At 39.9% G+C, this 1001131-nt stretch overlaps 6 protein-coding genes, 3 long non-coding RNA genes and 2 pseudogenes across 25 annotated transcripts; 4 read left to right on the plus strand and 7 right to left on the minus strand.

Annotated features, from left to right (window-relative positions):
* Positions 1-50604: 50604 nt before the first annotated feature.
* On the minus strand, positions 50605-73414 carry LOC110212226 (uncharacterized). Of its 2 annotated transcripts, XR_002325605.2 has the most exons (3): positions 72965-73399; positions 72192-72359; positions 50605-52808 (listed from the first exon to the last, which is right to left on the minus strand). It is a non-coding gene; the product is annotated as an uncharacterized LOC110212226 (long non-coding RNA). The 2 variants fall into 2 exon arrangements; XR_013484176.1 differs by lacking the exon at positions 72192-72359 and having other exon boundaries at positions 72965-73414.
* Positions 73415-74087: 673 nt separating this feature from the next.
* On the plus strand, positions 74088-104285 carry TNIP2 (TNFAIP3 interacting protein 2). The gene is made up of 6 exons (XM_020992194.2): positions 74088-74590; positions 86124-86426; positions 92898-92987; positions 96615-96881; positions 99265-99384; positions 103057-104285. Exons 1-6 carry the CDS (start codon positions 74183-74185, stop codon positions 103336-103338), a joined length of 1470 nt encoding a protein of 489 aa, XP_020847853.1. The 5' UTR covers positions 74088-74182; the 3' UTR covers positions 103339-104285.
* A 28770-nt stretch (positions 104286-133055) lies between these two features.
* FAM193A (family with sequence similarity 193 member A) lies at positions 133056-351956 on the minus strand. 7 transcript variants are annotated; one of them, XM_078148602.1, is made up of 22 exons: positions 351311-351955; positions 257851-257916; positions 243955-244200; positions 220597-220763; positions 219449-219616; positions 213642-213876; positions 199428-199549; positions 194909-195056; positions 192100-192177; positions 189617-189729; positions 189233-189475; positions 180078-180231; positions 179306-179485; positions 176631-176882; positions 164919-165117; positions 163062-163334; positions 162195-162477; positions 161498-161684; positions 160944-161174; positions 157829-158654; positions 141925-142006; positions 133056-133987 (listed from the first exon to the last, which is right to left on the minus strand). In XM_078148602.1, the coding sequence occupies exons 1-22, from the start codon at positions 351596-351598 to the stop codon at positions 133894-133896; spliced, it is 4635 nt and encodes a 1544-aa protein (XP_078004728.1). In that variant the 5' UTR covers positions 351599-351955; the 3' UTR covers positions 133056-133893. The 7 variants fall into 7 exon arrangements, with proteins under 7 accessions (XP_078004728.1, XP_020847854.1, XP_020847858.1 ...); XM_020992195.2 differs by having other exon boundaries at positions 199428-199552; XM_020992196.2 differs by lacking the exon at positions 133056-133987 and adding an exon at positions 143463-143487 and having other exon boundaries at positions 141923-142006; positions 199428-199552; positions 351311-351956.
* Positions 285821-286670, minus strand: LOC144455330 (large ribosomal subunit protein uL30 pseudogene; annotated as a pseudogene).
* Positions 329751-330996, minus strand: LOC110212230 (magnesium-dependent phosphatase 1 pseudogene; annotated as a pseudogene).
* Positions 351957-351981: 25 nt separating the features above from the next.
* LOC144455369 (uncharacterized) lies at positions 351982-381227 on the plus strand. The gene is made up of 2 exons (XR_013484088.1): positions 351982-361890; positions 379888-381227. It is a non-coding gene; the product is annotated as an uncharacterized LOC144455369 (long non-coding RNA).
* A 3550-nt stretch (positions 381228-384777) lies between these two features.
* Positions 384778-460722, minus strand: RNF4 (ring finger protein 4). Its single transcript, XM_020992208.2, has 8 exons — positions 460593-460722; positions 422249-422423; positions 413464-413584; positions 412357-412436; positions 395115-395124; positions 394194-394353; positions 388476-388524; positions 384778-387637 (listed from the first exon to the last, which is right to left on the minus strand). The coding sequence occupies exons 2-8, from the start codon at positions 422255-422257 to the stop codon at positions 387488-387490; spliced, it is 579 nt and encodes a 192-aa protein (XP_020847867.1). The 5' UTR covers positions 422258-422423; positions 460593-460722; the 3' UTR covers positions 384778-387487.
* CFAP99 (cilia and flagella associated protein 99) lies at positions 460616-647954 on the minus strand. The gene is made up of 19 exons (XM_020992207.2): positions 647779-647954; positions 633037-633164; positions 614549-614693; positions 609902-609996; positions 562814-562926; positions 549568-549745; positions 548504-548584; positions 529015-529092; positions 525176-525247; positions 515100-515188; positions 505199-505403; positions 502503-502644; positions 501000-501151; positions 491416-491621; positions 481163-481343; positions 478974-479125; positions 471988-472294; positions 461468-461541; positions 460616-460853 (listed from the first exon to the last, which is right to left on the minus strand). Exons 2-19 carry the CDS (start codon positions 633145-633147, stop codon positions 460616-460618), a joined length of 2619 nt encoding a protein of 872 aa, XP_020847866.2. The 5' UTR covers positions 633148-633164; positions 647779-647954.
* Positions 647955-648034: 80 nt separating this feature from the next.
* Positions 648035-862101, plus strand: ZFYVE28 (zinc finger FYVE-type containing 28). Of its 2 annotated transcripts, XM_020992212.2 has the most exons (13): positions 648044-648920; positions 708463-708603; positions 724658-724795; positions 727163-727365; positions 734315-734404; positions 736243-736332; positions 745782-745883; positions 773695-775032; positions 832296-832450; positions 835523-835639; positions 836715-836819; positions 859154-859257; positions 860227-862101. In XM_020992212.2, exons 1-13 carry the CDS (start codon positions 648882-648884, stop codon positions 860356-860358), a joined length of 2754 nt encoding a protein of 917 aa, XP_020847871.1. In that variant the 5' UTR covers positions 648044-648881; the 3' UTR covers positions 860359-862101. The 2 variants fall into 2 exon arrangements, with proteins under 2 accessions (XP_020847874.1, XP_020847871.1); XM_020992215.2 differs by lacking the exons at positions 745782-745883; positions 832296-832450; positions 835523-835639; ... (1 more) ...; positions 859154-859257; positions 860227-862101 and having other exon boundaries at positions 648035-648920; positions 773695-773784.
* Positions 862102-889531: 27430 nt separating this feature from the next.
* Positions 889532-935397, minus strand: LOC110212235 (uncharacterized). Of its 7 annotated transcripts, none has more exons than XR_002325613.2 (8): positions 934901-935397; positions 933722-933809; positions 926586-926694; positions 913842-913908; positions 911731-911811; positions 908892-909021; positions 899802-899929; positions 889532-890048 (listed from the first exon to the last, which is right to left on the minus strand). It is a non-coding gene; the product is annotated as an uncharacterized LOC110212235 (long non-coding RNA). The 7 variants fall into 7 exon arrangements; XR_013484158.1 differs by lacking the exon at positions 908892-909021 and adding an exon at positions 891711-891784 and having other exon boundaries at positions 934901-935391; XR_013484159.1 differs by lacking the exon at positions 908892-909021 and having other exon boundaries at positions 933722-933804; positions 934901-935387.
* Positions 935398-935679: 282 nt separating this feature from the next.
* Positions 935680-988384, plus strand: MXD4 (MAX dimerization protein 4). Of its 3 annotated transcripts, none has more exons than XM_020992216.2 (6): positions 935680-935773; positions 936717-936816; positions 951151-951180; positions 972688-972802; positions 981368-981527; positions 983192-988384. In XM_020992216.2, exons 1-6 carry the CDS (start codon positions 935710-935712, stop codon positions 983338-983340), a joined length of 618 nt encoding a protein of 205 aa, XP_020847875.1. In that variant the 5' UTR covers positions 935680-935709; the 3' UTR covers positions 983341-988384. The 3 variants fall into 3 exon arrangements, with proteins under 3 accessions (XP_020847875.1, XP_078004680.1, XP_020847876.1); XM_078148554.1 differs by having other exon boundaries at positions 936720-936816; XM_020992217.2 differs by lacking the exon at positions 935680-935773 and adding an exon at positions 936291-936430.
* Positions 988385-1001131: the final 12747 nt, after the last annotated feature.

Below are 1001131 nucleotides of genomic sequence, written 5' to 3' on the forward strand. Positions count from 1 at the left end.
GAGGAAATTGAGGCAAACTGGGTTAAGTGACTTGCCCAGGGTCACACAGCTAGTAAGTACCTGAGTCCAGATTTGAACTCACGAAGATGAGTCCTCCTGACTCCAGGCCTGGCCTTCTAGCCACCTAGCTGCCCCATAATACAACACAGATAATGTTCATTTGTAGTTTTCTAAGTCAATATACAACTCTGTTTCTATTTGAGGTTGATATTGCTGTTCTAACGTATGATTTCTCCAGTGTACGGTTGAAGTAGACTGGAGACAGAGGTCAGGGGAGTTGAGGAGGTTGAGAAACTGGGAGATAAGAGTGTTTGAAAAGGGGCAGGGATTGAAGTGGAAAAGACTATGATCCAGATCTGGGGAGCAGAGAGAGCACCCCAGAGGTCTGTGACAGCCAAAAGGATCTGGATAGGATGCAATGAACTTTAAAGGTGAGGTAGCCACTGAGTGATAGGGGCAGAGGGAGGGTCTGAAAGTGGTATTGGGGAAGAAGGAGTAGGCCAGCTTCTGATCGTTTGTGGTAGGAAGCAGGAGTAAAGGAGCAGCCAGCCATGGAGGAGACTCCAAGAGAGGTGATGTCTTCAAGGTAGAGCTAGGTTTTGGTGAGCACCAAAAGATGGAAGGAACATGAGAGGAAGTGATCCAGAATGAAGGGGAGGGAGTTTGTTAAAAACAGAAAAGGATTCTTGAGGGCACAGTAGAGAAGGAAAGCAGAAGAGGATATGGAGTAGGGAGGGCTAGGACTAAATATACTATGGGAGGGTGGAGAGTGGTGGCTAGCATGAGTCACCTTCTATGTCGATGATCCTGAGTATGTCATATGATATTGGCCCCTGTGCTCACTATCTCTCTGTCTCTCTCTATCTCTGTCTGTCTCCCATTTAATCCTTACAACAACCCTGTGGGCTATGCGTCATTACTAACCCCAGAGTCCGAGTTCTTTCTCAAGGGTGAGGGTCAGAGATTTGCAATCTGGTGAGGTGGAAAAGCTTCTGAATTCGAAATTCAAAGAACCAGGTTTGCATTTTAATCCTGACTCCACTTACCTAAATCACCTGGAGATTGTCCCTTCTGCCTTTTCTGTGCCTAAATTTCCTCCTCTAGAAAATAGAGGCTAGGGGAGATGATCTTTCAGCCCCTTTCCAACTCTGGAACTATGATCTGTAAGGGGCAGGATTATATAGCAGAAAGTATTGGAGCTGGAGTCAGATATACAGGATTAGAGCCCTACCTCAAACACTTACTGTCTGTGTGACCATTAGCAAGTCATTTAAACCTCTTAGGGCCTCAGTTTCCTCATCTGTAAAAAGGGGATAATAATACTTATACTACTAACGGCTGGATGAGGTCCCTTTTTGTCTGGAAGAGAGATAGAAAGAATGATGAATATCTGTGAGTGTAGCTCTTAACTTCAAAGGAAGTCTGACCTGTTCATGAATGGTGTACTCAGAGGTGACTATGGTTTTCTTACCCTAGATTGAAGACTCCAACTCGCTTTGTCTAACCTCTGCCTCAGTTTCTTCATCTGTAAAATGAGAGAGTTGAACTTGATGGTTTCTAAGGACCTTTTAAGCTTTAAATTTGTGGTCCTATGAATTCTTTTTTTTTTAATTTATTTTTTATACAGCATTTTTCCCCCCAGTTACAATTTCTAACATTCATTTTTAAAACTTTGAGTTCCAAATTCTCTCTCTTTCTCTTCCCTCCCCTCCCACCATTGAGAAGGTAAGCAATTCTATATAGGTTATACATGTGTAATCATGCAAAACATTTCCATAATTGTCATGTTGTGAAAGAAAACATAGACCCCCAAAAATACCCTTAAGAAAAATAAAGTAAAAAAAAAAAGTGTGCTTCAATCTGTATTCAGACCCCATTGGTTCTCTCTCTAGGGACGGATAGCATTTTTCGTCATAAGTCTGTCAGAGTTGTCGTGGATCATTGTACTGCTGAGAATAGCTAAGTCATTCAGAGCGGATCATCTTACAATACTGCTGTTAGTCTGTACGCAGTACATTTCACTTTGCATCAGCTCATGGAAAGTCTTTTCAGGTTTTTCTGAGAGCATCCTGCTCATCATCTCTTACAGTATGATAGTATTCCATCATAATCACATACCACAACTTGTTTAGCCATTCTCCCATTGATAGGTATCCCCTTGATTTCCAATTCGTTGCCCCTAGAAAAGATCTGCAATAATTTTTGTACATACAGGTCCTATGAATTCTGTACAAGCCTGCAGACCTCCTAAGATTTGCAGGCTACCTAGGGTTCTGACAGGAAGTCTCTCCCAACCCCTCTTCATGCTAGAGCCTTCCCTCTCTTATTTCCTATTTATCCTGTATATAGCTTGTTTACACCTATGTGTTTGCTGTCTCCCATATTGGATTGTGAGTATGTTCCCCAGGTATTGTCTTTTGCCTTTCTTTATATCCCCAGAACTTGGCATAGTACCTGGCACATAATAGATATTTAATACACACTTATTGACTGACTACCATGGTCTCCATGGATAGTAACTGCACCTTCCTAGGAGAAGTTATGTGTGTGTCCTCATCTCTCCAATTCAGATAAAAGACAGAGACCCACCAAGTGACAAGGAGGTGGACTAAGGAACGTGCAAGTCTTCTTGTATACTTTTTTTTTGGGGGGGTTAGGCAATAGGGTTAAGTGACTTGCCCAGGGTCACGCAGCTAGTAAGTGTTATGTGTCTCAGGCCACATTTGAACTCAGGTCCTCCTGAATCCAGGGCTGGCGCTCTATCCACTGCACCACCTAGCTGCCCCTCCTTGTATACTTCATGTACAACTGAGCGTGTCCATGTATTTCACATACTATTCAATAAACTTTGTAACTACAGTTTATGTTGAGTGTGATTATATCTCAGTTCTTTGAAATTTTGAACCTAATTAATACAGCTACCTGTTTCCCAAGGATTGTTGAGAGGAAAATGCCTTGGAAACCTTAAGGAGGTATGTAAATATAAGTTATTATTATCTCTCTCATCATACTCTGCTTTGTATTATGGTTATTTTGTGTCCCTGACTCTTCCCTTCTACCATGCCTTGAGCTATCTGATGACAGGGTCAGGGACTTATTCATCTTTGTAACCTCTAAGAACTTAGCATCAGGACCTTCATATAGCAAAATGTTGAATTAATTGAATGGAGTTATCAGAAGTTTCAGCCAAACCCTATTCCTATAGACAATCTATGAGTGTCTACAGGGACCTGGAGAAGGCAACTGGATTAGGAGATGGTGGAAGGATATGCCAAGGAATCTGTGGTCCAGTGGAAAGAGCCCATGGCAGGTCAGGAAAACTAGGTTATTTCTACTTTTCATCTTGTAATGCAGAACATTATTTTACCATTTAGGTAGTAGAACCCTTTAGGCCATGGAAACTCCAAATTCCTTAGCAAGACCCTTATCTGGCTGCTCAGGCTCCAGCCCTCAGATCATATCTCTGGAAACCTCCAAATTCCTTAGCAAGACCCTTATCTGGCTGCTCAGGCCACAGCCCTCAGATCATATCTCTGGAAGCCTCCATTGTGAGAAAGTTTGCAGAGCATTATCATATCTAGATAGAGGGAGAGGGGTGTCCTTGACCACCCAAAAAAAAATAAAAAACTCTTCCTCTTGCCAGACTCCAAAGATCCATCTCCCTCCCTGTCCTGTATACTCCCTATATAAACCCTGGCTCGACCCCTGATGAGTGCTACTTGATTTGGATGTGAATATCCCTGGCAGCCGCGTGCTAATATAATAAAGTCCACAATTTAAATTAGTCTGGGTCAACTCGCTAATTTTTTGGTATAACAATCTCTGCCTTTAAACTCTCTATTGATAAGTCATTTCTTCTCTCTGGGATTCAGTTTCCTCCTATAGGAGACGTAGCTTGACACAACCTTGGCGTCAGAAAGAGCTTGGTTCAAGACCTGTCTCCAACATAGTCTGATCATATGACCATAGTCAAGTCACTTAACTTTTTAGTGCATGAGGCAACTCTCTAAGGCTACAAGAAGATGATTTGCATCAGTAGTGGGAGTTTTAACACCGGAGTTCCCCATGTCCCTAAAATTACAGGTCTGCACCACAGCGAGGTGGCACAGTAGATAGAGCATTGGACCTGGAGTCAAGAGGACCTGAGTTCAAATCCAGCCTCAGACACTTACTAATTGTGTGAACCTGGGCAAGTCACTTAAACCTGTTTGCCTCAGTTTCCTCATCTTTAAAATGAACTGCAGAAAGAAATGGCAAACTACTTCAGTATCTTTGCCAAGAAAATTCTAATTCCATATTTGGGGATTAAGACTCAGATTAAGTCTATTGGGGATTAAGAGTCAGACACAACTGAAAAAATAACTGAACAATCACTATCATTGCCCCTCAAAAAAAAATTAGTGGGTTGGATTAGATCAGGTGTTTTTAACCTTTTTTTGTATTAGAGATACATTTTGGAGTCTAGTGAAGCATATGGACCTCTTCGCAGATAAATATTCTTAAATGCATAAAATAAATAGAATTCCAATTATATTAAAATACAATGATCAATTAAAAAAGAAAAAACAAGGTCCCAGACCCCAGATCAGATAACCCCCTAAAGCCTCACTTAACTCTAATATTTCATGTTTAATTCAATTCATTCAATAAAAACGTATTAGGCACTGGGAACACAAAACACAAATGAGATAGTCCTTGCCCTCAAGGAGCTTACATTCTGACCTCTGAGATTCTTCCGTTCAGTGCTGAATCTGTCAATGTCTCCAGATTTCTCAAGGTGAGTGGTAACTAATATTTATCGGCAAGGGACTGGACACAAGTCCTGGCCCTGAGGGAAGGGGCTGGAAATGCAGGTCTAGGAGCCTGAGGGAATCATGAAATTGCCCTGGAATTGTCCCTGTGACACTCAGAGGAAGAAATGAGCGCAGAAAAGGAGAAGGAAAACCCGCGCCACCAGCCCTCCATGGAAGATTGGAAATGCAGCAAGCGCGCCATCTACTGGAAAGATGTAAAAGCAGCTTGAGGAAGGTGCACCTGGACACCCAACACCACAGGCTGCTGCAGAGAAGGAAGAGACCAGATAACCCTCTGACAGCGCAGGTGTGGAAACCCCTAACCTGTGGGTGTATAGACTCTCTGGGCTGGAAGTTCCTCACTGGGTATACGTTGCGGTCTGTTCACGGCCATTATGCCTCGCTCTATTTGCCTCTGCCTGATACTTACTTTTCGTTCCTTGGAGGGTATAGATGAGATGAAATGTGAGTGTTAGAGGTTCTCTATCCACTTGATCTTTCTTAAGTTCTTTGGAGTCAGCAGAATTGCATCTCACTTCATACAGCAACACTGGTAGGGTGTTATTATTGAAAAGATGGGTCTTTGCTTTGATGGAATGCTTGGCACCAGTAAAAGAGCTTCGCAATTTCCCCAAACCAACCAACCCCATGCAGCTAGGTGGTAGGTATGGTGGGTGGAGCACTGGAACTGGAGTCAAGAAGACCTGCGCTCAAGTCTGACCTCAGGATACAAACAGAGGTAAAAGACAGCCCCTGCCCTCAAGGAGCTTACAATCTAATGATGGAAACAATACGCAAACAAACATATATAAAGTGAGCTATATACAGAATAAATAGGAAATAATTAAAAGAAGGAAGGCACTGGAAGTAAGAGGGACTGGAAAGAAGGTAGAAGGTGGGAGTTTAGTTAGGACATGAAAAGGAAGCCAAGGAATATTTGGAGCAGTGGTCTTTGTCATGGTGGTTTTCTAAGGAGCTAGCATTTGTACTTAAATATGGAGGAAATCATGATTCTTGTTTCCTGCATCTTCCCTCAGAGGTGGTCTTGAGGTCTCTCCCTGAGGTCTTCAACCCATTCCCAAATTAAAGTTGTTTTGAAAAGCTGATTCACGGGTACCTTTGATACTGATTGCTTTAGACACCAAAATTGCTGATTTTAACTCATTTGATCATGGCGCTGTCTTGTGGAAACCTGCAGGACTGTTCATGTGCATTGACCATTTACTATCCTAGCAACTTAAACTCAATTCAATTTCATTTAAATGCATATTTATTAAGTACCTACTATGTGCAGAGCTCTGGGAAGGGAGTTGAGGGAGATAAGTGAGATCCTGTCCTCAGTCTACTGTGGGAGGCAGTATAGTCTAACAAATTCAGAGTCAGAGGACCTAGATCTGCTATTCATTTCCTAGGTGACCTTGGACAAGTCTCTTAATCTCTTTGGGCCTAAATTTCTTAACCTATAAAATGAAGGGGTTGGACTAAGTTGACCTCTGAAGTCAGTTCCAGCTCTAAGTATATGATCCAAATGCAGGGGAAAGACACGAACATAGAGATAATAAATAAAATCTAGTTTGCAGTCTTATGTGGAAGGCCAATCCTGACTGAAGTGATCTGGGAAGACTTCATGGAGGATGTGGCATTTGAAATGTACATAATTCGGTGGGTAGGACTTCAGCAGGTGAAGAAGAGGCACTGAGGTCCTTCTATGGCTGGATAGGTGATCCAGCTTCACTTTACCAAGCTCTACATTTGCGAATCTGTAGGCTTAGGTCTCTATCACTAACAAGGCCCTGATCCCATTGGTGACTAAATATCTTTGGGGATGTGATGGCTGAGCAGTGATCTTTGAAAGATTAGAGGAAAACCTCCCGACAGAGAGGTGATAGACTCAGAGTACAGAATTTTTAGACATAGATAATGTAAGAATTTGTTTTGTTTAACCCTTCATACGTCTTAAAAGAGTTTTGTTTTTCTTTTTCTTATTAAATGGAAGGAGAGAGGTGGGAGGAAAAGACAATTAATGCTTGTCAGTTGACCAAAAGTTAAATAAACGTTGCCTTTTTTTTTTTAATAAGAAAGGGGAAACTTGCCTCAGGCTTGGAGAAACAGGCCAGTATTGTATTGATTTTCCCAAAAGGGACTAGAGTGGTCTGGAAACCATAGGCCAGGGAGGTAGGTGTTAATTCCCAGCAACATGCTGGAAGTATTTCTAAGTGATGATTTGTGAGCATTTAAGGAAGGGAAGTGACTATTACTGAGAGCTAGGATGCTTTCATCAAGAACGGATCACGCCACACTAATCTCATTTCCTTTTTTTTTTTTTACAGGGTTACTAAAGGGCAGATCAGGGGACTGCCATAGACATAATATGCCTAGATTATAGCAAAGCGTTTGACGAAGTCTCACTCTTTCGGGCAAGATAGAGAGATCTTGGCTAGATGACAATACCTAACTAGTTGAATCATCAGACCAAAAGATTAATCAGGGATGACTCAGTGTCACCTTGGAAGGAGTTTTCCAGTGGATCTGAACTTAACCCTGGGCATTTAAGATTTTTATCAATGACTTGGGTGAGGGCAGAGAGGATACTCATCAAACTTGCCAATGGTGCAAAGTTGGGTGAGATTGCTAACAGATGAGATGATAGAATCAGGATCCCCAAAGATCAGAAAAGATTAGAATGATGGGTTTAATCTGATGAAGTGAAATTTAACAGACATAAATGTAAATCCTACACTTGAATTTTTTTTTTTAGGCAATTGAGGGTAAGTGACTTGCCCAGGGTCACACAGCTAGTAAATGTCAAGTGTTTGGTCTGATGCAGATTTGAACTCAGGTCCTCCTGACTTCAGGGCTGATGCTCTATCCACTGCACCACCTAGCTGTCCCTTTACACTTGAATTTGAAAAACAACAACAACCCACAATTTTTAAAAATGTGTTGGCCTCTGCCTCTTTTCTTTTTCTCTTTCTTTTTTAATTTTATTTTATTGGTGAGGCAATTGGGGTTAAGTGACTTGCCCAGAGTCTAGTGATTGTTATGTGTCTGGGTCAGCATTTGAACTTAGGTCCTCTTGACTCTAAGGCTGGAGCTCTATCCACTAACACCACCTAGCTGTCCCATACAACCTACAATTTTACAGGTACAAGATAGGGAGAGGTGTGTTTAGATACAAGTTCAAGGGTCCACAAAGTCATGTCATACAACTATTGATGAAAGGAACTGGGTAGCTCAGAGAAGAGAGGACTTAGAGGGGACGTGTCAGCTGTCTTTGAATATTTGGAAGTCTTTCACATGGATAGGGGATTAGACTTATTCTGCTTGGCTCCAGAGGATAGAACCAGGGGCAAAGGAGGGAAGTTTCAGAAAGGGAAGATTTCAGTCCAGTCCAAGGAAAAAAAAACCTGTTAACAGAGCCATTCCCAAGAAGAATGAACTGCCTTGGGAGATACTGTGCACCCTCACTAAAGTTCTTCAGGCAAAGACCGCAGGACCAATTAATTGTCAGATATCTGTTTATATTTTTTGGAGGTAATCAAGGTTGTGACTTGCCCAGGGTCATATAGCTAATAAGTGTTTGTGGCCAGATTTTAACTCAGGCCCTCCTGACTCCAGGGTCGGTGCTCTATCCATTGTGCCACTCAGCTGCTTGTTGGCAGATATCTTGAGAGGCAGTCTTATTTAAATAGGCATTGGATGAGGCATCTAAGGGCCTGTCTAACTCTGAGATTCTGTGATTTTTAGGGGACTACAAGTTTGTTATGATTCAAAAATGTATCACCAAAAAAAGCGAAAGGTTCTTAGGTGGCATTAAAAGAAATCAACAGTCCAGAATGAGAGAAATTACAGTCTCCCTGTACTTCACCCTGGCAAGACCACATTTTGAGTATAGAGTCCCATTCTGAGTAGCACACTTTAGGAAGTTCATTGACAAACTAGAGTGTGTCCAGAGCAGGGCCAGGATGGGATAGTTAAATGAGGATCATTTGAAGAAACTAGGGACACATACCACCATTTTACACAGACTTAGGAATAGGTGACAATGCCAAGGGCCATATTTGGGCTCTCCATAAGGGAAAATCTCCTAAAAATCATAGTGGTCCAAAATCCAAATGGGCTGCTACAAGGAGAGGAGGTTACATGAACACCTGGTATTAGGAGGAATTCTTGATTGAATACAGGTTGGCCTAGATGACCTGCAAGGTCTTTTCCAATGCCACGAATTTTATGGAATTCTGGAGAGCACAACCTCCAGATTCTTCAAAATCCAACTCTGATCCCATCTTCTCTAGGCTGTCTTCCTTGATCACTCCCCACATTGATTTCTCCCTCTTCTGGACAGGATGCAGTCACTGGGTGTCTCGTTGGGGCTTCTTTTCAAGTTCATCTACAATCAGTTCCTCCACAAGTTCCTTCAGTGCCTCACCATGGTGTGAAAGGGACCCTGGGCTCTTGAAGGCTGTGCCAGAAGAGGCTGGCAGGTCTGAAAAAGCTAGAAGCCCCAGGGCTGTACTACAGCCAGCCGGCAATAGCTCAGGATTGCTGATAGTTCAATTTTCAGCGTGAGCATTTACATCTTGGAAATAGGTAAACACTCCAAATCAGGGCTTGATTTATGGTTGTGATGGTGGTCTAGACTTGAACGATGGAGAAAATGTTAATGCTTAAATTTAAAAGTGAGTCTAGTACATTTTCCCCTCTGAAAGCTAGTTGTTAAATGTTTGCCAGCACACCCTTGACAAGGCCCATGATAGACTACATGTCTATGTAGTCTATTCAAGGATCATTCTAGCTAAGTTTGCAGAGGTTCGTGATTAGGTTTGTGTAAAGATGGCCCATTTTCCCATCATAATCAATTTCAAAGACTATTAAATTGAAAGGATTATAAAATTTGTGTTAGTGGAGGGATTGCCCCCACCAATGAAACCATTTATCATTGAAATACTGAAGTACCTAGTAAGTTACCAAGTTCTGCCCACTCTCCTTTCATATCCTTGGAATCCATTAATCCACAAGCATTTATTAAGCACCTACTGGGTGCTTGGCACTATGCTAGGCGGGCACTGGTGATATAAAGACAAAAATCAAACAGTCCCTGCTCCCAAGGAGCTAACATCCTAGCCATCTTCTCCTCCTTATACCTATGGCCCCCTCTCTAGAATCAGCCCCTCATTACTGTGCTGAACTTCATGTTGGTGATTCTGGGTCTTCCCATTCCTGTCCTGGGCTATGAATGGACTGCTTTGTTAGGTAGTGAGCTCCCTGACATTGGAATTTTGTGAGAAATAGATGATCAGGTTGAGGAGGGAGTAGGAAGGTGGGATATCCTAGATGCCTGATAAAGTGCCTTCTGTCTCTGAAATTCTATGATTATATATTTTCAGTCTCTGAAATATTTCCCAGACATATCTCCTCCTCTTACTGTAATTTCCACCACCCTAGCACAGGACTATGGGAACATAGGCTCTCCCCATTCAAATCCAGCCCTCACCCTACTGCCTAACTCTTTCCCTATGCAGAGATCTGCCCATGAAAGTCCTTTGCTCCATATCCTTCAATAGCTCTCTCTTGACCAATTCAGGTTCAAATTCTTTTGCAAGGCAGACACGTGAATTCCTCCTTGTCCTCAAGAACTCAACTCAAATGCCACCACCCCCATGGAGCCTTCTCTGATTTTCCTGGTCTTTAAAAAAAAAACCCAAAACATTCCCCCTACCTTGGACCTCATTATCACTTATTTGCACATCCTTTATCACATGCAATATTGTGTATTATAACTATGGGTTATAATAGAGTGTCTTATCATCCTTCTAGATTTTAAACTTCCTGAGGTCAGGGACTGTTATATTTAAATGCTTTCTTTCCCAATGCTTAGCACAGTGGCTTCACAAAGATATGTTTTTTTTAAAAAATTGAATTGAAATCAAGGATTTTAGGTTGTTCCATGAATATGTGGTTCTTGGAGGATGGCTAGGATTTGGATAGGCAAAGAGGAAAGGGAATGGGGAATCATCAAGGTATCAATCAAGGAATGAAATAAGCATTTATAAGCACCTACTATGTGGCAGGCACTGTGATAAGAGCTTTGCAAATGTCTCATTTGATCCTTGTAACAATCTTGGGAGATGGGTACCATTATTATCAACCTCATTCTGCAGTTGAGGAAACTGAGGCAGACAGAGATTAAATGACTTCACCAGGGTCATGTAGCTAGTGAGTGTTGAAGGCTGGATTCAAACTTAGGTCTTCTTGGTTTCAGGGCCAGTGTGTTTATTCACCAAACCACCTAGCTGCCTCAAGCTGCAAGCATTTAATTTAACACTTACCTACTTGCTAGGTAGGGAGATTCTATGGTTCTCAGATGTCTATGATTTTATTGTTGTTATTAATAATAATTTAATCAATTATTAATTAGTTTTCCTATTATTATATGTTTTATTAATTATATTATATTAATTAATTTATTGTTGCTGGATTTGCATAATTCAGCCAAGGTAGAGATGCCCAGGACTCTTACCATTAGAGCTGCCCACAGGATAGGGTTATGAGCCACCTCTATCCATGTAAATCATGGTCAGAATATTTTTTTTTCAAGGTCCAAGGGCTTTGTAAATGGAGAAGTCTTGCTTGCTCATCTAAAGGAGAAAAAGGAAGGAAGTGGCTGTGGGACTTTTCGGAGGCACTGGGCCAGTCTCATCCCTGCAAGGAGTATGTGTGTGGCGTCTGTCTATATAAGGAAAAGAATAGCCAATGGATTGTACCAGGAGTGGAGTCCCAGAGAGTGTCAGCTATGCAAACCCACCTACCTCCTTACAGACATTACTCATTAGAGGGGTCTCCCCAGCTAAGACCCTGGGAAGGAAAGGCCCACTCTGCATATGATTCAAACAGCAATACTTCATGGAAGAGGTGGCATTTGAGTTGAGCTTGGAAGGAAAGGTTGAAATTCAGTAGGAAAAAGGAGGAGGGGTAACATCCCAGGAATAAGCAACAGTCAAGGCAAAGACGAGGAGTTTAGACTGTTAGGAGGAAGACGTTCCCTACTTCTCCTCCAGAGGCAGAACCTAGGAGATAATTGTTAGAGGAGAGACAGCAGGAAGGGTGGATGTGGATATCTTCACAGGATATGTCCTGGGGATAAGGAATAGTCTAGGGGTTTTTAACCTGGGTGTTCATGGACAGAGCAAAGCTTTCAAACCCAAAGGATTTGAACCCAGTGCCTCTGAGATTCCAAGTTCAGGTCTCCTTGATGCCTAGTGGAATTCTACAGTATTTGAACTTTGGTTATTAGCATCATGCAGGTTGGTGTAGTGCAATCAGAAGATGCGAGTCTGATTCCCAGTTACAGTGTGTATTTGTGTGTTCTGTGTGTAGGCTGGAGGCACCCAGTGTCCAACAGGGGGAGCTGTTGTCCCTTCACGATATCTCAAACATTCCTGTTGTGCAATCTTCCCAGGATGGAAGTTGAGCTCAGGTGTGAAGGCTCACAGACAAAATCGGCAGCACATATCATCACTGCTTAGGACTCCTCTTAAATATGTACTTAAATAAAGCCTCACAGGGCCATCTAACACTCTCAGGGGAATGCAGACGGGCCCATGGATTCTGGACTGCTTTCTGTAGAAATACAGTAGTCAGGGACATACACAACAACCCTGAGGAAGATGGGAGGGGGGATTTCTACCAGCCTCCCTCCCCCAAAGCAGTCCCATTGCGAGCTCCTGAGAGCTCATTTCCCTATTCCACCCATTCCACCATGATTCTCACAAAGAATGAGCCAGTCTGTCCAGAGTACCCCAGCGCTGAAAGGAATACAGAGCCAGCTTAGCTCCCACTATTCTCCTAGACTAGGCGTATACTTATCTTTATACTTTATATGTTTCTCCTATCTGTGGCCCCAGGTGGGGTCCTTCACCCCATGACATTATCATTAGATTGTAAGTTCCTCGAAGGTAGGGACGGCTTTTACCTTTCTTTGTATTCTCTGGCAGCACATACTAGGCACTTAATAAATGTGGAATGACTTGACTTGATGCCACCATCACTTAAGTATCCTCTGTTTCCTGTGTGGAGGCAGCTAGGTGGCTCAGTGGAGAAAGTGTTGGGCTTGGAGTCAGGAAGACCTGAGTTCAAAAGCTGCTGTGAGGATCAAATGAAATAATATTTGTAAAGCACTTTGTGAACCCTAAAGTGCTATATATATCTAGTTATTAAATATTATTATCCCATTTTACAGATGGGAAACTCAGACTCAGAAAAGTAAAGTTAATTACCGAAGGTATCACAGTGTCAGACCCAAGATTTGAATGACCCCAGGTCTCCTGACTTGAAATCAAATAATCTCTTTGTAGACAATTAGGTAGCACAGTGGATAGAGTTCCTTGCCAGGCGTCTAGAAAACTCATCTTCCTGAGTTCAAATCTGGCCTCAGACTCTTACCAGCTGTGGGACCCTAGGCAAGTCACTTAACCTCTTTTTGCTTTAATACACTGGAGAAGGAAAGAGAAATCACTCCAGCATTTTTGCCAAGAAAACCCAGTGTCTGTGGTTCACAGGGTCCCAAGGAGGCAGACACCACTGAAGGAATGAACAACAGCAGTGACATTTCCTGCAGAGACCACTCCCCAGAGGCAAGGCTCCGGACTGCTCTTCTGTCCCTTGCCCTGGACATGAGTTCCCTAAGGGAAGGGCATGGGCACGGGTGCGTTCTTCTCTTCCTTTCCAGACTATGGGCTGCCTGAGGAAAAGACCTGAGCCTCTCCTCTTTCTATCACAGCAGAGCTGAGGAGAGGGTGGGACACAAAACAGGCCTGGATAAAGCCCAAGGACAATGTCTGCTCTCAGAAGGTGAATCACACTATTCCTTCCTGGCTAAGGTCAGGACCTTCCTTGGGCGGGGGACGGTGGGGTTCGCAGAGAATTTGTCATTGTTGTTTAGTTGTGTCCAACTCTTCATGACCCCATTAGGGGTTTTCTTGGCAAAGATACTGGATTGCTTCTCCAGCCCATTTTACAAAGGAGGAAACTGAGGCAAACTGGGCTAAGTGACTTGTCCAGGGTCACATAGCTAGTAAGTGTCTAAAGTCAGATTTGAACTCAGGAAGAAGAGTTTCCCAAACTCTGGCCCAACACTATCCATTGTACTACTGAGTTGTCCACAAAGAGATTATTTGACTTCAATTCAGGAGACCTGGGGTCATTTAAATGTTGAGTCTGACAGTAACTGCAATACCTTGGTTACCTAATTGTACTTTTCTGAGTCTGAGTTTCCCATCTGTAAAATGGGTCAATACTACTTAACAACTAGATGTATATAGCACTGTGGGGTTTCCAAAGTGCTTTACAAAGATTTCATTGTCTCCTCACAGCCACCGTGTGATAGGTCCTATTATTATCCCATTTTGCAGATGAGGAAATTGAGCCATAGGGCTGTTAAGCGACTTGCCTAGGTTCACACAACTACTAAATGTGGAGACTGGATTTGAACTCAAGTCTTCCTGACCCCAAGGCCAACAATATTCTACTCTCTGGGCCACCTAGTTGCCAATAATTACACTCTCTTCCTCGTGGAATTGCTATTAGGTTAAGTCTTTTCTAAGTTATTATTAGTGTTTTCCCATGGTCCCAGTCTTACCAAGGGATATTACTCAGTGGAGTCCAGGGTGCTGATTAATTCTTTCCCATTTGAAGAAAAGGCGGTGAAAGAGTCATAGCCAAGATGTCCCTGTAGCCAAGAAGTTCAGCATTCTTTCTCCCTGCAGCGGGAAACCAGAGGCTGGAGAAGTCACTTGTCCAAGGCCACTCAGTTAGTGACAAACAGGACAGCTTTGAAAGTTATACATTGGGTTTCTTATTTACTTTAAAAGAAACACAAGCCTTCCATAATGGAGACTCATAGTTTCCCGCACAATCCCTTCTGCTCCACAATGTATGTGAAACTGTATGTTGGAGTTTAAGTTGAGAATTGAGAACAAAACAAAATGAAACAAAAGAACGCAGGTCCTGCTGGATGAATGGTTCCAGACTTTCAATCGGGGCTTGGGAGGACAGCCTTAGAACCAGGACCAGTCCTCCAGGGTGGCTGGCAATGTGATCAGGGTCCCTCTGACATTACAAGAAGGGCAAAGTTGGGGGTGGGGAGGGGCTGGTATAAAGGGTGCCACTGGATGGGAACGTGATGTCTCTCAGGGACAGGTTTGGTTCTCAGCCTCCTAACTTTTCTATGACTGTAATGCCTAGCTCCGGGCTAGATAACTAAACAAAATACTTGTACGTTGATGCTGCAAATATCTATGATCTCATCCTTTCTATAATCTGTTGGGAGAAGGAGCCCCCTGCATGGGTGAAATAACGGATGTTTAAATTATTTTTATTAGCAGTACCTGGGATGTATGATGTACCAAAGAGATCATTGGATTCGCAGCTGAGTTCAGATTTTCCTTTTACAGCTTGTCACCTGAAGTCGGAAGATCTGTAATTTCGTGCATGTGAGCACACCACCCATTGACACAGGTTGTCGCCTCTCCATACTTTAGGAGACCATGCTATGAGTTACTGAAGCCAAAAAAAAAACCATCCCTTGGCACTCCCTCTCTTGATGAGCCATGGAAGGACTTTTACTCCTTTGGTGTGGGCCGTCAAGAACCCTGGATCATCTTCATGTCACAATGGGGCATTTGAAGAGGGTTTTAGTGGCAGGGGAGGAGAACAGACATTGAGATCTAGAAGGGGCCTGAGAAATCAACTAGCCTGGGCCTTTCATGGTACAAAGAAGGAGTATTATCCTAGAATCACAGACCTGGAGCTGGAGGGGAACATAAAGACCTCATCCAAACCCTCATTATACAGAGGAGGAAACAGGTCCAGAGAAGTAAAAATGACTTGTCCAAAGTCACACAGAGAATTAGAGGCAAAGCGGGATCTCCTGACTCTCAGGCCAGGGCTCCTTCCAGATTTCTCCTGGGCCAGGTTGGCCCTGGCTACCTTCTCTCATGCCTCGGTAAACAGACATCGAAGGCTTTACAGAGGCTTCTAAACTCAGGAAACTTCAAATCCTCACCCTCCCAAAGAATGATAAAAACTCTCATTTCTATAGCTAATAGCTAACATTTATGTAGCACATACTGTATGCCAGGCACTGTTCTAAGTGTTTTACAATCATTATCTCATCTGGTCCTCACCACAAACCAGGGAAATAGGTGCTATTATTATCCCCATTTTGCAGATGGAGAAACTGAGGTTTAGTGACTTATCCAGAGTTACACAGATAGTAATTGTCTGAGGCTAGACTTGAACTTGGGTCTTCCTGACTCCAGGCCCAGCTCCCTATCCACTATGCTGCCCAGTTGCCCCCACTTTCTCCACAATAACCCCATGAAGCAGGAAGTGTAAAAAGCAGTATTATCCTCATGCAGATTGAGGCCCAGAGAAGGGGCATGAACTGGTCACACAACTGGCTAATGTGAAGGTAGGATTCGAACACAGGACTCCTAACTACTAACTCAATGCTCCTTTCATTGCCTCATATGTCTGGATTTCATAGGCATGACTCTTCTTTCCTGTGACCTTTATCTATGGGATGTAGGCCCTTGATGGGGTTTACCGTGGGACTTTCACAAACCATTCATCCTTGGGAATTTTCCCACAGTAGTGAGGCAATCAGTTAATTCCTACTTACTCAGTGCTTGCTCTGGGCCTATCACCAGGTCATCCTTCCTAGCTTTGTGTTCTCAGTTGTACTATGGACAATGTGTAATAGAATCAGGTTGTCTAGATGGGTTAGAGTTCAAGAAGGTGAAATTTAACTTTGGAAGAAAGTTCACACCCATCTGAGGATTAAGGATCAGATTCCAATTCCATGTAGCCAAAAGGCCAGGCTAGTTTCATGTCAGGATTTTTGGGGAAGAATCCAGATGCAAGGGAACACAGGACTGAAAGGACTTAGAACCATAAGGGACCTTGATCAAGTAAGGCTCCTACTATGTGCCAGGCAGTTCTACGTCGTTGTTGATGTTCAGTGGTTTCAGTCATGTCTGACTCCTCATGACCCCGTTTGGGGTTTTCCTGGCAGAGATAGTGGAATGGTCTGCCATTTCCTTCTCCAGCTCATTTTACAGATGAGGAAACTGAGGCAAACAGGGCTAAATGACTTGCCCAGGGTCACACAGCTAGTAAGCGTCTGAGGCCAGATTTGAACTCAGGAAGATGAGTCTTCCTGACTCCAGGCCCAGCGCTCTATTTGCTACACCTCCTAGCTGCTCAGTTATGCACTGGAGATATAAATGTAAAAGTGAGATATTTCTACTGCGACTGCTCACAGGTAAGTAAATACAGAATAAAGACCCCCAAAACAGTGATGGAGAGTGGAGGTGAAAGGAGCTTCACAAAGTGATTGGTTTCTCCTAGTCTCTTCTAGGACTGAAGTGCTTAGCTTCAGGCTAGGTAAACAGAGAGGAAGGCCTTTTTAAGGAGCCCAACTTTGAAGGGAATGAGGAAAGCATTCTAGGGGTGTGGGATAGCTGGTTCAAAGGCAAGAAAGGAAGAGACAGAATGTTCTGTACAGGGACCAGCAAGCAACACAGCTGGGCTGGAATGTAGTATTCCCAAGGAAGTGGATTGTGTAATCATCCTAGAAAAACGAGCTAGAGTCAGATCGCGAAGGGCTTTAAATGCTAAACGGATAGATCAATTTTAACCTGGAGGCAGTGGGAGTCATTGAGGCCTCTTAAGCTGAGGGGCATTGAGTAAGAATGAAATTTCAAAGGCCACGTCCAGTTTGTGAACCTAGATGACAGAAAGAATGATGGTGCCCTCTACAGAATTAGGGAAATTAGGAGGAATGTGAAATTACGGTATGGAATGTTAGAAACTTTGATGACTGGATCCATTGCATATTTATGCTATCTAATATCAACTGGGCTTTCACTGGAACAAGGCAAACATCTTCCTGATTTTTAATTAATTCATGATTCTACTGTCCACAGCAGCTGTTCTAAACCTTCTCATCTCTTCTTGAGCCTTTCGTGGTTACTGCTCACCTGACCCTCTCAGTTGAGCACTTAAAATTAGTCTGTTTGCTGAGAGTTCTCCCTTCCTTCCTCCTTATCTCATGGCACTCAGATATTTTCCTCCACTATCTTTTCCTTCAGTTTCAGATGACGAGATGATGCTTCTCCTTGCCAAGGCAAACCATGCACCCTTGATCCCATCCCCTCCCAACTTCTCCCTCAAATTAAATGTCCCAACCTATTCTTCTCTGTCTCTCTCTCTCCTCTCTCTCTGTCTGTCTCACACACACACACACACACACACACACACACACACACACACCCTCAATCTCTTCTTATCTACTAGGTCCTTCCCTGCTGCCTACAAACATGCCTATGTGGTCCCGTCCTTAAAAAAACCCTCATTTGATCTGACCATCCCATTGGCTATTTATTTATATCTATGTCTTGCTTCATTGAGAAAACCATCTTCCATCAGTGTCTCCACTTCTCCTTTCATTTCTTCTAAACCTTCTGTACTATGTCTTCTGATTTCATCATGCAAGTGGAACTGCACACTCCAAAGTTACTTTTGCTGCTGTTCAGTCATGTCTGACTCTTCATGAGCCCATTTGGGGTTGTCTTGGCAAAAATACTGGAGTGTTTTGACATTTTCTTCTCCATCTCATTTGACAGATGAGGAATCTGAGGCAAACAAGGTTAAGTGACTTGCCCAGGGTCACACAGCTAGTGTCTGAAGCCAGATTTGAACTCAGGAAGCAGAGTTTTCCTGATTTTGAGTCCAGTGCTCTATGCATGCCTGACCTCTTAATTACCAGATTGGATGTTCTTTTCTTCTCATTCTTTTCAACTTCCCTGCATTCTTTGACATTGCTGATCGCCTTCTCATCTTGGATATTCTTTCCTTGCTAGATTTTCACAGTACTGCTTTCTCCTGGTTGTCCTCCCTGTCTGACTACTTTTTTGTCTCTTTTGCCGGTTCTTCTTTCCTGACGAGCTCACTAACAATGGGTGTCTCCCAACACTCTGCTCTGGGCTTCCTTCTCCTTTATCTCTCTACCTGTTGCTCTCATCAGCAATCATGGGTTTTATGACCATCTCTATGAAGACGATTCCAAAATCAACACATCTAGCCTTAGTCTCTTCATTGAGTTTCAGACAGTCATCTCCAACTGCCTCTTGAACATCACAAACTAAATGCCTTAAAGGCATCAGAAACTCAACGTCTCCAAAAAAAGAACATTCCCCCCAAATACTCCCCTCTTCAGAACTTCCCTGTCACTGTCAAGGACGCCATCCTCCTCCTAGACACTCAGGCTTGAAACCTTAGTGTGATCCTTGACTCCTCATTCTTACCTGCCAAATCTAATCCAATCCATCTCCAAATCTTAACATTGCTTCCTTCGCAACTTCTCTAGAATATATCGCCTTTTCTCTACTCACACAGCACCCCTCATCACCTCTCTTGGACTACTACAAAAGCCTTCTTCTTTTTTTTTTTTTTGGCTAGGCAATGGGGTTAAGTGACTTGCCCAGGGTCACACAGCTAGTAAGTGTCATGTGTCTGAGAACTCGGGTCCCCCCCCGAATCCGGGGCCAGTGCTCTATCCACTGCGCCACTTAGCTGCCCCCACAACAGCCTTCTAACTGATCTCCTTGACTCAAGTCTCTCCCCATTCCAATCAGGGAAGCCTGGCAAGTCCTTACTTCCAGAAACAACCATCAAAGTCTTCTATCTGTTATTTAAAGCTCTTTACAAAGTCGTCCCTTCCTACCCTTTCCAGTCTTCTTACACCTCACTCGCCTCCCACACCCTATAATGAAGCCGTGTGAGTCACAACCACCACACTCCGTCTTCTTGCCTGTTCCCCATTGACTGTCCCCCACACCTGGAATACATTGCCTCAAGTCCACTGCTTGGTTTCCTGGCTCCTTTCGAGGCATAGCTCGAACTCCGCCTTTGCCAGGCTCCTCCACTGCTAGTGCCTTCCTTTACACATTGTCTTCGTCTGCTCCTTCCGTGTCTTCTAGTTGTCTCCTCCCATTAGAATGTACATTCCTTGAGGGACGAGACTGGCTTTTTGCCTTTCTTTGCGCCCTTAGATCCTAGCGCAGTGCCTGGCACCGAGGAGGCACTTAAGTCGTTGTCGAGCTAATTGACTAGATTAAAATCCAGGCCAACCATAGAATGTCAGAGTTGGAGGAAAACTTCGGTTTTCCTTCAGGTCTGATGATTGTTGTAATTCCTAGTATGTCAGGCAGATGAATGTGGACTCTTGCACTTTGGCTTAAGTGAAAACTGCCCAAGCTGAGGTTGAAGTAGATCCAAGTAGACAGCAATTCATGCAAAAAAAAAAAATCTGAGTCCTTAGTTGACTATGAGCTCAAGCTCAACTCAGCTCAGTATGAGCCAAGAGTGTGATGTGTAAATTTAAAAAAACACACCACCAAAACTAAGATGATCTTGGGCTTTATCAATAGAAACATAATGCCCAAAACGAGAGCTGGGAGAGCACTGCTAAATTTTCTTCCCAAGTTAGGCCCTATCCAGAGAGGTTTTTTTTTTACATTTTGTAAATAGCATTTTTTCCCAATTACGTGTAAAGACAATTTTCTTTCTTTTTGTCAAATTTTTTTTAAATTTAAATTTTTTTATTTTTTCCATATGCTTTTGAGTTGAAAGTTTTTCTCCCTTTTCCTCCCTCCCACCCTTCCCATGACGGCGCACAATCTGATATAGGCTTTACATTTACATACCCATTAAACATATTTTCACATTAGTAAAGTTGTAAGTAAAATTTAAAACCAATAGGTAAAGACAATTTTCAACACTCATATTTTTATGATTTTGAATTCCAAATTTTTCTCCTTCCGTCTCCCAAATGGCAAGCAATCCAATATAGGTTATACATGTACAATTATGTTAAACATATTTCCACATTAGTCATGTTGTGAAAGAAGAAACAAAACAAAAGGAAAAAAAACCACAAAAAAACAAAGAAAGTGAAAATAGTACGCTTCGGTCTGCATTCAAGACTCTATCAGTTCTTTTTCTGGATGTGGATAGCATTTTCCATCATGAGTCTTCTGGAATTGTTTCGGGTTTTTGTATTGCTGAGAAGAGCTAAGTCTATCATAGTTGATCATCACACAATGTTGCTGTTACTGTGTATAATGTTCTCCTGGTTTTGCTCACTTCACTTAGCATCAGTTCATGTAAGTCTTTCTAGGTTTTTCCTGAAATCTACCTGCTCAGCATTTCTTATAGCACAATAGTATTCCATTACATTCATATACCACACCTTGCTCAGCCATCCCCCAACTGATGGACAGATATCCCTTCAGTTTCCAATCCTTTGCCACCACAAAAATAGCTGCTATAAATATTTTTGTACCTTTGGGTCCTTTTCCCTTTTTTATAATCTCCTTGGGATACATACCTAGAAGTGGTATTGCTGGGTCAAAGTGTATGCACAGTTTGATAGAAAGTTATTCTTAATACAAGGACCACATTTCAGGAGGCACAAGTTAGAGTATGTCCAAAGGACAGCAAACAAGGGAACTTGTAGCTGAAGAAACTGGTGATGTTTACCCTGGAGAAGACTGAGGTCCTTGAAACCGCAGCATAAGCCCGCTGGAGTGGGAGATCAAAAACTTGAATCTGAGTCTCTGTTCTGGTTCTAGGTCACACACTAGTTGTGTGACCGAGAACAAGTCACTTCACCTCTGATCTGTCATGGGAACAATGCTTTACTTATCTATCACAGAGCTGTTATAAAATTAAATAAAGGATATGAAACTGCCTCATAACTCTGAGTCATTCTACACATATACAAGATGATTCTTATTATTGGGAAGTCCAGCCCTCCCCAATCCCTTCTTCTTGGCCCCGTCTCAGTTTGGGAGGGCTAGGATAGCAAAGTGGTAAGTTTGGACGGAAGCCCAGTAATCAAATTCTAGGTGACTCTCACTTTAAAGCCAATCCAGTGGCTGGTAGTCCAGACACATTTAGATTGGGTAAAGATTAGTAAGAGTCAGGAAAGAGTGAAATGCTTTGTACTTTGCAAAAGGATTTACCTCCTCAGATTCCTTCAAATAGCAACCTTTGCTCATGCATTTAAAATAGAATCTAGTGTGGAAAAATTCTATTTGCTCTCATCATTTCAGAAACAAACCCACTGTGTAAAGTTTACTTATAACCCCAGTTATAATTTTATTACCAGACATAGGGATAATACTAGTAATAACTTAGATTTATATAGTGCTCTAAGCAGAGCTGTAGCTAGAGTGGGGTAAATGGGACTCTTTCAGGGCACCCAAATTTAGAAGGTGTTGACAAATTTCAATAGCATAAAAATGGTTCTAGAGTTTTGTAATGTTAGTAAGAATGATTGCTTAAAATTCTTCCCCTCAGAGGATGCACACCAGATGAACTTCTCCCCAGTTGAGCCTCACTCCACTCCCTTTCCTCCCTAGGCTCCCCCCAGAATCAGTCTTGCTGTGTCCCAAAGTTTCCAATGATGGATGCTAGTGTTTCAGGGTTTCTCCCTCATCCTACCACTGAACTGATCTTAAGGCATTGATTTGAAGGTATGTTTCATAGGCTTACTCTGGGTGTGTATCTTGAAAAGCTCATTCCAGGTGCTCAAATTGCTAGTTATAGCTCTGGCTTTAAGGTTCATCTCAATGTTTTACATGATTGCTCATGTATAACCTATATCCAATTGCTTACTGTCTCGTGGTGGGGTGGGGTGGAGAGGGAGCAAGGGAGGGATAGAATGTGGAACTCAAAACTTTTTTTAAAATGTTAAAAAAATTGTTTTAACATGTAATTGGGAAAAATATTATTAAAACTAAGTTTCATCTCATTTAAACCTCACAACAACCCATGTGGAATAAGTACTACAGGCACTATTATCCCCATTTTATGGATGAAGAAACTGAGCTGCAAGAAGACATCAGTCCCATGTAGGGGATCAAAAATTCTCGTAGGGCCTTGTGACCTCTAATCATCATAGTAGCCTCAAGCAACTTAAGGAATAATTTTAGGTGAAGGCAGACATGATCTGTTTATGGCCAGAGCATATGATTACTAGTACTCTGGGCTTCAGAGGTACTTATAGACCTCTTGTATCAAAACCATTTCTCTCACTGGTCTGTGCCTTAAACTGTACCTTAAAAATATGTTCTTACAGATTTTCTCTTTTAGAATTAATGCATTCAATGACTCTATGAATGTCAACTCTGGGAGCACCCTTAGAACTGGAGATCAGTCCCAGAATAAATTAGGGTTACTCACTGCATCCATTGGAATGAAAGTTCTAGTTCAAGTTTTAAAATGACAAAAGAGACTCAATCAGTTTCTTCTACCCATTTCAATTCCTTCATTTGGAGGCAAATGCTTCTCCAAATGAGTGATTACTTGGTTACTCAGTATCCATATTAGGAAAGAGAAAGAGGACAAAACCCACACACAAGACTGATATGTAGAAAAAAGATTAAAAGCTATTTTATATAGACTACTGGAGATGGGAGTGAGATGCTGAGACCATCCAAATTGGCATCCAGGTTGGGATAATGCTGCATCAGCTCACCAGATTGGGATATTGGTGCGGCAGCTCAAAAGATGGCTTTTTGTAGAGGAAAAGTCCCATTTCTGACAAGAGTTAGAGATAGTCTCCCCTTTTCAGGAGTCCCAGGATGTCCAGTATGGAGGAACAAGGTGTTATCTGTTGCCTCCATTTCCAAGTCTGTACTTTGAGGTCTTAGAAAGTAGTAATCGGTGGAGCAGAATGAGAGTGCAAGTATGGGACTGGAATGTTTCCTGATTTGCTCAAGATTGACTAACAGGAGAAATATGGAGGGTCTTAACTATGATGCTAACTAAAGTACAGCTGTCTGGGCCCAGATGGACACATCTATCATGTTATAATTGAAGAAAGAAGGAGAGTTCATCCTGTCTGGTTTTAGGGAAAAAGCAAAAAATGGTAAGAAACAATTTTCACTTGTAGGATACAAGCCAATTGATAAAGATGAGATTATCTCCAAGAATTCTGTCTATTAGCTAATGTTGAGAGAAGGGTTTTGGGTTGTTTTATTAAAGTGAAGATCAAGGGAGGTACATTTGTTTTTCTACCTTAGGATTCTCCATAGGAATACTAGTTGAGATTCTATAGGGTCAAGTCAAATCAAGCCAAGCCAAGTCAAGCCAAGCCAACAAGCATTTAGTAAGCACTTAATTTGTGTTAGACACCAAACTAAGAGTTTGGTTTACAAAAAAAAGGCAAAAATAGCCCTTCTCCTTAAGAAAGTTATACCCTGATGGGGGACACAACACGCAAACAGTTACATACGTGCCAATATCAGACAAAAAGATAACATATCTCAGCTAGAAGGCACCTTAGAGACACTCTAGGTAAGTGGCCTCATTTTACAGGTAACAACTAAAGTGTAGAGATTTGCCTAGTTTGCTTAAAATTACAGAGCCAGTAAATGACAGGACATGGATTTTCTGTTTCCCAGGCTTGTGCTGCTTCTCTTAACATACCTGCCTTTCTTCTATCTCCCTAGTCTTTGGATAAATTATATGCTCTAAGGGGTAATCAGAGTTGTCAATATTTAAAGACATAGTATAAATACTATATTTATCTAGGTAATAACAGTACTGTCTGCTCCTCTTTAGCTAGTACTTTACACATTTCAAAGGGCTTTCATTCACATCTATCATCTCATTTTCATATGACCATAAAATTCTTTTAAAAATAGGAGGTTGGCTTGAATTTTAAAAGCCTTCCTGTTTCTACTCGATTACAAACTCAGTGAGTCAACAGTGCGAAGCAGGGACAAGGCTGCTAACTTCATTTTAGGCTGCATGATCTTACTCTCCAGAGCCTGGAAGGCAATGGCCCCACTGTCTTCTGCCCTGATCAGATCAAATCTGGGGGACATGTTCCATTCTGAGAGTCAGATTTTAGGAGAGACACTGGCGGATTAAAGCATATACAGAGGAGGGTGCACAAGCTGGTGAAAGGACCAGAAATCAAAGAGGATCAAAGACCAAAGGACAGGACCCATATGCACAAAGCGTATTTATAGCAGCACTGTCTGTTCTAGCCAAGAACTGGAAACAAGGACTGTACCTATTAACTAGGGGCTGGTTGAACAAATTGTGGTATATGAAAGTAATGGATTGTTATTATGCTATAAGAAATAACATATATGAAGTATTGAAAGAAACTTGGGAATTTGTATGAACTGGTGCAGAGTGAAATGCGTAGAGCCAAGAGCATAATTTTCATGATGACTATAATCATTTAAAGGAAAACAGGATATCTTCCCCAACCCCTCTTAATTTCAGTACCTGGTTTTTTTTAGGCATTTGGGGTTAAGTGATTTGCCCAGGGTCACACAGCTAGTGTCAAATGTTTGGTCTGAGGCTGGATTTGAACTCAGGTCCTCCTGACTTCAGGGCCAGAGCTCTATCCACTGCGCCACCTAGCTGCCCCTCAGTACCTTCTTTCTGTTAATTATTTCCTATTTATTCTGTACAAACTTGTTCTGTATATATTAATTTACATGTTGTATCCCACATTCGATTGCAAGCTCCTTGAGGGCAGGGACTATTTTTTTTTGCCTCTTTTTGTATTCCCAGTATTTGGCACAGGGCCTGACACATAGTAGGTGCTTAATAAATGTTTATCAATTGATTGATTGAAAGACTTCAGAAGTCCAGTAGATGCAGTGATCAATCAAAAGAGCTAATCTTTACATCATACTTTAAGGTTTGCAAAGCTATTTGAATGGATTTTCTCACTGCATCATGACTTTAGAAGCCCAATGATAAAACATGCTTCTTGCCTCTTGGCAGAGAGAGGAGTAGACTAGAGGTGCAAAATGAGACATACATTTTCCAGCATGGTCATTGTCTTGATTTGTTTTGCTTGATTATGTTTCTCTGTTATAGGGGAGAGAATTCTAATTGAAGAAGGGAGTTAGTGGTTTATGATAAAGATACAAAACAAAGAACGTCAATAAAATCTTAAAAATACACAGAAAAAAGCAAAAAAGTTCACCTGGAGTAACAAAGAGGGAAATTTTGTTATCACCTTGTTAAATTTAGTATCTCCTTAAAACTATTATGGTTATGAGATCTCATATAATCTTTTTGTTCTCTGTATATTGCAGTGCTTGTGTTTATTGTTGATTAAGTTCATAATAAAAGGAGATTTAAAAAAAAAGAGTAGAAATAATTTCAGAGAAGGGTCACTTAAAGAACTTGGGATGTTTAATCTGGAGAAGGCTCAGTGGACACACAATTGATGTCTTCAAATATCTGAAGGGCTATCACAGGGAAAAGAGAGATTAGATTTGTTCTGCTTGGCCTCAGAAAGCAAAACCAAGAACAGCGGAGCAATATTGCAGAGAGGCAGGTCTTAATTTTGATACAAGGAAAAATTCTGGGACAATCGGAGCTATCCAACAAAAGAATGGATTCCCTTCGAGTTAGACACTCACTGTGTCTAGAAGAGTGGAAGCAGGGGTTGGCAGACCAATTGTTGGGGACATGGTAGAGGGGGATTCCTACAATGGGTAAGGTTGGCTAGATCCCTTCTGAGGTTGCTTCCAATGGTAAGATTCAATTCAATTCAACACTTATAAGTGCCTACTATGCATAAGGGATGCAAAGATAGACAAAACCCATAATTCCTACTTTCAGGGAGTTTACAATCTGATGGGGGAGGGGACTGACTACAAATAAGTGAGGAAAAAATATTTTCAGATGAGAAGTCCAAACAAATAATTAAGAAAAATTTGAGGAGGAAGAGATTATTTTCATCTGGGGGCAGGGGTGGTCTGGGAAGACTTCATGGAGGAGATGACACTTGAGTTGGGCCCTAAAAGAGGGAAGTCATACCAATAGATGAAGGAGAGAGAGAATCCATTCTAGCCATGGGGGATTGAGTAAGCAGAGGCATTGAGATTGGATGGGGTATGATCAAAATGGAGAACAAAGAATGAGCTAGAATGTAGTATATGCAAAATAAAAAGCTAAATGTATATGTTGGAACTAGATATGAATGGCCTTGAATACCAGGGTTGGGAGTTTATTCCTTTTTTGGTAGGCAATGGCGAGCAGCTGAAGGTTTTGAGCAGAAGAAAGATCTGATTTGAGTATGCATTAGGAAGATTATATAGATGGATTGAGAGGATTAGAGAGGGAAGGGCTTCGAAGTAGGAAACCAATTAGGCTATCATGATGGTCTCGAAGAGACGAGATTAGGGCCTGAACTAGGGTGATGGTCATAGGATTGGAGAAGAAGAGATGGATGTGAAAGCTTTTGCTGAAGTAGAGTTGACAAGACTGGCAACTGGTTGGATGTGTGGGAGTAAAGGAGAAGGAAGAGACAAAGATGACTGAGGTTTCAAGCTGGGGTGGGTGGGAAGACTGTTGTCATCAACAGAAACAGAAAAATTGAGGAGAAGCAGATTTGGGGGAAAGATGATGAGTTCAATTTTTGACAGGTTGAGTTGGAGGTGGCACATTCAGGTAGGTAACTGGAGGTTTAAGATGGGAGCTCAGGGGCAGCTAGGTGGTGCAGAGGATAGATCACCGACCCTGGAGTCAGGAGGATCTGAGTTCAAATCCGGCCTCAGACACATAACATTTACTAGCTGTGGGACTCTGGGCAGGTCACTTAACTCGAATTGCCTTGCCAAAACAAACATAAAAAAAAAGATGGGAGCTCAAGAGAAGAGATTAGGACTGAATATAGACTGGGGAATCACCTACATAGAGGTGATAATTGAAGTCAATGGACAACTCACCAAGGGAAAGAGTGTAGAGAAAGAGAAGATATTTATGGGTCTAGAATTCGAAAGGAATGTCAGGGTCACCCAGAAAGAATGACTGAATGAAACACTTATTAAGCACCTACTAACTGCAAAGCACCAAGCTAAGTGCTGGGAGTGCAAGTTGGAATGTAAGACAGCTCCTGCTCTCAAGGAGCTCACATTTTATTTTTTTTAAATTAATACTTTATTCCCACCCCATTACATGTAAAAACAATTTTAACATTCTTTTTTCAAATTTTGAGTTCCTAATTCTCTCTCCTTTCTTTCCCTCCTCCCCTCATTGAGAATACAAGTAATTTGACATAGTTTATGTGTAGTCATGCAAAACACATTTCCATGTAAGTCATGCTGTGAGAGAAAACACAGACAAAAGAAACCCAAGAAAAATAAAGAAAGTGAAGAAAAAGTATCCTCAATCTTCATTCAGGCTTCTCCAGTTCTTTCTTGGGAAATAGATGGTACCTTTCATCATAAGTCCTTCAGTATTGTCTTAGATCACTGTATTGCTGAGAATAGCTGATCTATTCAAAGCAGCTCATTACACAGTATTGCTGATGCCCATTTCACTTTGCATCAGTTCATGCAAGTCTTTCCAGGTTTTTCTGGGAGCATCTTGAGGAGCTCACATTTTAAAGGGGAAGCCACAAATACAGTAAGTTTCAGCTGCAACTCAGATAGAAAGGTCCCATGGATCTTAAGGTACAGCAGCAAAGCAGATGGTAATGCCCCTTCTTTAATGCTATTTCTGCTGATGAAATCATATTGATTTCTGATATTGAACCATTTGGCAGTGCCAAAGACTTTAGTAACCAGAATTTTCTTTTCTGAATTTCAAAAATATGAATGTAGCATCTGTAGTAGCAGTTGCCAGGCTCATCACAGTTTTGATATACCATGGACTGGCATAAGAAATTAAATGGGAATTTTTTGGGGAAGTTTCTTGCAAGCCACAGACAACACATAAAGGCCAACAGATGACATAGAATAACTTCAGAACCTCAGAAATGCATAAAATATATGTATAGTATAATATCAACATATTTTATCTTTTTTTGTCAAGGCAATTAGGGTTAGATGATTTGCCTAGGGTTACACAGCTAGTAAGTGTCAAGTGTCTGGTCTGAGACTGGATTTGAACTCAGGTCTTCCTGACTCCAGAGCCGGTGCTCTATCCACTGTGCCACCTAGCTGCCCCATATTTTATCTTTTAATACCATAATAATTTGGACTTCTCTGGTACAAAGGGAGGGACAAAAATTTTTATACAGATTTTCCAGATCACGGAGGTGCAGTGCCCCTAACTCCCTCAATGTGGAGAGGTTAACTGTACATTATTTTCCATTACTGATCTTCATTACCTTCGAATATTCAAGTTTATCCAAATCCTCCCTGCCCTTCATAATCCAACACAAAATACGCTCTCAATTTCAATTCTGTTCTACTCAGCAGTTAGTAAGGGCCTCCTATGTGCAGAGTACTGAGAAAAGTAGATAGATAGATAAAGACAGAGACAGAGACAGAGAGAGACAAAGAGAGACTTAGAGAGAGACACACACACACAGAGATATCATTTATTAAGTGCTTACTTTGTGGTAGGCACTGTGATTACAAAAACAAGCAAACCATGTATAACATATCAAATTGCTTACCCTCTCAGGGAGAGAGGAGGAGAGGGAAGGATAGAATTTGGAACTTAAAACTTAAAAAACCCAAATGTTAAAAATTGTTTTAACTTGTAATTGGGGAAAAACAAATTATTATTTAAAAAACAAAAACAAGCAAGACTATACCTGCCCTCAAGGAGCTTATATTTAAATGCAGAATGAAAGTGCATAGATAAGCTAGATGGTGGTATGATAGGACACACCAGGCCTTAGGGATACAATCATACAGATACCTTCTCCAACAATTCAACTTACAATCTGCATGCATCTTCTCATCATGCACAGTTCTTATGCCTTTGTCCCTTTCCCTAATACTCAGCCTCCAACACTGCAGAAATGGAAAGGGACAGCCACCACAGGGCTGGGGGTCATTTCGAGTTTTTTATTTTTTCAAGGAGTCTTTTGCCTTTTTTTTTCAATCCCCAATGCTTGACACAGTGCCTGGCACCTAGTAGGCACTTAATGAATATTTATTGAGTTGAACTGAACTGAATCTTGTCTCCCTGACCAGAGTGCGGTGGGGGCAATATGGTAGACCTAAAAGAGGTCTTATAAATAATAAAACCCAACTCCTTCATTATGAGGAGGAGGGACCTAAGCCCCACAGAGATTTGACATAGAGATGAAATGATTTGCCTAAGATCATACAGCCAGAAGGTGGCTGAGATGGAATTCCATCTAACCCAAGTCTTCTCAGTCCTAGTCTAGTGTTCTTCCACTATCATACACTATTGCCTCAAGGGCTGTGTCTTCTCCTGACTTCTCCCCACTCTAGTAGAGCCGAGTATAGAGCTGGCCATGTAGTAGACAACCAATGAACATCTATTGAATTAAATGGAATTATCCAAATTAACATCTATTTTACAGGTAGCTGGTGGAACCAGGAGCCCCAGTCTGGCTCTGCCACCGATGTGCTATAAAACAAGACTGTTGAATGAGATGATTGGTCCCTGGAGACTCAATAGGATCATAAGAGATCATAGCAGTCATCTAATCCATTACTTTCACTTGGGCCCATTGAAGGGAGGGGATATGCCCAGGGTCACCCAGCCCATTAGTGACAGAGTCTTCAAAGGCTCTGGTCTCCTGACTTCCCATCCTGTGTTCTTTCTACTACCCCTAGAGTGGTCCCTAGAGGATGAGAGATTTAGAATCGGAAGGTACCTTACAGGCCCAACCTCCTCATTTGTTACAGAAGAAAAATGAGAAAACCAAGAGAGGTTGAACTAGTTGCCCAAGATCACTCACCTAGTAGGTAGAACAGTTGCGATTCTGACTCCAAACCAAGTACTCTTTTCCAAGGCACCATGTTGCCTCTAAGGTATTTTGATGTTGTCCTCACTGGTTGATTATCTAGAAATGATCACAGAACTCTAGACCTGGAAGGGCCTTGAGAAGATAAAGTATGGAAGGCCAGAGCTGGAAGGGACCTTTAAGTTCACCTAGCTTGGGGATTCCTAAGTTGGGGTCCAGGGACCCCCAAAAGGGCCTTGGATAGATTTTAGGGGGAATGTGAGTGAGAAAAATATTACATCTTTATTGTCACTCAATTCTAATTGAAATTCAGCATTCTCTTCAATTGTGAATGAAGCGAAAAGGATCATTCTGAAAAGGGTCCATAGGTCTTGTCAGACTGCCACAAAGGGGTTCATTACTCAAAAAAGGTTAAGAATCCCTCACCTAGCCCGATCCCTTCATCCTTAAAAATGAGGAAACTGAGCCCCCAAAGGGGAAGGGCTTCACTCAAGGTCTGCAAATTTAGAGGTAACCCTGACTGCCCTCCCCACCAGTGACTCAAGGTCAGGATGGATGTGAGGAGATGTGGGCAAGCCCCTTGATAAGTCCATTAAAAGGTGAAGCTATGTATAGGCTCTTCCTCCTTCTCACTCCTCTGAGCACTCCCACCTCCATGGGGGAGTTGGAGAGGGTTGTTCTATGAGGTGACATCTCTCAGGGCCGGAGTTTCTCGGAAGGCATCTCTGGGTCTCTACGATTGCATGATGGCCCCTGAGAAGCCTACGGGACTCTTGTCTAAGGCAGTCAAATCAGGATAAGTCGATTGAAAACGAAAGGAGAGCTAGAGAGGCAGAAACCAAAAGCTGAGTAACAGTGAGACACAGTCAAGAGCCTGGGTCAGGCCAGGTACCAAGTGGGAGTTCAGATAAAGGAGCTTGTTTTTCCATTTCGCCACCCCAACCCCCGCCCAAGATGGTTTAAGGGCTAGTTTTGCTGAAATGATGAGGGGTAGCGCCTGCAAGGTAGTGCAGGATAGATTTAGAGTATGGAGATCTGGATTTGAGCCCTGACTCTGACACTTAACCAGCTGTATGACCTTGGGCAAGTCACTTTCTTTGGGTGGGCTCCAGTTTCCTCCTTAGTAAAATGAGGGAGATAGGGCTACATGGTCACCTGGTCCCTTCCATTTCTGACATTCAATGATTCTATCACATATATCATATATCCTTCCTATAGATATGAATGACAGCTCAAAGGTTCTAAAGTACTTTTATACATGCTCTCTCATTTGAGCCTTCCAACGACCTTGTGAGAGAGGCAGGGCAGAGTGTCCATCCCCATTTTACAGAAGAGAAGCCTGAGATCCTGAGAATTGAAGTCGGCTTATCCACAATTCCAAAGTGAACTAGTGTCAGAGCCATATGTCCTGCTTCCCTGGCCAGGTTAGCACTCTCTTTACTGCTCCTCAATGGCCCTTTCCACACCTGACCCAGGTTCTCCTCCTACCAATCACTTGGCAGCCTTCTTCCTAGAGACAGCACGTACATCCTGAATGGACACAAATGCCACAGTGGTAACAGATCACATTGCTATCCTGCCTTAAGGTTTGGAAACTCTCAAGTGCTTTGGAAGCAGCATGGTGTGGTGTCCAAGGGGCTGGTCTTGGTGTTTGAATCTTATCTGTGACATTAACTGCACCATCATGGATAAGTCACTTCCGATAAATTCTAGAGTCTAGAAGCTTCCTTTTTGCCATCTGTAAAATGAGAATAATAATATTTACCCCCACAGGGTTGTTTGCTTTGAGACTCAAATGAGATACGTGCAAAATGCTTAGCAACATTTAAAAATACTATATCAATACCAGCTGATCAAGTCACGTTGATGAATATTTACTAAGCACTTACTATGTGCCAGGCACAGGAAAACAAATATAACCAAAAAAGAAAGACAGTCCTGCCCTCAAGGAGCTAATATTCTAATAGGGGAGGACAATATACAAAAGGGAGCTAAAAAAACAAGTAGGAGGGAGGAAGACCAACAGCGCATGACAGCTAAGTCCAGAGAGCCAGAAACAGAGGTGGGAAAGGAATGAAGGATGGCTGGTCTGGACTCTCCTTCTAAATGGAGTTCTGGGAGGAATTCACTAATGAACTGCTAGTATTATTATGCCTCATAACAACCCTGTAAGGTAAGTCATACACCCATTTTATAGATAAAGAAATTGAGGCTCAGAGAGGTTGAGAAACTTATCCAAGGCCACAACTAGTGAATAGCAGACCCTAGACACTCAAGTCTTCTGACTCTCAACCCAGTCCAAGCAACATATCATGGGTCAGTGGAAAAAGTGCTGGATTTTGAGTCCAAGGGCCTGGGTTCAAATGCTGACTCTGATATTTACTAGTCCAGTGACCTTAAGCAAGTCTCTTAACTTTTCTGGGGCTCCATTTCTCATCTGAAAAGTGAGGGAATTGGACGAGATTGTTTCTAAATCTCTGATCCTAAGGGCTATCACATGGAAAGGAAATTATAAGTGTTCTTCCTGGCCCCGAAAGGCAGAAAGAGGAGCAAGAACCAGGTAGAAATTATGGAGGCAGATTCCAGCTTGATATAAAGGAAGAGAAGTACTCAGCTCTAAATGTCTGGTACTATGATCCACTCACACAGAGACACAAGGAGTTAGGAGGTAGCATGATGCAGTGGAAGGAGCACCGACTTTGGAGTCAGAGGGTCTGAGTTCAAATTCTAGCTCAGCTACTTACTATTTGTGTGATTTGGGCCAAGCCACTTCATGCATCTTGGCCTCAATTTCCTCATCTTTAATATGAGGGTAATGGGGGCAGCTAGGTGGCTCAGTGGATAGAGCATTGGCCCTGGAATCAGGAGGACCTGAGCTCAAATACGGCCACAGACACCTAACATTTACTAGTTGTGTGACCCTGGGCAAGTCACTTAACCTCAATTGCATCACACACAAAAAATTAAAATTAAAAAATTAAAATGAAAGTAATTGACTTGCTGATTTCTAAGGTGCCCTGAGTGAGAGCTAAAAGGACATCATGGAACACTGGGTTTGAGATCCACTTTGCAAATGAGGAGACAAACCTGTGACTTGGGAAAGGTCATATGGGTGCCAAATGTGACTCCAAATCTGGGGTTCTTCCCATGGGGCCGCTCTACCTTCCTGTAGAGTCAGCTACACAAACCCACACGTGTTTCTCCAGGAAAGGCTTGCTGCTACACTCGCAGCCTGGGGCCAGGCTTGGAGGAAGGGCTTCCTGGATGACCCAAAGAAGGGGTGTTGGGGGAGCCCAAAGAGCAGGGGCAATGGAGGGGGAGGCAGTCCTCGGTGAGTGGGAGGTGGAAACCTCCCTGGGAGGAGCATGTGCCAGTTCTTGGAAGTACTGCTCAGGGCACGGGGGCTGAGGGGTTTTTACCCCATACGTTGCCCTTATGCCCAGACTGTGCTGTTCCCCTGCAAGCTGGCTCCTCCCTCCCTGGCAGCGGCCCCATCGTTTGGGGGAAAGGTGGAGCTGGGCCCCATGAATTGCGTGGGCCTGGCACTTAATAAACAATGTAAACAGGTCTCCCTCTCAATCCTCCCAGGCCTTCCATTCCAGGTGGGGACTCCTCCAAATCCACGTGCTGCAGGGCCACCTTAGGACAACCCCTCAAGCCAGGCAGCAGGTCTGGGGGCGCCCAGAGGTGGGGGTGGGGGGAGGGGGGCTGGTTCTTGTAGAGGAAGAGATGATTTCAACCCTTACTGTAACAATGACTCCCCGGGACTCTTCTCATGAACTCGGGCTGTGTTGGGGCAGGAAGGGGGCAGCTGCTGTGCTAAACATTTCCAGGATTATGTCATCACCCCTGAACCTCATCGCCCTTGAACATCTTCCAGAGTGCACTGTGTGGAGCCCATAGGAGGGAGGGGGGAGGGAAGAAAATACATCTGTTGGGTTTGTTAGAAATCTAGCAGGCCAGGCAGGGGCTGCGGCTGAGCAGGAAAACACCTTCCAATCAGTAGAAAGTGCTGCATTCAGAGGCAGGGGCCCAAGACCGTCTAGGCCCTGCCAGGCAATCAACAAACATTTATTAAGGGCCTACTATGTGCCAGGCCCTCTGCTAGGGGCTTGGGATACAAAGATAAAAGTCAAACAGCCCCTGTCCTCAAGAAGCTTGTATTCTATCAGGGGAGACAACGCGTGTGTGTGTGTGTGTGTGTGTGTGTGTGTGTGTGTGTGTGTGTACCTCTCTCTCTCTCTCTCTCTCTCTCTCTCTCTCTCTCTCTCTCTCTCTCTCTCTCTCTAACACAATATACAATATATAAGTAAATACAAGCTGAATGCAAAGCAGATACAAGGTAACCTTGAATAGGAAGGTGGAGAACACTGACTGAGGCAGTCAGTCAGGTGGGACAAGGGATGGAATATGGAGCCTGGAGTCAGGAAGACCCGAGTTCAAAACTGGCTTTAAACATTTCCTAGCCACATGACCCTGGGCAAGTCAACTTCTCTCAACCTTAGTTTCCTCATCCATAAAATGGGGATAATAATAATACCTTTTGAATGAGATGCACCAAAATAGTAGGTTCTTAATAAAATGCTTGTTCCCCTTCCTCTCTGTTCTCCTGTACACGCCTTAGGCAAGTCATGTTCCCACTCTGAGCCTCAATTTCACCCCCTGTAAAATGAGGGGATTGGATTCAGTAATCTCTAAGGTCCCTGCAGATGGGCAGCTAGGGGCACGGTGGAGAGACTCATCTTCCTGAGTTCAAATCTGGCCTCAGACACTTAGTAGCTGTGTGACCCTGGATGAGTCACTGTTTGCCTCAGTTTCTTCATCTGTAAAATGAGCTGGAGAAAGAAATGGCAAAGCACTCCAGCATCTTTGCCAAGAAAACCCCAAATAGAGTTGCAGAGAGTTGGACAGGGCTGAAAAATGACTGAACAACTGCCATACCTGGCAACTCCTGTTATACTCTCAGACTTCAGACACAAAAATAAAGGGGAAAAAAGCCTTAGCTAGCAAGTAGCTTATAATCTGTTCCTGGGGGAGGATTTGTCATATGTACAAATAAAGACATAAGGAGGCGTGAACTAAGTACATTTCTTCTCCTTATCGCTCCGCTCCATGAATTCCATGCCCAGCCAAGCCGAACAACTTTCTGTTTCTAATACACCATACATGTTCCAGCCTTTGTCCTGTAGAACCCTGGTTTTTGTAGGGGTGTGCCAAGACACTGGGTCCCAGATCTTTCAGCAGGGGCTGGGTGATTCCTTATTGAGAATGTTTTATTGTTGTTCATCACTTATTGTGGACCAATGACATCATGAGGGTGTCTTGACTTCTGTGTAAATTGGATATGTGAGGCTGAGTTGTACCAAGTCATCAACTTCCCTCCCAGCTCCAGAGTCACTGAAGTCCAATGGTAGGACAAAGGTCAAGATGACTGGAGATGGCCCATGGGTGACCTTGCCTTTGCAATGGGTGACCCTGGCCTTTCTGAATTATGGTCTTTCCCAGGTCTCAGTTTGTTTGAGGCAACACCCATTCAATGACTAAGGGCTAGATTAGAATTGGGACAAAAGATGGCCTATTTTATCATTATAGAGATATCAGTCTGGGAGGGGAAGATCCTCCCAGTTTTTGGCCAGAACAATTGCTATTTATACTCATTCTACACCATCCAAACCTACACAATGAGCCACAAAGGCTTGGGTTGGAGCTATTGTTGGGCCATTCAATGAAAGCCAGAGTGATTTGAGTTTAAAGGTATAGTCAAGTCCATTTAAAATACAATGGACTTTTTAAAAGCCTGTCTTTCCAAAGCAATATTTCAAGAATCAAAAATGAAAACTGCACAGGACAAAAAGTAAATTGCCTCAGCTTTTTGAAAAAAAAATACTAAAATCAAATAAATAAGAAGGAAAAGGAAAAGAAGGAGGAGCAGGAGGAGCAAAAGGAAAAGGAGGTGGAGAAGAAGGAGAAGAAGAAAGAAAGAAGAAAGAAAGAAAGAAAGAAAGAAAGAAAGAAAGAAAGAAAGAAGAAAGAAAGAAAGAAAGAAAGAAAGAAGAAATAGCAGCATTTTCCAACTTCTGATGCTTTAGTGGAAGTGATGGGGCACAAATGACGGACCCTTAAGAGGCCCTGGACTTTCCCATGTGGCCCAGGTCGCTGGTTTTACTCATCTCAGTATAATCCTTTCAACTGTCCTTGCATTGTGGTTTGGACTCTGCCCCAATCTGCAATTCTTTGTTACCTGTAACCTAGTCCAGCCCGTCATTGTCTGTTACCTTTGGATCAACCTCCCCCCCCACTTCCCACCCTTAATTCCATCTAGATCCCTTCCATGTGAACCAGGTCCCTGGCATTCACCTGGGGTACTCGGCCCTTCCAGGTCCTTCTCTGTTATCTCCTAGTCACCCCAGACTACTTGGCCACTCCTTGATCACATCTATATCTTCCTGCAGTCTTTCTGTATACAAGGTCCATCTTGCCCCCCATTAAAGGGATCAGATTCCTTAAGAGTCTGGCCTGGTTGTATTCTCATTACGAAGGCTCAGATTCTTAAAATCTGGCCCACCTCAATTGGTATTTTAATAAACCTTGTCTCCAACTGAAAGAAGGCTTGAGTTGAATTCATTCCAGGAAGGACTCACATCTTTTGCCCTTGAATTTTGGGGTTCCCAGCACCCCTAGACTGCAACATAAGGAGAAGGAAAAGAAGGAAAAGGAGGAGGAGAAAAAGGAGGATGAGGTGGAGGAGGAAAAAGGAGGAGGAGGAGAAGAAGAAGAAATAGCAGCGTTTTTCAATTTCTAATATATTAGTGAAAGGAAAAGGAAAAGAAGTAGGATGAGGAAGAAGAGGAGGAGGAGAAGGAAAAGGAGGAGGAAGAGAAGAAAAAAGAAGAAGAAGAAGAAGACAAGAAAGAAGAAGATGACGAGGAAGAAGAACAAGAAGAAGAAGAAGAAGGAGGAGGAGGAGGAGGAGGAGAAGGAGAAGGAGGAGGAGAAGAAGAAGGAGGAGTAGCAGCATTTTCCAACTTCTGATGTTTTAGTGGCATCCATGAGACTAAATTCAATTCCCATTGTTATAATCATCAGGTAATGGCACTAGTCACACTTCTCTTTATCAGTTCATGTAAATTTTTCCATGTTTCTCCAATCCCTCCTACTTATTATTTCTTTTGGTACAACTGCAATATTCATTATGTCCATATCTCCATATCCTGCACTTTACTCAGCCATTCTCTAATGGATGCACACCCACTCTTTTTTCAGCAATTTGCTCTGGCAAAAAAAAAGTGTTATGCAAAACACTTTCTTCATAGATAAAGAGTAAGAGTATTAGTGAGAGATTAAGATTTGCTCAAGGTCACACAGCTAAGTAATGGCAGCAGAGATTAAATTAGAAATTGGGAGACCTGGGTTGGAGTCCTAGCTCTGCTACTAACTAGCTGTTTGACCACCAGCAAATAAGTCATCCCCCTTTCTAGGCTTTAGTATCCCCTGCTATAAAAGAAGAGTATTGGATGAGTGCCTTCATTTTATGGCTAAAGAAAATGAAACTCAAAGAGAGAAAAGGGCTTAATTCAGGTCACATAACTAGCCAATGGCAGAGATGGGACTGATGCTCAGGTCTGCTGGCTGCCGATCTAGGGCTATTTTGTCTGTATATACAATCCAAACAATGAGACTTGGCATTCAGCCCCTTCCTGAGGCTCTGCACAATTCTTAAGCTTGCTGAATCATCAAAGAAGACTTATAGTCACTAGCCTCTACTTCCCAATTCAGAAAAACGATAAAACATGTTCTAAAAAGAATTCAAACAAAATCTCTTAGATAAAAAGTGTTTCCACGTACACCTCGTCACTCTATACAACATATCTTCTCTCAGAACTCCCAAACCATCCTGGTTACTTTACTTCTATGAAAATAAAAAAGCTTTTGCACAAATAAAAGCAAAGTACACAGAATAAGAAGGAAAGAATTATTCCAAGAAAAAAAAATCTTTGCAATAAACATCTCTGATAAAAGTCTGACATCAAAAATCTATAAAGAATTAACACAAAACCAAGAGCCAGTTTCTTTCTCTCAATCACTGGGTAAAGTGATTAAAAGAGTATGACTAAGCAGTTCTTGAGAGAAGGACAAATTGCCAATAATTACATCAATTATTACAATAGTGATCAATAATTAATCAATAAGTTTGAAAGTGTTCAAATGGTAATAATCAAAGAAATGCAACAGGCAATTCTAAGCTCCATCCTCATACTCATCCACTAGGCAAAGATATTAAAAAGTGACAAAATTCAGAGGTGGTGAGACTACCGGAATACAGGCATGTTTTTACACTACTGATGAAGTAATGAAATGGTTTAGCATTTTGAGAAAGCAAAATAGAATTATGCCATAAGAGCTACAAAAACTTATTCCTATACTTTGACCTTTGTAGTTTCATTATGGGGACTGTACAAGGAAGCTACTGACAGTAGGAAATGATCTCTACATACACAGACCCATTCTTGGCAGAAAAGTTGGACATAAACACTGTATCCAAAAATTGAGGAATACCTGAATAACCTATGGTTTTTCAACATAGCTGAAAAATATCACATACTTCTTAAGAAATGACTAGTACAAAAAACAAGTATGGGAAGACTTACATGAAGTAATATAAAATGAAGAAAATAGAACTATAAGAATCATGTACACTCTGACCTGGTCGTTTACAACTATGTAAACTGAGATAACAGTAAAAGCAACACAAATCTGAGACATATGCAGAAAGGAAATTCAGAAAGGGTCACTGAAATGAACAAAATGATTTCATTATTTTGTCAAAATTAATACGCACATTTGGAAGTGGGGCTGGGGGTTTATTGTAGGTGGGGTTTTTTCCTAAGCAATCTGCTAAAGTCATAGTTCTATGTGCAATCATTTACAAGTACTTTCTGTTACTATAATTTTTGTTTTCTGTTGTTTTGTTCTTAATGGCATATTTGAATTACGCTTGTAGATGGAAGTTATAACAAAATTTAATGTTGTAGCTGGTATGCCTGAGCATGCCCCTCTTCCCTTTCCTGTCTCCCAAACAAGGTATGAAACTGCATACATAAGGTTAATTTTTGAACAAGCCATGAAACAGATTCATCTGGTACTGCTTATCTAGGGAGGCCATCTCTTTTTTTTTTTTTTGGCATTTGGTGTGAATTTGCCTTGTTAGGAGTTTTCTTTGCACCTTTGACACCACATTGATGAAGTTCATGAGTGGTACCTGGGCTTGGTCCTTAAAAGGGATCTATCTATATACAGATTCTAGAGACTGGAAAGATGTCCAGAGAGGAAAGTGACCACGAATGGATTTAATCCAGATGGGCTCTATGTTTCCTAGAGAGAGACCTCGTAATCTGCAAATCTCTTCCAGGGAGCCGTGCAAACCTTTGTGGGACTGAGGAAGCAAAGAATAGAAGCAACAACAATTTATCTAGTGCTTTAAGGTTGCAGAGCACTTCACCAATACTGTCTCATTCAGTCCTCACAACTCCCCTGGGAGTAAACACTAGTATTCTTCCCACTTTACAGAGGAAGAAAATGAGGCAGGCAGAGGTTACATGATTTGCCTAGGGTCACACAGCTTGTACCTGAGGTCAAATTTGAACTCAGGTCTTCCTGCCTCCAGGTCCAGTGCTCCATCCACTGTACCACCTAGCTGCAAGGGAGACAGAGATTCTGGACTGAGGAGGAATTCCTGGATCAAGCAGAGGAGTTTCTGGACAAAGTCAAGGGTTTGAATCAAGCTGGAAGTGGAGAGAAGCAAAATGAAGGTAGCAGCCTCCATGACAAGGAGGAACAAACTCAGACCTGGCCTGGTATTGTGGGTCATGGCAAACTGTGCAGGTACAGAGGGGAAAAGCTAACCCTTGGCTGACCCTGACTTCTTTCCCTAGTCAGTAAGTTTGGAGTCACTGCTGGAAGCCAAGTTCTTTTCTCAGCAAATGTGGTGTTTCTGTGTCTAGCAACTCCAAGTTCTTTTGATTTTGTGGGGATGGGAAAGACGGGAGTCACTTAGAGAACGTTGTAAGTCTGAAAGATCATTTATTTCCTTAGGAAGCCAGAGGTCCATTAGAGAGGTAAGAAGATTTGTTTGGATGGTTTATAAGCTCTGGTGAAAATATTTTCCATTTTCTGTAGAGTTAAATCAAATTGGTTCTGTATTTAATATACTGTTTGCTTATGTATTTGCTTGGGAGCTGAGGGACCATAGAAATATAGCTTTATATGTAGAAGGGACATTAGAGACCAGCTAGGACAACCATTCAATTTATAGATGATGAAACTAAGGATCAGAGAGGATATTTTTCTTTTTTTTTCTCTCTCTCTCTCTTTTTTTAGACACCTACTCATGAGTCAAATTCTGAGATTCCAAGAAAGAGGAAACCCAGAGTAGGAATAAGAGCCTAAATGAAGGATTATTGTGAGAAATCCTCATGATTAAACCCAGTATGTGTAAGCTCAGAGTCAGTTCTAAGTCATGGGTTACAGACTACATATAGGTTACAACATATACACGCATGTATGTATGTGTGTATGTGTGTGGGTGTATTGTATATCCCACATATATTTACGCTTACATATTCATAATTTTAATATATACATGTATGTATGTATGTGTATGCATACATGTTACCTTTATTTTTATTTTGCCTTATTTAATTTTATATTTATGGCAGCTCTGTGTCATAGATAAGGAAATCATTGTTCCCACTGTAGATGAGAGGTGAAGTGACTTGTTCTAGTGTGTGACTTAGAACCAGAACAGAGGCTCAGATTCAAGTCTTTGGTCTCCCACTCCAGCGGGCTGATGATGTGGTTTCAGGGACCTCAGTCCTCTCCAGGGTAAACATCACCAGTTTCTTCAGCTACAAGTTCCCTTGTTTGCTGTCCTCTGGACGTACTCTAACTCATGCCTCCTAAAATGTGGCCTTAGTATTAACAATAACTCTCCATTAAACTGGAATACCCTTTGACCCAGCAATATCACTACTAAATCTGTATCCCAAATAGAAAATAGCAAAGGATGAGGCTTGCAGTACCTGCGTTACAGTTATGTTATAAGTGACCTGAATGACTAATACCTAGCCTTGGGAGGCCAGTGATGGGAAGAAGGCAGAATCATGTGAGAGTGGGTGAAGATGAGGTATAGCTATGTTGGAGAAAAGCCTGTATTGACTATCTTTGGGAAGTGTAGGATAAGACTCATCTTTCCATTCCCTGGTAGATTTAACTCCCCCCTTGGGATTTTAATACACAAGCCTCTGGGGATACACAGCCACAACTTTATAGACTAGAAGGAAGGAGGAAAAGGTAGGTGACAGAAAACTGAACCCTGGCATAGATGACATGAGAAAAGGTTAGTAGAGGATAGGGCTCTAGGGTCAGAGAAAGGACAGAGTCAAGGTCTAAAAATACACCCACTTTTCATAAGAAACCTTTTTACGACATCCCCCCACCAACATGTACCCCCTACACCAATGATACGGTTTCCTTGGATGCCTGCAGGAAGTGAATGACCTCAAATGTCATCAGTGTCAAACCAGTTGTGAACCTGGAAATTGTAAGTGGTTGTGAAAGTCTGTTGAAAGAGGAAAGGGGTTTTTGTAAAGACACTTTCAAACAGGAGGGGGAAGGAAGCCAGAGACTGAAGGAAGTAGTATAAGAGAAAAATGTGGGAGGTGGTGCCTGGGGGTACCTGGGCTCAGGGAAATAGGAATGCTGAATTTAAGGCCCTGCTTTGTCATTATCTTACTGTGAGACTTTAAGTCACTTTTCACTCCAACCCAGTGCCCTTGGTTTCAAGTGTCTTTCTGTGCAAAATTAGGCTGTGTGAACCAAAGTCTGGAATTTGGGTCTTATTTTTCTTTTTTCTCATGGGGGGTGGGGAGGAGCCTAAAAAGAAAGAAAAAAAGAAAAGAAGGGAGGAAAGAAGAAAAGCAAGTCATCAAAATGATTTTGAAAGGTACCAAAGAGAACAGAAGGCATGCCAGAATGAATAACAGAAAAGCAAGGCAGCTTTGAAAGCAACACGTTGAATTTATCATGTGCTTAAAAAGAAAAGGAAACTGTATATAACAGATTCGTGGTTTCATGTTCAACCTTCTCTTTCTATTCTACTATGTATACGGAAGTGGTCATTTGAATTGGTGTTTAAATTCAGAACAAATAAAAATAGGCACAGAAAAGAAGCCTAGCCTCCATCTCAGCTCATTCCGAGGGAAGCAATAGCCCTGCTGTCTGTAGTAGGACGCTTTATTTTGGCTGCCATATTTTACAAAGGATATTGATGAGCTAGAATGAAACCAGAGGAGAGTAACCAGGCTGATGAAGAGACTGGAGAGTATGCTATACTACAGTTGTGAAGAGTCAATTCAATCTAATGCAAGCAACTTTTATTAAGCACCTACTAGATTTAAGTCACTGTCCAAGGTACTGAGAATTAAAAAAAAAACCAACCCAAACCACCACCACTACTAATAACAGCACAACAACGACAACAACACCAACAACAACCAATCCTCCTATTTTCAGAAGTTTACATTGGTTAGCCTGGAGAAGAAAAGATTTAAGAAATAATCTATTTGGAGGTAGCTCAATACACCAACTGCTCTAGTGGTTCCATAATATTACTGATGTGAAATTATCTATCTATTTATCTATCTATCTATCTGTCTATCAACATTCCTTCCCATATGCTGTGTGCAGGCTTCCATCAATTTCTCTTAATATGGAAAGCACACCAATGGAGCACGAATCCTGCCTGCCAGCTTTTCCTCACTCTCATTACAGGCAACCTTCCCATCTCCTTTTTTGTTCCAGCGTATCTTTAATGATATCCTGCTTGTCCTGTGGATGTTCTTGTTTTTATTATGTTCTAGCCTATTCACCACTACCTTGCATCTCTCTTTTGCCTTTGGAATAATCTTCAACTTCAATTTTTTGGAGATCATAGTTTTTATCACTTATAGACCTATAACATCATCAGAAGAATCTTATTGGTTTAAAAAAAAAGATGTTCTAGAGATAAACTTGGGATCATTAAAGGAATCTTGCAATTTCCAAAGGCTATTGATTCTACTTTCTTTTTCCTGTTCAATTCTTATCCATTTGCAGTCTCTGTTCCAGCAAGTGAAGAGAGAGCTGGTCTCTAAGTCAATAGGACTCAGTTGCATCCCATCTCTGACTGATAAAATCTGTGTGAGTCTGGGCAAATCACCTAACTTCTAAATTCTCTAGGCAACTCTCTAAGAGAAAACATTTTTGAGAAGATGCCAAATAGAGACTGAAAAATGATTGAGGATGCTAAAGAGCTTTTGTTTATGTGGGTTATAGCTACCAGTATTTACCATATTAGAAACTGAAATGGATAACATTTGGGGGGGGCAATTAGGGTTAAGTGACTTGGCCAGGGTCACACAGCTAGTAAGTGTCAAGTATCTGAGGTCACATTGGAACTCAGATCCTCCTGTCTCCAGGGTTGGAACTCTATCCACTGTGTCATCTATCTGCTCCTTGATAAAATTTAAAAATACATATTTATTAATTCATTAAAACAACAATAAACAACATATTCATGAAAAATAGCTATATTTCCAAAACAAAAAAAATTTGAAGAGTTTTACATATTTTTGAAAATCTCTGTAATTTAATCTGGATAGGAGATAGGTAGATTTTCATATGTGTTTCTGTATTCATTCTGTTGCAATATACTGTTTTTGTTGAAATATATGAAAAAAATCTGGCCTCACACAGATATATGTGTATATAGAGCACTGGATGTGGAGTCAGGAAGACCTGGGTTCAGATTTAACCTCATGCACTTACTGGCTGTGTGACCCTGAGAAAATCATTTAATGTCTCTTAGCCTTAGTTTTATTATGAAATAGAGCCAATAATAGTTACTGCCTCTCAGTGTTGTGGTAAGGATAAAATGACATGTTTGTAAAGCACTTTGCAAACCTCAGAGCACTATATAAATACTAGCTATTATTATGAAAGGAGTATTTTAATAGGCAATTAAAATAAATTTAATATTTATTATGAAAATAGTTTTGACCTCTCAGACTCCCCAAAAGTGTCTCAGGGTTCACAGACAATATTTCAAAAACCGTTAATCTAGACAAGAAGTTTTCATTCTGTGTGGACAATTAGATCAAACTCTTTAGAGTGCATACCAATTTCATTGAGGAGCCTTTGCAAACTGCTGGGGCTTGATGCAACTAATACATCATCTTCAAACAGGTAGATTGTTCTGACCTCACCATCTACTAGGAATCCCTCCTTAACTTAGATTCCTGTGCCATTAAAATGGTGAACTCATTTGGTGATCTCCACTGTTATCTCTTTCAAGCAATCTTGTATACTTTTGACGTATGCATGGGAGACGTTTTATGGGAGGAAAACGTTTAACATTCCTTTTTGCTCTACCAAATCAAGTATTTTTTTCATAGTTAACGAAAAATAAAAACAGTGGATTCTTCCCTTCTCTGAGTCTCTCAGCCAATTGTATAATAGCAAACGTGGAATTGATTGGGGGTGATTCTCTTTGAATACCCTCATAAAGGATGCTCTAGATGTATTTGTTATTCATAACTTGGTGATTCTCTTTGAATACCCTCATAAAGGATGCTCTAGATGTATTTGTTATTCATAACTTCTCTTTTCATAAAATCAGGATGATTCAGTACAGTAACGAATTCACCAACTTATGGAATATCTGAACTGGAAAGAATTTAGAGATCATCTTATTTAGCTTCTTAAATTCTATAGTCTTCTTCAGATTTGGCTGTGATACCTGACTATTTCTGAAAATTAAATACCCCCTCAGAAGATAAAGGATGAAGAGGGGAGGGGAAGGGAGATCTAAAGAGCCTGATGCTCTGAAGGTCATTCCAAAAGAAGAATCCCCAGGAAAGTTCTGAGAAATGGGGGCATTGTTGGGAATAAGGATTCAGTCTTCAAAGGTATTGGAAGAACATTAGACTTGGAATTGGAAGAGTGGGTCTTGAGGGCTAGGGATGTTGCTAACTTGATATGTGACTTTAAGCTTTTTTCTAGTAAACCACCATGGCATGGCACTCCATGCACATCCTTCCACATTCAGGGTACTCCTAACCAGGAGACAATTCTGTCTTCAAAGAACCAGTTCCCAATCAGTTGTAAAATAAGCGGGATTGGATTCAACTATCCCTGAGGTCCCTTCTAGCTCCCTTCTAATTCTGACATTTTATGTTGTCAAGTCCTTTCCACATTCTCTGTCCTCTGGTTCCTTCCAGCTTTGACTTTCCATGTTCTCAAGTCCTTTCCATATTCTAACATCCTATGACTCTTTAATTCTATAATTCAACTCTGAATAACAATAATAGCTCATATTTGTAGGTGTTTAGCATTTATAAAGCACTTTGTTTTGAAAGAGGTAAAGTTTGTCCAAATGATTAAGTTCTACTTGTGAAATAATCTCATCATCTAATAGTCATGGGATCATAGGATTAAAAACTAGGAGGAACCTTGTCTACTCCAACTCTCCCTTCTCAATTAAGAAACAGACCCAGAGAGGAGAAATGATTTGTCCAAGGCCACAGAGTATGTTGGTGATAGTGCAGGAACTAGAACTCATGGTTACAGATTCCTCTTCCTGAGATGTGTGGAAGAGGAAGAACAATGGTGGTAGGATAAGCTTTTGACTTTCCCTACAGATACGTCAAACCAATTAAGAACTGGTTCTTGGAAGTCAGAGTTCTTTTCTGGATAAAGGTGTCCTAAATTGTGAGTGATGTGGGGCAGCTAGGTGGTGTAATGAATACAGCACCAGCCCTGGGGTCAGGAAGATCTGAGTTCAAATATGACCTCAGACACTTACTAGCTGTGTGATCCTGAGCAAGTCACCTAACCCTGATTGCCTCCAAAAACAAAACCAACTAAATTGTAAGGAATGTGTTTGAAGTGCCACTCCCTTTGTATTACAGTAGAAAGAACATGAGATTGGGAATCAGAGGACTCTGGTTCATATTCCACCTCTCTCATTTACTACTTCTATGATCTGGAACAAGTCACTTCATTTTGGGAGGCCTTGGTTTCCTCATCTGAAAATTATGGGGTGGCCTTTAAGATCCCTTCTAGCTTTAAATATATGATTCTATGATCTTTTGCAGGGTCTGAACAGAGGCTGGAGGCTTCAAAGCTAATCAGCTCAGGGCAGAAATGATGGGAAATTATGTCAACAATAAATCAATTTTTGTAAATGTTCTTACTGCTTACCCCTTCCACGTACAATTTCTCCTCCTGATGTAAAGTCTGGCCTTCCCCTATATGTTTCATGCCTGATTTAGCATTCCTTTGATTCTGTCAGGGAAATGGGGAACTTTTTAGATTCTCACCATCTGCTTCTCCCAGCTCCAGAGAAAACAGCACAGACCCTTTCTCCATCCCTTCCAGCTATGATAATTGATGCCCCACATTCTCACATAGTAGCAGTATGGGCTTGATGACTGGGTTGATGTTTGAGGGCAGAGGGATTCACCAGCAGGTTGGCTGAAGTGTGATGAATTTTTCAGTTGTAGCAACCCTCTGAGGCCATGTGCTAAGTGACAGGGAGAAAATGAGGGACAATGGAGATGTCATAGAAAGCACTGGTTAGAAGGAACACCACGCCAGAGAAATTACAGATTAGTAAAGAAATGAAATAAAGAACTTCCATCCCTTGGAGTGACTAACTTGTTCAATCAGCTCCTCTGCACCACTTTCCCCAAATACCCCATAATCTATAGTTCCCTTCAGACAAGTTCCTGGTTCCCACAAAGCAATACCTTCTCATACATGCAGAAAATTTGCTGTTCACTTGTTTTTCAGTTATGTCTGACCCCATTTGGGGTTTTCTTGGCAAAGATACTGAAGTGGCCCTTCTCTAGCACATGTGACAGATGAGGAAACTGAGGCAAACAGGGGTGAATGACTTGCCCAGGGTCACACAGCTAGTAAGTATCTGAAGCCAGATTTGAACTCAGAAAGATGAGTCTTCCTGACTCCAGGCCCAGCAATTTATGTACTGTATGGCCTAGCTGCCCAAATGCAAACATACTCACATACTTACTCTGCTTACCCAGACACACTTGTTAACCCAACCCTCCCTAAGTTAATTCCTGCTCTCTGCCTGAGTGTTTCTCCTTTCTCTTACTTCTAAAGTCTCTTTTAGCTTTAAGCCAATGATTCTATAATCTACTGTGAAACACTATCTGCTATACTATTGTTTAAGTTTTGATGGCTTAGAATGAGTGTAAACAGCAATTGTTTTCTGTTCTGGCCAGAAACTTTGAAGACCTTCCCCTTCTAGGCTGATCTTTTTGCGATGGTAAATTAGGCCATATTTTGCCTCAGTTCTTAGTCATTAAGTGGGCATTGCCTCAGACAAACTGAGGCCTGGGAAAGCCCTTAATTTTAGAAAGGCCAAGATCACCCACTCCATCCTAGGCTATGATCAGTCATCTTGACTTTTGTCTAGCCAACGGACATTGATGACTCTGGAGGAGAGACTCTTTGTGTAGCTCTGACTCACTTAATGACATCATTGGTCCTCTTGGGAACAAAGGATGAACAGCAACAGACCTGCCCCTTCTCAGCTCTCTGATGAAAAGAACTCCCTAACCTACAAGGAGTGCAATGCCTGGGACCCCAGGCTTGTGCTCTGGGCCAAGGCCAGCTTGAAACCTAAGTTTCTAATAGATATCCAATATGATGTGGAGAAGCAGTATGGCACATCGCCAGGACCACTAGACCTAGAGCCTGAAGGTCTGGCTTGAAGTCCCAGCTCCTCCTCTAGGATACTCCATTGCCTCCCTTTTTTTTTTTAAGCAATTGAGGTTAAGACTTGCCCAGGGTCACACAACTAGTAAGTGTTAAGTGTTTGGTCTGAGGCTGGATTTGAACTCAGGTCCTCCTGACTCCAGGGCTGGTGCTCTATTCACTGTGCTACCTAGCTGCCCCCATGCCTCCCTTTTAAAAAACATGATAATACTAACTTCACAGAATTGTGGTGGGGAAAACATAAATGTGAGCTTTTATCATTTGAGGGATAAACAGGAAAACCCCACCAGCCTTCCCCAATGGCCTGTCATCAATGCCTAAAAACCCTTAGCACTCCATTGCTCCTCCCCAAATATACCCCACCCTGAGGCTTTTCCTTCCTCCTAAGAGCCTAGGTTGGAGCTGCACCAATCTTACCGTAGTCGGAGGAAGTCATCTGGTGTAAAGGAAGCAGGTATGGGTTTAGAGGTAAGTGACTTGGGTTTCAATTCTGACTTTGCCACTTAAAAGATGTGTGACTTTGGGTAAGTTATTTCACTTCATCCCAGCACACTAGGCCTGGCTCACTTCAGCCACCTAATAGTTTATTTCCCTCCTTACCCTCTCAAAATCTGTCCTGAGTAAGGTTCTGACTTTTAATCCCTTCCTGTTCAATGACCATCAGTCTCAGAGCTCCTTTTCTTGAGAAATTTGCATTCTTGAGCAAGTAATTCCCATTTCTGAACCACAGTTTTCAATGTAAAATGACAAAGCTGAACTAGGTGGTCTTTGAGGTTTCTTATAGCTCTGACATTCTAGGTCCTGTGCTCTCAAATCCCTTTACATGCTGAAAAATCTAATGGTTATGACTTAACATGCTATGTTTTAAGTGTCTTCCATCTCTGACATTCATTCTATATTCTAACATTCTATAAATCAAGGTTCCTTCTTGCTTTGACATTCTAAGTTCTATGTTTCTAAGAGTCCATTCTTTAGGCTTAAATATTGTATAATTCTGAGTCTATGGATGAAAAGTCTCTGTCCTTGGGAAGGGACAGATGGGAAAGAGATTGAAAAGATGAAAAGACCTTCAAAAAGCGACCCTTGAATTTACCCTATAGAAGCTGGCTGTGCCTATAGACTGGTCCTATGGGATGCCTTCACTAGCTATATGCTTTTTGAACATGTGTCAAACATTCAACCTTAATGGCAAAAAGCGTGATAAAATTGAAACCGATAGCAGTGACCCAGAACTAAAACAAAGCCTTCTCTAGTCTGGTCAGCTCCTAAGGACTTTTGAAAAGTACTGATTGAAGGGTAGCTAGGAGACACAGTGGAGAGAGCACTAGACTTGGAGTCAGGAAGACTTGAGTTCAAATCCAGCCTCAGATACTTACTAGCTGTGTGGTCCTGGGCAAGTCACTTAACCCTGTTTCAGTTTCCTAGAGAAGACAATGGCAAACCACTCCAGTATCTTTGCCAAGAAAACCCTAAATGGGGTCACAAAAAGTCAAATATGACTCAATAAATACAAAAGCAAACGGCAAATGCCAGAGGGGCTGTGGGAAAACAGGAACTTTAATGCATTGTTGGTGGAGCTGCGAATTGGTCCAGCCATTCTGGAAAGCAGTTTGGAACTATGTCCCACCCCCACCTCCCAAGCTATTCCATGCAGCACACCCTTTGACCCAGTAATGCCACTGCTAAATCTATACTCCAAAGAAAACAGGGAAAGAGAGAAAAGAACTCATATGAATGAAAATACTTATAATTGTGATGGCAGAGAATTGGAAACTGATGGTGTGCCCATAATTTGGGGGAATGGGTGAACAAATTATAGTATATGACTGTGATAAAATACTATTGTGTCATTAAAAAATGAAGAGGATGGTTTCCGAGAAATCTGGGAAGACTTGTATGAACTGATGAAGTAAGCAGAATCACGAGAACAATTTGTATGATAATAACATTGTAAAGACAAATAACTTGGAAAGATTTCCTCTTCCAAGACCAAGGTTGGTCACTATAATTGTACTATACGGTTTCATTTTCTTAGAACATTATTTAATCTGGAAGGAATCTTAGAGATCATGTAATCCAGTGGGGATTATATGTTAACACAGAGTGTACACACACACCTGCTGGATAGATTTCAGAGGGTTCCGTGGACTTGAATGGGAAAAAAAAATCACATCTTTATTTCAATAGAAATGGTTTCTTCTATAATCCTATGGTTTTTATTTTATGCATTTAAAATATGATTCTGAGAAGAGGTCCACAGGCTTTGCCAGACTGCCCAAGGGGTCCATGGCACAACAAAAGGTGAAGAACCCCTGATCCAGTCAATTTCCCTCATTTTACAGAGGAGAAAACTGATACTCAGAGATGTTAAGTGACTTGTTCTAGGTAACACAACCAGCTAAATGGCAAAATCAGGATTAGAACCAAGTTCTTAGACACTCTGCCCAGTATTCTTTCCTCCAGACCATGTTGGCCCCTTATCAATGACTTTGGAGGTATAGATGTAAAAAATTTGGTTTAAGAAACAGTTGTCAAAAGTCAATCCCAAATTTAGCTTTGCTATTGACCTGAGATAGCAATTCCCACTGCCTGATCCTCAAGTGGTAGGTTAGCCTTTATGTGATGCAGGGACTGGGGACTGGCTGGAATTGTGTGGTCCTGGAAATTCCCTATACTCCTGCTACAGATTCTGGGAAGCTGGGGGAGGCATGGATCCAGCTGGCCATATACTTCTACATCATTCAAAAAATTCCTAGAGGATCATGGCCCTCAACTACAAAGAGAAGGGGTTTTGATGTTGAAAATGTCCTTAACTGAAAACTGTCAGTTCCAGGATGAAGCAGAGATCTGGGAGGGCTGAGGTTTAGAATGGGGGAAGGTAGAAGGGCTCTCCCACTGTCAGAAAGGAAAAATGCCAAGCTCTATACTTTCAATCAATCACTAAGCATTTATTAAGCACTTAATGTAAGCCAGGTATTGTGCTAAGCACTGGGGATATGAAGACAGGACATAAGAATCCTTCCCTTCAGAGAGCTTAAGTTGAGAGATAATATGTAAATAAATAGTTTCATATGTATATGTACATACAAGATACATAGAGGGTAAATAGGAGGTAACCTTTAAAGCATGAGAATTGGGATTTCCAGAATGGGAGTATAAGAGTCATTACCTTCCAGAATCATGGGGCAAGACAGGCCTTTGGGGGATTAGATCCTTGTAGAATTTTCCATTGAAACATAATTTCTCCATTTCACCCACTTTGAGCTAAATGACCTGAGTTCTAGTCCCAGTTCTATCATTTATTTACTGTAACTTGCCTAAGAGAATCCCTTCAACTCTCTAGGTCTCAGTTCCTCGAATTTGTAAAATAAAGGTGTTGAATTTTTTGTTGTTTCCAGGTGTGCTTTGTTATTTCCTTTTCCAGCTCACCTCACAGATGGAGAGACTGAGGCAAACAGGATTAAGTGACTTTTCCAGGGTCACAGCTAGTAAGTGTCTGAGGCTGGATTTGAACTCAGGAAGATCCGACTCCAGGCCCAGTGCTCCATGCTCTATGGCTTAGTCCCCTACTTGCCCTAGGGGATTGAATTAGATGATCACTAAGATCCCTTCCATCTCTGACAGGAATGGTTTTATCTAGAGCACTTTATGCTTCAACACTCTTATGTCCTAAGTTCCTTTACATGTCTAAAATTCTACTCTACTCCATTCTTTAACAGCAAATCTTCTGTAATCACAGCACATTTGGGCCCTGAAGGATATTCTGATCCTGACTTGTTCTCTGGTTGTTTAGTGTGTATAAGATGGGTCTCTGGCTTCAAGCTTCTCTGAATTCAGGGACTATGTGTCCCCTATAGCACTTGGCCTGGCCTAAGTGTTCAACAATGACCCACAAATACCAGATCCCTCCACTCAAAGGATTTTTTTTCTCCCAGCTCTCAAGAAGACAAACTATCCCCACTAAAAGACAAATGCCAATAGTTTAAGCTTGACAAAGCACTGTAAAATTGTCATTGATGCCTTTTGTTTGTATGTCACAATAATTTCTATGTATATTGTCCCCCTTCCCATACTGAACCTCCCACCCTTGTAATAAGGTGTAACTCTTTGACTCCCAGACTCTTGCCCCGAGAGGTGTCAGGTTCTAGAAATGGACTGTTCCAGAGTTCACCAGTACGGCAGTCTTTTTTAACTTGATGTTGGGTCTCAGGGGAAGAGGTAATCAGAACATCTTCCATCTTGCACACCGTGGAGGAAGAAGAGTGGCAGGCAGGGCCGAGTATGTGAGTCTGATTTCTGGCTGCCTGTTCTCCTGCTTCTCTTCTTCTGAGAGTCTGGTGTGCTGCTGTTGCAAGACGGTAATATCGGGGACTCATAGGAACCTTTCTATCAGCTTCCTGCAAAAGGAGAGGAAGAGATAGGAGAGAATATCTAGGTCTGTCCCTTGGCCAGTGTTTACTTCCTAACTGTGCCCCCCCCTACACTTTGTGTATGCCCATGTGTCTGATAAAAAAAAATGATCAAGGAGTGACATATTCTTGTTTGTGTGATTAATGCTGGTGAGGACAGAAATTTTGGGGAGAGGTCTTGACCCCTTTAAGGAGATGACAGACATTATCCCTCTTTCAGTACTAATTGAGACACTGAAAAGGGTTGATACACATGCAGTCTAGATTTTGCACAAGCAAAGACAGACATAAGAAAGTCATAGAAACTCAGGATGGAAAATGCTATCCATATCCAGAGAAAGAATTATAGAGTCTGAATGCAGATTGAAGTATACAATTTATACTTTTTTCTGTTTTTTGTTTTTTCCTTTCTCATGATTTTTTCTTTTGCTCTGATTCCTCTTTCACAACGTGATTAATGTGGAAATATGTTTAACATGATTGTACATGTATAACCTATATTAGCTTGTTTGCTGTCTTGGGGAGGGGACAGGGAGGGAAGGAGGAAGAAAAATTTGGAACTCAAAATCTTACAAAAATGAATGTTGAAAACTATCTTTTTTTTTTATAGTAGGGGATACTAAAGCCTAGAAAGGGGGATGACTTATTTGCTGGTGTTCAAACAGCTAGTTAGTAGCAGAGCTAGGACTCCAACCCAGGTCTCCTAATTTCTAACTTAATCTCTGCTGCCATTACTTAGCTGTGTGACCTTGAGTAAATCTTAACCTCTCACTAATACTCTTACTCTGTATCTGTGTAATTGGAATTTAATAAAATACTATTAACTAAAAAAAAAAGCTATAGAAAAATGTTAACAATGCAGATTAAACTTAAAAGTGTGTCATGTGTATTTTTTTTTCTGGAAAGCCAGCCTTAAACATTTATCAACACATGGTGGCAACTATTTCAAAAGAAAAATCATTAAGTAAATAAAAGATCATTTGACTACACATGGAACATTCTACCTTCCTGGTCCCCCATCATTCTGCCAAGAGGAAGGATGTATATTTCATTATCTTTCCTCCAGGATCATTCATGTTGTCCTAGTCATTCTGAATTTGCTTTCCACTTAATGATCTTTTCTTTCCCATTGTTATAATTGTCAGCTAATGGTACTAGTCACACTTCTCTCTGTATCAGTTTATGTAAATTTTTCTATGTTTCTCCTAATTTCTCCTACTTGTCATTTCTTTCCGTACAACAGCAATATTCCATTGTATTCATATCCTGCACTTTACTCAGCCATTCTCTAATGGATGCATACCCGCTGTTTTCAGCAATTTGCTCTGGCAAAAAAAAAAAGTGCTATGCAAAGCACTTTCTTCATAGATACTGAGTAAGAGTGTTAGTGAGAGGTTAAAATTTGCTCAAGGTCACACAGCTAAGTAATGGCAGCAGAGATTAAATTAGAAATTGGGAGACCTGGGTTGGAGTCCTAGCTCTGCTACTAACTAGCTGTTTGACCACCAGCAAATAAGTCATCCCCCTTTCTAGGCTTTAGTATCCCCTACTATAAAAGAAGAGTATTGGATGAGTGCCTTCATTTTATGGCTAAAGAAAATGAAACTCAAAGAGAGAAAAGGGCTTAATTCAGGTCACATAACTAGCCAATGGCAGAGATGGGACTGATGCTCAGGTCTGCTGGCTGCCGATCTAGGGCTATTTTGTCTGTATATACAATCCAAACAATGAGACTTGGCATTCAGCCCCTTCCTGAGGCTCTGCACAATTCTTAAGCTTGCTGAATCATCAAAGAAGACTTATAGTCACTAGCCTCTACTTCCCAAGTCAGGGAAATGATAAAATACGTTCTAAAAAGATTTCAAATAAAATCTCTTAGATAAAAAATGTTTCCATGTATACCTTGTCACACTCTATACAACATATCTTCTCTCAGAACTCCCAAAGCATCCCGGTTAATTTAATTTAAAAAAATTTAAAAAGCTTTAAAAAAATAAAATAAAAAAGCTTTTGCACAAATAAAAGCAAAGTACACAGAATAAGAAGGAAAGAATCATTCCAAGAAAAAAAAACTTTGCAATAAACATCTTTGATGTCTGACATCACAAATCTATAAAGAAATTTTCATATTTAAGTTCACAATGTTTCTTTTTCTTTTCGTATTGTGTATTTAAGTTTTAGTATTCAAGTCAAACTTCAATCATCAGAGAAATTCAACAACCAGTTCTAAGATACTTCCTCATACTCATCCATTAGGCAAAGATGTTAAAAATGAGAAAATTCAGGGGTGGTAAGACTACAGCAATACAGGCATGTTTTTACACTACTGATGAAGTAATGAAATGGTTTAGCATTTTGAGAAAGCAATATGGAATTATGCCACAAGAGCTACAAAAACTTATTCCTATCCTTCGACCTTTGTAGTCTTACTATGGGGACAGTACAAGGAAGCTATTGACAGTAAGAAATGATCTCTATATACACAGACCCATTCCTGGCAGAAAAGTTGTGATAGCAAAAATCTAAAGATAAACACTGTATCCAAAAATTGAGGAATACCTGAATAAGCTATGGTTTTTCAATATAGCAGAAAATATCACATACTTCCTAAGAACTGACTGGTATAAAAAACAAGTATAGGATGACTTACATGAAGAATAAAAAATGAAGAAAACAGAACTACAAGAACCACACACACTTTGACCTGATTGTTTACAATCATGTAAACTGAGATAATAACAGCAGCACAGCTCTGAGAAATACACAAAAAGGAAATTCAGAAAGGCTCACTGAAATAAACAAAATTATTTCATTATTTTGTCAAAATTAATACGCACATTTGGAAGTGGGGCTGGGGGTTGATTGTAGGTAGGGTTTTTTCCTAAGCAATCTGCTAAAGTCATAGTTCTATGTGCAATCATTTACAAGTACTTTTTGTTACTATAATTTTTATTGTTTTCTGTTGTTTTGTTCTTAATGGCATATTTGAATTACGCTTGTAGATGGAAGTTATAACAAAATTTAATGTTGTAGCTGGTATGCCTGAGCATGCCCCTCTTCCCTTTCCTGTCTCCCAAACAAGGTATGAAACTGCATACATAAGGTTAATTTTTGAACAAGCCATGAAACAGATTCATCTGGTACTGCTTATCTAGGGAGGCCATCTCTTTTTTTTTTTTTTGGCATTTGGTGTGAATTTGCCTTGTTAGGAGTTTTCTTTGCACCTTTGACACCACATTGATGAAGTTCATGAGTGGTACCTGGGCTTGGTCCTTAAAAGGGATCTATCTATATACAGATTCTAGAGACTGGAAAGATGTCCAGAGAGGAAAGTGACCACAAATGGATTTAATCCAGATGGGCTCTATGTTTCCTAGAGAGAGACCTCGTAATCTGCAAATCTCTTCCAGGGAGCCGTGCAAACCTTTGTGGGACTGAGGAAGCAAAGAATAGAAGCAACAACAATTTATCTAGTGCTTTAAGGTTGCAGAGCACTTCACCAATACTGTCTCATTCAGTCCTCACAACTCCCCTGGAAGTAAACACTAGTATTCTTCCTACTTTACAGAAGAAGAAAATGAGGCAGGCAGAGGTTACATGATTTGCCTAGGGTCACACAGCTTGTACCTGAGGTCAAATTTGAACTCAGGTCTTCCTGCCTCCAGGTCCAGTGCTCCATCCACTGTACCACCTAGCTGCAAGGGAGACAGAGATTCTGGACTGAGGAGGAATTCCTGGATCAAGCAGAGGAGTTTCTGGACAAAGTCAAGGGTTTGAATCAAGCTGGAAGTGGAGAGAAGAAAAATGAAGGTGCAGCATCCATGACAAGGAGGAACAAACTCAGACCTGGCCTGGTATTGTGGGTCATGGCAAACTGTGCAGGTACAGAGGGGAAAAGCTAACCCTTGGCTGACCCTGACTTCTTTCCCTAGTCAGTAAGTTTGGAGTCACTGCTGGAAGCCAAGTTCTTTTCTCAGCAAATGTGGTGTTTCTGTGTCTAGCAACTCCAAGTTCTTTTGATTTTGCGGGGATGGGAAAGACGGGAGTCACTTAGAGAACGTTGTAAGTCTGAAAGATCATTTATTTCCTTAGGAAGCCAGAGGTCCATTAGAGAGGTAAGAAGATTTGTTTGGATGGTTTATAAGCTCTGGTGAAAATATTTTCCATTTTCTGTAGAGTTAAATCAAATTGCTTCTATAGTTAATATACTGTTTGCTTATGTATTTGCTTGGGAGCTGAGGGACCATAGAAATGTAGCTTTATAGGTGGAAGGGACATTAGAAACCAGCCAAGACAACCATTCAATTTATAGATGAGGAAATTGAGGACTGGAAAGAATACTTTTGTTTCTTTCTTTTTTTTGTAAATAGCATTTTATTTTTTCCAATTACGTGCAAAGATAGTTTTGAACATTCACTTTTATATGGTTTTGAGTTCTAAATTTTTTTCTCCCTTCCCCCTCCCCCAGACAGCAAACAATCTGAGGTAAGCTATACATGTACAATCATATTCAACATATTTCCACATTAGTCATGTAGTGAAAGACGAATCAGAACCAAAGAGAAAAACCACGAGAAAGAAAAAAACAAACAAAAAAGAAAATAGTTATGTTTTGATCTGCATTCAGACTCCATATTTCTTTCTCTGGATATGGATAATATTTTCCATCATGAATCTTTTGGAATTGTCTTAGATCATTGTATTGCTGAGAAGAGCTAAGTCTATCAAAATTGGTCATCACACAATGTTGCTGTTACTATGTACAATGTTCTCCTGGTTCTGCTCACTTCACTTAGTATTAGTTTATATGTCTTTCCAGGTTTTTCTGAAATCTGCCTGCTTATAGCTTTCTTATAGCTCAATAGTATTCCATTCCATTCACATACCACAACTTGTTCAGCCATTCCCCAATTGATGGACATCCCCTCAAATTCCAATTCTTTGACACCACAAAAAGAGCTGCTATAAGTATTTTTGTACATATGGTCCTTTTCCAATTTTTATGATGTCTTTGGGATACATATGTAGGTAATGGTATTGCTGGATCAAAGGGAATGAAGTTTTATAGCACTTTGGGCATACTTTCAAATTGCTCTTCAGAATAGTTGGATCAGTTCACAACTCCACCAACAATGCATTGGTGTTCCAATTTTCCCACATCTTCTCCAATATTTATCATTTTCCTTTTTTGTCATATTAGCCATCTCATGTGTGTGAGGTAGTACCTCAGAATTATTTTAATTTGTATTTCTCTAACCCATAGTGATTTAGAACATTTTTTCATATGACTATAGATAGCTTTAATTCCTTCATGTGAAAACTGCTTGTTCATATCTTTTGACCATTTATCAATTGGGGAATAACTTGTGTTCTTATAAATTTGACTCACTTCTCTACATATTTTAGAAATGAGGCCTTTATCAGAAACATTTGCTGTAAAAATTGTTTCCTATCTTTCTGCTTTCCTTCTAATCTTGGTTGCATTGGCTTTGTTTGAGCAAAAATATTTTTAATTAAAGTAAAATTATATTTAATGCAAAATTATCAATTTTGCATTTTATAATGTTCTTTATCTCTTGTTTAGTCATAAATTCTTCCCTTCTCCATAGATCTGACAGGTAAACTATTCCTTGCTTTCCTAATTTGCTTATGGTATCACTTTTTATGTCTAAATCATGTACCCATTTTTTACCTTATCTTGGTAAATGGTGTGAGATGTTGATCTATGCCTAGTTTCTGCCATACTATTTTCCAATTTTCCCAGTAGTTTTTGTCAGATAGTGAGTTCTTATCCCAGAACCTGGAATCTTTGGGTTTATCAAATGGTAGATTACTATAATCATTTACTTCTGTCTTGTGTACCTAATCTATTCCACTGATCTACTACTCTATTTCTTATCCAGTACCAGGTTGTTTTGATGATTACTGCTTTATAATACAGTTTTTGATCTGGTATGACTAGCCCACCTTCCTCTGTATTTTTTCATTAATTCCCTTGATATTCTTGATCTTTTGATCTTCCAGATGAATTGTTATTTTTTTTCTAACTCTATAAAATAATTTTGGGTAGTTTGATTGGTATGGCACTGAATAAGTAAAATAACGTGGGTAAAATTGTCATTTTTATTGCATTAACTAGGCCTACTTATGAGCAAATGATATTTTCCCAAATGTTCAGATCTACTTAATTTGTGTGAAAAGTGTTTTGTAATTGTGTTCATTTAGTTCCTGGGTTTGTCTTAGCAGGTAGACACCCAAATATTTTATATTGTCTACAGTTATTTTAAAAGGATTTTCTCTTTCTATCTCTTCTTGCTGAGCTTTGTTGGTAATATATAGAAATGCTGATGATTTATGTGGTTCAATTTCATAGAGGATACTTTTCTTTTTCTTTCTTTCTTTTTTTTTTTTAGACACCTAGACATGAGTCAAATTCTGAGGTTCCAAGAAAGAGGAAACCCAGAGTAGGAACATGAGCCAAAATGAAAGATTATTGTTAAGAAGCCCTCATGATTAAATCCAGTATGTGTAAGCTCAGAGTCAGTTCTGAGTCATGGGTTACAGACTACGTATTGGTTATAACAAATATATGTATATGTATGTGTATATGTGTATTTATGTATATATGTATATGGGTATATATGTGTATATACACACATACCCACATATATTTTATGCATATACACTCATGGTTATAATATATATATTTGTACATATATGTATATATGTGCATGTATTCACATATATTATCTTTATTTTTATTTTGTCCAGTACCATGGTTTCACTTGTACAAAACTCCTTAATGAGGAGACCTTACTAATACAGATCATCACCTCTTCTGAACTCTGCAGTCCCAGAGAGTTGCCTGGGGCACGGAGAGATTAAGTGATTTGCCCTGGGTCACACAATATATTTCAGAGGTGGAACTCACCCCAGGTCTTCTAGATTGACAAATCAGCTCTCTGATCATTGTACTCTGTTGCCTCTCTGTATTACATATGTGTATATATAAATCATTTTACTGAGGAACTCGTCTGAACATATTACTCTTTTTCTTACAAACCTTTCATAGCTTTCCTTTGTCTCTAAGATCAAATACGAATTGCTTAGACAGGCAGTCAGGGTACTCTCAAATCAGGCATTAACCTACTTTTCCAGCATTGTTTCACTTAGCTCTTCTCTCCCCCAGCCCAGCCCAGGTCCTCTACATTCCAGCCAAACAGGACCGTGTGTGCTCTTCCTGGCTCCTCCTGCCCCTCTGCATTCCTACAGGCTTTTTTTTTTTAACCTGACATCTGGAACAGGCTCCTTCCTCATCCCCATCAACTCCTCCTTTCCTTCTTGGTTTAGTATAAAATCCACATCCTCCATGAAACTTTTCCTGACCTGATTCCTGCCTTCCCCCCAACTCTTCTTTCTCATTTTTCTAGGGCACTTTGCCCGACTCTCTTCTGCTTTGAACCATGTTTATTTGTCTGCTTACATTCTGTTCAGAGAATGTTCTTCTATTCTCCCTTCTCCCCTTCTCCTTTAGGGTAGAAACTGTGTTGTTTTTCATTTGTGTATCCCCAGACTTGAGCACATGAACCTGAACTTAGAATAAATGTTTATTGAATTGAATTAGTGAGAGTAACACAACTTAGAACCTGGCCATAGAACACCTGAGCTTCAGTTCTTGCTCCACCAGTTATTTGGGCAGCTAGGTGGTACAGTGGATAGAGTGCCGGCCCTGGAGTCAGGAAGAAGAGTCTTCCTGAGTTCAAATCCAGCCCTAGATACTTACTAACTGTGTGACCCTAGGCAAGTCACATCACCCTCTTTGCCTCAGTTTCCTCATCTGTAAAAAGACCTGGAGAAGGAAATGGCAAACCACTCCAGTATCTTTGACAAGAAAATCCAAAATGAGGTCACAAAGAATCAGATATGACTGAAATGACCAAACAATCATGACCACCACTTATTAGCCCTAAGACTTGGGTCAATTGTTTCCCCTCTGTCAGAATATTTTTTTCTTCTGTAAAATGGGTTATTGTAAAACAACATAGTGTAGTAAAAAAAAAATTAAAGCAGTAAACTCGAAGTTAGCCCTGGGCACAAGTCCTGACTTTGCCGCTATAGGCAACTCACTTAATTTCTCTGACCCTCAATTTCATTGGCTAAAATGGAGTGAATAATAATTGCACACCCCTCTCATTGGGTTGTTTTGAGGAAAGTACTTAAATGTGAGCTATTATTAATAGATATGGAAGGGCTTTGACAGATTCAAAATGTGGCACTGATGTAGAGTCAGTGGTAGAGAGGAAGTTGTTCAGAAAAACAGAACGTTTGAAGAAAAAGGAAGTTTTTACTTTTTAGGGACTTGGGGAAGAGGAAGGAGCAAGAGGAGGGTTGGGGAGGAGAGGTATCCACTGAGTGATTCCTATACTCTGCTCAGACAGATCTGTCTACTTTCTCTGCTCCCTCCTCCCACAGAACCTGCCTACTCTGTCTTCCAAAAAGGCTGTTCATGGTATTCACTCATTATTTTCTACTTCATCCCAGCTGGGAATGTCTCAAACCTGTCGGAGTCATTCAATTAAAATCCCCCTCTAAGCTGCACTTGGGAAGCAGAAAGAATACTGGCCTTGTAGTTAAAAGATTTGGGTTTGAATTTGATTCTGCTACTGACAAGCTGTGTGATCTTAGGCAAAGTCAATAACCCTCTTTGCATCTCAATTTTTTCATCTCTAAAATGGAGGTATTACTATTGCTTCTACCCATCTAATGGAGCTCAGAATTGGAAAGGACCTCTGTGACCATTTAGTCTAACCAAAATACTCAACATGTAGCCATCAGCCTTTGTCCAAAGACTTCCATTGAAGGGGAAGCCACTAGCTCTTGAGGAAGCCCATTCATTCTTCCTCATTCCCTCTCATCTGGGCTGTTTCAAGAGCTTCCTGACTGCTCCCAGTTCCTCAAGTCTCTCCTTTTTCCAATCTACCCTCCCTTCTGCCAATGGGATATTTCTCAAGCACGTGTCTGAGCGTGCCACTTTCGGTCAAGATGCTCCGGTGGGTCCCTTTGCCTTTACGATACAACTAACTCATGTTTGGCTCTCAAAGACCTTGACCATCTGGCTGTAGCCCTCCTTTCCAGGCTTCTCTTCTTCATGCACTCTATTCTCCAGGAAAACTAAAGCGCTTGCTGTACCCCGTACGGGACTTTCTATCTCCTGTCTCACTGTTTTCAAACAGGCAGTGCTCCATGCCTAAAATACACCTCTCCCTCATGCAGTCCCTGACTTCCTTAAAAGTATCACCTTCTATGTTAAAGTTGGGCTCTGCTTCAGGGGTTTTGTGCAGCTGTTTTCAGAGATACTTCTAGGGACCTGTAAGTTTTCAGTTCTTCCAAGGTGGTATGAGCTAAGGAGAGGTGTTTACTCCTCTCCTGGTCTGTGCTCTGCTGTGTGAGTGACCACAAGCACTCTTTTCTGCCCTGGAAATGAGAGGAGGAGACCCCTTCTCCACTGCTGCCAAAAGCTCTGGTGTGCTAGTGCTCCTCCTGGCCCCAGGACTGCCACTCAGCACTGTGACCCAGATCTTTCCTGCCAACCTTCCATGTTGTCTTGGGCTGGAAATTTGTTTCACTCCAGCTTTTTTGTGAGTTCTGCCGCTCTAGAATTTGTTTAAAGTCATTTTTAAAGGTATTTAGAAGGGTTTGGGGGGAGAACTCAGGTGAGTCCTTGCCTTTACCCTACCATCTTGGCTCTACCAAAAAGTATCACCTTCTATGGGAAGCCTATTTTGATCCCCACCCCCCCAGTTGCTAAGTACCTTCTCCCTAGAAAGGACTTCGTTTCTACTTTGAATAAATTTTGTATTTAATTTCTTCCTGTGTATTGTCTTCCTGAAGAGGATATATGTCCTTGCGAACAGGGACTATTTCATTCTTGGTCTTGGCCGCTCCAGAGTCCTCGTCCAGTATCCAGAATATAATTCATGCTTCTTTTTTTTTAAGGCAATTGGCATTAAGTGACTTGCCCAGGGTCACACAGCTAGCAAGTGTCAAGTGTTTGGTCTGAGGCCGGATTTGAACTCAGGTGCTCCTGACTTCGGGGCCGGTGCTCTATCCACTGCATCACCTAGCTGCCCCTACTTCATGCTTATGAAATGCAGGTTGGCCAATGTTGGATGATCTCAGCAACTAAACTATAAGCTACTTGAGGACAGGAGTCACAAGATCTCCTGTGTCCCCCACAGCAGCGAGCACAGGACTGGGAACGGGGGGGTGTGGGTAGAAGGTTAGGGGACTAGAGGGAGGGACTGCTTCTTGAAAGCAGACCACTGATCAGACAGGGCTGATTTCTCCCAGAACCAGTTTAAAAGCATCTAGTTCAAATCCCTTAATAAGAGACTCTGTTGGCACTCAAACATAGAAATCAATTAATCAACCAATTTGTCCAACACTAATTGTGTTCTGGGCACTGGGTTTACAAAGAAAAACCAAGGATAGTTCTGGCCTTTAAGGTGTGTAATGCCTCTTGTATTAAGTAGCAAAGATACAGACTCAAATAACCATAAAACAGCTATCACATGATTAGTACATTAGAGAAAAGTAACAGAAGAGATGTAGCTAAGTGGTGCAGTGGGCACTGAACTTGAAATCAGGAAGACTCATCATCATGAGTTCAAATCCAGTTCCAGACACTTACTAGCTGTGTGACCCTGGGCAAGTCCTGGGTTTAACCCTGTTTGCCTCAGTTTCCAATGAGCTAGAGAATGAAAAGGCAAACCACTCTAGTATCTTTGTCAAGAAAACCCCAAATGGGGTCATGAAGAGTCAGACACAACTGGAACAACTGGATTAGAGAATAATGGGAATTAAAGTGTAGACTCTGGAAAGCATAGAATACATTTCCAGATAGTGATTAGTCTTTTTTTAGCTCCAATCCCTCCTTCATATTGCTGCTAGAACCATCTTTCTTATTATACATGCCATTATTTAGCTTAAAATCTTTGCTGGTGGGGCAGCTAGGTGGCTCAGTGGATAGAGCACTGACCCTGAAGTCAGGAGGACCGGAGTTCAAATGTGACCTCAGACCAAACACTTGACACTTACTAGCTGTATGACCCTGGGCAAATCACTTAACCCCGATTGCCTCACACAAAAAAAAATTCTTTACTGGCCTCATCTTCATTTCCTTTGCAATTCTTATTTTTTTTTTTGGCTAGGTATTGGGTTTAAGTGACTTGCCCAGGGTCACACAGCTAGTAAGCGTTACGTGTCTGAGGCCAGATTTGAATTCAGGTCCTCCTGAATCCAGGGCTGGTGCTCTATCCACTGTGCCACCTAGCTGCCCCTCGATTTCCTACCAAGTAAAGTTTCAGTTTCTTTACTTGGTATTCAAGGCCCTCCATAACTGGCCTTTCCCTTTACAAAAAGCCCTTACCTTTCTAGCTTTATCTCATACTAGTTCCTGCCATGCAGAATCACAGTGGGAAGGGAGCTTGGAAGCTATCGATCTAACCTGGACCTAAATCAGTATCCCCTCTGAAACAATTGACCTCTGCTTAAAGACTTCCAGTCTTTGAGGAGCTCCTGAAGTAAACTATTCTACTTTGGGCCATAGCTATTAGGAAATTTTCCCATTCCTCTAGCTGAAGTCTACATCCCTTTGACTTCAGTCCGTGTGCTCCTAGTTCAATCCTCTGGGGTCAAGGAGAACAGGGCAAAACCCTCCGACACATGACAGTCCTCTCAGAATATTTTGAAGGCAGCTCTTTGCTCTCCACTGAATCTTCCCCTCTCCTGAGTTCCTTCAACTGATGCTCAGATGTTTGTTGTTGTTAATGAATATTTGTTCACTTGAAGTTGAATCACTTCCCGGTGGGAGAACCTGGGAATTTTGGCATGTTTCCATTTGGGGACTTGGAAGGCATTGAAATGGGGAAGGGGGTGGAGTATATTTCATATATGTACTAGAAAAGGCACATGGGATTTAACAAAAGATGAGACACTTCAAAAAGAAATAGAATCTTATTGCTCTTTTCTTGGCTCTGTTGGAGATCCGACCCCCCCCACCCCCGCCTCAACACACACACACATCTGGACTTTCCTGCTCACCCATAAAAACAGAGAATCTTCAAGTTGGGAGAAACCTTGGAGATTGTCCGGTCCAAGCCCTTCATTTTGCAGATGAAGAACTGAGGCCCCAGGACAGGAAATGACTTGCTTGGAGTCACACAGCTAGTTCATAGCAGGATAGAGACCAGACCTCCTACCTCTTATCCCAGAGCACTTCCTTGACTCCCGCTTTTCTCTGGGCCTCCAGAGGTGCTGTATACATAGGGTATGGAGGGGGTGGGAAACCATCTTGGATCTATTCCTGGAGCCTGTTTGGGGGCTAGCCTTGAGACCTCAGGACCTCTGCAGCCCCTCCACTGCCTCAAATTCTCTGAAGAAAAGTATAGCCAGACTTATAAGCAAGGGCAGCTTGAGATAGCTTCTTGAATGCTCACTCCAAGTATACACTCCAAGTGTATATTTGTGTATCTTGCTGTATCTCACACATCTCCTCCCCCTCCCCCGCCTTCCAGTTAAATGTAAACTCCTTGACAGCAGGGACTATTGCATTTGTGTCTTTCTATGTCCACTGTCCAGCCCAGTGCCTGGAATACAGTGGGAGTTTAATAAATGTTTAATTGAATTGAATATTGCTTGGTCTCCAGTCCTCTCACCATGAGTGTCCTCTGGACCAGCTCCAATCCATCAGTCTTTCCTGAAATGTTGTGCTCCAAACTGGAATTATACTCTGTGCTCTAGGAAAACTGATCTACTACTCTGAGCCCCCCAAAGAGGCAGGGCTCTCTAACCTCATTCATAACTTTGATCCCTATTCTCTATGCCTAGAATCAATCAATAAACAAAGGAGTAGTTATCAAGTGCCTGCTGTGTGCCAAGTGCTGTCCTAGGTGCTGGGGATACAAGTACAAAAAATGAAACAAATCCTACTTTGCAAAGTCTGTACATTTTAATGGGGGAGACAAGCACATATAAAACTATGCATACATACATACATATATATGTGTGTGTGTGTGTATATATATATATATATATGTAATTGCAGGTGGGGTAACAGGGGCAAAGAAAGTGCCTGAAGTAGCCCAAGGAATATGAGAGCAATGCTTCAAAGCCAAGAACAGTGAAAGTTTCAGAAGAAAAAATGGTCAAGGACTACCCTTAGAGGATAAAGAGATGGACTTGGGATCCAAACAAGCCAGATTTAGATCCCAGTCTGATTCTGACACTGAACAGATGTATGACTGCAGGCAAATCACTTCTCTGAACTTCAGTTTCCTTACCTGTAAAATGGAGGCGACACCTGTAGTACCTACTTCCTATGGTTGTGGTGACTATTCAAATGAGGGTATGCAAATAAGGAGGTTTCTAAACTTTAAAGTGCTATATAAATATTTGCCCATTATTTTAAAATTGTTGAGGTCTTTTTGTATGTCACTAAGTCATACAATTTTTACTAAACCCTCGCTATGTGCCGCTCTGAGATTACATATGATTCTGAGATTCCCTGTGACACAGTGGATAGAGAGCCTGGAGTCAGGAAGACTCACCTTTCTGAGTTCAAACCTGGCCTCAGACACTGACTAGCTGTGTGACCCTAAGCAAGTCACTTCACCCTGTTTGCCTCAGTTTCCTTATCTGTAAAATAAGCTGGAGAAGGAATTGGCAAACCACTGCAGTACCTTTGCCAAGAAAACCCCCAATGGGGTCATGGAGAGTCAAAAATGACTACAAACAACTGAACAACAAGTGCCAGGCCCTGTGCCAAGTATTGGAGCTATAGAGAAAGAAGATCGTGGTCCCTCTCCTCAAGGAGCCCACAGGGTGATGGACAGACAACGCACAAGACACTGTGCACAGACAAGCTATCTACAGGATAGATTAGAATAATCATCAACACTCCAGCCTTGGAGTCAGGAGGGCCTGAGTTCAAATCTGGCCTCAGATACTTGACACTTACTTAGCTGTGTGACCCTGGGCAAGTCACTTAACCCCAATTGCCTCACTAAAAAAAAAAAGAAAGAAAAGAAAAAAAGAATCATCAACAGAGGGAGGGCACTGGATGGGGGAAGGGGTTAGGAAAGGCTTCTTGTAAAAGATGAGATTTTAGTCGGGATTTAAATGAAGCCAGGGAAGCCAAGAGGCAGAGATGAGGAGAGAGAAAGCTCTAGACACGAGGGACAGCTGGAGCTGAGAGGTGGAGAGTCTTCTTTAAAAATGGTGAGGAGGCCAGTGTCCCTGGATGGAGAGTGTATGGGGGAGTAAAGTGTAAGAAGATTAGAAAGGTGGGAAGGGGCTAGGTTACGAAAGGCTTAAAAGCCAAACAGAGGATTTTATATTTGATCCTCTAGATGACAGGGAGCTACTGGAATAGGAGGGTGATGTGGTCACATCTATACTGTAAGAAGATCAGTTCGACTGTTAAGTAGAGGATAGAGCAGGGAGAGACGTGTGGCAGACAGACCCACAGGCAGTCTATTGTAATAGTCAAGGTGTGGGGTAATGACACCAGTGTGGTGGCAGTATCAGAGGAGAAGAGGGGACATTATGAGACATATTACAAAGGTAAAATTGATAGAACTCATTAACAAATTGGATGTAGGGGTTAAGAGAGGGAGGAGTCTAGGATGACACTCAGGTTGAAAGCCTAGGAGACTGGAAGAAAGACAGTACCCTCAACAGCCATTGAGAAATTTGGACGAAGGAGAGGTTTTTGGGGAAAAGATAATGAGTTCAGTTTTATGCGTGTTAAGTTTAAGATGTCCAGTTCTAAAAGATCCAGCACATGAGACACTTTGTTGACCTTTTGTTTTTGTATCACCTACATTTCCCAATGTATTCCTGCTCCTTCCAGAGAGCAATCCTTTGTAATAAAGAATAAGAGGGGAAAAAATCAGCAAAACTATCCAACACATTGAAATCATCTGCCACTATACACAGTATTCCACACCTGTAGTCCTCCACCTCTGCAAAAGGTTTGAAGGGAGGTGCCTTCTCATATATCTTTGAGGCCAAGCTTGGTCATAATTTCACAGCACTAAATTTTGATTCTTCTGTTGTTTCCATTTACATTATTGTCACTGTATGAATTGTTTTCCTGGTTTTATTTCGCTTTACTTCTATTCAAGTCCTCTCATTCTTACCTATGTTCTTCTTATTCCTAGTTTCTAATAGTGCAGTAATATTACATTACATTCTAATACAAATGTCTATTATCAATCTATTTAGTTGCTCTCTCTCTCCCTCCCTCCTCCTTCTTCTTCTCTCTCTCTTTCTCTCTCTCTGCTTCTCTCCCTTCCCCTCCCCTTCTATCTGCTTACCTGGGTACCTCTATGGCTTCGAATGGTGCCTAGCAAATAGTAAGTGCTTAATAAATGCTTGTTGCCTGACTGAAGATAGCTTAGTTTCATTCACTTCTTCCTTTCCAAAGGAAATGGGATCCTAATATAGTCAGCACCTCCTTCTGAGTGTTTGGGAAGAACACACAGAATCTTCTCTTTCTTTGAAGGAAAGGCTCGGAGGAAATACCCGAGGCACTGAGGAAATGCTAATCCTCCCATCAGCAGTTTTCCACACATCTATGTGAGACAGTTAGGGAAAAAACTCAGCACCTCTTCCTATGATTTAGACTTTTTAAACTCTGTACAATGCACCATTTCCTGTGGTTGAGAAGAGTCCCCTGTCTTGCCACAGCTGTACTCTCTGTGGAAAAAACTTTCTGGGGACTGAACAGGGGGGAAATTAGAGGGGAAAGCTGGCAGAAACAGGATTAGGGGCTACCTCACAGAAGGATGATTCAGTGGACAGGCCCTAGTATCCTGGGGGAAAGCCCTCCAGGGTTCTCTGTAAGCACTCCCATGCATAGGAAATTTTCCAGGAAAAGGTTCCCTGGACTGAAGCATATGAAGGTCCCAGAGCCCTGCAGCTCAACATGTACTAAGGAAAAAAGCCAGTAAGGGAGTGAAAGCCATGAAGGAATTTAAAATAGGAAGTAGGGCAAAGGGGGAACTAAAAAGAGCTCAGATAAACCTTTAAGACAGCCAGTAAGTATGTACTGGGTACTTCCTATCCCCTCTTACCTAGTTATACTTGCATAACTGTTTTTTCTTCTTGTTTTTTATTGAGCTTTGTTTTTGCATCATGGTCAATAGCTAATGTCTTCCTATACTTCTCTGAGTTCTTCATATTTATCATTTCTTAGAGGATTTTAATATTCCATTCATTCACGAGCCACATGTTTAATCATTCCCCAATAGATGGATATTGACTATGTTTCCAGTACTTTTTTGTGCTCTTCCCCTCCCCCATACTGTTGCTATGAATATTTTGGTGTACACCATACCAATTTATTTGAGCATCCTTTCTTTGAATTCCTTGGGGAAATTCAAAGAGTATGAACATCATTGCCACTTTTTCAGCATGGTTCCAAATTGCTTTCCAGGGGCACCAATTCACAGCTCCATAAATGGTGCTATCACTGTACCCATATTTCCATAAGCCTTCTAACTGGCTGTTTCCATTTTAACTCCTATTTCACTAGACTCCCCTGAAGAGATTGTAGAAGTGGTCACTGTATCTTTTAGAACCAAATGGATTATTGGGTAGGTGGGGTGGGAAGTATTTGGGAATGGCCATTTGGTTTTACAATTGCAACTGTCATTCTTTGAGGTCTTTCTATGAAATGTGAGTGTGTGTGTGTGTGTGTTTGATCTATGAGACTCCGTAAGACAAAATATAGAGAAGACAGAAAATCTTTCTTGTGAGAATCAATAAATTAACATTGATTATATCCAGTGCCAGGCACTGGACAAAAGCGAAACTGTTATTTTGTGATCATTAGAAGATAATTCTGTGAAGAGATTGTGAGGAATTGACAATTTATAGTACATTCTGGAGCGATTTACCTATGATGGTTGCTTAGAGGAGAAAGAAAAAGGACTAACTTAGTTCTTGGCTGAATTTAACTCTTACCTTGAGGACAAATATGAAGAGGATTCTTGAGAGACATGCTGATATCATGAGTGAATTGAATAGTGGGACTGTGTTTTCATAAATAAACTTCATGTGTCATTATAGGAAGGGTTTGAGGTGACTCTAGCTGTGATCTTTCAAACAGCTAAAATACTGTGAATAATTGTGACTTTGTTTTATTATTGACTTACTTTGTTAATAAATTACATGCTCAGTACTGTTAATATCTAATCATAGAAGATTAAAGGACTTACAATAAAGATGAGTAATTACTATTGGAAAAGGAGATTTCTCCAGCTTGTTAAATAACATTTAACGAAAATATTGTTATATGGAATGGCTCTTTTGTAGGTAGGAAAAACAAAGGATGTCAATAAACACTTATTTTAAAAAATAGTATTTAATAAACTGGGGTAGGGATGATAGCTAAGACATAATTCTATTACTTAATAAGAAAATATACAAACAATTCTGAATTATTCTAGAGCTCAAGATAAGATTAAGAGAATGAGAATAAGTCAAGCAGCAGACTGAAGGGTGACCTGTAAATGAGGGTGGTCAATTTGCTGCAGAAAAGAATGACAGTTGCAACTGTAAAACCAAAGTGCCAGTCCCATCTGCTCTCTCTCCACCTGCTATTTCATTTGTCTCTTAAAGATACAGTGTCAGCTATCTGTAGCCTCTGAGGGAGATCCCAGTAGAACAGGTGTTACACCACCTTTTGTCATCTTTGCTAGATGTATGGATACACTTCAGAGTTGTGCTGATATGTGTTTTTCTCAGTACTGTTCAGGAGTAATCTTTCATACTGTAGTATTCAATTCTTTGGAGAATTGTTCATTCATATCTTTTAGCCACTTATACATTGGGGAAAGACTCTTGGTCTCATTTGTGTTAATTCACTATCTATCTTAGGTATCAGAGATATCTGATGCAAATATTTGTTCCTAATTAAATTATTCTGGTCTTATCATAATTGAATTGATTTTACGTCAAAGCTTTTTAATTTTATGTAATCAGAATTGTCTATTTTATCTTTTGTGATGACCCCTATCCCTTATTTGGTTAAGAATATTCCCCCTGGTAAAGTACCCGATCTCTTTCTCTTCTAATTTTTTACAGTGTGACCTTTTAATTTCAGATCCCTATCCATTTTGACAACTTATTATTTTCGTAGAAGGATAAACCCAACATACACTTGCAGAACAATTACTAGGTGCTTAGCCCTACACTAATGAAATGATACATTAAGATACAGTTCTGCCTTCTAGGAACTTACCGATATCTACTCAAGGGAGATAAGACATACATCTGCAAAACTGAAACAAAGAGAGGACTAGAGGCAAGGTCACTTTTTAATGATTTTAAGTGGACACTGGCCTGGGAACTAGGACACCAGCACTCTGACCCTGGCTCATTAGTTTTATGATCTTGGATGCTTCCCTTATTTGGGTGCTTCCCTGTAAAATGAAGGGGGGTGAACCTAGATAATCCCTAAGCTCCCATCTAGTCTATGATTCCCTGGCTTTCTCATGGGAATTGCAAGAAGGGGCATTCTCACAAATTAAAAACAAAAAAACCAACAAGACAAAAACTCTCCAAATTGATGCAAGACGATAGAAGGCACTGAGACCTGTGGAGGAAGGAAGTGTGGAAAGTGGGAAAGGAAGTCTCTCCTCTGAGCTCTTGTAGTTTTATCTTGTATTGTTCATTTGCAAACTAGCATACATTAATGCATATTTGTGACTATCATACATTCATTGAATAATGGCACTTAAATCTTGAAGGAACTGCAGAGCATCTTGTCACACAATCCCAGACTCTGAGAACTGGAAGGAATCTCACATCATCTAATCTAACCATTACCTAAATAAGTGTCCCTCCTATGAGAGTTTTATTAATGACCTTCAGTGAAAGGGGGCACTCTTCCTCCTGAGGCAGTCCATCTCACTTTTCCATACAATAATTCCATTACCATAATTGTTAGGAAGTTTGTTCTCCCATCCAGCCTAAATTGGCTTGTACTGTTGGAGTTTTTTGTTTTTGTTTTTGTTTTTTGCAAAGATATTGGAGTGGTTTGCCATTTTCTTCTCCAGCTCATTTTACAGATGAGGAAACGGAGGCAAATAGAGTGAAATGACTTGCCCAGGGTCACATAGCTAGTAAGTGTCTCAAGCCAGATCTGAATTTAGGAAGATGAATTTTCCTGACTCCAGGCCCAGAACTCTGTCTACTGTGTCACATAGCAGCCCTGCCTGTAATTTATGAGATGCTTAATAAATACTTGACTTGAAACTCTGAGTGAAGCACAATCTCTTTTCAAAACAATATGCCTTCAAATACCTGAAGACAATAATCATGCCTTCTCTGAATCTCTTCACCTCTTGGCTAAACATTCCCAGTTTCAGTGGATCGTATTATGTATGGGTTTGAAGCTCTTCACCATCCTGGATGCTTACTTCTGGGGCTCTCTGGATTGTCAACATCCTTCCTCAAATGTGACCCCTAGAACTGAACAGAATATTTTAGATGTGGTCTAATCAGGGCAGAAGTATAGCATGATTGTCACTTCCTAGCCCAACCCTCTCATTTTACAGATGAGGGAACTGAGACCCAGAAATGGAAAGTTTCTTGACTAAGGTCAAAGGTGATTTGTCCCAGTTGGTCCTAGAACTCAAGTCCTCTGATCCCAAGTCCTAAGTCCTGATCCAAATCCGGTACTACTGCTGTTACTTTATAGTCACAGACCTTTTATTTTTTAGTTAAATTTTTTGAAAAAAATTTCAAAGATTCAGCAAGCATGAAAAGCTAAATCCCCTGTTACAAACATGTATAGGCAAGCAAAACAAATTCCCACGTTTGCCTTGTCCAAAAAGATGTCTTCATTTGCACTCTGAGTCCATCACCTCATAGAATCATAGACCTTACTAGAGAGGGGAAGTTACCTGGAACTTGAAACCAGGTATTACTTTTGCTCATTCCACTACTAACAGATCCTGTCTTTTAAACTGAGGGTGTTGGAATATATGACAAGAAATACTTTGATTTGGTCAAAAGAGCACTTGGATATGTATGTGGTCAAATGATCTGGGTTTGAATTTCAGTAATTTACTTACGGGTTGTATGACATTGGGCAGGTCACTTCCCCTACTTCGAGTTTCAGTTTCTTCTCTAAAATGGCCTAGCTGATCTCCAAGGGCCTTCCAGTTCTAAATGCTGGGAGGCAGAGTTGGGGAGACAAAGGGAGACGCCGGACCCCAGACCTCAAGAGTTCCCAGGCTGGTGGGAAGCGTACGTAGACTCAGACCCCCGGGAGAGCGCAGCTAGCGGGGACAGCTGCCCTGGCCGAGCTCGCCTTCCTTCTGTGTCTGCGCAGGAACACACTGAGCTGGCCTAAGCAACCACCCTACCCCTCTGGTCCCTGCCCCGGAAAAACGGCGAAGGGTAGGCCAGGCTCCGGCGCAGGAGGAAAAGTCCCAGGGAATGCTCGGGGAGAGCCCCAGCAGGAAATTCCCGTTGGCGTGTGCTCTCCCCGCCCCGCGCTGCCTGGGCCCTCCCCAGCCTCCTCCCCCTTCGGGCTTGCCTAGTCCCAGCCCCAACTTCCTAGAAGCTGCTTAAAAGCATCTTGAGGTCCAGGCCCCCGCCCCTCTTCTGAGCCCCCCCAGAAGCTCCCACCCCGGCCGTAGCTCCGGGCCAGCGGGGCTCCCATCTGACCCTAAACTCACCTCCTCAGCCCTCTGAAGGTCTTTAGCCCCGGGAGCTCCCTTTGGGGCTGCTGAACCCCGAACCTCCAGCGGACACTGATGCAGCTCCCTGCCGAGCCCCTGAACCCGCAGCTCCTCCTTGGCCTCCTGCAAGGACTCTGAGCCCGGCTCTCTGCAAGGACTCTATCCCAGAGAGCCTCCTTGGCCTTCGCGGCTCCTGAGCCCGGAGCCCCTTCTTCGCCTTCTGCGGAGCCTAAGCGGGGCTCCCTGCAAGATCTTTCACCCCGGAGTCTCCAGGGGAGCCCGAGCCGGGCTTCCTGCAAAGACTTTCATCCCAGAGCCCCTCCCTTGCCTCCTGCAAGGACCCTGAGCCAGGCTTCCTGCAAAGACTCTCATCCCGGAGCCTCTGCAAGGACTCTCATTGCGGAGCCTCTGCAAGGACTCTCATCGCGGAGCCTCCGCTTGGCCTCCTGCCGGGATTCCGGGCCCAGAGCTTCCTCCTGGCCTCCCGCGGGGTCCGAGTCCGGCCCCCTGCAGGGACTGTCAGCCCGCAGCCGCCTCTTGGCCTCCAGTGGACTCCAGGGCCGGGGCCTCTCCTGGGCTCCGAGCTCAGGCCGGCTCCCTGCCGCCATGGCGTCCCTCCGCACGGAAGATTCCGGGGCCAGCGCGAAGGGCTCCCGGCCCGGGTCCGGAGTGGGGGAGGCGCCCCCGGCCGAGAAGCTGGAGGAGGCGGTGGAGCGGCTGCAGCGCGAGAACCGGAGGCTGCGGGAGCAGGCTCCGCGTGCAGCCGCGCTCTGCGGCCTCTACCACGAGGCCGTGCAGCAGCTGAGCTTCCTGCGGGGCCAGCTGGCCTCCCGAGACGCCCTGGTGGCACGCCTACGGGCCAGTCTGGCCGCTTACGAAAGCTCCGGGTCCGAAGTGGGGCCCGGGCCCGCGCCGTCCCTCGTGGACGGGCTGGTGGAGCAGGTGGCCCGCCTCAAGGAGCAGCTCCGAGAGCAGGAGAGCAGCGCTCGCACCCGGGAGGACAGACTGGGGCAGGTAAGAAGGCTCCCACCCTAACTCCCCCTCCCCCACCCCGCCCTGGTCCCCACCCTCCCTGCCCCCAACTCTGTCCAACTTTCCCGGGACGGCTGAGAGCCACAGCTCACTGATGGGGAACCATTAGAGCTGGCCCAGAGTACGGTGCTCGTTCATTGACTGGGTGGGTTGCCTCCTAAGGTAGTAAGTTCTCCATCACTGGAGGTGTTCAAGAAGGGGCTGATATACTTGTTAGGAATGCCACAGAGGAGATTCCTGCTTACATACGGGTTGGACTAGATGCCCTCTGAGATTCTGTGGTTCTATACGGGCAGTTCACACAGTGCCAAGGTGGAAGGAACCACTAAAGTGGGGCAGGTAGAGAGCTCCCCATTGCCAGAGGTGTTCTGCTTTAAGTAGGGGACTTTGTGGAAGGGTTTCCTGTTCAGGTTTTTGTTGGACCATCTTTGGTGCCTTCAAGATCTATATTTGCTGAGACTGTCATAGTTGAACCCTGTAGGTAGATCAAGTAACCCAACACCTTCATTTTATAGGGGAGGAAACTGAGGCCAGATCGATCAACAAGCATTTATTCAACCAAGACTTTGTACTCAGCACTGGACTAAGGCCAGAGAAGTTAACTGATGTCATCTCTTAATAAGTTTAGTGGCAGATTCCCAGACCACTTTGCACACTTTGTTATCAACACAGGCTCTAGTTTTTCCAGTGCTAAAAAAATTTTTTTTAATTAAATAACCACCACCACAACAACAATAAAAATGTTGAACTACTAGCTAGCTGTGTGACCCTGGACAAATCACTTAACTTTTCCGTGTCTTAGTTTCCTCATATATAAAATAAGTAGGTTAACTTGTTGACCTTTGAGATGTCTTCCAGCAACAAATCTATATTCCTATGACTAGTCTTTTCCAGAAAAAAAAATCCTGATTGCATTGAAACAGTAAAGCAACAATAAAAGCAAACATTGGAATTTGAAGTGTGTATCCCTGGTATTATCAGTAGTAGAAAGATCTTGACACCCCTTTTGTGTTTCAGCCCTGTATTGCTGGAATTGCTAGTAAATTCAGTTCCAAGTTAATTGCCTGGGTGCTCCTCTTGGGTTCCCCATCTGTTAAGTGAGGGTGTAGGACCAGGCTAGATAACCTCCAAGGTTTCTCCCTGCTCTACAAAGGACTTTAGGCCATTGAATGTTTTCGTTGGGAGGCACCTTGGAGATTATCTAGTCTGGTTCAACCCCTTCATTTAGCAGATGGGGAAACCCAAGGCACATAGAGCTGACTCAGTTGTGTTCACTAGAGATGTCGATCCAAGGGTGCTATGCTGCCTATTGGACGGTTCTTATCATTCACCTTCACTTTCCCCCCAAATATAAGGAGGCACAATGAGATTTACAGAACCTTGATGCTTATTCCATCACTTATTTGTTTTCTAGGAAACTGTGAAGTCCCCTGCAGGCTGAAGTGGGAGGTTAAGATGTTTAGTATTAAGAATTGAGTTTGGCCACCAAGCTCCTGTTTAGTGCCTCAAATTGCCCTGGGGCAGGTCTTTTCCATCGTTTTGTGCCCCTTCCCCACATTCCCAACCAAAAGAAAATTTGAGTTACTGAGGGAGATTTGACTTAAGACCAGAGTAATGTAAAGAAGAAGGACTCAAGTTTGTCACCAAAAGTTTTAAAAAGACAATCTTTCCAAAACAAAAGTCCTGAACTGGGATGTTAAAGGGCCAAGACTCTTTTTTTTTATTTTTGTAAGCTTTCTTGATGCTTTGAAAATCACTGACTTCCCAATATTCCCTACTCCCATAAAACGTATTTTGTAACACAGTAGTATAGTTGAGCAAAAGAGATTGACACATTGACCATGTCTCAGAGCCTGCGGTTCATTCTGCACCTGCAGTTCACCACCTTGCTACCAATACGAGGGAGATAGGTTTTTAGCATCAGTCCTCTGGAATAAAAATTGGCCATTGTCCAAGATCCAAGATCTTATGAGACCCAGGTCTCTAGTCTGGACTATGCCTCTAACAGCTGTATGACCTTTGGCCAAGTCATGTCCATTCTCTGGTCCTCATTTTCCTGTCTGAGATCCTTTCTAACTCTTGTATCCCTTGATTTTCTTTGATTCCCTAATGAATGGGGTAAATTTTGACACTTCTGAGAGGATTGATCTCCATGATTTCTGGTTTTCATTGAATTGTCTTAAGCAGGCACTCAAGCTTGAAACAATGAAGAAAAATTATGATCCTTCTTCAGTCCTCCAAGGATCTGTAATTTTGTCAATATGAGTGCTCTCCCAGCATTTTCTGGATTCTTTACTCTCCCTCATCCTGTAAAAAATGCAGTGAGTTGCCAAATCTTGCTTTCTTCCATCACAACATCCCTGGCGTGTGACTTTTCAATTCACTCATACAACTACCACTTGAGTTCAAGTCCTCATCACTTACCACTTAGATTATTGCCACAGCCTTTTAATTGATCTCCTTTCTTCAAGTCCATTCTACCCCTGGCTGCCAAGGATTTTCCCTAAGGGCACATCTGGCCATATGCCTCCCTAGCTCAACCCACTCTGGTGGCTTCCAAATGGCTCCAGGACAAAAAGATAACTCCTCTGTTTAGCATTTAAAGTCTTACACAACCTGGTCCCAGCCTATCTTTCTTTGGCCCTCTGCAATCCAGCCAAACTGGTCTTCTCTCTCCTCCAGACACAAGGTGCTGCATGTCTTATCTGGGTATCTCCGTCCTGTCTGCCTCCCATACCTGGAATGTACTGCCTCCTTACGTCTGCCTCATGGAGTCTTTTAGGATGTAGCCTAGGCATTATCTTTTTCCTATCAAGCCTTTCTTGTTTCTCCCAACTGCTAGCACCTTCCTTCCCAAACTATCTTTACTGAACTATTTTGTAATTTCGTATTTATTAGCTTTATTTTTGTTCAGTTATTTTTCAGTCATGACTGACTCTGTGACACCTTTTGGGATTTTCTTGGCAAAGATACTAGAGTGGCTTGCTGTTTCCTTCTCTAGCTTATTTTACAGATGAGGAAATTGAGGCAAACAGGGTGAAATAACTTGTCCAGTAGTGTGTGAAGCCAGATTTGAACTATGGAAGAGGAGTCTTCTTGATTCCAGGCTCAGCACTCTATCCACTGAGCCACCCAGCTGCCTATTAGCTTTATAGATGTGGTATATATATGTACTGGTTACCTCCCCCACTACAATGTACACTTCTTGCCAGGAAAAATTGTTTCATTCCTTGTACTTGTATCCCTAAGTGCCTGACACGTGCTTAATGTGTTACTAGCTGTGTGACCCTGGGCAAATAATTCAATCCTGTTTGCCTCAGTTCCTCATCTATAAAAATGAACTAGAGAAGGAAATGGCAAACCACTCTAGTATCTTTGCCAAGAAAATCCCAAATGGGATCACAAGGAGTTGGACACGTTTGAAACAACTGAATAACATGTACTCATTGATTGAATGATGCTGATCCCTATCCAAATCCTAGAAAGCTGCCTTGGCTGAAAAATTCATCCTTCTCCCCTCCATACTCCCTTCCTAACAGCAGCCAATCTGTCGATGAGTTAGACCAGTCCTTAAACAGAAAGACAAACAGGTAGTCACCAAGCAGGTCTCCCACCTTTGTGGGACCTACCAGTGTCAAGCTCCTTAAAGTTAGCTCCTCAGCTTGATGAGGCTTTGAGTGCAGGAGTGTATAATGAACATAACACTTGGATTTTGTGTAGTGCTTAATGCAGTGTGCTTTTATATCTGTTAGCTTCATTTGATCCTCAAAACAGTCCTATGGGACAGATCTTCCATTTTATTACATGAAGGTACTGAGTCCAGATAAGGTTGAATCATTTTCCCACAATGAAATGGCAAATTAATAGTGTTGCTAGTTCAGAGAAATCTTTGAACTGGAAGGTGACCTTCTACATCAGGGGTTCTTTAGCTCTTTTGTGTCATAGTTCCCTCTGGCTGTCTGGTGAAGCCCATGGACCCCTTCTTAGAATCATGTTTTTAAATGAATAAAATAAAATATGTAGGATTACAAAGGAAAACAATCATATTGAAATAATGTCAATGTGTGTGTGTGTGTGTGTATGTATATATATATATATATATATATATATATATATATATATATATATATATATATATATATATATATGTTAAAACCTCCCATACTCCACATTAAGAAGAACTCCTGCCCTGCACCATATAGGCCAGCCCCTCAACCCATCAACCCACACAGGCGGAATCCCCTCTCTTGCCTCCCTGGTAGGTGTTCTGTCAATCTTTCCTCCTGTGCACTTTCCACAACACCTCACTGTCACCACAAATACTACAGGAAGCAGCCCTCTGGTAAAGAGAGGGAGTTAGACTGAATGGTCTCTGAGATCTAAGATCGAAGCTCTGAGATTCTGTGGGTCTGTGAAATGTGATAACCTGGGAATCCCCAGATCATACTTTGAAAGCCACTATTGCATGGTACCCAGGAAAATGGATAGTCTTTGGTATGCCAGACACTGTGTTATTCATGAAGTTAATGCACACATCCAACTCCCTTAATTTGCTTTAGTTTGGTTCCCCCCCCCCGTTTGTGCAGAGTCATTGTGATGAAACAGAAAGAAATTTATTGATTAACATGCATTGATTAAATGCAATTAATATGCCAAGAACTGCCAGCCTGCATCTTAGATTGAGAAGCTTAGACATCTGGGATAAGATTTTGGCTCCAGTACTTGCTGGCTGTATGCTCTAGCTAGCTCATATCCCAATTATTACCCTACCTCTGTGATCCTGGGCAAATTGCTTTAACTCTGAGTCTCAGTTTCCTAATCTCTTAAATGGAGATAATAACACTTGTATCAGCTACCTCTGAGGTTGCTGTAAGAAAAGTGTTTATATAAATGGGAGCCATTCTTAAATTATATAAAGAGATTTTTGCAATTCAATATGTGTGGCCTCTCCCCAAATCTTGTCCAAGGGGCTGTTCTCTCTATTCCTGCCTTCTGTCCTAAGTAAGGCAGTAGAGAGAAGCTTTGTCACTTTTCTCCAGGTCACTCCATGTCTTTCAGTATCATGGTCCCGAACTGAGCAAAAAATGTTGTTGTCTTTATAATTCAATAAACCTAGAAGATCTGTCTGGCACTTCTGTGTGTGGTGTGTGTGTGTGTGTGTGTGTGTGTGTGTGTGTGTGTGTGTTGGTTTGGCTTGGGTTTTGCCCCAAGTTTCTTAACAAGACTGTATTAAGCTCTTTATACCTGAAATTTGGGTCTAGTATATTGGAACTAGATCTGTTGAATTGAAGGAGTGGCAATTTTGAGACTTTCCTGAGAGACTTGGGGTCTGAGTGCCAACATGTCCCCCATTTGTCATTAAGGGATTCCAGACCAGAGTTTGGCCGTTACTCAGCCATAAGTAAGCACTGAAGGAAAATTTTAATGGAGGAACTGCCCACAGTGGAGTAGTGATGATTGCTCGTATTTTCATAGCAGTTTTTGGCTATAAAGCCAGCATGGTATTGTGGGAAGAGTGCCAACTTTGCAATAATGTTAGTAAAAATGTTGCCTCACCTGGTAACGGCTCTTGTATTCTAAGAACTAACAGTACTAAGGCAAGCTGTGCTGTACAGAAAGGCGGGCTTTGGTCTCGGATACATCATTGTGAAGATAGCTTGACTCATTTTAAAAAGTAGAGGAATGGGGGGGGAAGTCCTCAAAGTTCTCTTCTGATAGGGTTGGATGATCAGGGATGATGGACTCAAAGTGTTCCTTCAGGCTTGTGATTGAAGATTTCTGGCTTGGCTTCTTAGTGGCAAAGTTGAAACTCAAAACTAGGTCTTCTGACTCCACGTTCAGACTCCTTCCCCTCCGAAGGGCTGTACTGTGCATCATGTTCAAGTTCAGGGTCTTCAAAGCTGAAATCTTGAAAATTAATTTCAGAGTGGAAAAAGGCTAGGTAGTCCTTTTTAAAGCATGTCTGTGCCCTGTGCCTGACAAACGCAAGAATGCCTTTCCACTTCTTCCTCTGTTTTCCTGCTTATTTGCCCTAGTAGTTATATTGGTTTTGTCCAGCTAGTCCATGGGTTCTTAACCCTTCTTGTATCATGAAGCCCCCTCTAGTAGTCTGGTAAAGCCTATGGACCTCTTCTCAAAATTGTATTTTTAAAGCAGAATATAAAATATATGGAATTCTAAAGGGAACTGATTATATTGAAATGCAGTTATCAAAATAATTTTTAAAATTACACACAAGTTCACAAACTCCAGATTAAGAACTCCTGAGCTAACAGAATGATATTTGGGGCAATTGTAAACAAAAAAAAAGCATCACTACTTATATCCTGCTCTGAACAAAACCAAGTCTTTCTAGAAAGGGCAACACCCCCTTAGTTAGCAAACTGGCAGGGAAATTGAAAGCTATGATTCCAGTGAGAAAGGTTAAGCTGTAATTTATTATGGCTCAGAAACGGACTTCCAAAAATCACTGCCCACATGCCTTCATCAGAGCAGGCATTTATTCCCTTAGTGCAGGTCACAACGCCACCATGATTTAATCAGCAGTTTTCAAGGGCAGATCTGGTGGGACAATTGTGTCTCTTACGGGCCAGCCTTGTGGTGGTGATGAATGGCTCCCACTGAGGGAGTGCTTTTAAAGGTTGCAAAGACCTTGTCTTCCATATCTATAGGAAGTCTTCCCCAGCCCCTCTTCATTCCAATGCCTCCCTTTTGCTAATTATTTCCTGTTTATTCCATAGATAGCTTGTTTTGTATGTTTGCATGTTGTTTCCCTCATTAGATTGTAAGCTCCTTGAAGGCAGGAGCTGCCTTTTGCCTCTTTTTGTATCCCCTGTGCTTAACACAGTATCTGGCACACAGTAGGCACTTTATATGTGTTTACTGATTGATTATAAACTTCTCCTCATTCATGAAGGGAGATCCTGGGTGACAGACCTTCAGGCCTTCACCGGGCCTGTATGTGAAACCTTTACAACCTAGTAGGGCCTTTCAGATCTTATCCACTGCTGGCATAGCCCTCCAAGAACCCAGGGGCACCTCCATGCTATGATGGGGACTTTAGTGGAGAAGTGCCCACAATGATAGCTCACAATTCCATAGCCATTTATGGCTTCTGGGGTCTTGGGGAAAAACATCAAACCTGTTTTTTTGTTTTGTCAGTCAAGACTTGGGTTCAAATCTCTCCTCTGACCCTTACTAGATGTGTGACCCTGGGCGAGGCATTTAACCTCTCCAAGCCTCAGTTTTCTCTTCTGTAAAGCGGGAGTAATAATCCCTGTAATTCCTACCTCATAAAGTTGTTTTGAGAATCAAATGAGATCATGTTATATAGAAGCCCTTTGAAAACTTTAAAGCTCAATAGAAATGTCAGGTATAATTATTACAGGGCGCTTTTTGCCACAACGCTGTGGGGAGGGTGGTATAAAAGTTACCTGTATTTCACAGATGAGAAGCTAAGCAATAGAACTGGGACTGAGATCTGGATCTGTCAATTGCCAATTCAGCATTCTTTCCTTAAACAAAATTCACCCAACCAGACATTTATTAAGCACTTGCTGGATGCAATGCACTGAACTCTGTGATAGGGCAAGATGTAAAGACAGAGGAGGCCTTCTTTTTTTCCCCCTTTGACCACACTGCTTTTTCACTTAATCTACACTCGCTTCCCTTCTAGGACCGGGGCTCTTAACCTCTTTGCATGTCTTGGACTCTGTTGAAGCCTATGGACTTCTTCTCAGAATAATGTTTTTAAATGCATAAAATAAAACACATAGGATGACAAACAAAAACAACTTCAACAATTATCTTGAAAAATGATTACACAAATATATATTTCCATACATATATTTATATATGAACAAAATCACAGATATCAAGTTAATAAGCCCTGCTCTAGGATCCGAACCAGAGGAGACTTTACAGATGACCTGGTTTGACACAGCCCTGGCCATATACCAATCCCTTAATTTTATAGAGGAAAACCAAATTAATTTCAAAGAGAGGATGTGACTTGTACGTGGTTGGGCAGGTAGCACAGAGCAGAGCCGAGGTTGAGACCCAGGCCCTCTGACTTCTCAGTCCCCCAGCTGTCTTCCCCGAGATGATGACACTTCTCTCTCTGTTTTATCAGCTACCTTCATCTTCCCACATATGGGGCACAGTGATAGTCATTCCAGTGAGACCCTGGCTTGTAAAGTATCATTTGATACTTTTCCACTCCTGGAATAAATATTATACATGCTACATATAATCCTGTCATCTTTCTTCATTTTGGTTTTTTCCTCCCAGTGGGCAAGCCCATGTGTAGTCCTAAACATATCTGAAAAGGGGGGAGCACATAGGCACATGATGCACAGGCACACACAAGCTACCTGGGTGCCAATCATAACCGAACAGATCATATCAAACCTCATCTTGAAGGAGGACTTCCCCTCTTCTCTTCTGAAGAACTGAAAGACCCATCCCAAACCTCACCCTTTCCAGTCATGCTTATTCAAGCCTATTAGTGTTTGAAAGTTGCTAATGAGGAACTTGTGATGCTGACAACCCAATTTTCAAAGTGATTTTTTTTCACCTTTTTAATACCCAAAGTCTTGGGTTACACCATTGGTCATACCAAAGATTCCCTAGCCAGAAAGAAGCAAAGGATGAAGGTGATGGCCCAGATGCAGAAGAACTGAGGTTCCCCTTTGTTCCCCCATGCAGGCAAAAATCCAAGGTGGTTGTTTTAAAAGACAGTGTACCCCCACTTTCTCTAGCATCTTTAAGGCTTAGGAAACACTTTCCTCACAACAGTATAACATGGTACCTAGGGAATGCAAGTACAGATTTAGGACTGACAGGGACCTTAGAGGTTACCTGGCCAAACACCCTCATTTTACAGATGAGAAAACCAAGTGAGGCTCAAGAAGTTTGGTAACTTTAGTTAAATTTAGTAAATGGAATAACTCTCTCTTAACACTCCCCTTCCTTACCCTGACTGTTTCCCTGTTGAGTTTAATGTATTTTTCACACCAGACGCTGTGTACATACACAATGTGCATCTATGTGTCTGTTCAACTGTCCTTTGTCTTATTCACCTAAGAGTGAGGTTCAGAGAGATGGCTTTTAAGAAGGACATTACAAAACTAGGATGTTCTGAGGAAGGCAGCCTGTGCATTCTGCCATGTAAGGAATCACAGCTAGAACTGGGGATTTTTAGACTGGAGAAGAGAACTTGAGAGATGAAGGAAATGTGAGCAAAAACTCATTGAAGGCCAAGGCTGGAATATCACCTTAAATTCACCTAGTGCTGGGGGTGGGGAACCTTCAGCCTTAAGGCCACATGTGGCCCTCTAGGTCCTCAGGTGCGGCCTTTTGACTGAATCCAAACTTCACAGAACAAATCCCCTTCGTAAAAGGATTTGTTTTATAAAATTTAGACTCAGTCAAAAGGCTGAGCATGAGGACCTATAGGGCCACATGTGGCTTCAAGGCTGAAGGTTCCTCACCCGTGATCTAGTTCAACCCTGCCACTGATAAGTGAGGAAATAAAGACCTAAAGAGTGACCTCTGAGGCCCCTTCGAGCCCTAAGCCTATGATCCTGTCACTTACCCAAGGTTACACCAAGGGTGAATGGCAGAGCCAGGATTTAAGGATTGGAGGTCCTTTGACACCATTTCCCCACCCTTACCCCCAATCTTTTATACCATGCTGAAAACTGCCTTCAAATACTGAAGGGCTGTCATATTAGTCAACAAGCATTTATTGAACACCTCCTGTGTGCCAGGCACTAAAGAATGAAAAATAGAGTTGTTCTAGGTCACTTCAGAGGGCAGAAGTAGAACCATGGAGGTGAAGTCAAAGGCAGATTTCAGCTTAACGTAACAAAGAGCTTTCTGAAAATTAGGGCAGCTTCTAGAAGTAATGAATGCCCTGTCCTTGGAAATATTCAAGCAGAGATTATACAATCTGTTGGGAACATTCTAATGAGGATTTCTGCAATGAATGGAATGTTGGGCCAGATGATCTCCAAGGTACCTTTCATCTCTGAGTCCATGGTTCTATAAGAGGGAATTCTGTTTGATTCACAATGCATTTATTGAGTACCTACTATGTACTATAGACTGGGGATATAAAAACAAAATTGAAGATAGTCTCTACCCTCAAGGAGCTTTCATTCTACTGGGGGAGGAGTAAAGTAAATTAAAAATGTATACAAAGTAATTTCAGAGAATGCCAGGGGGAGAGGACTAATAGTTAAGATTGTAGGTCAGTGTCTAGGTGGATAAAGTACTGGCCCTGGAGTCAAAGACAGCCTTAGATACTTACTAGCTGTATGACCCTAGGAAAATCACTTAACACCATTACCTTCCAAAAAGTAAAGGCCTTGTGAAAGAGGCAGTGCCTAAGTCAATTCTTAAAGGAACTATGTACTTCAAGAGGCGTGAGGCCAGAGAGCATTCTGGGAATGGGTCCCATTCTGCAAGCCCAGGCAAAGGCATGGAGGTTGGAAACACAATGTCATCTGGCAAAGAGGCCAATTTGCCTGGAATTCAATTCAAGAAACAATTACCTCCCTGACAAGGTGGCTCTGAGGAAAGTAGTGTGTAACTCTTAAAGGACTGTAGAAAAGAGAGCTTGTTATTATCTAGTCTATTCCCTTTCCTCCTAAGCAGCGCTTATCACAGAATTGAAATTTTAGAGTTGAAGGAACCTTAGAAATAATGTTGTTCAATCCATTCAACACATAGACAGGAAAGTGAGGGTCAGAGGGGGGAAAGCCATTCAACTAAGGTCCCACAGTGAGCTGGTGTAACAAGTGAAATCAGGTATTTGGGTGATACTGTTTAAAAAAACCCACCTCTCTTTCCTTAGTAATACATCCCAACGTTTTGCTTCCACTGTGATCAAGAGGTTCAGATGTTTCTGATTCTGGTGTTTGTCCCTGCTAGAAAGTAATAGGAAGAGGTGGAAATGAAGATGAGGTAGGAAGGTCCATACCACTGGCAAGCACGGAGGAATGGCTGGGTGAGGAAGGTGGGGAACCCCAGCACAGTTTATGGATTGAAAAAGTCTCATCAAATCTTTTTATGCAACTTTGAATTTTACAGGCAGGAAATTGACTATGATGGTCAGGTTTGGGGTATTTTTTTTTCTTTTAAGAAACGATTGAAGGGGAGGGTGGACAGTTTCTTCCCCTACTCCCCCATCCCAAAACATTCACATCCCAACACTTAGTCATTTGTCAAGTAGTTTGACCACTATGCAGAATTCTTTGATGACACAAAATACACTATTATGTTCTAGATCATGAAAACAAAATGTAAGATGGAATTTCAGAATGAAAAAAATTCGTAGGCCAAAAAACTCCCCGGTTAATGATCAGTCGAAAAAACCAGCCTTGGCAGGGAGTGCGTTTGTCCCATAATGATGGTGAATTCCTACAGCTATATTGGTGGCATTCTTGAATTATAGGGGACTTCCAGTAGGCTGTTTCTTTGTCAAATGGACTTTGTTAAATGTCTTCATTAGGAGGTGCAGAAACTGAATCAGCAGCTGGAAGAGAAAGAGAGCGAGCTGCAGCGGCTGCTCATGGAGCCCCGGCACGAGCGGGAGCGCGAGATCCTGCTGCTGCAGAGAAGTTTGGCGGAGAAGGAGAAGGCGCAGGCTACGAGCGAGGTGCTCTGTCGGTCCCTGACCGATGAGACGCATCAGCTGCGGAGGACTCTGGCCGCCACCGCCGAGATGTGTCAGCACCTCGTCAAATGTCTGGACGAGAAGCAAAGATCTGGAGCGCACAGGGAGGAGAAGCCCGCCTTGGAAAGATCTAATAAGGTACATGGTGCACTTCTGAGACTCGCTTTATTTGTAAAATGAAGGGGTTGAATGTATTGCTATATCTGCTGCACTCTGCTCATCTGTAAAATGGGAATGATAATGGCGCACTGACCATTTCACAGGGTCATTCTGAGGAAATACTCTGTAAAACTTGAAACACTAGAGGAATTAGAACATATTTGTTCTTATTTGTAGTATTCGAAGGTCCCCTCCAACTCGGAGCCCTGTGTTGGCTCAGCTGGTTCAGATGCTGACTTTGCTGATTCACTGATTTTTTGAGGGGAAGGAAGGAATCAATTTGGAGCCAAAGTGGAGACCTTCCCATATATCCCAGTAGCTAGGTAATTATAGAAAGGTGTTTCAGGGGAGTGATAACACTACTACTAATTATAGCTGACATTTATATGGTACTTTTAGATTTGCAAAGTGTTTTATCATCTCTTTTGATCCTTGCGCCCACCTTATGATGTAAGTCCCATCTTACCGATGAGGAAACTGAGGCTGAGAGGCTGAGGCACTTGGCCAGGGCGCATCACATGGTTAGTAATAGTTGAGGTCTTCCTCACTCTAACTCCAGCTCTCTATGCCCTTTACCCCAATATGGAGAGGGAGAAATTGACAACTTCTGCCCCATAAAAGCCTCTGGGCCTTCAGAGTAATTAGTAAAGCCACATTTGCATGAGAAGCTTCCCTTGCTATCCTTCCTCATTAATAAAAACCACATAGTTTTAGGGGCAGGGCTCTGAGAGTGAAAGATCCCTTGATCCTTTCTAGAATGACTAAAGATGCAAAATACAATTAGAGGTAAACCCAGACCAGCCTACTCTTCTGTGAACTGGCCAAACACAGAGCCTAGGACACTCGCTTTCTACTTTGTGCAAGAAGCCTCTGTGGGAATGGTACTTTAAAATAATCACTTGTTTTAGGCCACGATTTAGGAAGTAAATAGGAAGAGCTTACAAGATCATAGATTCAGAGATCATCACATATGGGCAAACAGATGAGATTAAGTGACTTGCCCAGGGTCACATAGCTACTAGTAAAGTGTCCAAAGCAGGATTTGAATCCATGTCTTCCTGAGTCCAACTCTCTGTTCATTATATAACACCTGACTCATAGAATCTGGGAGAGGCTATGCCATCTATAAGCAGAGACAGGGACAAAGCACATATTTTAGGCCACTGGATGCAGACTTTTAAGATTTTGTTCTTAAAGTTTCAGTTCTTCAGAGACTATTATGTTCCGAGACCCAAAGCCATAGGGTATCATCAGGGGAATGTCAGTGTTAACAAAATGTTAAGCTATTGTTTCTGGGAGAATACTAAGGTTATTAAAAGAAGTTAACAGTTTCCCAAAAACAGTGCAGCCTATTCTCCTGCTCCTGTTCTATTCTGGTCCCAACTCGTTGTCTAATTGCGGTGTATGTGCTCATGTGTATATATGTATATATACACATACTCTGTGTGTGTATATGCACATACATATACACACATATGTCTGCTTATACATACATACATACATACATACATACATACAGTGGCAGCTAGATGATTCAGTGGGTAAAGAGCTGGGCCTGGAGTCAGAAAGACCTGAGTTCAAATCCAGCCTCAGACACTCCCCAGCAAATCACTTAACCCCTGTTTGCCTTAATCCACTGGGGAAGGAAATGGCAAACCACTCCAGCGTCTTTGCCAGGAAAACCCCATGGGCAGTAATGGTGTGGTATGGTCCGTGGGGTTATGAAGAGTCAGATGTGACTGAATGACTGAACAATAATACATCTATACACACTGCAATTAGACAATAAGTTTTGTGCATGTGTAGATATAAACATATATGCACATTACATACATATATACTCACATATATACATACACATATATACACACCAATATGTAAATATATACTTATATATAAATATGTACACATACAAATATATATATATATGTGTATATATATATATACACACATCTATATGTATATGCCATTGGGAAAGTTCTATCAGTTGTCCATTCAACAGTGTGTCCCAAGATGGATGAGACATTCTTTACCCACTTGGTTTTTCCTGTGTGGATAGTCCATGGTCTTTAGAGGGTGATAAGGCATGTGCATGGATAAATCCATGACAAATTAGAATATGAGAGGTACATAGAGTACAAAAATGTCATGAGTTCAGATGAAGAAGAAATCACTTCCAGCTTAAGGGATCAGGCAAAGCTTCATAGAGGAGGTGACTTTTAAGCCAGGCCTTAAAGCATGGGTAGGAAGTCTATAGGCAAAAATAGGGGGTAAAGGCCATCCTGGACATAAGGAACAGTGTGAAAAGTGATCTGAATGCATGAGACTCATCCAAAGCATGGCAGATTGTCTAGTCTGACTGGAGTATCATGAACATGATGGGAAAAAAATTGTGAAATAAATTTGGAAGCCAGATTGGAGCCTAACTACAGAGGGCTCTGAGTGGTAGGCTAAGAGGCTTCCTTTATTTGGTGATCAATGGGGAGCCATTGAAGTTTTCTGGGGAGTGGAGTGATGGATTATAACTGTACCCAGAATAATGTGGTAGGATTATGTAGGATGGATTAGAAGGGATGAGAGATCGAGAGAAAGATGGGAGGCAAGGAGATCTGCTAGGAAAGGAGTGAAATGACCCAGGTAGATACTCCAGGGAATGAGGACCCATCTGGAAATAGTAAAGAAGGGACAGACAGAACCTGCAGGGTTGGCAATGGGGTGAAGAAAGGCATCAAAGATACCACCAATCATGTGACCAAAGGAATTAGAGTTGGAAGGAGAGAAAGCACGATGCAGTAGGCAAATCACTATATTTAGATTTGGAGGACAGGAAACCCACTTACTAGGTTTACTGCTTACCTGCTCTGTAGCCCTGGGCAGGCCACTTAACTCCGAGAGATCATGAGAGATCATCTAATCTGGCTCCCCCGCTTGACAGAAGAGGAACAGACAAGTTAAATGGTTGCCCAAGGTTAGCTGAGTAATTAAGAAGAAGCCAGGCTTCAAGGCCAAGGTTCTCTGACTCCAGAGAACACTAGTGTTCTTTCTACACTAGGGCACACTGCCCTAGTTCTGCCTGGATGATATTGATTGGTGCTCTTGAATGGAATAGGAAATTTAGGAAGGGTGATAGTATTTACGGGGCTGGAGGCAGAGCATTTTTCACCATTTTCTCCCTTTGGGTAGTAGGAAGAGCAATGGGCTGGGGAGTTAAGCAATATGGAATCTAGTCCCAGTTCTGATATCCACTGGCTAGGTGACCTTGGGCAAATTACTTCCCCTCTTGGGGTTCTCAGTTTTCCTACTTGTAAAATGAGATAGGTAGAAAAGATGATGAGTTCTGAGGTTCCTTCCAGCTTGAATGTTGTAGGATTCTGTGACAAGTGGATTACCTGGGGCTGATGGGTAGGGGAGAGAGGAGTCTTTCTGTGAGAAAATAGCTTGATGTTACAGGAATTTTACAGGTGATCACCAGGGGGATAGTGAGTTATGGAGGAAGTTCTCTGGGAGTTCTCTTACGATCTTTGTCTTGGTCTGGTACCAGACCCTACCCAAGGGGAGTCTCCAGGAGGAACAGCCCATGTCTGAAACTAAGAAAGAAGCTACTACTTTGGTGATGGTGGGGCTTCCCTTCCTCCCACCTCTTAGTACTTTTTGGAATCATTGCAGCATTTCCCCTTTCTTTTTTAAAGTCCCAAACATGTCTTGATTGACCTGAGGTAGAAAGTGAGTTTTCAGTTTGGGATATTCCGGGTGTGTGTCTGGCAGTCTGGGGCAGCAAAACATCACATTACTCTAAGACTGGGTCAAGTTTCTAGTCATGTAATTAGTCAGGTTGCTTCAGGGACTCCCCTCTGGGAGAACTGTTGTCAGATGTGATTCCCAGATTGTTTGAGGGGAATTCTGGTTAAATGCAGCTTGATAGAGAAAATGAGTTACAGAATTTCACAATTGGAAGAGCCCTTGAAGACATCTGAGCCAACCCATCCCTTCATAAGATTACACTATGCAACTTAAGGGTGTTGGAAGGTGCTCTAAGAGATCATCAGGTCCAACTCCCTCATTTAACAGGAAAAAACTGAAGCCCAGAGAGATTAAGTATCGTGCCCAAGATCCTAAGCATAGTAAGTGGTGGAGCCGGGCGTCCCATCTTGGTCTTTTGACCCTAAATCCAGGGCTTTTTCCAGTACACCACACTGTCTCTCCAAGAGGTGGTCAGAGGCTAACTGACCTCCCCTGGAAGACCTCCAGTGACAGAGAACCCTCTTTCATTCCAATTTTGAGCAGTTTGGATTGTTGAGGACTTTTTCTTTATGTCAAGTCCATCTGCAGCTGCCCCTTCTGGCTCTCCATTCTGCCATTTAGGGACAAGTAGAAGATACCTAATCCTATCCTTCCACATGACAGGCCTTCAGATCCTTGAAGCCAGCAATCAGAATGGTCCTTCCCCCAAGTACATCTTCTGAATAGATTTGGGGTATCTTTCTGAGTGACCAGGATAACAGAAGAACACTGAATTTGTGGCAGAAAGTGCCCTTGGAAGCAAGTCCTAAGTGCCTCTTACTAGCTATGTCACCTAAAGCAAGTCTTTACATCTTTGGGACTCAGTTCCCAAATCTCTAAAATGGGAATCATAATATTATGATGTACTTTACAACTATTATCTCATTTGATCTTCACAATAATCCTGGGAGGTAGGTGCTAATATTATCCCCATTTTACAGATAAGGAAACAGAGGCAAATAGTGCTTAAGTGATTTGCCCAGTGTCATACAGCTAGTAAGTCTGAGGATGAATTTGAACTCGGGTCTTCCTGATTTCAGACCCAATATTCTATTAATGCTCTGAGGTACCAGGCTGCCTTTCCAAAATTAAAGTCTTTAGAAAGACCTTTAGAAAGACTGTTTTTAGAATGCTTAAATGCAAATGTTCTAAGAAAACCATTTCAGCTTTTTATAGAAGGAGGACAGATGCCAAGGTCCTGCTGATACCACTGGGAGGCAGCTGTGATTTAGAAGAACATCGGTTTTGGAGTTGGAATATTGTTGTTGTTAAGTCATGTCTGACTTTTTGTGATCCCGTTTGGGGTTTTCTTGGCAAAGATACTGCAGTGGTTTGCCATTTTGTTTTTCCAGTGGATTAAGGCAGGCAGAGGTTAAGTGACTTGCCCAGGGCCACACAGCTGGTGAGTGTCTGAAGCTGGAATTGAACTCAGGTCTTCCCGACTCCAGGCCCGGCACTCTAACCACTGAGCCACCTAGTTGCTAAGGAGTTAGAATACATCAGATCTAATTCTGCTTCTGACACTTACTAGGTGTGTGTTCCCGGGCGAGTCACTTCCCCTCTCTGAGCCTCAGTTTCCTTGTTTGTAAAATGGGAATGATAACATTTGCACCATCTACCTCTCAACCACTGGGACAATGCTATGTACATTTTAAACCCTATGGAAATCTGAATTTATTATTTATTATTCTTTGAACTCTTTTCCCTAAGCTATAAGCAACAAAATGGTACCTGGCTTTTAGAACTAGTTATTCCAACGCCCCGTGCTGCAGAGGGTGGAGTATACAATGGGAATGTCCTCAGGGAATGTCGATGTCGTGAAACTCTGAGGCGTCACCTTGACAGCCGGGCTCCCCTTCACCTCGCAACATCAAAGCTATTTCCTAATTATGTCATCCTCCCCTCCATATGTCTCTTGAAGCAAAAAAGTACCATTAAGCAAAACAAACCTACCCATTCATCCTGGCTGATAGTACATGGTTCATTCGGGGCCTGTGGTCCACCACCTTTCTCCTGAAGAGAGCTGAGGTCTGTCTCATGAGTCAAGGTTGTTCAGCGCATTGATTTGAGTTTCAGTGTTTTAAAATTTTGTTTGCCTAGACTTTATCATATAGATCACCCCCGTTTTATCCTGTCTGTAGCATGTTTGGACACAGGTATTTGCATGCTATTTCCCCTTTAGACTGTGAGCTCCTCGAGAGCAGGGACTGTTTTTTTGCCTTTCTTTGTAACCCCAGCCCTCAGTGCAGGGCCTGGGCACATAGTAGATGCTTAGGAAGGAAGTGCCTGTTCATAGACTTCGCATCATTTTGGGGCTTGTGTTTGCTCTCTTGCTTTTACATTACTCTGCGTAAGTTCAGGCAAGTCTTCCCGGGCGTTTCTAAATTCTTCAGATTGTCATTTCGTGTAGCGGGATGACCCTCCATTCCATTGATAAGCCACAGTCCCCAGTCATTGAGCACCCTCTTTGCTACCACAAAACAGATGAGTTCTTATATTGTTGCTTTAATGTTGATCGATCCAGTTTGATTTTGAAGTGACTATAAGCACAGGAAAAATTCCTCTTCCAGACAAGGTTGGGGAAACGGCTATTACTTAGTACTTGTTCAATCTGTGTCTCACGGGAAGGAGGAGTGTCATGATAAGGTATTTTTTTTTCTTCCTCCACAGCTACAATTTCCCGAAGGCGATGTCTCGGTTCATGCCATTATTTGTAAATTACAGGAGGAAAATAGGCTCCTGAAACAAAAAGTGGTTCATGTGAGTATGTTTCTCCTTATTTCATGTTTGTGGGAGGAGGGTTTGGCGAAAAGAGCATTGTCCTTGGAGTCAAGAAACCTGGGTGGAAATCCTGGGTCTGACACCTCACTGCTCCGGGACTTTGGAGCCTACATATCTCTGGACCTTAGCTTCTTCATTTATAAAACAGAGATAAGAATATTTCCATTACTTTCCAAACAAGATGGTTAAGAAAAGTGCTTCGCAAACCTTAAAGTGGTACAGAAATGGCAGTCATATTTTTCGTTTGTCACTGCCAGCTACCGAGACTAGCTGATACCACTAAGGCTAGTCTGGGTGTCAGCCCCTAGAACTCCAGATTAATAATGACTGTTTCAGTACCATTTAATATTTTACAACAGTCCTGTGAGGTAGCTGGTGCAGATTGTATTCCCATTTAACAGGTGAGGAAACTGAGATAGGACGGCTAGTGGATCCAGCTGACCTCTCCAGTCTGATTTCACATTCCTCCACCTCATTTCCTCAATGTTACAGTCAAAGGGGTCTACTTGTGATGTGTCCATTGTCCATCTCTCAGCCTTTGCCTAGGCTGGCCCCCATGCCCGGAATGTACTCCTTCCTTGCCTCCTCTAATGAAATCCCCAGCTCACGTACCCCTTCATCTAAAAGCTCTCTCTCAATTTTTCCTTCTCATTGGTTAGTGCCCTTCACAGCTCCACCAGAAATTGCTTTGCATATACTTGTATATATTTTGTAATGACAGCTATGTACACATAGTTTCCTTCACCATCATCATCATCATCATCATCATCATCGTAGCTAGCATCTACGAAGCACTTTAAAGTGTACAAAGCACTTTACAAATACTATCTCATTTTATTCTCACAATAACCCTGGGTGGGAGATGTTTTTATCCTTCTTTTACAGATGAGGCAGACACAGGTTAAGTGACTTATCCAGGGTCACAGCTAGTGAGTGTTTGAGCCTGGATTTGAACTAAGGACTCCTCAACCCCACAGGTCCAGCACTACTTCCACCTTGCCAGCTAGCTTTCATTGGAATAGAAGTTACTTCAGGGCACGGAGTGCCCAGCACATAGAAGGCACATGCTTACTGAAAGAAAGTGTCAGAGTTAGGATTTGGACCTATTAGTCCAGGGCTCTTTTTAGTACACCAGGCGGTCTCTTATAACCATGACCAATTCTACAGGAATTATTTTAAAAACCTTGACCTTGTTTGGCTACAAGAAGGGATGGAACACTCATGGCCTTGCTTCATTTTGGGGGAGGAAGTGGGGAGGAGGAAGAAAGGAAAAAATAGGGGAAGTCTAATGGTCACTATAAGGAAGTAATATAGTTTTTGGATGTGTGGGGGGGGTTTGTTTGTTTGTTTCTTTGTTTGTTTGTTTTAAATTAAATTTAAGACACCGGGGAAGAAACCAGCCCATGCTGGAATTTCTCAAAGCCTCCTTTGTGGTTTTTAGAAGGTTGCTGATTGCATTGTGGTAATCCTTCCAATCACCAAGTGGATATTTTAGAGTTAGGAGGCACCAAAATGATGTTCTAGGTCAAATCCCTCCTTTTACAGAGGAGGAACTGAGATCCCATCCCCTTCCAAATAAAGTATAAACTCATGACTTTCTTCATTTATTCAGCTTCATTCTGTCCTCTCCCATCTCTGCATTTTGCTTATGCTCTTCCCTGTTCTAGCAATGGCTGCCCCTCTCCCCCATCTTTATCTGTCCAAGTCTCCTTCCTTCAAGACTCAATTCAGATGGCCCCTTTTCCATGAAAGTTTCCCTGACTCCTTCCCTCTCTTCCCATCCCCCTCCTCCTCTTCACTCCATGGGAAAGTGGCCCTTCTTCCTCACATTCCTGGAGCACTTTACTTAGAGCTTCTCTCATTCTCCTTTGTAGCACAATTATTTCTGTGCTTTTCCTTCCTCTCCATTAAACTATACTTCTCCCACAAGCAGAGCCCATAGTGGATTTATCTTTGTGTCCCCAGGGCCAACCACATTTCCCCCTGCACACAGTAGTAGTTTGATAAGTGCTTATAGAAACGAATTGCCCAGAGAGAAGGGATTTGCCCAAGATCATATTACAAGTTAGTGGCAATTCAGAGCTGGAATTCAGATTGATGGTGTCTGGATTCCCACGCTAGTGGTTTTTTTTTTTTTCTTTTTCTGGGCTTAAGTTACAGGAGGGCATATAATTCTGGGTAGAGTAGTATATGTATGCAACAGACACTTAACACAGTAGATTCCACTCCTTGAAATCACTGGTTAATAAAACCAGCTAACTAGCATTAGATGTAACTGGTTTAAAAAAAAAACCCAACAACCTGTAAATAACTTAAGTATTGAATATTGGGGGGAAATGAGGTTCCATGAGATTGACGGAGCCAGAGGACCAGAGTTCAGAGGTGGCACTAAAACCCTAGGTGGATGGTATGGTTCCCAGTGCAATGTCCTCCTCATTATTCAAGCATGCATGGCCTCGATGTATCAGGAACTATAAAAAACAAGTTAAGTTAATATGGGATTTAGAACCAGAAGGAACTTTAGAGGGAAATGATCAAGCCCAACACTCTCACTTTACAGAAGAGGAAACTGAAGTCAAGAGAAGGGATATGACTTTCCCAAGGTGGTATAGTTGCAGAGTCAAGATCTGAACTCTGGGCCTCTGGCTCCATTATTCTCATTGTACCTCTTTTTGTTTTTAACCTCTTTCCCTATCATTTGATACTTAAATTATATGTACTGTTGCCATGAAAATCTTTGAATAGATTTTGCATTTTTGTTTTTTTGTAGCACTTTAAATATGTATATTCTCAAGTGTAGTGTTCTCAGCACAAAAGGTCTAATTCCTTTTGTAACTTTTCTTGCATACTGCCAGATTGCTCCCCAAAAGGTTCTGCAGGTTTGCAGTTTAGGCATACTTCTTTTTCCATCACTCTGGTCCTATTGAATTTTGTTGCTTTTAATTGCTTTTGCCAATTTGATGGAAGTAGGGTGGGCCCTCGAGGTTGCTGTAGATTGAATTTCTCATTATTAGTATAGTCGAGGGTTTTTTTTCCCCTAATGATAATTAGCAATCTATGTTTCCTCTTTTCAAAATCATCTGTTCATATCCTTTGACTGTTTATCCATTGTGGTTTGGGAATTATTGCTGTGACTTATTAACAGTTCCTTGTATATTTTAGATTTTTTAAAAATCTGTTCTATTTGTCATGTTATCTTTTCTCTCAGTCTGTTACTTTTATCTTAATTATATTGGTTTTTGTTGTACAGAAACTTTTAGTGTAGGTGATTATGTATTTAGACATGAACTATATAATTATAGTTTATACTTCCTTATATGTCTATACTTCCTTCCATTTGCCAAATTAAAAGAAAAGATCTTTCCATAACCAAGACAGTCCATTTGTTGTTTTTTTTTAAAAAGTAGCATTGGGTTGAATATCTAGCACTTATATGTGTCACAGGAGAAAACAGGTGAGCAGAAGGGTGAACCTTGGTGGTAGTTATAGTGGGGCTTATTTATGGTGGGAGTGGTGGTAGTTAATGGGTATCCTCTTGAGGTCTTTCGGGGAAAGAAAATGCTTATCCTGTCTTCACCAAGACCCATTGTGACTCTTCTTCCTCAGGTAGAAGATCTGAATGCCAAGTGGCAGAAGTACGATGCTAGCAGGGATGAGTATGTGAAGGGCCTCCATCTGCAGCTGAAGGAACTGAAAGTCCTTCCTGAGCAGGGTTTGCCCATGAGCCCAGAGCTTATGCAGAAGGAGATTTTCCGGCTAAACAAACTGTTGGAAGAAAAAATGGCTGACTGCTTGAAAGTAAAAAGGGAGCTGGAAGATATCAAGAAGGCAAAAGATGGAGACAGTGAGCGGATACAGATGTTGGAGCAGCAGGTCAGCAAGGGCACAGTCACTTGGCTTCTGAGAAATTTGATGCAGAATGAGAAATCCTTTCTGTGGCTAACCACAGCTTGTTCTGCTAGCCCCTGATCAATGGGTACCCTCCTTGCTTCCACAAAACAGATTGATTTTTATACTGTGATTTTATTATGATCAATCTAGTTTGATTTTGAAGTGATTATGTCACTAAAAAGATTTTTATGGTAATATTAAACTTAATTTAAGTATCAAATGATAGGGAAAGAGGTTTTATTTTGGGGAGGGGAAAGAAAATGACATGAACTTTTAGCTGGAAATCTTTCTGGGGGTGGGGCACTGAATTTTCTTAGGGCCCTAAGATTTAATGCTGGAAGGGACCTTGGAGATCAGTGGACAAACATTTATTAAGCCTGATATGTACCAGGTATCATTCTGTGCCCTGGAGATACAAAGACAGTGATAAATAGTTCTTCTTCTCAAGGAACTTACACTCTACAAGGGGAGACAATATGCACATACATAGGCATATACAGAACAGATAGGAGGTAGAAAATGATAGATTTGACAACTAATTGAATATGGGGAGTGAGTACCAGTGAGTACTGAGGATTGTTACTGGAGTTGTGATCCTGGACTCTCAGAAGGATGGTGGTAACCTCAAAAATAATAGGAAAGTTCAGAAGAAAGATGAAAGAAAAGGAAATGAAGTCTATTTCGGACATGTTAAATTTGAGATGCCTTTAGAACATCTTGTTCTAAATGTCCAATAGCAATTGCTGATGTAGGAGAGATGCTCAGAAGAAAGACTGGAATACACACACACACACACACACACACACACACACACACCCCACACACACATACACTCATATACACACATATATACACACATACATATACATACATATGTATATACATATATACATTCTGCATGGAGATTGAGAGCATGGGGACAGAATAGAAGAGGGTCTAGGACACAGTCTTGGGTATCCCCACAGTGAAGGAGCATGACATGGATGAAAATCCAACAAAAAGCGAACAGGGAAGGAGCTGTCAGTCAAGAGGAGAAGTGAGAGCAGAGTGTCACAAAAACCTAGAGAGGAGAGAATATACAGGAGGAGAGGGTGGTTCAGCAGTGAGAGATGCTGCAGACAGTTCCAGAAAGATGAGGATTGAGAAAAAGCCATTAGGTTTGGCAAGAAAGAGACATTCTCACTCTGAAGAGAAGAGTTTCAGTTGAGTAATGAGGTCAGAAGCCAGACTGCAGAGTGTTTAGAAGAGAGTGAGACAAGGGGAAGTGGAGGGACCCAGTCTAGATAGCTTTCTGGAATTCAGCAAAGAAAGGGAGGAGAGATTTAGCTTCCTCCTCTGGTGGATGAGGAAACCGAGACTCAGAGGGGATGATGTGACACCCTGGAGGTGACTGGGTCACATCAGTTTGTGGATGACAAGCTTGATGTGTAGAGAAGAAGTTGACTGCTGAGTCAGTCTGCATAAGCCAATTTAGTCGCTGCTCCTCCAACTTCATCTCGATTCCAGATTAAGAACCTTTAAAGTTCTGTGCTTTGGATCTTGTCAGGGGAATTGCAGGAGTGGGATGGTGGAAAGGGAGGACGATCATCTGAGCCAGAGAGGTGCAGATGAGGTTGGTCAGTGCAAGCCCATCACTGACATGGGGGAAAAAGCTCAAATTCTCTTGTATCATCTTATATAAAATGATAGGATTTTGAGCTAAGAGGGTCCAATAGAAATCACCAAGTATAGAGGCACTTAACCTGGGGTTCATAAACTTTAAAAAAAAAAGATTTTGATAATTGTATTTCAATATAATTGGGTTCCTTTGCAATCCTTTGCATTTTATTTTATTCATTTATAAACATTATTCTGGCTAGCACAGTGGCACGTGCTTGAGGATCAATTGAGTTTGGGAGTTCTGAGCTACCGTAAGGCTAAAGCCAGTCACGGTCCTCACTAATGTCTGCCCAAGGTGTGTTGAATTGGCCCAGGTCAGAAAAATAGATCAAATCAAAGCTTTCCAGGTGAACTAGGGGGACCCACCTTCCAACAAGTCTGGAGGCTTCACCAGACTGCCAAAAGAGTTCTATGACTGAAAAAAGCTTAAGAACCTGCGATCTAGTGCAATGCCCCCTTTTTGTAAAGGAGGAGATGGAGGGGAAAGAAGGGAAGTATTTTGTACAAAGTCAAACAGTCGGTATGTAGGAGGGAAGACTGGGACTTGAATTCCTACCCTAGGATTCCAAAACCATTGGCTTTTCCCTTAAACAAGTGTTAGGGCAGTGTTGTTTTTTTTTTTTTGCGGGGGGGGGGCTTGACTGTCATTGATAAAGTGTCTTTTAATGCCTGTGATGGGAAGCACTTAAGTCTTCTCTGTTTCCAGGTGCTCGTTTATAAGGATGATTTTACATCAGAAAGAGCTGATCGGGAGCGGGCGCAAAGCAGGATTCAAGAGCTTAAGGAAAAAGTTGCAAGCCTCCAGCACCAGATATCCAGGAGACAGGTACAACACTGAAATAAAATCAGAAAGATCTTTATCGTAGATTTCCTTTTAAAGGTTAATCAACCAACAACATCTTAGTAAGCATGAATGTAGAAAAGGAGAACCTGTATCAGATTGCACACCATCTCCATAAAAAAAAAATCTTATTAAATACCTACTGTGTACAAGGCACTGCCTCTAGCTGCCTGACTCCAGGCCTGGCACTGCTCCAGGAGTCAGGAAGACCTGAATTCAAATCTGACCTCAGATACTTAGCAGGGTGACCCTGAGCAATTCACTTAACCTCTGTCTGCCCTAGTTTCCTCAAATGTAAAATGGAGATAATAGTAGCACCCACCTCCCAGAGGATGAAATGAGATGATATTTACAAAACACTTAAAATAGTGCCTGGCACATAGTAGGTGCTTAATAAATGCTTAAACCCTTCCTTTCCCCTAGGAATAACTAATAACAATAGCCAACATTTATAGAGCACTTTAAGTTTACAGAATTTGGTTTAAATATAGTTATCTTTGCATGAGCTTATAAAGTAAATGAGAAGTAGGCTTCTGTTAATACAATGAGCCAATGATTTATTCTCATTAATAAAACCATTTTGCAGTTTTAAATATAATCGCTTGACTTGACTTTTGTCCTTTAAACAATAAAATACATAATGTAGAAATAGGTTTAATATGATTATATAGCCTATATCAGATTGCATGCTGTCTTGGGGAGGGGGCAGAGGAGGAAGGGGGGAAAATTTGGAACTCAAAATCTTATAAAAGTGGATTTTAAAAACTACAAATAGATAAATTAATTAATTAAAAAAAGAAAATATAAATGCATTATTATATTTTGATATCATGTATACCTTTGTGAGTACTTAGCCAGAATTGTATCTATTGGGAATGCAGGCAATGGTTAGTTTATAGATGCTAAATTCAAGAACAAACCAGCATCAAGAGTAAAAAGAAAACACATGATGATGGGGAAATAAGCAGCTAATGCCGTAGAATAATTTTATAAACAATGAGGAGAAAAGTGGAACAGATTCTTGAAGGTTAGAAATAAAAACTTCTTTAATTGCAGAGCTATGCAGTTGCTTTGAGCATTTTCACTTTGCTAATAAACCAATTCAAACATAGAATAAATACGTGTATATATGTACATTTCATTTGAACCTCATGACAATACTGTAATGTGACTGCTGTGATCACCCCCATTTTATAGATAAGGAAATTGAAGCTGAGAGGTTAAGTGACTTACACAGCTAGTAAAATCTTCCCGAGTCCAGGCTCAGAACTCTCTTCTTTTATGCCACCTCCCTACTTTAAAACGAAGAGAAAGGAAGAAAGAAAAGCACATATAAGATCATTTGGGAGTGAGCTGAGGGGGATCTGGAAAGGCCTCATAAGAAGTGATATTTGAGTTGAGCTTAATTATAGTATTTTTAAGTATAAATTTTTTAAACTATATTTCCCAACATTCCAAACATGTAATGGTTACATTATTTTTACCCAGTAAAAGAAATGCATTTTCCCTCTCTTATGTCGCTTTAATGGAGATGCTGAGGCTTAGAGCCTGAAAGGGACCTTAGAGATCAGCTAATCTAATTCTGGCATTTCAGAGGTGGGGAAACTGAGGCTAAGGAAGGTTAAGTGGCTTACATACAGTCACACAGGCAGTAACACTAGTATGACCACAGATGATTCGCGTTCTCTGGATAAATTCTTGTTGTGCTCAAGCTTTAGAAGCAGAGCAGTGAATTCTCACCCATTCTCCCTATTAGACTGACACTCAGCTGAGATCTGTTTTGCTCTCACTTCCCCTCAAGCTGAGACCATTGGGCCAAGCATAGTATTTTTCTTCATAGTGACATAGTTAAACATTCAGCCCAGTTTTCTCCTGTGTGAGCTAAGGCAAGATTTGACATCAGGATGCTGGGACATGGTGAGGGAGAGTGTGCCTGACCCCTAAGCATGGGAAGGCTGTAGGGGCTAGTATGGTGGCGAGAGGTCTGGAAAGCATTCTGTATCCATGTGGGTAACAAGGGAACCCACAAGCTCTGATCAGGTGAGGCCTTCTAAGCGGGGAAGGCAGTGAGGACAGGCTCTGGTGTGGACTGAGTGTTATCAGAGCATTTCGTGGTGCTGTGGATACATTGTATCCCTCCCACTAGGTTGTAAGGGATCATGTTTTAATTTATGTCTCTCCCCACGACTAGCAAGGTGCTCTGCTCCTTCTAAATAGTGTTGGGATATGGAAGGAGGGAAGGTAGTAAAAAAGAATGAGCACTGGCTCACGTGTCAGAAGACCTGGGTTCAAAATCCCACTTCACTTGCCTGGGCCTCAGTTTCCTCATCTGTCAAAGGGGATGCTTACACTAAGTAGCCTGATAGATTCCTTATAACTAACTCTTGATCTGTGATTGACCTGGGTTCAAATCCTGGCTTTGCCACTTAATGCTTGTGTGGTCTTGAGAAGTCACTTTGCTTTCTCGGGCCTCAGTTTCTTCATCTGTAGAAAGACCGACTTGGACTTGCTGATTTTCGATCCCAGATCCCTTCTGGCTCTAAATCTGTATTCTTTGGAACGTGGGGTCAGAGTAGTCAAGGCAGGCTTCCCAGTGAAGGCAGGACTTGAGCCAGGCCTTGGAGGATGAGGAGAATTTGGACAGTCTTGGCGTCTTTCCCACGACTGATTTCACTTTTGAGGAAAGCAAAAGGGAGTAGATTCAGTCACCAAACATTTATTAAGCACTTAGTATGTGCGAGACCCTGTGCTAAGCACTAGGGAAACAAAGAAAGGCAAAACCCCAATGCCTGCCCTCAGAGAGCTTACATTCTAATGGGGAAAATGGCATGCAAATGACTACGTACATACAAGATAGGTATATGTGTATGTGTATATGTATATGTATACATGTAGATGGGAGGTGGCCTTAGAAGGAAAGGCCTCTTGTGAAGGGTACGATTTGAGCTGAGCCTTGAAGAAAGCCAGGGAAGCTAAAAGGCAGAGGTGAAGGGGCAGATCCTCATCCCAAACATTATTCCTTCATGACACTTGCTGCAGGAATTCTTTCTTGACACTCTCCTATCTAATGAGCCAACCGTGAGCTTTCCATTCTCAAATCTGCATAGAACAGATCATTCTTTTGCCTGATCTGGTAGGTGGCACGGTGGATAGTGATAGACTTGAAGTCAGGAAGGATTGAGTCTAAATCATGCTTCAGATGCTTACTAGGTATGTGACCCTGGGCAAGCCACTTAACCTTATTTGCCTCAGTTTCCTCATCTGTAAAATGGTAGTAATAATAGCACCTGCCTCCCAGGATGGTTGGGAAGATTAAATGAAATAAGTTATTTAAAGGGTTTTGCACACCTTAAAACACAATATAAGTGATATCTATTATTGTTATTTTCACATTCTCCCTTGCACATACCTATTTCTATATGTGTGGTCTCCCTTCTGAGAGCAGGGCTTGTCTTTTTTTCATCTTTGTATCTCTAGCACCAAGCAGAGTGTAATTCATGCCATAAGTGCTTAATAAATATTTACTTGAGGTAAGATGAATTGAACGTAAGAATGTATAGCTGGCTTCCATGAGAAAATGCTTTTAAATGGTAAAATGTAAGAAACTAAATGTCGGCAAATGGCCAAATGACTCCTAACTCTGTCTTTCCCCCACAGGAGTTGAGAGAGACAAAGGGCCCCTGCAGGATTCACACAGGTCACAAAAACCACCCACAACGCCTAGAGACAGACGTGGCAGAGGTCTTACTCAGGGCAGATACATCTAGCACAAGGAGGCCTGTCCTGCAGCCTGAACAGCCTGAAGCAGACAGAGGAATTTCTGGCCCTGACCTGAGAGGTCAAGGTCAAGGGGACCTTCACTGCCCTCACTGCATGAGGTTCTTTCATGATGAGGAGGGCGAGGAATTTCTTAGACACGTGTCTGAATGCTGTCAGTGACTAAGTCACCTGAAGAAGTTGGTCAAAGGCAGGGCCAGGATGAATCGGCTGCAGAGACTCTCCAGTCATTCATCTGGACAATCTGGTCCCCTGAAAAAGTATGACTCAGTAAAGACATGGGAATGAAAATGGGAGAATGGATCTGCCAATGGACCAGTCAGTCTTCTGGGGGTAGAACTCACTTAGATCTCATTTGAGCTGTGTGACCTTCCAACTCAAAGCCTACTGCCTAGCTACACCGGAGTTGAGAAAGGCAATCAGCTATTGGATTTCTCCAGAGAGGACGGAATGGCAGCATACCAGGTGATCAAGTGCCTGGTAACCAAATGGGTAAGGTTCCATCCCTTCAAGGATGAGTTAGGAAGAGTAAACACAAATTTATCTTTCTGTTGAAGAAAGCACCAATTTCTAATAGTCAGAATTCTGACTCAGTCATTTACACCTGGTTTCAGTTGAACTAAGGATGGTCCAGACTGTTATCCAACATGGATATCTGAGGTGAGGAAGATGGCTGGGGTGGGACAGTTTGAGTGAAACTTGCCCATCTTTGGTAGGGACAAGCGTTACTAGGTGTTCTTTCCAGTGGCCTCAGAATGGAGGACATGGGGCCTGGTCTATCAAGATATAGGACAAGATCCACACTGACGCTATGTCAAAGCCTTCACATGCTGCAGTGTGTCAAGTACAGAGTGTAGAAGTGTGGAAGGCATTCAGGTCACACAGATGAGCCAGATTTGGCTCAAGAAGTGGGGACTGAACATCACTGTCTTGTCTTATGTGAAGGATGGGGAATAGGCTTCTGGAAGCAGCAAAGTCCCTTTCTCTTTTTGCACTGATGCATCTTGTATTGGCAAGTTGCAATTTTTTTCTTACATATTGAGTTTATATGAAAAATTAAAATCATATTTTATATTCACTTATTTTTATAATAAAATCGATTGATGTGACTATTGATGTTTTCATGTGTTTCTTTGCCTAAAACTCTGATAAAAAGATTGAATGATATGAGGCTGTTGGGGAATTCTTATGACCAAGAATAATTGGACCTTCATGGACAAGGTATACCTATCACTGGGGTTCTGATGACTGTGGGTCAAAGATAAGAGGCCAAACTGAAAGGAGAGAAATGTAGTAACATGTTAAGGAATACTACTCTTGCTGAATAGCAGCTTCAGCTACCTAGGGCACAAATTTGGTTTTTATAAGCTTTCAGGCCCACTTAGAAATATACAGCTAATTGCAACATTCTACAGCAAATTAGGATAGAAAAGTAAAAGATTTAATAGGAGACAAGTAGAGAAAGAGAGAGATTAGCCAAGGGAGATAGGAAGAATATTTGGAATGTTACTAGCAAGATTTATCATAAGAAAACATTCGCTATTCAAGGGGAAATAAGGGGAAATGACCAAATATTTTTATAATTGTGAAAGAAGTTCTTTTAGATAAGACTGCAGGGTCTCTTATCCAAGGTCAGCAAGTAGCTGTTATAATAGCCGATGAGACCATCCACTTTACTCTGACCTTACATAGTTTGCTATGTTTTATTTCCCCTTCAATAGTAACTAGAGACTTTCTACTATTAGGCCACTAGCTGATAGGGGGATTCATCCATCAAGTTGTTACAAAATAATTGTGGTTCCTATTTTTCCCCTACAAGGCCAAGAACAGATTCCTAGAGCATTTTATCAGAGATCTTCCTCTAGAATGATATAAATCCATCTATCACTGCTCTTTGGCCTCAGATATTCAAACCATGTCCACTCTACCTTATCATCTAGCCTATGTTTCATCCCATATCATAACATCCCATATGTCCCTCCTACTTACTACGTACTAAGGGCTTAATAAACTCTAGTTCATTTGGTTGCTTTTGTCATCTTATCTACAAAGATCTCATGTGACATTCTGTCGAATGCCATGCTATTTTCATAAGTTTGTATCCCCATCTCTTACCATGTTAGGTCACAGATAGCAATACATGGTTGTTGAACTGATGACTAAATCCAGTGATTCTAGCTTTACAGAATTTCTGACCAACCATTCTGCTCCATTTCATCAGTTACTATACCAATCTGATAGCCCTTTCAAAAATGAAATGGAGTTATTCTGGGATGGACTTGCTTTTGGTGAACTCATGCTGGCTCTTAGTGATCACTGTTTTCTGCTCAAAATCCTCACTTAACCATCCCATTCATAGTATGTTCTATAAGTGAAGTCAAGGGGGGCAGCTAGGTGGCGCACTGGATAGAGCACCGGCCTTGAAGTCAGGAGGACCTGAGTTCAAATCCAGTCTCAGACCAAACACTTGACACTTACTAGCTGTGTGACCCTGGGCAAGTCACTTAACCTCCAATTGCCTAAAAAAAAATTTAAAAATTAAAATTAGAAGTGAAGTCAAGCTCACTTGTCTATGGTCTATGTCAAGTCTATGGTTTGTCGACTCTACTGTCTTCCCACCTACCTCTCCTTTTTAAAATAAATTGGGAATGTTTGCCCATCTCAGTTCTGTGGCACTCTTATCTGCCAGGATTTGCCAGGGATCAGTGGAAGCGGCTTAGCAATTCCATCTACCAGTTGTTTCAGTACCCTGGGACGTAGTCCCATCTGGGCCTGGAACACACTGAAGGCAGCTAAATACTCTCATTACTTCCTTGCTTGTCTTGAGTTTTTGAATCTGTTAATCGACATGTGTTCTTTCCTCCCCAGTCTGAAAACTGGCTGGTATAGCAGATAAGAACACTAGGCCTGGAGTCAGGAAGACCTGAGTTCCAATCCAGCCTCAGAAACTTACTCGCTGCATGATCTTTGGCAAGTCACTTAACCTGCTTGCCACAGTCTCCTCATCTGTAAAATGGGGATAATAATAGCACTTACCTCTATGAGGATCAAATGAGACAATAATTATAAAGCACTTAGCGTGATGCCCGCGCATAGTATGTGCTACATAAATGTTAGCTGTTATGATTGTTCCCCTTGATAGGGAAAGCCTAAAATACTTTAGCAGTAACTCACAAGAACAATAGGTCCTATTTATAGAGATACTTTAGGCCTTCAAATTGATATATATGATTTGTTATACATCATTTACATATAATTATATTATGATTCTATTTATATAATTATATCACATGTAATATATAATTTAACAATATATATTATGCACACGCACCTAATCTCCAATGAGAGATTGTATATACTTACTATTTGCAATCCAGTAAGAGCCGTCCATATGCCCTCAAGGTCTGGGCTACTGCAGTATGAATCCCATGAGCAGCAGGAGTTGGTCTGGCCCACCAAAAGCCAACTTTGACCTGACGATCAGCTACATTGAATCCTCTCTTGGCAATGGGCTGGAAAACTTTGAAACCTTTATAATGAGCAGATACATAGTATCAGACAAGCACAGGCCTGACCTCATGTTGCCTGCTTGGTGATGCTCAAAGACCAGTGCTTAACACAGTACCTGGAACACAGTGGGTGCTTAATAAATGCTTGTTGACTTGACTATGACTTCAGTGCTGAAGCATAAATGTCTCCACTCTCCAGAGAGATTTCTTATTAAAAAAAAAAGTAAAGAGAAACCATCTAGAACATAGTGATTGTTACTGACAGCACATGACTTTCCCTGTTCGTAGTTTTGCTGTTTGTTAACAGAAAGGATGTGTGTTTCAATTATCATTTGTCATGGGTGATCTGAATTCTGATGTCGTCTTTTGATTCTGATGTTTCCACTCTGTATCTGTTCATACGGCTTTTTCCCTGTTCCCTGGAGTCTTCATATTTATTGTTCTTTATGACAATAATATTCTATTATAGTTATATAATATTCCATTCCATGATGGTCTGTTAATGCATTATATTATATATAATATATAAGTTAATAATGCATTAATATTATGTGACAAATACTTTAGGGTAATAGGTAATGTTTATATAAATAATAAAATATATAATAATAATGTATTATAATGAATATCACATATTCATTTTCTATATATAGCTTACAATGGGTTCAACTATCCTTCAATCATTGAGCATTATTTTCTAGATCAGAGGTTTGTCCTACTGCCCCCTTTTAAAAAATTACTCATTTGGCCCTCTCCAAGTCTACTTTCTTTAACCCTTTAATGGTTTTTTTGGGAAATTTGCATCATTTAAGAAAACATAAAATATATTTTCTTAAATGACGCATCTTACATTTAATAATTTAGTGTAAATTTGTGGTTTTTTTCCTGCATTGAAATTTTGATGATGCAATAGTGCATCATGTAACTGAATAGTATCATATTACTTCCTTGCTTACACCTACACATTCCTATGGATGCCTGCTGGATTTCCCCACAATGCACAAGACACTCTCTTGCCAACACTTGTTTGTTAAGACCTGTCAGCAGAATTGACTGGACCTGACTGTTGATCAGTTATAACTTGCATTTTGCGTGTTTATTTGGAAAACAATGTAATCATTATGACTTTAACTCTGTTACACAACAGATGAAACATGTGTAAACGGTTTTACAAGGTTTTTTTTAATCTTCTTTTCTTTCCTTATGCTTCCACTCCCCCTAATTTTTATTCAATGCCCCCAATTGCACCCAAGGCTACTACCACCGCCCCCATCATTGCAGTGCCCCCCAGGGGGTGGTATCACTCACTCTGGGAACCTCTGCCAGATGAAGCCTTTCCTGATGGACACCCTGCCCAACAATTGATAATGTATTCCCTCATGTTGCCTCCCCCGACAGAAGGGATTGCTTTCATTTTGTTTCTGTATCCCCATCAGCTAGCCCACTACCTGGCACATGAGTCAATTTATAAATGCTTATTGATTGGCACATAATTTGTTTCTAGGGTTTTTGTTTGTTTGTATGTGTGTTTTACTATTACAAATAATGTTGCCATGAAAGTTATGGTACACATGGGATTTTTTTTTCTTTTTGCCATTGACTTCTTGGGATATAAACCCAGCATTAGGGTGCCTAGATAAAAGGTGTGAACACGTTAGTCACTCTCCATGTATAATTTCAAATTATCTTCCTGAATGCCAAACTCATTTACTTTACAAAAACCAAAACAGGCCTGGAACCAGGGTATGGCTTCCTCAAAGTCATGTAACTCTTGGTGGCAGAGCCTGGTCTAGAAGTCAGGTCTCTCTGGCTCCTCTCTTATTTGAACTGACAGGTAAGTTTATCCCTAAAAGGAAATGGAAGAGAGAATCTCCAAACTTCACGGCAACAGGGTCTAAAGACAGAGAAGTAGAGTTTCATATACACTTTTCATTGGTCATGGAAACTTCAGCACTTACAATTCTTTGCTCAGCATGCAGCTATTAAATGCCTAGTGTGTACTGGACTCTGAGGATACCAAGACAGAGATGAAACTGTCCTTGCTCTGAAGATTATTCTATCAGGGAGACAATATGGACACTAAAATAAAAGATAAATTTTAGCCCTAGGATTCTTGTTGTTCAGTCATTTTCAGTTGTTTCTGAACCTTTGTGACCCCATTCGGGGTTTTCTTGGCAAAGATACTGGAATGGTTTGCCATTTCTTTCTCTAGCTCATTTGACAGATAAGGAAATGGAGGCAAACAAGGTTAAGTGACTTGTCCAGGGTCACACAGCTAGGTGAGGCCAGATTTGAACTCAGGAAGATGAGTCTTCCTGACTCCAGGCCTGGCACTACTATCCAACTGCACCACTTAGCTGCCCCAAGGATCTTGGGGGCTAGGAATTATGGTATGGCATGAAAGGAAACACTCCACTTAACTAGTAGGTTCTTAAAATAAACCCCTGAAAGAGTTTTTGAAAACAGAAGAAAATCTGTTTGAAGACTTTTTTTGTGTAGTTATGTCATTTAACTGGACTATATGTCCAACATCAGGGGAGAGTTAAGTAAATTGTAGAACATTAATGTAATGGAATACTAGGATACAACTGTGACCAGAAAATATGAGAATGCAAAGACATCTGGAAAAATCCTTATGAAATAATGCAAAGCGGAACCAGATGAATGGAGTACACACTAATTACCATCATACGAGTGCAAGTAAATAAGAATGAAGGGACAAAGAAGGGGTAGGGTATTATAAAGAAAAAACCACTGAAGCTGAAGTCAGAAAGACCCCAGTTTGAATCAATAATACATGACTCGGGGCAACTGAGTCACCAATAAACCTTTATTAAGTGTCTGCCCTGGGCCCGGAACTGTTGGGATCTGGGCAAGACGCTTCCCCTTCCTGGCCTCAATTTCTTCTTTCAGCCTTTGCTACAACCTTCTCCTCTCAGGCCCTCCTCCCACTCTGGGAGCCCCCACAGTTCACTAACCTTCCTCCAGTGATGGGCAGGATTCAGACCTTTCCCTTAGTCCTAGGGACAATTATGTGGCTCAGAGGGATAGGGTATAGGGCATGGAGGCAGAAAGATCTGAGTTCTAATCTAGCCTCAGACACTTACTAACTACGTGACCTAGGTAAATCACTACACCTCTATTTGCCTCAGTTTCCTCATCTGTAAAATGGGAATAATAATAGCACCTACCTTACAGGGTGATTGGGAAGACCCAATGAAGTAATAACTATAAACCAATTAGCACAGTGCCTGGCACATAGTAAGGGCTAAATAAATATTAGTTATTATTAATATTATCATTGTTGTTATTAGTAAATGAACTTCAGAAAGGTCAGATTCCCTGGGAACGCTGGTGCCTATCCCTAGATCCAGGGGACCTTTCCACCTTTTGCTGTTTTCTAAACTCTGATGACTGAAGCCCATCCCTGGGCTCTTTGCTGTCCCTGAGCTCTGAAATCAGCTGCTCCTCTATTCCCAACGACCTTCCCCTCTCCTTTCTTCTGCCTTAGGAATGTCCAAATGTCCTGGTCTGGCATCTTTCTCTCTTTCCTCCCCTCCCCTCCCCCACTCTATCTTTGCACTTTCCATGCACTGACGTATTTTTTAGGGATTAATTACAAGGCAAAAGAGAATACACAAATTCAGAAAAGTCTTTATCAAAAGAAAACTCCCCAGTCCTAATCTAGGTGACCCCAAACCTTCTAGGCCCGGAGAAGGAAAGGGACTTGCCCAATCAAGATGGCACAGCGAGTTAGTGGCACACCAGGCCTGCAGCTCAGCTCTCCTGGCAGAGAGCAGTTCCTTCCATTACCCCACATTGCTACCCAAATCATCTCCTAGAGCACATGGTCTGTCTAAGGTTAGAAACACCGCCCTAGGGGCCTTCAGGCATCCCTCACCTCCCACCCAGTTCTCACTGAGTGTGGAATCCCCAAATCTGCCTTCCCCGCAACCCTCAAGGGGCCTCTGGGTGGAAACAAATACAGCTGCGCCTGCCTACTGATTGGGGTGACTCGGTGGGAGCTGAGAGCAGCCAGCTGGGTGAGCTGTTCTCGGAATCACTCTCTGGGGGTGCCCAACCTTGACTGTGCAAGAGGGACAGCCACCTTTCAAGGCCTGAGTGGTCAGCCCCACAGGACAGGAACTGGGCCTGGAGATGGGGAGATGCCCACTCTGGCAGGCCCCCCTTGCCTACTAAATCTTGATGCTTATATATGGCCAAACGACCCTTGACTTTTTGCACCTCAGTCTATTTAACGGCTGCTGCTGCTAGTAGAACATAAACAGAGTTGGGGTGTGTGTGTGTGTGTGTGTGTGTGTGTGTGTATGTGTGTGTGTGTGTGTGTGTGTGCGCGTGCACATGTGCGCATGTGTGTGTGTGTGCGCGCGTGTGTGTGTGTGTGTGTGTGTGTGTGTGCTTAAAGAAGAAAAGAGAAAGGGAACCAGATGTCTCTTCCTGCTCTGTTAACTCAAAGGTAGTTCCTGTAATTCAAAGCAACCGACACTTGCTGTGTTAGCTGTGTCCTCTCATCCCAGCCCCTGCCCTGCATTGGCAGGCTCACTTCCAGGAACATAGAGGAAGGAAGCCCACAGCCTCAGGCCCTGCCTTCAAGCCCCTTCCAGTTCAGGAGGGACAAAGAAAGAGAAGCCCAGGTCCTATCCTCGGGGAGTTTCCAGGCTGGAGAGAAGACAGAGGGGAGAAAGATCTGGGCCTGCTCTAGCTAGGGAGACAGGAAGAGCAGATTTGGGCCCTGCCCTCAGGAAGCTCTCAGTCCGGGGGAGTTGAAGGAGGAGCAGGCCTGGCCCTGCCATTATGAAGCTGGGGAAGAGAGGACTCCCATACACGGAATAGAGAATACAAAATAATCTATAATGAAGGTACTAGAGTCTGGAGAACTGTATTCTAGTCTCTAGCTCCCTGTGAGATCTTGGGTTAATAATATTTTTCTCTTGTCCTCAGTTTCTTCTTCTGCAAAATGAGATGTGGACCTTTCAGGCCTAAGTTTCTATGACTCAGAGTCATAACAGTGTGTGTCAGAGACAGTAAGTGCTGTGAGAGGTCAGGAGAAGATGAGGTCGACATGGATGGAGGTATCGGGGAGGGCTTCTTGAAGGAGGTGGAATTAGCCTTGGGTCTACAAGGATGGCAGGAGTTTCAGCAAGTGGAAAGAGGGATCTTCCAGATACTGGTTATAGTGTAGGCAGGAGAGAATGGGACTAATCTGGGAAAGGTAGAACTATTGGTTTTGTCTGGGTATATGGAAAGGGGAACAGAGGAAGGAAGGTTGGAACCAGACAGTGGCAAGCCTTGAATGCCAGGTTAATTTGGCTTTAGCCCAGTAAAGAACAGGGAATCACTGATCAGAAGGGTACCTTTAGGAGATGATAATAATAACCCCCACTTCTATAATGATTTTTAAAAAATCATTTTCATTAAAATCATTAGAATTAATTTAATTAAAAATAATTTTTCTCACTTATTTCTGAATATTGTATATCTTTCATTTCTCCTCCTCATGGAGTCATTTCTTGTGACAGAGATGAAAAAAAAGAAAGAGAAAAAAATTTCAGGAAAACCAATTAACACATCAGTAGTATCTAAGAGTATATACAATACTCCACACCCATAGTCCCCCACCTCTGTAAAGAGAGGAAGAACTCTTCCCATCCAAGAAGGCTTTATTTTTGAGGAGACCAGGAGTTTTATGAGGTCAGGGACCACGTCTATCTAAACTCTGCCCCAAGCAGGGGTACAGTGCTCAGCACAAAGCAGGCACTTAATTGACAATGCACACATGTGTGGTCGCAGGCTCTTTGGAGATGGAGCCCAGGGGAAGCCACCTAGTCCACAAATATGAAGGTCTGGTCCTTAGTGGAAAGGGAAGTCTGGCCACCTGAACAGGAACCTGCCTGGGGAGGAGCATCAGGGGCTTTCCGGCTCCTCAATTTGGACAGGATGAGCTGGAATGTGGGGAGAATGGAGGGGGGGCGGTCCTGGGGCCGGGATGGTGAGCACATCAACGTCAGGACCCACAAAGCACTGGGGGAAATCTGACACCCCCCCCCAGTCAGCCTGCCTTTACTTTCTCTTTTAAGTGTCTGAGCAGGTTATGATGGAAGTGGGGGTGGTTGGTCGGGGAAGGGGGCAGGCAGGGGACTGACATCTGGCTGTGTCTCTTCGTTTCCTGCCCAGCCTCTCTGAGGCTCCTCAGGAGAGACTGGGGCTCCCCACAGGGCCCTCGCTCCGAATTAGATGCAATTCTGAAGAGGCCCCAAATCTGGCCCACGAAGTAAATGAATTCAAAACACTGTCCTCCGCAGAAGGAGGAAATGCTTCCAGCACACATGGCTGGGGAGTGGGGCACGCTCGGAGATGTGTTGTAGGCGGGGGAGATGGGCTACCCAGAGTTATCCATGCTCTCTCGCTCACTCCCCTTCATGACCAGTGGGCACAGACCAGCAAGGTGACTGCTAGAATGCCGGAGATGGGAGGGACCTTGGAGCAAAAAATGTCAGAATGAGGCTCTCTAGTCCACCCCCTTCAGTTTACAGTTGGGGAAACAGAGGTCTTATTCGAGGTCATAGATCAAGCTAATGGCAGAGGGGACTAGAACTTTGGAGGTCAATCTGTGACCAGGCTTCTTCAGTCCTGACCTCATCCTCAAACCTGCTGAATTCTTCATTTATTTGTTGCCTCTGGGCCCCCCACATCACCAGTGTCTGGGTCTCCAGACACCACCAAGAGATGCTTTGAGCTGTTCAGAGCAGAGCTTCAATGCAATTCATTTCAACATTTACTATTTGAAAGACTTGGGCTAAGCTGAACGCTGGGGATACAAAGCTAGATACAGGAAAGGCCTGGTTATCAAAGAGCTTGCAATCTATTCTGAGGGATATGACCTATAAAAGCATAAGAAGACACAAGTGGAAATGTGGGAGGGCAAATGAGAAATCCAGAGTGCTCAGGAAAATCTGAGGAAGGAGGGTCTCTTTCATCTGGGGGAAGGGATGTGGAAAGGCTGCCTTCCAAGGAATGACCTCTGGGCCGCATCTCTTCAGCTGGAGGGAGCTCAAGGATGGGTGGCCATGGGCACCCTAGGGATTTTGTTGGCTAACCGGTCAACAATCATTTCTTCAGCATTTACTATGTGCCAGGTATGCACAGAAAGGCACAAACAAAACCTGCCTTCAGGGAACTTATATTCTAATGGGGGAGACAGCGTGAAAAGAACTAGGAATCTATAAACTACGGAGGGTGCAGACTGTAATCTCCTATGGGGAAATACCTGCAGCTGAGGAGACTGGGATAGACCTTTGGGAGCCGGTAGGATTTGAGCTCTCTTGAAGGAAGATGGGGATGGTAAGAAACAGAGGTGAGGAGCAGCCGGGTGGACAGAGCACTAGCCCTGGAGTCAGGAGGACCTGAGTTCAAATACAGCCTCAGACACTTGACATTTACTAGTTGTATGACCCTGGGCAAGTCACTTAACCCATTGCCTAGCAAAAAACCAAACAAAGGAAAAAAGGGGGGCAGCTAGGTGGTGCAGTGGGTAGAGCTCTGGCCTTGGAATCAGGAGGGTCTGAGTTCAAATCTGGCCTCAGACACTTGACACTTACTAGCGGTGTGACCCTGGACATGTCACTTAACCCCGATTGCATCACCAAAAAGAAAGAAACAAACAAACAAAAAAAGAAATGGAGGTGAGGAAAGAGAGCACAGGATAGCCAGTCCTCGGCCAATGAAGGCATGGAGATGGAAAGTGCATTATCCCCAATCATTGCTTTGCCTCTCCTAGACCCAAGGAAATGTTGGTTGACTGGCCTAAGGTCACTCAGGGAGTCAGTGGCAAATACTAGATCAGTATTCCTACCACCCAGCCTGATATAGTGGGAAAAGCCCTGGATTTGGAGTCAGGGGACCTGATTCTGAATCCTGGCTCTGGTACTTACTACCTGTGTGACCTTGGATGAGTCATTTCCCTTACCCTAGTCTTCAGTTTCTTCCATCCATAAAATGAGTGGGTTGGCTTCTTGGCTTCTTTCCAGCTCTGAATTATATTTTAAAACATTCATGGGTCTAACAATGGGAAAGAAGACAAGGCTTTGAGAACAAAAGGCTTTTCTTGGCACTGGCCTTGAAGGCCACATCTCCATACCCCTGAGACTGGAGGAAGCAGGATGACCTGGACTGTGGTGGCTTAAAGTCCTGGCATGATGGGCTTCCGTCCAGGATTTGAGTGATTCTAACAAGGACCGAGAAAAATGAATGCATTTTCCTGGAATCCTGGAAATCTAATCAAGAGGGCTTTTAAATTGGAAAGGAACAGGGAAGGAGAAAACTACCTATCTATATCCATCAAGTTAGATATCATAGGCAGGAGCTATGATAACAGGAAGAAGACCAGCGGAAGAACAGAGCACCTAGAAGTCTACAGAAGACGAAATCCAGGAAAAGGAGCCAGAAATCAAACTGAATGCCCTCAGATGATCTACATACACACATGCATAAAGTTTGTGATGTCAGGAAAGTAAATGAGAGATTCCAAAGCAAAGAGGAAAAAAACCCCGATCTCCCAGATAGAAATGAGGCCTGGATCAATGATCCTGGAGGCAGGAGGGAATCGTTGGGTCTTCTGGAAGAGAGGAGATGGTCAGGCCTCAGCTTTAGCGATATCCATCTAGTCAACATATGGAGAATGTATTAAAGAGAGTTAAGGCAGGGACACCAATCCGGAGGTCACTGCAGTCATCTAGCCAGGGGCCTGAACCAGGGTAGTGGCTGTGAGAATGAGAAGGGGTGGAGGGTGAGGATGAGACCCGGCCCAGATCGGATACAAGGCATGAGAGAGGGGGATCGGTAGAGGATGACCAAGGTTTACAGCCGGTGACTAGAAGGATGGCAGCAGGCTCTACGGAAAGAGGGAGCCTAGAAAGAAGGGAGGGTGGGTTGGGAGCTGGGGATGGAGATTAATTCTATCTTGCACCTGCTGAATTTGGGATGTTGATGGGATGACCTGTCTTGCCCAAGGGGGTGAGCTTACCAAGCAGAAGCCCAGGCATTTTGTCCAGTTCCCTTGTTTCCTAGAGTCCTGTTCTTAAAACCTATTTTGAACACTGGTACGTATCCATCCCCAGAAACTGGCCAGTGTTGTGGCACGAAATGGGGCAGCACAACATTTGCATTAAAACAAAGACCAGAGAGACACTCTCTTTCCCCCCACCTCGAGGCCATTCATCTAGACTAATGGCAGGTCATTGTCTGTGAGATCATAGATTGGAGCTAGAAGGGACTTCAGAGTCTTCTAGTCCAATGCTCCCACTTTACAGATGAAAAAACAGAGGCCCATGGGGGTTATGTGGCTCGCCCAAGCCAAGGTCACATGGGTAGTTCTCAGAGATGAGATTCGAACCCAGATGTCTAACTCTAGAGTCAGTGCTAAACAAGTTACTCTTTTTAGGAAACTCAAGACATATTCTTTAACTCATTGATAACCCAAAGTAATTATTTATTCAAAAACTTTTACTAGTAACTTACTATGGCTCCCTATCCCAGGTTGTCTGCTTACTAACTATCACTGTATTTAGGTCCAATTTGGGGATGATCTGTCCTACAACAGGGGAAAGGTTAGTTGAAAATAGCCATGGAGAACATGGAACCCTTCTTCCCCTTAACTCACCCTCAACAGACTGACTGATGTCTGAGTAAAGGAATTTATAGGGGCTTCCCTACAAATCTCTGTAGCAAGTATTGTAAATGACCTCTTAGGCATGAGGTCGGCAGTAAGCAATAATAAACCTTGATGGAGCTGGAGAGAGGCACCACCTTGTACAGTGAAGGGGGAGACACTTCCTACAGCCCCAAGAGTTCTCTTGACTTAGAATATGGAGACTGGACTGCAAAAGAACACTTTAGTAGAACTGAGCCACTCTGGTCTGAAGAGTGTTTTCTTCTTAGCTGTGAGCACACCTACAGTTTTTTCCTGAATAGTCCATTTGTTAGCAAGTTGGTCCACAGGGAAAAGGAATAAGCATCATTATAGGAGCATAGATCGGAGGTGGAAGAGATTTTCAAGGTCATCTGGTCCCCTTCATTTTATGTTTGGGGAAACTGAGGCCCAAAGAGATTAAATGACTTGCCCAAGGTCATACAGATAATAAGCAATAGACCCAGAACTTAAATCCAGGTCCTCTGGCTTTGAAGTCAGCACTCTTTTCATTGAATCATTCTTTTTTTTCCTTTTGTTTCTGTTGTTGTTGTTGTTGTATTTTATGCTGTATCCCCCAGGAGAAGCTGGGGAGAAGTGTAGAGTGACAGGGGTGAGGCAGCAAACCTTGACTGGACCCTGCAGGAGCCCTGCTCAAAACACAGAATCACTGACCCTACGCGGGTCTCAGACGGGAAGGTTGCTCCCTGGTGGATACCATTATTATGGGCTTGAAATAGGAGTCCTATCTGTTTCCATTAAGTTGTAAATAAAACTAGTCATCTTCTGAGCGTTGTGTGTGCTCATGAGAGGAGCCGGTGACCCTTGGGGTTGGGGAGGGCCAGTTCCTGGAGGTTCCAATCATCTTGGTAGAGACAATGACCCAGAAGTGGAATACTCGGAAGCATTCTTGGATACTTTGTGTCTGGAGGTACCCTCCTTCCACAAAGACTTAGACAACAGGCCAGGCCCTACCTAGTCCTGGGCTAATCTACAATGGAAGAGACACTGCTGTGATTTCCTAGCTGATTAACCAGCTATCCTGCGTGTTAGCAGCCTCCGTGAGACCCCTCCAGGGGGCTGGAGAACCTCACTGCAAAGGGCACCTACTGAGATCAGAGAATCTTAGCATTCAGTTCAGACATTTGTTAAGCACCTCCTGTGTGCCAGGTACAGCTAGATGTGGTTGTTCATACTTTGTTTCTGAAGAGGGCCACAGACATCATGCTGTGATGTCTTGGCTAGTATGTAAATTGCATTTAAGTGAGGCACAGCTGCACAAAGGCTCAGCCTCACTCTCTCTTCCTGAGTCACCAAAGTCCAGTGGCAGGACAAAAGTCAGACTACTGGCGATAGCTCGGGGTGTAGTGGGTGGTTTGGCTTCTTTGATGTCTGACCAAACTCTAAGCGCTCCACAATGCCTGCTTCGGCCCCTTCGTGGTCGTTGGACAACTTGTTCTTATCTGCCCATTCCACTTGGGGAAATCTTCATATGCTTGGGGCAGACTCCCCCTAAGTCACTGACTGGTTTGAGGCCTGTCCATTACCCTTGACCTGGTTTAGTCCGTCTGCTGAGATGCTTTTATTGGGGTGTGGCCGCTGCACACGCTACAGCTTTTTGGAGCTAGAGGTTCGAGAGTTGGGTAAATCAGATGGACACCAAACGTGGACAGGTGAGCAGCTCTGAAAAGGGATCAGCAGTCCTCTCACCAGAGACGCTAGTCTTTCTGAACTCCCCACACACCCCACTCTGCTTGGTATTGAGAATTTAGTGACAAAAATGAAAGCCATTGACCTCAAGCTTATCTTTGGCTAAGTGGAAGCAGAAAGTACACAGATGAATGAATGCAAAATATAAACGGGAAAGCCCCTTGAAAGAAGTGGCCCTGGAACTGAGCCTAGGGCTGGATCTAGGGCTTTCCAGAAGAGAGAGCATCCTAGGTTTGGGGGGCAGCCGGCACAACAAATAGGAGTGTTTTAGATGGAGGGCAGCAGGCAGGCTGGCATTATTGAAGTTTACACAGAGAGTACAAGAGAGAATCATGGGAAATCAATCTGGAAATAGAGTTTGGAGTCAGGCTGGTAAAGACTTTATGTGTCCAAAATATGCATTTGCATTTTATCTTAAGGGCGATGGGGAGCCACTGCTGCTTTTTCAGCAGGGGAATGACACGGTTGGATGCTTTAGGAATATCAACGTGGAAGCTGCATGAAGGACTGATTGGAAAGAGAAGACATTGGAGGCAGCTAAGGAGACCAGCTAAGAAGCTATTGAAAAGGCTCTTAGAATCACAGAATCTTAGAACAAAACATTTTAGAACATGGAATTTAAGAAGCATAGAACCCTCAACCAATAGTAGAGTTTTTGAATCATAGAATCTCAAAGGGAGATGGGGCCTGAGATGAAATCTAGTCCAACTCACCCCTAAAGCTCCATCTTTCATCTTTGCTGTCTTTGAAAAGACAGTTCTCTGCTAGCCACCTGCAAACCTAGAGTCATAGACTCAGAATCATAGAATGCCAGAGCTGGAAGAAACCTGGAAATATCTAACACGGAATTTCAGACCTAAAAGAGTCCTCAGTCTAGTTTGATTCCTCACTTTACAAATTAGGAAATTGAGACTCAGTGAAGGGAGGGGAGCCGCCCAAAGTTATACAGCTGATCAATTCACAAACATTTATTAAGCACTGGCTATGTGCCAGGCACTATGGATGTTTTAGTAGCATAGGCCTGACCAGGTTTCTTTATTTCCAAGCCAAGGCCCTTTGCATTTCACTGTTCTTTCTCCCTACAAGGTTCTTCTCTGACCCCGGATAACTTACTGCAGTTGAGAGTAATGAAATAGGCATGACAGGGGAGAGGGAATGGCATGGGGAGGACAGGAGTTTACCTCTCACCTCTCCCTCCACAATCAAAACTTCCCCATTTTATCTTGAAAAGGACCTGTTAACCATTAGAATTACCCCCCAGGTAAGGAGCTAAGGGATTATAAGGCAGTAAGGACTTAAAGCAATTATATCTAGTCTAACACATTGCACCTGTGGGACCCTGAGCAAGTCTTCACACCTCAGTTTGCTCAGCTGTAAAATGGGGAATAACAATGCTTGCATTATCTCCCTCACACAGTTGTTGAGGAATGACCTTTGTAAGTCTTGAAATGAGGCTGTTGTACTATTATTATTCATTCATTTGACAAACACTTATTATATGCCTACTATATGCAAGACACCAAGGTTACAAGGATAGAAAATAACATTGAGAGGTAGTGCAATAATAAACGGAAAGGTCGCTGGGTTTGGAGTCCAAGGACCTGAGTTCGAATCTTGACCCCTCCATTTGTTATTCGTATGATCTCAGGTGAGTTGTTTAACCTCCCTGGACTTCAGTTTCCCCATCTGTAAAAAAGTGGACTAGACGAACCCTGAGGTTCCTCCCAGCTCTAACTGTTTGATTCTATGAAAAATAACCCAGTCCCTGTCCAAAGGAGCTTATAAATTCATTGGGGAATACATATACACAAATTAGGCAGAGTTCAATGAGGACACAGATATCAGGACATAGTGTCCTGGCCATTTTGGGGATGGAGACAACCACATTCAGCCAGGGGGATCAGAAAGCTTTGTGCAGAAAATCATGCCTGATCTAGATCTTGAAGAAAGAGAAGGATTGTGACAGAGGAAAATGAAAACATTCCAGAGATGATGGATGTACAAAATAAAATCTTAGAACAGCAAGTATTCCAAATAATGTGGAATATAGTGTTTGTGAAGGTTAGTAATGTGAAACAAGTCTGGAGGGGGAAGCTGGCGTCAAATTGTGGAGAGCCACTGATGCAAAACTAAGATACATGCATTTTCACAGTGGCCTTCTGGAGACAATGGTCTAATGGTCTAGCCCAAAGAGTGAGTAATCATGGACTTTCAGGAACCCACTAGGCTGGTAGAGAGATATTTTGGGAATCAGGGACCTTCCCAGAGTCCCTCTCAGCATACCACAGAGATGGTGGTCAAGGGCCAGGGTTTGCCTGATTCTTTGGGCCCTGAGACTGAAGTAGCAGACAGAATGTCAGTGTCAAAATAGAAAGCCACAAGCCCTCTCTTTAGTAGTTCAGCCTCCCAGAGAAAGCCCCCCCCTCCACTTCCTGGGGCTACCCCCACCTCCAACCCTGTCCTTGGCCCATTACTGGCTTCAGAAATGGGGAGCTGGGGTCCTGGCTAGAGAGCTCAATGATTCCAGCATTTAAGGTCAGGGACAAGGTGAGGCGGGGGAAAATCCCAGGGCCACTTTCTGGGTTAGTGAAGGGAAACCTCACATCCTACACTGTGGTAAATGTTGTGGGGGGTGAGATGGTGGTGGGGGTGGGGCAAGGAATGCCCTAGAGCGAACTTTTTAATAACCATCTTACTCACCAAACCTTCAGTAAGTACTGACTGTGTGCAATGATGAGGTGGTGGGGAGTAGGGTAGGGAGGTGCAGAGAAAAGATAGAGAATACAGAACCACTGAGGGTCAGAGCTGGAAGAGGTTAATAACACAGAAAGTTCAAGTTGGAAGCGATGTGAGAATAAAGAATACAGAATGTCAGAACTGGAAGGGACCTTAGAACATAGAACACAGGATGTTAGAACTACGAAGACCTTGGAACATACAGGGGTGGGGAACCTGCAGCCTCAAGGCCCCATGTGGCTTTCTACGTCCTTGGGTGTGGCCTTTTGACCGAGTCCAAGGTTTACAGAACAAATCCTTTTATTAAGGGGATTTGTTCTGTGAAGTTTGGATTCAATCAAAGGGCCACACTTGAGGACCTAGAGGGCCACATGGGGCCTTGAGGCTGCAGGTTCCCCACTCTTGACTCTCATAGAATATAGAACATTAGAATGCCTGTCTGCAGGGAAAGGGGACTGGGCTCAGCCACAGAAGTGTTTGCCGGGGTGTTTGACACGAAGAGAACTTCTTTATAACCAACCGAAAGAAAGTCAGAATGTCTCTAACCCCAAACTATCCAGATTGTCTCCTTCCTTTCTCCCCCTCTCTCCCTTCCTTCCTTCCTCTCCCTTCCTTCCTTCCTCCCTCCCTTCCTTCCTCCCTTCCTTCCTTCCTCCCTCCCTCCCTTCCTTCCTCCCTCCCTCCCTCCCTTCCCTCCCTCCCTCCCTCCTCCCTCCCTCCTTCCTCCTTCCTTCCTTTCCTTCCTTCCTTCCTTTCCTTCCTCCTTCCTTCCTTCCTTCCTTCCTTCCTTCCTTCCTTCCTCCTTCCTTCCTTCCTTCCTTCCTTCCTTCCTTCCTTCCTTCCTTCCTTCCTTCCTTCCTTCCTTCCCTCCTTCCTTCCTTCCTTCCTTCCTTCCTTCCCTCCTTCCTTCCCTCCTTCCTTCCCTCCTTCCTTCCCTCCTTCCTCCTCCCTTCCTCCTCCCTTCCTTCCTCCTTCCCTCCTTCCCTCCTTCCCTCCTTTCCTCCTTCGTTCCTTCCTTCCTTCCTTCCTTCCTTCCTTCCTTTCCTTCCCTCCTTCCTCCTCCCTCCCTCCCTCCCTCCCTCCCTCCCTCCTCCCTCCCTTCCTTCCTTCCTTCTCCTTCCTTTCCTTCCTTCCTTCCTTCCTTCCTTCCTGGCTTTTCTGAACTTCACTGTGAAGCCATCCCTATGCTAAGCTTCATTGTGGGAGAGGCAGCTAACAATTCCTTGGGAGTTCCCAGTGCAGTCATAATAATGGATCTCCCGACCCTTTACTGGAAATCCAAGAGACAGCTGGTGCTAGCAAAGGGATGGCCTAGAAAGAGGCCAGAAGCTGGCTCGCTGCACTCCAGTCATTAAACTAAAAGTGATTTACCTCTGGAAAGAATGAATGAATGAGTGAATGAATGAATGAATGAATGAATGAATGAATGAATGAATGAAAAAGCATTTATTGAGTGGTTACCCTGTTAGGTGCTGTGCAGGAGATACAAATACAAGAAGGAGGCACCAATCAATAATTAGAGGAAGGGCCACAGGGGCAGAGTAAAATTCCAGGGTTCGAAGGCTGTGGTGGCATGGTGGAGAAAGTTAGGAGAGTCAGGAGTGGAGCAGAGATGAAAAACAAGGAAAACAGATTGATAAGGCACAAAGAGTTTCTGGCCCAGCAAGTCATTGAACCCTAGAGCCTAAACCAGGTGAAAATGCACAAAGTCAAATTCTGCTGGGAGATGGGAAAGCATGTGCGGTTTAAGAGGGACAAGTAAATAGTGTTAAGGCCATGGGAGCAGAGGAGCCCTGTTGTACACAGAGCAGTCTCAGGTGGCCGTTGTTGTTTTTCAGTCGTCTCCTACTCTTCTTGACCTCATTTGGGGGTTTCCTGGGCAAAGACTCTGGAGTGGTTTGCTACTTCTTTCCCTAGTTCATTTTACAGATGAGGAAACTGAGACAACCAGGGTTAAGTGACTTGCCCAGGGTCACACGGCTACTAAGTGTCTGAGGCTAGATTTGAACTCAGGAAAATGTCTTCCTGACTCCAATCCTGGCACTTTCTGCCCAAGTTTGTACTTTACCTTGCGAAGAATCGGACTCACTGAGCAGGGAAGAGGTGAGATCAGAGTTGAGCATTACAAAGGTTTGACTTAGGTTGAAGCTAGGTCTAAAGCTACTCTTGTTACAGTTCATCCTGGCAGCACCCCTTCTCTCCTCTGGTTCCCGTTTCCCTATGTCCCAAATTGCCACACAAATCTCCTGAATTACATGGTTTTGGCAATTTCCTGGTTGCAACATTTTTTTTTTTTAAATTCTGAGACTTCTGTCCTTTGGAGTCAGGAGAGACCCAGTTCTGCTTACCAATGTGTTACCTTAGGCAAGTCAAATATTTTTGATAGGTCTCAGTTTACCACTCTGATAAATAAGGAACTTGACATTATTTCAGTTCTCATTCCACTCCCAGAGATGGGAAAAGAGATTTCTACAGCTCTGTCCTGCTAACTTCATGAGAATGTGGATAGGATCGAAAGAAGTACAGGATCCTAGAACGCCAGAGCCCTAAGAGACCTTGGAACATAGTATATCAGAACACAGAATGTCAGCACTGAAAGGAACTTGACCGTACAGACCATAAAATGTCAGTGCTGGTCATCGAGTCCAATTCCCTCCTTTTACAGAAAAGTGAAAGAATTAAAGAACAGGACACAGTAGAATCCATTCCCCAGTCCCATAGTGGGCCTTGCTTAGACACTAATTTTCTCTGTGGGCAGAGAAAATTTCCCTTTCTGGGTCTTAGACTCTTTTTCTGTCAAATAGGGCCAATAACCCTACTTTAAAGGCCATAATACTGAACTCTAGAGAAGGTCTAAAGAGATGAAAACCATGGTGGTGGGTCTCAAGGCATTGGCCAGGAGTAGATATTTGGGCTGACATGGAGGTGAGGGGCTCTTCCGACTCTCTTGGACTCATATAACATCCAGATAAAGAGAGTCCCATGGACACAATTGGTCTCTCTGCAGCCTCCCTTTATAGGGGCTGCCCAGAGCTGAGAGCAGAAAATGCTTCCTGAGTCCCTGGGACTCAGGGAAGGAAAACTAAAAGCCAATCAGAAATCAACCCATACCCTCAAAGAAAGCCAAGGTGTCCTTAGATCCAGATTCTACCTGCCATATGCTCAGTAGATACTGCATCCATGCCTCCCCTTAAAAAGATACCACAGCTCAGAGAAGGAAGCAGTTTGCCCAACATTGCCCAGCTAGTTCAGTTGCAGAGTTGGAAGGGATCTCAAAGGCTGCCTAGTCTGTACCTGAAAAAGAATGTCCTCTATAACACATCCTACAATATGGTACCATAATCTAACAGACTTTTCTCAGCCGTCAGCCTCCTTAACTTCTCTGTAGCAGCGGACACTGCCGACCACGTTCCAGACATGCCCACTCTGTCCTTTCTGGGTTTTAGTGTATCTTTCTCTCTCTCTTAGTTCTCCTCCCTCCTTCCCTCTTTTGCTGGATTTTCAAGCATGCGATAAACAATCTGTGGGTGTCCCCCGACGTTCTGTTTTGAGCCCTCTTCTCTTTTCTTTCTGTATACATTTTCACGTGTCAATGACAATCCTGATGCAGTGATTTCCAAGTCTATATACCTAACCCAAGTCTCTCTTCTGAATGCCAGGCCCATACCACCAAATGCTGGACGTTCCGTAGTCATTTCAGACTCAAACCTGTTCTAAACAACTCATTATCTTCCGCCCCAAACCCAACCCTCCTCCCAACTTCCTCTCTTCTTATGACAGGAATGAGAGCCATCATTCTTTTCTTAACCTAGGTTGGCAAATTTGGCTGTCATTTTTGACCTCTTTCCCATTCATTCTACATTTATATAATCAGTTACCAAATGTCACAAATTTCTTTCTCTACCACATCTCTCACATATGTCCAGGGGGTGTGTTGGAGTCAACTCTAAGCTTTTAAGACCCAGCTCTGAAATTTTTCAGTATGAGCATTTATACCTCAGAAATCGCCAAATGCTAAAAATCAAGATGATGTGTTTTGATTGTCTAGACTTAATAAAGTGTTAATAACACTTAACAGATTAAACTTAAAGTGTGTGTGTATTTACACAATCTACCTCCCTTACCTATCCTAGCTACTCCCCCACCCCCACCCCAGCCCATGCCTGCCCTTCCCTCCACTCACATTTCTTACTCTTAAGTTTGGGTCCTCATCACCTTTTACCTAAACTATTGCAATTGGCCTCTAATTGTACTTTTTGTCTTATACCTCTCTATGCCAGTCTATTTCCCACACAGTGGTTAAGTGATTTTTCTAAAGTAAAAGTCTGACTACTCCCCTTCTTCACTTTCCCTCCCCCAACCTCAATAAATTCCAATAGCTTCCTATGCTCCTAGGATCAACTATAAACTCCTCTGTTTAGTTTTTAAATCCCCTCTCATGGTCTGACCCTTAACCTACATTTCCAGTCTTTTAACACATTAATCCCCTTCAAGAGCTCAATAATCCAGACAAATCGGCCTTACTGTTCTTCTTACAACACTCCATCTCCCATCTTGTAACTTTGTACCTACTGTCCTGGATATACTCCCTCTTCCTTATCTCTTCCTATTAGAATATTTGGCTTTCTTTAAGACAACTTAAACACCCCTTTCTTCAAGAGTCCTCTCCTCACACTCCTGGCTGCTAGTACCTTCTCTTCTAAGCCTAGCTACCTTCCATCCATTTGGTCTTTATCTTACATGTATTCTGTCTCCCCCGTTAGAATGTAAACTCCTTGAAAGTGGGGACTATTCTTACTTTTTTTAAAATTGTATCCCATACAATGGGATAGCCTGATACATAGTAAGCACTCAATAAATACTTATTGATTGATATGAACCTGGAACTCAGAAGAGAGGTTGGCATTATAGTTTGGGGTTCCATCTACACAGAGAGGGTTGAAACTTTCAGAGTGACTGAGACTGTCAAGCAAGGGAGGGTGGAGAGAGAAGAGAGGACAAAGAATAACCCATTGGAGTTGTGAAGAGGATAAGGAACTGGAGAAGGCTAGAAGTAGGAGGAGAAACTGTAGTGTGTTATCTCTGCAGCAAAGAGAAGAGAGCTTCAACAGGAGAAGGTGGTCAATGGGGTCAAAAGCTGCAGAGCTGTCAAGGAGAAGGAATGAGGAAAGGCCACTGGATTTGGTGATTAGGAGATCATTAGTGACCCTACAGAAGTTTCAGCAGTCATGGGGCTAGAAGTACAGCTGCAAGGGGTGAAGGAGCAAATGGGTGCAAGGAAGCTTGACAGCATCGCACAAAGAAAACTTCTGTGATCCGGTCAGAAGGAGGGTGGAGTTGCTCTCAGCAGATGCCACGAATCAGGAAGAACAGGGGCTTCAGGGAGCAAGATGTTTTGGACAGTGAACAGCAGGCACTCATTCTACTGGTCTGGGAGGAGATAGAGGAAAGGGCCAGTCACCCCTGGAGAGGCCTCTTGATACAATTAACTTCTGATGGGGGTCAAATTCCCATGAATTTAAGAAGATGGAGTCATTCAAAGGAAAGCTAAAAGACGAAGGAAGTATTTATTAACCAAAGAGTAGCATTTCAAGAAGGTACAATAGAAAGAGAAGGTAGAAGAGGAAAGGTTCTGAGGTGGGGAAGGTTGAGCTAAATGAGGATAAGAGTGTGGCACTGGTAGAGGTAGTAGGGGAGATGTGGGCTCAGGGTGTGATGACTCTGGACCACAGGAAAGAAGAGAGCAGGAGACTCCAATCAGCCACAAGACTGGGGAATTTGTTGGGACCTGCACCTTCCACAGTCTTATGATGCATACTAGTGCAGGTATTCTCTTGAGACACCAAAGAGCTTAGGTGAAGGCCCTGGGGAGTTCAGACCAGACATCTGTGCCAGTAGAAAGCTACCTGGCAATAAATCCAAAGGGCCTAGATGAACTTACCTGCAAGACCAACTCTGCAGCACCATCCCAAGGTGGCAAAATCCCAAGATACTATGGGACACACTAAGATAATAGCTAGCATTTATATAGCACTTTAAAATTTGCAATGCATTTGAAACATATGAATTCATTTTATCATTCCACACATGAGAATTTTGTTGTTCAATCGTGTCTGACTCTGTGTCCTTATTTGGGGTTTTCTTGGCAAAGATACTGGAGTGGTTTGTCATTTCTTTCTCCAGCTCATTCTACAGGTGAAGAAACCCAAGCAAATAGGGTTAAATGACTTGCTCAAGATCACACAGCTAATAAAGTATCTGAGGCCAGATATGAACTCAGGGAGATGGGTTTCCCTGACTCTAGGCCTCACACTTTACCTGCTTTGCCCACCTAGCTGCCCCTACATAGAGAATACATTTGGCTTTTAATTAGGTATGGCATCTGTGGTCCTGTTCAATCAGATAAGAGGCCTTTGTTTGAGGTTTTCAATACTAGATGTGGTGTCTTGTGACTTTTTCAAGAAATCTGTCCAAAAAAGGGAGTAGAAAAACAGGAATAATGGGAAAGGTAGAGGATGATTACAAGATCCAGGATCCTGTGGAGTTTGGGGGAAAGGAAAGGGGAAGAGACAACAGGTCAGCTGAGGGTGAAGTGGGTATGAGTACTTCCACGTGTAGTCACTACCTATGTGACTCTAGGCAAGTTACTTTAACACCCTCATAAGCCTCAGTTTCTTAATTTGTAAAATGATAACAAAAGCATCTACCTACAGGGGAGTTATGAAGGGCAAAGAGATAATGAATATCAGGCATTTTGCAAAACTTAAAGTTCTATATAAGTGTGAGCTATTACCAGCTAAAACAACTTATCCCCTGCCACAGCAGGTTTAATCGCTAGGGAATTCTTCCTAACTTTTATTGGTCAAAGTGGTACTCCTTTCAACCAAGACAGATTATAACCTAAATTCCTTGATCCTCTTTCCTCCTCTGTAAAATTGGGACAAAATCCCTCCTTTCCAAAACTGTATAATAATAGCTAACATTTACATAATGCTTACTACATGCCAAGCACTGTGCTAAGTGCTTTACAATTATGTAATTTGATCCTCACAACAACCCTGGGAGGTGGGTGCTATTATTATCCCCAAACGAGGAAACTGAGGCAGAGCCTGTGACTTGCTCAAGGTTACACAGCTAGCATCTGAGGCTGGATTTGAATTCAGGCCTTCCTGACTCCAGGACCAGCACTTTGTGGCTCCCTTGATGCTTCAATATTATTACAAACATTAATATTTAATATTCTTTAAGGAACAAGTGAAGTGAGTAGTCTAAGATAATTGGTAAAACTGGCTTCATAGATCAGTATGTTCTACTTGACTCCTCCAGAGTTCTTCCTCAGCTTCTGAACTAAGATTCTTTCAGTCCTGAATTCTGGAGATGCCCATGTTAATAAGTGACAGGTAGGTTGAGAGAGCTACAGCCTGGGGAGTCCTGTTCCTTGAGTCTAGTCCTGGTCCTGCAGCTCCTTCATAGACAGTCTTGTACAAGTTACAGTTTCTTCTTTTACCAAATGGGAGCAAAAATCCCCCCAAATCCCGAGATAATCACAATTATGTGTTTGCCTCAGTTTCTTTCTCTGTAAATGATACTCACCTATTTTACAAATTTAAACAGCTGATTTTTCTATATAGCTTTAAGGCTGGTAAAGTATTTATATGACCACTTTTTTGTTTTTGTTTTTGTTTTTTGGCTAGGCAATGGGGTTAAGTGACTTGCCCAGGGTTACACAGCTAGTGTTATGTGTCTGAGGCCACATTTGAATTCAGGTCCTCCTGAATCCAGGGCTGGTGCTCTACCCACTGAGCCACCTAGCTGCCCCTATATGACCACTTTTGATGCTTGCAGCAATCCTGTGGGGTAAATGCTCTTAAAACACTGTAGAAATGAGTAATTATTAGATGGCTCCTATGGTCCTCTTAACTGGAAGTTATCGGCTTAATGGGCTGGACTGGGTCTCTGGAGCCCATGTGGTCTGATGAAGCTAAGAAAATCCACTGGGATCCTGGGTGGGCCCAAGGCAGAGATGGAGGAGATGAGAAACAAAGGGCACAAACAGAGCCAGAGGATAGTAGAGGCCAGAGAGAAAAATAAGAGAAAACAAGAGGGTCAAGCAGTTTAGCGGAAGCAGGCAGATCACTGTCAGGACAGCATCTATACATTATAACCTTGTTTGTTCTCAAGGGCCTATGAAGGGGCCTCCCTGATAAATAAATCACCCCATAACAGATTTCAGGAATTTTACTTCAGGAGTCACGTGGCTATTGTAAGGGCCAGCACCTGAACATAGATAGCTCTAACTACAAAATCAATGTTCCTTCCACTGATTGAGGGATCTTCCTATTTGACAATAACACTGAACTCCACTCTCTCTGTTCCCAGATAGTCTTGCCTTTATATCAAATTTCACTCTACAGTGAAGTATTACAGTGGGATTCCAGTGGAATCTAATGTTTCAAGATCACTAAGCAGGAAGTCAACAATTCATTCACCCCTTATGAAGAGCTGCCTGGCCCTGGCACCAATTCACCCATGTGCAAGTTCCCTTTTTGAGCCTGTTTCTTCATCTGCAAAATCAATTGGAATAAAAGTCATTTTGAGCTTTAACCTTCAACACTCGGGGTCCTGAGACACATATACATGAAAGGGAGATGTCTTTAAAAAGCAAAACACTTTAAATTTGTTCCCTTCATGAAATGTATCAATACAAATCCTTCCTTTTCAATGGTAATGCATTGTGAGAAATAGTATTTCTTTCCATTTCCTACATTTGAGAGTTGGATTGAAGGACAAAATTGACATACTCAATTTCTTGATTAAAAGCTCAAGGTAGAAAGTTTTGAAGGCAGCTTGTATCAATAAAAGAGTACATAAAAGGAAAACAAGCTGGTCCTGAGAAAACCCTTAAGTATGTAACTATTCAAGGTAGGGTGGAACATGATGGGGAATACATTCCAGATCTAGACAGGAAACAAATTGTATATTCTGTAGCTAGGCTTTCTTTGAACTAAGTCACTAGCCACACAGGTTAATTACTATATGAAGACCACTGGGCTAGGAAACAGTAGAGAGGCATCATATGCAAGCAGAAAGGATTTGGAGTCACATCTGAGCTCAGTTCATCACTGAATCTGCTACTTACCTGCGTGACCCTGGACACTCTTGAGCTTGTTTCCTCACCTGTAGAACTGTTTAACAACATATCCTCTGCTTTCAACTGGCTTGGATCACAGAATTAGAGCTGGAAGGGACCTGAGAGGTCACGTAGTCCAATCCTTTCATTTTACATGTGATCATGAAACTGAGACCTAAGGATCTTCAGGGGCTCACTGGGATAGGTTATCTCTCACATAATATGTGTTCAAGAAATCCTTTCCTGTTGTCTGATAAGAGTTGAGAAATTTTGGGTATTGATACAGTGTCAATTTGCCCTACTTACAAAATCAAATCAGTACTCCAATTTCCTCCAAGAGCAGAATCTACAGATGTGCAGCTCACAGCACCATCTACTGCTGTAATTGAGAATGACTTAAATTTTAGTAAAAAAAAAAAACAGGCTTCAGAGCTACAAAGGATATTTAAAAAAAAATCAAGATATACATGTATATATGTATGTGTATATTGTGTATACACACACACACACACGGGAAAATTAAGGTTCAGGGAAGGAAAAATAATTAGCCCCAAGTCAAATAAAATGTAGCGCTCCTTGGATCCTAAATCTTGTGTTCTTTCTACTACGTCATTAAAGTATGGAAAACTTTTGATTTTTTTTTTAACTTATTTTAGAATACTAAGAGGACTGAGTGTCTTAGGGGACTTGGGAGGCACAAGGTCTCACACAGATATCAAATGTGTTACAGGTTAGGAGGAGGAATCACTTCATCTCTTGTTTATAAAACGGAGGTATTGGATTCTGATCTTTCAAGTTGCTTTCCAGACAGATCGGTGCTATTCCAGAAGTCTCATTTTCCTATTAACTAAGTTTATAGTTTTGTGATTCCCAAGGATGCCAAAGGTTTTGACAGTTTTAAAAACCTTAATTATTTACTTTGAAACCTTACTCACAGAACAGCAAATGAGAAGTAGTCTATTTTACACAGAATAAAGCTTAATGAAAGGCAGGTTGACTGAATGCTGGATATAACCCCAGATCCAATATTCTTTTCAGTACACCAGCCTGGGTTTAAATTTGACCTTCCCTTCCCTGGTTTGAAAGGCATAAAATTTTAGTAGTATCTCTTTAGAATTCAAAGCCCAAGTCACTTGCCTTAATATTATCCCAATGTTATTAGGAGAAGGCAAACGTAACCCAAGTTTAATAATGAATGCTGACTCATCCTAGATGACCCAGCAATTGGTACCAGCTATGAGATTTAGAACCTGGCTCACTCCACTTTGGTGAAACAATCTAGACATGGATAGGTGAAAACACTGACTAGATGAAGAGTGCTGTTGAAGAGTGTATATTGAACGCTGTATTTCTTTGAGTTGGAAATGACATGAAGATTAAATCTGTTTACCTCAAATCAGATCACGTTGTCATTTTAAATAGTAAGATTATGCAAAAAAGTAAAAGAACTTCCAAGTCCTGTGGCTTCTATTTTTTCTATTTGAGATAGTTTGAGACTCTTCTTCGCACTGGGAGAGACTAATCTGTTGTGTGTTTTTTGTTTGTTTTGGTAACGTTACTGCACAGTTTTGTAAGGCCTATTCTTACCAATTCTTATAGAAGTAGGTCTTTTGTCAGTAGTCAAATTAGGTAAGGAGATTTTATCCCTTTCCATACGTACGTTTAAAATGTTTAAATTTTTATATTTATAGCACTGGTCTTGGGGCCAGAAGAGGTAGGTTTGAAGCCCAGCTCTTCTACTTTCAAGCCTGGCTGAGTGATCTGAGACAAGATACTATACCTATTTGGGCCTGTTTTCTTATCTGTAAAATGGTTTTGGACTAAATGATCTCCGGGATTCCTTCTAGCTCTAATAGTCTGTAAGTTTTGTAGAAAGTACCTTGGACTTGGAATCAAGAGACCTGGGTTTTTATCTTATTTATACTAAGTCACTTTCCCCTCCCTCTCTGAGCCTCAGTTTGTCCATTTGTAACATGGTGAGAATGTAACCTACCTCACAGGCATGAAGTATTTTGCAATCCTTAGAGCAATAATAATCTTTATTTTTTCACCTTGGCCCCATAACCTATCATTGAAAACTCAAATAAGAAGCTCTTAAGAGGGAGGTGTAAAAGAAAAAGTTGCCCTCCTTGAAGAACTGTTTTAAAATTTGAGAGTTAGTTACTTTCTGCCCCACGAGCAGAATATTTGATGAGACAGTTTATCAAATGGAGTCGAATTTTTCCCTTGGTGAAACATATCTCCTAAGTCTTACAGAAGGCTGTGGGGATTTAGGTGTGCACATTTAGGAACAAATTTATACTACTGATACAGCTACAGGTTGCTGATTTTTCTTTTTTAGCCATCATAATACCCAAAGACAGTTTATCAATTCCTAGGCGGCTGTGAACTGATGCAGCGTGGGGAGCACTGACCCCAACAAAAGAACAGATCTTTTTTAAGTATTAAGGTGCTACCACTAGTGCACTGGGCAGTCAAAAGCAACTTGTAATAGTCTAAGTACACCATCACTCTTATGAGAGAGGGACAGCCAGCTAAAATGGCTGAATCAAGACATTTCTTATAAACAATACATTTCTTGCTTTACTCTATCATGCAGACATTTTCACAGAACCTCAACAATTGAAAGGGACCTTACAGGTAAACTAATCCAACCCTTTTACATTTAACCTAAGTGGGCTGTCTTTGCTTAAAGACCACGAGTGAGGAGGACCCTATTGCCTCCAAGAGGAAAACGATTCCACCTTTGGATACTCGATTGCTACAAAGTCTTTCCTTCCATTAAGCTGAACTTGAGTTCTTCATAATTTTGTACTCAATGTCCCTAGCCCTGCCATTTGGGGCCAAGTAGAACACATCTAAGCTCTCTTCTGCGGCAGCCCTTTTGAAGGTGGAAGGGGCCTTGGAGATTTTCTGAGTCTAACTTTCTCATTAGATGAGGAAACTTAAGGCCCAGAAAGGAGAGATTTACCGAAAGTCACATAGGTAGCAACAGAACTAGGATTCAAATCGAGATCCTCTGAAGCCAATACCATGTGTCCCCTTCTCCATCCCAACAACCCCAGCAGAACAAGACAAGACACAAGTCTTCTGCCATACTAATGTATTCCATCTTTCAAAAAGAAAGACATGATTTTAATATTACTTAACAATATGTTAAAAAAGTAGCCAGTCAGGCTTCAGTGTTAATACAATTATACACTCTATAACAGATTTGATAGTGTGAGTATTGTTCTTTTTTCCTTTTTTTTTTTTTAAACTTTCTCGTTCTGCAAGTATTCTTACACAAGCTGGCTACAAGTCAGGGGGGAAAAAATCAAACACAAATAGCGTAACTTGTACACTCTTAAACAGTAGATTGTGAAAGAGAACTCAAGAAATGCTTGTCCCGTCCGAGCCTCCTTTCCATGAAGTCATGGTGGGAATAATTCTGGAGCAGATGAAAGCAGCGCCGACGATGAGAGGTCCAATCCTTTATCATGGATCAGGATGATGAGAAAACAGAGCTAGATGCGGGCGAGTGTGGCAGGAGCCACTGCAAATGATGCAAACGAGTGTTCTGGCCTCCACCCAAGCCTGGGAAGCAGCTGATAGTCTCTGAGGCCAAGGCTATCAGGAGGAATTGGAAAAAAGCTATTGTTCCAACTCCCACAGCGTACAGCTACAATCAAATAAACCTCACTCACAGACTACAAGCACACAAGCTAACAAATTCAGGTAGAAAGTGGCGATTTCTCAGGCCGCAAGAATTCTCAGGCCAAGTGGTTCAGTGCAGACCCACACGGCACTGGGGACAAGGCAAGGCAGCACTGGCTCAGACCCGAGAAAAGCTCTCAGCACTCGCAGCAGGAGGGCAGGGCAGGGCAGGGCAGGGCAGGGCAAGTTTCCTGGACTCCTGCAGGGCTTCCTCCTGAGGCTGTCTCCATTCAGTGGGCAGCAAAGGTCGTTTTTTTCAAACTAAAATTGGACCAGTTGATGGAAAGTCTCTGCCTTGTCTGTCTTGCAGAATCCAAGCAGAACCTATAAAAATACAAAGCAAAAGAAAAAAAAAGAAGGGAAACAAAAAGAACAACATTCTCAGCCCCAAACAATATCATTTACACAAGTAAGTAGTTTCCCTGAAGGTTTTTATAAGCTGTTACTAACTCGCTGTATAACTTTGGAAAAGTTACTTTGTCCCTTTCTATAGACCTGTTTCCTCATCAGTTAAATGAGTTAGATTAAAAATAGCCTACATTTCAGTAGCACTTTAAAGTTTACAAAGTGTTCTCCTCAAAACAATTCTATGAAGTAGATGGTCTAGAAATTATCACCCCTCCCCCACATTAGAGATGAAGAAAACAAGGCACAGAAATGAAGTGACTTGCCCAAAGTTCAAAGTTAAGTGTCAGAGCAGGGATTAGAATCCAGGTCACCTGACTCCAAGTCCAAAGGCCCTTTCTATTGTACTACTCATGTGTACCTCTACTAGACAGATCTATCACTAAAATCCCTTTCATTTTTAAGGTTCTCTGATACGTCACTTTGCCCATTACTCCTAATTATCGAATCACTGACAACATATTAATTAACAATATGTTAAAAAAGCAGCCAGTCAGGCTTCAGTGTTAATACAATTATACACTCTATAACAGATTTGATAGTGTATTGTTTTTTTCCTTTTTTTTTTTTTTAAACTTTCTCGTTCTGCAAGTATTCTTATACAAGCTGGCTACAAGTCAGGGGGGAAAAATCAAACACAAATAGCGTAACTTGTACACTCTTAAACAGTGTAGGGAGTATTGAAAATGGCAAAATACAATTACCCAATTTAATTCTACTCAAACAGAATGTTAGCCAGAGTTTTAAGGGCAGTTGGCTGAAGTCAACGATTTAGTCCCTGTTATGTACTTATCACTGGTTCTTCATACCAATCAAATACTTAGTGTAATGGACATTTTGGGTTACAATGCACAAAAAACTCATCAAAGACAAAAAAAATCTACATACAAATAGTCTCAAATATATAGAAACATGTTCAAGTACCCCCTCAATATATGGAAAGGCTACATTCCAGCCAACTTGACTGTGAGGTGAAGTTCTCTAGGTGTAATGATGTTTTGCACTCAGAACTGGAAATGCTGCCTTCTCCCCACTGCCTCCTGCAGCCAGACTTTGGTGCTTGTCATGAAGTGAATATGACAGAGATGACCTACGAAATCCTCAATTCTAGATGCTATAGCATTTCCATTTCTCAGGGAAAATCCCATATTACTATGTGCATAATACCTTTTGCGTACTCTACTTTTTTTTCAGGAACAGGTAAGGACATCTGTTAGCTTCCTCTCTTAGAATGTGAATAACCAAAGCAACTTCTTATATTGGGAAAAGGCAAATATTTCACAGAGAGAACTAATTGTGAACAGTGGTTTACCAAGTATGGTGCACAGACCACTGACTGCTCATGAGGTTTTTCTGGGTAGTCTGCAAAAGGTATACTTTGTGTAGAAGTGTCAGTAACTTCCCTACTCTAAGAATTAATTCCTTCATCTGTAAAATGGAAATAAAAATTTACACTGCCTACCTTCAGAGGTAATGGATGTGAAGTAAAAACTAATGTACTGTACAAATGTGAGCTCTGAGTACTTTTCCTCTCTGTAAATCCTACTCTGAGACCTCACCATAGTGCTGAGATGACACTGGGTTCTCAAGGGTGTGTCACCAAGCATCAGTTTTGAAGGAGAAGCCTATTCATGTACACAGAGGCATATCAGTAGCAAACTGGCCACTAGGTGATAAATTCTTTGGAAACAGCAACCCACGAAACCAAGAAAATATAAAACAGCCCTCAGTTTTGTGTGGTTTCTTCCACTTCTACAATGATGGAGGAAGATGGTGAAGGGGCACAGGACAGATGAAGAAAATGTTGTAAAATGTGGTTAAGATTTAAGAAACAAAAGAGGCCAAAAGTTTGTGGACTACATAAAAGCCTCATACTTATACTCAAAGTATTCATATGATGACTACTTTGTTCACAAACAGAATTAGGAGGCGCTGGATAGGCCAAGTACTAAATAAAGGAAAAAACTACAACTTAAATAGATGTGGAAGGTGTCTTCCCTCTGTAATTATCTCAACACTGCCCCTCCCCCTACATCAACTGTCTGCTTAAAACAATTAAGCAAAGACATCTGATACAGATGGATACCGGGGATACTTACAAATGAAAGGGATTTTAGTGATAGATCTGTCCAGTAGAGGTACACATGAGTAGTACAATAGAAAGGGCCTTTGGACTTGGAGTCAGGTGACCTGGATTCTAATCCCTGCTCTGACACTTAACTTTGAACTTTGGGCAAGTCACTTCATTTCTGTGCCTCGTTTTCTTCATCTCTAATGTGGGGGAGGGGTGATAATTTCTAGACCATCTACTTCATAGAATTGTTTTGAGAACACTTTGTAAACTTTAAAGTGCTACTGAAATGTAGCTTCATTTCTGAAGCAGTTATGTATAGTCAGACACACTGATTTGTTAAGAGTCAATATAAAAGACCAATACCTAACTAGATGAATAAAAAAAGAAGATACAGCATGTTGTTAAAAACAACTCTGACCTGACCTGCTTAAATAAGTTAGCAGATGCTGAAAAATGGATGAGAATATCAATGGGCTAACACCAAATCCTAAGGAAGTTGAAGTATCTTTTGAACAATCATTATAATAAGGAAAACAAAACAGCCTAGAAACTACCTCTGCTAGCCAACCATTTCTTTCCCAGATGGAGACATGTGTCAAACAAAGGCAATTATCATCTGAAGAAATAAGGGGGCAGCTAGGTGGTGCGATAGAGCACCAGACCTGAAGTCTGGCCTCAGACCAAACATTTGACACTTACTAGCTGTGTGACCCTGGGAAAGTCACTTAACCCCAATTGCCTTAAAAAAAAATAGAAAAAGAAAAAAAGAAACACATTTATAAAATCTTACAGGAGGATGGTGGATGATTATTAACAGTATTATTTCATAAAACAGAAACATTGGAAGGAAAAACAAGGCTACAGAGAGTTTGCCCAGATCATTCTAAAAGCATGTAAGGAAGAACCTGGAAAAGACCTGTCAATATTTCTTTAACAAACTATATTCTCTAGCAGGGGGGCATTTGGACTCTTAACACTGCATTTCCCAATGTGCTTGGATAAGCAAGTAGAAAGGGCACAAAAGAAAACAAAGGAAAGAATAGTTGGATCAAACCAAGCATATACAGAAGAGTTCATGGTAGAGGTTACAATTTTGAGAGCATTGAGAGATCATTTCTTCTCAAGATATTTGGAACAGGAGAAGAAAATAAAAGCTTGGGGAAAATTTTGCATGTTTTTGTTACTGAAAAAAAAAAGCCAATAAAGAAAATTTCAGAATCACTGACTCATATGCCTATTTCCCCCATCTTCACAAAAATCTTTTCTTTTTTTTGCCTTTTGGTTAAGCCAATCAGGGTTAAGTGACTTGCCCAAGGTCACACAGCTAGTAAGTATCAAGCTCCTGAGGCCAGATTTGAACTTGGGTCCTCCTGACTCCAAGGCCAGAGCTCTATTCACTTCGTCACCTAGTTGCCCCTCATAAAAATCTTTTTAAAAAACCACTGAACTTAATTATTGATAGATTTTAATACATAAAAGACAAAAAAAGGGGACTATATATGAAACTGTAAACCTACTACGTACATAAATTTAATAAGGTAATAAAAATTGTTTTCACAAAATCTTTAAGAGAATTTATATATACCAAGGGCATCTTTATCACATTTCTATAGCATGAAAGGTGCAGAATACAAAATCTCATAAATCTCATGTTATTTGTGGACTACAAAATATCACTTGATTCCATAGAGCAAAATGACGCTTCATTTCAAGGTTTTTCCTCCAAAATGGAGTCTCCTATGCATAAGTCAAAATCAAACAAGATTCCTTAAACAATGCAGCAACAGAAATAAATGGCTTGAACAATGCTCTGATTATTATCAAAACAATGCATTTTCCCAGTCATCTAGGTTCCTAATTTGAGAATCCACTTCCAATCTGGTCTCCCTTACTCTTCTTTATATACGGTAAGTTGCTATATCCTGTCAATTTTATCTCCACAACATGTCTTAACATCACTCTTTATTTTTCCACACACATGGCCATCACTCAGTTGTAAGCCCTTATTTCCTCTTGCCTGAACTATTATATAACCTCTTAATTGGTCTCACAGTGCCTCAAGTCTTTTCTCTCTCTAATTTTTGTTCCACACAGCTGTGAAATTGATATTCCTAATGCATGGATGTGACCATGTTACTCTTCTATTCAAAAAGCCCCAGTGCCTCCACCTTGCCACTAAAATGCATTTAAGCGAATGTTTGGCATTTAAAACCCTTCAAAATACGGCGCTAGCCCATCTTTCCCTTCATGCACACTTATGTTCTGGCCAAAATATCCTCTTTGCTATTACTTCTATGCCTTTGTCAATGCTGTCTCCCCTGACTAGACAGACCTCTTCACCTGCTCATTTTTACAATCCCTAGCTTTCCTCAGGGAATTCAATTTAAGTGCCAATTCTCACATGACCTCTCCTTTCAGACTCCCAGTTGTTAGTGACATCCACTAAATTACTCTGTATATAATTTGTATTTACTTATTGCTGTACATTACTGCCCTCCCCCCAAAAGGATGCAAAAGCAGAGCAATTTCAATTATCTTTGCATCCACAACACCGGGCACAAGGTCTGATACCTAGTAGGTGCTTAATACATTGTGTTGAATGAATGCATTAAACAGGGTGACTGCTCAACAAATAAGTTGTCCACTGTAATGAAAAATGTCCAGACTGGAGCCCAAATATCCACACGTGAATTTGCACGAGTCGTTTCCATTTGTTGGCCTGTTTTCCCATTTATAAAGTGGTGGGCCTACACTACTGTAATAACCTTCTGGTTGGCTTCCCTGACTCAAGCCTCTTCCCAACCTCCACTGAGCTGTCAAAATAATCTTCCTTAAGTGTAGGTCTGACTAAGTTACTCCCACCATTCAATAAATCCCAGTGGCCCCCCATTCACTTCTAAGATCAAATATAAAATCCTCTGTCTGGCTTTTAAAGCTCTGCATAACCTGCCCCTTCCTACCTTTCCAGTCTTCTTACATTTTACTCCTTGTCATGTATTCTGTGATCCGGTGATATAGACCTCCTTGATGTTCTTTGCACAGGAAATTCCATCTCCCAACTCCAAGAATTTTCACTGAGTATCCCTCATGCCTCAAACCCTCTCTCTCCCCATATCTCTGCCTCCTGGTGTCTTGGTATTCCTTTAAGTCTCAGAAAAAGCCCTCCCTTCTACAAGAAACTTTTCCCAATGTTCCTTAGACTGTCTCTATCTTGTTTGCATACAGTTGTTTTCATGTTGTCTCCACCATTACATTAAGGAGTGTCTTTCACCTTTCTTTGTATCCCCAGAACTTAGCACAGAGCCCAGCACATGGTAGTCACTTGAATGCTAGCTGCCCGAGTAGATAATGTTCAGGGTCCCTTCTTCCTCTAAAATCTTACAATTCTATAAACATAAGAACTAATCCAGGAGGTAGTAAGAACTCAAGTATTTATGACCAGGCCCAGCAGAGTGAAGTTGATTCAAAACACAGAATACCTTCTATAGGGCCTTAAAAATGCTAAGACTTAGCTTAGCATGAAAAGACTGAAAGGAAAGAGCTTATATCGGAATATAGAGTTATTCTGAGTGCTACTGAAAGAAAATGCCTTAATCATCTATTTATTTATTTGATTATTTTTGCAGAGGCTGAGGTCAAACTGAAAAATTAACTTCATAAAGTCACTCAGTATCTATAAATAAAGACTATTACTATTCACTACTGACAATTGGACCATTGTCAACTACAGCACAACATCAATATTTCAAGCTTTAGAGGAAAGGATTACTGATTGACTTGACTGAAAGATGTCAATATCTCTCCTTGTGAACCAAGCAGAATAGACAGGTAGTTTCTTTCAAACAATGGATGTTTTCTATAGGCTCAATATTTGATTATGAAATATAAACTTGCTGGTATGAAAAGATGGGTTGGTGGAAAGAGTCCCTGGAGTTAGTGTCAGAAGAGCAGAGTCCAACTTACTAATTATATGGATTTGGGCTAATAATTTCATTTCTTTGATACTGTTTCTTCATTTGAAACCTAGGAATAATAACACTGTCCTAAGCAACCTCAAAGGAATTATGAGGATCAAATAACATAATTTATATAAAATATTTTACAAACTGAAAAATGCCATAGAGATACATATTGCTATTATTTCAAATCACTATTATGGTCAACAAATCTAATTTGATAAAACATCTACCATTAAGAATTTGCTAATGTTACCGAGGTTACAAAATAAAATGGAAAGGGCATTGAATCTGGAATCAAAGGGCCTGAGTTTGAATTCTGTTTCTGCTACTTATTTGTATGACCTTGGTCAAGATACTTCTCCTTTTATGGCTCTATTTACAAAATGAAGGTGTTGGAACAGGTGGTTTCTAAAGTTTCTCTCCTGAAGTTCCAAATAATTCTATTTCTCAAAACACGAAAGTCTAAAGCATTGGGTCATGAATTCCCAGTTAACCCTGGGACATCTATTTACAGAAAAAATTAGTCAGTTGGTATATTAAGTATTTTAAAAGTAAAAAAAAAAAATCAAAGCTGTGATTTAGTACTTGCTTCATTTCCAGAATTCAAAGTGTTCTGCCTAAAAGTAAGAGTTTACTTTCATCTGAGTCTTTAAAAACATGAAACTGACTGCTTCGCTTATCTCTTTACTGGTATAATATGCCACACGGCATGATGAATGCCTATTTCTTAAAAGAGGAGGGGCAACCTCTTATCACCAGAGGGGTAAGTGATTTGCAAAGGTCTGTAAAGTTCAGAAGATCAGTCATTAGCATTTACAACCTCTGAGTATCCACTAGTAGTGAAAAATACTAGTAGCTTTAGAGGCTTCTTCTAAGACACCACTGAAGCTCTACTTTTGTACAATTCCAAAACTATGTACCCAAACAAGGTGGAGGAGCTGCAAAATTCCATAAATCCAAGACTACCACAAACCCAGTGCCCAGAGCTACTCTTATTTCATTTGACACTAAGGTAGTAATTTTTAAGTGGCACACTTTAATGTCTGGGTTCTTGTCACTGACATATATTATTCAGAAACATTTCTGAATGGGAAAAGGCTGTAGCCTACTCTGTGCAATGTACTGATATACACACTGAGAGGAATACAAATTATGTGATTATTATCTCTACACAATAATCTCAACAAAAATTGTTCCATACTAGTTGGAAAGGACAGCTTTTACTTCTGAGATTTATATGGTTTTCCTTATAAGTCTGTAGCCAGACTAGATCACTGGTCCTTTGAAAGAGGCATCAGTAGTTGAGGCCTTGGAAGGCCTGAGCAGATGTATTTGGAAGCATAGTTCATCCTCAATTTAGGACAAGAATAGAAAAGGTGATAAACATGGTTTGTTTCACCAAAGCCAGACTTATCACAGAGTTAACAAAGGATGGTAAAAAAACCATAATCTCTCCCCAAATTCCAACTAATTCAGAATACTTTCACTGGTCCCCCTAAACAGTGGTCACAAAGCTCATACAGCTTATCCCATAAAAGCCTTTACTCAGGAGCTACAGTCCTAACTCCATAACATCATTTTATACATAATTCTAACAAGAAGCCCAGTAGTCCAAGGTCCCTTCAGGTAGGTAGCAAAAGGCTCTACAAACTTCGACAGCTCATGAAAACACCACTTTGTTACTGAATGGCAACATATTGAAAAGCAGGAAACTTCTAAGAATTTCTGCTGGTGGAAAGGGCAGTGGGAATGACAAAGAAAAATGAAAGGAGAATACTGAACAAGTAACCACCACTCTGTCAGACACAAATTATAACATTTACCTTTTAAAATACTCCACTTCCCTCTCGGTCTCATCCATATCCACACTGTCTAGATCAATATCTTTGGGCAAAAATACATCATCTGCAAAATCAATGAGAAGAGGGAAAATTAACATAAACTGGTTATATCACTAAAAAATAAACCAGAACAAATTTTAACTCCAGGAACTGGCTGCAACAATTTTACAGATTCATCTTTCAAAAAACTTATTAAAAAATTATAACATGCAAACATATAAAACATTAAAACATGTAATAATATTATAACCTCACAAATTATTTTTAAATTTTCAAAACTAGGTAAAAAGAAAGTAGATTTATCTTTTTTGAACTATTATAAAATATGTGGGCTCAGGTGTTTTGCCACCTTTATGTCTACTCATATCTTTCCCTATGCCTGGAATGCTTTTTATCCACTTCTACCTGAAGTCATCCCACCCATCCTTTCAAATGCCACCTATTTCACAAAAGCCAGAGGCTCGTAGAAGGCAATATTCTTTTTCCCCTCAGATGCAGATCTCTGCATCTCTTTTTGTTCATATAATGTTTTGGGTGGTTATTTGTGTCTACGTCTTATTTCTTCTACTAGACTCTAACAACCATGAGGGAAGGGCCTGTATCTTATTCATCTTTACATCTTCTTGCCCTCCTTGTTAGTCTTAAGTATTATGTGATGTCATAATGGGTACTTATTACATATTTGTAGATTCTCACTGATTTCATGTACCCTTATTTCCTTGTTCAAACAATATTATGCCAAAGACTTAAACAAAATGTGCTAAGTTTTTACAAACAAAACAAAACTCTACTAAATTAAATTTGTTTATTGAGACTAAGATGTGCTAAAGGAATAATGATTATAAAACGGTGATAGAAGCAAAAAGGACAGTTTTAATAGCGAATAAAATTGTGGCAAGTTCATATATGCTGTACTTTTTGCAGCATGGTCAAAAGGGCTGGTAGAATAACACTACAGTTATAAAAAAGGATGCACTAAAACTAGATGTGGAGTCTATGTACTTAAATTTTAGAAATAACAGTTGCAATAAGATGGCTATTTGAAAAGTTGTGATCTTTTTTTTATAAAAATATTCCTAAGATTGCACTTCAAGGTGGCTAGCATAAAACCTGTCATGTAAAAGCTGAATGTTTGTTTACTGACTGACCTCAAGTAGCATTTGACAGATTATCAACATGAAAATCAGTCATCATTTGATTAAAATGAGTCCTTCATTAAAAATAAACTAGAAGGCTAGTGGAAGGAAGGCCTTCCACAGGTTGGGTAGATTCTCTATGGAGGATTTATAGAAGGGCATGAGCAAGAATCACACAGAATGAGAAGGTATGTATTCTATACTGGTGGAGGTAATGCCCAATACCAAGGAGATACATTATTGAAGCATTTAAATATAAGAAAAACAGAGATTAAAATGCCATGCCTTTTAACAGTGATAACTAAAAAAAATCTAATTCTAACACAACTTATATATCAATAACAATGCTATCAATTCAATACAAGTCAGTATTTGAGTACTTACTATAAGCAGAGCCTCATACAAAGTGCTGTGGGGGAGACAAGAGAAGTGTCTCATATTTTACTGATCATCTGTGAAGTAGGATAATACATACTAAGGCTTTTTTTTCTTAACCTTAAATTGAAAGCTGTCTATGCTAGTAGACTTGCCTAATTTCTGCTGTATAAAAACACAGATAGAGAAGAAATTAATTCTAATTTTTCAGTTATTACTACAGGCTTTAGATTATAGTGAGATTTAGATTAGATGTGAAGAATATAACCATAAGTATAATAAAATTATGTTAGGAGACTAATACTTCAATAAACTGTGCTTTCACTGGAGAGTGCACTGCCTTCTACCTGGGTAGACCACAACTCTCCTACATCTGAGCTGACTTGTCTTCATAAGTTGCTATGGCTGAAGAAAATCATCACCTCTCTGATGACGAGCCTTTTGCATTTTCTAGGTTGGTTTTCTGCAACCAGACATACTGTTCCCAGTTAGGCTAATGTTCAAAGTCTTTCTAAGACTGGTAAGACTTGCTAGAGTTTATACTCTCCTGTATTTTTAGCTTTTGAAAACCTAGGATAACCTCCATAACATAAAGAGCTATTTTTAATGGAGGAGTAAAACACACAACTCTTTTAATTATTTGTGACTAAGTGGTTTGCACATTCACATTCCATATGCAAAAACATATTTACTTATGAATTTTAAAAAAGGATATGACTTCAAAAAAATAAAACCCCAAACGCAACCTACTCACTCTAGAAATGGCAAGTTAAGAAGGAATCATTATGGTCTAGAATAACAGAGGAGAACAGCAACAGAAGATAATTAGGGGTCAACAGTTGTGAATGTACTCCTTTTCTTATTTCCCCATTTCCTTACCCATAACTCTGGTAGTTTCCTCCTAGACTCGGACCCTCTTTGCGTTAGGCAAATGAGTGAAAGGGTTCTGCTGTGTGAAGAATTAATTGAGGGTTGGGACAGCTTAGGGGAAAAGATAGTTCCATATAAACAGAAGCTGCTGAAAGCCACTTTCTGTGAATGCCAGATGTAATATTCCTCTTACCCTCACCGCTGCTTGAAAGACTAAGATCCAAGATTAGAATCAAAACCATAGGCAACATTCACAAGAACTCAGCCAACAATATGTTGACAATAAACAATGAATAACTGCATGAATGAAGCATTTATTAAGCGCTTACTATGTGCACAGCACTGTGCTAACTGCTGGGGACAGAAATAACAGGAAAGCAAGACCATCCTTGCTCTCGAGGAACTCACATTCTAATGAGAGAAAACACACTGGTTAAGTTAAACGGATTTAAGAAAAAGGAGAGGTTTATGATGGCAATTCAGCACCAGATCGTCATTGCCACCAGAAGCCACAGAAGGGCTATCCTTAAAAAAGGCTGATCAATGTAGATTATGCAAGGAAATGACAGAAATTAACAACATGTTATTACAGGCTATAAAAGCTTAACAGCTATTAAATGCCACCAACAGGCCCTGATAATTACAATTATACATTAGAGGGCTGCTATCTTTCATGGACAAACAACAAATACCCGTACTACAAATGTACATGTTAAAGTATCTTGGAGAACCTAACCAGTAGTGTAAGAACAGAATATACAGAATAAGCATTAGCAAAGACCAAAGTGTTGGCCATAATCATCTGGACATAACACTGATCCACAAAAACTTAAGGAAAATGTTTCCCATAGATGGCATGCCAAATATGCAATTTCCAAACTACATGGAATGAAAAGCTTTCAAAATTGAGAAATTTAGCAGAGGAATTCAAAATCATGTGTGAACAGGATGAGATACATATCAATCCTTGTTGTCCTACTATTGACATCGTAACAAAGATGCTTTCAGTAAGCCTACAGAAGGATAAATTTACATCTAATACTTTTATTCAACTACAGAAGGCAATTATTTTATTCACATGTGTAATAGTTCATAGGACACTAACTATAAAATAAGAATAGCAGGATAGTTAACTTGTTCTAAGGCCTTGTCTACCTGAACTCCTCTGCAAAATCTGGGAACAAGATCATAATTAACAATTCATAATGACAACAAAAATGAACTCTAACGGTTTGCAAAGTTCCTTACATGAATTGTCTTATACAGCTTCATAACCATTCTATGATGCAGGTACTACATTTTACAAATAAAGAAATTAGAAAGCATTAGGATGAATGAGTGAGCATAGTGTTGTGGGGGAAACTGGATTTGGAGCCAGAGATTTCAGTTCTATTCTATATGACCTATGCAACCTCAGGCAAGCCACCATATCCCTTGACCTAACTTTCTTCCTCTATTAAAAAACAGGGGAGAAGGGGGAAAGGGATATGATTTTATAATCTCTAAGTCCCCTTGCAGCTATAGGATCCTGGGCTGAATCCTATGAGCATCTAGCACAATATCTTGCTCATATTACGCATTTAATAATCATTTGCTGAATAATATTACAAATTTAAGTCATCTTAGAGAAGCCACCTATAAAAAGCTTGAACTTCAACACACTATGTCTGACTGCACATATATAATATTCTACTCTATGGCTCCCTAACGCTACAATGGCAGGAAGTACATTTTCCTTAGCTTTTTTAAGGGGCAAGGTTAGTCATTATAATTTTAGAGAAAACTTTAATTTCTAAAGAATATTTAGAATAAGTACTTAAATGAGGCTCAAATTCAATTTTTGTTGTTATTGTTGTTTAGTCTTTCAGTCATGCCCAACTCTGTATGACCCTGTGAACTTTGTCCACGGGCGGTTTCTTGGCAAAGATACTGGAGTGGTTTGCCATTTCCTTCCCCAGCTCATTATACAGATAATGAAACTGAGGCAAACAAGGTTAAGTGATTTGCCCAGGGTCACATAGCCAGTAAGTGTCTGAGAGTGGATTTGAACTCAGGTCTTCCTGACTCCAGGATTAGCAATCTATCTACTATGCCACCTAGCTGCCCTTCCAATTCAATTGGAGTACAGTTCACAACAAATATGAATCGGGAATGGGATAAAGGAACACTCTCGCTTTAAAATATAAAGGGACTGGGGTAGATAAATCTTACTGCTCATAATGTGAATGCCCCAATACATATACATGGAAACATAAGCCTAATTTCCAATTTTCCCCTTTGTTCAAGCAGCTAAAAAATAAACAAGACCATAGAATTTTCCTCAAGAAGCTAGGATAAACACATAGTATTATGGTCTTTGGTAAGGTGTTACAGTATTTGAGAATAACTGGAAGCTGAAAAATAGGCAAAGAAAATCATCAATAAATATTTACTAAACACTTATACTTTGGCCAGGTCGTATGCTAATCACTGGGCAAAAGACAGTTGTCCTCAAGGAGCTCACAATCTAAAAAGGGAAGCAATAAACAAATATGTATAAACAAGCTATATACAGGATATATAGGAATTAACATAAGCAAGGCACTATAATTAAGAGGGATTAGGAAAGGCTTCCTGTAGAAGACAGGATTTTAGCTGGGATTTGAAGAAAATCAGGGAAGCTCGTAGGTGAAGACGAGGAGGAAGAGCATTCAGGTATAGGGGGCAGTGTGAGAAAATGGCTGGAGCTGAGAGATGGAATATATTCATGTAATGGTCAGGGGTCCACTGTCACTAGATTGAAGAGTGCCTAGCAAGGAATAAGATGTAAGAAGACTGGAAAGGCAGGGGGGACTAGTTTATGAAGGGCTTTGAATGTCAAACAATGAACTGTGTATTTGATTACAGAGGTGAGAGGGAGCTACTAAAGTTTATGGAGCATTGTGATGATGCGGTTGGACCTGTGGTTTAGGAAAGTTACTTTGGTAGCTGAGGATTGATGGGAATGGAGAGAGACTTAAGGAAGGCCAACCTATGAGCAGTCTATTGCAGTAGTACAGGTGTGAGGTGATGAGGCCTTGCACCAGAGTAGTGATGGCCACAGAGGAGAAAAGGGAGTGTATTCAAGAAGTTTCGAAAAGATGAAGCCAGCAGGTGTTGGCAACAGATGGGATATAGGGGGTAAGAGATAGTAAGGAGTTGAGGAAGGCACCTAGGTTATGAGCCTGGGGAACTGGAAGGATGGTGTTGCTTTCTACAGTAACTGGAAAGTTGGGGGTGAGGGAGGGCTGGCTTAGGAGAAAGATGATGAGTTCAGTTTTGGTCATGATGAATTTAAGATGTTCACTGGACATCCAATTTGAGATGTGTGAAAGGCAGTTGGAAATGTAAGACTGAAGGTCAGTAGAGAGGTTAGGGCTAGATAGGTAGATTTGACAATCATCCTCAGATAGATGATAATTAAATCCATGATAGCTGATGAGATCACTGAGCAAAAGATAGAGCCCTGTGGGATACCCACAGTTAGTATGGATGACCCAGATGAGGATCCAACAAAGAGGCCTGAGAAGAAGCAGTCAGATGATTTGGTAGGAGGAGAACAAGGAGAGTGGTATCCTGAAAAACTAGGGAGAAGACAGCATTAAGGTGAAGAGGGTGATTGACAGTGTTAAAGGCTGCAGAGAGAGCAAGAATGAGGATTGAGAAAAGGCTATTACATTTGATAATTGGGAGATCATGGGTAACTTTGGAGAGAGCAGTTTCTGCTGAATGATGAGGATAGAAACTGGATCGTAATGGGTTAAAAAAGTGAGTGAGATGAGAGGAAGTGGAGGTACTTATGGCAGATGGCCTTTTCAGGGAGTTTTGCTACAAAGGGCAGAAAAGATATAGAACAATAGTGGCGATGGAAGGATCAAGTGTGAGTTTTCTGAGTTTGAAGGAGCATGTTTGAATCAGTAGGGAATGAGACAGTAGACAGAGAGAGAATGAAAATGAGAGGGGGAAATCTGATGGAGGAGACAAGATGGAATAGAATCACTTGAACAAGTAGAGGAGTTGGCCTTGGTAAGGAGTAAGGTCATGTCATCATGTGAGACAAGATGAAGGAGGAAGATAATGGCAGAAGGCACCTGAGGAGATGGGGGATCCATGCAATGTTTCAGAAGATCTGCTGTGGAGAGGGAGGACAGTGAGTTGATATGGAGATGCAGTAGGACTACATAGCAGCAGGGAGGGCCCAGTTGAGGTTGTGTAACATACATCTGAAGTGGACAAAGAGATAGATTGCAGGATTTTCTCTACCTTCATTTGGCAGCAGGTGTAGCAGGTATGTAAAAGTTAGTAAATGGTGGTTGTGATCCAAGGCTGAGGCTTGGCAGGGTGCAATCAGCAAAGGGGACCAGACACTCAAGAAAAGAGGAAGTGTAGAGGTGAACTGGTTCACTATGGCGTCAAGATGGGGGAAGAGAGAAGAGAGTGTGGTAAGTGTAGGGGTGATGGTCTGATAAAAAAAATTGAGGGATCAAGAGACTAGAGGTCATAGTGTGGATGAAAAGTAGGCTCTGATAAGGGAAGCAGAGGGAAGGAGGAATGTCAAGAGATTATGGTCAGATAAGGGGTTTTCAGAGTTACTGAACATGGAACTAGTGCATCTGTGGGCAATGGCAAGATCAAGGGTATGACTATACCCACAAAGGTGTGTGGCTGAGGTAGGGTGGTGCAGTGGGTCATAGCATGTGAATAGGTTGGAGGAACTGAAAGTTTAGGGTATTTGAAGGAATGTCAATATGTATGGTGAAGACTCTTAGTATGAGGGTAGGAACTGGGGAGGAAAGAAATATTGTGAGTCAGCTCCTGAGCTCATTGAGAGAGGAAGAGGAGTGGAAAGGGAGTATCTCGGAAGTTTGCAGATAACAGCTATCCAGATTTTGACAGAACTAGAACAGCCCTTACCTAAATTAGGACCCTCCACACAATTACCAAGAAATGGACATCTAGTTTCGGTCTGAACTTCTCCACTGGCAAGAAGCATACTACATCATGAAACAGTTGAATTCTCTCGACGGACAGCTGATTGATAAGGAATTCTTCCTCTATTCGGAACAAAAGCCTGTGTAACCTTTCTGTAGTATTATCACTTATTAAGATTCAGTTTCACTAAGCTTTTAATGCAAATTACTCTATATATACTAAGAATACTAGTTGACAAATAAACAAAAATGCTTTACATACACTATCTTGAGCTTTCCTATAACTTTGTGATGTGGGTACTATAAATATTACTTCCATTTTAGGGATAAGGAAACTTGGGCTCAGAGTTAAATGACTTGCCATGGTCACAGAGATATTAAATGCCAGAGGGAAGATTTGAAGGTTTCTGACTTCAATTCCAGTACTCTATTCACTATAATATACTACCTCCCCCCTTTCCTTTTAAAAATAAAAAGTCAAAACTTCAAACATTTAAAAAAACAATACCTAAGCCTTGGGGAAATCAACATCAGCAAATGTTGAGGTAGTAAGTAAAGCTGGAGAAAACCACTACAAAAATCTACTAGAAGGTAAAAGGTGTATTTCAGACTAATGCAAGCAATTCTATTAGATGGCCGTTGAGATTCTCTAAATAAGACTCTCTTTTTGATCGAGAGTGACATGATCAGATCTGTGCTTTAGAAAAATCAATTTAGAAACTATTATTGAAAATAGATGTAAGAAGAAAAAGACTGAGAGATCATGTCTAAGCAAAAAGTGATAAATGGAGTCCTTTGGCAGTTGCATAAAGTCTACGGACCCCTTCTAAGAATAATTTTTAAAGGTATAGAATAAAATATGTAGGATTTCAAAGGAAACCAATTATATAGAAATTCCTAACTTAAATATATATATATATATATATATATATATATGCATATACACACATGTGTGTATGTCTATTTTTAAGGACCCCAGCTTAAGAAGAGAACAAGCATTTGCACAGTACCTACTATGTACCAGGTACTGTGCCAACTGCTTTACAAATTTTATCTCATTTAATCCTTGCAACCAACCTATGAGTTAGGTGGTATTATTAACTCCATTTTACAGTTGAGGAAACTGAGTCAGACAGAAGTTAAGTGACTTGCTCAGGGTCATACAACTAGTATGTAAGGCTAGATTTGAATGCAGATCTTCCCAGTGCTCCATCCATTGCGCCATCTCCTTTGCCTAGGAGGGTCAGTAAACCTTGCAATGATTTAGAGTAAGGACCTACTATGTGTCCACTGCACAGGCTGAAAGTGATTTTTCACTCCTCAGATTTGCTTAGAGTATTTTTTCCCTTTATCATATTCTACTTTGTAACATAGTTATCTATGTCCATACATAACCTCTTTGTTCTCAGTTATCTTATGTATACAATAGAATTGCCTTAGACTAGAACTCTAGAACTAGACTCTAAGGTCCTTTCCAGAACTAAATCTATAATCCTAAATCCTAAAAGTTTTTCACGTCCTGCATTATGCTTGCAGCAACTGCAATTAAAGCTAAAGAGAAGCAATAAATTAACAAATATTTATTTAACACTGACTATATAGCAAAACTCAGTGAGGTGCAGGGGATAGATACAAAGACTAAAAGTGAGACAGTAAACGTCCTCAAGGCACTTAGATTCCACTAGGGCAGGCATGGATGGGATTCATGGATACCTCAGAGAGTTGGCAGATAGATTTTATGCAGTTTTTAACTTGGTTGGGAAAAAAAAATCTTTATTTCACTAATCTTTCAATTATGGGTTTCAAAAAAGAAACATTATTATGAGAAGGGGTCCACAGATTTTAGGAGACTGCCAAAGGGATCCAACACACAAGAATCCTTGTACTACGGGGTATTTACAGATAAATACATATAGGATATATGTAAAATAAATACACAGTTTGGGGAAGGGCTTGTGCACTAACAACTGGTGGATCAGGAAAGTCTTTTGAAGGAGGTGGCATTAAAACAGCCTTGAAGGAAGTCAGGAGTTCCACGTGGAAGAGGTAAGGAGGAAAGATATTCTATGTAAGGGTACAGAAACAGGAGGGAAAAGCAAACAGATCAGTTTGGATGAAGAAAGTAATATGTTAACTGGCTTGAAAAGACTGGTTGGAGCCAGATTATGATGTGCTTTAAATGCCAAATAGAGGAATGTGCATTTGGTCCTAGAGGCAATAAGAAATCACTGAGGCCTTTTGAATAGGTCAGTGACATGGTCAGATACGTGCTTTAAAAAAAAAAATAATTTAGCAGCTGTGTGGAGGATGGATTGAAGAAGGGAAAGACTGGATTCAGGGAGATTTAAATAAGGAGGCTATTGAAACAGTTTAAGTAAGAAGTGATAAATGCTTTGCACTAAGATGATTGTGGTATTGGTAGAGAGGAAGGGGCTGATGGGAAATGTTGAGAAGGTGCAATCAAGAAGAAAAAATAGTCACTTCTGGATCATTTTGCAACTCCAACATCCCATCTGTGGATGACATATGTTTTTTGCTTCCTTCTACTTTTGGATACCTCACTATTTATGTGCATCTCTACAAGGCAGAGAAGGGAGACAGAAAATCCAAAGCAAATCAGGTTTGTGGGGATGAGACAGAAACAGACTTGTGACTTTACCAGCACAGGAAAATTGTATCTGTCTATCTAGAGGAAAATCTTCCACCAATGCTGATTGACATTTGCTCCGCATCCTATAGCCTTAGAAGAGTGCCCTGAGCACACTGAGAGGTTAAATGACTTGTCTAAGGTCACACAGTTAAGTATATGTCAGAGGTAGGAGTTGAAACCAGGTCTTCCTGACTCTTAAGTTAGCTCTTTACTATGCATTTTAGTGAGGCTGTTGATTCAAAACCATAAGCTATACTTAAATCTGGGGAATCAATGTGTATCTTATTTATTTATAGTAGCCCAGGAGCCCATTATTAGGAACAATCAAGAATCAATAATAACAACAAAAGTCTTTTATATTTTTTCTTTTCTTCTTCATTTCTATGTTTTCACTTAGGTCAGTATCCTCATCACCTAACTTCCAGACTACAACAACAGCCTTTTAAATGAGTTATTTTTTCTTTGCCCCTAGTTTATTATTCTCTCCTTCTCCACAATCCATTGCTTCATGAGACAACTATTACAAATTAAAATATCAAATATACCTATTTCATTACATAATTCAAAAGCTTTCAGTAACTTCCCTCTGCCTACAAAGTAAAGTCCAAATGCTTAGCTTTGGTGTTAAAAGTCTTCTATAACCTAGCTCCTTTATACCGAACTCCATTGAAGAGATTTAACATTTTTTTTCCTGAAAAATAATCATTTTCCTGAAAAATGGAATGAATATAATTCTATATTCATCAGATACAGATGAACCTGGATGACTCAGTATATGACTATCTTAAGGAAGATATGAATACCTTCCTACGTAAGTTATGGTTCTTAAACATCTTATAGGTATTAGAAGTATCATTTCAGCCTGTGACCAAGATTTAATTTTCAGATTTAATTCTTTATTGCCACGTAAATACTTAGAAAATAGCTCAAAAATAAAAATAATTCTATTTTCTTTAAGTTTTATTTTATACTATAGTCCACTGAATAATATATCTTAAAGACAAATTACTATCTAGCTGATGTTATATAGCAATAAAATAAATCAAGATTCTTGCAGAGAATATGAGAACCCCACCTATTGAAGGGAAAATGAAAAATCATAATGATAATAGGATAAGTGCAAAAGATTAGTTAAATCAAAATGGAGACTGCTCTACCTTGGAGTCTAAAGACCCAAACTCAAATCTTGGTTTTAGTTGTGTGACCCTGGACTATTTCCCCTACTGGAGCATCAGTTTCCTCATTTGTAAAATGAAGATGATCATAACTGCATTATCTATCTCAAAGGGTAGTGGTGAGAAAAGTGTTTTTTAAACCTTAAAAGTAGTAAATTTGAGTTCCTAGTACTTAGTAGTTAGCACTGCCCAAGTTAGACTTTGGTACTGGGTTGAATGTGTAAGAAACACACTGTCAGCTGCAGGCCATTACGGTACAATATTCAGCTTTGGGAATGAAAAATGACATGACTGCTGCCTTCAATCAATCGACAAGAATTTATAAAGCATTTATTGGGTATCAGGTACCGTACCTAGTACTAGGAATATAAAGAGAAAGTAAAAGGAGGCCTAACTTGCAAAGGGCTTGCATTCCAATGGAGGAGCCAACCAGTATGTAAAGATAAGTTATATACAAAGTTCCTTCAAGGAATTTAAACAGAACATTATAATGCAAGGTAAAATGTAGTAGATACAAAAAAAGACATCACTTTGAACTGGGTGGGGAGAAGTATGGAAAGCAGTGGGAGGTGATGCAAGAATCAGAGAAAATTTCAAGAAGAAGGTAGCATCTGAGATAGGACTGAAAAGAAGAAAAAGACATCACTAAAGAGAAAAGAGAGGGAATGTGTTTCAAACATGGAATACATTCTAGGCACAGACTCTGATGGCCTGCATGAAAGCAGAGGGACAGAAAAGGCAAGACAAGATTACAGAAAAACAAGCAGTCCAGTCTGACTGGAAAATAGTGAATGAATCAAAAAGCACTTATAAAGTGCTTATTGCATACACAGAACTATGGATACTAAAGGAGGCAAAGATTCAATTAGGGGAATGATGAAATCAGCCAATTTTCATCACACAGAGAATTTATAGCACTCATGTCATTTTAAACATAAAATTTTAGGTGGGGCAGAGTGCTGTGTGGCATCTGTGGGTGCAGGTACACGTTACAGAAGACAGCTGTAGCTCTTATGGTGATTCAACTCAAATGACCAAAATAGCATGGGCACACCATTTTGATCTCGTTCTTTCCTCAGGATTCTGTTAACAACTGACTAAATGCAGAATAATAACATCTTAGGATGTTACTGTAACATGCTGGTGTGAACTGAGTGCTGGATATGAAACCAGCCAGACCTGAGTGTGAGCAGCTCTGGGTTTAAATTACCTGGTTTGCCATGGGTAAACTTAAAAAATTCAGTCCTGGGATAAATCTAGAGATCATGAGTATTAAGAACGAAATTTCCTCAGGAGAAAAAAAGGAGCAGAAAACAAGAGAAGCATCTAAAAATCTAAAATGCTAGTAAATTTCTGACAAGAACCACACCATCAATATTTAATTCCTAAGAGCTTATGCTATATAAAGCATAAAGCTGTGCTCTACTAAGGATTTTTTATACAATGCACAGAATTGACAGTCTCTGGGCAGATTCTCAAAGCGCTTACAGTTTAAGCTGACAAATTTAAATGTTTCAATTTTCAGAGATAGTGGCAAAATTTTTTTTCCACTAACTTATATTTACACAGTATTTCAAGGTTTACAAAACATTTTCTTCACAACAACCCTGTGAGGTGGGCAATGCAGTATCACCACTTTATAGATTAGGAAATACACACAGAGGAAGAAAATAACTTGCCCAAGGTCACACAGCTGTAGGTTTTGTGGCTGGGCTTTGAATAGTCTAGATATTGCATTCTTTCCATTCAGGAGTAGAGAACCTGTAGCCTCGAGGCCACATGTGTCCTTCCAAGGTCCTCAAGTGCGGCACTCTGAAGTTTGGGTTCAGTTAAAGGGACGCACTTGAGGACCTTGGAGGGACACATGTGGCCTCGAGGCCGCAGGTTCCCCACCCTGCACTAGATCATGCCTCTCCCATCAAAGGCACCTATCCATTCACCTATCACAAAGTGGAACAAAGTTTTCCCTGAATATTCCCATTTCCTCAGCCCTCACATCTCTTAAAAACAACAACAACAAACCCAATAAACAACTCTTCCAAACACGTACATCTTATGAACATATACATATAAGACTTTTCATGTTCTAAGCAAAATGACTTTGCCTCTGTGCTAGAATCAATGTAATTATTGTACATTTTATCTAATTCCTAAGATTCTATACTTAATCTTTCTTGATTTTTCTTAGGTGTTCCAGATATCTGTAATTTTTATACTTTTTGTTGTCAAGCATTAATTAGAAAAACATGTCATATTTCTTAGTCTGTTTGCTTTTCTTCCAAATAGCTGCAGGTGGTTTAACCTCTTTTATTTCTGTTGCCACAGATGAGTAAGTTTACTATTCACCTATTTAATTAGTATCTTTATAGGAGACAGAAAAAACCCGAAAGTGGTAGAATATATATTTCTATTTGTTTGGCTTAGGTCTTAGCTTATTTCATCCTTTAGGCCACAAACTTACCATCCCGTACCCTTCTTTTGTCATGCAATCTCAGAAACCTCCATGCTTCAAAGTATTAGTGAAATGTGAAGAGGATGTCGTAACGTATGGTAAGAGGTCTCAAAAATTAGTTGTTTTTAGTGCTACTTCTCACTGGATTAACTGCCTAGGCAAAGTGACAATTACCAAATCAAGAAGAGTTTTATCTGTTGAGTCAATCAGAGCAAAGTAGTTCAGCAGAGTAAAAAAAGCACCAACTGGTCAGAATCCGTATTATGTCACAGAATAAAAGAACTAGAAGGGTGTCAGAGATAACCTGGTTCAGCTCCCTCATGGTATATGAGAGACCCAGAAACAGGATGTGATTGCCTAAGGTCTTAACAACCAGTTAGAGCACTAGAACTTGACTCCAAAAGCTTGTTTCCAAGTTCAGGGCTCTTGTTCACACAGCCAAACAAAGCTACTCCACCTTTCAGGTTCTTAGCCCCTAACTAGATTGGACCTGTTCTTATGTGTGACCTTAGACTATCTACTCTCAGCCTCAGTTTCCTCTTCTCATAAAACAAGTGGGTTAGACTTAATAAACTCTAAGAGCCTTTGCAACTCTGACAATGTATTATCTATATACTGGTGCACAAAGATGGATGCCATGAAATAAGAGATACCCTATGATGGCAGGACACAGAACATCACAAAGGGTAATGAGAGAGACTTAGAGTTAAACAAGGAAACTTAAAATCCAAGTGAATTCTCATTGTATTATGTGATCACAGAATCTTTAGTGCTTAAGAGTCTTTCCTCATGCCTACAAATACTATTTGCGTGACAAATGGAAACTAAGCAACTTTAAAATAATCTTTCCTTCTGCATCAAAAAATCATTCATTTGATGATTTCAAATCACTCTGAAACTTTGACTTATTAGTTCTTTTCTTCCTGAATCATGCTGCTGATGTCTACTATTTACTTCAAAGATTACTTCGCTCAACAAAGCATTTTAAAATACAGTTTGAATAACGCTAATCAAAAGTTAAGACTGTATAAACTAGAATGGGGAAGTACTGTTCATTTTTAATTCTCTTTAATTGAAACTGATCTTATTCCTTGTCAGCCTCTTATAGACAAATCAACTTGACTAACTTTATTCACATTTGCTAACATCCTCCTGTCATTTTATCTTGAGGAATTTGTCTCAGTTCTTGAACATTTAGCAACAGTGCTATTACACAGGTGGTATGGGGTGCAGAACTTGGGAACTGAGACCTGGGTCTGAATTTTAGGTCTGACCCTTATTATACTATCCCTCTGCATCCAAAGACAAGTCACTTCATCTCTATAGGCCTCAGTTTCCTCATCTATAAAATGGGCATAACAATGCTTGCACTACTTACCTAACACAGGGATGTCACGAGGAAAGCAGGTAGTCAAATTTATTTGTTTTGGTTTTTGGCTAGGCAATGACTTGCCCAGGGTCACACAGCTAGTAAGTGCCAAGTGTCTGAGGCCACATTTGAACTCAGGTCCTCCTGACTCAAAGGCTGGAGCTCTATCCACTGCGCCACCCAGCTGCAACCTGGCTGGTTAATTTTAAAGCACTATAGAAATGCATTATTATATGTGGATTATGATACATTCAATTAAGATGGGACTGGAATCTAAGTGTAAGGGAAAACTAAAGCTTACTATCTAAATGAGATGATTTGAAAAGATACTTTAATCACAGCAGTGGCTCTTCCTGAAACCAGACATACTATCTGTATTATGAATGAGTAAAAATGTTTAGTACCAAGCTTTTCATTGGCCTCATTCTCCTGATCCATTCAGGTGAAAAGTCCCTACAAAATGCAAAGCAAGAGCAAGATACAGTATGTGCAATGGCAAAATCTGCCTTGAGATTTTCATAGGATCATAGATTTTGAGCTGGGAGGGTTCCTAGACAGCATATCTAGTCCTTTTCCCTCACTTACTTTATAGATGACCATGTTGAATTCCACAATGGCTTGCTCAACATCACAGAAAAAAAGGAAATGGTAAAACCAGGACTCAAATCTACATTCTGACTACAAATTCAGGGCTCCTTCCAAGGCTATTATACTGCCTCTCAGATATCAATCAATCAATCAATCAACATTTATTAAGTACCTACTATGTGCCTGGCACTGTGCTAAGTACTGACCAACACACTGTCTTTCTAGCGTAGGTTCCTCACTAAAGACTCTAGATATTACATCATCTTCTGATAACTCACACACTTAACCAAGCTTAACATAACTTTCTCTGAGCTATATTTACCAAGTGAATTGTTGACTTTATCTCCTTTTTTCTTCTTATTTTTCTTGCTCTTGCCCTTCGGCTGTGGAGAATCTGCCAATACCAATTTGTTGTTTGGGGGTTGCTCATTTGGAGAAGGGGATTCAATCAGGATTGGCAGAGACTTGTCTTCTTTGACATGATTCAGTTGCTTTCTGTTGTTGTTGTTACTGTTGACTTTTTTCTCTTCTCTTCTCTGCTCAGCAGAAGAAGAGAGTTCTATTGCCTTTACTTTGGGTTCCGTGTGGTTCCTGGGCCTAGGCTGGCTCTCGGGCACTTTGGGAGATTCGGCCAGCTTACTGACAGGCTTGAGCTTTGATTTACTGTTCCCTTCCTTGTGGTGGTGCATTATGTCAAAGAGGAAAGAAAGCGGTTCATGCTGCTTCACACCCAGCTCTTTTTGGAAAAGGAGTTTGGAGTCTCTTGAGTTGCCTGGATTAGACAGTCCACAGACTGTTTCAGGCCCTGGCCTCTGTTCCAAATGATTAACATGCCTGGAAGGTGAACTCGAGGATGTTTCTGTTTTCTCAGACTGCTCAAGTGTGCCATTCCGTATCTCTTCAGAACTCGGTACTGATTCTTTTGCTGACTGGAAATTCCTAGCAAGCATGTCCAACTTTGAACAGTCTTTATTTGTTCTATCTTTTTTCTTTTTCTTTATAGCTCGTAGCTGTTGGAGCTCTTGAAGCCTCTGGAATTCCTCTTTGAGTCTTTCTTCTTCTTCTTCCTCCCGCCGCCTTTGTTCCTCAAGGAGCTGGTGATGTTCTCTCTCCCTGGCTTCTGCTTCAAGACGAGCTTTCTCTTCTAGCTATAAAAACAGTGATTTAAAAGTTGACAATAAGTACTCTAAATTAAGACAAACAGGAAAAGTTAGGATGATATGTTATGAGCATATGTTTAGGAAAATTATTCATATTAAAGAACATTAACATATTAAAAAGTTATATAGGGCCAAATGTCTAAAATATAGCCACCCAAAATTACTTCATACTATTGAATAAGGAGTAAAATAAGGAACATATGTAGAATTACAAGGCTTCTGAGTTGAACAAGAATCCTTACTGTGTTTTTGCTAATGTTAAGCACACAAAACAAGGTAAAGTTTGCTGTTTACATATGATGTCTGTGAAATTACAGCACATTTTTCACTTGTATTATCTTGCACTGTGCTCTGTATGGGCACAAAAAAAAAACCCCAAGCGTCAACTATCTGTTTCTGTAACTTGAATACTAAAGACTTATTGTGTGGTATTCAAATGGTACTCAATTGTATATGTAATATCATTCAGTAAACACAGTTTTCTGGGGCAGATGAAATTTAGATGCTGATGCATGAATATATTGTTAAGTATGACACAGAAGAAATAAGGATAAAATAATGAATTACGACTCAAAAATACTTCCTTTCATCTCAGGGAAGACATATAGAAAGCCTTTATATAGTAAAATAGTGCTTTTAAAAAGTCAGCATTAATGGAAAAATGATCTCTGAACATTCCTGCTACCTAGCAAGGTAGGGAATTAATTTTTATTTCCTGCTTGAAAAAGGGACACAAATTCCAGAAACTCTAAATAAAAAAAAAAATTCCATCTGTCTAGGAAATAAAAGTCATTAAAAGTTTTATTAATGGAGAAGGTACAGATTTTTAAAAGTCGACTAATTTCTGGGACCAGACTTATCTAAGAGTTCTAAAGATAGAAATTAGGTCTATATAGGTCTTCAAACCAACTGACAACAGAACCATAAGAATTTACCAGAGTGCTAAAATCTTAGCATTAAAAGGGATTATCTAATGAAATCTAGTCACAAATTCCTCCTAGCTCTTTACTGGTAAAGTGACAGTGGTGTACAATAGTTGATAGTATCCACAGCAGAAACCCATAGTTGGAGAATACAACTGGGAAACTCTTACTTGCTCCATTAGAAAGTGTTCTGATGTTTCACTCCTAGTACTTAAAGCTTCTGGTCTGTAGTTCTGAGAAGTCATTGGGCCTGACCCTATTATACCCTCTGGCGAATGTTTCAGATCAAGTCCTTCTCCTATCTGGCTGCTCAGCATTGCTGTCACCCCATAAATAAAAAACAACAGTAATGGTAGTATACCAGACAGAGTAGACAGATGGGGAGAACAGCTGTGACCTATTAAAAAAGTTTACATCTCTCACACTCCTTGAACAATGATTACTTGGACAAAAAAGATTCTGGTTTCCAAACAACTGCCCTTTTCATTCTTTAGTCCTTCTTCCTGTCTACTGCTTCTACATCTTTGTATTTCTTTGCCTCTTCCTGCAGCAAAGGGCTTTCTCCTGCTAACCAAAACATTTCTTTTTATTCATTTAGACCCTTGGAGAAGTAACCAAGCATACTGAAAACTACATTTATAAAGATATGCCCGTACATGAAAGTACAGGTTTATCTTTTCTTGACTAAAAAGAAGTATGATTTCAAGTTCAAATGTATATATATACTTTTGTTTGTTTGTTTTTGGTGAGGAAATTGGGGTTAAGTGACTTGCCCAGGGTCACACAGCTATTAAGTGTTACGTGTCTAAGACTGGATTTGAACTCAGGTCCTCCTGACTCCAGGTCTGGCGCTCTATCCACTGAGCCACCTACCTGCTCCAGGAGGAGAAGAAACGAGCAACCAAGTGGCCAGGAGGAAGAAGAAGCCCCACTATGGGCCTATGAAAAGCCATCTACCTCCTGGTGTCATCCTTTTTCTCTTTAGGGCTCTCTCTCACTCTCTCTCAGGAGAGGGCCAAAGACATTACTACCCGGGGCTCCCCTCAGCAGGCGGGGTATGTTGTTTTTTAAACCCACAAATACTCTCCTCCAACAATGCAAGTGAACCATACTTCAAGTGAGCAGTAGCAAGTGAATATTCAACAGGTTTTCTATAAAACTGAAATGTACAATTGTAATCAACTTGCATTTTAAAATCCTATTGAATAAAGGGTATTTTCTTAAGAAATACCACGTTACTGCTAAATTATCAAGTTTTTTATATGCCACTTTTCCTAGCATGTAAAATGCCTTTAGAGAAAGAAATTTGGGATTGTTGCAAAAAAATGAAGTAGCTTTTTTTGTTGTTTTTTACCTTTCTTTGCTTATGTCTTGCTCGTTTGGCAGCCCGAGTACTGCTTACTGGTTTGGTCTCCGAACTGTTTATAAACTGTAACAAGTCTTCTACCTTTCGATGGTCAACAACACTCTCCCTTTCAGAGATCTGATCAGTTTTTTTTGGCTGTTCTTCTTTCCTCTTGGTTAAGCGTAAACGGAGCTTCTCTCTCATTTCTGCATAATTTCTACTTGTTGGTGCAGCTGGTGGCTAAGAAAATTTAACGAAAACATTAGATAGAACTTCTAAGTTTCAAAGTTACGGATGTGAAATCCAGATAATACCTTTTGAACTGCCTGCAAATAAAGTGTGATATAACAAAATCTGATACTTAAAGTATCAGAGGCTTATTAGCAATAAAACCTACATATTTCATAATTAAAATACAATGTAAAATGTTTTTAAAAATCAGTTTTAGAATACTAAGAAATAATTTTATCCTATGAAGAAATATCAAAATATGCCTATGTGGATTCTTTATGAATAAGATAACAGAAAAATCATTAGGTATGAAATACAAAAAAGGAACTTACACCGCCATGCCCGAAGAACTCACAGTAACAACAGTCACAGTATTTTCCTTCTTTCTGGTTTGTGGATGTAGAGGTACTAGAGCTGTGCTCAGAACAGCTATCTTCGTCCTGGCTTTCTTCTCCATCATACTGCTGATGGTCATACGCACTGCTGTTTTCACAGCGATGCCCTTCACAATCAGGGTCACTGTACAGTTTAAAAAAACACCACCACCTCCCATTAATACACCAGAGACATACAAGCCAGCACCTCAGAGTTAGGTCACATTAAAAGCAAAAGCACCCACATTTCTTATTATAGTGCTTCCACTAGTAATACTGAACATTAAAAAAAATGATGACAGAAAATTTAGAATACTAGGGAATCTTAAAGTGGCTATATAAACTTGGGTAATTCCAACTAATCACATTCAGAGAACTTCTGAACTAGCAGTCCCCTGAGGTCCATTGGTGATTCTGTGAATATAATCTTACACTGGAGGCTCCTGTCATCACAACCATGAAAACAAAGTAGACTATCTATCATGTTGAAGTATTCTACAAGTATTTCTTTATACCCCACTGGTTTTAAGTTGTTCACTGAGGAGGGAATTCAATTCTTCTATATCACAAAAGTTAATTAGTCAAAACTCAACTTCAAAAAAAATAAGTAGCAGTCACAACTGTTGATTTATGAAATTCAAGTGTGAGGACTCACCTGCATATACTTGGCGGAGCACTAATTGAGCTGTCTGTAGTAGATGTCGGTGGTGCTAAAGTGGTGGGACAAAGCCCTGAATGTGGATCTACAAATCCAGGAGCTGTGGCAGCAGTTTTTGGAAAGGATGGGGCTGTGAGATTTGCAAGATGGGGTGTGGAGGCTGGTGAAAGTGCAGCAGGAGAAAGAGAAGGAAGAGAGGCTAAACCAGTAGGGCTATTTCTTGGTGCAACTGGTGCAGAATGTCTATGATCCTCTTTACTGATATTGTGAAACACTTCACCTAAAACGTAAAGAGATCAAAGCAGTTCTTTTTAAGTTACAGTTTCTTTGGCCAGGTACATTTTAACCCTCACATTCAAAATATTTTCTTTAATGTTATATTGACACTTTATCTATTAGTGACTCAAACTACAGATAATGTAATTGTTCACACTCATGCTACTATACTAGCTAAACACCAATCTGAATTAGGCTTCTTTAGTAAAAATTTGATGTTTCTCCTTTATTTCAAAAGAGCTCAAAAGATCTGTGACAGATGCCTAAAGATTACGTCAATAGTAATTATTGTAATACTACATATTTCTGCAAATGTACTCTGTAAGCAATTCATTCTTACTACTACAGAACAGAAGGTTTAATTCCTAAGCAGCACATAAAGATTTAAGACAAAAGATATTAAAGGGACAGGCTTAAAGTTAAACAGGAATCCAACATTGTAGCAGGAACCCTATAACTTAAGGAGGTGACTATAATGTACTGTACCTTATATGATAAGCAAGCTGAGTGACTTCAAATGGGTTTAAAACTTTGGTGTTTCTAAATAAAAAACAACTATTAATGGTTTAGGAGGCTATGTGTGCTTACCTATTGATGAAGGTCTCTTGGAGGATACTTTAAATTGGTTGCTGCTAGACTGTACTGTGGTGGCAGTGCATGAAACAGAGGAAGTAGCTGAAGATGTTGCCATAACAACTTTATTAGCTTCCATAAAAGCATCTTGGAAATTGTAGAGACATTTCTTTTTTGCAGCATTTTTTTTCTCTTTACTATCAGTAACTGTAGTTGTTTCACTGCCAGACGTGGTAGGAAGTGCTTCAGGTCTTATTTCTGAAAGTGTTGGTCCTATTATATCACTACCTTTAAAGAAAAGGTAAAAAACTAAGAGTCATTCTTAGTAAAAGTTTAAAGAACAGACTGCCAACTAAATACCTCACTGTTTGCATGTAGCTGTAACATTAGGTTTTCCTGGCCTGGGGATGACTGATATCAGTAAACTGCAAGTCTTAAATTTATCTCCTCTACAACCTAAACTACTCAACCAATGGCCTTCTCCATTGTGAATGAAAATGAAATATTTGGCTGTTGGAATCTGAAACTGTGCTATTTCTTTGCTCAAAAGTCACTGGAGAAACATATGAGGTTTTCTCATAGTTCAAGGCATCTGAGACGCAGGAAAAAGAAATAAGTGGTAGGGTTAAGTCCTGTCGCTGCACTTACATCAAGTCCCAAAGTTTGGGACCACAAACAGTTGGAAAGGCAATAAGCAGTCAGTTTTCACAGACATATGGAGGTACAAAAAAATGTATCTTGGTAACAGTAAAGAGAATGTCAGTTAAAAGCAGAAGTCAATATATTCAGATCAGTTATTGTTTTACTGTACTATGGATACAATTATATTTAGGTTGAGTAAACCAATTACCCAAGAGTAACAAAACTATTGATGAAGAGCTAAAATTTAAAAAGTTCCTTAATGATGGGCAATAGATTCAAAATTTAAACTTCTTCCAATAAAAGGATTTGCTAAACATACTATTTTGATCTATTTGTTCTTTCTAGCAAATTCATATTAAATACAGCTTAACTGGTTAAAAGTATTAGAAGGAAAAGAATAGGAAGGTGGGCTAATTTTGAAGATTAAGGGAAAGAGAAGGGAATTAGAGACACAATTAATAAAGAAACTAACAAAGACAGAAGACCTGACTAAGGATCCTAACATTAGTTTTTGTGAGGTTAACATATATTCAAAACAAAGGCCCAAAAGGTAAAGAACTTAATGGATTGAAGTCCAAACTGGTAATACATATGGTCTCATCCTAAGGTTGCATGTACATCACCAAAGAAAGATGACGGATATAGTAGCTATTATAAGATATTCATGCTAGCAAGGTTTGTGTCATTCTTTTTTTTTTTTTGGGGGGGGGTCAGGCAATGGGGTTAAGTGACTTGCCCAGGGTCACACAGCTAGTAACTGTTATGTGTCTGAGGCCGCATTTGAACTAAGGTCCTCCTGAATCCAGGGCCAGTGCTCTATCTACTGCACCACCTAGCTGCCTCTTTGTGTCATTCTTACGTATTATAAATCAGGCCTTCAACATAATGAATGGAACTCTTTAGATTTAGACAGGGTCAACCTGCCACACATGAGACAGAGAATTAGTATGACCAACGCACTCAGTGGTCAAAAAAACTGGTTTACACAAGGATTGGCAGCATAATTTGTCCCAAGCCTGACAGACTTTCATTAATAACCAATATTTGAAATCTACCTCTAACATCAAGTAATAATCTCATTTATATTAACAGCATAATAAATACAGTACAGAGCTCAAACCTTGAATATTAAGAGATTTTAGTTGTAAAAGTAAATCCATACATTCTAAATTAATCGACTCATTCACTGAGTTTAAAATTTCAGGAAATTCAACAAGAAACAATCCTTACCAGAAATTGTGTCTGGCAAAAAAGTGGCAGGATTCCAGTTCTTATCATTCATCATTTCTGATCCCCAAAGACTTATGAATTTAGAACTATTCCAGTCTGGAGTACTCCCAAAACAGCTTGGATAAATATGGTCTTGAAGAGATGCATTGAATACCTGATGCTTATTTGTATGATTCTGAACAGGTGCTGGTGGTAAAGCCTACAAAAATTAAAATAATTAATCATTATCTAATTGCATATCCTAATTAATATTCCATTTATCTCTAGGGTCATTCCACACGCAACAGACATAATATTAGGGAAAACTTTCTAGACACTATAAAACAGTGCTCTATAAAACTAAATTCTAAGGTAAATACATTTCACAAGGCTAATTTAATAGGATCATCTTTTTAACAGGATACTTAGAGCATATCTAGTTGATGTGTTTTAATCACTTTTTGCATCACATTCATCCCTTTGGCAGTCTGGTGAAGCTACTGGATAACATCTCAAAATAATATTTTTAAATACATAAAATAAAGCATACAGGACTACAAAGGAAAACAACCGTATTGAAATAAGTTATCAAAATATATATTTTTTGAAGTTCACAGAACCCAGTTTAAAAAGCTCTGATCTAGAGGCAGCTAGGTGGCACAGTGGATAAAGCACCAGCCCTGAAGTCAGGAGGACCTGAGTTCAAATTCAGACTCAGACCAAACACCTGACACCTACTAGCTGTGTGACCCTGGGCAAGTCACTTAACCCCAATTGCCCTCCCCTCCCCCCCAAAGCTCTGATCTAGCCCAACTTCCTCTTTGTACAGATGAGGAAACTGAGACTGAGAAAGCTGAGGTGGTAAGCTGCCCACAGTGAATACAACCAAGTCAGAGCAGAGCCAGGACCCAAACATAGATCCTTACTCCTACTCTACTATTCCCTATTCCTTCTACTAGACCACTCATAATGCTGACCATTATTTATGGTATGTAATTATATGCAGTTATACAAGCATATAGAGAGATTTATCTATTCACACTGATACTGGCATACAAAACATACTGCCTGGGTAGTTCACATAAATTACAAACATTTGCGTACTGTACATTACTATTAAGGAATACAAAGAGTCAAATTTTAAACAGGCTTAGATTTTAAAACTTAAAGGAAAAATTCTAGCGATCTTAAACCCATTAATTTCTAGCATTTGTTCCTTATTACTTTAAAAATGAAATACATTTGTGTAAGACTAGGATTTTGTTTCAAGATTTGTTCCAACAGGCTACTTTTCCCTCTCAGGACAGAATGACTGTGACTACGGGAGTTAACTTTGAGACCACTGATATGTTGAAGGACAATGAAAATAAAGTTGAGATCAATGCTGCTTCCTCACCTGCCCCTTCCAAGGGGTGAAAAAAAAATACTTTAGAGTATTCGATTTGCCAGGGTCATTATGATCAATGGTATTCTTTTGAGCAGACAAATTACTTATTCACTCAGTAACCAAGGGATATGAATTCAAATCAAGATTCACTTCCTCCACGAAGCTGCCCACACTATTTCAGCCTTCACTGATCTCTATGCTAGATATGTGATCTCTGTAGTGCAGACACTTCTTCCAGTGGCACAGAATGCCAGCCACCCACAATCTTATTGACATCCTCATGTAAATCCACCAAAGGGGTCCACCTAATGTGATGGGAACATTCCTTCAAGTCTCATGTCATTAAGTAGGTATCAATGGAACATATGTGCTGCCCACTAGTTAATCTTAGACTTGCTCCACGATAAAGCCATCTCCATTTCTGACCTTACAGTTTTTTGATATTATCTTTAAAGATCTTTCTGCTGCATAATTCATTGTTAACCACTGATAGTTGCACTCAATATGCATCTCCCCACTGGCCTCTGGATGACCTATGATTTTAAATCTTCAGAGACCGCAGTATTCTAAGATTTGCAGCCATACTGCACATCCAAAAGAATATTGGTGTTCAAAAAAGATAGGTCTTTTTTGGAAGGGAAAGAGTGAGGTCATTAAAAGCATTGTACAATTTGCCAAAAGTAACCTACAGAAACATGTATTAGAGCTAAAAGGGATCTTAGTGGTTATGTAGTCCAATTCCCTCCTTTAAAAATTTTTTTTTATTCTGAACTTAAATACCAAATAAAATGAATATTTTTAGAAATATTGGATTTTCCTTTTAAAACATATAATTGCACAAGTAACTTCAGGCTTCTTTCTTTTTTCTTTTGCATTTAAAAAAATGCTTCAATACCACTCCTTTTTGAGGGAAGAGATGCAACAAAGTGATAGTAAACAATAGAACTGAAATGTGAACTAAAATCCTTTGACTGTAAATCCAAAGCTTTTCCCACTAAGTTATACTGACTCTTCTGTCATGTTCTATCTATTTGATTCTGGGCCTAGATCACTATCTAAATGCAGTCCAAGATATACACACAAATGAACCAGCTCGATAGGCTGTTCTTCTAAATGCATATATATTACAGTCTGGAAAACAGGTATTCTTCACACACTTGATTTTTCCAGCGTTAAGAGTAAAGACAAAATTTTGATTATGGATATGATTTTGGAGGCTTATTTGGTAAGTGCTAGGGCTTGCAGCATAATGTCATCTATAAATAAGAATATCTGTATAATATCACTATCTATAAGAAATTCCTCATCTATTTGGTAGCTAGGTGGCATAGTGGACAGAGTGCCAGATCTGAAGTCAGTTAGACTCATCTTCTCGAGTTCAAATGTGACCTCAGACATTTACTAGTTATGTAACCCTGAGCAAATAATTTAACCCTGTTTGCTTCTGTTTCCTAATCTATAAAATGAACTAGAGAAGAAAATGACAAACCACCCAGTATCTCTGCCAAGAAAACCTCAAAAGGAGTCACTGAGAGTCAGACACAAATGAAAATGACTGAACAGCATCTCTTTGGACAACCTTGGAAAACATCTTTGATAAGCATATTTATCTATCTCCTAATTTATGCCTTGGTTTGTCATTAGAGGGTCACCAAACAAAACAATTTTAAAACACGCAAGAGAAACATCATCTTGTTGGAAGGAAGTTTCCAAAGAAACATTTTGTTTTACTTTATCAAATGATAATTTTCAGAGTGAACAAGAACAGTGGAATTGTGTTCTCTGCACCTATGACTGAATTATGTTAACTGTAAATATGTGGATGACAAATGGATGATATATAATGATGTAAATATGCAGAAGTGGTAGAGTATCACTTGGGAAATCTTAGCTGTCCTTTTCTCATCCCTTTATTAAAAACATCCTTAATATGATTATTTTAATTATTTCAGATATTTTGATTATTTTATATTTGGTAGAGATGGAGTTGGTTATCATTGATTCGTTCCTCTCTTTTCAATAGTAATAAACCTGAGACTACCTCCCCTCCTTTGGAATGTTCCGACAGTAGGCATTTAATACGTGTTGTTGACTTGAATTGAATTTCTCATCAGCTTTTCTGTAAACCTTTTTTCCCCTCCAAAACTTCTCATTGTTTTTGGAGATGATAGTGCTCATCATTCTCCACCAACCTTCTCTGTAAATTTCTATGAATGAGTTTATAGCCTACATCCGTCTTGCTACCTTCTTATTGCCCTGGCATAGAAATCAACTGTTTCCTAGTTAGAAGAGTTTCTACGATCTTTAGGTCTCTCACGGTGACAAATGATTTACATCAGTTAACTTCCTGACAGTCTGTTCTATTACCCATTTCCCAGCTTTTAAAAGCATTAACTTCTGTTTTAAATTGATTCGGATAGAGGACGACACACATTTTCATTTTTACTTTTCCAATTTGGTATTGTCTTTTTGTTAATAAGATGAGTTGCAAGTTGATTCAGAAATGAGTCCTGTATTCATACCGAGAGAATTTCCTGTAAGAAAAATATAATCAGTTCTTTAATGTTGTTATTTAGTGTTCACTGTACTGAATCCTTCATGACTCTGAACAAAGTTATTTATCATACATCTGATGAAACTCATTTTCCTCCAAACTTCCTACTTCTGTCAAGGGCACCATCATCCATCAAGTCCACAGATGCTGATAACCTCTGGGTTCTCCTTCACTCTTCATTCTCCCTCATCCTATGTATCCCTCCATAATATCACCTCTCATTTGGACTACTGCAGTATACTTAAAAAAATTTTTAATGTTTCAAGTTCCAGATTCTATCCTTTACTTCCCTCCTCCTGGAGACGGTAAGCAAATAGGCTGTACATGTGCAATTATGTAAAACATTTCCATGTTAGTCATTTTGTACAAGAAGACTTTAATAAAAGAAAAAAATTAAATAAAGAAAGTGAAAAATAGCATGCTTCAGTCTATGTTCAATTAATATTAGTTCTTTCTCTGGAGGTGGATAGTATGCTCCATCATTAGTCTTTTGGGATTTTCTTGGATCTTTGTATTGCTGAGAATAACTAAGTCATTCACAGTTCTTCATCAGACAACATTGCTATTACTGTGTATATTATTCTCTTGGTTCTGTTCACTTCACTATACATTAGTTCGTGTAAAGCTTTCCAGGTTTTTCTGAAATCATCCTGCTTGTCATTTCTTACAGCACTGTAGTATACTCTTAAATGATATTCCTAGCTCAGGTCTTTCCCTTTGCTGATCCATCATCCTACCCATAGCTGCCCAAGTAATCTTCCTAAAGCACACATGTGTGACCATGTCACTTCCCTGGTCAATAAACTCCACTGACTCTGTATAACCTACAGGATAAAACAGATGCTCTTCTGTGTAGCTTTAAATTTCTTTACAATCTGAATTCACTCTATCTTTCCAATCTTATTACACATTAATGCTTTTCCTGTACTCCATGGTCCAGACAAACTGACCTTCTTGCTGTTGCATACACATGATACTGTATCTCCAACCTCTATATGCCTTTGAACCAGCTGTCTCTTATGACCGAAATGAACTCTCCCCTTTCCTGTGCCTTCTGGAATCCTGTGTTTCCTTCAAAACTCTGTTCAAGTGACAACTTTCTCTATAAAACCCTTCTTGATGCCTCACCTCCTAGAAATCTCTCCCCCACCCCAAATTTATCTTTGCATTTGTTTTGTACACCTTTGTTTATACATATGCAGTCTCTAAAACAATGTAAGTTCCCTACATGGAGAGACTGTTCTTTTTTTTCTCTTTATATCACCATTATATAGCAGAATGCTCAGCACACAGTAGATGCTTAATACATGACAGCCTCCTGAGCTACACTGAAATCTCTGTGAGGGAAGGAACTTGTTTTTACTTTTGTTCCCTATCCTTTTCCCATCAGTTTGTTGCAAGAGAGGTTCTCAATAAATATTTATTGACAGGTTGCACAGCACAGTACTAGCTACCAAAGAAACTAGAGGTTAGAGGAAATTTAAAGGAGGATAGATGGGGAGGAAGATAATTATATACTAAAAAAAAAATACAAGTCAGATCAAGTTGAGGTGCTTACCATATTTCTGCGTAAAGAGCCCTGGTCCTGGAGACAAGACTAGCTGGGTGCAAAACCCAGCTCTCTTGTTCACCAGCAGCATGCCAAGTCACATCACTGCTCTAGGCTTTCATTTCCTTACTTGTCAGATGAAAGATTCAACCAGATGATCTCTACGGATCTTTCCATCTCTAAGTCTTATGAACTACCTGAAATTTGACTAGCTAATGCTTATGTGGACTGAGAAGGCTTTCATCTTAAAATGGCCATTCATTTTATACACAGGAAATTTAAAATAATATTTTGAAATATACGAGCTACTAGCTAATACAATTCATCATTTTACAATTATTTCTGAAGTTGGGTACAAAGGCCAACTATTCACCTACATTTAGTTTCTACTTAATAAATCATGGCACCCCAATTGATAAATGGTCAAGGGATATAAACAGGCTGTTCTCAGATGAAATAAATCACTAAATCTAAATCACTACTGATTAGAGAAATGCAAATCAAAATGGCTCTGAGGTACCATATCACATCTATCAGATTGGCCAACATGACAAAACAGGAAAATGATAAATGCTGGAGAAGATGTGGGAAAATTGGAACACTAATGCATTGTTGGAGTTGTGATCTGATCCAACCATTTTGGAGAGCAATTTGGAATTATGCCCAAAGGGCTATAAAAACATGCATACCCGGGGGCAGTTAGGTGGTGCGTGCAGTGGATATAGCACTGGCCCTGGACTCAGGAGGACCTGAGTTCAAATCTGGCCTCAGACACGTAACAGTTACTAGCTGTATGACCCTGGGCTAGACACTTAACCCCATTGCCTAGCTTAAAAAAAAAAGTCATACCCTTTGACCCAGCAATAACACTTCTAGGTCTATATCCCAAAGAGATCATACAAATGGGAAAAGGACCTACATGTATAAAAATATTTATAGCAGCTCATTTTGTGGTAGCAAAGAATTGGAAATTGAGAGGATGCCCATCAATTGGGGAATGTCTGAACAAGCTGTAGTATATGAATGTAATAGAATACTATTGTGCTATAAGAAATGATGAACAGGCTGACTTCAGAAACAGTGATGGAGCTGAAGTCAAGACAGACCTAGGTTCAGATTTCAGCTCCAGAACTTCCTAGTTTCATGACTCTAGGCAAGTCACTTCTCCATTTACATGACTTACTGCAAAGTGGTGTTGTAAGAAAACTAGATAAGCTTTAAGAACTTAAGAGAAGTACAAAAGGTTATACAAAGTTAGAGGCAGAAAAAATAACTTCTGGCTTGTGTGGGAGTTACATGAAAGCCTCCTTGAAGAGATCACATCTGAAACAAGCAAAACAGGTAACAGGCTCAGAAATGTTTAGCAAAAAGCTTGTAGCCAAGCTGGAAAACTAGAACCATGGCCTCTTAAGGTACAGGGGTCTCCATGTTTAGAATGACAACCATGGAATAATATAAGGTTCAGAATCATTAAAGACTGAGTTGTATTTATTAGACTGGAGAGGCAACAAAGTAAGCTCACCTGGTTCTTTTGTTTTAATAGAAAATTTTATTATGTTCTTGGTACATTACAAACATTATTGCTAATAAACATGGCTGCTGAGACATCCTCAATCCATTAGAGCTAAAATAAATTTCATTTATGTTTATCTAGCGAAGAGAGACATCTCTACCCCAAGTTAAATAGGTTCTAGTTGAACATTTAAGGGCCATCATAAAAACGAGTCTGATTGACAGAATTTTTACTGGCTGTAATGAAAACAATAGGTCATCTTCTAAATCTTGGTCTATCTATTACAAAAGAATTTGAACAAAAGAGGGATTTCTGGCTACTTCACAGTAAGAAGGAATTTATATTAATCATAAACATCCACACTATGCTTACCTTCTAAGAGGAATATGCAGATTAAGTAAGATTTTGCTATATTTACTGCTATAAGATAATTACACCAAATTTCCCTTTTCGGCCTTGCCAAAATACCAGTCCCAGAAAACTCTATACAACCACTAAAACAAAGAGATCAGACACTGTTTCGCTATGTCAATGTCAGAATCTATTTGTGACTTATCTTTTAACTTAGGCCTTTAACTCTTAACTTATCTGATGCTCAACTCTTCAAGTTCTGTTTGTCTAAAATACCCTCAATTTTGCTTATGCTCAGAACCACCAGAATACCACATTTATCTTTAATATCAGCACACTGTTTCTTTTCAAAGGAAGAATTTCATGGATCTCTTCACATTCATCATTCAAGACACTCTCTAGCCCCTCTCCCTCTTACCTGCATTTTAAACACACACACACACACACACACACACACACACACACACACACCCACCCACCCCCCATCTCCTTTCCAAACACAGTGCTTTGTACATTATTCCATTTTCCCACATTACTCCTCTATCTTAAGGCCTCTTTTCTCCTCTAGTCTATGTTTTTTAATGAAATGTGAACGATTCTCATTGTTTCTTATTAGAACTTCATCACTCTATTACCGTACTACAACCACAGAAACTTTATTTAAACCTCAGGTGATCTTATATTTCAGAATAGAGACAGAAGGAAACTTTGTGTGATCATGATACAACATATTCCATGATAAAACAACAGCAGCAGTACCAATAACTAGGACATTAGAATATCTTGGTTTTACACTATTTTATTTTCATGAAAAAATTTGATGCAAGGTATAAATATCTCAAGTGTTCTGCACATGCACATAAAATAATGATAAAGTCAGCAGCAGAATCACAAAATCTTATTCAAAGAAATCCTATCTCATATGTATATCTCGGATTGTTTTTAAGAATCACAAGTTAGAACATAACAGTTCCTTAGAAGTTTACATAGGGATATGCTATGGAGATTTTTCGTAGGAGTGGCTGTTCCTTTTTCTCTTATATTCAAAGTACGGTGGGACTCATAAAAGAAACACTTCTCTACCTGTTAAGAGAGATCATCATAAAGATAGACAAAATCTACGGTTGATGCCCTTACAGTGAAAGATTAAGGCAAAACTTTGAATTATATTAAGAAATAAAACTGTCTCTGTGGCAGATTGGGCGAAGAGATATAATGAATTTTTACATTATTAACACCTATAAGTAGGCAGTTTGTCCTATCTGCAGCACCAAATGCAATTTTTCAGTCATTCTATATGATTAGTGATATAATTCAAGGACTTAATCTGGAAGCCTAACGGCAGGAAAAAGAGAAGGGGGGAAAAGTCAACATACATTCATTAAGTACTTACTATCTGCCAGACAAAAAATTTTCTTATTATAAGCAGCTAAATTAAAGCAACTAAATTATAAGCAACTTAAAGGACAAATAAGAGAATTTCAAAAAAAATGAAGATGCAAGAAAGTTTTTTTTTCTTATAAAATTCAGTAACGGCATCTCTCTATGCCAAGTTTTGACTTTATCAAATCTAAACAGGTGGCCAGGATACCTGATTGTGCAAGAAAAGAAAGGCAGACCAAGGTCATTACATAAAAATGTTTAATAATCCAGAATTAAAAATACTAAGTACTGCTAGCAATAAATACTGCCAAAGAATCTGGAAGAAGACATAGACTCAGAAGCAATTAATGATGGCATGGCTTCATTAGAGTTCCAGCAACTTCAGTTAATCCTCAGTACATATAGGTGTGCATATGTTTTAAACTATACCTTTAATCAAGAGAATTTCAGTACATAATTCTGTTGGCAATCTAGTTCTTTATTAATTTCAAGCATTTCTAGGAAATCTTACTCATATTACTTGCTATTATGGAAGGGGTTTTAATTTAGCTCACCTTCCCATCTACAATAATCATCTCCCTGACAATAGTCCTATGTTTGAATACTTGAGAGCTCACTTCTCAAAAACACCTGAAGACTTGTCACCTTTAAAACTAAGGTTATTTACTAGTAAGGTTCAACTATTTTCTCTAAGATCTTACCACTATTAACCATTTATAAGTTGGTAAATACTATATTAGACCACTGTTAACAGGTATTGATTCATTTATAACAATTATTTTTAACAGCTAAAAATTAAATGGATAGCTAGAATTGATTTTGTGATCTTTTTGTCATATTATTTTCCCTTAGTTCTATGTATGTATAGACTCATTTTCATTTCTGGCATTTGCTTTCATCTAGGCATTTAAGTCTCTCAAGTTACAGTGAGGATTCTCTAGTTTTTGAAAGGTATAATGACAACACAAGCATATAGAGAATTACAAAGATGAGGGAAAGTAATCATTTCAATATCAGGTAAAAATGAAATTTTTCATTAACTATACTTTTTTTTCTCCAATATAAACATCAATATTCAGCCAATGTATTGTCCTTAATTTAATTTTCCTGGTATTAACATGAGTATATGACATGGGGTTTAGCTCTGAATCTTTAATCCTATACTTACCAGCATCATCTCTATCATTTTTGAATCATCTGTGGTTTTGCAGCTTTTACAAATTTCTTAGACCAAGGGTTCTTTCTGAAATCCACAAACTTCTTTTAAAAAAAAATACTGGTAAATTAATTTTAATATTAATTGGTATCGTTTGAGGTCCTATGTATTTTCTATTCATTTAAAAAACATAATTCTGAGAAGTCTCTAGGTTTTACCAGACTGCTAAAGGGGTCCATGATACAAAAAAGGTCAAGAATCCCTGTTTTAGATCAATAGGTAGGACTACCACGATGCAAATGTTAAAATGAGTAGTAATAAAACAGTGCCAGAGTCCAAAATGCTTTCTTTCACATGGAATTTTCTTTATTATAAGTCTATGTATCACTTTGGGGGAAGGGGGAGGGGGAATTAAATACCTATGAGCAGGAAAACTATTACCAATTGTCATAATCTATAATATACCCTGTTGGACTTTCCTGATTTTTAGGAGTACAGATCATACTTGTAGGTTTTAGAAAACTTTAAGAAAAAAGTATGGCAGGGCATTCCGCAACATCTAAACATAACTGTATTTTTAATGCAGATTTGAAGTTCAGATTGCCAAGCGATTATTTTCCAACCATATCAACTCATCAATAGGAAAATAAAGGCTCACCGGTAGGTCAAAGTAGTGATAAAGACCATGAACAGAAAAGCTTGAAGTTAGATACACAAAAAATATTATATCACATTAAAAATACAAAAACAAAAAACAAAAAGATCAACGCATAACAAAAACTTCTAAAGTCGTGTCAGAATGGTAGTCAGAAATAATTATAGAATACTATAAAAGTGGAATTATCACCAGGAGTCTGACCTAGTTGGATATGATCTATACTATCTATATTCATTAAAAAACAAACAAAAAAAAACCCAAGCAACTCTGTAGAAGACACTGTTAGGCACCAGGGGAAAAGCAAGATAAGCTTACTTCTCTATGCAGTTTATAGTACAGTAGGAATAGGACACAAATGCAAAAGACGATAGTTCAGACTAATGATTTTTTTCTCTCACTATTCTATAATGTACTGAATGCTACATAATATCTGGGGAGAAAGGTCATTACCAAATGGGGTTGTCAGGAAATATATTCTAATTTAAGATAGTGAAAAGAATTCCATTTTTTGATCTTCTATAGCTATCCCCAATACACCAAAATAGTAATAATCATTAAGAAAAACACTGAATTAAAACCATTGTTAGTGATAAAGGAAGAAAAAACGAAGCAAAACTGAAGCAATACTGTATACTGTGTACTATACAAAGATAAAGATCAAACTACAAAAAAACCATGTCAAAGTACAAGCCACTAAATCCATGGAGTTCCATACAGTTTACTCTACCATAGTGGTCTGCCCACAATAAGCACCTGATAAAGGACTATTTTTTAATACAGCGGACCAGCATGAAATAGTGATATGGAATAAGCACTGGGAGTCAGGAGATCTTGGTTCTAATTCTGCTCTTTCAAATTTGGAGCTCTATGGCCTTAGACCTAAGTCACACTTTCCCTTTCAAAGACTGAGTCTCTTGATCTATAAAATAAGGAAACAACAAAATAATCTATAAAAGTTCCTCCCCGCTTAAAATTTCCACAGTTCTAACTTCTTTCTTTTCAGGTACAATGCAAAGAATATAGAAAGTAATATTTGAGGACCCTCTGGTTCACAGTAGAGCTAACAATGGACATTCTTCTTTCCAAACACCCAGTTTTATATACTTGTTTTCATAATGTTTATTCTTTCAAGACAAAACTGATATAGCAACAGACATGTGGCAATTCTTTGATGTGACTTACCTTACTGTGTGTAAAGGGGGATGCTGTATACAAAGTGGGGTGAATAAGAGGACGAGGCAGATGTGGAATAGTATGTAAAGGTAAATGTCCATGAATATGGGGGTAAAGGTGAAGTGCAGGATGTGCAGGTTTTTCTGGGTTCATAAACTGGTGACCAGCAGGAAGACGGCCAGCTGCCAGTGCTGATGCAGTCAGACCAGAAGCTTCTTGTTTACAGACATGACATTCACAAGTATTTAGACCTGGGTCAGCCTAAAATGAAAAAAATACTACCTGTTTATTAGGCAAACTAAGGAATTATCTTTAAAATCTCAGAAAATGTAATTTGTCTCTGAATAGAAGTTAAACAATAAATGCAAAGATTAAAAAACATATTAACATGCATGAGCAATGCTGGATACAAATCAAGGGAGTCACAATAAACCTAGTTGTACTCCCCCACCTCCATCATCACTATGAAATGAAAAATATGAAAAGCAGCTTTCTGCATATGCTACAGCCTTTTAAGTATCATAGTGCTATCATAGAATTTGCGGAAATGGAAACACATTTATATTTCAAGTGCAGGATACACTTGATATACTCTAGTTACCATCATACTAGCATATACTCTAGTTACCATCAGCAAGAAATGGACCAGATAGGTTGGAAGACTTCATTTTTAATGGAAATATTCAAATCCTAATGAGTAGCATTAAAGAAATTTAAGCAACAAAAAACAAGTCTAGAAGTGCAAAAGGAAAAGCTCTCTGAAAAGCCTTTCATTTTTGCAGTCTTAATGATCAATGGAGATTGTTGCACAATTATTCTGACTGTGGCTATCTCTATCACTTATTAAATTGGCTGAAATTAATGGACTGGCCATGCCTGGCCTGATTTACCTGTAGCATGTCTAGACTGCCTAATAAATTATTCAAACCGCAAAGAAAGCTAACAGAACACTTTAAAACCACCATACATAGTACTAAACTGTGATTTGATTTACAGAAATATGGAATTCTATAAATTTCATCCTTTTAGATGAATACAAAAGGTCTTAGGTTTAGGTTTGTTTAAATGAAAGTATAAAGGCCCTCTGAAGCAATCAGTCAACTATGAGAGAACTGTTAATGAATATAATCAACTAAATAAAAGTGGAGAGACATGTTGACAAAAATGAAATTTCTATTCATTTGTAATTTCCTTCTCAAATGAAGAACAGGTCTATGACACCCTAAAAATGTAAGGGTTGCTTATTCTAACTTGGGTTTTTCCATTTCCCAAAATGAATTAGCATTGTTAGATGCTCTTTCCATCTATCACGGTGGCATAATTATCTCTCCGCCTCCTCCAAAACCCCCAACCACTCCCCATTTTATCTCACATAAAACTTACATGGCTAGAAATTTCTAATCAAGTAGAAGATTACTTGTGTTAACCACAGAACCCAGAGATATTAATTTATCCTGAAGATTATTTTTATCTTCACTGTCATTTATAAGATGTTAAAATGTTTTTAAAAATAAAGTAACCTGTAAAAACACACAGCAAATGTAATGTCCCAAGCTGTAAATATTAAAAATATCACTACTTTGCACTCATACAGTAGTTTCTCATGAGAACCTTTTGATTTGGTTTGCCAAGACTCTTTTATTAAGCTCATAATAATCTTTGAAGTTGTTAGGTGGCAAAAATTAAAACAATCCCCCACCTGCCTCTCATTTGACTAGTGGAAGAATTGGTTAAATTGTCTATAGACAATTCATCATATTATGTCTATATTTGTCTACCATTGTCTACAGACAACACATTAAACTGATATAGTACAGAGTTACTTATTTCAAAACTAGGGACACACACGTCCATACCAGTGTGTTCGTGTGCATGCCTGTGCAAGTGAGAGAGAAGTCTTCTGCCCCAAAGACAAAATTTCACAAAGGGTCCCCCCCCTTCAGTTTTTGTTAATTACAAAGTTAATTTGTTAATTACAAAGCAGATCTCTGACAGAGAAAGAGGAGATATAATAATCCATTACTGTTTATATAATTTTATAACACTCCCTCTATTTTTCTTCTAAAAGACATATGTGAAAGAAAAATGAAAATTAAAGTCCTACTCTGCTATCTTGTGACACAGAGGAAATGTTCAAAAAGAGTGTAAGAGGCAGTAGAACTCTGGTATGCTCCATTAAACTGGAAAGGCTTTAAGTATAGGTCTAATACTGGAATGTATAGTTACCAGGTCGGTTAAGTTCAGAAGGGCTTGTCATCAGACTAGGCATAGGTTAACGAATTTTCCAGACATACTAACTCTCTAAAATTATCTGTCAAGTCCTAGAGGAGTTCTGATCTGCTTTGGAGGCAGTAGTGACCTCCTGAACAAAATCAAAGATCCTTGAAGTATCTAAGACTTTAGAAAGTTAACTTCGGAGAGTTTTGGGAGGGCTAAGACATCCCTTGAGATACATGGGTCATTGTAAAACTAAGCTTAGGTATTATGAATTTAATCAAAGGAAACAGAGTAGAAATGTGGCTATATTTAATAATGCTTTTGATGGGGGAAGAGAAAAAAAAAGAAAAAGAAAACTTCCCTTAATCTGAATCTCAGAAACTGATGGCTTTATGATATTAAAAAAAAAAAGTTCAGAAAGGGTCATATGTCAAGCTAAAAACCTTTAATAACAAACTACCCTATACCTGTTGACTTGGATAAGATGGTGGTGGACTATCCACTTTAGCTTCATCTTTTCTGGGACTTCTTTTTCCTAGAGTTATTTCTTCCTTTTGAGTTCCTGGGGGTTCCCCACTGCTCTCTCCATCTGCTTCTTCATCATCAGCTTCTGAAGAACTACTACTAGTGCTGCTTACCTGAGGAGACTTTAAAAAAATTTTTTAAAAAGAAATTATATTTTTCAAATAAATCTCTTTGGTGTTTATTGGTTTTGTAATAAGAAAGCTGACTAAAAATTTTAAATTACTTATTGACAATTTGGAATTCTGTAAATTTGGCTGTGTAAACTAGCACTGATTCATACTCAGAGTCTAAAAAAAACAGACCTCGACAGAAGTCCAAATTATGGATAATGAAATTTCTAATGAAGACATAAAACATAATTCTATCATGAATTTTTAAGACTAAGATAAATGGGAAGAGATGGTGAAAATTTTATAGGCCAATTGTCATACCTTATATACACTGACCTTTGACAGGATCAATGCACATAGGATCACAGAATACGAGTTGGATGGGATCTCAGGAGACATCTAGTCCAACCCCCCTCATCTTACAAATTATTAAGAGTTAAAATTTCATGAAGACCTCTGGGAGATGTATACTGAAGAAATGGCAACATGAGTTACTTCTGGAAAAAATGTACATGACTACCAACACAAGCAGATTTTAATATCATCAACAAGGCATATTAGGCAGCTAATTCACTCCTTATCTATGACCAAATTCATACTGTACCTCATCTTTCAATGCCATGTTTTCACCTCCACCATTTAGTTCACTATGGATTCCATTCATGTTGGCTACAACCTCTGTGTCATCATAGTTATTCAATGGATAAATATCAGCAAATTTAGCTGATAAAGGTGCAACATCTTCATCATCACTACCACTGAGGAGCAAAAACAAAACAGAACACAAAATTATAAGGCCACTCTGGTAGATTAACTTAAGGACACTTTAAAAATACTATCAGTAATAATGATGATAGCATGACACAGTGCTGGATATGAGGTTAGAAGATGTAAGTTCAAATCTTGCTTTTAGGTACTTAAAAGCTATTCAAACAAGGCCAAGTCTTGCCACTGCTTAGAACTCGTTTGCTCTCCTGAAATATAAGGAAAATAGTTCTATTATACACTCTACTAGATTATTGTTCATTAAGTGCTCTGCAAACTTTAAAGTATTTTATAAATGTGAGTTGCTACTACTGTTTTCAGTATGATACAATTCACAAATGTCTTGCTCTTTAAGATTTACATAATCACTTTCCTCCCAATAGCCCTGAGACGTAGTAATGTATTATCACATACAGTTTATAGATGAGGAAACTAGAGCTCTAAGACAGGGATAAGTCAAATTTCTAATAAAAAGTCACAGTTATTGTTAAATTATATTTTAGTGCTGTTTACTTAGGAAAACAACATGTAACAATAGCAGCAGTATGGAATTCTACAGTGTATTACTATACTATACTGATATAAACTATACTATTAGTATACAGTTCTCACTTTATGTAAGTGGACTACTCTGCAGACCTCTCGATTTTCATGTAATGCGAATTTGCCCCTATTCACCCACTTCACTTAGCTTAGATAACACAAAGGTATACAAAAAAAGGATACCTTTATGCAAGTCATAAGATATACTATAATTGCAGACACATTAAACACTGTGCCATGATAATAAACAACTATAATGAAATGATAAAGTATGTACAGTATAGTACTGTAAAGTTAACACAGGTGTGCAGTATATTGCCTCTTCCCCACCCACTGCACCTAGCCTTTATCACTGGTGGTTGGCTGCTGTGCAACTTTTTAAATGAAGCTATCAAGAGATGTTTGGACAGTGGCTCTCCTTTTTTCCTTGTATATCTGATAACAAACAATATTATCTTCAACTAGTCTTTGAGCTTTTAAAATTCTTGAAGTATGTGGATCCATCTTTTCAATAAAGAAAAAATTTCACTCAAATGCTGAAATGCTTCTGCCACTGTATTGTTGTGAACCTTCTGGGTTTGACCTTGGGTTCCAAAGCCTTCCTTTCTCCTTCTGTAATCTTTGCAGCTAGCAGCTCAATCAGATGCTCCTTTATCAGGTCTTCCCCATGAGACCCAATCAACTCCTCCACATCATTCTCATCTACTTCCAGCTCCAATTCTTGTGCTAATTTTACACTCTGGTTATTCACTTCTCCAAATGTTTCAACTTCATCAAATCCACCAAGAACTGCAGGCACACTTGCCTTCAAACTCTTTTTATACATGTTTATGTTACATCTTCCCATGCCTTAGCAATATTCCAGATTGCATCGTAAATATTACAAGACTTCCAGAAAACTCTCCATGTCGAATCCTCTTTGTTGTTGTTCAGTTGTTTTAGTTGTGTCCAACTCTTTGTGACAACCCCATCTGGGGTTTTCTTGGCAAAGATACTGGAGTGGTTTGCCATTTCCTTCTCCAGCTCATTTTACAGAAGAGAAAACTGAAGTAAACAGGGTTAAGTGACTTGCCCAGGGTCACATAGCTAGGAAGTATCTGAGGCCAGACCTGAACTCAGGACCTTCTGATTCAAGGGCCCATGTTCTATCCACTGTGCCACCTAGCTGCCCAGTCAAGTCCTTATCTGCATCCAAAGCTGCAACTGCCTGGACAAATGTGTAAAGAATATGCCTTGAAATTTGAAATCATTCCCTGAGCCAAAGATTGTAATAAGGTAGTGTTAGGGGGAAGGTAGACCCTTTTTACATTTTCATTAAAATTAGCCAGATGGGGAGGGTGTCCTAGGACATTATCCAAAATAAGCAGAATCTTGAAAGGAATGCCATTATCATTACAAAACTTCTTGGGAAAGCAGCAGTGCATAAACCAGTGTTCAATGATGACGAGGGTTATCCATACCTTAGGATTACTGAAATAATGCACAGGTAGAGTTGCCTTGGTGATTCTTCTCAAAACTCTGGGATGTTCTGAGTGGTGCACAAGAACAGATTTTAATTTACAAGTCCCAAATGCATTCTCTCCAAGCAGAAGAGTTAACTCTATTTTTCAAAGCTTTATGCCCTGGCATAGTTTTTTCCTCCTCTGAGACACAGGTTTGAGATAGCATTCTTTGATAAAACAGGTCAGTTTTATCTATATTAAAGATTTGCTCCAGTAAGTAGGGACCTTAATCTATTATTATTTTGTAGGAACTCTGTGAACTTCTCTGCTGCTCCAATATCTGCACTAGCAGCCTTTCCTAACAACTGCACATTATGAAGTCTTGCATGATTTTTAAATGATTCTTAACATTTTAAAAACTGTGGCTTGAATTTGTCATCAAGCTTAAAAGAACATTCTTCTGAGTTTGGTCTTCTATCCACATAGTTAACAGTTTCTTCATCTCTAGAATAGCATCTTTTTGTTGTTTCAACAGTTAAGTCAACTTCACGCAAGCGCTGCCTTTTGTGTACTCCTTTATTCAGGCAGCATCCTTTACTATGGTATTCACAGTCAGTGCCACAAGACTAAGTTCACATGTTATTGATGACAGTTTTTGTCCTCCTCCATATTTTCTAATTATTTTCATTTTCATTTCCAAGTCTATTGTCTTACGCTTAAGAGATGGTTCCCTTTTCCCCTCAAGAGCATGTTTGCCACCAGCCACGGTAAAAACATAAGGATCATTATTGAATAAAGGGAAGAGCACAATATTATTCACTATCTGCAGACATGCGGGAACTGACTTAGAGATGCTTCTCAGCTGCCCAAAACCATTTAAGCTGCCTGTATCACATAGTGTCTTATCATACAGACTTCGCTTTTCATACGGAATTTTTGTAAAATTTTTTTGGAACATGGATTTCTTTCCGGATTCTTTACATTGAGTCAAATTTGTGTAATATGAATTTATGTAAAGCAAAAATTGTCTGTACTATGTATGATATTGAATAGTATACTCTACTATTATATGTACATTGTATGTATTTATTAGATATTGTACAGAATACTATATAGTACACTACTTGCTTAGGATATAGTATAGCATACTATTGTACACATACAAGATCTATACTACACACACACACATACACACACACAATTACTGAATACTACAGTACTGTATGTATATAATAGTATACTATGCAATATCCTATACAGATAGTATGCTACATTGTATACTGTACTACAGTACAGCATACAAAATAGTATAGTAATACACTATAGAAAGCCACAGAAATCAATGTACTATTATTGTATATTCATAGTATATCATATAAAAGTATGGTATAATAATATAATATAATAATGTAATATAAAAATCTATATGGTGTGTACGATACTATACTATAAAACTAGTACATTAGCATATGATACAAAATAGTATACTAATAGTATACTACATAATAGTACAGAATTGCATACTATACACTATTGTATACTATTTTTTATATACTAATATATTATGATAATACTATACTATATTATGCTACACCACTATACTGTATCGAAGAGCTTTTTCCTTTTAACAACCTTGTGAAGTGGTAGTACAAATATCACCCCCTTTTTTATGCTTAAGGAAACTCTGAGACTTAGTGACATGCTCAAGGTCACACAGAAGGAAGTAGTAAAGCCAGAACTTAAAACCACATCTCTTAAATCCAAATTCTATGCTTTTCCTACCAACCTACATTTCCTCTCCAAAATTCATCAGAAGAATCGGTGAAAATAAAAATAGGTATGCAAATTTATGGCAGCTAGGTGACACAGTAGATAAGAGTGCTGGCTCTGGAGTCCGTAAAACCAGAGTTTAGATCCAGTCTCAAATACTTACTAGTTGTGTGACTCTGTGCAAGTCAGAGCACATATCTCACAAGGTTGTCATGAGAATCAAATAAGACTGTATTTGTAGAGTAGTTAGCATAGTTCATGGTAACACAGTAGACTCTTAGTAAATCCTTGTTCTTTCTACCCTCATGTCCTTCAATATAATCTGGTTATGCTAACAGTGTTAGTGTCAGACTCTGCATACATGCCATAAGAAAGGATAATGTAAGTATTTTGGAGGACAAATGTACTCTCCCCAGATCTTCCCCACCCTATTGCAAAAGAGGAAGTCAACATACACCATAACTAGAAATTCTGAGGCCCTAGAGAAAAAACAAACACATTGCCTTAAATTAACAAAAAAAAAATTAAAAAGACAATGTAAATGTGAAAACATAACAAATGCTAACATCAGTTAGTTAGATGTACTAATATTACGCCATATCAAGAAGCCATAGAGGCAATTTTATTTTAATTTTTTAAAAATAATGACAAAAATAATAAAATACACCATCACCATTTCTCAAATAAATAGGTTTACTGGAAGACATAAATTAGAGAATATCAGTGTGCTGAATGAAGCCCTTGTGTTGTCCAAATCTACTCACTTCTTCCACTGTGCTCTCTGGAATTTCTACTCCATAATTAACAAACTTGCTTTCATGTTAAACTTTATTTCTCCCATCTTCTGGCACTTACTGAGACTTAGCTCTCTGTTGTTGACACTGCACTTTTATATAATTTCCCAACTTACTTGTCATGATGGTGGAGTCAGAATACTCCTTGATTTCTGCTGCTACTTCCAGACACTTGCTCTACCACCATTACTCAGTAACATCTCTACTTTTGCGGGTCACATCATTCAAATGTATCACACAATTAAGCCCCTGGTGGTCATTATCTATCAGCTCCCAGAGCATTCTCCTTCCTTCCATAGTAAGTTCAGTGTTCACCTCAAAGACTTTTTCTTTCCTCCCCAAATCTTTCTCTCATATTTGGAAACTTTAACATATACAATAATAGTCCTCTAAATACTCTAACTTTCCAGTTCTTTCATCTACTCAATACCCACTACCCCTACCCCTTTCAACTAGATATACAGTCACATACCTCACCTTTTCGTCACTCAGAAAAGGTTCTATATTCATGAACTCCAAAAGATCTTTCTCTGAACATAACTTTTTATCAGTCAATCTTTTCCTGCCTTAAAACCCCTACACCTTTGTTCTTGATGCTCAACATGACCTCCAGTTTTTCCCCAAGTCATCACACCTACACTGGCTGTACTCTCCTCCCTTCAACTCCCTGGTAAATGAGTTCAACTCTACACCTGAGTCCCTTGTCCCTTTGTCATATTCCAGTCAGGCATTACCAAACTCCAACCTTGCATTACTCTCACCATCTGCCACTGTTACTCCTACTGAGAGGCTGCAGAGATGAGATGGAGAAAATAACAAAACTATGCTGTTTGGGCCCACTACAACTTGTGTTACACAGTCTGAACTGGGCCTTCCCTGACGCAGGGTGACCCTTTCACATTTTTCTTCTTAGTCTGCCTCGCCCATCCTCACAATGGCTCTTCTGAACTTTGTCCTCTCCTCAAGCCTCCCACAACCCCTGCTTCCCTCACTCAGCTGAGGACCTTACCTTACACTTCAATGAAAAAAAATCCAGAGCCATTTGCCAGTAGCTGCTTCTTATTCCCTCCTCTTCATCTCACATTCCTCAGCTGTCTTTCCCTACTATCTCTTCTTTTACTCATCTCTCATGAAGAAGTAGCCCTTCTCTGTGTCAAGGCAAAATTCGTTTTCATGCCTCTTTGATCTCTTTCCCTTTCATCTTCTTCAGCAGATTTCCCTATCATCCTTACTCTTTTGCCAATCTTCGATCTCTCCTTAACTACTGTCTTTTTTTCCTTGCTGCCTACAAATATGCCCATGTCTCCCCCATCCTTTAAAAAAAACCTATCACTTTATCCCATAAGCTGTCATCCTATATCTCCTCCTTTCATGGCTAAATTCCTCGAGAATATCATTTGTACTTGTCACTTCTTTTTCTCTTTTAAACTCTCTTCAGTCTGCCATCCAGCTTCATCTTTCAACTGCAACCGCTCTCTACAAATCTACAAAGTTACTAATTTCATAATTATCAAAGCTAACTGTCTTTTCTCAGTCTTCTCTGCAGTCTCTGACACTGTTTATCTGGATCTTCTGGATAATCTTGACACTTAAGGTTTTCTCACCCACCTCTTGAGGCAGGCCTTCCTACTTTAGCACAGTTTTTTTTTGGTAAAATAATATTTTATTTTTTTCCCCAATTATCTTGTTAAACAAATTTTTAAACATTTTTAAAAATTTATTTAAATTTCTGAGTTTCAAATTCTATCCCTCCCTGAGATAGTAAGCAACCTGATATGGGTTATACATGTGCAATCATGTAAAACATTTCCATATTAGTCATTTTGTACAAGAAGATTAAGAAAGAAAGAAAGAAAGAAAGAAAGAAAGAAAGAAAGAAAGAAAGAAAGAAAGAAAGAAAGAAAGAAAAAGAAAGAAAGAAAAAAAGAAAGAAAAAGAAAAGAAAGGAAGGAAGGAAGGAAGGGAATATTGTTTCAGTCTATATTTTGCTTCAGTCTATATTCAGACATTATCAGTTCTTTCTCTGGAGGCAGATAGCATGCTTCATCATCAGTCCTTTGAGATTGCCTTGGATCACTATTACTACTAGAATAGCTAAGTCATTCACAATTCATCAAACAATATCGCTGTTAATGTGTATGATTAGTTGGACAGTTCTACTTGTAATCACTAGGATATCATGTGATTTTGAGCTGTACGTGACCTTACAGATCATTTAATCCAACCCCTCATTCTATAGATGAGGATTCTGAGGCCCAGAGAGATTAAGTTACTTGTCCAAGGTTACACAGGTGTTAGAATTAGGATTCAAGCTCAGGTTCTTAGACTCAAAATTCAGCATTTGTTCCAAAGGCACCAACCCATCTCTACCACCATTCATTTTAACAGCCTGCAAATGTTCTGACAATATAACAACCATCCTAACCCTTGCTACCTTTGTTCAACATAAGGAATGAGCATGTAACCAATGGCAAATGAAAATAACTGTAATGTCTACTGAAACCATTTATTAAGCATTAAATGTCTTGTTTATATTGTTTACTTGAGGAAACCTCAGGAAGGCTGAATCAATTTTTCATGTCAAGGTTATATGATTTAAAACTGAAGGGACCTTAAGGATCATCTAGGGGTCAATTCCTCATTTGGTAGATGAGGAAATTGAGAGGTTAATAAGTGCCTTGGCTAACCAAGGTTACAGAGGTACTGAGTAAGAGATCCATGATCCAAATATAGGTCTTTCTGCTACATCAGACATGAAATGCCTGTGACACTACTCTCTTTAAAAACCTTGTCTACCAAGTATAAACTCCTGATGCTGGTGTTTTTGTGATCTGCTATAATTCAGCTCCAATCTATCTTTCCCATTTTATCTCATTCCATTTCCCTTCATGCTGAATGCAAGCTACTTCAAGGACTCTTTTGTTTTATCTTTTTACTCCTGGAGAATAACATAGTGCCTAAAGTACCTAAAAGGCACTTAATGAATATTTGTTAAATTGAATACACTCTAGCCTCCCAAACTGAACTACTCCGTACACCACTCTTATCCAAGCCCTCCTCCTTGAGTCTTTCTTTTTCACACCACCATACCTGAAGAACAAAACAGATTTCATGGACTTTCACACATTTCCATCTGGAGATAATCTTTTTCTGTTCCTTGAAGAGCCAACTCAGATGCCACTTTTTCCATGAGCCTGCCCAAATTCCCCAACTTTACCAAAGTTACTTTTCCCACTTCAATTGTTTTATCACTTTGGTGGACCTTTCCGTTGCCCTCACCTTACTCTGCCTTGTACAGTTACTTGTGTATTTAAATTTTTCTCTCTATCCGCTTTCCCTATTAGAGTATAAACTCATTTAGCACAACTGTGGCAGATCTACTTTTATTCCCAGTGCTTATCAACTATCAACTAAATGAACAGCAGCTTGTATTTGTGGATACATGGCATATTACACAGTTTATATTGACTATTTTAAACCTCAGCACAAGGACTACAACTGCATTATAACTTCTTGTATTTATAAGTAGGAAAAAAGACTTTGAGAAATTAAACATGTCGAAGGTAAGTAAATGGAGAAACTGGGACTTGATTCCAAGTGTTCTGAATCCCAGTACTATGTTGTTTTCACTAGATAACAAAGTATTTATGTTCTGGAACCCTTACTATTACTACTAACAAACTATGACTAAGATATTTCTTTAGACATTTTCCTTTTGTTCTGGTAAAATAATTTGGGCTTTTATATAACACTGGATCTCAAGCTATCCCAGATTAATCCGTGTGTGTGTGCGCGCGCGTGCACGTGAAGTTTACACAGCATTGTGAGGCAGTCTGGTGAATATTACTGCAAAATTCAAAAAAATTTCAGAATTATCAAGAACTTGGGCATAAAGCAAGATAGCAGGAGGAATGTGAATAATTAGGAAGGGTGCCACAACCTCAAGAAATACTGGAATCACTGATCTAGAATGGGAATTAACTGGCAATACAATTGAATTAATTCCAGATTATTATATAATAATGAAGCTTTAATAAAAAGCTCAAAACTGAAAAAAATTCATACTGCTTTCTGCTAAAATGTCATTACTGTTCCAGGGAGAAAATATAATATATAAAAAAAATCATTAAATTTCACACTAAAATAATGATGAAAAACTTGTTTCTACCAAGTTACATAAAATTTTAAAACTCCAACTTTATAGGCAATTCCCAATGTACCACGTTTTTCTTTAACTGACATCAGCTTATTTTTTGTTTCATTTACCAAAATATCAAAGTTCAAGGTATGCATTTTTGTATCTTTTAAAAACTACTTTTCAGAAAAAAAAATTAAGATCTATCTTCTTTAGACAACTTTTTTATCTTGTATCTATAGACATTTTATTCATTAGTTTATTGAAACTTATGAAACTTCACCAAAAAAGAAAAATAATCAAGACTTACAAATTTGGGGCAGAGCCATTGTCTGTGAGGATGAGTCTGGGATGTTGCTGAATTGTAATAGGAGAGCTGGAACCTGACCCTGAGCTTGCTGATGACATACTAGGTGGGCGCATCTCAGAAAGATAGTCAGGAGCAGAATCAACTTGTAGCGGTAGTTGGTTAATATGGATGTCATCGGTGATGGGTGAGTCCATGATGCCACATGTAAGGATGTGTGAAAGGCTGCAGTCATCACAAGTACATCTAATTAAGAATTAAGGATAATTATAAATATATTCAATATGAAACTAAACTTATTTTTTAAAAGAGCCATTCTAGTTTTCTATTTGGTAAAATAAAGATTAAATATTCTCTAATGAGTACCTATTGGTACAAGAGGCTTACCTTCTCCTATAATTACAGTTGGGACAGTCAGGCATGCTCAGACGTGATGACAACATATGCCTCATTGTATCTGTGAAGTTGTTTTCTCCTGCTAGTGCTTTCTTATTATTTAGCTAGAGCAAATAATAAGAGAACAGTTTAATTTTAGAATACATTTCCAAACAAATACAATTCAAAATGTAAAGGATTATAGAAAAGCCATATTTCTCAAACTATCATATAAGCCCTCACACACATAACATGTATATGTGTATACCTTACCTCAAACAGACAGAATCACAGCTGCAGAACTTAGCAGTTACTCAGTGCAGCCCCTCACTTGGTCATAAGGAAATGGAATTTACAGAAAGATGAATTAGCTTCCCCAAGGTCACACAGAGTAAGAACGTGACTGTATGTGGGGTGGGTGGCCAGGATGAGGCCCAGGGGGGAAATGTATGATGTGGACATCTTGTGGAGTGTATCATGTCTCAGAAGCTGGCCCTCTATCTCCATACTGCTTTCTAAGGAGTTTCCTATCTAAATTAAATGACTGGTCTTATACAAACAATCTGTTATAGTCACATACGCCAATTTGCTCAGCCATTGCCCAAATGATAGCTATCTAATTTCTTGCTAGATTTTTTGCTTTGTTTGTTCTTGCTATTACCAATACTGCTACTAGGAACACTGTTGTGCAGATAAGACCCATTTCTCCCATTAATAACTTCTTTAAGATATAGTCTGTCTTGGGGTTCACTGAGGCAAAAGGTTCACAAGTCTCTCTCCACTCCACTATATTCTCTAGTCACCTGCCAAAGTGATCTTCTCAAAGCACGAGTCTCACCATATCACCACCCCCAACCCCCAATTCAATAAATTTCAGTAGCTCCCTATCGCCTTCAGGATCAAAAATACAACCTTCTGACATTCAAATCTTTCTTTTCTTTTGTGGTGTTTTTTTTTTTTTTGCTTTTTTGGTGAGGCGACTGGGGGGTTAAGTGACTTGTCCAGGGTCATACAGTTAGTAAATGTCAAGTGTCTGAGGCCACATTTGAACTTGGGTCCTCCTGACTCCAAGGCCGGAGCACTATTCAAAGTGCCACCTAGCTGCCCCATTCAAAGCCTTTCATAAACCTGTCCCCTTACACTTTTCCAGTCATCGTAAAGTTTTCTCTCCCTTCATATACTCTGAGATCTAAAGACACTGGTGTCCTTGCTATTCCTAAATGAGATAGATATTCTATCTCCTGAATTTGAGTATTTTTAATGACTATCTCTCATGCCTTGAACTCTCTCCCTCCTCATTTCTGCCTTCTGGCTTCCTTCAAATCTTAGATAAAATCCAACTTTCTACAAGAACTCTTCATTAATTTTTATGCCTTCTCTCTCAGACTGCACCTTGTCTCCCAATTTATAATATATATTTCTTATTTGTACATAGTTGTTTGAATGTCATTTTCTTTATTATGTTAGCTCCTTAACAGCAGGGACTATTTTTTACCCTTCTTTATCTCACTGGCATGTAGCCCAGTGCCTGGAACATCGTAGATGCTTAATAAATGCTCAGTGATTTACTGACTAACGGACAAACGGGTTGGAACACAGTTTATACCACAGCCATATGAACATTTAATTTTTTCTATATCTCTATCTATTTGATGGCTGCTAAGTGGAAACTCAAGAGTTGTTTTAATTTATATTTCTTGCATTATTAGTGGTTTTAACTCTTTTTCATATGGCCGTTGAATATTTGTGGGGTTCCCCCCACCAAGAACTGCCTGTTCATCTACATTTGACCTACATCTACAATGACATCTACATTTATCTATCGAAGAATAATTGTTATAATCATGGCAGTCTTTTATAAATTCTAGATGTCAGACTGATCATATATATTAAATATAAATTAATTTTCCCAGTTTGTATCTTTACTTCTTAATCCAGGATAACTATAAGCCATTTATAATCATTTTCTCAATTAAAAAAATCTCTGTCACAATTCTCTGGATGATGCTAAGTATAGGAAAGAGAATTATGTAGTATAAACTCACTAAAAAAAACCCTTCACTACTGAATGACAATCAGTATAAAATAAGTCCATCTTAGATTCAATCACGAGGTTTAGGTACCAAAGTACCACAAGGACCCTCAATCATAAGCCAACCTCAAATCATGATCACTAAAGACAGTATTACGATGAACTTTGAGTACAGTATTTAAAATATACTAAAAAATTCAAATAATGAAGTTATAATATTTTCAAGAACTATTTCACCAGTTAATATTCCTCCTCTCAAACAGGAACAACTGAATAAAACTAAGAGATAATTTTTGTCTTTAAAAGCTCAAAATCTTTATACTATGAAGAAATCTGTCAGAAAAGCAGTAAGCCAGGCTGATTGTCACTGTCCATATCTTGGTAAGAAACAGCAATGTGCTTGACTAATAAGTAAATTACTTTGTCAACCAAAACATCTTCTCCATTAGGTACACAATCTTACCTGTTCTTCAATAAACCGTCTTTGTTTAAAAAATTCCCAGTCTTCTTTCAACATTCGCTGTTTGGTTTTCATTGCCATCTAGGTAACAGAACACATGAAAATTACTATCTATGTTAGTACAGAGCCATTTCCAGGCTGCCTAGATCTTCAAATGACATACATGATCTATGGACACAAAAACTACAATGGTAAAGATATATTACTTGGCATTTCAATTCAACCTCTTTTTGTTTTCTTGAAATCATTAAAAAATCTTCGCAAATGTTTCTTACATGGCAAAATACACATGTATATGTAAAAAAAAGACCACAGAATCCACTTCTACAGCTGAAAGAAACCTGAGAAGCAATCTCATCCAGCCTCCTTACCTACAGGTGAGGAAATAGGTATAAGGAAGTTAAGTGACTTAAGTATAGACAAATAGTTTAAAAAAAGAGAGAGGGAGAGAGAGAGAGATGGGACTTGAACTAAGGGCTTCTGCTTCCAAAGCCAGTGCTCTTGCCACAGTACCACAAGTTTAAAATCTTATTTGGGAATGGCTCAATGTATGGCTGAATTCCTTAGTTTAACTCTTAGGCATAATTAAAAATAAATAAATAAAACAGGCCAAATTACAAAGTTCATTTAAAATACATGAGACTTGAAATTCCTAATGACTGTAATCAACTATTTAATTGGTATATGATCAGGGTAAAACCTGCCTTGTGACTCTAATTCTTCACTTGAAGGTTGGAGTACCCAATCACTAGAGAAATTGAGAGAATCATATTGGGAGTGCAAAGACCTCAGCAATCACTGAATCCAACCCACTCACTTTACAAATGAAGATAAATGAGTTTCAGTGAAGTTAAGTAACTTGGCCTGGGTCACATGGGTAAAAAATAGCAATACGTTTAAATCTGGATTCTGATTCTACTAGAATTCCCTTTCCTCATCACAGCATGAAAGTGAGTTTGGTGCTCTGGCATCAAGCTGGAAAAGCTTCCAGCATCCTTGATGCTAGTCTATGTCTCTTCCATGAGAATCAACCTAGTCAGATATAGAGAGACTGATCACCACAAGGTCTCAGAAGGTTAAAATGTTTAAGCCAAAGTAATTCATGTAAATTGTCTATTCTTTTGTGAGGGGTATATGGTCTATAAAAGTAGTACTTGTATGGAAGAAAGCATATATTAAAAAAGACATACCCCACTGTATTGAGGTGGCCCTCAGGTCCTGTGGATTATCCAGCTATCTACCAGGACACCAGTCCCTACAATGGAATCAGGCAATCTGCCATCACATTCCTTATATTTGTTTTAATAGAACTGGACCTGCAGAGCCCAATGCCTCTAAACTATGTATACCACTCTCCTAATCCTGGTTAAGTCACTCAGTTTGGGGGCTTTACTTAACTCATAAGCTGAACTTTTCTGACAGATGGACAAATAGAAATTCATTTTAGTAGTCAGTCCAGTCACTAAACATTTATGAACCAGCTACTCTGTGTTAGGCAATATTCTAAGAGCTGGGGATACAAAGAAAGGCAAAAGTCAGTCCCTGTCCTCAAGGAGCTGACAGTCTAATGAGTGAGACAACAAGCAAACAGATACGTACAAACAAACTACATAGAGTACAAATTGGAGATTATCCACAAAAGGAGGGAAAGGCATTAAAATTAAGAGAAATTGGTAAAGGCTCCCTATAGAAAGTAGGATTTTAGAGGGAAATGAAGGAAGCCAGAAGTCAGGGAGTAGAGATGAGGAAAGAGAGAATCCCAGAAATGGAAGGCAGTGAAAATGCCCAGAATTGGGAGATAGCACTGTACTGTTTGAGTAACAACAAAAAAACAAAAACAAAAACAAAAAAACCCAAGATGTCACGAGTACATGGAGGGTGAGTAAGATATCATTAAGTTATTGCAGTAATTTGGGTGTGATGATGAAGGCCTGATCCAGGGTGGTAGCAATCTCAGAGAAGAAAAGGGGGGCATATACAGTAGACATTCGGAAAGTTATCTTCAACCCACTGTACCTAGCTAGTCAAAGACTATGCTTCACATTCCATCCAGCTGTCTACTAAGACATCAGGGACCCTGTCACCATTTATGCTTACCCAAATACTTCTTGACCCATTTCCCTTTTATCTCTTGCTCTGTGAATGATAATAAAATTATTACCAACACTATTTATAAATTATAATTTTATATTTGTGTGTATTCATGTACATAGATACATCAATCAATGGATATAGAGCAATCTATCTATATATCAATCTTGCAATCCACATATGTGTGTATATATGGCAAGACAGCACAGTAAAATCTATCCATCCGGATTTGCAAGACTGATATAAATCATATAAGCATGTATGTACACAAGCACACGCATACACATACACACACACACACACACACATACACACGACCTAACAAGAGATGGAAACTGGCTACTACCATATGTTCCCATATCAGTACCATTAAAAGTGGCCAAAGGAACACCAATCAAAGTAGTCAGGCAGGAAAGATTAAGCTTCCACACTAAGAGTGGATTTCCTTTCCTGATGCTTCTACTGCTTCATTCAGCAACAATTTTCCTTAATTCTACACATCAAAAGGAAAAGGGCTACCACCTTGGAATTCCCCCTGAAGTGACTGCTACTCATTTTACACGTCTAAGTATTTGTGAATAGATGAAGACATACATATATAAAGCTTGATCTGTTCACAATTATTTATACATACAGTGCACTAATGTACAATCATACAAATTAAAAAATCTGTGTATACCACAGATGCTATCAAGTAGACAACTGCTTATAAAATTCTCACCTGTTCATCTACATAATCATCTATTCTTTTCTGACATTCAAGCCATTCTTCAGCAACTCGACCCATCTCTTCTTCTAAGTGCTGATACCTTTGTAATAAGGTACTGTACATATCTTCACTACAGGAATCATGTGATGTTGTTCCAAGCCTGAATGACAAAAAATCTTTCAGTAGGAAATCGAAAGAACTACCATAGAAATAAATAGGGGATATAAATAACCAAAACTCCATTTATTTAAATAAAAAAATTCAAATCAAATAGATTTCAAGGATATATACATTTGTGGGTTTTTAAGAGCTGCCATGGCCAATTTTGTGACAAATCTTTTCAAGCTTAGCTCAAAGTCTTTCCAGTTTAGAAAGGTGTAATAGGTTTACATAACACCATCATAATCTTTGAGAACCCAGAGATACCTTCATACTATAATGGTACATCAGAGTACAATTTTAGCATAGAAGGAATAAGGTATTCATACAACTTTCTAAAATCTTGCAGAATACTAAAATAAAGTTCAGTTTTAGCCACTAATTCAAGAGGTAGGAATTTTTTTTTTCTATTAAGATTCACCTGACACAACTTGATAACGGAGGCTGAGGAAACACCCTGAGGCCTTGAATCAATCAATGGCCATAAGCAAAAATCAACTTAATTTAGCATGTATACAGAAAACAATCCTCATCTTCCAAAATTAGAAGGAACACAAATTTGTAATGTCCAGTTAAAAGAAAGAGAAAGAACAGAAAGAAAAAGAGGAAAAAAGAGTAGAAAATGCAACTGGTCTAAAAGTAGTAAGGAAAAAAGAAAAACATAAAACAAGACAAGAAAAGCATTAACAAGTTTAATGGGACATCATACTTTCATCTCTTTCCTATATAAGGAAATGCTACTAAAGGTGAATTGTGTTTTCTAAATTATAGAAATGTACAGGGCCTTTCCTCTTTTATACCTGTGTTGTTCAATGACTGAGGTAAGAAGAGAAGCCCAAGTAGGCTTGCACAACCTGAGGCCCATGAAAAATGTAGAGGGGGTGTGTGTGTGTGTGCACGCGTGTGCGTGCGCCACTGGAAAATTCTTGGGTGAGCTACAGGTTGTGTAGGGCTGAGCTAGAGGGTTTCTGTCCTTTTCTTAGTTTCAGTTTTCTTATATATAAAATGGATAATATATAAACTGACTGTTTAGAAGTTTAAAGGGCTGTTATCAGGAAAGCTTTTGTAAGCCTCAAAAGTGCTACACAAATTTGAGTTCTAATTATTATGACTATGGGTGAGGATTAATGCTATGAAGAATAATTTCAATTAAATTCTATTTATTTTGGGCCTTAGACCTGATCTCTTTTGAAGAGCTGCATATGAAAGGTGGCATGGTAAGTGGAGAGAGTGCTAAACTTAAGAGTCAAAAAGACTTGGATTCAAATCCTGACTCTAATGCTAGCTGGGTCATTATAGGCAAGTCACTTAACTTCTTAGTCTCAGTTTTCTCACCTTTAAAGTGGGGAAAATAATATCTAAAGTATCTCCTTTGCTGGGTTGTTGTACAGCTCAAATGAGATAACATATGTATAATACTTTGCAAACTTTGTACCACTATAGAAATGTCAATTATAATGCTGTTATTATTGAGAGTATAAGCCCTTTCAGTGCAGGAACTGTGTCTTCCCCATGTTTTGCAAAATTCATAGTAGACATAGCATAATGAAGATCTAAATGTGGAAAACCTAAAGGAGGAGAATAATTCAAATCATGATGGAGAACTCTCAAGCAGAACTGACCATCGTAAGTTTTTTATCGTGGTTTAATAGAAGCAAGTTGGTCTGGATGAACTATGCCCAACAATTAGAGGAGACCAAGACTAAGATTATAGACTTAAAAGTCTGAAGGGACCTTATGGCCTCTTTGCTCACCTTCCTTTAGATATGGTGAAATTGCGGATCAGAGAAGTTAAGTGTCTCGCCCAGTGTCATAGAGGTAACCATTTGGCAGAGCAGAAACTAAAACGTAGAAGCTCCTCTGGTTTCAATTTCAGAGCTTTTTTCATACTACATGACCTTGTAAGGATGTGCAAAGCCACCAAAATTAAAAAAACGAAAAACAACAACAACTGCATATAGCTATGGAACCCTTTCCAACTCTTCTGAAACCTAGCTAAATACTTGAGAGAATCATGACAATCTAAAAAGCTTGGAATTTGCAAAAGATTAATTGATTCTCAAGTTTCTGAGTATGGATTTCACCATAGGGAGGCAAGAGGCAGAAGCGAAGAACACCTAATTAAAGGCAGATAAAATGATACAAGGGAAATGAAGAGGCACAGAAAAAAGTGAAGGGGCTCTGGAAAAAGCATAAACTATATTCATTTTAAATTTCAGGGTCATTCACATATGACCAGTTCTAAACTAAGGGGCTTTTATTGGCAAGATGAAAGACCTAAAGACTGAAAAATTACTTTCAGTGTAGAATCCGTATCTTCTTTAAGTTCAACAAACTGCCTAGCACAGTAACATGTACCAAATAATCACTCAAACACTGATAATATTCTTCCGGGAATATTTCTCCAACCACAATCCATAGATTACATAAGGTTTTTTTTGCCAGGACAACGGATAGACATTCTGTCATTGTAATCTTTGCTTTCTCAGTTTCTACACTATTCCTTTTCATGGTCAATCTTGAACCCAATTTCCACAGTTTTAGTTCTAGACTCACTGACAATCTGAAAAACTGAAATACCAAAGGAAACACTAGCTTTACAGCCCATACTCACTGATATCCGCTTCCTACCCCTGCAAGACAGAAGATTTAGTCTCCTTTTCTAAGTTATGAAATACAGAAGGATCAAAGATGTGATCACACTGGGAGCAAAGCAGGGGGATGTTTCCCAGTGCTGTTCTTGTCTCATTCTGGGTTAACCAGCACCCAATAATTAGGTGTAAGATATTTTCCAAGACAAAGTTTCACTGGAATCCAGAGAGGAAAACAAAATGAGTATTCCATCTCAGAAATAACAGCATTAAGTACTGACAAGACTAATGAAAAACAAAGTTTAAGAAAAAACTTTAATACATTAATTTTAATTTTTCTAATATGAGACAGAATCTGGCAAATAAACAGTATATTTCTGTGCAAAAGTCTATATGTAAGGCAGGATTTCTCATAGTAGAATGATTAGAAATGATCATATGTCTCTTTAGATTTGCATATGTATTGTAAATTTACAATGTTGACATTACAATAATTCTTTCAATTTTACTGACATATCTCAAAAAATGGACCAGAAAAGTAAATGAATGAATAGTAGACAATTTTATTAATATGATCAGTATCATAGCAGCTGAAGCAGACACGAACAGTACAAATACTTTAAGGAACTAAGCTTGCATGTAATTTATTGTTAAGTTTTTATGGAAACATTTGCACATTAAAACCTCAACTCTGAAGTTAAATTAGGAAATCAGTTCAACATGAGCCAAAGTAAGATGAAGTTTACTTAGTCCCAATAAAAAAAATTTTATGATACTTTATAAACAGTACACTTTTGCCTATTTGGGGTAATGTGAACAAATAAGATGAATATGAAATACGAAATGAATATCTTTTAGGGACCATGAATCATATTTACTTGTCCTTATTACAGTGTTAATGAAATAGTAGGTATGTGACTTTCTCACCAGACTAATTTGTGTTGTATAATAATGATTTGGTTTTTAATTACTTTTTATTATTAATTTAATAAATGTTTAAGTAAGATGAACAAAAAAAGTTGAGATTCAGAAAAAACTCACAATGTATTTTAGAACTCTCATTACTTTGATTCCTCTTTCAAAAATGTTTCTGGTTCATTTTACTTAATCCCTGTTAATATTATGTGGGACTCCTGACCAGGCACTCAGTTCCAAATCTCAACACTTCGCCTAATATAATAAATATTTTGGGAGAAGAGTAGAAGAAAGAGAGAAGATACAGAAAGCGAAGAGGGGCTAGAATGAAAGAAATGATGCAATGTCAAAAAGGACTAAACAGAAAGTAAATGTTTTCTCATGTTTTTTCTTAGTCTCTTTTTCTTCCACTAACTTTCCTAGACTTCATTTTTAGGAAGGAATTCTGTATAGGAATATGCAAACACAAACTTGTTTCTGTATGTGTAGAAAGAATGGGAGAAGATAAAAGCGATGAGGGAAAGGGAGTAAAGATCTCTAAAAAGGTAACAGAATTTGGCAGTGGGAAGCAAAGACTGAATAGACATCTTAGAACTCAAGAGTTTGAAGGGATTTTAAAGATCTTCTAGTCCAATCACATTTTACTGCTGATAGATTTAAGACTCAAAAAGGTTTCAGGAAAAGAGGTAAAAAAATAAAAAAAGAATAACTGAATTAGGAAAGGGGCAAATAGTTTTCAACAACAATTTACGAAAATAAGATTTATCCCTTCTTCCTAAGAGTTCTTCTGACTGTATTGTACCAAAGGCAAATAAAGCATACTATTGCTACCAAACATTAATTGCTTATACATATTAAACAAATACCTGAGCTGTGAAAGCAGTGTCGGCAAGCTGTTCTGGAGGAGTGGTTCAGAAAAGACCAAATTTTCAAACAGGTGTTTATTGTGCAGTTCCCATGTCACCTGGAATTTTTTCAAATGCTCATTCTCCTAGTTAAAAAAAAAACAAACACATACAAGCACACACAAAATATACTAAATGGATGAAGAAACATCAAAATAACCAGATGCCAAAAATATGGGAATACCTGCTTACCCATACATTAATTTACCTATGATTGTGTGTGTGTGTGTGTGTGTGTATAATTAATTACCAGCTATCTAAAACTTAGCTATGCAATACATCTTTGAAATATCTAACATTCTTAAATACTAAAATTTCTACATGGTGTTTAAAAACATCTCAAAAGTAACAAGTTACTAGCAATGCATTAAAGATTATCTCTTACATACTACATTTTAAAAAAGTCTTATAACTAAAATGTAAACAGTTTAAACTTTTACAATACTAGAATACAAGGAATTTATTTTCTTAAGTTTTGGGGGCTACCTTATAAATTTCTTTTCTTTAGCAACTGTACTAACCTGATAGACTAAGCTATTTTTCTACTAATGAAATTTTCCTTCCTCAAAAGATTGTCTTCTAGTTCTTTAATGAATTACATAAATTAAGCCACTTAAAATGCTCTTTGAGTTAAGACATAACCATCACAAGCAATGATACCAAGATTAACCTATTACTGCCTCTTGTATATGAGGATTACACAACTAATAGTATTGTTTCAGCAGCAGAAATTATTAATACATAACCTACAATACTGATTTTCCTCCTAAAGATATGGATGTTCTTTTTGCAAACAGCTGGTCTTGTGTGGAGCTGTGCTTCTGAATCATTAGTTGCATATATGATCTTGTTCAAATTGTGTCATCCCATTATATATTATTTCTCCTTCAACAATGGAAAGTTTTAGAAACTGACAAGGTTGCCTGTTATTGTCTCTATATAGGCTTCTTCAACCACTGATTACCAATGGCAAATTCTTTAAGTTCTCTGTTATTACATAACCTTTTCACATTTCTACTATCTAACCAAACTGAGTTGAAACAAGTATGGCTGGGATGTTGGTGGACCGACTACACTCTGGGGCTTCCTTGCCATTACCTTGACATTTCAATGAATATGACTAAACATGAATGACAGATTAAGCTGGTCCAGAAGCAAAGTGTGGTATTTTCAGCAAGTCTCACCCTTGCAAAATACACATAGCAGATTGATGGAAAATTCAGTCCAATAACATGCCATAATTTTTCATAACCTCTGGTAATAAAGGATAGGGAAGTTGAGGTGAAAAACAAATCCACAGAAAATCTCAATCTGTCAATCATTTTCAACATGCTCTTCCACCTATAGTTTCATCTTTTTATTTTCACTATCTCACAAAGGTGTTTTTAAAACTTTAAAAATGGACTAAAAGATTGGCAGCAAAAGGGAGAAGAGAGAGACTGGGCATTTCCACAAATAAGATAGTCAGTCCTGAAGATGATGGCATTGAGAAAGTTATATATTGATATAATTATAATAATGTGCAATAATATATTTTTAAAAATCTTACTGATCCATTGTCAGTAGAACATATCCTAAAACTACTTATACACTCCTTTACCAGGTCTTTTCCGGTATGGAAATCTTGACTTTATCAGCACTTTATTTTAACCAACTGTAACCTGCTGAATGTCTTCCATAAGAAGTTCAATCTTGAGTATACTTCAATTCTGAGAAACCTTTTTCAAGAGGAAGCATATAGGAAAACCACAAGATTTACTAAAATTACATTTAAAAATCTGGCAGATTAAATTTGGAGTTCAAGTAAAATTCATTTCATTTCTTCAGGGAGAAAATTTAGAAGTCAGGATATAGGTCTAGCAAAAGCACAATTCCCATCACTGATGAAGTAGCTTGCTAGAAAACTAAGGCGTTTCATTTCCCACTCCCTAGGAAGTTAATGCAATTCTACTATCATGGAAAAGCAGATATATCAAAAGTCTTTGTTGAATGTTTCATAAAAGCCCAAAATCCTGCTGTCTTGTGATGTTAAATCCAGATTTCTTGATTATCATCACCTTTAGGTATGAAGTATATTGCAGATGTGTCACAGTAAAGCTTTAAAAATAGTTTCCTACTGCTTTTGCAAGACTGGGTAAAATAAATAGAATAAACATAACCTCAACCATTTCTGCTTTCTGTAAGATTGGCAATGAAGATTATTACATGAAGCACAAAAACATTTTCTTGAAAAGTTTCAACATTTTAGTAAGTACCTGAAGTTATTCTGGTCCCTTTAAGTAGGTGCTGCCAAAGTCAGGAAGAAGGGAGCCATCAGTAGTAGAGAAGCAGCTTTGGTAAAGTCGCTGAATAATGATTAAGATTCATGTTCCCTATATACAGCATGCTGCAAAATTCACGTCCATTGCAGAATACCAGAGACTGAAGTTATGTGATTGAGAAAACTAACTACTAAGAAGACAGTATAAGAAACAATGCTAGGATGTCTAGTAAATAGTGCTAATTAAAGAAAAATGAGATGCTTCAGTTGTTGCCAAAATCATCTTTTGAACTTTTCTTTTGTAGATAATGATGGAAATCTATGACATCAAAGAGTATTCCTCCTTCCATATTTCACGAGTGGAGGGAAAGTCCATGTAGACTGATCATCAAGCAAGATTAGACTTGTGTATCTTGGTCGGCTGCCATCAAGTACAAGGGCTTTAGATTCTAAGGTGCTAAGTTCAATAGAATGAACAACATCTATACTGATACATCTATGCAAATTATTCAAACTGCAGATAGTACTGTCAGCGCCAAAGGAAAGACGAATCAAGAATGTTGCAGCTTCAATTCTTTTTCTAGCTAAACTAAAGAAGCCAGCTTCTAGAACTATGGTCATTCTGCTACAGTATCTAATAAGCAATAATTACATGAATAACCCAAATTGATTTAGTCACTTAAGGTAAGCCTTTGGCCTATACTAGCAGTTAAATCAAACTGCTCCCTTCAAAGTAACAGGGGTTTTGATTAAGAAATGGTACCAATATAAAACTGAGAACTTCATTTTTTTAAAGCAACTTTTGTTTTCAGGAATGAACTGATGTTAAAGAATGCAAAGATAAGTAACCTTAAACTATATGATCTAAACTGCATTATTTTGACTGCTTTAAAAAAAAAGGCAAAATGAAATGCCAAGAGTATATTTATTATTCAAGCCCTTAATGAGGTAAATGGTCCTTTAGGAAACAAACATATGGCCATAAGATCTCTGCTATTTACTTAGGATATCTAACTAAAGTACTGACCTATTATCAAATTATTTACAGTCTATTAAACTTAGACCACACACTCAAACCTCCCCCCCCACCCCTTAAAGTAAACTGCTACCAATTTGCTATGGAAACGCGGTCTAAAGTAACTTTTTTTTTTAGTTTCTTGAAATGGTCTTTGTCTCTAAATAGCTGAAAAGGTCTAACTTTAGATAGCAACCTCTTGAAACTGTATACCAAAGGAATTAAATTCCTGCACTGCCTAGAGGAAAGACTAGGAATATATTTGGTTTGGGCTAAGTTTTTTAACAGGAGCTTTCTGTACTGACCATAGTCTCTCCATGCTGATCTTGGTTTGGTGTCTCTTCACCTGCACAGGGGCAAAAAGTCTTAATGCTTGTTCTTGAACCTCTCCAAATAGCTGGACTCCTTTGAAAGGAAGGAAAATCAGTCACAACTTCACCAAGAAAAAATGGTTGGAGGTCTAACACTTTCCCCCCTAAAGTTATAAACTATGCCCTTTTGAACAAGAAGCCTTACACTGAAATTTATAAAAGTTACAAGATGACATACTCTTTCAAAAGTCTATCCCTTAGAAGGTAAAGGGGTCCATTCTATTTACTCAACCAATACAAGCTAACCACAAATTCCACGTGACACCACTTTCCTTTGCCTCAGTTGTGGCAAGAAAAACCAAAAAAATTCCAACAATCTCTCCATACACTTCTACCAATTAACTGTTACATCAAATGAAGGGCTTTAAAAACAAAAACTGAGCAGAAAATTGGCCAGCAGAATGTCTCTGGATTTTAACTACTGTTCAACACATCAGTCTAAGACAATAAAATCTAATTTCATACGTGAGAACAAAATCGTGGATTGTCAAGAGTTCTCACAGATCAACACCACAGGTTATTTCATGAGCGTTCCCCTTTTTGAAGGAAAAAGAAAAAAAAAAAGAGGAACACTAAGAGAAAAACTCTGTAACTTAGATTTATCAATAACCTAGAAATACTACTATGATTCCATGGAGGATAAGGTTTCACAGCATTAGGTTACTCCTAGCACTTCTGGTAATAGCCAAAAAATATCATTTACCTATAATTGAGAATGTAACCATTTCCTTTAAGCATATCGAGTTGAAAGGAAGGAGAGGGTCTGGGATAAAACCTGATTGGTAATTTCTCAACAGAAAATAATGACATTGGAAACTACAGAGACGCATACAAAATGTTCAAGAAAATAACTAAACATCAGGTTTTAATTACTTTATTTTACCTTTAGTTAAAAATTACTCTTAACATCATCATACAAAGACCTGGGAAGAAGTAAGCTTTTATTACCACCTACAGTCAATTTGAAAAAATGATGCAATGACAGAGCTGATTCTTTGAACACATAAAATCACAACATTCAGCACTTAGTAAGTACAGTGTTGAAATGAAATGTAAGGAAATCCAAGTCAGGAAAAGATAATATTTTCAATTCAACAGGTACTTGTATATCAGTTCCCTAACCATACACTCAACACTGCATGAGGGGATCAATATGTGGTCTTTTCATTTAAATGTAAGTTCTTTCAATATTTCTGGTTAGACTAGTTTAATTCCAGTAGATTATAAAGAGCTTGAGTTCAGAGACCTCAACTTAGAAGGCAATGATTCCGTGGAAAAAATGCAGGCTTTAAAGTAAGAAGACCTGGCTTCAAATCCTGGCTCTGCTACTTACTAGCTGAGAGATCACTTAAGCTCTAAAAGGGGGCTGAAAAAGATGACCTCTATAGTCCCTTCCAGCTTCTAAATATATCGCCTGCAACACCAAAAAGAATGTCATACAGACTAAAGGATGTCAATATTTCTATGGAATGGTTATGGGTTGGGTTATATATATGACTAATAAGATCACTTGCAACTCAAAATTCTGTGGGGGAAAAAACAGTGAAAAGGATGACTGCCACTCAAGTGGTCAGGCATTTGAGAAGGAAAATTACTATCTATACTTCATTCATTCAAATATTTGTTGAGTACTTACCATGTGCAAAACTCCATGCTAGGTACTATAGGAAAAACAGCGAAGTAAAAGATATAATCCACAACTTTAAGGGATTTGTAATTTAGTAGGGAGAAAGGAGCTAAGCAAGACACACACACATAGCTATAACGCAAGGTAAAATGTATGAAGTGTCAGAGGATTACAGATTATGAAATAAGTTGTGTCTGGCTAAGGGTTATCAGGGAAAGCTTTATGGTAGAGCTACCATCTGAAGGATGGCTAACATTTTAATAGGGAAAAAAGGGGGAAACAGCAATCAAGGTAGTCAGAATTACTATAAGAGGTAGGAAAATGTACAGCATATTTAAGGAACTTCTAGTAGGCGAGTATGGTTACAGGACAGGGTAAATGGATTTTTGTGACATAAAGTTAGAAAGATAGTATGGAGTCAAAATTATGGAAGGCCTTGAATGCCAAGTTAAGGAGACAAAGAATCAATTACAAATCATCTAATTTGTCAGGCACTGTGCTAGGTTCCCAGGGTACAAAAATAAAAATCAAACAATCCCTGCTCTTGAGAAACTTATGTTCTCTCAGTTGACACAAAATGTACATAAATAAGTATACATGGAACAAATGCACAGTAATTTGGGTAAAGACAGCTATAACACCTGGGAAGATCAGGAAAAGCTTCATGTAGAAGGTGGCACATGAACCACTGGGTTTTGATGGAGATAAAGAATGTTAAGAGGAGGAGATTAAAAGAGTGCATTTCTGATACGAGGGATAACCAATAGAAAGGGAGATGCAAGATGGTCTCATGTATAAGAAAAAGAAAGAAGGCAAGTTTAGTTGGAACACAGAGTGTGAGAAAGGGAGTAATATCAACAAGGCTGGAAAGTTAGGTTGGGATCAGGTTATGAATAGCTTTAAATGCCAAAGAAGAATTTATATTTTATCCTAGAGGCAATAATAGGAAGTCACTAGTGGTCTGATAGGGTCAGACCTGCTCTCCAAGAATATTAATTTTAAGACATCTAGATGACATCAAACTCTCTATGTCCAAAACTGAACTAATATTTTTCTCTCTCAAAATTTTTGTAACTTTATTTCTCTTGAAACAGAGTATTAACATCCCAGTCACTAGAATAAACTAAAGAATAACCAGGACAGCGAATAGCCTTAAGACCATTCCATATGAGGAATGGAAAAAATGGAGATGTTTATGGGGGAGAAAAGAAAACCTGAAGGGGACGTGGTAGCTGTCTCCAAATATCTGAAGGGCTGTCAAGTGGAAGACAGATTACGATTTGCTCTACTTGGTTCCCTGAGCAATCAGTAATGGGCAGAAGTTGCAAAGAAGCAATAAAGACTTAATATAAGGGAAGCCTCCTAATAATGTTATCCACTAGCTCAGTGGACGTTCTCAGGATTTGCAGAGTTCCCTTCCACTAGTGAATCAAAAACAGGCAGGAAGAGCACTTGTTTGGTATTCTTTGGCAAGTATAGGTTGGAACATTATGTATGTATGTATGTATGTATGTATGTATGTATGTATGTATGTATACTTTCTTCTATGTAATTTAAGTTTACTTTTTTCTAAGCCATCATAAATTCCAAAATATTGGGGCTGGAATGAATCAAGTATTCTTCTACAAAATAACTTTCCTTAATACTTAAACTCTCACCAGTAACTAACAGCTTTAAAGTTATCTTGGCTACTTATTAAATGCAATAGTAAGTGTGTTAATATTCTGAAGAAAACACATACACACACACACACACACACACACACACAAACACAATCAAATCTTTGTAGAACTGAATATGATATAAATTACGACAAAGGGAGTTGACTGGTGTGGATGTGTTACACATCAGAGCAAGCACCTTGATCCTTCTGAGGTTCAAGTACAGTACTCTTTCCATTACAAGACAACATCTTTTTGATTTGAAACAGAAAATGGAAAGCACACTTCTGGCCCTTGAAGACTGTGCAGTGTAACTAGAGAGTTGTCAGACACGATAATACTTACAAATTAACATCTATATAAGCTCTAATCAATATGATGTAAATTAGGAACACAGAGACAATGGAGTAAAGAAATGATTGACTAAAGAAATTTAGAAAGCAAATTTGTGCCTGATGTAAGGAAAAGCTTCCTATTAGAGCTACCCACAATCAGAAGAGGTTACCACCTCAGGTAAATCTCCTTCACTTGAAACAAAGGCTGAGTGCCTAAACTGCCAGGCCCTGCCTTCTACCCACAAACATGCCCAGGTCTCTCATGTCCTCCAAACAAGAAAACCAAAAACCTTCCCTGATCTTTTCCCCAACTCAAACTACTGCCCTTTCTCTCCTAGGCTTCATTGCTAAACTGCTACAAAGAATAATCTGTACTTGCTGTTTCAATTTTCTTATTACTCTTCAGTTCTCACTACTCTAGTTACTAAACTACCTTCTGTAAAATCATCAATGATATCTAAATTGCCAAATCATCTAGAGGTCTCTTCTCATTTTTTATCTCCCTTGACACTTTTGTAGCATTTCACACTGCTGACCATATTCTCCCTGTCCTGATGCCCTTTCTGCCTTTGGCATCTGTGACCCAGATCAAAGGATCACAAGAGCAGTGGTGAAAAGACTTTTGTAAAGCTCACCTAGTGAGCTACTGGGTAGCATAGTGGGAGTTGGGAGGATGAGTGTTTGAATTCTGCTTCAGGCACTTCCTGGCTGTGTGATCCTAACCACGTCATGTAACTTCTTTCTACCCCGGCTTCCTCCTCTGCCAAATGGAGTTAACAGGCCCCATCTCAAAGGACTGTTAGGAGGATCTGAGGAGATGCGATTTGCATAGTGCATTGTAAATATCAGGGTGCTGTATAAATGCTAGCTGTAGTAGGCAACTAGATAGTGAATTTGGGAGTCAGGAAAAACCGAATTCAAATCCTGAATAAGACATTAACTGTGGGATCCTAGGCAAGTTCATTTAACCACTCTCAACCTCAGTTTCCCCATCTATAAAATGGAGATAATATAGCACCAACCTCACAGAATTGTGAAGGTCAAACGAAACAATGCATAGGAAGTGCTCTGCAAACTTTAAGCTATCTCATTTCATAGATGAGGAATCTGAGGCCCAGAGCTGGAAACTGATTTGCCCAATGTCACACAGTTGACAGTGGCAGAACTGAGATTCAAAGCCAGGTCCTCTGAGTCTAAATGTAGCAACATTTTCTAATGTACCACAGGGCCTGCTTCATATACTACATTTCTAACCACTCCACTCAGTCTTCTTTCCTGGTTTATCTTTCTTCTCATACCTAGATAATGTAGCTATTCCTCCCAAGCCTCTGTAATCGACCCTATTCTCTTTCTTGGGTACCTTTTACAGGGTGGGTAGGTGTTTATATACACCCCTTACACACACAGACACACACACCCCTCCTTTGCATTACTCTCTGGCATTTCTAATTGCCTATTAAACACTTTTACCCAAATTTCCTACCAACCCCTAAATTCAAATGTCCAAAATTGAATTTATCATCTTCTTCCACAAATCAGTTGCTTCTTTCAACTTTTACATTATAAAATTACTGTTATCAACATCTTCCCAGTTATTTAGGCTTGAAACATTTAAGTCATATTTGACTGTCCCCTCTTTTTCAGTCCCCACATGCAGTAAAGTTGAAAATCTTGTTGATTTTACCTTGAAAACATCTTGCATCCATTACCTCCATGCAACTCACAATACCATCACCCTAACTCACAGGTTAATAGATCTAGATCCACAAGGGATTTCAGAGGCCAGTTAGTCTAACCTCTCACTGTAAAGATAATGAAATTAATACCCAGGCATTAAATGACTTGCCCAAGGCCACATAGGTAGTAAGAGAGAGAGAGAGAGCATCTGAACAAAGGTCCTCTGATCTAGGGAGAATGTTGTTTTCAATACTGTATCTGGGCTAATAAAATAGCCTCTGACTGGTACCTTTCTAATCCACCTGACATATATAATGCTTGAAACCAATCGTAACACTTCATGGCTCTAAAATCTTCAGTTGCTCCCTCCTGCCTAAGGATAAAAGATTTTCTCTTTGGCAAGGCCTGGGTTGAGTTCTACCCCTGACAAATACTGGCTATGTAGTCCTGGGCAAGCTACTACCTTCTCAGTACCCCAGGTTAAGCTGTAACAGTAGGATGTAAAGCAGATACAGATCTACATGGTCAGAGGAAAATCTTGGCTCCCATACCCTCTGTCAAAAAAGGTGTGCTTCAAATACTTTTTATATGGGAACGTTTTATCAGAAAATAAGTTTAAAGAAGGAAGGAGAAGTGAAACTAATGTTGTCAGATACAATTGTGGGAGATACGGGCTTGCATAAATTGTGAGTAAAAGGGTAATTAATTGTATTTCACTCTAGGAGACAGGCTTTGAGGTGATTTCTTGAGGATGAAGGTGCTAAAGTGAAATGAGTAGAACCAGGAGAATACTGTATACCATAACAACACTGAAAGACAATCAACTTTGGATGACTTAACTATTCTCAGCAATACAGCGATCCAATGAAACTCTGAAAGACTTATTATGTATGAAAAATGTTATCTATTCCCAGAGACAGAACTGATGGAATCTGGAGATGTTGCAGGACTCAATAGCTGTTTTCAATGCAGGGCTACTGAATAAAAGGGCTACTACATAAAAGAGGAATGCTGTAGACATTACTGTACTGTACGAGTCTGGACCAGACTAGATGGCCCCTGAGGTTCTATCCAAGTCTGTGACTAATCTGAAGTGCAGCATGCAGGCAGTGAGGCCAGCTAATAGGGTTGCTGAGAGGTAAGGTGATAGCAGGCTAGGTTGGCGGCTATAAAAAAGGAGCAAAAAGGAAAAAAAAAGAAAGATGTTTCAGAGGAAGAACTAGTAGATAAATGATATGGTGATAGACTAGATAAGAGGACCAAAAAGAAGACAGAGGAAGAACAGGCAAAAATATTCCTCTTAAATTCTTTCTTTACGACAACCCTATGAAGTATACAGAATAAGTTTTATTATTCTCATTTTACAAATTACTTCCAAAGAGACTAGCAATGATGCTCATGCTGCAATGGGAAATTAGGAAGGTGTACAGGGGTAGATAGAGCACAGGTTCTTAACCTGGCACCTGAGAATGTTTAAAAAAAAATTTTGATAACTGTATGTCAACGTAATTAGTTTCCCTTGTAATCCTATGTATTTTATTTTATTCATTTAAAACAAAATTCTGAGGAATTCATCAGAATACCAAAGGGGTCCATGATACAAACACCCCCAATGAAGACAAAGATTAATTTCTTATGTATTAATTTCTTCATTTTCTAATGTAGAAAAAGCTTAAATTTTCAGGTAGGCTGTTCATAGTATCAGAGATTGAGAGTCAGAAGGACCTCAAAAAGACATCTAGGGAAACTTGCTCAAAACAATCAAGACATCAGAGGATACCGAAGCTAACTTAGACATTTTCAAGTTAACTTTTAACAGACGAAATTAAACCTCAGAAGGAATAAAAAACAACCCATTTATCCATATCATGAGGTTTATTTCTGAACAACTGTACAGCTAGAAATAAATTCCCTGGTGTGAGTACAGGAAGTTAAAAGTCCAACCTCTATTTAGTGAATTAGCAAAAGAAAAGAAGTACTTAGAACTCATTATGGACAAAATGTTAGTGTAGTATTTTCCCCAGCTCCAACCAACACTATCTCTCTCAATGCCTATATGGATGTTGCTGGTTCAGGTAAACAGTTTGACAGTTTAGGCATGTAGGATGTTTTAAGTACAAGAGAGTGAAAGGAAATGAAGAAAACTGCTACTGGGTGGCAAGAAGGAAGATCTGTGAAAGGCTCAATTTCAACTCAGTTCTGTTGCTCTGACTTACCTCTTACAATGTAATACAATAAATTTAACTATTTTCTATTTCCCAAAGGCACCTTAAGAATTCTCAATCCCATTACTTGATTCATGTCATTCTGTTCCAAAAGGAATAGGAAGTGCCTTTGAGTTGGATTTTAAAATAACTCCATAAGTGTTGAGGGTAGGGCTTGTTTGAGCGCTGCCAAACAGTTCAACGTAGGTTGAATATAGAGTACATGGAAGGAGAATAATGGATATAGATATCTGAATAGAAAGGAAGAGTGGTACCAAATTGTGACGGAATGGGATGCCATACAAAAGAGTTTTACCTTCTCTAGGAAATGAATAATGAAGGACTCAACAAAAGATCTTAGAACAGAAAAAGGACACGAAAAACATTATTATATCAGTGTTGTGAGGTACAAACTGGGGAGAGATAAGAGAGGAAAAGAAAATACCTATAAGAAGGTTATAGCAAGAGTTTATGCATCTAGCAATAAGGAGCTAGACTGAGGTGGCAATGGTGGAAATAAATACAAGATCTATGAAATATTTCTGAGGTTGAAATAAAAGTAGTAAGTGATTTGCTTTGAGAGGTGGGTGGAAAGGCAGGAGTCAAATATAACTTTAAGGTTTCAAATGCGTGACTAGGTGAATAGTGGTACCACTAACAAAAAGGTAGGTCAAGAAAATGAGCAGGTTTTGGAGTAAAAATAATAAATTTGGTTTGAGAAATGTTGAGTTGGAGGGTGGGACACACAGGCAGAGGTGTCTGCTTCATCAGATCATATGTTATAATAACACAAATACTATTATGATCTGTTTACTGAGATCAAGAAATATTTTGCTACCTATGACTAGACAAAGAAATATTTAGCCACATATGTATAATTTATAAACTGCTGTCATTTATCCTCTAATTATGTGATATAATCATGATTCTTAGAGGTTTCTAACCATCTCTTCTTAAATTTGATGAGAGAACCAGAGAGGGTAAGTGACTTGTTACAGGGCATAGAATAAGCTAGTATCACTGCCACAGTAATGTAATTTTATCTATATCAGAAGAGTAATGAAAATGTTTTTACTATTAAAGGGTTTATTAATTATATTTCTCTGGGGAGAAAAATGTTTGAATTCAACTAATAAAAACAAAAATGCTTTTTTTCTCTTTCATGCTCTATGTCTCTAAGGCCTCCTCTGATAAATATGGATTTCTCAGACAGGCAGGACATTTTGAGGGGAGGTTAAGTGACATCAAGGTAACTGAAATGACAAAATAAAACCATAACACCAACTCTACCCTTTACAGGTTAACTGCTGGCTGTGATCATAAACATACTTCAGTACTACAGAGTCTGGAAGACTATAAAGATTAAGAATTTTATATAACATTTATTTAATCTCTCAATTGTATGACATCTATGTAGACATACTTAAATACAGATTTACTCATTTTTATGAAATAATTATATTTTAGGCAATTGCACAAGTTTTTTTTTAAACCCTTTGGCAACAAACTACAAAAACTTCTTAGAGTATTTTAAGAAGCTCAAGGAAATTATTAGTTATCTGACATAAAATACTTTAAAATAAGTGTTCGTGAAACTCAGTTGCTCCTGCTTGTGAGGAGAAAGAGCTAATAAATGTTAACTTAGTAGAACTACATAAATTCTATGTTAAAACTGCCAAAATTTTTTGTTCATGTTTCTGAAATAAAATACTTTCAAAATAAGTTGAAATTCACTTACTTAATTGACACTCTTCCCTTGTTAATATCAGGGGTGGTAGTTTGAGATAGGGGCAAGGGAAAAACAAAGGGTGAGGATAAGGCTAAATATAATATAGCCATTCATCTCCAACTCTGGAATCAGTCCAGCTTTCTGCACCATGACAGCTTAACTGCCATCATAGAACAGAGATGGTTAAGTCAAGGTAGGGACTTTGAAGATCTTCTCAGGTCTTATATAAAATTTAAAGTTGGTCAGATTGTGCTCAGAGCACATATTTACATCTGGAAGGACCTTAAAGATCACGTAGTCCAAATCCCTTCATTTTATAGGTGAGGAAACTAATTAAACTAATGCCCAGAGACATTAAGTGACTTGTATAACACAGCATGCAGGTAGTAAGTAACAAAGTCAGGATTTGAGGTTGGTGACCTCTGCCTTGGAACACTTTTCCAACCAGTGTTATGAAACTTTAGAGGCAATCTTCAAAGCATTACCTCTGTGTGTGTGTATGTGTGTGAGGGTCCTAGATGTCCTCAATTTTGTCAATTTTTGATTGGGGAAACCTAGGACAGAAGTAGTTGGTGTCAAAAACCGGAAAAACAAGAAGGAAGGTTGAGTACACAGTAGTTAGAGATGTAAACACTATAGGTACAAGGGGACCACTATGGGGCAGATATCCAGGTCTATTCCCTATTTTGTCCTGGCAAATTCATAGGTATGACTGGACTGCCTTTAAAACTTCACACTGGTTAAAATATGGATTTCAAACAAAGAAATACTTATTTTGACTGAATCTGAGAGAAGAATAAGTGTTCCATTTTCCTATTTTAATAAACTAGATTTTCAATTTATAAGCCTTTAGTCAGAGAAACATCTGTGTCTTCCAATTAAGTGGTAACCAATATATGTTGACCAATCCCAAATAAATTTCGTCCTATTTCATACACTCATCATGCTTTAACTATGTGTCTTAAGACCCATCTGGCAACCAAAAATCCACTTTTATCAAAAATTACTTGAACACTCACCCTTGATCTCTTCTATCAAGCAAATTTCAGAAGTAATACTAAAATTCAAAGGAAAAAACAAAACAGGATTGGGGATGGGGACTCAAAACACTGGCCAAAATGAATATACACTCTTGCCTATTTGAAAGAAACTGGTTTAAGTACTGTGCATGAATGTACACATAGAGATTTTTTCTCCCTATCAAGTTTGAAAGTAGCAAGGAAATGCTGCTGCAAGAAAATATGAAAAACGTCCACAGTTGTTTTTTTAATTACTAATTAATTTTTTCAGTCTTACCAGAGTGACAAGGAAAGAGCTGATTGTGCGTGCTGCCTGACAGAGTGCACTATATTCCTCAAGGAGAAGTGAGATGAATTGATGTGCCTGTGGTGGGCCTTGTATTGTTGATGTTGCTTTAACTTTAGATCCCAGAGACAAATGTCTGAGGAGTCGAACTTTCATTTCCAGCACATATTCTCTTGCTTGTTGTTCCAATCGCTGGTATAGCTGATAGGGATCTCTTTCACAAAGCCTAAAAATACATATATATAAAAACTGTGGTTAACTAATTAATGTGATTAAACTTAGCTAACAACTGAAATAGTATAATCAACCACTTTTCCCAAATGTTTAATTAATGATCATATATACCTTTAAGATTTCTCTATATTTTTTAACAACAATAATGCTATTACAACAATAACTCACATTTATATAGTTCTTACAAAATGTTTTCCTCCCAATAAATACATGAGGAAGGCAGAAGAATAAGATATTCTTGTTCCCTTTATACAAATAAGGAAACTGTTCAGGGGTAATAAATGTCACACTTGAATGCAGGTCCACCACTTCCAATTCAATATACTAAGTTTGCCACATTCTGGAACTTACCAGGGTTATTGACACTTATAAGATGTTTAAAGTAAAGCATATTCTCATGCAGGACACTTATCAACTTTAAAAGCAGACTGTTGTACAGAATTTAAGCATCAAAATAGTTAATAACAAACTGAGATTACATATATACCAACTTTTCACATGAATACTTAGGACACATTTAGACAAAGCAGAACATAACCTGTAAAAGGTCAGCGGGAAAAGAGAGTGAGGAAGGGAAATGAATAAGTATTTACAGAGCACATGTGCTAGACATTACGCTAAGTGCTTTTACAAATATTATCTCATTTGATTGCCATAACAACCCTGAGAAGTAGGCACTATTATTATCCCCATTTCATAGATGTGGAAACTGAGACAAACAGAAGTTAAGTGACTTGCCTAGGATCACAAGGCAAGTCTGAGGCCAGATTTAAACTCAAGTCTTCTGACTATAGACCTAGCACTCTAACTATTAAGAACCTAATTAAATGAGCACTTCAGGCAAACAGGAACCTAATACCTTTTCAGTTAGCCCATTCCCTTTTGAATAAGTTTAAGAGATGAGAAATTTTGCTTTATATTAAGTATGTATTTGCCTCTTTGCAATTGATACAATCACTTATAGTCAAGTAATGATGTAATGGCCCTTTGAAAATGCCTCATTATGAAAGAGAAAGAATAAATGACTGAAAAAGCACAAATTATGTACCCTGCACTATGTACTATGAAAAGAGAAAAACAAAGATAGCCCCTGTCCTCATGGAGCTTACATTCTAATAGTAAAGAAAACACATAGGGGAGCGGAACATATAGATCTAGAAAGTCATAGGGAAAGTGAGTGTAAGATGAAGAAGATGAATCACAGAATCTGAGCTGGAAAATACTTTAGAGGCCATCTAGTCTAAATAATACTCAAATATTCCTGCCACGACATACTCAAGTGGCCCATATCCTGTCTTTTTCTGTTATCCTTTTCTTGGTTAGGAGTGGGGGATGGGGGAATGGAAGAAGACTTGATCTTTCCATAACCTGTCTCTTTCTCCTTCTCCAATCTTTTTTACATTTTACTTCCCTTCAGGCAGCTCCTCAAACATTACATTCATTTGACATTTCCCTGCCTTAGTGTTGGCTGTCTCCCTACCCCTTCATAAACTCCCATGCCTAGATTGCTTTTCTCTCTCATCTCCAGCCCTTAGTTTCTCCAATTTCCTTCAACTCTCCATTCAAAGACCACCTTCTACAAGGGGCCTTCTAGATGCTAACACTTCTCTTTTCATAATACCTGCAATCTCCTTTTGTATGTACCTACATGTTACCTCCCTCATTGGAATGTATTTTCCTTATGGTCACAGACTATTTTTTTAAACTTCCTTTGTATCCCCAATACTTAGCTTAGCACTTGGTACACAATAAATGCTTAATAAATGCTCAATAAATGCTCATTAACTTCTCTGATAACAAAGGAAATACAGTTAAGCAAAATCTACTGACATAACACCTGCATCTGACAGTGTATGTAACATTTCTAACCACAACCCCCTGGATGTCTACACTGAAAGGAGAAAGGTGAAATGCTGACTCTAACAAAGCCCCAAAGCACAGCACATAAAAAATGAAAAGGCTGTGTAGGCGTTGGAGGAAGCAGTTCTCAAGCATGTAGCAAAATAATAACATACATGTCCTTTACTTGATTCTCACTCCAAAGTCTCATATTTGCAAGGTGGTGACTCTAGGGTGTCAAATATAATACTATCTGGGCCTTAAGTTCATGGTAGTTCTTAGAAAGCCACAAAGGCTTCAAGTATAAGCAAAAACCGACCGGCCTAGTTAGTGTGGAAAGGCACAACATGAAACAGTTGGCTGTTAGGTGACAAATGCTTAAGCCACAAAAAACTGTGAAATTCCCAACTAAAACATGAAGACATTGTGATTTCAGTGAAAAGATAGTTTGGATAGAATGGAGAGAATCCAGGAAGTAGATTTTCTGAAAGTATATTCAAATACTTAAGTATGCATCTATGCGTAATGCCAAGTGGTTTCCATTTTCTTGTATTAAACTTTATTAGATATGTCTCTAATCCCTTTATCCCTCACTGTTTTCAAACTGACAGAAATGATGACTTTTGACAGAGTTAAGTGACTTGCCCAGGATCACATGGCTTGTAAATATCTGAGGTAAGATTTGAACTTAGGAAGATGAGTCGTCTAGACTTCAAGTCTGGCGCTCTATCCACTGTGCCACCTAGCTATCTTTTCTTCTCTCTATATTGTCTCTTTTGGTGACTTTTTCAGCTTATATGGCATTATTTCTACACAGATAACTCCCAGATCTTGATGTCCAGACCTGGTCCCATCTCCAAATTTCCACTGGCTAATTCAAAGTGCATCTTTCATAGGAATTTTAAATGAACCATGTTCAAAACAATTCAGTATTTTCTCCCAAAAACCTACTCCCCTCCCCAAATCCCCTACTTCTATTTAGGATACTACAAGCCTTCCAATTTCCTACATTCATAACATGAGTATTGTCCCCAACTGTTCATTCACTCTTATGCCCCATAAGCAATTAGTCATCCAATCTTGTCGTCTACCTCTACAATACCTCTCATTTGTTCCCCTATCACTATTCAAACAGCTACAACCTTAATTTAGGTACTCATCACCTGTTGCCTCATAAATGGTCTCTGTATGTCAAGTTCCTCTCCTCTTTAAATTTAACCCCTACAGAGCTGCCAAAGCGATTTTCCTTAAGCACAGACTAGAACAAGTTATTCCCCTATTCAGTGAACTCTAGTAACCCTCTAATCACCTACAGAATAAAATATAAACTCTTCTGTTTATCTTCATTCTAGAGTCCAAGTTGATAGACTCCTGGTTTCTTCCACAGGAAGCCTTTCCTAGCCTTCAGCTTTCCTTTATTCGACATGTATCATATATTTGCTTAGTTATTTGCATGTCCTCTATTCCTAATAATAATAATGATAATCTGAAATATTATTTATTAAAGGTTCTATTACCTAATATTATTTCTGCCTCTATGTTATTATCTATTTTAATAAAAACTATTCTTCATGCTAGGTTGCATAGTGGATAAAAGTAGCAAACTTGGATTTGTTAAGACTGGAGTTCAAATCCTGCCTCAGACCCTCACTAGGTTTTTGACCCTGACCAAGTCATTTGGCTTATAGGCAAAATGGGGATGATAATAATAATATCTACCTCTCAGAGTTGTGGAGATAAAACAAGATATTTGTAAAATGCTTTGCAGACTTTCAAGCACTATATATTGCTAATTTATTATTATCACCATTATTATCACCAACACAAAAAGAGATTCTGTATTAGAAAAGTATGAAGCTATAGTTGCAATTTCATAAATGTATTTTCTTCAAATAGAAGTTCACAAGATCCTTCTCATATGGAACAAAATGTTCCTATTGTAGGTTACTGCTAATTGTTAGCTTTTCATGTGCTGATCAAAAGCTGATATGTATCAAGTTCTTAGACCAAAGAGGAAGACAACATGCACTAATCAGAAAACCACTTACAGATTTAGTCCAACCATTTAGTACCTAAATGAGAATTCCCTCTATCTACAACATTCTAACAAGTGGTCATCCAGGCTTTTAATCAAAGGATGAAATGAAACTAAACTCACTTCCAAGAAGCCCATTCCACTTTTTAACAGCTGTAATACTTGGCAAGTTTTTCTTACTTCTAGTCTAAATTTCCCTCTTTGCCACTTCTAACAATTGCTCTTAGTTCTGTCCTATCAAGGAAAGCAGAAAATACCAAATCCCTCTTTTACCTAATAGTATTTCAAGACAGCTATTATGCTTCACTTTTATCTCTACAAAACTTTTTTTCCTCTTCTAAATTACAATTTGTGCCACATGAAGACTGAATGAAGGAACTATAATTGTTTATAAGAGAAAAAAATTTTGGAGGCAGAGAGGTAAGCCATGATAGCTATCTTTACCTCTTTTTCTCCTAGTTGCCTAACTCTAGACATAACAAAACAATAAAAATGGTAGTTTTTAAGAAGATAATAAGTGAAAGATGATAACAGCAGCTCACATTTATACAGAACTCGTAGTTTTGCAAATCATTTATCATAACTAACTCAACTGTTAGAGCTCCTTACCTTCCGGCTTGTCTCCCAAGAAAGTGTTTACTCAGAATAAATACAAATTCAAAATAGTCATATCTATTCAAAATTCAATCTACCTATATATGTACTTATATGTGTAAAAGACTACATATGGATATTTTTGGTTTAAACAAAACAAAACTGTGCATATATATATACCTCAGCTGGGTTTGTGTCTAAGACTTTTGGCATAGCACTGAAATTTTTTCAAAATAATAAATGTCCAAGACTGATACAAGTACAGAACACTTATTACGTGTAAGACACTATGTAAAATGGACTATTAATAATAAATGCCCACCAAAAATGGAGTGTACATGTACAAAAATATTTATGGCAGGTCTTTTTGTGGTGGCCAAGAATTGGAAATTGAGAGGATACCCATCAATTGGGGAATGGCTCTGAACAAGTTGTGGTAGACGAATGTAATGGAATACTACTGTGCTTTATGAAATGATGAGCAGGCAGACTTCAGAAAAACCTGAAAAGACTTATATGAACTGATGCTGAGGGAAGTGAGCAGAACAAGGAGAACACTGTACAAAGTAACAGCCACACTGTGAAATGATTAACTTTCATAGACTTGTCTCTTCTCAGCAATGTAAGTCCAAAAGACTCATGATGGAAAATGCTATCCACACCCAGAGAAAGAACTATGGAGTCTGAATACACATTAAAGCATACTATATGCCTTTTTGTTGTTTTGTTTCTTCTTTCTCATGGTTCTTCCCATTGGTTCTAATTCTTCTTTATAACATGACTAATGTACAAATATGTTTAATATAAATGTATATGTAAAGTCTATATCAGATTGCACACTGTCTAGGAGAAGGGGGAAGAAGAGGGGGAGAAAATGTTCAAAAGTTTGTGGAAGTGAATGTTGAGAACTAAAAATAAATTTAAAAAAAATTGGGGAAAAAAAAGAATGGAGTACTAATGGAGATAAGAGGTACTTAGGCTGAATACCACATGAATTAGTTTATTTAGGTATAAGAAAGGATGATAGAAGCCATTAAGACAACAGCTTGTTTTGTGGGACAAAAAAAAAAAGGAGGGTGGGGGGAAGAATACATACCTATCCACGAGCTCTTTCATGCCCTCTTTATCAGGAACTAGAGATTGGTCTTGGTCATCTGCCAAAGGGGTTCCAGCTTGACGATATATACATCGGACCATATATCGTACTTCTGACCAATAATTCTGAAGCTGCTGGGATTCTCGTTCAGTCTCTGCTGAAATTTCTCTGTTAAACATTAGAATCACATGAAACATTTATTATATCATATTGACTAACATACTACCAGAAATTATGATACTGAAGGACAGGAATGGGAAAATATAATTCATTAAAATTTTTTCTGTCTCTTGGACCCAATAAGGCCACATGAGGCCCAACAGAGGAAACTTTAAAAAGTTCTGGGTTATGGAAAAAAGAAAATCAAGAGTCTACATATTAGATTGTTAAGGACAGAGAACACTACATTTGTGCCTTTACACCTACAGTACTTGGGAAAGCATTTAATACATAACAAGTGCTTAATCAAATTGATGTGAATACATGAAAAGTTATTAAAAATAGAAGGCCAGTGATGAACAGTTCTCTCCTGATACGATGGATAAAATTAGGAAATTTAAGTCAGCAAGTAGGATTTTACTTAGACATTAGGAAGAACTTGTTAACGAAGAACAAGGAAATGAAAATAATTATTTTAAGAGGTTATAAAACCGTCTATCCCAAGAAATTTCTAAAAGCATGGTAAAAGATTTTGAATGGGATAAAGCACAATTCTATCAGGGGCCCACTCCTGTTGTAAGACTTCATCATTCTCTGATCACTACTTTTATTATTTTCAGCACCAATTAAGGGCTGAGTTTTTAAACTCTTCATGGGAAAAACTATATTTTATAAAAACTATGTCTTATATTTCTTGAATTAATTACTCAATATTAGGAAGATCGTAAGAGCTAAATAAATACTTGCCAACAGTATTTTAAAAATTGCCGTCAAAATCCACAATTTATTATGTTCACCAATACATGTTTAATATTGGCACCACCAGATATTTTGGTGAGGCAGAAAATGGTTGGTTTCCTATGAACCTAACAACCTGATATTTTATTTTCCAATGATGGATCATGCATGAGCTTATTTTAGCTTTTTTTTGAGCTGAAACCACTCTGTAGGTGATAAACAACCAAAGAAAAATGACAAATGTCTCTCACCTTCGTTCATTACATGCCTCACAATTACACGCTATATCTGACGGTGTGGAATTACTGAGATCTGCAGAGGGTACCGTCTGTGCCCCAACAGTAATTCTCCCTCCTCCTACTGATTCTTGCTGTGATCCACTATTTCCAAGAGGGGTGTGCAAAAGGAAATCTTGGCTCTAAATTTAAAAACACACACAAATACAAGACACTCAGAAATCAAAGTAATCATTTTATAGTTACTAAAGAACACAATAACTAAAAAGAAAATAATATTTTAAGATTTTTTAAAATTTTATTTAAAGAACAATTGAGGGGGCAGCTAGGTGGCAGAGTGGATAGAGCACCAGTCATGGAGTCAGGAGGACCTGAGTTCAAATCCAGCCTCAGACACATAACACTTATAAGCTGTGTGACTCTGGGCAAGTCACTTAACCCCAATTACCTCACTAGAAAAACAAAATAAAATTACAAATGTAGCATATGCTCTGTCATTATCTAAGGATATGCTTAGACACAAAAATTATTTGTTGCTTTTGAATTTCTAGAACAGCACAACCATAAAGACCCTCCACAATTTTTTTCACCTTCATTTACAAAAACGTTACAAACCTCATTCCAGAAACTTATAATAATCTCTTGTTTTCTAAAGTGCAATCTTGAAGATTACAACCATATGGGTACTTTAGATGATGTTAACTGACATCAAATTATATGGGGACAAAAAGCACACTACAAAGTAACCAAAAGTCAAACTATTTTAAAGCATATAATGCCCGCCTGACACCAGCTCAGGCCTTAAGACACCCTTGGATTAGTAAACCTGTGCCCAGACCTCTCACTACAGACAAAATGTCAGGGAAATGGATAGTAAATTCTGTGAATGCTTTGCAGGGATTGAGTTCCAAATTGCCTCCAGCCAATGGAATAGCTAACAAACTTAAAGCTAATTTAATGTCAGAAACTAATGGCAGCATACCTCAGGGCAGTGTTCTGCCCAAACTCATCAACTAGTAGAGAGTGATCTGTGTGAAAATATGCATAAATGATATTTTTAATCATCCTGAAAGCCTGCAAATTGGAAAATATAGCATCCTCGGAGCCCCTGTGTTTGGTGGACAACACTTTTTTAAAGGCAAAACTTTTTTATATGTATGGAAATGAACTTTTCAAGGGCTAATTATCTAACCACTGCATATAATGAAAATGTCCAACCTTGAAGTGCACGTCCTAAATTCACAGATAATTAAAATACACAACAGCTATAAAATAGACAAGATGAGCTTTCATCATTATTTATAACCATGTATTTAGTGATAAAATTCAGGAATAGTATTTGCTATGTCCAACATTTAAATCAAACTCAAGAGAGGTTCTCAAACTTATTTGGCTTAGTGCCCCCTATTAAAATAAAATTACTCAACACCCCTCTGGAAAGCTACTTTCTTTAACCCTTTAACAGTTTTTAAGAATTTATTGCAAATTTGTAGGGTTTTTTCCTGCACTGTAATTTTGATGATGCAATATTGGGTCATGTAACTGGATAGTACTGCATTGTAAACAAGTCATTACATGCACATATTCCTGCTGTTGCATGCTGGACTTCTCGACAACATGTGACATACTTGCCTGCCAACGCTTGCTTGTTAAGACCGGTCGTCAGACTTGACCACTGATTGGTTATAACTTGCACTTTTGTGTGTGTTTATTTGGAAAATAATGTAATCACTACGACTTTAACTCTGTTAACACAACAGATGAAACATGTATGAACAGTTTTTCAAAACTGTCTTCTCTTCTCCTGTTTCCTTATGCTTCCACTGCCCCCTTATTTTTATTTAATGCCCCTCAACTGCACCCAAGATTACTACCCTCCCCCTGGCTTGTTCCAGTGCCTCCCAGGGGGCAGTACTGCCCACTTTGGGAACCTACATTATAGAGAACTATATTCAAGGAAGTAAAAACCACAGTGCTATAGACAGAAAAAAAAAATCCTACCACCAATAACTTCCTCCACTAAAATACTATCCTACAGGAAAAAGATTACAATTATGTAGTGAGGGCCAAATGAAATAAGGTAACATTTGTGTAACGGCCCAAATCAGTACAGTTATATATATTCCTTCATAAACCTAGAACAGCATACATGTAAGACCCAAGGAGGACAATGATGCATAGCTGCAGAAATTCATTTATATTGTGCCAATCTTTTCATTAGAGACCAAACCAAATATATGGCTAAAATGGCCTTTCTCAGCCATGGTACTGTTCACGTGTTAATCCAAATCATACAAGGATCAGTAACATCAAAGGTAAATATGGAGATTTAAGCTCAACAAAGGTATTTCCAAGGGGTATATAAAATGTCTTAAATGAAGACCAAATGAATAAACATTTTTCTACTGACATAGTCTCTACACTATTTTTTTCTCAGAAGAAATCACAGTGTTCTAGAACACTAGAGTCTCTTTAGTGAAATTCAGAGTAATGAGAATTAAATTGGCTTAAACATTCATACAAAAAAAATTTCAATGTCCATAGTACAAGAAACCCTGAGAATTAAGTAAGTCAGAAATGAGGAGGAAATTATGTTGCATTGCATTTGGGGAATTCTACAGTACATTTAATGATCACAAACTATCTACTATGGCAAAAGCTTATAGGCTCAGTATACCTGCAAATCATGGAATGAATATAAAAGACCTAAAATTACCTGAGACATTTAGGAAGCAGAACTTCTGGCAAGACAGAAAAGAGAGTGCTTATGAATAAATAACTAGACTACCTAAATACAGTATCAAATGTGCCAAATGAAAAAGAAAAACCAGATAAAAGGGGTAAATGAGGACTCTCACAAGAAAACATCTGAAACTAAGACAAAAGAAACAGGCAAACACAAAAAGGCCCTATTACTGTAGATAAACAGGATAAAGAAAGTAGGAAAAAAAAGATTGCAATAATGACACTCCGGAAGTGAGAATGATCTTTACGTTTAAGGCAAGAATCTCTAGAATTGTTTAGAATCACATTAGCAAGACAAAGAGATCTGAAACAATATAAGATTAGGAATAACATTACTTAAGGAAGAATTCAGGAGGAATGAAAATCAACAATGTAGAAGATTTCAGAATATCAATGAACTTAGTGGATTTGTATAGGAAAATATGAAGAGAACAAAAACAAAAGTAGTGATAGAAAAAACAAAGTGAAATAAAGAAATGACAAAAAAAGAACAACCTTCAAATCCCTACAAACTTCGCAAAAAGAGCTCAAGTTTACATCTAAAGCAAAAATCTGAAAATTATTGGTTTCCCTAAAAAAAATCAAGTACCAGAAAGTCTGAATACCATGTCTCTGGAAATCATTCAACAAAACCAGGGTTTCTTAAAATTTTTCCACTTGTGACGCCTTCAGAAACCCTGAACAAAAGTATGTAGAAGCACTGGAAATATATGAAAGACTACAGATCAACAGAATTCACAGGCTAATAAAGAAGAACTCTAAGCTTAACTCACCTAGAAATGCAATGAAAAAAGCTTGCAAACAAATAGGAGGAAACAATCTGTTATTCAAAAAATCACAAAATAAAAATAAACAAGAAAGAAAAAGGAAAGAAGGGTGGGAACAAGATACACAGGGGATCCTCATTATTTGAGTATTAATTATCTGAATTTCTTTCCTTAAGAGATTTTGAGACTGTGCTTTGTTTTAGCTTCTACCTCTGATTTTAAGGATGTACAGAACTCCAAATTAAGCAAACTTTTCTTACCACCGATGCACAACAGCAACTCTACTGTAATTTATTATCTCAAGAGAGGCACCTGGGGTGCTGAGAGGTCAAATGATTTTCTGAGGATCAAAGTCAATAAGGAGAGGAACTGGAAAGGTCTTCTTGACTCTTAGCTGGCTCTCTATACAATCCCTTCCTATCAGAAGTTATTTAGTAAAGTGAAAACTGTCATAATGCTAAAACATTTGTGAATGTACTGACCACCTGTAAACATTAGTCATCATACCATTCAATCATCCTTCTACACGTAACACCAGTTTCTACTGTTACCATCAGCAATACATCCCTCAAACCCTGCCAAAATTTTTGTCAGTTTCTGACTGTCAGTTGGGCTTCAAAGCAGAATGATTCAAAAGAGGCTCTTTGGGAAAATGTACATAACCTTCAAATATTTTTACATAAATATCCCTATTTATGATCTTGCAATAAATTCACAGTTGAAGTAAAATGGTATAGAATTACTTATAATCCTACTGGAAAAAATTATATGCCATCCCCAAAAACACTTGATTCCCTTTGCTTTTTATAATAGAGCATAACTGCAATTATAACCTAAATTTTATTACGTAATGTAAAATAAGCTATCTTATGGGAGAGAATGTAAACATCTTGAGAGCAATGCCCTCTTCATTTTATTCTTTGTAACTTCAGAGTGGGGCAGAGATGATATTTAATAAATATTTATACAATAAATATTTACATTATAAACTATGAAATGTAGTTCAACATTTCATGAGGATTCACTTAATTTTATTAATTTTGTTGTTAACTTTGAATGGGATTTTCCTCCTGGATTTTAAAAATTGCTATATGAAAATGCTATTGACTTTTTTAAATTTTATAACCTGTAACTGTAACGAAACTATTGTCTCACTCCTGTTTAACCACGATGACAGCCTTCTAACTCCCTTCTCTTGCACTCATGCAGATATCCTCTACTTAGAATGTCTCATTTAAGAACTTCCCATCCAATTACTGTTCATTTTGATGTCCAAGTTCTAAAGTTGTTTTTTTTTGTTTTGTTTTTAAGGCAATTGGGGTTAAGTGACTTGCCCAGGGTCACACAGCTAGTAAGTGTATCAAGTGTTTGGTCTGAGGCCGGATCTGAACTCAGGTACTCCTGACTTCAGGGCTGGGGCTCTATCCACTGCGCCACCTAGCTACCCCTAAAGTTGTTTCTTCCAAAAATAAAAAAAAATAACAGTAGTGCACAATTGCAGAAGTGCATAAGATTTACAAGTCACCTGTGTGTGAGTAGAGGGAGTGAACTGTTAAGTGATCAGCCTATGTTCCAGAAAGAAATGATTGCTAAAGGGGGAAGGGAAGTTATGAAATCAACCACTATGTCCTCCCATAAAGTCTAGGTCTGATAATATTGGCACAACCTACTTATGACCATAGCATATCTGTCCAATTATTTAGTTCTTCCTTTACTTTATGAGCACTGTATTGTTCTTAACTTTATTTTGTGTGTCGTACAAACTGGATACGAAAGTCACATACATAGTGTGAGAGAGGGGATCTTTAATTTTGATTCCAGCTCTAAATTCTATGATCTCAAGATCTGAGCCACAGGCTTAGCTGTTGCTAGCTACCTGAAAGAAAGTCCTTTTCCCTGGGAGGCAACTTGAAGTACCAGAGCACATGTAGGCATGGAGTCAAGAAATCATGGATACAAATTCAACCATGGGCAAATCATCCAACCTTCCCAAACCTAAGTTTTCTCATCTGTAAAACAAGGACTGTAATGACACTGATACTAATTACCTCACCAGGTCACATGAAGCTTAAATGAAAATATATACATAAAGTGCTGTGTGAACTTTAAAGCATTAATGTTAGTTATTATTAATAGAAGTGAAATAACTGATATTTATTGAACATCTCAAAATTGGGAAGACATTTTACATTATATAGACCATCACAAAAGGGAATTTGCCTACAAAGTACCTATTACATTCATGTAGCACATGATCACTTTCAAAGCCCCTTTACAGACTTAAACTTATCTAACCCTAACAGAGCCATAAGGGAAGGGAGTAAAATACTTTTCTCAAGCATTTTACAAAAGAGAACATAAGAGGGAAATACAACTTATTCAAAGTTTCACAATCACTCAGTGGTAAAATAGAAAAAAGTTCTTATAGACACAAAAATATATATGGTAGCATTTTTCTCAGATAGCAAAGAATGTAAAACAAAGTAGATTGCAATTGATTGGGGAAGGGCTAAACAAATTGTGGAACACAAACATAATGGAACATTATTACTATGCTATAAGAAATAAGGAATATAACGAAAACAGTGAATAGAAAGATCTTCATGAGCTCATGAAGAGTGAAGACACTTAATGACAGTATACATAATGACTACAACATAAACATTAATAACCACAAAAAACTGAATGTTGTAAAATTATAAAGAAGAAGCATGTCTTCAAATAAGAGCTATGAGAAAATACACCCCTACTCTTTTGCAGAAGTGGGAGGTCCTTAAGTGAGATACATTACACATAATTGCAGACTTTTTCACTGTTATGATCAGTCTTGCTGTATCTTTTCATTTTTGTTCCCAAGAAAATATTGTTATATGTGGTAACTCACTGAAAGGGGAAAGGGAAAGACACAGAGGGAAATAATGATGATATAAAAAGCAAATATCAATAAAAACTTATTTTATAAGACATTCTTTTTGTGCAAAAGCTTTTTAATTTCATGTAATTAAAACTTAAATGTCTTTGACAATCTATCTCCTTAATTTTTTGATTGCTTAGGGAAATTTTCAAAATATCTGAAAGATACTTCTATCTTTTTTTTTTAAATGATGTGATCTTTTATATTTTAGGTCATGCATGCACTAGTTGCTGCCTGTGGGTATTTGGTGTAAATTACTGATCTAAACCAAATTTCTGCCAAACAATCACCTACTCTGCAAGGCAATTTATGATAAATGGGGAATTATAATCTGAGGGGCTTGTGTGCAGGGTTTTGCTGAACACTAGATTGCTGTGTCCAACAATTTGCTGCTGTGTCTGGCTTGCCTACTCTGTTCTAATCATCAGAATTAATAAATATTTATTAAGCACCTACTATCTGCCAGGGATTGTACTAAGCAGTGGGGATAAAAAAAAAAAAAAAGAAAAAAGGCAAAAAATAGTCCCTGCCCTAAAGAAGCTCACGATCTAATAACTGCAATAATAATGTCATTTCTTTTATTATTTTTAAAACCAGTAACAATTAGTTTTGAAAAATACTGCTTTATAATATAATCTGTAAACCGATAACGCTATTATTCTTTCACTCTTGATTTTCTAATTCCTATTTTCCTTAAGAGTGAAGATATTCTGTTCCTCCAAATGAATTCTGGTATTTTGCTTAATTCTATATAAATATCTTTGACAATTTTAGTATTTAACCTCATCAGATAATTTAGGTAAAGTATTCATTTTAATATGCTAGAGAATCATAATCATAAATAATGGTTTGCCACTCTATTTTAAGGCTTCATTTGTTTCTGTAACAAGTATTGCACAGCTGTTTATCTGGTTAGCTTCTATGCATTTTTACATTTGTACTTATTTTTACAGAATTTCTTAATCATTTCTTTTTCCCCTCACTTTTTTCATTTCAAGGCACTTACTCTTTTTGGTTTTAATACTCATCCACTTGTAAGTAAACAATTCTGGAGACTTTTATTTGTGAAGCAATGATAATCTTAAGGAATCCCCTCAGTTTTCCCTCTTGCAACCAATCTTAAGTAATTAAATATAATGTATCAATTTCATGGTACATACATTTTACTAGAAAACACCCCCCCCAAATGAGTTCTGTCTTTGCTCAAGTCTATCTGTTCCTATAATTATGCATAAAGACAAAAAAAGCATATGGCTATATAGTAAACTATATCACCACCACTGGGTCTTACTATATATAAAACATACAAAAGTGACAGCATTTTCAGTTATGAACTTCTTTTTCTGATTTTTTAAAATTAAAAATATAAATGTCAATAAACAAAAGACATGAAAATCAATCACTGGAGAAATGGAATGTAGAAAAATACTGTCAAATGTGTCTTTTATTTACTGTAAACTTAAATGTATAACTGATAAGCATTTTCTGTTTCCCTAATAATAAGCACTCAGTTTCAACAGTTTCTTTGAGATTTTGTGAGTTTTTATGAGCCATCTTTGCTCATTTAAAAAAATTAAATTTATTTCTATAAGCGTTTAAGGCTCCCTCCTAAAGTGTCCTCCATTAACCACTAAAACAGAAAACAAAAATCTTCATTAATAAACATGCATAGTCCAACAAAACAATTTTCAACATTTTCTATTTCCAAAAAATGTATATGCAGTAGTGAAAAGTGACTTAAGTATTAGCTCAAATTAGTCATATAATCAATATTTCTCCAATTAGTTGGATCTGTATTTCTTTTCTTTCTTCTTCTTTTTTTTTTTTTAAAGGCAATTGGGGTTAAGCGACTTGCCCAGGGTCACACAGCTAGTGAGTGTCAAGTGTTTGGTCTGAGGTCACATTTGAACTCAGGTCCTCCCAACTTCAGGGCTGGTGCTCTATCTACTGTGCCACCTAGCTGCCGCCGGTCAATATTTCTGCAAAATGTTTAATAGCTGGATTCATAGTTTCTGGGTATGCCTTGGTAGATTCAGTTCCAAATACTTTATTTATATAGCTTCTATAGTTCTCTGAATTGAATTTTTCTTCCTATAACATAGAAATGTTTATGAGTTATGGGGAGTTGTTTTATATTCTAAAACTTAGACAAATTATTGTTTCAATTATTTCTTCAGAAATTCTTTGGGGTTTTCTAAAAATAAATAATCAAATTATCCTTAATAATCAGTAATTTTGTTCCCTCTTTGATTAAGTGTATTTCCTCAAGTTCTTTTTCCTTATTTTTATAGCCAGCATTTCTAGCACTGTGTTAAATAGCAATGATGTTAATGGGCATCCTTGCTTCATTCTAGATCATGTTGGAAAGGCTCTTTTTTCCATTAAATATTTGCTCTGGGTTTTAGTTAGGTATTTCTTATCAAAAGGAAAAGTCCATTTATTCCTGCTTTCTAGTGATTTTAACAGAAATGGGTATAGGATTTTGTCCAAAGCCTTTTAAGCCTTTATTGAAATAATCATGTAATTTTAATTATTTATATTAACATGATTATTCATGTTGAAAGAATCTTGGTATGAATCTCACATGATTATTGTATATTATCTTTCTAATATGTTATTGTAGCCCATCACCTAATATTTTATTGAAAATATCTGCATCTCATTAACGAGACTGATCTATACTTTCCTTCCTCTGCTTTGTCTCTACTTGGTTTAGGTATCAAAGAACATACTGAATATTTACTAGAATTCACTTATAAATCCAACCGTTATTAGAGTCTTTTTCTTAGGCAACTAATATGTGACATTTAACTTCTTTTTGTGATACTGGATTATTAAAATTGTCTATTTCTTCTTTCATTAACTTGGATATTTTACATTTTTGCAAAGTATTATTAATTTTTTCTTCAAATGTTGTGAATTCTCCTTTTTCATTTTTGACATGAACAATTTGGGCTTCCCCTTTTCTTTAAAATCAGATTAACTGTTTACCTATTTTATTAGGTTTTGCTCCCCCCTCCCAAAAAACAAAACAAAACACCAACAAATATGCATGAGCTTTATTAGTTCAATGTTTATCCCCCCCCATAACTGTTAATCTATTCTTTGATGATCAATTTTTGTTAAGATGCCATTCAGAGTTAAGAAGTATATAACTTGGATTCTGCTCCGACTGAGTAACTGCCAAGGATCTATCATGTCTAATTTTTCTAAAGTTCCATTCTTGCTCTTTCTTACTCATCTTATGGCTAGATTTTTTCTAGGTCTGAAAGGCATACTAGTATAATTCTATGCCTTACTTAATTTTTCCTTAAGTATTTAGATGCAATACTATTTAGTGGAATGTATATGATTGTACAAAGTATTAATCATGATTAATTATATATGATGCCTAAAACACAATTTACTTATTTTCTTAAAAGTGGACTGCTAATTACTGCTATCTTATCTATAATAATAATTATTAGTTCTCCTTTTTTAAGTTCAGCTGAAGCATAAAAAGATTCTGCTCTCGACTCTAATTTTCACTCTTCCTAAATCTTTTATTATTGGACTGTTTTTTAATTTATTCTGCTTCCCTCTTCTACTTAATGAGCAAGTTTATCCCATTCACATTGATGGTGATGATTGTTAAATGTGTATTTCCCTCCACTCTGCTGTCTTGTACTTTCTTTCCTCTTTACTTCTTTCCCTCATTTTATCAAGTGGTGGTAAAAGACATGGATTTTGCTTGACAACTGGGATCTATAAAGGAAATGGCTGGAATCCACTCTATCTCAGCTTTTTTCTTCATCTTGCCCAGTCTCTCATACCAGGTTTTCACTTTCTTCTTTTAAAAGCATTTTATGTTTCGGGGGGCAGCTATGTGGCACAGTGGATAAGAGCACAGGCCCTGGATTCAGGAGGACCTGAGTTTAAATCCTGCCTCAGACACATAATACTTACTAGCCGTGTGACCCTGGGCAAGTCGCTTAACCCCACTGCCTAACCAAAAAATAAATAAATAAGCAAATAAATAAATAAAAATGAAATCTTCCATTTTATGTTTCCTTGGTGTTCCTCTCTCTCATATTTAGTTTGTTTTACTCATAACTATTACCTTACTAATCCTGCCTTCCTTCTTAGATTCTCTCCTCCTCCTCCCATGTCCCTCTGCCCTCTCCTACTTCAATTTTTAGTTTAATTTATATTCATTCTGCCATCTTTATACAGAGTTGGAAAAAGGGAAGGGGAGGAGTATGTACAAGTGTGAGTGGCTATAACTGTATTCAAATATTCTTTTTCTGTTTCAGATCAAAGTGAGGTTCCTGGAATGCCTATTCTGCCAATCCACCCCCTCTAATCAAATGCTCTTTATCTTATGTACTCCTATTTCGCAATAGTAATAATTTCCTTTCCCTACTTCCTCCTGTCTTTCCCAACATAGTTGCAGATCACTGCCATTTCTGCTCTGTCTTGAGACCATCAAACAGAACAAAATCTCATAAAAGCCCTGTGCCAGTCATACTTATCTTTCCCTATAATTTTTAAAAATGTTAGCATTTAGAGAGACATTTATTCCTTAATTCATATTAGCATATTGACAATTTGTTCTCATGTAGGACCCTTCTATGTTTCTCTTGGCTCTTGCATTTCCATTTCAAAATGTCTACTGAGTTCTGGCTATTTTTATCAAGAACTGTTAGAAATCTACTATTTCATTAAAAATTTGTTTTTCCCTGTAGAATTATGCTTAAGCTTTGCTAGGTATTTTTTTTTGTTATTAGTCCTTATCTTTTGCCTTTTGGAATATCATATTCCAAGACCTCTTCTTCATAGAAGGGGCAGTTGCTAATTTTTATGTCATCATGTTGCTTCTTGTTACTTCAACACTTTCTTTTTGGCTACTTATATCCAAAGGATAATAAGCTTTGTATTTTGGTTATAATATTTCTGAGAATTTTCATTTTGAGGTTTCATTCAATAGTTGACTATTGGATCCTTTCTTTTCATACTTTGTCCCTTGGTTCCAAAAGTCTTGGGTAATTTTCATTTTCTTGAAATGTGCTATCTAGGCTTTTTTTTTTTAAGGCAATTGGGGTTAAATGACTTACCCAGGGTCACACAGCTAGTAAGTAATAGTATATTTTCTTTGCTTTTTTTTTTAAAGGCAATTGGGGTTAAGTGACTTGCCCAGGGTCACACATCTAGTCTGAGGCCACATTTGAACTCAGGCCCTCCTGACTACAAGGCTGGTGCTCTATACACTGAGGGATCTAGGTACCTCTAGGCCTTTTTTTTTTTTTAATTTTTTTTGGTCATGATTTTCAAACAGTCTGATAAATCTTAGATTATCTCTCCTTGACCCATTTTCTAAATCAGTTGGTTTTTACTTTTTAATCTATTGATTTTGGTTTAGTATTCTTGTTCATTCATTCATTGTTTTCTGTATGGCCCATTTCAGTTTTCAGGGCATTTAGTTCTTCAGTGAGGTTCATCACCTGTTCTAACCTATCAATTCTCCTTGGCATTCTTTCTTCTCTAGCTATTCCATTTTATTATCTCTTGTTTCATATTCTTCCAGTTATTCTTAGATTTGTGGCCAGGACATTTCTTTTTCTCTCTGAGGTTTTACTTGGACTTGCTTTCTGCTTTGGGGTTTATTCCCTGTGTTTTTCAACCTAAGCATTTCAGTATTTATGCCATGATTTGCTTGGTTTGCTCATCTCAACAGCCTCAATAATTAGGTTGGGGAAGGGGGTGAGTGCTTGGGTCAAGATTTGCTCTTGCATTCCTGAACAGCATGGTCAGGCTATGCCTGGTCCTGAGTGTAGTGACCAAGAATACTGCCAAGGGACTCCAGCTGCTCTCCCACATTAGGCTCTTCCCTCTTGCCAAAGGGCTCAGCAACAGCCTACGGCCTTTCTCACCCCACTCCTGTGCTCAGTAGCTTCCTCCACACTGGATTACTACCATGGGGTTTCTGAATCAGCCTGGGATAGCCTTTCCCTAGGATCCTTCTTCCAGTATTTTTGCCATATTGAACTCCATTTGGAGCCCTCCTGCTCCATGCTTTTTACCTTAGAAATGTTTCTTCAGGATTATACAGGACCTTCTGTGTAGCTGTGGGCTAAGTGGATGAATCTACAGGTGATCTTCCTTATTTATTTTTAACTGGTACATTTAAAATTTTTTCCGGACTATTTGTGGGATCAAAATTTCTCTAGCTCTTAGCACATCACCACCTTACCATCTTTTAAAATTGATTTTTGGGAAACTGATTTCTATCCTGCTATTTTAATGAAATCTTAAATCATTTGGATTTCTTTCTCTGATAATTCTTAGGGGTTTTCCAAATAAGCCACAGTAATAATCCTAACAGGCATAACTTGAAATCACTCTGAAAACATTTCTATCTTTAATTTTCTCTGTTGCCTTATTGCTAATAATCAGCATTTCTAGAACATATAAAATAGTAGTCAAGGGAGGGATCATTCTTGTATCTACCAAATATTTACTGGAAAAAAATCAACTGTTCCATTACTCAACATATCCAAACCAAAATTTTTTATTTTTCTGCAAAACCCTCCCCTCTTTTGAACATTCTGCTTTCTCTTGTAAGAAAGCTCTTAAGTTTTAAATATATAATTCTGACCTAGTCACTAAGTGTCCTTCCATTCTTATGTTCCTAGGGGATAAGCTTAAGTGAGTATAAAATTTATAAAAGGTTCTTTTTCAAAAATTCATTTTAGGAAATAGACATATATAAATGTTTTTTGTTGTTCATATGATTATAAATTAATTCCTTTCCTAATGTTTTAACCAGTCTTACATTTTTGATATCAATCCAATTTCATTTATATAAATAAGCAATTTTTTGGATATATGGCTATAGTCCCTATGCTGAGATAATATTTAAAAACTACATCAACATTCATTAGTGTGATTGGTCTACTGCTTATTTCACTGCTTTATTCCTTTTCATTTGAGTGCGAAATGATATATATATTTGTCTCATAAAAGGAGCTTGGTAGAATGCGTTTTCTTAATTACTAAATGGTAAAGATGAAAAGAGTCATTGGAATGGTAGTAGGTAATAAAGGTATTATTAATATGCTGTTGGATTTATGAATTAGTCTAAACATCTGGGAAAACAAGGTAGAATGATGTTAGAAAAGTCACTAAAATATTTACTTGTGATTCAAAAATATCACAACTGGGAATATATAACAAAAAGATTAAAAACAGAAAACTCCTTTATGTAAAAATATGTATAGAACATTTTGTGACTAGAAACAAACTCCAGCAAACTGATAATGAAAGACAGTCTCCCTCTCCTGGGGTAAGTGGAAAGTTTAAAGAGAGAAAAGAAGATGAAAGTAAGGTGTAGACTACTACAAACCTTTAAGAGTGAGGAGGTAGGGAAAGCTCATGTTATGACCCTGGATGGGAATGGAAGGATGATGATGCCTTCAAAATAAAGAAGAGAGGTGCATTGGGCAGAATAATAATGAATTCTATTTTGGATATGTTGAGTTTAAGAAGTACATAGGTCATCTAGTTTGAAATGTTTAATAGGAAACTGGTGAGGCAAGACTAGAGCTCCGTAGAAACAAAAGGAGAGAATTTTATATAGTGTTTTGCATAGTCCTTTAAGGTTCACAAAAGTGCTTTACAGATACCATCTCATTTGATTCTCACATCCCTGGAAGGAAAATGCTATTCTTATCTCCATTTTATACATTAATCAATAACTCAATCAACCAATACATATTAAGTGCCGAATATGTTGCAGGTACTGTGTTAAGAGCTGGGGATACAAAAGTAGGCAAAAGAAAGTCTTGGCCATCAAGGAACTTACAATCTAATGAGTACACAACATGTAAAAAAATATACAAAAACTAAATATAGGATAAATAGGAAATAATTAACAGAGGCAAGGCACTGGAATTAAGAGGGGGTGGAGGGAAGGCTTCCTATAGAAGGTAGGGTTTTCATTGTAACTTAAAGGAAGCCAGGGATGTCAGCAGTCAGAGCAGAGGAGAGAGAGCATTCTAGATAATGCTTGGATTTGAGAGATGGAGTACCTTCTTTACAGAACAGCCAGGAGGCCAGTGTCACTGGATCAACAAAGTCACGTTAAGGAATAAGGTGTAAGAAGTCTAGAAAAGTAGGTGTGGGCTAGGTCATGAAGGGTTCTGAAAGCCAAACAAAACATTCTGGATTTGCTTTTGTAGGCAACAGGAAGCCACTGGAGTTTACTGAGTACGGGATGACATGATCAGACCTGGATTTTAGAAAAAATCATTTTAGTGGCTAAATGGAGGATGGACTGGAATGGGGAGAGACTTGAGGCAGGCAGACCCACCAGCAGGCTATTGTAGCAATCAAAATGGGAGATGGTGAGGTCCTGTACCAGAGTGGTGGCAGTGTTAGGAGTTTGAGAAAAAGCAGGAGAATCTGAGAGAAGCTGCAAAAGTGAAATCAAAAGGCCTTGCCAACAGCGTGGATGTTGCGGGGTAAGGATAGGAGAGAGAGTGACGAGTCCAAGATGACTCCTAAGTTGCAAGCTTGAGGGAGTGGGAAGATGGTGCTGTCTTCTACAATAATAGGGAAGGTAGGTCATAGGGAAGGTTTAGGGGGAATGATAATGAGTTCTGTTTTAGACATCTTGAGTTTCAGATGTCTATTAGACGTTCAGTTCAAGATGTCTCAGAGGTAGCTGGAAATGCAAGATTGGAGGTCAGCAAAGAAACTGGGGCAGGAAAGGTAAATTTGAGAATCATCAGCATAAAGATGGCAAATAAATCTATGGGAACTGGTGATATCACCAAATGAAGTAGTAGAGAAGGAGAAGAAAATCACAATAAAAAGAGATTATGTGACCTGCCCAGCATTACAGAGCTAGCATGTGTCTGAAGCAGGATATGAACTGAGATCTTCTTGACTCCTGGTCCAGCACTCTAGCCAATGTGCCACCTAACTACCTCATCTTGAGTGACCTGAATAGAGACGATAACTGAACCCAAAGGAGCTGATGCAGTGACCTTTCACTAGCTGAGGAAGATCATGCTTCAATGAGACAGAGAAGCTATTGAATTAAGTATATTGCCTAGTAAACTGGAACTGTTCTTAGTGGAATAATAAATAAGTAACACTGAAAAAGTAAGATGCAATTTGGAACTACGCTTCCAATGTTACTAAACAGAACATATCCTTTTACCTAGAATAATACGAATAGACATATCTCAAAGAGATCAAAGAAAGAGGGAAAGAATCCACATGCGTAAAAACATGGTTTAATTATCTATAAATATATTATATTGATTTAATGCTACTTGTGGTAATAATAGCTAGCATTCATATAGTGTTTTACGTTTTTCAAAGCACTTTTTTTTACCCTTTCAGCAAGGCAATTGGGGTTAAGTGATTTGCCCAGGGTCATACAGCTAGTAAGTGTCAAGTGACTGGTCTGAGATCAAATTTGAACTCAAGACCTCCTGACACCAGGGCTGGTGCTCTATCTACTGTACCACCTAGCTGCCCCTCAAAGCACTTTTGCAAGTATTACTTTATAACAACCCTTGAATACAGGTGCTTATTAACATTACCTCCATTTTACAGATAAGAAAATTGACACAGATAGAGATTAAATGTCTTGCTCAGGGTCACATAGTTACTAAATGTCAAGCTGCATTTGAACCCAGCACTCTATCCATCTAGCTGAATGATCTTAGTTAAATGTACCATTGTTGTTCTCTTTTTCTTATTCAGTTTCCTCCCTTTGGAGGAAAAAGACCCTTTTGTTGTACATTTCTGCGAAATAGAAGCTTCCAATTTTTACTTAAATACCAGAAATATTCGGGTAAAAAAAAAAAGGGACCCACATTCTGAACTATCTTGTATGTAATTTAGATAACAGACATCATTTCTTGCTTGTTTTTGAGAAGGCAAATCAAAGGTGAAAATAAAGATAAGACAAATCTTTACGATGAAAATAACAATCACATACATTAAATTGAAAAGATTTTGTACAAAGCCAATGCAACCAAGATTAGAAAGGAAGCAGAAAGGTAGGAAACAATTTTTACAGTCAGTATCTCTGATAAAGGCCTCATTTCTAAAATACATAGAGGACTGAGTTAAATTTATAAGAATATAAGTCATTTCCCAGTTGATAAATGGTCAAAGAGTATGAATAGGAAGTTTTCAGAGGAAGAAATTAAAGCTATCTATAGTCATATGAAAAAATGCTCTAAATCACTATTAATTAGAGAAATACAAATCAAAAGGACTCTGAGGTACCATATCACACCTATCAGATTGGCTAACATGACAAAACAAGAAAATGATAAATGTTGGAGATGATGTGGGAAAATTGGAACATTAATGCATTGTTGGTGGAGTTGTGAACTGATCCAACCACTCTGGAGAGCAATTTGGAACTATGCCCAAAGCGCTATAAAATTGTGTATACTACCCTTTGACCCAGCAACACCACTTCTACATCTGTATCTCAAAGAGATCATAAAAAAGGAAAAAGGACCCATATGTACAAAAATATTTATAGTACTCTTTTTGTGGTGGCAAAGAACTGGAAATTAAGGGGATGCCCATCAATTGGGGAATGGCTGATCAAGCTGTGGTATATGAATGTAACAGAATACTATTGTGCTATAACAAAATGATGATGAGTAAGCAGACTTCAGAAAAACCTGGAGAGATTTATGTGAATTGTTGCTGAGTATCTGCTGAGCAGAACCAGGAGAACACTGTACACAGCAACAGCGACACTGTGATGACTAACTTTCATACACTTGGCTCTTCTCAGCAATGCAAGCATCTAAGACAACTCCAAAAGACTCATGATTGAAAATGCTATCCATACCCAGAGAAAGAACTATGGAGTCTGAATGCAGATCAAAACATACTATTTGATCTCTTTTTCTCTTTTCTTGTTTTGTTTCTTCTTTCTCGTGGCTCTTTCCATTGGTTCTAATACTTCTTTACAACATGACTAATGTGAAAATATGTTTAACATGAATGTATACATAAGAGCCTATATCAGATTGCATGCCATCTTGGGGAGAGGGGAGGGAAATTTAAAACTCAAAAAAACTTATGGAAGTGAATGTTAAAAACTAAAAATACATTAAAAAGAAAAGCAAAAAATGCCAATCATAAAAATTCTACTTAAGTGACTACTGTATCCTCAAAACTTGGTGTAGGTGTCACTCTCCTCAGTAATGCCTTTCCTGATCCTTGCCACACGTATCCATCCCTAGCCTGTGCTCTTTCCATTCTGAAACTTTCCATTTGCCCATCTTGTGTCCAGGTCATCACACAGTGGGATAAAGCTACTTAATATAGGAACTGTGTAATTTGTCTTCTTTGTATCCCCAGAACCTAGCACACTGCAGTTATTTAATGTTTATCTGCTGAACTGAATTAAGAATCAAGTCTTGTTAGAATAATCGTTTCCTAATTGGAATGCTAATACATTGTTGCTGGAGTTGTGAAATGATCCAACCATTTTGGAGAACAATTTGGAACTACGCCCAAAGGGCTACAAAAATGGGCATACCCTTTGATCCAGCAATAGCACTCCTAGGGCTATATCCCAAAGAGAGCAAACAAATGGGAAAAGGACCCACATGTACAAAAATATACATAGCAGCTCTTTTTGTGGTGGCAAAGAATTGGAAATTGAGAGGATGCCCATCAGTTGGGGAATGGCTGAGCAAGTTGTGGTATATGAATGTAATGGAATACTATTGTTCTATAAGAAATGATGAAAAGGCTGACTTCAGAAAAACCTGGAAAGACTTGTATGGACTGATGCTGAGTGAAGTGAGCAGAACCAAGAGGACTTTGTATACAAACTGAACCCTTCTCAGCATTACGAGGATCTAAGACATCTCCAGAGGCCTTGGGATGGAAAATGCTGTCCACATCCAAAGAAAGAACTATGGAAGTCGAATTGCTCTCACTTATTTTTACCTTCAGCTGAGTTTTGTTTCATCTTTCTGACGGTTCCTCCTATTGGTTTTAATTTTTACTTACAACTTCACTAATGTGAAAATATGTTTAATGGGTATGTAAATGTAAAGCCTGTGTCAGATTGTGCACCATCTTGGGGGGGGGGAGAAAAAATTTTCAACTCAAAAGCATATGGAAAAAAAAATTTTAAAAATTAAAATTAAAATAAAAATAAAAAGAATAATTGTTTCCTTTTTTGGGGGTCAGGTTACTAGGCTAGCTGTTAGAAAAGACAAAGCATACCTGGATTTTAGCTACACATATTCATGTTATTATTTTGGACAAGATTGAGGAATGTGCCTGGATGGTAGTTAGGTGAATTCAGAAGTGGTTGAATGATTAGACTCAATAATGAAATGAGAGGAGTTGCTAATGTTATGTCCTAAGGATTTGTCCTTCACTCTGTGTGAGCAACTTTCATCACTAAAATGTAGGCAATAAGGGGCAGAAAGGCTCAAGTATAAGGGAAACATCCTATATGAGTTATCAAAAAGTGGATTGGGCTCCCTCAGGACAGTGTGCTCTCTTTCATTAGATATTTTCAAGCAAACCTTCAATGATCCTATGTTAAGAATGTTATAGTAGTTAACTACTCCATAGAGTACGTGTAGGGATCAAGTTAGTTAAAGTATATAAATAATTTTTATAAATTCTTCTTCTTCTATTGGTCAGATATAGGTGAATCTCTGAGGTACCAACAACTTAGAGCTGTGATATGGATGTACTTAAGGACTTGGGATTTTATCTTAGAGAAGGGGTTCTTAATCTTTTCTGTGTCATGGACCCCTCTGGCAGTCAGGCAGGCAAAAAACATTTTATAGGCACCCACTATGTGTGAGGCACTGTGCTAAAGGCTGGGGTACAAAGAAAGGCAAAAGACAGTCCCTGCCCTCAAGAAGCTCACAATCTAATTTGGGAGATAGCATACACACAAATATGCATAAATAAGCCATATACAGGATAAGCAGGAAAATAATCAACAGAGACAAGGCAGTAGAATTAAGAGGAGTTAGAAATTGCTTCCTGTTGAAAGTGGAATTATAGCTGGGGCTTAAAGCCAGGAGGCAGAGATGAGGAAGAAGAGCATTGTAAGACATGCCAAGTGAAAATGCCTGGAGTTGGGAGGTGGAATATCTTGTTTGAGAAATATAAGCGTCACTGTCAGTGATACTGGATCAAAGAGTACATGGGGGAATGTAAGGCATAAGAAGACTGGAAAAGGCAGGGTGAAGCCTATGGACTCTCTTCTTAGAATAACACATAAAATTAGATACACAAATTACAAAGGAAAAAATTTATAAAGAAATACAATTATAAAAATAATTTTAAAAAAAACAACAACTAAATTCATAGACTCCTTAAAATCCATCTCCAAGACCTACAAGGGGGTCTGTCGACCTCCACTTAAAAATACCTACTTTAGGGGGCAGCAAGGTGGCACAGTGGATAGAGCACCAGCCCTGGAGTCAGGAGGAACTGAGTTCAAATCTGGCCTCAGACACTTGACACTAGCTGTGTGACCCTGAGCAAGTCACTTAACCCTGACTGCCTCACCAAAAGGGAAAAAAAAATGTTGTAAGAGTGTCATAAGTAAGCTGAACTATAGGCAATACCTAAAACACCCGAGCTCCCATAATTGTTCCCTACTGTCTAAACTAAAAGGATGGTAGGAGAGGATTTATGTTCTTCAAAAGGAGCTTTCTTCTTCCTCATCAGAAGGAAGTGTTCTAGGATATAAGCTCCTACGAGTGTGCAGTATTCTGTTACATAATTCCAAAGTATCATTTACATTAAGATTAGAAGTCTTTCCTTCAGTACAAACAACTTTAGGCCAAAGACACTATTAAAAATAAATATAATTAAAACCTCTGATGGCAAAAAGTGAAGAGGAATTAAGAAGCCTCTTGATGAGGATGAAAGATGAGAGTGTAAAAGCTGGTTTAAAGCTTAACAATAAAAACCCCCTACGATCCTGGCAACTGGTCCCATCCCATTATGTCTTGACAAAAAAAGGAAGGATGGAAGAAGTATCAGATTTTATATTCTTGGGCTCAAAGATCACTACAGAGGGCAACTGCAATCATGAAATTAAAAGATACTTGCTCCTTGTAAGAAAAGCTATGGCAAATTTGGTCAGCGTACTAAAAAGCAGAGACATCACCTTGCTGACAAAGGTTTGCATAGTCAAAGCTATGGTTTTTCCAGTAGCAACATACAACTGTGAGAGTTGGACTTACAAGAAAAATTGAGCACTGCAGAGTTGATGCTTTCAAACTATGGGACTGAAGAAGCCTTCTGAGAGTCCCTTGACTTCAACGAGGTCAAACGAGTCAATTCTTAAAGAAATTAATTCAGGCTATTCACTGGAAAGTCAAATACTGACTCAGAAACTTAAACACTTTGCCACATAATGAGAAGACAGGACTCACTAGAAAAGACCCTGACACTGAGAAAGATTGAAGGCAAAAGTAGAAGTGGATGGAAGAGGATAAGATGGACACAGAGTTATCACAGAAACAACAAACATGAACTTGGACACACTTTGAGAGACGGTGGAGGATAGAAGGGCCTGGCATGCTACAGTACATGGGATCATGAAGAGTTGGGCACTAAATGACTGAACAACAACAAACAATTAAAATCTTATTAAGACTAAAAAAGGGAATTTTCAGCTCAAAGTTTCTCTAAACTGACAATGCTTATTCCAAGCCCAAGAAATATGCCAGTAAATGCTCCCCACATTCAACCTTCCCTCTCTCAATAGCAGGCAATATTTTTAGAAATACATCAGCATAGCTGCTAGTATCAAGATAAAGAGCTTCTCTAAAAGTAAAAAACTAAAAATCCTTTTAAATAAAAAAAATAATAAAAGTAACCAACTCAAAAATATCAAAGAATAAGCCTGAAGAAGAAAGTGGAAGGAGGACCAAGCCAATGCTAATAACTATTTTTCTTTTTCCCTGTTGTCTAGAAACAGTAACATATTCACTGGAACATAAGTAAAAAGGTCCTAATTACTGAGTCCAGACAATTTATCCTTATGGGGGGAAGGAAAGAAAGGAGAGGGAAGGTCTAGTTCTCTTTATTTGGAAGAGTCAATGTATTTCCCAGCATGAACTCAGAAGCAGCTTAGGAAAAAATAGCTAGTTCAAGAATCATATCAACAAGTTTCCTCTAATAGAGAAAGGAGTAGTACAGAATAACCTGGTTAATTTCGACCTCCCAGATCCCACTGCTTGCAGACATCAAAATACTATCTGTCAAAAAGTTATTTCACGTTGATGGTCTTCATGAATTGAGTTCAGGTTTCTCTTTCAAAAGACTAGGATTAACACTCATAACATTTATAGGTTTAACCTAAAATAGAAAAATGGAAGTAAAGAGCAAAGACACAAAGACCTAGGAAAATAATAAATGGACAAGGAAAAAATGCAAATGAAAACCATCAATGAATGGAAACTCACAAATGGAGATGATACTAAATCAATCTCTTACTTGACAAAAGCAATGACCAAATACTGAGACATTAAAGAAAGAAAATAATGAAGTTGAAATTCTTAAAGGTAGTAAATTAAGGCTGACTTCTATCCTCCTTTCTTAGACTCACAGCATTATTGAGCCAAAAATAGTTCAGTAGTCACCTAATCAAATCCTGTCATTTTACTGATCAGAATGCTGAGATTTAAAAACATTAAGTAACTTGCTTGAACATCACAAATATAACAAGTGAAAGAAGACCTGGGTTCTTATCCTCAGTTCACTACCAGAGTTCAGGCCTCTTACAATTACATTCAGCTGCCTCTCTAACATAACCATTTATGTCTTTCAAGCACACAGCAATAAAAACCTCGCATTTATTTTCAGTTCTCTGTGGATCTTCCATTTCTTCATATACTATTCCCATTTTTTCTCAATTCTTTTTACCTCGCCCTCCCTTTATTTTTCTGTTCACCCATTCTGTTCATTTCCTAAAGAGTTTAGAAGTGTTCGAAGAATTTAGAGTTCAAAGAGACCTTAAAATCATTTAATACAACCCCTTCATTTTATGGATGCTGAAACTGAGTCCAGTCAAGTGACTTGCCAAAGGTCCTACAAACAGGAAGCTATTCTATTTTCACTCTGCCCTCTATTCACCTCTGGGCCTTTGCACATGCATGGAATGGACTCACCTTTAAAGTTCCATGTTTACAGGATGAAGTTCTTCCTTCCTCAACAGCCCAACTCAGAAGCCTCTCCTTCTCTGACCTTCCCCCAGATGGAAACTACCTTACTCTCTCAAATTTTTTCTAAGCATTTTGCCATTAGTTCTCACAGGTTCACAGATTTAGGGCTGAAAGGGACTTTAGGAGATCATTTAGTTCACAATTTTCATTTTACAAATGAGGAAACTGGGCCCAACAAAGTGAAGTTACTTGCTCAAGGTCATGCATAGTAAAAGCAACACTCAAAACTACAAAGTATGTCCTTCAATTCTAAATCCAAAGTGTTTTTCTGTGCTCAATGCATGTACATCATGCTGACCCCATTCTTCTTTTTATCATGATTATCTTTTCTCACCCCATCCAATTAGCTTGCAAGTTCCAACAATACATGAATTTATGTTATAACTATCTTTGTATGGTTGATATTTACCCGCTAATAAGTGCCTTAAAGGGTTTGATGAATTACAAAATATTTTCGTTCTAATAATTCAATTTATGGCCTTTGGTTTCATGAATTACTTCTTAGTGCTTCTCATACTGCACCCCCAACCCTGCTTACATAACAATTATGATTCTTCAGCTCACTGAGCCAATTGTAGTAGCAATCTACTTTCTTGGATAATTTGTTATGCATAACACACACACACAAAAACAGCAAGAAAACAGCTGGGAATATTTATTTCCAAACATACTCCAGAATATTCTTTATTCACCCAGGAACACTCACCATAAGAGATTGTTCCAAGGTAGCATGCCTCTCTTCTTTCTCAACTGTTCTTCGACAGTCTGGACATACCCAAAGTGGAAGATGCAGCATACTATTTGCTTTAGGAGATGTTGAAAGTGCCATTTTGCTAGAATTTTTAATCCCACTCTCTGAAAGTGAGGAATCTTTCCGCTCACTTCTACAAAGAAGACAATGCTCTCCAGTTGTATATGGTGCTCTCTGACCCAAGCCAAAAGTAAATGGAGTCTGAAACAGATTAAAAACGTTTACGTTTTCAACATATTATAAAAACAAGTTTATCTTTTACCATAAATTGACATTTTTTCACTGTGCCACTAAGATGTTCAGAAGGAAAAAGTCTATGCAAATGATTCATAATTATCTGAGTCGATATGCAGTGTTAATGTCCTAGAACCTCATAATATATCAAGTCAGATAAACCAGTCAGAATAAACACCTTATTCAGGTAGGGGCTTGAAAATTATTCAATTTCTCTAGTCTGTCTAAAAATCTTGTCTGCTACTACTCTTTACCGATAACAGACAAAATAATGAAAGAAAGCATACGGAGAAGCAAACCTGCTGTTTAACAATTCAGGATAGCCTCCCCTTAATATTTCTATTCTCAAATTATTCTCAGTGAACTAAACTATACTCCCTTACCCATCCAAAGGGAAACTGTCACCATTCCTTATTTCTTCTAGCTCCCCCTTGAAGTTTAGTAACAATTACATTCAGCTGCCTCTCTAACATAACCATTTATGTCTTTCAAGCACACAGCAATAAAAACCTCGCATTTATTTTCAGTTCTCTGTGGATCTTCCATTCCTCCCAGGCTTTACAAGGAACTGCAACCCAGACTGATTTAGGAAGACATCAATATCACATTGGCTGAACCAGTTTTAGGTTTTCAGACTAAGCCAAAGTACTTAAACTATAAAAATAGATCTCAAAACTTTCTTCTAGCACTGTTAAAGCTGTTATTTGCAGTAAGATTAAAACAGAGATGGCTATCAACACTAAGGAACTATTTAAGCAGATGAGATAATACAAAGAAGAAAATATGATTTGTGCTTTTAAAAAAAGCAACAACTGATTTAAATCAAAAGATTAACATATACATAATCACCCTTAATTAAAATCACTTCAGGTGATAAACTTTATCACCTTTAGACCTACAATTTAAAGCGAAGAAAAAAAAACTTTAAGACTAAATGAGCTGCAGTACTTAACTTGTACATGAAGTGCTGAGGCTAACAACTTTAAGAAAAAGACAAACTACATATCCAGTATAATATGCCATCCAAACTTATAAACCTCTCACTCAAAGAACATTAAGTACGTATGCTGTACTATAAAGGAGACAAGACATAAAGATAAATGTGTAAGTCTTCAAGGAACTTACAAATTATGACAACAAATATAGGAAAGGAAGAAAAAAGATAAGAAAAGAGGGCTAGATGCTAAAGTTATCAGCGTAAATGACATTTACTAGTTGTATAATCCAGAATAAGTCACATAACCACTTTGTGCCTCTTCTCTTATGGGTAAAATGGGGGCAAGTACTTGTATTATTTATTTCATAGGGTGGTTCTTTGTAAAACCTCAAAGCTCTATATTACCTATCATCTCATCTTTACTGTCAGATTATATAAAACTATAAACTCCTTGATGGTAGAGACTGAGCCTTCTTATTTATCAGTTAATTCTCCCCCAGCTCTTAGTACACAGTATGAACTTAATAATTCATAAGGATTTCTAGAAAATTATCACATCAAAGCAATTCCGAACTATGAGAAGAAAGTAACAAAAACAGCCATAATTTCTGATCTAGAAATTCTACTGACACCTATATCCCAAATGATTAAAAACCAAAAAGGATATACACATACACATTTATAGCAATAGTTTTTTGTAGTTGCAAAGAACTGGAAACAAAATAGGTGCCTATCAATAGAGGAATGACTAAACAAGTTCAGGTACGTGAACATAATGGAATATGTGACATAAGAAACATAAAATATGATGAATACAGAAGGATGAGAAAACTTATTTGAACTGATACAAAGTGAAATAAGCAGAACCAGAAAAAAATACTCAATGAGTATCACTATGTAAATGAATCCATCCTCTACTCCTCTCTAACTTAGCCCTCGCATTCAGTAAGCTGCCAAATCTTGTAATTTCTTTCTCTACAACATCTCTCCCATAGATTCCCTTCTCTCCATTCATACAGCCACCACACTAATTCAAGTCCTAATTATCTCTTGTCTGGATTAGTACAACAGCCTTCAGTTCTCTGCCTCAAGTCCCTCCTCATTCCAATCCATCCTTCACACAGCTGCCAAAGAGATTTTCCTTAAGATTAAGTCCCACCATGTTATGTTCTGGGTCAACAAATTCTGGTGGCTCCCTATCACCTTCAGCATCAAATTCAAAATCCTTTGTTTGACATTCAAAACTTTTTACAACCTGGTGTCATCCTCCCTTTCCCATCTTCTTACACTGCACTCGCCCCCTTCACATATTCATTTGCCATTCTTCCCAAATGACATTATACCTCCTATCTCTCAGCCTCAGCACAGGCTATTAATCCACACCTGGAATGCTTTTCCTCTCAAAGTCTTAGAATCCCGGGCTTCCTTAAATATTTAGCCCCAGACTCCTCTTTTAGTTTGCATTTATCTGCTAGGTTCTGATTTCTATACAGTATCTCCCCCATTAGAATGTAAATTCGTGGAGAGCAGAGACTGTTTCTCCTATTTTTTTTTGTATCCTCAGTAATTATTAATTGATAAAAAACAGTAACACAAAAAATAAAAATAGAATAATGCAAACTTATAATGACAAACTTGACCCCAAGTAAGAGATATGACAAGGCATCTTCCTCTACTTGTTGGCAAAATCTAGCATATGATGGAATATGACATGTTAAGGTTACAATGTTAGTTCTGCTGAAATGTTTTTTCCTCTCTTAAAAAAAAATTCTTTGTTATAATGGAAATGTGAAAGAGGGGAGGATATCCTAGTAAACATAGCTGCAGTGTAGCTCACAGAAGGAGATGCCATGGTCCAGCTAAGTCATTTACTGGTACCACCTTAAGTATGACCTTTCCTTAGACTTTGATAAAGAAAGTCTCGGACTCTGACATCAAGAGCTCTGCAAAGATCAGTGTTTCCCATACTACCAGCCCAGCAGCCACAGCTATCATCTAAGCTTTGCACATAAGCATTTAATAAGAGCTTTCTGGTTCATTCACTCATTAATGAAAATTTATTTTAAAAAGTTACTGTAATACCTTTTAAAAAGGGCTTCTTCTTTTCTCACCTCACTATCAGTGGAGAGGGTATATATATATACCAAGCACTGGGATATAAGGCTACAGAATTTTACAGCTGGAATTGATATGCTTATATCTTTCTCATCCCTGAAATACTGTCAACTGATCTAACCATTCCTATTTGCTAACATCCTGTATCCCTCTTATCCTCTTTTCAGCTAAATTCTTTGAAAAAGTTGTGTACACTATGTGATTCTGCTCCCTTTCTTATTTCATAACCCTTGGCGTTTTGGCTTCTGACTCTCACCATCTAGCAAACTTGTTTCAAGATTGTCAATGACTTTTTTCTCACATTTGTTTATGAGGTTTTTATAACTTAGAACATGTTAATTTTCATAAACTATATAGCAAAGCTGAAAAATGTATATTTTCTTTTCTAGTCTCATTTGATAACTGACAGATGTAGCATATGAAACTTGTTCTTAACGTTGTTATTGCTTATCTTATGGTTAAGTTTGCCTTGGTCTGAAAAACGGTACATAAAGGTCCCCATCTATCACAATTTTGTAGTCTATTCCTTTTCCTAATTCAATCAACTTTTCCTTTAAAAATTAAGATGCTATTTATAATATATATACATAATGATATTATTTCATTACATAATGGTGCCTCTAAGCATAATACACTTCCCTGTCTATCTCTTTTACCTATATTTTTAATGTTGCTTTTTCTAAGATCATGACTGCTATTCCTACTTTTTTGAGCTCACATGAAAAAAATTATTTTAACTGTATATGAATCCTTATGTTTCAAATTTATTTCTTGGGTAAAAAAAACTTTGTAGGATTGTTTTCTAACACATTGTTTTATCCTCCCATTTTAGTGACAATGATTCCTTCTATTTCCCTCAAACTCAAATCTTATCTCCTCTCTGAATCCTCTCTGTATTCTCCCTTTGCAGAGAAGATGGTGAAAGATAAAGAATATGATCAATACTAGAGATACGTAATGGAAGAGATCTGCTTTTACTCTACTTGCTCTCCTTTCTTCCTCTCTCATCAATCAATTATTAGTTCTCTTTTTCTTTTTTTATTTTAAATTCTTTCTTTATAATTCACCTCACAAGGCTGAAATTTTTTTTCCATGTGACTGTTCTCCTGATGTACCTCTTAAGCCCTATTCTCTCCCTATTGTGTGTGAATCCACATCAGTGTTTATAAAATCCTTTTTCCTGGTTCAAATAAAATGAGGTTCATATGATACCTGTTCCCCACACTCTTTCCATTTTTGTATACGTTTGTAATGCAACGCAATTGTGAGAAATAATTCCCCTTTCCTTTTTTCTTCCAATAGTCCTTTGTCTACCACATTTTTCCCCTTTCTTAATACTACTTAATACCAAAAAATACTATGAAAACACCACCCAGTCCATCTGTTTGTCTTATTAATTCCCTCTGTGACTCTTGAAAAATTATTAGGATTTTACTATTGTGCTACAAGAAATGACAAAGCAGGATGATTTCCAAAAAACCTGGGAAGACTTATATGAACCGATGCGAAGTGAAGCAAAAAGAACAAGAAAAACATTGTATACAGTAACAGCAATATTATAAGGATGGTCAATTGTGAAAAATTTAGCTACTTCAATCAAGATAATGATGCAAGACAATTCTTAAGGACACATGATAACAAATGCTATCTACCTCCTGAGAAAGAACTCAAGAACTTTGAGTGTAGATTAAATCAACTTTTTTCACTTTCTTTATGTTTCCTGATTTTTTCTTTGTTCATTCATGGTTTTTTTTTTTGGGGGGGGGACATTGCTAATATGGAAATAAATTTAAAAAAAGAAAAAAATCATTAGGATTCTAAAGGATCCTTGTTTCTCTTCTTTTCCAATTAGAATGTGAACACTTCACATTATTTTGCCCCGGTTCTTATTGTTCAAATGTATTTGGTTTTTCAGATTTCTTGATTCCTGTATTGTCAATTCTAGGTATCTACTCAGTTTTCGTATTGTAATACAGAATGCTTGAAAGTCTACTATTCCATGAAAGGTCTATTCCTCAACTCCCTCACCACCTCCCCTGCCCTAACACAGTTATATTTGGTTATAGAAGCTAATCATAATCATAATCATAATGCTTTACCTTTTGGAATGCCACATTCATAAGTCTTTGCTCCTTTACAGCAAGAGTTGCCAAGTATTATGTATCCTGACTGTGATTTCTAACTACTTAAAATTCTTTCTGGATGCTTGCAGTATTTTTTCCCACTGACTTGGAACCTCTGAATTTTGAGGGACATTACTGAAGATTTCTTTCAGTAAATGATTGGTGGAATACTCCTATTTCCACTTTGGCCCTGTGGTTCTCTATCTGGGCATCTTTTCAATACAGTTTTTTGAAATATGGAATCTGGTGGGGGAGGTAGGGAGTTTGTTCATGGTTTTCTAATAATTAGGGTTTTTTCTTTCTTTCTTTCTGGTGAGGCATTTGGGGTTAAATTACTTGCCAGGGTCACACAGCTAGTAAGTGTCTAAGGCCACATTTGAATTCAGGTCCTTTTGACTCCAAAGCCGGCGCTCTATCCAATGCACCACCTACCTGCCCCCAAAGTATTAATAATTGGGTTTTGTTTTTTCTTGGTAATGGTTTTCTAGAAGACTGACCGTTAAATTATTTCTCCTTGGCCTGTTTTCCAGATCATTTGTTTTGATAGTGGATACTTCGTAGCATTTTTTAATTTTTTTCCCCTGATCTTCAAATTTTGTTCTAATATTGATCAAATGTCTCAAGTAGGTGTGAATTCTGCTTGGTCCATTCTAATTTTCAGAGAGTCCACTATCTGGGTGAGATTTTCTCTCACCCAGAATCTTCTATTCTAGTTCATTCTCCTAATTTTTTTCCTCCAGAGTTCTATTTTTTAATCTTTTGCTTCATTACCTCTTAATAATCATAGCACTTGCTATGAACCCATTTTCCCCACTCAGGTTCTGCTTACAGTTATAATGGAATTTACTTTCTTCTTTTGGGTTATCTTTTTATTATTTCTTTTTGGTATTTATATCTTTACTCATATAGCCTTAGTTCTTGATTTAGGACTCAGCACTAGGGTTAAACTGTAATCCAACAATACCTCTATAAATGAGGTGGTCAGGCTGTTTGGTCCTAATTTAGTTTTACTGGGTTCCTGCCTCTGGCTTCTACTTCCCCTCATGTGTCTGAAGTAGGAGTTTGATAGTCTTCCAGCTCCTTGCTGCCATGGTCTTCTACCCTTTAGAAATCTTTCAAACAGCTATGGGCTTCTGTTCTGTTTACCTGTATTCATGTTGATTTCTGTGACAAGATCCCTCTTCCAGTATCCACAATTTCTGTCTATCCTGGACCGAATGAAGGAGCTCATTGATGTTTTCCTCCTCCGTATTTTCTTGGTCACTGTTCAATCTAGTGTTCTTTCTAGATTACTACTCTGGATCTAGAATAAAAGTGGTAAAGGTAGGCTCCTCCTTCACAACGCCATCTGAACAGGAAGACCTCTTGCTCAACTCTTTGTAATTTATCTCATTCCCTGCAACAAATGCTCTAAAACATATCCTTTCTCCTTAAGCCCCAATTCCTAATACTGCAAAGGACTTAGCATCCTACTTCATTGAGAAGATTTATACTACACAAGTGGAACTCGTTTAATTCTCATTCTTCCATTCCTCCAAACATCTCAGCATGATCATTTATTCTTCCCTCCTTCCTCAGATTGCAGAAGAAACGACTGACTAATAATCCAGTTTGGGATAATCCCACTAGATATGCTCTTTCTTTTTTTTTTTTTTTAAAGGCAATTGGGGTTAAGTGACTTTCCCAGGGTCACACAGCTAGTAAACGGCAAGTGTTTGGTCTGAGGCTGGATTTGAACTCAGGTCCTCCTTACTCCAGAGTCGGTGCCCTACTCACTGCGTCACCTACCTGCCCCTAGACGTGCTCTTGATCCTACTCTGTTTTGCCTCCTCCAAGGTCCTGCCATAGCAATCATCCCTACTCTCTGATGTCTATCTTCAGTCTCACGTTTTCTACTAAGTCTTTCTCACATAGCAAAAAGGTCTCTCTGATATGAAAACAAACAAACAAACAAAACCCAAAAAGGAAAAAAGCTGGGGCAGTTAGGGGGCATATCGATTAGAGCTCCAGGTTTTGGAGTCAGGAGGATCTGAGTTCAAATCCAGCTTCAGACACTTGACACTTAACTAGCTGTATAACCCTAGGCAAATCACTTAACCCCAACTGTCTCACCAAAAAGAAAAAGGAAAATAAAAAAAAGAAAAAGAAAAAAGAAAAAAAAAGTTTTCCTTGTACTTTCTACACCATTCAGGCACTATCCTAGTTTTACTGTCCTTCACTTACAAAGTTCCTTAGAAAGTTATTGAACACTTGGATTCCCTTTGAAGTCTGGCTTTTTCCTACCTGCCATTCTAAGTCAAAGGTCACTAAAAACCTCTTTATCAGCAAATCTTATAGCCTTTCTTCAGGCCTCATTCTCCTTAACCTTCCCATAATACATAATAAATTAACTACTTCCCTCTAGATACTGTATTCACTCTCAGTTTCAGAGGTATCATTTATGGAATTTTCCTATCTTTCTCAGCATTCTTCATTTTGTCATCAGGAGGCAGCATAAGATTTAAATTCTACTTCTACTTACATCTGTACAACTCTGGGCAAGTTACTTTATACCCCTCTGAGTTTTGGTTTATTCACCTGTACAATGAGGATGATACCTCTAATACCACAAAGGACTGTGAAGCTCTAATTAAAAACAATTCCAGACGACATGAAAGGTTGATGTCACAGTACACAGAACTCTGAACTTAGAAGCAGGAAGACCATAGTTCCAATCTGGTCTCAGGCATACTTGCTAGATATGTGGCACTATAGGTCATCTAACCTCTTTCTTCCTCAGTTTCTTCATCTGCAAAGGGGAAAAGATGAGCAGCTATGTGACATAGTGGGCAGGGCACCAGGCCTAAAATAAGGAAGAGTCAGGAAGAGCTGAGTTAAAAGAAATCCTGATATTTACCAGCTCTGTGACAAGTCACAGAGTGGCAAGTCAGTTAACCTTGTTTGCCTTAGTTTCCTCACTAATAAAATGAGCTGGAGAAAGAAGTGATAAACTACTCCAGTATTTTTGCCAAGAAAACCCCAATTGCAGTCACAAAAAGCCAGACAGGATTGAAATGAATGGACAACAAAAAGAGGAAATTACTAGCATTTATAAGGAGTTTTATGAGGATAAAACGAATATTTGTAAAGTGCTTTGTAAAACTTTAAAGTGCTATGTAAATGCCAGAAAAATTAAAAAAGGCAGTTTCTTCCTTGCACCTCTAATTTCTTTAAAATTTCTCTTATGTCCATATCATGTAATCCATTGGAATTGATTTTGCTATATCATGTGAAATATTTATCTCTACCTAATTTCCTCCAGACACCTAAGAAAACACTTTGAAAGGAATGTCCCAAGTCGCTGAACATGAAAGGTTTATTGTTCCTCCTACTGACAATTAAAAGGATATAAAATCCAAAACAAAAAACAATTCCAGAGGCAGAGAGAGGTGTATTCGTGGAGAAAGCACTGGAGATGAAGTCGGAAAGACCTGAGTTCAAAACTTCTCTCAAACACTTATGATATGACTCTGGGCAAGAACCTCTCTATTCCCTTCATCTTTAAAACAAGGGGTTGTTTAAAATCTATTTCATGTTCTGTTAGTTTGTGTGTGACATAGTTTTTATAGATAATCTTCCATTTCTTTTTCAATTCTCAGTTCCACTGCCACACAATTACGTATTATAGGTTCTAACAGTTATTTTAGTTCTTCCATTTTTTGTGATTTTACCTTGTTCACTTTAATAATTTCATTTTCCCTTTTTAATCAAGTTAACTAAAGGTTTATTAATTTTTAAAAGTATATTCTGTTTATCAATCATTTCTTTTTCTATTTTGTCAATGTACAATTGCACAAATATAATTTTTCCCTAAAGGACTGCTTTATCTGCATCCCAGTAATTTGGGTCCATTGTCTCATTGTTATCATTCTCTTTCACACAGGTTTCTATTCCTACAATTTGTTCTTTGAGCTATTCTTTATTTAGAATATCACTGTTAAGTCTAGTTTAGGTCAACATCTTTAGCTTGTATTTCTAATAAAAATTACTATATATGCTGCAATATAATCTAGTAAAAGAAGATTAGTATTTCTGCTTTTTTCTCATTGTTTATAATTTCTCTGTCCCAGGATCTGTTTCTGTAAAGGTACTACCTGGTGCTGAGAAAATGGGTATTTTTGAATGTTTCTATTCAGAAGATGCCTTAAGCTTTTCAGTTCTTAACACTCTGATTTTTCAGTTTTATATTATTCTTTTTATTTATCTTTTTCAGATTTGTCCAATTCAGAGTAATACGAAAGGTTGTTATAATTTCTTACCATTTGTCTTTCTAATTCAAGCAACTGTTCCTTTATGAATTTAATTGTCATACTATTTAGTACACATATGTTAAGTGTTGATACTGGTTCACTGTCAAATGTTCCCTTAAGAACACTGTAGTTTCCCTGTTTATCTTTCTTTATAGTATGAATTTTTATTTCTTTTGCATTTTTGATCTAGTCCCTCTTAAGCCAACACTTGCTAGTCTATTCCCATAGGCGAATACCTTCAAATATCCACTCGTTTCCTTAGTTCTTGAATCCCAAGTTCTCTGAATTTACTTAAACTTAATTTTCTTTTTCTTTCTGCTCATTGATCCATTTCTTCTCCTCTTTTATCCTTCTCATTCCCTCACAGTTACATAAGCAGTTAAAAATCTTCCCCTTCTGCTTCCCTCTAAACTCTGGTTTAAACTTTCTTTTGTATACTTTCTTTTACTGTACACTCCCAAGAAATTTTGTCTTGTCTTCATAGCTCTCTTCTCCTCCAATCTATACAGTCCTAAGACTTCCAGTGCTGTTTTCCTATTCTCCTGCCACTTGCTCTCTCTATCTTGCTGACTACAATTCACTATTCTTTTATTATTCACTAACAGACAAGGTAGGCATGTATTACTCTTCCCTCATTTGCTTTCCCATTCCCCATTCATGTAACTCCCCACTTGGGAGAAACTGTCATATCTACAAGAAAGATACTGATTTAAATCAATCCAGTCATTCTGCAAAGCAGTTTGGAACTATGACCAAAAAGTTAGTTAGCTATGTGTACCCGTTGACTCAGTGATCCAGTGTCTAGCTCTCTACCCCAAGGATATCAAAGAAAGGTGAAAAAGACTACCCATATACACAAAAATATTCATAGCAATTCTCATTGAGGATACAAAAAAAATAGAAACTAAAGTGTCAGTAGGACTATATTAAGGAAGGGCAGAATACATTATGCTATATGGATGCAATGCAGACCTACTGTGGCATAAGAAATGATGAGACAGTTTCAGAGAAACCTGGGGAAACTGCTACGAACTGATGCAGAGCAAACAGAATCAGGAAAAAAAAAATATATATATATATATAGTAACAACAACAGTATAAAAATAAACAACTATGAAATACTTAAGAACTCTGGTCATTCACGATTCATTTGGAATCCACAATCCCAAAGGTCAGATAATGAAACATGCTACTTACCTTCTGATAGAGAGATGGTAAACTCAGGGTGAAGAATGAAACATTTTTTTTTTTAGGCATGGACAATGTGGGAATTTGTTTTGCTTTATTATATATATTTTTTCCAAGGATTTTGTTTTTCTTTTGAGGGAGAAAGCAAAGGTAGACAGAGAAAATAATGCTTGTTAACAGGGAAAAAAAATGGATTAAAAAAAGACACTGAACGGATCAGGGATTTAGTACATAGAATACTAAATCAACTCTTTCTCCTTTCCTTCTGATTAGGAAAATCCCCTTCAATCTTTAGTTCTTTGTGTACTTGTGTCCCTTGATGAACCTTCTGTTTTTCTCTTTTATCCCAGAGATCAGCCTCTCTTTTTAAACAAGAGGCTATAAACATGAGATAATAAATTTCACTGTTTAATTCTTATTTGCTTTCCTTGTTTTTCACTTACTTAGGCTGTTGGCAAATTGATTCATCTTTCTGCACACACATCTATACCCTCCAACAGTTCTTTTGTTAAATCTTTTTTTTTCCTCACTGAAGTTGAGGTTTGAAGGATATGTTACTTTATATTGTAGATTGGGCTCCTTTACTTTTCTGGGAATATGCCATTCCATTCTCTCTTAATTTCTCATGAATATGCAATCAACTATTATTCAAATTACTTTTCTTACTTATTTGTATACCTTCTTCCTGGATATGCAAAGAATTTGCTATTGAAATTGTCCAATTAAACTACCACCAGTATAGGAATTTGGACTATGCTTATGTGTTTGGGTTCACCGCCCCGCCCCCCCTTAGTGAATGAAAATCTGTGAATTCTCTTAATGACTGCTTTATCTATATTAAGAAATTTGGGGAAAATTTATTATGTTATTTCTTGAGGTACTGTATTATTCTGGTAATGTACTACTTATTATGGAGGCAACTAGCAGTACAGCAGATACAGTGCTGGGCCTGAAGCCAGGAAGACTCATCTTTGTGAGTTCTAATCAGACACTTACTAGCTGTGTGATTCTAGGCAAGTCTTTTTTTACCCTGTTTACTTCAGTTTCCCCATCTGTAAAATGAACTGGAGAAGGAAATGGAAAACCACTCCAGAATTTTTGACAAGACATGGAGTCATGAAGAATCAGATATGACTGAAACGACTGAATAACAAAACACTACACTGTCACTGTGTGTGTGTGTGTGTGTGTGTGTGTGTGTGTGTGTGTGTGTGTGTGTCTCTTTCTGTCTGTCTCTGTTATATTAGGGGAAAGGAAGAGGACAAGGATATACATTTATACTACTACCATGTATCAGGGACTGGGCTAAAGGCTTTAAAAAAAATTATCTCATTTGATCCTCATATATCATTAGATATTATTGATATGAGGTGATATTTATATTTTTTCTTTCAGGGTTTTTATAATCTGTTATGTTTTTCTGGGAGATCTCTATTCCTTGTCATTTCTGTGCCTTCTATCTTTAAGGTCAGTAGCTCTGATCTATCATGAGGGACTATTATATTAACATGTTGCCTTCTGCTTCTCTTCTGTCACATTTCCCTCCAATTTAGTATTTCTGTGTTCTCAATAGCTTTTCTGAGCTTATACTTCTTTTGAAATTCTCCAACATGTATTAATTTTTTATGCTCTGTGATTTTTAATTCTGCATTAAAAGTTATGAGCTCTGTCCCAATTTCCCCTCACTCTTAATTCTGGAGATTCCTGTTATTGTCCCATGATTTACGGAGTTGAAAGGATTTTCTCTCTCTCTCTCTCTCTCTCTCACATTCATTCAGTAATACTGGCTCATTTTCCTTCATATTTAAAGAGCCTAAGTTTCTTTTCGAAGTTTTATTAAGCTTGATTATAAATCTTTATGATCACCTCCAGGATAAAATATAAAATCCTCTCCTTGGCATTCCTACCCTATCTTACTCCAATCTTTCCATTCTTCTTATACCTTACTCAACCTCAAGTATTTTGCAAATCAAGGACTCCAGTCTTGCTGCTACTTTTTAGAAAAGATACTTCACCTCCTGACTCTGGTCATTTTCAGTGGCTGTCCCCTGTGCCTTTTCTCTCCCTCCTCATCTCTCTCTCTTGGCTTCCTTTAAGGCTCAGTTAAAATTTCACCTTTTACTCTTAAGAAGCCTTTCCCAATCCCCCTTGATGCTTGCTAGTGCTTTCCCTCAGTTGGTTATCTCTAACCCTTGCTTGTACACAGTTGTTTACATGCTGTCTTCCCCATAAGATTGAGCATCTTGAAAGCAGAGCTTTTTTTTGGCCTTTCTTTGTGTCCCCAGAGCTCAGAACAATTCCTGGAATATAGCAGAAGCTTGGTAAATATTTATTGACGGTCTTACCAAACACTCACTTAAACCTTTTTAATCTTACTTCCACACTCTACAATTTTCCCCTAACCTAAACCAGTAGCATTATTTTCCAAACATACCCCTTTCTCTTTCTTGTAGACAGCCAAACTGGACAACTTACTGCATAAAAGCACCTCTATGTCTTTCTACTATGCCTGGAATACCCTATCCTCTTCATCTCTGTGTGAAGAAATCTTACTCTTTCCGCGTGGAGACCCAATACGACTTCTTCCAGGAAAGCTTTCCTAATAAGCCTATTGGGTTGAAAGCCATTGCTCCTTCCTCTGATGTTGCACATCAGATTTGCATATTTCTTATGCACTTACATTCTATTCTATATAATTATTTATCTTTTACTTTAACAGTTAGTCTGAGGGCAAGGTGTGTGCTATTTCTTTCTTTTCTTCAGTACCTAGACAAGGATAATGTTCTGCACATAATGTTCACATATAATGTTCTGCATACATCTGCTGTTAAATGTTTGTGGAATGAATAACAATAAATACACAAAGGAACAGCCATGTACTCCAAAGATCAACTTTCTGCCCCTTCTATACTGAAATCTCTGAATAAATCTCAAATTAGACAATCCCATAACACACTGTTCATACCTGAGAAACACCTGGGAAATCTGAACCAACAGGGCCGTCAGCAAATTGGGTACCATTTAATGAAACCTAGGAAAAATTAAAATACATGATTAAGAATATAGCAAGAAATAAAAGTGTCTATTCCTTCTATGTTTCACTTGCTAAACGATATCAGGTTTAAACTAATTTTTTTTAAGGCAATTGGGGTTAAGTGACTTGCCCAGGGTCACACAGCTAGTAAGTGTCAAGTGTTTGGTCTGAGGCCGGATTTGAACTCAGGTCCTCTCTGACTTCAGGGCCAGTACTGTATCCAATGAGCCACCTAGCTGCCCCATAAACTATTTTCTTAATGAATACTACTCTGCTTTTCTATTGCATGTACCTCTTTCATTTCCTTCCTCTGTCCACTGCCCCCACATCTCAGAAACTTTCCCCAGAGGCTCTAATTTAAAACATTCAGGTGTGGTTCCTAAAGAACTCACAGAACTACTCCTTCTAACAAGTCCCAAGAGGTAGATGCCAAGAATAAATAAAATATTCCCCTTCTTTTAAGGAACTGATGTTCTGCCTCTAGGTTGCTGCTACACATTAGCGGCCGTTTAATATTAGTACATCATGCTGAGCCATTTTTTCTGGAAATCTGCTCCTTTCCTTTCCCTTACACTCTCCAAAGTAGGATCAGCAGAAGATTCCTGTATCCATGCACCTTCCTAAAGGGTTTTTTTCCCCCAAGAGACAAAAGCAAATGGGGAAAACACTGCAATGAAGCTTTTTTTTTCTTAATGTAAGGCAAGGAATAAAAATGGCTAAAACTGACATCATTCAAAATCCAATTTAAATCTTGCGTGACACTATGATTATGTATTTATTACAAGAGCCAACAACTTAATTATTTGGAAGCAGGAAAAATCATGTTATATAAGTATCAAATTCTTAAGTATATAAGTTGTTTTGCTTCCAAGTATATTATCTGAGCACTGGGCAAGTCTTCAAAAGAAAAATTTCATGGAGGAACATTCACATCTAAAACTGCTGGGAATTAATTCACTTCAATTGTTATTACAGTTTACAAACAAAAAATGACTAAAACCAATTTGCACAAAGAACGGTAGATTCAAATTTCCAAAACAACTATGCTACCAACCAATAATAATTCAGAAGCCATTTCATAGGAACATACATTTATTGCTGAAATATCGAAAGAGCTTAAAAGATCATCTAGTCAAACTCCTATCCTTTACAATTGCAGAAAACGAAGCCCACAAAGCTTAAGTTGACTTGCCCAGGGTCAGAAAGGTATTAACTAACAACCATGACGGAACCCAGTCCTTTTAATGTGTTCTCTTCTCTTTTTATTGGTCTTATTAATGGTGTTAAAACTATTGATGGTCCAGAATATGAGAAATCATCAACAGAAGTAGAACAGTGTAAAACACAGAATATAAAATTGCTTTTTTTTAAAACTCTGATCCATCCAAAACAATCATACAGAAAAATTTTCTAACAGTATCGAAAACCAGATCACTGGTTAAATACCTAACAACTGATATATGTATCAAATGAAAAAATAATAATAATTTTTATTATTCCTACACACTATGCGCCAAACCTGATATTCTCCATCTGAAATTTGTAAAAAGCAATTTCCTATTCCAAATATGAACACCTTTGGTTGTTAAATACAATTAACTTCATACATGTGTAAATGATTAATAAAAAAACCAGTTATCACTACTTGAAATGTTATGTGTGTATACTCATTTGTAACCAGAGGAGGGAGCCTGGGTCCCTCTTTACACTAACAGCAAAACTGCCAGAGAGTGGTCATCCCTTGTATGGTTGTTTAGAAATGAAATCAATGTTGCCAGGGACATCTTGCAATGACCTCATACAAGCAGAAGTATCCTAATTTAATGTTGGAAAATTCAGATTTTTCCTTCTATTGATTATAATTCTTCCTTACAACATGACTAATGTGAAAATATGTTTAATAGGAACATATACATATATAGCCTATATCAGATTGTGCACCGTCTTGGAAAGGTTGGTGGGGACAGAAGCGGAAAAAAATTTAAAACTCAAACGCTTATGGAGGTGATTGTTGATAAATCAAAATAAATTAATATTTGAAGAAAAGAAAAATTCAGATTTTTCAGTATAGTAACATATATACTATACACATTAATTATGTTTGTGGCATTCTCACTTCTGGTTATACACATGTTGAAATATATCAACAACAAATACATTTCTTACAACTATGTTACCTGCTGATAATGTGACAGTATACTGAGAAGGCATCTAGTAGTAGAGAAGATAGAGGACTAGGTCTGAAGTCAGGAAAACCAGAATTCAAATCTAATCCCACACATTTGCTAGCTGTGTGACCCTGGGCAAGTTACTAAACCTCTGTTTTCCCCAGTTACCTCAACTATAAAATGGGGACATAAAAATAGCACCTACCTCGAAGAATTATTATGAAGATCAAATGAAATATTTGTGAATGTGCTCAGCACAGCGTTTGTTATATGGTAAGCACCATATAAATGCTTATTCTGTTCCCTTCCCCCACCAGTAAAAGAATTTTTTTTCTCAAAAAGGCCACCTATGGAATTATTTAATTAATAGCAACTGCCCAGTACTGAGACTAATTAAAGGGTATGAATCATTTAGAGATAAATATAATCCTACCTTCATCTTAACATGATGCAAATAGCACACTAATTTTTTTTTAATTTAATGCTTGAACTCATTTTGTTTAGTGATTGTTTTTTAAACAGCTTACAGAATATTTTATAGAGTTCCACATGTGGAATAAATTTGGTGTTTAGGGCACAAAACACTTAACAATGTACCATATCTTTAAGGTATATAAACAGACAACCAGACTAATACACTCACTCTACTAGTGCTTTCATAGCAATTTTGCCCCATGTAGTACATCACACTGCTTTTAATGAAACAGTGCCTAAATATTTAGGAGGGAAACAGTAATGCAAAGGTCTACTATTATACTACTTGCTGGGAAACAATATTTGTGCTGTTTCTGCCATGAAATGATGAAGGAAAAAATCAACAGTCTTCGCCAATCACTTATACAGACCTAAATTATCTGGGGATTTTACACTTAGTGGAAGAGATAAATAAATACTACACATCCCCTTCCTTGAGAACTGAGTCTTAAGAAACATTGCGTTAATTGAGATAAGAAAATCTATGCTGTTGTCTTAGCCACTGCTAGAATGAAAAATTTTGAATTAAAAGATAACACCATATTTCCTAGATCAACCAAGAGAAAAAGTCTACAATAGATGTTAATATATAACTTCTTGCCCTTAGACATATAAGAACTATTTATCCTATTTCAACTGATACAAATCAGAGCCATCAACCTAGAAAAGGCTTATATTCCTCAAGCTTTCTCCAACAGATCAGTATAGTTTTAATTTTTTTTTAAAGCATTGGATTTGGAATTAGAATACTAGTTTTGAAGTTCCAAGATCTATCACATAAAGGTTATGAGTAGGCAAGCCCAACTTCTGATATAATAATGTGATCATAGGCAAATCACTTGGTGTTTAAGTGCCCTGGGTACCCTTTAAGACAACATAAGTTATTAAACTGTAAAAGTTTTGCACCAACAAAACCAATGCAACCAAAATTAGAAGGAAAGCAGAAAGCTAGGAAACAATTTTTAGAGAAAGTATCTCTGATAAAGGTCTCATTTCTCAAATATAGAGAGAACTGAGTCAAATTTGTAAGAGTACAAGTCACTCTCCAATTGATAAATGGTCAGAGAATAATAACAGGTCATTTTCAGATGAAGAAATCAAAGCTATCTATAGTCATATGAAAAATGCTCTAAATCACTACTAATTAAGAGACATGAAGATTAAAACTCTAAGGTACCACCCTAAACCTATCAGATTAGCTAATATGACAGAAAAGGAAAATTACATATGTTGGAGTGGACATGGGAAAACCGTGACACTAAACCATCTACGCTGAAGTGGTAAATTGATTCAACCATTCCAGGAAGCAATTCACAATTATGCACAAAAGGATATAAGCTATAAAATTGTGCATACTCTTTGACCCAGCAACACCACTAGGTCTGTGTCCCAAAGAAATTAAGGGGGGGAAAAAAAGGAAAAGGCAAAAAGACCTATATGTACAAAAATATTTATAGCAGCTTATTTTATAGAGCCAAAGAATTAGAAATTGAAGAGATAATTGTGGTATATGATTGGAATACTACTGTGCTATAAGAAATGACAAGCAGGATGCCCTCAGAAAAACCTGGACTTGGCATGAGCTGATGTGAAGTGAAATGTACTGGGTACAAAGTAACAGGAGAATTATAAGATGATCAGCTATGAATGACTTGGTTATTCTCAGCAATACAATAATCCAAGACAATTCCAAAGGAATTATGAAAAATGCCATCTAAGGGGTGGAGCCAAGATTGTGGAGTAAAAGCAGTGACTTGCTTGAGCTCTCCCCCAAAGCCTTCTGTAAAAAATGTCTCTAAACAAATTCTAGAGCAGCAGAACCCACAAAAAGACAGAGTGAAACAAACTTCCAGCCCAAGACAACCTGGATGGTTGATTAGAAACGTCTCTTGCGCCAGGCTGGGACAGAAATGCAGTTCAGCCAGTGTGGGCGCATGCAGAAGCAAACACCAGGTCTCAGCAAACCTGGAGCAGGACTCAGGGGACCGAATCACAGGCAGCTGTGGCGGTTTCCAGACCTCTCAACCGACAAAAGCCAAAGACAACTTAGGTCAGTAGCAAAAGTGTGTGACCATGATATAAGAGGCAGAGAGGGGGGAGGGGAAGGGGGAGAAAAAGAGAGAGAGAAAAAGAGAAGCTAGGTCCAGCCCCAGTCCTGGGGCAGCGGATCCTTTTGTTGCTTCCAGCCTACAGACTGAGGGGGAATCACTCTGAGTGGCTGATCAAGAGGGGGATTGCACAGATTTCTGCTGGTGCTGAGATTTCTCTTGCTTTGCCTGTGCTTGGATCTGGGTCACAGTTCTGGGTGGCGATCCTGGGGGAAGGAGGAGCACTGGCGTGGTGGAGCTTCTCGAGGAAATCCACCTCACCATTCCAACGCAGAAAAGAATGCTTGTGGCCACACACAGAACAGAGCACAGGCCAGGAAAGGAGTAAACACCTTGCCCTTGAGCATCATACTACCTTGGAAGAGCTGAAAACTTACAGGTCCCCAGAAGTATCTCTGAAAACAGCTGCACAAACCCCTGAAGCTTGGGACAGTACACCTTCCACACTGGAAACAGCCCTACCTTAACAAAGAGTTTAAAACTCAAGTAATTAGCTGGGATCATGAGCAATCTTCATAAAAAACAGTAAGACCACAGAATCTTTCTTTGGTGACAAAGATCAAAACTTTCAACCAGAAGAAGACAACAAAGTCAAAGCTCCTACATCCAAAGCCTCCAAGAAAAATATGAAATCATTCCCAGGCCATGAAAGAGCTCAAAAAGGATTCTGAGAAGCAAGTAAGAGAAGTAGAGGAAAAACTGGGAAGAAAAATGAGAGTGATACAAGAAAATCATGAAAAACAAATCAACAGCTTGCTAAAGGTGACCCAAAAAAATACTGAAAAAAATGACACCTTAAAAAATGGACTAACCCAAATGGCAAAAAAGGTCCAAAACGCCTATGAGGAGAAGAATGCCTTAAAAAGCAGAATTGGCCAAATGGAAAAGGAAGTCCAAAAACTCACTGAAGAAAATACTTCCTTAAAAATTAGAAAGGAGCAAATGGAAGCTAGTGACTTTATGAGAAACCAAGACACTGTAAAACAAAACCGAAAGAATGAAAAAATAGAAACAATGTTTAATATCTCACTGGAAAAACAACTGACCTGGAAAATAGATCCAGGAGAGATAATTTAAAAATTACTGGACTGAAAGCCATGATCAAAAAAAAAGGACCTAGACATCATCTTTCAAGAAATTATCAAGGAAAACTGCCCTGATATTCTAGAACCACAGGGTAAAATAGAAATTCAAAGAATCCACCAATCACCTCCTGAAAGAGATCCCAAAAGGAAAACTCCTAGAAATACTGTAGCCAAATTCTAGAGTTCCCAGGTCAAGGAGAAAATATTACAAGCAGCCAGAAACAATTCAAGTATCATGGACCCACAGTCAGGATAACAAAAGATTTAGCAGCTTCTACATTAAGGGACCGGAGGGCTTGGAATATAGTATTCTAGAGGTCAAAGGAGATAGGATTACAACCAAAAATCACCTACCCAGCAAAACTGAATATAATCCTTCAGGGGAAAAAATGGACATTCAGTGAAATAGAGGACTTTCAAGCATTCTTGATGAAAAGCCCAGAGCTGAATTGAAAATCTGACTTTCAAATACAAGACTCAAGAGAAGGATGAACAGGTAAACAGGAAAGAGAAATCATAAGGGACTTATTAAGGCTGAACTGTTTACATTTCTGCATGGAAAGATGATATTTGTAACTCATGAGACCTCTGCCAGTATTAGGGTAGTTGGAGTGAAAAAATTATTATGTATGTATGGATAGATAGAGGGCAACAGGTGAGTTGAAGATGAGGGGTGACATCTGGAGAATAAAATTAAGGGGTGAGAGATGATCATACTGGGAGGAGAGAGGTAGAATGGGGCAAATTATCTCACATAAAACAGACAAGAAAAGGCTTTTACAGTGGAGGGGAAATGAGGGAATCTTATTCTCATCAGATTTGCCTTAGGGAGGGAATAACACACACACTCGATTGGGTCTGGAAATCTATTTTACCCTACAAGAAAATGGGGGGGAACGGGGCAAGAAGGCAGGGGGATGATAGAGGGGAGGGCAGACTGGGGGAACAGGTAATAAGAAGCAAATACTTCTAAGGAGGGACAGGGTCAAAAGAGAGAATAGAATAAATGTGGAGTGGGATAGGATGAAGGGAAATATAGGGTTTTTTTTATAACATGACTACTATTGAAGTATTTTGTACAACTACACATGTATAACCTGTATTAAGTTGCTTACCTTCTCAATGAGCATGAATGAGGAAGGAGGAAGGGAGAAAATTTGGAACCCAAAGTTTTTAAAAACAAATGTTAAAAATTGCTATCACATGCAACTGGGAAATAAGATATACAGGCAATGGGGTATAGAAATCTATCCTGCCCTACAGGAAAATAGAAGGGGAAGAGGATAAGAGAAGGGGGTGGGGGAGATAGAAGGGAGGGCAGATCAGAGGAAAAGGTATTCAGAATGCATGCCATCTTGGGGTGGGGTGGGGACGACATGGGGAGAAAATTTGGAACTGAAAATCTTGTGTAAATGAATGTTGAAAATTAAAAATAAATAAATTAATAAGAGAAAAAAAGAAAGTAAAATGCCATCTACCCCTAGAGAAAAAAAAAAAACAAAACACTCCAAAGTCTGAATGTATATTGAAGCAAACTTTTTAAAACTTTATTTTTCTTGATTTTTTGGGGGGGCTGTTTTCTTTCACAACATGACTAATATGAAATACATTTTAACCTGTATCAAATTGCTTACCTTTTCAATGAAGGGGAAAGTGAAGGGAAGAGAATTTGAAGCTCAAAATATTTTTTAAAAAATGAATGTTAAAATTGTTTTTATATATAACTGAGAAAAAAAAATATAAAAAAACTGTAACTAAGAAGCAGGACTTTAATCTAGGTCTCCCTGACTCAAATGACAGTGTAACATGTTGCAATTGAAGTACTAATGGCAGCTTATATTCATAACAGCACTTAAGAATTTAGAAACCTCTTTACCTCTGTAGACCCCTTGTGAACAATTTTTATCACAGAGGCACTGCTACAGAGCTGAAAGGGACCTAAGAGACCATCTAATCCAATCTCATCATTTTACAGACAAGGAAATTAAAACCAGGGAGGTTAAATGTTTTGCCTAAGCTCACACAGTAGAAGTGTCCAATGCAGAATTTGAACCCAAGCTTTCTGACCCCAAATCTAGCACCATTCCCCAATCTATTAAAAACAGAAATTAAGACTCAGATTTTAAGTGACTCACCCAACTTCAGTCAATAACAAAGCCTGAACAAGTGCAGCTCATTCTCTAAGTCCACCAGTCTTTTCACTTCAATACCCCTGCTGAAGAGTATAGAAACCCATTACATCTGTGCTTCCACATTTAAACTCAAATATTTACCCATAAATTCTTCAACAGTCACATTCAGGTTAACACAGAATTATAAAATCCCAGAGTTAGAAAAGATCTTAGGCTTGGGTCAAACTTTGAACTCAATGCATTCTTACTTGAACTTTCACTAACAACTTATTTTTAAGATATTATTAACTAATTTAGTTAACTAACTTTAATATCTCATGAGACCATGAAAGTGTCTTGCTATTTGACACTGCTGATTGCTAGAAATCACTTCCTAATACTAAGCCAAAAATCTATAGCATTTACCCAATGTTCTATTCAGTAGTTACATAGAAGAAGTCTAATCAAACTTCACATCATAACTCTTCAGATATTTGGAGACAGTTACTACATCTTTTGCCCTCTAACCTCTCCCCCATTCCCCCCTGCATTGTATCTCTTCAAGCACTCCACACAAGAAATGATTCTACCATCCTGGATGTATTCCAATTTGTCGATATTTTTCTTAAAAAGTATGTGTGTGTGAAGGTGGGGGGAATAGCAGTGGTGTAGCCAAGATGGTGGAGAAAAGGCAGCAAATTGCTTGGGCTCTCCCCAAAAACCTTTAAATAATGCCATAAAACAATTCCTGGAGCAGCAAAATCCACAAAAGGATGGGATGAAATAAGTTTTCAGACAAAGACAACTTAGAAGATCAGCAGGAAGGGTCTGTTGCACATGGGTGAGAGTGGAACCTCATCAGCACAGACCCAGCCCTGGCAAACCAGGAGCAGGCCTCGGAAGCACTGAATCAGCAGCGGGAGCATCTACTTCTGGAGCTTTCAACCCACAGATGGTAAGGGGTCAAACAGCCGGTCAGAAGATCACAGGGATCTCTTTGCTAGCACTGAGGCAGTACTACTGCTTTACCCATACTTGGATCCAGCGGGAGTGGAATAAGGACCCTCATAACAGTTGCAGGGCAGAAAAAAGTGTTTGTGGTCACTTACAGATCAGAGCTTAAGGCCAGGGCAGTAGTGAAAACACACCTCTCCTCAGATTATTCTACCATGGATGAACTGAAAACTTATAGGTCCCTGGAAGTATCTCTTAAAAAGGCTGCATAAAACCCCTAAAGCTTGGGACAATGTGTCCTCCACTCTGGAGGCAGAGCTCTACTTTAACAAAGAGTTAAAAAGTCAATAGGCTAGAAAATTAACAACAGAAAAAAATTCTGACCACAGAAAGTTACTGTGGTGACAAGGAAGAGCAAAACATACAGTCAGAAAAAGATAACAAAGTCAAAGCTCCTATATCCAAAGCCTCTAAGAAAAATATGAATTGGTTTCAGACCATGGAAGAGCTCAAAAGGGATTCTGAAAATCAAGTAAGAAAGCAGAGGAAAAAATGTGAAGAGAAGTGAGAGTGATGCAAGAAAAAAACACGAAAAATGAGTCAACAGCTTGGTAAAGACACAAAATAATACTAATGAAAATAACCTTAAAAACAAGTTGGCCAAATGGTAAAAAATGAGGAGAAGAATGTCTTGAAAAGCAGAATTGCTCAAATGGAAAAAGAGGCACAAATATTCACTGAAGAAAAAACTTAAAAAATAGAAGTGGCCAAAAGGAAAAGGAGGTACAAATCTCACTGAAGAAATAATTCCTTAAAAATTAAAATTGAGCAAATGGAAGCTAGTGACTTTATGAGAAATCAAGACATTGTAAAACAAAACCAAAAGAATGAAAAAGAAGAAGAAGAAGAAGAAGAAGAAGAAGAAGAAGAAGAAGACGACGATGACGACAATGTGAAATACCTCACTGGAAAATCAACTGATCTGGCAAACAGATCCAGAAGAGATAATTTTAAAATTATTGGGACTACCTGAAAACCAAGATTAAAAAAAAGAGCCTAGACATCAGCTTTCAAGAAATTATCAAGGAAAACTGCCCTGATATTCTAGAATCAGACGGTAAAATAGAAATCGAAAGAATCAACAATCACCTCCTGAAAGAGATCGCAAAATGAAAACTCCCAGGAATATTATAGCCAAATTCCAGAGCTTCCAGGTCAAGGAGAAAATATTTCAAGCAGCTAGAAACAATTCAAGTATCGTGGAGCAACATCAGGATAACACAAGACTTAGCAGCTTCTAATTAAAGGATCACAGGGCTTGGAATATGATGTTCCAGAGGGCAAAGGAGCTAGGATTACAACAAAAAAATCACCTACCCAGCAAAACAGTATAATCCTTCAGGGGAAAAAATGGACAGTCAATGAAATAGAGGACTTTCAAGCATTCCTCATGAAAATACTAGAGCGGAAAAGAAAATCTGACTTTCAAAAATATACAAGACTCAAGAGTAGCATAAAAAGATAAACAGGAAAGGGAAATCACAAGGGACCTAATAAGGTCAATCTGTTTACACTCCTACATGGGAAGATGATACCTATTATTCATAAGAATTTTCTCATTATTAGGGCAGTTAGGAATATATATAGACAGAGGGCAGAGGTGTAAGCTGAATATGAAGGGATGATATTTAAAAAATAAAATTAAGGGATGAGAGAAGAATGTACTGGGAGAAAGTGAAGGGGAGAGGTAGAATGGGGTAAATTATCTCACATAAAAGAGGCAAGAAAAAGCTTTTACAGTGGACGGGAGAAAGGGGAGGTGACAGGGAGTGAGTGAACCTTACTCTCATCAGAACTGGCTGAAAGAGGTAATAACACACACACTCAATTGGGTGTAGAAATTTATCTTACCCTACAGGAAAGTAGGAGGGGGAGTAGAACAGAAAAGAGGGCAGACTGGGGAAAGGGGTAGTCTTTTGAGGAGGGACAGGGTAAAAGAAGAGCTAGAATGGAATAAATGATGGGGATAGGATGGAAAGAAATATAGTCAGCAATAATAACCATGAAAAATTTTTTGAAGAAGTTTCTCTAATAAAGGCCTCATTTCTCAAACATACAGAGAATTGATTCAAATTTTTAAAAATAGTTGCCATTCCCCAACTGATAAATGATCAAAAGATACAGTTTTCAGATGAAGTAATCAAAGCTATCTGTAGCCATGTGAAAAAATGCTCTAACTCACTACTGACTGGAGAAATGAAAATTAAAACAATTCTGAAGTACTACCTCATACTTACCAATTAGAGTGGCTAATATGTCAGAAAAGGAAAATGACAAATATTGGAGGGGATGTGGGGAAAATGAGACATTAATGCACTCTTGGTGGAGTTGTGAAATGGTTTAACCATTCTGTACTGTAGAGAAATTTGAATTATGCCCAGAGAGCTAAAAAATCATGCATAACCCTTTGACTTAGCAATACCTCTATAAGGTCTGTATCCCAAAAGAGATAAAAAACAAAAATGAAAAGGATCTATACATATGAAAATATTTGTAGCAGCACTTTCCTGGGGGCAAAGAACTGGAAATTGAGGGGATGCTCATTAATTGGGGGAATGGTTGAAAAATTGTGGTATGTGATTGTGATGGAATACTATTGTGCTACAAGAATTGATGAGCAGGATGCTCTCAGAAAAACCTGGAAAGACTTACATGAGCTGATGCAAAGTGAAACACACTGTGTACAAAGTAACAGCAACACTGTAAGATGATCAGCTGTGAATGACTTAGCAATTCTCAGTAATACAATGATCCAAGACAACTCTGAAAGACTAATGATGAAAAATACTATCCATCCCCAGAGAAAGAACTAATGGTGTCAGAATACAGATGGAAGCATACTTTAACTTTCTTTATTTTTCTTGAGGATTTTTTTTTGCATCTGTTTTCTTTCACAGCATATTGCAAATGTTTTGCATGGCTACATACGTATAACCTATATTTAATTGCTTGCCTTCTCAATGAGGGGGTTTAGGGAAGGAGGAAGGGAATTTGGAACATAAAGTTTTAAAAAGGAATGTTAAAAATTGTTTTTACATATGAGTAGGGAAAAATAAAATACTAAATAAATTCCAAAAGGATAAAAAAAAAAAAGTAGTACCCAGGACTGAATATGGTATTGTGGATGTGGTCAGATCAGTACAGCTTACTTTCTTTATTGTAGCCAATGCACTGCTCCTTTGCCAGACCTGCAATTTCACTGGTGATAAGGTCTTACATATGTGGAAACTTCCTCTTCCAATATAGATCAGTATGTTGTCTAAATTATACTCCAAGTTGCTTGGAGCACTTAAGGATTAAGTAACTTGCCCAGGGTCACACAGCCAATATGTGTCAATATCAGAACTTGAATCTAGTTCTTCTCTATTACCACAATGCCCCTCACATAAAGTGGTCTAACCTCAAGGTCTAAGACCAGCTTCCATCTTCCTAGTTTAAAAAGTAACAAGTATTCATACCTCAAGGTTAAACTACTGCAGGAATCAAAGTGTACTTGTAGACAACTAGATCATTCTTTGGAGAGAGTTCTCAAGTTCAGATTTCAGTCACTGTTACAATCCCACCAAAGTAGGATTTTGGAAGCTTTGAACTGTCAGCAAAGCTAAAATTAATAAAAACAGGGACAAAACCTAACATTTTATGAATTAACAGATATAACAAACTGCCAGTCTCTTACATAGCTGAGATAACTTTGTCACTTACTTCCACTGCTAAGGAAAAGCTATTTCTGTACTTAGCTTATATAATAAAGCCTGGTACTTATAAGGACCTTATAAATAAATGCCTGTTAATTGATTTTTCCAGAAAAAATGTATGCCTAGAATATCCTATTCAGGGAGATAATAAACAAAATACAGATGGTACTTATTAAAAATAGCCGAAAATTGGTTAAGTTCCTGGGATCATAAAAGTGCCTTTTAAAGTTTAAAATAATTACCTTAGATGGGTAGAAGTATAATATAAAAGTGTTTAAGGCGTGTTTAAGGCTACTAAAAAAGTTAGCCAAGTTGTTAATGTTACAATTTAACTCTTAGATACACCTTGAGATTTACATAAAAACTGACGAGATGATAAAAATATCAAGACTATTTTCTTTTCAAATGTTGTAAACTGATGCAGAACAAAATAAGCAGAACTTAGATTACAAAAATCTGATCAATACAGTGTGCAATTGTAACTTTAGAAGATGGATTTGAAGTACGGAAAAAGCCATTTTCAGAGACAGGCAATTTATTTTGCCTGACTCTACTTATTTGTTACAATGGTAATCTTAAGACACTCAACAACAAGAATGCTTTCCTGTTTTTTAGGTAGATAACCATGGAGGATTTATGGGAAATCATGGGCAAGAACCACATAGGATGTAAAACTATAATTTGGATGTGATTTGTGTATGTGAAAGGCATACACATGTGGAGGAAATTACAGGTCTTTTCCAAGTTTCAAGGAAGAAAATCAAGAAGTTTTAAATTTCTATGATTATTTAAAAGTTCTAGCTGTGGAAGTCACTGATTGTTGTTAAGAATGAGATTCTGCTACTGAAACTTGTTACAGTGTTGTATACCATTGTGCATTATAATATAAACACTGCTAGATTCAGTCAGAGGAGCTAGCCATAGAGTTTAACTGGCTACCTCCAAGGTATAGTGCATAAAGAGGCTTTATTCGTAGTCAAGAAATCTGGCTTCAAATCTGTACTCTCTGCCACTTACCACGTGTGTGACCTGGAACAACTCATTTTAACCTCAAAGGTACCTTAGTTTTTTCTACAAAAATGGCATAGATTAGACTAAATTAATTATAAGGTCCCTTTCACTCTAAAACAGTTGTCTCCTGAGGGAACTCACTCTACTCTTAGATAAAACAGATTATGAAATGGCCACCAAGTCAAAATATAGAAGGTAAATAAGATGCCACCTAGCAGTCTTTGATGAATAGAAGTCACCTAACTCAGGCGAGCTACATACTAGTTTGTAGTAGGAAAGGTGAGAAGGTGTGACTGCTGAGTACTGAATGATGAATTTTCAAAGATCAAGAGAAATTGGAGAAGCATTTTCCAAAAAGAAAAGAGAAGCCTAAAAACTGATATATATATATATATATATGGTCAGTCACCAAGCATTTATTAAGCACCTACTATGTGCCAGGCACTATACTAAGCGCTGGATATGCAAAGAAAGAAAGGTATGACAGGCTCTGCTTTCAAGCAGTTCATAGCTTATTGGTGGACACAAAATGCAAACAACTGCATACAAACAAGAGATATATACAGGATAAATTGGAGATAAGCTCAGAAGGAAGGTAGTAGCATGGGGAGTAGAGGGTAGGGAGGAGGAAAGGCTTCTTACAGAATGTAGGATTTGAGCTAAATCTTGAAGGAATCCAAGGAAACTAGAAGGCAGAGAGATTAGGAGGGAGAGAATTACAGGCATGGTTGAGAAAGCAAGTGAAAATGCCTAGAGTTGGGAAATGAAATGTCTTGTGCAAGTTACAGCAAGCCCCACATCTCAAATTTTGTGGTGCTGAGTAAGGTGTAAGAAAAGTAGAGAAAAACAGGAGGGATTCAAGTTATGAAGGGCACAGAATGTTAAACAGAGGATTTTTTATCCGATCCTGGAGGTGATAAGGAGCCACTGGAGTTTATGAAATGGGAGTTGGGGGCTGATGTGGTCAGATCTGTACTTTAGGAAGATCATTATGAGAGCTGAGTAGAGAATGAAGTGGAATGGAGAGACCTATAGCAGTGAGACCAACCAGCAGATCACTGTAATAATACAGATGTGAGGTGATAAAGGCCAACACCAGGACAGCAGCAGTGTCACAAGAGACAAGGGATCATACATGAGATATGTTGCAAAGGTAGACCTACATAGGACTTAGCAACAGAATGGATATGGGGGGTAGGAGGTGTTTGAATGAGAAAGGAGTCAAGGATGACACCTACTACACTGTGAGCATCCAGAACAAAATAACAAGGATGTTAGAAAGAGGGGAAGGCTTGGAGAAAAGATAATGAGGTAGGTTCTCAATGTGTTGAATTTAAGATTTTTACTAGTTCAAAATGTCTAATAGTTTGAGATTCGAGACTGGAGGTACGGAAAAAAGTTAAGATTACCAAGTGAAATAGTGTACAGGGAGAACAAAAGAGGGTTCAGGACTTAGCACTGAGGAACATCAATCATTAGCAGATATAAACTGAATGAAAATGCAGCAAGGAGACTAAAAAAGAGTGATCAGAGAGGTAGGAGGAAAACCAAGATGCCAAGTTGGAATGCTGTCATTTACTTCAATGCCTGGCAAAATTCTAGAACTTGTTAATAATGGGAAGATTAGTGAGTATCTAGAAAGAAATGGTAAAAAAAATATATAAAATAAAATGGGTTCATCAACAGGTAACATCATAGCACTGGGGCCTGGAGTAAGGAAGACTTCAAATCTGCAGACGCTGTCTGTGTGATTCCCTGGGCAAGTCACTTGACTACTGTTTGCCTCAGTTTTCTCAGCTGTAAAAGCAAGATAATAATAGCACCTCCCTCTCCAAGCATTGTGAGGACTAAATGAAATATTTGTAAGGCATTTAGCATAGTGTCTGGCACACAGTAGGCACTTAATAAATGCTTGTTTCCTTCTTTACTAATCTCATTTCTTTTTTTTTTGAAACAAAGTAAATAAACTAGTTGAACTAGAAAATGTGGTAGATACTGTTTATCTAGATCATATAGAATATGATAGATCTTTCCTTCAAGCTTTAATACTGTTGATTACCTCTTTCCTTCTTAATATTTTCTTCTCCCTAAGTTTTTCAAACGTCTACCTATTAGACCAATCCTACTGTCTGCTTTGCCATCTTAATTACAGGTGTCCCTTGAGGTTCTGTCCTGGGCCCTTTTCTCTTCTCCCGCTATACTACTTCACTTGGTGAGAGCATCAGGTCCCATGGATTTAATTGCCATCTTTATGCTGATGATTTATCTTTTCTGTCCCAATCTCTCTGTTGACCTCCAATCTCGCACTTCCAACCACCTTTCAGATGTCTCGAATTGGATGTCCAGTAAACATATTGAACTCAGTATGTCCAAAACACAATTCATTCTCTCTCTAAACTCTCTCCCAGTCCTATCTCTTTTAATGTAGAGAGCATCATCATTCTCCCATTTCCACAGGCTAACAACCTGAGTCATTTGGAACTCCTCTCACCTCCCATATGCAAGATGTTGCCAAGGCCTGTTGATTTTACCTTTGTAACACCTCTCCAATAAGCCTCCTTCTTCCTTCTAACACTACCACCACTCTCCTACAGGCTCTCATCACTTCCCAGATATCTGGATAATTACAAGAGCTGTTGGTCTGCCTGTGTTAAGTCTCTCCCCACTGCAACTGATCCTCCATTCAGTCGCTAAATAATTTTCCTAAAACACAGGACTGACCACATCACTCCTCAACTCAATAAACTCCAGTGGTTTTCTACTGTCTCCATGTGAGCAAAAATAAAATTCTCTGTTCAGCATTCAAAACCCTTCAACCTAGTCCACTACTTACTACCTTTCTGGGTTTCCTTACACCTTACTCCTGACTGTTCCACAAACAAAAGACTCCAGCTATATGCTCCCAGTATTCTCTCAGTCTCTCATGCCTGGAAACTCTCCTTCTCCTCTGCTCTAACTATTGACCTCCCTGGATTTCTTTAAATCCCAACTAAAGTCCCACTTAAAGGAAGTTCACCTCAACCTCTCTTAATTCCAGTGCCCTCTCTCTGTTAAATTATTTCCTATTTATTCTGTATATAGCTTCCTTCATATATATTTGTTTGCATGTTGTTTCCCCCATTAGACTGTGAGCTCCTTGAGGGCAGGGGCTGTCTTCTGTCCTTTCTTCAATCTCAACACTTGGAACAGTGCCTGGCACACAGTAGGCACTTAATAAATGTTTATTGAGTGATTATGCCATCCATGCAGATAAGATGGAGAAATGCGGGCTATCCAATAATACAATCAAGTCAGTTTTAACCAGATTCATGGCTGTACTAAAAAACTAGTCACTAATTGTTAAATCTCAACTTGGAAGAATGTCTTCAATAAAGTACCCTAGAGGGCATTCGATAACTTTAGTCCTGTGCTATTTAACATTTTTTACCAATACTTTTGGAAAGACCTAGAAATCACTGTTCATCAAATTTTAACATCAATTTCATAAGTATATAATGGAGATGTGGCTAGGTACCAACTCATCAAAAACAAAACCTGAAGTTTTAGTACAGTCTGTGGTAGTGATACAGTAACTAGCAAAGTTAATGCCATCCTATGTTGCATTAACCAAGAATTAATGTTTAAGACTTTGGTCAAAGTACATATGGAATATTACATTCATTTCTGGGCATCGTATTTTAATATTAATACTCTGGACAACATTCAGAAAAAGGATGAGTAAGAGAAGACTGAAAAGAGGGATTATGATAGCTGGCTTTAAGTATATAAAGGCGCTGTCAGAAAAGGGAATTCGATATGTTCTGATTAGCCCCAAATGCCAGAATTATAAGCAATCAGTGGATGATGCAAAGAGTAAGCTTTAGGCTGATATAAGGAAACCTTCACAACAATTACAACTATCCAAAAGTGAAATGACCTGCCTTGATACAGGTAGTTTTTCCTCACTGGAAGTCTACCAATGAAGGCTAATTGAGATCGAATATGTTGTAGAGAAACATTTTTGTTCAAAGTAGACCTCTGAGGTGCCTTTTAATTTTGAGATCCTGTTACTAATATGTGAAAATAGATCAAGTGTCATTGTGCATCCCTATTCCTCATTTATCTTCTTTAGATCTAACAATTAAACTCCTTCAACCTATCCTTACATGGCATAATTTAGAATGCCATAACAATCCTGGTCAGGCTTTTCTAAGCTTGTCAATAATACTCCTAAAAATGTGACCTTTAGAACTAAACATATTTCTTTTCTTTTCATTTCAAGGCTGCTAGGTCGCATAGCAGATATAGTGATGGACTTAAGAGTTAGGAATACCAGAGTTCAAATTCTGCCTCCGACACTAGCTGTGAAGTCCTGGGCAAGTCAATTAACCTCCCTTAGCTTTAATTTTTCTCATCTGTAACCTAAAGATAATAATAGCACCTATCTCATAAGGTTGCTGTGAGGATCAAATTAGATAATATATGTAAAGCACTTCACAAAACTTAAAGTTCTACATAAATGTTGCTATCATTTCATAAACACCTAATGATAGCTTTCAATTGCTAAAAGGGGCATTATTGTCGGTGTTGTGAAATGGGCTGCAGTGCAACGAAAATTTTGCAATGTTTGCAGTTCTGAGTTTTAGGAGGGACGTTTCCTTTAAAGGTAAAAGTATGTCATCAGGTTATTCTCTTGTGATTTGCCTACTACCCATTCAAATAAAGTTCATAGATAAAACTTAGTCATTTCAAAGTTCTGGTTACAATTAATAGCTTAAGTACTCACTACAATGATGTGGATAACAATCTTCTATGACATAATAGTTAGCCTTCAATGGTTTCTGTGGCCAAAATATTGATCAACTTATAGTTGTTAGTTTTAACTGCTCTTTCTCTTCCTTCTCCCAAAAATTATTTTATATTTACTATCTATATTTATCACAGTACAAGTTATGTTCCATAAAGTCTTCTACAACATAAATTCTTTGAGAGAAAGATTTGTCTTACTCTCTCAGGAGAAAGCACAATGCTTTACACAAATCACTTAATAAACACTTCCTGAATAAATGACCATCTCAACTGAGCAGGGTTAGCACCCAAACGACAGGCACACCGTATCACTAGGACTGTATCTAAGGAATTTCTAGCTTCAACGTTATGACAGAACTTGTACTCTATTCCTTTAACCCTGAGTCAATTCCATATCACAATTGAACACTGGATCGGGACTTTGATTCTAAAAGTACTTATTACAGGCCAGAAGGTATAACTGAAAAAGCAAGCCACTAAGGAAGAAGAATGAACAGATGACCAACAAGGCTGACTCTAATGGGAAATATAAGTCAACATGGGTCTATTCTGCTCAGTACTATCTGATATGACTAAGTGACAATGAATCACCATGGACCACATTTTTAAAAAATATTATACATCGCAGTGTATAGAGGACCAGTCCTGGATTCAGGAGGACCTGAGTTCAAATTCAGCTTCAGATACATAACATTTACTAGCTGTGTAACCCTGGGCAAGTCACTGAACCCCATTGCCTAGCCAAAATATGTATACATCTTATAGCATCTGAAGGACTTTGTAACACATTCTCCATTTTCGAATTATTAACTATGACAGATCTCAGTTGATGTTTAAGCTTAGTTATTAAGCAAAAAAAAAAAGATAAAAGTGATACAATGACAAAAAAAACCCCAATTTCATGCAAATTGCCGACAATGAAAAAATTCTTCCAATTACAAATAAGAGAAATGAAGATTAAAACAACTCTAAGATTCTGCCTCATCCCAGATAACTGGCAAAGATGCTAAAAGACAGAAATAGTCAGTGTTGGAGAGACTGCTGGAAACAGTTTTAATTCATTCATGGTATAGCAGTGAATCTGTCCAACTACTCTCAAAAACTATTTGCAACTATGCTAGAAAAGTGTTTATGGCTTACATCCTTTGACCAAGCATTACCATTACTAAGCATTTATCTCAAGAAAATCAAAAACAAAGGAAAAGGACCTCTATATGCCAAAATATGAATTTATAGCAGCATTTTATCTGGTAGCAAAAAAATAGGAAACCAAGTGGTGGTGCCCAGCAACTGAAGACTCAGTTATCAAACTGTTGCAAATGAAGGAAACAGACTATTACTGCCCTTTAATAAGCCAGAATATATAATACATAATAAGCTTTGAGAGAAACTTGTATCACAAAAATCTGAAATTCAGTACTAGAAGGAGCCTTAGAAGTCACTGATTGGGATTTAAAATCAGGTTCTATGACTTCAACATATGAATTGATGCAGAGCAAAGAAAACAAAAGTAAGAGAATATATAGCATGATCTTAAAAATAACATACCAGGAGAATACAAGTCATTCCCCAATTGATAAATGGTCGAAGGACATAAAACAGGCAGTTTTCAGCTGAAGAAATTAAAACTTTCTATAGTTATATGAAAAAATGCTCTAAATCACTATTAATTAGACAAATGCTATCCACATCCAAAGAAAGAACTATAAAGTCCAAATGCAGATCAAAACATACTATTTGATCTCTTTTTTTCCTTTGGCCTTTTTTTTTTGTTTTTTTCTTTCACATGGTTCCTCCTGTTCGTTCTAATACTTCTTTACAACATGACTAATGTGAAAATTCTGTTTTAATTTTCTTTTTAAAAATTAATTTATTTTGAATCATCAACAATCACTTCCATAAGCTTTTGAGTTTTAAATTTTGTCTCCCCCTCCTTTACCATCTCCCTCCCCAAGATGGCGCACAATCTGATATAGGCTATAAATAAACATTCCTATTAAACATATTTTCATATTAGTGATGTTGTAAGAATTAAAACTAATAGGAAGAACCACCAGAAAGAGGAAACAAAACACAACAGAAGAAGAAAAAGATAGCAAATAGTATGCTTTGATCTGCATTCAAACTCCATAATTCTTTCTTTGGATGTAGATAGCATTTTCCATCATGAAGCCTTTGGAGATGTCGTGGATCCTTGTATACTGCTGAGAGGGATTAAGTCTATCAATATTAGTTATTGCACAACATGGCTGTTACTATGTAAAATGTTTTCCTGGTTCTGCTCACTTCACTCAGCATTAGTCCATACAAGTCTTTTCAGGTTTTTCTGAAGTCAGCCTATCCATCATTTCTTACAGCACAATAGTATTCCATTACATTTATATACCACAACTTGTTCAGCCATTCCCCAACTGATGGGCATCCTCTCAATTTCCAATTCTTTGCCACCACAAAAAGAGCTACTATAAATATTTTTGTACATGTGGGTCCTTTTCCCATTTGTTTGATCTCTTTGGGATACAGCCTTAGAAGTGCTATTGCTGGGTCAAAGGGTATGCATATTTTTATAGCCCCTTGGGCATAGTTTCAAATTGCTCTCCAAAATGGTTGGATCATTTCATAACTCCATCAACAATGCATTAGTGTTCCAATTTTCCCACATCTTGAAAATATGTTTAGTATGAATATATATGTAGAACCTATATCACATTGCACGCTGTCTTAGGGAGGGAAAAAGGGAGTAAGGGGGAGAAAATTTAAAACTCAAAAGCTTATGGAAATGAATGATGAAAACTATAAATAAATATTTTTAAAAATGAAAACAACATATCATAAAATAGCACTAAGAGACAACAGAACCATACAATGCACAAATGTGGAATCAAGGGGCTTAAAGAAAATAGACATCTCCTTCTTCTTCATAGAGAGATCATGGGCTACAAGAGCAGAATGTTGCAACTGATGGTTAAATATTAGTTTTGTGCTTAACTGAACTTTTCTGTTGGAGGAGGGAGAGGAAGAGATTATGAATAGCCATATTTTTAAAATCTACAAGAAGGGAAGGGTGGCAAAGAACATTTAAGCCTTCTAAACTGAGAGAAGCCTAAAGAAATTTTAGCACACAAGAGAATTACCTTAGTACAAAAGCAGAATCATCAGTCATGCAGAGCAGGTGGAACAGTAAAGAGCTCTCAACTTGGAATCTAGAAGTCTTGAGTTCCAAACCTGCCTCAGACACTACTCTAGCCAAGTCGGTTAATCTTTCTGCCTCAGTTTCCTCTACATAAAGGGCATAATAAAAGTACTTATATCACAGAATTGTTTTAGGGATCAGATATATACAACAGTGCTCTGCAAACTGTAAAGCATTATATAAATGCCATCATTTAATTTAATCCACATACAATTTTGTTGTTGTTGTTGTTGTTGTTTCAGGCAATGGGGTTAAGTGACTTGCCCAGGGTCACACAGCTAGTAAGTGTTATATGTCTGAGGCTGCATTTGAACTCAGGTCCTCCTGCATCCAAGGCCAGTGCTCTATGCATTGCGCCACCCAGCTGCCCCCACGTACAATTTTTAAAAAGCTAATTTCTAATAGGATGTAATTAAAAGAAATATGACAGTGCCAGGCACACAGTAATCACTTAAGGGCTTGTAGATGATATGAAAAAGCCAGAAAGTAATCTACCCAGCCCCACTTTGTACTGACTTTATTCTAAGAATCCAGAGTTTTAATTTCCCAATATGACAGATGTATAAAAATCTGGAAAAATAAAAAGAGTTGAACAAGAAATGTGATCCAGATTGTAAAAGAGAGAAAATGAAATCAAAAGGGCTAAGTTTAGACAGAAGATTGGAATCAATTTAACGGTAAGCACAGTAATTTGAATTAGAGTACCTCATCTTCAGAATTAGGTAAAAAAAAATATAAATTACAAGTACCATATTTTAAAATATAATAGTATTTATTTCCAATACTATTCTACAAATTCATGTATTAAAGTAACACTTTTCAGACTATGCTAAATGCAGCACAAGCTCTGGGAAGGTTCTATCATGTTGTAAAATCTTTAAGTATAATCTTGGCAACACAGTATGTATCTGCTTTCCAAGGAAGTATAGAAAGGCTCATACCCAGTTGGCTGGCTACTTGGTGATGAATGCTTGGGCCATGGCAACCCATGACACAAATAATATATGAAAAAATTAAAAAGCATTTGTTAAAAGATATGTGTGCTAAGTGCTAGAGATAAAAATATAAAAGGAAAGATAATCCCAAACCTTAAAGAATTTAAATTCTAAGAGAGACAACACACATAAAAGTGGTGGTGGAAAGGGGAAACACTCCTAGAAATCCAGTGGGGTCATTAGAGAGATGTTTTAATGTGGCAAGCACACAACACCACAAAAAATGAAATCTACACTTTAACAGACAAGAAATCGAGCCATTACTGAAATGGGAGTTAATCATGAGTAAGATGTGTGCATACAAATCAATAAATTGTCTCTTTTTCTTTTGCTATTTTTTGGTGAGGCAATAGGGGTTAAGCGACTAGCTTAGGGTCACACAGCTAGTTTAAGTGTCATGTGTCTGAGACTGGATTTGAACTCAGGTCCTCCTGACTCCAGGGTTTGTGCTCTATCCACTGGGCCACCTAGGTGGCCCTAAATTCTCTCTTAAAGATAAAAAATGGAACACATGTAGAATAAAAATAAGAAAAGCTAAGGCATATAATTAAAACTAAAACCTAATATATAAACAAGTTTTGTCACTGAAAAATGGGAACAAGATGGAAGAAAAAGACATCTATCACAATTATTACTATCTATCATTAGGAAGTTTAACCAATCCTAATCAATTGCCATATGGAGTACACCAAAAGGGCTTCAAAATCATGTTAGTCAGCAAATACTTGATTTTCTCATCAAGCAGAAATATACAGCAACCATGGGCAACATCAGTTGTGAATATAGGTGTGTTTGTAAAATATCAGAGGACTGATGAGTATGATGAAAAAAACAGCAAGAAGTGAAAGGAAACACAAGCTTAAAGTCCCAAGGGATAAAAATCTAAGTAGAAAAAAAAAGTTATTTAAGATTTGTAAAGACCATTGTAACAAAACTTTTTTTACCACTAAGAGCAGCACATCCATGACATGTGGATGCTAGTAAAGTCCCAGATGTGCTTCTTACAGAAATGGGAATGGCCCTGAATAAAACAGAGATAGGCAAAGCAGATGCAGTTATACCAACTGCAAAAAAAAGAAGTCTGGGATGGAGACAATACAATATTGGGCCTTGTTAATACTTAGAAGAAATCCTTTGTTTGGCTTTTAAAGCCCTTCACAAACCCCCCACCCCCACCCCAGTCTTCTTACACCTTACTCTCCTCCACGTAATCTACAATCCAGTAACATTGGCCTCCTTGAGGTTTTTCCACACAAGACATTCCATTTCCTGACTCTATGCCTTTTCACTAGCTGTCCTTAGACCAGGCCCAGAACACTCTCCCCTCCATATTCGTGCCTCCTGACTTCTTTAAATCTCAGCTAAAATCACCCTTATTTGTGGGAAGCCTTTGCTAGTCCCCCTCAATCCTAGTACCTTCCCTCTGAGACGATCTCCAATTTATCCTAGATTTATCTTATTTTGTTCATAGTAGTTGCTTATTGTTTCCTTCATTAGACTGAGAGCTCCTTGAACGCAGAGACTGTTTTTTGCCTTTCTTTGCACTCCTAGGAACTGCATAGTGCCTGGCACAGAGGGGGTGTTTAATAAATGCTTGCTAACATGTTGACCTGACATGCTCAAATAGAGGGCATCTTAAAAGAGAAGTGATATTTTACAGTAGGCTACATCTTTTACCATCAAAAACCAACTTAAAATTGTGAAGGATACAAGATCTCATTATGTTTGTTTGATCACTAAAAAAAGAATTTGCTTGGGAGAATGAAGAACTACCTAAAAGGCTTTCTTCCAACAGTATGTCTCCCATGGATATGACAGTGGTACATAAAATAACCAGAAAGTTAAAACAGGAGATATAATTATCAGATTAGGTATAAAATAGGGAGGTATATATCCTCACCTATAGTTTATTCCTCTTCCCCTCTCTGTTCTTCTTTTAACATCATCAAGACATAATAGGACCACACCTAGGCCTTCTGTCTAATTAGATGCCTTTTGCACCATAGACAATGAAATAATATTACATTAAATTGAAAAATTTTTGCACAAACAAAGCCAATGCAACTAAGATTAGAAGGAAGGTAGAAAATTGGGAAAGAATTTTTACAACCAGTCTTTCTGATAAAGGCCTCATTTCTGAAATATATAGAGAATTAAGACAAATTTTTAAGAACACAAGCCATTCCCCAATTGATAAATGGTCAAAAGATATGAATAGACAGTTCTCAGATGAAGAAATTAAAGCCATCTATAGTCATATGAAAAAAATGCTCTAAATCATTACTGATTAGAGAAATGCAAATCAAAACAACTCTGAGGTACCACATCACACCTATCAGATTGGCCAACATGACAAACAGGAAAATGATAAATGTTGGAGAAAATGTGGGGAAAACTGAAACACTAATACATTGCTGGTGGACTTGTGAAATGATGCAACCATTTTGGAGAACAATTTGGAATTATGCCCAAACGGATACAAAAATGTGCATACCCTTTGATCCAGCAATGGCACTTCTAGGGCTATATCCCAAAGAGATCAAACAAATGGGAAAAGGACTCACATGTACAAAAATATACGTAGCAGTTTTTTTTGTGGTGGCAAAGAATTGGAAATTGAGAGAATGCCCATCAAAATTGGGGAATAGCTGAGCAAGTTGTGGTATATGAATGTAATGGAATACTACTGTGCTATAAGAAAATGATGAACTGGCTGACTTCAGAAAAACCTGGAAAGACTTATATGGTTTGATGCTGGGTGAAGTGAGCAGAACCAAGAGGACTTTGTACACAATAGCAGCCACGTTATGCAATGACTAAGAATGTTAAACTGAACCCTTCTCAGCATCACAAGGATCTAAGGCATCCCCAGAGGCCTCGGGGTGGAAAATGCTGTCCACATCCAAAGAAAGAACTATGGAAGTCGAATCACTCTCACTTATTTTTACCTTCTGTTGAGTTTTGTTTCATCTTTCTGATGGTTCCTCCTATTGGTTTTAATTTTTACTTACAACTTCACTAATGTGAAAATATGTTTAATGGGTATGTAAATGTAAAGCCTATGTCAGATTGTGCGCCGTCTTGGGGAGGGTGGGGGGGAGAAAAAGGGAGAAAAATTTTCAACTCAAAAGCATATGGAAAAAAATTTAAAAAATTAAAATTAAAAAAAGCGGAAAAAAAGAAAGAAAAAACTAATTAGATGCCTTTTTTATGACCCCTGATAATAGGATTCAGAGGGCAATGCAGAAATTTGTTTCACTTGACTACATGTTTAAAACAGAGGCTTTTTTCTTCTTTTATTCTCAAAGGGAAAAGGGAGACGGAAAATTATCTCACATGATCTGGGTGGTCAAGTAGAAACCTATATGAAAAAAGATGAAAGGGAAGCTAATTACACTTTTATCTCACTTTCATCTGAAATAATCAAAGGAGGAAAGAACACACACACACACACACATAAGAACATACATATACACAGACACAACTGGGTACAGAAATATGTCATTCAAAAGGAAACAAGAGGGAAAGTCAAGAACAGAGAAAGGGAAATTAGGGGGAGAGATTAGTTCTAAGCAAAAAAAAAACTTGTATATCTAAGGATATACAAGAACATTTATATCTTTTTTTGAGAAAGGGGAGATTTGAGGGAATGCCTATAAACCAAGGAATGGCTGAACAAGTTATAGTGACAGAATACTAGTGTGCTATAAAAAATTATGATGGTTTCAGAGAAACCTAAGATTTGTATGGGGGCAGCTGGGTGGCGCAGTGGATAGAGCAATGGCCCTGGAGTCAGGAGGACCTGTGTTCAAATTCAGCCTCAGACACTTAACACTTACTAGCTGTGTGACCTTGGGCAAGTCACTTAACTCCATTGCCTAGGGCCCCCCCCCAAAAATTTTGTATGAAATGATGCAGAATGAAAGGGGAAAAACCAGAAAAATATATACAATGTCGTAAAGACAAACAACTTTGAAAGACCTGATCTTTCAAGACTTTGAAAGAACTATGATCAGCATAATAATAAACTATGATTCCAAAGAAGTAATGATGAGACATGCTACCTACCTCCTGATAGATTAAAAACTCAGGGAAGAATGAGACATGGGATTTTTTTTTTTGTATATGTGTATATTTTCCTTTGGGAAATTCAGAAATTTGTTTCACTTGACTACATGTTTAAAACAGAGGCTTTTTCCTTCTTTTATTCTCAAAGGGAAAAGGGGAGTAGGGAGAGGAACTTTGCTTACTAAAAAAAAATTAATAAAGAAACTTTAAAAAAAATTTAAGGAGATACATGGCTGATGCTTGGCAACGTATGACTAGTATTTAGATAACAGGCAAGGGACTTGAGATAGTAGAGGTGGACAGATTCACCAAAGTGTCAAGATAGTTAACAGTCAATAGACATTTATTAAGCACCTAATATGTACCAGGCACTGTGCTAAACAACAGGGATACAAATACAAAAAAGACAGTCCCCTTCCTCAAGAAGCTTACAATCTAATGGGGGAGGACAATACACACACACACACACACACACACACACACACACACACACACACACGCGCGCGCATGCTGAAGTGAGAGGTGGGTGGGTACCCAGCAAGGGGAGAAGGCATGGTAAAGAAACCAGAGAAATCTAAAATGAGTGCTGCTCTACAATCACTCAATCAGCAATAATTTATTAAGCACCTACTATGTGTTAGGGATACAAAAAGAGGCAAAATAGTCTTTGCTCTCAAGGTACGTACAATTTAATGAGGGAAATGACATACAAACAAATATATACAAACAAGCTCTCTAAAAGATAAACAGGAAATAATTAAAAGAGGGAAGGTACTAGAATTAAGAAAAGTCGGGAAAGGTTTACTGTAATTGGGACTTAAAAGGACGCCAGTAAAGTCAGTAGGTGAAGCTGAGGTGGGAAAACCTTCCAGGCATGGTGACAACCAAAGAAAATACTTTCTTTCCTCACCAGTCCCCTCCCACCTCCACCCCTACCCCACTGGTCATGAGACTTTAATTCAAGATAAAGCTGACTGGAAAATCTAATATGATTTCTTCCTTGAGGAGAGTACAAAAGGCAGAGACGTTCCTTGAGTACCCAGGTGAAACTTTTCCTTTCATCTCATCAGTTCCTGGAGAAAGTACCAGCAAAAAGAAATCCTTCAAGATACTGGGAATAAACTCAGAAAAGATATAAATCTTCTTAGATTCTAGTAACAGTTCAGATGCCAGGTGAGCTGACAGACACTTCTATCTAAAGTACCCAGATTTGCCCTTTTCCTTAAAAAAGCCAACTCTTCTTAACAGCATGGTGGGCCACTGACAGAGGGAAAGGATCCAGGAACTTTTAGATCTGAGAGATATTTTCCCACGGAGAAAATTTTACGAATGACATCTTCCAGGCAAATAACACTTAATTTCCCTTGATGCTTCACAATCAGGGTATTATCTGTTAGGGAGTGTTATTATTTATCCTGGCTTGTCCTTGTTTCAGAATAAACTCATGGACAGACTTCAAGTAAGGATAGCCCCTTCAGGTTAAGATAGCTACATAAGGCTCTATAATTCACAGGTTCTTTTTTTTTTTTGCTTAGGCCATCAAGGTTAAGTGACTTGCTCAGGGTCACACAGCTAGTAAATATTAAGTGTCTGAGACTGAATTTGAACTCAGGTCCTCCTGACTCCAAGACCAGAGCTCTACTCACTGAACCACCTAGCTACCCCAATTCACAGGTTCTTTAAGAAAGATGCCACTACAAATTTTCTTCAAAGTTTCTCTATTGTCTTTGTCACCTGGACACTCATTCCATTAAGTCTCTACATATAGACTTCAAAGACCAGACAATGTCTATCCCTGAGTATATGGCACCCAGGATTCTAATCTAGACATGTGAGACCTGCTACAATATAGATATTCTAATGGAATTCATGAACAAATGATTCCAGCCATTTGAATTTAGGCTGACTCCCTTTCTTTTGCTGCTTCTTTTCCAAAAGTAATTAGTCTGAGCAGCTCTGAGTGCTTGATAAGCTTTCCTCTTCTTCAAGAGGTTCTCTGGAACCAAAAGAATCTTTTTTTTCTGGGCTCAGGTTCAACCATCTTTCCTATGCCCCCAACTGACCATATACAGCTCCATACTACTCTTTAAAGTCCAAAATGAGTGCAGCCAGATAGGAAATGAGATGTCTCATGAGATGTCAGTCCTGTTCCCCTCCTTAAATTCAGTTTATAGTTCCATTCTCCAATCAGAAATGCAGATGGTACTCACAAGATGTGATTAACAAAGGTGGGTCTTGCAAGATGATCAGAAATCCCAACGATGAGTTTACAGGGGGTATAAGAAGAGAGTGGCCAATGCAAAAGTAATAGTCTGGGAAAGAACTGAGAAAACTGCTGAGTATGGCAACACATGTCTGTAATGCCAAACTGAGGACTGTGGATCACTTGACCTTGGGAATTCTGAGATGCAGTAGGGCTAAAGCCATCCAGGTACAGCACTAAGTCTGGCACCAACATAGGGTGCCCCCAAGGACAGGGGATCACCAGGGTTGAATAAGGACATGTCAGAAATAGTAAAGGTCTAAGCTTTCATGCAAATTAGCAGTGGGATTGGGCCTCTTGAGTGGCTACCAAATATTCATTCATCCCTTGACATTTGTGGGTTTCACATTTGCAGTTTTGATTATTTGTGGGCTGGCCATCGTTAATTAAATGGGAATTTATGCAGGGTACTGAAGGAAATCTCAGACAAATGTATGTAGGTAAAGAAAACTAAAAAAATTTAGTAAGTCATAAATGCATAAATATTGTATATTATTAATCTAATATTTACTAGCAGAAGTACGCATACATAAATTTACTATAAACAAATTTTGTTAAAAGTTTCAGTGTGCTACACATTCTCTTTGGGAACACCTCTTGGTCTCTCTACCATCCAGACTCAGTCACGTGATTGTTCTCCCACAGTGATCACTGTATCTTACACTTTTGCTAGGAGAGAGAAATCCATGAAGCAGCTGCCCTAGCTACACCAGCTGCTGCAAAGAATCTGTATAGTTTGTGAGATATGAATCTCTCTCAAGTAGAAACTGCAACTTTTTTTTAATGGGTGCAGTGTGTTGTTTTACTTGTTTTGTGTTAAATATAAAGATCAGAATTGTTAAAAATAAAGGTTTGGGGTGGGGCTTACAGATACACATAGTTTTTCACATTTGTGGGGGTCATGCACCCCTAGTTCTTTTCCCCCCAACCCCACACCAATGAATGTTGAAGTACCAGTGTACTTCTAGTCCGAATAAGAGAGGGAGATTCAGTCTCAATAAATAAATAAGCTGAGGCTGAAGGTACTGGAAGTCATGGTGATCTCCAATGGGTTTATCATGAACAGGTTAAGAGGCTGAAAAGCAGAGGGAACAGTAGAATAACAACAGATTATGATCAGATAAAGAATTTCATAGTTCCTGATAATGAAAGAGGAACATGAATGGGTAATGGCAAGATCAATCAAGCACATCATTTCTCTGCACACAGCTGAGGTAGAATGGAATTGGTTGTGTGAAATGAGTATGTCAAGAAACTAAGAACTTAAAGAGTATCTGAGGGAATATCAATATGTATGCTGAAGTCCCCTAGTATGAAAGAAGGAGTTAGGAAGGAAATAAAGACTGTAAGTGAGGCATTAAACTCACTGAGGAGGGAAAGAGAGTGTCCTGAAGGTCAGTAAATACAGCCAAAATAAAATCTTAACTGGATGATAAATATGAATTAAATAAGCATTAAAGGAGGAGAGATTACTTTGTGATGGAGAGAAAGGGAAAGTCTGCAAGTGGCAAAGGGAAAAGCAAGAATTATTCCAACTCTCCCACCATGCTAATAAATCAGGGGACATGAAAATGCAACCAGTTACGGAAATAGTGGTCAGGGATGCTTTTGAATTTAGGGGAACCAAGTTTCAGTCAATGCAAGAAGTTGGAAAGAGTAAGAAAGGAAAAGATTTAAGACGAAAATTATTTTGTTACATATGGAACTGATCTTTCAGAGAGAGAGGCACAGTTAAAATGGTATATAAATCTTGGGTGCTAAGTATTTTGGAGGTTAGGTTGAGGATGGGAACAAGGGATTAAAGAGTAGGAGAGGGGGAACAGGATTAGTAAAATGAGAGGGCTGTTTTAGAATTACAAGCACAGGGAGGACATGATGGAGTGGAAAATGGCATCACTGAGGAATGAGTTTGGGCAGGTTATCTTCATCGTCAGGGAGCTAGACAGCCAATATGGAGTGAATCACACCGATGAATTCTTTACTAAGTGAATCCAAGAAATAACCATGCTAAATATGTGGGATACCTTGGTGGGGCACAGTACATGCAAAGAAGAGGGAAGTAAGGAGAGAGAAAAAAGGTGGGGAGAAGGGTAACAAACTTCCAGCTCTGAGAATACATACCATAAACATCATGTTGCCCATTACTGCCATATGGAAGAATCTTTAGAAGATCAATAGGGCTAGAGAAAGAAAGGAAAGGCGCAGAAGGAGGGAGGCAGGCTGCAGGTGGGTGAACAACTCATTTTAACAATACACTTGGGAAATTATATTTCTAAACCAAATTCTATTCCAAAATGTTGATACATATGTCTCCGCTGTGAATATCAATGTTAGAGTAGATTTTTTTTAAAAAGCCATATGAATTTCTCTATCACAAAAACACAACTAAAATGGAAACTAATAAAATATTATTCCATAGCCATATGTCCCTCCCCAAACAAAATTTACTTCACTGTTTTGTTTTTATACACACAAGCATCTGAACTAAATTATGCCTGGAAACATAATGGGAAAATCTTCTGAGTATTCTGAGCATTTCAGAATAGACAAGTTTATAAATTTCTATGGAATTATGAAATATAATAAAACATATTTTTTTGTTTATTTTGTTTATTTCTATAACTAAAAGGTACAAAAAGGTACTAAAAAGTGTAGATTCACTCTTCTTTAAAAGAAAAACAGCTTTTTTTTTTTAAGGCCAAGAGAACTAAGTGATCTTTAACTTAAGGCAGCAATGTCCAGTTTCTGCTCTATAAATGATTCACTGTGACATCTAATGACTAAAAACCACTAAATTGTTTCTATATACTTGACTGAGAATAGAAATAGCTTCAAATAAGGTGATTAGAGGTTTTATACTAAGATAATTCAAGTTTTCAACCTAACCTAAACGTACTTCTAGATTTTGAACAGTATTCAAATATCTAGTTAAAAACTGACACTTCACCTAGCAAAAATAAACACCACTTCAACAAAGTACGGACATGTAAGCACCATAAAGTTACAAATATCAATCTTACAAATATCTTATTGACAAGAACTGCCAGTCAAATTCTTCTTTCCTCCTTGCTGAAAACAGAAGCCAAGATATATTGGGCAGCCAGTACCACTTGGTGTCTAAGCATGAGTCCATCTGGTCCAGCACTCTATTTTTATCCAATCACCTTAACCCCAAGAGTCTGTGAACACATTATGTTACACACTTGTTCTCTGTCCATTACCACTTAAAGCTCAATTAATCCCATAAAAGATAATCTCTTTTCCATTTCTTTTTTGACCCCTTTTCCTTCTTTCTGCCAATATTTTTGCAGTTAATTCAGGAAATTCATTAAGGGTTCCATTTGTAAAGTAAAAGACAGTTTTATTCATAGCTTAAGTATAAGATTAGCCTTAATAATAAAAGTCTAGCAAGAAAACTACCAGTTTTAAAGCAAAATTTGGCAGTGTCTGCCTTTAAATTTTACTGTCATCAGAAAATCCTCAAATCTCTAAGACACTTAAAGTTTCCATATATATGCCCATCCTGCTCTACTTAACCTGATTTTCTTCAAACACATAGACAGTTGTATATTCACCAAGGGATATACCCATTCAACAAAATGCAAAATTATGCTTACGTCTCCCTCCATCCTCAAAAATTCCTCATTTTACCTATCAATCCCCATACAGTATTATTTCATGCCTCTTTTGCAGATGGCACTTATCTCTGTAACATACAATCTTAGAGAATTTCCCGGGGCACAGAGTTTTTAGTGATTTACTCAGGGTCACACAGCCACTGTATGAGAGGTTAAGGATTAAAATCAGATTTTCTTGCCTTCCAGGCTAGCCTCTCTACATATCTATAAGTAATTTTTAAAAAACACCAATAAAAATGAGATGGAAGTAAAATATAATTGCTTTAGTCAGTCAATCAATAGTTTTCATTTTTAAAAATTCATTTATTACATTGAAATTTTATCTTGACTTGGCACTGCTATCAAGAGTTTTGTAAACAACAATCTTTCTTAATAAGTTTTAGCAGCATATTAGTAGCATATTTAGCAGCATATGTAGGCAAATGAATATCTTTAAATACAACTTGTTTTATCTAGCTACAATTTAAAATAGGAAGATTATAGTTTCTCAATTAATTCGTCAGCAAAATCTTTTGACAGGCAGTTCTTCTTCCCACAGTATTAACTGCAAGTAGAACCATTCAAATCTGATTTGTATTATGATTCTCTAAGCATCAGTTCAACCAACCCAATACTTAGCTTATCTGCAATCAACCTATTCAAAGCAAGTAATCCTTGTGATGCCCAAAATATATCAGTTGCAACAATGCCAATGCAACCAAGATTGGAAGGAAATCAGAAAGCTTGGAAATAATTTTTAAAGACAGTGTCTCTGATAAAGGCCTCATTTCTAAAACATATAGAGTTAAATTTGTAAGAATATAAGTCATTCCCCAATTGATAAATGCTCAAAGGATATGAACAGGCAGTTTTCAGAGGCAAAAACTAAAGCTATTTATAGTCATATGAAAAAATGCTCTAAATCACTATTGATTAGAGAAATGCAAATTAAGACAATTCTGAGGTACCATCTCACACCTATCGGATTGGCTAACACGACAAAAAAGGGAAATAATAAATGTTGGAGAAGACGTGAGAAAATTGGAACATTAATGCTTTGTTAGTGGAGTTGTAAACTGATCCAACCATTCTGGAGAGCAATTTAGAACTGTGCCCAAAGGGCTATAAAACTGTGTATACCCTTTGATCCAGAAATACCACTTCTAGGTCTGTATTCCAAAGAGATCATACGAAAGGGAAAAGGACCTACTTGTACAAAAAATATTTACAGCAGCTCTTTTTGTGGTGGCAAAGAATTGGAAACTGAGGGAATGCCCATCAGTGGGGAATGGCTGAACAAGTTGTGGCATATGAATGTAATGAAATATTATTGTGCTATAAGAAATGATAAATAGGTGGATTTTAGGAAAAACCTATAAGGTTTACATGAACTGATGCTGAATGAAGTGAGCAGAAGCAGGAGGACGTTGTATATTGTAACAGCAACACTGTGCAATGATCAACTATGATAGACTTAGCTCTTCTCAGCAATACAATTATATGAGACAATTCCAAAAGACTCATGATGGAAAATTCTTCCACATCCAGAGAAACAGCTGGTGGAGTCTTGAATGCAGAACAAAACATACCATTTTCATTTTCTTGGGGGGGTTTTTTGTGTGTTTTTCCCCCTTTTGTTCTGTTTCTTCTTTCACAACATGATTAATACGGAAATATGATTAATATGATCATACATGTATAGCCTATATCAGATTATTTGCTGTCTTGGAGAGGGAAAGGAGGGAAAAAAAAATTTGGAACTCAAAATATTATAAAAGTGAATGCTGAAAACTATTTTTACATGTAATTGGAAAAAATACTACTAAATGGGAAGATAAGAAAAAGAATAAACTACTTTTTATAAGGAAATGAACAAAAAAGCCTAAAATATGTTAGTTGCATTTTATATAATTTTTGCTGGAAAATTCTCATCTTGAACAACCAATCTTATATGTACACTTTCAAGATGATGTTTCAAATGATTAGGGTTTTCACATGACCCAGAAATGAAGCATTTGTTTTTCCTCCCAAATTTTTATTATTTTTAATATTCCTTTCTTTATAAGTTTTGAATTCCAAATTCTCTCCCCTCCCTCCCACCACACTCTCTCACATTTACTGAGAAGCTAGCAATATGGTATCAATTACACACGTGAAATCCTGCAAAACACATTTCCACATTGGTCACATTAAAAAAAAAAAAGGAAAAATTTTAAAAATGAGAAAATTGTACTTCAATTTGCAGTCGGGGTTTACTAGTTCTCTCTCTGGAAGTAGATAGCATTTTTTCATCATGAGCTCTTTGAAACTGTCTTGGATCATTATATTAATCAGAGTAGCCAAGTCTTTGACAATTGATTGTTACCACAATGCTGTTAATGTGCACAACGTTCTCTTGGTTCTTCTCACTTCACTATGCATCAGTTCATACAAGTCTTCTCATTTTTCTGAAACCAACCCCCTTTGTCATTTCTTATACCACAACAGCATTCTATCATAATCACGTGTCACACCTTATTCAGCCAGACCTAATTCCCTCAATTTCCAGTTCTTTGCCCCCACAAAAAGAGCTGCTATAAACATTTTTATACATACATGTTTTTGTCCCTTTTCTTTGATCTCTTTGGGATACAGAACTAGTAATGGTATTGCTGGGTCAAAGGGTATGCAGTTTTGTAACCTTTTGGGCATAGTTCCAAATTACCCTCTAGAATGGTTGGACCAGTTAACTACTCCACCTGCAGTTCACTAGTGTACCTATTTTCTTTCATCCCCTCCAGCATTTGCCATTTTTGATAGAGGTAAGGCAGTACCTCAGAGTTAATTTGCCTTTCTTTAATCAGCAGTGATTTAGAGCATTTTTTCACTTTTTCTGAAAATTGCCTGTTCATCTTCTTCGACCATTTATCAGTTGGGGAATGGATCTTATTTTTACAAATTTGACTCAATTCTATATTTAGTATATACTTGAGAAATGAAGCCTCTATTAAAGAAACTTACTGTAAAAATTTTCTAATTTTATTTCAAGTCTATGGTATCTTTTAGCATAATATAGTTTCCCCTGATAATCTCCTTTAATTAAATCTATTTTTGCTTTGACTGAGATCATGATTGCTATCTCTGCTTTTTTTTTAACTTCAGGTAAAGCATAATAGATTCTGCTCCAGTCCTTTACTTTAACCGTGTGTCTGTTTCAAGTATGTCTCTTATGAACAACATAATGATGGATTCCAGTTTCTAATCCGTTCTGCTATCTTCTTTTGTTTTATGGGTGAGCTCGTCTCATTCACATTCACAGTTAGAACCACTACCATTTAGCTGAACAGGTTCATCCTCCACTAAAAAGTTCTTCCTTGCACTCATCTTTTATATGAAAATTTCTCCATTCTACCTTTTATCCCCTTCTCCCTTCTTTCTCACCCCTTGGTTTTTTTTTTTTTGGAGATCATTCCAACATAATTGACTTATACCCATGCCCTCTGCCTATGTAAACTCCTTTTAACTGCCCTAATAAGGATAAAGTTTTTATGAATTACACGTATCATCATCCACATAGGAATGTAAACAGTTTAACTTTATTGAGTCCCTTGTGATACTTTTAGGCTTCTCTTGACTCTTGTGTCTGAATGTCAAATTTTCTATTCAACTCTGGTCTTTTCATCAGGAATGCGTGAACATCCTTTATCTTATTAAATATCCATTTTTCCTTTGAAGGATTATACTCAGTTTTGCTGGGCAGATTATTCTTGGTTGTAACCCTAGCTCCTTTGCTCCCCAGAATATCATAATCCAAGCCCTCCATCTCTTAATATGGAAGCCGCTAAGTCTTGTGTTATCCTGACTGTGGTTCCATATTTGAATTGTTTCTTTCTGACTTCTTAAAGTATTTTCTCTTTGATCTAGGAGCTCTGGAATTTAGCCATAACAATCTTGGGAGTTTTCATTTTGGGATTTCTTTCAGGAGGTGATTCTGTCCATTTCTATTATGCCCTCTAAGATACCAGGGAAATTTTCCTTGACAATTTCTTGAAATATGATGTCTAGACTCTTTCTTTGATCATGGCTTTCAGGTGGCCCAACAACTGAATCAAATTACCTCTCCTTGATCTACTTGTCAGGTAAATTGTTTTTCCAATGAGATACTTCACATTTCCCTCTGTTTTTTTTTTCATGCTTTTGATTTTGTTTTGTTTCTTGAAGTCTCAGAGAGTCATTAGTTTTCACTTGCCTAATTCTAATTTTTAAGGAATTACTTTCTTCAGTGAGCTTTTGTACCTCTTTTTCCATTTGGTCAATTCTGTTTTTAAATGTGTTCTTCTCTTCAGTGAAATTTTATTCCTCTTTTGCAATTAGGCCAATTCTGCTTTTTAAAATGTTGTTTTCGTTTTTTGGGGCCTTCTTTGCCAAGCTGATTATTCTTTTTTTTCATACTTTTCTGGCATCACTTAATGGTACTTTTAACTTCCACACAAAAGTTGTTTTAAGTTTAGACATCTCACATTCAAATGCAACAACGAGCAACAAGAAGACACAATTCATCTGTGTCATAATTCTACCCAAAACTGACAGTAACAGTGGCAAATCATGCCCATATCAAGCTTGGACCACTGTTAACTCAAAACCAGCTGCATTTATATATGCTGTACTAAATAATCAGAGCTACAATTACTTGTAGCTGAAGCTTATTCAAGTAAGTCTGGCTTCTGACTTTGGTTTGAACTTGTTACTGAAATAAAAAACATTATTTACATAGGAGTTGTACTAAAAAATAACCTATAATTTTGATCACTGCTTCCTTCCTCAAAAATCTAGTACACCTGCCCCCAAGGGAGACACCTGCCATAAGTTTGAAAAACTTTGAAGAATGTAATTTCTGTTGTCAATGACTGCCTATTTTACTTCTAGAACATCTCCCACATGTTCCCTTATCTCCTCTGACAAGCCACCATCCTGACACAGGACCTAATCACCTCACAACCTGGACTACTGAAATAGCCTGCATTGGTCAGTTGGTCACGAGTCTCTCCCCACCCCAGTCCATCCTACACAGACACACACATATTCAATAAACTTCAGCGACTCCCTATCACCTCTAAGATCAAATACAAAACTGTTTGACTTCTAAAGCCATTTATAACCTGTTCCCCCATCTCCACCAGTACTCTGAGTGACAATGGCCTCCTTGCTGTTCCTACTGCATTACTCCATCCCCTGATTCTAGGCATTTTCACTGGCTCTCCCAAATGCCTGGAGCTCTCTCCCTCCTGGCTACCCTAATTTCCTTCAAGACCAGCCAAAGTATGCTGCCTTCTACTAGAAGCCTTTCCCAATAATCCTTAATTCTAATGTCTTCACTCTTATTGATTACTGCCATTTTATCTTGTATATAGCTTGTCAATACATAGTTGTTTGCATATAATCTTCCCCACTAGATTATGACTTTTTGCCTTTCTCTTTAAGACCTGTACTTAGCCCAGTGCCTGTCTGCTTAATGAATCTTCATTGACTGACTAGAAGGCTTCAAGGATATTACTAGAAAAAGAATGCATAAATTTATTTCCCCCCAAATGTAGCTAGGTATGGAGAGACCACTTAATGATGAATTTTTTTGTCATGGCAATGCATTAAAAACGAAACAAACAAACAAAAAGGATATCAATCCTTTCTGATCCCATGTTACTTCAGCAGTGAGAGAAGCAACAGTGGCAATGACGCAGTCAGAACACACTAAGATAGATGTCAAACCATCTATAAACATTTGCCTCTGGGTTTTTATACATACGTGAGACTCGTCCAAGGTATAAAGTATGCATACTACAATAGGAAATGAATCATATCACTATTGATATTCTTACTATAAAAGACATGCAGAAGACAGAAGGAAGTGTGAAATAAATGAAGGAAGTCTCATATTCTCCTTGGAGAAGGTAAACAAAGGAGCTGGCAGAGTAAGTTTGATTATGTATCCAAAGGAAATTTTAAAAAAAATCACTTCCTACGCTTTGTCATCGTAATTATAACTTACATAGCTACATCTGTTGCAGAGAATAAGAGGCAGAAAAAGTCTACACAGAACCTATAAAAGTTGCTCTAAATTAAATCAGGATATGATCACTGGAGCTGGAATGGACATTAAAGGTCATCTGATACAACTTTATTTTTATATATTAGGAAAGAGACGTCAAGAAAAATTAAGTGATTTGTCCAAAGACACACAGGAAGTTAAGTGGCAGAACCGGGGTTTTAACCCAACACCTCCGGTTCCAAATCCAGCACTCTTTCTTTCTGCTGCATCATTCACTCATGTCGCATTTGATACAGTTTTCCATAACCCCTTTTGGAGAAAAGGTTTGGTTCCAGGGGAGACTGAAACACTATTCTTCTAAGAACCTCCTTCAGTACCCTGGACCAAGGAATCTCAAGAAAGCCCATGTGACAAAACTCTCAATGACTTCCCAAATGCCATATTAATAAGTCCTAAGCATTCCACTCAGCAATGTTCTAAATTACCCAATAGTCTTTAAGGAGGGGGGCCGGGAGTACCACAGCTGGTGGGCCTAGAGATATCATCTTCAACATAAAGGTTCTCAAAGACTTCAAGAGCAATTAACACCTATCTCTAGTTACTGAATATTCATAGTCTATTTTCTACTCCTCTTTGGTCAGCAGTATCTTCTAGGTGACCACCAAAAGCTTCAGGGCAAGAGGATGCAAGGCATCAGGGTATCTATCACCTAGGACCCCTCTTCCTTTGAATGGTCCTTCTCCTACTTCAATCCAGAGGCCATTCTAATCCAATAATGCTAAATGCAAAATGTACCAGGGTAGGCTTTACTCATGCTGGTCTAGTGATTCGAGTTTAAGACTGGAATGGAATAATGCTCTTGTAAACCATCTGAAAGTTAACAAAATGAAGTTTAACAAGCAGTAGTACAGAAAGGATATTCGGCAAGGCTACAATTTTGATTCATTTAGCCATAGTATCCTCATACATGCTGGATTTTGTACTTAGCTGACCAGGAAACTACATCAATGCTTTAAGCCTTAAATCAATTAAGCCTCCAGAACAATTTCAATTGTAAGAAAAATAAAAACAAAACACCAGCCTAATTTACTTGGAGTATACTTGCTCCTACGACAGATGTCAATCTTTATTGGTGGAGGAAATTCCTCAGTGGGAATTCCCTTTAATCAATGAAATCATTGGTGTGGTTAAAAAAAAAATCTTTAAATAGATACTAAATAGACAACTAAATGATAGCATTTACTTAGCACTTTAAGGCTTGCAATGTGCTTTTATGTATGTTATCTCATTTGCTTGTCAGAACAACTCTGGGAGACAGTAGATGCTGTTATTATCATCATTTCACAGATGAGGTAAGAGAAGTTAAATGACTTGCCCAGGGTCACACAGTTGGTAAATGCCTGCCTGATACAGGGTTTAAACTCAGGTCTTACAGATCTGAAGTTCAGAACTTCTATGCACTTACATCACAGTGATTTTTCTTTTAATAATAGCAAGTCCAAGCTTTCCCTAAGATATTTTGAAGACTGACTGCTCACAATATCCTCATACCTGGTGTTGCCTTCAACCTGGATTTCCTTTTGTATAATGTCCAACTGTTTTTTCCCCCTTTTTTTTTTCCAGTGCCATTTTTACTTTCTCTATAAGCACATCTGGGACTGTGAGGTACAAGTAAATCACTGTCCTCAACAGGGAAAAGAGGTTGATAAAAAAATCTTTGCAGATCTTTCCCATCTTTGAATTTGTTCTCCTTCCCGTTTTGTCCTCAAATGGCCTTAGAATGATTTTGTTTTTAGTCTGGTCTTTCTCTCTCTTTTTTTTTTTCCCTTTGGTGAGGCAACTGGGGTTAAGTGATTTACCCAGGGTCACACAGCTAGTAAATGTCAAGTGTCTGAGTCTGTATTTGAACTCAGGTCCTCCTGACTCCAAGGCCAGAGCTCTATCCACTGCACCACTTCGCTGCCCCTTTAGTCTGGTCTCTTAACAAGCCTTCTTTAAACTAGTTTTATCTTCATAGCTTTTTTCACTTTAAAATTGGGAAAAAAAGAAAAAGAAAAGAAAAAGAAAAATTGAACCCCTACAACAGATGCTCCAAACATTGTCTCCTCATGCCTCTTCCTCCACCTCCCTTTTGAAAACAGGATCTCTTCTACTTTAATGAGAAAATTGAGACCTTTTTGCTATGATCTCCTTCTCATATACTCTCCATTTCATAACTCCTCGAAAACATCATTTATTTTTTCTCCCTTTGCTTTAATATCTGATGATGAAGGATACATTCTCCTTGCCAAGGCCAATCATTCTATTTGAATCATTCATCTCATCCTTTCTGGTCTCTTCTGGCAGACTGACCTCAGTCATCCTCTCCCCTATATCTTCAATCTCTATCTCCTAGCTCCTTCACTGATGCCTATAGACATAACAAAGTTCCTCCATTATTAAGAAAAACACTTGAGTCCTTTCCAAACCTAAGAGAAACAACTACTTAAGCATGGCAACTAGTCATGTACAAATCTGGCACAGGACAGAAGGGAAAAAAGATTCCAAGGCTCAAGCTCAAGTTCAGGGGGAAAGTATTACAAAGACAGCAATGGTGCAGGTGACGTTACAGGTCCAGATTAGTTCTTCAATTAGTACAATGAAAAAGAAGTGAAAAAGTTTCTCCACACTGTCAGGCTTTGGTCCTCAATAAGGCCAAAGGAGCCAACTGTTGGGAGTTATCTTGTTTTCTGGCATCACAAAAGACAGCCTCTGAAAAAAGGGAATGGTCCTTCAGCAAAGACTTATAAAGGGGCAAAGAGCACCTCCATGGAGCTCCCAGGGAGGAAGAGGAACTCCTGGCTGGTGGGCTAGGAAACACTGAGTTGATAGTGATATATGGCAATTCTCGAGTATTGGCCTGGGAATGACTGCACGCCAAGAAGGTCAAGGCTTCTTAGCTACCCTGCTACAGATGATTATGACGGAAGTATCTTCATATACCATCCATGTGCAGCCTTGCTGCTGCTTATGCTCTTCATCAGTTATTTATATCATGAGACATATTGTGAACTGACAAGTTTTGGCATCAACAACTACGCGCACCAAAATTTTAAGATCTGGGACTTGATCCTTCTAAAGGGAGAGGGCAAAGCCTGGAATTTCTGTTCTTCATATTTAGTTATTCTTTCAGGGGGTCTTTACATTCTTTGCTGTCTTTTTTTAGTTGTTTAGGGTTTTTTTTCTTGAATCTGCACTAATTCTTTTCTCTACTTTTGCCTATATCAGGTTTCTTACATCCCCCAAATCAGGGCTGTACAGTAATGGTTCTATGATCATTTTGAGAGAAGGGAGGTTTTTCAGACCTTACTAACAAGGGATGAAAGAATATCTAGTCAACAAAAGTTAAGCTAGTTTTACCTTATAAAGCATATAAACCATCTTAAAAAATTAAGTGGACTAGAGGACTAAGGTTCAAAAGAGTAGTTAACTGGTCTTCTAACTACAAAAGTCAGCCCATGAGGAATCAGGGGCATCTCCCTCAGGGTTGACATGAGACTACATACCAATTAATTAACATGGCTAATGTAGAGGCAGGAAAGCTGTACTGAACTGAATCAATTTTGAAGCCTTGCTGATTATCTCTTCCATGATGTTGCTAAGTAAACTTCCTTGTGTTAGCCATTAGATGGTCTACTAAGTATGTGGCACAGTGATAAGAATACAGGACCTGGAGTCAAGAAGACCTGAATTCAAATGTGGCTTCGGACGGACATTTCCTAGACATATGACCTAAGTCGAGTCATTTAACTTTTGCTTGCCTCAGTGTTCTCATCCGTAAAATGGGAAAGATAACAACATCTACCTTCCACAACTATTGTGAGGATAAAATGATTTAACATTTATAAAAGCACTCGGCAAACCTTACAGCACTATATAAATGCTAGGTGTTATTATTATTACTATTGTTATCCAGTGTTATCAAAGAATTGGAAATGCATACCACCAATAGGTAACAGTACATAGCGTTTGGAAAGACTACACAGCACATTACATTACAAAGAAGGAATTACTAAGGAGAATCAGGGGGAAAAGGGTATTAGAAAAATACAACTGAAAAGGATGTTCTAGTCAGGTGGTAAAAGCAAGAGATAAATCAATGGACATCCCTTGTGCTCCACTAACAACTTGTGATACCAAGTAAAATAAGGGAAAAACCTCACCACAGTGGGTAGAATTTCTCTGGTCAACCTTTCGGAGGACAAGAGCAAAAGTCTCACAAGTTAGGCAGACATGGAAGGGTTGTGATCTGTATTGTTGGAGGGATTATCCCCAATAACAAGAAAACTCAGCTGGCCCTGTTAATCAATCACACAATATCAAAATGTCAGAGTTGTAAATTAACTTTGAAGTTATCTATTTCCACTGACAGAGAATTCCTTCTTACAACATATTTGACAAATGGTCATTGTGCCTTTGCTTAAAAACTTCCATTAAGGATTAACTCACTACCTCCTCCCAAAGCAGGCCTTTCCGTTTCTGAAGAGTTATCAGGGAGTTTTCCATACATCAAGCTTAACTCTGCCTCTCTGTAATTCTCAATCTTTTCCCCCATCTACTCTCTGAAGCAAAACAAAATTAAATCTAATCCCTCATCCCCGTAAGAGTCCTTCCTTGAACTTGAACAAAGTCATCCTGCCAACCCTTAAATCCTCTCTTTTCCAGGCAAAATATTTTCAATACTTTCAAATGATCCTAATATAGCATGAGCTTGATATGCTTTACCAGTCTAGCTTCCATCCTGCTCTCAATCTTCTCCATTATCCAGTATAGTATCTGGTATCCAGAACTGAAAACAGTACTCCAGGTGTGATCTGACCCACAGCAGAGTACAAAAGGATCCAAACAAGCTCTAAAAAGTATTTGGATATGGAGAGAGAACTTTACTAAGGGACCAGTAAGGCTTCATGGTATATCAAGCTTTAAAAGAAGAGAAGAACTTCAAAAGAAAAAGACTTCAATGGAGATGAGGCGAAATCTATTCCAGAAAAAAAGGGCAATGAAAGCCAAAACAAATATGAGAGAGCACGATGAGAATGAAAAGTAGAGATCAGTCTAGAATGGCTGCAATGTAAAGTAATATAAAACTAAAAAGACACTTGCAAGACAGCATTTACACTTTACTCAAATTTTATATGAATTCAAATTCTATACTTTATTCAAGCAGTGGGGATACCAGTGAAGGTATCACAGTAGAGAAATGACATCATAGTGGTACATTAGGAAGATTAACTGGGCAGCTATGTGGAGTATGGATTGGGCAAGAAGACCAATAAGGAGATTATTAGAACAGTATATAATCAGGAAGAGATGCTGGCCTGAACTGAACATGATATGTTACACTTAATGCTAGAAAGGGGAAGTTTAGGAATATAATATTATAAATGTAACAATATACAGCTAACTTTCTGGACCTTAAGTAGAATTTGGCTGTAAGGTATTTTCTTGCAACACAATACAAATCAAGAAAATACTGCTAGTTTAAGAATCTGTCTTTTAAATGTCAAAGATCTCTTAAATTATCTTCCTGGTTCTTCTCTTCTAAAAGTTCAATTTTCAGCTGTAATAAAGCATCTAAGTTTTCCACTGTAAATTCATGAATTTTTAAAAAAGGTAAAATAAACCAGAATCAATAAATGCCTTCAAATCTAAATTCTAAGATGCATGTACAAAATAGGATCCACTTTAAAAAAATTCACCATTTTAATTTTGAGATTTTTACATAACTTCAAATAATTCATTAAAAAGCTATCATCCACCTACAAAATCTAAGTTTCTGGGCAACTGATTAATTTAGATATAAGAACGTATAAACAATATCCTATGAAAAATGCTATATTCCTCCAGAAAGAAAACTGATTAACTTTGAGGACAAACTGAAGCTTCCCCTCCCCATTTTATTTTCCTTTTTTTTTTGGGGGGGGAACATGGTTAAGATGGAAATATGTTTTGAAAGACTTCACATGTATGATGGGTATTATACTGCTTGCCTTCTCAATGGGTGAATGAGGCACTGGAGGGAGAGAGTTTGGAACTCAAAAAATATATGTATATATATATTTTTTAAATCATAAAATTATAAGATTTCAGAATCAGAAGGGATCTTAGAGGTTATTCATTCTACCATTCTTCCCTTCACCTAAGTTCCCAACCTCATTGCTTAACTCCTCACTCCACTCACTCCATAAGCAGTTGCTACATCTTGCTATTTCTAAATTCAGTGTCTCTCAGCTAGGTGATACTGTGAACAGAGTACTGGACCTGGAGTTAGGAAGACACGAATTCAAACTCTTGTATCAGATACCAGCCATTAGCCAGATATTAGCCATGTTATTCTGGACAAGTCACTAACCTCTCTAAGCCTCAGTTTCCACATCAGTACAATGAGGATAATATCAGTATCTCTCTCACAAGGTTATGTGTAAAGCACTCGGAAAATCTTAAAGTTCTATAGAGAAGTTTTCTATTATTGTTATTCCTATTGGTGCTGCCATGAAGCCAAGAAATCCTCAAATGGGGTCACAGAGTCAGACACAACTAATCAACATAATAACAACAAAAGTATTATAAAGTACCATTCCCCACTTCATGTACCCTATGGACGAATCTGACTGGACTTCTACTGTTCCTTTCCAGGATCCACCCTGACTACTCTACCATGCCACAGAAGTCTACTCATCCTGGAATTTCATTCATCCCTGGAATTCTCACATTGGAAATATGTTTCACCCTAAATCACTTCCTCTGATTTGCTGGTTCCTTCCAGAACCTCCACTTCAAATAAAGTGTTCAGGTCACTCATATTTTCATTCCTCTTCACGATCTATTCAAGACTCTTTGGACTTTATCATGACGGTACATGAGTACCTTCTCCCCATTCCTCTCTTAAGTTTCCTTTTATGTATTATCTTCCCCCATTAAAATGCAAGTTTCCTGAGGGCAAAACTCTTTATGCTTGTATTTGTATACCCCATGGTGCTGTACCTGACACATAATAAGCACTTAATACTTGTTTACTTCTGCATACATAGTACCCCATGTGTAATTTCTATGCCTTTGTACTGACCATTCCCTTAGTACAGTGCCTGAGTTGTAGGAGCTTAATGTTTATTGTATTGTATTGCATGTCTCTTAGAATCTCCTTCCAGATTCAACTCAAGTACCACTTTCTAAATGAGGCATTTCTTCACCACCACCCTTTTTTATCCATTTTGTATATGCCTAAATGTGTCACTGTTTTCCCTAATATAAAGTAAGCTCCTTGAGGGCAATTAATTAACCAAGGATGGTTTCATTTTTGTTTTTGCATCCATAGAGCCAGGCCCTCTTCTCCCATTGATGAGTTTTTTGAATGCCTTCTATTCTGAGGATAGGCTCAGGCTGGCCATGAGTCATTCCCCTCCTAGCTGTGGTTGACTCTCCAGACTTCACCACCATAAATCGGCTGCCCTCTCTCTCCCTGGGATATCCCTAACCACATAGGATCCCTTATTCCCTTGGTAAGTTACTTGTGATGGGCCTGTAATAAAGAAAACTGTGGTGTAGAGAGTTTAAATGAGTTATCTAAGGTCACATAGCTAACCAAAAGCTAGCAGCTAGGGTGGGGAGAGTAGAATCCAAAGCATCTAATTACATTCAATATTCTTTCTGCTACATAAAAAAAAAAATTACTACATATAGGCATTCATTTAATCTATATTTATATTCACAACCTGATGAAGTAATGCTAACACTGTCCCCATTTTACAGATGATAAAACTCAAACTCAGAGAGAATAGTCATTGGCCCAAGGCCCCACAGCCAATAAATTTTTTGATCCTGATGATCATCCTCTTCTCCTTCATACTTTCTTCTCTCTAGGTTTTCATGATATAGCTCCTCTCCTGGTTCTCCAATCTATCTGACCTCATCCTAAGCCTCTTTTCCTGGATATTCATCCAACTAATAGAGAGTGTCCTCCAAGGCCCTGTCCTGAGCCTTCTTTTCTTCCAGATTTCACTAAATCTCATGAATTAAACAGTCATTTCCATGCAGATAAATTTCTGATGTACTTGTCCAGCCTTAACCTCTCTCCTGGCCTCTGGTACAGGCTAGTTATTTGCATGTTGTCCTTCCACCATCACTAGATTGTGAGCTCTTGAGAGCAGGGACTTGTGTTTTCCCTTTCTTTGTATCCTTAGCACTTATCACAGTACCTGGCACAGACTAGGCGCTTCTAATGTATATGTCTCTGGACCTTAAGCAGCCCACCTTGGCTCGCAAACACATCTTCTCACTCCAAACTTAATCCACAAAATCAGGTTACTTGCCATTTATTTTTCTCCATTTACCTTCTCATACCTGGTTTTCTAGAGATGAACTCATAATATCTTCAGCCAGTTCTTAATTAGCTGTGATAATGAGGAAGGGAGGGTTAGTTGGATTCAAAAAGATAAAAGATAGCATAAAGGATTAAAAAAGAGATAAAGAAGATAGAAGACATTATTATTTTAAATAAGATATGTAAACTATGTAGAAAAACTTAAAACAGATACTACTGTTATTAAGATAGAAAAGAATGAGAGAAGTAAAATATCTAAAAATCCCCCAAAATGACATCAGTAAATGGTTTAGGGGTGGGATTGGAAAGAACCGGTAAGTTATTTGTCCTTCTTTCTCCTTTGCACTTTTTGAGTAGAAATAATTAACAATCAATATAGTAAAATAGTCAAAACACAAGGTGTCCCAAAAGTGTTAAAGCAGTCTTAAGCTATTAAAGCTCAACTGTCCTAAGACTTGTGGGACACTCTGATAAGAAACAGCAGAGAACAAAATATGCCAGTTATAATCCACAAATGGCATGAACTCACTGAATTTGAGAAGTTGTGATCTGAAACCAAAAGTCCTGAATCTAGATGTGTGATTTAATTTTTTTTCAAAAGGAAAATCCAGACATTTTCATTTTTAGAAATTAGCTTGCGGGGGGTGGGGGGGGAATCTATTTCACAAAAACTACTGTGGTCAGAGCACATCACAACATCTTGGTAACTGGATCCTCTATAAATATCTGTATTACTTTGGTTTTCAGTATAGAAAAACACTATGGCTCTTCAACTCTATTTTCTGGCTCATGAAGTTATTTTCTATTTCAGGTACAAACAGAACATTCATTTAGAAAAAGACAAAAAATAGTTGTAACTTTGCACTGCAATGTCTAATATAACATTTCTTTGGAAAATTAGCCAGTTTAAAACTTTTTTCCCTTTTATCCTTTTCTTTCCAATGTGTAAAAATGAGTTGTCCTTCATGCCAATCTACAAGAGCAACTTATGATATTCTAAAAACAGATTAGTAAGTTTTTTTTTAAAAAAGATCATTTCCCAATTTTCCAGATATCTAAAGTGTTTTCAAGGGAGTTTTACCTAAGGAACAGAAACAAAAGAAATAAACAGCTCCAAAAAGAAAAAAAGAAAGAAAAAAAACCACTGTAAGAGGAAAGATTTTTTAAAAGGTGAGGAAAACACTCGAATGAACATAGGATAAAAGATTATTAAAAAATGTTTCTTGATTAAAGCTGCAAGAAAGAAAAGAAAAAAAGGAGAATAAAAAGAAAGAAAAATTAAGAAAATAAAATGTAGTACAGTGAACTTAATACTACTGGGAAGATTGAGAAAGACTCGCAAGAAAGAAAAATTGAGAATTCAATAAAACTAGCTGTTCAAAAGAACTCAAGAAAGATTCAAAAAGATTTAGAAATTGCAAAAGCAAAGAGAGAATTTAAGAAATGAGGGACAACTTTACATAAAAGTGGGTAGGAAGTAGATTATAATTAATAGCGAATAGCAAGAATAGTTTGAATGTTAACTTACAATGTCTTATGGAAAATAATCTAAATTAGAGATCAAATAAACTGAAGCTAAAAGGAACGTATTTTAAATTCCAAACAAAAGACTTTTTGCATTTTATCCCAAAGGCAACTGGGAAATACTGAACTTTCTTAAACAGGGCAGTCACATGGCCAGACCTGGGCTTAAGAACATAAACTTCGGAGATGTATGGTGAATGGAGGAGAGGGAGATAAATGAGTTATAATTGATTAGGACAGATTCTAGGACAGTAGCTACAAGAGATGAGAGGGATAATGTGGAAGTAAAATTAAAGAGACTGGAAACTTAATTGATATAGAGGATGAGGCAAGAGTAAGAGTCAGGGATGACTCCAAGGATATGGACTGAAAACACAAGAATAGGAAATTTGTGGGCCAAAGTGATGAGATAATGAGTCCTGTTTGAATCATGTTAAGATTGAGATACCTATGGTACATCTACCAGGTGAAAAAGTTAAGTAGGCAAGAGGTAAAGCAGAACTGGAGCTCAGGAGAGACATAAGTGAAGGATATGTAAATTAAGGAGCCATATCAGTTAGTCAGTAAGTATTTATTAAGTGTCTATTATATGCCATACCACATATGCCTACAACACTAAGGATATAAAGGAAGATAAAATATAGTCTCTGTCCTTAAGGAACTCACATCTAAAGGGGGAGACAATAAGGAAACAACTATGTACAAAGAAATGATTTACAGAATAAATGGGAAATGATCAATAAGAATAATCAACAAATAGAAGTAATCCAACAAACACAAAAACATTCAAGACCCAGGGACAGTCAGAGAAAACGTCTGGAGCCGAGACAGAACATGTTGTTTGAGGAACAGCATGGATGGAAGAGTGGAGGGGATTATAGAGGTAGATATGAAGGCATAAGACAACAAGAGGACTAGGCTTTGAATGCCAAACAGAGAATTTTATAATTGATCTGGGAGATGATAGGGAGCCACAGGAATTTACTGAGAAAGGGAGTGACATGGTCAGACCTCCACTTTAGGAAAATCATTTTGGCATCTGAATGGAGGATGGGGAGAGATTTGTTGCAAGCAGAGCAACCAGCAGGCTGTTTTTCCAGGTTTTTCTGAGAGTGTCCTGCTCCTCATGTCTTACAGTACAATAATTCCATCATAATCACATGACTTGTTCAACCATTCTCCAAATGATGGGCATCCCCTCAGTTTCTACTTCTTTGCCCCCAGAAAAGAGCTGCTATAAATATTTTTGTACATACAAGGCCTTTTCATTTTTGTTTTTTCTCTCTTTTGGTATTGCTAGGTCAAAGGGTATATGCATGGCTTTATAGCCCTTTGGGCATAGTTCCTAATTGCTCTACAGAATGGTTGAATCAGTTCACAACCCCACCAAGAGTGCATTAATGTCTCATTTTTCCTACATCCCCTCCAATATTTGTCATTACCCTTCCTGTCTTATTTGCCAATCTAATTAGCACCTCAGAATTGTTTTAATTTGCATTTCTCCAATAAACAGTGAGTTAGAGTATTTTTTCATTTTGATCATTTGAGGAATGGAACCAGCAGGCTATTGCAAGAGTCCAGGCATGAAGTGATCAGGTCCTGCACAAGGAGTATGGTAATTTCAAAAGAGAAAAGGGGACATATGCAAGATGTTTCAAAGGTAAAGTGGAAGGTCCTTGGCAACAGAGTGGATATGGGATTGAGAGGTAGTGATGGCTTGAGGATGACAACTAGGTTGTGTGAACCTGAGGAACCACCAAAGATGGTGGTGCCCTACATGATAACAGGGAAGTTAAAAAAGGGACAGGGATTAGGGAGAAAGATAATGAGTTCAGTTTTAAACATATTGAGTTTTATATGTCTCCTGGACATCCATTTCAAGATGTCTAATAAACAGCTAAAGATCACAGACTAGAAGTCAGCAGAGAGTTTAGGGCTGGATAAGAGGATTTGAGACTCATCAGCAGGGCGATGATAATTAAATCCATGGGAGCTTATGAGATCACCAAGAGAATTACTTATAGAAGAAGAAAACTGGGTCCAGAAGAAAGCTTTGGGGTGGACACTCGCTGTTAGTGGATAGGATCTAGATAAAGATCCATCAAAGAAAAATTGGAAGCATCCAGGAAGGTAAGAGGATAACCAGGAGAGACTGGTGTCCAAAAAACCTAGAGAAGGGAATATCAAGGAGAAGAAGGTAATCAACAGTTCTGCAGGCTGAAAAGGGGTAAAAAAGAATGAGGATTGAGAAAAGGTCACTGGATTTGACAATCAGAATATCAATGGTTTATTTTGGAGAGAGCAATTCCAATGGCATGATAAGGCTGTAGGGAGTTAAGAAAACAGTGAGAAGAGAGAAAGGTGTAAGACTGAATCCATGGGAGTTGATGACATCACAGGGTAAGAATATAAAAAGCAGAGGTTCTTAAGCTTTTAAGAGATCTGGTTTATTTTCACTAACATCTAATTGCTAGAGGAGAAGGTGAGGCCGGTGACTTTGCACAGACCTCCTTCACTGTAATCCAATTCACTTGCACGACATGGCATCACCTTCCTGATGTCATTGGTCTTCTTCAAGAATGAAGGACAAACAACAACAAACTTAAATAGAAATGGGGCCACCGACTTAGAAAACATTTCCTTCAACTACAAATTTTAAAAAAAATGTATTCTGAAGGGGTTATAGTTTTAAATGGACTACCAAAGGGGTCCATGGCATAAAAAGGATGAAGAACCATTGGTGGAGGGCATCAAGATGGCAGAAATACATTTTTGCCTAACTCACCTCCTCCACAAGATGCTAGAAAATCCACCAGACCAAATTCTGATCATAAAAGCCACGAAAAAATTACAATGGCTTACTTTTCTAGTTTAAGAAGACAACAGAAAGTGCTGCAGGACCCTGAGGTGGGGAGCACAATGACTGCATGGCAAGTAGCAATCCAGCACCCAGGGACAGAACAGGGGCTGAGACAAAGAACCAGGGCAGAAAGCACCATGAGAGAAAGAGATCCCAAGAAATCCCCGAACTAGTGCTAAGAGAAGGAACAGGTGCTACCTGGTAGTCTGTCACCCATTACTGCACTCCAGGTCACAGTTTCTAGGCAGAAGAGTGGTTGAGAGTGAACAGGGGTCCTAACTGTGTAAGGAAGAAGCAAGAAAAAAGTTCCAGAAACTTGGCTATGTAAATCTGAGTCCAAGAGCAAAGTTCTAATCTTTAGCCTAGGACATAAGGCTGTAGTGGAATAATCAGGGCAGGAAAACATGCAAGGAGAGCCAGAACTTCTCATTCTGAACCCATAGAATATCACAGGGGGCTAACAGTGACTGAATCCGGCAGCAATCTATTGAAACTTAACCATAGTCAAAGGACAGACACAAACCTGAGTCAGGAGCTTGCAGAATTCAGACAACAAAGGCAGTGCAAAGTCAAGGGAGGACTAGTCAAGTCAATAAAGCATTTTTAAGTACTTACTATTTGTCAGGCACAGTGGTAAGTAGTGAGGATACAAAGAAAGGCAAGATATGATTTTTATTCACAAGAAGCTCATATTCTAAGTGGAAGATAACATGCAAACAACTATGTTTAGACAAGATACATACAGAACAAACTGGAGATAATGTAAGAGGGAAGGCAATAACATTAAGGAAGGCTAGAAAAGATTTCTTGCAGAAGATGGAGCTTTAGCTGAGACTTGAAGGAATCCCAGGACAGATTTAAGAAAAAAAAAAAAGGCAGCGAGCAGACTTTCCCCAGGAAACATCCCACTTTGGAAACACCAAAAACTTGAAGGACTCCAGAATGAACTTTGAAAGTAACAGGACATAAAAAGATAAACACTCAGGCCAGACAGAAATTCTTCCCACCTCCAGAATGAGCAGGTCCCAAGACCAACAAAGTCAAGAAGCAGGCTGGAAGAATGAGAAATTGGGGGGGGGAAAAAAAAGAACCTTCATCATAAAGTGCTACTATGGTTACAAGGAAGCTGATGACAAACACAGAAGACAATGATTTGAAAACATCTACAAGCAAAGCCTAAAAAACTTTCAAACTGAACACAAGCCCAACAAGAAATCCTAGAATATTTTGGTACCTTATCCTTGGGTTAGCTAGGTGGCTCAGTAAATAAGAGACCTAGCCTGGGAATCAGGAGAACCTGAGTTCAAATCCAGCCTCAGACATTTGACACTTACTAGCTGTGTGACCCTGGGCAAGTCACTTAACCCCAATTGCCTCACCAAAAAAAAAAAAAAAAGACAACACAGAATGTGAATGGGAAGACTCACACACAAAATGGAAGATGACAGAAGAATGGATTAGAAATCAGAATCCAATAATATGTTCTTTTCAAGAAAAATTTGAAACAGAAAGATACACATAAGAGTTAAAATAAGGAACTAGAGTAGAATCTGTTATGCCTCAGATGAAGTAAAAAACACAGGGGGAGTAGCAATCATGATCACAAAGCAAAAGTAAAATTAGAAATAATTAAAAGATTAACACAGAAACCACATTTTGCTAAAACATATCACAGACAATGAATTAACATCGATATTATACATATATGCACCAAAGAATATAGCATCAAAATTCTTAAAGACAAATGAGCTACAGGAGGAAATAATAAAATCAAAATAGTGGGAATTTGGTTAGATGAATCTAACCATAAAATAACTAAGAAAGAAGTTAAGAAGAATTTTAGAAAAGCTAGTTATCATAGCTCTCTGGAGAATACTGACCATGAATTAGGTCACAAAAACCTTACAAATGAAGGAAAGCAGAAATAATAAATGCATCTTTTCCTGATCACAATGTAATTAAAATTATATCCAATAAAGGGCTTTTGAAGCACAAATTTTTTTTAAAAAAGTAAATTAATCCTACTAAATAACTTAATCCTAAAGAATGAGAAGGTCTAAGAACAAATCAGAGAAACAGTGAATAATTTCATTAAAGATAAAGGCAATAAGATGACATACCAAAATTTGTGGGATGCAGCCAAAGTAATACTTAGGGGAGATTTTTTATATCTAAACACTTACATCAATAAAAGAGAGAAAGAGCAGATCAATTAGTTGGACATCCAACTAAAATAACCTTTAAAATGGCCAGTTAAAATATTCTCAGTTAAATGACAAGATAGAAATCCTGAAAATCAAAGGAGAGATTAACAACCTTGAAAGTATAAAAGCCATTGAACAAATAATCCTAAGGGCTGGTTTTTTTTTGAAACAACAAAGAAGATAAGTCATTATCTAATTTAACTTTTTAAAAAAGAAAACCAAATTAACAGTATCAAAAATGAAAAAGGTGACCACACAACCAATGCAGATGAAAAAAGCAACTGTTACAAGCTATTTCACTCAACTACACGCCAATAAAACTGACAATATAAATGAAATGGATTAATATTTACAAAAATATAAATTGCCAAGATTAAAATAGAAAATAGGATACTTAAATAATCCTATCTTAGAAAAAGAAATTAAACAAGCCATAAACGAACACCCTAAGGAAAAAAAAATCTAGGAGCAGATGGATTTATAAGTGACTTCTACCAAATAAAGGACAATTAATTCCAATACAATTCAAACTGCAAAAAAAAAAGCAAACAAAACAGATAAACCAGAGAGTCCTACTAAATTCCTTTTATGATGCAAATATGGTCTTGATATCTAAAGCAGAGTCAAAACAGAAAGAAAACAATATACCAACTTACCCAATTAATGCTGAAGAAAAATTATGAAGTAAAATACTAACAAGGAGACTGCCGCAAAAATCAAATGATCAGACTGGATTTATACCAGGAATTCAGGGCTGGTTCAATATATGGGAAACTACGACCACAACTAACTATGTTAATAACAAAAACACAAAAATTATATGCTTATTTCAAAAGACAGTGAAAAAGCGTTTGACAAAATACACTTATTCCTGTCAAAAATGCTAGAAAGCACAGAAACAAAGTTTTTCCTAAAATGATAAGTATGTTATTTAAAACCAGGACCAAACACTAGCTGTAATATGCATAAGCTAGAAACCTATTCAGTAGAATCAAGAGTAAAACATTATCACCATTACTACTGAATACTGTACTAGAAATGTTAGCTATAGTAATAAAACAAGAACAAGAAATTGAAGGAATAAGCATAGACAACGAGGAAACAAAACTATTACTTTTTGCAGATAATATGATTTCTTACTTAGCGAACCCTTAGAGATTCAATTAAAAAAACTAAATGAAACTATTAGCAAAACTTTAGCAAAGTTGCAGGATATAAAATAAACCCATATAAACCATCAGCATTTCTACATATTACCAACAAAACCCAGCAGGAATAACTGGAAAGAGAAATCCCCATTTAAAATGACTGCAGGTAGTATAAAATACTTGGGACTCTACCTATGAAGACACATGCAGGGACTTGATACAGATCTGTATCTCACACAGTATACCGAGATAAGCTCCAAATGGGTACATGATTTAGACATAAAGGGGTGATATCATATGCAAATTAGTGAAGCATGGAAGAAATTACCCACCAGATCCCTGGAGAGGGAAATAATTCATGACCAAAGAGACAGAGAGATTCACAGGAGGGGCAGCTAGGTGGTGCAGCAGATAGAGCCCTGGCCCTGGAGTCAGGAGAATCTGAGTTCAAATCCAGCCTCAGATACATAACATTTACTAGCTGTGTGACCCTGGGCAAGTCACTTAACCTAATTGCCTAGCCAAAAATAAAAATAAGACAAAACGATTTTATATGCCTCTTCTCCAATGTAGACTTGATTTATTATTAGAGGGCTTTCCATATCATTCTGATTTTGTGTTACAAAAACTGATTTTCCAGTCAATTTCTGATTTTGTACTACAAAAATGCTAATTAAAGCAAGATGAAGGACTTCAAAATACCATATTTCACTGCATAACTGTCACACTATTTTTTTTAAGCCCAAAAATTGTTTTTTAACTTTCATCTCTCATTGCATAGTATAATTCTGTTCATCACACTGCTTAAAAGGTAAACAGAGTAGCAATGTATTCACCAGTGGCATATGGATATTCATTCATCTCCTGCATTTACTATCTATCATCTCTCATTGAGAGTCACAAGCCTAGAATTCTCAGCGCACACACGCTGTCATTGTATTTCCAAAAGCTAACTTTCATGGTTTGTTTAGAGCACTGTAGGACTAACAATGTATTGTCACTCAATGCAGTGAAGATCCTTAGGCACAAGGGGAGCAGACAGGCAGGTGAAGCTGCCATGAGTAAGTCATATGATATGGTAAGACTTGCATCTTCCCACATTAGCTAAACCGTACAGTTCATCTGCCACTGGTACAATTTAGTAATAAATGATTTTTAAGTAATATTGGTACAATTTTCAAAGCTTCACATAATGGTTGCACCCCACTTTTTTGCAAAAAATTGTCATAAAGTCTGTGATGATTATGCAATGAAATACAGTAATCACTTTCCATCCTTTGTCTCTTAATAATACTACCACCAAAACGTATATTAGGAATTTGTAGTACTACGCAGATGTCAAAAATAATTTAACAAACTTTAAAAAACCTCAGTCCCTTTCTATATTGATTAGAAAAATTCATTTACACTTTCTCAGTGAAAGGAAATGTTTATACCACCTTTAAAAAGAAAAATATTAAGTCATTCAGTCCTACGACTGATGATTCTCATTTACAACAACACACAAGTAGAGAAAACTCACAGTGAAGCGGCAATGATTTTTTCTAAATTATAAACAAAACACTATTTAAAATAAAGTTAGGAAATAAAAGGTGATTGTTAGAAACCTAAAAAAGCTGCAAGCTGAAAGGGTAATGAAAAGGGGGAAAAAGAAATAAAAGAACTAGAATATAAGAGGCTGTCTCAGATTGCCTCATATTTAATTGGGGATGGCTGAATAAACTGTGGTGCGTGAATGAAATAGAATGTTACTATACTAAAGAAATGACAAAAGAAATAATTTCAGAGAATCCTGAGTAACATGAACTGACAAAAAGTTAAGTGAGCAGTAGCAGAGAACAATTTATACAACAGTAGAAACATCATAAAGAAAAACAACTTTAAAAGTATCAAGAACTCTGCTACATGACTAACCATTTTTTCAGAGGACTTATGATGAAGAATGTTACCCATCTGACAAAGAGGTAAGTAAGTGCAACAAGAAATATATTTTTGGGTATAGTCACTGTGTAAATTAAATTACTTCTGCTTGCCTATGCTTATTTGTTAAAAAGAAGGGCTTTTCCCATCCCTCTCAACTTTTAACGGGGGTATGAGGGTTGGGGAGGTCAGGGAGCAGCTAGGTAGTATAGTGATAAAGTGCTGGTCCTGAAGTCAGGAAGACTCATCTTCCTGAAGTCAAATCTGGCCTCAGACACTTACTTGCTGGGTGACCCTGAGTAAGTCACTTAACCCTAATTGCCTCAGTTTCCTCATCTGTAAAGTGAGCTAGAGTATGAAATGCCAAATCCCTCCAGTATCTTTGCCAAAAAACCCCTCATATGGGGTCACGAAGAGTTGGGCACTACTGAACGGACTGAACAAAAACAAAAAGGGGAAAGCTAGTAATAATAATTTTTAAAAAGCTACTGAAATCTTTAAAACTGCACAGAAATGAACAGAAGGACATTCAGAAGGAAACAAAGACAAACAGGACAGTTCTGAAAGCAACATATAGAATTTATACTTTTTTAAAAATTAAGAAAGTGGTGTGAAATGAAGATTCACAGTTTAATACTGACCCCCTCTTCTGTGTTCTGTATTATGGAAATGCTCTTTTTGGTATTTTAAGTTTAGGATAAAAAAATTTAAATTAAAAAAAGGTGGAATGGTTTGTTTTTGCTGAATTTGTTTTTCTTTCATAATACTTTTTACACAGGAAGTCTTGCTGAGGGAAAAGTATGGAAGGCACATCAGAACATGAATGTGATATAAAGCCAAAAAGCCTTTATATAATTTAAAAGGTAGACAGATTAGAGTCAAGATCTGAGTTTTTATTTTAACCTAGAGGAAATACAGTGCCACTGAAGTTTCTTGAACAAGGTAGTAACAAGGTCAGACCCAGTTCTGCACATGCTGAGTTTATGAACTGGGACACCTAGTTCAAGATGTCCAGTAGGAAACTGGAGATGTGAAACTAGAGGTCAGGAAAAAGTTTAGGGCTAGATAAATAGATCTGAGAATCATCTGCATAGAGATGGTTACTGAATCCAAAGAAACTAATGGAATCACCAAGAATCAGAGTTAGAAAGGGTCTTAGAGGTAACATAATTCAACTCATCACAGAATAAGAACCCTCTCTAAAACATTCTCAGAAAGTAGTCACCTAGTCTTTGTGCAAAGAGCTCTAGAGAGAGGGAAGCCCCTGACCGCCATAGGTAGCTCATTCAACTGTTGGAGAGCTGTAATAGTATAAAATTTCCTAACACAGAACAAAAACAAGAGGGTCACTGAAATATTTTTTAAATACACAAAAGGGAACAAAAGGAAGTTCAGATAGAGGCACAGACAAGCAGAACAGTTATAAAAGCACTGAGTATAATTTACACTATAAAAAAGAAGGCAGTGGGCAGCTAGGTGGTGCAGTGGATAGAATACTGGCCCTGGAGGTAAGAGGACCCGAGTTCAAATCTGACCTCAGATATATGATATTCACTAGCTGTGTGACCATGGGCAAATCACTTAACCCCAACTGCCTTGCCCCAAAAAGAAAAAATTTTTTAAAAAGTAAGCAGTATAAAATGGAAAGGCTCCAATGTTCTACTATGCAGATGGAAATTCTCGGGGTTTTTTTCAAAGTTTAAATTCAGATTATATCTATAAAGATTAGGTGATCCCTTGATGTACGAGGTTCCAAACATTTAGAAGTCATAAAGGACCTGAAAATGTTGAAGTATTAGAGAATCACTGCCCTATGACAATCCTACCTTGAGAAGCTACCCACAAACATAAAACACTCAAATCATACATAATCAAAAATGAGAACACTTAACCGATATAAATACATATCATAGGTTATTGAAAATAATCTCTGTAGAATGCCTTAATATATGCACTACTTAATACATGCAATCTTCTTGCAGCTACTATTCTCTTAACTTTCATCTCCATTATGGCTTTGGCTTTCTTGAGGCATAAAGACTGAAAGCATATACAGAGTCCTAAGAACTGTTCCTATTTGTCTCTAGCAACTTCATGATGATATTCAGCATTACATAAAGTACAACAGGACTCTCCCCTCCCTCCTCCTTGATTTTATGTCCCTATTAATGCAGACTAAGATGACAGGTATGTTTTTGCTCTGTTGCATGACTTATACTTAGTTCTGCAGTCTAACAAAAAACTCAGGTCTTTTTTTTTTACGTTAACTGCCATCAATTCAACAAATACTTATTAAGCACTTGTGTGCAAAGCCCAGCAACCAGTGCTACAAAAGACATAGCTAGGTAAGACAAGATCTCTATATTCATAGAGCTTACAGATTAGTAAGGCTCTATGATACATACATAACTATAACACAAAATTATACAAAAGTACACAAAATCTCAAAATGTTACTTGAGCCATGTCAAGTAGTTTACCAGTAAGATATTTCCATGGGTTCGATAAATCACTTCCCAGAGGGAACAGGGTGTCATCTTTAAATTTATTAGTTTTACTCTGCATTCCCCTCCTAATCACTTTTAGAAATAAACAACAAAATCTGGATTGATAGACTCAAACACCTATACTACTTCCATGGAACCATTTGTTGTATACATACCTTTTGAAGCCAGTATCTCAATCAGTTCTCTATCTGTAGCAAAACAGTTCCTCCAAAACCACAATTTACTCAATTTCCAAAAATAACCTTTCCAAGGCAGCTAAGTGGTGCAGTGGATAGAGAACCAGCCCTGGATTCAGGAGGACCTGAGTTCAAATCCGGCCTGAGACACACAACACTTATTAGCTGTGTGACCCTTGGCAAGTCACTTAACCCTATTGCCTAACCGGTGGGGGGGGGGGAGCGGAGCCTTTCTTAGCAACTTGGTCAAAGGCTTTTTAAAAATCTATATAAAGTGTGTGTACACACACACACACACCCCTACTAGTTACCCCTACATCTATATGCTTATGAAGGAATTATTAAATTAAGCAACCATCTGGATAAAAGTATATTATACTAGTCTCATAGTTTCTGTCTTCTTCCTGGTGCATTTTTTACTCTCTCCCCAGACTTCCTCTATAATGCCCCAGATACCTCTTCATTCCAGAAGCTTACTGAACCCCTAGACTTCAATGGCTAGAAGTACCTTCTGCCCCTGTGGCCTCTCCCTTGGATCCAGTAGTTCCTCTCAGAATTTGTATTTTAAGGAGGTCTTCATCCCTTTTCAGGCTGTAATCCTGACTTCTCTCTCCCAGATTTTCTCTACAATGTCCCAGCTCCAGGTACCTTTGTGACCTCCTAGGGCAGAACCACTCCACTTCTGTGTAACTGTTAGAAAGGATTTTCTATATCAATCCTAAACCTGTCTCTTTGTAACTTCACTCATATTTCTTCCCTTTGGGGGCATAATTAAATGAATTTTTTTAAAAAATTAAATGAATTTTTAGTACACTGAGTTTTCTAATACACACACACACACACACACACACACACACACACACACACACTTAAAATGAAAGGGCGAGGGAAGGGAGTGATTTGTACCATTAACTTCAGTTTGTTCACCCCTAGATGCTTATTTACAGACTGCCTTTAGGTTGTTAAGCAGTATGTCAGGTTATCCAAAGTAACTTCTAAAATTATACACTGCCCCTGACTCAAAACTGTTTATAATCTAATAGGCCTAGTATAAATATAAACAAATACGTACAAATAGTTATACCCTACTTTGTAAAAATTCAATAAACTTTCTAAGTTGTCATGCAAATTAGAAGGCAGTACCATCACCAAAGTATTCTTCCTTTTAAAAAGAATTCACATATATAAAATTGGTCTACTTGTTCATTTAAGTGCTTGGATTTAAATACCCATTTCCCACCCTCTCCATTAAAATAATCTATAAACCAAGCAGCAGACACCTTGAACTGAAAACCTTCAAGAGTTTGTAAAAGCAACTGTTATTCAATGAAACCCAATAAAATGACTTTAAATGAAAAGTATAATATGATTTACAAAAATCTGGTTTATACACAACTTTTAAGGATTATGTTAACTTGAAAGATTTTTACAAATTGGTCCTGAAAGTGACAGAAAGATTGAGGATTGTATTGGAGAAACAGGCTAACTGGACAAAGTTTTCTAATTTACTATAGTTAAACAAGTGCTGGGCTTAAGAGAATGGGCTCAAATTCCCTCTGACAATCATCAGCTGCATGAGCTTGGATAAGTGAGCCTCACTTTCTTCAGTTTCCTCATCTATAAGATGGGAATAATTGCATTATTTAGCCCAAAGAGTTGTGCACAAAGGGACAAAAGGAAACATATTTTGTAAAGTTTAAAGCCTATATAAATGAGTTATCTCATCTTTTTAAATTATTCTTAGAGATAGCTGGACCTTGAACTATAAATTAAGGAAGAAAGCAAGACTGGGAAGAGATCTTTAGGACAGCTTAAGGAGAAGTAAAGAGTGATGATGGTTTTGCTCTTTACTACTTTGATTAAGTCACTCCCCTCTCTGAACGTCTTTCCTTAGCAGTAAATAAAGATGTTAGAGGAGATTATCTCTAAAATGTCATTAAGCTCTAAATTCTTTGTTCAGCAAAAGGAAAACTAACTCTGACTAGTGTAATTAAACAGGAACATTATACTGAAATGGAGCTTCCACTTTTTGGTGGAGAGGTGAGGGACCACTGTGCTGATGAGATTAAATGTGATGGCTTTAACATTTTTGTAGGTTTGTTACAAGGGACTAAAAAGGCAATCAATAAAACCTTTTTTTTTTATAAACAAACCCCATGTTGCTATGAAGATAAGTATGGCTGAAAAACTTAAGTGGGCTATAAGAAAAGATGGATAGATAAGGACAGGAGTACAGAGCAATGACAAAAAGCAAAACAATCAGACACTGCCTAATGCAATAATACATAAAAATTTTAAAAAAACTGTTTAAAAATAGGTTTATTTCCCACCACCCATCTTTAAATATCCTCCAAAATATTTAACAAAAATGAAAAGGCATTTTATATTTTCAAAATGATAAACAGAACTATAAATACAGCTATACAAGGGGTGGGGGGTAGGGAATACCCAAACTGATCAATCTTCCCTCTTTTTCTACTGGTGAAAAAACATTAATAACTACTATACAGATCTTGCCACTCTGAGATAGCTAGATGGCATAATGAATAGGACACTGAGCCTGAAGTCAAGAAGATCTAAATTTAAATGTGTACTCACATAATTGCTGGCTATGTGACCCTGGACATGTCACTTAACCAGTTTGCCTCACTTTCCTCAACTATAAAAACAGAAAATAGCACCTACCTCCCACTGAGGTATAACGATCAAAAGATATTTGTAAAGCATTTATTACAATGCTCGGTACAGTCTATGCTTAATAATTGTTTACTTCCTTAATTTTAACTTTGTGCTATAAAGATTTCAATTTTCCAAATAATACAAAATAATAAAAAGGTCATCAAGAAAAATTCCAGTGACCAAATTTGTAAGCAATGAAATCAGACTTTATAAAGGACAAAATTAAGCTACTTAAAAAGTCAAGATTTGGGTGATTTCTTGTTATGTGTTTCTCTAGTAAACATTGAAGAATACAACAAACTTTCATGAAAGACCACCCTAAAATATTCCTGCTCTTAAAAGACACAATGAAGAAACCAGCAGCCAAAATAAAAATCAACAATGTAAATAAATACCATGAATCTACATCAGCTGAGTATCTACTGGCCTTGGGCTCACAGAACCTAATTTGAGTGAGTTTACATAAATTGTACATTGATCTTCTTCTACTTGTTAGATCTTAAACCTTTTTAAGGAAAGGATTCTCAAATTTAGAGATCATGTAATTCAAATCTCTCTTTTTACAAATAAGTTAACTCAGACTGAGAGATTAAACTATTTCCCCAAATTTAATAAAGTCAGTCAGTCACAGCTGGGCCTGGCACTGGGTTGGATGTTCTAACTCTTAGTTTAGGGCTCTGTCCAGTGAACCATCCTGTCCTCTCCTTCATCCTCATAAACAGATGAAATTTTCAACAGCCCCTCTTTTTCAATTATGTAAAACATTTCTACATTAGTCATTGTGTACAAGGAGACTCAAATAAAGGAAAAAAAAGAAAGTGAAAATAGCATGTTTCAGTCTGTATTCAGTCAATATCAGTTCTTTCTCTGGAGGCGGGTAGTATGCTTCATCATTACTCCTTTGGGATTGTCTTGGATCAACTGCTGAGGTCAATGCAAGGTCATTCACAGCTGATCATCATACAGTATTGCTGTTACTGTGTACAACATTCTCCTGGTTCTGTTCACTTCACTCTGCATTAGTTCATGTAAGTCTTTCCAGGTTTTTCTGAAATCATCATATTTGTCATTTCTTATAGCACAGTAACATTCCATTATAATTATATGCCACAGCCTGTTCAGCTATTCCCCAACTGATAAGCATTCTTTGCTTTCCAATTCTTAGCCACCACAAAAAGAGCTGCTACAAAATATTTTTTTACAAATAGGTCTTTCTTCCATTTTTTGGGATGTCTTTGGAATATAGACCTAGCAGTGGTATTGCTGGATCAAAGGGTAAGCACAGTTTTATAGCCTTTGGGGCACAGTTCCAGACTGCTCTCTAGAATGGCTGGATCAGTTCACAACTCTACCAATAGTGCATTAGTGTCCCAGTTTTCCCACATCCCCTCCACTTTTTTCATTTTCTTTTTTTGGTCATATTAGCCAATCTAATGAGGTGGTACCTCAGAGTTGCTTTAATTTGTATTTCTCTAATCAACAGTGATTTAGAACATTTTTTCTAATTACTATAGATAGCTTTGATTTCTTTGTCTGAAAACTGTTCATATCCTTTGACCATTTATCAATTGGGGAGTGACTTGTATTTTTATAAATCTGACTCAGTTTTCTAGATATTTGAAAAACGAAGCCTTTATCAGAAATACTTGTTGCAAAACTTTTCTCCCAGTTCTGTTTTCCTTATAATTCTGGTTGTACTGACTCTGCTTGTGCAAAAAAAAAAATTTAATTTTATATAATCAAAATTATCTATTTTACATTTTATAATGTTCTTCATGTCTTCTTTGGTCCTAAATTCTTTCCTTATTCATAAATCTGAGAGATAAACTATTCCATGCTCTCTTAATTTGCTTATGCTATCACCCTTTATGTGTAAATCATGTACCACTTTTTGACCTATCTTGGTATATGGTGTGAGATGTTGGCCTATACCTAGTTTCTGCCATACAGTTGTCCAAGCAGTTTTTGTCAAATAGTGAGTTTTTGTTCCAAATGCTTGGATCATTGGGTTTATCATATACTAGATTACTATGGTCACTTACTATAATGTAATTTGCACCTAATCTATTGCACTGATCCACTACTCTATTTCTTAGCCAGTACCAGATTATTTTGATGATTCCCACTTTATAATACAGTTTTAGATATGGTATGGCTAGGCTATCTTCCTCCTCATTTTTTTCACTGATTAACTTGCTATCCTTGAGCTTTTGTTCTTCCAAGTGGATTTTGTTATTTTTTTCTAGCTCTATAAAATTTTGTTTAATAGTTCGACTGGTATGGCACTTAATAGATTAATTTAGGTAGAATTGTCATTTTTACTGTATTAGCTTGGCCTACCCCCTGAGCAATTAATATTTTTCCAATTGTTTAGATATGACTTTTTTTGTGTGAAAAGAGTTTTATAGTTGCATTCATATAGTTCTTGGGTTTTGTATTGTTTACGGTTATTTTAAATGGAATTTCTCTTTCTATATTTTGCTGCTGGACTTTGTTGGTAATATATACAAAAGTTGATGACTTAGTGGGTTTATTTTATATCCTGCAACTTTGCTAAATTTGTTAATAATTTCAAAGAGTTTTTTAGTTGATTCCCTAGGATTTTCTAAGTATAACATCATATCATTAGCAAAGACAGAGTCTTGTTTCCTCATTGCCTATTCCATTTCCTTCAACTTCTTTTTCTTCTCTTATTACTAAAGCTAACGTTTCCTAGTGCGATATTAAATAATAGAGGTGATAATAGGCATCCTTGCTTCACCCCTGATCGTGCTGGGAAGCCTTTAACTTATCCCCCATTACAGATAATACTTGCTGATGGTTTTAGATAAATGTTATTTATCATTTTAAGATAAGTTCCATTAATTCCTATGCTCTCTAGTGTTTTTAATAGGAATGGGTGCTGTATTTTGTCAAAGGCCTTTTCTGTATCTATTGAGATAATCAATATTTTTGCTGGTTTTGTTATTGACACGGTCAATTATGCTGATAGTTTTCCTAATATTGAACCAGCCCTACACATTCCTGGTATAAATCCCACATGGTCATGGTATATGATCCTTGCAATATATTGCTGTAATCTCTCTGCTAGTATTGTATTTAAAATTTTTGCGTCAATATTCATTAGGAAAATTGCTCTGTAACTTCCTTTCTGTTTTGGCTCTTCCTAGTTTGGGTATCAGTACCATGTATGTGTTGTAAAAAGAATTTGGTAGGAGTCCACCTATTTTTCCAAATAGTTTATACTGCATTGGGATTAACTGTTTTTTAAATGTTTGGTAGAATTTGTTTGTGAATCTGTCTGGTCCTGGGGATTTTTTCTTAGGAAGTTTGCTGATGGCTTGTTCAATTTCTTTTTCTAAGATTGGATTATTTAAGTATTCTATTTCTTCTTCTGTTAATCTGGGTAATTTATATTTTTGTAGATATTCATCCGTTTCATTTAAATTGTCAAATTTATTGGCATATAATTGGACAAAATAGCTCCTAACAATTGTCTTAGTTTCCTCTTCACTGGTGGTGAATTCATCCCTTCCATTTTTGATACTAGTAATATGGTTTTCTTCTTTCCTTTTTTTTAAAAACCAAATTTACCAATGTTTTCTCTCTAGTATTATTTTTTCCCCCATAAACCCAGCTTCTAGTTTTATTTATTAGTTCAATGGTTTTCTTTCAGTTTTATTAATCTCTTCTTAGATTTTCAGGATTTCCAATCTGGTGTTTATTGGGGATTTTTAATTTGTTCTTTTTTTATTTTTTTTTTTTGTTGTATGCCCAATTAATTGATCTGCTTTTTATCTATTTTATTGATGCAAGCAATCAGAGATATAAAATTTCCCCTAAGTACTACTTTGGCTGCATCCCATAAATTCTGGCATGTTGTTTCATTGCTGTCATTTTCCTTAACGAAATTATCGATTGTTTCTATAATTTGTTCTTTGGCCCACTCGTTTTTCAGGAGTAGATTATTTAATTTCCAATTAATTTTTAATCTCTCTTTCCATTGTCCATTATTGAATATAATTTTTATTGCATTATGGTCTGAAAAGGATGCATTTACTATTTCTACTTTTCTGCATTTGGTCATGAGGTTTTTATGTCCTAATATATGGTCTATTTTTGTGTAGGTGCCAGGTACTGCTGAGAAAAAGGTATATTCCTTTCTATTCCCATTCAGTTTTCTCCAGAGATCTATCATATCTAACTTTCCCAGAATTTTACTCACCTCCTTAACTTCTTTCTTGTTTATTTTTTGGTTAGATTTATCTAATTCTAAGAAGGGAAAGTTGAAGTCCTTCACCAGTATGGTTTTATTATCTATTTCCTCCTGTAACTCATTCAATTTCTCTTTCAAAAATATAGATGTTATGCCATTTGGTGCACATATGTTTAGTATTGATATTATTATATTGTCTATGGTACCTTTCAGCAAGACAGAGCTTTCTTCTTTATCACTTCTTTAGATCTTTTTTTGCTTTTGCTTTGACTAAGATCATAACTGCTTTCTTTGCTTCAGCTGAAGTTTAATAGATCCTGCTCTAGCCCCTTATCTTTACCCTATGTGTATCCCTCTGCCTCAAACATGTTTCTTGTAAACAACATATTGTCCCATTCTGCTGTTTCCATTTTATGGGTGAGTTCATCCCATTCACATTTATAGTTAGGATACCTGTGTATCTCCTTCCATGTTATTTTTTTATCTCCTCCCTCCCACCTTTACTCTCCAATCTTTCCCACCTCACAAATGTTTTACTTCTGGTCAATGCCTTCCCCAATATACTCTCCCTTTCATCAGTCTCCCTCCCCTCTTCTATTACCCCCATCCCTTTTTACTTATAAAGTAAGACAGATTTTTATATCCAACTGAGTGTGCATGTTATTCCCTCTTTGAGCCAATTTTGTTAAGAGAAAAGTTTAAGCTTTGCCCATCACCCCTACCTCCATTTCCCCCTCCTTATAATAGCTTTTTCATACCTTTTTTATGTTGGATAATTTGCCCCATTCAATCTTCCCCCTCTTCTTCCAGTCAATTTTCTTTCTCCTTTATTCTGTTTTTTGGGGTATCACCCCTTCAAAATCACCTTATAGCCACATCCTCTGTCTACATACACTCCTTCTAATTGCCATTATAGTAACAAAGTTTTTAAAAGTTACAAATATTATCTTACTATATAGAAATATAAACAGTTTAAACCTTATTGAATTTCTTATGTTTTCGCTTTCTTGCTTCTTTTCTACCTTTTTATGTTTCCCTTGAGTCTTGTATTTGGAGGTCAAATCTTTTATTCGGCTCTGGTCTTTTAATTAGAAATGCTTGCAAGTCCTCTATTTCATTTAAATGTCTATTTTTTCCCCTGAAAGATTATATTCAATCTTGCTTAGCAGATGATTCTTGGTTGTAATCCTAACTCCTCTGCCTTCTAGCATAAAATATTCCAAGCCCTCCAGTTCATTAACATGGAAGCTGCCAAATACCGTGTAATCCTGACTAACACCATGACATTTGAATTGTTTCTTTTTGGCTGCTTGCAACACTTTCTCCTTGATCTGTGAATTCAGGAATTTGGCTATGACGTTCCTGGGAGTTTTCATTTTGGGATCTCTTTCAGGCAGTGATCAATGCAGTCCCTTCAATTTGTATTTTGCCCTCTAGTTCTAATGTATCAGGGCAGTTTTCTTTGATAATTTCTTGAAAGATGCTGGCCAGGATTTTTTTTTTTTATCAAATCATGGCTTTCAGGTAGTTCAGTAATTGTTTTATTATCTCTCCTGGATCTATTTTCTATGTCAGTTGTTTTTCCAACGAGAAAGGTCACATTTTCTTCTATTTTTCTGTACATTTTTTATTTCCATTTTATTGTATCTTGACATCTCATAGAATCATTAGTTTCTATTTGTTCAATTATAATTTTTAAGGAATTATTTTCTTCAATGAGTTTTTGTACTTCCTTTTCCGTTTGGCCAATTCTATTTTTTAGGGAGCTATTTTCCTCAGTAAGTTTTTGTATATCTTTTTCCCATGCTATTGATGCTTTTTTCATGATTCTCTTGCATTACTCTTATTTTCCCAATTCTTCTTCTATTTCTCTAATTTGTTTTTTAAAATCCTTTTTAAGCTCTTCCAGGCATTCTTTTTGGGACCGAGACCAAATTACATTTTTCTTTGAGGTTTCACATGTAGTCATTTTGACACTACTGTCCTCTTCTATGTTTATACCTTGGTCCTCCCTATCACCACAGTAACTTTTTATAGTAAAACTTTTTTTTTGTTTGCATTGTGCTTATTTTTTTTTCTGCCTTTTTTTATGACTTGATGTTTTTATGAGAGAGCTGGGCTTGAGTCCTTCACTGTCTCAAGCTTTTTTGCTGAGGCTCTAGGTCTTACTGCTGCATTTCACTGGGCCTCAGGGCTTAGCTGCTTGCTTTCTCAGGTGGGTAGGCTTCCCTTCTGGCTTGTAATGGGGGGTGGTACCTCCCTGTTGGTCTCCCCCAGATGTGGGGTTTAGCTGCTGGCCTGCTCCAAGAGTGCGGCCTTGCTGTTGGGTTGCTATGGCCCTAAAGGAGGGATCTTGTTGCTGGTCTGCCCCAAAGGTCTTCACTACTGCTCAGCAATGTAGGTCCAGGCCTCCCTGGTGGCTTGCGCTGGGAGTGAGGTCGCTGGGGTGGGGCCTTGCTGAGCTGCACAGACAGCTTACTTACCTAAAAGTCTGCTGGTTTACAGAAGGATGGGGTCTTGCTGGTGGATTGCCCCAGGTTGGAGTCTTGTTGCATGCCCCCTGCTGTGAGGCTGGCTCCTGCAGCTCTTAAACCTCACTCCCCTCCTTCCATCCCAGTGAGAAAGACCTTTATTGCTGGGCCAGTAAGCTGCTTCCCTGCGCCTAGATCAATTCTGAGGTGGTTTTCTAGTTCTTTGGAAGGGAATTTGAGAGGGCTTCCAAAGGTTCCTTCCTCACTCCAACATTTTAACAGTGCCATTTAAAAAATACAATATATTAAAAAAATTAAGCTGCCAAATAAATGATAGCACTTTTTCTATAATACACTCAGGCAATGAAAAGAAGTCTGGATTTTGAGTTGGATCACCTATGTTTAAATTCTACCCATGTTTAAAACCTGTAACTTTGGGCAAGTCCCTTAAACTCTCTTGGTCTCAGTTTCCTGATCTGAAGAATGAAGGGGCTGGAAAAGATTATGTCAGCTCTCAATTTATGATCCTATGATCCATATCTACAACTATTAGGAACAGGAAGTTACCTTTTCTGTTCTACAAGTAACACTCCTGAGAACAGATTTGTTCTTTCATTTTACAGAAAAGACTAGGCTCTCCTTGAACATACGTATATTGTTACAAGGATTTTTTTTTTAAACAGAGAGGAGAGGTTAAAAAAAGATTTTTTCTCACTTAAAAATAAATTTTTAAAAGGCAGGTTATCTTCCACTCCTACCCATGAATGCTAATTCTTCCAGGTTCCTGACAAGGAGAAGGAGTACTAAAACCAGGAAACCATCCCCTTCAACACCAAAAACCAATTTGAAGCTTAATTTCTTGGCTCTGTCTGAAAAAAAAAAATGGTAATGTCAGGGAAGTAAGCTGTTTGACTGTGATCTAGCACTAGGTTCCTTTCAGCTCAAAATCTAAAATCCTATGATGCTACTATACATCACTGGAAGAAAAAAGACAAAACTAATCAAGGAACCGTCCACCAGGTAAAACACACAAAAAATTCAACCATCCTTATCTGCAAGAGATAACCCCAGTCATATCAGCACAATGCTGGAAAATTTTGCCCCATATCTTTTTGAAAGGCTTGCATAGTAAAATAGCAGAAGAGTTTTAGGAGTCCAGATAATTGATATTCCAAAAGGCTGAATTATTAAATTTTGCACTCAAAAATGTAATTCATTGCTCTACTAATATATCTCAGCAAGGAAGAATGTTTTTTTAATGAACAAGAAAAAAAAAGCATTTGAATTCACTTAAATTGGTTGTTTGCCCATTTACTGACAAATAGAAATAACTAATTTTCACCTCAAGTATGCTTACAGAATTAATTATTGGGTCAAATTACCTCAGTGAAAAAAAAAAAGGATTTTCACAGAATTTCTGAGCTAGAATATAACTTTACCTAGCCCAATGACCTGGAAGACGCACAAATCCTAGCTATATATCACCACCAAACGAATCAATAAATGAAAAGCACTTATTAAGGACTTAACATGTGGCAAGTACTGCGCTAAACTCTGGCAATATAAATACAATACAATCTGTGCATGCTACCTTCTAAAAGAGGGAAACCACTCATATATGGAAGTGGAAGCAAAGTGGCAAATAGAAGACTCCAGGACAAAGTCCTGTGGCAAGTCACTAGAGACTTTACTGTAGGCTACACTCAAGCCATTTACTAAATAGCACCTTTTTCTTCTAGTCACTCAACAAGCTACATTCCATGACTCTGCAATCAGAGTCTCCATTAACTCAAGGTTATTTTATACGAAAGCTTACTATGACCAAAAAGGCAAAATATCTGGAACAGAGAACCATGAGATCATATATTTAGAACTGGAAGGGACCTCAGAAGCAACCAAGTCCAACATATGCTGAAGTATGAAACATCAAGGTACAACAGAAAAGTGCACTGAACTTGGAATCATAAGATCCAACTATTCAAATCCCAGAATAAACAAGAAACATTTTTATCTCTATGAAAATTTCTGCAACTTTGTACTTACATAGTGTTCTATACTTTACAAAGCACTTTCCTCTTAACAGTCCTGGTTTACCTGGACCACCTGGATTAAACCTATATTACAGATGAAGAAAAAAGCTCAAAGAGCTCATGAGGTCACATAACAAAGAAGTATCCAAGTCTCTAGTTACCTTAACACTTAAATTCTTTCAACTACCACAATAAATTTTTTGATTCAATCTAGAATGGTTACAAAAGCATCCTAAAAGAATTTTACAGGGGCAGCTTCGCGGCACAGTGGATAGAGCAGCGGCCTTGCAGTCAGGAAGACCTGAATTCAAATTCAGCCTCAGACACTTGACACTCACTAGCTGTGTGACTCTGGGCAAGTCATTTAACCCCAACTGCCTCACCAAAAAAAAAAAAAAAGAATTTTACAAATGCAATTAAAGCTGTGTGAATATTAATGCACAAGATGTTGGCTTAAGCCTAATTTCTGCCAGACTATTTTCCAGTTTCTCCAATAGCTCTTACCTGAGTAAATTATGTTTTCCAGTATAGTGAACACTGGATTACTGATTTCTATTATTTCTGATTCTCTTTTGTCTAGCATGTGTCACTGACCTACCTTTCCTTCTTTCTTTTTTTTTTAACTCTACCAAATTATTTTAGTGACTGCTACTCTATAATATAGTTTGAGATCTGAAAGTGCCATTCCCCACTAATCCTTACCTTAAAAAAAAAATTTCCCTTATTATTTTAGATCTTGTTTTCTTCACATGAATTGTAACTTTTATCAAGTTTTGTAAAGTATCTCTTTGATAGTTTGAATGGTATAGCTTTAAAAGTGTAAATTAGCTTTGGCAGTACTGTCTTTGTGCCCAACATGCACACTGAAGAATCTTCTAGCTAAAGCATGTGTCCAAAAAAAAATACAACTAAAACAATTTTAGCATTTTAAAAGAATTTTTAATAAGGGTTAAGTGACTTACCCAGGGTTAACACCCTAGTGTCTGATGCCAGATTTGAACACATTTTTTATTGTATTAGCTTGGCCTACCCTTGAGCAATTAATATTTTTCCAACTGTTTAGACCTGACTTTATTTGTGTGAAAAGAGTTTTATAGTTCCATTCATATAGTTCTTGGGTTTATCTTGGCAGGTAGACTTCTAAGTATTTTATATTGTTTACAGTTATTTTAAATGGAATTTCTCTTTCTACATTTTGCTGCTGGACTTTGTTGGTAATATATAGAAATGTTGATGACTTATGTGGGTTTATTTTATATCTTGCAACTTTGCTAAATTTGCTAATAATTTCAAAGAGTTTTTTAGTTGATTCCCTAGCATTTTCTTTTTTTTTTATGTCATAAGAAGTTTTATTTGCTGTGAGGAAAGGATGTTGTGATAACACACCAAGGAACGGACAGCACTGGGAAGCAAAACCTGGAATCAGTACTGGGCAGTGTTGTTGACCCATATATGTGAGGACAAAGAAGACGTATACTAAGGGAAGGGTCTTGTATGCTCACACACAAATGTTTTATACAATTCACAGATGAGCCTCATTCTTGTTCTCTTCCTGTCCATGGTCAGGGCTCCCATCTGCAGGGCTGAATCTGAGAGTTTGCCTCAAGACTTTGCAAATGTTTCTAGGCCTTTAGTCAGAGTGTACAGATTCATTTCACTCTGGACGTGAATACAGGTGACACCCAGTGTGCTGACATCTATAATGTCCACTTCTCGTCATCAAAGAAGATCATTTCAGAGTAGGGAATACCACTCTTCTGCTGCAATCTCTCAAAATGTGTGACCTTGCAGCCTGGATAGATTTCCTTGTGTGCAAAATATTTAGTAAGGTCAAAAAGCTCCAAGAGCTGATTGGCTTCTCGAATCTCACCTGTCCAGGAGGCAGCAGCGATGGTCACCCCCAGGCCATGCAGACGTTCATCGGGCACCTCTGGATATAGCCTCACGATATTCTCATTGCTGTCCCACACACTCCCATCCCTGTTCCTGCAGAATGGGGGCTCCACATGAGTGTCAACCCAGAAGGGCCAGAGAGTGTAATCCAGGTCAAAGACTACCAGCTGCGGAAGGTGGGCCATGGCAGGCAGGTGCTGGGCTCCTGCAGGGGTAGTACACGACAGCCACTTTCAGCAAGCCACCATGTTTGACTATCAGGATTTTCTAAGTATAACATCATATCATCCGCAAAGATAGAGTCTTGTTTCCTCACTGCCTATTCTAATTCCTTCAATTTCTTTTTCTTCTCTTATTGCTAAAGCTAACATTTCCTAGTACAATATTAAATAATAAAGGTGACAATGGGCATCCTCTGAATTCAACAAATTAAGTACCCAGATATAAGATAATGTGCAAAATCCTCTCCACCCACTAAAAGTACAACTTCCAACCATTCCTATTATAAGAATAAATATTTTTTGATTCTTATTAATTTATTTATTTTTAGTTTTCAACATTCACTTCCACAAGATTTTGAGTTTCAAACTTTCTCCCCATCTCGTCTCTCCCCCATCCCAAGATGGCACGCAAAAAATAAATATTTTATACAATAAAATAAAAACCCACAGATCGAGGGACTTATTTTTTTCTATATACAATCAAAACATATATACACACGAAATCCTTTTAAGAAATGGAAAAGTTGATCAGTGGAACAGATGAGGTTCAAAACACAGAGTAGCAAACAAATACAGTAGTACAGCTAAACCACTAAACAAGGGCTTACTCTTTTACAAAAACTGCTGGGAAACTAGGAAATAAGTTTAGACCAACATCTTATACCATAAACTACAATAAACTTTAGATGGATATATGTAATTCAGATTTAAAAGGTCACATAATAAGCAATGAGGTTAAAATTAGAATGGAAACTTAAATGGGAAAAAGTCTTTGAAGCAAATTTTTCTGATAAAGATTTAATATCAAACCGATTCAAACGTGTAAGATCAAGAGTCATTTGTCAATAGCTAAGTGATCAAAAGATGTGAATAAACAGTTTTCCAAAGAAGAAAGTTATTAACAATTTTAAAATGTCCTAAATCACTAACAAGAGAAAAGAAAATCACAGCTCTTAGGCTCTACTATACACTCATCCGTTTGGCAAGATGACAAAAGAAGAAATTACAATTGTTGGAAGCCCAGGGGAAGACAGTCACACTGATATTGTTGGATTAGCACTGAAATGGTTCGACTATTCTGAAAAGCAATTTGGAGCTATATCCCCAAAAAATCACTAAACTGGGCAAACTCCCTATCCCAGAAATACTGTTACTAGGCATTACCCCAAAGAGATCAAAGATAAGGAAAAGGACTCATTTGGTTCGAAAATATTCATAATGACCTGCTTTGTTGTAACAAAGAAGTAGAAACAAAGAGGATGTCCATCAATTGAGGAATGGCTGAACAAATAGTGCTGTATGAATATAATGGAATAGCACTGTGTTGCACAGTACCAAAAATGACAGGTTTAGAGAAACCTGGTAAGACTTATATGAACTAATGCTAAATGAAGTGAGAAAAACCAGAACAACAATTTGCACAATAACAACAAAATTATATACAACTTTGAAAGACTTAGGAACTGACCAATACAACAAACCACCACTTCTCCAAAAAACTGATGAAGAATGTGCCCAAATTTTTGACAGAGTGTAATAGACTCATTGTGTTGCATAAGACAAACATTTTTGGGACATGTGGAGATTTGTTTTGCTTAACTATGTTTACTTGCAAAAATGGAAGAAGGGTGTTTGGGGAAAAAGAACTGGGAAGACTGGAGCAAAACAGGGAGCTAGTGATAATGATGTCAAAAAAAGGAAAAGAAAGAAAAGAGCATCCATGATTCGTTTAAAAGAATGCACAGAAGTGAGTAGAAAGAGGCTCAGAGGGAGACAGAGACAAGCAAGAAAGAACTGAAATTAACAGCTGACAACTAATTATACTCTCTTTTAGAAAGAAATGAACTAGACACAGTGAGATTTGTGGTTTCAATATGCAATCTTTCCAATTTTTTTTTAATATAAGGAAATGTTCATGTCGATACTTGTTAAGTTCAAAACAAAAACAATTTTTAAAAACACATAAGCCCTACTCTCTTAGCAATTCTATTCTACATGTTAGACCTCATAACCTGGAAAATGTTTCAATAGGTAAATGATGTGATAGAACTGGACAAGGACTAGACTTGTGATTTCAACTATCTATCCACTACACCAAGCTGCCTCTCCTCAGAGAACTGATAACTTGAAAAACAAAATAAACCATTCTAAAAACGTTTTAAATATTACACTAGATTATCACTCTCCTTTAATCAACTATTTGTGTACCTGTCCTCTTCCCCCATTAAGATTATATCCCTAGTTCCTATAGATGTCCTATGTATCGTTTCATAACCAGGCCCTAAACAGTTAATAAATGTTTGTTACTCTGAAGAGAGAATCCTTTTTTTTAATTAATTTATTTTGATTTATCAATAATCACTTCCATATTCTTTTGAGTTCAAAATTTTTCTCCCCCTTCCTCCCCACCACCCTCCCCAAGACGGCGCACAATCTGATACAGGCTATACATTTACATTACCATTAAACGTATTTTCACATTAGTGGTATTGTAAGTAAAAACTAAAACCAATAGGAGGAACCATCAGAAAGAGGAAACAAAACTCAACAGAAGAGAAAAAAAATAGCAATTCAATTTTCATAGTTCTTTCTTTGCATGTGGATAGCATTTTCCATCACGAGGCCTCTGGAGATGTCTTAGATCCTTGTATTGCTGGGAAGGGTTAAGTTTATCAATATTAGTCGTTGCACAATGTGGTTGTTATTATGTACAACGTTCTCTTGGTTCTGCTCATTTCACTCAGCGTCAGACCATACAAGTCTTTCCAGGTTTTTCTGAAGTCAGCCTGTTCATCATTTAGTATAGCACAATAGTATTCCATTACATTCATTTACCACAACTTACTCAGCCATTCCCCAACTGATGGGCATCCTCTCAATTTCCAATTCTTTGCCACCACAAAAAGAGCTGATATGAACATTTCCATACATGTGGGTCCTTTTCCCATTTGTATGATCTCCTTGGGATATAGCCCCAGAAGTGCTATTGCTGGGTCAAAGGGTATGTACATTTTTATAGCCCTTTGGGCATAGTTCCAAATTGTTCTCCAAAATGGTTGAATCATTTCACCACTCCACCAACACCCCATTAGTGTTCCAATTTTCCCACATTTTCTCCAACATTTATCATTTTCCTGTTTTGTCATGTTGGCCAATCTGTTAGGTATGATGTGGTATCTCAGAGTTGTTTTGATTTGCATTTCTCTAATCAATAATGATTTAGAGCATTTTTTTCACATGACAATAGATGGCTTTAATTTCTTTGATAAGAGTATCCTTAACCATTGTAAAAAATTAAAAAAACCAGGACCATTTCTATCTCTATATTATTGCTTCTAGAAACTAGATCTGAAATATCAATCAATCTTGTTATACATTAAAGAAATCATTCAGGTCAAGTATCTTTGTTAAGGTTTGAATTCTTGACCCAAGATACAACTAATTTGAAATTAACTCCCTTTCTCCCTATTCACATGGAGGCAGCTTTAGTAGTGGATAGAAAGCTGGCAGTGGAGGCAAAAAGACCTGGGTTTAAGTTCCACCTGTGACATATAATGACTGGCTGTGTGACTTTGGGAAACTAATTTAACCTCTCAGTGTTCCAGGCAACTCCAAGTTTCTAAGTTACAGAAAAGGTGCAAGCCTACACTGATAACAGGTACTTTTTCAACAGGGAACTCCCTATGCCAAAGAAATCATAAGTCTATTCCTTATCCCTATTTCCCCACCTACAAATAAGCAATTTTCTCCTTTAATCTTTGATATTCACATTCTTTGCCACTATTAATGACATCACATTATGGGAATAACTAGAGTAGAGTATACTTTATCTCATGTTTAGGAATTCAAAGCAAACTTCATATTATTAATACATCAATTAATGGCAATAGCAGGAAAAATTCAGCAAACAGTCCTACTTTTCATAGTAAATTTTTAAAATACAATCGCTTCAAAAAACATTTTAATAAAAGTAAAAGCTATTCTTTTATTCTTTATCTCTCTCTAGTCTAGCTACACAGTTACTGTGCAAAGAGCACTGTATTAATTGCTGTGCAGGCTAAAAAGGCAAATTAAGACAGTCCCCCACCAGAAATGATCTTGCAGTACAGAAGACGAAAAAACATTTATACAAACAAACTATGCAACAAGCTGTAAGTGCTGAAAACCAGGTATAAAATGCTATAACACTATGGAGCTCAAATGGATCAGGACCAGTTGGGAGAATCAGGTAAATTTTTCATGGATCTAGTATAGCTTTAGGTAAATAATTTAAACTTACCTGGTCCTCAGTTTTCTCATTTGAAAAATGAGGGGGCTGAATTAAACCTCTGGACTTTTCTAGCTCTATATTCTAGCAAACTGGGCAGCTATGTGGTACAGTGGATAGGGAACCAAGCCTGGAGTCAGGAAGACCCATGTTCAAATGTGGCATCAGACACTACCATGTTACCCTGGGCAAGTCACTTAATCCTGTTTGCCCCAGTTTACTGATCTGTAAAAATTATCTAGAGAAGGAAATGGCAAACCGCTCCAGTATCTTGCCAAGAAAACCCCAAACGGGGTTGCGAAGAGCCAGATACAACTGAAACGACTGAACAACATAGCCTACCAAAAGTCATTTGAGCTGGATCTTAAAGGATGGGCAGCATTTAAATAGACAGAGAAGGAGAGATCATTCCAAGCAGATGGAATAACTACAGCAAACAATAATGAACTGGGGAAACATAGGGTATGTTTGAGAGATGGTCAAGAGTCTTGTTTGGCAGAAGTGTATGTGAAAGAGTGGACCAGAAGTTCCCAAAGTGGGCAATATCGCCCCCTGGGGGGCACTGGAATGATCCAGGTTGGTGGTAGTAGCCACTGGTCCAAGTAGGGACACTGAATAAATAAGGGGATGGTGGAAGCATAACGAAAGAAAACAAGAAAAGAAAATTTTGAAAAACCATTTGTACATGTTTCATCTGTTGTGTAACAGAGTTAAAGTCGAAGTGATTACATTATTTTCCAAATAAACAAACAAAATGCAAGTTATAACCAATCAGTGGTCAAGTCCGCCAATAGCTCTTAACAAGCAAGTGTTGGCAGGATGTTGTTGTTGGCAAGTCCAACATGCATCTGCAGGAATATGTGCCTGTAGTGACTTGTTTACAATACGATACTCTATGGTTACATGATGAAATACTGCATCATCAAAATTTCAATGGAGGAAAAACCTTACAAATTTAACAATAAATTATTAAATTGAATATGCATTTTTAAAATGTTTTATGTATTTTTTGAAATGACACAAATTTCAAAAAACCATTAATGGGTTAAAGAAAACAGATTTCCAGGGGGGTGTTGAGGAATTTTTCTTTTTAAAGGAGACAGTAGGCCAAATAAGTCTGGGAATTTCTGGAAACTATATGGTAATCAAGCTAAAGAGTTTGTACTTTTTACTCAGTAGGCAAAGAGGCAGTTGAATGGTTTGGAACAAAGGATGAAAATATTAAAGTCATACTTTTGAATAGTGGTTCCCAAAATTTTTTCTTTTTTATTCACTCCATAGAAATCTTTGCTGTTAAGAATTATGGCACACTGAATATTTAAGTTGGCAATACTATAGGGCAGTTGAGAGACTTATAGTCTTCTTTTTCAGTTAGAAGATTCATTGTTTTTTTCTTAGTTCTAAATTGTTAAGATTAGTGCATACAATAGGCAAGTTTTGTTTATTCTGCAAATACTATACTTATATTACTAAGTAAGTGAAGTTTATATGAAATAAAATTATTTATAATTTTTTGCTCAACATAACCTCCAAAATTTTACAGAACATTTAACAAACTTACCTTTTGAAAACAACTACTTTGAGTAGATTAATTAACCTGTCAGTAATGTTGGTAAAATGAACTGGAGAAGGAGAGGAATTCAGCTCTTACAATCAAGAATTCAGGCAAGAACTGATAAGGAGCTCAACTATGGTGGTCACAACGGGAATGGAAAGATAGAGACAGGGAAAAAAAAACAACAGGATTTTGAATGAAGAAGATACTGCAGTAAGCAGAAGTTAAATATGACATGTTTCAAGCCTGGGTAATCCGGACAAAGGTAGTAACATTAATAAAAATAGGGGAATTAAAAGATGAAAAATTGTGTAAAAATAATGAAGTTCAATTTTGGACTTTTTTGTGTACTTCATCTCCTTGTTTCCATTGCTGGTTTTTTTCCCTTCTACCTATAAACATGACCAAGTTTATGCTATTCTTTATTTTTAAAAAAGGGGAGGGAGGAGCAGCTAGGTGGTGCAGTGGATAGAGCACCAGTCCTGAATTCAGGAGGATCTGAGTTCAAATCCGGCCTCAGATACATAACACTTATTAGCTGTGTGACCCAGGGCAGGTCACTTAACCCCATTGCCTAACGACAACAACAAAAAAGCAAAAAAAAAAAAGGGGGGGGAGGGGAGGCAGCTAAGTGGCACAGTGGATAGATCACTGGCCCTAGAGTCAGGAGGACCTGAGTTCAAATCCAGCCTCAGACACATAACACATAGTAGTTGTGTGACTCTGGGCAAGTCACATAACCCCAACTGTCTCACCCTCCCCGCCAAAAAAGAGCAAACAAAAAACAAAAACTCCCTCAATCCACCACCCCTTGAAGGCAGTTACTATCTAAGCTATCCCCTTTCCTTTACTGACCTTTTTGAAAGAAGTCTGTATTAAGCATCTTTGTTTCCCTACCATCTATATTCACTTCCCCCACTCTTCTAAACCGCTCTTTCAAAGGTCACTAATGACCTAATTGGTTAATCCACTGGGCCTCCTCAAATCCTTACTCTCTCATTGGTAAACAACTCTCCACCATTACCTTCTCTGGCACAGAATCTCAGCATGAGAAGGAACCACAAAGGTCATCTAATCCAACTCCTTACACGAACAATAATCTACATCTAGCACTGAACCCTCCTGATTGTCCTTCTACTTCCCTGACCACTTCCTTCAGTCTCTATTAATTCTTTTTTCCTCTTCCCACCCTTTAGTCCCAAAGCTTTATCTTTAATTGTGTTTTTCTGTATTCTCCAGATGCACTTTTCATCTACTTGCAGGAATTCTACTATCACATCTTTGTGGCCGATTCAAATCTGCCCCTCCTATTTCCACCCCCAGTCACCTCATTTCCAAATGCTTCCCCCTCTTTCCTCCCTACCATCCACACATTTCCACTCTGATGTCCTGCTGGAACTCCTCTGTCATCACCTTTGTCCTGAATTTCATACTGCTGTTAATAGTAACAAAATTTTCCCAGTCACCCACACTCAAAACCTCCAGTTATTTCCTTCTCCTTTAACTGCCATAGCCAGTTCATTAAATCTTGTTAATTCTATCTCAGAATCTTTCATATCCATTCCATCCTTTTCAATTCAATGGCTACTTCCTGCCTTTACTACAACATCCTAACCAAACTACCAGCTCTCCCTCTACCAAACTACTAGTCTCTCCTCTCTCCAGTCCACTCTCTACTCCACTGCCAGATTAAGCTTCCTAATACACAGTTCTAATTATCTCGTTTCTTGGCTCAAAAATCTTTAATGTTTCCCCAATGCCTAACAAAAATTAAGTCTAAATGCCTTACCCATGGGTATTCGAAGCTCCTCATAATCTAGCACCAAACTACCTTTACAGCTTTATTTCACCAAACTACTCCCCACTTCAGCAAAAATTCAATACTAGACAAACTGAACCACTCCATTTCCCAAACACAGGAGCTTCCTTACCTTTATAACTTTGCTTACATTCTGCTTATTAATTAAAGCACTACCTCTTCCCTACTCATGTCTAGTCCTCCACACAAATCTCTGACTCTTGTGAGGCAGCATGACAAAGTAGAAAAAGCATTGCTCTAGACTTCAGTCTTGCCTTTGACAGTTCTTTGCTGTGTGATAGAGCACTGGGCTTGGAATCTGGAAGATTCATCTTCTTGAGTTCAAATCTAGATTCAGACACTAGCTGTGTGACCCTGGATAAGGCACTTGACCCTGTTTGCTTCAGTACTGTTCTAATAATTTTGTACATTATAAAACACAAAAATAGAAAATTTTAAAGTTTAAAATAGTATTTGATCTTGTTTATCTTTCATTCTGAAAGAGGACCAATAACCTCAGGAAACTAATGTCATGAAATTGGTTTTAAGTGAGGCAGGGCTATGCGAAGTCACCAGTCTCACTCTCTCCTCCAGAGCCATCTGGGTCCAATGGCAAGACACAGATCAGTACAACTGAAGATGATACTGGATGCAGTGGAAGGCATTGGCATTTCTGAGCTAAGGTCTTTCCGAGGTCTCAGTTTGTCTGAGGCAACACCCATTCAAGTAATTAAGGTAAGGTAAGAAATGAAGCAAAACAAGGACCCTTTTACCTACCCAAAAAAGAAAAAATTCAATCTGGGAAGGGAAGATCTTTATTAAAAGCAATACAGAGCCACTCTAGTTAACAGAAGAGGGGAGTGACACAGACCTGTGTTTAAGGAAAATCATTTTGACAGTTGTGCGGAAAATGGATTAGAGAGGGAAGATGTTTAAGGAAGAGAGATCATTTAGGAGGCTATTGTAAAAGTCCACAAAAGAAGTGATACAAACTGGAACTAGGGTGACAGCTATGTGAACAGAGAGATAGAAATAGATGGGAGAGATATTATGAAGGTAGATAATGTAACTGACTGTGTTACAGCTTCATAAAACTATTGCTACCACCACGACTACTAAAAGACTATATAAGCTACAAAATTATTCATATCTTTTGACCCACTATTTGTCATGACAGAAAAGTGACTGAAAAAAGACAGCCGTGTCCAAGCTAGGCCATCTAGGTAGGGTGAGTGAAAGTGATGAGTCAATGATGACACTGAGGTTGTGAACTTTAATGACTGGAAGGACTGTGGTGCCCTCAACAACAATAATGAAGATTAGAAGATGGGGGTGAGATTATAAGAAAGCCTGAGATAACAAGTCTATTCATAAACACTCTTCACGTGACCCTTCCACAACAAAAACAGCAAGAAGCTCTTACTCTTCAGTCACTGCCCTCTGAAGGAACTTGCCATAGGTATGAAGTAATCTGGGACCAGGAGGTGGGTATTTCTGAGGATGTTTAGCGATTTTTCCAGTAGCACCTGTACAGCTGCTATTGCTAGTGTCCAGGTAGCAGGTAAATTATAATTGCTATAAGGAGCTGGTTCTGAATAATACAGGTTAAGACTTTATAAAGAGAAGAGACAGAGAGAGAAGTGAAGGGGTGTAGAAGGATAAAAGCAAGTGTGGCTGTAATAGAGACAAACCCCTCCCTCCCAGGGAGGATGAGACATAACCCTCATAATGGTTGCTGAGAAGCCCCTTTTGAGTCAAACCATAGTTCCTAGAGAGCCTACTTTGGAGACCACTGAAGTAAGGCACAAGTCTGAAGAACATTATTTCTATGTTCAAAACTCTTCAGTGGATTCCTACTCTCCAGGATAAAATACAAGCACTTTAGTCATATATTTAAGACCCTCTTAACATTGTACACAGCAACAGCAACATTGTTAGACGATCAACTATGATAGACTTGGCTCTTTTCAGCAATACAATGATCCAAGACAATTTCAAAAGAATCGTGATGGAAAATGCCATCCACATCCAGAGAAAGAACTATGGAGTCTGAATGCAGATCAAAGCATACTATTTTCACCTTTTTTTTGTTTATTTTTTCTTTCCCCTGGTTTTCCCTTTTGCTCTGATTCTTCTTTCACAACATGACTAATGTGGAAATACATTTAACCCAACTGTATATGTATAACCTATATCAGATTGCTTGCTGTCTTGGGGGGCGGGTACAGAGAAAAATTTGGAACTTAAAATCTTATAAAAATGAATATTGAAAACTATTTTTACATGTAAATGGGGAAAAAATACTACTAAGTGTAGGGGGTAGAAGATCCTTTTAAATAAAAAGAAAAAAGACCCTTTTAATCTGGTTCTGACCAACCATAGTGTATATTACTGTACACACACACAACAGTCTAGCCAAACTAGACTACAACCAGTTTCCAAGACTCAATATTCCATTTTCTACCTCTGTATATTAGCACAAGCCACTCTTCATGCCTAATATGCATTTCCTTCATCTTTTTCTCTCAGAATCTTGCATCTTTCCCTCAACTTTCAGAACAAGTGCCATCTTTTTCTCTGGGAAACTTTCTCTGACCACTCCATTTGTTATTGCTTATTTACTCATCTCTGTACATACTGTATCACCCCAAAAATACGTATCTTCAAACCTAGCACAATGCCTTAACAAACAGCAGGTACTTCATAACTGCTGAATAGCAATAGTTAGAAAGGCATCTGACTGTACCTTAGGTTTTATATTATTATTTTTTGGGTGGTTTTTTTTTTGGTGAGGCAATTAGGGTTAAGTGATTTGCCTAGGGTCACACAGCTAGTGTCAAGCATCTGAGGCCACATTTGAACTCAGGTCCTCTTGACTCAAGGGCCAGTGCTCTTAGGTTTTATATTAAAGTTTTCCTAATACACTTACCTGAAGACAGGGCTACATAATGCAAAAACTGTAAAATGAAGGAAGGAAATGAACGTTGATACTACTTCTTGTCCCTTAAAAACAATAGCAATGGTACTATAAATTTAGAATAAAGTAGTTACGATAGCCTTTCCTCATTCCAAGAAATGGGCAAAGCTTTCTGGAAGGGCTAATTATAGCAGCCCTCTTCTCAGTATAAGTTTGGTTATTAATTAAGAAAAATTTGAAAAAAAAGATGAGACAAGCACTTCATATTTATAGACATACTCATGCCTATAAAAGGTGTAAAAATAACAAAAGCTAGGACATAGGGGAGAAAGCACAGGAAATTCACTCCTAGATTTGTAAATTGGCCCAAGCATTTTGTAAAACCATTTGTACTTCTAGAAGACTACTACTCATTAGGGCAAGGGACTCTGTATTAAAAGTTACAGAATTATCCACATTCTTTGATCCAAAGAGCCCACTATTAGGCATGACAGGCAGGTTGCCAAGAAAAGACAGCTATCTCTAAGACACGTCAGCTTCCTCCTCCCATGAAAACCTGTACCCTGGGACTTTGGTACATAGTAAACACTTAAATACATGCTCTTTAATTCATTCATTCCCCTCATTTATTGCAGCACCATTATAATAACTAGAAGTTGGAAACAAACCAGGGGCCTAATGATAAAAGAAATGGCTGAACAAAATGTGGTACAGGAATGCAATTAAATAGTCCTAATCCATAAGAAAAGATATCAATGAAGAACAATATGGGAAGATCAGCATTTTAGGTAATGCAAAGTGAATCACAAAATATATAAGCGAACCAATATAACATACAATTACTATAACTATGTAGAGACAACTTTAAGTGTCTGCTGAACAGCAACAAATGTCAGATTTTTAAACTGTCAGACAACAATGATACTAAGCAATAAAGTACATGCTCTTTTAACAAACAAAACTATTAAAGTATAATGCTACACTACTATAAGTTTATTTTTTATATGTCATTTTGCTTAACTGTTTTTGGAGACTGCACACTGCAGAGAATTCAGTTGTGAGCAGAATGGGGTTTTGCATATGTTGAAACAAAAAAATCCTAAAAGTGAAAAAAATTATAAAGATTCCTGCTTATAGAATTCAGTTCAATTTAGAAAACACTTAAGTATATACTAAGTAAAGGCACTACACCAGATGTTAGAAATAGGAAAGGAAAAAATTGTCCCTTCCCTCAAGGAGCTTACATTCTGTCAGAGAGACAACACATATACAAGCAGAGACAAAGTATATAAAACTAATTTCAAGATAAAGAAAGTGAGAAGAATGGAAGGGACAAGCCTACATGTACGAAGTGACATGTGAGCCATGCTTTGACAGAAGCTGGGAATTCTACAAGACAGAGGTGAGGAAGAGGTAAATTCCAGACACAAGGGATCACTTGTGCAAAGGCATGGAGAAAGGAGATGTAATGTGCACAGAGAACAGCCAGAAGGCCAATTTTACTAAAATGGAAAGTACGTGCAGGGGAGGTACATGAAATAATACTAGAAAGGTAGTTAGAAGTCTGACTGTGTAGGGCTGTAAATGTCAGGTAAAGAATTTTGGTTTTGATCCTAGAAGAGGCAAGAGGCCATTGAAAATTTCTGAGTACGTATATGACATGTTCAAATCTGAACATTTCTCAGTTCATGAAAGATGGACTGAAGAGGAGAGAAGCTGGAGGAAGGAGGCCCAATTAGGAGGAGGCTATTGTAATAGTACAGGTGAACGGGAACGAGCAGCTTAAACTAGGGTAGCAGCCAAGCCAGAAATACTGTGGAAGGAAGCACAACCAGACTCAGCAACTAACTGGACATTAGGTTGAAAAAGAAAGAAGTCAAAGACCCTGAGACTGAAAACCTGGGTTATTTAGGATAGTGTTATCATCCAGAGAAATAGGAGATCTTGGACAAGTGTTGGTCTTGGGGTGGGAAATATGAGTTTTGTCTTGGATGAATCTGAGATGTCAACAGGACTTCCATGTGAGGATATCTGGAAGGAAATTGGTAAGTAATATAGGACTACAGTTTAGATGACAGTTTAGGGTTGCATTTAGAATTTGGGAATTAACTGCATAGAGATAATTTAGTCCAAAAGAGTGAGTACAGAGTGAGCCTTTGGGTATATTCACATGCAGTAGTGAAAGAAGGTAGACTGTAAAGGTAAGGTCAGTTAGTCTGGAAGAGAACCTAGAAGGCCAAGGAAGGAGTAAAGTGGCCAATGGCTGTAGAGAATACGTGCAAATTATTTAAGATTTTCACTGAATTTAACCTTAACATGAAACCTTTAATTAAAGTATTTTAAATTTATATTACAACATTACTAAAAGAACATTATGGTTAGAAAAAAAGATGGAGATTTGTTTCAAGGAAAAGTTTGAGGTCACTAAAAGCACTGTATCACTTCCCAAAAGCATTCTAGACTCTCCTGTTCAGTTCTGGATTCAATTCATTGCCCATCCACAGTAAATGTCCCAAGATATGTGTACTGACAGACTAGATCTAAGAGCTACTCATTTGTATATAACAATCTGAGCAATATTTTTTTTTTATCCACTTGGCTTTTCCTGTGTAGATGGGCCAAACTCTTCTGAGACCATGGTATTCTATCACGTATAGCTCACAAGTAATCCACAATCTCTGAAGAATTAAAGTTGTTGATTATCCAAAGAATGCATAAGAGGCACCTGCATGAAAAAGCTGCAATATCTTACCAACTGACTGCACAGGAAAATATGTTCTTTATTCAATCCAATCAATAAGCATTCATTAAGGACCCACTGAATACCATGTGCTGGAGATAAAAAAGAAAAAGACATTAAAAGCCCCTGCTTACATCTGGTAAGCAATTTGGTACTATGCCCCAAAAGTCATTAAACTGTGTACATACTTTGAACCAGCGATACCACCACCAGGCCTAAAACCAAAAGGGATCAAAGAAAGAGGAATATATAATCCATCTATACAACACTTACAGCAGCTATTTTTGTTACAACAAAGCACGGAAACAAAGATACCTATCAACTGGGCAATGACTGAACACGCTGCAGTATATGAATGTGAAACATTCTTGTACCATAAGAAATATCAAATAGATGGTTTCGGAAAAATCTGGGAAGACTTGTATGAACTGATATAGAGTCATGTGAGTAGAACCCAGATAACAACAGTTCACATAAGATCAGTGCTGTAACAAAAAACAACCTTAAAAGAGTAAATAACTCTTATCAACGGTCATCAATCAATGACCACCCATGATCCCAGAGGACTTGATGAAGCACTATACTCACCTTCTGACAAGAGAGGTGATGGCCTCACACAGCAGGATGAGACAAACATTTTTGGACTTGGTCAATATGGAAATTTGTTTTGCTTGACTATGCATATTTGTTACTAGGGCTATGTTTTGTTTTGTTTTGTTTTGTTTTTTTAATGGCAGGGAGGAAGGTCAGAGGGTGAGGGAATGGACCTAGCTATAGGTTCTTTCACCTAACAAAAATAATGTACAGAAAGAAAAGAGGGTCATTGAAACATTTTTAAATGCTCAGAAGAGAAGGAAAACCAGAAAAAAGAAAAAAAAACAAACAGAACAGCTTTGAAAGTTATATGTTGAAGTTATTACACATTTAAAAGGAAAAGCATATCGTACTTGAAAGATTCGAAGATCCATGTACAATCTTTTCTCTGATATACTTTGTATATGGAAATATTCACTTTATTTGGTGCTAATAAAGTTCAGAATTTTTAAAATAACACTTTTTTAAAAAGGAGGAGAGGAAATGGAGACAGAGAAGACACAGAATGTAGATAGATGGCTTTTTTCAAGTAGTTTGGCTGTGAAATAGGTCTAAAACAGTAACTTGATGGGATGTCAAGACCAAATGAAAAGCTCTTTTTTTTTTTAAAGATAGGGAATATCAGGACATTTCTGTAAACAGCAGGGAAGAAATCAAAGGATAAGGTCAGATTAAAAATTAAGGAGAGATCAGAAACAATCAAAGGGGTAAGCTCATGAAGGAGATAGGTGGGAAATGGATCAAATACACAAATCTTAAAGGGGCTGCAGTTTGCAAAGAAATGAGTGATTTCTTCCTCTGAGACTAGAATGAGGAAAAAAGGAGAGAAAGCAGATGATGTGAAATTTACACCTGGGCAAAAGAAGGAATTCGAGGATGTCAGAGAGATATATGAGCAGAAAAGATGTGAAACGAAGGAAAACCAATAACAGCCCATGCACTCTGCTGGAATCCACACAACTTGAAGCGATATGGAAGAAGGTTCCCAGCATGCTTACAATTTATGGGAAAACATGAACTTGAGTCACACAGGACAAGAAGGCATGAATGGGTTTTATTTCATGTGCATCCATGAGAAGAAAGATCCATCAAAGCAAATTAATTCCCTTCATATCACTCCCATGAACAAAGCAAAAATTATTATTACTTAATTAGAAGTAAAAAAGTAGTATGGCATAGAGTGAGCCTCCTCAGTTTGAACAACCTCGGTTCAATTTCCTAGTCTGACATTTTTTGTTGCCCAGCCCTAGACATGTTACACAAACTGTCAGTGCCCCTAAGCAAGACTATGCATTTCACAGCAGATGCCAATCCGCATTGGTAGAGGGATTTTCCTCACTAGGAATTCTGTATAATAATTAAATCACAGGTCGGGTTCCTCACCTCCCCCACAAAAAAAAAAGGCAAATGTTGCATATACATAACAAGACTTCCAAATAAAGGTCCATACACTTCAAGTTTTAATTGTTATCACAAAAAAAAAAATCAAGGCATGACAAGACGCAAGAAGAAATAACACAAATTTACCTATCACATCAAAGAATTTCACAGTCAAAAGGAAAACTTCAGCAGCCTGCTCTAAGTCACATCTAAAAACAATTCCCTCTACATAACTACATAACCATAAGCAGTTATCCAGACCCTGCTTGAAGAACACGAATGAGTGATATACACTACTACCTGACAAGACACGACATTCCACTTTCTGTTAGCTGTTAGGAACTTTTTCCTGACATCAAAACTAACTATTCTGCAACTTCAACCTTACTTCTACTTCTATTTTATGGGGCCAGAATAAGTTCTATCCTTTTCCCACATGACACGTCTTCAAATACTTGAACCCAACTATCCAGTATCCCGCCCCGTGCCCCAAGTTCTCTCTTCTCAGGCTCTAGTTCCTTCAAATGACCCTCACATGACACGAACTTAAGGTCCTTCACCATCCTAGTTGCCATTCTTTGGACATTCTCGAGCTTGTCAAAGTCCTTCCTAAAATGTGGCACCCAGGATTTAAGAGAAAAAAGTCTTCATACAATCTGAATCATAATAAACTAGCTAGAAAATTTTAAGTTACGATATTAAAAACAATGAAAATCAATGATATGCTGTAAGGGTTACAATATCATAATCGTTAAATTTCAGTTTTCACTGGTCAAAGATTTCAAAAAGAAAGAATATTCATTTTTTTTTACAGTATTTTAATTCAACATATCATTTTGCAAAAATCTGCCTGTCTAAAAAGCAGGCAATTAAATAAATGATACAACAAATATTGTAAAAAACAAAGGGATGCCTTAAACTAATAAAAAAATTAGTATTTAAGCCAAAATCCGCAAACAAAAGTGAACACACTTCATGTACACACTAGTATCTTAATTAGAAATGAAAACACTAGACATCAATCCACTAAAAATGCACTGTCAATGGTGTTATGGACTCAGATGCAGTAAGGATGAACACTAAAAATACTGAGTCACTCAAGAGTTCTCTGCAGCCACACCATATCTGGACCCACAGGATAACAATTTCAGTCTATTTTTCCTTATTAAATTATTCATCTTAGTTAAAACACACAAGTTCACTCAGCTCTATAATAAGGCCACCTAGAAGAAGTCAATGACGAGATCTTTTTTCCCCCACTACTTTTAACTTTTTTACTACTGTTTACTTCTTTTAACTGATACCATCCAGAACCATCTCCAAAGTCCTAAAAGCATACCCAAATGTATCCTATAGATTCATAATAAAATCCTAACTGTTAATCACATCATATCATCAGAGGATACACATTAGACTGACTTTTAAAAATTAGTATTTTCACTCCTCTGCCTTTCAAACAATATGAATGCAACTCTAAATTACAAAAGATTCCCTAAGTCTTGCTTTTTCTCTCCTTTCATTCAAACTTTTATCATGATCTATTTACAAATGACTCTCACTTCAAATTACTTCACTTTTCTCATCTTTTAGCATAATTATTAAAAATAACCCTAAGTCCATACCAAAATGCTCATATGTGATTTGGTATCCTGATACCTACTGAAACCAGCTAGTTTCCATAATAAGGAACCTATTATTTGAGTAAATAGTGCATTTGATTTGATTTTACCTCCTTACTTAGAAAACAAAATTCTGATATTTTAAATATTCTTCTATTCAACACATTAGGAGATAGAGGCTTAATTATGTAAAGAAGGAGAAGCTCCTTCTTATACTTTTCCCCTCCAGGCAACAAAAGATTTAAGCACTTAGATGACAAATACACTTTAAATTAGAACTGCAATTTAAATTAAAAGTCTAAGATATATTTACCTAAGTAAAATAGTTTCTGTTAATGAAGCATTTCTTACTCAAGAATTTTTCAAGTTCTGAGAAATTCCTTCATAATTCTGGTTTTGGCTAAAAGGATGAGCCACCTCACCAGTTTCATTAGCTCAGGTTTTCGATACATACACTTCCATTCAGAGAACATGACCTTGAGTGTTTTAACTATCTTCTTTTCTATCATTAGCCCCTATTTACAAAGAGGTAATAATATAGATCAAATATTAATCTTAAAGTAAATAATAAAATACAGCACAATAAAACAATGTTTTGGCACAGCCAACTTTTCTTATACCAAAAATTCTTTCACAGAATCACACTCTTCAATTATGAAAATCAAAATTTCTTTTTCTTCTCTTCCCTGCATGTTTCCTACTTAACCACCTGTTACATTTATAAATTCCCCAAGCTGACATTTACTACACCTTAACATTAAAGATATTCCTTCTAGTCTTTATTTATACTTCTCTTCCAGACATTATCTTCTAAGATACCCCAAGTGGAAAACAAAAAGTTAACAGCAATTAGAGGCCCACTTTGAGAAACACATGCTGCTGTTGAATGGCGTCTGACATTTCATGACCCCATCTGGAGTTTCCTTGGCAAAGATACTGCAGTAGTTTGTCATTTCCTTCTCCAGCTCATTTTACAGATGAGGAAACTGAGGCAAACAGGGTTACGTGAACTGCCCAGGGTTACACAGCTAGTGTCTGAGGCAAGATTTAAACTCAGGTCTTCTGATTCCAGGTCTGACTATCCACTGGGCTACCTCACTGTCCCAGAGAAATACATACCTAAAGATTTATAAAGTAGTTAAAAGATTCTTGAAATTTAATGTCATTCTGTACATTGACAGTATAAAAAAAGCTACTGAAAACATTAGGATTTTGGTTTTTCTAGATATTTGCCTAGAATTAGTAAATAACTGAAAAAAGATTATTGCTCTGTAATACCAAATATCCCAATGATATTTGATAACTTATTATGTACTTGCAATGAATGCTACGCAAGTTCAAACATTTGCATGCTATTTGCATACTACTTTTTATGTAAGTATACTACTTTTTAATAATCAAATACTTGGGCAGATTTTTTTACAGTTAAATATGGCCAATTATTTAGTAGATCATACTAAATAAATAAGACTTCCTCAATGCACTTTAGAAATACTCTAAAAACTGCCCTTAAAAACCTCAATGAAACAAGTGCACAAGTATTGCCTTGTGTCATGTATCCAAAGAACCAAAGGACATTTCTCTGTTTAGGACGCCGGGCAACGAGGCTCATTAGCAGCTAACATGCCAAACCAATTTATCATCAGACTCCAAAATAAATTCAGTTACTACAATGTATTTTTAAAACTTCCAAAATATTAAAGAGAATAAGCACACTTAAATTTAAGATTCTGTTATAGTATCAGATATCATGCTTGGCTTTAATGAATATGCTACACAGTACACTTGCAATAATTTCCATCTACATCCATTCCAGACCGATTCCTACCAACATTTGCTAGCTCACATAAAACAATTTCTTGTCTGTCGGATCTTACAACCTCTCCAGCTAAAAGTTTGTGTTTAAGTAAATTTTTTCACTTTTCCTTAAAGAGGAAAATATCAATGTTAGAAGAATGATTCTAATGTTAAAGAAATTCTCCTGTCTTTCAGAGAACGAGCAAATGACCTACCATGACTATGCCAATTCTACAGCTGACCACATTAGTTTTATGAATACTGGTAAACTGATAAACAGAATAAAAGTGGCAGCAATCAATGATTATCAGACTCATCGTATACTAACCTTTCATTAAAAAATAATTTCTTTTCAAATGAACAAATTATTTTCCCTTCAAATACCTGACTTAAAAAACCGAACATATGCCCGAATAACTGCGATCAATCAAACCAAAAACAATTTAAAAAGCAATCCTTCAATCAGAGGATGAATAGCCCAAGCTGTTACCTCTGGATGAAGTACTTTGATAGGCAGTCTGCTCAACAATGACCAACTCAGTGAGGGGTTGGGAGAGGGGAGGGAACAGGAGATGCACTCTTCCAAACTACATATGACAGGTGCATGGAAAAAAAAGAAAATGTGGAATATCTTAAGGAACTTTGCATTTCAAAATAAAGCAACTATTCACAGCTGAGCCATGCCACATGAATACTCCAAAACTTCTTTCAAGAATAATATATACTCAAGTGTAACTAGAGTGGAGAATGCTGCATGTAAGAGGCTTTCTATATCAAGTACCAGAAATAAGTCAAGAATTATTTATGATCAGCATGTGTAGATACAGGAAAAGGTCTTAAAACCGGGAGAGCTAGAAAAGCTTTATTATTTGATAAAACTTAAAAGTAAAAAACAAGTAAAGGAACTAAAAGATCATCATGTCAGAAAGTTCTTTAACTACTGTCTACTGTTTTGACATTCTTTTTCAGACAAAGGTATCAAATGATATATTAATATCCAACTTTCAATTGCAGGCCCACCTGTCACTCTCTTCCTCTTCAGAAAATACAACTTCAGATGCAATTCACAACCTCAGAAAATTTCTCAATGCCATTTGGTTGTCTTTCTTGACAACTATCAGGGGTTTTTTAGTGGCCTCCTATTTTTGACATGATTTAAGTGGCTCTGGACCAGGAAAATCTAGCAAAGGGTTTTAACCCTAGCCAATATCCTCTCACACCCCTCATCGATATCACCTTCTCCCCATTAATCAGTGTTCTCTCTCCAAGTGTACCTGTCCCTACTTCGTAGGGATCCAGCCTTTAAAAGGCAAAGGCTGCTCGGTAACGCACGAAGACCTGCTGCCCTCAGAGGATGATGCCTTCAGCCAGGTTCCAGTTATATCCCTCAGAGGGGCGGGGAGGCCTAACCCCTGGGCTTCCAGGAAAGGGGGGTGGGGGAGAGGGAGAGGTAGGAGAAAGGAGTGGGGCGGGGAAAGGGGAATTAGGCCTCCAGAGGCTGATGCTTCTCAACCAGGCATGAGGGACAGGGGCAGGGACGCCCCCTCCCCTTCCTCACCACCCCCAAGTCTCCGCAATGCCTGCCACTCCAGTCTGGGGGGAGGAAGCATAATTAACACACCCCTCTGGGGCTGGGGGCCGGAGGGGCGTCTAGAGTAGCCCCCTCCTTTCACTCCACTGCGGGAGGTGGGGGCCCCCTCCAGGCTCTCGGGCTGGGGGGCGTCCCGGGCGACGGCTAACACACCCCTTTCCCGTCTAGCGCTGGGGCTGGGCAGCCGCGATTTGCCTCTCGGTCCAGCCCCTCCCCATCCCGGGGGAGCCCGCACCGCGGGGGGCGGGGGGTCCCCTCTCACCGCCCCACACACCCCCTTCCTCTTCCTCCTCCGACTCGCAGCCGCTTACCTCGCCTCCTACGGGACCGCCCCCAGCGCCCAAGGGCCCGTTGGGCGCCGTGGCCGTGGCTGGGGCCGGGGCCGAGGCTGGGGCCACGAGCAGGCCCGCCACAGCGCTCTGTGGGGGTGCTGTGCCGGCGGGCTGGGGGCCCCTCAAGGCCGCCGCCGCCTGGGCCACGGCCGGGCCGGCCTTGCCGCCTCCGCAGCCGCCGCCGCCGCCGCCGTTACCGCCGCCGCTCCCGCCGCCCCGCTTGTTCTTCCGGCGCTTGGCTCCACGCTTGGCGTCGGCCGGACTCATCCTTCGCGAGGCCAGGCCGTGAGGTGGGAGAAGAGAAGGGACGAAGGCGGCCAGAGGGGAAGGAAGGAGGGAGCAGCAGCAGCAGGAGGAGGAGGCTGAGGTAAAAGGCGGCGGGCGGAGGGGAAATGGGGGGGAGGTCACTTCAGAGCTGCCGGCCCGGGCCCAGCGGAGGGAGGGCGGCTTCGCGGGGCCGCCTCCCAGGCGGAGAAGGGCGGAGGGCGGGCAGAAGCCGCTCGGCAGGCTCCAACCGGGAGTTAACTTAGTCCCCTTCGCCGCCCGCCACCGCCGCCACCGCCGCTGACCAGAGTTAAGAGTCCAATATGGCGGACACAAGGGGAAAGGGATCCCAGTTTACGTCGGGGGGGAGGGGGGGTGCGAGAGAGCAAAGGGAGAGGGGAGGGGGAGGGGATGTGGGCTCTCTCCTCCCTCCTCCCCCCTCCCCTCGCTCTTTACTCCTCCCCTTCTTTGCTCCGCTCCCTTTTTTCCCTTCTTCACCCAACACCCCCCCTTCCTCGAACTTGCTCTCGGCTGCGCAAAGCACCACGGGGCTTGGAGTCCACGCGGCGACTGTCTCCCCTTACGCCTACCTGAAAGAGGAACTACCATTCCCGCCGGGCCTTGCGCCTGGCCGCAAGGACTGGGTGAAAGGGGGAGTTGTTGCGGAGAAGGGAGGGAATGGGGGGGTAAATTGGAGGCGGAGGGTGAGGTCACTGCCTCGCTTCTTCTCCCTCCCTACGCCGCGCTCTCCACTCCACCAACCCACCCCTCCTTTCGCGCCCAGGGCGTTGTGGGATCCGTAGTTCGGTGGGGTAGGGCCGGGGTGGTGCAAGGCTGCATCGCCACCCGATACAGTCAACTACAGTGCTGGAGGCAAAGAGTTCTGACTCCTTGACAGGCCACACAGCACCATCACACCTCTCCACCCTCCCCCGACCCTTCCGCTCCGACTCACTCCCGGGGGAGCTCCGAGCTAAGACTGGAGAAAGCTAAAAAGGGCCTGGGGAGGTGGGGGGAGGGGAAGCTTTGCGCGTAAACCCTATTGGACGCGAGCGTCTACCCCTCTTCCCCCGCCTGGCCCAACCCCAGAACGAGGTGGCCTCGCCGGCCGGGCCTCCCGCGGGGGCGCCTCCTGGTGCCCTGGGGTGGCACCTCGGAGGCCGATCTCCCCACCCTTGGCAGGGGGGAGGAGACATGTTCCCGAGGTTGCTGCTCTTGCTCAGGCTCCAGTGCCTGCCTCCCAACACTGCGGTCCATCTCTGCGCCTGCTGTGTGTCCCTAGTACCTCTGGCACTCCCTTTTTAAAGCGAGTCGGAGCGTGTAAAGCGCCCTGCCACCCTGGAAGACCCTAGAAAGGCCAACGAGTTTTTTTTTTGACCCAAAGGGTTCTTAACCTTTGTGGGTGTCCTGGACCACGGAGGAACGGAAGCCTCTCGACCCTCCCCCACCTTCTCCAGCTCTTCTTTTTAAATGCAGAAGATTCCCGGGATTACAAAGGAAACCAATTATATTGAAATGCAGGGATCGCCTGTTTAAAATCACCGAGTCAGGGACCCCAGGTTAAGAACCGCTGTTGTAAAAGAAACCTAATCCTGAGGCATCTTAATGCCACTTTGGGAGCAGAGAGGTCCTGGGTTCAAGTCCTGTTCCTAGTGCCAAGTCACTTGACCTGTGAGTGCCCCAACACAACTCTGTAACACGATACAGAACTGACCAGTTGGAGGGGAAGAGATCCTGGGTGCACGGTCGGTATTTCTGAAATGCTGTCAAGCGCATTGAGAGAGACTGAAGAGTTCATCATTCTCTGAAGTGAGAGGAAACTGAGGCCCAGAGGGTGGAAGGGATTTGCCCAAGGTCTCCTCTCTGGTCCTTGCTGCAGGAGGCGACTGAACCCAAATCATCTGCCTCCCAGTTAAGTTCTCTCCCCACTACATAGAGTCCGAGAAGCCTTGAGTTGGAATCCCGCCGTTGACATTTAGTAGTTCCAAGGCCATGGGCAAGGAGTTAGACCTCCCAGAGCCTCAGTATCTTAATTTGTGAAATGGAGGTAACAATTGCCTCGTCTAAACTGGTGGTTTGATTTGCGTAGAAAATTCCTAGTGAGCAAACTCCCTTTCTCAGCGCAGTGTATATAACACCTCCCTGGGCTAGTATGAGGATCAGATGAGACGACGGATGTCCAGTATTTGGCCAGCCTTAAAGCCCCACATAACTGTCAGCTGTCAGTGCGCCCAACGGTTCGATGGCTTCGTGCCCACTTTCTCTTTGACCTTATAGACCGTATAGCCTTGGTCCATTTCTACTCAGTAACAGTGACATGCAGTGGGAAAAGTTTTCTAGCATTGGGAGCCAAGAGAGGATAGTTAGTCGCTCTTCTGCCACTAACTTAGTTTTGTGATACTGGGCAATTTACTTAAAATGGCAATGGACTTCTCCCCCCCCTGCCCCCCCATGCTAAATAGGGATGATGGAAGGAATCTTGGAGGATAAGCTGTCCAACCAGTTGACTTTACAGGTGCCAACACAGGCTAAGAGACATTAAATAATGTATTAAAAATCACATAGATGTTAAATGGCATAGATGTTAAATGGCACAGGCAGGGTTCAAATCCATGTCCTCTGACTCCAAATCTGATGTTCTTTATACAGTACTGTATTATGCTGCCTCTCATTAGAGCATCTCTCTCAACACTCCACCTTTGGATTCCATTAGGCCCACAGGAAAACCACCTGATCTAATGATAGCTTTTAAAAGTCTTCAAAATCATTTTGCTATTTCTGATGGTGGGCAAATCTATAAAGCCACAATTCATAACAGTCCATATTTCTATAACACTTTATAATATATAAAGCATTTCCCTTACAGGCACTACTGTAAAGTAGGGTGCCCAATTATTATTATGCACATTTTATAGATGAGAAAACGTGAGGCACAGAGAAGTAAAGTGACTAGCCTATAGTCATATAGCTAGCAGATGTTGGATCTGGATCTAAAACTCACAGCTTCTTTCTCCAAGGCCAAGGTTCTTTCCACTCTACTGCCTACCTCACAGGATTGTTCTAGGATCCTATGAATTAATATGTGTAAAGGCATTGTAATCATGATGCCTTCTATAAATGTCAGTTGTTATTATACTCATAAATGTAGCTGTTATTATTATATGGTAACCTCACTAATTTGGCTTAGACAAGTTTGTGAACAAAATGAAATAAATTAATTATCTCACAATGCACAGCTCTTTAATGTTGCATAGCAGTAAGTCATATGCAGGGAGGCCTTTAAAATAACAGAATTAAGTGCTTGTTCTAGAAATGGAAGCACACTGAAGGAAGCAATCATTAATTTAGAGTTTGAGAGTCGGAGAGCCAAGTACAGATAATGTAGTTCAACCTTTTAATTTCATAGTTAAGAAACTGAGACCTTACAATGGAGAGAGACTTTCTCACTAGAGGTGATGTGGGTGGTAGAGCACTTGGATATGTTAGAAAGATTGGGCTGCAGTCCCAGCCCCCTGACACCTGCCAGCTGTATAACCAGGCAAATCACAGCCTTTCTTTCAGTGTCCTCATGCATAAAATAAGAATAGGAATTTGACAAAGTCTCTCAAGCTATTCTTGTGCACAAAGTGGAGAGGTCAACTCGGTGGGTAGTAAATCAAGTGGCTTCAGAACTGGTAGGACATCTGGCCCCAAAGCATAGGGAGAGATGCAAGGCCTAGTGTCAGCCTGGAGGTTTCTCTAGTATGATGTCCCAGGGATCTATTTTTGGCTCTGAGCTAGTCAACATTTTTTTTATCAATGACATCAGTGAATATATGTATAGATAGCATGCCTATCAAGTTCTCAGAAGATAAGAACCTACCAAGAACAGAGGTCCAAAAATATAATAGCAGTTTGGAACAATTGGATAAATCTAATCAGATGAAATTTAACATAACTGGGGGGTTGGTTGGTCTGGTGGAAGGGACTACATTTCCCATGAGGTTGCACAGCCTCAAAGATGGACCTGATTGCCTTATCTAGAAGTGAAATCCCATAAGATATATGCCTGGGCCCAAGAAAGCTCATTATAGAAGGCCAGAAAAATGATCAAATGTAGATACAGAAAGTCAAAGCAGAGTGGTTATTTAGTGTAGGCAGAAATAGCCCTACACACATATCAGTAGCCTCTGAGGACATTACAGGGCAAGAACTGATTTTCATAATGACAACTTTGGCTCCCTAGGGAAAGGTTATTTCCCGTAAGGACCCCAGGAAGAAGTTACCACTGTGCAGTGGAAAGAGCCCAGCATACAAAGGAAAGAAAGTACAGCCAAATGAACAATATACACAGTGACTTCTATAACATAAATAAATCAACAGGGAAAAGCCACAAAACTATCACATACAAGAGTCAATGTGTCAGTCTGTCAAAATAAAGGGTTTAGTGCATAATGATATCTAGAATTTATATAGTATTTGAATGTTTGCAAAGTGTTTTACATGGATTATCTCATTCAGTCTTCACAACAATCCTGAGAGGTGTTATTTTTATCCCCATTTTATAAATGATTAAACCGAGGCAGAAAGAAGTTAACTTGTCCATGATCATAAAGCTAGTAAGTGTCAGCGGCAGCATTTAAACTCCGTCTTCTGGACTCCAAGTCCACTACTCTATCTATTTAACACCTAGCTGCCTCACTACCTCTATCTGCAATGTTCCCCCCACCTCTTCTTTACCTAGGCAAAGACCACACATCCTTTATGGCACTGCTTAAGCCCCACTACTCTAAGAATCCTTCCTGAACCACTATGCCCCTCAGTGATCTCTTTTCTAAATTCTTCTATGTATAGTTCTGCACTGCACAATTTTGTACTTACATTTGGTCTTGTCTGGTTCTGTAACTGTTCTACTTGTGAATTTTTTACCTACAATTAGATTGTGAATGTCTTGAGGACAGGAATGACATCATCTCATTTTGCTGCCCCTCAAGCCTAATCAAAAGAATCAAGCAATTTAGAACAAAAAGGAACCCTAGAGCAGAGGCCATCTAGTTGCTCATAGCACGAGTTCCATCCACAACTTTCCTGGAAAGTAGCATTTAGTTAAACACTTTCACAGATGCCCCCCATTGCAGTCCTCTCATTTTGGGATACTTCTCATAATTAGCATCCACCTTAAGTTTTCTTCCGCTGACGAAGGATTGAAAAGGAAGCTAAGTTCCCAGGGGCTACTAGCTCTGGCAGAGATGGAAAGGCCTTGTATAGGTACAGAAACAACCGAGCTAAATTCAGAAAGACTCATCTCCAGAAAGTTATAAGCAGAATGATGAATTTTTCAGTCAAGAGCTCACACTGACTTTCTCCTAAAATGTGGAGGCACAGCCAATCAACATCAGTGGACCCAAATCAGGAAAGTCTTGGATCCGTGAAGCACCGATAGATCTTACTGTTAAAAATTTCTTCTTTAAGGGCAGCTAGGTGGCTCAATGGATAGAGCACCAGCCCTTTAGGTCAAGAGGACCTGAGTTCAAAGCTGGCCTCAGACACTTGACACTAGCTGTGTGACCCTGGGCAAGTCACTTAACCCCATTGCCTAGCCACCCCCAACAAAAACTTTCTTCTTTATAATGAACTGAACCCTATCTCCCCACAGCTTCCACCATTTTTCCTAGTTCTGGCTGATGGGAACTAGCAAAAACAAATCTAATATGTATCGCATTACAGACCTTCACATACTGGAAGACAGAAATCATGTCCCCTGCTGAGTTTTTCTTCTCCAGTCTAAATATGTCCAGTTCCTTTAAGCTAGCAATGTAAGATGTGGCATTGATTTCCTTCTTCATTTTGGCTACCCTCTCACAGATATACTCCAGATTGTCAGATTGGAAAAGCTGGTGCAGTGTAGTGGAAAGAGCATAATTTGGAGTCAGAGAACCTAGGTTAAAATTTCAGCTCTGCAGTTTCTGACATTATTTTGAGCAAATCATCTTCTCTGGGTCTCAGTTTCCTTTTCTGTAAAATGTAGTGGTTGGACCAAATGATCTTCAGGATCCCTTATAATTTCTCAATGTGATCCTTATATTCAAAACTCCCTTCTTACATGACAGCCAGAAGCCTAAAGGTAGTCAAAAAAAGGTCACAGCAGAGGAGTCTGAACCAAGCCTGATTTCACAGGGCCTAAAATATGTGGGTGCTCTGAACACGGATATGCCAGGGAATATGGAGGCCAGAGTGTGTCCTTATAATTGGGTCCTGAAGCCAGAGGATTCTCCACCCTGGTCTGTCACAGAAGTAGTGGAAAACAAAGCCAGGTCCCCTAGAAGACAAGAGTAGTCATAAATGCCTTGTACACTCAGAGCAAACAAGGCCAACTCAACAGCCAGGTATACGTGTCAGGATCTTGGAGGGTAGGAGGAGGAGACTGCAAGAGGCTTGAGGACAGCATAATCTCCATCAACCAGTTGGTGCTTTTCAGGGCCATAGTAGTGGGCAAAATGAAATCCCAGCTGGAGAAAGCAAAATAACTGGGCAGAGAAGGGCTGGGGTCAGCAGTTGAATTTAACAACTAAAAGATGATGCTGGAGTCAGACTACTTAGATGGTAAGCCCTGGTCCCAGCCATTCCATCCAGGACTGCAGTGGCAGTGGCATTCCAACTATAGAAGGACAAGGATCAAACAAGGCCTGCCTATTCTAAGAGAGTAGTAGTGACTGAGGCCCTAGCACAAAGCCCCAGTCTAGAAACTGAGGCCAGAGATATGTACAAATAGAAGTGAACACAATAGAGTTATACTGTGGGTTAAGAGAAACCTAAAAGGGAAAACCAGAACACAGTAACCCTATAACAACTATAAACAAAGGCTCCCCCTACCCCCCCAAAATGTCTCAGCCCCAAAGATTACAAAAATGGCTGGAATAAATGAAGCAAGAGATAAACAATGAAATGTAGATGGAAATTAAAACACTTGAAAAAATTGAAAGGAGAGACTGAATAGCTTAGAAACTTTACCCAAGTAAGTAGTAAGATCCTAGAAAAATAGAAGGAAGCAAATAAAACCCAGCAATTCCACGAAACAAGACATATGGGGCAGCTAGGTGGCACACGGATATAGCATCGAGCTTGGAGTCGAGAAGACTTGAGTTCAAATATAGCCTTAGACACTTACTGTGTGACCCTGGTCAAGTCAACTGACTTCTATCTCCCTCTGTTTCCTCAACTCTAAAATGGGGGTGATAATAGCACTTTACCTTCCCGGGTTGTTGTAGGGATAAAATGAGATAATTGTAAAGCACCTAGCACGCATGTGTAGCATAGTGGATAAAATCCTGGGGCTGGAGTCAAGAAGACTCATCTTCCTGAGTTCAAATCCAGCCTCAGACACTTACTGTTGTGTGACCCTGGGCAAGTCACTTAAGCCTGTTTGAATGAGCTGGAGAAGGAAATGACAAACCATTCCAGTATCTTTGCCAAGAAAATCCCAAAAGGAGTCACAAAGAGTGGGACGTGACTGAAAAACAACTGATCAACAGCCAGCACGGTCCCTGACACAGTAAGCATTATATAAAATTTAGCTATTATTATCATATATTAGAATAAAGTAAAAAACTGAAAAATGGAAAATTAAAGTATCTTATCAGAAACAACTGACATGAAAAGTAGTTCTAGGAGAGAATTTAAGAATAATCAAATTCTGTGAAAAACATGATCAAACAAAAAGTCTTCATGCCAGTTTTCAAAAAATCATAAAACTACTATATTAGAACTAGAGGAAAAACAAGACAGTAAAGAATTCCCATTCACCTCCTGAAACAAACCCAAAATCGAAAATACCTACAAATGTCATATCCGAAATCTAGAGCTTCCATGTCAAAGGATAAAATCCTGCCAGCAGCCCAAAGAAAGAGTTCAAATACCAAGAACTACACCCAGGATCACACAAGACTATTATGAAAGTACTTCAGTGGAGAGAAGATACTTGACTACAATACAGGCATGCCTCATTTTATTGCACTTTACTCTATCGCACGTCACAGATAATATTTCATTTTTTACAGACTGAAAGTTTGTGGCAACCAGTGTCGAGCAGATCTATTGGTGCCATTTTTCCAATAGCATGTGTTCACATCGAGTCTCTGTCACATTTTGGTAATTCTCATAATATTTAAAACTTTTTCATTATTATTGTATCTATTATGGTAATCTATGATCAGTAGTTTTTACATTACTATTGTAATTGTTTTGGGGCACTATGAACCATGCCCATCTAAGACAGTGAACTTAACTGATAAATGTTGTATGTGTTCTGAGTATCATTTCTCTCCCTTTCCTCTGGCCTTCCTATTCCCTGAAACACACCAATATTGAAATTAGGCCAATTAATAATGCTACGATGGCCTCGTGAGTGTTCAAGTGAAAGGAAGAGTCAATTGATGTGGCAAACTTAATTGTTGTCTTATTTTAAGAAATTGCCACAGCCACCTCAACCTTCAGCTATTCCCACCCTGATGAGTCGGCAGCCATCAACATCGAGGCAAGACCTGCCACCAAGAAAAAGATGACAATTTATTGAAGGCTCATGTGATTTTTTTTAAGCAATAAAATGTTTTTAAATTAAGGTAATTACATTATTTTTGTAAACATAATACTATTGTACACATAATAGATTATAGTACATGTAAACATAACTTTTATATGTAGTGGGAGACCAAAAAAATTTATGCAACTCACTTTATTATGATATTTGCTTTATTGCACTGGTCTTGAATAAAACCTGCAATATCTCTGAGATATGCTGAGATATTCCAAAAGGCATAAGACAAAGGCTTACAACAAGAATAACTCAGCTGCAAATCTTAGTATCACTACGACTGGGAACAAAATGGAGCTTTAATAGAGGACAATTAAGCATTACTAATGAAAGACAAGGCTCCACAGAAGCTTTAAAATACAAACACAGGAGATGAGAAACCCAGAAAGGTAAATATATTTGAGAAATTGCAAGGGGCTAAATGAATAAATTAAAAGGCATTGGATAAGCACTTACTACGTGAAATTCACTGTATTAAAGCATTGGGAATGCACATAGAAAAGCGAGGAAACTTGCAAGGAGTTCGTATTCTAATGAGAGTAGAGAATACAGTTTTCAGCTACAAATCAGGAACTGTTCTGCACCAAAGCAGAAGGTAATTTATCTTCATTTGAGTTACATTAATTTATAAAATCATATCTCTTTCTTAGGTTGAGTCACCTAGTGGCAGCGGGGTTGCTCAATGGGCAGAGCGTGGGATGTAGAATCAGGAATCTCTGAGTACAAACCCTATTCTCAGATGTTTCCTAGCAGTGTGACCTTGGGTGAATCACGTACCTTCTATTTGTCTCAGTTTCTTCATCTCTAAAATGGGGATAACAGCATCTGCTTCACAGAGTTGTTGTAAGTATCCACGGAGATAATAAAATGCTTTGCACAGTGCCTGGACATTGGTGTTGTTGAGTACTGTCAGATTCTTTGTTACCAGTGGACCACAGCACACCAGTACTGTCCATGGGGTTTTCTTGCCTAAGATACTAGGGTGCTTTGCCATTTCCTTCTTCAGTGGATTAAAGCAAACAGGGTTAAGTGACTTGCCCAGGATCACACAGGTAGTAAGCATCTGAGGCCGGATCTGAACTCAGGTCTTCCTGACTCCTGGCCCAGCACTCTATCCACGGTGCTGCCCAACTACCTCTGGACAAACTAGATGCTATGTAAATCATTATTATTACTATTATTATTATTATTACCTGCCAAAGACCTTTGTGAGAACTCTTTTCTCTGGGTCTTCTGTGGCTGCTGAGGAGGCAGAGGCACTATTCAGGTTGTGTCTCCATGAGGTTTGCCCCCTGAGAGGACTTGGATGGAAACAGGGCCATCCCTCAGGCTTTTGCACTTGCTTTCCTGTTCCAGGAAGCTGGTCAGCCATTGTGTTGGGAGTTGGGAGTGGTAGGGATGGATGTCAGGCTGCTCCTTTTCAAGGAGTGCTCCCCTCAAGTGATATCAATGGGAATCAGGATGAAAGCAGGGTGGCGGCTTTTGGAAGAGTGCTGCTTTTCCCACGGTTCTTGTGAGGAGGGTTCTGAAGGAAGTGGTGGCCAAATAATGGCAATGGTTTAACCTACTAGGTACATACTGCTCTCTGTCTCTCCCTTGAGACAGATAATGATGCTGTGTTTACATTCTGACAGGAAGAGAAGAGACAATCATCAGCTGTCCTTTAAGAATCCCACTGTCTTCAAAGGTTGTGCACAGTAGAAGCTAAGAAAAACATGGTACCTGGGTAGGATTTTGTTGTGTTTTATTGCTTTTAAGAAAGGAAAGAAAAGGAAGAGAAAAAAGATTGCACTAGAGAAGAAATGAAGAACTTATTCTTTCTCATAACTAGAATGCAGGAGAAGAGTACAAAAATGGATAAAAAGGCTAGGGAGGCTTCTCTCTTATCTGAACTAGACAAAGGAGGGTTGAACACACACACACACACACACACACACACACACACACACACACACAAAGAAGTTTGGTGTAGAAATACATTAAACTGAGAAGGGAAACAGATGAGGACAGAAAGAGGAGAAAGAGAGATTGAAGAAGGGGGCATGGCTGCAGGGGAGCAGAGGCCCTTCTCAAAGTTTCAGGGCAGAGAGGAGTGTGAATGCTTGTGGATACAGGGAAGCATGGGCTATTCCTGGGTAAAGACCAGAGCACAGACCAGGAGAGTAAGGACTACACCTCTCCCTGAACCACACCACTTTGGAAGCACCAAAATCTTACAGACCACTACACTACTTTTGAAAATAGCAACATAGGGGTAGCTAGGTGGTGCAGTGGATAGAGCTCTGGCCTTAGAGTCAGGAGGACCTGAGTTCAAATCTGGCCTCAGACACTTGACACCTATTAGCTAGTGACCCTGGGCAGTCACTTAACCCCAATTGCCTCGCAAACAAAAAGAAAGAAAGAAAATAGCAACATGAAAAATCCTTAAGCTTGGGATAGTGCCTCCCCACCCCCAGGGGAAAAGAGCACAACTTTACCATAAAATTCAAAGTCAAGAAATAAGCTAAAAAAGTAAGTAAACAATAAGAACAAAAAAGAGCCTGACCATAAAAATCTACTATGACAGGGAAGATCAAGACATAAACTCAGAAGAAAACAACAGTGTGAAAACAGCTACAAGCAAAGTCTCAAAGAAAAAAATTCAAATTAGAGACAAGCCTAACAAGATCACCTAGAAGAATTAAAGAGATATGAATGGTAGAGGGAAGTTTTGAAAAAGAAATTACAGTGATGCAAGAAAATTATTAAAAGAGAATTAACAACTTGGTAAAGGAGGTACAAAAAATATCAAAGAAAATAATACTTTCAAAAACAGAATTGGTCAAATGGTAAGAGGCATAACATTCACTGAAGAAAAGAACTCCTTAAAAAGCAGAATTGACCAAAAGGAAAAAGAGGTATAATATCTCACTGAAGAAAATAATTTCTTAAAAATTATAATTGGGCAAGTAGAAGGTAGTTTCCATGAGACATTAAGAAACAATAAACAAAATCAAAAAAAGGAAAAAAAAATAGAAGAAATTCTGAACCAACTCATTGTTAAAACAATTGACCTGGAATATAGATAGAAGAGAGATAATTCAAGAATTATTAGACTAGCCGAAAGGCATGACCAAAAAAAAGCCTAGACATCATATTTCAAAAAATTAAGCCTAGACATCATATTTCAAGAAATTATCAAGGAAAACTGCCATGTTATCTTATGTTCAGTGGGTAAAATAGAAATTATCCCAATCACCCATCACCAAATGAAATCCCAAAATGAAAAATCCCAGGGATGTTACAGCCAAATTCCAGAGCTCCCAAGTTATGGGAAAATATTGTAATCAGAAAGAAACAATCCAAATGTCATGGAGCCACAGTCAGGATCACACAAGACTTAGCAGCTTCTACATTAAAAGAGGGGAGGGCTTGGAATATGATATTCTGGAAGAAAACGGAGTCAGAATTACAACCAAGAATGACCTATCTAGCAAAACCGAGTATAATTCTTAAGCAGGGGGAAATGGGCATTTAATGAAATAGAGTACTCTCAAGCATTCCTGATGAAAAGAATAGAGCTGAATAGAAAATCTGACATTCAAACATAGGACTCAAGAGAAACATAAAGGTAAACTTGAAAGAGAACATAAGGGATGACTTAATATGATTAGACTGTTTACATTCCTACATGGCAAGATGATACATATAATTCCTAAGAATTTTCTCATTAGGGCATTTAGGAGTCTACATAAACAGAGGGTACAAGTTGAGTCAGTTATATAGGGATCTCAAAAAAGAGGTGAGAAAAAAGGATGCACTGGGAAAAGAAGAATGGGGAAAACTATCTCACACAAAGACGTGCACAAGAAAGAACTTTTATAGTCAAAGGGAAAAATGGAGTGAGAGAATAACACTTGAACCTCACTCTCAACAGAATTGATTGAAAGAAGAATATCTACATATATATGTATGTGTTTATATATGTATGCATATGTGTATATATATATACATATATACATGTGTGTGTGGTATATACAGATACAACCAGTTTAAGAAGTGCTGCAGCAAGAACTGAATATGTATGCGTACATGTGTATGTATATGCATAAATATATAGGTATACACACACTTAGCTGCATATAGAAAATCTGTCTTACCCAACGGTGAAATAAGAGGGAAAGGGATCAAAGAAAGAGAATGGGATGATAAAAGGGAAGGGAAATTAAGGGAGGCAGTAGAGAGATGCAAAATAGACTTTTGAAGTGGGACAGAATAAAGAGAGAAAAGAATAAACAGAAGAAAATAGGATGGAGGGAAATAAATAGTAATCTTAACTGTGAATGTGAATAGGATGCACTCACCTATAAAATGAAAGTAGATAACAGAGTAGATTAGAAACCAGAATCCAACAATATGTCTTTTACAAGAAACACACTTGAAATAGGATACACACACACACCGAGTTAAAATAGGGGGCTGGAGCAGAATCTATTATGCTTCAACTGAGATTAAAAAAAAAAAAAAGGCAGGGGTAGCAATCATCATCTCAGACAAAACAATAGCAAAATTATAAGTAATTAAAAGAGATTAACAGGAAAACTACATCTTGCTAAAAAGTACTGTAGGTGATGAAGTAAGATGTACCAAGTGGCATAGCATCCAAATTCTTTAAAGAAAAGTTAAATGAGTTACAGAAGAAAATAGTAAAACTATACCAGTGGGGGACCTCAACTTTCACCTCTCAGAATTAGATTAGTCATAAAATGATTAAGAAATTAAGGAGATGAACAGACTTTTAAAAAAATTAGATATGATAGACCTCTGAAGAAAACTGAATGGTAATAGAAAGGAATATAACTTTGTCTCAGCTCTAATATGGCACCTTCACAAAAACTGACCATGTACTGGAGCACAAATGCCTCACAAACAAATGCAGAAAATATGGAATTCACCCTTTTCAGACAGTAATGCAATAAAAATAACAATAAAGGGTCATGGAAGCACAGATTAAAAAATTAACTGGAAACCAAATACTCTAATCCTAAAGAATGAGTAGGTCAAAGATCAAATCATAGAAACAATAATTTCACTAAAGAAAATGATGACAATGACAAAACATACCAAAATTTGTGGGATGCAACCAAAGTAGTACTTACGGGAAATGTAAAATCTCTAAATGCTTATAGCATTAAAAAAAGAAATACAGGAAAACAATGAAGTGGGCCATAAAACTAAAAACACTTTGAGAAAAATAACAAATTGGAAATCCTCAATTAAACAACAAAATAGAAATCCTAAAAATCAAAAGGGAGTATAATAAAATTGAGAGTTAAAAAAAATTCAACTAATAAAAAATCGACAATAAAATTGATAAACCATTGGATTAATTTGATTTAAAAAAAAAAAAAGAAAACCAAGTTTCCAGTCTCAAAACTGGCAAAGATGAAAGGATTTACAAGTTAATTCTACCAACAACATTTAAAGAACAATTAATTCCAATGCTATATCAACTATTAGAAAAAATAAGTAAGGAAGGAGCCCTACTAAATTCCTTCTATGACACAAATATGCTTTTAATATCTAAATCAAGGAGAGCAAAACCAAAGAAAACAATAGGCCAATTTCCCTAATGGATATTTCAAGTAGAATATTAGGAAGGAGATTACAGCAATATATCACAAAAATCATATGCCATGACAAGATGGGATTTATATCAGGAATGCAGGGCTGGTTCAGTATTAGGAAAACTATCAGCATAATTGATCATATCAGTAACAAAAACAACAGAAAATATGACTATCTCCATAAATGCAGAAAAAGCCTTTGACAAAATATAATACTCTTTTCCTATTAAACAAACTAGAAAACATAAGAATAAATGGAGTTTTTCTTGAAATAGTAAATAGTATCTTTCTAAAAACCAAGAGTATGCATTAACCATAATGGGAATAAAGTAGAAACCTTCCAAATAAGATCGAGTGAAGGATGGATGTCCATTATCACCACTATTATGCAATATTAAACTAGAAATGTTATAGAAAACTATAGCAATGAGATAAGAAGATATTGAAGAAATAAGAATAGGCAACAAGGAAACAAAATGATCACTCTTTGCAGGCAATATGATGGTATACTTATGGAACCCTACAGAACCAACTTAAAAAACTAGTTGAAATAATTAACAACTTTAGCAAAGTTGCAAGATATAAAATAAACCCACATAAATCATCAGCATTTCTATATATTACCAAAAAAAAAATCCACAGGAAGAAGTAGAGAAATTTCATTTAAATTAACTGCAGAGAATATAAAATACATGAGAATCTTGCTGCCAAGACAAAGCCAGGAACTATATGAACACTATTACCAAACACTTTTCACACAAATATAAATAAAGACATCTAAACAACTGGAGAAATATTGTTCATGGGTAGGCCAACCCAATATAATAAAAATTGGCAATTCTACCTAAATAAATTTACTTATTTAGTGCCATACTAATCAAACTAAAAACGAAGTATTTTATAGATCTAGGGGAAAAAATCGTAACAAAATTCATCAACATATGAAAGGTCAAAAATATCAGAGGAGCCAATGAGAAAAAAAATGTGAAGGAAGGCTGTCTAGCAGAACCAGAGTTCAAATTATATTACAAAGCAGTAATCATCAAAACAGTCTGCTACGGGCTAAGAAATAGTGGTGCATCAGTGGGAATAGATTAGGTATATAATACACAGTAGTAAATGACCACAGTAATCTAGTGTGTGATAAACCCAAAGGCAATAATTCATTACTTGATAAAAATTTCTGGGGAAACTGGAAAGCAGATTGAGAAAAGTAGGCACAGACGAACATCTCACACTGAATACCAAGGTAAGATCAAAATAGGTATGTGATTTAGAGATAAATGGCGATATAAACAAATTGGGGGAGCATGGAAAAATATACCTGCAAGATCTATGGATAAGGGAAAAATTTATTAACAAACAAGGGATAGAAAGGAGCACAGGAAGTAAAATGGATAATTTTGATTACATAAAATCAAAGTTTTTGCACAAAGCCAAAGCAGCCAAAATTGAAAGAAAACCAGAAAACCAGGTTTCTCTAAAAAAGGTTCCATTTATAGTCAAATTTATCAAAATAAAAGCCATTCTCCAACTGATAAATGGTCAAAGGATATGAACAGGCAATTTTAAGAAGAAATCAGTAATACGAAAAAATACTCTAAATCACTTGATTAGAGAAATACAAATTAAAACAACTCTGAGGTACCACCTCACACTTCTCAGATTGGCTAATATGGCAGAAAAGGAAAATGACAAATGCTGGAGGGGATGTGGAAAAATAGGGACATTAATCACTATTGGTGGAGCTGTGAACTAGTCCAACTATTCTAGAGAACAATTTGGAACTGTGCCCGAAAGGCTATAAAATTGTGCATGCCCATTGACTCAGCAATACAACTACTAGGTCTGTATCCAAAGAGACCAAAGAAAAAGTAAAAGGACTTAAATGTACAAAAATCTTCATACTAACTCTTTTTGTAGTGGCAAAGAACTGGAAATCGAGGGGATGCCTGTCAATTGGGGAATGATTAAACAAGTTGTGGTATATGATTGTGATGAAGTACTATTGTGCTATAAGAAATGATGAGGAGGATGGTCTCAGAAAAACCTGGGAAGACCTGTATGAATTGATGCAAAGTGAAATGAGCAGAACGAGGAGATCATTGGACAGGGTAATAGCAATACTGTAGCAGTGATCAACTCTGACAGACTTAGCTACTCTGATCAATACAGTGATCCAAGATAATTCCAAAGGACTCATGATGGAAAATGCTATCCATTTTCTGAGAGAGAACTGATGAACTTGGAGTGCAAATTGAAGTATAATGTTTTCACTTTATTTTCCTTGCTTTTTTTTTTTTTGCAACATGGCTAATGGAAATGTTTTGCATGACTTCACATATATCATTGCTCTCCTATTGCTTGCCTTCTCAATGGGTAGGGGAGGGACTAAAGGGGAGGGAGAGAATTTGGAACTCAAAACTTAAAAAAATAAAAGAATGTTTGGAATAAATAAATTATTTAAAAAGAAGAGATTATCATTGAAGCATTTTTAAATAATGTATTGAAGAGTACTGTGTGAAGATAGTGGAGAAGACACAGAGGTGCCTATATCCCTCACCAACATCCCAGTAAGGCTTAGAAATGAACTAATCTAACATTAAGAGTAACTACCATACACTCCTCCATTCAGTTCAGGGATACAGAGAAGATCTCCAGAATCCATTGGAGATTCTGAAAAAGACAAGCTGGGATGATGAAAAGTATGGCATAAGTGGGAATGTGCTGGAGGTAGCTCATACCCCTTGCAAGAGCCAGTTGTTAAATTTTCAGTGTGAGTTTTTATACCTCACAAATCAGCAAATGCTATAAATTGAGCTTTATTGCTTTGTTGATTGTATAGACTGTATAATGGAAAAAATGTTAATAATGCAGGTTAAACTTAAAAAGTATGTCATATGTACATTTTTTTCCAAGGGGGGGATGGGTCCAGTTATTAAACATTTACCAGCAGACCACTGAGGTCAGGGTAGCTCTATGGGGCTCTGGGTGGGTTCTGCTCAGTACCACTGGCCTGAGCCCAGTGGCAAGACAAAGACCTTAAGCAAAGAGCAGCCGGTGGCATCCCCAGATAACTTGGCTACGTGTGGGGAGCATGAGGGACCAGGGGCCTACCACTGTACTAGCAGCCCAAACCTGTTAATTGTTGTGTTGACTGAGTCGTGTCCAACTCTTTGTGACCCCTCCTCTTAGTGACAGGAGCCACAGGGAGTATCAGGCACTAGCAGCCCAACTTCAGTGGTAGGAGGAAGGCCCTAAAAAAAGGCCAGCCTGAGGCATCTCAGAGGTTTATTTCAGAAACTCAGCTCACCCTCTCAGAGAACTGTGGCAAGAAAGAGCCCTCAGGCTGAGCCAAGCATCAGAGTAGCCCTCCACATCCCCTGCCAGTCCCTTGAAGGAGGAGTGTAATCTTGGTCACCATACTCAGGATGAGGCAAGCCTTGCCTCTGCTATTCAAGCGTAGCCTCCCTACCCCCAAACTAGATGCTGAGGCTGATGCATCGAACAAACCAAAGAAAACTCTGGGGGCAGGTAGGTGGCTCAATGGATAGAACACTGGCCCTGGAGTCAGGAGTTCAAATCCTGCCTCAGACACTCATTAGCTGTGTGACTCTGGGCAAGTCACTTAACCCCAATTGCCTTCCCCCTCCAAAAACAAAAGTACAAAACAAAACCTCTGAATACGGTGAGGACATGTTTGAGAGACACCCATAGTAAACCCTGAGGAAGACAGTGACCCCACAAGTCCAGGTAGAACCTAAGAGAAAAAAACTTCTTGACCACAGGATTATAAGAGTACCTGGAAGAAATGAAATAAGGCATACAAAATAGAACAGCCAGAGAGGAAAGAATAGCACAGAAGAATTAATATCTTAGAGAAGATGGTGGTAAACCTCACATAAAAAGTAAATGCTCTGAATATTAGAATGGGCCAGATAGAAAACAATGACTCAGTAGAACAGGAAGTAATGAAATCAAAACAACACAGGAAAGTGTAAGAAATATCATGTCAAAAAGCAACTGCTTGGAAAACTGGTTAAGAAGAAAGAATCCAATATTGGACTATCTAAAAATCATGACCAAAAGTCTGGATTTATCATATTTTGGGAAATTACATATGAAAACTGCCCACAACTCTTAGGACCATGGGACAAAGTGAAAAAAGAATCCAACAATTAACTCCTAAAAGAAACCCCCAAATGAAAACTTCCAGAATTATAAAAGCTAAATCCAGAGCTTCTAGCGCAAAGAAAAGAAAATACTACAAGCAGCCAAAAAGAAAGAGTTCTAGGAGCCACTCACTGTAAGGATCATGCAATATTTGGAAGTTGACAGTTTAAAGGAGAAAAGAACTCAGAATACATTCATTGAATTAGAGGGTAAAATAGATAGCAAAACTATGATAGCAAAGTACCTTAATCTACCCATCTTAGACCTAAACAAGTTAACCAAAAGATAAAAAAGAAAAGTTCTCAATATGTCCAAAAAATCCTCATTATTTTCCCCCTAAACCTTCCCCACCCCCACCTTCATTATTATTATTAGGGCAACAGCATCCTCCCTGTCACTCAGGCTGGCAGCCTAGATGTTATCCTGGATTCCTCACTATCTCTCACCCCCCCCCATCCAAGTTGTTGCCAAGGCCTGCCAATTTCACTTCTGTAACATCTCTTCAATGTGCCCCTTCATCTTCTGACGCCTCCACCACTCTAGTACAAGCCTCCTCACCTCAAGCCAGGATTATTCCAATAGCCTGCTGGTGGGTCTGCCTGCAACAAGTCTCTTCCCACTCCAGTTCATCCTCCATTCAGACACTAAAGTGATTTTCCTAACATGCAGGTCCAACCATGTCACCCCCACCCCCACCCCCATTCAAGAAACCCCAGTAGCTCCCTATCACCTCCAACATCAAATATAAAATGCTCTGTTTGACATTCAAAGCCCTTCATAACCTAGTTTCCTCCTGCCTTTCCCATCTTCCTACACTTTACTCCCCAAAACATACTCTTCAACCTAGTGACACAGGGCTCCTGGCTGTTCCACAAACAAGGCACTCCATCTCTTGGTCTGGGCATTTTCTCTGGCTGTCTCTCATAGTGGAATCTCTCCCTCCTCTGCTCCAACTACTAAACTCCCTGGTTTCAAGTCCCAACTAAAATCCCATCTTTTCCTGGAAACCTTCCCTAACCCCTCTTCATTCTAGTACCTTCCCTCTATTAAGTATTTCCTATTTATCTTGTATATAGCATATAGCTTGCTTTGTGTATATTTATTTGCATATTGTCTCCTCCATTTGACTGTAAGTTCTTGAAGACAGGGGCTCCTCTTTTTGTATCCCCAGTACTTAGCACAGCGCCTGGCACAGAACAGGTCTTAATTAAATGACTGATTGAAGTTAAGAACATGAATAGAACTTTAGAAAAATTAGAGATGATCCATCTCTGTCAACTACTGAATGGGAACAGAAAAAGAATAAACATACTGTTTAGCTGTACACAGCACTTTTACAAAAATTGATCACGTACTGGAGCATAATGACTTCACCAAAAATGCAGAAAGACACAAATACTAAACACATAATTTACTGATCACAATGCAATAAAAATTATATTCAGTGTGAAGGGTCCTTGAAGAAAAAATTAAAATTAGTTGGAGAATAACATAATTCTTAAAAATTGGTATATCAAAGAACAAATCATAGGAACAGTAGAAAGTTATATCAGATAAAATGTTAGTAATTTAGACACCCTACTAAAATCTACAGGATGCAGCTAAAGTAATTCTTAGGGGAAACTGTATGTCTCTAGACATTTTCATCAATGAAAAAGAGAAAGAATAAATAAAGTAACTGGGTTGCAACTACAACAATATCAACAATAATGAAAACTCCATTTAAGCAACAAAGTAGAAACTCTGAAGGAGCTAGTTTCTAAAATAAACTTCTGTGACTCAAGGATCAAGCCCATTTGCATGACTCTCTTTATTGGTGGACAGTGTTCTACGTCTGCCTGAGGAGCAGAGTTGGTTAGAACTTGGGAGAAGAGATATCCTTGTTCTTCCAGCCTCCAGCTTCAAGTGAGGACATACTCAGTTCTACATCCTCATTGGGGGGAGGGGTTCTAGGGGGAAGAAAAGACTGGGAAGAAGCTGGCATATAAAGGAGCTGGCACCTCAATCATGTCCTCATCCCCAACTTACCACATTACAGACTTCAGGGGATTTCTCCTTAGGTAAGAAATTCTCTCTCTCTCTCTCTCTCTCTCTCTCTCTCTCTCTCTCTCTCTCTCTCTCTCTCTCTCTCTCTCTCTCTCTCTCTCTCTCTCTCTCTCTCTCTCTCTCTCTCTCTCACACACACACACACACACACACACACACACACACATTCTCCTCTCTGTCCATCCCTCCCCCGCCCAACACACACACCCTTTCTCTCTTTGATATCTCACTCATTCATTCTTTATACTATCTGGCATATTCTCATCTACATAAATTCTCTGATTTCTGTTTTCTATCAGCTTAGATAAATGATTTTATTTGCTATTCACTGTGTCTCTGTATAACTGGGATTTGGTAGGAAGGGAGTCAAGCCTTTGAATAATCAGCTTGGAATACTCCTTCCTCATGAAGGGATAGTGATCAGGAGTGCAACTGGAACTTACCAATTATTTCATCTAGAGGGAGGGGGAGGGAGGATGGATATAATTCTAATCTTATACTCTCCTCAGGAAAGCAGAATGACTAGCCTCATGGCACAATCTCCTACTCTCCTGGCAAAAATCAGTCTTCCTTGGAGAAGAGTTGGCAGAGATTAAAGATATCTGAACATACTGATATGGACTCATAAATTACATAGGCAACACACACTCTTTACACCAATAAAATAGATAAACAAGGGGCAGCTAGGTGGCACAGTGGATAGAGCACCGGCCCTGGATTCAGGAGGACCTGAGTTCAAATCCAGCCTCAGATACGTAACACTTACTAGCTGTGTGACCCTGGGCAAGTCACTTAACCCCATTGCCTAGCCAAAAAAAACCCCCAACAAACAAACAGATGAACATCTACTTTGATTTTTAAAAAGAGAAAAAACTAAATTGCTCACATTAAAAATAAAAAAGGAGCACTTACAATTGAAGAGGAAAAAAGGGAAATTATCATTAATTTTGTTCACCAATTATATGCTAATAAAACTGATGGCTTAAGAGAAATGGATAAATACCATTAAGAGATTAGATTAATAAAAGAAGAGTAGGCTATTTAAATAGCCCAATATCAGAGAAAGACGTTTGAACAAGCCATAAATGAACTTCTAAAGAAAAAAAACTCCAGGACCAGATGGATTTATAAGTAAATTCTATCAACATTTTGAAAAACAATTCCAACAGGACAATATTGTTTATGGTAACACAGCACTTTTCTACTCTCTTTGTCTGAGGCAAATATGGTCTTAATACCTAAACCAGGGACAAACAAAGCAGAGAAAGAAAAAAATACAAACTAATATCATGAATGAACACTGTCGCAAAAATTTTAAAGAAAATATTAGCTAGTATACTTCAACAATATATTAGAAAGATAATACACTATGACCCAATTGGGTTTATACCAAGAATGCAGTGTTGATTCAATATAAGGAAAAGATTAAATATAACAAATCATGTTAATATAAATAAGAAAAATTTTGTCATGGTAACAGATGCTAAAAAGGCTTTTGACAAAATCCATTTTCTGTTTCTATTAAAAATTCTGGAGAGCACAGGAATAAATGGACCTTTGTTTAATATGATAAGCAATATCTATCTAAACAGAAGAGCAAACATTACATATAATGGAAATAAGATAGACGTTTTTCCAGTAAGATTAGGGGTAATGCAAGAATGCCTATTATCACTATTATTTAACAGATGCTAACTGTATCAGTAAGAGAAGAAAGAAATAAAGTAAACAGAAGCAAAGGAAAAAAAACTCTTTTTGTTAATGATATGAGGATTTACTTAAAAAACCCTAGTCAACCAAAACATTAATTGAAACAATAAATTCAGCAAAGTTTCAGGATATAAAATAAATTCACATAAATCATTAGTATTCCTGTTATGCTACCACCAAAACCTAGTAGGAAGAGCTAGAAAGAGAAATTCCATTTAAAATAACTATAAAAACATTTGGGAGTATTCTATCAAAATATACCCAAGAACGATATGAATCCACTATGAAAGACTCTAAATAATTGGAGAAACATTGATAGCTCAGTGTAAGATTGAGCCTAGTAATATAATAAAATGATGTCTCTTCCTAAATTAATCTACTTATTCAATGTCATACCAATCTTACCACCAAAGGAATATTTTACAAAGTTAGAAAAAATGATAACTTCATATAAAGGAACAAAAGGTGAAAAAAACCTCAAGAATAATTATGAAAAAGAATTGGGAAGGAAAACCATACTACAAAGTAGTAATTGTTGCCCTATTTGGTGCTGGTTAAAAAATAGAGAGGTCAATAATTAGAAGAGATTAGGTATGCAATGCATAGAAGCAAATAAACCTAGTAGCTGGGTGGTGTTTGATAAGCCTAAAACTCTAAAATCACTATTAGAGAAATGTACCTCATACCCATCAGGGTGGCTAAGTTGACAAGAGGAAAACAATTTGGAACTGTGCCTTAAGAAAAATTTTTTTTTTAAAATCCTGACCTAGCACTACTATTAGTAGGCCTAGACCCTGAAGAGATCAAAGAAAAAAGGAAAGGGTTATGTACAAAAAAATTATAACAGCTCTTTTTGTAGTAGCCCAAAACTGGAAACTTAAGGGATATCCTCCTATTAGGGAATGACTAAACAACGGTACATGAATGCAATAGAGTATTGTAAGAAGTGGCAAAATGGTCAATTTCAGAGGAAATCTGCTTTCATGTTCTTGTGGTCTGAAATTACAAGGTCCAGATGAAATGCCTTCTTTACTCTAGGAACTGCTGGGTTAACCAAACCCTTAGCAGTCTCTGGCATTCTTAGCACTTTTCTAGTCATGTTAAAATGGTATCCTGCTATTGGATGATGCCATTGCTCAGATAACAGCTGCGCAGCACAAGACATGAGGCAAGTTTTCATACAGTGGCACTGACAAGGGGAGACACTGTTCATCCTAGCTAAATTTTCTTGTGCCCCACTTAAAGGGATACATCCCTCAATACAGCCCTCAAAAAAAAAAAGGTTAAGTAAGGCTGAAGCCATAGACTTCTGTGGCCAAAACTTGTTCTGGTTTGTTGACCAGCCACTGCTTGTAAAACTAAAGGATTGTCTATGTTAGCAGTTATTCCATTCTCTCTGGGGCTAATAGGCAGTCATTAAGCCATAAAGATAAAACCGTATTAGCTTTGACATTAGTGGCCAACTTATGAGATGCTGTATGCAACCAGGTCCATACATTGCACTCCCATTCCCAAATTCTCCCTGCAAATATTCTGAAAAGGTCTTCTGGTGGTGGGTCATGCTTAAATTATATTCCTCACCATATCACTGAGGAAATGGTGAAAAAGCTGATCCAAATCCAAGAAGGCAAGTAACCTGCTCCTAGGAACCTCCCATCCATAGCTAATATCAGCAACAGCAAATTTACTCCAGTCATTTTGTATGGAGGAAACAGGAGTTCAATATGAGCTTTTGGGGGAGGTTCATCCATCTCTTGATGCTTTAAAAATTTTTCAAAAACAAAAGATAAAAAAATAAAAATTTCTCTATCCATGAGATTAAGATTATTCTTGGAGACCACTATTCTTGAAATAAAAAGAGATATAGGGTAAAAAGAAAAAATAAAAGTACTAAATGTGTCTAATTTCTGCCATGGTGTTAAACAGCAACACTTTGTAGTATGGTGAAGAAATGTAAACAAAATAGATTCCTATCACCTGAGGAATTACTGAACAAATTGTAGCATATGACTGTACTTCAACTTTACTGCACCTTAAAAATAATGAATCTGATGATTTAGAGAATTTAGAGAAAGAAATTTATGAAGACTTGTATGAACTGAAACAGACTGAAATGAGCAGAACCAGGAGAGCCATTTATATGATGGCCACATTAATAACGTGAGGGGAAACATCTTTGAAAGACTTCAGTACTCTGACCAAAATAATTAATGTGTTGTACTTAATTATGCATATTACAAGATAGGACTTTTGTGGCGGGGGGAAATGGGTTAGTGAGTGATAATGGACAAGAAATAAGAGCATCAATATAACATCTTAAGATGCAGAGAAGAAAAAAATAGTGCAGAAGACACAAAAAGAGCAATTTTGTAATGGGCAGGAAAGGGAATAAGCATTTATGTAGTACCTATTATGTGCCACATGCTGTACTAGGTACCTTTTTCTTCCTAAACAAACATTATCTATGCTCCAAGGAGATTAAGTAAAGAGGAAAAGAACCCATTTGTACAAAAATATTTATAGTACCTCTTTCTGTAGTGACAAAGAACTGGGAACTGAAGAGATACCTATCAATTAAGGAACAGCCCAACAAATATGTTATGTGTGTATATATATATGTACATATATATGTATATATATATGTGTGTGCATATATGTATATATGTGTGTGTGTGTGTATATATATATATATATATGAGAATATTATTGTGCCATGAGAATGATGAAATGGATGGTTTCAGAAAAACCTGGGGAAGGCTAGTTAGTATAAATTAATGCAGAGCAAAGTGAGCAGAACCAGAAGAATAACTTGTACAATAACAAAACTAAAAAAAAAATTTGAAAAATTTAAGAACTCTGATTGATGTAATGAGCAACCATGATTCCAGAAGACAAATAATGAAACATGCCATTCAGCTCCTGATAAAGAGATGATGGACTGAAATGAAACATATTTTTTGCATATGGCTAACGTAGAAATTTGTTTTGTTTGACTACATATATTTATTACAAGGGTTTTATCTTGCCCTCCACCCCCATCCCAATGGAGAGAGAGGAAGTGGGAAAAATAGAAAATTATTTTTTGGTAGTTGAAAAAAGGAAAAATCACGGGCAGTAATAATGATCTCAAGCAAAGCAATAGTAAAAATATGCATGGTTAAAAGAAATTAACAAGGACTACATTTGCTTAAAGGCACCACAGATAAAAAAATAATATTAAAGTTTAATACATGTGCATTGAATGGTGTAATATATCTGAATACTTAAAATGACAAATTAATTAATTTATGGAGAGAAGTAAACAGCCAAACAGTAGTAGTTGGTGACTTCAATATTCTCTTTTTAGACCTACACTAATCTAACAAAGAGATAAAAAAGAAGTTAAAAACCTGAAAAGGGCTTTATTCAGGTTAATTAGCTTAGGATAGGTCCCTGGCAATTACTGAGTATGATGGTTTATGCACATTTCTTTGCTATGCATGGCACCTTTAAAAAATTGTACTTTTCCTACGAGATAACCTCAGGAACAGAAAAGCAGCAATGTTAAACATACCTTTACAGACCTGAACACACACACACACACACACACACACACACACACACACACACACACACACACACACACACACACACACACACACACCCGCAAAAGATTCAAACTGAAATGTAAACTAAATCATACAATACTAAAGAACTGGTAGGTCAAAGAACACATTATAGAAAAAATAATCTTACCAAAGAAAATAACAACAATAAGACAACATATAAAAAAGTACAGGGATGTAATGGGTAGAAATTTTGCATCTCTAAATGCTTTTACCAACAAAACAGAAAGAGAATAGATCAATGCACTGGGCATGCAACAAGAAAAACTAGAAAAGTACCAACAAAAGAAGCAACCAAACACAAAATTAGAAATTCTGAAAATCAAAAAACAGAAGCAAAAACAAAAAATCCATCAAATTAATATAATATAAATATGTGTATATATATGTAAAAAACGAGGAATTGTAGGGAATGGGGAGGGAAGTAATAAAAAAAGATATAGCTTGGGCTAATATGATTTTTTTTAACATAGAAAAACTAAATGGCCAAAATAAAAAATGAAAAAGAATTCACAAAAATGGAGGTGAAACAAATGAAGTTATTAGAAGCTATTTTGTCCAGTTATATAATGACAAAAATGATAAACAAAATGGATGGATTTTTTTTTTTAGGCAATTGGGGTTAAGTGACTTGCCCAGGGTCACACAGCTAGTAAGTATACAGTGTTTGGTCTGAGTCTGGATTTGAACTCAGGTTCTCCTGACATCAGGGCCGGTGCTGTATCCACTGCACCACCTAGCTGCCCCCTGAATTTTTAAATAAATTATAAAATACTATGTTAATAGAGTAAGAAATAAAAAAATTTAAATAAACCCAAACCTTGGAAAATTAAACTGAACAATCCATAAAGGAATCCTAAAAGAAAATAACACTGGATCAGATGGATTTACAAATGAAGTCTATTAAACATTCAAAGAACAATTAATTTCATTGTTAACGTAAATTGCAAAAGGGCCAAGGAAAGAAGGAATCCTACCAAACTCCTTTTATGAGGAAAATAACCTCCTGATACCTAAACTAAGGAAAAATATATCTGAGAAAGAAAACTATAGACTAATATTTCTAATGAATATTGATAATATTGAATAGAATATTAGCAAAGAAGATGCAGCAATATCATAACAAGATTATGAAACACAACCTAAATCTATACTAGGAATGCAGAGTTGGTTCAGTATTAGAAGCATATATGCCATACGTATAATAAAAAACAACAGAAATCATATAATTATGTCATGACATCATGTCGTAGTTGTGGAGTTACTCTCTTCCTCTAGGAATGCTAGAATGCTCCTGGATCCATAAAATTTCTTTATCATTGGTGTCTTCTGTTTATATTTCTAGCTTTAGTTCCTGAAACAGACAGGACAAGGCTCAGACTTCTCCTGCTCATTTGCATAGAATGGTGGGCCCATTTGTGTCCTAATCTGTTATTTTCTGGAGTTCCCCTGGGGATCCCTTTGTTCTGCTGGTGTCAGTTCTACACTAAGTGCTGACAAGACCCAAGCTTCCCTAAATCCTCGGCAGGCAGAATACTGTTTGGAGGCCGCCCATGTCTGCCTTCCATCCTTCCATCCAGGCCCAGAGGTGTTGAATTGCCTTGGGGCCTCCTACCTGGATCACTCTCAGTGACACTTTGGAGTGTGCTTCATTGCCTCATGGTTTTCTGGTAGAGCACTTGGACTATGGAAGCTGGAAGGCTTCCCAGGGCTGTGCCTGCCTTGCCTTAACTCCTCTGATTGGGCCCTTTTCTTAGTGCCTGTAGGCTTCTGGGTGTCCTCCTTTCCCAGCCTAGGCTAGATGAAGATATTTACTATTTCTTAATCATCGATGCATTTGCAGCTCTTTTGTTTTCTCTTTCCTGGATTATTTTTGTGGGAATTAGACTCTTCTATACCTATTCTCTCTGCCCTATTCCAACCCCTTCATTTTACAGATGAAGAAACTGAGGCCAGGGAGGTTAAATAGTTTAACCAAGGCCACACAGTAAACATTAGAGGCTGAATTTAGCACAGTACCTGCACTTAATGTTTATTGAATAAAATTTGAACTCAGGTCCCCTGACTCCAGAGATAGTTCTCTTTATTCTATACTCTGTTCCCCCCCATTTCAAAAATATTTTTGTTTTCCATTTCTGTATTCTTTTCTTCAGTTTCTAGAATTTCTACTTTTGTGTTTACCTAGGGGACATTCAAGGTTCCAGGTACAATCTGTATAGGTTATCAGACATCAAAAACCATAGCTCATGAGCCCATACCAATGAATTTACTTGCACTAGGTGAACAGAACACACATTAGTTAAAAGCAAATTTTCCATGTGGCATTTTCTGAGGTTTTTAAAAGTATGACTTACTATGCTAGTTGTTTTCCTAATGTTGAAAAATTCTTGTATTTGCTAGCACATTCCATCTAGCCATAGTAAATGGCTATTTTTTCCTCTGTGTTACCCTTACTAACTTGTGAATCAGGAACACATTTTTCTCACAGAAGAAATCTGTCAGAATGTCTTTTTCCTTTTATTTCTGAAAACAATTTATAAAAATATTTAAGACTTTTTTTCATTCTTACTTCATCTCTTTCAGTCTGCCTTGGATCTGTGATCCAGAACTGTACAGTAAGCAACAGAGCTGTCAGCTGGCATCTGTTCCTGCATCTTATACAAGTTTGGGACCCTCTATGCTGGATCTAGGACTCCGTCGTGCCCCAGTGTACACTCTCTCCATGCAGTGGAATGCTCCTTGTGGCACACTCCTGGTCAGACCCCATGCCTAGCATCCATACATCTGTTTGTCTCCCTATGCTGATCTGGGCTGGAAAAATAAATTCCTAAGATTTTTTTTTTTCTTGGATTTCCCTATCGGTGTTTGGTCTGGTCCATTTTCTAGATCTGTTTGGAGGGATTAGGGGAAGAAGGAGCTTGATGTATGTCTTCTTGCTACTCCATGATCTTGGCTCTGCCTCCCTCTTCTGTAATTTTAAAAAACACATCAGTGGCCTTTAAAAAAACCCACTATTGTCAAACCCTTCACTTCCCCCCAACTTGCCCCCCCCAAAAAAGTAAGATACAGACCAGAAAAACAAAACCACATAGTGGTTATGTCCAAAAATGTGTCTCTTTCTGCACTTCAAGTCCATCACTTCTCTGTCAAGAGGTAACATGCTTTTATCTTAGATCATCTGGAGATGATTGCTCAGTGCATTGCTCAGTTCTTTGATCTTGTTCTGCTCGGTTCATTCTGTATCAGTTCATACTACTCAGAATTCTCTGAAATCATCTCTTACAGTGCAGTCATATTAACAATGGCCATTACACACCCCAATTTGTTCGTCCATTCTCCAACTGATAGCAAATTCCTTAATTCTAGTTCTTTGCTTGTTCCCCCCCTCTTTTTTTCCCCCCACTTCCTTTCCCTTCAAGAAAAGGAAGTCTGTTCTGTTTGTGACTATTCCTTTTCCTGTATTATCCTCCCTCTTACATACTCACCCCATTTGTTTCTCTAGTAAGTTGATATATTTATACACCAAACTCTCTGTGTGTGTGTGTGTGTGTGTGTGTGTGTGTGTGTGTATAACAGGGTGTACTCAACTCTCTTTTGCCCATTTCAGGTAAGAGTGCAGTCAAACGTTTGCTGCTCCCCTATCCTTCCTCCATGTTTGTATACTCTTCTTCTCATGCACCTCAACAATTACAAGAGCCAGTTCCACATTCTTATATTTCTCCTACATTAGCATATTTTTTGCTCCTCTTTCACCTCTTCAGACCCTCAGAACAGCAGAACCAACCCCCTCCCAAGGACGCTGTTTTTCCTAACCCTTTGAGGTTTTGAAGGGGCATTTGTTTCTTCTCCTATTAGAATGTTGGCACTGCATCATTATACAGCCCCTTCTTCCAATTACTCAAATAAATTTACCTTTCAAAGTTTCTCTTGACTCTTGTGTTTATATTTCAAAATTCCTACTTGGTTCTGGTCTTTTCATGAATGCTTCAAAGTTCTTTTATTGTTGTTCAGTTGTCTGAGTTGTGTCCAACTCATCATGACTCCATTTAAAGGTTCATTTTCCCTGTTGTAGGATTATACTGTTTTATCAATTATTTTTGGTTGTAAGCTGATGAATGAAGCTGATGGATGGATGGATGAATAGATACAGACAGACAGATAAATGAAATATTTTGCCTTTGGGAATACTGTATTAATTTTTATAGAAGCCAGGTATTCCACGATTCTGACTGCAGTTTCTTCATACATGAACTGCTTTTTAATGGATGCTTGCAGTATTGTTTTTTTCTTAGATGTGGGAGCTCCATATTTTTGCTATGACATTCCTGAAACTTTCCCTTTTAGAGTTTCTCTTAGGAAATTATCAATGGATTCCATCTTCAATTTGCCCTCTGGCTCTAATAGATCTAGACAGTTTTCATTTATGATTTCTCGAAATACAGTACTTGAATATTTTTTAATCATAATTTTCAGGAAGTCCAATGATTCTTAAATGATCTCTCAACCTTTTTTCTAGATCAGATGTCTTGATCTGTCACATTTTCTTTTTGTTCTCATATTTTCACTGATTCGTTGTAATTGACTTGTTTGCTCTAATCTAGTTTTCAGAAATTCCATTTCTTGGGTAAGATTTGCTATTTTCTCTATGGATTCTTCCAATTGTTTCCTTTGGAGCTTTTATTCCATTTTTTATCTTTTATTCATATCTTCTAGGTATTCATGTGGTCCTTCTAGAAAACATTTTTTTCCTTGAAGTCATTATTTGCACTTGTTACAAAAATACTTTTTCTTTTTAGGGGATCTCTATTTACAATAACTTTATACTGGTTGGTTTTCTTTGTTTTATTCAGCTCTCCAGCTTTAGATTCTAAGTTAGGACTTTCTGCCAAGGCCAGGCCCCACTCCAGGCCCTTTTCAGTTTAGTTCTGGGTCCCCTCAGTTCCTTTGCTGGCCTCAACTGCCTAGGGTTAGACCCCTTCTAGAGCTTTCAGGTTCGGAGTACTGGTTGTTAAGGGCCTTCTTTGGCTACAGAATACCAGAGACCTTGGAGTCTCAGGCACCTGGGTTATCCTAGTCTGAGTGCTGCCATGCTGATTTGAGCAATGATGCCTGGTACTGCTGTGCTGCTGTGGTTGTTGCCATATCTGCACTGGTCATCAGCACTCCCACTATGGATTCACAAGCATCTTAGCCCTTGATTCTCAGCTTGTGGAAAAAGTTCTTATCCTGAATCATGAATTTATCTGTATGAGAATTCTCAGAAGCAAAGAAGAGTTAATTTTTTTTCTTTATTTCTTAAATCTCTCTCTCTTTTTTCCTTATTGGCCAGAATAAGAGAAAAGAACATAAGAGTAAAGCAAATAACAATAAAATTATCTTTTTTAATTGGATCTGAATAGCAACTATAGTGTTTGGGCAGTTTCTTATAAAAAGTTTATTTCCAACTGATTTTATTAACTAATTTATTATTTTATTAATAATGGATAAATCTCATGTATAGATAGAAACAGATACTTTTGATGTTATCTGTTCACACACAAAGGTTTAATAGTTGGCTAACTTTTCTAGGGTTTCTATCATGTTATAATTTTTACTTCTTGCCTTTGTCCTTCCACAGAGAGAAGATAGGGGTATGGGGTACTAGCTTTTAATTTTTTGCATTTCTCTTATCTGAAATTTGTCCTTTTGGGGTCTTAGCAGTGAAATGAAGGTCATTTTGAGTCACTTTCTGTCTGAAGAAGTCAAATCCCATTTTCTGCAGACTTGAATTTGTCTACAGAACGAGTATTTTTTTGTCTTCTCATAGGTTCTACCTAGGTTGAAAGTAAAAGGAGGCAAAGACATTGCTATCATAATGAGTAATAGTTTAGGGCCAATTTTAGGGGTTGATTACATCCCATCCATGCACCAGAAGCTTTAGTAAAGTAGTAGTGAGGAGGTCTCCTGGTACAGAGTCTACAATTATTCTGGTGCCCTCCCTATATTAGGTTCAAAACATAGCAGAAAACCTTCATTCTTTCAGTTCATTGTGGCTGATATACTTCATTATCCAGGGAGTCCCTGAGGTCTATTGGGTTATGTATGGTGTTTCCAAATTGTGTGAGAAAATACAGCTCCAAGCAGTTACCCAATTTATGAAATCAAACAGGACCTAACTGAGGTGGGCATGGACTTCTTTGCCAGAGCAACAGTCCAAGCCCAGATGGTCCTCTGGTTTAGGTCTCAATTACTGGGTTCATGTCTTTTTTTCTCCAAATAAAGTGACTGTACCTTAAAAGAGACAATGTCCAAGGATCAGAAGTTACTCAGGTAGCTGACAGGGAACTATGTAACTCAGAACACAGCTCCATCTACCTAAATTCAAGGGTCACTAGCCAACAAGTTTTGCCTTGTTCCATGTGTAACTTGCATACTCAGAAAAATCCCCTTTTGATATTTGCTGGTGGCTATGCTATCTCCTGGAAGTCTACTTCTTGCACTTAAGTTCAAGCAAATCTTTTATGGGAGCCAAAATATTTTTTAAAAGATACCAAGAGTCAAAACATGGGGACAACTTACCACAATTGTCATTCCCTTGCTACCATTAGTGGGACTTGTCTTCCCTACCACTTAGCAGCACAAGGTCTCTAAACTGAGTTGATGTTAGCTGATCCTTGGTCTTAAATAACTGTGTTTTTTTCCTTTATCATCACTTCAAACTTTTTTTTTTAATTAGGCAATGGGTTAAGTGACTTGCCCAGGGTCACACAGCTAGTAAGTGTTTTGTGTGTGAGACCGGATTTGAACTCACGTCCTCCTGAATCCAGGGCCAGTGCTCTATCCACTGCACCACCTCGCTGCCCCAACTTCAAACTTTTTCCTCCTTTCTTTTTGCTTCCCTCTTTAAAAAGAAGGGAGTAGTGGGGCAGCTAGGCAGCGCAGTGGATAGAGCACCAGCCCTGAAGTCAGGAGGACCTGAGCTCAAATCCAGCCTCAGACCCAACACTTGACACTTACTAGCTGTGTGACCTTGGGCAAGTCACTTAACCCCAACTGCCTAAAAGCCAAAAAAAAGGGGGGGGTAGAGAAATAGGAGGAATTTAATCATGATCAAGACAAATAATCTATAAATCAAGCAGTCTGTTTTTACATCTCTGCTTCCTTGTGCTATGATTAGGGGTATACAGAAATATACATAATTCAAAGTAAAATGAGATATAGCAAAGGACAAGTCCAAAATACTCTAGGAAACTATGGGGAAGAAGTCACTTTGAGCTTGGGGATGGGTAGACAGGGAATCAGTAAGGCCTTCATGGAAGCTCAGCCTTAAAGGAAGAGGATTTCTATGGGTAGAAAAGAGCAAGTAAAGTAAAAGGCAGGACAAGACTGGGGAACTGCTCAGTGCCAGACCCCAAACAAGAAACCAAGTAAGACTGCACCAGTTATGTACACAAAATTAATGCAGAAGCCAAAATAAAGAGTGCACTTTGTACATCAAATTAATGGGTTTATTTTCATCTTAATTAACAACCATTTAGCTGAAGTTCAAAACAGACCTGACACATGGACAAGGATACAATTTAAATAACAAAAGAAAAAAAAGAACTATATACACAAATAAAGTAAAAGTATGATTTTTACATAATCAGCCTGTTATATTTTGCAGTTCTGGAAAACTATATGTGCTATACTAAGTAAATAACTACAACTAAACATTACCTTTTCAATTCAGATTTACAATGAAATAATACAGTAACATTTGTGATAGACAGCTTAGAATTGGGCAGGTAAAAGTTTTTCAAGAAGAGTCACAAAACAAATTAGGTGAAGAACCTGCTATGTATTCTGCAGGCTTTTTTTTTTAGGATCTTACACAACAGTACAGTTGATACAGGACAAAAAATTTCTTTAAAATACCATTCAAAACTAAAGGTAGAGAAGGAAAGCTATACACATATTAGCCCAAATTAATCTTTAACACACTCCTATTCTTGACTTGATGGATAAAAATATGACAAACTCTAATTAAAAAGATATTCAATGTAATTTTTAAAAGTCAGAGCTGCTAGTACAACTACTGCTTTTTCTTCCTGTGGTAAGGGGAAAATACTCATTTTAATTAAGTTTTATACAGTAATTTGTTTCATCAAACTTAAGGTTGGTTATCAGTATCAAAGCTAGAACTGCCCCTTCACAATTTTCTTTGTAAACAGACTTAACAAAATTTTATTTGAAGTAAATAATTCTAAGAGGATATGGAAAAGGAATACAAAATTTCAAGAACCCTTTACTCATGGGAAGAACAAGCAATTCCAAGGTACAGAGTAAAATCTACCAGCTTTCTCCAGGTAAAAAGATAGAAACACGATAAAACCCACAGCTTTGCAGTGGGCAGGAATCATGGTTTGTGTGGAGGCAAGACTGCAGCAATTCAACAGGCATGGACCATCAGAAGCAAAGGGTTTCATGGACGATGGAAAAATACACACACCAAAAGCTTCTTAAAATAAAATCCATCCCAACTAGGCACAGATCCAAAAAATTAATTCCCACCACAAATCTGGGGGTGAAAAAACTCAATAGAACAGTACTGATATCATTAGCAACAAACAGGCAGAGATGACTTGGATTGAAGTTGCAGAGAACTGATTTCCCCCCAAGCAGCTATGTCACAAACTACTTCACCACCTGCAAAACACATGGGAAAAAAGAGGAGCTGTTCCCCCTGCTCCCAACACCTTGATGGATAGACAATCAAGGGACAAAGAGGCAATAACACAAAATGGTTTTTTATTACAATACAAAAATTAAGCCTTTTTTTGTGCCCCACATTTCTATCTTTGGGGCAAGTTTATAACACTATGGCATTAGCAACATTCCTGAGAATATGAACAGCAGACAGACATGTGGCAGAAAGGGGCTTTCTTGCCACTGTCAATATCCAACCTTTCCGAGGAATGTGAAAGTCTGAACAAACTTCTGCCCCAATTCAATTAGAATTTCAAAAGCAACAAGCTTTATTACCAGGTTGAATCTTTAAGAAGGAGGGAACCTAGTCAGCTATCTCACTTAGGATATGGTTTAATTTCTATGTGCAAAAAAAATTTATAACATATCACTAGTCAGATATTGGATCATGCACTGTTTTAGATGCCACTAACTTAAAATGCTAAGTGGCATAAGTTTCTATGAATGTCTGACACAAAGATCTCTAATAATAATAAATGGCTAAGATGGCTAGATGGAAACATGTCTGATAGGGTATGATGTGAAGAATGAGTTCTATAATTTGGTATGAAACAGCTCTCTGCTCACCAACTGCTGATAACTCAATTAGGTAAAGGGAGGGAAAGACGAAAAGTGGACAATGGACACCAATTAAAATAAGAGTATGATGTGAGTCTCTAATGAAGTAGAAACATGTAGTTAATGAATGATCAAGTAAAGCTTGGAAAATCTGGGCCTTGCCAATAAGAAATTTTTCATAATAATTAATAATAAAAATAAAAAGCCTCCAATGAATTTGCTTCCAGGTTCCAGAGAGACCTAGAGCCATTGTTCTATATTTAAGTGTACTGGTGGAGAAGACCCAGCAGCTATACCTGGGAAGCTTTATTTTTGGCAGTTCTGCAATTTCTTCAATACATCAGTGTATTCTTTTTCCCTGGGGAAGGCCCAGGGCCTGTCATCATATCCTTCATTCTACTAGGCTGTGAATCAAAAACAGGCTTTTTACACCAAGGCATGTGAAACGAATGGGCCTGCTGGGAACAGGGTTCAACCACCCTTCCCACCTATGCACCTGACAAGTGGGAAGAGGCCACTTATCTATGCCAATGTCTTACCTTTTACTCTTTTAGGCTTATTAGATTCAATTACTTGATTAAGATGACTTTGAAACCCAAGAGCTCACACACCTTAACAGTACAGAGAAACTGTGTCAAAACGCAGAGACTTTGTTGAGAGAAGACGTGTGGCTCAGCTAACCTTTACAGACCCTCAGAAATTCAGCCCAACCTTATCAAATGTGAGAAAACAAAAAAAACTAGGTTTATGACATTTAAGTTTGGACCATAAACTCTGTTTACAAACACCCCAGGTAATCGTTTTTAAAATTAGTTCTCCTTACTGTCAGGTATGTTGACAACCTCAGGACATTTTCACAGCAATCCACGTAAGGCTGTCCTGAGAAACATAGTACATATCATATATATATTGGATGATACTGTTTCTGGTTCAGCTTTTTCCGGCAAGTTGGGCAGGAGCTAGCATTTCTAAGGGCATCACGGAGGCATTGGCTACAGAAGACGTGACCACATTTTGTAGAGACTATAAGTCGTCCACTTTGCAAAATCTAGAAAAATAGCAAACAGATAAATTCATGAAGCTAGGTCTCTACAAAATAGCTATGTTCTTCATACTTAAAAACATTCTCAATATTTTATGCTGGTGGTAATTAGCTAAACAATAGGGCAACAGTTTTGTTACTGATAACCAACCACTGGGACTTGTAGTTCTAGGTTCAGGAGACACAAATTCTAGTAACAGTATATTGTTGGACAAGTGCCTTCTATGTCTCAGCTTCCCCACCTATAAAACAATGGGACTGGACTAAATTATGGGTAAGGAGGCCCTTTCCTGAACTGTTTTCAGTCTTTGAAAATATCTGTAATGGGATCCTTTGGAGTAAAAACACCAGTAAGAACCATAATCTTAAGGCTTGCCCTAGAATTGTCCAGTTTGGCTGGTCTAAAAGAGGGCTCTTCAGCAAAGATGTCATCCTTCTCTTAACAGTATAACTGTAGAGCTAACACAATCAATCCTAAGCTGGAATTTCTCCAAAGCTATACAGTCACCATTTCTATAAAAGGCCAATACAATATAAAAGGACTTCCTTAAAATCTTCAATCTTTTGTACCAGGTACCAAGTATAGAACACATAATTAAAACATAACTAAAAAATTCACACAGAGTAAAGGACACTGAATACTATCTTTTCAATAACAGTACATGCATCTTGGGCAGAGAGTAATTTAATTTTGCTTTATGATAGTTCCACGTGTCTTAGGATCAGACTAAAATGAAAGCGAATAATTTCATTTCTAAAGAAAAACCTCCCCTTTAATCTAATTCTTTCACTTAAGCATTTTTTAAGGGGAAATTTATTAGATGACAAGCTGTAGTTTTCTTACCTCTGAGTATCCATCCATGCAAATTGGACAACTAACAGTACCAGAAGGCCTAAAAACACAATGATTTGGATCAGTTTTACAACAAAAAGAAAAAAAATCCCATTACTTGGTAGTTGATACCTTAAATAACCAATTTTCCCCAAGATGATAAAATAGCTATAGAATTTGTATAGTGCTTTAAAGTTTATAAAGTGTATATAAAGAAAATAAAATGTAACTATATATATATTTTATGTAAATAGAAAAATTTTAAGATTTATTTTCTTTTTCTTCCTCTATATAGGACTCCTTCAACCCAAAGAAAAGTTTCTTCCATGGGAAGTATGTAGTGAAGCAATAATAAGTAAAAGGATTTGATTAAGAAAATTCATTTACCCTTTAATCAATTTCAAATTATTTATGGCTTTTTTCTTCAACTACAAGTTATCCACATACCATCTAGGCTGAACACAGGATCTGAAACAATGGAGACTACCTATTATTTGATCACACTACAATGTGAAGATTTGTTCCTTATGGGAAACAAATATGTTTCACTTAAGCCCCCAAGTAAAAAAATCTATCTTGTAATTTAAAATTAAGAAAAGGTATTTATAGAATGCAAGAAGACAATAGTCCTCTTGGAATCTGTTTCTCCCCTATAAAATGAAAGGGCAGGACTAAATGCCCTTTCACAGAGATCACACTTATAGATCTGGAAGAGCTATGTGTACAGAAGAACCTCACTTTTTATACATGTATGGACAGAGCAAGTTCTATATCACTTAATTTACAGATTATCCTCATCCCCCATGATTTTAGATTCCCTTTTGATTTCTAATCAAGAAGGAAAGGCCCAAAGGGGATCTTCAGCAATGATTAGCAATAGTGTGCTTGGCATAATAAATGGAAGTGAGTGGCTCAGATAACCCTCTTGTCAACCCAAATGTTTTCCCAAGGCCTTTCTAGGGTGGGGTGGGATTTGAGGCCAAGGACAGAAGGTCATGCACATGGAAAATATCTACTCTAAGAAATAACTGACCACTTCTTTAATGGTGACTCAAATTAGTTGTTTATAGGAATTTCAACTCTAAGAACAGGAAGGATAAGGATAGCTGATTAAAAGCCTATCCTTGAGCAACTAAAAAACAAACAGTACGCTGTACTTACTTTATATACTGTTGAATAAAACTCACTTTTGATCTGATGTCCTTCCCTTTATTAGATTAATACATAATTTCATAAGAGCACCCTAAATTCACACTTTCTTGCATGATCAGTGCAAGTAGGGTCTCGATATCTGTGGCTGAGCAAATCCTCTAATAAAAGTAATCCCTTTCAGTTTTAATCTCTTAAAATACAAACTAGGCAGAACTCACAATCATCTTTTATAGCTAACCCTGGAAGTCTAAGGTTTTTCTAAAACTACCACAGAACAATAATACATTTTTAGCAAACAAGGTAATGGGACAAAACCCCAAAACTCCCATAAAAATACAAGCAAAATCCATGCATCACTTATGAAAAATTAGCCCATAATCAATCAACAAACATTTATTAGCACCTACTATGTGCCAGGTACTGTACTGGTGACACAAGTACAAAGAATGAAACAATCTCTACATGTGAAGAATTTACATTCCAAATAGAGGAAACAGCACAGAGAGTTCACTTTAAGGTGTGCAGACCCCTACTACGCTGGCCCCTACACACCTATTTTACTTAGCCTAAATAACAAAGGTATACATACACAAAAGAATACCTTTACGCAAGTCATAAGATATACTATAATGCAGACACATTAAACACTGCGCCAAGATAATAAACAACTATGAAATGAAACGATGAAGTCTGCACAGTATAGAACTGTAAAGTTAACACAGGTGTGCAGTATATTGCCTCTTCCCCACCCAGTGCACCTAGCCTTTATCACTGGTGGTTGGCTGCTGTGCTGTCATGAATGACAATGAAGCTGTCAAAGATGTTTGGACAGTGGCTCTCCTTTTTTCCTTGCATATCTGATACCAAACAATATTATCCTCCACTAGTCTTTGAGCTTTTAAAATTCTTGACGTATGTGGATCCATCTTTTCAATAAAGAAAAAATTTCACTCAAATGCTGAAATGCTTCTGCCACTGTATTGTTGTGAACCTTCTGGGTTTGACCTTGGGGTCCAAAGCCTTCCTTTCTCCTTCTGCAATCTTTGCAGCTAGCAGCTCAATCAGATGCTCCTTTATCAGGTCTTCCCCATGAGACCCAATCAACTCCTCCACGTCAATTTCATCTACTTCCAGCTCCAATTCTTGTGCTAATTTTACACTCTGGTTACTCACTTCTCCAAATGTTTCATCTCTGTCAAATCTATAACTGTGAATGTGGACTTCTTTCAGAATTTTTTAATTAAAGTCAAATTTGTGCAATGTGAGTTTACTAAAGGGAGAACTGTCTGTACATATTTAAGTGGGTACAAATAAACGCAAAGTACTTAAATACAGGGAGATTTGAGAAAGGCACTGGGCAGTTAGGGAAGTGAGGATGGGGGACAGGGAAGGGGAATCAGGAAAAGCTTTATGTAAAGGTAGTATCTGGACTTTATCCTGAAGGAACAGAGGGGATTATATGACATGGAGGTGAGGAGTGAGTGTATTTCAGGCATGAAAGATAGGCAGTGCAAAGACACAAAGATGGAAGGTGAAATGCCCTGTGGCCAAAAGGCCAGTTTCACTGGATCAGAGAGGAAGACAAATAGAGGGGAGAGAAGGAGAGAGGGAAAGGGAGAAAGAGGGAGGGAGGGAGAGAGAGAGAGAGAGAGAGAGGGAGGGAGGGAGAGAGAGAGAGAAAGAAAGAGAGAGAGAGAAAGAAAAGGAAGAAAGAGAAAGAAAGAAAAAGAATGAGTGTAGGGAGAGGGGAAAAATGTACAATGAGGTTGAAAAGATAGTTGCAAGCAAGTTTTTAAAGGCTTTAAAAACTAAAGAGAGGCAGTCATTCAACCACCATTTAATATTTGATCCTAGAGGCAACAGAGCACTACTGGAATTGATTGCGTAGGAGAGTCTTGATCCACCCCTTGAGGAAAATCACTTCGTCAGCAGCATATAGGGAAAGACTTGCGGCAGAAACACCATTTAGGAGGTTGTTGCAATAATCTAGGCAAGAAGTAATAAAAGAATGAACTGAGGTAGGTGATGGCTGTTTGGGAAAGGGATCAAATGAACCTGACAGCCTGGAAGAATAGGGAAGTTTTGAAGACAGTGGGTTGAGGGGAAAGAAAAAGAGTTCATTTTTGGATATGGTGAGTATGAGATACCTCTGGCACATCCAGTCTGAAATGTCTAGTTGGCCACTGGTGATGCCTTTTGCTTGTCCCTCACACCTGAAATGCACTCCTTCCTCAACTCCACATCTGAACATCACTGATTTTCTTCAAAACTCAGCTGAAATGCTATCTTCCATAGTATGTTTTTCCTGATCTCCCCAAAACTGGCTGCTAGTGCCTCCCCAAATTATCTAATATTCATTTTCTATAGACTTTTAAATGTCCATACCATTTTTTCTGGTATGATGCTTTAAGGGTAGGAAGACAACTGGTATTCTTTACATTTTCAGAGCCTAGCACAATACTTGATGATAAAAGGAGATGTTCTATAAAGGATCCTGAAAGTATTTAAAAATGAAACTGGGAAGATAACAGACACACTAAATAGACAGTGAATCTATCAAATTAGGATTCTATGACAGCAAAGATGGAAAAAGACTTAGATTAGACAAAGTACAGAACAGAGATCTACGATGGTGGCATTAAATGTTTTAAAAGTGTAAGTGATCAATTTTCAAGGCATCTAAAAGTAAGAATGGATACCAAATGCATTGAAAAGAAAATATGGACAGTGTTACTCCTAAAAAATAAAGGTTAATTAAGAAAAATACCAACAGCTAGTGATTCCTATACTTACTATTCTATTTTTACAAAATCTTTATGAAATAATCTATAGAAGGAACCCCTGGTGAAGGTATGAGAACAGGTAAGCTTTCACAAATAATCTTACAGATGATTACATTTTTATGGACACAGCCAAATGGCCTTGTTGCTTGCAGACTACCATAAAAAAGCATCTGATTTCATAAGGCAAAGTGCCATTTAAATGGTTTTCTTCTAACCAATTATCTCCCATGCCTATCAAAATCATCCAAGACTTCTTAATAGATCCAACAACAGAGGCCGCTTGGTTCAATGACCCTCTGATTAATATCAAGAAAGTTATTCAATAAGGAGACAGACATAAGCTTGCCAAAAGTACCTGACACTGTCACAGGATGTCCAGAACAAAATACAAACAGAGATTCTCCAAAAATGGTGAGGCCCATCAAGTGGCTGGGAATGACAATGTGGCAATCAATTACATCAAGCCCTGGAATATTGCAGAACCTTCAAATGAGATCCATTATATCCACCAAGTTGAAGAATACCAATTGTCTAGACCAGGGGTTCTTAATCTTTTTGGTGTCACTGAACCCTCAGACAGTCTTGTGAAATCTGTGGATTCCTCAGAACAACATTTTTAAATGCATGAAATAAAATACCCAGAATTACAAGAAATCAATTATATAGAGCTGGTCCATCCTTATATATTTTGTACAGATACTGTAATGTGTAGCCCAGAATTAAACAGGAGAAAGATGGCAGGCCAGGTTGTATTTGAAAAGTGCCTATCATTTTCAATAACCTTAAACTTTTCCTTGAAACAAAAACCTGTATTTTTAACATCAGTATTCTTCCAGTTAATTCTATCTGTGAATCATGAAATATTATTCTATTTTAAAAGCTGCGGGTCACTCAAAAGGTAATGGATGGATAATACAGTGAGTATAGATCAGGTGCAGTATGTTACCAATTACAAATTGCATATAAAAAGCAGCAGAAAGGATATCATCAAGGTGACAAATATGACAAAGAAGAAGAAGTGGGGTGGTCAAAAAGCAAGACAAAGTATAATAATAGAGGGAGCACATATGCTCCACTGGTACCCACACTGAGACTAGAGGAAGGCTCCTAGTATTTTGGCCAGAACCTCTAGGGAAGGCTTATGGAAGAACATGGATAAATCCAATAGGATGAGAAGGTATGGAATGTTTGTAATCTGCAGCACCAAAGGGAGTTCCAACTTTAATGAGATCACAGATTCACCAAGGCATGTTTTAAATATCCCACAAAGTACTATTTTGTTGCCTCATTGTGGTATGCAGGTGTTCTCAAAAGCTATGCCCACACAGTAAAAGTTTTATCCAACAAAGCTAAAAAGACTTCAAGCATAAGTCTCATAACAAACCCTGTCTGCTGTCCAAAAACCAGTCCATTTGTGCAAGGCATTCATTAGCAGAAGGCTAAGCACCATTTTTTGACCACAGCAATCACAAAAACTACCTACTAAGGTGTAGAAGTGTTGTTATCTACATTGGAGAAAGCACTCACATTACCGAAATCACAGGTCCTAAAATTACATATATATCATGTATCCCCAAAGATAAGCCCCAAAACAGATCTTTTTCTTTAGTTATGAGAAGAAAGATTCAGTTAAGATAAGTGTATAATCAAGTAAATTAGATACAAGATAGATAAACTTTGACTTAACATAATGCTCCCTAGGAACTGGTATTTTTCAAAAGATTATATGCTTGCTTTATATATTTTCATGTATTTCTATATATCACACATGCAGAGATAATAGCAGAATACATACCTTATGCTTGATGTTTCTTCTTCCAGAACAACTGATTCTTTGGGTGGATTTTCTGTCACATACACATCATTGTCTCTTGTTTCTTCATCATCGCTACTCAAAACACAGCTGTCAGGCTGCCCTCGACTTATCCTCGGGTTTCTTCTTTGCCTTCGATTTTCTAAAAATTGAATTGAAAAAGGGAAGGTTTATGAGGATTGTAGCCTTCTCAGGGTAACATGTTACCACTGGCTCCCATCCTAACACTTAGTAAGCTCTCTCTCAATAAAGCCCAGCTAATGGCTTCTGTGATCATTTATCTCTGCAGGATTGTCTCACTTCACCAAATATTGATGCCACTATTCTAAGTTCTCTGGAACTATCTTCTTTGGATCCCTCTTTCACACAACCCAGGCTACTTTTTTCCCTGACCTATCAAGTCCTCTCACCTGTTGTAAAAGATACCTCATTCCTCTCCTACTGGGAAGTGCTCACCAAATCCCTCTTTCCCATATCTCTTGCCAGTCACAAGGCTAGTCACTAGTGCCTAGAAAGGGATCAAAGAGATAGAGATCCCAGCAGGGGTGAAACATTTCAGTAGGGCTCCTGAGAAAGCCTAACAGTGGTTTAGGACTGAATTTGTGACACTGAGTTAGGTCATAAAAGCTTTCTTAGGCTTCTGAGATTTACAGGAAGTATCCTGCAGTAAGGAAAGACAACAGATTTTTAAACCAACATCAGCCGCTTACAAATATGAAAGACTTAAAAGTTTTGGAGCCTAGATGCCAAGCTTAACTGACTATGAACAAGATTAATACCAACCCTCTCTTTTTATATGCTCTGGGAACCCTTAGGATCTCTTTCTAAGCCCTGTTAATACTAAAATTTTGTGATTCAAGGTTTTTTAGTAAGATGTGATTAAATGTGAAATTTACTACTTACCTTCAACAAACTTGTTTAAGAAACAGGAAGGGGAAAAAAAAGAAGTGATTAGAATTTGATTTGAAGCATTCACAATTATGAAGTATTTTTAAAATATAAAAAAGTAGCATAGCATATCTTAACTTCAAAATTTCCAGAAATCATGTGCTAAGCAATTAACAGACTAAAAGGGAAGAAATGATACAATAGAAAGGGCCTTGAATCTAGAGACAAAGAACTTGAGCTCAAATTCCACCTCTGACACTCACTTTCTGTGTGATCTTTAGTAGGTTTAGTAGGTTATTATTATCTTTGGGCCTTGTTTCCTTAAAACAAGAGTGCTGGGCTTCACTGCCTTTGACACTCAATACAGTTCTAGATTTATATTATGACCTTATGAGAAAAACCAGTGATTAAGGCAACAGAGGAACAGGTCTACAAATGACCAAATTCAGGGAATGATGATGATGATGATGATGACAACACCTGGCATTCTATAGCACCTGAAGGTGTGTAAAGCTCTTGCATACTCGCACACCCAGACCCACACACCATCTTGTCTCAGCCCAAGCATTTGGCCATAAGATTCTCAACTGCTTCATGACTTCTATGAAGAAATTTGCGTCTTTCCCACTCCTTTTACTTAAGAACAAAAAGTTTTATAAAACTTAACACTAGGAATATTTAGTGTCGTTTAGGTGGTATTTAAGCTGTGTACCAGGCATCACAAATATTAATCAATAGCAAATGAAAACACAGCACTTATCAAATTGTCAATTCAATGTAGCTCAGAACACTTATTCTAACCACCAATAAGCTTTTAAATGTGGAGGAAAAGATGAAATATTTGTAATATTTAGTTTTAATATTTGTTATATATATCTAGACAGACTAAAAATTCTAGATAGAAATGTTCAAAAAAGAATCTGATTTTGTTGACTCTCCATAAATAATGATACATGTGATCACATAATTAGTTATTTGGGAAAGCAGTTGGTCAGATTTGGCAACCTCAAGGTCATTTCAAGTTCAAGGATACCATCAATTCTTTCCATGTAAGAGGAAGGCAAACAGCACATATGGTATAAACCTTAAAGTTTCTTCTGGCGTAGCAAGTATTAAGCAGAGCATAACAATTCTCTAATCCCAGAAAAAAAAAAGCTTTCAAGTAACAAAGTCTAAGGTACTCTATTTTATTCTTTTGAAAAGCTTAAGTTCTCAAAAGATGTGAGTTTCAAAGATTATAGTTACCGAGGAACTAATTATGTGACAAAAACTACTAGGAAAAATGGAAACCAGTCTGGTAGAAATCAGGTTCTGACAACAACACAGGTGAGAAAGAGAAAGCCGAATATCTTACCAAAAGTCTTTGTGCTGCCTGACTTAGTATAGCAACAGGTTAATGGAATTAAAAGGAGGTAGACTATCTAGCTGAACAAACAAAACCTAAAATAAAATACTTAAAACAGGGAGGATGGCTAAAAGAACAATCATCTCAGAAGCCCCCAGAAGCTCAGGAGCTTGTCAGGAGAAATTTCCAAGGGGAGCCTCAAAAGACTAATGTTTTCATTTGAAACACAGGAACTCTGAGTAGTAAGGAAAGTTTTCCAGAAACCTGATGAGTTTGTGCTATAGGTACTCACTAACTAATAACTTAATCTCATCTTCATATTTGTATAACGGCTAGAGGAATGCTTCTTTACAGTATGGTTTATGAAAAAGGATAAAGTGGATAGATAGAATGGAAAAAATAATTCACAAGTTAGAAAAATATCCTTTAGGCATAAAAAACTCATTATATTTTCTCAAACTGTCTCTTCTGAACTTTTCCATCATTATCCAGAGCACCACCATCCTTCCAGTCACCCAAGTTTGCAATCTATGTCATTCCTTCCTTCTTCCTCTTTCACTGCAGATACCCAGTTGCCAAATCTTATCATTTCTTTCTCTACCCTAACTCTCAAATACATCTCCTCTCCACTCACACAAGCACCACTCTAGTTCAGCCTCTCATCACCTCTGACCTAGACTATGGCAATCACCATCTAACTAGTCTGTCTCAAGCCTTGTCCTCGTGTAAATCCATCCTCCTCCACACAGCTGGCACAGACAGAGCTAAGTAATGCAATGCACACAATGCTGGACTTGGAGTCAAGAAGTCTTGAGTTTTAATCCTGCCTCATACACTTTACTAGCTATGCAACAGTTTCTCAATTTCCTTATCTATAAAATGGGGCTAATAAGCTCTTACCTCCCACAGTATCGTGATGATCAAATGAGGTAAAATATGAAACACTTTGCAAACCATAAGGTAACTAAACGCAAGCTATTATTATTTTCCTAAAGCTCTGACCATGTCACACCTCACACCCCACCCCACCCTTCAATGGCTGAATCAAATATGAACTGATTAGTATTTAAAGCTTTTCACAACCTGGACTGTTCCTATTCTTCCAGTTGTGTGCTACAGTTACCCAAAAATAACACTCAGAGATTTTCTAGGTATAAAGTGAAACATTTATTATGTTCTCACGAGAAGCGGGTGTCTGCTTCGCGGGCAGTCCAAGTAAAGCGAGGCAAGGCACAAAGGCCAGGACGAAGGTTATGTAGCCCTAACACAGAGATACCCACCCACCACTGGCTTTGAATTCCCATTGGACAGGAATTTCAGCCTTACAATCTAAAACGCGAAAATCTACCCCAGAAACAAGGAATCTCATTATAATACTACCAATCCTAGCTATTTTATCCTTTTCAGTAATTATCCATTACCTAATGCTGATGTAACAGTACAAATAATGTGTTTTCTAGGAACCTGAAACTTAGGCCTATTGAGGCTAGCGAAACCAACCTTGAGTTTGTTTGTAACAGTCTAAGAAATTGCTACACTCAGTCCATCTGAGAGATCTCATATTGTTTACACTGTTTCACTCAGTTAAAAAAACCAGTCTTGACTAAAGTTTGCAAAAGGAGAGATCTCTTCATTGACTTTCTTGAGAAAGTGCACCCCCATGCTGCCTCAGCCGTCCCGAGAATTCTGAGTGCTCTTTGTTATAGACCCCAACGTAGCAGCCCACCCTAACCCCCTTCCCGTCAGCTCATTGACTGAGCCTCAGGTATACAATCTATTCATGTAAAAACTACCCCAGCAACAGAGAGAACAAAGAGGCATAGAAATTATGTTAGCACGTTCTCCTTTTCAGGGCCTCACAGTTTCAGCAGTCTTTTACCCAAGGTCATACAACCAGCTAGACGACGAGATAGACAGGATGCTCCCATGTCTCAGGAATTTCTGCTAACACTATCCAAGAGTAGGAGAGAGAGAAGGCTAGGGGAGGGGGTCTTGTATTCTGAGGGGTCTTCATTTAGTGTTGGTACACATGTACCACTCAAAAGCAACAATACCAGAACCATTAACAAGAACTAATGACCCTCTGAGGAGGCTTCACTTCTGAGAGATCATCTCTCACACAGTTTTTATACACAATACTCATCTCCATACACCCTACAGTCCAACCATATTGGCTTACTTATGGTTTCTCACATATGATGCTCCACATCCATATCCTGCCTTTGTACTGGTTGTCCCCTGCTTCTGGAATGCTCTCCCTTTCAACTTCTGCCTTTCAGAATCCCTGTTTTCCTTCAAAATTCAGCCCAAATCCCATCTTCGGCAGGAGGCCTTTCCTGGTCCCTTAGTTGCTGATGCCTTCCCCTCTAAATTATCCTCCATCTGCTCTGTATATCTCTTAAACTTACCTATTTACATGTTATCTCCACCATTAGAACATAAGTGCCTTGAATGCTTGGACTGTTGTTTGTTTCTTTCTATCCCCAGTATTCAGCCCAGGGGCATAAAGTAGGTACACGGTAAATGCTTGTTGATTATATTACAAGGACATAAAAGGGAACTAAAACTATAAAAATGAGAACTAGCAAAGCTAAAAAAAATAATTATATGGATTACCCCCGGGGGGCGGAGCAGCATCTTCCTCTACTGAGCAACCAGAGGAGCTGTCAGGTCTTGACAAGTATAAGGAAACCCATTACTGGTTCCAAGGGCTAATGGGTTGGGGACTTCTTAATGACAGAGAAATGGTTACATGGAAGCCAAAGCTGGCTATTTGAGAGGTATGATCATGTATAAAATATGATATGATATATTTCAATAAAAATGAATGAATGAATAGGCATTCATTAAGGGCTTACTAAGTACAAAGTATTGTGCTAAGTGCTGGGGATACAAATATAAAAAGTCCCTGTTGTCACAGAGTTCACATTCTAACAAGGGAATACAACACATAGAGAAAAGTTCAACTTCAAGTCAGATAGAAAGGCCTGGTGAGTCCTTAGGGAGAAGTCGAAAGGAGGATGACAATGCATCATCTTTAGTGTACTGGCCATTAATAAGACAATATACATTTCTGAAGATAAGCCATTTGATTGTGTCAAAGACTTTGATTATAATAATGTCACTTTTTCAAAAAGTTTATAAATGACTTATCACCCCAAAGTGGAAGGAAGACAGTATAAATATTATCCGCATTTTACAAGTAAGGAAACAGACTGGATGACTAGAAGGATGATGTAAGAAATGGAGAAGGATGGAAGAGGAACAGATCTAGGGGGAAAGATGAATTCTGTTTTTGATCTGTTTAACTGAGGTCGCTACAGGTAGAAAGACTCATGTGGAGATTAAGCAAGTAGTTGATAATAAAGGACTGGAGGTTAAAGAGATATGGTGGCTGGATACATAGTTTAGGAGTCATCCCATTAGAGATGATTTTTATGTACACTCTAGTATCTAACTGAAGGCTATAGGAAGGCAGGTAATATGTTTACTTTTTTCTAGAATAAGACTGGGACTTGAGAAATGAAACATAAATGAGAGTCAAAGAATAAGATTTTTTTTCTTTGAGAGAAGGTGTGGGTAAAGATGACTGGCTAAGGGAGTATGATTCATCACTGGCAAGGAGAACTGACAAATGTTTGGCTATAGACAATAACCTGATCAAAAGGGCTTTAAATCGAAAATGGAATGGGCGAGGATCAGAAATGACAGAAAAATAATGGAAGAGTTCTTAATTCACAAAAGAAAGTAACTACAAAGAAATAACGATTATAGTTTTTGCTTATACATATATTACATACATTTATACAGAGAGAGAGAGAGTGAGAGAGAGTGCACAAGATGGCATAGTAAACAAAGAGGCTGTGTAGGGTAGTAAAGAGAGCACTGGAGCATGGTGGTAAAATCTGGAAAATGAAAGGGCTGCTGATCTGGGCCCTTACCCAATAAGGAGGTTCCCAGAACAACTCACCAATGGGAAAAGAGGGCATGACTTATAATCTTGTGTCCTGGTTTTGAATTAGTTCTTCTACTGATTACCTGTGTGACCATTTGGCAATTTCACCTCTCTGTGTCAAAATTCTATATCTGTTCCCTTTATCTGAATCCTATAAATGCTATGGCCCTAATAATTATAAGTCTTTTCATAAATAGCAACAACAGCAGCACAAGTTAGCCACTGACCAGCTTTACTTGACGGTGTTTTTAATTACATTTGAAAACCCTGCATTAAGATGCCACTTATTTTCATCAGGCAAAAGTCTCTCATTTGAGGCAGTCTCATAGGAGGATTGCACAGCAACCCAGTAAGACAAAAGGATCTAAAAGTATTTAATCTCCCATACTCTCACGTCTGAAAGTATTAATCTTATAACAAGATCCTAAAATTCAGAACTTAAAAGGCCTTTAGAGACAGGTCATCTACCAAAAATCCTTAGTTTTGAAGACAAGAAAACCGAGGCCGAGGAGGGTAAGTGACTTGCCTATGGTCACACAGCTACTGAGGAGCAGAATTGGGATTTGAACCTAGTTCTCTAACTCAAAATCCAATATTCTTTCTTCACACCAGATTTTATTCAAAATAATCTTGAAAGTATGGGATTGCATGAGCAAAGTTACTGCATATTCAGTCATGCTTTCTTGGTCTATCTCTCTCCTTTGATATGTAACCTCTGAATACCAAAATCCTAGAATTCATCAGATTTTATACATGTCCAATCAACAATTAACACTTTTATCATTTCCTCTAACAGCATATTTTTGCAAAAATCCTTAATTTATATTAGCTATTTCTCTATTAGAAAATCACTATGTATGGGTTAGATATCCTGTGAAAATAGAAACAAGTCACAAACAAGGTTGCATGATGATAACAGGCAATGACAGAAACCCTCCCTGAGGGCAGAAGCATAACATAATTTGCTTCAATATCATTCTCTGTTACTTAGCACAAAACTGAACTGTACATTGAGAATTCAGTAAAACTGTTTAAATCATTCAGCAAATTGTCTATAATCTAAATGAGAAAAATAGAAAATCAACTATTAGAAGTGAAAGAGACCTTAAAATAATTTAGTCTAATACCTATACTTTGCAAATAAAAAAAAATCTTAATTTTTAAAAAATATTTAGAATTGTGTTCCCCTCCCCCATGCCAAACAGGGGGCTCTCTCTCTCAGTCTGAATTATGTTCTGAAAGCCTGTCACCACTTTTGCCTATCACCTAACCATCAGCAAAATCAGACTCACTTAAAAAAAAAAAGAATCAAAGACAATTTTACATCAAGTAAAATCTAGACACTCTTTCAGGCTACAAGAGTTCTAAATTGGTTCTTTAGGGAAACTGTTTTATAGTAGCTAAACTAATGGTTTTATTCCCTGATGTACTTTCATGAGATTTCATCAGACACTAAGGGGACTTTATTATAGCTCTGGAGAATTAAAGAGAGTTCTTCTTTTTGTTATATTTCTTTGCTTAGTTAGAAAATGACAATGTAAGCTTTTCATAAAGGAAACTTTGCAGAACTGTCATAAGTTTTCCTTTCGTCTTCAGTTACACTTTTCAAGATACTATCCTTAACTCTAAATTTGGTTCTTAAATATCTTGACCAGTTTAGGAAATAATAGATGGTGATTTGTCAATTTTTAATAAATTTTATGTTTCATTAATTAAAAGGTAGCATGAGACTAATCACATCCAGGCATAGGAGTAAGATTTCATTTTCCCTTCTGATGGCTATATAATTTTCACTGCCATAATATTTTGAAATGTATTAAATTGTACAATTAACATAACCTACCTGTGTTGATTATAATTCCTGAGAGTTACAGGAAAAAATTTACTTGAAAACTATAGAATCATTATATTGAGAATTAGAAATTACAGTATTGTATGGATGTATCCATTTTAAAACCTTATAAATATGAAATTTTGTGATAGGCCTACTGACCAAACTTGTTCTTACTCCTAAAGCAGACTTTGGATATTATATCACAATCAGCTTCCTGATTAACTTTAGTAGTTGGTCCTAACAGGAAAAGACAGAAAGCCTCCTCATCTTACCCCACACCAGCCTGGAGGCACAAAGAAGAGAAAGCACCAGGTGGCAACCACAAGTTACTCAAACTCCACTTGTGAAACAATAACTGAGAGTTTACTTGCTTTAAGGGTTCAGGAAAGGATCTAGATGCAAATCAGCCAAACATTTATTTTTAAGCTAACATTTCCACAAATCACTCACTATAATCCCCATCTAACGTTGTGAATGTAGTAAGAAAAACTAGGCAAGGCCAAACAGTATGATGAGGGCCAACAGAGTCTAGCAAATGCTAAATCAAAACAACAGTATCTAAACACTTGACACTTACTAGCTGTGTGACCCTGGGCAAGTCACTCAACCCCAACCGCCTTAAAAAACAAACAAAAAAACAAACAATAGTATCATATGCACCTACTAATATTGTTATGAAATCACAAACCTCTAAACATTCCCCAGATGGACAGTATTAGCTTCAACTCTAAGATGTACTTCCTAAGTCTAAAAGATAATGGGACTTTTCACACACAAAGCGAAGTAGGAAGTGGAGATGTACGCAGGCATAAGAACAAATGAAGACGCTGACACCTGTGCTGGGCGCTAGAATCAAGTGGTGTCATGTTTAGGCAAAGGAACCTAACCTGACACTCAGAAAAGAGTCTAGATAAAGAGTTTAAACTGTTCCTTATTTAAGAATCTGAAATATCATTTATTACATAAGTACAATATTTAAAATGGTTGCTGTTAAACTAATCAAATGGTATAGTATATTTTGTTTGACTAGACATGGGATTCCATTGATATAAGGAACTCCTGATGAAAACTCCCTTCTATCCATGCAGATCAGCATAATCTGGGGGATGTGAGAGGATCACTGGTGCAGGGTCACACAGCCAGCACTGGACAGAAGCAAGCTCCACCCTGCAATAGTCCTCTTTTTAAAAAATTCAATTTCATTTTATTTTCAGATCCAAATTCTCTCAATCCCTTGTCCTTCTCTCCCTCCCACTGAGAAAGCAAGAAAAACAAAGCTCATTATAAATATGTAGATTTATGAAAAACAAATTCTGCCATTAGCAATGTCCCTCGACTCCTCTGCCAAAAAAAAGAAGGAAGAAAAAAGATGCTTCTGTTTGCATTCTGAGTCTATCTGTTCTCTATCTAGAGGTGGATAGCAGGTTTCATCATGAGTCCCTTAGATTTGTTGTTGGAGACTATGTTGATCAGAGTTGATTGTCCTTACTATTACTATATGTTACATATGCTAGATATATTATTATATGTTGCTATTATCGTATAAGCTGTTCTCCTGGGTCTGCTCACTTCATTTTGTATCAGTTCATATAAGTCTTTCCAGGTTTCTCTGAAACATCCCCTTAATAATTCCTTAAAGCACAATATTATTCCACCATATTTATGCACCATAACTCGTTCAGCCATTCTCCAATTATAAGCATCTCCTAAGTTTCCAGTTCTTTGCTACTACAAAAAGAGCTACTATAACTATTTTTGTACATATAGGTCCTTTTCCTCTTTCTTGGATGACCTCAGATATTTTTGACTCTAAGGCTGGTTCTCTGTATCTGATGTACTATTCTGTCTCTCCAACCAGTATATTTTATTTTATAATCAATTGCTAACTCTTTTTTTCTTTTTTAAAATTTTTTTAAAACCTTTTTTATATATAAATTTATTTTTAGTTTTCAACATTCCCTTCCACAAGTTTTTGAGTTCCAAATTTTCACCCCATCTCCCCCCTTCCCCCCACCCCAAGATGTCATGCATTCTGAATATCCCTTCCCCTACTCTGTCCTCTCTTCTATCTCTCTCCCCTTCTCTTATCCCCTTCCCCTTCTATTTTCCTGTAGGGCAGGATAGACTTCTGTACCCCATTTCCTATATTTATTTCCCAGTAGCATGTGAAAACATTTTTAAACATATGTTTTTAAAACTTTAGGTTTCAAATTTTCTCTCTTCCTCCCTTCCCACCCACCCTCATTGAAAAGGCAAGCAACTCAATATAAGTTGTACATGTGCAGTTATGCAAAACACGTCCATAGTAGACATGTTGTGAAAAACTAACTCTATTTCCCTTAATCCTATCCTGCCCTCCCATTTATTCTATTCTTTCTTTTGACCCTGTCCCTCCTCAGAAGTATTTACTTCTGATTAACCCCTTTCCCAATCTGCCCTCCTCTCTATCATCCCCCTGCTCTCTTGTCCCCTTCCCCCCTATTTTCCTGTAGGGTAAGACAGATTTCCATACCCAATTGAATGTGTATGTTATTCCCTCCTTAAGCCAAATCCTATGAGAATAAGATTCACTCATTCCCTCTCACCTTCCCCTGTTTCCCCTTCCACTGTAAGAGACTTTTCTCTGTTTTTTTTTTGTGAGATAATTTACCCCATTCTACCTCTCCCTTTCTTCTTCTCTGAGTATAATCCTCTCTCATCCCTTAATTTTATTCTCCAGATATGACCCCTTAATCTTCAGCTCACCCTGTGCCCTCTATCTATCTACATATACATACATATAATTTTTTTCCTCCAACTACCCTGATACTGACAAAGGTCTCATGAGTTATAAATATCATCTTTCCATGCAGGAATGTAAACAGTTCAATCTTAATAAGTCTCTTATGATTTCTCTTTCCTGTTTACCTCTTCATGTTCCACTGAGTCCTGTATTTGAAAGTCAAATTTTCTATTCAGCTCTGGTCTTTTCATCAAGAATGCTTGAAAGTCCTCTATTTCACTGAATGACCATTTTTTCCCCTGAAGGATTATACTCAGTTTTGCTGGGTAGGTGATTCTTGGTTGTAATCCTATCTCCTTTGCCCTCTGGAATATTATATTCCATGCCCTGCGGTCCTTTAATGTAGAAGCTGCTAATCTTGTGTTATCCTGATTGTGTTCCACAGTACTTGAACTGTTTCCTTCTGGCAGCTTGTAATATTTTCTCCTTGACCTGGGAACTCTGGAATTTGGCTACAATATTCCTAGGAGTTTTCCTTTGGGGATCTCTTTCAGGAGGAGATCTGTGGATTCTTTCAATTTCTATTTTGCCCTCTGGTTCTAATATATCAGGGCAGTTTTCCTTGATAATTTCTTGAAAGATGATGTCTAGGCTCTTTTTGATCATGGCTTTCAGATAGTCCAATAATTTTTAAATTCTCTCTCCTGGATCTATTTTCCAGGTCAGTTGTTTTTCCAATGAGATATTTCACATTGTTTTCTAATTTTTCATTCTTTTGGATTTGTTCTACTGTGTCTGTGATTTCTCATAAAGTCACTATCTTCCAATTGCTCTATTCTAATTTTTAAGGAAGTATTTTCTTCAGTAAGCTTTTGGACTTCCTTTTCCATCTGGCCAATTTTGCTTTTTAGGGCATTTTTCTCCTCATTGGCTTTTTGGACCTCTTTTGCCATTTGGGTTAGGCTATTTTTTAAGGTGTTATTTTCTTCAGTATTTTTTTGGGTCTCCTTTAGCATCACTCTCAGTTTTTCCTCTACTTCTCTAACTTGCTTCTCAAAATCGTTTTTGAGCTCTTCCATGGCCTGGGACCAATTCATATTTTTCTTGGAGGCTTTGGATGTAGGGGCTTTGACTTTGTTGTCTTCTTCTGGTTGTATATTTTGGTCTTCTTTTTCACCAAAGTAAGATAATATAGTCTGACTCTTTTTGCGCTGCTTGCTCATGATCCCGGCCAATTACTTGAGTTTTAAACTCTTTGTTAAGGTACGAATCTGCTTCCAATGTGGAGAATGTACTGTCCCAAGCTTCGGGGGTTTGTACAGCTGTTTTCAGAGATACTTGTAGGGACCTGTAAATTTTCAGTTCTTCCAAGGTGGTATGATAAGGGGCGAGGTGTTTACTCCTTTCCTGGCCTGCGACTACAAGTACTCCTTTCTGTCCTATAACTGTGAGGAGGGGCTCCTCTCCACAACCACTACAAGCTCCACCAAGCCAGTGCTTCTCATCCCAGCACCGCTGCCCAGAACTGTGGCCCAGATGCAAACACGGGCAAAGCAAGAGATTCCTGCCTCAGCACTGGCAAAGAGATCCCTGAAATCCCTCTCTGATCAGCCACTGGATTCCCCCTCAGTCTGTGGGCCGGAATCTTGGGAAGCAGCTGCCCCCCTCCAGGGCTTCGCTCTTGGGGAGTGGAGCTGAAACCCCGCCTTCCTTTCTCAGGCACTGACAGAAACAGACTTTTCCCACTGACCTTCTAATTTGTCTTTGGCATTGGTGGATTGAGGAGTCTGGAAACCTCCACAGCTGCCCGAGATTCAGTCCTCTGAGGCCTGCTCCAGGTTTGCTGCAGCCTGCGTGCCCACGCTGCGCTGCTCTGCACTCCCACCCTGGTGCAATACACCTTTCTGATCAATCATCCAGGTTGTCTTGGCCTGGAAATTTGTTTCACTCTGTCTTTATGTGGGTTCTGCTGCTTCAGAATTTGTTTAGAGCCATTTTTTATGAGTATTTGAAGGGGTTTGGAGGAGAGCTCAAGCAAGTCACTGCTTTCACTCTGCCATCTTGGCTCCACCCCCCAACTGCTAACTCTTTAAAAGAAATTCACAGGGACAGCTAGGTGGCACAGTGGATAGAGCACCGGCCCTGAAGTCAGGAGGACCTGAGTTCAAATCCTGCCTCAGACCAAACACTTGAGACTTACTAGCTGTGTGACTGTGGGCAAGTCACTTAACCCCAGTTGCCTAAAAAAATTAAAAAAAAAAACTAAAAGAAATTCAAAAAGCTACAAAATATGTATATAACACGTGATCATGAACAACAGTTAAGCAAGGTGATGCTAGATTATGGAAGAGAAGGGCCTTGAAGAAAGAGCACAGCAGACCATAGATTGAAAAGTAATAGATAAGCTGGAGGAAGCAATCAAATGGCAATCAGGAGATTCAAGGTCCAATCCTGGCTCTGACACTTACGTGATCATGACTTGAGGCACGTCCTTTCACTGTCTCTAACCTCAGCTTCCTCAGGTCCAAGTTAAGGATGATACTTGAATTGCTGCCTTTAAGTGAGGTCCTTCTCAGATGCTTCATCACGGCACAGAGACAAACCTGAGCTGTGGAAGGCTGTGCCAGTTAAGCACAAGCTCTAGCAGGCCACAGAAAACCGAAAAACCTTTAAATATGGGCCCAGTGATACACTGCATGATTGAAGACTGCCCTGCTAGTGAGGAAGAGCCTCATCACTCAGTTTAACTACCCAGTGTAGAGAGGCTATAATTTGCATTAGTTAAAGGAGGACCCACACTGATGAAATTACAAATCCATAAAGTAAGAGGTAATAATAATAATGATGATAGCATTGAAGGAGAAGGAAGTATTGTGGTAGAAATGTTTGATCAATGAATGAATGATGTGCATTCTTTACAGGGAGCCTACCAGAAAGAATTCCTTTCAGGTAATTCCCCAAAAGAAATGTCAAGACTCATGAAGAGGGGATGGGGGCAAGAGCCAAGAAGGCAGAGTATAGGCCATGATTCAACTGAACTCTCCCAACATTCCCCATCAAACAACTTTAAAATAATGCCTCATATCAAATTTTACAGTGGCAGAGCCAACAGAATATGTGAGGGAGACATTTTTCCAGACCAAGACAACATAGGAAGTTCACAGGGCACAGGCTCAGAATATTGCAGAAGCATCACTGGTGGGCCTTGGAGTCAGCCTCAACAGTAGCAGCTTCAGGAGCTCTCAGCCCAAAGACGGTATGGGGGTCAGACAACTGGTCAGAAAGAAATTACAGGAGATCCTTTGCTGACACTGAGTACAGCTAGTGCTGACTGGCAACTCTATTGCCTATGCATTTCTGTGTTGCAGTCTCAGAGCAGAGAGGAGCACTTGTGATCAGTCACAAGGGAGCAGGAGCCTTGGTCACACTTCTAGGGCCAAAACCAAGAGAAGCACTAGTACTTGTGGCCCTCTCAGAATGATACCTCTCCCAAGATAACACTACCTTGGAAGCACCAAAAACTTGTAGACCTCCAGATCTAACTCTGTGAAAACAGGAGCAGAAAAAAGTCTGAAGTCTGGTATACAGCCTCCACACCTGCAAGCGAGCACAGCCAAATTTTAACATAAAGTACAAAGTCAAGAAATAGCCTAGAAAAATTAGCAAACAACAACAACAACAACAAAAGAATTTGACCATAAAAAGCTACTATGATGGCAAGGAAGAGATATAACCTTAGAAGACACTGTGAAAATAGCTACAAACAAAGCCTTAAAGAAAAATGCTAGGAAAAGAAATGAGAGCGATACAAGAAAATTATAAAAAGAACATTAACAGCTTGGTAAAAGGGCACAAAAAATAATGAAGAAAATAACACCTTGAAAACAGAACTGACCTAATAGAATAAGAAGTACAAAGGTCCACTAAAGAAAACAATTCTTTAATGCCAAAAGTCAAAAGAATGAAAAGAATAGATGAAAATGTGAAATATCTCATTGGAAAAACTGATCTGGAAAACAGATCAAGGAGAAATACTTTAAGAATTATTGGACTACCTGAAAGAATGAGGAATGAGAAAAGGAACTTGGCAACTAAGAGATCAGTGGTAACTTTGGAAAGAACAGAATGGTCAGAAGCCAGATTTTATAGGGGGGATTAAAGAGAGAGTGAGAAGAGAGAAAAGTGGAGGCATCTATCAAAGATGGCCTTTATGCAAAGTTTAGCTACATAGGGCAGAAGAGATATAAGATGGGATGAAAAACTCAAGTGATGGTTTTTTCAGAAGGGGGAGAGACATGGGTATGTTTATAGGCAGTAAGAAATGAACCATCAGAAAGGGAAAGACTGAAAATAAATGAAAGAGTGGAGATGACAGAGAGGGCAATCTGACAGAGGAGATGGGATGGAATGGGGTCACCTGAACAGGTCGAGGGGGTTTAGCCTTAGTAAGGATTATCACTGTGTGAAATAGCAATGAAGGAGGAGATAATGTCAGAAGGCACCTGAGTAACAGGAGGTGAGGAAGAGGTGAGAAGAGGAAGTTCACAATGAATGAGGGAAGATTCAAAGCTGACAAGGTAAGGGATGGGGATCCACGGGAGGTTTCAGAAGGGATGAAAAGGTTTCGAAGAGCTACTGTGCAGAGTGGGGGAGTGAGTTGATAAGGGAAAGGGAGGTAGAGTAGGACTACCTAGCAGCAATGAGGGCCCAGATGAGGCTGTGTAACACAAATTTGTAATGCACCCAGTCAAAACAATTGGGTAAAGAACAAGTTGTAGGCAAAGGCAACAAACAGTGAGAGTGATCCAAAGCTGAGGCTTGGCTGAGCATAACTGGGGATATAATGAGGAGACTAGAAATTCAAGAGCAGAAGACTATGTGGCATTAAACTGGTTCCCTAACGGGTCAAGATGAGGAAAAGAGGAGAGAATGGCTAGTGCAGGGACATGGTCTAGCAGAGAAGTAAGGGGTCAAAAGATTGACGTTCACAGTGATGACAGGTTTTGTAGGGGAAGGCAAAAGAAGAGGTGAAAAGCAAGAAGAACATGGTCAGATAAGGAGATTTGAGTTCTTTGCTTGAGTGAGGATGAGATCAAGCTTTAGTTTCCTCATCTATAAAATGAGAACAATAGCACCTATCTCTCAGAATCGCTGTGAGGATCAAATGAGATAACATTTTAAACACTTAGCACATAGCAGACTGACCATCCTTTCTTCCGTCCTCCCCTTCTCTTACTCTGTCCACACAGGGAATCATACCCTTACCTTAGGTGCTCTGCCCAAAGGAATATAAATTTTGATCGCTGAAACTTTGCAAGATATCTTGGGGTTAACAAGCTAGATTTCTTTTTAAGGACCGTACCTTAAACCCAAATCACTCTGGCTCTCATTGACTGGCCAAAAATAGGTCCCAGCCCATGCTTCACTTGGTCATTGTTTGAGCTCCCATGGCTCAGAGCTAGTGTAAACAGCCATTATTTCTGCTCGGACCAGGAACCCTGAGGGTCTTCCCCTCCCAGATTGAGCAGTTTTTTTGTTTTACTAGCTAAAAGAGGCCATTCTTTGCCTCATTTCTTATCTATCCTAAGCACTGAATTGGCATCGCCTCAGACAAACTGAGACCTAGGAAAGACCTCAGCTTAAAAAGGTCAAAGTCTCTCACTGCATGTGGCACCATCTCCAGCTGTCCTGATCTATATATCTGGCCACTGGATCCAGATGGCTCCAGAGGACAGAGTGAGGCTAATGACTCTGCACAGTGCTGCCTCACTTAAATCCAATTCACTTTCCTAATGTCATGGTCCTCTTTGAGAACAAAGGACAAATAACAAGAGGTACAGGAGACCCAAACTAGGGGAAGGGAATAAAACAAGGAGGAAGGCTCTGAGGCAACCATTTTCTTTCCCATCAGTGTATAAACCAAAAGATTCCATGGTATAAGACAGTGTATCTCAATATATTCCAAGGGTGATAGAAGCACAATAAAAGTCCTTCTCTTTTATTTATTTGGGCTTTTTTGGGCTAGGCAATGGGGTTAAATGACTTGCCCAGGGTCACACAGCTAATAGGTGTTATGTGTCTGAGGCTGGATTTGAACTCAGGTCCTCCTGAATCCAGGGCTAGTGCTCTATCCACTGTGCCATCTAGCTGCCCCTTTCTCTTTTATTTTTCGAACAGCTTCGAGCAGAATAGAATGATTCTGGGATTCCTCCCACTCAGGTCATGAAATTTAAAAACACAATTCAGTTTCTAAAGCACAGATCAGGAGGCTTTGAAGCTGAAAAGAATTTTATTTCATTTAGTTTTTTTAAAGCAATTGGGATTAAGTGACTTGCCCAGGGTCACACAGCTAGTAAGTGTCAAGTGTTTGATCTGAGGCCGGATTTGAACTCAGGTCCTCCTGACTTCAGAGCCAGTGCTCTATCCACTGTGCCACCCAGCTGCCCCCTGAAAGGAATTTTAGAGACTGAATCCAATTACCTCATTTTTCTGATGAAGAAGCTGAGGTCCAGAGAGAACGACTTGGCCAAGGCCATATCAATATTAAGATGCAAATCTAGGGTTTAAACTTCGAGTCTAAATCTAATACTGTTTCCTACAACAGTTAGAAAGTCAGCATCTTTTAACTTGCAGCACTATGAGAAGAGTAATATAGTAAAATGACAACTAGGTAGGCTTGCATAGTGTTCCAGATTCTGCCCCACTTAAGTCTGTAACTTAAGGCAAGTCATTTGGCCTAGATGATTTCTAAGGTCCATTCCAGCTCTGAATGCCTGTCATTCTAAGTCTTCCCACTATAACCTGATACCACTGCCAAAAGAGACCAAGCACTGAGAGTTACCAGCATCAGTATAGCAGAGAGACTAAGAGATGTCTATTATAAAAATGCTAATGTACATATTACATCAATAAATATATTTTAAAATATTATGAAATGAAAGAAAGGCCAAATTACTTCCAGTATGATATATGGCACCATTAGGCCAGATAATAAAGGGAGTGATCTATCTTTTAGGGTTGGAGAGTGATCAGATTCTTTGTTAAGAAACATTTATTTCCAAAACAGAGGAACACATTTCTGTGTCTTCATGTTTATACAACTACATGTCCTTCTAGTACTTAAATAACTTTTGGTGAATGTTCTAAAGCATTACATCTTTTATCTTTGATAACACAGATTAATAATAATACCCGACATCTCTATAGCCTTTTAAATTTTGCAAAAGACTTTATATACATGATATACCACATGAACAATAATCTGCTTGCTGGAATGTAGTATTACTGCTCCTCTGAAAGTAATTTATACTTAAGATGAACAGTCACTAGACCAGTTTGATTGCCCAGATAAGCTAAAACCTGGTAGTAGCCTCCAAGTCAATCTGTACTATGGATACTTACCACCACAGAATCATTGTGAGTTAGATCCACTACCACCGGTTCAGTAGATTCACAGGTGAGGTCCACCACCTCTTCTCCAGCTTTAAAAGGAAGCATTTTATAACAAGCATCAGGAAAACTGACAATAAAGTTCAGCAGAGCTAAATAAATACCCTGTACCCACACAAATTTGACTCCAGAGAAACAGAGAAGTTATCAGCTTCCTTATCCTAATACTGAATCTTTCCAGTCCACCACCAGGCCTTTTTTTTTCTTTTATTAGATAGTCTGCCCTACCTTGAGTCTGGAATTCAGAACAATTTCTGGAACCCTAAGGATTATATACACACTACCTTACAAATTTAGAAACCTCACTGAAGAATAAATAGCTCCCTATAAATATCTGAAGACAACATTAGCCTTTAATATGATTGGTTATAAGTATCACCAAAAAACTCATGCTTAGGAGGTAGTAACACAACAAAAAGCTACAAATAGCCAATGGTTTTTTAAAATCCTTGCTGAAAACAGGTATGAAATAGAGATAACTGAGTTATCAGGAGCACAGTAAGAATTACTACATGGCTCCTAGCAATGATTTAAAATTATTTCACAAGGCAGAAATGATTTAAAAAATGTCACCTTTTGTGGAAGCCTTCAAGATCATTTTGATAGAGGGAGGACAAGATGACCACTCACAAGGGTAGCCCAGCATAAAATTCTTTCCCTCACCCCTCATACTGTCAATTCCATGGCTTCAGAATTTTCCTATAACTCATAGTTTTATGTCCCCTTTACATAAAACCAAGAAAGAAGATTACAGTCTTTCATGAAGTAACAGCAAGACGAAAGGACAAATTTAAAGGAAAAAACAGAGCCCATTACCCTACAAACCTTACACGCTGTGAATTACCAGTTGAACCAAACTCTCATTTTCAAGTTTTAGAAACCTTGGAACATTTTTGGACAAAAATAGGAATCTAAGGGAAATGACTATAACAAAAATTGCCTTTAAATTTTGAATAAAAAATTTTGGAGATGGACGTTTCCAAAATAATTCTCAACATTTCAGATCCTATAATATCCTTCTGGAATAAGAGGCTCCATCAACTTTATTTGTACACTTACCACTTTCAACAAGTTCTATTGGCTCAGCTTCTGAAGTCATCTCAGTTGTTGGACCTACTAATCGTTCTCGTTTTTGAGCCTGTCTAGAATTTGTTGTTCCACCTCGGCGCTTTCTTTGAGTCTATTAAGGATAAAAATAAATTAAATGATTAATGAAAAGATCAAAATTATTTCGACTCAGATATAAGACTTTACATAGGTATACATTTTAAGTTTGGCATTTGAGTTCAACAATCTACTGCACAAGTCCAAGATGGGGAGTAGATGTAGATAAGAAACAGGTCCCAAAAGAAAAAAAAAAGAGTGGCTTTAAAAGACAAAATCTCTGTGTGAAATAGGAGCCAAAAAAGTTTATAATAGCAGCAGCTCATAATTATGTAATGTTTTAAGGTTTATACATCTGGGGTCCACAGTCAGAGCTTGTGATCATTTCTTCATCCTCCAGACGACATCTGGAATATTACCATAGTGGATACCACATTTTAAGGACGCTGGAAGCTGGAACACAACCAGACGAAGAAGACTAGGATGGTAAGGGGACTCAAGACCATACCATCTTAGGACTGGTTGAAGGAAATGGGGATGCTTAACATAAAGAGAAAACTTGTTGGGAGATGATAGTGATCTTCAAATATCTTAAGGGTTGTCATATGGGGAAAGGATTAAATGTTTTGTAAGACCAATGGGTAGGAATTAGAGGAAGGCTGATTTCAGGTCAATAAGGAAAAATTTTCCTAGAAATTATAGCTGTCCAAAAATGCAAAGCTCTGATTTAGGGGATGGTAATATTTGCCAGTTACCATAGTTCTTCAAGTGGAATCTAGATCACAGGTATCAAATACATAGTTGCAACATTCCTGAGTACCACAGGAACCAGATTAAAATATAACTGGAAAATATTTAACAAAATAAATACAGCAAAAAACAGATGATGTTATTATGGTGTTTTCAATAATGTGTACAGGACTCATGATGTGAGTAGAAACTAAATTAAATGAACTTTCAGGTCCCTTCAGGTCCCTGTAATACTTTGATTTTATAAACACAAATTTGTTAACCTGCCAGAGCAGCTAAATGGCTTTGGATTCCAACTAAAATCTTTTGTCATACATTTCAGAATCCCTTACAAGGTGCTTATCATTCTTTTGGAGATCCACACATAGTTTTTTGACTTCTCTTATTTTCCCTACTTGGTCAATTTTTCCTTTTGTTTTCATCAAATGAAATAAACTTTCAACACAACTGCTCAGAACCTCTTTTTGTTTGGAAAGACTGAACAAACTATGACTACTAAAGCACATTTTGACAGCAGTGATCTTGGATTTTTCAGTATTTTATCAGCTGAGCTAAAACCCTAGTATGGCTTAAAAAGCTGGTAAGGCTCCAGCTGTAGGTGAAGTAATGGGTGATGTGTCGTTTAAGGCAGAACACTGCTAAATATAGAAAGGTTCATTACCAGAAAATTGGTCATCAAGCAATTATTTGTTTTAGACACAGTAAGTCACGATGACCATCTATCCTAAAGTGTAAGGGGACTGCAATCATAGAATCTGACTGAGTTGGAAGGGACCTTACAAATCACTTAATCCAACTTCTTACTGAAAAGGAACCTTCTCTTTAACCTTCCTGGCCAAGATCCAATAGGGACTGAAATGCCTGAAATTCTTGAAAGCTCTAAATAACCAGGAACCCATTATTTCCTGAGGAAGTTCATTTTACTTTGGGACAAGCTCTAATTGTTGAGTTTTTCTTTATATTGAGCTGAAATATGCTTCTCTGCAACTTCTACCCATCACTCCAAGGTTTACAATCTGACACTATAGAAAATTAGTCTAATTCATCTTCCACATGAAAATCCTTCAGACAGCTATGATGTCTCCCCTATCTTCGTTTTTAGCTAACCACTCTCAGTTCCTTCATCTGATTGTTACATAGCATGAGCTCTACTATATATACACTAAGCACCCTGGAAAAACTCCATCTTGTAAATGTCCTTCCTAAAACAAGCCACCCAAAACTGAACAGTATTTCAGCTGTAGTCTGACCAGAAGCGAGTACAGTGGGATTATCAAAGATGTCTTTCTGAAAACAACGTAGGACCGTATTTACTTTTTTGGTTGCCATGTCATATTGTTTGTAGTCTATCAAAACAGATCTTTCTGAAATAAAATGCTCTCTAGCTAGGCCTTCTCCATCTTTTATTTGTTAAGTTTACTTTTTTAATCCAAGTACAGAATTTCACACTTATTCCTCCCATACTATTCTCATCTTATCAGATTCAGCCTAATATTTTCAGATCCAGCCACTGTCATCTAACACGAGGTAGCTCTCTTATTTTCCTGCATGCTACTAAAGTTTTCAACCTTACAGTCATCATTCTCCTCAACTCCTATATCCAATAAATTGTCCCTAACTCAAGCAATTTTGACTTCTAGATTATTGCAGCAGACTCTTAATCTTATTCTCTTTCATGGAACAATCCAGCGAAACTGGTATACCCACTTTTCCTCCTATTTGCTTCCTCCATGCCTCCACACAAACTGTGCCCCGCCCAAGCTTGAAATGTGCTCTCTATCCATAATCCCATCACCAAATCCTTACCTTCTTTCAGAGCTCAGCTCAAGTAGCACCTCCTACATAAGGCTTTTCCTAGTCTTCCAAGATGCTACAGCCTCTTCTGAATCAACCAAATAATTTCATAGCTTCTTTGTATATATTCTGTTCTTATTTTTATTTGGAAGATATTGTCTCCCTTGATAAAATATAACCTTCTTGAAGGCAAGAGCTGTATTTTGTCTTTATATCCCCAGTGCTTAGCACAGTGCCTGGTACAGATTAGGTTTTAAATAAATGCTTGCTGTTCTAGAAGTATTGATGAAAATGCTGAATACCACAAGGCAAAAGATAGATCATTGAGACTGGCTACTAGACACCTTTCCTTCAGGTAGACAATGATCTATATGAATCACTGCTCTTTGGGTACAACCATTCAATTATTCCCAAATCCACTTAACTATATTATCACCTAGCCTACAACTCATCATTTTGCATACAAAGGCATACGCTGAGAGACTTTGTGAACACTGCTAAAATCTATGGTAGGCCCCTGACCTACCTGTCCAGAAACCTTGTTGAAGGAAATGATTCCACACCAACGATATATATCACAAACCCCCCAAGTACTGAAGGCTTGGGCAAGTCACTAAACAGCTTTAGGCCTTGGTTTTCTCATTTGAAAATTATTCCAAGATATCCTTTTATTATGATTATTTATTCAATCCACTATCTAAAACCAGGTGAAAAACATTCAAATGGCCACATTATTTCTCTTAACAGTTTTTAATGCAAACAGTGCATGCACCTAAGCCACAGAATTCTGTGACAAAACATGCCAATAATTCATAGAACTAGTTTAGCTCTGCTTACTACCTGTATGTAACCTTTCCTTATTCTTGCCCTTAGAGTACTGATGTAAAATGAGGGAAGATGATCACAAAGCTCTTTCTATACTTAAATCCTATATTTTCCCGAAAAGCCTCTACAACCTTGGCAGGTATCCAAGGAAAATTTCTATTTAAATATTTGGTCCTAGGCCTTTGTCTAAGCTTGCAATAAGATTTAAAACAGTCTTCAAGTCTCCTATGAGCTATATAAGGGGGGAAAGGAGGGAATAAATGAATAACTATTTACATAGCACCCACTATGAGCCAGGCACTGTGCTAAGTGCTTAAAAAAACAAATAAATATTATGTTATTTAATCCTCACGACAGCCTTGTGAGGTAGGTAGCTTTATATCTTAATTTTCTTGACATTTAACTAATACAGTCAATCCTTAACACTCAGATGTTTAATTAACTTCAAGCATCTGTGTAATTTATTAGTAAGCTCATTTTTACTTTTATGTTGCAAGCCATGCACATTTGTGGCTACACACAGTAGAGAAAAACAGGAAGTGTGACATGCAGAAATGGAGTGCAGATGTGGAGTGGCTGGTATCCTAGTAGGCACTTTACTACTCTTGTTCACCTACTATTGTAAAGAGCTCCCCATGCATTCACTGCATATTCTCATTATTTTCCTTTAAAATTCAAGTTTTGTGTTGCAATTATGTCCCCAAAGCACAGTGCAAGTCCTTTGGGTTCTAAGCTCAAGCATGCAAAGTCAGTGATGTGGCTTAGTGAGAAAGGAAAGATGTTACATAAACTTCACGAAGGAACATCTCTAAGCTGCTAGAGGTCCAGAAATTTTGCACGATGCTGATGTCGCTGATAGATTATTTCAAGCTGGTGCTTCACGACTGCCAAACCATCCACCAGCTGTGTAGGACAGTGTAGGAGGTGATGTTGAGACCTCACCAGTCTTGGCGTCTTCTGACAGCAGCAGCTAAAGTCCCAGCAACCTCTCCTTTGGTTTTCGGAGAGCAGCCAAGGTAAAGAGGTTTGCAGCAATACAGTACATGGTATAATGCCCTTATGTTGCCATTGGACACAGTAGAAAGTAAGATTCGGGTTAAAAAAATGTTTTAGTTTTAGGAATTTTGTTTGCTGTACAGTATTTATGGGACCACAGATTTCATGTATTATAAAAGGTGAATATTGTCTAAAATCAATTTTTCAAATTGAGGTATTAGTACAAAAGGTCACAGAGTACGAGGGAATTACTAGTGAGGAAAAATATTTTGCATGTTACCAATTTTATTTTGTGTACCGCATAGTCTGGCAGGAAAATTACATATTAAAAGACAATGTTTTGTTACAAAGAACTGTATGCAGAAAAGTGTATTTTCAGCAATCTCTAGCAAAAAATTAGAGTTTCCGGTGATCATGGAAACCTAACCTCCTATTTCCCACAGGTTCAATGTACCAACATTCACGGTTTTTTTACTTCCGTGCTGTTTTCCAAGAATGTTACCCTTAAGAACGTTAAGGATTATATTTTGTTCTAATTTCCTTTTCGCAAGTTGAATGCTGACTTTTAAAACTTCTTTCCAGGATGTTGAAATTAATAATCTGCTCTTTAATTTCTGGTTCATACAAGATTACTTCCTCTACAAGTTATTATTTACTGTGAAGAACCAAGTCTACTGTCTTCCTTTCATCATAGGTTCTCAAATTATCTATTCTAGGAAGCCACTATTTATTTGATACAGATTCTACCTATTGTCAAATCAAGTCAAGAAGCATTTCTTTAAGTGCTATGTGCCAGGCATTGTGCTAAGTATGCAAAGAAAGGCAAAAAAACCCTTACTCTCGAGGAGGAGAGTTCAGTCTAGTGGGGATAGCAATGTGCACACAACGATGAACAAGCAAGCTATATGCAAGGTAAATTGGATATAATCTTAGAGGGAAAGAACTAGAATTAAGATGGATTGGGAAAGGCTTAAGTCAAGGAAGCCAAGAGAGGGAGATGAGTATTGAGAGATTTCTAAGCATTGGGTACAACCAGAGAAAAGGCACAGTTGGGCAATGGAGTCAGGAAGAAGAGAGAGGTTAGGAAGAAAGACAATGAGTTCAGTTAAGTTTTAAGATGTCTACAGGACATCCTATTCAAAATGTCTGATAGGAAGTTGAAGATAAGAGACTTGAGCTCAGGAGAAAGATGTTAGGACTAGATAAACAAATCTGATAATCATCTACACAGAAATGACAATTGAATCTATGGGTAGTGATTTCACTAAGTGAAATAGTATAGGAAAGAGAAGAAGGCCCAGAGTACTCTTGGTTGATACCCACAATTATCAAGGCTTAACATCATAAAGATCTACCAAAGAAGCCTGAGAAGGAGCAGTCAGACAAGAAGGAAAAGAACCAGGAAAGCGCAGCATTTCTAAAATCTACAAAGAAAGGAGAAAAGGGCAATCAATGGCATCGAAGCTGCAGAGAGGCAACGAAGGATGGGACTGAGAAAAAGCTATTCGGTTTAGCAATGAAGAGATCACTGATAACTTTGGAGATAGTTCTTTCAGTTGCAACCCAGAATGCGGGGTTAGAAAGAAAAGTGAAGGAACAGGTTACACATGATATTGCTCAAGGATCAGCCATGAAAGGGATGAGAAAGATAGATAGCAGGGATGGACAAATCAAATGAGTTTTTTATGCCTGAATGAAACATTCGCAGTGAATAATTACAGTTCAATCTTAGCACAACTAAGACAATTTTTCATTCATTTAGATATCTATATTTACTATGTGTAAGGTACCACATTTAATGCTATGGGAAAAACAAGTAAGGTAAGATACAGTTTTGACACTCAAGAAGCAAGTAATCTAGCAAAGATGAGTTACATGGAAATGAAACATTGAGTAGTGTAGAAAGAATTTTGGGGGCAGTTAGGTAGCATAGTAGATAGGGCACCAGCCCTGGAGTCAGGAGGACCTGAGTTCAAATCCGGCCCCAGACACATAATACTCATTAGCTGTTCGACCCTGGGCAAGTCATTTAACCCCAACTGCCCCTCACCAATAAATAAATAAGGATTTTGGATTTGAATTCAAAATACTACTCTGCCACTAACTAGTAGTATACCTCCAGAATTAAGGAATCCTTACCAACTGTCCCTGTCTAACCTGAGGGAATGCAATTTCTTCTTGTGTCCTTGGTGGACACCATCAGGATCTTATCTCATATGATTTAATATTTAAGGCAAGAACTTTCTTGTGTGCTAAAAATGAACATGCAATTTGTCATACATGAAAGACATTTATTAATGCCTATGTGAACAACACTGAAAACACACACTTCAAAACAAGTTTTTATAAGCTGGTTAGTTAAATACTTTCAAGTTTTACCAAATATATAATTCAATTAAGTAAATAAGACACACTACATGCCATAAAAATTAACTTATCACAAAAAGAAAAATGTTATTGTAAACTTTCAAAAGTAGAATTTATTCTAAGTAATATACAGTCTAAACATTATGTTTAGAGCTGGTTGACTAGCAGAAGATAAGATATGAACACATTTTTCTTCCCTAGTATATTGTAATCTTCCTAAGAACCAGGCCTACTTTGTATTCACACTGTTTTGAACATAGTAAGGAACTTAATATGATGAATGAATGGGACAACCAGTCCCACATTACGATGTGACTTGGAAAATACCTTAAAGATCCTCTAATACATCATACTAATGCAGGTACTTCTCTCCTCAAAAACCTTTAATAACTTTTCATTACCTGCAAAATGAAGTACAACTTCCTGAACCAGGCACTCAAGATTCTCCATATCCTCCTTCCAATCTTATCTCATACTACTTCCTCTAATTCACTCACATTGCTTCAAAGGGAACCCTCCCTCTACCAATATCTGACTTCCAAATCCCTCCTTGCCTTGAGAACAAGGCTAAGGTTTCCTCTATCTGCTTCTGACCCACCCCCAGATTACATGATCTCTTACTTTTCAAAACCATCACAGGACTTTGTCTTTACCAATCTTCTGCACCAATTTCCTGCACCAATCTCACTCTACCTTGTATCTGTGTATACTAGATCAAAGACTTAGGGCTACAAGGGGTCTTGGAGGTCATCAAATCCAATTTCCTTATTTTGTAATCAGGAAATGAAAAAAGGCCCAGAGAAGTTGTGTGTGTGTGTGTGTGTGTGTCTACGCATGCACATGTGTGTGTCTATGCATGCACATGTGCATGTGTATGACATGCCAAAGAACTAGTTAACTAGAAGAGATGAAATTTGAAAATGTCTTTCTCCCTTGTATATTGTAATCTTCCTAAGGTTACCAGGTCTATGCTATAGGCATCTTTGAACATAATAGGCATTTGATAAGTGCTGAATCAACCATTCTACATTAAAACTTATATTTTATTTTTATATTATCTTTTCCAAATCAATCTCTTCTTCTACCCAACAAGTCATCTTTTTCAACAAATTAAGAAGAAGGAAAAGCAAAACCAATCAATATAATTAACATAATACTCTACACCAAGACTCCCCTACCTCTGCCAAAGTGTAGTTTTTTAACTCTCTTCTAGGGTCAAGTTTCTATTACAGTTACACAGTATTATCTTTTTTGGTTGTTCTTTTCAATTATTTTATAATCATGGCTTTCCTAGTTTTGCTTCCTTTACTCTGAATCAATTAAACCTTCCCAAGCTTCTCTTAGAATTCTTCATATTTATCATATCATATGGCAAAATATTTCATTATATTCATACATCACAAAGGGTTTAGCCATTTCTCAGTTGACAGTGATTTATTTTGTCTTGAGTTCCTCCTTACCACAAAAGGTGCAGGAAAATATTTTGATGTATATGACCTAGCAGTTGGCTCTCTGAGTCCAAATGTAATGATCTTTTATGCATTAAAACAAAACAAAACAAACAAAAACCTTAAATCTCACCTGATTTCCAGAACAAAACCCTATATTTTATAAGATTCAGCTGAGGCCCAGGTCAGAAAGGTCAAGTCACTGACATGTTCAAGATCAGTGAGTTAGAGGCAGAACTAGAAAGCACCCTGACTTTCATGTTAGAGTTCAGTTCAATATACCACTAAGTAGTTACGAGAGACAGTGTAGTTCAGTGGCTTAAACAATGGACTAGGTCTAGAGGTCAATATTCTACTTCTGGTTCTTCCACTAATTAACTTTACGATCTTAGGCAAATAATTTCCTTTCTCCAGGCCTCAGTTTCCTAAAATAAAAGTGTTGGAATAGATAATTTTTAAAGCTTAAGCTTTAAGATCATATATCCTTATTCTTGAAAAATAAAATAAAAATCAATTGAGGTGATTTCTATGGACTTTGTTAAAAAAACAAAAAAACTTACTGTGCTCATGATGTTTCTCAGATCCAAACAGAGAGAAAAATGATATATGTGTATGTGATATATGCCAAAAATATGTCAACAATTAAAATCTTCAAATCCTTATATATGCTTGTAGACCATTTCTTTAGCTTTCACAATAGCCCAAAGTGCAGATTTCCAGTAGTACTTTTAAAACCTGTTTAAAAAAAAAAGATAATATGTAGATAGCTATATCTATATCATCAGTAAGATTCAGCTCAAGACCAGAAAGCTTCTCGGGGAAGTATTTACTACTATATGTAAAGTGCTTTCGAATTGAACATAGAACCAAAGATCAGACACAGAAAAACTCTGATAGTCTTAGTTGGCAGTGCAATATAAGATTCAATTTATTTAAAAAAAACAAACCACCCCACCCCACCCCAACCAAAACAGTAACCCTGTTACACATCCTCTGGACTATGCTAGGTCCAGAGGAATGAGTCAAAAATTACCCAAAATGGCAAAAATAAAATAAAATAAAATGAAATGAAAAAAATCACCCCATAAGTATAAGCAGTTCCTATTTATACACCATACACTCAATTGGATGGGGGGGAACATATTAACACCTGGGGGTGGAGGAGGGAAGAGGTGGTTGAGGGAACTTGGGAAAAACAAATACGCTTTAAGGAAAATTTTCTATCAAATGCCACTTAATACTAATTAGGCTACATAAATAAACTTCTCTAAACCACACTGTGCTGTCAAGAAGTCAAAAAGCATTTATTAAGTGCCCACCATATGACAGATGTTGTACTGAGTGATAGGGATGAAACGGCCAAAACTAAAACCAAATCCAACAACAACTCAAAGTCCTTATTCCCAAGGAATTCACAATCCAATAAGAGAGACAATAATGCAAACAAAATATATACAGGATAAACTGGGGATAATCAACAAAGGGCAGGCATCATCATTAAGGGGGATCAGGCAAGTAGAAGGTGAGATTTTAGCTAGGACTTGAAGGAAGCCAGGAGTTGGAAATGAGGAGGGAGAAAATTCTAGGCATGGGGAATAAGTTGGTGACAACAGTCAGGAGATGGAGTGTTTTGTGCAAAGTATGGCTAAGAGATCAGTGTCACCAGTTTGAAAGGGTAGGGAGAGTAAGGTGACTGGAAAGGTGATAAGGGGCTTTAAAGACCAAACAGAGGATTTTATATTTGCTCCTGAAAGTAAAAGGAAGCCACTGGAGTTATTTAATGGGGGAGGGCTGTGTGTGTGACATAATTATCTTAGCATTTTAGGAATATCAGTGTGACACCCGAGTGGAAGAACTGTCATAGCAGGGAGAGACTTGAGGCAGGGAGACCAACCAGAAGGCTAGTACAATGGTCCAATGTCAGGTGATAAGGACCTGAAACAGAATGTCAGCAATATTAGAGAAAGGGACATATATGAAAGATGTTATGATGTTAGAATAGAAGTCACTTGGCTATAGACTGGGTAAGGGGGAGAGACTGAGGAGTCAAAGAAGGCATCTACTTTGTGAGTATGGGACATGATATTAATAGGGAAATCAGGAAAAGGGGAAGTTTTAAGGGGAAAGATAATGAGTTTGGGTTTGGACACACTGAGCTTAAGTCTACAGGATAAACTGATAAATGGTCAAAGAATATGAACAGGCAGTTTTCGGATTTGAAGAAATTAAAGCTATCTATAGTCACACACAAAAAAGTACTCTAAATCACTATTGATTAGAGAAATGCAAATTAAATTAAAACAACTCTGAGGTACCACCCCCCCCATCAGATTGGCTATGACAACGGAAAAGGAAAATGATAAATGTTAGAGAAGATGTGAGAAAACTGGAACACTAATGCATTGTTGGTGGAATTGTGAACTGATCCAACCATTCCGGAGGGCAATTTGGAACTATGCCCAAAGGGCTAAAAAACTGTGTATACCATCCTTTGACCCAGCAATACCACTGCCAGCTCTGTATCCCAAAGAGATCATAAAAAAGGGAAAAGGATTCACATATATAAAAATATTTATAGCAGCTCTTTTTGTGGTGGCAAAGACCTGGTAATTGTGGGGATGCCCATCAACTGGGGAACGGCTGAGCAAGTTGTGGTTTACAAAATGAAATGGAATACTATCATTCTATAAGCAATGATGGGCAAATGGATTTCCAAAAAAACCTGGAAAGACTTACATGAACTGATGCTAAGTGAAGTGAGCAGAACCAGGGGAACATTATACACAATAACAGCAGCACTGTGCAATGATCAACTATGACAGACTTAGCCCTTCTCAGCAACACAATGATCCATGACAATTCCAAAAGACTCATGATAGTAAATGCTATTTGCATCCAGAGAAAAAAACATGGAGGCTGAATGCAGATCGAAGTATATTATTTTCACCTCTTTTTTGTTTTTTTCTTTCTCATGGTTTTCCTGTTTTGTTCTGATTCTTCTTTCACAACACGACAAATGTGGAAATATGTTTAACATGACTGTACATGTATAACCTATGTCAGATTGATTGCTGTCTTGCGGGGGCTGAGGGGAAGAGAGGGAGGGAGAACAACTCAAAATCTTACAAAGATGAATGTTGAAAACTCTATACATGTAACTGGGGAAAAAAAAAACTACTATCAATAGGGGGGAAAAAGTCTACAAGATATCCAATCTGAGATGTCCAATAGTTGGAAAGGGGAGCCTGAAAGTCAGCAGAGAAGTTAAGGTTGATTAAGAGAATCCTGAGGGTCATTAGCATAAAGGTAACTGAATATATGGAAACTGATGAGAACACCAAGCCAAATAACATATATATGTAGATGGAGAAAAGAAGCAGGCTTGCAACAGAGAGAGGAGATGCCACAGTTACCAGGTGGGACCTAGATAAAGACCCAGCAAAGAAATCTAAGAAGGAGTGGTCAAGCAGGTAGGAGGCAAACCAAGAGAAAGCAGTGTCACCGAAACCTAGGGAGAAGAGAATAAAATAACAATAAGGGGATGATTGACAGTTTCCATAGCTGCAAAGAGGTCAAAAAGGATTACATTTGAGAAAGTCAATTAAAATTTAAGTTTGGTGGCATCATTGAATGATGAGGGTAGAAGCCCAGATTGTAGAGAATTAAAAAGAGAATGCAAGGAAGGAAGTGGAGGCACAGAACGTCAGAGAGATATGGCACTAAATGGACAGAATAATCGGGGAGAGTTTTTTGAGGACAAGGGAGAGATGGGCCCATTTGTGGGCAGCAGGGAAGCAATCTGTAGATAGGGCAAGATTCAAATTATGGAAAGAGGAGGGATAAGAAAGGGGGAAATGTGCTGAAGATGAAACAGAAGGAGATAACTTGTGCATTTGGAGGGGTTTGCCTCATTAAGAAGAATGGTTTCATATGACAAAGGGCTGATGGAGGAGCTAGTAGAGAAAAAAAACATGAATGATGCAAGATGAGGAGAAGTACATAAAAAAGGACTCTCAGCAATTAGCCTCAACTTTTTTCTTTGAAATATGATCTGGGGTTCCTAGGGAAGAGAGTGGAGGGAAGGAGACACAGGTTTGAGGAGGAATTAAAAGGTCTGGAAAAGTCATTTTGGTGAGTGGGATAGTAAAAGAATTGTTCAGTTGTGCCCAACTCTTCATGACCCCATGCATGATACTGTCTATGGGGTTTTCTTGGCAAAGACACTAGAGTGGTTTACCATTTCCTTCTCCAGTGGATTAAGGCAAGCAGAGATTAAGTGTCTGAGAAATAAGATTAGGGAAATATAAAGGAACTGCCTAGACACAGCGAGGGCCCAACTGAGATTATGTAACAAATTCACAGTGCTCCCATCATTTTCTCCAGCTTTCTTCAGCAGCATGTGAATATAACTGAAGGCAATGGCTGGTGGGAGCAATCCAAGACAGGCTTGGTAGCAGTAAGACTGGTGAAAGGATAAGGAGAGCATGGGACGTGAGAGAAGAGGGCAGTAAGAGTTGATCTGGTTCACCAAGGGATCAAGACAGTGAAAGGAGGAGAGTGTAGCTAGTGCATAGGGGTGATGGCCTGGGGAAGAACTGAGGGGTTGAGGGATCAGAGGTAATAGAACAAGGCTGTGAGGCACAGGAAAAGGTAGAAAGATATCAGATAAAGGAATTTCAAAATTCATCAAGGTGGAAATGGAGTATCATATGATAGCAAAATCAAGAGTACAATCTATATGTAGCTTAAATGCAATGAAAGAGCATGTTATGGGAAACAATAATTTGAGAAAGTGGTGGGTGGTTAACATGTTTAATGGATTATCAATATGTATGCTAAAATCCTTTAGTTAGAGGGAGCTGGAGAGGAGAGAAAGATTATGAGCTAGGTAACAAACACAATACGGAAAGAATAGTGTCCTTAAGTGAGTGGAATCTTCATTGTGTGCTAAATATGGCTTGAGGGAACCTCAAAAGATAATGAAGGTAGAGAGGGAGGGAGAAAGACTAAAAGTGGTCATGGGAAGCAAGGAATATTCTAATTCCCCAATCTTAAGCAGTGAGTCAAGGGAATGAGTTAAAAATGCAACCAGTTCTGGAAAGGATGGACAGAGAATCTGTGTCATCAAGTCTCACCGAGAGCCAGGAGATGCAAAGAATGGAAAAGTAAAGATTTAAGATGAAAGCAAGTTTGTTACCTCTGGAGCAGGCATTCCAGAAAGCACAGTGGAAGAAGTGGGTAGTTTTAGACAGGGATATTAGAGGGATTAGGTTGAGGGGGATGGGAAAAAGGGAAGAAGGCAGTAGGGAACAGAAAAGGGGGTTTGGGGGGTGGAGCCAAGATGACAGAGTGAAAGCAGTAACTTGCTTGAGCTCTCCCCCAAACACCTCCAAATACCCATAAAAAATGGCTCTAAACAAATTATAAAGCATCAGAACCCACAAAAAGACAGAGTAAAACGAATTTCCAACCCAAGACAGCCTGGACGGTTGATCAGAAAGGCATACTGCACCAGGCGGGGAGAGGAGCTCAGTTCAGTGTGGGCGCGCAGCCCTCAGCGAACCTGGAGCAGGCCTCAGAGGAATGAATCACGGGCAGCCCTAGCGGTTTCCAGACTCCTCAATCCACCAACGCCAAAGACAACTTAGAAGGTCAGTGGGAAAAGTCTGTTTTTGCGGTGAGAGAAGAGCTAGGTCAGAGCCAGTTCCAGAGCCATGGCTGTGTCCTGAGCTTCCGGTCCACTGACTGAGGGGGAAATCAAGTGGCTGATCAGAGGGGGACTGCAAGGATCTCTTTGCTAGTGCTGAGGCAGGAATCTCTTGCTTTACTAGTGCTTGGATCTGGGTCACAGTTCTGGGTGGCCGTCCTGGGGTGAGGAGGATCGCTGGCGCGGTAGAGGTTGTAGTGGCAGTGGAGAAGAAACACTTCTCACACTTCCAAGAGAGAAAAGACTGCTTGTGGCCAGTAACTCAAAGACCAGAGCACAGGCCAGGAAAAGAGTAAACACCTCGCCCCTTATCATACCACCTTGGAAGAACTGAAAATTTACAGGTCCCTACAAGTATCTCTGAAAACAGCTATACAAACCCCCGAAGTTTGGGACAGTACATTCTCCACATTGGAAGCACACTCTTACCTTAACAAAGAGTTTAAAACTCAAGTAGTTGGCCGGGATCATGAGCAAGCAGCGCAAAAAGAGTCAGACTATATTATCTTACTTTGGTGACAAAGAAGATCAAAACATACAACCAGAAGAAGACAACAAAGTCAAAGCTCCTACATCCAAAGCTTCCAAGAAAAATATGAATCCATTCCAGGCCTTGGAAGAGCTCAAAAGGGATTTTGAGAAGAGAAGTAGAGGAAAAACTGGGAAGAGAAATGAGAGTGATGCAAGAAAATCATGAAAAACAAGTCAACAGCTTGCTAAAGTAAACCCAAAAAAATACTGAAGAAAATAACACCTTAAAATATAGCCTAACCCAAACGGCAAAAGAGGTCCAAAAAGCCAAAGAGGAGAAGAATGCCCTAAAAAGAAAAACTGGCCAAATGGAAAAGGAAGTCCAAAAGATTACTGAAGAAAATACTTCCTTAAAAATTAGCATAGAGCAATTGGAAGATAGTGACTTCTGAGAAATCACAACACAGCAGAACAAATCCAAAAGAATGAAAAATTAGAAAACAATGTGAAATATCTCATTGGAAAAACAACTGACCTGCAAAATAGATCAGGAGAGAGAATTTAAAAATTATTGGACTATCTGAAAGCCATGATCAAAAGAAGAGCCTACACATCATCTTTCAAGAAATTATCAAGGAAAACTGCCCTGATATGTCAGAACCAGAGGGCAAAACAGAAACGGAAAGAATCCACCGATCCTCCCCTGAAAAAGATCCCCAAAGGAAAACTCTTAGGAATATTGTAGCCAAATTCCAGAGTTCCAGGTCAAGGAGAAAATATTGCAAGCAGCCAGAAAGAAACAATTCAAGTATGGTGGAAACACAATCAGGATAACACAAGATTTAGCAGCTTCTACTTTAAGGGACCGCAGGGCATGGAATATAATATTCCGGAGGGCAAAGGAGGTAGGATTACAACCAAGAATCACCTACCCAGCAAAACTGGGTATAATCCTTCAGGGGAAAAAAATGGTCATTCAGTGAAATAGAGGACTTTCAAGCACTCTTGATGAAAAGACCAGAGCTGAATAGAAAATTTGAATTTCAAATACAAGACTGAAGTGGAACATGAAGAGGTAAACAGGAAAGAGAAATCATAAGAGACTTATTAAGACTGAACTGTTTACATTCCTGCATGGAAAGATGATATTTATAACTCATGAGACCTTTGTCAGTATTAGGGTAGTGGGAAGGGAAAAATTATATGTATGTATATTAGATAGAAAGTGGGCACAGGGTGAGTTGAAGATGAAGGGGTAATATCTGGAGAAAAAAATTAAGGGGTGAGAGAGGATTATACTAGGAGACGGATAAAGGGAGAGGTAGAATGAGGTACATTATCTCACACAAAACAGACAAGAAAAGGTTCTTACAGTGGAGGGAAAACAGGGGAAGGTGAGAGGAAATGAGGGAATCTTATTCTCACAGGATTTGGCTTAAGGAGGGGAATAACATACACACTCAATTGGGTATGGAAATCTGTCTTACCCTACAGGAAGATAGGGGAGGAAGGGGACAAGAGAGCAGAGGGATGATAGAGAGAAGGGCAGATTGGGAAAGGGGTAATCAGAAGGAAGTACTTCTGAGGAGGGACAGGGTCAAAAGAAAGAAGAGAATAAATGGGGGGTGGGGCAGGATAGGATTAAGGGAAAAAGAGTTAGTTTTTCACAACATGTCTACTATGGAAGTGTTTTGCATAACTGTACATGTATGGCCTGTATTGACTTGCTTGCCTTTTTAATGAGGGTGGGTGGGGTGGAGGAAGGAAGATAATTTGGAACCCAAAGTTTTAAAAACACGTTTAAAAAAAATGTTTCCACATTGCAACTGGGAAATAAAAAGTACAGGAAATGAGGTACAGAAGAAAAAAGAAGGAAAAGGGGGTTTGAATAATAAGGGAGAGTTCAGAATAACTGAAATGGGGAAGACTTGAGGAGAAGGAGTTTGTTAATCAAAGAGGGATGAATCAGATTGGTAGGTTATTACTACTCTAAGGATTAGGCTTCAGGATGAGGTCCTTTGAGGATATTAGGCAACAAGCTGGAGGTGACCAATAGAGAGAACACTACAGAATGTGGTGTTTCCTTCCTTCCCCAGCAGATAGGTTTTCAGGCAAGATGATTAGTACAACAGAATGGTATTTTTCCTCCTTCCCTGGAAGGCTTAGGCCAGGCAAGCTGTAGAGTGTGACTGTGTATGCAATCAAAAACTGTGCAGTTCAGCACAATACCACATAACCACGGAACACAATACTGCAAACTGCATAAATTACAATAATATACTAACAACCCAAGTGATGCTTAAATTTGCTATTCTATTTCTGTAATTAACAAAAATTCTGCTGGGCTGTTAGCATTGCTATAAATCTAAATTGAAGCTATAACAGGTCATAATTCAATAGTCCTTAATTTAGGTTTTACAAAGCACTTTTCTCACAAGGCTGTGAAGAAAACACATACACTATTAATTCCAACTTTCAGAATGAACCTCACTGAATTCAGTGACTTGTCAGAAAGTCATACAGCTAGTGTTAGACACAAGATTTCTAAGTGATCTTTCCACTATATCATGCTACACACACACACACACACACATACACACACACACACACACACACACACACACACTTTTTTACTGTTATCAACTTGACAAATAAAAAAACATGAACATTTCTATATATGCCAAAGAAAAAGAGTTGCAGGGGCAGCTAGATGGCCCAGTGGATAGAGTACTGGCCATGGAGTCAGGAGGACCTGAGTTCATATCCGGCCTCAGAAACATAACACTTACTAGATGTGTAACCCTGGGCAAGTCACTTAACCCCATTGCCTAACTAAAAACAAACAAATAAACAAAAAAGAAAAGAAAAGAAAAGAAAAGAAAAGAAAAGAAAGAAAGAAAAAGAAAAAAAGAAAAGAAAAGAAAAGAAAAGAAGAGAAAAGAAAAAGAATTGCATATCTCACCATGATTCTATTACATATGCCTAATTTTTAAAGTATCTGCTCAGTTTAAGAGTAGTTCTAATACTGCCATACTTGTTATAATCACTTTCTGAATGTTTTTATGCTCCCTTCTATGTATTTTTTAATGTTTCATTTAGAATCTTTTCTTTTTGGAGGTTATTACTATTACCTTTCCCCATGAATCTCTCCTCTTTTTCATATTTTAATTTTTTCCCCAATTATATGTAAAAACAATTTTTTAAAATTCATTTTTAAAAATTCTGAGTTCTACATTCTTTCTCTAACATTTCCCTGTCATGAGGAAGGCAAGCAGTCTGATACAGATTATACATGTGCAGGTCATGAAAAACATATTTACATATTAGTCATATTGTGGGGGGAAAAACACCCCTCCCCAAAATCTCCCAACAAAAATAAAGTTTAAAAAAAGTATGTATTCTTCAATCCACTGAGAATAGCTAAGTCATTCACAGTTGGTCATCCTACAATATTACTGTTACTGTGTACAATGTTATCTGAATTCTGCTCATTTCTCTTTGCATCAGTTCATATACATCTTTCCAGGTTTTTCTGAGAGCATTTTACTCATCATTTTCTATAGCACAATAGTATTCCATCACAAGGGGCAGCTAAGTGGTGCAGTGGATAGAACAATGAGCTTGGAATGAGGACCCTGGACAAGACACTTAACATTGTTTGCCTCAGTTCCTCATCTGTAAAATGATCTGCTGGAAGAAATGGCAAACCGCTCCAGCATCTCTGCCAAGAAGATGGTTACGGGGAGTCGGACATAACTGAAAAATGACTTAACAACACAATTCCATCACAATCATATATCACAACTTATCCAGCCATTCCGCAATGGATGGGCACCTCATTGATTTCCAACTCTCTGCCACCACAAAAAGAACAGCTATAAATATTTTTGTACACAGAAGTCCTTTTCCTTTTTGTTTTTTATCTCTTTGGGATACATATGTAGTAGTGCTATATTGCTGGGTCAAAGGGTTTCAATGGTTTTATAGCCCTTTCACCATAATTCCAAACCACTTGGAGCTCCTGAGTGGTTGAATCAATTCACAACTCCATCAATAATGCATTAGTGTCTCATTTTTCCCATATCCCCCCTCAGCATTTATCGTTTTTCTTTTTTTTTTTTATCATATTAGCCAATCCAGTATGTGTGGCATGGTATCTCAGAGTTGTTTTAATTTGCATTTCTCTAATTAGCAGTAATTTAGAGCATTTTTTTTTCATGATTATAGATTTTTAACTTGAAGTAGCCTATAAAATATGCACCCTCATTTTATATTATCCAGAAACCTCAGTTATACGCACTATAAGTCATGATTTGGAAAACTTACTACAAATATATATGTGTATGTATGTATATATATTATATATAGATATAATTCTGAAGTCTTTCAGTGTTAATTTTATTTACAGTTTTTTAAACAACTAATTTATTTATTTTTAGTTTTTTCTACATTTACTTCCATGAGATTTTGAGTTTTAAATTTTCTCTTCCTCCCTCTCCTCCCCACCCTCCAGACGGCGTACAATCTGATATAGGCTCTACTTCATATTAACCATATTTTCCCATTAGTTATGATGTAAAGAACAATTAGAACTAAGGGGAGGAACCATGAGAATAAAGCAATAAAACAAAACAACAAAGGAAAAGGAGAGCAAATAGTATGCTTCGATCTGCATTCAGACTCCATAGTTCTTTCTCTGGATGTGGATAGCATTTTCCATCATGAATCTTTTGGAGTTGTCTTAGATCTTTCCATTGCTGAGAAGAACCAAGTTTATTAAAGTCATTCATTGCACAGTATGGCTATTACTGTGTACAATATTCTCCTGGTTCTGCTCATTTCACTCAGCATCAATTCATAAATCACTATTGATTAAAGAAATGCAAATCAAAATGACTCTGAGGTACCACCCCCCACCTATCAGATTGACTAACATGACAAAACAGGACAATGATAAATGTTGGCAATGTGGGAAAACTGCAACACTAATGCATTGTTGATTGAGTTGTGAACTGATCCAACCATTCTGGAGAACAATTTGGAACTATGCCCAAAGGGCTATAAAATTGTGCATACCCTTTGACCCAGCAATACCACTTCTAGGGCTATATCCCAAAGAGATCATAAAAACAGGAAAAGGACCCTCGTGTACAAAAATATTTGTAGCAGCTCTTTTTGTGATGGCAAAGAATCGGAAATTAAGGGGACGCCCATCAACTGGGAAATGGCTAAACAAGTTATGGTATAGGAATGGAATGGAATACTATTGTGCTGTAAGAAATGATGAGCAGGCAGGCTTCAGAAAAACTTGGAAAGAGGCAATTGGGGTGACTTGCCTAGTGTCACACACAACTACTAAGTATCTGAGGCCACATTTGAAATCAGGTCCTCCTGACTTCAGGATGGTCCTCTATCCGCTGTGCTACCTCACTACCCTTATTTTTTTTTTCTTTTGATGAGACAATCAGGGTTAAGTGTCTTGCCCAGGGTCACACAAGTTAGTTAAGTGTCAAATGTCTGAGGCCAAAATTGAACTCAGGTCTTCCTGACCCCAGGACTAGTGCTCTATCCACTGCACCACCTAGCTGTCCCTTCCCCCTTTTTGGTGCTCATTTTCTTTTTAATAATGTGTGTGCACAAGCCTCGACCCAGCCAAGGCCCCAGTGTCCTTAACACTGGCTCAGCAAGGGACACTGCCCAGTTATTCTGAGAAGGCCCTAGTGACCAGGGATGGGAGCAACTCTAACCAAGGCCCAGAGCATGTGGCAGGGCCATCTCCAGAGCCCCTCCCTGGTGGCTCTCCTAGAATCAAGGGAGGAAATGCAGGGAAATGGAGGATGGGGTGGGCTCAGCTTTAGAGGGGGAAGCTACACAGATGAAAAGGGAGGCAATGCGGAAGAGGGAGGGAGGGACTTCCGGTGTCTCTGGTCGTCCCCCTCAGGGGCCTCCATCCTATTTTCTCCTGTTTATTCTACTCTCTCTCTCCTTTAACCCTGTCCATCATTCTCAAAAGTGTTTTGCTTCTGACCAGCATCTCCCCCAATCCCTCCTCCCTCCTATCAAACCCCACCCCTAACTTTCCTGTAGGGTAAGATAGGATTTCTATACCCAACTGTCTAAGTTATTCTCTCTTTGAGCCAATTCCAAGGAGATGGGGATTCAAGTGCTCCCCCCACCTCCCTCATCCTCCCCTCCACTGTAAAAGCTCTTTCATGACTCTTTTAAGTGAGATAATTTACCCCATTCTACCTCTCCATTTCACCTTCTCCCAGTGGATTCCTTTTTTACCTCTGAATTTTATTTTTTTAGATAATCATCTTAGCATATTCAACTCCTACACATGCCCTGTCTACATAGGCTCCTTCCAATTGTTCTAATAGTGAGAAAGTTCTTAGGAGTTACAAGTATCATCTTCCCATGTAGGAATGTAAACAATTTAACCTTATTGAATCCCTTTAGATTTCTCCTTCCTATTTACCTTTCTATGCTTCTCTTAAGTCTTATATCTGAAAGTTAAACTTTCCACTCAGCTCTGGTCGTTTCATCAGGAATGCTTGAAGGTCCTTTCTTTCATTAAATATTTATTTTTCCCTCTGAAGGATTATACTCAATTTTGCAGGATAGGTGACCTTGGTTTCAATCCTAGCTCCTTTGCCCCCTGGAATTATCATATTCCAAGCTCTCTAATCCCTTAATGTAGAAGCTGCCAGATACTGGATTTCTTTCTTTCTGGCTGCTTGCAATATTTTCTCCTCAATCTGGGAGGTCTCGAATTTGACTATAATATTCCTGTGAGTTCTCCTTTTGGGATCTCTTTCAGGAGGTGACCAGTAGATTTAATTTCTATTTTACCCTCTGGTTCTAGAATACCAGGGCAGTTTTCCTTGATGATTTCTTAAAAGATCATGTCTAGGCTCTCTCTTTTTTTTTAAATAGTGACTTGCAGGTAGCCCAATAATTCTTAACTTATCTCTCCTCAATCTATTTTCCAGGTCAATTGTTTTTCCCATGAGAGAGTTCACATTTTTTCCCTAGTTTTCCATTCTTTTGACTTTGTTTTATTGCTTTTTAATGTCTCACGGAGTCATTACTTCCACTTGCCCAATTCTACTTTTTAAGGAATTATTTTCATCAGTGAGTTTTTATACCTCCTTTTCCATTTGGCCAATTCTACACTCCCCCCACCCCCCTTTTTGGTGAGGCAATTAGGGTTAAGTAACTTGCCCAGGGTCACACAGCTAGTGTCAAGTATCTGAGGCTGGATTTGAACTCAGGTCCTCCTGACTCAAAAGCTGGAGCTCTAACCACTTCGCCATCTAGCTGCCTTCCCCCCGCCCCGTTCTGCTTTTTAAGCATTCTTCTCCTCATTGGATTTTTGTGTCTCTTTTACCATTTGGTCTATTTTATTTTTTAAGGAGTTATCTCTTTGGTTTTTTTTTCAGTGCCTCCCTAACCAAGTTGTTGACTTTTTTCATGCTTTTCTTGTATTGCTCTCATTCTTTCCCCCAATTTGTCCTCTACCTCTCCTATTTGATTTTTAAAATCCTTTTTAAGCTCTTCTGGGAAATCTTTTTGGGCCTGAGACCAATTCTCATTTTTCTTTGCAGCTTTGGAATTGGCAGTTTTGACTTTGTTGTCTTCTGAGTTTGTGTTTTGATCTTCCTTACACTACAATAACTTTCTATGGTCAAGTCCTTTTTTTTTCTTTTGTGGCTGTTAGTTTTATAGCCTACTGCTTGACTTTTAACTTTATGTTAAAGTTGGGCTTTGCTCCCAGGGTCCAGGTGGCACTGTCCAAAGCTTCAGGTTTTTTGGGCAGATGTTTTAGAGCTAGTTCTGTAAGTTTTTAGTTCTTCCAAGGTTGTATGAGCCAAGGAGAGGTATGTTTACTACTCTCTTGACCTATGACCTTGCTACCACTCTTTTCTGCCCTGTAACTGTGACCAGAGTCCCTGCTCCCCTGCAGCTGCAAGCTCTTTGTGCTAGTGCTCCTCCTCACCCTCAGTCTGTGATCCAGGACTGCACCCCGGCTCTGTGTATGGGCAGTGCAACAGAATCCTGCACTGAGTGCCAGCAAAAGGATCCCTATCATTTCTTTCTGAGCAATCATCCTTCCTCCTTACTATCTGCGGGTGGAGAGCTCTGGAAGACACTGCTACTACTACTGCCACCAATTCAGTTACCCCCAAGGCCTGCTGCTGGTTTGCTATGGCACAGGTCATCTCTCACCTTGGTGCAACAGACCTTTTCTGCTGACCTAAGTTGTCTTAGGCTAGAAACTTGTTTCACCCTGTTCCTTTTGTGGGTTTTGCTGCTCCAGAATTTGTTTTGAGTTGTTATTTAAAGTTATTTGGAGGGAAAATTTAAGAGAGCTCAGGAGAATCTCTGCCTCTTCTCTTCCTTCTTGGCTCTGTCTTCAATCTCTTCTCTTAAAAAAGCCATAGTAACGCAAAACAATTAGTGAAGTGATGGGAAACATGATTCATTAATCATGATCTGTCATTGTATTGATCATAATTCATAATTTTTTCAAAAACTGCTTTTTCCTTCATAAGGTAGTATTTATAAAATTGGATCTCCCTGGTTCTGCTCATTTCATTCATTCATATCTATTCAAACAAGTCTTACTAAGTTTCTCAGAGTCTGTCCCTTTGATTACGTCTCATAGCCCAACAATATTCTGTCACATTAACATACTTCTGTTTGTTCAGCTATTCTACCAACTCTTTTTAAAAAGTTATGTTCACACTTTCATTGGAAGTGGGCAGATGGGTAGAAAGGAGTATTTTTATCTTCCTATCTTAACTACCATAAGCAAATGACTCACTGGGCTGTATCAGTCTATATTATAGAACCACACAATTATATTCCACTGCAAAAACAATCATTAACTGGTTTATAGTGCTTTAAAGAGTACAGCGTTTCTTACGGTTTCCTAAATCAGAATAATGTAAATGACAACTGGGACAGTATGTAGCTGGAGAAAACAAGCTGAGCCACTTTTCATGAAAGATTTAAATTTCAATCATCAGTCACAGGATCTAGAATTGGACAGGACCTAAGAGATCATATTCAATTTCATTTTAACCTATGAGGAAAAAAGTGACAGCCGGCATTCAAACACAGATCCTAGCTCCAAATCCAATGTTCTTTTTATTGCCAACCCATCAGAATCTCAGACTAATATCTCACCAATATAATAGAACTCATTTCAAAGTTTAACAAAATAAGTATAATGTCAACTCATAACAGTACTAGCTTATTCACCCTAAGAAAGTAAGATGATACATTTATAGCTATATGGCACCTTAAAGAGCTGTGTCTAGTCTAACCTCCTGATTTTATTTTTAAATTTTTTAAATTAAAAAAAAAAATTCTCCCCCTCCTGCCTTGCCCTCCACGGAAAAAAAGAGAAAAAAACAAATACGTATAATTAAGCAAAACTAAATCCTGTACTGGCCATATCCAAATATGAATGTCTCATTTTAAATCTTGAATCCATCACATCTATGTCAGGAGGTGAGTAGCATAATTCATCATTAATCCTCTGGAATAGTATTTGATCATTACAGTGATCACAGTTCTTTAATATTTCAAAATTGTTTCTTTACAATTATTCTCCAAATTCTGCTTCCTTCACTCTACATTATTTTACATAAGTCTTCCCAGGTTTCTCTGAAACCATCTCTTTTATCACATCTTAGAACATGAGAGGATTCTATTATATTAATATACCTTATTTCATTTAGCCATTCCCCAATTGATAACCACCTCTCCTCACTTACAGTTCTTTCCTACTACATTAAGAACAGCTATAAATATTTTTGTACAGGTGGCTCCTTTTCCTCTTTCTTTGTTATCTCTGGGGAATAGGCCTAGTAGTAGTCACTGGGTCAAAAGACATACACAATTTGGTGACCTTTTAAGCATGGTTCCAAATTGATTTCTAGAATGGCTGGACCAATTCACAGCTCTCCCAATAGCCAATTAATGTCCCAGTTTTCCCATTTTTCCTCATCTTTAGCAATCTGATGGGTATTAGGCAGAACATCAGAATTGCTTTAATTTCCACTTTTCTAATTTTTAGTGATTTGGAAGTTTTTTAGGATTGTTGGTAGCTTGGCTATTTTTCTGTTCATATGCCAGGCTACTTATCAAATTGGAGAATGGCTCCAATTCTTATAAATTTGAAAATTTTCCTTAAGTATCTTGGAAATCAGACCTTTATCTGAGAAACTTGATGTGATGTTTCTTCCCAGTTAATGGTTTCCCTTCTAATTTTAGCTTCGTTGGTTTTTCGTTTGTGTAAAACCTTGGAAATTTCTTCATTGCTCTTACTTATGTCATCTTTTATATATGTCATATATCCATGTAGAGCTTAACTTAGTATATGCTTTAATGTAATGCTCAATGAGATTTTATCCCAGTACTAAGGTCTTTGGGTTTCCTGAACACAAAATTTCTAGGTTCATTTGCTGTGTACCTAATCTATTCCTCTGATAGATTTATTTTTAGGAATCAGTACCAAATTATTTTGTTGATTACTGCTTTGTAATATAGTTTAAGATTTGGTATCGTTAGGCCCTTACCATACCACTTTTTTTTTAATTACCCGCGACCTATCCAGATGAATTGTTTTCTTCCCAGTTCTATACAGTAATCCTTTGGTAGTTTGATTGCTATGGTGCTAAATAAATTATTCTAGGTAATGTCATCATCTTTATTATGTTGGCTTGGTCTATTCATGATTCCTCCAATTATATCTTTTTATTTTCACAGAAGTTTTTTAGTTTTAGTCCCATAGTTCCTTTGTGTGTTATGGCAGATAAGACTCCCAAGTATTTTATACATTCCGATGACTTATTTTATATTCTACAACTCTGATATAATTGTTTCAATTCATTTTTGGTTAATTAACTAGGTTTCTCTAAGTAAACTATTAGGCCATTTGCAAAAAGCAGTAATTTTGTTTTCTCTTTGCCTATGTTTATTTCTTGTCCTCTTGCTATATAGAAAAGCCAATATTTCTGGCACTATATCAAATGAGAATGGTGATAATGGACATCTTTGCTTTATTTCTGATTGTATTGTAAAGTCTTCTAAGTTTATTCTCATGACACATAATGGTGGTTCTTGGCTTGAGATTATACATTATTTTACATTATTATACATTATTACATCCATTTATTCCTCTTTTCTAGTGTACCATAAATGGTCTTGATCTGTCAAAAAAATTTTCCTACATCTATTGATATAATCGTAAGATTTTTGTTGTTCTTTCTATTAATGTGATCTATTACGTTTATGCTTTTCTTATATTCTATGGATACTGAATTCTTACATTCCTGGCATAAATCCCTCCTAATCAGCATATAATCCTTTTGATACAAACAGTGTTGTAGGTTCTTTAAGAAGCTGACACAAAGCTCTAAGACCAATAATGTATACTCTTGATGAAGCATTGGTCAAAGGATGTAAAGGAACAAAAGAAGAGATACAAATTGTCAATGACTACATTAATACATGCTCAGACAAAATCACTTCTGTGATACAGATACAGTTGTGATGCCTCAATCAGGAGAGTCAAAACAGAGAAAGAAAACTCTAGACCAAGGGTAGGGAACCTGCAGCCTCAAGGCTACATGTGGCCTTCTAGATCTTCACGTTCAGCCCTTTGACTAAATCCAAACTTCACAGAACAAATACCCTTAACAAAAGGATTTGTTCAGTAAAACATGAACTCAATCAAAAGGGCCCCAAGGCCCCAGGTTCCCCACCCATGCTCTAGACCAATAACCTTAGTAAATATCAACACAAAACCATTAAGTAAACATGGAATTTAGTCTCTTCATTTTACTAGAAAGGTTCAACTGTGGTGTAAGGGGAAGAGCCCTAGGCTAAGTCAGGAGATCTAGGCTCACAGCCATCTTTTACAACATATATACAGTACCTGTACTGCTGACCTCTCAAGATTAAAAGAACAGTTCTATGTAAGCTGTAAAAAGCAACATCTGAAGCATATAATAAACTAGTGCAGATCTATAAGAATAATGCATACTCCCTAATAAAGCCATAATCAAAGGGGATGAAGCAATAGTTTAGGGGAAAAAAATACGTACAAACTACAAATAACCACATTAATCAACGTTCACATTCCCAGAAAAGCAAAGCAAGAAAACCTAAACATATTACCTTACACTCCACTAAAAGGCAAAATGTTTTATAAGAATAAAACCAACCAGAGATACCACAGAGAAATAAGACACTCTTAACACATTGTTGCTGGCAATGTAGACTGGAGCAAATAACACTATAACACATCCTTAGGCGATGACTGATAAAAGGGTTCATGTCTTTGGACCCAGCTATTACAGTGCTAGAACTACTCTAAAATACCACCAAAAAACTGTACAAAAACCTTCATAGTACTATTTATGAGCCCCCCCTCAAAAAAAAGAAATAACTCCAATATATCAAGTACATCAAGAACCTGGGCCCAAAATTTCTTAAGAATCGTCTTCTATTTTAACTCCATGTATCAATATGGATCTCAACTTTTAGTCTTAGAGAATCGATCAAAATTAAAGGCAGAATTTGAACCCAAGTTCTGCTTCCAAGGCCAGCAGTATCCATTTTGCTACAATCACTTAGAAACATGAAAAGACCTATAATGATGCATGACAAAAACTTGATACAGAGGGAATTCAGCATTAACTAGAAAAATAGAGAGAATACAGTAGCTACATAAAAGGAAGAAGGGAGACAAGGCCAAAGGAGGCAAAAATTTTGGACAGGCCTGGAAGGGGACAGAGAACAAAAATATCTCATTTGTGTAAATGTTAATTCTTTTCATTTTGCCTCATTAAAAGTTAGGGAATTTGGGTAAGATCTTGCCCTTTGTGTTTCTGTTGACTGTTATTAAATGTCTTAATATTTTTAAAAACAGCTTCTAAAAGCATCACAGGTAAGCAACAGTGAACCATTCTCAATTCTAAAGCAGAGAAGAAAAAACATTATTTTTAGGAAAGTTAATTTGGCCAGATATATGCATATAAACACATGAGATAATATACTTTTAACTCTTTGTATAACATTGTGCTAATATGAACATAAAATGGATTTGGAATCAGAAAACACTGGTTTGAATCCCAACTGATTACCTAAATAGTGAGGAAATTGTTATGTTAATTGAAGGTGGAGTAGGGGAAAGATAATATGAACCACCCATTTCTCTAGTTCACAAAGTAGAAAGATAAGACCAGATTTATAAAACACTGATATGGGGGCAGCTAGGTGGCACAGTGGATGGAGCGCTTGGTCCTGGAGTCAGGAGGACCTGAGTTCAGAGCAGACACTTGACATTATCTGTGTGACCCTGGGCAAGCCACTTAACCCAACTGCCTCATCAAAAAACAAAACAAAAAACACAACAACAACACTGATAGTACTATCTCCATTTTACAGTTGGGGAAATAAAGGGTCTAAGAAGAGAATGTTCACTTCCAGAAACATTCCTCAGCATACAACAAATTACAAGAGTAATTTTCTTCCTTACTGCTAAGCAAGAGTGATATCATGATGAAGTAAGACTTCATGTGTGTGTGTGTGTGTGTGTGTGTGTTAGGTATCCAGCACTGCTGATTCTAATATACTCTTAGCTTTAATGATCTCACACAGAGTAAGTGAAATAGCTTCTCTTCCATGCAATGAATGAATTTAGCATGGAGGAAAATACATAGGAAGGCAGCCCTTTCTGAAATAGCCATCTAGTTACCATATTCTCTGGACTTAAATTTCTTCATCTGCTAAAAAGGAAAACATTGGATTAGATGATCTCTAGGGTTTTTTCTTAGTTCTAACTCCTATAATCCTAAATTAAAAGCTTTAAATTTAATCTGACTTTTTCACAGAAACATAAGTGGTTACATTCTTTATCAAGGCCCTGTTGGCCAATTTTTAAAAATTATACTTTAATTAACATTAATTTTCTAAAATTTTGAGTTCTAAATTCTCTTCTTCCCCCTACCCATGGGAAGGCAAGCAATATATCAATTATACATGTGAAATCATTCAAAACATATTTCCATATTAGTCATGTTGCAAAAAATAAAAATAAAGGGTAAGAAAAATAAATAAGTGAAAAAGCATGCTTCATTCTACATTCAGAATTCATCAGTTCTTTCTCTGGAGGTGAAGAGCATTTTTCATCATAAGTTCTTTGGAATTGTCCTGGATCACTATATTGATTAGAATAGCTAAGTCTTTCATAGTTGATCACTGTTATAATATTGATGTAGCTGTGTACAATGTTCTCCTGATTCTGCTCATTTTAGTTTGCATTAGTTCATAAATGTCCTCCAGATTTTTCTGAAACCATCCCTGTACTCTTTTTCTATTCTTTCTCTATCTCTTTTTTTTCCCCTTTAAGAAAGAGCTTTTATTTAAAAAACTTTGCTTTAAAGATGCAATGGTATTATGAAGAGGCACATTTGCTAAAGAAAGAAGTGTCTATTTTAACTTCCTCCTGAGCTGAAAAAGAAGTCTCAACAGAAAAAATAAACCAAAAGTACTGAGAAAGCAATGAGTGTAAAAGTGACATATAATCAGCCATTGTTACCTGGCAGGAAGAGGTTAGGCTAGTCAGGTTTTTCAGTGATGTTTACTGGGAGAAAGAACATAAGAGTAATTTATTTAACCAAAATAATTCATTTAATTTATATATCTTGGAATGATTTGGTTACTGTACTATATACTTTGATCTTTTAATGAATTCCTGACTTCAGTGGTATGAGTGCTCTGTCTACCCAAGCAAACAGTAGTTCATCTGAGCTTTCTCCTCCTGTGCTATTTTTAAAAAATCTTTCTGACACAATGGAAGCCTACCTCTGGTGCCTGTAATATCTAGAAGGTACCAAAGTGACATTCTAGCTGTATCTTGTCTCTTATTCTCCTGATAAGGCTACCCTCCCTTTTTTTTCTGGTGCAACATCTCAATAATATTTTTTTAACCACTCTGCATGTTGAAGTCATTACTGGAAATATGTTGCAGCCTACTTACACCCACCACGCCTCTCTACGCAGATAATTCTCAGATCTGTCTAGCCCTAATATCTCTCTTGAACTCCAGTCTCACATCACAAGATGCCTTTTGGACATCTTGCACTGGATGTCCCTAGTATCTCAAACTCACGAGACCTTTGGAGATGTCTTAGATCCTTGTATTGCTGAGAAGGGTCAAGTCTATCAAAGTTAGTCATCTCACAATGTGGGTGTTACTGTGTACAACGTTCTCCTGGTTCTGCTCACTTCACTCAGCATCAGACCATACAGGTCTTTCCAGGGTTTTCTGAAGTCTGCCTGCCTGTATGCTATTTCTTACATCACAATAGTATTCCATCACAGTCATATTACCACAACTTGTTCAGCCATTCCCCAACTGATTCCCCTTGCTTGATTTCCGTCAACTATGTGCCAGGAACTATACCACACAATGGTGACCAAAAAAAAAAAGGTAGTCCTCTCCCTCAGGGAGTTCACAATCTGATGGGAGAAAGGCAACACATGAAAAGGGGGAAAGGGAGTAGTACTTGGCTCTGGGCATGATGAAGTGCAGCGGTCAGGTCAGAAATTAAAAGATGTCTGCTCTGGGTCCCTTCCTTAAATGGGAGATATGGGAGGAGCTCTGATTTCCACCCTCACTCTTGTGATTCCATAGTATTATTTGATTATCTCATCCTTTTAAAAATGTCTATTTTTGCATAGGTTTAATGATAAATATAACAAATATGATGTGTATATATAATTCATAAACAATATGTATCTATTGGAGTTGTGTGATAAATTTTTTGCTGATGGTTTACTTGCAATAAGAAAAAATCTGAAGACTACTATATTGGCCCTATTGTACACAAATTTATTTTAATGTAATCAAGCACATTATCATGTACCTAATAATTTTGTCTATTTGCTTAATAAAAAGTCACCCTCCCCATTGATTTTTAAAAAGGGAGGGAAATTTCCTATATTCAACAAAATATTTACAGTAGCAGTTTTTGTGGTAATAAAAAACTGGAAAATAAATGTCCATCAATTGAGTGGATAAACAAATTACAGTACATGAATGTAATGAAATACTACTGTGTTATCAACTCAGAAAAGCACGGAAAGATTTAGATGAACTGATGCAAAGCAGAATAATGTATAATCACTACAACAATGTTAATGGATCTCCATAAAACAAACGAAAATGAATGCCACAAAATAACAAATAAGAAGCATCACCCCAGAACAAGAGATATGAGAAGATGCCTCCTTCACTCTTTTACAGAGATGTAAGGTCCATGGGTGTGGAACACTGAATATAATTTTAAATTTTCTTAATGTATTTTGCGGATTAGTTTATTCCTCCTTTTTTTTGGGGGGGGGGGTTAGGCAATGGAGTTAAGTGACTTGCCCAGGGTCACACAGCTAGTGTTATGTATTTGAGGCTGGATTTGAACTCAGGTCGTCCTGAATCCAGGGCCAGTGCTCTATCCACTGTGCCACTTAGCTGCCCCATTTTCCTTTTTTTTCTTAAAAAAATTTTTGTTATTATATGGGATGGCTCTCTGGGAAGGAGGGGGAAGGATAGCATCGGCAATGTATATTTTTTAAAGTCATGTTTCCTAAATAATTAAGGTAAATACACTTTTCTATTTTCTTCCATTCTTAAAAGTTTTTGTTAAAACAAAACCTTTAAGTCCATTTGCAATTCACTGTGATTTATGCCTGTCTATTTACGTATCTAGTGGGAGATGTGGACCAAAATCAATTTCCCACAAAATAATCAAGCAATTTTCACAAGTAAAAACCCAACTAATTCTCTATCCTTTGATTTTTTTCCCATGTTAGAACTTCAGTGTTAACAAGACCAAAAGCTTTCACTTGAAATTATAATAAATGGTGGCCAAACCCAAGGGCACACTGATGATCCTCATCTGTCTGTCCTCCAGCCATAATATCAAACCTTTCCTTCTCTGCCACAAGTCCTTCCCTAAATCCTTCTAAGAATGAATTACGCTACCTTTTCCTTTTAACCTGTTTTTGAAATATGAAATAGGTCTGGCTTAAAAATAAGGAAATGAGGAACATAATTCTTTTTGTTCATCTACCTCATCTCACCTTCCTCTTTCCCTCCTCTGTTACTGCTATTCCACTTGAGCCAATACACAGATAATTTCCCAGAGAAGACCTTCGATGGCTAGACAAAAGATCTCTGACATCAGTCTCTTGCTGATCTTTGGCCCTGATTCTTAACGTGATGTCAATAGACCAAGGAAAACAATTCAAGAAAAAGCCTTCATGGCCCAGCAAAAAATCTTCAATGCCAGAACAGGTTTAACTATACTATCTATCCTGTAATAGTAATAGTTTAAGATCTTTGAGACTAAGGACTCATAATTAAAGAATTTTAGAGATTTGGAAGTGACCTGAAGAGTTTATCTCAGCCAATCTTTTCGATTTGTTCTTTTAAAAAATTGTTTTTTCTATTAACAAGCATTTATATCCTCTCCCTTCCACCAGTCTCCTCCTTTGGGAAGGGGAAAAAAAGGCTTATGCAACAAATACACATAGACAAACAAAACAAATTCCCACACTGGTTGTGTAAAAATTTATGTCTTTTACAAATCATTCATTGAGATTTTTGGTTACATATAAGGAAACTAAAGCTCAGAGAGAATGAAAGTGACTTACCTGAGGTCACACGTGAGTAAAGACTAGAATTCTATTCTCCTGATTCCTAAACCAATATTTTTCCCACACACATTACCTCTCAGAGGTTATGGGTATTGGGGGGCTTTAAACTTCCATGCTTTGAGAAGAACCACTCAATCAACTGTGAAACAGGCAGTGGTATTATAGCTTCCTGCTGGTTGATATCATTGTCTCCTGGTCATCCTGAAAGTACACTTCTCAAGGCTGGATGGGATGGAGGAGGTGAGGTAGGTCTTTATAAGACCTAGAAAATTCTAGAAGTCAGTTTTCATTAGCCAATGGGACACCTACACAAATTGGTCACGTCCCCACCCCCATTTATGGTTTCTCATTTCCATCTCCAAAGTGTCCTTGCTGTATTCTGGATGTTCAAAGCTCCCTACCTGTTCTGCTTGACTTAGTTTTGTTCTAAGAGAACCTGCGTTCAAATTCAAGCTTTTACTTATTACCTACGTAACATTAAACAAATCATTTCTCCCTAGGTCTGTTTTCTTCTCTGTACAATGAAGGGGTGAAGACTAAATGAGGAGATCTTAACCCATTTTCTCTCCTGAACCCTTAGACAAAGCTTATGAACTACTCAGGATGTTTTCAAATGCATAAAAATAATATATGAACTATTACAAAGGAAGCCAATTACATCAGAATTTTTTTCCTTAAAGAACAAGGTTCTAGAACCCAGATTAAGAATCACTGGAGGGGGGCAGCTAAGTGGTGCAGCAGATAGAGCACCAGCCCTGGTTTCAGGAGGACCTGAGTTCAAATCCGGCCTCAGACACATAACACTTACTAGCTGTGTGACTGTGGGCACGTCACTTAACCTCACTGCTTAGCCAAAAAAGAAAAAAGAAAATCACTGGACATGATCTTTCAAGTCTCTTAAACCTCTAAACCCTTATACATCTAAACCCCTCCAACTTCCCCCCAGGAACACTTAGATTCTTCTCTTCCTACACCTTTATATTTCTAGCAAACATCTTTTCTTATCACTTTTTTAAATAAACGATTAAGTGATACTTTTAAAAAAATTAATGTCCCTTCCCTGTGGGTCTCCCACCTACCCAACAGAATCTTCCCTAATAACAAAGAGGTATAGTTAAGCCGAACTTTATCAGTATAATCCCTCACATCTAACAACATTCAACCCCATTCAGCAACTATAATCTGTCAATAGAAAGTAGGGACCTTTCATCATTAGTGAAGATCAGAGTTCAGATGTCTTTCTGCTCACTTAAAAAAAAATACATAATAAAATTTACATGTTACTTGTTCTAATTCACTATGCTTCCTTCTGTTCTCCTTTGTACATTTGAAAATAAAGTTTCAATGGCCCTTTTTTTCTAGCATCACTATTGCTTATCCAAAAATTATTTTTTTTTCAAACAGCAAAAAACTGCCTTCTCTCTCACCCCACTTCCCCCATTTGAGTGCAAATTTAAAAAAAAAATCCTTTTTCAAACACATGTAATCACGCAAAACATATCCAGAAGAAATTACGGTTCATTCTGTACTCTGAGTCTTTCACCTTTTTATCAGTATGTAAGCAGCATGTTTCATCATTTGTCCTTTGGAATCATGGTTGGTCATTACACTGAACAAAGTTCCTAATTCTTTCAAAGTTACTTGTTTTTACCATTTGTTGTCTTTGTATAAATTGTTCTCCTGGTTCAGTTACTTTAACTCCACACTAAGTTCACATCTTCCTAGGTTTTTCTACCACTTCCTCCCCTTTACCATTTCTTATGGCACGATAGTTTTCTATCCCATTCATATACCATAACTTGTTTAGTTATTTTCCAATTTATGGGAGAAGGAGGAAAAGAAAAGGAGAAGGGAGTAAGACATAACAATAAGCATAGTTGTAATCCACGCAAAAGCCATTTCCAGAAACATCTGTTTTGATAACTTGCGCCCATCCTTTGTCAGGAAGCAAGTAATGCTTCATTACAAGTCCTGTGGAAACTAGTTGTTCACTGAATTGATCAGACTTTTCGAGTTTTTCAAAGTTTTTTTTCTTTACAAAGTTATTGTCCGTGTATAAATTGTTCCTGTTCTATTCTATTCAGTGTGAACTTACATTCAAGTTTCTCTAAAATATTCTTTCATCATTTCACAAGGTGCAATAATATTTTATTACATTTATATACCACAATTTGTTTCGCCATTCCCAGCTGTCCCAGAAGAGATCTAAGGTATCCCCTAAGATTCTGATACTTTTCTATCTCCTTCCTTTCCCTCTCCTTTAATCTCCATTCAGGATCAGGTAATTTGTTTTGCTTGCAATTACTCCTCTTCTACCCTTCCTCTCCCTATCCTCAAGTTTCCCTGTTAAGTTTATTATAGTTCTATGCTAGGACTATGTTAACCCTCCTTATCTGTTTCAGATAAGAATGAAGTTTATCTGATGCCCACTCTCCTCAGCCCTTCTTTCTGTTTGTATATTCTCTTGCATGCCAAATATTAGTATCTAAGCACTACATCATCCTACAGCTCCTTCCAATTGCTCAAATAAATTTACCTTTCTAGGTTTCTCTGGAGTCTTTGTATTTGTATCTCCAAAGTTCCTATTCAGCTATGGAAACTTCATAAAAAGTGCTTGGAAGTCCTCTATTCCATTAAAGGTTCAGCTATACAAGTTATTCTTGATTGTAGGTGCTTTTCTTTTGCCTTCTGAATTATATTTTTGGAAACTGAGGGGATGCCTATCCATTGGGGAATGGCTGAACAAGTTGTAGCATATAATTATGATGGAATATTATTGTACTAGAAGAAATGATAAAGGGAGATAGATGGTTTTAGAAAAACTTGGAAAGACATATGAATTTATGCAAAGCGATGTGAGCAGAAATAGACCATCGTACATAACATAATAGCAACAATATTGAAAGGATGACCAACCTGTGAATGACTTAGCCACTCTGATCGAGACAATAATCCAAGCCAATCCCAAAGGATCCATTATGAAAAATGCTATCCACCTCCAAAGAGAGGACTAATGAACTCTGAAGGCAGATTGAATACTTTTTTAAACTTTATTTCCCTTGGGGTTTTTTTGGTCTGTTTGGTTGGTTATTTTACAATGTGACGAATATGGAAATGTTTTGCATGACTTCATATACATACTTGATATCCAATTGCTTGTTTTCTCAAGGGCTGGTGGCTAGGTGGGAGAGCATTTGAAACTCAAAATTCTAAAAGATGAATTGTTAAAAAAAAATTTCACATGTAATTAGGAAATATTTAACAAAATAAATAAAAATATTTTTTTGAAAAAAGAAATATATTTTGATACCTTTTGTTTATAGTAGAAACTGCCAGGTTTTGTGAGACTCTAACTGGATCCTCGGTACTTCAACTACTTTCTGGATGCTTACAGTATTTGATGTGGGTGCTCTAGATTTTAACTATGACATTTTTTTCCCTGTTGGGTTTTCATTCAAGAGGTGATTGGCAGATGTGGGGTTGGGAACAGAATTTAAATCTTCACTTTGCCCTCTAGTTCTAACAGATCTGGGCAGTTCTCGTCTATGATTCTTGAAACATAAGAGTCCAAGATTTTTAAATGATGGTTTTCAGGGAGTTCAATGATTCTTAAATTATCTCTCCTTGACCTGTTTCCTAGATAATTTTGTTTTCTACATAAGATATCTTACATTTTCTTTTTTCTTCCGACTTTTGATTTTTGTCACATGGAGACATTGATTTGCTTGGTCTATTCTAGTTTTCAGGGACTCTTACCTGGATGTTTACCATTTTTCTCTTCTAAGCTAATTATTTCTCCATTTAATTATTTCTTCCAGAGCTTTAATTTATTTCTTTTTACTTCTAGCTTCATTTCTTCTAGGTACACATGTAACCTTGTGGAAAATCCATTTTCCCCCTTTATATTTCTACTTATATTTGCAATAATTTTTGATGCTGGGCTGTTTTCTTTGTTGTTTTCTCATCTCTCCAATTTTACCTCCTGAACTGGGGCGGGGGTGGGGGGTGGGGGTGCCAGGGCCAAGCTCTGTTCCCTGCTGCACTTTTGGGTGGGGTAGTTGGTCCTGCTTGGGTTCACCCTTGGTCTCCTTACATTCCTTTGCTGACCTAGTTTCCAGGGTTACCTCCTGGTTCAGAGCAATAGATCTTCAGTCTTCTATGGAATCTCAGGACAGTGTTAAGGAACCTCAGAGTCTACATGCCTGGTAAGCCTGGGTATGAGTGCTGCAAGGTTCAGAGGAACCCTCTACTTCTTGCTACCTCTGAACAAAGAGCCTTACAGACTACACGTGTGCCATCTGTGGTCACACTAGTGTTCATGGTGTGCTTCTGACTTTCGGTGTAGTGCTGCGGTTGAACATATCATTTACTATAATTTCTCATTGGATTTCAGTTCATTTTTCAGCTTGGTGCAAAATTCAATTTTGCTAGAACTGTGGGTGGGGTACTGTATAGCCTTCTAACCAATACAGGCTACCATCTTGGCAGAAAATATCAGCTGTCTCTAAATACAAAATTTTTCCCTTCATATTATCATGCTCATTGTATAAATTGTTATTCTGGTTCTGCTTGCTTCAGACTGAAATACTTCAACCATCCAAAGTTTCTTTGAATTGTTCACATGTGCCACTTCTTAAGGTACAGTATTATGTTACATTCATATACAATTCGTTTAGTTAGTCCCCAACTAACAGGAGCTCGCTTTAATTTCAGTTTTTGCTATAAGCACTGCTGTAAATTTTTGTTTATGTTGGACCTTTATAATTTTGAACTGTTGGGGGAGGGAGAGAGGGTGGTGGTGTGGGTATTGTGAAATATGGTCAAGTAATGGGATCACAATTGTTTTCCAGTGTGATTATGTCAATTATCAGTTCTACCAAGAGTTAGTTTGCCCGTCTTCCTGAAGAGTCTCCACCATTTATACCACCTATACCTTTTTGTCATCTTTATCAAAAGGAGTGAGGTGAAACCTCAAAGTTGTTGTAATTTGCATTTCTTATTACTGAAACATCCTTTCATATGATTTCTAGCTTGCATTTTTTCTTTTGAAAACTAGACGTTAATATTCTTTGACCACTCATCTCTAGGAAAATGACTCATTTTCATACATTGTGTCAATTCCTCATACATTTTGGATATCAGACCTTTATCAGAAATAACTGATAAAAAGATTCCCTCTCATCTTCTTCCACATCCCTTTCCCCTCACCATCTCTAAGGGTAGTTTCTCTTATTAGAACCGCATTGATTTTGTTTGTGCCAGCTGGCCTTAATTCCCTACTTCTCCCACCTCAAGCTCTAGCCTGGCCAATCCCGACTTCAAATCTCAGCTGCTATGTCATCCTGGAAACCTCCTACAGGAGTTTTGTGGGGTTTTTTTTAATGTGGCCTGGATGCAACCACCAGGTCTGATCCCCCCCTCTTATTTGAGGGGGTGAGGAGAAGAAGGAAAAAAGTGATGTCACTGGTTACACATCTAAGAAACGTAGTAAACTGAATCCAAATTGTGACTTGATATTTCCCTTACTATGCTGCTTCTATTCTTAGAAATACAGATGATACAAAAGTGATCCAGGTTACCCTTTCTATCTTCATCTCTCCCCTCAGTCAATTCAAAATGCTACAGCCAATCTCCTTTGCCACTCTGATCACAATGTACCCAACCCCACTCCTTAAGACTTCTCTTCCTTAAATATTCCCCAAAAATCACATGAATAGCCTCTGGTTTCAAGTCCATCTCTCAATCTGTCTCTGTCTTCCCCAGAAGTAGGCAACTTTTCAGAAGAGTACAAAGCTGCTAATACCAGTTTTGGTAGGGATTCAGGGTAGGGGTCCAAGTAGGAAAAGGTAGAGAAGACAGCCCACCTCAACCAGGCTCTCCAACCCATCCCATACACACACCTCCAACTATCAATTAGACAGTCAAATAGTGCTTGGCACAGATCAAGTGCTTAATAAGAGTTTTAAATTTAAAATAAATTTTAAATATCTTTTCTTAGAGTTAAACCCCTCAGTCATTTAAATCACTTTAATCCTATAGCTCTCTCAAAACTTAAGTAAAATAAATTCCATCTAAGGAATGAAAACTTAACCTGGGGGTTGGAGGGCGCCGCAAGAAAGAATTAGCGAGTCTAAGATGAATGATTGCATCTAGAAGGCACTTCAGAGATCACCTACTCCAACCCCATCATTTTACAGAGGAGAAAACAGCCTCAAACAGAGAAAGAGCTGGAATTAAAAACACAAAATCCTTTTATTCCAAATCTAGTGCTCTCTCCACCACACCAAAAAGGTGGCTCTGAATGGCCCAGAAAACAGCAAAATACTGTGGAGATAAAAATGACATAAAAAGTCAGGCAGAGAGAAGTATTCTTAGTAAAATATACCAGAGACCAGTGAATAATGTACAATGCTAGGTGACAGGGCACAATATGTCCACAAGAATAATGTTACAAACAGACAATTGAATAAATGATGCTGAGACTTTATGGTAGGGTATGTTTATATTGTATTAATGATGTGACTGAGTTTGGAGGACATGCTTCAGGAAATGCTGGAGGACAGAAAGGGCTGGTATGCTATGTGCTCCACAAAGAGTTGGACATGACTGAACAATAATATACTTAAAATACCTAACTTATAGAGTTGTTGTTTTTAAAAAAAAGTGCTTTCTAAAGCTTAAAGAGCTACAGAAATGTGAATTTTTAGGTATGGTGCTATGAGAATTTGTTTCTCTATGAAGAACAGATAAGAGCTTATAAAGAGTTTTAGTAAACAGATTTCTAAACTTATAAAAGGGAAGAAAGTAGATTATATGTTTGAATAACAGGGAACTAAAGGGTTTGTGTGTTTAAGAACCACCAAAGCAATACAGGCATACCTTGTTTTACTGAGCTTTGTGGCTATTGTGGGTTTGTTGGGTTTTGTTTCTTTGTTTTGTTTTTACAATTGGAAGGTTTGTGACAACTACTTCAAGCAAGTTTACTGGATTTTTCCAACAGCATTTGCTCACATTGTGTTTCTGTGTCACATTTTGATAATTCTTGCAATATTTCAAAGTTTTTTATTATTATATCTATTATGCTGATCTATGATCAGTGATCTTTGATGTTACTCTTGTTTTGAGACAGCATGAACCACAATCATATAAGGCTTCGAATATACTAATAGATAAATAAATGCGTGTTCTGACTGCTCCACTCACCTGCTGTTCCCTGTCTCTCTCCCTCTCTTCTGGCCTCCCTATTCCCTGTGACATAACCCTACAATGGCCTCTAAGTGCTCAAGTGAAAGGAAGAGTCAATAGAGGCAGCAAACTTCATTGGTGTCTTAATTTTAAGAAACTGCCACAACCTTCAGTAACCCCCACCCTGATCAGTCAGCAGCCATTAACATCAAGGCAAGAGTTTCACAAGGCAAAAAGATTATGTTTCACTGAAGGCTAAGATGATGCTTAGCAATTTTTAGCAATAAAGTAATTTTAATTAAGGCACAGACATTGGTTTTTTACACACAATACTACTGCATACTTAATAGACTACATCATAGTATAAACATAACGTTTATACACACTGGGAAACCAAAAAATTTGTGACTCATTTTACTGAGATACTCGATTTATAGCAGTGGTCTGGAACTGAATCCTCACTATCTCTGAAATATGCCAGTACTCTGCCACCTCAAGATTATACAGCAAGGGAGCACTAGAGGTCACATTAACAAAGCATTACAGGAACACTCTAAATTCAGTTAAGAATATGTGCCTGATAATAACTGCTTTAATTTCCTTTTTACTGGTGGTGAATTCACCCTTTTCATTTTGATACTGGTAATTTGGTTTTCTCTTTTCCTTTTTTTTTTAACCAAATTAATGAATGGTGTTTCCATTTTAGTTATTTTTTTCATAAAGCCATCTCCTAGTTACTTTCAATTTTATTAATCTCTCCTTTGATTTTGAGTATTTTCAATTTTGTTTAGCTGAGGATTTTCAATTTGTTCTTTTTCTTTCTAGTTTTTTTTCCCTGTTGAATGCCCAATTCATTGATCTGCTCTTCTCTATTTTATTGATGTGTTTAGAGATATAAACTTTCCCCTAAGTACTTCTTGGCTGTATCCCATAAATTCTGGTATGTTGTCTCATTACTGTCATTCTCTTTAATGAAATTATTGATTATTTCCATGGTTTGTTCTTTGACCTATTTTTTTTAAGGCAATTGGAGTTAAGTGACTTACCCAGGGTCACACAGCTAGTAAGTGACAAGTGTATGATCTGAGGCCAGATTTGAACTCAGGTCCTCCTGACTTCAGGGCCAGTGCTCTATCCACTGTGCCACCTAGCTGCCCCAATCTATTCATTTTTTAGGATTAGATTATTTCGCTTGTAATTAATTTTTAATCCATGTTTTCATGGCCTGTTATTGAATGTAATTTTTATTGCATTATGATCTGAAAAGGATGCATTTAATACTTCGGCTTTTCTGCATTTGGTTGTGAGATGTTTATACCCCAATACATTGTCAATTTTTGTGTCAGTGCCTTATACCACTGAGAAAAAGGTATATTCCTTTCAATTCCCATTCAATTTTCTTGTTGTGTTTTTTTGTTAGAATCTAGTTCTGAAAGGGGAATTTTGAGGTCCCCCACTCATATAGTTTTATTGTCTACTTCCTCTGTAACTCACTTAACTTTTCTTTTAAGAATTTGGATGCTAAAAAAAATTGGAGGCTATACCATTTGGTGCACATGTTTAATACTATATTACTCCATGGTCTGGGGCACCTTTTAGCAAAAGGTAGTTTCCCTGCTTATCTCTTTTAATTAGATCCATTTTTGCTTTTGTTTTGTTTGGGATCATAATGGCTACCACTGCTTTTTTTTTTTAACTTCAGCTGAAGCATAATGGATTCTGCTCCAGTCCCTTACCTTTACTCTGTGTGTATCTCTTTGCTTCAAGTCTGTTTCTTGTAAACAATATAGTGTAAGATTATGGTTTTTAATCTACCCTCTATCCTCTTCCATTTTGCGGGTGAGTTCATCCAATTCATATTCACAGTTGTGTATTTCCCTCCATCCTATTCCCCCCCCATATATCCTTCTCTCTCTCCCTCTTCCCCCCTCCTTCCATCCCTCCTCAAAAGTATTGCATTTGACCACTGCCTCCTCCAATCTGCCCTACCCTTTGAACCAACAATATCACTACTAGGACTGTATCCCTAAGAGATCAAAGAAAAAGGAAACGGTCCTATATGCATAAAAATTGTATAGCACTTTTTGTGGTGGCAAAGAATAGGAAATTAAAGGGATGTGCATCAATTGGGGAATGACTGAACAAGTTGTACTATTGTGCCATAAGTAATGACTAGGCAGGATGCTTTTCAGAAAAACTTGGGAAGACATATATGAATGTAAAAGTGAAGTGATCAGAGCCAGGAGATCATTGTACACAGTAACAGCAATACCATATGATGATCAACCATGAATGACTTAGCTATTTTCAGCAATACAACCATACAAGACAATTCCAAAGGGCTTATGATGAAAAATGCTATTCACCTCCACAGGAAGAACTGATAGAGTCTAAATGCAGACTGAAATACTTTTAAAAACAATTTTTATTGTTTTTTTCTTTTGGTCTGTGTTCTCTTTTACAACATGGTTAATACAGAAATCACATGTATAATCAAAGTGCTTGTTTTCTCATGGTTGGGTGAAGGGATGAAAGGAGGGAATTAAAATGAATGTTAAAAATTGTTTTTACATGTAATTGAGGAAAAAAGTAAAACATTCTTTAAAAAGAAAAAAAAAGAATAAGTGCTTATCCAAGACAAAGTTTCCTACTTCATAAATCGGAACTTTCATACATCTCCTAGTAGGGAAGGGAATAAACATTTATGTAGCATCTAGGTGCCAGGCACTGTACTAGGTATGCACTTTATAAATACTTTCCCCATATGATACCCACAACAACCTTTTGAGGCAAAGTGACTTGGCCAAGGTCATACAGTTAATAAGTGCCTTGAGCAACATTTGAACTCAGGTCTTCCAGACTCCAAGTCTAGGACTACCCAAATGTCAGTAAACACAGATCTCCATTTTAAACTACTCCAAGAAGCCTCTCAGATCCCTCCTCTATAATGTGCCAGAATTAAGAGTTGACACCCATAATCAAAAAATTAGAAAAGTCTGAAAGATCAAACATTCAAATAAAAATGGAATTAATCTGACATGTCATTCCCTCCCTTCATTTCACCCACATTCAGCAAAACCTTTCTAACTCTCTTGAGTTCCCTCTTTGAAAACTAGGGCAAATCAGCTCTATTGCATTTCAGGAAGGTGGCTCTCAATGGTGTTTGTCATTACCCAAGCCAGGCACTATTCCTTCCCAAATCAGCAGGAACTTTTATTGTACATATCAGCAGTTTTAAAACTCTGATTTCAGGATCCCTTTACATTCTTAAAAGTTACTGAGGACCCTCTAAACAGCATTTTTGTAAAAATGTAGGTGAAATATCTATCAATATTTACCATATTAGAAAGTAAAATGTTTTATAATTATTGTGAAAAGTTTTGACACTGTAAACTTCCTAAAAGGGTCTCAAGGACCCCCAGGAGACAACACTTTGGGAACAAGTGATTTATCTATCACACTGCCTTTTAATTTTCAGTTAATTGACTGCTCCCCTTGTTTCCTTTACTGACTTCCTTATTCCTTGTGTTATTCCCAAGGCTTTCCTCTTACCTTAGCCTTTGCTCTCACTATGCCTCTTTATTTTGGTGAACTGATTTTCTCTCAGTTTTAATGAATGACTGTATCTTTAGGCCTAGCCTTTTTTTTTTTTGTTAGGACATTCAGTCCTTCATCTCCAACTACCAACAAGATACCATCCCCTGAATGTCTCACTATAACCTCCAATTCAACATGTAAAAGAACAAATTCATACTCCGCTTCAAGTCTGCCCTACGCTCTCACCTCTCTCATTTCCCCTAATGGCACTACCATATCTTCAGTCACCCAGGCATGAAACTGCAGTTATGTTTGATACAAGGAAGACTAAGGTAGAAAGGACACAACCAGAAATATTACATATGTGGCAAAGAGCTTAACCACTCTGGAATTCAGTTTAGTACTTTTGTAATGTAAGGAGGCTGTAATAAATCAGTTCGCAATCATTTCTTAAGGCCCTGTTATGAATCAAGCCATATGCCAGGCATTGGGATACAAAAGAAAACATCCCTAAGGCTCTTCTTCCAGCCATACCATTTCATCACACTTTATGCTCCACAAAATGGTCTTCACCCCTCTCCAGGTTTCATTTCTGCACTCTCTACACAGGCCCAGAAAACTCTTCACTCTAACTCACTTCACTCCTGGAATCTACAACTCTCCCTCTGATTGGCTGGCTCCTCCAGAACTTCCATGTTAAGGAGAAAGTCAAGCCTGTTAAGTCATGTCTTCAGTCCTCTCCAAGCTACATGGCTGCTGCTCCTCTCTCCATGATGCCTCCATGCTGGTCACTACATCTCCTTTCATGCCTTTTCAGATCTCTCATGTGTTGTCTTCCCCAGTTAGAACACAAGCTCCCCGAAGGTAGATACTGTCTTTCTGCTTGTAAATTTGTATTCCCTGAGCTTAGCACAATGACTGACACATAGGTCCCGTTATTGACTTGACACCCTATATCCATCCATTCAACTCTTATGCATACACATGCATGGTGCAGGCATACCCAGCCTACACTGCTGTTAGTAACACTTCAGTAACTGCTCCCCATCTTTTTGTTGTTTGTTGTTCAGTCATTTCAGTTGTGTCCAACTCTCCACGATCCCATTTGGGGTCTTCTTGGCAGAGATACTGGAGTGGTTTGCCATTTCCTTCTCCAGCTCATTTTACAGATAAGGAAACTGAGGCAAACAGGGTTAAGTGACTTGTGCAGGGTCACACTGCTAGTAAAATGTCTGAGGCCAGATTTGTATTCAGGAAGATGAGTCTGTCTCTGTCTTCTGTGCCACCTAGCTGCCCCACCTGCAAGTTTTCTCTTACGAGTGCCTATTAGATAGTTCTAAGTCCAATTTCATCATGTTATTAGCCCACTATTTAAAAATAAAAAATTCAATGGCTTTCCCACTGACTACAGGATGAAGTTCATATTTCTCTGCCTGACTGGAATTCTAGGTCCTATCCAATGTCAGACCTCCTCACCTTCCCTCTGCTCACTCATCATCTCAAACTTTTGATCCTACAACTTCCTTACCTGTAAATGAAAATACTCATTAGATAAGGGCTCTTAGTCTTTTTTGTGAGTCATGGACCCCTTTTATCAGTCTTCTGAAGTCAATGAATCCTTTTCCAGAATAATTTTTTTAAATGCAGACAATAAAATACTTAGGATTTCAAAGGATACCAATTATACTGAAATAAAGATGTAATTTTATTCTCCTTCAAGGTCAATAGATCCTCTGAAATCTATCCCTGGATCCCAATTTAAGAACCTGAGCTGGGTGAATGAAAAGCACATATTTAAAAGCACGGTTTTAATATTTAAAATATTAAAACAAACTTAACACCCCCCCCCAAAAAAAACCTGGTAAATTTCTCTCCTTTCTTCTATCTTTAATTTAAGATGCAGCTTTGGTAGCTCAGCCTCGGCCTGGAGTCACGAAGACCTAAGTTTAAAGTTAGCCTCATGACCCTTATTAGCAATGTAACCCTGGGCAAGTCACTTAACCTGGTTGCCTGAATCCACCAAAGAAGGAAATGGAAAACCACTGCAATATCTTGGCCAAGAAAACCCCAAGGACAATACTGGTGTCCACCGGATCACAAAGAGTCTGACACTACCGACCAACTACAACTTTAATTTGGAGTTTATGAACATATTAGCTAATGAGGCACCACCAGGTGACAAGGTTTTCCTCTCTCTATTCATTTTTCTGTCCTCTACGTATCTTCTGACTAAAAAAGAAAACTACCTTAAATCTCACACACACACTTCTGACCAAGCGGTTCATGAACAGATAGATTTCCAAGAGTGCATAGACTTGGATGGGAAAAATTCTATTTAATTAACTGAAATTTAGCATTTCTTCAATTATTTAAAAAACATTGGGAGAAAGAGTCCACTGATTTCACTTGACTGCCAAAGGGGACCATGACAAAAAAGATCAAGAACCTGTCCTAAATTAAATCACTTTTCCCTTTCAAAAAAGTCTTTTGTGCTGGGTCAATCGCCTTCGAAAAACAAAAAGGCTGCCATCCCGGTTAAAGTACTAGCACAGCAATCACATTTTTCTTCAGTGTCTCCTCTCCACTCCCCCAACCCCTTCTCATTCAAATTCACATTTTAGGTCACTACTTGTGGGGGGGAGGGGTCAATCCCGGACACAGTAACTCCAGAGATCAGCAACACCCAAACCGACCCATCTCTGGATAAACTCAACCCAAGAAAGACACACAACTGAGCAATTCACAGGAGGCCTGCACCTCTTCTAAGACAAGCAAGAGATAAACATCTTGGTATTTACATAAATACACTCAGGTAGATGTAAAAAAAAACCCACAGGCCATAAATTCAATACAGATATATTCAAGATAGATATATCTACATTCAATATAGATCTATTTATATTTAATATGGATAGATCTATTACATATATATTCAGTATCTATATAGATATCTATATATCTTATTTTATCTATATGTTCACCACAGATATATCTATAGATACATACAGCTAAATAACTATGCAGATATATCTATCTAGATATAGATTCACAGATCTGTTTTCAAGAGTTTTCTCAGCCCAAATGAGATAAACATTTTTGGAAACATGTCTCAAAACTCGCAAAGACAGCCACATCCACACAGCTATGTGGCTAGACATGGATAGAGGGGAAGAACTATGAACTATGAACTGTGAACTGTGAGTCAGGGGTCCTGGGTTCCATCGGGGGGTTCTACCTCTTGCCAGGAAGTGTAGCACAGCAGAAAGAGGGCAGGGGTAGGACGAACAAGTAAGATACTAAGGGGCAGCTAGGTGGCACAGTGGATAGAGCACCGGCTCTGGAATCAGAAGGACCTGAGTTCAAATACTCAGACACACAACACTAGCTACATGACCTGGGCAAGTCACTTAACTCCATTGCCTAGCCGGAAAAAAAAACCAACCATCTTCTAGTCCCGGGTGTGCCACCAGATGCCGTGGCAGTATCCCTTCACTGCCCTAAAGGGAAGAGCCAGAGACCAGGACCTGGGAGGACAGAATGCCAGCTTTAACCCTGAAAAGTGCTTCGTCTCTCTGGCTCTCAGTCTACTGTTCTGTAAAATGGGGCGAATTTGCCGACATCCCGGACGTAATTTAACTCTCAAAGCTCAGCGTGAGAAATGGGCTTTGCAGCCTGGGAACACTTCAGCAAAGTTCGCCAAGGGGGGGAAAGGATGTCTTTCCTAGGTCCTCCCTCCCCCCCGCAAGTTTGTGAAGCTCCCCTCCCCCCTCACCCGGCCCGGCGGACCTAACGCACTCTCTTCCTCGTCTACAAGGGCAGGCCAAGGAAGCGCTTTGGGGCCGGAGCGTAGCGCCGCGCGGGGGCTGGGGAGGAAGTGAAGGAGGATAGGAATGGGGGGGGGGTCCCCGAAGAACCGAGACAAGCACTGCGCCGGGCTCCCCAAGGCCCGGAGCAGGAGGCCCGGCCTGGTCCTGTGTGCGGCTTGGTTCCCAGCTCCCGAGGGGTGGCCTACGTGGTCTCCGGGGTGCGCATATCTCAGTTCCTAGACCCGGCCCCGGGCAGGGAGCTGGGTGGGGCAGGAGCGTCCCGGAGGGGAAGCCGGGCCGTCGGGCCCAGCACCTAGGCGATCCAGCCCGAGGCCCGGCCCGGCGCCTGCCGCGGCCCCCTCGGACCTGCGCGTCCTCGACCGGGCCGAGCGACGATCCGGTGCCTTGCCCGCCTTTCCTTCCCCTCCCCGCCGCCCTTCCGCTCGGCTGAGCTCAGCTCACCTCCCCTCAAACGGCCCGCCGCGCTAACGCCGGGACGTCCAGTCACCAAGACACGGAACCGACAGAACCACGGCCGCCACCGCCACTAGCCCAGCAGCATTTAGGGCTATGGCTCCAGGTCTCCTCCCACTCGGTCCCGAGAGCCCGCCCCCCGCGCACGCCCATTGGAAGCTGCCCGTTGTGAGGCCGCCTTCTCCTGCTCCTCTCCCCCGCCCCACGTGCTGAACGCGCTCTGGGATTGGCCTCCAAGGTCGCTCTCTCCTATTGGGTGAAGGACCCGCCCATCTCAGCTTGAATTCTATTCAGTTTCGATTTTACTTTTATTAAGTGCCTAATGTGTGCAAGGCCATATGCTGAATCCTGAGGGTACAAATACCAAAAAATAAATAAAAATAAAGACAAACAGTCCCTGCCCGCAAGGAGCTTACATTCTACCGGGAGGATCGCAGGCACCGGGTAAAGGGGCAAAGGAGTCCTTCCCAGTGCGCCGGCTTAGACCCGCCTTAAAGTTCTCCCTCCCCTTCTACCCACTGGAGCCATTCCTCCTCGTGGTCGGTCCTTTGCGCTGTGGCTGCTGGAAGTTGTGGTTTTTCGGGTTCAAATCCTCTAATGAATGAATGAAAAAGCATGTGTTATGCACTAACTATGTATGTGTCCCGGGCGTCTTGCTAGGTGCTGGGAATATAATTACAAAAGTGAGCCCTTGCCCTCAAGGAGCTACTTTCGAATAGGTGGATGCAACCCGTAAAAGAGGAGTGGCGTGTTAGCAAGGGAAGGTAGTTTGGAGGATGGGGAAGGGGGGGAGGGTGGCCACAGGGATCGCGAGTCCCGCTGTTGGGCAGGATTTCACGCCCTCTGCAAATCTGGCAAGTTACCTGGTTAGGTCCTGCTTTTCTGGTAAATTGCTAGATGGGAGGTTGAAGTCCGAGGTCACCTCCCAGAGAAGTCCCTCCCAAAGATATAAATCAGTAATTTGGTTAAGGTGACGGGCTCCCAGGCTGGAAGGGGTGGTGGTGCAGGGACAAGTGTACTGGACTGGAGTAAGGGGCCGAGTTCTAGCCTGAGCACTCCACTAACTACCTGCGAGACCTTAGATAAGGTACTTTTCTTTTTTGGGCCTCAGTTTCCCCGTCTGTAAAATGTAAAATAAAGGGGAGGTGGTGTTAGACTAGTGTGTGGTCTCTAAAGTCCTCTTATGTGATGAGGTTCCACGGTCTATGATTCTCTTGAGTTAAATGCAATCTTTGACTTCCTGGCCCCCTCTCCACCAAATCCTGCTAGTCCTTTTGACTCCCCGTTGGTTTGTTTGTTTTTTAAACTGATGGCATCTTGTTTCAAAGTCACATTCATTTCCAAGTCCCTCCTCCATCCCCATCCCTGCAAGACTTCTTTTATTATGTTAACAAAACATCTAAGATAAAGAAGACATTCCTTAAGTCTTGCCCAACCTTCCTAAAAAGCAGCTCTTACAAACGACTGTAGAACCACACAAATCTTTTAAATGGATTGCTCATGCACCTCCAGTAGCTTCCCAATGCATAAGCTGGGCTGCTTACTACAAGTGTAAACTACCTCTCTGGGTCCCAGTTTTCCCCTCTACAGAATGAGGTGAGTTAGATTAGCTGATGTCTGAGTACCTTCTTACGCTTAAAAAAAATATACTCTTCTAATTTCAGTATCCTTTTCAAACCTTATTACATATCTCAATAATCCTGTCAGACTGATATCTTCTCTGCCCTCCATCCCTGAGACCAACCTCTTGTTCTCATCCAATGCTACTGGAATTTTTCAAGGCTCAGCTTAAAAACCATCTTGCTGGTTTCACTGTCATATCCTTAACATCTGCTTCCTTGCTGCCTACAAAACATTCCCATGTTTCCTCTATCCTCAAAACACTTTCACTTGATCTTCTATCCCTGTGTATATCTTCTTCCTTCCTTCTTTTCTTTTTAAAAATTAATTTATTTTTTGGTTTTCAATGTTCACTTCCATAAGATTTCGAGTTTTAAATTTTCTTCCCCCCTCCCCCAAAATGGCATGCAATCTGATAGAGGCTCTACATACACATTCATATTAAACATTTTCACATTCCTTCCTTTCTCGCCACACTTTTTGAGAAGTCTCTTTACAATCATTTGCTTCCAATTGCTTTTTTCTTCACTTTTAATTCTTTTCAGTTTGACTTCTAGCTTCATCATTCAACTGAAATGGCCCTCTCCAAAGTTACCAGTGATCTCAATCACCAAATCAAATAAATAGCCTTCTCTCAATACTCATTCTTCAACACTGTTAATCATCCTCTTCTCATGGGTATTTTCTTCTCTTTAGGTTTTTGTGACACTAATTTCTCCTGGTTCTCCTCCTACCTATCTGACCATTCTTTCTTAGACTTCTTTGCTGATTCTTCATCTGGGTCTCACCTAGGTAACTTGTGGACATACCACAAGGTTCTGTCCCTGGCCTACTTCTCTCCTCCCTTAATACTGTTTTATTTAGTAATCTTATCATTTCCCATATACTGAATTATCCTTATGCTAATGTTCTCAGATCTACTTATGAAGCCCTAACTTTGGATATTCCATAGACACTTTAAACTAGGGGTGGGGAACCTTCGCCTCTTCCTAACGTTTCCTTATAACTATTGAAGGCACTGCTATCATCCCAGTTACCCATACTCACAACCTAGGTGCTACCCTCAACTCCTCACTCTCATCTCACCATATCCAATCTTTTGCCAAATTCTCTGGATTCCACCTTCCTAACAGTTCTTTTGTATATCTCCTCTCTCCCTGTTGCTGGCCCTAATCACCTCACACTAGCTTTCCGGTTGGCCTCCCTGTCCCATGTCCCTCTCTCTCTCTCTCCACCAGTCCATCCTTCATTAATCAGCCAAAGTGATCTTCCTCTAGTATGGTTCTGATCATGTCACTCAGTAAATGTCAGTGGTTCCCTATTACCTCCAAGATCAAAGGTAAACTCCACTGTCCTTTAAAGTTCTTCAAAATCTGAAAGGTAGCCCTGTTCCACCTTTCTAAGTCTTCTTATACCTCACTTCCCTCCATGTACGCTACCTTTCCTTTGCTGGTCCAAGACACTTCATCTACTGACTTTGTGCATTTTTGCTAGCTGTCTCCCATGTCTGAAGTTCTCCCCTCTGCCTCCTGGCTTCCTTCAGGTCAAATCCCACCTTCTGCAAAAAGCAGTTCTCTTTAGTGTTAGTGCCTTCCCTTTGAGATTATCTCAAATTCAACACATATCGACCTTGTTTGTACGTATTATTTGCATGGTGTCTTTCTCCATTAGATTGTAAGTTTCTTGAGGGCAAAGGCTAATTTTGCTTTTCTTTGTTTCTTCAGCCCCCTTAAAACAAAGTGCCTGGCAGATAGTAGGTGCTTAATAAATGCTTGTTGACTTGATTTGCTTCCTTGCCTTTTTTGTTCATGTTGTTTCTTCTCTTCTCTGCAAAAATCTTTCCTGACTACTCTAGTCCCCTGATTTCTTCTTTCTCTTCCAATTTCGATGACAGCCCTCAAGCAATCAGTCAGTCAATCAATCCTCCTCATTGTGGTAGCAATGGGGCAACCCTAGCTAAGGCAAGATGCTCATGCCTTCTAAGAGCCCTCATCACATTACTTACACATCATGCAGAAACCACAGTTATAAATTCAGAAGGAACCTTAGAAATAATTTAGTACAACTGCTTCATCTTACAGATCAGGAACTAATAGTGTGCCCAAGGTCACAGCTGCTGCTTACAGTTCTAACATTCTAAAATTCTTTCCCAGGACCAGACTGGCTCTGCATCTGGCCAAGCCAATCTATCCCAACGGCCTTCAGTCTCAGCCAAACTTGTTTTTTTTATCCTGAGCTAACTCTGCCATCTACTGGCCAATTACATATAGTCTTCAAATCCCTTTTTTGCGGGGGTGTCCCTGGGGGGAAAAAACAGCTTTGTGCCTGTGGGAAAGTTGGTGGGGAGGAAACCAGAAGAAAGTGGGATTAGATCATCTTTAGTGTTTCTTCCAGCTCTGATATTCCATCTTCTATTATTCTAAATTCTCTTTGACATTCTATGTCCTAAGTCCCCTTGCAGTTCTGACATTTTACGTTCTGTGTTCAGCATTTAAGCAAGCATAATATGAAAGGCATCTTGGAGTAACGGATACAAAACTAGCCTTGGATCCAGGAAGACCTGAGTTCAAGTCCTCTGACACATGCTAGGTACAGGACTGTACAAAAGTCACTATTTCTCAGTCCTCTAGCTACTCTCTCAAAATGCATAGAAGATGCTGACCTCCATCAATAGGGGAAGTTTCCTCATTCAGGACTTCTCTTTACCAATGAAATCACAGGTACAATCCCTATCCTTATCATATGCAAAGCACTGGACTTAGCATCCAAAGACACACACAGAAGCATCACTGTTCTCAAGTTTACATTCTTCTGGAGGGCTATGTCTCCTGCATTGATGAGTACAATACAAGGGAATTTGAGGGGAAGTAGGAACTGGGGGAGGGGGTCGGGGAAGGCGTCCTATATGAGGTAGGACCTGAGTCTTAAAGGAAGATAATGATTCCAATGAGCAGAGGTCAAAAGAGAGTGCATCCCAGGCTTGGAGTACAGCTTGTACAATCTCATGGAAGCATGAGATGTAATGTTGAGTGAAGGGAACAGCCAGTAGGGCCAATTTTTTCTGGAACATAGAGTTTATGAAGAGGAGTAACAGAATCGGACTGTAGAAGCCCTTAAATGTTTGCATATGATCCTGGAGGCACTCAGGAGCCCCCCAAGTTTGAGAATAGGAAGTTACATATTCAGAGGAAGATTATTTTGACAGCTGTGTGGAGGTTTGGTAAGGTGAGAGTCTGGGGACTGTGACCCTAAATATATAATATATATAATAATATAATATAAATATATAATAAATTATATATAATTTGTATAACATATAATTTATATATTATATATTTGTATAATGTATATTATATATTTATATAATTTGTATATTATATCTTATATCTGATTTTTATAATTTATATAATATATAAAAATTATATATAAATATAATAATGTATAATAAATTATAATAGCCCAGCAGAAAGGAGATAAAGTTAGAAAGTCTCGAATATGAATGGTGGCTTTATGAGTGGAGAGAAGAGGATAAATGTAAGAGATATTTTAGAGAAAGACTTGATGGTGCTTAGCAGCTTATTACATAAGGGATAAGAGGTAGGGATTACTCTGAGTTTGCAAATCTGCGTGACAGAAATAGGTAAGTTTGGAAAAGGGGAGGCTTTGGTAGGGAGACAAATTCTGTTTTGTTTGTTTTGAGTCTCAGATGCCAATGGAACTTGCAGATGGAGATGCCTGTCAGGCAGTTGGAAAGGTGAGAGTGGAGTTTCAGAAGAGAGTTTATGACTGTATACACACATACACATATACATATATATACATTATATATGTACATAGGTAATGTTTTATTATATATGTATATAACGGAAACTAATCAGGAGAACCACCGGAGATTTGTTGGACCTTGAGCCACTTGTGGTAAGCCATGTATATTTTAGCTCCAGGTTGAAGGACTTGGCACTTTGGGATGATACAGCAAGTCCTAAATGATCCTCTGGTCCCCACATGATAGGGGTGGGGTGGGGGAAGAGTGCCAGCTAAGTTTAAAAGGAGAGATTGCTTTTACTTTCTCTCAACTCTTCTCCTTTTTTGTCTCCAAAATGAGCATGAAATTTCCTCCCTGGGATTTGGGTGAGTGGCGTGATTCACACGTGGCAGTGAGCACATGTGATGCCCAGATAAGCCTGAGTTAGACCCCTGGTCATAGGTGATCAAGCAGTGATTATGAGAGAAGGACTTGTTGCTGGGAGTGGAAACTCCCAATTTCTAAGTCAATACCATTGGAGAAGCCTCCAGCAGCTATGACACTGCTTCAAGGAGAAATGACTGGCAGGATGAACTAAAGACTTGGCCCGGTTTGCCGGAAGTAGTGGACCTGGAAGGAATTGTTTAGATAGTGCAGAGCTGAGGTGAAGGTCAAATACCCATCTGACAAGCCCACGGAATGTTCCTTGTATTAATGTTTTAACTATCAGCCTCCCAGAAGAGTATAATAGGAGTTATAGTATTGCTTCAATTTATCAGTGAGTGCTAGTCTTTTTTTAAGAGTGTGTGTGTGTGTGTGTGTGTGTGCGTGCATGTGTTTAGTTGTTCTATGCGTGATCTATGTTGTGCGTTGAGTACTTTTCTATTCCTTTTCAAGGAGACCCTGACCACTATCCAACTTCAGCTTTAAGTGATTTTCCCTGAGGCTTAGGGGTATGACTGTAAAAAGCCACAAAATTTGGGGAAAAAAGATCCTGACCTCTCTTTTTAGGGGATAAGGAATCCCCAGGACTGAACCAGGTTTGTACATGTGGAACTATTGCCAGGGGAGGGCAAGCATCTCAGCCCTGATAAGCTCAGCATGTTGTTATGTGTGTGTGTGTGTATGTGTGTGTGTGTGTGTGTGTGTGTGTGTGTGTGTGACACCTACGAGGTAGAAAATGCTATACAGTTCAGCAAGGGAAACTGACATTCACCAAACAGGTAGAAGGAGAACCAGGAGAGAAGTCAAAGGGATGAAACACATCTAGGAGAGGACAGTGAAAGGTGAAAAAAGCTTCAGAGGTCAAGGAAGGTAAGGCTAGAAAAGGTCATCAGACTTAGCAATGATTACTATTGATAAGTTTTGGAAAAAAACAGTTTCAGGAAAGGGATAGTGTAAAGAGCCACACTGTGAGGGGCTGAAAAGTAAGGATGGTGAGAAGTGGAGGTAGTGAACGTGAATATGTCTTTTTAGAAGTTTGGTGTTCACGGGGAGAGCAAGATCAAGTGAAGGCTGTTATCAGTGGAGGAGATCTGAGTATATTTGTGGGTAGCAAAAAGGGAGAGTTTGGGGAGAGAGAGAGAGAGAAGGAGAGAGAGACAGAGAGACAAGAGGGAAAGGAAGAGACTGAAGAAAGGAAAGGGAGGGAGAAGGAGGGGGAGAGACAGAAGAAATAATGAAATTCAGAAGGAAAGGAGAAGGAAAGGAGATGGCATCAAGGGTTCAAGTATAGCATTTGGTCTTAGCAAGGAGAAAAGGGCCACCTTATTCCTAGAAACTAAGTAAAAGAAGAGAAAGCAGGTGAATTTTGATAAAGATAAGCCATACTAAGGTCTTTTCTAGGTCTGACATTCTATGATCTTAGCATTAGGTGTTGGGAGAGACTATACAGGATGAGGGAGTGGTGAGCAAAGTCAAAACTGGCAGAAAGGTCAACCAGGATGAACAGTGAGGAAAGGATGTTGAGATTTCATTGGTAACTTTGGAGAAAACAGTTTTCTTTCAAGCTAGATTGCAAGAGGCTAGAAAATGGGAGGTGAAGAAGTAGAGGTAATAAGTATAGACTTTTTTTTTCTAGAAGTTTGGCTGTGAAAGGAAGAAGACATTTAAGATAGTTGGCTGAGAGGACTATGGGGTCAAAAGAAGGCTTTTTTTTTTTAATAATGGGGGAGACCTAGAAATTTGTAAGCAGTAGAGACAGAGCCAGTAGATATGGAGAGCCTGAAGATTAGAGATAAAAAGGAAATACAGTTAACCCCTCCACATCATAGGAGTTAGGGGCATGGGGCCCCTGCAATCTGGAAAATCCACTTAAATTTTTTTCACTCTCCCTTCATGCCAGAAAACAAATCTGAATTATTATGGTTTTAAAAGATAAAATATGTTGATATTAGACAATACCATACATATGTTTTATGCATTTCTAAGTTTCTAAAATTTTCCTGTGTCGTGTGCTAGCCTTTTTCATATTGTCTGTGGCTTCTGCAAAACTCCCCCAAAATTCCCATTTAATTTCTTATGCCAATCCTCAATATATTGAAACCACAATGGGGAAAATTGCAATAGGGAAGGGATAACTATAATGGAAGAAGCAAGTTCTGGAAGGATATGGGTAGGGAAAGGATCAAGGCTTAAATAAAGGGGTTGGCACAGGCAAGAAAAAGGATAACCCTTTCTTTAGAGACTAGAGCAAAAGAGGAGAAAATGAAGGGGATGATGTAGAGGGTTTTGAAGCATGGATTAAGGAGAAAAGAGGCATCTTACAGCTGATTGCCTCTGTTCTCAGTAAAGTAAATCCTCTGTTGAGAAGGAGAAGATAGCTTGCAGAGAGGGGGATTGAGGAGAGAAGCAAATGATAATAGGTATAAAAACACTTTGAAAATTGTCACGGACTGGGCAAATGCTAGGAGGGTTAAGGCACTATGGTGAACGTGTCGAGCAGGGGAAAAATTCAAGGACAAAGAGAGAACAAAAAGGGGTCTGCATTTCTCATCCTCATCCCTCATCCCCCCTGGAGAAGAGATTTGGGAGAAGTCTCATACTCATACTAAGGAAGAAAAGAGCTTTTGCTCTGGGTATCAGAATGGATAGATACAGATCCACTGCTGGTTCATGGATTTCCTCAGATACAAATATCTTCCTAATGTACAATGCCGTCCCTTCCACCCTAGTCATGAGTTTCATCCCATCAAGTAAGTCTCTTTAATACCTGAGGTCAAATTTGCCGCCTTTCACCATTACTGTGACTTGACTTTGCTTGTCACCTGTACCTTGTGCATTTGTGTATGGCTGTCAGGCACCATGGGTTTTGTTGCTGGCTCATTTGATTTTGTGGCCTGTGAATTTCTGGGCGTTTTTATTCTCCATTCTACAATGAAGCTACTTCCCATGTTATCTGGCATTATCTAGCTTATCTCTATAGAAATAGATAAATTTGATTTAATTTGCAAGACTACAGACAAAAACAAAAAACATTTCACCAGGCCTTATTAAGTGCCTATGTTAGTTGTACTGTATCCCTGGACAAAAGCTCATCACTCCTATGTTTTAAGGCATGGCCCAGAAATCCAAATCCCATTCTCAGATGTCATCTCTATTTATGTCTCTCCAGCTATTTATGCATTCCTCTGGTGCTACTCCCCCACCCCCTGAGAGAAAGAGTACTAGAGCTAACAGGCACAAAAAGAGGTAGAGACCCAAAAAGACGGCAGAAAGAGGAAAGAACTTTCTAAGGGAAAGAATGCTGAGAACTAGAGAGAAAAGACAGATAGATGTATGAGGAGTGGGGTCACACACCTTTGCAGACTCCTCCCTGGAGGAGGCCCCAGCACCAACAGGTAGCCTGCAGGAAACCAGATGCATGGGAGTAAATGGTGCCAGATGGAATCATAGACTTATGAGTTGCAGACTCAGAAGATAAGGAGCCATCACCAGACAGACAGGAAGGAGAAGTAGGAGAGGTCCAATAGGGAGCCATGAAGTGAGGAAACAACCTAGGCATATGGGCTCTGTGAGTTCCTAGGAAAGATTGAATCTACCAGAGGGGAGGAGTTGATGATTTGCTAATTCTCTAGCAATCCCAAATCCTTTCTTCTTGCTAGGGGCCCTTCCCAGAGTAGTGCTGTAAAACCAGAGGATTATAGAAGATCCTAGGGAAGGTGGGGCTCACCAGGTGGGAAAGTTTTTCGACTCCTGGCAAAACTGTGTTCTTTGCCCTTGGAGGAGGGCTCCATTCAGGAGAGTATTATAATTGGACTATATTGTTCCATAGTCCAAGACCTACCTGAGGCAGAAAGGGAATGTCTTGACCATTTAAAGGCTCAGGTTAGAATCATTTGTGTTTTCTGTCAAGTCAAATAAAAACTGTTCTATATGGTTTGATATTTTTAACCTGGGTACTTATATGGAAGGCGAAGGCCCATTTAGATATGAGACCAACATTCCCTGGGGAAACCCTGAACAGGAGCAAAATGAACCAAATTCTGATATTCCGAAGGGAAACCTTAGGTAGAGGCTTAAGCCAAATCGATAATTATTGGAATCCTCCAGAATTGAATCTTGAGGCCCAGAGTCTCAGGTTCTAGCACCAGGTCATACTAGATTCCTTCTGACAATATAGTTGCTGCCCACATGAATCATCAGAAGCCATAGTAGTTATAAGGCCTTGCCAAGTCATTAGCAATTGGTTCTCTGTCATGTCCTGGACACTCACCCAAGGAAGACAGCAAACCTCTCTCTAGGGATTGTCAAGTTCACAAATTGCTGCTTCAGTACAGCAGGGAGTCCACTAACCACCTATATTTGTCTCTTCTTCTTACTCTGTCTAGATGACCTTTCATTTGGTGGTACTTGCATATTCACATCATTCATCCTTTCATTCTTTTAGAAGGAAGTCTCTGGGCAGCTAGGTGGTGCAGTGGATAGAGCACCAGCCCTGGATTCAGGAGGACCTGAGTCCAAATCCGGCCTCAGACACATAACATTTACTAGCTGTGTGACCCTGGGCAAGTCACTTAACCCCATTGCCTAGCTAAAAATAAATAAATAAGAAAATAGAAGGAAGTCTCAAAGACATGCTCACTTTAGAGGTGAGGAATTTGAGGCACATAGAAGAGACTCCTAGTCTAGTGGCGTGTGTACACACGTGTATATGTATGTATGTGTGTGTGTGTGTGTGTGTGTGTGTGTGTGTGTGTGTGTGTGTGTTTGGATATTGGGCCTCCCTGTCTCGCCTAGATTGGAAGTGCAACAGCTACTCACAGGCCTAATCCCACTATTGGAGCAAAGCACAGAAGCTTTGATCTTCTCCATTTCTGATATAGGTTGGTTTACCACCACCATGGCAACTTCATGACCCGCTGCTACAGAGAGCTCTCCATACTGCTGCCAGACTTAGTATGTATACCTCAATTGGCTCAACTGTACTGCAGCTCAGAACTCCCAAGCTCAAGTAATCCATCAGCCTCAGCCTTCTCTGGTAGCAAGGATTACAGGTATGCACCATCACATTCTATTTCTATTCAAAATCACCCTTCTCAGCTTGCCCATCCCAGTTCCCAGAAATCTGTTCCCAAAGGGTAGCAAGGTAGACATACATTTACATCTTTTCTGAAAGCAATTCTTCAGGGTTGCTATAGCTAACTCCTGAACACACCAGGACTTGTCAGCAGATAACTATAACAGGTGGTCTATACATTTCTTCCAGTGGCTTTTACAGAGATAATCTAAGTGATTGCACTAGGCCTCATGATTTGGGGGTGAGAGCCAGCAATACTGCTGGTATTGGGGTTGGGCAATGACTCAGGAGAGAAGAGGATGGCTCCATACCTGGTACCAAAAAAAAAAAAATTTAAGGCTTATATATAAACTCAGCTTCTTCAATTCCCCCAAATGATCATCTCTTTAAGGAGACTAATTGTGGCTTTTTTTTCCCTTCAAAGTTACCCTTGACAGTCATTTTAAAGTGGTCTCACTTATATAGAAATATTAGGAAGACAGGTACTAAGCCCTCTTTACTTGACTGTCTACAGTCTTTCGCTGGACAGTGTCATTTACTCCCATGGCCTTAGCCACGACCTCTATGCAGATACCTCCTGGTTCTTTATCTCCAGGGTAGCAGTCTTCACTCCTCTCTGGGTTCCGCTCTTGACTCCTGAGGCATTTTCCCACCATGCCACAGCAGCCTTCCCACTCTGGAAGTTCACTCTGCCTCTGTAGCCTCCTCACCACATCCTGGAAGCTGACCGTTGCCCCAGCCTTCTCACAATGCAAATATTCCCCACCCTTGTGTTTCTTTCTTCTGATTGGCTGATTCCTCCCAGAGCTTCCATTTTAACAAAAATGCCCATGTCAGCCATATCTTCATTCTCCTCTAGGCTCCATTCCAGAATTTTCAGACTTTCTCCATCTTACCCCTAGGCAAGTACCTTCTCTATCTTCCTCTCCCCTTCCATTCTCCTTTTATGTGCTTCCGTTCTCCTCTTTCACCATCTTAGGTCACTGAAGGCAAAGATTGACTTTCTTTCTGCTTATATTTATATTCCCAGGGTTTAGCCCAGTACGTGGCACATAGGAAGCACTTAATAAATGCTTGTTGACTTGACTTGGCCTCTTGCTAAATAAATCCCAGACCCCCACACTCCATTCCCAGCATATCAAATTCAACATGTCTTGACCAAGTTCCTAACTGTCCTCCCAATTTAATAAACATCTAGTACATGTCATGGACTGTATCAGGCATCAGGTATTAAAAAAAAAAAAGAGACAGCCCTTGCCCTGTAGGAGCTTACATTCTACTGGAGGATATATTGTACACAGATAAGACAAGGTAATTGGAGGAAAGCACCTACTCTTCTTTATGACTCCATTTCTGTCTGTGGCACCGCCATTCACCAGGTCTCCCATGTTTGAAACCTTGGGAGTTTATGGGATCTTTCATCTTCCCCGGTCTCCTATCTTGAAGTGGCTATTGCCTCCTCCTATACAGCATCCTTCCTGTCATCACTTTTCCCACAGCCACCACTATAACACAAGTGTTCACTCATCACTACCTGCTGGGATCATTGCAATAGCCCCCTACCAAGTCTTCTTAGTTGCAGTCTCTTCTCACTCTGATCTAGCCTTCATACAGCTTTCAGATTCAGTCACGTTGCTCCCCAAGTGCCAGACCCTTCACCGTTTGCCTGGTATCTACTGAGTCAAGTTCAGATTCCTTAACCTGGCATCCAAGATTCTCCATGACCTAGCACAAACCTAACTTTCCAGCTTATCTCACATGACTCAACTCCACACACTCTTGGCTGTAATCAAACTATTTATTCATACAGACTGTCTTCTAGACACACTTTGTGCTTTTTCTCCCTCTGTGTTTTTGTTCCCTATGCCTACAGCGCTCGCTCTGCCTGCTTTCTGCCTGTTGTTACACCCAACTCAAATGGCACCTCCCCAGGAAGCCTTCCCTGATCTCTCTTTTTGGTGATGACCTTTTCCCTACCAACCTCGTATAGCATGTTGCTTTGCTACCTACCTTGTATTAGATCATTTAGACCAACCGCTTTTTACAGGGTCATTAAATGGTACAGGGAATAGAGTGCTGAGCCTGGCATCAGAAAGATCTGAGTTCAAATCCAGCCTCAGACACTTATTAGCTGTGTAACTGTAGGCAAGTCATTTAACCTGTTTGCCTCAGTTTCCTCAACTACAAAATAGGGATAATAATAGCACCTGCCTCTCAGGGGTTATTGTAAGGATCAAATGATATGAATATTTGAAAAGTGCTTAGCACAGTGCCTAGCACATAGCAGGTGCTATATAAGTGCTAACTATTGTTATTATTATTATTAGATGTAGAAACTGAGTCCAGGAGAGGTTTTGTGATTTGTCCAGGATTATATAGTTATTAACTGCTTATGGCAGAATTTAAATCTAGGTCTTCCAAACTGTAACTCCAACACTATTTTTACTGAGAAAACTGCCTTTTATTTAGTGTTTTTGCACTGTTGTTGTTGATGCTTATATCTCATTCCCCTATTAAGCTAAGGCTTATGCAGATAGGGATTATATCTTATCTGAAATTTGCATCTTCCTCCTTCCAGAACAGTACTCTACACACAGTGGGTCTTTAAATGTTTAATTGGATTTACTAACCTCAAGCCTTCAGGAGACTAATAGTGACCCAGTGGAGACAGAAGCTCACCAATGGAAGAGAGTCAAACACAGAGCCTGATACAGTTCACAGGATCCTGAGAGTTGGGGCTGGAAGGACCCATGGGAACACTGAGTTCAACTCTCATTTTACAGATGAGGAAGGTGAGTCCTAGAGCTGGGAAGAAATCTGCCCAGTATCACACAGCTATTAGGTAGCAGAGCCGGGATTTGAACTGTTGATTCTCTCATCCTGAAACTGAAAACCCAGAGGGAAGAGCCAAGATGGCAGAGTAAAGGCAAGGACTCACCTGAGTTCTCCCAAATCCCCCTCCAAACAACTTTAAAATAATGCCTCAAACTTAATTCTAGAGGGCAGAACCCACAAAAGAACAGGGTGAAACAATTTTCTAACCCAAGACAACTTAGAAGGTCAGGTGGTGTTACACCGGGTGGGACTGGATCCACTACAGGCAATGCCCTAGCAAACTAGCAGCAAGGCCTTGGGGGGACCAACGGAATTGGCAGGGGTGACTTCCCAAGCTCTCAGCCCACAGACAGTGAGGCGGTTGGACAACTGGTCAGATGGAGGTCTGGGTTGCAGTCCTTGGTCACAGTCCCAGGGTGAGGAAGAGCATTAGCACACTAGAGCTTGAGGCTGTGAGGGAGCAGGGACCCTGGTCACAGTTCCAAGGCAGAAAAGAGTATCTGTGGTCACTAATAGACCAGAGCATAGGCCATGAGAGCAGTGACCATGCCTCTCCTCCGACCATACTACCTTGGAAGAACTGCCAATTTACAGACCTCCAGAACTAGCTCTGTAATCAGCTGCACCAAAACCAAAACCCCCCAAAAAATCAAAAAAAACCCCCAAACCCTGAATCTTGGGATGGTGCTCCTTGCACCCCAGGAACAGAGCCCAACTTTAATAGAGAGTTAAAAGTCAAGAAATAGGCTGGAAAATAAGCAAACAACAACAACAACAACAACAAAAAGAACCTGAACATAGGCTGTCACCATGGTGTCAGGGAAGATCAAAACACAAACATAGAAGAAGACAGCAAAGTCAAAACTGCTACATCCAAAGTCTCAAAGAAAAATAGGAACTGGTCTCAGCCCCCCCCCAAAAAATTCTTGAAAGACTTCCAAAAGGCTTTTAAAAATCAAATAAAAGGTGGGGCAGCTAGATGGAGCAGTGGATAGAGCACCAGCCCTGGTTTCAGGAAGAATAACATATACATTCAGTTGGGTATCATCTGTCATACAGGAAAGTAGGAGAGGAAGGGGATAAGAGAAGGTGAGGGCTGATTAAAAGGAGTGGGAGATGGTAGTCAGAAGCAAAACACTTTCGAGGATGGACAGGTTGAAAGGAGAGAAAGAGTAGGATAAACAGGGGGAAATATGATAGAGGGAAATACACAGTAATCATAACTGTGAAATTTTTTTACAAGTTTCTCTGATAAAAGCTTCATTTCTCAAATATATAGAGAGCTGAATCAGATTTATAAAAATACAAGTCATTCACCAATTGATAAATGGTCAAAGGATATGATCAGGCAATTTTCAGACAAAGAGATCAAAGCTATCTATAGTTGTAAAAAAAAGTACTCTAAATCACTATTGATCAGATAAATTAAATTAAAACAACTCTGAGGTACCACCCCACACCTATCAGATTGGCTAATATGACAGAAAAGGAAAATGACAAATGTTGGAAGGGATATGGGAAAATTGAGACACTAATGCATTGTCTATTGAATTGTGAACTGATTCAACCACTCTGGAAAGTAATTTGGAAGTATGTCCAAAGGGCTAGAAAACTGTACATACCCTTTGACCCAGCAATTCCACTACTAGGTCTGTATCCCAAAGATATGAAAAAATAATAAGGAAAAGGACCTATATGTACAAAAATATTTGTAGCAGATATTTGTGCAAAGAATTGGAAATTGAGGGGATACCCATCAATTGGGAAGTGGCTGAATAAGTTGTGGTATATGCTTGCGATAGAATACTATTGTGCTATAGGAAATGATGAGCAGATAAGAAATGATGAGCAGGCTGATTTCAGAAAAATATGGAAAGACTAATATGAACTGATGCAAAGTGAATTGAGCAGAACCAGGAAGACATTGTACACAGTAATAGCAAAACTGTATGATGATCAACTGTGAATAACTTAGCTATTCTCAGCAATACAATGATCCAAGACAATTCCAAAGGACTCATTGATGAAAAATGCCATCCACTTCCAGAGAAAGAACTGATGGAATATGAATGCATATCAAAGCATACTATTTTTCCATTTTTTCCCCTTTGGGTCAGTCTTCTTTCACAGTATGACTAATATGGTAATATGTTTTGCATGACTGAACGTGTATAACCTATGTCAAATTGCTTATCATCTCAGGGAGTGAGGAGGTGAGGGGGAGAGGGAGAGAAAATTGGGAACTTAAAAATTTTAAAAAATGAATGTTAAAAATTGCCTTTACATGTAACTTGGGGGAAAATATTATTTAAAAAAAAGAAAGGATGAGCAAGATGCTCTCAGAAGAACCTGGAAAGCCTTACATGACTGATGCAAAGTGAAATGGGCAGAACAAGAGAACATTGTACTCCATAACAGCAACACTGTATGATGATCAACTAACTGTAAATGACTTAGATATTCTTAGGACTTCATTGATCGAAGACAATTCCAAAGAACCTATGATGAAAAATGCTATCCACCTCCAGAGAAAGAACTGATGGAGTCCGAATGCAGATTGAAGCATACTTAAAAAACAACTTTATTTTTCTTGTTTTTTGTTTTTTGGTTTGTGTGTGTTTTCTTTCACAACATAAATAATATGGACATATATTTTGCATGACCACACATGTATAACCTAAATCAAACTGCTTGCCTTCTCAAGAAGAGGGGAGGGAGGAAAGTTGGAATTCAAAATTTTAAAAAATGTACATTAAAAATTGTCTCTACATGTAATTGGGAAAAGTAAAGTATTAAACTAACAAGAAAAAGAAACTGAAAAACCTCTCTGTATGAGGGTTGAAGTTGAATACCCCAGCCTAACTACCTGAGATGTGGTCCTAGACGTCATTCACACCTTTTTGGAGAGAATTAGGTTATTCTCCCAGCCCAGATGTCTGGCACTCTGTTCTCCTACTCCCTTGCCTGGATCATGGAAAGACTATGGTTGACTTGAATACCCTCGTACCTTTGCTGAAGGACAGGGACTGATCCTGAAAGCCCAGCTAAAGACTGGGAACACAATAATTGATAGAACAAACTGATAGCCCCTTCTCCAAAAAGGAGGGTGGGACAAAACTTGCATACATCCACAAAACACAAACTAAGGGCAACAGATCTGGCCCATTCAATTCTTTTTTTTTTGTTTTGTTTTTGTTTTGTTTTTTGGCTAGGCAGTGGGGTTAAGTGACTTGCCCAAAGTCACACAGCTAGTTAAGTGTCAAGTGTCTGAAGTTGAACTCAGGTCCTCTTGATTCCAGGCCCAGTGCTCTATCCACTGGGCCACCTAGCTGCCCCAGGTCCATTCAGTTCTAAGCCTTGCAAGCCACTGAAGAATTCTTCTTGCTCAATCTACTACTCTGTGACATTCTGCTGCTCCAACCTCCCCCTCTTCCACCCCAACTTGCCACGTCCTGTATAGGAGTTTCCTGGTGGAAACCTCTTTTTGGCTGTCCAAAGCACGAAAGCTTTTTGTTGGGATCATGCACCCACATAGAATCAACCCATTCTGATTCTTGACCCTTGCTTCCCCAGTGATATTCTGCTCTGTCATTTCTGATTTGCAGTGGAAGGGTTATAAGGGGAAGCTTCCTCAAGGAGGTAGCATTTAAAATGGGTCATAAAGGATGAACAGAATCACAGGTCTGGAAGATCATCTGGTCCCATCCCCTCTTCTTAAAGATGAGTAAATGAAGGCCCAGAAAAGGAAAAGGCCTGGCTGGAGGTCATACAGGTAATTAAGTGGTAGCAGCAGGATTTCTGCCCAAGTCTTCTTATTTTAAAGCCAGTCCTCTTTCCAGTAAACCACAGCTGTGTGGTGATGATGGAATGGGATGGGATGGGATGGGAGCATTAGCTCATTCAGGCTGTAGGGAACAGTGTGAGTAAAAGAATCAGGTAGAGAAGCATAATGCACATAAGGGGGATGAGTGGTGATCCCCCTTGCTCTTCTGGACTTATTTTTGTTTTCTTCTGTATGTTTAAAAGAAAAACATTTTATTGATTTTTTTTCCATACTTATCACTATTCAGTAACCCAAAAGCCCCCACCCCCAAGAAAAATCCTACTTTCTAACAAATAAGTATTAAGCACAAACAAATCAACACATTGGCCATGTGAACCACCAACCCTACAAATAGGTTTCCTTCTCAAAATAGGCAGGCTTGGCAGGTAATATGGCAAAGGCATTCCTACAACAGAACGTCTGTCTGGGACAGAACGCCAGCATATGGATTGTGGAGGGTCCTGAGGGGGCAAGGAGGCCAGAAATAGCTCACAAAAAAGGGTGGGACTACCTGAAGCTGGGAGGGCCTCACTTTGTGCTCACATATTTTAACTCAAGAAAACTACTGACAGTGTGTGGCTCTGATGCTAAAGCCACACAATACATGTTCCCAGATTCCCTAGCCAATGTCCTTTATTCCTTTATCCCCGCTCCTCCCCACCCTGACTTACTGTCCCTTCCTATCTCTGTGACAGCCCTGCAATGTTCTGAGAACCAGGCTTCTTGGGAGGCCAGTTGGCTACCTTCACTGTGAATGCACATCCCCCAGGGCTGCAGTCTAGCTCCCAGGGGACTGTGGGCAGAACAAAGTATTTGGCATGTTAAGACCTCAGGATGCAAGGCTGAGCTCCACTCAGGGCTGACACATAGTACTCCTCTCTCTGCTCTGCTGCTCTGGTAGCTGTGTTTCTCTGGAGTTTCTTGTATGCTTTTTCCCGGCCCTCCTCCAATATTTTCCAGTGGCGTTCCTCAAAAGGAGTCTGGGAAAAGGAAAAGACAAGACCATCACTGTACCAGAACATGGGCCCCCCACCTGCCTTCCACATGTGGAAACTCAAGTTATCCTGTAGGTCCCAGGGAATATTCCTGGCACAGTGGACTTTTCATGGGCTCAGGTCATATCCTCTGCTGACCCAGAGCAAGTTTTGACTAGAACAAAATCCTGGCTCCAAAGGTCTGGTTTTAAAGTTCCTTCTAAGAGTCAACTTACATACCACATATGTGTAACCAACCAGGGGCTTGGACCAACTGACTGTAAGGTCCCTTCCGGCTCTACATCTATGATTCCATGATTTTCATCTTTGAGAGAGGGATAATTATGCTGATTATGGGCTACCCTCTGGGCTGTTGAGAGAAAGGTACCTTTTTGGGGGAGGGAGTGTGAGGTTCTGGGTCTCCCTTATCTCACCCAGGCAGGAAGTGCAGTGGCCCACTCATGGCCTGAAGCTACCACTGATTGGCACAGAAGCTTTTAGGTGCTCCCTTTCCAATCTGGACCAGTTTGCCCCTCCTCAGGCAACCTGCACCCCCTACCTCTGTCTCTGCCACCTGCCAGAGCCCACCATATTGGTGTTATACTTTAGGCCCCTATGGCTCAGAACTCAAAAGTTCAAGCAATCCAACAGTTTCAGCCTGTGTGCTACAGTTACCCAAAAATAACACTCAGAGATTTTCTAGGTATAAAGTGAAACATTTATTACGTTCTCGCGAGAAGCGGGCGTCTGCTTCGCGGGCAGTCCAAGTGAGGCGAGGCAAGGCACAAAGGCCAGGACGAAGGTTATGTAGCCCTAACACAGAGATACCCACCCACCACTGGCTTTGAATTCCCATTGGACAGGAATTTCAGCCTTACAATCTAAAACGTGAAAATCTACCCCAGAAACAAGGAATCTCATTATAATACTACCAATCCTAGCTATTTTATCCTTTTCAGTAATTATCCATTACCTAATGCTGATACTGTAACAGTACAAATAATGTGTTTTCTAGGAACCTGAAACTTAGGCCTATTGCGGCTAGTGAAACCAACCTTGAGTTTGTTTGTAACAGTCTAAGAAATTGCCACACTCAGTCCATCTGAGAGATCTCACATTGTTTACTTGTTTCATTAAGTTAAAAAAAACCAGAGTCTTGACAAAAGTTTGCAAAAAGGAGAGATCTCTTCATTGACTTTCTTGAGAAAGTGCACCCCCATGCTGCCCCAGCTGCCCCGAGAGTTCCGAGTACTCTTTGTTCAAGGCAAGACCCCAACGTAGCAGCCCACCCTAACCCCCTTCCCGTCGGCTCATTGACTGAGCCTCAGGTATACAATCTATTCGTGTAAAAACTACCCCAGTAACAGAGAGAACAAAGGTATAGAAATTATGTTAGCACGTTCCCCTTTTCAGGGCCTCACAGTTTCAGCAGTCTTTTACCCAAGGTCATACAAGCAGCTAGAGGATGAGATAGGCAGGATGCTCCCATGGCTCAGGAATTTCTGCTAACACTATTTAAGAGTAGGGGAGGGAGAAGGCTAGGGGAGGGGGTCTTGCATTCTGAGGGGTCTTCACTTAGTGTTGGTACACAGGTACCACTCAAAAGCAACAATACCAGAACCATTAACAAGAACTAATGACCCTTTGAGGAGGCTTCACTTCTGAGAGATCATCTCTCACAAGCCTACCCAGTAGCAGGTGCCCATCCCAAAGAAATACTTTATAAGTTTAGCTTTACCCACTCCCTGTTCTGCACCCTGCAGTATAGGGGTTTGGCCAGAGTACAGTTCTGAGTTGCATAAGGCTAGAAGCAGAGCCCAAAGCTCCCATGTGGGTCCCCTGGAACCAGGAAAGGCACCTTTGAGCATGTTCCTGGGCTGGTCCCCATAGGCCAATTCATCCTTCCTTCACTAGTCCCCAAGTGCTGTAGAAACACATTCTTTTGCAGCAAAGCCATGCTGGAAAGCCAGGACTCCTGCATTTGGCTGGCTTAGTGTGAGCCAGAGCACAGTCTACAAAGGCCATCTCTCTGGAAGAGCTCACCTTGGGCCTGAGCCATGGTTCTAGCCCTGCCTTGGCCTTCCGGGGTCCTGCCTTCAGGCTATCAACCTGCTGCTGCCGCTGCACCATCATCTCCTGAATTTTCTTCTTTAGCTCTAAATTGCGCTCATCTTGACTAACAGCTTTGGGTGTGTGGAATTCAAGCCTTTTTTTCCCCTCAATCCTGTGCAAAAAGAAACAGAGAAAAAAGCAAAGAGAAACGAGATGGGAAGGATTGCTATTTATTGACAGGCCCAGTGAGGTTGCTGCTTTGGGAACTCCCTGGTCCTGGGCAGATGGGCATCTTCTCAGCAAATTAGAGAGCTGCCCTGGCCACTGAGAGACTTAGTAACTTACCTAGGGTCACACACAGCCAGTGTGTGTTGGAAACAGAGCCTGAACCCAGCCAGGCGTTTTTCACTTTAAGGCTTACCTTCTATCTGCCATACCACATGGCCTCTCTTATAATTTGTTATTATTATTATTATTATTATTATTATTATTATTATTATTATTATTATTATTAAAATGAGAAGCACATTTCTATAGCATTTTTTAAGTTTGCAAATTACTTTCCTCATTTATAAGCCTGTTAGTGCAAGTGGAATTATACAGATGAGGAAACTGAGACTGAGACAGGGCAGGGCTTTCTCCAAGGGTCACATAGGGAAGGGACGGCAGAGCCAGGTCTCCCCTGGTCAAATGCTCTTTGCCCTATTCCATGTGACAATCATTTAAGATCATTTGAGCCCCAATAAGGGCCAAAGCCTGAACTAATCAACCAGAAGAAGCCCCCCAATATAATAGACATGCTTTTTCTTTGTTCTCTGAGCGAACTCAAAATGGCCCTTCCTCTGTCAGCAACTACAAGACCAGATGAAGCTGGCCAGCATTCTTCTGTTTATGACTACTAAAGCGCTTTAACCTGGATACTACCTTGAACAGTGGGACTTTTCTTATCTTGATATTTTATGGACATATACTATGCTATGTCATGTTAATAGTAAAGAAAACAGATATCCTGGATCTATAATTTAAACTGACACTTTGACATTCTCCTATCTTATTGTATTTACAACCTATTAAATTAAGAAAATTCCCTTCTCATGCTATGGTTAAACATATATGGAGACCATAAATCTGAGCAACACAGACATACTGAATCAAGGTTCAAATGTCCTGGGGCAGCTAGGTGGCGCAGTGGATAGAGCACTGGCCCTGGAGTCAGGAGGACCCAAGTTCAAATCTGACCTCAGACACTTGATACTTACTAGCTGTGTGAGCCTGGCAAGTCACTTAACCCTAACTGCCTAAAAATAAAAAAGAATAGATCACATTTTAGGGGGCAGCTAGGTGGTGCAGTGGATAGAGCACCGGCCCTGAAGTCAGGAGGACCTAAGTTCAAATCCGGCCTCAGACCAGATACTTGACACTTACTAGCTGTGTGACCCTGGGCAAGTCACTTAACCCCAATTGCCTAAAAGCCAAAAAAAAATGTCCTCCTAAAATTGCTTTATTCAGTCAGAGTTAAAGCTCTGGCTCCATGCACATGTTGCTAACTTAAGGGAATAAACAATATGAATTTACTTATCACTTAGCTTCTTGCCTCTTTAACCAACTTTCAGGTGGACACATGTCACCTTTCAAAAAACAGATCTGGTCCCTGCCTTTGGTGAACTTGCATCCTAAGCTGGGGAAGAGACAAACAAGGAAGCTGGGACATGGGAGACATTCTAATCCCCAAAATTGAAGAGCTGTATCCGTCATTGATGGGATGCAGCAATCTAAGCTGGAGAGAGGTCCTAATATCTCACAATCATTCCTACTACCCTCCCAAGATATTACAGGAATCAGAGCATTGATTTAGGGCAAGAATTAAATGGGCTGAGAAATACAGGTTGGGTAGGACCAGAAAGAATGCTCATGCTGATGAGCTCATGGATGGAACGATCAAATGAAGCAATCTTCCCTCAAATTCATAGAACCCTTTATGTGTACTAAGCCTAGGCATCTGGGTGGCACACTGTCAAATGCTGGGCCTGGAGTCAGGAAGACCTGAGTTCAAATCCGGCCTCAGGCACTTCTTAGCTGGGTGACCCTGGGCGAATCACTTAACCTCTCTGTCTCAGTTTCCTCATCTGCAAGGTGGGGATAATTTTGCACCTACCTCCCAAAGTTGTTGTGAGGAATGAAATAATATTTGTAAAAGTGCTTAGAACAAAGTTTGGCACATAGTAGGTGCTTAATAAATGCTTATTCCCTTCCCCCTATACTTTCTGAGTGAGAATCAGTGCAGTTAATAATAATAATACCTGCTCACCTTTATTTATAGCACTTTAAGCTTTGTAAAGTACTTTGCTTACATTATCTTCCCAACAACCTTGGGAGGTAGGTGTTACTCTTTTTCCCACTTTATAGCTGAGGAAGTGAGGTGACTGGTCCAGGGACACACAGATGGAGAGAAACCCGGGTCGTTTGAGTCAGAGGTACCAGTGCTCTTAGGGAAGGCTTCATGGAGGAAGACAGTCTCAATTTTGGCTACCTTGGACCTGGTCTGAGAAAAGGGAATGCTGGACTCCTTTGATGGATTGGTGACCTCATCAATGGGGAGCTTCTGCCCTGGCATCCAGCCCACTCTCATTTTTTCTCCAGATGTGATTCATGTCCACATATTTTTATAAATCTTTCACTGAATGGACTGGGGCCCTGCCTCTCCTTCTTTCAGTATTTTGTGGATTCTGGCAGAGCTCTCAGGCGACCAATAGGTTATCTCCCACTCTAGGTACACAGCAGGCCCACATTCTTTCCTACTCTTATGCATCCTTGGTAATTGTTTCTTTCACCACTTAAAAGTATTGATGCCTTCTGTTCTTTTTAATGTTACAGACATTTCTTGATAAGATGCCCCACTTCCTCATTCATCAGAAACCTACTTGTAAACAAAGACTCATAATATCTTTTTTTTTTTCTCCCTGAAGAGTAATGGAAATGTTAATACCTGACTAAAGATTGAGATTTTTTGGCTACAAACAAAACAGGTTAAAAAAAAAATCACAGAGCCATTTAGAGTTGGAAGAGACCTTGGAGGTCACTGAATCTTATCTCCTCTTTTTACAGATGAGAAACCAAGGTAGATGAGGTTAAGTGACTTGGCCAGGGTCATACAGCTCATAAGCATTTGAGATAGGATTTGAACTTAGGTCTTCCTAAGTCCCGCACTCTATCCACTGTGCTACCCAGCTGCTTCTACCCACACACATTGCCACTCATAATATCCCACCTTTCTACCAAAAAAAAGAGAGGGGTGCTTTATCATCTGTCCTCTGGTGACAATATTGGTTACTGCTTTTAACCAGAGTTGTCTGCTTTTCAGTTTCATTTTAATTTACATTTGTATAGTCATCTTTCTTAATGGCTCAAAACAGCTAACATTTACATAGCACTTACTATGAGCCAGGCACTGTGCTAAACATTTTACAATTATTATCTCATTTGATTCTCACAACAATCCTGGGAGTTGGATGCTATTATTATCCCCATTTTACAGATGAGGAAACTGAGGCAAATATTGGTGAAGTGACTTGCCCAGGGTCACACAGCCAGTAAGTGTCTGAGGCTGGATTTGAACTCAGGTAGTCCTGATTCCATATCTGGGGCTCTGTCCATCGCTTCTCATCAGCTCGCCATTTCACTGGTCCCTTTGTCACCTAGACCAGAGACCCTTTCAGCTGTGGAACTCCTGTCTTGGAATCCTTGGGATTGGTGAGTGCCTCTCTAGTGGCCCATTTTATAGCTTAGCTGGCTCCTGCTTCATTTGACTCTCCAGCCATGGGCCCATTTTTATTGGAACATGCCAATATAGCAATAACTCATTTACAAACAACTACCCTGGGAGCCATTTTATGGATGAGGAAACAGGGTTAATGACTTGCCCCTGGCTTTCGTTGTTGGACCAATGACATCGGGGGTGATATCTTGACTTACAAAATAGGATTTGAGTAAGGCAGAGTTGCACAAAGTCACAACCTCACTCTCTCATCCTGTCATCAAAATTCAATGGCAAGACAAAAGTCAAGATGACTGGTAGTGGTTCAGGATGTAGTAGCTGACATTGGTGTCTTTGAGGTCTGAGTAAGCTCTGAGTAAGCACTCCACAGCACCTGCTTCAGCCACCTTCATGGCTGTTGGAACAGATTGTTTTCATCCAATCATCACCTCCTCTTTCTGCCTGTGGTTATGCAGCTGCTAAATAGCAGGATTAGAATTTACACCTGACCTGTCATTTCTCACTCTGGCACTCTTTCTATGGTATGATGGCAACTCTTCAGGATCTCCATGGAATAGCAACAAGTGGGATGAATGGAGAGGAAAATGGCAGCTCTGCCCATCTGGCTACGGGGACTGTACAGCTCTGTTCTTTATAGGGTCAAGCCCTTCAAGGAGCTGGTGTGTGTGTGTGTGTGTGTGTGTGTGTGTGTGTGTGTGTGTGTGTGTATGTAAAAAGCATGGAGCTTGGAATCAGAGTTCAATATTTGGCTCTAACACTTACTATGTGATCTTAGGTAAGATGTTTCACTTTTCTGTGGATAATAATACTTATACTAGTACTTTACAGAGTGCTTGTTGAGGGGAGAGTTTTGTAGCCATATAAATGTGAATGATCATCAACATAATTTCTCTTCCTCTGATGCAAGAATGTGACCTTCATTTGGTTCATCTGCCCATTCCTTCCCCCAACCTCTCAGCCAGTACAATATCAGGGAGGTTTGAATTCACTTAATTGTTGCATGTATATTGAATTAGAATTGGTATTATATAGTTGGGTAGCTAGCTGGTAAAGTGAATAGTCAGTCCAAGAGTAGTCAGTTCAGGAAGACCTGAGTTCAAATCCAACCTCAGACACTTACTAGCTATGTGACCCTGGGCAAGTTACTTAACCCTATTTGTCTCAGTTTCCTCATCTGTAACATGAGCTGGAGAATGAAACGACAAACCATTTCTGGTATCCTTGCCAAGAAAACCACAAAGGGGGTCACAAAGAACCAGACACAACTGAACGACAATAAACAACTATTCTATAGCTAGAGATAGCTCTAGTGTTGTCGAAGGATACTCTGAACTTGGAAAAGTCAGAAGACTTGGGTTTGAATCTATTCTGCTATGTGACCTTAAAGGTAAGCTCACTTTACCTATTGGGGATCTAGTTTCTTCCTCTGTAAAATGGGGGTTAATCCCTGTCCCGCTTCCCTCATTGGGCTGTGATAAGCATCCAGTGGTTGTGACATGTAAAATGTTTTGTAACCACAAAGTGATGTATATATGTCAGTTGTGCTTACTTTATACTCAGCAGAACTCAACTTCCCTAATTCTTGGCTATCTTATTCCTCTCAGTTACTTCAGCCAGGAGGAAAGTGATGCCTTGAACTGTGAGCAGCTGACATCTTCCTTTGGAACAGGAGGAGGAGAGTGGGGGGTGGAAGGCCAAGCCAATCAGATGAGAGAGTATTTGTAAAAAGTGCTTAGCATTGTGCTTGGCACCCAGTAGGTGGGCTAAATAAATGCTTATTTCCTTTCCTAGCCAGATATGCTCACTGGTAAAACACACCAATGTGGCTGCCATATGCTGGCGACCCCATTCTGGCTCACTTGTAGAATAGAGAAGGACACATCTCATTTTAATGTTTGCTATGCTCTACAGTAAGTAGTGTGGCCTTATGGAGATAGCACTGGGTTTGAGATCAGGCTTTCAGTCTTGAACCTTACTAATGACAGCAATGATTCTGTGATACTTACTACCTTAGGATTTTCTCTTATAAAAGGTGAAGAATCATGCCCTCCAACAGTGTTCTAGAAAATGACTTTAAATGCTCAGAAAACAGTTTTTTTAAAAGATCTTATTAGAAAATAACTTTCCAGGGCAGCTAGGTAGCACAGTGGATAGAGTGCCCGCCCTGAAGTCAGGAGTATCTGAGTTCAAACCCAGCCTCAGACCAAACACTTGACACTTACTAGCTGTGTGACCCTAGGCAAGTCATTTAACCCCAATTGTCTTAAAAAAAAAAAAAGAACTTTTCTTCTTTGTACCTCTCTTAGGCTATGCCATTTTATTCTGGTTTGTAGTTATTATATATTTATAATGACTATTTGTAAGTATAGGTTTTTGGTTATATTTTTTGTTGTTCAACTGTTTTCAGTCATGTCCGACTCTTCGTGACCCTATTTGGGGTTTTCCTGGCAAAGATACTGGGGTGGTTTTTCATTTCCTTCTCCAGCTCATTTGATGGATGAAGAAACTGAGGCAAACAGAATTATGCTACTTGCCTAGGGTCACAAAGCTAATACGCGTCTAAGGCCAGATTTGAACTCAGGAAGATGAGCCTTCCTGACTCTAGGCCCAGTGCTCTATCTGCTGCACCACCTAGCTGCCCCTATATTTTTAGAGTAATTTATAACATTTTACCATGTATTTATGATTATAGTTCATATTTATTTTTACATGCAACCTTATACTTTAGAAGGTTTTTTTTGTTGAAACAAAAGAGGGGCGTATGCTAGTGCCAGGACAGCCTGAGGTTTTTGGACCTTCTCTATTTTCCCTCTGTTCTTGTTGTCATAGTTGCAGTCATTGTGTGTGCTGTTGTTTTGGTTCATTGCTCTGTGTCACTTCACCTGAGTCTTCCCATATTTCCTCAGATCCTTTATGTTTGTTTTTCCTTAGGGCACAGTATTCTTCATTTACCACAATTTGTTTAATCCTTCCCTTAATGGTTACGTACAAAATTTATTTCTAGTCTGTTGCTAAACAAATAGTGATGCTATGAATATCTTCAAATGGGTAAGGCTTTTCTTGTTATTAGTGACTTTCTTGGGGCATAATCCACTGGTAGGATCTCTGGATCAAATGTATAAACATTTTTATAACTCTTCTAGCATAATTACAAACCATTTGCCAAAATTGTTTGCCCCTTCAAAACTGCAGAAGGAGTGAATTAGCATGCCTTGTTTTCCCTATATCTCTGTCAACTCTCAACTTCCTGACTTTTGCCATTTTTGCCTATTGGATGGGTGTGAAGTTCTATTTGGGTTACATTTCTCTCATTATGAGCAATTTTGAACCATTTTAAAGAGAGTTTGTAGTTCTTTTGAGAATTGTTTTCTCATTTAAAATGGTTTTAATTGATATCTTTTGTTTTATGGATCTATTAAATTTCCTTGTTTATCTTTCTGTTGTATTTGCCACACTCAGAAAGAGGAACATTAAGGCCACCTAAAATTAATGTTTTACTAACTAGGTCTTTGTTCATTTTGATTAGCTATTTATCTATCTACCTACCTACCAACCTATCTAGCTAGCTATCAATTTATTTATTTACTTGATTAACTATTTAAACATGTGCAATGTTGAAGAACTCGTTCTTCAAGTAGCCCTTTGCATTTTTAGAGTTTTATTTAATTCAATAAACATTAATTAAGCACTTACTATGTGTAAGGCACCGTGCTTTACACTCTGATGATATAAAAACCCTAAATGAAACATCTCTTAAGGAACTTACTTATATTCCATGAGGGAGGCTATAATATGCATAAAGAGAAGTAAATACAAGATAATTTGAGGAAGGAGAGAGAACACAATAGCTAGTTAAAATTAGGAAGCCTTTGTGAAGGAGATATTCCATGAGTTGAGTCTCGAAGAATGATTCTGAGAGGTAGAGATGAAGAAGGAAGACATGTCTTGTATGGGGCATGGCCTAGGTAAATACATGGAGGCAAGAGAGAGAATATTGATTTCTGAGGACAGCTAGTAATTTAGTTTGCCTAGACAAGGGTGGTGAACCTGCAGCCTCAAGGCCACACGTGGCCTTCTAGGTCCTCAGGTACAGCCTTTTGACTGGAGTCCAAGTTTTACAGAACAAATCCTTTTAAGAGGATTTGTTCTGTCAAGTTTGGATTTAGGGGCAGCTAGGTGGCGCAGTGGATAGAGCACTGGTCCTGAAGTCAGGAGGACCTGAATTCAAATCTGCCCTCAGACCAAATACTTGACACTTACTAGTTGTGTGATCCTGGGCAAGTCACTTAACCCCAATTGCCTTAATAAAAAAAATAAATTAAGTTTGGATTTAGTCAAAGGGTTGTACTTGAGGCTCCCCACCCCTGGCCTAGAACATAGAGTGAATGAAAGGGAGGAAGGGTAAATAAAGCGGGAAGAATAGGCTGCAGCCAGATTGTGAAGAGCCTTTAATGTTGGGCTGAGAAGTTTCTATTTTATCCCACAGACATTAGAATTATTCTCCTATCTGAGTGTGGGAACAAGTCAAGTAACTTAATCACTCTTTGGTAAAAGTATCTTTCCTCATGTAGCATGGTACAGCAGAAAAAAGCATTTACTGGGAGTCAGGAGACCTGGCTTCGAGTCTAGACTTTTCTATTTACTAGTTATATGACCATGAACAGGTCATTTCCTTACTCTGAGACTCAGTTTTCTCCTCTATAAAATGGAGATAATTAGCCCCGCCCTGCCAGCCTCATAGGGTTGCTGTATGATGCCAGTGAAAGTGCTTTGTAAGTGATACTTATGTAAGAGATTATTGTTGTAAGGAGAGGACAAGCCAACGAGAGCTCAGTCATTAGAATGAGTGATATGTCCTGCCCGATTCTAGTCCATGTGGAGGCATGGTTAGCCTGCTGCCAGGCATGCAGAGTGTAGAGACCCCTCTCCCTACTTCAGAGCATGAGCAGGTATCCTCTTAGAGTAAGGCTGGCTTACTGAAAAAATGCTTTTTAATTGTCTGCTAAAATGGAAGTGAGTGTACATACGAAGGTTTGAATGGAAAATATCACCTATTAACCTTTGAGGGTGAAGAACTGCTGTAAGCTTCCAACTTTAGCTTTCTACCCAGCTTCCACCATGAAGACATGATACCTCTGTCCCAAGTCACTATGTAAAGGGAAGAGCACACCCTTATGTGTGTGTGTGGGGGGGGAGGATATTGTACTTCAGTCCTTGCTATACTTTGTAAAAGCTAATAGATTAATTGGTTAAATGACATTGGAGAGCACACTGGATGAGGCCTCCTTAATAAGAAAACATAACCCTTTAGGGTCAGTCACCCCTAGAACTTGGCGGGGAGAAGTAGGAGCCTCCCTCTGGGGCCTAGGATTGTAAGCCTACTATGTGCCAGGCACTATGTACATGCTAGGGATATAAAAAGAGGCAAAGGACAGTCCCTGGCCTCAAGGAGCTTTACAAACTAAGACAATAAGCAAACAGACAGGTACAAACAAACTACAGGATAAATATACAAACAACATACAGGATAAATAGGAAATAATTAAGAGAGGGAAAGTGTTAGAATTAAGAGGTTGGGAAAGGCTTCCTGTAGAAGGTCAGGTTTTAGATGGGACTTAAAGGAAGCTAGGGAGACCAGTAGGCAGAGATGAGGAGGGAGAGCGTTCTGGCCATGGGGAGTAACCAGGGAAAATGTCTGGAGCTGAGAGATGGAGGGTCTTGTTAGTGGAACAGTAAGGACGACAGTGCCACCGGGGTGAAGCGTACACAATGAGGAGTGAGGTGTTAAAGACGACTAGAATGACAGGAGGAGACTAAGTGATGAAGGACTTTGAATTTCAAACAGAAGATTTTGCATTTGGTCCTGGAGGTGCTAGGGAGCCACTGGAGTTCAATGAGGAGGGGCTGACCCAGTCAGCCCTGGGTTTTAGGAGGATCACTTTGGTGTATGAACAGAGGATGGAGTGGAGTGGGGAGAAACTTGAGGCAGGCAGACCCACCCTCGGCTGCTGTGGTCATCTAGCCGGGAGGTGAGAAGAGCCTGCACCAGTGTCAGAGGAGAGAAGGGGACACATCCCTCTGCTGGGATGTCAGTGTCATGGGGACAGAGCTCATCTAAACTTGGCATCTTCAATGTTTCTTAAATGAATGACTGAATGAGTGGTTTTGAGTCCCCTCACTATCCTATTTTTCCTCCTCTGGATGCACTCTCATTTATCAATATCCTTCCTAAAAGATAGTGCCCAGAATTGGAAACGATGGTTCAGATCTGGTCTGACAAGGGGACAGTGGGATGACTGTGTCCCCTTGCTCTTGACATTAGAGACAGTCAGTTGTGTGACCTAGGATCTCGGCTTTTTGGGCTGCTACGCCATACTGGTGCGTGGTCACCTAAGATCCCCGCTTCCCCCCAGCCCCACCCCTCACTAATTTGTCTCATGGACACGGCTGTATTCTCCTGGGTACTGACTTTAATGCTGCTGCTCTCCCACAGGCTTCTCGGCACATAGCAATCTGTTCAGCCTTTTCCAGAAGCTTATTCATCTTAGCTTGCTTTTCCCGGATGATCTGATCCCGCTTCTCTTCTTCATCTCGTTTCTGCTGTTGCTTCAGCAACAGCAGCCGTTCCTGAAGTTCTACCAAGGACATTTCCCCAAAGAGACCGTGACCAGCATCCTAGAGAGAGCGAGCAATGGAATAATTAGGATGGAGATGCAAAATAGAGGAGGCTGAGTTCTTTTTCTAATTGTATAAAACATATGATTTAAAAAACTATGTATAAAATACTGGGATGCCTCCTTAAAGTAACTGAAAAATCGCTATCATTCAAATATTATGGTGAGACGGCCCTCTTTCCTTTATGGGAATCATAGGCATGTAAGATTTCACAGAACTTTGAAGTCAACAATAATCCCCGAATTTTACAGAGGTGTAAACTGAGGGCCACAAAGGTTAGATGACTTACCCAACATCATGTCATGACTTAGGAGTATGGCTGGTCACACTTAGCTAGACTGGTCCTCAGACAGAGCTCACAGTCAATTGCTAGGTTCGTGCTTCAAGCTTTCCTAGCTTGAAGCAAAGATCTGCCAGAGGCTATACTTTGCTGGTAAAGTGTTTGGGAACTCAGCCATCTCCATGCCATGATTGTAGAGAGTCACAGATTTAGAGCTGGAAGAGACCTTAGAGATTTTACAGATGAGGAAACTGAGGCTCAGAGAGTATAACTGACTTGCTCATGATCATATGAGACTGTAAGTGGAAAACCTGGGATCCAAAACCCAGGTCCTCTGACTCCAAATCAAATGCTCTTTCCACAGTACCTTGCTGCCTCTTTGGAGGAGGGATTTAGTGGAGGACTGTGTGAGTTATCATTGAGGTCAGGGATGGGACTAGAATCCAGGTCTCTTGAATCTCAGTTAAGTTCTCTTATTCCATATTATATAGTTCTAGTATATATGTAAAATGTTCTTATACCCTAACCCTAAATTCCCTTGGCCATCCCTGAATGATAAATCATCGAGAAAAGTATAAGGAAGTGGTAACCTAAGGCAAAGGATGGATTTTGTTGTTATTGTTCCTACTTATTAGAGACCATCTTTATTGGGGCGGGAGAGAAGTTATTTGATTGTGGAATAGGAGAGAGGGGGAGTGTGGTCTTTCAGGGTCAGTAACTTTGGTGATAGGCAGTAGGGTCCTGAGGGGAGGTATAGCTTCCAGATCCCCTGCAGGAGTAGGCTGCAGAACCCAGCCTGGCTGAAATTGCATTCCTCACCCCACCCTCCCCAGATTTCTGCTCCCAGAGAGAAAAGAATAAATAGCTTCCTTTACTTCTCATCTTGTCTCTACCTCTTCTCCCTCAAACCAACAGCCTCCTCTGTGGGGCATCAGGAACATCTATGCAAACTCTGTCTGAGGGGCAGATGGGAATCCCAGGGAAAAGGAATAGCAGGAGTAGCCAGGGCCATGGATGGGTACTAGCTCCCTGTCTGGGCTATTGGGATCGGGGTGGTTTGTAGGGCTCCAACAGGAGGCTTAGAGGTGTTGACCTCACCATTGCCTTGTCTTTCATGGCGCGGTAGTGGCGCCTTCACAATGCAAAAGTGTCCATCTAGTTCCTCTATCTGTCTGAGGTATTTGGACTGTATCTTGTGCTGTGCCTTGCACATTTTATAGGGCTTCTCAGGCTCAAGCAACACCAGCTGGTAGATGAGATGATGTTATGTGTTTAATCTTGCATTTGGCCAGCTTTGGATGGGCCTTTCAGTCTCATACAGGGACTGGAACTCAACAATACAAATGTCTTGGATCCTTGAACTGCCTCTATGACAAGTAGCATCTCCTTTAGCTTGGAGGCCAGCTGATCAACATTCCGATGACTTTGGCAGCTATGTGGAGAATAGTTTGGAGAGGGGAAGAGCCTGGGATAGGGAGATCATTTGGGATGATAAATTGTGATAGTCCAAAGAAGAGGTGGTGGGAATGTGAACTGGTGTAAGTAAAGAGAAGGGGACAGATGCCAAAGGAATTGTGGCAGTAAAATTGACAAGACTTGGCAACTAATCGGCTATGGGGAGTAAGGGAGAATAGAGAGCCAAGGACGACTTGGGGATTTCAAGCCTGGCTAACTAGAAACAGCGGTGTCATTGACAGAAATAATGGAATTGAGAGGAAAAGATGACTTCTATGTTGAACATGCTGAATTTGACATGCCCACAGCTGAAAATGTTTAATAGGCAATTAGTGATCAATTAGAGATCCAGGGCCATTGCTTAGAAGAGAGACTAGTGCTGGACATAAAGATCTGATGACCATCTGCTTAGACACAATAATTGAATTCATAGGGGCTGATGAGATCACCAAGACAGAGAGTGCACAGAGAAGAGGGCTCTGGACAGTCCCGTGGGGCACATCCACAGTTGGCAAATATGACATGGATGGTGGTCCGTCAAAAGAAACTAAGAACAGCCAGAAAGTTAGGAGAAAAACCATAAGGGAGCAATGTCATGGCAATGCAGAAAGGTGAAAATGTCCAGGAGGAGGGCATAATCAGTAGCATCAAATACTACAGAGAGGTCACAAAGGATGGAGACTGAGAAAAGGTCATTGCATTTGGCAATTAAGAGATCGTTGGTAGCTTGGAGAGTGTAGTTTTGGCTGAGTGGTGAGGTTAGAAGCTCAATTACCTGGGTTGAGAAGTGAGAAAAAAAAGAAGCAAGGAGTATAGACATTTTTTTCAAGGAGTTTGAGAATGGAAGGAGGGGTAAAAGAGGATAGCTTGAGGGAACGGCAGGGACTAGTGAGAGTTTTTTAAATGGGGGAGAGATAGAATCTGGGGGGAAAGGGGCCACCTAGATGTGGCTCATTGCTCCTTTCCTCCTGTTTCCCTTTGCTGTGAGGAAACAGATGACCACAATTGCATACTAGGATGGGGGAGGGCAATTAAGAGCATCAGGATAAATAGTTCCTCTGTTTACATAAGTTAACTGGTGGTTTGAAAAATTAGTTTGGGAGTAGTGATTAGAAAAGGGTATGTTCTGGTTGTGTCTAAGGAGTGAAACTCTAGATTAGACATTGAGAGAACGGTGGGAGGGGAGATGCTACATTTGCCCAGGAATGGGGGCAGTGGGGCCAGTTGGTTCTTGTGATTAGTGAGGCAGCCAGTGTACTCTGCCCAGAGTGATCTTGAGCCAAGACTTTAGCAGTAAAGCCTTAGAGCTCTGCAGAAGGTGCTACCCACCTTCCCACAATGTGTTCAAGGTGACAAAGGGGAGGAGAAGTCTCCTCCAGGATATTACTTCTTATATTTGTTTCACCATCTCATACTTGGTCATATTCCCACTCCTAACCTATCTTCATTTGAAACAAAAACCAGGAAGAGCTCAACAGCCCAAAATATAGATAGACTGTGTTGAAGAGAATCTGAATTTATAGTCTTTGACACAAAATCACCATGCTGCTATACAATATGTACTGTATGGGATAAGGGCACCCCTCCCAGATCACAAATCAATCCCCCAGGCCCCATATCTTACTTCAGATCAGCTCAGACCCCAAGTCTCAAATGCATTGTCAGGATTCCTAAGTTCTACTCTCACACTAACCTTCACTGACTGAAGGGGAAGGGAAAAAACTAGCTACACAGATGCACCAAGGTACCTAAAGAGTATCTCCAACAAAGGAAGAAGAATAGCAGTAGGGGGACCCAACAGTCATAGCAGAGGAAATCCAAGAAAGGAGCCTGCAATAACAATGGCGGTGGATCACAAGGCAAGCTAGCAAGGTGAGTTAGAGCTCCTAATGGAAGGAGGAAGAGTTGACCCAGTTATCAGACTTTACTTTACATAGCTAGAATACACCACATTCAAAAGGAATAGGAGAGTTAAAGGACAAGGAGAGTGGGGGACACAACAGAGTAGTATTGTATATGTAGAAAATATCCTCAATATGAGGAATCCACGAAGGAGAGTGGAGAAGAATGCTGGAGACCATTTGGGTGAAGGTTATTAGGGGCAGAAAGAGAAGTGATTATGGATGAATTTGGGAAAGAGATCACAAGCCTGGCCAAGAGATATTATTCGTTAATATCGTGGGTCTTCATTTATCTGGACATCTGCTGAAACTGTTTAACTTGTCTTAATAATGAGTTAATCCTTCAAAAGGAAGAGGATCCAAGAAGGAGAAATTCTATTATGGGACTCATTCTAACCAACAAGGAAGAACTGATTGCTAGTGAGGAAATGATGGATACTTTAGAAGAAACTAGGTGGGGAGTGACCAACTTAGAATTTGGGATGGAGGAAGAAAGACAACCTGGACATTCACTCTCTATTTTGGAAGAGTAGGCTTCAAAGGTTTAGAGAAAGGTTAAAATTTTATGGGGGATGTCAGCCTAGGAAAATGGCTCATGGGGAGCTGTTAGCAAAAATGAGTAGGATGATAATTAGATGGTACCCGGCCATCCTGGATGAGTTCAAGTTACCAGGCCCAGATGAATTATATCACATATACTGAAAAAATCGGCAAAAGTAATTGCTCAGTCACTGTGAGTGATGTTTGGAATATGGACAAAGAGGTGCCATGGGAATGGAGAAGGACAAATGTCCTGATTTTCAAAACAGTGAAGAGAATGGGGTCTGTCAACAATAGTCCAATGAATTTGACTCCAATTACTGGCAAACTTCTAGATCACATTTTCTAGAAGATAACCATCACACAGGGATGATTAGTAAAGATATAGAAAAGGAAGTATTGATTACAAAGAATCAATATGGCTTCATCAGGAGCAGGTCATGGCAGATGAACTTTATTATTTTTTTTCAGGGTAAATACACTGGTATATCGTTCAAATTTTAGCAAAGCATTTGACAAAGTTTTCATGTTATTCTTTTAGAAAATATGAAGGGATGTGGTCTATATGATAGTATAACTAGAAAGATTTGTAACGGGTTGAATGACTGGATCCAAAGAGTAGTCATTAATAGTTCAATGTCAGCCCAGAAGGGAGTCTCTAGTAGAGTGGCTGCTCGATGTATACTTGGCCAAATCTAATAAAATAACATTTAATAAGAATAAATGTAAAGTCTTACATCTAGGTTCAAAATATCAACTCCATAGGTAGTAGGTGGGGGTAGGTGTTGTTAGAATGCAGTTTGTCTGGAAAAGATCTGGGGTTCCTACATTGGCCTACAAGGCCAATATGAGTCAGCAAAATAATAGGATGGTACAAATGCAGTCTTAGGCTGCATTAGGAGAAACATAGAGCCAGGGAAGTAAGAGTCCCATTGTTTTCTGTTGTGGTCAGAGCACATCAGTTGAAGAAATTGGGGATGAGCAGCCAAAGTAGAGAATACTTTGAGGGGCCATGGGAGTTGTTTCCCGGTAGTTGAAGTGATTACTTATGAAAGAAGGATAAGGCTATTTTTTTTTCTTGACCCTGGAGGAGCAATGCTTGGAAGTTGCAAAGAGACCAATTTTGGCTTGTTGTAAGAAAAAACTTCCTATCAAGTGGAGTTAACACAAGATGCATTACATTGTAAGGTACTAGGTTGCCCCTGTCATTGGAGGTCTTCAAGAAAAGTTTCGAAGATTTTGGAAATCCTTGTTTGGATATGATTGGACCAGATGGCTTCTGAAGAGTCCTCTCTGACATCCTCTCTGACCAATCCCAAACACATAACCATTGAAATCCTGGCTTCAACTCACTCCCAGAATATCCCCCCTTCTCACTTTCTATTCTTACTCCAATGGGGTAATTGAAACACTTTCTCACTGAAGTTGCTGACTACTTCCACCAACTGACAATCCCTTAGGACATTTGTTTGTTTGTTTGTTTTTTGTTTAGGCAATGGGGTTAAGTGACTTGCCCAGGGTCACATAGCTAGTAAGTGTTATGTGTCTGAGGCCCGATTTGAACTCAGGTCCTCCTGAATGCAGGGCCAGTACTCTATCCACTGTGCTACCCAGCTGCCCCAGGCCATTTTCTTGTTCTTAAATATTTCTTGTCTCCACCCTCATCTTGTGAAATTTCAAACAATATACTTCCCTTTGCAGCCTCCCAAATGTATCCTCTTCCAACTCACTCTTGGGTTCTCACAATTAACCCTCTCCCCATGCAAACTCATTCAGCGAATACAAATGCTAAGTCCTCTGTACTTTTTTCAACCTCTGAAACTTCCTGATTAGGCTCTGGGAGTAGTGGGCAACTGTTGGCCCCCAACCCCAGATGCATAGCTATTCTGGCTGCCCAGAATGGCCCTAACCTTCTCAATTTCTGACATCTAGTCTGAGACCATGAGTTTTGCAGGGAAGCAGATGAACTAGGCTCCTGACTGGGCCAAGTCAGCTTTTGTAGGAGAGCAGCTCTGAGATGCCCCCTTTTCTGCATTCCTTATGCACAACACTCAGAAAATAAGTCAGAAATCTCCCTTCTAAGAGTCTTTCCTAGGGAGCTGATATGATGCAGAAAGGTTCAAGATCAGGACAGCATCAACTACATCAGACTACATCAACACTGGGGAAACTAAGTCAAGATCTGAACAATCAGTATCTTCTTTAAACGATCAAACTAGCCTCAAGAATTGCATAATGATGTGCTCCAGATAAACCAAATCAGACAAAGAAAAAGAGGACAGGGTTGAAGCACAGGAAAGGAATTAGATCTAAGGTTACCCAGGAGCTGTATCAGCCAAACCACTTGGTGGTTAGACTTTAGTTATTTTAGTCCTTGTGAAGTCAGGGGCTGTCTCACTTTACTTCTCTACACAGTAAGCATTTAGTGTATGGTGAAGTGGATTGAATTTTGCACTGGAAATGCAAGACATCATTTTCTATATTTTTGATGATTTTCTTTTTGTTCCTCTTAGTTATCTGATTTTTTTTTAAGGTAAAATTTCCTTCTGACAAACAAAACAAAACAAAACAAAAACAAAAACAAAAACAAAAACTCTTGTGTCTTGCTAAATTAGGAGAAAAGTAGAAAATACAGGCAGGCTATCAGTACATGCCTACTAGTCTGGCTTGGTGGCAACTGTAACCATCTCAGCTCTAGAGCCAAGGGAGAACTACCAAGGTCAGTCAGTCAACAAGCATTTATTAAGCCCTTAATGTGTGCTGGGCATTGTGCTAAGCACTGAGAATATGATGAAAAGCAAAAACAGTCCATGTCCTTGAGGAACTTACATTCTAATGTGGAAGACAACAAGCAAACAACTATGTTGTTATTCAGTCATTCATCTGGTTCCAATGCTTCATGACCGCATGGACCAGGTTCTTCTGTCCTCCACTATCCCAAAGTCTGACCAAGCTCATGTTTGTTGTTCCCGTGACACTCTATCCATCTCATCCTCTGCCATCCCCTTCTGCTTTTGCCTTCAATCTTTCCAAACATCAGGGTCTTTTCCAATGAGTCCTGTCTTCTCATTATGTAGCCAAAGTATATAAGTTTAAGCTTAAAACAATTATGTACATACAAGCTATATACAGGGTAAATTGGAAGCAATCTCAAAAGAAAGTCAGTAGCTTGGGGCATGTATGGTAGGGAGGAGGAAAGCTTCTAACACAGGGTGGTGTTTTGGCTGAGACTTGAAGGAAGCCAGGAGATGGAGATGAGGAGGGAAGGCATTCTGGATATGAGGCATAGTCAGTGAAAAAACATGGATTTGGCAAATGGAACATAGTGTGGGAGAAACAGCAAGGCCAGGTGTTACTGGATTGTAGAATACTTGGACAGGATTAAGTATGAAAAGACTGGAAAGGTAGGAGGGGGCCAGATTTAAAGGACATCTTGAGCTCCTTTGCTCTTTGGAACACATTATTCCATTCTCTACTGTGTTTTCTGGTAAGTGCAGAATAGTCTTGTGCTATCCAAAAGTCCTTTCCTTTATACAGGGTGTCCCAAAAGTCTTAGCACAATACTAATTTTTAATAGCTTAAAATTAAAATTAAAAGTAGCTTAAACATTAAGACTTTTAGGGTACCCTGTATTGAAGGTCTTTCTCCTGGTAACTTGCAGAGTTTATCATTTGTCATTGGCATTGTAACCACTATGTGTCTCAAAGTTTGTAGCATAGGGATTTCTTCCACTTAAATCCTGAGGGGTGATCTTTTGATTGGCACATGTTCTGAAGCTCTAGACGGTTTTCCTATATTATTTCTTACATTATAGCATTCAGGTTTTTTGACTTGTCATGTTCTTCTAAAGAGACTTGTAATTCTTAAGTTGCCTCTATGCATCTTGTCTTTGCAATCAATATGTTTTGCATGTAGCATATAGTTTTCCTTTAATGGCTTTTTTTTTGCTTCTCTTCTTTCAAATTGTCCTTCACTTCTGTCTATTTTTTGTTCCCAGTCAGTTCTCTCTTTCATTTCTGGATGCCAGTTCCCTTTCCTTCTGTGGAACATCCCTCACCCTGTTCCCCATACACACTGCCAGCTTATCCCAGTTCCTTCTGTTTCTTAGTTCTCTGGCTCACCACAGTTTGTTGCAACTCTATAACCCAAGGCAAGACAAGCTTCTCCCTTTCCTGTGCTCCCCCCCTTCTCCACATGTGAGGGTGGGGGGCAGAGTTGAGTACTGTTACTTATTGCCACCAAATGGTGGGGTAAGGGCAGGAGCAAGGGCGGGGTTGGCTTGTAGACACTGCAGCAGCAGCAGCAAGGGAATTGCTGAGTGGAGGATGCAAGAGCACAAGGTTTTGGGTCAGATTGTGGTACCCTGCTTAAATATGGAGGCCAGTAGGGGAGTGGGTACTGAGTGCACACATTAGGGAATAGCCTTCTCTGCTCTTGGTTCATTGGGTTGTTACCTCATTAGGGTTCTTGGTGTTTTAGTCTATGGAAATAGCTACAATTCCTTTGCCTCTTGTGCACAGTTCTTATTTCAGAGGGGTAAGAAGTATGTGTATCAGAGAAAAGGTCTGGTCTTCCGTTTTGTTAGCCAGGGAACCCAGAAATCAGGAGGAATGTTTTGTGGTACCACTTTTAGTTTGAATCTTGAATCCAGCCTACTTTTGCATAATAAACTGTCAATGTACTTTACATTCTATGCAAACTGGACAATTAACTACTCCCTGAAAATTTTCTGTCCTTTCTTGCCTCCAGAGATTCAAGCTGGCCATACCCCATGCATGAAGCACATTCCCCCCTCATCTCCAACTGGGGAAATATTTATCTTCCTTTAAGGCCCTTCTACCTCAGATATCACCTCCTCCATGAAACTGCCCTGGATTTCCCCCGGCTAAAGACCAATGAGTGGTCTCTCCTCATTCTAATTCTGCTAGAGCACTTTGTCTGGATCTTTCCTTTTACCCTACAATGTTCTATTTATACATATATGTGTGTATATATATACATATATATGTACATATATATGCTATATATACATGTTCCCACCACCTTCCATATAAATTCCTTGGGGATAGGGACTCTATTATTATTTATCCTGTCTTGTACAGTGGAAATACTTAATAAATATTTATTGGATTAAATGGAATTAATCTTCATTATTAAAAGAAATATTATTGTATGAATATGAGCCACTCTGCATAGACTTACCTCGGTAAAGTCAATAAATCGGTCCTTTATCACAGGAAGAGACTCACTCGATCGGAGTTCACGGACCCGTTCGCATTTCCTCCTGTTATCTTCATTGATAATCTCTAGCCTCTGATCATGTAGCTGCTTGATCTCCTGAACCACTTCCTGGACTTTGAGGGGAAAACAACTGATTTTCCATGGTAGAGGGTGTTGTGTAAGGTACACACACACACACACACACACACACACACACACACACACACACGGCAGGGTGTGTGGAAGACCCAGGCAGGCAGGAGTGACCACACAAGATAGCTTTTTTCATCTACCGGTCTCCTGAGCCTCCCAAGTAAAATTAGTACAAGTTAGTACAAGGATTACTATTCCCTCTCCTGCCCCCCTGCCGCCCCCCCACCCCGGCCCATTCTGCTCCTGACTTCAGACTTTAAAGCCATGCGTCAGCTGCTGTCTCATCCTGAAATTTTCTTTAATGCCTAGGGCCTTCTTGCTCTGGTATATACCTTTGTCAGGCCAGTTGCCTTCTCCCATTGATGAATTCCTTCTGGATCTCCATTTTCTGGGATGAAGGTGGGAGCCAATCATCTTTCCCCTCCTGGCCCTGCTTCTAATTTTCTGACTTCAAAACCATGCCTCTGCATTGGATGTCTTAATTCCTTCCCCACTGCTCCACTTTGTTTTTTGGCTCTCTTTTGTGCATTGTCTTCTCTCATTAAAATCTTCTTTCCTTCCTTCCTTCCTTCCTTCCTTCCTTCCTTCCTTCCTTCCTTCCTTCCTTCCTTCCTTCCTTCCTTCCTTCCTTCCTTCCCTTCTTCCTTCCTTCCTTCCCTCCCACTCTTTTTCTCCCTCTTTCTCTTCTTCCTTCCTCCCTTCCTTCTTCCTCCCTCATCTCCATTCTTTCTTCCTCCCTCCTTCCCCTCTTTCCTTCTGCTTTATAAATGAGGAGCTAAGGAACACAGAACAGGTGATGTGGTTTGACCGATGTCACCCAGCCAGTTAGTGCTGAAGCCAGTCATTGACAGGGATATACCAAACAGTGAGGCAGACAAGATCCGTGGTTGACTTTCCCTTCATTCGTGTACTTTATAGGCTTCTGGCTGCTCCTGACTTCAAAACCATGTCTCAGCTGCTGTCTCATCCTGAAATTTTCCTCAATGGATGACACATTACACCTAGGACAGACTTTAGAGATCATCTGCTCCAATTTTCCCACTTTATAGATAGATAAACTGAGGCCCATGGGGATGAAGGTTCTTACTCAAGGCTACACAGCAAATAAAGTGACAGAGCTGGGATTTGAACTCCAGTGCCCTAACCCCTAACTCCAAATCCAGCGCTCCTTCCACTAAACAAGGTTGTCTAGATAAGAACGAGTTTGTAACCTTGGCTTTACCTCCTCCCACCCTGACACGCCACCACCCCGCCCCAACAATTTTTTGCTCCTGTGGCCACAATATTGAATATTTCTAAGTGCCCCCCAGCCCTAGTCTGGTCCCCTAATACCCAGTTGCTGCTTGGTTTTCCGCAGCTTCGCTTGGACAGTCTTCACATTTTTGTGTCCCTCTGTCACTTGGTCAATAATTTTTTTCCTTTTCTTTTTTTCTTTAAGGCACTGCTTCATGTACTCGTTCTTCAGCTTTGCTATCTATTTCTCACAACGTCACCAAAGTGGGGGGAGGAAGGGAGAGACAGAGGGGGAGGGAGAGGGGGAGAGACAGAGACAGAGACAGAGAGAAAGAGAAGAGAAATGAGAAAAAAAAAACACGTCAACGTGACCAGTAAAACACAAGCTCCTGAACCAGAGAATTTACAGCTGAAATAGAACAGAGATCCTCCCCATTTCACATGATGGCTTCCTCCCAGCCTGTCTGGTCTTAATTAATGGCCAGCTAACTGAAGCCCCACCCTCCTCCTGAGCCCCTGGCTAGGCAGTGATTGGGCTGTGGAGGGGTCAGGAACTGTGTGGCCTTTGGCAAGTCACGGAACTTTCCTGGGCTTCATTTTCCCCATTTACAAGAAAGAACAAAGTCTGTTTAGATGGTCTCTAAGGTCCCTTGAAGCTCTAAATTCCACCATCCCTTGACCGCTCAACACTTTACACTCAGGCACCCCTTTCATTAGACAGTAGACTAATTTGGAATTTAGTTTACCAAAGGGAGAGAAGGCACTGCCAGATCTTCATGGACTTAAGAGCCCAAAGATCCGAGTCAGAGTCTTAGCTCTTGTACTTATTGTGCGTTCTGGCATGATTCACTTAACTGCCCTAAGCCTCAGTTTACTGTTCTGTAAAATGTGGGAATCAATGCCTTCCAAGATTCCTTCCAGCTCTAAAAATCTATGCATCTATAAATCTACAAATTTAGCAAAGATTAAAATCTCCTAAATCAAGGAGACTGACGTGGTTTCTAGCCTGGCAAAATCAAATCCAAATTCTAATCCAAATGGTGCTTTCAGTACTGGGAGAGAGGTGTGATTTTGCTAGGATCATGGGAATATGGAACTGTAGAGCTGGAAGAGATCTGAGACACCATCTAGTTTGGATTCAGTCAAAGAGCCACACTTTAGGACCTAGAGGGCCACATGTGGCCTTGAGGTCACAGGTTCCCCACTCCTGATTTAGTCCAACCCCTTCATTTTATAAATGGAATCTCAGAGAAGAGAAATGACTTGCATAAGATCATATACAGTGTCAGAATTTTGTCTTTTTCATAAGTAATTCCTTTGTTTTTCTTATTGAGGAGAAAACACCATGTTCTCTGGAGGTACTTAAGAAATGTTTGCGGACTGACTGTCTGGATGAATGATTAGTTGATTGGAGGGAGAAGAAATAATCAAAATCCCTGGACGAGGACCATAAAAAAGCAAATAAACCAATTTGGATGTTCCAAAGCTTAATTTACTCCACATCCCATTGCATGCTAATATCTGGCACAAAACAGACACCTGTCTGCTGAATGAATGAATAAAACAGCCAGAACCTGTTTTCACAATTTAGTTAGCTAGGATAGCTCAGTAATGATTACATACTTCAAAAAATGATTTTGACTCTCTTATTTATTTAAAAGGAAGAGAAATCCACTAACACTCACTAACACTTACATGAATGTTGAACAGAATCCCTGAATCTTTTGAGTTGGAGGGGCCAAGTATACGAATCTGCCTTGACAACCTCCCTAACTCCCAGTGATGGGGAACTTACTGCCTATTTAGGAAATACCCTGCATTGGTGGGTGGCTTTGGTTGTTAGGCAGTTCTTCCTTGGGGGGATATGAAGTCTCTTTCCCTGTAACTGTACTCCACTCCTCATAAGTCTGTGCTCTGAGACCCTGCAAAAATGTCTAATAATCCCTCTTCCATGAGAAGGCCATCAGATTTTGAAAAATGTTGATCCCACCTTCCTCTTGCCCCTAAAGCTTCTCTCTGAGTTAAACAGGGCCAATTTCTTCAGCCGATGTTTGTATACGTCACTTGTGAGGCATAGTTTTTGAGTACCTGTACCATTCTGCTGCCTGGGCACGTACTCTATCTTATCTCTGCCCTTCCCAAAATGTAGTGCCCAGAATCAAACACTATATTAAGCCAGGTACTGTGTTAAGCACTTTTACAAATATTATCTCCTTTGATGTTCACAACAACCGTGACAAGTAGGTGCTAATATTACTCCCATTTTAGCCTCCTTTTTTTTCTTCTTCTTCTTTTTTAAGGCAATTGGGGTTAAGTGACTAGCCTAGGGTCACACAGCTAATAAGTGTTAAGGGTTTGGTCTGAGGCCAGATTTGAACTTAGGTCCTCTTGACTTCAGGGCTGGTGCTCTATCTACTGCACCACCTAGCTGCTCCTATTACTCCCATTTTAAAGATGAAGAAACTGAGACAGAGGTTAAATGACTTGCCCAGGGTCAAAAAGCTAGTGAGGGCCTGAGGTCACATTTGAACTCAGTTCTTCCTGACTCCACACCCAGCATTCTATCCACTATATCACCTAGCTACCCTTACTTAATTCAGTCTAAAATGCCATGAGATTGTTTTGGGTTCCCAAGAGCCAAAACAGAAATAAATAAATAGGGTTTTTTGTTTTGTTTTGTTTTGTTTCTTTTAGTAAAAGTCAATGTCAACTTCTTAGCTTTGTTGTCTGCAAATCAGGAAAAAACAAAATTATAAGCCAGCCCTTAACCTATTAGGAGGAACCAGGTACATCACCATTTCTTTCTTCTGATTGGCTTTCTTATTGTTCTCTTTAATTAGGTTCTGATGCTGCATAATGGCTTCTTCCCGGCTTAGCTTCCCCAGTAGAATCTGGTGCTCAGCCTTAGCCAGCTTCTCCTCTAACTCTTTTTCTTGTATTTTCTTTTGGCGCTCTATGAATTCTGAGAAGCCTTTTTGCCCTTGCAGGAGGTCTTCAATCCTGGGATCAGGAGAGGAGGAAGAACAGCAAAAAAAAAATCAATAAGAAACTACTTACTAGTCAATTCATCTGAGCCTTAGTTTCCCCATCTGTAAAATAGGGACAATTATATTTGCTCTGTTACACTCATGGTATTACGGAAATGTATGATTGTTAGGGGATCTGTTACATGAGTAAGAATGTGACAGGGGCTAGAGGTGGTTATTTAATTGACAAGCATTTATTGAGAGGATGGAGAACAACTCTCTTGGGTACTGTGGCTGGTGCTATGTCATTATGAAACATGATTCTTGCCCTCAGGAAGTAAACACTCCAACACTGGTTGGAGAAGACATATTACACAGCTATATAGTATTACACAGAAAACAGAAAGTGACATGTAAAGAAATAAAAAATAATATCATAAAATTGTGGGAATTCACTGGGGAAAGAGCTGGACCCTTCTCCTTCAGGGAGAGGAGGCTCTCTCAGCTCAAACACCGGCAAACTCCTCGTTACACGTGCATAATTTACCTGATGGCACTCCACAAAAATGCAGTTTTATTATTTTTTTCTTTCAGCCAAAGACAAGGTTTATTAGAACATCCCGTCATATTGGGCAGACTCTTAAGGAGTCTGATTGTTAGTGAGCTATTGGCTAGATTATAAGAATCTGAGCCCAAAATGCAGTTTTAGATGAAATGATGTTATGGGGGTGGTTAGCTTTTATGGTGATATTTGAGTGGTGTTCGGGGAGGAGTGAAAGAGGGATAATACCTGTGAGTATCAGGGAGGACAGGAAGAGAGTGAGGGGTGTGGTTTCATGAATATGAACTTCTGTATTCAGAGAGAAAGCTTGACTGGAACTGCAAATAGAGATAGGGCAGCTAGGTAGCACAGTGGATAGAGCACTGGGTTGAGAATCTTCCTGAGTTCAAATTTGGTTTCAGATACTTACTAACTCTGTGACCCTAGGTAAGTCATTTCACCCTATTTGCCTTAGTTCCTCATCTGTAAAATGAGCTGGAGAAGGAAATGGCAAATCGCTTCAGTATCTTTACTGCCAATGACAATACCACCTATAGATAACAAACTTATTCTCCATATTGGCTGGCCCAACCTATGTTGGCTCAATGTAATACTTGGATAAATCTAGATTTTCTCTAGAAATCTGGAAGATTATGATGAAGAAAAGGAATGAAGAGAAACAATTTTCCTGGGCAACCATAACTTATCCTATAAAAGAGTAAAATCAGTATTTGCAGAGACCTCAGACTTTGATAAGCATGGGTAGAGCTGGATGGGACTGGGCTGACTTGGGTTGGGGTTCCCGGTCATGCAGACTCCAACTCCATCAGGAACACTAAGGCCCAGATTGATCTGAGGCCCATCATGAATGATGACAATTTAAAGCCATGTGGTGAGTAAGAGGAAGGTCAAAAAGAGAGCAAGGGCCGCTGATTAGGGATGCTTGGGATGGCACAGGCGACAATAAAATTGGCAGAACTACTCAATTCTTGGTTGCTTCCATTTTCTTCTCTTAGGAGAATGATTATTGAGCTAGGGAGAAAAAAAAGGTGGTTAACTGGGAATTGAAATTCAAGATAAATAATGAGATGAATCAATAACAAACACTTATTAAGCACCAACCAGGTGACTTAGCACTGTGCTAAGTCCTGAAGATACAAAAAGAGGCAAAAAAAAAAGTTGCTGCCCTCAAGAAGCTTACAGTCTCATGGGCAAATGTGCAGGCGTGGACTACATACTGGGGCATTGAAAGAAGTGTCTGATGTGATGGCTCTTTGGTATCTTTTAAATGTCCGCAAAGATATCATGCCAGAAGGTCAAGTGCAATGATGAAATTTAGGTGAACTATATCCACAGCATTGTCCTGATCTACCAGTCCAGTGAGAAAAGGAAATAAAGTTAGTTTTGTGTGTGACTGTTATTGGTGAATTCACTCTGGCTCTTGGCATTCAGTCTCACTTTCTAAATGTTCACAAGCCATTCCTTTAATAATGCATCCTAGATTTTTGCCAGGAATCAAAGTCAAACTCTTCAGCCAATGGTTTGCAGGTTCTACCCTATCCCCTTTTATTTCAGTTTTTGAAAATTGGGACATTTTCCTTCTCCAGCCTTATGGCACCTCTCCCATTCCCCATCATCTTCCCTAAAAGGTAAGTTTGTCCACGTGCCCCTACTCAATAAACGCCAGCGGCTCCCTATGACCTGTAGGAGCGAATCAAACCTTCTCTGTTGGGCATTTGAAAGCCTTTCACATTCTAGTTCCAACTTACATTTCTATCCTTATTCCAAATTAAGCTTCTTCATACACTCTATGGCTCACTCCGACTTGCCTTCTAATTCTTCTTCATACAGGACACTCCATTTCCTCTCTCCATGCCTTTGTAGAGAACATTCCTCATGCCTAGAATGTACTTCTTCTCCCACATCTCCACTTCTCAAGACTCCTTAGATTCCTTCAAGGCTTAGTTCAGACATCATGTTTTAACTGAAGCCTTTCTTGATATCCCACCCCCTCCAGCTGAGAGTGCTCTCCCCAAAATCACTTTGTATCTATTTTGTATATGATGATATTTGTACATGTTGTCTCCCTCCATAGAATGTAAACTTCTTTTTTTGTTGTTGTTTTGTTTTGTTTTTTGGTTTTTTGGGTGAGGCAGTTGGGGTTAAGTGACTTGCCCAGGGTCACACAGCTAGTGGGCCTTACATGTCTGAGGTCATATTTGAACTCAGGTCCTTCTGACTCCAGGGCTAGTGCTCTCTCCACTGCGCCACCTAGCTGCCCCAGAATGTAAATTTCTTGAAGACAGGGACAGATTCACTTTTGACTGGGTATCTCCAGTGCTTAGCACATTGCCTGGAATATAGTAAATGCTTAACAAATGTTTGTTGATTGACTAAGAGATCTGCATGATTCCCCTTTTTGAAAGACAAAAGGGCAACTGGTACAAAAGGTATTCTGAACTTGCAGAAGTTGGGTTCTGAGTTTTAAGAACCTCCATTTTTTTCAGGTCTCTTCCTTTTGTTTCTAAAGCAGCCAGGCGGCTTCTTCTTGCTTTGTGTCCCAGGTTCACTCAATGCCTCTTTGCCGTGAGCGGGGCTACTATTCAGCATTGTTTGTAATAGCAAAGATTCAGAACCACCCTGATGTCCAGTCATCAGGGAATGGTTGAGCCATTTGTGGAATATGAAATACTGTGGTATATGAATGAAATGGAATCTCACTAGTCCAATGATATTTGGGGGGGGGGGAAGGAAGACTTATGATTTTGTTAACATGGGATATCCTGGTATGGTAACTCCTTTTACTGTTGCCAATCAGCAACTTGTATAAAATTTATAGTCTTGAGAGCTGCCTTTGGCTTCTACAGAGTAAATGATTGGCCCGTGGTCCTCATTGTATGTCAGAACCAGGACTTGAATCTTGATCTTCCTTATTCTAAGGCCATGTTGTGTCATATTTTTCCACACAAAATAATCAAATAAACAAGTATTTTATTAATGCTTGTCTGCTATAAGCCAGTTACTATGCCAAGTGCTAGGGATACACAGAAAGGCAAAAAGGGTCCGTGCCCACAAGGAGCTCACTATTTAATGGGAGAGATAATGTGTAAACAGCAAGGTACAAACAAGATTACCAGATAACTTGGAGGTAATTTCAGAGGGATACATTACTAGCATTACAAGGGACCTAGAAAGGCTTTTTTGAAGAAGGCAGGATTTTAGCTGAGAAGTGAAGCAAGCCAAGGAAGCCAGGAGGTAGAAACAAGGAGGGAGAGAGCACAGCAGTCATGGTGGACAGCCACAAAAAATGCATGGAGTGAGGAGATGGAATGTCTTTTGTGAGTAACAAGAAAGAGGTCAATAAAGATCATGGGATCATGGAGTATGCAAAGAGGAGTAAGGTGTTAAGAAGACTGGAAAGGCAGGAAGGGGCTAGGTTCTGAAGCACTGTAAAAGCCAGAGGATATTATATCTGATCCTGGAGCTAATAGGGATCCTGGATCTCACTGAGTAGTGGGGTGATGTGGGAAGACCACTCTGATGGCTGAATAGAGGATGAACTAGAATTGGGAGAAATCTGAGGCAAGGAGACTAGCCAGAAGGCTACCGTAATGGTCCAAGTGAAACAGGATAAAAGCTTGCACCAAGTGGTAGCTATAGGAGTACAGAGAAGGGAGGTCCATGAGAAATGTTGGGAAGGTAGAAACGATAAAATTTGACAACAGGTTGGATTGTGGGGATGAGTGAAAGTGAGGAGTCGAGGAGGAGGACTAAGTTGTGAACTTGGGTAACAGGGAGGTTTGGTGATGCCTTTGACAATAATGGGGAAGTCAGGAAAAGGGGAGGGATTGGGAGGGAAAGATAAGGAGTTCCTTCTGACAGGTTGAGTTTAAGATGTATATGACACACAACTTGGGATATCCAACAGGCAACTGAAGATGTGGAAACTGGAGGTCAGGAGAGAGGTTAGGCCTGGATAGACAGATTTGAGAATCATTAACATAGATGGTGATGAGATCACCAAGCAAAACAATATAGAGGGAGAAAAGAAAAAGACCCAGGATACAGCCTTGGGGATACCCACAGTTAGTGGGTGCAAATACGAATAACAGAAAGAAAAATGGAAAAACTTATAAAGAGTGATACAATGTGAAGAAAGCAGAATCGGTAGGACACTATATACATTTCTTATAGAGATATAAACAATAACAGCTACAAAAATCTGGAAATGTACAGAAAATGAGGGGCAAAAAAGAATTTGTAAATCAATAAGATGTCTGGTATTACTCCGTTAAAGTCATTTTACATATTTTTTGTTAAATAAGCTATAAGTCATAGAAGTCTGGTTTTATGTGGTTTGTGTATTTTCTGAAAACTTATTTGAAAGTTTGATTTTGTTAAGGCAAATTTGTCCTATAATGATTTTTGTTAAAAAAAATTCCAAAAAATGTCTCCCCTTCCCCCAATTAGTGTTGCCATCAATGATTGCAAACATCTTTTTTTTGTCAACTGTTTGTATAAATTACTTAACATCTCTTTGTGATATGGAAAGAGCCGACTGAAGGAAAAAAGACTTACATTGAATTTATCTGCAGATGATTTGCTGAAGAACAAGAAAGAACTTAACTTTAGAAACACAGATCTATGCTCTGTGTGTCTGTCTGTCTGTCTGTCTGTCTGTCTGTCTGTCTGTCTCTCTCTCTCTCTCTCTCCCCATATATATATATATGGGGAGAGAGAGAGAGAGAGAGAGAGAGATCTAAAAGCATAGCTATAGAGCTGCAAGGGACCTTGGATGTCATCAAGTTCAACCTCTGTTATATAAATAAGGAAACTAAGGCCCAGAGAAGTTAAGTAAGTTGCCCAAAGTCACAAAGGTAGAAAAAGGCAGAGCCTCTTTATATGAACTAGTGATATGACTGCAAAATGATATTGGTTGGGTTTTTAGTCATGTATATAGAACTGTTACCAGTACCCCTTTCCCTTTTTACCCCACTGTTTTTTATTTCACCCTCAATTATGGCACTGATCAGGACTTTTAAGACTTCAGAAATTCTGTTGCAAAAAATTTTATCCTTTATTTCTCGTTTCCTTTTTTTGGAGGAGTAGCACTCTCTCCCACACATATACATATGTATTTGTGAATATGTGTGTATAAATATCCAGTGAACACCCACAGATGACACATCTGTGTTCCTGGTTCCTTACAAGAATCAAATGAGAGCAGCTTAGAAATGAGAGAGCAGTTCTTCTCAGGGATCATCTTTCACCTGCGTGGGGACCCCATTATTACTAAACAAGTATTGATCACATAGAAAAATGCACAGCACCTTCCTAAAGACTTCCAATGGCCCCTGTGCAGTGGTGGTGTATTTAATCTCACACTTCCTTATATTCTTCATTTAGTGACCATATTTGTAATCTCATCTCATTAAAAGCTTGTAATTAACCCCATGGCTGGCATGTCCAGTTTTTCATTGACCCACTAGTGTGCCTTTTGCCCCAATATGACAGTTGGATGTCACTTATTGAAAATTTGGTTTTAATGGGCCAATGATGCGACACCAATGGTTTTTCCCCAAAAAACACTGTACATGACGTGCACTGTTTTTAGCTGAAACTGAGTGTCCACATTTAGTCCTGTAACATTAAGTGTCTGACAGACAGTACTGGCTCTCTCTTCAGATTCTCCATAAAGGGGCTCCTTTGGAGCTAGACACAGCTGTTTTGGGGGGTGGGGTGGGAATCTGGTTTTTACTTTTTTAATGCAAGTCTCAGTCTTTGTAATTATTGAACTGTGAGAACATTTTTGAACAATTTACTTGTCAATAAAGCAGAAGAGGGAGGTTTTAAAGTTTAAAAAAATGATATTTGTTGGGACAACTTTAGGAGGAAGAGGCCCATGCATGAGAGCAAGAGGCTGCAGGGTGATGTAGGAGTGTAGGTGGATATGCATTTTGAGGTGAGTAGTGTTCTTTTTCTTCCTACCCACAATGCCACCTCACTACAGGTAAGGGACTAGGAAAAAGTAGTATTAATGAACAGGAACAGTAGCTAAAAGTCATAGAGTTACAAAACTTCATAGTAGGAAGGGGACTCAGGGGCATCTAGTCTACCTTATGCTGGACAGGAATCACTTCTATGATGTCCCTGACAAACTTGATGACCTTCACAGAAAGACAACCTGCCACCTTCCAAAGCAGCAGGTTCCACTCTTAGATGACTCCAATTTGTGTAGGGAGTTCTTGGTGAGGACTTCCTCTACCAAACGGTTTCTTCTCTTCAATTTATTGCCTTAAGGTTGCCTGGGACACTCAAAAGGGAAGTGACTTGTCCAGGTTCATACAGCCAGGATGTGTCAGAGGCAGGACCAGAACCCAGGTCTTGATGACCGTGAGGCCAGCTCTATACCCACTACAGCTGGCTGCCTCTCGTCTTTTCCTAATATTAAGCCAAAATCTGCCTCTTCAAATTCCACCCCTTGGTTCTAGTTCTGCTTTTTGGGGCCAAGCTCAGTAAGTCTAACCTGTCTTGAACATCCTCACCTGGCACAGTCTTCAGTTCACTTTGGATGCTCCATAGGTTGTCAACATCTTTCCTAACAGTAATCGTAGCTAACATTTATATGTGCTAAACAATTTACAGTTGTGATCTCATTTGATCCTTACAACCACCCTACATCCACATTTTACAGATGAGGAAACTGAAGCATACACAGGTTAAGTGACCTACTCAGGGTCACACAGCTAGTAAATGTCTGAGACTAGATTTGAACTCAGGTCTTCCTGACTCCCAGCACTCTATCCACTGTGCCATGTAGCTGCCCAGCTTCCTAAACTTAACTCTCATCTCTCTCGTTCTGGTTTCTGTGATTTTACTGATGCAACTGAAGTTGGCCAAACATACTTTGGTTTCACATGAGTGAGTAGGCAGGGGAAACTGCCAGTCTAAGTGTTGTTGTCCAGGGAGTTGGTCTTTCTTTTATACTTTTATTTTTCCATAATGAACTATTAAGTGCATTTAATGATATCATTCCATTGATTATGCAGCCATGAGGAAAGCACATGACTTGGGTCTATTTCTCATATTCAATCACCAAAGAGTTTATGGGAAAAATGAGGATTTTAAAATACAGTAATTTGATATTACTAGAAAATGGAAAGATTTATCATATTTCAGGCATGGATTTATGTGTAAATTTCAAGCAAAAAGGACATTTTTTTCATTATGCCCAGTCTTCTGTCAATACATCAAGGCTTCTGAGTACCAGTTCTGGTCACCAACCACCTTCTCTAGGAGACACTGAAAAATGGCGGGGCCCCAGAAATCTCTTAGGGCATGTGTTCAAATTGGTGGAATCCTACTGGGCAGATGAAGGCCATGTTCTCCCTGTCTTCCTCTGCCTTGGGGATGATAGCACTGGCTATCAAGGTCAGTTCCAAGAACTACTGACTGTCTAACAGCCAGCTCAGGGCACCCTGAACTCACGGCCCGGTGTACTGGTCTACCTTAGTAATTCTCTTTTTTCAAGTCTGATAATCTTCACTCATCCAGATCTCTCTGGGCCTTTCCCCTATCGCCACTGTGAGTGAGGGATCCTGACTATGGGACTCTGTGATGATTCCATTCCTTCAGGTGGTTCCTAAAGTCTTCCATCTCAGTGAGGACATTTTTCTGAGGCCACTATCCAAAAAGGCCAGGAGCTGTCAGGAGGGATTATGTGTGTTGTACATCCCACTCACAACATGAAGAACATGCCAGATCTCATATTAAGTCTTGGGGTACTGGGGAATCATCAAAAACTGCACTTTTCTGGGTTAGGTGGATGTCTCTATGGTTCTTTCATGCCCTCTACAGCCTCTGGCCTCTATCTCCTTGTACGTTTCTTTAAAAAACTAGATTGCTGGGGTGTCCAGGTATTGCCCCCCTACTTGATGTTTTCAAGGTTGCCAGTCCTTTTAACAAGCTGGACTTTATTCCATAGATGTTCCCAGGTATTGGCATACTAAGAAGGGAAACATGAAGAGAACAAGGCAACAGCAAGAGGAAACCCCGATGGAAGTGTTAGATTGGCTAGAAGCCTCTGGTCTGAAGCCATAAGAGAAAAAGCCTTCTCTTGGCTGTGGCAGGAGTAAGTCCCAATTGTGAAGTTGCTTTTTGGCTGGGGGTTCACTTTCTCCCCTCCTTCCCAGTGTCCTGCTCAAACTTTCTCTTGGCCCACCCCCTCTTAGAAGAGTTTGCACCCAGCCTCTCATCAAGTGTGCAAACGTACTTATCCGCTAGGGTAGTATCACCACCTACTATGATCTGCAGCCACTTGCAGGGAATTTAATTCCCAAAAAGAACCTTTTTCTATAGGAGGGATTATATTTTTCTTCCTTGCTCCATAGAGCATAACTAGAACCAAATGGACAGAAACTATAGGGAGATTAGCTTCATTATAAGTGGTCCGGGGGCTTCCAAGAATGTAATGGGATGCCTCGGGACATAATATGAGTCAGGAACAGAGACAGAACCAGAATTCTGGTCTCCTACCTTCCATTCTGCCCCTACACAGTAACATGGATGCTCAAAGTCTACTTGTGCCTCTGGTCGGTGTGTTCCTTTTCCTCATTTAGAGCCTTCAGGGAGATCAGAAACTTGCCAGTCAGGCTTTCTCATCATGGCTCCCCTATATTGGTATTGCTGCATGGGTAGAGGCCCTAGAACCCAGAACATGGCTCAACCCTCTGCTGCACATTCCTAGACCATACCAAATCCTTGTTCATCTAGTGGGCTTGCCAACCCCAGCCTGGAGAAGAGAAAATTTAGGAAGACAACGATTGCTATTTTCAAATATCTCTTCTTGTAGAAAGGTGATGTGCTTCTCTTTGCCTCCAAAAGGCACCACTAGAAACAATGGGTAGAAATTGTAGAGAGACAGACCTTGGCTCAATGTAAGAAAAAATTTCCTAATAATTAGTGAGCTCCCCATCACTGGAGGTCTTTAAGTGAATGACCACTTGTTGGGGATAGGACAGAGGGGATTTCTTATCAAATATAAGTTATTTTTAGATGGCCTCTAAGAAATGTTCTTTCCAAGTTTGAAGTTCTGTGATTCTATGATTCCCCTCTCTTTCCCTTTCCCCATACCTCCCACCCCTACTCCTACCCCTTAGTGCCGAAAAGACATCCTTTCTAGGTCAATACCTGCGAAGCTCCTTCTCTGCTTTATGTTGGTACAGGGCCTCCTCTCTGTAGAGTGCTGCAGCATTGAGTTTCACTGGGATATTGTCAGGCTGTCAGAGAAAGGAGGGTACAGAACTTGGTTTAGTCATGTGAGTCACAATGTTTAGGACCTAAATGCTTTCAAAGGAAAAAGAAAGCTGAGGCTGGCATTTCTGTCACCTTAGATCCCATTCCAAGCAGAGGCACAAACAGAGCTTAAAGCTTGAATTGAAAGCTCTCAGTGGACAACTGCTGAAAACGTTGTAAAGGCCTGCCAGATGAACTAAGTTTTCAGTATTGTTCTTGACACAGAGAGCACTGAATGTTCACAAGAGTATGTGGTGTACAGGGGAAATCACTCCTCTGACTAGCCTGCCCCATACAGGGCGCTCTCTCTCTCTCTCTCTCGCTCTCTCTCTCTCTCTCTCTGCCTCTGTCTATCTCTCTCTCTCTTTCTCTGTGTCTATCCATCTCTCTGTCTCTCTCCTCTCTCTCTCTTTTTTTCTTTCTCTCTCCCCTCCGAAGTCATATAGTATTTTCAATCTGTGCCATCCATTTGTCTCTTGGCATAGTCTGCCATCTATCAATTATCTTTTTATGGGTAATGGTTTCGCTCTCTTCTGTGAGTTCCTTGAGGTCAGTGGCATTGTCCCCCACAGGGCCCAAGGCAGTGCACACACTTAATGTTGAGTAAGGATTTGTTGATTAATTTATCAGATTTTGCAGAGGGAAGTTGATAAGGAAAAATTATTTTTCCTATGAAGATTTAAAAAAAAGAAACATTTATTAAGTGCCTACTATGTGCAAGGCATTTGCTGAATGCTATGGATATGAAGATGAAACAAGACTTGTCCCTGCTATCAAAGAGTTCACAATCCACTGGGGAGAGCTTACATGTACACAGATAAATATGAGAGAAAGAAGAGTACATGGTATAGGGGCAAAAGAGAGAGATCCACACAAAATGTTCCAGGAAAATTTGAGGAAGGAGAAGTCACTTTCAGCTGGGGGAATCTGGAAAGTCTTTTAAAATTCCACCTGGAGGTAGAGCCAGGATTGCAGAGTAAAGACAGAGAGTCACTTGACCTCTCCCAAATTTCCCTCCAAATAACTTTAAAGTAACACCTCAAAGTGAATCCTGGAACAGCAAAACTAACAAAAGGATGGGGTGAAACAATATGCCAGCTCAAGATAACCTAGAAGATTGGCAGGAAAGGTCTATATTGCTGAGGTAAGAGGGGAGCACAGTCCAGCGCCTGCCACAACCAGCAAGGCAGCAGTGAGGCCCTGGGTTCATGTACAAGGAAGACAGCAGCAGGCCACACCTGGCACAAGTCAGCAGCAGGCCTTGGGGGCAGCTGAATCAGTAACAGTGATTCCTTTGCTCAGTTGCCCATATCTGGTTCCAGGTTGCAATACCTGGGCGAAAAGGAACATTAGCACCCTAGAGTTCCCAGCCACAGGGGAGTGGGGACCCTGGTCACAGTTCCAGGGCAAAAAACAGTACTTGTGGTCACTCGCAGATCAGAATGTGGGCCAGGAGAGTAGTGACCACACCTCTCTGTAGATCAGACCACCTTGCAAGAACTGAAAACTTACAGATCCTCATTATTAGCTTTGAAAACAATAGAACAAAAAACCTGAAGCTAGGGACAGTTCCCCCTCCACCCCAGAAACAGAAACTGACTTTAACATAAAGTTAAAAGTCAGTAAATGAGCTGGAAGACAACAACAAAAAGAACCTGACCGTAGAAAATCACTAAGGTGACAGAGAAGCTCAAAACACAAACTAAGAAAAGGACAACAATATCAAAATGGCTACATGTAAAACTCCCAAAGAAAAGTGTAAATTGGTCCCAGACCCAAAAAGAACTCAGGGACAATCTCAAAAGGAATTTTAAAAATCAAACAAGAGAGGTAGAGAAAAAAAATGGGAAGAGAAACAAGAGTGATGAAAAAAGAAAATAACACCTGAAAAACCAAAATAAGCCAAATGGTAGAAGAGGCACAAAAATCCACTGAAGAGAAGAACTCTTTAAAATGCAGAATTAGCCAAATGGAAAAGGAGGTAAAAAAGCTCAATGAAGAAAATAATTCCTTAAAAATTAGAATTGGGCAAGTGGAAGCTAATGACTCCATGAGACATTAAGAAGCAATAAAACAAAGTTAAAAGAATGAAAAAATAGAAGACAATAGGAAATATCTCATTGTAAAAACAACTAATCTGGAAAATAGATTGAGAAGAGATAATTTAAGAATTATTGGACTATCTGCAAGCCATGATCAAAAAAAGAGCCTAGATGTCATATTTTAAGAAATTATTAAGGAAAACCACCCTGATATCTTAGAACCAGAGGGTAAAATAGAAATCGAAAGAATCTACCACTCACCTCTTGAAAGAGATCCCAAAATGAAAACTCCCAGTTATATTATAGCCAAAGTTCAGAACTCCCAAGTCCAGGAGAAAATACTACAAACAGCCAGAAAGAAACAATTCAAATATCATGGAGCCACAGTCAGGATAACACACAATTTAGCAGTTCCTACATTAAAGGATCAGAGGGCTTGGAATATGATATTCTAGAGGGATCAGAGGGAGCTAGGATTACAACCAAGAATCACCTACCCAGCAAAACTGAGTATAATCGTTCAGGGGAAAAAAAATAGATATTTAATGAAAGAGAGGACTTTCAAGCATGCCTGATGAAAAGACCAGAGCTGAATAGAAAATTAGACTTTCAAATATAAGACTCAAGAGAAGCATAAAAAGGTAAACAGGAAAGAGAAGTCACAAGTGATTCAATAAGGTTAAAATATTTACATTCCTACATGGAAAGATAATACATATAACTCCTAAGAACTTTATCATTATTAGGGCAATTAAAAGGAGTATCTATAGACAGAGACAGGTGTGAGTTGATTATGATGGAATGATATCCAAAAAAACAAAACAAAATTAAGGGGTGAGAAACAAGGATGCATTGGGAGAAGGGGGAAGAGGGAGGTAGAATGGGGTAAATTATATCACAGAAAAGAGGCATGAAAGAGCTTTTACAACAAAGGGGAAGATGGCAGGGTGGTGGGCAACATTTGAACCTTAATCTCATTGGAATTGTCTGAAAGAGGCAATAAAACATAGACTCAGATGGTTATAGAAATCTATCTTACCCTAAAGGGAAGTAGGTGGGGAGAGGGATAAGAGGGACAGAGAGAAGGGAAGGAAGATTGGGTGAGGCAATGGTCAAAAGCAAAACATTTTTGAGGAGGGACAGGGTGAAAGGGGAGACAGAGAGAAGGATAAACAGGAAAAAAATACGACAGAGGAAAATATACAATTGGCAATCATAACTGTGTATCTGAATGGGATGAACTTACCCATAAAATGAAAGTAGGTAGCAGAGTACATTAAAAACCAGAATCCTACAATATGTTGTTTAATAAGGAACACACTTGAAGCAGAGAGAAACAGAGAGAGTAAAGGTAAGGGGATGGAGCAGAATCTACTCTGCTTCAGCTGAAGTAAAACAAAACAAAATAAAATAAAACAAAACAAAACAAAAACCAAGGGATAGCAATCATGATCTCAGACAAAACAAAAACAAAAATAAATATAATTACAAGAGATGAGCAAGGAAACCACATCTTGCCAAAAGACCTAGATAGTGGAGTAATATCAGTACTAAAGGAAAAGGTAAATGGATTACAGGAGGAAACTGACAGTAAAACTATCCTAGTGGGAGGCCTTAACTTTCCCCTCTCAGAACTAGATTATTCTAATAAAAAAAAAATAAACAGGAAAAGAAGTTAAGGAGACAAACAGAATTTTAGAAAACTTAGATATGATAGTCCTCTGGAGAAAACTGAATGGGAATATAAAGGAATATACCTTTTTCTCAGCAGTACATGGAACCTACAGAAAAACTGACCATGTATTAAGACATAAAAACCTCATAACTAAATACAGAAAAGCCGAAGTATTAAATGCATCCATTTCAGATCTTAGTGCAATAAAAATAACATTTAACAAAGGACCATGGAAACAGATTGAAAAGTAATTGGAAACTAAATAATCTAATCTTTAAAAATGAGTAAGTCAAAGAACAAATCATAGAAACAATCAATAATTTCATTAAAGAGAATGACAACAATCAGACAACACACCAAAATTTATGGAATGCAGCCAAAGCAGTACTTAGGGGAAAATTTTTATCTCTAGATGCTTACATCAATAAAATAGAGAAAGAACAGATCAATGAATTTAAAAATAGAGAAAGAGAAAAATAAAGAACAGATCAATGAATTTTAAAACTAGAAAGAGAACAAATTGAAAATCCCCAATTAAATACCAAATTGGAAATCCTGAAGTCAAAGGAGAGATTAGTAAAACTGAAAGAAAACCGTTGAATCAATAAATAAAACTAGAAGTTGATGTTATGAAAAACAATTCAAGAGACAAACCATTGGCTAATTTGATTTAAAAAAAAGAAACAAGAAAACCAAATTACCAATATAAAAAGAAAAGGGCGAATTCACCACTGATGAAGAGGAAATTAGAGCAAAAATTTGGAGCTATTTCACCCAATTATTTGCTGATAAGTCTGAAAATCTAAGTGAAATGGATGAATATTTACAAAAATGTTAAGTTGCTCAAATTAATAGATGAGGAAGTAGAATGCTTTAGAAAACGGAATTGAATATGCCATCAATGAGCTCCCTAAGAAAAAAATCCCCATAACTAGATGGATTCACAAATGAATGCTACCAAACATTTAAAGAACAATTAATTCTAATACTACGTAAACTATTTAGAAAAATAGGCGGAGTCCTAGTAAATTCCTTTTATGACATAAATATGGTGTTGATACCTAAACCAGGAAGAGCTAAAACAGAGAAAGAAAACTATAAACCAATCTCCCTAATGAATATTGATGCAAATATTTTAAATAAAATGCTAGCAAGGAGACTACAGAAATATATCACAAAGATCATACACTATGAGCAGGTGGGATTTATACCAGGAATGCAGAGCTGGTTCAGTGTTAGGAAAAGTATTAGCATACGTGACCATATCAATAACAAAACGAACCAAAAACATATGATTATCTTAATAGATGCAGAAAAATCTTTTGACAAAATACAATTTCTATTAAAAACTCTAGAAAGTATAGGAATAAATGAAACTTTCCTTAAAATAATAAGTAGTGTTTATCTAAAACCAATAGCAAGTATCATCTGTAATAGGGGTAAGCTAGAAGCCTTCCCAATAAGATGTGGAATGAAACAAGGATTCCTATTACCACCACTATTGGTCAATGTTGTACTAGAAATACTACTTATAGTAATAGGAGAAGAAAGAGAAATTGAAGGAATTAGAATGGGCAATGAGGAAACAAAACTATCACTATTTGCAGACAATATGGTGGTATACTTGTGGAATCCTAAAGAATCAACTAAAAAACGAGTTGAAATGATTAACAACTTTAGCAAATTCTCAGTATGTAAAATAAATCCACACAAATCATCAGCATTCCTCTAAATTACCAACAAAGTCTAGTAGCAAGAGATAAAAAGAGAAATTCCATTTAAGATAATCATACACACTATAAAATAACGCCAAGACAAACCCAGGAATTATATGAACACAATTACAAAACACTTTTCATACAAATAAAGTCAGATATAAACAACTGGAAAAAATATTAATTGCTCACAGGTAGGTTGAGTCAATATAATAAAAATGATAATTCTAACTAAATTAATATACTTATTCAGTGCCATACCAATCAAACTACCAAAAATAATTTTATAGAGCTAGAAAAAGTAATAACAAAATTCATCTGGAAGAACAAAAGGTCAAGAATATCAAGGGAATTAATAAAAAAAAAATGTGAAGGAAGGTGGCCTAGCAGTACCAGACCTCAGATTTATATTGCAAAGCAATAATCATCAAAACAATCTGGTACTACTTAAGAAATAGAGTAGTGGATCAGCAGAATAGATTAGGTACATAATACATGGTAGGAAATAAGCATAGTAATCTTGTGTTTGATAAATGCAAAGATCCAGACTTTTGGGGCAAGAATTCACTATTAACTTTTTTTTTTCTTTTTGGTGAGGCGATCTGAGTTAAGTGATTTGCCCAGGGTCACACAGCTAGTAAGTGTCAAGTGTCTGAGGCTGGATTTGAGCTCAGGCCCTCCTGACTCCAAGGCCAGAGCTCTATCCACTGCACCACTTAGCTGCCCCCACTATTAACTTTTAAAAGCTGTTGGAAAAACTGGAGAGCAGTTTGGCAGAAATTAGGTATAGACCAACACCTCACACCATATACCAAAATTAGGTCAAAATGGGTACATGATTTAGACATAAAGGGTGATACCATAAGCAAATTAGGAGAGCATGGAATAATTTACCCGTCAGATGTATGGATAAAAGAAGACTTTATTACCAAACAAAAGATAGAGAGAACTGTGGGATGTAAAATGGACTGGGACTTGGACTTGGTATCAGAACACCTTGGCTCTGAACCCTAGCTCTTCCACTTACTAGATGTGAAATTTTAGGCCAGTTCCTTCCCTGCTTTGGGACTCAGTTTCCTCATTTTTAAAATGGGGATAATAGTGCATATAATATCCACCTCATAGGGCTGATGTGAGGATACAGCTTTGTAAAAAACCTCAAATGTTTTAAAAATGTTAGTGATCATTTAAATTTAGGCCATTAATAACAATGGTTCACATTCCTAGAGCACATTAAGGGTCACAAAGCCTTTTCCCCAAGGTGGCCTTCTGACATAGGTAGTACAAATATTATGGACTAGCTGCATTTTATTGTTGAGGAAAATAGGCTTAGCGAATTTAAGTGATGGTTCAATTTAATCCCAGTCACCCAACTTTTGGAAGGTTTTGTGCTATTCTCATGAAAAAGAGTTTTCAGTTGAAAGAGGCTAGAAATGGGGAGCTGGGTGCCTGGGGAGACAGGAAGTCTTAGCTCAGGGGCAGGGAACAAACCTTTAATAAAAGAATTTATTCTGTGAAGTTTGGATTCAGTCAAAGGGCCACACTTGAGGACCTAGAGGGCCACATGTAGCCTTGAGGCTGCAGGTTCCCCACCCCTTGCTGTGATTTTCCAAGTCCACACCTTCCCCAAACTGAATAGGGGTCCATGACAATGAAAGGGTTAAGAATTTCCACTCTAAGATTTGGCCAAACTGAACAGTTCTCTGGCCTCCACAAACATCCCTTGTACTTTTTTGCCCCCTTGGACTTCCTGGACCACTAAGTTGGCACCTTTTAATGAATTTAGCACGTATCCTAGTTATCTGGGCATGTGTCTGATCCCCTTGCTAAGAAGAGGCCATCCATTGCTAAATTTTCTCTCTCTACATATTGGGTACCCACTATAGCTACTTAATGTTTGGCTGAATTAGAGTTAAAAGGGAGCTTTTAATTTTTTTAAATCACTCTCATTTTTATATTTTTCATTTTATTCTCACAAGAGTAGTGTGAAATTACAATAACAATATCTGGTGTTTAAACCTTTTATCTTCTGCAATTCTACAAAGCACTCCCCTGTCCATTACCCTATTTGGCCTTAGCAATACCCGCTAGACAAAGCAGGTATTATAATAATCATCGGACAGATGCGGAAGCTGAGTTACAGAGAGCTTCCCTAATATCCCTAAGCAAGTTAGTGGCAAGGAAGTTACTTAACCTCAGTCTGCCTCAACTTCCTCAACTGTAAAATGAAGATAATAATAGCACCTACCTCCCAGGCTTGTTGTGAGAATCAAAATGAGAGAATATTTGCAAAAAGAACTTAGCATGCTGCCTGGCACATAGTAGGTGCCATGTAAATGCTTATTCCCATCCCTCCCCTCTACTGGGACCAAGGTACCCACTGATCTTTCCCCTGGACCACCCTGCTCTGTGATGAATAGCAAACAATGATAAGAATAAGGATGCCTTATGTTTCTCTTTCTTTATCATTCATTTTTAAAATTTTGAGTTCCAAATTCTCTCCCTCACTCCAATCCCTCCCTCCCCCATTGAGAAGGTAACATGATGCCCATTGTCCATGTGAGGTAATGATGCTTATACCTCCAGAGCACCTTATAGTTATAAAGCACATCATGAACCTGAGTAAATTCACTAGACATAAAACTCTGAGGCACAAGTGTGAATCCAGGAAAATTCCCTCTACCAAAAGGTGGAGGAATGAATGAAAAAGCATTTATTAAGCATCTACTGTGCACAGAGCACTCGTGGTAAGCACTGGAGGGAGGAGGGTATAAATACAAAAACTATACTGTTCCTGCCTTCAAAGAGCTTACATCCTAATAGGTAGATCACTAACATTTTTAAAACATTTGAGGTTTTTTACAAAGCTGTATCCTCACATCAGCCCTATGAGGTGGATATTATAAGCACTATTATCCCCATTTTAAAGATGAGGAAACTGAGTCCCAAAGCAGGGAAGGAACTGGTCTAATGGCTTACACAGGAGAGTGGTGATCAGGAAGCAGTGTTTTAGTGTGAACAAAGAGAAGCCTTTGAATGAAGGAATGGTGATTGATCACTCTAGGATGGCCATGCTGCCTGGCACATAGTAGGTGCCAGGACTTTCGGTAAGCTCTGGTAAGTGGTACCAGCTTTACCTCTGATTCAAGGGCAGGTGTTAGGCCTCAGTTTGAATGTCATAACACTGTATCAAATCCAGGATATTCATTGTATTTAGAGTTGAAAGGACTTTAAGAGGTCATCGACACCTACTACAATCCTATGAATATTCAGAGGAAGAAAAAAATTATCTTTTCACAAAGATTTTAGAAACTTGGCCTCTTAATGGAAAACATATATGTGTATGCGTGTATATATTTACATAAATACACACATTCACATATATACACATATACAGATATATACATACACAGATACATATACACATAAATAAGCATATACACAAATGCATACGTGTGTAAAGGTAAATATATATATATTTAGATATATATATGTGTGTATATATGTATGTATGTATGCATGCATGCATGTATGTGTGTATATATAGCCCAGATTTTTTTACATGAAATTTTGGAGAGCAATCTGGAATTATGCACAAAGAGTTATTAAACTACCTATACACTTTGAGCAATACCACTACTAGATTTATTTCCAAAGATGATTAGGGGGAAAAAAGGACCTATATGTTCTAAAAAGGTTTATAGTAGTTCCCTTCTTGTGGCAAAGAAAGGGAAATTGCAGGGAAGCCCATCAATTAGGGAATGGCTGAACAAGCTGTGGTACATGATTGTGATGGAATACTACTGTACTATAAGAAATGATGAGCTTCAATGATCTTAGAAAAACATGGAAAGACTTGGCACAAAATGATGAAGAGTGAAATGAGCAGAACCAAGAGACCATTGTACAGTAACAGTAATAATGTTTTAAGAATGACTTTGAATGAATAAGTTATTTTGATTATTATAAATACCCAAATTAACCATAAAGGACATATGAAGAAAGATGCTAGAGCAGAGAAAGAACTGACAAATAGATGTATGCATTCTATGCATACTATGCATACTATACATCTCTCTATATACATACATACATGTATATATATTAGTCTAGTGGTAGCCATCTCTAGGATGGGGGGAGGGAAGAAGAAAAGGAAAAAAAGAAATTTACATGAAAACTTTGTTATATATATTTAAAAGGAATAGAAAGTTGTACATAGTAGATTTGCAGTTTCATATGCAATCATCTTTGTATTATAATGTGTTACGGAAATGCTTATTTTATTCCATAGATTAAAAATAATTTTTTTTTTTTGCTTTTTGGTGAGGCAATCAGAGTTAAGTGATTTGCCCAGGGTCACACAGCTAGTAAGTGTCAAGTGTCTGAGGTAGGATTTGAACTCAGTTCCTCCTGACTCCAGGGCCAGTGCTCTGTACCACTGCAGTGCACTCTGCATCACTGGACCACCTAGCTTCCCCTATAAATTTTTAAAAATCATCATTTGTATCTAGCTTCAAGTCTTGAAAGTTATCTACATACCTTATAGAAGACCAATGGAAGTTTTGACTTGGTTTTTCTGGATACCTTGAACTTATAATCAGGTAGCTGATTCTGTAAGAATTTCAAAGGAGACGTTAGTGTGGAAGTATCTAAATGGGTGCCTGAACACAAATGACAGACCCAAGAATTTTATGTAGTTTCCACCAAAGTCTCCAAACCCTCCTCATGAATACCGTTCATCACTTCATGGCCTCATTCTTCCAGTTTTGTGGATCTGCTCTTGGTGGTACTTATATCAGGATTGTCTCAAGAAACCCTATCCAAGCCCCTTGCTCTGTGGGCTCAACTGAGTCAGGAGAGAGAGCACGGCTATGCCTTGACAGTGTATCAGTGCTGAAAAATCATGGGGGAACATAAGCAACCATTATAGATAGACCCAGGTTTGGGGAAGATGGGCTGAGTTAGAGTATCAGCTCCTCTGGTACTTCTTGTCTCTGTTACAGCAACCATTCTTCTGGCTTCCTGGTTTCTATGTGCTTGGGAATCTTTGCTCTTGCATCTTAGTGCTCTAAAAACAACCTAGTACCAATCCATTCTGGCTTTGGGGTTAATCTTCTAATTCAGACACTATCCCCTCTATACCTAGGTAAGGACTGCCCTTTCACTATCCTTCCTTAATAACAGGCATAGGTCATTCCTGGTGTAGGTAGGAGATAATAAAACCTGAATACTTGCAAGGTGACCTCTAGTGGAGGTCAAAAAACAAACAAACAAAAATGAAAATGAAGCCACTAGCCCAATGTGTCCAAGGTCATGCCTTGACTGAATACAGAGCTTTTCCATGGAAGGTTCATGATTTGGGGACATTACTTGTAGGCCCTCAGCTATCAAGTAGGGATCACAAATTGGAAAGAACGACCTACACTTCAGAACACGTCACCACCAATGCAGGTTAGGAGGGCTGTGTGGATGAAACCAGGATTCTGCCCCACCTGGGAAGTCTATGAGACTATCTCACTGTCACAGGAATGAGTACAGTAATAGGTACCTGAGTTGAGATAGGGGTCCTACATAGAGTCTGAATGTTATTGTTCCCAGAAAGAGTAGAAGGAAATCATGAGGAAATAATTAGGGACAAGACACAGGAAGAGATCTCTAGCTAAAAACAAGTCATCTTAGAACCCATCTTGAAATCCTGCATCGTCTTTGTATGTAAGGATGCTCAAAGGGGATCAAAGCAATTCTAGGCTTTGCCAGACTCCTAAAGATATATAGCCTCTCTCCAAATCCTGGTTCCTAATGATTGATTTGTTCATGTGATGATGAAAATCTGAGGCCTGGCACCCTATGTGAGTTTCTACACTAAGATGAATTTATTTCCTGCATCTTTTGCCACCTTGGGGTTTTGCCACAAACTGACAGAAGATGGGAGTCCCCAAAGAGAATAGCTTGGCACGGTCCCAGACACGGCAGGGCCATCAATCCACAGCAGGAAGATTCATGCTGTAGGACTTAGCTTTCAGGCTTGTGAATGGTGGTTTCTCACCTCTCCTCAACAGCTGGGCCTGCAGGGGATCCACCCCTCTTGTCCAGATGAAACCACACTGTGGCTGCTTTGAGGGGCTCTTCTTTGCTGCTTATTTGTGCCCCAGCTGCTACCCCAGCTTCTGAAGGAGTCTTTTGCAAGGATCAGGCACGGGGTACGTTCAGTGGAGGCAATCTGTCCCTGCTTGGAGTGACTGGCCCAACTCAGTTTGGGTGTTTCTGCCTGAGTGGGAGCCCTGGGCACTGGTTGGGGGGGAGGGGGCTGAGAGAGGGGGAGAGAATGTGTTTCTTCCTTTGTGTCCTAGAGAGGGTTTATGTCCATAGTCTATGTAAGATTGTGAGGGCATTCATTCATAGGGACAACAGGTAATGGAGAAAGCTAGTCTCCTAGCAGTACTCTGGGTAGATTTATGCTTTGAATGTGGCTCTGAGACCCCTTCCCAAGTCTAACCAGGAAAGAGAAAGTACAGAGTCAAAATGGGATCATGATTTAGATACAAAGGCTGATACTATAAGCAAACTGGGAGAGCAAGGAATAGTTTACCTATCAGATTTATGGAGAACAGAAGAATTCATGATCAAATAGGAGATAGAAAGCCTTACAAAATGCAAAATGGATAATTTTGATTACATTAAATTGAAAAGCTTTTGTATAAACAAAGCCAATGCAACCAAGATTAGAAGGAAAGTAGAAAATTGGGAAAGAATTTTTATAACCAGTGTCTCTGATAAGGGCTTCATTTCTAAAATATATAGAGAATTAAGTCAAATTTATAAGAATACAAGTCATTTCCCAATTGATAAATGGTCAAAGGATATGAGTAGGCAGTTTTTCAGATGAAGAAATTAAAGCCATCTATAGTCATACGAAAACATGCTCTAAATAACTATTGATTAAAGAAATGCAAATCAAAACAACTCTGAAGTACCACATCACACCTATCAGACTGGCCAATATAACAAAACAGGAAAATGATAAATGTTGGAGAAGATGTGGGAAAATTGGAACACTAATGTATTGTTGGTGGAGTTGTGAAATGATCCAACCACTTTGGAGAGCAATTTGTAACTATGCCCAAAGGGCTATAAAAATGTGCATACCCTTTGACCCAGCAATAGCACTTCTAGGGCTGTATCCCAAAGAGATCATAAAAATGGGAAAAGGACCCACATGTACAAAAATATTTATAGCAGCTCTTATTGTGATGCCAAAGAATTGGAAGTTGAGAGGATGCCCATCAGTTGGGGAATGGCTGAACAAGTTGTGGTATATGAATGTGATGGAATACTATTGTGCTATAAGAAATGATGAACAGGCTGATTTCAGAAAAGTCTGGAAAGACTTGTATGGTCTGATGCTGAGTGGAGTGAGCAGAACTAGGAGAACATTATACACAGTAACAGCCACGTTGTGCAATGACTAACGTAGATGGACTCAGCCCTTCTCAGCAATGCAAAGATTTAAGATATCTCCAAAGGTCTCATGATGGAAAATCCTATCTACATCCAAAGAAAGAACTATGGTGTCTGAATACAGAATGAAGCATACTATTTGCTATTTTTTCCTTCTGTTTTGTTTTGTTTTCTCTTTCTTGTGGTTCCTCTTATTGGTTCTAATTCTTTCTTACAACATCACTAATGTGAAAATGTGTTTAATAGGAATGTATATGTATAGCCAGTATCAGATTGCATGCTGTCTTGAGGAGGGAAGCGGGGAGGGAGGGAGAGAAAAATTTAAAACTCAAAAGCATATGGAAGTGATTGTTCATAAATCAAAATAAATTTTTAAAAAAAGAAAGAGAAAGTACCCTCACATGTGTGTAGTCCTGAGATTCAGGGGATGATTGAGTCATTAGGAGACACCAGAACTTCAAGAACTCCTCAGGGCCATGTATGGCATATATGCTTCCAGAAATAGAAGGTCTAAGCTTGGGCAAGCAGTTGGGGATTAGATAAAGTGGTAATTTTCCTTCACTCTCTATTTCTTAGCTTTCCAATCTTTTGGCAGATTCCCTTAGTTTTGAACTCTGGCCAACCACACTTCATCTTGGCATCTTGGAGACTAGTATCCTGCAGCCTTTCTGGGAATGGACCTTCTTGGCCACCTTCTATTCCTCTTTAGACATGGAGAGGAATTTCCTTCTCTCTCTTGCCTCTGCCCCTGCCCTAGGAATTTCCATATCTATGACAAGTGCTGGTCCTTCTTTCCCCAGGGTATGACCATATATACCAATGGTGCTCAGATTCAACTTACCACGTGACTCCTCTAAGGATGACCACTGGGTAGAATTCACTATTACACAAAAAATTGCTTATTGATTAATTTGATTTACCAGTTCTGTTTCTTCTCTTTTTTCTGGTCTGGTGACTGCACAACTGTATGCATCCATGTTTGCTTTCAGAAGTAATGCCTAGAAATAAAAACAAGATAAACATATTATACTACTACTTATCTCTATATAACTACAATATACTAACATATTTAACCATTGGAAATAATGAAAAATATAAATGAACCAATGTAGCAAAATTAAAAGGGACAGAATTCTAGCTCTGGTTGGCTCCTTACATCATCCCTCTTGCTATGGCAGACTCAACTGAAAGGTGGAATTGTTACTATATCTTTGGCTTCTTTGGTCAAGGAGCAGTAATTACCACACTCAGGGCTTCATCAGAAATCATTTCTAACAAATGCATTACACATTTTAATGTGCTATATATCTGAGCTACTGTTATTTTTGCCTGGAATTTTCAGTAGGGGAGATAAGAGTAGGACCACATGAATAACACTGGACTTGCAGTCCTAAAACCTGATTTTGGGGCCCAGGTCTGCCACACTTCAATTGCTTCTGTACTCTGGTAATAAATCCAGTAGAAGTGTGAGGGTGCCTATGGAGGACACCAGTCTCTTACACTCTGATGTTGCCTGCAGGTGGTAGAAAAAAGCAAGTAGAAGAAGAACTTCTAGGCAAAATCATCTTGTCAATTTTAAGTCTGACCATGAAACATCAGTCTCCTGCTCAAACGTCTTTAGCGATACTAATTCACAGAATTACAGGTGTGTAAGGAACCTTAGCGGACATCAAGTCCAACCCATACCTGAGAAAAACTCCACAAAATCCTCTACTAGAAACTCAACCAAGTGTTCATTGATGCTCTGCTTGAAGACTTCCAGTGAGGAAGAATTCATGACCTCTTGAGGCAGCTCATTCTGTTTTGGTTAGCTCTAATTGTTACATAGGCAGATGAGTGGCCTAGTAAATAGGGCACCCGGGCCTAAAGTTGGTAATCATCCTCCTGAGTTCAAATCTGGCCTCAGACACTTACTAGCTCTGTGACTCTGGGCAAGTCACTTAACCCTCTTTGCTTCAGTTTCCTCATCTGAGCTGGAAAAAGAAATGGCAAACCACTTCAGAATCTTTGCCAAGAAAACCCCAAATGAGGTCACAAAGAGTCAGACATGACTGAACAACAACAATTATATAAAGTTTTTCTTGATATCTAGACTAAATTTGCCTCTTTGCACTTTCTGCCCATGGCCCCTAATTTTGCCTTCTGAGGCCAAGTCTAGTCCCTCTTCCTTCTAGAAACGGCCCTTTATGTGCCCCATAAATCTTCTATTTTCCAGGCTAAAACCCCACTAATTCCTTTACCCAGTCCTCACAGGGTATGAGCTTGAAGCCATTTAATATCCTGTTGCTCACTCTAATTTCTCACTGTCCTTCCTGCCACATGGTATCCAGAAATGAACATGATACTCCGGAGCATGACCAAAGTGGAGTAGAAAGGGAAGGTCACCTCCTTATCCCTAGAGGCTATGCTTCTTTCAATGCAGCATTAGTTTTTTTGGCTTCTATAGGGAACTGGGCATTCTCTCAGGATCTCCAGATCTTTTAAAAATTTTTTTGGATGAATTTTGATCCAGTCACTTCCCTACCACCCCCCATCTTGTCATCGTGAAGATGATTATTTGAACTGAAATGTAAAACTTGGCTTATTCTTATTGAATCTCATCTTACTGATCCATCCAGTATTCTATATTGTCAAGATCTTTTTGAATCTTGATTTAGTCATTCAGTGTGTTAGCTCTCCCTCCTAGCTTTGTTTCCTTTGTAAATTTGATATACATGTCCTCTCTGTCTTTATTTAAGTCATTCAGGCCAAGCACAGATCCCAGGGGCAATCCACTAGAAACTTCCTGCTAAGTTGATGTAGAATCATTCAGTGAATGATGAATGAACCATTCATCCATTGAATTCTGCACCTTCACATAGGTACCAGGCACTGTGCTAAAAACTTTTTTTTTTACAAATATTATCTCATCTGATCTTCACAGCAACCTGTGAGATTGTAGTTTGTCCTTCCTTTCGAAGAGGACCAATGACATCAAAGGCGGATGTCTTGACTTGTGCTTGAACTGGATTTAAATGAGGCAGAGTTGCACAAAGTCATTAGCCTCACTCTCCCTTCCTGAGTCATTGAAGTCCAGGGTAGGACAAAAGTCAAGATGACTGGCAGTGGTCTAGGATGCAGTGGATGACCTTGGCATCTTCAATGTCCAACAAAGCTCTAAGCACTCCATTGTACCTGCTTCATAGTTGTTGGAACAAATTGTTTTCAACTGCCCATTCCTCTGGGGGAAGTCTTGACATGAGTTGACATCCCCCTAACTCACTGGGTTTGAGGTCTATGGGTACTCTCAACCTGGTTTAGCCCATCTACTGAGACAGTTTACCAAGGCATGGCTGCTGTGCATGCTACAGTTTCTTAGAGCCACGTGTGAGAGTTGAATGAATAAGGTGGACACCAAAGGTAGATAAAGAGCTCTGAGAATAGGTCAGCAAGCCCTCACACCAGAGGTGCTAGTCCTCCAGAATACCCCTTATACCCCACCCTGTGAGGTAGGTGCTGTTATCCCCATTTTATATTTGAGGATACTGAGGCAGGCAGTGGTTAAGTGATTTGCCCAAGGTCACACAGCTAGTCAGTGTGTGAGGTTGGATTTGACTCTAGGCCTGATGCTCTATCCACTGTCTCACTAGCTGCCAATGGTAGCTTATGAATGGACTACAGTTTGCGTCCAACCATTCAACCAGATATGAATCCACTTAAGTTTCCTAACATCTGGCCCATATCTTTCCATACTGTCCATAACAATAACAAGAGATTTTTTTTTATCAATTCCTATGCCAAAATCTAGGTAAATGATATGTACAGAATCCCCTGTTCTAGTTACGTAATTCTCTTCACAAAGTAAATTATTTACTTTGGCATGAACTGGTCTTGCTGAAGCCTTAAGACATTTCCAGACTCTGGGGCAGCGTCTTTTGCCTGAGGGTCCCATAGAAAGCTCAATGTGACTCCAATGCTACCTGAGTTTCAATGAAGGGTATTCTGTGGGTCAGCTCCCACTCAACATCAAGGCTGTCAATCCCCCCCAGCTGTGTTTAATTAAATTAAAGTAAATTAAACTCAATTTGACTAGCATTTATTAAGCATCTACTAGATGAGCAGCAGCCTGGAACAGTGAATACAGAGATGAGTTGGTAAGTTCTAGGTTGAAGCCCCACCTTTGACCCATACTGGCTACGTAGCTCTAAGCAAATTGTTTAATCTCGCAGAGGCCTGGAAACCAAGCCTACACATTAAAGAGCGGGTGCTACTTTACTTTGGTAGAGAGAGTTTCACCACTGGATGTTCCCTATATCAATAGAATCACAGATCTGGGTAATGTTCTGGGAGACTCTGGCAGTAAATACCAAGCTGTCCTACTCCTCTAGAAGCTTATATTCTGCTGCCAGAAAATGGCATGTACACAAATAATTAAATACAAAGAGGTTTTTTTGGTCAGGGCAGAGCATTAGTAACTGGCAGGATGAGGAGATGCCTTTTGTAAGTGGCAGCACTTAAGCAGAGCTTTTAAGAGGACTAGGGATTCCAGGAAAGTGGCTCGAGGAGAGAGAATATTCCAGGTATCAGGGACAACCTGGGCAAAAGCACAGAGGTGGGTGACAAAAGTTCTGTGTATGGGGAAAAAAATAAGTTAACCAACTTAATTGGAATGTGGAGTGTTTGAGGGAGAATAATGGGAAATCTGGAAAAATAAGTTGAAATCAGACTGTGAGGGGCTTTAATGCCAAACACAGAGTTGTTTGTCTTCCTAGAGACAATATGAGGCCACTGAAGTTTCTTGAGCAAGCAAACTTCTTAAAATTCCCTGAAGTTTAAATTCCTTCACATTCCTTGAATTTTGTGGTTTTTAGAATGGCTATTACTCTAAGGAAGTATGCAAAAGTTATAGTTTTTAAAGAGCACACTTCTTCAACTGTTAGAGATATTGCTATGGCTATTGGTGTGGGAATGTTAAGCATTTCAAGGCTCATTCAAGTCCACAATGAAATGGGATCAGTCATGTCAAAGCAAGGAAAATGTTACTGAAACAAAAAGCAGTGTAAAGAATGGACAAAATATTGCAGTAAGAGAGCCTAAATGATTCTCAGAAAACATTTAAAGACCTTTTGAGAGATCTGGTGCCTGTCAGGGTTGTATTGACTCTTCCATAGTGCAGTATAGGCTTCTTAATGTTGGAAGAACGGTGGCAAAACCAGCTAAGAAAAAAAACACAACTATAAGCCATTGTTATAAAGAGGAAGAGATTGTTGTTATGGGCAAGACCGTAATTAAAAACTGGAGAAGTGAACATTACTAAAAATAATTTTTATTGATGAAACTCACTTTTTATTCAAGGCTATTCTAAATCATTATCAGAAGTCCAAGTGAGCCTATTTCATCTAGGCATCTTTATTAATTCCCCTCCAAAATGTTTTGGGATTGTTTTATTTCCAAATGGACTAGAATTTTTCCCCATTGCAGGAAAGATGATTTCTGATAAATATATTGATAGACAGAAGTAGAATTTCTCAGGAATCATAGGAATTCCCAAATGGAGATAGATGACTGCAACCTGGACTCAAACCATGCTACCTACCATGAAAAATTAAGAAATTTATTGAATAAATGGAGATAAATATGCTTCTGTGATGGAAAAACAGCCTATTTAAATCCCACTTTAAAACTATGTGCTATATATAATTAAGACTGGACTTGGGAGAACAGACTGTTCACTAGAGGTATACTAAATAGCCAATGTGATATGTGGTTTCATGATGAAGAACTAAAGAATAAGTGTCAAAATCTTGTAAAGTCAATGCCAGTCATATACACCAAATAACTGTAGAAAGGAGAGAATGCTATTTTTTTTAAGACATCAAAGTTTGAAAGGTTTACTATATATGTTAATAGATTTAATTATTTAACTTTGCCCACGCCCCTAGCCCCCATTTCATTTGCACACCACTGAAGGAGGAGAACCAGAAGGGAACAGGGTCACAAAAACCCTGGGAGGACTATGTGTCCAGAAGAAGAGAATTGCCTACAGTGTCGAAGGCTGATGAAGACTTAAAAAAAAAAAAGACCGTCAAGATTTGGCAATTAAGAGATCAGTGGCAACCCTAATGAAAGTAGTTCAGTTGAATGATGGGACCTTGTGTGAGTTAGTGTAATTCTTTAAATCTCAGTTTTTTCAGGTCTAAAATGAGGGGACTGAACAAGAAACACCCTCCCCCCCAAGACCCTTCCCCGTTATAAATCTCATGATTCTGTGGAATTGTGGGAACTCTAGTTCTTTGAGGTCTTTCATTTCCTGCTGAAAGCTGAGTCAACCCATAGGTAATTAAGCAAACGTCCAACCAAGCCCTAGACAAGAGTAGAGGGGGTGAAGAGGTGTAGTTTGGGAGAAGAACCAGCAGAAACTGAAAAGCCAGGGTAGATTGGTCCAAGGAGCCTACAGAGTGCCGAGATCAAAGTTGCTTTATGAGGACAGGAGGAAGAACTGGTTGCCCAAGCAGATTTCGAGGCTAGGGAGTCTGAGCTGATAGATCAGAAGATTGAAATGCAGGGAATGTCCCCGAGCTGACCATGTGTTTGGTTCGGTCTCTCCCCAAAGTCTCAGACCTCATGTGGCAGTTACTAGTGGTCCTTATCCCCCCCATCCCTGCTCAAAAATGCTGCTGTGGTCAGAGCCGGGTTCACTATGTCCAGGCTTCTCTCAGCAGAATTCATGAGACCATAGGCTTGTACAGAAGTATACAGGAATTGTCACCCAGTAATGACTGGTATTTTCCACAAGAAGGCCAACAGAGGGCCTATTCAGAATCCCGAACAATGGGTTTTGAATGCAGTTCCCAGCAATGCCAGGGTTTGACTCTTTCACTAGCTGGTTTTCTCTTTAAATGATGTTAAAATGTCACATCAATGCACACTGCCCATCTCTTCTCGGAGGCATTTAAATCTTCTTTCCTGGTTTTTGGCAACCACATCCATGGCCCCTGAAACCTTCCTCTTTTGATGACTATTTTGTAATTATTGAGAACAGGTATTTTGTTTTTCAGAAACGAGGCTCACCAGCTTTTTAAAAACCAGGCTTGTCAAGGCTCTTAAGCCTTGTTTCTGACACCCTTGCTCAGATTCTATTAATGGATGTCAGTCCCAAGTATTAGGTGTTACTTACTTATAGGAAAGTTCAATACACAATCACAAAAGAGCCAGTTTTAGAAAAGCTAGCATGGTAAACTTTTTTTTTTCATTTTCTTATGACCATGGGCCAAACACCTTCTCCCTTTCTGGGCCCCATTTTCCCCATCCATAAAATAAAGGGGTTGGGTTAGATCAGGGCTTCTTAATCTTTTTTGTGTGTGTCACAGATACTTTTGGCAGCCTAGGGAAACTTGTTGCCTCTTTCTTGGAATCAAGGTTGTTGGTAACATTTGTAATTGAAGGAAATGCTAAATTTCAGTTATATGTTAGTGAAAATAAAGATGTAATTTTTTTCCCTCATCTAATTCTTCTGCAATCTATACTCAGACCCTTGGAACGTCAATGGACTCCAGCCTAAGAATCCCTGGATCAGATGATCTTTAAGGTCTCTCTCAGTTCTGTGAGTTTGTGTTCTTTGTTATGAAGTCTTCCCTATTATTTGATGAAATAGTTAAAGTCAGTTATTTGCTGAAATAAATGTGAATTTTGTTGAAAGTCCTATTTTAACTTCCAGTGTCTGAGACATGTTTCTGTATCAGATATGATCTTTTTTCAGCAAGCGTTTTCCACATCCTCTGTCACGTGTTCTGACCTGCAGTAAGCAGATTTGTCTGCAAAATATGGCAGGTGGCAGCTTTGGCCTTCCAGAGATTTTATCCTTTCATATCCAAACTACTCCGGCAGCCTGAGGCCCTTCAGTCAACTCTGATTTTCTCACTTCATTGTCAGGCTATGCATTACAGTTCTTATAACTTTCTTAAATTTCACGACAGGCATTTTAAAGCCTCTTTCCAAGGCTCGAGAGAGACAATTTTCCTTCGCTGAAATTACTTTCCAAAGAACCTAAAACAGAGCATGATCTACTTTCTGTCAACTCTCCCTGTGAAAATTGAAAGCAGGAAGAAGCCAGGGCCTCCTCACTGCCACAAGAGGCTTGAGGAAAAACTCTCTGGTGCTTTTGTCCCCTCAGGGCTGGTGTGGCATCTTCCCAGATCTGCCATTCCATCCTGTGTGGTTGCCGGTAAATCACCTACCCTTCTGGGTCTCAGTTTACTCATCTATAAGATTAGGATAATAATTCTTCCCTGGGCTCCTTCTCAGAGTTGTGGGCTTACAATGAGCTATCATGGGTAAAGTGTTTTGTAAACCATAAAGCACCATAGAAATGTTAGTTCTTATTGTAAGGGGGGCTGAAGCCCCTTGTGGTGTTGTCGTCGTCACTATTATTATGAATAATACAGTCTTTGCAACAGTCCCAGGGAACGAATTCTCCGGCCGTATGCCTCTTGCCTCCGGGGAGCCACACTTTGGGGCTCTTTGGGCCATCCTGGCCCGCTGATGTTGGTGCCTTTCTCACCACCTCGCAAGCCCCGTGATGGCTGCTGTAGCATCTTCTCTCTCCATTGTGGCTCTCCCAGATTGGGCTCCGGTCCACTTCAGATTTGGATAGCAGGTGACAAGATTTTGCTATTAGATGAGCTCTGATTATTCAATGTCTCTGCTGGTTCACAGGCCTCACTCACTCATTGCTTCTCCCTGGAGCACACTTGCCCAAGCTTAGCTGGCTGAGCCCCGGAGGGGACACAGCAGGGCCAGCCTGAGATGGCCGGGGAGCTGGCACGGGCACATCACTACCGGGTGGGTAGAATGGGAATAGTTACAATGAAAGTGAGACTTTGGGGAGAAGCTTTAGACAGACAGGCACCCCTTGCTCTTCCTGTACTTCTCCAATACTTTTACCTGTTAGCATGAATATCCACTCTTGACCATCAACCAGTTTTCTATCTTCTCATTAATCCCCTAAATCTTGGCTGGTCCCAAGAAATCAGCCCTGGCACCTGGCCCACACCTGGTCTTGTCATTCACACTTGCGTGGATTCTGCCTCATACCCTGTTTCTTTTCCCTTAGAGGCCACCTCACCAAATCACCAGCATAACTGGCCAAGACAAGATGGGCCCGAGGTCACACAGTGGCAGAAATACATTTGTGAAGGATGTTCTGTTACCATAATCAGGGAGGCAGAAAAGTTGATCTGCACAGGCAACGGTGCAGTGCTGGCTGCCAAGAACTAACGAGTATGCCAGCCTCTTTTCTCATTTAAGGCTTCCTGAGAGCAACATATAAATAATAATAACCACAGCTTAAGCAGTACTTCAAGCCTTACAAAGCACTTTGCAAATATTACCTCATTTGATTCCCACAATAACTCCGGGAGGTAGATGTTGTTATTAATAGATTGTAAACTCCCTGAAGGCAGGGACTATTTCTTTCTTGTTCGTATCACCAGCACTTAGCATTGTGCCTGGCCCACAGCAGGGTCTTAATAAATATTTATTGATTATCCCCATTTTACAGATGAGGACACTGAAGTAACAAGGTTACCCAGTCTGGGGTCATGCAGCTAACAAATATATGAGGCTGGATTTGAATTTTTTATTGCTGACTCCAAGCCCAGCACTTAGTACACTGGGTCATGTCGCTGCACAGGAAGTTTATAGGCCTCTGGGATGGCTTTAGGTTAGCCCATTACACTCTAGATAGAACTATGGGTTTTGGAACAAGGCAAAGTAAGAACAAGTTAGATCTCTTCGTGGCAGAGCAATACACTTCCAGACAGGTTTCCCTGCATGGCTTTTTCTCGTGTGTTTGTGTTTCCACGGGGAGGGGAGCCCCAGGAGAGGGAGTCTTAGATGTTGGACTCTGCTGTAAGTTGATGCAGGTCTTAAGCACAAAACACTGGTGGATGATAATGACCGTGGTACAGGGTCAATGACAGCTGCATCCTTTACGATGCCTTCTGAACCTTTCTCTGTTTCCTCGGGGGGGGGAGGGGGCTTGGTTAGAAGTTACAGCACCCTTGCAATCAGTCACCGTGGGACCCTCCCGCTTGGGTAAAGAAAGCTTATCTAGCCTGGATTGTCGCAAACCAAGAGTGATTGAGACAAGCCCCTTTTATCAAATGTGGGATGGATCTTTTTTTTTTTCTAAGAACGCTAATGGTTGAAACAATAAAGATATGGAAAGGAAGCCTTGAACAAGGAGAGAGTTAATAGTTTGCTACAAAATGCTGTGCAGACAGTTCAAAATACACAGTTTGGGAACCAACCCGAGTAGAACACCATCAAGGACAAGAGAGGCAGGCCAGATCTAATGATGAATGCTGCTCTAGTCAGTTAATGCCAGAGCAGTAGGATTTGTTGGGCATAGACAATCCAAGAAACATGGATAACAGATGAAAGAGACCTTTGAATCACCTAATCCAGTCCCTTCATTTTACAGCTAGGGAAACTGAGGGTCAGAGAGGAGAAGCAACAGGCCCGAGTTTGCAGTCTCAGGGAAATGTGGGACTCAGAATCCAGGTCCTCTGATTTCAAATCCAGGCTCCTGAGTCAGAGAATGGAAGATAAGGTAGAATTTAGCAACTCTTAAGGCATCTGTATATAGATACCTCAATCAACCAAATCACCAAGAAAAAAACAACACCGAAGCACTTATTAAGTGCCTACTTTGTGTCAGGCACTGTACTAAATGCTGGGCATACAAAGACAAAGGCCAAATAGCTCCTGACCTAAAAAATGATGGGTGAAAATAACATATATATGTCTCAATGTTGTATGTGTAGTCACATACATGTACACACATGCCCACACACGTAGGACACATGCAAAGCAGATATTAGGTAATCTTAGGAGGACCTTAGACGCTATCTATTCTACTTCTCTCATTTTACAGTTAAGGAAACTGAGGCCTAAAGAGGTGAACGCTTCCAAGGTCTCCCTGGGACCAAATGGCACATTCAGGATTCAAACCCAGGTCTTCGAATGCCAAATCCAGAACGGTTTCCATCATACTTACTACTCTCTTAGGGCAGCCCGTTCCATGTCTGGATAATTCTGATAGTGAGAATATTTTTCCTTTTATCAAGCTGAAATTTGCCACCTTGTAATTTCCACCCACTCTTCCCATGTTCTGTCCTCTAGACAGGTGGAATTGTCGTTTCCCTTTTCCACCCCCAGCCCTTCAAATACCCGAAGGCCGTCATGGTGTCCTTCCCCAATCCTTCCCTCCAAGGAAGTCTTCTCTTCTTCATGTTAGACATTCCCAGGCTTTTCAGATGATCCACATAAGTTATTCTGAGTTCCTTTACCACCCTGTTCACCGCCCTCCTCTGGCCATGTTCCAGCTTTCCAACCAAGGTCCTTCTTTCTGAAAGTCCCTTGCCCTTTTAATTCTGGGGAAATTCTCATGACTCTCTTCCTGCCTGCCATGTCCAACGTCTGTGTGTTGAGGCCCCATCCCTTCCCTTACGACCCAATGCAGGTAATAACACCTCCAGGAAGACTTCCTCATGCCCTTGCTCCTCAGTTAAATGCTTCTTAAATACATTTCTTAGAGCCCTTTGCTTGGACCTCTCCTTTGCACCAATCTCATTCTCCCTCGTTAGAGTTACTCGTTTATGTCCTTCCCTTCCAGTTAGACTATAAACTCCTTGAGGGCAAGGCCTAAATGCTTATTTGAGTATTCGCAGCCTTGAGCAAAGCAGTCACTTAATAGAGGTCGCTGAATGGAATTTCATGTTTTCATCTTCTTTTAATGGTGGTTTTAATGTGGTTGCAGAAAGTTCATCAACTGATTTTATTAAAGGTCTTTAAGCTGTTTCTATCTATGGCTTTCATTGAAGGGGCATGACCTTCACTATCATACACTAAAGCATTTTCATACATGGTGGCACAAGGAAAAGTACTCATGTACAAAAATATGTATAGCAGCTCTTCTTGCGTTGGCAAAGAATTGGAAACTGAGGGGATACTCATTAATTGGGGAATGGCTGAACAGGTTATATGATACAATTGTGACGGAATACTATTGTGCTATAAGAAATGATGAAGGGGGTGGTTTCAGAGAAACCTGGGAAGACTTATGTGAACTGATTCAAAGTGAAGTGAGTAGAACCAGGAGAATAAGGAACGCAATAACAGCAATATTGTAATGATGATCAACTGTGAAAGACTTAGCTGCTCTGATCAATACTTTGATCCATAGCAGCTCCAAAGGACTCATGATGAAAAATGCTATCTACCTCCAGAGAGAGAACTAATGGTCTATGAGAACAGATTGAAGTATTTTTTTCCCTTTATTTATTTTCATTGCTTTTTTTTTAAAATTATGGCTAATGTGGAAATATGTTTCATATGACTTCATATATATATATATATACATATATATATATATATATATATATATATATATATAATGGGCATTGTATTTCTTGCCTACTCAATGAGTGGGAGATGGGTGGAGGGAGAGAATTTGGAACTGAAAATGAAAACAAATTTTAAAAAGATACCTTTTTCTGCTTCTCACACATACTGACTGTGTGACCCTGGAGAAGTCACTAAACCACTTGGTGTCCCTGGCAGCTCTCTCAAACAGCAGAACCATCACCAATTTGCTTTGGAATAGGAAATTTCCTCACTAGGAATTTCCTTACATAAATAATGGGACTAGGAAAGAAAAATACATCTACCAGAAAAGCCTATTTTGAAAGCTAATGCTATAAATGGGGGAGCTCCCAGGTCCTACTAGGTACCTTTTCATTAAGCTCTCTGCCCATTCTAGTCCACATGCAGGGTGGTTTTCAGGTCAGCTGACTTGACTGCTCTGTGGAGATGGTCAACTGCCTTTGGAATTTAAATTCAGAATTAATGTCATCACTTTCCATCTAGCATCTGATGCAGGACGTGCTGCCAGGAACACAATGACCTCTATTTTATTTTATTTTTTTGGATGTGCACTCTCTGTGTAAGCTCCTGGCTTTCCTGGTTTGGGAGGCTAGGTCTAAAAGGCCTTGCTCCCCTTCAAGGATAAGAAATCGTGCTGTACTAGAGTGTCAGTTTGAGGAGGGGGGCCAGTGGTCTGGGATGACATCTTCTTGGCGCTGAACAAGAACTGACTTATCTCTTGGAGCCTCAGATTGATTATCTAAAGTGATGCGTTCTGTCTCCTGTATTATGAGTCCCACTGGCAGAAAATCAGCCAGTTTCTGCACGTAGCATAAGAACATTATGAAAACAGGCCGGTTTGGGGTACGGGTGGAGTGGGGCAAAGCGGGAGGGGAGGAAGGAGGGAGACGCGTACGCCTAGGAAGACCTGAAAGCCTCCAGCTGGGAGCAGCAATTTGAAGTCAAAGCTCTCTGACAGTTTTCATTTGCATGTTTTGTTTGGGTTATTATCACAGATATTTTCCCCCATGTCTACAATATCCCTTATACTACTAAGGTTTTACCAGTTGGAGGGAGGACTCAATTTACAGGACTGGGTGTTTTTCCAGCTGGGGCTGGTGCACAGGAGAGGGAGTTTAGCATTTTCACCTTCTTCCTGATTAGGTTCCATGCTGCATCTGATGCTGGTGTGTATTTGTCAAACTAGACCATCCTTCATGAGGTTTATGGTGTTCAGACATTTATTATTAGCTGGATCACTTTGGAGATGTCACTTAACTGTTCTCAGTCTCAGTTTTCTCATCTGCAAAATGGGGATAATAAAAGAACCCACCTCCCAGACTTGTTTTAAGGACCAAATGAGATGATATGTGAAATGCTTTGCAAAACGTTAAAAGCCCTATGTAAACAAGGAGTGATGTGGTATATACCCATACTCCTTACTCAATCAGGACCACTTTCTAACCTTCATTGGTAAACTGGGTTTCGGCTTCTTTTTTTTTTGGTGAGGCAGTCGGTGTTAAGTGACTTGCCCAGGGTCACACAGCTAGTAAGTGTCAAGTGTCTGAAGTCAGATTTGAGCTCAGGTCCTCTTGACTCCAAGGCCAGAGAGCTATCCACTGCACCACCTAAGCTGCCCCTAAGGCTTCTTGCTCTACATTCCCCCCAAAGTATGTTCCTGCTTGACCCAGATAAGAACCCCACAAAACCCCACCTGATTTGGGGCATCCAATTCCACCCAGGGCTCCGAATAGACCTGTCTTCCTATCATCCCTGACTACCCTTCTTATTGAATTTCTCCCTTACAAATCTGGCTTGCTTTATTTTCCCTCAACTCTGACTTGGGGAACTAAGCCCATAGCTGGGGATTACATTTTGCAGGATCATAGCTACAGAGCTGGAAGGAGCCTTTGAGGTCTCTGGGCCAACCCTTCCTTCCCTCCCTTTTACAGAGCAGGAAACCGAGGCCCAGAGACATTAAAGTCAGACAAGTAGCACAGCTGGGATTTGAACTCAGGTCTTCTGACCTGGAATTCAGTGACTTTCTTTTTTTTTTCTTTTTTTTTTTCCTGTACCATGCCTTCTCTTTCATTCTGTCATTATTTATTAGGAGATTGGACTTCTTTGATGACTGCTAAGATAACTTCTTTCACATTCCCCATGTTTTCCCCAGGAAAACAAAGTCTTAAATCTTCAGGACCATTTGGTAAGGCCACAGAAATGTAGCCATCAGACTGAAAAGGCGTACAGTCCTTTTAGTCATTAGCTTGTTCATAACTACCTTTGGAGCTGGGTCTCCCACACCCGGACATAGAGACTCAGGGTTTTTTTTTTCCACTTTGGAATAATGATTTATGATACTTGAACAGTAAAAACAGCCTTTTGGTGGGGGGGAACAAAAATGGACATGCTAGCTATTGTTTTTATTTTTTTTTGTTTTTGTTTTTGCTAGGCAATGGGGTTAAGTGACTTGCCCAGGGTCACACAGCTAGTAAGTGTTATGTGTCTGAGGCCACATTTGAACTCAGGTCCTCCTGAATCCAGTCCTGGTGCTCCATCCACTGCACCACCTAGCTGCCCCTCATGCTAGCTATTGTTAAGAGGAAAGGACGCTCTGTGTCTCCTCTGCGAATAGAACCTCCTGAAAACCCTGTATCGGTCACAGTGCCACCGAAGGCTTTATTCTCCTGGAGTTGCTGGCTGGAGGTGGAATCCAGTCCTCAAGGTAAGTACAGGGGCAGGGCAGAGACCAACTCATGGCTTTTCTGGGAGGGGAGGTGGCATTATGCAAGGGGTGACAGCTTTTTAGTTTCATGCAGAACTACTTCCTATTCCTTACTTTTTCATCCCATTTTTGGAATTTCTCCTTCTAATCACTTTTTAGCAACGCCTTTGGCGGTGGTGGTACAGAGTGGTAGAGCTCATGAGATTATTCTTGCACCCTTCCTCTAACAGTTACCCTTGGCTGCCTGTCCGTGTGCTCCTGGGGTGACCCCAGCACAGAGCCGCATCTCTGATTTCAGTGACTGAAGCTCTTGCAAGGGGCCACTTCCTTATGGTTCTATCACTTGTAGCTGCTCACATGTGTGTAAAAGGATCAAGGCAGTTATTTAGTCATGATGAGCTTACAGGGAGGTGAGCCTTTGTCTCCATGGAGTACATGGACATACCCATTTGTGCTTTGTTGACAGGGTGGGATGGCTCCCGATTGGATTCAGGGACCTGATTCACTGACTAGAGCAGTAAGGGATAGAGATGACCAGTACTTCCTGGAAGGGCTTTTGCTTTCTTCTGTACTGAAAAAGTGAGCCAATGTATCTGCTTGGCCTTCCAGTGCTTATCTTTTCCTGGTTCAAAGCCCATGCATGGACATTGTTACCTTTTCAGTAAGGACATGGCAGCCTTGGGACAGAAACATGTAAGAGTTATATGTACATGCCTACAACTCTCTGAGCATCCGACATCGGAGAGTAGACTCTACTAGTCTGAGAGATGGCAGCAGCTTGGTCCAGAAGAGAGTTTTTGCAGAAGTCCATAGCAAAAAGTTGTTATGTGTATGTTCATTCAGCCTGAGGGGAGGGTTCTTAGACAGTGCTCTTGAACCTCAATGTTCTCTATAGAAGAGAGAAAATTTTGACTTTCTAGGCAGCATGACCCAATAATCTAGTCTGTTAGCCAAAGAAGGGAGATTTCCTGGGCAGCATCAGCCTTGAGGATTTTCTTGTGGGTAGTCCAAAGTCAAGAGTTTGGACATTCTTCTAGGGCCCCTTCTAAAGCAGAGATTTTTAACCCTTTTGGTCATGGGTAACATTGGCAGCCTATAGGCTCCTTTTCAGAATCATGCTTTAAATAAATAAAATAAAATACATACTATTACAAAGGAGAACAATTATCTTGAAAAAAAGCTATCAAAATATATTTTTTTTCAAGTAAACTTTGATTTTTATAAGGTACACTTTTTCAGGAGAAAATACTTTCAACAGATCTTTTGTGAGGTAGATTTTTCTAGATTTTCATCTTTGATATAGTTATTCTGGCCAGATGCTTTAAACTTCAGTAAAAACATAATTTTAAAAAGACCTAGGCTTTAAACCCTATGGAGAAGGGGAATTCCTGAAATACTCCAAGTGTGTTTCTTGGAGACAGAAGATTACCCATTAAGCCCCACAATCAGAGGTATTTTTTAGGGTTAAGGCCACATGGTGGGAAGGCGAGAGATTAAGATGTTGCCCCCTCCCATTATTACAATGGATTTTTCAGACAGTGAGTGTTTCTCTCAGCAAGCTGTTGCTTATTCAGCAGCCCTAAAGCATAGTTGTCTATGTCTATGTCTATGTCGACACAGAGTGGTATTGTGAGTCTGGGAGTGACTTCGTAGGATTCTGAAATGTCAAAGAGGGGCCCAGATGGCAGCTCCAAGTTAAGTGTTCATCTGAGGGATGTGGAACTTGTAGACTACTGTGAAGCCTTTCTGTGTTTTCTGTATCTGTTTATGGACTTCTGTGATTCCCTTTTGTCATTTACATTTGCCATGGGGTGAAATAAATGTTGTCTTTTAGGAGATCTGCACTTTATACCTTGAGTACTTGTATGATAGCTGTGTATCCTTTTCACCTGTATCTGTGGAAATAGAGGCAAAAGGTAAGTTATATTTGGAGATTTTCCTGGAGTCAACTCTGGGTGGAAGCAATGAACCAATGAGAGAAAATGACCTCTTTTGGTTGTTAGGATCACACCCAGTCTATGTGAGCCTTAAAATCATGAGGGGCTCCTGGGCCTTGGAGAGATGAGCTTTATTACTCTTGTACTCATCATCGGGTCCTCAATCCTATTCTGGGAGAGACCTGTGGTCTGCTTCTTGATGAATGAAGAAAGGGTGTGGGAGACCCAGCTCCAAAGGTAGCTATGAACAAGCTCATAATGACTAAAAACTTGGTCCTATGAAGGGTCTCATCATAGAAGGAAGGGCAAGAGTTCATGCTAATGATTATGCTGGAGCAGCTGTGACCCATGAAGGATCCCTGGAATAATGCAGTCAGCTGACCGTCATGGAATGGGATTAGCTTTGGTTCGAGTGCAGGGAAGCCTCAGAATGGGAGGAAAGCTGGTGCCCTTGGTCAAACTATTGGCAATGGCTGCTGCCTTCTTGCCTTCCTGATTGTAGAAGACAAAAAAGATTGTAGTGTGCCTGGCTTCCTGTAGTCTCAACACCACCCATCTCTTAAACCTGATCCATGTCCCCTAAGACTCCCAAATGCCAGGGATACATACCCTGTTCTTATTGGGTCCTTCCACACACCTCTGAGCTGTCAGCCCTGACCTGAATATTTCCTTCCCCTACACAGCTTTTTGCATACTGATCATTATATCACTGCAGGCAATCCACAGCTTCATGGACCCAAATTTCAGCTCCCTAGCCCATAGGACAGTCAGTCACATACAGTGGTGGGGAACATGGAGCTGTGGTCATCGGGTCAAAGAATATTGGGAGAAATGGAGTAAGAGAGGGCTGGTTTAATGGGGATGAATTTGGACGCCTCTGTCTTGGGGTATGGAGGAACAGCTGCTGGGGTAAGGTACTGAACTTTTGACTTTGTTATGATGCTGACTGCTATGGAGTATAGATACTAGAAATCTAAAACTAAAAATTGAACATGAAATGTTGCTATGTAAGTGTCATATGAATTGCTACTAGAGTCCAATTACCTTTGACACAGGCATGCCCAAGAGAATAGGGAAGGCCTCATAATGTATTGTCAACAATCCAGTTGTCATCGACCTGGTGAGAACATTATCACAGTTAAACCTTTCAGTGTTCTCTGTGTCCAAGGCCTCAGGCAGCTCACAGCACAGGTCAGCCCAAAGGTCTTCTCTAGGGACACAGAACAGGAAGGAATACAGGAATACCAAACATCCACAGTCACATTGCTTGGCCACGAAAAAGTCTCACTCAGTTTTTTCCATAGAATCAATCAAAGAATCACAGACTTGGAGAGTTGGAAGGGACCTCCATGGCCCTCTAGCCCAACTGGCATGTGAAAAGAATTCTCACTATCACATAGGCAGCAAGTGGTTATCCAGCCTTAGCTTGCTGCTGTTCTTGAGATGTTTTAGTCGTGACCAACTCTTCATGACCCCATCTGATGTCTTCTCGGCACAGATACTGGAGCGATTTGCCATTTCCTTATCCAGATATTTTTACAGATGAGGGACTGAGGCAAACAGGGTTAAACTGGGGTCACGCAGCTGGTGAGTGCCTGAGGGCAGATTTGAACTCAGGTCCTTCAGACTCCAGGGCCAGTGCTCTATCTACTGCACCACCTAGCTTCCCTAGCTTGAGGACCTCAAAAAAAGGGGGAATCCAGCACCTCCCAAGGCAGTCCGTATCACTTTTAGACAGCTTGATTTGTTAAGTGTTTGTTTGGTTTTTTTCTGATGTGAATCAATTGCCCTCTTTGCAATTCCACCCATCCCTGTTGATTCTTCCCCCTGGGACTAAACATATCAAATTTAATAGTTAATCTCTTATGGTAACTCCGGATAAATAATTGAAGATATCTATCAGGTAGGGCAACTAGGTGGCGCAGTGGATACAGCGCCAGACCTGGAGCCAGGAAGACTCATCTTCATGAGTTCAAATCTGGCTCAGATACTTACTAGCTGTGGGACCCTAGGCAAGTCACTTCACTCTGTTTGCTTCAGTTTCCTCATCTGTAAAATGAGCCAAAGACGGAAATGGCAAACTACTCCAGTGTCTTTGCCAAGAAAACCCCATGTGGGGTCATGACGAGTCAGACGTGACCGAAAACAACTTAACAACATCAAAAATCTCAGGTCCCACCAAGTCTTCTCTTCTCCAAGCTAAACGTTCTCAGTTCATTTGACAGCTCCCTTTACCATCCTGGTTGCCTCCCCCCGCCCCCCGCTTGTTTTCCTTTTGCAATTGTGATATAATGTGGGTGAGCCTGAAATAGAAGCTGAGAGGCCTGGCTCTCCCTGCATTTATAAAGAGTTGCCATCAGGCAGCCTCTGAGTGGGAGAAAGGCTGCTATCCACCTTAGAGCTGTCTGCAGAATTTTCTGCTTTTCTTCTCCCACAGATCAACTGCCTCATTTTGCTGATGGTGTAAACAATCACAGCCATTTATTTATATGACCTCCTTTCCACTTATTCCTAGCATGCAGCTCAACAGTGATTAAGCAGGTCCTTAATTAAATATGGGTGAGATGAACCTTGCTGTAAGTTTCTTCTGATTAGACTCCCGGACAGTTTTCCTGGTCTGTGGCTCATGTAGCATGATAACTTATAGGGTCTTGATTTAGAAACCTTAATGGACATGCAGGATAGCAATCCAGCATTTGGGAATTTCTATGAAGCTCAAGGTGTAGGTAGTAACCACTTAATCATACCTGGGCTGCTACTGCAAAGCATTTAAAATAAATGACAGCTTTGGTGGTCAAGAGACTCAGGGATTGGACCAACACCAGCGACTGTACCAGAGATGGTGGTATTTCATGGAAAGAACGCCGCACTTAAATCCAGAAAACCGATGTTTTAAAGCTAGACATGAAACATACTAGAAGCATTACCTTAGACGAATCCCTTCAATTCTCTGAATCTCAGTTTCCTCACCTATAAAATGGGATCACCAGATACATGCCCTTCCTCAAGAAACAACGGGTTGTGTAGAAAGAGAAATAAATTTACAGTGAGGAGATCTGGGTTCAAATCTAAGCTCTGTTGTGAGTGACTTCAGCCACTTAACATTTACAGATTATAGTTTTTACTTATCTGTAAAAGGAGGGAACTAGCTGATCTCTAAAATCCCTTTCAACTGTCAATCTGATGAGTCCTTTGGCTATCGGGGAAAAGCGCTTTGTCAGCTACATGGCTCTATTAGAAATGTCAGCTCTTTAGTAACGGTCCCACTTTATTTGTTGACTTAATGCCTTGTAGATTTTCCATAGGGGCTGTGCGAGGAGAAATAAAGAGAATCTATCTTACCTCTGCCCTTCGACGATTCTTTTGCTTGATTACGCCCAGTTCTTTCTGTATTCTTGGACGGTTATATGTGCTCCGAGGAACCTGTTCAGGATGTCATCCACTTAGATTATTAAGTACACCAATATGAAAACACAAAACAACAGTCTTAAAAGAAACACATCTATCAATAACACAAACGATCCCAACACTTCTCATTTTCATCTTAGGGAGTCCTCACCAACTATACAACGAAACATGCAAGGCTGATGAGCGTAAAACTACTACACATTTATGTCTTCAGAAATCCTGTCCTGAGTGTGGCTCATTAATTAAAAAAGCAGCTCCACAGTTAGACTTCTCTGCTTTTGTTTTATTTGGCTGAGACTTGTGTGTTCCTTGGAACAATAAGCTGACAAAACTGTTGCCAACTGACTGTGAGTCCCACCTCCACGGCCAGACTATGATATCAGCCGTAATATTGTTGTTCAGTTGTTTTCAGTCATGTCTGACTCTTTGTGACCCCATTTTGAGGTTTTCTTGGCAGAGATACTGGAGTGGTTTACCATTTTCTTTCCCAGCTCATTTTACAGATGAGGAAACTGAGGCAAACAGGGTGAAGTGGCTTGCCTTGGGTCACACAGCTAGCCAGTGTTTGAGGCCAGATTGGAACTCAGGAAGATGAATCTTCCTGACTCCAGGCCTGGAGCTGTGCCACCTAGCTGCCCTGGGGCCTTAGTTCAATCATATCTAAAATGGGAAGGTTGGATTGGATAATCTCTAAGGCTCCTTCCAGCACTCAGTCTATGTGCCTATAAACCTGTGAACTCTGGCTTGACAGAGGACACTGTGCAATGTCTTGCTGGATTCTCTCCCATCCCAATATGGGCCCTATGCTTTCCCCCTAGTATCTTCATTTCCCTAGGAGCCTTTTAATTATTCCTAATCACTGGCACACATCAGATCCTGGCCCCTCCATAGGAAGTAGGGATTTGACCATGGGTGGTTTTCTTCTAGTTAAGTTCTTATCCTCTTATATTATCACTGCATAAACATTCATGTGAACTGCTAAAGGGGCAAATACTTACGGGTTCTGGCTTCTTCAGAACAGGAAGTACATCAGGAATTAGAATGCTTCGGGGCCTTGGGACAGTCAAATTAAACTCCTTCGGCTTGGTTAACTTTGGGTTCTCTAGGTGCAGGACTGACCTGTTCTCTATTATATTACTCAGGTATTTGATCAGCGTTTGTATTTCTGGTTCCCATCTTGAAATAAGAGCAAAAAGAGAGAAGTCAACGCAGTTGGTCAACAAACATTTAGCAAGCAACTGATCTGTGTAGAGTGTTGTACTTGACACAAAGTTAAATCGATCAACATTAACATGTTCAGAATCTATTATGGGCCAGCTATAGTGCTAAGCACTGGGAATACAAAAAGAGACAAAAGACAGTCCCTACCCTCAAGAAGCTTGCAATCTAATGGGACAGACAACATGCAAATATATATATACAAATCAAGCTGTATATAAGATAAATAGGAAGTAATTAACAGATGGGGGAGGTACTAGAATTAAGAGGTGTTTGGGAAGGCTTTCAGTAAAAGAAAGCATTGTAGAAGGGACTTAAAGGAAACCAGGGAGGTCAGTAGATAAAGTGGAGTAGCCAGAGAAAATACCCCAAGCTGACAGATGGAGTGTCTTGTTTCTGGAATGGCCAGGAGGCCGGTGTCACAAGATTAAAGACTATGTGGCAGGGAGTAAAGTGCAAGAAGACTGGAAAGGTAGCAGGGGGCTAGGTTACTAAGGGCTTTGAATGCCAAACAGCGCATTTTGTATTTGATCTTGGAGGCAACAGGGAGCCACTGGAGTTTATTGAGAGAGAGAGAGAGAGAGAGAGAGAGAGAGAGAGAGAGAGAGAGAGAGAGAGAGAGAGAGAAGGAGGGAGAGAGACTTGGTTGGACCTGCACTTTAAATAAAACAGTCCCTGCCTTCATGGAGCTTATAGTTTAGTAGAGGGATAAAACATGCACAGATAATGATAATACGCTCTACATTACAAGTACACTAAAGAGGTACATACATGTACTGTGTGAGGGAAGAAGGTTGAGTTCAGGAAAGTCCTCATGGGGAAGGTGATATTTGAGTTGGGTTTTGTTATAATTACTATTTATTAATAATAAATAAAATAACATTAAAACCTAATAAGTAGTGGATGACCAATCCCTGCTCCACCCCCACTCCCAAACCAAAACTATACCAACAAATAGGTGAGAGGAAGATGGGGATATCATATGGGTAGCAGGGCATTCCAGGCCTAGCACAAGCTCATTTCCACAGACGTGGGAAAACTCAGGGCTTGTAGAATGGGAAGATGAATGAACAGGAGGATCAATATGCTGCAGGAGCATAGAGAATATGGCGGGTCTTGAACACCAAGCCCCTTGAAAAGCAATTTGTGGGTAGTTCTCCAACAACCGAGATATAGTACATATTGTGAAGAGCAGACAAAAGATATTATTGGCCCCTAAAATCTCGTAACTAAGATCTGACAACACATGCATATTAGCTCCTACTAATTGGTGCAGTGGATAGAGTGCTGGGCCTGAAGTCAGGAAGACTCATTTTCCTAAGTTCAAATCTGCCCTCAGACACTTACTAGCTGTGTGACCCTGGGCAACTCACTTAACCCTGTTTGACTCAGTTTCCTCATCTGTAAAATGAGGGAGAAGGAAATAGCAAATCACTTTGCCATGAAAACCCCTAATGGGGTCACGAAGAGTCAGACATAACTGAAACAACAAATAACACTTAGTTCTCCTCACCAAGGTTACCCCGGATCTGTATTTACTCAAAGCACGGACCACGAATGCCCACCAACGTTCTTACATTTGCTAGGCAGCCCAAGGACAATACAGCAGTTTGCCCAGGGTCACGATGCCAGTATGTTTCAGGGTCAGGACTTAAAGTCAGGTCTCCCTGCTCTAAGGCTGGCTCTCCACCTACTATTCCATGCTACTGCTCACAGTTAATTCTATTTATTTCCCAAAACCCTTCTACCTGTGCTTTGAAGCAACAGTGTCATTATTAGCCAAGCTGAAGTATGTGAGTGAGAACAACGGTATCTTAATCATGTTGATTAAGAGATTATCTGAATTCACTGTGCCACCATCTAATAGTAAACAGAGGGGGTTATTAACCTAATAAAAAGAGCTGGCAACTGCTATCTGAAATAATGCCAATTCATCGAATCACATGGCTGTCCACCGTGCTCAGAGTGTTCAAAAAGGAGGCAGTGGAGGGATTTGTTCAGGGCTTAATTTTATTGAATTTAAGACACTGAAGATGAGGTGAGATTGAGTTGAAAGAGTAGAAACTGGGAAACAGAAGGTGGTGCTGATGGAGAAGCCAACTCTTGCCTCTCCTGGCCCTGTTTTTCTGTTGGTTTTCATTTTAATGCTTACTGTTTAAATTAAAACCACCCTGGATGACAGATCTTCATTTCTCTTCTTTCCCCACACCTTGGAGGTGATTTGCGTGAACCATGCAGAAATATTCAGGGACTCAGTCATTGCTCTGGCCCTGAGACCAAGGCTGCAATGCAGAGAAATGAGAAAAGTCTCTAAATTTAGGGCAAAATTCTCTCAGTGATGTCAGTAGGCATCTGCGTGTGTGGGGAGGAGGAGAGCCGAGAATAAGCATTCTTTGTTGAGAGACCAGGGAGGAATTTTGCCCTCGTCCGTGGCTTCTTGTCAGCTCTAGTTACAAGGCATGTGTGTGGCCTGGATGAGGTTTGAAGACCTTGGGGGCCAGGGCAGGGGGTATTACTGTCTCCCCCGAGGCTTTTCCTATGACAGATGCAACTTGATTTTATAATCCCAGGCTTTTGTGCCAGAAGGGACAAGATCATAGGTTGAAATTGAGGAGGGGCCTTGGGGGCCATTACATCTAACTCCTACACTTTACCAAAGAGAAAACTCAGGGCCAATGAGGTTAAATGAGTTGTCTGAGGTCACTCAGGTAACAACACATCCGGTAGCTGAATCCAGTGCTTCTGACTTCCAATCCTTAGCACAAAATAAATTCCTAGTTGCTGTGGAGAGCAGGATTTTCTGGCATGCTAAATGTGCATTTGTAAAAAGTTCTATTGAAAAGGGTTTCTTGGTGCATTGCTTACTCACCCCCAATGCAGTACACCCGAGGATGCTTCCTTGGTCTATCTATCTCTAATCCCACCTCTGCATTTATAGTTAGGCAGGAAGGCAATAGGCTTTATTAAATACTTTCTAAGCTCCAGGCACTGTTAAGTACTAGGGATGCTAAGAAAGCCCTACCACTCCCCCCGCCAAAAAAAAGCCTTTCTCTGGAGCTCACATGGAAATGTAAGGGGAAACACAGAATGTAAGTAACTATATTCACATACAAGATTTATACAGAATACATGGAGGGGGCATTAGGAGAGGGGAGGGACAATGAAAGGTTTTCCTAGAGAAGGTAGGAATTGAGCTGAGTGGTGAAGGAAGCCCAGGGAGGGAGAAGGGAGGGCATGGGGCACAGACAATGTGAAAAAGCCCAGATCTCAGTGATGGAGTGTAATGTGTGAGCAGCAGCAAGGACAGTGTAGCTGTATTGTTGAGTGCGTGGAGGGAAGTAAAATGTAAAGACTAGAAAAGTAGCAGGGAGCCAGGTGAGATTGGGATTTAAATGCCAAGTAGAGGATTTTAAATTCGAACCTGGAAGTAATAGGGAGCCACAGGAGTTTAAAGAGTAGCGGATAACGGTCTTCTACTCATTCATTTGATCAACCTTTATTGAGCGCCTACTATGTATCAGGCACTGTGCTAAGTGATGAGGATATAAAAAGTGGCAAAAAGACAAGCCCTGCCCTCAGGGAGCTGCGCTTTATGAAAATCACTTTGGTGACTGAGTGGAAGATGGGTTGGGGCCCGCCTCAGAAATTCAGAAATTCAGAGTCGTGAGGCCTAACTCTTGTATTTGTGAGCTGTGTGACCTTGGCTAGTTATTGTTCCTCTGAGTTTCAGTCTCCTCATCTATAAAATTGGTATAATGATATTTGTACTATTTAGTTCACGGCTTTATTGCAATAGTCCAGGTGAAAGGGGATAAAGGATGCCCCAGGGTGGTGAGTGCGTGAGTAGAGAGAAGGCAATGCAGAGTAGAGGTATTGGGAAGACAGCAATGACAAACTCTGACAACAGGTTAAATACATGGTGTGATGGAGAGTGGTGAGTCAAGGCCACAAACCTGGATGATAGAAGGATGGTGGCATCCTTGGCTATAATAGGGAAATCTGGAAGAGAGGAGGATATCGTTCTGAGATGTCCAAAAACCATCTGAATATGCAGGACTGGCACATGGGAGGGATATTAGGGCTGGATAGATAGGTCTGGGCAATCATCTGAACAGAGAAGATCAAAGAACCAGCGGGAGATGGTGAGATCACCAAGCGAGACAGTACAGAGGGAGAAGAGAAGGGGGCCCAGAGTTGTGGAAGACATCTTTGGACGGCAGGCATGGCCTAGAGGAAGATACAGCCAAGGACACTTAGAAGGTGCTGTCAGGAGAGGGGAGAGAACTGAGAGAGAGAAATGTGATGAAAACCTAGATAAGAGGGGGTAGCCCGGAGGAAGGCGACCTCAGCGGGGTCAAAGACTGCACAGAGATCTTGCAGAATGATTGAGAAAAAGCCCATGGATCACCATGACTTGGGGAATGAGTGATGGTGGGGGAGTTCAGAAAGTCTCAGAACAGTTTTGGGTGCCCAATAAGTCCTCAGTGTGCTAAAGAGCCATTGAGCTCTCCCACATCCAAATCAGAGAGGCACAGCAAGTGACAAGCTGATGCCCCCACACACAACAGGGCATTTTTCTCCTGAAAATTTAAAACGAGAGCTCTGACACAACCTTACAGTGTGATTCCATTGCAGTGAGGTTTCATCTCTTCAGAATGGGAAGAGAAACAAACTTGGAAACTGGCCCAGAGAGACAGATTTAAAGGGCCAGAAGCCAGGACACCTACTGATTAGGACATCATAAAAAAGCATCTTAGCTGATCCTGCCTTTAAATGTTACCACCCATTAATGTGCCAGAGAGGCTCATACGACGTTCAGAAATTCAGTCATGAGGCTTAACTCTTACATTTATGAGCTGTGTGACCCTGGCTTGTTATTGTTCCTTTGAGTTTCGGTCTCCTCATCTATAAAATGGGTATAATGCTGTTTGTAATAGTTAGTTCCCAGGTTTATTGTGAGGAAAGCTTTTTGTAAAACTTAACGGTGACTTGAAAGTATGAGTTGTTGTTTCTAAAAGCCTAGTCTAGGATTTTAAGGAACAGAAATAGCCCTTGTACTCAGTTCATCTAAATAAGGAGCTTAGGGCCAGCCAGGACTGTGATAAACACATGGGAATAAATAAAACAGCCCATATGACAAGCCCAGAAACAAGCCTTGCCCTGAATGACAGGCTGATTCTGAGTGCCCCAGGGGGTCAGCCTGAGTGGATGCTTTTATGCTCAACTGGATATAGGGAACTTTTGCAGATGCATGAACCCAGGCTCAGCAGAACCCAAGTAACGTTGACCACGCCAACTGTGAGAGGCCAGCTGAAGAGGAACACTGAGGTCCACCTTGGTGTTCGGGGCTGCACTTAATAGACTCAGTCATTTCAGCTGTTTCTATCTACGTGTTTTCCCTCTTCCTCCTTTCCCTCGAGCAGCGGCTCTCAATCATTTTTTTCTGTTGTGAAGTCCTTTGGCAACCTGTTGAGGCCTGTGGATCCCTTCCAGGAGCAATGTTTTTAAGTGCATGATATAAAGTACTAGGATTATTAAGGAAATCAGTTAGGCTGAAATACATTTGTTAAAATATTTGAAAGACAAGTTCAAAGGTTACATTCTGCTCCAGTGCCTAGCACAGTGCCTGGCACAGAGTAGGTGCTTAATAAATGTTTATTAACTGATTGATTGATTGATCGATTGCTCTATGAGGAAGGGGCCTCATTGCACCAGGCTGTTTTAGGGTTGCGATGTGCCAGGCTGCAGGGAACATAAAGATGAATAAAATATATTCCCTGCCTTTGAGGAGTTGATAATCTAAACAGGGGAGATGAGACTTATACACACGAAAGTGCTGGATTTGGAGTCAGAAGGCCTCCATTTCAATCTTGGTGCTGCCACTCATTAGCTGTGTGACATTTGGCAAATTACTTAATCTAGTCATCAGTTGCCTCCTATGTAAATGGGAGTAATAATACCTACATTGCCTTCCTCAGAGTACAGGACTGAAAATCAAATGCGATTATTTATATAAAGTACTTTGTAAACTGTAAAGCACTATTTCTTGCTGTTCAGTCATGTCTGACTCTTTATGACACCATGGACTTGGACTTGTCTATTGGGTTTTCTTGGCAAAGGTACTAGAATGGTTTGCTATTTCCTTCTTCAGTGTGTCCTCATTTTACAGATGAGGAACTGAGACAAATAGGAGTTAAGTGACTTGCCCAGGGTCACACAGATTATAAGTGTCTGAGGCCAGATTTGAGCTCAGATCTTCCTGACTCCAGGCCTGGTGCTTTATCCACTGCACCACCTTGTTGCCCCATAAAGCACTATACTGAGTTATTATTACAGACAATTTTATACTCAGAAAAGAAGTCCAAAGGAAAGGTTCAGACAGAATGCCATAAGAGATTTGAGGGGTGACCACTCCCAATGGGGAGTGGGATAGAAATGACAACAAAACTATGAAGATTTGTTTAGCTGAATCCTTGCACCTAGTAGGAGCTTAAATATTTGTTGGATCGAACACTGAAATAAACACGATGGTAAAAAGTAATTGTCTCAGAATTAATGTGCCATGAGAATTTGTTGTTCCTTTAAGCCCTCAGATTGCTGAGTTCACAGATCTGATGGCAATGTTCATCTTTCTGATGCATACACCACAATAAACCCTCACGCGTAAAGGTAACCTTTGCTGAGGCAGCTGCACTTTCTGTTATGATGTCATGAGCTGCTCCCCGGAGTCCTCAGCTCTGCGGCGAGCTCTAACAGCATTTCCCAGTGCAGCATGATCTCTCTCCAGGTGTCCCCAGGGGACTTTGGGGCAGGATGGTGACCTTGGTTGACCTTGGGTTTAGGCTAGGGGTCTTAAACTGTTTAGTGCACCTAATCTGGGTAGATAACTTTATTATGTGTGCCGTTGAAAAGCCCCACAATAATCTCAAGCACAACCACATCTTCTCCCCAGATAGGTGGCTTGGAGATGGTTCTAGATCCTCAAAGGCTGTGCCTGACCCTGCCAAACTAGAAAGGCTTGGGGTATGGACTCAGTGCCTAGTTAAATGTGGAGGGACTCACCATCAGAAACCCATGAAAATTGTCTATTGAGGTGGAAGGGCTGAGATCTACACTGGTGCTGCAAGCAGCTATGCGAATAGAGTCATGGATCCTTAAAGAACCAAAGTAGAATGGTATCCAAGAGGATCATAAATCATGTAAAGAGCTAAACCATTTATCAAGTGTGACATAAAGTAAATGTGCTATGTAGTCGAGGTTGAAGAATACGCATTATTCATCTCTAGTGTATTTGGCCGGACCTTGTATTGATTCCAGATTGTATCAATCCATCTACCTTCAGGAGAATCCTGCCTGGAGTGAGAGTGGGCAATGGATTAGCCTAACTCAATCAGAGTCAATTCTTCCAGAGACAGGGGAGGGGGTGGGGCAAGGGATTGGGTGCTATTTTACCAGGCCCTGAAGAAGAAAACATCACTGGGGACAGAAGTCCATGCTCCAATTTGGGATCCAACAGAGCAAACAGAAAGCGGTGCAGAGCCAAGGCTCGCTTCATGGGGTGACCAAACCCGAAGGCTGGGCAGGAGATGGAAGGAGGATTTTGGAACAGCCCGGTCAAGGACAGCAGTATGCTACGATGTAAAATAGCAGGCGTGCCAGCAGGCTGCCAATTTGTCTTACATAATTTCTTCACTCTAGAGAGTATTGTTTTATGCCTGTAGCGTACTGACTTTGCCCCCATCCTTACTTTGCTTCACTGGTGTTGCTGTGGGTACAAAATAGGAATAAAGCACTGCTGCTAATTCTCTGGAGGCCGAGTAACAAATTGGAGGTCTTAAGGTTTCAAAAACCCCTTTTCTATATGCCCACCTATCAACCCCCATTGCCCTTCCTTAGGCTACAGAAACAATTTAAAGGGTTCTCCATATTCCACAAGACACCCAGAGACATGGTTACAGTTAACTGTATGTGTGTCACACCCCTTTCCTAAGATTGTAAGATCCACAAAGGCAGGGATTCTGTCTTCTCTAAACCTTGTAAAGTTGGTGGCTCCCCTAGTCCCTGGCACAGTGCTCTGTACACAGTCGGTGTAGATGTTTATTCAGCTGAATATGTGAAGAAACACAATGAAGTATGCACATATAATAATGAGACCGATCGTCCACCAAAGACGTGTCCTTGTCAAAGTTGCCACCAATGATTGTGCCTCTGTTCAAGGCAAGTGCCTTCCGGGGTAGCAGCAGCACTGGCACTTGAATCACCTGGAAATGGAGGGCCTGCTTTGGTGTAATTAGCTAGCCTATTTAAGGTGGCCTGAAGCTGTGACAAGCTGCTGGTGTCATCTAAACCAGCCACTTATTCTGCTGCTGAGAGGACGCTGGACCTGAGAGAGAAGGACAGAGTGGCCACAGATCACCATGCTGCAAGTGAGCTGCTGTGACCACAGCCACCTGGGTGTCCTGGGCTCTTTCCCTTCTCCATCGTGTCTCTGTGCCTTGATGATTGCATGTGTCTTCTCTGGAATATACTTCCAGTTCCCCTCTATCTATGGCTTCATCCAAGGCTCCCCATACTCTACTTCCTATGCAGAGTCTTTCCTGTGTTCCCAAGTCGCTAGTGTTCTAGTTAACTCATCGTGTTTATACTCATGTTTTCAGGTTGCCTCCTCCTAGCAGAACGGAACCTCCCTGAAGGCTGAGACTGTTCGTTACTGTTGCTTGGTCTTTGCATTTCCACTGCCTTGCACATAGTAGGGCTTTAATGAAACCTTGTTGGGTTGTTTGGAAGATACCCAATGGTGGTCCTCCAGGCATGCCTTGTCGATCCAGAGCCAAAGAGGTGAGTTATGTAGAGATGTGGGCAAAGCAGATTCTCCCTTTAGGGAGAAGGACCAATGATGGACCAAATGCCTGCAGGCCTAGCTATTAGCTTCTTGTCTGCTTCCTACCAAGACCATTTGACTTTCCCTAAAAGCACACTTACTTAAGAGGCTCTGACCTAGAGCCTTGGGCACATCCTGTCTTTTTCTTTTTTTTTCTTTTTATGCAATTGACTCCCCCAGGGTCACACAGCTAGTGTCATGTGTTTGGTCTGAGCCTGGATTTGAACTCAGGTCCTCCTGACTTCAGGGCCGGTGCTCTATCCACTGTGCCACCCAGCTGCCCCCAGCACATCCTTTTGAATATCCTTAATGGTTTCAAATCTTCTTCCTTCAAAGGTGACTCTGACTTTTGGACATAGTCAAAAGTTATTCAGAGCCAAGTCCTGTGAAGAGAGCGGTAATTAACCTGCCAGATAATGGCATGACCACTGAAAATAACAAATGAGTTGGACATCTTGAGAAATGGGACCAATTTCCTTGTGTTCCTTCGAATTGATTCTGAAGGTAATTCCCAGAATGTGTGTATGAATGTGAACAATGGCAAACTTGCTGGAATGTGCATCGCCTTCCACGGGGACCACTCTGAAAGATAACATTAACTTGTCCAGGCTGATTCTGGTGTGTTGGCTGTGCACCTTGAAGATATACATTTACGGGGTTAGATCTGCTGTAGCTATAACAGACCCATCTATCAAGGCTCAGCTCTACTTCCTCGGTGAAGTATTTCCTGACCAGCTCAAACCACAAGCATAGCTCACATTTCTAAATTCCTAATGCAATTTTCCTAATCATGTAACTTTGTGCCTTGTGATATATTGTTATCTTCTTCTGTAATTGCTTAATGTGCATTTTCTCTATAACTAGCCTGTAAGCCGGTTAGGGGTAGGGGCCATGTCTCTCTTTTCTTTTGGATCCTTTACAGATGAAACCCCAGATTGTAGCTCCCTTACCAGTAAGCACAGGACTGGGTCCACCCTGGGCAGTGTGGTGTAGTGGGAAGAATTTTGGACTAGAAATCAGAAGGCCCAGGGTTCCAATCCCAGCTCAGTCACTCGGGGACTAGCTTTGTGACACCTGGGTAAGTTGTCTCCTTTCTCATACACCAAGTTTCCTCTCATATAAAATGTTGGGGTTGAACAAAATGGTCTCCAATATCTATTGCATCTCTACTTATGTAGGTGGTCAATAAAATCCTTACTGAATGAATGACTTAACAGAACCTGCCAAATGCATCATTGTCACTGTATCTTTTCCCCCTGATTAAGCCCAGTAAGCCACCAAAAACTTGTCTTGTGCATCCCTTGTCTGTGCTTAAGCACAGAAGTTGGGGCCATGTGGCACAGTGGAAAACCCCCAGATCCAGAACCAAAGGACTTGAGTTTGAATTCTAATTCAACCTGTGTAACTTTGGGCAGTGCTTAACTTCCCTGGGCCTCAGTTTCCTCATCTGTAGAATAAGAGGTTAGACTAAATGACTTCTAAGTTTCCTTTCAGGACTAAGTCTATGATCCTAAATTACAAGAACGCAGCTCACACCTCAGTATAGTCTAAGGAAGGGCTCTCCAACAATCAGGGCTGGTCAACAACAGAAGGAGCTGCCCTAGGAGGCACGGGGGGCCCTGGTGGGATTACTTCTTGTCCAGGATATTGTAGGGGGGTTCTGGCTCTAGGTAAGTGTTGGAACAGGTGACGGACAGTGGAGCATTGGGAGGAATCAAAGAAGTGGCAGAATCACAGGACCTTGAGTTAGAAGAGATTGTAGAGATCATCTGGCCCCGATGCTTGAAGTTCCCAGACGAGGATATGGCTGCCCTGAGAGGCAATACTCAAGGATTTTAAATTTGGTTGGTATGGTCTATCCACCCATCAAGGCAGTTTGCACTTTAGCAGGAGGTTTTCAAGAGTTGTTGTAGCTAAAAAATTAATCAGCCTGTGACCAGCATGCTTGTGAGCCTTTCCAACTGGTCTTCCCACACCATGTATACAGTCTGGAACTGGGCCCCTATTCAAAGCCTTTTTAGCTTGGTAAGTCTGATCAGAGATGGCACAGTGGATACAGCACTGGGACTAGAGTCAGGAAAACCAGAGCTCAAGTCTGGCCTCAGACATTTAACTTGATGTGGGACTCTCAGCAAATCACTTTACCTTTATTGGCCTCAGTTTCCTCAACAGTAAAATTGGCCTAATAACAGCTAATAATAACCTCCCAGGGTTGTTACAAGCATCCAATGAAACAATATTTGTAAACAGCTTAGCATGGTGCCTGGCACAGAGTAGTACTATTAATAAAGGCTTGTTCCCTTCTTTTTCCTCCCTTCCCTACTGGGCAGATCACCATTATTGTGAATTATTTATTGCAAGACCCAGGTATCACATGAGAAGCTGCTAATCTTCCTTGTAAGATGATGGCTACATCAGTTATACCTCACAGTCACAGAGCCAAGGAATGAGCTGCACACTCAGATGCAGACAAGCCAGGGTGGGTAAACATCTGAACTCCTGTGGTGCTATTAGGCACAGAAGGCCTTGGGAGTGTATTGTTAATTACAAAATCATGGAATTCTATGCTTTGAGAGTTGGAGTAGAGATCTAGTCCACCCTCTCGTTTTACATATTCATTTATTTGTTGAATAAACATTTATTAAGTACTGACTGTAATACAATGTGGCTCTAGGAAACAGTGGCTCAGATTAGGGAAACTGAGGTTCAGAGTAGGAAATGACTTGCCAAAGGTTACCGAGAAGGAATAGAATTCAAGTTTTCTGGGTCTCAGGTCAGATATCTTCTACTATACCACACGCTCCCTCTCTTTTCTTGTTCATGTTTTAGCTCCTTAGCTGAAGAGAGAGCTTTCCTTCAGCACAGGAACTATGTCATATGTACTGGAAAGCCAATATGGTACAAAAGTAACTCAGGTTTGTGTTGTGCCTTAAGGTCACCGAGGGTTTTCCTCATGACCTGGTAATATAGGAAGTTTAAGAATTATTATCCATATTTTATGGATGAGGAAATCGAGATAAAGATGGAGTGATTTGCCCAAGATCACCTCCATGGCAAATGTGGGATCTAGAATTCAAACCTTTGTCTCCTAGCCCAAGTCCAGGGGTCCTTCTGCTACTGGGACCAGAGTCAAAACACCTGGCTTTGCGTCTTGCCTCCATGACTAACTAGCTATGTGACCTTGGACAAGTAAGTCATTTCTGGGTCTCAGTTTTCTCATTTGTAAGATAGCAATAATAAAGCTTATCCTCTGTCCTGTCTATGTGCTAGGGGTGTTATGAAGATCAAAGGAGATCAAGTGGGTAAAGTGCTATATCATTCAACAAACATCTGCAAAGCTTAAACAAGACAGGATACCTGTCTTCATGGAGTTTACAGTTTAGGAGGGAAATAAAACAAACTCCAGGCCCAGAATTCCATCCAGTGTGTCATCTAGCTGCCCAAAGTGGTGCAACAGTGGATAGAGCACTGGGCTGGGAATCAGGAAGATTTACCTTCATGAGTTCAAATCCAGCCTCAGATACTTACTAGCTGTGTGACCCTGGCTAGGTCACTTCACCCTGTTTGCCTCAGTTTCCTCATCTATAAAATGAGCTAGAGAAGGAAACAGCAAACCCCTCCAGTCTCTTTGCAAAGAAAACCCCATGAAGTGTTGCATGTGGCTGAAAAAAATTACCGAAATGAGAAGTACCTTCCAAGAAGAGAGGCAGCCGCTCTTAGCTCTTCAGTGAGTTCTTAAAAGAGATACTCCAAGGGGCATAGAGACCCCAGGACGTGCAGGTGCGACCCAGGTAATGGTATGCTGGTAAATGTTTGACATGGCAGTTGGGGGGGATGTATGCTAGGCACACTATTAAATAAAACATGCATTGTTAACATTTTCTCTATCACTTTCATAAGTTTGGATAACCAACGAAACAGTAAATCAAGCCCCGATTCTGTAGTGTAAAGGCATAAATGCTCATACTGAAAATTTAATGACTGTGAGCTGGTTCTAGCCAGCTCTATCATAAACCCCCATCCAGAGGACCTTCCCATGCTGTTGATACAAACACGAGGAAAGGCATGTGAAACTTGTGTCCTGTTTCACCAGTCTGGGGAGTGTGGGGTCCCATCCGTTGTGTGGCAAGGATGATGTTACTCACTTCAACAATGGCTCAATCCAGGTTTCCTTTACGTAAGATGCATCATAGATTAAACTCCATTCATCTTTTATCCATGTGGTCAAATTCATGATGTTGAAGAAAAACTGGAGAAACTGAGGAAAGAATATTGACCTTTCAGTTGTCACATACGAAACATTTGGTGCACAGCCATTTCTACGGCTTGAAATCCAGTTTTCTGACCTACTCCTCTGGAGTTCCTTCCTATTGCTCTCACACTTTAGAGGCATCATGATATAGTGAAAAGAGACCTGGAATCAGGAGACCAAATTCATATCTTTGCTTCAACATTTATCATCTATGTGACCTTGAGCAAGTCATTTAAACTTTTTGAGCCTCGGTTTCTCTATCTGTGAAATAGAAATAATAGTAGTGGCACTTTCTAACTCAGCATTTTTGTGAGGAAAGCATTTTGTAAGCCTTAGAGTTGTATGAAAATGGGAGTAGTCATTATCTAAGAATATTGTATTTATTTCTGTTAAACAGGGTCAGTCATAGATGAAATGGAGTAGGTGACTGCTTATTAAATTGTGAGATGAAAGAAAGCATCCTGTCCAGAAATATTTCTCTCCCCAAATGATGCCCAATATTCCGCCATTAATAACGCCTTCCTTTGCTTTAAGTAATTCTCCAGAAATACTCTTTAAAAATGCAAATTCCCCCAGGATGGGAAAGTAATGTAGCATAAGTGCCATGAAGGAAATGGCACTCACATGAAGGAAAATGGCTCACTTTCCCATAATGCCATGAGCTCAAGGCAGGGCACCAGTAGAAAAGATTCACTGTGCTATCATGCCCTGGACCCCAGGCACAGATGTTGCTTGGAGAACAGTAAATAAACATACTCTTGGGATGCTTTTTCAGAGCCATGAAGAAGGTGGTTGGGGACATGATCTACTTTGAGGCATTGGTTTATCTGCCAGATCATATCATACTTACGATGATACAAGCACATGAGGAATGGCCATTGAAAGGTATTTAGGAAGCTAAATGCTGCTGTTCTAAAGGTATCAGTTGACAAGTATCATTTCTTGTCACAAGGGAGTGAGTCCCGACTGAAGAAATAGAAGCTACAAAAAGTAACCCCAGGCCATGCCAGAAGGATTATCAGGAACTGAAGACATTTCTATCAGTGGCTGCTATTAGAGACTTGTGAAGAACTATGCTATCACTGCAAAGCCTCTCATGGATCTTACTCATGGAGATGTGGTGGAGGAGAAACATAAGCAGGAGATGTGATTAGGCCTTTAAGGACCTGGTTAGCTTCCTCTTAAATGCAGTGAAAACTGTTCCAAACTCACTTGGACGGCCTGGGGGGAAAGAGTTTTGTATCAGAAGCAGGATAATCACCAGAAGCCATAGACTTCATGGACAGTGATACCTGTGATCCCATCCATAGATTGGAGTTCTTGACTTTGACCCAGAAGTTATGAGACTATGTTGACCTTGTGGCTTGATAGAGAGTATAGATGGATAACAATCACTGACCTCTATTCTTGAAAAGCTCTATAGTTGGATTCTACTAGCCAGAAATGGTTCATGGCTCTAGCTAACTGTGAGTTCATTGTTGATCGTCAGCCAGGTAGAACCAACATGGCTGTAAAAGTCCTAGCGCATAGGGGCAGCTAGGTGGCACAGTGGATAGAGCACCGGCCTTGAAGTCAGGAGGGCCTGAGTTCAAATGTGGCTGCAGCCCAAACACTTGACACTTACTAACTGTGTGACCCTGGGCAAGTCACTTAACCCCAACTGCCTAAAAAAAAAAAGAGTCCTAGCGCATGGGGCCTTATACATCCCAAATCATTTTTATATCCATGGAGGAGGTGAAGGATATCTGTAACATGAAGGAAGCAAGTCCGTTAATACAAGAAGGTGAGGCTGAGTGTCTGGAACTTCCTTTGGAGACTGTGCCATTGGCATATTGGCCATGGTCAACTACCCAGCAGACAGACTAGATGCAGGACGAAGAAGCATGAAACATGATAAAGGTCAAAAGAGAGGGTTTTGATCTTCATGGAATCAAGCTTAGCTTACCCAGTGGTTGAGGGATTGGCAGAAGTTGGAGCCCTGCCACAAAGTACTGAATGGGGCTGTGAACCCACATGGAGTAGGGGATAGCTTCCTTCACTTAGTTCTGCCCAAAGCCTACCAGGTAGACTTAAAAGCCTTCCATGATGAATGTGGACACGTAGGCCAAGAGGAATCTCTGGCTCTGTTGCAGAATAGGTTCCACTGGCCAAGAATGGCAATGGATGTCTCTAAGAAGTATGAGACCTAGGCCACTGTATTTGGAAGAAAGTGCTCCTGACCTGTAAAGCTTAAGTAATAGCAAGCCCCTGGAGCTGGTGTGCAAAGAGTTCTCCTCTCTGGAAGGGGATAAAGGAAAGGTAACACCCTCGTGATGGTGGACTATTTCACCTGTAAACAAAGACAGGTCTACTCAGCCAGGATCTAAATTGTTTCCACGGTAGCCAAGCCCCTAGGGAAGAAACATTTTTGGTCTATGCTTTTCTTGCTAGGATTCCTTCTAATCAGTGTTGAGATTTTGAGAGAAAGTTATTCAAGGAAGTTCTTGGAGCATTTTGAGAAACCATTCTCAAAGAGACTTGAAGTCTAGGATGCAAATAACAGCTTGCTGAACTTACTGGGCCTGAGCAGAGGGCTATATATATATATATATATATATTATATATATATATATATATATAATGTGTGGGGCAGGTAGATGGTGCAATGGGTAGAATGCCAGGCCTGGAGTCAGGAAGACTCATCTTCCTGAGTTCAAATACAGTCTTAGACATTTACCAGCTCTGTGACCCTGGGCAAGTCATATAACCCTGTCTGCATCAATTTCTTCATCTATCAAATGAGCTGGAGAAGAAAATGGCAAACCATTCCAATATCTCTGCCAAGAAAACCCCAAATGGGGTCATGAAGAGTCAGATATGACTGAAAACAACTGAATAACAACAAAAATATAATGTGTATCTACAGACTTAATGTATACCCGGTGTAATTTGTAGGGACTGCAAATTTTATAATCAGAGAAGGATGTAGAAGACATGCATGATGGAGGAGAGAAGTAGGTTAAGACTCATTTTCCCATACTTCCATGTAAATGAGTCATGGCATTGAGGAAAAGGGCTTACTTTCCCATAATGCCATAATGCCAGGTATCAACTGGAAAACAGAGAAATCCAAGCCTGTTGAGGGAGGGAGAAGGGCAGGAGTCTGGGAGAGGCATGGTCTTTATCTATGACACAGCAGTGGCAGTGGCCAGGGCATTGACTGCTGAGTATAGGCCAAGCAGTGCGGGAGTTGTGACTGTCTTTCTGTTTTGTTCAGATGCAGGCATATGAAGGACTAGAGTGGAGGTGTTTGTCGATACTATGTTCCAACTCAACTTTTGCTACTTTTACTTCACTGTTCATGTTGTGAATGATTTATGCAGCACCAGGGGATGACCCCTCTGGGGAGAGAAAAAGATGATGGCCTTGTTTTATTGCTACAGAGGCTTAGATATGAGTCCCATTTATATCCTTTACATGTTTATTAAATTATGCTTTATGTTCAAATTTTTATTAGCCTTGTTTTTCTTGCAGATACGTTAACACAGATTCTCTTGGGGGGAAAAAGGCCAGTAATCGGCAAAATTCAAGGGTTCTCTGATTTATCAAGGTCAGGGCAAAACACAAGCCCTCTGTAAAATTTCAATCACTTCCCATTTCAACCATTCCTGCAATGATGAAAGATAGTTGTGGCAACCCCCCCACCCCCACCCCCATCTGTCTTCTCCTCTCAAGCCCAGAAATGTCCCAATCTCCTGACACTCCAAAGAGGGGAAGGGGCACCAAGGCCTGGGGCATTGAATAGAAACTTGCCTACTTCGCAGTCTTACCAAAGGCAGGCTCTACATGCAGCAATATTGGTATCAAAGAAGGGTAAGATGCGGTGGGATATTGGAAGAAACACTGGACTGAATGGGAGTTAGGAGGCTTGATTTCTCTTGTCATTCAGGGGGCAATGCAAGTGTGTGAGAATTGTCCACAGCTGTTACTCATCCAGAAGAGCAAGAGGGATGGGATTAGCCTTGCCCACTCTAGTTTAAAAGCCCTCTGGTACATTCAGCTTCCTGTGAGTGACAAATTGTGTGAACCTCTTTGCACTCAGACCCTTTTTCTTACTTCAGCTTTCTATTTCTAGCTGGGCCCAGACTCTCAGACCATGCTTCATTCCCCACCCCAGTCATCCAATGGGACACCAGGGCCCAGGCACTGTAGACATTTTGTCATCTCTCCCTATACCAGGCACAGATTCCTCTCACCTTTGGCTCAGGGAGCCATAAATCAAACCAATATTACCTTTGCTACTGGAATGACAGGACAATCTACTGCCCTCTGAGGTTACTCACAAGCCCTAGGACTACTTAGGGCAAAGCTCCGGTCCATGGCCACCACTCCCGATATGCCTCCCTTTAGTAGAAGACAAGATCTTTGAGGGCAGGAACTGTTTCACATGTATAGCCCCAGTGCCCAGCACAGTGTCTACATTAGAATGTAGTAGGTCACAGGGGATACTTACTGATTTCTTGACTTGTTTGCTATCTGGCTTTTGTTAACCTTTGTTTGGATTGTTGATTATGCCTGCTTACTTAGATCTGGGAGACTTCTTGTTGCCCAGCCCCCTCCCATCAGCACTCCAATTAACTGGCCCTTTTGCCAGCCCCCTTATTTGCTATTATGGTGACTGACCTCTTGCTTTTCTCTCACAGACATAGACTGTACCTTTCATAGACATAGACTGTACCAGGAGGGAACACCAAGTCCCCCACGGCACTGGGCTTCATTTAGACCTGGGTTCAAAAACCAGCTCTTCAATTCAATGTGTGTCAACTGGGGCTACTCATTTCATTACTCTGGGCTTTACTTTCCCTCCATGTAGGTCAGGTTCCATGATGTCTAAGTTCTGCCCAGCTCTAAATCCTATGATTATTTGGCTTCAGGAAGACTCTTGGTTGCCAGGAACATAAGTTCCCGCTTCTCTAGCCCTAGTCCTTCCTAGTCTTGGAAGAACCAAGAGACAGGATAAGTTTTGACCAGATGACCTCTAAATTCTTTCCCAGCTCAGACATCCTGTGATTCTGTCATTTTAATGGACAAAGAGAGAAACATTTTTTTTGTTCCAATTCCCAAATGGATTGGACACAGTAAGAAACACAAATTCCTGCAGTAGGTCACTGGTTTTGTGTGAGTTTCTGTGGCAGATAGTGGTGCAGGGCAATATCTGGGTCCTTTATACCTTTAATAAGCTACAACCAATTCCTCAAAGCAGGCTGGGAAAATCCCCATTGGGCTCAGTATTTTCTAAGGTGATAAACCCCAGCTACCACTTCTTCCCTTTATTCTCCTTCTCTCCTCCAGATTTAGTAAGGCTCTGCCAAAGATGATCTCAGTACTTCTATGGGAGGATGGAAAGCACTGCGAATGCCAAGCATCTGCAAGTTTAAACTGAGGAAGAATATTCTAAGATCCTTCAAATCATGTTCAAGACAGTGTGATCCGCCACTTGCTCTGGAGACGGTGCTGGCCTCAACATGCTGACTCAGCATCACTCTCAGACATAAATTTGTCTTATTGTACACTCTTCCTAAAAGTGATTGCTCTGAAAATGTCGCAATATTTTCAGGACTCCTGCAAGGTCTGATTGCTTTTGAGGTTGGTTCCAAATAGCTGACACTCGGGAAGAGTGAATGGTTCTGACCATGGGTTCTGGTGCATAAAGGGTTATGTTCCCAGAGAATAAAAGCTTCTAATGCGCAACATAAACTTGAAGTGTTTAAGTAAAAGATCTCTTATAGCCTGGCAACCTAGGAAAGTCAGCCGAGCCTTGGAGAATAGGTAATCAGCATCACAAGGAATAGGATACCCCTTTCTTGACTGGAGAGGTGGTGTTTAGCCTGAGGATTTAAGGAAAATGGAGAAAGGTTATTACTGAAAGTAGAAGCGATCCTGGCCACACCCGTTGCCACTGGGCAGAAATGGTTTAGTAGAAGACAGAGTAGGCCCTGCGGGTAACCTAACATATTCTTTACACAAATATTTTGAGTGCTTCTTTGGCTGACCTATGGGGAGGGCTCTTGGGCCAGGAAGGAGGGAACAATTAATAGTGTACCTGCCTCTCCTGCCTCCACCCCCAGGTGCCTTACGTGCTATGATTGCGTTTCCTGCCTGTGCTAGATGAGGGGGTCAATTTCTCATTAGAGTGATTCTGACTCAGTTACGGACAGTGTAGGTTGTACGTGAGTGAATCTGAGCTATGACTTTACCCTATTCCTTAAGCAATGTGTTGGAAGGCCCTAGATGTCACACCCAAGTACAAAGGACTAGGAGTGTTCAGGGAGAAATATTTCAGTAAATTGCTTGAAAATTGAATTGTAGGAGATAGAGGAGGAGATTAGTGAAAGAAGACCAACCTTGTGTCTGTGTGACTGAGGATAAGCTCAATTAGACTGAAATCTTTTCTCAGAGTAGGAAGAAGGGAGACTGGAAGGAAAGGGGGCTTGCCTATCACTCTAAAAATGCCGACAAGCATAACGGGAATTTTCCCAGCTGGCTTTTAATCGGCAGTCACAGAATCATAGAATCACAGGTTAGGGCTCTCAAAAGCCTCAAGATCATCTAATAAAGATAACTCTTAGTAGCATAAACTCAGCTGTCTGCTCTGGAATCAGCCCATTGCAAGCCCTGATGCAAGGAGAATGGGTCCTGTCTCTGTGATCCCAGAAGAGTGGACAGGGAATCTGCCCCTCTGTGTCTCTCTGTGGTTAGTGGTAAGAGCTGGAAAATTAGACCTGGACGAGGCTGCTGTGCCTTTGTCTGAAAGGTTCCTATCTTGATTCCTATGGAAGAAGGCAGCAACTCCCACCAATGCCATCATTTTACAGATGAGAGGAGAGGAGCAGAGAGGTGAGCTAACTGGGAAATCACACAGCAAGTTAATGCCAGAACTAAGACCAGAGACCCTAAGCTTTCTAATTTTTAATCCAGTATTCTCTCTCCTTTACCTCACTGCCATCCCTTCAATATTTTAAGGAAGTCTCGAGAGCATGAACCATCTGGAGTATATGCCCTCTTTCTGATCATAAAAATAGTTCATTTTCACAACCCTTTTTACTCTCTGGGAACAAATGACAAATGTATAATTTCATAGTCAGGAAACAGTGTCAAAAATATATAAAGTTATGAAATGGAGAATCAGTTATTTACTCCTCAAAATGCCTGAGACTTGAGTGCCTTGTGCACACTACCATAGATCACTTAAGATTGCAACACATTATTACAGCTGAGCTTCCAGGGTGAGCCCTGGGTGCAGTGGGTATTCTCAATACTCTAGTAGCAGCTAGTATGATTTAGGACAGGTTGCTGACTGCCAGCTCGTGGACTCGGTTCTATAACGGTTTCTCTACCCTCTAACTGCTCATATGTGGCAGCCTGCTGTCATCCACCAGGGATCTGCCTCTTACTCTTTGGGTGTGCTCCAGCTTTCATTTCTTCAGAGGCCGTGGCAATCCATGATGTGTAGCCAGGCAACATCACTGGAAGAATATTGATGCTAAGAAGTTGGACTTTTGTTTCAGAAATTTGGAGTCATTAGAAGCATTGTATAGTGTCTCAAAGGAAATCAGTCTGTTTTCTTCTTCTTATGCAATGCTGGGACCAGTTCACTGCACATCCAGAGTGCCTGTCAACCCATAGTATATACACACATACATATATATACACATACATACTCACATATATGACATTCCCAAAGTCTTAGTGCACTTCCAAGCTTTAATATCTTAAAAGTGTATGAAGACCTTTGGGGGCACTTGTATATATTACACACATATAAACACATACAACACATGTACACAAACATATATACACAATCTACATCTATGTAATACATATAGGGTAAGTATGGGCTTGTTTTAAGTTCTGTTTTAAGTTATTTAAGCTTAAAAGTGCACTGAGACTTTTGGAACAGCCTGTACATGTATAATAAACACACACACACACATACATATATTATATACACATACTAATGTACCTAATTGATAGCTGTCCATCTAAATGAATAGCCTGGTCTGGATAATAGGCATTCTTCATCTTCTGGATTTTTTTCCATATGAACAGGCTAAATTTTTCTTAAGGATTATGGATCTCAATTTCTTTTTTTTTTCTTTTTTCTTTTTGTCAGGCAATGGGGTTCAGTGACTTGGCCAGGGTCACACAGCTAGTAAGTGTGATGTGTCTGAGGCTGGATTTGAACTCAGGTCCTCCTGAATCCAGGGCCGGTGCTCTATCCACTGTGCTACCTAGCTGCCCCTATGGATCTCAATTTCAGAAGCAGGGTAATAGATATGATCATAGTGATGCATATGCAGAAAATGAGGTGGGCCAGTCGAATACTGAAAGAGATTAATAATTAAGAGACAGACCCCAACACTCTACTGGTAGCTCTACCAAATAAAGAGATCTAGAGAAAGGGCTCCAGAATGATGGGTGGACATTCCCCACCTCTGAGTCCCCTAGAATTTACATGAGGAAATGGACAAGAGTTCCAGGCAGGAAGAGAAGGCATGGGGAGGTTTTGATCTGCCCTGCCTGCATCAATGAAATTATAAACCAATTGAAGCCCAAGGTGAATGACATCTAGGTAAGCCATTAAGACAGACATTTTGCCTTTTTATCACTTTACTTTCCCTCTCGGTATAGTGGTGTTGATAATTATCAGTAAGTAACTCATTTTTTCCATATTTTCAATTATAATATATCTGCCTTTCCATAGATCACACAGGAGTTAATAAAGAAGGTGGTGGTGACACAGATAGCTCTCTGGTGGTGGGAAGTTTGGGCAAGGCTGTCTCTCCTGCTTCCTGTCTTTATTATCTACTCCTCTCTTCCTTCCTCCCTTCCCTTACTCCCTTTTCTTCCTTCCTTCCTTCCTGCTGCCTCTCAATGAAAGAGCTAAGAAAATGAATGTTTAGGAAGATCTTCATATAACAAAGAGACTCCCCAGCCCCTCCTGACAACCTGCTGATCTCAAGCACCATTCTGCACAACTATAACTGTACCAATTACCACATAGGTCACTTTTGTGGAGACAGTGTAGCACAGTGGAAGGGGCACTGGCCCTGGAGGCAGTGAACAGGACCTCACATCCCATCCCTGAAGATGAGCACCTGTGTCTCCTTGGACAGATCACTTCACTTTGAGGAGGTTGGAGTAGATGGCCTCTGAGGTCTTTCTTGCTCTCAGAGATCTATGAAACTCTGTAGAGCTTTTCTGTTACACAACACTTTGCACACATTATCTCATTTTATCATAATAATGAGAGCTCACATTTATACCACCCTTGACAGCTTAAAAGTACCTTACATCCATTATCCCTTTTCAAGCTCATCACAACCCTGGGTGATAGGCAGAGAAATAGGATGATCCCTATTCTACAGAGAAAGAAGCTCATGGTCAGGAACATGAGGTGACTAGCTCAAGGTTATGCACCAAGGAAGTGGCAGAGCTGGTGCTCAAATCTCATCTCCTGACTGCAGGGCTAGGGATCCTTAACACACACCCCCACTTTCTCCCCCAACCCCCATGCGGACTGTCTTTTGGAATTTATTGTTATGGGATTTGAGCTCTAATGTTTAGACCCTGTCCTTGGAAGCCAAAGTACATTTTCCATTATGCTGGGAATTTTTAGCTATAACTGCTTTGTCAGAAAAGCTCCAACCACAGTGATCAAGGAGGAGGGCTCTGCTCAGGGCAGCAGAGATCACAAGGATAGGCTGGAGTTGCCAATATTTCAAGGGGACTCTTACGCCCTCTTCTTGCTGTTTTCTGGATACCATTAGGGAAACTGGGCCCCTGGCAGCTCTGATGTCATAGTTCAAGGAGGAGGTACCATGATAAAAGCATTAAGTATCCACTCTGTACAAGACACAGGGAGGGGCACTGGGCTTAGAGTCAGGAAGGCAAGTTCAGATCCCACCTCTGACACTTAATAGTTGTGTGACCCTGGGAAAATCACGTCATATCTATGTGCTTCCAACACAATTCCCTAGGCACAGTTTTATTTACTAAGTCACCTAGGGGCTGCACAGAAGGAATGGGATCTCTGCTGGTGGAGGAAATTCCCCCATTGGGAATTCCCTACCCTGATGAGGTCGATGCTTCATGTACGTGAAAGATGCTAGGAATGCAAAGACAAGAATGAAATAGTCCCTGTTCTCGAGGCACCTGCATTGTACTTGAAAGTTATAGGAAGAGTACTGGATTTGAAGTCACATGACCTGGGTTAAAATTCTGGCTCTGTACCTCGCCGTATAACCTAGGATAGATCACATAACCTATCTGCACCTCAGTTTCCTCAGGTGTAAAATGAGGGCATTAAACTAGATGACCTCTCTGGTCTCTTCCAGATCTATGAAAGGTAACTTGGGCAAGGAAGTTGTGTCAGATAAACAGCCATTTTACCAACATCTCCAGTTCCCATCTGTCTTGTGTTTTCCCTTAACTCCAAACTAACTTCTGCAGCTTGAGATGGCTCATTTTTGTTTCCCCTGCATGGTCTCTCACTCTGCCATTGGCCCCTCTCTCTCCAGAAGTGATCCCTGCTTAATCTGATCCTCTACGATCTAATACTTATGCACTGAACATAAATTTATTTGTACTACTCTTCTCTGTGTGTGAATCATGTCTTCCCTACTAGACCATAAGTTCTCAGAGAGCAGGGAATATACATACATACATATGCACACATACATGCATACATATGCATATGTGTATATATTTTTTGTTTTGTTGTTGTTCCATGAATACCACCACCACAACCCCCAGCACCAGGGCAGTGCACTGTCATGGTAGGATGCTAATTAACATTTGCTGAAAGGTCAACTCTGAGTGTGTGATGTCACTCTTACTGAAAATTTCTTTTTCAGTCAAAACCTATCATCTGATTCTGGGAAGGTCTGTAGTTAATTTGGTAGCTTAATAAGATTCCTCAGGGAGATCACAGACCTCGGTCTGCTTACTCATCTTGTACAAAATGCCTGGCACAATGGCCAGCTTCTGAGGAGAAGCTGACACTGCAGAGAAGCTCTCTCTCTCTAGAGGGGCAGGGCGGCCACTGGGCTACACTGTGGGAATGATGTTCCAGGGAAAGCCAAAGGAATGGTTGTGATGTCATGGTGCACCAGACAGGGCTCCAGGAAAGGGTGGGCATTGCTTCTCCAGGGCTGTACAGATAACTCTCTGTCACTGGCTTAGGTAGCATGGTGGGCACAGAAGAAAGATCCCTGGACTCCTGACAGTCCCGGCTCTGACAGTTACTGGCTGTGCAGCCATAGGCAAGTTAATGGATTTATCTCAAACGAGATAATATTTGTAAAAGTGCTTAGCACAGTACCTACTCATAGAAGGTGCTTACCACATGCTTGTTCCCCTCACCTTGCTGAGACTCAGTTTCCTCATGTTTAAAAGTGAGGATGACAGTATTTGTACTATCTGAGGAAACAGCTTTGCAAAATGTTAAGTGTGATTGAAATGTGAGTTATCATTACTGTTTCCATCAATGTTTTGAGGATCTCTGGCTTCTTGGTGTGGGCCAGATGATGTAGATTATCATCACTGATGTAGATTGCAACCCCTCTATGACTTGGTAAGCAGTACTGATGAGTTGTTGTGGCTGAAAAAAAATGAGTTGAGTGAGGCTGGCACTTGCATGAGGGATACACAGCCTGCTTTGGGGAATGAACTTGAAACCCTTCCAGCTTGGTAGGATCTTGGGTTCTGCTCCTAAAACATAGGGCCTCTGGCACAATGAGCCACTGGGATGGCCCTTTACTAGAGGATTACTATTATTAGCATTAATAATAATAATAACTGTATATGCATACATATATACATATATATGGGTTATGAACTAGAGAATTCTAGCTTGTTCCGGAGAATTTTCTCCCAACAAAGTGACTAAAAGATGACCTGAAAACTACAGTACAAGAGCATAATCCAAGTAGGCAATGGACTTGCAGTCAGAGAATCTGTGTTCAAATCCTGGTAGGCTCCATCACTTGTGACAGGCCAAGTTCCTCCTCCCTGTAAGCCTTAGTTTCATCCTCTATAAAATGAGTGGGTTATATTTTAGATGACCTCTGAAGTCTCTTCCGGCCCTAACATCCTATGATCCAATAAGCAACTTTCTGAGTTCTGAGAACTTTTTTTTCTGCCTCTGGGTTTTCAGGTCGAATAAATTTAAGTTCAAGAAAAGAAGGTAGAATGAAAAATGAGTCTCTAATGGAGTCAAATCACTTCAGACACCCTAAAAATAAATTTCTCACTTTAGTATGAGGCATTTAGAAAAGCACTGGCTGTCGGCCCATCTGCTAGGCAACAATCCTGAGCACCTACTTCGTGCAGAGAGCTGCCTGAAACTGTTTGGAAATGCAAAGGAAATAATAGATAACAATGGATCACAATTTACAATCTAATCGTGATAAATTCTGATATATCCTGAAGTATATAAACGTATAACAGACAGCATGGAGAGTCCTGGTTCTACCCCTTAATAACTCACATTTATAAGGCTTTCTTCATAACAACCCTCAGGTAGGTACTTGAATGATGTAAGTATTATGATTCCCACTTTATAGATAAGGAAACTGAGGTTCAGAGGAATGAAATACCTCCATCCTGGTTACACCATTTCAGAAGTGGTATTTGAGAACCTATCTCCTGTCTCAGAATCCCAGAACACTGAAGATGCCAGCCAAGAAAGGGCAGCTGTGAGCCTGAGGCTATCTATAAGTGCTTCCTGGAGAGCATTGGAGCTGGTGTTTGAGATGTGCATATTGAGAAACTAGTCTCAGCATGGTATGGTAAAGCAAGGGAAGTTGCCAGAGAGCTGGCATTGTGCTTAAGTAAGCTTGAAGAGTCTGAGTGGCTGAGACAGCAGGGGCGCAGAGCTTGGAAAAGGGTGAAAGTGATGGGACGGAGGAGATGATTCAGTGAGTGGTACAGGAGAGGGAGGAGGAATGAGGAAATGTGCTTGATGTCTGGGTCCTACCTACCCTCAGCGCCCCAGGCAGTGATCTGTAGCAGCCCAATGGGGCAATGATGGGAAGCTGCTCATGAGTTCTGCTTTCATCAGTTATTGGAATTGGGTTAGTTTATGATTTCTCATTCTGCTTTAGAAAGATGGTGTCTGGGACTGCGGGATCTGGATGCCTCACGGGTACCTGGAGATCAGCATGTGCCTGTCTGTGAGTGTCAGCGTCATGACAAAGTTGGGAGAAACCTTAGAGAAAATTTAGCAGAACATCTTCTTTTTTATAGATGAGGATTCCGAGGATTAGAGAGCTAAGTGACTTGCCTGAGGTCACACAGATGCTAAGCAGCAGAGGCAGCACTTGGACCCAGGTCTTCTGAGTCTTTGTACCCCCTAATTCAGTGCTCTTTTCATTACAACAAACTCTCTCCCCACCAGCTCTCTTTTCCTTTTCATTATACTCTCTAGTTGCATGACCTTAAATTCAGTTTGGTTGTTAGTCAACTAAAATTTATTAGGCACCTATTATGTGCCAGGCATTGTGCTGAGCGCTAGGGATATATATTAAAAAAAAAGGTGAAAGGCAGTCCCTGCCCTCAAGAAGTTTACAATCTAATCTAAATTTTCAATCTAAAGTTCCCCAGAAGGCAACATATAAAAAGAAGCTGTTTCAGTATGTTTCTCAGTTTCCTCATCTGTAAAATGGGTATAGTAATATACGTTTGTCATGAGGATCAAATGAGAAGAATGTATACATTTTTAAGGTGTTCTGTAAATTGTAAAGCTCGGAACAAATGATGATGATGATGATAATGATGATGGTTGCAATTAATCACAGTATACAAAGAGATACGCAAATGCTAAAAGAGCCATTCCACAAATAGCATTAAGATCTTATTGGACCAGGCACCAGAAAAAAAAATTGAAAGAAATATAAGACACAATTCTAAACTGGTATAGCAGGAAGGCCACTGGACTTGGAATTATGAGGCATTTTATCACACAGGTGTTCAATAAATGCTTACTGAATTGAGAAAAAAATCTGAAGGTGCTCTTGTCTGCTCTCCTATAAAGTACAGAATCACTTTGGTAGATTTGGGGACAGCCATGTATTTGAAAAGAGCTGGAGTTTATTTCAGAATATCAGTTTCAACAGAGCTAAGTCATCACTAGGTTTTACTTTCAGGTTTCACTCCCCTGCTCAGGAAGCTCCAATGGCTCCCAGTTACCTCTAGGATAAAGTACGAATGCTCTGTTTGCATTTGGGCTCTAGACGACATTTTCAGCCTTGTTATACATTATTCCCTTTTCTGACCTCTCCAATCCAGCCATGCTGGCGTACTTGCTGTCTTTTACATGGGATATTCCATCTCCCACCTGTGTGCGTTTGCAGGCTTGTCCCCCATGCCTGGAATGCACTTCTTCACTTTGGCCTCTTGGAATCCCTAGCAAAGTGACTAGGTCTGAACGAATCCTCATAGAGACCGAAAAGAAGGGATTGAAAAGTTATGACATTTTATGTGTTTAAATTTATTTTAAATGTAAATAGATGGAAAGTAAGTCTAATTCTTGTATCAGTATTTGATATTATTTATAATAAATCATTTAATAAAAACAAAAAAACCCCACCAAGAATGAACTGATACAATATACTGGTACTACGCTGGTAGAATAGGCTGGTCGCCTTAGAAATAGGCTGAAAGGTCAAAACAGCTAAGAGCACAATGGTCAGTGTGGTCTATTTACAGAGAACACTGTCTCTGTGGGGTTGGGAGAGATCTTAAGAGGAGCAGACTGCTGGCTTCCTTTACATTATATGGCTGATTTACCAACACCATTATGTGATGGTGAGCTGTGACCCGAGTATTATTAGCACATCAAAGAGCTTGGGAAGATTCATACACTAACCACAGTGCAATTATCCATGGGAGATGACAGGAAGAGGGAGAATAACAAGCATTGGTTAATATTGGGCTATTTCCTGCAGAAGCTCCCCCAATCTGGCCAAGATTTTGCCAGGCACAACATGTTGTGTGAGGGAGCGAGAGGCTTCCAGAGAATGTTGGTTTCCTGATTAGACACTGCTTTTACAAGATGTTCACCTGTAAAATGACCTCAGACACAGGCACAGTCTGTAGAACCAGGAAGGGCTTGTCCGATATCAATAATGCAGCTCTTACTGATCTGGTGAGTCACTGAAGAGGTGCTGCTAGCAGTGGCAAGGGTGTAGGGGATCTAGGCTCACAGCCTGGCTCAGACACTAGATTTGTGGCTACTGAGAGGTCACAACCTCTTTGAGGCTTGGTTTCCTCACTGTAAAACATCAGTAACAATACTTGTACAAGCTACTTCATAGGGTTGCTGGGAAGAAAATGTTTTGTAAACTGTGAAGTGTTATAGATGTAATTTATTGTTATGATTTATCATTATCATCACTGCCCAGCCCTTTGATATGATCTGTGCCTAAGATCTCAGGCAACTTATAGTCCAGCTTATTGTGTAAGATGTCCCCCAGGAACATCACTGAGGGAATATTGCTGTTACAGAGATGAGCTTTAGTTCCAGGGAATATGACTGAAAGTGCTGCATAGCCTCCCAAATGTAAGATTTCTTGTTCGTCTCCTATTTATCTCAATGAGCACAGATCATTGTTTAGCTGCAATGCCCGCTACAAAAATTTGTGCTGGTGGACTAATTTTGAATGGATGTAATCGAAGAAGACCCATACTGTCCTAGGGCTTGATGCAATGTCTTCCATAACCAGAATCATCAAGTGGAATTCACTATCAGTAGGGAAGTTGCCTTCCAACTGGACATTGCACAAGATTATTCTGTATCAGTGGCAAATTGCTCTGCTGAGCATGTGTCAGCTTGTTGTATATGTACTTCATATTATAGTTACATTCATCAAGGAATCTTATGTGATGCGTGTGGTAGAAGGCTTATTGGAGAACAGTTTTTAAGACTGTGTTTTATTCTATTGAGGCAATTAAAATAATTAATGAGCAATAAACACGATGAGATCCCATAGTTTCTATACTTTTCATCTTCATATGACTATGAAGATGTGTCCTACTGTAGAAAATCATTAGCAGAAATCCCTTTTCATATTTTAATCAAGGATACCCTTGATAAGTACCTGGACCATTCTTATGAACATTTTACAGAGATGAGAAATTAGATGTACTGGGGGTCTGGCCCATGCACAGAGCACCGGGGACAACATTTCTCCACATGCAGAGACTAAGGAGCTTGCTTATGGGAGAATTATGATGACATGTAAGAGACGTGCTTTGGAGAGACTGTAGAGCAAATATGGACATTCTTTAACTGCTTGTGGTTGACAAGCCATGTTTGGAAGAGGAGGCTCTGACTGTGGAGGCATTCAGAAAGGTCTGTTAGCTTGGCCGCCTCCTCCTTGCCTTATTCACTTTTGGCTTAATTCGGTGGCTCCTTGGCTCATGGTATCCAAGGAAAGATGGTGCTGTTAGCAGAGAGGCCTTAAGGCCTTCTCTCCTATGAGGCCATGTGGCCCCAAGAAATATGCCTTGGTATTTGGCATTTTTGTTTATTCTTTTCATTCTAGGTAAAAGGCATGGGGTCTGTGACTTTGGAAGTTTCAAAAGGTTGAGAGAGTAAGCCTCAAGAACGGGGCAGTTAGAGTCCAGGCCATGCTTTACATCCAGTGCAGCATCAGTGCCCCAAGGAACAAGGAGTGACCTTCAGAAACAACAGGAGACCCAGCCAACAGCAGCTGGGATATGGGCTCAGGTCAGGACGCATCTAGACATGAACTTAATGGGATCTGCTTTGTAGAAACGTAGCCTAGTTGAGCCTACTTTCTGTAAAGGTCAAGTTGGTATAAGGGAAAGTGTGTCCCCATGGTGTTGTGTGGAAATTTATTCTGTCTTTGAAATAAACATCTTTTCATAATAGCTACTGTGACGTTAAGTGGCTAAACAGAACAGTCACTGGATCCTAACAATGAGGAAACACAGCTGGTCCAGACTTGAGTCAATGGAAGCAGTAAAGGAGAGAACCTCCAACAACTCAGTGTGCCTTAAAGGGAGATGTAGTAGGCCTGGATCTGGGTGAGAGAGCCAAAGCAACATGCTTCCAAGACATGTGGGATGATACTTGCTGATATCAGTCTTCCTGGTCATCCTCTCTTTCTTTCTTCCTCCCTCCCTCCCCCCCTCTCCTCCTTCCATCCTTTTCTTTCTTTCTTTCTTTCTTTCTTTCTTTCTTTCTTTCTTTCTTTCTTTCTTTCTTTCTTTCTTTCTTTCTTTCTTTCTTTCTTTCTTTCTTTCTTTTTCTCTCTCTCTTTCTCTTTCTCTCTTTCTCACTCTCTTTCTTCCTTCTTTTATAATAACATCCTTTGTTCTTTCAGTATTTTACCTTCTTTGAGACATTTTCAAAGCTGAACCCTTAGTATCTTAGTAGCATTGCCTCCAACATTTTTTCTTCACATATTTGGCCAGGTCATACCACTCTCCCCAACTCCATGTTCTTGAGTGCTATTTTCAGTTCCTCAGTGTAACATATTGGACCCTTGTGAACATTAATATTGTCCATCAAGGATAGCCTTGATATGTTCACAGATCATTCTCTTAAAGGTTTTTGTAATGATAAGAAAGTAGACATATAGATTAATAATGGCTGAGCTCAAGTCCTGTGCAAGCATGTGTGTGTATATGTGTGTGTGTGTGTGTGTGTGTGCATGTGTGTCTAATTTTCCCCCCTTTCTTCTGCATCATCTCCTCTTTGAGATAGCTTTTTTGGGCCTTAGCTCTTCCACGTGTAAAATGACAAGTTTGACTATATGACTTATAAGATTCCTTCCAATTTTAAAGTCTGTGCAGGCTAATCACAGTCCTTCACAGTGCAGATAACTGTCTACCTGATAATCAGATAAACAACATTTTTCCCCGTGTGTGGGTGGAGGATGTACCTATGTACAAGATGGCTGGCTATCACATAGAGTTTTCAGAAAGTGTAAGATTGTTTTAGTATGTTTCATGTCACATTTTTAACATAAGACAACACAATGAGTTGAATTTTACAGATGAGGAAACTGAGCTTCAGAGTTGAGACTTATGAGCAGCCACATAGCTAAGTAAGTGCCAGAGCTGGGATTTGAACCCAAGATCAATGTCGCTAGGGTTTCCTCCAATTAAACTGGAGATTCTCTCCTCTACTGCTTCCATTGGCTTGAGTCCCTACCAGCTGCTTTTCCTCTTTTCCTTCCTGCCTAGCTCTTGCCAAAGCTAGATGCCAAAAGCATATTGGCATGATTATATTGAGTAAGCCAAAATGGAAAGGTTTTTTAAAATGTAAACTCAAATGTTTTAGGACAAATAGTCTTTGATACTGTTTCTTGACCTCAGACCACTTTTTCATGTTTTGTCCTTCTAAATCTTAAGTTTGTCTCCTACTTCTAATTCTTGCCTTATTATAACCTTTTGGCAACTGACCCCTTTGCTGTGAACAAACCACTGATTGTTTCTGATTCACCATTGACATAATTAACCAATCAATCTGTATTCAATTATTAAATACATACTATATGCTAGAATTGTGCTAGTCACTGGGTAAAAAGCAAAATAGTCCCCAAACTTAAGGAGCTTACATTTTATTAAGGTAGACAACATACTGTTGCTACCTGAGGCTGAAATACAACAAAGTATGGATCAGTTCTCTGCTGCTTGTGCTAATTTAGGCCTGACAATTAACACCAAGAAAACACAAGTGCTCCATCAGCCAGCACCACACCATCCATATGAGGAACCATTGATTATAGCAAATGGGGAAATTTCAAATGCTGCGGATAAATTCAGTCACCTTGGCAGTACACTTTCCAGGGATGTACACACTGATGATAAGGTTGCCAAAGCTAGCTCAATGTTTGGGAGGCTCTGAAGGAAAGCATGGGATAGAAGAGGTATTAGGCTGCCTACCAAACTGAAGGTCCACAGAGCCATTGTGTTGTTTGCCTGTGAAAGCTGGACACTATACCAGTGCAATGCCAGGAAATTGAATTGCTTCCATTTGAACTGGATTAGGAAGATTCTGAAAATCACACAGCAAGATAAGGTACCAGACACTGAGGTCCCTTCTCAAGCTGAACTGCCAAGCATTCAAACTCTTACTGCAGAGAGTACAACTGATGAGCTGGCTATGTTGTTCGAATGCCAAACACGTTTGCCAAAAAAACTATTTTATGGAGAACACACACGTAAGGCAAATGCTCACAAGGAGGTCAGAAGAAGCAATACAAAGACACTCTCAAGGTCTCTCTGAAGAACTTTGGAATTAATTGTGTGAGAAATGGGCAAAGGACTGCCCAGCATGATGTGCCAGTATCAAAGAAGGCGCTGTGATCTGTAAGCAAAGCAGAGTTGCAATAGCTCAAAAGAAATGTGAGATGCACAAATTTAGAGACATCTCCACTCTAAATGTTCACATGAATTATCTGTCCTCCACCTGTGGTAGAGCCTTCCAAGCTCATATTGGTCTAATCAGCCACAGTTGGACACACTGTACCTTGACTCCAACATAGTGATGTCATTTGGGTCCTCTTCAAGAATGAAAGACAACAACCAAACCATACACACAACACACAAAACATATGCAATGTAACTTTGGGGAGTGGGGGTGGGCGGGAAGGCACTGGCAGCCGGCAGGACAGGACCAGGAGAGGCTTCATATAGAAGATCATACTTGAGTTGGGTTTAAAAGGAAACCAGGGACTCTAGGATGAAGAAGTAGAAATGGAGCACCTTAGTCTCTTTGCATGACAGTTCTTCCTCTGCCCTTCAGAGAGACCTCCTGGCTATGCCTCCCTACTTTTCCTGAAACTGAGGCAGTCTCAGCACTATGAGATTTGTTTAGCCGTGGTCTAAGATGAGTCCTGGGCCTGGAATGTTGTAATCTAAACAATATGGGGCTTCATCTCCCCCTTTTCCCCACAAAAATAGTTGAGCCCATGTCTTTTCAGCAAACAGGGGTGTCATTAAAGAGGCCCTGTCATGTTCAGGGGTTTGAAGAGATTAGCAGCATGTCATCTGGATATATGAGAATCATCATGAACAGGGAATTTTATTTGAACTTTGCGTAGGACATATTCTATGACACTGGGAAACACTGCATGTCTATTTGTTGTCCTGCTTCCAATTTTATCTACAAATGCTCTTGGGATTATCTACTCTAGTGGGTTTCATGCCAATCACTCTGCAAAATCATTTTCCCCATCAATTGCCTTTAACTGCTTTAGGATTCTATTCATAGCGTTCCATCATTCTCTTCCATAATGTTTTGCAAATGAGCTTGTCCTATAAAATCATGTAGTCTATGGTTGCCATGTCTCTCTCTCCTTGACCAGGAGATCAAGTATTTGCTGACTGTTAGTTAGAAGGGATTAAGTTTCCACAGGTAGAATAATGCAGAGATTTAAAGAACAACAGCTCCAGGAAGTAGTACTCTGCAGGTGGGCTCAGGCTTAGACAATAAAAAGTAAGTGGATTGTTCCATAAAGACCCCAAAATCAAGATAAGGGTCTAGCCAGCTCAGACCAGTTAGGGTCAACCTGAGGACACCTGAAAAATGTTAGTGCGCCTGCTTAATGAACTTCATTACTATTATCTGACACACCCCGCATAAAATTAGAGCCTCATTAACGAGTCATGGGACGTATGACCAAGGGAGGGGGAACATACTTGATCATATCAAAGGGAAACATGTAAAGAAAGGTGTAACCTGGGAAGGGTTGGACCAATCCCGGCCTGGGAGGTTTCGCGCCGAATTCAACTGCATAAGAGCACACTTGCCCTTACACTCAGGGCCCACCCCTCCTGAAGAGGGGTGGAGCCCGCTTCTGGCCAGAAACGTCTAAATCCTCTGAACTTTCTTTATAATAAATTTTCTTGATACTAAATTTTTGGTGTCAAGTCTATTTCTAACACTGACCAAGGCAGTTTTTGAGCTCCTTCAGCTTTATTTATGGCGACTTTTAAATTTCTCTAAGAAATGGTGGTAGTCAACGTCTTTATGTCTGTCCATTTTCCATGTTGGGTGTTGACAGCTTGTTTAAACAGCTTGGGTTGAAGTTGTAATTGCATAGAATGTATTCCTTTCCCCTCTTCTAATTTGGTATTGATTTTTGCCTTTGCTGTAATCAGGCAATCTGAACGCACACAGATAGCAAAATCTGAAATGACTTCTATGTCAGTAATCACTATTTCCTGTCTTTCAAGATAGAATTTCATTTTTTAAATGATGTTGTTTGGAGCTCACCACGTTCATCACCTTCTAAACTCTCTTCTTGATCTAAGAATTCATGTTGTATAGGGATAGGTTTTTGGAGTAGCCTAACAAGTCTTTGGCCTCTTCCATTCTATACATGTAGTAAACAGAAAAGCCAGATTCAGGTTGAATGACTACAAATGAAATATGTGTAAAGTGCTTTGTAAATCTTATGGTACTATATACTTTCTAACAATTATCATTATTATTATTGCTCTGCCACATTTGGAAGGCAGAATCCTACGGTGGGGTCCCCTCTCTATGTGCACTCTCAGGATTCAGAGGTCTTTCCTGGTTATTTTACTAGTCAGTGGTTTGTGATGAGGGCTAGTTTCCCTTATTCTGGCATAGGACATGGTAATCTGAGACCCTTTCATTGTCTTTAGAAATAGGTGGAAGGTGAGTGGAAACCAACCTAGTGTGATAAGCAGTCAGGTAAATTTAAAAAACAATGAGCAATCTTAGAACAAACATCTTGGACCGTGAACTGTAACGCTGAAGGGAACGAGCAAACAGATAAGAAAGAAGCCAGAGAAAAACTAAAGTCTACCAAGGGTGGAAGCTCCAGTACCAATTAATGATTCCCAGGCAAATGCAAAAAAGCCCTGCTGCTCCTCTCAAAGAGATTAAAGAAGAAATAATGACTTAAAAGGAAGAACCATGCTGAGCTATTGGAAGCAGTAAATTTGTAAAGAATAGTGATTATGCAGAAAACAATGTAGAGCAAACAAAAACAACAACAGAAGCAGTATTGAGCACAATTCTCCCAACAGAACGAAGAGGAGATGCCACAGAAGGACTTACTGGTGAAGAACAGAGCCAGACAGCATAAAGAGATGACAACAATTCCGGGGAAAGAGACAGACCCGAAAAATGGATCAAGAAGGTCTAGACTGTATAATAGGGATATTGGAGAAAACAGAAAGGGCCACTGATGTGGGAAACATAAAATGAGAAAGAATGAAAGAAAATTCTTCCAAACTCTAGAGCATAGAACTGAGAGCAATAGGGAGGCGTTACAGGGAGCAAGATTCTGGAATAACATATGGAACAAACTTCCTAACAATTTAAGTTGTCCTCAAGTGGAATGGGTTTCCTTGGGGACCAGTAATCCCCCTCTCCCTGGAGGTGTTCACCCTGAAGATGGATGACCTTTTCTCAGGGATACTAAAGAGAAGATTCCTGGAATCACTGAATCTTAGATTTACCAAGTGATTCCACTGATCATTTATTCTCAACTCCCCCACTGTAAAAGTCAGGAAATTGGAGCTCAAAGGGTTTGTATGACCTGCTCAAGGTTAGACAGCTGGTAGATATGGATCTTTTGCCTCATTAACCAAATATTTTTTAAAATCATGTTTTTCCTCCAATTACATGTTAAAACAATTTTAAACATTTTTAAAAAAAATTTTGAGTTCCAAATTCTCTCTCTCTCCTTTCCCTCCCGCCTCCCTGAGACAGTAAGCAATCTGATATAGGTTATACATGTGCAATCATTTGAAACATATTTCTGTCTTAGTCACTCTGTGGAAGAAAACTCAAACCAAAAAGAAAGTGAAAAATAGCACGCTTCAGTCTGTGTTCAGACTCTATCAGTTATTTCTCCGAGGGCGGATAGCATTTTTCATCTTAAATCCTTTGGGATTGCCTTGGATTATTATATTGTTAGCTAAGTCACTGACAGTTGTTCATCATACAATGTTGCTGTTACTGTGTTCAATGTTCTCCTGGTTCTGCTCACTTCACTCTGCATCAGTTCATGTAAGTCTTTCCAGGTTTTTCTGAAACCATCCTGCTTGTCATATCTTATGGCACAATGATATTCCATCACAATCATATGAGACAATATGTTCAGCCATTCCCCATTTGGTGGGCATCACCTCTATTTCCAATTCTTAGCTACCACAAAAAGAGCTTCTATAAATACCTTTGTACAAATAGGTCCTCCATCCCCCCTCCTTTTTTTAAAATCTCTTTGGGATACAGACTTACTGGTGGTATTGACGGGGTGCTTGTGTTTGGGTGCTTGTACTTGGACCCCAATTTCTCCCTAGCCTCAGAAACACTGTCCCTGACAGTTTCTCCCCAGCCCAAGGACCCTGTGCTTAGCAATTACTCATGAGTGGGCCCCAGCAAGACCCTTATCTCTCTCCCTGGTGCAGTTCCAAACAGCACCTGAAGTATTTATTAGTTTAAACTGGCTTTGCACTGGGTCATAAAGACATTCTTACCCACTACTATACTATCCTACCGCCCTACCTTATTATCTACATCCTGGGCTCCTCATTAACTGTATTCTAGACTTAAGACATATGTATACTCCCTACATCTATCTTGTCTAACAAGACATTGATTGGTGGCAGACTGGACAACTCTCAGTTACCCTGAACTCTAGTTGACTTAGTGACATAGCAGGCCTAAACCCATACCTCCATGTGGCCCCCCTTGTGGGCTTTTCCTAATGAACTCTGGGTAAAACGCCTGCGTAGTAGGTACAAGAAGTGCATGTTCTTTTAAGAACTGACCACTCCTTAACCACTCCCTAATCCCACCCTGAATCCCCTAGTTAGCATATTTGGCACATGTTTTATTGTATTTTATCCTATCCTAAAGTTTATGCAAACTTTAACTGTACCTCTCCAAGGCTGCAGGATCCTTGCCTGCTGAAAAGCGAAACAATAAATCTTTGTCACCTTGAATTAAAGAATGATTGAGTCTGTGAATTCATTCCAGATGACCAGTCCTGTATTCCGGTCTTTGAGGGGTCACAACCTCTCAACCTCTCAGCCTGAAACAATATTGCTGGATCAAAGACCATGCATTTAAATATTTTTGAAGTACTTACTGTGTGTGGAGCCCTGACCTAGACACTGGGGCAAATATAATGTCTAAATGTTATGTATGGTCCTTGCCCTCAAGGAGTTTACGGTCTCATAGTGGGATAAGACACAAACACAGAAAATCATAATATGTAATATGATAAGTGTTTTCATAAGATCAAAGAATTTAAAGAAAAAAAGGATTCTAATCTGGTGGAAATCCTTAATTTTATAGATGTGCAAACTGGGACCAAAGAGACAAGTGAGTGATCACTTAGCAGGAAGTAGCAGAATCAGGATTCTAGACCAGATCCTTTGATTTTTTTTTTATGAGGCAATGTGGGTTAAGTGACTTGCCTAGGGTCACACAACTAGTGAGTGTTATGTGTATGAGGCCAGATTTGAATTCAGGTCTTCTTGACTCCAAGGCCAGAACTCTATCCACTGCGCTACCTAGCTGCCCCGGTCCTTTGATTTTTGCTCTAGATCTCTATCCATTACGCCAAGCTGTCTCTCTGTATTGAGGAGGCGGTCAACTTATCTCCCCTCTCCACCATCCCTCCCATTGCCCTACCCCGATCTAAAATTCTACATTTTCCAGAAATAAAAGACATTTTGGCAAGCATATATAGAAGGTACATAGTAGGAGCCTACTCTTGAGCAATCTTTAGGGAAGTCTTCCCTCACCCCAGGTTGCTTTTTTAAATTCACAAGACAACATTTAAAGGATTTGGAGAAAAGGAGAACATGGGGTGGGGGGGAGGATACACAAAGTTAGGGATTGAGCTAACCCCTCAAGGGCTGTACATCAGACTAAGCAGACCTTTTTCTTTCAAGACAAAAGAAGAATTAAAGGAACTGAAACAATTGTCCACACAATTCCATAGCTGCAAAGATCTCTCTCTCTCTCTCTCTCTCTCTCTCTCTCTCTCTCTCTCTCTCTCTCTCTCTCTCTCTCTCTCTCTCTCTCTCTCTTTCTCTCTCTCTCTCTCTGGAGATCGGAGAATACGCTGATAAAAATGGAAATAAAGGCATGGAACCTGGAAAGATAAATTGGTTATAACGGGGTAAAGCCAACATTATGGAGAAGAAATCAGGAAACTTGACAATGTACCATAAGCTTTGCAAAGTCTCCTCAAAAAATCCTGTTCAATCCACCTTATCTTGGCTTTGATTGTAGCCTTAGTAAATTGTGACGGCTGCATCAAATAATTTCTAAGATCTAATCCTGGGATCCTATGAATCTGGTAAACATTTATAAAGTGCCTGCTAGATGCCAGGTGCTGGGGACACAAGGATAGATGTCGCACAAACCCTGCTGTCAAATAGCTATCAATCTAATGTGCATAAAGGAGAATACAAAAGGGAGGTCCAGGCCAGTTCTTTTACAAAAGGGTTTCAGGCCACCAGGTCTCATGGGAGGGGTGTGAGAGGCAGGCTCCTCCAAGAAAGATGGACTCCATGGCAACCCCTGGGGAGTTCCAGCAATCAGAACAGTCCAACAAAAGAAGGGGCCATTTTAGGGAAGGAAGTCTGTGGCATCCAGGAGAAACACAACTGAAAAGCTCAAAGCAACATTTAGAGGCTGGCTGACTGCTTATTGATACTTCAAAATATCAGTGGCTCAGTAGTGACCTCATTGTTGTGGGGGCTTCTTTCCCCAGTGCTAATCACAGCCCCTCCTATGCCTTCTCATCCTGTGTAATTCTAGTCCCCCACCCCCACCCTCTCACCCCCACCCCTGGAAATCCTCCATAATGTCTAAACATAACTCCTCCCCAGAAGATCCAGGCAAAGGGACGAAAGCCTTGCTCTTGATCTTCTTAAGATTTTGTGCCTCCCAGTGCAAACCCTGGACTGTTCACTGGTTTATCCCTCCCTCCCTCTCCACAATCAGGTTACTTCCTTTTCTGCTCATACATATTCTTGATAATTCAGTTCAGCCGAACAAGCATTATGAAATAGCTACCACGTGCCAACAGCTGTGCTAGGTGCTGGCAACAGAATGAGATAGATTCCTCCCTCAAGGAGATTACGTTCTTCTGGACAATGTCTTGTAAGCTGTTTCTCATATGCAAGCTATCACTGGGAACATGCCAAATGCAGGGCCATCATGCTTTAGCAAGTACTAGGACTTAGGGTCATAACAAGGGTAAGGTAAATGAGGCACTCTCCCATGGCATTCAGAGATGAAGGGGGAAGAGAAACATGGCAGAGATGCATTTATTATCTCAAGCATAATGTGTTATTAGACTGCGGGGGTGGGGAGGCACAATTTTATATTCTTGTCTTAGGTGAAAAATTAGTTAGTTACAGTGCCTCTCGGGAGGCATAGATAACTATCACAGTATCAGGTAAAGCACAATTCGCTGCAAAATACATGAAGCAAGACAAATGACTACATGCAATAAATCATATGTTAAACAATAAAAACTTTAACATACTGAATGAATATGCACCAAGAAACCTAGTCACAAAACATAAATGAAAAAGCAGGTAGAATTGTAGAAAAAGAATAAAAAGAAATGCAATTATAATAGGGGACCTTACAGTATCAGACTAGATTAATTAAAAACACAGTAAAAGAATTTTTAAAATTAAATGAATGAGGTAGAATTAGTTGATCATAGGCAATAGCTTAACAAAAGAACCTTAATCATATATCCACCACTTATTAAAATAGAATATGTTTGAGGTCATGAAGACAACTCAACAGTCATTTATTAAGCACCTCTTATGCACAATGTATTGTGTTAGATGTTGGGGACAGAAAGATGAAAAACAAAATAATTTCTCTCCTCAAGGAATTTATGAACTATACAGGGGAACTATTAAGAACAGAAAATCTCCCAACTGCTTTCTCAGATCACAATGAAAGCAAATGAGAAAAAAATAACAAAAACACAATTGAAAAGGGTGCAATGAATTAACACCCCCCTCCCCCCCACACACACCCGCACCAAAGTCTCATGGAGGCTTAGAGGTGGCCCTGGGTCTCAAAGGCTATGCCCAGGAAACACAAGCTCTAACTTATCCTATTAAGCTCAAAGGGTTTTGAGAGGCAGTCTCATGGTGTAGAGAGGTTCCAAGCCAGAAGGTTGGTCATACATATACACATATAATATACATATACGCACACACACACACACACACGAACAATGTTCACAGACACACAAGTCTATCTAGGTACACATGTAAATACACATATACATATGCACATATATCTCTCCACATACATGTATATATATTTAGGATAGTAACTTGCCCGGAGCATCTACTAAGGTGCAGAGATCTGCATGGACTGAGGGAGTACGCACACGGATGGAATCAGGGATCTTTGAAATATTGTAGAATTACTGACTTGCTTAGCCTCACTATAAGTTTCGCAAATGAAGTAAGCAAATAATTATATTTTCGATTCAAGACAATTGCTCCCATTTACAAATGTCTTAGAAGCCACAATAAATAGCTCTTGAAAAGTGTCTAGTGTGGAAAAGCACAAAGTCCGAACGCTGTCCTCCATCTGTCATCTGCATTGGCTCTTCTAAGTAATGCTTTATCCCTTATTGGGAGATTTGAGTGCAGGAAAGGGTAGGCTAGTCCTAAATTCCTGCTAGGAAATGCAAGGCAGGAAAGTGAAACTACTTCCTAAATTAGACTTCAGTAATGGCACTAATCAAATAATTAGGCTTGACAAAAGAAGTGATTAAACGGAAAAGAAGTCATGAATATGTTAACAACTTCTTGCAAATGTAGAAGAAAGCTTGATGGGGGTTCTTTCCATACAGTGCAGCACGTTCCCTATTGTCTAGAAGAGGAAGAAATGTGGAATAGGAAGGAGTGTGCTCAACTGTGCTTGGAGCAATGTCTCTACTCCTCTGTCCCTGTTCTCTTCCCCTCACTCAGACCCCAATCACAGGTTCTTACGCTTACTTTCCTTTAAGCCGCTCTTCACTATCTCCCCTCTGAATTCAGAATCTATCCTCCCCCTAATTCCTCCCTCCCTCTCCCCATCTCCCTTGTTTGTTCCTGTTTCTGTTGAGTTCAGTCAATGTATTTCTACGCCAAACTCTGTGACCGTGCATATGCATGTGTGCATGTGGTGTGTGCATGCATGTTCTACCCCTTTCACCAGGGCAGAAAAAAGTGAGGTTCGAGTGATGCCCACACTCCCCACCCTTCTTCATTTGTATTCTTATACTCCCCCCCATTATGTGAGGTGTTTTCCCTATTCTTCCCCTTTTCTTCCTCACAGCCTCCTCACTCTTTCCCACCTCACATATCTAATTAGTTATCAAGTCTTGTAGATCCCAGCTTTGCAACATCTGTCATCTGTGGCTTCTTTTCTCCTCCAACATTACCTTTGCCCTGGTACAGGCCCTCATCACCTCCCTCTGGACTATTGCATTAGTCTCTCTACAATTCTCTCCCCACTGTAGTCCATCTTCCACTCAACTACCAAAGACATCTTCCTAACAGGTCTGATCACGCCATCCCTTGACAACTCTAGGGCTGAATCCATGATCTGCTCTTTGGAAAGGTGAGGCTCCTGGTCCTGATCTATTCTGGGCCCAAGATTGAGTTCTAGACAACTCTACCTTGCTGGCCTAGCTCTGAGCAGAGTGTGCAACCCTGGCCCCTCTCTCCCCCACCCCCTTGCTCATTGCTGTCCTGGGACAAAAGGCAGAATGAGTCCATCATGCTCTGGGAAACTCCATGCCCAGGATTCTGGGGAGCTGAGTCCTCATTGTGGCTTCTTGGAAGACCCTGCTCTGCTGATTTGGGTCAGGGGCTGAGACTCTGATCAGCTTTGGTTGTTCTCCCTGCTGGCCTAGTTCACAGCTTTAGGCACAGATGGGCCAGAAAAGATGATCCTCTACAGTTTCTTCTTTGATTTCCTGATGATTACTCAACCTGGAGCTCTTAGGCAGTTGCTATAGTAGTTGTGGGAGAGTTGGGCTGTACTGCTTCCTACTCCACCATCTTGACTGGTCCTCATGTTCCTCACTTCAAATACACTGAAATCTATATGTTTTAGCCATGACGGCTCCTACAGTTATGGGACCTGCAAATGCTGCACATCTTTTGTACTCTCATCATTCCAGGTATGGAGAGGTATGCACAGAAACTCAGAATGTCGTCAGGTGGAAGAGACTTCAGAAGCTATTTTAGCTGGCCCATGCCCATCCCTGAAAGTGAAACTGAATGGGTAGACCTCTAATTTTACAGATAAGGAAACTGAAAAACCAAAGGAAAATGACTTAAGCAGCAGAACTAAGATTCTAAACCAGCTCCAGCCCCAGAGACTCCAATTGCGCTGAAAGAGAACTCAGATATAATTTAGTGTAACCAATCTATCATTTTGTAGATGGAAGAACTGAGGCTCTGAGAGAGGAAATGGCTTGCCCAATGTGCTCACCTAGAAATCATCATGGCTCACGAGAGGAATGCTATAAACATGTTTTCAGGAAGGCATTCAGAACGAACATTCTGGGAGGCGGTCTCTCATTTTCATACTGTTGCTATGATTATAAATCTGTTGGGAGTTTTTTTGGTCTGATGCTGGGAGGGGCATGGATGTGGCGGAGGAATGGGTGGGAACATTTACTTTTAAATTTTCTTCTACAGGTGCTTTTAAATAAGCAGGTATGCAAGGCAGAGTCCTACCCATTTTGTGAAGGCCAATTCAGATGCCACCATGAAGTCTCTTTGATTCACCCAGTGAGTAATAATCTCTCCTCCTGAATCTCAGTTTCTTGGGTAAGAAAATCAAGATTTTTAGATGTGCAGAAAGTATTTTCATCATTGCTGCCAATAGTTAGAAAGGGTCCCAGAAAAGAAAGGCATATTGGGAATGACCAGCAGACTAAGATGGTGGTGACTTCAAGAACAGGACTTGGACTTCTGGACCACGGGTTCAAATCTGGAAAGCATGTACTCTTGGACAGGGATCGAGAGTATCCAACAAAAGCTATTAAAAACCGTCTTTGCTTAGAATGTTGCAAGTCTTAGCAAAAGGGTTTTAAGCTGAAAAGGAAAGGGGAGGGAGGAAACTGCCTACATGTAGCCACCAACGTGGATACCATAAAGAGTAGCTGCAATAAAGTAATAAGAATAGCAGTGGGGATGCTCAGAAATTCACAGGGCTCAAAATTTAAGAAGGGAGACAGCAATAAAACCCACGGCCTCAGACATCAATACACAGATGCACCAAGTGCGGGTAATAAACTAAAAGAACTAGCAATCCTAACAAAAATAATGTTAGGTGGGCTAAAAGGTGGCACATTTGATATTCTAGGTACCACTGAATTGGTGGAATTAGACTCATGCCTTGGAATAAGGCTCTAGAATCCTATGTCTCATTCAAAAGGAACAGGATAGGTAAAAGGATGATGATATTATATTAACAATATATTTGTGAAGAAATCTGGGAAGCGGAGGAGGAAGGTATGGCAAAGTGCATCTGGCTGAAGAGTAGAAACAGGAGAGATATTGTCATCAAAGTACAATCAGACCACCTGGACAATAAGAGGAAAAAGATAACAGATCACAAACCCAGCACCAAGACATGATATAGGTAGGGATGGGGGACTTGGATTAGCAGATATTTGCTAGAGTTCCCTCCTGCCAACGTCAGAACAGCTAATATAAGTTCCTGGCTTGCCTTTGTAATAACATTTCCTAACTAATGAGAGTTACATTTATTCTGGATCTGATTCTCAAAATAAGGAAGAATTCATGGCTGAGGTGGAAATGATGGGGCTCTTGGGAGGCCTTGACCAGCCCATTTTAGAATTTTTGATAGAAAAGGAGAGGAAACCTAGGGGTAGCCTGGCATGCATAAAAGGCTTTTGGAGAACAGATTTCAAGAGACGGAGAGAAAAAATGGGTAGGATCCTATGGCCTAAATTTTCCATAGGCTCAGGGAAGATAGGAAGCTCTCAAGAGTGAACCTTCTGAAGATACAAAGAGAAACAATTCTAATAAAGAGGAATTAGAGGATATATTGACCCATTCATACCTCAACAAGAATGCCTAAATCCCAGTAATTAGGACTAATTTGGTTGTCTTGGCCTTTTCGGGATGGAGTTCAGAGTTATCCTTTTGTGCTGAGCATATAAAAGGGAATTTTCCTGGCAGAGCTGGAATTTCCTTTTTCAGGAGATCCTGAGACAGCTAACAACAGACCAGAAATCTAATACTGGATCTGGGTCCTGGCAGAAAAAAGGTCTGTGCATCCACGTAGGAATCAGTAATGGCAGACAATAAGGGAACAATATATTTGCTCTGCTCATAATCCCATTGCCTGAGAGGGGAGTTCTCAGACACCAAGTTCCTGGCTCAAACTATGAATAGGTAATGGTAGAACTCTTTGGCCCAGCAATGGCAGCTGCTGATGGTGCCTGTGAAGAGGGGAACCATGTTTGTTTGTTTGTTTGTTTAGGCAATTGGGGTTAAGTGACTTGCCCAGGGTCACACAGCAAGTAAATGTCAAGTGTTTGGTCTAAGGCCGCATTTGAACTCAGGTCCTCCTGACTTCAGGGCCCATGCTCTATCTACTGTGCCACCTAACTGCCCTGGCCATGTTATTTTTTGAAAAAAAAAATATTGAGTTCCTAAAACCTCAGCCTTCCAGAGAAATGGCAAGAATTCACAACATTCAGAACAGATTTTGTCCTTCACTACTACTGATATTGATTTGGACAGCACAGGTTTCATATGAAAGAGGTTGGTTTTTAAAAACTGCAAATGTGTTTCCTTCCAGGTCGAAGTCCTAGTCTTTATTTAGGGTAGCACCATAAGAAGCTGTGGGCCTGTATGGGTTCCTAGGGTTGAGAAGGATTCGCCAGAGAGGGAAGAAGATTGTATCAGTTATTTGTGTTTTCTGCATCCTGTTTGTGAAGTGAAATAAAGTCTCTGCTGAGATGCATTGCTACCTTAAGTACTTTCATGGGAACTAAAAAGTACCTTCCCCACCCCCACCTCACAAGTGCACTTTTTCCCCCCATATCTTTGGATCCCTAGCCCTCAGCTATATTCTGGGGTTACTGGAGAGAACTTTGGAGGGGGGGGAAGTCAAAGAGATGTGATTTTTGAGGTAACCCTCCAGATTGAATCCATTTCATGTAAGGATAGAGCACTTGAGGTGCTGGGCCCCAGGTTATACAGCTGGTCAAATCCACCCCTTAGGAACTTCCACCTAGATTCAGTTGAGGCATATGCTGGGGGGTTTTTTGTTTTTGTTTTTTTAGGCAGTTGGGGTTAAGTGACTTGCCCAGGGTCACACACCTAGTAAGTGTCAATTGTTTGGTCTGAGGTCGGATTTGAACTCAGGTCCTCCTGATTTCAGGCCCGGTGCACCATCCACTGCGCCACCTAGCTGCTCCTAGTTGAGGCATATGTATTCGGCAAAAACTTAATTAAAACATGAAGGTAAGTAACAAAAGAAAATAGGTCAGATAGCTACCATGTGAAGCACCCATACTCAATGGGCTGCCATCTTGCCATCTTTCCCAAAGCTACTTACAGTCCCATACAATTCCCAGACAACCCAATTCCTTGGGGGAAAGACAGTTCCTTTAAACTCACCTGGTGATTTAGGATTCAAAAGAATGGAATACACAGTCCCTACTCAGTCACTTCTCTCAGAACAGCACCTGGTATACCTCAGGAACTATACCACCTAACAGCAGGGACAGCTGCACTTTGCCTTCCCCTTCTCTGAGCAAACCTCTCCACACCATGGCCCTCTCTCATGCTGCCCCTCTCACATCAATGAGAGCTTCTTTTCACATACCCCCCAGCTTCTTCTTGGGTGGCTACTCCTCCACATTCACGCCATCCTATTAGAGTTACATTACCTTTGTCAACTGGGTGCACTGAAAGCTGCTTTCCCTCCTCCCCTTTGGTAGGGATGTGGTTCTAGAAGTAAACATAGCATTCATCTCCTGAACTCACCTCCTTACAGTAGGATTATTGAAGACAAAAGTTACCTAGCTTTTACCAAAGCCTTTGAAAAGTCTCTTATGTAACTTTTGTGGATGATATGGAGAAATGTGGAATAGTTGATACTAGTTAGGCAGATATGAAATTGGTTAAATTGCCAGACTCCCCCAAAATAACCATTAGTGGTCTGAGGCCTCAAAGAAGGTCTCTAGTGGAGTGACTTTGGAATTTGTGCTTGGATCTATGCATTCAACAAATACTCATTAAGCATTTGGTCTGGGCAGTGGGGAAGATACAAAACTTAGATTAAAAAAAGCGTTGCAACAGGCAAAGGGAAGAAGATCCTGTGTAGTGTAGCATCTCTGTGATCTTGGTGAGGGACGTCTTGTGTGGTCTAGTACAGATAGTAAAGAGGTTGGGGAAACCTTCATGTGAATTGCAGGTAATAATCATCCCACTTTTAAGAATGAATCTTGCAAATGACTGTGACAATCCCTCTCCATATGCCCCTGGTAATCCTTGTTGTAGTGTGTGTACCTATTTTAAAGGTAGTGCAATGGGATACATTTGACTTTCCTTGGTCAGAAAAAATTGGCTTTTAGGATTCATCCCTGTACCTGTGCAACTGATCTGACACGGGTAACATCTGTCATCAGGTGACTAGGGTGAGGCACAATTGAGTGGGCGCTACCTCTTTGTTTTTGTTGTTGGGGGCAGGTAGGTGGCACAGTGGATAGAATGTTGGTCCTAGAGTCAGGAAGACCTGAGTTCAAATCTGAATTCAGACACTTCCAAGCTATACGACCTAGGCAAGTCACTTAACCCAACCATTTGCCATTGGGAGATTAGGAAGAGGTACACTTGAGTGGGTTGTACCCCTAATGAAGTTTATTGTCAGAGAATTGCCCATGGTACACAAATGAGTTTCTGGTATTTTTTGATATATGCAGAGGAAAGATGGATGCCCCAACCTTCATGCTGGCAGCAAGGCAGGGGAGTGGGCTGTTAATTTAATCCATAATTGGATTTCAGAGGCTTTGAGCTATTTTAGGCAGGGCTGATTGTGATTATGACTGTCAATGCTGATTGAGATTTTCAAGAGAGGGCTGACTACTGACTTGGGGTGGTGGAAAGCTGGATCCCCTGGCTCAATACCACAGGCAGATCCTATGCAGAAGTCAGTACCAAGTGAAGGGAATTCTCCCTTCCCTAGGAGCCTTTCCTACAGTTTAAGGCCAGAAACTCTAGATAGTAGCAGCACTTATTCAATGTATTTAGTAAAGAGAAAACAATCAGCTGTAACCCCAATGGAAGGATAATTGACTCATGGGAGCAATTCCTGGGTCATCACCATCCTATGGGTAGATTTATGCCCTAAATGAACAAGAGAGGAAAACTCTGTATGCTTATATGAACAAAAGATTTATTTAATCTAAACATCTCAATCACTAGCAGTCCTGCTCCTCTCTTTTGTTCCTAAGAAAAGGGGTGGGGAGGGGTGAATACAGATTGATTCCAGGAGGCCTAATGGTATAACAGAAACTGCCACCCACTACACCTCATTTCTGACTTCCTAGGAAGACTATAAGGAGCCCACATTTATACTAAGCTAGATATATGGGATACTTACAAGACTTTGAGGAGTAAGGCCAGGAAAGAATGGAAGATGGCCTTATATACTTGACTTGGACACTGAATAAGTTACATCCTTTGTGCTAGCCAACACCCAGGAGCATTTCAATGTTTTATCAATGATATTTTTGCTCATCTTTGGATCAATTTATTGTGAGATACCACTTTAACATATTCATACTATGAATAGGAATATTTCACCCACCTAAAGGATTCATAAAATTAGTTGTCATACTATGGTTCCTATTGCAAACTGGGGAAATATGCCTTCCATCAGCCCGAGGAGGCGTTTTCTTTCCAAACTGGATTGCTAGCTATGGCTTGAACTGGCCTCTCCAGCTCCTCACCCGTGGGGATTTACACAGCCGGTTCTCTCTTCCTGGAATGCCATCCCTCCTAATCTCTGCCTCTCTGAATTCTTTTCTTCCTTCAAGGCCCAGCTCGGGTACCACTTCTTCTGTAAGGCCTTTCCTCATTCCCTTCTCTAATTAATATTCCCTCCCGTCCTCAGTTTACCTTGTATCATACTTGTTTGTATAGATAATGTAATATATGTATATATATAGTGTATATATATAGACATATATATATATGTGCACATACATATTGTAGATGTAGTATATAGTATATATGTATATATGTGTATATATATACATATTATATGTGTATATATATATATATATATAATATATATAGTATATATAGTATAAAATGTACCTTGAGGGTAGGAACTGTTTGTTTTTGTATGCTCATCACCTAGCACAATGATTTGCATATAGTAGGTGCTTAATGAATGTTGAATTGATTCATTTTAGAGCCAGGTGAGTTAAAAATAGATCTGGAGCATGTGCAGGTCATATAGACTTGGGCAGCACTTTCTGATTTGAAGCCCTTGCAATACCTCCTGGAAATCGTGAGTTTTTATCAATATTTTTTTTTACCATATTTATACTAGAGACAGCTGGGTGGCACACTGGATGGGGCATGTGGTTTGGAGTTAGGAAGACCTGAGTTGGAATTCTGCCTTACTAGCTTACTAGCTGTGTGACCCTGGACAAGTCTCTTACCCACTGTCTGCCGCAGTTTTCTCATCTATAAAAAGGGGATAATAATGGCACTTATCTTATAGGCTTGTTGTGAGGATCAAGTGAGTTGACACATTTAAAGCACTTTACAAACCTTTAAGTGCTATATAAATGCTGGCTATTATAAGTTATCATTGAAGAAACCCCTTACTTTACAGTAAAAGGGCTAAATTTCCACTGGTCCTTGGTACATAAAGGGACCTTCCAGGCTTTGAAAAGGATTTATTATTGTATTGTTCTCAGCCCCCACCCACCCACCCAAAGCATTTTGTTGTAGAGATGTGCACATTGGAAATGGACCTTGGGGAAGCCCTTATGCAAAGTTATGCAAAGAGAATTTAAGCTTAGACATTATGGCTGCTCATCATCTACTCTCCATGTCAGCTTACTCTAGCAGAAATAAACTATACTAAAAAGATAGGGAGTCACTGGCAATTAAAGTAGCCCTGGAAATATTAGAATAACAGCATCTGGGGAGGTGGGAGAATCTATACTCAGGGTCAGTTCAAACAGATCATAGAAATTGGATATATTTTAAGGAAGTCTGTATCCTGTGGGGGTGGTAGAGGTAGGCTACACATGCTGAGCACTTTAGGGCTGTAGGAGCCCTTAGAATTCATTTAGTCCAATCTTTTAATTTTACAGATTAGGAAACTGAGACCCAGTGAGATCATAACTTGTCCAGAGTCACCTAAATACTATGTAAAAGAGCTGGGATTTGAACGTAGGTCCTTTGATGCCAAAATGAGTGGTCTCTCCATGGTGCCACGTGTTAGTTCTCCCATTTGTCCCTCTGGATAATTCATGTGCCAATGATAAAGAATACCCTGGAAGACAGATGCATTGTCCTGGAGTGTGGACTCAGGGGAATCCATGGAGGGAGAAAACAGAAACTTTTTTTGTAACTAGGGGTGGTACAAATGTACTTAAAGGCTGGGATGAGCCTGAGCTCCAATACCACCATGGAGAGCTAGAGGCAGCCCCACAGTGGGGATGCATATAGACTCACCAAGATACCTTATTACAGAGATATACAGGGGAGAAGTGCAAGAGAGATTTGATGTGCCACAACTATTAATGCCCCAATTGAGCACATGCCCCTCTGTGCTATATGATGGATTATTTGGCAGATGGCAGCATTAAAAAACCCTTCTGAAAGCCATGTATTTCAGTCCATGCAATGTTGGCTGGCTCCTCTCTAACCCTGGTTCCAAGGAGTAAATTAACATACTTTCATCTGGACCACTTCTCATAAATGTGTCATCTGACTCTGTGTCCCAAGTGGCCCCTGTATCCCAAACATCTTAGAGTTTCCAAAAGAATTAGAGTTGAGCAACAGAGACTTCCACTTGGTGGCTCAGTTTGTAGCCAAATTGTGGAAGAGCTTCTAGATGAGATTAGGAATTCAGATGCTTCTTACCATAGTATGCCAATCCATAGACTAACAGCCAAGTTTTGCCAGGAGATAAAAGTGTTCTTGCACTGCTACATTTGGAAGAACTGGAAACAGTAATTGTCTTTGGCAGAACCTGTTTGCATTTATGTGATACATTTGGTGCTCAGGCAATCCTTCTGAGATACACACAGGCATAATACCCTGAGGCTCTATTTAATAGACATTTCAGAAACACAGCAATTGCCCTGGCAGTACAGGAACAGCACATTCCACAGATGAGACTCTGTACACCCCCTGCAGGTCCTCATCCAATCATGGTGGAGCAGATGTTGCAGCAACACTGCTTCATCTTTGTGAGGACCCCAGGGACACCAAGGGTTCCTGCAAAGGGAAGCAGGGCTCTGTGACACAGGGAAGAAGGACTGTTCTTAGAATGCTGAAAACTGAAAAAGAGGCTGTGTGACAGGATGGCGAACGGATGCGATAGATGTGCAGCGGTAGCAGTCTGGAGTTCTTCTTTTTCATTGCTTTTGAGAGTCCCCTCTTGGTTGCCATGTTCAGCACAAGGAGCAGGCAGCTACTGCAATTGATCTGGGTTCCTGAGCTTCAGGACTTCCCGCTTGCCATTTAGGGAACTGGGGCTCTCAGAAGCTGCCCTTGGAGCTAGAGACTATGACTGACTTGTGAGTGAGCTGGCGTTCATTTGGGTATTGGGACTTCCAGCCCCTGGTGGCCACAGGTGTTGTGGTCCCTGATTCTCCCTCTCCATGGACAGGACCAGAGAAGGGAGAGCTGAGACCATGATTAATGTGCCTTTCAACTTGTAGTACTGCAAGTCAAGTCAGATTCCAGGGCAGGGATGAGACTGGAATGGCCAAGACTGACAGCTTTTTGGAAAATGGTGAGATGCTGGGGGCAGACGTCTCATTCTCACCATATGCTATCCTCTTTGCCCTGCTTACAAAGTCTAACTCCATGACATATATCTAATTCCCAGACATACACCACCTTCTGTAAATTTTTCTATGACTTTCGGGAGTAGGTGATTCAGGAATATTCCACTTAATACCCCAAAATGATAAGGGTAATCAGGGGAATTGGTTAGAAGAGGAAGGCTCCATGTAGAAGGAGTATTTAATAACATTTTTCCTTTTATTTTAATTATGTTCAATAAACATCATGGACATATGATGTTGAGTGCCTATGACCTATGAATGTTGGGGCTCATTAAGCTGAAAGAGAAGAATCTATAAGCATGATAGGGACTAGTCATAGGTTTCCTACTTAAAACTTTTTTGAACAACACTTCATATCCCTTCCAATTTCAAATTTTGAACTTGGCTGGCAGCAGCACTTGAAGCCATGTAGTTTGGTAGCAGTGGTTGGGAGTGGGGTGTGTGGGGCAAAGTAGTGTAGGTGTTTCTAGGTTGACCACTCTCTCATCCAGTGGGGATACTGCAGTAGGGATAGCCTTTTGGAGACTAACCCTCTGGCATGTGCCGGAAAGGACCTGAGATGGCCATTGGGCTGGGGTTCAAAGAGAGCATCACTTGGTGAAAAACTCAAGATATTGCACTCTACTGCTGTCTAATTAATGTAGTGACACACTGATTTTCTGTAGGCTTCAAGAAAGCAGTGTATAAGCCAATTTGGATTGCTACTACTACAGCGTCCAAAACGCCCCATGGTATTCATACAAAAGCAGCAGCAGGTGCATTTCACAGGTGTCACAGTGAAAGTGGAGCTGATAGCAGGGGAACAAATCCTGGGCAGAGGCAGTCAGCTCTGATTAGAACACACACACACACGCATGCATGCACAGATGCATGCATGCACGGGCTTGTTACAATGAAAGCCCTTCTGAGACCTTGATGAATGTTGCCTAGGATCCTTTTTTTATCACTCCATGGTTGAATCAGTAACATAAGAATTGGAGCTACTAGGGTCTAGAAAATTCACCCTGGATTCTCTATCTCCTACCTTAAACTTTCATATCCTCCAGAATTCCTACAATAACAGCCAAGGTGGCCAACCCCAATTTGAGTTGGGTCATAGAAGGAATAAGAGATGAAGGAAATCCTAAATGGCAAATGCCAGGTAAGTCACTGCTGTCATGTGATATTGCAGAGAGGGAATATAATCTAATGACTGGACATGGAAATGGATACAGGATGTCCACAGCCTGGTACATGTTAGGCCAGAGCACCCAGAAGGACTGAAGAGACAGATCATGGTAGTAACAAATATGGGATGGAACAAATCAGCTGGGGCTGTGCAGCATAGATGAGTGTTAGTAACAAGCAAGGGGTGGAAGAGCTCAGCTGAGTCTATGTGCTGAAGGTGAGAATCAGATGCTCCTTCCAGATCCAGTAGGTTTTGAGGACAATTTCACTCTGCCTTTAGTGCTCGTATGAGTTGGTCAGAATGGGCCAACTCTTTTGAGGGTTTCAATTGGGTGGATGAGAGGTGGGGACAGTGTAAGGCTTTAAGCAATCCACAGTGGCCAGCTGTGGTAGATGGGGGTTTCTTCTTTCTGCTGTCCTTGTTATGTATGAACCTGGTTTCTGAGCTCTTCTGCACTATGCTGGCATTCTGAGGCAACTGGGTGGTACGATGGATTTTACCTGGAGTCAGGAAGACCTAAGTTCAAATCCAGCCTCAGTTACTAACTGGGTGACCTTGGGAAAATCACTTAACTTCTCTCTGCCTCAGTTTCCTCAACTGTAAAATGGGCCTAATATGAACACCTACCACCCAGGGTTGTTGTGAGGACCAAGTGAGACACTATTTGTAAGGTTCTTAATAAATGCTTATTTCCTTCCTTCTTTTTGTACCTCTAGTAAGGCAAGCAGACCAGAGCTCATGGGATATGCCTGGCTTTTCAGGGGGATTTGCTGGTGGTCCAGAGGATGCCGGCCTGCTGTGGAGGTCAATGCAAACCATATGACAGACTGACATTGTTGCTTTTGATGCTCTGAATGATTGTGCTTCTTGGCCCACTTTGTATCCCTGAGATTGCTCACAGAAACCAGGCTTTACGACTCCTGATCACATTGCTACAATCGGTCCAGCTTTGATGTTTTTCTTTGTTGTAATTTCTGACCTTTAAATTCATTATTCCCTGGCACTGTTACTAATTAATGGGTGTGTGCTGAGTCATGCTGCTTATGATATACCCTTAAGTCGCCCCAGCCAGGACAGTTCTACTCAAACTACATTCTCTACTTGGTTCACATTCCAGTGACATCTGTGCTTCTATGTATCCCAGAGAATGGGGATTCTAGAAAAAATGGTGTATTGGTCCTGTGCATATCGTTTGACCAATAAACGGCTGATTTGCACTGTCAGCAGTGCTGAGAGACAGCACGGAGATGAGAGAGCTTAGGTCAATCAGCAAAGAGTTGATGCAATGAGACTAATACAGTGGTCCATTTTGGGGTCCTATGCTTCAGGATGTAGAGGACAGCCCAGAGGGGATCTGAGTGGAGATGATGTAACCTGTCCTGTGGATTTGACCTCAGAACTGCCTATATGATCCTTCATGAATGAGCTCAGTAATTGGATCTTACAGCTATGCATGCCCTGTATCTTGGGTCACCTTGTATATCCTCCCCTCACCCCATCTCTGACACTTCCCATAACAGTCTAGCAGAGCTCAGGAAGTGTCCATGTCATGTAAATAATATGAAACTAAATCTAGTTAGGATCCTCTCATTGTAGTCCTATGATGGCTTTCATGAATTCACATGTGGGTCTGAGAGGGGTTAGGGATTAGTCAATCAGTAAGCATTTATTGAACAGCTACTATGTGTTAGGCATTGTGCTAATCAATGGAGATACAAAGAGAGGCAAAAGATAGTCCCTGCTCTGAAGGTACCCATAATCTAATGGGGGAGATGACATGAAATGATTCGTGCAAACAAAATCCATGGAGGATAATTGGAAGTAACAAGGAAAGGCCCTGGAATTAAGAGGGATTTGAAGATAGGTTGGACTGTGGGGTGAGTGAGTAAAGGATGATACCTAAGTTGAAAGCCCAGGTGCCTGGGAGGTTGGTGATACTCTCAACAATAATAGGAAAGTTTGGACGAAGGGAATGTTTGGGGAGAAAAGGTAATGAGTTCAGCTCTGGACTTACTGAGTTTAAGATGTTTGAGTTTGAGATGTCCAACAGGCAACCAGAAATGAGGACTGTAGGTCAAGAGAGAGGAGAGCTAGATAAGTAAATTTAAGAATCATCAGCATAGGTCTAATCATTGAATCTATGGAGCTGATGAGATCGTGAAGTGACAGAGCATGGATGGAGAAGTTGCTTTTGCATAGGCTCTCATGTTTTACCCTTAGCCCACGCCCAGAAATGCTGGCTGGGTAGATAATTTGGGCTTCCACATCAAAACCACATGTCATAGCTTGATCAGCACTGGAATACACTACATCTGCTCCAGAATTGGCCCCCTATTCTCCCTGCCCCTCTCTGCCAAATCTCTTTGGCCTGCTCCTCTGATTTTATAAGTCTATCATCCAGCTGAACAAGTATGCTTATTAGACTTCTCAGGCTGTCAAGGGATCAAATGACGTAAGTCAATCAAGTTCATTGCTGCGCCGTGGAGTTCCCTGTCCCAGCACACCCACTCAGATTCCTTTTTTGAGATATCTGGAAAATCATTCTTTTAGTATTGCCATCTCCCACGTGGATTTCTTCTCTGTGTTCTTGGTCTGGTCTACTCATTCCTCCTGACTTAATTTTCTAAAGCACGGTTTCCTCTTCCTCATATATTGTAGCATACTGGGCACTGAAATGTTATGATTCAAATGCACTGGTTCCATGATTATCAGTGATGCAAAGAGATCCTTATAGCAAACCACCAAATCTGTTCTATTATTGAATTGATGAATGCTTTTAATACAGGTCATTTCATTACTGAACATGAATGAATGAGTGAATGAATGAAACCTAATTAAAAACCAGTGTACCAAACACTGTACTAAATGTTTGGGATACAAATGCAAAAGTGAGGCAGAACCTGCTCTTGAAAAGATTACAGTCTAATGAAGGAGACAGCTCATATAGGGATGTTGGCTAGGGAAAGATATTTTGATTTGGTGACGAGTAACGCAATGGGGTTTTCAACTGTCATGTCCTTTCCAAAAACGATGAGATGCAAATTTGATTTTAGTTCCTGGAGCAGGCAGTAGAAAGAAGAGGGGAGAATACATAAGGATGGCAGTAAGGAAGATGGTAAAATGATGGCCAGAGTAAAGCATGTTAGGGTCTGGAGATGGTTAGATACAGTTTAGATATAGCCTATCTATCTAATCAGTACAACATGATGTCAGGGTAGGCATTCAAAGCTGGCTTACCTTCTCCAATTCATAAGTCCTGTTCATAAGGTACAGCAGTGAAAAGGCAGAGGTCAAGCTGGCTGGGGTGAAGAATGGTCTATTTCTTATCCTTCTTCCGGTTTCATCTATAAATTCTCTTGGAATGATCTGGTTTATTTAGGGCTCATGCTAAGATTTCTGTATATTTATCTTCCTTTCTATCACTCTTGGTTTTGTGAAGTGAGGGAATATTGTCCCTCCTCTTTCTGTAATGTTTTTCAACGAATATGTGCTATAAAACCTATATGGCCTCAATTGCCACTGCTCTAGCCTTGGCAAGAAGATCAGGTGTTTCTTAAAACATTTTCTGGGCTTCTTTAGCCTCTTTGCTGTGGCGAATGCTTTATGTTACAAATAATTTCTTTTTTATTTTTAGGCAATCAGGGTTAAGTGACTTGCCCAGGGTCATACAATATAAATAAATCATTTCTACAAGAAATGATGATAATCAGAATTGACATCTACTTTCATCCATTTCTGTTTTGGAGTCAATAGTTCATTTGAATTGATCAGGTCAGAAGTATTATAATTTACATACTGTTTCTTCTCTGTCTTCCAAGTTGGTGCGGATTTTGACTTTTGCTTTAATGAGGCAAAGGTCTAACTGCATTCAGATTATTTTGATATGACTTTCACGTTAAGACGGTCAGTTTCATTCTTGCTCAATGTCACTCAGTACTCTTTACACGTTTTTGAAGAAATAGAGCCAGGAGGCTTCTGAATAGTTTGCAAGTCTTTGACTTTTTTCCTCTTAACCTCAAGTCGCATTCTCCACACACTTTTTGCTTTTCTTCTCTGTGCCTTTCTTCGCACTGTAACAGTGTGTGTATGTATTTGGCTGAGAGGATCTTGATGGGCTCTTCATAAAATTTCTCTGCCCCTCTTCATCCTTTGCCATATACATTGATAATAAACTGTGTTAATGTTAATTGTCATGAGCACAATGAGGCTAGATGGCTATGTCCCATGAAGCAAACAAATTTGTCTTTGGACACAGGCTAAAATCAATTCTGCCCATTTATTTGCCTCTCCAAGACCATTGTTCCCTTTTGTGTGTCATTGTTCCATATTGTTGCAATAAAGAACTAATATTTAATAATTATGATAAGAATAGCTAGCATTTACATAGTGTCTAATATATGCCAGGCACTGTGCTAAGTTCTTTAAAAATATTATCCCATTTGACTCTCACAACAACACTGGGAAGTAGGTGTTATTAATGTGCCAGAAATCAAAGTCAAGTTCACTGATCTGTATTTTGAAAATTCTATTTTTTTCTTCCTCCACTGTTAAAAAAAAAAACCAAAACAAGACAGTTGCCTAGTTCTGGTCTTAGGAAGCAGTGCTTCTTCCATTCTCTATGATTTTTTAAAGATTTGTGGGCAATACCCATCCACACAACAGCCACTGCTCAACAATCATATCTGCAGTTCTTTCTTGAACTCACTGAGGCTGGTCAAACATGCTTTTATTATCCACCCACTAATCTTAGGTTTCAATGACCTATTAACCATTTTTGTTCTGTTCTTGCGAGATCAAGATTATTCTCATTGGTAGAGAAAACAGAATCAAAATGAGAGATGAGAATAGCTCTACTTTCCTTCTAGTGTTTATTACCATCATTACATTATCCTGAATCTTTCTTTGATCTTCCACATAAGCCAATGTGACCTTAAAAAAGCTCATTTTGTTGGCCAGCATTTGTCATTCATCTCATGCTAAGCCTTGCTGCTCCTGACATCATTCTTACAGGATGTCTTTTCATTCATTCTTTGCTTACATGTTCTTTATTTAATTAAAAAAAAGTTCATCAATGGCTACCTCTTCCATAAGAACTTTGTATTTTTTGTTGTGATAATTTCATTCATTTTTGAGAGTTGTTATCCTGGGCATCAGGACCTGATGATAACTATCTTCAAGAATTTGAAAACATTAGACAAAAGATCATATTCTTCAACTGAGCTCTAACTAGTAGCTTCCTGATAGAGCAAAGAGTAGAAAAATCTGTCTCATGGGCAGAAGGGGAGCAAAATACATTCTCAATCTCTTTCCACAAGAAATCCTTAGCAAGACTGCCTGATGAAAGTCTATGCTACTTTGAGTCAGTTTCCCACAACCTTCAACTGCAAGGATCCCTGGATCTCTGACACAGATGTGACCCCAGAGAATTAGGAGGGGCTTAGAAAGTGTTAAGGGTACAGCTGTTGTTGCTGATCTCATAGTACAGTCATTACCACCTAGTTCCTAAATATTGCTTCTTTGACATCCAGCTTTTTGCCCAAGACCTCAGGTATAACCATGGAATAACCCAGTGCATAAGACTTCCCCAGGGACACATCACACACATAAGGGAACACAAATCAGACAAAAGGGAAAAGATGCACAGAAACTTTGACACAGGCTGTTTGTCCCCTACATTGGGAACTCTCTCCCTCATCACTTCTGCCCCTTCAAGGCCTAGCTCTAAGTTCCACTCCCTGAAAGAGGCCTTTTCTGATTTTCCCAGATGTTAGCAATGATTCCTCCCAAAGTTACTTTGCATAATAACAGACAGACTTCTCTAGGACTGAACCCAGGCCACATGAGTCAGGAATCACCTGGAGTTGCATTGCTATTATGACACAGAGAGGTCTTACCCACTTCACTTGCCCTCCTTCCTCCTAATACATTTAGTTCTGAAATTAGTCTAATTGATTGGCCTGGGCACCAGTTTTTACACACTTCCTACAGGAAGTCTCAGTAGCAGCTGTTACTTCTTTTGTTCCACAAAATAACTGCCCTGCCTTTTTAATGTGCTAACAGCTTGGCCTCCAGGATGCATGTTAGCGCATCTGAGGGTTTTTTTTTCCCTTTCTTATGTCTATAATGTTACTTTGTGCTTTATATATGAGACAGTTTTTTCCCCCAAAGTACTTTAAAGACATTTTTTCACTGATTTTTCAGACTAGACCTCTGAGGTATGTAAACATAGGAAAGAAATAACATCATGGTATGTGATCTAGAATTAGTTCATAAATCAAAAGGGACAGGAGGTGGCTAAAAATTCAGAGGCTAATTATTGAAGGAAATATGTTTTTAAACAAGCAAAGTACACTCTGCTGGAGACACAGAGGATACAGGGATCCCTGCAAGGGAAAAGAACACATACACATACAATCCAAGAAAAGGGGGCCAGTCAATAGATGGAACAGGTCAAGGATCCCAGAGAAGCAATGCTGAGAGTCAGTTCTCAGAGAAGATTAAGCAAGTGCTAAGAAGACTAGCCAACACCCCGATAATCAGAAAGACTCATACGTCCTTTCCAGAGTTTTACAGGCATGACAGTGTGGTCTCACTGCCACGGGGATGGGGCTATGACAACTATTCACCTCTAAGACTCCATCCATAGGTTCCCCTGGGGGCACTGGAATGATCCAGGGGGGTGATAGTAGCCTTGGGTGCAACTGAGAGGCATTGGAGAAAAATAAGAGGGTTGTGGAAGCATAAGGAAAGAAGAGAAGAGAAGAAAATTTGAAAAACTGTTTGCACATGCTTCATCTGTTGTATAACAGAGTTAAAGTTACAGTGATTATATTATTTTCCAAATAAACACACAAAATGCAAAATAGAATTGATCAGTGGTCAAGTCCACTGACAGGTCTTAACAAGTAAGTGTTGGCAGGCAAACATGTTGCGCATTGTCAGGAAGTCCAACATGCATCTGCAGGAATATGTGCATATAATGACTTATTTACAACATAATACTATGTGGTTACATGATGCAATATTGTGCTATCAAAATTTCACTGTGGGAAAAAACCCACAAATTTACAATAAATTATTAAATTTAAGATGTGTCATTTTAAAAAAAATATATTTTATATTTCTTGAAATAATGCAAATTTTATAAAAAAAAATTAAAGGGTAAAAAAAAAAGTAGATTTTCATGGTGGTGCTGAGTATTATTTTTCAATAGGGGTTGGTAGGCCAAATAAGTTTGGCAATCTCTGCTCAATACAGTGTCTTCACGGGGCACTGCTGTACTCTTGCTGGTTCAGCATCACAGACAGTAGCCACTAATGTCTTTAGGGAGTTATCAAGCAAGTATTAAAATAGCTTGCATTATACATAATACCTTAAGGTTTCCATAGTAGTTCATTTCATTTTAACTAATAAGAATATAATTTAACCTGGGCCAAAAATGCAAGTTTGGAAATAAGATAATATGGATCTCTTTTTATATAAATATAAAGACTATAGCATCATTAAAATGAAAATAATTAAACTTTTCCTTTCCTAGGGTTTGTAGGTATAGTACCATACAGTACTTGGTAATTGAGGCTTAAAAGTAACTAATAAGTTTCATAAATAAGGTACTTTATAAGAAACTTTTAAAGATAAACACTGAATATTCTATAAGGTTAAAAAAGAATTAGCTTACCTTATGCATTTTGACACTATCCAGAGACTTGATAATTTTACTGAAGGGCCGGAAACCAATTTTATCCAGGCAAAAAGTAGACAGATAACAAATAACTAATAAAAATACATATTAAAACATGATAAGAAAGTTGTTATATATAATTACAGAAACAAAAAACACACATGTGATACTCATTTCAGTGACTAATGATGGACCCTTCCCATCACACTCCATTTCCATACTCAATCACACTTATTTTTCAATGTTATTTCCCATTAACTATGAACTTGGAGATGGAGACTGTATAAATCTTTGTGGAGGCAGGATAGGGCTACACTTTGCAGGAGTGAGATTCAGACAGGGCAACAAAACTGATACATTGCCTTAGCTTGGACTTAACAGATTGGCTTTTGGGCTGACTACAGTGAAGGGTATATACCCCTATACACAGGATTTTGAAAGTGAAAGGGACTTGGAGAGACATGATGACATAGTGGGAGATTAGATGGCTGATTTATGATATCCTAGGAGTGTTAGTTTCTGGAGTACTTGAGCAGCACCCCTTCTCAATGCAGCAAGTATTGTATCTCTGCCCCGCTAGTCTTGGTATCAGATTTAGCATCTGGAGCATCTGAGCAGGGTCCAAGGGATGCTAGTGCTGTAACAACAGTCAGGGGAATGAGCCAGACCTTGAGTTAGAGTTCTGGGGACCCCAGGAGTACAATCCTTTGTTTCTGTTTACCTGCGTAGCTGTGACCATGAGAATTACCAATGTTTCCGCATAGTTCTCTAATCCTATCATGAGTTAACTGCCTGTATCCACTGCTGTTTCATGGGGAGATCAGAGCACTGTTATACAAGACCCTGAATTTCAAGGTTGCTCTCTCCTCAATTCCTGGGCAATGGCTAGGAGATTTAAGAGATGAGAAATAGAGTCATGGCCTAAAGTAAACGGCTGTCTGCCTTGGGAGATGCTGAATCTGGGGACTGAAGGGAACATTTAGCCTGTGTTACACACAATTATACCTTCTGCTTCTTCTGTACATTGACTAACCTAAATTGTGGGTTTAAATTATGAACCTGAAAGAAGGTAAGTGAAGGAGTCAACATCTCTGGAAGGGAAAAGAAGAGGCCTGGCCAAGTCTGTGGGGGCTAAGTCAACAACTGTGCCACATGCTCTTAGGTAAGAGCCTGGCATGTAGCAGTAATATAGCCGTAGAGGTGGAGTGCCGTGTGATTGACAGCCAAATGCCCCCGGATTTCTGACTGTTTCTTATGACCCACAGGATTACACTTACTACATTGAGAAATAGGACTGCTCAGCTGGCCCAGAAGCTAACACCCCTGGGATATCACTTGACTATCATAAACTCAATGCCAACAGTGGAAAGGAGATGGCTACATCTTGCATAGGCCCCCATTACTGCTATGTCTCTCCTGGTTCTGCACTTTCACCATCAAAACACTGATGATCACAGATTTGAGAGCCATCTATCTATCTATCTATCTATCTATCTATCTATCTATCTATCTATCTATCTCTCTATCTATATCTATCATATCTATTATCCAGATCTATCTCTGTATCTGTCTATCTATTGCTATTATCTATAGCTATCTAGGACTAGAGAGATAGATATGTAGATATAGATATGGCAGTAGATAAAGCTATAGACAGACACAGATACAGATATATAGATATAGTGGTAGTACTTGAAAGAGACTATAAAAGAAACTCCCACGAGTATGGGAAGATAGAAAAGCCCTTTGGGGAAGAAGAAGGATGTGAAGTTTTAGAACAGAAGCTAAGAAGAATAAGATCAGAAGTCAGCAATGGTAGAAGAGAAACATTACAATCCAGCTAAGGTCACATAGCTTAATTTTCTAATTTTCTATACTAATACTTAGCAGACCTGGAACAGGATGAATGTTCATTGGAAATGATAGAAGGTTAGAGATGGCCAGAGTAACGTGTAAAGAACTCTACACTTAGAGTTAGGAGACTGGATCTTGAATCTTGGAATCAAAACTTTCTAGCTGTGTGATCATGGGCTAGTCACTTAAACTCTCAGAGACTCAGTTTTCTCATCTGTAAAATGACTGACTCTAATAATACCTGCACTACTTATCTCTCAGGGTTGTTGTAATGGACATGACCTATAAAAAGCACCATATACATCTGTTATTTTTATTGTTGTAAAATAGATGTGTTCCCTATTCAGGGCCCTGTTCCACAGGATGCAGCTAGAAGTATCCCAGAATCTTCCTAGCACTATATCCAAATAGCACCAGATTACTTAGATCATGGTTCATGCAGTCCTAATGGATTCCCATCAGACTCATTTGAGTTGTAAAAAGTGGCAGGAATTCTAATGGATTTATGTGCCTGTCTAGAATCACAGTGCTCTGAACTCTTATGAGTAGTTCTTGGCATTTAGAATTAGCTGAGTTCACATTAATGACCAAATATCAAAAAAGGCTATTAAAAATCTTTAGCCATATAGACTATATTTAAAGAAGGTATATCTACACTACAAAACTATTTGCAAATGAAGTAGACATAAAAGAAAGTGAAATCTTAGGGCAGAAATTTCACCATAAAATGTTAGGTATATCTGTAATAGTAAAGAAAATTGAAAAATTGATACAGCATTTTGGTGGTTGCCAAAGTGCTGTACATGCATTATTTCATTCAAGACATCACAACATTGTGAGGTAGGTACTAAAAGGATAATTACCACCATTTTGAGGAGGAGGAAACTGAGGCTCAGAGTAGGTAAGTGACTAACTCAGGTCACATAAACTAGTAGCATTCTACTAATAACAACAAAATCGAACTGAGTTAAGTAATAATATTTTTTTTTTTAGAAAAGCTTCCCATTTCTGAAAGCTTTGATGTCTGCATAAAGCTGTGCACATGAAATGGCTGCATTATGAAGAAGGAATCCATGACACTCTTGTTCAGCTCTCGGCTTCACTACCTTGGGCAAGTCATTTTAATTCTGAGCTTCAGTGTTCTCCTATGTAAAATGGGGATGCCAACACTTTCTCTCTCCAACGCACACATTTGTTACCAGGCTCACACTGGATAATGTATGCAAAAGCACTTGGGGAAGCATGTAAGAGCTATAGATATTTAAGGCATCAATTGATGCTTGGAAAGAGCCATAGTTTTGTTGGTGGTATTATTCCCTCCACTGAAACAAATTGATGCCCATTAACATTTCATGGAATGCCCTGGCCAGAAAATGTGTCACTTGGGAGTCAGCCTTCTGGTGATAAGGTTCTCAGCACTCAGTCCTTGGAAGTCAGACACCCAGGCTGCTGTCCAGCCTGAATTTGAAGATTTTTGAGCTTGGTCAGACCTGACAGAGTCTGGCCTCGCTTTTGAGGAGGGATGGTCACTTCCATGCCACGTTCCATGCCATGGAACAGTATTTTAATGGGATTGCTACTGCTTCATTTATGTCCTCCACTAAAGTTGCACTGGATAGTTTCTTGAAGGCCAGACCACTGGAGAGTAAGCTCTTGGAGGTCCTACTAAGCTGGAGAAGGTTCAAGAACGGATCCATTAAAAAAAAAAAACAGATCCCTTGATAGACTATGCACTTGTTATCCCAGACTAGCCTTGCTCATTTTGGAAAGGCTTCTTCTAGGGGGCTGGCCACCAGATGAGGATATTTTTTGGCCAAAGCAACTCATGAAGGCCTGAGGTTTGCTTTCTCTGTCAGCACAGGAAGTTACAACATCAACAGAATAATTAAGCTTTAGGGAGACAGTGGAGATTTGGATTCAAAAGTCCAAAGTGCAAACCCCAGCTCTGCCACTTACTACATGTATGTCTAGGGCCAAGATACCTAACTTCTCTGGACTTCAAATTTCTCATACGGAAGGTCATTTGAGTGGGTTGGACTAGATGACCTCTAAAGTCCCTTCCAAGTCTAAATCTATGATATTATTGGCTAACCCACAATGGTATGTGTGTATATACGTATGTACATGTATATGTTTGTATATATACGCACACACACATACATATACACATACACACATTTTTGTTATTGTTCAGTCATTTTCAGTTGTATCTGACACTTTGTGATCCCATTAGGGGTTTTCTTGGCAAAGATATTGGAGTGGCTTGCCATTTCCTTCTCTAGTTCATTTTACAGAAAAGGAACAGAGGCAAACAGGGTTAAATGACTTGCCCACAGTCACACAACTAGTAAATGTCTGAGGCTAGGTCCGAACTCAGGAAGAGGAGTCTTCCTGACTCCAAGCCCTGAACTTTATACACTGTGCCACCTAGCTGTCGGTGTATACACACACACACACACACACACACACACACACACACACATACATACACATATGTATGTATATACTTACATATACATACATACACATATACCTTTATATATATATATATATATATATATATATATATACATAAATATAAACTATATTATAAAGCTAAAATTCTCTTCAAGGTGCACACAAAATTTCCATCTTGATATTCTTTCTTCATATTTGAACATATAAAAGTGTAAAATACCAAGGTTAATCAGGATTAACCCGGGATTAACCAAGGATTGCAGAACATAATTTGGGTTTTACTGAATTCTTGAATTTCACACTTGAATTAAATCAGTGCTTAAAACCACATACCTATAAAGAGATTGTAATCAGACCACAGACACTTCTTCCCAGCATGTGCATAAAATGCAGTGACTACCACTTCCAGTAACTTCTTGTATTCAAGACATCCAGAGAGAACTTCCAAAATGAAGCTTTCATCTTTAATATTGAGAGTCTGGAATTTTTACAAAAAATGAATTGTAAATAGAGAAACCAGGAAATCAAATTCAAACCCATCCTGTCCTCCAAGGCCATCCTCAGATGCCCCCTCTCTATTGCCTTGAATGACCTTCTTCCCTCTTCCACCCATCCCAAATGAAAGTGATCTCTCCCTCTTCAAATTTCAAACAGCACTTTCCCTAGACCTCACTTCTCCTTTGCTCTATCTCATTCTTCATTGTATCCTAGTTATTTGTGGGCGGGGCTTCCTCTCCATTTGACTGTAAGGTCATTGAAAGTATGAAATGCACCATCTCTATCTCTGTATCCCCAGGGCTAAGCATAAGCCTTGGAACAAAGTAGGCATATAAGAAATTTTTATTGATCTGAAAAGTAGGATGGAACCAAGTTTTGAAAGACCTTAAATGCCAAGGAAACTATCCTCTATTATGTCCATGATCCTCTTTTTATCAGCTGCCTCTACTGACAAGTAACAATAACAGAAATACATAAGACATACCCTCCCGCAGGCATATGAATAAAAGGCTAAAGTAGTTAGAGGCTAAATCATATGGTGAACAAACTTAATAGAACATTGTAATAAGAAGATAAACATTTCCTAGTCCTTAGGGATTTCATCAAGAAACCAATAGCAAGGCTTAATGTCTCTTTTGGAGACTATTTCAGATCTGATCCAAAATACTGCTAGAAAGGTGACATGGTCAAGTAGATCACTAAGCCATAGGCAAACATGTCTTCTCTTTATTTGTGTTTTTTGCTGTCATGAATGAAAAGATGATGATGATGGAATTTCCAACACCCCCTTTTTCCTCTTGAAGAAGGAATTAAGGGACAAAACTCATGAAGGCAGTGAGTCAGCACATAGCCTGGGGGGTTGGGGAAAAGCAGAGTTGGCAAGCGAATTAGAGTCCTGAGTCAGCCATGGCCCAGAACTTTAATTTTTAATGACGTTGTGGGATGATTGCCAAATACTTCTTCAGAAAGATTTTGTCTCTCTAGTCTAAGATAATATCAACTCAGTTTTTATTAATTACATATGAATTTTGTAATTGTATACATACATTTTTAATAAGTTTAAAGTCCTTGGCTATATCACTTTAGGTCATGATCTCATCAGATCTCTAAAGAACTGGGGTCAGGTTTGGTCAGCGTTTGGCCAAGAGATTTTGAATGATATGTACGTAATAAAGGAAGCAGGGTAGTTGCTGGCAAATGACACTCTTTCTTATGATTCAAAATTGGCCCAAGATCTACACACTTTAGGAAATAGATTCACAGAGTAGAATCACAGAATTTTTGGAGTTGGGAGGGCATTTAGTAATCACCTGTTTGATCACTTCATTTTACCAGATGTAGAAAATGAGGTCTAGAGAATTTGATTTGCCAGGAACATCACATATATAAAATGAAGTATCACTCCAAGGAATCATTTGAAGTCAAATGTACTGAAGAAATTGTAGGAAACCTCAGTCCTGGGCCCATCTAATTCGGGTTACTAAAGTCAAACTGTGGTCTATCAACAGGCATGAAGTAGCCTCCTGGTCATCTCTTTGTTCTAGAGAGAAAGCAGAACTATTTAATTCCTATTTTGCTTTTCCCCCCCATCAAAAAAAATAATCTTGAGGGTGAAGATCAGAAATAAAAATGGTCAACAAAGAATTGAAACCCAAGGCAAGTGTAGAAAATTGCAAAAGAGTAGTTAAATGGGCTAACTTGATTAAGGTCACCAATACCAAATGAACTTCATATACATACTGAAATAAATCACACAAGTGAGAGATGATCTGCTGGTGATCTTCATAGCTTATGGGACCTAGGGTACAAATACTGTCCTAGTATTCCATAAGTGGAAGATTCAAACTATAGTCTAGGTGGCTCAACCTAAGTTGGCTCTGTACTCGGTCCTATCCTAGGGCTTCGGACTACTCTCTAACAGAGGCTGTGGCACCTCTAGTCAGGGATCTTGGAAGGACCAGGAGTGCCAATCAGTCATGCTGAGTCAGGAATTAGTTACCTGAAATACAGGTTTTTCACCTGAAGAAAAGGAAGAAGGGTCTGGATCGAAAGCATGAGTCTGTATCAGATGATCCCAGTGATGACAGAATCATAGAGATGAGAAGGGAACATAGAATCATCTAAATGAAACCACTTATTTTACAGATAAGGAAACTTGAGGCCCAGAGAAATGAAGTAATTTGCTCAAGGTCACAGAGATAATTAGTAGCAAAGCTGGGATTTGAACCCATGTCATACCAAGCCAACCCTCTTTGTGCTATACTGCACAGTATTCGAAGAACAGGGGAAGAGACGTTGTCTAGCATTAGGGAGAAGGTTTAGCTACTAGAAATATAAGAAGGGTTCTGGTTCAACAAAGTCACTCATTTTGCACTTCTTTGGCTTCTCCGCCATATTCCTGTACTGGGTACCTCCCTGCTCCAGTTTTAGGTGTGTTTTGTGTGTACCCCCCCCATTAGATTGTAAGCTCTTTGAGGGCAAGGGCTCTCTCTCTCTCCCTTTCTCTCTCATATTTGTATCCTCAGTGCTTAGCAGAGTGCTTGGCACATAACAGGTGCTTAATAAACATTTATTGACTGACTGACCATCATATCTGCCAGTTAAGAAATAATTGGCGAGTCTGAGATGAGCAGTTTCAAGATGAAGGATTGTGAAAGGTTGAGGAATAAGTTAAAGGAGAAGGTCAACACAGCTAGCGAAGGGATCACCACCATCCTATATAGGGTCACATGAAGGAAATGGAGACATTTTGCCTGAAGAGGAGGAGATTTAGAAAACACTTGTTCATTGTCTTCATGCATTTGCTGTAGATAAAGGATTAGGTTTATCCCGCTTGACTCCGGATAGCATTTTGCAAGAAGAAATGTGGGGAAATTCCAGAGAGGCAGATTTTGACCCAATATAAGGGGAAACTTCCTAATAATTTTTTCTGTTTTCAAAAACTGGACTGGGCTGCTACAGGTGGTAGCAAATTTCTTCTCACTGGAGAGACCTGCTTTAGACATTATTCCATCATTTATCTGGTTATGACATTGTTTTTTAGTTACTGTAAAAAAAAATCATGGACTAGTACAGAGAGAGGGATGAAGAACAAAGCATTAATTTTTGCTCCCTTTTAGTAGTCTATGGTACAAGGTTTGATTGGAAAAGAGGTGAAAGTGAATGGCTAAAATGAAATGTTTTATCATTGAATTTTATTTAGAGACTCAGAATGTCAGAGTTGGAAAGGCCCTTAGAGATCATTTTGCCCAACCCCTTCATTTTAGAGAGGAGGATGTTGAGGCTCAGAGAGGGAAACTGAGTCACCAAAGGTCAAATGTCCTAGGCAGGATTGAATTCCAGCTCTTCTGATTTCACCTATAATGCTCTTTCCACTATATCCCTTTGTAGACGCTATTCCTGGCTCCTGAAACCAGGGATAAACAAAAGTTCATACAGGTCATTATAGTACCAGATTAGATCAGTAGGACCATGAAAAATGCCAAGTATGGGCTAGGATATAATAAGGCAGGGAACTATGAGTTATAAGACCCAGGGTTTATGATTTCCTCTTTTTCTGGCTTGCTTAGTGAGTCTGAGAAAAAATAATTTTGCTTCTACTCTTTCACTTTATAAAGTGAAGGTACAACTACAGGTGTCCTGTCTTAAGAATAACAGTTTACTAAGGTATACACTTGTAGAATAGAGACACTGGAGGTGATTATAGACTGAATAAAAGAGGACTTGGCTTTACAAATGGATTCATTTTCCATTGGTGTCCTTGACCCAAATAGGAGGCACAGTTTTGAATTCAAAGTTTGCCCAGGACACACAAATGTCATGGCCTAATTTTGTTTGGTTGTACCTGAAGTAGGATATTCAGTACATCATGGATTACAGATTAGACTTTTGTGGACATGCCTAAGCATTATTTATGATGATGGTTTCTATGGGGAAATACATTCTGACATCAAACAACTGATTTCTAAATGAATTTTTGGGCCACAACCCGGTTTTAACATTTAATCAATATACTGTGCCAGGCACTGTGCTAAGTAGTGGGGGGAAGGGGTACAAAGACAAGAGTGAAATAGTCCTTGCCCTCAAAGAACTTACATTTTAACGCTTCCAAATTGGAAACTGTCTGTAAACCTTTTTAAAAAAAGATTCCCAGATTGCTGGAGCTGGAGGGAACCTTTTGTTGTTCAATTGTTTCAGATGTGTCTGACTCTTTGTGACCCTATTTGGGGTTTTCTTGGCAAAGATACTGGAGTGGTTTGCCACTTCCTTCTTCACCTCATTTTACAAGTGAGGAAACTGAAGCCAACAGGGTTAAATGAGTTGCCCAATATGAGAGAGAGAAGTGAAGCCTCCTCAAAGGGTCATTAGTTCTTGTTAATGGTTCTGGTATTGTTGCTTTTGAGTGGTACCTGTGTACCAACACTAAGTGAAGACCCCTCAGAATGCAAGACCCCCTCCCCTAGCCTTCTCCCTCCCCTACTCTTAGAGAGTGTTAGCAGAAATTCCTGAGCCATAAGAGCATCCTGTCTATCTCATCCTCTAGCTAGTTATATGACCTTAGGTAAAAGGCTGCTGAAACTGTGAGGCCCTGAAAAGGGGAACATGCTAACATAACTTCTATACCTCTTTGTTCTCTCTGTTACGGGGGTAGTTTTTACACAAATAGATTGTATACCTAAGGCTCAGCCAATGAGCCGACGGGAAGTGGGTTAGGGTAGGCTGCTGCGTTAGGGTCTATATAACATTGCCTTAAATAAAGAGCACTCCCACTATTGGGGTAGATTAGGTAGCACGGGGGTGCCCTTTCTTGAGAAAGTCAATAAAGAGATTCCTCCATTTTGCAAACTTTTGTCAAGAATCTGGTTTTTAATTTGGGTAGGTGGTCTCTGTCCCACACACCAAGATCACACAACTAGTAAGTGTCTGAGGCCACATTTGAACTCAGGTCTTCCTGACTACATTTCCTGACTACAGGTCCTGTACTCTACCCTCTAGCTGCCCAGAAGTAACCTTAAACGTTGCCTAATTCAACCACCCTTATTTTTAATAATGTGAAAGGAAGCTCAGGAAGAAGTGAATCTAATGTTATGCTGTATGCTGAGGGTTAATTTGGATTGGAACTCAGAACTCATAACCTGAATTATTTCACTGCACCCTGGCCTACAATTTTGTGATTTTTAAAAGATGCTAAATTTAGAGTCATAGGACTCTATTTTGTTTGAATTCTGGCTCTGCAGCATTATGAATTTGCGTAAATCACTTAGCCTTTCTGGGCCTCATTTTCTTCCTCTAAATGATGGGGTTAGGTCAGATGATGTTTAAGGACTTTGCAGCTCTAAATACTTTGATCATGTGTATTTCCTTCAAAAAGGCAGCTAGAAAAAACAAATAAATAAATGAAAGGACAGCTAGGTGGTGCCATAGTGCATAGAGCACAGGGCCTGGAGTCAGGAAGACTCCTCTCCCTGAGTTCAAATCAGGCTTCAGACATTTCCTAGCTGTGTGACCCTGGGCAAATCATTAACCCTATTTGCCTTAGTTTCCTCATCTGTAAAATGAGCTGGAGAAGGAAATGGAAAACCATTCTAATATCTTTGCCAAGACAACTCCAAATGGAGTCACAAGAGTTAGACATGACTGAACAAGTAAAAATTATCTTTCTTTTTCAATGCTTATCATGGCTTCTGACCACCATTTAGCATTGTGGAATTTTTTGGGTAGGTACTTATAGCATTACTTCTCTTATGAGGGGTATATGAGAGGCAGTGTGGTATAATGGATTGAGAGCTGGCCTCATACATATGTGTGCGTGTACACACACACACACACACACACACACACACACACACACACATAGTGGTTGTGTTACCTTGGGCAAGTCCCTTAACTCTCAATGCCCCAGGAACCCTCCAAGACTCTAAATTGCAAAGCAGATTCTATTTTATGTTGGTAGGGGGCATCCTTTCCTGGGAGTTTCCTTACCCAGATAAAATCACATATCCCATTTAACAGGTAGTGGGGGAGGCACACATGCAGCTGTGTTTCATCAGTGTTTTCCCTTGGTCTAAACAGCAGTCAACATCTCAGAGAGTTCTTGGCAGACTTTTATATTACTGTTGTTCAAACTAATATGGTCATGGAGTACTTCAGGTCTTGAAATACATCGGTAAAACTGATAAATTGTGCCCCCATAGTCAAGACCATGGGCCATTTAGGGATACTTACAGTAGCCAGTACCAGAGTTATGACATGGACAGAAGACAGGTATTTATGAAAACAAACATAAGGCAGAGGTTAGGACTGCAGTATTCATTCATTCAAAAAGTATTTATTAAGCACCTACTATAAGCTGGATGAAGGAGGAGAAGAGTTTAGATAAGATATGGGACCTGCCCTCGTGGAGCTTACAGTCTAAAAAGAGGCTAAGAAATAAATATAGATAATTATACCGTATGTCATTATCTTATAATATATCGTTTTTTAGCTTTTTGCTCACATTTTGGGGGGAGGGAGGAGTAGTATAAACACTGGGAAGGAAAGGTGAGAAATGGGATGCTATTAGGGAGAGGATATAAAGTAACAGAATTTAGACCAGGAATGGCTCTTAATAGTCATTTAGTTCAATCCCTTTATTTCACAGATAAAGAACCTCAGGCCATTGAAGAAAGGTGACTTGCTCAAGGTCACACAGGCTAGACCTAGATAGATCTGTAGATTTAGAGCTGAAAGGGAATGCAGAAGTCAACCAGGCCAATCTTCTCATTTAACAGATGAAGAAACTGAGTCTGTGACCTGCCCAACATCACACAGGTAATAAGTAGCAGAGCCAGGATTTGAATCCAAGTTCTTTGATTTCAAATACCATGCTCCTTTCACTAGACCACCTTAGCAGAGCTGGGATTAGAGTCAACGACCTTTGACTTCAGATCCAATGCTTTTCTCACTGCACCATGTATGTTTCCACTGGTTCTTAGAAGGGGGTGAATAGTAGAGGCAGGTGTATCTCTTGTCCCACAAAAAGCCTTGCAGAGACATGGGGCAGGAGTTAAAGCTGACTTGAGACTAGACAGAGGAAGGCTCAGAGGATGTGGCACCCAAAGGCTCATAGGCTCCCTTTAAACACTTTCTCATAGGGAATAATAACCAAGGTCACACAACCATATGATTGATGTAAGGTCCTCTTGACTGTGAGGCCAGATCTTTATCCATTATGCCACATCGCCTCTCATATACCTTTATAGAAGCCAAATTATAATCACCTACCCAAAAACTACCATAGTGCTAAATGGTAAGAATGGCAGAATTCACATTGTTCAGAGAACATTGGGGTGCTGTGGAAGACAGTATGAGAAACACTAGAGGATTCAACTTCTCTTTAGTTAGATATGGATTTATAAGGATATGATTGTATTTTCAGTTTTCTGTTTGGTTAATTTACTTGCTTTACCTCCACATGTGGAGGCAAGAATACTTGCCTACAATCATACTGGTTCACTCAGCTCTGTTCTGCCTTTGAAACTCTTTGCCTCTGGGCTTTAAAACTCAATTGCTATTTCTCTGATTCTATTTTTAGGTTTTCTCCCCCATTACAAAACATTTCATGGTAAAAAAAATATCACATAATCTGCTAAGTAAAAAAAGAAAAAACCACGATACCTTAAAATGATTGGTTATATTATTTGCTTGATCTATCACAATTATGGGAAAATAGGGAAACAGCAAGGGGTGCATTTCAAAAGTGGTGTACAGGGATTTAGCCATGTGGTTGCCATTAACAATAATGGGAATTGTGCAGCTGAATCTCTATGTGATGCTTTGAAAAATGTACCTCTGGATAGAAATGGCAATGATGGTTTTCTGTTTCCTCAGAAAACAAGCTTTATTAAACAAGATTCAGAGTGTTAAAGGAAAAGATGAACTGGATGAATAGATGGCTAGGGAAATAACACTTTTTATTGCAAAGCATGTTTTTGTAGCATGGGATGATAGAGTTAGAATCAGAAGACCTGAGTTCATCCTGCAACTCTGTCACCCTGTGAGTAAGGACAAGTTCATCGACCTTCCTGGGTCTCAGTTTCCTTATCTACACACACACAAAAAACACTCAACTGTCTCTTACCTCTAAATGTCAGACCTGGAAGGCAAAATTTCAATTGCTATTAGAATGTTAGCACTGGAAGAGACCTCAGACATCAGTCAGTCCAACTCCTCATTTTACAAATGAGGGACACTGAGGCCTAGAAGAGGTAAAGTAGCTTAAAGTGACAGAGCAAGGGAGTGGCAGGTTGGGTACTAAAAAGAAGCCAGGTACCTATATTCCAGCCTAGAAGTCTTATGGTGACACCACAATGCAGCTTCAGAATTTTTAAATGGCAGAGATGAGAGATAGCAGGTGTAGTGGACAGACAACCAGACTAGGAGGCAGCAGATTCATATCTCCCTGCCTCTAATGTGATCCCAAGCGAGTCAGGAAATCTCTCAGTACCCCAGGCATCTTGTTAAGACCATAATTAATTGATCAGGTGCTGATCTTCTTTGGAAGAGAAAATTCCTCACCCAACCAATGAAATCACCGATCTACCTTGACTTTCACCCTTTCTCCCCTTCAAAAAAAAAAATAACAGACCAGAGACTTGAAGTGAATTATATGGCATGTGTAGTAAAGTAACACTAATTTGGGGCCAGAAGACTTTGGCTTGAGTCCCATCTCTGCCATTTACTAACTGTATGACCCTGGGCAAGGCCCTTCTTGTCTCTAAGTCCCAAGTTCCTTATCTTGGGATTGAACTAACAGCTGAATTTCAAGGTCTTTTTTAGCTCTGAAGTCCTGTGAATTGGCATTCAAATGGACAAATGGCACTAATTTATTGCACCTCAAACTGAACCCAACACAAATACTGATTCTGCATCAAATGACAAACCAAACCAAAGATTTTTCAGTGGAACATCTACTGGTCAAATCTGAACAGGGGCCATATTTATGCATTTTCAAAGATGCTTGAACCAGAGTGGAAGTCTTCAGTCTAATCTGAATGAGACACCTTCTCAGTCTTTCTTTAGCTATCATTTCCAAAACAATGCCCCACAGTGAAATCTTCCCAAATCATTCATATTGAAGGCCTAACCAGACTGTAAAGGGAGAGGCCTGATCAACTGAGAAAGGAATCCTTCTTGATATCGATTAAGGTAATGATCAGACTAAGAAAAGGAAAAGCATCTTTCATTCAATTAATATATATTACAGGCTGAAAAGGTAATCCTCAGAAGGAGTAGTTAAAGAGGAAATGAAGGGTTTTAAGAGAGTGATTGCATGGAGTGGGCCAGAACTTAGAGGACTATTGTTCTGTTTAGTAAATAAAAACTTTATCTGAACTTGGTAACTACATTTCATCTTATTGTAGAATTTTGTCTTTTGTTCATGTAATGGAACTTTGGAGTATAGCCAGATCTCCTAACATGGAAGCACTCTGCATCCTGCCTTTTCCTACTATGTGGGAGGGAGGAGCCTCTTTGGATAGGCCCAGTAGCCAGAAAAAGGCTACATCTTTAAAACTGCTAGACCAGGATGGGAGAGTCTCTCTCTCTCTCTCTCTCTCTCTCTCTCTCTCTCTCTCTCTCTCTCTCTCTCTCTCTCTCTCTCTCTCTCTCTCTCTCTCTTTCTCTCTCTCTCATTCTTTCTCCCCTCTCCCTCCCTCCCCCTTTCTTTCTCTTGCTCTTTTCTGTTGCAAACACAGGAAAGAAAGAGACTGTTCCATTCTAGCAGTTTTTATAGGCTACCCAGTCAATCAAAGGAGGTTACTTGCACTAATGTAAGAAGACACAATGTTAGGAGATCTGGGCATACTGAAAGGTCCATTACATGCCCTGTTACATTTGGTAATAACATAAATTATGAGTAGAAATGGCTTGTGTCAAAGAGATTTTTAAAGGCTTGCAACTAATAACCATGTTTTTCAGTTGTTACCTCCTTTAGAAGTCTTCAGAGTAGGCTCACACCAAAAACAAAAAAACCCAAAAGAACTCCACAACAATCCTAATTTCCATGGCTCCTTATGCTTTGTGAAGCTACCAGAGATTCATTAATGAAAAAACCAAAACCACAAAAATTTAAAAAGTACTCAGTGAAAAAGTATGATTGAAAGAAAGGACTAAGCCAAGTCAAACACAATATAGGGAGGTCAGACACTTTGACTGGATTTAGAAAGATATTTACAGAGCTGAAATGACTTTGATTGACAAAGAACACCAAGAGCTCAAAATTACAAGACTTTGGAGCTAAAAGGGAGCCAATCAGTCATTTAGTCCAACCCTTCTGTTTTACAGAGGAGGAAGGTAAGGCTCACCGTGACTTACCCAAGGGCATATATGGTGGTAGGGGTAGGTCTTCTTGATTCCAACTTCTAAATTCTTTTCTTTACATCACACTTCTTTCCAAGTCAAAATATCTTTTAGCTTCTTTTCTAGGCTCTGTGATTTTAGCTATAAAATGAGCAGGGACTGTCTTCCCATGAAGAAGCTTTTCAGATTAATGATTTCACTGTATTAAGAAATATCATACATGGCAGCTAGGTGGTCCAGTGGATAGAGCACTGGCACTGGAGTCAGGAGGACCTGAGTTCAAATCTGGCCTCAGACACATAACACTTACTAGCTGTGTGACCCTGGGCAAGTCACTTAACCCCATTGCCTAGTCCAAAAAAAATATCATAATCTCATAGGTTTATAGATCCTCATAGGTCCTTTGAGATCATCTAGCTTAATCTCTCTCATATTACAGTCGAGGAGCCTGAGAACCAGAGAGGTTAAAACAAGAAATCTGCCCAAAGCCACACAGGTAGGATCATAGATTTATAGGTGGAAGGAACTTTAGAGGTCATTTAGTCCAGCCCTCTTATTTTAGAAATAAGATGAAATAAGAAATTGAGGCTCAGAGAGTTTAAGGGACTTGTTTGAGGTCATATGAGTAGTAAGTGTCCAAGCTGGGATTCCCACTCAGCTCCTCTGATCCCCAGATCCAGTGTTGTTTCACTGTGCTACACTGCCTCTTGATATGGGAGAAGCATGAGGAAAGGATACTAAGGGTAGGAGATCAGCCAGGAGCTACTGGTTCTAGGCTGTCCACCAATACATGCCAGTTCTGCAGACCCTCTATCAGGTATGTGTATCACATAGTCTCTGCAGGAATGAGCACAGCCCTTGAGAAGACAAAGATATTTGCCACATGGACATATTTCAAGTATTTTGAAGAGCTGGAGACTTTTCTAACACTTGAGATCTACTTTTAGAAATTTGTGGAAAAACTATGCCATCATCCCAAGTCCTCTCAAGGATCTCTTTCATGGGTATGTGGTTGAGAAATTAAAGGGGAAAGGACAAAAGAGGAAATCTGGCTTGGGCCTGCTAGCACTATTTGGAGATCGATGGGATGAGAAATGTGTGCAGATTATATGGGAACAGTCAGTCAACAAGCATTTATTAAATACCTACTGTGTGCCATGAACTGTGCTAGGCTCTAGGGATACAATGACCAAAAGAATAAAATAATCAAACAAACAAAAAGCTAAATAGTCCCTGTCCATAAGGAGCTTACATTCTATTGATGACAGTTACATATACATATACATAAATACAAGAAATATACAAAGTAAATTGAAAGTAATTTTGTGTATGTGTATAAGGGTGTGTGTGTGTGTGTGTGTGTGTGTGTGTGTAATCAGGAAAGGCCACAAGTAAGAAGTGATGTTGGTTTTGAAAGAAGCTAGTGATTCTAGGAGGCACAGGTGAAAAAGAAGCATATTCCAGCCTGGAGATCAGCATGCACAAAGGCATGATGATGGAATACTACGTGTGAGGAACACCATGTAGGTCAGTTTGGGCAGACCATGCAGAACCTATGAGAGGTAATGTAGACCACAGAGTCTGTGATAGAGTGCATGAAGTGGAATGGTGTGTAGTAAGTTTATTAAGTTATAAAGATAATTTGGAGCTGGATTGTCAAAGGCTTTAAATACCCAAGTATTTTGTCCTCAAGAAAATGGGGTCACTGGGACTTTCTGAGCAGGGAAGTAGCCTGATCAGAACTGAGCCTTGGCAACTGCATGGCAGATGGACTGGAGAGGGCAAAGGCTCAAGGCAGGGAGACCAGTTAGGAGATTATTGGGATAGTCCAGGGGAGAGGTGATGAGGGCCTGAACTAAAATGGCAGTTGTATGATTAGGGAAAAAGGGATGAATGGGAGAGATGCTGTGAAAGTGGAATTGACAAGACTTGGCAACAGCTTGATTATATGGAATAAGGAAGAATGCAAGAGTCAAGGTTGTGGACCAGGTGACGGGAAGAATGGTGGAGCCCTCTACAGAACCAGGGAAATTAGGAGCTTGGGTGGGTTTGGGGAGAAAGAGAAGACGTTCTATTTTAGTCATGATGAGATTGCTACATCTACATGTCATCATGTAGACCAGCAGCTGGTGGTGTGGGAACAGAGAACTACTTCACACATACATCATTGCTGTTTTCTGCACATCCAAGAAAACTCTTTGTGTTACACATGAAGGACTACAGAACTTGGAAGCTGTTTTATACCAGGAGAGCAATGGCCATAGGCAGCCTTTTGTATTTGCTAGTAGAGGCCTGGCAATGAGACTTGTTATCCCATATACAAACGGAGGTTTTTGCCTTTAAAGTAAAGTATCACTGATCAGTTCCAAGAGTTCTGTTACGAGTTTGGACAGAAAACAATCCACGGACATATTTTGACAATCACAAGGTTGAATGTTGCCAGCTAGACTTGCATTAGCAGTGCTAGCCAAATATGGTGCATTCCTGCCCAAGGAAGACCAATGTGGATGCATATGCTCTGTCTGTAGGCCCATGAATCCAAATGTAAGCAGCAAGGAACTCTGAGAGCAAGAGAGTGAGCGAGAGTGACAGCAAGTGAGAGAGAGAGAGAGAGAGAGAGAGAGAGAGAGAGAGAGAGAGAGAGAGAGAGAGACAGAGACAGAGACAGAGAGAGACAGAGAGACAGAGAGAGAGACAGAGACAGAGACAGAGAGACAGAGACAGAGACAGAGAGAGAAAGAGAGAGAGAGAGAGACAGAGAGACAGAGACAGAGAGAGAGAGAGACAGAAACAGAGAGAGAGAGACAGAGAGACAAAGACAGAGAGAGAGACAGAGAGACAGAGAGACAGAGACAGAGAGAGACAGAGAGAGACAGAGAGAGAGAGGGAGAGAGAGAGAGAGAGAGAGAGAGAGAGAGAGAGAGGGAGAGAGAGAGAGGGAGAGACAGAGAGGAGACAGAGAGAGAGAGAGAGAGAGAGACAGAGACAGAGACAGAGACAGAGACAGAGAGACAGAGACAGAGAGAGAGAGAGAAAGAGAGAGACAGAGAGACAGAGAGACAGAGAGACAGAGACAGAGAGAGAGAGAGGAGACAGAGAGAGAAAGAGAGAGAGAGAGAGAGAGAGAGAGAGAGAGAGAGAGAGAGAGAGAGAGAGAGAGAGAGAGAAGGCAGCATGTGCCAGGACAATCAAACTATTGCCTTGAGCAACATCAGTCATAGCTACTAAAGACCAAAAAAAAAAAAGCTCTTGCCACCAAAGTCCTTGGCACCGTGAAATGATTCAGAAAGAAATATGGTGGTTTTTTTTATCAGTAGAAATGACATTAAAGAAGAGACATTATGGTCACTACACCCTAAGGTCCATCTTTCCATCTACTTTGCATCCGAAACCTTCTATATGTATCGTTTCCTCTTTTAGAATATGAGCTTCTTTCAAACAGAGACATTTTCTGCTTTTCTATCTGTATCCCCAGCACTTAGCACAGTGGTTTTGCACATAAATGCTTAATAAATGCTTTTTCATTCATTCATTTATTTATGGAGGAACTTTAGACAATCTGTGACATGAAGGAACTAGGGCTACTAGTACAAGAAAGTCTATCTAAGAGTCTAAGAATTCCCTAGGAGTGTGCACTATTGGTGGATTTAAATATTACAGCGCTGTACCAATTCTTTCTATCACTTGTCCCTGGATGATCTGCAGTCCATACAAAGTGATACAGGTCAAATGTGAGGTATGACTCTCCAAGGACTCAACTTTGGCTTTCCAGAGTGCATCCTGTTGTTGAGTGAAGAGCAGAGTTTGGAGCTATGCAATGGAATACCATACTAGACCATAACAAATCCAATACAAGGTGTAAGAACACAGGCAGAACCACTCAAGGCCTACTTCTCTAAAACCATGACAGAATCCCACAATCATTTTGGATACTTGGGCAGAGAGACAACTTTAGAGTTCATATGGAAGAGATTCTATGGGTCAAAGATGACTGCGGATCCATATTAGAAGTGTGGGACCTGTGCTTGGTGTCCTAAAAAGAAAATTCTACTGGCTGATACTGCTTATCTAGAGAGCATAAGTGCTAGCAATTCTTTGGAGTTGGCATGCATAGAAGTCCTGTCTCTGGAAGGGGATAGGAAGAATACAAGCAACTTCCTAGAGATGAAAGACCATTTTACCTAGCACATACAGGCCTACCCAGGAAACTTCTATTGTAACCAAGGTATTTCAATAAAAGTATTTCTTAATAAATAGCTTCCAAGCCAATACCCATTCTGATCCAGATAGAGATTTTGAGAATGACAGTACTCAAGGATTTATTGTCCCTGGCAGGAATAAACAAGTCTAGAACTATGTCTACAAACTCAGAGACTCATAGTGCATGTCTTAACATTATTGAACATGATCAGATGGCTCAATGGAGTTACTATTTGGCATTTCCAGACCATGCATATAGAACTACCAAGGAAGACATCAAGGGCTCATTGACCTACAGATCTGTGTCTTGGAGCCTCAGAAGGAGTGGAAAGTGGAGACATAACTGATAGATCGCTTGACTGAAGATAAGCTGAAGGCTCCTAGTTGTGGCCTCTGTTCACCTGCTTCTGATTGGGGAATGCAGAAGTTCTGGCAACCGGGAAGGAAGAAATAATGGTGAGAAATGGAAACTAGCTCTGAAAAGTGCTCAGCCCAGATAGACAACTGGTGTCTGATGAAGGCCCATAAGGAAGGGGTCTGGACCACCATGTGGATGATGGGGATACTGCAATTTGCTCCCCACTTTCAGAAGCACCTCTGCTCAAATAGGGGGGAGGGCAGAAGGCAGAGGAAGCAGGGGTCATTCACTTCTCAAGTATGACCCTGGTGGCTGGAGACAATGAGAGTTTCATTTGGGCCATCCATGGGTTGAGTATTGAAACTACAGGTCAGCGAGTCTAAAAATATAATGGTTCATGTCACTGCAGAAATGCCAGAATGAGCCAGCTGACATACAATATCCCATTGGCAAAAGGAGAGGAATTTATGCATTTGGCCAGATGATGCCCATTGATGAAATGTATGTAATGTATATTACGTACTTGAAGGTGGCCTGCATATTTGGGATAACTGTTGTATAGATTCATGGATATTTATGATGTATGCCTATAGATGCGCCTATAGAGCTATAAATTTACAGAGAATACAACTTTTTAACTAGAGAGATGATAGAAAATGAGCAGGGATTACCTGCCTTTGATGAAGTCTTCCAGTGTGGTATCACATGCTTACAGCACTGAAGCAGATATTGTTGTTCTAGAAAGTTCTAGTGCCATATTCTTGTGGGAGTGGGTCAAGTTGTACGAGCTTAGAAGAGTGAAGGAGAGAGGATGATGACATCTGAGGAGTCTTTAGTATTCCTGAGCAGTTCCAAGCAGATGGAGCCAAGCTAGAGCAAGGCTGAAGAAGGAATCCCCAAGACAGATCAAAGGCCAACAGACAGACCGGGAGTCGTGGTCAGGGTGAAGAGTGAAGAGGGAGCCCCAGAGGAAAAAGCAATAAGGGGCTCCAGAGAGACTGAACGACCAGAGATTTCAGGGATTTAATTTACAAATTAAAATCATCAAAAATTTTCTGTTTCTATTTCCTTGTAAAATAGAGACGTGTTAAATGAAGAGGGAAACAGCATGGATTTTATGGAGCTGTTGTGAAATGTTAACCACTGCATGCCTATAAAAATGCATTCAGATTCTTTGATATAAAGTCCTATTGCATTCATTTTTTCTAAATAAAGCCTGGCAATAAATGTTTAGGACTGCTAGGCCTTCTTTGGAGGCCTAGATTTAGGGCAGGCCTTGATGCAGGCTCTTTCTCTGCTATAAGCCATCCACATTTTGTTCTTAGCGCTAAAGCTGAACTTCAATGTACGGGGGTTCAATTTCCTGCCCATGAAGACAGAATTACTAGTAGCCTTTAGCATCTTTAGCCTGAGCTCAATAACTGCTTTAGGAACCACGTAACAGGAGCTACTCCTGCTATTTTGAACCATTGTCCAGGGTGGCCCATTTTCACTGACCAGGGCCTTACTCTGCCTGCTGAAGCCCGGCTTCCAGGTTTAATGAAGCGCTTGTGATGTATGAATTTTTATTCGAGAATTCAAGCTCTGAACTTCTGCAAAAGGTCTCCCCTTCCCATTTAATAGCTGAATAAACTTCTTAAACTAATAACTTGTACAGAGTGGCTTTCTTCTTTCATCTTCCCACTTGAAAAATGAGGATAATAACAATTTCTTTCTTACTGCTATGAGGGCAGGGTAACAAAAGAAGCGATGGATTTGGGTTTGAATCCTGGTTGATTGAATCCAATCTGATCAAACCTCTCAGTGAGAGAAGACACCATGTAAGTAAGTAAAATATGGTGTCATGCTCAGTATTGCTATGGGGTGAGAACAGGATGAGTCACAGAATATCTGAGCTGGAAGGGAACTGGGAGCTCTTCGCGGCCAATGTCCCCCATCCCCCAAATCTGGGGAAACCAAGACCCAGAGAAATTCGTAGAGCTGCTGCTGGAGCTCAGGCTTCCTGACTCTTGCTCAGGCACTTTCCCCTCTCACCTGCAGCTCCGTCAAAACAGACCATGAAAGGGAAAATCCATTTCCAGATTCAATTGAATTAAGTGTTTGTGAAACAGAATATTTGCACTTGACACTGGGGGAGATGCAAAGTTTAGATAAGACACAGTCTTTGTCCTCATGGAGCTTATGGGTCTGCTGGCAGCTAGGTGGTGCAGTGGATAGAGCACTGGGCTTGGCGTCAGAAAGACTGAGTTCAAATTTAGCCTTAGATACTTACTAGCTACGTGATCCTGGGCAAATCACTTAACCTCTGTTAGTCTCAGTTTTCTCAAATGTAAAATGGGGAAAATAATAACACCTACCTCCCAGGGCTGTGACGATCAAATGGGAAAAGATCTGTAAAGCGTTTAGCACAATGCCTGGCATGCAGTTAGCCAATGCCTTAAAGAGAAGAGGGGGCATGCGTGAGGATGGGATAGGAGGAGGAGGAGGAGGAGGAGCTATTCTGATCTTATCATTTCATGCAAATATATATCCTCCTCTTCATTTTTATTTATTTCTATTATTACTAATATAATTTATTCATCATGAATATTGTTTTTTCATTCAGGGCACTTGGGTACAGAAAAATATACCTGAAGTTGCACAAATGATGTTTTCTTTGACAACTAGTCTGACTTGACAAATTTTATGCACTAAGAAGCCCTATAGAGAAAAACGAGCAGGAAAAGCTTGATGTAGTGAGAAAAGCAGCAGAGGAGAGATGCTTTACACACATTATCGAATTTGATCCTCACAGCAATCCTATGAGTAAGGGTCTGTTATTTATCCCCCCTTTACAGATGGAAAAACTAAGGCTGAAAAAAAAAAGCTTAACGTGACTTGTTGAGGTTCCCACAGTTAGTAACTGTCTGAGGCAGGATTTGAACTCTGGTCTTCCTGACCTTATGGCAAGTGCTTTGCCATTTACTGTTGTGTGATGTCCCTTCATCTCTCTGGCTTCTAACATTCTCATCTTTGAAATCAGAATGATAGACTAGTTGATTTCCAAGGCTTTTTTAAAAGAATAGCTCTAAATCCTTTGAAAATGTCAGTAATATAAAGGTATAATTATAGTACATTCAGTGGAAAAGGTTAGCTCTTAAAAACATTATATTTTAAAATTATAATTAGAGTTACACCAACTGTTAAGCCAATTATTACTAAAAACTGTTTAAAACATAAATTTATGATGTTAACTCTAATATATTTTCAAAAACATAATCTAATTTCTTTTCTTTTTTTTTTTAAATAAAAGGAAATAGGATATAAAGGCAACCTTTCTTGGAAAAATAAGCAAATGAAAAATCTGAAACACATCATAGGTACAACTTGCCACCTCATCGGTTAAACTTTTGAGAGGAAACAGCACGGTACCAGAAATTTAGCATACCTGCAAGATGGTAGACATCTCTTCTAGGACATGCTCAGGACTGTCAGCTTCAGGATTAAATTTGTCCAATTGTTCAATTATGGGTTTAATACACTTATTAAAAGAGGCCATATTTACAGTGAAAATTCCTAAAAATGGAAGGATATTGTTAATTTTTCATGCTTCTTTATAATATTCATATAAAATGAGAAATTCACAAAGCTATGTTTACTACACAACATATATCAATAGTCAGGGCTATCTGAGGAAAAGATTAAAAAGTACCAAGCACATGAAGAGGGAGACATTGATGACAGCTGACAAATATACATATGTATATATGCATATTTGTCAACTGTCTAATATCTCATGCATATATATGTACATATATATGCAGCACTGTATAGTTTGTAAAGCTCTTAATGCACATTATCTTATTTGGCATTGACAACCACCCTGTGAGGTGTGGTGGATAACACAAGTTGTAACCCTTTCCATCTTACTGAGGAAGAAACTAAAACAGAGAAATGAGGTGATTGGGTTCCCATACCCTTGCCTGCTCAAAGACAAAACACTACCAGCTACCCATTAGACTTGAACTATTTAATCATGTCCTTTTCTAAATGGATGAACCTCTCTCTCATTACTAATATTCTGCCTTGGCTCACTTCTCTATGGTTAACATATTCTCACCCCATTATAGGTGTCCAATCCCATTGATTTCTAACCTTTGGCTTTAGATGTGCCAATCTTGTTGCCCATACCCAGTTGGCTGGTCTTTTACTCCTCTCCACCTTATCCCTATCTCCTCCCAATGTCCCACTCCAGATTTGCCCCAATTCCACTGTGCCCTCTAAAATGCCTGTTCCATAATTATTCTTGTTCACAATTCTTCTTAAACCTCTTTATTTCTCATTCTTTCCATTTTCTGACCCTTCTGATTTTTAGAGGATATCAAAATGATGTTGACTTGGTTCACTAAAAATTTATGTTTCTGTCATGGGTGAAAGTTAACAAAAAGGCAAACTGAAGCTCTGAGCAAGATAACATTTTGTTACCAGAGGCATGCTGCCTATCAATAAAAGGGTCAATGGCTTGCCGCCATTTAAGCCAAAGACCCTGAGTAAAAGGACAGTTTCCTTTTTCTTTAGATTTTGGGGAGTACAGAACAGGGTAGATGATATCCTGGGATTGAGGGCAACATGACTGGTTACAGAGCTTGAGGTGCAGGGAACAAGATGATTGGTTGGGGGTTGGCAATGACTCTCTCCTTTTCTGAGACTAAGAATGCTTATTGTTTGGGTCCAGGTGCAGATATCCTTGAAGGATAGCTTGGTGGTGTAAAGATACTAAACCCAAATCTCTTGTGTTCACATGAAGAATAGATCAGTGATTAGCAGGAGAGTTGAAGTTTCAAACTTAACCCATTACATACCAGTTGAATTCTAAACCAAGTTCAAAGTAAAGATCCATGACTTAAGCAATTACAGGATAAAATAAATTACTTGTAAATAGGATCAATAAGAAATGATACAGAACTAATATTAATGATTTCATTATCTAATTTCAACTGGTCCTCCAATGCAGCAAGGCAATCCTTTTCCAGCATCCGAATCAATTTGGTATCCCATCTTTCACTATGGTTGTTCCAAACCTTATCTGTCCTTAAGCCTCCCACATAATCCTCAGCCAACATCTTAGCTAAGGAACATGCCTCACACTTCACTAAAAAAAATTGAGACCATTTGCCAAGAGCTCCCCTTTCTCCTCTCCTCCTCATCTCATATAATCCAGATATAGTTATGATGACAGTTGTCCCCATTATCATCCCTGCTCGGTCTCTGTCTCATCTTCAATTTGGACGACAACATCTGTTGGCTATTCCCTCCTGAAAAACACATCCATGTCTCTCCCACGCTTGAAAAACTCTTACTTGATCTGACCATCTCGGCTATTATACTTATTCTCCCCTTTGTAGCTAAACTCTTCTAAAAGTCATTTACTTATGGTGCCTCCATTTTCTTTCCTTTCATTCTTAAACGCTCTGCAATCTGGACTCTGATTTCATCATTAAATGGAGACTTCCCTCTTCAAAAATACTAGTGATCTTTTAATTGCCAAATTTAATGGACGTTTTACAATCCTCATCCTTCCTGACCTCTCTGTAGCATCTGACATTATCGACCACTTCCTCTCAGATGGTCTCTTGTTCAATCATGCCTAATCAGGAGTCTAGGCCATGATATCCCTTTTATAAAGCAAATGAACTTAGCCTCAGTATCCCTTCCAGCAGTGCCTGGAACTTAGACACTATCCCATATGCTGGGTGTTCTGCTCTTTGGTTCTTTGTCCAAGGGTCAGGCTAGGAGCAAGATGGATGAAGACCAGAAAAGAACACTGAGAAAAGAGCATTCAGAGAAGTCCAAGGAGATCCAAGAGAGTGTACTGTCATCACAACCTAGGGAGGAAGGTTTATCCAGGAGGAGTTGGTGGTCAGTGAACTGTGTCAAAGGCTTCAAAGAAGTCAAGAAGTTTGAGAACTGAGAAAACAGCAGCAGATTCAGCAATTAAGAGATCACAGGCAATCCTGCAGAAAAGTTTCAGATGACTAGTGAGGTTGGAAATAAAATTTCCAGGGATGAAGAAGAAGAAAGAGGAAAGCAAAGACAATGAATGTAAGTAACTTTCTGGAAAAGGGAGGCATCAAGGACATAGTTGGGGGCTGGCTTTGATTAGGAGAAGGGCCACAAGAGAACTAACACAGTTCATAAAACATTAAAATGCCTATAACCATTCTTACTGAGGTCATAAGTGGCATATTCTCCTTCCTATTTTTGAATGCATTTTCGCTAAGCATAACTAATGACTTGTTTCATTGTGGTCTTATTACTCCTTAATCACGATTATTTCTGGAGTTCTTTTTTTTCTAACTGACCTCTCCTTGACTGTTAAACCTTGTCTTGCTGATACAGTGGCCTGGATGCCTTGTTTCCATCTGAAATTTAATAAGGCAAAGACTAATCAAGTAATCCTTTATCCTAACCTTTCCTCACTCACTGGCCATCTTCCAGTCACCGCTATGCCCACACAGATTTGGAATCTTGGACTCTTCTGAGGTGGTCATCAAATCCTAGGGTGCATTTTCCCTTTGAATTACTTTGAAATCTGCTTTTTCCTTTCTGGCAAATTTCTGGTCTATGCATTGGGTTCCACTGGCCTTGGACTTCTTTCCCTTTGCAGCCTCCTTCATTTTTCTTTCCTAGTAGTCTTGAAACGGTGCCACTACAATGCCCCTCTTGCCAGGCATTTTGACTATGCCGCTTCATCACCTTGCATTCTTGACTGGTTCCTAGTAATACTTCCCAACATCTTCAGCCTCCTGAGACCTGATCACAAGGTTCTCATCTGTTTGTCCTTGCTTCAGTTATTTTCTTGTGTTTCTGTTCTCTGTCAGCACCATGGCCAGAGTTAGCAGTGAAGTTGGAGAGCACTAAGATGAGTCAGCACTACACTGAGGAAAAGTACTAAGACAACCAGGGAAGGCAGATCTGTACCACGCTGACTTTAGAGGCGTGTGAGAGATCACATACTATGGGAAATCTAGGGAAGAGAGTCTAAGGCTTTTATGAACAGGCTGCCACAGGGGAGACTTATTGCAGATTCTGTTGCTCGTAGCATACAGCTTAGACCTCAGAGCTTCAAGAAAGATGGGGCTGCATTGTTTAGAGGCCCTGGAAGCATTCATTAATGTTGGGCATTTGTATTTCTCTTCTGGCATTGCAAAATTTAAAAGGCAGCCAGGTGAGCTATGTATTGTATTACTGTTTCTTCTCCCCAAGGCATCTTGTGTGGCATCACACAAGATGTACCCCTAGTTAGCTGGGGGTCACCCTTACATAGAGGCTGGTCTTTGAGGTAGGGCATTGCAGAAATAGTCTTACTTGCACACTAACGTGGCAACTCTCTGAGACTTTGCTCCCACCAATCTCAGGGCACATGTATTTGAGATTCCCAGACACAACATTCTTTTATCCAGTTCTTGCATTTTTAGGAAAGTCAAGATACTTTCATTCCATTACTATTCTCTGGGTTTTACATCTATGGTATTTCATAATTCTGAAATACCCTTTCACCTCAAATCTAACAAGCCCCATTCCCTTCTTATTTATAACTTTGTTCAAGTCCCACTTCCTAGATTAGGAAAGATTCTCATTTTTCTCCAATTTCTTTCTATCTATGGTGTGCAACAATGGGCAATTGAAGAAGCATAAGCTCATTAAGTGCCTGTTTGTCTAGTTCAAATCTGTCAAATAAAAAACCAAAATTACTGAAAAGGAAAAAGATAAAAATAAAAAGGCTTGAGTAAACTAACCTTTAAAAGTGATGAGTCTTGGTGTGGACAACCCTTTTGCCAGAAATGTTGAAGAGGGGATTTTTATTCAAATATGGATTAGACTAGGTCTTATCCAACTCTCTGATTCTTTGATTCTGGGGAAAGCATTGTCATTAAAACTAAGTCACCATGAGATAATGAGAATCACTAGCCCTTCTGACAAAGATTCATAGAGTCTTAGAGTTAGAATAAACCATAGTTATCCAATATCTTCCTTTTTACAAGTGAGGAAACTGAGGCCCAGCAAGTATAGTGTTAACTCAAAAGCATCTACACTGAGTGGAATACCAGGCTGTGATGACTGTTAAATATAGAATAATAGGGAGTGAGGGAGAGTTTCCTTTATCCTTTTATCTTCCTGGTACTTTTTAAATCACACTTTGCCCACAATGCCTGCATAAGGCTGGCAGGGTTTGCTTGAAATATAATTGTGTGGTGTCCCAAACTATCTGGTTGTTAGGATCTTAAACTGAGCACCCTTGTTTCTTCCTAATCCTTTAGATACAAGTATATGTTTAACCTATTTTTTTTCACCACTTTGTTTCAATCTGGCATTTTTCTTTTCCATTTGTTAGGTTGACAAGACTAGAACACAAAGTTAATGAGCACCCTTCCGCCTGCTGCTGCTGGTGGCTTCTGCATTAGTATCTGATCCCTGCAGTGGGGAAGACTGTCCTTCTTTACCCTCCCCACACTGTCACCCTTCTCCAGGAATCTCCTGGTGTTCCCTGAAGCACATGGCAAACAAGTGACATTTTGTAATGCTGGAAACTTGAAGCCCAGAAAGGTGGGGGAGAGAATTAGGTTTGCAGCACATGATCAGCATTATTACCATTATTTTATTTTATTTTTTTTTGAGAGTCATCTTTTTTAATTAATTTATTTTGATTTATCAATCATCACTTCCATAAGCTTTTGAGTTTTAAATTTTTCTCTCCTTCCCTCCCCACTTCCCTCCCCAAGAGGGCCCACAATCTGATATAGGCTATACATATACATTCCTACTAAACATATTTTCACATTGGTGATGTTGTAAGTAAGAATTAGAACCAATAGGAGGAACTACCAGAAAGAAGAAACAAAATACAACAGAAGAAAAAAAAATAGCAAATAGTATGCTTCAATCTGCATTCAAATTCCATAGTTCTTTCTTTGGATGTGGATAGCATTTTTCATCATGAGGCCTTTGGAGCTGTCTTAGATCCTTGTATTGCTGAGAAGGGTTAAGTCTATCAATATTAGTCATCGCAGAACGTGGCTGTTACTGTGTACAACATTTTCCTGGTTCTGCTCACTTCGCTCAGCATCAGACCATACATTATTACTATATATAATACAATAATATTAGTATAATATTACATTAATATAATAATATTACTATTATTTTAGAAGAGGGTCTTTTTATTGTTTACTTCTTCATTTTTTGTGCTCACACTGTCTTTCAAACTGTTGAAAGTTATTTACATATGCAATTGTCAGTGAAATTAAAATGAATAAGGCCCACATGGACTAAGTCAAATCAGGGATCCAATTAGGATAATGTTATTATTACAATGCACTGATCGGATCACTGGGAGAACTAGAAGTACTTCTTTTCCATTCTGAGCGTGAGTACAAGCCAAGTTACTTTAAATACTTTTGAACTAAGCATATATTAGCTAAATAATTGTCATCATATGCTAGGTGCAGTCCATGACACTTTCTTAAAAGAGAAGTTCCCTAACACATATGGCTGTGAACCAAATAATTTCAAACCGACAAGACTTTAGAATGGGAAGGAACCTGAGACATCATTCAATTCAATTTTTTCATTTTGCAATTTAGGAAACAGAGACCATGAAAGGCAAGTGAAAAGAGTACAGACTCTGGAACAAGAAAGCATGAGTTTAAATCTCCCCTCTGACATCTATTACCTACATGCTCTTAGGCAAGTCATTTAAGCTTTTGGGTCTCAGTTTCCTCAACCGTAAAAAGAGGAGTTTGGCTACATGGCCTCTAAGCTCTCATCAAGCTCTAAGTCTCTGATGCTAAGTGACCTGCCCAAAGTCACGCAGCTAACATGGCCATGGCAGAAATGAGACTCAAACCCAACTCCTCTATCTCCAGGTATGTGTTTTCCCCACTAAATCACCCCAATGCCAGCAATTAGTACAAGGCTTAAGGTGCAGTGGCAGATGGGACCAGTTTTATTGTCAAACACTTTGGAGCGAAAAAACTCTCCCCCCAAAAATTGGAGCAAATGTCCGTGGGAAGCTGACTGACATGAGAAACGAAGGTTTGCAATCTGAGAGGAAGTCCTGGGATAGTGGAGTGGGATAAATTTGCCAGACCTAAGCATGGGTGTAGAGAGCAACTATGATATCTCTTTTGTAAGATCTCACATTATTTTTGTGGAGTTTTTTGTATCAAAAGATGAAGCAATTGATAATTCTAGGGCTTCAATTTGAATTTTTTAGGGGTGATTGATTTGGGTACATTTTCTCATCATGTCAACAAGCATTTACTAAATGAAGCATTTGTATATGTACGTGTACATATATATGTGTGTGTATATATATATATGTATATATATACATATACATACATACATACATACACACATATACATACACACACATATTTGTATAGTGGTGACTATCCCTGTCACATGGAGACCAGGGTTCAATTCTCTGACTGGGATCCATAGGCAGCTAGGTGCTGTAGTGTGGCTGGAGGACAGGGCTTGGAATTGGCAAGATTTTCTTATCTTCTTCCTGAGTTCAAATCTGACCTCAGACACTTACTAGCTCTGTGACCTTGGACAAGTCACTTAAGCCTGTCTGCCTCAGTTCTTCATCTATAAAATGAGCTGGAGAAGGAAATGGTGAACTACTCTGGTATTTCTGCCAAGAAAACTCCAAATAGGGTCACCAAGAGTCAGACACAACTGAAATGACTGAACAACAAAGCAGCTCTGGGGATATAAATAAAACAAGTAAAACTCCCTGTTCTCAAGCAGCTTACGTTCTGATGAGGAAAGATATGCCTAAAGAAGGTTTCAGATTTAAAGATGACTGGCCATCTAATCTAACATCCTCATTTTGCAGATTTCAGACTCATGCCCAAGGTCACTTAGGTAGTATGATTCTTCAGAGGTGATATTTGAACCCAGGTCCTCTGATTTCAGAGCCAATGTTCTTTCCATGGTACCACACTGCCTCTAGTTGTACTCTTCACTAAACCATCCACCCAGCTGGTAAGACACTTTTCTTAAGGCACAGGTCTGCTTATATCCCTCCCTCCCACAATTAAATCTTTGGTGGCTTTATATTGCCTCTAAACTAAAATACAATGGGGTCATTTCAAGCTCTCTACAATCTAGCTCTAATCCACTTGTCTCTTCTTATTTCATATTAACCCCATTCATGTAACCCTATAATTACACTAATTATTTCTCAGGCCTGATATCCCATCCCCAACATCTGTGGGAGATTATCTTGGCACAAGCTTTTCCTTTCTCACCTTTGATGCTTAGAATACTAACCTGCTTTAAGACTTAGCTCTGATGTCACCTCTTCTTTGAAGGCTTTCCTGTTTTCTTCCCCATGGCCTTGTTACTGCTTTCTCCCTACTCAAATTGCCTGGGACATATTGTATCTCACAGTACAATGTAAGTTCCCTGACAGCAAGGATTTTTGTTCTTGTATTCCTAGCACCTGTCTTATACATAGTAGGTACTTAATGATTATGGAATCGAATCGGTGTCTGGATTCCTTGTTCAGACTCTGACTGTGATTGATTAGACTTGCCTCTCACTGTCCAGTTGCTTTGTCTGGATTCCTGGCCCTTACACCCCAGGATAACTCCCTTTGTGCCAGCATGGGAAGGATAAGGCAGCTTTCCTTGTTCCCAATCGTCAGCCTGTGTTCTGGGATCTGCCTTTAACCGTTCCTTGTCTCCCCAGTTATCTCTGACCCATGGCTTTGTTCTGATTTTGGTTTGCATGTTCTTCAGCTGAGACTGACCCCTTTGCTCCTGGTGCCTGACTTGGCTCCTGACACTTGATAACTGCCCCACATCTTGCTCTAGCTTTATGCCTTGATCTTATGGCCAACTCCCTGAAAGGACACACGCTTGGTCATTACTTAAACTTTTCCATCTCGAACAAAAGAAATGATACCCCACACATTGAACGTTAGAACTGGAAGCAGGGATGTGACACACATGCAAAAACAGTAGTAATCCAAGAAATAAAACTGATGAAGACAGTGGAGAGAGGTCTAGACAAATGCTTTAGGAAAATCTGAGAAGACAGTGATGACTGTCACTTGGGGGCTGAGATTTAAGGTGTGGAGAATAAGAGAAGGCTCCACAGACAAGGTGGTGCCCAGGCTGAATTCTTAAAAAAAAAGGAAAGAATTCAATAGAAATATTTGAAAATATCATCATTTCCTGCATGTGATAACATTAAGTAAAGTGATAACAATGATATCTGGCATTTTTACAGTGCTTTAATATTTACAAAGCACATTACATACATTACCTTATTTGAACAAGATCAGTCATGTTTGGGGAGAGGGAGGATGCCAAGGAAGTAGCAGAAGAAATCAGTAAAAGCAAGAGAAAAAAGCAATATATTCATATTAACTTTCAAAATCACCAGTAAAAGAAAAACATGGAATAAAAAATCTATTTTTTACTGGAACAATTTTGAGAAGATTTTTTTTTCTTTTCAGGAATATCTACTTTGTCTCACAAAATGTGATTTGCATGGTATTAGAGTAAACAAATGAATATTACATTTTTTCAGAGAGTTTTTAGGCTCAGACTTTCTAACTCCAAATAATTTACTCGTCACTCACCAGCACTGTCATATAGCATGTTTACAAACTAAACCAAGAAAGTTTCTAGGAAAAATGCTGCTCTTGACAAACAAAGGAAACGTAAGCATGCTGAGTTATTCCTGTGTGTGTGTACATATGTATACACATACACATATATATATATATGTAATTTCCCTTGTGTCGTTCTAATGAGAAAAAAATGGAATCTGTGTGAGCCAGACTTTTGCCATATCTTAGTGCTATTTCTTCTAGTGATGTTATCAGAATAATTCATCTGAGTAATAATGATAGCTAGCACTATCATATCACTTTAAGGTTTGCAAAGTGTCTTACGGATATTATCTCATTTATTTCTCACAACTCTGGGAGGTAGGCGCTATTTTCATCCCCACTTTAGAGATGAGAAAACCAAAGCAGGCACAGGCTGTGACTTGCCAGAGTTGCACAGCTAGTCAGTGACTGAGACAGGATTTGAACTCAGGTCTTCTTGACTCCAGGGACAGAGCACTGGTAAGCCATATCACCTAATTCTCCAAACTAGAGTTGTTCCTTTGTAGAAAAGAGATTCAGATATGGTGACCCTGACTAATGCCAAATATCTCTTTAGTTTTTAATAATTTTTAAAATTCTGAGCTTAACAAACTCCAAAAGAAAAAAATTAGTATTTCCACATAAAGTTAATATTTCCATCTAGGCCATTTCCAGTCATCCAGATGAATATCTGGCCACTGGACCCAGATGGCTCTGGAGGAGAAAGTGAAGCTGATGACTTTGCACAGGCCTTCCTCACTCAAATCAAAGTCAATTGCAAGTCATGCCATCGTCTCCTTGTTGTCATGGTCCTCTTCAAGAATGAAGGACAAACACAACAACATTTCCATATATATGGTAGAACAAAAAAAGATGATTATATATGAATCTGTGAATCTCTATTACATACAACTTGCTTTTTAAAAGATATATAACAAACTTGCCATATTACATTAAAAACTGTTCTGCTTTTCTGTGTTTCTTCCTGATTTTCCTCCTGTTCTCTTCTGTGCATTTTCTTTTAATGCTTCAATGACCCTTGCAACACTACTGCTAGCCTCCATACCCCTAAATCCACCACTCAGTTTTAAAAGATATACAAAAACCTGGTAACAAATGCGCATTTATACATAAAAACAATCCACACGTTGGTTAAGTGGCTCTTTGAAAACAAAACTTCTTAATAGACTAGAGAGGAAAGAAACAGCAATAATTAAACTCAATAACCCAGTGCTAGATAAACCTGAAAATATAAATTATCTAGGGAAAAGCTCTCTATTTGACAAGAAGAGCTGAGGAGACTGGAAATGGCATGGCAGAAATTAGGTTTAGCTCAACACCTTTTACCATATGCTGCAATAAATTCAAAATGGATACATGACCTGAATATTAAATCTCATAAGAAAAATTAGAAGAGAAACAGGTCACATGCTTTTCACAGCCGTGGCTAGGTAATGAATCATTTACCAAACAAAGCGAAGAGGTGATTACAAAAGGTAAAATGAAAAATTCCAAATATATGAAAGCCTTTGCATGAAAAAAATTAATACAATTAAGAAAAGAAAGGAAGTGGTCAACTGGAAAAAATTTTTGTGCCAAATATTTAAATAGACCTGATAAAGATCTGATAGATAAGACAGATAAACCAACTAGTAGAAATGATAATCAAAATAACTCTTAGGTTTCACTATACTCCAGGTAAATTGGCAAAGAAGATCCAAGATGGGAAAAGTTAATGTTGAAGGAGTTATGCAAAGATAGACACACTAATGAATTATTAGTGGAGCTGTGAATTGATACAACAGTTTTGGAAAGTTATCTGGAATTATGAGAAGAAAGTAATGAAAATGGCTAAACCCTTTGACTGAGAGATTCCACAGGTACATACATATTCCAAAGAAGTTAACAATAAGAAGAAAGTCCCTATGTAAATGAAAATACTTATAGCAAGACTTTTTAATGTTAGCAAAGAACTGGAAACAAAATAGATGCCCATCTCTTAGGGAAGGACTAAATAAGGGGTGGTGTATGAATGGAATGGAATATTACTGAGCTCTAAGAAATACTGACTGATGAATCCATTAAAGAATAGAAAGAATTAGTTGAAATGATACAAAGTGAAGTAAGCAGAGTCAGGAAGATGACACACACAATGACTATAAGAATATAACAACATACAGAAATGATCAAACAAAATGAAATAGTGAGAAACTTTAGTGACCAAGCCTGAGCCTGAGGATGAGATCCAAGAAGGTACCTCCTTCTGTGTGGAATAATACATCAAATATCAGCCTTTCTTTGGTGTCAGTTTTGTGGCACGTCTCTCCTTCTTAGTTCTTTATTATAAGGAATGGCTCTTTGGGATGGAAGAAGGAGATATTAGGAAATACTGGTGATGTAAAAGACAAAAGATATCAATCTAATTTTATTTTAAAAATTAAAAAAAATAAAACAAAGTTTCCTAAGAATGAGAGCTATTCAAGATTGGAATGGGTTGCTGTGAGAAGCAGTGACTTTCTCATACCTGGAGATATTCAGGTAGATGATCACTTGTCAGAGATTGTGTAAGGTCGATTCTTGCTTAGGTACAGATTAGGCTGAATGCCCTGTGAAATCCCTTCCAACTCTGTGGTTTTGTGATTCTATGATGTTAGGAAAAATAATATTCTAGGAGGGAGCCTCATATTATAAAATGGTGATAGGCCAAAAGAAGTTATAATGCTGTTCTGGTTACAGATAATAAATAATTGGCATTATTGTGCAATAATGTAATGTATCAACATACAGGGTATAGTAATAAAGGAGCATAGACATATATGTTGAGGTTTACAAGGCTCCTTTCTCACAAGAACTCTGTGAGGCGGGTAGTACAAGTATTATTTTACAGAGAGGAAATCTGAGGCTCTTAGAGGTTAAATAAAATCAAGTCAACAAGCATTTATTAAATATTTACTATGCATGGTTAAGTAACTTTCCTATAGTCATATAGCTAATTAGGGGCAGAACTGGGATTCAGTTTGACTTCAAATCCAATGAGTTTTGTCCATGACAAGATCAAAGCTCATTTCAGAGGTCTGCCTTCCAGCAACTGCATTTGCCCAGAACAGTCTCAAGTTCGGAAGTAAATGAAAAAAGGCCTTAACGAAGCAGCAAATAGCAGGAGAAGCAGAAAGACACCCTTGCCCAGACAACCGGGTGTAAAATAAAGCAACAGAATTAGAAGCCGCTACTACAGTGACAGAGGGATCAAGTGACATCTGACAACCAGAGGAGGAGGCATTTTTGTAAGCTGGGGGTTATCTCTGACCAATGCCTTTCTCCCTACCCCACCCCCTTCCAATCAGTTCTCCGGTCTGATTAATTCTACCTCTGAAACAACTCCTATCTGTCTCTTCTTCTTCATTACCACTGCCATCCCTCCAGTCCAAGCCATCATTACCATTCCCTTGAACTGTTACCTCCTAAACAGTCTCTGCTTTTTCAAATATCCATTTCATCCATCATGGTGCAGTCAACACACTAGGTCTTATGTATAGATCTGGTCATGCCAGTTCTCTGTCTAGGAATCCTAAGTGGCATCCTATTGCTTACCAAGTACATTTTAAACGCCTTTGACTGGTATCCACAATTTGGTAGCATTATGCCTGTTCCAAATTTTTATTTATTTATTTTTTTATTATTCATTGATATGCTTCATTCCTCTCCAGGTTACACTCCTTACTTTCTCTTCCATGCCCCAGAAATCTCTTCATCCTGATTGCTCACTTCCAACCCTAGAATTCACACATTAGAAAAACCTTCTGCTCCTGTGGTCTCTCCCTCTGATTAGACAGCTTCTCCCAGAGCTTCTATTTAAGAAGGATGCCTAGACCAGCCATATCTGCACTCTTCTCCAGGTTACATACCAGATTTTTTTCAGCTATGCTCCAGAAACGACTTGATCCTAGAAGCTCCAGCTTTTCTTACTTTTAAAAAGACCTGAACTCTTCTGAAGTAGTTTTTGCTTGCTCTGTTCTCCACGTCTGAAATGTCACCTCCTCTACCTTAACTACTTAATTATTACTCATTCTTTACAACTTAATTCAAATCCCTTCTTTTCCAGGGAGCCTCCTCTGATTTCCCCAATTGGTAACAATGATTCTTAGACCTCACATGGCACTTCCACCATACCTAGAAGAAATTTTCTCCTCATCTCTATGTCTGAGACACCTTACTTTCCTTCACGCCTCACCTCAGATACTGCCTCCTTTGTAAAGCCTGGCTTCCAGTCCTGCTCCCTCCCTACTTGTTAGTGCTCTCCCTGGACCTCTATTAGCAAGGATCTCTTTTGAGTGCTTTGATAGCTATGCAATTTCATTGTGGGAGATGCTCCCTCCACTGATGAAGATTCATGCCATGCCTTTGTATCCATGTCCTCCATAAATTCTCCGCAGGGCACCACCAGCCAGGATGAGCACCTATCTCTGATCTCTTTATGTTACCGTAGATAGCAATGGAGAAACTGAGCTGGGCATCAGTCATTCCTCCTTCTCTGCACGTGATTTGACTGCCTTCTTCTCTTGTCATACATCTTTCTGGTGATATACTTGAAGAGTTGTCTCCTGTGAAATTCCTCATTAGTGATGGATCATAATCTACTCAAATCCCTACTTGGTAAGTGACCATGTCCAAGTTTTCAACCTTGGCTCCAAAGGCTGGCCTTCACTTTAGCCTACCTACTGCTTCTCTTTTAAAATCTTGAAGTTCTACACAAATGTATGGGGTTATTTATGACAATTAATATTATCACTAATTTAACACTTACTTAACAAGCTCCTACTATATTCAAGTCCATGCCTTCAAAGAGCCTGCAGCTTAGCAGGAAGATTAGCCCTTATAAATAGTCCAAGTAGGCTATGACTCCATAAAGGTGAGATTCAGACAAAATCTAGGGAGATGGTTCATTTTCAGGCTTAAAGAATTTAAATAAAGAATTCAGTCACTCATTATTCCCAACAACTTTTTGTATCATGCATTTTAGATGTATCAAACTCTTTACCCTCTGGTATGAACGTAACTGGGGCAAAGTTGGTTAAAGGCTCCCTAAAACTGCTTAGGATCACGAGATCCTAAGATTTTGGATCTGAAAGGAACTTCAAAGACCATGGAGTCCAACCCCTCTCATGCTACAGATGAAGCAAATGAAACATATTTAAATAAAATCATTTAAATTTCTGGAAATCAGCAACTCCCAAGGGGTTAGACTTTTGGGGGAGGGGGAAGGGTACCTGAGAATAAGCAGACAAGAAATAAAGGTGGTTGGTCTCAACGAGGCAGAGGACTGAATAACCCTCAAAAAGGGAACAACCTAGTTCCTAAATAATTGAAAGTCAGTGTCAAAAAGATGCTAGGTGAGCTAAGCAAAAACCTGGTTCCCAGGCACCCCCTTTCCTTCCACAGCCTCTGACTTGAGTCCCCCATCAGTGAACTCTTCCTTACAGATTAGGTCAGGACACCTGTTGCTCAGCTCTTACTCACAGAATCTTCCTTCGGCGTCTACACAACCATCAGCGTTGCCTAGGTTAGCGAGACCGCGGTCTTCTGGGAACTATAGTCCATCACTCTTTTGCTCTTTGCTTCAGCGGGATGTGAGAAAACTACTCAAACGGTGAGCAGAGTGAAAGGAATGCTTGTTTGTGCGCCGTCGCCTAGCAACCAGAACGCGGAGCCAGAAGTGAAAAGAAAACCCTCCCCCAGCACCCCGCCTTTACAAAGTGACTACAATCCCCAGAATGCAAAGCGCAGATCTCCGGCGAATACTACAACTCCCAGCGTATTCTTCTCCAGAGGGAAAACAGTGCCCGAGAAGCTCGCTTTTCGCAATGCATCCTGGGGCTTGTAGTTCTTCGAGCAAAGCTTGTCATTTGCCTTGGTTTCTGATTCCCTCAGGACAGGAGCTGGGGAGCTTCTCCAGACCCAGAAGAACGTGATGCGCGGGCGTTGGGCGCTCTGTAAAGCTAGGGTGGGAGGGAGCGCGTAACCTTGCGAGGAGTGATTGGGCAGTCGTGGAGAGCTTTCTTACCCCCCCCCCCGACTCCCACCCCTAATTCCCAACACCTCCCCTCAGTTGAGCTTGGATAGCGGAGGGGAGGGGGGCTTCCGGTGCGGACGGCGCATGTGCCCAACCCTGGGGCCGCCGTGACTGTGGAATGTTTTGGGGCTGTCAGTGAAGGGAGAGAAGGAAGCTGAGCCAGAGATCGCGCCGGGCTAGGCTCGAACCTGAGCGGCAGCTGGAGCCGGAGCCCGAGCGGGAGCCCCTCCCCCCTTCCCTTTCCCCCTCCCGCCGCGCGCACCCCGTCCCCCGCTGCCTCCGCGAGCCGTCCCGAGGGCTCAGTGCTGGGGAAGAGGAGGTGGCGGCGGCGGCAGCGGCTGCCCCAGCGGCTGCCCCCGTGCGCTCTGGGACCAAGCTTGCGGAGGAGCCGCCGCGAACGGCCCGTCCCCGCCGTGGCGTCGTCCGCGTCGTCCTCGCCGTGGTCCTCGGTCTCCCTGTCTCCCTGTCTCCCTTGGGCAGCCGGTCCTCGGGGGGCGCCGCCACTGCCGCCTCCTCCGGGGGCGGGGGCGGGCGAGAGCCGGCGGAGGCGATGATGAACAGGTTCCGAAAGTGGCTGTACAAGCCCAAGGTGAGCAGGTGCGAGGGGGAGGGAGTGCGTGTGCGCGCGTGGGTGCGCGCTCGGGCAGGCACTGGCGCCCCTACCCCGTCCCGTGCCGCTGCTCCCCGCTGGGCGAGGCAAGGCAAGGACCGGGACGTGGGCGGTGGCAGGCTCGGGCCAGCTTAGCCCGGAGCTCCGGCGCCCCGCCTGGGGCACGGCGGGCAGCCTTCAGCGCGGCTCGCGCCGTGGGCTGGTCCCCCCGTGGTGGTCGCGCCGCGCCGCGCCACTCCGCCTGCCCGGGGGCAAGGAAGACTAGCCAGACGCCTGAGTCCGACACTGCAGGCGTGTGTGTGTGTGTGTGTGTGTGTGTGTATGTGTGTGTGTGTGTGTGTTCACTAGGGACAGCGGCTCCCGCAGGGAGCTTGTGACAGTGGCCAAGCGTGTGCGGGCGGGCGGGCATGGGGGTGACTTCTCTTAGCTTGTCATCTCTTCGCTGCTGGCTGGTTTTGTGGAGATCTAGGACTGTTTGCTGAGCACTTTCCCCGCACATCTCTCCCCCCCCCATAATAATAATAATAAGTCAGATCTTTTTAGCGCTTACAAGACTGACCAAGGGCTTTCTTTTATTCCTGTGAGACGAGAGCGCGTGTATTATCCTTGTTTTGCGAAGGGGAGCATAGAGAGGAGAAGGGTTTTGCCAGGGTCACTCAGCCCGCAAGTAGCGGAATCAGGAATAGAACCCATGTCCAGTGCTTTCTCCGCTGCGTGATTTCCGTAGCAAGAAAATGGGTTTGAAGGATAGTTTAGGACCTGTCTTCCCTTGTTTCTTGGGCGGGGACACGGAATTCTAAGAGTCACTTTCCCCCGGCTCTTCAGACATCCCGGGAGTAGGGGGTCTTCTTGGATTGGAGGTCTGGAGGATTAGGAGCTGACAAAGCTTCCAAAGCTGGGGACCTTAGAGGCTTCTTTCTTTGCCCGGGGGCTGGGATTCCCTCCGAGCGCAGGACTGTCTTTGAAGGGTGTCCTGCGGGAGCTGTTCTGGGCGGATAAACCTTCGCTGCGGCGCCGAGCGGGGTCAGGCGTTGCAGCTGCGGCTTTGCGGTTTGCCCCGACAAACCCCTCGCTGTTGCTTATCCCGGTCAGGGCTTCACGTTTTTGGACCTGGCTTTAACCACTTCTGTGTTTGTCAAAATCCCCAAAGTCCCAGAGAATAGTCTCCATATCTCGACCCTAGTAAAATAATATTTCCTCACAGTTGTTGATTTTAGGCTAAAGAGTTGTTTTGAACTTATCTCTGCTGGACCCCTTAAATATATGCGTATTTAGCCGTATATAAATGTGTGTATGTACGTATAGTGAGTGGGGAGTAGTAACTGTGCAATACCCAATCAATTCTATTTGAAAAAAGCGTGCTAGACTTTTTTTTTTAATGACAGAGATGCCTATTCATTTCGACACAGGTACCAGCTTTAGGCAGAAAACCATTTATGATCCCTCCCCTTTTCTATATTAATAATGTACCAAGAGAAGGTACCCAAAAAGTTAGAATTTCTGCATCTTTGAAGCTCTTATTGAAATTGAACTGTTTTGCGGAACTGCTGTAAGTTCCCCCATGAAATTTGATTCAGGTTTTGACAATTTTGTAGCCCCCAAATTTACCTCTTTTTAGCCATTAATTTTCACATTGTTATAATTTATTAATGTTTGCATTTTTATTTTTTGAAGGCAACCAAATAGTTTGGTGGCACAGTTTTTTTTTCTCAGAATGTGTTTTTAATTTTTCTTGATGTTAATCAAAAGTTTATCTTTGAAAATTTATCCTTTCATGTAGTATATCATTTTATGCACTCCACATTGAAAAAAATGTCCAAATCCAGATGTGTTTGGTATAATTTTGTTAATGTTTCTAGGGCTGTTTGAATTCAATGTGTTAGTACTTGTAAATTTAGTGTTATTTCTTGTGGTATAACTTTCTCACCAATTAAAACAGAGACCATCTTGTCAAAAGGTGAATTTTTTTTTGGAGCAGTAAATTCACAAAACCTCTCATGTGTAAACATTTAATAGCTCACATTCCTGTGACATTTTATTACTTATGAATAATTAAGTTGCAGCTTATGTGTCCACTATAACTTATCTATCCCTAAAAACAATATACTTGATATTAGTATTTTTAGAGGAGGCTGTTTAGTTAGTTTTTCCACAGAAAAGTAGCTAATTTCAAAATGACTTCTCATATTTACAAAAGTGATTTATCAGTCTAGTTTATAGGTTTGGGTTTTTTTCTTAAAGCTAGGTTGTTAATATAATTATATTGTATAATTATATAATAATAATGACATTATGTATGTAAGGTATTCTATAAAGGTTATTGATTTGATAGAAAATAAGTCATTCTGTCACAAGTAAACCAAAGTATAAACACCTTTTTTGTTTGTTGATTAGTATCATTAACTATGTCAGTTACAAAATAGCAGTGTTTTGGTTTTATTATGTTTTGAGGTACTCTGAAGAATAATTTGTAAATGAGAACTATAAATACAGCACACATCCTTTTAGGTGTGCTGGTAGAACTAAGAATTTTATCACTGTTTGACTGTCTTCAACGCTCTCTTCTATTTTAGTGCCATCTTTGGGTTGCTAGAATAGAGCAATATGTACAATTATTTTATTGTTAGCCAGTACCACAAAGAACCAACCCAGTACTTTTCATTCATTTGTGATTTCTATGAAAATTGGTGTGAGTAATTTTTAACTAGGAAGGTTGTAATTGAACTTAATCTTATTGAGATAACTCCTTTTTTTTTGATGATTGTGTCATACAGAGTCAAAGTGGTATAGTCAGTGAGTCAGTAAACATTTATTAAGTGCCCACTATATTCAAGCACAATGCTAAGAACTGGGAATACCAAAAAAGGCAAAAGACAGCCCCTGCTGTCAAGGAGCTCAGTCTAATGGGGGAGCCAACATGCAAACAACCACGCACAAACTACATACAGGATAAACTGGAAATAATCAACAGAGGGAAGTCACTAGAATTAATAGGGATCAGGAAAGGCTTCCAGTAGAAAGTAGAATTTAACTGGTGCTTATAGATAGCCAAAGAAGCCAGGAGGAAGAAGATGAGTACAGAAAGCATCTCAGAGGCATGAGACAGACAGGGAAAATGCCTGGATTGGAAAATGGTGTATCCAGTGTCACTGGTTTTCAGAGTATTCATGTATATGTATATGTGAGTGTGTATGGGTGGTGGTGGTGGTATAAGATGTAAGAAGACTGGAAAGATGGGAGAGGGAGAAGGGTAGGTTATGAAGAGTGTTGAATACTGAAGGTTTTAAAATTTGATCCTAAATGTGCTAGGGATCCCTTGGAGTTTATTAAGTTGGTGTGTGTGTGTGTGTGTGTGTGTGTGTATGTGTATGAGAGAGAGAGAGAGAGAGAGAGAGAGAGAGAGAGAGAGAGAGAGAGAGAGAGAGAGATGGTCAGACCTTTTCTTTAGGAAGATCTCTTTGACAGATGAGTAGAGGATGAACTGAAATGGAGAGAGCTTATGGCAGGAAGACCAACCATTAGGCAATTTCAATAGTTTAGGTGTGAAGTGATGAGGACCTGCACTATGGTGATGCAGTGTCCAAGGAGAGAAGGTCAAATGAGGGCTTGTTAACATATTGTACATAGGGGTGAGAATCAGTAAGGAGTTGAGAGTGACACATGCATAGTATTGTAAGACCACAAATTTAGAATTGTAATTGATAGCTAGAGATTTTCTAGCATAACAGTCTTATTGTACAGCTGAAGAACTGAGGCATAGGGGCAGCTAGGTGACACAGTGGATAGAGCACTGGCTCTAGATTCAGGAGGACCTGAGTTCAAATCCACTTACTAGCTGTGTGACCTTTAACCCCATTGCCTAACCAAGAAAAAGAAAAGAAAAGAAATTGAGGTGTAGAAAGGGAAAGTGTTTAGACAACAGTTAGACTAGGCAGAGTCAGTTTATAAAGCTAGGTCTTTTGACTCTAGAAACCAATTCACATTCTGTTCCACCATGTTGGATTAAGGCTGTGTGACTGTAGGCAATGTCATCATCTGACCTCTGAACTGTAGTTTCCTCATCTATAAAGAGAGAATAAACTTGCCATATTGATCTTCCAGGACTATTGGGAGGTCTATATAAATGTGAATTGTTATAATTTATAACATACATATGAAATTGAGCACTAGCTTATAGGCAGCTATAGAACACCAGCTGTTATGTGTTATTGAAGTTGAATTGCATCCCATATGACCTGAAGTCTGGATAGCCATGGTGGAAACTTGTGGTGGTTGTTAATGGTCTGTCTTTGGGAGTTCAATACCTGAATTTTTAATTATTTGGCTCTTTGAGAAGAAAGTCTGTCTTATTTTATCTTTATTTGCTCTCGGCACCTGGGAGATACTTAGTGTTTACTGAATTGGTTTTTGAATTGGCTAGATTAGAATGATTCAGTCATTCAAATAGCTTTTTGTGTTCAAATAAAATCTTGGATTATTAATTAAATATGTTTATGTGTAATGTCTAGTCTAATACAATATTTGGCACAAATAAGCACAATCTCTGTGCTGGAGAGCTTTACAGTTTAGAATAATTAGCTTGTTAAATGTAGGTGGAACCGTGCAGGGAAATTCTTGCAGGATTTGAGGATCTCTTACTGCTGATTTGAATAGCTATAAAGGTTATACCAGGAATTCACTATAAAATTCATAATAAGATTTTAAAGTTTAATTTAAGTCAACTTTTAGTTAGAATATAGTGGAAAATATTTTGAAGCCTAAAATGATCATCTTTCATCTTGGACCTAATTAAATGGATTTGTGATGTTTAAAAATATTCTGGGGATGATATTTTCAAATTCTGACATTTGAATTCTATTAACCAAGTGTAGAAACTGGGATGAGTTAAAAAATAATAAAATGTAGTGCTTTAATACTGTTTAATACTGATATTTCATGAAAAAAATTTATATGAAACATACCATTTTAAAAATTCTTCAATTATAAATAAAGTTTAAATATTTTCCATTGTTTTCTCTGTGTTGCAGGTAAAGGAGATGATGGAGGAAATCAGTGATTTTAGTCAGTGGAACAATTGTGAACTGTTATACATTAACAAAGAAACTGTTATCTTTTGATCTCTTTTGCAATGTAATGCTTTTCAAAAAAGTATTGGTGCAGCTAGGTGATGCAGTGGATAGAGCCCCATACCTGGAGTCAGGAAGATCTAAGTTCAAATATGGCCTCAAACACATACTAGCTGTGTGACCCTGGGCAAGTCACTTAACCCCAATTGCCAAAAAAAATTTTTTTTTAAAAAGTGCTGTTTATTTGGGGACAGCTAGGTAGCACAGTGGATAGAGCTCCAGCCATGCAGTCAGGAGGACCTGAGTTCAAATGTGACCTCAGACACTTGACATTTACTAGTTGTGTGATCATAGGCAAGTCACTTAACTCTGATTGCCTCACCAAAAAGAAAAAAAAAGCATTCTGTTTTATTTCTTCTCAATTACATGTAATTTTTTTCAACTTTTTAAAAAAAAATTTGAGTTCTAAATTCTCTCCTTCCCCCTTCCTTTATGAAGGCAAGCAATTTGATAGAGATTATATATAGGCAGTCATAGCATTGGCATTTTAAAAATTAAATTCTCTTTTGAGATATATAGCATCTTTAAAACTTTCTATCATGCTCTACTTTGTTTTTAAAGTTTCCTATCAGGTTTCTTCTTAGGCTATATCTATTTTGACGAAAATAATTGTTTACATTTGGTAGTATAAGTGGGAAAGGAAGAAGATAGAGTTTGGAGAAAGGAAAATATAGGGTGGCATTATTGTAGGGCTTCATCAGCATACAAGTAATCTATGCAGTTTGACAAATATAGTCAAGAAATAATTTCTATTGTTAGGTAAGATTTAATACATATGTGGAATAATCACATTGATGTTAGGTTTTTTTGATGAAGTTAATTGCCTTTAAGTAAATCATCGACGGGATTAGTAAGGTTGTGCACATTATTGTTAACTGTTGTATAATTTCACTGATGCCTTCATATCTTTTATACTTTTATCAGACTGGTTTATTAAGCAGTCCATCCCACGTAGCAGACTGTCTCATGTACTTTATATATATTTGAAAATGAAATCTTATGAAGTTATCAGCTAATCTTCTGTTAATAACCCAAGTTGAACTACAGCTGGGTAATGGCAGAAGCTCTTTTGACTTCTTAGTTGATCTTTTAGGGACCATTACAACTTCTAAGCCTTCTAAGGTTGGTTTGCCTTTGCTGATTCAATAAAGGATAATCTGTTAGCCAGCAATTTAAGTGTACATGGCTCCTGTGCATAGGTGCTAGGCCAAAAAAAAAAAAATAGAAAGAAAAGACTTTATCTGAAAGAGTTTATAATCTAGTTGGAAAGATAATTACAGAAAGTTTTCAGAAATCTCCCTACTTGGGTATTCTCTTCACTGATGCAAATCCCAATCGCTGTCTCAGTTCCTTACATTCCATTCTCTCCTCCACACTGTACTCTGGTTTCTGACTCTACCACTTAAAACTGCTCTGTAAGAGGTCATCAATGACTTCTTAATTGCTGAAGAAATCAAAATTATTAAGCACTTACTATGTGCTAAGCATTGGGGACACAAATATAAAAGTGGTGACATCCCTTCTCTTAATGAATTTACTTCACAATAGGGGATATAACTATCCAGGGGAGTGGCAGCCCCCCCCATCCCTGGCAACTGGTGAGAAGGTAGTCAGTTAGGCAATAAGCATCTGTTATGCACTTACTATATTCTAGGCACAGTGTTAAGCCAAAATTACTGTCCCTGCCCTCAAGAAGCTCACATTCTGATAGAGGAGATAATGAGAATAGAAAGAAGTTCATCTCCATTGGAAGGCACTGGGTGGAGATAAGTGGGAAGTGTGAGACAAAAGGACTGTGCCAGCAGGTACAATTTGAGCTTATTCTTACGTAATGTTCCAGGAGAACTAGCAGATCTGGTGGGAGGGCTGCTCATCTATCTTTGGTGTCTCCCTATCACCTAGCTCTCACCTGTGGCTGACTAGTAGGTCTGGTGGGAGGGCTATTCATCTACCTTTGGTGTCTCCCTATCACCTACCTCTCACCTGTGGCTTCAGGAAGCTGGAGCAATATGCACAGTGGCCATACCCTAGTAAACTGTCTTGGTAGATGGTGTAGAAACCAGGCTGAGGGTAACTGAGGGCCACCACACTTATTGGTGAGTTGAGGGGAGTGGAGCGATGTCTACCTGAAGCATATGAAGACTTTGCCGGGCAGAATGGGTGGATAAGAACAATTTGTTCCAATGGCCATAAAGGCGGCTGAAGAGGTACTGTGGAGCGCTCAGAGCTTGGTCAGGCATTGGAGACACCAAGGTCAGTCCACATTATCCTGGGCCATAGCCAGTTTTCCCAACTTTTATCTTGCCACTGGACTTAGATGACTGGAGGAGAGAATGAGACTGATGACTTGCAACTCTGCCTCACTTAAATCCAATTCAAGCACAAGTCAAGACATCACCCTATGATGTCCTTGGTCTTCTTGGGGGTGGGAGGTATGGAGAAGGACAAGCAACAAAAGAAGCCAGGGAAGCTAAGAGGCTAAGATGATGAAGGAGAATGTTTCCAACAGGGGCCAGCCTGTATGTTCAGGAGATTGAGTGTCATTTTGAGGAACAAGTAGGTGATTGTAGTTGATTTTACAGTGGATGTAGAGAGAGTAAAGTGGAAGAAGACAGGAGAGGTAGGAAGAGGCCAGGTTGGGAAAGGCTTTAAATGCCAGATAGAGGCATTTATATTTGATCTGGGAGGTGAGATAATAGGGAGCCATTGGAGTTTGAGTGTGTAAGTGGAGTGAGCTGGTTGTTGTGGTCAAGCCTGTGCTTTTGAATCATCATGGTGGCAGTTGTGTGGTGGATGGACTGGAGTGGCTAGAGATGACTCAGGGAGACTGGTTAAAAGGCTATTGGCAATAGTCCAGGCAGGAGGAGATGAGATCGTGAGCAAGGGTAGTATCTGTGTGAATGCAGGAAAGGGAATGTATACAAGAGATACTATGAAGGGAGAAAGAACCAGATGATCAGGGAGTGAAAGCAAAAGATGGCTGTTACTGCCTAGATATAGTGAGTCATGGGAGGTGCCCAGTCAGGACAGTGGGGGAAGGGGAGCCTGGGGTGGGAGTTTGGGAATTGAAAGAGTTAGTGATTTTAGAGTATAGCAAGAGCTAAAAATCCAGTGGCTTTTAAATCTGTTCCTTATGGTGTGTATTTTGTATCTACCTAAGTGTGTGCACATTTTGTTATTCATCAAATATAAGCTTCTTAAGGATAAGACCTGTTTTGTCTTTGTATCCCTATCCCATAGTCCTGAATGCAGTGAGAGACCTTGGCCTTTTAAAGCTGACGTCTTTAACAGGTCTCAGTTTAACTGAGGCAATGCCCTTTTAGTGATTAAGGCTAGGTAAGAAATGACGCAGAGAATGGCCTTTTTCACCTAGTCAAAAAAAAATCAATCTGGTCGGGGAAAACCCTCAGGGTTTCTGGTCAGAACAGAAACAATTGCTTTTTACATTTACTCTGAGCCAATCATGGCCCAGACAAGTCGTTCTGATCTATATCTTGCCACTGGACTTGGGTGGCTTTCGAAGAAAAAGTAAGGCTGGTGACTTTGCATAGGCCTCCCTCATGGAAATCCAGTTCGCTTGCACATCATGGCATCACCTCCCCTGGTCATCTTCCAGAAGGAAGGACAAACAACAACAGCAACAGCCTCCTGTAGTGCCTGACAGGCTGATGCTTAATAAATCAATAGTTGTTGGTGGTTTGATCCTCAGAGGGGTTTTTGGCTTGCTTATTTGTTTTTTGGGTAATATTTAATACTCTCATCCACTTTCTCCTGGGTATTTTCTCCCTCCCTTGGGTTCTCTAAAATTGTTTCCTGGTCTTGCTGGAATCCTAGTAAAGCTGCCCTTGGCCCCAAAATTCTAACGTCCTTATGGACCTCACTGAACAGCAGGCATGCCCTGATTTGACCACACATTCTGGCTTTAACCACACCACAGGCTCCCAGACTCCACATCCTAACTTCCTTATATATGCCTCTCTGCCTCACTTGCATAGTAGACATGTCCATGAACTCATACCCCAATAGAACAGCAGGTGTATCCTTGTGATAGGATCCTAGCCACTGCCCCCAGAGCCATTCCTTGTATTCCTCACAGAAACAGCAGGTGTGTCCATGCACTCAACCACAGCCACTTCCATTTATTCTCAGGACCTTAATAGCCAGCCAATCAGAAAGCAGCACCATCAGAATGTCCGAGCAGGATGTAGACTACAAAACAATAGGAGGGACTTTCCCTAAGTAGGCACCTGCACAGTAATAGCAAAAGCTGTCCTGTAGGTGAACTTATGACGTAGAGAGACTTATTATAATATCATTAGCGTTCATACATAACTCCCCCCAAAGGGTTTTTCTGTATGCATTATGAGAAATTGCATGCACAGTTCCACCAAGGCTGGGACCCCTCCCCTATTATCTAATCCCTTAACAAACCTCTCCTGCTGTTTTAATACTCATAATTTCTGTTGTGTAATAAGCATCATTACACTATAAAATTGCCTGTCTTGTCTTACTAAAGTTGCCATCCTTCTTGGAACTCAGCCTGCTGGAGAGCGTAATTCTCAATAAATACTTTTGCTTGAGTTGGAGATGGTCTGAGTCTGTGAATTCTTTTGAGACAACCTCCACACAACACACCATGAAACCACAAAAGTCTGACCATTCATTCTTGGTGATCACAGCCCTTTTACCTGGTATGGGTGTCCACCTGTATTCTTTCTTGAATGTACTTTTCTTCTTTTTCTATACTCTATCCCTTGGCATTCTTATCTGCAACTGCATTCAATTATCTATATCCAGATAACTCCCGAATTTATACGTACAGCCTTAGCCTCTTCCATAAACTCTGATTTCTCATATTCAGCCACTTCTTGGTCAACTAGACGTCAAACTCAACTTGTCCTAAATAACTCATTCCCCCGCCCCAAACCTGCCCCCTTCCTAAATTTTCTATTTTTAACTTAGTATATCTTTTTGTGTTTTTTGTTTTGTTTTTTTGGCTAGGCAGTGGGGTTAAGTGACTTGCCCAGGGTCACACAGCTAGTAAGTGTTATGTGTCTGAGGCCGGATTTGAACTCAGGTCCTCCTGAATCCAGGGTAGCTGCCCCTAAACTTAGTATATCTTAAAAAATAAAATTTTTTGATATGTTTTATCAAGAATCAACAGACATTTATTAAGCATCTGCTGTGTGCCTGGAACTGGGTGAAGTCCTGGGGATTCAAAGAAAGGCAAAAACCAAAAAACCTCAACTCTGCTCTCAAAGACACAAGAGTCTAATGGGAGAGAGAGCATGAAAGCAACTATGTTCAGATAAGATAGATGTAGGCTAAGTTGGAGATAAAAGAGAGGGACATCACAAAGATTAAGGAGGACTGAGAAAGCTTCTAACAGAAGGTAGGACTTTAGGGAAGTCAGGGGTCAGAGATCAGGAGGGAGAGAGTTTTAACCATGAGGGACAGCCAATGAAAATACCTGGAATCAGAGATGCAGTGTCCTGTATAAGGAACAGTAAGGAGGCTAGTGTCACTGGGTTGCAGAGTATATGAAAGGGGGAATAAGGTGTAAGGTGATGAGAATAATTGGAAGGAGCCGTGCCATGAAGGTTTTATATCTGATCTTGGAGGTAGTAGGGAGCCACTGGATTTTGTTGAATGGGGGTGGGATTGGGTGACCTGGTCAGAGCTGTGTTTTAGGAAGGTCACTTTGACAGCTGAGTGGAGACTGGAAGGGAGTGAGTGGGAAGAGGCTTGAAGCAGAGAGACCAACCAGCAGGCTAATGCAGTCATCCAGGCATGAGTGAATGAAGGTCTGGACCAGAGTGGTAGCAGTGTCAGAGAAGAGATAGGGGTGCACATGAGATATTATAAAGGTAGAAGTGACAAAACTCAACAACTGATTGGAAGGAGGGAGTAGGAGAGTGGAGAGAAGAGGATGAAACCTTGGTTGTAAGCCTGAGGGACTTCCAGGGGAGGAAAAAACCTCTCTCTCATTTTGGTGGAACTTTCCCTTTTAACAAAAAAAGTACTTCTACCCTCCATAGCTAGCATCCAAGGAAGAAACTTCTGTGGAGAAGGGGCCTGCTGTCCCAGCTGCTGTGTACCCCAACTACCACCAAGCCCAAGGGCCATGAGAACACCAGTGCCCCCCAAAACACCAGCCTTTCACCCAGTCTGCCCCCTGTAGCCATCATCCAAGGGAGTGACCTTTGAAGAGTTATGACTTGGCCTCTGCTTCTTCAGCATCCATAGCTACTGAGGAACCAGAAAGCAAAGTTGTTGGCACTGTTAGATGGCCCAACAGCTATGGTTTTATTAATGGAAATGGCACCAAAGATGACGCATTACCATCTGCTTTGCCTCTGCACCCTACAGGCCACTCACTGTAAGCTTTTCCATCTGACTTCCTGCTGAAACTTCTTACATGTGTTGTCTCCTCCATTCGAGGGTGACCTTTTTGAGGGCAGGGGCCGTCTCACTTTTCTACTTGTATCCCTCACACCGAGGTAGGTGGCGCCATAGTGTACAGAGCACTGGGCTTGGAATCAGGAAGACTCCTCTTCCCGGGTTCAAATCTGGCCCCACACACTAAGTGAGTGACCCTGGCAAGTCACTTAACCCTGTTTGCCTCAGTTTCCTCATCAGTAAAATGAGCTGGAGAAGGAAGTGGCAAACTGCTGTAGTATCTTTGGCAAGAAAATCCCAAATGGGGTCGGACATAGCTGAAAAAAGCCTTGAGCACAAGGCTTCAAACATAGTAAGCCTTTAAATACTTTTTCGTGAATTAATTAATTAAGCAAAAACAATTGAGACAGAGACTACAGTGAGCAAGGTAGCCAATATTCTACCCTAGTATTCTTCCAGCCTTGTGCCATAAGTAGAGATTATCCAGGTCCCCTACTCCTATTGATGAAAGCTGGTGCCACCATCCTTTAGTCTTGTACTCAGAAGCTCAGAATTTTTTTAACTCTTTCCTCCCCATTTCCAAGTCCTGTTAAGTGTTACTTCCACAACCTATCTTGTATCTCTTTCTCCCTCATCTGCTCACATTGTTGTCACCCTTGCTCATCACTCTGGTTTCCAGTACTTAAGATGGTGCCTCACATAGAGTAGTTGCTTAATAAATGCTTGTTCACTTGTTCAGACCCTTTTCTCCTCACTTTTGGACTACAGCCTCCGAGGTGACCTCCTTGTCTACTGTTCAGGTTGTACTTCACAAAATCATCTTCCTAAGGTACAGGCTTGACCAGAAAACCTTGAGTGGCTCTTTCTTGCTCATAAGATAAAATATAAGCTCCTTAGTTTGGCTTTATATTCCCTCCACCATCCGGATTCAGCCTATTTTTTAGCCTCATTTCTTCCTATTATTCTATTACCTTGGAGTATCTGTTTACCACTTGGGGTGTGCATCTTTTTTAACTTTTTCCCCCTACGTAGCCAGTCTAACTCCTTTTTATGGGGAGGCAAGTCAAAACACTCTACAGTCTTATTCCTCTGATCACATTTTCTATTGTATTTGGGGTTAGTTGTAGTTTTAATTCTTCTTTGGTCCCAGCACTTCATACGCATGTTGTCATTTCCTGTCTCAGAGGAGTGGGTGTTGAGTATTGGAATTGCTGCTTGGCCATGGCCGTTGGCTTTGCATCTTGAGTGTTTATGATCCCTCTCCACTTACCACAGTACCTGTCATATTCACCTTGCTGCTGTGTCTCCTGAACCACCAGGCCTTACATTCTGCACTCCAGCTATGCCGGATAGATCACTGAGCCTTCCTATTCATCCATCCTGCTGCAGCACACTGGGGACCAGAGGACCTTTCCAGCTTTCCTGCAACTAATCCCTCCTCTATGCAAGGACTGTTGCTTTTCTGTTTTTATTACCAGCACTTAGCTTAGTGTTTGGAACACGATAATCACTTAATAAAAGCTTTTCCATTCATTCATGTAACTTAACTAAAGAATGTTAGTATTGGGATCAGCTTTTGGAATATCCAGCACTTTAAGATGATTGAAAGCACTGGTTGTATTCCTAAATGCAGTGCAACCCAACCTTTTGCTCCTACTCAATTCTGGATCTAGCTCATGATCCACATGTAGTGCTTTGATAAGAGACGTATATGTATGTATGTATATATAAAGGTATATGTGTGTGTATATATACATATATATATATATATATATATGTGTGTGTGTGTATATACACATGTATGTTGACAGACTGATTCCATGGGCTGCCCATCCAGTTGCATGGCATTTAGGCAATATGTATTTTTATTTCATGTGTTTTCTAGTGTGTCTGATTAGTCCTTTCACATTATTGTAGAACTATCTGAACAAGCTTTTTGGTATTCTGGGACATAGATGCAATTACTGTGTTAGTGGCTGTGACGAGGAGCATTTGTAGAACCTCATTATGTATAGGAAATCTTTTGGTTGGGATCAAATCAGGGTCACAGATGATAGATTTGTAGTTGAAAGAGATCCCTAGGGGTCAGTCCAGCTTTCTCATTTTACAAATGAGGAAATTGAGGGAGGACCAGAGAAGTGCAATTACTTGTTCAAGGCTGTCCAGCCATTGGATAACAAAACTAGGATTCTGATGCAGAAATTCTGAGTCCAAATCCAGTTCTCTTTTTGCTACAACATATCTTTCATGGAGCTAATGAACAAGGTCTATTTCAACAAAATCCTTTCAGGGATATTTGGAATTTCTGATATAATGATAATTCCTGATACTCCTATCAGCAGTTTTCAAATTATTCCTTTTAGCTCTTTGTATGTAACACTGATTTTAGTGGCCTTCACTGCCTGGAAACCAGGCAGATTCCAATTTTACTTTCCCCCCAGGGTTCTCTGTACTCAGCAGGGAATCCTGGCACCATGGTCATTATTGGCTGGAGCTCCCAGGTCCAGTGTGGGGCAGGGGAAGGGGAAGGTTATCATCTCAAGCACCTGAAACTAAGAAGGACAAATGGAACAGAACAGAAACAAATATCTCAGTCCCATTTCTAAGAGCCAGGGTAAAAGAGAAGGAGATTAAGGGAGGAAAGGTCCAATTTGTGGGGCCCACTCTGGGAGTGAACGCTAACCTTCACCCAAAGGAGTAGGCAGGAAAAATCTGAGCCCCAAAGAATGACTGTTTCAGTCTGGTGGTCAGTCAGAGTTGGCATGCAGGGAGCCTCCTTGTTAGATAGTCTTGGGAATGCCTACTTACAAACATCTGATAAATCTCACAGGTCGTCTTCAACAGTTTCTCCTATCCCAGTTATGTGGAGCCTAAAGTGGAGTTAGTTTCAGTTTTGGAGTATTTTTGACTTAATTCAAAGAGAATCATCCTTGAGTTTGGGGACCTGTGAATGCATTGTTGTTTTATGATTGTGGTTGATTTTGACCTATTTTATATAGTTTTGAGCAAGCAGTGATGTGAATTAGAGAGATCCATAATGCTTAAACTGAAAATATGTAGTGAGTTCATCAGGTAAGTAATTAACTTTATGCATTATTAATAATTTGCACTTATAAGTTCCCAAATAAGAACAATTTATTCATACATATCAGACCTGCACAACTTGGCAGTAGGCAGGGGCTAAGATTAAAATAGGCTAAACTTCTTCAGGCTGCAGATAGGTTAGATTAGAGACAGACTGCTGATGGTTGGTTGCCACGGTTCATGCGACAGACAGGAGAGCACACAGTGGCGACCCTACATTTTTCGCATGGCCCTGAAATCCTTTGGTGGGCCACATGTTGTGCAGGCCTGACTTATATGTTTTACACTTTTAGCTTTTGTAGAATGGAATGTCAAAGGTAGAAAAAACATTTCACATGAGGTTTATGGAGTTGTTTTTAATTGATAGCAGGTAGACTAAAATATGGAAACATGCCACAATTCAACCAACAAAGGAATTTTCTCCAAATTAAAATGGACGATACTGTTTAATTGTGTAGTGCTTTTCACTTAGAAAGTTCATTATTTGTGGTAGTGGTGGGAGAAGGTGATGCCTTAAGGCCTTAATGATAGAGTAGTGCTTTGAGGTGACTTTGTTATGTTACTTGTGATGTCTGTTACAGTTTTCTACCAGTGACTCTCCAGAAACCATGGCCTAAGGGAAAAAGGAGTCTGGAATTTCTGCTCTGAGGCTGGGCTGCCCTGACTCATGAGACCTCCCCACATGTTGGGGAGTACGGGCAGGGAAGGAGAGAGCAAATCCCACATCTTTTACCCTGCTTTCTTCCTGCCTTTGTTACTGGTATTCCCGTTGTCTTCTTCTATGTCTTGTGCTTGGAATCATAATCAAATCCCTATTGCTTCTGGAAAGGGTATGTCAATTGATAGCCCTATTGTTTTCCACGCCTTCCCTGTGACTTCCTTAGACCAAAAGACCCTTCTCTGGACACCACTCTTACTGCTCATGTGCTGTGTCTTCCTATTAGACTATGCCCTCCTTTTTCAGGATAAGAACCATGTCACTTTTGTGTTTGTATCTTTTCACAGTACCTAGCACACAGTTAACACTTAAATACTTCTTCATTTATTCATTCATACTATCAAGTGCTAACTCACACATATTAAAGATTAACTCCTTTTCAATTCATAAGCTGCCTAATCAAATTGTGGATTGCTTAGGTAGTTGAGGATGGAATCTTGCCTTTTTTCTTGGAAGTTGTCCTGAACTTCCAATATTCTAACATAGTTCCCTCATTGTTCAGGTTAGTATTGAGGTATTGTAGTCTTTTTATGTTTCATGGAAAAGTGACCCCATCTATATCAGAGGAAGTTCAGTAAGCGATACCGTTACAACACATGGGCCCAAAATTTTTGGACCTCAGATAGATGCCCTCTTTAGAATCTTAATGTTTTTGGAATGCTTTTACTGCAGAACTTTTGTATATTACCTTGGTAGTAGAATAAATATTGTTTTTTGGTTGTGTCCCTTTCGTTGATTAAAAGAAAAGACATTTTTGACATTAACACTTTTGTTTTTCACCATTAACCAAATAATCATGTTTTGATTGTTATTCACAATGTGATTTTTATAATTATGACTGTCAGTGTACCTTTAGCTTTCTATATTAAGAAATCTTGTCACTTTTCCCATTTCTTCATGATTTCCATTTGGCAAGATAATTCTATGCTTCCAGCTTTTTTTTCTATGGGGTTAGAGCTTGAAAGGACATTACAGGTCAAGTCCAACTCATTTCACAGATGAGGAAACTAAAAATTAAGTATATAGTCTGAGACAGGATTCATACCCAGATCTTTCTGACTCCAAGCCCAATACTTTATCCATTGTGTCATGTCATGTTTTATCCCCTGATGGAATATAAACTCCTTAAAGTCAGGATTATTTCGTGTTTGTCTCTGTATCCCTAGCTTCTAGCATAATGGCATGTGATAACTACTTAATAGATGCTTGTTTATTGATTGATTTATTGACTATTTCTTGGGTTGTCTTTCTACATGCTGATTTTGTAGTACTCCATGATGTTTCTAGTTACATTAAGGAAAATGTAAAATTTATGTATCTGTTTGAATACTCGAGTGCAATTTTTATCTCATCAATGTAGACATTACTTCTAGTGATACAAGTTATTAACCATCCAAGCATGCTGTGCAACCTTTGCAAAGGTGCTTCCTTGAGTTTTCCATAGAATGTCCACTCAAAATGTTGAGGGTTTTCTTCACTTAATACCAATCTCGGGAAGATGCTGGTAGAACATGTGGAATGTCTCTCCACTGGTATTCTTTGCTTTTGTCATCTCCTCTTGCAGCCCTCTCTGAGTCTGTCTTTTCCTTCCCTTGTACCTTTCCCTGATGACATTGTTTACTTTGGTTCTTGTTTGTATTTCATAGTGTTTAGTTTTAGGGCTAGATACATCAGAGCCTGCTCACATCCATCCTCCACATTGCCCTCTGATTGCTACTCATTTTTTTACTTCTTAGGGAATGTAATCCTCTGTGACACAGAGCCATATAACAACACTGGCAAAATATTGGTATTAAAAAGATGAACCCTCTTTTTCTGGAAGAAGTTTCAGGTCACTAAAGGAGTTTTTCAATTTCGTAAAGGCCAGCTAGCCTGTTCTCTTTTAATTATGGGCCCACCTCATTTTACATCTGCATTTTGCTTCTAGATAGGGGCATGTTCGTGTCTGGACAATAAGTATTCTTCATCCAGCTTTTTTTTTCCATGTAGATGATTAGGCTAAACTCTTCAATGGTTACAAATGTCTTCAGGGAGGTTTTTGGTTTGATGAGTGAATGCAGAAGCATTTTAAAGTGCTTCCCCTATGCTTGCCTTTGTGCTAAGTGCTCAAGATACAAACAAGCAATGCAGCCCTAGCTATCAAAGAGTTTACATTCTACTAAGGGAAGAAAACACATATGGAGACTAGACATGGAAAATGGTGGTGGTGGTGGGGCTCACCTATCAGGACCCCCGGGGCAGAATTCCAACTTCTGAGTTCTGGTGGGAGTTTTCATTAAAGAAGGATTCTTAACTTGGGATCCATGGATAGATCAGGAAGTCCATGAACTTGGACAGGGAAAAATGTGCATTTATATTCATTTCCTTTTTTATTCTACTTTATTTTATGCATTTCGAAACATTCTGAGGAGAAATCCTGGGGCGTCACCAAACTGCCAGAAGGGGTTCATGACACAAAAAAAGAACTCTTGTTTTAAACTTTAAAGTACATGGGTTCCTGCTGTTTTTCCCCATACACAAATGTTCTTTTTATACAACGTGGATACAAGGTGAGTTTGGAGGTCTGGAGCTACTAATAGTTGAAGGGATCAGGAAAGGCTTCATGTAGAAGGTAACACTCGATTTGAGCTTTGAAAGAACATGAAATCCTAAGACCTATAGGCAAGAGGGGAGTGTGTGCAAAGGCATATGAAGGCAGGAAATGGAATGATGTGTTTGAAGAACAATAAGAAGGTTAGTTTGACTGGACCATAGAGTTAATGAAGGGGAATAACAAATAATAAGGCTGGAAAGGTAGACTGGGTTCAAGTGTAAAGGGCTTTAAAAGCTAAACAGAGGAGTTTGTATTTGATTCTAGAGGCAATAAACATGATTAGCTTTTTAAGAAATCTAGCAATGAACTTATTAGGCAGTAACTTTGGAATTTTAAAGCTGTGATGAGCCATATGCTAAGCATACAAAGCAAAAAACATTTTACACATTTGCATATCTTGAGTGACAAAATTCAAATGTTCATACTCAGTTGCCTCTCTATCTACCCCTACATAAAAAATTAACTGATTCTGAAAGTATTGAATTAGCCTAGGGCATGTTTAATGCAAAATATACAATGACTTATCTGTTAGTATTTACCATTGTGGTGAAGTTGTTCAGTCATGTCCAACTTTTAGTGACCCTGTGGAGAGTAGCGCCCAATACTGTTCACAGGGTTTTCTTAGCATATATACTGGAGTGGTTTGCCATTTTTCTTCTCCTTAAAGCAAACAGAGGTTAGGACTTGTCCAAGGTCACACAGCTAGTCACTGAGGCCAAATTTAAACTCAGGTCTTTCTGACTCCAGCCCACTGCTCTATTCACCAAACTACCTAATTGCCTTGAGAATTTGCTGTTAGAGATATGTAATAAGCATTTTATTTGTAATATCTTTTTCTTTTGAAATGCTTGGTTTATTTTCCTCTGTGAAAGTAAAATCAAAAGAGGAAAACTGGCTTGAGAGGGCAAAGGTTTTCAAGACTGTGGAAACCCATAGTTTAATTTGTGGTATAGATGGAGAAATTACTTTAAAGGATATATAGACATTGACCAAAAGCTTAAGTAGTTTAGACTGTACCTCGAAAGGTTTTTTGAATTATTTTTCCCAAAACTTATTTTGGGAAAACAGTATACAATAATCATACCTTTTTAGGGACAGTGAAGGCCTGACCAATTTAGTGAATTCAAGGTATGTATGGGCATTTTCAATTTTATTTTCCAGTGTCACATTTGTTAACAAAGGTAGACTGAGGTGTAGAGTTTTGAGCATTATCAGTTTATCAGTAGAGCAAGAATCTACTAACAAAGTGGGTCAGTGGCTAACTCAAAAATGCCAGAGACCAAGAGGAGGGGAGGCAGTTTGTTTTTATAAGCCTAAAACAAAGGACAAAACTTGGTAGGCAGGGAAACACTCTGATTGGTTACCGGGGTGACAGCATCCTAGGAGAAGAGACAATATGATTGGCTGGAAGTGGGGAATATGGGGTTAGTAACCAACCATCCCTTCTTGTGGCCAAGGAATGTTGATTGATTGAGTTCTTCAGCCTGCAAGGTTTGTTGGTGGGACAGAGATAACAGATTCTTGGTGCCTATCTGCATCCTACAAGGTTTCTTAGTGAGATAACAGATCCTGTTTAATTGTACATTGGTATGCAAGGTTTCCCCTTAGGTTCCCCTTAAGGATAATTAGAGATTATATATTTCCTAGAATTATATTAGGCTCACTAACAGCATAGAGATAACAACAGATGTCCAGGAATTCTACCAGGACACCTTAAGGGTATAAAAGATAACAAGTTTCTTCTAATCAAACAACTTTTATAGGGAAACAACTTTTAAACCTTAACTCAGAATCAAAGGCTGAACTTTTAAACCTATGTATTTCTGAACTTAATGTAGAGACGAAGAGGCTTGGTATGGAGAGTTATACAAAATGCAGAAAAGAATTGATTAGAGAATAAAACCAAGTTAAAAATAGCACAAAATTAATTTAGTTTTCTCAGTTCTCTGCTTTAATTCTTGGGAGGCCATACCTCCCATGAATCACTTAGCTCAATTAAGGTTACAAATCAAGGTATAATAAAAATCACTTAAATCTATCACCCCATGATGCTTAGTAGAACTGAAGCAATGATTGAAGAAGTGCTGTGAAAAAGAGGCTATAATTTCTGCTTGTTGTAATGCTGTAGCCCTAATATATGGGAATAGGAAGTAAAGAAATTTAATCCCAGATATTCTGTTTTAATAGGACTAACTTGAGAGAGGGTGGCCCCAAAACCATCAGGCCTAATCTTATAACAATTCATCCCATGGTCTTTGAGACCATCCATAACCAGGGTATTGAAAAATGCCATTGAGGGCAGCCGTCTTTGGTAAGTAGGCCTTACAGAAATGTTGGGAATCTGTAAGGATGTAGAGGGCCACAGGCTGTTCATGAGGTTTCACTGATGGGCAGAGGCCCCTCTGGGTGCTGATCTATGAGCAAAGGTCGCCTGGTTCAGTGCTCCATTATATGGATCTTTAACAATCTTTAACTCCCTTAGTTACTGTATGGTCATTTGGCAGTTTATCTGTGATTGGAGTCAGATAAGTGCACAGGATGTGCATGCACTGTCCTTAGCACAGCATGAGCTCTACGTCATTGTAACTTGAGAAGAAGTTCCTGTTAACTTTACTATGTAAGTGAATGCTTTGTTAAAATTAAATGGAGTTGCTTCCGTCTTGTCTCCCGCCTCATCAGTGCGCATTCGAGATAGAAGTTTAAGCTGGTCTTATCCTTTCAAGGTTAATATAGGATCCTTGCTCTTGTGGTGAGCTGAGTCAGCCGCATGACAAATTGGCGCCCCACGTTGGGCTAAAACTCAGTTCATTTCCCCTTAATTTGTGGGCGCAATATTTTACATTTACTGAGAGCTGTTATTTAATCCCGCCTCTGTTTGTGCTTTTTCTATCCACAAAACTGACAAAATACAAAATGAAATCTAATGAACTTGTTTGGGTTCCTTAAAATTCACCTGTTTTTATTATTGCAAAGAAGTCAAGAAAATTAACGATGCTTTATGACTTCCTAGCCTTTGATAGTTATTGATTTAAAAGATTGCTTTTTTACTATTCCAACGTCCAAGTTACAATGACGTGGAGCTCATGCTGTGCTAAGGACAGTGCATGCACATCCTGTGCACTTATCTGACTCCAATCACAGATAAACTGCTAAATGACCATACAGTAACTAAGGGAGTTAAAGATTGTTAAAGATCCATATAATGGAGCACCGAACCAGGCGACCTTTGCTCATAGATCAGCACCCGAAAGGGGCCTCTGCCCATCAGTGAGACCTCATGAACAGCCTGTGGCCCTCTACATCCTTACAGATCCCCAACACAGAAACAGTGGTGCATGGGGAAGGAATGAGAGGGAAGGGTGAACATTCAGTACCTTTCCTGGTAATTCATTCCTAATGTCCTTTTCATCAGCGCATCATATCTTAGGGCTCAGATGTCTAATGCTGTCATCTGATTTCTGAAAACATCTGCTCCTTTCGGGCATTCTGGAATGGGCATGTTCTCAGAGCAGCTTTGAAGGCAAGGGTGTTTTCTAGAGGATCTAATTCTCTGGTTCAGGTTACTTGTAGAGATTTTTTTTTTCGTGAAACAGACCTCAATACAATTTGGTACACCCTCCTGAATTTGGTTTCCCAATAACTAGCTCAAGCTTCAATAGCTCATAATTCACCCAAAATTTCAGAGAATTTAAGTTTTTACCTCTCACATGCTGTTACCTAATCCTTGTACCAGATATGGACACTGCTATCAACAGGCTAAAGGGAGAATTCTAAAAAGAAATCTCTGAGGGCCCGACATGTAAGATGAACCCTTCTGGTAAAGATTACTGTTTACCAAAGTGTATGAGTATATACACACACACACACACACACACACACACACACATACGAACTAGAGTGCATAAGAGGAAAACCTTCAGTTTTAAATTAAGCTTTAAAAAGTAAATCTTCTACTTCATTCAATTTTGAAAGAAAACAAATTCACATTGTATCTTTATCTTACATCTTTATGTAAGAATAGTATCACTATATCATCTTGAAAGAAAACCCATTCTTATACATGAATGAATGGTTCTTAAAGGGGTGACAGGCTCAAAAATTCTTTTTATTTAGTTGATTAGAGAATTGATATGCCCTACTGGCATCTTAATGTTTTTAATAAGAGCCAGCAGTAACTTAAATGGCATACTGGCCACCTGCTCTGACAGAGAAACTTGTTATAAAAGGGGAAAAAAAGAGGTACTTAGTTATAGCAGGGAGAAAATGCTCCACTAACTCTGTATGACTCTCATGAGTTACTTGACAGCCAGTCATGTAGGCAAGTGTCTCATTATTATTCACAGAGTATGGAAGATAGGCTTATAATTGACTGAATGGGAAATTATCTTGTTTAGGAAACTGAGTCAAGAGGATCCTACCTTAGCCCATACTAAGATCATCCCCTTAACCTTTCCCAGGGACAGATATTCGCCTGTAGCAGTTGCCAGACTGAAGCACATTTCCTTGAATACCTTATTGTTGATGATTTCAGATTTTCATACCTGGCATCAAAACTCAGAGTAATGTCAAGTTACACTCCAACAACCTTTTACCTTGAATAACAAAATCTCAGAGTGAGTAGCATGATGGCTGACTCCAATACATTAACAGATATAATTTTATAAGAGTTGTGTAGTAATCCAAGAAAATAAAAATAAACACTCTTTAAGTTTCCTCACTGTGGCTTGGGTGCTAATACTCAGCAATTTCACAACTTTCAATCACTAAGGCTGTGGTAAGCAAAGCTGAGAATCTCTGCAGGCAAGGGCAACCTGAAGAGATGCATGTAACACAATTTTAACAGCAGGGTTTTATTTCTGTTCAGATATCAGAAATCTCAGGGACACAATAGGAATATAATAACAATAAGAGCATGACACAAATCCCATAACAAGTTTAGATGACAGCAGTGTAGATAAATGTATTTCCAAATCATCCTTTATAGAAAATCATTCATTCCATCGCAGTTGATTTTTAAAGTTCACAATCCTCATAATCTGGAAAAGCATTAGTGCAAAACACATTTCATTAAAGACACAACCAGCGCAACAAGAAGGTAACATACACACGGGACAACGGGGGGGGGGTGATGAGAGGGTAGATGTTCCTACTTATCCCTTTGGACTGGGAGACAGAGTTGACAAGGATTGGTCATAAGTTCTGACTACTTTTCCTAATAGGAAGATATGCTTTGTTGTAAATGAAGTCACATAAGATAAACGAATCTCCTGTTAAAATTACTGGGAAATATGTATAAGGCTCTACTGGTTTAAATTCACAACTGTTATTGTTAGGTCAGCTCAAAATATGCTAGGTTAAATATCATAAGCCATTGTTGTTAAACTTTCTCACTCTGGTATTGTAGGTGGAGGGTTGGTAAGGTATTATCATTTTTGGCCCAGGCAAAAGGCTCTAACTAGTTACCCTAATAGGGGAATACATTTCACCTTAAATTAATTTTAAGGTAAATGTTAATCAAATAAAATCACTTCTGGTTTTACAGTCACAAATGATGCCATTTAAAACCTCAATTTACATAGGACCATTAGATACCAGCACTTTTAAACCCAAAGCCTATTGTTATCAATTTGACTTATTTTCAAAGATTCCTGGCGGCATTTTTTACATTCCTATAAAACTTTTCTTTATTCTCATTTAAATCATTCAAAGAGCTGAGTCTATTCCTTTGTGTTCTTTTTAAAATTACTTTATTTTGATTTATCAACAATCACTTCCATAAGCTTTTGACTTTTAAATTTTCTCCCCTTCCCTCCCCACCTCCCTTTCCAAGACGGCACACAATCTGATATAGGCTATACATATACATTCCTGTTAAACATATTTTCACATTAGTGATGTTGTAAGTAAGAATTAGAACCAATAGGAGGAACCACCAGAAAAAGGAAACAAAACTCAACAGAAGAAATAGCAAATAGTATGCTTCAATCTGCATTCAAACTCCATAGTTCTTTCTTTGGATGTGGATAGCATTTTCCATCATGAGACTTTTGGAGATGTTTTGCAATCTAAGAAGTGCTATGTTTATCAAAGTTAATCATCACACAATATGGCTGTTACTGTGTACAACGTTCTCCTGGTTCTGCTCACTTCACTCGGCATCAGTCCATACAAGTCTTTCCAGGTTTTTCTGAAGTCAGCCTGTTCATCATTTCTCATAGCACAATAGTATTCCATTACATTCATATACCACAACTTGCTTAGCCATTTCCCAATTGATGGGCATCCTCTCGATTTCCAATTCTTTGCCACCACAAAAAGAGCTGCTATAAATATTTTTGTACATGTGGGTCCTTTGTATGATCTCTTTGGGATATAGCCCTAGAAGTGCTATTTCTGGGTCAAAGGGTATGTATGTACATTTTGATAGCCCTTTGGGCATAGTTCCAAATTGCTCTCCAGAATGGTTGGATCATTTCACAACTCCACCAACAATGCATTAGTGTTCCAGTTTTCCCACATCTTCTCCAACACCCATCATTTTCTTGTTTTGTCATCTTGGCCAATCTGATAGGTATGATGTGGTACCTCAGAGTCATTTTGATGTACATTTCTCTAATCAATAGTGATTTAGAGCATTTTTTCATATGACTATAGATGGCTTTAATTTCTTCATCTGAGAATTGTCTGTTCATGTCCTTTGACCATTTATCAGTTGGGGAATATCTTGTGTTCTTATAAATTTGTCTTAATTCTCTATATATTTTAGAAATGAGGCCCTTATCAGAGAGACTGGTTGCAAAAATTCTTTCCCAATTTTCTACCCTCCTTCTAATCTTAGTTGCATTGGCTTTGTTTGTGCAAAACTTTTCAATTTAATGTAATCAAAATTATCCATTTTGCTTTTCACAATGTTCTCTATCTCCTGTTTGGTCATGAATTCTTCTGTTCTCCATAAATCTGATAGGTAAACTATTCCTTGCTCTCTCAGTTTGCTTACTCAGCCGTTATATCTAAATCATGAACCCATTTTTACTTTATTTTGGTGTATGGTGTGAGATTTTGATCAGTGCCTAGTTTCTGTCATGCTCTTTTCCAGTTTTCCCAGAATTTTTTTTTGGGAGGTGGGGCTGGGCAATGGGGTTAAGTGACTTGCCCAGGGTCACACAGCTAGTAAGTGTTATGTGTCTGAGGCCAGCTTTGAACTCAGGTCCTCCTGCATCCAGGGCCAGTGCTCTGTCCACTGTACCATCTAGCTGTCCCTAATGGTTTTTTTCAGAGATTGAGTTCTTATCCCAGAAGCTGGGATCTTTGGGTTTATCAAATAATAGATTGCTGTATTCATTGAGTACTGTTTCTTACATACTTAACCTGTTTCACTGATTCACCACTCTATTTCTTAGCCAGTACCAAGCAGTTTTGATGATTGCTGCTTTATAATACAATTTAAGATCTTGAATGGCTAGGTCACCTTCCCCTGCATTTCTTTCATTAGTTCCTTTGACATTCTGGACTTTTTGTTCTTCCAAATGAATCTGGTTATTATTTTTTCTAACTCTATAAAATAATTTTTTGGTAGTTTGATTGGTATGGCACTGAATAAATAAATTAGCTTAGGTAGAATTGTCATTTTTATTATATTAGTTCGGCCTACCCATGAACAGCTGGTGTTTTTCCAATTATTTAGATCTGACTTTATTTGTGTGAAAAGTATTTTGTAATTGTGTTCATATAGTTCCTGGGTTGTTTTGGGAGATAGATTCCTAAATATTTTATAATATCTACAGTAAGTTTAAATGGAATTTCTCTTTCTGTCTCTTGGTGTTGGGCTTTGTTGGCAATGTATAGAAATGCCAATGATTTATGTGGGTTTATTTGATAGCCTGCAACTTTGCTAAAGTTGTATATTATTTCATGTAGTTTTTTACTTGATTTTCTAGGATCCTCTAAGTATATCATCATGTCATCTGCAAAGAGCAATAAGTTTGTTTCTTCTTTGCCTATTCTAATACCTTCAATTTCTTTTTCTTCTCTTATTGCTAAAGCTAATGTTTCCAGTACAATATTGAACAAAATGGTGATATCCTTGTTTCACCCCGATTTTATTGGAAATGCTTCTAGCTTGTCCCCATTACATATGATGCTTGTTGAAGGTTTTAGGTAGATGTTATTTATTATTTTAAGGAAGAGTCCATTTATACCTATGCTCTCTAGTGTTTTTAATAGGAATAGGTGTTGTATTTTGTGAGAAGCTTTTTCTGCATCTATTGAGATGATCATGTGGTTTCTGTTGGTTTTGTTGTTGATATGCTCAATGATGCTGATAGTTTTCCTAATATTGAACCAGCCCCACATTCCTGGTATAAATTGTATCCCGTCATAGTGTATTATTCTTCCTTTGTGTTCTTAACGTAGCCTTACTGTATACTTCAAGAGGGTGGCCTCACATTACCCAGAGGCATTTCCCATTTTTTGCAGTATTAACCTTGGGAAGAAGGGGGTTTTTAAGGACAGAGTACTGCCCTTCTAAAATTGCTAACAGGAAAAATTTTCTTAATTCCCTCCTAATTTCCCAATCATATCCTAGATTATTAATAAAATTAATTTTACTGAACTTTTACTTTGCATTTTCAGTACTCATCAGTTGTTGTTCAGTCATGCCTGACTCTTCATAATTCCATGGATTTTATTGGCAGATACTGCAGTGGTTTGCCATTTCTTTCTCCAGTGGTTTAGGGCAAAACAGAGCTTAAGCAACTTGCCCAGGGTCACACAGCTAGTAAGTATCTGAGGCTGGATTTGAACTCAGGTTTTTTCCGCTTCCAGGTCCAACACTATATCCACTGAACCATCTAACTGCCTTATCAGTTAATTATATTAAAAATTAATCTTTTAATCAATTATGTTCAGTGTCAACTGGCTCATGTAGTTAATAAAACAATGTTGTGCTTCAGATCTGAGTTGCACAATTTTACCCTAGTTAAATCAGTTGACTGATAAAAATTCTGACATAAAATGGTAGAAAATCACCACTAAGCTTAAAAGTGCTATTGCAACAAACAGTGCTAGAGAGGCTAACACCATGTATTAGCTTTTTAACACCACATAACCCCTTTAGGCCTAACATATGCAGTATCTAGATTCTGGAAAGTGGAAAGTGGATTAGCTTTTAATCACTCTTTCCCCCCAAAGTGACAAGTTTATTGTTTTAGAGAGGGAAGAGGAAAAAAAAGCTTTGCAAGCTTTGCAAGCATCAGTAAAAAGAGGATTGGAACTGCAAATAGCTCTTGAGTATCAGTGAATTTTCAGGAACTGTTGGCAGCTTAAATGTATCTGGCTCTTAAGAATTGCCTCTGTGAAGAGAGAAGACTTGTGACCGACTTAAAAGTAAGTAAACTTTCCATTTGCAGGAATGTTTTATGAACTTAATTGTTTAAGTAAACCAGAGACAAAGCAATAAACTTGTCACTCTCTGGGGAAAATATGATTAAAAGCTGATCCACTTTCCACATTTCAGAATCTAGATAGAGTTTTCTCTGTAGATTCAACATTCCCCAGATAATGGTCTTTACTGTGCAAATCAAGAGAATTGAATTTTTCAATTCATAACAACATTTCTTAGACAGTTGTTTTATAACATGCATGTTTAAATATTAATATTTGACATTCTAAATTGATTGCATTCAAAATCAATATAGAGAAATCTTGATCAATGTATACTTTAAGGACAAAAATTTAATTTTGCAGTTTTTAAACACATTGCTCTGATGTAAAATATTGGGTGGCAACATGAAAATTAAGCTCAATAGAAGTAATCTATATCTGATGTTCCGCAGGGCTAGTTTTATCTTAAGGGCTGCATTCAATTCCTCATATCCTTTTTCTTTGTACAATACCTATGCCACAAATATTTTCACCACTTTTTTTTTTATAGTTCTTAATAATGTGACCTTCTTTCAGACAGTAGAAACATCTAGCTTGGGCCCTAAGCTTAAATTTTTCTTTCTCCTTATCTTTTCCCTTATAGTCATGCTGGGCTGTATTATTTTACTCATGAGTTCCTTTCTCATGTTAAAAAAATGTTTCTTTACTTCTGGTTGAGACTGATTGTCAAAGCAAAATAATAATTTGAGGGTCATGTGGATCACTTGAATTTAGACCTGCTTAATGCTTAGCATCTTTGCACAACCTATTTTTTTTTTAAAGCAGTTAGGAGGTTCTTCTAGAAATTGAAAAATACTCCAAGCTCTGGGATGGACAGCACAAGTGTCCAAAATCTACAAAATTTAGTTTCAGTACCCAATTAAATATGGATGGATACATAATATCTAATGTCTAAAATAAATTTTACTTAAGCTACATAAAAGTAAGGATTAAGTTTTACTGACCCTCAGGTTGCTCCTTGATTTAAACAAACTTCTCTCATTTAGGGGTCAAGAAGAAACTGTCTTTGAAATCTTACTGAAGCCGACTTCCGGCGGCCTGACACTTTTAAAACTAGCATTTAAAAAAAAAACTCCTCACTCCCTAAAACAACAAAAGCAGTCTGTATGTAATCTTTTCCTTCCCTGAAACAAACTCCACAATGTTGAGGTACCACGGAGGCATAACATCCACAAATGCAGTCAGTTCGTGGCCAGTTGATGTTTAAGGCTGATTATGTTCTATGCTTTTGCGTATGCATGCTTTCCACAAGCACAAGAAAAGTTAGTTTACTCTGTCCCAACACAGAAACCCAAAAAGATAGACACACACAAAGACACCGAAGCACAAATCAACAGGCACAAGACTGATATTTTGTAGGGCATCTTGCTAAGGCTATGAATATGAGGATTTAACACTGGTGTTGGTTTGAGGCTTCAGTAGAAGTCTCTATTTTTCCTTTATGAATTTGACCTCTCCTTCTCTAGTAAGGGAACTTTTGAGTTTGGAAAAGTTAAAAAGATCTTTAGTCCAATTTCCAATTAAGATGTTTGGGTGGCTAACAGGGATATAGTCTCTGAGAATGACTTTCTAAGGTCTTAGTTGTTTTTCAGGAGTCCCTCCCTGAGGTTCAGAGTGGCCCAGTCACAGGCCAGGTCCTGGTTCATAAATCTGATAAAGTTTCAGTAGTCCCTAATAGGAGTCCTTCTGATAGTTCATGGGATTCAAGCTGGTGGCCAGTTTTAGTGCCAGAATGGGTACTCAGTTGATGGGGAAGGAAAAAGGATTGCCCAGGCATGTTAGTGCCTTTTTAAAGTTGTTTTTTAGTTATATCCGCTTCTCTGTGACCCCATTTGGGGTTTTCTTGGCAAAGATACTGGAGTGGTTTGCCAGGTACTTCTCCAGCTCATTTTGCAGATGAGGAAACTGAGGCAGACAGGGTTGAGTGATTTGCCCAGAGTCACATAGCTAATAAGTGTCTGAGGCCGGATTTGAACTTATGAAGATGAGTCTTCCAGACTCAAGGCCCAGTGCTGTATTATATACATTGGTATTTGTCTGAACAGTGACAGAGTATAATAACATGATGTTCCTAAGGCACTAATGAACAATTTTATATATCATTTAGACATGTGCCATTTACTGTCAAGATCACTGTATGGCACCCTGAAAAGTAGTCCTATCCAAACAAATTAGCACCACTCTGGAAATTATATTTGTTGAATGTCTGCCTAGAACTTTTTCATCCGGTCTCATTTTTTTTTTTGCATCATAGAGGTTAGAAGATCTATTGGCTCATGGATTTAAAGCCAGAGGGACCTTGTGAGGTCGTCTAGTCCAAAATCTTTATTTTACAGACGTGAAAACTGAAGGCAAGAAAGATTGTGATTTGCCCAGTCCGTAGGAATCAAAGTCCAGGCTATGATCTTGTATATGTATTTTTTTTCCTTTGCCACTGGAGACTCTAAGAACATTGAAACAACCCTTGGGGCATGAGTGGAAAAGCTTGGGAAATATACAACTGCTCTGAGAATTGGATTGGAACCAGCTTTGGAGATCTAGAATCCTCTAGGACGTGGTTGCTAAATGCCAGAGTGTTGAAAGGAAGATTAAAAACAAACCGTGGAAATTGAACCAAACTGAAGAAGATAACACTTAGGACAAATTCATGACGTAATTGAGTCTGCCCTGAAGACTGATCTTGGCCGCGTGTGCTAGAGGCCCAAGAGAGGATCTGAATTAAACAAGAGCCTGATGGTCCTGGTCAAGAGGTTTTGAGCCCTAGCACAAACTCCAGAATGGACCTGAACCAGACCCAGGATTGCATAAGGATTAAGATGCTGGGGCTGGGGTCAGGAAGTAAATGTCAGGTTGTGCCTTTAAAAAAAGAGTATGGTGGGGCTTGTATCCTCTAGTTGGCAACATGACTTGTGTGACAGTCCTTTTGATATACATTATCCTGGCTTAACAATTACATTTCTCTTATGCCTCTGCTTGTTGTATATAATACAGATGTAAGCCAGTCTCAGAACAGGTTTGATCGTATGACGCCTTGCCTGAGAAGCTCCACAGTGCTCCCTCTGGCTTCTGCCAGTTGACATTGTCAGGCTTATTTCCCTTCTTACACGCTGTGTTCCAGCCAAACTGGCCAGCTTTCTGGCTTCTTCCTCCCTCTTCCCTCCATGCTTTTTCCCTAGGCTGCCTTCCATTACCTTTTTCCTCACCTTTCTCTCCATAGAGCCCCCGACTTTCTTTCAAGGCTCTACTTAAATACTGTCTCCTACCTGAGGCCTTATCTGATTTTCCCGGTTGCTAGTGCCTCTCTGTTACTTAGTATTTGTTTTTGTCAGATGGTCATTAAATATTTATTAAGTATCTATGGTGTACCAGGCTCGTCCTAAGTGCTGGAGATTAAAAAAAAAAAGGTAAATAACAGTCTCTGTCCTCAAGGAGTTTACAATCTAATGAGAGAAGATATCTTATAAAAAGAAGCTGAAAGGGGTGGAGGCAGAGGGCACACAGGTGCAAGGACATGATGTAGCCAGGAGTGCAGCTGGTGGGAAAGGGTGAATTGGATGTCCTGGCTGCCCTCCTTAAATGGAACATCTGGGAGGGGCCCTCCACTGTCAACCCTCCCCTCTTTTAGTTACTTGTTTGTGTGTATGTTTATATAAAGCACTTTGCAAACCCTAAAGTGTGATATAAAAATGGGAATTATTATTAGCTAAGATGATAATACAAGCTAATTTTTTTTGTATTTTTTGTCTTTGTATACCCAGCATCTAGCCCAGTACTTAGCACATAGTAGATTGATGAACAAATGCTTATTCAGTTGAACTGAATTAGTTTCTTTTTATCTGGCCTGCAGTAAAACCCCCTTCCTTGGTCTCTCTGTCTCTTCTCCCTACTAATTCGTTTTTCATACCTCACCTCTCACAGGTAAGCAGGTAATTTTAATCTTACTCCTGAGAAAAAACACCTTGCCCAATACAAGTAACCCATATTTCTAAAGCGCTTTAAGATTCACAAAGCACTTTCTTCATGACCCTGTGAAGTAGAGTGCAGGTGCTATTCTTTCTATTTTGGAAGAGGAAATGGAAGCTTAAATAAGTCAAGTGATTTGCCCAGGGTCACACAGCAATTTTGTGATTCCACATTTAGAACTCTTTCCACTTTACCACACTGCCCACAAAATGAAGTCCCAACTCCTGGGCCAGGCAATGTGGTGTAGGGAAACATACTGTCTGCTTTAAATTAGCATGCCCAGGTTCAGATCCCAGTTCTGACATTACTGACATTTGCTGTATTACTTTGGGCAAATTACTTAACCTTTCTGAGCTTTGGCTCTCATCTGTAATACAGAGGTGATAACCTAATAAACAGGGTTGTGAAAATTAAACAAGTACATTATCTGTACACACCCATATTCTAATTAATGTAGTGTGTTAGCTCACTTCAGGGCTTTGGCCAAATTAGACTGCTCTAAGTCTCCAGATCTTACTTTCCTTAAAGGTTCCCTTCAGGCACAATTTCTTCCATGAAGCTTTCTCTAACTTCCTTTCTAAGTAATCTTGATCTCTATTTGAATCTCCATTTATGCTTTGTTTGGTCCTCTCCTTGCACTTCAGTATGAAATTATTCAGACTACAAATTAAAATGTCTTAGCTTGTAAGCCACAAATGTTTAAATTTAATGCAATTAATATTGTACTAAAAGTACCTCATGCCACGATGAGCTGTAAATGGATATATAATCTAGGTATAAATGGTCACATTATAAACAAATTAAAGGAAGGAAGGAGTAGGTACCTTTTGAAATTATGGATAGAAGAGTTCTCCACCAAACAAAGGGTTGAAAGAATCATAGGAGGTAAAATGGATGATTTTGATTACAGAAAATTGAAAAGCTTTTCCACAAACAAAATTAGTGTGGTTAAAATGATAAAGAAAGCAGTTAAGTGGAGAAAAGAAATTGACAATCAATTTCTCTGGTAAAGGTCTGATATCATAACAACAAGAGCCTGTCTCCAGTAGACAAATGGTCAGAGGTAGCCAGGGGGTGCAGTGTGCTGTATATTGTACCATCTAACAACTTCTGTTAAAAAGATCCAGCAGAAAAGAGGAAAGAAAATTTAGAGATGAATTAGGGCTGATATTTGGCTCCAAATACTGGCTTTCCTGTTTAGAGTTACTTCTTTATATCCACCTTTTAATTTTCTAAGGACAGAATATGCATAAGTATGTTATAAAATGTAAAGTCATTAAGATGGTAGTATAAAGACGTACATGTGTATGACCTGTTAAGTAAAATGTAGTAGTATACATCGGTCCTAATTTAAACTGATTTAAAAATTTAAATTTTTACTGCCCTTTGTACTCTGTGTGTGTGTGTGTGTGTGTGTGTGTGTTTGTGTGTGTATGTGTGTTCCTTTTTTCATGTGTTATCTTAGCATAGGCCAGGGGTGGGAAACCTGTGGCCTCAGGGCCACATGTGGCCTTCTAGGTCCTCGACTGCCGCTTTTTGACTAAGTCCAAGTTTCACAGAACATATCTTTTTATTAAGCGGATTCATTCTGTGAAGTTTGGATTCAGTCAAAGGGCTACACTTGAAGACCTAGAGGGCCACATGTTGCCTTGAGGCTGCAGGTTTTCCACCCCTGACCTAAGCATATAGTTACTTACTCCCTTCAGGATTTTGGAGAATGAGTTTTTAATTGTGCAAATATATAAAGGACTTATATTTTTAAAAATTAATTAATTAATTTATTTTTAGTTTTCAACATTCACTTCCACAAGATTTTGAGTTCCAAATTTTTCCCCATCTCTCTCCTCCCCCCACCCTAAGATGGAGTACATTCTAAATACTCCTTTTTCCAATCTGCCATCCCTTCTATTCCCCCCTTCTCTTATACCCTTTTCCTTCTACTTTCCTGTAGGGCAGGATAGATTTCTATACCCCATTGCCTGTATATCTTATTTCCCAGTTGTATGTAACAAATTTTTTTAACATTTGTTTTTAAAACTTTAGGTTCCAAATTCCCTCCCTTTTTCCCTCCCCACCCACCCTCATTGAGAAGGCAAGCAACTCGATATAGGTTATACTTGTATAGTCATGCAAAACACTTCCATAATAGTCATGTTGTGGAAAACTAACTATATTTCCCACCATCCTATCCTGCCCCTCATTTCTGTTCTCTTTTTTGACCCTGTAAAGGACTTATTTTTAATACTTCCCAAAGAGAGTAACTTAATACATAGTGTTTATTTACTTTGCTTTAAAATTAATTTTTAAAATTCCCTTATTTGCTTTAGAAAAGAAAAAGATTATGTATTTGACCCAAGGTTAGCTGTCAATTGTTGAACTTCACCATATTTAGTTTATATAAAATTTGCAACTTCAAAGTGGACTACTACTGGTTATCTTATTGAATATAATACTGCCTTGCAATTTGTGAAGGAAAGGTGTAGAAGTTCAAAATGCTTTATATCAGCAATCTGGCCATTCTTTACATGGTAGAGTGCTTGTCTCTTTAAGAGAAGGAAAAAAAATCATAGATTAGTTGTGAGTAAGATAGGTTAAAGGGTTAGGTATTATACTCTGTGCTGCAGGTGGTATTATATGCAATACTTCTCAGACAGAGGAAGGAAAGAAATTATGGAGGAATTATAAAAGAAAAGTAACATAAAGACATACTGCATAGTAGCTTGAGGGGATCATAGGGTCAAGTGAAGGTGTTGGTTTTTTATTTTTTTAAAGAGGATAGAGGGGACCTGGGCATGTTTGTAGGTAAGGGGGAATAAGCTAGTAGGAAGCAAAAGACTGAAGATGAGAAAGGGAGGAAATTATCTGTGGAACAAACTCCTAGCAGAAACAAGGAGAGAAGTGGATCAAAAGTACCAATAAAGTTATTAGCCTTGATAAGGAGAAAAGCCACCTCTTTTTTGAAGGCTGGAGTAAAGGAAAAGGAGAGAACTCTTGATTGATGTTTTCTGTTGTTTCAGTAAAGTAGAAGGCAATATGTTCTGCTGAGAGGCAGGGAATGGAAATGTGATGCTGGGATCTTGAGAAGAGAGAATATTTGGAGAGCTGCTTTAGTAAGAATAATAGAGTGTATCAGAGAGTAGTAAAAGTATCGCAGAGCAATTATGGGGGCTCAGCTGAGATTACATAATGTGAACTTTTAATAAACTCAGCATATGTGCATGATTGCTGATAATGGTGTTTGATATTACAAGATCAGTAGTTAAGAAGGCAGATGGTGGGAATAATCCAGAATTTAGGATTATTAGATTATTAGAATGAGAATGGATAAAGGGTAGGGAATTCAGAGTAACAGAAAGCATTGTATATTGGACCTGTGAAGATGAAGAGTGGTTAAGGAGTAAGGTAGAAGGAAGCATGTAAGGTCAGAAGATTATGAACAGAGATCCAAGTTTGAGATCATGGAGGAGGCCTTTGAGTGATGATGAGAATTCTAAGGTTTGACTAGCGCTGAGGATATTGAGGTTGAGTGAAGATGTGGGTCATGAATATTGAAGTCTTAATGAACTGGGAGGTTGTGTTTGAGGGGCCTTCACCGCAGATGTTGAAGTTCCTAAGTATGAAAGCCGAGGGTAAAGGTGGAGAGAAGATACTGTAAGACAGGTTCCAAACTCCTAGGAGGGTGGCATAGAGGCTGATAGATTACAGCAACAAGGATATAGATGGAGGAGTGGATGCCAGTGGTATTGATGATAGAGTTAACCTCAAAGGAGGAGAGACTTCAGAGTGATAGTGGCCAAAGGGAAGGTCTAGAAATAATAGGGAAATGAAAGAAGTAGTCTTCTTGGACTGGTATGTGAGGCACTAGAAAAACCAACTACATTAGATAAGGTGGCCAAGGATGTGTTGTCTTCTGTAGAGAGAGCCAGGTTTCTCTGAGCTTCAGGAGGTAAGATGCTTCTGAGATGAAGAGATATGGAATGAACAGGATTTTGTTATAATAGATCTGGGAGTTCCAGAGGACAGTTTGAAAGGGAATGTGGAGAAATTGAGCTGAGATGAATTGGAATGAGTGCAGGGAAGAGGTAGGATGGGTAGGGGAAGGATTTTTCCCTCAGTTGACTGCAATCTAAAATGTAGGAATAAGGGGTCAGGAGATAGGTGTTTGCCAACTATAGGAATGTGTGAAAGGACTAGTTGATGAACCAGCCTGATCCCACAGGGTCCTATGATAATTAACCAACATGTGTCATTTCTAAACACTGGAGGTATAGAGGTAAGGGGTAGAGGCAGGTGGGCATTCTGGCCAGGCATTTAGGTAAGTATATAGCTAATGATTAAGACCTATGAACTCACATTATATAGTCTCATCTCAAGATGGCATGGATGAAGCATGCCCAGAAGACACCTCATATGTGAAGTACTCAGCTCCTAGTCTCTGAGAGTCTAGTGGTGCTATTTCTTTAGTTGGTACCTTTGGTTACTTGAAACTTCTTATCTCTGATGGTTTTGAGCTAGTATATTATCCGAGTTAACACAGAGTTAATTAATTGTTAACTCTTTTTTTATTTTTGCGTTTAGGAAGCAAGACTGTATCAGATAAGCATTTATTTTATTATTTTTAACATAAGTTTTTATAGATTTTTCTTTCACACCATCACTTTGCCCCAGCATCCTTTCCCCTGTCCTTCCCAGGGAACCATCCCACATAGAAATAATATTTTTAAAGACAAAAAGAAAAAAATGGAAAAATTTAGCTTGACTGATCAGCACATCAAAAAAAGTCTAAAAACATGTCCAATGTGAAACACTTGTGGACCTCCCACCTCTGCAAAGGGGTTGGGTGGCAGTGTTTTCTGGTATCTCTTTCAAGCCATGCTTATTCTTTATGATTTTTCAACATTCACTTTTAATTTTTTTGTTAGTTCTTTCTGTTTGTTGTCACTGAGTATATTGTTTTCTCGCCTCAGATAAGTATTTATACTTGAACCTCCTGTGTTCTCCTGTAAAATGATGTTGTTAATATTTTTGGAAAGTAGTTCAGACTTTGTATGCAACTAAGAATTCTACTGTAATTTAAAAAAGGAAGGCAGTTATTTGATGTTTCTATTTGGAAAAGGGAAGTAAGTAGTCAAGGTCTGTAGTCTTATTTTATATTTTGTAACCATGAAGTAGTTAAAGTTTAAGGGGGTTCAGACTTGTGTAAATATGCTGAAATAAAATGACAATAGCTTTCATTCTCTGGAGAAATGAAAAATAATTTATCTGATAGTTTATTCAATTAAGTCTAACAAAAAAAAATCTACTTCCAAGGAAGGAACAACAACAAAATCCTTTCTGTTTAGTCTGAATCTGAAAAGGACATTAAAGGCTGTTTGTTTGTTTTATTAATTGAAATTCTGGAATTGCCTATTTATGCACATATTATGTGTATATCTATGAAGCTGGGTTGTCCCATTATACTGGTACAAATAGTGCTAGGAATTTAAATTGTAGTATCATTAAAACATGGGAAAGGAACTTAACAAATGAATTTTTAAAAGGCTTATTTTTGTAGTAAAGTGATGAAAATGGATCTGTTATTATTTCTGTGGGTTATACTGGGAATTAAATCAGTTTAAAAAAAGAACAAAAGTGTTGATAAAGTAAGAGCCACCAGATGAAACACTAATTAGAGTGAGTTTTATAAAATGTTATGTTACTAAATTGTAGGCGGAAAAAGCAGATTTATCAATGGACCACTCACTAATATATCCTCACAAATGGAAATTTTTATTGCAGTTAGAGCAAATATTAGCTTTCATTAAATTATTATAGTATTACAGTTAACTCTGTTTTAGAGAAAAAAAACATAGTCTATAACTTTTTTGTAAAATCGATTTACTGAATTTTGATCCATTTCCTTCTATAGCTATTTATTTCTTACTCATTTAAAACAGATTTATACAAATAATCATAGAATATGATTAATTCTGTTGTTTCATTTATAGTAGAAAAACCAAAGCACACAACTACAAGTTGGGAAGCTATAGTTAAAAACAGGTTCCAGCTGTAAAAAGTAAAGGGACACGAATAAAATGCATATGTCATGGAGTCGTGCTTTTATTTTTCAAAACTAACATTACATATATTTTATTCACCTGTGTAACAAATGAAGACCAAAGTTTGGCCAAATCAAGTAAGGAACTTCCTTTTTGCTTTTAGGCTAGCATGAAAGATATTAATTCCTCGCTCATTTACCCTGATTTTTCTGAGAACTATATTTACTGAAATAAAAGCCTTTGGGAAAATGTGAATGTGTGAATGTTTAGTCTGCCCTCATTGACAAACAGCAGGTCTCAGTTTTTATTTATTTATTCATTCTTTTTTGTTTGTTTGTTTTTGGTGAGGCAATTGGGGTTGAGTGACTTGCCCAGAGCCACACAGCTAGTGAGTGCTATGTGTCTGAGGCTGGATTTGAACTCAGGTCCTCCTGACTCCAAGGCCGGTGCTCTATCCAGTGCGCCACATAGCTGCCCAAGTCTCAGTTTTTTAAAAAAATGATAATCTATAATATAGTTCTAACAAATCAATTTAATAACATTCCTAAGATGTCCTTTTAGTATATCCCAGCATGACTTATTGAGCCTACTATGTATCAAGCACTGTGGTTTTTTTTTTCATTTTTTTTTCTTTAGGCAATTGGGGTTAAGTGACTTGCCCAGGGTCATACAGCTAGTAAGTGTGAAGTGTTTGGTCTGAGGTCATATTTGAACTCAGGTCCTCCTGACTTCAGGGCCAGTGCTCTTTCCACTGTGCCACCTAGCTGCCCTGTATCAAGCACTATGGAAGATATATGAAGATGAATAATACACCTACAGGCACTAACCGAAATAAAAGGCTACAGTCCCTAAGGGACAGAGTTGTAAGAACCCTTCTACCTGGGGGAACAGGAAACCGGCATGGGAGAGGTAGCATCATGTTGGTTTTTGGAGACTGGGTTAGTATTTAAATAACAGTCAGGTGAGGGACATTCTAAAAAGATGGAATGCAATGAATGAAAATACAGATTCTTCCTGGTATAATGAGTGATCCAGTTTGACTGGAACTTAAGGTCCATGTAGGGGAATAGCAGTAAGTAAGGTTGGAAATATATTCTTGGACCAGATTCTGTAAGTAATCGAAAGCCTTTTAAGATTTTCGGAACATCAAATAAGATTTAAAGAGCTGGGCTTTAGGATCAGTTAAGTAGAGGTATTTTTGATTAAATGAACCTATGAAAAACTAGAAGTGGAGGAGACTACTTGTAAGGGTACTTTAAATAACACATGGTATATCTTCCAAGTAGAGCATAAGAAAGGACAGTTTCATTTTTGTCTTTGTGTCTCCAGTCCATGGCAAGAATCCTTGGCACATATAGCCACTTCATAAATGTTCATTGAATGGAATCGAATTGAAGTGGCAGTTGGGGACTGAACTTAGTTGTAGATAATAGGGTAGAAAAGGAGGGAGAGATTGATTATGTGACAAAATGTGAAAATAGAGTTGACAAGACATAGTTAAATAAATTGAGTATGTTGGGGGTCAGGGACGGAGGGAAGAGAGAGAGAGAGAGAGAGAGAGAGAGAGAGAGAGAGAGAGAGAGAGAGAGAGAGAGAGAGAGAAGAGAGAAAGAGAGAGATTATTGTGAAATTTTGAGCCAATAATATGACTTGAAAACTTGACTGGTGCCAATCCATAGGAGTTAGTTTGGAAGGGATGATAATTAGTTCTCTTTAAGACATGTCAGATTTGAGGTGCCAATTGGACAACCAGATGGTAATCAGAAATGGAGGATTGGAACTTGATTAGAGCTAGGAACATACATTTGGCAGTCAGTTACTTAAAGAACAAGAATTGAATCAGTTGAAAATGGATGATATTGCCAAAGGAAGAGGTTTGAAAACAGGATCTTGGGATAGTCCTACATTTAGGTGCTAGAAAGCACTAGAAATAGAAACTAAACAGTCAGAGGGAGGAGAACCAGGTTGGTACATTGTCACAGAAGCCTGGTCTTTCTGCCACCTCCGCTTAATTGCTCCTGTTTTCTGGAAGTCTGAAATGATTACATTATTTGAAGCTCCCTGTCTTATTGTGGTTGGCCCACTGAAGTTTGAGATATGGTAGTTCTTTGTCTAGTCTGTCATTCATTCTCTGTGAATATTTGTTTAGTAAAATTGTATTATGTAGAGTTTCCCCCCAAAAATTTTGTTTTAAACATTTTTTATTTAAAATTTTTAATTCCAAATTCTTTCCCTCTCTCCCACGTCTCTTTAACCCACTGAGAAGACAAGCAATATGATATCATTATGCATATGAAATCCCATGTAAAATATGTTTCCATATTAGCCATGTCACAAAAAGCAAGAAAAATAAAGAAAATGAAAAAATATGTATTTCAGTTTACAATGTAGAATTTCAGTGCTGGACAGTGGTTGGAAATATCCCAGTACCTTTTTTTTTTTTAGTAATTTCTTTTAATGGGGTTTAAATTTTGCTGTTGAAACTTATCCAAGGCTCTGGATATGATGTTTCAGGCAAGTCCATTTTATTTGTATACAAACAGTGATCTGTATAGGCCTTTAGTTTGCCATCGAGGTTACTGTCCTTTTTTGTTTGTTTTATTAATGTTTTTTTTTTACATATGTAGTAGAGATAATCTCTATCAGGGTATCTGCTGTATAGTTTGTTTATTGCCAGTAAAACTCAAGAAGGCTGTTTCTGAGACTTGGTTGGTCTGGGGGTCTAAATTTTGAACCATTTATAGGTTAATTTATAGATTATATTTATATTTATGTATTTATATTTATAAACTAATATATAGCTATTTATAGAAAAGGAGACCAATCCACATGGAGTCGGTGCCCCCTTAGACTTTAAAGATGACTCCCTGCCATTCCAGTCACCAAACCTCACTTACCAGAAACATTTCTATATGGAGATGCGGGAGACCTTGTCTACCTGAACTGAATCTTTTCCCCTCCCCACCCCCCAATGCTATAGCTAAGTAAACCTCCTCTTTTGTTGACTATGAGTGTCTCATTCTGTTCCGGTCTCAAACCTGAACTACCAGAACAGCTCGAATCAGGCATGGCTTGTACTGCTTTGAAGCAGAAGGCAGGATTGGATTTAAATAATGGCTCACATCGTGATTGAAGTGAGGGAGTGATGATTCAGTCCAGAAGATGGGACGTTTGGATGTCTGAACACTGCAATACGGCATCCTATGGCCCTGGACTCTCTGGTAGCACATGAAGAGTCCTGACAGTGGGACAGAGGCCCCACTGACCTGAAGGGGTTCCCTCGGTAGGTGCTGGGAGCCACAGAGTCACAGAATCGGAGAGTTGGAAGAAACTTCTGTGGCCATTTAGTTCAGTCCATGCATTAAAGCACTTCTTACTGTGACAGAACCAACAAGTGGTGGGCTGTCCTCCCTGTGTGTGAGGACCGTTCACCTCTGCAGGCAGGCCATTCAGCTTCAGGACAGCTTTGTTCATTAGGAAGGTTCGCCTGATATCAAGCCTACATGTGTCTCTCTGCAGCTTTCCTAGATTGCTCCTGCTTCTTCCCTCTGAGTCCAGCTCTAGCACTTCCTCCAGATGGCAGGCCTTCAGATACTTGAAGACAGTCATGTTGGCTCCTCTGAGATTTCTCTTCTCAAGGCTGGATATGTCTTATGCCTTCGCTAATCTTCGTATGACATGGGTTGAAGGTCCCTTTATGTTCTGGTCGCTCTTTTCTAGATACTCTTCAGATGATTAATGTCTTTCTTGAACCGTGATGTTCCTACTAATCATAATTCTTAAGATTCCATTTAGAAGGCAAAGAAATACAAGTGTTTCCTGGGGGCTAACAGGAAGGTAACATCATGTAAGACAGTTTTGGCCGTGTTTGAGGGGCTAGGGGCCAACTCAATGGCTATATGTACCAGGCTGCTGGAAATATGGGAATGGAGGTTTGGGAATGGGTAGAGGTGGAGATAGATATGCATTTCTGAGCCATATGCTTCTGAAGTTGTGGCAGAATGAGACAGCTGAGGGAGAGAGTATTGAGAGGCAAGATTGCTATGTTCTGAACCATGAGGGACATTTATGTTGAAAGAATTAGAAACCAGCCAAAGCCAAAGGTACTTCTGACCTTCCCATGCTTCTTATGTCTTCCTACCCTCCGTGTACTCTGTGATCCAGAGGCATTGATCTTCTTATTGTCCCTCATATAAAATACTATATATCTTCTGACAGAGAAGCAGGAGGAAAGCCATGGAAATACAAGCAGACATTCAGAACAAGGGGGTAGATCACAACATCCGATGGCATAAAAAATGTCAAGGAAGAAGAGGACAGACAAAAAGCCACTGAAGTATAGTGGCCTTGGAGAAAGCAGTTTCAGTAGAAACCCAGTTGAAAGACTTAAGGGTGAGTGGGTAGTGAGGAATTTTGAATTTTATGCTATAATGTCTCAAAGTTCTATAAAATTTAGATAATTCTATAATTTTGTCATATGTAACAAAAGCAAACTTCTTTCCCTCATAAAATGTCAAGTTTTTAATTCACTAGAGTTGATGTTATTTGATAATAAAAGCTTTTCTTTGTAAATCTGTCCTTTGAAAAATATGCATTAAGAGCCTGTAAATTTATTCCTGCATATGGACAGTTTTATGTTACTTTTCAAAAAGTTTTATTATATGTACGTGTTCATTGATGTGAACGTTTCTAAAAAGTTCACAATAGAATTTAACTTGATATCTTTGGAAAGTTTTTGCTAAATATCTTAAAGCTTTCATTCTAGAGACATTCATAGCCAAGCAGTAAAACCAAACTTTTGGTGGGAACATGGGAGTTGACAATACATCTAAGTTGAAAGCTGCAGTTGTAGTTAAGAAAATAACTATAATTAATGTATATTTATTTTGGTACTTTTTTCATAGCCTTGATGACTAACAGATGCATTGAGAAAAAGGCAGAAGTTATGCATGTAGTGATTTGAATTTTAAAATTTGTGTGAAATCATACAAAGAGTGAAGAAAAAACCAAGTCAGATTTCTTATGGTATGGAAATGTTATTAAGTAATAAATTTTCCACTTTTGTGTTGTCTTTTATCATTTGACGTGGACTTGAAATAGGATCACATTAGTGGTATTGTCTTTCAAATATGGTACCATTGAGAGAGTGATCTTCTATTATTCCTGGTATTACACTGAAAGAGGAGGAGAGTTTTTGTCTAAATCTGTTTTGACCTTAGAATCTCCTAGGTTTGAATTCTCCTTTTGCTTTTTTACTAGCTATGGAATCTTGGACAAATTTTTAGAACTCTTTGGGCTTAAGTTTCCTCATTTGTAAATTATGAAGATTGAACTAGGTAATGTCTAAGGTCCATTTGGCTCCAAATGATCTGATCTTTTGATCTTCAGCTGGGTATGCTTATAAGGCACATGGATAGCCAGTAACTAGTTCCTTTCCCATGACTACTTACAATATTAATACTAGCTAACATTTATATGACACTTACCATGCTCCAGACACTGTGATGAGAGCTTTACAATTATTATCTCATGTACTCCTCACAACAGCTCTGGGAGTTAGGTGCTATTAATATCCCCATTTTACAGATGGAGAAACAGAGGCAAACAGCTTTTAAGTGACTTGCCCAGAGCCACACAGCCAGTAAGTGTCTGAGGCTGGATTTGAACTTGGGTCTTCCTAACCCCAGGCCCAGCACTCTATCCACTGTGCCACTTAGCTGTCCTATGAAATGCAAGCTCAAATTTGGATTTTTATGCCTACATCAAGTATGTGAGAGAAGAATTATGGAATACCGAGGAGCATCAGGAAGAGGGGAGCATAAATGAGGAATAAGGAAGTAGGAAGAAAAAAATCTAGCCAGGATTGGAAAGGTCAAGGAAAAGAGAAGTGGAATGACCTATATGCAGGCAGGTCCTGATTAGTGTGAATAATGAATCTTGTGATAGGGTCACATCATTTGAATTCACAGTATTTGAAGTTATAATTATATGTAAAATATAGTAATTGGTTCCAGCCAGATGGAAATATACAATGCATATTCAAATAATGTGACCACTTCATGGGTTTCATTGTTTGTGCTAATTGGGGCCTAGTTGTGTTGCTTTGTTTTTAAAGGTGTTAGGCAAGGAAGCACAAGCATATTAACATTTTACAGAATAGCAAGCAGAAAAAAGGGAAGGAAAAATAGAGTCTATGCAGGTGCCATTTAATGACTGGGACTTGTTTTCGTTTCTAATTCCTACAGAGGACTTTATTAATTTCTACTGTTTTTCTAGGAAGAGGTCCATGTTTATTTAGTTAATCAATAAGGATTTAATAAGGACCTAATATGTGTCCGGCAGGCACTGTGTTAGGAAAAGATACAAACTGAGATAAATTATTATTAAATAACAATAACAGAGGAGATCTCTGACCTTTCCCCAAAATTTACCCCACCTAGACTATCTTATCTAGATGGAGTTGTTGCCTTACCCAACTAGAAAACCTTACAAAGAATTTAATCTAAGGTGAATTCTAACCCATTATGTTCCACTCAGACAGTTTTGGGCAAGGCAGGGTAGATTCTTTGTCTAGATTGCTCAAGACTAAGGGGTGATTTGGAAGTAAATGACATGATCAAAGTCTCCTTCCCCCAGTTCCTCATTAGAACAGACCCACCTCTCATTATAATATTTATTCTGCTTGTTATTTGTTAACCAATCAGAGTCGTTGTCATCCTCAGGAACACCTACTCTTCCAAGGGCATGTAAGTGTTGATTGGGTTCCATGAGGCATTTGACAGTGTCACTTATCCCTTTTGTTAACTATATGTTAGCATGATTAATAAAACGACTACCCAGACATCATGCCTCTTGAATTTTTTATACGTCACAAAACATACAAGTGAAGCAGTAACTGCCCATGGAGATCTTACAGTTAGCCTGGGGAGAAATGTGTACATCAAAGAGTAGATACAATATAGATACAAGATAATTTTAGAGGGAAGTTACCAGCATTTGGGAGATTGGGAAAGACTTTATGAAGAAGCCAGCCCTTAAACTCATGCCCTTCTGTTTGGCTTTTAAAGCCATTCAACCTTTCCATTCTTCTTATTCCCCCTCCATGTACTCTGTGATCTAGTGACATTGGCTTCATTGCTTGTTCCTCCTACAAGACTCCTCATTTTCCAACTCTGGTCATTAGCACTGGCTGTTCTCTATGCCTGAAACTCTCCCTCCTGTTTTCCTGGCTTCTTTGAAGATTCTGCTGAAGTCCCACCTTCTGTAAGAAGTCTTTTCCAATCTTCCTTAATCTTAGCACCTTCCCTTTGTGATTACCTCCAGTTCATCCCTTATATATTTTGCATAGTCAAAGTTGTTCGCCTATAGTCTCACCCCATTAGATTGAGCTTCTTGAGATCTTTTTGTGACTTTCTTTGCATCCCCAGTGTGTAGCACAGTGCTTAGCACAGAGTAGGTGTTTAAATAAATGCTTGACTTGACTGGGTGAAAAAAATGAGAGAAGGAACAAAAGTGAGGAAAGTATATCCTAGGCCTGGGGACACCAATGCAAAGACAGAGATAGGAGATGGATTACATAAGGGGTTTTGTCTAAAATAGTGTGTATGAATAATATACAAGGCTGGAAAGGCAGGTTGGGGAGAGGTTATAAAGGGCATTAAATGCTAAAGAGAGGAGTTAATATTTGGTCTTAGAGACAACAGGGAGTCACTGGAGTTTATTGAGTCCAGGGGTAGCTGTGTGAAGGATGAAGAAGAGAGAGACTTGAGGGAGGAAGGCCAGTGAGGAGTTCTATAAATGAGGACCAGAAGAAGGTGCCCGTTATAGCTGCATAAAGAGAGGGAAGCGGAGAGGGATATGAAGAGATATTGTGGAGGTAGAAATAATAAGACTAGGAGGTTTTTAAGGCGAATGAGTATGAATGAAGAGTTGAGGATGTGAGTTTGAAAATTGGAGGATTAGTTTTTTTGGTGAAATAACTGTTTTGCAAATTCAGTATTTGAACCTTTGGGACATCCAGTGGCACAGAAATGAAAATTTAACCCACAGGAACTAATAAGAATAGAGAAAGCAAAGGAAATGGGCCTAGGACAGAGCCTTAGGGTATGACTCCAAGAGTTATAATATAAATGATGATCTGAAAAGGAGACTGAAAAAGGAAGGGTCAGACTGTCAGAAGGAGAAAGAATGAATGAAAAAGCATTTATTAAGTGCTATAAGTATGTGCAAAACACTATGGTAAGCCCTGGTGATAAACAGAAAAGCAAGACAGTTTCTCTTTTCAAGGAGTTCACATTCTAATGGGGGAGGCAAGACATTTAGGATGTTTCTGCAGCAGGTTAAATGGAAAAGGCTCCATCCGTGGTTCTTGGGATGCATTGGCAAAATAGATAGTAATGCATCTCCTTTAATGGTACTTCTATGGATAAACCATATTTATTTCGAATTCATTTGACAGTGCAAAGGCTTTGGCAGTGAGGGCTTTCTTTTCTGGATCTTAAGTAGCTTTGGTTGGTGAAGACAGTGGAATGGAGAGGGTTGGGGGTTCCTCTCAGAAACTTCATTTAAAGAGGGCTCAGGCCATCCATTTTTTCATTTTTCCCATCCAGTTGTACTCCTCTAGAATTCATTATGCACCTACACAAGTACCTCCCCTCCCTCTTTTCATCTTCCTTTTTGTATATAGTCTTTCCCCATTAGATTGTAAATTCCTTGAGAACAAGGATTATATTTTGCCTTTCTTTGTATCCCCTGGACTTAGCATAGTGCTTACAATGTACTAAGAACTGAGAAAATGTACCTGGCCTTCCTTTGTCCTAGATTTGAGTGATCATGGGTTGATAATATTAGATACGCTGTCAAAGTTAATGTGTTGGTTTGTTTTTACTGAAATGTCTTTTTTCCCTCTTAAAAAAAGTTAATACAAGGGTGTAACTTGCTGGGTAGGGGAAGGTGAAGGTTATATTCAGAATTGTATGTGATATAAAAACAAACAGTCATCAGTAAAATATTTTTTAAATTCTTGTTCACTTAAAATGGATTTAATTAGGAATTTCTCTAAGCATACTTCAGAGTATGTGCCTCTGAGGAAAATTCAAGAGGTTTATGTTTGTTTTAAAAAATAATTCTTATTAAACTCTGTAAAGAATAATTATAAAAAAAGCAAACCAGCATTCTGTTTTTTATAAAAAGGGAATTTTAAAGAGCTAGAAATTTGATATATTTCATCTAGTAAAATATATATTTCGTGATATTGTAAACTCCTTTCCTAAGTTAGAAATTAAGCAGGCCAAAATACCAACTTAACCTTGAATAAGCTGTGTTGGAATCTTGTGTTTTTGTTTTGCTAATTTCTTTGTGTTAATATTCTTGGACTGCTACATTATGATTTTGTATATAATTTTATTATGAAGTGAAATAACTTGTCATTATAGAAAATATTCTATGACATACATAAGGATCAAACCTGAGCACCTAGAACCGCAGTCTTGTAAGATTCATCTGATTCTACCTATTACCTTTAGATAAAGTTAGATTTAAGCCATCTATAACTATTTCCTGCTTTCAGTACAGAATATGCTTTGGGTTGTTTTTTCCTATAGTAGAGATGGCATTATGATGATTGATCCCTATTTTTGCCAAATTCCTTAGTAGGGGTACAGCCTTGATTTCATTAATATGGTACAGTAACTCTACCAGCTGAGAAAGCACATATAAAAAGCTATTAATATACATAAATTATGGGAGAAGAGAGTGACATAGTGGGTATAGTCAGGCTGTTAGACTTTTGTTATAATTTACATATGTTATTTCTTTCTGCAAATTGAATCATCCCACAGCTGAGTTAAGCTATGGATTCTTGCCTAGTTCTACCCCCCCTTTACATCTCTATATAAATATAGAGGCAGTTACAGATGGGGACAATTCTTTTAGGCTTTATGAGTATGCAATCAAATTGGAAAAATCTTTGCATTCTGTTGCTCTAGTGCGCATGGAAGGGTATTGGTTATTGAATGATAGGGCTCATGGCCAATGCACTGTGTTTAGAAACCTCTCTCCTTCCCCCTTACTAGAAAAGCCATTAGAGGTCATCTTGTTTTGCGTAGGAGGAATCTAAGTCACAGAGAGCCTTACTAACTTGACCAGGTCCATTTAAGGTAGTAAGTATCAGAGGATCTGACTCCAAATCCAGAGGTTTGTTTAGTTTAGTTTTGTTTGTTTTTTTGCTATGCTTTTTTGTTCATGTTCATTTACAATATTTGTAATTTACATGTGACAAGTTAAGTGGACATTTGGGTTATGTTATCTAGTTTAATTGAACTAGCATTCACAAAATGGACATGTGGAGAAGGGACCCACCATCTCTGCAACCATCAAAAGCAACTGCCAGGTAAAACTAAGAGCCCTGAAAATAATAATGACTGCCAGATCATCAGCTCTTCTTTCAACTTTGCCAAGATCAACTCCTTTTTTTGGGAAGGAAATAAGCATTTATTAAGCATCAGCTATGTGCCTGGCACTGTGCTAAATACTTTATAAATATTTTGTCATTTGATACGATAACCTTGGGAAGTATGTACTATTATTATCCCCATTTTTCAGCTGAAGAAACTGAGGCAGACAGAGGTTAAGTGACTTGCCTAAGATCATAACAGCTAGTGTCAGAGGCTGAATTTGAACTCTGATCTTTTAAAAAAAATTTTTTTATAAATTTAATTTTTTTTACAGGTCACTTTATTTTAAATTTACTTATTTTTAGTTTTCAACATTCATTTATATAAGATTTTGAATTCCAAATTTCCCCCTTCCCCATACAAAAACAGCAAGTAATCCCATAAATATTATACTTATGTAATCATATTAAACAGTGTCTACATTAGTCTTGTTGTAAAAAAGAATGAGCACCAAAGGGAAAAACCACAAGAAAGAAAAAAATAGAGAAAATAGTATGCTTTGATCTGCATTCAGTCTCCATAGTTCTTTCTCTGGATATGGAAAGCATTTTCCATCTTTAGTCTTTCAGAATTGTCTTAGATCATTGCATTGCTGAGAAGAGATAAGTCCATCAAAATTGGTTATTGCACAATGTTGCTGTTACTATGCACAATGTTCTCCTGGTTGTGCTCACTTCACTCAACATCAGTTCATGTAAGTCTTTCCAGGTTTTTCTGAAATCCACTTGCTTATCATTTCTTATGGAACAGTAGTATTCCATTATATTCATATACCACAACTTGTTCAGCCATTCCCCAGTTGATAGGCATCCCCTCAATTTCCAATTCTTTGCTACCACAAATAGAGCTGCTATAAATATTTTTGTACATATAGGTCCTTTTCCCATTTGTATGATCTCTTTGGGTTACAGACTTAGAAGTGCTATTGCTGGGTCAAAGGGTATGCACAGTTTTATAGCCTTTTGGGCATAGTTCCAAATTGCTCTCCCTAATGGTTGAATCAGTTTACAGCTCCACCAACAATGCATTAGTGTTCCAATGTTCCCACATCTTCTCCAGCATTTATCATTTTCCTGTTTTGTCATGTTAGCCAATCTGATAGATGTGATGTGGTGCCTCAGAGATGTTTTAATTTGCATTTCTCTAGTTAATAGTTATGTAGAGCATTTTTTCATATATAGGTAGTTTTAATCTCTTCCTCTGAAAACTGCCTGTTCCTATGCTTTGAGCATTTATCAATTGGGGAATGACTTGTATTCTTATAAATTTGACTTAGTTCTCTATATATTTTAGAAATAAGGCATTTATCAGAGACACTGCATGTAAAAATTTTTTTCTCAGATTTCTGCTTCCCTTCTAATCTTGGTTGCATAGGCTTTGTGCAAAAAACAAACCCTTTTAATTTAATGTAATCAAAATGATTCATTTTGCATTTCTTAATGTTCTCTATCTCTTATTTGGTCAGAAATTCTTCTGTTCACCATAGATCTGACAGGTAAACTATTCCTTGCTTTCCTAATTTGCTTATAGTGTCACCCTTTATGTCTAAATCATGTACCTGTTTTGACCTTTTCTTGTTATAAGATGTAAGGTGTTGGTCTGTGCCTAGTTTCTGCCATATTATTTTCCAGTTTTCCCAGCAGTTTTTGTCAAATTGTGAGTTCTTATCCCAGCAGCTGGAGTCTAGGTTTATCAAACAGTAGATTACTATAGTCATTGACTGCTGTGTCTTGTGTTCTAACCTATTCTACTAATCCATCACTCTTACTTCTTTTTTTTATGTTACATGATAATATTTTATTTTCTCTCTTCAATTAAAATATAGATCTTTAGTGTTACATTTCCTCATGAAATTTCAAAGACTTGCTAAGGTAACCATCCAAACTTCTCGCATTAGATATTTATGTAATAGTTTCACAAACTTAAGAAGAGCATTTCTGTGAATCAGAGAAAGTCAATAGTCAGTCATCTAGTCTGACAAAAGCCCACCTCCTCCCCAGCCAAAAAATAGCCTTTGCAGTATACTCAATCCAAACTTTGTTTAATGATTGCCAAAGAGAGAAAGAACCTATCACCACTCAGTATCCTATCTACCAAGGTTGTCTATTGTACTCTTGGATCCTTCTAATTGTTGATGTTTTCCCTTTTATCAGGGCAAAATATTCTTTGAGACTTCTACCTATTGCTCTTAGTTCTGCCTTTGGGCCTTAATGGAACAAATATGACTTCTGTGCACTTTGATTACCTTTCTCATATTTTTTTTAAAAATTTTTTTCTTTTTTTTAAGTTATAGCAAATTTTTAAGGTATTGATGATAATGAGAAAATATCAGTATTAGGCAGCTGTGTCATAATGGCATAAAATTAAACTTTTAAGAAAATTAATTGAATTACATGAAATTTCCTAATAGACTATGATCATTGAACATATATGTGAAAAATATATTGTAAACAAGAGTCCTGGAGAAACTGTTTTTGATAGAAAAATGGAGAGGACTGAATGGGAAGAATGAGGAATATATTTCTTTCAAATGCATCTGGAATATTCACAAAATTTGTGTGTTCTGAAGTATATAGAAATTAAGGATTAATTCAGAAAAGCATAAATTATAGGTACTATATGTATTATAATTCAATAAAAAGAGCTAATTAAGTAGGAAAACATTTAATCCATATCTATATGGAAACCATAAAATAAAAGCACGTAATGACTGTTTTAAAGAATAAATCAGAGTAACAATAATAGATTATGTTAAAGAGAATAAAAATATTAACATATCAAGATTTTGGAGATGTACTCAAAATAATGCTCAACTGTATGTTCTTGGTTAATCATGTTAACAAGAGAGAAATGGAAAAATGAATTTGTGGCTAAATAAATTAGAAAACTAATCAATTGATATTCTGGAAGTAATTTCAAAATAGTAGATTATGAAAGTAAAAGAAGAAATAGACACAAAAGAATTATCAAATTGAAAAATAAAATGCTTTTTTTGAAAGAAGACTGATTTAATTTATGATAAATTCATAAATTAAATCAAAAAGAGGGAAAAGGAAAACCAAATTACCCAAATCAGAAAAGAAGGATTATTGAAAGCATTGAAAGAATAAAGAGGGGCAGCTAGGTGGCACAGTGGACAGAGCACCAGCCCCGAAGTCAGGAGGACCCGAGCTCAAATCTGACCCCAGACCGAACACCTGACACCTAGTAGCTGTGTGACTCTGGGCAAGCCACTCAACCCTAACTGCCTCTTCATGTTCCACTTGAGTCTTGTATTTGAAAGTCAGATTTTCTATTCAGCTCTGGTCTTTTCATCAAGAATGCTTGAAAGTCCTCTATTTCACTGAATAACCATTTTTTTCCCCTGAAGGATTATACTCAGTTTTGCTGGATAGGTGATTCTTGGTTGTAATCCTATCTCCTTTCCCTCTGGAATATTATATTCCATGCCCTGTGGTCCCTTACTGTAGAAGCTGCTAAATCTTGTGTTATCCTGATCATGTTTCCACAATTCTTGAATTGTTTCTCTCTGGCTGCTTGCAATATTTTCTCCTTGACCTGGGAACTCTGGAATTTGACTACAATATTCCTAGGAGTTTTCCTTTGGGGATCTCTTTCGGGGGAGATGGGTGAATTCTTTCCGTTTCTATTTTGCCCTCTGGTTCTAAAATATCAGGGCAGTTTTGCTTGATAATTTCTTGAAAGATGATGTCTAGGCTCTTTTTTTGATTATGGCTTTCAGATAGTCCAATAATTTTTAAATTCTCTCTCCTGGATCTATTTTCCAGGTCAGTTGTTTTTCCAATGAGATATTTCACATTGTTTTCTAATTTGTCATTCTTTTGGATTTGTTCTACTGTGTCTTGATTTTTCATAAAGTCACTAGCTTCCAATTGCTCTATTCTAATTTTTAAGGAAGTATTTTCTTCAGTAATCTTTTGGACTTCCTTTTCCATTTGGCCAATTTTGCTTATTAGGGCATTCTTCTCCTCATTGTCTTTTTGGACCTCTTTTGCCATTTGGGTTAGGCTATTTTTTAAGGTGTTATTTTCTTCAGTATGTTTTTGGGTCACCTTTAGCAAGCTGTTGACTTGTTTTTCATGATTTTCTTGCATCACTTTCATTTCTCTTCCCAGTTTTTCCTCTACTTCTCTTAAATGCTTCTCAAAATCCCTTTTGAGCTCTTCCAAGGCCTGGGACTGATTCATATTTTTTTTGGAGGCTTTGGATGTGGGAGCTTTGACTTTGTTGTCTTCTTCTGGTTGTATGTTTTGGTCTTCTTTGTCACCAAAGCAAGATAATATAGTCTGACTCTTTTTGTGAGGTTTGCTCATGATCCCAGGCAACTACTTGAGTTTTAAACTCTTTGTTAAGGTAAGAGTCTGCTTCCAATGTGGAGAATGTACTGTCCCAAGCTTTGGGTTTTTATACAGCTATTTTCAGAGATACTTCTATTGAGGAGTCTGGAAACCCCCACAGCTGCCTGCGATTAAGAGGCCTGCTTCAGGTTCGCTGCAGCCTGTGCCGCACTGCTCTCCTCTACCGTCTGGCATGATATGCCTTTCCAATCAACCATCCAGGTTGTCTTGGGCTGGAAATTTGTTTCACTCTGCCTTTTTGTGGGTTCTACTGCTTTAGAATTTGTTTAGAGCCATTTTTTATAGGTATTTGGAGGGGTTTGGGGGAGAGTTCAAGCAAGTTACAGCTTTCACTCCGCCATTTTGGCCCTGCCCCCCCCCCCAGCACTCTTATTTCTTAGCCACCAACTAGTTTTGATGATTGCTGCTTTATAATATGGTTTTAGATCTGGCAGGGCTAGCCCACTGTCCCTTGCATTTCTTTTCATAAATTGCCCTAAACAACTCTTGAGGAAAAGTGGCCTGGCAACTGCCTCTGTAGGTACTACAGTTCCCAACCTCCTTGGCAACCACAGCTGTTGAAGATCTGGAAAAGAAAGTTCTTACCACCAAGACCTTTGACATTGTCAAATGACTCAATGTTAGCAACAAATGCCATTTTATCAATGGAAATTACATTAAAGACAATGCATTAGTATATACATTGTTGCTTTACCCTAAGGACCAGTGCATTTTCCCTTCCATCTGACTTGGGGCTGAAACCTTCTCTTGATATGTGTGGCCTTCTGCTCTTAGAATGTGAGCTTCTTTAGAGCAAGGGGTATCTTACTTTTCTTTACATCCCCAGTACTTTGGATATAGTCAGCCTTTTCTTTTTTCATTTGCTCGTGTTGTCTCTCCACTAGAGATTGTGGTCCTCCTAGACAGACCATCTATTTTGGAATTTGGCTGGAACTCTGTTCTGGATGAGAGAAAGTTTTATGTATAGTTTGACTTAACCAAAATCGCAGAATTTGAATTAGAGGAACTATCACTAATTCTTAATGCGACCCAAGATAGTATTATCTTTTTTAGATGCCACAGCACATTGCTGATTCATTGAGTTTGCAAGTCCATTAAAACTCTCAAATCTTTTCCAAGTATACTATTGTCTAACATGCCTCTCCCTTTCCCATTCTGTTCTTGTGAGGTTGATTTCGTAAGTTCACGTGTAAGACTTCAAATTTCATCTTACTAGATTCTATGCAATGCTACAGTCTATCAGGATTTCTTCTTGTATCCTGCCTTTTTCATCTAGTATGTTAATTTTTTGTCCCAAATTTGTGTAATCTGTGACTTGGAAGACCATGTCATCTATGCCTTTATCAAATCATTGATAAAATTGTTAAACAACACAGGACATTAAATGTGTCCCTGAAAAAGCAACATTCATCTGTATTTTCGGACATGCTTCCTTAGGGCCACAAAATACACAATTTAGGACTAGTCATTAAGTGGTGGGATGAACATTTGTAAGTTGAAAATTACTCTGAAGAAAGTCTTTGAAGATAATTTCACTGTTTCAGATCTTGAAACACTTGATTATGGCTCCAGCCAGAATTCACATGTATGAGATATTCAGGCACGTAAAATGAATAGCTTCTCTCTTTGGGCTTAGATGTCCCATAGCAATTATATGCCATGAATGTGCTTTAAATAAGTTTGACCTGTATAATTAAAATGGAAGATGCTAATTTGCTAATCTCTCATTTTTACCAGAAATAAAACTGAATAAATCAAGTTTGTTGAAACAGAAGATATTTTAGACACAGATTCTATAAGCCCTTTCTAATTTTATTAGATATCATGGAGAGCTGGTAGAATCTCCTTTCTTAAACCTTTTCTTTTTGGTGAGGCAGTCAGGGTAAAATGACTTGCCCAAGGTCACACAGCTAGTAAGGGTCAAGGGTCTGAGGCCAGATTTGAACTCAGGTGCCCCTGACTCCAAGGCTGGAGGTCTATCCACTGTGCCACCTAGCTGCCCCTCTTAGACATTTAAAATAGAGGAGATGGTGCTTTATGTTTCAACAGTGGCTTATGGCAGTGGATGAAACCACATGATCCTTCTGGATACCTTACAACTTTGAGGTTCTCAATGCCCAGGTTTAATTAGTTTTATTTAATGGTCATGAATTTATTTAGAATATTTTGGAATCTTTTTTATCCCATCCAGTCATTCTCCAGAACATCAGGGCCATTCCACCATGGGCATCTTTCCCTTTTCCCTGTTTCTCAAGAATACCCGTGTCTCATCCTTTACTTCATACTTCTTATGAGGGGAACATAATTAAATCAAATATTAACTTTCTACTGGAAAGGGCAGGACAGTCTACTGTCCTATTGCTCTACTAACAATCCCTTTGATAGACTAGACTAAGGCTGCCTTCCCTGACCACTACTCCTAGATAAATGTTGTATTTCCCTAGTAGAATATGATTTTTTTTTCAGTACAGGAGCTATTCCACTTTTTTATTTGTATAAAGTGGGAGGGGGTTGAGCAAGACACCCTTGATCATTTGATCTCGCCTACTTATACCTATCCCTCACTTGGTAAAATCACAGAAAATAAACAGAACAGCCAGGTTAATAGAGACAGTGAGTCTTAAGGTCTTAAAAGGATTTGTGTTAAATTACCCCTTTAACAAGTTGGAAAGAATTCCCCTCTTCATCAAAATTTGATGGAAGTAGAGGGTAGTTAGCCATTGGTTGGCTATTAGTGGCTCTTTAAAAAATAATATATACTTTCTAAGAAGTCTCTTGGGAGAGGACAGTTCTGAGGAATATGGCCCATCGCGGCAGAGAAGACAGCCATCTGTGGAAGAAGAACTCAGCCTTTGAGAGCAATTTGTTCTTTGCTTTGGGGGATGGGGTACAATTTCTTCTCCCTTCCTTCCCCATCAGTCCTGATGTCTTGCAGTGAAAGAACTATCTCAGTAGAAGACAGTGCACCCAGGATGGAGTAGGCATAGTGAGTTGAGGTAGGAGGTAGCTCTGGGGTTTGTGACCTCTGGCAGTCAAGAAGAGCACCAACCCTGGCCGTCAGTAGTTGAAAAGTTCCAGGGTCAGGGAGCCAGGCTGAGCAACCCTGCCCAGCAAAACCATTGGGGATCTAACATTAAAAAAAACATGAAAATGCAAAAGATAGTAGAATGCTGAGGTGCTTGAGTTATGAGTTGCCTTGACCCCATATATGTGTGTGTGAAATGTGTGCCTTTCTGCTGGTATATTCATATGCCTTTTCTTCTCACTGACACTCTGAGTGCTTGAGAGAGAACAGACCCCAGGTTTATGGGGACAGTACTTTGTTACTATTGTTTTTATGATGCCATCCAAAAAATGCCTTTTCTTTGAACTTATTGTGTTTATACTTAAGGGAGGACTTGTGAGCTAGTTTTAGGAATGCTATCTTGTGCAGTACCTTGAACCTGGAAATAATTGCACACACACCCTTGGGAGATTTAACTTGAAACCACAGGGGGCAGGTGCTTTATATTGCCAATAACTGCACATAGCAGGCATTTAGTAAAAACTTGTTAGTTAAGTGTTTATTGCATAACACTCAAAATTTTTGTAATAAAAATGGATAATATAGGTAAAATTCAAAGGGTGAAAAAGGGTCTGGAAGACATAAGGGAAAATGCAAGGAATGAGAAGGGGAAAAAAAAGGGTAAACTACTCATGCATTTGTAGTTTCATAGATAAGAGATCAGTCAGTTCATACCCCTTATTTTGCAGGTAAGGGAACTGAAGAAACTCGGAGGGGTCAAAGAAGCTGCAGAAAATCATCAAGGGAAACAGAACTTTCATTTTCATTGGCCATAAGTGTGTTGGGTCCCTTCTCCTTGAGAGTTGTGCCCCTCAATTAAAGTGGGATGAATGCAGTGAGGACCACCGCTCTAGGGCCAAGAGTCCTGGGCCACCTTCACTTGTGTTTGTGGTCCGAGTTGATGTGGTGGTTGTTTGACTCACCTGGTTCACGTCAACCCTGTCGGTCTCTTAGAATGCCTTACTACTCCAGCTGGACTGCTTTGCCTGCCCCCTTGGTGGTACTTCATGTTGATGGTGATCATTTCTGAGATGAAATTAACTTTCACATTGAAGTTACTTTTTACCAAGAAATAATTGTGATTTTGTAATTGAGACCAAAAAGGATTTATTAGGGACATAAAAAACAGAGCTGTGATAAAATGCAAAAACTTGATAGTTGATTTATTTTTTCCTGCTAATTAAACATATCTTTAAACAGCATGTGAGTGGTTTTGAGACCCAAACAAGTTTGGCAAGTCTGGATATTTTTGTTTCAAAATATGCTCTTTTTTTGGGGTCAAACTTTTTTTTCTTTTAATTTGATGTGTGGTATCTAAACCATATGCCTCTCTTCCTTCAAGACTTCCCACAAAACCAAATGTTTTTACTATACATTTTGTACTTAATTATACCTTTATATTATTTTAAAAATTATTTTATTTATATTAAGGGTATGTATGTGTGTGTGTTGCCCATGTAATGTTTATGTCCATGGGCTTGTCTAAATAGTTAACAGGAGCTTGTAAATAGATAATGTTGGAATCTCCCCTAGCCATTTTCAAGACAGGCTTTGATTCATTCCTAAAGGGAAGCAAGAAATTAGAACCACAAAACTGAAACATCTGCTCTCCTCAGAGAGATGATATGAGTCCAGAATTATATCTATTTTCCCCTTAAATATTGCTAGTGTAGGAAATTAATTTTAAGGTTCAATCTGCCTTTCTCATCACTGTCTCTTAATGGAGGAGTGCTCCATGCTATATACTTGAGTACCTTCCCAACAAATGCTAGTTTTACAAATACCATTACAGTCAGTAGTGAATAGACCTGTTTATCAAGGCAAAAACAAACAGCTATCAGAGCACTTGATATATTAGGATCTGCATGATTATAATATATTAGACAATACATAGAGTGAATGAGCTCTCTCACTGAGAGTGAGATATATCACCTCAACTAAGAATGTCTGTTATCACCCAAGAGGAAATTCCCCAGAGTCTCTAGTGTGACAAGCTGGAAATCAGAGACATGTCAAGTTCTGGTTCCTAGACATGTTGGCTTCTTCCCAAAGTGTTTCTCTCTCCAGGGGCCTCTCCCTGAGCTCTCCCAAGTTCTTGCCAACATCATCTCTCATATACACATGGAGTGTTGAATAATTATTTTTTGAAAAGCAAAGATAGTCATGCAAATATACTAGGTTTGAACCTTGGTTACATATCTGTATCTGTGCATCTATCTATATACAAATAACTATAGACATGTGTCTACATATAATGTAGATACATAGTTAGGGATATATCTCTCCAATAAGATTGTAACTGCTTGAGAGTAGAGAACATGCCAGATAATACTGCATAGGTCTTAGCCCGGTGCTAGTTGATGTTCAATAAAATCTTGAGTTCAAAATGTTACCATTGTTTATTCTGGTTTAGAGGGATCCAGGGGCAGCTATAAGTTATTAGGATCAGGTAGATATAGTAAAGGCAGTTGGGACAGTTGCCACCTCAGCATCACAGACCTTTCCTGACACCTCCTAAGTTGTCTGGGCTTGAAAAATGTCGCACCTGGACCTTTTGTTGGCTATGCTGATCTTTAATTTGATTTGATATGTTATTTTAAAGCTGTTTGGAGAGGAATGTTGGGAGTATTCAGCTGAGTTGCTGCCTCTACTCTCCCATCTTGGCTTTGTCCCAAGTTGGGACAATTAATGAGCAGCAGAATAGATTCTTAGTTATGGTAGGAGCTAAGGAAGATAGACGCTTTAAATATTGAGATAATCAGGGCTGTGCGGGGGAGATGTCATTTTATCTGTTCCTTGAAGAAAACAGGATTCTGAGACATGTAGATAATAGTAATAGCAAAAACTTATGTAGCACTTTGTCTCTGAAGTACTTTACGAATATTTCATTTGATTCTCACAAGCCTATGAAGTAGATGTTATTTATTAAACTCATTTCATGAATGAGGAAACTAAGATTAAGCAATTTAACTAGAATGACACAGATACTAAATGAAGGAAGATTTGGACCCAAGTGTCCTCCATTCCAAACATGGAGGATGGCCTGTGTAAAGGTGTGGAGATGGCAGATGGAATGTCAGGTTTGGAGAGCATATTGTCTGGTTTAGCTGGAATTCAGAGTTCATAAAGTAGCATAAAATAAGGAAAAATATTTATGTAACAGCATGTATATACTCATTTATGTGCATGTTTTCTCTCCCCATAGAATGTAAACTCTTTGAGGACATAAACTGTTTCATTTTTATCTTTTTATCACTGTCATTTGGAACGGTGATTTGGTACTTGTTAGGTGAAGTTTGATTGACAGAGGCATTGCGAAGGAGTTTTCCACTGTCACAGAGGATATCTTAAGCAGAGGCGAATGAAAAGGACGGTCTCTCTAAATAAAAATGCCCTCCAAATTCTCCTGTTTATATATGACGTTGTGCTGATTCTGCCAACTCTGAAACACAGCAAACCCTTCTAAAAGAAATGCAAGACTTGTCTTACTGTCCTCAAAGGGAAAAAAAAACCACATGAAAATGAGTACCGTAAATGAGATGTTCACCAGTGAGGGAGGACTCAGGAGTTACGCTGGCAAGGTGAAGCACTGTATCTCTCCCTCCCCCAATACGCCAGGCTATTCCCTAGAACTCTGAAAAGTGAGTGTTTGAAGTGTAAAAGGGCAATGTGTCCTGTTCTGGGAGCCTTAGACCTGCTTGCATTAGTGTAGGTTTGGTAAGTGTATCAGCCTGAAGACTAGGAATTGGGAAATAGGAGCGATTCCAAGGCTTACCCAGAGGAGTTGGAAATTATGAGTTCTTCATATGTTTAACTAAGTTCTCTTCGAGATTAAATGGATGAGCCAACCACTATTTCTTCCTCTTATCTCTACCTTTAGAACAGAGGTATGGGAAGGCAATATTCCCTAGTGCTAGAACCTGTTTAAAATGCAGTTGGGAAATATTTAACAAAATAAACAAAAATACAGTAAAACATTGATTACATTATATTTTAAAATGAAGTCAATATACCTCTGTTGCTATTTGAGTTTGATACCACTCAAGATGACTTGAGGTAGGACATAATATATGACATTATGCTTTGGGCTATATTGCTGCCAGGACTATGCTATTGAAGAAACATCACTGTATTATATGTTGCCCCGCCTGGTGAAATAATCTTTCCTTTTTTACTTACAAGTATGCAAATATTGGTAGGTGTATTATTTGGATCTGCATTAACAGGTAAGATAATACTGTTTATGTATATCATCTTTGCAGAGGTCAGATCCACAACTTCTTGCTCAGTTCTACTATGCAGATGAAGAGTTAAATCAAGTTGCTGCTGAATTGGACAGCTTGGATGGAAGAAAAGATCCACAGAGATGTACGTTACTAGTCAACCAGTTTCGTTCATGTCAGGTAAGGATAATATGTTATGGGACAAGAACAGCTTTTAAGAGCTCATTTTTATCAATTCATTTCTGATATGACTGGCTAAGTACTTTATTAAATTCATATGTGTTTATTAGTATTTCCTGGCAGCTATGCTGTGTCTCGACATTATAGGCTATAAAAGAAGTATAAAACATAGTCTCCCTACAAGGAACTTGGAGTTTAGACGGGAAAAATACTTATACACGAACTATCTTTTTTTCTTTTCTTTTTTTTTGCAAAAGACTACACATAAAATACTAATTTATGTGTAACAAGATGTAGAGAACCAGGTTATATGTAAGAAGTGCTGATTATATTGTACAGATTATAATTGCAAAAGGAATTACAAAAGAATCACTGTGATTAAACGTAAGTAATCTTATCTCCTGACCTGATTTAATGGAGCATTATATCCCAAGGAGCAAATAAGATAAAGATGAGTGATATAATTGCTAAGTAAAATGATGTGAACATGGTTACCAGTCTCAGTGCTAGCTATCTTTAGGCAATAGATTTAGGATTGACCTGAATGATTGAATTTGAAGTCAAAGGATGTGGGTTCAAATCCTGGCTGTGCCATTTCCTATGTGTGTTCTTGAGAGAGTCACTTAACCTCTATGCATTTCAATTTCTTTATTTGTAAAAATTAGAATGTTATATTACATGAATTCTAGTCTTCTTCCAGCTCTAGATCCACGATCTTTTGCATCACTGAGAATTTGGAAACTGCTTCTGGTATAAAATTCTGGTACATAAGATAGCTAGAGAGAGCTCTTCTAAATACAGACCTAATAGACTGCCAAAATCTTTACCATCCTAGCAGATGTCTCCTTGCACATCAATTCAATTGATTGCCTGCTATATTCACACTACTGTGATAGGCCTGTTTCCTCCATCAGTCCCAACTCGTTGAATTCCTATCCATCCTTGGAGTTAACTTCTAAAATTATATCTAAACAAGCTGCCAAAATTTTTACCAGTCCACAGAACTTTCACTAGAACTTTAATTTATCCCAGTAAATTAAACTTTTTAAAAAAAGAATTTACTGTGTTTTTGACCCTGTGCTAAGTTGGGGCAGTGGGGAGAGCCAACATTTAGATAAGATGTAGGGTCTGCCCTTATAGAGCTTACAGTCTAACGAGGGGACATGACACAGACACAAAGGACTATAAAATAGACTAATAAATTATAGTTACTTTTAGTATAGAGAAGAGCATAAGAGAGCGTAAAGCAAAATGTAGCATTAGGTCTGAGAGGAAGAGGCCATTATGTATTGGGAGGTTCAAGGAAGACTTAGGGGACTAGTTTTGAATATTATGTTTATTCATGTATGTATCATTCTTCCCTTAAATCCTGGCTAGAGTATAACTTCACAAGATCAAGGACCATATTTTATCTAAAGTTTGCAAGTTCCCTAGCGTCTAACATGGGTCTCTACACACAGTCAGTACATAAAAATGCTTAGTGAAATAAATTAAAGTTCTGTGAACGTTTTGTGGACAGGTCAACATTTCGACAGCTTGTTTAGATATAATTTCAGAAGTGAACTCCAAGGATGTCTAGGAATTCGACAGGCAGGGATTGATAGAGAACGGGCCTGTCACAATAATGTCAATATAGTGGGCAATCAATAAAATACCTAACAGCAATGTGACATTGAAAGACCATGCAGCATGGCGGCCCATCAAAATATTCTGATGTTACAGCCATCATCCCTTCACTCTTCACTCGCAGACTTGATCAGGGTATAGCACCCATCACCCTCTGTCGTCCGCCTCCCCGTCCTCATTAATACACCTTCCCACCCTGTTTCACAAATTGCCTTTGTTTGCTGGTGGCATGAGTGTGAGTCCGTATTGTGTCAGTTCTGTTCTGAAATTGGATGTAGTCTCTATTTGGTGTTGTGTTAACTTGGAGTTCATTTTGTTTTGTTTTGTAGGCGATCCTCTGTTTTGTTTCTCTTACAGTCTTAGTTTTGCTGACATTTACCTCTGTATAGCAGATTCTGAGAATTCTTATTTTATTTTTAAAATAAAAGTTTGTTGATATCTTTTAATGTTTTGTAAGTTTTTCTCTGTGCTCCTCCCCTCCTCCTTCCTAGAGAGCAGTCCTATATAACAAATAATATTTTTAAAAGAAGGAAAAAGAGAAAAGGCAATCAACAAAGCTGATCAATACATTGAAAAAAAATCTAAAAATATATGCTGTTCCACACCAGTGAACCCTCTTCCCTCTGCCCCTGAAAAGAAATAGGGGAGCTTTCCCCCTTTATCTCTTCTTCTTTGGGATATGCTTGTTCTTTGTAATTTTGCAAAATTCACTTTTGGTTGATGTATAATAGTTGTTCTTACTATTTTATTTGTTGTAGTAATTTTTATGTTGTTTTCTTGTTCTGCTTATTTCACTTTGTATCAGTTCACATAAGTCTTTTCATGTTTCTCTGTATTCATCGTGTTTGTCCTTCCTGTAGCACAGTGATATTCCATTACATTCATGTACCAACATTTGGCCATTCCTCAATGGACAGATAATTACTTTGTTTGCATGTCTTTGTTACCACACCAGATACAACTGCAAATATTTTGGTGCATATTGGGACATTTTCTTTCTGATAATTCTTTTTAACCTATTTATCTAAAAGTTTGAGGCATGATTTTTTCTCCCTCTGGTTGCAATATGTAGATTCTCTCAATTAAAGTTTTGTTAGTAGTTTTCTTGTATTGTTACATTTTTGTGTTCAGGTTTTTTGATGTATCATGTTCTTTTGGGAGACCTTAAGTTATCTCTTCACATCTTGTCTTCAAGGTCAGTTTAGCATCTTCAGAATTTATATGGGTTTTTTTTTATGTTGTCACTGTTGCTTTTCTTCTGCTTAAGTGTCCTCCCTGCAGTGTTTTTATGTTCTACCTCTTTTAATCTCTTCTACTTCTTAAGAAAAATTCTTTGTCACTGATTCAGTTTTTTTCCTAATCTTCAATTGTGTTTTTAATGTTTTGCATCAGGGACTCTAATTTCTGACTATTCTCTTTATTAATTTTATTTCTTTTGAACTATTTTGGAGTTCCTTTTTGTTGTTCTCTGCTCTCTGGTGAGTCCACAAGATTCTGTATTTCATCAGGCATTTTTGGTTCACTTTCCTTCATATGATAGTAATTGTTAAGAAGGCTCTGTATTCTCTTTGAGGTCTTATTCATTCTTCCTTCTGGCAGTAAGGTCCTCCCTATTGATATATCAGCATGTGGGATGAACTTTTATTGAGGCTTTTCTTCCTGATCTGTTTGGTTTTCTAGCTCTTTTTATATCATTTGTTATTTCTTTTCTGTTCTCATTTTCTTTGCTGGTAAGCAGATTCTCAAGGCTGGATCACACACCTTCCTCAGCCCCATCCCATTGAGGAGTATCAGGTTTGCCAGCCTGGGTTCCAGCTGGGCAGCATCAGTTTCTACTACTTTTAGGGGATGACGGTAGGATAGGAGTATCCTAACAGTCATTGAAGCTTTGAAGGATCCCTGTCCTAGATCTTAAGCCCCAATCAAAAGACCAGAATGTTTTCAGTCAAGATTTATCTTTTTCTCTCCTTTTATTTGCAAGGCTGGGAAGAATCTGGAAATGGAGAAATTGAGGAGTGCTCTGGCAGGGTCACTGCAGCATCTGTGGTTCTTTACCTTAGGGCTAAGCCCCATACTAGCCTGCAAGTTTTCTTATCTGCTGCAGGCACATAGAAACTGGTGGGAGAGAGATGCTAAATGTGCACTCTTAGTTTTAGAGTTTTCTGGTATTTCATAAGGAATTTACCTCCTCAGGATTCTGTTGTATTTTAGATTTAGCTTTAACTGCTCTATATTTAGGACATATTTCTTTTGGAGCTAGAAGTGGAGTTAAAGAAGAAAAAGTTATTAATCTTCTTTATTGCTGGTCATGTGACCTGAACTCTGCCAGAATATCTGTTAGACACTATGATACCTAGGTTTGTGTCATAAATGACCTCTCTGGCTTTCTATTTGGTATGCATAAAGGGCTTCCAAATAGAAGTTATGTGAAACCTAACCTATTACATTGGTTTCCAAGTTACCCAACCAACTTTTTGATGGATCCATCTTATTGCTATTTCAGACTCTATTCCCCAGATCCATGTATGCATGACCCAGGCACAGATATTCTTTTTTAATTTATGTAAATAAAGCTACTTATTCCTTCAAATCCCTTTGCATTCTAGATAGTGTGTAATTATCCACCTTGTATCATTTCCAAACTTGTGTCCCCCAATTTGATATCCATGATGAATGCATTCAGAAGTCCGCCATAGAGAATGGCATCCAATTCAATGTGTACCAACTCTGGGTAGTTGGGACTTTCTCTGGCAGTTGGCATATGATTCTATATGTAGTCGATGTTAACCTAAACTCTAGATAGTGAAATAGACTGAACTAGAATAGAACTAAGGCCCAATTTCTCTCCTTTTACAATTTGCCATCCACCAAATCCATAATTAACCAAATAGTGCCTGTACGGAATTCAAATGAACAAAATTGAGAATATAAAATATAGAAAATTTTATAAATCATGCTGATTTTTGCTGTAAGATTCTTATCTAGAAGCAGAATTTTGTTATCTTTTGACTTGGTTTGTGCAAAGTCATTCTTCATATAGAAAAATGTATTCAAATCCATAAATTTACTAACTTCATGTAGCCCTCTGCCACAATTAATTTAAGGGCTGTGTCTTAACATTCCACTGGCCAACATAAAAAGTAATTCAGATAAAATTTTATAATCAGAATCCTAATGCCATAATTATCAAATTAAAAGGCAAGTGAATTTCCAATTCCATCATTCAGTCATTTCCTTTTCTTCTTTTCTGCCTCAGGCCTGATGGAATTTTATGAAGGCTTTTTTCTCTCAGTAACACTGTCAGCATTTCTCACTCACCCACAGTTAGAAGTTGATTGTGAGCTCTAATCTTGTTATAACTGTTAAAGAAAATGTAGTACTTTCCCAAATCAAAATAATCCCCAGCACATTGATAATACTTACATTAAACAGAAGATTTGCAGAGATTTACATATCATAAAGTCATCAATTCAAACTTTGCATCTCTGTCAGTCTTCTAGCACCTGTGAAATAGAATTTACACATTATGGGGAAAGTCACTTCTCTTTTCAGGGATATAAATCTCCATGAAATACACAAATGCTTCAAGCATTTTTACTGGCTGTTCCCCAACCCTGGAATGCACTACCCTCTTGGAATCCCTCTTCATCGACGCCTCATTGGTTTCCTGGTTTCCCTTGCTTCCTTCAAGACCCAGCTAAAAGCCCACTTTGTAGAAGAAGCCTTTCCCAGTCCGTCCTAATTCTAGTGCCTTTTCTCTGTTGATTGTTTCTTATTTATCCTGTATGTAACTTGTTTGTAATAGCTGTTTGCATATTGTCTCCCCCATTGGATTGTAAGCTTCTTGAAGTCAGGGACTCTCTTTTGTTTTTCTTCGTATCCCCAGCACATAAAACAATGCCTGGCACATAGTTGATGCTTAATAAATGCTTATTGATTGATTTTCATTTTTTGTATTTCACCCTGTATTCTGGTCAGTATACTACTGTGCAAAATTATCTTAGAATAGAGAGAGAATTTTTGTCCTCAAACTTCTTTTTTTAATCTTAGCTCTGCCTATTTATTAGATCCCTACCTTTACTTTTAATACACTTACCCTTTCGTTAATATGTACATAAAAGTTCAATTAACTTTACATTGACATAAACTTATTGTTAAATCACTATTCTTTACACTAAAATGCCTTAAATTCGAAATGATATGCAGCAAGTGGGTTTAGACATATTCAAGACATTTTATTTACATTCAGATGCTCAAATGGATCTGTGATCATCACATCTTTTCAGAATGTCCCTCCCTCCAATGGTGCAGATTTTAACTCATGCACATGTGCTCATCTAGTGCAGTTCTTGCCTGTGACACTCATGCGTTCCCCAGCAGAAGGTGGCTGCCCAACAGACTAGAGGGCTTTCTTTCTTTCATGATGGTTTTTGACATCATGAAGGCACCAGTGAAATGCTATGACTGTCCACCTGTCATCCCATGCCCTTGCCCAATAACTTACTCATCTTTTCTTCCTACCCTACAGTGCCTCGATGGCATCCTTTACGCCTCTTCTTCTGTGGAGTTCTGTGTTGACAGTCTCTTTTAGTCTGCTCATGCCCATCATGTGCTTCTCCATTGTGCTGTGCGTGATGCTCATTTTTAGTTCTATAGAAGCAATTATATTCCAAGCGTGCTGCCATAAGGTAATACCAGTAGAATGTTAGTAGTAGTATTTTTAAATCTAAATCATTCTCGGTTAATCTGAGTTGATAAACACCAAACAAACATGAACAATCCCATAAACAAAAAATATAAAAGAAAATTGTATTTGAAACCCCTCATACTTTATGGAAAGTTTTTTTTTCAGTACATACTAAATTCATTACATTAGTTTCAGAGCTATCCTGCTTATCTGTTTCCTTCTCAACTTTCTCCTGTTTTTATCTGTGCATATTTCAAAATGCATTATTGATGTTCTTTTCTTTATTTTCTTTTTATGCCATTACTATAATCATCTTTCTTCTCCTCAAATTCCCCCCAAAACCCTTTCTCTTATAACAAATTAGCATAGTCAAGCAAAACAAATCCATATATTGACCATATCCAAAAATATATCTCTTGTGCATCTGTAATCCATTAAAGCTTTATCAGAAGGTAGAACACCTGTCTCATTGTCAGTCTTACTTGGAGTCATGGTTTGTCACTGCATTGATAAAACAATTCTTAAGACTTTGAAAATGCTTTTTCTTTACAGTTATGGATGTTGTATAAGTTGTTTCCAGCTTCTGTTTGCTTCCTTCTGCATCAATTGATACATTTTCTCAATATATCCCTTAGATAATTTCTTATAATATAATAATATGTCATTACGTTAACATTCCATAGTTTGTTTATCCATCCTCCAATCAATGGGCACTCCTGTAGTTTCCATTTCTTTGCTACATCCAAAAATGCTGCTTTGAACATAGTCCTGTTTGATCTCATCAGGGTACATAATCTAGTTATGCCCAGGTTAAGACAAGGCATAGTTTAGTGCCTTTTGGGGAATGGTTCCAAATTGCTATCCAGAATAGCTGGACAAATTCATAGTTCCATCCAGAGTATATTAGTGTTCATCTACTATCAATGTCCCTCTGATAATTTTCCTTTTCTTTCTAGATCGTCTTTGCAAATGTATTATATTTGAGGTGGAACCTCACAATTGTGTTAATTTGCATTTCTTTTAATATTACTGACTTAGAGCATTTTTAAAAATATGGTTGTTGACTGCTTGTTGTTCAGTTGTGTCCAATTCTCAGTGACCCCATTTGGGATTTTCTTGGTAAAGATACTGGAGTGGTTTGCCATTTCCTTCTCCAGCTCATTTTACAGGGGAGGAAACAGGAAAACAGGGTTAAATGACTTGCCCAGGGTCATACAGCTAGTACGTGTCTGAGGTCAGATTTGAACTCAGAAAGATGAGTCTTCTTGACTCCAGGCTGGGCACTCTATTTGCTGCACCACCTAGCTTCTGCCTGTTGATTGCTTATTTTTCTAATTTTGAAAACTACCTGTTTTTATATTTTAACTTACTTACCTACTGAGATATTACTTTTGTTCTTGCATGTTTGAACCAGTCAGTGGAAGAAACATTGGTGCTGGTGGCATAGGTCCTGGTTTTGAATTCCCCCTCTGATACTACCTTTGTTACCTTGGGCAAGTCACTTAACTCAGGCCTCAGTTTTCTCCTCTTTGAAATATAGAGGCTGGATTTCATGTCATGGGGTTCCTTCCAATTTTAGGTCTCTGGTATCTGACCTTTATTGGAGACACTTGCTGTAATAATTTTCCCAGACAGTTGTTTCCCTCAAGATTTTAGCTATATTGAATTTGTTTGGGCAAAAGCTTTTTAATTTTATGTAGTTCTGATTGTTAATTTTATCCCTTGTGATATCTATCTCTTGTATAGTTAAGAACACTTCTCTCCATATTTGTAAAAGGTATCACCATCCTCTCTCCTTTAATTTGTTTATGCTATAGCCATTTATATCTAGATCATTAGGGTATATACAGTATGATTTGGATTTAATTTCTTTTCTTTTTTAAACATTCTTTCCTTTTAAAATTTTGAGTTCCAGTTCTCTTTCTCTCTCCTACTCTCCCACCCACTAAGAAGGCAAGCAAAATTATGTCAGTTATACATGTGAAATCATAAAAAACATATTTCCATATCAGATATACCACAAAAAAGCAACCAAAAAAATGAAACTAGAAAGTTATACTTCAGTTTGCACATCAGTTCTCTCTCTGGTGGTAGATAGCATTTTTTTCATCATGAGTCCTTTGGAATTGTCTTGAATTGTTGTTTTGATCAGAGTAGGCAAATCCTTTCACAGTTAATCATCATTACAGCATTGCTGTTGCTGTGAACGCTGGTCTCCTGGTTCTTCTCCCTTCACTTTGCATCAGTTCACATAGGTCTTTTTTTTGTTTTGTTTTATTTTTCTGAAACCACCCCCTCATCATTTCTTATAGTACAATAATAATCTATCACAATTATGTGCCACATCTTGTTCAGGCATTTCCCAACTGATAAGCATCCTATCAATTTCCAATTCTTTACCACTACAAAAAGAACTACTATAAATATTTTTGTACATATAGGTAATTTTCTTTTTTCTTTGATCTCTTTGGAGTATAGATCTAGTAGTGGTATTGCTGGGTCAAAGGGTATGCACAGTTTTATTAGCTCTTTAGGCATAGTTCCAAATTGTTCTCCAGAATGGTTGGACCAGTTCACAACTCCACCAACAATGCATTAGTGTCCCAATTTTTCCTTAACTCCTTTACCATTTGTCATTTCTGATATGTATGATGCGATACCTCAGAGGTTTTGTAAATTTGCACTTCTCTCACCAATAATGATTTTAGAACAGTTTTTTTTCTTATGACTATAGGCAGCTTTGATTTCTTCTTCTGAAAACTACCTATTCATATCCTTTCACTGTTTATCAATTGGGGAATGGCTGTTATTTTTATAAATTTGACTCTTTTCCCTATATATTTGAGAAATTTCTTTTATCAAGGAAACTTGCTATAAAATTTTTTGACGTTACTTCATTGTGTATGGTACCTGTTAGCAAAATGTAGTTTCCCTGATTATCTCTTTTAATTAGATCTATTTTTACTTTTGCTTTGTCGGAAATCATGATTACTACGTTTGCCTTTTTTACTTCAGCTGAAGCATAATAGAGTTTGTTTCAGCCCTTTATTTTAACTCTGTGTGTCTTTCTGTTTCGAGTGTGTCTCATGCAAACAACATGTTGTTAGATTCTGGTTTTTAATCCACTCTGCTGCTTCCATTTTATGGGTGAGCTGGATAGGTTGTTCTTGGTTGTAATTCCAACTCTTTTGTCTTCCTGAATATCCTATTCTAAACCCTCTTATAGAGACAAAATGTCACCATAGAAAGAAATGTCACCATAGAAACCATACTGGATTTGGAGTCAGATGACCTATGTTCACATTCTTTTTCCTGTGTGACCTGGGGACAATGACTTACTCATTCTAAGCCTCACACTAAGAAGAGATGGCAAGAATACACAAAAGAATTACGTAAGAAAGATCTTGATATCACCAATAAACATAATGGTGTGATTACTGCTCTAGAGCCAGACATTGTGGAGAATGAAATCAGATGAGCCTTAGGAAGTATTGCTAATAATAAAGCTAATGGAGGTAATGGAATTCCAGCTGAGCTATTTAAAACCCTAAGAGATGATTCTGTTAAAGTGTTGTACTCTATAGGCTAGAAGATTTGGAAAACACAACAGTGGCCACTGGATTGGGAAAGATCAGTTTACATCTCAATCCTAAAGAAGGGCAATGCCAAGGACTGTTCAGATTACCAAACAATTGCTCTCATTTCACATGTTAGCAAGGTTGTACCTAAGATTCTGCAGGCTAGGCTTCAACTATATGTAAACCAAGAATTACCAAAAGAGCAAGATGGTTTTCAAAGAGGCAGAAGAACTAGAGACTAAATTGCCAACATTTGCTAGATTATGGAGAAAGCAAGGGAATTCCAGAAAAAAAACATCTACTTCTGCTTCATTGACTGCACTAAATCAAAGGATTGTGTGGATCACAACAAAATGTGGCAAGCTCTCAAAGAGATGGGAGTACCACATTATCTTGTCCCTGCAGGCCAAGAAGCAACAGTTAGAATCAAACATGGAATAACTGATTGGTTTAAGATTGGAAAAAGAGTACCACAAGGCTGTATACTGTCACCTTATTTATTTAATTTACATGCGAAGTACATCATGTGAAATGCCAGTCTGGATGGATCAAAAGCTAGAATTAAGGTTACTGGGAGAAATATCAACAATCTTAGATATGTAGATGATACCACTCTGATGACAGAAAGTGAAGAGGAATTAAGAAGTCTCTTGATGAGAGTGAAAGAAGAGAGTGTAAAAGTTGGCTTAAAGCTTAACATAAAAAAAAAATTAAGATCTTGGCAACTGGTTCCATTACTTCCTGGGAAATAGAGGGAGAAGAAATGGAAGCAGTGTCAGATTTTATATTCTTGGGCTCAAAGATGGTGACTACAATTATGAAATTAAAAGATGTTTGCTCCTTGGAAAAAAAGCTATGGAAAATCTGGAATGCATACTAACAAACAAAGACATCACATTGCTGACAAAGGTCTATGGTTTTTCCATAGCTGTGGTTTTTCTAGTAGCAATGTATGGCTGTGAAAGTTGGATTGCAAAGGAAAGCTGAGTGCCACAGAATTGATCCTTTTGAATTGTGGTGCTGGAAAAGATTTTTGGGAGTCCCTTGGACAGCAAAGAGGTTAAGTAAGTCAATATTTAAAGAAATTATTTAGGCTACTCACTGGAAGGTCAAATGCTGAAGCTTAAATACCTTAGCCTCAAAATGACAAGATGGGACTCATTGGAAAGGACCCTGATGTTGGGCAAGATTGAAGGCAAAAGGAAAAGGGGATGGCAGAGGATGAGATGGATAGATAGTGTCATGGAAACAACAAATGTGAACTTGAACAGACTTTAAAAGGTAGTGGAAGATAGAGGGGCCTTGGCGTACTATGGTCCATGGGGTTGCAGAGTCAGACGCTCCTGAACGACTGAACAATAACAAAGTGAAGGCATTAGATTCAATGACTGTAAAGTCTTTTGTACCTCTAAAACTATTATCCTTTGAACTAGAAAATAAGTGCTCCTTGATGTATTTTTTACATAGCCAAGGAATATGGGGTTTAAGCTTAAATGGAGAGTTTAGCTTTACTACCCATTCTACTTAAGATTTTTAAACTAATTATTGAAATTAAACCTTGTGTATGAACTAAAGGGTAACTATTAAATCTAATAGTGATGTGGAATTGGAATCCTTATGTTTCACTGGAGCAATATCAATTGAATAAAGCATTGAGTATTTTATAACCAACCAATTGATTTTTGTTTCCTGAACTAAACCACATCCCCACATGCTTGAGTACGTTCATTTTTAGGTTATCATGCAATTTATTGTAATTAGCTACTTTGAATGATCCATGAAATTCTGTTAAACCAGGGATTCATTTGCTGACTGTGCATTGGATAGTTCATGTCAATTGATTGGCATTCTTCCAGAGTATGGATTGCTAACTCCATCTGAACTCATCATGTAGATAATTTTCACACATTCCTTTTGTAGGTTTTATGATGGCAGAAGCTTGTAGAATCAGGAAAAGAAATGAAATATCTGGTTTTTTAATTAATGCTGTTGTGGATACAAGTCAATCACTACTATAGAATTGTGAAAAATGAAATAATTGGGGATGTAGAAAATTATTTTTTCAGATGTCTACGTATATAGTATTTAAACAGTTCAAGTTACTAGTTACACAACATGTAGAGATGGTTTTTTTTCCCAAAGAAACTGGACAATGTGTCATAATGAGAAAATGTTATTTCTGAAAACCAAATAACTAAAGAGAACGGTTCGGTTGAGTCTTTACTATTCAGTAACAGAAAGCAAGGGAAACTTCTTAGCCATTACCTCCGTGATATAACAACATCACAAGTGGTTTTTGGGTTCTTTTGTTTTTTTCTGTAATAGGCTAAATTTGAAATGAGGTACTGAAGCTCACATTTTACTACCCTTAAAACTTATTTTATATAATTCAGGATGATTTCAGTTTAAATGGGTATGGCACTAGACCTTGAATCTTGATATTTAGGTTTAGTTTTAACTCAATTGGTTCATAGGGTGAACTTGAGCAAAATCTTTAAATCAGTTTGAATTTCTAAATATCGCTTGGAAGCTAAACCTTAATTATTAAAATACTTCATATGACACAGAAGTCATATTTTGGTTCTGCTCTTCAGGAGCAATTTATGCTAACTGGTAACAAAACTACACACACACACACACACACACACACACACACACACACACACACACACACACACACACACACACACACACACCCAGGGCGACCAGTCAATGAACAAGCCTTTATTAAGCACTCTCTACATGCCAGGCACAGTGCCAAGTACTGGTGATACAAAGAAAGGCATAAACAACCCCTGCCTTCATTTAGCTTGCATTCAGGTAGAAGAAATAACAAGTAAATAACTTTACTCATATGAAATATAGAGAGAGCAAATGGAGGGCAATTTGAGAGGGGGACTCATTAGAAAGGCCACTTAATAGCTAAGCCAGGACTAAAACTCAAGTATTCAGATTTCTATTTCTGTCTTCTTTCTAAAAGATTTATAAACAACTTTTCCTCCTTACCATACAAAGCACTAAAACACACACTAAAAATTAGGAGTATAATATAGCAGAGAGAATTCAGTATTAGAGACCTGGTTTCTCTAGTCTTGGCTTTTCTCTGAATTTCTTCATTTGTAAAATGAGAGGGGAGGGAGAGGAATGGGAGTAGTCGATTTTGAAGCCTCCTTTCAACCCTGTAATTTCATGATACCATTATTCTAAATAAACTGAGAAGCATGTCCTTCCAAAATGGAAGCCACTATCATGTGCATAATCAAAAAGGTAATCAGTTAAAAACAAAGGGAAAGGGAGAAATCTACCTGCCTATAACCACCAGGCTAGTTGCCATGGAGTAATAAAAACACCTGACATTCATGTAGCCCCTTGAATTTGGTACTACAGACATTGTTATTGCCATTTTAAAGATAAAGAAGTTAAGATTTCATAGAGGTTAAGTGGCTTGTGCACAGTCACATAGCTAATGTCAGAAGTCATCCAAGAAGACTTTTATGAACTGATGCAGAGTGCAGTGAGAAGAACCAGTGGAACAATTTATGTAACAAGAATGAAATTATAAAGATAGACAACTCTGAAAGACTTAGGAGCTCTGATCAATGCAATGATTAACCACAATTCCAAAGGACTGATGAGGAACTATACTACCCATCTCTGGACAGAGAAGTGGTGGATTCAGGAGAGAAGTTTGAGATGCTTTTATATATAGATATAGATATAGATATAGATATAGATATAGATATATAGATATAGATATATATGTATAGCCATATAGATATATAGATATAGATATAGATATATACACAAAGCCAATACAAACAGGAATTTGTTTTACTTGACTATATATATTTATAAAAGTAGTTTGGGTTTTCTTAGGAGGTGGGAGGGAGAAAAGGCAGATTTTTATTGGTGGAAACAAAATTAGTTTAAAAAATTAAATAAAAAAGAAAATCCAGGATGGGAGAGGGGAAGAGTCAATCAGGGGAGAATAAAAGGTTTCAGGTTGGCAGTGAGGATCCAGTTGACAACAGAGAACGTACATTTGCCATCAACTTAGCCTGCTTCTATGACTTTTACTAGCACCATTCAGTAGTACATGAGAAGGAGCAGAAACAGTGGATGATGGGGTAACCTGTTGGTTGGAGTTTGGCAGAGCGTGAGTATTAATAGGAAAAAATGACAACAGATTGAACAGTAGAGTGTAGTGTGCAGGGTCAAGAGACTGTAAAAAAGAAGAAAGCTATGGTAGAGAGAAGGTAATACATAGGGAAATCAGGGAAGGACAGAATGATTAACTGACTTTTGGTGATGTCCCAAACATTCTTAAAAATGTGTTGAAAAAATAAATAATGTGAAGGGCATCACCAGCATTTTTTTGTCTTTTTTAATATTTTCCCCAATTGTGTGTAAAAACAATTTTAATATTCATTTTACAAATTTTTGAGTTTCGAATTCTCTCCCTCCCCACTTCATTGAGGAGGCAAGCTATTTGACATAAGTTATACATGTGTAGTCATGCTGGGAAAGAAAACACAGACAAAAACCCTCAAGAAAAAATAAAGGAAGAAAAGAAAAAGCTCAGAGTTGTTTTAATTTGCATTTATCTAGGCCATGGGATTTAGAGCATTTTTTCATATGACAATAGATAGCTTGATTATTTTGTCTGAAAACTGCGTGTTTATATCCTTTGATAGAACAGAAACCCAAAGCACTGTCATGCAGGAGGAGCCCAAAGTAGGGTAATTTCCATCTGAAGAATCATTTATCAGTTGAGGAATGGCTGTTATTTCTATGAGTTTGACTCAGTTTTCTGTATGTTTGAGAAATGAACTCTTTATTAGAGAAACTTTCTGTAAATTTTTTTCATGGTATTGATTACCAACTATATATTTCCTTCTATTCTGTTTCCTCTTGTCTATCCTGCTCTCTCTCTTTCCTTTCACCCTGTCCATTCTCAAAAGTGTTTTGCTTCTGACTTTTACCTTCTAACCTTGCCCTCCTTTCTAACACACCCCTCTTTCTCTTATCCCCTTCCCTTCCTACTTTCCTGTAGGGTAGGATATATTTTTGCACCCAACTGAGTATGTGTGTTATTTCCTCCTTGAGCCAATTCCAATGAGAGTAAGGTTTATGTGCTCCTCTCTTCCCTTCCCCCATTTTCCATCACCATCATTCTAATCACCCAGGCTTACGACCTTGGGGTCTTCCTCAGCTGTTCACTATGATTCACCCCATATATTCAATACATTAAAAAATCTTATTGCTCACCCTTCACTGTATCTCTTATATACATCTTCTTCTTTTCATTCATACGGCAACAATCCTAGTTCTGACCCTCATTGCCTCTTATCTAGACTATTGCAATAAATAGCCTTCTTCCTGCCTCAAATGATACTTTGTTCCACTCTATCTTCCACCAAGCAGCCAGGATGATTCTTCTAAAGTGTAGGCCCTCCCATTCAGTGAGCTCCAGTGGTTCCACATTTTCTCCAGGAGCAAAAATGAAGTCCTCCGTTGGGCATTTGAAGCTCTTCATTACCTTGCCTCTTCTAATTTTCCAGAATTAGGCAACTCCTTTTTTTTCTTTGAACTTTAACTTGTTAATTTGTAAAATATAGGAGTTGGATTTCATTGCCTCCAAGAGCCCTTCTGGTTCTGAAATTCTATGATTCTCTGAAATTTCCTTGACCACATAAACACAAACTAAGTTGTTTTTATTTATTTTGTATAGAACTTGAATGCCACAGGTATGTATTTCATTTTTCAGTCATGTCTGACTCTTCATGACCCCATTTTGGGTTTTCTTGGCAAAGATACAGTAGTGATTTGCCATTTCCTCCTCCAGCTCATTTTACAGGTGAGGAAGCTGAGGCAAATAGGGTTAAATGACTTGCCCAGGATCACACAGCTAGTAAGTGTCTGAGGCCAGAGTGAACAGAGTGCCAGACCTGGAGTGAGGAAAACCTGAATTAAAATCCAGCTGCTGATGCTTACTAGCTATGTGGCCCACGGCAAGTCAGGTATATATTATTTACTTAATAAAAGGAATATTTATTTTCAGATGATAAACTCCAGTATACTTGTTAAATCCAACCATATTATTTTAACTCAGTTTGTGGTGCAGGAGAAAATTTTACATAATTTTAAACTATTTCTGTTTCAGGATAATGTGTTAAACATTATAAATCAGATAATGGATGAATGCATTCCAAGTGATCGAGCAAATCGGGATTTTTGTGTTAAGTTCCCAGAGGAGATACGTCATGATAATCTGGCTGGCCAGCTTTGGTTTGGAGCAGAGGTAGGGTTTCTGATTTCTGTGATTTTGTTTTTGTAATGCACATAACTAACAAATAAATATGCTTTTTCTTGGTATTTGAAGCTGAAACAACATAGACTTATACCTATTACTTTAGGTTTTTCAGCTTGGCTTTCTTCAAAACAATTTTTTAAAGGAGGTAAAACAGTTATTCCTGTTGTTATTTTTCAGGTGAGGAATCTGAGGCTGAAAAGAGTTTAAGCCCCTTACTCCAGGCCACATGCCTAGGAGATGACAGAACTGGGATCTGAATCTAGGTCTTTTAACTCTACCCTAGGGCTCTTTCCACTACACAGTGTCATGAACATAATTTTCCCATTCATGTATTAAAGAAAATAAGATTTAAATTGGACAAATTGCCATCTGTTCTCAGAGCTACTTTTTGTTTAAAGAAGATCTGGTTATTTTTAGCGAGCACAGGAACAAACAACTGGGAACCATGTCTTTAATTTACATATATATATATATATATATATATATTTTCAATTTTGAGAGCAAAAAAATTTAATCTATTGAGTGACTTTGGACCTTTTTTTTTAAAAGTAACTTATTATGCTATCTTAAACCTTCATTTTGGTGAGATTGCTTTAATAAATGTCATTTTCCTGAGCATGCCAATTGGACTTATTTCCCTAGGACATGGGTGCTCACCTTTTTTACGAGGAAGACTTTATTTTCTTGAAATCTTGAGATCTTCATAACATTTGTATTAGGGAGAAAGGTTGCTGATTATGAAAACTGAGATGATTTGTTGTTTCCTGGAGTTTAAAATTGTTTAGTCAGTCATGTCTGACTCTTTGTGACCCTATTTGGGGTTTTCTTGGCAAAGGTCCTGGACTGGTTTGCTGTTTCCCTCTCCAGCTCATTTTATGTGTGAAGAAACTGAGTAAAACTGTGCTCCCAAGGTCACACAGCTAGTAAGAGTCTGAGGTCATTGAACTCAGGTCTTCCTGACTCCAGGCCAGCCACTGTATCCACTGTGCCACCTAGCTGCCCAGAGTTTAAAATAGTATCATTGATTTAGTGCAGTAAAGAGACCTTTGAGGTCATATAATGTAGAGGTCCTGAACCTAGGGGCTGTGAATTCATTTAAAAATATTTTCATAACTATATTTCAGTATAAATGGTTTCCCATATGTTTTATTTTATTAATTTAAAATATGATTCTAGGAAGGGATCCATAGACTTCATCAGACTGCCAAAAGGGTCCATGACACAAAACAAGTTAAGAATTCCTAATCTAATCTAATTTTTAAACAGATCTAATTCTTACAGATGACATTGAGACCGTGAGAGGAAATAGACTTTATATCTTAGTTTTTTCAAAAATTTACCTAACTACCTTTCTTTAGAAGGTTTCCCCTTCCCTCTAGTGTTGTAGTATTTATTTCAATAATAATAATAGCTAACATTTATATGGTGCCTTTTGTGTACAAGGTACTATGGTAAATACTTTACAAATATTAACTCTTTTGATCCTCACAACGACTCTGGGAGGTAGGTACTGTTATATCCCCATTTGTTGTTGTTATTGAGTCATTTCAGTTGTGTCTGACTCTTGGTGACCTCATTTGGGGTTTTCTTTACAAAGATACTGGAGTGGTTTTCCATTTCCTTCTATAGCTCATTTTGTAGATGAGGAAACTGAGGCAAACAAAGGTTAAGTGACTTGCCCAGCATCACACAGTTAGTAGTTGTCTGAGGCTTGACGACTCAGGCATTCTGACACCAGGCCTGGTGCTCTGTCCCTGTACCACTTACTTGCCCTCTTTCGATATATGTTAAGCAAATAAGCAAATGAATGGAAAATTCTGGCATGGTTTGAGAGAAAAGGGATTAGAGAGGTTTCTTAGAACCCTGTTAAATAAGTAGATTACATTAAGGATGGGAAGACATTGCCCTAGCATTGTTTGTATCTCTATTTTTACATATTAGTGAAAATTTGTTCGACTGGCATAGGAGAGGGGAATACTCTCATGGGAATATCTTTATACTATATACTAGCAAAACAAATTATTGTAAAATTGCTAGAATTACAGTTTTTTCCAACAGTTGCTGCATGCTAGACAAGCAACTAAATTCACAAAAATAGGAACTAAAAAATCAATTACGGAAAAGTAAATTAATTTTAAGCCCTTTTTTTTTGTAATTGGCAAAATATTTTCTTTGTAGCAATCTTTGTTTTGCCCCAATTCCTGATGTGTTCTAAATAATGAGAATCAAAGGGCCAGCAAAATGTGTTGGTATCTACTTTTGTCTATTTGGACAGTCATAACTAAGGAAATTTATATGTCAAAATTTTATTAATAGTTCAAACTCTTAACTTTCTCATCTCTTCTGTTTTAACAGTGCTTGTCTGCAGGTTCAATTATCATGAATCGTGAAATAGAGAGCATGGCTATGAGGCCACTAGCTAAGGATCTGACGCGTAGCTTGGAAGAACTTAGAAACCTCATTCGGGACCAAGCCTTAAGAGATTTAAATATTTATACTGAAAAAATGAAAGAGTCTCTCAAACATTTTGATGTCCTATTTGCTGAATTTGAGTTGAGGTAAATTTTAAATGCTGTCAATACTGTGGCTAAATGTTCAAAGCTTTGATATTTATTTGCTAAGCAGAGAGATTGATTCTTATAGCAAGTTGAATGGCTAAAAAAATAATTACATGATGGAGGCCTTTCTAGTTGTGGGCAAATCCCAACGTGTGAAACCAATCATTTAATTAAGTATTTACTAAGCATTTACCATGTTTCAGTGGATTCACGATCTCATTAACGTGAGTACTTCCTCCATCAGAGCATATCAGATTCCTCTCCCCATCTCATCACGTGCAAATCTTGTCCACATTCTTTTATTCACCCAACATGCAGGAGGCCTTCCTTTAGGGGAATGGTTCTTAACCTTTTTTGTGTCCTATTCCCTTTGACAGTCTAGTAGAACTAGATTGAGATAATTTTTCAGAATACTGTTTTTGAATAAATGAAATAAATATTGAAATTTTATCAAAATGTTGAAAAACCAAGTTTATGGACTTTTGATTAAGAACCCTTGTTCTAGAGTGTAGGTTTTTTATCATTAAGTGCAATATAGAATTTTGGCTGTCCATCTTTTGTCTGTCACTACATAACTAACCCACCCCCCTTTTCTAAACATATATCTCTTGGATGATGTATATTTGAAAAAAAAATACAGTTTTATCTTTTGTTTTTACTTGACAAATATTTCCCGATGTCCCCATGCCCCCGGAGATCCATATCTTATAACAAAGAATAAACAGAGAGAAAAAAAACCATAATGCAGCAAAACTGAGCAGCATATATCAAAGAAGTCTGATATCATCAATAATATTCTACAACAATAGTTCCTTACCTCATCTAAGAAGGGAGGAATGTGACCTCTCATGTTTTTTCTGGTCATCATAATTTTATAGCACTCAGTTTCAATTATTTTATGGTTGTTCTTCCTATTTATATTGTCATCAATGTGTATTTTTTCCATTTTATATAAGTTCCTTTCAGTCTTCTCACATTTCTCTGTATTTGTCCTACTTATTATTTCTTTCTTTCTTTTTTTTTAGGGTTGAACAGCCGTTTTTATTCAGATAGTTTTGAGTTTGGTGAGAGGAGGGCTCCAGTCATGTCCTCCATTCTCTCACTCACCCCCATGTTCCCCATCCTCTCCCCAGGCTCTGTTCCCACCACCTTTCCCTGTCCTTGACACCTTCATTCAGTGCCCACTCTGTCCCTCCCCTTGCCATTGGCTGCAGCTCAGGTCTTAGGATGAATTTCACAATCTCTAGCTATTTGGTAGATTTTCTTTGTCCCTTCTTCAGAATCCCTCCCTAATCAGTTCTTTGTAAGTACTAGGAATAGGATGCAGAGAACATACCCTAACAATGTTCTGAATCCAAATTAATTGAGTGAAACCTAGTGAGCATCTATGTAAAGTCTTACAGTTGAGTACAAGAAATAAACTTCACAAGGACAAGAGAAGAGATATTTCTCTGAAAGAAATCTGAGCTTTTTAGTGGATTAAAAACTCAATATGAGTCAACTGTGTGAAATGGTGGCCAAAGAATGTAACTCCATCTTGCATTACACTTGCTAAGGGCAGGGCAATATCTAGGATGAGGGAGATGACAGCCCAGGTGAGCTCTACCTTCCCTCATGAGACCTCACCTGAAGCATTGTGGGACATTCTGGACACCACATTTTAAGAAGGTCATTGATGAGCTAGAGAGGAGCTGGAGGAGGGCAGCCAAGATGAGGGAAACTTATTATTTCTTATAGCACGGTAATATTCCACTATGTTTATGTACCATAATTTGTTTTACCATTATCCATTTGATGGACATCTACTTGTTTGCAGTTCTTTGCAACTACAAAAAGTTCTGTTAAATATTTTTGGTGTATATAGACCTTTCTTTTTTATCATTATATCCTTGGGGTGTATGCTTTAGCTCTATGATAAACTAAATTCCTTTGTTTGGTTTTTAAGGTCTTTTATTATACCTCAACCTAAGCTATCTTTTCACTCTCATTGAACATCGCCCATCTCTTGCACTCTTCAATACAGCCAAACTGGCCTTGTCTTTGTTCCTCTTACACACATTCCGTTTCTCTATTTTCCATGGCTTTGCCTCATTCCTTGCCTTTGCTTTATAAAGTTCTCTCCTCTTTTTTTTCTCTCCTCTTTTAAGATGCAACTCAGACACCCACCTTCTACATGAAGCCTTTTCTCATCGCTTCCAACTGCTAGTGTACTCCCTCCCAGACTACCTTGCAACGAACTATTTTGTATATATTTTTACTTTAACAGTGTATGTTTTTATGTAAATATTGTGCTCCCTCATTAGGATGTAAGCTCATTGCAAGTAGAGATTTTCCTTCCTTTTTACTTGTATCCCCAGTGCCATAGCACATAGTAGGTACTTAATGAATACTTGTGGATTGATTTATTTTTGATAAACACTTTAGTCATTTTCTTAGTATAATTATAAAATGATTTCCAGAACGGTTATACTAGTTCACAGCTCTACCAATAGTGCATTTGTGTGCCTGTCTTTCTATCAGCCCTTAACTGTCATTGCCAATCTACAAGGTATGAGGTGAAATCTCAGAATTGTTTTGGTTTGTCTTTCTCTTATTATTAGTAATTCAGTGTATTCTTTCATATAGTTGTTAATAGTTTGAAATTCTTCTTTTAACAACTCTTGATATTTAGCCACTTTTCTATTGAGGAATGGTTTTTGGTCTTATATATTTCTATTAGTTATCTATGTATCTTAATACCAGATCTTTATCAGAGATAATATGGTAGAAAAAAAATTTTTTCCCAGTCACTTCCCTTCTTATCCTAGTTGCCTTAATTTTGTTCATGCAAAATCCTTTCAATTTCATGTGATTGAAATAATCTACTTTGTCTTTGTAGTCATCTCTATCCTTTGTTTGGTTTAGAATTCAATTCTTAGCCATAGCTGTGAAAGATACCTGGTTTGCTTCTCTTCTGACTTTTTTTATGGTGTGACCTTTAATGTTCAGGACATATAACCAATTTGAGTTTAATCTGGCATGGTGTAAGATCTTGGTTTTAACTATGTTTCTTCCATACTGCTTTCTAGTTTTTCCAGCAATTTTTGTTACATAGAAGCTTCTTGCCTGGGTAATGTATGTTTTTCAGGTTTGTAGAGCACTAGGTTATTTCTGATTTTTTTCTGCTTTGTTCTATTGATATATCTTTCTGGTTTTTTTTTTTACCAGTACCAAATGGTTTTGATTATTGCCACTTCATAATATATTGTGATGTCTGGAATTTGAGGTCTGCTATTTCCACTTCATTCCTGTCTTTTTTTCATTGTGTCCCTTGATATTCTAGAATTTTTTTTCTGCAAATCTTATTATTTTTGTCTTGTTTTGTACTTTGATAGCACTGAATTTAGGTTGTATTGTCATTATTGTCAAAGCATGATCCAACATGAGGACGGACTGTTACTCAAGTTGCTTAAGTTCTTAATCAGAGATATTGTCTTTTCTGCCACTTCTTATGTGGAAGTCATCATTATAAATATGTTACAGTTCTTCATAATTAGTGTGGGGTTCTTAGTTGTGCTTTCAGTCACTCATAGTTTTGTTTCTTCAGAGTTTGTATCCTATGGTCCATAGTCCTACAGCATTACAGGACAGGATATTAGGATTAAGAGAATGTGTTTTTGTTTCAAGAACCAATTTGAAATTTAAAAAAATGCTACACAATTTCCTCAAAGAAAATTAGCCTGTTTTCTTCCTCTTATTCCTAGGTCCTCTGGACCTAGGCATTCCCTATCAGCAGTAGCTGTGTACAATAAGCGTACTAATGGACTCTTTGTATGGTCTCTTCAACCAAGTGTATATCCCTGTATCCCAGTCTGAACAGTACCTCTTCATCTGCTTTGTTTTTCCTGCATGGATTGTTAAAGGTTTATCTCTTATGTTTAGTTCTAAATGATTTGGAGAAGTCTAAGAGAAGTCTAAGATAAGTTATTTGCCTCCAAGGAGCTTGGGGGACAAAACAAACAGGATACAAATACAAGAATTAAAAGCAGTGCAAGATACTATGTCACAAAGTTTTAAATGTTAAGAGTCCAAAGATTAGAGACAAGTACTGTAGGTATGAGAGTAATCTCACAAGATTACGTGGAAGTGGTAAACTTTGAATAGTAAAATATAAATCAGTCTTTCTACCCTTTATATACAATGTTCATTGCTGCTTCCATCCCTTAATCATATTATCTCACCCACCTGAAATATCTTTTTTTCCCTTCGAATATAACAACTCCTTCAGAGCTGCTCCCCTCCTTGCCCTTGCAAATTGAGTCCCTGGTTCTAGGAAGGAACTATGCCAGGTTCAGAGTACACTACGGGTTCTATACTAAATCTGTGGCTTCTGAGTCTCCATTGGTGCATTCACATTTAATAGCCAATTGACATAGTTAGCTCAAAGCAAAGGTCTTTACTGAAATTTTATATAAGGAGGGTGATTGCTTTTCTGGAGTAATTTGAGTATACTTCTTCCTGTAAGACTGAATGATTTCAAGGACACTGAAAAGTTCTGTGATTCTAATATATGCACACAGAGCTCCCAAGCTACTTTGTGCAATCAGTTCAATTAAAAATGCATTAATTGAGTTCCTAGTAGCACGAGCAATAGTATCAAAACATTCCCACTGTAAACATGGAATGTACTAAAGCAGTAATCATCAAAACTAGTTGGTAACACATAGGAAATACACAAACAAGTGAGTAGAATAAACTGGATTAGCAGGCATCACCTAGTGCTCTATTAACTTGAGGACACAAAATATTTGGAAAAGAACTCCCTGTGTGATAAGAACTGCTGGGAAAGCTGAAAAGTAGTTTAGTAGAAATTTAGGTTTAGAATAGCTTGTGTGTGTGTGTGTGTGTGTGTACATATACATACACACATCTATATGACAATATCGGCTTGTACCATGTTGCAATAGGCTCAGAATGGATATGAAACATGAATGTGAATGGTCATGCCATGAGAAAGGTTATGAATGGAGGAAACTGAGTACCTTTCAAAACAATGAAATTTTGACTAGGGTAAGAATTCTTAATCAAATGAGGGTTGCAGGATACCACAAAAGACAAAATAGGCAGTTTTGACTACATGAAATTGAAAAGCTTTTTTATCAACAAAATCAATGCACTTAGGAAAAAGAAGGAAGAGTTTCCGTTTTAGAAAAACCTTGCTTGTCAAATATTACTGTTACTTAACGTCTAAGATACGTAAGGAATTAACAAATGAATGTATCACATAAAGAGGCATTTTCCATTGCAAAAGTGGTCTAAGTTTGTGAACAAAGTTTCTCAAAAGAATTGCAAACTGTTAACCTTAATGAAAGTTTGCTCCAAATCTCAAGTAGTAAGAGAAATGTAAATCAAAACTTTGGGGTTTCACATTGTACTCAGCAAATTGGCAAGGATGATAAAATATGTAAGAAGTCAATGTTTGAGGAGCTATGAGAAGACCAGTGCAATAAATTACTATGGAATTGTGAATTGTTTCAACTATTCTAAAAAGTAATGTGGAATTAAGCTGCAAAAGAGACTGAAATTTCTGTAATCTTTGACCCAGTGATCCCATTTCTGGCATATTCCCCAAGGATATAATAACAAAAAAGAAAAAGGCCCCTAGCCACACCAACCTATTTATAGCCATTCTTCTTACAGCAGCAAAGAATATTAAAGAAATTAGATGTCTGTAGATTAAGGAATAGTGTGATGGTATTCTACCATAAGAAGCAATGAATGTGATAAATTTCTAGAAACATTTGAAGACTTATATGAACTGATACAAAATTAAACAATTAGAACTAGTAAAACAATATGCTTGATGACTGTTAATGCAAAGGGAAACAACAAAACAGAACAAAACCCTGAACTTGAATGCAGCACAATTAAAATGACTAATCTTACTCCTAAAAAAGTGTTGGGGGGGGAAAAACCACTTCCCTCCCTTCGTTGTAGAGGTGGGTGAGTAAGGATGTGCAATATACTGTCTAACACAGTCAATATGCTGGTTGAGTTTGATACTTACTTTTTCTTTTTATAATCTTTGTCACCAAGAATTAGTTCAATGAATAGGCTTAGATGAAGGGAAATATTTAGAAATGAATGTGATATTAAAAAAATATTAAAAACCACCCTGCCGATTTCTGGTACAGTTGCTTCACTCTCTTTAGACTGCTCCTTTCCTTTGTGGCTGAATAATTTTCCCTTCCATGACCCTTTGAAATCTTGTCCTTGAAAGCCTAGAGTTTGTGTCAAACTTTACTTGGATTTCCTTTCCTTCCCTAACACAAATTCTAAAATAAAGAGAGTATAAAACACAGCTTGAAACCATAAATATGCTTTGGAGATAGGGAATGCATGTAGCCATCAGGAAAGGGGCAAAGCTTTGAGGAGACAGATTAAATTAAAAAAAATGGTCCTGCATTTTGCCACTTGCACTGATACTTCCTACAAGGCTTGACTCTCCATTCCTGCAACTAGTTTGCTATTTCTTTTGGATTTTGGTGCTCAGATAGTGATGTTTTACCTGACTTAAAGTTTTCATAGGAATCACAGTATTGTAGTTCTCTTTTTTAATTGTTTTCTTATTAGAAATGAGAGAAAACAAGCCATTCTGCAACCTTGAGAAGACAAGTAAACAGTTCTAGTGAACTCAAGCCAAAATTAATATTCCAGAATATTATTTCCTAGAAAGCAGTTTAATAAATCTGCCACTTCCTTAAGTAACTAAGCAACTATACTTATGAATGATTTTCATTTTTACTCTCGTTAAAAATTGTTGCATTTGTGCAATTGTCCACCCAAAAGGAGTGATGCTATAATTAAAATGTTTATCCATTTTTTGGTTTTAATCAAGATATTGAGCTGTTTGGAGAGACAAAATCACAGCATTTTATAATTAAAACATAACACTTTGTTGTCTTTTTAGTTATGTCTCAGCCATGGTACCAGTAAAGTCGCCAAAAGAATATTATGTACAACAGGAGGTAATCGTGCTTTTTTGCGAAACAGTGGCGAGGTAAGAATACAAAAGATAAATAACTAATTGATTATGCTTTTAATTTCCCACAATTTAGTCTTTTGTAGGATTACCAAATAACTGATGATTATGAAATATTATTTTCTAAAGGATGAAATAGAGGTGAGGATGGGGGCAGTTCTGTTTTTCTGTGGAGCATGAAAACTCAGAATCATTACTTTTAGCTATTTAGGACCTAGCTAGGTCAATGTTGAAAATTTTGAGTATTTTTTTCTTATGGAGCCCCATTTGCCAGCCAGTCAGTCAACAAGCATTTATTACACATTTACTGTGTGCCAGACACTGTGCCTAGTATTAGAAATACAAAGAAAGGTAAACACAGTTTAATGGAGTCAGCAGTTATCAGCAAAAACTAAAACAGATGGGAAGGATGGGTTAAATCTAATAAGATTAAATTTAGCATTCACTACTTCACAGATCTCTGCCATTGAATCAGTTTAGTTTGACAACATTTATTAAAATCTCAATATGTACAGGATACTGTAGATAGACAAAAATGAAATAACCATTGTTTTTAAGGAGCTTATGTTCCACTGAAGCAGGTTTCAGTGGAAATGGACAGGAAATAGACTATAACCTTACCTAAGGAAATAGGAGGTCATTTGGGGAGGGAAAGAATATTTAAAATGCAGGGGTAGGGCCCGGGGTGTGTCAGGAAAGACTATGTATTTGGTGGGTGAGGCTCAAAAGAAGAAAAGGACTCTGTGAGGTGCCATTGTAGATAATGGGGACAGATTCTATCATGGCACAGAGACCGAGGAATCTTGAATTTGAATTATGTTCACTAGAACAGAAAAGATATGAAAAGAAATATGAGCTGAGTTGAGAAAAGTAGCCAGATTGTAGAGGGCTTTAAATGTCAGGCTGAGAAATTCCTATTTTATCCTTGAGGCGGTAGGGAGTCAGTGAAGGCAAATGAGCAGGGAAATTACTTAGACTTGTACTCTAGGAAGGATATTTTAACAACTATGTGAATATGGGATTAGAGGGAGGAAAGGTAGAAACTAGAGAAACTAAATTGGGAAGCTAGTACCATAGCCCTGGCTGAAGGGGATAATGGCCTAGATTGAAGTCATTGTCTGAGTGGAGAAAAGAGGAAAGATTATGTCCCTGTCGACCCAAGACTTTGTCATCCCTCCCAACACCTAATCCTTTGGGACTTCAGGACCTTTTGATCTGCCTTAAATTGACCTTGCTTCTATATGATGGCTCTCCCAGTTAGAGCTGGAGCTCCTGGACAACAGGGACCATCTCACTTTTTCTTTTTGTACTCTCAGAGATTAGTACTTGGCTTTTCATTCATTCATTCATTCATTCATTCATGACTCCTCAGGGATCCAATAGTGTAACATTGCTTTGACAGCAGAAAGTTGCTTTCTCAAAGTCTTGACTTATTTGCGAAACATTCCTGCATTGGTGAGCTGGTTTGGGAAGTAAAGGACTTTACTGTGGTTCCCTTCCCAATCAAAATTTAAAAGGTTTTAGGTGTTAACAATGACATTACAAGGGATTGTGGGGCCGGGAATACAGCTATGAGGTATCAGTTATTAACAGTGACATCACCACGGAAAATGGTAAGCTAAGTTCTGACGCTAATGCCTTGTTTAAAGTGTTTGTTTCCTCCTAATTTGGTCGGTAGGGGGGTAGGGGAAGGGTTTTGCATTTGAGCCAGTGAATTGGTAAAAAAAAAAATGGCAGCCATCATTGTATTTTTTTCCATCTTTCATGAAATTGCAAGTTTTCTGACTGTTCATTTGTATATAATCTACTGAAAAAGTAACAAGTTATTAATAATTTCCTTTTTTTAAATTGGCTAGAGCTCTAAAGCTTGGATACCTCACTCAAGACATGATTGATGACTATGAACCAGCATTAATGTTTACAATTCCAAGATTAGCCATTGTATGGTAAGTATTAGGCAATATTTGGGAGGCTTTGCTATTTCATTTGGTTCCTATGAAAAAGTCAAATCACTTTGAGGAAATCTGGTAATATGGTATATAAGACAACATAAACCAGGATTGTTTTAAGGTGATATTAAATAATAACTACATTTTGCATAGAATTTTGTGCTTTTCAAAGAACATTTACTTATATTTTAATGATTAATCTTTTCAACAACTTTTTGAAGTAAGTAGGGCAAAAATTGTTATCCCCATTTAAGAGATGAAGTTAATAAGGCATAGAAAAGTTAAGTGACTTGCACAAAGTCACACAGCTCATTAGTAATACAGCCAGAATTAGGACCAAGACTTCTTGATTCTTAGTCTAATTTTATTTACAAAATGCCAAAATACACCCCAAAAGATAAATTTTTTTTACACTTTTTTTAAACCACGGAAGTGATCTAGTGTGATATAGGGAATGAAAGGCCTTTTGCAATATTACTGCTTTGCCATCGTGTTGTATCTTGAAATGGAATGCTTGATGTTATATGGCAAAGGTGGATAGTGACTCCAGAAAAGCACTGGATTTTGGTCATACAAAGCTGTACGTAACAGGCAGAGTCCCCAGATACTTCCATTGTAGGACATGGGATGGAGCACAGGTATGATCAAGTTGTAGGCTGCCCAGAAAATAAGATCAGAGACAAACAGGAATCTAGTACAGGAGTCCCAGGAAGAGCCAAATCCCAGAGCCAAAAGAGCCATACAGAACTGTCCAAAATGACGGGTTCAGGATCTCCTATTAGAAATGAGATGGCAGCCATCAGGAAGTACAAATACACTGAATCATGGTGCTGACACATATACACCATAGGGGCTCAGGATAAACTATACTAGGGAGAAGCAGTGGGAATTATTCTATCTCAGATCTCTCAGTTGCCAAATCTGATGGCCTTCTCTCAGTCCTCCTCCTCTTCTGCAGCATTGTCACTGTTGACCACCCTTGCCTCTTTGATGCTCTCTCCTTTCCATGTTTCTTTGATATTAGTCTCACACTTATCTGACCCTTTCTCTTCGGGCTTCTATGCAGGTTTATTGTTATTTTCCCATGCTCTGACTGTGGCTCTGTCCTGTCCTCTCCTTTCCTCCCCTGTCCTCTCTTTTCTTCTCCTTTCCTATTCTCTCTTCTCTTCTCCTTACACCCTATTTCCCACTGACCTCATCAGCTCCCAGGGGTTTAATTATCATCTTTTTGCAGATAACTCCTATGCATGTGTATAGGCATACATACATACATATGCATATGCATATACACACATATGTGTTGCAGGAAGCTCCCTAATGTGTGTGTGTGTGTGTGTGTGTGTGTGTGTGTGTGTGTGTGTGTGTGTACACGCATTCTCTAGCCTGAGCCTCTAAGTCTCCCTCCAGGTACATAGTTCCGACAACCTGTTGAACATTTCGGACTTGGTGCCCAGTAAGTGTCTCAGACTCGCCATGTCCAAAACAGACCTTGTTATCTTTCCCCAAAACATCTGCCCTCTCTGGGTACTTTGTTTCTGTAGTGAACTAGACTCTCTGGTCGCCCCAGTTTGCGGCTTTGCCATCCTCCCCACCCTTCGCTCCGTGTCAGCTCAAACATAGTCACTTCCCCAGTCTTGTTTTTACATCCACACCTCTCCCGTGAGTTCCCTTCTCTCTAATCACATGACCACCATCTTGGTTCAAGACTTCCTTACCTGTTGGGTGGACTGCAGTGATAGGTTCCTGGCTGGTCTCCTTGCCTCAAGTCTCTCCCCTTTCTGCCCTATTCGTCAAAAGTGAGTTTCCTAAAGTACAAGTCTGACATCTTGTTGTTGTTCAGTCATTCCAGTCATGTCCAACTCTTCATGACCCCATTTGGGGTTTTCTTGGCAGAGATACTAGAGTGGTTTGCCATTTCCTTCTCCGGCTCATTTTACAGATGAGGAAATAGAGGCAGACAAGGTTAAGTGACTGTCCGGGGTCGCACAGATAATAAGTGTCAGAGGCTAAATTTGAACTCAGATCCTCCTGATTCCAGGCCAGGCACTCTATCTACTGCACCACCTAGCTGCTCCCTAACCACATCACTCTCTAGATTAATGAACTCAAATAGTTATGTATGGCCTCTGAAATCAGTTATAGATCCCCTAATATGGCTTTTAAAGCCTTCACCACCTGGCCCCAAACTACCTTGACATCCTTGGTATGCACTATTCCTCTTCTTGCACACTAAGGTACAAATAAACTGGCCATATTGATCTCCCATCACCATGTGTTTGTATTCTGCTTGTCTGGAAGATGCTCCCTCCTCACCTACAGCCTTTTAGAATCCCTTGTTTCCTTCAAAATTCCGTCCAGTTTCCTTCTGTATAAGACCTTTCTTGGTCTCTCAACTACTAGGGTCCCCAACCCTCATGTTGTATTTATTTTGGATCTATTTTGCATAGATAAACAGATATAGATATATGTGGTCTTCTCTGATAAAATGTAAGTTCCTTCAGAACGGGGACTGTTTCATTTTTTTTCTTTGTAGCCCCAGTGTCTGGCACATAGTAGGTGTTTTCTAAATGTTTGTTGCTTGACTGGATTAACATTTGCAAGGCCCATAAATGGAGACATGGAATCCTGTAGAACCTAGGGGAAACTCATTCAGACTTTCTTATGGCCTACAAGGCAAATGCAGTGATCTGTTATTGTAAAAGTTGGAGGAATTGAGGCTAGAAGGAGATAGAATGGGGAAACCTTCTCTCTACAAGACTGCTTTCTTCCTGAACACATCTCATTAGTGAAAGAAGGTGGGTGAAGACAGCAGCTAGCATGCCTGGCGATTCAGATAGTTATGGCTTAGGTAGTTGGGATTCTGGTAATCAAGGAGTTTCTCTCTCCCTACTGCAAAAAAGGATTATATTATAAGGAAACATGGTCATGGGATTAGTTGGTACCAACTTCAAGTAATTGAGGAAATTGGTATTTTGTCTTAATACAAGGTTGGTGCATATTTTTGAGATTTGGGAAGAACCCCTGAAAATAGTGGCTATGAGTTTATTCAGAACCAGGGCTACTTTTCTTTTCTACCCCCTCCCATAAAATAATATGCGGTATTATTCACTTCACTGTGTTTGCTAATGTGGAAGGAAAGATAATTATTTAAGAGTTTCCTTAAGCTTCTCAAACAGATGTTACAGCTATTGCAGATGCAGCTAATAAATAAATTTGTAGATAGTTTTTCAGACCACATAGGAGAAACTTGCTTCTAGAAAAAAAATACAAATGCCAACTAAATATTTATGGAATTTCACAATCATATTCATGTTATTTTCTTTTTTCGTTAATGACATATTTTGGAGATTCAAAGAAAATGAGACTGGCTACATTCCTGTATTGGGAGGCTCTAAAATTTTTATATTCTCATTCATATCTTTTTGCCACAAGGCAACAGTGAGATAGTTCTTTGTTTCTTTAAATTATTATGTTTCCTTTCCCTCAAGATTATTTTTTCAAAGAGTCAGAATGAACAAAACAAAAGTCAGTTCCTTTTTTACTGCAGTAGAGAAAATGTAGCTTAAAACCTGACTTGAACTTTGAGAAAATCACTTTTTTTCATTAAGTGAATGTATATGAATAGCATCTGCTTTTGTATCACCTACATTTCCCAATGTATCCCTCCCCTTTCCTAAAGAAAACTGTCCCTGATAATAAAGAACAAAAAATAAAGGGAAAATAGTTCAGCAAAACTAACGAGTAAATCAGAAAAGCCTGATATTACACACCGTCTTCCACACTTATACCCCTCTGCTGCAGAGAAGCAGTAGTGGGTGGGGAGGTTCAGGAGGAGAGGGGAAAGAGGGAGTGCCTTTTCTTCTCTCTTCATGGCCAAATTTGATCACTATGTCATTTATTTCTATTGTTTTGTTGTGTTTTCTTTCCATTTCCATCACCATAGTCATTGTGCATATTGTTTCCTTGTTCCTGCTTACTTCACTCTGCATCACTTTATAGTCTCACTAATTTTTTGTATTCATCGTAGTTAACATTTCTTATTGCACAATAATAATACTCTAAGGTGATTTTTCAAAGCTCTCTGATAATTTGAATAGCAGAGAATGGGATTGCTGGCATGAACAACCTTAAAGGTTGCTTTGAATTTAGGTGAATATTATGCTTTTTTTAGAGGTGGGTTAAGCCACGTGATATAACTCTGTCTTGTCAGTTGCATCAATGCAAAAATCTCATTTTCTAAGCAAATTTTTTTTACTTTGAAGTTAAGCCAGTTTCTAATTAAAATATGAGAATTTCCTCCCCCAACCTTTGTACTTCAGTTTATAATAGTAAAGGAATTAGTAAGTATGGGTTTTTAAAAAATAGATTAGTCACTTATCTAGTATCATCCTAAAATTTTTTACTTCCCTCTTAGTTTTAAGGAGACATTTTTTGGCTCCATGATCCTGAGATTATATTCAAGGACCTTTATCTACCCTCAGACAAGAAATGAGGTAGTATTCCTCTAAAATAAAATATGTCCAGATAAATGCTTGGAGCACAGTAGAATGTAGTATACTGACTTATACCAGCCAAGGACATGGTTTAAAACTCAGTATGAAGCTAGAAACACATTTTCTTTGAAATTCTTTTCAAAATATTCACTTTTACAATCATCCCAGTGTCAATATGGAAAAAAGCCATGCACTGATTGTTGTAAAAAGTTATTACATTTACTTCTTTTAAAAAAATTTTAATCTTATTTTTATTGATAACTTTTGTTTTTAGAACACATTCTTTGCTGAATATGAGAGTGGAAAAAAAGCAGTTTAGCAAACCTAACCAAAATATCAACTAATATCTACATCTCACATAAAAGGGAGGTTGATCACATCCTTCTTATATTAAAGAAGAGAGAGTGTGTATAGACTCCAAAAAAAAGCATGTTTCTAGGAATTTTTGCTTTATTTAGATGAACACATTTTTTAAAAATGTACTAAACATGCTTTGTAGATAGAATTTTATTTCCTTTATCAGCAACATTTTTGTCTATCTGATTCATATTTTTCTCAGCTCCTCCTGTATTTATCGGTAACTATACCTCAATGTTTTGACCATGTTTTATTCTAGAGCAGAAGGGATTGGTTCAGTTTTTAATTCATCTAAAACTTTCCTTTAAGCATGACCAATCTCCAGAAACCCAAATCTCATTTTCCTTCTGATTGACAGAAACAAAGGGTAGCTTCCCTGGAAATCTTAAATACTTAGGCCAGTCAGAAAATGATTCCTGGGGAGGCCCAAGGAAATTTCATTGAACCCCAAGAAACTGCCACCTGGACATGTGTCCTCCTTCCACACCCATACATCCAAGGTATCCATAGAGGTTGCAACCTGGGTATACTGTTCTAAAAGTGAAGTCCAGGCACCTGCCTCAATGCTCCTGCATACCCCACCAAGACGCATGTATACATCTTAGGTCACCAGGGAGGCAGTGCTACAGCATCACAAAAGCCCTCCCTCCCCTTCCTGGTACCTGTACTCCAGGTCTCAAAGAGAGTGGCATTTAGGAGGTAGCTCCCAATAAACCAGCCTCCAAGACAAGAAAACTAAGACACCAAGGTGGGAAAGAGAGAACTGGGGCAACATCATACTAAATTACCATAGTGTAAAGTCTCTGAAATACCAGATTTTAAGCTTTTCAAGTCTGAATTTTGGCCACTCAGGAGCTTATCTGCTAAATTGCAACAGTGGTCCTATATTCATCCTCTGTTATTATCTTTCATGTGCTTTTTTGTGGAAACAAGTTAACAATGTAAGATGGGATATGTCCGCTTTAAGGTATGAATGGAGTCTAGATTTTGAAGAAGTAAAGGGTAAAGATGGGTGTAAAAGAACATCAAATAAGAAATGGCAGGCCTGGAAGTAAATAAGATTATATGTTGAGGATGGTACAATTTATAATGTAAAATGAGAATGAAGTGCTCAAACTACAAGTCAAAGAAAGAAAAGAGAGGTGTCCATTTGAATTGCTTTGGAAGACTCCGGCAATTACTTTATCTGATGACCAGGCTGCTGAAATGAGAATCTGTGAAATAATAAATTACATAAGACAATAATTAACATTCTCAGTCATGCAAAAAACAGTTTTTATTAGAGACGCCCTGTAAATGGCTATTAGTAGAGTTTTCTAACCTTTATATGTATTGAATTCTTCCAGTATCCAGGTTAATGAAAGCAAGCAGCATGTTATCTCTTGAAAGTTCACTCTGTTTCATTTTTATGTCCACAATTCCCACTCATGTCTAGACAGACAAGCTGAATTATGGTGTCGCATCCTTGGATTCCCTCACACAGCAGCTGAGGCTGTTAATAAGGAGACTTGTAAGAGCAAAGATTCAAACTATTGCAAATTGGGAAGTTAGTGACATGACAGACACATTGTCATAAAGTTTCACCTTTTTTTTTATTGGGATACTTTTTGGACCTCCAATACAGACTAGGGAATAGTTAGAAGAGAGAGAAACTAGAGATAAAATATGGGACAATAAGCAGTAGAAGGCGGGGACCTTTTGACATCTCCCCTGAACACCAGCTGTTTAGTAGAGACCCTAGACCACAGCTAGAGATTGCTATTTCTGCCATTGGTCGCTTCTGCTCCAAGCTCTTTGGGGTTTCTGATTCTTGGGCAGCAGACACTGGCTGCTGCTTCAGTGTGGCCCAGTCATCTCTCACTTGCCTTCTTGATCCTACCATAAGGAATCCCATGCATGATGCAGTGCTGTCAGTATTTCTTTGAATGATGGGAATTAACAGTTCTCCAGGTCCATGGAAAATGCTTGGAATTGTAATCAAGATGACCTGGGTTCATCTCATCTCCAGTCCTTTGTCCTGTGTGACTCTGGACCAGTTACTTAAACATTCAGTGCCTCACTTTCCTTATGACAATAATCATATTACCTTCCTATGGGATGGCTATGAAGAAAATACCTTACACTACTATCTATTTAGATATTTGATGTAGCTATAGATAGTTGTTATATGAAATTATTTAGGCATGACTTGTTATTAAGGATCCCATGCTATCCTTTTTTTTTTTTATAAATTGTCTTAAAGCATCTGATTAACATATTCTTTTAAAATTTTGCCAGGGGTAAATATCGATCTGAATTCTGAATCTGAATGTAGTTCTTATGACCCATATTTTTGCCTTCTTTAAAAATGGCAATGGTTTTTGCCCTTCTCCAGTTTGTTGATGTAGTTGAACAGCTGCATCTAATCTCATGTCAATCACTTACTAGCTATGTAACCCTGGGCCAATCATTTAACTTATCTGAGCCTCAGTTTCCTCATCTTTAAAATGGGGATAATAATAGTACCTACCTCATAAGGTTGTTAGGAGGATCACATTAGATAAGAATGTATTTAAAGAACTTTGCAGATTTTATTGAGCTATTCAGATGTGAGCTTTCATTTGCCTTCAGGATATCTAGTGGTGAAATTCTAATTTTTCTGTAGATTTTCTTAAAGTCCAGGCTTCATGCTGTCTGTTCATTCCCCTCTCACCTTTTATTTATTACCAACTCCAAGATAATGCAGTTATTTTCTTCCAAAGTTGTTCCCATTTCTACATCTCCAGCTAATTGTTCTTAACATTGGTTAGGATTTTCAAGAGTGGCTACTGTTTCTCTTGTTGCTTTCTTTATCAGATGAAAGATGAAATTATCATCATCCCTTTTCTCTCTGTCTCACATCTCTCTTATCTCTCTCATCTCTCTTTTTTCCCTCACTCTTTCTCTTTCTCTCTGAGAAATACCTTATTTTATTTATGAAACTAAAGTTTCAGTCTTGGCAGATTATCTCCTAGTCACTGTAAACTTAGGCTCACCAGTAAATATATATTTCATAAAATAGATCAAAGGAAATGGGAATATCTTCAATGTCATTAAATTTACCCTTCTTCATTAAAATTTCATCTTCCTTTGACTAGATCTACTCATGTCCCTTTTTGCTTAGCTCTTCTTTAAATTTGTTTTGATTCTTAAATTTAAATCACGGTAAAAATCACTAGCAATTGAATCTTTTAAATCACACAGTAAATTGAACACAGTTATAGTTCAGGTTACAATCAGCACAGCAAAAGTCAAGATGTGCGATGTTTCTCTTCAGCCAGACGTCACAGATGCATAGTCTCACATTAGGGGGTTGATTTAACACCAAACATGAAATAGTCAACAAAGAATTCTCATTTATTTTCAAACTAATTTTTCTTCCAATGAGCCATTACCTTTGTAAGGAAAATAGTCATAATGAAGTTAGTAATATCTATTGCATCCCTATTATGTGTAGAGAACTACATTGGATACTTTGATAAAGTAGAAGGTAAGGTCCTCCTATTTACAGAATTGACAGTTAAATAGAGATAAAAGAAACACCAGTACTAGAATTAAACCCACTCCATCTATAGAGAGATAAATATATGCAGATATTTTTCACTGGAAAAACCAAGACTACCGTGACCCTTTTCTGCTGGATTTACTATTTATGACCAGAAGATAGGAGGAAAGGTTTCTTTGCTATTAAAATGGAAAAACTGTAATGTACTTGGTAATTTGTTTGAAAGATAGAAGCAATAAGGTATGAGAATGTTGCTATAATTTCTTTTTCCACATGCCCCCTGAGATCTCTGGAGGCAAATGTGACCAGTCTGGAGGTTTTCTCCTTCATGATTACTTCTGTCTTTTTTTCCCCCTTTGAAGGTTTGTGACTTAAGAAAAGTTAATGGTTCATCCTAAGTCACATATATTTTTTTTACAAAAAGTAGATAATTTAAATGAAATATTATAGTTTCATATATGATCATTTTAATTCTCATTCATATGTATTTATATATTTAATGTTTGTTTTTGCTGAAGGCTACTAAGTTTGTAATAATTTTAAGTAGTTAGAAAATTTTGAGAAATAGGCAATGTGTAGTGGAAAGACCACTGAATTTAGATTCAGAAGATTTGGGATGAAGTCATCATACTTCCACTAATTAGTTGGGAGACCTTGGGCAAATCACTTAACCTCTCTGGGCCTCAGTTTCTTCATCTTTAAGATGAGCATAATAATCCCTACTTTGATAACTTCAGAGTTGCTAAAACACTTTTTAAATCTTAAAGTTCTAAATGTAAGCTCTTATTGTTACTCTTTACTTCAAAAAAATTTAAGGAACTTGTAATATATTCTTTAGGGTTTTGTTTTTAGTAGATTCTCATTTTGGTTGAAGGAGTCTGATTGTTTTCTTTGCATTTAATGAAATTCAATAATTAAGTCATCATATAAAAATAAAAAAAGCTAGTAGCAAGGACAGTTCATAAGGATATAAATCCACATAAGCAATTTGAATATTATTTCAGATGTTTATCTTGTATATTTTATTTATTCAGTGTTCATATAAAATAGGAACTTTTGTATCTTGAATACAGTGGGCTTGTAGTTTACTCTGAAGGACCTTTGAACCTGGACCGTAAGGCAGAAGATATGTCTGAGCTGTTCAGACCCTTCCACACTTTGCTAAGAAAAATAAGGCAAGTAGTAATTGACTCCTCTTTCCTCAAGTTATCATTTTCTTCCCCTGAAGTGAGAATGTGTGAAATTATAGAATAAATCAAAGAGAGTATGAAAATGGCTTACGCTTACAATTTCTCCATCATTTCCTTTTTCTTTTTTCTTCACATATGCCATTTTGTGAACCCAGCTGTTCCTTCCAACTGTCTACTTAACTTTGGCATTTTCAGCTTTTCTTTTGTGTTGTTATTAGCATTTTATTTGCTTTTTTCTTCTGTTTAAATATTAGCTTGCATTTTATAAAGGGATTAGAGAAATTAGTCTCAGAAATAAGTTTTTATTTTTCTGTGAATTGTATAACCATTTTATCCCAGTAATACTTTTTAGGTTTCAACCTAACTGCTTCTTACCTGTTTTATTAACAGAAAAGAGAGAGACATTATATCATTTTTTAAAAAAAAAATTATTGATTTCCTTAAGGGCAGTGTTTACATGTAGGGAAAAAAGCATACTATTTCACTTATCAAATATATATTAATTTACATTTTTCCATAGCCCAAGATTGACCTACATTGTGTATTACTGTGAATAAACAACTCTAACTTACCTTCAAATCTTTGCTGATGACCTACATATTTTTTACATTGATCTATAATTAAAAGTCAGGAAGATTTTTTTATTTGATTTTAGTTACTTCACCAATGCTAAAATCGGTCACTTTTTTATATGTTGCTTGCACTGGCAATTTTGCACCATAGAGGCTATAAATAGCTTCTAGTCTGAAATTTACTGTTATTTATCTGATAGCTTTTACTTTACAAGTGAGCCTTCTTTATGTTAAACATTTAATTGATCTCTTTTCCTTCTGTTTCTAGGCTATTTCTAATGCTTGCTATCTATCAAATCTAGAAGTTAAATTGTAATCTATGCCTTGAATTTGATTCTCTGAGAAGTACTTCAAATGCATTAAAAAGGTGTCCATGAACCTCTTTCTTGCTTTAGAAATATATGCTATATTCTTTACTAGTAAAACTAAAATAGTCACTTAATTATTTAAATGTTTAAAAGTTGCCAATTGAATTGTTTATTTCATAGTTTGCTTATAACCAGTATTAAGTAAAATGGGTTGACTTTTTCTCTATTTCCCCCTTTTAATTGTTGGTACTCTATTTTTTTCATTAAATTTAATTACGGGATTATATGCAAAGCTATTTAGATTGCCTTAAACTTTCAGTTTTGCCTTGATGGTTTCAGCAATATAATTAGCATGAAATTTATCTTTGAGTCCAATGTTACATTGTACCTTATTTCACTGTATAGCTCCTGTATCTTTTCCTGAGCTTCCGGATCATTAAAATTGATATTGTTTATTTTACTGTAAGCTTCTAACATTTAACTTGCCAGTACAATGCTTACAGCATTGTGTACATGTACAATTTAATAGGAACCACTTAATAATGAAGGCCATATGCTGACAATGCCTAGTGCAGAAGCAGCATGACTAGAGAAACATTTATTTTGAAAAAGCTTTTTCTCCTACAGAGCTTGCTGTATAATGATTTGGGGGGTAATCTAAACATGGCAAGATTTCTTACCCTTTTGAGCTAGTACCTGATCATTTCACCACCTTACTTTTGCTTCTTTGCTAGAAAGAAAACCAAAATTAACAAATCAAGTTAGTTTGAGTGATTCAGAAATAGCTATACACAGTGGAGAAAATGATGAATTTTTTAGCCATAGAAACAGAACACCTAATTACAAATAGTAATAATAGTAATAATGACAGTTGCCACAGAATCTCAGAGTTGGGAGGAACTTTAAAAGCCATCCTGTACCTGAACAAGAATCCTCTCTTACAACATACCTGCAAAGTCTTTTAACCTTTGTTTGGAGACTACTCATTAGGAGGGAACTCACTGCCTGCCAAGTCAATCCATTCAATATTTAGGTAACTCTCTTTTAGGAAAGAAAAAAAAAGTTGTGTGCTCTCATTTCTTGTACTTCTCCCCTCATTCATTCTTCAGCTCTTTGCAATCTAGTTTCTGAAGTCATCGCTCTACTGAAGTTGCTCTCTCCAGCTATCATTGACCCCCAAACTTGATGGCATTTTCTTAAAACTTATCATTCTTTACTACTTTGTACCATTCGAAATTGTTGCCTACCTTCCCCTGTACTTTCTCCTCTCACTTCTGGTGATTCTTGGTTTTCCTTCTACGTGTCTGATCTTTTTCAGTCTCCTTTACTAGATCATCATCTATATCTTGCCTCCTAACTATAGATATATAGGCTCTTTTCTCTCTGTACACACTTTCTAAGTGACGTTATTAGCTGTCAAAGGTTCAGTTATCATCTCTGTGCAGATGACACTCAGATCTATGTATCCAGCCCTAAACTTTCTTCTGAGCTCTGGTCGCCCATCACCTAACCCTATTGAACACTTTGAACTGGGTGTCCTTCCCATAGGCATCTCAAGCTCAGCATATCCAAAAAAGAACTTACTGTCTTTCTCTACCCCCACAAAAAACTTCATCCCTATTTTTTTGAACTTTACTATTTCTGCCAAAGAGTTTATCATCCTTCCAGTCATGCATTTTCACACCCTCATAATCATTCTCAAATCCTGATTCTTCCTCACCCTACACATCTAATCAGTTTGCTAGTCTTGCCACTTCTGTCTCCCCAACATCTTGTACGTCCATCACAGCCTAAGTAGCAGCTGCAAGTACCACATCGCGATTGCGGGATGGGAACTAGACCCTAGTGCTCCTGCCTGGCCCAGTGTTCTTGACCCAAGCTACCCCTAGATTATAGACAGGGACTAAACCTATGTCACTGGCACCAAGAATTTACTTTTCCTTTTAATGATTTATGCACTTTTTTCCCCAGCTTTTTTATAAGACCATTCTTTGCTTTCAGAAATTAACTTTTAAAAATTAAGAATATAAGAAACAATCTTGATATGGTAAAGAAAGCATTGGAGTTGTAGTCAGAGGACTTCAATTTGTTTCCTCTGTGAACCCGAGCAGGTGTACCTCTTTGAACTGTAACTCTCCTTTAATTCCTGAATCCACAAAAAACACAGGGAGAAGAATATCAAACTTCTCTTAGCACCAAATAAGACTCCCTAATTTTTAAGAAAGAGGTATTGTCCACTTGGACAGGGTTCTGGCTTTGTTTTCCCTTCTCTCCTTAACCTTGGGTTTCAGCTTGTCCTTAGCATTTCTTCTGTCAAGAGAGAAGTTTCCAATAAAACTTACTCTATAGCTAGTATGGCGATGTTGGTAACATCGTCTTGCCAGTTCTTCTTCCTGGGTCATTCTATGAAGCATCCTTCAGTAGTAGTCTTTGACAAGCACCTTCCAGTCCAATAATCCTTTTATACTAGGAGAGCTGTAGTAACAGTTTTACTGATAAGGAAATCAGTGACTGGAAAAGAAGCTTCCTACAAGGATAACCAACCAAAGAAATGTTAGGATGAAGCAATATGTAGATACAATACAATTTCTTCATCTTTCATTTTGAGCTAGGCAAACTGCTGCCTTTCTCTGTGGCTTTGAGACCTTAATAGATGACTTCACACCTATTTAAATCTTTAAACAGACTCAGCAACCCATCTGGAATGGCAACAAAGCCATCAAAGTCTGCTGTTTTAAATAGAAGCATTGCTGTGATCCTGAAAATAAGCTGAGGTTCGGAGCGAGGTTTCAGGCAATTGGCCAGAAGATCTCTGTATTCCCAGCTCCAGTTCAGCATCTCACAACACAAATTGCATTTTCCTGTTTTTAAAGCTTAGTACCTTAGCGTGAAGAGATACCTCTTTCCCCCGTCTCCAGGTCAAGCTGGTAATTTTCCATTAAATTCATTTGAAAAGTTGGCATATAAAGAAATATAAAAGTCTGGGTCACAAGCTGCAAAGAGTATGTCCCATGCAGCCCTGGAAAATTATTCCTTCTTTTCTTTGAATACGTTACTTATCCTTTGTTATAACCTTCAATTTCTAACCCACCAATTCACCTCTATCTTATCCTTAAACTAAACTCATCTCTAAGAAATCTTCTTGGATTAATTCTACCCTAAATTAATCTTTGCTTGACTTTTAATCACTTTTGTACTTACATTTTCAGTTTTTAATAAGGATATCCCTTAGCTTAAGAAATTAACTTTTAAAAATTATTAATTTGAGATGCAACTTTGGTGTGATAAAAAGAACACTGAACTTGTAGTTAGAGGACCTGAATTTACTACCACTTTGAAATTGGGTATGGTGCTTCTCCTTTCTGGGCCTCAGTTTAATCATCTATAAAATGAAGAATTGGACTAAATGTTTTCTTTTTTCCTTTTTAAAAAATACATTTATTTTATTTTCTTTTTTAGATTTTGAGTTCCAATCTGTCTCCCTGTCTCCCTCCCTCCTAACTCCGCACTAGAGAAGGTCAACATTTCATACAGATATTTTTGTGAAATCATATAGTACATGCTTCTACATAACAGTTTTTTTCCCTCTAGAGGTGGATAGCATCTGCTTTTGAAAGTCCTTTGTAGTTGACTTGAACATTCATATTACTCAGAACAACTTAGTCATGAACAATATTGTTGTTACTGTATACAACGTTCTCTTGGTTCTACTAGTTACACTCTTCATTATTTCATGTAAATCTTTCCATGTTTTTCTAAAATCAACCTGCTCATCATTTCTTACAGCACAGTAGTATTCCATAAGTTTTGCCTTACTATAAATTCTCTGTTCTACAAATAAATAATAGTTATAATATTTATTGATATGTACTTGGTATAATTGTAATTTGAAGGAAGGTATATCTGCTAATGCCAGTAATGCCAAAGTTAGATAATGTCATTATGTCAATGTTTTGATAGGTCTCTGATTTCATCCATGTGGACATACTCTCCAGTAAAGGTTGCAATCCTTGTTCATATCTTCTTAAATTCTTATCTTCTTAAAAATCTTACATTCTGAGGACTTTCCTCTATATCTCACTTTTTAATTATTAAAAAGTTTCCATTGAAATAACATTGAATATCAATACAGATAACTATATTTGCTTAATAACTATTTCTATTAATTAATTTTAATGCACGAATGCACCATGACACTTTTTTAGTTCCTTCAGGTGCATCTAAAGATTCTTTATCCTTTTATCTCTTGATAATGCATTGGAAATCCATACTGTCCAATAGTTATTCTTTACTCTTTTTACATGATCATCTCATATTTTCCCCTAATCACATAGCTTTCTATTTACATATATTATCCTACTTTTCTTGTAGTTTTTCATAGATATTCATTGCTTATTCACATTCCCACCGTATACCTTTCCAAAGCCCTCCTAATGATGTTCAGCTGTAATTTTTTATTGTTATTTTGTGATTTGCAGCTATGTATAGTAGCACTACATTGCCTTTGCTAATATATTATTTAAAATTTTTTCACAGATATTCTTTAGAAAAATTGGTCTATGGTTTCCTTTGTTTTTGCTTTCTCTGGTTTAGGTACCAAAACCATATTTGTGTCACAGAAGGATTTTGGTAGGACTCCTTCTTTACTATTTTTTCACAAAGTTTATATAGTATCGGAATTAATTGTTCTTTAAATGTTTGGTAGACTTCATTTGTAAAATCCATCTGATCCTGGGGATTTTTCTTAGGGAGTTTGTTGATGGCTTGTTCAGTTTCTTTTTCTAAGGTAGATTTATTTAAGTATATTATTTCCTCTTCTGTTAATCTGGACAATCTACATTTTTATAAATATTCATCATTTCACTGAAATTGAGATTATTAGCTTTTTTGGCATATAATTGGTCAAAGTAGCTCCTGATTATTGCTTTGATTTCATCTTCTTTGGTGGTGCAGTCACCCTTTTCATTTTTGATGTTAGTAATTTGTTTTTCCTTCTTTCTTTTTTAAAAGATCAAAATAACCAATTATTTTATTGCCCCCCCAATAAAATAAGTTCCTAGTTTTATTTATTGGTTTAGTGTTTTTCTAACTTTCAATTATATTAATCTTTCCTTTGATTTTAAGGATTTCTATTTTGGTGTTTAATTGGGGATTTTTAATTTGTTCTTTTTAAAGATTTTTTTTTGGTTGCATGACCTCATTGAACCTCCCCCCACCCCGAATTGATGTATACATGTAAAGATATAAATTTTCCCATATTTATTGCTTTGTCTGCATCCCACAAAATTTGATATTTTTGTTTCATTGTCATTATTTTTAATGAAATTATTGATTGTTTCTACGATTTGTTCTTTGACCTACTCATTCTTTAGGATTAGATTATTTCCAATTAATTTTTTAAATCTATTCTTCTGAGGCCCTTTGTTGAATGTAATTTTTTTTGCATTATGGTCTGAAAAGGGTGCATTTAATATTTTTGCTTTTCCACATTTGTTTGTGGGGGTTTTTATACCCCAGTAATACATGTCATTTTTGTGAAGGTGTCACACACATATTCCTTTCTATTCCCATTAAGTTTTCTCCAGACAGCTATCATATCTAACTTTCCTAAAATTCTGTTCATCTCTTTAACTTCTTAGTTATTTATTTTATGGTTAGATTTATTTAGTTCTGAGAGTGGTAAATTGAGGTCCCCTACTTGTAAAATTTTACTGTCTGTTTCCTCCTATAACTTAATTAACTTTTCCTTTTTAAGAATTTGGATGCTTTGCCCTTTGGTGCATATATGTTTAGTATTGATATTACTTCATTGTCTAGATTCCTTTTTAGCAAAATGTAGTTTTCCTGATTATCTCTTTTAATTAGGTCTATTTTTGCTTTGTCTGAGATCATAATTGCCACCCCTGACTTTTCAACTTCAGCTGAAGCATAATATGTTATACTCTAGCCCCTTATTTTAACTCCGTATCCTTCTGTTTCAAGTGTATTTCTTATAAACAACATATTGTTGGATTCTGGTTTCTAATCCATTCTGCTATCTGCTTCTGTTTAATGGGTGAGTTTATCCCATTCATATTTATACTTATTATTAGCTATATATTTGCCTCCATCCTATTTTCTCCCATTCATTCTTCTCTCTCTCTTTTTTTTACTCTGTCCCTTCTCAAGTTTGTTTTGTTTCTGACCACTCTCTCCCTTAATCTGCCTTCTCTCTTACTCCCACCTTTCTTTTATTCCCTTCACCTCCTACTTCCCTGTTGAGTAAGACAGATTTCTATACCCAGCTGAGTGTTTCATGCATGTGTGCGTGCTTGTGTGTGTATTCCTTCTTTGAAACATCACAGATGAGAGTGAAGTTCAAGTGTTGCCTGACCCCTCCCCCATTTTCTCCTCTACTGTAAATACTCTTCCTTGTCAACTTCTATGTGAGATGATTTTCCCCATTCTTCTTCTTTCTCTCTTCTCCCAGTGCATCCCTTTTTCTCATCCTTCCATTTTTGAGGTCATCCCAGTGTGATTGATTCACATATATGTTTATGTCAACTACTTTTAACTGCCGTAATAATGATAAAGTTCTTAGGAGTTACATGCATTGTCTTCTCATATAGAAATTAAATAATTTAACCTTATTAATTCCCTTATGATTTCTCTTTCATGTTTATCTTTTCATGCTTCTCTTAAGTCTTAAGTTTGAATGTTAGATTTTCTATATATCTCTGGTCTTTTCTTCAAGGATGCTTGAAAGTCCCCTATTTCATTAAATATCCATTTTTAATCTAAGGATTATACTCTGCTTTGCTGGGTAGGTTTTTCTTGGTTGTCATCAAAGCTCCTTTGCCTTCTAGAATATCACATTCCAAACTGTCTACTCCTTTATTGTGGTAGCTGCTAAAACTTGCACAATCCTGACAGTAGCTCCATGACATTTAAATAGTTTTTTTTTTCTGGCTACTTTCAGTCTTTTCTCTTTGATGTGGCAGCTTTGAAATTTGCTGTAATCTTCCTGGGCATTTTCATTTTGGGGATATCTTTTAGGAGGTGATCAGTGGATTCTATTTCTATTTTGCTCTTGAAATATGATGTTTAGACTCTTTTTTATCATGGCTTTCAGTTAGTCCAATAATTCTTAAATTATCTCTCCTCAATCTATTTTCTAGGTCAGTTGCTTTTTTTTGGTCAGTTTTTCTGATGAGATATCTCACATTTTCTATTTTTTTTCTTTTGACTTTGTTTTATTGTTTCTTGATGTCTCATAGAGTCAGTAGCTTCCAATTCTAATTTTTAAGGAATTATTTTCTTTTTTTGTCTGTTTGTTTTTGTTTTTGTTTTGTTTTGCTTAGGCGATTGGTGGTAAGTGACTTGCCCAGGGTCACACAGCTAGTAAGTGTTAAGTGTCTGAGGCTGGATTTGAACTCAAGTCCTCCTGAATCCAGGGTCAGAGCTCTATTCACTGTGCCACCTAGCTGACCCAAAATTATTTTCTTTAATGAGGGTCTATACCTCTTTTTCCATTTGACCTATTCTGCTTTTTTTAGGAATTATTTTCTTCAGTATTTTTTGTGCCTCTTTTACCAAACTATCTCTCTTTAAAGAATTTTCTTACATTGTTTTCATTTCTTTTCCTAATTTTTCCTTTACTGATCTTATTTGATTTTTAAATCTTTTTCTGCTCCATTTTTATCTCTTTCTTTGACTCTTCTAGGAATTCTTGTTTGGCTTGTGTCTGATCTGCATTTTTCTTTGCGGTTTTGCTTATAAGTTTTTACATCATTATCTTTTTCTGACTCTGTGTCTTGAATTTTCCTGTCATCTTGGTAGTTTTTTATGGTTCATTTCTTTTTTGGTTATTGTTTATTTTTCCAGCTTATTTCTTGACTTTGAACTTTATGTTTCAATTGGGCTCTGCTCACCTCTGGGAGAAGGGAGGTGGGGATCACTGTCCCAAGCTTCAGGTTTTTTGTCCTGCTGTTTTCCAGCTTATTTTGGGGGTCTGTAAGTTTTTGGTATTTTCAAGCTGGTGTGATCCAGGTTTAGGTTCTAGTCCTTATCTGGGAAGGGTCCCAAGCACTAATGTTCCTTTCTCTGCCCTGGAACTGCTGCCAGGAACTAGGGCCCCTGCATTCATGCATGTACATTCTCTCTCATGTTCTCTCTCTCTTTTCTGGAACTGAGACTTAGAATTGGGCAGTGGGCATTGGAGTTGCCAAATAGTACCTGGTCCTAAACCCAGTGCTCACACAATTGTCCCCTGTAATTACTTTCTCACCAGTTATCCAGTCCCCTTACTATCTCTGGGCAGTGAGAGATCCTGGAGTTGTTGTTTCTTCTACTCCTACAATTGCTGCCTTGGCCTCCAAGGTCCATAGATGATGCTGCTGTACTGAGCTTGGGCCAGCCCCACCTCAGTGTCACAGATGTCTTCTTCCGACCTCCTAGGTTGTCTTATGCTAAAAGAAAAAAGTTTCATCCCAACCTTTTGTTGGCTACGTCGCTCTAGAATTTGATTTGACAGTTTGATTTAAAGTTGTTTGCAGAGGAATGTTGGAAAAGTTTGGCTGGAATGGTCCCTCTACTCTGCCATCTTGGCTCTGCCCCCTCCATATTGTCTTTGAAGACACATCTCTGATGATTTTCCAACCCAGTTCAATAACTAATGCCAGAATATACCCTGCATGACCCCACCATTCTTGGGGCTTGGCCTTTCCTCACTCCTGTTATTCCCTTGTTGAATTTGTACTTGTCCCATAAGCCCAGTTCAAGTGCCATTCACACCATGAGGCTTCCCTTATTTCCCTAGGTGAATTTCCTAAGTGGATAGAACACTGGGCCTGGAGTCAGAAAGACCTAAGTTCAAAACCAGCCTTAGGCATGTACTAGATATGTGACCTTGGACAATTCATTTAATCTCTATTTGCCTCAGTTTTCTTATCTGTAAAATGAGGGTAACAATAGCACTTCTCAAAGTTGTTGTGGGGGTCAAATGAGATAATATTTGTAAAGCACTTAGCACAGTGCCTGACACATATTAAGTGCCATATAATGCTAGCTGTTGCTGCTGCTGCTACTGTTGCTACTGCTAACATTCCAGTCACCAGAAATACATATATATGTATATATATGTATATGTATGTGTACATATATATTAATGAGCCTTTATTTGATGGAAAAACTTGGGGTCATTAAAAATCAATATGCAGAACAAAATCAATGCAATTAAAATTAGAAGAAAAGCAGAAAATGGGAAAAATCTTGGCAGCATCTCTCTGATAAAGGTCTTATTTCTAAGATTTATAGGGAACTGAATGAAATTTATAAGAATAAGAGCCATTCCCCACCTGAAAAATGGTCAAAGGATGTAAATAGACAGTTTTCAGATAAAGAAACTCAAGCTATCGATAGTCATATGAAAAATACTCTAAACCACTGATAATTAGAGAAATGCAAATTAAAACATCTTTAAGGTGCTGCTGCATACTGATCAGATTGGCTAAGTGAACAGAAATGGAATGTTGGTGGATCTGTAAACTGGTCCAACCATTCTGGAAAACAGAACTTTTGGAACTATGACCAAAAAGTTATTAAGCTGTGTGTACCCTTTGGCTCAATGATATCACTGCTAGATCCTAACCCTAAAGAGATCAAAGAAAGGAAAAGGACCCAAATATACAATTATATTTATAACAGCTCTTTTTTGTGTTGGCAAAGAATTGGAACCTGAGAGGGTGCTACCCATCAACTGGGGAATGGCTGAACAAGTTACAGTATATGAATGTAATGAAATAAATACTGTTGTGCTATAAAGCATGGTAAAGGAGATAATATCAGATAAACGTAGGAAGATTTGTATGAACTTATACAAAGTGAAGTGAGCAAAACAATAACAGCAATATTGTAAAGATGACTAACTTTGAAAGACTTAGGGAGGATTTGTGGGGGTGGAGCCAAGATGGCAGCATGAAAGCAATGACTTGCTTGAGCTCTCCCCCAAACCCCTCCAAATACCTATAAAAAACGGCTCTAAACAAATTCTAAAGCAGCAGAACCCACAAAAAGACAGGGTAAAACAGATTTCTAGCCCAAGACAGCCTGGATGGTTGATTGGGAAGGCTTATCATGCCGGGCTGGGAGCGGAGCACTGTGCAGCATGGGCGCGCAGGCCGCAGCAACCCTGGAGCAGGCCTCAGAGGACTGAATCACAGGTAGCTGTGGCGGCTTCCAGACTCCTCAGTCGACAAACACCAAAGACAACTTAGAAGGTCAGTGGGAAAAGTCTGTTTTTTCAGTGAGAGAAGAGCTAGGTCAGAGCCAGTTTCAGAGCCAGAGTGCAGAGTGTGGGTGCCAGGGTGGTGGCTGTGTACTGAGCTTCCAGCCCACAGAGTGAGGGGAATCAAGTGGCTGATCAGAGGGGGCCTGCAGGAATCTCTTTGCTGGTGCTGAGGCAGGAATCTCTTGCTTTGCCCGTGCTTGGATCTGGGTCACAGTTCTGGGTGGCAGTCCTGGGGTGAGGAAGAGTGCTGGAGCCTTGGAGCTTATAGTGGTGGTGCAGAGGAAACCCTCCTCACAGTTCCAGGAGAGAAAAGACTGCTTGTGGCTGGTCACTCAAAGACCAGAGCTCAGGCCAGGAAAAGAGTAAACACCTCGACCCTTATCATACCACCTTGGAAGAACTGAAAATTTACAGGTCCCTAGAAGTATCTCTGAAAACAGCTGTACAGACCCCTGAAGCTTGGGACAGTACATTCTCCACCTTAACAAAGAGTTTAAAACTCAAGTAGTTGGCTGGGATCATGAGCAAACCTCGCAAAAAAGAGTCAGACTATATTATTTTACTTTGGTTACAAAGAAGATCAAAACATACAACCAGAAGACAACAAAGTCAAAGCTCCCACATCCAAAGCCTCCAAGAAAAATATGAATCCGTCCCAGGCCTTGGAAAAGCTCAAAAGGGATTTTGAGAAGCATTTAAGAGAAGTAGAGGAAAAACTGGGAAGAGAAATGAAAGTGATGCAAGAAAATCATGAAAAGCAAGTCAACAGCTTGCTAAAGGAGACCCAAAAAATAATGAAGAAAATAACACCTTAAAAAATAGCCTAACCCAAATGGCAAAAGAGGTCCAAAAAGCCAATGAGGAGAAGAATGCCCTAAAAAGCAAAATTGGCCAAATGGAAAAGGAAGTCCAAAAGCTTACTGAAGAAAATGCTTCCTTAAAAATTAGAATAGAGCAATTGGAAGCTAGTGACTTTATGAGAAATCAAGACACAGTAGAACAAATCCAAAAGAATGAAAAATTAGAAAACAATGTGAAATATCTCATTGGAAAAACAACTGACCTGGAAAATAGATCCAGGAGAGAGAATTTAAAAATTATTGGACTATCTGAAAGCCATGATCAAAAAAAGAGCCTAGACATCATCTTTCAAGAAATTATCAAGGAAAACTGCCCTGATATTTTAGAACCAGAGGGCAAAATAGAAATGGAAAGAATCCACCCATCTCCTCCTGAAAGAGATCCCCAAAGGAAAACTCCTAGGAATATTGTAGCCAAATTCCAGAGTTCCCAGGTCAAGGAGAAAATATTGCAAGCAGCCAGAAAGAAACAATTCAAGTACTGTGGAAACACAGTCAGGATAACACAAGATTTAGCAACTTCTACATTAAGGGACCGCAGGGCATGGAATATAATATTCTGGAGGACAAAGGAGCTAGGATTACAACCAAGAATCACCTACCCAGCAAAACTGAGTATAATCCTCAGGGGAAAAAATGATCATTCAATGAAATAGAGGACTTTCAAGCATTCTTGATGAAAAGTCCAGAGCTGAATAGAAAATTTGACTTTCAAATACAAGACTCAAGTGGAACATGAAGAGGTAAACAGGAAAGAGAAATCATAAGAGATTTATTAAGGCTGAACTGTTTACAGTCCTGCATGCAAAGATGATATTTATAACTCATGAGATCTTTGTCAGTATTAGGGTAGTAGGAGGAGGAAAATTATATGTATGTATAGATAGATAGATAGAAGGAACAGGGTGAGTTGAAGATGAAGGGGTGATACCTGGAGAATAAAATTATGGGGTGAGAGAGGATTATACTAGGAGAAGGAGAAAGGGAGAGGTAGAATGGGTACATTAATTATCTTGCACAAAACAGACAAGAAAAGGTTCTTACAGTGGAGGGGAAACAGGGGAAGGTGAGAAGAAATGAGGGAATCTTATTCTCATAGGATTTGGCTTAAGGATGGAGTAATTTACACACTCAGTTGGGTATGGAAATCTGTCTTACCCTACAGGAAAATAGGGGAGGAAGGGGACAAGAGAGCAGGGGAATGATAGAGAGAAGAGCAGATTGGGAAAGGGGTAATCAGAAGGAAATGCTTCTGAGGAGGGACGGGATCAAAAGAAAGAATAGAATAAATGGGGGGGCAGGATAGGATTAAAGGAAATAGAGTTAGTTTCTCACAACATGTCTACTATGAAAGTGTTTTGCATAACTGCACATGTATGGCCTGTATTGACTTGCTTGCCTTTTCAATGAGGGTAGGTGGGGAGGGAGGAAGGGAGAAAATTTGGAACCCAAAGTTTTAAAAACACATATTTAAAAAAAAATGCTTCCACATGCAACTGGGAAATGAGAAATACAGGAAATGAGGTACAGAAATCTATCCTGCCCTACAGGAAAATAGAAGGGGAAGGGGATGAGAGAAGGTGGGGGAGAGATAGAAGGGAGGGCAGACTAGGGGAAGGAGTATTCAGAATGCATGCCATCTCGGGATGGGGGAGGGGCAAGATGGGGTGAAAATATATGGAATTCAAAATCTTGTGGAAGTAAATGTTGAAAACTAAAAATAAATAAATTTATATATATAAAAAAACAAAGACTTAGGAACTCTGATCAAAACAATGACCAACCTCATTCTAAAGAATTCATGATGAAACCTGCTGTCCATCTTCAGACAGAAAGCTGTAGGACTCAGAGTGCAGATTAACATATATTTTCTTCAGTCATTCAGTCATATGTATATGACTATCCGTATCGGTCATGGCTTTTGATTCTCTTGCCTTCTTAGTGGATAGGAGAGAAGAGAGAGAAAAATTGGGAATGAAAATAAAATTGAATTTAAAGAAAAGAAAAAATAAATTGGGATTTTAATGATAATAATAATAATAATAAAAATACTGTGCAATGTCCCAAAGGCAGTAGATCCTCTTTCTTCCTTTTCAGTTCTGGGTTTAGCTCATTGTCCATTTGCAATATCTGGCCAGTCTGAAAGTTCTGAGGGGCCAGCATTCTGGCAGCTAGGTGGCATTATGGATAGAGCACTGGACCTGGAGTCAGAAAGACCTGAATTCAAATTTGACCTCAGACACTTACTAGCTGTGCAACCCTGGGCAAATCACTTAACCTTTCTGATCCTCAATTACCTCATCTTGAAAATGGGGGAAGTAATAGCACCTGCGTCTTTGGGTTGTTGTGAGGATAAAATGAGAGAATATTTGTAAGGCTTTTTGTAAACCCTTAAAGCATTGTGCGTATGTTGGTTGTCATTATTGCTTCCTATCCAGCTGTATGGCATGGTTTGGACAAAAGCCATCATTCAGCTACTTGGTTTTCCTTTGAAAGAGATACTTAGGTATAACCTTTATCACATTGCTTGCCTTCTCAGTGTGGAGCAGGGGGTGGAGACAGAGGAAGGGAGAGAAACTGGAACTCAAAGTTTTACAAGCTAATGTTAAAAAAATGTAACTGGAGAAAAATAAAATGCTAAATAAAAAAGGAAAAAAGAGAGATACTTAGGCCAAATCTTTTAGTGATTGTAGATCTCACTTAGAAAGCTACACAATGTTCTGGGTACCATCTGCAAATAGGCACTTATCAAAGATCTCACTATCTGTAGAGAATCCATCTTTCACTTTGATTCAGCATTGATTATTTTCCATGATGGTGGCAAACACCTTCGATAGGCATATATTTTCCTGTTTTAAGTTTCGCATATTAATAATCAGAGGGTCTTTGAACAAAATTACCCCGATATATATTTTTTGAGAAATCATAAATTTTACAAATGAAACACCTTGCTGGAGGAGAGCTTTTTTTTTTTTAAAGGCAATTGGGGTTAAGTGACTTGCCCAGGGTCACACAGCTAGTAAGTATCAAGTGTTTGGTTGGTTTGAGGCCGGATTTGAATTCAGGTCCTCCTGACTTCAGGGCCGGTGCTCTATACGCTGCACCACCTAGTTTTCCCAAGGAGGAGAGCTTTAAAGACAGTATTTTGCTCTATTAATCCAAATGCTTTTGGTTTTTATATTCAACAAAGACAAGCCTTTTAAGATGTTATATTTGCTGTAATTTTCTGTCATTTGTGTGACTGTAAAAATATGATCTACTATAGAAAAATGTTTACAAAAGCCTGTGTGTTCCTTTCATACTTTCATCAAGGACTTGGTTGATACACATACAGATTATGGCCAAAATTTTTGTAGAAATGAGAGGGTGGGGGGAGCTAGGTGGCACAGTGGATAGAGCACTGGCCCTGGAGTCAGGAGGACCTGAGTTCAAATCTGGCCTCAGACACATAACACTCATTAGCTGTGTGAATCTGGGCAAGTCACTTAACCTCAATTGTTTCACCAAAAAAAAAAAAAGGGAAGGAGAGTGGATATTTGGGTAAGTAGTTACCAATATTCTCTTGTTCATCTTTTTTGTGTGTGTGATAGTGATGCCTAAGATTTTTATAAAGCTTTTTGTATTCACCCTTCTTTCATGTACCTTGAGAATTAATATTCTGAAAATTGAGTTACTACCAACACAGCTTTCCTCTGTATATAGTGGCTAACATTTATAGATCTTTCTCATCTGTTTGTTGTCCTTCTAATTCTATCCTTAAATGTTTTTAGGGTGACTTTGTTTAATTGAGCATTTTGCCTAGCTTTTAAGTTTTTAAATTTATTTATAACATTCATTTAAAAATTTTTAAGTTCCAAATTCTCTCCTTCCTTTCTGCCCCTTCCCCACCCACAAAGAAGGCAAGCAATATGATATCAATTATACATGTAAAGTCATCTTGCCAAGCTTTTGCAAACATGTTTTTCACTCCACTTCTATTTTATGACAGTGCTGCCCATAATCTTTTGCCATCTTTTGTAATATTTGGCCCCTGAGCTGGTTTTCTAAAAGAGTTCCCCTTATTAGCTGCTTTATCTCTGTACTTGAGAAGGAGAGCAAGTGTTTCATGGCTGCAGTGGTTGTAGGCTCTTCTTCTATGTGACCATTTATGTCAGTGAACTTCCTTACGGAAGTTTGATAATTTGTGTCAATATCCATTCTATCTATTTCTGATTTTTCAGTATCAATAGCAAATTTAAGTAGGTTAGATTGGCTTTGCCTCAATTACTCATGATATCTTCTTTCTATTCTTCTTATTTAATGCTAATTTTGATCTCTAGGAAATCAGGGGTATGAATTGCCATAGACAGCTGATTCAGAATTGACTACCTTTTCAGTTGACAATCATTTCCTCTATGGGATCAGTCTTATCCAATCAGTCTTTTTCATTCTACCTCCATATCTCATGTCTATCCCTTTCTCTCCTTTACATACCCGCCATCTTAGTTTGGGTTCTCTATCACTTCAGTCTGGATTATCGCAATAACCTCTTAGTTGGTCTTCTTACCTCCTGCCCCTGCCCTGGCTGGTCCATCTTCCACATTATGGACAAGCTGACATTACTATAGCATGTCTAACTATTTAAGCTCTCTGTCTGAATCCAGCCTCCTTTTCCAGACTTATGTAAGAATATTATTTCTATTTCGTGACTGTCTTTTCCTTCCACAATGATCAGCTTGTTGATCCCTGTATGTAGCATTCCGTCTCCTTTCTTTGTTCCTGTATGCTTTAGAGGTGCATGCTTGCAACCTACTCCCCTCTTACCTCTGCATCATGTATTCATCTCTAACCTCTTTCAAATTTCTGCCCAAGTGCCATCTCCTTTGGGAAGCCAATTATGATCCCCTAGATTGCTAATGCCTTTCCTACTGAAATTGCTTTGTATCTATTTTGCATGTATTTAATTTTCTGAACATATGCTTCTGTCCCTTTCCTCCTCCCCAATAGAATGTCAGTTTCTCAAAGGCAGTACCAAAAGTTTTTTGTTTGTTTGTTTTTTCTTTGTATCCTAGCACATTGTCTGGAATGGAGTAGATAACTTACTGGTTTAATGAATTAATGAATGTTAAAAACTGTTTCACATTTTGGTCATAATATTTGGTACTTAATACAACTAGCTCCTCCATATTCTTCCTGAAGGAAGCATTTATTTATGTTTAATTTTAGATTTAGGGACCACGTAAAACAGTAGAATGTTCTTGGTGTGAGTGTTCTTTTGGAGGTTTTTTTTAGCTGTGTTTTTTAATGTTTTTAAAGTTCATTTATTACTCAGCTATCCGTTATCATAACCAGAGACATATTTTTCAGGCACATTGCCTTCTACGTTAATATTAAGCTCAATGTGCCTTTTTAAGCAAATTCCTTGTACTAGTCTTTCCTAAGAGCACATGCTGAAATACTGTGTTATTAGAACACATTTATCATACAAAGAATTCTTTAACTGGACAAAGACTATTTGCTTTTTTTAATCCTTTGTCTTTTGAACATAAGAAAGTAATATAGGTGTTACATAGATGTTGGTTTAGTAAAATTACTTCTGGCAAAAAACAAATTATTTATTATTTATCATTTTTTCATCTTTCAATTGTATGTCTTCCCAACTCCCATGCCTGTGATCTTAATTCTAATTCCTTACTTTGAGCATTTTCAAGAAACTTTATTGTCTTCCCAATCTTGCTATATGCTAAACTTTGCCTTTAGCTTTTTTTGGTTTTCAGTATTTAAATGAATAAGACTGCTTTCATTATTAGCAGCCACAACAAGTATCAGTTAAGCACTTGCCATATGCAGAACATTGCCTTGGTGCAGGGGCTAGAAAGAGGCACGAGACAAGATACTTGCACTTGAGTTGGAGAGATAGAACATAGACGTAGAGAAATAACAACATAAAGTTGTATACACCAAGTACCAAATGAATGTCACAGACTTCATAGCAGTTTATGAATTACATTTCTGACTCAGCAAATATCTTTCTACATTTCTTATGTTGTGTTGTTTGAAATTATTTAATTCATGTGTACTTGTTTGTCTAATCACACATATATACATATACATACATGTATATGCATGTGCATGTACATATATACACATATAGACATATATGCATATGTGTATGTATAACTTCAGTTTTTCCTGTGAAATATGAAGCAAATTTTTCAGCTTAGAGGGAAGAATTAAGGGGAGAAGTCTGAGGAGGGATAATAAGATTTGGAAAAGGTGCTGTGGCAAGTGGGATAGTGAATCAGTTAGAGAAGTGTAAAAGGATTGCCTTGTCACCATGAAGGCCCAATTGAGATTATATAAGCATTTTAGGAATAAGACTAAAGGTAGTAGATTATGGGAGGGACCCAGAGCTGAGGTGTGGCCAGGCAAAATCAGCAATAAGATACATAAGGGCACTTTGAGACTTGAGAGAAGAGGACAGTAAATTGGAACAAGGGGTCCAGATTGGGAAGGGAGAAGAGTATAACTCGATGCAAGGGTGATGGCTTAGCAAAGAACTGATGGTGAAAAGATTGGAGGTCATGGTAAAGACAGAGGGAGAGGTGGAATAACAACAGATTATGTTCAGATAAGGGAATTTCAGAGATCATGAACATGGAAGTAGAACACTGGTTGATGATGGTGAGATCATCTAGTTGAGGTGGGTAAAAGAGTAGGTCATGGGCAGAGGTGTGCTGGTGACAGCTTTAACCCCAATCATTCCCTACAAATCAGCACTTAAATGATTATTTTGTTGATCATCTAGACTTGAGAAAGTGTTAATAAATGCAGATTAAACTTAAAAGTGTGTGTGTTCAAGAGGCAGAACCAAGATGACAGAGTAGCAGGAAGCAGTACAATGGAGCTCTCTTCCACAAAAGTCTACCAAACAGACCTAGAAAATCCACCAGACTGAATCTTGATGGAAAAATCCAGAAAAAGTCACAATGAGTCATTTGGCTAACCCAAATCAGCATAGGGAGATAGACTCATAGTAGGGCACCATGATGGAGACAGGGGCCAACTGACAGCTTTGTGATCCACTGTCCAATTCCAAGTTATAGATCCAGGACAGATTGAGAATGGGGCCGGTGCCAGGGATTGATGTTACTGGGTAGGGAGGCCCTGGGCCATGTACTAAGAAAATAAAAAGTTCAGAAGCAAGCAGTAGCAGGAGCAGAGGGTTCTAGTATCTAGCCTGCAGAAGAAAACTAAGGTAGGAATCTTAGACTAAAGGGAAGCCTATAATTCTGTCACTCTGAACTAACAAAGCTTTCTAGCTAGCTGATAAGGGGCTGAATCTAGCAGCATTCTGTTGTTCAGATTGAAACCCAGCATAAGAAATTGCAAAGATCAGACCAGGGGCAACAATCACATTTTGGGAGTCCTAAAAGCCTGTAGGTTTCCAACCTGTCCCCGAGATCCTGGAATAACATAAAACTCAATGCGCCAAGGAAGAAGCAACAGGACTAGCCCAGAACTTCCCTCCAGAAGTGCAGCAGAGCCCTGCTGTCAAGTCCAAAGCCAGGAAGTAGTCTGGAAGAATGAGCAAACAGAAAAAAAGAATCTTACCACAGAGAGGTATTATGACAGTTTGTTGTTATTTGAACTTCGTTTCGAAGAGGATGAATGACATCATGAGTTGATGTCTTGACTTGTGTGTGAATTGAATTTATGTGGGGCATAGTTGCACAAAGTCATCAAACTCTTAAAGAGTCATTGGCAAGACAAAAGTCAAGATGACTAGTGATGGCCCCAGATGCAGTAGATGACCTTGGTATCTTCAATATCTGACCAAGCTCTATAGCACTGCACAGCACCTGCTTCAGCTGCCTTCCTGACCCTTGGAATAAATTGTTCTCATCTGCCCATTCCACTATTGTGATAGGGAACCTTAAAACACAAATCCAGAAAAAGAGAATGACTTCAAAGTGTCTGCGAGCGTTGACTCTGAGGAAACCATAGCTTGGGCACAAATTCAGCTAGAATTCCCAGAACAGAAGAATCAATAGGTTTTTTTTAAAAGAGCTAAAAAATTTTAGTTAACATGTTTTTATCAATGAATTGAGAGTGCTTGAGGGAAAAATGGAAAAGAAATTAGAATTATGGAAGAAAGAAGTGGAAAGGGAATTAACAACTTGGCACAAGAAGTACAAAACCTTTCCCAAGCAACAAACTTAGAATGGACCAGATAGAAGCCAATGACTTCATGAAACGACACAAAATATTAGAACAAAGTCTAAAGACCAAAAAAAGAAAAGAAAAAAAATATGAGTTATTTCATAGCAAAAACAACTGACCTGGAAAACAGATCAAGGAGAAAAAAATTAAGAATGATTGATCTACCTAAACACCATGACCAAAAAAAAAAGAATGTGGACAGCATATTTCAAGAAGTCTTAAAACTGCTCAGATCTCTTAGACCAAGAGGGCAAAGTGGAAATAGAAAGAATCCATCAGTCATCTCCTGAAAGAAACCCCAAAATAAAAATTCCCAGGAACATCATGGACAAAATCCAAGGCTTCTAGGTCAAAGAAAAAAAAATACTGCAAGCACCAACCAGAAAGAAAGAATCAGAGTACCAAGGAGCCACAGGCAAGATCACATATGATTTATCAGCTACCATTATAAAGAAGTGGAGAATTTGGAATACGCTTTTCCAGAAGGCCAAAGGTATACTTATATAAGTATGCTTATACAAGTATATACTTACATAAGTATATTTACCACCAAGAATAACTTATCCCAAAAATTGATTATAATGCTACAGGGGGGAAAGTAGCCCTTTAATGAAATAGAAAACTTCAAATGATTCTGATGAAAAGACCAGAGCTGCATAGAAACTTTGAAATCTCAACACAAGAGTTAAGAAAAATATAAAAAGACAAATGAACAATGATAAGGGACTCAGCAAGAATAAATTGCTTTCATTCAAACATGAGCAGATGCTACATGTGTCCCCTCTAAACCCTATCATTAGGTGTCATAGAGGGAGTCTAATTAGACAAAGCCTAGAAGTGGTTCCATCATGGGAAACAGGGAAACTGTTATGGATTCTATTTAAGAGAAGAATGGAAAGCAAGGGGAAGAGGAATACACTGGGGTGGGGGAGGGAAAGGAAGGTCAGGGGAAATTATTTCACATAATCAGAGTGACCGGGCAGAATCAGTGTCTTCTTTATTGTTGCGACAGGGTGGGGGAAATTGCAGGGATGGTGTTTCTGCAGCAAGAGTAGAGTCTTCATGTGGGTCCCAGACAGAAACCGAATGGGTCAGTTAGTATTTCCCTGTCAGCACATAGAACCTGGTGGGAGAATGATGCTCAGTGAATTTGTTAAGGATTTTGAGAGTTAGTGGGGACTGGAGAAAATGTCTATTTAGCTAGTCTATTGGTAACATATCTTGGAAATCCCATTCCTTCTTTTCTTAAATCCAGCACTTATTATTTATTGCTGCTTCCATCACAAGATAGTTGAGATCTGCATGTGAAATGCTTTCTAATTCTAAGAGCCAAGTTCACATCACACCTCAGAACCTTATTAGCTGTGTGACCTTGGGCAAGTCACTTAACTTCTTTTGCCTTAATTTCATCAAAATGATAATAGCACCTACCTCCCAGAGTTGTTTGAGGATCAAAAAGATGCTATTATCATCCTTATCATTACTACATGAGACTGGGGAGTTAGGAGGCCTTGGCTCTCATTCTAGCTCTGCCACTAACTAGCTGGTACATGGTAGGCGCTTTATAACTATTGGTTTTGTATTTAGCTTATTTGAATTCTCCTGTTATGTAATATCCTTAGATAAGCAGTTTTTAAAAATTTTTTTTAATTTATTTTTTCTTATTATTTTTTCCATTATATTTGAATTTATTTTAAACTTAAATACAAAATAAGAAAAGAAAAAAAATTGCCGTGTACACAGCAGAATATAAGAGGATTCAGTATAAAGTAATAAATGTCCATTTCAAGAAAACCTATGTAATAAACTACACATTATTATCAAGGTTGTCCATCTTTTCTTTGTTTTCTTATATGTTTTCTTTCATCCTCTGCAGTACACTTTTTACTTAATTTTTCTCCCCTTCCTTTCCCTCTTCACCACAGGAAGGCTACAATTAAGCACAAAATTATAGGTGTGTATGTGTATGTATGTATGCATATATATAAGTATATATGTATGTGTGTATACACGTATGCATACAGTAAACATACACATACATATGTACAGACATATACATCACTGTCCATAAATATATGCATATACACTCAAACACATATACATAAGACCACATCTATTTCTCTGTAGGTGGGTAGCATCTTCTTTCATATGTCCAAGTCTTTCCATATTTTTCTAAATCCTCCAGCTCATCATTTCTTGCACTACAGCAATATTCTGATTCAGTCACATTCTATTTGGGAGATTGTCAATGAATTTTCCCCCCAATTTTTCTGTATTCCTTCTGTTTTTGAGTATATGTGCTTTATTTATACAGGAAAATTTTAATTTAAAATAATCAAAATTATCCATTTTACACTTCAGCACTGCTGTCACTTTATAAGATGGTTTAAGGTCTGATACTACTGAGTCTAAGTTCCTTCACATCTTTTTCCCTGGTTTCCTTGAAGTTCCTTACCCTCTGGTCTTCCAAATGAACCCTGTTCTTATTTTTTCTGAGTCAGTAATATGATTTTTTTAGTAATATTGGGATGGTATTACATAAATAGATTAGGTAAAATTGTCTTTTTTATTATATTAGCTTTACCTACCCATGTACAATAAATATTACTTTAATTATTTAGATCTAACTTTGTATAAGAGGTGTTTTGTGTTTATATTTATATAGTGTCTGTGTCTGTTTTAGCAGGTATGCTCTCATTTTTTTATACTGCCTAGTTATTTTATGTGGTCTAAAACTATTGGCTGACACACAGTGTAATTTTCCTATTTTTCTCTTTTGCTTAAATCTGATTTTAGTTCTAACTTTGTCTGAAATCATGATTACTATCCCTGTTTTTTTACATAATAAATTCTGCTCTTCATGTAGTTTTGTTTTTAGTTTATCCATCAATGTATAATGTCTTGGATAGGAGCTTCAAGAGGACAATCAGCTATGTTTAGAATTGAGTAGAAGGAAGGGAACTTTCTGAGTCACATTTTGGAAAATATCCAACAGATACTGCAAAAGCCCGTGTTTTAAATGCCTAGAGTATCAATTCTCTGTGACTTAGAACCATAGAATATTCTCAAATGCATCACAATTTTTAGCAACCCAAAGGGCCGGGGAAAGATATATTAGGTTCAGCATATTGCCCAGTTGTTACATGTGTAAGAAATGCATGAAAGACATGAATAACAAGAAAGGAGAACTCATTAGGTAACAAGAATGAAGGATAAGAAATGGCTTGCCCAAGTCTTACCCTGATACCTGTAGAATATTAAAAGAATTAAACAAAGACCTCCAATATTTCATATGAATCCTCCCTGGAGGATTTTTGGGAAGACATGAACAAGAATACCACATGATGAGAAAGTGCAGTCTATATTAATGAAGAAAATGTCCACTCTGGTCTGATTCTTCATCAAAGAAATATTTCGTGCACATGGCTAAAACTATTCAGAGCTTCCATAAGACCGTTTTAACTATGAGCCAATGGAAAGCTAAATTTTATGAATAAATTTAATTTTTACATACTGTTCTTCTCCCTTGCAGTCATAGTATAATTATACTTATGGACTGTATATCTCTTCCTTTAAAGATTATAATTAATGTCCTATACTAAACAGCATTAGCTCTAAATCCACTAATAAAGGAGTGCAAGACTATTAACTAATCTTCAATACCACAGCTTAAGCAGTATTATGCATATGGAAAATGGTAAGAATTCTTTCATTAAACGGCCTTGGAAATCTACAAATGGATTATTTATATTCATTTATCTTTTATTATCTCCAGTGATCAGATTGTCAGAAGACTTACGTACATCATTTTCGAAATTTTAGTAATCATTTTGGTGATAATTCCGAATATAATATAAGAATAACACTAGAGAAAGATTGTATCCATTTTAGCAAATTAATGTCTGAATGAACAGACATGTGGGGGGAAAAAAGCACGTGAGGGGAGTGAAGGACTTAGATGTAAAGCGTGATCTATAAAAACAATTTATTCCATGTGGAAATTTCAATAACATGAAAGTTGTTAAAAAGGAAAGGACTAGATGTCTCATGTTTTTATTAAGTGTGAGTAATTGTAAAAATTAAAAATAATAAATTTTATCAAATATGAGTAATTTATAGTACTAACAGTCAATATGCTACCAGTGTATGCCATTTACTTTGGGGTCATTCTTTAATTTACCACTAAACTCTATCTCTGAAGAATTAAAAAGGGATGAGTTAATTTCTAGGAAACCAAATGACTCATTGTAAGAGATAAAGGTTCATCCTTTAAAATATTATATTGCCAATTCATGAAATGGCATAGGGTAGTAGAGAGGCAATGTGATATAGAAGAAAAGGTATTGAATTTGTGGTCAGAGATACTGAGTTTGTATTTCCCCTTTGCTGTCTACTAACTTTGTGACTTTGGACGGGTCACTGTACTTATTTGGACCTCAGTTTCCTTATCTGCAAAATGGAAATATTGGATTAGGTGGTCTCCAATGTTTTTTCCAGGTTTAAATCTTTGATCCCTTAATTGGCAGTATTATAGCCTTCATTCATAAGGCTGCTGTGTCATCTCTGGGGTCACAATGGCTTTGTTCTGGAGCACTCACTAACTAGAACTCGTGTAATCAACGTTTATATGTTGAGCTCCTGGTCTATGCCTAGCACTGTGTTAGGCACGATGGAGGATACAAAAATTGAATTGTGCCTGGATTCTACTCATAAGGAACAAGTTTTGGAGGCAAGAGTCATACACGTGAAACATTTATAACAATTAAGTGCTGCCCTAGGGCTACATTTAGTAAGGTAAAACCCAAGCTATTTCCACTCCCAGAGGGGTTTCAGAATTGTTATCAACTTGGTCCTTTTCTTTTTAAAAGAAAGAGGTACTAGCAGGCTATCCAAGACTTACCTTTTATGGAGCCTGCCTACTGGCTGAGTCCTATCAATTTGTCCATTCCCACTTCCATCACCTTAAGTCAAACCAAATTAGTCTATACATTGCTACTCATTCTCACCTTGCCTTCTCCCCTCAACATGCTTTGCTCAACTTGTGCCCCATACATGTTATGGACCCCTTTTACTCTATCCCTATGCCCACACAGGGGCATCTAGGTGATGAAGTAGATAGAGCACCAGACCTGAAGTCAGGAAGACTTATCTTCCTAAGTTCAAATCCAGCCTTAGATACTTACTAGTTATGTGATCCTGGGCAAGTCACTTAACCTTGTTGTTTGCCTTGTTTGTAAAGAAAAAAAAAAGAGCTGGAGAAGGAAATGGCAAACCACTCCAGTATCTTTGCCAAGAAAACCCCAAATGGGGTCACAAAGAGTTGGACACAACTAAAACAATTGAATAACAATGACAAAATGCCCACATGGATCTGCCTGAAATAATTTCCTTCCTTCAAGGCTCAATCCAAATCTCATTTCTCCCATGAAGCCTTCCCTAGCTAGAAGTGATCTTTCATTCTTACAATTTCTTATAACACTTTGTGGGGACCTCTCTTTTACACTTATTACCTAATTTGTCATACAATTCTTTACATATTTACATACCAGATTATAAACCAGAACTTTGATTCCTTCCTTATATAGTTCTACTGCTTAGTACAAGGTCCTGGGTTTTATATAGTAGGTACTCAGTAAATGTTGGCTTGAATTGAATCACCTTGGTACAGCCCTTCTCTTGAGAGTATTTAGCCATAAGTTAGTGAGATAGAAACAGCTTTCTTTTGCTTTTTTAAATATTTTTCTCCAACTTCTCCCAGGATACTGCCTTACTTCACCCCTCTGTCCAAGTGAACTGTGCCACTAATGTATGTGGGTTCTGATTTTCAAAGATTGTGTTTACAAAGTTTCATTTACCCTAATTAATTTGCCCATTTACATTTATGCATTTGTATGTTTGTACAAAATCCATAGTTGCTGTATTTGGGGACTCATGCATGGGAACCAGCCTTAACAGTCATAGAGACACATGGCCCTTATAATTTTGATGGAATGCCTCCAGAAGCCTTATTCCTCTGGTCTAACAGCATATAAACAACCCTTGTTGTTCAAGTTGTTTTTACGTTGTGTTTTCCTTTGGCTTACCTTATTGATCTCTGACATGTCATCATGTAAATACACCTAGGTCCTTTATAGATCTATCAACTGATCATTCGTAATTTTACATTCCAGTTTCATTCCTGCTTAACATAAAAATAATTTTAACTTGATATTGCAATTACTGTTGACTCATCAGTATAAAATCAATTTTAGTTAACTTGATTTATACATTTCTATATAACCACAGTTACCGCTTTTAAGTAACTCATGCAGGGGAGTTTTTTGAGAAGCCCAATAAGATAGGTCACCCTCTGTTAAGGTATATCATACTTATGGATTAATCAGTTATCAGCTTTTAGTCCTCTCCAGCTCCACCCCAGAGTCCTATTGTATACATTGTTGCTGGTACTATTTAACAAAAAGTTAGTTGACTTGATTACCAAATATTATATTGTAATCAAGTGGTTCAGCCCAGTGATGTCAAATTAAAATAAGAAACAAGGGCCACAAATGCATATATAATGATCCCTGTAGGCCATATATTGACTTAGAAAATCATATATTAACATTATCTATGTTTTATCATATTTTTAAATTTTTGTTAAGTATTTCCCAAGTATATTTCAATCTGGTTTGAGCATACCTGGGACTGTTGTGGGCCATATAATGCTCTCTGTCTGCATGTTTTGACACTTCTGGTTTAGATAACCATAAAGCCTAAAATACACCTTAACTAATGAAAACATTGACTGTCATTGCCATTCTTTTGCCTCCCTGAAGGAATAATGTTCAGAGGATAGTTCCTGGTCAATAGGAGAGAGAAAATGAGAGATAAAATAAGGAGTAGGGTACAAAAGAATTGCTACGTTGATCTATCATCTGCTTGTCAAGCTAATGTTTCTCAAAATCATTGCAGTACTGCCAAGTAATAGATCTGCACAATGTATTGTGTATTTATTACACTTCAGAATTTACTCAAATTGCCTAGTTTCAGCATTCAAAATTCAGATCACTGCAGAGTAATTGTGGTTTGGGGAAATGAGTTAAATAAAATATTTTAATGTACTCTTCCCCAAGACCTTGAAATGATTACATTTCTCATTTTAATTCTTTGAACAGTATTGCTTATGCATCACATTTAATTAGAACCTTGTGTATTATGTCAAATAGAATATTTTGTTACAGAATAAATGCAGAAGTGATTAGTTACCTTCAAAAAGAAAGGGAAATGATTTAAATAGCAACTCGCCAAGCTGAATTTTAGAATTTTTTTTTAAGTAAAAGGAATTGCCTTTTAATTTGAGAAAAGTCTTTCCAAGGGGTCATTTGATTTTCATGTGAAGTATGTCCAAACTAAACCAAATGAGATCAAATGTCTAAGAAAAAATATAATACCTTTGGGGAAAATTTTAATACTATGCATGGATTTTTTTAAATTTCCCAATTTTCTACTAGTGGTAGAAATTTGTTTTTAAATGTGTTTTTTAGCAAAAATGAGAGGAATTTTTTCTAGAAATTTAATTCTTAATTTCCCTTTTGAAATTTGCAGAGATCTACTGCAAACATTGACTGAAGAAGAACTACACACACTTGAACGGAATCTTTGCATATCCCAAGATATGGAGTTCTCTGTCAGAACAGATCCTGAAGTGCCCTCTGTCATTGCGCCCACTTTAGCTGCAACTTTCCCTCCTGAGCAGCTTTCTGTCACAGCAGAAAATACAGAGGCCGAATTAGCCTGCTCAATGCAATATGATGAACAGGAGCTGGAACAGCTCAATCAGATGGTTCACAGGGTAGGAGATGAAATGTCCTCTCTCCTTTCCCCACCCAGTGTGTGCCAGTCACCAGCACACAGAGCTGGCCTAAGAAACAACTCGAGCACAGAGGCCTCACCAAGAAGGTCAAATCTTGAGCATTTAAATGATGATGAGGACAGAGTCTTTTTTATGGATGATCTTGATGGAATAGGAGAATCCCTTTCTAGGCCAGAGTCAGGTAGTGAAACTTTGGTTTGGGTCAACAGCACTTGTCAGGATCTGCCAAAGGAAAGGGACACTCAGAATTCAGAGAGCAGGGAAGCAGGAAATGGTTTACTCACAGAAGAAATGGAAAGTGATTTGAGCAATAACAATAATATTGAAGAAAGCAAAATGCAGAAAATTGGGCTCTCCATCCAGAATTCTTGCAGTTGTTTAGATACACAGTTATACCTCAATGGCTGGGATATGAATGCTGAGGATGCAGAAACAGCAGAAATAATAGCCCATCGGACTGGTGGAATGAAGATCTCTGCTACTGTCATATTTAATCCTAAATCTCCTACTTCTTCTGATTCACCTGTAAGTACACCAGAGGTACCGAGTGATTGTGTTACTGTACCCAACTCAAGAGCCAACGAAGAGGAAAATGAATCCCATCAGCTCAGCATTGCCGCCACCAACTGTCTCATTAATTCGTGTGTGTGTTGTGGTAGCTGTGAGGACAACAGGGAGGATAATGTAGAAAGATTAAAGACTAAATGTGCTCCAGGAAAAGTTATAAAAAATGCCTCTTATAGTCTAGTCAAGTCTAAAGAAAAGGACCACATAGATAGGTCGGCTAATTCAGCATCCGCTCCAGAGACACTAAAAACTGAAACTGTCCCTACAGACAGAGACTGTGACCAGCCAGAACCTAAACGCTCTCATTCCTCCAAGTGCCTGGCACAGAACTCAGGTTCACAAGTGGAAAGCGATGATGGGCCACGCGTCGAAGGGGATGTGTCAAGTCAGCAGAAACAGCATGAAAAAAGAAGACAGCCAAGTGAAAAGCAGTCAGAGACCAGAAAGCAAAGTAGAAGCAAAAGGACAGGCAAAGAAGGAGTAAAAGCAAGGCCTAGTTCCAGGTAAGATCCTCTGCCAAATTCATATTCTTTTGTGCTGAAAAGAGTGCTGAGTTTTATGACTTTATTATTTTCTGATTTTGACTCAACATTCAGTGCATATATATATATATATCTCAAACTAATAAAGTACTTCAGATTGAAAGAATGGTGACTTTTTAATTATACTATCAGATCTGCTGTTTGTATTTTTTAAATAGTAGTTTTTTCCCTCAGTTACATATCAAGAAAATTTTTAACATTCATTTTTACAAGATTTTGAGTTCCAGATTTTTCTTCCTCCCTCCCTCTGTCCCCTTTCCTTTTCCTAAAAGGGTAGGCAATTTGATATAGATTATACATGTGCTATCATGTAAAACATATTTCCATATTAGTCTCAATTGTATAAGAAGAAACAGATCAAAAGGGAAAAAACAAAAATGAATGAAGTAAGTGAGAAAAATATGCTTCAGTCTGCATTTAGAGTCTATCTTTAACTGGACATGGATAGCATTTTCCTTCTTGAGTCCTTTGTATTTGCCTTGGATCATTGTGTTGCTGAGAAGAGCTGAGTCATGCAGTTAATCATCACACAGTACTACTGATACTATATATAATGTTCTCCTGGTTCTGCTCATTCCACTCGGCATCAGTTTGTACAAGTCTTTCCAGGATTTTCCGAAATCTGCCTGTTCATCATTTCTTATTGCACAAGAGTATTCCATTACATTCACATACCACAGCTTGTTCAGCCATTCCCCATTTGATTGGCATCCCCTCAATTTCCAATATTTTGCCGCCATGAAAAGGGCTGCTTACAAATATTTTTGTACATGTAGGTCCTTTTCCTTTTTTTATGATGTCTGTGGGATACAGACCTAGTAGTAGTATTGCTGGGTCAAAGGGTATGTACAGTTTCATAATCCTAAATATAGACTGTAGTTTATAGTCCTATAGATCCAAATTGCTCTCTAGAATTTTTGGCTCAATTCACAACTCCACCAACAGTGCATTAGTATCCCAGTTTTCCCACATCCTCTCCAGTGTTTATCATTTTCCTTTTTTTTTGGCATGTTAGCCAACTGAGAGGTGTGAGGTGGTACCTGTTCATATTCTTTAACTATTGATTGGGGAATGGCTTATATTCTTATAAATCGAGACTCAGTTCTCTATATGAAATGAAACCTTTTTCAGAGATACTTACTGTAAAGATTATTTCCCAGCTTTCTGCCTTCCTTCTAATCTGGTTGCATTGATTTTGTTCATGCAAAATCTTTTTAATTTAATATAATCAAAATTATCTTTTTTATATTTTGTAAATGTAGCATCCAAATTCTTAAAGGAGAAGTTAAGTGAGTTATAGGTTCATGACCAAAAGAGATAAAAAGCATTTCTTGTTTGCTTATGAACCTGTAACTCACTTAACTTCTCCTTTAAGAATTTGGATGCTATACCACTTAGTGCATATATGTTTAGTGTTGATATTACTTCATTGTCTATGGTACCTTTTAGCAAGATATCGTTTCCTTCCTTATCTCATTTAATTGGGTCTGGTTCTGCTTTTGCTTTGTCTGATATCAGGATTGCTACCTCTGCTTTTTTTACTTCACCTGAAGCATAATAGATTCTGCTCTAGTCCCTTACCTTTACTTTGTGTATGTCTGTCTATTTCAAGTGTGTTTCTTATAAACAACATATTGTCGGATTCTGTTTATCCTCTATGCTATCCACTCCCATTTTATGGGAGAGTTCATCCCATTCACATTCACAGTTATAATTACTAACTGTGTGTTTCCCTCCATCCTATTTTTCTTCCTGTTTGTCCTCTCTCCTTTCACCCTTTCCCTCCTCACCAGCGTTTTGCTTGTCTGATGCCTCCCCTTGTCTGCACTCTCTTCTATCAGTCTCCCCCCTCCCTTTACATAATTTTTTCCCCTTCTACTTTCTTGTCAGATGACAGATTTCTGTATTCAACTGATTGTGTATGTTATTCCCTTTTTGAGCCAATACTAATGAAAATAAGGTTCAAGTGATTCCCATCACCCACCCTCCCATCTTTCCCTCCACTGTAATAGGTTTTTTGCACTTCGTGTGAAATAATTTGCCCTGTTCTTCCCTTCTTTCTGCACTCAGTGTACTCCTCTTTCTCATCTCTTAATTTTTTTTTTTGGTTATTCCCTCAAATTCACCTTATACCCATACCCTCTGTCAATGTATATTCCTTCTAGCTATGGTATTAGTGGTAAAATTTTTAAGAATTACCAATATCATCTTTCCATGTAGGAATGTAAACAGTTGAGCTTCATTGAATCCCTTATGTTTTCTTTTCCCCTTTTTAGGCTTCTCTTGGGTCTTGATATTGGAGATCAAATTTTTTGTTCAATTCTGGTCTTCTCCTTATGAAAACTTGAAATCCTTATATTTCATTAAATGATCATTTTTTCCCTTGAAGTATTATGCTTAATTTCACTGGATAAGTGATTCTCAATTGCAGTCTTCTCTCCTTCCAGAATATCATGTTCTGTGACCTCTGATCTTTTCATGTTGCTGCTGCCAAATCCTGTGTAGTCCTGATTGTTGTTTCCTAATATTTAAATTGTTTCTTTCTGGCCCACTGTGGAATTTTTTCCTTGACCTGATAGTTTTGTAATTTGGCTATAATGTTCTTTGGGGTTTTTATTTTGGGTTCTCTTTCCTGAGGTGGAGTCTTTCAATACCTATTTTGCCCTCTGGTTCCAGGATAACAGAGCAATTTTCCTTGATAATTTCTTGAAAGATGCTCTCCAGGTCGACCTTTTGATTACAGCTTTCAAATAGTCCAGTGATTCTGACATTGTCTCTCCTGGATCTATTTTCCAAGTTAGTTGTTTTTCCCATGAGGTATTTTATATTTTCCTCTTTTTTTCATTCTTTTGAATTTGTTTGATTCATTCTTGCAGTCTCATAGAGTCATTAGCTTCCATTTGCCCAATTCTAACTTATAAGGAGTTGTTTTCCTCAGTTAACTTTTGCACTTCCTTTTCCATTTGGTCAGTTGTAAGGAGTTGTTTTCTTCAATGGATTTTTGTATCTCCTTTTCCATTTGGCTAATTCCCTTTTTTAAGCAGCTGTTTTTTTCCAGACTGCTGACTCATTTTTCATAATTCTCTTGCATCACTTTCATTTATTTTCCCAATTTTTCTTCCACCCCTCTTCCATGATTTTTAAGCTCTTTTTTGAGTTCTTCCAGGAGTTCTTTCTGGGCTTGAGACCACTTCCCATTTTTTCTTTGGGGTTTTGCCCATAGGTGCTTTGACATTGTTGTCCTTTTCTGAGTTTGTGTCTTGATCTTCGCTGTCACCATAATAACTTTCTGTGGTCAGATTCTTTTTGTTGTTGTTGTGTTTGCTCATCTTTTTTGACCTTTATCCTTTCTTTTAAATTTGAGCTTTGCTCCCTGGGTGGAAGGGTCACTGTCTCAGGCTTCTTGTGCTAGGGGCTGTAGGCCTTGGCTGTTTACCTTGTGCTGTACTGATGTTGCCCTGAGTCCCATGAGGGACCCTCATGTCTGGTGCTGTACGGGTGGAGTTGGAGAAAGTGGATGGTACTGCTGGAGGCTGTAGGGATCTGGCAGCTTAGCTGTTTTTGAGCCAGGGTCCAAGTGCTGGTGTCAGGTGTATTCTGAGGCCGGTGGGATGTTTCTATGTTTCTAGGCTACACTGAAGCACTTGGTGGTCTGGCCACTGGAGGCTGCCTGTTTGCCCTGGGCTACACTGAAGCATGTGACAGGGCTGCCTGTTTGCTTAGGCACCAGTATGGTTAGCACCTACATTTTTGCCTGGGGCTTCGCTGAAGCACATGACCAATGGATGTTGCCTGTTTGCTCAAGGATATACTGAAGCATATGGCAGTTCTCAGAGCTGGAGTCTGCCCATGCCCCTGCCTATGCTGAGATATGTTGGGAGTGGAGAATTGGTGTTGATGTTTGCCTACAGGATCTCCCACTGGGCTTGATGCTGGCTTGCTGGGGTGCTTCCTGTCTTGGACTGCGCTCCCCTTTTACCTGAGTGAGAGACCTTTCTTGCTAATCTTCCACGTTTATTGGGCTAAAAAATTGTTTTGCCCTGTCTTTTTCCTGGGTTTGCTGTTTCAGGATTTGTTTGGGGGCTCTATTTTGTGGTTGTTTGGAGGTGATTATGGGAGAGTTATGGTGATTTACTGCTTACTCTGCCATCTTGGCTTCCAGAAGTCCTGTTAAGTATTAGGATCTTAATAAATGCTTGTTTTCTTCTTCTATTTGTATATTTTTATGGTAGCTATGGAATGCAAATGAGTTTGAAATTGCTTTGAAAACTAGTTTACACTACTTCCATGCTATGAAACTAATAGTATTTGCGTTAGAATGTAAGCTTCTTGAGGGCAAGTATGTTTTCATTTTTGTCTTTGTATCCCCAGCACCTAACATCATGCCAGGCACATAGTAGGCACCCTCTAAATGCTTATTGAATGGAATTTGCATAAAGAATTCTCCAATAAGACTATAACATGTTTTATTTCCACTTGATATTGAAAGTGCTTAGCATATTATGTTATTACTGTGTACATTACAGAATCTTATATCAGTATTTTATAATATTTGTACTGCCAAGTGGTATAATTCAGAGCTTCTTAAATTTTTCCACTTGCAACCCCTTTGGTGCTTCATAAACTGTGGGTCATGACCCATAGTTTAAGAAGCAGTGTATTTGATTCTAGGTAGGAATGCTAAAAATTTGCCTTTAGAAACATGTTTCTATATTTAGAAAATCTATATCTATTTCTATATCTAGAAAATCATGTTTCAATATTTATTTTTATTACCCATTTTAAAAAGTCTAAATTTTCAATTCATTACCAAAATGGTGCTGCTAATATAATTTTATTAATTGTTCTCATAGAATCAACAAATGTTTTGTAGTAATTTAATCTGGGACTAATTATACTAAATATTATGTTCACACATTTGCCTTTAGCTGTTCTTCAGTCTTTTCATTTACATTATTTTAGTTGTGTGTTTGTTCTGTTTCTATTTTCTTTACATTTCATTGAGAACAGTCTTATGTAGCTAGGACATGAACATAAATTAGTATGTGATAAGATTTGATTGAGAGGGGGAAAGTTTGCTAGGGAAATATGAAGGGGATGACTTCAAAAACACCTGGAAAGACTTGTATGGTCTGATGCTGAGTGAAGTGAGCAGAACCAAGAGAACCTTGTACACAATAACAGTCATGTTGGGCAATGACTAATATTGATAAACTTAACCCTTCCCAGCAATACAAGGATCTAAGACATCTCCAGAGGCCTCGTGATGGAAAATGCTATCCATATCCAAAGAAAGAACCATGGAAGTTGAATTGCTATTTTTTTCTCTTCTGTTGAGTTTTGTTTCCTCTTTCTTATGGTTCCTCCTGTTGGTTTTAATTTTTACTTACAACATCACTAATGTAAAAATACGTTTCAAAGGAATGTAAATGTATAGCCTGTATCAGATTGTGTGCCGTCTTGGAGAGGGTGGTAGGGAGGAAGGGGGAAAAGAATTTTAAACTCAAAAGCATATGGAAGTGATTATTGATAAACCAAAATAAATTAATAAAATTTTAAAAAAAAGAAATATGAAGGGGAAAGTCACTTTATTACAATACAATATTAGGGTTTGATAACTAAGATCAATATCAGTCATTCAACAAGCATTTATTAGGCATTTTATCTGTGCCAGGTATTGTGTTAGGCCTGAGGGATACAGAGACAAAAAATGAGACATTTTCTGTTCTCAGGGAACTTATGTTCAATCAGAGGAGATAATGTATGCTTATGACCTATTTATAGATCTGTGGGTCATCTGCATAGAGATGATAATTTAAAACCATAAGAGCTGATGTGGCCACTTAGAGGAAAAATGTAGAGAGAGAAGGAAAGAGGTTCCCCCTGCGCGCGCGCACACACACACACACACACACACACACACACACGCGCACACACACACACACACGCACACACACACGCGCACTCACGCTGAGGAACTGATGTGGATGATGTGCTAGCACAGGAGTTAGAGAAATAGTAGTCAGATAAGTAGGAGGAAAGCCAAGAGAGGAGAGTATTGAGGAGAAGGTGGTCATCCATATCATCCGATAGAGATGTTTAAAAAGATGAGGACTGGAGCATGTAAGTGGCGCAGTGGATAGAGCACTGGCCTCGGTCTCAGGAAGACCAGAGTTCAAATTTGGCCTCAGATAATTACTAGCTATATGACTTTGAGCAAGTCACTTAACCCTAGCTGCTCTCTGCCTCCCCGCCCCCCAAAAAAGACAAGGACTTAAAAAAAAGATGATCAGATTTGGAAATTAAGATTACTGGTAATTTTGGAGAAAACAGCTTTAGGTGAGTAATGAGTTCAGAAGACAGATTGCAAAGGATTGAGAAGTGAGTGAGAAGAGAGGAAATGGAGACAATGAGTATAGCACGTGTAGTTTTTCTAAGAGTTTGTCTGAAAAAGGGAAGAGAGATGGAGGATGATACCTTTTAGCAATTGTGTAGTCTAAAGAAATTTTTTCTTAGGGATGGAGGCGAAGGAATTATTTGAAAACAATAGGGAAGGAACCAGTACTAGAAGATAAAAAAAAAATGAGAGGAAGGAGAGAATGATCAAAGGGGGGAGATCTGCTGGAGAAAGTGGGAAGGAATGGTTTCAAGAATACATGTAAATGTACTTGGCCTTGACAAGGAAAAGGGCCAAATCACTATCAAATATGGGAGGAAAGGAAGATAGAATAAGGGTTGATATCAAGGGTTTTGAGCTCAAGAGAATGGTAGACAAGGAAGCTAATATCCAGTGGCTTCAATTTTCTCAATAAAGTAAGGGCCAAGGTCTATAGCTAAGAAGGTGGGAAGAAGAGGAATAGAAGGCTTGAAGAGAAAAGTAGGACTGATCTGCCCAATTTTCATGATGGAAAATTTAGTGTAACAATTACTGCTGCCTGACAATGAGATAAGGCATGCAGGGAACTTTGAAAAATATCTTTAAAAAAAACATCACTATTGGCAAAGAATTGGAAATTGAGGGGATGTCCGTTAAATGAGGAATGGCTGAACAAGTCATTGTGCATGATTGTGATGGAATGCTATTATGCTATAAGAAATGATGAGCAGGATGCTTTCAGAAAAACCTGGAAAGATTTACATGAGCTGATGCTGAGTGAAATGAGCAGAACCAGGACAATGTTGTACACAGTAACAGCGATATTGCATAATGATCAACTGTGAATGACTTAGCTCATCTCAGCAACGTAATGATCTAAACCAGTGAAAAATGCTAAGATGAAAAATGCTGTCCATCCACAGAGAAAGAACTGATGGAGTTGAGTGTAGATCAAAGCATACTTTTTCTTTATTTTTCTTGGTTTTTTTTATTTGTGTTTTCTTTCACAACATGACTAACATAAATATGTTTTGTATGACTGTGCATGTGTAACCTATATCAAATTGCTTGTCTTCTCAGAGGATGAGGTGGGAGGGAAGGAATTTAGAATTCAGATTTTTTAAAAGCAAATGTCAAAAAATGTTTGTACGTGTGGTTGTGGAAAAAATAAAATATTGCATTTAAAACAAAATGAACACTAAGGTGTATAGTAATAGCCGTAAGAACTGTACCTGTGATTTCATTATATGGAGCTCCAACAACATATCCTGCCATCTTCTCTATAACATAATCTTAGAGCATTGACTGCAGCTAGGATGTTAAGATCACATAACCAGTATAGTAATTTTAATAGTGTTTTGTTTTTCCCCCAGTTACAGTTTAGAATAATTTTCATATTTTTTTATGTTTTGAATTTCAGGTTCTATTCCTTCCTCCCTCCTTTTCTTTCCCCCTCCCTGAGACAAGAGATGGTTCAGTGTGGTTTGTGTATGTGTAGTTATGTAAAAGAAAAAAAACACCACTGAGTTATTGTCATCATCATTTAACATAATTAAACACCAAGTAACTGAGATAATACTGCACATTCTTAATTGCAGTGGCATAATAAGCTCCAAACTAAGTTTTGTAGGGTCTTTGATTTAGAGCTGGAAAGGACCTTTGAGGTTATGTGGTTTTATTCCCTCACTTTTACGATAAGGAAATTGAGACCCAGAGAACTGAAGAAATCTGTTCAAGGTCACGGAAATAGTAAGTAGTAAAAGCCAGCGGTTTGAGCTCAGATATTCTTTTTCTTTTAACTTTCATCTTTTAAGTTCCAAATTCTGTCTCCCTCCCCACTCCCTGAGAAGGCAAGCAATTGGGTTTTACATGTGCAGTCACGTAAAACATATTTCTGTATTAGCCATGTTGCAAAAAAAAAAAAAGAGAAGGGGAAAAAAGTACGCTTCTATCTGCCTTCAGACTCTGTCATGAACTTAGGTATTCTAACTACAAATCCTGAATACATGTGCTACTCAGATAACTACTCACATTAAGTTACTCATTTAGATCTCCTAATGGCAAAATTGTTATAGTCTAAAGTAAGTAATTTTGCAAACTACAGAGGAGACAAAAACAATGTTCTTTCCTTATAATAAAATTTTTTAAATGAGTAGTATTTCAGTAAGAAATTGTAACATTGGCTGTAAACACTTTTTACCAATAATTGCCAAAATTGGTTATAAAGTATTGATGTGAAAAGCACTATGAGTAAAGGGCATCTGAAATAATTAGATTATATTAAAACAGTTCTAAAGTATATGTGTGTGGGTGGCCATTGGAAGAGAGATGAAGTATTTAGTGTAGGTCAGTGCAGTCTTTGTTTAAGCAAATGCCAAAGCTATAGACTCCATTCATTTCCCCTTAGGCTAGATTCCTTACGTGCACCATGATTGAATGATTGACTTCTCTGCTGGCATTTAATACTGCTGATTATCCTAACCATCTTGAAACTTTCATCTCTAGACTTTGTCAACATTATGGTATCTTCATTCTAATCTTATTTCTCCATTCACTTTCTTTTTCTGAAACAGTGAATTTTGGAAGAAATTGATTTACTATACAAGTTTGACTTTCATCAATTTCATATATATATGTATATATATATATATATGTATATATATATGTGTATATATATATACACACACATACACACACATGTATATATATATGTATATATGCACATTATTTTTTGTATGTATATATATGTGTCAGTTTTAGTGAGAAAACACTCTGGGATTCGCAGTAGAAATGAATTGCCTCTTCCTCCTGCTCTTTTTACCCTTTTGCTGGAAGATGCACTCGTCTTGAATGTAATCAAGATGACCTTTCTAGAGCCCTTCTATGATTGTTCAATCAGCATAATGATAATATGTGATGTTTACATGAAACTTTTATTCCTAATGTATTCATAATCATTAGTTAATTCATTCAGCATCCTTGAAAAGTTAGTTATTATTCCTAGTTTATAGATAATAGAATATAAAAAGAAAGAGTATAAGGGAATAACTTCATCTTTATGGGGAAATCTTTGACAGACCCAAAGTACAATCTCAGAAAATCTGAACCATTGATCAGTCTGTTGAGTTCTGTTATCCCACAAGATTATCTAGGATACCAGATTGTTTCTAAAACAGTATGTAATCTAGTGAGCTTATGAAAGCATTGTAGTGTAATGGAAAGAGTACTGAGCTGGCGATTAGAAGATAGGGGTTCAAAACCTAGCATTTCTGCTTAGCAGTTGAGTGACTTTGGGCAAGTCACAACCTCTTGAAGATCAGCTTCCTTATCTGTAAAATGTGAATACTAATACTCATAGTGCCTTTTCATGGAATTGTTCTAAAGATCAGTAAAATAAGGCATGTGAGAATGTTTTGAAAACTCAGTCACTGTACAAATATAAGCAACTGTTATTGTCAGGGTCCCACAAGTAATGATACTAAGTGCTCCCAAAAGAATGTGAAAGGTTTCAGAAGGTGTTGTCAAAAACAGAGTTGCCATTAACCTTGTGATACAAAGTCATTGTTGCCCAAAGAGCTCTTCAAGGTGTGTGTGGGGGGGGGGTGCGTGCATATGCATGCTTTTGTGTGTATGTACATAAGGTAATTTGTATTACCAGACTATCACATCATTTCCCCAAGAATGCATGTACAGGAGAACATAAACACTGACATATAAGCCATCTATGGGCAGTCAGCTGTTACCTGTTAGGCACCTACTGTATGCCAGGCACTGGATTAGGCATTGGTACTGCAAAGACCAAAAAATGACAGCTTCTGATCTCAAGGAGCATCTATTCCATCAGGGGAGACGATATATACATTATATGAGTCTATACAGAAGAGATAGATACAGATACAAAGTAGAGAGGGCCATTTTGGGGGTGGGGATCAGGAAAGTGTAGAAGGGAATACTTCAGCTGATGTTGTAGGAAGTGAAGGATTAGTTTAGGAGAAAGTACATGCCAGGCATGAGGGATGGCCAGTGCAGAAGCATGTAGACAGGTGATGGAGGGTTGTTTTGTTGTGTGAGAGGACACCAGTATGGTGTAGTAAATAGAGTGCTGGGCCTGGAGTCAGGAAGACATAAGTTCAAATCTGACCTCAGACACTAGCTGTGTATCCTTAGACAAGTCATTTAACCTTTTTGTGCCTTAGTTTCTTTATCTGTAAAACGATGAACTTGGATTTGTTGTTCTCTGAGATTCCCTGCTAGCCCTCCATCTATGATGCCATGATCTTCCCCCTCAAGAGCTAAGTTGCTTTTGCCACTAAGGTCTCACCTTCCTCTACCTCTAATTATCACAATTAGTTCTGTACAAGGCACATGGAGCTAGTTTAAAAACACCAGCCCAGGGGGTCCTTGGTTTTCTCTGTTTTTATCTACTTCTAGCTAGAAGACTTAGAGAGGAAGAGAGGCTGATGCCCATATTGGGGCTTTTGCTGCCTTCTTTTTCTTACAACTCTACTGCCATGCTAACAACACTCATTATTATTTTTATCATTATTATTCCCTGACTCTGCTACAAATATCTTGCATAGCATTCGTCCCCGTAACCAATATCCTTTTGCAATAAAATATTTAATTTATTGTAACCAAACCCCACTATAATATTACAAAACTTCATCAGATCATAGGAGTTGGAATTGACCATAGAAGTCATCTGGTTCAATGCCTTTATTTTGCAGATATGTCCAAAAATATTTAATTATTGATCCAAGGTCGCATAGGTAGCAAGTATCATTGCTGGGAGTTGAACTCTCTGTGCATGCTGCTTCCTTCCTTTGTCTGATTATTTGAGATAGCCAATTATAGATCTAAGCTTAATGCTCTCTCAAATATTATCCATTTAATTTCCTGCTGTAGCAGAATCATTAAGCAACATTAGGTGGATTACACCTGATATAGTTATATAGTCCTTCACATTACTTATAATATACTTTAATTACCCATGTACAGCTTGGATTGCAGGCTTAGTTTAGTTCCAGCCCTGAAAGAAATTCCATACCATAGGCATGTATAGTCTGTATTTCCACTAATAAAAATATACTTCCACCGAAAGGAGAAAACAAATAGTTGACTCATTCAAAAATAATAAGAACTGTAACATTCTAATTTGACGTTAGGCACAAGTACAAAACATACTGAACTATTAGTATTTGTTGGGATAAGAAATCAGAAGGAAGTTGAAGTTTTACACTTGGTACAAATCAAAGGAAAATATATATATATATACAATGCATTATGAAAATATTACCTTTCCAGTTAAAAGCAGGTAGCCTTCAACAGGGGATAACTAGGAGAGTTGACCGTAAGTAGCAGCAAGAGTTCCAGTTAATCCCATTCATATTTTGAATATTCTTGTTAGCAGCTGACATTTGGAGTGTTGAAATGTAAATTGTTCTTGAAATAAAGTTCATTTTCTTTAGCTTCTTCATAGATCACAGTTATTTATAGTATTTGACTGGAAAACTCACCTTCTACAGTTTTTTTTTTTAAATTCATAGTATCACATATAATTGTATGCATTCAGTTTCTACAACAGAGGCGGTCAGCCTCAACAAGGTCAAAGCTAATTCAGTATCCTAATAAGTCTATAACTATTGGAGTTAATACTAATCTCCCAGTAAAGAATATTTTAATACCGTGGCCCGCTAGCTGGAAGAACATTTCAAGGGTTTCACTGAACGACAAACCCATCTTTTTACGGCTATGAATGAATCATAATGTAAACCTCTTTCTATATTAACATCTATGGAAACAATAAACAGCATTGCATCATTTATAGGGTCACTTTCAGTGATTCCAAACCAGAAACTAACAAGTATCATCAGCATCAAAGGATCCCGCCAAGGTGAAATAATTTCCCAAATGACACAACGCTTGAGTAGGTTTCTACTTAAGGCCTTTTGATCCAATGGAGAGAACTGATTGGTAAGTTACTTTTTCTCTTTAATGTTTAATACAATATCATTTAAAAATTTCTTAACAGAGTAGTTTTATTTTTTTTGACATGACAACCCTGTGTTCTTTTTTTCTAAGGCGACAACAGCGCTGGACCCCTAACCTTTCACTGAAGTTAATCTTCATCCTCACTTTCATCACCATGTAAGTTTTACAGCAGGTGTAATAATTAGTCCCCTTGTTCATTTATTTAAAGCCTTTCTTTAGCTCTCAGGATTAGGTAGATGATGTTCCAGATGATTGATGTTTGGCAGATAATGTTTCAAAGCAGAAACTGAGTTTGAAAAGCTCAAGAAAAATAGCATGTTTTGTGTAAATTGGTAAATGTTGTTGCTAGCTATAGAGAAATGTATTTCTAGTAGACAGTTAAATAAAAAAAATGAAAATAACAGAATTACTTGAAATGGATATTAATTTGAAGTATACCAAAGATCTGTCGGACAAGGTGCTAAGAAACTGGTATTGTGTTATGTTTTAAAATAATGTCTCATGCATTTTTCACTAAACAACAAAATCGGATAAAAAGGTGGGTTACACAAGCACAAGCCTACACTCCAGTGTGTGGCCGACACAAGACTGCTGAAGCAGAACACAATATGCTGGTCCCTGGACATGAGATGTTCCGTCATAAGGGAAGAAATGGAAATTTTGAGAAGAGAAGGAGGAAGATGAAAGAACCCAAGGGGAGTTGCATGAAAAAAAAAAGGATAAGACACAATGCTTGAGAAGTCTGAGGAGGAGAGCTGAGCTGGAGCAGAGACATGGATTGACCTTGGGGTAGCTTGGCCAATTGTGAGGATATACGCAGCAGATCTGCAGAGATAACTCTAACTGCAGCCAGGTTAGCTTGATGTCCTGTGGCTATAAGTGACAGGACTCATGGAATGCTATTTTCCTCTGATTTGTAATTGAGAACCTCTCCAGACTGTGCTGGGAATACAAACACACTTAATTGGAGAATGGTTGCTAAGGATGTTTCTAATGTCTATTACATTTTCTGCTCCAGTTAAATGATTTAATTGATTCTGTGCTGGGTTTTTTGTTTGTTTGTTTGTTAACATGGTAATAACAGAGTTTCTAGACCTCAGTTCAATTTAAAACCTTATTATTTGTTTATATTATTATTATTGTTTAGAGTCTCATAGTTTCACAATGAAGAAGGGATTCAAAACTGAATAAAGGGAAAGAGAAGAAGCATTTATATAGCTCCTACTGTGTGCTGGGCACTGTGCTAAATGCTTTACAAATCTCTCATTTGATCCTTACAACAAACCCAGGAGGCAGGTATTAGTATTATCGCCATTTTACAAATGAGGAAACTGAAGCAGACAGATTAAGTGACAGAGTGACACAGCTAGTAAATGTCTGAGGCTGGATTTGAATTCAGCACTTCCTGACTCCTGACCCAGCCCTCTACCTGCACCACTTAACCATATACTTATTTCCAAAATACCTACATTAAAACCAGCAATCCATGGGAACTCCCTACTAGAATGGAAAACAGGCTATATAAATAAACTTTTACAATTAAAAAGTAATTCATTCATCATGCCTTTAATAACTTTTAAGTTACTCTATGCTGTATGCCTTCCAGTATTTCCACTCTTTTGATTCCATTTATCTTTGTATTTCCTTGTGTTTTCTCTTTCATGCTGTTTTAGGCAATTTACACTATTCCTTTTGTTCTGCTTTCTTCACTTGGCATTACTTAATTTTCTCAATTTAAATCTTTTCTTCGCATTTGTCTATTTTAATGGCATCGTAATATTTTATTTGATTGATAGGACATGATTTATTCAGTAATTTTGAGATATCTAGGTTGCTTCTAGTCATTGGTATAATAACACTGAGATATAGTAGATAGAAGAGATAAAATATATGTGTATATATGTACACACATATTATATGGATTTAAGCACATATGTGTGTATTTATCTTTTTTACCTCAATAGCTCTTTTTAATTTATTGATGACACTTTTTGGGTCTATTCCCAATAATAGGATTATTGGATAAAAAAGCATAACTAGGTTTGTAACGTTCATTGTATCCCACCAGATTGCTTTCCAAATCTTCACGTGTCAAAAAGTCAAGTCAAAAAATTTGCTTCTGCCCAATGCTGAGCTTTGTCACCCAAGGTTGTTTTCTGCAGCATTATTTTAGGTATTATGGAGTAGTGGGGAGAGCCCTGGGCTTAGAGAGTAGAAGACCTGAAATCACACTTTGCCTGATACATTTAAAAGCTGTGAGACCATGAGCAAGTCACTTAACCTCTGTCTGCCTCAGTTTCCTCATTTGTAGAATGAGGATAGTAATGGCACCTACTCCACTGGGTCATTGTGAGTATCAAATAAGATAAGGAATGTAAAGCACTTTGCAAATGGTAAAGTACTAAATAAATTCAAATTTAATATTATTGTCTTGCCACTGTGTTAAGGAGTAGAGGTGGGTAGAAGAGTGGCTATTATGATTTCAGATGAGGTAACAACAATAATTTATGATGTTGAAAGAGGTAAATAAGGAAACTACTACTTAAAGGTACCATAGACAAAGAAACTATAGTTTTAAAATATATATCCTTAAATTGCATATTTGTTGTTCAGTCACATCAGACTCTTTGTGACCCCAGTGGACCATATCACTCCAATGCTGTCCATGAGGTTTTCTTGGCAAAGATACTGGAGTGATTTGCCATTTCCTTCTCCAGTGGATTAAGGCAAACAGAGGTTAAGTGACACACAGCTAGTAGGTGTATGAGGCTGGATTTGAACTTAGGTCTTCCTGACTCTAGGCCTAGTATTCTCTCTACTGAACCATCTAGCTGCCTCTAAATGGCGTAGTGTGTAAGTTCTAAAAGGAAAACATAAAGGTATTTGAAAAAACTAACATAATTAAGAAATATTTTAATATGCCTTTCTTTCAGAGTAAGACAAATCTAACAGAAAGATAAATTTTAAAAAATAAAACCCTAACAAATGATTGGAAAAAATAAGTTTAAAAAACTTTTGATGTTTTCTGAATGGGAATACAAAAAAAGGTCATATTTCTGAGCATCACTAATAACTTTACAAAAGTTCATCAGAACACGAAGATATCCTAACTATAAAAAGGCAGAAATATTAAATGCATATTTTATAGGCTATAACTCAAGAAAAATAGTAACTAATAAAGAGGAGGCAAAGAAACAGACTTAAATGAAGGCCAAGTAATAATAATGCTTCTTATTTATTTTCCTTTGTGAAGTCACCTTGGGTTTCTTTTTGGTTTAGATAATTTTATTTATCCCCCTTCTTTTGGTCAGGTTAGCTAGTCTTTTCAAGGAAGCATCTTTTAATTTTGCTTATCAATTCTATTGTTGTTTTCCACTTTATCTATTTCTCTAATTTTCAGATTTTCCTTTTCATGTGTTTGTTAATATTTTAGTTTTTAATTGCACATTAGTTAATTAATCTTCCTTGTTTTAAAAGTATATTTGGTTCATTCATCCTATTTTGCTAATGTATACTTTCAGACATAAATTTTTTTCTTTTGAGAGCTGTTTTTAGCTATATATAGTAATATCATATCACTTACATATTCTGGGACTTGTTCATATTTGGTCTATAGTTATAAAGGCACCACCACTGAGAAATATGTACACTCTTTAATGTTTCAATTCAGAAGATATTATAAGTTTTCCAGTTCTAAATTATTCAGCAATTTGTTCAGGTATATATTTTCATTTAAAAAAATCTTCTTTTAGATTTGTCCAGCAGGGAGAAACAGAAAAAGAGAGGGACAGAAAGAAAGAAAAAAGGTCACCTATAACTATTCTGTTACTGTCTATATCTTTTTACAAGTAAAGTTATATCATTGCCTACATATATGTTTAATATTGATATTGGTTCATTGTCTAGAGTTCTTTTCAGTAGTTTTCTTGTTTATCCTTCTTGATAGTGTAAATTTTTATTTTTCGTTTTATCCAATAGCTTGATTTCAACTCCTGCTTTTTTCTTTGAGTGACCTAATATATTGTAATTTCTGTTTGTTCCAGTCACTCATTTTCACCTGTGTACATGTCTATTTTTAGATGTGTTTTTTTCTGCTGTTCTCTGTAGTTTTATTGGGTTGTTTAATCCTTTCTCTTCTAAAATTATAATTATTAGGTTCATGCTTTCCACCAGTTTATTTCATACTAATTTTATCACCTTCTTCTCTTAAGTCAAAACTTTGTCCTCATGATTAGTTTTGCTTTTATTTATTTGAGGCTAGTCTTTTCCGATAGGCTTTTTCCCTCTGCCCCTCTTTATCTGATTTACTTCAAGTTTTTAAAATGAACTTAAATTTCTAATTTAGCTTTCTTTTTTCTTTGTCTACTTTTCCCTCTCTTTGACCATCTGCTGTCTGTACTCATTTTTCAAATCTTCCTTCCCTGTTGCACACCCCTTCACCTCTTCGATTACAATGTTTTGCCACATACTTTTCCAAGAAGTTTTCCTTTGCTTAATCTTCATTATTTCTCTTCCCTTCCAGTCTATTCCAAATTTTATTTTCTGATTCCTGGGTTACTTATTATTCCTTTATTCTATGTCCTTCATGAAGCTAAAGTCTCTGAAATACCAGGCTGAGCTTCTTCTTCTGTCCCATTTGTGTATTATTGCCTTTGTAGACCTTAATTCCATCCTGCTTGTTTTTTTTTTAAACTGTGCTTCACTCTTCAACGTTGAATAAAAATAGTGCTGTGTGGTGGGAGTCATTCTGTGTCCCAAGTCATGAGGTCCAGAACTACCCCATCCAAGCCATCCAAATCATAATCAGTATCTATTACTAAAGCTATGTTATCTCTAGTTCTGTGTCTCCCCCAACCCCAACACACACACACACACACACACACACACACACACACACAACATACCCTACCATTCTGAATATAAATCCAACTTTTTTTTGCCTTCCCTCCTCCTTATTCTTTAAGTTCCCCTTAAATCCTTAATCTTTTAGGTCCCCTTTATCTCTTAATAATCCTACCCTGTTCTTGCTTTTATCCCAAAGATTAATCTCTTTTTAAAAAAAAAAAACCTATAAATATGAAAGAAAATTTATTTCATAAATGAGTATTTTCTTGATAATTGTACTTATTTCCCTTTGGTGACCAATGACAGCCATTGCTGCCAAGAAGTCAAGAAGGGTGAGGCTTGAGAAAAGGCCGTCAGATTTGGTGAGTTTGGGGAAGACAGTTTCAGTTGTGTGAAGAAGCTGGAGATCACATTGTAGAGGGTTTAAATGAGAGTCAGAGGAGAGAGACTGAAGGCAATAAAAATAGACAGCTTCCTCTCCAAAGGCTTTTGGTTCATAAATGAAGGGGAGGTATAGAATGATAGGTTGTGGCTTCGGTAGAGTCTAGTGAGAGTTGCTTTTTTTTTTTAAAGGTGAGAGTAGACTTGTGTGTGCTTGTAATACCAGGGAAGAAACCAGTAGATAGGGAAAAATTGAAATATTGAAATTATGCATTATAGAGAGTAATGATTCTTGAATTCACAAGAGAAGACTGAACACTTGCAGAAGGTTAAAAAAAACCCCTCAGTAATTAGCACCAGAGAACTTTAATATTAAGAGCTTTCATTCAGACTCCTCTCACTATCACAATAAACATATTTGTTGAATTGTTCCCCCAATGATGAGTACATCCTCTAGTTTGCAGCTGTTTGCTAGCACAAAGAAAGTTGCTATAAACATTTTTGTACATAGGTATCTTTTTCCTCTTTCTTTGATTTCTTTATGGCATAGTCCTAGTAGTAGTATTGTTGGGTCAAAGGATATGAAGTTTGTTTTTTAAATTTCTTTGCAGAATACCTATCCACAGCGCCATCAACAGTATATTTGTATGCCTGTTTTTCTAGAGTCCCTCCAACATTTTCTATTTTCTTTTTTCTTCACTTTGCCAGTATGATGGGTATGAGGTAAAACCTCACCATTGCTTTAAATGCAAATTAAAGCAATGGCGAGGTTTTACCTCATACCCATACCATGATTATAAATAATTTAGAACATTTTTTCAAATATCTCTTGGTTGCCAAATCTGATGGTCTTTTCTTAGTCATCGTTTTTCTTAATCTTTCTGATGCATATAATGTTATTGGCCACCTTCTGCTAGATAATCTGTCCTCTCAGTGTTTTTATTGCACTGCTTTCTCCTGGTTCTCCTACCTGTCTGACTGCTCCTTCTTAGTCTGTTTGGATGAATCCTCATCTGTATCATTCTTCTTAACTATAGGTATACAAGAAGTCTCTGTCCTAAGTTTTCTTCTCTCTATATACTCTCTTTCTCTTGGTGACTCATTTAACTTTTATTAGTTTAATTACCACTTCTATTCAGAGAACTCAAATACCTATATGCCCAGCCCATGTTTCTCTTCTGAACTAGACAGGTATCTCTTCCAAAATTCAGGCCTATATTTTTTTTCAGTTATTTCACTCATGTCTAACTTTTCTTTTCTTTTTTTTTTTTTGCTTTTAGGCAATTGGGGTTAAGTGACTTGCCCAGGGTCACACAGCTAGTAAGTGTCAAGTGTTTGGTCTGAGGCCAGATTTGAACTCAGGTCCTCCTGACTTCAGGGCCGGTGCTCTATCCACTGTGTCACCTAGCTGCCCCTTCATGTCTAACTTTTCGTGACCCCATTTGGGGTTTTCTTGGTAAAGATGCTGCAGTGGGTTACCATTTCCTTCTCCAGCTCATTTTACAGATGAGGAAACTGAGGCAAACATGGTTAAGTGACTTATCCAGGGTCACACAGTTAGTACATGTCTGAGGCCAGATTTGAACTCACAAAGAGAACTCTTCCTGACTCCAGGGCTGAGACTCTATCCACTGTGCCATCTAGCTGCCCCTCCCAGTCCCACATAACCAACTGCCTATTAGATATTTCAAACTAACATCCTGGAGATATCCCAAATTCTCTTTTTCTCTAAGGCCCTCCTGTCTGATAAACTTTGTTTTTTCTGTCAAGGGAATCATTAGTCTTTCAAATTCTCATGTTCATATCCTTGACTTTATCCTTAACTCTTCGCTTTCAATATCACTCACCCCACATGTCCAGTCATTTGTCAGATCTCACCATTTCTACCTCCAAAACACGTCTCAACACCAAACTCTTCTCTCTCTTCACAAAGCTCATCCATCTGCCAAGTTCAGGTTCTTATTACCTCATGCCTGAACGATTCCAGTAACCTCCTAACTGATCTCCTCAAGTCTCTCTCCTCTCCAGTCCATCCTTCTCCTAGCTGCCAAAGTGACTTCTTTAAGTGTAGATCTGACTGTGTCACTCCCATCCTCCAGTAATTACAAGTATTCCCTCTTGCTTATATGATAAAACATACAGTTTGGTTTTTGAAGTCCTCCACAATTTGATCCCAGTCTATCCCTCTGGCCTTATTATACATTACTTTCTTTCCTACACTTAGCATTCCAGACAATTGGCTTTCCCTCATTTTGTCACACCATCCTTCTCCCTTCCGTCTCTGTCCCTTTTCACAATCCACCTTCCCATTCCACCCACACTCCACTCCCTCTGCCCCCTCAGAATCCCTCACATTCTTCAAAACACAGCCCAAGCTCTAAGGCAACTAGCACAGTGGATCAAATATACAACCTGGAATCAGGAAGACGAGTTCAAATCCAACCTCAGACACCTGCTAACTGTATAACCCAGGGCAAGTCACTTAATTGCTGCCTGCCTTCAACTCAACTGTAAAATGGGGGTAAAAATAGCACCTAACTGATAGGGTTGTTGTGAGTGTCAAGTGAGATATTTGTGAAAATGCTTAGCTCAGCTATGGTACTTAGTAGGTGCTTAATAGGTATTTGTTCCCTCCCTCTATCAACAGCTTGTAGATGAAGCCTTTCCTGATTCCCCCCACTCTTGTGCCCTCCCTCCGAAATTACCTTGTATTTAACTATGTTATATTACTCTTCTGTGAGAGTAGACTAGGGATTGGAGCAGATGGTGAAGATGGATGCCTACTGGTCAGGACAGAAAGCTCCAGAGTGCTCTGACCCAAGGGACTGAAGGAAATCAAACTTGGGTCCTTTCAGACACATCCTAACAGGGAGGGGAAAGCACAGACCTGGAAAGAACTGAAAAGAGATGGAGCTTACCCAGAGGAGCATGTCAGCAGCTTCAGCAGCACTGACTCTCAGGCCTGCTTCCATTGAGCAGGAGGAGAAAAGCCCTGGAGGCTTTGGAGAGGGAGGGATGAGGAGCCCTGACTTCAGGATGCAGACTGGGCTGTGAGCAGGGGAGAAGAGGTGCCAATGCAGAGAAAGCTCTATACATGCTGCACTGCAGAGACCAGCGGACCCAATCTCCTCTCCACTGTCTCTTCCCTGTCCTCTGGCTCTCTGCATGAGTCTTCCTGACCAACTTTTGTTCTTCAAGAGTTTGACTTTTAATTTGGTCATTTCTTTGAAAAGAAATTGGTTTCTCTAAGAGAACATGGTTGGTGATGGTACTGCTGATTTGTGTGTGTCCTTAAGGTAAAGGTCTCTAAGACTGAACAAATAATTGAAGCAGAACCCTGGAAGAGAGATAAAGTTCATTATTGCTGGGTGTCATTCTATGATTAAATTGTGGGCTCAGAACAACAACAGATATGTGGGCAGTTCACATTGTTCATGTGCACGCATATGGTTATGTTTTATGTGTATATATATACACACATACACACACAATATAATACGTATATACCATGTAATATATAGAATATAACATGCATACATATATACACATACAATATATACATGTGTGTAAGCATGTCTATATAGATATCTACAGATATCTATATCTACTGTCTACGTATATATGTATATATATATATATATATGTGTGTATGTGGTATGTGTATATGTATATATATATGTGTGTATACATGCATACATACATATATGTATCCCAAAGGCAGAGAACGGTTATGTGAATCAGGATTACTACATAAACAAAACAAATCTGTCCCCATTCCTGCTCCCCCAGCAAGAACTGAGGGCACTGAACATAATTCCTTGAAGAGATGGCTTGGAGAGGAGGTGGGAATAAATGGCACTGCCCACAGAAGGGTAGGGGCCAGTTAAGTAGGAGGAGCTAATTCTGTTCACAAACATGTAACCTTCTACTCCACAAGCTGCTAGAAGCAATAAACCCGCTGTTAGGTATATAGCGTGTATGTACAGGTCATCTCCCTTGATAGAATGTCAACTCCCTGACAATGTGAATTGTTTCATTTTTTTGTTTCCATATCCTAGCATGATGCATAGTAGGTATACCACAAGTGTTTGTGATTAATTAATTGATGGGAGAAGATAAGGAACTTTTTTTTAATATTTTTTTAAGGTTACAGTTTTTCTTAATTCACCTTTTCTGATCTTATTCATATAGATACAGACACACGTATATCCGTGTTGCTTATTTCACTAATTCTTCAATAGTGAGATGACTTAATTACTACTCTTTTAAGACATCTCTCTCTATATATATATTTCGGGTCTCTATTGCAGTTCTAAATTTGTGTCATCTTAGATGTGCTGCACACTTAGAGACAGATGACCTATGTTTGAAATCTACCTCCAGCACTTAAGCGTGACAATAGACAAATTAATAAAACTCAGAGTCTTAGTTTCCTCATCTATAACATAAGGATGATACTTTAGTACCTACCTTACAGAGTTTGTTGTAAAGTGCAAATGAGATTATTTATATCTATATCTGTATCTATCTAAAACTTTGTCCACCTTAAAGCCCTGTATAGATCTTTTATTATCATTTCTCATATTGTGAAATAATTTTAAAAGTATTAAAGGTCCAATTCTCAAAATATCTGAAAAAGGAGGCTTAACCAAGCACATGGAAGTATCTCAAATAGTTTTACTGAAAAAAAAGTGATTGAGAAAACTCCAATAACTATTGACCCTTATGCCTGCTTTACTATATCTAGGGAAAAAAATTTCTGTAAATAATATATACTCATATCAAGGGCGTTTTTGATCAAATGAGAACAGGCAGGCTTTTACAAATAATAATTTCGCAGTAGACCACATCTTTACAGTTACACAATTGACTGAAAGGTACTAAGAATACAAGGCCCTATGCTTCTTGTTGTTGGTTTACTATTAACTCTTTAAAACAGTCATTAGTTTTGGTAGATTAGAATATATCATGAAAGGCTTTCCTCTGATGTAGTATGACCCATGAATATCATGGTATCACCCTGAATATGGTACATGCATTTTGTTACTGGTTGAGCCTAGTGTCTGGTACTGTTTGAGTTCTTGGTGTTGAGAAGCCTGGAATCTTAGGTTTCCAAAAGAATGTAAGTTTCTTGAGGGCAAGGACTGTTTAATTTTTGTCTTTATATCCCCAGCACCTGGCGCATAGTAGACCTATAATAGTAGAATTGTTGAGTGAATGAATAAGCAATTTTAGGCAGCTCCTGGTGCCAAGAGGTCTGATGTTTGGGTACTTGTTAAGTGATTACCAAGTGCAGAGGCAAGGTAACCTTTCTCTGATGCTTACGTAAAGGAGCATGTGAGACAATGCTTCATGAGTGGTAGCACATTCTAGGACAAGAAGGCCTTCAAATACAGTGTCTGAAAGTGGCCAGGTGTTGACTGTCCCTGTTTTATCTTGGGTCCATAATTCCAAGTACCATCTTGTGGCTAACCTACCTCAGGATAGGGTGACAATAAAGGTCAATATCTTTGCCTTTTTTCTAGTTCCCATTTTTTGGCCTTACTAGAACACACTGTGATGAAACTACTAGAATTGATTTAAAAAAAACCCCGAAACTGGAACAGTAACTAGTTATTTCCTTTTTGGTAATAGTAGTAGTTGTTCTAATCATACCTTTATAGCCTTTTAGGACTTTCCAAAGCACTTTCCCTTTTTCTCCCCCTTTCCTACTTTTTACATTTTGTAGATAGTACAGATATTATTATCCTCAATTTATAGATATGGAGGCAATGGGAAGATGAAATGACTTGCTCAGGGTCATACAACCAGTGTCAAGAGTTCATACTTGAACTCAAGTCTCCTGCCTCTGCATTCAGCAGTCTTTCTGTTGTACTGTACTGTTTCTCTAAGTTTGTTTAATGTTTGTGATGATTTCCATTGCTTACTATATCCAATCCCTTCCAAACTTCCTTAGTATAAATAAAGCATTTAATGGACCCATAAGCATGAGGCATCTGATTAGGCTACAAGCCTTTGACCTCTTCCAGTTCTCAGCTTTGAACCATATTTTTCATTGTACTTTTCACCATCTTCCCTTGTGTGCACCTGTGTACTGAAATCACCAAGTATGTCTCTGCCTGGCTTGGAAGAGCTTGTCAAGCCGTTGTAGCACACTCTTGTTTATTTCCTGTAGCAGATCTTAGTACATAAGCTGCAAGGATCTTGGTGGGGCATTTTTTTTTTTTGGTCATCATGAGTATTACTAGAGGAGATGACCAATTATCCCTTGAAATTATGATTACTATTGCCTTTGGACATATGATGAAACCAACTTTGCCCACTCCTCTTTTGTCTCCTGGTTTCTTTTTATCAAAAGAATGTCAACGTAAATGGGGTTAATTTGTAATGATATGTTGTTTCTTTGGTCATTAAGGACTAAGGGATAATTTGTATTTTTATTTCATTAGTTGTCACAGCCATTAACTCGTAGCCATCCTCGGTAGGTTTCTAGATCGCAGAATCAACTTATCAACCTAACCCTACTCAAACCCTTTTTGTGTGGCAGAATCTAACAGAGCTTCTGTTGTACTAGCCTAGTTAGCAAGAATCCAGGTTATCTCCATGCCACAATTAAGTACTTGAATGGAACAGGTTGAACAACTCATCACTCTGAAGTTTGGTAAATCCTCCTAAGAGTCACTCAAAAATATGCAGTCTCCTATACTAAAGACTTTTATAGCTTTTTGGCTGACATTGCCTTTTGATTGCTAAAGAAACCAAGATGTATGGTTATATTCATATTACTGTAATCCTTAAAACTGTTCAATTTTTCCATGTTAAGATATTCTCTGATGAGATTTCCTTAAGAATTATAACCCTTTGTGTTGGAATGAGCTACATAATGAATACAAACAGATTAATAATTCTTATAAAATATGATTTTTATAGAATGCTTTGTTGCAACCTCAAAGCTTTATAAATAATTACTGTAATGATGACATTGACAAGAATTATATCTCCCTAGCAAAATACCAAATTGCTGCTACCTCCCTTGGTAGAATATAGAGCTAATGAGTCCAATCTCCTCAATGTGTGAGGTTCTCTCTGGGGAAAAGACTCTTTAGGAAAATTTGCTAGTCATTTAAGACCTTACAAAACATTACCCTAGGTAGCCTGAAAAGTTTGAGATCCTTAACTTGCTCTCCAAGTATTATATGAATTGATGAATCTGTACTTCTTATAAATTATAACATAATTAATCAATAGATTAAGAAATTGAAATATTAGCTTTGGACCACCTGCTTTATCTAATCAACTACATGTTTGATAAAACATTATAAAGGGCATTTCTTCAAAACTGTAAATTGTTTGCCATAAAGAATAATTTAAATGTGATCCTTTGCCATCAAAAGATACAACAGCATGTTTAGATAGAACGATGATACCCATCAGACAAGGCTATTGCCATTGCTAAAGAGAAGGTTCAATGAACAGGCACAAATTCCTGACTGTCCACTCCTCCATGTTCCCTGGAGAGTAGCTTTCCATTTATCAATTTCTTTATTGAATTCATATCTCCACTAAAGTTCTCCTGTGATGCCACATCTTGAAGTAGAGTTGAACTTGGGTTTTTGAGGGCTGTCCCAGCAAACCACAGGCTTACTTACCCAGATTGGAAAGCTTCTAAATACGACCCAGGGATGGACTGCATGTCTTTTCTCTGAGAACAGAAAATTATAAAAGTGCTGTTCTTTTCATTAAAGAAATGAAATTGCTATCACAATAATTTTAAAACTCTGTATGTACACTATTGTTTGGAAACAGCACACTTGTTTAGATTGTTCCAGTAGGTAGAGCACTGAGTCTGGAGTTAGGAAGACTTGGGTTCAAATCCAGCCTCAGACACTTACTAGCAGTATGACCCTGGACAAGTCACTTAATCTCTGCCTTAATCTGCTACATAAGGAAATGGCAAACCACTCTAGTATCTTTGTCAAGAAAACCCCAAGGACTGTAAGGTCCATGGGGATCACAAAGAGTCAGACATAACTGAATGACTAGACAACAACAACAATTAACACACTTATTTAGCGTGTTATAGATTTCACTTTTGATAGTGATGCAGTTGAATTTATTTTTATCCTCTCTCAAGAATTTGATGTGTGTTAAATATATGATGTGATGTATCAGCATCTGAAAACCCAGTTTTAAAGCACAGTGGCAAACTTGTGAAATGGATTTTTCAGCAACATAAGGGAAAAATGCTACAGTTTTCACCAGAGTGTTGCACATAGTTCAATATATAAGAAACAAACTATCAAGCTGTATTAGAATTCAATAGAGAATTTTTAAAAAATGTGTGAATAGCCTCAGCCTATTGAGTTGCTGCTGGTGTTCCTTGAGTTGCTGCTGGTGTTCCTGATGCTGCTAATCTTGGCTCTGGAAAAGCTGATCTTTTGTAACTTCATTAGAAAATTACCGTATTTCATGCTGCTGTTTGCATATAGCACAGTAAAGATGGCTAGAATTACCAAAAGGGACTTGTAACTGGGCATGCCAAGGGCAGGGCAGTGGAACAGTCCACCAGGGGTGCAGGAAATAAGGGGGCACATTGTCTGCAGAGAATATGAAAACAATAATAAAGCCAACTAAAAGTCTTCTCTGCTTTTTATTATCACTATGTACTAGCAATTTTAAATAACATCAGTGATAAATATTCCTCCCTGAAAAAAAAATCTTTTGTTGGTCTGTGTTATAAATGGTTGCTGCCATTACCACAGTCAGGTTCCTTAGACCCCAGGAGCTCAGCTCCACACATTCATTTCATTTCAGGAGTAAGTTCAGAATTGTTTGGAATTCTTCAGGATCACTTTGGACTCATTTCCTAGCATCAGTTCCTGTGGTAGTGCATATTCCTGTATTTAAACCGTAAATTAGAAATAAACAGTGATAGTACAGTAGTTATAAAGAGGAAGAAATAAATTTAAGTTACTTTAATTCTGTTATTCCATGTAACTTCTTGGAATTTCTGTTTTTAAATTTTTAAATAGTGAAGCATAGTGCAAAGTGTGATATTTGTGTTTGGTAGGTGCAAATTTTAGTTTGTACATAAAATATTTTGGATATGAATACTATCTGTGAAACTGAAGTTTATTATTTTTAAATTGTCTTAGAACTAAAGAATGAATCAAGAAAATAAAATGTTAAAATCAATGGTGCAATTTCATAGGGGGAGGGAAGGATAAGCATTTATATATCACCTGCTATATGCTAAGAGCTTTACAGATATCTCATGTGTTCCTCACAACAGCCCTTCAAGGTAGGTGCTATGATTATCAGCCTCATTTGGAACTGGGGCAAACAGAGTTAAAGCAACATGTCCTGGGTCACACACCTGAGGTTGTGTCTGAGGCTGGATTTGAACTAAGGTCTTCCTGACTCCAAGCCCTGTGCTCTATCCACTGTGCCACTAGCTACATTTTATTTTTTTAGGTTTTTTTTCCAGTTTTAAAAAAAGAACCTTAAAAATAAAATATTCTAGTAAAAAAGCGAAAAAAGTAATACTTCTTGACTGCATTGATGTATCTTTTGAAAGAAGGAAAAACACATAAAGTTTAGTTAAAGGACATTTTCACTGAGAGTGCTTCTTTTCTGGATGTTATTATTATTTGTTTCATTTCATGATTATTACTGAAAATAATTTATCATATAGAAGAGAGGAATATTAAAAGTGATCTACTTCAGTTGTCAGATATGCTGGGGATGCTCCTGACTTGTGGAGAATCAACTCGTTTCCTGTTACTTAGCTGTATCGGCTAGTTTCTCCTGCTACATAAATGAAAGCACGGGTTATCATATTTCACCACATAATCATTGCCACCACATAATCATCACGCCCTGGTTTTGTGTGTGTGTGTGTGTGTTTTTCCAGTCCAAAAATTGGTTTTATAACCTTTCATCATGTACTCATCACATGGTATAATTCTGTTCATCATGCCACTTAACGAGGTAAACAGAGCAGCAGTGTATTCACCAGTGACATATGGATATGCATTTACCTGTCAAGCATTGCAAGCCCCGAGCCTAGAATTCTCAGCTCACCTGCACTGTCAGTATATTTCCAAAAGCCTGCTTGTGTGGTTTGTTTAGCACTGTAGTATTAATGGTGTTGTCATTCAACCCACTGAAGAGCCCTGGGCACAAAGGGAGCCAGCAGGTGGGCGAAGCTGCCATGAGTAAGTCACATAATATAAGACTTGCGATTTCCCAATTTTAATATATATTCACGAGTATTCCGTGCATCCTGGTATTGTACCAAAGACAGTTTAGTAATAAATTATTTTTAAGTAATACCAGCACAGATTTTTAAAGCTTCACATAATGGTTGCACCCTACCTTTTTTTATAGCTAAAAATTGGCATAAAATCTGCGATGATCATGCAGTGAGATATGGTATGTTCATTTATTTATGCCCATTGTGATCATTTAGGTTTGAATTTTAGTTCAGGCTCCCATCTCTCTTTGCTTACGCTTTGTAATGTCTTTTTGACCTCTTTTTTTTTTTCAGGCAATTGGGGTTAAGTGACTTGCCTAGGGTCACACAGCTAGTAAGTGTCAAGTGTTTGGTCTGAGGCGGATTTGAACTCAGGTCCTCCTGACTTCAGGGCCGGTGCTCTATCCACTGCACCACCTAGCTGCCCCGACCTCTATTTTTGACTCTAATCTGTTTTCTTTCTCATCTGTCCTTCAAATGATAGTTTATTAAGCATCCTCATGCATGAATCTGATCATATCACTCCTCAAAATCCTTCAGTGACTCCTCATTGCATTCAGGTTCCCCAGCAATCAGCTAAGTGACTTTCCCAGGGCCACAGTCTTAGGAAGTGCTGAAATAAGATTTTTACCCAAATCTCCTAATTTCTGCCTCCTGGTTTCCTTCAAATCCTAGTTAAGATCCTACCTTCTTCAAGAAGCCTTTCCTGAACCGATTTAATGCTAATGCCTTCCCTTTGTGATTACTTCCATTTGCCCTGTATATACCTTGTTTGTATATAGTTTGTCATATATTGTGTCTTACCTCAGAATGTGAGGTCGTTGAGGCCAGGAACTGTTTTTGTCTTTCTTCTTACCCCCACTGCTTAACACAGTGCTTGGAACATAGAAGATGCTTATTTAAATTTCTTTTGGAGAGAATGAATAACACATTTTTAATTGGGAATATCTAGTTACTTCAATCATTGCCAAGTTTTCTTGTCCTGCTTTTCTTTCTGTAATTAAAAGGAAGTTTACATCTTGGAAAGGAAACATTATTACCATTTTCTGGGAAATTCTGTGGTACTATTTCTACTAAGTTTAGATGATAATTTCCATCTTCACAGCTCATCCTCCTTGTAGTACAGCTGTAATTCTGAGTTTGTGACATGGTTATATTCCCACTGAGCTGATTGATTGTTAATTCAGCAGGACCAGATAAATAAAGCTGAGCTATGAAGTAATGAACCTTTGTTTAATTGCAAGTATCTCTTGTAGTGGAATTGTCAAGGGAAATTACCAAAAAACAAATTAAAGGTAAATAGATTAGGACTTACATTTGATAGATGGTGTTATTTTCCTCAATGTGTTGGCCTCTCTTTGAAGTTTAATATGCTTATGGATTAATTTTAAAATTCAGAATCACAGATTTATAAAAGAACAAGGTTTATTTTCTTTTTTTAAGTTTTCTTTTATTTATTTTTAGTTTTCAACATTCACTTCCACAAGATTTTGAGTTCCATATTTTCTCCCCATCTCATCCCTCTCGTCACCACAGTACAGAGTGTATTCTGAATACACACTTCCCTAATCAGCCCTCCCTTCTATCACCCCACCCCTTCTCTTATCCCCTTCCCTTTCTGTTTTCCTGTAGGGTATGATAGATTTCTATATCCCATTGCCTGTATATCTTATTTCCCAGTTGCATGTGAAAACAGTTTTCAACATTTGTTTTTAAAACTTTGGGTTCCAAATTTTCTCCCTTCCTCCCTCTCCACTCACCCTCATTGAGAAGGCAAGCAACTTGATACAGGTTACACAGGTGTGGTCGTGCAAAACACTTCCATAGTAGTAATGCTGTGTAAAACTAACTATATTTCCCTTCATCCTATCTGCTCCCTGTTTATTTTATTTTCTTTTGACCCTCTCCCTCCTCAGAAGTGTTTCTTTCTGATTACCCCCTCCCCCAATCTGTCCCCCCTGTATCATTCCTCCCCCCCATCTCCTTCCCCCCCCATTTTCCTGTAGGGTAAGATAGATTTCCATACCCAATAGAGTGTGTATGCTATTCCCTTCTTAAGCCAAATGCAATGAGAATAAGATTCGCTTATTCCCTCTCATCTTCCCCTGCTTCCCCTCCACTGTAAAAGCCTTTTCTTATCTGTTTTATGTGAGATAATTTATCCCATTCTACCTCTCCTTTCCAGTATAATCGTCTCTCACCCAACGAGGTTTATTTTTTTAAATTTATTTATTTTTAGTTTTCAACATTTACTTCCACAAGATTTTGAGTTCCAAATTTTCACCCCATCTTGCCCCTTCCCCCACCCCAAGATGGCATGCATTCTGAATATCCCTTCCCCTAGTCTGCCCTTCCTTCTATCTCTCCCCACCTTCTCTTATCCCCTCCCCTTCTGCTTTCCTGTAGGGCAGGATAGATTTCTGTACCCCATTTCCTGTATTTCTTATTTCCCAGTTGCATGTGAAAACATTTTTTTAAACATGTGTTTTTAAAACTTTGAGTTCCAAATTTTCTCCCTTCCTCCCTCCTCACCCACCCTCATTAAAAAGGCAAGCAACTCAACATAGGTTATACGTGTACAGTTATGCAAAATACTTCCATAGTAGTCATGTTGTGAAAAACTAACTCTATTTCCCTTAATCCTATCCCGCACCCCCATTTATTCTATTCTTTCTTTTGTCCCTGTCCCTCCTCAGAAGTGTTTGCTTCTGATTAACCTCTTTCCCAATCTGCCCTCCTCTCTATCACCCCCCTGCTCTCTTGTCCCCTTCTCCCCCTATTTTCCTGTAGGGTAAGACAGATTTCCTTACCCAATTGAGTGTGTAAATTATTCCATCCTTAAGCCAAATCCTATGAGAGTAAGATTCACTCATTTCCTCTTACCTTCTCCTGTTTCCCCTCCACTGTAAGAGCCTTTTCTTTTCTGTTTTTTTGTGAGATAATTTACCCCGTTCTACCTCTTCCTTTCTTCTTCTCCCAGTATAATCTTCTCTCACCCTTTAATTTTATTCTCCAGATACGACCCCTTCAACTTACCCTGTGCCCTCTATCTATCTATCTATCTATCTATCTATCTATCTATATCTATCTACATAATTTTTCCCTCCAACTACCCTAATACTGACAAAGGTCTCATGAGTTATAAATATCATCTTTCCATGCAGGAATGTAAACAGTTCAGTCTTAATAAGTCTCTTATGATTTCTCTTTCCTATTTACCTCTTCATGTTCCACTTGAGTTTTGTATTTGAAAGTCAGATTTTCTATTCAGCTCTGGTCTTTTCATCAAGAATGCTTGAAAGTCCTCTATTTCACTGAATGACCATTTTTTCCCCTGAAGGATTATGCTCAGTTTTGCTGGGTAGGTGATTCTTGGTTGTAATCCTAGCTCCTTTGCCCTCCAGAATATTATATTCCATGCCCTGCGGTCCCTTAATGTAGAAGTTGCTAAATCTTGTGTTATCCTGATTGTGTTTCCACAGTACTTGAATTGTTTCTTCTGGCAGCTTGTAATATTTTCTCCTTGACCTGGGAACTCTGGAATTTGGCTACAATATTCCTAGGAGTTTTCCTTTGGGATCTCTTTCAGGAGGAGATGTGGATTCTTTCCATTTCTATTTTGCCCTCTGGTTCTAATATATCAGGGCAGTTTTCCTTGATAATTTCTTGAAAGATGATGTCTAGGCTCTTTTTTTGATTATGGCTTTCATATAATCCAATAATTTTTAAATTCTCTCTCCTGGATCTATTTTCCAGGTCAGTTGTTTTTCCAATGAGATATTTCACATTGTTTTCTAATTTTTCATTCTTTTGGATTTGTTCTACTGTGTCTTGATTTCTCATAAAGTCACTAGCTTCCAATTGCTCTATTCTAATTTTTAAGGAAGTATTTTCTTCAGTAATCTTTTGGACTTCCTTTTCCATTTGGCCAATTTTTCTTTTTAGGGCATTTTCTCCTCATTGGCTTTTTGGACCTCTTTTGCCATTTGGATTAGGCTATTTTTTAAGGTGTTATTTTCTTCAATTTTTTTTGGGTTTACTTTAGCAAGCTGTTGACTTGTTTTTCATGATTTTCTTGCATCACTCTCATTTCTCTTCCCAGTTTTTCCTCTTTCCTTACTTGCTTCTCAAAATCCCTTTTGAGCTCTTCCAAGGCCTGGGACTGATTCGTATTTTTCTTGGAGGCTTTGGATGTAGGAGCTTTGACTTTATTGTCTTCTTCCAGTTGTATGTTTTGATCTTCTTTTTCACCAAAATAAAGATTCTATGTTGACTCTTTGCTCATGATCCCAGCCAATTACTTGAGTTTTAAACTCTTTGTTAAGGTAAGAGTCTGCTTCCAATGTGGAGAATGTACTGTCCCAAGCTTCAGGGGCTTGTACAGCTGTTTTCAGAGATACTTCTAGGGACTTGTAAATTTTTAGTTCTTCTAAGGTGGTATGATAAGGGGTGAGGTGTTTACTCCTTTCCTGGCCTGTGCTGTGTTCTATGAGTGACCACAAGCACTCTTTTCTGTCTTGGAAAGCACTCCTCCTCACCCCAGGACTGCCCCTCAGAACTGTGACCCAGATCCAAGCATGGGCAAAGCAAGACATTCCTGCCTCAGCACTGGCAAAGAGATCCCTGCAATCCCCCTCAGATCACACACTGGATTCCCCCTCAGTCTGTGGACCAAAAGCTCAGGAGGCAGCCGCCGCCCCAGGCCCACACTCAGGAACTTGGGCTGAGACCTAGCTTCTCTCTCTCACCGCAGAAACAGACTTTTCTCACTGACCTTCTAAGTGGTCTTTGCTGTTCATGGGTTGAGAAGTCTGGAAACCACCACAGCTGTCTGTGATTCAGTCCTCTGAGGCCTACTCCAGGTTCATTGTGGCCTGTGTGCCCACACTGAACTGCACTCTTCTGTCAGCCCAGCACGACATACCTTTCTGATCAACCATTCAGGTTGTCTTGGGCTGGGAATTTGTTTCACTCTTTTTTGTGGGTTCTACTGCTTTAGAATTTGTTTAGAGCCATTTTTTATAGGTATTTGGAGGGGTTTGGGGGAGAGCTCAAGCAAGTCACTGCTTTCACTCTACCATCTTGGCTCTGCCCCTCACAACAAGGTTTATTTTCAAGGGGATATATAGGTTCCATTCAAGTACATCCCATTTAAGAAAAAGTATTTCCTTATGTGTTCTAGAGTTTAGAGTATTACTGTGTCAGCTGGACCAAGCCAGCCTTTAACTTGTAAATGACCAGAGCTGAACAGAGCAGGCTAGAGACAGGAAAGTCAGAAAGTTTAATTTATTTTTTAAACAGAAGTTTAATTTATTTTAGGGGTGTTAAGGCATTGTCCCTTTTCTTGGATAATTAATTGATTTATTTTTAGTTTTCATCATTCACTTCCATAAGATTTTGAGTTTTAAATTTTCTCCCCTTCCCATTCCTTCCCTCTCCTACCCCAAGACAGGTGTACAATCTGATATAGTCTCTACATATACATTCATGTTAAGCATATTTTCCCATTAGTCATGATGTAAAGAACAATTAGAACTAATGGGAGGAACCATGAGAATGAAGCAATAAAACAAACAAAAAAAAACAAAGGAAAAGGAGAGCAAATAGTATGCTTCCATCTGCATTCAGACTCCATATTTCTTTATCTGAGTGTGGATAGCAATTTCCATCATGAGTCTTTTGGAGTTGTCTTAGATTCTTGCATTGTTGTGAAGAGCCAAATCTATCAAAGTCAGTCATCTCATAATGTGGTTGTTACTGTATACGGTGTTTTCCTGGTTCTGCTAATTTCACTCAGCATCAGTTCATGTAAGTCTTTCCAGGTTTTTTTGAAGTCCTCCTGTTCATCATTTCTCATAGCACAATAGTATTCCATTACACTCGTATACCACAACTTGTTCAGCCATTCCCCAACTGATGGACATCCCCTGAATTTCCAATTCTTTGCCACCACAGAAAGAGCTGCTATAAATATTTTTGTACATGTGGGTCCTTTTCCCGTTTTTATGATTTCTTTGGAATGCAGACCTAGAAAGTGGTATTGCTGGGTCAAAGGGTATGCATAGTTTTGTAGCCCTTTGGGCATAGTTCCAAATTGTTCTGCAGAATGGTTGGATCATTGCACAACTCCACCAAGAAGTTTAATTTCAAAGTGAGGGAAATAGCTTGCAAGCAAAGAGGCAAACTAGACACACGTTCCAAGGCCTCCCTCCTAGGAGAGGGACCCATTTTAGCGTACGCAGATCTCAATACTCATGCTAGTGCCTGCGCAGTAGTGAACTGTATCCCTGACAATGAGGGGTAACAGCAGCAATGTGACAAGTTTGATTCATAGCAGGGCTTCATGACCAGAACTTGTACTTACTTGTCCATTTCCCAGAGAACACCTGGTGCCGGTCAAAGCAACACAATAATTATATGAAACAATTCTGGGATTTTGCTGTGACTGAGATCATCCAGGAGGTGAGCACAAAAGATTGTTGTTATGCCAAGCTCAGGGCACAGCTTGCTTGTTGTGCCTTAGCTCTGGAGAACAGGGTGTTTCCTAATAGTATCTTGACAAGACCTTAGTTTTGGTAGGGGTTAAAATTGAGTTTGCATTAGGTTTGAACACAGGACCTGAGCACATATGCAAATCCCCAATTTGAAATTCTATTAGATGGCAGAAAAAAGGATCACTTAGCTGGACTATAACTGATTACATTTTAAATTTAAAGCTAATGTAAGGCAGTGGTAATAAAAATAACAACCATGGTTTTTGAAGCACTTTGAAGTTTGCAAAGTACTTTACATACGTTATACAGTTTAATTCACAACAGCTATATTAGGTGGGTAATGCAGTTATTGTTATCTCCATTTTACAGAGGAGAAAAGAAAGAAAAGTTAAGTGACTTGCCTATGCTCACACAACCAATAAGTTTTAGAGGGCAAGATTCAAAGTCAGGCATCTTCAGCCAGTGGATTTCGTCAGACCACCTGGGTTTGCATTCTAACTGCCCATTTCCTGTGACCTTGAGCAAGTCATTTAAATTCTCATTTTCCTTCATCTGTGAAATGAGAGGGATAGACTGGATGACTTCTAAGGCCCTTCCAGATCTAAATCTGTGGTCTTCTCGGTCCAGTAGCATTTACAATGCACCTCATTCCCTCTGAGTGTTCCTTCTGTGTTGTTTCACGTCTCACGTTGTGGACTACAGAGAAGAAACTGCAGCATATTCATCTGTAGTACAGCTGCATTGTCACCTGTCAGCTGAATGCCATGGTCATGGCTTTGATTGGGCTAGAGAAAAGATTGGGAATGGTATAGCTCCAAATCCTTGTAGCTGGAGGTGGGTAAGAAGACTGAATGTGTTTATCTTCCTCCTCTGAACCTGTCCCTTCATCAAACTTCCTATTTCTTTTGAGGACACCACCATAGTTCAAATCACTCATATTGGCAACCTCTTCATCTTCTCTATGGGCATCCCTTAAACATCATAGTAGTTGGAGTTCGCCTTGCTTTGCTCATGGTGGGAAGGGGGTTAGCACTTGGGTCATTATCAGCAATTGAATGGTATCGATAGGCAGAGTCTGCCTGGTCCTCAGTATGCTAGTACAGTAGGCCGCTCCTACAAGGGACTCTGAGGCTCTGCCTAAGGGCCTCCTCTCGTCAGCAGGTATCAGGATGTAGCTCTGGAAAACAGGATGTCTCTAATAGTATCTTGATGTAGGCTCCACCTGGGCCCTTTACCCCTGAGGCTGAGTTCACAGTTACTCTTGTAACTGTGTTTCTACCACAGGCGTCAAGGTCTGTTCTGACTGGGTTTTGCCTTTCCCTTGCAATCTCTCTGGGGCCACTGGGGGCCACTGGACCCTTCTTGGAATACCTTGAGGCTGTTATTTCTACTGGGCTAGGGCTAGGTTGGGGCCCTGTTGGTATTGATCAGCCATCTGCCTCTGTTTCCTAAAGTGCTGTACTATGCCCTCCTCCCCAAGATCCCCAAGGCTGCTCCTTCCTTAGCTGGGCTCAGGGAGCCAACCACTGCTTTGGGAAAAGCTTGAGCACCTGCCTGGCTTTGACAGGAAGTGTTGTGCTGGAAATGCCCCAAATACATCAGTCATTCTGGGAAAGCTCAGTTGTAGGTAGTCCTGTGCTCCATGAAACCCCCAGGCAGGGGCGGGGTGCTGCAGCTGCTGGGAAGTTTCCAGGAGTGGCTTATGTATTCTCTTCCTATTCATCCCAGGATCTCAGCAGGACTCCCAGGATCTGGATTGGATGGTAGAATCGAAGTCTGAGACTTTACAGGGCCTGGAAGAGTGGTGCATCTCTCAATCCCAGGGCTGCAGTGTTTGCAGGGGAACTGAGATGCTCAGCATCCCCTATCTTCCCATAATATAAAGTCTTCATATTTATCATTTCTTATAGAATAATAAGATTCTGTTACCTTAACTACATTTTTGTAGCCATTCAGGAGTTGATAGGCATCTACTTTGTTTCCAATTATTTATTACTGCAAAAAGTACCACAATTATTTTGATGTATATGGGACCTTTCTTTATGTCTTTGATCTCCTTGGGATATACACTTAGCCTTCATCAACAGTATGGTCATTTTAGTCTCTTTCTTTGCATAAGTCTAAATGACTTTCCAGAATAATTAGTCCAACTCATAGCTTCACCAATAGTGTATTTCTTAATGTGCCTGTCTTTCCCTCAGCTCTACCAACACTGATTATTTTCATCTTTTGTCAGCTCTGCCAATTTGCTGAGTGTGAGGTAAAATTTCTGAGTTGTTTTGAATTGTATTTCTTTTATTAATAGTAATATGTAGTAACATTGTGTATGGTTGGGAAGGGTTTACAATTTGCTTGCAAACTGTTCATTATTATTTGATCATATCCGCTAGGGAATGGCTCCTAGCCTTAGATATTTGTGTTAGTAGAGGAGCACCTTTTAATAGTTTGCATTTGTAATTGCCACTTAATTATCTCTTTAAGAAGCAAGCCAGTTTATAAAATTAAACTCAGAGTGTGGTATCAAATTCATGAACAAATTCAGAATTTGGGACAAGAAAGGAATATTGACCCCAGAATCAGGGACAAATGATAACCAAAGTGGCTTTTCTCAAAGGTTTTGAAACCAACCTTTTTGTCTTATGAATTCAGCTATTTACCCCAGGTGGAATCAGTGTTTCATAGAACCAGAGACCATTTGAGATGAAAGGGATCTCAATAGTCTAACCCTCTGAATTTACAGATGAAGAAACTAAGATCCTGGCATATTAAGTGATTTGCGCATTGATCATAGAGATCTGGAGAAACGACTGAAACCCCAAAAAGTTAAATAACTTTCAGTAAACTTTTATTGAGTTTTTACTGTATACAAAGCACTGTGCTGGGTGCTGAAAGAGATGCAAAGATAAATAAGATGCCATCTCTGCCTTCATGGAACTGAAAATTTATCATAGACCATCTCCAAGTTAATTAAACCGTTGTATTGTGGATCAGTCTCTATCCAACAGTCATCAAGTTGATGCACTATGGGGGTACTGAACCATATCCATGTTGTAGTTTTCATTGTAACGAAACCAGAAGACATAAAGAGGTTGCAGCTAAATAGAAGAAAGGCTCCCAGGTTCTCCTTGGAGAGTCAAGTAAAGGAATTGGCAGAATTGGTTTCATCATGTCCTCAAAGGCAACAAGAAACGTCATTTAATGGCACACTTGGTCATCTTGCCTTGCAGTGCTCACAATGTGCGTAAGCAAACAAATCACCATGAAGATAAATGCAGCTTTTGCACCAACATCTGTTGTAGAGGATGAAGAAGTTTTGAAGGTTTATGAAGAACTAAACAAGAGCCTTCTAACAAAGTCAACATATTACTTGATATTCGTTGACTTCAGTGCAAAGGTGAGCATGGGGAAGACAGATAAATCTGTGCTGCAGTATGGTTTGGAAACTGAAAATGAAAACATTAGGTAAGGAGATTCTAAAAAGTATCGTGTTCTGATGTGAAAACTTTTGAGGAGAGACAGTGTAATAAAGAGAGTGGATAGATAGTCATTCTTGGGATCAGGAAGACCCACATTAAAGCACTCACTGGTCATGTGACCTTAGGCAGGAAACATCTGCTCAGGGCTTCAGTGGACAAAATACTTGTCAGAATTCACTAGTAGAAGTGTTTCTTCACTGAGAGTTCTTTGTACCAATGAAATCACAGGTCCAAATTCATGCCCCTCCCCCCCAAAATTATTTAGTATTACAGCGGGCAAAAGTGAAAAAAAAAAAGTAAATGGAAGTGGAAAGGGGAAAGTGTATTAGAGATCCCAAGATGAAGTTCTAATATTTGACAAAGATACTAAGAGTTGATGTCCATCCTTGGATCCATGATCTCATTGCTACTCTTTCCTCCAGCTTGATGCACAATGCATGTATTCCTTCTTTAAACTGCAGATTTTGGCCAGGTCTTTCCATCAGTCCCCCAGAGCATTTACCAGACATGTCAAAGGTGTTCTCCTAGTATTCTCTTAATATTTTGTGGGTACCAGTTCAATTACATTCAGCCAACATTTATTAAGGACTAATGTGTTCTAGGTACTGTACCATATATTGGGGATACAAAGTAGAAAAATGAACCAATTCCTGCTTTCAGAAACTCAGATTGTAGTGGGGGAAAGCCCATGTGCACAGATAAATAAGTATGAAATGGTTTCTGAGGTGGAGGAGAAGAGACAGTATGAACAATAATTCAACATTTGGATTATTCCTCTGTCATCCCTTATCTCACCACATAAGCAGTGACAGCTCCATCTTCTTCTCAATTAGTTCATGTCCTTGATAGTCTTTTATATCACTTCTACAAGACAGTGTGTCCACCAAGATGATGTCTTCCATTCATAGCTAAGATCGTGCAAGATTATTTAATAACTGCAACTACAAATAACTTTTTCAATAGTCCTCTTTTCATCAATAACAAAGGAGATAAGAAACAAGAAAATGTTTGCCATTATCACTAAGGATGTGATGTGAAAAGTTCACATAAAAGAGAGATTTCTCCTAGATGATGAAGTCCCCAGCATGTTCCTTTTTGCATGTGACCATGTGTCAATTGCACCAAAGATCAGAACTTTGTCAGGCTTTCCCAGTGAAATCTATAGGCACTCCTAAGAGATCATTCCAAGAATCCACATAGGAAAAACAAAGTAGGTAAAGAGTGTCTTTTGTCTGTATGATGGCACAGAGTTAAAAGGGGTACCCCATTGAGTTAGTCCATCAGTACATGTGCTTTGGACTGCCACATGAGATGAACAAAGAGTTGAATACAGAACCAAACGAAGAGGAGAAGGAGAGCTGGATTTAGTTGGTGAATTTCTATAAGATTTTTAACTCACAGCACAGAATATAGGGAATTTGTTTACAATTATATTATATTTGAGTGAGAGGCAGTGTAGCATGGTGGGTAGAAAACTAGCCTTGAATCAAAAGGACCTGGGTTCAAGTCCTGCCTCTGAAAAATATTAGGTATCAATGTCACTAGATCACAAATTACATGGAGAGGAGTGGAATGTTAAAATTTTTTTTAAAAACTGGAAAGGTAGGAAGGGTTAGTTATGCAGTTATGAAGGAATTTATAAGCCAAACAGGATTTTATATTTGATCTTAGAGGTAATAGGGAAACATTAATACTAGAAAGTAGGAGTAATCCAAAGAATTGCATTTCCCTACTTCTAGAGAAGACCCAGGACTAGTGACTGGTAGAAGGAGCACTATGGGAGGAGGTAGTCCCTTCTATACGCGGAAGACAGCTATGGAGGGTGATAAAAGGTATTTCTATGAATTTAAATCAAAGGGTCAGATTGTATTTATCAGTCTACAGCTAATTCAGGAGAGGCATTGATGATACCTGATAAAATTAGGTTAAAACGAGAAAACATTAAGGGAAATTAATAAGGAAATAATCATATTTAAAGATATTACTCCAAATGAAAGCATGTCAGTCTGAAATATACATGCAAAAATAAAATTTTAATACTTCAAGGATCCCTTTTTTTTCATTTGTATAGCCATTCCCTCCATAGATTCAGATCACATCTCCTCACTCCTTAGACTATAGCTTAACAAGTTGCTGTGACCAAAAAATTCACCACCTTGTAACCAAGCCTTCTGGTAATTAGCTTCTCTAATCTTAGCCTGGATCTTTATCCAGTCTCTCACTGGCTCTGGACTTGAAATCTTTCTGACTTTCCAGAGTTTGCTCTATACTGGGCCTTTGAGACTCTACACACTGTAGCAAAACAATACTTTAGGGAAGGTATGAAATAATATAGTAGTTAAATTTATCTAAAAATACTCAGTCTTACAAAGGGAAATAGATAGTTTATGAGATAAAATACTAACAGAATCTGTATAGAAAACAGATAGCCAATAATGTCAAGAAAGACTGAAAAATTGATGCAAAGAGACTTTAGCCATGCCAGATGACAAAATCTATAAAACAGCAATTTTAAAAACTGTCTGGACATGTATAAAAAATACAAAGCAGATCACTGGAACACAACAAAGAATCCAGAAATTGATAACCTAAGTATGACAAAACACTGAGGAAAGGAATCATTCAATTAAACATGTTGTGTGTGTGTGTGTGTGTGTGTGTGTGTGTACACATATATATTTATGAGAGAATTGGATAGCAATAGAGCAAAAATTGGATTTAGATAACCCCACATCATGTGTTGCCATAAACTTCAATTGAATTTATCATTTCAAATTATTGTACCTAATTTACAAATGAGAGGAACAAAAATATATTTATCTCTTTTGTGTGGAAGATAAAAATTGTTATCCGACTAGTGGAAGAAATCATTGGAAACAAAATTAATCAACTTGATTATAAAGGATTTTTTAAAAATTAAAAGGATTTACATGTTAAAAAAGTTTCAGCCATGAAAAATGTAGAAAAATCCTTACAGCAAATATGTCTGATAAAAATTTATCATCCAGAGTGAATAAGGAACATTGCTATAAAAGAAATGATACCCATTGCCCAAGGGGAAAATGATCAAAGGACATGAACAGTTTTTGATAGGGAGAAAACAAATTGTTATAGCCATTTGAAAAATATTTACTCTCTGTAATGATCAAAAATTAAAATGAATGAAGTACCACTTTTATGCCCATCAAATTGGTAAAATACCTAAAAATATTTGATGTTAGTAAGACTATAAACTGGTTAAGCCTTTCTTGGAAAGCAATCTTAATTTATATTGAGTTACAGAGCTCACTGCATCTTTTGATACTACTACCAGTGGTAGGACTATGTCCTAGAATGGATCTAGGGGAAAAGACTTTGCTGGACAAATAGGAGCTTGCTTTCTAATAGTGGGGCAAATGGAAACTGTCTACATGTTCAATGAGAAGGAAGTGGGGAAATCAGTTTGTAATATATCAATGTAATTGAATAATCTTGTACCATAAAAATGATAACTGGAAACATTACCATGTTTCTCTAGGTAGTACATACCCTTGGCAACTTGGACACCCCACTTGCAGCAGTAGCTGCAAAAGCCCAAATGAGGTGCTGATGAGAATGTCCAAAGACCAAAGTTCATGCATTGATTTTGGCATTAGTTTTGTGTGATCCTGGTCAAGTCATATAATCCTTGTCCAGTGATCAGATAAGTAGTAAGCAGCAGAGCTGGATTTTGAACCAGGCTCTGTTTCCCCAATTATTTCCTAGTTTTATTCTCAGAGATTTTCTCTGAGAATTCTTCCAAAATCTGAGATTCTGTGAATATCTTATACTTCCCCTTTGAGTTTGTTTTTTTTCCATGGTCCTTAAAATGTTAAGACTTTTCTTGGTACATCTATTGGTCTTCTAAATACCGTTCTCCTAAAATGAAAAATTTGAGTTATTTCTCTTTGTAGTGTCAAAGTTGTCTTTGCTGCAAATTCCCTTTCTATAGTTACATTTTAAAGGCCAGGATAAAAGCATATGTAACTTTTTCTCATTCTCTTTGCTTGCAGTTAAATTAAAAGCTTTGCAGCATGGTGTGTTAGTCTATCTGTATAGAGCTCGATTTTAAATGATGGTGAACATTTATGTTGATAGGAGCCTTGCAGCCAGGCTCCTTGCAGTGCGATCAATGTAAGTCATTTTCCAAAGGCCATTTCCAGATTGTTGAGTCTGCTGGTTGTCAGCAGTTTGGTGTGCCACTATTGAATCTGGCCATTTTGGTCTTCACAATTCAAAATTTTATTTAATTATTTTCATGCCACCCTCTAAAAACTGTATAATATGTTTTACTAATAAGAATCTTAAGAATCCTGAAATTGTAGGTAGCTTCTGTATTTTCTAAAAAGAGCATAACATTTCTTTTTATGGAGCACAGTTAGTGTCAGAGCCACAGTGCAAAACCAGGCCTCTCATTCCAAATGCAGCACTCTTTGGATTATGTCATCCACACAGTCTAGTGAGGAAATGAATGTTCCGTCAGGTAAATAGCATTTTTATAGTGATGAGTAACACTTTCCATGGGAGGACGGTATACATGTGAGACTGCACAAAACAACTAAGGGCTTTCTGTTAGACCCAAGCTGATTCCCCTACAAATGATGACAATTACTTAAATAGAAAACCCAACATAACATACCCAAGCTGGAAACTTCAGACATGTTTGACTCCTCCCTTTCCTTCCTCCCTTCTCCTGCATTCAAATCAACTGCTGAGTCCTTTTGAGTCCACTTCCACAGCATTTATTTCATCTATTTTTCTGCATTCCCACTGCTACCACCCTAGTTCAGGACTTCATTATCTCTCAACTGTAATATTGCAGTGGTCTCCTAATTGGTCTCCTTAACTCCAGCTCACTTAGCGTGTTGACTTGAATCTATGACAAGATCCCATTAGGCACTCAGTAAATAATGAATGAATGTGTTTTATAGTAATTAAACTGAGAAATTACTCTGTAATCTCAGAGAGGGTGTAACATGTGGAAAACAGAATAAAGAGAATGCATATAATAGGCAGAGGATGAATTTAGAATGTAGTATCTTAGAGTTAAAAGGGGTCTTCAAGCTTATCCAGCCCAATTCCTATGAGATACACGAAGCATATAGACTTTGGTCTGGCATGCTGTATTTATTATGAGTATTCCCTCCACAGATCAGCTCACCACCCATTTATGCCTTCTTTTTCTTTGCCGTTGTTTTTCCTTCAGTGCTCTCTAGGGGATCTACGAAAGCACAAGAAAGCTTCTTTTGACTGAATCACCCCCTTTACCAGTCATACATGTCCTCACTGATGTATTTTATACTGCATCTAGTGCACAAACTGCTATTGGCATCACTGGTATCCAAATGGAAAAATGCACAACAAATTTAAGTAGGTCCTGATAGATTCCATATAAGGTTGGAATTTTTTTAGTAGCAGTGTGAAATTGATGATAAGTGTTAGTTTACAGGGTACTGTAGTAGAAAGGTGCATTCCAGACATGTCTCTGGGTTGCATGTTTACCTTGGTCTCTATCATCATAGTTTGGGGTAATAGATACCGTGGTGGCACCTGGCCAAACTTATGTGTGCTTACTACTTACTAAGACTCAATCATCTGCACTATTTTTCTGATCAGTAAAAATGCTTATGTCCTTAATAAATTTATGTTCCCTGTGCCCTACTTTTTCTTCTTTAGTTCTCCTTGGGCACTTATAAGTATTGCTGCTTCTGGATACTCTATGACCATGGCCTCATTAATTTTCTGTCCTAAAGCATTCTATTTCTTGAAACCTATTGGATCTATATTAAACTAGCCCTCCCAATCTGCCTGAAAGTTCCCATGAATCTTAACAGCCACATTTAAAGGCAATTAAGCAAGAGAAGCAGAGGCAAAGAAGAACATTGTTTTAAAAAAATGAAATATGCCATTGAATCATGTAGTAAGAGAGATCTGCCCTTCCCAGCAGTAAATGATCAGTGTCCCCTTCCTCCTTGCCCTAATCTACCAAAAGAACTAATTGTTCTTTTGACACCACAGTATAAACCGCAGGTTTTATGGCTCTCAGTCTTTTATTGAAGTTCAGGGACGCTTCACCTGATTTCTCTCTCAGTATATTATATTCCTGCAGTGGTGACATTTGGCCTGATTGGCTTTTTTTAATCTTTTGTACTAACCATTTATCAAATTGGCCAGGACTTAAAGGTTGAACTTGAAAGGCTTTTTTTGCCTACCTTGATGGGAGTTTAGCATCACATATCTTCCCTACTGCAGTTTTTTAACATCACTTACACCTAATTTGATGCAGCAACATAATTGCCTGCCAGGAATAGGGAATGCCATCTGCTGCAGCTAAGCATGGCTTCTTGAATTCATCATGTTTAAGGGGAAAATGAGCCTTCAAGTTTAGGTCTTGAATATGTGTAGTTTATATAATCACTTGGTCTTTGTAAGATTTAAGAACTGGATTTTTATAAATGTACATTTTCTTTATGTTCCAAAGCCCAAAATATTAGTTTTCTTCTTGGCCTTTTCCCAGGAGGGAGAGGTAGAAAGTCTTATCAAGCTCTTCAGGGAATCACTTGAGTAACATTTCTGTGATATGTAAAGAGTAAATAGCTTCATAGTGTAAGTATGTATTGAATAGTAATATCTTGAGCCCTAATTTAAATAAACCTTTTTTTGATCATTGAAACTTTTTATTTAAAAACACAAAGCTCTAATAACAGTAAGAAGCATAGAAAATTCACTTAGGAATATTCATAATGTGGCTGTGGTGAAAAGAGAGGAAAGGAGAAAACTTTGTCAGACTCTACTGTTGTGCTAACCCACCCACTGAGGTGAAACCACGTAGAGGAAGCAGGGAAGGTTTTTTTTTCCTGCCAACTAACTGTCCCTTCCCCACAATGGCCAGAAGAAAAAGTAAGAATTGATAATGAAATACTGTCACAAGCAAGGTGGTTGAGGGGCAGGGTAAGAAGTAAGCATCAAGCTCATGAAAGGGATACAGCAGAATGAGAGGTTTGGAGGTATCATCCACCTCTCAGTTTCTGGAGGCGCAAAGCCCATTGTGAGGACCTCTTTTATCTCTAGGTTAGAAATTAATATTCCAGTCCATCACCAGTGATATCTCTCGTCACTCTCTCTTCCCTTTGCCATAAAGGACAGTCCTAATGTTACCCATTTCCCTCCATAGGGGTTGAGCTGAGCCTTTCTCTATCCTCAGATCCTTTGATACAAGTAGCTTTTTTCCTTACCCTTTCCCTTTTGGTGACACTCATTGAGGCTATTTTATCCTCAGTAAGGGCCTGGAGGTGGTAGGACAGTCAGGTTTAGCCATCATCAAAGAGAGTGAGAGGAACTGAAGAGACTCAAAGGATATTAGGAAACAGTAGTAAGAAAGCTTGTTGAAACACTTCCAATAGAGGTAATGTGTGTTTATATGCAGAGATAACATGGTACACCATCCAGAAAGAACCAGTACTAGCACATGAATCATAACAGTAATGTATTCATCAACTGCTTGGACACATCACACCTAGAGGGGACAGTGGCATTGTATATATAATTGCACTATCTGAATGTGGGCTAGGAGAGGAACTTTTACGCTTCATTAAGTTTTCTCCATTGGGGTGATGTGAATATGTATGCAAGTATACGCACACGCACACACACACAAGCAAGCTATGATATCTCCTCTCTTGAAATAGACCAGATGAAATCCATAATTAAGACACTGTGCCTCATAATCTACCTTCATACCAACTCAAAACAATATCCTGGTGACCTATGAATACTACCTCTTCACTCCTGTCTCCAGGTACCTGTTGGGATTTGGGAATGGGGGAAGCAAAGGGAGGTAATATTTTTTAGTGTTAACAGCTGTTAATATTATTTATATAGGTCACATTGGAGTTGTTGTAGGCCATATTACCTTCTCATTTTTATTCTGTTGGTGTTGATTTTTATCATTGTGCTAATAAATAGGTGGTCTAACTGTATATAACTGTATATTTCCCACATCAGTAACTAGTCATTTCCTGCCAAAATACAATTAGTACCATCTTTTTGTAATGTTGTTTGGTTCTTGCCATGTCCAATACTTCCCAACTTTCTTTTTGAAGAAAATCTTAATAACCTACAGTCCTAAGGTCTGTATATAGTCTACAAATCTTTAGAATCACTCATTTCTAATGGCCGAGCTCTTTTCCAGCAAACTTCTCAAATGCTCCCTCATACCTGCCTTTGCATTGAAATCAAATATTAAAGGATATGTTGATTTCATTTGAATGGACATATCAAGATCTTCACAGAATTTCTCTACTTCATCATCTTCCACAATTAATATTAGTATATAAGCCATGTTTATTTTCATGGTGACCTTTTTCAGATACTTTTCATGAGCACTGTAATACAAGCTGATTAATTGTTACAGGAAATGATGTTTCTTATTGCTGGCATTTCCAGAACTCAATCAAATAATAGTGGGGAGAGGGAGCATCCTTGCTTCCTTTATTTGTTGGGAAAGGTTCTAGTAGATCCCTATTACATATAATACTTGCATTTGGTTTTAGATAGATGCTTTTTATAGTATTAAAAAGGGTACTTCTATGCTAAAGAGTGTTATACTTTATGAAAGGCTTTTTCTGCATCTGTTGAGATGATTATGTGGTTTTGGATATTTGGTTTTTAATATAATTAAGTTGATTGTTTTCCTAATGTTAAGCCATCCTTGCATTCTAGGTGTAATTCCTCCTTGGTCATAAAGAATGATTTCTTAGATAAATCATTGTACTCTGGCAGAATTTTGTTTAAAATTTCCTAGTCAGTATTCATTACTGATATTGGCCTATAGTTTTCCTTCTTTGTTTTATCTTTTCCTGGTTGAAGTATTAGGACAATATTTATCTTATAAAAGGATTCTGGTAGGGTACTTTCTTTCTCAATTTTTGAAAATAACTTGTGATGTATGAGTACTAATTGTTCTTTAAAAATTTGATAGAATTCTGCTGTGAATACATTAGGACTAGGAGTTTTCTCTTTGGTAGTTATTTTATGGCTAGATTTATTTCTTTTTCTGAAATTGGGTTATTTAAATCTCTATTTGATCTGCTGATGGTTTAGTATTTCATATTTTTGAAGGTACTCCTCTACTTCTTTTGTGTTTGCAGTTTTATTAATGCATAACTGTGCATAATATGTTTTGATTATTCTTTTTATTTCTTCTGGTTTTGCTGTGATGTCACTTCGCTTATTTGCCATTTTATTGATTGATTTTCTGCTGTTCTCTTCTTAATCAGATTAGCTAAGGGTTTATCAGTTTTAATGGTCTTCAAAGAACTAATTTTTAGTTTTTTGTATCATTTCTATAGATTTTTTTGTTTCCAGTTTATTTCCCCCCTAATTTTTAATCTCTCTTCTTTTGTGCTTATTTTAGTTTTGTTCATTCGTTGGCCTTCTAATTATTTAAAATACATATTCAGTTCATTAATCCTTTCTATTTTGTTAATATATGTTTGTAGGAATATGATTTTTCCTCTGAGGACTGCTTTACCTGCATCCCAGAAATTTTGGTATGTTGTTTCATCATTCTCATTTTCTTTTACATAGTTATTGTTTCTATGATTTGTTCTTTGACTTGCTCATTATTTGGAATTTCATTATTAAGTCTCCATTTAGGTCTTTATATTTTGTTTGTGGTCCCTGTGCCAATTATTGTTTTTAATGCATTATAGTCTTTATTTATTCCTGCTTTTTTATATTTGTTTACAATATTTCTGTGCCTTCATACATGGTCAGTTTTTGTAAAAGTTCCATGTGGTGCTGAGAAATATGTATATCCTTTTGCAGTCCCATTTAGAAAACACTATTTACCTTGAGTTTTTCTAGCACTTTGTTCAGTTCCATCTTTCTCCTTTTATTTATCTTTTTGTTAGATTTATCCAAAACTGATAGAGGAATATTAAAGTCTCCTATCACTATTATATTACTGTCTTTGTCTTCTTGTAGTTCAGATAATGTCTCCTTTGTGAATTTAGATGCTAAGGAATTTGTAGTGTATAAGTTAACTACTAATATTGGTTTGTTCTACACTTTCTTTCAGCATAATGTTTCCTTGTTTGCCCTTTTCATTTTTTGAATGTTTATTTTCACTTTTTCAGATAAGATGATTGTAACTGTTGCCTTTTTTGGATTCACTTGATGCAAAGCAAATTTTTTCCATCCCCTCACTTATATTTTGTGTATGCCTTTGTTTTTTTTTTTTTAATATGTGTTCCTTGTTAAGTGACAGATCATGCTGTTTTGTTTTCTCATCTGTCACTCTGTTTCATTTTATTGGATTGTTTTTATCCATTCACATTTCAAGTTATGAGTTAGGTTTATATATTCCTTTGTCTTTAATTTTTTAGGTTATTATGTTCTTCCTCTTCTGCTGTGAACACAGTACTGTATTCCGTTAGTTACTTTGCCTGAATCTTTTTTAAAGATGTCCCTATTCCTTGCAGCTCTCTTCCCCGATCCCTGATCTTCCTCCTTTCATTTGTTACTCCTTTCCCTTTGGGTTTTGCTTATTAGTTCCCTTTTCTCTCCTGCTTTTATATGTTTATTCTTCCCACACACACACTGTCCCTCTCATTCAGGTAGATTCTCTCTTCTCTCCTCCCCTTCAGCTAGTCCTACTTATTAATGTTTTGGATTTCATTTTTGACCACCCCCTTTCCAGAAAGGATTTCTCTTTACTCTCCTCATTATTCATTCTCTCTATCCACTCTAGAATCTCATTCTCTAGTTAATGACCCCTATAATTATCTGGTTTCCCTTTATTCTTTGTATTCCTCATGCAGTCAAAATTTCCAAGGAATCCATTCTAGCTTTCATCTCTAGGCAGTCTCTGCCACTGCCTTGTAAAGTTTACTTTGCAGATTCTTCCTTATCATTGTGCCTCACTCCCGGAACAGTGCCAGTTCTTGCCAATGTCAGAGAAGATACTGTCCCATGATAGGCCTACCACATCCCTGATTATGTGACCCATCACTTATCTAACCCCCTCTTCCAGTTATCTTTCCCCCTCCCCCTGCCATGTCTCCAAATCTCCACCCAGAGTTCATGTCTTCCAACTCCCCCAGTTGCCAGTTACTCCCAGGAGTTCCAACCTTCCCCTCCCCAAGGTGGAATGAGAGGTCTTTTAAAGTACCAAATTCCCCAGACACAAGGTCCCCATCTCCCTTCACAAAACATTTCTCTTTATCCATAGAAACATCCATCAATGGAACCCCCTTCCACCACCAAATCAAGGCTTCCTTCCTTCCTCTCCCTTCTTAGTACTTCTCTTCTCCTCCTAAGCAACTCCTCTAAAGGCTTTTCTCTTACTGAGACCACAGAGGTCACTTTCCCTTCATTGCTAGCTCTCTTTTGACCAAGGCATATCACACATTCCTCTCTATTGTCATGCTCTCATACCCCCCTTTCATGTGCCTTCCCCACCTTGAGTCACCTATAGGCAAGAAGTTACCAAATTCTGTACGTAATGCCCCAGACCTGCCTCATTGCTGTGACCTCCACCAGACGTCTGTCTTCTCCCCATCTCCTTGTGTGCATTTAGAAAGAAGTCTCTTACTGGCCTCTCTGCAACCATTCTGTTGCTGTTGCTGTCCTTGGCTCCTACATCACTCCTTCTGAATTTCTGTTGTCTGGGGTGTGTGAGAAGCAAATACTCTATTCCATCTTCCTAAAAATGTTTCAAATGTCTTTACTGTTGAATGTCCATCTTTTTTCACTTATGGTTAAGCTCAGATTTGCACGGTAGGTCACTCTAGGCGGCATCCTGAGCTTCATTGCTCTTTGAAACACATTGTTCCATTCCCTTCTATGTTTTCTGGTGGGTGCAGAATAGTCTTGTATTATTTGAATTTCCTTTCTTTTTTATATAAAAGCTTTTCTCCTAATTGCTTACAGAACTTGTTTCTGAATTAAATTGTTAAATTTAACTGTTATGTGACTTGGAGTTTGCAACCTTGGATTTTTTTCTGGAGGCATCTATAAATTCTTTCAATTGGTATCTCATTTTCTGTATTCAGAAGTTCAGGGCAGTTCTCTTGTATCATTTATTGGATTTTGGTGTTCGTGTTTTTCATCTAGTCATGTTCTTCTGGGAGACCTATAATCCTTAGATTGTCTCTACACATCCTATCTCTGAGATCAGTATGTTTTGCCTGTATGGTGAGCATATTTTCTTTTAATGCTGTTGGGGTTTTTTGCTTTTCCCCTTCTAGATTATCTTTCACTTCTGTATATTTTTATTCCCAAGCTATTGTTCTCTCTTTTGTTTCTTTGGTGAGACTTATCATCACAGGGTCCAGTTTTTCTGTTCTGCCTATTATTTTTGCTGTGCAGGCTATACATTCTGCATTTATAATTCCCATTTCTCTTTTGAACCACTCAGGAACAGCATGTCATGTTTCCATATTCTTCTCACTTTCTACAGGTCCTCTGTCTCATAAAATTGGATCATTGTCTATTATTTTTCAAAAACTTATTTACTGCATCTGAAAGCCCTATTTCATTCTGTTGTTAGTGTTCTCCCTGTTGATATATCGGTTTATGTTCAAAATCTTTGAGTTTTCTTCTTTCTGAGATTTTTGTTAATTTCTGTCTTTTTCCCTTTTATTTTCTGCTATTTTTCACTGTCTGAATATCTCTGATGGTGGTTTCCTTGGGAACTGGGTCTCAAAGCATCTCAGCTTCTTCTTCTATTGGGCAATTCACGGTTTATCAGCCTAGGTCTCTGTTCTGACTTTTGGGCGGGCAGAACTGGCCCCAACTGGATGCTGAGTGCTTTCCTTCAGGCTTTAGTGGGGTGCTCCAAAACTTCCCTTCCCCCTACCTCATACACAAGTGTCTTGTCCCATTCCCTCTGTTCCTCAGTTCTCTAGCCTGGCATCAGCAATTCAGGGAGCTACCATGCTGTTTCTGTGGGATTGTCTGCCCCAGTACAGAGCTCCGAGCTTTACAGCACTGGTGCTGTGGGGTTGTCTGCCTCAGTGCCAGCGATGCAGAGATTTGCAGCTGGGGCTGTGGAGTTGTCACTGAAGCTCTGGCTGGTTGTCACAGCCTCCAGCATGCTCTTGCATCCAAATTGCTGCACTTATCATTGCACTGACTATAATGCAGCCAACTTCCACAGCTGGAGCTAGAGTCTCCACAGCACTGGGAAGTGGGGAGTGGAGATCAGAAGTATAGAATTGGGTTTTCTTAAATGCCACATGTCAGGTCTTTGGTTCTGCTAGCCCAGCCTCACCATAAATAGTATGGGAGGCAGGAGAGGGGTGCTAAGTGAGCTCAGGGTCAGTGAACATCAGTTCATGATTCATTTGTTTGTTTACCTTCTCCTGGATACTGGGTGTCCTGGACCATGCAGACAGCTGAAGTTTGCTTTACCTTTAGCACATAATTTCTATATTGGAGGGGTTTGACATGTTGTAGGGAATGTGAAATCTATGATCTACTGGCACTGGTTTCCTTGATGTTTCCCACACATATACTCCATCTCCTGACTCTGCTTTTTCCCTGGCTATCCTCCAAGCATAGCATGCTCTCTGTCCTCATATTTGTCTCCCGGCTTCCTTCAGGTATCAACTAAAAAACCCATCTTCTGCAAGAACCCTTTCCTGGAGCCCTCAGTGCTACTGCCTTCTCTCTGAAACTACCTTCAACTTACTTCGTGCATTTCTTGTGTGTACATGATTGTTTATATGTTTTCTCCTGCATTAGAATGTGAGCTCCTTTAGGGTGGGGATGGTTTGGGCAGCTAGATGGTACGGTGAATAGAATATCAGACTTGGAATTAGGCAAACCAGAGTTCAAATCCTGTCTCCAACACTTATTAGCTGTGTGATTCTGGAGAAATCACTTTCCTCTGTCAACTCCACTTTCTCATCTGTAAGATGGAGATAATAATAGAACTCCCTCAGGGTGTTTGTGAGGCCTAAATGAGGTAACATGTAAAGTACTTTGCAAACCTTTAAGTACATATAAATGCTAGTTGTTACTATTACTACTACCACTACTACTACTACTACTTTTCTTTGCATCCCCAAAACTTAGCACTTAGCAAGTCCTCAATAAATGCTTATTTGATTGATTGAAAAAATAACAACAAATTTCACCTGGAGAGACGAGGGTCAGGAATCTTGAGGGTAATAATGAAAAAAAGTGGGAAGAAAGGGTACCTAGAAGTACCATATCAAACTATACTACAAAGTAATAGTCATCAAAACAATTTGGTGCTGGTTAATAAAAAGAAGTTGATTAGTGGAACTAATTAGAAACACAACATAGAGAAACAAACAAACCTGGTTGCCTGGTGCTTGATAGACACAAAGACCCAGCTGCTTAGGAAGGGACTATTTGTCAAAAACTTCTGGGAAAACTATAAAGTAGTTCGGCAGAATTAGGTTTAAGCGAATACCTCACATCATATGCCACAATAAGCTAAAACTGGATATGTGACTTAGCTGTAAACAGCCACATCATAAACAAATCAGAAGAGCAAGGTACAAATTTCCTTTGGGATCAACGGATAGAGGGAGGGTTCATGAATGTATATCAGACAGAGAGAATCACAGAATGGGCATGTAATTGAAAAGGGGTTTTTTGCACAAACAAAATCAGTGCAGATGAAATTAGAATGGAAACAATGAATTAGGGAAAAATATTTGTAACTTGTGTCTCTGATAAAAGTATTTCCAAAATAAATAAAAAGTTGATTCAAACTTATAAGAATACAAGCCTTTCTCTAATTGATAAATGTGCAGAAGTTATGAATGGGAAGTTTTCAAAGGAAAATTAAAGTTATAAACATCCAGACTCCAAATAACTAACAAATAGAGAAATGCAAATGAAAGCAACAATGAGTTCCCTCTCACACCCATCAGATTGGCAGAGATAACAAAGATGGATAATGACAAATGTTCCTGGAGCTGGAGGAAAACAGGACCATTACTACGCTGTTGGTAGACTTTTGAATTGATGCAGCCTTTCTGGGAAGCAGCTTGAAACTATGCCCAAAAAGTCACTAAACTGTGTATATACTTTGACCCAGCATGACTACTTTGATCTCTTTGGACCTTTGTCTTGTTGTTGTATGTCCTTTGTTCTGAAAAAGGACCAGTGACATCATGAGGTGATGTCTTAACTTGCTTTCATTGAATGGCCAATAATAGCCCCCACCCCAAGCCTCTAAGGCTCGTTGTTTAGATTTTGATGGCTTAGAATGAGTGTAAATAAATAGCCTTTATCTCAAAAACATTGAAGAGAGAGGAAAAGGACATCCATTAACAAAAATATTTATAGCGTCTCTTTCTGTAGTAGCCAAAAGCAGGAAACTAAATGAGTACCCATCGGGGAATGACTGAAAAAATTATGGCACATGAACATGATGGAATACTACTGTGCCATGAGAAATTACAAAAAGAATGGATTCAGTGAGACTTTGGGAGATTTGGATGAAATTGATGCAGTGATTTGAGAATTAGGAGAACAATTTGTACAATCACAATATTTTGGTGGCAGATTTCTTTTAGACTTAAGAATTCTGGTCGGTGCAATGACCAATCACAGTTCCCGAGGACCAGTGATGATACATGCTATTCAGTTTCTGAAAGGTGATGGATACAAGAGACAGAACAAAACGTTTATTTTTGGACCTAGCCGTTATGAAAATGTGCTTTGTTTGACTATGCATGTTTGTTACAAAGTCTTTGTTTCTCTTTTATCTTTTGGATTGGGTCTTGGGAATGAGAGAAAATAAATGCTTGTTAATTGAAGAAGAAAAAAAAGGAAGTGGTGATCACAAAGAGCCATAATGACTTCATCAAGAACAGAGCAAGTCAGAATAAGTTCATTTCCTTTCTGACAGCATTTTTAGACAGATGGCGAGGCAGTATGGTGTGGAAAATACAGGACTGATCTTAAGAGTTAAAAAGAGTAGGGTTTATGTCCTGCCTCCAACCTACTCGTCATATGACTTAACTTCATCGTGTCATTTAACTTCCCAGGGCTCCCAGCAACTTTCTGCGGCAATAAGTATGAACTGCCAGTCTACAATGGTGGAAGGAGCTTCTGTAACAAAGGGAGCTGCCTATGCTAAAGAAAGCATGGGTCCAGAACAAAAATGATAATAATAATGATAATCATTATCACTGAATAAACTGGAAGATACATCTTATTTGTACATAGTTATTTGCATGTCATCTCCCTATTAGGCTGGAAGCTCCTCGAGAGCAGGGTTGCCTTTCCTTATATCCCTAGTGCCTATCACAATGACTAGAACATATTAAGAGCTTAATAAATAAATGGTATTCTTGTGAACAAGATGGAGAGGTATGGACTAGATTATAATAGTTAGCTGGATTTGGAACTACTTGAGTGGTCACCCCCAAAAGTAGTCATTAATAGCTTGATATTAATGTGGAAAATGTCTGTAATGGAATGCCCCCCAGAATATGTGCTTGGTTTTGTGATATTTAGCATTTTTATCAATGAAGTAATTGAAAATATAGATAGCATTGTTGTAAAGTTTGCACATGACACAGTGAGCTATCAAAAAATGGAATGGACTGCCTTGGGAAGTATTGGGGTTCCTTCCCACTAGATATCTTCAAGCACTGTCTATTTGTCAGAGTAAATTTGTTAGAGGCAGCTAAATGACAAGGTATATAGAGTGCTAGACTGAGTCAGAAAGGCAGCTAGGTGGTACAGTGGATAGAGTTCCAGCCTCAGAGTCAGGAGGACCCGAGTTCGAATGTGGTCTCAGACAATTGACACTTATTAGCTGTGTGACCCTGGGCAAGTCACTTAACCCAGATTCCCTCACCAAAAACAAAAACAAAACAAAACAAAAACAGGGCCTGAGTTCAAATTCTGCCTTTAAATCCTACCCCCATTAGCTGTCTGACCCTGAGCAAGCCACTTAACCTTTCTCAGCCTCAGTTTCCTTATCTATAAGATGGAAATTATAATAGCACCTACCTTATAAGGTTATTGTGAGGATTAAATAATATAGTATATGTAAATTATTTTGTGGACATTAAAAGTATTGCATAAATTCTAGCTATTTTTATTATTATTAAATTCTCCATCAGGTATAGGTTGGACTAGTTGGTTCCTGAGGTTCCTGTGATTCTGATTTTTGAAGTAAACATAGTCTGTTTCCTGGACCATATATCAAGCCTTCTTAGCATGGTAGAACCTGACAGAGCTTCTTGGATTCATCAAGAACCCAGGGTAACCTCCATACCTTGATGAGACATTAAAGTAGGACTTCATGAACGGCCTTGTATGTATCAGTAGTATGTATCGGTAAATATATATTGAATGAATTATATGAAATGTTACCAACCGGTCATATAGGAAGACACAATCCCCAAAAGAACCAGCTTTGGGAGCCTTACTTAGTGCCCTGGCATACTGCAATGTAGTCTAGGATCACATAGCATAGGTAACTAACCTCAGCAAATAACAGCAGGACCTGATTTTAGATGATGGTCTCATATTCCCCCTAGCAATCATTTGAGGAAGATTTGAAGCAGTGTGGTGTAGTTTAAAGACCGAGGCAGTATAGCATAGTAGAAAGAACACTGGATCGTGAGTCCAAGGACCTGTGTTCAAGTTGTGACTTTACTATTTCCTACTGTGTGATCGTGGTGGGGATCCTTATCCCTCTGGGCCTCAGCTTCCTTGTCTTTGCAATGATGATGTTGAACTAAATGATCTCTAGGGTCCCTTCTACCTCTAAAAATCTATGATCCTGTGATTTATAGAAATGTAGCAAACTTTAAAAATTTGACTTTCCTTTCTGCTCTCTTCTCTCCCATCACAGTAAAAAACCAACATGTATATAGTAGGGAAAGGAAAAGAAGCAAAGGGTTTGTATGCTCCACAGGATTGATAACCACTGCCTGAATAATGTGTGATATCACTATGAGCCTCAGGAGGGTAGCTTCCCAACAGGGTCTTCTTTAAACTTGGTAGCTCTCTTCATGTCTAACAAAGTATTCTGTGCAAAATAGATCATTTTTAAATATTACTCAGATGTACGAAAATAAGTATGACACTCATTTTAGTGTTTAAACAGCTGCGGTTGCATATTGAGAACTTCAATTGACCTAATGCTACTAATGCTATAACCTGAGGGTACAGATAAGCTATCTCTGCCTCTTTTTAGTCTTTGTGGACATATGTACTGAATTGAAGCTGAAGGCAAGGAAGATATATAGGACCACATAAATATAGCTGGAAGGGACCTCAGAAGCGAGGAAACTTTAAACATTCTGTTTAATGGCTTTTCTGGCTAACTTAGTTAAATAAGATGAAACCACTAACAGTCAAAGATCCTCTCTCCCAACCTCCTTGTTCGCCTTGTGTGATCTTACAGAGTAGTCAGTTATTGCTATTAATTGGCTTCACACATAGTCAATAATCTGTGACATTGTGTCAGTCTACAATTATCATTTGATTTCAAATGACCGTATGGTCAAAACTTCAAAGTTCTACCCTTGCTCCAGCTTACTGACACAGGGAGAATGAGGCCTTGGACAAATACTTGTCTTCTTCCTTTAGTTTTCTCACTTGGGGAACAGAAATATTCAAACAGTTTCAAAGATATGTGCTGACAAATGTTGGGGAATTGCTTTGAAAATGCTAATCATTACAAATGTTGCACCCGGTATTAACTTTCACCATGAATAGTTTAAAAAAAAAAAAGGATGCTATGAAAGAAACCATAATCCCAGCTTCAAACATTTGACACTTACTAGTTGTGTAACCCTGGGCAAGTCACTTAACTCTGAGTGCCTCACTGAAAAAGAAAAAAAAAAAACCAACATAATCAATATAGTATCTTAGAAAGCCATCTTCTCATGATAAATCTTTTTTCTTAATTTAAATCACTTATCGTATGTCTTTTATCCCTTTTAAAAAAACATACAATGTATTAAAGACTTCATTGGACATTCAATTGGAAAAGAAGTCATATGGACTGATCTTGTAGCAGAAGTACAAACAGATAAACTGAGTGTTGCACTAGTATCCATGAAATATTTTTTAAAAAACCTCTGAGGAAAATCTACAACTCATTGGGTGGATCCTTTAGGCAGGACTGAAAAAGACATAGGTAGGAATTACTCAGGATGAAATGGAATTGGTGGATTGCAATCTGTACCAGGAAAAGGATTACCAATGCTAAGGAGATCACAGATCCATCGAAGTGTTACACTCTCATTGTATGAAAATACTGGACAAGACAGACTAGTGCTTGTTTATACCATTTGGCAGTGATGGGCTTTGTTATTATCTGAAAAGAGAAGTGAGTGTCTGTTAACCACCCTTCCCCATACGTGTTTTTTGAACAGCAACATCAAGACAGGCCCCTGTTCATCGGAAGGCCCTGACCAGGAGGAGATCCAGCTGGCCTTACAGGCTGCGAAAAGGGCTACGAGGGAAAAGATCAGATCCAGGTTTCACAGCAGCAGTGACCTCATCCACCGACTTTTTGTCTGCATATCAGGTATGATCTCTGCATTTTAAAAAACTCCTTTGGATAATCTCAGGATAACTATTTCTCATGTTTTGATAAGCCTTGGAGTGCTTGAAAATCTCATAGAGAGAAGGTAGCCCCTCCTACAGAGCTAACAAATACTTCTACATAAAAATCATCTGCTTAATACTCTGGAAGGTTTTTGTGGTACATTTTTTTAAAAAACAAGGCCTAGAAGGAACTCTAGATAGTAAGTGGATATAAATTGATAGATTATAAGGATTTAAGCATAGCTTAGCCTCTTCTTCCTAATATAGATAGATGGAGGTGATTTTTAAATTGTCATTTATGTGATGCTTGAAAGTGAATATAATAACAGCAGCCAACAATATGTAATGTTGAAATCTGCCTCCTTAGGCAGAAGCAATAGGGAGATAGATATGTCAGCTCAATATAAGGAAAAATTTCCTAATGATTTTAGATATTCAGAAATTGAACAGACTGACTCAGGAGGTAATAATAATAATGATAACTCACATTCATATGGCACTCCAGGATTTACAAAGTGTTTTTCTTCGCAATAGCTCCTTGGATACATGGAATGAAAGTGTGATTATCCCCATTTTACAGAGGGAAAACTGAGCCTCATTCAGTCAACAAGCACGTATTAACCACCTACTATGTGCCAGGCACAGCACGAAGTACTGGGAATACAGAGATAAAAATGGACCCGTCTTTGCCCTCAAGGAGCTTACATTCTGTCAGAGGAGACAACATAGATAGATGGATGGATGGATAGATAGATAGATAGATAGATAGATAGATAGATAGATAGATAGATAGATATAAAATATATGGACCCAGTGAATACAAAGTAGCTAGAAGCTGGGGGTCATGGATCAGGAAAAGCATCATGTAGAAAGTCGTGGGGTTTGAGATGATTCTTAAGGGAAGTCAGCTATTCTATAAGGCAGAAGGGAAGAGAGCACATACCAGGCATTTTCATATTGCAAAGGTATGGAGGTGGGAGATTGAGGGCCAAGGGTGAGGAACAACAGTAATTAGCCCAGTTTGGCTGTACAGGAAGCAGAATAAATCTATAATGAGACTATAAATGGGAGATCAGGACCAGATGGTGAAGGGCTTGAAAGGCCAGACAGAGGAGTCTATATTTTATCATGGAGACAATGGTGAGTAATTGGAGTTTACTGAATAGGGAAATGACATTGTCAGACTGCATTTAAGGAAAATTACTTTGACAGCTGTGTGAATTGGAGAAACAAGAGAGCTGAGGAGACCAATTAGGCATCATTGCAGTAGTCCAGGCCAAAGGTGGTGACTATGGGTAGAGGGGCTGTGTGAGGAGCGAAGAGGGAACAGATGCAAGAAATGTCACAGAGATAGAAATAACAAGAATTCGCAACTGACTGGGACTATAAAGTGAGAATGATTGATTGAGGATAATTGTAAGGTTGCAAACTTCAGAACCTGAAAGAATGGTGAAACTGGCTTAATTAGAGTGAGAAGTCCTTTGGGGGGAATTGTAGCTAATAGTGTTGATTAGGTAATGTAGTGAGTAGTGAAGAGCTTTGAATGGCAGCCTAGGTTTAGATGCTATAAGTAATGTCAACTAGTGATAGAAATTCATTCTAGGGAGTGAACTTACGTGAGTGGTGTTTTAGAAAGATTCAGTTTTCATCAGTGTAAGTTAAATTGGTGAGTGTAGCTACTAAAGTCGGGGGAACAATAAGGAGGCTAATATAATAATGTAGTATGAGATAGAAGGCAAGAGCTTGCATGGCAGTGGTGGAAATAGGATCATGAATTTAAGAGCTGACGCAGCCCGAGAGGCCACCTAATCCAACCCCCTCTTTATTTTATAAGGGAGGGAACCAAGACCCACAAAAGTTAAATAAATTGCAACCCCAGTAACTTTGAGCCCCCTTATCTTACAAATGGAAAAACTGAGGCATTATCATGAAACATGCTTATGTTACTATGTATATCATGATAATTAATTGGTATTTTGTGTCACTTAGTAGGGAGGCCTGTTGCTTATACACTTCTTAAAATGTCCTTTCCTCTCATTTCAGATTATCCAAACCCTACCTTTCTACCCATCCTCTAAGGCCTAGGTTAGATTGCCTCATCTTCTTTGCTAGAAACAATCTCTCCTTCCTCTGAACTTTCATCAGACTTTGTATCTCTCTTATTTTCTCTATTTCCTTCAGCTTTGTTGCATAGTTCTTACATCTCTTCCATTAGATTGCTTGCCTTTGGATATGTTATCGTCTAGCATAGTGCTTGACTCATCACCGGTATTCCATTCATATTTCATGGATGGGCAGAAGCATGAGTAAATGATTGAATCATCTGATCAGTGGTTCATTTGATGGGTAGTAAACAGCAGTTGACTTAGGATCAAGATGTAGTTATCAAAACAAGCAGGGGAAACTGCTGGATAGGTCAGGACAGATAGCTAAAAGCCTCTGATTTCTGCACAGCCCTGTATCAGATGCAAATATAATCTATACATATATGTGTGTGTGTGTATATGTATATATATATATTTGGAATATATATATATATATATATTTGGAATATATATGTGGAAGGGCATCTGGCCAGACCCCCTCATTTTACAGAGATGCTATGTAACACAAAATAGAGCTGGGAATTAAATCTGGGTTTTCTGAATCCAGATTCTAGGTTTATACCATGGTGCATATCCCCTACTTATGGAATGATGGAAAGAAGGAAGGCCATTCCTTTTAACCCCAAAGTGGGGTATGTTAGTATTTACTGATGAGGATCTGGATAATGTCTTAACATTTTGCTTAATTAGATGCCATGATTTTTCTTAATGGATCCATGGGGTAAAAACAAAACAATAACCTTTCCTTTCTCTCCACCCAGACGGATCATTCCCCTCAGTGGGAATAGTGGAGACTCTTGTCACCATGACTGTTCTAAAGGCGTGTTATCCTTGTGGTTATGAATGCAAAAATGTAATTTTTGAAACCTCATGAGAATGCTTTATTCTCCATCATTGATTTGATGTGAATAAGTAACTAGTGTTCGGTTTCTCCCCATCTCTCCAAGGTGTCGCTGATCAACTGCAAACAAATTACGCAAGTGATTTACGAAGTATTCTTAAGACCTTATTTGAAGTTATGGCAACTAAGCCAGACACAGAAGATGGGGAAAAGTTAAAGAAAGGTAAGTATTGTGAATGAAATGTTTATTTCCTTCATAGCTCTGGAGTATCTGTGACAGGAATTTGAGTCATACAGAAAATCCGTATTTTATGGCCCTTATTAAAATAAGTCTTTAGATTGCAATGCTCTTATATATAATAAAAAATGTTTCATCCATTAGAATGGCAGCTCTGAGAACAAGGACTGTCTTTTAAAATTTGTATTCCTAGCACTAAGTACAGTGCAGAATAAAAAAAAAGTCAGTGCAGAAAAGCACTTAGTAAATGCTTTTTCATTCATTCATTCATTCATATTTCTGGAGGTGCAAACTCTTTTAATCAGCATATCTATGTCTTCAAATCGTTCTCAGTCATATTGTTTGAATCCTTATTTGACTATGAGACAGAAATGCATCCCCAAGCTTTGTGGTCATATGAAAACATACAGCCACCTAGGACTACCTCATGCTAGTTTCTCAAAACACTATACGCATACAGATAATACATAGACATATAATAGATCGTAATGCTAGTGGTAACTTTGATTCACATAGCATTTTTAGATTTACAAAGTGTTTACAAAGAGAATACAAATATAATTACACTTATTTTGCAGATGAAGAAACCAAGTCTCAGAGAAGTTAAGTGATTTGCCTTAGTAGCATAAAGCTAGTAAACATCGGACCTTGGCCATGAGCCCAGATTTTCCTAACCCTAAGATCATTAGTGTTCAGGGAGAAGATCGTATTTATATATCACAGACTTTCCAGGTTCAATGAGAAGCAGATAAGAAGATGCGAGGACCAGATTCCAACCCAGATACTCTGTAAGTCCAGCGGCCTTTCTGCTACCTTACCATGGCTGTCCTGAGACAGCATTTTATTTCGGAAGACACCCAAAGCCTTCCTTTCACTCTGGTTCTCTTGAAACCTCTAGAGGGGGCTATAACATTTGGGGCATCCATCCCTGGAGTTCACAAAGAGTTTTTAACTCCTGACTCCACACTCACTGCTGTTACTTTCCATTTGTTTACTGCAGAGGATGAATTTCTTACAGACACCTATCACCGTTTTCAAAGTACTGTCCTTTATTTTTCAGTAAATCAGAATTTAAGAAGTGCAGCTCTGGAAGACTGTGCCCTTTGCCAGGAAACAATATCTTCTTCTGAACTTGCAGCAAAGGCAAGAGATGGAGATTTTGAAGGTACTTGGGAATTTCTGTGAGAGCCAGTGAGGGAGATTCCAGAGGGTGGAGGGAACATTGGGGGAGGGGACAGAAAAGAGGAACAATGTCTAGCTTCATGAGTATAGCTTAGTAGAAGCAACAGGAAAGCCCATAATCATAAATTTCAGAAAAAAATCTGTTGTTCAGTTCCTTTTCAGTCATATCCAACTCTTCATGACTCCATTTGAGGTTTTCTTGGTAAAGATACTGAAGTGGTTTGCCATTTCCTTCTCCTGCTCATTTTGCAGATAAAGAAACTGAGGCAAACAGGTTAAGTGACTTGCCTAGGATCACACAGCTAGTAAATATGTGAGGCCAGATTTGAACTCAGGAAGATGAATCTTCCTGACTCCAGGCTGGACATTCTATCCACTGCCCCATCTAGCTGCCCAAATTTCAAAAAATAAGAGGTGCTATTTTGATCTACCTTATGAAAACAGTAGTCTTGGGAACAGCTAGGTGGTGCAATGGATAGAGCACCGGCCCTGGAGTCAGGAGGACCTGAGTTCAAATGTGGCCTCAAACACTTGACAAGTTACTTAACCCATTGCCTAGCCAAAAAAGAGGGGGAGAGGGGAGAGAGGGAGAGAGAGAGAGAGAGAGAGAGAGAGAGAGAGAGAGAGAGAGAGAGAGAGAGAGAGAGAGAGAGAGAGAGAGAGAGGAGAGAGAGAGAGAGAGGAAGAGAGGAGAGAGAACGAACAATAGTCTTTAAGCCACAGAGGATGCTGAAGAGTAATGCAGACTGAGCTCTCTATCATCCCATGAGCCAGAGGCCCTCCTGAGCATGCTAGGATTACTCACTTCCCTTTGCCTTCCTGTAGGCCCTAACAGTCCAGTCCTCTGCAGGGTCATTGCTTTCCCTTTGTAAGCAACTCTGTCTTCTCTTTCTTTGTGGACATGTGCCTTGATTTCTTTTCAAATTCAGGACCTCACAAAATATCATCATTGCCTCTAGCAAAAGAAGGGAATGAAATACTCATGCTTTTCTCACAGCCTGAGGGTAATTACCAGCTCCCAATTTTAAACCAGGAATATATTGATCTCAGTTTCTTGCTAGGCAAGCAAAGTATAATACCAGTCTCTGCCACCAACCCCTCTCACCATCTCCCCTTTCTCCCCAATTGTCTCATATTAGCTCCAAGACCTAATTCTGCTGACCAGATAATCTCTTGTCTAAGAACAGGGAAATACTTTATCCCCCCTTACTCCACACACAAGGTCAATAAGTAAATTAGAAATGTTCAGGTATGTTGGCTGATATTTTATATTGCTGTTAAAAAGCTTGGAAACCAAAGTATGCATTTACAAAGAGAGGGAAACAAAAAAAGTTGAAGTGAGCAGAGAGCCCTTAGGGACCCTGGGCTTCCTCTCAGGAGGAGTCTGGATGCGAGGGAAGAAATGCATGAGCTGTGTCTCCTCCTCTCCATCCACCACCAGCTCCATCAGAGCCATTGGTGTTCACTGGACTGAAGCTTGTGCTGCCTTCTTCTGTACTGCTCCTCCCACAAGCACAGCTGTTTTCCTCCGCCTGCCTCACATCTTGTTTGTCATGACCTCTGCCTCTTTCTTGCTTGTCTAGCTCAGTTGGCTTCTTTCATTTCCATGTCGCCCTACTTGTAAGCCTCTTCCCCCAAGGTCAGCCCTTAGGGGTATTATGGGTAGTCAGCTTCCAGGTCAGTGTTGAAAACCCCTTCAGAGCTTAGAGAATGTTGAAAAGGAGCACTGCCGCAGTCACACAGCCCCATCTGAACTTGCTCTGTGTCAGAGCCTTTTGGCAGCTCTCCGGAAGGTGGGTGACATTCCTTCCCAGGGCTAGAGTATTGTGAAAGAGGAAAAAGTAAAGTTATGGAGAGCAGGCAGCATCTGAAAACCAGGTAGGAAACTGGCCAGGTGGGAACTGGACTGCTGAGAATAAGGCCAGCTTGGCCTGCAGCAGTCAGACTCAAGGTGGTTTGTTTCAAGTTTAAATAAAAGCATTTGTAAAACCCTCAAAAAACAGGCCTCCTTTTGTTCCCCTTAGGTTAGCTCCTTGACAATGGGCTGGCACTGACCACATTGGCATGGCAACAGTTGGTGTGCCCTAGATAGGGAGGTTTTATGGCACAGAAATGCCCCTAAGGTTAATGACACACCTGGGGCAGGAAACAAACCCAGAATTTTTTTCGGACTGTTCAAGATGTTAACTGATGAGAGCTTTACTCCCAAAATGTAGAGTTCCTCCCCAAGCCTCAAATCAGTGCACAGACCATTAATTGCTTCTTCACAAAGACTGAATTTCCCTTTGCCTGGTGCTGCTACTGAATCCCTTTGGACATGCTGTGATCCCACTCTCCAGGGCTCCTCAGTGAAGGGCTGGGCAGAAGTCTAGCTCTCATCTCCAAAAGGCAATCTCCAGGTTTTACTGCTTCCATGTCTGGTGCTACAGAGAGATGTGCTACCATTTGATAAAGAGTACTGTCATTCAATTTCCTCTGTTGGCTCTGCTCCATGTACATGTGTGCCAGTAAAAAAAAAAACCTCACTAATGTGGCGTCTGGCATGGTGGAAATGCATGCAGCTGAACAACATAAACATTTTGGAAACTGGAATAACCTGGCCTTAATTCATAGGTTATGTTTAATTTTACAGAGACAGACAATGACAAGGTAGTGTAGTAAACTAGAAAGAGCCCTGCTCTTGCTTTTGGAGTCAAGAAGTTTGGATTTTATTATCATTTCTGAAACTCACTATACAAACTGGGCAAATCTGAGCCTGTTTCTTCATCTATAAATGAGCACTGAATTCAACAATTTCTAAGATCCTTTGCAGTTCTAATTCTTATGGTCTCATGATATTTTCTGAAAGTCACTCTTTGGTGTTTTTTTTTTTAAATCAGCCCATGCTGGTGAAAATTTAAAGAGAAAAGCTGCAGTTCTCTGCAGCTTTTCCCAAGAATTGCAGATTGATAGGTTAGGAAGCTACTATTAGTATTGGGCATTTCACCTGCTTTGTTTTTAACCAGGCATAAACTCTTAGTGTCTGTATGCGTTGGGCTATGTACAATTCAAATATTGCTTTGGAAAGACTGATTTGGGGAGGGTACCTACCCACTAAATGCCAGAGAAGAAATATGTTCTCCTTAGTTCTGATCCTTTTAAGTCATGGAAGAGTTACAGTTATCTTAAGGAACTGAGAAAATAATTCTAACACATGGGAAATTACATCATTATTTTCAGGTGAAATTGTTGGGGGGAAGAGGCAGCAGAAAGTGGGGAGGGAAGCAGACAGTATACATTTTTTAATGTGATTTGTAGCAGTCAAAATAAAAGGTCTTTTTAAAAAATGCCCTAAAAGCAAACGAAGTTATATTGCAGTGCTGTGTGCCAGAGATACTGTTTTGTTCCTCAGGCATGTTTTCACAATTGTTATTATTTTTTTCTTTCCAGTAAACAGAGTAAAAGATTTCCCATGCAATCTCTCTGCATTAATCCATTTAAAAGTGTAATTATATAAATATGAAAAAGCTTTATGGAGGGAATAAGATTTCAAGGCAGATAAAGTTGAAAATGACTCAATAATAATTTCCAAATAATTTTTCTATCGTGCCAGGATCACTGAAAATGTTACTAAGAGCAATAAAGGAGGCCCACGTTCTCAGACATAGAAATAAGATCTGAAGGGAAAACATATGCTAGAAAAGAGAAGAGCAAGTACAGGGAAGCAAAAATGTCCACTCCAGCATGTGTCATAGGTTAGCCTTCTTTTGAAAAACAAAATGTGAATATGTTTTGAAGTAAAAACTGAGGATTTTTAGCTGTAAGATAGAAGCTTTCTTTGGCACATTCCAGCAACTTGAAATATTACTTACACTCTGATTTAGATTTTTAATAAAGAGAGTCATTTGTATTGATAGTTTTTATGCTAACGAGACAAATAGCATTACCTTTTGAGAGGAGAATTCAAATCAGATCTTGCCGATGGGTGTACCATTTGTTTTTCTTCTTTCCATATCCATTATCGTCATTCTCCAAGTATGTATCACTGGATCTCAAAGTTAGATGGGACGTCAGAGGCCATTTAGCCCAACACATACTTAAATAAGAATTCTTTCTGTAAATTCCAAACAGGTAGTCATCCAGGCTTTTCTTTCAGATCCCACTAACTCTGAATGCAGCATGTGCACTAGGAATTGTTAGGAAGGTTTTTCCTTAAATAACACCTGAAGCTGCTTCTTTAAACCTTCCATTCTTTGCTCCTTGTTCTGTGCTCTAGGACCAAACAAAACAAATCAAATCCCTCTTGTCTATATCAGTCCTTCAACTACTTGAAAACTGCTCTCATGTTCCCCTAGGTTTTCTGTTCTCCTGGTTGCCCTTCTCTTAATGCTATCCAGCTTATCAATGCCCTTCCTAAAAACTGTATTGCCTAGAATGGAACACTACAGATGTGGTCTGACCAGGGCAGATTGGATCGTCATCTCCCTAGTCCTTGACACTGTGCCTCCCTCACTCTACATCCTAAGATCTCATTATTTTGGGGGGCTGCCATATCACGCAGTCGGCTCATATTGTTCTTGAAGACAACTAAAACCAATTTATTTCTAGTCAGTCCTCTTCTATTTTGTACTTGTGATGTTGATTTTTTTAACCCAAGTATGAGACTTTATATTTTTGTTCTTTCAATGTCATCTTAATAAATTCAGCTCTGTACTGGAGGCTATGAGATCTTTTTTGGAACACTATGCTGTCATTGAGTACGCTGTCTGCAAATTTGATGAGGATGTCACCATCTATGCCTTTATTCAAGTCGTTAATAAAAATGCTACACAGCCTGGTGCCAGGCACACAGATTTCTGAAGCTCTTCACTGGAAAGAAAGCCACTTCCGAGATGACTGAACACATTAATGGTTACTTTTCAAATTCAGCCATTCATTTGGTTTCAAATCTACCAAAATGTACTTATCATCTAGCCTACATTTCTTTTCTATGAAAATAACAAGAGATTTTGTCAAAAGCTTTCCTATAATTTAGGTAAACTATAGCTTCAGCCATTATCCTGATCTGCTGATCATATAACCCTGCCAAAAAGGGAAATAAAGTTAGTCTGAATGACCTTCTCTCAAAGAAGCTAAACTGACTCTTTGTGATCACAACTCTCCTTTTCAACATGTTCACTTACAATTTATTTAATAATTCTAAAACTTCGGCGGAGCCAAGATGGCAGAGTGAAAGCAGTGACTTGCTTGAGCTCTCCCCCAAACCCCTCCAAATACTCATAAAAAATGGCTCTAAACAAATTCTGAAGCAGCACAACCCACAAAAAGACAGAGTGAAACAAATTTCCAGTCCAAGACAACCTGGATGATTGATCAGAAAGGTGTATACGCGCTGGGCTGGGAGCGCAGCACAGCATGGGCACGCAGGCCACAGCAAACCTGGAGCAGGCCTCAGAGGACTGAATCGCAGGCAGCTGTGGAGGTTTGCAGACTCCTCAATCCACAAATGCCAAAGACAGCTTAGAAGGTCAGTGGGAAAAGTCTATTTCTGTCGGTGGTCAGAGAGGAAGGCGGGGTCTCAGCTCCATTCCCCAAGAGCCTGGCCCTGGGAGGGGCCAGCTGCTTCCCGAGCTTCCTGCCCACAGCCTGAGGGGGAATCCAGTGGCTGATCAGAGAGGGACTGCAGGGATCTCTTTGCCAGTGCTGAGGCAGGAATCTCTTGCTTTGCCCGTGTGTGGATCTGGGTCACAGTTCTGGGCGGCAGTGCTGGGGTGAGGAGGAACGCTGGCTTGGTGGAGCTTGTAGTGGCTGTGAAGAGGAACCCCTCCTCACAGTTATGGGACAGAAAGGAATACTTGTGGTCACAGGCCAGGAAAGGAGTAAATACCTCACCCCTTATCATACCACCTTGGAAGAACTGAAAATTTACAGGTCCCTACAAGTATCTCTGAAAACAGCTACACAAACCCCTGAAGCTTGGGACAATACACTCTCCACATTGGAAGCAGACTCTTACCTTAACAAGGAGTTTAAAACTCAAGTAATTGGCTGGGATCATGAGCAAGCAGTGCAAAAAGAGTCAGACTATATTATCTTACTTTGGTGACAAAGAAGATCAAAATATACAACCAGAAGAAGACAACAAAATCAAAGCTCCTACATCCAAAGCCTCCAAGAAAAATATGAATCAGTCCCAGGCCTTGGAAGAGCTCAAAAGGGATTTTGAGAAGCAAGTAAGGGAAGTAGAGGAAAAACTGGGAAGAGAAATGAGAGTGATGCAAGAAAATCATGAAAAACAAGTCAACAGCTTGCTAAAGGAGACCCAAAAAAATACTGAAGAAAATAACACTTAAAAAACAGCCTAACCCAAATGGCAAAAGAGGTCCAAAAAGCCAATGAGGAGAAAAATGCCCTAAAAAGAAAAATTGGCCAAATGGAAAAGGAAGTCCAAAAGATTACTGAAGAAAATACTTCCTTAAAAATTAGAATAGAGCAATTGGAAGACAGTGACTTTATGAGAAATCAAGACACTGTAAAACAAATCCAAAAGAATGAAAAATTAGAAAACAATGTGAAATATCTCATTGGAAAAACAACTGACCTGGAAAATAGATCCAGGAGAGAGAATTTAAAAATTATTGGACTATCTGAAAGCCATGATCAAAAAAAGAGCCTAGACATCATCTTTCAAGAAATTATCAAGGAAAACTGCCCTGATATTTTAGAACCAGAGGGCAAAATAGAAATTGAAAGAATCCACAGATCTCCTCCTGAAAGAGATCCCCAAAGGAAAACTCCTAGGAATATTGTAGCCAAATTCCAGAGTTCCCAGGTCAAGGAGAAAATATTACAAGCTGCCAGAAGGAAACAATTCAAGTACTGTGGAAACACAATCAGGATAACACAAGATTTAGCAGCTTCTACATTAAAGGACCGCAGGGCATGGAATATAATATTCTGGAGGGCAAAGGAGATAGGATTACAACCAAGAATCACCTACCCAGCAAAACTGAGTATAATCCTTCAGGGGAAAAAATGGTCATTCAGTGAAATAGAGGACTTTCAAGCATTCCTGATGAAAAGACCAGAGCTAAACAGAAAATTTGACTTTCAAATACAGGACTCCAGTGGAACATGAAGAGGTAAACAGGAAAGAGAAATCATAAGAGACTTATTAAGATTGAACTGTTTACATTCCTGCATGGAAAGATGATATTTGTAACTCATGAGACCTTTGTCAGTATTAGGGTAGTTGAAGGAAAAAAATTATATGTATGTATATATAGATAGATAGAGGGCACAGGGTGAGTTGAAGATTAAGGGGTCATATCTGGAGAATAAAATTAAGGGATGAGAGAGGATGATACTCGGAGAAGAAAGGGAGAGGTAGAATGGGGTAAATTATCTCACACAAAAAAAACAAAAGAAAAGTCTCTCACAGTGGAGGGGAAACAGGGGAAGGTGAGAGGGAATGAGGGAATCTTATTCTCATAGGATTTGGCTTAAGGAGAGAATAACATACACATTCAATTGGGTATGGAAATCTGTCTTACCCTACAGGAAAATAGGGGGAGAAGGGGACAAGAGAGCAGGGGGTGATAGAGAGGAGGGCAGATTGGGAAAGAGGGTAATCAGAAGCAAATACTTCTGAGGAGGGACAGGGTCAAAAGAAAGAATAGAATAAATGGGAGGGCAGGATAGGATTAAGGGAAATAGAGTTAGTTTTTCACAACATGTCTACTAAGGAAGTGTTTTGCATAACTGCACATGTACAACCTATATTGAGTTGCTTGCCTTTTCAATGAGGGTGGGTGGGGAGGGAGGAAGGAGGGGAGAAAATTTGGAACTCAAAGTTTTAAAAACACATGTTTTAAAAAAAATGTTTTCACATGCAACTGGGAAATAAGAAATACAGGAAATGGGGTACAGAAGTCTATCCTGCTCTACAGGAAAATAGAAGGGGAAGGGGATAAGAGAAGGGAGGGGGGAGAGATAGAAGAGAAGGCAGACCAGGGGAAGGGGTATTCAGAATGTATGCCATCTTGGGGTGGGGGGAGGGGTGAGAAATTTGGAACTCAAAAAGTTGTGGAAGTGAATATTGAAAACTAAAAATAAATAAATTTATATTAAAAAAAAATTCTAAAACTTCACCAGGAACTGAAGTCAGTCTCAGTGACGTATTTTGTGGACTCCACTCTCTTCTCTTTTGGAAATCAGAACAAGCTCTTGCCACTTTAATTATCCTCTTCTCCTTTCCTTCTCTTCCCCCTTCTCTCTCTGTCTCTCCCATACCCATAAAAGCTATAGCTCTTCTCCTTTTTATAGTTAAACTCCTAGAAAAGAGTTATCTACACCTGTTGCCTCTTACTATGCAACTTCAACTTTGCTCTTCAGGGTTACCAGCTGCTAAATCCAGTGCACTTGACATCTACAACTTTCAACTGTCAGCTACATCCTCTCCCAAATAATCTCTTCTTTCTTGAATTCTGGGGTCCTGTTCTCTCCTCTTTTTCTCTTACACATCTGCTTGTTTCTTCTTAATGTTCTTTGCTAGATTATCATCCATTTCCATCTCCTCGATTGTAGGTGTCCTCCATAGCTCACTCCTGGACACTTGTCTCTTCTCTCCCCTAATTAGGTCTCATCAGTTTCCACAGGGTTCAGTTAATAACTTAGTTCAGATTATTTCCAAATCTGTCTCTCTAACCATCATCTCACTCAGAAGGTCCAGTCCTACATCACAAGCTGCTGGCTGGACATCTGTCTGGTTGAACCACTGACACCTCAAACTCACCATGAAACTCTTTATCTTCTCCTTTAAATCTATCCCACTTCCAAACCTCCTTACCTCAGTGGAGGGCACCAACATTCTCCAAGCCTTTCAGGTTCACAACCTTGGAATCATCCTTGGTTCTTTCCTCTCCCTCATCCCACATATCTTCAGTGTCTACCTGTTGCCTCTGATATAAAATGCAAACTCCCCAACCTGGCATTTAAGGCCCTCTGTAGATCTGTTTCCTCCTCCCTTTCCATACTTATTTTACATTGTTTGCCTTTCCTCATATTCCAGCTGACATACTGGCTGCTCCCCTAACTCATCAATTCATCTCATGCCTTCTTGCCTTGTCCATGTCCGAAACCTGCTTCTTTACCTACATCTTAAAATCCTTAGCCTCTCTTGGAGCTCAGCATAGATGTCATCCCCTTTAGAAAGAGATGTCAGGCTCTCTCCCTCCTTAAAGTACCTTGTGTTCACTTACTGTTGTATACATTATATCCTTCCTGCATTAGAATATAAACTTACTGAAGTCAAATTGAATGGAATTAAATTGACTAACCACACCAAGCTGCCCAAGGGGAAATTGTGATGGACTGAGAAATACCTGGAGCCTTGACTTGAAGTTTATTGCTCCATCAGTGTGTTCCAGCCTTGCTTCCTTTGACTCTGAGGCATCTCAAACCAGCCTCCATGGAGAGCTTTACCACCTACCTTACTCCCTTCCCCACCCCCTCCACATAAACATACTCGCATTGTTTTCTGTGATCCTCTCATCCTCATTGAAATAAGGAAACTCCTAGAACCCATTAAGCCATGCTTTATGACTGACCAGAGGGGGTCACTGAAGCATTACCTATAGCTTAACACAAACTGTTCTGCAGGGCTCTAGGCCCTACATGTCATGGGACCAAAGTTGGTAATAGAGCCAAGATGATGCTTTGGCAGTGTTGAGGACCTCCGCTAGGGTCACCATCTGCCCCTCCGCAGGCCAGCCTGGCCAAATCAAGTTTAATTTGTTCCTTCCTGGAAGTTCAGTTAAATGCGTTTAGTCCACCTTTTCCACCACTACCTTTGAAACAAAACATGCTAGACTTGATTTTTATCTTAATAAAAAACTGACTTTTTCATTGGTCTTTTTTTCTGCCTTCTGTGTTTTGATAAATTGGAATTTCTTTGAGGCTGCTTAAAAATCATCCTTCCATATGTTATCACCATATTACCAGTAATTTTTTTTTAAATTACTTGTCTCTTGTGTTTACCTAAGATTTTTAATAATTTTCCAGTATCACATTGATTCTTTTATCTAAATTATTTAATGAAGAAATTATTTTTCCCCTTTTCTGTCCACATTTTGTTCTTTACTATGGATTTTTCTCTCATTAAATTCTTATTTTCCATTAAATACTTTTTTTTCTGCCTTTCTCATTTGAATAATAATTTACCCTTAGCCTCTCAGTTCACATGTTCCTCTCTTCTCCGTGTTTGCTTTCCTGAGCTCTCAAATGACTAAGCCTTCTCCCTTGCAGAGCTATTTGGCATAAAGATAGAATTCTTCCTCTTCCTGATACACACTTTATACTGCTTGGCTGATCTCAAAAGTCCTTAAAGAGAGGGCTTCTGAGACTGGGGATTCGTATGTTTCCATTTTTTCCTGCACATGGAGTTCATGGAACTTAATGGCTTAGGCACAAAGGCATAAAAAACCAAAAACAAATACCATCGGTGTTCAATGGGCACAGCTTCCAGCTCTGTTCTAAGGTTGTGCCTGCAAGCTCGTTCACAAAGCTGGCTGCATCTCACATCATCTTTCATTTTATCCTCTCACAGAACTTATGCACAGTGAGTATTTTTGAAAATTTGTTGCAGAAGAGGGCCTGGTAGCCCATCTCCTCATTATTAGCCTCAGAAATCTACCTGCCACAGACAGCATAGCTTCCAAGAAGGTCTAGGATGGAGTGTTCAAGAAACAAAACAGGGTCAAAGGAATGTAGAATACTACAAGATTAATTGTTTTAGAGTAACCTTGAAATCCCGGAGTTAGCTGCTGTTTCCCTCACAACAGAAAAAGATGTGATGGCAATTTGAGAAATTCATCAAACATTTTAAATATCTGCTATGAGTAGCAGAGCATGGTGGGGTAGAAAGGGCACTGAGGCTGGAGTCAGACGACCCTTGTTGGTATCCTCCCTCTGATGCCATCTGTGGGAACTTGGGCAAGCCGCTAAACTTCTCTGGGACACAGTCTCCTTGTGTAAAGTGGAAATTGTCTCTAAGGTGTACTCCAAGTCTGTGAGCACTTTGATAGTCACTGGTGGAGGTATAGAAACCAACAGGATATGGTCATTGCCCTCATGAAGAATACAGACTGGGAAGAAGCATGAAATACACATGCAGAAATCACTATAATACAAAATAAAACAAGATAAGGGTACAAGAAAAGTACAAAGTATTATACTAGGTCTTATGAAGGAAGGATCATTTTCAAGGGCTTGGGGAAAGAAATGTGACATATGAATTAAGTCATTAAGGATGGGGTAGAATGTCAACAGGTAGATTTAGGGAAAGAATGAAGGGACCTGAGCAGGAGGGAATTGCAACCACAGAGTGACAGATTGTTGATGGTCCTGAATGCCAGGCTAAAAAGTTTGGACTTCAGGAAGACCTGAGTTCAAATCCAACCTCAGACACTTGACACTTAGTAGCAGTGTGACCCTAGGCAAGTCACTTAACCCCAGTTGCCTCACCAAAAAAAAAAGTTTGAACTTTTTGTTTGATAAGCAGTAAGTAGTCAATGAAATGTTTGAGCAGAGAAGTAGCATAACTCACATTTACATAGCCTTTTAAGGTAAACTTTCTTCACCTGGTGATAATCAGATTAATTGCTGATTAGCTAGGAGAAGTAAGAGAAGAGTCAAAAATAACAGAAGTTTGAAACATGAGAAGAATGGGAGAATTATGGTGTAACTGGAATAAATTATAAAGTTAGGAGGAATGGATTTTGATAATTAGTTTGCTTTGGGACATGAGGATTTTGAGGGATCCTTAGGGAATTCAGGTAGGAGTTTTGCTTACAGGTGGTTGAAGATGTGATTTTAGAGCTGGGTAGAGACATCAGAGCTCAAATATAAATCTTTTGAGTAAAAAGAGAAAAAATGGTTGAGGACAGAACCTTGTGGAACATCCAAGAAGACAAAGGAGCCAGTGAAGGAGGCAGAGAGGGGAGATTACAAAGAGAAAAGGAAAATCTTGCTATATAGGTTATCTTTGAAGTCAAGGAAGGAGAAGGCCAAAAGGAGGGTATTATCAAGTGTCAATGGGACAGAGATGTTAGAGGGTAAGGACTGAAAAAAGTGACCAGATTTGGAAATCACGAGGTCATTAATGACCTTTGAGAAAGCAGTTTCAATAGATTATTGTGGAGAGATTCCAAATTGCAGAACACTGAAGATATGGATAATGAGGAAGTAAGAACATTGGTAGATTATTCTTTCAAGGATAGTGGGAAAAAAAGCGGAGAAAGATGGCTATGTTGTAGTAGTCACTGAAAAGTCTGGTAGTGATGAGGGCGGGGCCCAAGCCAAGATCTTCACCCTTTGCCTCAAAGGGAATCTGACTCACAGGCCCCAGACCCTCATCTCCCTTTGAAAGCCTTAGCTTTACCTTTTAATCTTTATTCAGATGCGCCCTAAAAGCCTTAGGCTCCCTCTTGTCTATAGGCCCCAGAAAGGCCTTCCTTTATCTCCTTTTGAAAGTCCTAGCCCCACCTTGATTTTGTGCAGATGCCTTTCAAACTTCTGCCTTCCTGTTCCTCCATTATCTATTCCCATTGTCTATTGGTCTCACCGACCTCCCCAATTAGAATTGTTACCTACACCCTTTACCCAACCCCCTTCTCTGGCCACCCAAAGTTACTTTAGTATTTAAGATCCACCTTGGCCCTCATTCAGCTGCTGAGAATCTCACGCTCAGAAGGCTGAGAACCTCTCATGCCCGCTCATCTTTATGGGCATCACCCGGCTGAGAATCTCAGGCCCACAAGGCTGAGAACCTCTCATGCCCGTTCATCCTTACGGGTGTCACCTGGCCTATGTTTTACCACTAATAAACTTTTCCTCTGGCTGAAGCAGATTTGAGTTGAATTCTTTCAGGCAGGGCCCGGTACCATGATCTTGGGGTCCCGGCACCCCAAAACCCCTAGACCTCTTCACTTTGATCGTAGTATTTCTCTCCCCCTCTATTTAAGGGACTTCAACACATTTCCTTCATGCACCCTAAACTCTTGGTTCCCCAACTTACTCATTTCCCTCGACTCCTGCACCCCACTTCAGCCGTACACACAGATGATCGTGAAGTGGTCTTGCTATCACCCACAGATGTACCACTTCCGTGTTCATGAATTCTGAAATCCTTTATCTGATCACAGTCAGTTGTTATTCTACCTCTCCTTCTGTCTTGCAACCCCAAACCCTATTCTTCATCGTCATTGCAACCTCTAGTCCTTCTACCCTTCAGTTCTTTCCCAAGCCATCACCCCATGCACAAACTAGACTGTCTTTCCTTCCCTGTCTTGAATGCTTGGTGAAGGAGTTTAATCCCACACTGTCCTCTTCTCTTGAATCTCTTAGCCCTTACTGTATTACCAGTCTTACCTTGTCAAGCCTGTCTTGGATCCTTCCCACTATTCATTGCTTTCACTCCTACACACATGCTGCTGAAGAAAGCTGAAAGAACATTTCAAAATTGGTGCCTCAGTCCACTCCAGATTTATGTTACATAACCTCAGCTGCCTACTCACTGATGTAAGGCAATCGTTTTTCATCTCCCTAGTTAACTCACTATTCTAGACAGCTCTTTGGCTCTTCATACCTTTTCATTCCTCTTCAAATATCCTACAGCTCCTCTGATGCACACCCTCTGAGCTGAGAACTTTACCTTTTATTTTACTTTTTAGAAGAGGTCATTTACTTCCTTTTTGTCCTTCTTTCTCATCTGTCATCCCTCAAATGCCTTCTGCCACTATCTCCTTCTTCACTCGTGTTTCACATAATGAGGTAGTCCTTCTTGCTCTTACATCTGCAGGTGATCCCTTTTGATTCCATCTTCTCCAGCAGATTGCCTCCTCTATCATTCCAGCCTTCTTACTTACCCTTAATCTAATTGCTGCTTTTCTCCTTCTACAAACATGCCCATCTCTTCTCCTATCCTCAAAAACCCCTCACTTAATCCATCCATTTACCATTAGCTATTGTCCCGTATTTTCTCCATTGTGGCTAAACTCCTTGCAGATTTAGCGTCTACTGGGTGCCTCTATTTCTTTTCCTCTCATTCTCTTTTTAACTCTCTACAAAATCTGGCTTCTGACTTTGTCATTCAACTGAAACTGCTCTGTCCAAAGTTACTAATTGTCTCTTAGTTGCCAAATCAAATGACCTTTTCTCAATCCTAATCCTTCTTGACCTCTCTGCAGTTTTTAACCACCCTCTTCTCCTTGATACTTGTCACTCACTCTCTTCTCCTTGATACCCTTTTCTCTCTAGGTTTTCATGACACTGCTCTCTCCTGATTCTTCTTAATTTACTTGTCCAACACTATCCTCCGTGCTGACCTCCAGTCTTTCATATCCAACTGCTTATTGGGCATCACAAACTGGATGTCCCATTTTAAACTCAATGTGTCCAAAGCTGAACTCACCATTTATCTCCCCACCATCCGGTCTCTTCCTAACTTCCATATCACCACCCTCCCAGTCACTCAGTCTTATAACCTAGGTGTCATCCTTGACTCCTCGTTCTCTTTCACTTCCTATATCCAATCTGTTGTCAAGGAAGGCCTGTCGATTTTACCTTTGTAACATCTCTTGCATGTGCCCTCTTCTCTCCTCCGACGCCACTACTGTCCTGGTATAGGCCCTCATCACCTCATGCTTGGACTATTGCAATAACCTGCTAGGTGAAGTGCCTGCCAATAGTGTCTCCCATCTTACTTAGCTTTCCATCTTATTTGGCTTTCAAAGTGATCTTCCTAAAGCAGAGCTCTGACCATGTCACACACCTCCCACTCAAATTGCAGTGGCTCCCTATCACCTCCAGGACCCTCTGTTAGGCATTCAAATCCCTTTATAACCTACCCCTCCCATCTTGCCAGTTTTCTTACATCTTACACTCCTTCGCCCATGTACTCTGAGGTCCAGTGACATTGACAACTTTGCCATTCCTTGAACAACACACTCTGTCTCCCTAACCATACATTTTCTCTGTTTGTCCTCCTTGCCAGAAATGTTCTCTCTCCTTATTCCCTCTTCCTGACTTTCCTGGCGTCCTTCAAGTCTCAGTTAAATCCTACTGTGCAGAAGAAGCCTTTCATGGTCCCCCTCAATTCTAGAGCCTCCTTTCTATTGTTTATTTCCAATTTTTCTTGTCTATGCCTGATTATATTTTGTTGCTTGTATGTTTTCTCCCCCATTAGACTGTGAGCTCCTTGAGACTTTCTCTTACTTTTCTTTCCAGTACTTAGCATGGTATGTGGCATGTAGTAGGTGCTTAATAAATGTTTACTGGCTGATGACCTTCCAGGACTATTATGAGGAGAAAATGACAAATATTTATAAAGTGTTTGGCAAGCCTAAAACTAGTATATAAATGCTAGCTCTTTGTTATTTTTAGGAGGCTAACAGGTAAAGATCAGAAGGAAGGACATTCCAAGTGTAGGGAACAGACCAAACAGAGCCTTGGAGTTGTGAGAACATAGTGTATTGTAAGGGGACAGAGAATTGTCTGAATTGACTGGAGCATAGAGTTCTCAGAGGTAAGTAAGACTGAAAAGATAGAAGGAGTGCAGGTTGGAGAGTGTCTTAAAGGCCAGGCAGAGAAGCTTGGATTGATGGGGGTGGGGGGGTAGGATCAATAGGGAATTTCTACAGATTTCTGGAAGCTATATAAAGGAGTGTTTGGAGAGGAGAGAGAAGGTGGAAAGACCTTGAGGAGGCTATTGCAGTATTCCTAGTGGGTAAAAATGAGTGCCTGCAGTTAAAGTGATGAAGTTGGAAGAGCAAGGAGCGGACTGATGGGAGAGATGTTGTGGGGGTGACTTTGACAGGCAATGGCAATGTATTAGGAGATTCGAATCCAAGAGAAGACCAAGATTAGTGACACGTGAGACTTTGTGAATGATGCTTCCTTTGACCCCACCCCACCTCCCAAAAAAGCAGTGTAACCAGGAGTAAGTTTAGCAAAAAAGATGAGTTTATTTTTAGATGCATTAAAATTGAAGTGCTGATAAGACATCCAGAATGAGATTTACTTTTTAGAGAGGAACAGTGTGTGGATGTTTTGCATGACTATGCTTATTTATTTGTCTAAATAAGGAGGGGGATGGATTTTGGAGGGAGCAGGGAGAAGTGATAGTTATTCCCAAAAAAGTTAAAAAGAAAGAAGAGGTAATTTTAAAAATCCATAGAAGAGGATAAACAGAAATTCAGGAAACACAAACAAGCAAAATAGCTTTGGAATGCTTTTTTTCCCCCACAAGTAAATCCCAGCCATCTTTCAAATTTATCCTTTTCCACAAAGCTTCCCTCGACCACTCTCCCTGAGCTGAATTCAGCTAGCATTTATCATCAGTATCACTCATTTGACACTTAACCATGGCGATAAGGACGTACGTTGCAGAAAGCACTAAGTTTGAGCTCAGAGGACCTAGGTTTAGAATTCCTGACTCTATTAGGTGTGAGGAGGACAAGTTTCTTAGCCGCTCTGTACCTCGTTTTGTTTAACCATCAAGTAAATGGATTGCACTAGGTGATCACTAAGGTCTCTTCCAGCTCCCAGTGCTGTGGTCCTGCTTACTGCCTAGCAAGTCTCTTGTATTGTTGTCTTCTGTTGTCTTCTGTTTTGACTTATTATCATTTAACCTTTTGTGTTTATATTTGTATGTTTCGTGCTGGGTAGTAAGCTCCTTACTTTTTCATAGTCATCATGGTGCTGGTGCATGGTGCAAGACCCTAGGTTCAAATCCTGCCTTTGAAAATGACTAGCTGTGTGATGATGAGCAAGTAGCTTTATTTCTTCATCTCCATAGCTTAATTTCTTTATCTACATTTCTTCATAAGCAAATTGGTAATAATAGTGCTTTCCTCACAAGGTGTGATGAGGATCAAATGAAATGGTGTATTCTCATTGTATGTGTTATAAGGTTTGAAAAAAAAACAAAACACTGTTCTTTCAAGTCAGCAAACATGCAAGGTGTTTTAATCTTTAACCTTTATTAAGACTTTTGGGATATCCTGTATATGAGGCCACTTTGAGGACAGGTATCACATACAGGTTGTTCCAAAAGTCCTACTGAAATTTTATGCTATTAAAGCTTTACAAAAAATTTTTTTACAGCTTCACCAAGACTTTTGAGATACTCTCTATTATACTTCTTTATATGTCTTAGAACAAATAGCACAATGTCGTGTGTGTAGCAGGCACTGAATGGCATTGGAAAGGCAGCATTAGATACTAGATAGAGCCCTGGAGTCAGGAAGATCTAAGTCCAAATCCTTTCTCAGACACTGTGGGACCCCAGATAAGTCTCCTAACCTCTCTGTACCTCAGTTTCCTCATTTGTAAAAGGTGGACTCAATAGCTTTAAATCCATGATCCTATTACACACTGGATTTAGAGTCAGGAAGACCTGACTTTGAATGGAGCTAGACGATTACTTGTCAGGGATGTTACAGAAGGGGTACAGCAGGTAGTGTCAACCAAATGACCTCTGAGAACCTGCCTAAAGAACTTCTGTGATTTAATTTGATTCAGTGAGAAGCAAAAAAAAATCTATTTATGTTTGACTTCAAGAGCATTTTTTGGACATTCTGTGAAATGGCAGAATGGCAGATCTGGGAGGGACCTTGGAGACTACCTAATCCAACCCCTTCATTTTATAAACAAGTAAACTGAGGCTCAAAAGAAGCAAAGTGACTTGCCCAAGGTCACACAGCAACAGAGCTGGGACAGAATGGGTGCTGAGAATTCCTGAATCCCAGTCTTTTCATGACACCCCAGTCCCACTGCCTATTGAAACCTTTTTTTTAGGTTTTTGTTTTATTTTTTTGCTTTTGTCTTGTTTTTTGTACCAGTTCTATCCCTCCTATTTTAACTGAAGAGGCTATAGAGAGGTCCATAATCCTTGCCAAGGCTAACTTCTTCCTGATGTGCCTTTTATTTATTTATTTGTTTGTTTGTTTGGTAAGCGATTGGGGTTCAGTGACTTGGCCAGTGTCACACAGCTAGTAAGTGTCAAGTGTTTGGTCTGAGGCTGGATTTGAACTCCGGTCCTCCTGACTTCAGAGCCAGTGCTGTATCTACTGCACCACCTAGTTGCCCTCCCCCATGTGCTTTTTAAACCATCCCTTCCCTGACTGCCTCACCAAAAAGCAAAAAAAAAAACAACACAAAAAATCCATCCTTTCCCACTCCAAGACCCCCCTCCATTGAACTCTACTACTCTCTCAAGAATCTGCTATTGCTCCCTTTCTCCTGACTCCATCCTTTCTATGAGCAAACTTGCTCAGGTTCCCTCACTTATTAAACCATCTGCCCTTCACCTTTTTACATTCTTGAGCTATTGTCTCCATCTCTATAACCTGTGCTTCTGTTTCCTCACTACTTACTTAGTCACCAGTGCCTTGAAATCTGAGTTCCACCTCTACCAGTCTACTAAAAATGCTCTCTCGAAAATCGCTAGTAACATTAACAAATTCAACGAACTTTTCTTGGTTCTCATCTTCCTTGCATTTGATACTACTGATGCCAATCTTTATTTTACTACACACACACACCCTTGCTATTCCTTTCTTCCTTGGCTTTGTTGACAGCATATTCTCAGGCCATTACTTCCAGGTATCTCTCCTTTTCCTCTTCCTAAAATGAATTTGGATATTTCCTAGGCTCTGTTCTTAGCTCTTTTCTCTCTCTCCCCTCTTTCCATTTTCAGTATTCTTTCTTATAGCTAACATTGTCACCCCCCCCCTTACTGATAACTCCAAAAAATTTATGTCTTCTAACTCGACCTTTCTCATTGGTCCCTGACCTACATTTCTACTGGACATCTCCATATAGATATTCCATTAGTTCCTAAAACACAACATACATAAAACTAAACTTTCTCTTAAAACCTGCCTTTCCTTCTGACTTCCTTATATCTGACACCAGATATACAATGACATCAAAGGTCAATCAACCATACACGTTTTAAACTTCTATTCCTCACCTTCCATATCCAGTCAATTTTCCGGTTCCTTTGATTTTTTCCTTCAAAATACCATATATGCCTTCCTTTCCTTTCTTTTATCCCCCACAAGACTGTCACATTTTTTAAATAAATATTTATTGATAAGTTTTGTTTTTACATTATTTACAATTCTCAATGTATCTCTTCTTACTTCTTGAGAGAAATCTCTTACAACAAAGAAATTTTTTAAAAAAACAGTTCAGCAAAACTCACATTGAAATAGTCTGGCAACATATTCAGGGCTCCACACCCATAGTTCTCCTACTCCAAAAATACATTCTTATATCACTTCTTTGGGAACATGCTTGGTCATTATAATTTCACAGCATAAGTTTTAATTACTTTGTTCTTGTCATTCTTGGCATTTAAATTATTATAGTCACTGTGTGTATTGTTTTCCTGCTTCTGCCTTTCTGGGCTGGGCCTGACTCAGGCCAGTCCCCTGGTAGTTTAAGTACAATATTGGAACAAAATGAGACACTAGTAGGTCATTCAACAGTTAAAAAAAAAGAGATTGCTCAGCCAAAGCAGAAGTGTATTCAACAAGGATCGTCACTGAAGACACTTCAAGCTGATTCGGCTAAAGGAAGCTCATTTGCCGGAGTTACCCCTTCATGAACTCAGCATATCCTCTGGAGCTCCTTATGGCTGCTTTGAACCCAGGCAAGAAAAAAGTATCCTCAGCAGCCCAAGCCTGTAGTTCTTTGAGTTAAGCAAGTGGACGGGAAGGTCTCAATGCCTTTTAAGGAAAAACCAGCCTTACTTGCATGAGGAGGAGGGGTTAGGATACTGTTCCTGCCACAGTTTGTTTCACTTTGCACCAGGTCACATATGTCTTCCTCTTTGCTCTCTACACACACACACACACACACACACACACACACACACACACACACACACACACACACACAAAAATCATGTTTCTTATGCACAGTAACATTCTACTAACATTATGTATCACAGCCTGTGGAGTCATTCCACATACAGTGGGTACTTTGTTTCTAGTTCTTTGCTACTACAAAAAAGTGCTGCCATAGATATTTGGATGCATATGGGTGGGACCTTTCTTTTTGTCATCAACCTCCCTGAGTATATACCTAACCTTTAACCCTATCAAAGGGCATAAACATTTTAGTCACTTTCTTTGCATAATTCCAGATTGCTTATGGTTGGACCAATTCAGAGCTCCACCAACAATGTGCCTTAGTGTCCCTATTTTTCCATAATCCTTCTAACATTGCCTATTCAGAATTTCTTTGGCTGTCTTCCAATTTGTTGGATGTGAGACAAAACTTCAGGGTTGTTTTGAGTTGCATTTCTCTTAGTGTTGGTGATTTGGAGAGTTTTTTCATGTGGTTGTTAACAAGTTGTGGGTGTTTTTTTTGCTGTTGGAGTTAAGGGACTTGCCCAGGGTCACACAGCTAGTAAGTGTTACGTGTCTGAGGCTGGATTTGAACTCAGGTCCTCCTGAATTCAGGGTCGTGCTCTATCCACAGCTGGCCCACCCCAGCAATTATTCTTAAGAGATGTGTTTATTTACATCCTTTTACTGTTTATCTCTTGAGGAATGAATTTTGGTCTTATAAATTTATATTATTTCTATTAGTTTCCTACATATATTGGATATCAAACCTTATCAGAGATATTTAGTAAATATTTTTTCCTAGTCATTTGTTCCTCTATATTCTAGTTGCATTAATTTTATTAATGCAAAACCCTTTCAGTTTCTTATCGTAGAAGTTATCTATCTTTTGAAATTGTTTCTCTCTCTTGTTTGATTAAGAATTCACCCCATTAGGGGCAGCTAGATGGTGAAGTGGATAGAGCCCTGGCCCTGAAGTCAGGAAGACCTGAGTTCAAATCCAGCATCAGACCAAACACTTGACACTTACTAGCTGTGTGACCCTGGGCAAGTCACTTAACCCCAATTGCCTAAAAAGGGGGAGAAAAGAATTCACCCCCTAACTGTTGCTGTAAAAGTCATGTGACCTTCCTATTCTAATTTTTTGTGGTATGTTCTTTAATATTCAGATCATATGGCCATTTATTATGATGAAATAATGTAAAATGTTGTTCTAAATCTAATTTGTGACAGATTTTTTTTTCATTTTTTCCTAGCAATTCTTGTCAAATAGGAAGTTCTTTTCTAAATAATTTGCATTTGGGTTTTTATCAAATGCCAGGCCGAATTGGATTATTGTTTATTCTTCATTGTCTAGTCTATTCCATTGACCTACTTTTTTATTTTTAATTAATACTAAATATTGATTACTGCTATATAATATAGTTTGTGTTATAGTCCCCTGCTTTCTCTCCTTTCTGTTTTCTACAGATAAAGCTCTCATTAATACCCACCTAGATCATTACAATATCTTCCCATTCCTATATCCTACTACTATCTTTAAACGTTAAAATCCATGTTATCCTTCACTACCAGTGCCACTTCCTCCATAAAACCTCCCTGATACCCCCCACCTCCAACCTGATCAGAAGTGAGCATCTGGTCCAGACCTGGTCGTACTTTGTATTTCTGTTCTACACTTGCCTACTTTGTATTATAATTATTTGTGTGTATAGCCTTTGCTTGTCTGTAAACTCATTGAGGACAGGGTCTTTGCTTACCTTATCTTCTTGGTTCTCACTGCCTTTACCTAACAGTTTTCAGCAGACAGAATGCAATCAGTATTTCATATTAAATTGAACTGACTCAGTTCTCCTTGGGAACCAGTCAATTGCTGTAAATTCTAAAGTAGTTTGTTGAGTATGAGGTATCAGGTCATTGCTGGCTGGACTCCTCCACTGGCAGCTCAGAACCAGATGGAATACATTGATGTATTTGAATGTTGGGTGTTTTCTTCTAGGCTCTTGACTTTAGTACCATTTGTACAACAAATTTTGGAAATCTGAGAGGTGATGGGAAAAGGGTAGATCCTCCAGCTGTGTTTTTGAGACAGATGTAATTTCCAACACTAGTTAAAGAGCCAGAGACATTTTTCTGTGTATTTTTTCAACAAGTATAAATAAAGAGAGGAAGGCAGAAAAGGGAATTAGGAACCCAAAGGTTGCTGTCTCTGTCTGTTTATCTAAATCAAGCCTCATCGTCCAACCTGTTATGCTCTTGAACTGTGTATGTGTAGAACAGATTCCACTTGGTGCCTCAACATTTGTACTTAGAGTGAGTGCCTTCAGTGCTTCTCCCCCAACAGTGACCAGCAATTGGTTGGGTTTCTTTTCCTCCCTTCAGCTTGTTGCAATATCTGCTCTGGCTTTTCTGTTTTGGACAGATCCTCCTGAATGGGTACCAGATGAAGCCTGTAGCTACTGCACAGCATGCAAAGCACCTTTCACTGTCATTCGGAGGAAGCACCACTGTAGGAGCTGTGGCAAGGTACTGAGCTCAAGAGGGACATGTATGTCACTGATGTCAGTGGGGAAGAGAGGCCAAAGGGCTATAAGTGCCCAAGCTTTGAAAACAGTGGGATTTCCACCTGGGAAGCTCTATTCCCTCAGATACCTAAATGTAGATTGAAGACAGCCTTTCAAGAGACTCTGAATAAGAGAACCTGAACAAAGTGTCAGGTGCCTCCTCTTAATTCCATGGCCAAGAGCCCTGCCAACACTGCCTAGGATTCATTTATTCCAATAGCCTGTACTACTGAGGACAGATTGGATTTTTGGCTATAAGACTACCATTTCAAAAAAAGAGAGCTGCTTTTAGAACTAGAAGTGATGAGACAATGAAATATAATAATTGAAATAGCAAAAGATCAAGATGGCTGCCACCAAGCTAAATTACACCAACAAGAAGCAAGCAAAGCAATTTCTTTTGAGGATATATGCATGTTACAGTAATCTGAACAGTCATTGTTTAGGGAGGAGAATTACTAAAAGCATTCTTCTAAAATTTCTTAGCCCAGGAAACCAAATATTGTCAGTGAGTTTTGAGTTCCCCATTATCAAGGTATGCTTAAGTGATTTATTGATTTTTCCATATTACTATAGAAGGATCCTATAGGAGGGTTGCATTACAAGGTAGTTTGCCTAAATTTTGGGTATATGAAATAGGCAGTGGAGCTAAGGAATAAGTTTAAGTTAATTTTTTAAAATATCAACTTATTTATTTACATGGCATCTCTGAGCAAAAATGTCCTAGTAAGTTCATTCCTTACCTATTCATGTCCATTTTGGCCACTTTCCAGAAATAAAACTTAAAAAGATGACTAGGAAAAATACAGTGAAGCCCACAAAGGGAGTTAACATTCCTTAATGGAAGCCCAGCTTAAAGGATCTTAGAGTGGGTGGCTGATGCGCAGAAAGTAAACCTGTGTCAACAAACCCCTCTCTTTGTGTGTTTCAGATTTTCTGTTCCCGCTGCTCTTCCCACTCTGCGCCGTTACCTCGTTATGGTCAGATGAAACCTGTCCGTGTTTGCACTCACTGTTACATGTTCCATGTCACGCCATTTTACAGTGACAAAGCTGGTATTTGACATATTACACTAGTGATCTATTTAATGGAGTCATACATGGACTAAAATTCTATGTGACTTAAGCCAAGAATTAACTGGAAAGAAGGCCCTTGTCAGGAACATGTAGGCTTTAAGCATCCATCATAATATATTTTGTACAGATGGTTTTTATTGCATTTTCCTAAGCTGCTAAAGGGAACCATGGGGAGCCTATAGCACTGGGGCTGCAATAGTCTTCCACACATTTCTAACATGAACATGATGATGCCATATGATATGGGAGACACACACTTACTGAAAAGAGAGGGGGTCCCTGTTTAAGCTACCAAGGCTTGCATTGCTGCCCGTCTCCCAAACACACATTTGTGTCCTCCTTATAGTAAACCAATTCCAAACTGCTCACTGGCTTCTGACAGACGTTTTCTTCCTTTTGCTGGCTAGCCTTTTTAGTCAATACACTCTGGCCAAACGTTACCAGATTCACACGGGATATTTACAGAGGCAAAGTTATCTTTGAAGCAAAGAGGAAGCTCTTGAGTTTCCAGAGCTGTTCCTTGCTGTTGCCTTTTGTTTGGGAATCATAGCAATAACTCTGATGCTCTACTCTTTTATTATTACCTTGTTTTGCATGGGGTGGGTATTTTTGAGGATTCATTATATCTGATACCATTTCTTCCACCTCTTGGTTGTTTGAAAAAATGAGAATAAATATGAGAGTTTTATTTATATCATTAATAACAATAATAAAGAATAAATGCCAAGGGCATTGGTAATTGGGGTGAAAGTTCAGTACAAAATACTTCTTTTTATTTTTGGAAGTTTTGCAAAACAAGGGCACTGTTATATGTGGGGCTGTTTATGAAACCAAAAATATTTAAAAGACAGATATTCAGACTGTCCATTTTTATTCAAAAAGGCCTAAACATTTACTTACACTTTAGGGATGCAAAACCTGCAATATATCATTTATGGCATAATTTTATAAATCATTTCTTAGTCACTTATTTTTCAATCAGATGCAGGCCTGTCTTAGGAGAATGTGTTTAAACTAGTAGGAAAATAACTTGTTGTCCAAAGGGGAAAATACACACAGTAAGTGATTTTTTGTACAGTAAGAGGTTTATTTTCCAAAGTATCTGCCCTAAGTTTACCTACCAGTAGAGTGAAGAATTTGCCTTTACCAGACTCCAGATTTTGCTTTCTTCGACATCCACACTGACATGCAGTATTTCATCACAAAAGACGCGGAGAGTTGACAAGAAAACTGCGTGTTCTTTCCTTCAGAAAAGGATCTTACTCGGCAAGGCAGACAACGCTGGTCCCTTTCCACGGTTTTCTGCCCCATGCAAACTGATCAGATAAGATTCCCAGGTTTTCTTGGTTTCTTAGTTCTGTTGTCATTTGTATAACATGGAACCCGCATGGCGTCAGGCATAAGAAATGCACTCGAGTGCTCAGTGCAGTGTTAGTCATGTTATCATGTCTGCTCGTGGATTTCATTTTGTTTCCGTTTTGTACTTTCCCTTACCCAGTCCTAAAGAGGGGATCTCAGTGATGGCCCCAGTTTTTTTGGCTCAGCATGATGCAGGTCTCTCATGCCAACAGGAAAACTGAGGAGTATGGTACCAAACAGTGATACCTATTCAGGCTTCAATCTCAGGCTTCACATTGCAATGATTATTGCAGTTTTATTTTTGAGAAATGACAAATCTAATGCTTCTTTTATAGGATTAATAAATAAATAAAATTTAACTGTGACATTAACATGCACAAAAGTTCCTTCTTCTGTAAAAAAAAAAAGTCTTATTTGATGGAGTGAATCTTATTTATTCCAGCTTATTTTTATTCTGTAAATGCTGTAATTCAAAATCATTTACATATATATGTACATATATATATATGGGTCTCAGACACTATAGTTTCTTATGTAAATACAGACTCCTATTTCTTTTACTGAAAAGCACAATGATTCTATATCAGTACTAATATGCATTTGTCTCAGAGAAGACTTTGATCTTATGATCATCTCTTCAGATAATTAAAAGGTCAGGACTTTCTACTTCCATGTGCTGGGTGGCTGTTTCCTTTTGTGTTGCTTTACAAGGAGAAAAGTGACATCTTACCAAACAAGTTGGTTTTAATCCCTCAATCCACACATGAAGCAGTAAGGAGCAAGTATATCCCTTTAAGGCACAATTTTTGGCCATTTGTGCAATAATAATCACACATCTGCTATCTCTGCAAAACTGTCAGAAGACTTTGATCCAGGAACTAGAACAAACCATAGAACCAATCCCATGAATAACTTTGCTCAGATTTCAGATGGGCCTCAGTCCTTCCTGCTTGGACATGACATGGCACACTCTGTGCTACTTATCGACTCCATGGCAGTTGTGAGTGTGAGGGCGAGAACAAACTGTCAGATGTCTGTAAGCCCATCTTGGACCACCTGGTGTCTCATTACTGGTCTTCTGTGGTCACGGAGACTAGAGGAGCAACGATGGAGATTATGCGGAGTTGAGACACGGAGACAGAGCCCACCCTGGTGAGTTTTTAGTTGGCACATCTGGAAAGGTAGAAAGTGTGATGCTCCTTCCTCATCCCTCTGGCAGTCAGTTTCAAGGAAGAATGAAAACAAAGTAAGTGTGGTACACCTGTGCACTCATGTGTGTTTAAGGAAAATTTGGGGCACCAAGTTTTGGGGTGTTTATTTAAATAAAAACACTTATCTCATAAGGACACAGTAAGGAAGAAAGGGGCTAGAGGAAGTAATGAACTGTGCCCCAAAATATATTTCCCAAAAGAAAGCCCAAAATGTCAACCAATGAAAATAAACTATTTTCTTCCCTTGCCTAACAAGCTTCTTTATACATAACAATGTGTGCATATTTTTTTCTGATGGTTTTTATGCCAGCCACAAACCCTCTCCTTTGAAAACTGACACTTTAATTTCCCCTAAAGAAGATAAGGCCTTCTAATGCCAATCAGCCTTTGGCTGTGGGAAGATGGAGTGTGAGCCAATATCAATAATGTGAACTTTGAAAATAGGTAGAAGCCAGAGCTCCTTCTGCCTTGCTGCTCCAGGCATTCAGTACATTCAGTAAACAGCCCTCCACAAACCGAGGTCTCAGGCTGCCATCACACAAAGACACAGGACAACAATCTTGATTCTTTCCCTCACTGAATCTATCCATTCTTTCCATTATTACTCAAGCTGTCTCTCTCTCAAGCAGTTCTATGTGGGACCTCTGAACCTTCTTTGCCTCAAATGTACATTTCTTAATCAAGTTATGTCAGTTTCCCATTATACCAGATCCCGGCATGTTAATAAGCACATTTAACATTTGTTTATGGCCTTCTGATAAACCCAATTGTTTACTCTGCAGTAGACTGGTTATCTGATTCCAGCCAGAGGTAGATCAAAGAAGAAGGGATCTTTGCCACCCTTTCTCCAACCTTCCCTGTGTCTTCAGAATCCCTCACTGTATCCCTCAAGATTGTAGGGTCCCACAGAGTGGGGAAAGTCAGAAAGGAATTAGTATCTAACTCACATCCAATTCAAGCTAGTGACCTGACAAAAGAGGTCTGAGACATTCTGAAACTATGTTTTTTGAATGCCCTGTCGGGTATGGCTAGGCAGCAACCAACCAACCCCCAAATTTCATTAAAGTTTTTTAAGCAGAGGGATGATGTGATCAGAGCTATGATTTAGGGATGTTAATCTGGAAATGGTATGGCAATAAACTGGGGGGAGAAAAGGCCAAAATGACTAACTGGTTATTGTAATACTTCAAACAAGAAGTAATGAAACCCTGGAGCAAAGTTTTAGCACTTGAAATAGAGGACATTTTAAAGGCAGAATGGACAGTCTTGGCAATTAATTGGTTGTGAAAGGAGGGGCTGAGATCAAAAATGTTTTGGAGTTAGAGTACCTGAGTTCAAATCCTGGATCTGCTGCTTATGACTTATGTGATCTTGGGTGACACTTAACCTCACTGATGAGAGAGAGTTGAAATAGATCAGGGTGGGGAACCCTTCAGGTTCTAAATCCATGACCCTATAACGCAAGTGTTTTGAATCTGAGTGACTAGGACAATGGTGATGCCATTACCAGAAATAGGGAAGTCATGGAAAGGAGAAATTTTGGGAAGAAAGATGATGAACTTAAAGGGGATAGAGGTTGGACTGGAATTTTAAATATTTTGGGCAGAGGTGGTAGAATTGAAGCCATTAGGAAAGAATGAGATTGATGAGAGAGTATATAAAGATAAAGAGAATAAGGATGGAACTGCAGGAAATGCTTATGTATCAAAGACATGTGGAGGAAAAGAAGACAAGAAAATAGAACCCAAAGGTAGGGAAAGAATAAGAAGGTCTTACCACAGGCAAATATGAAGTGTACTGTTTTTAGAACCTCCCCAGATCAGAATATAATGCTCCTGAAGGAGAAGGCTGAAGGCACATTATGTCCCTTAGCAGTGCTGACTGTTAGGAAAGTCATGGTTACCAAACCCCAGCCCACTGTTTTCCAGAAAGTACCAACAGACGGTACTCTGGGCCATTGCAGGCTTGGTCAAGAATATTCCACAGCTACAATAAGCACGAGGCATTCCTTTGAAAGACATGGGTAAGTTTATTCCATGTTTTTCCTGGGCAGATTAGATTAATCACCCCCAGCAGCCAATGGGCCACCACATCCTATGGTTTCTACCCTTGTTAACATCTCTCTCTTCCAGCTTCAAGTCTCTCCCGTTCTAGTGTATCTTCCCCTCCTCAGTCAAAGTGATCTTCCTAAAGTGCTTATCTGACCATGTTAAACACATCCTACCCCCATTCAGTCAATTCCAGTGGCTTCCTGTGGCCTCCAGGATCAAATAGAAAATCCTCTGTTTGGCTTATAAAAGTCCTAATAACCCAGCCACTTTTCTAATCTTCTTATACCTTAACTCCTCCCCAAACATACTGTACAGTCCAGTGACACTGGCCTTCTTGTTCCTCCTTTCACATGACACTCCATCTTCCAACTCCAGGCATTTTCGCTAGCCGTCCCCCAAGCCTGGAAATGTCCTTCGCCCCATCACCTCCTAGCTTCCTTCCAATCCCAACTAAGGTCCTGTTGTCTTCAATCTTTGCCAGTCTTTCTAAATGACAGTTCTTCCCTCCGTTAATTATCTCCAATTTACCACGTATATATCTTGTTTCTACTTAGTTGTTTGCATATTGCCTCCCCCATTATACCATAAACTCCTTGAGAGCAGGGACTGTCTTTTCCCTTTCTTTGTGTCCTTAGCACCTAGCACAGTACACATTACATATTATACACTACACAATAATATTAAGCACAGAGGTACTTAATAAATGCTAGTCGACTGATGGGCGAGGGCTCTCCCTATTCCTGTTTAATCCTAAAAGAAAAGTTTAGCTTTTTTCCAATTGATTAAGTCAGTTACTCTAAGACAGTAAAACAAGGCATGTTGACATCATCAGGGAACAAGCTAGTTTTATAAATCAAAGGTGGCAAGAGAGGAAATATTTACTTTGTGGCTATCATTGACCTTTGTTTCAGTAGAGTTGAGGCTGTCCCCTCAACTTAGCCACCTACCTTATCTTAGTGTCCTTCCCCTATCTATCCCTATGTTCTGTTCTCTCCCAGCTAGCTGAAAACGTCAGAAAATGACCTAATAATAGCTCATCCCTGAGTAAGTATTGTCAAAACCAGGAATGCTTGTATTTTCACTATCTGAACTTCAAAACTACAAACAGCAACAACAACAATAATTGGTTTCTTTGACCTAGACACTTTTCCCACCAAGGAAGATCTTGTCCCCACCACACTAGTAAATGGTCTTCACAAATAGCCAAGACTTGGCCTGGCCATAACAAATCACCACTTAATAGTGAACTTTCAGGTGATGAGTCTTCAACTTGACAAACCTTTAGAATATGGAAGAAGGAACTACATAACAGTGTAAGAAACCTCTGAGGTCCACCTCCCACCTGAAACAGGAATCCCCTCTTAATGGTGAAATCTCAGGCCCTGTGACATGCCGGGGATGGAGACATTTAGCTAATATTGAATACCAACCATAAGAGGTGTTCTAAGTGTTTGTAAAAATATAAAATCTATTTCCAAATAAACATGCCAACGACGTCCTTCACCCAAAGCAATGGTTTAAACACTGCTCATCAGAAATTGCTCATTTATAACCAAATGAGTCTACAAGTGATGTTGACTCATTTCATCAAGGAGAGCAGAACTCTCATGCTTCCCACCCACCCCTCTGGAAAACACAAAGCTCCCATTTCCGGGGCCCCAATGAGGGTCTCTTCTCCTTAGGCACTACCCTCATTTGCACCCTCTCCTCTTTCTTTCCTCCTGTCATGTTTTCCTCCTCATCCTACTGGCACAAGTTACATTGTGGAGCTGGAAAAGACCCTCCATCTCACCTAAAGCCCTCGTTGTTTGGGTCCCAGGATCCTAGCTCTAGAGCTAGAAGAGATCTCAGAGGCAGCTTAGTCCAACCCCTTTGTATGCAAATGAGAAAACTGAGTCCCAGAGAAATCAAATTACTTGTCCACAGCTACACAAGTGAAAAGCTGCAGGGTAATGGTTCAGACCCAACTTCACTAGGCCTTATTGCTTCCTCTGACTCACAGTCCAAGATCTAGAGCTAGAGGGGGCCTCCAAGGAAATCTAGGGAGGGGAACCTCATAAGCTTGTGTATAAGGCTATCCTAAGCTATCACCTCACCCTGTGAGGAGGGATCCACATCAGTCAGTCTACAAGCATTTACCAGGCATCCGCTATGTGCCAGGTGCTGTGTTCACGTCCTGAGGATACAAAGAAAGGCAAAAAACAGTCCCTGCTGTCAGTATGAGATTGGTTGGAGTTTTTTGTGTGGTTTGGTTTGGGTTTTTTTCTGAACAGTGGTGTTACCTTAGGAGATGGCTGCCACACTCCTATCGTTCTGATGCACATGATTGGCCCAAGGCAAGGGGGTGAACATGAACCACTGGGATAGGACTCTTTGTACCTTCTAGAATTCACAACTGCTGTGTCAGCCCCTGAGAGGTAACAACAGCTTTCAGACTCACGTGTTGTTTAACACAGAGAATATCCAAAAATAACACTGGAGATGCCTGGTTTATTATTATTGTCATTATCGTTATTATTATTATATATTTATTGAGAACTCATCTCAATTGCTCTTTAGCTCACATATGGCATAGAGCCCTGAAACAGAAAATTTCTAGAAATTTCCAGAGTAGGCCGGGGATCTAGAGGTCAAGCTAGCTTTATGTTGACTTCCAAAGTGAAAAACCAATGTTCTTCCTCAGGAATTTTCTCCAAAAGGCCTCCGATTTATAGGATCCAGAGACTGGTGCCAGCTCCCCCAAAGCCTGCCACTTGATACCTTCTGTCCCGAGTCCCTTTTTAAAGAAAGGGGTGAGGCTCCAGCCATAGTCGAATCTCGGGGCAGTTTTTATTTTGAATACACATAACAGAAATCCAAGGACAGCATCACTAGATGATGTGAAAACTAGAAGAGACTGTTCCGTACAGAGAGGCCAAAGCCTATAAATAGGGCTGGGCTTGGAAAGGAAGCCCCGCAGTGTCTGCCACCTGCCCTTACAAGCGTCCCCCACATGCCCCTCCTCCCACAGCCTAGCAGAACCTGAGTTCTTCCTGAACTCTCTCTTTTATACATCAGCCCTTAAGAGCCAGGCTGTTGATCTTTTCTCATAAATAGCGTCTGTGGCTTAGAAAATGCCGATCTTTCCAAAGGTTCCTTCTGCTCTGCTCTGAAGCTCTAACTGGGAAGTTGCAGGTTTGGCCTGCCACCCTGTGGCCAAGGGTGGCACTGCTAGAGCTGCTGGGCCATTTCACAGGGTTTTAGGAAGGAAGGAATTCTGCATTCGGGCAGTTTGTCTTGGGGATTGCCAGACTGCTCAGTCAGAGCCTTAAATTAAAAGGATTAAGCCCAACTTTCTGACATTGGTCATCCCAGGGGCAGAAATTTGGGAACATTGAGGGCATTGCTATTTCTGTCAAAATTACCCAAGTGGCAAAACCTTGAGGTTAGCATCAGGGGATATTAAAGTTGGTTTAATATAGTCTAATGTAGTAGAAAAAGTATGTGCCTTGGAGGCAGAAGGCCCTGCTCAAATCCTCAGCACTGCCATTAACTGTATGACTATGGGTAAGTCCTTTAATAACAGTTCCTATTTCTATGGTGATTTAATGCTGGTCATAGGAACAAAGATATACTTCTAAGAATAACCTCTCTAAGGCCATTTTACAAACAAGGAAACAGAAGTCCAGAAAGGTTAGATAACTTGTGTAAGGTCATACAGGTATTGAGCAGCAGTGGGGATTTGAACACAGCTCCTCTGACTAAATCAATCCAATATTTCCACTGTAATGCCCTGAAATGTTGTTTCTCCATGTCACCCTTGTGTCAGAGGCACAAAGTACTCGAGTACATTTTAGGAAGTGTCTCAGGCTTATTGGGCTCACACCAAGGTGATCTGGAGACTTCAAGACAGTCTGCTGTGGTAGTGCCCAGCTTCCCTTACAAGCACATTGAACCACAAGGCTTATAACATGAGCAGTTTTCCATGTAACCCAGTGGAGACAAATAAGACCCACACCCAAGCCCAGAGAATAGAATAGTACCCTGCTTCCCTCCTCTCTGGGGATGGTCAAGGCTTCTTCCAACATGTTGGTGCTCCTCTGTCTGCACAGTGGTATTTGCTTCTGGGCACAAGTGTCAACAGTTGCTGCTTCTGCCATTATCCTTCACAACTCTGCTGCTGCTGCTCTCCAAAGGTGGTGGGTTTTCTCAACATCAGCCTCATCACCCACAACCCCTAGCCATTCTCTGCAGTCCCCATCAGGTGGATGGGGATGTTATTTCTGGCCCCCTTCACTGTCCATCATTTTCAGCCTCTCATTTCCATGTGGCCAGCTGTCTAACCACTAGACATCTTTAAGCTCTAAAACACACCTGCTGTTACGTTTAAGCCTTTTTTTTGCACACGGTCCCCACCATCCCAGGTCCCATGCATAAAGCCCCAGCATCCAGATGGCGTATTTGTTGCTGATATCAGCACTTTCCATTGGAACCAGAGAACCAGGGGTAGCAGCTCCCTCTGCCCAGTCTTTCCTCTGGCCTGCCTTCCCCCCGGGACAGCCAGGCTGGGGTATTATTCAGATTCCCTGGGCTGCTTCCTAACACATCTCTGCTGTGCGGTCGTGTCTGACTCTTCATGACCCCACTGGGGACTTTCTTGGCAAAGATGCTTTAGTGCTTTGCCATGTCCTTCTCCAGCTCATTTTACAGATGAGGAAACTGAGGCACAGAGGGTGAAGTGACTTGCCCAGGTCACAGAGCTAGGAAGTGTCTGAGGCCAGATTTGAACTCAGGACACTGTCTTCCTGACTTCAGGTCTAGTGCTCTATCCACTGCACACATAGCTACCCGCTGAATCATCTAGGTAAGGGAAAAGAGACACAGACATCTGCACTGTGTTGAGAGGAGAAAGAGTTCTAGTCCTTGTTCCATCCACACCCCTGGGGAGGCAGCCTGTCAGTCCAGTGTTGTCATCCTCATCTTACCAGTGAGCCATCCAAGGCCCAGAAAGGCCCTGCTGACTTCATCAGCAGGATTCAAACCCAGGTCTCTGGACTCCAAGTCCAGACTTGACTCTTTTTATACCATCCCTTCTCTTCAAGCAGTCATTGTGGCTTACAGTTCTGCAGCGCTTGAATTTACAAGGTAATTTCCTCATTACTCTAAAAGGCAGGTAGTAGGCATTATTATTGTTCTGCATATAAGGGAGTTCAGCCTCAGAGAGCCAACAGCTTGCTAGCAGCTGAATCTCTGACTCTCGGTGTCTTCGTGTTTATTTCCCACTATTCTCAGGAGCGCTGCCCTCCAGCCTAATGGACACCTCCCCTTCTGACGCTTCCCCAGTCTGACCCTGCCTTTGCCCTGTGCTGATGCACACTGGCCGTTTGGCCTCCTCCCCTGCGCCTTTCAGAATGCTCCTGGGCAGGGCTCAGCTCATGGGAAGCCTCCCTCCCCCACCCACTCCCACCAAGCCCCTCATTCTCTAATAATACACTTCTCTGTGGGTGTGAGCTGTCTCCCCAGGGAAATGTAGGCTCCTGGAGGACAGAGGACTGTCATTGTTGTCTTTGTGTCTCCACTGCCTGACATGCTTAATAGGTGTTGAATTGAATAATTGAATGTGCCATCAACCCCACAGTGTTATGAGGAAAGCACAGGTTCCCAGACTCTCCTCAGGGGGCCTTTCCCTTTGGCCAATGTCCCCATTGCTTCTTACCACCAAGTTTATTCCTGAATCTCTGCTATCATTAGTCATTCTGTTTTCTCTTGTCTCAATGTGTTTGAGTCCCTCCCTCTGTGGAAGGAAAGGAAAGAAAGAAAGAAAGAAAGAAAGAAAGAAAGAAAGAAAGAAAGAAAGAAAGAAAGGAGGGAGAGAGGGAAGGAGGGAGGAAGGAAGGAAGGAAAGAAAGAAAGAGAGAGAGATAGAAAGAGAGAAAGAAAGAAAGAAAGAAAGAAAGAAAGAAAGAAAGAAAGAAAGAAAGAAAGAAAGGGGAGAGAGGGAAGGAGGGAGGAAGGAAGGAAAGAAAGAAAGAAAGAAAGAAAGAAAGAAAGAAAGAGAAAGAAAGAAAGAAGGGGGGAGGAAGGAAGGAAGGAAGGAAATAAGCATATATTAACTGACTACTATGTGCCCGGCACTGTGCTAAGGCCTTTACAAATATTATCTCACTTGATCCTCACACAGCCCTTAGAGCTAAGTGCTATTATTATCCCCATTTTACAGTTGAGGGGACTGAGACAGGTGAAATGACTTGCCCAGGGTGACACAAAGTATCTGAAGGTGTATTTGAACTCAGGTCTTCCTCACTCCTGGTCCAGTACTTTATTCAGTACTACCTAGCTGCCTCTGCAATGGATTTGAAGTCCAGAGAACTGAATTCTAATCCTGGCTCTGATTCTTAGTAGCAGTGTGATGATCTGAAGCAAGTGATTTAACCCCTGGATCCTCAGTCAGCTCCTTTATAAAGCAGAGCTAAATAGAACTTGAATCAGCCACCTTCCCGAGACTCTTCAGGACACCAAAATGTGAGTCATTGTTATTAATACTGGCTGGACAGCACTGGAGAAGTTCTTTCCTCTCGCTTTTTGAAGGTAAGGAATAAGAAGACATCCCTCGGCGCTCACACGCCTTCTGTAGTCTGTAATCGCGCCACATCCTGCATTTCTTTCTCGCCCTGGTTCCTAGAATTGGGACTTGGGGTGGCGAGGGGTGCCTGGTCATTGCTGGTGATTGCTCACTGACTACATGCTGATACCCAGGCTGAGCATCCCCAGTTCCTTCAGCCACGATCCCAAGGCTGGAGATTCATGTTTCAGGTGGGAACAAGACCAATCCAGACCCACGGAAGAGTATCCTGGTGGACTAGCTGCTGCTCCCCAGGCTTTCTAGTAAAGATCCATCCCTGACTCAGCTCCCACTGGGCAGATTGAGAAACACAAATACAATACTTAGGGGTAGCGAGCTAGCAGGGCGTGGGATCAGATCAGGAGGTCTGGAAAATACCAGGACCTAGAGGCCACAGAACAAGACAAGGAGGAATCTCTAAAGAAATTGTAAGAATAATTCCCATTTCTTTTTTTTCGGGGGGGGGGAGCTAGGCAATGGGGTTAAGTGACTTGCTCAGGGTCACACAGCTAGTAAGTGTCAAGTGTCTGAGACTGGATTTGAACTCTGGTCTGACTGATTCCAGGGCTGCTATTCTATTCACTGTGCCTTCTAGCTGCCCCTATATTTCCCATTTCTGTAGTGCTTTAAAGGTTGCAAAGTATTTTCCTCACAAGCCCCCTGTGAGGTAGGTTGCATTTTGCAGATGAGGAAACCAAAGATCACAGAGGGGAGATAGTATATTCATGGTCAAACAGCTGCTAGGTATTAGAGCCAGTCATCAAACTCAGTCATTCCCTTAAGGGTTCTTAATTCGGGGCCCACGACCTTGTTTTCTTTAACATCTGATAACTAGTCCCTATGTAACCCTATGGATTTTATTTTATGTATTTTAAAACATTATTCTAAGAAGGGATGGATAGGTTTCTCCAGACTTCCAAAGGGTTTTCCTCAGAGCAGCTGAGGAAGGATGAAACAATTTACTGAGGACAGCAAAGGTGGTAGAAGCAGGATTCAAAACCAGGCCTTTCAAATCCAAGACCAGGGTTCTTTTGACTGTATTATCTTGGATTAAGAAGACCCCTTCTTGGGGTCTCCATCTTTCACTTACTAACTACAGCTCAGGCCAGACTGACCTCATTGCTTCTTTTGAAAGCTCAATTTTTAGATCATGAGTACTCTTTAGATACAGTACAAAGTGAAGTCCTTAATGCAGTTTTCAAGTCAACATGGAGGGAGGTCTCTAATGAAGAGCCCAAGGCTGTATTTGTACTTACTGTATTCAAGACTTTTATCAATGAGTTTGATCTTTGCAGTCAGGTAGAGTTAGATTTGATGGAAGGAGAAACTTCCTTGCAATTAAAACTATTCATGAGCAGAACAGACAACCTTGAGAGGTGACAGGTTCCTCTTCCTTGGAAGCCTTCAAGTGAAGGCCATTAGGTGGGTTGTAAAGGAGACTCTTTTATTTTTAGAAATATAGGACAAACTAGATGGCCACTGTGATTCTGGATGAAGGTGTAGATGGCATGCTTATCAGATCTGCAGATGGAAGAAGCAAGAAACAGGTTGGATGATTAAGAATCCAAGGAGTCTAACAGGCTAAAATAATAGGCTAAATCTAATTGAGTAAAATTTAATAGAAAAGTACTATACGTTAGTTCAAAAAAATTAACTTCATAATTATAAGGTAAGGGTTATATAGCTAGTAAATAGAGTGCAGAGTTCAAGTGAAAAAGATCTGGTTATATTGATAGGCTGTGAGCTTGGGGTGGGGGGGGTGAAGCTAGATGGTATAGTGGATAGCTCCAGTCCAGTCTGGCCTCAGACACTTACTAGCTGTGTGACCCTGGGAAAGTCATTTAAACCTGTTTGCCTCAGTTTTCTCATCTGTAAAATGAGCTGGAGAAAGATATGGCAAATCCCTCCAGTATCTCTGCCAAGAAAACCCAAAATGGGGTCATGAAGAATCAGACACAACTGAATAACAAGCTTAAGAGGAGTCAGAATCTGGGTGTGGCAAACCAAAAAATGAATGCTGTTTTAGAGTGTATTAATAAAAGCATAGCACCCAGAGGGAGCAAGATAAGAGTCCCACTTCACTCTGCCCGGACATACTGGGTCCAGTGCTAGGTACCACAGCTTAGGAAGAACACCGACAGGCCGAATGATGTCTGGAGCTGAACCAGTATGGTAAGGGGAAGGAGAAGACCAGTCTAAGGCACTTGGAATGTTTATCTTGTAGAAAAGAAATGTAGGGGTGACACCCATATTTAAAGAGCTATTTTATGAAAGAGGGATTTGACTCATTCCATTTGACCTCAGAGGATAAGACTAGGTGCAAAGACGTGGTTGTGAGTGGCATATTAGGAAAAACATGGAGGGAAAACCATAAAAATTAGAGCCATCCACCAGTGGAATGGGCTGTCTCTAGGAAGAGGAAGAATTCTTCTCTTCAGCAAAAGTCTAGATGACACTTTAGGGATATTGTAAGGGGGATTTCCGCTCAACTATGGGCTGAATGAAATGACATCTGAGGACCTTTTCAGCTCTGAGATTCTTTGATTCTACTGATGCTATGATCATGGAAAAGTCACTTAAACTCTCTGAACCTCAGTTTCCTCATCTGTAAAATAAGGATAAAATTTGTGCTGTTTGTTTAACAAGGAGGTTGTCAGAAAATCTGTCTCTGCAGACCATTAACTATATAATAGCCAGATATTGTATTACTGCCTGTCAGGTAAGGAAAGATCTAGGACTGATACATAACGAGAGCTTTTAGGTCATCATTAGGGATGATGGCTCTCCAAAGCACGAGGCTTCCATATTTACCACTCCTTTTTTTTAAACCTTCACTGATAACTTCCGTTAAGTTCCTAGTATCGGTTCACAGACGTGGAGCAAGTCTTTCCTTAAAAAGCAAAGGGACCTGGCTTGCCAAGAAAATTTTAATAGCTAACCATGAAATTTATAGCCTTTCTGGAGTAGAGTAATTTAAACCACACATGGGAAAGTGAGGCCTGTAACAGTCTAATCTAATTTAACACTGGGTCATCCATTTTATGCTCTCCCTCAGAGCACTTTGCATCCACAGGAAAATTCCAGACGGGGCCCAGGGCCAAAGGGAGGAAAGCTGTCTATGGGGTTGGCCTCCCCAGGGGCCAGAGGTAACTCTGCCATGACTTCCGGCCAGTTTGAGCCACTTCCTCTGTGTCCCACTTGCCTGAACACAATAGCCTTTTAGTGGAAAGTGCTCTGGCCTGACTCCTGGTCCCTGCTCCTCTGCTCGACCTCCAGCAAGTCACTATGCTTCTGTTAAATAAGAGGGCTGTGGTTAGTGACTTCTAAGGTCCCTAACTGTTACTGGGAGAGAGATGTAGCCTGACAGAGTTCTCAATTGAGAACTGCTAACTCTAGAGATAAGGGAAGGCCTGGCCTCAGAATCCAAGTCCCTGGGCTCAGAGCCCAGCGTGGCTGCTGAAAGTTGAGTCACCTTAGGTAAATCATCTGATCTCTCAGCCTTAGTTTTCTCTGTCTTCTTACCTGGGAAATGGGAAATGTGGACTAAGTGATCTGAAAGGTACCTTCTAACTCCAGCATATAATTATTCTAAACTATAGAAAACCTCTATACCTGGGCAGGGCCTGATTTAGAAATGTGACTAAGCAGGCAGTCACACACCTGGTGTGATTTGAGGGGTGTCAAGAAGGTCCTCACTAACCAAGCACTTGGCTAGATCTGGGTGCAAAATAAGAATATAATAAATGGCTATTGAATGAAAAAAAAGAAGAAGAAGATCCTCACTGTCTGTTGTGGGGCCTGAAATTCTGCCATTTAAATTAATTCCATTGCATTAGTCAATGCCCTAACCAGGGCTCTATTTGGGTGGGGGTGGATGGGTAGTAATACAAATGTAGAGATAATGTGGCTCTCCTCATGTAAGCATGTTAGGTTAGAGTAGTGATGTATACTCTACTCACAAGTCAAGAGGAGTACTCCAAGGGGCAGCCCAGGCCTCCCAGTTAGCACAGCGAGATTGAGTAGTTATCCTTCACAGGCAATGTAGCTGAAGGTAGTTTAGGAAGTTTCCTAACTGCAGAAACGCCTGCTCCCTCCCCACCACCACCACCTTAGCTCTGGTTTCTCTAGGCTCAGACTAGGGCTTAAATTATAAAATCATTGGCACATAATGTCTCATAAATTTATCACAAATTTGGCTTATTATGCCCAGAACTCTAGGAAATCTCCAAAAATATGGTTTGTGCCTCATTTCTCATTAAGATTCTTATTTCCTTCCCCACTTCAAACAATGTAGAAGGAAAACATACTTCCACTATGTGTGGGTTAGTATACTTTTACTGAAAGAAATCAGAATTAAAAGACCCAGGAAACAAAATTGAGAGCAGTAAGAAAACCAACCACTGAAATGAGCTCCCAGAAGCCCTTGGCTAAGGAGAGCTAGTAATAGCAGCAGTAGACATAGCAGTAACAATAGTAGTAGCAGTAGCAATAGCAATAGTAGTGGCTGTAGCTATAGTAGTAGTAGTAGTAGTAGTAGTAATATTTATTCCCTCTTCTCAATGTCAGTCACCAGAATATTGGAATATACTGTCTCACATTACACTGCAAACAGCTTGTTGGATAGTTCATCAACAGATTCAGTCAGAAACTACATTCTCTCAAGAATGTCTTCTCTGTGGGAGGGATGGCCACTCGCCATCCCCTACCCCTAGAATTTCTGCTCAGCACCTTGCCACAGCATCTATCTCCTTCCTCAGCTTCACTCGGCAGGTATAGCCTCTGACCTTACATATTCAATATATATTACCCAGCAATGTCTCCTCTTCTCTCTCATCTCTGAAACCTGTCAATTGTCTGTCTTTTTTTTTTTTGCTTTTAGGCAATTGGGGTTAAGTGACTTGCCCAGAGTCACACAGCTAGTAAGTGTTAAGTGTTTGATCTGAGTCCGGATTTGAACTCAGGTCCTCCTGACTTCAGGGCCGGTGCTCTATCCACTGTGCCACCTAGCTGCCCCAATTATCTGTCTTTTTAAAAGCCCAGTTCAGCATAATAATTAATGAATATCCTATCACTTTATATCTGTCAGCTTTATATCTATCCATCAACTCCCAATTTCTAGGTCCCTACATAGTAGAAAGGCCTGGGTGGAAAACAAGGGACTACAAAAGAAAGATATGCCTGCAGATGAAGGGGCTAAAGAAATATCCATGTAAATGGGATTCCAGTATGTCCATAACATGTCAAGCTCAATGAATTTAGAAGAAGCTTTTCTTCCTAGTGGAGCGATGGAAGAAATCATCACTTTCTGGAACTGCTCACACCAAGACCACTCAGGCACCGAGTCCTTCAAATCAGGCACAAAATGAAGGCTCCTCATGTTGGATTCTGTTCCTTCTCTGTCTCCAAAATACCAACGTCTATGACACCTGCCAATCCCAGAGCAAGAAGGAGTGACTTCTGATACCCCATCGTGGCAGAAGAGCCAGCAGAATATCATCTCTAGGAGATTTTTCCACATCTATGACTCAGGGCAGTGAATCAGAGGAACTAAGAGGGCTGGAAAGTGCCATCTAGAGGGTCACGCCCAAGATGAACCAGGACATTAGGGGTGTTTCCTGAGATAAAACGCAAAGAGCCCAGGCCTGGGGAGACCGGAGCTCTGGGTTCCAATTCCCCCACCACTTACTAGCTTTGTGCTTATGACCCAAACTCAGAGGAGGCTCCCTGCTATGTCCAGGATCAAGTCTAAAATCCTCTGTTCCACTTAAAGCCCCTCACAACGTGGCCCCTTCTATCCTTCTAGTCTTCTTGTACTTGACTATTCTCTACCCCCTCCCTCCACAATCCAGCCCCACTGGCCTACTGCTGCTCCTCACTTGAATGTCTCCATACATGTGACTGGTTGTCCCCCATCCCTGGAATGCCCCCTTGTGAATTCTTCTGATTCCTAACTTCTCTGACTTGTCTTCAAGACTCAGCTCATGACCCACCTTCTGCAGGAGGCCTTCCCCAGTTCCACATGCTACTAGTCCCTTCTCTAAGATTGCCTTCCATTTACATTGTATATATCCTGTATGTACACAATTAAATGAAGCTCAGAGGTTTAGTGACTTGCCCAGGGTCACCCAGCTGTAAGTGTTTGGGGTCAAATTTGAACTCAGTTCTTCCTGACTCCAGGCCTAGTACTTTATCCACTGCCCAATTTTCTACGTCTATCACCTTGGGCAATTCAGGTAACTTCTCTGAACCTCAGTTTCCTCTGCTAAAAATGAGAGAGTTCAGAGCAGCTAGGGGTGCAGTGGATAGAGCATTGGCCCTGGAGTCAGTCAGATCAGAGTTCAAATCCAGTCTCAGACATTTGACACTTGCTAGAAATAAGAGTTGCACTAGATGACCTTTAAAGTCCCTTCCAGCCCTAAAGCAATGATGATGTTATCAAATATCCGAGAGAGGATCTTCTAAGAGGAGCCAGTGACCCACCTTCCCAGGCTGGAACACGTGAGGGCCAGGAAGCTGAGGCAGGCTGTGCCCAGTAGATTCCTAGGTGACTGAGTGCTTTCTAAGGAGAGGCAGTGTTGAATGGGTGCTTGCTTAGCTCTCAACTCAGAGCCGAGCCCGAGGACCCAGCAGCAGCCCCGTCCCTGGCCTGTTTCTAATCAGTCTCCTCCGACTGGGCACACACTTCGGCACCTCCTGCCCCACCTGCTAGTCTGAAGAATCTCTGGGTCTCCCAGGCGTTTTTGCCACACGTGTCTGAAAAGTGTGAACCAGCTTGTTTTAATCTTCTCCAATGACCTTCCCTATCAAGCAAATGCAAATCTGAGTTGAACCAGGTTGTTTTTTTTTCCTATCTGGTACCACCTTGAAAACAAGCCTCTTTCAGACACAGATGTACTGCACAGTGAATCTGCCCTTGTGTGAGAAAGAGACAGGTCCCTCTTTTGAAATCTGACTGTGGGTGGTTCCCTCACTGTCTCTCAACTCCACCTTACACATTCTGCGCCTTTGCTTACCCCCTGCCCTTACCTCCTGGCTCCTCCCCCACCTTCTGCCTTGGTCTCCCCAAATCCTCTCATGTTTGAGACTGAGGTCAAAGCCCACCTCTTCCAAGGAGAGGACAGATGAGCCCTTCAGGCAGAATGTCAGCAACTCAGAGGTGGGAGGGCCCTCAGAAGCATCGGACAGGACTTGATCATCTCGCTTCATAGAAAAGGAAACTGAGGTTCAGAAGGGTTAAGCAGCTTGCCCAGTCTCACAATTGGTAAAAGCCAAGGAGGCCGACTGAGAAGACTTGTCCTCCCTCCTCTATCCATCCACTTTCCACCTGCTCATTCTCCTCTAGGTCCTTCTCTTCCAGGGAGTTCTTATGGATCACATCAGCCCCCAGTAATCCCTCCCCTCCCTGACAGCTCCCAGCAGTCAGTGCCTTAAACATACAGCTTGTCTCTTGCTTATCTGTCTTCCATTTAGGATGTTATTTTGACATTTTTCTCTGATGTTTCACGTGTGTTCACAAGTGTGAAGCTTATCAAGCCAAGCATAGGGTCATGACCTCTGCTCTTTTTTTTTCAATCTCCCATAGCCCTCAGCACAGAGATAGGAGCATAATGAGAATTTAATACAGATTGGTCAGAATTAATTCATTTGAATAAGGGAGTCCATCATCCCTAAACACCCCTTCCCAGGAGTGCATAGAGAAGAGGCAGATGTTGGCTCCTTATATGGAAGAGCTACCTAGCGATCAAAGCTGTCCAGAAATGGAGTAAGCTGTTGTACCATAAGCGGTTACTGAAGACGAACAAGTAGAGACTGGAAGATCATTTGTCAGGGTTGATTTTGGTGGGGATTCATCTAGGTGACCTCAGAAGTCCCAAGACTCTAAGTAGGGGTGTGTGTGTGTGTGTGTGTGTGTGTGTGTGTGTGTGTGTGTGTTGCAGGTAGGGCCCTTCTGCTTACTCTTCAACTGTCATAAAAGCTCCTTGGCTGGGTATTTCCCCCCAAAGGTTCCCTCTCCCTAAGTTCCTGACCCCACAAATACCACCCAAAAGCATTCTTCCTGGCTATGAAAGGGAGGCAGTATCACTCCCCTACCAAAGCATGCCTGGCTCAGGCACTGCCCCGAGAGTGTCTGGTAGGCCTGGGACTGACTGATTTGAGGATCTTAGGATCATTGATCTAGAACTAGAAGGGATTCAGAAGCCATCTAGACCAACCCACCCTTTTTATGGATGAGGAAACTGAGGCCCAGAGAGATTAAGTGACCTGCCCCAGGTCCCACAAGTAGGAATGAATGAGCAGAGATGGACCTGAACCCTCTGACTCCACAATGGGTGCTCCTTCCACTGTGCCATGCTGACTTCTGAGGAGGCAATGCTGTCTGTTCCCCGGAAGGCTCAGGACTTGTTACATCCTACCCAAGACATCCTCCCTGAGTGGATTCTTTTATGTGACTCTGCAAGGTAGAGACTGCACCCCAGACTAGCAGCAGAGGGAATGGAACAGATGGTTAAGGCTGGAGAAGCTGCTGGGGCTATGAGGGTGGACTGGACATAGAATGAAGTCTTAGACTACTGAGTTGAACATGGAGAACATGGAGCCCTTTCAGATAGTCCAGGAAAGCTTGGAGTCAAGGCCAACAAAAGTTTGACCAGAAAACACGTTTATTATTTTCAAGCATTTATTAAGCACTTAATATGTGCCAGGAACTGTGCTAAGCACTAGGGAAGCAAATAAAGGCAAAAACACAGCTCCTGCCTTGAAAGAGCACATTCTAATGAGACAACATGCAAAAAACTATGTCTGTAAGACACATGTGGTGTGGATGGAAGGGAATGTCAGAAGGAAGGCACTAGCTGTGGGGAAATGCCTCGACTAGGAAATGCCTCAGGGAGAGATGAGACCCCAGGTGGGTCTTGAAGGAATTTAGGAAAGCCAGGAGTCAGAAATGAAAAAGAAGAGTGTTCTAGACATGGGGCACAACCGATGAAACACACAGCCAGGAGATGGAATGACAAAGACTTGTTGCTAGACTTTTGGTGTGGTCTTTTCCTGGATGAGGGACTAACACCTGAAGAAGGTGGGCAGTTTACTTTCCTGGGCTGAAGAGCAAGCTGAGCCCTAATCCCTGGGGTCCTGGCACTAATCCTTGCCACACACTGCCAGACTACCCATCACTGCCCTACTTTTGACGAGGGACCCAAGCCAAGGAATGCAGACAACAATGGCCCCTGTGAAAGTATGTCATCTGGGGAGTTCCAAAAGGCATGAACGTTCCTCTTCTGGGGAGATACCGTACTCTCTGTCTCTGGAAATTGGGGATCCTGCTCATTTGGCCTTAGCATATTTGTTTAGTAAAACAACAATAATAATGCCCTGCTCAAGGCCTAACTCTTATTCCATTCCATGAAGGGAGTGATGAACAAACTAGGGGAATGCCAGTCAGGGTGAGTCATAGGAGGAATCTGGGGTGCCCTGAGACTGCTATGCTGTCTGTGAAGGCTTGGCAAGAATCTTAAACCTCTGGCAATTCTGCCAATTAGATTAACAGCCCTGCCAGCAATGCAACTGATCCTATGATTCAGAGAAATAGACAAGGTAACCCTATTAGGAACCATTGTGATGATCGGCTTGACAGAGAGGACAGTGGAGCACATACCACTATGTAACATTTTAGAACCACAAGTCAGCAAGATATGCTAGATCAGGAGCTCTTACCCTTTTGTGTATCATGGACCCTTTTAAAGTCATCCCTTGAAGAGGCCAGACACCTATTGCGGCAGCCAAAACCTGCTGGGTAGCCTAGCTGGCACAGCTGGCATCCATAGATGAGTTATCCAAGAAGTTGATTAATTTAGGCCAAGGACTGTAACATTTTTGTAGGCAGTCAGTGCTTATTGATTGATTGACCCCAAGATGGGATTCCCTCACCTCGAGATTTCGTTTCTGAGAACTTTCTATTATTTCTAGAGAACAAATCCTCCTTCAAAGGACAAAGAATGTGCTGCAGGCGCCAAAAAAGAGGCTTCCAAAGATAAACCAGGAGCAACAACTCTATAAAATAAATGCACCGTTCCCAAGACCGCTTGGAAAGGGACCAGATGATACCTGTCTGGATGGATAAGTTCTAGTATGTTTACTTTAACCCTCATTTTATTGCTGCCACCTGAATATTTAAAAATAGGGACCAGTTACTAATGGTGGAATCTCAGGAAGGAAAGCAGACAGACATTTAGGGGAGAGCCTTGCTAGCTTCTACACACTCCCATGGTCACCATTAAATTGCCCTGGGGCTTTGCCTGCTTACTTCTGCCAGCCAGGCTCTGCCTGTCACATGCAATGGAAAAGAGCCATATGGTTAAACAGCAGTCTGAGTGTTTGGGATGTTTTGAAGATTCCACCATCCACACCCTCATCCACAGAGTTTATTTATGAAAAAGAAGAGAGGCAGCTCAACCCCGATGGGGAAGACCATCAGGCTGTCCTCTGGGACTGCCAGTATGGGGATGCATGGAATCATACCTCCCACTACAGTTTGACCAGTTCTGGTTGTTAATTCGATTCAAGTCAACCAACTTGTCAAATGCCTACTATATGCAAGGATTTGTGCTTGGCACAAAGGATACTGAGAAGAAAAATAATATGATGTCTACCCTAAAGGAGCTTATAATTGAATGGGGGAAATCCAAATATATACACAAAAAATGCCATAAAGTATGATAAGGGTAGGAAAAGAAGGATCCAAAGTGCTCCAGGAAAGTTTGAGGGAGAGATTGCTATCAGCTAGGGAGAAGGGATGATGGTAAAGGGGAAGGTGAGAAAAGACTTCTTCTAGAATGGAGCACCTGACCTGGGCTTTGAAAAAAGAGAAGGGTTTCAATAAACCAAGAGAAGAGGAAGGGCATTCCTGGCACTGGGGATGATCTGTACAAACAAAAAGGTGGGAGGGAACAAGATAAGATAAGGGAACATCTAGTAGTCAGATCTAGAATGTTCTTCCTTCTACCAAGATGAAATCTTGGTTTGTTTGGCTTTTTTCTCCTTGAAGCTCTTAATTCTTCCCTCTGGGGCCAACAGGAACATGGCTAATCCATGTTCCATCTGAGTTACAAACCACTTGCCAATTTCAAATTCTCATCTCTACTTTGCTTGGTGCTGGTTATAATGAGATGAAAAACATAGTCTTTTGCACTTAAGGAGTTTCAATTGTACTGGTAGAATGTTTCATACATGTAAATACCTGTGATGCAGGTTAGACATTGATTAAGTGGATAGGAGGGAGTCAAAAAGAGTGGTGTGTAGGGCTCAAGGAAGGAAGGTCATCTTAAAGGAGACAAGTTCTTCCCTCTTTGTGTCCACCCTCCATTAAGCTGTGCTGTGAGGGAAACAGAAGCAGGCCCTGCCCTCAAGGAGCTCACAGTCTGGAACAGGAGATAAAGAAAGAGCAATCTGGAGACTTCCAGGAAGATGGAAAAGTGAGAGGTTACAAGAGAGTCTAACTCCTGAAAAACCTCCTAAAAAAAAAGAAAGAAAGAAAGAAAAGAAAAGGGAGGGGAGAAGCAAAACTACCCAAAAAACCCTTGAAGTTTTTAGAGGAAAAAAAACTCAACAAAATCAACAAAAATTTTGCAACAATGGAAAAATATATTATGGAATAAAAGAAGCCAAGGCAAAAAGGCCAGAAAAAAAATCACACTGAAATAACACTTAGAGAAGTGTTGGAAACAACCCAGAATTTTCACAAGACACAATAAGATAAATATGAAATACAGGAACTAAATGAAGAAATAAAATTAGCAAAACTATCATTAGATGAAGCAAAGGAAGAACTGAAATGACTAAGAAATTCCAGAACAAGATGAAGATGAAACAAAAATTTAGAAATAGCTGTAGAAATTAGGAACAGATCAATAGACTATGAAAAACAATTGTTCTACTAGAAGACAGAATGGCAGAAACCATCTAAGAAAACAAAAAAATCCCAGAAAATTGCACTGCTTTAAAAAAAATCGGAATCTATGAAAAGAAAAGTGACATATATGGAAAAGAAAGAAAGAAAAGAAAGTTAAGGCTTCCTAAAAACTGTTAGAAGAAACTAATCTGACTATGATATTTCAGGAAAACAAACAAGAAAATTTCTTAGAAATGTTGAAAAAGTGGGACATGTTGCAAACCAACAGAATTCACAGGGTGGCAATATTAAAAATTCAACTCACCCAGACATAAAAGATTATAGATTTAGAACTGAAAGGAACCTTAGAGGCCATATAATTCAACCCTCTCATTTTACGGATGAGGAAACTACGTCCCAGAGAGGCTAAGTGATTTTCCCAAGTTCATACTTCAAAACTATAATGACAAGGAGATGATTTTGTAAGCAGTCCAAAAGAAAGAGAAGAAACTGCAATATGATATACAGAAAGTTAAGTGAAAAGGACCTCATCACAAAATCATCAAGGTTAAGTATTCTTTTAAAACACAAAAGATAGTCATTAAGGACCTACTTGAATTTGAAGAACTTGCAGTGAGGAAAATCAATTTTAAGGCAACTACTGATATGCAAGTCCAATAAGAACACAGAGCCTAAGCTCCATCATGATGTTGGGGGTCTGTAGTCACTTGTACCAGCAGTTACTGTCCAAGGTGGAGAAGAATGAGAAGGAAAAGACAGGCCCAGTACTGGCCAAACTCCAACAGGTCTGAGAAGTGCCTCACCTTGTGAAGACAAGTCTTGGAGAAGACGTCTCATTTCTACTGGGTCTGTCTTGACTATTTCCAGACAAGTAGTGAGTCACTGGTCAGGGTCCAGGTTGGATACTACACTGAGATGCATGAGACCTTCAGGGACCTAACCCAACATCTCGGCCAGCCTATTTATACAGATGAGCAGCACAAGAACAGGAAAATAGGGCCAAGCTAAGCAAGCTCCATCATAGCTGATGACTGAACTCCTAGCTGAAACCCCTCTTGGGCAAGATACTTATACCACATGTTCCTCTGTACTCCCAAATCCAGTAAAGCCAACTTTATGGTGAAGGACAGTAGCTATGATAAAACAGATAGCCGAGGCAGCAGCACTTGCTGACTAAGGATCTATCACTGGCCTTTAGACCAAGTCTAACCGTCTTGTTAGAGAAAGAACTCCACTTCCTATGTAAGCCCTGCCTCCCTCATTTGTAGATGGGCTCATTTTAGTGCCAGGCCATAGGATAGCTAGTTCTAAGGTGCTACCAGAGAGATAAATACTAGCAGACGTTGAAGCTGGATGATTAGGTTAGAAGGAATGGCCACGGGGGCGTTTTATTTCTAAAGTAACCATCCAATGTAAACCAGTTTCCCACCCCAATTGGGAATTCCGGCCCATGGGCAGCAGCTGTATGAGCGAGTCAGCTCCAGCTGGAGGCAGGACTTTGAAGTCTTGGCTCAGGCAGTGTTTTGGCTGTAAGGTCACCCAGTGTGCTAATTTGTTTTATTGTCTTGTTTCCGATAGTGAACCTTTCCCCTTAAAAGCTGTTTTATGTACAGGTTAGAGAGAAGTTGGTCAAATAACAGAGGACAAAGCAGTTGTCTTCTCTGGCCTGCCCAGTAAGAGACAGAGCCCTGCCCAGGCTTCCAAGGGTTAAGAAAGCTGGTTTCACATGCATTTGTGGACCTGGCCAATATGGAAATTTGTCTTGCTTGATTATGTTTAATTGTTACCAGGACCCTTTCTTTCTTTCTTTCTTCCTTCTTTCCTTCCAGCCTTTTTTTCCCTTTTTTTTTTCAATGAAGGGAGGTGGGAAGGAGAAAATAAATGCTTGATAATTGAAAATAAAATAAAATTTAATTTAAAAAAAAGAAAACTGGTCATATCTTCTTTCCAATCTTCCTACAATGCCTCAACTAAGCATTCCAAAGTTTTCCAATTTAGGAGAACCTCTGGAACTTATAAGTCAGTTTAAAATAAAAATTTAATGTTGGTTTTCTTTTCACCTGAACTCAGGAGCCTCATGGAAAGGGCAGAAAATCTGGCCTCCCCTGACTTCAAAACTGAGGATTTTATTTTTTTTTCAAGGAAACTTTAAATAAAGACTGTTTATTTAACTAAAATGCCAAAAGAAAATAATAAAAACAAAAAGTTAAGTAAGTTGGAGTATAGAGCATGGGTACTCCCAGAATAACATTAACATCTGAGACAGGAAAGAGAACAGGAAATTCAGGTTTTTGCAGGTCTAGAAGGGACCTTATAGGTCATTTTGTTCAGTGATATCAAACTCAAATAGAAACAGGGGCCATTAAGTGGTACATAAGAATCCCTGTAGGTGCATATTGTCTTGGAAAACCACATGTTAACATTATCCACATGTTGTTATATTTTTATTTATTAATTATTTTTTATTTTTATTCCTTTTTATTTATTTATTTAATTTTTTAATTTTATTCTGGATTACATTTTAATATGACGCAGGCAGCAGTCAGGAGTGGCTGTGTGTAGGACACCTGTGATCTAGTCCATTTGAGTTTAGACTTTGGTCATTCAGTCTATCTTGTTGTTCAGTCATTCAATTGTGTGCAACTGTTCATTACCCTATGGACCACACTGTCCATGGAGTTTTCTCGGCAAAGATCCTAGAGTGGTTGCCATTTCCTTTTCCAGCTCTTTTTACAGATGAGGGAACTGAGACAAACAGGGTTAAGTGACTTGCCCGGGGTCACACAGCCAGTGACTGTCTGAGGCCAGATTTGAACTCTGGTCTTCCTGACTCCAGGCTCAGCGATCTATCCACTGAACCACCTAGCTGTCTCCTTTAGACCTTCTACTCTCCCTTGTTTACAGATGAGTAAAGAGAGGTCTAAAGACGTCAGGAGACTAGTGTGTGCCAAAGGGCACAGGCAGTAAGCAGCAGAGTCAGAATTCACACTGAGGGCCATACTGCCAGAACCCAGTGCAAAGATAATACAATAGTCCCTGTCCTCAAGAAGCCTAAGGGTGACCTTGAAGAAGCTCTGCTGTCTTAGAAGGGGGATGGGGAAGCCCGTATAGTAAGACTTCCTTCCCAAGTTAAAGGTTGGTGGGAGGAAGCCTGTTGCACTTTTAACAGCCAAACTAACCTAACAAGTTACAAGTGGTTCTCGTGTACCTGAAAGAAAACTCCTGATTCTTACTGCCGAGGCAGAGAGGGCTGCAATACGCTGATATTCACTTGGGAAGAGGATCACCCCAAATGGGGGCTGCACCAGCAGCTTCCGTACGCACGGTCAATCATATCCCGCACAATGGCTTTGTCCACTCCTTCTCCTCATCTCTATAGGCAGAAATGCACCTGCGTTCCCTACCTGGGCTGCAGTCTCCCCTGTGCCCATGACTCTCCCCATCTATACTTCCAGCCCATGGAGTGTGGTGGAAGGATCGCTAGATTCAGTCAGAAGAGGCCACTCTGAACCAGGCTCTGCTAGTTATTATGTGGCCTCATCAAAGCCCCTTTACCCTCTCCAACTTAATTTCCTTATTTGTAAAATTAAAGAGTTGGACCAGTTCTTAACCTCTTTTTTGCCCCAGCAGTCTGTTTAGCCCCTTCTCAGAATAATGTTTTTAAATACAAAAATAAAATCCACTGGACTAGAGGGAAACCAATTATATTGAAATACAGTTATCAAAACTTTTTCTTTTTTAAGTTCATGTAACTCAGGGAAAGGAGCCCTGCCCTGAAGTCTCTAACAGCTGTAACCCTTTGTTTGACATTAATGGTGGAGAAGTCTCTCCTTCTCTGCCTCAGTTTGCCCCAAGGGTTGTCCCAGGAGCTGGGAGAAGGACTCTTCTCCAGACAGGGGCCCAGTCAGGACCCGAGCAAAGGGGAAGCAGGCCAGTGTTTCTTCACAGCTCCAGAGTCCAAGGTGGGAAGAAGCAGGAAAGTAGTTGCAAAGGGCAGAGACTCAGGCTGGGAAATAGGAGACAGGCACAGGAAGTGCTCGGGAGAATTGACTTATTTCTGACTCAGCAGGCCTCCCCAAAGTGTGGGCTGTCCTTCAGAGCGGCTGCTCGCGTCGTTTCCTTCTCCCTTGTGCTGGTTTGGTCCTCTACCCCCACATAACTGGGAAGAGCCAAGAAAAGCTCTGCCTTCTCCAGCCTCCCCTTCCCCCGGGGGTGGCCCAGACGTTCTTAGCAACTTGGGAGCAGAAAGGAGCTTTCAAAAAAGGAGACCAACTCACACAAAGGAAGACCCCTTCCTGCCCTTCCAGTGTGACCTTCGTGTCTTCCACGGTGCAGTGACTCCCACCTCCTGGCCGTTCTGCTCTCGAGATCCTCTATCCTGACTCTGGGCGTTTTCACTCCTCCTGTCTCCGTGCCGGCCCCCACCTCTGCCTCCTGGCTTCCCTGGCTTCCTTCACATCTCAGCCAAAATCCCTCCTTCTGCAAGAAGCTTTTCCTGGTTCTCAGTGTCCTCAGTGTTAGTGCCTTCCTTCCCAGATTGCGTCGATGAATTGTGGCTGCGTCTCATTTATACACAGCAATTTTCTTATTCTCTCCCCCATTTAAATTGTGAGCTCCTTGAGAGCAAGGGCTATTTCTGCCTTTCTTTGTATCCCTGACACTTAGCACAGTGCCCAGCACATAGTAGGTGCCTAATAAATGTCCATTGACTTTACTTATGGCCTGATGTAAAACAGCTGAGGATTGGGAGCATGATAATAATAGTAGCTAACATTTATACGGTACCAGTTTTGTGCCAGGCACTGTGCTAAGTACTTTACAAATATTACCTCCTTTGGTCCTCACAACAACCCTGGGAGGCAAGTGCTATTATTGCCCCCATTTTACACTTAGGGAAACTGAGGCAGATAGGTTAAGGGACCTGCTCAAGGTCACCCAGCTAGTAAAGCAGCTTGCCCACATCGCTAAGCTAGGTCATCTCGTGACCCCACCCCCACCCCACTACTCCCAGACAGAGTTAGCCAGAGTTAGCACATCAGGGCAGGGGTCAACATAACTTGGGCCTCGCCCCAAAGAAGGCAGGAACCATGAGTTTTATAAGAAGGGATCAGAGAATTGTTCAAGCACTTCTACTTGAGTTTCCATCTCTAATGTCACCGGAAGGAAGGTTCCAGAGACCGGCAAGAAGCCCTCACTATACTTGGAAGGGATATGAAAGCTTCTAGTATTTTCCAGAAATGGAAGGGGGAACATATCTAGAACACAGGCAGCCTGATGCAAGATAACCTTAACTTCTGAAAACAGGGATTGTTTGGGCTCCCAGAGGTGACGTTACAAGGGGCCTTGTGGATGTGCCGGACTAGAAGTGGGAAAGAGGGAGGCGGTCAACGTCAGTGTGCAGACAAGGAGGAATGAAAGAACCAGAAAACTAGGAAGTAGGCCGGCGAGGCCCTTTCTGCCCCAGCTTTTGAAGGGGATACTCTCCACTCTTTCTTCTCTTCTCTCTCATTTCTCCTTGAACACAGGACTACATCATCCCCATTCATACAAAGCTAAATTATATGCTGATGATCTTTGAAAGCATTTAGCACAAAAATAAATATCACCAATCTACCAAATAATTTCTTTCTATGGAGAATGTTAGCTTTCATACAAAATCGCTGTCATCCACCCACATGCCAAGCATAAGCACAACAAGCAAATGAAAGGGGATTATATCTCTCCTGAAGAATCTAAATAAACCTTTCAGGCTCCAGTCCCAGGAAAAGCCTCAACCTTTACAGAGGAAAAAATTGAAGCTCAGAGAGAGTTCAAGTGACCCGCTCACGGTCATGCACCTAGGAAATCAGAGCAGGATGATTCACCAACTTGCACTCACACTAGCAGGCCAGGTCCCCAGAAGACTGCTCCCCTCGGGATTCTAGGGGTAATCTTGAATGAGAACGTTGTGACTTCTAATACTGTTACTCATGGGCCCTCATCTGGTGTATTCCTTACCACAATATCAATCAGCCAGTTGACATCAATTAATTAGCTTTTACAAAAGGCCATTTATTGTGAAGTCATAGAAAGAAGTTTACAAGAACATTCCCCCCAAGTGGAGTGGGCACATCCTCCTCTCTGCACAAAGTCCACGAGGAGAGTAGGCTCAAAATTTGGTATCAATCAAAATTAAAGGTTATGAGGCATATACTAGGGAGTACATGGAGCCTATAGGATTACCTCATTACACCTGGCTCCAAGACTTTTTTTTTCCACCTTCAGAGTGTCTCCATCAAGTTTGCTTCAAAGTGTGGTGTCTTGATAAACAAGTTAACTTGTTAAGTGGGCTGGCTCCTTTCAGGACACAATTTCTCAGTTGATGGTTCAATCCCCTGCTGGGCTGGGTCAAGAAGGTACATCAGCTGCTGGACCTGGCTGCTGCTGCTGCCAACTTCAGTGGTCTCTGCTACCAACTGGTTGCTGAGGGGATTCTCACAGTTCATCTGACCTTCTGAAGTTCACAAGGTTATTACCCATTCAATTCCATCTCCAGATACTCCTCAACCTAAGATCAGAAACACGAAATTCCATCTCTGTATACTCCTTAACCTCAGATCAGGGAAGAATAAACACAAAAGAAATAGAGGTACCATCCATTCCTGGATAACATGGTAGCTGGAAGGAGAGGGGGTAATATGGCTTACTGCTGACCTCCCACCCCCAAAGTAGCTCACAGCAGTCTTCCTCACTTAAAAGCATTCAGGGAAGACAGCCTATATCTCCACTCAAACCTTTTTATGTACATTCACTTCCTACTCAACTTCTCCTGCCATCTTATAGCTCCTCAGCCAACCCAAAAGACTTGTCACCACAGTCCCAGTCCTTTAGTTACTCACGGATGGAAGAAGGTTCACTAACTCTCCATGTGTTAGATTGAAAGAGCAGAGAATATTATTCATCCTCTGAAGTTAGGGGAAGGGCCCTTTCATCCTGCATGAATAGGTGTGATGTCTCCTTAGCCCACAGAACAGGTAGTAGTAGGCCCTGGGTGCCCTCAGGTGTGGAGGGAGTAGCAGAAGGGATTCCCTTATTTGGAGAGCTGGGAACCTTCTTGGACTAACAGCTCTTATCTCCCCATTTCCCCACTCAACCCCACCCATATTCCAGATTTGGCCACTAGGTGGCACCTGCCTCCAGCTCCCTGATGTATACTAATTGTTAGCCCTACCCTAGGCTTATTATTCTAACTATGGGGCCAAGGGGTGGGTGAAGGGGAAAGCGTGAAGAGATGAAGGCAAGTGGCTGAACTAGGAGCCTTGAAGCCCCCTCCCAAGCTCCCTAGACCCCTCCCCATTATTCCTGGGCAGGGGCACATGGTGGCAGCCACAGCCTGTAGTGAGTCTAGGTAATTTCCCACCCCTCAATCTCCCACTGCAACCTTGCATTTAGGCACTAGGGTCTTTCAGGATGCAAACTCTCCCTAACTTTCAGCCAAGCAGCAGTGACAGAGCCCTGACCTGGGAGGCAAGAGCCCCCCACTCTGCCAATCACATTCACTGTGTGACCGTGGGAATGCTCCTTTCCCTCTTTCCACCTCCACTAGACTTGTGGCTCTCCATATCCCTCCCAGCCTTCACATTCTCTGTTCTGAACTTCCTTCTAGTTCTGAAAAGTTCTATGCTGTTCTAAACTCCTTTCCCTTTCTAGAGTCCCAACCCTGGATCCAGACCCTGCAGTCTGAAGCAGAAACCCATACTGCTTTCACATGCATAACAGAAACCACTTGAGGCTTATCTAGTGCTGTGGATTTTGAACAACACCCATCCCTCCCTCCCTCCACTGTGGCTGATAATAAAAACCAGAGCACACTGAACCCAATCAGAGCTTCCCACTGAGGAAGGCCACTCCTCAGGGGAACACTTGGACAGGCAGTAAGGACACATTACAGTTACAGCCACATATATTCCACATGTGAGGGGAAAGTCCTGGTCCTTTCATCAAAAACCTGGATTCAAATCTGATCTCTCCTACATATCATCCATGTGACCTTGGAAAAGTCATTTCCATTCTAGACTTCAGTTTCTTGCTCTGCAAAATAGGGGGGTTAGGTTAGATGACTTCTCAGATCCCTTTCAGCTCTAAACAGCATGGCCCTAAATCACTTAACCTCCATTAGCCTCAGTTTTCTAATCTATAAAATGGGGATAATAATGCTTTCAATACCTACCTCCTGAGCTGTTGTTAATCAGTCAGTCAACAAGCATTTATTAAGTATCTGCTGTATGCCAGGCATCGTAGGCACTAGAGATACAAATATAATGAATGAAACAATCTTTAAGTGCAAAGAGCCTGAATTCTACCAGAAGCGGACAATAAGTTTATATGTAAATATACAGAATAAATAGAAAGAGAATAAATACAAAGTGGTCCGTTGCAAGGTATTTAACTAAGTGTCAGCTATCACAAAGTCGTTTGAGAGAGAAGGCAAGCAGGGGAATCAGGAAAGGCCTTCTTTGGAGAAGGACGGGGCTGGCTAGTACAAAGGGACAAAGTCTGGAAGTGGAGTGTCATGTGATGAACAGAGACCACCATTTTGGCTGGATTACAGAATTCAGGAGAAAGAGTAACGTCTAAGATGACAGGAAAGACAGGCTGGTTGCCGGCAAGGCTGTGTGAAATCTAAACTGAGGAATTTACATTAGATCCTAGAGACAACAGGCAGCCACTGGAGTTTACTCAGTAGGAGAGGAGAGGAAGAGAGCAAGCGTTTATGAAGTGCCTACTATGTGCTGGGAACTATCCGAAGCTCTTTACAAATATTATCTCATCTGATCGACACAACAACTTGGGGAGACAGGTGCTGTTATTATATCTGTTCTGTAGTTGAGGAAACCAAGGCAGGCCCGGGTTAAGTGACTTGTCTGGGTCATACAACCAGTAAGTATTTGAGGCCACATTTGAACTCAGGTCTTCCTGACTCTGGACTGAGTAGCATCACCTAGCTGTGAGAGTGACATAGCAGGCATGCGGCAGATGAAATGTGGTGAGAAGAGACTTGATGTAGGGACACCAGTTAGGAGGCCATTGTGCAAATGCAGGCGAGCGCTGATGAGGGCCTGACCTCAGGTGGTGGCCAGGTGAGTGGAGAGCAGTCAGGTGACAGATGTTGTAGAGACAGAAACAGCAAGATCTGGATAGCAAGTGGTTGGATATGTAGGGTACAGAACATCGAGGATCTAAACCTCACCTCCCTGGAGAAATGACAGCTGTGCATCCTGTTAACATTATCACCCCCCCACCCCCACCCAGTGCAGTGTAGACTTCCCGCTAACGTTGTGTGTGACATTCTGTGAATTTAGTAGGCAGGGAGATGAGGGCTGAGAGAGGGCACAGGAGTCAGTGGCAGAGGAAATACTGAAGTCACAGGGTCAGGACCCAGGGCTCCCTGATTCCAGGTCCAGGGCTCCCACACCGTCCAAAGCCACAGAACAGAAGAGAATTAAGGAAGGCAGTGCTGGTACAGACTCTACTTGTGGGAGAAGGATGAGATCACTATGGACCACAGCAATCCGGGAAAGCTTCTTGGAGAAAGCCCTGCAATGCTATGGCTGTGTTAGTGAACTGTGAGCTCAGTTGTGAATCAGCAGCATGACGTGGCAGCCCCCAAAAATGGCTAATGCCATCTTAAGCTGTATGGACAGAAATAAGTGTCCAGAAGGAGAGATATGGTAGTGTTACTGGGTCTAGTAGTATGATCCTGCCTAGATCGATCCAATCAGCAGATCATGTTTGGTTCAGGGTGTCACATTTTAGGAAGGAAATTGACAAATTGAAAAAGCCATGCTAAGTCCAAAGGACAGGAGCCAGGTTGGGAAGGACACTGGAAACTCTGCCAGACAGGGATCTGTTAAAGAAACTGAGTATTTTTAGTCTGGAGAAGGCTTCCGGGTTGGAGGTGGGGGAGGAAGGGATCTGCCATCAGATCTCAGAAAGGTTGTCAAGTGGCAGTTGTGTTCTGCTTGGCCCAGAGGACAGAGCCAGAAACTATGGGCAGAAGTTGCAGAGAGACACATTTCCGTTTGATATAAAGAAAAATGTCCTCAAATGAGTGGTAGCAATCCAGAGAGACCTCAAAAGTTAATTGCCCATCGGTGGATATCTTTAAGCAGGGGCTTAGCTGTATGTACAGTGCAGACAAGTTAATGCCATCAGCTCTGGCCTCGTGGTGGGCCTTGACGTATGTTCCAGGTGGGGGGGGGGGAATTCCATGTGCAAAGGAGACAAGACTAAATAGGCAAAGTGCAGGGAGCCTGTCCTTGGACTCCAGAAAGCATGCGGTAGAAAGGAAGTGGTAGGGGAGATGTCTGAGGGGGCCAATCCACACAGGGTGTTAAATGCCGAACTAAAGAGTTTAACATTAGAATCAATGGGGAAAAAAACCATGGACTTGGCCTCAAGACACATTTCTGCCACTTACAGCTGTGTTACCTCATTCGTGTAATAAAAATAACAAATAGTAAATAAACAGTAAAACAAATACTAAAAGGAGTCTGTGATTCTGTGACAGGCAATGGAGAACCCTTATAAGATTCTCGAGCAGGGCAATGACAAGAGCTACTCCATAATGAGGCCTCCTTGGGCCTCCTCCTCTGGCTGAGCCACACCCTCCAGGGGGCTCTGGGGCCCAATATCTGGGGCCTCCATTTCCCATCTATGCCAAAATTATTGTGCTTTTGTTTCAAATCTAGGTCATGGGGGCAGAGGGGGTTAGGTGTGCTTTCTAAAGGCTAGATAACAGAGCTAGGAATAAAATGCAGGTTCCTGGGTGCTACTCACTGTTGAGCAGGCTATCTCCCTTGGATCACAACATCAGAGCTAGACAATGCCTTACAGACCATATAGTTAGCCCAATCTTTATGAAAGAAGTCTTTCCTAATATTTCTCAGTTATTAGTGTGTTCTCCCTCCTCAAATTACCTTTTACTTATCTGTGGGCGCATTGTACCCCTTTTCCCCAGTAGGTCTGGGACTGTCTCATGTTGTCCTCATCTCTCTAGCACCTATCACAGTGCCCACCACATAGTGAACATTTCATAGATGCTTACTGAATGGAACCAAAAGGGAGGAACTGAGGCCCCAGAAGGGGAAGTGACCCACCTGGGGTCCCAAAGTCAGTCAGCTGCAGAACCAAGACTTGAATTCAAGGCTTCCTCTTTCCATTACACCACCCTCCCCTCCCCCTCTCTCTCCTCTCCCATTCCTTTGTCCTACTTTCCCTTTTCTCTCTTCCTTTATCTCTACCTCTTTCTTTTACTTTTTCACTCATTCATTCCACAAACTTTTAGTCATTGCCTATTCACTTCCTTCTTTCCTTGGTATTGTGGAAAGCACCCAGGATTTGGAGGCTCAATATCTATTAGGTCTACACTGTCTTTCTTTCACATAGTGTGTACACTGTTCTTCTGGTTGTATTTTCTCAGTGTCACATAACCTCATCTAAGTCTTTCCAAATCTCCTTACACTCCTCACTTAAGGGCACCATAGGATCACATTACACTAGAATGCCACTGTAGCTAGCAGAGGTGGCAAACACAGGAAACTACATTACCCAGAGTTCTGTGGGGCAAAGGCATATGGCGGAAGGTGTCTAAGCAGGAATACTGAAGAAGAAAAAGCAAAAGGAAGAATGGAAAAGAAGAACCAGGAGGGCAGAACAGAAGAAAGGCTCCATGTTGTATCACTGATTTGGGAGGCAAAGAGGCTTCACCAAGGATGAGGTCATGCGAATGCCCAGGTGGCAGAAGCAACAGCAGATGGCAGTTACAAAAGGGGCAACGGCAGGAAACAGACTGCGTACTGGCAGGGGGGTGTATGTGCTCCAGGACCAGGGAATCACAGCTTTCAAGCTGCTGGGACCGGGGACTAGAGGGTCATCTATGTAGAAGAAGGGATCTTATAGATAAAGCACAAAGTAAAATCCTCTCATTCTTTTGATCCAGGCATTGAGGCCTCAAGCACTTAAATGACTCTGCCCGAGGTCCCACTGATAATAAGAGGTAGAGGTGCGATATTTGAACTCAGAGCTCCAAATCCAGGGCTTTCCCTACTGACAATGTGAATGTGTTCCTTGCTAGTGCTGTATGTGTGGCCTCAGTCCTATCGACGTCTTGCTCTATGGTTGTCATGTGCGTCTGTGTTCAAAGTACAAAACTTCCAAGTGAGCCAAAGCCTGGTGGAGGGCGTGAGCTGTGCAGACAGAGGCAGTAATGGGAGCACCATCTTCAGTCAGTAGATCTTGTCACCATTTGCCAACTTTTGGACACTTAATGTTTCAAAGCTAACTAGTCATGACAGGATCAGAATATTCAGAGAGTTTTAATGACTTGCCTACAATAACGGTTACTATTACTGCTATTGGTAATAATGATGATGATGACAATAGCCAACATTTAGGTAGCATTTTAAGGTTTGCACTCTGTAGGTTATTTCATCTGATCGTCACAACAGCCCTGGAAGGTAGGGGCTATTATTATTATCTCCAATTTACAGATGAGGAAACTGAGGCTAAGAGAGGTTAAGTGACTTGCCCAAGGTCACACAGTTACCAGGTGTCTGAGGCTGGACTAATCTCAACTTGGGTCTTCCTGACTCCAAATCCAACACGATCCACTATGCCAGCTTATTGCCTGCCAGTAAATGTCAGAGGCGGAATTCCAACTCACTTCTTTCTTAATTCCAAGTCCAGCCCTTTCTACTATGCCACACGATCTTAGGGACTGGAGAGAATGCTGGATTTGGATCCAAGAGGACATAGGTTCAAATCCCAGTTCTTCCACTTACTGCCCGGGGGGTCTGGGGAAACTTCCTTAATGTTGTTGCTAGGCCTCATTTTCTTCACTTGCAAAAGGAGAAGGCTGAACTAGATCGCCTCCATTGGCCCTTCAAGTTCTGAATCTATTCTCTTGTGGTTCCTGCAGGAGATCCTTAGATGTGCTGATTATGGAGTCCAATCTCCTGATTTTGCAGAGGAGGAAACTGAGGCCCAAGGAGCCTTTTTGAAGATCACACAGGTTCCAGTTCTTTGCAATTTCAAATTTCTCTTTATATCCTCAGTACCAGTCATTTGTATCTGAGCATCCTCCTTTGTATGGTCAAAAGATGCCAGTGCTAGAAGAGACCTCAGAGATCATTGAGCCTAACCCTCTCATTTTATAAAGAAAGAAAGAGGCAGGGGTGGGGAACCCTGCAGCCTCGAGACTACATGTGGCCCTCTAGGTCCTCAAGTGTGGCCCTTTGACCGAATCCAAATTTCACAGAACAAATCCCCTTAATAAAAGGATTTGTTCTGTAAAACTTGGACTCGGTCAGAAGGCCACACCCAAGAACCTAGAAGGCCTCGAGCCTGCAAGTTCCCCATCCCTGAGTTAGGGAAATGATTTATTCAAGGTCACACATATAGTAGGTGGCAAAGCCACAATTCAAACTCAGGCCTTCTGACTCCAAAACCTTCTTGCCCAGAGAGTTCTGGGAACCTGCTGAAAAATCCTTACTGGTCAGTTCTCCATTTTCAACAGCCCTCATCAGCCACCAGAAACTCCTATCATGACGCACTTCCTACTGGTGGTCAAGTCACAGTTTCCCCAACTACAGCAAGGGAGGCTCCTTGAGCCCCTGAAGAGATTCCAGAAAAACCCTGGTCTTATCAACAACACACTGAGAAGCCATCCTTGACGAAGGATGACTTTTCATCCAGCATGCTTTTCTTCTTGGCCTCAGTGTCCAGCTGCTGCCTTCTGATAAGTGGGCTCCCTTCAGAAACAAAGAGGCAGTTGCTCTGGAGCCAGAGGTTCAATTTTGACTCTAGCACTGACTGGTTGGGTGGCCATGGGCAGGTCACTTTGGCTCTTTATACCTCTGTTTCTTTACCTTTACTCTTGTAAAATGTAAATAGTAGTCCTTGCAATTAATAGACAAGCTTTTCTTAGGCACCTACTATGTGCCAGGCACTATGCTTGATGCTAAGGATGTCAATACAAAAGAATGAAACAATCCCTGCCCTCAAGGAGTTTACAGTCTATCAGGCAAGATAATACATAAACAGATATTTGTACAGAATAAATACCAAATAAATTAATACAAAGTAGCTTGAGAGGGAGGGCATTTGCAGTTGCGGGGAGGGGCAAGGAAGGCTTCATATGGAACATGGTGCTTGGACTGTATTTTGGAGAAAGAAGAGAGTTCTAGGAGGTTGAAATGATAAAGGCATGGGAGTCCAGCCAATCCAAAGGCAAGGCAATGAGCCTCTGTCAGACCTAATACCTCACTATTCAATAAGAACTACGGAAAACACTTCAGAAATTAGATATGAACCAGCGTCTTGTGTCATATGCCAAGCTAAATTCAAAATGGATACATGACTTAGATCATAAACAAATTAGAGGAGCGAAGAAGAAATTATTTTTGGGACCTCTGGGTGGGAGAAGAACCCATGGCCAAAAAAAGAGATGGAGACAATCACAGAAGATGAAATGAACAATACTGCTTCCATGAAATTAAAAAAGGTTTTATACAAACAACTAAAGACAACCAAAATTAAAAGGAAAACAGGTAACTGGATGGGAGGCAGCAAAATTTTTTGATAAGAATCTCATTTCCAAGATATATAAAGAACTGATAGAAATTTATATGAATAAGACCTATTCTCTAATTAGATCAAAGGATATAAATAAACAGTTTTCTAAGGAAGAAAATCCAAGCTCTATCAAGAGCCCTGGGAAAAAATTCTCCAAATCACTAATAATCATACATATGCAAATGAAAACAATTCCGATGCTACATCTCATTCCAATAAGATTGGCAAGGTTGACAAAAAAGAAAAATGACAAATGTTAGAGGGGCTGGAGGAAAACAGGCTATGTGGTGTAGCTATAAATTATTACAGCCATTCTGGAAAGCAGTTTGGAATCATGCTTAGAAAGTTGCTAAATGTGCATACTGTGATCCAGTGATATTAGTAATAAGCCAATACCCTAAACAGATTTCTTTAAAAAAAAAACCAATAAGATGCATATGTACAAAGATGATAATAGCAACCCATTTTGTGTTGTCTAAGAATAATCTTATGCTATAAGAAATAATGAAAGGGATGATTTTAGAGAAACCTTAGAAGACTTGTATTAACTGGTACAGTCAAGTAAACATAACCAAGAAAACAATTTATACAATGACCACCACAAAAAAAGATAAATAACTTCAAAAGACTTAAGAATTCTGAATACTTCAATAATCAGCCATATTTCCAGAGGATCCACAATGTACCATGCTACCCACCTCCTGCCAGAGAGGTGATGACTTAATGAGATACACATTTTTGGACATGGTCAATTCAGGAATTTGCTTTGCTTGACTGCATATTTGTCACAAGGGTTTTGTTTGTTTTTTGGGGAGGAGGAAGGAAGAAAAAATAGATAATTGGTTAACTGAAAAAAAAAGTAAATTTTTTTTTTAAAGACACAGATATGGGAGATGGGAGGTGGAGGACACTGTGAGAGAAACAGAGAGGATGCCAGTTTAGCTGGACATTAGAGCATGGGAGGAATTTTATAAATGTGACTGGGAAGACAGATTGTAGCCAAGTTGTAAAGGGCTTTAAAATCCAAAGAGGGGAGTTTACACTTTATCCCCGAAGCACAGGAATGTTATAAGGAGAACACTTTGCAAACCTTAAGGTACATAGCCATGAATTACTATTATTATTATTATTATTATTAAGAAGAAGAAAAGTTATGGCTGGTATAGGCTCAACTGTCTTAAAAAAAAACCACATACACAACTCTACTCCCATTTATATGGTGATTTACGCTTTAAAAAGGTCACCACCACCACCCTATGAGGCAAATGGTACAAGGACTATTATCCCCATTGTATAGATAAGGAAACTGAGGCTCAGAGGGGTTAAATGGACCTGCCCAGGAAGTCAAAGCTGGGTGAAGAAAGCCTTGTCAGTGGTCACTGTGTGACTTGCTGGAAGAGGAAAGTTGTTAGGCATGATGTAAACCTGTACCTGGGACCCTAGATTATCACAAAGTTTATATCTTATCTAGAAAACCTGTTTCTCCTTTTGACTTCACTGTTTCTGTCACTGATACCACCATTCACCTCCTTTCCCATGTTCAAAACTTTGGGGCTCTCTCTGACTTGTCCATTTCCCTCACCTCTCAGCTACCAGGCTCTCTCAACTCTATCTCTGAAATATCTTTCATCCCTTCCTTTGTGTACCCACATCAAGCATTCTAGTACAGGGCCAGATTAGCACTTACCTGGACCACTGGAGTAGCCCAACTCCACTCTCTTCCCTCTCTGGTCCATCCTTCAAGTCATAGCCAGGACAAAGATGAGATCATATCACTCTCTTGTTCAAAAATCTCTAGTGGATTCCTCTTACGTCCTAAGAAATTAAAATAGTCACTAAGAATAGAGTAGATGAGTTCAATAGTAACAATCCATTTGGGTTACACATCTAAAATTATAGCACATATCAACATATATAATGGACAATATGGCATAGAAAGCTGGGCTCAGAGCCTGGATAGGCTAGCTCTGTGTCACATGGGCAAGTCCCCTAAATTCTCATGCCCCGGCCTCTTCTCTGAGATTATAAATTACAGAAGAGTTGCTGATCTACATAAGTGAAGGGAGTTTACAAACCATGAGTTCCCTACACCAATGAAATTATAACACATATGTATGAACATACACAGACACATGTATGGAAGCATATAGTGAATATCAGCTCGATTTTGTGACTTTCTTTAGCAGTGCTTGGCATTGGGGGGGGGAAGGAAGAAGGGAGAGGGAGAGGAAAGGGAAGAGGAAAGGGAATAAGCCTTTATATAGTGGTTACTCTGGGCCAGGCACATAGCAGGCACTTAATAAATGTTTGTTGAGTGTCAAGCTCTCATGCCAAGCACTTTACAAATATTATCTCATGCGATCTCACAAAAACCCTAGGAGGTAGGTGCTGTTATTATTCCCGTTTTAAAGTTGAGGAAACCAAGGCAAACAGAGGTTAAGTGACTTGGGGCCCAGCCCTCTATCCACTGCACCATCCATCAGCTAGCTGCCAGGGCCCAGGACAGTTCTCTGGGCTGTAACTGAGCTCCAGGATGCGGGACATGCATAATACTGCAAAGGGGATCAAGAATTGCTGGAGAAAGTCACAAAATTGAGTCACACTGTATGTTTAAGGTGAACCTGAGTTCAGATCCAGCCTCTGAAACATACTGTCTGTGTGACCCTGGGCAAATCTCTTAACCCCGATTGCTTCCTCATCTGTAAACTGAGCTGGAGAGGGAAAGGGCAAACCACTCCAGTATCTTGGCCAAGAATATCCCATGCACAGTATTGGCATGCTATGCTCCATGAGGTCACAAAGAGTTGGAAGTGACTGGACAACTGAATAGCAACAACAAAAACAATATGTTGTGTGTGTGTGTGTGCGTGCGTGCATACACGTGCTGTACATATAGATTTTGGTCTGAAACCGTAACATGATTACTAACTCACGATTTGGAAACTCCTTAGTACTTTCTGGTCCGACGTGCCTGGGCCCATGAGAACGAGGGGACTTGCCCATCTGGCCCACAGAGAGCATGTGTTGGTCGGCAGGCAACATTTGAAGCCAGGTCATCCTGGCTTGGAGGCCAGCCCTCTATCTCTACACCACAGTGACTCACCAGAAGGATCTGTGAGAAGCATCAGGCTAACGCGTAGGAAGATAACCATAACAGAGCAATGTTGTGAAGCTGCACAGAGGAGAGTGCCTGCATCCAGAAATGGAGCCTAGTCAACAGTGTCGAATGCTACACAGAGGTCAAGGAAGACCAGGCCTGAGAACAGTCACAGGGTTTAGCAATGAAGAGATCACGGGTGACCTTGAAGAAGATAATTTCAGTCAAGTAGCAAGGATGGAGGCAGCTAGGTGGCTCAGTCGATAGAGCGCTGGGCCTGGAATCAGGAAGACCCAAGTTCAAATCCAACCTCAGAAACTTACTAGCTGTGTGACCCTGGGCAAGTCACTTAATCTCTGTTTGCCTTAATCCATACAGAGTCACAAAGAGTCAACAGTGGGGACAGAAACCAGAATGAAAGGGGTTGAGAAGTGAATGGGAGGTGAGAAAGTGGAAGCAAGCAGTGTGGAGACTCTTTTCTAGGAGTTTGGCAAGTGAAAGTTGTTTTTTTTTTTATCAATAGGAGACATGGGGGGGTGGGGCTTGCTGGATTTCATCTGAGGGTAGAGGGCTTTACTCAAACCATATGGTAAGGGGAGAGGGCTTAAAGGTCACCTGTTTTCCTCCTCTTGTGGCTTCCAATGGGCCTAGGTCTTTAACCTTTTTGCTCACTCTTTTCCAATCTAAGTGCAGGGAATGAGGTGTCCGATTTGCCTAGGGAGCATGAGACGTAAGGATCCTGAGGAGCCTTGACTTGAACTTGGTACGATTAATGCCATGTAGAAACTGAGTCCAACTCAGCCCTCCCCCAAGGAAGAGGTGGCAGAGTGGGGGTGGGGTCTCCAGGTGTCAGGAGCAACGTTGGCATGTTTATTCTTGCTATCTCTTTGATGTAAACATCCCTTAACACAACAAGAAGCCAGGAGAGATGGCAGCCGAGGACGAGCCAGCGGACAAGGAGAGGAAATGTTAGCAGAGACAACTTTCCAGAGGGGATAAGAGTGGCATGGGACTGAGGACACCAGTAGAGGGGTAAACAGAGGGACACCTAATCCTCTGAAACTGAAGGAGAATTGGGGGAATTAATTTCTTAAAACGTTGGCTAGGGATGAGGTAGGGAGGAATACTATTATCATCCAAGTGTGAAAATTGTCAAGAGTGGGAAATACTTCCGAAGGCGCCTAGTCCAACTTGTGGAGCAGATTTTTGGCCAAGTACAATATCAACAAGTCAGTGACCGTCCCGCCCTTCCTTGCACACTGGAACCCACGACCTCCTGAGGTAGCCTACTTTGGGATCGTTCTCTTAGGAAGCAACGTGAGCATCGGTAGGAGGAAGTGGAGATGGTTCGTCTTGAGAAGTTTGGGGCCGGGAGATGAGGGGAGGACCACGATCAAGTGTGTGAGTGGCTGTCCTCTGGAGGATTCCACCCGTTCAGCTTGGGCCCAGAGGCAGAACTATGCACAATGGCTGGAAGGCTCCGGATGCCAATTTAGGCCTGGTGTCAGGACCTCCAGCTGTCCCCCAGTGGAATGGGCTGCCTTGGGAGGCAGTGGGCTGCTCTTCATAGACTATCTTCAGGCAGGGCCTAGACGACTATATTAGAGTGGGAATTCCTCTCGGGCATGTACTGTACTAGAGCAGGCCTGCACAACCTGCGGCACGCCAAAGGATTTCGGGGGCCAACCAAAATCCTTTGGCATGGTTGTGCAGGTCTGTACTAGAGGGACCTCAAGGTCCTGTCCAACTCTAAGGTTTGGTTTTGTTCTGAATAGATACCAAACCTAATCTACCTTTCTACAGCTTCCACCTGTTTCTCTAAGTAGACCAAAGCAAATCTTTTATCCATATGACAACCCTCCAGATAGTTGAAGGCAATGATCCTGTGACCCCTGAGTCTTGTATTCTCTCAGCTAAACCTCCTCCCCTGTTCTTGTAGCCTGGTATCAAAGCCCTTCACCATCCTGGTCATCCTTCTCCTGTACCCCACCCCTAGCTTATAAAAGCCCTTCCTAAAATGTGGTTCTCAAACTGAACCCAAAGGGACTCTTGCTTGTTTCTCTTGGCCTGGACACTATTCCACTGTAGCCAGCCCTCCCCACCCTCACCTCCCAAGCTAGTTTTAGGCTTTTAAAACTTTGTTCATCATCAATTCAATTATTTCCTCTTGAGCCCCAATTTCTTTCCCTCTTTCAAGCTCTTCAGTATGACCATCCAGTATTAATCACATGACCCACATAAAAGTGACAAAAAGGGACAATTTATTTAAAATTGCAATGAAGGAAACTGCACAAATAGAAACCACACACACACACACACACACACACCCCCCAATGGCCCAGACTGTCACCTCCTAACCCCCAGGGACAGAAGGTCAGAATCCAGCCAGTCCTCTGGGCCCTTCGCATTCATCCACTTTTAGCCAAAGGAAGGAGGAAATGGTGAGTAACTTGCCAACAGGACGACCACAAAAGGGGCTATGTTTTCACGGTGGAGTCACCTTGTCTCTTTCCTGATAGAGCCATGAGCCTGCAGGATGCTACAGCATGTGATCCCTGTGTAGAAGGGCTGAAGTCTCCCAGGGCTTCCTGAGAGATAGAAGAGTCCTAGGTCCAGCACTGAAATGCAGGAGGGCAGGAAGGATCTCAATGTCTTAAAAATCCAGTGGCACATGGGATAGCATGGCACGGCTTGGAGGAAATCCTCAAATCAGAAACCATGGCCTTCCTCCATGTTTACCTTCTCCTCTCCTCTTTCCTAAGTGCCCGAGCACTTCTTTCAAAAGATCCTACCTCAGAGACATCCCTATGCCCACACAGCCTCTGCCAACAAGCCATTCAGGACCCTCTGTCAGTGAGTCTCTTGGGCTCCAAAGCAATGTGGGAAGCCCTAGAGGACATTAGGTTGTTTGGTTTCTGGCTGATGTACCACACTGAGGTCGGAGTCTACTAAAATCCTCAAATCTCTTCAAATGAATAACTATCTAGTCACACCTTGCCCATCTTATATTTGACAAGTTCAGTAAGTTGACCTTTTTAAACACCAATATCAGATTTTAATCCATCCCTATTAAATTCTACCTTCTGAGATTCTTTTCAGGGTTCTAGTCTTTCCAGGCCTTTTCAGAAGCTGACTCTGTCACCCAACATGTTGGCAGTCCCTCTCTGTGTCATCTGCTCATTGCTAAGCATCCTATCTCTGCATTTATTCCAGTCACTGGTAACCTGCTGAAAGGCAGAAGGCTCAATACGGATTCCTGAAGAACTCTATTAGATACCTCCTCTCAAGCTGACAGGAGCCATCAGCAACCACTCTTTGAGCCCAGCAATTCAAGCAGTTTCAAGTCCATTTAGCTTCTCCCCCATCCAGCCCCTGTCTCTCTGGTCTGTCCACCAGGGCAGCATGATGGACTTATTCAAAGTCTGAAAGCTAGGCAGAATGCACGTGACAACACAAATGAAGTCAGTCTGGTCGGTCCTTTGTAACCAGCCATCCCTTTTCTACATTCTCATTAGCTGCTCCTTTGATCATGTGGTCTAGAATTGGGTAGGGACTGAATTCAAGGTCTCCGGACTACGGTTTTTAGGCTCTCCTTGTTTTGCTTTTCTTGACTCTCAGGACAACATCTGGCCACTTTCCAGTCTTGCAGCACCTCTCTTGTCCTCTCTGGTCACTAAGGTCCCCTCCCCTGGTTCTTCTAATAGCCCGGACTGTCCATACTTCACGTACGGCTGGTGACTTGAGTTCATTCCGTGCCGGCAGGTGCTCTCTTATTATCGCCTTGCTTATCTCAGGTTTCAACAACCTGTAGGCCATTTTTTTCTGTTCCTTCCAGTCCAAAGATCATCCTTCTTGGCAGGGAAAACAAACAAAGCTGGAGCCAAGTAAGCTAGGAGAGTGACCAGGCAGCTGGCAGATGACAGCAACAAGGATGGCAAGAGTTACAGTAACACTTAATAGTATCTGTCTGGCACAGTGGAGAGAATTTGACCTGGAGTCAGGAAGATTTGAGCTCAAATCTTGTCACAAACATACCTCCTAGTTGTGCGACCCTGGGCAAGTCACTTAACCTCTGTTTGCCTCAGTTTCCTCATTTGTAAAATGAGAATAATAATAGCACCTACTTCCCAGCCTCATTGTGAAGATCAAGTTAGAAAATATAATTAAGCCACTACACCACTATATAATGTTAGCTATATTATTGTTGTTGTTGTTATGCTATGTGACATTGAGTAAGTTACTTCCCCTCTCTGGTCTACACTGTAAAATGACAGGGTCAGACTCTATAATCAATAAGCTCCCTCTTGGCCCGGTCAGGCTCTGTTCTGTGATATTACTATTTCTCAGGTTCTTTGCTTCTGAGGACTGAGCTGTGTGGTACAAAGCTCACTCAGGGCCTTGCAGATCTGCTGACTGACTGACAAAGATCTCAGCATTTAGGAGGCAGGAGATCGACTCCAGCCCAGGCTCCCAGGGAAAGCTTCACTGAGGCTGAGGAAAGCACAAGGGGCCCCAAAGGGCCTTCTCGCTTCAGGGGCCCCTGTTTTCCAGTCTGCCTACACTGGTCTCACAAGGCTGAGTTTTAGCCAAGATGCTGAACCTGCTTAAAAGCATACCCTCTGTGGCTGGAAGGAGGCCAGGCACCATTGGTCTCCCCACTTCCAGGCTACCCCTGCTGTTTTATCCTATATATGCCATCAAACTCCTCTCCAAACTTCCCGCTGGGATCATAGAGATTAAAGTGACCTTAATAGATCTTCTAGGCCAAGCCCCTTCATTTTACAAATGAGGAAAATGAGGCCCAGAAGGGAAGTGACTTACCCAGGGTCACACAGCTAATAAGTGGCAGAACTGGGATCTAGGCCTGCTGACCTCAAAGCTAATGCTCTACTCATGGAGACACTGAGTCTTCATCAACACCCACGTCAGTGTTTTCCACTGCCAGCAGGCTTTTTCTGGAATGAACCTGACAGGCCTAGGATTAGTTTCATTCCCTTTCCATTCCACATGCTTATCCTAAGATCAGAGGCCCTTAGAGATCATCCTTCCAGGGGATCTTCATCTTCCTTGTGTCATGGGCCCCTCTTGTCATCTGGTGAAGCTCTGGAACCCCTTGTCAGAATGATGTTTTTAAGTGCATATGATAAAATACATAGCATGACAAAGGAAATCAATCATATTGAAATAAAGATGTATTTTTTCCATCCAATCTCAAGGACCCCTGGAAGTCTATGCACAAACCCCCGCCATCAGCCTCAGGTTAAGAACCCCTTGCCTCATCCACACTCTGATTTTACAAACGAGAAAATGGGATCCCAGAGAAGGAAAATACATCATCAAAGATAAAAGGCAGGAGAGCTGGCATGGAGGCCCAGGACCTCTGCCTGCAAATCAGTGTTCTTCTCACTATACAACATACTCATTGAGTCCACAAGCATTTACTAAGCACCTACTATGTGCCAGCCATTGTGCTGAGCACTGAGGATACAAAGGCAAAGACAATGCCTGCTGAAGAAGCACTAAACCGGGGCAGCTAGGTGACACAGTGGATAGAGCACTGGCCTTGGATTCAGGAGGACTTGAGTTCAAATCTGGCCTCAGACACATAACATTTACTAGCTGTGTGACTCTTGGCAAGTCACTTAACCCCAATTACCCAAGAGAAAAAAAAAGCACTAAACCATTTTATACAAACAAGATTTCAATGGGATAAATCTAAATTCCTCAGCCTGGCATTCAAGGCCTGTCCATAGTCCAGCCTTACCATCCTCTTCCTCCTCTCTATATTTCCCCTGGTAGATCAGCCTCTCCACTGTCTCCATGACCTTTTACCTGCCCCACTTAGCTTTATTCCTTTTTCTTCACATTAGCCTATGTCCGTGTCCTCTCCATCCAGCAAAAGACCATGAAGGCTTCAAGGCCTAATTCATTAACTACTCATGTGGTGGGAAAGATCTGGAACTGAATGTCAGGAGGCTGGGGTCCTAGTGCCAGCTCTACCACTGACTCAGTCTGGGACCTAGAGTAAGTCTGCTCCCCTCTCTGGGTCTCAGTTTCTTTCACTGTAAAAAGAGGAGGGTAGTATAGATGATTTCCACCTTCTCCCTTCCAGCGCTGATCCCACTCAGTCCAGGCCCACCCGCTGTGGGTTTGTGCTCTGTGTCTAATTCACGGACCATGAGGCTGACGCTGGGGGTCAAGTGTCACCGCCAAATATTCAGAAAAAGTCCTGCTCACTAGTATTTCAGAGACGGAGACAACCGACTGGATTGGGGGGGGGGAGGGAAAGTGGGGGTGGGGAGCGGTACTCCCACTCTCTGGCTGCCTTTCTTTGTGCCTCTAGCCTAGTTTTTTTTTCCTTTGCTGGAAAGAATTGCAGGTGCAGAAACTGCACGCGTCATTAATTGGCCAATTTGGGGGGCTATTAGCCACTTGCCCACTCCTTCCCAATGACTAAGTGGCCAATTGAGTCTGTAATTAGCCCAGCACAGATGGTTTCTGTGCCTTTCACTTTGGGAGGGCACAGTTGCCTTGAGAGACAAGGAGGCGGGGCCAGAGGAAGGGGCTGCAGTGAGGGGGAGACCACCAAAGATTTGTATTTAAGATTCAGTTTTCTAAACAAGTCAATGGACTCTTCTCCATTTTGGAAAGGTTCCTCTGGGCTTCAGTGGATGCTGGGACAAGGCTCTTATCTCTGAGAGCATGGAGATCAGAGCAGCAGAAATACACATCTAGAAATTATTTCACAGGCCGTGTCATTCAACTCAGTCATTTTGCAGGTAGGGAAAGAGATCAAGAAAGGCTGAGATTTATAGAGTTAATGGCAAAGGTTAGAGTCAGGCACAGCCTATAAATCCTCCTTTATGAGAGTGTGAAGAAACGATATAACAACAACAAAATTAACATTTATATAGCACTTTAAGGTTGGCAAAGCACTTTATAAATATTATCTCATTTCATCCTCACAATAACTCTGGGAGGTAGATCCTACTATTATTCTCATCTTACAGACAAGGAAACAGAGGGAGATATTGGGTTTGTGACGTATGACTTGCCCAGAGTCACACAGTAAGCGTTTGAGGCTGAATTTGAACTCAGTCTTCCTGACTCCAGGACTAGCATTCTCCCCTCCAGGCCGCCCAGAACCAGGAGGTTCTGGAGAAGCAGTGCAGCCCACTCTGGATTTGGAATCCAGACTCTATTCCTGCTCGGCTCTGTGGGCCGAGGCGCTTCCCGGGCTGCCCTTCAGGACAGCTCTAGATCTGGGGCACTATATTCTTCCTACTCCCCAGTGGGGCCCTGTTTCTTCAGCCTCAGCCCTGCCAGGCAGAGAGCCTGGAGCACACCTTCTCCCAAAGGGGAAGCTCTGCCATTTCAAGGCTCTGTGTTCTCACCGTTTTATTTAATTGAACAAGCAGTTATGGACCACTGGCCTGTGTGCCAGATGACAGGAAGACCAAGATCAAGAAACAGGCTTTGCCCTCCAGAAGCTTACATTCCACTGGAGGAAAACAGGAGCACACAGACAGGTAAATCAAAGGTACACACAAGGGAATCTGGGGAGGTCTTGTGGGCATGCCCTCCACCTATGCAGATCCCAATCTTCCCTACCCCATACTCCATACTTCAGTAAGAGGGTGAAACATTCCTTATATTGCAGCCCCTGGAGATAAGCCTCACCTCTCTGTCCTTAGCTAGGCTGGGCCTCCCACAACAGATGTTCTGAGCCCACACTGCCTTTCCAGTACAGTGGGTCCTGCCCGTCCTCATGTCCCTTCCTCCAGCACAGTGATGCATCAGTATGGGAGACCTTTGTGGAAAAGATTGAGATTGCAGTATGTGATAGTAACTATGTTTCCTCAAATTCAAAAGCTCAAAGGACCTCAGGGATCATCCAGGCCACTCCCTTCAAAGACAAGAAATGAGGCCCAGAGCAGGAAACTGACATATCCAAGGTCACACAGTGACCAGGGTATCAGAGCTGGGTCTCAGGTTCTCTGGTTCAAAATCCAGGGCTCTTTCCTCTACACCATGAAGAGAAAACAACTGTCCCAGGCCTGACCTAAGCAGAGCTCAAGGGTTAATCCCAGAGGCCCCAGGAACAAGCCAGGCCTACACCTGTGTCTCCCCTCCTAGCTCGGGCTGCTTGTAACCCCTCCTGGCCCAACAGCAGTTTGGCACAAGGCTACAGATAGAGGAGAGCAGGGGGATGAGTAACTAATCAGTCAACAGGCCTATGTTCATCAGACATAGGCCATGTGCCAGCCACTGGGCTAGGTGCTTTAGACATAGAGAAAAAAACCAACGACTCCCTGTCCTCAAAGGAGCCAACAGGTCCAGCTCCCTCTGGCCTTCCCCTCCACCTCATTCTGCGTATTCTCTCTACTGTGGGAGTCATGTCGGTCCTTCAGACTCCGAGCTCCCTGAGCACATGGGTGTGAGCTTTTTAATTCCATTCTTTCTCTGCCTTCTCCCTCTTCATTAGGTTGGACAGCACAAGCTTCAGTGGGATTGGAGGGAAAAAGAGAAGCAGGCCTCGAGTCAGAAGACTTGGGTTTGAATCCTGCCCCTGATACTTCCAAGCTGTGCTAACAGGCCAGACTCCTCTTTAGGGCCAAGAAATTGCACAGGGATGTTGTGAGCAAAGTGGTTCATAAACCTTCAAGTTCTGAAGAGATTTAGGCCACTCAATCCAGCAAACATCTGCTAAGCACGTCCTCTGTACTCGGTCCTGGGCTGGTCACTGAGGGCATCCAGATGAAAAATGACCCATTCTCTACCTTTAAGGAGCTAACAGTCAAACAGAGAAGGCAGGACAGCCGTAAAAGGCCAGGGCTGCACTAGCTGATCTCTAAGCACCCTCTCAAACAGATAATCAAGCTACAAAGGACTAAGAGAGAAATGCAGAATGACAACAGGAAAGTGAGCTGTATCACAGCGATTTGTATAAATATCAGCAACTTCAAAGCTGGAGTTTCCTTAGAGGCACCTAGTCCAGTTCTGTCTTTGTACAGCTGGCTGGCTTATCTCCCCATCAGATATAAGCCTCTTGAAGACAAGGAATGTATCATTTGTCATCTTCGTATCCTCAGTGACAGAAGAGGTTTAGTTTGAATAGACTTTGAAATATCTGAAGGGGAGTAAAATGAGCTAAGTCTGGACCTTCAGGTCGTTTGGAGTCACGGAGCGGAGGGGACCGAATGCTTACATTTTAATTGTAGGCTCATCGATGCAGAGCTGAAAGCAGCCATCTAATTCAACACCTTCATTTTACAGATAAAGAAATGGAAGTCCAGCAAAAGATTTGCCCAAGGTCACACAGCCAATAAGTTGTGGTCAATCAACAAGAACCTGGATTAAGCACTTACTCTGTTGCCAGGCCCTGTGCACAGTGGGGCTGTGACGAAAAGTGTTAAACATGGTTCCTGACCCTGAGGAGCCCACAGTCTAACATAGATACATGCAAGATAGATACAATGTAAATGGGAGGTCGTCTCAGATCAAAGGCAGTAGGGGTGGATGCAGATACACAACATTATTACTACTTTTTTTTAGACCTCACTTGTGATTTCACCGGTTTAAAGAAATTCCCTGTACCAGTGCAGGTTAGAACCTGCTTGAAACTTAATAATTTCACTGAGAGGTGGAGTGACTGGCCCAGGGTCATACTACCAGCATCAGAAGCAAGACTTGAAATCAGATTTTCCTGACTCCAAGGTGGGTCTCCATCCATTAAGTAGGCCATGCTGCCAGAGGCAGCTAGGTGGCACAGTGGAAAGAGCTCCAGGTGCAATCAGGAAAACCTGAGTTTAAATGTAGCCTCAGAACTTATTAACTATGTGACTCTAGGCAAGTCACTTAACCCTGTATGCCTCAATTTCCTCACCTGTAAAATGAGCTGGAGAAGGAAATAGCAAAACACGCCAGTATCTCTACCAAGAAAACCCAAATGAAGTCCTGAGGAGTCAGACATGACTGAAAACAACTAAACAACAAGAACAGGTCATGCTACTCATCATAACACAGTGAGAGAACCCCCAAGGCTCTCAGGCAGCTCCTTTCCACCCAGGCCACAAGGCTTTCTGAGTTCTTGCCTCTGTTTGGTATTTTACCTCTTTTCTCACCACCACAGCCTGGGGTGCTCACCTCCATCAGCCTCTCTCTTGTGCTTCAGTGGGGCAGCAAGCACAGTGTAAAGCAAAGAGCCTTGAAGCTAGAGTCGGGACACCTGTGTTCAAGGCCAGGGACTGCTGCTCACTTGATTTGTGATCAAATCAATTGACCTCTCTGGGCCTTAGGTTTTTTCCCACTATAAAATTAATGGATTGGGCAAAATAATTTCTAAACACTTCAAGCTCTAACAATCTCTGGTTCTATCCTAATTGTTTTTAATCAGCTGGGGACTGGGAAGCCCAACAACCAAACTGTTTTTGTACCTTTTTCGAATTATGTACAAAGTAACCATGAATACTTCTTAGTAAGTAAAGTGCATAAATTTTGTGATTGCTATTTTCGATACCTTAAATGCCTCTTCTTCTTCCCCTTCCCTTTCCTCTTCTGTTCTTTCCTTCCTTCCTTCCTCTCTCAGTTTTGGGGAGGCCTAGAGACAACAAGGAAAGCTGGGTTTCAGATAGAAAAATTGTTATCCTAAGTTACTGATGAGAAGGTGGAATATTGCCCTGCCATCTTCCATTATCATCTAAACAGAGGTTAAGCTGGTGGTTGGCCTTTTACAGTAGAAGAACTGTGAGGGTATGGGACTCGAGAGAGGTAAGATTTGAATAGAGGGAGGGAGGAATCGAAAAGAAGGCATGTTGCTCTGGGAAAGCTGTCCTGCACTGGCACTGAAGTACGGGTCGTTTTCAAAAGAGGCTGGGAGTCTGGGTTGAGTACAGAAAGAGGAGTACTGAGAACCTATGTAATCTGCTGGTGTCACAAATTTTAAAAAAAAAAGGTAGTTCCCATCAAACAGATATGTGGCAATAGGACGAGTACCAGAGTGGGAGTTAGAAGACCCTGGGCTCAAGGGCTGGCTCTGCCCTTAATATGCCAGGTGTCCTTTACAAGTTATATGCCCCTCTTAGCATTTCCCTTTCCTCATTTGCAAAAAGTGGAGTTAAACTCTCTTGGCCCTATACTTCCAATGACCTTGGGCAATTCATTGCCTTCCTCTAGAGCTCAGTCTCCTCATCTATAAAATGGGATAGAACCCCCACCCACCCAGAAGGTCAAAAGAGGGAGCCGCTGACTGCTTGGGGATGCAATTTCCAAAGCCCTGTATACTTGCAAGATGATTATCCTCATTCGCCATGAAGCAGCCGTGGAAGGGGAACCTGAACTCCAGCTTGTGAGAGCTGGAAAGGACCTTGGGGTCCGATCACCTTGTTTGACAGATGAGGCAATCTAGTACCCGGAGAGAGGAAGGCACAGGAATTTCCCAAAGTCAAAGAGCATAAAGTGGCGGAGCCAAGACCGGGGACTCCCAGCCCGGAACTCCTCCTCCCTGCCCGCCAGCGCACGCCGGGTAGAGTCGGAGCGGAGGAACAGCCAGAGGGTTTCCGGGGTGGACCAGGGCTCTTCGCTGGGCGGATTTGAGACAGGCTCCAAGCCGAGCCAAGGGACTGAGGCGGTGGGGGTGGGGCAGCGGAGGCCTCCCGCTGTGCTGGGCTTCCGGAGTGCGGAGTGCGAGACAGACTCGGGAAGGCGGGTGGCTCTCGCTTAGCAGAGAGCTCTTAGCAGTTTCCTGGACGGCCACGTGACGGCGGCGGCTGCTCTGGGCCAGCCTGGGATCAGACAGGGAGGCTCCTCTGCCCCCACCGCAGGTGGCCCAGAGCGTGGGGGAAAGTGGGAGCCAGTGCTGCTGCCCGGGGGCAGGGGACTGGACCTTTGGAGGAGGCGTCCCATCCACCTGGTGGAGCAGGTGTGCAGATGCGTGCGACGGCAGAGACAGGGGGCCTTCCCCACCATGAGAGGCTCTCCGTTCGTTCCCCTCTGTGCGTCCCTCCTTCCTTCTGTTTGCTCTGTCCCTCCTTCCCTCTGCCTGCCCACTCCGTGCAGCGGCCTGTTCCTCTCCTCCTCTTTTCCTCTTTTCAAAAATGTTCCTATTTCATTGTTATGCAGGAAGAACTTGAGAGCTCAAGTCCGATTGTGTGAACTGTTTGCTTTGTGACCTTGGACAAGTCTCATTGGCCCTCTATATCTCAGTTTCCACCTCTGTATACTGAGGTCGGCTTAGGTTCCCTCTGAAAGCCCTTCTAGCTGTGAAGATCTGGGTCCACAGTCCATGAACTCCAGTTCCCTCATCTGTAAAACGGGGTTCACAACAGCACCTACCTCATGGGGCTGTTGTGGAGAGAGCTTTGCAAACCTTAAAGCTAGATAAAAGATGGCAATTGTTTTCATCTACACTCTATATGTATTGGTGTCTTGCAGCTTTTACATACTACCTGCTCCTTCCCCACCACCCCCTCTAAAACACAAACCCTGGATCCTGAGGCACCTTGTGAAATCATTTACCATTTACATTCCTTTTTTAGCAACTAACCTTGTCTATCCTCACCTTCTACATCCCCCTCTTGCACCAGCTTCCAGCTTGGGAGTCCAACCTTTTTCATTGTTGTATCCACTCACCTGACTGCTGGGCAGAGGCTGAGACAAGGTTAAAGTCCAGGATAGAATCAAATAGCTGCAACTGTCCCTAGAAGAAAGAATTTCAGAGCTGTAGTGCATTACCAGACTGCCCCCCCCCACCCAAAGCTTGCACATTTCTGTGGTTGCACCAAAAATGTAATAGAGTGCCAGCTCCCCAGAAATTCTGCCAACACACCAACTACCTTCAATAGGCTCAGTTGCCTCTAAATGTAGCTTCAGGCTTCCACTCTCTTTATTTTCCAATCAGACTAATTTTTCTTGTACGTAGATCTGATCACATCCCTCCTCTACTCAAACACCCTCAGTGGCTCACTGTTGCCTACTGAGTCAAGTTCAGATTTCTATGCCTGGCCTCAGTTTATATTGCCAGCCTTGCCTCACACTTACTCCTCCCTAATGTATTAACTATACCATTTTCCACAGTGGCTATACCAAACCTCCTCTTTTCTCAATCCATGGCATCCCTCCCCCTTCTCTACTGGAGATCTCACCTCCTACTTCACTGAAAAAACTGAAGCCATTCATCAGGTGCCCCCCTTCTCCCCTCATCTCACATCCCTTGGACATCTTCTCCCATTGTCTCTGCATTCCCTGAGATCTCTGAGGAAGAGGTGACCCTTCTTCTTGCCAAGGTGGTCCCATGTACCCTTGATCCCACCCTGTTCTCCAGAGACTGCCCTCATTCTTACCCCAACTCTATTGACACCTGTTCCTTCTCTGATGGCTAAATAAATCCATGTCTCCCCATTCTTAAAAAAAAATGTGCTGTTCCCACCACCTCTACTAGCTATCATCCTATACCTTTCATCCCCTTCTTGGCTAAATCCCTTGAGAAAGCAACCTTCATTTGATAATTCCACTTCCTGTCCTCTCACTCAATTCTAAATCTGACAACCCAAGGCTCAAGGTGACCTTTTGGGACTCAGATTAATCCTATAACTGAGCTCATTCTCCCCAGAGACCAAAGTGAATAGAGGAGGGTTTCCTCAAGATGTGGGAGGGGATGTACTTTTTTTCCCCCTTGCTATGTCTTCAAAGTAAATAGCTAGTAAAAGCTAATTGATATTAACTGGTTAAATGGAACTGGGGGCACCAATCACTGCTGGCTAATAGGGGTGGGTGGAAGAAACAGGTCAATAGCATTAGAGGAGACAAGCGGTCACCTCATCTGGGGGGGAGATGTAGAAGTCTGGCCCTGGGGCAGTGGGAGAGACAGTACTCCCTCCATTACCTTTCCAAGTCTTACACTTGAATCCCCTTCCACACATGCTGTGATCCTGCTGCTCCAGACTACCCACTGTTCTTCCCTCCTGGTGTACCAGCTCTCAGCTTTGTGACTTTGAGTTGGCTGTCCCCATGCCTGGGAAGGGTCCTTTTAGTTTTCCAGGCGTCCTTTCAGACTCAGCTCAAATCCCAGCTGCTACAAGGGGCCCTTCCCAGGCCTCCCAGTTGCTGGAGCCTACTCCTTCAGGATTACCTTCTATCTACTCTGACTCTATACCTCGTTATCTATATTGTTGTGTCCTCCCTTAGAAGGCAAGCTCCTTGAGGGGAGGGAAGGTTTTATCTCACTAGCATTTAGTACAGTGCCTGGCACAGAGGTAGGACTTAGAAATGCTTTGTGATTGCCGTGACTCGGTGATGTGTACTCCACACCCCAGGATCACAGGCCCTCCCAGTCAGAGGGACCTCAGAAGCCAGCCTGTACGAGAAGAAGAATCCTCTCTACCAGAATCTTCTCCATCAGTCATTATCAAATTTTCTGTTGAAGACTTTTGTTGAGGAGAGCCCAGCTCCTCAGGCTGAATGCAAGTCACTGATCTCAGCTTTGCTGGCTGCTCCTGATCCTTCCCCCTGAGGCCAAGCAGAACTGGCCTAATCCTTTTTCTGAAGGACAGTCCATCTTCCTTCCCCCTTTTCCCCATCCTTTAAAACCCTACTCGATGCCACCTCTTCCCAAAAGCCTCCCTTGATCTCTCTAGTTGGTATAAAAAAAGGCAAAAAAAATTTAAAATCTTTTCCTTCTCCTAAGTCACACGGAACTTTGTGCATATTACTAAAGCAAATGTACCATGTCTTATTTTGAATTATAGTTAACTATATTGATGTATTTTCCTTCTATTAGACTATGAGCTCCATCAGGGAAGACTGTACCACCAAGATTCAATACCATGGAAATGCTTGTATTTTCTTTTCTTGTTAAACTTCAAAGTAAATATTCTTTTGTAAAAGCTAATTGATGTTAACTGGTGAATGGAACTGGTTAATAGTCACTGATGGCTAACATGGGGGAGAACCTAACTTTGAATCTCTTCCATCTCTCTACCCCCCCACCTACCCCAAGCACAGGACTCTGCACATAGTAGGTGCTTAATGAATGGTGTTTAATGGAATAGAACATAGGCTCCTGTCTAGTAATCAGAGGACTTAATTTCAGATCCCAGTTCAGCTACTTGTTATCTGTGTGACCTTGGACAAGTCATCTGATGTTTCTGGGCTTCACTTTCTTCATCTATAAAATGAAAGGAGATGGATGAATCTGAAGTGTCAAACAGGCTGCCCCAACTCTAGTAGCTAGAACCAGATTAAAATGGAATTGGGAAATATTTAGCAAAATAAGTAAAAATACAATAGAACATTTCTATTGTTGTTGTTCAGTCCTTTTTCTTCATGACCCCATTTGAGATTTTCTTGGCAAAGATACTGGAGTGGTTTGTCATTTCTTTCTCTGGCTCATTTTTACAGATGGAGAGACTGAGGCAAACAGGGTTTAGTGACTTGCCCAGGGTCTCACAACTAGCAAATGTCTGAGGCCAGATTTGAACTCAGGAAGATGAGTCTGCCTGACTCCAGGCCTATCCACTACACAACCTAGCTGCCCCCCAATAGAACATAGATGATGTTAATGGAGTTTTCTGTCAATATGCACGGATGGCTTAGTGGTCCCCTGTTTCTAGTTGAGTTTGATAGCCCTGAGCTAAATGACCTCCAAGTCCCCTCACATCTCTAAATCTGTCATGGTATAAGCCTGTGACCTACCCATTCTTGCCAGTAATTAGCATAATTTGGTACCACAAAGTCACGCCAATTTGCATTTATCTTATTATTAGAGAGTTTTGGTTCCCCTTAAAGTGACTACTAACCATCCGTATTTCTTCCTGGAACAAATAAGTGTGGGTGTGCTGGGACCTCTTCTCTTCTCTTTCTCTACATACCCTCTTTCTCTTGGTGACCTCATCAGCTCCCATGGGTCCAATTACCATCTCTGTGCATATTATTCCCAGATCCATATATCTAGCCCTAATCTCTCTCCTGAATTCCATCACTGACTACCTACAGTACCCACCCACCCCCGGCCCCGGATGTCACCCTGGCACCACATCCAGAACAGAATTCGTTGTCTGTGTCCTGCCCCTCCCTTTCTCTTGAGGACCCTTGTAGCCAATCACCCTCTCCTCTTCGTTCTCAGTTGCCAAGTCTTGTTGATTCTCCCTCCACATCGCCCACATCCATCACAACCACTGTGGGGCAGGTTCTCATCAGCTTTTCACTGGACTGCTGTGTTGGCTTCCTGATTGGTCTCTCTGCCTTCCATATCCCAACAGCCCTTTCTGGTCCCCCTCAATACTGGTGCTTTCCCTCTGAGATTTTCTCCAATTCACCCTGTATACAGCTTGTTTTCACATAGTGTTTGCTCGTTGTCTCCTCTATTAGACTGTAACCTCGTTGAGGGGGAGGACTGTCATTTGCCTTTCTTACCAGCACTTACCAGCATGGTATATAAATGCTCATTGTCTTAACGACTTCCCTCATGCCAAACCATTCTCCATACAGCTGCCAGAGTGACATTCTTAAAGCACAGGCCTATTCATGTCATTCAAGAAGGGGTTTCCCATTGCCTCTAGGATAAAACACAAACGCCTCTACTTGGCCCTTAAAGCCCTTCACAGTCTGGCTCCAGTGGACCTTTCCAGGCTGATGACATGCTCCCCCACTTTCCACACACTCCTTTCCAGCCACGCTTGCCTCCTCCCTGTTCCCATGATTCCATCTCCTCTTGCACACTTTTGCACACACAGGCTGTTCCCTATGCCTGGAGTGCATTCCCTCTTTGCCTCGGGCTCTGAGCACCTTTAGCCTCCTTTAAGCTTTGGGTCAATTGCTGCCTCCTACACGAGGGCTGGCTACAGCGCCTTATCCATTTTGGCCTTCTTCACAGCCTTTGATGCTGCTGAACCTCTCCCTGGGTCCTCTTCCTGCCTGCCTGACCACACCTCTGTTTCCTCTGCTGGATCACCATCCAGTGCATGTATTCCCTTAAGGCTCTGCCTGGAGCCCTTCTCCATTTTCTCTGGACAGCTCTCCTTTGGTCACCCCATAGTTCTTATGGCTTAAATGCTCACCTCAATGCAGATGATGGCATCTCCTCTCTCTGTGCCTCTGGCTGTTCTCCATGAGTAGGGTTCATTCTCTTCTCCCCTCCACCTCTTGGAGTCCCAGACTCCCTTCATGACCGAGCTCCCGAGGGCTGCCTTCTACACGAGGTCTTGTCTGGTTCCCTGCCTCCCCCAGCTTCACCTCAGATCTGTTTCACATGTGCTTAGTGTATGCTATCTCCCCTATCAGGGTGGAAGCTTCTCAAGGGCAGGGGCGATTTCATTTTTGTCTCTCTATTCCCAGCCCTAAGCCCAGTGCCTGACTTCTTTTTTTTTGTTTGTTTGTTTTTTGCTAGGCAGTGGGGTTAAGTGACTTGCCCAGGGTCACACAGCTAGTGTTATGTGTCTGAGGCCGGATTTGAACTCAGGTCTTCCTGACTCCAAGGCCAGTGCTCTATCCACTACACCACCTAGCTGCCCCATGACTTCTAGTAGGCATTTCATAAATACTTGTTGGCTGGTTAGTGTAGTCCTTTCCTCCCCATATTTATCTATGTTCATATTGTTTCCCCACCAGACTATAACACTCTTGAGAACAGGGACTGCTTTATGTTTGTCCTTATATTGCTAGCCCATAGCCCAGTGTGGTGGCTTAAGCACATGCTAATGACTTTAAAAATGCTCACTAGGGGCAGCTAGGTGGCGCAGCAGATAGAGCTCTGGCCTTGGAATCAGGAGAACTGGAGTTCAAATCTGACCTCAGACACATGACACCTACTACCTGTGTGACCCTGGGCAAGTCACTTAACCCCAATTGCCTCACTGGGAAAAAAAATGCTCCCTGAATGAATGAAGGATTCTCTGATCCCTACAGAACAACACTTACTCCTATGGGTCATCTCTCTCCACTCCTGTCAGTTGATGAATAAAGTCTGGTATTTGGTTCCAGAAGCTGCTAGCTTGTTTCAATTGATCTTTGCAAGATTCCAGGCCTGTCTAGATACATGCTATGGGTAAACATGTTGCAGAACCACAAAATGTCAGAAAGAGATCTCAGAGATTATGTCAGAGTCCAGCCCTTTCATTATTTAAAAAAAAAAAGCCCAGAAAGAGGATGGAACTTGTCCAAGGTGACACAGAAAGTTATTTGAATGGAGGTCCTTTGACTTCAAATCAGGAACTTATCTCACACACACACACACACACACACACACACACACACACCCATGCTGTGTACAGACAGGCCTCTTATATTGTAAGAGGGCCACTTTATACCACTAAGCAGGTGTGTGGCCCCAGGTGTGGTGTTAAAGAAGAAAACAGAGTTGCTACATAAAATCTCCAGAAAACTCACCACTGTTTGCCCCCTCCCCCCAAGACTCAATTAGCTCTAATTTGTCTTGGTTTGGAGGCTGCTCTGAGGACCAAAGAAAGGCTGTTGAGTCTGGACTAGAGTTGGCCAATTCTATAGAATTAGCATGGACAGCCTGTGACTGACTGCTCATAAGTGACCTGTCTCAAGTCCCACAGCAAGTCTGATGCTGTGGACAGAAACTCGGCACTTGGTCTGGTGAAAATGGGTGACTTACAGTAAGACTCAACATTTTATCTTATTGTTATTATTACTAAGGAATAAGATCATGATGTCTTATTGTTTCTAAGGCTTTGAGATAAAGCATTTGTCTGAATACACCCCTATGAGGTAAATAGAGCATTTATTATGATTCTCCAGATTTTCCAGATGAAGGAACTGAGGTTTAAAGAGATTTAAGTAGAGCATAGAACATATTACCTAGAAGATTTATGGATAGGGGAAGAATTTATGTATAAACAATAGACAGAGAACATTGTGGGATGTAAAATGGATAATTTTGATTACATTAAATTGAAAAGGTTATTTAAAAATAAAATCAATGTAGCCAAGATTAGAAGGAAATCAGAAAATTGGGGAGGGGTTTAAAAGACAGTTTCTTGGATAAAGGCCTCATATCTCAAATATATAGAGAACTGAGTCAAATTTGTAAGAATATGAATCCTTTCCCAATTGGTACATGGCAGTTTTTGGAAGAAGAAATCAAGGCTACAGTCATATGAAAAAATGCTCTAAAATTATTATTGACTAAAGAAATGCAAATAAAAACCACTTTAAGGTGCCATCTCACACCTATCAGATTGGCAAAAATGACAAAAGAGGAAAATCGCAAACAGAGGGGATGTGGAAAAACTGGAACACACACACTATTGGTAGAATTGTACACTGATCCAACCATTTTGGAATTTTGCTTATAGTTATAAAACTTTACATACCCTTTGACCCAGGAATACCACTATTAGGTCTGTTTCCCAAGGTGATCAGGGAAAAAGGAAAAGAAATTATATGTTCTAAAATATTTATAGCAGCTCTCTTTGTGGTGGCAAAGAACTGGAAATTGAGGGGATGTTCATCAATTGGGGAATGGCTGAATGAGTTGTGGTATATGATTGTAATGGAATACTACTGCACTATAAGGAATGATAAGCTCAATGATTTTAGAAAAACATGAGAAGACTTGCATGAATTAATACAGAGTGAAATGAGAAAAACCAAGACAACATCATATACAGTAAGAGCAATGTTGTTTGAAGAGTAACTGTGAATGACTTAGCTATTCTGAGTAATATGAACATTCAAATCAACTATGAAGGACTTAGGAAGGAAAAATGCCATCCACTCTAGAGAAAGAACTGATATATGGAAATATGTCATTGTGTGGTGCCACACATACATCTATATCAAATCCTTCTCTAATGCAAGGTAAGGAGGGAGGGAGGGAAAAGATCTGGAACTCAAAACGTAATAAAATATATTAAAATATAAAGAGATTTAAGTGACTTCTCAGGGTTCCACAGCTAGCTAGTACCTCGTCAGAGCTGAGATCCAGAGACAGATCTCTTTGGAGCCTAGTCAAAGTTCTTCCCATTACCGCCATCCTAGTCCAAAGCTCTTTCCAGTAACGCCACACCAATACAAAAGGCACTGGATATGTTCCACCCATGGCTTAATTCTACAAATTCATCATGGAAGGCTGTGTGATGTGAGGGGCCCAGGGTGGGGGATGTTTACCCACTTTCCTCCACACAGAGTTGCGCCTTGCCTGCAGCCTGGAGAGTTTCGCTCTCTCTCATTAACAGCTGCGACAGCCTGGAAAGCAGCGGGAGGTCTCACAGGCTTGTTCCCACTGTGCAGGTGTAGTCACTGACTACCTCTTGTGAGAAAAACAAGGTGAGCTCGTTGAGGCTCCGGATTCTACTCAGGCCATCACACTGCACCATCTCTTTTATTTTCGATGCCAGTCCTAATCTTCTCAGTACTTCCAGGCCCAGCTCAAGATCTGCCCCCTGCAGGAAACCTTCCCTAACTGCTCTTGTCCACACAGGTGTCCCTATTTTCTGCACTGTTACACATTCTTATAGTCTGCATAACCTGTATATCACATAGGTAGTGAGTGATACTGTATCACTATAACCCTGTAAATGATACTAGATATTTCCACATGGAGGTTGCAGGGTTAGAATCTTAGTCATCAAATCTTAAGAGTCGCCAATTTATCACAGAATCTCCTATTCTGAGTCACAGACTCTTAGAGTCATGGAATCCACTGAATCTTGGAGCCATGGGATCTTGGAATCATGGGATCTTAGAAGGTCACCAGTAGGGCTGACACACTGAAGTTGCTCAGATTGTGTCTGTATTTTATATTCTGTCACATTTTTTTCTCTTAACTATTCTAAATGGGTGTGTCTTGCCTCCCCAATCAGACTGGATGAATTCTAAATCAGAGCCTAGGTGGTCCTCCTTTTTTCCTCTTCCCTTCAGAAGACCGAACATAAGGCTGGGCGCACTGGCAGACTCTGGCAAGGCTGGTTGTTTGGATTTGAACATAACTATGTGAAACTTAGGGTGCAACAGAATTCTCTCCTAGAGGGCCAGGGGAATGCAGACAGGCTCTAGAATCAGAGGACCCACCTTTGAATCTAGCCTCAGCCCTTGACTACCTGCATGGCTTTGGGTTGTGACATCTGATCTCTGTGGGCCTCTGCTTCTGCATCTGCAAAATAAGTACTAGATCATCCCTCTGAGGGTTCTTCCAGCTCTAAAAATATGATCCTAAGATTTCTAAGTTTCCCTTCTGGAGTCACATCAGTGTTGACTCTGGAACAGAGGATGTCCCAAGGAGGGTATCAAGGGACAGTTTGTAATGTGACTTTTTTTTTTTAACAAATGCTTTTTTTTCATGGCGGAAACCCTACTGTCTATTTTTAGGGACTGAAATAAACTGCTTGTATTATAGCAAAGGTTCAAAGTCTCTCGTAGATAATAATACTGTGTACGTATATGTTTTAAAGCTTGTACAGAGGGTTCAAATATGCCTTGTCTTGGCTCTGGTCAGGAACTCCCCTTTAAGTCCTAGCTCTGCCTTATACCTATGTGATAAGTCATATAACCTGAGTCTCAGTTTCCCCATTTGTCAAATAAGGAGATTCAATTAGATAATCTCCAAGGTCCTTCCAAATTTTCTTCTAATTCTGACATTCTACATTCTAAGGTCCATGACATCTCTGCCATTTTGTGTTCCATGGCCCCTGATAGCTCTGATGTTCTATGTTCCATGGCCTCCGATAGCTCTGACGTTCTACATTTTATGTTCCATGGTCCCTGGTAGCTCTGACGTTCTATATTCTATGTTACATGATCCCTGACAGCTCTGATGTTCTATGTTCTATGTTACATGGCCCCTGACAGTTCTAACATTTTATGTTCTGTGTTTCATGGCCCATGACAGCTCTAATGTTCTATGTTTTATGTCCCATGGTCCTTGAAAGCTCTGACATTCTATGTTTTAAGCCCCTAATAATTCTGACATTCTGTGTTCTAAGATCCATGACATCTCTGACATTCTTTGTCTCTGACAGCTTTGGCATTATATGTTTTAAGATCCCTAATAATTCTGACATTCTATGTTTGATGGTCCCTGACAAATCTGATGTTCTGTGTTCTAAGGTCCCTGACAACTCTGACATTCTCTGTTCCACAGTCACTCCCAGCTTTGAGATTCTATGTTTTAAGGTCCCTCCCAGCTCTGACATTTTGTGTTCCAGGGTCCCTAACAGCTCTGACATGCTATATTCTATTTAAGATCTCTTCCAGCTCTGTGGATCAACTCCACCTCAGTTCTCCCTAATCAACTGGAGCCCAAGCCCCTTGCCATCTAGCAGTCCTGTCCAAACCCTCACCACCAGACTAGCTGGCCATGGGAACCCATTCCACATCCAGAGCTGCTCTCTCTCTTCTCTCATCCCAATTTATTGGGAGATAAATCAACAAGTGAGCTGATGCCTGGGGTAACCACAGCTGCTGGGAAGGGGGTGAGAATATATTGTACCGTGGTTAGCAAATTCTCTCTTCCTTCTTTTGAATTCCCTGTAATTTTTAATGGAAGACTGTTAGGAAAAAGTTCTCTTCCCCTGGCACCACTCCCGAATCCTCCATTCCCATTCACCTCAGTTCTACCTTTCCTGTGTACCTCTTCCCCTCTGCAAAGCTCTATTCTGCTTTGGACAAACCATCCTCCTTACTATGCCTCTTCCCCATGCCATCCTTTTCCTTGCAATCATGGCTTCCCCTCCCCGCCAAGTCACTACATCCCTGGCCACCTCTTCCCTTGATGTACCTTCTGCCCGATATCCTCGACTAGACTGGGAAGAGGCTGTTGCTAGACTGCTAGACTCCTCCTCCTGCTGCTGTCATCACTTAACAACCTCTCCTTCTAGGATCACTTGATCCAGATAGACTGCCCTAGCTAGATCCTGATGGCTGTTCTCTCTGGGCACCCAGCATATTCTTGCTTTCTCGAGGAGCTCAGCACATAGTCCTGCCTTTAAGCATGGCCATGTCCCCTCAAACACCCCAGCTTATCACCTTCCCCAGTTCCCATGACCTTCACCTTCACCCCACCTCAGTTACACACAGGGATGCTCATTCCTTTCATCTCACTGGAACCCATAACTGTTCTACCTCCACAATTCAAAACTCTCAAATTCTGCTACGTGATCAAAACCTCCTATCCTTCTACTTCTCTGCATTTTTCTCACTCTCCCTAAACAAATTACACATTGTCACTGCAACCTGCACTAACTCCAAACTATTTGTTTTCCCAGACCATCACCTTAGCTCTAGCCTCACTTCCTTCCCTTTGAAATCCTGACACTAGAGTTAACCCATTCACTCCTCCCACAGATCCCTTGCCCCTCCTTGTCTGACTACTGCTTATCCTTTTTGGAACCCTAGCACTGGATCTCACCCACCCCCTCTCAGTACACTCCCACTAACTGCCTTCTCTGCTACTACTGACATACACGATGCCTGGAAGTCATACAACCACGCTGGCTAGGGCTGCCACAAACACCCTCTCCAACCTCAACTGGATCCTCACTGCTTGCATGGCTATCTTTTATTTTTCCCTGATTGCCTCCCTGTCCAATTCCCCATAGTGTTCCCAGTCATCTCTTTTCCCTTCAAACCACCTACACTTACCCTCTTCCCTTCCTCTCAGCAGAGGACCCTGTCTCATATTTTACTGAGAAAAGAGAAGCTATCCTAGTAACTTCTCTCCTCTTCATGTCTGTACATTTCACAGAGACTGCCAAAGTTTTCGTTTTGCAGCCCACTTTAACACCTAAAACCCTCTCAACATTATTCTCTCTGGTCTAGTTTCAGAGGAAAAGGTGACTTTTCTCCTTGCTAGGGCCTCAGAGAGCTTGACCCTTTAATCATCCTTTCCCTGCCCCCAATCTTCAGTCCCTCTCTCCACTGGTTCCTTCCCTGTGGCCTACAAACCTGCTCAAATCTTGACAGCCTTTAAAAACAACCCCACCAATCTTTTGTTCAACCTTGCCATCCTGTCAAGTTACCATTTTCTCTCTCCTTCCTTTCATGGCTACTACCCCTACCCCAAATGCTGTGGACATTGTAGTGTCTCTATTTCCTGACAGCTCACTTACTAATCTCTGACAAGCTGGCTTTCATTACACTGCCCCCCCCAAACACACACACACACACACACACACACACACACACACACACACACACACACACACTCTGTTATGACACTGCTTTCTCCTAACTCTCCTCCTCCTCCCTGTCTGGTTGCTCCTTCTTAGTCTGGACCATCAGCCATGTTCCAATCTCTACTGGCCTACTCCAGGACTCTGTCCTGGGCCACTTTCTCCTCAGTCTCTATTGGCTTCTCTCAGTGATCTCAACACCTCCCATTAACTCAACAATCACTTCTACGCAGATGACTCCAAAATCAACATATTCAGGCCTCATCTCCCTCCTGAGCTCAATTCCAACATCACCACCTGGATATTTCATAGGAATCTCAAACTCACCATGTCCAAAATGAAACTCATTATCTTTCCCCTAAAACCAGTCCTTTCCTCCTAATTCTCCTATTTCAAGCACCATTATCCCTCCATTTAACCCAGGTTTGTGACCTTTGTTGTCAACTTCAACCCTTCACTCTTCCCTCTTCCCTCCCGACGTGCACTTAGTTATTAAGCTTTGCAGAATCAGTCTCTACAATATCTCATGGCACCATAGAAAGAACACTTTACATAGAGTCAGAGAACTGTGGTTCAATTTCTGGCTTGGACCCTTATTATCTAAGTGACTTCAGGAAAGGCCTCATTTTCCTCATCTGTAAAATGGGAGGATTGGACAAGATGATGTTCTGTCTACTCTAGATCAAGGATCCTGTGCTTTGCCCCTTCTGCTTGTCTACATAGCCACTGCTCTCATGGCCATACCAGGGCTTCCTAACCCAAGAATCTTGAACTTTTAAAAAATATTTGGTAACTTTATTTCAATGTAATTAATTTTCTTTGCAATGCTATGTATGTTATTTTATACATTTAAAAACATTATTCTGAGATGGGATCCATAGAATCAGACTGCCAAAGAGGTCCATAAATGACCCTGACCTAGACCATTATATCCTGGGTCAAATCTACCTTTCCAGGCTTTTTTCATGTTATCTCTCCTCACCCTATCCATGTGCCAGCTTTACTGGCCTAGTCGCTAATGCCAGGATACATTCTAACTCTTAACTCTGTGACTCTGTACAGGTTATGTACCATGCTCGAAATGCCTTCCCTCCTCAGTCTCTTGGAATCACCAGGTATTTTCAAGGAGGAAATGCACAGTCTCTGTTCTCTAAGAGGGATAAAAAAGATACCATGTACACACAGATAATACAAGGTAGCAGTACAAAGGAATTCTCCAAAGATACAAGGTAGTAAGACTCACCAAAGGAGAGGGCCAAAGTGCTATGAAAACTCTGAGGACAGAAGCATCGCTTTCCCTCTGGGTGGAATGTCAGGGAAGACTTCATGGAGGGGGTAGCATCTGGGCTAGGCTTTGAAAGAAGAGAAAGATGTAGAGGGAGCATGTTCAAATAATGGAGCAAGTCTATGCAAATATGCAGAAGTGGGGAAAAAGCAAGCTGGAATTTGAGAACAATGAACATTTCAATTTAGCTGGAAAGAATAGTTTGTGAAAACAGCCCAGGAAGGTAGCTTAAAGCCAGACTATGGAGGGACGCTGGAGGTTCTAGGGTGGGAGTAGGTCAGGCAGATCTGTGCATTTGGGAGATGACTGTGACAGAGGTGTGAAGAATGCATTGGAGAACAGAAGCAGGGAGATCAGGAAAGGGACTATTGCAATGTAATGATGTAAGGTGCCGGCAAAGTGAAAAGGGAAAGGGGGAAGATTGTAGCCCTAAAAATTGACAGTATCTGGCAGCTGGTTGTATTATGAGAGTCCAATATAACATTTAAGGTTTCCTCTGGTCAGTAACTATCTAAGATAGCTTTAGTGGGGATTATTTCCTTCATTTTATGAAGTTACCTGAGGCCCTTATTACCTTACCCAAGGTCATAAGGTAAATGAGGGGCACAAGGGGCAGCTAGGTGGTGCAGTGGATAGAGCACTGGCCCTGGATTCAGGAGGACCTGAGTTCAAATTGGGCCTCAAGACACATAACACTTACTAGCTGTGTGTGACCCTGGGCAAGTCACTTAACCCCATTGCCTAGCCAAAAAAAAAACTTTCTAGGTAAATGAGAGGCACAGCTAAGGCATAAACCCAAGGTGTCCTCACTCCTAGGCTGTTTCTCACCCCTCCACATCAGGCTGCCACCAAGTCCCTGAAAGTCCAATTTAATCTTAAAGGCTTATATCATCACTTTCTTACCTGACAATTTCTTCCTGACCCTGACAAGTTCTGAAAGACCTGAGCCAATGGTTTTACCAGCTTGTGGGGATGGAAAGGGGTGCTTGGAAACCTCTCCAGACTGTTTCTGTTCCAGCATATACCACCTTCTCCTATACAGTTCTCTAAGCAAACTGTGGACTCCTTTAGATTTGCTGTGGTCTGTTCTGGGCTATAATAAAAGCACTGGAAGGTGGGATTCCTGGTGCCTCAGGCCTAGGGAAAGAGAAGATCCTTACACTTGAGCTTACTAACATTGCATTAGGGCCCATGGACAATTCCTGCTAGAGTGGGTAAAACATAGGAAATGGCAGAGACACAGATGGCCTCAACCGTAGGCACCTGGGCCCTGGGATAACTGGGGAAGATAGGAAGCTCCTGTTGAGCGGCCAGCCTCCTGAGGACTGCCACTGACCAAAACATTGGGGACCTCATTAATGTGGACATTCTCTCTAAGGATGCTGATTACAACCCATCTGGGCCACGTCCTCTCATGAATCCTCTATTGAGGATCAGCCCAAAGTGCTGGAGGCCTTGTTCTCATACTACCCATCTGTTACCCCTGGGATCCAGCCCACTTCTTTTTTCAATCATAATTTCCTTGATGATGTCTTTTATTGAATGTGAGGTATTGTTAAACATTCAATTCAATAAATGCCTATTAAGCACCTAATTTGTGCCAAACCTCGTGCTTGGGTACAGGGGCTAAAGAGATAAAACAGAAACAGCCCCTGCCCTCAAGGAGCTTATACTCTACTGGAAGATACATATACAAAGATAAATACTATATATACATATATACATATACATACATACATACACAACATTATGTGTGACAATTTCAAGAAAGAGCAGGCACTAACAAGGAGGGATGAGAATCAGGAAAGGTCTCCTGTGGGATAAGGGATGCTGGAACAGGGCTCTTAAAGAGACTAGAAGTGAAAGCGGATTACATTCCAAACCTGGGAAGACTACCTGATACGTGTATTAGAAAGACGGAGCAGACCAGTTTGACTGGAATAGAGTGAAGGAAGGGCAAATCAGCCTGGAAAGATACAGATGGGAGGTGTATTGTAGGGCTTACATGAAAAAGCTGAGGGGTTTTGTACTTTACTAAAGAGAAAAGGATGATTCTTGAATAGGGAAGTCAGTCAATCAAGAAACATTTGTCAAACATTTATTATTCCAGGCACTGTGCTCATTACTGGCAAAGTAAATACAAAGAAACTCAAAAATCATTCCTGTCCTCAAGGAGCTCACATACTAACATGCAAATAATGAGGTACAGACAAGATATCTAGAAGGCAACAGCTGCCAGGTTGGCAGGGCACGGGGCCTGAGAAAGGCCTCCTCTACAAGGCAGGATTTGAGCTGAGCTTTGAAGGGAGTCATGGAAGCTAACAGGCAGAGGTAAGGGGGGACAGCAGTCAAGGCACCGAGATAGCGGGTCATGTTCAAGGAACTGCAGATAGAATAGCATTGTTGGCTCTGAAAGTTTATGGAGGGGATCAAAGTGTCAAGACCCTGGGAAGGTAAAAAGGGGCCAGGCTGGTGAAGAGCATTAAATGCCAAACAGAAGTTTAAATAGGGAGCCAATGTGGTTCACTGGCAGCTGATTGGGGGATCAGTTGGAAGAGAGAGAGGCTTGAGGCTAGGACTGTTATAACAGTCCAGGTGAAAGGGGCAGCCAAGTGGAGGTTGCTAAGGTCAGAGTGAAAGGGACACAGGAACATTTGACTGGGGGCAGGCACTTCTTGGGGCTGGCTACATGTTCCACTTGCCCTGCTCTGGGATGGCTCAGCTCTGACAGATAAGGACAGGTTCTTACACATACAACAGAACCCAGGGAAGAGCATCTTCCTGAGCTCCAGTTGGCAATGGACCTTGATTTCTGCAGACCAGGCTGAACAAAGACCTTAATTCGAGTTTCTGCCCCGTATGGAAAGCATGATGTCTATGGGAACTGTGTTGTGATACTCCTTTGCTTGTTCAAGGGAACACTCAAATGGTGTATGACCTAGAACTCCTGGGAGCAGATTAATCCTATGTCTGTAGGTACTTCTGGGACCTAAGAGAGCAGTGGGCTTCTAGCTACTCAGGAGATGTTTACCATTTATTATTATACATGGTCTCTTTGTTTTTAAATATTTTTTATTTACTCATGATTCTATGTAGAGTAAAAAGATTTCCCATGCCACATTCCAGCATGTGGATATACTACTTTGGGGGAAACCAATTCCATGGCTGGTTTTCATGAAATACAGTCCATTCAAAAGGAGGTATGGTTACCCAGTTGTGTAGCTCCACAAATTCACACATGCCCTAGACAATCAATTACTGACCCATAGAGAGAGAAGGAGTGGAAGGATAGGAGGGCATTGACTCCTATAACCACAGAGAACACTGACTTCCTGAGTGTTTCTATCCCAGAAGGGCCTAAGTAAACAGCCAGCGTGACTCCCTGGGGAGTCAGTGGCTAACAGGATCATTGAGTGGCTAAGTTGAAAACATGTTACAGCATACTTCTGCCCACCTTTTGTCTTTCCATTGTCCTGTCCATAATCTTCTTTCTTTGAAAATTAGGGCACTCCATGATTTGTGGCCAAACAGCATCCTCAGGAGGATATTCACGTTAAAAAAAAGACAAGTTTTTACGTCAGGGCAAAGTTGGGGGCCACTGGGAATACTATTTGGTTTCCCAAATGGAATTCAGTCTACTCTTTTTTTCCGAGACAAGTCTGGATCTGGCTTGCTGTCCCTCTAAAGTGTCTGGGCTGATATACAAGTACATAATATGGTCCTGACTAGAGGCATTTCTTATCCACTTGGTTTTACTTGTGTGGATTGTTAGGCTAAGTTCTTTTGCATGAGCCCCTCTCCCAGAGTTACTTTAAAACCACAAGGTAGACTGCTTCTGATATGCTTCCTGACGTAGACATGGCTGCCATGAGGGATGCCAGGATCATTAAGAGAAATGGCAATGAAGGCAGTATATGATGCCCACGCCTATGTAAACTCAGCCATAGTCCAGTTTCTATCTTCTTCCCACACGTTCCATTATGCCCACTGTGCCCTTTTTCCTATTGTTCACATACACTTTTTCATCCTAGGTTTCTTCTTCTCACTTTCCTTCAATCTTTTCTCACCACCCCCCACCCCACCCCAACCTAGCTTTCTCTGGAAAATACTACATCTAATGGTACTTTCTCCAATCATAGCTCTTCCTCCTTTCACACCTTCTGACACTCAGGGGTAGTAGGATATGGCAAACACCTTGCTCCCCAATGCCAGTCAGACTGTCCCGCCATCATCACTCAGCAACTAACTTTCCTCTTCTAAAGTTCATTCTATCCCATCTGTCCCATCTTGTTTCTGTCATCTATGGGCCTCCAAGTCACTTTTCTTTCTTCCCCATGTATTTAGTGCCTAGCTTACAGTCTTCTTCTCCATAATAACCCCAGCTCCTTCAAACATCCTGGTCTCTAAATTCCTAAAATCCTATGACTTCTCTCTCATTGACTTCAACCACACACACACACGAGTGAGCATACCTTAGACATGACCCTACCCAATTGAATTTGCCCCAGACACTGGAATTCCTAGTTATAGCTTTAGAGAAACACCTTGGGCAAAGCACACATCACCCTGTTGTTTGTTTCTCTTGATGCTGATAAGCAGAAGATTGTTGAACAAAGTTATCTCCATGTTCTCATCTATTGAGGAATCTTATATGATCTCTACATGCACATGGAAAACTCTAAGACTGCATTTTGCCATATAGAGCCAAATGCTTTAAAAAAAAAAAACCCAACCATAATCTGTAGGATTTTGAGTTCCCTAAATCTCTGAATTTATTGTATGATTGTGAAGATATAATTTGCCATGGAAAACCGTCGTGATAGCATGGACATTTCCTTCTCTGCTAATAATAACGATGATGATGGCATTAAATCAGTAAAGCATCTAAATGTTTACAAAGAACTTTGCATAATCAATGATAGCTGGCATGTACATAAAACTTTAAAGTTTGCAATGCACTTTACAATAATATCTCATTTGATCTGATTCTGCCATTTACCAGCCATGTGACCTTGCTCAATTCATCTAAACCCTCTAAACCTCAGCTTCCCCTCTTTAAAATATCTGCCCTCTCTATCTAACTTATGTGGATGACCTTATAAGCCATTAAGCTCAATGTAAACATCCACTGTTGTTATTACTAGTGAAGTGGATGGTATTCTCCTGAGTTATGGAGAATGTCTGTCTTGCATAGAATCCTGATGGAAGAGAGGATTCCCTATAGGTCATGAGGCCCTCCAGATGCTCTGGTCTATGGAGGTTGTGGTGCTGATTGCATTAAGACTTAGAATACTATAGAGCCACCTCAATGATATCCATAGATACTCAAAAGAGATTGACCCAATTCAGTCGGGAAAGACCAAGTGGATGGAGGATGCCTGTTGTCCAGGGTGTGACAAGTATGCAGGTAAGCAATACCCTGAATGAGCACATTAGCATACTACATATCTTTGTCTGACCTACAAGAAAACTGGGGAGAAAGAGCAGGCCGGAGTACATTTGGGAAACTGCACAGTTCTAACAAGGATTTCAAGCAAATGCTAACTTTTTTAACATTAATATTCTCCCAAGGATGTTTCATGGCTGCAAATCATGGCACTGCGCAATGGCTGAAGGATCACAACTGCAAGTGATTCCAAGGAGAGACACAGGATAAAGGAAAGGAGGCAGGTGAATGTTACCAATGATGGCAGGCACCTGGAAAGAATGAGAGGCACAAAGAATTGGAAATTTTTAAGGATGCCCATCAACTGGGGAATGGCTGAGCAAGTTGTGGTATATGAATGTAATGGAATACTATTGTGCTATAAGAAATGATGAACAGGCAGATTTCAGAAAAACCTGGAAAGACTTGTATGGTCTGATGCTGAGTGAAGTGATCAGAACCAGGAGAACGTTGTACAAAGTAACAGCACGTTGTGCAATGACTAAATATGTTAACTGAACGCTCTCAACATACAAGGATCTAAGACACTCCAAGGCCTCATGTGGAAAATGCTATCCACATCCAAAGAAAGAACTATGGAGTTTGAATGCAGATCGAAGCTATATTTGCTATTTGTTTTCTGTTGAGTTTTGTTTCCTCTTTCTTGTGGTTCCTCCTATTGGTTCTAATTATTACCTACAACATCACTAATGTGAAAATATGTTTAATAGGAATGTATAAGTATAGCCTATATCAGATTTCGTGCCATCTTAGGGAGGGAGGTGGGCAGGGAGGGGGAGAAAAATTTTAAACTCAAAAGCTTATGGAAGTGATTGCTGATAAATCAAAATTAATTAATTATAAAAAGAATTCTATTAAGAACTTGGAAAGATAATTCAAATAAAAAAAAAAGAATGAAAGGCACCATCAAAATAACTGGAAAAAAGGAGGTATGAAAAACAAAGGAGGTAGACCAGTCATCACAAGTAAGAACAAGCAAGAACTGGCACACAGCCAGAGTGAGACTCTGGTAGCCCCAAGTGTTAAAAGGATCACAGAAAAGCCTCACATATTGAGTGGATTGACTCTGGAGGACCTAAGGGAAGACATGAATGAGAATTTCACCTGAAGAGAAGGTACCAAGAGTCTGCAATCTGCAAATGGAGAGAGCACAACAGTAACATTACAGACACAATGATGCATTATTAGTGTAAGCATTAGAGAGAGGGAGTAGACCTATGAAAAGGTTAAATGACTTGCCCCAGGTTATGGAACCAGTATGTGTCAGAGGCAAGATCTGAATTGCCAGCTTTGAGGTCAGCTGTCTATCTATCATGCCAAGGTGCTTCTCAGGTGGACAGTGCAGATTAATGTCCCTATTTCAAGGATAAGGGCATGCTGGCTCAGAGATGGAACTTGTCCAAGATAAGCACTGGAACTGTGATTTGAACCCTGTTGTTTTTTTTTTTAATATCATGTCCAGTGTTCTTTTTTGCTATACCAGGCTGCCTCTATTAGCAATAACATTAATAATTCAGTAATTCCAGTATCTACTATGGATGCTGCCTCTTTATAAGCCTTTGTAGATGGTCTTCATGAGCTGCTATGGCTGAAGATATCCATACCCTAGATCCATCATCCTTTAATGACTAGGCCTCTCTGTACTTACCTAGGCCAGGCCCACACAAAGTCTTTCCAGCTGGGTACAGCTTTTCTTCCAGCAGCATAGTTTTGAAGAACTCAGGATCACCTCTATGCTGCAACAGAGCCAGAGGAAGATCTTAGTAGAGATTAAAAATTGCAACAGCTCACAATTCTATGGTACTCTATGGATGATAAAGTACTTTCCTCAATCTAACTCTCTAAGGTAAAATAATGCATCATTATCCCCATTTTAAAGATGAAAAAACTAAGGTTCAGGGAGGATGTTAATGACTAACATCACTGCTTGTCCCATGTTACACCTTTCTCCAGTCTTCTCAATGTTAATTCCTTCCCTCTGAGATTATCTTCAATTTATTCTGTGTTTACCCTGTTGGTACATAATCTTTTGGATGCTGTCGCTTCCATTAGACTGTGAGATCCTTGAAGGCAAGTTTGATTTTTGCCTTTTTTTTTGTACCCCCAGAGCCGAGCTTAGTGCCTGGCACATAGTAGGTGCTTGATACATGCTTGTTGACTTCACCCCCATATGCTACTAAACCCAACCTTTGGAACACACAAGCAACAGGAACAGCCATCCATGGTCGGCAACATTCCAAAAAGAACTAAGTGAAAGTAAACCATGGAATGTAAGAACATGAACATGCTAGGGATCCTTAGAACATGGAATGCTGGAACTTTAGGTGACCTCAGAACACAGACCAGAGAATGACAGAGCTGAAAAGGGGTCTTGGAACAGAGAACCCTAGAACTGGCAGAGATCCTTAGAACACAATGTTAGAGCTGGCCTTAGGGACCCTAGAACAGAGAATGGCAGACCTGTGAGGGACCTTAGGGACCATGTGGTCCATCCCCCTGGTTGGACAGAGGCATTGACTAGATCTCAGATCTAGGGACCTGGGTTCTAAGTTGGGCTCTGCTATCTCTTGTCTGTAATGACCTCGACTCGGTCTTTCTCTTCCTCAGTTTCCAACTTTGTAAAGTGGGGCGGGGGGGGGGGTCCCTAAGTGAGTACCAAGATTCCTCCCAGCTCGATATCTAAGTTCCAATGAAACTGGAAGCTTTCTGTCCGAGAGCCCACCGCAAGCCACAAAAGTAGGACTAGAAGGCAAGTGTCCAGGGGTCCAGACCTGTCTCCAGGTGACCTACAAAAGGGCCTCCCCTCCCCCAAGGCCAGGCCTAGCACCTGTAGCATCATTTTCGCCTCTGGGACTGTCTTTTAAGGCGGGTGTCCCAGCTGATGGCTTGTTGCTTTCACAAGTCCTGGAGACAAGAAGGCAGTAGGGGAGTTCGGTCTAACGGTGTCCGCAGCGCGAGTCCCCGCCTTCCCCCTCGGCCCTAGACGTCTCATCCCAGCTTCTAACAGGCCAGTTTAGGCCAGGCCACTCCACCAGCCCAGGCTTCCTTTCCTCTCGACAACGCAGTCCGCTCCGCCCAGCTCATTGGCCAGCCTCCCTCCCGTCCAGCCATTGGTCCGCTCTCCGCTACTTTACATAGCCTCCTCACGACCAATCATCGCCCAGCGCCTACTTAATATGCAGCCCGACGGCCACTCAGAGAGCGTGGGGGCTGGGCCACCACGTGCTGTTGCTAAGCTTCGGCTTCTAAATTGTTACTATCGCGGCCGGCCTATCGGAAGAGAGATTCAGATCTGTCAACATTCTCTTCCCCAAGCTTCGGGGGTTCGGCCCGCTTCCATTGGTCCCGCTCACCCCTAGTTCCCGCCCCCAAACCCAAACGGTGGATTTCTACTGGCTGCTCGAGCCGCCCATCGGTCTTATGTGTCAATTTGAGGGCTGGAGCGAGAGGGTGGTGTATAGGCGACTTGGAAGTAGGCTGGAGTGTGTGAACTCGGTGCAGTTGGGCGCTTGGGGGTCTGCTCTATAGGCAGGGAGAGGAGCCAGAGCCAGGGTGGGGGGGGCTGGGTGTTTGCCGTCTGGTTTCTCTGGGGGGGTGGGTGGGGGGGACTGGTGTGAGTGACAGAGCACCAAAAGTATGGAGTGGAACTCTCTGTTACTCCTCCTGGAAGCAGCCGAGTACTTGGAGAGAAGAGACCGAGGTATTCCCAGAGTTGACTCTTTTCCAGAGCCCCCCTCCTTTCCTTTCCGCTCCCCTCTCTCTTTGTTGTACGCTGCTCCCCCCCCCGGGGGACGCCCTTTCTTTCCCCCCTCCTCCCTGTCTGGAGCCCCGTCTCCCCCCGGTTTCTCTGGCTCCGAGGCGCACGGATCCTACCTGAGGTTTAGGGGCCCAGGGGAGGCGGGGGAAGGATACTTTGTTGCAAAACCAACCAAACAAACAAACCAAAAAAGCAACCGAAAGGAAAACTGGAGCTTCTAGAATGTGGAAGTGTCTCGGCCCGAGAGAGAGGCAACCCCTCTGGAAAAAACAGCCTCCCTGCCTGGGTCTCCGTGTCACGTCTCGGTGTGTCTCTCCCCCGTGTCTTTTCTCTTGATTTCCTATCTGCCTCTGGGTCTCTCAGTCTCTGTGTCTCTGTAGCTGACCGACGCTGGGAGGAGGGAGGGGCGCTCGGTGACTGTGGCCGTGGCATTGACTTCCCTTGTCTATTACGGCGTCTGGCTGTTACAGTTAAGAGCGAGTTACATTGCCTCCTGCCTGCCCCCCTCCCCCACCGAGGGCCAGACAGTCCCCTTCCTAGTTTAGCCCTTGGTCTCCATGGCCGGTTACCCCTACCCTACGAAAGACAGAGCTCAGGAAGGTTGGGACATGCTTATTGGCGCCCACCCCATCAGCAAAAGGTCCCGTGGCCCGGGAAGAAATCTCTAGTTGTGGGAGAAGGGGGGAGAGGGGGCAGAAATATTGTGGGGTGTCTGTTTTTTAAAATCCGGGTTCAACTGCCCTGATCCGGCCGGTCAGCCAAGCCCTGAGGCTGGGGAAGGATATAGGGTAGGAAGGGTGGAGTGGGAAGATTGGGGGCTGAGAGAACCGCGCCCTTGCGCCCCCCACTCCACCCCGGCCCCTAACGCGTGTGACTTTGTTCCCAGAAGCCGAACACGGCTACGCGTCGGTGCTGCCCTTCGACAGCGAGTATTCCAGGAAAAAAACAAAGACGGCCGCCTTGGCCAGGAAATCTCAGAATAACAGGTAAAAATCTGTGGACCCACTCCACCCAACCCGTGTAGACCCAGCTCCCCTCCTCTCCCACCCCACCCCCCACACCCTTCCAGGTGCTCGGACCACTTCGGCCAGGAGCTTCCAGGCTGGGACCAGGAGTCGGAGAAACTGAGCCCTGCCCTCTCCCTCCGTTCCCCTCCCCCCAGCCTCTTTCTACCCATCTCGGGGACCTGGCCCCAACCCCAGATCCCGTCGCCATTTTTCCCCTGGCCTGGGCTGGGCTCGGCTCTGTTTTGATCTCGCACATAAACACTGCCACGCGTACAGCCTCTCTCTGCCTTGGCTCTGCCCGGCTCGATAACCCAGCAGCAGCCGCAGCAGCAGCCTGGATTGTTCCCCCTCGCTGCCCAGCTCAACCCCCACCCCCACCCGCAGCAGCAGTGTCTGTCTGTCTGTCCGTCTGCCTGGGGACGGATGTCAGCCCACCCCACCCTTCCTAGCGCTGATGGTGGTGGGCGGGCGAGGTCTGGGGTTTGGTTGCCTGGGACACTTCTCCCCCCCCCCAAACTTCTTAGTTTTGTTTTTGAGGCAGGAAGAGTCATGTGGAAGCCCAACCCCCATGACTTTCCAGCTCGGGGACTTTAAAAAACAGCCACTAGCACACACATATAATTCCTTCCCCTACTCCCAAGGGTCTGGAAAAGAAATGCTTTCTACCTTTCTTTGTACTCTCAGTACAGTGCCTGGCACGTAGTAAGCGCTTAAAACGTGTTGTGGACTGACCGACCTCCCCCATGATACCAGATGCGCCAGTGGAACTTGGTCAGCCAGTCTCTTGAGCTGAAAGAGCCCCAGCCACCAAGTCCAATCCCCCTCCTTTCAGGGATAGGGAAACGGAGTCTCAGAGAGGGGGAAGGGACGTGCCCAAGGTCATGCAGGTTTATATGTGCTGCGACTTAGAACCTGTGCCTCCTCCTGGACTCCCCAGGCTTCTCTCTCCCACCCATCCCAGGTTTGCTGTCTGCCTTTGAGGGAGAAACTTCACATCTGGACAGTGGTTTTTGAGAGTTCCAGTCTATAGGCAGCCCCCACCCCCACCTTTGATTTTAATTGGAAAGCGGCTCCTGCTGAGTGAGGGTGCGAACTGTGCCCTCCCCCCAACCCCAGTCAGAGCCGGACGAACTCTCGGATCGGATCAGCTCGGCACTGGCTGAGGCTCCCTGGGCCCTAGCTTTGTTTGCCTAAGCAGACCATGCCCAGAGAGCGCTGTGTACGTGCCGAAGATTCTCTTAAAGGGGCCGCTCCTTGTTACGTGGTAACTCCTCCGGGTCCTTTCTCCTGCACCACCTACAGTTGCCAAATAACGGGCCTCGGGCTCATTGTACTTAAGCCCTGCACTTTCCGGCATACTTCTACTTTCCCTTCCTAAAGAAGGGGAGGGGGAAGCAATTGTGTTCTTGTCCTTCTGAAGGAAAATCCTTTCTAGCAGAGGGACTTGAGAACTACCTCCTCCTTCCCTGGTCAGTACCCACCCTTCCCCCTCCTCCGAGGGCTGCTTAGCACCCTGCCGTCGAACTTTATTGGTGTTAGAACTGTGTGACTGAAAGAAAAAGCAAGGACCAGCCCTCAGGATGGACTCATTGGGCATTTATTAAGGGCCTCCTGTGTGTCTGGGAATTGTACTAGCTAGCACCACCTGGGCCAGCAAAGACAAGCAAAATGGTCCCTGCCTTCAAAGAACTCTCAGTCTAACGGGGAAGGTTTTCTGTGCATAAATACGGGTATATTAAAAAAAAAAAGCAGAGGACAAGACAGCCTTGGAAGGGAACGCTCCAGCAGCTGGGGAAGGTGGGGGGAGGGCACCAGAAAAAGCCTCATTAAGCTTTGAAAGAGGGTCAGAGTTTTTACCAAGGGCCAAGACCAGACAGTATAGTATGGACCACTGAACTTAGTGTTAGACCTGGGCTTGTTTTTAACTAGCAGTGTGACCTTGGACTTCCCCTTTATAGGCCTCAGTTTCCTCATCTGCGCTACAAGAGGTGAGGAGTAGGAAATCTCTATTTCTAACCCCAAACCCTGTGAATGTATTTGAAACCAAGGTCCCAGCCCAGACCTTTTCTGTTCTGTGGACCCTGAACTGAACTAGAACTTCTTGAGAGCAGGAGGAAGTGCTGGGGGGGAATGGGGGATAGAGGAGATGGTTTAAAACAGAGGGAAGGGAAAGACTTTCCCTTTGCCTTCCTTTGTGGAGACACCCTGCTTGGGGGTGGGGAGAATATTTTCTAGTGGGAGGCAGCTTTGGTACCATGGAAGGCACATTAGATTTGGAATTCAGGTTCTACTGGCTGTGTGACCTTGGGCTCTTCATCTGTAAGGTGGTGCTAGTAATGCCTGTATTACCTGCCTCACCAGGTTACTTCAAGGAACAAATGAGTGGGAGAAAAACTTGGTAAGGCACTCAGGGCTCTTTAAATGCCAGCTGCTATTATTGGTGATATTATTATTATTTGTTCACATGGAAGGTCCCTCGGAGCAGCCTGGCTTTCATTTAGGAACTGGGGTCTGGGCACTCATTGGTCACTTTGGGTTAGTGATACTGGAATAGGGCCTGTGGGTGAAGTCTCTGAAAGGGAGCTTTGGGCTTTGGGGCAGCCTTAGAGCAGGGCAGTTCCTTGGGCCCAGGCAAGCAGGGCAATGGTGTGTATTGTTTATTGTGGGGCAGGGTGTGGGTGTGTGTGTGTGCGCGCATGCAGGCATGCTTGTGTGCACGTGCGCAAGATGTCCATGTTGGCAGGGCTGCTCCACCATTGCCTGTCGGTCCGTCCTTGGCTTTCTCTTTCCTGGTACTTTGCAGAAGTTGGGGGTGTTTGTGCCCAGCAGCTGTTTTGAGGTAGTCAATCTGTCATCGGTCACAGGCAGCAGAATTCCAAGCTTTACCGGCTGGGCAGTGTGGTGACGTCCACCAGAGTGGGCCTTTTTCATCCCCGATCTCCAGACTTTCTGCCCATCGCAGCTCTCCCATCTCCTGCTCTTCTCGTGTGGTCAGATGATTTAAAAAACACCACCACAACAAAAGCAAACAACTGCATACAGATTGGATTCTGTGAGTCTCCTTGGCGTCTCCCCCATGCACCGTGGGTCTTTGCGGTGGCTGCAGCTCTCCGGGAACCAGGGTTCCCACATGCTAAAAGCCACAAATGATTCATATTTAGGTCTTCATCGATACATGAGCACTCTGTGCCTGTGAGAGGTGCCCGCAAAGTCCTGCAAGGACAAAGTGAGGGTGGTGGGCCAGGTGATATCCAAGAACCCTCCCCACTCTGTAGGCCCAGAGGAGAGGTAGTGTGCCAGGGTCCGGGGAGGGGGGCAGGTAAGGAGACCTGGATCTGAATCCCTCCTTCTGCAGTCTGTTGTCATTTCACATCTTGGGGCTTCCTGGGCTCCCCTTGCCTATAAAATGATCAGGTTAGACTCCGTAGTCTCAGAAGCCCCCTCCTGTTTTGCCATTCTGTGCCCTCAAGATCCTTCCAGCTCTTGGGGTGAGGTTAAGTTTTTTGCTGCAGCGCATAGGAGGGATCTTGCTGTCCTGCCCATTGCCGGGCCAGGCCCTTCTATCCCCAGCTTTTCAACTTTCTCTTTCACAAGAACAAAGCTCAGAAAACCCCAGAAAGTGGTAAACATGTGACCAATAAGGAATCCTAGCAATGTCTCCCGTTTCCATAACACTTTAAGGTAGGCTCACTAGTGCTTTCCTCACAGTTTACTATCCCCGTTTTACAGATGAGGAAACTGAATCTCAATGAACTGATTTGGCTTTCTGGCACCCAGATAGTTCAGTGTTGGGGCAGGAAGAGAGGGTAGGGCTTTTGACTCCATGTCTGTGATACCTCTCCGCTCCCCTGAGGGACCACTCCTTTGGGTAGGAGCCCATTTTCTGGCCCTGCTCCCAAGCTATAATGGGAGGGAATAGGTGCTTAGCAAGGTTGGCTTCCTTGTAGGGCCAGGTCTGGGGTCTTCCAGGCTCTTCTGCTGATAGAGCTTGAGGGAAGATGATTCACGGCATTTGGTAATTCGGAACTCTCCTCAACCTTGGTCTTGTTCCCCAGTATGTGTCTTTCCTCTTCAGTGACAGTGTGCCTATCCCTGTGCTCGGTTGGGTGGGTGGACAAGTTAGGCATGAGAGATAGGCCTGCTCTCTTCCCTCATGCAATTTTCTTGAACCAGCTTGAGGGACAGAACTTGGACCAATAAAATAATTCAAGCACAGTCTGGTCCCAAATCTCTGCAAGTGTCCAGGGAGCTCAGAGAAGGAAGAGCCGTGGATGGTGGGGTGGGTTGGTCTGGTCTGATCAAGAAAGGTCTCTTGGAAAAGGGTGGTGCTTAAGCCAGGCATGGAAGGTGCCTCAACAAACATGTACCTAGTCCCTACTATGAGCAGGGGTCTGTGGTAGGCCCTGAGGAGACAGACTTAACTCCCACACAGGCCCTGCCTTCAGAGAGCTTACAGTCTAACGTTGAGGAAGGAGATGCATAGGACAAGACATATGAGTGAAGTGAAACTGAGAGGTGATGCGAAGAGAGAGGCCCTGGTGACAAGAGCCGTGAGAAGTTGGAAGGTGTCAAAGTGGATTGAGCGCTGGGCCTGGAATCAGGGAGACCTGAGTTCAAATAGAGCCTCAGACACTTACTAGCTGTGTAACCGTGGGCAGGTCCCTTAACCTTATTTGCCTCAGTTTCCTCCTCTGTATAATGGGGATAAGAATAGCATGTATCTCTCAGGCCTGTTGTGAGAACCAAATGAGATCATATTTGTGAAGTGCTTAGCACCATGCGTGGCACATAGAAGGCACCCTATGAATGTTAGCTGCTGCTGCTGGTGGTACAAGGAAAGATTTCATGAATGAGGTGGACCTGGAAGAAGGGAGTTTTCAGGAAACCTAAGATTTGGAAGTAGGTTAGGTCGACAGTCTTCCCATTCATAGGGGCAAGAAAAGAGACAGAAAAAGACAGGAGAAGAGGCTAGCCCAGGGGTGGGGAACCTGCGGCCTTGAGGCCACATGTGGCCCTCTAGGTCCTCGAGTGTGGCCCTTTGATGGAATCCAAACTTCCAAGTGGTCTGGAAGCTACAGGCTCCCCATTCCTGGGCTAGGCAACAGGTCATTTTAGTTGAAACAAAGAATGTGGGAAGGGTGTGAGAGGGCCAAACTGATAGGTTGGAGGCTAAACGTGAAGGGCCTTGAATGGATGGCAGTTTCTGCTTGTTCTGAAGGTTTTTGAGTAGAGTGGTGATATGGTCTCGTGTTAAGAAGCTTCCTCTTCTGAGTATGTGCAAGGTGGTTTGGAGAGGGAGGAAGAGAGGCTACTAGTTAGGAGGCTGTTGCAGAATAAATGAGTGTAGGATCTAGATGGGCAGAGAAAGTAGAATTGGACTCGAGAGTGTAGTAGAAGGAGCATAGGCCTGGGACTGAAGGAACCTGGGTCCTGCTCCTGCCTGCGTAGAATCTTAGACTGTTCACATTGTGACTCTTGGTCTCTGCTTCCCCCATTCATAAAATGACGTGGTTAGGTTAGAGGGTACCTGAGGTCCCTTCCAACTCTGATCACCTCAAATCCTGTGCAGTGTAGGGGACAGAGCGTCAAGCACATGGTCTGACGACCTGGGTTTGAATTCTGCCTCAGCTGCTTGTTCCCTGAGTGACTGTGGGCAAGTCACTTCCCTCCTTTGGCCCTCCGTTGCCTCATCTGCCAGCAGAATGAAGGGGTTGCAGCTCTGTCTGTGATCCGGTGTGGGGAGAGCAGTAGGATTGTGAAGAGGCAGGGAGACATTCAGCTGGAAGAGTCGGATGGGCCCGCGCTCTAGCCTCAAATGGCCAGGCCCAGGAGTTGGGCCATACTGGGACAGGAAATATGTAGCCGGTGTGGGGTGGACTGTGACTCCTGGACATAGGATGATGAAAGCCTGGCTAGTGGCTATTCCAGGTTGCTCAAGAGTGGGCATTTCCTCCAGTTCTGTCAGGCTGCCTCCCTGCACGTAGCCTTGAGGGCGTACAGTAGGACAGTTGAGTTGGGGCATGTGGGGCTCAGGAGGGAGGAGGGACAGTGATAACCGCGTGTAAATCAGAACAATGAAAAGGCAGCAGCTAAGCTTGGCTCAGGAAAAAGAGGAAATAAAATGCGTATCTCTCCCTTCGTTAGAGATCTGGGGGGGCCTCTAGGTACCGAAAGTTACCCCTTTTCAGGCTCTGCTTGCTTTTTTAGTTCTGTTTAACTGTTCTGCTTTGCAGGAACAGGTTCGATGTTGGGGACTGGTCTGAATGGAGAAATGATTGGTTTGTTGTTGTCTTTTAAGGCACAATTTAAAAGACATTTAAATAACAATAAAACAGGTAAGAGACAGAGAAAGAAAGAAATGATCTCAGGGCCTGGAGTCAGGCTTATGATACCTGCCTTAATGATATCATAGCTGTGTGGTAGGAATATTATTTAATTAAGCAGGGTAGGTTAAAGACTGGCAGCTAGGTGGCGCAGTGGATATAATACCCAGCCTGGAGTCAGGACAACCTGACTTTAAATGTTTGAAACCTTTACTAGCTGTGTGACCCTGACCAAGTCACTTAACCCCATTTGCCTCAATTTCCTCATCTGTAAAATGAGCTGGAGAAGAAAATGGCAAACCACTCCAGTGTCTTTGCCAAGAAAACCCCAAATGGGACCACAAAGAGTCAGATATGATTGAAACAACTGAACAACAGTGAAGGTTAAAGAGGGAAAGGCTGGGGCAGGCAGAGCGAGTCAGGCTAGAGGAATCCCTAGGATTTGGATAAACTAAGAGAAGTAGAAAGAAGCCTGGACAGGCAGTCAAGAGACCCAGGGTAGAAGCCTGGTTCTGTTACTGCTTTATTGTATGACCTTGGCCAAGTCACTTGCCGGGGTAGGGGCAAGTGATTTTCATGTATATTGATTGAAGATCAGCTTAAAAACTTGATGGCTTTTCAAATGCTAGGATTTAAAGCTGGAAGAAACCTTAGAGATCAGTGCATATCAATTATTGCTTACGCTATGTCTTTATGAAAACTTTCCCCACATTTCTCTTTTACTGGTGCGAATGTTCAGAGGAGGCCAGCTAGGATGGGGAGGGCCTCGAATTTGTTCCATGTAAACTTCAATGGAAGGACCTGGGAAGAGAGAAGTGAGTGGGCATGTGAGCCGTCTCATTGTGATCAGGAAAGGGATTCAGCTTCTCCTGGTTGGCTCCAAAGGGCAGAAATAGGAGAGTGGAAGGCAAATCGAGGCTTCCTATTGGGCAAAACTGGCTGTCCAAAGGTGGGCTCAGAGGTCTTGAGGGAGTTAAAAAGTTCCTTCTCACTGGAAGCCTTTAAGCAAAGACTGGATGTTCGGCCATTTTAGATGGTGTTGAGGATAGATGTATAGGTGTGGGTGGGACTAGGTGGCTGGTTCCCTTTAAAGGCTGAGATTCTGTGACTTTACAGAAAGGAAACTGAGGTCCGGAGAAGTGAAGGGACCTGAGCCAAGTCACACGGGTAGTAAATGGAAAAGGCAAGACTTGAACCCAGGTCCATTGACCCCAGCTGATCTTACTGTTGTTTTATTTCACCTTGATGTTTCCCTAATGAATGAAGCCATAGGTGAGAAGCAAATGAATCAGGGCTCCTGGATGAGGTTGGAGCATTGAGATGAAACAATTCTCTCCTGGTTCCCTGGTTGGAGTCTTCTAGTAATACCTGTGTCCTATATTATTAAACTTTTTTTTTTTGGTGAGGCATCAAGGTTAAGTGACTTGCCCAGGGTCACACAGCTAGTAAGTGTCAAATGCATATTATGAACTTCTGAAAGTTTTAAAACTTTCAGATAAACCAAGGATAGTCAGAAGAGCCCAGGTATAGGAAGTTGGGAGCCTTGGGTTTGAGTCATGGATTTGCTACTGACTCATTTACATGACCTTGGGCAAATCGCTTCCCCACAGTGCACCTCAGTTTCCCCACCTGAGGGTGTTGGCGTAGATTGTGCCTTAGCTATAAAACCATGTGACTGGTGTTCAGATGTGAGCCTATGTTAGCAGAGGAGAGAGGCGCTCAGAAATTGGATCAGGGTGGAAGGAGGGAGTGCTATTGGTTATTTCAGAGAGGCCTCCTAAGAGAGACCTTAGAACACAGAACGTCAGAACTGAAGGAGCTCTTAGAGGTCACTTCATCCAACTCTTTTATTTTACCCATGGAGAAACTAAGGCTGAGGGAAAAGAAGCAACTTATTCGAGGTCAAAGAATTCATCCGGGGCTGGGATTTGAACCCAGGACTCTACCTCCAGTACAGCTTTCCCTCCATGTTTTCCCACAATGCCATGAGTTGCCAATGAGGTGGAACTGTTGTGGATGTCCGAGTGTTTGGTAGGTACAGTTCTGTGAGCTCTGAAAATTAGGGTGAGGCAGCTCTGTCCATCCAGAAGCAGCATGGCGCAGGGTGGGGAGGCTGTTAGATATGGAGCCAGGGGAACCCCTGACTTCTAATCCCAGTCTTAAGAGTAGCTGTATGAAGATGGATCAGAGGAACTTAGATTTAGAAGTGAAAGAAACTTTCGAGAGCATTTCATCCAACCCTCTCGTTTTCCAAAAGAGGAAACTGAGACCCAGAGAGAGATTGAGTGATTTTTCCAAAGTCACACAGGTAGTAAGTGGCAAATCAAGGGATTTGAACCCAGGTCCTGAGACTCCAAATCTAACACCTTCCCCATTGTATCACAATGCTTCCGTGGCAATTCCCTGAACCGCTAAGCCTCAGTTTCCCCATCTGTTAAATGGGGAGCATAATATTTCTGCCACCTGTTTATGCTCTGTAAACCTTAAATTAGCGCTATAGAAACCTGAGTTGTTGTTGTTTGTTCAGATTTGGGGGGTGGGAAGGAAACTAGGAGGGAGGCAGGCCAGGTTTGACAGAAGTGAGGAATAGAAATCGAGTCATTTCTCAAGAAATTGAAATTGAATGAGTTCTGACAACCAGGGCTCCTTCTGCAGCTGCTAGATAACCGTGATGGTCAGTTCTATTTCCGGGCCCCACGTCATGATGACTGTAAACCACCTCCCCCTCCACTAAGTTTCTGTTTTCTGAAAAGGGGTGGAGGGAAGGCCAAGAGGACGACGGCCCCTTGCGGAGGCAGCTCTGCTTGTACCACAAGAAACACTGCTTGTCCCACCAGCACAGCCTGCTCCAAGGAGAGCAGGAAGGCAGATAGGATAGAGTTCCCATCGGCAGCGTGGGGATGCCCTGGTACTGGCTGGGCAAGAAATGGCAGCGGGTGGGGAGCTATAGGGCAGGATTGGCCTGTCGGGGATTCTTCATAACTACAACAATAACAACAATAAACTAGAATAATTATATTTGTGTTATATTTATTATTACATCAAGCATTTATATAATTCCTACTGTGTGCCTGACACTGTGCTGAGCACTTTACAAGTATTGCCTCATCTTATCCTCACAATAATTCTGGGAAATAGGTGCTTTTATTATCCCCATTTTACAGTTGAGGAAACTGAGGCAAACAAGTTTTTATGTGTGTGTGTTTTTGTGTGTTTTTTTATTTTTTATCTGTAGTGGTTACACAGCTAGGAAATGTCTCAGGCTGAATTTGAACTCTGGTCTTCCTGACTCCAGGCCCAGTCACCGGGCCACCTGATAGAATGTCCCAACTGGAAGGGCCCTTAGGTCCAGCCGCTTGATTTATGGCCAAGGAAACTGAGGCCCAGAGGAAGGGAAAGGACTTTTCCAAGGTCTTGCCACTACCAACTCTAACAAGTCTCCTATTTCCAAACCTAACTCTCTTTGTATTGTTCCTATTGCTTATAGCTTCTGATGTGGGGAGCCCCAAGGTACAAGGGCTCCGTGGGGCTCTGTGTCACAGCATCTTTGGCTGGGCATCAGGGTCTAACAGAAAGGGCAGTAGATTTGAAGTCAGGGGGCATAGGTTCAGATCCCTGCCCTGCCACTCAGCAGTTGTGTGCCCTTTGGAAAGTCACTTCCTCTCTGGGTGCCTTAGTTTCCCTCATCTGTAAAGTGAGGATGATGACTCCTGCTCTCACTCCAAGGTTGTCTCGGGCTCAGATGTGCTTATGGTCCTAAAGCGGACAGCTAGAAGGGGGTCTAGTTCTCCTTAGCACTGTACAGAGGAGGAAAGCGGGCCAGAGAAGGGAAAGAAGGAAGCATTAATGAAGACCCTACTGTGTGCCAGGCACCAGGCTCTGTGCTTTTCGAATGCTGGCTAAACAAGGGATGGGGCCTGTGTCCTCACCTTCAAAGCCAGTAGTCATTACACCGTCCACTCTGCCTCCAATATGAGCTCTTCCTGTTGGTAGAAAGAGTTCTGGCCTAGGAATCAGGAGACTGTTCTCAAACGATTTGAATCCAGTTTCCCTGTTAAGGCCTTCGCTATATGTGAAGTGATATGGGGTAAACTCAGTGGCCTCTGCAGCTCTAATGTTCTCTAAATAATACAATCTCCTTTTCTAGTAGATTTTTTCAGTAAGGAGAGACGGCTATCTGGGACATGTTTGGGGCTGCCTGGGGACCAACTCACGTGCCTGCAGGGGGAGGAGTCAGCTTCCATTGCTTTAGGATGAAATGTTTTAGGTGAAGTTTCCAGTCTGGACCCCCATGAAGGCTGAATGGACAAGTGATTTGTGAAGGCAGAAAAGTCAGATTAAAATAGCTACAATTTCCCCACAGTGCCCCTCTCACTTCCTCTTGACTTATTGAAATTCTTCCTAACCTTCAGGGCCCTGGTCAAGTTTCTCCTCCCCCAGGAAGCCTTCCCTGACCACCTCAGCCCATAGAGATCTCTCTTGCCCTGCACTCATAGGGTTTTCTGTATGTGCTGCTAATTATATGCTGCTTCTCGTGGTTAGTTACTTTGGTGCCTTGACCTTTCTCCCCTGTCAGACCATGAAGTCCCCAAGGGTAGGTAGGGGCTGCACCTCATGACAGTTCCTATTCCTGCAGCACTTCAGAGTTTATCAAGGATGGTAATAATGATGATGATAACTTATTGATTATTCAGTTTATGCTTTCCATGCAATACCTCGGTGAGCCAGGGAGTATAAATATTATTGCTCCCATTTGACAGATGAAGAAATTGAGGGAAAAGGGGTATGCCTGTGGCCAGTGGGCAGCCAGGATGGGACTCATAGCCAGGCTTCTGCCTCCTTACATATCTCTAGCTCCCGCTGGCCTGGTGCAAGTCCCCAGTTACAGGAGGTGCTCAATAAATGCTCATTGGTCAGTTAGTCTCAGAAGTTACCAAGTAAAATGGGGTGCACCCCTCACGAGGTAGACCATGTTCTGCCCCACCCTCAAGTCTCTAAATAATTTTTTATTGATATCTTTTATTTTCACATCACTTTTATTTACAGATAAATCCTTTGTGCCGAAAATAAAAAAAGAAAAAGAATTTAAAAAAAGAAAGAGTAGCTAGCACTTATGTTAACGTTCAAAGGTCTGCAAGTGCTTTACAGATATTCTCACTTGATCCTCACAGGGACCCTGGAAGGTAGGTGCTCTTATTGTCCCCATATCACAGTTGAGGAAACTGAGGCAACGAGAGATGAAGTGACTCACCCAAGGTCACATAGTAAGTGTCTGGGGCTGGATTGCAACTCGGGTCTTCCTGACTTTGGGTATATCCGTTGCGCTAGTTTGAAATTAGTTAGCAAGGCTAACCAACATGTCACCTGAGCCTGACAGTGTATGCAGTGTTGCACACCTGGAGTCCAGCACCTCTCGACAAACTTGGCTGCAGTGGGTATGTGACGGAAGGCTAGCTGTTGTTGTTAGCCTTTGGGCGGTCCAAGATGGCCAGGGGTTTTCTTCCCCTCCTTTTTTTCTAGGCTCTTGTCTCAAAGGGAAGGAGGTTGTGGATGGAACAAGGGAGTGTGGTCAGCAGCAGAGAATTCTGGTCTCGGGGTGTTGAAAGGGGGCACTACTGTGTCGGAAAAAACATGTTGCTATGGAGGGGGTGATTGAACTGGAAGATCTTCCAGGTTTCTCTGGCACCTGATGGTCTGTAGTTCTGGGATTGAGAATCCTTCTTGAAGAGTGTGTGTTTGGTAGAGAAAGGAAAGGAAACGAGTCACAGTCTGTGAAGGAGACCAGAACGTGGCCACCCTGGCCTAGGGAGTGAACAGAACCATGAATGGTGGGTCAGGAGGCCTTCACTCTGGCATGCTAGTGCTGCTTGGTTGAAACCTCCTCCTGCCCCTGTTTCTTCATTTTTAAAATGTCTTATAGAGCTCCAGCCTTGGAGTCAGGAGGACCTGAGTTCAAATCCAGCCTCAGACACTTGACACTTACCAGCTGGGTGACTCTGGGCAAGTCACTCACCCCTGGTAGCAAAAAAGTAAAAAAATAAATAAAATGTCTTGCCAGCTTTGGAGAATTATGGTGAAGATCAGATAAAGTATGGATGGGAAAGCCCTGAATGTAGGGCCTGCTATGGCTACTGTTCCTAATTGTCACGTCCTCTTGGTGTTTGCTCAGGCTTTCCTTAGGTCATGAGAGGGATGGGAGGAGAAAGCTAAGGAAAAGAGAAGAGGACACAGCTGGTCCCCTCTGGGAGTTGTGTGCCGAAAGACGAAGCTTCTCTTGCACACAGAGCCATTAATTACCACTGCAGGGCCTGAGGGAGTTCTCCTGGAAAACGGAGAAAGGGAGAAATTCCTGTGGGTTGTTCCTCTCAAGGAAGGCTTCCTGGAAGAAGCAGGACTGAGTTGGTCCCTGAAGACCAGGATAGCCTTGGAGAGAAGGAAAGAAGGAGAATGGGCATTTCAGGTAGGAGAATGGTGAACGAACCATGTGGGAATGAAGCAGATGGAGGGGAGGCCAAGAGGAGACAACTTAAGGGTAGGAGTAGGGGTGGGAATGTGTGTGATAGGGAGCTGTAGGAAATCAGGGTGGAGACAGGCTTCAGCCACATTGTGAAAGGCCTTGAATGTCAGGCCCAAGAGTGTGGGTTTGTGTGGGAAGAGCTGTCATAGCAACAGGCATTGAATAAGCATCTGCTGTATACAGAATACAGTGCCAGGAGTGAGCGCCTATCCTCAGGGAATCACGTTTTAGTTGGAGGATGAGACAGACAAAAAGACCTTATTATTGTAAATACTGTGAGAGAAGTGTGAGAAGTATGAAACAAAGTGTTGGGCAAGGGCCCTCCAGTGCAGGGAAAGGGTTAATCCTGGCAGATGAGGCCCTAGAGCATAGGGGCTTGATGGATTCCTGAAACTTCACAGCTGGGTGGACTCAAGAGAGCTTGTAGGCCATCCTCTTCCTATGACCCGGAGGATGTCCAAGCTGGGTGAGTGGGCGCCTCGTGGCCTGGTAGCCGGCCAGGCTTGACCCCGCCATCACCAAGAGCTAGGAATAGGAGCCAGAAAGCCGAGTTCTAGCCCTAGCTGGGCACTGGGGTCTTGGGCCTGTTACAGGATTTAGAGCAACAAGAGGCTTTGGAGAGGCTACCTATTTTACAGGTAAGGAAACTGAGGCCTAGAGACAAAGGGATTGCTCAAAGCCCTGAAAGTAGTAAGTACAAAGGATTGTTAATATTACTAATAGTATAATTCAGCTGTATGTGCGCCTATTGTGACATTACCGTTAATCATTCCTGTTGCTGTTGCACTTGGAGGTTTGCAATCAACAGCAAGCAGTTGAATAAGTGCCTATGCTATGCCAAGGCCTGTGCCGGGTTGCAAGTAAATCAGACCCAGCCCTCAGCAAAAGCTAGAACCGGAAGGGCCCTCAGAAGCCACCTAATCTAATTCCATCATTTTACAGATGAGGAAACTGAGACCCCTTGCCTAGGGTCACACAGGCAGTAAGTGACAAAGACAGGATTTGAACCCTTGTCTTTTGACCCCAGTGCTAGTGTTCTTTTGACTCTCATCAGCCTTGTGAAGGAGAAGAGTATAAGTATCCTTATCACCATTTTACAGATGAGGAAACCGAGTCTTAGAGGACCAAAGGGACTTGCCCGGGGTCCCATAGCTAGTCAGTGAGTGTCTCAGCTGGGATCTGAGCCCAGTTCTCCTGCTCTCCTCCCTCTGCTTCTACGTGGCATTTGTGGGATTTTGAGATGCCTCCCTGCCAACGTCAAGGCTGAGCTCCCACTGAAAGCTGGCCTGGGACTGGCTTCCGGTGTCTCCATTTCTCAGCTCTGTCGCCATTGCTCTCGAGCTGGGAGGCCCTGGGCAGGGCACCTGGGCCACCAAATGCCCTCACCAGCCGAGATACAGATTGGTTTGGGTCACAATTATTCACTGAGCCCCGAGACTTACTTCTGTTTTTTGTTTGTTTTTCTCTGGACAGGTCTTCACACAACGAGCTAGAAAAGCATAGGTAAGTGCCCAAAAGCCTTTTTTTTTTTGTCATGCTTTAGAATGGCTTTCTCATACCCAGATTTCTGTCTGTCCGTCTGTCCCCATGTCAGGTTAGAGGAGGCCTGGAGTTGGCTCAGTGAATATGTCTGAATTCCTTCCATTCTGCCTCTGGGCTAACATGGCTTGAGACAAGTCTGTCCTCTGATTTTCTCCTTACACCGAGCGTGGGCAGAGCTCCTTTCCTCCATCTTGGCACCCCTCCCTCGGCTACTGCTGCTTTTTTTAAAGGCTGTAACTGTATAAATGTTTGTGGGGAAATAGAAGCTTTTTTGGGGGGAGAGTGGTAAAGAGACTCCTTACACCAGAGGAGAGTTGTTGGCGGGGCGCAGATAAGGGGGGGAGGCCCAGTTGGATCCCACCAAAGAAGCTGCTGCTGGGATTGGCTTGTTGATGATTACCTAGGAGGAGTCTGGATTTCTTGGGATCCCATGTGGGAAAAGGAGATTCTGTGTAGAGAGGAGTGGAGCCAGGCTGCACGGGCCTGAGCATTCAGCTGGGCCAGAACCATAGAGTCAACAATAACTCACATGTGGACTGAATTCTTCATGGCCACAGATGATTTCACCAAACAGGCTGGGATCCTGGGCTTGCTAAGACTCTCTTAGTGGGACTTCAGCCCTGCCAGGTCCCTACCAAACTGGAAAGGCTTCAGGTAATCAATCAACAAACATCTATTAAGTACCTATGTGAGCCAGGCATGTGTTAAGAGCTGGGAGTACAGAGATGGAAATGAAACAGTCCCTGTCCTCTAGGGCATTGTTATTATAATTTTATTATTATAATTATTATAATAATAATTCCATTCTTCTTAAGGGAGACGGCATGTATCCATCCAAGATTGGGGTTGTCTTTATTTGAGCACGTCTGTGGTTTGTTTTATCAGCGTATTGGGAGCGTTCCTAGGAGGACCTTCGATCAAAGGAAACCCCTCTCTGCACCTTGTAGCTCTCGATTGCTTCCTGGACACAATGAGAAGTTTGGGGACTAGCCTAGGGTCATATAGGCAGTAGATGTCAGAAATGGAGCCTTGAGTTTGGGTCTTTCTGACTCTGAACTCACTGCTTTCCATATGTATTTATAAAAATAAATAAAGGTAATTTTGGGAGGGAGGCACCCTCAGGTGGAGGGATATGGAAAAGTCTTCCATAGGATGGAGGGTTTGATCTGAGCTTTGAAGGACACTGGGATTCAAAGCGGCAGCTGTGACCCGATGAGTTCGTGGCCTGGGACTATAATTAATAACTCCGTTTTCTTTGCCATATTCAGCTTTACAGATAGTGCAAGTTTTATTATTTCCATTTCACAGATGAGGAAACTGAGTCCCAGAGAATTTCAATACCTTTCCCCCATGATTACATAGCTAATGAGTACAATAGCTGGCATTTGAACCCAGGAAGGCCTGCTGATTCCCAGCACTAAGTTGTGCTTAGTGTTTAGCAGTGGGTGGGAACTCAGAGACCGTACAGTTCATCCTCCTCATTTTAGAGACAGGAAAACCGAGGCTGAGAGGGCTTTGCTGAAGGTCACCTGGGCTGTAAGGTGCTCAGGTCTCTGACTTGAAAGGCAAAGCTCTTTCTGTTTCACCCCAGCCCTAGACTGTGTGTGTGTTGGCCAAGAACTAGACCAGTCAGGTACACATTTATGCAAGATGGATTTGAACACAACAGTTCATAAAACCCTCTACTAAGGCTTAGAGGAGAGCTCTATATTTTGACCCACAGAAGAAAAATCATGAATTCTTTGAGTAGTTTACAAAGGGATTTCTTCCCAGCAACCCTGTGAGGTAGTACAAGTATTACCCTCATTTTCAGATGAGGAAATAGGCTCAGAAGTTAAATCCAAAAGGGAGATGACTTCCCCAAGGTCACACAGCAGGTGTCATAGGGCCAGTGCCGAAACCTGTCTCTTGGCCATGATGTCTGGTTGGGAGGCATCACTGCTGTCAGTCAGTTGGTTAGCACCTACATTGGAAAACCCTGTTGTGGATGTGGGCTGATAAGAGTATATTGACCACCTCCCTCGTCTTGTATGCTGGGCTTTTTTGCCTGCCTCATTGAACTTGAGATGCACTAAAAACCCCATGTCCTTTGAAGACAAATTGCTTGCTAGCCGTACTTCCCACCTTATTTATACCTGTGATATTGATTTTTTTAACCCATGTAAGACTTTACATTGACTCCTGTTACTAGATTCTCACTGGTCAGTTTGGCTGGATCTTTCTGAATCCCAACTTTGTCACCCATCCTCAGAGCTTTGCATCATCTATGCCTTTTTCCATGTCGTTGATAAAGATGCCAAGCACTTCACTAGCGACTGCCTTCCAGGTTGACACTGAGCCACCATTGATGACTTGGGAGACTGGCTGTTGAATCTCCAACAAAACCCACTACCCACCTCTATTTACCTCCAAAAGAATGGCATGACTTTTGTCAAAAGCTTTGATCATGGGGGCAGCTAGGTAGTGCGACGGACAGAACACTGGCCCTGGAGTCAGGAGGACCTGAGTTCAAATGCAGCCTTAGACACTTGACACTTAACTAGCTGTGTAACCCTGGGAAAGTCACTTAACCCCTGATTACCTCACCAAAAAAAAAAAGTTTGCTCAGGTTGAAGTAAAACATACCTGTAGCACTCCTTTGATCTGCCATCCTAGTGACCCTGGCAGAAAAGGGAAGATGGGTCAGCCTGGAGTGAACTGGGCTTGGTGAGGTTGTACCAGCTTCCCCCGCCTTTTTCTTTTTAAATCACTACTACCACTTCTAGGTATTTACTAATTGTCACTTTACTAATAGGTTCTAGAATTTGGCCAGGAATCCACAATCAGACTCAATGACCCCTCATTTGTAGAGTCTGTACTCCCTTCCCTCGTTCTTCTTTTTTTTTTTTTTCATGAAAAGGGAAGAAACCTCTCAGTGACTCTGAGATTGCTTCCCTTCCCCTCCTCCTCCGCCCAACTCTATTGAGAAATAATGTGTTTTTCTCTGTCTTCCCATACTCTTCATAACCTTGTTCTTGTTTGTGCGCTTTCCTCATTCCCCCTTTCCAGATTGTGAGCTCAGTGAGGAGGGGGCCATATCCTAGTCATCAGACCTTAGGGGCTAGAGCTGGAAGGGCCCTTAGGGACTCTGTAGTTCATCTTTCATTTTACAGATGAGAAGACTGAGGCCTAGTGATAGTAGTGATAGTAGCAAAAGCGGCATAGAAACATAGGTCTTCCGATGCATCTGTGTGTTTGTAACAGAAAACACGGGGCCCTGTGGAAAGAAGATAGATGCCCAGTAAAATCTGGAGTAGGAAAGGAGAGAACAGCACATCCATACCCTGACCTCTTCGTGTATGAGCTGGCTCTCTTGTGGGTGGATGAGGGAGAGGGCAGAATGAGAAGCCATTGCAAAGAGGTAGAGTTCAGCCCTGAATAAGGAGAAGTTTCATAATCGTTAGCAGTATCCAAATGTGGAATGAAAACTGGGGGTTTTCCTTTTTTTTTTTTTTGGAGGCAATTGGGGTTAAGTGACTTGCCCAGGGTCACACAGCTAGTAAATGTCTGAGGTCAGATTTGAACTCAGGTCCTCCTGACTCCAGGGCCAGTGTTCTGTCCGTTGCACTACCTAGCTGCCCCATAATGAGCCACTTTAGTTAAACCCTTCCTGACTTTCCCATTGATGGAGGCATTTAAGTGAGCATAGGACTCCTTGTAGAAAGGATCCAGATTAGGTGCCCCCCCCCCGCAAAGTGACCTCTAGCTCTGAGACTCTGTGCTTGAACCCAGAGGTTCAACAGCCAGTCTCCCAAGTCATCAATGGTGGCTCAGTGTCAACCTGGAAGGCAGTCGCTAGTGAAGTGCTTGGTATCTTTATCAACGACATGGCAAAAGGCACAGATGACGCAAAGCTCTGAGGGTGAGTGACAAAGTTGGGATTCAGAAAGATCCAGCCGAGCTGACCAGTGAGAATCTAGTAACAGGAGTCAATGTCAAATGTACTTCAACCTGATTAGATTTATTCCCTTCCTAGGAAGCCTAGGAAACATCATGTAAATTCGGAATAGGAAAATGAACCAAACAAATAAATTGGGAATGATTTTACTTTCAATATTGAGCATCCTTCTCACGCATTTAAAAAGCCTATTTGCAGTTACAGAAATCCAATTATTTATGAGTTGCCCAGAAACCAAACTCTTACATAATGTGAGGTTCCCCTCAGCTAGGGAGCACCTTTAGTCCTGAAGGCTGAGGAGAGAGGGAGAAAGGAACAGAAAGTGTGGGATGGTAGAAAGGAAAGCTGTCCTGTCTGTGTGTTTAGGGTGGATTAATGCAGCCTTGAAGAGGAGATGCAGTGTGAGTGCTAGCAGGCCTTGCTTTGCCACTGACCAGCTCTGTGACCTTAGGAAGAGTACACCATCCCTTTTCTTTTCCTCAGTTTCCCCATCTGTCAAATGGGAACAATCCTGTTGATCTGCCCTTCTGTGTTAAGGATCAAGGATTAAACTGAGTGATCTCAGAGGGCCCTCTCCATCCCTTGCCTACTTCTAGCTGTGACATCTAAGATTTCATCCAATAAGTAGTGCTGGAGAAGGGGCCTTCCAGGGGATAAAATAGGGTACGACCCACTTGGAGAAGGTAATTGAATCCTGTAATGGGAAGAAGAATGCCTTCCCCCACCTCTGATCCCTGGTTTTAAAATGGAGAGAATAGTGCTGGGACTGCTGCCTTCAGGCACTGCCAAAAAAACCATAAGGCATTCCAGAAAGGTAAGTTCTTATCATAGTAGATTGGAGTGGAAAGATCACTAGATTTAGAGTCAAGAGACCTGGGTTTCCCATCCCAGCTCTGCAGCTCACTAGCAGGGTGAACCCTGGACCTCAGTTTCCTCTTCTATAAAATGAATGGCTTGGATTAGATCAGGGGTTCCTAACCTTTTTTTGTGCCATGAACCCTTTGGCAGTCTGGTGAATCCAGGACCCCTTCTCAGAACCATGTTGTATAAAGTAAAACGCATAGGTTTGTAATGGAATCCAGTTATATTGAAATATAGTAATCCGGTGAAAACTAAAAAAAAAAAAGTTCACACATTGCAGGTTAAGAACCTCTGGGGAAGATCATTTTTGGGGTCTCTTTCACCTCTAAATACTGTGATATGATGATGATGGTGGTGGTGGTGGTGGTGGTGGTGGTGATTGATAATGAGAGAAAGTGTGCCCAATTTCCCAGCCTCCCCCTGTAGCCTGTACAGTCATACATCTTCCCCCTCAGCGCCAGACCTGGGTACGTGAAGAAGACACAGTCCTCTCCCTACAGGTGTTTAGTAAACGTCTGGGGTCAAAGGGACGGCCAGCCTGCCTGCCTGCCATCCCTGGTCATTTCAGGCCCTAGGTGGGGCCAGAACACACAGTTCTGTAGCTTGTGTTTCCTGGAAGGAGAGTCTCCCAAGAGAGGCCCTTGTATAGAAGAGCTTGGGCTGGGGACAGAAGGTTCAGAACAGTGGCCACCTGGGGAGTGGCTAGATCCTCACATAGGGCTCTGTGTTCCTGCCCCCCTGCAGCTGAAGTCTCTCATACCTCACGTTTCTGCCAAGGTCACATTTCCTAAGGGAGCGTCCCCATCCACTGTCTCTTCTGATCCTCACAGTATCTGGGGAGTCTGAGAGGGCAGGAGATGAGCCCCATGTGGGGTTCAGAGGTCACAATGGGAGTTAGACACCAAGCCAGGACTCGGATAAAAACATGGATTTCCATAGCACCTTGAGGTTAACTAAGCCTTCTCCTCAAAACAACACTGATACAATTCCATAGACCCATTTTAATTTGTCATGTTTTTCCAAGAGACCCATGATGATTAAGTTATTACTGATTAAGTGCTTTTTTTTTTTTGGTGAGGCAGCTGGGGTTAAGTGACTTGCCCAGGGTCACACAGCTAGTAAATACCAAGTTATAGACCCATTTTTTCCTTGTTCCCATGGACCCAGCCATCCCCTCATCTGCTTTAGGGGACAAAGCTCACGTAGTGGGAGCAGAGAGTGATTGAAAGACCCTTGTTAGACATCAGAGCTGGAGATGACCTTGGCAGTAGAGCCACGGGCTGGCATGACCCAGCTGCAGAAATGCCAGTTGGATTGGCAATGTTCCTGGGTAACAATGCTGAGTGTCCAGGGGATGTTCTAGGGGATGTGGGCAGGAGGAACTCAGCAAAGGGGCAGAACCCGTTATCAGCTCCTAGAGGAGAGGGGGACTCCCCAGAGGAAGGGTTCCAGTGCAGCCCACTATAGTGAGCATTCATCTTCTTTCATAGGGGTCCCTCGAGAATGCACTCATCTTCCACAGCACCCAGAGGCCTTGGGTGGGGGTGACAATAAGGAAAGCATTCATGTGTTTGCAGGTGCTCTTGGCCTCGCCAAGCCATGCTGTGCTAAAAAATTCTGTTCACTTCAGTAAGCCTTTATTAAGCACCTACTGTATGCTAGTCACTAGGGACAGGGAAACAAGGGAAACCATTCCCTTCCCTTAAAGAGGAGGTACATACAATGTAATTCCCCAAGGGAGTTGATGGATACTTGGGGGGATGAGGAAAGGCCTCTGGTGGCAGGGGCAGGGGATACCTGAGCTGTGCTTGGAGGGACAGCCCATCCTGGAGTCAGCCTCAATTTGAGTCCTGGCTTGGTCACTTCCTAGCCTTGTGACCTTGGGCAATGTGGCTTCTCTGAGCTTAACCTTCCTCCTCAGGTCCCCTTAGCTCTATCATTCACAGATATATGAGTCCCGCAGGCAGCTCCACTCTGCAGAGGTGCAGGAGCCTAGGGGAGGGTTTCCCTACAAAACTCAGCCTGACATCCGTGAAAGGGACAGGACAACTCCCCCTTCCTCCTCTGCCCTGTTCAGCTGTCTGTCCATCTACATCCAACCCTCTCAGGGCTGTGTGCTCAAAAGACGCATCTCATCCTTTTTACATGAGCATGCCCGCTTCCCAGCCCGGGCAAGTAAATAAGGTTCACCATCTTAGATCCCTGTACTGAGTGGGAGGTTGAGGTGGGGGATCTGTAAGGTTCCTTCCAGTCCTGTGATTCTGTGCTCCAATGAACTATTGTAGAGGGTGCCTCCAGCTGCCTCCCCTGTGGGCTAGAATCTCAGGCTTTACAGGGGTTAGAGCTGAAGAAACTGGAGCTCAGAGAAGGCCCCCAACTTGCCCAGGGTTACACAGGTTATAAGTGGCAGAGCTGGGACTTAAAATTAGGACTGATGTGTCTAAGATTCTTTCCATTACGTCATCCTGCTGCCTCCCCTCCAACTCTAACCATGTACTCAAGTCATAGAATGTAAAATGGCTCAGCTGAAAAGGACATAGAAGAGCATAGGCCATCAGGACTGGAGGGACCTTATTGCAGAATGTCAGAGCTAGAGACACTTTAGAACACAGAATATCAGAACTAGAAGGGATCTTGGAACATAAAATGTCAGAGCTGGAGGGGATCTTGGAACACAAATGTCAGAGCTGGAAGGGACCTTAGAACACAAATGTCAGAGCTGGAGACACTTTAGAACACAGAATATCAGAACTAGAAGGGATCTTGGAACATAAAATGTCAGAGCTGGAAATGCTTAGAACACAAATGTCAGAGCTGGAGGGGTTCTTAGAACACAGATTGTCAGAGCTGGAGGGGATCTTGGAACACAGAATGTCAGGACTGGAGGGGATCTTGGAACACAGAATGTCAGAGCCGGAGGGGATCTTGGAACGCAAATGTCAGCTGGAAGGGATCTTAGAATACAGAATGTCAGAGTTGGAGGGGATCTTGAAATAACAGAATGTCAGAACTAGAAGGGATCTTAGAACATAAAATATCAGAGCTGGAGGGGATCTTAGAACACAAATGTCAGAGCTGGAGGGGATCTTGGAACACAGAATGTCAGGGCTGGAGGGGATCTTGGAACACGGAATGTCAGGGCTGGAGGGGATCTTGGAACATGGAATGTCAGAACTGGAGGGGATCTTAGAATACAGAATGTCAGAGCTGGAAACACTTTGGAACACAGATTGTGGGCCCTGGAAGGGAACTTGGAGGCCATCTAACCCAACTTGCCTGGAGGCACACAGCCAGTCGGTGACAGAACTTGACTTCCAGTGTCCTGACTGCTTGGCTCGGCCTCTTTCCACGACATCAAGTGGCCTAAACCAAAGGTGGTGATTTCTGATAATGCTTTTGATTCTTGAGTGGGCCCATCAAATCTTCTGTGTCCTGGTAGAAAACTGCCTCCTTTTCCCAAAGGCCCTCCCTTTGTTCCTCCTCCTCCCCCCCTTTATCTCTTCGTCCCTCCCTTGGCTCCCTAGCCTCATAGTGCATGCTGGGAAATGGCTTCTGCCTCCTGAGTTATTTCCTTAAATTGTTGGTGTTCTGGCCCTGACCTCCACCCAGTCCTGGAAGATGGCTTGTGTGAGGCTTTTGTCACCAAGTCCCAGAGCCCTTCTTCTCCTTGGCTTTCCCTGGCGAAGTAGGGCCGATTGAATTTTGAGAAAGTGAGCCCTTGGGTTCCCTCCACAGCCTACCCTCAGCTGGGCTATAACAGAAAAAGCAGAGCCTGAGGAAGTGACCCATTGGAAGGAATGGTGAACTTCTGCCCCTGAAACCTTGGGGTTTGAGAGACCAACCAGGAGCTATAAATTGGTGTGATTTATTCCCAAGCCAGTGTAGTCAGAACATTTTGTGGTGGAAAGGGAGTAGGAAGACTTGAGTCTGAGTCCTACAGGTCCTGTGTCTCAGTTTCCTCATCTGTAAAATGGGCATAATGATGTAGCTCTATATTATCTCCTTCTGAGAGTGGTTGTGAGAAAAGTCCTGTGTAAACTTTAAAACAGTAAAGAAATGGGAACCAGTAGTAGTCATAGTACTAATCAACAGTAATTAATAAGTTGCTTGGCCTTTGCCTCTGGTCCCTGTGCCCCTCAATGTCCTTTATTTTCCCAGCATTTGTGACTTACGATGTCCGTTTCTGTAGCCAAGATTCGGGTACCATAAATGGTAAGCTTTAAAAAACCGTCACAGCGTTCTGAGGGCTTTGTGACTTTCTACAGTGATGTCCTCCCTCCTTGGAGGAATCCAGTCTCCCTTTATCTGCCTCCTAGTCCTGCTGTAGGCAGACCCTGCTTAGGGTTTCCTTATGTGGATTATCAGAGCTGCAAAGGCCTTCAGAGAGGACCTGGTCTGGAACCTCCCTGCACAAGAATCTCCCTCTAGAACCTCCCCAACAGGAGGCCTTAGAGCCATCTAGCCACCTGCTGGAGAACCATCAGGGGCAGGGAGCTCTCTCTTGCCACTAAATGATGAAGGTCAAGGACCAATATTCATTAGGTCAATCAACAGGAAATGCCCAAGGAAAGCTCCCTCTTTACTCGTTTAATAAAAAACCCAGTTTTCTGGATTTTTAAGGTTTATGAAGTGCTTTCCTATCAAAAAAGCTGGGAGGCAAATGATGGCAGGATTATTATTCTCATTTCATAGATAAGGAAATGGAAACTCTGAGGAGCTTCTAAATTCTTAGTGTAGACATCCTCCCACCCACACTTATTAAAACAAAACAAAAAGTGACCAGAATGAGATGCTTTGATACCCGCAGTTATACCAAGAACTTTGTGCTGAGCAGTTTGGTTTTTATCTTGGTTAGATGGTGACATGCACAAAGCACGTGGCAAAGGAAAGATGGAAATGACCTCCCCGAGGTCACACAGCTAATGAATGAGTGGTTTGAACCCAAGCCTCCTGATTCCAATTCCATGATTCACCCTACTCTTCTGGGCTACTGTGTAGTGGGGTGGAACCCTAAATACCCTATTGGCTGCCTGGATTTTGCATTTTCCTCACAATTTGAGGGGGGTACCACATCAACCTCTGCATTAACTTGGAAGTTCCTCAAATTGGGGCTCACATCCTTTTGTTTTTGTGCTTTTGTAACAGCTGTTTGTCTCTCTCTGAAGTGGGGTTCTGGGGAAGGTTGAGGAGTGGGGACTAGGTTGGGTGAGCCTGGGAAACAGTACTTGAGTGGGACAGGGGGTACATGCTTCCTCAAGTGGCCAGGCCAAAGGGAAGTTGATTAAAAAAATAATAATTATAAAAATTAATAACACAAAGTTCTCTCATGTTTTCAGGTTTACAAGGTACTTCCTTTACTACTCTGTGATGTAGATAGTGTGTATATTTTCACCCCCATTTTACAGGTGAAGAAACCGGGGCTCAGTGAAAGATGAGGTCATTTGCTAGGGCTGTGCCCTTAGCACGGACACACTGTGTGCCCACGCTATTCCCTGTGTCTAGAATGCCTGTCCCTTCCCCCCTTCTAGTGTTGAATTCCTGCCTTTAAATACCACCTCCTTCACAAAGCCTTCCTTGGTTAGTGAGACCTTCCCGGCCATCCCAGAGCACTTGAATTCACCAGTAGTGTAGGCATTGTGTAATGGTTATGTGGCTATCTCTGTTTTATTCCCCACCTAGACTGAGTGTAGGCAGACGGGGACTTGGGCTAGGCCTTCTTCAGGCCTTGTCTTTTCTTCAGTGTCTAGGAGTGCTCTGCACACAGTAGGTGCTTTTAAATATGTGTTAGCTTGAATTCAAAGGAACAGGTATAAAGGATGGTGTAGTGGGGAAAACCCTGGAGTTGGAGCTTGGGAGCCTTGGGTGCTGCTGCTTGGGCGACTTTGCTAGGAGATCCTCAGTTCCTTAAGCCTCTGGGCAGTAAAATCTCCGAGATGGAAGGGACCTCGGGTCATCTAGTCCAAGCTGTTGTCCCAGCCTTGCCTGTGCGACTTCTGTCCTTCTTTCCTTTGCCAGGGACATGACCTTGGCCAAGTCTCATAACCTCTGTGGGCTTCAGTTTTCCCATCTGTAAAATGAGGAGGTTGGGCTAGCCCCTGAGGTGCCTTTTTGTTTAAAATAGACCATCTTCTGATTATGTATTACTTACCTGTTTTCGCATCATATCCAATGCCTGACTTTGGATTGAAAAACGATTGCATTGATTTGAAGTTGCCCATTTGGGAACGTGAATGGACCCCAGGCCTTGGAACCTGGGCAGGTCATGACATTTGCTCATATTCCTGTAATACACAGTCATACACAGTATTTTTCTCATAACAACGCTATGGTAGAGTTAGTACAAGTGTTATCATGATGGTGATTTTATAGATGAGGAAGCTGAGGCTCAGGCAAGATGAATTGACCAGTCACATAGTAGCAGAGCACAGGACTTGAACCCAGGTCTTTTCTAACTCAAGTACACGGCTCCGTCTACTCCTTGAGCAGAATTCAGGAAACACTGTGGGGGTTTCTTCTGATCCAACAGACTTGGGACCCCATGCCTGTGTGAAAGGGACAGTCGTCCCTCTGGCATGAAGTCAGAGTCTTTCATGAGCAAAGCTTCATGTACCTTTGTACGTGTGCCTTGGACACTGAGCTCTTCTGGGCTGAACGTCTGGGCACCGGGTGAAGAATTTCTTGGCTACTGCACGTCTTGAAGAATGGCTGCTACTCTGAGGAGAGGTTGCCATCTGCTTTAGTAGAGAGAGTGCCCATTTTGATCAAATTAGAGGGCACTGCTCAGAGCAGTAGGTAGAAGTAGCAGTGAGTTTAAGTAAAAAGCTTCCTAACCATCAAAGGTACCCAGAAGTGCAGTGGGCTGCCTCATAAGATAGTGAGTTCCCTGTTACTATAGGTATTCAAGTGGAGGCTGGGTAACAGTGAGTAAGGAATGTCAGAGGGAGACAGGTACAAATTGGACTAGGTGCCCTTGGAAGTCTCCAGTGAGTCTTTAAGTATTGAAGGAAAGAAGGGGGGCATCTAGGTGGCGCAGTGGATAGAGCACTGGCCCTGAAGTCAGGAGGACCCGAGTTCAAATCTGGCCTCAGACCAACCACTTGACCCTTACTAGCTGTGTGACCCCTGGCAAGTCACTTAACCCCAATTGCCTTTAAAAAAAAAAAAGTAAAAGAAAAGGAAAGAAGGATTCTGAGTCCTTTTTCTCTGTCGCCCTCCAAGTCCAGAAAATGGCGGCGATTCCTGAATCGATCAGGCAGTTACTAACAGGTTACCCCAGCGGGCTGCCGAGGAGGGGACAGTAAGAAGATTAAATGCTTCCTTTCTCAGGAGGCCCAGATTCTGGAGCGGAGGCTGACGACAGAATCTCCTAAATTTAGTGCCTCCCTGTTCTTTTTCCCAAAAGAAGTCCTTGCCAATCCTCGCCCCTGGAAGCTGCTGATGGGCCAGCCCCAGGAAGTAAACAGAGCAGGCCTGCATTTCCTAAGCCCAGTACACAGTGTTACAGTTTCCCAGGGCCGCATGGCCAAGGCGCAAGCGCCCAAAGCCGCTTTGTCATTAGGCAGTGGACAGAGGGCTTCCAGAAACCATCGAGATAAGAAGAACTGACTTGAATTCTCTCTGAAAGCCACGGCAAGCTGGGAGGAAGCACCCTGTGCTTGCTAGGTTGTCCTGGGCAACGTGGTAAGGCAGTGTTTGTTCCCTGGGGCCAGTGTGGTTTGGGGAAGGAGCCAGCTTGGAAGCTAGAAGACTCTGGCTTGAATCCTGACTCTGCCAGTTGCTCTCTGTGTGATCTTAAGTAAGCCCTTCCCCACACTGTGCCTCAGTTTCCTGATCTGTAAAATGGGGAGAATAATACTTGAACCCCCTAACATCGTAGGGATATTAGTCAGGGAAAAGAATTTTGTGAATCTGGAAGTCGAGAGAGAGATGAGATTGTTTGTGGTGATTAGTAAGAGCCTCAGGAGGAGAACATGGCAAACTAAATAAATGTTTTATCAAAGCAGTCCTTCGGAGGTCTGCGGCACATTTGCCCAGTCTCTGCCACCTTCAGCATCCCTATTTACAGGCCTCGGTGGTGAGAAGTCACACGCAGTCCAGTCTCTTTGACCTTCTTCATTTTTGCCCAGATCCACAGTCAGAAGATGGGAATTTGAGCCTAGGCCCCACCACCACTTCCTAGCTATGTGACTTTGAGCAGGTCATTTCACTGTTTAGGGCTTTAGTTTCCTCATCTGTAAAATAAGGGCTTTGGACTGAATGGCCTCCGGGCTGCCTTCTAATGCTAATTTCCCAGATCTGACCTCCTAGGTGAGTATGAGGTAGGGAAGTCATGGCCACGGTGCTCTTGGTTTCCTACCCCCAGATCATCCAGGGTTATGGTCAGCCTGCTCCTTGGTCTTTGCCATCCCAGCTGTCTCCACTGCTCTGTGATCCTGTGACATGATGCCTGGTGATCTGATTGCTCAGGGTGGGTGCTTCTAAGGACATTTCTCCCCTTTTCGTGTTAGCCAGCCTTCTCAGCAGCAAGGACCCAGGGACAGCCTGTCCCTTGCAGGTTCGGTGGAAGGGCGTCTTAGAACGGTCATCCTGGAGTAGAGGAAAGAACCCTGGACTTGGAATTGAGAGACCTGGGTTCAGATCCTGGCTCTAACCCTTAATTAACTGTGTGATCTTGAGTAAGTTACTTAGTTTCCTCTCCATGTTCTTTTTTGCTAATCTAGGAAAAATGATACCTGGCCTACCTACCTCACAGGGTTGTAATGAAGAGTTTTGTAACTATAAAGTACTTTAGAATGTGAGCTGTTATTATTATTTGTTATTGTTATAGTGAAGACTATTTGCTGGTAGGCCAAGAGAAAAGGAGCCAGTAGAGCAGAGATTGAATTTACAGGAAAGGAGATAAGAGGTGGAACACAGGCCAGCATAGGTCTGACCACTCATCTGCCCCATCAACTCCAGGCATTGAAATCCCTTTTCAGCCTGGTTCCAACCCACCTTCCTAGTTTGATCATACATAACTTCTCTTCCTGAGATCTATGGTTCAGCCAAACTGGCTTCCTTTCAGTTTCTCACATTTGAGACCTCTAGTTCCTCCCCCTGTGCTTTTGTCCAAGCTGTACCTCATGCCTGAAGTGCCTTCCCACTACACTCCTGCTTCTTAGAATCCTCAGTTCTCAGGTAGCACAAATGTTACCTCCTACATGAGGCCTCCCAGGTGCTAGTGCCTCTGCTTATTCCAAAATTACTTTATTTTCATCATAAAAGTACAATGATATGTGTATACATTGTCTCCTCTTAGGAAAATGTAAGCTTCTTAAAGGAAGAGACTTGTTTAATTTTTGATGCTTAATAAATGCATATGAGTGGATTGGGTGAATGGTAGCTCCTTAAGGTGCAAAGACTTCATTTATGTCTCTTTATCACCATAGTAAATGGCACACAGTAAATGTTGGATAAATGTTTTAGTTGGATTAGATTGAATTGAATTGAAGTCCTTGAGGGACTTTGTGGGATAAAAGGTGCAGGTGGGAAAGTTAGCCTTGGCAAGGAGGAGGGCCGTCTGAACCTGAGACCCCAAGGAAAGAGAAGACATGTGAAGCTAAGGGAGGCTTTGTGGCATGAAGGAAGGAAGGATGATGAGAAAATTCACATCAAATGGCCTTAACCTTCTAACATCATAGAATGCCAGTGTTAGGATGTTTTAGGAGCCATTTCATCCACCCCTATCAAAAATATCTATTGGGCATAGGACGTGAGGTTGTCCATCTGCTGAAAGAGAGGCGAGGAGCTTGCGAACAGAGGAGGCATGGCATAGCCATTTACAGATGAAGAATTAAGGTCTATGGTGTGTATCAGAAATGGATGAAAGGATTGCAATGTAGATGTGAAGTGGAGGGCCCGAGGATCGTAGGTCTAAAGCCATCAGATGGAAGGCCAGAGTGGTAAAGGGACTTACTAACATTCATTCAGCCCACTAAATGATAGGACAGGTTCTGTGACTTCAGAACCAAGGTTCTTTGTTGCAGGCTGGGTCAGTGCAGTTTTGTGACATGGGTGACAGTGAGGTCTGGGTTGGGCTGTGACCAGCCTGTCCATGGAGGCTAGAGGAGGTATAGCTTCCTATCTGATTGCCACTGGCTGATCTTGGGTGGGGGCTGCCAGCAGGCACAGCACAGGAAGAAAATTCAGAGACCTCCCTTTGGAGATAACAGCAGAGACTGCTGTGAGCTGACTGGTCCTGGGTAATGAAAGGGAGAAATTCATGGTGAACCAGAAGGAACCTGTGTGCGTGCGTGCGTGCGTGCATGCGTGTGTGTGTGTGTGTGTGTTACTGTATTTCACTTATGCAAGTTAATAGAATGACATAGAAAAGCCTCAACTTTTCATTTTAAAGGATGTTAATGAAATTCATCAGCACATGGGAATAGAATCCCCAGCACTAAGCATGTGGCTTTGAACATAGTAGGTACATAATAAATGTGTTGTTGAAAATGCTGAGTCTCTACTCTGAGGGTAGGGCTTGTTGTGGGGGCGTCATTGGGGGATGGACAGGAGAGACGGCGAGTCATGGTTGCTACTAGGATGTCCCAGAGTTTGAAACAAACTAAATGACCTGTGACTTTTATGGGACTCTCTGGCTTGGAGCTTCAGGGCCCAGTCCTCCCATCAGAATCATGGTGGAGTCCTAGCAGGGGAAGGGCCCCCAGGGGCCATCTGGTTTAGTTTCTCTTCCCCTGTACAGCCTCTCTGAAAGGGGAGAACAGCACGCTGGATTTGAGGCAGTGGGTATAGCAGTGGATTGACTGCTGGGCACGGGAGTCAGGGAGACCCAAATGCAGCTGCTGCCTCAGTCACTGTGTGGCTCTGGGCAAACCAGTGAACTTTGGTTTTCTGCTTCTCTTTCCCACCCCCTGCCCCATCACAATCTCCTTTGTTTATCATACTTACTTGAGTAAGTATAGTGGATTGTCCATGCCTTGAGAGTGCAGTTTCTGTAATTTCAAAACGAAACTTTGTATCCCTAGAACTTTAGCACTGGGCAGCCCTTAATGTTTGTTAAAGGAATAAATGTATGGATGGATGGATGGATGGATAGATAGATGGATGGAGGAGGAAGGGAGGACATTCAGATGGGGAGGAGACATGAGGAGGCTGGCCTGAGAATGTCATTTCTCTAGTTTCAGATCCTCTGCCCCTCCCTGGAAAGGTTATAACCATTAGGAAGAGTTTGGCCAGCTCTCAGTGACCGTTTGTTGGAGCCTTCCCCAGAGTCAGTGGTCCAGCGGTGCTCCCAGGATCTCTCTGCAGCCATTCCTTAGGTCCTTTGGCTACCTGAGACAGAAGGAATCGCAGTCTGAAGGCAAACCCTGTAATCAAGGAAGGAAGGAAAGATCCAAATTTGATTCTATTTCAGATTTGAATTTACAATGAAGCTTCCACTTTCCATTTCCACTCCCCCCCCCCCAACAAATGCAGAAGCCTTAATGGCTCTACTAATAATATGAGCTCACATTTCTATGGAGCATTCTGGCTTAGATATATAGATTTTATTATTATTATTATTATTATTATTATTATTATTATATTATGCAATTAAATATTTATTATCTCACTTCATTATCACAGCAACCCTAGGAAATGGATATTCCAGGTGTTATTTGTGTCCCCATTTCAGAAAAAGATGAAAAAGCTGAAGGTTAAAAAGGCCAGGTCACTTATCTAAGATGACCCAGCTGTTAAGTAGGTCAAGGAGCTGGGACTTAAAATACTCACACAATAAACATGTGTCCATGTGGATGGAGGACTCAGTGTTCTCAGATGAAGACTATAGCACTCTTTCCATTAGTGTTTCTAGAGCATGAAAGCACCAGGCATGTTTGTGGGATGGGTGGAGAGCCAGAGGGTCCAGATGGGCTAAAACCTAGGATGTGATGGGATAATACTAGAAAGATGGAGGCGTGTTAGATTGTGGGAGGCTTTGAATGCCAGGCAGATGAGTTTGAACTTGACTTGGAAGGGCGGTGGCCAGCACGGCATAGTGGATGGGACAGTGGACTCAGAGTCTCTGGCCTTCTCCCCTCTAGAGCCTCCCCACCTTGTCTTTCTTCCCTTTTCTCTGGACGCTGTAGCCCAGAGAGAATCTCTCTAGCCCTTTTCTTCTGTTGCTTCCTTGGGTCAGAGCTCAGCCATCAGCAGCCTCTCACCACCACTCCCATTCAGCCTTTGCCTGTCCTGCTCATTATACCCAAGTAACACCTCTCATATTCACCCCCTTCTTTCTGTCCTCTTACACCACCACCACCACCGTGGTGTAGACCTTTATCATCTCACACCTGGATCATTTCTCTAGCCTGCTGATGGGTCTGCCTACCTACAGTCTCTCCCCACTCCAAACTGTCTTCCTTTCAGCTGCCAAAGTGATCTTCCTCCAGTGTGGATCTGACTTCATCATGTTCACCTCCATTCAGTAAACCCCAGTTATTTCCTTCTTATTTCCCAGGATCAAATATGAAATCTTTTGTCAGACATTGAAGGTCCTTTATGGCATGGTCCCCTCCTACTTTTCCACTCTTCTTAGATCTTCCTTTCCTCCACTTATTCCATGACCCAGTGACACTGCCTGGCCTCCTTCCTGTTCTTCACAAGACGTTTCATCTCCCAACAGCCTGCATCGTCACTGGCTGTCCCCTGTGCCGGGAATTCTCACCCTCCTCACTTCCACTTCCTGGCCTTCCTGGCTTCCTTCAAGTCTCAGCTAAAATCCCACTTTCTACAAGAATCTTTTCTTGTTACTCTTAATGCTAGTTTAAAGGCATAGTCAGATCTCTCTGGCTGTCACCAACAGGCCAACAATAGGCCCCAGCCCAGGCTTCACTTGCCCATTGTTTGGGTTTTGATGGGTGAGAGTGAGTGTAAATAGCAGTTGCTTCTGTTCTGGCCAGAAACTCTGAGGGTCTTCCCTTCACTGATTGATTCTCTTGTGAAGGCAAAGTAGACCATGTTTTACCTCATTTCTTACCTACTGAATGGGTATAGCCTCAGACAAACTGAGACCTGGAAAAGGCCAGGGTCTTCCACTGCGTCTGGGCCATCACCAGTTGTCCTGACCTGTGTCTTGCCACTGGACTGCAGTGACTCTGGAGGAGAGAGTGAGGCTGGTGACTGCACATCCCTGCCTCACTTAAATCCAGTTCACTTGCTAGTCAAGACGTCACCCTCCTGATGTCATGGGCCCTCTTCTGGAATGAAAGATGAACAACAACAGTGCTAGTACCTTCCCTGTGTTGATAATTTCCAGTTTCCCCTGCATACAGCTTGTTTGTCCCCAGCTGTTTGCATGTTGTCTGCCACGCTGGACTGTGAGCTCCTCGAAGGCAGGATTGTTTTTTTCCCTTCTTTGTATCTCCAGCGCTTGGCCTGGTGCTTAGCACGTAGTGGGTTCTTACTAAATAGTTGTTGGCCATCCTGGCAGATTGGCAGTGGATTGGCTTAAAGCAGTTCTTAACTCTCTGACATTCTGTGGTCAGCCTTCGAAGGTTCATCCTAGCTCTGACACTTGATGTGATCTATTCTGAGGTCACTTCTAGCTGTGGCATTCTCTGTTCTTCGGTCTCTTGTTGCTTTGACATTCTGTGTCCTGTGTTATTCAGGCCTTCACAGCTCTGTGAAGCAACTGAAGCCTGTTAGCTGCTTCCCAGAGAACTTTGGAGATTGACAGAGACACTGCCTAGCACCAGAGACCCCAGGAAATCACAAAAACCTAACCTGAACCCCAACTTTTCTTTCTTCCTTGATCCTATTATTTCCCCACAGTTTTGCTCTTCCTTCAGCTGTGCTTTAGGCATGATGTGGCCCAGCCTTCTGCCTCCAGGCAGATTAAGTAGCATTATCTCCATTTTACAGATGAGCCCAGAAAAGTTAAGTCTCTTGCCGAAAGTCAAAAAGATTAAAAGTAATTGAGTGGCAACTAGAATTCTAGTGTCCTGGCTCTCAGGTCGGTGGTGTCTTCAGTAGGCCAGGTTTTCTTGAGCTAAAACAGATTCTCCCCTCCTTCCCTCTTCCTCCCCACCTCCCACCCCATATTGTCTGTCACTGCGCTGCCAGCCTTTTAGTCTAGTGAGGATCCTGGCTGCACATAGGCTGGTGCTTGGATATCAGACGCACAGTCTATCAAGGGCCTCTATTTGAAACCCTTCCAGAGCTTATACACCACCAGCATAGTCTTTAAAAGCCCAAGGTCACCTCCACACCATGAGAAGGAGGAGGACAGCCTTCATGGAAGAAGACAAGAACCCATGACCCAGAACAATACATGAGTTTTCTTCTCTCTTTTCTGCTGTTTCTTCTCTCTCTCTTTCTCACTTTCTTCTTACACACACACACACACACACACACACACACACACACACACACACACACGATAAGGCCATGCCCTGCTCATATGGCTGCTTCTCAACCCCTGTGCTTTGTGAAAGGGCAGAGGCCAGGAGTTGGCCTTCGTGGCCCAGGGTTACCTTACTTTCTTTTTTCCATGTTGGCTTCTTCCCTCCCTGTTATTTCCAGTCTCTCTGGGCCTTACATCCCCTGGGGAGCCTTTCATTCCCCATCTCCAGGCCTGATGAGAAGTTTGCAATGTCACCATTGTTACTGTCTGCTCATGCTTAACCAACAGGATAAGCCATAGTTCCAGTGTGTGCTTGGGGCGGGGGGGTGGGGGGGAACATGGTGGTTGCCACTGATGGCCTACATGGAAGACTGGGGAAGGGAGGCATGGAAATCTTGCCTAAGCTACTACCTGACTGTGCCTGTAGGATAGCTGGTCTTTCCCTGCTCCAAGAAGGCTGAGGATTAGTGGTAGTTTTCTGTGTTTGCTATATACAAGAAAAGCATTTCATAGGTGGTGGTGGTTGTTTTGTTCTCATTTGACCCATGAATCCCATTAGCATTTGATTTTTCTACAGGAGGCATGGTGTAGTGGAAAGAGTTGAGTCAGAAGACTTAGATTTGAATCCTTACTGCAACTTACTATGAAGCCTTAATCAACTTTCTCTGCCTTAGTTTCTCACTCTGTAAAATGAGGGGTGGGAGTAGCCACTCTCTGAACTCTCTTCTGGCTCTCAATCCTACAGATTCTGAGGGTGGGAATTGATCTTGTAGCCGTTGGAGGTGGGGCAGGATCTAGCCAAACAAGGCTTATATAACCATGTATGTAACCGGCAACAGCTGTCAGCCCATAAGGCTCCTAGGGACTCTGGAACTGTTCTCCAGGGGGTCTTGTCAGATTAGAGGAAATATTTGGGAGACAGTCTCCACCCTCCCCTGTACTAAGGGGGAGAGAATAGGTCTGGCTAAGTTTTCCTTGTCCGGTGGGATTCAGAAAGTGCATTTCAAGTACGTGTTTAAGAGAAATGAAAGTATTTTTAAAAAGAAAGCTATTTCTGACAACTTTCTGCCTGGGGGAGGGGGGGTAGCGGGGTGGTCCTATGTGGTCCACTCCGCTTGGCTGCCACTGAAATCGCCTGGCAGAAGTTTGGGAAGGTTGTTTCCCAAAGGAGATTCCAGTAACGAGGGCAAAAGGTCACTTTGGTGGCTGGATGGAGTGAGGTGTTTTCTCTTTGCATCTTCAGCGTTACCTTCATCATAAACTCCCTATTCATGATTGTCAAGAAAATATTTTGATGCGTTCTGGGAGTCAGAGGCTTGAGGCCAGAGCTCAGCTTGCGGGTCATGTGACTTTGGGCATTTTCTTCATCTCTGTACCTTGATTTTCTCATCTATAAAATGAGAAGAAGCCTGTATTAGATGATCTCCAGGCGCCTTTTAGCTTGAAATGCCATGATTCTAGTCTGAACTATACAAGGAGAAAACAATGGTGGGAACTGTCATAGGGAGGTATTGAATTCCCTGTCTCTGGATATCTTCAAGTGAAAGCTGAACAACCGCAAATCATAAGTGCACATCCTTATATTGGGTTTTCCCATTTACAGAGCTCATGCCTCACAATAGCCTTATGAGATTAGGAGTGCAAGTATTAACCCCATTTTACAGATAGAAACCAAGACCTAGAAAGGGGTAATGACTTGTCCAGAATCCAGTGATTAGTATATGTAGGAGCTGGAGCTCTGAAATAGACTTTTCTATTTGAAAGGAAACTGAACAGTCATCTAGTCAAACCTGATCCTAGTTCCAGTCCAGCAAGGGATGACCATGTCCCCTCTGCTTCTCAGGGAGGCTCCAGAGGGGCCTCCTGCTATGAGCAGAAGACATAAAAATCCATAATGCTATCCCTGCCCAGAATGCTGTAAGGCCCAGGCAGTGTGCTAGCAGATGGTGCATAAATTTGCTTAGTTTATGGATGAACAAAATGAAACTTAGAGAAATCCTGACTGCCTGCATTCAGTAAGTAATCAGAACCAGTCATCAGCCGAAGTCTTCTGACTCCAGGACTTCTGACGTCCCTCAGTTCTGGGGTCTTGGAGGTTTTCATCACCTTCTAGCCTGGGGCAGGCTAACGTGGTGGCAAGGTGGGGCAGGAGCCATCCTAGGGCAGGGAGCGGATCCCCCTGCTGGCTCTGCAGTGGGAGCAGATGAATTGGTTGGTTCTCAGGAGCGGTGTGCTGGCCAGCTTGGTCTGAACTGATTTGTTCTTCTTCTCTGTGTGTTTGTTTCAGACGAGCCAAACTGCGGTTGTATTTGGAACAGCTCAAGCAGCTTGTGCCCCTGGGGCCAGACAGCACCCGCCACACGACCCTCAGCCTTCTGAAAAGAGCCAGGATGCACATCAAGGTATGAAGCACCTTCTACAGGTGGAGGCAGTGGGCTCTCCCTTGAGAGATGGGCTGGCTTTTTGCTTCACTCTCATTCAGAGGATATATTTGTCTCTCTTGGGGTGGGGGCTTTGTGGCAGCTCCCTGGAAGCTTTTGAGCTCGGTTAGGTAGACCTGGTGTCCTTCAAGGCCTAGCTCTGAACCTCGCCTCCAGGCACGCTCCCCTGAGCACCCTAATTGAGCTCTCCTTCCCCAGAACTTTGTTGTACTTAGTTCCAGTCAATTAAAAAAAAACCCAACAGATTAAGTGCCTGCTACACGCAGATATGGGCCTAGTGATGGACTGTGCATTGTGGCATAATGTATCATGAATAGAGCGCTCAATCTGAAGTCAGTCGATTCGACCTGAGTTGGAGTCTTGGCTCTCTGCTGCTTCGTACTTTGTGACTACAGGCAAATAACCTCTCTGGGCTGTTGGTGGAAGTCTTTTCTAGCTCTTTCTTATGGTTACTTAAGGACCATCCTGGCTGAAAGGTTCTTCATCAGAAGGCTGACTACCAAGGGATGAATTAGGTACTGCTTGAACACCAGGAGGGAAGTTTCTGTCTACCCCAGTTCCTAAGGGGCTCCCTTGCAGATGACTCCTTGTCATCTGAAATGGGCCGTTTCCCTTCCTGAAAGACTTGACTCAGCTACCCAAGCCTGCCTGGTGTGACTGTCCTTGAGGGCCTAACTCTGATCCTTCCCTCTGCCTGCAGGAATCCTCTGCTGGCCACCTTAGACAGGATCTCCCTTTTCAAAACTCATTGCATTCACAGTCACTTATAATATTGCTCCAAGTATTTTTCCTGTTTTAACTTCCCGTGAGACCTCCCGTTCCCCCACCGATGCTTCCCAAAGGCTCTGTTGGCAGAGCACAGCCTCTGGTAGGCCCTGCCAGAGGACTTTGCATATGGGCCCAGGAGTGGACTGGATGTCTGCCATCCAAGTAAGAACTAACCCAGTGAAATATGGAGAGTCTCATCGTCTGAAGGGGGCCCAGCAGTGGATGACCTATTTTTTTTTCCTTTTAATAAATCAGAGACAGACATGAAGTCTTCATTGGTAAAGCCAGCACACTTTCACATAGCCTTAAAATATGTTCAGGGCCTCATGCTCAGCCCTCTACCCTCAAGGAACTTCCATTGTAATAAGTATGAGGAGACATACATATGTCAGTAATAAAATGATTAAGTGCATAGGAGAAAGCCAGCAAATTGTTTGATGAGGAAGGGCTCCCGTGGGAACATCAGGAGAGGCTGCATCATGGACATGCTACCAGATCTGGGCCTTGAGGGAATGAAGGGATGGATGGATTTCAGCCAACAGAGATGGAGAAGATCCATTTCAGGTATTGAGGAAAGCCTGGGCAAAGGCAGGAGAGGGCAGGAGGAGGTCAGACAGTCTCAGATAGCCAATACAATTCAGCTGAAACAGATTTGCACTAAGGAGAATACTGTGAACAAGGCTGGCATGATAAATTGGAACCAGATCATGCAAGACCTCAAATGCCAGGCCAAGTATTTTATTGAAGAGGCATGATGGAGGATGGAGGTTTTTGAGTGGAGAAGTGACATGATCAGACAGTATGTGAGAAAGATAATTTTGTCTAACGTGTGAAGGATGGATTAGGAAGGCTCCAGATGAAAGTCAAGGAGCCCTGGTGGGAGGGTATTCTAATACTCTTGACCAGTGATAATGAGCCTGGAACCAGGGTGGTAGCAGTGGCAGTGGACAGGAGGGAGAGTACACGTGAGAGATGTTATAATGATAGAAATGACAGGTTTGGGCCACTGAGGGAGTTGAGAGGTGAGTCAGGGAGGCATGAGCTGAAAGATCATTGTGTGCCAAGGAGACAGGAAGAACTGTGATGTCATTAGCAGAAATTGGAAAAGCAGGGCAGGTTTAGGCAAAGGGTGGGCAGGGTTGGGATGAAGGGAAATGCTGAGTTAGGATTCTTACATGTTGAGTTGCTAGTTGTACATCTAGGTAGGGATGTCCACCAGGCATCTGGGGTTTGGGTAAGTGGAGAATCTGACTCTTGGGCTCAAGGAATATTCCCCTGGCACAAGTAGAGGCATGGCCCAAGAACAGTTCATGTGAAAGAGATGTTGGGATTTTAGTGGACTGTGAGCTTTATGTGACTCAGTGATTCGGTATGGAAGCCATATAAGTTAATGTCACCTGTGGCTACATGGAGAGAATAAGGCTCAGGACAAGGAGAGAGAGGGGCACGCTTTAGGTGACCCGTACCAGCCTGCTTCTGCACTACCAGGCGCCGTATTTCAGCAAAGATATTGGCAGTTTGGAGAATGCCCTGGGAAAGGAGCCACCATGCATGGCAAAAGGGACTGGAGACCACAGAGCTGTGGGGAGATCAGCAGTAACTGAGAACTGAGATTTACAAGGTCCTTTGCCTAGATTCAGGCCTGTCTGAGCTTCCCAGCAGCCTCATGGGCAGGTCTTGGCAATATTCTTTATCCCTAATTTATAGATGAGAAAACAGAAGCCCAGAGAAGGCTGGTGATTTGTTCAAAGACTCCCAACTAGCAGGGGTCTAGGCTGGGGAGTCTTCCTGCCTCCATGTTTGGTACTGTAATCATTGAACCACATGGCCCAAAGTGACTTGAAGGTCATTTGTTGATGTGGATAAGTGAAAACTCAGGGGACATACATGATAGCTGGTCTTCCTGTATTTGAAAGGCTGTGGGTGTGTGTGTGTGTGTGTGTGTGTGTGTGTGTGTGTGTGTAGAAAGATTAGATTTGTTCTGCTGCTTAGCCCCAGGGGAACACTGAGTGGAATTTGCAGAATTTGGTTCAAAGTAACAACTTCCTAAAAGTTAGAACCATCCGAACCTGGGAATGTGCTGCTTTGGGAGGTAGCAAGTGCCCCATCCTGGGGGTAGTCATGGGCTCAGGATGCCCATCTGATTGGCTTCCCATCCCTTTCAGCAGTGAGGGAACTGGGATGTGGCAAGACCAGATAATTTAGCCCTTGGTTGGTATCTTGATTTTTTTCTAAGTGTATGTGAATCTTGTCTCCCCAGAGGACTAGAAGGTCCCTGTGGGCAGAGGCCAGGTGTCCTCCTTTCTTTCTCTCTTCCCTGGACAGCAAAGTAGAGCGGCTGATTCATACACAATTAGCTTAGGTTTTATCAGCTTTTTGAAGCCTATATCCTGGATCTGATGTTGAGACTAGCTGTGTGACCACAAGCAAATCCCTTCTCTTCTCTCCAACTTGATTCCTTGTGTGGAAAACTGGGAGAAAAATACAGCCACTACCTCTCAGAGTTCTTGTGAAAAGTGTGCTTGGGAACTGTGAAGAGGGAGTAATGTGGGGTGTATCTAACATTTAGAGAGTGGCTTATGGTTTGTAAAGGACTTTACTGATGGTATGCCGTTTGATTCATACGGCGCTGGAATATTAGCAGCAGCAGCAGCAGCCTCACTAGTTTTCCCTGCTGCCGCTCAGGCTCACCTGACAGCTATGGGGTCTGGGGACCCAAGCACTTAAGCTTTGCCTTTCTAGGCATGATATAGGCTTGACAGGAACCCTAGGACCTTGGTGCTCTCCAGTGTCTTAATTGCTGGGTGGTTGGGGGGAGGGGAGAAGGTCAAGGAGAGGAGCAGAAAAGCTGACAGGCATCTCTGTGCTTCCCAGAATGGCAGGCTCCAGCCCAAGAGTTTGTTTGTCTCTTTGGGGCCTTTGATGCCCTAGCTAGAGCCAGCCAAAGGGCCCCCAGGGCGGGGTGGAAAGAGAAGGAGAATGGCTCAGGAGGGCAGAGGGTTAGGGGCAGGTCACTGCCTCCCTGCCAATGGGCAGGGCCAGTGAGTTCCACTTAGAACATGCAAAACAGCCCCTGCCCTAGGGAGCCCAGGGGGAGAAGTGCAGCAGCTCAGATGTCATGGATCAGAGGTGGCCTCTCCCTGACCCTGCTCCCCTATCCCAAGGAAAGAAGGCACTCTTTGTACCTGGCAGTTGGGGAGAAAGAAAAGAGAGAGGGAGGCAGAGAAGAGAGAAAGAGGAAAGAATTGCTGATTTAGAAGGTGCCTTTGAGGCCATCAGGCCCCATCCTCTCTTCCTCCAATCACCTGAGGAAGAGGTAACAACCCTTTTCCTCGCCAAGGCAAGCCTGCTCTTCCTGTGCCTTCAGTCCGAACAAGTGGTCATTCTGCCTTCCCTTGAAGACCCCTAGTGAGAGGGAACCCCCTGCCTAATGAGGCAGCTCATCTCACTTTTGGGTGGCTTTAATTATTAGGAAGTTTTGTAAGAATCAGTTTTCAGTCATTAAAGCACAGGCTAGCTAACCACTTGGCCAATATGTTTGTCATAGTGGAGATTCTACTATACAGCATCTTACTACATGACCTAGACTAAAGCATGGCTGAAGTCCATTCCTGCTTTCATATGCTGGGATTCTGTGGTGGGAGGGAGGGCAGAAGGAAGGATGGAAGGAGGCATTGGAGAGAAAGATGACAGGGCCAGAAACAGACTTCTCGGGGATCATCAGGCCCTGATTTTACAGAAATGAGGTTCAGGGAGAAATGACTTTTCCAAGGCCACAGAGGAAGTATGTAATAGAGCAGGATTTCTTGTCAAAGGTCACATAGCAAGTTTGGGGCCAGGCCAGTTAGAACCCAGGTCTTTTGATCTTGATCTTCAGCCCCCAGCTCTTTCTGTGCTGCCTTTTGTTGTCATTTGAGATAGTCAAGCCTAAAGAAAAATATGTGCCTACTATGTGCCAGTACTTAGCGTAGCATCTGGCATATAGTAGGTGTCCAATAAGTGTTTATTGACTGACTTCTAGGTACTGGGATGCAGATATAAAAGTGAAACAGCCCCTGCCCATGAGGAGTTTACATTCTAATGAGAGAAGTAATGGTGGGCAGAGACTGACATGCTCTTTCCTATAGCAAAGGCAATATTGATGTGATTATTGTTCTCAGAGCAAGAGATAAAAAGAGCAGGAGGATGGGGGAGACCCGGGGAGACTCAAGGAGGTCCGAAATGGCAGAGCAGAAGCCCTTGCCTGGCTAGAACCAGTCTTTCTTGTGGCCTTAGACTGTTACAGCTAGAAGGAATCTCAGGGCAGATCATCTGGTCCAACCCCTTTGTCCATCTGTTGTGGAATTGAAAGATCTGAATTGAAGTGCCTACTTTTAGCTGAGCCAAGATTTGAACTCAAGTCCTATGACTCCAAATCTAAGGCATTTTCTATCCCCCTAGGCAGCCCTCGTAATATAGAAGCCTCTGCTGGCCTTCACTCTTTAACAATCAGTAGAGACCTCCTCAGAAACCTTGACTCTGAGATATGTTAGTGGGCCCTCTACCGTCAGGGAACAGGGCTTGGATTCCTGTTTGTTTAAAACTAGGCCCCTTACCAGTGGCTCCTGGGCACAGACATTCAAATTACTTTCTTTAATATACACTCAAAAAACAATCCCTGAGCAGTTTTTTTTAATTTTATTAACTTATTTTGATTTATCAACAATCACTTCTATATGCTTTTGAGTTGAAAATTTTTCTCCCCCTTCCTCCCCCCCCCACCCTCCCCAAGATGGTGCACAATCTGATATAGGCTTTACATTTACATACCCATTAAACATATTTTCACATTAGTGAAGTTTTAAGTAAAAATTAAAACCAATAGGAGGAACCATCAGAAAGAGGAAACAAAACTCAACAGAAGGTAAAAATAAGTGATAGCGATTCGACTTCCATAGTTCTTTCTTTGGATGTGGACAGCATTTTCCACACCGAGGCCTCTGGAGATGTCTTAGATCCTCGTAATGTTGAGAAGCGTTCAGTTTAACAATCTTAGTCATTGCACAACATGACTGTTATTGTGTACAACATTCTCTTGGTTCTGATCACTTCACTCAGCATCAGTCCATACAAGTCTTTCCAGGTTTTTCTGAAATCAGCCTGTTCATCATTTCTTATAGCACAATAGTATTCCACTACATTCATATACCACAACTTGCTGAGCAGTTCTAATAAACAGTTTAGTGTGGTAGAAAAGCCCTTGGTCGGATGACCCGGAAGGAGCAGTCCCAGGTTCTAGTCCTGGTTCTGCCCCGGCTGACTGACAGCTTCACCTTGGCTGGACCATATACCTCAGCCTTCTCCTCCATAAAAGACATGAGGCAACCGCTCAGGTCCCTTTTATCTCCAGAAGTCTGAGATCAATATGAATCAAAGCAAAGTCTCAATTATAAAATATTTTTAAAGAAATGTAGTAATTGTAGCAGGTTTGCAACAACTGAGGCTAAAATTGTTGCCTGGTAGAGGTTCTTAGGAGTCATGCTGTATTGAGTAAAACTGGGAAAGTGTGTGATTAACATAGATCATCTGTGTTTGACTTGCGCAGAATGGGAAGAACCCTGAATTTAGAGAGAAAGGACCTGTGTCCAAATCCCAGTTTCTTTTACCTTTTAGCTATGTAACTTTAAACAAGTCACTTAACCTTTCTGGACCTGTTTCCTGGTCTGTAAAATGAGACAGTTGAGTGTCTAATAACACTTCTATCCCTAAATTCTATGATTCTATAGGGCTCATCTCTCAGTACCTTTTTAGCCCTAAGTCCTTTTCTTAAGTAGACATTTCCTCTGCAGTCTTACTTTTGACTATTAATTTCTTCAGTGGAACTTAATTTTGTAACAATAATGATAACATATCAACTCATTGCTTTATGGTTTCCAAGATGCTTTTTTTAAAAACAGCCCTGTGAATCAAAGAGCTCAAGTATATATATTTAAAACTCACTAGTACCTTTTCTTTTTCTATCACTTTCATTTTTTTAATTTGAAAAATAAATGCATGTTTAAAAAGCATTTATGTTTTTACATGCATTTATTTTTAAATTAAAAAGGTGATGTAAAAACTAAAGATATTAGTACATTTTTAAAAAAGAAAAATATACTTTATTTTTACATGCATTTACAGTGTTATTCCATCTCCCCCCCCCACTCCCCTTTCTTAAACAGCAAAAGGAAGGAAGGAAAGAAGGATCATCCTAAATACGCACAGTCTGGCAAAACAACTTCCCCAATTGACCGTGCATGAAAATGTGTTTCTTAATTCTGCATTTTAAGTTTATCACCTCTCTGGTAGGAGGTGAATGACATGTTTCATCTCCCATATTCTGAGTTCATTTGTTGTTGCATTGATTGGAATCCCAAGGTCTTTTAAAGTAGTTCTTCATTGAACAGTGTTGTTTCAAGTGACATGAAGCAGAGAGTAAAAGGTGAGAGCACATTCACTGTGAGACCTTTTTCAAGTCACTTCCTCAGTATCTGGGCTCTCATTTCCCTATCTGTAAGGTGTGGCCTGGGGTGGGGGGGTTATTTTAAATAGTCTCTAAAACATGCAATGTTCTGTCATGACAGTATTGGGGTCAGAGGATTCTCGACCATAAGAAAGTGGTGGCCTAAAGCACATTCATTAGGAATACAGAATTGAGAGCTGGTATTGGGGCTTCTTCGGGCACCATCATTTGTCCCTCTCCCTGATGTGTCCATTACACTCAATTAAACCTTGGTTCGTTGTGCTGCTTGCTGCAGACTTCAATGGCACACTTGGCCAGGGTGTTTTCATTTAATTTAACAAACACCTGTTAAGCACTTATCACGTGCAAGGCACCGTGTTAGCACCATACCAGAAGTCTCTACCTTCAGGGAGTTTATGGTTCGGCTGGCTTCTTCTCTGGGGACTCATGAATGGGGCCTTATTTGAGCTCCAGCGTTCTTGCCTTTTCTTTGTCATCTCTGATTCCTGTCAACATCCTAGTGCAAATGACAGCTGTACTCTCGCTGTTGTCTGGGAAGTGGTCTTCTGCCGAAATCCGACTTCCACCCACTTCTTGCCTCTTCTTTTCTCCCCTTTCCTCTCACTGCTAGGTCTCACTTCTTTGCTCTGACAAGGTAGGGAAGACTGAGTCAAATATAAACTTTGACTTTGTAAACCGGGCCTTTGGGTAGGAATGGGGAACGGGGCATAGCCAGAACTCATTGTAAATTCTTAATGCCCAGACTTATGGCTGAAGATGGAGAAGGTGAAGAACAGTGGGCTGTGTGAGGGTAGAAGACAAGGGAGAGAGTATGCCAAGCAGGAATCATCCCTGTTTTTGCCCGTGGGTAGGGATAGAGAAGGTGAAGGAGACGGGTTCTTGAGTATTAAAGCAGAATCTGTTTTTGGTGATGATGATGATAAAGTTTTGCAGAGTGTTATAGGTGGGTCTCATCTGGGAAAAATCAGATCTTTGTGGGACTTGCCATGTCCCCTTCTGCTTCTGACTGTGAATTGCTACTTGGCTCTTTCTGTTGTTTTCATAGATGGAGTACATCCCTGGGTCTGATAATTTCCTGGTGATCCAGGGGAAACCTAAGTAAGGCCCCCGAGTCTAGGGCTTGAGATGGGCTTTGAGTTTGAGATAGGTGGGGGCATCACAGTCCAACCATTTGCCTCAGCTGACCTTTATCCTTTCATTTCTTCCCTCTCTTGGTCCTCTCCTCCTCCCCTCTACTCTGTTCTATCTCACGTCAGAAATTAGAAGAACAGGACCGTAAAGCCCTGAACGTGAAGGAACAACTGCAGCGTGAGCATCGCTACCTCAAACGCCGCCTGGAGCAGCTCTCGGTGCAGGGCATGGAACGCGTGCGCACTGACAGTACCGGCTCGACCATCTCCACAGACTCAGAGCAAGGTCAGTTTCCATGTGTGTAACGCAGCATAGACAGCAGGCATAGACTGGGACCTTACCTAGCCCAGAGGCCTGTGCTAGAATTTTAGGAGAAGAGGCACCTTGCTGGGCTGGGCAGGAGGTTCATCTATAGGCATCCCCTTCCCTGTGATCATTGTTGGTTTTTTCCCCCTCAGTCTATGATTTCATGAGTGTAATCTGCTAATTTCCTCTGCCAAGAGTTCCTATACTGCAAGAGAGAGTTGCCTAGATACTGAGAGTTTGTGACCAACTCAGGGTCTCCCAGTCACTAAATGGCTTAAATCTGGGTCTTCTTGACTGAGTCCCATTTGCCACTCTGCCCTTCTGTGGATAACCCTCATGATCATTCCAAGATCTGTTCTCCCTAGTGCCTTGTTGGGAGTCACCTGAAGTTTGACAGCTAGATATTGGCAGGAAGCTGGCTGAATAATAATGGTTTGTAACTCGAAGGTTTCTGAAACACATTGGCCCACAACAATGCTGTGAGGGGGAGGTAAGACAGCTATTATCCCCATTGGACACATAAAGGCACTGAGTCTCAGGATAAAGAAATTTGACAAAGGTTATGCAACTAATAAGTGGTGAAGCCATAGTTTGAACCCATGTTTTCTGATGCATCTTCCCTTCTGTCCAGCATACTTCCCACTAAGCCAGGGATTCTCTCAAACTTTTTGGTCTCTGAACCCCTTTATACTCTTTTTTTTTTTTGGCTAGGCAGTGGGGTTAAGTGACTTGCCCAGGGTCACACAGCTAGTAAATGTTCTATGTCTAAAGCCGGATTTGAACTCAGGTCCTCCTGCATCCAGAGCCAGTGCTCTATCCACTGTGCCACCTTGCTGCCCCTTATACTCTTAAAAATTATTGAGGATCCTCCTTCTCTCTGAAGAGCTTTTGTTTATGTAGGTTATATCTGTTGGTATTTACTATATTAGATATTAAAACATCTTAATATTGTTATGAAAATAGTTTTGACCTTGTAGGCTACCTGAAAGGGTCTCGCTGTACGTGGAGAACCACTGCACTTGGCAGTACCCTCTCTTAATTTAAGTTGTGGTTGGCCTCAAAGGCTGTCTGGTTCTCTAAAATGACTCCCTCACCAAAGTAAGGCTACTTGTTCCTAGTTGCTGTTTTGGGGGTGACCTGGAGTGACTCTAGGCTCTGAACTAATCAGGCCTGACTTGGCCTCCACCAAGTGGGTAGAATCTTGGGCGTGAGGATGGAGTTGGGGAGGGAAGGAGGCTAGGGCAGGCTTTTCAGTTGGGAATGCCCCTTCTTCAGATAGTGGCCGGGAAGAGGTGGTTTTTGAGCCTTCGGAGCTGAGTCCCTCCCAGCTTGGCTATTTACTACTACCTGTTTGACAAGTCACCTTGCCCCCAGAGGCCTTCTCATCTGTAAAATGGGCCTTTTAGATGAGAGGGATGTCTAAAGTCACTTTTGGTGAGTTCTAAATACTATGATCCTGGTGAACCAGGTGACCCCTTAGGCCAGTCAGTTAACTTTTATGGACCTCATTTTCTTCATCTGCACAATGAGAAATTCAGTCTAGGTGGTCTTGGAGTTTTTGCTCTAAAGCCTGTGATTTATGTCTTCTAAGGCCTCTTTCTGCTTTCGAGCCTATGAACATGTGACTCTTTCTTCCCACGTAGAAGTGGACGTTGAAGGTATGGAGTTCACCCCAGGGGAAATGGACAGTGTCGGGAGTGCCAGTGATGCCGATGACCACTACGGTTTGGGCAGCGGCTCCGGCGACGGCGGCTACGCCCAGCCCCGCAGACTGTCGGGCCGGCTCTCGTAGGGCCCGAGCGAGCACCCCCGACCCCGTCCACCTCCGGAGCATCCAGCTGAAGCGCCAGTTCTGCCCGTGCCCGCTGCGGCTCCCCCAGGAAACTCCAGCCGCTGGCCTCTGCTGAAGAAGCGGGGGCTTTGAACCCCTGGCTCCCTGCCCTGGGACCGCACCGAGTAGCTCTTGTCTGCCCCGGTTTTTACTGCAGAGATCCGTGGTTAGGTACAGCTGTGACTTAAAGTTAGCTTGATGGAGCTGTAACCATACATTTTTTTAAAGTCATAATCATTCCATTGAAGAAGTATTAAATGTAATTGCTGGAGACACACATGACAGTGTAAGAAGTTTAATAAGAAACCAAAAGCAAACCAAAAATCAGGAAAATGAAAGAAACCAGGAGAAACCCCTTGGAAATCTCGACAAGTGACTGGACTTGATGATGGGATTGTGGGCCAGCTCCTCCCTGGGGGAGGAGAAGGTGCCCCAACAGCACCTCCCAGCCTGTTAGTGTTCTGGAAGCTTTGTTTGCCCTTGAGAGATGATGAATGGGCCATGGCCAACTTAAGACTATGTAGCAGAAACTCTTCCCACAGTTTTAAGAGAGGCAGAACCCCCTCCCTTCAATCCCACCCTACTTTAATTCACTCTTTAAACCGAGGTTTGCTCTGAGATTGCTCCCTTATTAACTAGTGACCACTGTGCTTCAGAGTGGGTGGATGGAAAGCCAGGTGAAAGAATGACTTCATGAGGGATGTTGAGTGGCCTTTGGCTTTGCGTGTTCAGCATCCTAATGGCAGCAAAGCTCTCTTTGTCTGGTCGGCGGGGCAGGGTGGCCTCGTGAGTGAGCTCCCACAGAGACAGCCAGGGAGTAGCCCCACTTCCTTCCTTTCACGGCTCTCGGCTAATCCTCTAGAGCTTGGAGACTCCATGTTAGTGCCAGCTCTTGGAGACAGAGGCCTGGGGAAGGTGGATAAGCCCCTTCTGTTTTCTTTTTTATTTGCAGCAGCCACTACCTTTGGTGGGAAAGGCCCAGCTCCTATTTTCCAGTATTCTGTTAGAGGACAAGTAAATCAGTTTTCTCCTTTTGCACACCATATAACAGCATTTTTCTCTTCTTAAAAAATGCAAAAAAAAAAGTTATGCTTTAAAACAACCCAACTTATATAGCATTTGTCCAGCTTTTCTGAACATATTTACCCATGTTGTAGCAATACTATGAAGATGTATTTTTTAATACAAATTCTGCTTAGTGAAGTCATTAGGGCTTGGCTTGCTGGGTAAGAAAAAATGGACCAGTCTTTGCATTAGTATTAGAGAAGGTCTTTTCAAAAAAAACAAACAAACAAAAAAAAACAAAAAAAGAAAGAAAATGGCTATAAACACTTTTAGGTAAGTGGTTTTAGCAAGTGTAGTCTATATTTCCTGTAAGAGATTTTGTATTATATTTTCCTAAATGTTCTCATTTCCTTGCATTGGGAGGGAGTGGTACAGACCCAGAGTCCCAGGGACTCTTCACCGTTGTCATATCGTGCCTTGGTGACTGTGTGTGTCCCTCTCTTTGCATTGTTCAAAAGACAGTGAAGCCTGGCCAAGTGAGTAAGTGGTTTCCTCTGTGGTCCTCCATGTGAGCGGTCAGGTCTCCCTCAGTCTCCCCTCCCAGGAATTAGCCAGAGCTGGGGACCTCTTCCTCTCCTCCTGCATCCCTGTGGAATGGGGATGGTGGAATGGGAGGGAGATGAGGGTTCCCTGTCTAGCTCCTTTTCTTAAACGCACACACAGCCCTGTTATAGGAGTGGCTTATAAAGCTGGGATCTCTGTGAGACAGAAACTGATTGGCTTCTGAAACAAGAGCACATTACTGTACTGTATCATGTCCTAGAACTTGTCACGGTGCTGCCATCTTGGATTTTTTTTTTTTGTAGTGTTTGAACAGTCCTCACAATACTGACCCTCACTCCTCAGACAAAGACCCAGCACCCAATGTACATGTCCTTACATTGCTTTTACAGTACAAGATGTAGAAACCTGAAGACATTTTATGGCAGCTTTTTTTTTTTTTGAGGGCGGTGCCTTGTTGCGCTCCTACTTACCACAGCGGGGGAATCTTGCTAACAAGGAAAAGGTCCCCTTTGAGTTATGTAACCTGACTCACAGGCACCCCTTCCATCAGCTCGGGGTGGGGGCGGAGAAGGGCTCTGGGTCATCAACTTTGGCAGCTGATTCTGAAAACCATTAACCTTTTCTGTGATGCAGGTTTTGGTATTATGTTCAATATACCTTGCAGATGACTAAAATCCTCGTTTGTCGAGGGGAAAAATACACAGCAATAGACTTATTGTGGGTAGCTGAGAAACAGCAAAACTTTACTAGCTCCTTTGGTGCCTCTATAATAACTAATTTCCAAATCATGGAAACAAAATCATGAGTTTACTTTAAGTAACATACAAGACTGTTAGGCAGGTCATCCACAGTGAGGTTTGGATCAACTGTTGCTGTTCATTTGTTCTATAATGAGCATGCTCCTGAATTGTAAAGTGTTTCCTTTCCTGAGACCCTCTTGCACAGAACCTGCTAATAAATGAAAATTTTTAAATTAACAGAGGGATGGGTGAGATTTCAAAAAATGAATGTGATTGTCATTGAATGCGAATTTGAAATAGTCCCTTCTCCGTGTCCCTTCCACACACATCCCCTCTGCCCCCAACACGAATATGTAGATGCCGATTTGGGGAGATCTTGCAAAACCCAATTGTCCTGACTTTATCAGTCCTTTTTCAAATACTGCCAAGCCCAGAAGTCAGAGGTGTGAGAGTATGTCTCTCCTTCTCCTACTCATTTCTCTCTTAATGCCCAGCTGGTTCCCAAAGAGTGAGAATTCCAAAGCTACTCAATCCACAGCCCATCCTGGAGCTACCAGGTCATAGCAGGGCACAGCAATGGTGGAGCACAAAATGTTTTTCCCTCTTTGGAAGTTAGTCATTAATTTGGGTAACCCCCTTGCCCCACTGTGATTTGGCAACTGGGGTTCCTCCGATTTCTTTGTTCTGTAGGTTTCTAACATTTTTGCTTAGTAATGGATGGGGGAGGTGAGACTTTCAGGAGTGACGCTTTGTCTTGTTGGGCTTGGGATTTTCTAGAAACAACTTTTGTTATAGAAAAATATTAGTCTGGCATCTGGAAATTGAATGTAACTGATCATACACTCTCTCTCCTTTGCCCACATTTGCGAGTGTTGTCTACCACTTTCTGTTTGTGTGACTTTGGGAAACTCATTCCGTGGGGTTAGCTGTATCTTCTGTAAAACTGAGGACTCCATGACCTCGAAGTTTGAAAACCCTATAACCCTTTGTCTTTTTTTCTGCCATCTGGTACCAAGAAGCAGGAATTGCCTGTGGGAAGGTTAGCCTGGCTTCAAATAAGGCAGTTTAATTCCACCAGGACACTTTCGTACTAAGGTCTGTCACTAGCTGGGTTAACCAGTACAGGAGAAGACGCCCCATTGGCCAGAAGGGCCTTGAGGTTACACAGCCCAAATCATCCCTTACCTAACAATCTGGGAAGGAATGGACTTCGAAAAATTGCCATTTGCACAAATGCTAGGAATAGATACAGTGGCCCTGAGAGTGACTGTCAGCATACCCCCACCCTCTCCAAATAGTGTTATGCAGCATGGCTGCAAACCCAATTCAGTGAAATTTACAGGTGCTCAGGACACAGAATTTTCAGATTTGATCATGAATCATGACTGCATTTAAATTTTTTCTTACTGATCTTTTTTTTTTAACCAAACCCATTTATCAGTGAACCAAAATACAAAGCCATGTGTAAGAACACAGAGAGATTAAGACCCTCCCATGCTCACCTCTCTTACCTTCCTGAAAGGAGGCCTGGGCACACAGTGAACAAGGAGGCTGAGCAGGGAGTGCCCCAGGGCAAGTCTCACTGCCCTGAGCATGGTCTGTGCTTACTCAGAATGTTCCATTTTCTGGTTTCCTTAGTCACCACCTACTGTCGTCTTCTTACAAAGTATTTTCTCTGGATAAAATAGAAATTCCCCCAGTCATCCAAGCTACAATCGAGAGAGCAGTTGCTGGTGCACAGCCATCTAGATCTCAAACACCAATGAAGGAAGGGCCTCAGATATGGTCTTCTTCAGGGACACTTCCCAAGGTGGATTTTGGAGTCTGTTTGTGTGACAATAGAGGACTCATCTTTTCCCATCTTTTCAGGGCAGGATAGGAGAGAAGAAAGTGAGTCTTGTGTAGGACAATGTCTCATTTTGGTGTTTTACAAGTGGTCTCTTTTTTAAAGGAGGTTCATGGTCAGTATAAAATCTAGTTTGCTCCATTATCCTCTCTGGGCTTCTTGTTACCCTTCTTACAAAGGGGACCAGGATCCAGGGACAAAGAAAGTTGGTGGCTGGCATGTCCCCATCTAGGTTGGACTAGATTAACTCCGAGAGCCCCTTTAGCTCCAACATCTTGAGTTTCTAGGTGAGAGATACAGAAAATCACCTCCCAGGCAGGTCCCTGAAAAAAAAAATGCCAACGGAGACAGGGAGCCTGGGAGTGGAAACTCTCAAGAGACCCCATTTGGCTAGCTTGGGTAGTGATTTAGCTTTCTCTAAAGGACACCCTTGCTGACCCCCACCCCACACCTATGTGAAGGGTCCCGGCCCTGCAGTCCTTCATCCTCCAAAGCTTCACCGTCTCCTAGGTATGAAGAAGGCCACAAGAAGTCACCACTGAGGCTTCTGTGGAGAGACGGGCCATGTTGATCAAGGAGCCGCACCAGAGGTGCTGTGTGGAGTGGGGGAAAGGGGAAGAGGGAATCACTTGACTGGGAATTTCTTGAGGTGCCCTGGGCAGGTTCTGTGCCAGAGATATTTTGAATATATACCTGAAAAGGAACGCTTTGTAGGTGGCAAGATGTATTATATTGTAAAGATTCATTTGTACACACGTTCCTGGTGCTTGCTGCTGCCCGCGGCTCCCACCAAAGGTATTGTGTTGTATCTGTCTTTCATTGTAATATAAATACAAATTTTTATACCTCATGCATCTGTGCTGGTTTCCAGTATTTATTTCTTCCTCCCTTTTTTTCTTCCGTCTGATTTCTTCTTAGGTTTATGTCCCCCTTTCCTTGCTTCCCCAGCCATCTCATGCCCAGCCTTACTTACTACATCAAGGCCTGCAGGAGATATTTTAATGCCCAAGGATTCTTAACTATTTTTAGTTCTGACTAAAGTAAAAACTAAAAATTTAACTGAGGTACACAGGGATATCTTAACAATGTGTCACGGAAGCCACTGGCAGTTTGACAAAGCTTATGGACCTCTTCTCCCAATAATGTTTTCAAATGTGTAAAATGGGGTTTCGGAGAAAATCAATAATACTGAAATAGTTAACAAATTATTTTAAGAAACAAATTCACAGACCTCCAAATGAAGATCCCCCTTTCTCATGGCACTTGGGAAATTTCAGGGCCCTGGGCCTCAAAGATTGGTCTTCATTCTTCATCCAAGCCAAGTGGAAGATACCTAATTCCTCCTCCAGGTTAACTCAGGTTCTCTAAGGAACTTGTCTCTACTGGACAGTGTCATTAGCTAAATTCTAATGATTCCATTCCATTCAACAAAACACATTAAGCACCTACTATCTGCAAAGTGTAGTGCTTGACACCCCGAGGTTACAAAGCCAAGAAGGAAACAATCCCTGTCTTAAAAGAACTTACATTTTATACCTGGAAATACTGAGACAGCTATTGGGTATGAAGTACACTAACATTCTGACTTCTGTACTCACTCAAGAGGGGCTCACCCCACAATATGCCTGAGTGCAGGTGGACTTGGAGGTAAAGATAACACTGTTAATAATATCACGACTTAATGTGCTGTCCTCTACATTCCAGGGATGGTGCTGTTAATAAGAACATACACACAAGTTCATATGCTTCTCACAGAAAATATATAGAGCAGATACTACCGTGGCACAGCGGGATTTGGAGTCGAGTTTAAGATATATGAACCCTCGTGAAACTGAGAGTCTAGAACAAAGATAAATACAACACAACTGATTTGAATGTTAGCCCTAACCTCGGACTAGATGGTTTCTAAGGGTCCTCGCAGCTTCCAGTCCTGCGGCTCCGTTTTGCAGAGGAAATCCTGCTCAGAGAGATTTTCCTAATGGTACCTGGTGGTGACTGGCCTAGTTAGAGTCATACCATGAGTCAATGACAGTCGGGACTTATATTGAGTGTACTGCCTCCCAACCCCATGTTCTTCCCACCACACCATGGCTCCTCCTCTTGTTTCTTCTGCTAGGAGACAAATGCAACTGTTTGTCCTTCAAAGCGAGAACTGATATTTTCTACGCCTTGAACAAAGTAGTGATGGGTGTGCATTACAAGGGAAGAGAAGGGAATCTGTAAACGTTAGTTCCTGGCAAAATTCTACAACACGTTACCAAAGGGCTGATGAATGAACATTTAGAAATGGAAGCAGTGATTGCAAAGAGCTAGTATACCTCTATGGTGAACAGGTCATGCCCTGCTATGTTTCTTTTTTTGTCAGGGATACTAGGCCACATATGGAGGCTACTGAGATTTTCAAGAAGGATTTGTTAAAAGCTCTCACACTAATTTTGTGGAAAATTCTGAGGGCAACAAAGGTCATATGGTTAAATAGATTTGGAACTAGTTGAATGGAAAAGAGTAATAATTGCTGGTTCTATGTCAACTTGGAAAGTTGTCTCCAGTAGAGTGCCCCAGGGATCTGTGCTATTTTACATTCTTACCAATGACTTGGATGAAGGGGTAGATAGCATGCTTGCCAAGTTTGCATGTGATGCAGGGCTGAGTGAGGTAGCCAGCACACTGAATGAGAAATCTAAAAAAATCTAGACTGACTGGAACAGTGAGCCAAATCAAAGAGGTTGGAGTTAATAGGGACAAATGTCAAGTCTCATACTTGAGTTCAAAGCACTACCTTCACAACTATAAGATGGGGGCTAGCAAGCCATCTGAAGGAAATGTGGAAAGTTATAGTGGACTTCATTGTGATAACAGCCAAGCAGTGAATGTGATTCTTAGGGTGCATTAAGAAGGTAGTGCCCAGGACTAGCAGAAATGTAAGTAAACACAAAGTAGAGGGAGTTTTACTCCAGATCTGGACATCCATTGAGGCCCACTTGCTCACTGCGGAGGGGGTGAGGAACATTTCCTTTCCTCAGTATTCTGCTGGGGGATTCATTAAATAATTTATTTATTAAGTTTATTTAATGAATTTTAAATTGAATAATAACATGCCTTTAACTTGTGAAATAAATAGTATTTATTAGATAATGAATATTATTCAATCTGAAAGGGTAATACAAATAAATGCATTAAATAAAGTTAGATATTAAAGAAAATATTAAATAGTACCTCCCTACTGTGACCAGAGGGTCCTGTGGCTGCCATCAATCAATCAACAAACATTTACTAAGCACTGACTATTTGCCAGGCACTCTATAAGGCACTGGGTATACAGAGACAAAAATGAAGTTGTTCCTACTTTTGTGACGCTTCCTCTCCCAGGCCTCTCTACCCTCTGGAGAGGGTAGCCCCCAACATACCATCTGGACTGGAATCAGCAGGAGGTCATCAAAAGTCTCAGAGAAGTTAAGTGACTTGCTCCTGATCACAGGATTTAACTGAGATTTTTCTGACTTCAGTATCAGTGTTCTTTCGGCTACATATTCCCCTTCAATGTGTCAGAGTGCTTGTCTCAGAGTCAGGAAGACCCGAGTTCAAATCCCAGCTCAGACACTGTGTGATCTTGGGCAAGTAACTTAACCCTTTTCAACCTCAGTTTCTTCATCTCTAAAAGGGGGATAATGATGATAGCACCTACTGGGAATCAAATTAGATTTGCAAACCTTAAAGTTCTATATAAACGCTAGCTATCAGTACCTATCGTCATCATCATCATTATTTCAAGATCCCTAGGAAATAGCCTCCTTTCACCCCCAACACTCACCATTCCACTCTAATTCAAGGTCTTCTGTTTACCCTTTCCACTCCTCCTCACTCAATGGACATGGAATCTCTTCTCAAGGGGCCAGAGCAAATCTCCCCTTGGGGAGAACTCGGGCTGAAATCAGTTCTGGGGAAAGGAAGCTAGAGGAAAGAGATTCAAGTCCTTCTTGATTACAGTTTGGGGGTCAGGGAAATGTGAGCCCTAGGAACCTAAAGAGGGGAGGAAAGCGGGAGAAAGTGAGGGGCCTGGGGAACTGAGAGTCGAGGAGGAAGGACAGGCTGGAGAGGCTGGCAGGCCTCCAAGACAAATTTTACTGACTATGCAGTATTATTGAGGACGGGGCCTTGAGCTGGTGAAGGAACCACAGTGAATGAAAGAGTTCAATAAGTCTATCGGCTTCTGAGACCCCTGACTGAGGTGTGTACTGCAGAGGACCTAAGGCAGAAGCTAGAGGATAACTTGAGCTTTTCCCTAGGGTGTGATATTTAGAAAGCCAGGTCTTATTTTATTTGTCATAGTCCTCTAAGGAAGAAGGTAGGGAGTGGAGGCCAGTACTAGCAGAGCAGAGCTGGGTGGAAGGCAGTGTTGTATCTGGTCTGAGCCGGTACCGGGGTGGCCTGGAACCAGCTGCTGTGAGGAAGTAGCCCAAATTCAGCTCTGGCGGTGATATTGATTCCCCTGAAAAGAACAGAGAGAGGGCACAGGCCCCGGTGAAATGAGTTCTGGCTTAGCTTAGGCCCAAGGAAGGAGCTTCGGCCCTGGCAGGGTCAGTGCAGGCAGCAGCACCCTAGGATGGGGCATGGAAAGTGTGATCTTCCCAAATTAGAGCTGGCCCAGGCCCTTACTCCTCCTGAAAGAGGCTGCTGGGCTGCTCTCCTTGGAGTGGGCGAAATTGCAGCCAGAACGCACCTCTGATAAGGAAGGGGGCCTTCTTTATCACTCAGCTGCTCCTCCAGAATCATGAGACCAGGAGCCAGTGCTCTGAAAGTGCCCCCTAGTAACCTACATTTTAGCAGTCTGGGTGAAAGAATGCTGCACAGGGAGCCAGGTCCTGGGTTCTAGTCTCGGCTTGAACACTGACCCTAGGCTTCTGTAACCCTCTGTAAAATGAAGGGGGTTGGACAAGGTGGGTCCCTAAGGTCCATAAGGTCTCTAGCAATCTATGAGCCTCTGAGATTTGGACTCAGACCTGACTGCGCCTCAGCTCAGCCTCAGTTTCAGTCGGAGATCAGCCATCCTTTCTCTGTGTCCTTAGGTAAATCACTTCTTCTTTCTGGGTCCTTAGCTCTTTTCCTCTGTCAAAGGGAGGAGTTGAACTGGATGGTTCTGAAGGTTCCTTCCAGTTCTAGCCAATGGTGGTGGTGGTTGTTTGGGGTGGGGTGGGGGGAGCATCTCTAAGCCTTTTATTAATCATTTCCTCCAAAACATCTTGTTTGTTAAATAACTTTTCATTCTATTTCCCTGCAACCTAAGAAGGCCTCTTAGATGTTGATTGTGAAGACATGACTGACCTTAGCACCTACTAATAATAATTAGAAAAAAAAATGGCCTACTTCCTGTCAGCGAGGTAGCCTCTCTTACAGTGAGTGGCCTTTGGTGACTCAGATGTCTGGCCATAAGGCTCAGTGCCACAGGGTCTCTACCTCCCCTCCTCCTAAGGGAATATCTTCCTTCTTTCCTCCCTCGTCCTCCTCCCTGCAAGAGGTACCTTTTATATCAGTTGCCCTTGGGGTGATTTTAATACTTGCCCCAGCCACAAATATTCCTAGCTTTGTCTGCACAGTACAGTGTGGGAGGGACTTGTGCACCTACATTCCTGCTGGCAGAACATACTCAAAAATACAATCGTAAACACAGATACCCTAACAGCCATCATGTATACACATGGATAGCCATCATATACACATAGAGGTACGTGTACACACATACACACAAGTGCCCATGCAAACACAGACACAGTCAGTAAACATTAAGCACCTACTATGTGTCAGGACCCCCCCCCCATGCCAAGAGTTGGGGATACAAAAAGAGGCAAAAGATAGTCCCTGTCCTCAAGGAGCTAATAGGGAAAAGGGACATATAAAAAAGAAGGTGAGAGGGGCAGCTAGGTGGCGCAGTGGATAGAGCACCGGCCCTGAAGTTAGGAGGATCTGAGTTCAAATCCGACCTCAGACCAAACACTTGACACTTACTAGCTGTGTGACCCAGGGCAAGTGACAACTCCAATTGCCTAAAAAAAAAAAAAGTGAGAAGGGAAGGGGGCATGATGAAGCCCAAAGGAGGGAAACCCAGTGGGAAGTGAACAGATAGCACACAAGCATACATGCATGCACATACTCACACATTTACTGTGGCTCCTGTGACTAATCAATAACTGAGAACTCAGAGCTTTCTCCCTCCTAATCGCTCACCTACAAATATCCCCTACCCCTGGTGCTCTGCCCTGAGCTGGGAGAGAAGAGGAAGAACAGACCTCCTCCTTCTCAAGTAGCTCAAAGTCTGGTGGAATCAGAGGAGAAGCAAATTCAGTCCCCTCTCCTCAGAATATTATCTGTTGGGCTAGAGAGACCAGATTCTCATACACAGAAGGCTTACAGAAGAAGACCTGGTCAGAAGGTCAAATACAGGTAATTGCCTTGTACAGGTATGTTCAGCAGGGAGGAGGAATCCTGGGGCCTAGGGTGACTGGGAACAGCTGTGGCCTATGAGTGAGTCTGCTGCCCGAGAGGAGAAATCCTCATGGGATGAAAGCTGTATTTGTAACTGTGCTGAAAACTTGCTATATCTGGTTTTGTGATGCCCTGTGTCTGTCCTTAATATTCCATATTAACAAACAGTGTAATAGCACTAGATTTGCATAATGTCACCTTATTTTGGGTATAAACCAAGTGATGTGCCATATGTGCCAATAATAATTGGGTTTATTATTATTAGCAATAACAGCACCATGCATTTATAGATGCCCTTCCTGTAAAGGGCTTCACAGAGAAAGCTTCCTGGAGCCGTCTGTTTGACTCTTTCTCTTTTCTTCCTTCTCTCCTCTATCAATCCTTTCCCAGTCATTTCCAAACCATGTCATATGTATTCTTGTCATCCTTTTCACTCCTCTCGTACTGGAACTTGGACTGTGCCCTGGGACCCTGGAACTTGATGGGTAAGATATTGCCTTGTTTTGCATATTTCATTTTTGTATTTTTATCCCTTTCACCTGGAACAGGGTCTGGCATCTAATAGGCACTTAATAAATGTTTATGTAACTGAATTGAATACATCTGGTACAAACAAGATGCTTGAGTAATAATCTTCCCGATTCACTTGTAGCACCCTAACATAGCCCCCAGTTGGCCACTCCCAGGTCTGCAACGCTCAAGTGGTAATCAACTGACTCAATGCACTGCTTACCATCCTCTGTGTCCTCTGACTCTATCTGACTACGTTTCAATTAATCATGAGACATAAGAGCAAAGACTTCCTTCATTACTTCCCCATATTCAAAAGGGGAATCATTTTGTGTCGATATAATGTATTAAATAGCAGATACTTGAAGTCTAGGAGTGTGATTCTTTTGGGCTTCAAGGTAAAAGCCATGGCCACTTCAAATTACTGCATTTCATGCCTGCCTTCGCTAGGCAGGGCTAGGGAAAATAGTTCTACATCAGACTTGGAGGATAACAGGTTGTTTGATCTCAGCTAGTTTACCTTCTCCCACCATATAAAAGACAATCATAGATAGTGAGCAAACATGTTTATCAAAGCAAGTAAGTCAAACAGTGGTCAGGAAAGCCATATATATTAGTTTAGGTAACAGAATACATAAGAGTTAGGGGGCTCTGTGACCCAGGAGAGAGATGGATCTCTCACCCAATGAGTCTACACTACACTTCCCAGGTGCAGATGCTGAGAATTGAGATACCTGTTACTGTGCCAGCTTTCTCTCCCATGCTTGTGGCTTCCGGGGATCTCTCATTCACCATTCAAAGTCCATGCCTTGCCTCTCTTTCCTCATTTCTCTCTTTCTGTTCTCTTTCTTCTCTCCTCTGTCTCTCTGTCCTCTCCCTCCCCTTCTCTCTCTCTCTCTCTCTCTCTCTCTCTCTCTCTCTCTCTCTCTCTCTCTCTCTCTCTTACTCTGTCTCTCCTTTCTCACTCTCTTCTTTCTCCCTCTCCTCTCCTCTGTCTCTTAGCCATTCACGAATCTTATCACCCTCCATGTCCACAGTATCACAGGGCTGTCCAACAGGGGATAACCAAGCCCACAAGAGGTTGGGGCTGGGACAGAGGGTAAGAGTTACACAATAGTAAACTAAACCACAATCATTCACACCACCCTTCTTTCAACACGGCCAACTTCTCCCATGTGTCTTCTAGAGGAGCACTCCCGTTGGCACCTCCTGCTGCCATTTTCTGCCAGGGAGCTGGAGCAGCTTACATCAGTTCCCTCGCAGCAGGGTGTTGGCTTAGTGTTTACAGCTGCAGCAAAAGCATTAAGGGTCCTGGATTTTTTGGCACAGCTCCACAGACTGAAGGCACTTGTGGTAGACCACTGGCATGGGAACTGGGGGAGAGTTGTAGGTGGCACTGGTTTTTCTCTCACACGGCAAATCTACAAAAAAGATGTGAGATCCCATTTGTTTCCCCAGTTCTCTGGCCCCATTCAATTGATCAATCAAATCAGTCAATCAATCTACAAGGATCAATTAAAACTTGCTTTGTGTGAGGGCAGTGCTAAGCACTGGGTATAAATACAAAAATGAAACAACGTCAAGAAGCTTACCTTGCTTAATAAGGGAGACAACATGTACATATAAAGGCATATTTGAAACACCTAAATATAGATAACTTGAAGTGGTCGAGGAGGGGAAGGCACTAGCATCATGGGGGACTAGGAAAGGCCTAATGCAGAAGGTTGTACTTGATCTGGGTCTTGGAGGAAATTAGGGATTCTGAGAGGCAGAGGTAAGGAGGAAGTGCATTCCAGGCATGGGGAACAGCCAGGGCAAAGGCACAGAGATGGTGATGGAGGGTCATGTATGGCAGGAACAACAAAAAGACTGGTTGATCTGGATTGTAGAGAATGTGGAGGGGAGTGATGGATAGGGCCAGGCTGTGAAAGCTTTAAATGTCAAATAGAGGAGTTTTTGGCCAGGTCCTGATGAGTGAGAATAATGAACCCTCTGAAGTGGTCACATTATTAAAATTTGCACTGAATATTTCCATTGGGCTGGAATCCATCACCACATTTTACATAATTATAACTTCAAATAGTGCAAATTCAAATAAATGCAACTACCTCAAGATAGTCTTTATTTTACAAATTGAGACCTAGTAATATATTTGATCCTAGAGGTAACGGGTAGCCACTAGAATTTATTTAGTGAGGGAGTGATATGGTCTGGCCTATGCTTTAGGAATATCAGTTTGGCATATGGATTGGAAGGGTGAGAGGCTCGAGTCAGGGAGACCAATTAGGAGGTCTAGAGGAAGAGATGGTGTGGGCTTGAAACAAGGTGGTTATGCTGGGAGTGGAGAGAAGCAAGGTGAGGGAGAGATGAAGTAGAGGTCAATAAAAGTTTGCCAACTGACTGATATGTAGGGTGAGAGTGGGGAATTGATGATTACACCAAGGTTGAGAGATTGGGAGACTGGAGATATGATGGTGCCCTCAACAGAAAGAGTTAAGTTTAGAAGAGGAGAGGGTTTGCAAGGAAAGATAATGGTACGTATTGAGTTGGAGAGGTCTATGGGAAATCTAATTTGAAATGTTCAATAGGTAGTTGGTGATTCAGGAGGGGAGCATGGGAGTGAGATGAGGGCTAGATTTGGAGATCTGATTGTCATCTATATAAAGATGACAAAGGAAGCTGTGAGACCTGATGAGATCCTGCAGCGAGGGAATGTAGGAAGGAGGGAAGAGGATCCAGGACAGTGTTAGGGGACACCTAGAAATATATATGACAGATACAGTGATCTGCTTATGCCAGGCTGGGCTCTTGACCATCCCCACCAGATACTTTGCTTATTCTCACTCCTGTACTTTTACTCAACGACATTCTCCCTATCTGATATGCTCCCCCCTTTCTCTTCTAGGCCTCAACCTTCTAGGACCAGATCCATTCCACCTCCCCCCAGATGCTTTCTTTGACTTTTTTTTGTCCATAATACTCTACTTCTTTTCTACTATCCTACAGCACTTAGCTTAGCATATGGTATACCCAGTCTGGCACATGATTCTGCATTATCTCATAGACCCTTTGGTATTTTCCCATAGATCACAGGATTTAGATACTTTCTGTTGTGAAGGATAATATATATACTCAAAATTTATAGCAAATTAACATAAAGTAATACAGGGGGAATTCAGAAAAGCCTGATTTAGGAGGTGGTGTTGATGTACACTCTGGGTATCTTCATGATGTCAGGAGAAATTGAGGAAGGCCCCAGCACATTGTGTGGCTCCCTTGTGACAAATTTATGGTAGATCATGGATTAGAATTGCAAAGTTTGAGCAGGCATGGATGGGTTGCAATCTGCATCATTGGAGAAAATATCCACATTGAATGAGATCACAGATAGAGCCATTTGAGAATCCTCAGCACCTAGCACAAAGTGGGCACTTCATAAATTTTGTTTGTTGAATTGAATCTGGATCATACAAATACAATGCATACTGAATTGTATGTAATAACATTTCACTTGTCATGACCACATGATTCCAGGAGATGGTGCAAAGATATCTCGTATTTTAAGTGAAAGTTACAGGAAATAGTCATAATTCGGAGGTCCATTGGCTGAAAGCCATTTAATTCTGCTAAAAGGAAATATTTTTAATCCAGTCCAATTGTATCTATTGAGCATTTACTGTATATATAATTAGGGTATACCTAGTCCTATGATAGGCATTGTATGATAAAAGAAATAGACAACATAATCTCCTCCTTGAGGGGTTCGAAGATTGTGTAAAACAGTTAAGACGTACACAAACAACTCTAGATAAGAAGTATAGAGGCTAGAATAGAAGGTTTGGAGTCAGAAAGTCAGTCAATAAGCATTTCTTAACTCCCTTCTAAGTGCCAGGCACTATGCTAAGCACTGGGGGTACAAAAAAAAGGCAAAAGACAGTCCCTACTTAGAGTCTAACAAGGAAGACAACAGGAAAACAATTATGTACAAACAAGATACCTACAAAATAAATCTGAGATAATTAACAGAAGGATCAAGTGCCACCTGAGTACACAGGATTATAGAGAAGAGCTGGAGGGATTTTAGGGGTGTTCTAGTTCAGACCTAGGTAGGAAACTAGAAGGGAAATGTTTTGCTCAGTGTCACAGAGGTAGTAACCAGGATCTGAACCCAGGTCTTCTGATTCTAAATCCAAACCTCTTTGCACTCTCCAGGCTTCCTTACTTTCATAAAAGAGATAGCTTTTGAGATAGGATTTGAAAGAAGTGAAAGCTTTCTAGAGGAAGGGACAAGGTGATGTTCTGGGAGTCCCTAAGTGGGGCATTGCAAGGATAAAGAATTATAAATATATGAAAGGTACAGAGAAAGAAAACAGGTGATGTTCTGGGGACAGGTAGTTTGGAGCCAAAATTTGCTTGAGAAAGCAATGAATTCCTAGAATGCAAGGTTTTAATGAAGTCCTAGGAAGTTCTGAGGGTGTCAGAAATTCTAACAAAGGTGCTTTATTCAAAGTCTCCCAGTGAAGGACAGTTGGCTGGGCCACTGCGGTCACATCATCTCGAGTCAGCATAGGTGGGCAAGGTCAAATATTTCAAAGATCTTACCTTTTATACATATGCATGAAGTCTCACTTTACCAAGGGGCTTTAAAATCCAGTGTGGTTGGTGTAACTCACCAGGCATGTGACTTGTTATGCAAAAACTTCTATTATTATAGGTTTGCTTATGCTTAAGGAGATTGATTTCAATAGTACACACTGCTGTGTAGGGTTACTATCTCAATCAATCAATCAATCAGTTAATCAATATTTAATAAGTGCCTACTATGTGCCAGGTACAATGCTAAGTATCCAGAGATACAAAAAGAGGCAAAAAACAGTCTCTGCCCTCAAGAAGCACAGTCTAATGGGCAAGACAACATGCAAATATATACAAAGTAAGCTACTTTACAAGATAAAAAAAAATTAACAATTAGAATTAAGAGGGGATGGGCAAGGCTTCCTATAGAAGGTGGGATATTAGTTGGGATTTAAAGGAAGCCAAAATTGGCTGTTTTGGGGATACAAAGGTATACATAAACAGGAAGAAAGAGAATAAGCATTTATTGAGCACCTACCATATGTCAGGCACTGTGCTACATGCTATACAAATATTACTGCTCTCAAGGAGTTCACAGACCAGTGGTGGGGAAGGTCAAGGACACAACTAATTATGATACAAGGGAGAGTATGCTAAGTTCAGACATTTATCTCTAGGCTAAGTAGGGGAGCAGGGCAGGGAAGGCTAGAGGACATGACCTGACTTTGAAGGAAAGGTAAGATTTTAATAGCTCCAGGTGGGGTGGAGGTCAAAGGAGAAACTTCCAGGCATGGAGACTGCCTTGCTAGTAAAGCCAAGAGATGGCAGAGAGCGGGATGAGTATAAGGCAGATTACTCTATTTTATCTGAAATGTAGAATATGTGAAGGGATGTTATAAGAGGTAAGACTGGACCAGTGGAGGTTGGAGTCGGATTGTGGAGGGCCTCGAATGCCAGAGAAAGTAGTTTATATTTTTTTTAGTAGGAAATGGGGGACCATTGAAGGTTTTGGGGGTAGTGGAATAACTTGATCAGAGTGACCTTAGGTTTATTCTAATTACAGACCTCAAATTCACACAAAAATAACAATTCACCCATTCTCCCCATCCCCCAAGATGTGAATGTTATACCTAGATTCATATCTAGGGCAAGTTAAGTCAAGATGCTTCTTCTCAAACATCATTTGTAACTCATTACCGGATAATGAATGTGAACCTGTCATGCTCCAGAAAGAATTCTACATTTGGGAACAGAAGGTCATAATCTCATCTGGGAATTTGGGGGATATGGAGTGATGGACTTGGGGTGAGGAAGACCTAAGTTAGACTGCTTTTTCAAACACTTAGCTGTGTAATCCTGGGTAAATCATTTCACCCCTCAGACTCTGTTTGCTCATCTGTAAAATGTGGCTGATAACAAGACAGAACATAAGAGTTGTGGAAAGAAAGAGATGCCCTTGGGAATGGAAGAATTGAGTTAAAAGTCCTGTCTTTGTTCTATGGGCTTCTGTAAATGTGATTGTCATTTAACCCATCAGTATGGCTCTAGATAATTGTAAGAAAACAAGTTACAGAAAAGAAGATATCAATCTGGGAGTTCCTTAGGGCAATTCAACCACAATTCCAGGTTGTGGGAGTTTGATGTGATTTTCACACACACACACACACACACACACACACACACACATCACAGTCCTTTTATTTTTATTTTTTCATAGTCCTTTTATAATGGCGGTTGGATTGGGATGGTTAAACCTCGTGTGTTTGAGCAGGGCCTTGCTAATCCTAAGAACCTCAAAAAAGGGGAAATCCTATTCCTGCCTCAGTTTTGGGAAGAGAATGAGCTAAGGTCCAAATGCAGCATGGCAGGGAAAGTCAATCTTAGGTCAATATGTTGGAAACAGGACGAGGGGGGAAATGGTAAAAACAAAACAAAACAAAACACACAAAAAAACCCCACGACCCTCCTTCCTCTGCACGTGCTCTCCTCTCCCTGTCTCTCAATCCAACCCAGTCATCACTCTTTTGTCCTG

This window comes from Phascolarctos cinereus, unplaced genomic scaffold (genome assembly GCF_003287225.1).
Source record: "Phascolarctos cinereus isolate Bilbo 61053 unplaced genomic scaffold, phaCin_HiC Scaffold_9;HRSCAF=440, whole genome shotgun sequence".
Classification (NCBI taxonomy): Eukaryota; Metazoa; Chordata; class Mammalia; order Diprotodontia; family Phascolarctidae; genus Phascolarctos; species Phascolarctos cinereus.

Excerpts from the sequence above, each read along its gene's own strand:
- RNF4 (XM_020992208.2), bottom strand. Across the intron at positions 388,525-394,193 it reads GAAGAAACATCAAGCATAAG|GCCTTCTGGTACTGTTAGTT; the intron begins GTATGTATTCTG and ends TTGTGTTTTTAG. Across the intron at positions 387,638-388,475 it reads GCATGGATGGATACTCAGAG|ATTTTGCAAAGTGGACGACT; the intron begins GTAAGAAAACTA and ends CTATTTTTCTAG.
- FAM193A (XM_020992195.2), bottom strand. The coding sequence starts at position 351,598 with ATGAGTCCGGCCGACGCCAAGCGTGGAGCCAAGCGCCGGAAGAACAAG. Across the intron at positions 244,201-257,850 it reads ATTTCCCAGGTGTTTCTCAG|ACTCCATTTACTTTTGGCTT; the intron begins GTATGAACAGTG and ends AATCTGTTTCAG. Across the intron at positions 189,730-192,099 it reads GACGGTTTATTGAAGAACAG|CTAAATAATAAGAAAGCACT; the intron begins GTAAGATTGTGT and ends TATTTGCTCTAG.
- TNIP2 (XM_020992194.2), top strand. The coding sequence starts at position 74,183 with ATGGCGTCCCTCCGCACGGAAGATTCCGGGGCCAGCGCGAAGGGCTCC. Across the intron at positions 92,988-96,614 it reads TGAAACAAAAAGTGGTTCAT|GTAGAAGATCTGAATGCCAA; the intron begins GTGAGTATGTTT and ends CTTCTTCCTCAG. Across the intron at positions 96,882-99,264 it reads TACAGATGTTGGAGCAGCAG|GTGCTCGTTTATAAGGATGA; the intron begins GTCAGCAAGGGC and ends CTCTGTTTCCAG.
- CFAP99 (XM_020992207.2), bottom strand. The coding sequence starts at position 633,147 with ATGGCCTCTTTTAATAAGTGTATTAAACCCATAATTGAACAATTGGAC. Across the intron at positions 562,927-609,901 it reads ATAGTGTCAAAATGCATAAG|TTTCTCCAGTTTTTCTTCAA; the intron begins GTAAGCTAATTC and ends TTCTTTCCTCAG. Across the intron at positions 529,093-548,503 it reads AGAATCGTCGAAGGGCAGAG|GCATTACTTCTGAAAGCAAA; the intron begins GTAAGATAGATT and ends TTTTATTTCTAG.
- MXD4 (XM_020992216.2), top strand. The coding sequence starts at position 935,710 with ATGGAGTGGAACTCTCTGTTACTCCTCCTGGAAGCAGCCGAGTACTTG. Across the intron at positions 936,817-951,150 it reads AGGAAATCTCAGAATAACAG|GTCTTCACACAACGAGCTAG; the intron begins GTAAAAATCTGT and ends TTCTCTGGACAG. Across the intron at positions 981,528-983,191 it reads CTCCACAGACTCAGAGCAAG|AAGTGGACGTTGAAGGTATG; the intron begins GTCAGTTTCCAT and ends CTTCCCACGTAG.
- ZFYVE28 (XM_020992212.2), top strand. The coding sequence starts at position 648,882 with ATGATGAACAGGTTCCGAAAGTGGCTGTACAAGCCCAAG. Across the intron at positions 648,921-708,462 it reads AGTGGCTGTACAAGCCCAAG|AGGTCAGATCCACAACTTCT; the intron begins GTGAGCAGGTGC and ends TCATCTTTGCAG. Across the intron at positions 832,451-835,522 it reads ACTTTTTGTCTGCATATCAG|GTGTCGCTGATCAACTGCAA; the intron begins GTATGATCTCTG and ends CATCTCTCCAAG.